The sequence below is a fragment of the Tyto alba genome, unplaced genomic scaffold, assembly GCF_018691265.1.
Source record: "Tyto alba isolate M040663 unplaced genomic scaffold, T.alba_DEE_v4.0 Super-Scaffold_12, whole genome shotgun sequence".
Lineage (NCBI taxonomy): Eukaryota > Metazoa > Chordata > Aves > Strigiformes > Tytonidae > Tyto > Tyto alba.
The window spans coordinates 2,307,679-3,221,781 of NW_024881274.1; the positions used below are offsets into that span (position 1 = coordinate 2,307,679).

Sequence of the window (914,103 nt, forward strand, 5' to 3'; positions counted from 1 at the left end):
ACGCCAAGTCCCCCTTTATTGCCAGCTATGTGTGACCTCCCTTGCAATCCAAGGCACCTGGTATTTAAAAGCATTAAGCCTAATTTTTATGTGCTTTTCACTTCAAGGGTTTCAGGCATCAGGTCAGGATCATGCTAACAGGGCTGATCCAGGTGGAAAACCTTCTTTCCTCTTCCCCAAACCATCGAGGAGACCTTTGCATCAGCATCCCGCTGGGCTCAGCCCCTCCATAAACCCTCTGTGCTTGGGCACAAGAGGGCACTGAAACACCACTGCGATCAGACCGTTCGTTCATGCAGACAGAGCTGCTGGAGCCATAAAGTCCCTTGTACATCTTCCCTCGGCTCAGCAGGGTCACTGTTCCTGGAGGGGCAAGCAGACACATCCAGAGGATGCTCCTGCCCTACGCCGTGATGTGCATGTCCATGCTGTGCCCTTCCCATTAAATTATTTCACCTTAAATGAGGGGAACGAGAACTGAGTGGAGCCAGCTCCCCCTCCTGCATGAGCAGGCCTGTTATCTCTGGGGCTGGGACCAGCAAGAGCAACAAAACCTCTTGAGACTTGTGCTTGTTGGGGTCAAACACCCGCTCGCTGCCTGCGAAGCAAAGAGCCCCTTCACCTGCTGGGGTTAGAGCAGGTGGAAATCACGAGTCAGCTGCACTCTGCAAACCTGGGAGCACTTAATTGATATTAATCTCATCAATGCAAATCATATTAACTCTCTGAGAAACATTGGGCCTTTACCAATAGCAACACTGACTATTCCATATAAATCAAATTTACCAGCCTATAAACATTAGTACATCCCACAGACATATTCACCCTTATAAAAAACATCAATTGCTGCCTGACTATATTAGTGGAAATAAATTACAGAACTTTATCTCTCTGCCATGATTATGGGCAAAACCACATAAAAGAGACACTTGGAAGACGCTTTTGTGTCGATTGTTACAGAAGTTGCCAATGCTGTTCAGCTTCTTCAAACCCCTGTGAATTGCATATAATTAGGGGATTTAAAAACCTTCAATGGCTAAATGATAAAAATGACTCTTTTGCAAGCCCTGAAACACCTGTGAGCAATTTTTGTGCAGGTGAGGAGAATAAAATGAACTCATTAAGCATCACCCTTTGGGAGGGGTGCAGGATAGATTCTTTTACACTATTTTTTTCAGCGATGGGTGAACAGGATAAAGTGTCTGATAGGGCAAAAAAGAGTTTCTGCTCTTCAACTCCAGAAAAAGAAGACCTAAGTGGCTTTATTCCAGTATAAGCACCTCTGGAAGAGCAAAACATCCAGTGGAATAAGGGTACAAGATAGAAGTGGTGTCTGGGAGGGAGTTGGATGAGAAATGAGGCTCGTGCTTCAAGCAGGCAGGGTGATTAACCATGTGAACAAACCTCTTAAGGAAGAGGTGGGTTTTCCTGCGGGGACTGGATGGTTTGAGGGATGCTTCATTCCCGTGTGAGTTATTGGGGAACTGGGGGAGATGAAGTGTCCTGCAGTGCTGAGAAGGTTGGTCTCGATGATTGAACATTGGACACGCCTGTGAGTCTGTGGCAGGAGGAATGAGGGGTAGGGTGGGGAATAGGATCCATAGGATGTGTCTGCAGTTGTCCCCATGCCAGGCACAAGCCTTATCTTCCCCAGAGCCTCCAGGGTACCCTTGGGTCTCAAACCATCCTTCCCTCACCTCATGGTTACCTTATTCTTCTTCCCTGCCTTGGACAAGGTGCCCGAACTAGCTTAATGTGCTCTGCAGTAGATGATCTTGGGGACATAATCTCCCTAAGTTTTGGTTAACTTCTTGGCTTTCCTGATGGTTTCCCACCCGGTGAAGTCTCAGTGGGGTGCTGCAGGTGGTCCTGTGTCCATCTGCCCCTCCTGAGCAGGGAGGAGGCTCCCAGCAGAGGTCATCAACCTCTCCCATCTCATCTGTTTTATCTCTTCTGGGTGTCCTCACTCATCTGTGTGGGTGAAAGCATGATGCCTGCTCCCAGCTGGCAAGGGTTAGAATAACTCTCCCATTCTTCTGCACCATTCTGCTCTTTTTATCAAGGCCTTCTCCTCCAGGTCTGTCTCAGGTACGTGGTACTCCTGTTACCATAGTAATGTGTCTCACCATCTCACAGACTTCAGCGCGCTTATCCTTGAAACGTCCCTGCGCAGGAGAGGAGCACTGCTGTCCCCACGATGCTCATGGTGGAGGGAGGCACTAGGATGAAAAGCTCAAGTGAGGCGGGGACCAAAAATCCCCCGAAAGCCTCAAGGTTTTGGTGTGGCCGCCCAGGTGGTTAGGATAAATGTCCAGGGCAGAGGTGACCATTGCTGGTTCCTCATTTTCACCCTTGCTCAGTCCCATAGCAGGATTTCTTGTCTGGCTCCACCACTGATGGTGCTTACAACCTCAACCCTTCTCTCTGTGCTTGGTGACAAGAAGTGATTAAGGGGTTTAATAATTTGGATTTATTCTTTGCTTCTTTCTGAGGCTGCTCAAAGAAAAATAAAGTGACTCCAGCGTGATTATGGCTTAGTACAAACATCCAGGGATGCTTCCCTTGGCAGAAGGTCTGTCAGTATAATAATATTTGTGATGGCACAACACCTCCCCAGGGGACATCTTTAGGCACCCGGGATGGTCTCATCTTGGGCACGTGTAAAACATTCATGGTGGTTTTCAGTGAGTTTGGGATTTTCCTTTGGGTGAAGTAAAATTCTAAAGAGATACAGCTGGGCTGTGGAGCCTTTTGTATCTTGTAGGTTATTAATTGACAAAGTTTGTGTTTAATGTGGGAGCCTGGCTCCAGCCCAGCCTTCTGGGGCCTCCAGTGATGTTTTAATGCTGTGTCTGCCCTTTGGCAAGGAAAGCCTGGAAAGAAAAGCTTGAAAACCCACACTGCCACAGAGCACATGGAGGGGCAGGGAGGCTGGGAGGGCTGGAGAGCAGCAGCTGCTCCTCCGGGGTGATGGGGAACTCATTTTTCCAGCAAAATCGAGAATCCAGAACTCATAACCAGGGGAAAAACTACCTGTGGATACAAAGGCAGCTGCATGAGTCTGCAGAGGGGCTGAGATCACATCTCAGGGAAGGGTCTCAAAAGGGGCGTGAGCACCTTGTTACGGTGCCACATTGCACCTTCCATCAGCCCGGATTTGCCTGGATCTGCACCCAAATGTGTTGTCAGCCTGCAAGAGCTGGCTTCTCTCTCAGCTGAATCCAGCTTTTTCCAGGACTAGATAAATCCTCCCCTAAAGTGCAGCTGTGGCAAACCCTGGTGTGGATGTGTGCTGGCAGTGTGCCACGGGCTCCTGCCTACGCAAGGTCCGCTGGATCTCACCAGCCAAGCCCCTCTCAGTAAGTCAATGGAAGTGGGATGCTGTGGGGTCCTTTATCCCTATGCCAACACACCTCCAGAGTGCTCAGGGCTCCGCCACATGCTTTAGTCTAGCACTGACTAATTTCTGGAGCGGTTGCCGGCTTGGGTAGCTGGACACTACCTAAATCCTTCTGTTTAATCTGGACTTTATGGGCAGATTGGAAAAAGCAGGAGGTAGCCACCATTGAGAGGTTTGACCCGCCTGTCAGCTCCCCTCTGTGGACAGGCACTGGTTTTAATATCACATCAACTCTAATTGACTTATTGCTGGTCTTTGCAAATCACCCTCTTAATGATAGTTACAACTACAGTGTGTGCAAATTACCCTGCTAATGACACTTACAGATGTACTAAATGCCTTTGCTTATTCGTATAACCAGGCAGGAAATCATTTAAAGCCAAAAGGTCAGGAGCGAGAGCGGGATGAGAGAGCATCATCTCCTTGGCAACTGCTTGGCTGGACCCCTCCTCCGGGGGGCTGTCCCCAGCATCCCACCAGCAGCTGCTCCATCCTCCTGCACCCCCTCGCTGGGCTCGGCTGTGGGATGTGCTCTTCCCATGGAGTGGGAGCAGAGTGGGGACTTTCCTCTCGAGGAGTCCTGGCACTGGGATGCTCCTGGGAGCAACAGGTGGAGGGGATGAGCCCCTTTTCTGCGGTGTGGTAATTGCAGAGTTGAAATAGAAACCAAGGAGAGGGAATTTAATCTCTACTGATTTAATATTTTGTCGGAAAGGGGCAGTGGTATGGGAGGATGCTTTCTGAGCCATCTGTGTTTCTGGTGGAGCTGAGACCCTTTGCATCCTCTCCCCGCCCCATCACAGCAGCCAGTGCCCTGCACCATGTCCTCCCGCCCACCAGCAACGCAGCGGCTGCGTGTGGAGCTTCTCAGCTGGGGGATGTAAATGGCTTTCATGCCTCAGAAAATGCTAATGACTGTTTAATTTGACCCCACCATATTACCTGCATGTCAGCGGCTGGTTTGGCTCATGACCAGAAGCGAGGCCAAACTGTGCTTATTGAAGCTGCTATTTCCATGCAAGGTGTAAGGGAAAGCATTTTTCTGGCTGGTTCTGGTGCTTTTGTGACTTGGGTTTATCACCCACCAAAATGAATCACCTTTTAGAGCTGCAGCAGGTGATGTGATAAGCAAATAATAACTCAGCCATGGCAGCTTAAAAAAGCACCATCTTTACTTGCACGCCAGCATTTTGGCAACCCTCGGGACACAGGGACACAAGGACAGCAGTGTCTCATCGCCATCCACAGCGCGGGCTGTGGGCTGATGGAGTTCCTATAGCTTTTGTGGGGATCGTGGGTTGAATAGAGAAGAGGGACCCAAATTAATGCCTTGTCCAAGAGGAAGGTGGGCAGCACTTGGCCATGATGGTGAGTCTGGAAGTGGCTGGTTCTCCAGCCAGCAAGGTGGTGGTCTCCTCTTCCTCTGCAGGACATGGGGACGAGTTGAGGTTACTGCCGGATTCACATTTAAGGGAGTGAGCACACTAATGCTTGAGAAATCAGGCTCTCTTATTTCCACTGTTCACAGAATATCTTGGTTCTCTTTTCTCTTGGATATAACTCTGGATTTTCTTATTATCTGCATAAAATGGTGATCCCTTTTTAAATGCTGCCAGATGATATATGATGGCAATGAGTTCCAGAGGCCAAGTGTGTCATACCGTTATGAGTTTCTCTAGTGAATTTTATTTAGCTGTTTCAAACCCTTCCTCCTGCTATGGAGCTTCAGAAGAGCACGATCCTTCCTAAAGCATGGGAAGAAATGCAGCGATGGGCTACCCATCAGGAAGTCATACTCAAGGTGGTCTCAAGCACTTCTTCATCCATTGACACGTCTTCAGCTACATCCAGCTTCAGCTTTAAAACATCCATAATTAATGCCTCTGCTAAAGACAAACAGTGTTCAGGAAGATTTATCATTTCTTCTCTTGTAATTACCTGTCAAAATTAAAATAATGGCCTTTTAGAAGGAACGGAGGGTTTTTTTCTTAATTAATTAAGTATGCAGCTTGTCATGCAAAATCAAGGTCATCAAGATTGAGATGAGGATGACTGCCCCACTACTGCTGCTATTCTCACAGGTCTGCATGAACCCTTGGGAGAAGAGTAGGGGGAGATATTTGAGGAGAGTGGAGGGAGTTTATTCAAGAATTTAGCTCCCTGTGGACCTTAATGAGCCCGAACTATATTTTATGTATACATTATTCACTGTGCTAGAGGCTTTTCATCATGTGCACCCTGGACAAGGATGAGTAGAGGAGTCTGTCATGGACCGGTCTGTGCAGACACAGACCAAGTCTGCCACCCCAAAATGTGGCTGAGACCTGCTGGCTGTGGAGCTCCTCTCCTGCCAGTCTGCAAGAAGTGTTGTGAGACCTGGTGTCACCATCCAGCAGGCAAATCCTCCCTTATAGGCAAGGGAAAGGCAGCCAGGTAGTGTCTCACATTTCGGGTGTCCGCCTGCCTCTGTGTCCTAGGTCAGCTGCTCTGAACATCCCTTGTCCCAGCTGCGTGAGGGCTAGCTCCTCTTGGAGAAACAGGTAGCAGGCTCTGGATAAAACTGGGGTGTCACAGAGGTGTGAAGCAATCTCCAAATGCAGATACTCCCAACTGGGCCCCGTGGGGCACAAGGGAAGAGGAGGGGTACTGTTAACATGGGAAGGATGGGGATCTTGCCCCACCTCCTCCGTCCCTGCACCCGGTGGGAGGTGGACATCCCTGCTTCTCCTCTCAGTCTCATCTTTTGCTTTCTTGGGTGTATCCCAAAAGCAGATCTCCATTTTCAGCAGCCTGTTGCCTTTTGATCAAGACCTCTGGATTCCTGTGCTTTGAGATGCTCTTCTCCGGGGAGCCGGTGAGCTGGCTATGCAGGCTTATTTCCCTCTGATAACAGACTCTATTAGCATGAAGTATTGCTTTCAGTGCTCCAGTGAAAAATGTTAGCTTTCTTCGTGAGAGGTATCTATTGGGTTAGGATTACACTGCCCATAAATAACAGAGACAGGCTCAATTCCAGGCTCTTTCCCAGCCCATAATTGGAACACCATTATAAATTGTAAACATCTACGTTGTGCTATAAACCAGCGTCACCCACTGCCTCCAGGCTTGGACTCAGCATCCCCCTTCCCCATCCCAGGCTGGGCATGTCCGAAGCCTCTAGCGAGCACCAGGCTGGACATGGAGGATGTCTGCAGAAAATGAGGACTTTTAACTGGAAAAGAAAATAAAGGAACTTTTGAAAAACCAAGACCTTCTCTTGTAATTTGTTGTTGGATTTTTTTTTTTTTTTTTTGGCTTTCTGTTTTCTGTGCAAATCTTCATCCTCTTGAAATGCCAACTTTCCATCAAAAAAGGTAGTTTGATTTAAATTTTAAGCCATCCCTGACTTTCTTTTAAACACTTCTCTGGAGATATTTAAAGGGTGTGATAAGAATCATGCAGAGGTGATGGGGGCAAACGGCTTATGTCATCTCCCCTCACAATACGCAGTGACCTAAGACTGACATTTATTTTAATGTATTATTGAGCTAATGATTTGTATAGATGAGAGCCTTTTAGCCATCAATGTGTTTGATTTCTCTAGATATACATCTCTAAAGGAGCTAGTGACCTTCTGTTGGCTGCAGCAGCTCCAAAGATATTCAGGGAGATGTTTTTTGCATGGCAGCAGATGGAGGGACCCTAATGTTACGGGCGTGCAGTGGTGCAGGAGAAGACCCAGGAACCCAAGGTATGGGATCACATCCCTGTGGGATATGGGACAGAAAACAGACACACATCCAGAGGAAACTAACTTCCACAGAGCCCTTCCTAAAATTGTTTGGGGCAAAGGCTGTTTGGTGTCACACAAAAAAAAAAGAGGATCTTTAATAATTTTATTGCAGTGCTTAATTATCTTCACAGGGAAAACACAAGTATTAAAAGGTGCTTTAATCTATCAGAGGGAAGAGCAGAGCAGGCAGTGCTCCCTGTCCCCGCAAAAGGGGATATCTCAGAGCAGGAGATGGGGAGGACAAGGGACCCAGATGAGAAGCTCTGGAGGAACCCGGTGGCTTGGGATGTCCCCAGACCAGACAGACACAGGGTGACAGATGGGGCTGGGATGCTGGGGACATCCTCGCTCTTCTCCTCTTCCCCAGGCAACGTCTGCTGCCACGGGCCAAGGGGACACAGGGGCTTTGGCCTGAGGCATGAAAGCAGCTCTGAGGTCCTCTGACTTTTCACCCCTTCTTGGCCCGAGGACCATGCCGGAGCCCCCCTGCCAGCATCCGCGTGGCTGCGCTGGGGAGCTGATGCCTGCTCCTGCAGAAGGGAGTGGTGGCGGAATTAATTAGCTAGCAAAGTGCGAGCGCTGGGCACTGCTCATTTACTTCCACTTGTGTATTAGTATTGTTTATTAATTAGATAATATATACAAGTTTATATGAATCTCATTTCAAATCCCAGCAAATTTGCTGGGCAAATATTAATAGCTATAAACACCAAGAGAATAGCAGAACCGCGAGCAGCTCAGGTTTATTAAGAACAAATCATGCTAGACAAACTTAATTACATTTTTGATAGAATTGCTAAATTAGGGGATGAAGCGAAGGCGGTAGACATTCATATATCTTGATTTTTAGTAAAGCGTTCAACTCGGCCAAGCGTGAATCGCTAGAAAATGTCATGTAAACTCGGCTATTGTCATGGAGAGAGTGGGATCATTGCAGGACCGTGCTGATGAGAGGGGGTGGGAGCATTGCAGCCCACTGGCAGCTGCCTCTTTGTTCTGGTGCTGAGATGCTGCGGCGAGCTGGGCAGTTCTGTGCGGTGGTGGCTTCTCCTTCGACCCCCAAGTGGGTCACAAGCACCCGAATGTGGTGCACCAGTGGGTGCAAGGCTGGCTGCATGGAGGCGGGGGTGCTGAGCACAGTGATGCTGGAGTGGGGCAGAGCTGGAGGAAGGTAGAGCCATCCCAGCAGCTCCGTCATCTGACACATGAATTCACCCTAAAATTGCAGAGCTTGAATATGGGTCCTGTCCCTAAGAGAGCCTCGAGCTGGCTAGAAAGGGCTGTATTGCATCTTGGTGGAGTTTTGCACTGATGGGAGCAATGCTTGGCAGCTCCAGGACCTGCTGCAGCTCTCTGGAGTTTCTCTTCCTCAAGCACTACCAGTTGCAAGCAGAAGAAGATCCAGATGGATATTAATAAGGATGCAGTATACCCTGTTGGCAGCAGGCTTGTTTTTCTCCTCACGCCGTGCATGGGCAGCTTGCTGCAGTCAGAGATCAGCACATGGTTGAGCCCCACCACCAGCAAGAGAGATTTTCACTTAATACAGCCACTGGGACTGCTAATGCTGCTATGGGAGATAACACTGTAATGCCGGTATTGGTGTAACTCCCTAAGAGCTCCACCAGCACAACTGTTACAAAGAGAATAAGAGATACCGCAATAAGCACTTGCCCTTATTAAGACCATAATCCCAGCTCTGGTTTGTTTGTTGTTTTTTTTTTTTTTTTTTTTCTTTTTTTCTTTCTCCCCAGTAGTCGGCTGGAACATTGACAGAATAAATCATCAGCTTTATATGTTGATTTTCCACTGCTTCAAGCTCACCTCAGGTCACTTATGTTGGAGTGAAGCAGAAAACAGGACACTGGGAGAGCTCACAGCAGCAGGATTGCATAGGCAAATTGGGGTGGTATCGGAGAGGGTCCTTCTCAATTAGATGGTATAATTTGGACTCTCCCATCTCCTGTGTACCACCTCTTGCTACGTACATTGAAGCACCCCTGCCCTTGCTTTGGTGTTGTACAGCCAGGTGGGACTGCCAGCGGAGCAGCAGACAGGGACAAGCCCCCAAATCTGCACTACTGGGGGCCAGAGCAGCATCTTTGTGCAGCACCATGCTTTTGGGGGTATGTCCATGCCGACAAAAGTCTTGTAAAATATATCATCGCTGGCCTGGATCAGATAAAAATGGAAGGAGCTGTTTCCCTGCTGTCAGACCAGGCTTTGGAAAGAAAAAAGTTGCCACCAGCTTCTCCAGGAGCATGGTGACAGCAAGGCCCCTTCCCTAGTTCAGCAGCTCCCCCAAGATGCTACAAGCTTGGGAACCATCCCTGGGGCTCGCTGAAATCTCCTTGATGTGCCCTCGCTGTTTTATCGTAGGCACATCAGCTTCACTAAAAAGCCACCATCTGCACTTGTCTTGTTCAGTCTGATTTGCTTTATTCCCGACCAGGAGACACATTTGATCGCCTGGAGTGGTGGTTCCCTGGGTTCTACAACCGCGTGTGCTTTAGCAGCACTTTCCTTAAAAAGACAGATGGGTTTGAGAGGGAATGAAAGCTTTGCATGCTGCGTGGGGAGGCTTTTCCTGGGATTTGTATGTTTACGCTATATTACTGAGGCCATGAGCTGAGTGCCTTTGAAAAAAATATTTAATTCCCAGGAATGGAAATGCAGTAGTTGATTTTTTAATATTTTTTTTTCCTCCTATGCTGAGAGAGGGGAATAACGTTGGTGCTTGGGAATGAGTGTAGCCCCATTCACTGTGGGCTGCTGGACCAGCTCCATCCCGTCTCTCTTGGGGTTGCTTTACTCCCACGGTCCCCGAGTCCACGGCCACAGAGATCAGGAGCTCAGGCCCCCAGATCTGGACACACACCTGAGAAACAGGAGATTTTCAAAAGGGGATGTCAGGTCCCTTTTACTCTTTCATTAGATTTAAGCCTTCGAGTGCTGTTTCAAGGTGGTGGTGTTCTTTTTTTCTTTTTTTTTTTTTTTCTTTTCTCTGACTCCAGGAAAGCTGGGAACCTGCTTAAAGTTAGAATGAGTGCTGATGTTCAGGTGCAGTGATGAGATCCTGGGAACTGGGGTTTCAAGGACCAGCCTTGTTTCCTGAGGCTGGTGGCAAAGCTGTGACCCAGCAGCCCTGGGGGAGGGCTGGGTTCAGCTCCAGTGCCAGGCCAGACATTCCGTGGGGTTTTCTCTCTTTAGTGGCACAATTAAATTAAATTAAATTAAACTGGGACTTTGTGAAACAGGTCACTTCTCCTGTTATCACCTGGATCCCAAGAAAGTAGTGGATGCCCTGGAAATGGGGCAAAATCACAATCTTTTAGTGCAACCTCATATAAGTTTTCCCTTTCTTCTTTCTACAGGATACTTTGGTTTTGTCCATTGTTATGATGATTTTTGCCATCCTAAAACATGATCATGCCTAATCAACTTCAAATCACCTCTGCCCTTGCCTTTTATATCTTAGGATACATTAATTGGTTTATTTCTGATTTATTAGCCCTAACAGCCTCTGGTGCTCACAGGGTTGAACTCTGGGCTATGGGACAGGTCAAACAGGTACAAAAGCCACAGGCTCTTCCGCAGCTCAGCATGCTCCAGCCACGGCCACCAAAACCTCTTGTGCTGTCCTGGAAGAAGCACTCTCACCTTGCACGGCTGGATTTACACTAACAACCAGCACTATACCAAAGACAGAAGAACTCTGCAAAACAGGGGTTTAAGCCTCTAAACAGCTGAGAGCAGCTGCTTTCAGAATAAATGGGTATAAAGAAGGTCACGATACACCTGCATCTTTGAGGGGAGAAAAGCTTTTATGGTGAGGGGCTTTGCGATGTGATGGCAGAGAGTTGGGTAGATCTGTGCCAGCTGCTCGTGCAACAGTTGGATTTCACGCTGCTGCCCCTGTTTTGTAGCTGAAGGTAACCCAGGTAAAATTGATTCACTGCCTGGAGCTTTGTAACAAAAATTAATGTCTTTGGTGCATAGCTGTTGTCTTCAGGGTGCATGCAAACAAACAACCAAAAAAATGTAGCCTGGTGTAAAATCAGGGTTATATATGCTTTGAATGCTAATGTTTTTTAAATTGTCTTGATTTATGAGGTGTTTCTTTACTGAATTTCCCTGATATTCATCATGATTACTGCAGCTTTGCTGGAAATGTGGATGAAGTTAATGCAGAAAAATGAGCCATATAGCTGGACAGCTGGACATGGCTTTTATGCACACTGAGAGAGGTGGATCGGTCTCAGGATGACTCTGCAGGGATGGGATCACAGAGGTGGGATCACAGCTCTGTCTTCTTATGGTTTCATGCACATTCTTCAGGGATGGACATTTCTGCCCCCAGGAATATAAAAAGGAAATTTTGTTATGTTATCTAACAGCTTTTGGATCTACCATTTGGTCAGGGGCCAGGTGAGGACCATAACCCGTGTATCTCAAGTAGCATCAGCCAGAGCCACACATCTGGCCACAGCTGGAGTCCACACATCACCGTTCTGAAACACCATCCACGCAGAGAACCACATTGGAGATACCTCTGTGCCTGGAGGAGCATCCCCTGGATGTAGGGTGACTTTGGAACAGCTCAGTGGGCCACCAACTCTTCCTGTGTTGGGCTACCAACTAAGGAAACGAGTTCACAAAGTGTTTTATAACCATTTGGGCTCGAAAAGCATTATATAAATTAAAGTAAACTGCTAATGCCCTGAAGGCCATCAAAGGGCTCTCTTAGGTACCGGCAGATTTGTATAGATCCAGCAGGAGGAGTTTAACCTGAGGAGTCAGTTTATGCAGAAAACCTGATTAATTTCTCAGCAAAACCAGTTCAATGCATGAAAACACCCCGGTGACTGATTTTCCATCTACAATAAACCCTATTTGATACAATGCATTAATAACGAAACTAATCCGTGATCTGAGTTGGCTCTTCTGAGGAATTTGTGCCTCACATGAGAATGTGAAGATACTCACTGGGATGAGAAAACAATACAAAAATTAACTGACCCTTAGCACAGAGGGCTGCTAGGTAGGTCATAACAGAAAAGTGACAATTTATTTTGGAAGACAACAGAAAACAATTAAACTTTGGATTTACTAGAACACAAAGCTACTCCTTTTAAGCCAGAATGAAATTGCTATAGGAGCAGGGTTTGTCCTCAAACTGCACATCTTCAGGACTGCTGCTGCCTTTCAAAGGTTTCCCTGGGGAAGTGGCTCCTGTCGCAGCAAATGAGGAGCCTGGGACTGGTTTTCTCTTCCTTTTGCTCTCGCCTCTGTGCTGAGGTGCAACCCAGGCTAAAGCCTGTCCATGAACCAGGGCAGTCTTGTATGGAAACCAGACCCTGGAGGTGGCCATTAGCTGGCTTTTCCAGAGGGAACACAAATAATAACAGCCAAGACTTTGCTCGTGGTCTGAATTTCCCAATAGCCTTATTGATTGGGCTCTCAGGGAATCAAACCTGCTGGTGGCAGTGAATTTATCACTAAAGTCTGGAAAGGTGCCCAATTCCCCTTGGGGTAGCAAACAGCATGCTGGGGGTGATGCTTCTGCCCCTTGATTTCCTGCTGCCAGTGCTGTCTCTAAACCACTTGTGGGGTGACAGGGTACAGATGTTTTGGGGCTGGCTGGGGCAGGCAGAGCAGAAGGAGAGGAGGAAAAGCTGGTCCTGCTCCAGGGAAGAGCAGGGGTCAGTGTGTGAGCTGGGGCTGGGAGGAGATTGTGGCCTCCAGTCATGAGAGAAGGGCTTGGAGAATCCCATGATGGTACCAGGACTCAGCAGGTTTCACTCTAGAGGTAATCAACGTTAGCTCCAGCAATTATTTGTTAACTGATAGGGGATTAAAGGGAGAAAACCTATGAAACAGCCCTTTGCACACCCATGCTGAACCAGGCACGGACCAGCTCAGCCTTCAAAGTCAGAAGGGATCCAGTCCACAAACTGGAGAGACTGGTTGGGGGGGATGTTTGAGCATTTATTTCTCTACATTTATTATAATCAATTGGGAAAACATTTCACAGGGTCTCTCCTGTCCTTCACACTTCCTCAGCCAAGTCCCTTTAAAGCTAACAGCCTCCTTGTCACAGCAGCAAGGTGAAAATAGCAGGGGGAGGAGGAGGTTGAGCACATCAATATTATTTCTTCATCTCTGCCACGAAGGTCGGGGTGGGAGTGGCGGGCATACCAGTGGAAGGTTTGTCAGCACAGGGGAACCAGCTGCTCTCCTCCTCTTGCTCATGATTGTCCTAACCCCACCGGCAGGGACCGGCGCCCTGCAGGAAAGGACAGCCAAAACATCAGCCTCAGCCTGCTGGGAGCAGGGCAGGATTGTGCCCTCTCCTGTCTCTGCTGCTGGAGATAAAGAGACAACCGAGAGCTGCCGCGAGCATCCTTACAACAGGGGAGGGAAGGATGTGATAATGGTGAGAGGGCATCGGGCTGCTGAGAGGCCGTACAGCCACGGTCAGCTGGGCTGCAATTTAAAGATGTTTGCACTAAGTGCTCAGAAGAAACATTTCTTTCTTATCACATGCATGCACACGTTTGTTTCTGCTTTCCCGACATTGGCCATCCCTGCATGCTGTAGGTGAGATTTGTCTAACCTGCTTTTTGGTCCCTACAATGCTGATTTGGGGGCTGAGCTCATGCCAAACTGAGTTGGCCAAACAAAACTTTAGGACCCTGGTGGCCTCTTGGAGATGAGTCTGTGACCGTGAGGACAGACTGAGTGCAGGAGTGAGCAGAGACTGGGAACAAGGCATAGCCCATCCTCTTCTCCTTGTTCTGCCTTTCTAAATCCCATCGCACTGAGCTACCAAGGCATCTCTTGGCTCCCACCCATGTACTCACTGCTTGGAAAGTCTTGGCTCCTGGCTGCTCTCACTTTACCACTGACATTATGAACTTTCCAACAATTTTTTTTTCCTTGTTCCTGGCCACAAAAGTGCTGTCTCTCCTACTGCTGCAGCATCACTTCAATTGCACTGGGAATAGTCCTTAATATTCCCCTTGGCTACATGAATCTCGCAGCTGATCCTTATTAAATATATAATGGAAGATTTCTAGATGCCTTTTTCTTGAGCTTTTGCACTTAAAAATAGTTCCAGGTGACTGGGTGGATGTTCTCAGAGGTTTGATGGAGGTAGGCTGAGCACAGGCAATGCCTTGGGGGGGCTAGGTGCAGTGGGAGGATACAACTTGCTCTCTTTGGACACTGCAGACCCCACAGAGCCCTCCAGATCCCAGCTGCCCTTTTTCCCTGCAATACACTTTGCTCCTTTTAATGACACTTCTCCCACCACCAATTTGCTCCCCCCAGCCCAATTTGCTCCTTTTAATGACATTTCTTAAATAACTAAGAAACTTGCTCAGCTGCCCCTGTGCAATTCATCAGTACAGAGCCATGAGTTTGACACTTTCTGCAGGAGGGCCCGAGGAAGCAGCCGCTTCCCTGTTAAGTTCTCATTTTCCTTCTTGGGGATCCTGATGGGTTGGATCCTCCTACACTCACTTTATGCACCCAAGTGGCTGCTTGAGGATTTAATTATTACAGTGGTTTTGGGAGTGTGAGCTTTGCCAGTCCATTGAACATCTCTGTACCACCAAGTCCCAGCTTCCCAGCTTGGTCATGCCCAGCCCATTCAGCCGAACTTTGTCAAGGTCCATCTTCCAGTGAAGAAGATCACTGAGGTTTTAAGTTTACCATGACAACAGCAATATACGACCAAGGAGATCTCTAGGAAAGGTTGGACCACCTCCCTTTGGACCGGGCTCCCATGAGCTCAGCTCTGGTGATTCTCACCTCTTTCAGGGAGGGATGGTGGTGGCCACTCTGGTTGCCTTACAGTGTTTTTCTTGGTATCAGGCTGTATCTATTGATGCTTTCTGGCTCTGCACTTCACAAGTATGAAGCTACAGGTGGGATTATCCCAGGGCCCATCAGGAGCATCCATTCCTATGTAAAATCCAGTATCTCTGCTGGGCCTCTCCCAAACTTTCTGGACAACTCCAGAAATAAAGATGTCTTCTCTTTATTACATCCTCTAGGCTTTCCTGAGAACCACAAGCTGTTGCAAACAAGGGAATTAACCAAAATTTCAAGTCTTTTCACGTGCTAACAGCTCTCTTAAAAATGAGAGCCTTCAGACACAGACTTTCATAGCAAAGACTGTTGCGTTATCCGCTGTGCTGTCAGCCCTGTGGGCAGGTGGGATGAGAGCTTCATGGAGAATTCACCACTTATATTTTCCTATACTCCTTCCTTTCTATTAAAGTGCCAAATCGTTAGCGCCATGCTAATGAAATCCATTCACTTTGTCTGAACTGTCCCCTAGCTGCTTGATAGATCACTCGATAGAGGAATAAACGAAGCTGCCTGGTGATCAATTGATATCCAACATCAGTGCAGCTGGTTAACGGCACTTCTCTTCCCTGGGGTGACCAGCAGAGATGAACGGAGCTGCCGCCACTTTTGCTCGCTCCTAAAATCTCCCCAAAAATGGGAAACAAAGGAGTCTGTGAGGTTGAGCATCCCCCTGTGGGGTGAGGGTCTCGTGCTTGGTCCCAGGATGTGGGTGGGTGGTGTTTGCAGGGCTGTACAAGCTGCCTTCCACCTGGAAACATGCTTTGAGAGCAAAACTGTCAGCTGGCAATGTGCAGAGCGGGCCTGGGAGGGTGGGAGATGGCTGCTGGGGGGTCTCGTGGATGCTTTATGCACAGCAGAGCAGCAGGATCCTCCCCACCCCATGAGGAGGAGGGTGTAAGTCGTTACTCTCAAAAAAAGGTCCAACAGTTTTGCTGCTGTAATGGAGCAACAAAAGGTTGGACAGACTTGAAAAATGCCTGAATCGAGCTTAAGTGTTACAGCATGAGCCTGAAGCAGCCCCGATAGCTCCGCTGGAGCGTGCATCAGGGGACGTCTGCCTATTTAGCTGTGAAAGACTTTGCCTTCACCTACTGTGCACTTAGCTTTCTGGTGATGGAGATCAGTACCAAGGTTGATGCTTTAGTAAAAACTGAAAGTAACTGAAAATAAAGCAGCATGATTTATATCCTTCCTCTAGCAGTGCTCGCTTGCTCTGCCCCATGCTCCCCTCTTCTGTGTCCAGCACTGCTGATCCCCTGGGAGCCCCAACCCATATAACACCCTGTACAGGGAGCTGAGTCCCTTCTGTGCTTCCTAGAGGACTTCAGAGCACAAGTAAAACCCTGCTAATTAAAAAGAAAACTGTAACAAATCCAATCATCACATTATACCAGAGATTCCTTTAATAGAGCACGATATATTTACATTGCTCCTCCAGATCCTGGGGACAGACAGGAATCCTTGCATTGCCACATTAGTCCCAGTGTCTCTCCATATCAATAACAGGATAAATGTGTGAATTATTTTCATCTTGCATGTCTACTCTCCCTTTGCTCATCTCTCTAGGCTCTCAGGTACCTTGAAGGGAGTCTTATGTTCCGTTCACCAAGTTTTTCTCCCACCTGTGCCCTGAAATGTGTTTATGCATCCCAGTTCTTGGACCTGACTTGTGTCATTGATGATGAAACCAAAATCTTGGATTTTCTAGTCCCCTGGACCTCTAGTGTCTTGAAGGGAGACCTGGTCTCTCTTTCTATGCTCCTCAGTGGGCAAAGTCATGTTCCTGCAGAAGGTTCCCATCTCTCTCCTGTGAATTCAGAGGGTTTAAGCTTCTTGAGCACACCGAGGAGCACAGCTCCTCTGCCTGCTCTCGGGGTACAACATCCCATCCATCCGTAGCTGTGTGGTTGACAAGGCTGAATGGCTCCAGGAAGAAACCTGTCATGGGTATATGGCTAAATCTGATTTTTCACTTCTTTGTGTGGCCACAAGCTTTTGTGTTCCCATTTTCCTTGCTCCTTAGTATCCGTGCCCATCCTCCTACCACTTTTCGGCATGCTTCTCATCACTCCCTGGCAGTCTGTGTCTCCTCCTGAGGCTCAGTGGTACCAGATAGACCACGTCTAAGCCATCAGGGTGTATTTTGGTTACACAGTCTCTGCAGCTCCCACAAAACCATTTCCGAATTGAGAAACAACTTTTCCACGCCATTCAAAGAAACCTTTCCTGCTCTTAATATAAGCACTGTCGGCTTTTTCTCACAATGCTTGGCATTATGAGAGCTCCTGAATATTTGTCTGAAAGCCAGGTACCTGCTGACTTCATGCTGTCTGTTGCCATCCAGCAACACTTTTATTTCTGTCACCCCCCTTCCCTTGCTCCTTTAGCTCTGCCATTCCCCCTTGCTGGCTTGGCAGGGCTGGAAGCCGTAAACAATTATATTGTTCTGCAAGAACAATTGCGTTTCTAACTGAAATATCTGGGAAAACTCTCTGGTTGAATCCAAATGAGGATGCATTTGTTTATTTTTCCCCCACTGGAATGAATTAATTATTTTGGGCAGAAGAGAAGCTTTTCAGTTTCTGTTTGGGAGTCAGAAGATGCAAGGTCCTGAAGGAGGTCTGATTCAAGCCCAGTCGTGGCACAGCCAGAGCAGAGGATTCACATGAAACTTTCCCACTCCCTTTGGGCTACGTGGCCTTGAGTGAGGAGATGCCCTCAGGCTGTGTAAAGACCAGCACTGATCAATCCCACGTGTTTCAAATGAGCCCCATCTTTTTTGGCCACTCCCTAAAGGGTATATAAACTTTGGGCTGGGTTGTTTCTGATGGGGTTGGGTTTTGTGTTTTTGTTGGGTGGAAGGGCTTTTAAGTGGGTCTCCTTGGTTCAGTGTGGGCAAGAGGGGTGAGAGACTGTGTGTTTGTGAGGAGGCTCCCTGGGGAGTCAGGACAAGGGCTGTTCTCTGTTCAAGGGGGTGTGTAAATGCTTTCTGTGAAGTGGAGCAGCAGCAGAGGAAAGCGAGCACATCTCCTGCCACCCCTGAAATATTCTCTCCAGAGAAGAGCCCCGTGGGCTCAGCTGCTTCCAGGTGGAGGAAGAGGTCCCGCACCTATGTTGGAGGTAGGGACTTGGATGATGAAGCAGGCTGTGGTGGGAGGGTATTCGGGAGTACCCCAAATGTTGCCCTGGGTTTCCTCTTTGGGGCACAGGCAACTGCCAGTGCCCAGTGTCTGAATTCACAGCTGGGCATGGATGAGCTAAAGCTTCTTTTCAGCTCAAACTATCCCTGAAGCTTAATTTGTCTTTCTGGGATTTTTAGCCCTTGGCATATACACATTACTTTTTCTGGCATCATATTCATCTCCCCAAGAAACTGCTTGAAGGTTGTGTGTTTTTTTGGTTTTGTGTTGGTTTTTTTTTGTTTGTTTGGGTTTTTTTTTGTTGTTTGTTTGTTTTTTGTTTTGTTTTTTTTTTTTTTTTTTTTTACTGCTACATCTTGAGGCATCGTGGTCTTTAATAAAGAGTACTGTAAACTATATTCACCGGTCTGTCTCTCTTTTAAATCTTACACAAAGTCCTCTTCTGTTTTCCCGTTACTCTGTTCTCCACCATCACAAGTAAAACTTAGGGAACCCTCCTCAAATACTTTCCTTATTTCTCCAGATTTTTCTTCCCCAACCCCTAGAAGCTTGGGCTGTACCTGCTGCATTTGCACCTGCCCCTGTAAAGAGCAAAGCAACCATTGCCCTGTCCTGTTCCTGTGTCCCTGGGGTTCACCCATCCCAGGCTGCCGTGCAAACCCTTTCTCCAGGCTGATGGGGGGTTTGTCTGCAGCTGCACCGCTTCTCCCATAGTCATTTAATGTTACAGCTCCCAGTAAGTTCTCCAGTGCTCTGTACCCCTGACTTCAGCAACTCTGTTAAGCGAGATTGATTGCAAGAGAAGTCTGTTGTTAAGAGCTGAATTATGTGAAAGTAAGGTAAAACATTTTTGAAGGCTCAGCTGCATCCCGTGAACACAGACTGCCCCGTGCTGCTTTCTTTTATTCCTCTGCACTGAAAACAGGCAGTGGCCTCAAGCAGAGCATACGCTGAGGGTTTCATAGGGAGAGGCTGAATTTCCTGGAATAACTTGCTTTGTAGTATGTGTTGGAGACATAACTTTGGGTCTTGAAGCACTTCGGTAGTCTGGGCATGGGATTAGCAGTGGAGGTGCAAACGTTGCTTGTTCTGGGTTGTAGGAGCTTTGAATGGAACAGGCTTTCTTTTCTCATAAAAAACACAAAGTGGAGCAGACTGTTTAAAACAGCCCTGTGCTGTTTGAGTTTTTCTGTTTGGGGACTGTGCATCACTCCAGTCTCTGTGCTTCTTGTTCAATCTATGATTTTAAGTAAAAAATACCTACTTTTGTTATGTTAATATGCTTTTTGTCTTGGATAAATTTATCCTAACTGAACCCAAGGCAGGCTGCCGGCAGGTTTTCTAGCTCTTGGGGTTATCTTGGCTAAAAAGTAGTGATACAAATGCATAGACTGAATGTCTTGTTTGGTAATAACAAATAATAGAACTCAGTTGTATGTTTTTTCCTACCACACAAATAAAAAGAATGAAAATAAAGGGGTAGAAATATTATGAAAGGAACATTTTCTGAGTTCCCGTAGGTAAGTAAAAATTCATCAGGTATTTACAGTGCTTTTACCTAATGGTTGAAATAACCTCCTTTGTGGAGGAGGCATTAATGAAATATGTGTTGGTATGATATTACAGATATGAGCCTCACAGTGAGTCTTTTCAAAAGGACTAATTTGCCTGGGCGTAGGGTTTCAGCTGAAACTCATGTTAACCCATTACCAGTTGAGTCAGGAAGAGCTTCCACTGAACATTTCTTAATGAAAAGCCCCAATTTCCCATTAAATAATTTGTTTTCCCCTAGGAATTATCTGTTTTCTGTTCTGTTGGAAAGTTGAAAAGTCCCAGACTACTAAAACATCAGAAGCTGGTCATTTAGATGACTTGTCATAACTGGAAGTGTAACTCTAGGTGCTCCTCTTTATATAAAGTTTGAGGGGCAGTAAATTCACCCAGTATTGTGGATTCAGCTGTAGCATCTCAGTAACTTTTTTCCCAAGGCTTTCGGAATACTGCAGATGTTTCCAGCAAGGCCAGCTCACCGATGCATTTTGTTTCTAGGCTGTTGAGGATAAACCTTGCATTTTAGGACAATCATTTGTTGCAGGATTCTGACTTTATGAAAATCCAGTATTGGTTATTTGTGCAGTAGATGATAAAAGATGAACCAGAAATATTCAGTTTTTTCTTACACGAGGGGATGGTAAGACTTTTCTGAGAAATGTTGATGTTTTATACAGTTATCTATTATTGGTCATGGCAACAACAGGTTAGGTAAGATGATATCCAGCATGTCATCTGGCTCAGGCAAGACTGGGTTTATTCAGCACTTGCAGTAGAGAAAATCAACAAGAGCTTCAGGTCAGGGCTGTGTGGAGCTCCTGATGATCTTTTTTTTTTTTTTTCCTGAAAAAACTGGCTTTCTACAGAAGATCTTGATTTTCTTGGCAAAACAAATGTGTGTGTTAGAAAAACAAAAAAACACCTAAGAAGAAAAAAAACCCTTATATCTTAACTTTCCTGGTTCTCTTAAGAGATAATAAAAAGATGCAAAAACATGACAACATCCCAGGAGTGGACAACACCCTGCAGCCATCCAGAGCTGGTGGACTTTCCCAGGAGAAAGTATTTCCCAAGAGGTTTAGACGCTACTCCAAGCTCTTAGCAAGGCTCCAAGGAAATATTTAATGCTGATTTGCAGCTCGGACACTGTGCTCCACCTGGGCAGGGGACAGCAGTCATGATGCTCTCCCAAAGCAAGTCCTCAAGGGCTGGAGGAGGGTTTCTGAGCATTGCTGTGAAGGCTGTGGACCTAGGTGTGCTTCCACAGTGTCCTGCTGTTTCTTGCTTGCATGGAGGTACATCTGCTTGCACCTGCAAGTGTCGAGCTCTAAGCATTTAATCTGTGGGTTCCCATCAAATTCTCCCAGATGGGAGAGTGATACAGAGCAAATGAAATATGTATATTTGTCAATAAACAGATGAAGATTAGTCCAAGGCAGGGGGTGCATGCTCCAGGCAGGGCCAGTTCTGCATCAGAGTACCAGTGTAGCTGAAAATGAGATAAAAGGCTTTATTTGTGTTCCAATAAAGCAAAGAAACATTGCGGACAACAATGACAAGAGGCACAGTGCTGCTGTGTTAGGGTCTCGCTTGGGTGGACTTCAAGTTTGGGCTGAAGTTTGCAAGCAGGAGGTGAAAAATGCAATAAATCCAGGCACGGTGCAGGTGATGCTTGGAGAAAAGTGAGGTGTTAGGGGGGATGGTGATGTAGGGAGGAGGTGGGTGACCATCACTGCTTGAATGGGGGATGGAGATGGCCTGCATGAATGGACCAGGGTCCTCATGGGGAAGGGAGGGGGAATTGGGGCAGTGACGTGGGGAAAGGATTTTGAAGATGAGAACAGGGACAGAGCAGCTGCTTCTGTCATGTGTGAAAGCAGAGGGAGGCTTGAGCCTCCAAACACTCAGGGAGTTCTTCCTCTGCAGCAACAGTTCTCTTTTTCCTTTCTTTTCTCCCTTCCCTGGCAAAGAGCAGTTTTTCCCAAAGTGCTGCATGCTGCTGGCCCAGTTTTGGGGAATAAACACAGTCCTGGTTGTAGCCTCCTGCTTGTAAAAGCTTTCCTGTCCTTGGAGTGTGCCCTGCCTGCTTTGGCTGCTGCTGGGATATTTTTTTTTGTAGCTAGCCGCAGGTGGCATGTGGCATCTGTGCAGTAATTAGGGCTGTTTGCTAAAGGCTCTCTGCAGGCAGCACTACACCTGTAAGATCACTAGCAGAGATGTGGAGTGAGGAAGATGGTCCCATCAGAAGGATGAGGCTCAGCCAACCTGGGTCAGTGTGAGTGGCTGTAAAGGCAAAGAGGGGGAGCACAAGTGGAGGGATTTTGGGGTCTGATGGGTCAGAAGGGGATTTCACAGTGTATGTTGCCACCTGGGAACCAGGTCATGTTCATGGGGAGAAAAACCCCATTTCACCTGGATGTTTCCAGCAAGAAAATGATGGAGTTGTGGCTCCTTGGACACAGGGTTTGTTTCCCACCCATCCTCTGCTTCGTGCAGCCCAGCCCTGCTCATGACCACCCACGGCCCAAGTGTTTGAGACTTCATCCATCAAACTGGAGTGTTTTTTTCAGTGAGTTTCTAATTAAACATTCCCCTGTCTGTACTCCAGTGAAGGTGGGGTGCAGGTAAGCTCCTACAGAAATGCCTGCAGCTTCTGGTTGATTCATATCAACCTCTTTCAGTGGAGAAAAGTTTTCCCTGAAGGTGCTTCTCCAGCATTTTTACTGGCATCACATAAGTGAAGGTGAGAGAAATGTTTAAGGTAGTAAAAAATAAGTGGGAAAATGGTTGTTAAGCAGATCAGAGCTGAAGATGAGGCTTCACTTAAGCAAGAACACAGGTGAAATGAAATTTAAGCTGTGTTTTATGGGAAAAGCAGTAGCGAATAAACTCTGCAGATCATCTTATTTCATTTACTGCTTCCCCTGTAAATTATGCTGTCAGTGTGTCAGATTGAAGTGTGAAACTTGCAGGGTTTTATAACTTCAGGAGAACTTGTGGATTTTTAATGGGTTTTAGCCCTGGGAAGAGCATCTCCCCTCCCCTTTGAGGCACAGGGAAACTTCTTGGTGCTCGCTAGCTCTTTGCAGCATCACCTCCTCTGCCTGGGAGTCCACAGCAAAGACTTCCCAGACCAGCAGAGAGAACTTCATTATCATGCTGAGCTAATTATATTTATAAACAAGAGCCATTGATTTCCATCCTCACAGGAACACCATTTTTTGATCTCAGCGCAACGCGCGGATCCGGTGTGACACGAGGGGACCCTGTGGGTGGAGGGGACGTGGCTGGGGAGCAAACGTTGCCCGCCTGTGCTTCGAGTTGAATTGCTGGCGCCGGAGGCAGATTGCATTTCAAGTGTGATGTACAATAACGCTGCTGGCAGAAGGATGCTAGTCCATTAGCTCCCAAGCTGCTCTGAGCTTCCTCCATCACGTGTGGTTCGCGGCGAGCAAGTGCTGCTGCGTGCTAATGCAACCTGCCATCATCACTGGGTGATAAACTGTGCTGGGCTGAGCCTGGCTGGACACTGGGTGCTCCCCAAACCCGCTCTGTCACTCCCCTCCTCGGCTGGACAGGGGAGAGAAGGTAAAATGAAAGGTTCCCGGGTCGAGATGAGGACAAGGAGGTCACTCAGCAATTACTGTCAGACACCAAACAGACTTGACTTGGAGAAATTAGTTTAATTTGTTGCCAATCAAATCAGAGTAGGGAAAAGAGAAATAAGCCTCAAAATCTTAAAACAACTTCCCCCACCCCTCCCTTATTCCTGGGCTCAGCTTTGCTCCCAATTTCTCTACCTCCTCCCCCCAGGGGATGGGGGTTGTGGTCAGTTCATCACCCGTTGTTTCTGCCGCTCCTTCCTCCTCGGGGGGAGGACTCCTCACACTCCTCCCCTGCTCCAGCACAGGCTCCCTCCCACGGGAGACAGTCCTCCACAAAGTCCTCCAGCTGCAGCTCTTCCCAGACCACCCCAGCGTGGGTCCCCGTGGGGTCACCAGTCCTGCCAGCAAACCCACTCCCGCGTGGGCTCCTCTCTCCGTGGGGCCACAGGCCCTGCCTGGAGCCTGCTCCAGCGTGGGCTTCCCACAGGTCACCGCCTCCTTCGGGCATCCCCCTGCTCCGGCGTGGGGTCCTCCCCGGGCTGCAGGTGGGCATCTGCTCCCCCGTGGAGCTCCGTGGGTGCCGGGCACAGCCTGCCTCACCATGGTCTTCATCACGGGCTGCAGGGGAATCTCTGCTCCGGTGCCTGGAGCACCTCCTCCCCTCCTTCTTCGCTGACCTTGGTGCCTGCAGAGTTGTTTCTCTCACACAGTCCCGCTGCTCTCTTCTCTGGCTGAAGTTGCTGTTTGGTTTGGGGCTTTTTTCCCCTTAAATACATCATCCCAGAGGCGCTGCCGCCGTCGCTGAGGGGCTCAGCCTCGGCCGGCGGCAGGTCGGTCCATCTCGGAGCCGGCTGCGTTGGCTCCACTGGACACAGGGGAAGCTTCTAGCAGCCTCTCACAGAAATCACCCCTGTAGCCCCCCCGCTGCCAAAACCTTGCCACACAAACCCAGTACGTAAAGTTTGTCTATTATTAGCTTGTTCCGCATTAGCCTCTTCAAACATGGAGTCATTTTGCAGCTCGGGTTGTTGGACTATTTGGGGACAGGATATTCATATCTGTTTGTGTGGGAAACAAAGCACCCTGTCCTTAATCAGATGAAAATAGAAGCAAGTAGCAGCTTTTTCCATTGTTTGTGGAGTACGTGTATGGATTTCCCCCCCCTGCCCCTTGTTTGTTTCTTTGGCTGCGTTTCAGTGCTGGGCAGAGGGCTGTGTGTGGGATGGAGTGCAGATTTGTAAAGTGCTGTTGGACCCACTTGGGCATGACATGGCACATAAATGTGAGATCATTATAAGAACTGATTGCTTGGAGGTAGAGGGGAATAAACAAACATCCAACATGCTTCTCAAAGAGAAATGAGGTCACTAAAAATTCTACGTAGTAAGTTATGCTATTGAAAGGAAAAAAGCTCGCAAGCCTATACAACAGCATTGTACTCGTCACTTAGAAGTGGTGGCTCTCTCCTTTTTTTTAATTGTGTTCAGTCGTTAGTTCTGGTGAAGGAGGAGGTCTGTAACGTCGCTGTAGCAGCAGGAAAAATCAGTGCATCTGTGCTGACGGGAATAAGTGGATTTCTTAGCAGTTTCTTGGGAGCACGTCTTGTCTCTCAAGGCTCCCTGAAATATTACTTTGCCAAAAATCTGGCCTGCTGTGTGCGTGTGGTGTGTTTCACCCCAGGCCTGGCAGCCCCTTGCAGGCTCCTAATGAAATGATCCATCGGGAGAGCGATGCCCTGGGCTGGGCTGAAGTCGTGCGTGGACCAGAGCAGCCGCCCGTGCTCTCAAGCCGGTGTGGGTGCCCGCGGGATTTGGGGACCAGGGCTCTGGGTCCTCATGGCACAGCCCGTGTTGGCAGGCTCAGCACCCTGCCATGGCCGTGCTTGGGCCATAGTCGGGTCTCAGTGGGTCAAGTTCAGGGCTTTTAGATGCTTTTACATCGTGCTGCATGCGAGCCCAGGTCTGGGTTATGGGGGTCAAGCAGCACAGCGGACTCCATAACATCACTTACTGCAAAAAAGCAGAGACTGGTGTCTTGCTGCTCTTTCTGCTTCTATTTTCTCTTATTCCTGCACCCAACTGCCCACACTGATCCTCCTTGGGATCACAACTGCATTTGGGGAGCCCTTTAGCAGAGCAGCCTCCACTGAGCTGCTTGTTGTGACAGCCCCAATCCCCTCAGTGTTAGATCTTCTATTCAAATGGCACTTCCAAATGTTGATATTCTTTTACTTTTAGCAGATTACCATATAGCCACTAATATAATAGGAAGCAGTATAAACATTTTTATGGCCAGCAATAGTCATGGATAACAACTTCTTCATATTTAAACTTCCCAGCCCATTAGACCTTCTTAAATAATTAATGTTAAAACATCATTTAAACCTGTGTGGCATTGCTTTGAGGTGATTATGGTCTGTAACAAACCTCCACTGGGAGTGGTAATGTTAACACAAGTTACTGGTTTAATATAGGTGGTTGCAAATGCTGTGATGCTGCCTGGGGGTTAGGTGAAGTTTCTGCGTTGCTGGGTTATGTAGTAGGGGTCTGATCAGGCCAAGATGCTGTACTGGGATGGGTGAGGAGGTGATGTGGGGCTGGAGGGGGAAGCTGGGACCACTGGTGCCTGGCTTGGCAGAGCTGTGCTCATGCCATCAGTGCCACTGATGACATCCGGATACAGAGACTGTTGGGTTTTTCTATTATTTTCTATTAGGTCTTTGCAGGGGGACCTTTTCTTGCCCCACTAAAGATCTGTGATGCCTGCAGCCAGCACAGAGCTGCCTCCCTGGCCATAGGAACTGGGCTGGGATCCCAAACGGGCACAGCTTGGCAGAGGGGGATGATCATAGTGTACCCCAACTGTGTATCTGCTCAGGGGGCTCCTAAGGAAAGCTCAGGAGGGTTTCCTGGTCCTGGATGGTCCAACAAATCATCTCCACCAAGTGGGTTATCTACAGGGCGCCTGTCTCTCCTCCCCAATGCCTTCAGCTGGCACCAGCATCAGTTTTCCTTTGCAGCCTTCTCCTGATCACCCTCATGTTTAATGGAGGAAAGCCTTTCCCTCCCTCCCTGCCACAGATGGCAAATGGAGAGCTCTTCTCCGACAGCAAATTCCTCCCAAGGCAGATGGAAATCTTGCTGGAGTAATAAAGTTGTCTTGCTGGTGTCAAGTTGGCCATTGAAAACTAAAATATTGATCTGTTCTCCCCCACAAAACATGACTAATTAGCTGCACTGAGTGTGACAATAGATGGTGGCTGATGTTCTATAAGGTCTGATCTAGCTGCTGAAAAGGAATTTGTTTCCCTGGTGAGAATTTCTTTGGGTTGTCCAGGTTGAAGATAGTTTTAAGGAGCCAGGAACTAGCAAAGCTGCTCAAGCCTGGATGTTCCCATCTTGGGTCCTCAACTCATTCACCTCAGAGCTAAGCCTGTGATAACATGATGCTCGTGCTCTTTGAAAACTTTGCACTTGAAGTGCCCTGTTTCAATATGGTTTTGCCCCAATTTTCTAAACCACTCGTCTCCATGTAGAGAGCCCCAGGGTGGCTTTGCTCGTGGTAAATAAGGTAGATGAAGTTGGGACTCAAGCCATGTGAAAATCTGCTTTTTTGTCCCTAACCTATGCAATAATAAAACTAATGCCCTGTGCTGGAGAGGGACCTTGGCTCTTTCTCTCCTGACTGTCACCACACGGTAGGAGCTCACAGCCACTCTTCCCCTCCCCAGAGAGGCACAGCAGGATTCAAAGCCCCTTCGTGAGCCCAATCCTGCTCCAGCAGCCACAGCGTGCCAGGCAGATAACCACCACTGCTGATCCATTCACACAGTCAGCAGGAGGTTTGCCTCTCCAAAGCAGCACGCGTATGAGTGGGATATGCACAGCTAACACCCACGCACCTCCAACAGCATTTCAGGTGTGAGTTACAGCTCCATTTCATTCATTTCAGGTAGAGGCACCCACGTGAAAGCTCCCGTGACGGACCCGCTTAGGTTTCCTTGGGAGCTGTTAATTTTACTTTGCCTTTTGTGGTTTCCTGAGTTAGTTTGGTCACTGAACAGTAATGGGAAAAACAGATTATTTTTTTATGAGTGTTCTTTTTGTTTGTTTTTTGTTATTTTTTTAAGTTTAATGTAAAATAAACACTTGAGAAGCTCTGCCATGCTTGCAGTCAGGTTCCCCAGCTGGCTGCTGATGTGGCTGAGCTGCTCCTCTGCCCACGCTGCACCTCCCATGGTGTCAGCACATCCATGACCCTGTGGCACATACAGCCTCATCTGACCCAAAGAAGGACTTCAACTTGCACAAGACTCGCTGTTGACATTTCCTACACAAAGCTTTGTGCCGAGAGCTTGCCATGTTGTTATATCTCTCACAGTAAAAATCAATACCCCCCATGGGGAACAGAAACCTCTGTGTGTGAAACATGTCTCTGGATGAAAACACATTTTTTTTTTGTTTGGTTGTTTTTTGTTTTTTTTTTTTTGTTGGTTTTTTTTTTTTTTTCCTGGGGAAAGTTTTCAGCATGTGACTTTAGTGCAGAGTTTTCGTGAAATTTGGACTGTGAGGCATTTCACAGCGGATTTCCCAAAGGGACCTGAGCTGATCCCAGCGAGCAGCTTTGCTGCATGGGAAGACCAAGCCCTTGGGTGCTCTAACCTGGGTGACCAGCTCCAGAGGCCTCCGACATGTCCTGGTTGATGTTAAATCTCCTCCACCCCCAGGAATTTGGGCAAATCATCCCAAACCCCTTCCAGTCCCTGGAGCAGCATGTGCAAGTGGTATCGCCACTGTCTGGATGAAGGAGGTTGAGCAAAGTTTTCAGACAGCAGGGTCTGCCCCAGGGACTGAGCTCCTGAGCTGCTGTGAGAGCTTTGCAATTCAATTTTGCTTGGCTGCAGGGCTCAGAGCCCCTCACCCACGGAAGGGTGAGGAAGAGCTAAGCTGATTAAAATATTTAGCAAGATGCTGTCTCCAAGACCAAATCTTTCTGTTACAGCAAACTATGAGGATGCATGATCCATCCTTATGCTTCCTCTGTTGCAATCATTTTTCCTCTCCCTGACTTAACAGTGACCTGGAATATTAATCCATAGCTGAAGATGAGAAATCAGACTTAATTCTAGAGTCTGCCCGGGAATAAATCCTCGTATACAGGGATATTTTATTTTAGACCATACCTGGTGCTTTCCTGAGCTCTGACAAAGGTGGCTTTTGAGGGGTCCACCAAACCTTTAAAGCAAGCTGTGTATCAGCATCCAGTTCAACCCTGAGCCCTGTGGCAGTGCCTGAGTGGCTCTGCGCTGCGTTGGGAGTCTCTCAGATGGATGCCTGCGGAGATGGGGTGTGATGTGTTAAACCTGTTTATTTTGATTGCACAGGAGTGGTGTCTGAGGAAGCTTGGGTCTGAAGCTGGGCTTGTGTTTGAGGAACAATGAAGGCAGAGTTTTGGCAAGACCAGGCTGGCAATTTTCAAAGGTCAGGATGTGATGGCTGCAAGTTTTGTGCCACTGATGGTTGCATCAACGCTTTCCTCCCTGGTCCCTTCCTTGGAGGCTGGTAGCTCAGATGGAGCAGCCTGGCTGCGGATGCTCAGGGCTGTCTGCAGTGGGAAGCAGCAGGATTTAGTTTTCCACCCAATCTTCAGCTCTGCTTGGGCTCCAGGAGGGGGATGGGGATGTGGGGAGAGGAGCATTAGTCAGAAGCTGCAGTTTCTTGTCCTAGCTGTACAGCTGAAGCTGTTCAAATGGAGGATCTCTGGTGAGGGCACATATTTTGGTCTCCAGATGAATGTGAATCTGGGGACCAGGAGCCACTTCTGTGGATCTGGAGGTCCAACCTGAGCCCACAACCCTTCTTCTCCAAGTACACATCCACCATGTCCCTTCAGCTGGTCCCCACCAGTAAGGACACGCTCCTGTCCCATCACAGTCCTGCAAATATCTAGAGTAGCTCTGCAGCAGGTCTATGTCCTCTTAAAAAAAAAAAAAAAAAAATCATCTGGAAGTAGAAATAAGGTGGTACATGAGCAATATCAGCACTGAGGAGACCTTGTGGCAAGTTTCTGCAGCATCTGTACCTTTTCCCTGCCTGGGGCCCTGCAACAACTCACTCACCTGAGTTCATCCCCTGTGCCGTGACTCCCTGGGCACAGTGGGGGTGACAGATCTTTGATTTCAGCTTTGGCAGGAGAATGTCTCTAACCCAGAGGAGGGGATTGTACAGCCAGGGTTTAGTCACTAGAGGGAGGGATGCCCGCATGTACTGGTGGCGGCATTTTGGGGGTACGTTTTTTTTATTCACCAATAGTATGCTTCACACCCTTTTTGTAACAAAGAGTAAGACTTTATTTTTTCCCCAAGTGACAGGTCGTATGTATGACGGTGTCAGGGAGAATAGCAGCGAAGCTGACCATGCACAAATAGCTTCTTTGTTTGGGGCTTGACACAGTATTGCCAAGTGAGAAAGCAAAGGCTGCTGGCATTTTCTGCCTCATCAAAAAACAAAGGGCAAGTGGTACTCCTCATACCAAAACTCCTAAGAAACCTTCTCCATCCCCAAACCAGACAGGAACACAGGTTCATGGGGGAGCAGATATAGGTAATATTTAGGAGTTAAACAGTTGAATCAGCTGTGCTGTGTACCTGAATAATAGTGATGGTATCTAAAGTCTTTTAAGGATTGGAGTCCAGGCCAGTTACAGGTTTTATCCTCCATCTCTGCCCAGTTTAACCAGTAAGACAGGACAGAAAGTTGTGTTTGGTGCCTCATACAAGCACAGTGACCTTCAAGAATAGAATTGCAAAGAAACAGCCAATTCCTGCTTGCATGAAGTTTTATTGACTTGGAAGACTTTGCAATATGTTCTCGATACTCCTCTCCTGCTATTTCATTAACCAACAACCTGTTCATGTCCCAGCATCTACGAGTACTGCTGACACCAACCAGAAAGGTCTGAAAATCATGAAAGATTCTGATCTTGCAGATTTAGCAAAAGCACATAAATTCTTCCAAATCATTCTGCTTTTATTCTTGTGCTACTGGAAAACAAGATGAAGGGGAAAGTAGCTTTGCTGCTTGGAGGACTTTGCTTCTCCTAGGCTTGGCTGTATCTGCAAGAAAGGCTGTAGAGTTGAGGCAGAAAAAGAATAAGTGAAGATGAGAAGCAGGAGAGTGCTTCAAGTTTCCTCCAAGGTAAGTCCTGGGAGCTGCAAAGTAGCTTCTATAGTGCACAATCCTTGTTATTACAGACAAATGGGGAGAATTTTCCCCCAGTTTTCATCTATAAATGGAGCACCATTTTTGCAATTTGGCCGACTTTTCCCCAATTTTTTATTGACCCAGGATGCTGCTTTGTGATCCTCTATCAGCCTGATAGCAGTGTGTGCATCTGCAGTTAATGATTTCAAATTGCACGGTGAGAGGCCGCCACCATCCATTTACTCAGCTAAAAACGCCTTCAGAAAGCAAACAGCTCCATCCACACCACGACACTGATGGCCAAGCCCAAGCATGTCCAAACAAGCCGTGTGTCTCTTGACAGGTAAATCACTTAGGATTACTCCAAATGTCATCGCTAACAGCTCCTAGGCCTGGGGTATTTATTTACTAATCAAAATAAGAGAAAATGAACTCTGGCTGGTTTTAAAAGCAAGCCAAACTTTAAATAAAGCTTTAATGATGTAATTACTAATTGATGATGATCACGGGGGATTTGAAAAGCCAGACTCCTGGCCACTTGTAAAATGTGCTGCTCCATGTTGGAGAAAATGGGGATTTTTTTTTTCCCCCAAGGCTTTATTTATTTTAGACGTTTGTCATGAAGGAGAGAAATAACATGGGGATGTGGAACTTGTTTGCACTCAGGGTGAAATCTCACCCCTGGGCACAGTGACCAGCCCATGCTTACTCAGTTGGCAGTGTCTCTTCACACTTGATCCTTATCAAAATGAAAAATCACTGGAAGAGGATTTCAGACCCTTCCTTTCCTGCTGTGGGCTGTAACCACAGGGCTGGCAGCTTTTGGGGAGCTTTCTCTCCAGCTCTGACTTGCAGCTCAGCATCAGCTCCCAGGCCCTTTCCTTGAACTGAGATTTCAGTGCCCTTGTAACAAGCTTGATTTCAAGGAAGTGACATTTTCTATAAAATTTTCAGACAAAAAACTTTTCCCTTGAAGCCGCTGGACTTCAGCAGACATCGCTGGGGGAACTGATGGTCACCTGCAACCAGGGGGCTGCAGGGCCATGCTTTGCCCACCACGCTGTCTCCATCTCCTCCCTCCAGCTCCATGGGAGACCTACAGGGTGCAGGGGCTCTTGGGTGCCTCTGCCACGCACAGGGACCTCCGTGCAACCCCAGACTCCACAAGAAGGACATCATCCCAGGGTGTGGGTGGGTAACACTGGGCTGCTGGCACCTCAGTGCCTCCCAGACAGAGAGTGGTTGGTCCTCAGTGCTGGGAGCAGGTCCCTGTGCCAGGGAATCTATAGCTGGACTTGGAGTGGTGGAGATGGATTAATACACTTGTCTGTCTTCAACTCCAGGGGAGCAGAGATCTGTGCAGATTAAATCCTGCATTAAATGAAGACACAAAATGATGGTGTTTAACAGAGGAGCTGAGATGATACGGGTCCCGATGGATGGATGGATGGATGGATGGATGGATGGATGGATGGATGGATGGATGGATGGATGGATGGATGGATGGATGGATGGATGGATGGATGGATGGATGGACAGATGGACGGACGGATGCATGGATGGATGGATGGATGGACGGACGGATGGACGGATGGATGGATGGATGGGTGATTGGATGGATGATTGGATGGATGGGTGGATGGATGGGTGGGTGGATGGGTGGATGGATGGGTGGTTGGATGGGTGGGTGGATGGGTGGATGGATGGATGGATGGATGGATGGATGGATGGATGGATGGATGGATGGATGGATGGATGGATGGATGGATGGATGGATGGATGGATGGATGGATGGATGGATGGATGGATGGATGGATGGGTGGTTGGATGGGTGGATGCATGGATGGATGGATGGTTGGATGGATGATTGGATGGATGGATGGATGGATAGATGGAAGCAAGCAGGCACTTCCCGAGGGCGAGATGGGTGCTTGCAGGAGCTGCATTTTTCTCGCCGATGGCTGGAGCAAATGCTGGCTGAGAATTGGAGGAGCATGTGGATTTTCTGCTGATGGCTGCAAGTATTTTCAGGCTTTGAGAGAGCTGCAGCCTGGGGCAATGTGGTGCTGGAAGTAGAAAGCTCTTGGTGCTACCGGCGCCTTGCATGACCCAGCACAAAGCTGGGTTCAAGCAGTCATGATACCCCATTTTAGCACAGCAAAGGCTTACTGCTGGGCTCACTATGGAAAAGTGAGTCACCCAGGGATCTGGAGCTGCAAAGTGTGATGGTAAAATGGAAAAAATCCTCCTCTAGCTACCATGAAGGGCTGGGCATTGGGTCAGCTCGATTGGAAATCATTGCTGCTGGGAGAGGGGTGCTGGGAGGAGAGGAAAAGTGCAGAGCTGTACTCACCACATGCTCTCGTTACAAGAAGATTTCTCTCACTGGTGCTGTTGGGTGCCCAGGAAACATTCCAAGAAGTTAATTAATTTTCTTTCATCAGTAGCCACAGCGCCAGCAAACACAGTCTGGAGGAGAGAGGAGAGCATTGCCATTTTACAGCAGCAGCTCCCCCCTAAGTTACAGTGAAAGTTACTTTGTCTTAGCAAAAATGAAATGTCAAGTGGAGACAGAGAAAAATATTCTTTTAATGCTGAGCAGTAACTGGGTTTTCAAAGTGCTGGGCTCCGGAGGTAATGGGGAAAGCTGGAACCGAGGCAGCTGGGACCACACAAGATTAATTCAGACTCCAAATGAGGCTTCATACACGATGTGTTGCACCATACATCACTGCCATGCAGACAGCAGTAGATTCGACACCCAGCTCACTTGTTTGCTCCTGGACCCGCCTCGTTCCAGCACGCACTCCCAGGTGCAGTGGTGGGGTGTCACGGGTGTCTGCTGCCCACCCTTGCTGTATTTTGGGTAGGAAATGTGGCAGGAGAAAGGTGCAGAGAACAAAGTGCAGAGCTGAAGCAAATCCTGCCCAAATGGACCCAGGACCGTGTGCCTTAATGACAGATAACCCTGAGGGGGACCACAGCCACCTGCCCCATATTGTCCTATCTGGGGCCATCACATCATAAAAAACAAAGCCTGGTGCAGTAAACACTCAGCAAATACTCATAGATAACCTGCCTCTTCCCAAAAGCTGGGTCTGAGCTCATGAGTAATTTTCCGATAAATAAGGACTCTGCTTCCTAGATGACTTATTTGCAAGGGATAATTCAGACAGCCGTGGCCTCGCTGTTTTTTTTCCCTTTTATATCGTCAGGGTGGCATCGTAAGTACCATGCTTTCATTAAAGTTTAATTTCCCTGAAGAGTGAAATATTAATGAGAATAGGCTTAATACTGTCAATAGGAAACAGACCCAAACAGATAATTTGCTAATATAATGACTTGGGATTTTATCTATTTCAAGCTTCACAATTGCTCTTCTGCTATGATCTGGTGCAGGTAATAACCATTGTCATCTCTGTTCAATGAGAAAACTTAATGAGTTTAGAGCTAAATCACCATTTTGCACATTCACATCCCGGTGCACCCATGCTAATTCCGCAGCCCCTGCCCTCTGTGTGCTTCATCTTGTACTCCTCAGTGGTGGAGGAACACCAGCCCTGCTCTTATTCACATTTGAGAGAAGCTGAAACAAAATTGGGGCTGAAATGCAGGACTTTGGGTCCACTTGAGCATCCACTCCAGTGATCCTGCGACCAGGATCCCCACATACCCTCGAGGCTCTGCACCCTGGAGACTCCCATGTTTGTGCTCATGCTGGGTCCTGTGCAGATCTCTGGGACCCCAAAATCCTCTCCCTTTTCCCATCACACTGCAATGCACCAAGGAGCATCTGCTCCATCATGCTCCACTATTTCCTTTTAACCCAAGTGTCACATTTAAAGAGGTGCCCTTTTTATTCTCAACTGCTTAAAGAAACAAATGACAGTGAACTACCTGGAGCTGTTGCTCGGGAGGTAGGATGTGCTGTTAAGTGAGAGGTGCTACAAGAAGGTGCATGAGAAAGTGGATGGGGTGAGAGGCTGGGATGTGTCCTAGGGACAGCCTGACCTGCTCAGTCCAAACAGACATCTGGACCAGCGTGGGCATCTTCCCAGCAGTTTGGGAAGCAAATAAGAATTGGTGAGCAAGCTGTGACGCAACCCCAACCCCAAACCCATTCCCAGACCCATCAGTTTGTAGTGCAAGTGCTTTCCAGGACAGACCTGTCAATTTTTCACTTGATTTTTTTTTTTAAATGTCTTTTCTCTTGTTTTTTTCCATCACTTTTTGAAGTTACACAACTTGCAGCAAGGGGCATCACAGGCATGGTATAAAACCCACCTGGTTTGCAGCAAGCCTGGCTTTTGCTAGTTGCCTTGTTTGCCACATCTTTACCTTGGAACAGACAGAACAATTATTTTCTGTTCCCTTTATCTATGTCATTCAGGGTTTGATATACCATATCTCCTTTTCAGTAATCTTTTCATTTGGGACTGGCTTTGTCTACTTAACCATTCCTCATCCAGAAGCTGTGCCAAGCCTTTGCTCTCCCCTGTTACCATGCGCTGAACCTTCTCCAGTCCTGCTGTACTTCGAGATGAGAGACCCAAGCCACACTCAACATTCACAATATACAGATGGATTTATACAGTGATTGGAGCTGTTTTGGAGACAGATTTTATTCCTGCAGAGGTAAGTCCTCTCATTTCTCAGTGCAATCCTACTGTGGCCAGGACAGGCACTGTGAATGAACTCTGTGCTCAAATGCTGCTTGTTTTCTCGTGCTCCTTCAGCCAGTCTCACAGAGGATGCTCTCCCTCCCTGTGAAATGTGATGTCTCCATTACTCTGTGCTCTGCTTCTCTTATCAGCTAAAGGGAAGACTATCTGGCGCACCAACTTTTATTCCTGATGTGTTTGCCAGCACCTGGGGCATCCAGCCACTCCAATAATAATGCTAATAGTAGCAGTAACAGAGTCATTTCCAGACCACAGTTGCTCTTGGAGGCCAGGATGAGTATTTACACCCATCTCCAACAGGTCTGTGCATTCAAGGCAGTGAAATTTCCCTGTTATGGAGCTTTTCTGAGTAGCTTCACCCAGCTGTCCCTAGTAAATAAAACTGTGGTTTTGGTGCTTGGAAATGAATGCAGATCTAGCTGGTTTCAGAGCTGAGCATATGGGCTATGTTTGAGTGCTGGGAATGTGTTTGCTTGTGATTTAATAATACTGTGAGTCATGACTGTACCTTCCTCCCAATTACTACCCTTGCGTCTCTTTGTTGTTGACTGGATGTTCTGGAAACTCTGTTTTCCTTGTAAAATCAATTACGTTCCACCCTTTATTATCTGCCAGGTCTCATGCGGTCCCTGCTTGCCAAGAAAACCTCCACAACAGCTCGGGTGCGAACCGTGGCAGCGATGCTGAAGGCAGCCCAGCCAGAAGGTGGGTCCCAGGGCCAGGCTTGGGCTGGAAGCTCCAGGGTCTTGCAGAGCTCATTCTCTCCCCATGTTGCTCGGCTGGAGCAATCCCTGGAGTAAGGGATGCTCCACAACCCTGATTTCTACACACCTCTCTGACCCAGAGGGCTGGGAAACCCTGTTTGCACATAAACTGCATTAGCTACAGATTTTTCACTACAGCAGAACATGATTCTTTCTGAAATGAAGTTGGATCCTCTGAGACTTCAATAAACCTTTAAAAGCATTTAATTAAAAAATCATAAAGCCTGAGAGGATCAATCCAGTGTTAATGACCTGCAATGGTGCTGCGTGTAGCTTGTTCTTAGTGACCTGCAAGGTAGCAAGAAACAACTGTGCAACCTGAGGTCTCTAAATCAGCCTTGCCGGGGCTGTCCCAGCCCGCAGGAGAAATGGGAGCTGCCTGCTTTTATCTGCATCCAGACAGCTCCTGATTAAAATTAACATAGCACTTGAATACTGCTGGTTTTGGATGAAGTGTGGGGTCTGCCAGCAAGCTGCCAGGTGGCTTCCCCCTAGCAATGGGGTCAATAGTTCCAGAACTTGGAAAACGGGAGGAGCAAGGGCTCTTCTTGCTTTGGAAAAATCATCTGAGTGCAGGAAAACACAAAAACAGTTTTAAGACAGGGAAGTTTCTTTCATTTCTACATCAAAAGTTTGATGCAAGAAAAACAAATTGAAATAGTTCAAAAACTTGTTTCTATGGGCTGGAGAAAGGCTGGAGAAGGAGATAGCTGCTGTCAGCAAACATCTCTGCAAACAGCCGTGATGCCTTTCATAGAGGAATGTATTTTAAAAGACAAGAAACTGGAGAAGAAACAGTTCCTTTTATTTCACTCCAAATCCATCCCTTTGGTCTTGAGTTAGGAGAAAATATATTTTCGTGTCCAGAAAGATGTGAGAAATGTTTGTGGATGTTTGTGTGTGTGTGTGTGCCAGAAGAAAAAATCCTTCATCCCCTCCAGTGGGGAGGAAAAGGAAATTGGTACTAAACTGAACCTTGAAGAGATAAAGGGAGATGTGGGTGAAGGCAGAACTGCCATTTTAGACTGAATCCTTCAACAAAATGGAAGGGAAGGACATTTTCTACGCAGAGCAGCAAAAGGGGAAATGGGAATATTTTTCTCAGAGTGAGTGATCAAAAGTGTTAGAGAAAAGCAGATGTTTTGGGTAGACATTTGCATGTAATCAAACCCTCCGTTTTTTGATTGAAAAAATTGGCAGTGGCAAATTTCCAGCCAAAACCCTGCAATCAAAGAAGAAAAAAGCTTGTCAATGAGGAAAGTGCATGAAAGAGAGCCTGGGAGAGACCTGGCCACGTCTCCCCACTCTGGCTTGCACCAAGGTCATTAACCTGGGCCTTCTCAAGAGGGGCTTTGGGGTGCATTTGCACACCGGGCACATCCCCTCCTCTGGGCACCCCGTATTTGTGGTCGTGGCCCCTCGAGACCTCAGCGATGGTGTTTCCTGTCCCTCCAGCAGCTCTGCAAGGCCATGCTGCCCGTGGCAAGGCTTGTGCAATACGTCCTTAAGACGTGGGGAGCCAGCGTGTGACCCACCAGCACTCAGAAAATGTATTTTTAAAGACACACGTTGCATCTTTCAGGTGCTGAGGACAGATGTCTCTGCATGCCTGAGCTGCCCCTTTCACCTTGTTCACTGCGGGGGGACGATGTCGCACAGGGACTGATGGGTCCGCAGGGAGATGGGGGTCTTGGGGCTGGGTGGGGGCAGAGGGGATTTTGCACAGCTCCGTGTCTCTCTGGGGGAGCTCACTTTCACCACGGGGCCACTTTGCTCCGTGGCGCAGCTCAGGGATCGCACTGCTTTCGTCTGACACGTTCTGTTTTCTTGGACTCGCAGCAGCCTCTGAGCCAGAGATAAAACACGTCCTTCCTGTCTGTAAGAGGGTAAATTATTGACATACTTAATAAGCATAACTTATCATTAGCCATAATTCATGCTGGTGACAGAGACACAGCTGTTCCTGGAAAGCAGAGTGGCTCTGAATTTCAGATTTCTGTGGGCAGGCTCCTGCTGCAGCTCCAGAGCAGTGACACAGATGTCACTGTGCACCATCCTTTGCCCTGGTGATTGCTGTCCCATGGCTTTACACAACATTCAAGCTCTGGCTGTGTTGGAGGGAAGGGAATTTAGGACATTGTGTGCTTCTCCACCAAGTCCAGGGATTGGTAATGCAATTAAAGGAGTAGCTGGCAATGCCCAGTTCTGGCAGGGTGGTTGCAACCGGTACAAACTTTTCTCCTTTAATTTCTCACCTATGTTTGCCCTGGTCCCTAATGTGGTAGGAGTAAGGAGGGGATGTTCCCATGATCTACATTGCTTGCAAATGAAGAGCAGCTAATCATTTGTAGGGATGGAGAAAGCCCTGGTCCACTTCCCAGGAGTGGTCAGGGCACTCATGGAGGACTTGGGGAGACCATGAAGCCTCCCACACTTGGGACAGTCCACAGGGCCTGGGGCTTTTACAAGTAGTGGGTGAAGTTTGATCACTAGAGGTTGGAAACCATGCAGGGTGCTGGGTCACTAATGGGGCAGGCACGTAGGATGGGGCCTGGGGGTCTGGTGCACACTGCTGTCTGGTGAATGGGTCCAAGCTGATCCCCCCTCCTCAGGCCAGACAGGGTGCTCCCAGCTTCCTTCCTGCCCCTGACAGAAGGAGGGGAGATTTCTGGTCCTCATCTCCCAGGCGGGACCTAAGGAGGCTGCTCAGGGTAGGTGCACACCAGGGAGGATCTAGGGAGTTATTTCCCACACTCATTCAACCCCTCTCCCAAGCTTCTTGCAAAAAATTAAGCTCTGGTCTGGGTCCTCAAGGGTGATGTACCCCCACGTGGGAGCTCACCCCTCACCTGTCTGGTGCACCGAGACAAACAGGTGATGGAGGTGTGCAAGGATGGGCAGCAGAAGAGACCGTCTGTGACCCTGTGAACACCATGAGGTGACAATGCACCCTCTGAATAACCAGAAAAGTCCCAGAGCTTCAAGGTGCCTTTCAGTAAAAGCATCCTTCGTTCTCTGCACTTGTGAACTCAGCCCTGGATGTCATCCTGTCTTTTGCAAACCTCTCCTGGGGATCTTGGCACATCAGACGTCTGCAGAGAAGTATTTGTGAACACCTGAGCATGAGCGCTGGCTGATTCAAAATAAAGAATCAGTTGGGGAAATACTGTGGGTTTTTTCCAGGTAATTTACAAGAAGTGAGGGCAGTGGAAATCCATCAAGCGACGGCTGCCATGGTGTACATTCGATTTGCTCAAAGGCTTGAAGACATCAGCGTGTTTTACAGTGACACTGATTTTCAAAATATCCCTCCGGCTTGGCGGCTGCAGGAGCAGGTAAGGCAGACACGGGGCTGTCTAGGCACGCCAACCGTGCCTTGCAGCATGTATTTCTTCACTGCTTCAGGGAGGCACATGAATTGCAGGGTCCCATGACCGAGGATGCTTGCTCAAGGCCCGTGGTTCTTCACTGGAGGCAGCAGTCAATGCAGGATGTTTTGCCATCTCCTGACATCTTCCCCTCACACTCATGCAAGCATTGCTTGCTGTCAGCTCTTTCAGCAAGAAAGGACTCTCACTTGATCTCAGAGGATGCTGTATGTTTTAAAACAGTTTATAAACCATGCTGTTCCCAGAGGGGTTAGCCCCGCAGCAGCTGGAGAGGCCGGGTGCCCGTAGCTACACTCTTACAGGGGGACAGTGAGGTGAGAAGGGCTTGGGCAGCCCGTGCTCTGCCCATTGCACCCAGCATGTTATTGGCCACGCAGGGACCCTGTTCATGAGTGCAGCCTGGACTGTGCCCTCATGGAGGGCCAGGCTGTGGGGGTCTTTCTGCTTTTAGGAGCAGCTCACTTGAGCAGAGGACAGGCTGGTAGCCCCAGAGAGCCCTGTTCTCCACCATCCCATGGTCCTGCCATACCAAAACCTGCATCAAGGATGCTCTAACATGCTCTAAGGTGGCCACATCTAGACAGACTGCACCAGCCCCGGTGGATCCTCCTAAGGGCTCTGCGGAGGATGTCCTGCAGCAAGTTCAGACCTGCTCTGCAGCAACCTGCCCTCCAGCAGTCTTGTGCTTGCAGAGGGGAACAGAAATGGGACAACAGGAGCTGGAAAGCTCTGGAGGCGGTGAGCTGCTTGCATGGGCATAGGGGAGCAGGAAGGTGGATGGCTGTCTTGGTCCGTGGGTTGGGCTGTGAGTCCCCCTCTCCAGCAATGTGAGGCTGGCAACACCTCTTCTGCAAGTGCACGAAACATCACTTTCTTTGAGGGGTAAAAAATGAGAGCACCACTTACAGCATCTCCAATCTGCATGGCTGGTGAAGTGCTGTTGCTTGAGCTCAGCGAGGGGGTATTAGTCACGCCTTATTGCCTTTAAATCCTACAGTAGCAGAAGAGTCTTCCATTTGCTATTTTAAATAAGAATCAGCCTGATGGAGTGTTCCCAGCACAGTCTATTGGCTTCCCTCTTACCCAGTCAGCCTTTAAAGGATTAAGCTTTCATCTTGCCTCTTTTCCTGCGGTTTGTAAAGAGCAGCTCTGCCTCCTGCGTCCCTTGTTTGCAAAGTACCGTTTGCATGAAGGGCCCCCTGCAGAAAGGTGAACAGGGAGAGCAAGGCCAGGCTTCCTCCCTCCCCGTGTCCCTCTTCCTCCTGCCTGTGTGAGAAAGGCTCTGAGGATGGCGCAGCCTTGGTGCCATGCCCAGAGGTTTTGCATCAGGTTTGCTCTTCAGACATTCCTCTGTCCCCTTGGTTGTGTGTGGGCTGGGTGGTGCACGGACAAGGGATGGGGCTGGTGGGAGGAAGATCTCTGATCCCTGTCTCCAGAAGGAAGCAGGGAGAAGAAAATAGGAAAAGATAACAGAGCAGGATGACCAGATGCTTCCAGGATGGTTTCAGCATCTGAAGCCTCCTGTGCAGAAAAAGCCTTTGGCTCCTGGGTCTGCCCCATCCTCTTAGTTGGGACTGGAACGCTGTGGCATTCAGTGCTGTGACCCCCAATCTTATTCTCAGCTTGTAGGCCCCCCAGCACCAAGGAAACCTTCACTTCAGCCTTTCTGCATTTTCCAGTCTTGCCTCAGCGTTGAGTCTGGTGGGGCTTTTGCATGCTCAGATGGAGTGTTCTCATTCCTGTTTCCCTACTTAAATTATTGATGGAGATCTACAACCTCCGTTCCAGCTTAACAACTTCATTTTGCCAGGGTTTATTACCAGGATCAATCAAATCAAACCCTGATGGCTTAAAAATGTGCTTCCTTCTCCCTCTCATTGTTATTTTCTTGTTTATTATTAGGAAAGACAAGTTTTGGCTCCGGGAGATTTTGCTAGCAGTAAACAATGTCATTAAAAACAAATCAGAAGTCCCCGCTTTGCACGGAGCCAACCTCTGCAGAGCACCCTGCGCTCAGGTCCCCGCATGCCACCGACGTGGTGGCCAAGGCCTGGGGACAGGTTCATGGCTGGGGACAGCCAGGTGATGTCCTATAGTATCTCCCCAGTGGGTTCATGGGCTTTTGCCCAGATTCATGTCTCTGACTCCCATCCTCACTGCCATAGTGGGGATTCCTCCACCCTGGACGTGGGGTGCTGTGGGGTCAGGAGGTGACTCATGATTTCGGAAGGTTGCTGTTGACCAGGTCTTTGGAGGCTTTTGGTCCTGTTCTGCTCTCAGAGGAGTTGATCTCTCTGAATTTTGGGGATCTGGGCTCCCGCCCTGGGGCTCGTTCCTCTCTTCTCACAAGGAGCAATAGCAAGGCTGACCTCAGGAGGTGGTGGGACATCACTCATTCATGTTTAAAGGGGTGGTCATGGTGATCAGCACTAAAGAGTCTGAGGGTAGCAGTGAAGTGTTTCAAGTTCGGAAAACACCACTTCTTCACCTCCAGGCTCCTTCCCAAACAGCAGGTCTGCCCTGCACCATGCTTTCGTCATCCTGCTGTCACCACCCTGCTCCCAGCCCTTTCCCTGGCTCCAACCCCACGGGGGAGCAGAGCTGGCCATTTTCTCTTCTGACCATCATCTGGTGGAGCTTCATCTCTCTCTAAATCAGGCCTGGGCTCTGCAGCATTCAGGTTGTACAAAAACACACCCCACCAAAATGAACCACAAAGCCCAGGCAGATCAGGCTAGGAGATCTGCCTGCCAGGGGCATGTGGTTGCCTATTCCCAACCCTGGGCCACCATGGTAGAAGGTGTTGTGCATGGCCAAGGTGCTGGGATAACCATGGTGCTCTCCACAGCTTCCGTCCCAGCTCACAATAAACAAATTGAAGTGATGGAGAAGATAAATTGCTTGTTGTTTTTTTAATGTATGCAGTGAAGGAGTTTATTTTTAAACCCGTCCATGAGTGATGCCTGGCTTGATCTTCTAAATGAAACTGATTTATTCTATTTGCACTGGGGCTTGGGAGAAGAGGGGCTGAGCTGGATTTAATTTATGCATTTAACTTTGTCTTGGCAGGTCCGAGACAACAGCAGACAAATCGAAGCTGAGAAGTTCACTCCAGTGATCCCAACCATGCAAATTATTTCCCTGGTTTTATCAAATGATCTCGAGTCTCTGATCCCAGGTTGCCACTTGGGGCAAGTATGAATTGTGTGGCCCTGGGGGGAACTGGTAGAACCAGGTCTAGGCCACCTCACGGAGGGCTTGAGGACTCCTATAGCAGATTTCCACGTCTGACCTAGAAATCTGGTCTCTTTCATAGACCTGATTTCCCAGCTGACTGATCTTGCTTTCATCAGCTCTGCCTTGCAGCGTGTCCCTCCAGATGGGTCAGGATAGGACACAAGGATTGTGTTCAATGGGGGTTCAGTGCACAGAGGGATTCACAGACTTATGAGCCTTTGCCATGTTCCTCTCCCCTGTGGACACCAGGGAGGGATCCTGGGCTTAGCCCTAGGGCAAATGAGAGGTGACAAATTGCTTTTGCAGTAGCTGTATGACGTTCACTCCTCTGTGGGCTCCTCAGCTCTTTGTGAGCTCATTGGGGAAACCCTGCTGAGCAGATCTCAGCAGTGACGGAGGCTGGAGTGAAGCATTGCTGTAGTCTGCTGAATGGAGGCCATAAAAGTCTGAATTACTCTCCCCAAAGTCTCCCTTAAAAAGGATGTGAGCGTAAAAGTGAATCTTAAACCAAGTGAAATGATGAAGTCACTGGTGTGGGGGGAAACAATCATTCAACACCACTAAGCCATGCATCACTTGGGATAATTATCAATTATTACAAGCAGAACAACTCCCCTCTGGAAGCTAATGAAATTTCACATGGAGCATGCTCTGGGAGATGGATCGTATCGGCCTGGACAAGATTCATCTTCTCTAATGTGCTGCTTATTCCTGTTTATGCATCTTAGAGCTCCATGTGCAAAGCACCTTCCTGCTGGGAGGGATGAGGAGCCTGGGATGCTCTCGCCCGCAGGCGGCTGCACTGACTGTACTGCTCTTTTTCCGATGCATCAGACCCCAGGTGGGAGGTATTGGCAGCACTGGAGAAAGGATCCTTTCTCCCTTCCCTCTTGTCCTGGGTTGAATGAGTGGTGGAGTTTTTTGGTGGCAGGGGAGGGGGCTATCGGGGCGGCCCCCTGTGAGAAGCTTCTCGAAGCTCCCCCAGCTCCACGTCAGCTCCACTTCTGTTTGGGAAATTGAGCCCATCATCTGCGCCTCTGCGATAACGTATTTAAGAAGGGACGTGGTGACGGGCAGTGGGACTGGTGAGGAGGAGTTGCTGCAGCTGCATGAACACCAAGGTCAGTGGGGGAACGGAGGAAGAAAGGAGGGGGGAGGTGTGCCGGAGCAGAGACCCCCCTGGATCCTGTGGGGAGACGGCAGGGCGGCCCCCCTGCCACCCATGGAGATCTACGGTGGAGCAGACATGGGTTTGTGGCCTGTTGCTCCTGCTCGGAATAATCAAGGTTCTGTGCCCGAAGAAGGCCGGGGTCTCATGGGAAAAGGCAGCCCCACTGCTGTAATTCAGTGCTGGGAGGATTGCAGCATGCGGGGGAGTCCCACGCCAGAGCAGCTCGGGAAGGGCTGCAGCCGTGGGAGGGAATCCAGTTGGAGAAAGTTGGTGACCCATGACGGAGCAGTGTGGGGAACGCTGCGGCCCATGGGAGGAATTCAAGTCAGAGAAAGTTTGTGGAGGACTGTCTGCTGTGAGAGGGGGACCACGATGGAGCAGGGGGAACAAGTTCCGGACACTCCCCTCACCGAAGATGAAGGAAGTGGCAGCACTGACTGCCCCCCCCATTCCCTGCCCCTGCGCCACTGGGGGAGGAGGTAGAGATATCGGGAGCAGAGCTGAGCCAGGGAAGAAGGGAGGGGTGGGGGAAGGTGTTCTCAAGATGTGGCAATGCTTCTCACTGTCTTACTCTGTTATGTGTTGTTAGTGTCTGTAATAAATGTATGTTTTTTTTTTCCTTCCCCTAACGAGTCTGCCTTTTGCTCGTGATCATAAAAGGGGAATTTTTCCCCATCCCAGTCCTATCTTGAACCCCAAGCCTGGCTCTCTGTCCCTTCCCATTGCCGGAGGGGAAGGGAGAGAGAGCTGCTGCATTGTGGTTGGCTGCCAACCAGGCCCAAACCACAACCTCTTCCCAATTCCTGCTTCTTTGTGGTGCTCTGCTTCTCCGGCCTTTGGGGATCTGTTTGGCAGAGGTGGTGGTGGGCTCTGGGCCACCTTCCCCAGTGTCTGGTCCTCCACCCCTTCCCCTCTGGGTCCCTGCAAACACTTCCCCCTTCCGAGCACCACCAGCCCTTATAACCATTTTGCAGCCCCATGTAGGAGCGCTCTACCACAGGCCTTCAAACACAAATGGGAAATAATGTTTTAGGTACAGTTTAGCTATAAACTAGGAGTCCATTTTGAGTTTTTAAGTTTTTTCACAGGTTCTGGCACAGCGTTTGCAAACATGCGTGTGAGGGGGGAAGGCCAGAAATCCTATGCAGGAAAAAAGGCACTTATGTTGCTTCTAAATATTTAATCTGCGACCCATATGACAAACTGCTGCTTATAAATACAACTATTATGCCTTATTTTGTCATACATAATTGAAACGCTGGATCCTGTACTCAGCAAACAAGTGTGTAGTAAATAAGGATGCTTTCCTCTGGATCCAGCCCATGTAGCAGCCTTTCTCCCCCTTGGGGCTGGCGGTGGATGGCAGTGGGGTCCCCTTTGGGGAAGATCTTTCCATCTCCACAGATGGAGACAGAGATAGCTGGAGGTGTCCCCCAGGCTCTGTGCTTCTCTCAGGGTCCTGCTCCCACCCCTCCTGGTTTCTGCCTCCAACACCTACTCACCAGGGCCTGGGGCTGTTTTTGTACTTTTATTTTTGCAAATGAGCATGACGGCACCAAGAATAGACCCAGCTCCTAGCTCTGCCGCTGAGTTTGAAACCAAGGCAACCCCACCGCCCGTGGCACATTGAGCATCAGGCTGCTGCCCCATCCCCTCTCTGCTGGAAATCCGCTTACCATGGAAATGGGCTCCAGCACTTCTCCCACCAAGTCTGCAAACGAGACCTTGGCACTCTTGGTGCTCACCAAGGTCAGTGATTATCTTTGATCCCACTTCACCTTCCTCATTGATTAATGAGCTGGAGGTGGGTGAGCAGGAAGGTGGCAAACTTTGGGGCTCCTATCACTTAATTAGATAAGTCGTGACCAAAAAAGGCTCCAGGGAAGCTTGGGAAGCACCTTGCTGAGACAGGTGGATGGGAAAGGTGATGGAAAATTAAATTCATGCATGTTAAGTGAAAATAATATATGTTTGTGCTGGTTTTGGCTGGGATAGAGTTAATTTTCTTCATAGTAGCTAATATGGGGCTCTGTTTTAGATGTGCTGAAAACAGTGCTGGTAACAAAGGGCTGGTTTTGTGACTGCTGAACAGTGAACAGTGCTTACACAGGGCCAAGTCCTTTTCTGCTCCTCACCCCACCAGCGAGTGGCTGGGGGGCACAAGGAACCCAGGGGGGGGACACAGCCGGGACAGCTGACCCCAACTGACCCCGGGGACATCCCGGACCGTATGGCGTCATGCTCAGCATATAGAGCTGGGGGGGGAAGGGGGACACGGAGGGGGATGCTCGGAGTGATGGCGTTTGTCTCCCCAGGTGACCGTTACGTGTGATGGAGCCCGGCTGTCCTGGGGACGCTGAGCCTGCCTGCGATGGGGAGGGGTGAAGGCATTCCTTCTTTTGCTTTCCTTGCGCACACGGCTTTTGCTTTACCTATTAAACTATCTTTATCTCAACCCACGGGTTTTCTCATTTTTAGCCTTCTGATTCTCTCCCTCATCCCACTGGGAGGGAGGTGAGTGAGTGGCTGGGTGGGAGATAGCTGCCGGCTGGGGTTAAACCCCAACAGCCCTTTTTTGGCACCCAACATGGGGCTTGAAGTGTTCGACATAACAACAGATTTTGATTGGAACGTGCCAGATCGCATTTATAACTGTTATTGCTGTTTATTTATCAGTTGGCAGGCTCCTGTGCTTGCCACGGGCTTTGCTTGCCTCACTGTATCTCAGAGTCTGGTGCTCGTCAGTGGCTGCTTTTTGCTGTCGCTGCTGCTCTGCTGCTGCTCCTCTGACACTGCTGTGCCTGGGCACGTTCTGGTAACAGCAGTGGCGATGCACCTGGGCTGGGCAATGGCCGGGGCATCGCTGCTGGTTCGGTGCTGCTGCACCGGCCAGGCTGGAACTCCAGTGGGAACTTGTGTTGAAGGGACTGTGACCTGAGGATGAGCCCGTGCAGGAGCAGGACACCCCAAAGCATCTGTGGCCATGGATAAGTCTAAGCCAGAACAGCCACAACTCAAAGTGTCTGTGTCCATGGTTATGTCTGCGCCACAGCAGATATACCTCAGAAGGGATTGTGGCCTGAGGATAAGTCCAAGCTGGAGAAGGTACACCTTGAAACATCAGTGGCTGTGGATAAGTCTACGCTGCAGCAGATGTACCTCGAAGCATCAGTGGCTGTGCATGAGGTTGTGCCGGAGCACCTCAAAGAGTATAGCCACAGATAATCCCATGGCAGAGCAGGTACAACCCTGGAGGGACTGCAGCTGTGGGCAAGGCCACGTCGGAGCAAGGTCACTTCTGAAGGGACTGTGGCTGTGGGGAAGGCCACGCTGGAGCAGGTACATCTCTGAAGGTGGTGTGGCCTGTGGAGAAGGCCATGCTGGAGCAGGTGCCCTTTAAAGTGACTGTGGCTGTGGATAAGTCTGTGCCACGGCATGTACACCCCTGGAGAGACTGTGGCTCATGGATAAGGCTCTACTTGGAGCAGGTACCACCCTAGGGGACTGCAGCCTGGGGGTAAGTCCAAGCCAGAGGAGGGTCAAGGGGAAGAGTTCACTGCAGTGTTAAACCTGATGGTCTGGTCGAAAGGGACCAGAGGTGGAGACCGGGATGGAAATACCTTTAAACTGTTGTAACCCATGATTTGAGTGGTATGTTGTAGGAATTACTATAGCAGGAACTACCCAAACCAGTGGAGGACAAGTTCTACAAGAAGAAGTGAAAATGCAGCAGTGACCTGACATGAGATAGCTTTGGTGCCCAGTAACACCACACAACACACCATGTCTCCTGTCCTGAGTGACCACCATAACAGATGGAGCCCAAAGTCATGGACTAAATTAACTCAGTGGACATTTTGTGGACATTTGTGACATTTTATGGGTGTGACAATGTTGGGAGAAACACTTTAGGGGTTATCAGGGTCTAGATTAAAAGTAGCTTCTCAGTATCTTCCTGGGCAACATGTTTTGCTGGGGACATCCAACTATGAATTCTCAATGCCATGGCGGGGCTCAAAGGCTGGTCCTGGGAAGATGCAGGAATTTGGGAGACGGGTAGAAAAGAGGCTAAGAGCAGAGTGATGCAGTGAAGTGGTCCCTGGGGGCAAATGAGCACCTCTCCCTAGTCTTTCTTCTTGCCCAGGGACCCTTGAGGGCACTACATCACTGCTGCAAGCTGTGTGCCAATAGAAGATGCTGTCATGGAGGTCATGGATCAATCGGAACTGAGTAGGATGAAGAAGAAACATCGTACAAGAATCCTTTCAGTACTGATTCATTGCAACATTTTGTGAAGTAGCCACTGGTGCACATTCCGGGAGGCAGAGACAGAAGCTGACTGGGCTACAGTATCTCCCAGAGACCTGCACTCATTAATATCCCCAGCACTAGCCAGGGCCCCAGGGACCATCGTGCCTTTGCTCCAGTCATTTTTGTCTGGAAAGTTGTGGAAACCTATGGGGCAATCTTGAGCTTGGCTCTAGAAGAATCAAAGCCCCTTGCATGGACCACACCAACCTGTCTTTCTTTACACTTTTATTTTGAGGTCATATTGCTGTGGTCTTCCCCCGTAGCTGCTGCCCTTTCTTCCCGACATGCCCATGCCAACCCCCAAGCCATGACCATGCATGTATTCTTGTAGGACAGCAGACCCTGCTGATGAACACAGCCCAGGATGTTCCTGGGTCTGAGAGCAACGATTTAGGGTTGGAGGGTGAAACTCCTGGCTGGGCATTCAGGCACCGCAGCACTACCATTAATAACCCTAATGAATAAAATCCACCCAGGGACCAACAAGGGAGATTCACAAAATCCCAGAGGAGCCTTTGGGTGACCAGTGTCCTCCATGGACTGTGGCAACATCAGGGCAAACCTGCACCTGACAAGTCCCAGCCCTGCTAATGATCTAGAGACTGTGTCCGAGAAGAGCCAAAGGTGAGATCTCCCCATCTTGGGGTTTATCCAAACCTGCCTCATGGCCATCTCGACTCTCCTCTGCTGTGCAACCCATGTCTCATGAAAGCTGTTTTGTTCTTGCAGCCTTGATCCTGCCTCCACCCATTGCTCAGGTTTGGCTTATTTGCTTGGTCAGCTCAGATCTCACAGTGAATCCCTCCCTGGCACAATATGCTCCACGTCCCTCGCTTTAATTGGCACAGGTTGGTGCCCAGCATCGGGCTCTCTGCCGGCCGCCTCGTGTGAGCCCCATCACGTCTGAGCACATCACACCTCACACTTGACAGATGGACTGAGAGTTTCCAGCCAGAGAAGCTGCTGCAACAGATTGTCCGGCTCTGCCAGGGGCTGGGAGCTGGGTCCTGTGCCGTGGTGGGCTGCTGGGTGCGGGGGCTGTGAATGCCAGCTGGGGCTGCTGGACACACACGTGTTTTTGCACACTGGTTGAGTTCCACTTTGTTCTTCTCCTGTCACATTTTCCTGGGAGGTCTTGGCAGGAAAAGAGGACTTTTGCTCCTGCAAAGCTTCTCTGCTTTGACTCTGTTTCCCCTGCTCTTTGTTAAGTCCCTGGGGTGACTGTAGCCACAGACACTGGGAGTCCCCAAGGAAGGACACAGACCCTGGAGGTGACACAGGGGGGATTGCAACCAGACTGAGAAAAAGAGAAGATACAGCACAGAGTGGGAAAAGACATGAGCTGCTGTGCATCCATCCCAAATGGCTACCAAACTTCTTATACCTCAATAGAACCATCCCTGCCCTTGCCCTGGGGATGCCACAGTTGCACGCAGGAGCACAAGCTGAACAGCCTCCACTGGTGTTTGCAGTGGCAAAATGGAGGAGAAAAATGGAGTGCACAAACGTGGAGGAGCAGCCTGTGCCCCTGCAGGGACTGTGGCATGTGAGGACAATGGCTGGGTGTTCCTTTGTTAGGGTACATGACACGGTCAGGGCCTGGGGAAGTCCCTGGCCCAGCCACCCTGGATGTATCACAGAGAGCCCAGCAGGCACAAAACATCTTCAGCACGTTCGGGGAAAACAGTGTCAAGCCACAGCTGCCGAGGTCTGTGGAAGACTGGAGGGAGAGATGGCGAAAACTATTTAAAGTGACTGAAATGGTAAAGCATTTTTACAGCAGGCAGAGAGTGAGCCTGGGGACCCACTGCCTGGGGGAAGCCAAAACCAGGGACAGGCTACAGGAGTGACATAAAATTAAGGACACAGAAGTGCTTGGAGGACTAGAGAGAGCAAAAATGCACCTTGTGATCAAGAAGTCCTCAAACCAGTGTCCTGAGAGAGGTCCTCTTCACTGTCCTACACCACCGACTGAAGGACCCACCACCACCTCTCAGCCCAGAGTTCCACCAAGGCAAACACAGAGATGTGGTTGAGGGCTTCAATGCTGTGGTCCTTTAGGGGCTGCACGCAGTGTTCTTCTGATGCCAAACCCCCTCCACAGCATTTCCCAGATGAAATGCAGAGATGCTGGTTCATTCTGGTCCACTGCCAACGCAGCATGTGTGCTCTGAATGTGCCGGTGGCAACTTGCTGCTTCTTGGCTTGGGGAAGAGCAGGAACCCTGCAGAGTGTCAATATTATTTTTTTAAGGAGACTGAGAAAATTTTCTGTATCTGGAATAACAATAAAGAGGCAGGGAAACACACAGAGGAGGGGAGGAAAAAGAGCAGCTTCTGCTAGTGTAAACCTCAAATCAAACACAAAACACATTAATATTCATGTGCTTAGATACAGCCAAAAAATCAACAATGACTGCATCTCTCCAGAAATGCTCTGAACTCTTGGACTGCCATCAACAACTGTGGGGTGGGGAAGGCAACGAAACCTTCAGAAACCACCAAGCTGTGGGAGAAGCATTGTCACAGACAATTCCCATAGAGCTGGGATTAGACTTTGGCTCTTTCTGTCCAAACTAACACATAGCAAGGACAATCTTTCTGCTAAAAACGTGAGCCTAATTGCTTCTAATTGGTCTCCTTGCTGGCAGTCTCTGGAGGGAGGCGCATGTTGAATGGACCATGGAAATGTACTTTACAATTTGTGATTATCAGGAGTGATAAAGCATGGGTTATCAGAGCATCCAATGGGATGGAGGAGTTTTGTGAACGCTGGAAACGAAGCCAGTATAGGGGGGAGGTGGGTTTCTCTCCACCCTGGTCTATGTGGTTGTGTGACCTTGATCAAGTGGCCATGCAACGGAGGTGACGATGATCCTTCTTCCAGTGAGGACATTGGTCTTGGACTGCTGATGTGTGATACTGCTGGAAGGGAGCGAGGATCTCCAAGAATATCTGCTGAATGTTTTTCTGGTTCTTGTGGAAATTGCTCAGGAGGAAAAACAGCTTTGATGGCTGGTCAGGGCTATGTTGGCTGTGCTATGAACACAGGGGGTGTGCTCTGGCCTGGAAACCAAGCATCTCAGTGCAAAGCTGAGCTCCCTTATTCTCCACAAAATGCATCTTCAGTTTAGAATCTGCCTATTGGGGCTGGTTCTGGTCCTGCTTCTTCTCCTTTGGCATTTCTGGAATTCCTATGGGATATTGCTCATTGTCCCAGGCCTGAAACCTTGCCACACAGCACAGATGGTTCAGTGCCCCCTGCCTTTTCCCTGTATAGCTACAAGGGGGGCTGTCCCCTTGGATGACAATTCTGACTTTGCTTTATCACCCTGTGTTTTGAGGATGACTTTAATGAGCTCCTGCTAGGCCAGCCCCCTTGTCAGTCCCACTGAAATTCAAATTTCCCCAGCCCTTGCATGGGAGATTCATCTCCCACAGTGACTCTTGATGTGAGGAGCCTGTCATTTTTGACATCAGGATCTTGGGTGGCTCAGAAGCTGACGGTTTGCAGAGCTGCTTGGCAAAGCACGGCTGGTGTCTCTCCGCTTTGCTCTCCCCGGGGTGTCTCAGATGTAGCCTTGCAAACTAGAAAAAAAAAAAAAAATTGCAGATGCAAGCTTAGTGTTGAGTTTATGAGCAAAACTTATCACCTTCTAAAAGCTTCTTTTTGAGTGGGAATCAGAGAAGCAGCTCCTCATTTGAAAAGCAGAGGATAGAGTCTGGGCAATTTATCAAGGACAGAGATAGACCTGGGACAGCCCTTGAGCCAAAGTGCTTGTTGCTGTTCTTTCTCCTTTCCCACAACTTCTCCTGTCCCCTCAGCCGTACAGTTTGGAGGGAAAAAACAAAAAGCCCTGATGCTGGTTCAGCTGACCTGTTGAAAAAGACATATATAAGGGCCAGGCTCTTCAACCCTGTGCTGAAGGGGCTGCAGAAAGCTAATTCAGTGTTGGAGGATGAGAGTCCATGCCCCATCCTCCATTTTGATTGATGGACTCTCATTTCTGATGGAGTGGCTTGCCTCTCCTCTCTGTGAGTGTTGTCTTCATCACCCATCATCAGGGTGCCAACCTTGAAGAGTGCCCTTTTATTGGGATGAAACCAGGATCAAGGCCCAAGAGTGGGAGGTGACACCACCTGCCACCATGCTAGCATATGTGGGGCTCACAGGGTGATGTTTGCAGCCCTTGCTCACACTGTCCCTAGCCCTGCTGGGGGCATCAGCCTTTGGGCCAGCCCTCAACCTCCTTGGTCTCTGGTGATGGGGCTACCAGAGCTGAGGTCTCACCAGAGCTACCCCCAGCTCACTGGCAGAGGCCAGAAGAGGAAATGGTGTTCAGTCAGCAGTGTTTGGTTTCTGAGTTTGCCTTCATTCAGCATCAAAAAATGCTCACAAATGTCTTTGAAAATTCAGTTGGATGGGGTTGAGCAGCACCCCAATCTTGGCTCGAGAAGGCACCATCTTTCTCTACTAAGTCTGGTAGAGGAAGATATTCAGCCTTAGTCTCATCCTGAAACACTGCAGCTATAATCCAACTATGTCTTGCTCTCCATCACATTCCAGAAAGAGCTTCAGCTTCAAACTTGCTGCACTGAAAAAGCAGCCTTTTTTAGCAAAATTTCACCTACTCAAAAAGTGTCTGAGCTGCTCTCCTGGCAGTCCCTCTGCATGTTTCCCACTGCTTTCCACTGCTGGAAGGGTGGAAACTCTGACCTGTCCTCTCCACTGAGACCTTCCAGAGACCCGGATCCCTCTGCAATAGATCTAATCCAGGCATTACAACTTCATGATGAGCTCAGCTGGGACAAGGATGAAATGGCTCATTTAAGAGGCTCGTCTGCAACACTCAGCACTTGCTGCCACTTGGATGACGTGCTCACACTCAGCTCTCCTGCTGCTTTGACTGGCATCGCTGCCCGTTGGCTCTGCTGGGCACTCGTGTTGAGGTGAACTACCAAGACCTCTCCTTTGGAGAGATGGTTTCTCCTCAATATTGTTGCTACAGAAGGTGGAATTATCTCTGTGTTTTGCAAGCTTTGGCAGAATTAGTTGCATCAGCCACAGCTGAGCCCTGAGCAGAAACGGTACTGGCTAAACATCACGTACTGAGCCCCACGCAGATCAAAGCAGGTCAGGTGTGATATTGTGGATCTCCTTGTGGTGCTCTCTCTGTCTTCCATTTAGTTCTGGCTGTTGGCTCAGAAATAGAGGGAATTGAAGATTTTTATCTTCAGGGTGAGCCAAGAAATTTCCAGCAGTAATTATACCTGGTACATGCCAGCAATTTCATTTTCAGCTCAGGTCGTTCAGAGATGCCATCCCACCTGACTTATGAAGAGCAAGTGGTGGGGAACTCAGCACTTCCAATAGCTGGTCCAATAGCTAATTAAACACCTTATAAAAATGTTAGAAAATATTACCACTCTGACTTTATATGGCTACAGCTTGATCTTGTTTAATCTTTATTGCCTAGACTTGTCTGCAATCTCTTCTTGTGTAACATGCATGTGTTCCTTGGACTCCTTCTGAAAAGTTCAATACTGCCAATTGGTTGCTTGCTTGATGCTAGCGATATTCATGTGTCCACAAAAGAGGCCCGTGTGAGTCCAGCAAAGACTTTATCTTCACAGAGATATTTCTAGATCTTGGAAAAAGATTAATAACTTCCATGGTGAAGCACTTCCCGTTGCAGACATGACTGAAGATGGAGAGTTTTTTCAGAGGTGCCCTTCCTTCTACTGGTGGAAATGCTTTGATGACTCTCAGACTGGAGGCTGCACTTCCAGACTACAGGAATGAAGTGTAATGAAGGTCCCATCTCCTCTCAGGGTGCTGAGACTTTGGGTGAAAAGCATCAGCTCCAGCCAGCTGCAACCACGACCAGTGGCCCTCAAACTGAAAACAGCCTAGGAAAGACCTTGCTGCAATATCAGGGGATCTGAACAGAACTTAGAACAGTCTGAGTGAACACAGGGATGCACTTTTCCCCTCTGTAATTAATTGCCTGGGAGGCAAAGCTGTGAAGAGGAGAACTGGGATCATTCAGGAAGCAATTAGAGACTGTTCTCAGGGAGGAATGATATGGAAATTGATATGCGTTAATGGGACAAGTGGCCATTTCTAATTCACAGTATCCATTTATTTATTTAATGTGTGAGTAAACACTATGGTTATGGGGTATAGGGTGTGTTGGAGCTGCTGCCTGTGACATTAACGTGCCAATAACAGTGCTTTATGGTAGGAACGTGGCTGAGTATCATTAGAAAATTGAGCCCAGAGGGAGCTGAGTGGTGTAAACTGCTCATGTGCAGCGACACTTGTGCCAGCAAAGTGTCAGGACCTGGCAGACCTTTGAATGTGGGTGAGACGACCCGGATGGATCTGGGCACGTGCCACCCCCCGCCTGCAACCTGCCATCTGTGCAAGCACCAAACACCAGACGTTGCTCGGAGCCCGAGAGCTGCCAGCCCCCTCTTTGCTGGCTTGACTTCACCACCAAATGTCACCTGCGTGGGGTCCTCCCCACCGGACTTGCAGGATCTGCACCAGGGAACATTTATTTGCTGAGCAGGATGCTGGGGCATGGACTGGAGCTGTGCATGCTCACAGCTGGTGCACGCATGGCCACGGCAGTGTGTGCAGACGTGCACAGAATCAGAGATTCATAGACCAGTTTGGGCTGGAAGGGACCTTTAAAGGTCCTCTAGTCCAACCGCCCAGCAATGAGCAGGGACATCTTCAACTCGATCAGGTTGCTCAGAGCCCTGTCCAACCTGACCTTGAATGTTTCCAGGGATGGGGCATCCACCACCTCTCTGGGCAGCTTGTGCCAGCATTTCACCACTTCACCCATGTCTTTATCCACAAGCCCATCCACATGCTGGAGAACCAGCTGGGCCTCCATTCATTTGGACCCTGGGGTTTGGGTGCCACCAGCGCTCAGACCAGCTCCTCTCCCTTGCTCTGCTAGCTGCCCCACTGCTCTCTTTGGCTCTCTAATACACAGATAACCAAATTTCAGAGCACCTCGTGCCTCAGAAAGCAAATACACCGCACAAAAAACCCTCGCCAGGGAAAATGTAAGATGCACATTTAGCATCGCGGGCTCCCGAGGAGATGGCAGTCGCCTGTCAGCCCCCACACTGAGCAGCTTGCTTGCGATGTTTGAAGTTAATACCTCCCAATGCAGAGACAAGAAGACCTCTGAAAGCACAAATTAATAAAAGTGACATGCCAAGAGGAAGCATAAGCGTGACAGTGACAAGGAAGAGGCTCTTTGATGTTATCAGAGAAAGAGGGAAGGCAACAGAGGAGGATATTAAGAAGATGAGAGAAGAGCTGAATTTGACTGGATGGGTATGATCAGGATCAAAATGAATTAGGATTTTTTACAAGGAAAACCATATGAGAAATAAGTTTCAGCAACTAAAATTAACAGGAGGAAAACTTCAGCTTTCTGTAGACAAGCTGGCTGTGTGATGTACAGAGAGAATTTATGTCTCCTGAAAAATCTCTAACAGTTTTGGTGGGTGTTTAAAAAGCAGCGCTGACAGAGGGAAGAAATTGGAGCATCCAGAAAGCTGGCTGTTGGCAGGAGCTAGATAAAACTATCTCCAAAGGTTTTGTTGTAACTGCTGGAAAAAGCTTCTCTGATGAAAAGAAAATGCTCAGTTTGAAGGGGTTCCTCTTGAAAAAGGCTGGCTTAGAAAATGAAAAAGAAAACAACCCCAAAAAAAACAAACGGCAGTTGGGATGGCTGGCCTTACCAAACTGCAAGGGAAGTGTTTCATCTCAAAGAGGCATTTTATCTGGAGCTGAGGTTTGTATTACTGGGTGCATAAAACAAGCTAAAATCAAACATGATGGTTTTGTTTTACTGAACTTTACTTGAATGGCCCCACTGGCAGATAGCAAGAGGGCAAAGCTGTGACTGATGCTCTTTCTCCTCCATTGCAGAATGACAAACAGCACAAATTTGGTGGCTTTGGAAAGGAGACTCCAGAACTGAACCCATTTTGCAAAGATGCACCCAGAAAATGCTGCAGAGCCTTCTGGTGTTGCCGTGAGTCAGAGAAGGGAGAATCAACAGGGAGTCACGAGCCTGAGCATGCCGTCAGCGTTGTCCCTCCGTTCTCGTATGTGCTTTGAGTCAGATGTGGCAAGATAGCGGTGCGGGCACTTAGAGCTGGCATTTGGGCATCCTGCAAAATGGTCCAGACCAGGGTGTCATCACTTTGTTATTTTGGGCTCTCGCTTGTACACAAACGCCAGAGGGAAAGATGTGACAGACACACATGTGCGCATGTGCTTTTTAATTTTTCAAGACTTGTCAGCTTGAAAGAGAAGGTTGGGAGATGTAACAGCTTTATCATGTTGCCTTATCAAACCCACAGCAGTGACCTTCTCCGCTTTTATATCAATTACATCAGCTGAACAGCACATCTCCACCACGTGCTGCATCCCAAGAGGGGCTTATTTTGCCTTGATGCTGCACAGGTCGCCGGGAAGGTTGAGAGTTAGCGGATGAGCTGGCTGGAGGAGGAGGGAGGGCACTGCTGGGAGATGCACTAGTGCTGAGAACAGAAGTGCCTGTGTACAAGAGATGGTGCTGGAGGAGGCAGGAAGGTGGCAAAGCTGCAACTCGAAGCTGACACCCATCAGACAAGTTGGCATGCCAGCATCTTACCACAGGCCCAAGCCAACAGAGTGCTTCAGAGACTTTCCAGTGGGCTCCTAGTGCATTGGAGGGATATTGCATATTTGGAGGAATATCTTGGCATGCTAATGAAATCCAGAGGCCATGTGCAGTAATTAGGCCACTTGACAGCCATGCACAACCACCTTTGGCTGCCACAGGCAGCCCCTTTGGCTGCATTAAGTGCTTTTGAGATGGTGGCATTGCACTCTTGGGGCAGAGGGAAGTAGGCAGCTGGGGCATCCCATCGATATTTTATTCACCCTGCCTTGCAAGTTGGAAGTGGCTCAGCTCCAGCAGTCTCATTTCTTTCTCTATTTATGCCCAAATTTTCTAGAGGATGCCCATCTGGCTGCTAGGCAGGGGACAGTGCCCAGCCTGTGCCCTTGCGAGCCCAGGGAGTTGGACCCAACACCAAGACAAGACCAGCCCGTGGGCTAATACACCACAGAGGTGCTGAACCCCCTGATCTGCACAGTCAAGATTGTGATGGATCCAGGTCACGTTCTCGCAGCTGGGTATCTTTGCCCTGCCTTTGTGGTAGCAAATGGGCCATACGCTTCCCAAAACGTTGGCACTGGGGAACACAGGTCAGCAGGGCGATGCACGTTTATCCAGCTCTTCCAGGGGCTGAAGGGGAATCTGTGCAGGGAAGGAATGTTCAGGTTTTTCACAGGAGAGCTGCAGCGCCAGGATTGAATCAGCTTCTCCCACACTTATAAATGGGAATGGGAAATCTCCCCATGCCCCAGTATTTTCTGACTGATTTCATCTGGGTGCCAAGTGGGGAAGCTGGCCACAGACAGCCGCTTCGCTGCACCATTCCCCAGCTCATTTTCTGTCCTAATCTCTGTTTTTTCAGTATTTCTTTATCTGCTATTCCCACTCCTCCCAGAGCTGTGGGGAGCTGCAGCAGCATCCCTGCTGCCAGCAAACAGCAGAAACGCCTGCTCCCAAGGTTCTGCAGGCATTGGAGGCAGGACACAGCATCACAGGGTGGAGGTCTCAGATATGAGGATGGAGCATGTGGAGACCTGCAGTTATTCCTCCTGATCCTAATGGGAAAGGACAGATGTTGGATGGGAGGCAGAGGTGGCCACATACTCACATGCTGCTGGAGGCAAGCTGGATAGATGGCCAGCACTTCCAGATATATCAAAGGTCTCCCCCAGGCATGGTTTGGAGGCATCTTCTTCTGTATAAGAAACGCATACATGTGGCTGAAAGACAGAGGCAGGAGGAATCTTTCTGAATGCAGGATGAACTGAATGGGCAGCACTGGCCAAGAAAAGGGAAGTATTTGGTAAAGTATAAACAAAAGATTATTCTGACATTTTCAAAGTCAGTATTATTTTTCTTTCAGTTTGCAGCTGGCTCATTTTAAAAAGAGGAGGGAGAGGGTTAAAAAAATCCATCACAAAGAAATGTGATTTGGGCCACCGGAACTGAGGGGTTTTTTAAGTTCTTGCTTGCATTCATGTAGGAATTGTGCAAAAAGTAATAAGACCTTTGATATGAGGCAAATCACCTCCCCTGCCCACTCCCCCTTGTCTTGCTCTGAGAAACATTATCAGAGCACTAGTGCAGGACTGATATTTTTTTTAGAACTGTTTTCCCCAGCAGCTCTTGTTGCAGCTCCAGGATTTCTTGCTGATCCTCTCTGCTGGATCAAGCCTTGTTTATCTCTGCCTGTGCTCTTCAAACTCCCTTTTATCTTCCCCAGCCCTGTCCCACTGGTGGGCTGAGCTCTGCCCAACTCGTGGGCATGCAGGACCCTGGTCCCCCTGTGCCACCCCCAACACCAGCACTTGTCAAACATTTATAACCTGGGCCAAGCCAGCCACAGGGTGTGACTGAGCAGAAAGCTATTTTTGTTTTTGAATTCATACTCACCGAGCGCTATTTCCTTCGATTCAAGTCCCTGGGCATGTCTCACTAACAAACTCCTCCCAGCAAGCACTGAGACTACCTGCAGGCTCCGCTTCATACCTCTGTTTCTGCCTTTCTAATCCAAGAGGAAAAATCTTTGTTTTCTTTGTGGAAACCAGCCCTCGTAGGAGCAGCTGGACGAACGAAGCTGGGCTCCTCTGGGCTGGGTCCCCCCCAGGGTGTCAGCTCTGACTGCCCCAGCTGGGACATTTGGGGAATCTCCGTCTTTCTTTGTGCTTATTGACCTTTCTCTGCATCCTTTCTCTCAGTGTGTGAATAATGAGGCTTTCTCTGTTTTGTCCCTGATTTCATAATTCTTCAGGCAGGGCACCCAGTAAAGGATTGCACAGGGATCACGCTCACATCAACTCCCTCGGGACCCATGGGCACATTCCAAGCTCTGTCCCAAGGGGTTATGACCATACAGCTTTCACAAAGGCCCTAAATTATCTTTTCACTGCTCAGCCCTGTCCAGAAGGAGCTGGAAAAACACTTTTGGGCAATACCTCCCTTTTTCCTGGCTCTGGCCACCACCAGGAGCTAAACTGTCTCAGGCAACCTGTCTCTCCAAGCATGTGTTACTCCAAAAATGAAGCTGTGACTATCTGTAAGATGTAGACAGGGCTCGTCCACCCTGCAGAGATAACTGGGACTGGGCTTTTGGCAGAAATGTCTCCCTGCAAGAGGCAAGAAACCTGCCAAGATATTATTATTTTTTTTAATATTTATACCTGCTGTGCTTCGTCCAATTACTGAAAAGGCTGGGATGCTGGTTGGAAAAACAACACCCATCAAAATAATTTATTTTTAAAGAGTGTTGTTTGTTTGTCTGATGTTTTGCTTGTTTTTTTTTTTTTTTTTTTTTTTTTTTTAACTCAGGATGCAGAAACATCTTTATTCTCCTTCAGAAGTTAAACCTTTCATATCTAGAATTTTGGGCTAGAAAACAGTTTTGCTGTTTCCAGATTTCACAGCACAGTGTCCATCTTCAGCTGGTGAGAAAAGCAAACTGCTCCCTCTTTCCCTTTTGCTTGCTTTTCCCCCAAAGCTCTTCCATTTTCAAACAAAAGTCTTTGCAGAGACTGAACCTGGAGTTGCAACAATCTTTTCTCTGAAACCGAAGGGATTTGCCCTCGGCCCGTGATGAGGAGGCTGGTCCCTCTCCCTGGGCTTTTCTGGCACCCAGGCTCCAGCTGGAACCAAGCGACTTCTCTCTTGTAAATACAGGAGCCTTTGACTTCCCAGGCATTTAAAGTGATTTATCGGTCCAGTGACTCCGACCACGTGGCCCAGAGTGTCCATCCATCTTCCATGAGCCCCGTGAGCTTTCAACGCTTCTCTTGGCAAAGTGGCCTCTTCTGCAGCTTCAGCTCCTGGACTTCTGATGTGGCCAAATCTATCCCTGCCACATGTTTTGGCTGAAGTTCATTCATGATTTCTATTTTTAGCCACTCTCTTGTGTTAATCTTCTCTGACTTTTCAGACATTTCAGCCTTTGTATGTCCTACCCCATGACTCATTTTGGTGGCCTTGGGAGTGTGTTATTTATTGGTATTGAGTGTCTGATTTGTGCACCAAAAATCCTGTTCTTTACCTGTCCCCCGGGAGACACTGGAAGATCCTTCTGAGCTGAAATCCACCTGAAGAATGGTCAAACAGAGACCAAACCAGCCCCATGTCACACTGTAGTACCTGGTTGGTGGGGCCAGACTTGGTCCAGAAGATGCAACCCATACAAAACTTTAGGGAGCAGCGGCCAAAACCACCAGCATCTCCTCCCATGGCAGAGATGGGAGCACTGTGAGATGTTCTAAGTTCCCCCGATGGCTTCTAGGTGGGATTCAGAGTCTTTTGCAAGAGCTGCTGAACCATCTTGCAAAGTCTAGACCCATCTGAGCCATCACATAAAGCAATCCTGACTCCTCCCGCTTTGTCTGCTCCCACCCGCTGCAGCTGGATCAGCCTGTGGCCAAGAGCAAAGAGGACGATGTCTCCAGGAAGGAGACGGGAGACATGAAACCCAGCTTGCTCTTTAGAGGCTGCTGGTGGTGCAGAGTGGGGCCATCTCAGCTTGTTAGCATCAAGCAGGCTGAGAAGATGCAAGCTGCTTGAGTTTTAACCACATGCAAAACTCCATGTTCCTTTTAACCTTTTCTTTTTTTAATGCATGAGAAGAAAAAAAAAAAAAAACAACCAACCAAACCTACGACTTTGCTGTGTCATAAGGTGGCCCCTACAGAGCTTGATTATGATCTAAATTTCCATACCCTTGTGTCCTCCAGAGATGTGTGACTCCCCAGCCTTCAGCTGGTTGCAGGCTCTGTACTTCCATGAAATATCTAACAGATGAGATGATTCAATAAAAATTGTGCTGATGGAATCAGCTCAGGAAGAAATGGAGCCAGAAAATATTTCTAGATCCCCATGTTCTTAAAACCTAAAGCTTACCCAGGAAAAGATTTACTGGGTCCAGGCAGTAGGAGGCTGGTGCCCATGGACTTTCCCAGTGGAGACTTTCTATGCTGTAGCAAATATTAATAAATAATGAGGAAAGTTGTTTTTCAGGGAAAGGGTGTGATTGCCAGAAAAGATGCAGCCACCTGAGATAGAAATCAGTAGAAGGGTCGTGAGCTGGCAGTGCAGACCTGGACAACCTTTTCCAGGTGGGGAAAAGAAGCAGCTGCAGTACAGCCATCACCTCTGGTCCCCGTCTCCAGACAGCGCAGCAGGCTGAATGCAAAGCGCCTTGCACTGGACAAACACATCACAACAATAAACAGACAGTAATAGTGTGGCGGGGATGTACCGTGCCATGTCTTTTACAATTCCTTTCTCCTTTAATTGAAATGTGTTCTAAGCCAGCACAGGGCTAATTTGCAGCAAATAATTTATCAAGTGCTTAGAGCTGCCCTTTTTGCTTGGCAGACCCTCCTGCATTTTAGCATAAATGTTTTCTATGCTTGCTCAGCAGGTTGAGTTTTGATGTTTCTTTTTTTTTTTTTTTTTTTTTTTCTGAACCCTCCAATAATCCTCACTGCTTTTCTTGACCTTTAGTCACTACCCTTTTTTTCTTGAAAAAGGAACTGCCAGTCCCAACAGGCAATGGGGTTTTGCATTGGCAGTGCAGTCTCCTTCCATCCCACCTTCTCCACAGCGGCTGTAGTTCCCTTTTCCAGGGACATTCTCAAACCCTCACCTGGCTCACTGAGTTGGTTTCCTGAAAATTTTAAGGTTTTGCTTGCTGCTGAAGAAACGGCAGAGCTGCCACTTGGTCTCTGTACCCAGGAATGAAGCCACTACCAGCACACTTGTTAAAGGAGAGGGCTTGGGTGGATGCACTTCAATGTCACTTTATTTTCTTGTTAGTCTTTTGAGCCAGGTAAAGTTGATCCGTAAAGGAAAAGGTGTAATCAGCTGCCAGCATAGAAATGCTCCAAAACTTCCAGCCCCAGCTGTGTGGAGTTTCACGGCGCTGCTCTCCCGGCTGCTAAAATCTATGGCTTGGTGGAAAGTAATTGCTCCTTGAGCAGCGGCATGAAAGAAACCTGATTTCTTATGGCTTTGTGCCCTTTATCCCCCGCCTCAGTCCCCTTTGCCTCGGCAGTGTGTGTGAATGCCCCTGCCCCCTAGCACAACGTTTCCAGGAGAAGGCAGCAGATGCTGGTGTTGCAGTTACCTTAATGAAACAGTTTGAATCCTAGAATATTATTTTGATTTTAGTTTAAAAGTATGATTTTGATTTAACATGAAGCTACAGTAGCTATGAGAATGTAAACTACACTAAGGCCCTTAGGATTAAGCAACTAGTATGCTGTGTGCTTTGAACATTATAAGAATCGTCATGGGCTCTGAATTAATGCAATGGGTGCTGGTTATGGATCTTGACTTGAAACAATAGGTACCTGAGGAAAACTGGTTTGGTTGGGAAGATTGGGCAAGGGAGAAGTGAACATTAACCAAAGGTGGAATGAGCATGCACAAGGATGGAGTTCAATCAGCAGACACAGTGATGAAGACTATCAACGACCACCAGAGAGCCCCATCCAGTATAACCACTCATGCGTTAGAGACATTTGCATATGATAATAATTTCCAAGAAATAACATGAATATGCTAATCATTGCCCTCCCCCCATTCTATTTAAATCAATTAGTGAGGATGACCAATGATTTCTGCAGAATAGGAATATAGGGAAGGTGAGGTAACTAAAAGCCAATCATTATAAAGGTCAACTTAAACGTTATGGAATTATTGATCTTATGTAACTATGACTCTGCTGAAAAAGTGTATAAATATGTTGTGCTTTGTACCTATCGACGAACACGTCTTTGGCGGAGTTATCCCCCGTGTTCCCCAGCGCTGGAATAAAGAAGTGCCTGCTTATCTGCTGGGTGTAGATAAGTTCTATTCGCGATTGCGACCGCTAACACTGGGAGCAGCTCGGAGCCACGTGCGCGGTCCATCAGCCCTGCCGCTGCCCGGGCTGTGCCCGTCCTCATCCCAGCAGAGCCAACAACCTGGTTCCCCCCACTTCTATTCAACCGGCGGTGCTCATGTAACGCGCAGGGCCTGGATTATTTCTGAGAACCCACTGCCAAATTTTCTTGGAACTGACTTGTGGATTTGAAAGCTGCCGGGCGTGATGAACGAGCAGGCGAATGGGCTGACAATGAGCTCTCATAAGGCTTTTCCTCTGGAGACAGGGTCAAAGTCATGAATTTCTATTGCATCCTTAAAAAAAGAAATAGCACAGCTACAATTCCTGGCTTCTTTGTGACTCCATCCAGGCGCAGCACATCTGTGCTTGCTGAATCTGCTTGGAGATCTTGGTGGGGGTGAAGACAAGAGCTAGAGGAGAGCCAGGAGGCTGGTTACTGGGTTGAGGAAAATCCTTTCTCGTGCCATGTCTTGGGCTTTTAAAATGGTGGGACTGTGCTGCCAACCCTTGTGAGCGTACCCGGAGTCTCACCAGCTCCTCGTCGTGAGGGTGGGTGAAAGCAGAGGATTTGCGTGAAAATTGCAGTTTTCTTTGCACGTTTCCAGGCTTCCTCCTGAGTGTTCGAAACTGTGAAGTGAATGTCACCTTTCTTGCTCGAGAGGTGGGAGGAACAGGAAGAGAAAACAACACCCAATTTGGATTTTTTTTTTTTATTTTTCTTTTTTTTTTAGAGGAAATTCTCATGATTGTTTAAGGCAATCTCATAATTCTGGGGAGGTTTTCTGTTGGGTGTTACTCTGGGGATACAGAGCAGGGGTGAGCATGGAAGAATGCCCCCCAGCTTTTGAATAGCTTCCAGAAGGTGTTGAAGAACTCCTGTCTGGTGACCACAGCATTGAAGTGTCTAAGCCCTCATAGCACGATGCACCTTCTCATGAAGTTTCTCACACCTTACTATATTTAGAGCTCCAATATTTGAATACTTGATCGCTGGGATGCCAGGAGAGGGGATGTGAGAGCATCAGGAGGTGGAGAAGAGCATCAGGATGCAGGTGTGAGGATCAGGAGGTGGGAAAGAGCATCAGGGTGAGGGTGAGAGCTTCAGAAGGAGGGTGAGAATATCAGGAGGTGGGTGAGAACATCAGGAGATTGCTGAAAGGATCAGGAGATGGAAGTGGGTTTTTAAAATATATTTTGTTTTGTTTCATTTTATTTTTCTTTATTTTGTTTTCCATGCAACTGTGAAACAACACGTTTCACAGCCTGCAGAATTTGATCCTCACTTATTATTTGACATCTTGAAGGGAGAAACACCACGAGGTTTCTGTGTGAAGGGGTTTTGTGACTACGGACATGGGGTAGTGCTGGATGAGAGCAGAGAAGGATTGCAAAGAACTTTTTAAGCCAGAGAATGGGACTTTTCTGACAGACCTGGGCTCTGCAGCCTTTATGAGTGTGGTGGCACTGGGAGAGGTGATGGAAGATTTGTCACCTGGAGGCACAAGCAGGGAAGCAGCAGGACGTGAATCTCTGCTGCCTGCCAAGGAGAACCCAGAGGAACAAACCAGCTCCTTCACTTCTCAGAACCCATGGGCGAACGGTGGACTGGGCATTCTGAGCAGGAGAAAAGCAGGTAAAAATGGGAAAAACTGATCTGGATAGATAGGAGGAAGGTGGGGAGAGCAAAGAGAGGTCACAGAGTACTTCCAGCATGACACCAGTGTTCAGGCCGAGGTTTTAAGGCAGGCGATTACGGTAATTTTTCCTTTGGCTAGCTCTGGAGTTGACATTTCAAGGGCTATACCTAAGCTCCGTGGGTCCTGTGTCACCATCTGAAGGCAGTTCTCCTTCTGGAGGCTTCATGGCAGCTTCAAACCCTGTTCTACAGCCAGGGTGAGAGCCATGGGTCGGTGTGCTTTGCTCATCCCACTCCACGTGGTCTCTCGCAGCAGCACCAGCCTTCAGGCTCAGCCCAGCCTCACCCCGTGATGCCCTCCTGCCTGCTGCCATTGAGATGCCGCTGAACACAACAGTCCCTAGAAGCCGAGCTGTTTATTAGCACTTATATTAGTGTAGAGAGTGGCCAAGCATGTGCTCGGCCACCCCCCAGGATGTGGTATAATGTTCCCTTTCTTCCAGTATGCATTTGGTTTTGCAGCTGATAGATAAGACAGCCGGAGACAACACAATGCGCGTTGTCTCTAATCACTTGACATGCTAGATCCTCGACAGAAAAACATTTTGTACCCAGTGGTAATTATTTGTTCCCTGTCAGGCTTGGAGATCACACTGCTTTCAGTGTGATAAGTGACTGAAATATGGACTTCCTTTTAAAAACATCCCTCTGAGGCTGAAAGTCAAAGACATCAAACAGAGAAATATCCAGGAGTGAAGGAGTGACCCCGGTGCAAAGGTCTGTCTAAGCTCTTGTGAATTCCTTGGGAAGGCAAAGGTTTGTGGATGTCTAAGGATGGGAGAATTAGAATTAGGTCCAGCTTGCTAAGGACCTAACTCGGGGGAACTCGGACACCGAGAGGCTCAAATGCGAAGTGTTGAGGTCTTCCCTTTGAAGACCTTTGCTACTATCTGCAGTGTCTTCCCTGTAAGCCAGCCCAGAGAGCGCCGTGGGGATGGGGACCTGCCCTGGGAGCACATCTCTTGGAAAGGATGCCCTGTCTTGATTTAAAGACTTCAGGGGCTGGGGGACCATCCATGGTACCAGGCAGGTTCTTTCATTTGAATGCATTTAGCTTCCCCCCTGCCATGATCCCCGTTCCCTCCCTGTTCTGGCTGTGTCTGCCAAATTAAAGAACCCTTTATTAGAAATTTCTCCACAGAGAAATTTATAGCCTGGTGGAGCCACCTCTTCACCTTCCCTTTGTTAAACTAAATGACTTGAACTTTTGTCTGGCTGGCAGGCAGCTTGCCAAGCCTCACGTCCGCCCTTGCAGCTCTCGGTTGAACCCTTTGTGATACACCCGCATCCCTCTCGAGCGCTGCTGCCTGAATGGGGCTTTGTGCTGTGTGGGAGGGTGGCAGTGGGCCACAGGGATATGTCCTCCCTTAGTGCAGCGAGAGGCTCTTAAATTTGGGATATGTTATACTGGCCACCGGCAAGAGGTGCCATGCTTTGACTTCTCCAGCCCCGCCTTTCTTCCACCACTGCTCCCCAGTGCTGTGGTTTAACCCCAGCCAGCAACCAAGTACCACACAGCTGCTTGCTCACTCCTCCCTGGTCCCTGAGATGAGAAGGAGAATCAAAAACAATTTGAAACTCGTGGGTTGAGATAGGAACAGTTTAATAACTAAACTAAACTAAAATATAATATTAGCAACAATAATAAAATATGATAATAATAATAGTAATGAAGAGAAATATAACAAAAAGAGAGAGAAATAAAATCCCAGAAAAGACAAGTGATGTACAGTGCAATTGCTCCCCACCCACTGCCTGATGCCCAAACGATTGGTCCCTCCCCAGCCAACCCCCCCAGTTTCTATACTGGGCATGACACCCTGTGCTATGGAACAGCCCTTTGGCTAGTTGGGGTCAGGTCTCCTGGCCATGCTCCCCCCCCAACTTCTTGTGCACCCCCTCGCTGGCAGAGCACGGGAAACTGAAAAATCCTTGACTTAGGCTGAGCACTGCTTAGCAACAGCTAAACCATCGCTGTGCCACCAACATTATTCTCACACTGAATCCAAACCGCAGCACTGTCCCGGCTACTAGGGAGAAAGTTAACTGTGTCCCAGGTGAACCCAGGACACCGCATTTTCAGGCAGGAGAGGGCGGGCGGCCAAAGGGAAGAGGGCTCTCGAATCGGTTCTGTGCTGGGAGCCTCTCGGAGAGCCGAGGCACTCGGATCAGTGCTAGCTCTCTGGGCCCAACGGGCACCTCGGGAGCCTTCGAGCCGTGGGCTAGCAGAGAGCTGGGCAGCATGGCCCATCGGCTTCACTGCTGGAGAAACCTCAGCTGTGGCTCCGGAGCGGATCCCGTGCTCGGAGCTGGGGATGGGGGGGAGACCTTCACCAGTGCTGAAGCTGCCAAACACCACGGTGCGTGCCCCAGTGCGACCCACCTTACGCGGAGGGATGGAAACCATGATGGCCAAAAGGTCACCTTTTTCCACCTTCTGCTGCCCTCCTGCTCAAACAGCCAGTGCTCCAGGGCACTCAGGTCAGCACCGAGGCAGAGCAGTGTGTTTCCAGTTACAGCAGCCTCCTAAAAGCATGATAGCACCCCGGCACTGGATGAGGGATGGTTCAGGGCAAAAGGACACAAGGCAGCCAGGAGCTTTGCAAGCCTTCAGCACGGCTGGGTTTGAGTGTGGGGCAGTGTCTGTCCCTCAGCCTACTCCCCCACGCTGTGCTGCTGCCCCAGCCGTGTTGCTGTAACGCACTTTGATGGTGATGCTTTTTTGGGAGTTGCTACACCGGCTCAGTATTCAAATACCCCTTTTAGTAAAAGGCTGCCCCATGAGTTTAGTAAAGTAGTGCAGGAACTGAGATTTCTACATTTGCCCAGTTTGGTGGTATCTCCTCCAGACTTAGATGTCAAATGGTACCAGTTTATCTGCGAGGGATGGACACTGTCTGCGGTGTCTCACTGCTCCTCTCCCATTCCCTCTTGATACCCACATGCTGCCAGTGAATTGCTTTTGCATTTGGGGGGCTAGATCCCGTAAAGTCCCAAGTTCAACCTTGGACTCCAACCCAAAGGTGGAGGTGGTCCTGCTCCTTCAGGTACAAGAAATAACAGCATGAAGGTCCACCATGGCTATAGGGTCAACTCCCTTCCCAGCCATTAATGAGCACAAGGGACAGAACGACCAGTTTGCACGAGGAGCCCAGCCCAGGCTGGGCTTTGATGACTTGTTCAACCAGCTGTCATGGGCATGGCTAAGAGCCTGGAGATGTGGCAATGGGTCACCTCGAGCCAGGCCCGGCATGAACTCCCTCCACTGGTCCGGACGGGGCTACTGGGACCAAGCTGGCAGAGGGGTTTGGCAGGGGGACACAGAGCTCGGCAGCTTCAGAGCTCTGCAGCCAGGCTGTCGATGAGCACTTGGTACCAGCTGATGGCTGCTGGGCAGCCCATGGATAATGACTGAGTGGCCGGCATCCAGGTCTCAGAAGATAATGAAAGCTGATAACACAAAATGAGCTCTTCAGCAAGTCCGGTGGAGGGTGTGCTCTTCAGGAGCAGTCAGCGATGTCACCCTCCTGCCGCCCGCCCCCGCCTTCCCCCTCTTCAAGTGGTTTTCCTCTATAGATGGCATTAGCAAAACTCTTCACCTCATCTCCAGGCATCCCGGTGGTGTTCCACCTCAAGTTTCAGCAGACTTCCAATGACTCTACCAACATTTCTTAATGGAAATTTAATAAATTGCCAAACTGAGACATTTATATACATGGAAGTGACTCTTGGCGTCACTGTCACCCTTAACCCTTTAGAGGCCACACACCTGAACACACATCCTGTAAGCACTTCTCTGCCAGGCTTTAAAGGATTGGATTGAAACCTGTCTGCTGCTCCTTGATGTCTGAAAGGACTCTGCCTGCGTCCTTGCTTGGTGAAGTTCATTTTGGGTGTGTTCAAACCCACAAACCAGGTATTTTGTTGGAAGCCTTACTGCTTTTATTTTTATCTAAGGGAGAAAAACATTGAGGGGCTGTAGACTACCTGCTGCTGTAGAACAAGGCAAGGAGGAGGAGCTTGCAGGTGAATAGCCTGTGGGATGTGTTAATGTGGCTCCTGGGTGACACAGCTCATGCTTAATCGGAGGCCCCTGCGGAGTAAGAAACAGTTTTGCAGCAGCCAGAGAAGACCCCTCAACCCGGCTGCTGGGGGAAAAAACGGGACTTGGGAGCATTGCTCCAAGGGCCTGCTGTCAGCAAGGTGGGGAGGGCAGTGGGCTCAGGTTTGGTGGCATAGGATGGGGGGATGTGACTTGGGCTTTGCAGAGACAGGACCTGCCCTTCCCGGAGACACTGCAGGACACAGGCTGTCTGCATGGCTGCCCAGCTGGGACTTCTGTCCGAGCTCTTGTTGATTTGGGTGGCTCGGGACAGAGATCTGCTCTGAGCACTCTTGGCGGGTTGCTTGCTTGACATTGCTCTTGGTTGATGGTCTACTCCAGAACAAGTGATGGACCAGAAGCCCTTCACACCATGCTCTGAGCATCATAATTTGTCCCAAAGGAAAGTTTTTGTGCATGAACATGGGCACTCAGGGGATGGATTTGCACGTACTCCAGAGCAAAGGAATGTCTTCAGGCCCTCCGCTGGCTGCAAACCCCAACACACCTCCCATCTGGAGCATCCCCTGCAGGTAAATCTGGGCTGACCTTCACTCCCCATGGCTCGTGTGACTCCCTCCCAAGGTTTGGGACTCCTGTCAGCTCTCCTGCCCCGGGTTTGAGTGAGTGGTGGGGTTTTTGGTAGCAGGGGAGGGAGCTACAGCAGTGGCCCCGTGATAAGCTTCTCAAAGCCCCCACGACTCCAAGTCGGACCCACCTCTGCACCAAGGCCGAGCCAATCAGCTGTGCCTCTGTGATAATGTGTTTAAGAAGGGACCTGGGAGGAGGAGTTTGAGTTGCGAGGAGGAGTTGGGACATCTATGTGAACACGAAAGTCAGTGGAAGAACAGAGAAGGAAAGGAGGAGTAGGTGTGCCATAACAGAGACCGCCCAGTATCCTGTGGTGAGATGGCAGGGTGGCACCCCCCCCACCCACCACCCATGGAGGTCTATGGTGGAACAGATGCCAACCTATGGTCTGTGGGGTGTCCCACACTGTCTCAGGTGACTGCACCTGAAGGAGGCTGGGATCCTGTGGGAAGCAGCCTCTGCTGTTGTAGTTCGGCACCGGGAGGATTGCAGCATGTGGGGGTGTCCCATGCTGGAGCAGCTCGGGAAGGGCTGCAGCCCACGGGAAGGACTCAAGTTGGAGAAAAGTTGTGGAGGACTGTCTCCTGTGAGAGAGGGACCACACTGGAGCAGGGGGAAGAAGTTCCAGGAGTCCCACACCCAAGATGGATGAAGTGGCAGCACTGCCTGCACCCCCCATTCCCTGCCCCTGCGCTGCTGGGTGGAGGAGGTAGAGATATCGGGAGCAGAGCTGAGCCCGGGAAGACGGGAGGGGTGGGGGGAAGGTGTTCTCAAGATGTGGTAATGCTTCTCACTGTCCTACTCTGTCTGTTAAGTGTTGCTGTTGTTAGTGTCTGTATTAAATTTTTGTTATTTTTTATTTTCCCTAATGAGTCTGTCTTTTGCCTGTGACTGTAATGGGTGAGTCATCCCTCCCTGTCCTTCTCTAATCCTGAGCCATTACTTATTTTCTCCTCCCCAGCACTGGGGGGGGGAAGGAGGGAGTGAGCAGCTGTGTGGTGCTCAGTTGCCCTCTGAGCTCAAACCATGACATCTCCCAAAACAGCTTTTCACCGTTCAGCTGTGATTCTCCCCACTGGGGCCACCATATTGGTGATGGTCACTGGCCATTCAGCAGCACCCAGCCCTGAGCTGGCAGAGGTGCAAACACACCCCACATCGCATCCAGCTCCCATTCCTTCAGACTACAAAACCAGCAGGGTTTGGAGCTCCAGGAAACTGGCCTTTTCTCTTTATTGGGGTAAACCAGCATCATTTTGACCCAGTTCTATTTAAACTCCTGATCACTAATAAATGAGACTCCAAGATGACCGCAGTGCACAACAGCAGAGCTGGACCCACCATCATGGAGCAGACGGGGACGCAACTGAGCGTGAGAGGCTGAGCACGGCTATGGCATCATGCCCACCCCCTCAGGAGGTGTGTGAGGACACAGTGGAAGGGGTAAAGGGGGTGAGGGAGGGCCCAGGGCAGCCCCCGGGGTGGGCTTGTCCCAGAGTCTGCCCTTCACCCTGTGCCGAGGCTGCACCGGGAGCTCCAGCTTGGGGTGGAGGTAGGCAAGGCAGAAATGACACAGCCCGGCCATTTCCACAAGACCAGCTTTAATATCAGTCATGAGAACGAGGAGAAAGCACAGAATCCGTTAACGGGAAAGAAAAAAAAAATTAAAAAAAAAAAAAAAGAAAAAAAAAAAAAAAAAAAAAAAAAAGAAACCCACCGCCCCTTGCCCACCTGCCGCAGACGGACTATCCAGGCACTGCAGATGGAGGAGCACGACACAGCAGCCGGGGGGGACGATCCACCGAGAGCCACCCGGTCCGGCCCCTCTCCAGGGATGCTCACCTTGGGGTGACTGGTAGCGCTGAGGAGCCCCGGCGGTGGCCCGGCCTCGGGGGACCCGGCTCAGCTTAAGATTCATCACAGACTGACACGAAGGACAAGAACGTAAGAAGAATCCAAGAGCTGCGACTTTTTGTTTCTTTATTCTAATTCAGCCTACGACGTTAGTAATGGTGATTTCAGGGGATGGCTGGGCCCGCGAGTTCCTTCTTGTAGTGAAAATCAGAGACTGTAAAGAGGAACAGAGCTTATAAAGACAGATAGGAATATATCGCCATAAAAAGAACTGGCATGCAAGTGCTTTATACATTTGGCAGTATGTGAAATGGCGGGGCTTCGGTTTTGTTTTTGGTGGTGGTGGTGGTGGTCTCTTTGTTTTGTACAGTTCAAAAATGAGCTGCTGCCTTCACATCTTGAAGACAACCCCCCCACAAGAAAGGACAACACAAGTCAAGTCCAAGGTGCCTCTCGCTTGGTTTTGGCAGAGTATATATATAATATATATATTTATTTTTTTTAATGCATAGCGATTTTCTTCCTTTTTTTTTTTTTTTAATATATTTTTAATTTTTTTTTTTTTTTTCCCCCGTTGCAAACCTGAGCTCGGTCCCTGCTTTCCTGTGCAGTTTTCCTTCCTTAGGTGTTGGCACTGTGGAGCGGTCGGACGGTGTCAGCAGGCGATCTCCTCCAGCGTTCCCAGGGTGGCCTGCAGCGGCACGTTCACAGTGTGGCTGATGGTTTCCGAATGATTTGGCATGGGGTCGCAAGTGCTCTGCAGATGGAGAGCGGGGGACAGGGTTACCCCGGGGGCCGCTGGACGCTCCCCGTCCCTCCCCAACCGCTATCTCCTTTCTTTGGCTGAGCCACAGCATCAATCCTTCGGAAATAACTCAAAGCTGCGTCCGTACGGAGCGACTTCGCCTGCCTACGGATCCAACCGCAGGGAAATTTCCTCTTGTCTCCCAAGGGGGCTCCTTACCACGTTTTCGTCATGGCTCCCTTCCTCTTCCTCCTTTCCAAGTAGGTCTAATAATTTCTCCTTGATCAGCTGCAAAAGAGGGAGGTTGGGTTAAGGTGGGCAGGAACAGGCAAGGCATCTGCCCTGCCTGCGTGGGCATCCCCGGGGCAGGGAGCAGCCTCAGCACAGCCCCAGGGGATACGGAGGAGGAGACAATCTTTCCAAGAAAACCAGCCCTTGTGTTGAAACTCAGTTCTTCACAGTGGAAAAAAAAAAACAAAAAAAAAAAAAAAAACAAAAAAACCCACCCCAAACCTCAACTTTTAAAATATATTCGAGGGTTTATTGAAAAATGTCAGCTATGTGAGCACCGTTTCCCTTCATAGCCACATTACTTCCCTGGCAGCTGCTGCTGCTGAAGAATGTATTTTCAAGGGAAATCCCAGAAAAGTTGAAAAATTAGTGTTTTTCTGAAAAAGTTTCACTGGGGGAAAAGAAAGAAAAAAAAAAGAAAGCTAAGAAGGTGGAAAATTGGGTCAGTTCCTAAGGAAGCGAGGTGGATGGTGGCTGGCATGCAGGGATGCGTGGTGGGGATTTGGGACCCTAATGAGCCCAGAAGCACAACTCTGCCCTGGGGCAGGACCAAAAGGAGGATTGTACTGAGCAAGTGATGCGAAAAAAACATCTCTAGGGTCAGTATTTTATCAGATTTTGGCTAACCCACCAGAAAACAATAGTTATATATGTCTGCTGGCAAGCTCAAAGAGTTTACAAACACTTCAGTTAAAAACACAATGTCTTAGGTTCGCTGAACCCTACCCTGATGAAACCCTAAGCAGATTAAATCAACTATGTAGATTAGGCATTGTTTAAGACATTTTATTCCTTTTCTCCCTGTCTGGTGTGGTTAAATATCTGTCACGGGTGACCGTGAGGATGCCCCACATAGAGCATAGCTGGGTGAACCTGGGTGCATCCCCAGGTGTGCACGGAGAGCCTCTCCAAGGAGACAGGATGCTCTCTTAAGACATGTTTACCCAAAAAGAAGAAAAAAGGAAAAAAAAAAAAAAAAAAACAAAAAACAACACAGCAAGAGGAAACTATTTGCCAAGTTTTATAAGCAGATGTCAAACAAAGGAGTAAAACAGAGAAGAAAAGCCCAAACTTTGTGAGGTTTCTTATTACCTTCTTATGAAAGAACCTCAAGTAAGCCAGGAATAGGCAATTTTAATGAAATATTGTGTGCATTCAGCCTGAGATATAAACTGAGGCGCAGGTTTTGTTTGCACTTCAAAGCCATTATGAGCTTTATGCTTGTAATTTTCAATATATTTTATTGCAGAATAATGCCACCAAGTGCTAACAGCTGCCCAGAAGGGACCGTGATGGGGAGTGACTGTCTTAAAACATAAAGCCAGCATCCCAACTTTAATAACATTAAGAGGTTTTTCAAGATGCCCTAGTGAGCTTGGAGCAGAGACCGTGGTTGCCTGATGTCCCTGTGCACCCGCCTGGCTTGGCACATGTTAATGCAACAGCCACGAATGACCCTGACTGCAATACCCATGGGAGTAAAAATCCCCCGTCCCATCATGATACGGGGCTGCGAGGGGGCTATGAGAGTGCTGGGCTATGCAGGCCTAAGATATTGCATATTTGGGTGCAGGGGGCCCAAACCATTGCACTGAAATCACCAGGCAATGAGTAGATGAGCTAAATTAGCAGGAAGCACCTTCCCAGGGACAAGGGCAAAGGGCTTTGTGCTGGGATGTGCCATATTTGCTGGGAACTGCCTGTCTCCTTAAGTCTTTGCATACTCCCTGAAACTATCCCATGCCATAAACTCATTCTTTCCTGCCATAAAATAGGACATATGATTGCGTGTTCAGTTCCCTGGAGTCATCTTGGTGCAAACAGGTTGCTCCTCGGTGGCTTGTGTTCAGCTGCAGCCCCTCTCCCTGCCTCAATCCGTCTTTTATAAACAAAAATCATGAGCCTGGCCCCCAACACAAAGACTTCTGCAATGTACTGAAGGACTGGGAAGGAAACACAACGGCTAGCAGGGAGCATTCTCCAGAGAGGGTTGTTTTGGACCATGGCCCATTTAGGTGAAAAATGGGGTGGAAAAAGCCCAAATGACGGGACGGTGCAGAGAGCAGCTCGGATCTGCTCGCAGGGGCAGCGATGGAGGATGTGGGAGGGATGATGCCCGCAGGCAGGCTGTGACAGCATGGCACCAGCGAGGCCTCTGTTGGCACCATGGCATAGAAAAGCCAAAATCCACTGGGAGATGCTGAGCTGCTGGGCTGAGACACCAGCACTCACCGGGGGAACTTGCTTAGGCAAAAAGAGATTAAAAACACACAGGGGTCGTAACTGCTGCTGGAGGGCGGGAGGAGGGAGGGCTGCCAGGAAGCAACGTCCCCTCTAGACTGCTTATTGCAAAAATTCCCATTAAAGAGGGCTTGCATTTTTCTCTGGAGCAGCTGCTCTCGGCCACCACAGAGCCACGGGACCATGCTCGAGCTCGTCTCGGTGCTTCCTCGAAAGCTCCTTGCTCCAGGGCTGCTGGCAGAGCTGCAGAGAGCAGGTAACAGGGACAGGGTTTTTTTTCCACCCCCTGGCAGCACTACCAGGTCTGGCCTTGCTGCTTTTCCTGCCTGATGGCTGCTCTGGGACTCAGGCATTAATTAAAGGTGGTTTTATGAGAAGATAATAAAGGCACACTGCTGGGAGAAGCTCAAACTGGGAACGGGAACAGGAGGGTGCAGCAGCAGGTCCCCAGCCAGCACCCCAGGCAGTGCAAGCTTCAGGGTGGGAAGCAGCACAGCCACACGAAGATGGCGTTTAATTAGCCCAAGCGAGAAGCAAACCTCGTTAGCGGAGGCAGGGTGCCAAGTGAACCTGGCTATGCCATGCCATGGCTGCATGCCAGCCCCCCCTCCCCCGAGAGCCCCTGCTGATGCAGGGATTTCTGCACCACGCTGCGTGGCCGTGACCGATTATGCGGCACTACTGTAGAGCACTAACTATATAGTATCATTAATTAAAATTAATCATCCACGTGGGCATATTGGGAATGGAGGGTGGTGGTCCACGACCACCCCAGCCTGCCATCAAGGCTGGCAAACCCATACCCTGCCAGAGCAATAAGGTGAAGGGCGAGGGTCTTACCTCATATATATAATCGAAGAGCTCTAGTATAGTGAGGATGCTAGCACCGATAAATAGCCCCATCTGGCCTCCAATGTCACCTAGGAGAGAGAACAACATGTGGATGGTTTTTATCCCTGGTGTAAATGCTCTTACAGGCACCTGTACAACCGTGGTGCAGCTGCTCTGGGTGCTGCCATCCCCAAAGAGTGGGGAAACGCAAGGGATGACCCCCAGAAACACCAACACTTCTAATGCCATGAAAAGCATCCCCGGAAGGACATTGCTGGCCACTAAAGCATTTTTCCTGCTAATGAGGCCATCAGCTGGAAGCCTAATGAGGATGCGATACTGCACGCTGGCATCCGAGGAAGCCATCTGTCAGAGTGAGACAGCAGGCTTCATCCCAGGAATCCCAAAGCCCCATTCCCAAACTGGGCGGGGGAAGGAGAAAGATGCTGGAGAAGAATTAGGTAATGTCCCCTGGAGCCAAGAAAAAACCCAAACCTGCCAAATAGAGGAAAGGGAGATGGCCTGCTTTTTTAGGGGAGCATCTCAAGGCTGTCTCTGCTTGAGTCCCCCAGGGCTGGGGAAGGGCTGCGGAGGAGGTACCATGGGGAGAGGAGACTTCCAGGAATCTGCTGTAAAGATAACTGCTGACATGAAATGCTGTGCTATGCCAAACCGTGTGCTTCAGGGAAGACAAATCTCATGGATTTTACTGCAAAACACTTGTAGTTCAACTGTGCTGCTCCCCAGAGCAAAGGCACCCATGGGTGGAGGGGGCTACGGGACCTTTGCTGTGGGTGACCATGAGACAGAGACAGAAGAAAGAGGAAAAAGGGTGTTTGGGGTTAAAGTGCTGGTTCAAAAGGGACTGAAGGGTGGGGGAAGATGAGACTGTCCAAAGCCTGAAGTGCCCTGTGAATGAGGGTCAGGTGAGGTCGTGCAAATAAGGAGGCTTGTGTCAAAGAGGCTTCATCACCAGCCTCCTCTTCCTCACTCTTGGGGAACCCACAACTGACGCAGAGGGCTCACAGCAGGTATGTTTTGCAGAGCTACCACTGTGGGGTGATGTGGGGTGATCTGCTCCCTGCAGTGTCCTCATCCCAGGGCAGTCTCCCAGTGTCTGGCCCCACGGGATGGCCCGGCTCCAGCTTGCAAATGAAGGTGCTGATCACTCCCTTCATCCCAGGAGGGATTTGGGGTAGCACGTGGGGGGCTGCAAGGCTGAATGTGGGCACAGAGCATGCTTGTTTCTCCTGACTGAACACCTCCACCCCCCAAACAGGTCCCAGACACCCAAAGCTGTGCCTGGCACCCACAAAGCTTGGCCCAGTTTGAGGCTGAGGCACCCAACAACTCTTACACCTTCTCCATCAAGACGCAGGGCACCACCCAAAGGCAAAGAGCTCAGAGTCCTGGCTGGCCTGGCTGGGAAGGAGGATGGGTTTGGAGCATGTAAGAGGTGATGGGTGGATGGTTTTAAGAGCTGTTCTCCTCCACACACTGCTCTTCCAGCATGCGGGGCACCACAGAGAGCATCCACCACCCACTCGGCCCCGGGATTTTCAAATAGGGTCCTGGCAGCAAGCAGAGATGGAGCGGCTCACATTAATCTTTCACGGGTGACACACGGACTAGCTGTGGTCCCTAGGACACTCCTGAGGCACTTTGGTGTTGGAAGGAAAATCAGAGATGGGGTTGAAAGTGCGCTGGCCAGGAAGATGTCCAGACCTTGCTGGGATTTTCAAGGCAATGCACATAAGCTGTGCACCCACTCATAGTGTCTGTCTGCCCCGTAAACACACATGGACTCCAGCACAGGCTCACACAGACTCCAGATTGCACCCCTGATCTCTCCTTACCAAGTAAGGCTGCCACTTCATAGGCTTTCTTCTGCTCAATTGTCTCATAGTTGAGTGCTTCAAAAAATATGTCCAGCACAAGAATATTCTCTCTGTAGAAAGAGGACAACAGCATCAGCCCATCAGCCACCAGTGGCCTCATGTGCTTTGGGACAAGAAAAAAAATGGGACTTTGGGGTTTTATACACCTCTCTGTCCTGACTGTTCTCTTTCTAGGGCCCTCAGCAACCCACAGACACTTGGACCTCCTGGAGACCAAGACCATAAGGCACCATTAGGACTCTGGCAGCCTTAGCAGAAACATCTGCTGGAAAATGATGGAAAACGTTTCCCAAAAATCTCTCAGGATCTGAGCTCGGGATCTCACTTTGATGGTAACTGCAGGAGTCCAAAGGATGCTTAATATGGAATAGCTCTAGCTGCCTCCACAAGGCAATAACGGGCCCAGGGCTGGGAGAGGTCCAAGGCAGTGTCTGTCTGAGGTCCACAGCCCAGACGTAGGTAAAGAGCAGCCATATCACAGACAGGGCCAGCAAGACTGGGCTTCCCTGTCAAAACAAGAGAAGGCTTTGCACTTTTTTGGGGTGGGTATGAAGTATGCTCATGAAGACAAGGCCAAGGAAGGAATATACAGTTGTCTGGAAACATGTCTGCTGAGAAGAAAGCAACCTATGCCTCACGTCTTCAAGGATTTCACCCTAACCCTCCCTGGAGGACACACCTCTGTCTGGTCACGGAGGCCTTGGCAAGGTCTGGTCTTAGCACAGCCTGGTTTAAACAGCCAGTGGGGCTTTACAGACACTTTCCCCCCATAAGGCAGCAGAGATCTGTTTTCTGCAACACTTACGAAATATATTTTTCTGACTTGTTGAACTTCTTCTCCAGGTACTTGGCCGAAGTCTTGCTGGGGATCTTGACCATGGAGAGCTCTTTGTTGTATCTGGTCAGGTTACAGGGTGTCCTGCAGATGCAGTAATTGCTGTCCTTTTCAGCAAGCAAACCTGGGGAAGGTCACAGAGTTAGATCTCATGGAGTCAGGGACACACAGCAGATGTGGGAGCAGAGGTCATGGGGCCAAGGAGTTATATCTCAGAAGAGCTGCTGGAAACCCACTCCTGGCCACTTCCCTTCCGCTTAATTGCACGGTCATCCCCACCACCTCGGAGAGAGGCCTTCTGCTGGAAGCTACACTCCATTATCAGCATCTGCTCAGGGAACACGCGGTGATTGAGTCTTCTAAATCCAGACCTAAAATGGGTCCCTCCATCCCAGGCCCAGGCCCAAACCCAGGCCCAGAGGTGCTCCCCTCCTACATATCCTGGGGTGCCCATTATCCCAAGGGTTTCTGCACCGAAGGAGCCCCATGCCCCATGCAGAACCAGAAGAAACTTTATCCCAGGGTGCACCCAGCCCTTCCCAACAAGCTGGGTCTCATCAAAACCCATCGCTGGGTTGCAGCTACTCTAGATCACCCCAGTCCTGCCAGCCAGGAGGACGCAGGCTGCTGGAAGTCCCTCCAGCTTGGGACACCACGGTGCCCAGGGTTATCTCGTGGTACTCACCGAGCGCAGGCTCTGCACATTCCTTATACTGCTCCGGGGTACAGAAGGGAGCATCCCCTGCACGGAAAGGACACGAGCGTCAGCCACTGCTGCTGCAAGGGAGCTGGGGACCGCTGGGCTCTCCACGGGGACGACAAAGACCTCCCTTTGGCAAAGTGAACCCAGGCTGGGGATGGGCAGCAGAGGTATTTTGGTGCCTGCCCCACCTCTGCCTGCTGCCTTTTCTTGCAAACCAAGGAGGGGGCTGCTGGAAATACCACCCAGGGGTGTTAACTGGGGCAAATCAGACCCATGTCCTTCTGCCACATCTTGCCCTTATTCCACGGCATTTTGCAAAGGGTATTAGCATCCTTCTTTCCTTAGGGAAAGGTATTCCCAGCTTCTTTAATCCCTGTTCCCTTTCCAGCTCATTAACCCTTAATGATCCAGGCTGGGTGGAGGGAGGGGGTCCCTGCCTGGCCCCGGCACACTGACCTGGCATGTGAACCATTTTGCAGTTGCAGTTTTCCACAATATACCGGGTCTCGCAGTCGATCCTGCAAGCCGTGATACTGTAAATGGGAAAGAAGTCTAAGCCCATATCCGACGAGCGACATTCACCCCACGGTGGAGGCAGGTACGTCAGCTGCAAGAGAGGGAGGAGCAGGGTGTCAGGGGACACTGGGGACCAGCAGCGAGGAGTGGGGTGCAGCATCTCCCCCCTCTTGTCACAGAGAAGCCCCCAGAGCACAATTTTAATGGTGTTTTTAAGGAGGGGACCAAGCGGTGCTGTTGCAAGGGAAGGCCATAGCATGGCTTTTGCCAAGTGAGAGCCTTTTGCAAGCTCTTCTGCTCCAGAGCTGCTCTGCTGTGTCCCTCCAACCCAGCACCTCTGGGAGCAGAGCTGCAGCAGGATGGTGCGTCAGAGACGTGCAGCACCAGAGGTTCTCCAAGACCAGCTCTGTGATCTTTCTTGCACCATTGGGAAAATCCTGCCCATGCAGGGGCTGGAGAGGAGGCTCCAACGTGCAAATCATCTCCCACTTTGGTGAGAGCAAACACGGGGTCGTTGGCACCATTATGTTGACAGCTGCCATCTCTGGCTTGCTCTAACCTCTGAACTGTGCCACTACGTGACACTCGTGGGGACAATGCAGCCAGTGTTGGTGACACTGAGGAGCAGAAAGGGGTGGCAGTGAGATCCTGGCAATTGTTGTGATTGCGCTGGTATGAGCAAAGCTGCCACATTTGCACCATTCCTTCCTTCAGGCACTTTTCTCACTGATGAAAAATGCAGCAGATCACAACCCTCAGAGAGGTCCAGGGACTTGGGAAGCACATGGAAAGGACCAAGAACAGTTCAGCAACTAGAGACTGCTGCAGAAGGTGAAAAATGCCAAGGAAAGGGCAGACAGGTGCCATAAGGAGCCTCCAAACCTTCATGCTCCCCACAGAGGGATGGCTCTGCTCAGAGCAGTGCTGCCACGGGAGATGGTGCTGGGCTGCAGAGCAATACCTCGCTGCAGCCTCGGAGAAGACGGGCAAGCCAATCACGTCCTCACCCATGCTCAGGGAGAGCCCTGTGGACCTCGAAACACATTATCTGCTCTCCTGGCACCCCATGATGATGAGGAACCTGTCTTCTCCCCCATTTGCACACCACCTCGTGTGAGGCTCATAAATTGCTCTGCTCAGTGCCAGTGCAATGCAAAACCTTCTGTTCGTTATTTAACACAAATGCAGAGATAAGATAAGCAGGACTCCACAATCCACAACAGAAACCTTAATTCAGAGACCAGAACATGCTGGAGGAAAACCAGTCACCCTCTGGCCTCCACGGCCAAACCTACCTTGTTCCTCTTCTGTCTGCAGCTTGGCAGCCTTTCTCATTTATCTTTGCTAAATGCTCTGCACTACTCTTTGCTAGAGAGCAAAAAATAGCATTCCCCTAACCCCTCCTTCTTTGTGTTTTAAAGCAGCATCCAATTTGCTGTGCTTTGCTCCAAACACAGAACGTTTTGTGCTGGCAAAGCACGTTGGCTGAACAAAAACATTCCTTTAAAAAAATGTAGTAACATTGATCACATCCTAAAATAAATATGTAAACATGTTGATGGACTATGAGCCTAGGACCTAGCGGCAAGGCTCTAGGATGCTTGTTTTGGGTTTCTCCTGGAGATGTGTGGGAAAGGGAGGAGAAAGATGACCCATGAAGTGGAGGCACACTGCAGATGCTGTTGCATAAATAATGACCCCATGAATCCTTCAGGCATGGACCCTGGGGTGACTATGACAAAACTACCATGGTTTGAGCTGTTCAGAGCCCACGCTCTGCTCTAGGTCTGCCCTATGAGATCTCCTCTGAGAGCAGAGCTCCAGCTCTTCAAAGCACCCTGTGAAAAGATGTTCACCTTGTGCACCATCTTGTAGTGCTGGGGCACTGGTAAAACTCCCTGTGGCTTTGACTTATGAACCACTCAGGCATTAAAAACCCGTAATGGGCTTAAATTACAGCCAGGAAGAGAATGCTGAGATGTTGGGATGAGCATGTCTTGTAGTGAGGACAGTTGGGTATGGGAACAGTCTGCCTTGGAGGGGCATGGAACCTGGAAGCTAAAGGAGAGTTTGGGGAAGATGCCAGGCTTCAGAGAGTGATCCTGCCCTGTGGGGCTGGACAAGCTCTCAACTCAGCCAAGCCAAAATAACTCCTTTTCTAAGAACAATTTTGCCATGATCAGTTCCCATTCAGGAATCCAGAGGTGCTTTGACTTTTCTAGCACCTTGCCTGCTGCATCTATGGGCACTACACTGGTTCCCAGTTACTTCTGTCTCTGACAGGCTGATGCAAGCTTTATGGGACCAGCTGGAACCATGGACATGACAGCCCTGTGGCAAAACCTTATTTCAGAAGGGCCACAGGTCCTCCTCATGATGAGATGGTAGTTCAAGGTCTGCATGACCCCAAGGATAGACCCTAGAAAAGCTCAGACTCTGCCTGCACAAGGCTGAAGGGCGTCTCCATGTGATGGTGAACCCCGCTTTGTCTCTGCTTCCCCCATGTCGTGGTTTGGGCCTGGTTGGCAGCCAACCACAATGCAGCAGCTCTCTCTCCCTTCCCCTCCGGCAATGAGAAGGGACAGAGAGCCAGGCTTGGGGTTCAAGATAGGACTGCGATGGGGGAAAATCCCCCTTTTATGGTCACGAGCAAAAGGCAGACTCATTAGGGGAAGGAAAAAAAACCCATACATTTATTACAGACACTAACAACACATAACAGAGTAAGACAGTGAGAAGCATTGCCACATCTTGAGAACACCTTCCCCCCACCTTTCCCTTCTTCCCAGGCTCAGCTCTGCTCCCGACATCTCTACCTCCTCCCCCAGTGGCGCAGGGGCAGGGAATGGGGGGTGCAGGCAGTGCTGCCACTTCCCTTATCTTCGGTGAGGGCAGTGTCTGGAACTTGTTCCCCCTGCTCCATCGTGGTCCCCCTCTCACAGCAGACAGTCCTCCACAAACTTTCTCCGACATGAGTTCCTCCCATGGGCCGCAGCGTTCCCCACATTGCTCCGTCATGGGTCACCAACTTTCTCCAACTGGATTCTCTCCCACGGCTGCAGCCCTTCCTGAGCTGCTCCGGCGTGGGACTCCCCCGCATGCTGCAATCCTCCCAGTGCTGAATTACAGCAGTGGGGCTGCCTTTTCCCATGAGACCCCGGCCTTCTTCGGGCACAGCACCTTGATCAAGCAGGCGGAAACCACAGGCCATAAATCAGTGTCTGCTCCACCGTAGCTCTCCATGGGTGGTAGGGGGGGGCCGCCCTGCCGTCTCCCCACAGGATACAGGAGGGTCTCTGCTCCGGCACACCTCCCCCCTCCTTTCTTCCTCCGTTCCTCCACTGACCTTGGTGTTCATGCAGCTGCAGCAACTCCTCCTCACAAGTCCCACTGCCCGTCACCACGTCCCTTCTTAAATACGTTATCGCAGAGGCGCAGCCGATTGGCTCAATTTCCCAAACAGAAGTGGAGCTGACGTGGAGCTGGGGGAACTTTGAGAAGCTTCTCACAGGGGGCCGCCCCGATAGCCCCCTCCCCTGCCACCAAAAAACTCCACCACTCACTCAACCCAGGACACCCCACCAGCCAGGAATCACCAGCTCCCTCCCACTGCTCCTGTGAGCAGCAAACCTGGTCTCACGTGCCAACGAGACAGAAAACTTTGTAGTGACGTTCAGCCATAGCAGATCTGCGTGGTCTGCTCAGCGCCTCTGCATCCTGGTGCGCACAAGGGAAGCAACGGGATGCTATGCACACCGGAGCTGGCTTCGCCCCCGGGTGCCCGGGCTGCTTGCTGAAGGACGTGAGCTCAGGCATTCCCAAAATCAGCCTAAACCCATGCTGCTGCTCAAGCTTTGGAAAGCAATAGCAGTGAGAGCCATTCAGCTGCTTGGCGAGACACGCGCAGATCTCTGTGCTCAGTGAGTCCAATGTGAAGAGCAGACAATATCCACATCAGGTGTGAAGATGCAGCAAGTGACGGAGGGATCCCATCTGCAGGGACCAGCTGAGGCATCACAGGGAGAAAAACCCATTCCCAGCAAACGCAGCACCCTTCAAGGAACAGGCCTGGCCCTGAACGGGATGGTTTTGAAAGTCAGCAAAGCAGCACCTTGGAATGAAATTATCAAGAGTGTCTTTGTGACAATAGCAAAATCCTGTCTGAAGGGGACCTTTTCTCATTTGCTTTACACTTGCAATATAATAGAGTACCAGATGCCATCATTTAGTCATCCGCGGTGGAGAAAAGGGCCCATATGTTGCACGTTGTATGATAAAGGAGAATAAATAATTGCAGTCTCAGATGGTATCATCTCTCTTCTAGGCAGAGCTACACACAAATCTTTTAAGCCCTTTAAATTTTATTCTGAATGTAGGTGACAGGATCAGAAAACGATGGAGTCGCCAACAGATATTTAGCTTACACACTTTTTTGCTTAGCCAGCATTGGATTTGAGCCACAGTGCTCGTGAACTGGCACCACGTCTGCAGGAGGAACATGAGCTGAATGATTAATTAAATCCTAATCAATGCAACTTCATTAACAGTGTTAGGGCCCGTTTTGTAGCCAGGACGATGAGCACTGACTACCCCTGTGCCACGAAGCAAAGCTGGTTTGCATTTCCCCAAAAGCATGGCATTCCTTGGGGATTTGCTGCCTTGCCACACACACACGCCTGCATGCCTACACTTGCACACGCAGAAGTGTGCACGTATAATTCACTTTTCTCCGGCTTCCTAAACGTGGAATAGGTGCAACGCACCTGCCCTGCTACATGCCAAGACTTTTGCTCTCCCCACCACTCTCCAACTACCTGACAATTAAGAGCAGGAACACCCTCTTGGTACATTTAACAGTGGTGGAGGTTTTTTTGCTCTGCAGTATAAAGGCTTTCTCTGTTTTGGAGAAAAGCATGTCATGTCTGGGACCAACAGGAGACTCCAGGGAAGCTCGTATTTTTACTTTTTAAAGGAAATTTCCCCAGAGAAACTCCTAGCCATGGAACAGAGCCACAGGCACCTCAGTGCTGCCTTCTTTTATATTAATTCCTACCTCTTACAGCTCTGTATCACAGGGCAGGGATTTCTTGCTGCTGGCTGTGCCTCCGAGCAGAGCCCTGAGATGCGGTAGCTGTAACCAAAGCATCTCCCACACCCGGGGGACCGGCACCGGGAATCCGCACGCCTCCCCGTCCATCACCAGCTCAGTGGAAAGCAGCACTGCAGCAAGGGCTCATTTAAAGTGTGACAGGCAAATCTGTGCTTCTTCCTTACAGGGACGATTTCAGAGACAAACCTCCCTGGGCTGGCAGGGTTGGACCCTCCCTCCCTTGAGCAAGTCAATGAACTCTCTCCAAGGGGCTCATCAAGGGCTATTACCTGGAGCCTCCATGGTAATTACAGCTTGAAAGGCTCATTGCTTCCCTCGTGCTCTGTAATTTGCAATCAGAAGCAAACTCTCTTCTGATCAGCAGCCAGATACGGATGTGGGACCTCTCCGGAGGGAGAAGGCACATCACTAGGGATGGGGCTCTGCAGAGAGTAAGGGAGCCACCTTTCCCAGATCCTGACTCAACATCCAATGGTAATTTGGTCCCAGGAAAGCTCCCTTCGCCCTTCCCAGGTGGGTTTGGTTAGCAGGCACCAACGCACCAAGTCTCTGATGTAGTCAGCTCTTGTTCTAGCTTTTATTTCCAATTATTTCTGAAGGCAGCTGCTCTGTTACTGTCTGTGTTTGAAGCCACAGCAGCATCGCTCGCAGGTACGAGGCGACTGCCAGGACCGCTGGGTCGCATCCTCTGAAATGCCCCGTTATTCTTCAAAGAGCAGACTATCCAGCCCCAGGGCTGGGTATGGCTGTACCCATCAAACAGTGCACCTTGCAGTAAAAAACTTAAGCCAAGGGGACAAGCTCTTTGCAGCCCACGGTGTGTTTACTGCTCTGAAGTGCAATGGAGCAGGATCCCAAGGTTCTTCCCTCCAGCCTCTGTGGCTTCTCCCCCTGCAGACCAGCCCCATCCCTGCTGCTGCTGCTGCTCCTGCCTTGGCACAGGAGTCCCAGTGCCCTGCAAGTTAAAGCAATGGTGAACCCATCCAGAAAAAGCATCCCTCCTTAACCCCCTCCTCGCCAAACCGTGCGCTTTCTCCAGGCTGCAACCTCAAGCAAACCTTTTACATACAAAGCGCTCAGCCCCAGAGAGCTGCCCAAGCAACTCATTTTCGACATTTGACATTTGAATTTCTTGCCCATGATGCTAACGAGGCCACAGCATCTCCTGGAAGAGCGCATGGGGCAGCTGAGCCTGCCTCCCTAGCCAGCAAACAGGAGCGCGTGTGACAGAGCAATCCTGCAGACCGTGGCTGCATAAACGCTGTAAGCAGGGGAGATGCTAATTGGATTTGATTCTTCTCCCCTGCAGCCCCTCCTGGGAAATGTGTAGCCACATCTCCTCTTGTGAGAATCGCTTTCCCCTCTTACAGATGCTAATTTGGGGTTGGCTGGAGGGCTCCGGAGTGGGACCAGTGGAAGCCGCCCAAGGATGCTGAGCTGCTCCCCTCCACCCTGCTCTGCTACCACCAGAGACAAACTATTTTTCTTTGAAGCTGGAGGGGAAAAAAAAATAAAAGCAAAAGGAAAAGCAGGGGAAAAGGCAGCACGGACACTTTCTGCCCTCAGTTCCTGCAAGAGAGTAGCACTGAGCTCTAATTCTGCACCGCTGCTGTGGCAGCTTTCCAAGGGCTGCCCGCACATACCCCTCCCTGGCACTGCGTGGTCTCACGCCTATAGAAATTCAGCTTTAACTTCTAATTGAGGTTGACAAAATCGCGCCCTTACGCTTTCACAATCGTTAATACTTAATTAATTAATGAAATGTTTTTTAAATTCTCTTGATCCTGGCTATTAGGGATTACTACAATCAGTCACAAACTGGCAGGCGCCGAAAGGAAAAGGAACAAATTGACTTGTCTCCTTCAAAGCAGCATGGATCTTGCTTGCCCAAAACGCAAGGAAAGGAAGGGCTTCTCTCGGCAAACTGGGCAGGGGGTGTTCAGCGCAGCCTCCTCCCTGTCGCAGCCCTTTTTCCCTTTTTCCTGGCCACGCTGCTGCCCTTCACGCGCTGCTCTTGGCCCTGAGCCTCCTGATAACTGCCAACATCTGTTTGCAGCCAGAGAGTTGGGTTTTTTTTAATTTAAGTGGTATCTCTGTTTTTTTTTTTTTTTTTTTTTTCTGCATGCTTAATTTTATGCAACAGGGAAGATGCAGAAACACAGTGGAGATGTTTCCAGCATGAGGTTGGGGCAGTTTCAGCCCAGTTTGCATCTGGGCTTTGCAATGAATCTGGCTTTGGGGATGTATTCTGCATCCGCTCTGGGATACAGCTCAGCCCCTCTCCTGCCTCCTCCGCATGCGGGTCCCTACCCGATGCCACCAAACTTCGGGCAGCGATCAGCAAGGAGGGATGTAAACCTCTCCCTGAACATTGCAAAATATAGACGGAGTGTGTTTGCATTTGCTCCAAATGAAATAATATCCAGAAACCTCCATTCTTTAATGAGACATCAAATAGCATCGACTTAATAGAATTTCAATCCCAGGCAGCTTTAGCGCTTGTAAAATGCTTAAAAAGCTCAGCGTACACACAGTTCATCTGCACTGTCTCCCAGTTAATGATGCTGGAAGTTGTCTATCTGCCATCTCCCTTTGCTGTGCTGGGTGTGATTGTTCCTTCCCATTCGATTCACACAAACATCAAAGTTGTTATCTTTAAGGACAAGAGCTTAACCCTTCCAGCACCTGGAAGGTCCCCCCAGAGCAGAACTCAGACAAGTTATACAGCCCATGAGTCCCCAGGTGCTGGAGGTGAGTAGGCATCAGAAGGGAAACATGATTTTGGAGCTCCAGGCTCCTCCAGGTCCCAGTTTCCTTGGAAATAATTTTAAAAATCAAATAGCAATATTGAAATGTCCTGTGGCTCCCCCAAAAATAGAGGGCAGCCCCTTCTGAACCTCATCCTGGGTTTGCTCCCAGGGCCCGTTGGACGGCCGTTCCCCATGTTTGCTGCACTGTCTACAACTCGCTTCTAACTCCCCCCTAAGTGAGTTGTACCCTTTGCTCACATGCAAACTCTGTCTTAAATTGCAAAAAACTTTGCCCTCTCCCTCCTGGTCACCTCCTTGGTATATCTGCAGGCAGCAGGTGTTCCCCCTCATTCTGCCAGACACCGTTGGCTGTATTTGTTGGGCGATATTGGTCAAACTCTTACAGAGGTGCCCGAGCTGGGGGGTTGCACAGTGGGAGCTGGACACTCTGAAGCTCTTCTGTCCTCAGTGAGCAGCTTTCCATCTTTTTTAAAGAAGCCTATTACCCATATAATATGGTGAAGGGTTAGCAGGAGCACCCAAATCATTACTTCATCTACATCCCTGAAGTTTTCTCTTTCTGACCTCCTCCCTAAGAGAGCCCTTTCCAATCTCTGCCCATTCAGACGTACCATTCCTGGCCCTGACTCATTTCCATCACTTGCTTCCAAACCCATTTTCTTCTGTATCCTTTTACAAACAGGCTGATTCACTCCTCATGCTGTTTTCCAAGCAAAACCACTCCGCTGTCCTACAAAAACAGCCATGCAATCGTTTTCTTACATTTCCTGCTTTAATCTGCTCCTGTGCAATGAAGTTTTCCATGCGGCTGGCCACTGCTGCCTGCCAGTTTTGCTTCTCGTTGTTAAATGAATGCAGAGTCTGATGATATACTGGAGGAAATCAACTGGGAGAGTGTGTGGGACTGAAGGAAACAAAAAGAAATCAGAGAGTGAATGTTTTTCCAGGAGGAGGTGTAAGACTGTAGGTAGGAGAAGATGCTCTGAGCAAGGGTTAGGAAACATGGGAAATGCTATTTAATTGCTCCTAATTTTCAAATACTGCTGCCTACACCCTGTTTGAAAATGTGGGTTTCAGAGCAATTGCTGTCAGACCCCGAGTCCTGTTTTCCTACCTCTGTAATTACACTTTTGATACTGCAGTTGTTGGTAGCTGATGCTCTCTGTCCCATGCAAGCATTATGAAGGGATGAGTCTCCAAGGCACACTAGAGCCCTATTAAACAATATTGCTCCATCTTTGAACCTGTTGCTTAATTGAAGCCTCTTAAATTTTTATTGCCAAGTTGGCAGAAATTGCCATTTTTAGTGCGCTTTTCATCTTCTCTAACGTGCTGTGCTGGTGGCATAGCGGGGAGCAGCCGAGCTGGGGAAGTAACATTATTTGATCCCATCCGTTATGGGAGAGGCTCAAGTGATGCTGCCGAGATGCAGTGAAGATGCTGTAAAACCCAGCTGGGAAAAGGGGATTAAAAGGAGCCAAATGCAGGAGGAATTTATCCTCCTCCAGGGGATCAGCCCTCCAAAATATAATTTCCAGTGTGCTCACCCATGCCTTGGTGCCATGGTCTGGTGCAGGGGTTTGGGGGGATACTGCAGCCTCCCCAAGGCCACACACAACACAAGGTCTGGAAAGGCTTGTTATAGCACAAGGCTCACCCGAAAGAGCCAGGAAAAGGGAAAAATTGAGGTGGAACCCTCCAAAGCCGGGAGTGGTGGGAGCTGAAGGGCACTGGCCTATTTGAGGTGGTCCTGCCCTCCCTTGGGACCTGTCTGGGGGGTGATGGCACGGCGTGCCCCGAGCCAGCTCCTGCACAGCTCAGGGCTTTGCCCGTTGTGCTGGTTTTGTCTGGGACAGAGTTAATTTTCTTCACAGTAGCTAGTATGGGGCTCTGTTCTGGATTTGTGCTGAAAACAGTGTTGATAACACAGCTGAGCAGCACTTACACAGGGCCCAGACTTTTTCTGCTCCTCACCCCACCCCACCAGCGAGTGGCTGGGGGGCACAAGGAGCTGAGGGGGGGGACACAGCCGGGACAGCTGACCCCAACTGACCCCGGGGACATCCCGGACCGTATGGCGTCATGCTCAGCATATAGAGCTGGGGGGGGAAGGGGGACACGGAGGGGGATGCTCGGAGTGATGGCGTTTGTCTCCCCAGGTGACCGTTACGTGTGATGGAGCCCGGCTGTCCTGGGGACGCTGAGCCTGCCTGCGATGGGGAGGGGTGAAGGCATTCCTTCTTTTGCTTTCCTTGCACACACGGCTTTTGCTTTACCTATTAAACTGTCTTTATCTCAACCCATGGGATTTCTCATTTTCATTCTTCCGATCCTCTCCCCGATCCCACCGGGGGGGGGGGTGACTGAGCAGCTGGGTGGGGGTTAGCTGCCGGCTGGCACACCCATTCATGGGAAAACAAACCTTATTCAGCAATTGCCATGGAAACTGCTCCCCTGCATGGCTGGAGCATCTCTTGCTGCAAGGTGCCATGGGGACCTTGGCTCGCTCTCCCCACCTAAAATGGTGTGAAAACCCCAGAAAACAGCAGCTATGGTCTCACATGTCCATGTAAAGCATTCCAGATCCTTTCACGTTGCATTCAGACACAACCACTGCCATGGTGTACAGAAAGGCTCCCAGAGAGGATGTTTTCCACTGTCTCCATCAAGACACTCTTGTTTTAATTGCAACTGTCCATCATGCGCTGCCTTCTCCTGCACCACCTCCTGAGTCGCCTGAAGGACCTCAGTCCCAGCTCCCCTTAAACTTCAGGGGACCACTTTGGTCTGAGATTTCAGACAGAAAGCATCTCCCTTTAGGCATGAGTCTGCAGCAAAGCACCAGCTTGGCCGACATAACCCAACAACCATGTTTATGGAGGAAACCTCCTGCTGGCATTGTCTTTGCGGGGTTGCTTCTGCTGACTCAGCACGCACAGCTGATACATCTGCAAAGTCCCTCTTACAATGCTACTAGTGCAAACCAGCAGGACATCATTACTGCATTAATGATGCAGTTCCCAAACTGGTAAATGTATCTTAAAAGTGTCACTCTGCAGGAATCAGAGGGCTCAGCCACTGCAGATGGAGGAGAAAAGGTGATTTTGTTCCTTTTTTTAGGACTGACAGCTAATTTTAAAAGGAGATTTAATGAGGTCACATGCCATCACAGAACCAGAGTTTGCTTTCAACAAGGGGCTTTTGGAAAGCTCTTGGTATAAAGATCCAGATTTATCGCCCTGGCACCAAGATGCAAGGCCCCGCTTGAGCTAAGTGACTGCATACCTGGAAAGGCAGGAGATCAGTAAGAAAAGCCCAGTAAACACTCTCATTTCCAGACTGGGATGGGGGGACAAAGGGATAGAGTTGAGCATGGCCACACGGAATAGTAAGAGATCCAGAAATAAAGACACAAGCCTCTAACCGAGCCATGAATAAATCCTCTTCATCCCAAAGCCCATCTCAAAGACGCGCGGCGCCCACCATCGCCCCAAGGCAAGCCTGCCCAATTCCACACCTATTTTTTTTTTTTGTCACTGGGAGAAGTGCTTATAGCTAATACAGAGGCTGCTCTGAGCTGGGAGACATGAAACAACCTTCTCTTTATCTTTATTTCTATACTTCTCCAGCTGGAGGATTGTTGCATTTATGTTTCATGGCATAAAACACATGGTTAAGGACCCCAATAACTGGCCGGACTCAGTCCTTCAGGTGATGTTCAGGGGCTTTTCCACCTTTTGCTCTGACTGATTGAAGGAGCAGCACGTGCCTGCCCCAGATATAGAGATTCGGTTCTAAAAAAAGAAAGACCAGGGGTCTGAATAAAACATGTGCATTCAGGGCTTGAGAAGGTGGCTGATGCCCAGCCGGTCCCTGCAGTGTAATCAGAGGAGGCAGTAGCATGTGTATGTTGTAATGGTTGTAATTAGGTTAAAAAATTTATTTTATGGAGAGAAGGGATTGGGGTACACAGCATTGTCCAGGGAGCTGAATGCTGCTCCAGGCAGGCAGCTTGAAGAGCCCTCCAGGTCTCCTGGGTAAAGGCATCGCAGCCCGCAGTGTAATTTTAAACCAGTTACAGAATGTCCAGGCAGAAATGTGCCCTTCCCTCCCCCAGCACCAAAACTCTGCCAAAACCTGCAGAAGAGGGGACACGCTCAAGCTAAGAGTCATCTTCTACATCTTCCCTGCCTGGAAGGAGGGTTTTGGGGTGGGATGTTTTTTTTCCTTCTCTCTCAGCTGGGTGTCTTCCTGGTAGGAAATCTAATTTTTCAATGAAAATAATGAAATAATTAATGCTGCCAATGGGAGAGGGAAGATTTACAGCAGCTGTCTTAAAAGTCTCCAGCATTTACGCTGTTTCTATCTTAAAACAAAGTCCTTGAGATCCTCACTGCAGGCTCCCGCTCCCAGCCACGCTTCCAAATCTTGCTGAAGCCGGGATGTTTAAGGAAGACAAATCTTTCCAATTACCGCTCGCGCTGCCAGGCGACTTCGATTCGAGGAGGTGTTGCCAAACTCTTTCAGCATCAGGCGGCTGCACCGCACAGCCCGGTACCCTGCCCAGCACTGCCTGCCCAGTAACGAGGATGTAAACGGCTGGTGATGCCCTTCTCCACCGCCAGCCTCGGCATCACCGCCGTTAGCTTTTCTCCGGAGCTAATGTGGTCTCACTAAGGGGGTGCTGATCCTGCCAGAGGTATTTTTTGCAGCTGAGAATTTGCTAAACAAAAATCCTGCTCTTTGCTGCTGAGAAAAGAGGAGTGGGCTTCGCTCAAAGTCACGTGCGTGATGGGGATGGAGATGCAAGACCCCGACATGGGCTCCGCTGCTTCGACACCGATTTCCTCCGTCACCTTTGGCAAGTCACTTGTCCTTCCTGGGGTCACCCGGCACCTGCGAGCCGCCTGCCAGGCGCTGCTGTGGGGAGGGCTCCTGTTTGCAGCAATTATAGGGAATATCTGGCCCTAACCCCGGGGCTGTACCCGGGCCACACCGCTCCGTGCTGCGTATGCCCACAGCAGCTACGGGCATGGGCAGCATGTGGAGACCCCCAGACTGCTGCGTGAGATGACCAAGACATGAGAGATGACGGATAAGGCATTCAACGGCCGGTAATTCCTGTCAACAGTTCTGGTGCTAATTCATCAATTTTCCATTCTTCCAGTGTCTTTACCTTGCAGCATGCCCCATGTAACCAATGCCAAATGCTGCTGGGTCCCCCGGGGCTGCAGAAAACAGCTGTGGAGTGAGGTGAGGGTGCTGGGGATCTGTGGAAGGGCTTGTGTCAAGGGAACCAGCATGAAAATCACCCATGATGGGTTTCCAAGCCCGTTTCTGCTTTGGGCTCCAGCAGCTGCTGCTGCAGCCCCCGACGAGCCCTTTGCCTTCGCTGTCGCTAAGGTGTTACACTCCAGACAAGAGCCCTGCACACTAATAAAGCTGCTCATTTTCTCCAGCCCACCGGACTTCCCACAAGATATGAACTGACAACAGTGAAACATTTCTCTGCTTTAATTGAGAAGTTTCCACCTGGCGCTCGCCCACCGGGAACCCACACCGTTCGTTATCTCCTGGACGATTACACACAGGCGTGCCGTAACGAAGGAGAGAAGATCTGCATCCAGGCTTGCTGGAATGCAGCATCTTCAGGTGTATTTCGGTACTTGGTGGCCGTGGAGAGATGCCTTAATGATATATTTGGTGGCAAATTCTTCGCATTGCTCTGAGCTGAAGTGTAACAACTGCGGCTCTGATCTCCACAGAGGTTTAATCGGAGCAAACTCTCCAACAGCTTGTGTTCACTTTCCTCAACTTGATTTATGTCTCATTTGAGGTAGGATGAAAGAGCAGGGAGGAAAATGAAAGAAGCAATGAGGCAGGAGGACTCGGAATGAAAGCTCTGGGGCCAAGCTGGGGGAAAAAAATTATTCCGCTGGCCGGCTTCCTAAATGCCTAATCAGGATTTGGGTCTAACGATGCTACGTCACACCGCATCCATCCAGACCGTGATGATGTGCCACAGTCAGGACCCAGGGAGGGCGATGCATCCTGAGCCACGAGCATCCCACCACAGTTTATAATAAATATCACAACTATTTTTGTGCTACCTGAAAGGATTCACACTGATCTACATAATGAAACACTCTCCTCTTGTCTCTTTTTATATCCTTGGAGTGTGAGAGTCTTTTGGCAAAAAGCATCCTTTCTCTGTGGGTTGGAAGGTACCCAACACACTGAGCGGCTGCCACAGCTGAACCATAAGCACGGAAGAGCAAGGCAGGGAAATTACCAGAGATGAAGTCCTTTCTGTGGCCAAAATTTCAATGACTGTGGGCAATGCCTGGGAAGCAACGCTGAAAAAGCTGCCCTTGTCCCAACCGATTTGGAGCAAGGCATAAAAACAGCTACAAATGATAAAGGTGCCTCCCAAGGGGCATTGGTACGTAGAAGCAACCTCTCATACAGACCCACTGGAGGGTTCTTGGTGTGTAAATAAATTTAGGACTTACCCTTTGCTCTTGGGTGGCCACAAAGGTCTGGAATCCAGGGGCCACCCCAAACCCCAACTCCTGGACGAAGGGAGGCTCAGACTGGCTGTGGATCTGGACTTTGACTCCAGCCTCGAACGTTGTCTCCTCTGGAAGAAGAAAGGGGGAGGTCAGAGGGCTGTGATGGGTTGGAATGTGTCCATCTGCACGGGCGCGTTTGCCCCTCAGTGGGAAATTTTATCTGGTAAATCTGTGTTGCTCAAAAGCAGGAGATAAGCAGCTGGGAGTGCTCCACTTGGATGACCAGACTTCTGGGCACTGAGGAAGGGAACCCAGCAGCAGTGCTTGCCATGAGCAGAGCACACCCGGGACTCAGCCCAAATCACCACTGCCGCCCAACAGGACCAAGAGCATCTCCAGGCTCCTGCTCCTTACACCGCCGCCATTCCCAAGGGCTCACCCTCCCTGTAACACAGAGTTTCATGACTTCTCCAGCTTGGTCTGTGCTTCCAAGCTACAGAAAACAGGAGGTGACATCTACTTTCTAGATGATATTTAGTTACAGAATGCATTCCCGTATTACTAAAACAAATAAACTCTTCTTTCCCCCAACAGAGCTGTTTCCACTATCAGTAATGTCTCCAATGCTGAAAGCATGTGTGTACCCCACCTCTGCTGCCCCATCTCTGACACAGCCTGAGGCCACTTGGGAGAGAATATAGGTAATTAAATAACAAAAAAAGTGTGTCAAATTCAAAGGACTTCTTGTTTTTGGCTGCTGAAGTTGTTCCAGGCTGGACAAAGGCATTTGCAGCGCCTGGGTTCAGACACATCACTGAGTTTTGGGTGATGCGAAGTTTCCACATCCCAAATTTATGCTGAATACCAAGTAAGTTGAGGTCAGTCCCCCTCCTCCACTAGAAGCCAAAACCAATCCAAAAGAGACTTTCTGAAGCGGAATTAATGGGATGCAAATCAGACCTGAGTGTGGTATATGAGCACTTTGGTCTCCTCTTATCACAGAGGCATCTTCACACAGCTGGGGTGTGTAACCTTTCTCTCTTTAGTATTGCTGCTACGGTCTCACATCTCAACAAACTAGAGGGAGCATATGGGACTAAAGGGTGGGAGCTGATTTGCTAAGGAAATTGTTAACTATGCATAATTTGGCCTAAAAACTGAGATACCCACTAATATGAATCCATGCCTGTGGCCAGCAATGCCACCTCCACATCTAAAGAGCTTCTGTTGAAAGATGAATCACTCCTTATTTTCTTACTATTCCTTGGTCTTTTTCTACTATTTTGTTATGTATTTCAATTTTTAACAATACCTTTTCAGTATTCAACCTGAAGCACTGATAGAAACACAGTACCAAGGAATCAGAGCCGCAGAGCTGTTACACCAGGGGCTGCACAAAGACATGCAGCAGGAAACAGCAAAAGACACCAGACCATGGGACGATATGGGCAGAGAAGGAAAAGGGTAGAATAAGGGGGATACTGGATGACATGAGGTTTACAGATTTCAAGAACCCATTGCTTAAGAGGGTGCAACTCTGCTGACTCAGTCGGACAGCAAAGGGATCAGCCCTCCTCTCCCAAGAGGACTGTCTTGGACACTGCTCATCCGGTAGCTCCCAAGGCAAATGAAGCCAGAGGCTGCACGGGTGGGAATGGGCTTTTGCATGGATTTGTCCGGCTAAAGATGAGCACCCCCAGTGCTCAGCTCTACTCCTTTAGAGCTCACCATCCTCCGAGGCTCCTACACTCAGCTAGGCAAAGTCACAACCAAACCGATCAAGTGTTGGTCCAAGAAGGTTGGACCAGAGACTCTGGAGACCCTCGGCCAGACACGCTGCTGACACCTTCATCCCCTGCTGAAAAAACAAACCCTCCCTGCCAACCACAAACCAAACCAAAGCCCCACTCCGACAGCAAGGCTGCTTTACATGTTAGCTATGCAAAGCTTCCTGCTCTGCACCTGCGGCAACGTGCCTACCAGCAGCATCTCCACACCTCAAGCATTTGATGTCAACAGCCTTTTCAGAATGAGCAGCTGGAGCAGGCTATTAATATTTAACCTTTTAAAGCCCAGCTTTTCTATCTAAGGCACAGGAGAACAGTTTGAACATAAACAGGAGTTATTAAAACAGTTAACTCCCCAGGCCTTGCACTCTTCTGTGAAATTCTGGGGTGGCATCAAGCTCTCCACACGCTTGGTTGGGGCTCAGCTCCAACCAGCTGGAGTTGGACTTTTAACCAAGCAAGGGATGTATTGATCTGCAAGGCTCAGTCTTGAACACTTGTCTCCGGTGCCCACGCTAATCTGCCTGCCTTTGCATTGGCTCCGTGGCTCTCCACGCAAGCTAATTATTTATTTTTGCTTCCTTGTGACAAAAGTGCTTTCGGTATCTAAGTAACGTCACGATTTATGGCACAGAACATTGCTATTGCACGGGGTGGCACGTGGTGGCACGCAGTGGATGCAGAGCATCTCCTCCGAATCCCGTGTTGGTGGGATACTGGCACAGGGAGTATGAGTTTATTTTGGCTTTTCCCTACGCTGAAGCCTCCCAGAGTGAGATTGGCACTGACCACCCTTGCTTCTGGCCTCTACTTCTGCTCAAGACCCAACAACCATGACCTGAATCACTCCCCACCATCATCCCATGATGGGGGCTACTGCAAGCAACACAACCCTATTCCTGGGACCCACCATGACAAAAACTTGCCCTGCTTTTGCCTTCCTCAGCCATAACTGGGCTCCCCTTGCTCCAAGAGATGTCAGATGGATGTTGACACGTCCAAGCTCTCTTGCTGTCTGCTCATGCCCTGCATTTGCCCGCCCATGGGGGTCCCATTTGAGGGTCTCCACCCTGCCAACACCTCCCCAGCACCGACCCACCGAACCCCCCCCCGAGCACTGAGGGTCAAGCCAGCTTTCCCCAAAACCTTTGGCAATGCAGTGTCCCCAGCCAACCTCACCACTGCTCAACAGCACCGCAGCAGCCCTGGGCCCCGCAGCCGATTTGGCAGGCAGGTGCCCAAGCCCCATGGGCGGACGCACACCAGAACAGGTTCAAACCCCCTCCCGAGCACCCACCAACTCCTCTAATTTCAATCCCGTTCCTGTTATTCCCACACGACGCCCACTCCTACCGATCCCACCCGGCTCCATTGCTTTGCCTGGTGTTGATCCCCTTCCAACACTTCAGAGGAGATACCATATGCTGCCTTCAGTAATTACCTGACAAGTTGGAGAAAAAAGCTTCTATTTAGTCTAACTTGTTGGGAAACGGGAACTGTTTTGTCGAAACATTTTCCATCCGAAGTTACTCTGCCCGTTTCCGCACCTGCCCTGGGTCTGCTCAGCTCTGATTTAATTCCACGTATTTCCCATGACCGGGTGCTGTGCCCGGGTCCATCTGTGGGTAAACCCCTGTACATCCATATCAAGCAAATAACATATAGCCCGCAAGTACCCATAAGAGACTCAAAAGCAACAGGTTTTGTAATTTTAAATAGAAAATCCTGGCATGTAGCCAGTTGTAATCACAGACGGGGAGGGGAAGGCATTTTCTACACCACAGAAGAAACTTTGATTTTAAAACACACAGTTATAAATTTTCATCATTGATAATAACAAGAAGAGCAAAATAAACAGCAGTTTTTTAGAAAAGCTGCCAAAAGCCAGGCAGCATTCATTGTTTTTCCTGCAAGAAACACATGCGAGGATGAAACCATAAACATGAAACTGGCTTTGAAAAACTGTCACTTCTCCTAAAAATTCATTTTCCACAAAATAGCCATTTTCCACTACAAGAGAAAAATTAAAAGGCCAGCTGCAAACCCCTTTGATGGAATATGCCTAGACCAGCCCTCATTAGCTGTATCTTAAATGTTTCCTAGGTCCCAAGTGGAGCTGTGAAACATTAGTGTGGGTTAAATATTTGCTGCAAACATAAAGAAAAGGAAGGTCTCATAGGAGCCAGAAGCTCAAGATCGTCCAGTTTTGGGTGCATTTAGCTTGCTAACATGAATGTCCCTGGGGAGAGCAAATGTAAAAAGGCTCTGTGGCAAACCCTGGGTCTCAGGGGCTGTCCAAGATGGGAGAGGTGCAGCCAGGGCTGTGAACATCCACAGACACATTCCTGCCATGGTTTTGCCAGTTTTTGCAGTTTTAGCATCATTTTGAATGGCTTTTTCTAGGGGTACCTCCTGAAGGCATGGGGCTGACAGTCCAGGATGTTGCTGCTGTTTCGTTAAGCTTGTTTCTTGCAACCACCCATCAACGGGATGAAAAACAACCCTGAAACCCCTTTAACTGGCTCAGATGCCAGAAAAACTTTCAAAATAAATTCCAGTGACCTGGGGTTTGGTTTGTATCTTATGTTTTTTAAACTAACTTCATGATGGTGCCCAACCACAGACCATCATTCAACCTCCAGTCCCACTTTTCAGAAGACAGTGATTGTAAATTTGTTTCTTAGTACATCCCAGGTTGAGAATGGAGCAAAAACTCCTTGATAATTGCATTTTTAAATACATAATATACATTACTATACAGAGGACAGTGTTTCCAAACAAATCCTGAGCTGCTCTTTTCACTAAAGGATTAGAGTAGCGTTAATTAAATTGGGGATTAATTCAGCATGTGCTTCAAGCTGGCTGCAGAGTATTATATGTTGCAGATTGCACAGCTTTCTATTCCTGGAGTTGGCTTTCCATGACTTCGTTGAAGCTTTCTGCTGAGAGTATCGCTTGAAAAATCTTAACAAAGCTCCAGCTGACTGTACGCTTGGGTGCGGGCTACAAAGTTCATCCCTGTGAATATGCAAGAAGCTGCAATTAAAATAAGAGATGCTGGCAAAGGCACGGAGCTACTCTTCTCCCTCTACCTTATTATGTCCAAAGTGATCCACTTCTCTCTGGCAATTAACATCTGAAGCCATGCTTGGCACTAATTTATTGGGAACTGAAGATGCACTCTGAGTCACGGGTCATTTCTAGCTGGAGCCGTCACCTGCCAGCTCTGCCGACAGCAGAAGATATTCCTGCTCAGAGAAAATTGAAGCAGATCCCACACAGCTCAATCTGAGAAAAGTAAATGATATTTTCTCACCTGGTCCCCGTAACGACTGTATTAGAAGGTGGCTTGGAAGTTTATTTTAGGCAATAAGCTTTTTCCTGTGCTAAGCAAAAGTAAGCACAGAGCTGGGAGGCTTGGGTTCTCCCCAGACTCTTCTTGTCATTTGCCTCAGTTTCCCCATCTGTAAAATGGGAGCGATGTTACTACTTAACTCATTGGGCTGGAAGAGTCACTGCTGCTTCTTCTACACCCTGCAAAGTGCAATTCAACACCACAGCGTATCACTGAGGTGCAAAGTCAGGGACTATCCCGAGGGGTCTGGGCAGCGCCAAGCGCAACATCTGGCAGGAAGCACAGATGTTCTTCCCCGTGCCAGCTGCACCGCGCCCGTGAAGGGAATGTTGAGCCCATGGTTTCTTGTCTCCCTCGGGGAGGAAGGCTCCCCAGGAGCAGGGGGGGGCTGCTGCACCAGCACAGACATGCCCAGAAGAAGCTGCGAGACGTCGAGGTTCATCTCTAGTTTTTATGCCATCCTTTGCTCCGTATCGCCATGGAAACAACACACATCAGAGCAAACGCTCCTCCACCTCCCGCCTCAGCCCCCGGGGTGGGCCGGCATCCCCAGCTCCGGGGCCGAGCACCCCGACTTGCTCTGGGTGTGCAAAATAGCACGACCACGGCCCCGCTTCCCACCAACACACTGACCCCCTAAATCCCCCCCTGCACGCCTCCCGTTTAGCTCGGCAGCGTGTGGGACCTGGCCGCGCGTCCTCAGATTACCCGCCGGGGTCTGGGCCTGCAGCTCAGCAGCTCCTGAGCACGTTGGGCTCATCACACCAGTGAGGCAGCCGGGACCCACAGCGACCTAGAGGACATGTTTTGTGGTCCCAGATCTGGGGAAGTCAGCTGCTGCTTCAACCAGACTATCTCTGTGCAGAAATCTTAAACAAATGCTTAACATTCACATTTTTCCTAGATGAAAATTTATAGATTAAAAAAAAAAAAAAACCAAACAAATCACCATGGAAACATAACTGTAAGAAAGCAAGACCCACAAGCCTACCACGAAAAAACGTGGAATTATAAAGAAACCAGTTTAACGCCAGATAAACCAGTTTCGCTCCCCTGTGCATGCTCTCATTTCTGTGGAAGCGTCGTGTTTTGCTTCACTTAAAGTTGCTTGGTAACAGGATTAAGTGAAGCTGAAATAAGTATTTGCAACAGGGTTCGGGGAGGTTTGACAGCGTCTGTTTGACAGGCGACTGAGTCGACGCAACTTTCCCCGGTAAAAACTAGTCACTTGAAATTTGTCCTGTGTATTTTGCTATTGTGGGCTGTGCTTTGGCTGCTGTTTTGGGAGCAATCAGGGACAACGAATTCCCCCACGGATGAAAATGAGATGTCTACCACTTGCTCTGGCAGCTGCTGGGAAAAATATCATGCGTCCCCCTTGGATGTGGCAGAAGCGAGAGTCCCAGTGGGGCTGTGCAGAGCACGTGTGAACCCAGCCTGGCTGCTCACCTGCATTTAAGAGGGACAAATTAAATGTACAGAAGCCATGGTGTAAGGGTGTCCAGGGAAGAGGGGAGCCTGTCACGAACTTGTCCTTGTGGCCAAGCTTTGGAGGGGTCCAGCTGCTTCTGAGGAATGAGGATAAGTTGATATTGGAGAAGACAGAAATGTCCCCAAAGTGGCTGGAAAAGAGCCCTTGTTGTAGACCAGGGTAAAACCTCACTACCTGCTTTCTAGGAGGTGTATATTGCATTTAGGGTGGGGAGTGATAGGATGGTAAGTCCTATAATCCACAGGTTATAGACCTATACAGAGGACTAATGGAGACCACCCAGCCCTTTATTCTTCAGGACGGGGCCCTCAATCTTGTCCCCTTTCTTCTGGGAGCCCAAAAGGCAGGACATCATCCCCCAGGCCGTGCCCCTTTGCAACCTCTTGAGCGTACCAAGGAATGCTGTATTTTCTCTCCAACATGACCTCCTTGGCATGGTCCATGCCAGGCTCTCGAGGATGCTGCCGTGACACCCCTGGGGTCCCTGCTGCTGCTGGGGGACTCACTGCTGCAGACAGCACCAATACAAGCTCTCAGCAAGCCCTGTGCCCAGCTTTGGACACTTAAACCAATTTTCAGGCCTCTCCTGTCATCAAAGGAGCGAGGCAGGCAGCTCCAGAGCGATTCATCCCATCCCAAGGAGGTGTCTACAGCAGGAGGAGTCATGTCCAAGGTGTTGCATCTTCCCTCCAGGGAGCCAAGCAGCATCTTAATCTCTACAGGCAGCTATGACAGGATCAGATAACCACAACCAAGCCCTAATGGGAAATTCAGGTGTTCCCTTTTCAGAGCTAAGGAACGAATAAAGGTAATCAGCTTCTCCCTCTACAAACCCTTACCTGTAGCTATGAAATCAAACCCCGAAGTTTCAAAGCACTGCTGACGAGCAGAAACAGGGACTTCATGTTCCCCTGGTTCTCCTGAACAAACAGCGTTGGGATAAAACAGGGGGAGAAGGATAATTTCGTGGTGGACCAACCCCTTCGCTCTCACAGAGGTGTGAAGTGATCTGAGGCCCCCCCAAACATCACCCAAGGAGCTGGACAACCCAGACAGACGTGGCTCCAGAACACCAGTGATGGTCTCAAGGCTACTGGAGACTTTGATGATGATGATGGAGAGCAGATGAAGAGAAGCAGAGTAGCACCGTGTGACAGGCTCCACTCTAACAAGTCATCAGGTACCTCCTGTGTGAGGTTAAAGTTTTGTTCTGGAAAAACAAAACCAAAAGCCCCACACCTGAGCGAGCTACCAGCATGAAAAGCTTGTGTTAAAGACAAGTGAGGCAGTGGTATTAGCTACAGAGGTAAATCAATTATTCCTCTTTATCTTTTGGGATATAGTCAGAGTATTTCAGAGGTTTGAGGTTCCCCCCCCCTTTTTTTTTTTTTTTTTTTTTTTAATCACAGAATACTTGGAAAACCTCATCTCCTGGTATCTGAAAGGTGCAGACAGCCTGGCACCCAGGGCTGCGACAGGAGCGCGGGGGGCTGCTTCCCAGCCTTGGCTGCCCCGCGAAGGGGATGGGAGCACTGCTGTCACCCAACTGTCACCACGAAATGACACCTCTCGCTTGCTGTTTCTCTTTGTTTTGGCACAAAGAGAAGAGGAAGAGAAGAGGAAAAGAGGAAGAGGAGAACCTTCTGCCTGCAAAAGGGAGGCTGAAAGGGAGATTTGGGAAGGGCAGGAGATGGCCCTTGTGTCCTTCTCTCTCCTCCCAGGGCCCAAAGGCTGGAAAAGCAGCAGTGGAGCCTCTGCTGTATAATCCCAAGGGATGAGGGCGCAGAGCTGATGCTTTCACCTGGCACTGCTGGGATTTAACCACTATGCTATTCCTACAGTGTAAACTGGGATAATATATTTGGGATATAAACCCCAAAACACAAGCTAACATTCCAGGATGTAAGGCGACAACTACACTTAGATGGGCCCCAAAGCTTTCCTACCAGCAATTCATTACTTAATTCCCCACTAAGCATTAATTTGGGTATCTTCTACTTAATTATCCGGTCACGGTGCTGGAAGAGGCAGGAGGCAGGACACGATCGAGCTCCTTCACTACAAAAGGCAAGTCCGGAGCGGAGGTTTTTGCCTGCTCACTCCATTCCAAGCTCTCTGTAAAGCGCAGCCGCGGTTCATTACTCACCAAGTAACAGAAGGTGTTATAACAAACTACATTAAGCATATTCACTATTTTTAGTTAAGCATATTGCATTTGCATACTAAATCTGAGGGGCCATATGTCTCAACGTATATTATTAAAAAGCTTCTTACATAATATACAGGGCAGGAGAAACCGGCAGGTCTACAGCAAGCCGAGCTGAGAGCTGTTAAAGCAGTTTTGCTGGACAGCGAGGAGCCAGCAAATGAATATTTCAGTTCCTTGCTTCTCTCCTATTAAGCTTAAGCTTTAATCATTAAAAGTGGGGGAACAAGTGTCTCGTAACCTGCTTTACTGCTGGGGTCATGCCAGGGCAGGGAGGGATGCTCCTGCCAGGTTATGCTGCTTATATGATCGCTTCTTGGTGGGGAAGGAAAATAAACTCCCTTCCCACCTCAGCATCCTTTTGGAATCATGTGTGGCAGGGAAAGGCGACTGCGGGAGGGAAGACAGCCAAAAAATCAGAGGTGTGGTTAGAGCCACCACGGTATCTCCTCTGTCCCTGGGAGCTGCTGCCAGAAATATGAGGTGAAGGAGGCAGCGATGTACCCTCCGGAGGGGAGAAAAATTCCCTGTATCCAGAGCCGGGGGTGCCGGCCCCCTGGGCCACCCATCTGCTGGCTTTTGCTTTGGCAAGCTGCTGCCACCGCAGGGACAGAAATGATTAAAAAAAAAAAAAAAAAAAAAAAGAAAAAAAAAGGACACATTTTAAAGGCACAGAAGCGGTTCTCGCCCATCCCTCCCCCCCTCCAGGAGCCTTGCCGCTTCCCCCAGAACATCTTGAAATATTAAACACTGAAAGAGCTGCTGCTAATTTTGGCTGGTAGCGGAGCTAGATGGGAGGCAGATTTCTCAGTGCTGAGACTGGGTCCTGGCTCTGCTGCTGCCCCTTTCGGGGCAGATGGACGGACGGAGGGGATGGGGATGCCTTGGAGGCTGAGCCCAGGGGTCCAGCCAGCTTTTGGCGTTGAGGAAAGGGAGATGTCATCTCCATGTACTTGGTAGAGGAGTCAGCAGGATGTGGTTTCTCAAACTGGAGGTCCAAAAAGGTGCCAGGAAGATCTTCCCACTCTGAGCATCACTGGCCCCTAGGAAGCCCCTGTGCATCCTGACACCCCTCTGGGAATGTGGATCCCATAGGAAGGCATGGTAGTCCCAAAGTGGGACAGAAGAAGAAGATTGGGGTGGGTCACCACCCCAAGATGGTGGGTCACCATCCCAAGTGGTGATCCCATCACCATCACCGCCCTGAACAGTGCTGAGAGCCTGCATGGGACTGCAAGGTCCACGCAGGTCATTAGACCCAGCTGTGAAAGGTTCAGCTCCTCTGCAGGATCTGTGCTTAATTTTCCAGCCTGAAGGATGTTGTAGAACTTGCACTGGTCCAGCACTACTGGCAGATAACCAGGATTTGCTCCTGCTGGGCCTTTATCCTGCAAGGTCAAGGGTTCCCTCTTGAGCCAAGCTCGTGCCTCCCCATCACCCACCTGCTCTTCTCATTCTGCAGCCACTCCAATGACTAATAACCTCTTACAACTATTTATTTTCTGCTGGTCCCTCTCCAGAACACATCGCTGGAGGCTGAAGCATGGAAGTCCCTGCAGGCAGGAGGCCTGTGCTGCCAGAGCGCAGCTCCAGAGACGGTCCCGTTTGCTTCTGCATCCTTTCAAAGAAAAGCAATTGCTCTCTGAATGCAAAGCTGGGCTGGATGGAAAAGGCTTGGAGTTAGCGTGCAATTAAATAAAATCACTGCTGGTACAAGGACGTTGGAAGACAGGCGGCGGGCAGAGAGGTTTTCACCGTTTTGAGAAACCTTGACTCTGTGCCCTGCCTGAATTGCACTGGCATCTGTGGTTATGTCTATTTAATTTGCATTGCCTATAAATGTCAGTGTTTTGAGTGATGTAATTTCAAAGCACTTTGGTGAACTCAGCAACTAAGTAAACACTTATTTTAATGGAAAAGGATGTGCCTCAGATGCAGTTTATTATTACAAAATGCCAGGAAAGAGCTAGTCTATCAGAGTGGGGAAAAAAAAAAACCAAGTATTTTATTTACATCGTTGAGGGAAATGGTTCTGCTCATGCAACTGAGATTTCAAAGCGTTGTCCAGTAAGGACCAAGATAGACCTGAAATCAATGGCTGACTTTTCTGGAGGTGGGAAAACAAAGAAAAAAGATAAAAAGAAACCCCAACCCCTGCTCTAACTCAGGGATACAAGGGTGTAAGTCTTGTTCTTGCATCCAAAGCAATAGTTCAACAACAAGGATGCAGAATATTTTAGAGGGGTTTAGAGTTTTCCATACATTTCCACAAGAAGTTTCAGTTCCTCCATATTTCCTTAGAAAACTTCCCAACTAGTCATTTTTAACCCTAGCAGCCAAATGGATTTTAGACCTTAACAGGAGAAAAACTAAAAGCCTGCAGGCATTAGGAGTGGAGAATTTCATATTGCTTATTTATTAGGTTATTTATGATATCCTATTTTATAGCAGTTGTTCATGTTTAGGGTTACCAAAGCAGGGAGAGTGGTGGCTGCAGCAGGTGATGCTCCCCCAGGGTCCCTTCTGCTCCTCCCATCTCAGCTTCGCACCTGCCGACCTTCGAAGGTGCCTTCACCCCTCCCATCGGCTGCACACCAAAACCAAACCCTTTTTGCACCAGAAAAGGATCTTCCCTCTCTATGTATGTCCCACCTTCAGTCCAAAGCATCGCCGCTCCTTCAGAGCATCTCCACCTCCCTCCCTTTGCCCCCCCAAAGCCCCCGGTGTGTCCCCCCCAGCCCTCTCTCCTCCTGCCATCTCCCAACGCCACATATGGAGGATACTATATATAAAAATATTTGCATTGTGCGTTGTAGTGCGCTGCCCACGGTAAGGCCAGCGGGGCACAGACAGATCTCATATGGCAGCAGGCAGTCTAATATTTTCCTCTGGTAAAAATAACCTGTGAAAATTACATCTAGTGCGGCCCGCAGCGCTGCAATGAATTCTACTGGAGGGGGGGAAAAAAAGAAAAAAAAATCAATCAGCTCTAACCTGGAGATTTAAGCAGAAACTGGTGTTGCTGGTATCAGAGGTTGCTTCTGAGTTTTTGCAAGGCACATGGAGAAAACGAGAGCATGAAAGACTGGGCAGGAGGTGAAATACAGCAGCAGGATGGAGCATGAGGCAGAGCTGGGCCCTGCTGAGATTCTGGGGAGGGATGAAGTGGAATTTGCAAGAGAGACAAAGCAAGGAAAACGTTCAGCTCCTTGTGTTCTGGCCATCTCAGAGTTGATCATCAAGTCTCAGGTGATCAATAGGGTCCCTCCACAGCCCATGGGGAGGGATGGGTGATTACTCACCCCGTCTTTTGAGGGCTTCCTGACATATTTAGATGAGAAATCTCTTTTTGATGAGTAACGGAGGGTAGGAAGGCTCTACTTTAGCTTTCGGAGCTCAGACACCTTGTTCATCACCCAAATCCACCTTCTCAGGTGCCAAGACACACAGAGAAATGACGCCTGCAAGCCAGGGGAGTCTTGGTAGGGGAACCTCATCTGAACCATCATCAGTTCTGGTCACAGGAGCCTGACTGATGGAGACGAGGAAAAGAGCACACCAAAGCTGCTGGGATGGGAAGAGGAGCAGGAAACCCAGCATTTGGGAGGAGTCCAACACAGCTTGGGTTGTGCATCGTCTGGCGAGATGAAGGCTATGAATCCTCTCTATAAATACATCAAAGGCAAACACCAGACGGGAGCAGAGTGTTTCCACCGACAGGAAAATATTTGTAAAAAAAAAAAAATAAATCCAAACTAGGATAAATTGACAGTGAATAAGTTTAATCTGGAAATCAAAAGTTCTGGAGCCAACAATACAGGGCTGTGGAGAAACTGTATTGCCAGCGTGGACAGCTTAAATACCACATCGCGGTACTGGAGCCAGGATACAATCATCTGTTCTTCGAGGAGAAGCGTTGCCCTTTCAAAGCCCAAAGGGATTTTGGCTGCGAAGGCTCACAGACAGCCCCCCAGCTCACGTCCAGGCTGTAAGGTTCCTGGTCAAAGGCTAAGGTCCTCCACTGTCCTGGTGGGCACCGCGCATGACTGCGCCGGCTCTGCAACCGCTTCTGCACCCAGGAAGCAAAATCATCGGGGAGCCGGGCAGGGGAACAGACCCTCGGGGTTATGAAGATGCAAAGGCAGCCTCCCCCATCTCCCCACTCTTACCTAGCCCCGAAGATCTGCGTTGTTATGTTTCAGAGACACCCAGCTCCAACAACAAGAAAAGATTTCCCCTCTGGAAACCTCAGTTCTTGCCCCAGCAGAGCGAGAGTGTCCCTGGGCCCATGGGACCCACTCAGCATCCTTACGGGAACAGCCCTGGGCTCACGCAGGCTCCTGCATGTCAACAGCCCACCCTGGGGCACCAAAATGACCAAATCCAGCCCCCAGACCCTTGGTCCACTCCTGTCCAAAGACCAGCTCTCCTCCCTTGGCTGCAGTGACGTGGGATGGAGCCAGGAGCCAGGAATGCAAGCGTTCTTGCTTTTGTGAGGCTGCAGATTTCACAAGTTCAATACTAACTTGTATTGCAGCAATAATGCTTAATTATTGTTTTTATTATTGAAATATTTATGGAAGACCATGCAACGCTATACAAACAACCTTGCAAGCCCATTACTACTGTTATAGAAACAAGTATCTGCACTGAAGGGCATTACGATGAGACACTGAAGATAAATTGCTCCTGGCTCCTGGGATGGAGTATAACAAACTGCTGTGTAACGTTAAAATCTGTCAATTTTCCCCTTGGGAACATGCTCGGGTAAGAGCTTTGAGTGTGAAAAATGCATCTCAATCAGGACATTGCTGAAATAAACAGGATTTTTTGCCCTTTTCCCCCCCAGAATCAGCTCTGACATCCCTTGTGATGTGGCTACACCAGAGCTGCTTCAGCAACTGGAATTAAACCTGGAATTAAATGGGAGTCAAACCTCTGTGCCTTGGACATCTTGAGGAAGAGGTTGGTGAAGTGATGGAGACAGGCCACCTGTGAAGCAGCCTGGATCATGGGGAGCAAATCGGGGGGACCTTGTGCTCCCGCACAGGGACCAGCAGCCTGGACTAGATTCAGACGTTGTGGCAGTTGCTGAAGTGTCACAAAATGAACTCATTTGGGGAGGATGCTGGCTGGCCGAAATGCCAGCGCTGGGTGCACAGTGCCATGGTGATCAGAACTGGTGGAAACTGGGTTCCTCGCCTGAAAGGGAGCCTTCAAAAACAACGTCCCTGTGAGCTGATAGTCTCTTGCCCTGGACCAAAGGTGACCAGATCGCAAGGAAAAGCAGAGCTGGCTGAGAGCCCTTTTTCTCCAGGCTCCTGCACGAATCCTTGTCTGTCTTTGGACTTTCCCCATAAAGATAAGGACTTCTGCCTCCAGGTGCCTGGCACACTTCAGGATCTGTTTAACAGCGAAAACTTTTTTCCCATCCCCGTTTCCAAAGACACTTATTTTCCTTTTCTCATACTGGCCTTCCACTGGAAGAGACTTTTCCTTTTGTATGTCTATAATTGAGAGAAGGCAATGGCAATCACTTCCCTTCTCTGCTGTTCACACTCTCCAAAATATTTGAGTTAACGACATCATGTAGTATAATTTGTCACTTGGCCAAACTCTGCAGATGGCATTTCCCTCTCTTAATCTTTGTAAGCTTCTCCTTAAATAGTAGTAGTGGAAGTAATAACCACAACAAAAATATTAAAATTGATAAACAAAACACAGTCAGTGTCCTCTTTTCTAAAGCTCCCCAGTTTCACAGGGAGTTTGGTAGCAAAGTATACATCAGTGGTGGCAGCATGCCAAAACCAACCCTAGATAGCCCCAACATGCTTGGGTTTCTTCCCAGGTAGTGGTGCTGCTGCATACCACGCAGCTCTAAAACAGCTCATTTATTATTGCTAGGTGGCTTTGCGGTCTCTCTCTGCTGTCAGTGAACAGGAAAGTCATCCAGACCTGTTAACAGGCGTGACCTGGCACATCTCACCTCATCAAAAAATGAAAGCAGCCTTCAAAGCATTAGAAACGTGTCTTGAAGAAACAGAAGATGCCCATGTGCCAGCAGTGCATGGCATCAGTAAGATCATCCCACATCACCCTGCAGGGCAGCGGGGGACAGATCCTGCCAGGGTCCCCACAGGCACTGAGCAACCTGTCTCCACAGCCAAGGCTGGAGGAGCCCTGGGGGGACCACCAAACCCAACCTCCTGCCCCAGGGCTGCGTCATGGAGCCCCAGCCTCCTCCCAGGGACCGTCATCTAACCCGGCCCCACTGAAGATGAGCTTCCCTCACTCCATTACGGGCCCAAGGCACAAGAGGAGGAAGACATCTTCCCAGAGCTTCACCCGGTGTCCTATCTACCACCTAAGTCCATTCATCCTTCACCTACCCACCACGGTTTGTCCTTCCCTTTCTCTCCAGCTTAGTCCTCCTCATACCTGAGGACTTACCAGCGTTTCCCCTTCATCCTCTCTAAACCAGACACTATCAGCTCCCTCCCCGTTTCAACCACCTCAAGTGAAGCCCAGAGCTGCTGCCGCTAAGCCCGCGCACCAGAAGCCTTCAGGTGGCTGCAGGTGCCACCACCATAGCTCTGCAACGGCTGGGGCTCTGGCAGCACAGACACAGCAGAGCTATATAAAGACCTTGCAACACTCATGCTTTTTTCTTCCCTTTCATATTTCCCACACACATCCAACCATCATGGATCTAGTAAATACAGTTGCAGAAATGAACTGCTCGCAGGCTGATGAGAGACGAGCTTGACTCTTTCCTGCCCTCCTTTTAACCTCCATAAAAGCTGAATAACTAATCACAACTCTTCTTTCCCCCCCTTTGCTCGTCTGTTCTGCTGAGATAGTCTTTACCTGCTCTTCAGCCATCCAGAAGCACACTTTAGATGCTCTCTGCCATGTGTGAGTCCTTCGAGCACTTTGTATTACTGCCACGAGGCACAGCACAACCAGAGACATCTGTGCTCTTCGACAGAGGTGCTCAACACAGACCGCTGGCTATTTTGTCTTGTAAACAAGCAAGGAGCGAGCTGTAACTGAAAGGACAATGAAAATTTGGTGATGCTGCCTGATGATGAAATGTGGTAAGGAGCAGCTGCCAAGAGATGCAGGAATCCCTCACGGAGTGCTTCTACACGGTGTGTGGGCACTGGGGCTCCTCGATTCCCTTCACTAAGCCCTGCATATCTCAGGAAAGACACATTTTATTTACTCCGTATCTCAGGAAAGACAGATTACTCGCTCCTTTGGAGCTGCCTGAAGCAATGATGTTTTTAAGAGAAGACTGTTGAGCTCTACTCAAGGAGTTCAGCACAAATTAAACAATACCAGAGCACCTACAGGAGGGGAAACCCCCTCCACCATCATCCTCAGCACAGCTTTACACCGCACAGGGACTACAGTGCAGGAAGCGCCTGGGAGGTCTCAAATGTCAACCAGAGCCTGTGCTGCTACAGGCTGGACGAAGTCAGAGCAAAATGATGATCCCTGCACCAAAGAGATTAATACAATTAAATTTAATTAGCGCTTGCAAAAGACTTTTATCTTCAAAGTGCTTTCCAGCCACAAAATCTCCTGGTGCCTCCATGAGATTGATTAGTATGCGCAGAGCTCTGTCTTCCAGGAGGGAAAGGAAGACACTCAGGGAAGGCTCAACCAGAGAAGGGAGTAATGACCTGGATTATCCTCACTTAAAATCAGTGCCTGCCAGAGAACATCCCAAAACCTCACCAGAGTCACTGATACTCACTCCCAGCGCTCAGAAAAAAACAGCAATAATAAAAACCGTGATATTTGTAGGCACTTTTGCAGCTCCTGGGACGGCAAAGGGTGATGCTGCCGACAGGAGCCCCCCAGCCTCGCCACCTCGGAGCGAGCCGCTCGGGCACTGGCTGACAGCCCCAGTGTTGGCCATGCCAGGCTCCTTCTCATGTCTCCTTTCTACCCCATGAATTCTCGTTATGTTGAACACTCGTATTTCTGCTATGGACATTTAACTTTACACATCAGCCACAGAGACTGAAATGAAAGCCGCTGCATGAAATGCATATTTAATTTTAATGCTGTGTGGCACTGCTTTAAAATATGGATCTGTGCTGATTTTAGGTGCCTTATCTCTGCTTTACCAGATTTCCCAAAGCCAGCTTCTAGTTTTTATTCCTTTAGTTTTGCCCTTAAATGAACATTTTCTGACTTTTTTGTTTTGTTTTGTTTTTTGTTTTTATGAAAAGCTTTTGAAGCATCTACATCCCTTAAAGGATTTTCTCCTTAAGTCATTGATACATATTTACAGCCTTAACAACATTATGTGATTGGGGATGTCTGACTGTGCTTGTTAACACCAGTCCTACAGAGGATAAAGCCTTGCTGTCACAGCAGCTCACACACCTTCTCGAGCAGGAACACGGGAATAGGAGCAGATTTCCCAGCCACGTCTTAACTGCTCTGCACATTACAGGGGACTGGATGCTGGGAAAGGAGGAGATGAGATACCTGCAGCAGGCACGCACCATGATTTATTTTTTCTTTAATTCTACATGTCTAACTGCTAAACTGGTACAAATTGGACCTAGAGGATGTCGCACGATGTGCTGATTTGCACCAGGATGGGCTGAAGTGCACTCCTTAGACGAGCTCCTGGGCCAGGACCTCAGCGTCAGGCTCATCTTGAGGACCAGAGGGGTTGATGGACAAAACATGGGGATGCTACTGACTCGCCTGTGCTGCCCAGCGAGGAAATCCCTTGCAAAAAGCCCACGGGCTTGTGTTTGCTTACCAGCTGCCAAAGCTGTTGAGATGTTCTTCTCGATGGCTAAAAAAATGCACCTGTCTTAGGCTCAGAAATCCAAAAGCTTAAAAGACTGGCTACAAATGAACATTTCTCCATATTTATTAAAAACAAACAACTATTTGATTTTAATACCAGGTTGAAATCTCCCCCTGCTCCAAGTCCTTTCATTCCACAAGCCGTGTTGGATGGCCAACATCAATCCTTGGGGCAATCTGAGTCTGGATCAGCCCCTGACAACTTCTTGGGCACATGGAAACAGCAGTACCTGCTACATAGCGAAAAGAATAAAAATAGCTTTTTCAACAACTGCATTGGCACTCTCCAGCTCCACGATAACATTGAGAGGCCCCGGAGAGCAATTCACCACAAACGCAAGTATATCAGTTATGTGACAACTTTAAATGACACAGCCCAGACACAAAAACCCAAGTAACCTTTGAGCTGCCTCTCTTCACTCCGGCTCTATTGATGAGTGTGCTCAGGCAAACATAATTAATTTTTAGTGGCAGTCTAATTTTGTGGATGCTCTGGTTGTCAAGGGGCTGGTGGAAGGTGGAAATAACATTGACCTTTTCTCCCTGGGAAACCTGGCTAGTTGAATGAATTCTTGCTCTCATTAGGAAAAGGTCCAAGATGCAGCACATTTTATGCCTCCCTTTAGGTGACACCATCCAGCCTCCTAAAGGTCAAGCTGCCTTTGATGAGTTGATCCGAGATCAGAGTTTCCTACTGCAAAAACGCAACGACTTCTTCTGGTCCAAACTCCTCAATGTTATTTATGCTCAAGGCCACTGCTGATTTATAGGTACCATTTATCTCTTTGGATGTTCAAGTCTTCAGAAGGATGAATCAACCCTGTGTCACTGGGGTTTGGGGTGTTTTTCTATTGCCTTGGTTAATTATTGCTGCCTGGTAATGCCAAACCTTCGCATCATTTCAAATAAAGGAGCGTTCTCCCTTTGCAGCACTGAATGCAGTTCAGTAGAAGTCATTTCGTGGTAGCATTTAATAGCTTATATTTAAGCAAGAGGAGATTTATGCACACGAAGCTCTCCTTCAGAGAGGGACATAAGCAGAGAGGATAATTTGACTCTCTAAGGATGAGTTTGATGTCACACAACAAATTACTAACCTAGTTCAATCTTCTACATTGCTTTTACAGGCTCTCACTGCAGACTGTAATCTGAAGTATTTCTGGCACAGAGGTGCCTGTGCAGGGCTCTGAACACACCGATTACCACCGGTCAACCCTGCAGTTTCATAAACAGCTGATACATGAGGCTCGCCCTCGCTGGTGGGGGATATCAGATTTATGGCTCTGTGGCTGTCTTGATTTACTCGAAACTTTGATTTTGTGCCTTTCTCGCAAAAATTGAAATCCAGCGCCAGCCACGATTCATTTCTCTGCTCTGGCTTGCTGGGAGACGAGGTGTTGGGTGGGAGAGGAGCCGGGCAGGGACGCCCATCACCGCTGGCACAGCATGACAGCACCACATCTGTGCATTGCCCTGCAAGCGGTGCGGAGCCAACACACAGCCGGGAGCAGGGCAGCACACCGCCACATCCCCTACAGACCACGCCTGAAGCCGCAGAGAAGATGCTGGTGTGTCTTATCTGGTATTCCTTAATAAAAGATTAGCTGAAGCTAATCGGAGGGAAAGCTGTTAATTCAGGATTCGGGGATGCTTCTTTCGTAATAACAGAGGGCGTTAACCCAAGCATCCCAGTTAAACGCCAAGCAAAGCCATCCCCCTCTGGCTCCTCAGCTCCTCGCTGCAGTTTCCAGATGAATTCAGTATCATTTTCTCCATCTTAAACCACCATGTAATCTTACTGTGAATAATATAAGCCTTTTTGGTCTTGCCTCCTTCCAGAGGGAGCAGCATTTCATCCACCTGTGCTGTTACACGTACACACATGGTTTGTTAATCAGCAGGTGAAAATGCTTCAGGCTGAAAAGTGCTGGAGAAGGCAAGTTACTCTTACACATATCTTACCCTCCTTCTCCTCTTTTCGTGTTTTTTTTTTTTTTTTTTTTAATTAATAAATGAAATTGAGAACCAAGCCTTCCAAGGCAAACAAGAGTTTCATCTGCAAAAAAGCTGCCTTAAGGCAGCCGCGGCTGAACGCAGAAGGCAACTGCTTGCAACATCCCTGTAATGGAAAAGAAATTGCAAAACCTCCGAGAAGCCCTGCAGTCAGCACTAACCACACAGACTTTTAGGAAGTGTATTCCTGTTCTGAAACATGCTCAGGGTTTTGCATGCACACGTGTATGGGGAATCCCCATGAAACCCACTGCCATCGACCACCATCCCACCATAGCACATACCTTCTGCTACCCATCACTTCTATCATTCCCTGGTCATTTCTTACTTATTTTATATTTACAGATGAGTTTTGTATTAATTTCAATGATTCCACTTAGAACTCCACAAGCTGTGAATGAAGCAGATGCACAAAGCAGTGCCCTTTTTGCTTCTTCCCAAACTCTGGTGGCTCAAAGCCTGCAGATGATTCCCCACGATGTAAATCCTAAACAGCCCCTTGGACTTCGCCAGGAGCCTGGTGGGTTTGCAGCTGTGACCTGGGGGAGCCCAGGCTGCCTCCTCCATCCCTTGAATTCAGATCCTTTGAGAGCAGAAGGAGGCCTGGATTTATGAAGAACCGCTACTAATCATAATAATATGCAGAAGTAAATGACAGCGAGTGCTTTGTGCCTCTCCATAGCTGGCAAATCAAACACTCCAGGGCTTGGGCTTATTAACACATGGTGCACAGAGGCTGCACAGCTGGAGAACAAGTTCTGCGGTTGTGGAGGCTTTGGGGAAAGTAGGGGCACATCTGACCCCTGAGATAACTCAACTGTCCCTCCTTGATGTAAAAATCCTTGCAATAAGATGCTGTAATGCAGCAGGAACAATGTTCCACAGACCCACCTCAGCAGCATGGAGATGCTGTTTAAATCTGTTTTGCCTGGCACAAAATCCTAGAGGGCAGGGGAAAAAAAAAAAAAAAAACAAATAAAAAAAATCAAAGAAACCATGGAAACGCTCTCAATTTGTGCTCGCATCAGTAAACTTCTGTGAGATGAATTTTCAGGGCTGGCAGCACTGGCCTCCAGCCACTCGCACATGCATGGGGTCACCCTCGCCCCCTCCAAGTCCTCTCTGCAGCGGCTTGTCTGCTGGATCCCAAAGTTATCAGGGCTTTTGTGAGCAATGAGGAGGAAGAGCCCTGTCTCAATCCAAAAGCACTGATGTGGTGTTGGCTGCAAGGAGTGAATGTGGATGATCTGTGCTGCAAATCCCTTTCAACTGATGCCTGGAGCACCCCAAACTTCAGGCAAGTCCTGGAGATACTCCACTACAGATGCCAAAAACCCAAAGCAGGCAGCAGGTCCCTCAACACAGCCCTGATAACCTGTTCTTCACCACAAAAAAGCCACCAGAGAGGCACCTTCTCTGCAATATGACCTACCCCAAGCTGTGCATGAAGTGAGGCAGCAAGGCTCGTGCTGGTGTTGGCATGATGTCCCACGGCACGTCTCTGCTCTGCAAGCACCCCACCGTGAGCTGGTCCCCAGGGCGATGCAGCTGGAGGAAGGTTGGGGCTGGCTGAGAAGTGCTGCTTGTCGCAGCGTGGATGGCACCACTGTCACTTTTCCCCCTTTTAGAGACTCAAGGAGGACCCAAACAGCCCTTCCCAGAACAGCCACCAGCCACAAACAAATCCAAGCGAACTTCTACGGCATCAGCGCTCGCCTAAAGACCCTGGTTCAAAATTAAAGCCATGTTAATATAATTTATCTAAATTCGATTTGGAAACGGAAAGAGATCAGCGGAATTAAGGCAGCTTTCATGAGGAAGAAAAGCAGCAGCATGGAAATTCAATGACACTGAAACCACCCTGCACCTCTGGCTAATTTGGATGAATGTTACAGACATGCCCCAGCTGCCCCGCAGCGATGGGCTGGTGGGGAGGGTGAGCATCCAGCGCCTTGGGCATGGCAGAGGTTGGCCCCTGAGCTCCCACCATACACCACTGGCTTTTCCTTTTCCCAACCCACAACTCCCTGGAGAGGGGCTTCCTCCAGCCACCAACAGATGCTTTTCCCTTGCATCCACTGTTTACTGGCAGGGGTTGGTACCCACCACTTCGTAACCGCGTGAAAAAGCCCTACTGAGAAGCAAAAAATAAATTGCAATCCAAATGGGTTGGCTGAGGAGGAAACAGGCTTGAGATCTTTCTCTGCATGACCTGTAATAAAAGTCTGGCTCATAGTCTATGTTTTTTATCAAGTTAAATATTAGCAGCCCATAATACAACGTGATAGTCTCCTAAGTGGATTGAAGCCTCAAGCTTTATAGATTTCATGCTTCTTCTTGGTGCAATTTTATAGTGCGTTTCTCATCCCCTTTTTTTTAATTCAGCGTGTTACTTGATTAATTGGTATGAAATGTTCATCTTTATCAAACAATTTCTGAAACACAAAACACAGAACTCTCCAACTGTATTTCTTATTTACAGCCCTGTTGCCTGAGCGATCTCCAATTTACTGTGCTGCTACGTTAGGTCACTATATAATACCCTGAACTACTCCAGAAAGATTAACCAGAAGTGGATTCCCTTTCCAATCAAATAGTCACTGCTATAAATTAAGAGTTTCTTTTACTATATTTGATTGCATTTCTGCCACTTTCCCTATGAAGTGCAGTAAAGCAAACATTCTCGGCAGCCCCACCACTCCCCGGTGCCGAATCTTGTGAGACAAAGATGTGTAACCGCTGAATTTGGGAGGCTCTCTGCCATATGTACAACTGGCTGAAGCTTCCACATTCGCTACTCCAAGTCTGTGGTTTGCTGTTTCCCCCTCGGCTACTGGAAAGAGTTTTCCCTGGTATAAATTTTTTGCATCTTGTATTTTACCTCCATGCAGGATTGCTAGCTTTTTTGTTCGCTTGCATCATGATTCCCACCCGGAATATCTAAAGCTTTCTTTAAAGCACAAAGGTGATGTGAAGACTTCAGCCACAAATTACCTTCCCAACTCTTTTCATGTCTAGTATGCTCATGGCTAAATTAAAATGCTAGAAAATATAAATTCTATGAGTGTAATATTCAAAAGACAGCAATTTCCATCTCTTTTTCTTTTTATCATCATTTTCTTTTCCACGTGCCTCATGATTTTGACAGTCCTGACACAATATTTTTGCACACCCAAAGATGGCAAGGCTGCCTGATGCCATGACATCCAGACAGTCAAAATACCCTTTTCTTTGCACTTGAAAATCAAGACTGAAGCAGTCTGTGTACGCTCGCTATTCCAAAATTAGGCTGCACATAAATTTAGCATGTTCAAATAATGGGCTTGCATATGCAGTCAAGCAAAAGGTATATTTTTCTATTACAAGCAACTTGTTAGACGAGATATTTCAGCTTCTCAAGATATTAATGGATACTCAGTAAAGGTCTTTGTAGAATGACAATACACTTCATTTTGTTTGCCGAGTCAGTAACAATTAAATCACTTTTTGTATTACAAAGCATATGCCAATGACATGGTGGCGGCAGCTCCCAGAGCAGCCCTATCCCAAGCTACGAACCAATATTTTCCTTCTTCATTTCTTATTTGAATTGCAAAGAAGAGTTTAAAAAAGAAAGACGAGATCCTGAGGCTTGAAGCCAGCAGCAAAATGAGGATTTTTTGAGTCCACGCACCAACTATTTTCATGCGGGGCTGTGAAGGAGAATTTTGGTTTTATGGCACCTCCAAATCTGGAGCAAAAAGCAAAGCAGCTATGGGGCTAAATACAGGATAAGATGCTACCGTTTGAGCTTGGCATTGATAAAAATCAACCCTGCATCCCACAGAACCACAACTGCTCTGTGCCAAGGAGGGTCTGAGGGACCTGAGGTATATGAGGAAAGGTCCTACGGGGTGTCCTGGCCATGGTTGGGATGCAGAGGCCCTGAACTGGGGCCTGGAGGGCTCTTTGGGGGGTTAATTTCTATGGGACAGACCCTGGCAGGAAACACGAGTCAATGCCACCACGATGGGCCAGAGAAATGCCTAGTTTTCCATGTGAAGATCTCCCTGGGGTGATAGAGGTTGATCCACCTTCAGCATCTGTGAAGCCCTTCGTGGGGTGCAACACCATGTCTGAGACGGCAGCTTGGTGGGGAGAGCTCCAGACAGCTCCGGGAAAACCTGGAAAAACATGGGACCAACAGCTGGGAAAGGAAACGGCTTGAGCAGCCACGTGTGAGGGATGATGCAGAAGTTGGCAACTGAAGAAAAAAGGTCAAGTAACTCAAACACACAAAAATCATTGTCTAAGATGCAACTAAAGGAGCAGCTGCTGGGTACAGGATGGGTACAGGGAAAATAGAGCAACAAAACCAGGGTAGAAATATCTGAAGAGTTAAAGATAAGGAGCAAATGGAACAGTTCTGGTTATAATGGAGATATTCACTCACTGGGAATTAAAAACTCAACTGCTTCCATCCTGGAAATATCCCTGTGGCTGGACCTCCCCATGCCTACACGTGCCTTTGGCACTGTGCTGCGAAGACCTCACCCCGTGTCCGTCCCCATCCCTCTCCATTGCAAGGGCTGAAGTTCACTGCTAAGAGCTGTGTGCCCTTGACAAAGCTCTTCACTGGAGAGCCAAGTTTGTGTAGTCCCAGTGGTAGCAGCTGAGGAGATTTAATTCCAAACACATTTACATTATTATGCAAATATTTGGAAATCATCAACTCCTTCACTCACCTACTAAGAGCTGAGTTAAGTGTTTCCATGGGAACAGCAACTATTAACCACTATAGTTAATATTTTTATTCTGGTAGTGTCCAGAGAGCTCAATGAAGATTGAAGACAGCTTGTACAAGGCGCTGTATGAATGTGGAGGATAAAAGAGTCCCTTGTTGAAAGGCAAAGATTAATGTTTTATGAGCTTCAAAGTCAAGTACCAGTTCTACCTGGACCTGTAAGAACATGGGCAAATTTGTTTGCACTGAGACCAGCAGCTTCTCCTACACCATTAGCCAAATAAAGAGCCCTATTTATATAGTGTTGCCCTGAATCTTCCAGGATTTCATGGTCAGGTAGACCTTAACAACTATCCCTGCACAGTCCAGCCTCATAATATCAACCCAGTCCTAGGGACGTGAGAATCCCTCCCTATGCCTCTAATCTTTAGCGGACTGCAAATTTGAGCTAAATACACATGTGATTAGCAGTGGTGAGGTCATGGGGGGCAGGACATCATCAGGGATATCTTGAAAATCAAAGCGGTACACTGCTCCCTTCCACATGTGGTCAAAAGTCAAGTCTGGACTCAAAGAACCTTAAAAGCCACAAGGTTTTTGAAAAAATGAATACAGTAGGAGTTGGTTCCTCCCGCCTGCCAGGTTTCTATTCCACAGCCACGGCCAGCTTTCAAGCAATTTTGCCACATGCAGAGCTTGAAAGTTGTCTGAAGAGCGGTCAGAGCAGAAGCTGCCATCCCACCTAACCTCTGGATGACGGTGATGCTCACAGACACGGAGGTATCAGACTGGAAACCTCCTCCCCACTGCCACAGGCTCTCCTGCCTGGCTTCCCCACCAGACGACAAGAACAAGACCTGGTTAATCCTCCTCCCTCACTTTTTTTCTTCCCAGTTTATTTCTCCACTTGCTTCCATCCTTTTTTTTTTTTTTTTTTTTCCCTCCTGTGTAACGAGAGTCCAGTTTACCCAGTTTACCAGTCTGATCCACCTTTCCCAGCATCGCAGCGACAGAAAAACACAGCCCTAGAAGCAGCACATTTCTGGATGGGTTCCTCCTAAAGATTCTCCAAAAGGCAGCTCTGAAAAGTAAGCCTAAAGCGAGGATGGTGTGACACAAGGTCTGTGTCCCCCAGGGGAACCTCAGAGCGGTCCAGAACACAACAAGGTTGAACACACAGAGCTCGTGGTGCGGCTGCCCAAGGCTGCTACATCCCTGAGCCATCAATGTGGTGGTTCCCTGCCCCCACGAGCTCCTCCAAGGCAGCCTGTAAGTGATAAAAGCATCAGAGGTATAAGATGCACCTCATCTTCCCACTCTGTACTGTGAACCTATTTTGCCTTTAAAAGGACAAGACTTCAAACAAATGCAACAAGTCAGAAACGATTATTTCAAATCACTACCTCCTCCCCCTCACCTGGGCCAGATCAGGCCAACTTTGAGTACGAGCTAAAAACTGAAAGACAAAGCTCTTGCTATAAAAGCCTGTGCAATTTTAAATGATTGATGTGACCGTGGGAATCTGTTTAAATTGTAAGAATCAAACACTACACAAATAAATTTTAAGTTCTGAATGAATGCAACCAACTCCTTTGCTACTGAGCATAAGTTTGAAAGGTGCTTGAAAGGATTAATTTGCACAGGGTGAGGGAAAAACGGCGACACAAAAACGTAAGTGATATTTGCTCCTTTCCCTTTCCTGATAGCCAAAAATAAACACAGACAACCTCATCCTGAAAATTCCCACTGCAACGCTCTGCCTTGCAACTGCCAGAGAAGCAGAGTGGCTGGCAATTCTTGCAACACTTTTTTGGATGTTTTGTTTAAAATGTCAATGTGGGCTCAGGAAAACTGCAGCCGCCACTGCTGAAGAACCGATAAGGCTTGTTCTAAAGAGGTGGCTTTGGTGGCAAGTGTCTCCTGCCCATGCCACCCCTCTTGCGGAGCCCAGCCTCCTATCCACCGTTTTTCCATTTTTGCAGCAGAGTTCATTAAAGAAACTGGCACGGGCGTTGCCGGCAACTTTCACCATGGCAGCCCGGTTGGGATGATGGGAGCTGCTGGAGGAGGCAGCTGCAGGAGCTCCTTGCAGGAGGCAGCATTTCCACACCCACTCCGAGTGCCGCCGTCCCAACCCCGGAGACCTGCGAGACAGCACAGGGCCCCGGCCCTTCTGCTCAGCACCTTCTGCCCTTCTCCGTGCCAGGAGCAGAGGGCTGCAGTGCAGCACGCTGGCTCTTCAGAAGATGCCTGGCCCAGCTGGGTTCATTAGGGGACAGATGCCATCCGTCCCAAATGCTCTGAGTGCAACGAGCTGAGCCCTTGGTCCACCCAGGCAGCACTAACCCACATGAAGACAACAATTACGTCAGTGAAAGTCCCCAAATTTCAAGAAGGAGGAAAACACAGACAGCAGCTGGAGGTCCACCTTGAAGGTGGCCTCCCAGAAATGCCTTTCTAGGGAAGAGGGATGTGCCGGAGCATCTGAAGGAGACATCACACCTCTTGTCACCCACAAGTGCCCACGCTTGTCCCAGGGCAGGCGATGACACTCCTCCTTGGCATCCCAAACTTTGGTGCTGACCCACCACTCACTGATGAGTTGAACTATAGAAATGCTGGTCCCCACTGGCAGCCGCAGACACCAGGAAGAACAGCAACTGATTTCTGTACAGACTGAGCTCCTCTGGTGTTCAAGAGCTAGTTTAGACATTGGCTGGGAAGGATGGGATGAGATACGGTCTTTCCAAAAAATTCCTGCATGTTTGCAGGAGGAAAAAGGTCTTACCTGTTTCTCCCCATATTGGCAAATATTCATCCTGCTGTATGTCTAGCATGATTTCCAGTCCATTGCCTGTCCCACCCTTAACCGTGGTAAGAAGAGGCCGTCCTTCTTCTCCTGAGTTAAACATGTAGCATTTCCCATATTTTGTAAACACCTGTGAGGAGAGAAGAGAGAAATAATATAATATTTCCCATATAATCAATGGCTCTTCCCACCCAAACGCAGGCAGAGGATGAGAAATGGCCACGCACCACAGCTTGAAGGGAAATGTGTGCAGATAAATCTAACGCAGTTTAATCATTTAGTGTCTGTTGTTCTATGTACAGAAAATAAAAGATAGACGAGAGGAAGGGAGAGCCATTTTAGAGCAGCAGACAAATATCTTTAGCAGCTCACTGGAGTCACATCATGTTAAGTCTCTGAGAAACACATGTAAATGCTGTGTTTGAGCTTGCACTAAAATATAGCACCATTCCCCGGTTTTGTGCAAGGCACCGCAGTCCACCACTGCTGCATGCTCATGGCTGCGAGCTGAGAGGTGGGCTCAGCCTCAAAGGATGGAAATGTCCTTTGAATGTCCACTGAAGCCCACACTTACTCCTTGCTCACCCAGCTGCCGAATATCAAACCCCATAGGCATGGCTGCCCCCACGGCTTTCCAGCCAAAGGGAGCAATGTGCATGATGCCTGTGCTCTCCCGGCACAAAAAAAAAAAAATACAGTATCCCATTAATCCCTCACTCTACCACTACTTGGCAAATAATAAGAGTTAAAAACACTTGGTCAAATGAGGAAGAATTTCCTCCATCCCTTTTGATCTTTAGCCTCATTTTGGCCTGTTTCTTGAAAGAAACTTTGGGCAAAGCCCAGGTGGGACTTCCAGGCCTCCGCCAGCTCTGCAAAGCAAGGCTGACATAGATTTCCAAGTTGGGGGGAGATGGGTTTCCAAGTGGGGTGGCTCCTGGTGGGGCAGCAGAGATGTGACATCTTTGATTGCGGTGGCATTGACTGTCTGGGGCATTGACCAGTCCTGAGCTCAGCCTTCTCCCGATCTGGGACAACATGGGAAACCAAAAATTAAAACACCACAAGTCCCTCCTATGCCTTGCACTGACAGACTGGGGGACATACAGATGTGCAGATCTTCCTCCTAGAGTAAAAGAGGACAAAATGGCTCACAGCCATTTAGAAATTCCCCAACCATCACACGAAGTGACTTCTGACAAACACCAGCGTGAAATGGGATGTGTGAGTCGTCTTTGAGTCACTCTGCTGCTTCATGGCTCTGGAAAGGCTGGGTTTTGCAATCAATAAGCAACCGGCAAACCCCAGGAATGAATATTCCGAGTGAAGGGAGCCCAACACCAAGAGGCACGCTGGCTGCAGTCCCATCAGAAATCACAAGTTGCTAACGCAGTTGCTGAGATCACAGAACCCCAAGATGATTCATAAAACTAAACAGAAGCTGGAGTCATCAGCAATTTGTTCCTCTCAAATATTGACATATGCCTTATAATCACAGCATCAGGGAAGCAGGTGAAAAAAGAGAAATAAGCAATCATATTCAAGTTTAAAACCTCCAATTGGAGCAAAAAGGATGCAGAGAATATGAAGCGTTTGCAGAAAAAAAAAATACGCCCTTTAAAAAAGACTTTATATGCAAGTGAAAATCCCATTTTAATACTTGACTGACCTATTAAACCATTCAAGCTGGAAAGATAAGCCAAACAACAGTAAGCGGGTGTTAGCAGCCACTGCTCTGTAGATGGGTTTTCCCAGATAGGCTCTGAAGGCAGAAGTCAAAAATTTCTAATTAGGATAGTTAAAAATACAGCAAGAAGAAAGCTTGCATTAGTGAAAATCATTGGAAAACAAGCAAGTTTATATCGAGAGCAACAGTGCACTGTAAATGCTGAATAAGGATTTAGATGCTGATGTACACAGGGCAGTCTTTAGCCAAATAAATCCAGACAATTTTATGAGGCTTTTTATATGGTCCTTTGCAGCTGTAAAAATTTAAGTGTAAAACCTTCAGTTAGGGCATGTTTATCCAACAAACAAGATCTAAAGTGACAGCAGCCCGAGGCTCAATTCAGCTGCATGTCTGGGACCCCAATCCCAGAAAAAGAAATCAAATGGTGACTTGAAAAGGAAGGGACATTCCTCCACCCCCTCCGCTCCACCCTCAGCAAGTGACTGTCAAATCCATGAAATGCTGGTGGCCCTGGCCAAGGGCTCATCTGCCACAGCCTTGGCAGATGTTTCTCTTGCACAGTAGGAGAAGATGGGAAACCTGTCTGGCCATACACAACCAGGGTTGTGTTGACATGTGCAGGTAAGAAATGCAACTGCTCCCCAGCCCCACATGTGCTCCTGAGCAGCGGCAAGCCCTGGAGCCCATCTGAGACACAGCTTAAACCCAGGTGCTGCTGGCAGCATCTACATCACTCCTAGGACTCTGCAAGGAAACGTTTCCAAGGAAGCCAGATGATTTTCTGCTGCTCTTTAGAATAGAATCACTTAGGTCGGGAAGGACCTTTAAGATCATCAAGCTAACACTGCCAACTCCACCTCTAAACCATGTCCCTAAATGCCACAACTACACATCCTTTAAATACCTCCCGGGCTGGTGACCCCACCCCTTCCCTGGGCAGCCTGTTCCAATGCTTAATAACCCTTTCAGAGAAGAAATTTTATCCAATCTAAATCTGCCCTTGTGCAACTTGAGGCCACTTCTTGTCCTCTCACTTGTTACTTTGCAGAAGAGACGGATCCCCACCTCGCTACACCCTCCTTTCAGGTAGTTGTAGAGAGCAATAAAGTCTCCCCTCAGCCTCCTTTTATCCAGACTAAACAACCCCCCAGTTCCCTCAGCTGCTCCTCACAGGACTTGTGCTCCAGACCCTTCACCACCTTTGCTGCCCTTCTCCGGACACACTCCAGCACCTCAGTGTCTGTCTTGCAGTGCGGGGCCCAAAACTGCACCCAGTATTCAAGGTGCAGTGTCACCAGTGTTGAGTACAAGGGGATGATCACTGCCCTGGTCCTGCTGGCCACACTACTGCTGACACAAGCCAGGATGCTCTTGGCCTTGGCCACCTGGGCACGTTGCTGGCTGTTGACCAACAGCCCCAGGTCCCTTTCCGCCAGGCAGCTTTCCAGCCACGTTGCCCCAGGCCTGTAGCATTGAGTGGGGTTGTTGTGACCCAAGTGCAGGACCTGGCACTGAGCCTTGTTGAACCTCATACGGTTGGCCTTGGCCCACCGACCCAGTCTGTCTAGATCCCTCTGCAGAGCCTTTCTACCCTCAAGAAGATCAACACTCCAGTCCAACTCTGTGTCCTCTGCAAACTCACTGAGGGTGCACTTGATCCCCTTGTCCAGATCACTGATAGGGCCACCAGCAAGCACAGATTCTCATTAAGGCTCTGGGTGTGTATCCACCCGTTCATCTCTGCAAATCACACAGTTACTTACAGCTTTGTCCAGCCCAGTACCACACCAGAGTCATGACTGAGATATGATGGAGATGAACACTTGTCCTAATGAGGAATCAAGAATCTTTGCTGAAGCACCCAGAGCTAGCAAACAGCATGAAAACTTTGGGATAGGGTCAGCATGCTTAATGGCTCAGCAGAGAACCAGTAGTCAGGAGGAGACCAACAAGGGATACATGGACCAAGAGAAGATCTACAAAGCGAAACAGCTGGAGAGGAGGATTTAATGCCAGACATGATTCAGGACTTTTTATTTCTTTGGACCAGCCTGAGCCCAATTCCATGCAGTGGGTGCCCACTGTCCATCCACTTGTGCCCAAGTACTCCAAGACGGCTCCTCAATGCAAACCAAAGCACAGTAAGTGGGGACAGTTGGGAGATTTGCTCCCAAAGCACCTTCCTGATCCAATGAAACCCCATGCAGATGCCTCCACTCAGGGTTTGAGTTGGCTGCACGCTGCTCCCACTGCTCACCTCCAGCAGCCCTCACTGGGAGAACATCACCAGGGCTACGAGGACCCAGGCCAGAAAGCACAGAGAACTGAAAATCAAAGAGAATAAACTGAGGATGAAGGAATGGGAGCCTTTCCCTGCAGGACAAAGTTGCTCACAGGGACCCTAATGGAAAAATACCCATGAGCCAAGAGCAGTGTTAATGGTCAAGCAGCGACCAGGGATACTTTCAGTAAATCTTCTGCTAGGCTCAGCCCTGCTCCCAGGCAGTCACAAATACATCAAACAAACAAGCAAAAAAGACAAAAAAAAAAAAAAAATTTAAAAGAGAAAGGAAGAAAGAAGGAAAGAAAGTCACCCTGCTCACTGCAGCTACAGAACCTCCCAAGAAGCCCCCTAGAAAACCCCTTGCTAGCTCCAGCACTACAGTCCCGGCACTCACCAGGACGTGCACCACGCCACACGTAACAGCAGCTTCACCTCTCCACGTCCCAGAAAACACATCCCATCCACCCTGCTCTCCACCAGCGCTGCATGGAGCAAGCACCTTTCTGAGCATGGACGTGGCATTTAACCTCCGCTCCGTTTCACGGCGACGGAGGCTTTGATGCCAACAGCCTTGCTTAGGAGGGAGCGGGGGGGAGCCAGTGGGCATTAAGGAAAGCCGTGCAGGGTTCATTTCTCTTCACAGCACAGCTCCCACAGGATGCCCGTGCCCTGCTGCTGGCAACCTTCTGCCTCAAACCCTGGGCAGGCTCCTTCCACCTCCTCTACTGGGAGAAAACCTGGTGCCTATATGGACAGTCCCCCGCCAAACCATATATAAATGCCATATATATAAATATATGACGCCCCCGTATATAAAATTTCCCCGCAGGCAGCCGAGCCGTGCACAGCAGGGCTTGGCCACGGTGCTCAATGTCCAACCGTGACGGCAGACTATGACACTGGAACACGGCGGGCACCTCCCTCTCGAGACCTTCAACCACAAGGTTTTCCATCTTTCCCTAAGAAGATATAAAAAACTATTTATAAAATCATTTAAAAAGACATTGTCAAGTTAAAAAATCCATACTAGCTCATTTCAACTCACATTAAATGGCGCTGTGCTGCTCCTCACCTCCTCACCTTTGCTATGAATGGTTATTTATAACTTTTTCAGGGGATCCTCTTGGTTTTAGGTTCTTTTGGGCTCCCTGATAACAGGGAAGGATTCAGAGCATTATCAGATCATCAGGACAAAAGGATAGAGCTGTTTGAAAAGGTCAACACCAGTATATACTAACTGCAGCAGCACACCTGAGACAGTAAACACAAGGCAAAGCAGAAAGATTTAACCTCAGTTTATTTGTCCTAGGGGAGAACAGCACTCCTTGATGTTAGTAATGTTTTAACTTGCAATAAAAAGAAGGTCCAGCACAAGCTGGAAACAAAATCACAAACATGTACCTTGAGAATAGTCTATAAAAATACCAGTTTTTTTCTTTGATGGATCACCAGTTACTTTTGATAGCTCCTCTGAAAAATCCCCATTTAAGTACAAAGGTAAACATGTTCAAAATATGAGAAATAGTAGTTGAGTGGCACAACGAGCCCTTCTTTAGCACGTAAAGGGAATATGTGTATCTTGTGAAAATAGAAAGCAGACTATGGGTACCTCAAACAGACTTCATGTGCAAAACAGAAGATATCACCATCAAAAGCTTCGAGACATCAATGTATATCCTGCTGTCTGTCAAACCAACAGTCCAGAAAAGACTGATATTCAAAATGCAGGCAAGCCTGACTGGAGTAATAGAGAAAAAGGTATTTCACAGTGTATAACCAGCATACACAGAACAAGTATATCTACTGATAAATTATCCTTTCAATACGGAGCAGAACTATGGTAAAAGCAAGTAATTTTAAGTCTGTAAATTACTGTTCTCAATCCAGACAAAGATGCAGCTAGAGCTCACTGACAAGGCAAGACATTAGTTGTCAGATTAAGGTACTAACCATTGAAAAGAGCAAATTAGCATCCTTCGCAATCATTTTCTCCACAATTGTGGTACACAAAGAGTCAGAGACATGTATTCTACCAAGCCACATCCAACAGCATCATGGAAAACAGAGCAAAAAGGAAAATGAAAGGACTTCCCAGACAGGTCCAGGAAAAGAGGAACATGAAGCTCAAAGGGCCTGGGGAGAACGGAGATGCGTTTGGGCAGGAACACACAAGAGATGATGGGAAAAAGATCCTGTTTAGCAGGAAAGAAGACCTAATTTCTGAGGTTTTGGCACAGCGATACATTCCCATAGCTACCAGCTCTCCCGTGGCACCTGCTGAGCCCACGGTGGCATCGAGCCATGCCATTATTTCACTCGAGGTGCAAGGAACAGCACGGTCCGGTTGGCTCTATGCAAGCACATCGTGATGGTCTATTAGTTCACACACTGGCAGGAGGTAGCAGTACATTATTTAAAATGAAATGATGGCTGCAAAGAGCAAATTGCAACAGATGCCTACAATAAACAGGTTTCTGAAACATCAAATCCCAAAGGGATCTCTTTCCAAAGGAGAATAAGACTGCAGTGACAGCTCAGTAAGGAGGGAACTCACACCCAATGGGCAGAAAGGACTTCACCTCCCTCCCAAATGGCAGTACAGAAGGAAAGAAGGAATCAAGTCCCTATCCCAGGCAGAGGGGGATGCCCCTCACCAGGGCATCCTCTTTGTTGGACAGGTTTACATATCTCAGTCTTACAAAGACACTGAGGGAATAAAACCATCTCAGACACACGTATTAAAAAGGTGACTTGGTCTGTCAGCCTCGAAGGTCTGTAAGGCGAGGTATGGATCTTTCAAACATTAAAATAAGCCAGGAGGGAAAATGCATATAGATGTCTTACTTCAGTTGCTTCTCCTCCTCAAAGGGTAGCCACAGATTTCTCTTCAAATCCATGTTCTCGTATTATTGGAAACCTGGCAGAGAATCATGTCAGCCAAGCAAAGTATTATCCATCCTTCATGGTGTCAGGTTTAATCTTGCAACAGAGGAGAGTAATAGGGATGGAGCTCCAGAAAGCAGAGCCATAAAAGTTGTCAGAGATGTGTTTACAAAGACAGGGTTTTCCTTTTGGCCTCCAAGACTGAGATATCCCAGCGGGCCTTGTCAAGCACCTCTGCAAGGCAAGGCAGGGAGATGTTCCGTAGAAATCAGTTCGATGTCTGCCCACACCCCTCCGGGCACCGCTGTCACACGACTGTATGGGAACAGCATGGATGTCAGCTCTGGTTTTATACACGTCTGCTGTTTTTAAATAACAAGTTATTGAGGACCTAGGTACTGCTTGAGGCTAAGATAGTCTTGTGCTGGCATTAATGTTATTTCTTTTTCAAACTAGCAGCGGGCAGCCCAAACTTAATAGTCTACCGTTGCTGACAAGCTGCTACATAACGCATAACACACCTAATGCACGGATGCCCGCCTTCAAAACCAGTTTTTGCTACTGGACAGGGCCAATTCTCTTTTTAATTTGTTTATTTTATAGGATGGCACTAAAGATCGCGCAGTGGATCACAATTCATACCTCTATATTCTACCCTTCAAGAACAGTCAAACTCTAGCAGCACTAACACAGAGGCCCGACAGGCCAGTGCAATTAATTCACCAAGAGATACTGCCATTTTCTTCTTATTTGTGAAATCAGCCACTCCCTGTAATGGCATACTGGTGCAAGCATTTGTCTGAATGGTGAGTACTTATGGAGGGTCCTTATAGCTGGCATAAATCACCTCCACAGCAATCACTACAATTTAGCACTGGTTGAGTGGATATTTAAAAAGAAATATAGCACTAATATTCTGCCAGCAAATGAATAAACTATAATGGTGAAGCTCCAAATATTTGAGAATTATGTTGGTCCATAAACTAAGAAAACTGCTACCCTGTCTCTGATCCCTATCAAGCCCTAATTACTTCCACACATAACAAACTGATGCAGAACAATGCAACAGGAGCTCTGTCCCACCAGATTGTAATTTACTAATCGTAGGAAACAATATCTACATGCTCCCACAAAGGTTGATCTCCCATATGAACATAAATTAACCCATGGACATCTCTTAATTCCCCAGGACTTGGTTTGCAGAACACCATACGCTGGTCCTTCAGTAACCCAATGCAGAACACCATCCTCCACTTTTTACTGGGTTTGGGTTTTTGGGGGTGGGGTGAGGGTGGGTTTTTTTTTTAACAGAAAGTTTCCCATCTATACAAAGACCAAAGCCCCAGCACAAGTGTGAGGCCACTCGGTGTGTACAAATGTGCACTGCACACAGGTGAAATGAGGTGAATGGCCCGAGACACGCCAGGCTGGGACCGTGATATCACCAGACTCGGGTTGAACGAGGTCAGACAACAACCAGGCTGATGCCCTCAGGAAGCAGCAGATGGTGTGGAAAGAGGAGGAAGGCGGGTGACGGGGTATTATATTCCTCCTTCGGGGCCACCAAGGCTGTCCCTCCACCAGCAGCCACCCATGGACGAGCTCCACGCATCCCGGCTTTAGGAGCCCCGGAGCCTTTTAGCAGGTGCCAGGATACGGCTTGAGGGCCAGGATTCATCTGGATAATAATTACAATCTGTCTTCCTAACGTCTCCCCACTGATTTATTTAATGAATTTTCCTCATTACCTTTGCTGAACTCCCTACCAAGTAGCAGCACAGCTCTGTCTCCAGCCCAGCAGTGGCCGCAGCTCTGCAGCAATATTGCTGTATGTCCCCGCCAAAAATACCTCGAGAGTGTGCAACAGGAGCCCGTGGATCCCCCCCAGCACTCAGCGTTGTGAAGATACTCACGTAGGTGCTGTGGAGCCTTAGCAAAGAGGGTGGATAAAACACTCGGACTTGAAATGTCAGTGTCAAACACAAATCCCTCTGGGTAAGGAAGGATATCATGCATCAAATGAGTTCTCCAGAAAATGCGGATTGACCATCTTCAGACTTCCCATGCACCTTAAAACCATCAAGCAGCACCCCAGAGCCAAAGGAGGGATGGGAAAACGCTTCTGAGCTGGGCAATCCTGGTCATCCAGGGTGAGACTGGCTGGAGACTCCTCAGCCATGGCTTCAGCCGCTCCCAAACCCTCTGCGATACTGAGAACCTGCAGGACCCAGCCACCACCAGAAGTGTTTGCTCCTTGCTATAAAATTGTTGTCATGTCTGGAGGTTTTTAGGCCATTCCCTGCCTAGAAAGCCCAGCTTTTCCGCAGAGCTGGCACAGGAGGGAGGCGTCAGCCTCATGAAAAGGACAAACAGCTCCAAATACTCCCAACGGGATAACTTCATCTCATGCCTTTTGCAAAGGAAAAGCAGCAACTGCTCCCTTCGCCTTACACAGAAGAGATAAGTACTAGACATTGTACTGAAAATAGCACTTCTCTGTAGCCAGTGAAGCTTAAAACCCTGGGAGGCTTTTACTACTTACAGCCTTGAGTGTTACAACTTCTGCCTGAAGTGAAATATTTGGGGCACAAGAAAAAGCAAAGCCTGTCCCCACCCAGCACAGGGCTTGGGCTGGAGCTCAGGACCAGCTTGGCCACCACGGCTAGTGTGAATGGCCTCGGTCATATAGTCAGGTGATGGTTTTATGCCCCTTGCACACCACGGGATTTGCACTGCAGGTTTTCGCTGGCATATAACCAAGCCATAATTCAGAGCACCACCATTTAGGCTCTTAAATGCCTCTACAGTCAATTGAAAAAGATATTTCCATAACGCACTTCCAGGCACTTTAGTTAGAGATGCTCAAATGTTAGCACAAAGCACTTTTTTTCAACTTTCTTGTGATGGCTACATCATTTAGAAGAGTGAACTTTGGAGAGGCTTCAGGCATGGTGTCCTTCTTTCACCCGCTGGCTGCACACAGACCTCCCAGCAATGCCCACTGCTCTCCGGTGCAGAAAAACCCAGCAAGCAAAGCTGTTTTCCATTGCTTGTGCAAGCAAAGCAATTCCCCATCACTTGTGCATGCACAACTATTCCCCATCACTCGTGCACGTGCCAGCAGCGTGGTGGTGAGTCTCATGGACTACCTGTGGGTGCGTGGAGCAGGCAGGACAGGCAGCCGTCCTGTTTCTCACCTCCTGCGTGGAAAATGCAGCCTGTGAATGGGTAGAACAGGGATATGGGCAGTGCCTGACTCCACAGGAGCACGTGAGGACACCCACATCCACGCCTGCGAGGTGCTCGGAAATTTCAGTAACACGAGGAGCGCAGGCACCGTCGCCGTATTTACACCATCCCGCGCCAACTGCAGACGGCAGAGTTTTGCTACGGATGGGAGTGAGGGGGATGACGCCTCTGATGGGGTAAAACGCTGCTGCTCTCAACGCCCTGGCTCTGCAACCGCTGCTTCGTAGACCCAGACGACCTCCAAGCATCGGCTCACGTGGCGTGGACCAGAGCTGACTCTGTGCTTGCTCCCGGGACTGATCCCTTCATACCTCACCTCCCTGCTCCCCACCATGCGGACACGTTATGGTAATGCAGTATTTCAGCATCCAGGGATACAACAAACGAAGCAGCGCTACCCAGAGTAAGATGCTGGCAGGTCTATCCCCAGCTGGAACCCAATTATTCCCAATGACAGCTGCAAAACAAATGGTCCCCTTACAGCAGGGAAAATATGAAAATAACAGCTAAAGTGGATTTTATCCAACCTAAATTCAGGCCTCTACAACAAACTGTGGTCCCAAACCCCACTACCAAGACTCCTGCAATCAGTGGTGAAAGGCAAAACAAGGGGGGAAGTACATATGGAGGTATGTACATAGGTACAGATAGATGTAAACTGAGATAAAGTTTTTGTAAGCCTAAGGCTGATGGTGGGAAGGATTTGTTGCACCCAAGCATCTGTTTTCCTGGGACAGATCCATCCGTTTAAAACACATGGGATGAGCAGCACAGCTCTACACAGCCATTGGTTTATAGCAAGGCATAAAAAAAAATCCTGTGCTTGAAATTTAGAGTGAATTTATTGCAAAAAGAGAATTAGTAACCACAGCCTCTTCTTGCTCAGTTGACTGTCTATAGGAAGTCAAATCTTTTTGCTCTTTTTCCCCACTTTTAGCTGGGCGGAGCCAGCACAGCTCGGGACAGAGGCAGCTTTGCTTCCAGGCCCGTGTTTCAGCCACAAACACTCACCCAGGGATGAAACTCCAGTTTTATATCATCATCATCACCGAGGACACGACAGAATAAACTTCCTGCTTCCAGGGTAAATTGGTACTGGCAAGCAGGGGAAAAAAAAATTCATGCTTGTAAACGGGGCAGACTGGATCTCAAAATCACCGAGTGGCAGTAAACCAGGCATGATATGTTGGTATTTTTACAGTCACCTGTTAGAGCAGAGCAGCGCTGGAGGAGAATGCGGGATCACAGCCCAGCACGGGCTGCACCCCGGCATCGCGGTCCCCACTGAAGGTCGTGCGTGGTGAGATCTCCAGCCACCACAGCAGCGGGGCAAAGACGATGCTCTCAGCAAATCCACTTGACTCCCACTGGGTTAATATAAATCATTCCTGATAACCTCCTAAAGGGGATTGAGTCAGATTTGGACTATGGAGTGTATGCATATATACTGATGTAATTAGGCCAGGCTCTGCTGTTCACAACAAACGTATGTATAGCTTGTTCAATGCAGGATAGCTTTTTGGAGACAGCCCTACAAACTGTATAAAACGGACTGGAATATTTATCAGGGGAAAGAAAAAAAAAAAAAAAAGAACAGTATGGAAATTATTTTGTACTCTCTATTCCTGAGCCCCACACAAGTACCTGATCCCTGGCCTCTGCAGTCCAACCAGCACAGACACTCTCTAAGCATCCTTTGACTAAAGGATTAACCTCAGTTAGCCTTTTGATTTAAATTACTGCTGAAGAAGCCAATTCAGTGAGAGATTTTATAGCCGCTATTTATGACTTGTACAGCCCCAGCTCCAAGCAGCCCCTTGCTGTTCCAGAAAGGTGGTGGGACACAAAACCCTGAAGCGCAGAGCCGGTGATTTGAGTTACATGGGGGATTTCAGGAACTACCTTTGAGCGATCAGACACACCGAGCAAAACCCTGGCTCTTGCCATGAGCTGGGGTGTTAAAGGATTTGCTGTTGAAGGATTTGCTGTTCACATCCCTCAGCTGAGCAGCAGCAACACAGTATTCAGTGCAAGACATGAAGCACCGGCATTGAGCATCTCCGTGGCTGCATCCCTCCTCCAGTGCTGGGGCAATCCTGCTCCATCACCGATGACGGATGAAAGCCCAATTAGTTCAAAGGGAAGATTTTTTTTATCCCTTAACTCTTCATTTGACTCAAAACTTGCCCAAGAGATCCTGATACATGTGGAATTTCAGGTTAATTACAATGACACTTATGATGTCATTGGACAGGGGGTGGCTTTGCCCGAGGAAGTCCCCAAACCCTGGGACAGGGACAATTTGCTTTTGTAAGCATGAAATACAGTGAGGCCAGAGAAAGTAAGGGAGATCCCTTCATCACAGCAAATACATGTGTAACAAGACACAAGGGAGCTGGGCAGCTCATCTGCATCACTCCTTAAAACCAACACTCAGGTGGTTTTGGCAGAGACCTCCAAAAAGTCTATTTATGGTCTACTATGGTCTGAAGTCTATTTACTCACTACCAAAGGGCTCTGGTATCTGCCATCTCCTTTTTTACATTTTTACAGTACGTTTCACACTCAGGGGGGACTGAAAGGAATTTGTGGGGAAACATGATTTCCCAGATGTGTTTTGTTTCTTATTTCTTTAAAAAATACATCAATACAGATATATGCCAACTATGCACCGCCTGCTACTAGGTGCAGATGAGACACAGACCTGACAGCCTGAGCCAGAGACAGACCCCAAGCTGTGGGAGGGAAGAAAATGCGCAATTAAACTTTTGCTTGATACACACCGCCCCTCAGCTCTCCTGAGCATCCTTGCGCCAGAAATCTGGAACCTGGAGCTGAGCACGTGTGAAAATGAAGCCAATGTGGCCCATTTCAGTGCTTTTAGTTGCTTCTAGCTCGTAATAACCTCAGAAGATATTCATAACCCAGGCAAGGAAATTAGTTTGTTCAGCACACACAGCATGGTTTTAAAGTAGAAAAATATCCTTTTAATTAGCGTGCCAAGTCTATATATATATATCTGTATCTATATCTATATATATCTCCACCAGAACCTGCCAGCTCCCAAAACGTGCTTCCTCTCCCACATTCGAGGCAGAGAGGAGGGTGCACCCGCACCACAAAGACCCTTCCGGCACCAAGTGCCAAATCCTTGGTCCAATCACCCATCCCCCATCCAAACCACACAGTTTGGTATCCAAGCACCTATAGAGACGCTTCTCTTTCTAATCCAAGGGCAGAGGCCCATTGCCTCTGGCCAACCCTATGCTGGGAGGGAAAGGCATTTGTCAGACAAAACCCACCACCCCGCTGGAAAAGCCACTGGCTGCTGCTACAGAAGCAGGAGATTGCAATAATGCAAAATTTTGAGAACCTGCACTCAATTAAAAAAAAACAAAAAAAAAAAAACAAAAAAAACCACCTTATTTTCAAGCACTCCCTGGGATGCTGCTTGACAGCATTGTTTTGCCCTCGCTCCCACGTGCTGCAGTGCAAGTTCACGGTGCTGCGACCGAAGCTGCTCTGAAGAAGTCCAGATGTCAGCAGTGGTGGGAACATCCTCGGATCCAAATGTAAATGATCCTAAAAGCACAGTGTAAAGGCTTCCAAAAGCAACTACATAAAATGTCTTTATACCTGTCCTCTTTTTGCCTTTTAACTTTTATGCAAGTAGCATGCATTGGTTCCTGTCCTTCTAACTAATAAAAGCCCCAGAAAAAACTTTCTTAAGGAGAAAATACCCCCTATGAAAAAACACAGGACCAAAATCCCTGAACCCTCAGCATGTGCACTCCAGTCAGGCCCTGAAATTACACATATCATGATTCCCTTAACAACTTTCCCCTGGTCTTATTTTATGGTTCGCTTTGCAGGAGTAAGCGTACAGTAATCACGAACAGAATTTAACTCTAAAAATGTAAAAACCAGCTGTTCAGAAACGTAAAGGCTTTATTTTGTAATTAATTTGACTCCAGCTACTAAAAGGCTTGGCTCTTTAGCACTCCATTTGAGCGTCTCACTGAATAAAGATTTTCCTTCTCTCCATTTCAAGGAATTTATTCAATGCAATTTCTATTCCCAATGATAACCTGATCATCGTGCACAGAAATGCATGCAGCTCTATCTGTTTAGGGCTACCAGTAAGAATGTCTATTTCATAAACTCCTTAGAGACATTTTGACACCAAACCTACCTCTAAAGAGGGGATTTTAGCTTGAGCCATGCAATTTCTATGCAGGAAAACCAGGAGCCCAGTGCCCGGCAGCATCCTGCAGGCAGGAGGGGAAGGAGGCAGCGCTCTGCAGGCAGGTGAGGGGCTGGGACCTGCACGTTGCTCCATTATGTAGGTGCTGTGTAGGTGCTGTGTAGGTGCTGTGTAGGGTTGGCAATGTTGCTGAGGGTCAGGATGCTGCAGGGATTGCAGTACCCAGCACACTGGGGATACAAAAGGGACACGCATGGGACCTGCCTGCAGAGGGATGCTCAGCTTCAGCAGAAACTTTTTTGCAGCCAAAACCAGGCTGTGTTTGAAATAGGGATGTTGTACTTGGAAGTAAAGAGCTATTGCATGACCCAAATGCCAGGATGATTAATTAAACCACATCAATGGAGAATTAACCCTGAGCAAACAATGGGGAACTCTTAAAATACAACTCCAAGTGAAAATATTTTATGAACATCCTGACACTGGCAAAGTAAATCCAGAAGTCTTTGGGGATGTGCAGACTGTCAAAAACGCCCAAGAAAAACAAGGAAAAAAAAGAATGAGCATCACCAAAGTAGTTAAACCCAGGAGCCCTCAGCCCAAAAACCTTCCCTTGGGTGCTTTGGCAAGGGGGGGATAGAGCATTTCTTGCTGGACGTTTTTCCACAAATGGCATTTCCTTTTTCTTTCCAAAACCATCCGTTGTTGTAACTCCAAATATTCATAGTTATCTGCAAAGCCTCCTTACATCCCATGGAAGTTTTATCCTCACCATGGAAGTATGTGATAGCTTCATCAGGGTTCTGCATTTTTAATAGTCAGTTTTCCTGAATTCCCCCTGAATTTGCTACCCTGCAGCTGCCCTGAGCAGTCCCTTGGCCATGGGCAAGCGGACACGGTCTCACGGCCACTGTCCTTCGCAATGAAATAAGAAATACAGAATAATTTCTGGAAACCCTCTGCACTTTCATGTCTCCCTGGTGACTTCTTAAAAGCATCACCAGATCCTGGAAAGCCTCATACGCTCTGTCGAGGGCTTTTGCAGCTATTTGTTCCCAACTAAGCCAGCTATTCAGAGTCAGCCTGTAGATATTATTTCTCTGAACTAACTTAGTCTGAGCTGGCACATTTTGGATCAGGGGCAGCTTTCACAGCTGACCTGCCTGAGATGCCGAGTCAATATAGAAAGTAGCGAAGGGAGTTGGTGAAGGAAAAAAAATAGCTAATAGGGGAGAGCAGGGAGGGTTTCATGGCACCGAGACAGTCCTGCATCAACCAAAAAGGCTTTTTTCCTTTCTTAGTTTTGGCTGCCAGAAGGCAAAACGGCAGCTTATTCTGGAAGACCATTTTTGATGTTTTCCCTGTGATCACTTGCCCTGCTTCTGCCTTCACCCTTATTGAGGGTAATCCCTTTCTCCACGCTTAGATCTCCACCAGGAAGAAATAAAGGTTCAAACTGGCCCTGCTATGAGACTGACGGTCCTGCGTGAGCTGGCTGCCAACTCCCAGGGCAGGGACTGTTCCTGTGCACCTCCTGTTCCAGCCTCATGGTCTGAGGCTGGGCTTGGAGCCATAGTTTCATGAAACAAAATAATAAAGTCCTGTAGTTCCAGTCCTGGTCACCACAGTGGTGATCGTCATGGATAAACCCCATTTCCCAGCCTCTGGAGTTTCAACAAGAGGGAATGTAGCAATCATCCTCCGTGCTGCATGCTGCAGCGTGGCACTGCCAACAGCCGAGCACCCCGGGGGAATACGGGCTACTCACTCCCTTGTTCTTCCTGGATCTCAACACCTCAGTAGGTCTTGGCCAACCTGACTCATGCCCTCAGAGAAGGGGCTTAGCTCTTACACTAGGTAGGTGCCTCTAGGAGATGTGCTCCTCCATATACAATATAGTCATACAGATATATACCTCAAGCACAACACAGTTATGGGAATCACTTACCAAGAAGTTCTGAAATAAAAATGAAGAGGGAAAGGACCTGATCCAGGGAGAGGAGAACAAGCGTTTCCTTCATCTACAGCAATATAAGCCATGAACAACTCAACAGAGTTGGATTATCAGAGATGAAACCAAAATGGGACCTCCCCTGACTACTCAACCAGCAAGGAAATGTCCCGTGTCCCTGTCAACAGCCATCTTCAGGGACTAGCAAATATTAGTCAATTAAAAGCACAGCAGCATCAGGTTAGAGCAACCATAGCTGTCTGAAATGCTAAAAGCTTCTGCAAAGCAATGTAGTAACTTGGGTCGTTATTCCCTGAACACCTTACAATTTTCTTAGTCATCACATTGGGTTATTTCCTTTTGCTCCTGGGCTACTTGGCCGCCCTGCAAAACTGTGCTATTCGCAACGTATTTTATTATCAGCAAAGCAGGAGCTGACAGCTTGGAAGTTTATTGTTGTTAACAGAGTAACAGACCTGGTGTGGAAGCAAATTACAAACTGAGAGGCAACCGGTTGACCCCACACAAGCAAACTTGAAATGGAAACCAAGCAGAACTAAACAAATCCCTCCAATCTTCTTCTAACACGCGCTGGGATAAACTGTGGCCAAATCCACAAAGAGCTGAAACTGCAACGGAAGCAGGGAAGTAAAGCTTGGATTTCTCTCCTGAAGTTGAAGGCTCCACGCTGGGGTTATTCCATTACTATTTGCTGATCTGCAGGACCTGTCAGGGTAGAGATGGCTTTTAAGTCTCCTCTACCCAGAGAGATGTTAAGGCTGAGCCTAGAGATGGTCCTGACATGAGGTGCAGTGGCAGGTTGTGTCACGGTGAGATGCTGTTGGGTTTCATCCCAGAAAGCCACGCAAGAAAAGAAGTTTGGGCACCCCAGGAGATGGGTGTGTTAAGGTGGCCATCCAGGAAAGAAAAAGATTGAAGACAGTGGAGACATCTCAGGTTTTACAAGAAGCTATGGAGGAAAAAAGGCTCAAGAAACAAATGCAAACTTGTTTTAAATTTCTGTACCACCAGAATCAACAGGATTGGCAGTACCACCATGGGCAAGTCCATACTTAATGGTCATCACAGAATGACAGAATGGTTTGGGTTGGAAGAGATGTTAAAGCCCCCCCAGTCCCACCCCTCCCTGCCCCGGGCAGGGCCCCCTTCCCCCAGCCCAGGGGGCTCCCAGCCCCGTCCAACCTGGCCTTGAACCCTTCCAGGGAGGGGGCAGCCACAGCTGCTCTGGGCACCCTGGGCCAGCGCCTCACCCCCCGTACAGGGAACAATTTCTGCCTTGTATTTAATCTGAATCTACCCTTTTTCAGTTTAAAACTGTGACCCCTCATCCCATCACTACACTCCCGGATAAAGAGCCCTTCCCCACCTTTCCTGTAGCCCCTTTCAGCACTGGGTACGCAGTACACACATCGACTCCAAACCCGTCTCAATTAAGCAGCTGAACTGACCTACGCTTGGAAATTAGATATGCAATTTAATTTAACACAGGACGCAATACAGACCCATCTCAGTGTTTGCTTCTCCACACTTTCTTTTGCCCCTTTTTTTTTTTAAATGAAACGTATGTTATTAACTAAAAAAAGTGGAATTAAAATGAAAGAGAACTCCTACTATATAAAGGCCTTAGCTTTGAAGCACTCAGACTGCCAGTTTCTGCCACAATGCAGTAACATAAAAGCCAAACACAAGCCAAGAACCTGCGTGGAGTTGATGCTGGAGTGAATAAATCAGATGAGCACCATTATGGTTTGCAGAGCAGAAGGTGATGCCAGAGGGGACATGGGACACTGCCCTCTCCGGTGCAGACAGGGAGAGGGTGGCAGTTTGCAGAGCAGCAAGCTGTTAGCACGAGACAGGGCACACAGAAAATTGAAATATGCCATATAAGCCATATGTTTTCTGAAGCTTTTTTTTCCGTGGCCTGTGGAGCTGTGTGTTTTGGTCCCCAGGAACGGTTTTGAGCTCTGCATTTAACACCTCTGCTTTGTCAGCTGTGGGATCAGGGCTGGTTTGAGGGTTCTATAAAACGTTCCCGTCCCGATTGCTGGAGTTATTGCTGGGCATGAGGGTTCACTGGTGGTCTGCAACCATCTGCTGTCAAGGAGATCCCAGGATGAAGTATGGTTCTGGCCGAGACACACCTCCCGAGACTGGCGCATCCCTGCCCCATCTCCCAGTGATGCTGGGGACAGAGCCGCTTCGGAAAGCTCCCTTGCCCGTGAACATGAGAAGCCACAGACGATCCCCCAGAACAAATCCACTTCATACTTGGAGATTTAAGAAAGGTTATTACTTTGAAGACTTTCTGTCCAGAAAGCTTTGTTTAAGATTTCACTTTAATAGCTTGAGCTCTCACTGCCAGGCAGCGCTCGCTGCCACGGGGCTGCGGTGGTGGCACCTCCACCTCCCTGACCGGGATCCCTTCGCTCAGCCGCTCTCTTTTATGTCACTACCACATTACCCATCATCTCACAACATTTATGAGCTTAGATGGATCCCATTAGCTAATCAGTGTTAACAGCTACCTGGTCTATCTTATCCAGGTCAACGGATTTTGAGGAAAGCAGACTGATGTTTAAAGACCTTCAGGTCTAATAAGTCTTCTAATAATCCTCATATACGTGTCATGGGTATGCATGCACTGGGTCAAACAGCTCATTTTATTATGACCAAGCACCACAACCAGCAGCCTTTGGGGTCCATCTCCCCCAGCCTCCACTTGACCCCCCAGTGTGCGGGTCCCCCATGGCCACTGCCCTCCCCTGCATAAGGTGGCCATATGAAACAACTCTTTTTATCCAGAAACAAGGCCCAGAAGCAAGAAAAACATGGGAAGTCCCCCTGGGTAAGGTTTCTAGGTGCTTTATGCATCTTGAAGAGTGATGGGGTTAGACAGCAAGAACACAATTAATCTCACTTAATGTTATCAATCAGCAACGTGTCAGGTAGAACAACAAATGCTGCAAGGACACAAGGCTCCTGTTCCCTTCCGTGTGCAGGATAAACTGAATTATGCCCATGCGGGACTAACTCTTTGCGAGGGAAACCTGTGGCTCAGATATCCACTCCCTGTGTGCTGCTAACACCCCAGGAGCACTGCTTTGCTTTTATAGGATTTTCTACATTAAAAAAAAAAAAAAAAATCCCTTGCAGATGTTAAAATCTTTCCTAAGGAAGCAGCAGGCATTTGGGCCTCCCACTGTGATGATGCCTTTGGCGCACAGTGATGCTCCACTGACCCGTGCCTGCATCAACCCCCCGGTGCTGCACCATGGGTGGGTATGATGGAGCCAGATCCTCTGCCCGTTTTTTCTCCGCCAACTTGTTTTCGGCGAGCATTAGGAATCAGTCACCTGCTTCATAACTTGTTGCTCAAGTTTCAACTCCTGCGCTAACCTCAACCACCCACTGTCCACACATTAAACACAATCAAGTTAATTCAGAAAGACAATCTCCCCAGCTTCCTAGCCTCCCAGATGCATTGATCATTATTTACTTAGGAAGTGATTTTTGCCAATCATGACCATGCAAGGACTGCAGCAGCAATACAAAGGCATGCAGAAAATAGCCAGGTTGCTTTGCTTCAGAGCCCAGGGAATTAATTTATCCTCCATGCAAAGAAATACCATAGCTGGGGTGCAACTGTGCTCCTAAAGGGAGTATCTGAGATGCAGAAAAGCTTGGCTTGCACCCTAACAAACCACATACTATAGCTGTATTAGATAGATATTGTAGCTCATAAAAATATATATATGAAGCATGAGTATATATGAACCCTCTTGCCCTGTGCTGATGCTCAATCGAGGGATCAATGGATCCCTCAGTTAAATTTTTCTAACCAAGGTGACAGGCAATACTGCTGATGTTTAATACACCTGCTTGCTGTAAAACACTTCCAAATGAAGCCTTCAACTCAGGAAGGGAGCAGTCTCCTTGCCGTCTCCCGTCCCCACACAAGCAGGCTCTTTGCAAGGGCTTTCCAGCCCAAACCTTTGAAGGCAGATCTGCATGGGGATATTTTCCTTGCCAAATTTCAGGGCACTCATTTCAGCACTTCAAAACCAGACTCGGTTTCAGCCTATCTTTCCTACTAGGCAAAAAAAAAAGTTGTTTTGCTTCTTTTTAATTTTTTCCCCTCCTTAACAGCCCACTGCCAGCTTCCACTTGGGGCAATGGCCAGGAATAGAATTTCAGCCCTTAAAAAGGAACCTTGGAAGTCAAATCCAACTGACGCAAAGTCCCTTTATTCCACCGTGATATATGCGAACATCAGCCTAAAAGCCACGAAACTGCCATCCATCTCCATGCTCTGCCATAGACTCACTGTGTGACCTTGATCATGTCACTTGTCTTACATGGTCCCCACAAACCAGTGAACCCCCAAGAGCACCCATGCGTCTGCTGCTCTCATGCTGTAACTCAGCACATACTATTCCCACCTGCTACTACTGCCTGGGTGCCTGCAGAACAAAGATCTAATCCCTAATCCCTTTTCAAAGTATGCTATAAATAAATCAACTATAAGCACTGACCAAATCTATTTCTACACATCAGTTACATTTGTGGTGGCATGAGTGATGCTCTCTGTGGAACAGCTGCTATTTAGCCCTTTTCATCACACCCTACCAGAAGCTGGGGAGGTATCATCCCACAGCAGCCAGGCAAGCTTCTTAGATAATAAATCCATCCCTCTTCTCCCTGAAGGAAAGGGACTACGTGGCAGGGGGTGAAAAAAATTGGATGGGACCAAAGACAGCTTGCAAGGATGCAGGACTCATGGCTGCACTCCAGCAAGGTCCTTCTGCAGGCGTTCACGAGGAAACGGGTTCTTGGCTCAAGACTGGGGTAGGTGCTACATGAACAATAAGCAAAAGCTCCAACTCCCTCAAGTTAAAATTGAGCTGGAAATAACTGGAAAATTAGAAGTGACAGAGATCATGACGTTGCCTGGGGATGGGGGAGTTAGGCTTTATCGGGTGACTAAACTCCCCCAACCAATTTTTAATCCCGTCCCAGGATTAGCAGACGGTGACAGCATCAGATCTGGGAAAAAACACTTCTTATGCTCAACTCTTTGCCAAAACCTACAAAAATCTGCATTAACCACCTGGGCCCATGGTGGCTTTCAGAAGCAGTGCACTTGCTTTATCCCGAGACTCGGCACAGACTTGTCTGGATGAGCACACTGCATCAGCCAGCAAAACAGCAAAGAGAATTTAAAGTGGATTGATAAAGTGCATTAACCTCAGAGTGACCCATCCCTTCCAGTCCTGCCACGGCCAGGCTTGGCTTTGAATTTTAACTAAACAAGGTTAAAGCCTCTAATTCCGGAGAACCCTCTCACAAAGAGCTTTAATGTGCTCTAATGAGCTTCTCTGAATCCTAACACAATTTTCCACTTGTGGCATAAACTAAAACACTGAAGTCATAATAAAGCATGAAATTGGCCTGTGGATGGGGAGAGAATATGGTGCAAAAAATGAAGCTTATTGTTATTACCTTGAGTTGTCAACAGTCCCTGCAAAATACCCACTACCAGCAGCCGATGCACACACCCAGCTCTGGGCAGGCGTCCCAGGTCTCCTCCTCTAACCAGGTCAGTGCAATGTACGGGCCCTGCGACATCTCTGTATTTAATCTCCAGTTTAAAAACAATAACAGGGAAAGCGCAGAGAAATGTAGTTACTCAGCCAAGAGACATGAACCCACGAAGGCAAGGGAGGAGAAATGGCCTGGGCCAGCGTCCCCCCAGCCTCGCCGGAGAGCTGTGCCACTCTGCTCAGGAGACAGACTGGGAAACCACTGCTGGGGAAAGCGGATGCTTTAATAGCTTTTCCAGTAGGAAAATAAGCTGGCCAAGCATCCAGGGCTACCAAGGCAGATATAATGCTTAATCAAGCCCAACTACTACATAGGTTTCAGCATGAGGCTTTCTATATACCCTTCTTTGCGCACCACCGTATGGACAGAATCACACTTCAAGCCGACCCGCAGGTAAATCCGGCCAAATGAGATTCCAATTAAACACAGCTCAAAAAGAGCGTGCACAAACTAATTGCAGGCAGAGGGCTGTTTACCAGGGGGCAGCTGGCTTTTCATTACCCGCTCGCGGCAGGAAAGCCTGTAACCGGAGCTGGAAGGAGATGTATTAACAAGGAGGATGATGGTGTGACAGGCACACGTGCTCTGCTCTTAGTCACCCCAAACCAAGGACACAGGCTATAAATTGGGTAACAAATTGGCTAACAGGACACAGGTGGGAGGTCACCCCAAGCAGAGGTGGGTCAGCAAGGCCCCGTTAGCTGTTGGCTTTGCTTATTAATGACCAGACTAAATCTGTCGAGTGGAAATATTAATACTGCCAGTGCCACAGACTGTATTTGGAATGATTGAAAGCCACACAATGAGCAGGCGTGGAGAAAAAAGGCAACAGATTTTTGCATGAGTAAGTCAAGAAAGATGCACTGGCAGCGGAGGGCGGGGGGGTGAAGAATAAAACCAACACCAAATACACCAAACAAGGAGCAGCCTCCCCCGCGAGCGGGTAGCGAGTGGAGGAGAGAGGACTGGGAGCACCTGGGGATAAGTGATTTTTCTTCCCGGGATTGCAGCTATCGTGGCAAGCTGGAGGAGAAAACCACTGGTTGTACCTCAGGTCACCTCTGGCTAAAGGAAAGGACTAGTTTTCCTCCAATTTTCTCATTCTACAAAAAGCCCTGGACCCTGCAGCCTTGTAGGACAGGGAGGCTGCCCAGGTCCCCGTTTCAGAGCTGTTTCTGTCAACAGGGCTGAGAAGCGGCACTGAGCATCAGGGATTTTCCGCAGTGGTTTGCTCTCCTTCGAGGAGAGGAACAAGGAGGGACCTTCAGATCGGCCCCTGCTACCCATCACTGTAACACATCCACCATCCATCCAGCAGCTGGCACCGCTGCCTGCCTCGGGCCGCCGAGGTCCCTCCCCATCCCAGCTGGGGATGTAAAGAGCTCCTAAATTCCTTCTTGAAGCCAAACGCGTCCCCCAAGGTCAAGGATGGGCTGAGGAACATCACATCAAGCCAAAGCCTCCCACTTCCATCCACGGACGGACACGAACCGCCTGCGCCTGGCTGGCGGGGGATGTGGCTTTATTCAAAGAGCAGAGGACCGAAGGCAGTGACAGCTCATCCCTCCTGAATTCACACCGTTTCTGCTGACATTGATAAAATCAGCCAAGACTGACTATCATCAGGTATAGCATCACTCCAGCTGCAACGCTGCTGTCTGGGCAGAGACATCCCCTTCTTGTCACTAATGTGACTAGATAGTCACCAAAACAAACATGCACTGCATTTGAACCACAGGCCTCGGAGTCCAGCTCCCTTTTCTAGTTCTTTTACAATTTAATCTACTTTCTGGAAGCTTGGTTTTAAAGAGCAGCGTGAGGAGATAGCTAAAAACATTAACTTAGAGACAGCACATTTCCAGTTCCTTTGAACAGAAGAACTAAAGGAAGCAGGAGCCAGGGAGAAGCCAGTACCACCCAGAAGCAAAGGTCAGGGTGACTTAGAAGAAAAGCAACTTTAATACTCTAATAGGGATTTTGTGTAAGAATATTTTTAAAAAAAAAAAAAAAAAAAAAAAAGGATGTATAAGACTTACTGTGCTTTGCTCTACAATTGCTCTGAAGTGCTAAGAACTGTGCAACCTGCCACTGAAATAATGCTTTGTAAAGAAGAGAATGAAATCCAAATGAAGGTGAACTTCTCCTTCACCTGCCCTGGTGCTGTGTTTATTGGCTCGACGCTCCATCTCCAACCCCGCACAAGCCTCGGGACAGTATCCTGCCCAGCAGTGCACTTCAGCAACGTGAAAGCAGAAGGGAAACCATTTTAAACCATTTCTTGCCTCCACAAGCCCTGGCAGACGGCTCAATCCTCTCCTGCACAACAACAGCCTCTTCAGCTCCACAGCAGAGATCGCATCGTACGGCAACCTGGGGAGCATCCTACAAATCCTTGCCTTGAAATTCAAGTCTTCAAACAGGGTTTTTCTCAAATTCCACACTTTTTTTCCAATTGTCTGGACAAAATTCCGAGAGGTGGTGACTCAAGAAGTAAGAAGTGGGTGTTTTTTCGTGGTACCACCCCACGCAAGCAAGAACTCCTTTGGGCCACGGCGGTGGCCGAGGTGAAAACCCACCCAGACCATCTGGGCAGGCAAAGAGCTCCACAGAAGCCCCTCAGGTGGGGACCCTCACCGCGCACAAGGGCTGAGCACGGGCAAGTGTGACACATTGGCCCGACACAATGACGGGGACACCTTCACTCCGCCGAGGCAAAGTGCAAGGTGGAGCAGCCCATGGGTGATAAGAGGCTGGAAACCAGGAGTTTGGGGAGCAGAATGGCCACTCATCACGGGTTACTTAGGCTCGCAGAGAGATAAACTGGATGCTGAAAGTGTGTTTTAGAGCTTTGAGCAAAGCGGTGCATCCCAGGCTTTGGCCGTGCAGGGGTCTTGCAGGGGAATGTCCCTCGGGATGGATGCTCTCCAGGGGCAGCACTACCAGGAGGCCAAAGAAGGAGCAAGCTGCCACATCACATTTGAAATTAAGACTGAACCCCAACAGGGCCTGCACCTTGCCTTAGCACAGGCAGCTGGCACAGAGGCGTTTACCTTCCCAAGGCTTTCTCTACCTTCCTCATGGAAAGCCCAGGTGCCCAGCAGCATCTCAAATAATGAGGTTTAAATATGAAAATCTTGTTGTCATTACCGCATCTAAGGAGCTGCTGGGACATACAGCTACACAAACCAAGACTGGCAGGACAGATCTTCCCTCTGGAGCTTCCTGGGAGTATCATTTGGTACCTGAAACAGCTTATTCAGCATCTCTTTCAATGAATATATGCTGATGCTTTGTGCTGGGAGGCTGTTCACAGGGCTGTGCAAGGGTCTTTCTCATTTCAGAGACTGTGTCTGCCTTGTATATTTTGCATTTTATTCAAAATACATATATCCTGCCAGTGACATTTATGAATAAACTACAGCTCCTGTAACATGAGAGCAGAGTAAAACACTTAAGACCGATGCACTTCTCTTTGCCTTCCAAGCTAAGCTAGAAATCCTGGTACAGCTAAAGGTAAATAACACACTTTGATGGGTTTTGTGGGCAAACAAACAAATCAACTGACGAAACATCGCTTCTATTTCTGGGCTCTGGTCCCGGGGAACCATTTTGCTCCTCACAGGCTCTGAGAGGAAAGCATCCCCAGTGCTCTCATTAATCAACTTTTAATTGAAAGCAGACAAAAATAAAAATCTTGCACTTAATGAGGAGGTGAGGGAGTCTGGCAGAGATGCACGCTTCTGTTTATCCCCCAAGAATAGGAAGGGTGGATTTCATTTTGAGAAGTAACCAGAATGCCCTACCAGCTCAATAACAGGGATACACTTTGCTGCTGCCATTGGTGCGGAGTTAAGCGTGGATGCCCTCGGGGTTTGCACTGCAAAGGATTCACCTTTGTAGCATGAATACTGTGGGCTTTGGTAGCCATCCCTACTCACAGAAAAGCATCACACACATCATGGATTGGCCAAAGGCAGCAAGCCAGGCAGATAATCATACATACCTGTGATATTTTCAAGCCATGAAACAAAAGGCATGTAGAGAAATAGCTTTCCTGCAGATCCATAAAGCCTTATATTTACTGCCTTGGGCTGAGTATGTATGTGCCAACATAAAGCCCCTCTGAGCCCCTGGTGCTGCCGATGCCCCAGGGGATTTGTTTTACAGACCCTTTCCATCGCTCCAAAGCCCTTCCAGGCAGGCGGATGACTTGACGCATGCTGGCTTTAAATGCTGGTCGTGTTTTGGAGGGAGCCAGCTCTGCCCCTGTGCCATACAGGACAGCATCTCCTTGTTGTGGAGCATTACAGTAATTTCTGCAGCCAAGACACATGTATCTCATGCAAGCACAAGGCACACCTCTGCCCAAGCAGCTCAAATTCCCACTTTTTCATTGTAATAACATCCAGTTTTGACAAGTCTCCCATACTTTGAAGCAGAGTCCCATTTCCTGCCACAAATACCTTTTTTTTTCTGAAAAATGGACTTTATCCTCCTTCCCAAACCTTGCAGCTGTACACATTTAAAAACAGTCCAGACACAGAGACATATACAGATATGTTATCAAGATTAATTAAAAAGCATAAGGAAGTTTAGATGAGAGCCCAAGCATCAATGTGAAACACTTGTGCAGTCTTTGAGGTGTATCAGAGTGTATCGTTTGCCAGGAAAGTGCATATTTCTTTTTATAAAAATAAGTCAGAAAATGACAATTTGCATATTACTTGTCTCTAATGGCAACATCTTTAATTAAAATATACTCAGACCTGGCAACATTGATTTTTTAATAGTTTTAAATGTTATTACATCAAAAAGCCCTCTAAGATGCTGACAGCTTTCAGCAAAATGCTTAATATTCTCAATTTCACCTCTGTTCCATGCAAGTCCATGCAGATGCCGGGACCGTAACTGGTCTCACCATCAGATAGTAAAATAAAATAATAAAACCTGGCAGGGAAGGGAAGCTCCGTCTCTTCAGTTCGGAGAGTAAAACCAAAATGTTTCTGCATTATGAGGGTTTTCTGGGGGAAGGCTGGTATTTTTCTTTCTATCATCTCTTTCTCTTTGCAAAAGAATTTTAACAGATATAATCACGATGCTAACTTCCTGATTCTCTGCTCCCAAAATCATCAGGGTCAAGTGACAAGAGCTGCAGCAAGGAAGGAGAAAATACACAAAGCTCATCACACATTAGGAGCGGTGTCAGGTCCAGTATTTTAGCATTGACCTGTCTCCAGAAAAGAGATAAACTGCAGCTTTCCAAAGGATAGAAAATCATCCTGAAAGTGTAAGTCCAGCATTCAACAAGTGTAAAACATCAAGCCCTTACACTGAAGATCAGCCACTGGAATCAGCTCAAATTAAAGTGTGTGGCTGTGAAGGGAGTGCAGACACATCCTGCAGCACAGAAAATGCTGGGAGGTCACCCAGAGACATCCCCACACCGTTCAAAGTACAACTTTGGGATAAAAACCTGAAAGTGCTCAAAAAAAACAGCAACTCTTCAGAAGAAAGGTATTTATTTTAACTTCTGGCTGTCCACACACGGCACCTCCCCTGGGCTGGGGAAACAAGCCAGTGTTTCCTTCCCTTCAATATCAAAACACCAGTTAATCCCAAACCACTCTCTGACTCCAAAATGCAACACTGAAGTTTGCCGTGGAGGTTTTCACACTGAAGAACATTTTACTTTTTGGTTTTGTTTAACCTAAATATAAGGGATAAATAAACTTGAAGAGTTCTTGCAATACAATCACCAAATCGTGATGTTTGCAGCTCAAAATGCAAGCTGTCCTCTTCTCCATCCTCAAATGTCTTTAACTCAAAACAGGCACCCTCTCCACACTGCTCTGAAAAGCTCAATAAAATGAGAATATCCTTTTTCTGTCCCTGAGATAGGAAGAAAACACATCTGTTGGGAGCACTGTGGGTTTCCCATACTGGTTGAGACCCCATGGAGATGTTCGGTGAGGGATGAGCCTCACAGTGCTGCTCCCAACCCACTCAGCTCAAGCATCTCCCACCCCAGGGTCAGGAGCTGACACAGCTCCGGACACACAGAAGGAAAAGAGCCCAAGGGTTCAAAACTGACCTTAGTGTGACTGTGCCCAAGCGAGGCATCTGTGACCCCCTTCCCTCCCTCCCAAGCCTAGCGCATCCCTGGACGTGCGCGATAGAAGGTACCAGCCCCCTTCTCGCCCAAGAGGAGCCCGGTGAAACGCGTCGGGTCAGATGCTGGACCAGATCTGAGCTGGAAACCAACTTCCCACAATAACTCATAACCCGCAACCTACCGAAAAGCTAAGGTGGGAAGGTTTCTTACTGCCAGCCCTTGCACCGCAACAGAGCTCTGTCTTCTATGGCAAAATAACTGTCTAGTATTTCTAAAGCATGACCATGCTAAATGATACATATGAGACAGAACAAAGGTTGGTGCTGGGATGGTTAACGAAGCCTCGGTTGTGATCTCCATTGCCAAAACCACTTGACAGTGTTATTTTTGTTTAGGGATAGTTTTAATGCTCTATCTTCTGAGCAGCACTTAGCAGCTTTATCTGTAACTTAATTATCACTGGTAGTAATACAAAGCTGATACTATGAAGGCTAATAAGTCATGTTAGTGTAGTAGTTATGCAATCCAGCCCAAACACCTTACTTAAAAAGTCTTCACCTGAAAATTGCCTCTAAATATATGTATTATTTAAAGTGGGAAGCTGAAGAAAGCCTTGTCGGTAAACCACAGCTAGAGAGGCTGGACACAAAACCCATGATTAATTGAATTGCTTAGCCACGTCTGTGCTTTCGTTTTCTCTTCTAAGTGCTCATGATTACATGATACACAAAGAAATGAAAATTAATAAGTATATCCTAACCCACACAAACACTCCGGAAAAAAAGACGTGCTGCAGCACAGCCTGTCTGCTGCGACAAAGCTCCTTCAATATAAAACCCGGAGCTGGTTTTTTTTTTAATGTTGTTCAACACGACGAAGGAGGTAATTACACTCTCTAGGCAAACACGGCTCAACACGCGGCGCCTGCTGTCCCCGGCCCCGGCACCCATCGGCTCGGCTCCCCAGGGGCAAAGCGGCTCATTCGGGAGGTTATTGCAGCCGAGCAGAGCTGGAGCCCTGCGGCTGCGGAGCCCCGAGCCGCGGGGAGGCACCGCGGGGTCCCCGCGATCTCCTCGGTTGGGATCCGGCGCTGGCGGAGCCCGGCCCAGCCCAGCCGGCAGCTTTGCCTTCCCGGCTCTGCTGCAGCGCGAGGTGTCCCCATCCAGCTTCTGGGCCGAACGAGGCCAAGCCCACGACACCCCTGCGGCTGCACCCCCAGCAGCACCTCAGCTCTGCTCTCGTAATAAAAAGGCTCCGATGTTCCCCTCTGCACCCCTAACCCCAACACGACGTTACTCCCTGCAGCACCATCCCTCCCCTGCCATCCCCAGGCCCTCTCAAGAGCCCTAAATTTCCCATCTCCATGCCCCAAAGATACCTTTAACAGCCTAGTTAAAAACCCCCATCTACGCTTACACTGCAATTTTTCTCTGCTTCCTTCTTCCCCCCAATTTTTTTTTTTTTTTTTTTTTTGCACAAATGCAAAATTCCCTCTGCATTTACCCCAGGGGATTTACATCCCCCTTCTCCCAGGCTTAATGCACCAGCCCAAAAGCCAAGCGCCCTGTTGCTCCTGTTCCAGGCACTGAGAGCATCTTAGCATCCCTACAACAATACCCGAAAATGGAAATGACTTTCCAGAAGAGCCGGAAATGACAGGAATTAATTTGCTTCTAATCTTTCAGCACACTTTTTATTTTGTATGGTGATGCCAATTTACAGTCTCCTCAGGCACCCACCTGGAGGGTTTAAATTAGCTTGCTAAACAGGCAGAAAAGAAACGCAACAAAAAATGTTCAACCTCTTCAAAAGGCAGCTAAGACCTTCTGAACCAAAGCCCAACAGCAGGCGGAGGAGATGAAACCAAGACTCACTCAAAGAAGAGAAAAAACACCAAATAACTGGAGGAATTTCTTCCTTCATCACTATGGCTCCTCATGAAATAGCAGGTCCAGGCCACAGCTGCCTACAACGCAGCCATGACTTACTGGAGATTTTTAGGCAACTGCAGGGACTGATAAAGACAGGAGGGTTATTATTAATATCTTTAATAGCAGCCAAAATAATTGAAGAGTAGGATGAGAAGCCCTTTCAAGGGCTGGGGTGTCAGGGACACCCTTCTGTCCATGGATACTTCATCTGAAGCTCCTCGCGAGGCAAAGCTCGTGGCACATTGGTGCCGGCAACAGGCAACCCCAGACTTTCTTCTCCCATCAAAAAAAAAAAAAAAAAAGTATTCTTTCCTTTCTCAAATATTTCCTCTCTGGAATATTTATCTATTTTGTCATATAATAAATAGTAAAGTTTATATCTTGTCTAGCCACTGCCTTTGGTCCTCCCTGCCAGACTCCTCAACCTCTCCCACTCCTGCACTGAGCGTGAAAGTGCTCAGCCCTGTGCTGCTGCCATAAGGAGCTTAAAAACAAAAAAAAAAAAATCCCCAAACTCAGCTGCATCAAAAAGCTGCTTTGAGTGATCTTCAGAGATTCACCCTCTGACCCGTCCCCAACGCACGTCTGCAAATCCCATTAGCATTAGCTGGGCTTAACGAAGGCACTGCAGGGAGAAGGGTCCCAATAGCTTTGTGCTGCAGCAGAGCTCGTATCGACCAGCGCATCGTATCGATGAGAAGAAGAGATCTTCTGCCAGGCAGCGAGATTATTAATTATAGCCCCAGGGCTCACACTGAGCCGCTCTTGGCAAAATAATCTGCTTTAAACTCGGTGCCCGCTGCTACACACCAACAGCGGCCAGATCTTAGCTTAGTCCCACAGATGCCAACGGGGCACGTGCTGCCCTGGAGGTTGGTGGCAGCAAACGAGGATGACTTACGGAGTTATCCCCGGCTGGGAGAAATCTGGGTGAGCTCTAAGGGTGGATCTTTTCCACTTTGACGGTGAGGAAGCGATGATCTCAGCCTTCCCGTCAGGCAGGGGCGAGCCACGAGCTCCACGATGCGACGTTTTCCTGCCGACTTAGCAGGGGCTGGAGGCTGGCAGCACGGACAAACGGCTGCCCGGGCAGGGCTGGCATTAAAGCCTGGTATAAAGCAGCAGGTCAAGTCAGTATTTCTATGACTCAGAAATGCACTTGCTGTTGCGCTTTTTAATCAGCCAAATAAATTGCAGTGAGACTTTAAAGTACATGGCAGTAGGAAATGAGAAATTCTGCCGCGGGTGTCAGGAGAGGTCGGCAGGCGATGCTTTATTTGTCCCTTCCCCTCATCCTCGTGCCACCCGTTCCACCAGTCTCGAGCTGCGGGTTCCTTCCCCCTCCCGGGCAAATCCAGGAGAGCAGCTTGTCTCTGCCATAAATTCACACGGAGGTGCATGAAAGCAAGGCACCTCCATCCCATCAGCAAGGGCAAGGAAAGGCTTTCCTTAAGCGACTTGAAGCAGCGTTTCGTCTTGTCGGGTTATATTAAATAGGTCCAACTCCCCAGCCTGCCTCCTCTCGCTGAACACACCACAGGCTGAACTCACCAAGGCATAAAATAACTGCACAGGTGAGCTCTAGCAAATGTGTCAAAACCTTCCTTCCAAATCTATTACTCTGGTAACTCATAAAAAAGTACCATTACATCTGGGGCTTATCACAAACACACACCACAAAAATAGGTCAAGAGAAAACGTGCCTGCACAGCACAAACAGGGAATGGAAGTTGGAAGGGCTGCAGCAAAACTCAGTCCATTGTAGGTCGATGCCTTGCACCCTTGCTCTGCAAAAGACTGAAATAATGCCACTATTTATAAATGGTCTTTTAAAAATAGAAATGTCACTCTTCCTTGCTAGGAAATTGCCTGATATTTTTTTTTTTCCCTCAAATACAGGTGAGAAGAAGAGGGGGGAAGGTTATGCATTATACATGGCAAGATTAAATTTTTATTAGACTTCTTGCAGCTACATCATCGCTGCATCATTGTGGAGTACTGAAGTAACAGCGCAACATCTCTGGAGCGAGCAGCCTCCTGCAAACCCCACAACTTGGGGTCCCTCCCGCAGCCAGCACCCCCGGGGGGAACGAGATGGAGCTGGAGCCACCACCCCCCAGCACCAATCACAGCCGCTGCACCGGCGTCAGAGAGGCGACTGACACGTCACCAACTCGACACACGGGCGCTCGCTGCCAAGTTTCCACAGTGTCTTTATGTCCTTGTGCCACCAGCCTCTGCCTTCGCTTGCAGCGGACGGCTGGTGTAGAGATGCCAGATCCAAACTGGGAGTGATCCGCACCCAGCACGGTGTAAGCACCCAAGCACCCCCCGGGGCAGCGGGCAGGACTGCAGCGGGGCTGCCACTGCCAAGCCAGAGAGCCTAAAACCCCACATCATAGCCCCCCGGAGGCTGAGCATCGCCGCGTCTAACCCCTGCAATCGCTGCTGCTTCCACCCTCCTCCTGACCACGCTAAGGGGTTGCCTAAAGCCGTGCAAGAGGAGCCTCGAGGAGCTAATGAGGGGCTCTGGCACGTGGCATCAGTAATCACTGATGTGCGAGACAACGCGTGTAGGAGTTAGTTTTGAAACTCAGAAAGTCGTGTAAGCTTTGTGTTACCAGGGAAATAGTGACGGACCTTACAGCAACTGGGGAACAGACGGAAAAGATGCGAAGGCTTCTAAACTGAATTCTAGTCTGATTGCTTCTAAACTAAATCCCACAGCACCCTGGTACGAGGCAGTCGGACGGGGCAGCTGCCAGGCCAGGGTAGAACACCTTCCCGACAGAGCGGAGGAGTAGATGTGCAAACCAGAGGGAGAGCCTAAGAGATTGAAGGAAGGGAATGTGTAAAGTAGATGAATAAGCAGATAAAATGACACATTTAACTGGGAGAACCTCGGCCTGTTTTTCCAGAGAGGGTATTTTCTGCTCCTGTTAGTCATCGGGTACAAAAGGGGCAGCAGCCAAGGACTGTTTTTTCTGCTGCAAGCCTTCCCTTCAATTGTAGCAGCCCAGAGAAACCACTCACATATTGTTTGGGCTAAGCATATACATTCCTGCAATTAAGAACACCTCTGCAACCGTAAATAAAGAAGCCAGCGATCCTGCCTTTCCTTAACAAACAGCTTTTTGGTTAAAAGACCAGAAGTTTTCATCAGCCACTCCTCTATATCCGCACATGTATGCACACACATGAACACATGTGCAGCATCAGCGCTCCCCAGCACACGGCTGCAGGCAAACTTTAACCCTCATTAACCTCCAGCTGCAGCTCACGAAGAGCAGAGTCCCTGGGAAAACACTCCTCTGGCCCAAATACACAACTTTGGTAATGTGTGTCACGAGCAAATCTCAGTGGGTTCCTTTATTTATTGCTAAATAAATAGAGTAAGTCCTCTTTTGCATGCAGACTTGGTTGTCAATACAAGCTTTCAGCTTCATTTAATGCTTATTAACTTCCTATGTCCGATAGCCATGTGAGCTGGGAAAGAAAACAGCAATTCCTTGCTGCAAACGGTGATGATGCTGGCAAAGAAGCTGGACACTTGTGTGCATGGCATCTGCAACACCTCTGTCAATTCTGCCAGCCACCTCCAGACCACATCTGCAGAGTGGGAGGGCCACAGGCGTTAAGGTTAAATGAAAACAGCTTGCAAAAATAAGCTACATTTGTTTCTTGATCTGTTCTTTCCTCAAGACATTTCCAAAAGCCAAATTTTTAATTATTTTATTTTTTTCCTCCACTTGTGAGCCTTTCCAATGATTAATTTGCGTGGAGCACCTGAGTCATTACCCTTTGGTGATTTTTGTAAAGGAAGATGAATGAAGCACACAACAATAGGAGAGTAACAGAAACCATGCAAGAGCAACAGTCCCACCTCCATTTTCCTTTTCTTTTTTTAATAAGGGCACTGTTTTTAGAAAAGCTCTTGGGGCACAACAGCTCAGCTTTGAAAAGTGCAGTTTGGTCCCGCAAGAGCTCACTTTAAACCCAGATGCCCAACTTTGCTTGGGAAGGAATTGGGTCTGCTTTCGCCAGGCTGGAGGGGGGGTCCAAACCCTGGAGCAACCAGCAGCAGAGCTGAGGGCTGGGGGCCCTGGGAGCCCAGACGGCCCCACGTCCACGTGAGGAAACGTGAAACGAACCGAGTCCTAAACCACCACCAAGCGCGTGGACTCGGGTGCGGGGATTTTCCCCTCCACCGCTTCCCACCCCAAAGCCCGGGGAGGACACACACAGGGCTTGTCGCCATCCGAGCTGCTCCCCACGGGTTTATTTTCCCCTGCCAGTCCCCGGCAATGAGTTATTTGTGCCTAATAACGGGTCAGTCCTGCTCGGCCACACGCGGGGGAGCAAATCCCACCAGGAATGGTTGGCAGGACCCCCCCCACCATCTGTTTTAACACTTTCACAATCAAGCCTCACGGACAGATATCCTTCACACATCCAAGGTTTATCCAAGTCCGGGCCCCACAGCTCAGGTTTATTAATCCAGCAAGTAAAAATAGGGCAGGAACCCACAGCCCTGGGATGCTGCCTGGGGCCAGCACCCAACTGCAAGGAAATGCTCAGCAAGCTCCCCTGCGCAATGTCTTCAAAAATATAAATAAAAATGCATGGCAAACATCTGTGAGTTTGAAAATCAGATGCATGAACTCCGAGACCCTAGGTCAGCCCTTCCAATGTGTCTGGAATTCAGAGGCTTAGACCCTATCCCGGGTTCATTTCTCCCTGGTGAGGCTGGCAAAAATCCAGGCTCTGAATCAACAACCCGGACAAGCACCATGCTGTAAAAACCTCTGTGTTCCCCAGAAAACATCCTCATCTCTGCCAGCACAAACGTACACTTGAAGTCCTTGCACATCCCGTTCTCTCCAAGATATGCTGTGCCAACCACGCTTCCTTGCAGATATGGGTAGGGCTGGGTTAGAAAAAGACTTTAGAGAGATTTAAGCTCTTCAGTGAATTTCCCAGCCTGCATATTAAGAGAGAAAGGAAAATTTCCAGGCTGGAAGTGTTTAAAATTAAAAAAAAAAAAAAAAATTCCCCATATTATAGATCTATAAATCCCAAAACTGTATCTGTATATTATAATCCCATACTCAGTCAAACTATCCACAAAAGGACAAGGAAACTGCCATGAAATAGAGCTGCTTGCACTGATGCATCCTGCCCATCAGTCCATCAGTCTTGAAACTACTTATACCCCAACTCCTCTCCGCCCAGTTCCCATTAAAAATCAACTTTTCGGATGCCGAGTTCATTGCATTACCGCTCCACACCACAGCAGCCTGTTCCAATAGCAACTAATTGCTAACGAGCTCATTACAAGATGAAAGCAGCAGGAGTGTAATGCTGGAATTTTTTTTGCCTGTCTGCAAAGTGAACAGCTGGCCACCAAACCTAAAGGACTAATCTAATTAAAGAGTAACAAAAATACCTACATCAATGGCAAAAAAAAAACCCTTTCACTCAGACATAAATGTTCCCTCCTCAAAGTTCATCAGAACTTTGTCAATTCTGAGACCATTTCCAACCATCGCACTTGCTGGGAGACTGACGATTCATGACTTGAGCCCAGCTGGGTGCTGGGAGGAAAAAAAAAAATTAACAGGAGGAGGCAAAGCAGATGTTGGCAAGGTAACCTTGCTGTAAGAGCAACGAGTCACAGAGGGGTTGGTGTAAGGCTGCTGCTTTGTAGCCACATTGTCCCAGCGAAGCTCACTCCAGAGCTACACCAATTTTTCCAGAAAACTGAGGAATTGCATGATCTGATCTGGTGTTTCATACACAAATCTTTCTTTTTGCAAATTCTCTTACTCAGTCATTCCTGTTTGGTTTGCTCTGTGTCATGCTGGACATCAGGTGTCCTCCCTACCCCAAACACCCTCTGCCATGGACAACATGGGAAGCAGGAGGGACATGAGACAGTGCCCGTCTAAGCACAGCTTGCTCTATCCATGTTTGGGGGCAGCGTGTCCTCGGGTGCAGGGTAAGGACACACGAGCAATTTTCTACTCACCATCCCTGCAGCTTGTCACTGACGGAATGTGGTCCCAGAGGGGTTTGACTTTGAGCTCCTGCTCACACGCAGGATGCACGTGGAGTGAGGTGGAGCCTGAGACCAGCTCATCCAGCTCAAGGCACAACAGAAAATCAGGGCAGAGATAAAAGAAAACCACGAGCAAAGCTACAGCTGATCACCCCAAGCCAGGGCTGGAGCCTTTGTGCCAATGCCTGCAATCCCACTGCCTGCTCCACCACGAGAGACACTCTGAAGCTCTTGCTGATCCATCATTAAAATTCACGAGCAGCTAAATATTCACCTGCTTTATCACATCATGACTAATTTGTTTTGCAAAGTTTATGAGTTCTCCCTTTAGGGCCTGGGTTTTACAGCATTTGTTTAACCAGGATTTTGCAGGCCTGCACCAGCACCAGCTTGCTGCATGGTTTGAGCCGGGTTTTGCTCAGCTTTTGGACCAAGTCCTCCAACAACCAGCACCTCGATGCCCTGCCAGTCCATGCAACAAGGATAGCAAAACATCCTCCTTCAAGGCTTTCCACGCTGGTGTTGGTACAACACTAAATAAAGCAATTTTTAAAGCACTAAATATGCACTAATTCCCGTATCACAGACACCCAGAGCTTCCAAGCAACTTACTCAAGAAGAGCATAAACTAACCCCCTGCATATCTCAGCCTGTTGCTGATCTCCTTCCGAAGCAGCAGTACATCTTCATGATGAGCCTTATTACGCACCAGTTTTTCTTCCACCTATTATTTAGTGGTCGCTGCTTTCTATATTTAGAAGGTAAGGAAGTATGAATTAGCAAATGAGCTCTGTGCATAATGCAATCAGCTTGCTACAGGCAGGCTGTATCCCCCCCCGCTCCGGCTGGGATCCCCAAATTGGCAGACAGGAGCCCATTTTCTTGATGTGTGACATCAAAAGGGCATTGCCTTTCCGAACTCAGAGAGCAAGATGAAAACCGAGCAAGTGTCACAGTAATGCTAACAAGCACTGATGTCTCAGGAACAATTTCTGAAACAAACAAGTTGCCAGATATCAAGTACTCTGTCTGGGTTTTTCTTGCTCCTGTTTAGTTGCTGGGAAACCACTTCTTTTGAGGCAACTCAGACCCTTTTGCACTTACTTATTGTTCCCTTAACAGAAGTCAAAACTCTCGGCACGAGTCCATCCAGAGCCAGCAGGGAGGTGAGAAGAGACTGTGATCCGTTGGATTGGAAAATCAGAGGTGAAGACCCAACCACAGCACTGCCACCCCTCCCAGCGCTGGGCTTTTTAAGACCAAAAAGTCAGCAGTCCCACTAATATCCTGCCTTAACACGGCAGAAGGGCTCACGCAGGCAGCACCGATAGTTTGGTCTTCCCTTCATCTCCACTGGAGCTCATCTTTAGACAGGCAAGAAACGGAATCCAAAGAAAGAAAACCACTTCAAAACAGCGGAGGGGAACCACAACAAAATGCAGTATTTTCCAGGGGATGATGCTCAGGCTTGTGTGCCTGGCTGTATGGAAGGAGATTGTACCATCTTGGTGCTGCTTGAGAATGCTGGTTTCTCCAGTGTCACCCGGTGACAATGTCCATTTTTTTTTTTTTCCCATGTATTTATTTAACCAATCTAGTAGATTCAGCAATGCTCCTGGGGAGCATCCCCATTCACCCCTCACTGTGGGGCATCCCTCACAGTAGTACTGCAGCCAGGCTTTAAATATACTCAGAACGTATTTAAAAGAAAGAAGAGCTGTTCTAGTGCTTTTATTTCACCTTCGTAGAATTCTCCTTTTAGAAATAAGGCATTTAAGCATTTTAGGTTAGTAGGCCACAAAAACCTTGGAGCATTACAACAACCATACAGATGAAAACCCTCTCAAGCATCTTTCCCGTCCTCTTGCACAAGCTGTCCAGTGTCACCTGCATGTTTCAAAGTTGCTCCCACACTCTATTTCTCTCCTCCTTCCTCTTCTATACTCTTTTTCCAAACCCCTCCTCTTCTCACATCACCCTGGGAGACTGAGCTTGGGGTTGGGATCTTCATCAGCTGCAGGAGGTGAACACGGACTGGATGACCATTGTAGGTCCCCTCCAATTGAATATTTTATTCTAACATCTTAGTGTGGCCAATGGTGTCCTCAATTCTGACCTCTTCCCTGACTACCAGAGTAATTAGTGGATCAAACATTTCCATTAACCCTATGCCACTGGTGGCCCTACACCCAGTTCCAGGAGCCCATATAAACACCCAGCTCCCCACACCGCATATTCTGGATTGCAGCAGGATCCACCTATATCAACCTGTAGTTTTAAGCAATGAGCTGAAACAGGGAGGGGAAGGGAAAAACAGACAAGAGGAAAGAGTGGGAAAGGATGGGGCTCATGACAGCTCAGCCAAAATGTAATTGCCATTACAGAGACACAGGCAAAAAGGAGCCCCAGGCCCCTTTCAGAGGCTAGAGAGGAGCCCCAGCTCCCCTCACCCTAGCACTCATTTTAGGATTGGATGAAAGACATTCTGTAGGAACCCCTCCCTGTTTTTTTTTTTTTTCCTTATCATTTGAAGTTTAATTTTCTCTTCGAAGCAGAGGGCTGTTTTCCATTTCCCTTATACATATATTAACAGTTATGATTATGTGGGGTGCTGTACAGGAAAATCCTCCCCCTTTTCTGAGTCTCCTCTCCATCACTCGCTCTGGGAGCGCACTCAGCAGCGCAGGGGCCTGGGCACATCCCACCAGCATCTTCCCCGAGAGGCAATCACCGCCCAAGACAGGATGACAAGCCAACAAGGAAGATCCCCAAAACAGCGGCGCCCACAATGCTAATAAAAAGGTAGAGCGATGACTCAGCCAGGCTACGAAATGCAGAGAGGAGTGCATCATGCGCTATTTTTAATGTTTGGATAGCACAAATCCCACCGCCCACCTACCACAAACTCAGAGCTCTTGCCCAGCACTTGGCATCTTTCTGCCTGTCTTGTCTGACCGTCTACAAACCTCTCCAGATGTTTCCAGCACCAGCAGAGCTGTTGTAACAGATCAGAACAGCTTATCAAACCCACACTGCTTCCCTTTGTGGGAGGCAAAAAATAAAAGTAATTACCCTGGCAGGTCCTATTGGGATATTAAAAAAAAAAAAAGAAAAACTAACTCCTACATTTCTCATCTCCAGCCCTAAAACTGGTGACTTTTTTTAGCTAAGCACATCATTAACAACATGCACAGACATCACAAAGTTACTCCATGCTTTCGTTCCACCCAGCCAAACCCCTGGACTGTGTAAACACACAGTACTCGATGTTTAAAGGCCAATGCTAAGGACACTTATGACAACCTCTATTCTGGGATGGATTTTTTTTTTCATTTAAGTGCTTCATCCTTATAATTGTAAAGGAAATCTTGGAAATCTCATCTCTAGCAATGCCCATGACAGAAGACAAAACAAAAATACCTAAGAAATGCTTTAACCTTCTTAAAATTATGTTTTTATTAACCTTCAGCCAATTATCGGGATTCATTCCTGCTAAACCATTTGGTGCATCTTCACATGTAACAACATCCCCTCCCGTGCTGACACACAAGAACTGCAATGGCATGGTTTCTACCCAGCGTACCAGCCCATGTAAAGCTACAAAACCTGTAATTTATGTTGATGTATCTCCTTCCCAAGTAGATATCATCTTTCCAAAGAGCTGGCAGATCTCAAATCCAGGAGTCACTCTAAATATAACCTCCCCAACCTTGAGAAGGGAGAGCGATGGTAGGGAAAAGGGACCTGTCATTTCACTGTATCGCCAACGCTACAATCAATTAACTAATAATGATGGTTTAATTCGGTGGGAGTAGGAAGGCACTGGATCAAATTCCGGTGAAAAGCAATACCCTCTTGTGCAAAGTCGAAACTGAACAGTTTGACTTCATGAGTGAAAGGTCTTTTGAAAAGGAGAAGATACTTATGCAAATACAAAAACACGTGGGTTACAAAACATTCGCACATCCCGGAGCTGTAAATCCCTGGCAGCCAACACAGAGAAACACCAGGAGTTGAGATGAAGCCTGTCCAAGCAGGAAGTCACACCCTCACAGGACGCTAATGAATTTACTGTATCTCTCTACCTAGCCAAGAACATTATTTATATCTGCCTCCAATGGCTTCGCTATGCATGTGTGTTGGACATATCAGCACACGCAATTAATTCAGCACACAAAAAGTTAAGCCAAGTGAATCAACACAAGCAATAAAGTGGTGGTGAACTGTCCATCACATGGAAAAATGAAAGGCAGAGTACATTTTAGAGCATGGTAGCACTTGCTCAGAAAATTAGAATAGAATAGAATAGAACAGAACAGAACAGACCATTTCAGCTGGAAGGGACCTACAACGATCACCCAGTCCAGCTGCCTGACTACCTCAGGGCTGACCAGGCCAAAGCAGGTTATTAAGGGCACTGTCCAAATGCCTCAAACACTGACAGGTTTGGGGCACCGACCATGTCTCTAGGAAGCCCGTTCCAGTGTTAGACCACCCTCACCCACCTCATTAGGAAATGCTTCCTGATGTCCAGCCTAAACCTCCCCTGGTCCAGCTGTGAACCATTCCCACACGTCCTGTCCCCGGATCCCAGGGAGAAGAGCTCAGCACCTCCCTCTCCACGTCCCCTCCTCGGGAAGCTGCAGAGAGCCAGGAGCTCGTCCCTCAGCCTCCTTTTCTCCAGACTAGAGGAGCCCAAAGTCCTCAGCAGCTCCTCACAGGACATTCCTTCCATGTCCTGTGCTTGACTGCCTGCCTCTGGGCTCATTCAAGGACCTGAACATCCTTCTTAAACTTAATACTCTGTGCTGTTCTGGGCCTCACAATTTAAGAAGAATGTTTAAAACACAAAAAGGTTTGTGTTCAATATTATGTGGAAAATACTGCTCAACCAACAGAGCATTGTGGGTTGGACTCAGGCAATCAAGCAGCAGCACAGCTGGATGCTCAAGAGCTGACCAGCAGCCAAAAACTGGGGATGGCAATGGGAACAGGGCAATGGAAAATGCAGCAAGAGCAGCAGGGAGGTGATGGAAAGGAGAGGGAGGACCAAGGAAAGTCACCCAGAGTGATGCAGAGCACTGGGGAAGGAGCCTTCTCCAAAGGCTGTGCCAACTCAGCGGCACACACGGGGCTTGGGAGCAGCTGGGAGTTTGCAAGCAGGAGGGAAAAAAAAACAGCCAAGACAGGAGCATCCAACTGTCCCATCTCTCTCCTCGCTCGCTTGCCTGGAAAAAAAAAGCCACGACAAAGCCTCTGCCCTCCAGGGTCATGAAAACATATTATCTTAGAGTCAGGAAGATCATACTTTTAATGCCTGGAAATTGCATTTCAATTATTTAATGAGAGAGCAGTGAGCAGAAACTCTGACACTGAAATAGCCTCCTACAACCACAGACCCACCCCTGTGAAGCAAGGGGCCGCTATCTTGTCAAAAGGTTGGGGACGTGTGTGTCCCCAACCCCAGCATGGAGGGGGAGAGGGGAGTGTGAGAGCAGAGAGGGCAGGAAGGAAGATAAATGCTTCCAACCACATTTGGAGACTGATAAACCTGGATGGAAGGAAAGGCTGAGGGGAATCAGAGCTACATTTAACACAGGGACAGAGAAGAGGAGACAAAGCTTGTAAAGATAAAAAGCAAATGCCCTTTTCAGCAGAAAAGCAGCAGCCAGCTTTGCATGCATCCTTGGCTGGTTGCTCAATTGAAATATGTTGGTGGATGCACGAGAGCGAGTGCCAACAACTGCTAATAAAACTCACAGCACAGAATCCAGCCGCAGCCCTGGGTGCAATAAGTCATCCAAGACTTGTAGGAGGTTTCAACAGAGTATATGGATGCAGACATTATTAGAAACAGAATGATTGATGGGTTTGATATTACGGTGCACGTTGATTTTATGATGGTGTGGGTAGCTGGGATTATGTGCACGCAACGTCTGGATTTGTCACCTTATGCAGTAAATATTTTAAGTATTGTTTCGCAGTGAATAACTCAAGGCAGGGTGATAGCTTATGTTGAAAACACACTCCCTGGAAGGAATACAATTTTGCATTCAGCTGAGCATAAACTGGTTTAGAGACCAGAAGATGCTTAATTATCATCCACTGCAGGGAATTAGCTGGTTATGTTAACTGGTACACTGCAGCCTGCTGCTCCAGCCACGAAGAGGCAGCCCCAACCTCGACGCTCCCACATCCCACCGTGAGCAGCACCCACGTTTCCATACATTATGCCAGGAAGTGGTAGCACAGAGGGGAAGAAAATATAGAGTAAAACTAGTAATCCCTTAGAGAATCCATTACTATTGCAAAATATTTGCTATAAAGTTATATGCACTTGGGGAAAGGCATGATACCTATCAGTGTGTTTTAGGAAACCTTTCAGGCTGCTCTCCTGCTGTAGTACAGCAAAAATCCACCTGTTTTCCCACTACTTTTGGAGGCGTTTGGTGGTTTCTACTAAATTTAGCACAGAGGGAAGGTGTGGGAAACATGAAGCCCCACGACACACGGCCCAGGGCAGCAGGCTGGTGATGTGGCAGCGGGTGCCCCTGCGCTCTCCCACGGAAGCAGCTTCAAGGGCTCGTTCCTGTTCTCCGTGGAGGCGTGTGAGCACACCTGCAGCTTGCCTTGGGACCCAGCACCACCATCCCTCCTCCCCTGTGAAAAGGGGAAACCCTCTCCCCTAGCTCTTGAAGGTGATGGAAGGGCACTTCCCAAGACAGGCATGGGGCAGGAGAGCAGGCAGGGAGGAGAAAGCAGCCTGGAGTATTGTATTTGCAGCAAGGAGGGAAAGGCATTCCTTCTGACACTCAGAAAGGCCCCAGCTTCAAAAAACCAAAATACAACAGTGAAAACACACTCACAAGCAACATTGCTTTCTAGACCGCAACGGGAAAGGACATGAGACCTTCTCACCAGCCACCTGTATAACACAGCCCATTAAATCTCTGCGTAAGTGGGTACTTCTCTCCCAGCACCTTGAGAAAGGGGTGGTGAGAAAAGTAGACTTAAATTTCACTTGCAGTTTTGCAAGTGATTTCAGATCCATTTTCCTGGATATTTTGGTCACTGTGTTTGCCCTTGGGCAGAGTTGGAGAGAGCTACATCTCTTCCCACCACCTGGTTAAAGAGAGCAAGGAAAGAGAGGGGTTTTCCTGTCTCACAAACACATGCAGAAGGAAGTTTTCAAACATCCCATTCAAAAATAAGAGGCACAAAACATGTAGGATCTACACAAAGTTTCTCTCATTGACGCTGCCACCTGGATGAAGAAAAGCCAAAGACTCCTGGTTGGAATTACAAGGCTTTAAGGAGCACAAGCCCAGGCCAAAGGACCTCGTGCACCAACTCCATATGATTTTGGATGAACCCTGAAGCATCCTCCTACAATAAACAGTTCAGGGTCCACAGCCCCACGCAGCAAGTCGTCTAAGAAAACACAAAAATCAAACCCGGCCCCGAGCAGACTGGCAGCACTGCACATGGAGATGTGTCCAGCAAGCCCCCGAGACAGAGGGAGATGCTACTCAGCGTCACCCTTTCTCCAACTGCTTTGAAAAAATGTGACATTCCAGAAATCTATGCTGGTTTTGAAGTAGTTTGTAGCTAAAGGAATACAGTACTAAGGTCAAGTTGCTTTTGCTCCTGCCCACTGCTCAGACAGATTGGGGTCCTTCCGCAAGAGTGGGTTGGGAAGCACTGATGCATTAAGCCTAATAAAGCTACAGGATGAGGTTATTTCTTTCTGTCAGTAGCGTATTTTGGGAGCCTACAAAGATTTACATGCCCACAATAAGACGCTTTCCATCATCACATAAATTTATTACAAAATACGCAATGAACTCCCCATCACAGGTTTTCCTTGGTTCCAGCTGTTGAAGTGTTTTTAAAAGGCAAAAAGGAAAGAAAAAAAAAAACCAAACCACAAAGGTTTCAGTCTTTTCCAATAGTATTATATAACTTTTCCCCCACACTGACAACAGTAATTCCTGATTGTGAATCATAGCTAATTGTATTATAATAGGCCATTCTTCTTGATTTAATATACCATATGAAAATCAGTATGTGAGTGAGTGTGGCCATAAGATTAGTAACAGCTCTAGTTCTTAATTTATGTTCACACTTTATTATTGAAAAATTTAAAGCTCAAGGGTGTTGAGGAGGATGTTTTGCTGGAATTTGTTTTATTCCAGAAGTAAATTACAAAACTGGGGGAGAGGGGAGTGGAACAATCAAAAACAAATTACAAATACCTGCTCCCACTGCATGAAATTACAGTGCTCAGGGTGAGGAAACTCAGAACTGCCTGAGAGGGAAATGAATCAGCTGCATTATCATGGAGATTTGCAACAACAGGGTTCCCCATTTTCAGAAAAAGAAGAAAAGTGTAGAGAAAACCATACTCCCAAAACAGATCAAGATTCACGGATGACTTCTGGCTGGGTTATGGAGTAGCAGAGAGAGGAGACTTGAAAAAGGAAAGTAAATTAGGGAAGGGTGGAAGAAGTGGTGAAAACTGCAGAGAAGGTGAGACACAGCAGAAAGGCAGAGGAAAAAGAAGAGAATTGCAATCAAGCAAAAGGGTAGAGGAAAGCAAAGGAAAAGAAATACAATCATCCTGCTGCTAAACCCTGGCCAAGCCTGCCTACGTGCTTTGAAGCCTTTTAGGGCCAGCACGTGTCTTTCGAGTTTGATTTTTATTTTTTAAGGCACGGACAATCCATGACAGGCAGGACTTCCCCACGCGTGCACACCCCCCTCGCTGTCCCTGCACCCCAGAGAAGGGCATCGCGCCAGCCCTGCCTGGCCGGGGAATGGACAGTGTCACCTTGGATGGCAGCAGGATGCAGAACTCACGGGCAAGCAACAGCCCAGCACGCAGGCGGAGCCCCAGCCAGGGATAAACGCATTCGTCGTGATGCCCCGCCGTCTCAACCAAGCAGGTCTCCATCCCGGCTCAGGTGGTGGCAACCTCGCAGCCAGGATGGGAAAAGTAAGCCTAAAAGAAAAAGCTCATCCCAGCTCCAATTTCAGCCATCCCACTGGGAAAACCAACTGGTTTTGGAGCCAGCCCAGGATGCTGCGAAGCCCTTACGGCACCACGTAACGCTCCAGCTGGGAACAAGCTCCAGCAGCCCTGGGGATTTCAGGATAAATGACATTACTCTGAACAACACCCAGAGCAAAGGGCAAAGCCCAGGAGCCATCGGGGGACCGCAGGCTCCCCACAGCCATTTTCATTAAATAAACTCTCATCTCACAAGTGGGTGGGGGCACCAGGGACCCAAGCCTGACTTACTCCCATCCTACAGAAGACCTGGATTGCTGCTGCGTTTATTTAACCTCTCCACACCAGTTTCCTTTGGTACCTACATAACAATACAAGAATTATTATTCTTTGCATTCAGTACTTATTAGTAGATGGTCGGTGGATCCTGAAGCAATTTGCAAATATTAATTAAGCCTTAGCAGAATCCCTGAGTGGTAGGTAACTGTAATTATGTCCCTAATTATATTAATTCTGCTGTAGGGCGGCAAGTAATTATTTGGAATCTATTATATAACGAAAACAAACCTATGTTGATGATTACATGTTTAGCATGTGACTAACCAGTATTTTGTTTCCTGACTGATGGCTTCGGCATAAATGAAAGAGGTAAAAAAAAAAAAAAAAAAAAAGGCATGTAGAAAAAAAACACATAGGAAAGTTCTGCTAAAACTCCCTCCTCTGTTTCTACAGCCTGATTCCCCTCTCCCACCACACTCGTCTCTCCTCTCGACACACTGCATGTCTGCACAGCCCTATGCAAGCAAAGGGGTTTGCTCCTGTGCTCTAACCCAGGGATAAAAGAGGAACAAAAGAGGATGAGAAACTGGGAGAAGCTCAGAAGTTTCATGGTGGTAGGTGGCAAAACCTTAGTTGAACTGTTCCCTCACTGAACAAATTTTTTTATTTCCTGACTGAAATAAGAGTCCACATAGTTCTCACCCCAAATACTTGTCCAGATTTTCTTAAAACCTACAATCATGCATCTGGACCCAGGTCAAGTGGGTTGCAAAGCCCAGGATGCAGAGGATTCAGGAGCACGTTATCAACACAAGCACAACCCAGCCCTCTTCATCCCAAATTCAGTGGGCTGAGAAGTTGCAATCCTATCGCCCTTCGCAGCCACACAGTCCCTAGCACATCTATTCTCTACCAGTCCAGCAAGGAGCCCTAATGCAAAGGTCTCCTGCTGCAGACCGGATTCTGGCCAAACCCAGAGGAAAAATGACTCGAGTGCACCCTCCCACACCAGAAAGACATTTAGTCTTCAAAGATACTCTCCACACCATGGACTTGCAGTGCAGCACTACCCAGAAATAATGACCAAGGTGCTGGAAAACCATAAAATTTAAGGAATTTTCCTTTTTTTTATTTTTCATAAATTAGCAAAGCAGAGCAGGTCTCCCTAAGCACCCTCATCCTACACAGCCTGAAGAGTTCATGGCAAGAGCCCGGCGGCACATCTCTGCATCAGCTTGAAAAATTTCACCGTGGCCTTCCCAGTGTGGTGTATTGATGGAGCTCGGAGATGTTAGTGCTGACCCAGCAATGAGGCACATTCCTCAGATCAGTTTTATGCCAGCCTTCAAAACCCAATGTCATTTTTCAAATTAAAAAAAAAAAAAAGAGCAAAAGTCAGAGAAGCTTTGCTGGACCAAATTGATTATCCACAGGACAGTAAAGGATTGTTCCCTGCAGCCTGCTCTCGATAGCCCATCTCCAGCAGACAACCAATTAGGCAAGTTTCTATCCACCCTCACCCTTGAATCGTCTCAGTCCATATTTCTCTGCTCCATCCCCAACACATCCTCATCAGAGACAACCTCCTCAGAGAGCTACATCCAGCTCTCCTATCCGCCCTTGGCTTGCACAATCTACACAGCTCCTTTGGTCCTGCCTCATGCACCAATCCCCAGTCGTACCTCCTTTATTGCCAATATCCTGCACACTCTCCTCAATTTGTCAATATTTTGTTTTTCTTTCAAGGAGGTGCTCCAAAGACAGTGGGTGGAAAAATAAGAGTTTTGTTGCAATTGCATATTATCTTCCTCATGTCTGGAAGGATACTGGTTTGCACTGTGTTGAAAAGGTAGAGACAGTAATGTCTCTACCTAAAATCTGTTTGAGTAAGAATTGGCCAGAAATGTTCCAAGAGAAAAGTTTTCAAAGCATCTCCATTTTTCAGTGGAAAATTACTGAAGGGGTCTGCTTCACCTGTGTGGTCCACACTTAACGAGAAGATGAAAAGTTGAAAAGATGACACCAAACCAAAATGTTTTCAGAGAGTTTTACATCATGAAAACTTCCAATATCATACCTATTAAAAAAAAAAAAAAAAAAAAACAAACCAGAAAAAAACCCTAAGTCCCTCAGGAGATGGGAGATCTGAAGTTCAACCAGAGCTAATCCATCTCCTGAAAGCCAGAGCTAGGAAGGAGGAGCAGCCCTTTCCCTTTCCGAAACAAAATGTACACTTTCTCCATGCCAGATGCCAAGAAGGGTGAAGCACTTTGGCAGACGCCCACGCTGATGAAGATGAACACATCAGAGGGCTAATTCCAACTCCAAGGAACCACAAATGGCGATGACAACGGCAACCCCTTCACACCAATTCATGTCACTGCCAAGCCAAGTTCCCTGCGCCGACTGTTTGATCATTTTAATTCCCTCCCAGTCCCTGGACTGTCCTCCCGCTCCCAGCGCCATCCCCACCTCCTGTCTCAGCTAACCCCTCGCCATCCATCCACACCAACATCACGGCAAACGGCCCTTAAATTCAGCTGCAGCACCAAGGCGACATCTGATGCTCTGCTGATGTGGTCTATCAATTCCATGAGACAAGATAAATTAGGCTATCTGCTGCAAAAAAAAAAAAAAACCCAAACAAATAAAAAGGACTTTGGTACCCACATTCCAGCCACATCCCATTTCAGACTCCTAAATCAAAAAGACATGATAATAAAAAGCCCTGCAGAGCTGCTGGCTTCTGCAAAGGAGCTGATTCTCCACAAGCATTAAGCTCCCAAATTAAATAAGACAGAAGAAGCCCACGACCCCAGATCATGCATGCTGCCCAGCTTTTCTTGCTCTGTAGATTTATTTGGGGTCTCTCAAACTCTCCAGAGCACACCTGCTTTGCAAGGACTAGTGCAGCACAGCCAGGCGATGCTCCTCGCTCCCTGCTCTTCTCCTTCAGCAGCTCAATGCCCGTCCACAATCCAACAATTAAATGGTGATCTCCAAGCCAGCTCATCTCAATTTTTATTCTCCACCCCAACTGCAGTCACAACCACCTCAACAACCAACTCTGCAGAAAACAAGAATATCTATCTTCAGTGCAGGGGCCAATTGACCCAAACACACATTAAATTGCCCCAAAGTCCTCTCTGGAGCCAGCCCATCTTTCACAGCAAGCATCATTTTGGGCAGCACTTAGTACAGTTCAGTCTTAATTTCTCCTTGGATTCTTTGACACTAACTAACACAAAATTAGCAATATTACTTCATGCCGCTGCAGTCTGGTGAGGAGAGCACGGACTTGGCACTGCTGCTTTAATGAGCGAGGCTGAATCCAACTGGCTCCACTCGTAATTCCCTTAAATGGCAGCTGTACAAATCGGGAGCATATTTAAAGCTTCAGCCCCACATCAGCATAATTAAACGTAACCCACTTCCCTTCCAAAAGCGATAGTAAGAGCAAGCCAGCTTTAAGTTATGTTTGGAACTGGCACTGAAAAAAAAAAAAAAAAAAATTAAAAATGTAACAGAATAGGGGTCTAAAAATGAATTGGGTGAAACAGTTTGTTTGTAGTCAAGTGAGCAAAATCCCCAAACAAACAAAACCACACACACATCCTGAAATTGCTGTGCAATTAGTTATGGTGGTGCTAAATACAGTGCTTAGAGCTACTCGGAGCCTCAGCCCAGCCCAGCTGGCGGCACAGCCCTTCCCGTCTGCAGCCCCCACGAAACCGGATGCGAACCCAGGGCTGGGAACGTCTCCTTAATTCAGTTCAATGAGTGTCGCCTTCACACTGGACACAGCTGATTATCTGGTGGGGAAAGAGCAAAATAACGTGGGCATCCCCCCCCGCCAGCATTCAGGAATATTTTTAAAAATGCACTTTCCCGCAGCAAAGCAGCACCCGGGTCTCTATTCAACTGCTACCCCATAAAGTCCTTGTTCTGGGAATAATAATAATTAAAAAAAAAATAGTTTTTAAAAAAATAAATGATGAGCAAATAAAAACACTAACAGGTATTGGCTGCAGAGCCTTTGAAGCAGCCCCATAAATCACAGCCTTCACCAGGGCTTGTTTCACCAAGGTGCAATCAGGATGGAGACAGAAACCCACCCTCCCTCCCTGCAAAGCCCATCTCTCCCCCTTGCAACGGGCAGGTCACGAGCTACAGCTTCCCAGGCAGTGCCACAGGTGACAAATTTTATTTGGGAAGTTATTAAATCAGGATGAGGTAATTAGCCCATAAAACCCAACTCATGGGATGTATTAATAACTTTCTCAGAAAGAAAAAGAAAAAATAAAGAAAAAGAAATCAATAAGCTCAGGACAGGATAACGAAAATAAATATTTTGGAAACAGAGCTCTGTGGAATAAATCAACACCTGAATTCAAGTGATGCAGAGCAAAGCAATTGTCCACTTAATCCTGATACTGTTACAGATAGATGGGGCCATTCCTGCAAGGGAAAGGAAATACCATCTTTAATCATTAAACTGCCCAGTTCTGACAGTTTTGTATTAGAAATTGGAAGAAGTTTCTGAAGGACACCAACTCCTGAACAGTTGCTTCTTCTTGAGTCAAGGCGACGGTCAAGCACGTGCATAACCATCGCGTCGTGCAACGGCCGAGCTCTCAGGTCCAGCCTATGGAAATAAGTAAACGCACATGTACTGACTGAGGGGTCCCAGCCTTCATCTCACCCAAATACAACCATCCTCATCCAGCTGGAAAACACTGCACACAGCCGACAGAACCTACCTTGCACAGGCAAGAGAATAATTCAAAACTGAGTGCTCATAAATAAGCTGAACATCCCCAACTAAATCATTTCAGTCCTACAGCACCGAGTTCTACAAGTCAGTGCAAACCCCTCTACACGTACATATGCTGGGGAATAAAAAGGCAATGCTACCTCCACACGTTGGATCTGCTGTGCTTAATCTCAAGGAGCCCTTTGCTTTTTCACGTTACAGAAGCGCAATTCCCACTGTACCCTAATGGTATAAACAAAGCGAGGTTGAGAGGCGAGAGGCAATCTTCTGTTCGAGATGCACTAACAGAGTTGGAAAGAATAAAAGGAGACCAGCTCTCTCATCCAGAGCCTTTTCTTCTGCTTCAGATCTAAGGAAGGACTTGTTTGCTCCAGAACAAGTCTGGTTTGCTCTTTTGTTTTTTTCTTTTTTTTTTTTTTTTTTTTTTTTTTTTACCCAGTGAAAGCTATAACCCTGCAAGCATTACCTCACTCTTGTCTTCTGAGACAGCAAATGCTCTTTGAGCATCCGAGCAGGTATAAAAACTGCAAAATACACTTTACACTATCATTTATTCAGTTTGTATTTGATCTTTTTCACCCGCTTCGCTTCATATCTGTGCCCAGTTCAAACTGCACAATTTTCTTGCCCCTCCTTGGTGTTATTTCCTCCCAAGTCAGGAGGAAAAGCAGAAGCATCAAGTAACCTAGACCCAAAGGGATGCCTGGGGCCGCCCAACTCTCAACCTTTGCAGCAAACCCCAAACCCGGGGTTTGGTACCTCAATCCCAGACCAGGTGCCCGAGGGAGGGGGGTCCCAGAGAAGATGTTTCCAGCATCTCCCCAAGAAACATCTCTCTTTATTAAGGATTCATAGGTGGAAAAGCTCAGCCTTAAGTCAAGGACAACGCAGAGGTCACTCTCTTTTGCTTTAAAAGAGAGGAGGAAGGACATGCTGTGACAGAGGGAGGTGGCACTAACACCACCCCATTCCCCCCCACTTCTCGCAGCGACTTGGTGCAGGGAAGGCAGATCCAGTCGCTCCCCCTGGCACGGAGGGCTCCCACCTCCCTCCACCCCGGTGTGTCCCCCAAGGGCCACACACCCTTTGGGATGGGCAGAAAGGGAAAAAATTCCCCTGTATTTCTCCGATTTCCTCAGCTGAGCGTTTCCACGCGATGGCAGAGGTCAGACAGGAGAGATGGGGAGCGCTCCCCTGCGCCCCGGGCCAGGTCCCGGCATGCTGCGAGCACCCAGCAAGGCTCTCAGGGCTGACACGGACCCATTTCCTTCCCTCCCACCCTCGAGAGGCAACTTCTCCCATCTGTGCAGGACGGCTGGAGAAGCCCACGTTCCTTAGCTCGCCTTGCTGGCACGAAACAGCTGCTGCAGAGCTTTTAGTGACCAGTTACACCAAACAGTCTGCCCCGTAACTCCTGCATCACTCCCCACAGCATCCTTTGCCCGCGTCAAGCCAAATCAGCACCCCAGGCTTTATGTTTCCTGGGACAACACGAATCATGTTGCCTCACTCGCCGCAACGTGGAACAAGAGTTCATTAAAACCTGCAGTCAGGCCCTGCTGAAGACTAGCAAACATTATCACACTTGTAAACGGGGGAACTGGAAGAGAGAGGCAGACTTCCACAGCCCAGAGGCTGAGCGCCTGTTTCTGCCTATTATTCCCAAATTTCCTTATGACACTGTACTGGTTTGCAGACTCGTCCTGCTAGAAAGGGCCTGTCTCGATACGCTATTTCATTTATTTTTGAAGAAGTGTACCATTTCTGCTCATCTTTGCAGCAGCATATGCTAACTCAACAGACCTGGGCAGCTCACTTCATCCCGAAGAGATCTTCTCTCTCCTCCCCTTTTACAATTCAGCAGCCAGCTAGGCTGCTGTGACGAGCCCAAAGACACAATTTCTTTTGATTTTAGGTATGCATCTCAGGCAGCAGTTACAGAACAGGGAATTCAACTCCTCTCCTGTGTGCTGAGTAGCAACAGCTCAAACTAGTTATCTCTCCCTACAGCCACCAGCACCACTAACAGCAGCAAGAGTATTTAATCACGGTGTACACCTCTCTCTCCTGGATATCTGCAGAGATTAGAAGAGCAGAATATTCCAGCACAATAAACATCCAGCTGCTATCAATGAAGTACGAAAGGGCTGTTCAAAAGAGTTCCGTTTCAGCTCTCATTTATTGCCACTGAGATTCAGTATCTCCTCGTACTGCTGTGTAGCTTGCAAACAGTCCCACAGGAATTTTTTCAGAGATACTCTCGGTGGTTTGCAAAACAGTGCTCTAAAGCCGGGGGTTTGATCCTGTCACAGAGTCCACGGGCAAACTCCTGCGCCGTGCATCAGCGCTCGGGCTGGGGGGGGGGCTGGGGGCTCTTCTAGAAGGTAAAGGCGGCAGCTCCAATTAGCGGAGCTCATCATTTGCAACCCAAATCACGCCGCACAACACCACACAGCTGCGCAGGGTGCAGCTCAGCTCACCCACCAGGAATTCACTGGGCAGCAAAAGGAGCAGGCACCGAACTAAAGGGGGGGCCTCCCCCCCCCAGGCCGAGCCCTGGCAGGGCCCCGTTGCCCCCCAGTCCTCCCAGTACGGGGGAACTGAGCTCAGCACAAGCAGCCAGAGTTCACCTGAAGAAACTTTGCTTCCTTGCTCGAGATGGAAGAAGTCGGGATGCAACTACGCTGGGAGCAACAGGGAAAATGTGACTAAAGTAGCTGGGATGGCTGCAGCATATTTGATTGGGTTTTTTTAATTAAATAATAAGGGGGCAGCCAGCCCCTCCCCACCCACTGCTTATGGCGAGTTACCCTTCAAACAGAAAGCACCAGCTTTGGTCCGGAGGAGAAATAAGCGTTAGGGGAAAGAGCTCGGTGGGGCAGAGATGTTGGGGGGGGGGGTTCCGCGGGTGGCCGTGTCCTGTCCTCCCCGCTGCTCCCACGTAGGGACCCGCCGCCAGCCCCGTGACGCCCCAAGGAGCGGCACCGAGAGGGGTGAAAAGAAATACAAATCCACGCACCGGGCGGCGGGGAGAGCCCGGACCGGGACACACACACGGACACACACGACACCGGGGCGGGGGCTTCGCCGGGCTCACTCACCGCGGAGAAGTTGTGGGGCCCGCAGAGCTCGCCGCGGTACTTGCAGGAGAGCAGCATGTCCTCCAGCTGGTGCCCCAGGCGGTCCATGAACTCGGCGCTGATGCCCTCGTAGTGCCGGGGGGGCAAAAAGAGGCGGAAATCGGCCAGTTTGGCGAACCAGCGGAGCCGCGCCTCGTCGCCGCGCAGCAGCTCGGTGAGCAGCGGGCGGGCGGTGCGGTTGGGCAGCAGCAGCCCCAGCCAGTGCCCCGCGTAGTAGAGGTCCCCCTTGGAGAGGCGGGGGAAGCGGAGCGGGTTGTTGTTGCAGAGGGTGACGGCGGGGAAGGGCAGCTGGCGGCTCCACTCGGTGCGCACCTGGGTGTGCGAGGGGAAGGCCAGCCAGTGCAGCAGGCGGTTGGAGGACCAGGAGAGCAGCAAGCCCAGCGCGGTGCAGAAGGCCAGCACCCAGAGCGCGCGCCGCGGCAGCGCCGCCCGCCGCGAGCACATGTGCCGCAGCCCGTGCAGCCGCGCGCGCGGCGGCGGCGGCGCCCCGCGCCCCCGCGCCATCGGCGCTTCCCGCCACCGGCCCGCGCTCAGCGCCAGCGCCGCCGCGCCATGCCGGGCCCCGCCGGTTCCCGCGCCGCGGCCGGCAGCGGCCCCGAGCGGCGGGGGGAGCGGCCGCGGGCAGCCCGCCGCGCCGGCACCGAGCGCTCCGCCGGGCAGCAGTTCCGGCAGCGCGGCATGCCGGGCCCCGCCGCTGCCGCCGCCGCCGCCGCCGCCTCCCCCCCGCGCCGCGGGGCGGCCGCACCCCGCGGGGGGCAGCGGGGCGGCCCTGCCCGGGAGCCGCCGGTTGAGCCGCCCGGCCGCGCCGCTCACATGCTGCGGCGCCGCTTTCCTCCTCCTCCTTCCTCTTTCCTCCTCCTCCTCCTCCTCCTCCTCCGCCCGCCGGTACCGGGCGCCGCCCGTGGGAGCCGCCGGTTTTCCCCCGCGCCGACCCTCCCCGCTCCCCACGGGACCTCCGGCGCTCCCCGACCGCCTTCGCAGAGGTCGCTCCGGGACCCCCCCCCCCTCGAGGGGGCCGCTCCGCGGGGCGAAGGGCTGCGGGATCCGCGCCCCGCCGGTGCCGGTGCCGGTTCTCCTGCTGCCCCGGCCGGGCTGCCGCTGCCCTCCGCTCCCCCCGGGGCAAGCCTTCCGCCGGGCGCGTCCCGTCCGCCGGGCGAGGAAGATGAGGAGGAAGAGCGGGGCGAAGCTTTCCCGAGGTGCCAGCCCCGCCGCTCGGCGCCGGCCGCGCTGGGGAGGCGGAGGGAGGGGGATGCTCGGCCCCGATCGCGCCGCTGCTCCGCGGGAGTAGCCCCCCTCCTCCCACCCCCCGCCCCCCCCCAGTTTAACCCCCGGCAGAGCAGGGGGAGCGCGGCCGCCGAGCTTTAGGGAGCCCCCCCCCCCCGCCGCCCTCCTCTCTCCCTCCTCCACCCGGAGTTTGTTTTTCTGCTTTTCAGCATCCCCTGGGGAAAACTCGGTATCACAGACACAAGAAAAACCTCTAGAAATACAGGCAAGGCTTGCAGCCTGCTGTTTGTAGCGGTTGTTTTCTGGGGAAAGCGGTTGATTGTTTGGGGGGGGGGGGGGGGGGGGGGGTGTTGCTTTTTTGCTTTCTGTAGCAAAGCTGCTCAACGGTCCTCCGCTTCCATGTAGGAGGAGTGGAAGCACGGAGAAACGCAGTCACCGAAGCATCACCCTCCCTCTGACCCTTGCTACCTCTGCCTGTGCCGTGCCGAAGCCCGGAGCCCTTTGGGCTCATCTTGCCCTGCATCGGACACCACAGAAAAAAAAAAAAAAAAAAAAAAAAAAGAAACCAAACACCAAAAAAGCCCAAAACAAAACAAGAAAAAGCCCCTTTTCCCCAAAACCTTGACGAGACAGCAATAACTTGCAATATATGTTGGCGTCTCATCGGGTTTGCTCAGCTCTGATCTCTGAAAAGCAGTTCACCGCGACCATCATTTTGATTTCAAATAGTACCAAGAAGCATTCCTATAACTGCGTCCAATTAAGCTGTAAGTGGCGATTCAACTGCTCTGAATCCCCTCCGATATTTTTTTTTTCCCTCTGAATTCATTTTCCATGTGCATTTTGAGCCGCTGTATATTTTTACCCAATAGATGGAGCCGTTACAGCCTGCTTATCTCCAGCCTCTTTCGCAGAGTTTCTGGTTTACTGTGGCAAAGCCACAAACGTGCAGCAAACCCAGACTTGATGGGAGCAGTTCCCGAAATCCCACTCCTGGCCCTGGGTCCACAGGGAAAAATGAATTTGAGGGGCCCTGAGCTTGTGCCCCGCTCTCCCGCGCTGGGGGCGCTGGCAGCAGGGATTTGCATCAGCTTTACGCCCTCAGATAACTTCGATCCCCGCTCCCTGCGTACTTGTGTCCGCACTCTGCAGGAGTTTTACCATTTTTTAGCACTGCTCCTAAGTGTCGAATCCTTTTCAAACCCAGAAAGATGGTCGTGACCTTTCTTAAACCAGATGGGAAAAGGCCAGAAGTCACTACATTCGTTATGACACGATAGCTGGGGAGCTCCCATTGCGCCTCTCAGCCAGGTTTCAAAGCAGATCTCAGCTTTTTTCCTGCTGCCTGTTGGAATCAGTGGGAGTTTTTCCCTTTGGCTCACTCACAGGATGATAAACATCCAAACCGCTTTGCCACAAGCCAGTCTGGGATTGTTATACCCATGATATATTGACACAAACCCAAGGAAATAAAAGGTGCCTGACTATAAACATCCTCAAATATTCCCTCCCCCACAAACCTCATCGCCACTTTGCAGCAGACAGCCGTGGAGGGTGCCAGGTTCTCTGGCAGTGGCTCTGGGTTGTGCCTGGCTGGAGAAACACCGCGCTGCCCTGGACTTTATCCACTTGGAGATTTTCAACCTCTTCCCCTTCTCTAAAGGGTATTTCACTTGGGTTTTTTGGGTGGGGGTAGCTTGGCAAAAGGGGATTGTAAAGGAAAGAACAGCAGGTTTGTGTGGAAAGCTGCTTTTTTCCCTTAAATGCGCCCACTCCAACTTACCTGCTCAAATCTCCCTGCCTGATTTATCATAGGGAAGTAACTTTTCTTCATTAAAAAACCCCAAACAACTGATGGTAAATAAGAGTAGGGTGGCCAAGACCAACTTCACCCTGAGCTGAGAATTCAAAAGCTTCCCCATGAAAACAAACCAGACAAAACCTGACCATAAAATTAAAACCCTGCATCAGCTGGTGTGATGTCTCACCCTGCTCGGCCACCCACCCTTTGGAAACCATCTCCATTTTTCAGGTTATTTGAGAAAGCCGCTCCCCTTACCCACTCACCCTGTGCACTTGCTTCATCAAAGTCCCTGTTAATTCTTCACACAGCCAGAGCAGCTTAAAAAGCTTATTTGGCTTGATTTATGGAAGGAATCATAGAGCTGGAATCAATAAATATTGCTTATTAATCAACAAGTCACTTTAAAATTATTGCTTGGGGTGGATGAGTTTGCTGCTTCTGTTGGAGATCAGACTTTGGATGGAAAGAAAACTATACAGGAGAAATTCAGTGAATTATTTCGGGCGAATCCTGCCATTTTCCCCCTCAAGAGGTAACCTGCATGCTCCTGAAAGGTAAAAAAAAAAAAAAACAAAAAAAAAAACCCAAACATTCTGAAGTTTTTCTAAACCAAAAGCACTGCCTTCTTTTGAAACTTCATTTTCACTTCAAACATTGACTCAGGTTAAGACAAAAAGGATTAAATAAAAGCTTTAAAACCCCTGGAAAGTAAATCATAATACTTTGTTCCAACTGGACCCTTTTATTATTATTTAATTCAACCTACAAGGGAGCAAAAGGAGTGAAAGCTCAACCCCAAAAGCTTTTCCCTCCAGACTCGCAGTGTGACTGGCAAGCTGAAAAACCCACAAACCCCCCCGTTTGCCAGAGCCCTGCAGCCCCCCGGGAGGGCAAGTTGCTGAGTGAAAAGCTCAGGTCTGTAAATGTGAATTTGGTGAAAGAGTTTCCGAGGTTTCCGGGCTTGGCTCGCAGGGCTGCAGCCTCACTCCACCCCGTGAGCATCCCAGGCGATTTATGGGATTTATTCCGTTGCTCAGTTCTGCAGAGCAATTCCTGGTGGGTGAGTGGGCAGCAGATTTATCCCCGGTTCAGTGCCACGACGAGTTATGGGCTGGTAATATCACTGTGATTGGACCCAGGATGCGGCTCAGCTTTGCGAAAGCTGCGCTATCATCTGGTTTACGGTGGTTTCAGTCCCTAAAAGCAGGATGTGGGATCACAGGGGTGGGATCAAAGGGCGCAGGACTCTGATCTCCACCTCGCAGCGCTGTTTTTTGTGCTGTCAAAGCCCCTGAAATACGAAGGGCTTGATTTTAGCTCTTGGGAGCTCCAGCCAAGGAGAACGCGGGTCAGATAGCGAAAAGCTGGTTGTCCCCAGGCGGGAGGTTGAAGTCACTGTTGGTCGAGACAGGGACCCCCCTTTCCCTGCACAGAAGCATCCCCCGGTGCCGCTGCAGATGCTGGTGCAGAAAGCAGAGGCTGAGCACAGCTGGGCACCGCCGGCTGGCAGAGCAGCCGCCAAGCTCCCGGCTTTGCTGGGCTCTGATCTGGGCGCCGGTAGCCAGCGAGGTGCCCGGTGGGGCCGGGCTAAGGCTGCAGCCCAGCAGGTCGGCGTGTCTCAGACAAAAATGAGCGCGCTCCTCTCTTGCCTCCTGCAAACACCAATATTTCTAGAATAATTCTCTGCTTCGCCTAACCGCTGCAAAAACAATCCCTGCTGAAGCCACCATGTTATGAGAAAGTCATAAAACGCTTGGAAATAGGGGTTTCCATGGAAGCTACCATCTCAGCCTTAATTCTATTACTGCTGCCTCAAATCCTATAGTACGTGACAAACCCACCCCAGTGTGATCCGAGCCCAGCGCAGCTTTGGGGAACCCACAGGGTGCTGCCACTCCATCAACACCACCTCTGTTCCCAAGGGGGTTTATTTGCTTTGCTTTTGTTTTATTTTCCTTGAAAGTAAATTATTGAGCTTCCAGCTGCGAGATTCTCCAAATTAATTGAGGATTCTCAGAGCAGAACCGTCGTGGGTACAGCCCTGCACTACATGTGTTATAGGGATTTTTCTGGGTCTGCAGCATTTTGGGGCTGTGTGTTTTTAATGTAGGAAGGTGAAATACTCGATCCATAACAAAATATTGAAGGCACATAAATAATATGTCAGTGGCCTGTTTCTTGATCTGCCGCATGCATTCTAACATCAGTAGCATAGTAAAATGGTTTGCATTTTACAACTCTGCTTTCAGATTCAGAAATATGGAAACTTTTGATATCTCATTTTCCATGCCTCATGTCTGCATAATAAATAAAAGAAAAACCAAGAGAGATCAAACAAATGCCCAAATGAGTAAAAATGCTGCTGCTCTTTTAGGGATTACATTGGGACTTGTAGCGTGTGAAAAGCAAATAAAAGTGGGGGTTTCTGGGGTTGTGCAGGAGGCTGCTAGGGATCAATTAGACTTTAGGGGGAGCCATGTCTCAGCTGGGCTGGGGGACCCAGCCGTGACTCCCCCGTGGAAGTGTCACATTTGCCTTTAGAGCAGCCAGCATGCACATGTGGGGAGTCCCCCACCCACAGAAGAGTCTTTAAATACCTTGGAAAGACAAAGAATAAAATTGAAAGGATTTGGTCCTCCTTCATCCCAGTTCTTTGGAGGGGAAACTGGGACACGTGGCTGGAAAGGGCTGGTCTGTGGGCTTGATGCACCTTTGGAAATCAACCGTAGATTTTCAGAGGTCCTGTGCAATGCCACGCATGACAGGGCTGTCCCATGTCCTCTAATTAGCAGAGACTAATTCAATTGGCGTTTCCTGATGTAACCATTATTCACTAATTTTCCTTAAAGGAACAAAATGGTAATATACATATAAATGTATATATGCCTGTGTATATATATGTATATATATTTTTCTTCTGCAGGTAGAAAAGAGGAATGATTTTAATCTATTTTAAACTTCTCGGCTGGCATCCTCCCAACTATCTCCCTTTTGTGTTTTTTTTTTTTTTCCTGTTTTCCATTTCACCACTGAAGAAAGGAGGAGAGGGAGTGAAAGAAATGAAAATACCTCTGGATTTCTTAAGAACCAATTTTAACATGAATTCTATTGAACAAATCAAAGAGCAAAGTTCTCACAGCCTCTTAGTGTCAGTAAGCTTCTTCTCTGTTGCAGTCAATAAATCTGTCATCAAGCATTAGGCATCTTGTATCTACCGGTAACCTGGTCACAAGGGAACGTGGGGACAACCCACCTCCTGCTGCAACGCTCTCCACGCATTTTGGTGGCCCTGTGGCCACCGTCCTGCTGGCCAGAGCTGCCAGGGCTGACCAGGAGCCTCCCCTCCATCCCTGGGCAGCCCCAACGCTCGGCCAGCCAGGGTGACACATCGCACGGTCGTGCTGGGCAGGAGAGGCTCATGCAGCACCCCGGGGGATTGTAAGAAAATGGAGAGAGACAGCCAGAAAAAGAGGCTGGCACCCGACACCCGGGCTTTTGGTGTACTTCTCCCACGTTAACTGGCCCTGCCGGAGTCATCCTGGATCCATCCAGCCCACTACGAAGCACAGATATGAGCAAAGAAACAGCAACACCTTCGAAAGAGAGCCCTGCAAGACTGCAGGAAAGGGGAGGATGCATGAGACACGGCCAGAAGCTGGAGAAATTATTCCATCTTCAGGAGGACAAAAAAGAAAATTGAATATTATCTCCTTTTTGGAGAGAGATCCTACGTCTCTGAACTTCAGAGCCTTGGGGCAGCTCTTCACAGAGTGGTGCTGCAGCTGGTTTTATATGTTGTCATTTTTCATTTTTTTTTTTTTCCCCCCCCCCGTATATAAAGGGCTGAAGTCTGCTTGGAATCACCTGGCATTTTGCTGGGTGAGCTCCTGCTATTTTAGCTCACATCTTTATTTCTGATGGGCTGTGCAGCATGGAGCAGGAGCGATGTCGCCGCTTCACTTGGGTGTTTAATCACGCTCCAAAGCTTTTTACCACTTTTGTGTATGCTGCCACAGGAGATGTTCTGGCTTAATTAAAAAAGAATCCAGGGAAAGAAAAAAACTTCTAAGCTCACTTTACTACTCAAATCTGTGTAATTCAGTGCTTTGGTCCTGGGCTGCGGGGCCATGAGCTGATCCATCCGGGGATTAGACATCACCGACACCTTCACACGTAGTAGTGGGATGCAGTAAAGTGTGGGAGGGAGATCCCAGCTCCCCTCTCTTGGGGGGATAATTCTGGACACTAAGTAGGCATAAGCCTAGAGTGTGAAAGTGGGTCTTGAGGCTCTTCTGGACCTCACCTGGCCTCAAAAAGTCACATCCTAAGGAGCAACAGCACCTGGCAAATGGGAACCTGGAGCTTCCTGGTGGACATTTGGGGCTGAAAGTGGCACCAGCACACCAGCCCCTGCGATCACACCAGGGTCAGGAGGAGTCCTGGTGAATATTTCATGTCACCTCCTCTGTCTGGAGAGAAAATTCTCCTGCTGTCTTAATTCCACCCTTCCTGCCTCTGCTGAACCCTTTTTTCTCAGGTTAAATTTACTGGACCTACCAAATACAGAGGAAAGCTGCTCTGTGTTTAGATGCTGAATGGGACTGAAAATTACATCTCTCCCAGGGACTTTTGCTTCTAAATCAAGTTAAGAGAGCAATTTCTTAAGTTAATATTTATTCTTTGTCTTTCCTAGGTATTTGAAGACTCTTCTGGGAGCTAGGTGGGAAACAGCCCTTTCTCCTCTTAAACCTGTTGCGATTATTTCAAACACAAGCAAAGGCAAAGAGGCTGCCACAGCCCCATTCTTTATAGCAGCAGGGAGGGAAACAGGAAAAGTCATGCTTCAAATACTGAAATACGAGCACAGCTCAGTTGGGATAAAAGGGGATGGTCACCTCTTGCAGGAAGCAAATATTTCACTCACTGTGCCAGTTTGGGATGTCCCCACAGAGGTTTTGGCAACAGTTTTCAGGATTAGGCAGCCTTGGAGTGGTCCCACAGGCAGGATCTGACCCAAAAGCTGCCACTGAAACCTCATCCCCAAATCTATTTGCTACTTGGGAATGATTTGTGACACAAAAAATTGCACGATAATTTGCTGCTGCAAAAATTCTAGTTTAGGGTGTGGGGGGTGATTTGTGAGTAATTGGCTCTGCGTGGAGAGGCATCAGAGGTCCACAGCACGAGCAGCCGCCTGGAGACGGATTTCTTGAGGACCAGAGAGAGTCACGTGCGTGGGTCAGTATTTGGGAAGGGTGCGTGTCTCACACACACCCACGCACACCCTCGTGCACACCCTCGTGCTTGCTCGCACGGCCGTGTGCTCTAGCTGGGCGCAGAGGTCACAATGGCAGAAATCAATAAATGCAATTTCTGTAAGAATTGCTGGTGTACCTGAGGAATGCAGCTGGAGGCATATGAGGGCAAGTCTCCAGAGGATTCAGCTTGGAGCTACCTCTGCCTGTGGCCTGTTCACCCTGCGGCGCAGCAGAGCGAAGGCACGTGGAGACGCCCAGGGTGACAGCAGCTGTTTGCAGTCATCGGGGGATTTTCAGTGATACTTCCCAAAGGAAACAACCCATTTCTGCACAAGGAAAAGACTCCCCCTCTCCGTTAAAAAAAAAAAAAAAAAAAAAAAAAAAAAAGCATTCCTGTCAAAAACTATTTCAAAGGAAAAATTTTGACAGCCCCAAAGTTGCTACAATTCCTTTCAAATTCAGTGGGAATATTGTCAGGTATTTCAGCACAGGTTCGTTTAGGCAATTCCCATCCGTGGAAATGCCAGGTCACTGCAAACTCTCCTGACACCAGTTGCTGCTGCAGAAGGATTGTTTGGGGGGGCTTTTACCTTCTTTATGTGATTTGGCCAGGACTAGAGGACACTGGGTCAGTGTTAAAAGACTGTCTCCGCTAATTTTCCCGTCGTCCTTGGCACTGGTGAAGACTACCCGTGGGGACACTGGGCAGGACGTGAGCGGGGCTGCCTGGCGGGGCAGGTAAGTGCTACCTGCTGAGCTGCCAAACAGAAAGGATCCATCTAGCGTTTCTTTGGCAGGCTAATGAGAGACAGCAGTTGTGTGGGAAGACTAATGGAGAAAAGGTTTGATAAAATAGAAGCACCATCCCTAAGTTTTTCAGATGCTTTTTTGCAGTTATATAATTTTTAAATGACATTGATTTGGAAAAAAAAAAAAAAATAAAAAAAGAAAAAAACCCCAACACTGAGAAACTTTGAACACTTGGGGCTGGATTCTGCTCTTGCTGTCAGCTGTGAAAGTTTGGGTCCCTCCCTGTGAACTTCAGGGGAGTGTCAGCACATTTTCCCAGGAGAGGGAATGAGAAACAGGATTCGGCCCCGCACCTTTAATAGCCTCTAAATGCCGCCGGTGCCGTACAGGGAAGGGAAAAGGGGCTGAGCTGTCACACTCGGGGAAGTGCCTGCAGTTTGCATCCAGCCAATATTCCCTGCACATGTCGTTACTATGCCGACCGGCATCAGCGCAGCCCGGGATGCGCGCGGGGTTTGCACCTCGCAGGGATGCGGCAGCGTCGTCCCTGGGGTGGGGTCTGTCTGTGGACGCAGATCCCTGCAGGGGCCTCTGGCAAAGCCACCTCTGCAGCTCCCGTGGAGATTCGGGGGGATGCCCAGCTCCTGCCCACCCTCCTGGGGTCGGCCCTGGGGCTTGCCCGGACGGGAGAGTTGGTGGCTGACGTTAAAACCAAGGACGGTGGCACGAGAAGGAGCAGCCCAGGCAAGGAGTCAACGGTGAGCTGAGTGTGAGACCCTCATCCCTGGCACACCACGGCCGGAGGGTGCTCAAAGCTGGGTGGCAGCTGGGGGAAAGCTGAGAGAGCCCCCCCCAAAAAAACCCCACTGGGCTCAGGGCTCTGCTGCAACCCTTCCTCGGGCTGCGAGCTGCCCCCGGGGCACACGGAAAGGACACTGGGGGTGGCACTCCTGCTCTGAGATGTGAAGCTGGACACCTTGCTCTGTGCCTCAGTTTCTCTGCCCGGCTGTCCTGTATAGAACAGCACGTTTCCAGGCACTGGCTGGTACAGCATGCAGGACAGTGGGACCTGGCTCAGCTCAAGCCTGGCCTCTCTCCTGGCCAGGATCCGGCCCCTGGGAAGCTGTCCCCTCTCCCATCCTAGCCAGCAGGGACTTTTTTATTAATGCTTCCCTGTAGGCCTCAGCATTTAGCTCATCTGATGGCTGATGGCTGATGGCTTCTTTTAAATTAAAAATACCTGCTGTCTTCTTCCTGTGGGAAGCCAAAAGGAAGGGAGCTTTTAGATGGGAAAAAAAAAAAAAAAAAAAAAACTGAAGAAATGAAACTGCAGCAGAAAGAAGGTTCCTCCATGAGGAATGTATGGACTGACCCTACCTTGTCAGAACTAGTTTCACTGAAGAAATGTTGTCTGTGTTATTTGGGAAGGTTTGAATCGGATCTGTTACCCCTCCAAGAGCAGTGGTTTTGCTCCATGTTGTGCCCTAAGGCACAAAGGTGAAGCTTCCTGGTCTACTTTTTTTTTTCCTCTATAGCAGTCCCTATAAATGTTGCATACCTTCATATTCATAATTCCTCTCTCTCGCTCTCTCCTACTCTTAAAGTCACTGGATGTGGCTGGGTGAGCACGAGGTGGGTGCACATGGTGCTCTGGTGCTTCTCTAAGCGATGGTTAATGGACTGGATGATTCCCCAAGATGGCATGTCAATGTTTTTTTTCTTGTCAAGGCTTTTTTGTCTCTGAGTTGATATTTTAAAACATTATACATGAAGATGTAAAACCTCCATGGAGAATTGAGAAAGGTTGGTTGGAAATGCACCTACCAAACACCTTCTGATCTCCTCTGTGCCTTCCTTTCAAGCAGTTCCCTCTGCTTTCTCCTTTATAGCTGCACGAATATGAGCTGTTTTAACACTACCACATGAGATTTTTTTAATTTTGCTATTGATCTTGTAAGCAAGATGCACCAAGGAAGCAATCGCTCTTGTGCCAATGTACCAGGCACTAAAATCTGGGGAATGAACACATCCCCATCTTCTTTCCCCACACTGCCACGATCAATTCCCTGGTGCCATGAAAGGTGGTGGCAGTCAAAAGTCTTCAAATAATGGGAAATTAGCAGCTGAAAATCCGCCAGTTTGCATATCGTGCTTCAGAAAGCCTCCTCAAACCTTCCATGAAATAGAGGAAGAGCAGGACTGTATTTTCCTTCCAGCTACTCCTAAATATTAGTGCAGCATCCTCCCACATTCCTCACTTAGCCCTGGAGATAGTGACACGTGAGGTTTATCACATCTCTGAGACGGACAGAAAGGGACTGAGATGAGACATTTCCATGTGGACACTAAAAACCCTTGAATATATTCCTCATGGTGGGTGTTTTTCATGACAATAGGGTTTCTTTTCTCACGTTCATTGACATCACATTATGCAGTAAGTCCCTGGGGAACTGTTCCCAGAATAATTGCACAAGACAAATAATCAGTATTTTCAATTTATTTTCTTCTGCTCTTCCGGATGAAGTAATGTGGCGCTTCTTTGTGATAATTGGAAACACCTCACGCTGACCTTAGAAAAAGAGGGCAGATTTCAAAATATTGATCTTAGAGCCAACTTAAAGGGAAAATTGGCATCTCGTGCTTGAAAAACTTAGCCTGGGGCCGCTTGCATTGTTCTCCACAAGCTCTTGTGCAGACACACGGCTTTTGGGCAGCAAACTGGTGCGTGCTGGGGTGCAATCCATTTCTTGGGGTGGTATTGGCACGGACCAGCCACCACCTCAGCTGCAAGTCTGGGGGTTACAAATCTCCCTGTTAGTCCTGCTCAGTTAATTCCCCTCTTTGGTTCCCCAGGGAAGTTTGTTGTGTTATTGTGTTATTGCTCCTTGGCGCTCAGCAAAAGGTTGGTTTGGATACCAGTTTCACCAGTGCTGGGATCAAGGGAGGCATCATCCTCTCTGGCCGATACCAACTAGCATCCCTTCTGAGAGCACTCAGGGTCTGGAGCGCACCCAGAATTGTCAAATAAAATTAGCAGATAGGGTTCAAAACAAGCAGAATATTGTACTGCTCCATATCATGCAGGGTGAAAAATCAGTTGAGTGCTATTAATACAAAGATACACCTCTGGCTTTGACAGACTGACCTCAGGCTGATAGAGATTAGCACAGTATTTTGGGGGGAAAGTGTTACGTGCTGTCCTTCTTCTTACCCTCTTCTCTGGGTATATATTTTTATCAGAGACAGGATATTGAGAAGACTGACTCTCAATCTGATTTAATACAACTACTCGCACAGTCTTATGTTACGCTCCTGACAATCTCCAGACTTTGCAAAGTGGGACATGCCTGAATCCAACAGCTTCCCATTAGGCTGCTGGAAAGCAAATGGATTTCAGCTCAATGACAACTCGGTAAAACCGAAATGAAATGGTGTTTCTCTGCACTGCAAGCACGGTGGGCGGGGGACCTTCTCTGCACCTCTGAAAACGAGAGGCAGGGCGTTTGCCAGAGCCGCTGTTTAGCTTGCAGCAGAGCACAGAGCAGCTGGTGCCGCTCGGGCACCGCTCGGGCCGGAGCAGAGGGCGAGCACAGCTCCCGGCCTGCCCACGGCACCTCCTGCAGCAACAACCATCCTGCATTTTACACAGACTGCAAAGGGACTCACGGACACAGGCAAGAATGGGGCATTCATGACTAACCCAGTATCAATCACGCCGTTTAAGCATTATAAAGATTTGTGTACTTTTCGATTGATATTGTATAAAGATACATAACAACGAATTTTTTTGGAAAATGCCAAGAGGCAGCTGCTTGTTATCTGCCTATAACTCAGCCAGTACCCACAGCAATCACCCACCACAGCCCAGTGAAAGCTTTCTGCTTTACTGGATTTACTGGTCTGAGCTGCTGGAGGCAGGGTTCTGCTCTGCGCAGTGTGACCAGGCGGAGCGCAGAGCTGTGCAGCACAGGGAGCACCGGGGCGAGGCAGCAGAAATTGCTCTTCTGAGCAAAAGCTGCCCTCACCCAAACTTCCCAGCGCGCTTGGTGCCGGGAGCAGACAGCAGCGGGGCCGCAGCACTGCCAGGGAGTCTGTCCTCAGACTCCTCGAGGGTTTGTATCCCCTCAACCTTCATGATGCAGCAGCTCATAAATGAAACATGGATGCTACGCTCTGCCTAGTCGAATGCAGCTGGATCTCCTCACAGAGGTCCCTTTAGACGTCTCTGGCAGTATAAAAGAGACTTTAAAGGTAATGCATGCCTAAAGCTATGTGAAATGGCCTCAGTGCAACCCAGGATCATCTCATCTCCAGTAGGTTTCTCTAGATGTGGTCCAGATCCCCTTCTTGCTGATGTAAACCTAATGCACCCACACAAGCTTGGTGGTGAATTCAGATGAGCACATGGCCTGGAGCTACTATCATGAGTAACAGCTTCATGCATCTTAAAAGGGACTGAATCAGCTACCAGAATAACTCTGGGCTTCTATATCCAGGCAGCGGCATATCCGCCCCAGATTCAACCACGCTTCCTGAGAGTTAAGTTTGTGTACACACGCTGTGCTTGCTTTTATAATTATAATCTCTTGGTTGTCTTACAAACAGTAGTTGCCTTAAGGGTGATAGTCTGAGCAAATTCCCGTGTTTGTTAGGAAAACAATACGGGCCTGATTACGAGCTGAGATCTGCCTATCGCTAAGCAGCACTGAATTCAGGAGCGTTACACACATGCTCAACTGGCGGGGAGAGTGCTTGGCAGAAAGGGTCGTCAGTGAAGATTTAGCTTTAAGCATCTTCTAGTGATGAACCTTTCAAAAATTAGATGTAATTGACAGAGAACAACTAGTTGCTTCCCATTGCGCTGTGCTGGAGGGCCAGGGAAGTACGTGCAATGTTTGATGCTGCATTTGCTGCTCTTGCAGTTGCAGAAACCTCAGCGAATGCAGATCAGCTGAGCAAAGCAGGGCAAAGACAGTGATTTCCCCACCTGCGGTGGGTACAACCTGGAACTGCTCTCCCAGAAACCCAAAGCCCGGAAACAGAAAGAGATGGCCCCCGTGAACTGCGGGGCAGGTGTTTAAATAATTAAAAATTAGCCCTCTTTTCAGTCACACAGTGCTGGGAGGATTGCCAGATCAGCCCCTTGGAGGACTGATAGGGACTATACAGTGGCCTTCCCGAGTCAATGGTGAAACTCCCTTTTGCTTCCCCGGTGTCAGGGTTTCACCCTATTAGCAGGTAGGCATTAAACCACAGCTCGGCACAGTCCTAAGCACCCCAAGACTGTTTGGCTTCAGCAAGTAATTTGGCAGCTCAGCCTTTCTGAAACAGTGAGTTACATCCTTGCATTAAAGCTGCTTTACAAGGAGGTCTGGCATCGCCGGGGATGGAGAAGAGCAGGCAGGGCTGGATGGAAAATCACTTCCCGTGCTCGGAATATGGCACTTATATTAGAAGTAGAATTACTTCTAGCTTGGGATAAGCCTGTTTGCACACACGTATGGATGGACACACGTGCTGCTTCTTACTTTTGTGGTGCCCGGGTTTGGGAGACTTGCACACCTTCATATGGCCACATTTGTGTACTCGTGTGCCATGATAACTCAGCCTATAATTGTTGCTGCTTCTCTAACCTCCAACTGCTCCTGCTCCTGCCACGTGTGACCTTTTGCAGTGCAGACCCACTGCAACGCTCGGCCCCTGCTGCTGCAGGGATTGCCGAGGCCCCTGCACGGGAAGGGCTCTTCATCACTGATTTCTTGATTGACCAAGGGAGCAGCTCTTAATTACACCTTGCCATGCACAAGCATCCATACGTAGCAGTTGGGGGAAACCCATGGCTTTTTTCCAGCCCATCTGCAGAGAACCAGCAGCTCCAGGGAAGGAGGTGGTGTGTGGGGCTGGCATTCCGGATCGGTCCTTTCGGTGGGGCTCCCGGGAGCAGGGCATCTCCCCGAGCCACCTTTCACACTGATAGATGTGTGCCATCCATGCAGTGGCTTTGGGGAGCAGTCTGCTGCTTTGCCCCAGGAGGCTGGAGGTAGAAATGAGATGGACTGAAATCAAAGATTTATCTACTTTGTTATTTTCTTGTTTGCCTTTTGTTTTCTCTGTGTTTGGTTAGAGCCCCTCAATACTTGAAGAAGGTGTGTCACATGGTCATAAATAATCATTAACTCCACAAGCACTTTCTAGTTTCAACATTTTAAATGAATAGATGTAAGTCTTCTGAAATGCAAACTTTTATATAACTGTATTACATTTGCATGCATGCTGCTTTCAACAAGAAAGCCCTGCTGAGAAACAGGACGGGCATGGGCTAGATTGGTATTTCCTGATCCACAATGGGAAGAGAGACTGCTCTGTCACCAGGAAACAAAACGGCAAGATCAAATACAGAATATTTCATCTTGCTTGAAAGTGATGAGCTGCTTCACACCATGCACTGATTTTTCAGCTAATAAAACTGGCTGAAGACTCACAGAGTCGCATAACATTAGACAAGGAGGTGCTGTCAAAGAAATATGAACTGGTTTTGGCAGTGGGATTGAATGGGGAGGGGGGTGCAGAGATCAGACCCCTCTGAAATGCTCAGCAGGGTGCCCTGCCCTGACTGGGAGCAGGCAGAGCTCCCTGGAAAAGGGGAATGAGCAATAGAGGGTAAAACTAGTAGTTAATTTTAAGAGTTCAGCTGGGAGCTGGTTGTGATATTAACAGCCAGCTCTACTGACCCAGACTGAAACACCCCCAGCAATGCCCTGATTTTAGAGGCATGCCAGCTGATGGAGTTTTCTATGAGATTTGACTTGCCCAGTCACATCCATAAACAGCATCATTTCTCCCCTCTGCCATAGGCATTTTTAACCTGCCTCCTTACCACGAGGAAGTCCACGTGTTGTTGGTAGCACCAACAATTGCATTCACTGAGGTCAAGTTTTCAGGACTGGGGCACTGAAGAAAAGCCAGTGGTGAGAGATGGCTTCTGCTCTGGGCATGGCCCAAGCAGGACCAGCTTGCAGCTTTGCTGGTGTTGGCAAAAGGGGAGCTGCCTTGAAATTGTAACCGGGAAAGCTGAGTTTCCTGGGCTTAGTCCTGCTGTGGCAGTGGGGACTGGCCAGGCCAGACTATGGACCGCTGATGCCTTTGCAAAAAGGCAGGGAGCATGCTGCTAGCCCAATTACATCGGGGGAGAAGCTCGGGGGTGCCGAGGCCAAGTGCGCAGCCAAGTGCTGCTGCCGCCTTCCTCTGCAGCATGGCCAAGCAGGAGCTCGGCGTTACATCAGAGCAGACACAATTAGCCAAGAGAAGTGCCTGCAATTAGCAGGGCACTGCTGGGTCATTCTGGTCGAGCTGTTCAACAACCGCAGCAAAACCCTCTGTCGAGACAGCGAGGTTAAGCCCAGTGAAAAAGGGATGTTCACCTGCCCCATTGGAAGTCACAACGAACCAGAAAATGCTGATGGAGAACACCGGGTAGTGGCGATGCAACGGGCTATGCCACACCAGCCATGGGCAAAAGCAGGGCTGTGGAGAGGAGGCAGAGTCCAGACTGTGCACGCCGGGCTCTCGGATGCCATCCATGTCTCTGAACCTCTTCTTTGCTATCAGCTTCTCCAGGCACCCAGCAAAGAGCAGGAGTCAGGGGATGCAGGCAGAGTATCAGCCCTCGGCTCGGTGTCCACGGCCGTCCGCATCTTAGGAGCTGGAGTGGTGGGACCCAGCTGAGGATGGTGGGGCTGTGTCTGTTAGCACTTGGTAAAGCACAGCGAGGGAACTCTAGCAAGAAAAATAGCAGTTGCAATAAAACCACGAAGCTGAGAGGTGCCCTGCAATGGTGTGCCCATAGCTGGCCTCTGCCCTACATGGCAAAAACCAGTTTGGCTGGAAAGTGAGACAGATGCCACTGAAATAAGTGAGAGAGAGGCTCAGAAAGAGGAGTTGCTTTACGAACACCATGCTTCATCAGCATGACCAGAGCTTTTAGAGTCACTCAGAGAAACAGCTCTTTATTTCAGCTACCATCACTGCAGGACTTGATGGACTCCCAGAGCAAAGCAGTGGAGATGGCACCAGCAAAGTCCGCATTGGCACAATAAAAATGTCGGTGGCCTAAAGAAAGACAGTGATAAAGCAATCTCTGCAGGAGACGGAGCTCAGCCTCTCAGCCAGTTTGGTAAAGGCTTGTTTAATTTAGTGCACGGTGGTTGAATTAAATATTTCTTGGCCTTATTAAAATAAGGATTTACTCCCCATTCTATTATTCATGGGGCTGTACAATAAGTACCAGCCCGTCGGAGTGTAATTAGCAAGGAATTATTTACAGAGGTAAGAAACTGTTACTAAACCTGAGCAAATAGTGTCTCTGTGCTCTCCTGGAGTGGCCTGGCAGCGGGACGGCTGCTCGACACGACCCATCAGGGCAGCACCTCTGCAAGCAAGAGTAATGATGCCTTCAGAGGCAGGCACGGGAGTAGCTCATAGAAACAGCAAACATGCAAACTGTCAGCATGATTCACTGAGTAATTATAGAGTAATACAGTGTAAACTATTAGGAGATAATAATAATAAGTCAGGATTGACTCGTCTCCTTTAAAACTTCAGGCTGCCTCCTAGTTATTTGTTATCTCTCAAAGCCTGCTGCACGCATGAGAGGAGAGCTGAGGGTGCTGCTGCTCGGGAGCCTGCACAGGCACAGCTTTCTCCAGGCTTTGACAGCAGCAAACTTCTGAAGGTGGAGCCCATAAATCACCTGGGCTGATGCCTTTCCCAAAGGTAAATGTCTGCTGGAGGAATCCAGAGAAATGGTTGTGGAAAGGACGGCACTGGGGCACATCTGGTAGGAGAGGGAGTTGTGAAAGGGGTTATCCGTTCCTGTGCTTCGGGACAGATGAAGCTGAGGGTCAGGGAGGAGTTTCATCTGACTTTTTTTACAAAGGGACCTGTAGTGTTCCCAGGGTGCTGGTATTTGCTAAGGTTCATCCGTGTTAAACCATTTTTAATAAAAGCAAGCACAGAAATCAGCTAAAGAGGCAGCTGAAATCAGCTCCCATCAATCCCAACCCCACATTTGATAACATTGTTGTGTTTGGTTTCAATTTTGAAATGTAACCTTTTTTCCTTCCCAAGTAGTCATTTGGTTCGGTTAAATAACTTTTTTTTTTTAAAAAAAAAAAAAAGCTCTTCAGACTGCAACTTTCTAGTCTGAAAATGTCAAATGGGGCATTGAAATAACTGTGAGCTCCACTGCTGCCTCTCTTCTCTCTGCACCAGCTGTCTTTGGGGTGGGATAGTTGTCAGCTCTATCCCTTCACTACGAGCCACTTTAGCTAGATGAATGACAGTTTTAGTGAAAAAACTTAATCCAAATATCCTCAGTTGGCAGGTCTTGGTATTGCGTTGCTGAATCTTGTTTACTATGGAAAATCCTGTGTTCCAGAAACATTTTTACAATGGCAGATGTCTCAGTGGCCTGTTGCCTTTAAAGTGCCAGTGCCACGCGGGGCTCCTGGGGAGCTCCCCCTCCCCTCCTAAGTAGGGGTTGAGGACTAGACGTGAATGTGGGGTGCAGGTTTGTGTGTGTGTGTGTGCAGACAAACATGCATGTGCACACACGTGTGCAGAGCCACATGCTTCTGCAGAGTGTAAGGCCAGGCAGCTGGGGGCCCTCGGGGCCCAACAGCTCATTCCGCCTGCCCAGCACCTGCAGAAATCATCATGCGTGGTGTATGGTGACAGGTCTCTGGGACTGGATGACCTAAGTTTAATTCTGTTGCAAGGAATGACCAAAATCTTACATTGTTAGGTAAATCAGGCCACAAAAAGCCCCTTGTTTGGGTTTGCTGGGCAAAAAAAATAGCAGGCAGTTAAAGGGGATGCCCTGAAACGTATCTCCAAAGCCATTTCAGCAGGGCAAGGGTGGTGACTGGGTCCAGCGTTTTGTTGGGCAATAGTCATAGGTGATGCTTGGCGGGTGGTGTACGGACATTTCGGGTACCACACGTCCCCTCTGGGAGAGGCTTGGCTGGCAAAAGACTTGTCACAGGAAGGCTCGTCCCTGCCGGCAGCGCGGCGTGGCTGTGCTGGAGAGCCCTGTGGCAGCTCTCAACCCATCACTCACGGTTCTTTATTAGGTGAGGAGAGCCCGTGGCAGGCGTAACCGTGCTCTGCCGTTCATCAGCGGGCGACACAGCAGGAACAGCTGTCCATCAGCTTGAAACTCAATTATCCAGGCTACAGCTCTCCTCTCTATAGGTGTAATCAGCTCCTTATACATTATATCATGCATTCACCTGCTGGTCATCATCCTCTGTCATGCACTTTCTAGACAGTTCGTTACTCATACATACACCAAGCAGATATCCTCCCCCTCAATGGGACCCACATTGCTCCTGATGGATTCTGAACCCTTTCCCTGCATTGCAGGGCATCCTACGGACAGGGGAGCAGCTGGCAGTGCTACCTGGAAAGAAGATGGCAGCATGGACCGAGGAGCAACCCTACAACCCTTGCAACCTTTGGTTATTAAAGCCTGTGGAGTCAATGACTGAGACCCAGAGGCTCCGCTCTGCACTTAACCACGGTTCTAAAATGGGGAAAAACTAGGCATGGCCCATTTGGGTTTTTTTTTTTTGCTCTGTCATAATGTTTCCAGGAATATGACTCCAGGCAAGTTTGCAGCGTGTATTCACAGTTGAATTCTTTGGTGGCAAGAGCAACGAGCAACGATTTTTGTTCTCTGGGCTTCAATACTCATAACATTTCCATTTTTATGGCATTTGATTATGTATTAGACATTTAAGATGCATTTATAATATTAACCTCTCAAAAGAGGCCACTCCTAAAAAAGCTCTGTTTGCCTAGTTAAAATGCGACTCTTGCTGTTGTCTGTACCTCAAGTGGTCTGAGTCGATGAATCAAAGATCTGAAATGCTAAAACAAAATATATATATAAAAAAAACCCACAGGGGGGAAAAGCCTTCTTTCCTAACAAATCACCTGTGCTGTAACATCAGCCACTTACTCATTTGTCAAAGCAGCGCGGTTCTGCTCAGCTGCACCGAAAGTTGTAATTTGCAAATCTGAATCCAATTTGATGCTTTGTCATCTTGTGACACTGCGGGGGGGTGGAAAAGGTGACTCAGTACCACTCGTACGGTGCTGGCGGGAGCTGTGCTGCCCTTCCCCGGAGTCCCACGGTCAGGATGGGGCCATGCAGGGGAGATGCGCCCGGCAGCCCGGTTTGTGGGGCTTTTTTTGTGATCTGGCAAAAAAAGAGGAAAGCACCAAGCAGGTTGTTCCACTGTTGGAAAGAGCCAAAAGAGGTGAAGGGGTTTGCTCAAGACCCTGGTGCGAATCCAACTAAATACAGAGCCTGGAGCAGCACCAGTTTCCTCATCCCCAGCCAGTGGGTGAGCCGTTTGATCACCCTGCCCCTGCCCTGCCCTCCAAGCTGGTTTGGACCTTCATTAATTGCTCAGTCTCTGTCTACAAGTTATTATTTTGGTTGTGTTGTAGAAGCAGCTCAAGATCCTACCAGAGGACACGGACCTCTCGGTGCTGGGTGCTGCCCACACATCTAACCAGAAAAGGATCTAAACAGAGGCTGCAGAATTCAGATGACTGTGACAAACACAAGGGGTAGTGAATATCCATCATTCCATCATGCAATGTAACTCAAAACTGTCCCAAAATTGAGAGTTAAGAACCTCCAATTGCCTCCTCTCATCTCCCCAGTTGTCCATTACAAGGATAAGGATGTCATCTCTTTACACAATATTTCCTCATGTTTGTGAAATGTTTGACACAATCATGGTGAGAACTGTAGAAAAAACTTGGGACATAACAGTTACTGTCTTTTTTTTTTTTTTTTCTTAATAAGCACATAAGGTCTGAGATCCAACGCTGAGCATAATGACAGAACTAAGGTAGTAAATCCACCCTCTTTAAACAAGCTCTGTCCATCCTTGCCTGGTACAGGCAGAAGTCTTCCTGAAAGCAATGTGAAATCATGAAAATAAAGACAGTATCACAGCTAACACGAGAGGTGAAGAGTGGGAATGATGAATGAACAGTGCAAAGCATATCTTCTATTCCCCATATCCAAAGAATTTCACTTTGCAGCTTTAATGAAATTATTTTTAATTATTTTTCCCAGCTTTGTACTACGTATGTGTACTGTACTCACGTTTATATTTAACAGTACAAATATAACCAAGATCAGATGCACAAGCCATGCAACTCCAGCAGTGATGCTAGAGGAACATCTAGGCTGTTCATACCCCACTGTTTGTTCTGCTACACACAGGTTGAAGGCAGAGTAGTTATCTCAATACACATGTGTTATTTTGCTAAGCAGTGCAGGATCTTAATGTATGTACACTATAATTACTTTTAGTTGCTCCCTTCTCTTTTATTGTAATTTGCTTTCTAATTATCGTTACAGAATCTTAACTCAGTTGTTCCCATTAATCTTAAATTAATTATAAGGTAGTCCATACTAATTTAACACCAGAAGTGTTTTTTTCTTTTAATCACATGTTTTTAGGCTTGTTGCTGATGTGCTAGAAACAGTCATATTGGAGGAGCAGCTTTGCCCTGAAAAGTGACGTTGCAGAAAACACAACTGCAACCCAGGGGCGTCCTCTTTTGGTTCAAGGATTTGTGACTAACCAAGCTTCATCTGAGATAAGAAAAGAGCTGCTTTCCCCTCTGCTCCCTGGCCCATGCAGAGACCACATTCATTTCTTTAATCTTCAGGTACCATAAGTGTTTTGCCACAAGCCTTTTGAGTGACCCCGCTCAGGAGGAAAGGACTAAACCCCGCGAGGTGGGCTCCCACCGCCCAGAGGTTCCCTTGCAAATCTCCATCTCACTTAAGCATCGCGTTAGAGGTGCAGGAACTTAAGAGTGCTTGTCAGCCTGCTGGTCTTGAGGCACTAATGGGAGAAAAAAGTCATCCTCTAATGGATTGACACCCCAGGGGACAGAATATTTGCCAAGCCACCAGTGAAAAGCATTTCTATTCCTGGTTAGCTGTTAAGGGACCAATAATTCTGGAGGAAGGATTTATAGGAATGCCTGTTTTCAATGACTGAAGGTTTAAAGCTGTGTTATTGCACCTATTATATCTCCGCTGGGTAACAAGCTTTGGCTGAGGCTTTCTTTGGCAAAGATGGTGACTCAGTGACACAAAGGTTTTTACTGAATTCATGTCAGTCAGTAGTTTTTCTCCAAAAAAAAAAAAAATATCCTCAGACCATCCCCTGAGTCGAGGCACTTTCCCTGAGGTATCATCAGAGCAGGTGGCTCCGTCTGCCCCCGCTGCTCATCTCCCAGTCAGACAGCAATGGGTCAGCGGGCTTCAGGGTAGGGCACGCACCCCCCCTCTGCTCTGCAGCTCCAGCCCATACTCCAGGGGAGATTAGGAAGCCACGGTGACTTGTCCACATGCAGCTGCATACCCCAAATGACACGTCTAAATTTTTGTGATGAAGTATTTTGGCCTTTTCAAAATGTCATGTAAAAGACATGCTCAAAATTGGAGGCAACTGTTTTCTTTAAGTTCAAACAGGATGCTGCAGCCATCGCAAAACCTTTTCCCCTGAATTTTTTTTTCAGAATTGGCTACGAGTTGGACTAAATACTGTATTCTTCCAGAGTTCCAGTCCTGCTTTGTGTTACCCCAAGGTGTTTTAGCTCATTTGGAAAAAAGCGCTGTGTAAAGTTTGCTGAAAATGCTGATGAAATCAGTAGGACCCTGCAAAACACTCACATCTGTTTTTGCAATACAACTGTGTCAGATAAATTTTGACAAATTCTGCTGTCCCTCACATCACGGCTAGTTTTTATTTACCTCGACTCTGCCACAAGCATTTGCTGGGTGCTACCGAAATGCCAAATAGCAGACAGTGCTGAAGCTGAGAGCCCACGTGTCCTACAAGGAGAGAGAGCTCCAGCGGTAGGTCAGGCACCGCAGCACGAGATGCTCTGTGAACACATAGAAATGGGCAGTCGTCTGTCCGGCGGCGTACAGTGACCATCGGACAGAAAATAACAGCTACCTATAACCAGCTAAAGAGAGAGGCTACTACAGAAACAGCTCTGATCTGTAATGTATATAAAACCATGGGATGCCTAGGGCTTAAATAATATTGACTTATTTATAGACGAAGAAGGAAGATGAAAAGATTGGAGGGAGGATAAGGCTTTGGCAATGGGATTAAACTAGATGTTTTCTAATGCCATTATTGTCTTGGTTTGGGCTGAAATAGAATTAATATTCCTTTTCAGGGACTAGATGAGTGCTGTGTTTTGGATTTAGCTTTGGGTTTGGTATGGGAAGAATGCTGACAGCACATTGGTGTTTTCAGCTGCTACCGAGACTTCAAGGACGCTCCGACTCCCCATGTCCTGCCCGTGTGCAAGGGCACAGGGAGGGAGCATGGACAGAGCACCTGACCCAAATTGGCTAGTGAAATATTCCATATCATGGAACGTCATGCTCACTATATAAAGGAGGGGTGGTTGGGAAGGAGCTCTCTCGCTTCTGGGATTGTGATTGTGGGATCTTGGTATCTCAGGGTTGCTGGCCGGGAATGGGCTGGATATTGGTTAGTGGGTGGTGAGCAATTACGCTGTACATTGCCTGTTTATATATTTCTTTTTTTTCCCCCATCATCGTTATTGTTCTCGTTTTATTGCCATTATTAAACTGTTCTTATCTCAGCTGGCGAGTCTCCCTTCACCCCTCTAATTCCCTCCCCCATTCCCAGGTGGGGAGGGGGAAGGGAGGGGGATTAGCTGCAGGGGTTGGTTGCCGATCAGGCCCAAACCACCACAATTATGCATTTTGTTTTGTTTTGTGGTTTCTCCTGGCTTTGGAGAGCTGCTGCCCTCACGTGCCCCCTGGTTAGGGTAAGCGCAGGATCCGGGCGGCCGCACGCTGCGGAGTTTTGTGCCCCAGGATCACCGCTTAGCCGAGAGCTGCCACTCGCTTCGATCGCAGCCACGCGTTGTGGTTCGGCGTCTCATGGAAGAAAATCACTTTGGTTTTTGGAGGGACATGCCAAGGACCACCTGCCCGGCACTGCTGTGGCACAGGGGCAGGAGAGCAGCAGGATGCTGCTCAGAGGAGCTTTGCTGACAGCTGAGGGGCTGAGCTGTGGCGACTCGGTTGCAGCCCATTACGAAGCCCGGGTACTTCCCTCTTTAAATCTTTCCTGGCTCCAGCGAAATGTTTTATTATGAAGACGCCCCGGTAACAAATTCAGAGGGCAACTGTGCTTCCTCTGGAGTTTTTCTGAGAGATATAAATGTATCAGAAGAAATACCATATATATCACCTACAATATTTTAGTCCTTTTCCCTCGGTCCTCGGTGCGCCTCTGTAGCTTTGGGGCCATAGGGGGACTCGCTGTTGCCAATAATTTCTCAGCATCCTCCTCTGAAGGTTGCAATGGGACACGAGAGAGTTAGACACAAAGCTCCGCTTTTAAAAATACCCATCTAGACTCTACTGAGGCATGGCCCTGCTCTGTGTAAATGTTTGGTTATAAGTGCAGGGATATTCACCCCTTTCTTTAGCAGATCCAGCTGGGATCTACCTGCCACTTCATTTGGAAATGAGGGGTTGGGGCAATGCTACTGGCACAGTGTGCACAGGAGCCTGGAGTGCAGCGAGGGCAGACTGCAGTGATGCCAGGGCTGGAGGGTTAATAAACACTATGATCAGCCCATAAAATCCCCCTTGCTTTCCCCGACTGCCGATGCTCAGAATCAACCCACCTGTTAATGCTTCAGCATAAATAAAGGCTGAAGGATATTCATGCCTCTTACCGCTAGCTAAAATGTCCCTCAGGAAGCTCTCAATTAGCCTCCTGTCTCCGAGCCCTCGCCTGATACAGTCTTTGTTAAAAGATACTGCCAGAGCATTGTGATTTTGGATGCTCAGAAAGAAATAAAGAGTAAATAAAAAAGTCGGCCAGCTTGCTAAACTGTGCTGATGGGGGCAAGGAGAAAGGCTGAGCAGGCAGGGGAGAGGGCTGGGCTCCTGTCTGACATGTGCTCCTCACTCCAGCATCCCCAGGATGCTGTCACCTTTGTGCTTCTTCCCAGAAATTTTCCTCTGGGCTAAAACTTCATTTCAGAGCTACTTGGTACGGCAGATGACAGGTCACTGGGGAGCCGCTCATCTCCTGCCTGCCGCAGGGCTGCTGGGGAGGGTGGCATCACCGCGCCTGCGGGCAAGGACGTTGCCTTGGCCAAACCGGGGCTGGGGAAACCCTCCTTGGGCAGCAGCATCTGGATGAACCGGTCCAGGGGAGGTGCCTCCAGTGCACTCATGAAAAAACAGACTTTGTGCCCCTTCTGTTTTCTGCATCACTCTTCCAGGTGGTCCCACGACCCTTGTATTACAACCCAGGGTGAGGTTAGGTGGCAAATGAGCACAAGGTTTCAGGGTCGTGGTATCGAGCTCAGATTCTTACAATTCCCCCCCAAAAACAGTTCAAAGCCCATTTTAGTACTTTCTCTTCATTTTCACTATTACCTGTGTTTATTTTTTAGCCACTAAAAGCTCTCTGCATGTGTTTGTGCCCATCTCTGTGTTGTGCTGTGGTTTGCGGGGGTGTATCTGACTCAGGCAGTGTCTCTGGATACTATTCTAAAGCAAGCAATAATAAATAAGTCTACACCACACTGTGCTAATTAGGGAGCATGGCTGACAGCATATTGGACGCCCTCATTTCAAGACAGGCTGAGATGAGAGCCTTCCACAGCTCATGTCTATAATGGGAATCCACCAGGCCATGAGTTTGGGCTAAAAATAGCCATCATAATTAAAAACAGAATTCAAGGCACAAGCAGAGGTATCACAGACAGATGTATCTCCTTGTAAATACAATATTTAAACACCTAATAAGCATTCAGCATATCACCAAGAAAGACGAAGTTAGGAGACGGTCAGTCCTCCTTCTATTAGTCATGCAGAGAAACAGCATGTATTTGATTTGTTCAATATATGTCAGATCTTTAATGGGACTTTCATTTACTTATAATATTTTTCATAAACTGCTCTGCAAGAGAAAGGCTGGCTGGAGGGCCCTGGCAATATATCTGCAGCAGAAATGTCTTTGTGCCCTCTTTGCTCAGATTTTTCTCTTTGAGATGCTCCTTGGAGGAACTCTGCCAGGAGAGCAATGAGGTTTAAGGCCAATCATGTCCCAACCAAGAGAAGGGACTAAGGACTCTCCATAACTGGGTGGTCATAAATATGAACGCTCAAGTCAGCAGGGAAGAGTGTCACTGTTTGCAACTACGTGCTATCGAGCAGAGATGTACATTGTGGCCTCTGTCTTACCCAGGCTGTGCTAAATAAGAACTAACTTTTACTGAACATCCCTCTGGGACTGAAGTTCTAGCTGCTGCACAAAGCCCTCCCCGTAGGGACATGCCACAGGGCTTTTAGGAACAGAAATCACTTTTTTCACCCATTGACCTCTTACCTTTGAGCTGCCTGGTTCTATGTCAGTGTTTTTCTCACCCTCAGGTACACAGACATTACAGAATTTGCCCGAGTGCCATTAGCAATCCCTCACAGAGCTAAACCACTCTGCTGTCATTGTACGGGCAATGCTAAGGACTGCAGGCTACCCCCAGCCCAGGGTGATGATTTTGGCACCGTGCGCTTGGAGATTGATTTGCACTGTGTTGGATTTTCTAGCCAGTAAATTCATCCAGACAGGACCTTGTGCTCTTTCTGGCGGCTTTTCTCTGTCCCAGTGTTGCATGACCCTGGGCTGTGGGCAGCAGAGCAGCACTGCTGCCTTTGTAGCCATTACCCCAGGAGCAAGAGAAACATTCTGAGGCTCTCCTGTGAGCTCATGTGGGGCAGAACAATCTGCTAAAATATCCAGCGTGTTGAGTTTTTTTCTCACTGAATCCCTGCAGTGGCAAGGTCACCCTCTACTTCTTTAACTGGGGACTAGGAAAAAGTGAAGACTCCAGATCCAGAAGGTACATCCTCCTCCCTGCCTGCCCAGAGCCCTGCAGGGATGGAGCCAGCTCGTTCACAGGGCAGCCTGGTGCATAGTGATTAGACCACAGCACAAACGAGGCTGGGAATGATGAGCATCGACTTGGAAAAAGTCCAGGAGCAGAGACACTTCTAGTAAATATTACCCTGAACCTTGGGACTTGGCTCCATTTTCATGTCTTGTCCTTGGTGTACAAGCCTGGGGCAGCGTGCCTGGTGGGTGCGTTGGATTGATGCTGTTCCCAGGCTGTAACTGTTCCATCGCTTGTGGGAGCGGGCTGCATGCAGGCCTGGGGTGCGGTGGCTGAAGGCAGGAAAAGGGGATGTTTTCCTTTTCAGCTTACCCCTCTTATTTTGCTGATGCTCGCAGTTTGGGGTTCCCCAGCTCTGTTACTACGCACTAACAATTTGCTCTGGGTGGGTTTAGGACTCATTTAAGAGAGAAAGGGGAGATGCTCTGAAGTCGGTGGAGTTATGCGGCGAAGAGCACAGCAGAGATGCTGGTCCTGGCCCACTGTGCCCATGGTTACATGTCTTCATCAAAGTGACATTTCTCACTGCTCACGGAAGGAACAGCTATTATCTCGCTGTCTGCTGCTAATGAACTTCACTGCAGTGAGCAAAGTCCTTTAGTGGGCACGACTGGCGCTGCTCGTTCCAATTAAAAATGCACAATTAACATCTCACGCCATCCGCTCCAGCAGAACGACTGTTAGAAGATGTCCTCGATCCTTCCTATCGCGGGATGGCCCTTGTGCTGTCACTTATCCCCCTGCCTGGCACGCTGGGGGTTAGCACTGCTGGGGTGACACGCACACCCGGGCTGGGTGACACGCACACCCTTCACATGCCGCAGAGCCCAGCGGAATCGGAGTTAGAAATGTTCCAGTTGAGAGTAGAGACAGCTTCCAAAAACCGTCATGAGGAATTACTGGGAGTCAGTCCCTGCTGAGGGGAACAGCAGCGCCTCAGAGGGACACCATAAGCGCTTAGTAGATCTTCTAATTGGCATTGCCCAGAGATGGCTTCATCCTCAGAGGATTTGTCCTTTTCTCTCCTTTTTGTTCCCCTCTGGAAATAAGAATTTATATTCTGTCATTTTGTCTGGATGTTTTCACATCCTGACAAGGGCTGGGGAGGCTCAGGAAAGAAATAACAATTGTTGTTTTTTCCCCAGCTGGGCTGAGCTCTGTCCTTGCTTGAGCAGGAGTGGGTCTGTGTGCATGCCCACGGATTTCTGTCTGTGGGGCTTTGGATGGACACAGTGGGCTTCGGCTGCCCCACCGTGGTACCTAGTGATGTTCAGCATGCCCCGAGGCATCCCAGCCAGGCATGGGGCTGCCCGATCACACACAGGACCTCCAGATGCTGGAGGCCGGGAGGGGTCTGAACCCTGGACATCTGCAGTGGCATCAAACACCTATGTGAGGGCTACTGAATCCTGCCTAGCTGACTAAGGGGGACGAAAACCTCCCAACAATGATACAGGAGAAGGAAAACTCCGCTAGATTAGAGGAAGAATTGCTAATTTCCCTTGAATCTCTCTCTCATCCATAAAGAAATGCAACAACTAAAGCACCTTTAAAAAAGCAAAGCCCGCAGAGCGGGTGGTGATACTGCCCCAGGGTGGGGGGAGAAGGAGGAAAGGAGCCGCTCATGGATGCTGTCAGCCTGTTACTGCTAACTCTGAGAATTAAAGAACCTGCAAAGAATCCGACCCAGAATGGCAGACAAGTTAATAATATATAGAGATAAAGAGGGAATGGGGTTTCTGATGCGGAGGGAACACACACACATAACCCACATACACAGGGAAGAGGGAACAAAGGTTCAGAGTCCTTGAGAAATGTGTTTTTTCTGTAAAACCAGGCATGGGAGACTATTACTGCTGTTTCACTCTCTATATAACCTGAAATAAAGTGTCTCCTTAAATAAAAATCAACCACAGATGCGTGTGTATTTCTATGTGTCCTGAGAGGCAGAACGAGAACACCATCTTCACCGAGGTGGGGAGAAGGTGGCAATGAATTTTCTGCAAATGTTCATTAATCTTTTCAAATGGATTTGCTTTTTCTGGGCGAGGGTCTATTTTGGATGTCCATTCACTAGCTGTTCTAACAAAGGCATTTTAACAGCCCCAAAACTTTTACCCCACAGGCGGGATCTCGGCAGTTTATGCTGGAGTGTTTCTAGCCTGGAGTTGAGGATGGAGTTGGTCAGATGAGAAGCCAATTTGTTAAGCCTGAAATACTTAATTTGAAATGTCTTAGCTAAGATTCCTTCTAATCATATTCAAAACAAGTCACTACCAATAGCATTTGGCTGATCTGACTCACATTGAGGAACTGGGATTTTCAAGGGCATGTGGTCCCCCCACTTTTTTTCTGCAGGTCTGATATACTGCCATTTTAAAACCCTACAAAAACATGGAAATCTCTGAAATTGGTGAAATTCCAAAACTCAAGAGCAACTGCATCATCAGGGCTTATGAAGCATTAGACACAGGAGTTAGACAGAGCCCTTGAAGCTGGTAGAGATTAAGTCAGGGAGGATTTGATTACTGGTAATCATGATACAGCCAGAGCAAGCCCTGACTCTGCATGCAGACAAAGAGATCACCCCAAGATTTCCTGCTAGAAACCTCAAGGTGCAGCTGTCGATACAACCTTTCTCCTCTAATGTCTGATGTCAGACTTTTTAAGCTTAAAGGGAGAAAAAGAGGTAAAAGGAATATCTTCTTGGGAGTTATGGTCTGTTATCATGTACCATTCCCTGAGGGCTGAAGACAGAAGGTAGGGCATCATCAGTAGAGCCAAGATCTTCCCTGTGCTGCCCTTATTTCTTCACTCTTGACTTTGGGAGTAAAGCGCAATGAGTGCTACAAGGAAGGAGTTTCCTTCTCCATTGATTCATCCCTCGCTCACACAGGTATACAACCACACACCCACGGGCACACACAGCTCTTTCTTCCATCCCTCATCCATAGCCCATGATTTATTTATTCATAGATACTCATGTGGGCTGTTTATGGGAAAGGCTGAGTTCAGTGCTTTGGCAGCTTTAGCAGAAGGGTGAATTTATTTAAGCTGTTAAGCTGAAACTAAACATTCGCCCTGTGCTCTAGGTCCCTTGACATAACTTAATGTCTTTAGGAAAATGGTGCTGGGGAAGCCCATAAAAAGAGGTTGCTCTTCCTGAGTAAAGTTACTTGGCTCAGCACCAGGCAAGCGTTGCACCAGCGCATCGGGTACACACTGTCCACCCACTGGGGAGACAACTGAGCTCCTTGTAACAACGGAACAGCCTCCAGCCACCTCCAAGGGTGCAGGACCTGCGGCTTCCAGGGTGCAGTAGATGTGATGGTGAACGCCAATGCTACTTTGGTACGTGGTTCTGTGTACACCACTGGTGACCTTCAGACACCAATGTTATGGACCTCTCTACACCCCAGGACAGCAATGCCTTGAAATGCACTGCTGGATCTCATTGCTGTCATGCTGCCATCGCTGGGGGTGGAGGGAAATAGGGAATCACATTCATAGGCTGTCTCCACACCACACCCTTTTCTTTTCTGAGGGGACAGGATTCACTTGCCGTTCTTTACTCCTACCAAGAGGTGGCAATAGGTAATTCTGTACTGGCCTCAGAGAGTAAGAAACCCTGAATTTTAATTTCCACCAGTCAGTGACACATGTAGTCTCTCCACTGGGTATAGCATGAGCAAAGTTCCTGGATTGGAAGAGGGAAAGGGAGGGGTGCTTCAATAAAATCAAAAAAAGGACACTTGCAAAGCAAAAATGACATCGATTTTAAAGAGCAGAGGCAAAACTGCCATTTGCAAAGGGCAAAGCATCTCCAGGGAAAACTGCAGAACATTATCAATAGATGGATAGTTTGGAAGGAGCACAAAATGAGAAGACTGTTTAATAATGAGGCAAGGAATGCTCAATTAGCACATGCTAAAAAAACCTCCCATAAGCAACTGCAGATGATCCAGACATGGTAACACCAAACACAAGGATTAGAACATCATAAATCAGCTCCCTTTCCCCCTAGGTAGTGATACTGGCCAAACATGACAATACTATCATCAGATGTGCATTTATATATGCGCAAACATTATTTTTCATTTGGCTTCTGAACTTTAGAGGATGCTTGCACGTCACATGTGCACAATACAGAGTGGCAGAAGCTTAATACAGAAGAAAAAGAAAAAGCAAGAGGTCTTGTCTCACCACATGGCCCCGGCAGGCAGGGGTGGGTGAAGCTAACAGACCCTGCGGGAGATGCAGTGACATGGAGAGGGGTGCGCAGAGAGCACTGGAGAGCTTGGAGGGTGCCTCCATCACTTGCCTACTTAGTCACTGCTCCTTCCAGCCAGCTGGGGCTGTTCCCGTTTTGAGTCATGGGTATTATCAAAGCTGACATCTGCCTTGCTGCGGTTCCTGGAGCGGCAGCACATCATCACGTCCCTGCAGGAAGCCTACGGTGGCAGTGGGTGACCCCTACTTGGGCACGTGGATGCTGGGTGCTCCGGTGAAGATGCTGTAACCCTGCCTTTGCCTCTGTCTTTGTGCTCACCATCAGTCTAGGAGGTATCTCAGAGGAGATACCTCAGAGGGTCTTGCTTTTTCCACTAATGACTCTTCACTCCGTAGCTTCATGTTATGAAAAAAAAGACCCCTATCCTCCAGGAGACAATGCTGACGTACCAGCCAGCTTTATGAGACCAGTAATCAATTCTCCATCCCATCGCAGAAACAGCTTTCACATTGTGGACTCTACCCAGCAATTACACTCCTGTTATGACCTTTAAATCACATCTGCTTTCCCTGGAGAGCACTGAGCTGAGAGGTCACAGCCACACCACATGTGTGCACCGAGGTGCCTGACATTTTGGGAGGAAATATAAAGGCGATTTCAATCTTCTTGTAACTCCAAGGTGCTATTGAAATAATACAACATGAAATAACATCTATTCAAGGCCCAGCTGCAGCTGCATGGTAATGGAAGCATGGAAAAGAGATTGTTCCAAGAGATGGCCCAAGACCTTAGGTGAAAGTCTTGTTAAGTCCAATCTTAACAAGTTTGTCCCCTTGGGCAGAGCGCTTTCTTGCCTGCAGACAGTGGAGACGTGGGGTGGATGCAGGATGCTGCAGCTGGTGGCATGGGCTGTCTGCTCACCAAACAGGGCCAACGTATGAGCCCAGCATTAGAGGAGATGATCCAGCCTGGCCCTGGCCTCTGGCAAGGTCAGGACAGGGTGGATCTGTCCTGAGAAAGCTCCACTAAAAGTGACATCTGGGCAAAGTGCTGAGTCTATTTTGGGTGGTTTTTTGGTATAGCCAGAGCCCTTGGTTGGGGTTCAGCCACCAACACTTGTCTGTGGGGCTCAGCAAGGTGAATACACCCCCTCTGCACAGACCAGCACCTCCAAAGGCAGCCACATGGGAAGGGGGAGCTGAGGCTCCCTTGGGAGGGCTATTTCCTCATCTTAGCTGTTTAGCTGCCAACACATACTGATATTTCAGGTGATTAAAGTTCTGGAGAGGCACCTTCCTTCCAGTTAGAGCTGTCCATGCAGCATGCCAGCATCCCAGCTGCAAATGTGGCTGGCTTTGGAGAAACCCACACTTCCAAACTCCACTTGCACAGGGGAAATCACAGGTATGAACCGTGTGCCTGAGGGCTAAGTCAAAACCACCTCAGAGACAGGGTGTTGTCTAGCAAAGCTTGGATGTGAGACTGCAGAGATCCTTGGCTCTCTGTTTTAACAAAAGGTGTTATTTCTGCCTAGAGTCCCGAATTCCTTCTTTTCCTACTTATATTAATCGTGCTGAAAGCCTGTAGAGCATTCATAAGCAAGGAGCTAACCAAACACAAATGCAGATTAGGAAAGCAAAACGCTTCCCCCATAGCTGAGGGAGACACCTCCACCCAAGGTGCCCTACCCAAGTAGGATCTTTTTTTTTGTATATCAGTGCCTTAAGTATCTGTGTGGACATCTAAGAGAGAATAAGTGCACATATATTTGTGTTCTGAGCTGAAAAGATAAAAAATTACTGCCCTAGGTTGCTTTTTACTACACTCAGTTATGGGAAACCAGAAGTGCTGCTGAACAAGATGTGTGCATTTTGCTGATGTGTTTCAGTGAAGAATCAAGCAGATCAATTAAACCTCTGCTGAAGGTGACCAAAACTGCTCTACCTTATTTTGCACTGACCTCTGCAACCTCCATAACCCTTGGCTCAGAAAGTCTTTGAGCTGCATATGCCTAGGGAGGGAGGTATTAGCATTTTTATACACGTAACCTGTACATACACACTTCCCTCAAGCATCCTCTACAAGCCACTATCAGAGCTGGGATCCAGGTTTTTGACACATGAAGCTTAGTACAGTTCTGACTGAATCTGAGTTATTATACTTATTTGTATTTAAATGGAAAACTGAGGGCAGTTACAGGACCAGGACCACAATTAGGGGATGGTCACTTCCAGACGAGGTCTCATCCTGAAGAGCTGCAGCTTCTAGCTTCTTTATCCCTACCAGAAAGATTCACATCATGCACCCTTTGCAGCAGGGTTTTGCTTTCCTTGGCAGTAGCTAGTCAAGCAAATTGGTTTTGCTTCACTGGCAATTTCAAACAAACAAATAAGCAAACGAAAAATTGCTTCAGGTCAACTTGAAATTCAAATCCTTGAAATTTTTTTAGTTAATCAAAAAGTTGGAAAAAATAAACTTTGGGTTAAGTGGAACATTTTGTTTGCCCTAATATAAAATGTTCCATTTTGAAGCCAAGTATTTTCTTTAATTACGGTGTAAATATAATTTAAGGAGGTTTCTAACTAAAGAGTGTTTTATTTGTTACATTTTTACTTTTTCTGATGTTTTGTTTGTGTGTGTCACAGGCAATTCTGTGAGGCTGAAATTCATCCAGGGAACAGTTTGCTGCTGCTAAGTCTCTATTCTTTTTGAGACAAAAAGATTTGGCAAAATACTTCACCCAGGTGAAGCTGTAGCTCTTTAAGAACATTTTCTCTTATGTTCTCAAATCACCTTTTACCCAGTAGACTTGGGACGTATTAAAATGTCTGTTTTACCTGTGAGTAAAGTAGGTGAAACCTACCCTGGGCAGAAAGCCAGCACAGGAGCTATTTGTGGATAAGCTGGGACAGAAGTAATGGGAAGCCTCATTTTCCTCTTGCAGGAAAGGCCTTAGAGTGCAATACGGAGATTTTGTGCAATTTCAGCTTCACAAAAAGGACTCCTGAAGGACCTGAATTGAATGATTTACTTTGACAACTCTGTAAAACTGAAGATAATACCCAGCTCCTTATGATCTATCTGGTCTCTGTAATCTCTTTAACTCATATTTTGGGTTAGAAAGCGTGCCGTATGCAGTGATGATGCTTATCTTTCCACTTGTTCCCCAACCTGATGATGCCAGGATAACATACTTGGGCTGGTCATGCAAAGAGCCACTGGTAGAGTTGACAACTGAACCCAAGAGACCCATCTAGTTGCATGTTTCTTAGAAATAATGTTTACTGGGATATCTGAGTGCTGTTACCTCAGCCCTTGTTTCTAAGCATTAGATATAAATATTCCCCACGAGGACAAATAGCACAGATTAAAGGAAAAATTCAGATATAAGAGAGCAGCTGACAGTTTAGACTGAACTAAATCCTCATTCTTTTTGGGTTTGTATCATTCCAAACTGAGTCTGTGTAAGCCTGAAATAAGAAGATCCTATCAAAGCATTTGGAGATACCTCATCCAATGCTACGTGAACAGCAAAGTCACCACCCAACAAAATCACTTTTGAACTCTGTGCAACAGCAGCCCAACTAATTGCAATTCAGATTAATGAGTCTTTTACTAAAGTCCTAATTGCATAATGAGAACCTTATAGTTCACTTTTAACTACTGAACTGTTTCCAAATTAACCAGGCGATGCACGCACACCCAGTGTAACCTGTAGTTGGGCTGATTTGCATACGATAATTACAAGTGTTTCGCTTTATAAGTGGCTCTCTGCTTTCTCTTACAGAGTGTTTGTTTCTGCTCCAGCAAATTGTGTTCTTGGACATGTGTATTATGGGTGAATCGTGAGTGGCAAAAAGACTGTTAGTGTTGTTTTGAACTACCTTCAAGCTAGAGCACACAGCCATAATCGTGCTGTAATTGTTCCCTGCCAGCTGTCTGTGTGGGATGAGACTATACTCACTTCTTGCTTATTTAAAGGCAGCAAGTCCCATTCTCCAAGCTAGAGAAGCTTTTTCCCTCATCCTTAGGTTGCCCAAAGGCTTAGTGATAATGCCCTGTCCTGCTAGTCCAGGTCTTATCAAGGCTCTTGGATTGATTGAGGGAGGAGGGCTGAGCATGAACAGGTATCAGTGAAATGCTGCTTGTCAGGGGAAGGGATGTGGGATGGAGCTGTGGGGTTGGATGGGGAAAAAAATGGATCCTCAATGATCCTTTTTTCATGTGTGATAGCACGGGAAAGAGAAACTGAGAGAAAGATGAAGAGGATGTGACACCTCCCCCCTCACCCTCATCTCGCCTCGGCCACCTCTCTTCCCAGTTCAGTGGGAAAAGAAGAGAACATAAGATAATAATTTCCTGAGTACAGCAAAATGAGTATATTGGTTTGAAACTTTTTTTTTTTTTTTTCCCCCCCAAATCAGTTTGATTTTGCTTGCTTTCATTGATAAACAATGCATTGGTAAAATCTGTCTTGTGACAACAGCATCTACCCTAGAAGAAAACCTGTCCTTTCAAGGCTGGAAAATCCCCTTATTCCCAAGAGTAAGATTTCAAGATTTCTGCACTTTGCCATAATAATGGTCATTTATAGTCAACATTGTCCATTTTCCTCATCTTCCCTAAACCAGACAGCATGTTACAAACCCCAGACACTCTCTGCCAGCCCTTCTGCAAAGTGGGCCGTGCACTGAGGTTCACCATGAGACCCTGAACTTCTCTACCACACCTGGAAGAACAACTCATTTCTCTATACCACTGCACTTATTCTTTCTTCATCCACTAGAAAGTCCTGAGGGGAAAGAAACATGTAACCTTTTTCCAAGGGCCACTGAGGTATCTGACACTGCATCTGCATTTCCTCCACAGGCATTACTTGGATGTCAAGCAAAGGCGAACCATCGCAGTCCCTTTGCTTTCTCCAGATCTCAGCCCAGCTGGCAGCAGAGCAAATTTCTCTTTCTCTTGTCCTTCAATATCACTGTATTTTGCCTTATTGCAGAATAGTTATTTTGGCTTGTCTTGGCTGCTCATCTCAACTGACTATAGAGAGCAATGATTGATTGCCGTTTTCCTCTTGGTATGCCTTGTCAATACAGCGAAGTCACTTTGTGTCATAGATAAAGAGCTCAGGTTTGTTCCCTATACTCTTGCCTAGGCTGTAACATGAAGGACTCCCTGCTTTAAAAAGAAACAAATTATGAATCTTTTTAGAGACACTGAAACTGCAGATGGCCTTGCAGGTGACCACTTCAGCTCCTCCTTGTGCACCAGGGGCTTATCCTGCTCCTACGATAGTTTCTCTTCTTTAACACCACATTTTTCTGCCTTCATCCATCTGCACCAAAGGTCAGCCTGAACAGGCTCTCTTGGATCCTTCTCGTTCCTTATTCCATTTTGTTTCTCTTCTCCTCCACCCTGTTGCCAGCCCAGTTTGCACAGCAAGTGTCATTGTGTCCCGGATGTATTAAGCCAACCTAGAGAAGCCCTGTGTCCCACCTGACAGCAGTTTTTACCCCGTGCTTGGCCTAGCAAAGCCTCTCTCCTGTCCCTCTACAACTTCTCTGCTAGCAGCAGAATAAGTCTGATCACCCCAACACAAGGAGCTCCTGCCTCACCTACCCTTTAGCGCTGCTTGGGAGAATGCACCCTCCTTAAAACTAGAAGGACAACCTCTTTGTGTCACACCACTCCATGTCCTGGCTTGTCTGACGGGGAAGTGAGAGGTAGAAACTGCTCCATTCAGTCTCCTTTTGGAAAAGACTAAGAGTTTTTGAGGATACATCTTTTTCTTGAGATACGAAGGGATACCTGCCAGCATGATAACAAATGGACCTTTCATAACATACTCGTAACAACAACCATAAAAATAGCAAGAATGATGTTTGAATATAAGGAACAACGGTAGAGGAAGGTGAATTTTTATTATCGTTAACTTTACAGTTGAAGAGTGATGTTCCTGGATAATAGTGTACCATAGAACAATTCTTCCTGGCCAGGAAGCAGATTGCTTTGCACGTCCACGTGTATAGATGGGACAAAGGCTCCTGTTTCTATTCAGTACAAAGAAAATAGAATGTTTCCTATGGCCAGACAGACATCTAATTGAGCTCACTTGCTGCTGTTTGAGATTGCAGAAATTCTTTGTTTTTCATTAGTGTTAAATGTTGCCCGCACAGTGGATGACACAAGCTCACGCTCACGATCATCGGCACACACAGCAGCCTGTTCTGCGTCAGAGGTTAAAAAAAATAAATCTCACAAATGCTGCAAATAAGAATCCTATTTCCAATGTTGGGGGCTTGTTTTGTGTTCAGTAATGATGGGGTTTGCATTATGTGGGTGTCCTTTGTCCTCTTCTTTCCTTGACAAAACAATGATGGTAAATAATCTTACACCCAGTATGTGAAGCACATTTTTGCAAGGGGACAAAAGAATTACTTGATTAGACACAGGAGTTTTTTCCTTCCTCTCATGGTACAGGAGTCATATTCCTCCTGCACCATTACGAATGAAGAAAGATTGTACAGTAGCAAAGACAAAGAAATTTAAATCAGTTTACCCTCTTTCTAAGTTGGGGTATATCTTGCTATACAAATATTTTTATATATATGCACATACACATATACTTCCATATGTATTAAATATATATATATATATACACACACACACATATTTGGATGCATGCATGTGTGCATGATCACCACTGTGGGTGCTCAGAGGACTCTCATTAGATTTTACAGCTCAGCCTAAAATGAATCTTCTCTCACTGATCCAGAGCTGGTGAAGAGGAAAAAGGGAAAAGCTACTCAGGTAACTCAGCACTTTGAGGTGACCAAACACCTCAGGGGACTTATTACTACCTAAACATTGCAAAATTTTCCTTTTTTTTACCCCTCAGGGGGTTGTCCCTTCCTTTGGAGATGTGGCAGATGCTGATGATGCTCCCTTCCTCCTGCCTGCTTTAATACAGCTGCTGTGGATTGAAAGGAATAGTCTGGTTTGCAACTGGGGTCAAATTGCTCAGCCTTTGCAGAGAGAGTTTGGCATGCAGGAATCCAAACACAGCTCTGCAAGTGTTTTTTGTTACCTCTCTAGTTGTCTGCCTCTCACTCTGTCCCAAAGGGGGATTTCCCCTCCTCCTAAGCAAGCTCCAGCAAGATTACAAAGAATAAAACCTCTCATTTATTCTTTACAGGCACAGCTTGGCACTGATATCCCATGGGAGGCGTATTTGGCTTTGTATACCTCGAGACAAGATTCAAACACCTTTGGATTTCAGTCAGTTGAAAATATGTATTTTGTTTGCTTTGTGAGAGTAACTATCAGGATAAAATTCATCTCCATTCAAGGACTTTATAGCACTAAAGTCTTGCTAGCAAAGAACAGATTTACCCTGTAGAGATCATTGAAACCTACAAACCCCAGAGCCATCAAACACTCACAAATTCACTTTTGCAGTTCAGTCTAATAGCAATGTTTCCCAGCAGGTTGGGGAAACTGAGTCACGGCACAACAGAGGGATGTAGCCAGACAGAAAGGATTGATGTGCCGATAGAAAAGCTCAGCCAAACAGCCCGATCAAAGGACAGCAGCAGCACACCAGCCCTTACAAGGCAGCATGGCACAGTTTTGAAGGAATTATTTTACTCATCTGCAACATTTCAGATTTGGCTATTTTGCCCCAAGTCCATGAAATTACATTTCTGCAACAGTTTTCAAGAAAAAGTCCTGTGTTTTCCTAGTTTTAATGTCATGTTTTACCTTTCAAGCCTGAGGAGGCTTTGGTGCAGTTGAAGGAAAACAGCTGCCAGATAAAAGAATAAAAACACTGATTTCTGCAAGAACAAGCACAGTGTGTCTGTTGTGCTAAAGTGACAGCTGCCCCTTGGATATAAAAATACCTTCAGAAGTGTAATACAAGAACAACTGCAAAATCTGAAGCGAGTTTCATAGGTGTCTACATTATGGAGTGGGGACTTTGCTCTATCTCATTGACAATTCCTTTCTTCATAACTGTTGCTTTTTTGGGGCACGATTAACTCGAACATCACGCTCTGCCATACATCTCCCCACCATGGAACAGCACCTGGGTTCTATCTGGGACTTGGGGCCTTTCCGAGTGGATGCCTTGGGTGCAGAAACCATGGAAAAGATTTCTCCCAGAGGAAAAAGAAATGTTGCAAAGAGCTAGGAAGGAGACCAGAGGCATTGAGTCATATCAAATCAACAACTACGTGGCGCAAGAAACTCTTTGCTTCAAGTTAGTCCTCAGCTGAAGCTGAATTGTGGGTACAGCTCCACGGTCCTGGAGGGCTCCCTAGCTCCTGACACGGTCCTGGTGATGCTGGCACCAGGCTGGCCCCTCGCTGTGCCGTTTGTCACCTCCTGCCCCCAGTTCTGTTGCAGGGCTCGTGTTACCTGCCCTCACCAGCTGGATCCGAATGGACGTGACCCCCTTGCTAAGCCACCGCCCTGCACTACACGGCACAGCAGCTTTCCAAGGAAAGAGAAGCAGCTCTCTGCGAGGTGTCTTTCCATGTATCGCATTACCACTGTATTTACTTGTCTTGCTTGGGCCAGGCTCAGCTGGTCCAAAAGTGCCTTGAACAAATACATCAGGCGCTCCTGAAATTCCCAGAGACAACCCATGTGGTGGCAAGTCCCTTTTATGCCACCAAAAGTCTATGGATGGAAAAAGCTGTCTCTGCAGCAGCAGGATGAGATTCCTGAATCCATCTCCCATGCACGGCTGCAACTCGTGAGACTGTGCTCTTACACATGTATTTTTATTTTCTTACTCGGCACTACAACACTTTCTCTCATTGCAGATTCTCCCCAACTTGTGCAGCACTGATAAAAGTGGATTTACTTCTCAGAAATCTCGTTGTCACGTTTTCAAACGCCCCTCAGGCATTTCTGAAACGCTGCCTTCTGTATCATGCTATCCTTTGTGTCTCAGTCTAGCCAGTTTGCTAGTGTAGTAAATTTTCCCCAAATTGAACTGCATTACTTTTTGTCCACGGTTTACAATTAGAAGCCTTGAAAATACAAGAGTGTATAGTGCTTTGCTTACTGTGCTTACTACTAGAATCTTCTGCGTTTAAAGATATCTAAGTAGATAATTGACTACACAAATGACTTTCTAACGAGAGTTGTAACTGTATGAGCATTTGGGGATTCTCAGGACAACCTTTAAACCAGCTCATGGGTGAATATTCCTGTAAAAGTTGGAATACCCCTGGTTTGTTATGCATGACTATAACTTATCTTTGATAAGTTATCTTTGCTTTGCATGCACAAATCCCAGCACTTACAGCCCCTATGTGAAACTGTCCTTCACGCTGGGGGGGGTGCACGCAGCCCCTGTCGTTAGCTATCACTAGCCAAGGAAAGGAATTTAGAACAAAGATATGGGAGAAAAAATCTGGCTGTGTGTAGACAATAGTAACATTCTTCTAGTAAGTGCAGCAATGAGGAAAACAAACACTTTCATTAATAATAATAATAATTTTGCAATCAGTGTGTCAGCATGTATCTAATGGTCTGTTCCCCTTAAACTGCGATGAACTGGTGGTATGTGATTTAAATATGATTTAGGATTTGCATTGTAGATGCATGATTGCCATAGAGCATCTCAGAGGAGCACAGAATCGGTACATGGGATTGCTGAGAGCTGTGTCCCATGTCTGAAGTTGCATGAAAAGTTGAGGACTGAGTGGCATTGAAAAAAAAAAATATTTCTGTGGCTGTTTCCAGCCTGCTCGGCAGAAAACTTGATGCAAGATTTTCCTTGCAGGAGAGGGGATGCTTTATCAACAGCTGTTAAGGTTGGAATTGTTGCTTCCAACACAATCAGTCTCTTTTTTAATCGCCGTACGTGATGGCATTTTTATATCATACTGGAGCCCAGTCATGGACTAAGATCTCATTGTAAAAGTTACTATGCAAGCGTCAAGCAAAAGACAACCTCAGCTACAAGAAAGATGAAGTCTTGTAATTAATCCATGCTCAAATCAAGCCATTATTCAGTGCTAAGTGATCAAGCACTCCTTTAAATGACTCTTGGGGGCTTGGGGTTCTTTTCTTTTCATTGAATTTCAGAAGTCCTCAGATCAGAGGAGACAGGCTGGGGTAATCTCTCTAATCCACATATCGATTAGTCATTCAGTGGAGACTGGAAGCAAAATGCAGTTCAAAGATGCCTCGTCCCCGTGGCAGCTCAGTGTGTGTGATCCACGGGGGATGGAGCCCGCAGCTGCCCCAGGACGGCTGCCGCGGGGGTTGCTCTTCTTCAGCACCATCCCAGGGTGTTCTCCACATGAGGAGACTTGCTCAGGATGTTGGAAAATCAGTGTAAAGCTAAGATGGCTGCAAAATCCCTGGATAGATCAATGCTTGAATCAGGATCTCTGAGTAAAACATAGCAGCATGAGCTGAAAAGCCTGAGCTACCTAATGCACATGTCCCTGGGGCAGCAGGTAGCTTGGAGACCTACAGCTGAGCACAGCCTTGCGCCACCAAAGGACGTTTATCCCGAACATCAGGGCTCAGAGCAGTTAAAAACCTCACCCAGGTCCAGCTTGGGGCACAGCTGCTCTGTCAGTTGTGAAAAGTTGACATTTGCATTTCCCTTTCAGAAAGCAGTTACCTAAAAGAGAAGTGTCGGAGTTGAAAAACCATTCCTTCCTCCAGACGCTTTGGCTATTTGGAGACATCTTCTCAAAAAGCTTTATTTCCAGACATCCAAAAACTCAATACACTGGGTTTCTACAAAACAATAATTCCTGGACAGAAAACATTTAGATGGAAATTGCCCTGCTCTCTAGTAAATAAGAGACATGCTAAATGTGTAGCAGGTCACTAACAACTTGCTGAATTTGATTGCCTGACATGTCTACATATTCACATGGCTCTGGGAAACAGGGATTTAAAGAAAACATGCTGTGAAAACATCCAGTGCTAAGAAACAATGAAATCATGGGTAATGCAGTGCGTATTTTATAGCTTCCGGACAGCTAAAAAGAACTGAAAACAATGTCACTCTTTCTCCCTACTCACCCACTTATCCCATATGGTGCTTTCCCTCCTCCACACTTCCTGCTCTCAGCTTGGCACCATCTGTCCTGCCCGTGCCTTCCCTGTGAACCCCCTCTGTCCTCCTTTGCCTGGCTCACTTCTTGGCATTGCCTCCACCCAGGTTTCCTCCGGCAGTGGATCCTTCCCTAGGCTCTGGTCTGGTTTTGCTCCTTCTCTTCTGGCATTTGTGTCACTTGAGCTGGGACTGAAGGCGAACGTCCCCTTCCTGCGTGCTGATTGCCTCCTTGCTGCTTTGCAAGACATCAGGAAGGAAACAGGATGCAAGAAGAGCTGGATTGATTTATTTTTTTCATCTGGGGTTTGATGTGGGGCTCAATCCATAGGCAGCCTCAGCAAGTGTGCCGCACAGAGCGGGCCGATATGCTGTTCACCCTGCAAGGTTCAGAATTTATGCCGTTGCTGGTGTCCTTGGCAGAGGCTGGAAAGGTCTCAGCAAAATGCACTACAGCATCCTGAAGGTTCCTGCTGGGCCTGGGACCTCGCTGACCTCCAAAGGCAGAGCCTGGGGCAAGTTGGTGAAAACTCAGCCATGGATTACCTCCCCACATCCTCAAAGCTCCTCAATGACTCAACACCTTGCAATAATCTTGAGGAGGAAAAGTCAGACTAAAATTCTTGTAATTTCCACCAGGTATTGCTGATGGCCCCTTCCTGGCCCCTGTCCTCACCCAGGCTTCTAGGAGTGTTCAAAGCATGTTAATGCCCAAAGCAGCTTTCTGCTGCACTAGGCAGCAGGGGAATAGGAAAAGGAATCAAATGTCTGCCATGGAAAAATTATTTTCTATTCACTCTTTACCTTGACAGGAGCTTCAGCTTACAAAATCAGAAGTGGGTATGGAAATAGACATCTTCTTTAATGCATTTTTTTAATGTAGTCCATCTCTTTTCCCTCTGTGCTGGGTTTCTGGGATGTGGGGTTTTTTGGTAGCAGCAGGGGGGCTACAGCGGTGGCCCCTGTGAGAAGCTTCTCAAAGCTCCCCCAGCTCCAAGTTGGACCCGGCTCTGGCCAGGGCTGAGACAAAGAGCGACGGCGGCTGCGCCTCTGCGAGAACGTATTTAAGAAGGGGAACCTGGGAGGAAGTTGGGATTTGTGAGGAGGAGTCGTGAGAAGGACAGACACCGGGGTCAGTGGGAGGAAGGAGAAGAACATGGGGGAGGCGTGCCGGAGCAGAGCCCCCTGTATCCCGTGGGGAGACAGCAGGGCCACCTATGTCACGATGGACTAGAGGTCAACCTAAAACCTGAGGAGAAAACCACTCCAGGCCAGGCCGCTGCACCTAAAGTAGGCCGGGACCCTGAGGGAAGAAGTGACCCCTGCTGTCGTGGTTCGGCACCGGGAGGGCTGCAACACGCGGGGGGGACCCACACCGGGGCACCTCGGGAACGGCTGCGGCCTGTGGGGAGGACTCGTGTTGGAGGGAGTTTGTGGAGGCTGGTCTGCAGTGAGAGGGGAGCCCCGTGGAGCAGGGGAGGGATGTGCGGTGTTCACCCCCCCGTCCGGAGAAGGAAGGAGCAGGAGCTGGCTGTAACCCCCATCCCTGCCCCTGTGCCGCCGGGGGAGGAGGGAGAGAGATGGGGAGCAGAGCTGAGCCCGGGAAGAAAAGAGGAGGGAGGTGGTTTTGGATGTGGTTGGTACTTCTCACTGTCCCGCACTTGTCTGTTAAGTGTTGTCTCTGTTAGCATTTGAATTAGTGATGTTTTCTTTTCCTTCCCCTAATGAGTCTGTCTTCTGCCTATAATCATAATGGGTGAGCTACTCCTCCCAGTCTTTACATTAATTCTTTGAGCCATTCCTGCTCCATATTCTCCCCCCATCTCTGATGGAAGAAGGGAGGGGTGAGTGGCTGCGTGGCGCTCATTTGCCCTCTGGGCCTAAACCACAACACTCTCTGAGAGAAAGACCAAAGATAAAATCCCTGAGGAGGCAAGAAGGACCTGGGGAGAGAGCTGAGGGGTGCTTGCTGGCCACACTGCCGCCTTCCCTCTTCATCAGGCACTTTATTTTTTTTTTCCCTCTTTGCTAATAAAACTCATCTCTCTCCTTCCTTTAATATAGCCATGGAGGGCACTTGAGAAAGCGAACAGCTCTGGTGGGTAGCTGGAGTCCAGCCCTGTGATTTCTCTGCGTGTAATTGCTGCCCCGAGGCACGGCAGGCTGTTTGGCTGCGGGTCGCTGGCTGAGGCCAGGCACAGCTCGCTGGTGGCACCGTGGCTAACGCTTTCCGCGTTGTGGAGCCGGCGTGTGATCCTAACCCTTGACTACAGGGTGGCTGCTGAAAGTCACTGAAAGTCAATGGTCCCTTTGGAAAAAGGCTCCTTTCGATGGCCAGAGTACATCAAGTGAAGAAACAGTTTGGAAATGCAGACGTTTTCAATCATATTAAATGTTTCCTTGGAAAATCTGAGAATTCTGTGCTGGAAGGTATTTTATTTTCCTTTTCACGCTGTTTGCATATCTTTTTGTCATGCCAAGAGCAGTCACACAGTGATAGTGCATAACCACGACACAGCCTGACAAAATGCCTACCGCCAAGGTCATAACATGGCAGGGGTCTGCAGCTGAAACGTTGCAACGTCTCATTCCTGCCTCAGAGCCGGCACTTGTCGGCTTCCTCGCCGTGGCGTTTGCTCCTGCAAGCTGCTGCCTGTAATTCTGCAAACGCCACGCCTGTGTCTCGCCATCCCGCCGCAGCAGAGCAAAGGATGAGAGGTGTAAAATGAAGGTGGTGATGGGGCTCACGGCTCTGCAGGATCCCTGCCCTGGTTCCCATCAGCAGCCAAGGGATGCTCAGCACACGGGAACACTCCTCTGAGAGATCCTAATGGGAGGAGGCTCTGATTGCATTAATCATCATTTTCTAAGAGGACACGATTCCCCAGTACAGCACACACTCTGCTATATTAGGAATATTGTTAATTCAGATGACAAGCTTCCATCAGCATCAGCAGCATTAGCAGGTCTAAACAGCCAAGAGCTGAAAAAACGTCATCAAAAGAAAAGGATGAGGACAAACTTATACACCACCCTTAACACCTACACATCGTGGGCTTTGGTTTAAGGGGAGAAATGAACATTTTTAAGATTGGTGGTGTTATCTGCAATCACTGAATTCAGTGTTACTCCTAATGCAACCGCACAGTGGGTTGAACCGTGGTATTCCCAGCACAAGCCCTAACCACAGAGGAAATTTCTACTGGAGATTTTCTCTCCAAATCACATGCAGGACTCGAGGATAATTTTTAGCAAAACCAACCTATTCCAAGTTGAAAACAAAAAGAAAGTCAAAGTTCTGCGTTTGGTGAATCAGCATTTTTCGATGAGGAAAATATTGTCCAAACCCCTGTGGCAGCACCCACCAGGGCACCAGCCCCACCGCTGGGACCACAGCAGGGCTCTGCTGCTATCGGCTCGTTCGCAGAACCTCAAGTAATGGTGATTCTACGGTTTCCTGCGAGAAATTAATTTATGCAAATACAGTTCACTGTCAAGCAATTCTCCCTCTTGTTCAGCGTAGATGCTCCCTTTCTTAACGTTATTGCATTATCCCTAGTTAGAGCTCCTTGAGTTAGCTTTCCTTTTCCTCCTTGCAGTGTACATACTTTGCATACTTATTAAAAAATTAGTATTGTAATTTAGTCATAACTGAACATGTCCCTTAAGCATCAGACTCCGTTTCTCTGTTGTGTTTTTCTCAATTAATCAACACTTACTGTGGTTTCTAGGACTGCAAACACCAGATTAGGTGGAGCTGCACTGATACTGCAAACAATATTAACACAGGGATCTTCTGGGGGTTAATTCTAATGATTTCTGTTGCCCTGGCTTGATACTATGTAAACCTGAAAGACGAGGGACTGCCCGACTGGCTTGGTTTTACGCAGAGATGAGGTTCCCTTCCACCCGTCACAGCCCTGGCACCCTTAGCGCCAGCATCACTTCTCCTATAACCTCCTTTAAAATCTCCTCTCTTCCAAAAATAAACAGCTGAAACTGTCATTGTGTCTCCTGTCATTTGAAAATAATATAAAATATAATCTGATGCCAATATATTCCTACTTAAAGAAAAGAGTTAGTAATTACTACGACTCTGAGCTTTTTAGGGCTGAGAATATGTCACATTTCAGAACTGTTACCCATTCGAACCCTCAGAAATGTTGGAAACACCCTGAGGGGAACCCAGTCTGTTGTGCACATACTATTCAAATATATTTTTATAAGAGCAGATTGTGGTTTTGTTTATTTAGAGCTTTTTCTCCCTGCATATGCTTTACTATTTTGGGTTAGTCGATGAAATATTACTGCCTCTAGACTTTGGCTACTGTATCGTTGTTACCTACACTAAATGCACATGTTTCAGGAGCATTACGAAATAGTATTTAATCTAGTTCAGTGGGAGAAGATGTGGTAGTCACATTTTTCAGAGTTAGATCCACACAGGACCAGTATGCTGGGAAGGACTAGCAGCATCCCCAGCTCTAATTTCTTCTATTTTTTCAGGCACAGATGCAACAGAGATTTAGCCTGGGAAGTCCATCAGCCACAAACACTTCTCAGTGCTTTATAACAAACTTAAAACCTTTAGTGGAAGACCAAAAGCCAGACATATAAATTCCCCCCTGTGGAAAAGAGATTAGTTATACTGCATTTGAATCAAGTGGTTTACTAGTGAATGGGGTGCTAATTAGAAGGTGTTTTCCAAACCAGTTCAGGACGTGAATGGGAGGGATGTCTCGTATCTGAGTGGGTGACTATCCGCTAAGGAGGGTCACGGCAAGGAAAGGTTTCTGAGACTGGAGAATTACTTTGGGTGAACACCAGAGCACGAGCCACACAGGTACTGCTTCAGGAGAGCTTTGTTAGAACAATAAAGAAATTCTAGCTGAAAAAAAAAAAAAAATCATGGAGAATCGCATCAGAGGTGGTTTCTGGGACAAGGATTGGAAAATTCACCTGTCAGGATCATGGGGGAGCAGCAGCGGGGCAGGTCAGGGTGGGAAGGTTTGGAAAACCTGTGCTTGTTAGGCATGGAAGTGCAGGGGGATTTCTGACTGCAGCTCAGGGCACAAATGCTTCTGAAAGCCATTGCTCTGCTCCTGGGCAGCCTGCTCCTCCGCTCAATAGTCCTTCAAGGGCTTTCAGGAGTCTCTGCCTCCCGCGTGCAGCGTTTCATTGCAAAGGAGCCTAATTCTGATCTGACTTACATGGATCAAAGATAATTCCATGGAAGGAAATGAAATGACTCGGGTACTAAACTGGTGATAAAAAGGTAGTCAGGCTCCAGGGACTCTCTGGAACAGATATTCCCAATAAAACAATGAATTGTTTTATAGAAGGATGGAAGACAATTAATTAAAGGAAGAAAAGAAGTTTAAAAATAAACACAAGATGTTATGTGGCTCCAGAACTTTGCCAAAATAAATCCTAATTAAATCCTACTTAAATCAATGTTGTGGATGTGCCTGTATCTAAACCAAAACTCTTTTTGTTATGCAGCTATCTATACAATGAATAATGTTACAAAAGCCTTTGCTCGCACAACACTTGAGAAGACTCCTTTGGAAATTGAGAAATGATTTAAAGCAAACAACAAAACCTGCCAAGCGAGTCCATCCCCAGCACATGACAATAATCATCCTCACCCAGTAACAAAGCACTTGTCTCTGAATGATCAACATGAGCTGCTGTTGGTAACTTCTCTAATTACCACTTTCAAAAATGATATATTATTTTTAATGAGAATGCATTTCTCCCTTCTCTTCTGCTTGTTTGCAAAAGGTCACAAAGACACTTTCATGTTCAGGCTGCTTCAACCTAGAGAAGCTGGTGCTGCCTTAAAAAACGCCAAAATAGCATCCTTAGAAATTGCTTCAGAGAAATTCATGGGACTTAGAAACAGCGTTCTCGGAGTCATTCCTGAAGGTTTCTTAGATGTAGCTGACATTGAGTTTCACGGAGAGGAATTATTAAAAGCAACTTTTTTTTTTTTTTCTTTTTTAAATAGCAAATTTGGATTTGGAGACTAATCCTCTTCCCTCAGTCCTGCAGTGCAATGGGTGTCAGCACAGCCGCTCTGCAGGAGCCTCGGCTGCCTTTCTCCTGCTGTGGGGGAGGGAGTCAAACCCTTTCCTGAGAGCTTTTCAGCTCTTATTAAAAACGTGGGGATTTTTAGCTGCAGATGTCTGCCTTGCCTTGTGTTTTTAATCTCATGTTCAGGGTGAGTTTTAAAGAGTCTGTTCAGTCATGTCTTTGGATGAAGCATTCTTTTCCCCGGGGAAATATTCTTTTGAAAGGGAAACAGACACAAATAGCTGCCTACTTTTATCCATTTCTGTTCATTTTTAGGACTTAGTTCTCCACCACGGATGGAGATTCACAGCCAAGAAACATCTTCCCACTTGTCTCTCCTAAAGCCAGATGACAGAAGATGTGAAGGGCTACCTCGAGAGCTTGCAGTGATGTCCCTGATGACAGTGATCCCATTCCTGAATTTTTCCCCCACCAGAATATACTCAAATAAGGAATCAGAGTGCACCAAGGATGCACTCAAGGATGCCCAGATGGAAAGCATGCCTTTGCGGGGGCTCTAGGGCACAGGGGCTGGCTCAGCACCGTGCCTCTTGGGGAGCACCTGCAACCGAGGCAGAACACGGGCACGTGGCATCAGCAAACACAGCTCCTCACATTAAAGCTTGGGAGGGAAGAGATTTGCTGCTAAGAGAGGATTAATTTTATGAGTCATCAAAATCTCAATTGAGATGCAGGGAAAAGGATAGAAGAGAGAACATTGCAGTGAATGAGATTATAAAATGAGGAAATCTATCACAAACTCCATCAAAGGTAGGGAGCACATTCTTAATTCTTATTTAATGGCCCCATTCCTTGTGTCAATAGCCTGGTTTAAGATTAACTAGAGGCCTTGTCCATCTGCGTACTGAAAAAGAAGGTAGAAATGCTCTTTGGGGTAACTCACGGAGACAGAAATAAACAATTGCTTGTTTAATTTCACCTGCAACAATTTTAGAAAAAGAAACTGTGTCCTACATTTTGGAAAACTCTGCAGGTAACGAATCACTTCATCTGCAAAATAACCCATCCCAACCTCTGGGAACAGGAAAAATCTTCCCAAGTAGAAGTTCTGTTTTCTTCAAAGCATGAAAAGCCTCAGACATACAGAAAAAAAAAACAGCCACCATGTCACACCAGGCTTGAATCACAATAAGTGCTCCCATTTTTCAAGTCAAATGCCCTTGGAAGTGTTAAATTTCCTGACAAATGAAGCTCAGGGTCTCTCAGCATGAACTTCAGAACTGCTTGATTTAAGCTTTGCCAGAGCAGACTACTTGTGAAAGACACTTCATCACTGTGTCCTGAAGCTGGCTCTCCAATATGCCCACACCAAAGTCTTCACTTGTGTTTCTACATATGTTTTACCATTTCCCTTCTCTCTCTGCCAATTCCACTTATTCAAAACCCTCCGGTACTAGACTGTTTTACTTTCAACCTGTGCCTGTCTATAAGTTTAGGAACATTGAAGGAAACCTAAGTAAAAAACTCACTTATTCTGGCGTCAGGTCACCTCAAGGTCCTTCCCATGATACCTTCTGAAGCCTTGATGCCATCTCTCAGTTGATGCCATCAGGAAATGACCCTGGATCATCTCATCACATGGAAGAAGAAGGGATTTGTGGACACATCTGGAGTCAAGGAGCTTCAGCTCAGGGCTCCAACTTCCATGCAACTTTCCAGTGTGGACAAACTTAGGTGCAAAGTTTTTCCAGATGATGCTGATGTCAGAATTGCCAGATGTCAGCCTGAGAGAGTTGGGGGGGTTCAGCCTGGAGAAGAGAAGGCTCCGGGGAGCCCTTCGAGTGGCCTCCCGGGGCTTAAAGGGGGGACAGGAGAGCGGGGGAGGGACTCTGGGTCAGAGGGTGGGGATTGGATGAGGGGTGATGGGTTTAAATTGCAAGACGGTAGATTTAGATTTGATTTAAGACAGAAATTGTTCCCTGTGCGGGGGGTCAAGCACTGGCCCAGGGTGCCCAGAGCAGCTGTGGCTGCCCCCTCCCTGGAAGGGTTCAAGGCCAGGTTGGACGGGGCTGGGAGCCCCCTGGGCTGGGGGAAGGGGGCCCTGCCTGGGGCAGGGTGAGGTTGGAACTAGATGATCTTTAAGGTCCCTTCCAACCCAAACCGTTCTATGATTCTATGTTAAAAACCTAAATGTTAGAGGTGGAAAAGACCTGAAAGACTCATCTGCACTCCTGTATATGTTAACAATTTCTACTTTCCCATATGATTTTAATCTTTTTCAAACCCCCAGGCTCCTGCTCACCCCTTCTGGAAGATTCATCTGCTGTCTGGAAGCTTTTTCTGCCAGATGGAGGGCTCCCAGCTCCCAGTGGCTCCCAGCAACACTGTAAGATCCCCCCTGTGATTTTACAGCTTGATTATTCCAAGTTGAGAGGATGCAAATTCTGTCACTGAAGTCACTGGATGCTCAAATGCTCTGAAAACAATTAATTTTCTGAAAAAAGTTGAGTGATCTGCTCTAGAAACACTTTAACATCCCTTGGACACTCACGTCCTTCCAGTTATGGTTCCAGAGCAGTTATACTCTGGAGTGTGAGGTTGTGCGGGTGCTACCCCTTTATGTGAGAAAAACACTCCATGTCTGACGATTACTGAGGTGGAGATGTCACCTTCTTAGTGTTTGTGATAAATCCATCTCCAGAACTAGCTAAATACTGGAACTAGGTAAGAAACATGCAGGCTGAGTGTTTATATGTTGAAAACCATATTTCACTGAAGTGCTTTGGGGAAAGGTATCATTATATACTAAATGTTGGCTATTTTAAGACAGAAGGCAAAGCATTTTGATGATGTTGAAACATTATGACAATATCATAATAGAACATTTCAATTTCTCATTTTGGAATACTCTTATTTTGCTATGCCATTTTACAAATATATATCAGTAAAAGAATATGATTAACAGTAAATATCAGTATCAGCAAGAAATTTTAGGTTTTATAAAAATGAACTGCTCAGATCAATCTTGCTATGAAAACATCTTCAAAACAGGTATTTTCTTAAAATTGTCTTTGTTTTGCAATTTATCTAAATTTGGATATTTTTCATGGTGGTTTTTCTGCATGTTATTTCATGAAATGAAACTGTCTTGGTCTTGTCTCACTCTGAGTGTTTCGACACCCTCAGTCCTCCCCTCTCCTGACTCTTAACTTCCAAATCCTCCGTTCCTGCAGGCTCCTTGCGAGCTGTTTGGCTGTTGGCACAGTTGGGATGCCGGATCTGAGGGCATCACCGCCTGCATCCCTGGCCAACTCTGCTTCCTGCTGCCTCTTTGACCTCAGACAGTTAAGGCTGAGTCTTACCAGGACTCATCAGCCTCTTCATTTGTCATCAGCTGCCTGTCCAAGCCCTGTCAATATAAAGTCTCTACAGAATTCGTAACTGTTAGCCAGCAGCTGGAAATTAGCAGTAATTTTCTTAATATTGGCTATGTAGAAGACAATGAGAATTAACACTTCCACTGATGGCTGTGAATGCCCAGATAATTTGTCCATCCTTCTGGCCCTCCCATTCCCCAGCCCTTTGCTGCCTACAAAGCCACGGCTGAGGTCATGGTCACTGAAGCCAGCAGCGGTCTTTTAGCGCAGCGATTCGCAGAAGAGCGGCTATGAGCCAACAGCATTTTGTAGTAGTGTTTATCACCTACGTGTGAATGACTAGCAGGGCCATTTTAGCCATGTGACTGTGCTACGTTCATTTGGAATGCAGAGATCCAGCCAGGAATGTAATTTTCGATGTAAGATGCCTGGACACGCCAAACTCAACAGTGTGAATTTAGGGGGAAACCGAAGCTTTGGGATATATTAGGCTGCAGGAATGAGGCCAGGTCAAAGAGTTGCTGCCCATTCCCATTCCCATTTTCATTCCCATTCCTGCTCAAGCCATTCATTTGTCTACACACTCCAGGACACCAACCTCCTCAACATGTTGGGCTACCTGTTTGTGTAGCCATGGTGTAAACCACATGAAACTGCTCTATGCTAACACAAGCCTCCCGTCAATGCATCGCATCCATGTTTCTCCATAGCACCCACATCTCCCAACACAGTGAGAGTGTTCAGTTCATAAAATGCAGAATATGCACCTCCAGGATCCAGAAACTAGGAGCTACCTGCATGAAGTCAGCAGCACAGCTTCACTGTTGCTTTCTTACACGTCTGTTATTATCCTACTGAATATTATTTTGCAAAAGCCCTGTCTCAGTCCACGCCCAAGGTGGAGCTCCTTCAAGGAAGCAATAGTTATTGTAAAGAGAACATGGATTTTTGAAGCCTTAGAAGATAAAAGATCTTGCTCTGCTGGGACACCCAAGTACACACAGCAGTTCAGCCCTTTCTTTCTTTGCCATTAGATGGAGAACCTGTATGAAGTGACAGTTTTTCCTCACGCATTCCTCCCAGAGCTTTCCTGCCCTCAGAGCAGCCCAGACTTTCTGCAACAAGCCAGTTACATGGCTGGTTTGTGCTGTGCCTTGTTTTTACAGTCTGTCATAGGGCCCTGATTTCTAAAATGATCTCATCGCAAGCTCTTGATTAAAGGGTCTCTAAAATGTAAGTAACATTTTGATGAGCATGTAGACATTGAGGGCACTTTTTACTGTGTCAGAATCACTGAAGTGAACATCTTAGATACTTGTACTTCTCACGTGCCGCTATTCTCATAGATTTAATCTTGTGCTTGTGACAAGAATTGCTGGTTTGTCCCTCTGCAGCAGCATCAGAGTCACTCATAGACCATGCTCTGCTCTCCACTTGATGGATGGGAAATATAAAACCAAAAACTTTCTTAATACAAGAGCTAAGCACTTGTGGATTTCCACCCAGGGATGAATTTAGACATTTCAGTATTGGGTTTTGTCCCAAATGGTGGGAAGGGGAATTGAAATTGTAATGTTCTATTTTCCTTTGTGGAACAGAATATCAAAATTATTTCAATTTGGAAATGTCAAATGTCACTTATGAGGTGAAGTATTTTGTCACTTCTGAAGCTGATGAGAAGGCATCTTTGGTTAGTATAATTTAGCTGATGATACCTTCCTTGGGAAAGAGTGGCTGGTCCCTGGAGCAGGGCCCAGCGTGTAGGGTGCTGTGTACATGTGGGTGTGCTGGCCCGAGAAATCTTGCATTTCTTCCACACAGTAATGCCCATCCTGCCCAGAGCAGTGGGGAAGAGCAGAGCCAGGTGGCTGAGCCCTCCCGGGCAGAGTCAGGCATCAGGCAGCCACGGGCAGGACCTGCCCTGGAGCTGCTTTAGCTCAGGCCAAGTGGAAGAGCTCGAGGTATGCAAGTGGGATTTCTGGCACATCGTGCCTCACCGAGACCTCCAGGTGCTTCTAAGACACTGGCTGCACCTAAAGCAGCTTTCTTCTCTCTATTTTCTGTTCATCAAAGTACCTAAGATAGAAAACTACAAGAGCAAAATGCAATGTCACTTCCAGTTGCAGTAGCAACTGCCAAGTCTGCCATCGCTCTGCTCGCAGAAGATCTTCCCCCCCTTCATCCTTCTCCAACCGCACATTCCCAGGCGATGGCATGTCTGCAGTCACTCAGTCTGGTCTTGGGGTCTTTGGGTAGCTCATGTAATGCCCAGTATAAAACCACCACAGCAGTACACCTTCCCTGGCAGTGTTCTGTCTTTGGGAGTACGCTCTCCACTTGCAGGTTGGACACTTAATGCTAACGGGCAAAGAAGGTAATTCTGTGCTAGTGGGGGCCTGGGTTTGCAGAGTCTTCTGGTTACCTGATAAAATACCAGGCACACAGAGAAGCCTTCTAAGCAATGGGACTGCATGGGGGGCTGATAACGCTTTCTCTTATGTTCAGGAGCATCTGAATCTCAGTTGTGTTATCTAGAAGGGAATTATAATGACAATGATGTATCTAACTGAGACCAGGGAAACACAAAATGATCCTGAAGCACTATTAGTAGTAGGACACTTAGAGGAAAATGTCTATAATTTTACTTCCCCTTTCTAATGTGTTTTTCACCAAAAGCTCTAACAGCTCTTTTTAGTCATTAGCTAAGCAAATCTCACAACCCACCTGCAAGAAAGGCATTAAACTATTTTACTTTTTTAGTAGTGTGAAAGAGGGGTCAATAAGAATGGGGATTGACAACTCTGAGCTTAAAGACAAGGTTGCTGTGAAATGGCCATGGAATATGTGTAAGGAAATGCAGTCCTGCTGTTCTCCTTCATGAGCACATCTAGTAATTTTTCACTGTATCTTAGACATATCCTTTCTCTAATGACGGCTTGACTGGAGTTCAGCCTTTCTTATGCCAAAATTATCCCTGTGGAGGAACCTATTACTTGTCAGAGCCCTTGTGGTGGCTGTCTCAGCTGTGATGCTTACAGGTAATTTGCAGGCTGAACATTTTTACCTGCCAGAAGTGTGTCGTGGGGGTCCCCCACAAAGGAAATTCAGAGAGTGACAATGGCAGTAGCCAGAACATCACAGCCACCTCCTTCGTGCCAGCATCACGCTGAGACATTCTCCAGATGCTCACAACTTACGGCGGCTATGGCAGACAGTAGAGTCCTGCAGCATCTGGCTGTGTACATCTGATCTTAGCTCATCTGCTGGGCAACTTCCAGCCTGTTCTTGGCTGCTGAAAGGTTCCCAGAGAGGAGAAGGAAGAAAAAAAAGAGGTCAGAGGAGTGCAAAAAGAGAAGATAAGGAAACATGCGGGAGGAGAGGTACTATGTGAAGACAAACAGTCTTGCTGTCCCTTGCAAATTAATTCACCGCAGTGTGAGTCTCTGGTTTTCCACAGGTTTAATCCTGTCTGAGGCTGTTCTTAGCACGTCCTGATTGAAGCTGTTCCAAAAAAGCTAAAATTTGCCTTTGTAAACAAACCTGTTCTCATCTCAGGTGCTGAGATTCTCCATGTGCCCATGCACATGCTGGCTCCCACAGATGACTGTCAACTCTGACTCCAACCTGAGTGCATTTGTACAAAAAAATGTGTATAAACAAAACCAAATTCTATGGAAAAATCCAACTTTGCAATTTTCTTCCCACCCTCATTAAGCTTAATGATTTATGCCCTGCAGTTGCCACAAATGGGCAAGAATCCCTGAATCTTAATAATTCTAAGTATACCAGAAGTAAATTTTAAAATCCTAAGCAAAAATTAAATGACCATAAAATGCGTGTTCGCCTCCCAAGAGACAGTTCTATTTCAACATGACAGCTTAATTAAAAGCTCAGTAAATTGGTCACAACATTTTTTAATAAACAGTCTTTCCCAACAGCGTGCAGGAGAGAGATGGTGCTTGTAGTGTGGCAGAAGTAATTGAAGTGATGAAAAGTCCCCATTCCTTTGATGACCTCTGCAGCAGCTAAAGTCAGCTTGAACCACTTCATAGGGGGAAGCTGAGGCAGGTGAAGAGCTGGAAACCATTTATATTCCACAGTATTCGTTCAATGCAAATTAACATCACCCAGATTTAACTACATGGGAATGCATATTAAATTTTTAAGGTGTGGTTGTGTCTTTGAAGCTTCAGTGCTGGGTATGTGACCTGTTCCAGATGTTCACGTGAGGCTCTCATTTGTCACGCTGGGAAATATTTGCGCTGTGTCCCATTGGTTACAGCACCTGGAGACTTGGAGATCAGCATTCCTTGCTCCCTCGTCCCTAACAAATGCGTAAGCACCAGGCTGTCAGTGAGGTTGGACAGTTGGGACCTGGGGTCAGGAATGTCCTTTGTAAGAGGTTGCCACACATCCAGGAACCTCCTGGTAGTTCTCACTAAACTCGAATCCCTTTTCAACTTCAGGATGTGAAAAAAAAAAAAATTTGGTTTCAAAATCACCTTCTGTTTTATTTATTTTGAAACGCAAAATACCCCTCGGCCACACAAATAATATGTTTCATTTCAGGAGAAATGTAACACTTCATTCAACCTGAAATGACTTTTTCTTTCCCATCCAGAAGCGCCAGCGAACCAAAAAATTGGTTATTCCCTCACCTCTACTTGTTCCCCATCTCCTAAGCCAGATGGTCCTTTTATAATTTCATCTGAAAAAACACATCCCACGTCCCTTTCTCATGCGTTTCGTCTACAGCCGCCTGCGCAGTCAACTCATGCTCTGATCACATCACACAAGCCACCTCACATTCCATCTCTGCCACAGCATTGAACCTTCTTTCAATTATTTATCTATCTCATGTTTCCTTTACCTTAGTTTAGGGTTGGGGGAGGCAGTCAGGTAGTTCAGAGCTGTGAAGAGAAAGAGCGAGAGCTGCCCCTGGGATGCTCCTTCCCCACGGCATTACGGGGCTCGCTGCAACCCTGGAGGCTGAGTCCTTTCCCAAGTCCTTTGCTCATCTCCAAACTCAAAACTATGTGAGTCAAGGGCTGGGACAGTGCCCTGTGGAGCAGGGCTGTCCCCTCTCTCACACACAGGAGATGTGATGGGAAACCCTGTTAAGATATTTGCCATGAGTTGGCTTCCACCCGTTGCAGAGTCATTCGCCTTTGATCTGTCTCTCATCTCCAGTTCTGTTTTTTTTTTTTTTTTTTTTTTTTTTTTTTTCTGAGAGCAACACTCAGATCACAAGTCCTCAAAAAGTGAAAGACAAAACTTTTTGCAAATTTCTTCTATAAACGGTGGCACTGTTCCTAACACTCTGGCAAGAAATCACTCAGCAAGGAGCTGGTGGCTTCCAAACCTCCCAACTTTTTTTTTTTTTCCTGCAAAAGTTATGGAAATTAACTTTTCCATCCAGGCCAATTTCATTCTGACTTAAATTTGTGAAGTTTTTGCATTTCCCAAGTATTTTCACCTTAGCTTCACGAAAACTCATATTAGTGGTCACACTGGATATCAACCAACCCACCACACTGTTCCGCATCTGATGTCTTTACTCATCTGATGTCTTCATTCAGGGCAGAATCCATCTTTAGGACTAATTCACAAAGACATCAAACAATCATTGATGAGAAAAATTAAAATAGAACATACCCAAAGACACCTCAGGGCGGGTGTTTGGAAAACAATACACAATTGATTACATCTTTGTGAGTACCCTCTAAAAAAACCTCCAGAGCCAGGCATTTTGCTACTACTTGCACCTCCACATTTTCTTATGATTCACATTTGACTGGTGATGTACAAGTGAGAAAAATTCAGTCAAAAAACTGCGTTTAACTAAAAGTTCAAAAATATTTTCTTAATATCCTACTGAGGACCAATGCTGTGGACCAGCATACGTTTGTAGATTGACATACGTAAAAGCTAACACAGTTACCACTGGATCTTCAGTACAGACTCCCATATAATTCAAGTTAGAGAATTCTTTCCTCTGTTGAGTCTACCAATCTGTAAATATGAAGTTTTTTTGCAAAAGCTGACTATCTGGAAAGAAGCTATTCAGTTAAGATTTATGAATCATATACAATGCCGTCAGGATTGGCTTGCAAATGATTTACTAAACAAAAACGGGGATGAGTTCATAATGGATGTTACTCAAAACAAGAAATTTGACTGGTGCTATATATTTTCATCTATTGGACATAAAATGCATTTGCCGTAATAAAGTGAAGATATAAATGTTAAATATATTCTTTTTTTTCTTTTTCCCCACATGTGGATTTCTGCTTAAGAATTCTTCTCGGCTGCTGGAACTGTGATTGATAGCAGCCTTGCTGACAGCTTTGCTAACTCCAGATCAGTGTTGGGCAAATTTGCTTTAGAGTATACTTGCCTCAAACAAATATACTTTGGAGTCCATTAAAACTGTTTATGAATTTGGGTTTGAAGCCTTCAGCAATTTGAGCAGCTCCAGAGCTTTTGGGAAGATGAATTGTAGCATCTGCTGGTTCATAGCTCCTAAACCACTGATTGCTTGGAGCTGGGAGGGGATAACTGGAAAAAGGATTTTATCCTGCTGGAGATGGGGTGCTGAGTTTGAATAGCTGGTCCTACAGCTTATTTCTTAGACTGAAGAGACTAGACTTTGCCTGTGCAGAATTCAAAGACATGCTATAAAAATGATGATAACACCTTGTCTTCCTCCCTTCCCCAGCACAAACATCCCAGGGGCACAGTACAAATTCAACCTCATCCTGAAATCCCGTTCTGACAAAAACTTGTGAGACATTGACATCATATTTCTGCTGAAAGTCTTCATTTAGGCTGTTCTGCCCGCTGTTGCCGATGCTATGCCCTTTCAGGACACAGTTTCACAGTCATGTTAAGTCTATAGAGGTGCCAGCTCCTGACAAAACAGAGGTCCTGACCTTCCTGGTGGCAGGCACACGTCTTTCTTCCACCCTTGTGTCACTCGTACAACCTCATGGGCATATCAGAGATCATCTCATTGGCATTGTTGTTTTAAATGTTTTGTTAGAGACGATGGAATTTTTTTGCAGTCATCTCCACACTTCTGATGGTCTCAGCCTCCTGGGGGAGAATATGGAAAGGAATCCAGTGCCTTTGATACTGTGGGCACAGCTGCATTATTCATCACCTTGGTACAAACAGGACTGTCCCAGGAATGCTGCCTGCTGCATAAATGACACCTGAAATGGCCGCACACCCCGACAGACCCACTCCAGCTGCCCCAGAGTCTGGCTGGACCGTGTCGGACAGCCGCCTCGCTGGGGTGTTTTGATTTACACATTCCAGAACTGGAATAGGTCCAGGGATAAGATTTCTATCCCGAGGGAGTCTGTTGGGTTTGCGTGTGTTGTTGGGTTTTGGTAGAGGCAGGGGGGCTACAGAGGTGGCCCCTGTGAGAAGCTTCTTGAAGGTCCCCTGGATCCAAGTTGGACCCACCTCTGGCCAGGGCTGAGACAATCACAATGGTGGCTGTGCCTCTGTGATAATGTATTTAAGAAGGGGAACCTGGGAGGGGAATGAGTTGTAAGGGAAATACCTCCGCAAACATCAAGGTCAGTGGAAGAAAGGAGGAGGAGGAGGGGAGCTGCACTGGAGCAGAGACCCCTCTGCAGCCCGTGGTGAGAGGGCAGGCTGTGCCCTTCAGCTCATTGAGGTCCCCAGGCTGGAGCAGATGCCACCTGCAGCCCATGGAGGTCCCCAGGCTGGAGCAGATGCCACCTGCAGCCCATGGAGGTCCCCAGGCTGGAGCAGGGGGCTGCGCCTGGAGAAGGCCGGGACTCCTAAGGCAGCCCACACTGGAAATCTGTTGCTGGGAGGACTGGAGTCAATGGGAGGGACCCAGGCTGGAGCAGATCGTGAAGAGCTGCAGCCCGTGGGAAGGATCCATGTTGGAGAAAGTTTGTGGAGGACTGTCTCCCATGGGAGGGACCCCACGCTGGAGCAGGGGAAGAGTGTGAGGAGTTCTCCCCCTGAGGAGGAAGGAGCGGCAGAGACACAATGTGTGATGAGCTGACCACAACCCCCAGCCCCTGTCCCCCTGTGCCTCTGCAGGGGAGGAGGGAGAGCAACTGGGAGCAAAGCTGAGCCAGGGAAGGGAGGGGTGGGGGAAAGGTGTTTGTAAGATGTGGTTGTATTTCTCACTGCCCTACTCTGTTTGATTGGTATATTAAGTGGTGGTGGTGGTGTTCAAATTAAATCGATATTCTTTCCTTCCCCTAACAAGTCTGTCTTCTGCCAGTGACCATAATGGGTGAGTCATCCCTCCCCGTCCTTGTCTCAATCCCAAAGTCTTTTGTTTTATCTTCTCCTACCCATCTCTGGGGAGGAAGGAGGGAGTGAGCAACTGGGTGATGCTCAGTTGCCCTCTGGGTTTAAACCACAACACAGGGACAATCCTGTGCAGCCTGTGGACCACAGCTCATCAGGAGGAACAGGGCCTGCAGGCACCTCTCCACACTATACTATAGTAGCTCATATAGTCCCTGTTTACCCTCACAGTGCATTATTTCATTGGGACTTTCAGGATGGCTTCCAGCCAGCCAGGGGTCTGGAAGCGATCAGAACCAAATCTGAGCTCAGGGACTCAGACATATCCTACATTTATTTCAATCACAACGGAACATAAGATTATTCTTCAAAGAAAATTCTTCAATGCTTCCCTTTTGTGGGATTCAGAAAGCTTCTCCTAAAATTTCTATATTTCCAACAGAACAGAAACTATGAGTTTTGTCCAGCTCATTGGAGAAAATAACTCCTATAGTCTCTGCACCCTGGAGGCACCCCCTTGGCAGTGTGCCTCCCGTGGGAGATGCAGGATTGCCTCGTACTGAGGGGCTGTACGGTGCTCGCAGCTCTGCTCAGAAATCCCTGACCCAACTGGCTTAAGTCCTGATGCTATTTCCCTAAAGGAAGCGATGTTTTCAAAGACCATGCACGATATCGCATCTCCAGGTTTGGCCCCAGACCTCTGCAATCAAAAAAAGGAGACTGTGCTGCATGAGAATGAGATACTAATTAGCTAATAATCTCTAATGGCCAAAGGAAAATGAATATGACTAGCTGTCATTAAGTTGTTTTTGAAAGTCTTTCTTTAGTGTGTAAAGCACATTAAAAATGATTTCATGATCCATCATGCCGTATGGTTTCTATGGCATAGAAGAGGAATTATTGGCAATCATAAAGCATACAATGACCATCATTCATCCTCGTCGTTAACTGCAGCAGTGAGTGAATCAAACTGTGGCTGCAAATAACGAACAACCTGCTTTTATTTTCAGTCCCTAGTGGTTTGCTTTGTTCAGCCTGCGGGACCACATTTCACAGCAACCTCCTTTCACGGATGCCAGCTACGTGGGACTCCGTCCGCGGTCCCAGGGCTGCCTGCCCACTCCTTGCAGGGACCGCGGCAGAGTGGCCCCGGGCAGCGGCTCTCGGGCTGGAGGCTGCTGCCCATCCTTACGAGAGGAGGGCTGCACCACTAGATCAAACCTAAATGTTCACGAGTCCCCGCTGCCAAGTGACAGCCGGCTTCTTCCTTGCAAGTGAAGAAACGGGTGTCCTTCGGTTTAGCCTCATTCTGTCTCCAGCCTCTCTCGGCGCTGTTCCTGCCAGACAGCTACAACACAGGTTACCCGACTCCAGTTTGCATCCAACTTCATGAAGGAATTGATAGCGTGCCAGGCTTTGGAGCCTACTGTCTTCGATAACTCAGGGCCAAGAGCCATCAATGAAAGCGTTTCACTTCAGACTGCGAATAGCAAAAATGTCTCAATGGGCAGGAGACAAAGAAAAAACAAGAAACCAAAAAGAAAGGTCAATGTTTCCTCCAAAAATCCTTCAGGTGACACTGGTCCCCTCTGCTTGCTGGCACCAGCTGTAAACTGACATTCAGAAGGCTCCAAATGGCATGAAAAGATCCCTCTGCAAAGAGTGGTCAGTTTAAATAAATCACAGCTTTTCCTCAACCAAGGCAGCTGCAGGTGTAAACAGGCACAGAGAGCAACCGTGCTCTCTGCTGACAGCAAAGTACCCAAACACAAATGATTTGGTGGGCCCCGACAGCTGCTTTTGCAGCTGAAACAAGTTAGAAATACACCCTATTAACTCAAGGTTTTGGTCTAAAGAGACTTGTTATTCTTCTTACCACGCAGGCAAAGGGATAACACCAATTGTTGGTGTAGCTGTTGGCTCTTTTAGGTTGATAAATGATAAATATTGCTCAGATCTTAAGGGCAGCACAGCCACAGCAACCCCGGGAAGGAAATCCACCTGGGTTTTAGCAGCACAGCTTCGAGGAGGGGCTTCCAGGAGTCACCCAGCCCCAAGCTGTGCTCGCCTCTTGCAATGGTGCCTGTAAATCATCTCTACAGCCCATCCCTGGGGCCGGGCAGGGCAGATCTACTGCCTGCTGTGTCGTGTCCCCCCCCTCAGTTTATGCTGGGAGGGGAAGGCTGGCTCCCACAGCAATATTGGCTGCAGCCTCAAAACTATTTTTCTTATCCAGGGGTTTTTCTGGATCAGAGACTCCCTAGAAAAGCAGCTGGGATAGATAACAGATGCACTGCATAAGTCCTTGCTTAAACTGTCACCTTCCAGAGTCTGATTTAGTGCTAAATATTGAAGAGAAAGATAAATCCTCATCAGCGTGGAAAAACCCACGGACTGGCCCAGCTAACCCTCCACTAAACTTACACAGCTGACAGACCTAAGAAGAGTACTGCAAACATCTCAAGGTCAGAAATGCTTTTCTGCAGCCTTATTTCCTTATATTCGATCTTTTAGCCCTATTAAAATGTACTAGAGAGGCTTTTATGCAGGAACTAGCAAAATTTTAAGTCCAGTCTTTTTCTATTACTGCAACTCTAATGACTTCTTTGGAGTTATCACTAAGTGGAAAGCAGGTTGGTCTACTGCTCCCTTACAAACAAAATAAACCCCAAAGCCATCATTATGCAAATGAAAGAGGAAAGGAGCGATTCAGCTCTTAAAGAGAGGACAGTCTTGCGGGCTATGTCTTGGAAGGAGAGTCAGGAGCTTGAGAAAAAAGTGCCTTGCCTTGCCAGCCATCACCTCCACAATGCTTCGGATGCCACTGAGCAGGGAGGGACTGGGGCTGGGGCAGTCATGGGGAGGGTGGCTCCGGTGCTGCTCCTGGCTCCCAGAGGAGCAGGCAGCTACGTAACATCCGAGTTACAGCTCCAGGGTGGCACCGGGGCACCTGGAGTGGGCAGGGCTTCTCAGCACGCCACTGCCAAAGACACTTGTAGTTTGGGTCTTGCAGTTGCGAAATGAAACTAATTCCGCAAATCAGTTCAAAAGCCTGCGTAGATGTTTCGCTACGTCATCCCCTTTGTCTCTCCAAGGCCCCAAACACAAAGAAATCCCTCCAACCCAGCTGAAGCACCATTTGCATTAACAGCTTAGATGATAAATTTTCCAGTGCAGGGCCCAACATTGCCCCATATGGGGCTGCTCATGATGGATTTTGGGACCTGGGAACACACGGAGCCTGCGGGAAGTCTTGAAATGAAACCTCTGCTGATGCACAGCAGTTTGTGTTTCTAGGAGAATATTTCTCTTCTGGCAGGAGAAGACAACTGCAGATGAATCAGGGCCCAGGGGTGGAAGGGGCTGGGGTACCAGGCTGCAGAGGTGAGTATAAACAGGAGGCAGAGGCAGGAAAGGGGAGTCACTTCCATGCTTGTGCCCAAGCGTGATGATGCACAAGCACTTCAGCTTCAATAAAGATTCAAGGAGTGAGATTTGCACCAGCCCTGGTGTCTCCAAGGAGTCTTCTTTTCTGACTTTTGCATTCTTTCTGGGGGGTACATCTCCCTTCCTAAACCTTAAAGACTTTCAAAGACGTCTTTCAAAGTTGTGGCTCCACAATGACTTTGAAGATCTGGCCCAAAGCCTTCAATTAAGGGCTACTGGAGGCAAGAAAGGAAAATATGTTCTTTCTGCAGGGGATGAAACAAAAAAAATCACCTTCTGTTTGCTCCACTCTTCTGAGCAAATGAAGTGTTGTCTCTTGAAGCAGAAGTGTGGAAGGAGGCAGGGCTGGGCTGGGCACAGGGGTGGAAAGGGAGGAGCGGGAAGTCAAAGGAAGGTTACAGATCTGATAGTGCTGGCAGCATGCCCCCAGCCCAGCTCTGACACATGAAAGAGGATTTTATCCAGCTTGAGCACATTGCCTGCAGCCTCAGTGCAGATCATGCGAATTAATGGCTTGAAATTAAACCTCTGCTCATGCAAAAGAGCAGTGTGAGTTTCCAGCAGAACATTTCTCTCCTGGCAGGAGAAAGCAACTGCACAGGGGGCTGCTGGTGGGCAGGCATCTATGGAAGAGCAACTAAGTCATTCCCTTCCCAGCTGCAGCAGTATTTCTCCCCACCACGTTACAGCTGATCTCCTCTGACTCCCACTACAATGGCTGAAACTCAATGAAGACGAACAAATTAAGAAGTGCCTGCTCCGTGCTGTCACCCAGATGCCAGATCAGCTTTACCCAAACCAGGATTAAACAAGCTGAGTCTTCAGAGACGAGTTCTACAAACCAAGGTGTTCAAGAGCTTCACCCTTCTGCTCTGCTAATGCTAGTGCCTCCTGGAGCAGTAAGGCCAGAGGAGAAAGAGGGATTGCTCTATACAACACATAACGACAATGAGTCTTGAGTTGGAGAAACTCAGTTGTGTCTTCCTGATTATACATATCAGCTTTTTTTTTCCATGGTATCCGCAGCTAAAAAATGCCTACAGCTCTCTGGATGCATCAAATGTTGGTAGGTTGATGGCTCAGCAAATCCTGCCTAAACAACTCAAAAGGGTTCTTGTCTACCACAGCTACACCTCCGGGGAACAGTGTGTTTGTAGCAGTAACACCCATCTATGTCATAGCTCACCTCTGTCCTGGTCTGCAGTGCCCAAGACAGAGCAACACTAAGGCACAGGGAGAATAGGAGGGTGAGACTTGTCTTCCCTAGCCCAGAGAGAGAGACGAGGTGAAGGATCAACCTGAAAATACCAATTCATGCTTACTGAACCCTCTAATGGTCTCCAGGCACCACAGACTGTAATTAAAAGCTCTTTTCAGTTATTCTGTGGCTAAAGTAGAAGTTGCAGAGCAGCAGAGATAGGAGAAGACACAAACCCAACCCACTGAAGCAGTTGCATGAACCTTTCCACATGCTAATGATCCCAGAGATGCTGCCTCCAGCAAGAGAAATCTCTTACAATGTTTCTTAGCTTATCTAAAGTAGCCCTAAAACCCAGCAATCAGCATAAACTGCTGCATAGAGGCCTGAGCACTGTAAGCAGGAGCCTGATTTCTCTTTTGCTTATCCTAAGATTCAAAACCGCTCCCCAGCAGCCTGTGATGAGAAGCCAGATGCAGGCCTGTGCACCTCCTCAGCTACTCCCACCACTGTCAGGCCGCAGAATAAGCCTGGCTGCGGTATTTAAAAATAACTGCAGGGTGTTTAAAACAACTTTCAGTTAATAAACTGTGAGGTGGAAGCATCTGTGACCAGCACTCGTTGCAGAACAGGCAAGAAGCTCTTACTGTTGGAGAGCTGAATCCCAAAGGCAAGAAGCAACTGCAGGCTCTATTTAGCAGGAAGACATGTCTAATAAGGAAGAACATCCATGATCATTTGGATGCAGTTAAAAGTGTTTTAACAGCTTTCACCAAAACATGATTTTTGCCCAAGGCTGACAGACTTTCTCTTCTTGTCAGACAGAGGAACAACAAAGTAGCCTGAGAGAGGAGACGCCAGCTCCATGAACCTGCAGACATGACTCCGCTGGCTTACGCCAGCAAAAACAAGGAGTAACTCTGCTTTTTCAGGCTCAGCGATTATGCTTCTGTGTTACAGTAAAACTGCAAATGTGGTTTTGCCTTTTCATGAAAAAAGAATATCTGTATTTCTGCCTACTATGTTATATTTTCTGTTAGCACTACCGTCCCAGGTACCTGTTGTAAGAGCCGCGCGGCCAGCGCAGCCCTGCAAGCACCAGCACGGGGCTCTTCTCCCCTCCCTCCTCCTCCTCCCCACTGCCTGGGATGCAGTCAGATACATTTTTGTTTTGATTACTTTAATTTTGCTGTCATCAAAACCAGATGAAAACCCTTCCCCGGAGTCTATTGGCAAGGATGGAAGCAGGAAATGCAGACGAGGGGTATCTACTAATAATTACATTGCAGTTCCCAGCTAGTGGCTCCCAGTTGCACCATGGAGCTGCACAGCCAGCAAGGCTCCTTCTCAGGATGATGCCTGGGCTGGGCAGTTGCCGGTTGATGCCTGGCTATCTCCTCTCTGCTTGCAGCGGTTTGTTTGGGTTTTTGATTGTTCACTGGTTTCAAACTCTAGGGATGAGCTGGGGCTCTTGTTTGTTTGTGCTGGGAGGGTTATTTTGGTTTCTTTTTTTACGGTTTTCAACTCTGGGATTTAGTGTTTTCTGCAGTGACAGGCTCCTTTTACATAAAAAGAGATTTTTCCACCACTCTGAATTTATATACTCTGAATCTATTGACTCAATACAGCTGGACCAAAGAGGCCATCTTAAATATTTTTCACTTTTTCCTCTTGCAGAGGGAGAATGAAATAGCAATCAAATATTTATTTTAGACCCCAGTGATCTAACACAGATGCCTTGGTTTTACCAGGGGCTTTCAAAGCCCTTCTAAATAAACTCCCAGATATTTTCTTCTTTTTTTTTTTTTTTTCCCCTTGTTGTATTTGGAAAAACACTGGCATATGCAGTCCTTTCACTGTGGCACTTCCCAAGCTGTTTACTCTCCCTGTAAAGTTTCCTAGCAATGAGGGCATTATAAAACCTCCCTCCATCCCCTCCCCATCTTCCATTCCTCCTCCCCTCATCCCACCTTCCCTTCACTTGCAGATGCCTCAGAACAAACCATCTATCATGCGTTTAGTGGCTCTGGGCCATTAAAACACAGATCTGGTATTAATGCTGTGGAAATGGAGAGCTTTCATCACCACTCCAGAATGGTTTTTTATGGGTAATTGATGGGAAGCCACAGACGGCTGTTGACAGTGCAGAGAGATTAAGCAGTTTACTGTGCACGGGAAGCCTGGCCAGTCCATCCACCCTGCTTCAGTGGCCAATCTCTAAAGGAATAAATGATGCTCATAAACACATCATTTTTCTCCAAATCATTATGCACTTCCTCGCTACACCATGGTTTTGCAGGCAGGGCCTGATCCAACACCCACAGAGCCCAGGGGAGTCGTTCCTGCCAATCTGGCACAGATGCACAAACCATTTAGTCAGAATTACTGAAGAGTGGAGGTGCCTAGGGAGGAGCTTGGTGAAATTTAGACCCTCAAATGCAAAATTGCAATTAGAAAATGCCAGGTGTTCAGCTTAATCCTCGATGTGCTGGACCATGATGTTCCCTGTTGTATCTGAGTTGCATCTCTGTGCTCCCAATCCTGGTTTGGAGCTCACTTCAGCCCCTTCTCGGTACAGATAGGAAAACAAAGCTAGAGGGACAGTTTTCTTCTTTTTCCAGGGTACCCTACTGCTACAAACACTGGCAGAACCAAATGCACAATCTTCTCCTTTTCAGTGAAATTCATACTGCATTTCCTATCAAAAATAGAGGACATTTTCCTACCTCCCCTTTTGCTCAAGTCCTGCCATTGTGCAGAAAATCTATTAACATAATCAGGCTGGAGGAAGACGGAGCAGCAGAAGAAGCAGCACTCCGGTGCTGGGTAATTGGGGCATGCAGGAAAACAGTCCTGTTCTCCCCAACTTCACTTTATTTGCTTTATTGCTGCTGCTCATTTAAAGTCATGTTAGAAACAAAAATAATAAGAAGAAAAAAATAGCAGTTACAGATGAAGACTCTCAAGTAGCAGAGCAGATCTGATGGGAAGCATGACCTTAACAGCTCTGCAGCATTTGGTACCCGACTTATCTGTGCAGGATGGGGTTCACTGGGGACTTCTAGAAGTTGGGACCTGGTAGTGGTTTAATGAACAAGGGAGAAAAATTCAGTCTCTACAATCCCTTTTTGTCCTCTGATAAATATTGCCCTTGAATTTCATGCTATACATTCCGCCAGAAAAAAAGCTAATGATCCAAGATGTAAACATTTTATTTCCTGCCTCCGAAGCTGAACACAACTTTCACCCTTGCCCAGCAAGCATCAGCAGCTGTCAAGAAAGATTTTATGGACTTAAAGGGCAAGATCCTGGCCCTGCTGAAGTCAGTGGGACTTTTGTCATTGCCTTGGGGCATTTTGAGAAAAAACAAAATGAGGAAACCACCAAGGACAGAAACGTAATTGTTATTAGATACTTGCCCTCACAGTAGATGCAGGCTGGCTGCAAGCAGAGACCCTGCAAGTCAGGATGCCCGAGACATTCAACCTGCAGTTACATGAGGCATGACATCCAAACCAGAATAATTAATTTATCAGGCATTTTGTCCTCCAAGAGTGAGCAATCTAAGAGGAATTGGATGCTCTGGATGGAACTGGGAGGGTGTCTGGAGGAGAGATACACTGTCTGAGCACTGGCTTCTTTTAAGGTCAGCAGAAATCAGTTCAAAGTCAGTACTGTTAATGGGGCCTGGTGCAATTCATCTCAGCCTAAAGTGAATGCCTTCAGTTGGCCAGATGATTCCCACCCTAAATTCCACTGTCTATGAAGGCATGTGAGGGTGACCAGCTGAGATAGCCTCATACGTCTGTAATGGAGGGACTGATGTGAGATGAATCTGACCCTTTTGGGGGGGAGTTAAACACGATGTTCAAGAGAGAAACTATGACCAGTTTAATTTGTCACTCCCTTTTTTCTCTGTAACCACCTGTGGACCACCTGTGAGTGAAGGGGCTGTGCCAGTGATCATGCAACCAACCACTTGGAAAAATTCTTTGGGCTTGGCCAGAAGCCTCAGCACTTTGTTTAACCCTGAATACAAGATGATGCTGCTGCTTTCACCCTTTCCCAGGCTTTCGAGGATTTTCAGCACATTGGAGGTTTCAGAAGCTTGTGTGTGTACACATTATGGCCATCTTCCCTCTGTCTGCTGTTCTATTCTCAGAGACATCTGAGAGCATGAAGGATGAAAAATGAGCAGTCAAGACATTTAATTCACTCCCAATCATCATTAATAGAAGAAGGGGGGGAAAAATGCCCTTGTATAATTTAAGCAACTGTTTCCTTAATGTTTCTGGTCAGGACATGAAAGCATACAGTTGATTATTCTTAGTAGGTGCAGGATTATTTTTGGCCTGAAGGACTTGGTGCTTATTGTGTAACCTCTGTCTCAAGCACCAAGTCCTTCTCTGCCTGCCTTCTCCAAATTCCTTTAAAAGACGCAGCCCAAGTCAAGATTGAGCAGCAATTTAGTTTTGTTTACTTGGCCAATTAGGGTCAAGTTAATGAAGCATTGGGTGGAAAACAGCATCTCTTGTTATGTTGCCACAGCGGGAATTACAGTTCTCTTGAAAGAAGGTTAAGGAATTAATTGCAGTGCTTCTTTAGGTATAAAAAATAAGCAGAGGTTCTGTCTTTGCTGGTTTGAGGAACTCATTAACCCATCTGTGTTTGTGGATAACATTTATTGACAGCACAGTGGAATAAGTTCATTCTTTATTCAGACCCTGTTGGTGTTTGAGGGAGGATACATGTTGGGAAAGCAGGCAGCAGCCTTCAGAAAGGCAAGTACTGGTAAAGTGATGTACATGCTTTCTTGGAGCTGCTGGCCCTTGGCTGCTCAAATCTCAACAAGACTGACAGCCTGCTGAGTAAGAAATGCCTCAAGAAGAAGCTGAACGATTTAGAGAGCAAACCCAGGATGATCATGTCCTGGTCCTTGAGCAATGGTCAACTGACCAAGGGGAGCAAAGAGGTGGAGCAACTCTGAGAGCTCTGCTCCGTCTTCTCTCTAACCTCCTCTAGAAACCTGGGCAGCTTCTGCTACACCACTGCAATGAAATCAATGCAATCTTCACCCTCCCCACTCTGGGTGCGTTTTAACTCTGGCACAGGTGGCTGATGGAGGAATTGTACCCCTGCTTATCAACTACTGCTGCTCAGCTGCTGATGACAAGAGCAAACTGCTCTTATTTTACTGCCTGAACAGAATTCTCTGCTAAACTGGAAGGTGAGCTAAGAGTTCATGTTAGGGGCTTCCAGGTGAACCGATCTTATGGGATTGTTTTAATTAGCAAAAGCAATGAGACATCTTGGAAACACAAGAAAATAAAATAGAAAAGGTATCATCTGCAGAGGTAGAAGTAACTGAGGTGCCAGGCCAAGGACAAGGGCAGGAGTCTGGCACACTGGGTTGTGATGCCTTGATGAAAGAGACCAGCTGTACCACAGGAGATTCCCTAACAGTTGTTGAAAATACCAGAATTACACAGTGCAAGTTTATCTTCTACACATAGAACTTACCTGCTCATCTGCTGATTTGGCTCTCGGTGCCAGATTTGAAGGAGAGGACACAGGAGTGAGCGAGCCTCTCTAACCTGGGGCGTTTTTACAGCCAATAATGAAAAGTTTTCAGGAGAATCCCCCAAAGTGCTGAGTGAGACAGTGAGGGGATCAAGCTATCTCATTTTAAACATTAAAAATACATTGCCTAACCTGGAACATTTGCAAAACCGTTGTAGAGATTGGCACCAGAAAATTTTACCCTGTGGGTAGCTTTAGAATAGATGAAAAAGCTACACTGTCAGCCCTATAAATGAAATTTTTCTTCTTCCACTAGTGAAGTCACACCACAGCAGTCTTCCAGGGTCACTTAAAGCATGCTGGACATTTTCTTCACGGAGAAAACTTAACAAAACTAGCTTGATTTGATTTTGGATTTCTCTGCTCTGCATGATTCTGACTCAAGAATGATGGAAAGGGCTCTTCTATTTAGAAAGCACTAAGGATTCACCACCTTAAAGGTAGACTTTTTAAAGGTGTTTTTAGGTACATGCTCCAAATTGCTAAATTGCTAGCTACTTGATAAAAACCAGCATTGTTGCTTCAGTCCAAAGCCCTTGAACTTTCTCTCCTAGCCACCACAGCTACAGGGATGAAATTATCCCTCTGCACTTTGCAGCAGCCTTTGTGATATTTAAGGACTGCTAGAAAGTCCCTCCTCAGTTTTCCCTTCCTGCAGCTAAACAGCCCTGCTTTGGGGAGGGTAAGAAGGGAAGCAGAGACAGTCTGTATTTACAGTCATCACAAAATACTGCATTAAACAAAAGAGGCTTGGAAAAGCAAACAAGCAATTGAAGTGCCATTGGGCCCAGTGACTTCATCCAAGGCCCTTTGTTCCTATTCCTGAAAACAGTCATAATTATATCATCATACGCTATTTTTTCCTTATGGTCTCTGACTCAGTGCACAAGATGAATCTGCCCTGGGCAGTGATGGAGGCTGTTGCCTACGGCATTCTCTTGCATTAGGAAAAAAAAAAAATAAAAAAACCCAAAACCACAAGAAAAGAAATAAAAAAGGCATGTTTGAAATGGAAGAGATATTTTTGAGCAACTGCAGACAATGTTCTTCCCTGCTTCCTCCTGCCACTCAATACATTATGAATGTGCTTTCTCTGCCGAATAGATGGGGAAAGCAGTCTAAGTCCTGCTGAAATTAATGGCCTATGTGGTTTACTTTTATCTGGCAGGTTTTGTTTTTCAGAGATGGGTAGAAAGCAATTCATTTTTAAATTAAATAGATAAAAAGACATTTCTGTGATAAAAGACAAAGCTGTGAAAAAGAAGATTTGCACAGCATGGCCACAGAGATGACCTTCGTCATTTCTTACGTCCACTCCATTTGTTGCTTATCTGACTTCATAGTGTGTTAACCATCCTCAGGTATTTCTGCAGCGACCTTCATGGCCTGAGCTGTATCACTCATCTGCAACAGGGACTAACGTCTGCAAGCTACAGAGGTGAATCCTTGCTTTAAGCTTTCTTCCTTTCTCCCCAAGGAATGAACCTTCTGGGTAATTTTCATAATCATTATATTCTGCTGGAAAATGGTATGTAAATAAATTTTCAACACGCTTCACAAAGCGTTTATTGATGTTGATTAATTTCTTGGGGAGTTTAATACTTATTAAACCAAATATTCATTTTTTGTTTCTGTTGTTTATTTTCATTCTCATACTGAAAGAAAACCTTCCTCAGGATGGAAATGCCAAGCTTAAGCCAGCTCCATGTGCAGGCCCAGCTCCCTGTTCTGAAGCTCCCCTTCTCCCATGAAAGCATCCCTTAACAACTGGCCTCCTCGTCTCCCTCCCAGCCCATGGCCCGGTCCCACAACTGGCCCACTCTCACCTCCCTCCTACTCTTCATCCTCATTTTTACTATAGAAAATCCCAGTGCTCCAAATGGCCTCCTGACACTTGGCTCACGCCAGCACCACCAAGAGCCTCTTGGTCAGTTTTAAACACATCTTCTCAAGCGCTCTGAGCAACTTGGAAATAAGACGTCTTTCCTGCTGGATTTGATTTCTTTGTCAGAAATCAATCCTCTCTTTCCTTTCCCCCACTGTTCTTAACAGAGCTTGAAATTAATGCACTTCGCCGTCTGTCAGCTTTCTCCTCCCCGCCCCGCAGTGCCGCAGCTACAGAGGGACCAGATCTCCTCCTGGTTCCTGGCGGTGCCCAGCTCTCCATGCGTTGTGTCTCAGCTCCTGGGGACAGCTCACCCTACCTGTGGGGTGGGAGATCCTATGGCTTGGAACTTCTAGACCAGCTGAGATGTGTCTAGAGGATAGCGTCTTTGCCCTAAAAGCCCTTGAGGACATCAAGGCTGCTTCCCTGCCAATGAGCAGCATGGTCCTGGGTCCCTTTTATGGCCTCAAGGTGCTCTTCCTATCCAGAGGGAGAAATGGCTTTGGATGCTGCCAAAAAGTCACCCCAAGTAGCTCCCACTTTAGCAGCCAGGGCGCACGTGGTCCAGCGAAGGGACTGGGATGCGCCTTGTCTCGGCCACTGAACCTGCCCGGGGAAACACACTCGCCCCAAGCTTTTACAGAGAGCCCAGCTGAGCGGGGATCCCTGAGGCAGAAGAGCAAAGGTCCATGATAGAAGGACAATATCGGAGCAAAACTCCCCAGGAGCTGCTGGAGCGGATCAGAATAGTACCAAAAAATGCAATTCTCCCTGCAGGAGTGACTGTCGTACAGTCCACAGGAGCACTTGTGTGCCAAAATACACCCCGGTGCATCGTTTACTCTGCAGTAGTCTTCGAGAGAAAGCACTGGCATCTGTCTGAGTCACAGAGCTGGGGAGCAAACTAGCTTCCTTTGGCCTTCCCCAAAAGTTATGAAATAAGAGGGAAGAAAAGCAATTTTCTTTCTTATAACAGGGAGCATTTCACAGTGACTTCCCTTCCTATAAGCCAGATCTCCCCAGCTGGGCTGCAAGTCCCATCACATGCTCTGGCCAAGCTCCCCCTTATTACCTGCTGGGGGGTTGGCTATGGAGCAGTTGCCCTTTTGGCTAAGGATGGTGGTTTTAATTCTATTTTGAAAGAATGAAAAGCCATCTCATCCAAACAGTGCTCTTGCCCATTTTTAATACCAAAATAAAACCAGAAATAAATTGGCTGGTAATACAAAGTAGAAATTTTCCATTTTCCGGGGAAAAAAATGTTCAACCTTTTGTTTTAAAAATACCTTGCAAATTGAAATATTTAGTGGGAAACAAAAAAAAAGGAGGCCAAAATGTTGGTTTTCAATCTTCTTTTTTTTCTTTTTTTTTTTTTTTTTCTTTTTAACAACAAAATAAAATACAAAGAATTCTAGGATAGTTTCTGAAAATACTGACTTTGCAGAGCTCATACACCAATTAGGACAAGAATGTTGTTTAGAGAATAGGAAAACGTGAAAAATTCCCCTCTGAAATACTTCACATTGCCTTCCCCAGACCTGAACATTGCTGTTTTGTTTCTTCTCACATCCTTTCCTGTCCGGTTGGGTCGGTAACCTCCTCTGGGGGAAATCATCATCTGATGAGGTGGCACGCTGCTCTTGCCTCTGCCCGTGGCTGGGCCGGGGGCTGAGTGGCCCGTGGTGTGCGGGGACAACACAGGGTATCTGGAGCTGCGACCATCGCAGTTAGATGAGATTCACTGAATGGAAATAAGAAACAACCCCAACCCACCTCCTGGGCGAGACGGCAGCACACTCAGCACGCTCAGGTGGGTGAAATTCAATGTTGCAGTTCAGGCTTTGGTGTCCCAGGACTCGCACAGCTTTCCGCAGCCTGGGGAGCAAAGGCATGTTGGCAGGGAGCATCCTTCCCCTCGTCCTTCACTCCTGGAGGGTGTTTGGCTTGCTTCTCTTACTCCCATGCCTCTTGCCCTGCCGCTAGCAGGAACACTTGTCACAGGCTTGTGATGGACAAGTTCCTTCCTACCTCTCCCCATTTCCTTCTTCCCCTTCACAATCTATTTTCCTTCGCTAGGCTGCAGCCAAGAATTTAATGCACTGACATTTTTCTGTTTGTTTGAGTTTACTGTTCCAATCTGTTTACACTTCTCATTGAACATAATGGCTTGAGAGATTAGGAGAGGAGTTAATCAGACCTAGGTCCCCAACAAAATCTGCTGAAATGCTCCAGTGAGTTTGTTGAGTTTGAAGTATGGATTTGAAAGGACCACGCCAAGCTGTTTGCTTGAAACGTGTTTGTGGTGCTGAGTTCACTTCAAAGCAAGCACATTTGAAATTGCTGGATGCACTCAGTGGGGAACATGTGAAACCAGTGGGGAACTGATGATCAGCAGAGCCTACCTCAGAAATATCTGCAGGCTGGACAGACAAGTTCAAACATCTTCATCAAAATACAGAACAGATTTAAGGGCATAAAAGTGGGCACAGAGGCAGCTGGGATCTGAGGAAAGCAGAGAGGTTAGAAATGTAACGGCATCATGTTGCCCAGGATGTGTACCAGACTGCACAGTATTAATTTGAAAGATGAATGGAAAAGCAACAAAATCCTTAAAATTCCTCCCCTGTACCCTCCAAATTAGTCCATACCTGAAAAACACTGACTTTTACATTCTAATCTAATATAAGCAGCTTCTATTAGGAGACAAACTGCCACTTGGACACTTATATCAAGCCATGCAAGTTCCCTGCTCTTTATCTAAAAAAGATTGTTTGTTTTAGATACTTTTTATGCAGACTTTTTTTTTTTTTTCTTGGCTTCAAGAAGTGTGCTATAGCAGCAACTTGAAAAGCAACATTCACAAACTCATCACGTCCTTGAGCAGAGAGACACTAGCTGGAGATGGCCAAAAAGCAAATTTGTAAGAAATTCCTTTTTTTTTTTTTTTCCTTTTCGCTTGTTGATTTTGGTCCAAATTGAACTGAGACCAATACTATTTTTTTTAAATTTATCACAGAGTAGAAACTCCCACGGTTTTGCAGCTGCTCCCGTGAAACTACCATCCCCATCAGCTTCACTGAGCATAAAAATGGGAAAGGCTGTGAATGGCACTGAAACACTGATGGGAATGATCCTGCACAGCCCCAAAATCCCTGGCCCTGCCACAGACCTGCCCGGCCCGGTGGCTACCAGCCTGCAGCTGCCTGCAATCCTGACCCTTGAACTAGCTGGAAAGAAACCTCACAGAACCTGGCCTTAGGCTTGACCGAACCAATTTTAAGCTCATAAGTGTTAAATGAGATGATTGGTGCTGCATGAAATGGTGCTTTTCACGTGGATGTTTAGTTTTGCTGCAGAGCTTTTGACTGGTTCTAACACGAGCCCTGCCATTGCCAGCTGGGATGAGATTGAACTGGGCTCTTACAAGCAGCTCAAAGCACCTTGTTATGAGAGAGATTGGAGTGAGATCAGAAAAAAATGAGAAGGAAAAAATAACTAAAGCATTGGTGGGACTGAGTTAGGAGGGAAGATTAAAAGAGTGGAATACCTTTATCCTGGCTAAGCAGCAAGTAGTTTGGAAAGGTGATAAGAGAGAAATCTGCATCTGAAGGCTGCGAATATGCAGAAGGGAAGGTTGATTTGGTGGATGCTCCAGATCCTGAGGGTATGCAGGAAGAGGAAGGGCATCTAGACATGGGGGAGCAGAGGGTCGACTAATAATTGGCTCTGGAAAGAGTGGGCACCATCTCCAGGCAGCACCTCTTCCTCTTGATGCACCCTGGGCGATGCGGCAGCATCCATCCTCCTGTGCCAGGCCGGGGCGGGTGCCAGTGAAAGGATTGCTACCTCAACAGCTCTTCCTCATGGCTTCAAAATTAAAGATTTATGGATTCGTTAACTGGTCTGTGTGATAAGTAATAGAAGAATTTTGCTTTCGCTAAGAGTAATTAAACAATTACTTCCTAGGCTAAAGCTATTGTTAGTACAATGATCCAAATTTTAAGAAAAGTAAAAGACTTTACTACTGGGAAAAGGGGGGAATTGGTCTGAGGAAACACCAACCCAACAGCCCCCCCTCTTGGGATGCTCACCAGATGGTCCATATCAAAGGGTGGCAACTCCTTTGCAATGGAATAAGAACAGAATGGGCCATCTCTGGTATCCCTTGTCCTTGAGATAAGAGAGGAACCGAAACCACTGAGCCATAAAAGACAAAGGAGCTGCAAATTGGCCCAGACTTGAAGGAGAAGGTGTACGTGACCACAGGACTGAAGAAAGAAGATTGTAGAAGAAGCCAGGAGGCGTGCCGAAGGTGTTGAAACCTGTAGCTGGGTGGATAAAAGGGGGTTTGAAACTTAAACAATTTGGTGAGCCTGGACGGAGCCGCGACTCCTTGGCCACCCCAGCGCTGCATTTGCTCTCTTACCTTAATAAAGATTCATTAATCCATATTTGGATGTGATTGGCCTTAATCTACCTATAACAGTCTGGTTTACACCTGCTTGAATAGCTGGACTTGCAGTTCCCTGGGTTGTAGGGATTTTGCAACAGCGTAATTCACCTGCTAGCTGCACCCGGTCTGCTGCAGTAAACCTGGTCCCCATCTGCCTTTTCCAGCCTCACCCTAAGGCTCCACCTCCTCCCTCTTGTCCATAAAAATTTCCTGATGTTTCCTCGTTAAATGTCAAGCTTGACTTTCAACAGTTTATTTCCTTCAGGTCACTTGTACCTTAACTGAGTCACCTGTGGCCAGCATAAGCCTCCCTTCAGAGGAGGGGTGCTGGAGAAGCTGTGTGCCCAGCTCGTCCTCCCAACAGAGCTGCAACCCCTCCGCTCATTAAACTGCAATAGATCCAAACACAAAGAGAGCGTGTGCATCATTAGAGCTAAATATGTTTTTTTCTTTGCTTTTGTTTTCTAAGGGATCTGTTTGGGGACTCGTATGATGAGGAGCTTGTTGGCAGGGCAGTTAGAGAGCTAAAGGCAATGAGGCAAAGAGATATAAAAAGAGAACGGATCAGCAAGCAACACCCTTGCTGTACGGGAGTGGGGTGACGTCCCCTCACACCTGTACACATAACCACGTAGTCACAAGAGGTCACAACCATCTGTCTTGTTTAAGTGGCCCCATTACTGTGGTGCCTGAGCACCTCCCGATCCTGGGTGTGCTCACACGGGGTCCCGGGGAAGGGCAGCGCTATTAACTTGAGCCAAAGGAGAAAAATGAGCTTTGTCCCAGGCAGATCTCTGTAACACTGAAACAATTTTCTGTCTTGAGCTGTGGCAAAAACGGTTGTGAAGTAAATAAAACCAGCATAATTCCTCCTCCTTTGGTGCAGGGTGAGGGATTCAAGCAAGAATCAATCAAAATGCTGCTGTTTGCTTTGGTTTCAGCTTCTTTATTTCTTTTTCCTGGTCTAAATAAACTGATTTTTTTAACCAGAAAGCCCAGAGTATCCTTATTTAAAAACTGAAATTTTTGGACTATGGCAGCATTTCTTTCAAACTAATTTTAAAGTCAAGCAAGGCTTCAGATCAGCCTCTTATGGATGTCACAAACTGGCATTTTTTGGTGTTGATAAAAGCAGCAAAAGAAGATTCACTGAAAAATTCCAGGTGGCCACAGTCTTCGTTTCCAGTCTGTGACTGTTGAATGTATCAGTCATGCAGAAAGTGTGTTTCACTGCAAATGTAGAAGCCCTGGCATTTAAATGATTACAGAAATGCTAAACATAGATTTAGAAGAAGTCCTAAACACTGCTATAGCTTCCCCCTTTCTCCCCATGTCCTGCTTCATGCCAAGGTGCTGCTGGATACCTTTGGTCATTAGTAGCTAAAACTCATATTTAGAAAGATGGAAGCTGGTGCGTGGCAATCTGGAGCAGTGTCAGCAGTTCCCGAAAGCTGAAGTTTATACCATGTGCAAGTGGAAGTCTGCAGAACAAGCAGTGGTAACAAAAAATTGGATTGAGGCATCACACTGTAAAACTTAATCTCCCATATAGAGACTTAGTCTACCATAAAAGAAACAGTGCTAGAGGATGTAAGAAAACACGAGACCCTAGGGATGATTTAATGTCCTAAAGACATAAAGACATAAGCCACAGCAATGCAAAAATGAGCTCAGTAATATAGAGGCTATTACATTTCAATTGGTTATGTGTACTCTACATAAAACACAATCGAAACACTTGTTTTTAAAGGATGTAAATGCTTTTCTCAGGCTGAGCAGAAGCAGTGTTACTGATCTAGAATCTTAAATATAATTTTGGGCTTTAAACTTGAGTGATGCTACCTCCTTCACCCAAACTGCCCAGTGAATCTGGAAAGGACTGTGCAAACTTTGTTTTGGCAGCATTAATGTGAGACCTGGCAGCTAAGTCAGGAAAACCAGGTTCATTTTCTGCTATAGACTTTGTGCGTGGACTGAAAGAAGCCATTTAATCCCTGGCTGCATGTTTATGGGCTTTGCTGGCTGGGCTCTGAGTAGCTCCTGGCTGTCCGGCCCAGAGGTGGATCCTGCGTGGATTATCCCACCCAGGTGGAAGGTTTCTCCAGACGTTGAGATGCCCAGCCCCAGGACTGGCTTTCCAAACTCAGCAAGTTGCCCATTTGGCAACTTTGAACCCCTCAGCCTGTGACCTTTTCAGGGCAGCGTTTTCAAAATTTGCCCCTTTATTGTGTTTTTGTGCACCCCTTTAAACAGCAATCCCTGGTTGTCTGGTTTTCAGGTGGGGAAGGTCTCCTCAAGAAAGCCAAGTGATGGAGGGCCTCCGAGCAAGGAAGTCTAAATGGTAGTTATTGAGGTTGGGAGAGAGCAAAGCCTCTCCCTGCTTCTCCTTTCCTCGATCACCTCATATCTAAAATTATAAAAACAAACCTCCCACCCTAGGTGAACATTTCTGAGACCTCTTGCTGGGAGCACTGAGAAGAACTGTACCTATTGCTACAACCTGGGAGGGATGTGTAATGAAACAGTATTTCAGGAAAAAACCCTTCTTTTTCCAAAATGGGAAGATCTAATGAGAATGAGTCACCCTTGGAAATGGAAATAATCTGTAAAATGGGGCACTCAATTTCCAGTTTCTTGTTTGACTTCACTATGGTTTTACACTATTGTTTTATTGTAGCACAGTGAGGTGTAATAAGAATTTAAATAATACAGAATGTGATAAATATTTGATAGGTATTTAATATTTATATATTACATTTGCTTTTTCAAATCATCCTGCTTCAGTATTACAGAATGAAGCATTTCCAGAAGGGAGTTCTGACATTTCCAAAATGAAATTTCCACTTGGTGAAATATTTCTAAATTTCCCCTTTTGTTCTGATGTGAAGAGAAAATGAATTTCAAAATGTTGAACCTCCCCAAAGGCTGGAGTTGTGTTTTGTCTCTCATTTTGTAACACTGCCTTTTTCCAGCAGGCTTTGAGAGAGGCTGTCCTCTGTATGGTCAAGGCTTCAAGAACACCTTTGGAGGGCTAAGCCAGAGCCATGAGAGATGTTTAGTTGTTTAATTGGCATAGATTTCAGTGGGAGAGGGCTTCCTGAGCACCGCTGTGGCTACAGCAGTATGAAAGTGCTGATCCCGCCGTTTCTACCTTCTAGTGAAGCATCAGGTTTACATTTCAGCTCCTCTACCTTCCTACATGACCAGGCTCGCTCAAAGACCATGAACCCAGCAAGATTTTGGGTGATGCTAGCATGGGGCAGAAGGGTCTGCACCGACTATATTAGTCTTCAGACCTCAGGGCTTCTGCTCCTGCGGCGGCTGGGAAGCAGGATGGGTTTGCAACCTCTGGCTGCTCAGCGCGGAGCTCTGCCACCCTCTGCCAGGGACCAGCTCGGGTCCTGGCCACCCCAGGGCCAGCACCTCCTGGAGCAGAGCAGGGCATCCTCCTCTCCTCATCTCATCCTCCTCCTCATCTCTCCTTCTCTCAGCATCGGCAGAGGAGCTGGTGTCGTTCAGACCCGTGCCAGGCTAAATCCTCCCCACGTGCTGCCTCTGGCCTTGCTGACGTGGCTATGTAGGGCCAGGCTTGGTCTTGCCTTATCAGAGTGGCACGAGTTTTGGGTTTGGAGCTGTTTTTTGCCACAGCTGCACAGAGAAAGGGCAATCCCGCACCATGAATAAGCTGGACCAAAAGCAACTGAACTGCCACGGCTTTGGGGCTCAGGGGGACGGCGGTCGTGCTCAGTGCAGGAGGTGGAACCTCGTACCCTTGAGCAAGTGCGTACGTGGGGGTGGCACACCACAGAGCCCGAGCAATACCCTTAACTCTGCCCCACAGGAGACCCAGCTGCCTTGCACCTCCTTTGGTTTGCTGCCCCTTCTAAGTAACCACCCAATTTTCTTTCCCTGCACTTGCCATCCAGAGCCAGTGCTGTTAGTAGTCACAGAGACAAATTTATTTCATCTTCTGGAGCTGGCTTTAGTCAGCGGAGAATAGAAATAGATGGGCTTGGGAGGCTGAGCAGTTCTGTGTGTCCCTCAGTTATTGCTCAGTCCCTAATTTTAACAGCCTCAGCATCCACCTCTATCTGCTGTGCCCAAACGCTTGGAAGAGACAAAGAAAACATCGAGCAATGAGTAAAGCTGGAAGAAAAAAGAATCATTAACCCCCACAGGGATCTAGGGAGATTGGCCTGTACCCCAACAAATCCAAAGGGTCAGCAGAGACCTCAGGGAGTAGATGGGGCAGGAAGTGCAAGCAGCAAATCTGAGCCCTGGTCTTGGCAAAAATTGTTACTGAATAATTAAACAGGTAGGAAACACCTCTGGAGTCAGGGGAATGACCCAAACCTTGGCATGTCTGTCTGCATTTTTTTACATAACCCCATCCCGAACTCGGCAACCCCCTCCAGACACAGCGTGCATCATTTCAACCCTCACGGCACTGCGGATGGGGACAGGAGCCAGCTGTCGGCCCCGGCCACGCCACCGAAGCTCTGCACATGTGGAGCAGGCAGTGATTCACTTCTGACGGGCATGAAAACCTGCCGCTGCAGATTTCTGCCTGGGGAGAACTTATTTGCTTCAGATCTTTGCCTTCTGGAGGACTTTGTTTTCAAATCAAAATGCAATAAGCGTAAACTGAAAGATTAGCCAGGCCCTGGCTCAACCGAGAAGGGATTGCTGATCCTGTGGGAAGTTCATGGAGGTTAAAATCACAACAAACCTCCTGCTTCTGACTGCTTCGGGACCAGGCTTTTGCTCCTGGTGTTACATCCATCACACATCTTGTTCTCCATCATTTTTATTATAAGAACCTTCTGTGCAAAGAACAGCTCCTGGATGCTTGTTCTGAAGACACGACAATCTCCAGGGAGGTCAAGGTCCTCTCCACCCATGGCCTCAAAGGATTCCCCCAGCCACACACCAAACTATTTATTTATGCAGAAAGAAGAAAAATTAAGAGGAATTAGCTGCATCTGGGGCCCAGTGGTGGAGGTGCCTGGGCTGTAACAGAAGACGCTCTTAGAGGCTTTACAATCCTTCCTGAATAGATGGGTTATCTGAATTACAGGTTATTACACATCTGTTTGCAGGAACTGCTCGTGCCATTCTGCAATACCCAGCTCATGATTTCCAGAAGGAAATGCTTTTTGTAAATCACTCCTTTATCCTGATTTACGTCAAGCAAATATTTGATTTCCCTCTTTTCAGAAGTAACAAAATGCATTAGCGCATGTGGGAGAAGATACAGGATGACTACAATGGAGCAGTAAATAGATGTGTAGCGCTCAGAGAATGGGAATGACAAAACTGTATTTAGGAGCTAATACAGATCCCAGTTGTGCTGGAAGAGAGAGCTCATTTGTGTTTATCTATTTTCTGGATGTTTTGTGGGATTCTGGAGAGTTTTATATTCATGGATTTCCCTTTGTATTCCAAAACTTGGCAAGCAAATGAGAAACATGAAAAAAGGGAGAATAATAAGTCAACCATGAATTTGGGATTTCAGCTTTTCATACTCCTAAGGAAAGTGCAGAAAGCAGAAACCAATTCTTCTCTTTTCAAGCCTGAGGGCAGTCTCTGCTTGAGGATATTGTCTACGTTTTTTTTCTTGATAGAAAAAGGGACATTTCATCACTTCTGAGCCCAAGAATCTGCTGCTGCATATTGTCAGATTGTGGCTGCCTGTCTGCCTACAACTAGCCACAATCTGTACCCTGATTCTTAGAGCTGCAAAATCTTTTCATTCCTGTGCTTTGACTTATTTTTGCCAGAGGAAAGCAACAAAAGGAATTTGTTATCTTGTTATTAATCATGTTTATTACAAGAACGCCTAAGGATCAGCCAGGATTAAGTCCCTGTTGTGTTCAGTACTGTACAAATACAGAGCTGTAGGAAAAGGTACTGCACAAACAGCTCCTCTTCCTGGCTTTGCGTTGATGAAGCAATACATTATGCAGCCCCTGTGGCCCATCCTGTATAAATGGGCTTTGAGGTAGGACAAGGAGCAGTTGGCTTAATTTCTAGCAAGGGAGATTTTGGTTAGACATTGGGGAAAACTTTTTTGCAATGAGGCCAATTAAATACTGAAATAAATTGCCTGGTAAAGGTGCAGTAACACCATTGCTAGAGTCGTGCAGGATGGATCAGGCATGCATCTCCCAGGACGAAGCAACCTGGGTGCTCCTGTCTTTGGCCATCTGAGGTCGCTTCCAACCATGTAATTTCTATGATTTTAATGACTTTTATGATCAACCAATGTTTATGCCCTTTATCCTTCACCCTGCCCCTGACTTCCCAACATCATGAAATCGGCCTGGCTGAGCCAGGTTTAGCAGAGCCATCTCCAGCCTCCTCTGTGGGTTTCCCCGTGGAGCAATAGCCTCCCAATTTTGTTCCACCTGTGCAAGTTATTAAGCAGACCTTGGTCTGTTCCCATGTCCTGCTTTCTTACGCCCAGTCTCCAGAACACATGGGAGAAAAAGCTTAGCCTCAACCCCTGGCCCTCCTCCCTGGATGTTTATGGGCAAAGACAGAGCTACCTGGCCGCACAACCCACATCTCCACATTTTTGCTAAAAGAATCAGTTTAGGCACCTCTCACTTGTGTTCCTGTACAGGAATGCTCCATTATCTGCACCACAGCTGCAGGAAGGGCATTCACCCTCCAGTACTGCAATAAGAACCATGGTGGCTTTCAAATGCCTGTTTCTGACCTTGGGTCAAAGAAATCAGGTTGTAGAAGAAATTACTGGGTCAGAATTTATTACAGGTAACGGGCTGATGAATTTTCAGGATTGCTGAACATCTGGATTCAGCAACCACCTAATGGCAAGCAAGTAAAAATGATTCCCAAGGAATAGGAACCTGCAGATCACAACGTCAGTGTGGCCATTTGAAGAGACCAACCTTGCTTTTTTAATAGCATGGAAGGGAGCAGTTTCTGTGCCAGCATCTGTACAAAAGAGCAGAGGAAGAACAGGCAGGGATCCTATGTGCAAACACACCCGGTCCCACTTGGAGCTCATCCTTTGGGCCCTGCCCGTGTGTCTTGCAGACAGCCACAGGAGCTGTGCATGCCAGACAGGCTTCGCTGTTTGAAGCATTTTGTTCAAAGCAACAAGCAGGTGGAAAAAATATATCTCTGCCAAAGCTGTTGTTCTGCTCCCGAGAGGCCATTATTGAAATTCAGAAGACAAAAATCTGTATTTCAGCCCTGAGATGCAAAATGTTGAAAAGTAAGCGGCCTCCAGTGACTGAGCTCTCAAAACCTCATCTCTGCTATCCTGGCTACAGACAGTGCTGGTGGTTTGTTATTCCAGAGCCTGATGCTGTCTAAGAGTTTAACCTCACCCTCCTCTCACTGTGAAGGAAGCAAAGCACTAAACACTTTGAGAGGCTGATCTGGAAAACCAAAAGGTGAAATGGAACAGAGCTTGGTCCAAGAGGGAAAAGCAATTCCCTCGGGAAAGATGTATCCAGCTTTCCACTGATTCAAAAGGCCTCTGATCTTGGGCATATTAATGTATGGCTCCCTCGCCATCCCAGCACCGTGGCATGACTGGTCCGGGCTTCTGTCCTGCTTCCAGCTGGGACACAGTTAACTTTCTCCCTAGTAGCCGGGACAGTGCTGCGGTTTGGATTCAGTGTGAGAATAATGTTGGTGGCACAGCGATGGTTTAGCTGTTGCTAAGCAGTGCTCAGCCTAAGTCAAGGATTTTTCAGTTTCCCGTGCTCTGCCAGCGAGGGGGTGCACAAGAAGTTGGGGGGGGAGCATGGCCAGGAGAGCTGACCCCAACTAGCCAAAGGGCTGTTCCATAGCACAGGGTGTCATGCCCAGTATAGAAACTGGGGGGGTTGGCTGGGGAGGGACCAATCGTTTGGGCATCAGGCAGTGGGTGGGGAGCAATTGCACTGTACATCACTTGTCTTTTCTGGGATTTTATTTCTCTCTCTTTTTGTTATATTTCTTTTCATTACAATTATTATTTTGTTGTTATTATTATTGCTATTATTATTATTATTGTATTTTATTGTTGTTATTATTATTATATTTTATTTTATTTTAGTTATCAAGCTGTTCTTATCTCTACCCATGAGGTTTACTTTTTTTTTTCGTTTCTCCTCCTCATCCTGCTGGGAGCAGGGAGGACTCAGTGAGTGGCTGCATGGTGCTTAGTTGCTGGCTGGGGTTAAACCATGACAGCTTTGAGGACATGCAGAAACACTTTATCCAGAAGTCCAAAAATGTCACTTGCAAAGTCATCTAATCAAAGGTAACCGTCTAATTTAGGATGAGATGATTTGTACCTCTGAAGTATGTAAATCATGATGATAAACTAAGGGACAGCAGTGGATCAAGGACAAAAAGTCATAGTAGAAATCAGCTGGAGATGTGATGTGACCACAACTTTTAAGTTTATTTTTTTTTAAATTTAAATACAGGAAAAAAAAAAACAATTATAAGCAGAAACAGATCATCCCCTCCCTCGTCTTACTGAGAAATAGCTAATTAGCACCTCCTACCTGCACTGCGAGAAGCGTGCAGTCAAACTCAGATTTTACTTAGTCCCTAACTGCACTGAGCCTCCCCGGGAGCTGTGGAGCCCCCCGGCACGGCCACGTCCAGAGCTGGAGAATATTCCGGGCACAACAAAGGCCCCGGCACGGCAGCGCCTGTCTGCGCCCAGTGGAAGGCAAAGCCTCTACCATCACACTAGATCAGATGTTTTCTTTTTGGATTCAGAAGTGCCAGTCTGGCTATGAGGAGTGGTTATGTAAAATGATGCATTTGAAGGCAGGGGGAAGAAAAAAAAAAAAAAAGTGTTTTCAAAGAGTTGGTATTTTTGGATGGAAAAACTTTTTATTCGTTCAAAAATCCCTGATTTATTCTCCTGTGCTCTTTGGCTGTTCCAAAGGGTACCTCCCAGACAGCAAGCTAAGCTGCAGCTTCCAGAAGGGTGCCCCATTCTCATGGAGCAATTTCAGGAGGGGGTTTTGCAGTTCAGGCACAGCTTTGGAGCGGGCTGAGAGCGAGCAGACACTGCAGATGTGTCCGCTCTCTCTGGGCAAGCCGGAGCATGATGTTTGCTGAGAAACAGCTCTGGTACACACAAGAAATCTTGTTGACTTGGGTTGAATGACTTGTGTACACATGAAGATTCATATCAGGAGAAAGGAGAAAACTGCTTTCTCTTCCACTAGGTGATGTTGTTATTTTTTTCTCCTACTCCTCAAATTAAAAATCCTCTGATTCTAGGCAGTTCAATTACTTCTTTTTCTAGCATCTCAGGTAGAGGAACACATGTGTCCAAACGACTTCCAGTCATGAAAAAATCAGCTAAGTAGTTATTGTCTTTTAATATTTCCCATGCCTTGTCAATGTGGTGATACATTGCACCACTGAGACAGCATTTCTGTGCTAAACCTTTGTTGTCAGTTGCTTAAAACAGTCACACCAGAAATACCTTTATTGGTTTGACATTTCTCAGATGTTTTCTGCATTTCAGAAGAAATTAATCAGCTCTTCTTGAGTTATGTGATCATAAAAAGTATCTACAGACCTTAATTTTTTTTTTCACATCCTTTTTTTTGTGATCAAGTAGCTAAAAACCCTCTTTGTTTTGAATAGAGCTGATTGTAAGATGTTCCCTCCTACCCCTTCTTTCACTGCAGAATTTTGACTTTTTGTTAAGAGTTATTTGGGTTTTGACTTCAAGGTCTTCTGATGAATGTTGAAGAACGTAAGAGATGCAGGTGCTTTTTCTAGAAATATACAGGAAAATCTGAAACCTGATTTTCCATTTCAAAAGTTTCAAGTTCAGTTGGATTTTTTTTGGTCTGTCTTGGGTTTGAACTCAAGCTCACTTTAGAGATAGGTATAATTTTAGAGTCTTAAGCTATAAATAATTTCTAAATGCCTGTTTCTTCCCCACAAACTGATCCAAAGCCTGCCCCCTTAGCCCACTGGCATGTGGAGATATCTGGAACTAGCCCTTTTTAGGTGGTATATTGTACAAATGGACTAACACTAACAGCCCCCAAAGCGAGCAGGCTTTCTGTAAGGATGACCATCTGCTGAAGAGTAGATGTTCTTGTCCCACTGACGACGGTGCCAGACTACCACAGACTGCCACGTTGTGACAATTTTATGGGATGGCAGCAGGGTGCACCCTCTGCACCAGGCGGGAACAGGCCAGGTCTCCTTCTCGCTCCAAAGAGCTCGTTCCCAAATCGATGCTGCTGAGTCCCCCCGTGCAAACTGCCTGTTGGCAGCAAAGCCTGACTCATGCTGGATCTCAGCAATGCCCAGGACTCGGGGAGGGAGCACACGAACGACATCACTGTGAGGATGAGCACGTTTCAGTACCCAAAAACATTCCCTGGCACAGTGTTATTTACCGATATAGATTTAGCCAGAGAAACCGTGTGGTGCCTATAAATTCCCCTAGTTTCTATGGCTACAAGGATGTTACAAGTACATCGTAGAAAGAGAGAGATTTGATTGCCACAGTAGAAAACCTACAAGACAATCACCGTGATTCTTGCTGGCTTTAAAATCAATTAATCTGTTGTAGCAGGAGGTATGCAGGGCAGACCGTAGCGAGCTGCCCGGAGGCATGAGACCAAACCAAACGGCTCCACGAGCAACCCCGGCAGATGAGCTCACTCTAGCCTGTGTCAGCGTGCCCCCCCTTCACCCCCAACCTGCCCAGTATTTCCCAGAACCCTATTATTCATGATAGCCACCAGTGGAGGTTGTAATGGACGCATCTGGTTGTGATGGCTGCATCCAACTCAAAGTGGATTTGGGGGAGACAGAAAACAATACAGTAGCCAAGAACTAATTTGAACAATGCACCCACGTAGCCACAGTGCTGGTCAATGGCCCACTCAAGCCAAATTTGGAGAAAACTAACTCCTGTAGTCCGTATGTAAATATGACTATGAGTCAGTTCTCTTACTCCATGAGCAGTGGACAGCCCAGGGCCCGCTGAGCTCTCCTGCACGGCAGCGGGCTGCACGCCAGGATCTCCCCTCGAGCAGGGACACCTCTCAAGGTCACTCCTCGAGGTTGAGAGAGTCCTTGCCGCAACAGATTCTTGGAAAGTGATTAATAGCACGCTAAGCTTTGAAATCCTAAGTGATACGAAGGATTGATTGTGCACATATAATCATTTAGACATAAACCGTTGACCAAGTCTGGGTCTAGGAGTGGATCCAGCCACACCTAGACTCCGCTCTGAGAAGTTCAGAAGGCAAGGGGGTCCGCTCGGAGCCTCGTGACTCAACGGGAGAGTGTCCCTGGCAGTTCTGGCTGACCCTGTCCTCTATGCAGTAAATATCAAGAGAACCTTGCCGTCAAATCTTGTTAAACCACTGTTGCATCCACTATCAAACTTTGTTAAATGGCTGTTTTAGATCAATAAGCATATTGTTACTTCTCTCTCACGAATGAAGTGGGTCACTCCAACCACGACATAGCCTCTAGGTCACTCTCCCACAGCAGAGCTGGCTCCGCAGGTCTTCTTGGGGAAAGTAATACGTGAGCTGCTCTCGCTGTCACATTCGAGGAGCTTTGATTCGGCTGCAGCTACCGGGGAGGAGAAGGGAGGGGACCATGCTGGGGAGGACAGGGGCTGAGCAGAGCCACTGGCTGGTGGCCGCTCCATGGTGAAGCCCTTCTTCACCCACAGCCCGTCACTAAATGTCAGTCGAGTACCATCACAGTGGACACGAAAAATGGTTCTCTTGACAAAAGGAAAAAAGAAAAATAAAAAGCAAAGAAAGTGCTCGGGATCCCCTGCCAGGAGTTGCAGAACAGTCATATGCTGTTTGGAGACTTTTATGATCAAAGAGTCTTTCCCAGCCTCTTTCTTCTGCCATCACAAAGTCAAGCCCTTTTACAAGACTAACAATATGCAGACATTAAAACTATGATACAAAGGAAACATCAAGGATTATGCATTTGATTAATCTTTACATTATAAACTTAAAGGGTATGATATGCTGTTTCTCCCTGCCTGGAAAGCCCTGGCTACTGTGGGCTCTGAAAACTATAGATTTTTCCACTCGTTAAATTTCCATTAATAAGAAAGTACAATAGACTCTGCAAACATTGTTGCTTTTTCATGCTCTCAATCTCCCTGTGTGATTGCTTCGAAATCCCCTGATCTTGGTAGTGCTACTTAAAGCATTGTCTGTACCACATGGAAGACCAGGCTTAGAGCAAGAAAGAGACTGCCAGGTTTCTGATGACCTTTTATTATCTTTAATACAAATATATTGGTCATGTAAAACCAGCTTTCTGGCAAACAAGAAGTGCATATAAAATAACCCTGGAGCCAATTTCTCATTCCAAGACTTCTCAGCACAGAAGTCTCCCTGCATGACAGCTACAGATGATAAATGTACTGACCCAGATGAGGCTGAGCTGTACTACAGCAGTCTGGTCTCATTTAGTCCTCTCCTATTACGACAAGTTAAATTCAAGCTTAAAACGAAACTGAAGAAAAGATCTTAGCAACCTGAATATGAGCCACACCTCTTGGATAACCGAACTCAAAGTCAGCAGAAATAGACTCAGGCTTTTTGCCAATTTAGCAAGAAAGTCCATTTTTATTTTAAAGGCTCTTTCAGGGTGGAATTTGAAAAACGAGGTGCTGTCTACCTTGCCAGCACCCTGGGAAAGCTGTGTGGCCAGATCATGTGAGCAAGCAGAGTTGTATTTCCCCCGTTCTGTCCAAACTCCCATTTGATCTCCCTCGAGCAGTATTTGCAAGAGTGGTAATTTCACCCAAGAAGCAGCTGCACCTCAGCATTCAGGATCTGAGATTTGTAGAATTTCATAGTCAGGATCCTCATATTTGAGCCCATACAAATACCAAGTATTAATACAACAGTGTTGAATTTTTCAAGCAACCATCCTGAGCCTTCATCAGAAATCCCAGAGATTACTTTGGTGGAGACCAGTTTTGTGTGAGTGTCTACCTCTGGAATTGGCAGCGCCACTGGTGATTTTACCATTAAACCAAGGCTCCACTCCACGGTTAAGCCAGCACATCTGTCTGTCTTCAAATAAGACAGGACTGTTCCTACCTCTCCTCTATTCCCATTGCTTTTTTTGTTACGGGGTTATTTTTCTGATCATTTAGTGAGCTGAGTCAAGGAATACCCAAGCGATAAGAGCTTGTAGGAATGAGAACACTTCTTTGTGCAGCAACAAGACAGTAGATTTTTTCAGCCTAGCACAGGGAATCTCACGTTTTTGTTTTTCTATGCTGGAACTAGTCAAATACTCCTCAATACCCAACCTGTATTTTCCCTATTATGAGCTTAACTGTATTGATCTGTGGAAATAATCTGGGGAGGGCTGCAGAAAAAAAAAAATAATCACAGGATGTCCAACAAAATCTTTGCAAATAATGGTCCCTGTCTTTGTCTCATCTGTCATCTGCCACTCCCATGGTCCATTCATGATTCAATATCTTAAACTTTTTAAGGAGGCAAGAAATAAAAAAGTAAAGGCATTTCCAATTCTTCTCCAAATATAAAACCTACACACAACAAAAACTCAGCTGCATTTATTTATATCGATTGGGAAGGTATTTACTTCAAGCACTGAACAAATGTCTCTGCAAACATCAATATTGGTATTAGACTCATAAATGTCGTCTATATTTCATAGTGTGAGAAGCAATGACTTTTGGGCACACTCAGGCCCTTCATTCATTCCATCTTCTTATTTATTTTTTTCCTTCCTTCTCTGGAAGGAGGCTGCAGGGCTGAGATATATTTAGTCCCATACTTCTGAGTTTTCTGCCACGGCTGCCAGTGAATAAAGATTTAGCCAGTTGGCTCAACCCTGAGCAGAGTCTGTTGCAGGAAATGGATGGTGATTTTAAAGGTTTCAGTACAGTTTCACTTGGCATTAGGTACAGAGTCCACAGAGGAAATGTAATAGTCATGATGCTGCGTCCTTCCTAACTTTCGGCTTTGGGATGATGTCTGGGCATCTTTGCTCCAGCATCCCAAAGCAAGGGGCATACAAGAGCCCGTGAACCATCTCCAGTCTACAAGGGAAATGGAGGCCCTAAAATTTAAGCTGCTAAATTTCTGATCAAGAAATTAAACAGGCACTTCAGTAGCTGCATCAGATCCAACAGTTTCTGCATTTCTATCTTTAGACCAGTTTTTCTCCAAGATCCCATTACTTTTTCCCCCACTCCTTTCTAATTTACTAAAACACTTTTTGTCTTATAGCATCAGATCTGAAGAAATACTGACACAGTTGAAGCGAGGCTTGGGCAGAGAGCTTAAGCAGAATGAACAAACACGGTCACCCTCAGAGCTGTCCTGGGACACTGGGTCGGTTGGGATGCCTCGAGCTTTCCTGGCCCAGCTGGGTGAGACAGACTTTTGCCACCAGTCTTCTTCAGACACTTGAGAAAAGCAGACAGAGTACCATCCCTTTTATAGAAATAACTCCCAATCTGTTGTTCTAAGAGCTGAATAAATCTAGTCCTCCAAAATGCCCACCACTACAGCTGCCACTGTCTTTGTCCCAGCCTTATTTTTGAGTTAAACTGCCTGAAGCAGCTTGGGGAAATGCTTGGGAGCAGAGTGCAGGAGCCCTGCCTAAGCCTGCACTTTGGTGCCAGTCAGACGTCCATTGTCGAAGTGCTGGAGCTGAAAGAAAGAGCTCCCCTGTACACTTCAGAAGCTGTCAGCCAGAAATGAAGGAGTATATTATATTTTTCTGGGCACAAAACCATCTTCTAGGCCAAGAAAGGAAACAAATATGTTAATTAAAAAAAAAAAAAAAAGGGGGAGGAGGGAAGAAGGAGAACTCTGTTTTATTTCTTGCATTGCCTCAAGAGATAAATGCCATCTTTCATCTTCTTTCTCTCTTTCTTTTCTTGGTATTTCCTTGCCCTCCTTTCCTCTGAATTTCTGAAGAATTAGGAACAGCCATGCAAGTGTCAGCCTGGCTGTGATGTGTCCCAGGGGAACAGAGATGACACGTGGCCATCCAGGCCTGAGCTGAAAAGGCCACATCAGGCCACGAGCAGGGCTTATCTAGTCTGTGTCTGTCTCAGAAGATACCCGAGATGACAACCACGGCTGCCCTTACCCTTCACCCAGGCACTGAGGGTCCGTGCACTCACTTCTCCAGTCTCACAGGCGCTCAGCTTATTAATGATAGTCAAAAAACATGGGAAAGATCCAGTTTCAATCTCCAAGAAGCAAGAGAGGGAGCCTAGGGAGGCTTTTCCCCACCAGAAGGTCCTTCAGAGCTCAAGATGCCATGGGATGTAGTTCAAGTCAGCCCATTGCCTCACCGGGGCAGAAAGCAAAAGCAGAAGCAAAAGCTTATCTCTGCTTGGCTGAGATTATCTTCTTCAGCAGCCGTGCTCACCAACTGCAGAGTGGGCTGGCAAGGTGCGCTTGGTGCCTGCAAAGTGCTCTGAAATCCTCAGATGGAAGGAGAAAAGCCTTATTTTGACAAGCTGTTTCACCAACTAGCATCAAGCATGCAAGCTGGAGGGGCCATGATCCGGCAGCACAGCACACGTGAACACATCCAGCGCTGCAGCTCGCTCTGCTTTCCGGGTGGTTCTCAAGGATTTTTGTACAGGGTGTGGGGACTCTGGGATGTCTGTGTTCATGGGAAGAGAGAGGAGGAACGTGGAAAAGCATGGGAACTCACGTGCCTCAGTTTCCCTACAGTAAAATGAAAATGATACCGTCTTCCTTTGTAATCTACCTTATGTTCCAGCCAATAATCTTTTAAGCCCTACAACTGCTCTCATCTCTTCAGTTGTCCATATGAGCATATCAGGACACTAAGCTTATTATATATTCCTCATAATCAGAGTTGGAGAATGACAGCTTTCCAAGACTATATTACAGTCTTTATACTCCTTATACCCCTTACATTCCTCATAAAAGGAGTGGATTAAATGACCAACAAACAAAACTGAAATCCCAATATTATTTAATAGGATTGTCCCTGGTACCCAGAGAAACTTAAAACTGTCAGAAAAAATAACATTTAAGAATTTAGGAGAAAGCTTCCTGAGCTTATTCACGTAGTCAGAGATCACCTCATCAAGTTTCACTGGGAGTTGTGGAGTACCTGTGTTTTTATTAAAGTTTCAAGACTCAAAGGCATGTGATGAGATTCAGCCTTCAGTTCAGTACCTTTCAGCACTGCTGATAAAACCCAGCAACTTAAAAATAACAGCTCCCCTCCAGCTTCAAACCTCACAAAATAAGTTAAAAAATGAGAATCTGACAAATTTTCCACTTAAAACGTCACATGCTTCAAAAGACAACCTCCAGATTTTTTAGAAAGCGACTTCTGAAGTTTTGGAGTTTGCAATGCTTTGCAGGTGGTCCTCGGATAAATTATTTCAGGCTGTTTCCCCGAGCAGAGGCCAGCACAGGGGCAAAGTGCTTCCAGGAATCCAGGCTGCTGTACGGTGACGCTCCTGGGAAATAGTTGTGTGATGCAGGCAGAGCTGAATGAGGAGTTCTGGATGTTTGGACTTGGTAAGACTGAAGAAAAAGCAATATTATTACATCCTTGCTTCCTTCAGCTTGGGAATGCCTTACCTCACTCCCTGGTGTTTCAAGAGCTCTTCTACTCCCCACCGCTGAAGAATGGAGACTGTCAAGCTCCTCAGAAGGTGGTAAGAAGGGAACCTAAGGAGATTTCAAGTCCAATTCTGGATCTCCAATATATCAGAAAGCAGGGGAGGTTTTTGGAGGACATGCCCCCTCCAGATATGCACAGTAGCTTGGAGAAGGGGATGTTCTAGTTTCTCAGCGCCATGAAAACGCAAGCCTTCGATCCCTCACTCGGAAGCACAGACTGTAGCAGCCCTCACAAACAGCAGCCCATGATGCTGACCCCTGCTGTGGGATGGACAAACGGATGGGCAGGGAGGTTTGCGGGTCTGGGGGTTTGCACCTATCCTATGGGCTTCTCCTTGCCATGCTCCCAGCGTGTCCAGAGCCCGCACCTGAACACGGGCACGTGTTCAAGGGCAGTGAGAGGTATCTGCGTGTTGCCATTACATGAGCAGATATTGGTGTCGCAGCTTGTAGAGGACAAAGGGACAAAGCAGAACTCTCTCATGAGACAGGAGCATGCTTTGTCCTGAGCAGAGATGAGAAATGCTCGGTACTTAGCTAATAAAATAAAATGTAATGGAAAACCCACGTCCCTGCACGTCGTTAGGCTGCAATTCAAAACCCAAACACAAATAAAACAATTTCCCTGTTAAGTGATGCTTGCAGAATGAGAGTCCCGGACAGGTTTGCATATGCTGTGGCTTCAAATGAAAAAGAGAATGGAAAAAAAAAAAAAAAAAAGCTACTTCTAAATGGGTGAAGTAATTTTTCTTCGCAATTTCTGTAATTTACATAGCAACAGGATGCGCAGCACGGTTGACATGAACCGTGGTACACAGAGCAAGGCTGGTTTCATCAGGGCATCTCATGGCCCCAAAGATGGTTTTTAGCCTTGCAAACCTCCCCAAGAGCCTGCTCTAGCCAGCCCGTGTCCCTGCAGAGCGGCGGTGGCGGGGACACTGCTCAGAGGGCGCTCGGGGCGATGCCCCGGCGAGCGGCTGCGTGGCCCTGCCGGAGCTGCAGCCCTGCGCCCGGGCTGGGGCAAGAGCCAGCTGGGCCGGCGGCGGATCTGCAGGAAACACTGCTGGCACGGGGGGCTGGCAAAGGGGCCCGTCCCCCCCCCAACCCTCACAATTAATTAATCAGGGCAACTACAGATACACAAGTTTTTGGCGTAAAAAGTCCACTCCAACTACCACAGTATTGGGACCTGTTTTCTAAATTATGGAAATGATTATAATCTACTGATCACTCTTATAATCATGAATAACTGCAGATGTCCAACCTTTTATCTAAATAAAATAACAGTAGTACTAATATCTGATTGTTGTAGCTAATGATAAATACATGTGCAATGCAATAACAAGCAATTAACACAATCAGTAGGTTATTAATGTCTCTTATTTTCACTGATGTTATTATCATCTGAAGAACATATCAGGAACACTCATTTTTCAGAATGACCCAGGACCTCCTTTAGGGAATTTTGTTTGTTTTAAGCTGAAAACAAATTACAGTTTCCATTCCCAGTACTGAGTTCTGGCTTTCTGAGATGGGCAAAGCTTCTAGGGTTTTTCAAGCTCTGACTTTGCACAGAGCTGGGATCTCAGCAGCTTTGGAGTGTAACCTGGGCGGCTCTGCATGATGCAGGAGGAAACTCAACTATGTGGCCTGTTGGTCTGCTGAAAAATCCGTTTGTTCTGACTGGAATGCAAAATACTGCAATCAATATGATTTGGTGAGAGTGGTCAGGTTTAATGAAACTTTTTTTATTAAAATAAAATCCTCTCTGACTGATAGTAACAGTGAGGGAGGCTGGAAAACGCCAGTTGTGAGCAAAGCATGCCCAGGACGTGCAGCTTGAGGAGGGCAGGGGAAGGGCCCAGCTGGGGCATGTTTTTCTCCCCCACCGGGAAAAAAAAAAAAAAAAAAAAAGTTTATGCATGGTCTATCTGGGCAAACAGAAGACATCAACTGGAGTACATCAATTAGGCATGAAGGAGAAACAAATTCCTGGGCACTGGAAGGCTTTCAGTCAATGTAACAGAGGAGACGGAGGAGGAAGCTGCTAGATAAATTGTCAACAGCAAGTAGTTGGTGCAACTCTTCTCCTCTTTGCAGTACATATTCTTCTCCATTCCCATTCACACTTGCAGCTTAAAAATAGCAGAGTCTCTGTCCCTGGCAAAGAGGTGTCACCCTCAGGTCCTAGATTTGCTCAGATAACGCAGCCTCTGCCTGTGGAAAAAGTCCTCTTGGTGTGTTTGGAAATGATGAGCTCTCCCACGAAGTCTGTCTCAACTAGGGGATCCTCTAGAGACACTCAAGCCCCACCGCCTGGCCCCAGAGGTCCCTCAGGAACCTGATTTCTCCCATCCTTATTCAACTCCAAGGCTCCACTCTCTGCCACCACTCCTGCTTTCCCAGAGGTGGGATGAAAAGGACCTAAATCTGTCCGTACGAGGGAAGATCCACCTGCGGATTCAGTGTTTGAGCCCTTGCTCTGCTTTCCACAGGGAGCTGAAATGCCACCAGATCACCGAGGCCATTCTAAGTGTTTGCAGGAGTCCCTCCTAGTCGCTGGCATCAGCTTTCCTGTCCTGGGGGTCTGTGTGCTCCTTTCTGGCACCGTCCCGCACAGCACTGCCCTGCAAAAGAGCCCGGGGCTGGTTTGGCCCTGAAGGCACCTTTCTGGCAGCGTCAGGGGCTGGGATGGCAGTTCTGCAAGACAGGACGGCAGCAGGCTGGGAGGCAGAGAGTTCCTGCCAGATGCAATTGCATTGTAAAGAAAAATGTAGCATGAAGCTAGCTGGGAGGGATGTTGGCTTCTGACACTCCCGTCCAGTGCCAGATCTGCTGGCAGAGGATGAGGAAGGCAAAGAAGCACCTGGAGGTGCCACACAACGAGCAGTTCGGCACCCAGATTATAGGAGACCATAGCTGGCCGTAAGAAGAAAATTAGACAGGGAGAATAAGAAAAAGATATCAGGTTTTGCTGCAGGTTAATTAACCTGGAAGGTCATCAGTACCTTGGCTGAGCTGCCTTCAACAGCTCATTAAGAGGTTTTTAACAAATTGATTCTTTCTTTGTCCTCTCTTTCTTCTCAGAATGGGAGAAACTGGCTCCCGTCCAGAGTATGAGCTGTGCCCCGGGGTCTGGCCAGCCCCTGGCCGCTGCCCCGAAGGGCCCTGGAAGCTCAGGGTCCAGCTCGCCCTGCGCAGCAGCCCGGGGGAAGGAAGCGCTCCATTTAGATGAAAGAACATGGGCACTTCGTTAACAGCTCTAGTTCTTGATGAAGAGCTGAGGGAGGGACTCCTGCCAGCTAAATGCACATCGACTGTCCTGTGTCTCTCCCAGCCTCTTGCAGCTTTTTCTCCACACTCCAGCTCTCAAGTGGCTGCGGTGGGAGGGACTGGGCACTACGATCAATCTGAGCTTTTACTGCTCTCCTCACCCCAGGGCTTGACTGTCCCCTCTTTTTTCTTTCTATCAACTGCTGATGTTGAAGTTGATCCCACAGTCTTCCTCATCAGAAGGGATCCTGACTTTGGCAGTTTGCTGGTGCAGCCCTACTCAGATGGCTTCTCAGGCACAATGCCAGTTTGCTTATTTTATGTATCATTTGATGAGCGGCTGTGAGGTTTTTTTTCCCTTTAATCTCTGTAATTAAAGCCCCCAGCTGCCACAGCTATAGAAGCGATACAAGTAACAGCAATCTAATAACACTCCATAATTCACACCCCGCCACCTTCTTCCTCTCTCCCTGCCTCTCTCTTTGTTGATGCTCTCAGGTGCAACACTCCATCTGGGTGGTGGGACTGGTGAGGGAAACAGACCTTTTGGTGGTCTATCCCAGTTCCAGTAAAGTCACTGATAAAGCGGAGATACCTGCTGAGCCCAGAGAGAGAATATCTAAAGGCAGAGTCATTTAAATTCTGTGTCTGATGAGTTCATTTGTGCCAGGATGTGTCATATCTCCAACAGTAAATACCTCTTCTTTCCCAAACCTCATCAGCAGCCACAGATCAAGCGATACGGTAAAGAAAAAGAGTGATGAAGAACCAGAGCTGAAATTTTACTCACACAGGAGACAGCAATTTCATGAAATTGGTTCATATGGCTTTGGAGCCCTTCAAATTCCAGCGGTCCAAATGAGATCGCTCACTCTCCCGTCCTTTTACTTTACTGCTTCTTAATGAACTCAGTGTTAATCAATGGAATGATGTGAGTGGAGTATTACTTCTCCATGGTTCAAGTAATATGGCAAGTTCACTCTGTTCAGAAGTTACCCGATGGCCAGGTCTCCGGCTCAGAAAATACAAAAAACCCCTAAACTCTTCACAGGAACGCAGTGGGGCCAGAGGCACATCATAAATTAACTGTAATTTTATGATGAAGGTGTTGCTTTGTTTTCTGTCGGCATGGAGGAACATGGCATTCATCTTCCAGGCAGAGGAGCGCCAAGCAGAGATTGAACCTGTCTCCCACGGCCCAGATAACGGAGGAACGGAGAGGGGCAGGGGGGGCAGGGGGGTGGGATGCTCTGGCAGGGTCGGGAGGGACAGCGAGGCTGTTAGACACGGCTCAGCGGTGCCGGCGCTGCCCGCCCCGGCCCATCCCGGGACAAGCGGCACCTTGCAGAGCCCTGCCACGTGGCTCTGACTGCAGGGCTGTAGCCTGACAAAATCCTATTCCCTTCCACTAACTTAAGTTCGTAACCTTCCTGCCTTAATGCAGCCTGTGGTTCCCTGAAGGCTTCTTCCCTTTCCCTCCGCTGTGAGAGCTGACATTTTTCTCCCGTCTCTCATAAGGAGGAAAGGGTCAGAAAATCTCCCTAACTGGAGTGGCAGCCCCGCAGGGGCTGGGATATGCAATGGCCAGCAGCAAAGGAAAATTTGGGGCCTTTCATTGTGTACTGTCATATACTTTACTTCTTTTAAAAGTTTAAAGGATTATTTCTCCTCTGGGTGAAGAGCTGAGTATGGACCTGGGAATGCTGATAAGGATCCAGCTCTTCAGGTGTTCCCACACAGGCAGCTCACGAGTGGTTTCTGCCCCTCAGAGGCATTACACACAGTTTAGATGGTTTTCTGTTCAGCCCCCACATCTCAGATGACCTTGGAGGCCTGGCCAGCTGGATGAGTTCGAACATTTTTTTAAAAAATTTCCACCAACACAGACTGGGAGACAAGGAACAGCATCTCCCTCAGCCGAGCTGCTACTGCCATTAAACAACGGGGACGACAGGGATGAACGTAGGTGTGTGTGATAGAGAAATATGTCTGGAGATAAGGCTTTAACAGGGTTTTATAGCACTATTAAAATGCCTGAACATTGCCTATATTATAATCCTTCTTTCACTACCCAAAATAAGACTTCTTTAGAACTGAATTATAGGGCTCAAGTTTTACTAGAGCAGGTCTTTATATCACAGCGAGAAATGAGTCCCAGGGTGAATGTATCGAGGAGGAGAGCTCCTCTCCCAGGAAAGCCCTTTCTGAGTGAGGGGTGATCCTCAGGCTCAGTTTAGACTAAAAGCAGGAGCCCAGGAGCCCCCATCGGCATCAAGGAGACCAAATGCATCAACCTTTTTTGGAGGTAAATATAGCCAAACCAAACCAAGTCATCTTCATTTTCAGATGCACATTTTCTGTTTTCTATTTTATGTAATTTTAAGAAAAGCACACTTTTTCAGCAAAGGAGAAAGTTGTTCTGGTAAACACCTAATTCAACCTGTCCCCAATTAGCCTTGAATCAGCCTTAAAACTTTTAAACATTATGAAGATTTCTTCCACCCGATCAGCTCCAAACCTTTCTGATACTGCCTACTTTGGTCTGAAACCAACCACATCCAGAGAAGTTCTTCCTCTTGTGTCATTTATCATCTCTGCTTATTGTTTCTGCTTTCCTTCCATCTTTTTATTACACATATGGCTCTGTAGATTACACAGAGAGATGCTAGGAAATATGTCACAAGGGAGACAAACGTTTTGTTTCATCCCAGAGCAGCTCAGCTAGCAGAAAGTGGATGATAATGTCAGCTGCTGGAAGAAACTTCAGTGGTTTTCCTTCCAGGAGAGAGGCATCATTGCAATTATCACTAGGTTTGATATAAATATGCGATGTCACATGTGTGACTGGCTGAAGTTCTGCACCTTTATTTACAGAAATGATCTTATTTCAAGCTCAGAGTTTACTTTGTGGTAGGGGAAAAAAAAAAAAAAAGAAATGTTTCTATTTTTTAGCAACAACAACCACCAAACAAACAATAAAGTAAATCACAGAGTTTTCATTCCAACCTCCAAAAAATCCAGAACATTGGAATTTTCTGCTTTAAATCTCATAATGTATTTCTTGACTCTGTGCTGGCTTAAACTTCTAGTTCCTTTTCAGCACAATAATTTTGGATTTCTAAATCCGATCATCTTCATAAAGCCAGCCACATCCTGTTCTCTCTGGTAGTGCTTTTTGATTTGACATAATTTCAAACTGATTTATTTGAATGTGTAATGAGCAAAATAATTGTGCCAAACTATGCATGCTAGTGATAAGCTATACATGCGTCATACGACATTTCCAAGCATTTCTAGAGTTCTGTAAAAGCATCATCAGCCACCAGCACTGAAACATGCACGTCTGCATTATGCAGCTCGGATCTGTGAAGACCAAGCGAATGACTTCGGGGCAGTCATTGCCTGAAATCCGCAGGCACGTGAACCACCAAGCTGCCAGGGGAAGAGGCAGGCTCGGCCTTGGCTGCCATCCGTTCCCCAAAAACCCTGCGGTGAGTGGTCCCGACCCCGAGCATGGTCGTGGTGTGGATGGGGACAGGGTGAGACAACAGGGAGGACCAGGGGAGTCAATGTCAGCGCCCAGAAGAGAGCTGAAAAAATGCTTTAGACAACACGTCAGTGGTTGCTGGCATGGAAAAGCTTCCCGGGATTCTGGACCCCTCCATAGCTGAACAGATGAAGGCATTTCCTCTTTTCTCCTCAGCCTTAACATACATGAACTTTTACCCATCGCCAGCTGGAAATTTGGCTTCTTCCACTCTTAATTCTCCACTGGGTTCCCGTTTCTCTCCAATCCAATCATCCTTTGGAACTACTTCTTCCACCCCAAACTCCAGACCTCCCACAGGCAACTGCACCTACCCAAACAACAGAGAAGGAATAAAACCAGTAATTTAGCCTCCTTACAGGGAATAGAAACTCTCAAAAAGAGCCAGGGTATGTGCAAAGGAACCATCCAAGAAACCCACTGCTCTCCCTCAGTGGACCAAGGCTTCCAGTTATTTCTCGATAAAGGTTTCTACAAGCTGCAAAGAGCTTTACATGCAAGAACGACCTTACAACATCAAAAAGTAGTTAAATGCTGGGAAGAATAAAAAAAAACCTCACTCAGACAGAGCCTTCTATAACTCAGTGCTGTCTTTATGCCTGTCATCTTTACATATATACATATATCTTAATTCACTGCCGCTAAAAGCCTTTTAGGAAAAAGAAAAGTCATTTCAGTCTCTTTGTCTATTTTTGATAAGTGCATGAGTATATACATTAGCAAACTTACCAAAAAAAAAAAAAAAAAAGAAAAAAGAAACATTTAAAAATTATTTTAATTAAAATGTGATTGTACAATTGTTTAAAGAGATAAAAATAATTCTAATTAATTTTAATTAGTCTTTAATTTTTGCATGCCTGGAATGTCTTCTCCTATGTGGGGGCCCTTGAACATGCCTATAGCTCCTCCTGCCTCTCCCACCCCCACAACTCCCTCTCGCTGCCCCTTCACAAGAGGCAAGAGTGGGAATCTGGGGCACGGGCAATAAAGGCAGCACGAAAAGGCAGGAGAATTTCACCAGAGTAAAACTCACTCTATTTACAATACTTATAACTGCAGAAAGATGGTTGCAGGTGAGTGTGCTGAGACAAAGAAAAGAAGAAAAAGGGAGCGCCACATCTGGACACGAAGGATTGTGTTGTGCTGTGAGGGAGCAAAGGAGCTGAGCGAAGCCAAAGGGTTTGTAGGGCGGTGTCCTGGGTTGAGTGAGTGGTGGAGTTTTCTGGTGGCAGGGGAGGGGGCTATCGGGGCGGCCCCCTGTGAGAAGCTTCTCGAAGCTCCCCCAGCTCCAAGTCAGCTCCACTTCTGTTTGGGAAATTGAGCCCATCAGCTGCGCCTCTGCGATAACGTATTTAAGAAGGGACGTGGTGAGGAGCAGGGGGACTTGGGAGGAGGAGTTGGGGCAGCTGCGTGAACACCAAGGTCAGTGGAGGAACGGAGGAAGAAAGGAGGGGGGAGGTGTGCCGGAGCAGAGACCCCCCTGTATCCTGTGGGGAGACGGCAGGGTGGCCCCCCCTGCCACCCATGGAGATCTACGGTGGAGCAGACATTGATTTATGGCCTGTGGCTCCTGCTCTGATGATCAAGGTGCTGTGCCCGAAGAAGGCCGGGGTCTCATGGGAAAAGGCATCCCCGCTGCTGTAATTCAGCACTGGGAGGATTGCAGCATGCGGGGGAGTCCCACGCTGGAGCAGCTCGGGAAGGGCTGCAGCCGTGGGAGAGAATCCAGTTGGAGAAAGTTGGTGACCCACGACGGAGCAGTGTGGGGAACGCTGCAGCCCATGGGAGGAACTCATATTGGAGAAAGTTTGTGGAGGACTGTCTGCTGTGAGAGGGGGACCACGATGGAGCAGGGGGAACAAGTTCCGGACACTCCTCTCACCGAAGATGAAGGAAGTGGCAGCACTGCCTGCACCCCCATTCCCTGCCCCTGTGCCACTGGGGGAGGAGGTAGAGATATCGGGAGCAGAGCTGAGCCCGGGAAGAAGGGAGGGGTGGGGGGGAAGGTGTTCTCAAGATGTGGCAATGCTTCTCACTGTCCTACTCTGTTACGTGTTGTTAGTGTCTGTAATAAATGTATGTTCTTTTTTTCCTTCCCCTAACAAGTCTGCCTTTTGCTCGTGATCATAAAGGGGGATTTTTCCCCATCCCAGTCCTATCTTGGACCCCAAGCCTGGCTCTCTGTCCCTTCTCATTGCCGGAGGGGAAGGGAGGGAGAGCTGCTGCGTTGTGGTTGGCTGCCAACCAGGCCTAAACCACGACAGGCAGCACTTTGGGTTTTGACAAAATGGTTTTATTTGGAAAACTATGCTTTGTAGAAACTGCACCCTTGCCCACAGCCTTGAGGAGACAGGGCTCAGGATCCTTCTGTACTGGGAACGGGATGTCTGGAAAGGAGAAGGGCCATAGCCCAGGGTGGATGTGGGCATCAGAGGGGAGCAAACTGGGCTGGTCTTGTGGGGTTCAGAGAACCCCCCCATGACAGAGGCTGAAGGCTCCACTCTGCCTCTCTACCCTTCCTGGGCACCCAAGCCATTCTTCCAGCTTCACGGCCGTCCCCTCTGCTGGGCAATGTGGATTTGAGGGTTGGGGGGTGGGTGAGGAGCCTGCCCCTGAACAGCCAAGGTCCGAGCATGTCTCACTCAAAGGCTTTGACCCACTTAGTTCCAAGGCAAAATTCACTGTTACAAACCATAATCCTTGATTAAAGACACAGAAGAACAGAGTTTTTAAGGTAAAGCATTTAGGTTTGTCAGTCTGTTAGCTGAGATGAGCAATTATTGCTCTTTTTTACCGGACAAAACTAGAGGGCTGAGATAGCTGTCAGCTCTGCTGTCTGTTGTAGTTACAATCTGCTCCTGCTTCACAGAAAACATATCAGGCAGAAGAAAGAATTTGCCAAACTGGACAACACAGCCCGGCAGCAGCACAAGAGTAACTGGAAACATCTCAATAGTCTGTGCAGCGCTGCCACAATGAACTAGTGCAGGTGCTGGAAAGGAGGACGCATGGGCCAGTTCGGAGCAGCCTGTCAATAGGACTGTTAGAATAGCTAGGATGTTGGATTATTTTTTTTCGTGGCACAGCGCCGTTCAAAGAGGGAACAAAAATGCAGTTCTCTGTAGCTGCCCGAGAGAGATGCTCCAGTCTGGAATTCGCCATCCTTCCGTCACTGCCTTTCCCACCCCCTCAGCCGGCTCCTGTTCGGCTTTGTGTCGGAGGTGGTGGCACTGGGATCTGCACATACCTCGGATGATTTAGCAAGTTGCCAAGTGCGTTATGCAGTAGCTACATGACAGGTCTACTTCACTGATGAACTTAGTCCCTGGAGGATATTGCCTGTTCTGAGATGCAACTGGAGAGTAGGTGCACGGAGAATGATAGAAAAAGAGATGCCCAAGTCACACAACCCTCCCGTGGGTGCCATCTGGGGAGCCCAGGCTGGGACTTCAATCGAAAAAATCCTCTAACCTTTTCTAACCAGGAATTAAATACTTGCTTTCAGGTGGTGAGGACTGTACCAGTGAAGGGCCTTAGGACTAAATATTCCCACTAGAAACGAGGACTCCTCGACATTTCACCAATGCCACAAAAGCTACTGCAAACCAGGCGTCTTGTTGGAAGCCCCCGTGCCCCAGCAATGCCTCCCGGGGCTGGAAGCTCCGAGGTGTTGCTGCCTGCAGGGACACGGCCGGCAGCAGCGGCCACAGCATCACCCGAGATGAGCCAAGACCATCTTTCCTGACAAATCACTCCAATGTTTAACTCAAATTGGACATAGAGATAATAATGCCCCATCACCCCCATCCCCATCCCTGGTTATGACGGTTGATTCTGTGGCTCACAACCCCCTTTCCCAGTGGGCACATTAGAAGCAATGTAGGAGACGATGAAGCAATCATTTTTTTTCTCCAGGTGCTGTCCTCCTGTGGCATCCTCATTTCCTTCCTGTTCAAAGCACCACTCCCCACAGCCGACACAAAATACCGACAGGCTCTGCTAATATCAGGAAAGTGGCAGCACCACAGACTCCCCCTCCCACTCCTATTTAATTTCTCATATCATCCTCCCCATTGCAAATATTTTCTGGTTTGTAACAGCTGAGGTTTGAAAACAATGCTACGTGCACAGATACAACGTCTTTCTCTTGTCTGCTTTTATTCCACTGACGAAAATAGAAATGATTCATTTATTCATTGCATATGAATTAACCAACTGTTTGACTCTTCTTTTTTAAACTATTGAGTCACAAAACAACCCACAGTTTGATTTTTACAAGTTTACTCATTACTCATACTTGTTAACCAGGATATGTGAACACTAAGGTGCTATTCGTTTATCTACTAATCATTAATCTTCACTAGAATTTCTCATCCATTTCCTGTGGCATTATTTCCGCTTCTCAATTTGATGTCTCAAACTCTTCTTTAACAGAAGGCAGATCACTAGTGGTAAATAATAAACAATTAAAGATAATTGTCCTTGTTTTCAAAAGTAACTGTTCTTTAGCCACAGTCTTTACATAGCTTTTCTTTACATGAAGAACAGCCGTTCCCTTGATAGAGAGACATATTCATTTTTATTCTCCACTCAGGGCGGTGGGCTGACCCTCTCCACATGACTCGAGACGACCACCTTGAACCCCTGTCCCACGGGTAGCTCTCACCTCACCTCATCCCAACATCTTCCATCAGATCCCCCTCATTCTGCTTTCCTCCAAAAGCTGCAAGCCCAGGCTCACTGTAAATCTCTCCCTGTCGTGCTCCCAACAAAGAAATCCACACCGCAGCCCTGCCCACCCGTGGTGGCCCAGGCAGGGGGGCAGCTCCCCCCTCTGCACAGGGACCCCCTGACCCACTGCAGTGGGGAACAGCTGGGAAACAAGAATTGCTTTCTTGCAAAGGACTTGTGAGGATTGCCACTTGCCTTTTCCTTCCCCACATATGTGAAAATGGGACCCTTCAAAACATTGATCAAAAAGCTCCAAAGAAAAAAGCTGTTCACCTGCCTGAGGAGAGCCTGGCAGTCAGATCATCTCACCAGGACACAGAAGAGTCTCAAATTGGGTTCATATCCTGCCTCTACGGCAGCATGTCTTTAAATAAAGACCCTCCTCAGCTGCTCACGCTGTTTCTGACCATTGCAAAGTCCACAGGTATCTACCCACAAGTTCAATCCAAATCCCAAAAGCTTCACTGAAAAATAATTATTTATATTTTTTAAAAAAGGAGGGTCCCACTCATCAAAGCACCGTTTATTGCTGTTTAAAAAAAAAAAAAAAAAGGTTGACTGAAAAGTTGCCAACAATTCAAGAGGAACTGCTTAGAAAGTCTTTGCCAGGATGGTCTGGCAGGGAATGCGTTTTCTTGGGGATTCTCACTAAACTGCAACAGTCACCTACTCGACCAAGGAAAATAGTTTGCCTGGACCGTGACAGAGCGGAGGGGTGATCAGCCAGGAGCTCTCATGGTAGAGCAGGGCTCGTTGCCAGCCGTAGGTGTGAAAAGAGTCTCAGCCTTTAACCCAAAAGGGCTGGAACAGCAGCCAACCCTACGGTGGAAAATCAGAGTAGCACTGGGCCACCAGCAGTGACTGTGACCACTGGCCGTGTGGCACAGAGTGTGTCCTCCCAGGTAACGGCCCCAGCAGGAGCAAGAGAGAGATTTCTGGCAGCAAACGAGGAATAAAAGTGTCTCTTATCTTTTTCCATAGGCTTTGTGCACCCAAAGGGAATGGGGCACCTCTTATGGGTTGCACAGGCAGCCAGGAGTGGCTGGAAGTGCTTTACTAATCAGACAATACAGGATTTGGGGACATTTGCAATGTAGTTTGGTTAGCTAAGCCAAAAGCAGAGATTCCCCCTCCCCTCCTGTCATGGACCCCAGCACAATCCTTTTCTACCCGTGCTTTGCAAGTCAGGGATCAGCACGAGTCTCTTGCACAAGGTGACACTGCGAGTCCATCACTGAACAAGGAAAATAACCCTCGAGTTCTGCATTGCTGCTCAGAGCTGCACCCCCAACCCCTTCCTCACACAGGGCTGTTGGCAATCACTTATTTTTCCTTTTTCATTCAGAAGTTGCTAATATCCACACAGAAGCAAAGAAGGGCTGTTTCACCGAGAAACCTGATGTGTTTTATGAGATGACAGTTCTCTCTTCCTCATCAGAGAAGAGCATTCAGAAATACCCCAGGGTTGTAATTTCCTAGATGACCCCGCGTTTAAGTGTCTCCATTGCTCACTGTCCTCAAGCACAATTATCGCCACCCATTGCAGTCACCAGAGGCACTTCTGGCTATAGGTTTTCATCATTGCACTGAAATCCGAGAGAGATCAGCACCGCTGTCACCCTCTGCACAGAAGTGATGAGAAGGGAGAGGCACCTCCAGGTGCCTCCCCGCCACGCTGGGATCATTAGCGGGCCCTTCCCCGTGAGCCAGACCATCCCATTAACCTTCCTAAAAAGCGCAAATGAATTTTTGTGGCATAGTCAGGAAAATAAGTGATTCACTGGTGGCTACTACATAGATTATTCCAGAGTGTTTTGAAGCTCCCATTTCTATGGGAACAATGGCTGCAACCAGTTTCACCTCCCACAGCAGCCAGGAAACCCTAAAAATCTCACAGGAGCGATGCATTAGGCACAAGGCAAGGAAAAAGCCCATCAGCATTTTTTGTGTTGTGTTATGCAGTTGTTGGGAGTAAGGAGAGACAGTTCTGTCCTTTGTCAGGGAGGCAGGGATCGCTGTGGCATTTGCACAGGATGAGGTTTTCATGCATGAGGGTTTTGCTGTCTGATTCCCACTGAGACTTTACTGGGAGTCAGGGGCTGGTTAGTGAAATTGTAGCCAGGTCTGGGAGCCTTTGCATACCAGGAGCTCACTCACCATGCTTGCCTGGTGAGTCCCACCTTCAACCCACAGACCATCAACCACGAAGGCGACCTTGCCATCGAGGTTCAGCGGAGATGTTTCCATTGCACACACCGACAGGAAAGCTTGCTGCCCCTGTGCCTCCCTGGGGCTGGGGAAAGGTGATGAGGAGGAGAGCACTGCAGCGATTCGGCCGGGAGGAATTCGATAGATTATAACACATCCAAGTGTTGTAGAGGGAGCCAGAGAAAGCCTTGCAACAGCACATTTTCTGATTACATTTATAAGAGCGTGTGAAGCAAGAACTAGTCTCACATCAAGAAGCTAATGTTTGTTTTCACTACATTTGCTATTGAAGGCAATGTCTGAAAGACATGAAGGTCTCGTGTCCCATCACGCTCCCCTTCCCCCTCATCTGCCATGGAGACAGAGTCAGATCACGTCTCTCCTGGATGCGTGAGCTTTGTGGCTCCTCTCAGAGCAGACCCAGACTCCTCCTCAGCACCAGAGGGGCTCGTGCTGCTCATTTTCACTGAGCTCTGTTCCTTCGCCAGGCAGTCCACATCCGACAGACTACAGCAGGGTGAAAATGCGAGCTGGTGGATGGAGCCAGACCACAGAGACTCCAAAACACCAGGAAAATGGAATATGGCTTGCTTTGAACTCAGACCAGCTTTGGGGCAAGATGGGCGGGATGAAAATGAAGGACTCAGGGGAAACCAGAGGGAAGAACTAATTAATTTCTTTTTTATTTTTCTTTCACTGCATCCCTTGGTGAATACTGCCTTTGTCCCCTACCTGAGAAAGACAGCCACTGTTGGCTTGAAGAGTCTCAATCAGCATTGGCTAGAAATTTCAGTTGAAGAACAAAAAAAAAAGCAAGCAGAAAGGGAAATTAGTTTGCTATTTCAGTTAATGAAACTCTCCAGGGTTTGTTTTGAAGTGACCCAACATGAAGCTCAAACATCCAAACAGAATATAAGTTATATTGCCTCCGTTCAAGGGACATTTTAATTCTGTGCCTACCATAGTGCTCCCAAGGATTAACGGGTGAAAGGAACAAGGTAGGAAAGAAACCTGCCTTAATTAGATGACCCAGAGTTTCATATGAAAAAGGAACTGAAGAGCCTTTATCTCAATTACCTGGCTTGCATCATTAGGTTCCTAGGGATGGGGCAGGGCAACTGTTGGGAACTGGTGGAAGGTGCAGGGGGACTTGGCTGCAGAAGCTGCGGGCTGGCTGCTCTCTGCTGCCTGCACACCCTGACATGTTAAATGTGAAGCTGTGGATAACTCCTAGCTATGTGCTGGAGGAAATGAGAGAAGAGTAGGGCAGCAAGGAGGGGAGACAGACAGAGTTTGGATGGTTAATCTCTTCCTGAGCTCCTTGAGTTTGCAGTGAAGTCCTACAAAAAACAATTTCCCAGGAAAATGTCTATCTTGTCCCAATATTTTTAAGGGGAAAAAAATATTCAAAGGCAGATTTCCAGTCAGTTTTGTTACTGGATGATGAAACTGTCTCAATAACAGAATGTAAGGCAGGATTTCCTTGGAGCCTGTGTATCAGGAGGGCCTTTTCTTTCCTGCTTGGATGGAAGGAAATCTGTGTATCAGGGAAGGAGCAGCCCTTTCCCTCCCCAGTCCCCGGTGCTGGCTGTCTATGCGTATGCTGCACACACACAGGATGGCTCTGCCTCACTGGAAAACTCCAGCTTGCCATCAAATGGAAAAATTGATTATGACAGAGAGAAGGGAGAGGAGGCAATGGGGCAGAGGATTTCTGCAACTATGATTAAATCAATGTGGGGCTGGGAAAAATCTTTCCTAGTCTGTGCAGACCGCATGGCTCCAGCAGGTAAGAAGCCAGCCTTGGTATTTTCTATGTGTGAAGTGCATTCAGCCCGGAAGGTGCAGCACGCAGGTAGCATCCACTGCAGCTCAGCTGGTCATTTAGTAAAGGGGTCAAGGCAGAGGGAGTCAGGGGGGTACCCTGACTTACAGGGAGCCCCAGCCAGTCCCCCATCGCAAGCTCTGCAGGGACTTTGGGCAAAGATCGAGTGCTCCCAGCCCCACGTCAACCTCACACAAGGCTGCTAAACCTTGGGGGGGGGGGGGGGGCTTAGCCCCAGCCGTACACTGCCCCCCACCAGCCTGCAGGTGTACACCATGTTTTCCAAGGGCCCCACATCACCTCAGGCTCATTAACGCGCACCGTTGACACCTCTTCTGGAAAGTTTCTTAGCAGGGAAGTAACACAGAAATGCCAATCACCTTCCCTGTTGGAACACATATTGAAATGTTTTTCCAATCTGTCAAATTATTCAGTGCTTGTTAATTATACATATCAGAAGCTGCTCTCCATCACAAGCTCAGGCCACTGAGCTGAGAAGACCAGCCCTGCCAGCGTCTGGACTAATGAAGCCTTAAAAATCCTGTCTGCCTACATCTTTTGTCAGAAAATAATTCACCTTCATATTTTGACTAATTGCAGGAGTTCAGAATGGCTGGGCTGGCTCAGATCCAAGGTCTGCCTGCAAAGGAAACCCTCTCTCCAGTAACTGAGACTTTGGAGAAGGGACTCAACCCCGATTTACATCAAGTTGCCTTGGAGTGAGACCTTCAGAAGGGAGAACATCTTTGGGGTTGATGCTGTGCCCCTGATACGAGGCAGATGGGGCATCGTCAAGGCTCAGGGTCCAACCACAAGTAAATTAACCACATAGAACTTTAGAGAATGGGCTCAACCTAATCCGATTTCCAAGCTTTCCCCATTCGGTGTCTACCTGGGCATGAGGTTGAGCATGATTTAGAAGCTCTCATTTCTCTCCCCACAGACAGGTACACCCATGGCTGGGAGATAGCACCCTCAGCTTTGAAGGGAGAAACTGAAATCAGGGCAAGGTTCTGTAAAATTTATGAGTCCAACGCATCAGCTAGTAACTTCACTTACATGAGCAGCACTTCATATGTAAAATATTAGCAAGTAGGTAGCCAGAGTCTCTTAGCAGGGAAATGTACTTGTTTCTTTAACTGCCTTCTCAGCCCTTTCTTGGATTTATGATCTGACAGAAAATACACTCACACACTAGCAACTTTCAACTAAAAAAGTGAAATTAAAGAACAGGCAACTTGTAAATAAACATCTACCTTAAATTTTAAAATTACCTAAACCGAGAAAATCATGACTCAAAATCATTTTTTTCCAAGCTCAGTATTTGCCCTATTCAGCCTCACTGCCTATATATTTTTGTACAGGAACATGTCAGTCACCAAGGAAAAACAATATCATATCGACTTAAGAGATCAATCACACTATGAGAACAGTGGAGAGATGAACAGGGAGAACTGGAAGCCCCAGGAAAGAAGTTGTGAGCAAATTCACAGCCTGAAGTACATTCCCACCAGCCACACTTCAAAATAACAGAAGCTTGCAAGCATGTCAGTGAAAAGAAGTCATTTGCCACGATCAGAGAAAGTGCCAGAAAGGACACAGTAAGTGCTTTGATTCAGAGCTCACCTCACTATTAAAGAGAAAAAACAATTTATAGTATCACTCACTATCCTCAGACTCCTGTTTCGGCAGGGAGAGGCAGCCGGGCTGGCCAGAGCAAAGCTGGCCTCTGGTGTTCTACGTGCAAGACCCCAATACACGACTGAGCACCGATCCGCACAGCCCTGGTTCAACCAGAGTCTCTGTCATCCCCAACCTCCTCTGGCTGCTGCAAGCCTCCCCCCGAGCTAGAGGCAAATGCAAAGCCACAGCCCAACCCAGGGCTTCTGCTGCAGCACATACGTATAAGGTTGTGAGCAATTACTGGCTCTTAATGAGTTACCACCTCCGGATGAACTGCTGTGAGTCACTGGACTCATGTTGAATGGCTTCACTGCAAACACAACTGAAACCTTCAGCCAGCCTGAAGGGATGCAAGCCGATGGCTTCCACGGGGCAAGCAAGTTGTTGTGAATCCCAGTCCAGGAATCTGACTCTTCTACAGTTGAGTCTTTTGAGATTCAGGCATCAAACTTGGCCGTGAGCATTTTGATCGGTTAAATCATGCAGAAGGTTGAGCTGGGCATCAGGGAAATGAGCACCAGACTCTCAAACCCCACTCCAGCCACTACCTACTAGATTGGCGTAATGAGCTGCCAGTTCCAATCAAATATTTTTTTCCCATTTTAAGTGCAAAAGGACCAGCAAGATGAGTTACCCAGCTCACAAATGCGTTTGGTGAATGCCCCAGGTCTGGCTTAGCATTCAGGAGAGGCAAAGAGCAACAAGTGCCTTTGTGCTGGCTGGCTGGCTTTTCTATTTCCCTGGAGGAGGATACTGCATGCCCATGCACACCTCTCACCTCTCACACCCCTGGGTAATTTAGGTTTTGACTGACGTTGGTGGGGACATGGGGACCTCTACCGCTGTGTGCCCAGGCAGTGCAGTCCCCTGAGCCTTGCAAGGGCCAGGCAGGAGGGAGGAAAGTGCTTTGTTTAGCAAAGAGCCATGATAAATGACCCTGTCTCTGCAGCTTGATTATCCTCGTGACAATGATTTGTCACTGCAGGATCTGGGGTGGAATCTGGGTGTTGACAAATGAAAGCTCTCACACCTCTGATGGGGCTGTGGGGGCAGATCTGGCTACTCCCCTCCCTCACCCAGCACCAGCTCTGCCATTACCCAAGGATACGTATCTTAGTGGGAGGCAAGGAGATGCTGCCTTCTTTCACAAAAAGCTAATTTTGCAAACGGAAAAAAAAAAAAAAAAAGGAATAAAAAAAAGCCTTCACAAAGCCTTTTCTCGTAATTGCTGCGGTGGTTCAAAGCAGAGGAAAGGCCTTCAGGGCCTCAGTTTCTCAACTTGAAAGGCTGCGTCTTCGGGCTGGTGGGAGGCAGGAAAGCGAGAGCCTTCTGCTCCCCGAGACTCGCCAGCGGGTGCTTGTGGGACCCCAGCGAGGAGGCAGGGCAGCCTCACACAGAGCACGGCAGCATAACGTTAGCGATTCCACTAGCCCCAGTTCAACATAAATCTGTGGGATTTCCAGCACATCCCTCCGTGCCTCAGTTCTCGCATCTGTAAACCAAGGCCGGGTGACATTTCATTCCTCCCAGGCTTAGCTGTGGCCAGCCCTTCAGACAGCACCTCACCTTCCTTCCCGGGGGAGCAGGGAGGAGGGAAATGAAAAGCACATCTTGGTCAGGTTTGCCCCAAAGTGGAGCTGCACTTGCTTTGGTTGAGGGCTGAAATTTTTAGCTGCAGGAGCCGGTTCTGCTGGAAAATCAGCATGTGTGAGCAAGGCATTGCAGATTTTTACAGGCAAATATTCACTCTGGAAATGGATAATATGTACTCCCAGCCACAGATCAGAAACGATACCTTGGGCTTATCAGAGCAATCACAGCTCAGCAGCAGAGCTCAGGGTTTGAATACTGCGCACTACAAACATGATTCAAACACAAGGAAGGAATGAACTGGAAGAAATTGAAGTCCAGAGCAAATTTCAGCTAGCAGAGAAGTTATTGTTGTGAATTATGCACCATCCCTGGGACTGACAGATCGACAAAGCCCTGAGTGGTCTGTGCTGGCTGGGAAGAAAGCACCCAACCAGAATTTCTCCTCTGCATTTGGAACATTTGGCTTTCCCTTCCTGTTTTTGTCACCTGCCAGCTGAATTATTGCAAGAAAGGGTTTCAGTATTTTAGATGAGGGCCACAGGCCCCTGGGAATATGTGGGGCAGCAATGCAGCAGCAAACATCTGTACGCTCCCACACACCCAGCTACAAACCCTCCTTGTCACTTTGGCAAATCCTCCCCTACCTTGGCCCTCGAGCCTGTACAAAGTTCAGCTGCCACTTTAATAAGAAACATGTTTTAGCATGACACAGGGAGAGCTTTTCATCAGATTTGTTTGGGGGTTTCTTTGATGGAATTAAAGAAAAAAACAAATAAGTTTCGACAGTGTGTTAGTCTTCCTCCAGATCAGCGGGAATTTCTTTTTGTTGGAAAATTGACTTCTCCGCTCCTGCAGCTCATCAAAATAATTTGTTTTCAACCCAACACATACCTGTGTTAGTTTCTGTTTTGTTTTGATTTTGGAAAAGACTGGGTTTCAACAAAAATTCAGCTGCAAATATCTAAGGAAATATTATGCAGGGGACAGTGGGGAAATGTTTTGGGGCTTGTTTTCCACAGAGGTGACAAAAAATTCCAGCCTTTTTTAGTACTTTGGTACACTCAAATCTCTGGCTTTCAGGCTGCTCCCTGATGCAATTCGAAGTGTCAGCATCCACCTTGGCACCGAGTTGAGGGGGCTGGCCCCAATTCAGCAAATTCTCAGCCACATGTGCCATCACCATATTGATTTTCCTGGCTTGACAGCCTAAGTTAAACTCCCCAGTGAACCGAGGTCTCCGTACTTTACCCGCTTATTTAGTCTCAGACAAGTCCCTTCCTCTCACAGTCTCGAGATTCACACTCCGCTGGGAAATTTTACTTGAAATAAGACTTTGGGTTTTGAGTCCATAGTACCCTGGTGCATTTGTTACTTCTGCAGGTGTGTAGAAAGGCCATCACTCCTCCCTGCACACCGCCGAGCCTCTCCGCATTTCTTTCTGAAGATGGGGAGCCCCGAAGAAACCCAGGGGTGGTAACTAGCAGTGAGTGAGCTAAGCAGGGCTGGGTGCAATGGAGAATTTGCCCGGACCTGGCTCGGCGGGGCAGCAGGGCTTACTGAGAAGGGACAGGAGAGTAGGAAGGAGAAGTAGGGTGGGCTGCAGGGCGATATTTTTGGGATCGCTGTTGAGTACAGGCAGCCACCACACAGAGGTTGCATTTTCTGCAGGCAATGGCCAGAGTAGGGGTAAACCATTTTGCAATAAGCGTTTTCTGGTGCCTCCCTCCACCACCTGAGGACTGTCCCCTTCCTGCCTCCTTCCTCTTCCTCGTGCTGGCACTGCCCCCCTTGCACACCTCGTATGACTATTGCTTTCTGTGCGACACATCTATAATGTCTGCATACAGCCAGACTGAGCTTTTCTGAATTTCAGCAGCTTTTCGGCAAATTGTCAGCAGGACCAGCCGTATTCTCTTATCTGCAAATAATATATCTATGTGGATGTTTCCCTGTCTCTTTATCAATAGCTCCAAAATACATCACTAATGAGATCTGGAAGAATAAACCTGAAACATGTGTCAACAATTATCTTATTTTTCCAGCCATACATTGCCTCATCCCCTTTTTGCCTCTGTAAGGGTGACATGCAAGACACCGCACATTGTGTCCTACTAGATGAAAGGCATGTCAGACTTAACCTAGTGCACTTTAAAAATTGTACTGAATTAATTTCCCATAGGTTGACTCAGTGCAGTATGAGCATGTCTGGAATGCAAAGCAGCCCCGAGTGCGCGGAGAACTAAGAAGTCTGGGCAGAAAGTGATGATCAATTGAATTTCCTCTTAAATGTGATTGAAAAAATATTATGCACTGCAGAGCAATCATTAGCCTGAGTGATCCGGGAGAGCAGTGCAAGGAGCCAATTTCCCATGCCCAAGATACACTGTTTTGTTAAGCCCTCCCTGGGAATGAAGTGGGTATAGCGAATATATCAAGCAGGGATTGATACGAAAGTCAAAGACTGTAGTTTGGCTCCTCTTCCGGAGCCCAACCTGCTTTCTAATCCCAGATGCTTTATTTGTTGCTATAGAAATAATAGAAAGCTCTGCTTGAGCCTTGCACTATACACCTCCCCCTGTGCTCAGGCGTTTTGGGGTACGGTGCGATGACCACGCCGGCCCGGCCAGCCCCTGCCCTCCCCTCTGCCAGCACTGCCTGGCTGCTGACAGCCCCCCAGCAGCCTTCAGACAATCTTCCCTTACTTTTCCTCAAATATGCCACAAAAATATCCTGCCTTCCTCACCCCAAGAGGAAACTCTCCACTAGCACTGGTCTGCACTATATGATAGGCATTATTCAGCCCTGCTTAGCGACATATTTAAGGTCCTATTATTGTTATTTATTATTGGATCTTGCAAACACTCCCCATGCAGAGCCAGTGCTTTATGTGCCTGGGATTGGGGGTGAGTACTCCCTTTCCAGTGGTGCATGCAATCTACGTCCAAATCTTGCAGAATGTGAGATACTGGACCTGAAAATTGCATTAAAATATGACAGCGACTTTAGATCACTTTTAATTCCCAACATTTATCATTCCCAATTTTGTCTCTCCTTTCCAGACCCACAGAGTTGCACTCAGCTCTTGGAACCCTTGCTAAGCTTGCAGGAAGGAAAAAAAGTAGTCCTATTAAAAAGAATAAGCCCCAAACTCCCAATAACCCTAAGAGATTTGATACATTTCCTATATGACTTCAGGAGAATATGTAATGTAAATAAGTTACGAACCATGGAGAGTCTATTATCCCTGACCAGGAAATGATTTTTAGCAAGCATTACTGTGGATTTAGCTACTGCAAGGAGGAAGGGATCCCAAAATCAGGTGAATGAACAATCACATGACTCCATGTGTGTGTTCCGTGAGCACATGTCTGCACCCCGGGGAACAGACAACACGGATCTGGCAGTGGACCACATTGCCTTGGGAAGTTGCATGAAGCCAGAGGGGGACTGATCTTTACGTGAACAGTGAGAATGACCTGAATTCTGATAGTTAACGATAAACAAGATCTCAGAAGTCAGAGTAACTCCACACCTCAAATCAGTTAAAAAGGATTAAGAAAGTGGATAACAGACTATTTCCCACCCATTTGTTGTGACGAAGCGTAGTCTCTCTGAGATGCAGTAATGGTGTAGGTGGATCTTAGGTGTAATCTAATTTGACAGTTCTTATGTTCCCAACTGAAATCTCCAGAAAGTTTGGAAAAATATCCTCTTACACCTTGTGAATGTTTCCACTGTATCATTCTCTGGTTGGGCAAAATTGCTGCTTCCCTTAGATCCCGGCCAGTTGCTTGGAGTCACAGCTAACAAATATTCACTATGACATTACCATCCACTTTGACTCTCATTATATTATAATGACAGTTCTTCATGTGTGCTTTTCCCTCAAGTAAGTGGGTCAGTAAGCATTTAATAAGTTTCTCCAAATTAATGGTCAGCTTAGATAATCCTTTCTGGTCCTCTTTGGTTTTTCCCTTGTTGGAACTAGAAGAAACACTTTCTTAGGTGATTTTTGGAAATAGTTGACCCTACTACAGCTTCACCTTGTTTATAAAATGGTAGGAACACATGCAGTATTAAAATTCATTAAAACTACATTTAAAAGCTCTGCATTAAACATATGAATGATGTGAGCTCCTAGGATATTTTATGTGGAAGAGAAGGGGAGAGATCCCCATGGCCATGTGTCAGCTTGAGACGTCAGTAAATCTCTCTGGAGTCCCTGTTCTTGCTGGAGGAATCAGTGATATGTGCTCAGTGCCTTGGTTTCCCCATTTGTAATGCTAAAGCTACAAGAACATTAGCATTCCCTTAATGCTAAACTTACAAGAGTAGGTTTATAATTAGGAGTTCTGCTAAATCCCATGAAAAGCAGCTTGAAGTTGTTGAACTGTGGCCTGGAGCAGTACAAAGAACTGCAATGTAACACAGTGATTTCTTTTGTTATGAAGGACAAAATCGATCTAGATTCAGAAAGAAGTGGTAGCTACACCCTGAATGATTGAGAAATAGGAAAGGAATACTGTGTGCAAAATAAGCATAATTACTGGATAGGAAATATTATTTATGAAAACACAATATTGTTACCAATTCTGCACCTGAGAAGAGGGGCCAAGAGGGTTTGATGCTGGCATTTCAAAAAAAGTATTGACAGAAGTATTACTTCAAACAATTCATTTTCTTCTGTTATGAATAAGTCAGTGGCTTAATGTGCAACTTAATTTCCCCAGAGATAAAGGGAAAAAAGTCTTAGAAACACTTCCGTTCTTTTTAAGCTTTAAAATAAAAATCTGATCCTGTTTGAACTGCCCTTTGTTTTATGGCTTCCCATCATAGTCAAAAAACATCTGTGCAGTCTCCAGCTGTGTCACTTGCTCCTGCAACAAGTTAAACCCTGCCTCCCAGAAAACCAGCATCCATATTATGTGTCTGTGTTTGCTGTAACTCTTCACTGCACAATTTAAAAACTGATTAACGGTCTTTCTTCCAATGGGATCTATTGAATGCTCTAATTAAAAAAGAAATTGCTACCTCAGGAGCTCCCTCTCAATCAATTGCCCTTGGTAATGTTAGTTACTATTGCTCTGGCCAAAATTAAAAGAAAACGAGACCAACAGGAAAAGAAGAAAAATCTAATTATTGTAAGATAAATACAGGCAGTTGGGAAATGCAAAAAGTTCAGCAGAACTTTTGAAAGAAGGCGTTAAAAGAGCTAGCAGTACATGATGTAGTGAGAGGATTGTCCTACGGCCGCCTGATGAGAGAACCATACATCTTCCTCCAAAACATCTGTCTGCTCTTGGGGTGTCTCTGCTCAGGGGGGGTCTGGATCCATACCAAACTGTAGATAAAACCTCAGTCACAGCATTTACATGCTGACTTAGACCAAACCCTGGGGCCAGATGTGTGCTTCCCTTGGTCTATGGTTTAGGCACCCAAACGTTATTCTCCACGGACTCTCAAGGGTGCCCAGCTCACATCTGGATGCCTGCACGCCTTCAGCTGGGCCACGATATCCTTGATGCTACAGATTTCCTGTGTTGTGTGGATGGACTTACAGAAGGCTGGATGCTACAGCCTCAAATATACCCAGAGTTCAGCTCTTAGCACAGAGCAGATGCTGAGTGTGATGTTCAGCCAGCACGGACAGACGACAGAGTAGCCCAAAGGCACCTGGGCTTGGACTTTATTTCTCCTCTTCAGCCTGCACTAGATTGAATCAGGGTGACAGTATATAATGATGTCCAGTTTCACCCCACCTATCAAGCCCTGCGTTCCTACAATGGCAAAATGAGAGCAGGTCACCAGAGGACACAAGCAATAGCGCAGGGGAGGGAGGGGGTGCTGGCGTAGGGCTCAGGTGATGCACCAGAACCAGGCACTTCCTCGCTTATTAGAGTTTCTTTGAAGGGTGTCACGCTTAGCCTCCTATAATCCTTTGCAAAGCACTCCTTTGCTTTGGGATTTTTGCTGGAATCTGTTAACCTGGCTTTTTGTGTACTTTTCTGTGGTCAGGGCTATTTGGAAATGCCAGGAGGGGGAGAAGGTATTTTGTGAAAAGGAAGGCAGGCTGACTACCACTACCATTTAGCAGCTACACCTGAGAGCACCAGCTGCTTTCTCAGCTTGAAGCACAGTCCTTCCGAGCCACACTTGGATGGGGAGACAGCCTCTGTGCTCCTCCAAGAGGGGCAACTACACAGTTGTTGAGGCAAAGCCTGTTAAGAAATGGGGTCCCTACTCACAACTTCGATAACCTTGTAATACAGCTGACCCAGCAGAGTTACTCCAGCCCGAGGTGAGCCTAACTAAGAAGAGAACCTGTGCTTCAGTGCTAGCTTCCCCACCACTACTTCAGTTGGTTTTGTTTTGTTTTTTTTTTTTTTTAATTAGGCCATGACATGTATTATGTTCAGGACTTGGCAAGACGGCTTGCTGGCTGCGCCCGGCCGCCGAGCCCACGCTCCTTCCCCGCAGGTGCAGTGCGTGTCCCGTTATTTATTTGAATCAAGCTGAGACACTCCCATGAAGATGCACTGTGAGACATGGCATCATCCCCAGGCCTGTGGCACTAAGGTCCCGATTCCTTTCCCTCTGTAGTCTCAGTGACTTCAGGTGCTGTCACTACTGATTTACACCATTGTGAACTGAAAAAGATTCCAGCTCAAGACTCAATAATTATTCATGTCTCTGGAAAGACTAAAGACCAATTAACTCTTGAAAGGAAAATCTGTTTTGGAAATGAACCTAACGGCCTCTAGCCTTGCGAGGAATAGGTTTCTGAAAGGATTGCTCTCTTAAATTTTGCTCGAGCATCCAGGGAATCAGACAGAGCTTCCTATAAAACACTCTCCAGAGTATTTGGCCCATCAATCGATTCAGTATTCACCATTCTAAGTGCTATTTAGACTTAATTAAATTGTGCTGGTTTCTGAATAAGAGAGAATTGACTGTTCAATGCGCTTCCCTGATTCATTTATTTCTATAGTAATCAGGCAACAAATATATAGAGTGCTCATGTGTTCCTTCTTCATTAGCAGAGTTACTGGGAATCTCCCTCTATCCTCCGGGGTCTTTCAGGAGTGGTAGTTAAGAAGCTATAAGCAAATGCAGAGGTTCCTGAGAGGCTCAAGGATGGTTCTGGGAGCAGTCTGCATTCCTCATTAGCAAGCGTTTGTCGAGCAAGACTTTTCCAGAGAGCTGTTTTGAATAAATAACACAGCTTACTGGGAATTGTGCAAACCTGGAGCATCTCTGCTCCCATTGAGACCTTCTTAGTTATAATCATGCAGTGCCTCGTGTCACTGAGAGAAGACACAGAGCATCAACTGCAGTGGGCTTTTTACCAAAATCCTTTTCTGTTAAAAAGGAAATAAAGGAAAAGGCTTCAATCCAGCCTAATAATAGAAAAGACTTTGAGCACATCTGCTGAATCCACGGTAGCCGTGAACCACTAAAGGGATGAAATTTAACAAGTCCAAATGCTGTATTCTGCACCTAGGACAGGGTAACGCTGGGCACAAGCATAAATTGGGAGAGGAGTGGCTGGAGAGCACTCTTGTCTGGGGAAAAGGAGGCTGAGGGACGAGCTCACGGCTCTCTGCAGCTTCCCGAGGAGGGGACGTGGAGAGGGAGGTGCTGAGCTCTTCTCCCTGGGATCCGGGGACAGGACGTGTGGGAATGGTTCACAGCTGGACCAGGGGAGGTTTAGGCTGGACATCAGGAAGCATTTCCTAATGAGGTGGGTGAGGGTGGTCTAACACTGGAACGGGCTTCCTAGAGACGTGGTCGGTGCCCCAAACCTGTCAGTGTTTGAGGCATTTGGACAGTGCCCTTAATAACCTGCTTTAGCCTGGTCAGCCCTGAGGTGGTCAGGCAGCTGGACTGGGTGATCGTTGTAGGTCCCTTCCAGCTGAAATGGTATTCTATTCTATTCTATTCTATTCTATTCTATTCTATTCTATTCTATTCTATTCTATTCTATTCTATTCTATTCTATTCTATTCTATTCTATTCTATTCTATTCTATTCTATTCTATTCTATTCTATTCTATTCTATTTCTATTCTATTCTAATTCTATTCCATTCCATTTATTCACTGGCACTCTCAAACCTCCCTCTAGTCAGGCCAAAACCTACAGAACACCCTCAAGGACACCCCAACATCACAAGACAGCCCCTTTACCCCACACTGTTCTGCAATGCTATGGCCTTCGGTGAGAGGACCGAAAGTCTTACAAACTCCAGTATCCCAATGAGGGAGCAAAAGCCACACAAGCTGGTCACTTAAGTGCAGAGGACCTGGAGAAGTGGAAATGCCCAGATGAAGAAATATTTCTTAGCTCTCGACTGCATGGGGGAAATGAGAGCAGCTCAGGGATCCAAGTCCAGCTCTACTGGCAAGGACCACTGCCTGCACACACACGTACATAATATGATATTTTTTCTTTTTTCGCTTTAGCTAAACAAGACTTAAAATGAAGGTTGTATTCACACCTTCACTTCTAACAAAAAGCTATAGTCTATAAACAGGACATAAGTGCCCTTTGGGGAGATTTCCTCTTATCTTATGCTGTTCTTGGCCTTGGAAACTACCTTTTTCAGGGCCATGTCGAGGTCAAATCCAACTGCAACAGGTCTTCCTTTTTTTTTTTTTTTTTCTTTCTTTTTAATTATAAAAGAGGGTCAAATTCATCCTAGAAAGGCTACATCCTTCATTCTGTGAAAATTTGTTTACTCATGGAGCACAGCCCTTTCAGACTCAGGCCAATGGTACAGTATGAGGCAAGAATTTTCTACTGTATGGTTTTGCTAGTGGAAAGTGCCCATTTTAGGCAATCAACATTTTCCATTTTCTTGGAGGAGTTTTCAAGGAGATGTGACTCTGGGGAAAGTTTCTGGAAAACAGGTGAAAATTGTTTCCAAGCTGTAAGGAGAAAAACCAGACAAAAATCCAGCATTTCAAAGTGGCTTAATTTTAATGATCTCCTTCCTCAAGGACACATTAATTAATTTTTATAGAAACATGCTGAGTAAAACTCACAGTCCAGCCCAGTTTCCAAGACAAAATAAGAGGAGACATAAAGACATGTAAAAGGTTTGATTTGAAAAAAAGGTCCATATTCAGCTGTACTTGCTTGGTTCCAACTGCGAGATTGCAAAGAAAAGAAGAAAAAAGTCCCAAGCCAGGGTAGATCCATGCCCCTTGGCTGCAGCTTTGGCAGAAGCTCATCCCCCAGGCGTCTTGTCCCTCCTCAGACAGAGGAGATGTACTAGCCCCTTCAGAAATCAATTCCTCCTCCTTCATAAAGCCACTTCCAGCCAGACTCTGCCCTTTGACTATGAATCAGGTTTTAATCCCTGCACAAGGGCACAAGATACAATGCTGATAATTCTTATTGTATAAAAGGTTTTGTCATGTGGTATTTTGCTAGTCTGCTGAAGATTCTCCTCTCACACCTCTTTGTTTGCTCGTCCTTGCAAGCTCAAATAAAAAGCCATTCAAACCAGAAGATTCTCCTGCTTTTCTGTGCGTGGGGAAACTCAGCGTTAGCCACACACACACAGAACCCCAAACCATAAAACTGACACTGGGCACATGGGGTTTTTTTGTGAAGTGAGAAATGTGTTGATGGCACTTCTAGGCTGCAAATGGACATCAGCTGATGGAGTATTTTTAACTACATATTTATTGAAACACCAAGGAAGCCAGTGCTGCAACTTGGAATCCAGTCCCACAGCAAATTAGACTACAGATGAAATTTGAATCTTGCTTTGGAAGCAGTAGCAACCTTAGCAGCATATTGCAGTTCTATCACATACTAGTTGTAGGCTTGTTATGTAGAGTCAGGGCCTGTGAAAACAGACCGCCCAGAACCTCTGAAAGGAAAAGTTAAGAAATATATTTCCCCAACAAAAAAAAAAAAAAAAAATTCAAAACAAACTTCAAAACTAAACCAAAAATGAGAAAAAGATCTTCTCATTAAAAGTTTACCATTGTTGAAAAATTTGTGAAAAACAGAAATGAAAGTCCCTTGATGCACGCTGTCTGAGGACTGCCTTTTCCCTACATTCAAATTAACGTGGTTCTTTGGGCGCCAAACAAAAAAGAGTATTTTGAGTTCCAGGAAAAGTGATATTTTGGACCAGCAGCTGTTGTCTGAGAAATCTTCCTGACTCTGGGTTACTTTATTGGGACAGCTTGAACCCAGACGCACAGGGGCTGTTGGGGGGAACCAGCCACAGCAGCCACACAGCGCATCCCGCTCTTCGAGGGCATAGGAAGGCTCACAGGTAAAATTTTAAATCTTTCACCAGTACTGTGCAGATTATAAAGGGGAAACTTTCATAGTGATGGAGCATGTTGAGCTGAAAAAGAACTCTCTAAGGAGAGGTTTTTTGGGGAAAAAAAAAACCCCCTTCAGTTATTTAGACCATTACATATAAACCTGAGTTTTAATTTTTATTTAGACTCATGCCACTGGGATTCAGGGATAGCAGTAGTAAGGCTTCATTTAAAGTAGGAATTAGAACTGGCTGAACCTCCCTGCTTCCTTGAAATCACACAGCAAAACTGATTTTCCTTGTAAACTTTTAAGTAGAGACATCTCTTATACTGCATTTCTAACAGGTCTGCTACAATGGGTGCTAAGTTTGATTAGTGCTTCTTTAGTAGAATTGATTATGATTATTAGCCATATTTCATAGTGACATTTTCCCTACTATTATGTCACTCATGATATTTACTTTGCTTAGAGAAAATTAATGGTACATGAGATCTTGACAACAGAGCAAGATCTACATATTTCAAACCACTTCCAGGTATAGAACATGCTGTCATAGTCTTTTTGCTACCCATCACCCCTCCCAGCAATACAATTGCCTTGTTCTACAAAGAGAGGTCATATAATTTCCCTGAGACATCTTCAGCAGTGCTTTACAAAATCTAAATTAAATTCTTCTAGCTTCTTTTAATAACTTGAAGGAGCAGTAGCATGTGTCCAGACAGAGTGTTCAAACAGTTGCTGAAAATCTCTGGATTCAAGCTCAAGATACTTTGATAGTGTGGGTAAGACAGTTTTAGACACATCCCACATATTTTTCTTGGTCCAAAGATGCTCTATTGCTAAGGTCAAGAGGCAAAGCTGTTGCCTGGATGAGGGAGATCCTCTACCATGGTATAAATCTCCCACAATATGTCTATCAGTGTTGACACATCTCATGACACAATCTTCAGGCTACCCTTTGTGGACATCTGTGGCAGTATTTGTTGCCAACATCCCAGTACATGATTCACAAGAAGGATGCAGCTTCATTCCCTGTCCAAAGGGCTAGAATGAGGAGTCTTTAATCCCGAGCCTACACTGGTAAGAGAAGAAACTTTAGGACATGACATTATGCAAAAGTTGTGTTAGTGAAATGTCCTGCTCGATTCTCTGGGCACAAATTCTGCACTATCCCACCGGATCTATCTTGTCATGCCAGCAGCACTGCTGTATCCCAGCACTCCCACCCCGCTGCCTTCAGCAACCCAACCGACATCCACCTGCGAATGAACTGACACGTGGCCTTGAGGAGCTCTGCTCTGGTGAACACCAAATACCTCTGACTCCTGCCACTTGGGACTGAAGGAAGAAAGAAAGGAGTTGAGTTTAGCATGGGGGCTAAGTTCTTTAAAAGCATGCAAACCCGATGAAGAGATGATCTGAGTGTGGCCAATGGGTTGGAGAGGAGTTTGCTTCATTCGTTCTATGGAAAGGGTACCCTAAGGGGCTTCCTTAGGGAGCCCTGACCCAGCTCCACTCGCACACAGGGCAGTGGGCTGGTTGGCTCTGCATGTGTAAAGCAGCTGCCGTAACATTTACTCAGCTGGAAGTGAAGACTTGCCCTGTGCTGTGCATCCCCCACCAGCCCGGGGTCTTTAGGGACCGTAAATAGGACCTGCCGGCACTGCAGCAGGGTCGAGAGCTGCAGCTAGCTGGAGGCAGCACGGAAGTTCAGCCAACGCTGCCAGCCCTAATTGAATATTTTCTAATGAAATCTTTTTTGGAAGAAAATTTGGCTCATGATTAAATATTGGTTTTGCGGGGCAGTTTCTCCAGAAAATACAGAGTTTATTGTTTGTTGCAGAACAGTGCAATGCCAGTAGACCAGATTGGTCCAGTTTGGAAAGACCTGGCAGGAGCGTGTGGAAGCTGCAGCCTGGCTGTTCTGCGACCCCAGTCTTTGCGACAGGCAGGTCCTGGCCCACATCGTGTTTGCCATCACGCAGCAAGACAAAGATATCCCAGGATCCCCCTCCTTTTTCCAAGGCAGGAGGCAGTGGTATATCATGGGAGATGAAAAATGCGAAGGCAAAGAGATGAATGTGGCATCAGAACTATGATCCTTGTGTGGACTGAGGAAATAGTTTTAACAGGAAAATATTTCAGCAAATCTGTCCTGCCCCTGCAAGAGAATGGGAAAGAGGCTATTTCTGCACGCCAGGATAAACCCAGGCCCTTCATATCTTACTGCCCTTTGAGGTCCAGATGGACTTTGCTCTTTTTCTGTGTTGTTCAGACCCAGCTGAACAGCGGACACGGGTCTCTGCCCTCCGGCAGGCACCACCACCATCCCTCCCCAGTAACACCACTGCCCACGCCAGCTGAACCAGCCCACTCTCCTCCAGATCCCCTGACAAAAGCTTGAGGAGCGACCAATTACTCTAATGGAGGGCGTGATAATTAGCACAGAGGTGGAATAAGCTAGCAGGCTGTCTGCAGCAAAATGGCAAAAAAAGCTTATGCCTGCAGAGAGACTTGGTGATTGATACTGTGACTGACGATAGCACCAGCGTGAAGGTGAAGACTGTGAAATGACTGATGCTGCTTCCTACCGTAAATCTCCCAGATATATTTTATCCTGTGCCAGGCCTGCTTTTGCCAGCATAACCAGTAGCAATTTCCCTGTTAGATAGCAAGGCCATACACTAAATGTCTAAAATCCATCTGACAGAGAGACGAACACTAATTAATGCTGCTTCTCAAGAGCCGAGGCAGCCCAGACCTGGCGGTAACCTTGTGCAAGGAGCACTTTCAGCTGCAGAGAGGAGACAGGACTTACAGGCTGCAACGCTGTGGAAAACACTGGGATTTATTTGTGTGCCCACGATGCAGAAAACACAATGTGGAGAGATGTTTAAGTAGGAATTCAATCTACTACGGGATATTTTAACAAATGTAAATAAAAGGGACAATTTTTGCAGAAGACAATCTCTGGAAGGCTAATTAAAATATTGCTGGCCCCTGCTTAACTTGCTCAGCTTTCTTTTAAGAGCTAATGAAATGCAAAGTATTGCTCCCAGTTTTCATCTGCAGGAGAGTTCATTAATGTACCTTTCTGCACTGGATTAAGCCAAGTGCTCAGAAAGAGAATAAATTGAATCTTAGTAATTGAAGACCAACATTTTTTGGCTGAAATTGTTTATTAGAAATGAAATCCTAAAAAAAATGGAAAAATTAGATGTTCGCGTGTAAAAGGAAATGTTGTGGCTTCGGTTCCATGAACTAAAACTGAGCATTTGGGGGGCAAGAAAACATTTAGTTCAAGTTTTATCTTAAAGACTAAGAAAAGTTTAATGAAAAAATGTTTGTCCAGTCCTTCAACAAGCATTTTGGGTAGAGAAATCCCTTGAGAAAAGATTTTCTTTGTTTCTTATTTTTCAGCTTTAGTGCTGAGGATACTTAATATCATGCACTGCAGGAGTGGATGCTCACTGAGCAGAACAGTTAATTCTTAAGCTAAAAATATAACCTATTAATATAAGAAGGTAATTTTTTTTTTATTTTTGCTGTGCAAGTGATTTCTAGGAAGCTGCTATACTCTTCAAGCCTTGCATTGCAATTCAGATTTGAAAGTGAATTTTGCTTTGGATTAGAAAGCAAGTCGTTCCTAGAGCAGCAGAATAAAGCCTGGTTTTCAAAACTGTTTCTTGTGTGGATTCTTTGGTGTCTACAGGAGGTGAGCTAAGGATATCTTTCACGGCAGCATAAACTAGTCCGTCTTCTTGAACGTTTTTTCCACTGAACCATAATAGCTTTGAAACCTTAACCACTAGGTCATATTTTACAGAAATTGCCCAAAGTGTTCAGAAGTGCATGCGGGGGACTAACAGCCACACGTGCACACGGATGTGCCCCCACCAGGATGCAAATCATGTTCCTTTGGAAACCAGGCTCCAGACAAAATGACCCCCCCACCCCCCCAAATCCAGCTACAATCAAACAGCGGAGAGACTTCCTGAAACTGGTAAAAGATTCCGAAAAAGCTCTTGATATTCAGGATGCCATCTGTAAAAGTCTAGGTCTCTCATGTTTGGTGAAAGTTGTATGTGTTAATATATGCACAGGCGGTATACATGTCCACGCCTCTGCTGTGCCACTTCTTGGCACAAACAAAGAGACTTTGCTCTTATTAGCAGCATCTTACATCACATTCTGAGCTTCTGGTGCAGCTTTATCTGAAATTTTTTTCTTCATTATTTTCTCTATAAGGCCACAATCTGCAGCTGATAGCACAGATTTTTGCAATGATTCCAAATAATGACAAATAAAACCAGCGAAACAGATCACAACCAGCTCTGGAGTCTGTTTATTAAGCCTTTTTCCCTGGAAATACTTATCCATGAAAAAAAAAAAAAAGATAAAAATTTCTAAATTTGTTGCACAAAACCAGTGTTGCTCAACAAATATTTCCGTTTAAGTATAACTCTTGAACTGGGCACCATGAGTTCTCTATATTCATGAGACAGTATGTCTCTGTAGTCATCTGCTGTTATTTTTCTCTCTTATTGTGTGGTCTCGCCAGACTTCAAAATATATGGAAGTATGAATGTGATTGCACTAAAGGAACGAATATGGGAAGTCTAGAGACTGTCAGATTTGCAAGGGCAGAAATAAGGTTGTAGGAGGTCTTAAATTTTATTTCCATATTCTCAGATTGTTAGTTTTCCTGTAAATCTAACCAAACTCTGAATTTCCTGAAGTATTACATGTTAGTTCAAATCATTCCTGCAGCAGACTCCCAAAGCATTTTTTTTTGACTGTGTTATTGCATTTTGCATTCAACCTTACCTCCAATTCAATAACTTTACTCTCATTGTGGATGGGGATTTTGAAAGATTGTGAACCGAATTTTATTTCCAGCTAAAATAAATCTCATTTTGTGATTAAATGAAGCTTGTCTCACAGGGCATAGGTCACATCCTGCAAAAACCACCAACCAGAAAAAACATCCGCTGCTGCCAATGTTTCTGCAAAAGTGAATGAAAAGATCCGGCAACGGCAACTAAGCAGAATGTAGCCCAGGAGTCACCAAGGTATTTACAAATCATTTTTCTCATTGTGCTGGAAATCTTAACTTAAATAAATAATTCATGCGGTGAGGCTGATGTTCAGATCACTCCTGTAAGCTTAACTAATTACCCCCATAGCACCTGCCCGCATTCAGCTTTGCTTACCCGCTTAATGAACTAGGAAACTGAGGCACAGCTGTCAGGAGAGTACAGTAGGTTGGAGCTGAAGAGCTTCTTGATCTTTGGAGAGCCTTTTGGAAAACATTTCCTAGTTAATGATACTTATTTGTTTCTTTTTGACATGCAACAGGTTAGATGACACTTTATAATCTCAGACATGCTGGATAATCCTTCCTGTTCCTTCTCCCTTTTGTGTGCATTGATAACAAGCTCTTCTGGACAGGAGAGGCAATGGCAGTTGCTGGCACCTTTTGACTTAGAGAGAAGGAGAAAACATTTTTGGTGCCAGGAGGTGTCAGGGAGCAAAGGATCTCTTTGCCTCTTCCTTCTGGAGGTGATGCTGCTGGATATTCACAGTCCTATTCAGGCTGGAGGGGCAGTAGTAGGTTGTCTGATAAATCATATGTGACACTCCTGATTTTCTCTGGCATGCTTCAGTTTATGCACATCTCAACTTCAAAGTTAGGGGAAATTCTGAAGACAGATAATTTATATGCCCCAAAATACCAGTGGAATTCGAAATGGACTGGAAGTAGCTGCATATTTGTGCATACTCCAGAAAAACATCACAGAAACACAGGAAAAGGCAAGAAAGAGAGAAGCTTTGGGGCTGGAAGGTGGGATTGGTAACTGGGAGAGAGTCTTGATGCCTTAGTGGACTGCCTTGCTCCTTTGGTGACTATGTGAAGACAAACACCATATGAGGGGACTCAGGCTGGGGACCGTCATTTTGAGCACAGGGTGAGGACGAGGCGAGAGGAAAGCAGTGGGGAACAGTGCAGATGAAGCCTTGAAACTGGTAGGGCCCTACAGGGAAAGGCTTACATGGCACTGAAAGCCTGACATGTGCAAGATGCATCATCACTTCCTTGGAGCTAGAAGAAGCCCCTGTCAGCTATAAAACACCCTCCATCCTTCAGCAACAGCCTAACTCACTCAACATTTTGCAAAGCTGTGGTGTCAGCTCATGACTTATGTCTCTCCAGCCAAGGGTTAAGATCCATAATGGGGTCAAGACCAATTATCTCATCCTTTAGTTCTTCGTGGAGGGCCACCGATGGGACTCAGTTGTCAGGGGAAGGGAGAGGACAGGCATATCCAAAGACTAAATGCTGCTGGGAGGTGACTAACCCTCTGCAGCAGGGTGATGCAAGTGGGCAAAGCTCCTAACAGAACCCCCTGCAAAGTCCTGGCCAAAGGATGTCCTTCAACCTCCTCCCTGGGGCTTAGCAAAGATATCACAAAAGGCCTAACACAGATGGAAGTGAATCTGGTTATCCAGCTTTACACCAAAGCCTCTGTCACTTGCTAGGATGGAAAACAGGTTGCAACAGCCTGTGACGAGCTGCAGACATGATCCATGCAGCTGGGGCTGGCTCACCGGCACTCGTGTCGCCCCAGCTCTTTCTCATCTCACAGTGAGTTGGCATGAGCCAGTGAATTACAAACAAGGGCAATTAGTCAGACAGGCTGCAATTTCCTCTGCATCCCCATTCTCTTGTATGCATATCTCTGCCAAGCACAGCCGGGCTCATGAAAGCAAATGAAAAGGAAGATGAGACAAAGTTCCTCTGATGGATTCTTCTCCCTTTCTCCAAATGCTACCTGAGTCATTTTTCAGCCATCAGAGGGGATCATGATGATAACGTCTCCTTTAAATCACCAGTACTTAATGATTTCTAGCTTGAATGGGAAAGTTGTAATTGTTGGCAAGAACAGATAGATAGCAAGGAGCAAACTCTGCCGAGAATTGTCCCAGTACAGGTCTCTGAAATGTCTTGCTTTTGGTGGAGTCATCAAAGCCTTTCAATATAACTTTGTAGTTGAAGTTTCCTTGCCCGACTGAGCAGGAAACTATTAAGCATGTTAAGTGCTTTAGAGCCAGAAACAAGGCTCCTGCCTACCTGCCTGCCTGCCTTTTTGTTGGCATCCAGTATTCACAGAGAGTGAAAGAGGAGCTGTTTCAACCCCTGCCAGTGGTCTTCCACGTACTGGGGGAGCTTTAATGATGGCAGAGGTCTGTTGTTCTCCTCGGGGTATTTTCTGAGGTCCAATTTATTCCTTCAGCCGTATGGCGATCAAGTAATCTCTCAGTGCCTGCAGTGCTTTCAAGAGCTTGGCTTTGTTCTGTGACTGGTTCTGGCCAGCTTTGCCTAAAAAGTTCTCCATGGCTGCTCAGCTGGATGCCTGCAGACGGTGTGACACTGTCTGGCTAATGAAGATGCGTTGTGTAACCAGCTCTTGTGCCTGGGACAGGTTCATGGCCCCGGCACGGGCCTCCTGGAGCCCATCCTGCTACCACATTCACAGAACACACTTCCTCCTGGTGACTTTCTGCCACAGTGCTGTGTCGGTACAGAAAGACACCAATTTGTAACACTGAACATGACTTCGCTTCATCTTTCCTTGCCTCTAAGGTATTTCCAAGCTTTTATCCTCAGCTCTGATTATTTCTCTAGCAGTTCCCATTTTTGAAGTTGTTCACTCTTGTTCCTGCTCTTCAGCTCAGCTGTCATTGCTGTCAGCCCCTCTCCAATCTACTTGCTTTTCCTTGTAGGGGAAACAACACTCTGGAATCACAGAGCGAACAAGAACCCATTTTCCCCTGGGAGACCCGTCCTTGCTGGCAGGAGCCAGGGAACATCAGTCACACACCACCAAGCCAGGAGGAAGCGCGGGGAGGGCTGTGCCCGTCACCACTGGCTGCTTTCCCTCTGGTTTTGGTCACTGAGGGACAGGGTGGGACAGTGCCCAGCAGGCCGGAGGGCAGGGTCCTTGGTCATATTCGCCTTGCGTGCTGTCTGCCTCTGTCGAAGGGACTGCTGGAATGCAGCCTGGCTCCCAAGCAGCACAGCATCCACTACTAGGAGAGACTTCAACTTCTCACCGCACTGATGTGCGTGTCAGAGGCCCTTGTGCTCCTCTCCTGACCGTTTCCCCCTCACAGCTTTCCTGCCGTGGGACCTGGCATCCACATGCACGTCTGTCCCACACCAGCAGTGTGTCCCATCACTTGACAGGAGCTGTGTGCTGGCTTTGTTGTAAGAATGCTGCACTCCAAGTCAGAGAATGACGTCAAACAGAGGGAGCCCTGGGAAGAGGATGAGAGAAAAAGGCCAACAGGTCAGGCACAACGCTCTGCTGATCCAGGGGTGGTGTAAGGTGTAGGTTGAGCGCCCTCGCTCCAAATTGCCTGTTGCTGCCCACTCTTGGAGACAGCATCCTAAATCAGCCAGCTGATCGCTCTGATCTGGTGTCTCCTCTGGTCCACAACTGTGACAACATCAGCGTAAATCTCCGCACCTCAGCCTCTGTGCAATATCGACCTGCCAGATTACTAACCACTGGCAAAATACAGTGGAAATAGAGGGCTATAATACACCACTGGACCTTGGTGGCTCTCAGCCTGCTCCTGAAATCATTCTAGAGGTCCATTTATTTGTGTGTATATATACATATATACGCTTAAGTGTGTTTAGGGGTGTGAATACGTGTGTATGGGATGGGAAACTAACAAGTGTATTGAATAATGCATGAGAGAAATGGCAGATTACAATGCTGTTTCTAAAATAACTAATAGCAGCAATAAAGCAAATGCCTGAAAGGTCTGTCATTCCATTTGTCAGGCTTGAGACATTTTTCAGGCCTGTACCCAAAGCTCCCTCATTGCAGCCCCCAAATAAATCACTGCCTCGCCTTGTCCCCCGCTCCTCTCTAACTCCTTCCCCACTTCTGCCTGTTCTGCCTGCTTGGGCTTTGCTGTCCTGCGCCCTCAGCTGCCTCTCCTGCTTCAGCCAGCTGGGTCCTGTGTTTCAGAGCAGGATTTCTGTCCACATCTCTGTCGTGAGAGGGAGGGTCGGATACAACACGGTTTCTCATGAAATGAGCTCTCTCTCCTAAGCCCGGAGCACCAAAACCCCACGTCCTGCTCAGAGCTCGATTTCCAAACATGGATCAGCAGCTCAACCTCATGCAAATGGCTGGGAGTCGGCAGAAAACTGAGGCAGTGAGGTAAAACACACTTAGAAGAAAAAGAAAATAAATTTCTTTAATGTGCCAAAATACAGGCACGCACACGGAGAGATTCTGTCACCAGCCAGTGTAAACAGGAGTGCTGGGAGGATGAGGACCAAAGAGAGAGGGATAAAAGGTGGGTTCAGGAGATGAATCAGAGAAAACAGAAATACCTCCAAATTTAGAAAACTCAACCCAATAAGTAAGCATGTAAACTCTTATGGTGGTCTTTGGCAGCTCTCCCCAGCCTGGAAGGTCCCCTGGGGACACACTGCGCGTGGCAGCCTGGTCTGAACGGCCCCAGGGGCCTCCACACCCCAGCGGCACCCAGGGGCTCTCAGGCAACACGGGCCACGTTCACAGGGCAGGCCAGTAGACAGAGGGGTCAGAGTCGGTCCAGGGAATAAATTAGGATTCTACTCATGCACATTTTATAAAAAAATTAATTACCGATTAATGGGTAAAGTTGCAGTCACGGAAATTTCGGAGGAAATGTGTCAGTAATGCATTAGTGTCAACAGATGGAGCCTGGGAGAGCGAGAAGAAAACGTGCTCCAGTGTGCAGATGGCACTCACCACATCGGGGGCCTCAGGTCTCCACGTGGAGATGGAGGGGGAGCACCACACAATTAGGAGAGTTTAGTGACGTCCTGATAAGAGGTAAGAATTTAAATGGCATTAACCCAGTGCTTGCTGCCCAGACTGATGGAGGGCTCATAGCAGAGGCTGCACTCCCGTACGCACCGGCCACCTGCCCCTTCTATTATTCTGTCCAACAAATCAGCCACACGTGGTTGTTCCTAAAACTCCTGGTCTAGCTTTCCTGCTAGCAAAATGTCTCTTCCCCAGACAATGCCAATTTCTTGAAGCCAAAAATATCTATGAGGAAGGATCAAATTGATGAATCTCCTGCTGGAGGAAAAAAAAATATTGAAAAACTGTTGAAAGCCCATTTTGTCATTTTCAACAAAAACAGTATTTTTGGCTTGGAATAACTTCCAGCTTAGAAATGTGACTTAGTTTACACTACAAATGTTTTTTAAAGGTCAAATGGAAATAAACAGCTTGAAGACCCAATGTTTTGACTGGTTCAAGTTTTTCCTTCCTCAGTTAGGGATAGAAAAACTGAGAGTTTTGATTCTTTCTTCCAATTCAAAACAGGAATATCATTTAAAATTCTTTCAAGATGAAAACACCTTTCCCATGCAGTACAAATTCTACTTAAATGTTGTTTTAGGGCAAAACAAGGCACAAAGAAGAAAGGATAACAATCATTCAGAGGTAGTCCATTGAGAAACATGGTATTGCAGGTTTCCTTTCGAGAGACCTGTCGGACCAGAAGGACCAAATACTCTGTTTCAAAGTATTTGTGTCTCTGGAGAAAGAAGTTTCCCAGAAATTTCCATACTGCTGAGGAAGGAAAAGAATCAAAGCTAAACACAAGCTCTCAACCAGTCTGCTAGAAGGTATGAGCCCGCACAAATCATCTACCCAAGCGTGGCCCATGCCTGTGCCACCCCAGTCACCCATCTGGTGTGATCCCACAGTCCACAGCCACAGAGGAGTGGAGCAGCTCCATCTCCCAGTTAGGTTCCTACAGCACAGGGCTCCAAGTGAGTAAGTATAGGTCTCTCATACAATATGGCCTTGGGGAGCATCAGCGACTAAACCCCTTTTCCCTGGGAATATATGTTTCTGTGTGAAGTGGCATTTGCCCATTTGGTAGAAGAGGTGGGGATGTCAGCAGGGGGACAAGTGCAACAGCATCTCTGGGGAAAGCACGTGGCCTGTGAATTATACTCTGCTTCTTGTAAGTCCTCATCTTACTGTGTGTATGTATGCGTGTCACACATGTATGTACGTGTTTCATATGTGTATGAGGTTCTTTTACTATCTTCAGGTCGGAATTTTCCTCCTCAATGTTTTCCACAAGCCACAGGAGATGCAGAACTGGGCAGTGGATAGGGAGGACTCACAGGAGTCTCTGTCACAATCATGTTTTCTTGGCATCCAGAGGGAGCATTGCCATCCCTTTCTCATCCTCTGAACTTCTTTGCTCCAAGTACGGCACAAGCTTCTCCTCTCCAAAGAACATTGCCTGGGGGACATCATTTCTACAAAGCATGTCTGCCTTTTCCAAAGAGCATTGCTACGGAGATGCAGCCTTTCCAGAGGAATATGTCAAGCAGTATTGTCTGGAGAACAAGAGTCTCTCCCATCTGTGGGGTGGACAAGGGACAGGCAGGACATTTCCCAAGCCCTCTTACACACTGCAGTTCCCTCTCTGCAGCCCACGTACATGTACACACGTATCCTGAACAGGAAGCTGAAAGACCCACGGAAAACCACCTACCATGACAGTATTTTCAAGGCTTCCAAGTTTCTGCTCAATTTTCCACGGAAGTAGGAACAAGGCACACAGCTACAACCTGAAGTTAGTTTCTTGCCCGTTTTGCCTGGAGCCTTCAGTGGTGGAGGCACTTTGCTTAACACAATGAGGTCTTCCTAAACAACATCTTTTGTTTCCTTTTTTCCCTTTCAATCAGCCCATTCTTCTACAGGTCTGCCACACGGCAATTATTTCTCCCCTCAAAAAAGGGAGAATTGAGCCTGGTCTCCGAGAGCACAGCCCCTTTATGACAGCAAAAAGGCATCTAGAGACTAGAAGATACTTTAAATATTAATGACAAGAAAACAAATGGAGATTCATTAAACAATGCCACTATAACAGCAAAGCCTTGGCTACAAAGCTCTGCGATATTTAGCTATCAGGAGACAGAAATATAGTTGTATTAGGATTCATCCAAATCACTTATAGGCCACTTCTTTTTTAGAGGTCTGCCAAGCTCAGGTTCCTGGAGTTGGGGGATTTTTGTCACTTGTCCTGGAACACTCTTAGTGGGTGACGCTTCGCCCGAGGAGGCTGCTGAGCTCAGCGAGTTGGTGCGTTGGTTGGGACAGGCAGCTCTCGACGCCCGCTCCCACGTTGTGACCTCTCCAACCTTGGCCTCTCACGCCTGCCGCTCGAGCACTGGCCGTCCCACTGCTACTGCCATATCCACTCCCTACGGTTTCGGTTGCTTTTTTACTAGTTTATAATTTTCTAAAGGAAAAACAGGAGGTTAGTGCAGATCTTCCAGGGGCAGCTGTGCTCATCCCTGCAAAGCCTGTAAGTCGCTCTTGTGTTCTGTGAAGTTACTGCTTTGTTTTAGCTGCATGACACTTTTATTACCCACAACCCTTAGTAAATAACCCAGAGGAATTTGCTTCCACCCTGCCTGGAATAGAAGAAGCTGCTCTACTGGCTTGGCATGTTGTTGCATCTTTCCTTTTGGGAAAATGAAAGTCTTTACCAGGCTGCTTATAAAAGCCAAAAAGGCAGTGGGAAGGAGCCTTGAGGAACTGTGGCAGCTTAATCCACACACTGAAAAAGAACTCGTTGAATGGTCGATGAGAATTTACAGGGGTACCACCAAAGTCCATGTCTTTAAAATGTTGTTTTAAGTGATTCTGCTATTTAGGAATAGGGGATTTTGACATTTCAGTGGACAGCAAAGTATTTTTTGACAACTAACAATGGAAAAAGTGCAGCGAAAGATCAAACGGCAGAGGTTCAGTTTTAGTTGTTTGAAATCTACTCCTTTGCCTGGGTGAGAAAGGCAATCTTTTTCATCCCAGATTTCAGTGGGAATATTTTCATCAGAAACCAGCTGCACAGAAAATCCTGTTTTCTCTTGAAAGGTCTTCTCTAGTGGAGAAAAAATGAACTTCACTGTGATGAAAGACAAGCCGTGGGCATGTATAAGGGAGTCACAGACTGTGAGCATTACAGCAGGAGGTTGGCGAGGGATCCCAGGATCTCCTGCCCTTCATTACACTAGTATTTGGATGGAAATTTCTCATCCAGATCAGTCTAGACTTTAGTCTTGTATCAATCAGTAGAACTGGGAGGTTGTGGGGGCTGTAGCCATTTCAGTTTTCTTTCTACGTAGTTGGTGGGAAGAAAGCATTGTGGTTCAGCGTTAGCTTTCCTTTTCCTGGAGGAAATGTTGGAGGTGAAAAAAATTGCTCCAAAATATCCTGCCTGGGAGTCACTAACCACATCATGGCAGCCAGCTGCTGTGTTTGTGAGGAGCATCTTATCCCTGCTGGTACGTTAACCCGTCCCTTCTCCAGTGCTTATGTGTGCAAAGAGAAGGACTTGTTACATGGTTACACCAGCTGTTTTTCCTTCCTCCGTATTTGCTGTCTCCTGTCCAAGACCACCTTGGGAGCAAGTGTCGTGTCAGGACTGAGCTGCACATCACATACACGGGTCCCCTGAATGGCCCCTATCAGTTGGTCATTTTCTACTTGACTGTTCTGGAGCAAAAATGGCCCAGACTCCGTTGTCTACCGCAAAAACCCTTCCCCATGTGTGATGTTGAGGTGAAGTGTCCATACCAGTGCTGGAGGAAGGCATCTCCCTCCACTCCCCTCTGACTCAGTTTCCCAAGTTGGAAGGCTTCCAGACCTCAGCCTGAGAGTGAGCCCATGGTGTGCAAACAATAAATGAGTGGGAACTTTGGGTTTGAACATGACCTCCAGCTTTGGGCATGGTAAAACAACCACTCCAGGAGAGAAGCTCTCCTTCGTGAAACTCGTGTCACTCCTGTGACTAATGAACACAAGTTTCATCAGCCTCAATGAAAAGAATACAAATATGAGACAAAAATATAGACCACTATTTCCAAAACTGATCTAGGACTTTTGTTTTTTAAATAAGCACAAAAGATTCACAGTTTTGTTTGCTTGCTGCAAAACAACAGAGAAAGATCTTTGCCCAGATAGTCTCTATTTGCTGCTGGGCTCTGCTATTTTGATAGAGAATCTAATTCATTCGTTTGCCTGAAGAGAAATTCAATAGAAAAGAGACTTGGGATCAATACCTGAGCGGGTGTTGGACCGGCACACTGCAGACAGTCTTTTCTCTGAAAAAATGAGGCCTAAAACAACAGGACTCTGAGCTTCCAGAGAGACGGGAAAAACAGCTTGTAGCTGTAGTTATTGTAGTTACTGGTTATTTATATGATCAAGGTCTGTGAGTCTACGACCCAATTGTGCCAGGTGTGGTGCAAAACACAGAGGAAGGATGAAAAGATGGAAAGTCTTTGCACCAAGGCCAACAGCTGGCTACGGCGAGGGAAGAACAGCGAGAGAGCAATGTGGCAGAGCCGTTCGGCACGGCAGTGATTGCTCTCTGCTGATTAGTCACTGCTGTCAAGCTATTTCACAGATGTCAGGGAAAGGATTTCAGGAAAGGAGGGTTTGGGGAAGGCTCTGAAGGCTCTGAGTTTGTCTGCACAGAGTTCCTATCATGTGTTAGGGGCAGCACGGGAGGCAATGCAGAAACACGCCTCTGAAAACCTAACGGAGGGGTGATGGGGCATTGTGGACTGGTCTCCAGAGGGCACTGAGGTTGTCTAAAGGGAATGAGAGATGGTGGTAAAGATCCCCCAGTAGGTCGACAGGCCTGTAAAGCCAAGCCAAGTAACTCATGCTTGACACAAGAGAGGAGGAGCTAGCACATACATGTGCAGACTGGGGAGAAAAGCATCTGGGACAGCCCAGCCCTGCAAAGCAAAGGCAAAACACCCATTTACTTCACTGCAGGCCCTCATTATCCATGACAAGCATTGCTTCCCTGATTACATGAGACACCATCCTCAGTTACCACAGAGTTAATTGTTTCTTCCTCAGTATAGCACAGATTAGATTGGGCTTTGCATTCGTGTATCCAGCTCTCAGATGTGTTTGTAATGACAAAGCAACCACAGACACAAGCCGCTGTCTCTGCTCTGAGCCTCGGACAAACAGACACCTCTGCCTGAAATCATCCTGCTGCAGAATACAGTTCTTGCACCAAAATAAGCTTTCAGGAAAGTCTGCTTGAAGAAAAGAGTTAAGATGTGATAACCTTCTTTAGAAAGCAATGTCTGAATAAACCTAGAGACCAGTTTTACTGAAAGTCTGCAGCAAAAACAAAGGGGCTAGATCAGAACACCCCATCTTCTTTCTGTACCCACTCTCCCACTTGCCTTTCTTATGCTGCCTTTGTTTGTAGATTATTTTATTCAACTAGAGCCAAAAACCTATGGGGATGTCTGTCTTTCAGTACAAATTTATTAATACGTAAATATCTCCAGCAATTTCTTTTTGAAAATCTAAGAAAACACTCACTCTCTCTCCTTCCCAAAGCCTTCGAGTTCAGTACAGACAAAAAAACAGAGCACAAGAGAAAATCTGTACAGCCTTCAAAGAAATCACTTTGCTGATACACAGAGCAGAAGGCAATAAATAAATAAATTCTAAGCATACATAAGCAGATTTTGTAGAAATACTGGGAGCAAAGTCTCAAGCTTAACAAACAACCTGGCAATACTTGTGAATGCATGGCGGTGAGGTTGTATGTGTCAGAAACTACCTTGGGGCAAGACAAGTTTGTGGATGGTGTGAGTGTATGGAAATACATATTCCTGGGAGAAAATTAAGTTGCATTTATGGTGAAATTCTTCATGTCCTAAGGTCAGCGCTTATATAGAACTGGGACGCAGATATCTGGTTTGTGGATATCTGAGGCAGAAGGCATGAATCCCACTCTGGCCATCTGTGGTCTTGCTAAAGGACTCCTCTGCCCAGTTTTTCTGGCATCTTCATCGGAAGACACTGGATTTGGGTGGTGCCCTCCTTCTAGCAGGCCCTGGTGAGCCGGGCCATGGGATGGCAGCACTGCCTGGGGCTTGGCCACGAGCAGCCCAGTTACTGCTGCCCAGGATGGAAGTGCACTGGTGGGTGCAGAATGGGAAATGAGAAGAACACACACACGTCCCCCACACCTTAGGCTGGTAACTGGAGCAGTGACCGGAGGAAGCTGCATGCTTTCCCCAAGACTCTTGATTTGTTATCATTCCTTTCCTTTCTCTTGCTTCCCGGAGAATTCACTCACACTCTTCAGAAGAGGAAGGAGGGAGATCACTTGCATTAAGTCTCATGGAAATTCTATATGTGCTGCCTTTAATATTTATCTACAACATCAGAATAGCTGAATCTATAAATTGCTTTCTGCAGCAATCTGCAAAATTGCTACACTAAAAAGACTTCACAGGGGACAGGAACCTTTCCTGAGATTAGGAGAGTAGGTAGAGTTTGTAGGCAAGGAGAAGAGGTGGCTCCACTGCCCCTAATATCTGTATATGCACATTTTACTTGGACTTCATTTAGTGCTACTGTTCGTGAAAGGTGGAGAAGCCCAACTGTATTGCCATCTCAACTGCTTCTATCACCTTTGAACTTCCCTCTGTCAAGTGTGGTGCTAATTTCATTTATAATACTTCCAAAGCAAAATCTTGGGGATTTTAGAGCACATTAAAAATTGATCTCATGGCATGCTTCGGAAAGGAGTCTTTACAAAAACCAATAAACACACTCAAAACCAGTCTTCAGAAGATGCTCTTATTCTTACTCCCTATGCACCTTCTCTACTGCTATTTTGCTGTATTAGCAGACCTGATCTGAAATGGTAAACAAGCGTCTCTGGACACAGCATTCTACAGCTCTGTGCTTCAGTCCCTGCATTTCTGTAACTGGGTATAAAACTACAGACACATCCACTGTCTATCTTTCGATTCTTACCTTCCCTAACACTAAATACCAATCAAGATCCTGCAGAGAGCTTTGGGCAATATTGCACTGATAAATGTTCACCTATTCCTTCTATTTTTTTTCCTCCTGATTGCTGTTGCTCTTGCTAGCCATATTTGCATGAAAATAAGGTCTTTATTGCTTATGTCCCTGGCATGCTATTGCATTAAAAAGCTACAAAGATTATAAAAACTGCAGGTGATGAATAAGCCACTGGAACAGATATCCTTAGTAATTAAAAATGTGCGAATATTTTCATTGTTAAATATAGTGCAATGGACAGTATTGTTTCTAAGCAGAACTTTTCCTGTGAGCTGCTCGCAGGGATCACGTGCCTCATAAAGCTGGAGTTTCTCATGGAAGTAAAACCTGGCTGGCTTTAAACTGGCAGAGATGGATCCTCTAATTGCAGATCCCTCTGCCCCATGTCAGCTTCTCAGGAACTTGGTAGCCGTATCTGAGTAAGCAGCTTCAGCACGGCGTGTGCTGTACGTGAGACTCTCTTTTTTAAGCACCATGAACTCGGTCCAGCTCCAGCTCCTTCGTTTTGCCTCCCTCGCTCTGCTCACCACCAGCCTCCTGCTTCATCCCTGTATTCTCATGGCAAGAGCCCCCACTGCAGCTCCCTGTACATGCTCTTTTCATGTTGGTTTATCGTACCTTTTTGCCAGGCTTCAGGCTCAGAAGGCCTCAGCTGTGAAATCCTAATGCCTAAAATGAAAGGGCTTCTGATCCTGCCTATAAAACACATACTTGGACTGTAAATTGTTTAGCAAGTCCTGTGTCTTTCTGCATATGAATACCATGCCCAGGCAGTACAAGAACGTGATTGAACTGAGCCCTCAGGCAGCGCCGCAGTGTGATTAATGACACTCTCCTCCTTTCCTTTCTCTGCTAGTGATGAGCATATTGGAAATGCCTTGATCAATATAGATTACAGGGATCAAGTCTTCATCTCCTTTCAAATCTGGTCTATAACGTGTTTCCTCTATTTCTGTTGAGCCTTTAAATGCTTGCCTTTTTCCTTCTGCTTTAATTATTTATCTCACTAACATCATTAGCTCCCAAGCATGCTTTGGATGGCATTTGTTTGTGTTGCAAGACACAGACCAAACTAGCATTGATTTTGAATGCTCCTTGTTCACTTGGAAGTAACTGTAGACAGGTTACACAGCCTAAAAGATAGAGAATTTTACTCTGATCTTCTCTACATAGACACAGCTCTTCTGTTCATTATAGGTGGTTTTGGTGGAAAGGGAATTGGCCTATGAAACTTTTGTCCCACTTCTCCACTTCAGACCTTTTATATGCTCTACTTTTGAGACAAACCAGAGGCAGGCATTGGCTACAGGACTTATTAGCACTAATTGCCTCCTAGGGTAAAATCAAACATCCAGATCATTAAAATGTCCTGCCCTGTTTTCATAATAGCCATTTAATTCAATGGGCAGAAGTGCAAGGAACTTTCCCAGGGAAAGGTAATACATGTAAATTGAAAATGTAATGGGATATTGGGACACATTATACCCAGCAGGTCTGCCAGATGTGATTAAACTCAGGTCCTTTACAAAAGGATAATAGCACTCGTTGTAGATCAGCAAAATAAAATCCTCAACTGTTCTTATGTTAACAATAAACCGACCCTATATGATGGTACTGTCCAAATCAAAACTTTCTCCATCTCTTGTTTCTAGTTTGGGAAGATCCAAGGCTTATTGTTTCAGACATCGTGACAGAATGTGATTGCTCATGGTTTCCAACGATTCATCCTGACTGAAAATCTTACTTTTGTTTGCTTTTGTTTTATCCCTGATAACTGATAACCATCAGATGAAATTATTTACACTGGCTCTACCCACTCAGAAAACATCTGGGCAAGTGCTGGATTGGAGTTATGCTAGTTCTGACCCATCAGATAGCTAGAAAACGCTAATAAACTCTATGAAGAGAGAGGGTCGTTTGTTTTATGCTTCTCCTCTGTGTCAGCTTCTTCTGAAAGCCAGAGCAAAGTCCCGGTATATCACAGTTTGACATCTTGCCCCAGTGACCAATTCAGTGGCAATGCCAAACTAGGCACAAGAGTGAAACTGAAACATATCCACTGCTTAAAATGGGGCATGGTAACCTGGAAGTTTCTTTCTTCCCAAGGATGCCAATCTGGACCTTGCCTTAGAAGTCCCTGCAAGAAGCTGCCTTGGGAAATAAATCACAGAACAAGAAGCAGAGGAGGGACAGAGCCCAGAATACAGTGAACTCGTGCTGCAGCAGAATTGCCTCCAGAGAATGACCAAGGCTGGTGTGGCACAGCAGAAAGCTGCAGCCTGAGGGAGGAAATACAAACCGACATCGCAAGTGGGGAGCTGGACCAGGAACTGAGCAGTGGGGTGAGCAGAGAGCAGAAGGGATTAGCCGGGAATCCAGGCTGAGCAGAGGCAAATTGCACACCAGGAGGCTGCTGCGGGGAGAAGTTTGTCACCAGAGGTGTTCAGATAGCAGCAGCAGCAGCACAGCATTCACATGATCACAGAGCTCTCCCAGTGTGTAGTGCCTCCTGGGAGAGACTCATAGCACCCCAAGGGAAGGGGGAAGGAAATGATTAGCTTTTCCTTCCATCTCCCCCTCTGCCCTATTAGCTCTAGTTGAGTATTATCAAATTTTATACTATGGACAGGTGTATTCGCTGCTGCTGGATCCAGCCCTGCTGCTGAAACCAATGTTTCCCACTTGGCTGCTTTTAAACCTTCCACTAAGCACAACACACAAATAATAAAACCAGGAACATCACTAGAAGAATCTCAGTGCCCCAGTGGGCCAATTTCTCCGTGTTTGTTTCTTTTGCACAGTCTGGTTAAGGTAATCAAACAATCTGGGGCTTGCTAATGACCCAGCCTAATCTCTCCTACTAATGCTGCAGGCATAAAATACCCTGTTCTCCTGCATCAGGCTAAATCTCCTTAGTTCCTTGGCTTTATCCCCATCTTCCAGGCTGGATTTAACGCCAGGAGCAGGGGCAGCAGAACATCAGTTTGAGATTCTGAACAGTTTATTTCTGTATCTTTGTGCCTTTGGCTCTGTGTATTCACCCCAGACAAAGAGCACAGAGGCACAGAGGCCTTAGGAAAGGTATGAGACTGCTTGTGCCGTTAACATGTTATGGGAAACAGAAGAGGAAAGGACTATGTTGGTGAGAAGACAAAAAATATTGGCATGCATTTACAGCAGAAAACTCAGCACAGGTATCCAGCTTTGCAGGTTCTCACTATTTTATAAGGAATGCAGCAATATAAAAGCCTCAGTTCTTCAGCAATGTGAAATTCTCAGCTAGCATTAAACAAACAAGAAGTCTAAATCTTGCAGCTTCAGAGGAAAGCTCTTAAATATAGCCTAAATGAGCCATCAGGTTCCATAGAGCTGGGAGAAAAAGACAAAAGAATCCTTAAAAAATCACTGAAAAACAAACATCTCATTATTCTTTAAAGACTTGATTCAAGTTTGGGCCAGGACAGGAGTGATTCTCTCCCTTTGGTGCCCTGCAGCAGGTTTGCAATGGTTTTGAAAACTGAGGCTCCAAAGGATACCTCTTCCCCGTTCATATCCTGATTTTTTGTCTGAGAAAACATGTCAGTGACCTCGCAAGCCCGAGGTCTCCAGTTCCCTGCACCAGCCTTCCTCCCTGCAGCAGCTCCTCTCTCCTCCGAGCACACAACAACTGGCATCGTTTCTGGCACTGCCGTTTTGGGGGTGTCACTCTTCAGGCTTTAATGTAAAAGAGGTGCCACCGCTGCTGTTTTCTGAGCTGTGTTTCTCCCTGTTCAAGGTTGCTATATGTTTTAGTACCACGGAAAAAACAAAGTTCTCATCCAAACAGCTACCTTCCCTGCACAGTGGAAAACATCACTGATCCACAGCCATTATGCAGGGGAGTTGTGGATTGGGCATGAATCACTGCTGGGGATGTTTATGGGATGATATCTTTAATTGTAAACACGTTGGGAAGGACCAGGACAGAGTTGTTTTGCCCCCAGATATGGGGCAATTTAATAAAGGTAAGATCATTGCCTCCTATTTTATATGAAGATACCTTTTATGTTCACAGAATAGGCAAATTCTTCTATTAACAGGTCCTGAGAAAGTCAGTATCTCCAAACATTTTTCATGTGGATACCAGGCAGTGTTAAGCTGCATTTCATATTCAGTCCAGGGGAAATGGCCGCTGAAGGGAACTTTTTGATTGAAGCAGCAATGCTGGCTCTGAAAGTGATAATCATATGTGAAATTCAGAGCCCTGCAAGGTGCCAGCCCATCAGATAACATATTTTAGGTTGGAGAAAAGGGAGAGACAGAAAGAAAGTGCAGGAACCAAGTATTTCCAGGAATATCTGAAGAGCAGCAAGTTTAATTCCAGTCATCCCCACCTCTCCAGGGGATCTGTTGTTTGGGGGGATTTTTCTGTATTGCTCTCATTTTCTGTGTGTGAATAGCAGTAATGAGGCCAGTGACTGCATGTCCCTGGCTGCAGCAGTAATGTGCCTATTTATCTCCACCGCTCAGCTTGTTGCTCATGTACTGAACCAGGCCTTCACGCACAGAGATTATTTCAGTTACAAATGTGGTAATTTGGAGTTTTGCAAAAACTCCCTTGCACTCAGGGTGGGCTGGTGCTGGTATGTGCGGCAGGTCCAGCCTTGAATTTCCAGCTGCAGAAATAGGTAACATACCCATTTCCAGATAAAACCAGAATAGGTAACAAGGCCTTCCCCAGTCAGAACAGGTCAGGCACTGAGACAAATTCCCTGGAAACAAGTGGCCAGTCTGTTTGACTTGGTCAAAACCTGCCACTTGCAAACCCCGTCCAAAGATGGATGAAGCTCCAAAAGCACGAAGTTCCAAGGATGATGCTTCCAAGGCAAAGGCTTGTGTTGATCCACCGTGAGTTTGACAGTACCCGTGGATGAGGTCAGAGGGGCCTTTTTGGAAAGCATACAGTTCAAATAATTTCTAGTATGTAAAGAATAGGCATGATGTGAAAAACGTTTGTAGTTGTGTCTATTTATCAAATATGCAGAACTAGTCATTGCAACCAAATGAAGGCCAAGATGTTATTTATCTCATCCTAAATTGTCTATGTGATCTGAAATGCTCAACAGCCTCCAAATATGAGAAACTGAGAAAACACGCCAAGAGAAGGCAACTGATCTGACCCTTTTTTAACACCATTTTCCAGCTTCAGCCCAGATTTCCCCAACAAATTCCCAAAACACTCTCATCTGAGACAAGGCCAGGAAATGAATGAAGAATCATCATGACCAAGAGGTCGGCCTGTTCCTCATACTTCATGCGAGCTGCAGCTGGTGGAGGCAATGACAGACAGAGCTGGGGGAATCGCAGTGTTGGTAACCTGGGTATGGGTTTGAGAACTCTCAAATATCAGACGAGTGAAACTGAGCAGCTGTTGGAAGAAAAACCTGTAAGTGCATTTAAAGATGCAGTGAAAAAAGCCATGGCAGAGCAGGACATTAGATCCAGACCTCCTGATTCTTAGCAGCTTTCAACTAGAAGCTCCATCTGGACAACCTCTGAAAGAGATTAATCCTGGAAGATGGTCTAAAAACCGCTTTCAACACACGCCTAAAAGAAGCACAAGCTGCTTTACAAAGGCTCTGTCCTTTCCTCATCACTGTAGGATCCCAGCATCTCCCAGCAGTGTATTAAACAGTATCATTACCATTTATCACGTGACATTTTTCCTGTAGCTGGAGGGAAAAGTAGTATCTGGCAGAAAATGCCCTTTCATTAAATGGTATTTTTCTTCTCAATATATAGCAGCATTGCTTGCACTTTTAACAATAGATGGTGGAGCCTACAATGGCCCTTAACTGATTGAGGCCAAGGGTATATTATGATATAAGGAGGGATCTTGGGACCAGCCGTGAGCACGGGGTGTTCCTTGCTGTGTCCCCCCCTGCTCGCTGAGGACAGCCTGCCCGGTGCTGCTGGCACCCGGGATTAACCGCAGCACAGCCGATTTGCAGACACCCCGAGTGCCACCTGCTCTTGACCGTGTCCCCAGCTGCGTCGCTACCCATGCTTGCAGCTGTAACCTGGGCATCCAGACCATCTGTGCTTGTTCCATGGGAAGCTCGGAAAATAAAAATACCCTAAAATACATGGAGTGAGACCACTTTCGGACCTAGCGCCCAGCCCATTTCTGGGCATCATGCTCAGGACTGGGCCTTCACAGGCCAAACTTCCTAGTCCAGTGGAAGCAGAGGGATTTTTTTGGGAAACCTTTTATTTGTTGCTCACTCAAGGATGACATCAGGCAGCCAGGGAGAAGTGTAGGTGTGTTCAGTGCCCTAAAGCTATCGCTTTGTTACTCCAGGCAGAGAAAAAGTTTTCAGGAGAAGGGAATAGTGACTAAAGGTTGAAGTTCACCTTCAGGCTATGTTGGTTTGTCATCTCTTTTCAAAGGAAGGCTCAAGGGGCGAGCTAATACCCTTTATGGGACCAACAACCCTCTATTCTGCCTTTCCTCAGACAACAGGACTGATGTCTGTGCTACTGTAAAGCAGCCTCATGCAAACCAGACAAGAGGCTTCCCCCCTTCTGCCTCTGACTTCTTTCTAATGTGGCTTCAAGAGCAAAAATGCCTGAACACAGAAGAAAAGAGGAAACAAGATAAACTGTATAATCCCACTTCAAAGGGTCCTTCAGCTGAGTTGCACTGGATGGGAACAGCAGCCTGAATAGATGCATTTTAACTGTTTGCAGGGGGTGTTGCACCCTCTCTGTGTTCCCCGGGGTGGAGGGAGCAGACCTGCAGCCTGTCCTGACTTCCAAAGTCTGTTTGTGAAGCAGCCGTGCTCATTGAATTCTTTCTGCTTTTCTTAACTACATGTTAATGACACAATCTTTAGTCCCTTGCTGAAAGCAGCATCCTCTCCCTGGCCTATAACCTAGAAGTTGTTGTGGGTCTAATCAAAAAACCATGTGTAACACCACAGCTGGCACCTCCCTTGAGGGTGGCAGAGCCATGCTCCCAGGAAAGGCAGGAGATAAGGAGAGACAGGGACCTGGGCCTGGAGATCACCCACCCCTACCACTGGCTTTAGTTTAATTTCCCCAGTTCTCAGTTTCTTTATCTGTAAAATGGGAATAGTGTTACATTTCATTCTGGGAGATACAAGAGGAAAAAGTTATGTAGGAATTAACAGCTTTTCTGAATATGATGTCACTAAAAGCTTTTGAAGAGACATAGAAAAAGATTTATATTTCAGTGTCTGACAACCGTAAGAAAGGATGCGTCTGCTAGAACTGTGCTTTCACCATGCTTTCACTTAAGCTGTAAGAAAAATAAATGGCGTGTTCCAAAGATCCTGAAGAAAAAAAGTAGCCAAAGGAGGAGGCTAGGCACTATGACTTTGATGTTCCCAATAAGACTGGTCAAAGATTATCCATCAAAATTATTTTTTTGTGTGTAGAAGCGGGGCCTTTTATGCTAAAAAAAAGTTCACAAAATGTCAATTGTACCCATGCAAAGTTTTTCTCTGAAAATTAAAAGCCATTTCTTGGATGAAAAGTGGTATTTTGGGGCCAAAAAGCTGTTGAATTTTTGGTGATGAATCAATATTTTCAGTGAGTAAACCGTAACATCAAAAAAAAAAAAAAAATCAACAAAGAGGCTCCAAATCCCCATCAGAGCAAAGGTGTGATGTAGAAAGAACAGGTGGGAAAAAAAAGAACCAAACAAAACCCACACAGATATCCACAGATTCTAGATAGTTTCTTTCCACAAGGAGCTAATTTACCAGAAAGCAGTGATATAAACCAATCTGGAAAAAAGGCAGGAATGCAGCCTACAGCCTTCACTCCCCTCTCACCTGCTCTGCACTAACCAAACCACCTCTGCACTCCCACCTTCTCTTGGTGTCTCTGGTCATCTCTGCTTCTTTTACAACTCTTGCAGACCATCTACACCAGAAGGATGTCTCCCCCCTTTCCACCACGTTCTCCTCACAGGGAGGTAGATGCCAGGACGAACGGCACTCACCTTGCCCTGCCCAGGGCCACAAGTCAGCTCCTCATCTCCTCAGCTTGCCAACAAAGACGAGCTCTGCAGCAGAGGCGGGGGTCTGACATTGAGTGCCACGTCGTGGTGAGAGGGACTATCACCAGGGGCTATTTTGCCTCCTCTTCCATTGCTACCTTAAGCAAAGCTGTGCTGAGATACGCCTGATGTGTCACAGTTTTGCCTCTGTGATGCAAAGCCAAAATGGCTTAAAGTAAATTTTGCTGAGCGTGATGGAAACTAATTCTCCAGCCCAGCTGATCAGGACTGCACTGACAACAACCAGGAACCGTGCTACAGAAAGGAAATTACTAACTAATAGATGGCAGCTAAACAGGTATCAGGAAGGCAGTCGGGGCTGCTTGCTATTATTTATCACTTGTATTGCAGCACCACCTACATGTCCCTGCCACAGAGCACAGCTCTGTGGCATCAGGCCCCGAAGAACCACAAAATACAAAGGGCGTTTAGGGTGTGTTGTAGTTCAAGATTAAAACACTTAAATGCAAATGTATACATGTGAGCTAGGGGGTTGGCTGAATTGCTGAACTGAGCATGGAAATGGCCCGCGTCACTCTTGACTTCCAACATCCACACAGGTCTCCCCTAGGTCTTAGGACACAACTGACAGCCTCGTGCAGACATCTCGATCTCAAATGGCACTGTTTGGGCAACTCAGTCAAGCCTTAGGTTTTCCTTGGCTCCGATGTTAGCTTATGCACCAGACATGCCTCTTGACTCTTACATGTGGTCAACATATGTTTGGGTGTCCTCACTGGGGGATGAACCCATCTGTTCTACCCCAACAAGTTTCTAAAAGGTAATACAAAAGCAGATACATGAAGGTTCAACTCTTCTCATCCTGCTTTGGGGATGGGGATCATCTGAATAAATGTCCAACAGACACACACACAGAGGAGTGCATTTCATCTCTTTCTAAAAATGACACCTATATTTAGACAGATGGATCGTGTTCTGTCATCCATTGTCTGAATTCAGTGACCACCAGGGAACTCGGGACAATGCACTCATTTGGAGACACGCTGTAGATATATTCAGTCCTTGAGATGAATCCCATCCCCTATGAATTGAGATAGAGGGATGGAAAAGATCAAAGCCACGATGGAATCATACTTGTCAGCTCAGTATAAGCAGTCTTAGCCTTCCACATTTCTTTTCATTCAGATTTTCTAACTTCCTTGGGGAAGACAAGTTATTTAGAAAGCAACTGGACAAATATATCAACCCAAAAGATCTGGATTGATCCATTAAAAACAAAAGAAAAAGAGTCATTTCAGTCAGTTTTCCATAAAGAAGAAGATACTTTGAATGTTAAGTATTAGCCCAATCATGATGTTCTAAGCCTTATGCTAGAGATGCTATTAATTGTAATTCAATTGCTCTAGCGTTGGGTAGCAGCCAAGGCTGTAATGGATTTTATGACAAAGTAGCTGCTATTTTGTGTAAGCGATGCTGGTGATGCAAATTGTCCTAATGGCATAGTGGTTAACCAGGATGCTGGATATCTCAAAGAATGATTTTCACCCTTACAGGGAGTTTTAACATTAAAGAAGCTATTTAGAAGGAAGCAGCAGAAGGTAGCACCCTCTGGAAAGCGGGTGCCTCAAGTAAAGCAAAGGTACTCATGGGAGAAGAAGGGTGAAGGACAGAGGAAGAATGTTTAACATGAATATCAAGGCAGAGAAGCAAAGCTGTCTCTAAGTACACAGAGAACTGTTTGGGTAGAGTTCTTCCAGCTCACCAGTTTTCCCATTCAGAAAAAGAAGTAGCATAACCATCTTCCATGGTCAAACTGCTTCTGGTGTGTCAGAGAGGGCGGGGGAACACTGGATGCACTGTCTCCTCTGAACAGCCCTCAGAGCTCAGCTGGGGAACGGCTCGGAGGCATTGCACAGAGAGATGCATCATCAGCCCCGTCTCCAGGTGTTCAAGGCTGGGGGAGGTCAAAGAACACCCTGAAAATTAAACACAGTGAGAGATGTGCCGGCATTTGGGAGGATAAACCTGCAGCCAAGGGTACGGAGAAAGCACTGATTCTGTTCCACTCAAATGAAAACGTATTTGAACGTGGATGAGGCATCTAGCATTGCTTCATAGCAACCATTCTTCCATTCTCTGGAAAAGAAAAACTCTTAAAGGGCAACGGTGGAACAAACTGTGCTCCAAGGGCAAGTAATATTAAATGTGAGCCAGATCATGGCTCAAACTAAGTCTCTACCCATGCTTGGGAAACATTCAGCTTTAGCTAATTAGCTGTTTGCAAAACACCAGAAACAAAGGCAAACAAATGTAAATAATGGCCTCAAGCTACAGCTTGTAGTGAGACATTTTGTATCTGCACTCCCAGACTATGAAAGATAGATCTAAGGTTATAAGCAGATCACTAAAAACTTAAAGCATTAGTCCCAAAGTTAAGTTTTCTCTTCTCTTCATACAACCTGACAGTTTAAAGCTTTTTCACAGCTTCTGCTTGATCTGTGCTTCAGCTATGCTCTGAGTTTTTCATTACTTGGGATTACTTACTAAATTCTTTGTGTGAGCAAAATTCCAACTGGAACTGAACTGTGATTCTCTGACTGCAGGCCATTGTGCTTGGCTCTAAACTGTAAAAGAAGGCACATTGAATAAATGGCTGCAATTGTGATATTCTAACAATGGGAAGGAGGAACTCTGGGCAGAGCAGACCTATGAGATGTGATGATTTTTTCCTCGAGGTTTTTCCAATAGCTCCATGAATAGAGCTTAGGATTAGGACATGAAAGCCCTAAAACAAATCGCTGCTCTGTCCTGGGAAGAATAGGGGCTTGAACTAAACTCTGTTATTGCAGGTGAAAGATAAAACATTGAAAAGTTATCTCACTGCCCTGAACATCTAGACAGGTGCTCTCTATGCAAAAATCCATCTGCACCCATTAAATATGAGACTCCAAGGCCACTGGCCTCAAACCTGGCATCATATGCTCCCATACAGCCGTTATTACTCTGATTCCGAACCTCCTCCCAGATCTCCTACAACTGATTTTATTGCCAACTTGACCATTACCAAAGGACGTACTTTTTATAACCGAGCGTGTACTCGCCTATAGTGCTGCTCCCTCCACAGAGTCCAGAGGAGCTGGTTTCTCCCTGTTCTCTCTGGCACGAGGTAGGTAGGATCTCATCTGAGCCGGTGAAGTCCCATATAGCTAATCACTAACCACAGGAGCACACTGATGTCAAAGGTGTCTGTCACGCATGTGAGATTAGAAGTAGCAATGGAAGGGTGATGCTTCTGCAAGGAGCAGACCCTGGAGCCCAAACAGAGAGGACAGGGCAGGTCCTGCAATGGGCAAGAGGTCACCTAAGCACACGTGTTTTTGAGAGGGATCATAGGATCAGGCCTGACCTCATCCCCTCTGTTTTTCACAGAGATTTGGGATTAGAAACTGTTATAAAGCAGACGGAAAATTGTCGGCATGTAGGCATCTCCGCAGGAGCCAATCTTCTTAAAATTGCCCAGGTTCTTCAAACGCTCCCTATTTTCACAGGATTAGTCTAAGTATACAGCATGAGGGGAAACAGAATTCGCCCTGCTAACACGGCTACTTGGGCCTGTGGGTGTGAGATGTGATGGAAATCAATAATCCCCCCAGACTCCAAAAACTCCAAACTAACTGAGCATCTCACCTCTCCAAAGGACATTCACCGTGTTCTGTAATGGTGGCTTTCCTCCCTCAGTGTAAGGGATAGATGCCTGACGTAAACAAGGTGTCCATATTCCTGTCACCAGGACACGAGGAGAATCAGCACGGGAGGCTCCCACGGGTTCTGAAGTGACCAGGGAAGTCTTATTTTCTTTGAGAGGACAGAAGAGGTAAATATCTCTATATTAATATAGATATACATAACAAACGAAGCATGCAAAAATAGGAATTTGTTAGTCACAAAGCAGAAAGGAATACATACTTCATGGAAACAGTTGCAATTTTTCTGCCTTCTATTTTTTTAAATGTTATTATCTCCACTGATTAGCTTTTTCCATGGGAGCTGGAGAACGAGGGGGCTCGAAGGCTGAACTCCTGTTCATCTCAGCAGAAGCACTGCCTCGACGCAGACTGGACAAGAGGCAGGAAACTAGTCTTGTCCTTACCTGGCCTGTTTTGCAAGCAGAAGACATAAGCCTTCAGATCTCTTCTTGGTATTCATAATTACCCCAAAGGATTCCAGATTAGAAAGAGAGGGTTTTGTTTATTTTGCCCTGCTGAGGAACCCTCCTTCCTGTAGTATTTTATAATCAGTTTACTCCTAGAAGTGCTTTGGCCCAAAGTGAGGTCCAGGAGGCACAAGGTAGAGGAATAAACTTCAAGCTTAGTGGCGGCTGAGACATCACTTGAGGGAGACCCTCACTGCAAACAGCTAAACTGAGATGTGAAATTCCTCCTCAACTTTTATGTTTGTAATCTAAAATTATGTTGCTGAAGAGAGTTTGATTTATGTGTCTAGAAGGGAACATGATTATTATTTTCCAGTGCCTTTCAGAAGCACCTGAGATGAAGCAAGGACCAAACAACACTGCTACATCAGAAGAATTAAATTGTCTTTTTATTTTAAAGTGTCACAGTAAAATTAGCAGGCTTTGAAATTTCACTGCTGTAAAGAGATAGGTTTCTTTCTTTCAATCTCCCCAAAGATAATCTGGATAATACATTTTTTAAGGATACAGAGTCATCTAGTTTCATTTCCTACTTACTGCGGGGAAAAAAATATGTTTTTAAATGGAAAATTATCCATTTTGAATGGAATCTGGATATAAAGGCCAGTTAAGCTCCTTCAGAAATAATCAAACCCATGTTATTGTCAACTCCTTTAAAGATACACATTTCTACAATCATTTCTGAGTGATATTCTTTATCCCTTTCTTGTTGGAAAGCTTTTCTTTCTATTGCTAGAAACCATGAGTTTTGTGAGTGATGATGGTTCTTTGCTGGATGTTTTATGAGATAAATCCTAGCCCTGTGCATGCTGCAACGTTTTAGTTCAATCATTTCTGTACAGGCAGCACATTCAGCATTGTGTAATGTCTTTCAAACCAACCTCGTATTGATGAAGCTGTCATAAATCATGGTTTGGGCTATTACCCAGGTTCCGTTTATAAGGTAGTTCAACCACTCTACATGACACAGAGCCTACAAAATAACCTTAGCTCTTCCTCTCTGCTTTCCAAGGCACTCCCCTTCCCATAGCAGTATACAATAGACAGAAGTGGAGACATCTCAGCTTCTTATGGACAAGGATGCTCAAGGAACAAGGCTAAGAGAAGAGACGGCCAATTTTCCTAATAGGGGAGAATTAAAGCTGTGGTAGGTCTCTATGCTGTGGGTGGTAATGGCTCCAGAAATCCAGATCTGACCCAGAAAACTGAGCTGCTCCACAAACCATTAATAACTTTCATGACAGGAAGGAAGGGTCCTCCTAAAACCTCCTCAACTTTCCCCATCCTCCCTAAAGCTCCCTCCTCCTACAATGCTTACAAGGCTCAGCAGTTGCTCAGTGCTAAGGAGTGTGGAGGAAGTCCCAGTCATTAGTATCTGAGCTCTGACTGAGCAGAATAGCAAAAAATGAGTCTCCAGGTGACAAAACTGTTGACTCCAAGTGCCCCTAATACCTTTTAAAGGCCCAGTTCCCCACACCACCTTCTCCAGCACAGAAATAACAACTGTCAATCAGCATTAAGAGGACACTGACTGTCATGAGAAAACAGTCTAGCAAATGAGTAAGTCACCCATCTCCAAGGTGCTCTCAGTTGTCAGACAGAAGGACAGGTCTTTGGTGTGACAGCAGCACTATCACTGCTAGGCAAAGCTGAACCCAGTAATTCTGACTGGGACATGCCCTGGGAGTTGCTGGTTCAGCTGCTGTTATTGCAACCTTGTCAAGACTTCATCAGGAGGAACGAGCTGTTTCATTTTGCTCTTTGCTCTCCTCACTCACCTTGTCAGAGTTGGAGAGAAGGTTCCCTTTCTCCCTGGAGGAACTGTCTCATCTTCCTGGAGAGCTTGTCTTGCAAAATCCCTGTTGTTTGCAATGACTCTTTCCCATAAAAGGGATTCTCATCTCTATTTTCTGAAGTGTAGGCTATCTCTCAGACCTTCCTGACATATTTGTTTTCCCATAGCTGTCTCCTTATACAACTGCAAGCCTCTAGCATCAGTTTACAGGGATTCTCATATCAGAGAATGCTAGACCTGCTTGTTTACAGGTTTCTGCTAAATAAAAAGCCAGCAGGTAGCAACTAATGTGTCAGTGATTATGTCCTCAAATGTATTAATACAAAATCTCGACCAGAGTCTGATTCAACGTCTTTTGATTTTGATAGGGAGCAGGGTTATATTAAGTGGAGGTAAATTCCCTCGGTTTACTCTTTCTCTTGGACAAAATAAGGAATCAACCACCTAAGGGTAGATGTCTACAATGTAGGCAGCTCCACTGGAGCCACTCTTGTTAAAGGGATCACATATTCATTGGAGATCTAGTCAATATGGTCAGCTGTACCTACAAGAGTGATGTTGGATAACCACACACACTCTGCTCTCTGGGAGAAAATCAAGCCCTTAAAATTACAAGGTTGGTTCTTCAGCTTCACAGGATTTGTGACTTTTGTTCCCCACTTTTCCCTCTCTTTTTTTTTCACTCAGTCTGAACTATTCTATGTAAAGTGCAAAATTCCTAAAATTTTTTGCACTGCAGTTTCTCAATGAATTCTCCTTCTTGAGACAGCGGAAAGCTATTGCAAACAGAAAGTGCTTCAAAACAATCCGGTGTCAAGAAAAAAAGCTTCCTCCTACCATCTTCCTTCCCAAGAGAACCGGAGTACAGCAGGTCTTTTGAAGGATGCTCTCACTCTCCACATAGCCAAGGGCTGAGGGAAAATAGCCTCAACTAGCAAATTACAGCAGCTCTCCTAGCAGGAGCTGCAGCTGCTGGGGCAGCACCCTGCCATCCCCGTGCGCCAGACTGAGCCTCCACCGAGTTACACTGACTGCCACGCAGCACAGGATTTGCTGGACTAAGGAATGGGAAGAAAGCTGGCAATTTTGCTCTGCTTCCTGAATTGACCCAATTACAGCCTGATCTGGATGCCTTTATGCCGTGCTAAATATACCCTGAGGCACTGCTGAGATGAGAGTAATGCCTTCCACTGGGCGTATACCACCTGAAGGGGGAAAGAGCCCAGATGGATTCTAATCAGTGGCCATTACATTGGCTTGATTACCTATGGATAAACCCTCTTCAGTCCCTGGACTCCCAGCTGAAAGAAAAGGCAGAGATGACCTTTCAAAGCTGAGCAGAGATTACAGTAATTGGGCAATAATATGAAACAGCAAATACGAGTCAAAATGATCCCTTTGACTTCAGTGAGTGGAGTAGCTAATGCATTTGAGAGTGTTCTCATTATTTCCACTTGGCATCAAGATTTTAACTACATCTGCTCAACACGTTAGGCTGTTAAGTGGATCACTCTTTCATACAAGGGAGTAGCATCACCTGTGAACAAGAGCAAATCAGTGTGATTGAGGCAACCAGATGTCTGGAGTTCTGTGATTAGAACTGCATAAATAACTGATGTTTCAGTTCGCTGACCAAAACCCCCCCAAAAATATTATTTTTTTTTTTCTTCCTTTCTTTTTTTTTTTTTCCTGGTATAATAAGCTCTTCAACAAAATTTCTTCCAGGTCAAATGAAATATTCTGTATAATCTGCAATGAATTGTTTCATTTGGCTTTCAAATTGCAGCTTCATTGCTTGCTTTTTGTTTTCTCATGTATGAGTGGGAGGACCTTGGATACCACACACTCAAAATACTGTTTAGAAAAGGCTGAAATGGGAAGTTTCAACTTTTAAGATTCTTTTTCACTGAAACAGTCAAATGTATTTAACATGAATGTGAAAATGCATGTAATAATTCCAATTCCTGAATTGTTACCAAACTAAACACTTGAGCTATGCACTTCTATTTGCAATTTGCCTTCATTTTTGTTTGGTCCCTGGTAGATTTCCAATTTATTTATATTTCTAGATGAAGGGTTTCACCTGAGGACATATTGCCATGCTGAACATCCTGAAGGAGTGATACAAAACAAGATCAACATCAGGTCCCCATTGCGTGGTGCCTGTTATCCAGACCTCTTTGCTTCATCTCTGCCTGTCCTACTGCTTAATTTTACTGAAAGAGCCCCAGTATTATGATCCTTCGACACTAACGCACCTACGCCTTGCCACTGGCAGGCAGCTGGAACAGATGCACTACCAACTCTTAAAGCATTTCTTCCACTCCAAATCTCACCAGAATCTCTCCCGTGCACAGACAAGATGGCACCAGCAATAACATTTTCAGGCCCAATCTCAGTCACAGGTGCATTCAGGGCTGTGGAATCGGCGTGTGCACAGCACTTCCCTGTGTTTGCTTGGAATACTGATAGGCTTCATGCATGCTTCATCCTATTTATTCTTGCACTTTGAAAATAGATGGACCCTTTGTTTTGTTTCTTGTCCACCAAATAATTTCTTAGGGAAAATTTTGAATACCTGACTGCAATGCCTAATAAATGTGGCTTTTTAATGACAATGAAGTCATTAAATGAGGCCATTTCTCTTGATCTCTTAAGGGTAATCCATATTCAAACAACATTTGTGACCCTGCATGTGCAAATACGTAATCTAATAATCACATACCTTTAGTCTCCAGTGAAAGCATTGCTTTGGTTCTGAGCAGACAGACAGGTAAACAGAAGTGTTGCGAAATTTTGCCTTACAGGACTGAAATGATACTCTGCCAGTCAAGGACCACTGTGTTTTATTACCATCAAGGGCCCTGGTTCATTGGGTGACCTTAAACAAATTGTTTAACTTCTTATGTGTTTGTGAACCCAGCTGGAAAACTTCACACAAAACGATCCAGCAGGCAACTTACAGCAAGCCACATGCCGTGCTTGCATTTGAGCTTTCCTCAGGGAAATAAAGTACAAATGAAAATTGCAAACCATCATCAACCCATAATAAATGTTTAAAACACATGCTGGAGTCAAGAGAAAAGACTGAAATTTAAACATGAAGCAAGCCAGACTATCAGTTACTTTTTCTTTTTTTTTTTTTTTTTTTTTTTTTCTTTCTGTAATTTAGTCCTGCTTAACTCTTCTCGAATCTCAGTTTCTGCACGCATGTTTGGTACTTTTTCTATTATAACCATATGGATTGGATGAACTAATTGATGAGCTGACAGCAAGCTGCACCATGTTGCCCATCCTAATGATTTTACCCTGACATATCTGTCACCTTGAGGTTTAACCAAAACAGCTCCGTCCTTCCTTTACTGAAAGAGGAGAGAAGCGCAGACACCTCAGCACCCACTTGGGTGGCACCCAGCCCTGGCCCTGCTGCCCTGGCACAGCGCTGGCACGGGCCAGCGGCCTGGGCAGAGGCAGGCTATACCAGCTCTGTTTGGCCTGACGTTTTGGCCGGCTCCATGGATCTTCTCAGCCCGGAACAGACACCGTGGATGTAAGCGTAAGATGGCAGATGCTCCCCAAGTGCTACTACTTTGAAGGAACATCAGGATACCCAGCCCTGGCTGATTACACTTAACCTTTAGCATTTCATTATACGGCAGAACTAGAGGCAACACTAAAGCGGGCAGCAGAATCGGTTTCACGGGGAGAGGCGAGACCAAAGGACACGTAAGGATGGGCAAGACCCATATGATAGTATTGAAATTCCAAAGAGTTGGAATTTAGTCCAGTAGTGGACATCTGGAATTCACCCTCAACTCCTTAAGAGGGGACTTGATGCATGTGTTAGCTGCATGCTGGTGTCTGACCCAGAAGGGTCACAGGCAAGCTGCAACTTAGTGCAAGTCTGGGAGGAAAAAAATAAAAAGACGTAGAAGGAAAAAGGCCTTTATGATCAGAGATGAAGTTAAATATCAGAAATAGTCTGAAGGTACACGTTAAAAGATGTCAAGCTGGGGAAAGTGCTCTTAAGGTAATGAAAGAATGAGTACAAAATGCAAACTAATAATGAGACATTTTCCCCAGAACCCGCCCTGATGAAGAGCTGGTGAAGTGGTGGTGTACTTTGTCTTCCAGGGATAAACCCAGAATCAGATTTTGGGTTCAGGGCAGATCAAGAGGTAATGCAGAGAAGAATTCATCAGGGAGTTCAGCTCCCAAGGAGGTAGATTATCTGCTGAAGAGGCAATGGAAAAGAAATCAGAGAACAAAAGGTGAGGCAGCTTGCTAAAAATCAGGGACGAAATGATGAATAAGAAAACATTAGCAAAATACATGCTATTCTTATTATGTGCCAGGCAGGAGGGAAGCCAGTAACCTAGGAGTCACTTTTAATTTAGCACAAGATACTAAATTGTGCTAAAAAATGCATCAGAACTCGTTTGATTTTTCACAGGAGATCCAGAAGCTTTGTGCAAAAAATAAGAAAGCAAGCCTAATCTGAAGCGAATAGCTAGCGGCCGGTAAATGTTGGGCCTTTTTCAAACTAAAAATTCTTTTACATGTGAGAGGCTTGCTTCAAATGCATGTGGGGTTCTTCCCTCATTATTACTCATGGGAGTCAGTGGATTTGAGTTGATGATTTGAAGGAAAGGGCTTGAAAATGTACAAAAAGCTGTGAGAGTCTAGGGAAACACATCACCCAACCGTCATGAGTGAACGCTAACCTGGCAGGTCTTGCTGAAGAGTTCAGACTGAATCTTTTTTTTTTTTATTTTTCCAATTGAGAGGTGGATTTTTGGTGACTTGTGTGTAAAATATCTCTTCTTCCTATAAAAAAACCTTTCTACTTAAGTCATAAAATGGCACACACAGATAAGTGTGGGCTTTTTCTGAGCAATATTAACAACAATCATTGTGTGATAGTTTGAACAGAACATTTGGGAATTCTTATGAAACATTTTGGAGGATTCAAGGATATGTCACTCTTTCTACAGGCAGTCCATCATTTCCTGCTCAGTTCTGCGGTACATATTCCCAAAATAAGCACTGCTGAAACACAGGCAGTGGGAAGGTTATTGTCTTCACTGGCAAGCTGATAAACGAAGAGGCGAGGTTGTGAAACTGTGCATGGATAAAACAGTATTTAAGGCAGCATGAAGACAGCGGTGAAATTGTTTCCTGCAAAGTAGCAACATGAAATAAAATAGGACACCAGTATGTGAACTACCCAGTGATACACTGTACAGAAACTGGGTTTCCCCTTTCTCCAAAGCATTTGAAGAATGAGGATCAAATTTCCAGCCCCTACCAGCAACAGGAAATTTGACTAAACATGGATCAAATGGAAATATTGATTTGCAGCAAACCAATCATCACCAATAACTTTTCTGTGCTACACAGGCTATAAGCTAGCTATCTCCATTTCTGTCCTAGGAGATACGCATGCTATCACATCTCTCTCTACAACTAACATCCGCTCTACTGCATACGTACCACCTACCTTTCCTTTCAGAGATGAACTAACTGATACAGCTCTAATTAAACTCTGAGCAATCATCCTCAACTTGTAGTTAGCTTTCAAAGCTGATGCTTCTATTCCGGACCTGAATAATGGCAAGTGTGCCTGAAAGCTTCTCTAATTTTCCCAACTATACTTGATCTAATAAAAGATAATACTTCTACCTAAAAGCCCGGTCTCCCTGTAGAAAATCAAACCCTTCATTAAAAGCATTGTAGTTGTCCCTATGGTTTTAGTTAGCGTGCTTGTACCCATTAAAAATCGCGTGGCAATGGGAGAGTAGCTCTATGGTCACTGAAAACATAAATGGGGGGACCAATGTTTCATGCTTTGGGGTCTAAGGAGTTAACAGGCTTTGTGCCTCCAGGGGATTTTATCACAGTCATCAGACCTCAAGGAGGGCTTCAGATCAAAGATCAGCTCAGGTTAGATAAAGCTAATCTACTCTTGGCTGTGCACATACTCTGAGGTACTGCCACTTCCCACTGCCCAGTGATGCATCAGATTCTGACGCAGTTGGCTCAGTAAATCCTGGAGACAGATGCCAGAAAGCTGGTCACTGCTGCTCGGTTTCCTGACCTTGTCCAGGCTGAATCAGTCTAGCAACTGCTCTAAGCTGAAGCCGACAGGAGTATTCAAAAGGTCCATATATCAGATGGCTAACTTAGAGGCTTCTGTGCATCAGTACACATCCCCCTCTGCCATACAACACCTGAGAAGAGGCGTTTGTGAGCAGGTCAGAGCCAGCAGAGCCGCAGGTACTACCCACGTGCCCGGCACGGTCTGAGCTGCAGCCAGAGGGGTACAGGTCTGAAATGGAGAACCAACCACAGAAACAGCAGTGGGGGGAAATCATCAAAGTCAGGGAAGTGCTGGGGGAAAGCTCTCAGCAAGGGGAGACGGAGGACTTCACCCCATTAACGCTGGGGCCCTTGCTGCCCGGCTGTGGGGAACTGTCCTGGTGACAAAGGCAAACCCCAATCTTGGTGCGGCATGATGGAGCAGCAGAGCAGAAATCACGGTGGGAAGACCTGATTTAGGAAGCTCATGCCCCTATTATGTCTCTCATGGTGCACTTAAAGCTCTCAGCACCCTGTACCCCCTTGGGGTCCAGAGGCATTCTGGTGAAGAGGCTGCTGCAACGATAAGGAGCCCCCAGAAGACCAGAAGTCTGCTTGCCTTGATGACGTTCTTGCTAAGCCCACCACACGGTGAACTGGCCCCTACTCACCCTGAGCACAGCCACCATCCAACCGTATCTACCCTTAACACCCTGTTGTGATTACTATGATGGATTCCATGCCTGGGCAATGCAACAATGGAGTGCATTTTGTAAATTAACTCAATTAATGTGCTTCTAATCAGGGCTGCATCTCACCAGGCTGTTGGCCAAAAGGGCTTTCTCTGCTGCCTCCTCAGTAGGAATGGCAGGAAAGACAGTCCTTGTACCAACTGCTGCAAGATTGTTTCACAAGGCTTGTTCTCCAGAGCTCTAAATCCAATGCGGACCAATACTGCTCCTGCATTTTCTCTGCTAGACTAACGTACAGTGTAATTGCTCTCCCAGTGAAGTTATTTTCTGTGCAATTATACTCCACAAAGTTTCTCCTGTTAGTCTTTCCTGAGTCACTTCAATCAGTGACTCCTCCACCCCTCTGTACTCAGTATATCACCCTTTGAATATAAGGGATGCCCTGTGAAACATAATGAGACTGTTATTCCCACGCACTCCATAGCAGGACTATCAGTTTAATTCAAACTCTATTAGCCACTTACAATTACTCTCAGAAGATTTTCTGTAATGAATTCACCCACCTATTGAGAAAGATTCTACAGAACTCAATTTCCTTCTGCATACCTTTCTGTCTGCCCATGAATTCCTCTCCCTGCCCGTTCCTGCATTGCCTCATTCATTTCTGCAGGAGGGCAATTGGGACCCCTGCAACCAAACTCCCGTTAAGCACACAGACTAAAGGATTCTCAGCCTTTCCCGGTGCTCAGCTCGCTAATGAAGGATTCCCATTGACTCCAGTGAGCCCTGGATCTCTGCTGCTGAATGCCTGCTCAGTAATACCCCGTGCACTCAGCTCTCAGTCGTCGGGGGGTTCAGCTCCCAGCACAGCATCTGCGGACAGTGAGTCCTCCAGAAACCCCCCCGAGCGCTGCCCAGGCGTGCAGGAGCTGGGAGAGGAGTTTGCTCTCTCTGCTGTGCCGCTTAACAGGGCCTAGCGTGGGGGCTGCTTCTCTGATTCAGCTCATCAGGAACTACAACGGGGCCACTGCTCTCTCCAGCTGGCTCCCCAGAGCTGGCATCAGATAGAAATAACTAACAGCCATTTATCGCAGCAAGTCACCTTCAAACCAGTGAGCTGAAAAAACCCTCTCCCCTAACAATACCCTTGCCTTGAGCCTTCCAGGCTCTGCTGATTGTATTCATTTCCTTTAGAAATACAGTAATGTCACCTGACAACTCTTAGGGCAAACAGTGGGAAACAATTTGAAGTTTCACTCCTAATGAGAAGCAAATTGCTGTCTCCAGCCTGTGTTCTGGACTAATGATACAATCACATCAGGCACAATTCATAACTCGGGGGAGGAACAGACAGACAGCTAGAGAAAGAGCCACTGAGAAGCCAAGCGTGGTGAACTGTACATCACTGCACCCATTACGGGGTGAAACTGGAGCTAGTGAGTGTAAATCACAATGCCAGCTTTTCCTGACAGATGAAGAATGCAATTATGCCTTCCCTAAACTGATACAATTTATTCAGCGTGGGTTTACCTCCCTTTTTTCAATTTAAAACTAATTTGTTTGAATGGGTTTGATTACAGGCGCAAGGATTAGGGCAGAGCTGTAGAGAAGCAGCTGCTCCAGGTGAATACTTCCTTCCACGCAAAAAGAGAAATTCGGATCTCATAATGCCAGGCCCCTCCATTGCTCCAAGGCCCAGCAATGTTTGAGAGGCTTCCCAGGAAGCAAATCCTAACCCCTCACTAATGAGCCCTGGTTCTCACCAACCCTCAGCGCCTGATGCTTTTTTCAAGTGGAGTGGGTAGCCCTGTCTCCCTTCATAAGAGGGGGAAATTCAGGCATACAGCAGGGGAAGGACTCGCCTGTGGCCAGACAGGATCCGTGACGGACTAGGAACAGAAGCCACGTCTCCTGAATTTCATTATTGGAAATTGCTTTCTTGTTACTAACCTTTCTGATTAATTGTATGGTGCCACACAGGAGAGAGAGGGGGTTCATTCTGGATGCCTGCAGCAGTTTATATATCAAAGCATGAGATTTGGTTGTCTTTAGCTCAGCTACCAATTCTAATAATGAGAAAATCCAAGCGCTATATTTAACACACTGCTTCTGGTGAACCTTGTCACAGCTTCTTCCTTTTTGCAGCATTCTCTGTTTTTTTTTTTTTTTTTTTTTTCTCAGCATTGATCAACAAAATATTCTTTGGATTTGATCTCTTCATTTCCATGATGCCTCTGTTCTCTGCCTGCCCTCACCCTACTCCTGTTTTGGCTGAAGCAGATACACTTCAGGTACACTGGATCTTTATTTGAAGGTCTCACCTGGATCATATTGCCCTGGCCCAACAAGTGACCATGAATCTGCACAGAGCTGCTACAGTGGGCACTCAGCCTGCAGGATCTCAGGGTTTCATGAAGTTGAACTCCACCACGATCACTCTGAAATAAATGCACCCCAAGAAAAATGGTGTACTTGGAGTGAAAGGTTGCCTAACTGATTAAGAAAAAGCAGTTTGTTTAATGTATTGCAAGGAAAATTCAGAATCAACCCGAACTTTGGGAATATTCCAAGCAAACATTTCCTTGAGAAATTTTGCATATTGTGGGGGTGGGAAGAGCAGAAGCTGCTCCCTGTGAGGTTAGGATCATCCTTAGTTTACACAGCCATGCCCCCAAGGGAACAGCAGACCCGTTCCCTTGCAAGATAAGGTCTCAGGAGATAAAGGCATACTGAGCCCATCTAGTTCCTCTTTATGAAGACAATTATTTTATGATTGTTTCCAGATGTTTCCTGCCGTACGACTATTGCCAGTGATGAAGCTTTGGACAGACCCTGTGGGAAAACATTACGTTCCTCTGATGCCACTTTGTTGTGATCTTACTAGACACACATCCATCCCTACCCCAAACCAGTCCTGTAAGCAAACACTGTAGAAGAGCATGCAGGCGGGGCTGGAAGGAAAGGAAGACCAGCTGCACTGCCAGCACCCACATCATTCATCCTGAAACCACACTGACCTTGGAGCTGCAAAGAGCAGCATCAGAAAAAAGGTGCTTTGGTGGCAGATACAAGTGAATCTCCGCCAGAACAAAAAGCCTGTGGGCACTGGGGCAATGAACAAGAACACCCTTAAAATTAGACCACTGGCAGTGCTGAAATCCAGGGAATGGTCCCTCTCCCAACAGCTCACAGCCTTCTCTGCTTTCTCTATCCCAGCTTATTTATTTCGCTTCAGCCACAGCCGCTAAGTAAACCACTAAACCAACCAGAGCTGAACAACCAATTAAAAATGGCTGCTCCAGGCCACAAGCAGCTTTTCAATTATTCGTTTGTTTACACCCCTCCTTCCCGACCCTCTGGTATTGCTTTATAATGGATAATTTTTTTGAAAACAACCTCCCAGACTTCAAATCCTTAACAGCAAGTCAGCTGGAAAAGCAGAACTTCCCACAGCAGCTGGTGCACCTATGGCTCCTGTGAGCCTTGTGCTGGTAAAGAGGATTTGGGGACTCTCTTGGAAAGCTCAAGGACCTGGGGAGCAGATGTGGGTCATTTCTTGAAGGAAATATTTGTTTTGTCTCTGTTTAATGAATGTTGCTGCAACCAATATCCCTGTTTCATCTTCTGGGTAAAAAGGGACCATTTACGTAGGATGTCTACCATATAATCTAGGTTGCCATACAGCCCACGATGGGCACCCAACTAAAGGATGAGGCAGAAGGCATGAAGAAGGTGGCTGATGCTTAGTCTGTCACTAGAAGAAGGCTTCTCCATTCCCACATTTGGACCAAGCCAATAGTATTTGTCGGTAAGGCCAAAATGTTTAGGGTCCACATCTCAGTGGTGGATATTAGACAAACCTCCAGCAGCTGCAGTCCAAGAAAATCTCAGAGCTCCCCCAAGACTTGGTTTTGGAGAAGGGGAGGCTTATGAGCCAGTTCAGAGGTGTCATGAAGCCGCAAGCAAAGTGTGTGGATATCACACCAGTGATGAGATCTCTCAAATTATGGCAGTTCCTTCAAAATCACATCAGATAGTGAGATCCAGGACCCAACGAGAGGTCAGAGGGAAACCACGTGTCCACCACCATGCACCTTCAGTTACACCCAGACAGATGCTTGTGGGGCTGAGTTGTAACCCAAATCTGGGAACGGACCTCACTTCCAACCAAAGATACCGCTGGGGACCTGGTGCACTAAAGCACAGGGACAGATAAAGCACGTAGAGGATGCATGGATGAGGAAAGAGCATGTTGTGGCCACGCAACCATGGATTTAGAGACATATAAAGTCCAGGAAAACCAACGTACAGCTGCAAATTCACTGACTGCCCAGAGCCCAGTATGATCAGTCATTCAGGGAATTAGAGGAGGAAGCTGTCTAAGTCTGAAGTACAATTTAAATTACTATCAGTTTAAATGTTACCCTGTTGAGGGCTCACTGGCAGCAAAATGTTCTTGTGCATTCTGAGTACTATGATCAATTGGCCCATACTTCCATTTTTAAATCATTTGTTCTGTTAAGCTAATTTAGAGCCAACATTTTTATGAACCAGTGGTTGGCAAGGGAAGCTCTCCTTTGAGCAAAGCTGGGACTCCAAACTTAGCTCTGTGACAGTTCACATGCCACAAAGCTCCTTTTTATTTTTTCTTTTTTTCCTTTGACAACTTTATGTGTGTGTTCAAATAGAAAGTTTGGACTGATGCTATCTGAAGGGATTGGAGGACTTAAGCTCCTTTTCATAATATCTCAAGATTCTTCTACTGATTTGGAGTTGTAGCAAGCTAATTATTGCCAAGGACTTTGGCAGGAATGTCCACTTCAGGTTTCAGGAGCTTTTGTGATTCCATTAGTGGCTTTCTTTTATGGGACATTAACTAATTTGGAACACAGTACAAGAAAAAAAAAAAGGCAGCAGCATCATTTCAACTTCTGCATCATAAAATAATCTGATCATGATTTCTTTTTAAAGTTATAGCCCAGGCACTTTGGAAATTACTCACGAAATACCATTTCTCACTTCTATTTCTAGATTCTCTGCTGATGTAACCCCATTGACTCCAAAGCATTTTACACTAACAGTGAATTTGGCCATGCAATGAACTGAAGAAAAAACCCATACCCTCATCCAGACATTTTGCTCTATTATTTGACCTCTGGTGATCATGCTCTTTGTGTGTAGCATGCCTTTGGTGCTGCAAAAACCTGAACTAGAAAGTTTTCCCAGAATTAATTTCTCAAATGCCTTCCCAGACATTACAAGCAAGCTATAGAAAATGGTGTAGAACAAACCAAGGTAGAGGGGTGAAAACATGATTATACGCATACTTAAGATACAGTTTTCAATCACTAACTATCAAAATGAAAGGATGCATTGACTGTGTTCCCGCAGGGCTCTGTGCTGGGCACCATATTTACTATTTGTCACATAACCAGGGGACAGAGCAGAGAAGTGGCTTGTGAAACCAATAGCAAGTTGAAAAACTAAAGGAGATAGTTCTTCGTATAACAGCTAACATACGTCTGAAGCTTCTTGCCAAAGGTGTAGACACAGATCAGAGTGGGCTCAGGCGATATTCAAGCAGCCAGAGGTTGGGAAGGCACCTATGGAAAGTTTTGCATACACTTTTCCTGTTCGCACACCTCCCCAGCATGTGGCCACTTTTGGAGGCAGGATACTGGGCTGGAGTGACCCTCAGTCTGAAGCAGAACAGCATTTCTGGTATTTTCAGGGGGAATACAGGCATTTTAGAAGGCTGTTTTTGAAAAACTGAATAAATTAACTTTAAAAAAAGAATATGACATTCAATAAGTTGTCCTAGGTATTACTTATGCTTACACTGGAACATCAACCGCATAAATATGTGCTAGATAAAACTTGTCAGGCAGAAGTTCTGCACAGAAGAATCTGAATGGTTTAGTGCATCCCGAGGGGAACATAAATGCGCAATGCAATGTTGTCATACCGAAGGCAAAAACCCTCTTGGGAGGCACCAACAGCAGAACAAGGCAAAGAGAAGTCTGTCCGTCCTGCTGCCATCAGCACCAAAGAGGTCTGAGCTAGAGCCCTAGGTGGCTCTGCCCTCATGAAAGCTGTGAACTGGCTGCAGGATCCAGAAGAGAATTGCATGAATTAGCAGGACCTTACAAACCACCCTACAACAAAAAAATGGGATGAGATTCTTTAACATAATAAAGAGAAGGGCAGAGATAATAACAGTCTGCAGATATATAGGGAGCTGCTGCAGAGAGGACAGGAACAAATTGTACTATGTGGCCAGTGAATAGGACAAAAAGTTGCAGCTAGAAATATTAGGTTAAACATTAGGAAAGCATTAAATAATATTACCAGTAAGCACTGGAGTAGATTGCCTGGGGAGATGGTTAGAGTCTCCATCAGCAGAGGCATAAGCACAGAGTAGACAAACACATACTGATCCAGCACAGTAAATCCTACCCTGAGTAGGAAAAAGAACTACGCAACCACGCCGGTTCCCTGCAAACCTCTGAACACACAGTTTTCCAAAGCCTCGTGCTGACCCTTTCACGGAGCGCTCTCCATGCGCTACAACCTGCCATTTTCATCAGTAGGCAGCTTATAACCTGGCATTTTCATGGGTAGGCATCTCTGCCTAAAAAGCTTGATACAGTCAACTCACAATTAGTTCTGGTAATGAGGGGGGTACCTTAAAACACCCAAAGCAAAATACGGATGCTATGCAAAACATATGTAAATTAGGCTGCAGCAACAGACTGAGCACATTCACCTTGGAAAAACTTCTGAAGACATTAACATGGCACGTGGAGACAGCTTTAAACATCAGTCAGCAGACCAAGAGCTGGAGTAAATTAAATGTGCTCTACATTGTGCTGCTTTGAAGCTGATCTGTAACCCTGAGTGCTGGAGGAAAACAGGGCACAAAGAATCCACCACATGGACACTCTGCCTCAAGATGAAGGATATTTTGATCCAGATGCATCTCGGAGAGTATTAGACCCTTAACTGAAGGGTTTAAATTAAGAGCCCTGTTCAGGTTTGGTGTCTGAGCTCTGTCTATAGGCAGCAGAGAGTGAGGTGCTTCCAGATTTCGGTCTAGGCAGAGACAGCCACCCTCTGTCCCCGGGTTGTGCAGTGATTCATTGCTCCTCACCAGGCTTCTCACTTAGGTGCTTCAGTCTCAAGCGTTAAGTTAGGTGGGATGTGTCCAGACCTTTGTGACTTCTCCTTGGCTCAGAGCCTAGAGTTTTCAAGACTATGACATTATTCTAGCACAATAAAAAATAATAACTAAACCACCTGTTCTAGGGACCATCTGTCTCAGGGGAGCAGTACAAAATATGATTAATGTAGGACTGGAAAGGACATTCCAGCTGACTGCACCCTGAGAACCATTAACACCATTTTATGACTCTACCAAAATTAATTTTTAAATTATATATATTTCTTGATCTCTGCTGCTTTGATTGGGTAGTTCCACAGCCTCCTTCTCATTTTCTAGTCTATTTGGTCTTTTTGTGCAAAGTCTGTCATGTCACTATAGGAGTTCCCCTGTCACCCTGGGATCTGCCCTGTCATGTATTGATGGAGTTGATCTTATCTTCCTCAGCTGGACTCACTCTTGGCTATTCTTACTGAGTTTTAAGAGAGATGCCACATGCTGGAAAGGCTGTGGGTCTTTATCTCTTGGTTTTAGTTGTGTCACCTTGTAGCCAAACTGTGGTGAGATCTGGAGGTGACACTTTCATAGCACCCAATGTTCAGCAGCTAGTAGACCTGCCTTGCCCATTGCCCATCTCCACCCCACAATAGATATGACATGGGCTGGTCTGTGAGCTGCATTGGGCAGCTAAACTGAAATAAGCAAAAACTGAACATAAAACCAAGAGGATTATTTCACTGGCTGGTCTGTGGTGGCTGAGGCAGCATGTGCGGCCCGGCACGGGGGGTGAATGAGTGCTGAACAGGCTGAGTGCAGGGGGGAAACATCTGAACTGGGATTGAGTTGAATTCTTCCGAGGGAAACAACGCCCTGAGATGTGTTTGTGGCTCCATTACCCAGACACTACCATGGTCTGCATATTTCAATCCACCCAGCAGGAGCCAAAGTGAGTGTAACAGAAAGCAAATTATAGACAGACCAGCGAAGAGATTAAGGTTAAAGATAACTGTTGGATATCGATCCAGTTAATGACTTGGAAATAGAAGTTTAGAGACACATGACCAGTTTTCTGCACAAAACCAGTGTTGAATTTAATAGTTGAATCCTGGAGATGACATGTGGTCCTTAGCAGGCAGGCCTTTCTGCAGGAGCTAACTGCTGGTGACAGCAAGGAGCGCTCTGAGCCTGCCCAGGGTGTCACGGGTGACACAGTCACTGCAGGATCATTACGCCTGTTCCCCAGTTTGCTCCCACAGCCGGTTCTGGGCCTGATCTAGACCTTATGCTGGGACTGAGGCCGTGCTCTGGCAGTGCTCCTGTCTCACAGCTTGGCTGTTCCCACCTCTCTTGCAGTCTTTCGGGAATAAGGAGCTGGCTCTGGTGGGGTGGGGACTGCCCTCAGTCCTGGGATGAACTGTAAGTGAAGACTTGGGGATAACTAAAGGAAGGAAACCACAGAAATGAAGGCTTGAGCTGACGTGCCTGTTCCCATCCAAAGCTTCTCTGGGCTCCTGTTGCAGCAACACAAGGAGAACTGAGGAGCGTTGCCTCGACTACAGGGGCAGTGGGGCTCCTCCGAGGCCTCTGTGCCAAGTGACAGACAGTTTTGGGTAACCCCAGCAGCCGTCTCTTTGAGAGTGACTGAAGTTCTCCCCACTGAGAGAAAACCTCCAGCTAGTTCTGATCAGAGGGAGTGGGTTTGGGCTGAGCTGCCTCCGTCCCCTGAAGCAGGAGCAGAGCTCTGCAGCTGACTGTAGGACGGAGATGACTGATTCCCTGTCAGCATCCACATGTGCTGTAACCTGTGTCTCGGACTCTCTCCTAACCAGAACAGCTGAAATCAGCTCCCTCTCGCAAGTCTAATGTCACAGGCTTTCCTCCACTCTCTTGTGCTTCTGTCATCGCAGGGTTAATTCACTAAACCCAAATTTCCAGCTGGTAGAAATATTCACAGTTTCTGTCTCATCACTGAGTTTGCCATTGCGTGGTATAAGCTTAATATTAAAAAGTGGTCTCGGAGCCGGGTGGCACTGGCGAAGCAGCACAAGGCTCTCATTTACTGGTGCAGTGTTGGGCTCAGCAGGACCGTGTGGTGTTTTGCAGCAATGAGTCTCCATCACCCACGTTATTTTGTCTCCACCAAAAGAACCTCTATGAAATGCAAAAGTCAGCCAGAAAAGGCCACCCCATACAGCAAAGGCTTTTTTTTTCTGCTTGGTCTTTTTCTAACCTGCAGTTAATTGATTGCCAATTAACTTGCAAACTTGGTCACTCCCTGCACATTAATAGCAGACTATAAATGCATGCACTCTGCCCTACTGAGACATGAACGTTCCTTGCCTGGAACAAAAGTTAGGGGGAGGACCCTGCTCAAACTAACCTTTACAAACGTGTTATTAACCATCTTGAGTTAATTGGTTACAAATTAACTCAAGGTCAAAACCCTGCACCTGAAGGCCTTAAGATAAATTTTTTTAACTTTATGCTCAACTACCTGAAGGTGAAGAAAGATAAAATACAATGTCACCAGTATGGTTTGTCTGGCACTGGGACAAGCAAGGAAGTGCACCTTCTTTCCAGCCAACCAGAGGAGCCTACTCCTTCATTCTCTCCTTGTACCCCAACGCCTACGCTCTCTTTTGCCATGTCCCCCAATCATGTGTGGGGTTTACATGTGCATTAAGCAGCTGCATGTGCAGGGTACTGGGCAAACATCAAGGAAACATGAGAAAATCAATGGGCTTACCACCTTGCAGAATTGCCAGATAGAAAGAGCAGCTTCTTCAGGTGGGAGAGTGGGTGTGCTGCGAGTTTTTCTCTTCTCACAATGAAAAGGGTGTGAAAAAACTATGTGGGCAAAGGTAGGATGGCAATAATAATAGTGCTACTATGCCTGCAGAGCCTGCCTAGTTTTATAGACACACACACACATACACTTTCCAGATTTGGCTTGTTTCTGAATCCTGGAGTATAGTAAACACCACTGGTTTAACTGGTTTTAGGAAACCATGTGTTAGTAAGTATGCAATACACTTATTTCCATAGAGAAACAAAACCTAAATTAGGAAGGCCTCTTCAAGATGTCTCTAGAAGAGGGCCTTGCAATATTTCAGGCCATGTTGGCCCTCAACATGGTCTTGAGGATGCTGGGCATCCCCTTCAGCATACCTTTGTTTGTGAAAAATTCAACATGGTTCTGCAAACCACTTACAACAACTTTTCAAACTACTCATCGGAGGACTATGGTTTAGCAACCACTACTTTGGAAACATCTTCAGCGTTCCCTAACCCAGGATCACAGGACCACTGAGCAGGACTGGAGGAAGAAGTATTCATGTGTTGCCACCTTACCCTTAGAGCCTAAGAGTTGACCAGAAGTCCTCCTTGTACTTTCTATAAAATTATGTCTGTTCCAAATAAGGATTTTAAGATAAATAGTTTACAAAAGTGAACTTCTCAAGGTTTTGGGGGCAAAACTTTTTCAGACCAGCCTCTAAATGGTGCTGCTCATGAAGGACCCTGTACAACCAAAAAGGAGCTGCTCCCAAGCACGTGGGAGTCTGGCTTAGTGCCCGGTTTTCTCATGTCATTCCAGTCCTCGTAGTCCTTAGGGAGGGGAACCAGCAGGGTTTTTAGAAGCTAGAATACTGGACCACTTGCACTTCACATACTGTGGAACTACTTATGTGTTCTTGAGATCGACCTGACTGCATTGCCAAGTCGATAACAACCAGTGAGACAGAAGAGTTAAAAAAGTTTCCTTCCATCACCAACAACATCACAGGTGGAGGAATGAGAAAGAACAGATTTCCGAGTAACACATTTGGCAAGCAAAAGATACATGCCTTGGCTGAGCCTAACAGTGGCTGTTATTTGACCACTGGTTGGGTTGAAAACAACTTGAATGTTACTGCGTTTGAACAAAAATGTCCAAATAGTTCCAATCATTCATCTAAGACATAACAGAAATGGGGCCAAGTCCTCTCAGGAGAGATGACAGTGCTCTGCAGAAAACTAAATCAGATAAAATTAGCTGTGAACATAATGGTAAACAAACTCCAGCTCAGCCTTCCTGTTGCTTAATAGTGTTATAATTTCGGGCTACGAGCACCGCAGCTGGACCAGAATCCCACTACCTAGATGAACCACTCTCATCCCTAACCAAAGAGTTTGGAATCGAAGACAAGCGACCCCAAGAAAGCAGATAGCAACACCGGCCCCCGAGCACACTGTGACCCCGTCCCCTGGGCTACAACCGCACACCCTGAGCTCTGTCACCGGAGAGACCGCAGTCACTCTTCCAGGGGATCGCTCCCCAGAGCCATAATTCGGCTGCTGCTCACCCCTTGTTGTGCCCTCCCACCCTTACAATAAGGCTTCCAGAGTGAGCAGAGGATACAATGCGCTGCTCAATCACGATGGCTCGTACTTGCTGACAGCTTTTGGGTGAGACAAGGCTTCCAGGGGGAATGGGGAGGGTGGGGAAGAAAGGCGGCTCAGAAGAAGGAACACATATCTGCACAACCCCTAACTGCCTCGTTGATGGCTTCTTCAATGAGGAGAGCTATTCTTGTAAAGGGACTGTTTAATTTGCAGATGTAATACATTTTGAAGAACCTATCGGGTCAAGATTTTTTTAACAAACAAAGCTAGATTAACACCTGTTTTGTTTCAGGCTGTTTTTTGTTTTTTTTTTCCACAGGAAAATCAGACATAAAATTGTTGGTCGTGGGCGGGGGGACACAACTTACCATGGAAACTATTTTGAGAAGTTCCTGAGATATCTAGTATAGGAGAGAAAAAAAAAAAAGAAAACACAAAAGAGAAGCATTTAATTTCACATGGTCCAAAATGAAATGTTTCATTTGGGGTTTCAGCTGTTCAATACTTTTTTTCTTTTTTACAAATTCAGAGTCTATTTTGAACAGAAATAGAAAAATTGAAACTTCCTGGTTTTCAAATGTCAGCAGAAAATATTGTAACTTCTTCCATCTTTTTTATTTCATTCTTGGGGATTTTTTTAAACAGATGATCCATTGACTTTTTAGTTGACAGTATTATTTAAAATGCTCTGCTCAACCTAAATATGAGCCTTCCGGGGGAAAAAAGTTAATCTAAAAATATCATCTACCTCTAAAAATAAAGTCATGTCCCATTCTTTCCCTTGCAACGTGGGTTTCAGTCTCCTACAACCTGTCTTTGGGCACCCTCTCCAGTCATGCTCCAGGTCCACGTGGACACACAGCAGACCTCACCCCCCCATTTCTGGGACACTGGGAATCTAACCTCCCCACCCCTGTGTGAGGAGCGGTTGCATTGGTGGGGCTCCAGCCACTCCACATTCAGCATTTACAGAGCAGATGGCCTCAGTTGTCACCCTCAGCTCCTTTCCTTCCTCTCAACTTTCCTTCCTCCAGGAGGACGAAACAGCAGGATTCCTGGATGTGCTTGCACCTCTCCACTGACCATGACGGGTGGTTGGCAGAGGAGAGCCCCGTGTGTCCCAGGGCCCTTCACCCACTCACCGAGCTGGTCAAACACCAGCCAGCTCCCACGCAGAAGCGCTTTATATCCATTACCAGAGCAAGCTGATACAGCCTGGTGCAGTAGGGTTCCAGTCCCCTGAGCGCTGCACCGTGCTGGCACAGCCACGCGGCTTTCACACCAGAGTAGGCAGCATCTCAGATGAACGAGCTTATATCTGCCTGACCACACCGATGTGGCACAGTTCCGTCTGAAGATCTTGTGGCACAATGTGTTATGTGGAGGAAAAGGTCCATATTGCTTAAATAAATTAAATATAAAATTTTAAAATCTTTAAAACTCCAGCTCCCACCTCTTTCTCCCTCTCCTTCACATACTTGACATAATAAATTGCCATTTCCAGAGGATGTGCAGTTAAAGATCTTGGAGCACAGTGATTTGGGTGGATAGCGAATGTTAATCTATTCCTTTCCTAACACACCAGTGTCTGTGAATTTTAAATGAACTGTATTAAATATTGATTTCCTATAGCTCTAACTGTGCCTGAAGGTTGATATGTCCTGAGGTGATTCACAAATGTGACAGCACGTTTCTCGGACACCCCTTCCCCACACTCGCAGTGCCTTCTCTGCATCAGGTGTTGGGAAGAGAGCAAGCTACAGCAGTGAGAGGGGCTCCCAGGGAATTCAAGTTGTCCTGGTTTCTAACCCATAATTGCCACCACCAGCTCAGCTCACTCATCTGTTCCACAAACTATTTCCATCTGTACAATGGGAATACAAAGAATGAATTTGACATAACTTCTGTTTGCAGAGTTGCCAGCATCAACAACAAAGGGTAGTTAATATTATTCCAGGATATTTCATATTGTGAGCAGAATAATTTTTCTCTAATAAAGTCCTGAACAGTCTATATATAGGCACAGCATTTATTGCAGGACACCCTCCACCAGACCCATGCTGGTCAAATGCCCCGTACAATGAAGATGCAGTACTCTGGGCTGCCTATAAACGGGCAGTGTATGTGTTATTGCCTGAGAAGCTAATCTCAAAGCGTATCTAATCTAATGAAAGTGAAAGCAGGAAGAGCCGTTGAACTTTATTTATTGACTAATTTCAGCCTCTTTCTGTGATCATTACACAAACTGTTCCTTCCTTCAAATCAATTGAAATTGCTCTCTCATTGCAAAATGGAACCAATGCAATTCACTTTTCCTATTCATCTAGCTTTCAAAATTTATATAAAAAAAATTAAAAATAATAATAATAAAAAAAAGAAAATATAAAACAAGGAAAAAAAATCTGGGAAAAAATGGTAAGGTTTTTACTTGAGCACGTATAGGAAATAATCTACCTTTGGTTTAACCCTGAGAGTCACCGGGCTGTGTGCAGGGATGGCAGCTGTCTCGAGCTCATGCGACAGCTGACGCAAGCAGTGCGCTCCCAGAGCAGGGACTTTCTGTGTGCCGGTGTGCAGCGTGGTCGGCAGAGCTGCTCTAGCTGGAGAGTCACTTCCCCCTTGTTCTTCCCTGCATGAAAGCTAAACTGAAAATGCTATCTGAGGAAGAAGTTCTGCTGCTGAAAGGTTATTGTCACCTTCAAAGGAAGAAGGGGGGAACTGAAGAGCGTGACAGTTCTCTGGCTCAGGTTATGAGTCTTTCTATTCTGACAACAGAGCACAAGTTCTGGAAGTCTCATATCATCAGAGAAATTAGAAATGGAATTTGTTGGCTGGGAATGAAAGCAGTATTATTCCTAAAGGCCTGTTTTCTGAGGCCTTCTATGCGCCAGCTTAATGCAAAGCAAGCAGCAGAACTTCCCTACCTACCATCCGTGAACAGAATTCACTTGGACCTATGGTCGCCATGAAAGGTTACCATCACTAGAGCTGGGACTGAGGAGATGAGTTTTTCATTGCCTAACCTTCTGCAACGTGCTGGGCCCACCCTGCATGTTTCCCAATGTGGGCATCCACTCGGATTTTGGGATGTATGGAAGCCTCTGGTGAAACACTTAATTTTTTTTCCCATCACCACTTTGCATCAACCTAAAGGTACATCTCGAAATTTTCAAATCCACTTGGCAGTTTTGTGCTGCTCTCGAATTTCTCCTTTCAACAGGATTTCAAGTCCTGCTGAATTGCTCAGTCAGCTCCTAGGACAGCGACCAAGATCACTGACTTATATTAGTATTGGTGCCTGATATTCATGGCAAGAGAAAGGAGCTGCCATAAAGCATACACATAGCTTTGCCAGGTAGCTTTTGCCAGATTTACAGCAGCGTTGCTCTGCTTTCCTTGGGCACTCAGCACAGAGTGCCTCCCTTCAGAGAGCCCATCATATATCAGTGCAGAAAACACCTTCTTTGTAAGAGCAGGGGGAAAACATTTCAGCACATGGACATAGTGAAATGCAGCATAATTTCCCACCCATTCTTCCAGTCATCAACACTGGGCATGATGTAGTCCAGAAAATTTCATTCAAAATATTCAGAAATGCAGATGCTCACAGGTAAGCTTTATCTTATCAGGCTTCACATCAGGTGAGATACTGTCCGTGCTTCTGCGGTCGCTCTGTAAAAGCCTGGCAGTGCAGAGGCAGAGCTCAGCTCTGCACACACGATCTGCAGCCGCAGGAAGAACCTGCAAGCCATCGCTGGGCTGGGCAGCAGGGAAGCCTCTCACGTTAGCCCAGACCACGATGCGTGTTTTTTGAACGAATTCCCTCTGCAGATCTTCATCCAACTCTTTCCAGGTTTCCCATCAATTAGCTCAAATTCCCATACAGACTTAGGAAACGCATTTTCATACAGTATTTCCTCACTGTTAGAAGTGCAGACAGAGGCAGAGTTGGAACTGAAGCATCAAAGATGATGTTTGCTTCCCATTCACTCAGGATGGTATAAATTAGAAACAATTAATTTCTTCAATTTTCTTTAAAAAATAGCCCGGTTAAAGTGGATTATTCTGAATTTTTATTTTAAAAACCTGATTTTAGGTTGTCTCTAAAGCAAATCATGTGCTTGTTCCTGGCAGACTGCCAGGGCTAAATTAGCTTGAGACATTTAATGCAACTGCAAGCTAATAGGCAGTCTAGTCTTCTGTCGAATCTATGCAATCTTTTAAATGTTTAATCAAGAAGCAAAATTAGGACTTAAAAATCCATTGCTTCCAACATTGTTTTTCTTCTAAGTAAGCAAGTAAAAATTTAAAAACCCCTCTTCCAGGGCAGCACTTTCTGTGATGCTGAAGGCATCTTTCTTTGGTCAACAGGATACAGTGCTGGAGAATCAAGCAGTGAGCCAGAGGGGCAGAACTGTGCTGCCAGAGGGCGATGAAGGGTCCAGGAGAAGATGGCAGCAAAGACTCTGTTATATATCTGCCTACACACACACAAACTCACACACTCACACGTGCAGCTCCGTACACCCTGCAGCAGGGCCAGGGCTACCCAGCCTAGCTGGTCTCCAGCCCAAAGCCGCTGCATCTCTCGGGACTCAAGCCCTGGCATTCCCACATCCCGCCCCGGTAACAGCATCCACCGCCAGCTGCGGGTTCTCCCCGCCCCTGTTAAAATGTTGGGCTTCCACAAACATGCCGCAGTGATTATATACCTCCACCACTACAGCAGGATTAAAATGGTAAGAGATCTCAGAGCCTACATGCATTGCCACGCCTTTACTCTCTGGTCCTGGATCTCTCCATAATGTAGCGAGAGCAGGGATTTTTCTTGGCTAGGAGGTATCATTACAGGATTTTCTTTTCTCTCTCACATACAAGAAGAAGAGTCTTGCTTCCTGCAGCAGCAATATAACAAACCAATAACATAGCTAATATTATACTCCCAATCCTCTTCTAACTCATTTCAAATCTTTGCTGAAGCCCAAGGGAAGCTCTGTCTTTTTAGAAAACATATTAACTACATGTGAGCCTCAGTACATCCAGTGTGGAACCCCAAGAGAGCAGCATAAATGTTTCTCAGTCATCTTTCAGAGAGAAAACACGGTAATATCTTCTAGTAAAACCAGAAGCACAGGAACAATATATATCCAATAAACTGCATTTGGACTACCGTGGATACTGTTTGAGTAAGAGTTAGCAGGCAAGAAGTCTGCAGGGGTCTCTCGGGCTGTCGTCCCTACTTTGTTGTTGCAACTGCCAGATCTCAGGCTTCCATATAACGGCTGCACCAGGAGGCTTCAGCACACGCCTACAAACCAATTTCTTTCTGCTCTTCATTCAGGGGTGGGACATCCATCTCTGCAGCATGCTGTGCAGACTCTCTTACCTGAAGTTCTCAGAACATGAGAGGAAAAGCAGCATCCTCCTCTTTCCAATTCTTTCGTAACCTGCCAGCAAACAGGTTGGGCTCTTGCAGCCCGGAGGCTAATAACTCGGTAGTCCTCAGCTGAAGCTGAAAAACTGCTCTTCAGTTTGGAGCCAGTGCTTTCAAGTTCACACTGCTGTGGGCGCAGCTGGTAAACACAAGATAAAAACCGCCCCCACCACTGAGCAGCAATGAAATGTTGCCTTCCACTGTGCTGGAACCTCATCCTCTCCCATCATCATGCCCCTAAGCAGAGAGCTGCTGCATAGCTCCTTCTTCAACCCGGGGATCTTTCTCCCTCATTAAACTGCAAAATGCTCACAAGATCATATTGTGGGGAGCCATGAGACTGTGCATGAACATGCCCTTGGGAAGGATTCACTAGAGCTTTATTGAGAACAAGTTCTGGGAGGCACTCACAGAGAAGGATGTCATCTTCTGAGATCTACTAGGAATAGGATGCCAGGCAGCCTTCGGGAGGCAGATGTTCTCTCTTCCCTTTTCACAATGTGTAAAAGACCCCAAATCCTGAATTGTCAAAGCTAAAAGTTTCCTCTGGCATGCTGCTAAATTGAAGTGGTACAACTTTTCTGGGAAGGTGCTGGAGATGGATTGTTCATGCTGCAAATTTGGATTTGACAAGCAGTAGTAGCATATGGACTGGGCGCAGAGCTCTCCCATGGACTGGGAGGGGAAAGGTGCACAGAGCTTCCTTCTCTAAGGCTAAGCACAAAGTTTTCCATTTGGGAAACACCCTGAGCCCTCACTTTGCAAAAAGTCAACAAGCAGTGGGAAGTCTGAAAATTACCTGGATTTCCTATGATGACTTAGTTCAAAAGAGGACTGAATTCAGACCAAACAGGTGAAGCAAGTTATCCCTTAAAAAAAATTCTGGATTCTTTCACCTTTCCTTACCACTTTGACAGGCTGGGGGGAAGAACTTGGTATCCAAAGCTGATTTGATAGGACCGTCTGCCCTGACTAATATGACACTGTCAAAGGGGGATTCCTCATGGTTAATTTGTTTTTCTTCATCATGGTAACCAAAATGAAATACGTCCATATAAAACCTGATATTGTTAGCAGGAATAATGTCAGTCTGACAATCTATGGAAAATTCTTTTTGCCCCAGGGCAGACTTGAATATTATGTATTGTCCCAACAGCATCTGCAGAAGTTGTATTATGGCTAAAATTTCAGAGAAAATACAACTAATAGTCAAAAGAATTGTTTCATGCCAGAAGGCAAATATATTTTCTAAGTCTCCCAGCAAACCTCTATGGTTCTGAGTAGCTTGTGTTAGGCAACAACCTCATAGAGGCTCTGTAGGCCTTTGCTTTATTCAAGCTTCCTCTGATTTCTCGTAGGCATTGGATATTTCCAAGAGCTTCCTGACCTAAATGCAATCCCTGCTTCACCGCTTACAGTCTCCACTGACTGCAGGGAAATTTCTCCTCCTTCAAGCGGAGCTGATTTGACTGGGTCTCAAAATGCTGTGTTTGACACTGGGGAGGATGGTTCAGAGAGGGGTCAGGATAGTGGGGATTTCCTCCAAACCCTTGGAGCCTCCAAGTTCCACCTTGAAGTAAAAAACTCAACGGAAAGCCATGGCTGAGTCTATGCTTCTGAATAAGCCTCACACAAGACATGCAGGTTTTAAAGAGTTTTCATGGTAAATTGAGACAAAAGAGTTTATTCACGCCTTTTTGGAGATGACATGCAGAGACACAAAGGGTGGGATTCACCTCACTTAATACTAGACACCTAATTGTTAAATGTCTCCAGCAATGCAAGTGACCCGTCCTCCACCCCACAGACACACTTTTAAGCCCGTATAGTGATGGGGGAGCACCAGACGGCAGCTCGTCTCCAGGTGTCTCAGATGTCTGTCTTGCAACGGGCTGTACCACCCCTGAGGCATGCTTGTCTCTCTTGACTAGAAAGAAGCTGAAATTACTGTCTTAGACATCTGCTCAGCATCTAGATCTAAGGTGACTCCAGCTTGAAGCAACTTGCTCCTGGGCCAATGCTGTCACTTGTTAACAAGCCAATGCAACAGCCAAGTTTTAAACTATTTCTCCAGCATGCCGTGCCTTAAACGTGACAGCATCCTTCCTCCACAGGCAGTGAGATCAACCCATGCACTGCTGGGTCGCTGTGACTCAGCAGTGGGGGTTGTGCCAGACCATCTTTAAAGGTCACTAAGTTCCTCTGCCAAGGCTGAAAACAGCAGCCTGGCCCTTTCATCTGTCAGGTCTGTTTTATATCATCTGTCAGCTGTTGGCATCCCATCCTAAAATAACTCACTTCACCTCTGTTTCCAGCCTCACGACCCATCAGGCTGTTCCTACCCTGTCACCTCCCATTCCCCCGTGTCACAGAATGGGCTTGGTACGGCATGACAGGCTGAGACACACTGAGCCAGGGAAGCCACAATCGTGGTTCAACAGAGAGGAGAGAGGACAGGATGGGTCAGAAGTGCAATTAAACAGACCACATTTGATCAGCACTCTAAACCCACAATAGGTACATTTCCTTTCAGCCCTGGGCAAAATATTTTACAATGCTTTCTCTCTGAATCATGCTAGTTTCTTACAACTCCCAAAAGGCGTCTTGTTCTACTCCTGCACTGATCATCAGAAGTCAAAGAGAAGAGAGTCCCTCAACTGGTCTGTGTGGACAGAGCTGAGAGGAACAGGATCCCACTCAGCCCTCCAGAACGTTTGCATCACCAGAGACTTCAAGAATCAATAAACAACTTGATTGTGTAAGGACTTTTTTGTGCCCAGTTGGAATGACAGAGCAAATCGGACAGTTGCTTTAGCATCTCAAGAAAAGACCTCTAACAGTGAAGGCATATGAGGGCATTGCCTTAACCCCTTCCATGAAAAGCCAGTGGGGTAGGAGTACAAAGAGGTGGCGAAACTCCTGAACAGATAGTGGCCTTCCAGTCCTGAAAGGGGGGGGGGGCTTTAAGGTCCCTTCCAACCCAAACCATTTTAGGATTCTACATACCCTGCTTTACTGCAGGCTGAAAGGGGCAGTTTACATGTCTTGGGCTGATCAAGAAACTTCAAATTTGATGCTAATTAACAGTGTGGATGGGCCCAAAAGCTACAGAACCCTCTTTCCCTCCCTCCAGAGATACGTTGTTAGCCTTCATTACAGGGTGTTAGTAAAAGATAATAATAATAATAATAACAACAATAATAATAACAACAACAATAATAATAATAACAACAACAATAATCTTAATAATAATAATCTATGGCAATATCATATATGTTTAGAAGTCAAATAACTCATAAATCTTGAAGAACTTTAAACTGGTAGATGAGGTTCTTATATACACTTGTGCAGTAACATTTACACTGATGCAGAGAGCTTGAAAGAGAAACGTCTGTTACTCGCTTTGTAGACATGTCACATGGGGATGGATTTATGTGATGCCCACAAGGCAGACGCTCAGCTGATGCAAGGAGACAGCTACCTGAAAGCCAGATGATCATCTGCCCTTCACGGTCCAAAGGAAGAACCTACCATGCCCTTGGTTTGAAATGCCAGATGTAAAGGAGAAAGGAGTGGAAAAAGCTATGTATCTCCACAGTTTCTGTGAGGACAGATGGCTTTGCATGCTCCTGAAGGGATGATCCTCTTATCTTCCCAATCTCACCTTTTAAAATATCTCGTCTTTGACAACAGGTGAGACTCACTGGGCTACCAGGGGAAGCATGGTGCTGCAGCACGGTGCTTCCTTCGCAGGATGGCCAGTGGGAGAGGGAGGGAGCACCGACCCCCGCGCCGTACGGACATCCCCAAACAGAGCACAGCCCGCCTTGGGCAGGTGCTAGCCAGGACATGGGCACGCTGGCACGGGCCAGAACTGACCCTCGGGTGAGGCTCTAACCTCGACCTTCAGCTTCTGCCCTGCAATAAGCTTCTCGTAGGGTGGAGCTCCCCATCACCAAGTGGCACATTAGGGGCTTTCCCACCTCTCCCGTTTCAGCCACCGGCTCTGCTCAATGCCACGGTGCACCCCTCCTTCCACTGCATTGGGAGTTTGTACATTCAGCCGCAGCAGGGAGAAGAGGTGTTTGAAGGTACACAGGCACTTCTTTTGCCGGCCACGACGTGGGACTGACAGCATTGTTCCGCTTCACAGAGTTATTGTGAGTACCAGCTTTAAAGAGATTAAATTGCCGGAGGCCTGACACGGATTGCAGGTAGGCTGAGATGCTCTCCTTCCAGCCTGTTGCTACTGAAACAGCCAGCCCAGTGCTGTGCAATGATGTCTCCTTTCTGCATGATTAGAGATTGCAACCAGGAGATGCCTGTGTCTCTTGTCATCTCTTCTGATAGGCTTTAGCAGAAAGAGAACATCAATCTGTTTCTTCAGGTTAATGGCTTTGTCTGTTCTACCTTATCAGGTGTCTTCTACCACCTTCTCCTCGAAAGGATGATAGATTTCCAGCCTGTGCTCACGTGCTAACGAGACCAGGGACTGAATGAAAGCATGCACACCCCTGCACGCAGCCCCCAGCCCCTGCAGGCTCTGTGTCATATCATCCCATTTTTACTGAGCCCTGGCTTAGCTGTTTCATTTCCAAATGCACTCACTCTGGGCCAGGAGCCACGCCCTGCAGTCCATGGGAGGACGCTTTGAGCCCTTTTTGCAAGGACAGTAATTTCAGAGCTGGGGCTGTCTGTGAGCCGCCCCAGTCCCCCCCCAAGCCTTGCTGGTGGAAGGTGTGTGGCTAAAGGCGGCCGAGCTCTGCTGTCACAGCCCAGACAGCGATGGGCTCAGCAGCAAGCTCAGCTCATGGAACGAATAAACTGCACACAAATCAAACAGATGCAAGCCCTCAGCTCAGGCCCACGGCAGCCTCCCAGCTTTCGCGTGGGCCCGACACACTGAGAGCAAGCTGGAGTTATCCCAGTGTAAATCCAGCGCAGTTTGCTGAGTCACTGGAGTTACACCAGTCTGTGAGAGCACAGTCCATAAGACACTGAGATACCTCCAAATTCCTCTTTTAGTCTTTCTAGAGCCCTGTCTGTGCAGGCTTTGTGTTTGAGCTCATGTGCTCCTTACAAGTGTGGTTCCTTGCCCGGAGCTGCTACTGGTTTACTCTGGATAAGAGTAACACTGTACATTAGTTATCAGTCCTGTGCCCTGGATGAGAAGGGAGAGTGGCCTGAAGTGTAATCAAGGCCCAGAGAGATGGTGACAACAGGGGCAGAGACTCCATGTTCCCAAACTGGCAACAGGAAAGCTGAATTAATTCAGCTATGGGTGAGATAAGTCAGGGTGGTAAGAGGGCAAGTGCCCAGAGTAGTTGAGTGAACTGGGATGGCCTGGGGCAAACGCAAAGCACCTTTTAACTCTCTACTGGCTCCTTCATTTAGTGGTTTGGACCAATCACTGTTATTAGCTAAGTATTGCTTCTAATTCTGCACTACACTTCCTCTTGTAAAAAGGCTTTAAAAAACATCCTAACTGAAACAATTACCTAAAGTAAAAAGCTATTAAATAATTGGGCAGCATTTAGAAAATAGGGTTTGATGTTCAAAATGTCCACAACTGCCAGGAGCTGGCCGGTAGTACAGCTTTCCTGATGAAAGCAGGACCTCCACCAGAGCAAGGATGCAAATCCTGATGCAGGCTGGTAAAATAAATCTCCATTCAGCCAAACACCTGCGTTTGCCCCATCACTTTCTTACTCCCTTAATACCACATCTGTAGGGTGCCATCTCTGCTGGATACCCACGCCACAGCTGTGAGCCCCACAGCAGAGAATAACTCCGGGGGGAATGCTGGCCAGTGGATCCAAAGAGAGGTGGCACTGTTTAACCATTTCACTTCTGTACAATAGCCCTTTATGTCAACTGCAATGGATTTCATCCCAAGGCTTAGGAGAATTTCAACTTTCACAAGGCAAAAGAGCAAATTCTGTACGCATACTTTTCCTTTGAGAAAACTGCACTAAGCTTCGGGGCCGCAAGGCCATTTCCATACATTCCCTTGGATGCATCACAGCAGCAGGACCCACGCAGGGCAGGGGACTGAGGAAGAGCTGCCTTGTGGGGAATCACTGACCGTGAGGGCTGGATAGGCAAGTGCTTCCAATGGCAGTAGAAAAGGAAAATACTTCAGATCTCTGCTTTCCTTAGTGCAGAGAGGATTTGCCATGTGCTTTGGCAGCACTCACACTCTGAGACCACAAAAGGCCACTCAGCGAAGTGTGGATGCTCCCTCCAAACCTCTTGCAAAATTGCTGAGGTTGGAAGGAACATCTGGATGTTGTCTAGTCAGACCTGCCTGTTCAAAGCAGGGTCAAGTGCAGCTGGGTGCTCAGAGCCGTCTCCAGCTGGGCCCTGAATATCACCAAGGAGGGAGAATCCACAACCTGCCTGGACAGCCTGGCCCAGTGTTCAGCCACCCTCACAACAGAAATGGTTATTCTTATGTTTAAATGGAGTTTCATATGTTTTAATTTCTGCCCATTGTCTCTTCTCCTTTCACTGGGCACTCCTGAGAAGCATCTGGCTTTGCCTTCTTTATTCCCTCCCATCAAGCATTTATACCCATTGATAGATCCCCTCAGCCACCTTTTCTCCACCTGGGACAATCCCAGTGCTCAGCTGCATCTCGTTTGTCAGACACTCCAGTCCCTTAAACTTCTTCGTGGCCCTTTGCTGGAGTCGCTCCAGTACACCCATGTCTCTTGTACTAGGGAGCCCAGAACTGGATGCAGCACTCCAGACATGTCCCACCAGTGCTGGAGAGAGGAGGAGGATTACTTCCTTTGTCCTCCTGACAACACTTTCCATAATGCAGCCCAGGATGCTTCTGGCCTTCTTTGCTGAAGGACAGAGGCTAGTTCATGTTCAGCTTGCTGTCCACCAGGATTGCAGAATTCTTCCCACTGAGCACTTGGACAAATGTCCTCATACTGATGTCTCAGAAATGCAACTTTGATGTAACTTCCACATTTAGGCTTCAAAAAACACAAGCTCAGCACAGCAGAAAAGGGTATAATTACCATTTCAGAAAAAAATAAATGTTAATTTGATGTTGTGCGTTACGGCTCTGACAGCTCCCAGGCTCTTATGAAATAAGTGTCAAAGAGACATTATGAACAAATACAGAAGTGTTTGTTTTTCCTCTTCCTCTAGTGAAGGACAGGGGCCAAGCTGAAGCAGTGAGTGGGAAAATCGACTGATAAAGGAGGAGGCAAAGTTATTACAAAGCAGTTTGTGATTTTCAGATCAGGCAAGTGTGGGAGTAGTTCTTGTTTTGCAGGCAAATGGGAGCTAAAGCCCTTGCAGAACAGAAGTGATCACACATACACAAAGATGACTCGCACTGGCAGGAGCTGAGTGCCTCACTTGTTCCTTTAAACCCTCTCATATGAACAACCAAAGTCTGTCCTCAGAAACAACTCTCCTCTCCTTTCTCCCACCAGTTTGATGGGAGTGACAAGCGCTCAGTATCTGCAGAACAGCATTAGAAGAAAAACATAGGAGCGATTCTTGGAGTGTCCTATTCAAAGGGGTATCCTTTGTGTCTATTTACAGGTGAAAACTTCTTGTTAAGGATGGGTTAAATGTTTCCCTTGAAACATTTCCTCTCCATCAAAAAATTCTTCTTAGAAAAAAATGAGTGTGTTTTTCTTTCTTCTTCCAGGAGCTGCGTGTTTTCCATGAACACACAGTGCCATCGCTGCCACTGGAGGGTTTGGTGAAGGAGCTGGACAAGCACTCTCAGGGCTGGTGCACGCGGAGCTGTTTTCTCCTTAAGAGACAATCCCAGGGCCCTTCCAACCCTCCAGGCCACGGTTTTTGTTTATTCGTTCTTTGCCATGAAAACTCCTGAAACTTTTTTTTTTTTTTTACTTCTTTTATCAGTCTAGACCCCCTCTAAGAAAACAAAATAATTAAGAGTTTGGGATTTTCAGCAAAACGATAAAAATTGTCCATAAGAGGAATCCTTGGGTTTTCCCAACCTGATCTTCTTCCTAGGGAAGAAAGTTTGTGGCACAAAAATCAAACGCATTCGTTTTGCTGCTGAGAGCATGCTGACTTGAGCCTAAACATTTCAGACTGAATCAGTTCCAGTGGGTCCAGTACTAGACAGGATGGAAAATTAGCCTTGCAACATAGAACAAGCAGAAGTACTCAATAAATATCTCAGTTCTGTATTTGGAAAGAATTTGGATGATGTATTCATATTCTACAAGGATAATGAAATACTCCACTTTCCAGTGGCCTTAAGCAATGTTTGATTTGCACAGAAAGAATTCAATATAATTAAAGAGAATGTTAAACAACAGCTATTCAAGTCAAACATTTTAAAACTTGCAGCTCCAGATCATTTACATGTAGGAGTATTAAGAGAAGCATTTTAGGAATATTCCAGAACTTGTTACAATTTTTGAGAAACTGTATATGTAGGATATCTGATTTAGGAATAAGATGGCTTTAAAACTGGATTTTTAGTCTCTTAAGGGAGTGCCCTAACCAGCAGATGCTTGGCTCTTCTAGCGTGATGCTGACTCAGTCTTTCTGCCTGTTATTGTTTTTTTTCCGTCTCTCTCTTCCTTTCCTCCATCACCCAAACAGACTTCTAAAGGACTAGACTCAGACAGAAAAGACATCAGTTACCAAAACCTGCCATTCTTTTCTTGCACCAACTGGGCATCCTAGAGGAAAGGGCCAGGGGTGCCACAGACAGATGCAGCACATCTCAGCCAAAGAGCGAGAGAAAACCTGCACACGCAGGAGCCGGGTGAGCTGCATCTTCCATCTCGTGGCAGGAGGCGGCAGAGGCTGAAGGGCCGAAGGGACCACGCATCTAGGCCCAGCAGCTGAGCCCTGCCAGGAAAGCCACGGACACACTATTGCTGGAGGGAGGCACGTCCAGATGGGGATTCACTTGAAGCCTTGACCATGACCCCCAGCACTGATTTTTCCTTTCCTAGCAGGGAAGGCAGCGTCTCTTCCTCTAGTTCGGACAAGTCCTAACTCAGTGAATATCCAGAGATATTCGCAATGTGCTTACTCTTCTCTACTCAAGGGCTCATCTCATCAGCTAAACTGTCATGTTGACCCTCTGTATCCTTCTCCAGACACTCCTGCCCTGTATCTGATCTCCAGAGTGCCCCCCGTCCTACCCCACAGAGACCCCACAGCTCTCTCATGTCCTCCTGACCACTTGTTTCCTACTGCACAGAATTTTTTCTTGCTTGGATATCAGTCACCAGCATGTTTAAATAATCCCCTACCTCTGTTCAATTCAGGCCCTCAGTGAGTAATTTATTAAACAACTGAGAGACAGTTCAGATGACCTAGACAAACTTTACTAGCATAGTACAAATAACTAAAGATTTCTAACAAAAGAAATGGGCCTTGGAAACACTCATTTTGATTCGTAACCAGCTTTAGGGTAGCTGCCACATGGGGTCACACAATGACCTTTTGAGGGGAGTTGTAGACCAGGGCAGAGATGCCCCAGATTTCTTCTGAGACCAACCCTGAAAGGATAGAACCCTGACTGCTGAGGCTAGGATGGCTGTGGGGTCACTGCTCCTGAACTGCTCGTCCCTCAGCTGCTGAACAGAGGCACAGCCCAGGCGGTGGTAATTCACTCTGAAACACTGTGCTTTAAACTACACCCGCTCAGGACACAACTGACAATCAGCTCAGGCATCTCAGCAGAGGAGGAGGGCAGGCGGGGGCTTTGCCACCTCCTCGGGTCTAAAATAATCATCAGTGAGAGTCTCTCACACTTAGGGGTTCCTGAAGGGGAGCTTTCCTTTCTCATCCTCAGGGCACAGACTGCCTGGATGGAGGACAGCCAAAAGATTTCTACCTGGAGAGGAAAGCTTTCCAGGCCCAGCGTACTTATGCAAGACTGAATGGGAAGTCAGCTCCTTACAGCCACAGCAGGGGCAGAGCAGGGTGTTGGGGGAGTTTAGTCTTGAAGCCTGATTTAAACATGCAGCTAATAAAGCAAGGCTTTACATAAAGCAGGATTATTCCAGGCTGCATCCACTGAATGAGCACCTTCAGCATTAGGAAACTTAAATAAGTAGAGAAATACTAATAATTTTGTTGGGAACGACCACCTTACTCCTGGAGGGAAGAACCTAAGGCAGATGGTGCTGCAGGGCAGGTGACAAGCTGGTGTCAGCTCTCCGGCCCAGAGCGAAGGAACAAAGGAGCCCGGCCATGGCAGAGGGATGCTGTCACCGCCCAGGGACCCTGCGATGCCAGAGAGACGCCGATGTTCCAAGGCACCAGCAGCCAATCAGTAAGTAATTAGAATGATTCAGTGAATTTCCTACACAGAGCAATCGATAAAATTAATTTAAAAATTAATATATAAAGCCTATAGGACAAGTTAACCCTTGTTGGCTCCCATGCTCCAACTCCCATGGATGGATTTTTCACACCTTTATAGAATTTTAAAGTCCCTATAGCATCTAGCAGGAACTTCTGCTCCTCTCAGGCTCTGAATGTAGCTGGGAACTCCAGCACTGAGCCTCACACCATGAAGCCAAAGATTAAAGCAGTTCTTCTAGTCCTCGTTCAAAAAAAATATATAAAATGAGGAAAGTACCACTTAAGATCATTTTTTTTTTTTTAATTGCAGGGAAAAATCATCAGGATTAAAAAGAAAAAAAAAATTGTTCTTCAAAACAGAAAGAAAAACTGAAGAATTCATAGATTAATAGAGGAAACTTAAATATCTCTCCCAAATATACTAATATTAGTCAGGCATAAATTAAATATTTTATACTAATTATTTTGAAGAGCTTCATTTAACTTTTGAACATCTGAAAAGCTTTTGCCTATTTATGTAACACACATGCCTAAGCAAAAAGCTCTTTTGAATGGAAAACCTGAAATTTGTTTTGAGAACACTGTAGATTTTTTTTTTACTTTTCTCTCTACAAAAGAGAAAAATGACCTTTTACTTTGAAAAGCGGTAATTGTGATGTATTTTTATTTTCAGCGCACAAAGTTCTAAGTGAGAAACTTCAGGGCACCCTAACTACATCTACCTTGTTAGTTTGTTCCAGCTAGGTTAATCAGCCTGACTTTTAGAAATGTGTGATTTAATTTTGTTAGGACGTTGCCTGGCTTTCAGTAACACGGCTAATGAGAATATCATACTGCAAGCTGCATAAGAGAAAGGTTATCTTCTCTGACATATCAAATCCAGCACATGTAATAACACATTCTCTATTCCATTGATCTGGAGGTTCAGCACTGCAAAAGCCTGAAAAAAAATAATATTATTGGGTATGGCTTGGAGCAGTTGCTGGGAAAAGCGTGATCTGGGTAGGCCTGGGTGGAACAATAGGTGTTTTTACCAGTGATTATCAGAACATCTTCTCTGATCTGGAATGGCAGTAAATGGCTTCGAAAGCTACATCTGAGCCTTGTTAGGTATATTATTACCTTCCAGGTCTAAGTCAGTGTGAAAAACTTGTCTCTTTTCCAAGCAGCTGCCCACCAGCAACACATTCAGCCTGGCTTTCTCTGAAAATGTCTTGTTTTTTTTCTCCCAGAGACAAACTTCAAGGAGGATATTTGAACATTTATTTTGGAGACTATTCCATTCCCTTTGCAAGCAAAACCCCTACTTTAATTCTCTTTGCTGTGAGGTTTTATCTCTACTGCTCGAGGAGGATGCTTTCATGTTACTTGGATTATTAAGGATTACATATCCTTTTAATATTTTGGAAAATGGACCTGAGTTTTCAAAATGATACAGGTGACCATCTTTACTGACTCCAAGTCCATCTTTCTCTACTTCCTCTTGACAGCTACTACTCATAAATATTCGTGGAAATCAGAGCAATGGAAGCAGGTATCAACTATTACTTCTGTTACATTAACAGTTTGCTAAGCATCGTAGCTATCAGAATTCTTTAAGTATTTTTTATATAATTTCAAAATAGATCTTTTAGACAACTCATTATGGCAAAAGTGAATTTTTGAGACTTTTCTTCTAGGAGAAAGTTTCTCAAGCATCATGTGGATTTTTTGGTTAAAATTCAAAAAAGACACAGCCTTGAACAGACAATAAAAAAGTCCAGTCTGTTCACACTGGAGAGGAGATGTGGTAATCTGTTCGTAAAATTCCCCTGATCATTTGAGGTTTATACAAAGGGGTGGGATACAGCTACCCAGGATCCCCCCACCCGAGCAGGTCGTTTTGGTGTCCTTCCAGCTTTCTGCCTTTATGCTTTCAGCGACCTTGGGCCTCTCTCCACTCTGAGGAGGTTTTTGGCTAAAAGACTATCGGCACTTGCAGACCGCTGGCTTGAAGCTGTTCCGCAGTCCACTATTCAGAGCAGCAAGTTCAAGGTGTTTGTGCCACTTTCCATGCAAGTCCCCTAAACCAGAAGATCAGGTGCCTCTCTGTCTTTGTTCTTACTGCACTTTGTATAAGGCATTAACTATTCCTTGGTGTAGAACATGTGATTTTGTCAGGCTGTGAAAACCACTTCTCACCCAATTCCTGTGAAGTCTTTCTCCAGAGATCGCACAACGTGACTCTGAAACAGTATGCAGAAACAAGCCTGAAGCTTAGGCTCAGACTAACCAGAAAGGTGAAGGTCTCCATCCTCTTTTGGAAAGGATTCTGTCTCAGATGCAAAGGCTCTTCATTGTCTTTAACTCCAAGCAAAAATTAAGTATCTTGTAAACTCCACTAATTAATTAATTAATTCCCCATACATTTCCTTTTGCAGGAAGTTTGGAATATAATCAGCAATATGTTAATGTGCCATTTGCTAATTTCACTCTTATTCCATCTGGGGACAGTAAGATCTTCTCCTCTGATATGTTTTCAATGTACTTGTCAGAATTATTAGATCTTGAAAAAGAAATAAAGTTGCCTGCTTTTTGCAAGTATTTTGTTCATTCTTATCCCTGAGTCCTCACATGAGGCAAATCAAGATAAACTTTTTTTTTTTTCACCAATTAACCAAAGACTGTTTCAGCTGCTGCTCATGCTCTATCTTCTCTAGATATCTGGAGCAAATTTTTATTGTTATTTTTCTTTCAAGATCTTTTCTTGACCATAATTGGATTCTAAAATTAGCCCAAGAGAGGGACAAATTCAATTATGTAACTTTAAAGATTGGTCTTTCTAACCATAGGCTGCATTACTGCTGCTTGTAGAAATCATATCAGACCATTACTTAGTAAGGAAGAAATTAAGGGGTCAAAGACAGTGCTCTATGACCATTCAGTCCCTTCTACTACTCATGCAGAGAAACAAGTTCTAGCCTAGGACAAATTCAGGTCTTTCAGGCTGCCAAGCCTCCACAAGCAGAAAGCCCCCACCTGGAAAACAATCATGTCGGCCACCTGGATTGCTGCTACTTATCCTCTCTAAAACCATGGCAGAGTGCTCACACCATCTGCCAGGGCTACTACAAGAGGTTAATTTTCCCCGATTCCCCCTGCGGTCGCTAATGAGAGAGTGTCTCCCCGAGATGAAGATTCAGAGCTCCCGAGCTCGGCTCCCACTCTAGACCACGGCCACGGGGGCTGCCCCTCTCCACTGGCTACAGAGACGGCGAGCGAAGTCAGCTGGCAAAGCACCTACAGCCTCCCACACTTCTGCAGTACCAGCTAGTATTCAACTAATACTCACAAGCTGAGATTGTCAAAGTCCCAAAATTTGGGCTGTATGTCTGTCATAATGTTTTCAGAGATTTACATATGCCTCTGGCTCCTGTCCTCCAGGCAACCAGATTACTTTGATAAATTCATATGTATTAATTCATAGCCCCAACGCTGCTTCCCTTTTCAAACAAGATGGAGTAGCTAATTAAATGCTCTTCTAAATCATTGGAGATCTCCCTGGCTGCAGAGAAGGAGACAATGGAAAGATGCCTCTGATGATAATTTTTCCCTTTCTCCCTGACAATTAGATGTGTGGAGGCCTGCCCCCCACTCCTGACCTGCTTTGTTAAATTCTCCAGGAGTTTGTAAGTGATGGGTGTGCTACAGGCAGGCAACATCGCCTGGGGGCTGGATGTAGATTCAACAATCAGTTCAGCCACTGGCTTTCCATGGGACTTTGGGAAAGCCGTGATGTTTTTCTGCTTCCCAGCTCTAGAATAGGGATAATGCTACCGGTCTCCTTTCAAAGTGCCTGTCAGCTATGAAATCAAGACTTTAGCGTTCTTCCTATTTTAATACCTCAGTGTTTATTTACTTTTCTATTTTTGTTCTGTTCATAATGCATTTTCAAGCTTGCCATCAGCAGACACACAAAATACAGGCTTCAATATTAGAGGGAATTGATACTGATGGGAACCCTGTTAGAATTTGTTAGGTTTTTATGTTCCATGTAAAAAAAAAAATGGTGTGCTCAGATTTGGTGAAGTTATTTTTCAAGGGTTTAGTGGAGCTTAAATTATGCCTTGTCCTCGTTCTTCTCAGAGGTGGATTTTACCTGGGGTGAAACAGAATGGCCTGGTTAGTAAGGATATAGATTTCAAATAGTAACTCCTACTGTTTAATGATCACTTAAACTTATGCTATCAAGATATACAACGGCTATTTCCTTTAAAGGTTTCCAGCACAGGATTCAGGTTACCTATTACAGAATTGGGAGGAGAATAGACGCTGAGGCTGCTTAAAGGTGAGAGGAAGTAGAAACTCATATTGCATATTACAGCCCTCGTACACCCCCATGTTACACCGAGATATTAGCAGTCGCTTTGACTGTGAAATGACGTGGGGAGCAAGTCCAACCATGCATTGCTATTGTGTTGATTTTTGCCTTGACAGAGCACTAATTAAAGCATTGGGATTTGCTTTGTCCCATGTCATTCTTCTGCATAGACAAAAGAGATTTCTCCCACCAACTTATAGAATCAGAATCAGCTGGAAGGAAAAGACTGATTTTTCAACAACACAATTTGAAGGAGATGAAATTTTGCCTCTCTTTTCCCTCCAAGTCACAGGAACTTCAATTCCAAACTTCTTCATGAGCTAAAAATGATCATTTGTCCATCCATTAAACTCCCCATTCTTTTACATCTTTATGTGATCCACTGTATTTCTTCAGAGGAGGGAATGAGGGGCATAAATAAATAAAAAAAGCCAAAATAAAGAAAACCATTTTGTTCTGACAGAAATCAAAACATGGTTTTTCATTTTGATGACCCAATCAATAATCAGGAGCAATGTGAAATCTCTTTAAAGAAACTTTTGCTGGCAGACGGCTCTTGCCTACCTCCCTTCCCACTGCTGCCGTGGGGGACGGCAGCTTTCCTGGAAGGCTGGCTGACAGACAAGCTGGTTTGTATTTGTCTTTCATCCTTTCTGTTGCTTTCTTTGTCTCCATCAGAGTTAACGGAGCTAACTCACTCATGCAGCTATCCTCTTACCCGGCCCACTGTGCTGCGGGGGCTCACAGTGTCCCACGGAGGAAGCGGAGAACTCGAGAGGGGCCATCTCTGCTCAAGCGAAAGAAATTTTTGGCAAAGTTCAGTCTGTATAAGTCCAGTAGGTACCTGGCACCAGTAACCAGCTGGTGACAGTAGCCAGCCACCTCTGCAGGAGGCTTCGGCCGAGAGGCCAGAGGTAATAGGACAAATTCCCTTTGGGGTCAAGGGACTAACTGCGAAGAAGGTTGGAAAACACCAGTACAGAATTTGGGGGGTTTGTACATGGTACGTGAAAATGAGCAGCCCCCAGAGCTCTTCATCCGGCATAGTGATTTCTGATTGGTTTAGATTCAAATAATGAAGGGTATGTGTTTGGGGACTTGGAAATTCTCTCTTTTGTTTTTAAAGCAGTTCTATTTTTTCCCAACTTATTTTTGAGTGTGCCTGGAAATATTTGCATGGAAATGTTTAAAGAAAATCTTTATAAAAAGTGTCTGCTTCCCACATACATTTTTGATATTTTTCTTCCTCCTGCCCTTTGCTGCCAAAACCCAATCCTCAGCACAGATGTGTATCCTATGAAGAGAAATGAAATAATTAAAAAGTAAAATGGAATATTTCTAGTGACAGTGCATGGTGTTGCCACAAGGAAGGTACTTTGGACGTGAATGCTTTTTTTTTTTTTTTTTTGACTGGAGACTCTGGCCAAATATCTGTCCTCTGATACTAGACCTTTCTGTTGTATGTCTACCTTCCAACTCCAGAGCGGAGGCAGCTGCTTATCACAGCTAGTGTTGGCCCAAGGCCCAGCTCATTTTTATTTAAAGTTGTCTTGAAAAGCAGCTCCTGTTGTCAAGGTAGCTCCAGCTATTTGAACAGCATAATCCAGCACTGCCTGCTCGCAGCAGCCCACCCCACAGCACGGGTGACACCTCGAGCAGGACATCACAGCCACCTGTGACGCAGCCCGTGGTGAAGCCCTACCCTGCAACAGTGCCTTGATTCTCCACATCATTTTTTGCAGCATATTTGATGTTTTGTATTTGTTGGTAAGACTCCCCATTTCAATCAATATAAATTCATCTGAAGAGCCAGGCAGCCTGCTGAGATTTGGAGGTAATGCCATTTGGACGGGCGGGAAAGGACAATTTCTGCCTTGTGTGCATCTCTGCAAGGTACCCTGATGGCCATGGGGGGAGAAAGAGGAAAAAGATGCAAATGTCGCTTCATTTTCCACTAGGATTGAAAGGTTCAATAGAGAGCATCACAGATTAAAGAAGTAAAGAGAGGAGGGGAGCCAAGATGACAAGGTAAGAGACTCATTTTGATTCTTTAACTGAGTAAACGGCACACCTCGCTGCTGCTCCCCCATGCTTCAAACAAAACGCTCCACACTTCTTACTCTGTTTCCTCAGAATACGAGGAAACCTTTGGATGAAACCACACCGCTATTAAATCACCATTTGCTTTGAGTTTCAGCCTGAAAAACGAGGGCAGACCACTAGCAGAGCCACGAGCTCCGTGCTTGATGTTTCCACCTCAGCAAGAAGTACCACCGGCGAGTGCCCGTCTCTCTTGCTCCCCAGTGGAAACAAGACTCGCTGCCCCACAAGAGCCCGAGGGGCTGGGTGCCTGCAGAGCGCCCTGCTGTGCTGCTGGGAGTGCAAACAGGAGCAATGCTCCTTCCTTCTGCTGACAACACGATGGATGAATAACACCGGGCCAAGCGGCAGCACGCCGAACCGTGCGGCGTTTCAGCGCCGAATTGTTTGCTCCATGAGCAGGAGTCAGAGCCCAGACATAACGCTGAGAGCTGGACTTGGAGTAATTTACAGCATCATCCCCCAGGCAAGGACTTCTGCTCACCCAAGATTATGAGGATGACAACTCAGCAGCTTTTGTAAATATTTGTGTTTGCATGACTGTCATTTCTTTAAAAGGAAGTAACATTGCCTGAGACATTTTTTTTCTGTCCAGTCTTGCTCCTTTCCCCTTCCTCCCAATCTTGAGTAAATTAAATGTCTAATTTTCAGCTATTTAAAATCTTTCAAAATCACTATGGAAAGCTAAATTTCTAGACAAAACACTTTCAACAGAAGTATTCAAAAAGCTTCATTGCAGAAACATCAAAATAAAATAATTTCAGCTTCTCAAAAAGAAATCCTACTCCCACTCCCGTACATATTTATAGTGGCCAGAAATATTTACCAAATATTAGATGAATTCTTCACTGAGACAAAACAAATAAACAAGCAGATTTGTTTGCTTCTCAATAGGAAATCTGACAAATAAACTGTTCTGTCCAACCCTAGTTAGAGGTCACTCAAGTCCTGCAGAGACTTCAGGGCTGAGCAGATGAAGAGCCTGACCCGTGGGGCTGTGTGCTGTGCCGGGGGTACGCACCAAGCCGCGGTCTGCAACTCAGCTCCGAGGCTGCTCATTTCAGTCCTCAATACCCAGGAAGGAAGGCCACACGCTCTGAAAGGTTGCATATTAAGGAGGAAAAGACATAGGGAATATCCGTCCCCACTGAAATGAAATTAAACTCAGGATCTTCAACCCAAGTAGTTTAACCACCATACAATACTCTAAAGAGGAAGAGGAGCAATCACAGGATTTGAATGCAGGAATTTGTGCAAGAAGAAATTACTGCCCACAGGTTGCCCACAGTTACTCTCATATCTCAGCCCTTCAGCCTGAATTTGTCACATCCTGAAACAAAAGGGTATTACACCACTCCTGGCTGAAAGCACACTCAACTGGCAATGCTGTTTTCTTTGCAGTGAAACAGCTTAGTTTATTACTTTTGCCTGTAACAGAGAGATGCCCAGATAGTATAGAAGTGTGTAAGTGTAAATTCATATACAGAACAATAGAAATAGATAGCTAGATAGACAGACAGACAGATAGATAGATGCTAAATGATAAAATGTAGAGTCACATTCAACACAGAGAAGAGATAAAGGCAGGTTCTTCCGAAGCCAGCGACAGCAAGCCTCTGACACGGAACTGCAAGGTCAAATCCATTGATAGATGAGCAGAGGAGGAAGATGAGATTAAAAGAAACAAGGCTTTTTCAGATTACCAGATAGAAGGAGTGTAGGTGACTCTAAAAATGTTCCCTGCTCGCCCGGAGTGACATGCAGCCACGTGTCCAGGTGCTGGTAGGAGTGTGTCACTGTCTTAGTCACCTTGTCTTTGCAGGAGGTTTCTGTGGCTGACCCATCGCTGTTGCTGATAAAAGACTGGAGGAAGGCAGTGAAGCCTCTTCTTCTCTACTTATATATATATCTATTTTTCCATATTAAAAAAAATTCTACTTAGGTAATAGGTTCCAGAAAGGGGAAAAATGTCCCATTAATGAGGAACCAACAGAGACTTTTCAAAGCACCTGACAGGGCTAAAGCCATAAATTCTCTGAATTAACTAGAGTGGAGTTATGGAAGCAAGTCGGAACTGAGCCAGGAATGAATTAAAAGAATTCAACCTCAAATTCATCAATGTCCTGGTTAATATTTTAGCCTCTCAGTGGTCCAGAAATGATGAGGGAGAGAACAGAATTGACAGTAATAACAAGGCTGCTGAACACTCTTTGTGAGTCTTACTGGCAAGGAGATTGGTGAGAGGTGTAATAGCTCACCGAGCGCCACTCCTCCTCCGGGCAGCCCGGGATCAGAGCGCGCCAGCCAGCCAGCGCGGCCGTGCCTCGGGCTGCGCTGGAAGAGAACAGTTTGGGGGCCGTTTTGCTCAGAGCCCATGGGAGAAATACAAGAGCCAAGGAAAATCTGCATGTGTCAGAGAGCCCAAAGGGCTGCTCTTCTTCTAACGTTTGTTTTTATCCACAATGGGAACAGGAGGAGACAGATGTGAAACAGTAACAAAGATGTCTCAAAATAGACTACTAAGAGAAAGGAAAACACTTAGCTGTGAAAGTCGGAAGGTTTTTGTTTACAGCCCAAGCAAGTCAATCATCCCAGCGCAAAATGGTTTGACTTCATTTGTGAAATGGTGCGTTGGCCAGCTGGACTGAAATGCTTCGTTTCAATTTTTCATCACTGTAAATGACCCTCCATCACTGTTCCTTACATTACTTTAAATGCAGGCCCATGGTTAAACATCCAGGTTTCAACAATAGATTAAGCCGTCTGTGTTAAAAATGTATGATGTATTTTACGTATTTATTCATGTAACCTAGGAAAAAAATGTCAAACTACTTACGAAAAAATCAAGATTAGAGAATTTTCTTACAGCCAGTTCAGGTGGAATCCTTCACTCATTGGTGTGGTGGTCCAACAATGTAAATGTTCCCTCCTCAACTAATTATCTGTAGTCTCTTGAAGAGACAGGCAGATCTAAAGCATGATTTACTTGACGCATTTTGATACTGACCCCAAGAGAAGAAAGAAGACGTGCTGATTTCTTTCAGCTTTCAAGTAAGTCCAGACAATTGGTGCAGACTGAACTCCTACACTAGACTCCTAAACTTAGATTCAGTGACACTCCTCTCTTGAGACTGTTGCAACTCTTTACAGGTCACAGGGCTCCAGGCACAGAAAAAAAGCAAACTTACTCCTTTTTATTCACACAAATATGTCACCAGACAATTTAACCAGCTCTAATGAACACTTGCCTTTTTTTCTCAAAGAAAACATACTGGGCTGTAATATGCAGCTCAGTAAATTCACTCAAAGCTTTTGAGAGAAAATAACTTGAATTTTATTTATTCAAAATGTTAATAACTGGCTCATCCACTCTGAAAACATAACTGGCATTAAGGGTAGCAGGAGTGGAGGTTGAGGCGGGGAGATCAGCCTTACCTTTTTATGAATAAGTTGCTGTCTTAATTAAAGAGGTGTCTGCCTGGTGTCCCATCAACAATTCTGCTTCTGTCTTACAGATTCCTGGCCACAGGGGAGCAACCCATCCATCGCCTGCCACTGCCGGTGTCAGAAGGCAGAAGGCAGGAGTGTCTGCTCCCACAAGGCTTTACAGCCCAGGCTCAGAGCAGTTTCCAGGTGTTCATCTGCACTACAAACCCCAACATTTGTCAGATGAATCTCACTTTTCAAGAGGTTAAATAGCTATTGAAAATTCCAATTTCCCTTCTAATTCTGTATTTCACCCAGCATTCAGAACTGGAGCCACAGTAAACACATCCTGACTATCTTTAACAGACTCGGGTACCAAGAACAGCCAGCCAGACTTCAGCCCTGCCTGAAGGACCCAGGCAGCACTGTGCAGAGACAATCCTAAACAACGATTGTCAAAGTTTGGCTTTATTCACTTTTTGTAGATTCTGTGACACCTTGCATCTCACTTCCATCAGTCAAGAACTCTTGGTGACACTCCTGTCACTGGAGATGGAGTCAGAGTAGCCAGTGCCTTGCAGGCATGGCTCACCTGAGCAAATTTAGCCGTGTAGTTATGGCTGAGCAACCCGTGGCTCATCATCTTTGCTCTCCAGTGGCTGTGAAGGGAACCTGGACTCTGGCATGGACACTTACACTGCAGGCACCGATGTGTGGGGAGAGGAACCACACCACCTTTGTCTCCCAGCTTCTTTGCTTTCCAAAGAGGTGCCTCTCTCCCCCGTTACCCGGCCTGGCCTGCTCTCACTGAAACCTGCCTGAGCTCTTTCAGGTGGTTTGGGCACCTTGGGCATCCTGAGGGATTACACCCACCCTTGTGCAAGGAGGAGCCTGGGCTTGAAAAGGGACGTACATCCTCACCTGTGAATTCAGCTTATTACCAAGAGATCCAGGCTCTGGCGTGACAGGACCCGCGCAGGTTTCCAGAGCACACAACTTCTACTGTAGGCATCATGCAAACGTATCTGCACACAAATTTCACTCCACTCATTCCCACAGGCCATTCTTCAGGCTGGTGCAGCAGTTTCTGTTTGGATATAATTTTCTTTTTTTTTTTTTTTTTTCCTCTCCATTCTAATCAATTCTTCAGATTTTGTACCCGGGATCCTAGAGCTGATGGCTCTCTGGTAGGTCTAACACCTTAAAGATAAGGTAATATTAATGTCAGTAATGATGTATAATGTTGGCTCTTCTGCTCTAGGATCCACCTTTATCTACCTGCTTCCCTGCTCCAAAGAATTATCTATCTAACATCCTCAAACGTGTTTTGTTTTGTGTCTGCTCTTGATAATGCTGACAATGACAGACAATGTAATTTCTTCTGCAGGCTTCAAATACAGAGTTACCAGAGCTGGCACCAGGCATCTGCCCAAGCATATGACTTGTCAGAGCTTCACTGCAGGAACAACAAATTGTTTCTCATTGATTTCAGCTCCTTCCCCAGCCGGGGATTTAAAATTGGAGGAGGATATAACTAGAAAACATGTTCCTCAGACTCTAAAGGGCAATTACCACTTGGTGGCCAGATCCTGATGAGCAAATACTCGCTCAGATATTTCAGAGGTAAATGAGATAAGTACCTAGAGACATAGACTAGATTATGTTAGAAATAGTTGTGGTTGGGTTTGTTTAAGTACCAGCAGTGTCAAGCATAAACACGCAGAATCATATGCCAGGTCCCCAATGCCTGTCCAGCGATCAGGATACTGCCGGAAAAATCATGAGGGCTAAGGAGATTTTTAATAATACATGTTAGGCTCCATTCACCTGGAATCTGGTTTCTGGCCACTTGGAGGGTATATATTTCATTTGTCAATGTTTTCTCCACTAGTATTTGAAAATGTATGGAAGGGGAGAATCTCTCTGAATCCTGGAATTAAAACAAACAAACAAACCAACCAATCCATACTATAAGACCAATAACAATAAAAAAATTGTAACTGGCAACTGTGAAGAACTGATCTAAACCTTTTTCATTAAGTTTAAGCTCACTGAAGCCTAATAGAAATTTAGTGTAAATAATACGTTTTATCTGGAGAAAATAAATAGTAAAAATGTGTCTGTTGATTTCTTCACTAACAAGAATTAAGGACATTTTGAAAATTTAGGTTGGTCCTTGCAAGTTTTGGGACTCGTTAGCTACTTTATCTGTCCTTAGTCAAAGCACCATCAAGGTGAGTACTGATGCCACCAGCGAGGACAGTGTGACGACAGTGAATCACGCACACCCGCAAGGTAAGGTATAATAACAACAAAAATTATATAAAACTTCCATCAATTTGGGGGAGGAAGAGGAGAGAGAAGGGAGGAAGTTGGGGATCAAAATCCATATTTAAGCAGATACGTTACTAATTGTCCAGATAGAGATTTTAGCTATATGATGTCAGTCTTTCAAGTCTGAAAATATGGCCCTGTAGCATTCTATTTTATGTTTAAGCCAGCTGAATGGGAATTCATTTTCACACATACAGAGGCACTGGGTGTCTCAGGCAGAGATGGATTTTTCATTCCCTTCTTCTTTTCTTTCCTTTTTTTTTACAAGAGAACTACATCAGTGCCTCAAAGCTAAAGGAATGTCAAGGGCCATAAAAAAAACTTTATTTAAACTCCGCCTGCTTCTCTAGGGAATGTGTCTAATCCTGGCTCTGTGACCTCCCTATGCATGGTACCAAGAGAAGCAGTGCCAGCTTACTCTTCTAAGTTTTCATTTCATAATAAGCTTGCACAAAGGATCAAAGAGAGAGCATTCCAGATAGACAGAAAAGCCAACAGACAGAGGAAAATTGATACAGTACAGTTCTCAGTCCTGCACTGAATCCCTGAAAAAAAGTCCTTTTTATTCTATTTTTTTTTCCACTAAGCATCTTCTTGATGATTAACGTTGTTGGCAGCCCTGGGGACAAGAGCTCCCTCTCCTCTTGCAGCAAAACCAACAAGGTGATGTATTTCACTATTTTCTTGGAGGTAAGGCTCTTCTGTGACTAGGTAAAACAATAATTCACTTTCTTTTACGTATGAATAAAGGACTCAGGCAGAGAGGAGTGGACAGCCCAGATGAGCAGGCAGCCTTCCCTCAGCAAATTCTCTCCAGCTCTGAACTCTACATCTGTTGAGGACTTGGGCCCTGCAGGAATAAAAGGTGCTACCCTGCTGCGTGGCTTCCTTGTTGCTCACAGCGTGGCTAAAGACACTCCTGGGATTAGATCCTGAGGTTTTAGGAGGGGGACAAAAATTCTCTTGAGAAGTTCGGAAAATGCCACTTAACCTAACAGCGTTCCTTCATCTGGATGACAAGGGGGGGCAAAACACTTTTGGGGGTGCAGTAATATCGTACACTGAATGTATTGGATGCGCCTTGTGTGCAGAATGGGGAAAAGAGGAGACATGGGTAAGCCTCAAGGGACTCTAAGCCTGTGTTTCCACACCAGCAACAGCCAAACAGATATTAACTGCCTCTTCCTCTCCTCCCCTTCCAAACCAAACCTTAGGTACATACGTATACATGTGTGTGCGTTTAGGCCATACCAGGGCCACAGCCCAGCTCTGCTAGCAAAAGCATGTTGTGTGCATCCTGGAGTCACGACATGAAGCCACGTGCTGATGCTGAGGAGAAGAATCAGGTTCCCACGCACCTGGCCATTCCCACTGCCACAGCTCGGCGCTGATCCTGTGGTGCAGTGACCTGGGAACTGATCCAGTTTCATCAAGCATTTCTTTTTTCCCTAGGTTAGTTTTAACCTGGATCGGTTCTCTGTGGAGCCTCACCGGTGCTGGTTGGCACCAAGGAGAGGACTGTGCCCATGGCCAGAACCTCTGTCAGGGGAACAGGGGGTAAGAAGGAGCTTTTGGGACTGGTGTGAATCTGCATCTATCTGTGGCAGAATTAGAGCTGTAAGTATGCCCTGGGTCTAAATAAACAGATCCCAAGCACCACACAGCTCAGTTGGAGAGCTATGCTTAAAATCTTGAATTGCTCATCTCTATCATGGTACTAAGTATAGCTCCAGATTTAAATTACACTAGAAAGTCTTTTTTCATACACATACACTCTCACCCAGAGTAAGATACACCATCTGTTTGACATCCACACTAACACCTATGTACACACACTCTCTTGCAGACTCAGTCTGTCTTTCATGTTCCCTCCTTCCCTTACCTTTTTAGGTTAAGGTACTAATTTTCTGCAACTAATATGGATGCTTACAGAGCAAAGAGACAAGCTGTTTCCCTCTTACAGAGTAGGAAGAAACTAATAATACACGTTTGTATGTGTAGAGGTGTGGTGCATTCGGAGATAGGGTTTTTTTGCCACCTTTCTGGTTTGCTGCTGAAGTGTAAAATTTCTGTGTATGTCCGTTTTACACGCTGTCACACATGCAGTGATTTCTTTTCACAGACATTTACCTCTGTGCCATGCCTGTCCATCATGGAACCTCCTTCTTAATTAAAGTGATGTCTCTCAGATTGCTTTCTAAACATGGAAACTAGAGCTTAGCTCATTGGAACATGACTTGGGAGGCTTGATGAAGGAGAGGGGGAGTTGCAGACATGACTTGATTTTCTCCTTGACCAGTCCTGTAGGATGAGACTGCAGGATGCCCAGATCTCAGAAAAATTGCCAAGCCACAGGGAAGTCCTGACAGTGTAGTCTTGAGTTCTGTTAACCTGGACATGGGTATTCTTCAGTCTGAATCATCCAGGCAGCACAAAGCAGCTGAAATCACATCCTTGACCTTAGGAATTTTTTAACTTCTCCTAAATTAATGGCCATGGTAACTCCTCCATGGCTCCTCTGTGGATCCAACAGCAGGACTCTGGGAAACATTTCTTTAGACCATCTAACAAGTTCCAAGGGAAAAGTATGATGAATTTTGCTGGGTGTCTAATTTTCAAGAAAGGGAAGGTTTACTCAGCCAAGAGATTTGCCTGAAAGTAGTTTTTCTCCTCCAGACCTCATTAGAGACATGGTAGCCAAGCCAACAAGGTGAAATATCACAAACACACCACAGCTTTGTGTGAAAAGTGAGAGCTTCTCCAGTGAGTGCCTGACTTTTCTGACCTCGAAGCTCTTTCTGATGATACAGAGAAGGGGACAGATGGCCCCACATGTCAGCCCGGAATATTGTGCCTGAGATTACTGCTCACTCAGGCTCTGACTCTACTCCCACACTGCCTCATGGTTGTTGCATGATACTATGAAAGAGCCCAACTTTCCAAGGCAATTTCCTTTCTAAACAGTAAAAAGGGGCTTTGCAAGAGCCTCCAGAATGAGGCTTTCAGGGGAGGACGAGGAGGGCTTGAGGGAACAAAAGGCTCTTTCAGTGCGACTGAAATCTTTGTGCAAGGAGAGTTTTCCAGAGAGATGTAAGAGCCTGGCGCCTTTTTGCCTCCTGCAGGTCTCCTGTGAATGCCCGTCCCAGCACGCTTGCAGGGCCGCGGAGCTGCGCAGGGCTCCTGGCCGAGGAGCGGGAAGGGAAGATGGTGCTTCCATGCTGAGCCCAGGATGCATGGCCTTCCTCCCGGGCAGAGAGGAGGCCAGGAAGGTGAGCACCACATTGGCGTCTGCCTGGTAAGTGGGGCACAATCTGCCCGCTGGCAGCACTGGGCTGGGGCATGTGCCAGCACAACAGCCAGCGAGGTGTCTGCCTGGTCCAGAATGAGCTGAGGCTGTAGACCCGCTTAATCACCAGATGGCCAGGGCCCTTGGTAGATGTTATAAATTACTGTCTTCACAAGCAATTTGCACCCATCATCAGGTACTGAACGTAGCCCAGGGATGGACTGCGTATTTGACACAAGAGATGTGAAGCAGCATGTTATGTCTACCCTGGAGACTAGCACTGGGAACATTTTCAACGGAAAGAAAAGGAATTATCTCACTTCATATTTCCTTTTGCTCTTCCAGAATTCTACAATTAAACACTTTAGCTTTTTGCAATTAAACACTTCATTTTAAAGTCTCTCTCTTTGTCTTTTCTTCAATTTCTTTCCTTAGAACTGTCCTTGCCTCCACCCTGTATTTCTACTTTCTACACTTTTCTTCAGAGGAAAAAGAATGAGTGAGAGAAACTGGGGCTGATACATAGTCCTACACCTTTCTTTTTCTCCATCCTCAGATCATTTATATTTTATTTTCCTCTTTTCTGGGTATGTCCTCAGGGTGATTAGCTCAGAGTGGTTTTATTTTCCTGTCCATCCTCTTTCAAGGAAACCTTGTTGTACCTGGGGGGGAGCAGCTTTTGAAAAAAAAAAAAAAAAAAAACCAAACCAAAACAAACAAACAAACAAAAAACGAAAAACAAAAAAACAAAAGAACCCAAACCAACCTGTTTGAGCATTTGTTTTTTGAAGACTGATGAAACTTGTTCTACCAGATGTCTCCCAGGCCCAAGGAGTAGAGAGAGAGAACGGACACTTCTCAGTCTCTAAATTTGGGGCTTCAGAGAAAGAGGAGCTCTTTGGGGTGACTTCAAGGTAAAGGAGCTCATCTGTTTTCCAGCTGTTCTCTTACTTGTGTCCATCTGTGACTCAAGACCTTGTGAAAAATGAGCACTCACTTTTCTCCAGAGTCCTGAAAGAGAATTTCAGAAATCCAGTACCCACCAAAGCACCAGGTATTCCCAGTGTATCTGATGCCTGCTAGCTTACAAGTGAAACTCAAATTCTGCCTTTCTTCCACTAACTTCTTAATTAGCTAACTGTGCAATTAGGTACTCAACAGCTGCTTTCTAATGTGGCCTAGAGATGTCGTGTGTCCTGAGCAACTGACAATTTTGCCAAGCATTCACCTTTACTGCCACGGTGATGAACCGAATGAGGAAACTTCTGCACTCCCCTCAACTGACCTGATGGGCTCTGGAGGTGAAATGCATGGGAGAGAGGAAGGTGTCCTGCTGTGAGACCCACACATTTCCATGGAGAATTAAAATAAGCTCCTTCTGTTCTTTAAGTGAGGGACAGCAGAATGAAGAGCTTTTCGGTGAGCTCAGAGGCGTGGGCAAATGATGTTTCACAGTGCCAGACAGATTTACAAGAGTCCTGGCTCCTCAATGAGTCAAAGGCATTTAATGTAAAGAGCAGATGATTAATTTTCCAAGGGACTTAAAACTGCGGGTAAAACTCACGTTTGCACTGAGATCACTCTCCAGGGCTGGGTGATCCTGGAGTTCATCAAACACCCTCTACATTACAAAAGGATACAACTTGGGTGAACACCAGCAAGTGTCTTGACTTCCACTGGGCCAACACATAGTCTTCTTTCTGCCATCCTTAACCACTACTCAGATATTTCAGAGTTTTGGAGGTTGGTGGGTTTTCTTAAAAGTGCATTTTCTTTTTATTTTTGAAGTGAATTTTCTTTCCAGTCCCTTCAATACCATCTAGTGGGGAATTTGGGTAAAACACATCAGCAAAAGATTAATGCTTAGAAAATACCAGGTGGTGCTATTATACCACTTGATATTAGCATTTCTGCACCTCTGATTACATGCAGTGACGATGAAGGTGATAAGTAAAAAGCCCTCAGGTCATACAAATGGATAATCACCTTAGTCTGGAGATGTAAACTGAGGGAAAACCCAAAATGTATGGGGTTTATTCTTGATTTACAGGAAGAAAAGCAGGAACATATGAAATGTAAAATGAAATAAAGATTGGAAACAGAACGTGAGGGTGAAAAGTGATTTTGGGACATGAATGGATGTATTTGATCTGGAAATCATGTGAAAAACACAGTATCAAAGGGGGTTTTAGCCCTAAGATTAAGCTTCATTTTTACTCCCTGTGCAGTCTGGAATCTTGTTGCTTAAATTGTTTAAATACACTATGAGAGACAATTTGTATCTTCAGAAATCTTCACCATAGATAGAGAAGAACAAAAATGGTCCTGATTTAAAGGCAGAGATGGAAGTTGAGGCACAAACAAAAATAACTAGTTAGCTTCAACTCATGCAAAAAGCAATCCAAGGCCAGAACATGGAAGTTCCAGCTGCTACATTTACCACCAAATTCCACTTTCCTTTTATTTTCTGCTCTTTGAATGGCTTAGCAAAGCAATCAAATCTAGAAATTGCATGGCTACATCCAAAAACCATGGTTCTGTTCAGGACAACCAGAGGAGCCAGACCTCTTCCGAAGGCTTTCATGAGTTTATGTTTTGATGGACTGAATGATGATTTCCATGGGAGGCTGTGTATTTATGAACAACACAGGGAAAACAGTAGATCCGATGGAAATCTTTTGACAAGTTTACATGACAAAACACAGAATATTGTCAAAATGGCTACTTTCTGTAAGAAGACTCTAAACTAAAGCTTCTGAATCAACATTTTGAAACTTCAATCTGTCAAAAATGACATTTCTCTGAAACTAGGTATTTATTTTGTTCAAAACAGATTATTTTCAGGTTGCTGTTTTCAAAACAACATTTTCCTGAATGTTTAATGCCACTAAAATGTTGATATTTTGGCTTTTATTCCAGTTAGCAGACAAAAGTAAATGCCAAAATAATGGAATTCCTGGTTAGAGAAAAATTCTTGTTTTGGTTCTAGAGAGTGAAGGAGCTGCCAGTATGAAGACAAACTTTCCCCTGGGTGGCCGGAGCTCTGAGCAGGGCAGGTCTTACCAGCTGCTGGGCTGGAGAACTAAACCAAAATGAAACGTTGGGTTAAAGAAAATGATGCTGGAAATTGTGTTATCTGAAAGTGTTGGAGAAAAGCTAGTTTTCTGCCTTTAGAGGAACAATTTAGTCCCTGGCTAATGACAGTGTTACTTTAGGTTAAAGGAGTTCAAACAAAAAGTCAAGGGAGAGCCTGGTGTGTCGGAGAGAATGTACCTCCCGTAGCTGCACCTCATGCTATGAGAGGTGCGGTGCTCTTTTCATCACAAATCCAACACATAGCACCATGCAAGCGAGTATGAACTCTATCGCAGCCAAAACCAATACAGATGCTAACCTGTACTGAGATGTCATGTTCCGGAAATATCAAAGGCTATAGACAGAAGCAAATGGGCACTCAGATCCATCATTACCTGTTGTCTGAGAAGATAATTTGACAGTTCCCTTCTCTGTGACTGGGGACCCAACAAAGAGGCTGGAAGCTTACAGCATAGCCACTGTGTGGGTAAACATAAGATTTGAAGCCAGAGACCTCGACAGACAAACGTGTGCTGAGCAGATCATCTGTCACATTCTTAATTACTGAAACCCCTCTACTATTTTTCGGCCCCTCAGAACTTTGTAAAAGCAACCATCAGTCCCATTTCTCACTTGCACCCCAGGAGCCATGTTGAGACTGCACAAAGCGAGCCGCCCAGCTGGTCACTGCAGCCGCTCTCCGTCCTCTGTACAAAAAGGCCACGGCCGGCAGCCTGGGCAAAGCAGCACTGTGAATCTTCTCTTGATCGCACGACCTCAGATGTCATGAGGACTCATGCCAGCAGGGTTTGGTTCCTAGAAAAGACGGGCAGTGTCTGACTCTCAGGCGACTACGTGCTCTCCTGATAAGCTCTGGCAGCTCTAGCTATGGTCGTTTAAGTCTTTTCTCTCCCATCCCACAGCAGAGCTGACAGCAGGGAATACGTACGTGCACTATAGGCCTTGCTGTTCTCAACCCAATGTGTTAGCTTAAACTGCTTAAGAAAGTGAGTTTACGCAAATATTTCAGACAGAGCTAAAGCAAGGTCATTTCTGCCAGTTCTGCGGTGAAGATAAGGAGAGAGCAATAATTTCTGACTCAGAGTTGGAACAGACAGTGGGGGAAAAGGAAAATCTTAAAAATGCCTCAGCTGATCGCTTCAGGGCTTGTGATTCAGGGCTGCAAAACCTGAAGCTATTAAATGAAATTCTCAAGAGTCCAAGTCATCCTGAAAATGCAGCTTAGACTCCTAAATCACTGTTGGGCATTTTACTCCAGATCTCAAACCTTTCACCGTTTATTAACGTACTCTAGCCATGTCACTGGAGCATGATGACCTGTGCCCATTTGCCCATCAGGTATTATGAGACTAAACCAACACAGTGGCAAGCATCAATAAATATGGAAATAGGGACAAACCAGAGCCACTGAGCATTCTGTTGGCTGGTTTGGGGTCCAGAGTGGTGAAGTCATGTGCTGACCCACTTTGTTGACTGAGAAAGTTGACTGAATATAAACTGTAACTAATGGGTAAATGATTGTATATTGTTGATCCCTCTCTAAGCCAAACCAAAGATCAAGGGCAATCACAGTTTTATAAAACAGCTTTTAGCAAGGTCTCTAAAATTTCTTTTTAAACTCGCCTAGCCCACATGGGCATGCTAGAGGTCTTGCTATGCTGGGAATAGCAGAAACTCTCTTTAGAGGAAAAAAAATCTTTCTTCCAAATTCTGACTCTAGAATGTTCTCAGGTGACCTTCTACAGATCTATACAGGACCGGAAATTTTCCAGACAAAATCTTACTATGTGTTGCCCTGACAAGCTAATTTTAACAGAATCAAACATTATTTAGCTCTTTATACCAAATTACCCCTTCAGAAACTCACAGCAATCCATTTAGTTCAACCCAAATGAAAATACTTTATTTTGTGTGTCTGAATACCAGTTTGCCCAGTAACTCACAGACAATTAACTTGGCCATCCCTCAGCACAACCTGGTTTCATGTGAAGGTAGATCCAAGAATAAAACTATATGGGAGAAGTCACCGCTGAAGCTGTGATTTCAGATGCAAGGGAAGACACCACTTCACCTACATTCCTGCAACCCTTTCTAGACACGAGGGAGTTCGAATGGGATCTAGACATGAACCAGCTGCCTTGTTCCTCCACAGAGACAGCAACTCCTCCGGCACAAAGCCCCCAGCCAACAAGAAAATCAGCCCCCAGCAGCCCTCAACAGCATTTAGGGAGTGGGCATCGAAACGCTTTTGAAGGCACTTACCTGCTGAAATGTTAGGGCATGAGCAAGGAGAAATAACAGAAAGAGATAGGAAAAGGCAGCTGGCTGGAGAGTGCAGAGGGCGGCTGGAGATGTGTGCAGGCAGAGAGGGAAACTGGGATAGACGTGTCTCTTCAGAAGAACAGGCAGTTGGTATTTCTCTCTCATCTGTGAATGTGCTGTCCCAAAGGATTTCTGTAAGACTGTGGTAGTTAAAAGTAAAGTTCAGGTGAGCTGATCAAAGACAGATGTGAGTATGTGGTGCCTTAAGGTTTCTGGGAACATCCTTGGACTTTGATATGTGGAATCAGTTCTATGTAATGGTTTCTGAAACACATCCTGACGCTTATGTATGGTGTCCTGCAAACGAATGGGATTTATTCAGTGACTTAAGAAGTGTAACATTGGGGCTGCATTCTAATATGGCTATCTGTGTGACAAGCACACAGCTCCTGAATCAGCATTCAGCTCTCACGCGTTTCCAGGCTGGAAGGAAAGTGTGGTTTTCAACCTAATAAATGCAGGGGACTGTTCTGGCTCATAGCAGGAAGATAGAGGCCATTGGGGCACTTGGTGTCACTTGGGAGGGCACAATTTGCTGCACGAACAGAGATGCTTATCTTGTATCTATAAGATACAAGAATAAAAATTTCTATAGCAGCAGATCACATGGATGCATGCAAACTTGCTATAAAAGAGCCAGCTTGGTGATACCAGGTATAACTTCATTAGCTATCAGGATTTTTTTTGCTCAGGCAGTGCCACAGAACAAAGCCAGTCAGAAAATTACCATGCAAACTGTTTTTCACTAAGAATCAGAGTTTTTATCTGAAGAAATCTTTTGGCCATACGTTTCAAAGATCTTTTGGAATTATAAATAAAACAACTCCCCGGATGCCAGAAAGCAGAAAGAAATCTCATAGCTAGCTTAAACACTGTGAATTTAAGGTGCAACCAGGTTCCCTCATGGGAATTACAGTTGTCTCCATCACTTCTCCATTTCTTCTTCATGGTCCCAGCACAGATAAACAGCTCCAACGCACATCCCACAGAGAAATGCTGGTGAGTGGTTAGATGTAGCCCAGATGCATATCAAAGTCGGAGCACGGTATTCCCCATTTCCATGTAAACTACAATCCCTGATCATCAAACCAGATTACCTAACTAAAATGCCATAATGGCATCTCTAGCCATGGTCAGGACCAGACACTTCAAAATAAATGCAAGGAATTTCTTCTGAGAGAACCTTCACTTAAAAAAAAAATCAAACCACATCATACCCAATTATAACTTTTTAAACTGCTATTTCACTTATGTGTTTTAAGACTCGTAGCTGATGAGAACATGATTTCCTTTGCAACTTTACTCCTACTATATCCTGCTTCCTTTACGTGATTCAAAAGTTCATTTTAAATAATTCCCAGTATTCACATACACATCTCTAAATTTTGTTTTTAATTTCCTGAATTTAATCTTAATTTAATGAATAATTGCTTATTTGGCTAGCAGCTCAGAAGCTTGAATCTTAAGATCCATCAGGATTATTGTTCACTGATCCAGTATCTGACAGAGTTAATGGAAGTCTTTCCACTGGAGACTTAGTGACATATTCAAAGGTCTAGTTAGCATCTCATTTTCTCTCTATATCACTAAAAATACGGCTGAGCTTTGATGTGAGTATAGCAGTGAATTAGTCAGCTTTGACTTCCTATATCTGCCCCAGTACCTGCACTTTTACAAGTGCTCTTCGCCATAGGTTGCACAGGCAGTTTTTCTGTTGGTTTGGTTGGTTTTTTTTTTTTTTTTTTGGTTACATTTCTTCACCAGAAAATTTTAAATTATTGAAACCGAAGCCTTTCTTCAGTGAGGTTCCTTGGATCCAAAGGGAATTTCTCATCAACAGCAGGAAACAGAGAGAATGAATCATCGGTTACAGGCTGCTTTTCTGGTCAGACCTTTTCCCTCCTGAGATTTCTTGGTTCCCGGTATTGTCACTGGCAGTGCACAAGTGTGGGATGGTAATAGCGACAACAGGTTACATAAACTCAGTAAGCGATACGCATATCAATTTTAAGGTGTGCAGTGTTCAAATGAAAAATACGTGTTTTTAAAATTCTATGGCAAACAGTCACAAATGTAACCAAAATCTCCATTTTTTGTCAAAAAGCAGCGGAGGAGGGAGAGTATTTACCCAGCTTTAGCATAAAATAGGTGAGTCATGAATGGCATTTGACATAGGCTCTACTTATAGCTGCCTAGAGATTCGGGTAGCCGCGCCTCTGGGCTCACCATCAGTCATTTCTCCAAGCAAATAACAGGTTCAGACACCTGCACCGTGGCGAAACACCTGGGAAGGCGTTATACTTATCCTTAGGGAGTTCCTGCAGCACAACCAGGGCAAACAAGCTGAACTCCCCACTTCCAGTCCTCTGCTGCAAGCCAAATCAAATGCGGAGTGGGCCATGGCCGGGCCCTGCCGGGACCCCAGGGGCAGCTGCCTCCTGTGAGACCTGCAGACCCCCGTGGAAATGAGCCCCGTGGCCCCTGGATGGTGCTGTTGTCTCACCGCTGGCTCTGCTGCCGCTTCAGAATTTGCACTCTCTGAGTTTTGTTGTGAAAAAAAAAAAAAAAAAGGAAAAGAAAAGAGAAGAGCCCTCAAAAGCATCAGAGGAGGCGAGGCTGTAAGATAGCAGGGGAACAATCTGTCTTGGTGCGGAGATTTATGGTCCAGCCAGCTCAGCACCTGAAACTTGTGATTTCTCACCTTGGGGATTTCATCCTGCCAGAAATAGCAATTGCTGGGTCACTAGGGAGGATGAGCTAACCGCTGAGAGTCGAAGCCTTTCAGTGCCATATAGCTGGGACTGCCACCCTTGCCTGTCAAAAAGTGGTTATCCAAACTAGAGGCTCTGGGGGGCTGTGAGAGGGCCTTTTCTCACTTTTATAAGCAAGGAAGAAGCAGTAAATGGAACTGGGCAGGAAACAGAGTTACTCTGGTAAAAAACCACTAAATATCAAAACAGAATCCTCCCAGAAAACTCAATCATGCATCAGAGAAAAACAGAGACTTGGAGACATTTTCACAGAAAAGAAAACATAACCCAGCAAGCAACAGAAAACAGCAGCTTCATAAACATGAGTGGTCAAACCATCTCCCCAAGAGGTGACAACCCTGTTTCAAATATGGCCTAATTCAGGAAAATAGGAAATTAAGCTTATGCACTATAAAGTCATCCGCAGGTGAATTCAGGTACCACCTAACAGCTACCCCAGATAAACCATCTTCAGGCTTCCCTTTGAAGCTGTCGTGCTTTGTAGCCACCATCAAGTCAGAGGAAGACAAAGCTATTGGGTAAATGATGAGGGCGCTGAAAACATGTTTTTATATATATAATTTTTATATTTATATAATTATATGTATTTACAAATTTCACATATATAATGTAAATCCATGATGGATTTAAATTGTTTCACTGGTATAAAGTCAGGCAGCCCCCACATGCCCAATCTCTTTGCAACAGAGCACACTGGACACGTGGCACATTTCATTCTCTTTCGCAGGACACGAAGCCTCATCTGCACCCTGAATTCCCTCTTGGGCTCTGTAACCCACGGGCAGAGGGCTGTGGGGTGGGAGCCCTGCCACGCAGGCTGGCTACAGCAGCCTCTAAGCCTGCAACATCTGTGAAATTCAGTTAAAGCAGCTGCTTGGAAACAGTCTTCAGATAAACTCCTTTTCCCCATTCTTCACCCCAAGAGGAAAGGCAAAGGGAGAGAGGGGAAAGATCATTTCAAACCTATCCCATTTCTTGGCTGTCTGTCAATTCTACCTGGCTAAAGGTTTGTAGTGCCTTGTGGGATGGATGTTTTAATGAAAGTTATGTAATAAGGTAATTTTTCTTGCTGCAAATACCCTGTATTCAAATATGTCTTTACAAAGTGGGAAGAAACAGGTTATGGATAAAAGACTTCTGCTGATGAAAGGAATCTGGTGTATGCACAGAGAAGAAGACAGAAGGGGAGATTGCTCTGTGCCCTCTCCTGCAGTGCCGCTGTCTGCTCTGACAGCAGGCCTCTGCCCAGTGCCCAGTCAGGCTGTCTCCCTGACCAAAGCACCCCTTCACCTTTCTCCTAAGCTTAACCAGTCTTGCAAAGCTCATGGAAAATCATGAAACAGGAAAGAGAGACAAGCTAAACTCATTCCATGGAAGAGATCCAGCGTATCCATTCAAGGCTGTCAAGCTCACATTTTGCTAGCTAATGAATGAATATTATTAATGAATTGTTAATGAATAACCCCCCCCATTTATTGTCCAGTCTTGAGCATCTCCAGATGCCACCCCTGTTTCATGTCTCACATTACAGAACAGCAGAGTGGCTGCAATACAACGCTTCTCCAAAAGGAAGGGTCTCTGCCTGGACCCTTTGGAGGGTGATACCTCCCGGAGTGACTCCCACTGTGGGGCAGTAACCTGGGAGGCTGATCAGGAATATGAGAGATGAGGGTTTCCTGGGCCAAAAACCCAACATTTCAGCCCCACGCAGGATGCACAGCCAGAAACGTTCTTCATCGGTAGCTTGACAGAGAGATATGTGCAACACAGGGTGATTTCTATTAGCAGAACCACAAAGCTCTTTTTTGCTTCTGCTCTGTATTAAAGGTCATGTACCTGCTGCACAGAAATAGATAAATTACTGGACCCCCAAGGGCTGCTGGAAGAGTAAACACTGTTCAGGAAGCGTCACGCTGTGCAGGTGCTGGGCAATGCTGCTTGTCGGGATTGATAGGTCATTTTGTGCAAAACAGATTGTTGGGCTCTACAACTCCAGTGGGAGAAGCAGGCTCGGACTCAGGAGCCTCTGGATTTATTTTGAGCTCAGAGACTGTGGCCTTCCCTGGCTCCTCATTGCCAGAATGGAGAGAACAGTTTTTGCCAAGCAACAGAAGAGATACTGGGACAGTCTTTCACCAAGGGACTCTGCTGTCTCCAGGCGACAACTACAGATGGTCAGATATGGTTCATTTGCTTCTCCATGTTTCCTATGGCAGCTGCTGACTTTGAACTCCAAACCCACAAAACTGGTATTTTCCATTTTTCATCACAAAATACCAAATTTACAAGCAGAATTGCATTTCTTCATTGTGTGGAAAATTCAGCTTTTCAGTGTCAAATATTTTGTTGGAAAAAATGTTATGCAGTGCAGCCTGGTTTCCACGGCTGTGGGGTCCTTTGATTTTGCTATCAAACAGGAGTGAGCTGTGATTGATGCTTTCTCTCCCTGTTCACTGCACCGGATAAGGGTTAGACCCGATGTTCTCTTACAGGAAACAAGCACAGAACATTCTTCCCACAGCTGTAGCATGTACAAGGTCTCCACATCCTGCTCAAACACGTATTTCTACAGTTGCAGGAACATAATCATCTTTGCGCCTCTATTCTGCAGTCACATTCACCTGGAATTGGCCAATTTCCAGCAAAGGTGGCAGAGAGGAGACAGTAGAAGTAAAAGAGGAAAAAAAGAAAGACAAATACCTTTAAAATGCAGTCCTGCCAGTACATCCCCTCCCCGCTGCTGAACAGCCCAGAGGTTGTTGCACGCGTGCTTGGGGGCCTCCAAAGCACTGTCAGTCCAGCTCCCGGTTTGACCAGTTACTGCAGCCCTCTGGTGATTAGTCTCTGCATGTCAGATGTTAATCAGTTGTCGGCAGTTACGGGCAGCAGGAGAGAGTGAGATAGCTGTGTGCTGTGGGGCTTCTTAAACTGTTAGATCACAGCTGATTAGCTTGGGTGCGGGGGTCTTCTTCCCAATACAGTGAATAATTTACACAAGATTGAAAGGAGAGACTTAAGACCTGGACTGCTCATAATTTTTTCAAAGAACTAACTGTGGGGCTCTTCAATTCATTACTGCTCCCACGTGTTCAGCAGCTGACCAGAGCAAAGACACTTGAGTCCATTTTCCATTCCTCTCCCTTTCTCCATCCATCCATCCATCCATCCATCCATCCATCCATCCATCCATCCATCCATCCATCCATCCATCCATCCATCCATCCATCCATCCATCCATCCATCCCAGTCTTCCCAAGGAGGCTGGCATCCCTGTTCTTGTAACAGAGAAACAGTTGAAGGGATTTATCCAAGCTGAGGACATCCCAGGGGATGCTTTAAAAATTACTTTGAGACCTCTGCAAGAAACAGCCCACTGCCTTGCTTTTTCTGTGGCATTCTGCAGGGAACTGCGTAAGTCAGATCACATGGATTCAAAGTAGTGACCCTCCTAGCAGAGCCAAGGACAAACATGTCCTATTTACCTGGCTCTATTCCCTTTTCCCAGCTGCTTCACACGTTTGGCATTTATTTTACTGGCCTTTTGGTCCATTGCCCCCTGCATAGATCTGCCTGAAAATTCATGTGGCAGGTGTTGCAGGAATTTGGCTCTACCTGATCCAGCTCCCTTCTTGATTATACTGGTTTTCTACCAATTGCATTTTGTTAGGTTTAATAAAACGGTCTGCTACATCTCAGTGTTACAAGCCATAGGAAAGCAAGAAGATAGTGGACTGGATTCATCTCACCTGACTTGATCTGAGAGATACAAGCACTGCAGGGATTTTGAGTCAGCCAAAATCTAATTTGAGAGTCAATGGAGGGAGACAGACAGATAAACTGCTTAATTCAGACATTTTTGTATGAAGAAATCTTGCCATAGAAGTGCCTATTTCTCTCTGCTGCCTGTGAAAAGGCTGAAAGGTTTCATCACTACCTTTCCTCTCCCATAGAAGAAACTTCTTCTTTTGTAGTTCAGACACTGAGGCAGGAAGAGCTGAATTCAGCCAGGACAGAGAACACAGGAGAACATCCTCTCACCCCAGTGTGAGCAGCCCCACAGAGGGGCCTTCTCCATTACTTCAGGGATGCTAAAATGTTTCCTAGGTTGGAAGTCCAATATATTACTGGTCAGTGCATGCACTACAAGGAGATGCAGATTTAAATCCCTGCTTGAAAAGATGTTTAATAAGCTACATGTGCTAGTAGGAAAGCAGGTATGAATCCCAGAGCACAGCATAGTGCCCAGAAACCTGCAGGAGACAATCACTTTACCAATTCTCCAAGGACATGGTGCAGCCCTGACTGAGACAGCGACAGGGATCTAGGAGGTGCAGCTTCTTAGTTCCTACTAACAGAGTGACACAAAGGTCTTGGCAAAAAAAAAAAAAAAAAAAAAAAAGAAAGAAAGAAAAAGAAATATGCAGGCTGAAGTGACATGTCTCACTTTGCAGCTGAACTGTCTCCTATGGAGTTCAACCCTGTGACCTCAGAGCACTTGGTGCCTTTGGCTCCCATTTCCCTCTGGCTCAAACTGGGAAAGGATGGGATGTATCTCAGCAAGAGTTGGTGTCTGCCAGCTCAGCTTAGGTCAGTTCCCATCAACCTTGCCTGCAGATCAAAGCATGTCATGCCAGCATGACAGGAGATGTTCCAACTGGACATTCTGCTGATTGCACAAAAAATCTCATTCAAACTCAAACACCGGGAAGGACAAATATTCTCGCCAAGCACCTGCAGATTCATTCCCTGCCTCCTGCTGCAGGGTATAAGGGCAAGAGGAATAATGCACACAGAAGGGCCGAGGGCCATAGTGACCACGCTTGCAGGAGGAGATGCTCCGTTTTTGCACCACGTGCCTGGCAGCGCACGTGAGACCAGAGCTTTGCTGATGTGGGTGCCTCAGGAGTGCTGTGGATTAGAGACCCTAGAGGGCAAGGAGAAACTGCAGAGGGAAGTAAGGGAGTGCTGCACACCTATACCTAATTAATTTAGTTATTGCAGAGATTGGGCACACCCCCGTGTTCAGTTAGACCTGACACTGGTTCCCAGTTTGCCCCAGCATTCATAGCTACTTGGCCTTGAATCTCCAGGTGCAAATGACTGCCTGAAACTCCAGTCCTTTCGTTTCCAGCATGTAATTTTTTTTTCCAGGCAGGTTTCTTGCATCTGCTTTCCTTTTGTCTCTTCCAATCGTGGAGGAATATAGTTCTGCAGTTCCCTTGCTGACCCTAGATGGTGCAATTTAGTTAGAAAGCCTCAAGAGAAGAAACACGGATTATTAGAGTGGTTTCTTTGCAAGTCAGGTAGGACATGTGAAGAGGTGATGGCAAGACCATATTTGACAACCTGCATCAGGTGCAAGAAGTGATGGTATAGTCAGTAGATGAGCCAGAATGTCCATCACTTGACTGCCTTACGTACACCATGCCTGCTGTCCCTCCTGGGTCAGGGTATTGTTGTTGGAACAGCAGCTGAGGATCTGACCCTCGAAGCTGGGGAACAATCTGTGCAACTCAGCTCTTTCCCTCTGATTTGCTATGGGATGGAAATCATGCTAGCCAAGGTCTAAACTTAAGGACTCACTGGACCTCCAAGCGCCAAAAGATATTGCTTATTTAGGAGTTTATGTTGTGCCAGTAGGAATTCTTAAATAAATAAGTACATAAAACCCACCAGAGTAAATGCACACTGTAAGCATAGCAAAGAGACATAAGAACATGAGCGTTATAAGAAGCCAAAATTACCTGCCCAAGCAGCTTTTCATCCTCCCCTGTGTGTCATTAAAGCCTTAGCTCTGGGACTTCTTTTATGTTTATTGTGCTTATTTTGTGACTACAAAACACAAAGAGATGGAAACAAAACATATTCATTCCCCTTCCCGGTGAAAAAAGAGCTGGAAATTCAAACCCCTCCTCTAGCTGATCTTGTTTGGGTTCCCTGGGGGCTATGTTCACAGCAGGTCATCAGGGAACTGGTGCTGATGCCATCACCTGCCTGATAATGCAAATGACCATTGAGTCTCTATCTTTTAAATAACTAAATATCAATTAATATCCTTAATTGTTGCTAGAAATCTTTTAATGGGAGATGTGCATGCTTACCTTTCACCTTTATTCACCCCCTCAAAAAAACTCCACAGCAAGAGAACAGGTCCCGAAGGGCTGTGGCTCTGGTGACTGCTGCTCAGACCCTCCTAGCAAGCACCAAACTTGACACTTGTGCCAGCTACTAAGAGAACTTGAATTGCTCAATCTCAAAGTGACAAGAGCAGAGCTTTGGAAAGGTTTTGCAGCATCTCTGGTGTTCCCTTCCCAAGAGTTTGCAAAGGCTGACCAAGGTCAGGCATAAGGAGGTTTAGCACTGACTCAAACTTTCGATCCAATGCTAAGGGTAGGACAGCACCAGCATACGTTGCCTGGGGAGGCTGTGGAATCACTGCCACTGGAGTTTAACAATAGAGACATGCTTCGGGTATAGATAATGTAAATTTAGAGCAAAATAGATTAGATTAAATGACCTTGAGAGACCACTTCCAGGGCTTTTTTCCTTCAAGTTTTAAACGAATGGCAACAACCACCTTACTACCTGCATTTAATCCATGGGCCTAAACCTACTTTGGACCTACCAGAGAAAGAATCTGATACAAGGTTTGGAAAGTCTCACCTTTTTTAGATCTTACTAAAGTGAGAATACCTCATCACCTCAGGGTTTCATGACAGAAATGGCTAGGCAAGGATCTGGGATCACCATCAAAAGATTTCACCCTAAACAATGGCAGCAGGTGCTAACAAGAAGCAAAGAAAGAATATGAACTGCCAGCACAGACAGTGCACAGTCCTTCTTCTCTAACAGACTCTGTCTCAGCACAGCCACAGCATACAATAAAGAATAACCAACCAGAGGAAGAGTGGGCAGGCTCTCCAATGCAAAAGCATTCAATGGCTCCAATAACATACCATTGTAAATAATAATAATTAATAAATAGTTAATTACAAGAGCTGTTTAAAATCACTTCTCCTAAGATGAGATATGACATTTTATACAGAAATGAATACATCATTTTAAATGCTTATTAAAAACCCATTTCAAGCTACTTGTAAAAGGGAGTGTATAACATTAGTTTTATGTACTTCTATAAACATTTTGCCTTTTTTAGTCATTCATACATTCAAATTGCTGTCGCATTCAATAAAATTAATATTAAAATAAAGCACAACTCTACATTATTATTAGCATAATTGCTCCACTATACAAACAACAGAGCCTCTTAGCCTGAATGGCTTTTTCAAAAATAGATGGAAACAACTAACAAAAGTAGTCTCCAGTAGAGAGAGCAATGTATGTTTACAACTTCTGACAGTCTGTACTAAACTGAACTGGAAGCCAGCTGCCTGTCTCTGCAGAAAGGCATTAAGGGTAAAACCAATTTGCTATTTTAACAATGAGAAAATTCGTCAAATGATCCTTTTCAGTGCACCACTCCTCACAGCACTAGAAAGATTTCACTCGTGTCTAAGCTGAACCTTGCTGCAATTTCATTTTGCTACAGATTGCCGTGTGTAGCAGAGGCGTGAAGAAGAGACTTTTTCCATTGAAGACCACAAAAAGACTATAAAAATCTTTTTAGATTAGTTAGGCCACAATATACACCAAGAATTACATGTAAGGAGTGTAGAATAAGGTGATTTATGCAAGAAAGCGTTAGAAACTGAACGTCTGACACAGAACAGTTTGATCTCCATTAACAACAGGATACCCAATTAGGTGGCTAGAAGGCAGCGGTACTGGTGCACGGTGACGTTGACACATTGCTGGCTAAACCGGCATTTCGGCAGCTGTAATCAGCAGTCAAATTACACTAGTCTCTGCCCAGAGATGCTGTTCCTCTGACACAATTCTTCTTGATATCAGGGTCTCTATCCCGAGGTGTAGGAAGACTCCCACGCCCCTGTAGCCTAAGCCATAGTGCTTGGTGAAGGCACAACCCCAGCAGTTGCCTTTCACTGGTGTCACCGCCCAGAACCGCCCGGCATTCACAGTCCCCTCTTCCATCAGCCTTACGGCCCCCGGCCCACGCGTCCGCACAGCATTCCCGTTGCAGTAGCCAGCATTTGCTGCATTCTTGGTTAAGATTTTTTGCAAGGGCTTTTCAGCTTCTACCTCTGAAATGGTCAGTTCTCTTGGGGCTCCTTGAACTCCTCTCAATTTTGAAATGAACCCTTGGTGGTGTGGAGAACCCCTTTGAACCAGTTTTTCGTATGACTGTAGGATTGGCATACATCCCTCCTGAGCTTTTCTTCACAGCAGTATCTGTTTTGAACTCAGCCGCTCCCATCTCCTAGCCCAAATCTGTATTCCTAAATACACATCTGTGTACCTGATGAGTCCTGGCTATTTTGCTTAGCAGTAGTTGCTGTGTATTTGTATTCTAATGAAACCATTCCCCAGCATGCTATTTGTCAAGATCATACACACAGTATTCCTCCCAGGCTTCTGGAAATTTAATAAATGCATCCACTATCACATGGTTCAGATAGTTAATGGAAGTACTGAGCAAAACTGGACACAGGACAATTCCTAATGAAACCTGAGTTAATTAATTTTTCCAACCTCCTCTGGCCCATCCTACTGTAGTTTTATCTAGACTAGATTTCTCTAGCATGCTTATAAAAATATCATATTTCTTGCACTTAAGTACATTGCCTCCTGTGACATCTGCTTTTCTACTATCCAAAAGGCTTTTCTCTGGTTTAGGAGTAAATTCAATTTATTTGACATGATTTATGCTTTTCTAATTCAGGTTGACTGCTACTCATCTTCTTTCTGTCTTTCATATCCTTAACAAACAGTTAATGTTATTTATTCAGTATTTTCCAGATCTTGAGGTCAAGCTGAAAACCCTGCTTCCTCTTTCAAAAAGAAAGACTTTTAAAAAGGCACCCCAGGTTCAGCTAACCTCCTTCTACCAACTGCTCATTTCTGCTGCTCTTTCCCCATTCCTTGTTGTTCTCCAGCCCTTTGCACCGTACAGCTTGCCCTTGTGAACTGGGTAAATGAAAAGGTTTTGGTTTTAATAAAAAACTGGCAGAATTTCAGTGCCAACCAGTGTTATCAGGACAGTAGAACAAAGACAGACTCTCAGTGTGGAAGTACCGATGCAAGGCCAGGTTGGAGGGTCTGAAACTGGTTTTGTCCATGCAGGTAAACTGGTGGCAGGCTGTATGGGTCTCTTCTAGCTCTCCAGCATGTTTTCATCCTGCAGAAATTAACTCCCTCCTCCTCATCCCTTGATGAATTTCCTAAGGAGCAGATGGTTTGACCCAAACTGCTTCTCCCCTGATCTCTCCTTGGTCTGGGCTTTGTTGCCTTATGGGTTACACTTCCTCACAGGCAGCATTTTAGTGAGCACCTCTTTAGCATTGTGGGGCTCATCTGTGAAAGGTTTTTCCATGGCTCCTCACAGTATTCATTGTATTATTTCATTTAACCTGGGATTCCTCTCACCTCCTATGTCTTATTTAGTGCAGCCTCTTCTGATTTGTCCCTCCACACATTGACTATTCTTAAAGTCCAGGTAGTCTCATCTAACCCACTTTACATTTTCTGCAGACACAGTAAGGAAACAAGAAATCAATGGAAAGCTTATATTTTGTTGAGGTGCCTTTTATTGAACCTCTATTCTCCCTCTAAATTGAGATGATTTGTGTTCATAGTCCTGCTATCAAATGAAAAATGCCTAGCCCTCTCCTTAGTTCCTTCCCTCCCCCTGGATCCGCTTCCCATGACATCTCCTGCTTCTGAGTTCACTGAAAGTTACCGTTATTCTATTGTTCTACCTTCTCCCCCTTTTAAGAGCCATGCTCACTCTTATTCCAGCTGTCCATCTTCACCTTCACCAGTTCCTTCTTCTCTGGGTGAGAATCCAGCTTTCTCTTGGGTTGCTTCTGCCTCTCTGTGTCGCAAAGGATTTCCAGAAACTTGTTCTTGCATCAGTTTTCTGATCTTTTCCTTACCTAAATGTTTATGTAGCTAAAAATTGCATTTCCATCCCCCTTACCTGTCCTCTCCAATCCATTAGGAGTAAAGGAGAGTAGGAGGGGAAATCAGAAGGAACAAGGGCAAGAATGACCTCTGTAGCCCTTAGGGTAGTGACTTTAATGGAACATTGCTGCACACCAGATTGAGGACTGAGGGTCGCTGCCACTCTACATAAGCTATGTACAATCCAGCCTGCTGCAGTGCCACACTTTATTGTTATGGTTCATGGAAAGGTTAGTGCACATTCATTTTTCAAACTAACCCAAATATTTCAAATAAATGCTGCTTCCATTTTCTATTCAGTACTTTCCTTCTGTGATTTAACACTTCCACAGAAGAAAAGTATGACCAGCAACAAGAAAACCAGCAACCAATTGATCAGATGAGACAAATACAACTGGATCAGACATAAGGGTCTGAATTAAGGGCAGCAGAGGGAACAGTGAGCACATTGCTCCTTCCCAGTGGCACCCAGGCTCTGTGCACGCTGCCCAGAAGGCTCTTGTGCAGCCCACAACCAACAATAACAAACTGGACCAAGGTGGGAAAGCCTCCAGAGCAGTCTTGGAAGCTCATCTTCCCTGCAAGCAGCCATGCTCAGGTGACTCAGTCTGCAAACTGGATCCCTCCCCTGCATGGCCTTTGCCTTTTCCTTCCTAAACATCTCTTGCGGGACTGACAGGTAATGAGGGTGGTCTGCGGAGGTGTGCACTCACATGTCACACAGCAACTTTTCTGTTCACAAACTGTCTTCAGATTTTTTTATGTGCGATGCCTGTTATCTTCCAGCCATGAGTTTAAATATGCTATAGCAAACTGCTCTGTAATATATCAACAGAATCTATAATCTAATCTTTTAATTAAACTACCTAGGAAGAAGCTCTTAATGGGGCTGTTTCATCCCAGGCAGCAGATCTATTCCCATTTTCAATTCTCACATCAGGATTAGTTAAAAACTTACCCAGTCCCAGCTGTGTTCTGAAGCTTAGAACAAGCTCAAAGTCAGAACTAAAATATATGCTTCTTGTTCTCTCGCCTGAAGGAAAATTAAGATTTCTTTGGCATGGATAAGGAAGATATTGAAGTGCTTACATGTAAGAAAATAACAATTATCAGCACTGAGGTGTTGAAGAAAAGCATGATTTATGGCAACTTATGAACTTGAAATTGAACTTTTTTCAGGTTATCAAGACAGCCTGTTCAGTATTTTGGGACAAATATTTCCTATCAAGTTTCTCTTATTTTCAGAAGCATAAAGACCTGAGTCCACTGGATTATTTCATTTACATTCCTTGGGAAATTCTGACCTTTAGAATACTTTACTTTCAAGTAAAAAACAACAGTCCAGATTTAGAAGTTTCACAAAATGAACTTCCCCAAATAGGCAAATATCAGTATATTCTGTGATAAAGTCAAGTGTTTTCATTTTGTTGAAAGAACACATTATTAAAACTGATAGCTTGACTGAAAATTTATGATCAAAACATGCAAAGTCAGTCATATTTGTGCTTCCAGACTCTGAAAAACACTGGGACACAGCTTGTGGTGTCATAAAATGTATTCAGTTTGTGATTTGCAAGGACTTATAAAGTCAATAAAATTTTTCATGTTATAGGATGGAGTCATAAAGCTATTTCAATTTACTTCCTAAGCAGAAGGATAATTCTAAAGAGGAAAATACCCATATTGAAGGATATTTTTGTATTGATTTGAATCATTTCCAGGCAAATTAGCATTGTTTTATGTGCAATCTCATAAACAAGGAGAGGTCAAAGAAACCATGCAATAAGTCTTCCTTAAGTATTAGAGAGGGAGGGAAGGATGTCCTACAGAATTGCTTTGAGTATCTGTTTCCATGCAGCAGCATTTAGATAACCTCCAGGTATAACTGGTGTGGACAGCAGGCAAAAATGAGTCAATAAAAGATGTTGCTCAAGAGATAAAGTGCTGCTGATTGAGTTCCTTCAAGACTTCCATCCTTGAAAGGAGTGAGAGGATCTCTTGGCAAGAACCTGGGAGAGACTGCAGGTAGGTCATACCCATAGTTTATACTTCTGCTGTTTCCTTTGCAACTTAGTAATGAAAAATATAATTCTGAATTTTGATAGAATAGACTTTTTGCTTAATTTTGTTTTCAAATAGACTCCAAAACCTGTTGTACTCAGAGGTCTGCAGGAGTAACAAATCACTTTACTTGCAACTGCTAGCAAGCACTTGCGTTAGGATGTACGTGCCACCAAGTTTCCAATCCCAAGTCTTGGGAGGAAATTTCCCCAGAAATAACCAGTAGTAAGATAACCGATGGCTATAGCTAAGCACATTTTGTCAGAGAAACATTTGTTTTAAATGTTAAAGAAAACACATAGGAACAGTCAAATTAATGTAGTATAAAACATATTAAGAAATATGATACCTGTTTGTACTTCTTACAGCAGGTAAAAACTTCTGTTACTGCAAATGTTGCAAATTGTGCATCCTGACCAAAAACTTTTTATAAAACATACCCACCTGGGTTCAGTAAGGACAAAACCCAAGAGCTAAGGCAGCCACTTACACTGAAGCGCAACATTTCAGTAAACTGGCAACATTCACGCTTTTGGGTTAGGATGAAGGTGAACTCAAGCTCAAATACACCTGTATGGACATACCCCAAAGGAACAGACACACCAGACCTCCAAAAAAGGCACTCGGCATTTGCCGCTCTACATTTGGGGAAGGAATGCAAATGGTTTGGGGTAGATAAAACATCAATAAACTGAAATTAAAGAGCTTTCATTATCACTCCCCCATTTATATGCAACAGACTGCAATCCCAGAGGCTGCAGAAGTGAGCCATCACACAAGCAATGAAATGCTAAGTTTTGAGGAAGAAGACAAATTAATCACTGGAACAAGCTAATGCAGTTTGGCTTGCAGTTAAAGTGAAAGCTATGGGGTCACTTCCTCTGGTTCAGCTGATAAGCAGGAGTAATTGAATCATTTGCCACTGTGTATCTGTACTCAGATCTGATTAAAAGCTCAAAACTTGCGCTTGAAACTTAAACGTCTTCTGATAGGACAGTCTGCACAGCCTACATTCATGTAGCGACAGGACTACAGTGAGCAATGCAGGAGGCTTACGTTTACCTAGCACTTTTCATCCCAAAGATGCACAATATGTACATTACAACAAGGAGAGTCCATACTGCAGCCTTGGTGCACAACTGCTCCTGGAGTGTGAATAAGCAGCCAGGGCACCACAGGGCACAGCCAGAAAGAAGGTGCTTTAGCTCCACACAGGTAGAGTTCTTGTTTCTTGGCACTCAGGCAACTGTGTGCGTGGCTGGGCTGAACAGCTACACAGACCAATCCAGGCTTTGCTTCCTACGGTCTCTATGGAAAAATGACTGATCCTTCCCAGCAAATAATTTGTCCAGTTTTGGAGGCCAAGATCCTTCCCTCACACTAGCATGGAGTAATTAAATTTACTGCTCCAGGAACTGAACAGCACAGCCCTCTGCCACCATGCTAAAGCGAGTACTTTGCCGGTGACAGTCCCAGGAGCAGACACAGCTGTGCCGAGCAGAGGGAATTCATACCGCCCGCTTTTCAATAGTGTGCTCCCTGCTCAAGGGGACTCCAGGCGGCTGCCATCCCTACTGCCCTGATGCTGAAGGAAGCAGGCAGACCTCCCCCATTTAGCATGGGAAGGAGTAGGGAGAAGGATGGCTACCCAACAGCCCAGAAAAACGCTGCTCCTTACTTCACTACATCTTCTGGGCAAAACCGGTAACTATCTGCTGTCCCTCTTCCTCCTTCTCCTGGCATTGCCTTGCCTGGGAAGGGGGCTAAGGCTTTTCTGTAATGCAATTTACCATGCATCTTCCTCCTACATCTTCTCAATGTCTACAGGTTTAAGAATGACCTCGTCTACACATCACATGAAGAGAACAGCACTGATTTTGGACTCAGAAGTTCAGTGGAGACTGCAGAGAGAGGAATAATATGAAGGCTAGTGCTGCTCTCTCCCATTGACTTCAGCTAGCTACAGTTAAGAAGGATAAATTCCACCCAAAGTAGCAGATATTTCTCCCAATAAAAGCAAGATCATTCCAACAAAAGAAGAATTGAGTTAAAAGATATATGACTGCAATGGCGTGGGAGAGAAAAGAAGATGAAAATGAGAGATCAAATAGAAGTAACCCCAAAACTCTTGGCTCTAAATTATTCAGGCTCCTCTCAGCTAAAACCTGAGCAGAGACAAAGCAAGCTTTGCAGTAAAGCCACTGAAATGAATAATTGCTCAGTGAGTTAAATCTATCAAGAAAAACAGCCTCCTTTTTCTCTCTGCAACTGCAGGGAGGAGGGTTTGCCACATGCACCAGTGCCAGGCCTAGGAGCTACCTTCCTGCCCGGGCTGCAGTGGCTGGTTATTAAGCAGCGTGAGGATGTGGGCAGCTGTGTTAGTGGGCCCTGATTTCATTAAAGCTGACAACCATCACACGAGGCTGTTCAGGGCTGAACTCTTAGGCCTCTTTCAGCACAAGTGATCTGCACAGAGCAGGGCCTGGCAGTGCTCATTTCTCCAGTGTAACAGGATCACCAGGAAGCTCCTTGTTGAGCTCTAATTCCTTTTCACAGCCTCAGAATTAGGCAGCAGGATTCCAGGTACTGTCCAGCCCTCCTGATTACATAGAGCATCCCAGAGGTGCCAGGGGTAAAAACCAACTTTGCCCTCATCAGGATCCTCAAAACTTTAGTGAAGAAAGAAGGAACTGTCACAAGTCACTGCTATAAAGCCAGAACATAGGAGCTCCCATGCAAATGCTCACATTATGAGACACCTCTTTCTGCCTGCTGAGGCTTAAATACCCTCCAAAGTAGGACAAGGCTGGTGGGACTGGTCAGGAGCACTGACAGCTCCCTCAGTCCTTTCCTTTCTAGATAGCACCAGTGCTCTGTCTTTTCTCCCTGTCTCAGGTTTTTCTCTAAGTTTGTTGCCATCTCTACCTTTCCTTACACCCCATGCTGAGCTTCTCCCAGAAATTCTGTTAGCCACAGCACCTTTTCTGGGTCTCTCACGTGCACTATGTCTCCCTCCATCTCCTCTTGCTCCATCACTTTGCTGCTTCTTGTCGTTGCTGTAATTCAACAGCTGCAGAGACACCAGGGTGGAGTGCGCAGACATGTGAATAAAGGCTGTTCCTTAGATAAAGGAAGCTCCTGTGTTCACGGGGAAAATTAAGTGGATGGAGCAAGGAACATGTCTCCCTCCAGGAGGTAACTGCTGCTGTTTACCAAGAGGTGAAAGTTTTGAGTACTAAGAGCCTGCTCAGCTCCTCAGCAAATGAACACTGCGCATGAGATCTATTTACCAGCCAGCCAACACAGAATGGCCTCCTAATACGCTTCAGAAACTGTACTCTGTTCTACTATCTCTCCCCTGATGAAGAACTGCCAAAATCATATATCTATTTCTTGACTTCTAAAATCATCTGTCTTGTAGAGTTCACACAGAAGGCAGATCTGTGACCAGCCTTTCCAGAAATCTCCTCTTTCCTCAGCTGGAAATTTTATACAAATGGGTTCTCTGGGTGTTGTGCATTTGGCAGAGATGGAACGTGTTGAAACGGCCCCTCAAAACCTAGTAATGGGTGTGGATTTTTTTCTGCACTGTTCAGGAGATTCCAGGGGTCATGACAGGAGTCAAGTGGGCAGTAAACCAGCCAAGAATATTGTGACGATGGAGATTGCTTGATAAAGTCTGCAGGCCTGAGCCAAAATGAAGGTGCAGCATGATTTGTGCCATGGTTCTTGAACTTGAAGTACCTCAGCAGCCGTGCACGGCACAGAAACTAGCATAAAACTAAATGTGCACACCTCAGGGTATTTATGCAGTTTTACACTGGCTATACGTTGCTCTAATATGCAATTAGGTCTATCCTGCTAATTACTTCCAAATGTTTGCCCATTGCAGTTTCACTCAGGTTAGCTCAGCATTGGCTGGACTACACATCACTCGTGTGCTACAGGCTGGGTGATGGCTACCTTTGAAAGGGTTAAACAGGAGATCTCCAGAGCTGAAAACATGTGCAACTTGTATAAAAAAAATCTAACCCCCCCCCCATCTGTGGTTACTAGCTGGTATCCCTGTGAGTTGGCTTCTAACACAGGCACGTTGGTGGGAGCTGGAAGCCCTGCCAAAAGCTGGTTACACAGACTACTAAAAGTGACACCATCTTATTCTTAGGCACCATGAGTCTCCTCACGGGTTTTCTCATAGTGGGTTGCAGACATTTGCAAAGTCTGGGAAATCCCCAGGACTTTTACTTTGTTGGCATTGTACATTTCAGCCCTGCACCCCTCAGAGGAATCCCTGATCCCCCTGCCCTGGGACAAACCTGCTCAATCACAAGCCATCAGCACGGCCGGTTCCTTCCCCCGGCGCTCCAGCCCCAGGACAGCAGGTTTTCTGCTGCTCACCCACCCCGGCACTGCCGGCTGGTTCACCAGCTCGGTCCTGGCAGCTCTGCCAGCGTCTTCCACGCTGCCAGGGAGCACCAGGGAGCAGCCAGACAGCGGGAAGCATTGGGCATGCCTCTCCGGCAAGCTGCAGGCTGCCTCAGGGCTACTGTCTGTCTGGGTCGCTCGTGCAAAAGAAACAGCAAGGGTTCAAAATGTAGAGAATCAGACATTCTAGCAACATGCGAATTAGAGCTTGTCAGCGTGAGGACGGGGAGTAAGAAACCCTGGGCTTACAGATGCTCCATACAGGTCCCCTGCCTTGCCTCTACAGCCACGCTGCCCACTTGAGCTTTCTGTTCCCACTAAAGGCTTTTCTCTGTTCATCCTCTCTGTCTAGCTCTGAAGACCTTACGTAGAGATGAAGAGGGCACATCCGAGTGGAGCTGTGTGAAAAATGGCAATTTTAGTTCATTAGCCATACCAAAAATGGATAGAGAGAGGAGGAGAGAGAGAGAAAAGAAAGCTGCTTTTTTCTGCTCAACCTGAAAATAAATATTTGGGTTTATTTTTTGGTTTTGCAAACTGAAAATAAAAATAATCCTTTTTGGATTCAACAAAACCAGAATTCTCCTAAAAATGGTTTAATTTTTTTTTGTTTGTTTGTTTTGGTTTTTGTTTGGGTTTTTTGTGTTTTTTTTTTTTTTTTTTTTTTTTTAGCCTATTATTTCCTAATTAAACTGGAATAAATTTTAGAGCGATAAGATCTTTTGAACTGCAACAATGAGAAACCCTAGTTCATTAATATCTAAATTCTCGTACTTCAGAATTGCTCAGTCTCATTTTCATTCCACATTTCAGAATTAACCTCTTGGTCACTGTCCCCTTCTCACACAAGGGCACTGCAAGGGCCCATAAAGGCTTTCTAATGTTTGTATACTATACTAATGAGTTTATCTCCAACAGTTTAGCTCTACTAAAGCACCTCTGCCTACTCTTGGGACAGGATCAGAGGCCAGCGGGGGTTAGGGGGGTTTAGTTCAGAATGCAGATCCTTGGAAGGTTTGTTTCTGCACAGTCCTCTTCGACTCCACCAGTCCAGACCTGGTTCCCTTGGATTATCGCCAAAGGAGCAGCTGGGTAGAGGTGGTAAATGTCTCTGCTCTCCCACCCCGACTCTTCATAAATTAGAGGTTTTGTCCTTAGCTTCAAACCTTTCAAGCAAAACAGCTGGGAAACTATCTTCCACCACCAATAAAATACAATTTCCTCCATTTCCCCGACTCCCTTTTCTTGCGCCAATTAAAAATTCAAATAACATGCGGCTACAAACCCACAGCTAAATCCCTGGGAACACATTATAATAATTACCTTAAGCAGTATTTCTCTTTCTCTGCATCATTCATTCATATTAAAAGACATCATGGGAGCATTTAAGCCAAGCAGTATGAGCACACAGGTAGCAGTATTGCCCAGCCAGATGACGTTTCTTTCCACAAAGGTAAACTCTGCAGTGCAGTCCAGCAGTCTAGGGAATTACAGTTCCTGGAAAGCCTGAAAACCATGACTGGAGTGTATATATGGGTATTTTTTTTCCTTTCATCTGTTCCAATAGTAGCAAAGAGCTGTCAGATGTGCAGCGATTTGCCCTGTCACTGCTATTTCTACATATCAGCAATTGGTAGAAGGAAAAAAAATGAAGAAAAGCGATGAGAGGAAAAAACCCAATGCATTATCTCATTTCAGTAGCATCTAGATACTGCCCATTTAATAGCTGTTATTTATCCAAGCATTTAATCATGCTGTAAATATAGTGAGTCCTTCGAGCCACAAAACACTTCAGTTAATGAGTTTAAAGAAGGATTTACAATTCGGCTCTGCCTTTTCATTCTCTCCCCTGGGCTGTGCCCCCAGAGTAAACGTTAGCCTCTGTTTTGGGAGAAGCTCTGAAACCAGCATCCTATCCCCAAAATCACTATGACTGACTACAGGAATAAAGATCTTTAGTTCTTGCCAGTTTGCATTGTAACTGCCTAGTCCCTCTCAGGGAGAGGCTGGCAGGAGGATAGGAAGAGGTATTTAAGGCAAGGCAGTGCCCCAGAAGTAATGGGACCACACCTACAGCACCCCAAAAGGCAGGGAGGATCTTCAGATATTGCTGTAAGCAGCTGATGGTTCTGTCCCGTCATGGTGATGGGGAAACTGCCCCAAACCCATTGAAAACCACAAGGATAACACAGAAAATGGCCAAATTCTGCTCCTGGTTGTTAGAAATGCACCTAGAATCGTGCTTAAAACCCTCAGCGCTTTTCCCTGCTTACCCCAGCCCCACTGAGTGAAGAGGTTTTGGCCACAGGGCTGTGAGGCTGGCACTTTATCCAGCGTCCTAGGGGTGGAACTGCAGCTGTAACAACACCCTAGCCTCCAGCAGATTTAATCTGCATTTATACCAGTCTAGGAAGGATGAACCCTGCGCATGTCCTGATCATATCTGCTGACATGATGCTCCATTTTTACCCCTGTCAGCACCATAAAAGCAACACAGCTCTGGAGCCACAGTACCCTCTGCCTCGGGCACCCTCAGCACAAATGTGTCAGCAAGTTTCTAATCTTGGAGCATTTATTGCTAGAGATGGGGCAGGAGAAGCAGCACAACTTGATTCATTAGCTAATGTTTGTTCAGCGCTCTGAAGGCTCCGGAGTGCTGTATAAGGACTAAGAGTTACTATTATTATTTTTCTGATCTCAGGATGAGTTTTCCTTGCTGGTGGTTAGAAATATTTTGCCATGTAAATTGAGCTGATCTGACTGGGAATAGCAGAGATGCTCAGAGGAGGGACATGCTGGCAACCACCGTCTGACGTGCTTACACTCCCAGGACTGCAGGCAGTTACAAAGCCAGCCTGTAAGCCGCTCCTCCCTCCCCAGACGGGTGCTAAGCCAGGGACCCCTTTCCTCTCTGCACCTTTCCCCACCATGATGGAGGCTAAATCTAGGTGCCAACTCCTTAAACAAATGCCGGGAGCAGAACCACGTGTCGAAGCACTCTCAAGGGACAAGGAGGTGTAGTCACAGCTTTGCCTCCCCAAGCTGTCAGTCACTGTGATAGGCGGTGGCTGAACCGACATGTTGTTGCTTCTCATCTTTTGTATCACAAAGCCCAGTACAGAAAAAATTGCAGAGGTCCTTCCCAGAGGACAGATCGCTGCGCAGATCCGTCCTGCTGATAGCAATATGCCAATGTGACAGTGACAGCACAGCTCGAGATGTGACCCGGTGGAAATGACACCCCAGTGAGTAGGCGCTGATCCCAGTGCTCCGGCAGCGTGGCATCGACATGAGCTGCTGGGCTGAGTGAGGTCTCCCAGGACAACTGCAGCAACCTACCAAGGAGGTGAAGAACAGGGTAGAGGGGAGAAAAGGATCTTTGCCACACACACAACTCCCCCGCATCGGCCCTGAAGGCTCACAACTCATTTGTCCAAATGATTAAACGGAATTAAAAACCCCAGTGGCATGATCACAATTTAACCAGCTGGGACTCGGACAGGCCCGTGTGCTGCTCTGACTCCCCGGGGCAATCCTGGGCACAGTGTCACCGTCTCACTTCTGTCTCCTCCAGCCAACAGCCTGGCTCAGCGGCAGGTCCGCACACCCCTGATGCTCCGGGCTTGGGCTTCCTTTAGGTTTCCTTTTCTTTTCATCACACAAAGCGCGCTTCTGAGGCCCACAACGGGACTGTGAATCTCACATGCGACCGCCAGCTTTAACTAGAGATAGTTTTTCCTAGCATTCTTGATGCTCCGGTCTGATGAATTATGATTCAGTGCTTGAATTTATATGAAATTAAAATGAGGAGAGCCAAACACGCTTCTGTGCTAAAACGCTTTAGGTTAATTTGATCAGACTTTGGGGTATAGAGTCCCAATAGACCGGCACAGATTGACTGGAGCTCATTTATATTCCTGTACTTCAGATGGAAATGAATGGAAAACACTAGTTAGGTCCAGTCAGAAGTGCTTTTGAGATCTCTTTGCTGGAGCCAACAAAATGATAATATTTGAAATAGTTCCCATATCTCCATAATAGCCTGCTGAGCCCTTGATTGACTATAGCAGGACTCTGGGCTGCTGACAACAGGTTGGTTATAATGCTTGCTGCGCTGGTCTAGAAAGTTGTTTATACAAAGATGGGAGGTTGCAGTCCTCACATAGCTGTTATTCATTTACTTTCACCTGTCACAAACTGTTTTTTGGCAGCTAAAGCTGAAAAAGCTTTTATAAATCTTGGCAGGAATTTTTCATTGTTGGGGAAGATACCATGAATCTTCTCTGGCTTTATTGTGCTCCATAGGGTCAACCAATAGGCAGAGTTTGTTCATTTTTTAATAGCTGCTTTTCTTTCTGTTTTATTCTGTCAGTGACAAGCCTGTTCTGAATGACCCTCAATCTCTTCTTAAAATCATTTTTTTCTAAAAGGACCTGGCTTTAACACCTAGCATTTGTATTACTGTTTTGCTTTAGTGGTTAATTCCCAAGTGATGTTTTCTAGGGAGACGTCAACAGCCTCTAAAAAGCACCCCACAAATGAGAAAGCATTTGTTCCTTTGCAGGAAGGATATGGCTGGAAAGGAGTCGCCCTGGCATTGCACATGATTACATCCTCGCTTGCATGTGCATTCTGCTGTTTTGAAGGTTTTCAAGATCCAGCTGGAGCCAGCCCTAAGCAACCTGGTCTGAATTCAATGCTGCGCCTGCTTTGGGCAGGAGGATGGACTAGATGACTCCCTACGGTCCCTGCCACCTTTCCTTCCCACTTGTGCCACTCCACAGATTTCACAGTCCCAGGAGATGCCAATAAGCCAGTGCTGAGTTTTCATCTGGATTTGCTTTCCAATGATTTAGGGAGAGGTACTCTGTCAAACTTTGCAGTAGCCTTTAATGCTCCTCACATCTGAGACATAGTTTGTCAGTTTGACAGGGAGCATCTGAGCTGGCTGTCTTTGGGAGGGTTGAAGTTTTAGTTCCATAAATAATCTTTTTCTTTGCCTCCTGACTCTAGCAGTCCATTAGCACAATGAAGCCAATCTCTGTGCAGAGATGTAACTTGCTCATCCTGCTTACTGTGAGTCAGTGGTGGCACTGGTCATTATTCTCATAGAAAATAATAAAGAAAAGAATAAAAAATAGCATAAGATATTTTGCCTTGAGTTGCCAAGAAAAGTAGCTGGGAGTTTTCTTGGCAGAATTTCCAGTGTTAAAAGACTTATGTGAAATGTTTGGTTTTCAGGAGTTCAAGTTTTCAATAGGAAAAAAAAAAAAGATTTTTTGTGGAAAGCAGCCACTTTTTCTCATAGGCATCTGCTCAGCCACAAATCCAGCATACTGTCAAAAAGCCATTTCAGTGAAGTAGTTTCAACTAGTCCTTCTTACTCACCCATTCCAGTAATTGATTGCACACCTCTGCAAAGCAGCTTCTTTTCTTACTCTACAAGCATTTATATTTCTGCTGTCAGTGCCCACAACTCAGACACTATTTACATTTCTCTCCAGATCACTGTTCTGTTTCCTGAGTCTCTTTTTGCCTGCCTTTCCTGTCTGATGCAGATCATCTATCATTTTTTATGTTCTCAGGTTTGGGGCTGTTTATTTCTCTGCTCTTTGCAACAGCATCTACTAACGGCATGGATCAAGATCCACCTTTCAGTCAGTACCACTGATGTTCACCTAACACTGATGATTTTTGAGGGAGTTTGGATCTCACTGTCACCACAATGTTTAGGGTCCACAGTCCCCAGAGAGTACCTTCTCTGGCTGGAGACGGGACATACATTCACTGATGGACTTCAGTGCCCAAACAGCCACCTCTCTGTGATGCCCGAACTATTGCATCTCTAACAAGTTAGTCTCAGTGATAAGCCTGCATACAGCCTAGCTACATACGGGTCTGGGATTTCCTGCTTGTTTGATGAGATGTAGCAAACATTGAGTTTCCATGTGTTATGTTTCTTTTTTTTTCTTTTTTTTCTTTTTTATTTTTTTTCTTGAAGCTTCTGAGATTTTACAGAGTACTTTATTCTCCTTCTCATGACACGTTCAGGGCATTTTCCAACTTTGCTGTCCATAATCTGGCCGTATCTTTCAATTTATTCTGGTACTTGTATCCTGCCATATCTGTTACATCTTCACTTGCTCTCTGCAAGTAACAAGTGGTGAGACCACTCTCACCCCATACAGCACTCTTTAGTGAAAGAAACTGAAGCCCTCCCATTACAGTGTAAGTTTTTAGTGTCACAAGAGTCCTCCTACAATCTCATCCCTCCTTCATATATAAGAAAAAATCCCTTTCTAATGGGTCCAACTGCAAGTACATTAAGAATCAGTCAATCTGTCCATCCACCATCAGTATACTCTGATGCGGACACAGTTCAATCAGGATTTTCTGTATGATATTATATTCTCTACTGATATTATAACAGACAGGATTTAAAATGGCTCAACAATATTGCACAACGGTCAGCACTGCTCAGATCCAGCAGAGCTGAGAAACAGGGAAGAAATAGCCCAGAACACACCTATGTGCATAATGACTATACTGTGAAAATCAGCTCTGCTTGAAGAAACAAGGACTCATTTTTCCCCAAAATGGACTTCAGTGTTCCAAAATTTTCACTCTGTAACTTAGCAACATTTTTCCTCAGACAAGGAGCTGCTCTCAAATATATTCTGAAATGCGAAAGTCCTTGAATTTTTACTAGTTTTATGTTTCCTTGCATACAGAAATGCACGGCAGACAGACAGATGCATCACTGCTATAGACGATTATGGCTTCTTCCTCCAAGATTCAAGAGAGGCCAATTACTTCCAAGCCATTTTGCCTTTTCCTATCTGCCACTGTTGCTTAATCAATGGTCTGTGTTTAATGAGGCAGAAAAACAGCAGAGAGAATAGCAAAGGCTTCATTCAATAGAGGAATATTTCGCATTTAACAGTGTCTCAGAGGGAAGAAGATGAATTTGCGCTGGAGCTGGGACTGTGAAAGTCCAGACTGTACAGCACCCAAGGTGGATCCAGGCTCTGTCTGATAAATGTAAGCCAGGACTCCATGTTAGTCTAAAAGGACTCCAACTCTAAATGGGGAAAAATTATAGGAAATAAAAAAAAAAAAAAAAAAAAAAAAAACAAACCAAACAAAAAAAGTCACTCTTCACTTTTCACAAAGCATTGTCATCACAGGGCAGCATGAACATCATGACTGTAGAAAAATTCTCAGTTTCAGCCCACAGACGTGATTCCTAGCTTCCCCCTCACTCATTATCTCCCTGGAAGTTGTGTCTTTTTTTATGAAGCTGCTTCTCCGTGTTCTAGCCCACACATAGCTCTTTCTCCGTCAATGAGAGGTGCCAGGGCAGTGGTGGCAGGTTTGGGGCTTGGGCATCGGGTGCTGCTGGTGAGCACAGCTCCGAGTGGACTGCAGCATGTACAGGGATTTACACAGCAAGGAAAAGGTCACAATAGAGAACGTGAAAAGGGAAGGAAACACCTGAGATTTTAAAATTCTTGTAGCATAACAAAGATTAAGGTACTAGAAAAGCCTGCTGAAGGTTCTAGAAAAGCCTGGAAAATCCCTTTGCACAGCAAGGGGCAGGCACAGCACCCAACCATCCTATCTCCTCTCCTTCCTAGGAAGGGGCTCAGGATCCCTCCCACTGCTTTCTTCCATCAACTTCCATCAAGTAATGCAGGATTCCTCTTTGCTGGAATTTGAGGAAAAATTTTTAGAGGTAACAGGAGAGAAGCAGCCATAACTTCCCAGCTCTCCAAAGCTCCCATAGCTGAATTTCAACTTGACAGGAATGCCGGGGGCCTTGAGCTGATTCTGTTGGGAAGTTCCCACTGATCTCTGCCTTCCCAAATCCCAGCACATCAGTGTTGCTGAGAATCCCAAGAACAACATGATGTCTAGACCAGTGGAAAAGTGCTGTGTTCTGATTAACTTATATATAAATAAAATAAAATAAATTGTAAGAATTGTGATATCTGGGCTAGTCCTGGGTCCAGCTGGCAACTCACAGGCTGTAGAGTTTAGCAGCTGCAATTGCTTCCAGTAAATATGCAGGGATAGCGATCAGCTGGTATTTAATTAAACCACAATTACTGTCTCATTAGCTCTAAACAGAATTCTTATTATGGATCCTTTTTTTTGATCGCTGGCACATACTTTCCCAGGAGGGTTTGTTTTATTTTGGATGGGATGGAAGGGGGGGATAGATGAATCGGAGGTTGTGCTGATGGCAATGACAAGATGCCAGGACCGCATCAAAGTTTGCAGCATCAATAAGAGAGGTATTTTGAATACTTTCACAGATCATGTTTTGTATGCAAACAGTAGAAACATCTAAAGTACGTGTAGAGTCACCAGCCTTTTGTTTCTTGAGCAGGTGGGGGGTGGGGGAAAGGTGTTTCTGTTGGGTTTTTTATTACTGCTGTTGTCATGTGGTTGTTCTAAATACTCCATCCCTAGAAAGGCAAAGACAAGGGGATTTGTATTAAACCAAGTACACAGATAAGGTTGTTTCTCTTCCACACAAGATACGTAATTGGTGTCAGTCAACTGATAATTCTTCAGCCACTAGTTTTTCTTTTGTTTTTTCTTTAAAGCTCTATCATATAAAATACTTTGTGTTTGTAATTTACATTTTTTCCCTTTCTTTTTCCTCTACAGCAAAAATAGTACCAACAGCCTTCATAAATCATAAAAGAATGTAATAAAAAAATCTAACATCTACCTATGGAAATGAAAGGGAAAAAAAAAAAAAACAAAACCAAACACGACACCCCGAACCAGCAAAAAAAAAAATCCAAACAAACAAAAAAATAAGTCAAAAAAAGAGGAAGGGTCAATTCACTTATAAAAGTGTTTGGCTAGCTGATAATTCTCAGTACAAAACTAGAGAAAGCCCAGGAGCCTACTGACTGCTGACAGGAAAGAGCCACAGGTAAATTCTACCACTAATTGGGGTGGATTTATGTCAGCAGGCAAGAAAAGGAAATCATTGTAAAGAAGTGAGCATAAGAGTTGTTAAAATACTGTGTTCCTGGATGTTACTTTCCACATCTCAGAAAAACATCCTCTATTTTGGGCTCAGTGAGTATCTTTCACCATTAAGAGAAAAAGAAATTAAAAGACTCAGGTTCATCGAAATATAGAACAAGGTAACTTGTGAGCTCCTAAAATTCCTGCAGGATGGGAAAGCTATTTTCTTCTGTTACAGGGCCAAGGGCCACTGGTGTGTGACTGTAGCAAGACTGAGTATTTTGAAACAGCACAGGCATCTCGAGAACTTAGAACTGAATTGTGCTGTCATGGCTACCACTAGTTTTGGAAAGCCTGGATGCACTTGAGACCACTCCACCTATAAATTACATACGTGTCTATCCTGTGAGGTACCTGGTCCCTTCTACAGCAGACTGCAAGCCAACTTGCCAACTCTCTGGCTCCCTCTCCAAGACAGATAGGAAACACATGCCTATGTAGGCAGAAACACCATTACATGTACTCTGATATTCTGGCCATATTTAAGGTTTCCCTATGGATTCTTTATTTTGCTCACTGAAACCTGCTCCAAAGATATTTCTGAAGTTCAACAGCCTGAGTGTTTGGCAAGTTTGGTCTCAACACTTGTATCTAAAATATAGCTTAGATTTAGTCAAACGTTGTCCCTGACTTACAGTTAAGCACTTCTAATTGCCAATCTTATACTAAAACTGGTATGCTTCTGGGAAAAGTTGATTTTTTGACAACTCAAGATTTCACTGATAAGTCCTAAACCTCTCTGGAGGTGGGACCTGGACAAAATCCCCCCTATTGAGAATCACAGTTTGTGTTTTTCTTAATACCCTGGCTCCTAGAGATACGAAATTAAATGAAGTCTTCTGCATTTCACTTTAAAAGCTTAATTTTTATACCTAAATGATTTTGAAAGAAATGCAATCCTTAACCAAATAGAAAGATAGATTCCAACAGTTTATCTTTTAAAATATTTCTTGATTGGTCAGTCCATGTCATGAATGGTAGGGGAACATAGACTCATGCTTTCTGAGTGAGTGCGTCTGGCAAATCTCAAACGACATAAGAAGACACCATTCCCAAGACAATGCCAAAACTGCAACTTGTTATTTCAGAAGCTGTTCTATAAAGAACAAAGGCCCTAGTTCAGCGCATTACAGATGGTTGTGTCTGTCTTTAAAGATATGTGTAGTAAATCCCCTTGAAATCACTGGAACTACTCATATGCTAAAAATCAGGCACATGCTTAGGTGTCTTGCTGAGCTGATGCCTAAGGATCGTGATAAGCTTAATAAGCATTCATCCTAAACACTGTGAAAATATAAGCTGTGAAATTCTCATCAAAAATAAGAGGCCTCGAGACATCCAGAGATGAATCATGAAAAACAAATTGGCAAGCCTCTTATTAAAGCAAGAGAAAACACAACATCATGCAATCTGAGCAATAAAGAATCTCCAGCTCCACATTGGCTGGAATAATCAAATCAAAGCAACAGAAAGGAAATAACGGCAGACAATCAAAACCAAAGGAGCGCAGCACCTAATGACTCCTGCTTGGAATAGTGTGCATCTGTTTTAGAAACAAATTCTTCCCCAACTCATCAGAAAAACTAAAAACTGCTCAGTGTAATCCATGAATGGCAATATCTGAAGGAGCTGTACATCCTGAAACCATGCTGGGCTCACTGGTGGCCCTCCCGAGCAGAGAGCAGCACATCAGCTACTCTTTGCAGCAGCAAATCCCTAGACTTTGATCCAGAATATGCACAAGAAAGAGGGTTGCATTTCTTTGAATTAGCCAAAGCATGCAGAATTTCCATGAGCAAAATCAATTATCCATGGGTTTCTAGGTTGTGTTCCTAGGCTGGAGTGTTGCTTGGGAGAGGTTGCATATTTCTGATGGAATCAAAATAATTTGAATTATACCAAAGAAATTTGTCACATTTCCCATTATGGAATTTACTGAGTAGTTCTAAGTAAGAAAATACAGTTTTTCTTAGAAAAGGGTCTGTCTGCATGAAAACTCCATACCGCATGAAAACTGCATACTCCAGATTTACCTGAAATGGGAGAGGTGGAGATTAAGAGTTAAACTCCAACATGAAACCAAAAAAAAAAAAAAAAAAAAAAATCACAGCTCTGGAGAAGTGGTTGGTAATGCAGTGGTGGAGGATTAAAAGGTAAGAGAGCCTTGGCTAAGAAGGGTACATTGCAGCAGGCTTACTGAATGACAAGTGTACTTCATGAAAGGGAATCTATCAGCTTAGCACTTCTTTTCAAGATCATGCAGTGAGGTTCAGTAGCTCCTATAATACAATTACTCTCTCCAAAAGACCAATTCAGAAAGCAATTACACCCCATTAGCAATGTATTTCCAAAGGCCTCAGCTCACCCAAGAGTCAGTCACACAGCTTGACTAAGCTACTGTTCTGTGCCGCTTATACCTGTTGTTCCTGAGTCAGGAAAGATACTACTAGGAGCTCAGCTCTGATGATTTTACACAGAGAGTTTCAGGCAACTAGAAAATGCAATAAAAATCAAGAGGGACTAGGCTGAACAGGGAAACCCCAGCAGTTTAAATATATCACTTAAAGACCTTTGCAAGGCCATTTTTAAGGTTTGCCTACACCAGAGGCAAAATAAAGGGAAGGAGAGGATTTTTAGTTTTTAGCTCTAACTTTCCTCACAGATGAGCTCTGCTCCTTCTCCACACTAGTTATGTTTATTAAGCAACACTTTTAAATGGAATTAAAACTTTTAAAAAGACATTTGAAATATGGGAGTTCACACATGGCAGGTCCAAAATAGCCAACCAAGAATTGGCTTTACCTGTAGACAAGCCCTTGGCAGCTGAAAGCATGAGTACAGTTAGCTAACCACAGATTAGCTTCCACCCAGATGCCTTGGCTAGTGCTGGCAACGAAGGCACAGCAGCATGGTTTTCATCATGGATTGCAGCATTTTCATCAGAAATACAGAGGATCCTGGGGCAAGCTTATGCTCTCCACACCTAAGGCTACGTGTGCCGCTTCACGCTGTGCCTGCCCACCTCAGCCCGCAAAGGCAGCGAGTCTCTGTCCCTCTGTAAAACAGTCGCTTCTCCTGTGGCCACTTAGCTCTACTCGCAGAAGCAGCTCACACCTCCAACGCAGGTTCACCAGCAAATTTAACTGGGAGAGTGGAACCCTGTACTGGCTCCAGCAACGTCTGCCAACCCACATACAAGAGACTTCTGTCCCAAAGAGAAGTCAAGGCTCAGTCAGATTATCCGCTGCAGAGCTCCACAATTCATAACTCGGGGCATTCATGTAAATTCCCACTGATTCCTATGAAAGGTTTGTTAAACTTAATTTAAGATAAAAAGTACCTTTCATCTCTTCTACCCTTTACCACACATAATCATATAGACTGAATAACAATACATACATTTATATTCAGTTCAATTTTTCCTGATTGCTTTCAGACCTCTGAACTGTAAGAAAATGATAAGACAGTTAAACACCTGCTCTTTATTAGATTCATCCTTCATCTGAGTTATATGAAGATTATGAAAGTTACTGTAAGAAATATTAGACACTTCTGTGGTTCAAAACATCAAAATACATAGTTTATATCCCTCAGTAATGTTCACAATAGAAGTTTCTCAACCAAGCCATGCATTTAGCAGTTTCTGTATTCACTAGTTTTCTCTCTGACTTGACAGAAACAGTTTAAGGGACGTGTCAAACATCTCATCTTAGCAGAATGGTTTTCCTGTCTCTAACTATGCTTCTGGCATCCCCAGACCAATGGAATTTATATATGCAGCAGTAAACTCTATCTGCTGCTTAGGTACTTTCTCATTTATCTTCCTCTATTGGTTACAGTTACACTTGCATTATAATATCACTAGAAGAACTCACTGTGAAGATTAACTTAGCAAACATTCAGAAAACACAGCCTGGCTTCATTAACGTCTTACAAGGACACTCACTAGACAGAAAACTGTCTCCATCTCCTACATTACAAACTAATCAGCTGCATGCAGAAATGCCTTACAAAGTCAAGTGCTTTATTAGCAAGAACCACCTGACCTCTGTTACAGCAAACTTTTCCAGGTTTACTGTACTTATTTATCCAAATGTCCAAATTCTCGTTTCCTTTGCAGAGTTTATACAAGCCGCAACAAAGGGATCTCAGCAGGCTTACAGTTTTTCTCTTTCTAGGCCTATTACAGCAAAGCATAAGATATCTTGCTGTCTTTGGCAAAGCACTGCCAAATGGTAGCATAATGAGGATATTTATCCTTCAGTGTAACTGTAGTTATGCGTGGCTTCTTAGCAAACTGCCTGAGAAAACTTTTTCTCAGAGAATGTCAAATAAAATCCAGCAGACCGTCAGGACAAAAGGTTTCTAGAGGAGCTCTCTGTGGCTCAGCTAGTGACAACCCAGTGCCAATCCAGCAAATGCTGAAGAGCAGTAAAAACACCACCTCCTTTAATAAACTCACCTAATAAGAAGTGAAAGAACAGCACTTGCCCAGAGCCTACAGACCTTTCTCCTATTTTTAGTGCTTTATTCTGCCTGGTTCAGAGGTACGTGCCTTTAAAAGCATTTGGGAGCCAAGTTATTGACTCCTAGGAGGTGGTAGATTCACCTGGGATGCCAACATTGTCCAACTGTTGTCTTCTCACAGAAGACTTGCTGCTCCTCCTCACAATGATAACTGAAATAACCTAACAGCAGGGAGGTGATAGGAAACCTGCCTTCCAGAGCTTCCTGCCTACCAGCCTAGATGGGATATACCCCTAAAACTGCTTTCCAGATTATCCTCCTCCACATCCTGCTTTCTGCTGAACTCTGCCATTTGTTTTAACCTCTTCCTCCTAGCCAAAATTAGCATTTCCTGGTGGGGAAAAAGAAAAAAAAAGGGGGGGGGGAAAAAAAGTTTACTCCTTCCTGTGTCTTCCCAGCCTTCACTTTCTCACAAGTTTTCTCAGGTTCCCCTGAACCCAGTGGCAAGGTGATGTCCCATCTTGATATTCCCTCTAATTTTGACAAGTTTTATTAAAGAATAATTAAGGAAACCTTTTGCTGCCATGAAGGTGAGACTCTTAAAGGCCTCAAATTCCCTGTCTGTCATGACATCCATAAAGAAATAAAAAGGCCAAATGGCAAAGCATTAAGGATTTGACTCTTTGAACCTTAGCAAGGTGCTCCCTGGTTTATGAACCCACCCACCCACACTCCTATGTGTCAGAGAAATACTGAAATGCTTTGCTGATACATTGGCAGAACTAAAACAAATCTGGTTTTGGTACAAAAATAAACACAATGGCGCAACCTTCTAAATAATTTGTGGTTCCCAGGTGAGTTTTCTGCACCAAGAAGGCAGGAGATCATTCGAGGAGAAACGAAATTATAACCCCAATCTCCTTCCGTTGAAGAGAGCCTGATACTTCAATTATTTATGTGGGCTTTAAATATTTAGCTTGGCACTTACTCCCTTAAGGAAACTATAGTTACCACTTCATCATTACAAGGAGCCCATCACTTATTCATGGAATCAATAGGAACACAAAGCAGCAATAGTGCTGCGTTCCTATGTGTGCACCACAGGGGTCAGGGCATACAGAGTTTCTGTCCTTCTGGAGGGAGCAACCTGATTTCTGTGGTCAGCACAGTTACCCATCTAACACATACGTTGTCTTGAAGCTGTCCAGTACTGAGAAAGCTAAGTCCAAGAAAGAGGCAGTGATCCAAACAGGAGGCCGAGCACCACACACCCGCAGTGTGCTCACGTGCGTGTGTGACCACATAATGGAGAAAAAAGCCATGTACCTGCACTGAGTGTAATAACTGAAGTCACTGAAAATTTTTGGTAGACTACTGTGCTTTTACTGAGAGGTGATGGTAGAGATGCTGACTGTGACCAGATTTCTAGCAGCTGGAACTGAACCTGAGGCCTTGTAACCCGAAATCAGAAATATTTATGGCTTCCCTAAGAATTTTTTTTTTTTTAGCAAAGCCTAAAGCAGGCCTATAGAGAAGTGTATAAAAATGATTTTGCTTTGCCCTGGGTAACCTCATTTCACGGTAGAGTAGGAAAGTCTAGTTTCCATTAGTATCCTTGGCACATTAACTCATTTTCAACAACCAGAGTGGAAAGGATCCTTCCAAAGCACGGTAGTACAATACAATGTTAACCTATGTTTATTATCCTTAAAGCTCTTTACATCTTTTAAATTTTCTTTATAAACAATGGATAAGGTTGGCATGGATTGCATTCAATGCAATCTAGAATGAATTCAAAGCAATCAACCTTGTTTCAGGTTTAACTGAATGGAGAACAGCCAAGCAGAGGTGTAGACTCAGCTTTTTATACTGCTCATAACTGTGACTCAGGAGCCTTACATGTCCCCTTTCTCTTAAGAAACCTATAGCACCACCCTGTTAGCCTATAGACACACCTACAAAAGAGCTTATACTGGCAACATTTGTAGAATGAGCCAGTCTATTGATTATCCCTTCCCTGACACACAGATGGTTTTATCCCCACTCCTGAGCTGCATCGACTGAAACCTCTCTCACTCCTCGCCTCCCCCAGCTCTGCCACCAGCACCTGCAGCTCCTTGGTTCCTGGTCTTTTTGCCTGGAAGATCACTGACAATACCCCTGTTGCAAATGTCTGGGCACCTTTACTTTCTACCATCATTTATCACGGCTGCTTCTTCTGGCAGCCGTATACATATAATTTGACATGCTGTAACATCTGCACTGAATTTGTATTATTTTATTTTGAAACATTACCTGCTGCAGGACTCCAGTTGTTCTAGGCCCATTATAAACTAGACAAAGATATAATGAAAATAAATCATACTTAGGGTGGGTCTCAGAAGATGCTAGGACATGATCAAAGGAGCTCTTATGGGGAAATAATGTTGTTATGACAAAAAAGGGCAGCTGGATTCATAACTTGACAAATAATTGCATTAATACTCAGCATTAAGAAATCCCTTGTTTCTGTAGTGTGAGTAGAGACAATGATTTTTGTAAGCCCACTACTTGTCAGCCACCTAAAGAACTGCTGACTGATATCCTGCATCTTCATAAAAAAACAAAACAAAAAAATCCACAAAAAACAAAACCACAGACATTTCCTATTCAATACAGCTGTGAAATATATGTATTTTTACATATGTCTGGCACCTAGGTACCCAGAAAGTCCTCTATTGGATTTACTTTTAATGTCCCCTTTGAAAAGTAATGGATTGTAATAGATTTATTTCTTTTTAGGTGTCATGTTAACAAATCTCTCTCACTGTAGCTGCACTCTCAATCCTGAAATCACCAAAGAAATCCGTGATGGAAGAATCACAGTCCCAGAGACACGGCCAAGGGACAGGAGAGCCTGCTGGAGCCGGGCTTCCCTCGCCCCCGCCCTTCCCTTGCTTACATTCTGGAGCTGGGCAGAAAGCTGGGAAGAAAGGTCATCTATCAAAGAATAAAGGCAGAAAAATATACCTAATGCTTGCTGATGTGATCAGAAACTGTTGCTATTGAATTGGAATCTACAATCTGAGACTGAATCCTCAAGAAAAGAAAAAGCAATTAGGGTGAGAAAGCATTTAAGCTTTAGTTCTCTGTGCAAATTCTGGATATACCAGCCGGACAGTTAATGGCATAGGGAATGATTCCCACCTTTTCTTCTTTGCTTGTTACTGTATTCCATGTATAGCAGAAAACATAAGAAAAGTTGATGTTCAGACGTCCCAGTGTAAATGGGGAAAAACAAACACTTTCCATGAACATTTTCAAACAGTCAAGGAAGTCCTCATTTAACTTTCTATCAAACAAGTTCTTAGTGAAGAATTGTGCCTACACCACCTCTTACTTATTCTCACATTTATAAAGAAATAAACTTGTCTGTAAAGAGGATCCAGAAAATTAAGTATTAGTGACCAGAGCCTACTGATTAAAGATAGAATTTATCTTGGTCCAGTCGCCCTTTGCAGTAGTAACTCCTTGTCTCACTTCCCTCCCCCTGAAGCTCTCAGTAAAATCCCACTTGCTTTCTGTGACTGCAGTGCCATCTTTGCATTGGTGTGTTTATTCGACCAGGAAGTAGAAAAGATTGAACAAACCAACATGAAAGCAGCTTTAAACTGAGAAGCAAAATCTCCTTCCTCTGAAAAGAACAGTAGTATTTTAACATTTTAAACTGCAAAAATTCCTGGTGTGATGAGAAGCTCGAAATGAGAATTTCTGTTCAGGGATGCTGGTGGATATTGGCTTTGATGTCTCTTCCTCTTCCCTTGCAAAACACAGCAGCAGAACCACTTAGAGTTTGTATTATTTGTCATGATGCTTTCTGGTGGCTAAATTGCATCATGGTCATCTCACGACCACAGTGGAGGGCAGAAGATTGCTTATGGCAGAGGAGTTTGACCCAAAACATAGGTTTAAAAAAAAAAAAAAAAAAAAAAAATTAAGAGGAGGCACATGATCAAAAACCCTACAGCTCCCATGTGCTACTGAGACAATTCAAGACCAGACTGATGCCTAAATCAACACAATACAATTTGCTGGATTGTTTCCTGGCAGGAAAAGCAAATCTTGTGTAGTTTGTCAGCTTTGGCTGTACTGATATTTTCCCACATCAGAATTTCATTTTGCCAGAACCAACTCTCCTGCACAGAAACTCTGAAGGAGCAGAGGAGCTACTGTCAGCCCCACTGCTCGGCTGAAGCTGTGCCCCTGCGTACCGGACTCCAGTAACCCTCTTTGCCAAAAAGGTTGGAGCATGAACTGACAGAGAAGATGGAGGGGGAAACAGGCACTTCTAGTGATTTCCAGTTCAGCTTCTTCCTTTTGCTCAGAAATGATCTTGGAATTAATTTCCTCAAATCCTAGTTCTTAAAATATACCCCTAAAAGTTTGGTTCATTCCTCCCAATTTCATTCTCAAATCTGAGCTGAGAGGCCAGTGAAAGGAAAACCAAGGGGACATGACTGCCAGCAGGCAGCAGGTTTAAAAAAAAATCTATAAAAATAGATGTGGCTATAGAGCTGGTTACAGCCTTCCTCTCTTCTAAAGGAAATGTCTGATTGTTCCATTACAGTACTGTATTCTTACAAGGGGATAATTACATCAATATGACTTGGTAAGACAAGCCTGCTGTCACTGTAAATCTGATACAGATTAATATTAAACTGGATTTAAGATGTTGTTTTTACACGATGGGTTTGTAATTACCTGGCTAATAGCGATGACTGTGATAGAGCTGCGTTGTTGGTTACTCAAGGAAAATTAAAATCAAACCTCAATTCCACACTCACTGAGAGCTTGTCTAGGAAACGCATCTGGGTTCACATGCAGGATTTGCTTTCTGTTGCCGCTGAAAGCACAAATGGGTCTTGTCTTCAGCTACTGATCTGCAACACCAGCACAGACAAGCCCAAGGACCACCCACATAACCTTTTAGTGCTGTGGAGCAGTGGACTGCTGACCCCAGGGCCAGACAGGGCCTTCTCCACAGCAGGTGCATCGCCAGGAACAACCACCCTCGCGAGCAGAAAGGGACAGAAGTATCTATGGGAGAACTGTCTCTGTGAAGCTCTGTACCTTGTCCAAATGGGAAACCGAGGCAGTATCAGAAACAAGAGCAGTGTTTGGAGAGAGTCTACATCCCACTTGTAAACCACCTATAACAATTATGTTATTCCTGACTACAGGCAGAAATAAGAAATTGGGCTTAGATTGCTTCTCAGGTTTTCAGAAGTCACTGGTAGCTTTTAATACTTATAGTTTGTCTTAAAAAAACAAAAAACAAAAAAACAAGAAAAAAAATCATACAAACACATACACAAAACAAACTTTCTCTGTATTGAAGCACAGTACCATCAACTCGTGCAAAATTAGCTTGCAACATCACCACCTTTATTTACTTCTTTAACATGTCACTCCTAACTTTCTACACTCAAGCATCAAATTATCCCTTCACATAAAGAGAAGAGAATTACAGTCATCAGCAGAGAACACAAATAGAAAGGAAGGTTGTAATTCAGATAAAGCTTCCAAAACTTGAAAGTCATTAGCATTCCTTTCTAGAAAAGTCCAAGAGAAGTTCACCACCCTCTTGTTGGGGTGACAGCAAGGCCAGCTGGGGTGGCAGCTCAGCCACCGATTTCCTGGTGGGTCCTGCCTTGGCCCGACTGCTTGACTCGCACTCACTGGCTGGCGAGTGAATCCCCTCAGGGCCTTCCCTCTCAACCTCCAGCGACACAACCCGGAGCCCAGGGCGGGTAATCTGCCTCGTCCACCCAGCACGTGCGTCCAGCGGTGGGACTGGAATCCTTCCCCAAAACCTCAGCAAACCCTGAATCCCAGATCCTTCAGCTTTTCAGCTTAGTAACAGTGGGCTTCTGGAAGTGGGCACATCCCTCGCCTTCCCACCCCATCTGCTCAGCAATGCTAAGTAGCTAGAGAAAGACTATTAGAAAGCCTAGGTGACAACTAATTGGTTTTAGAGCAAAAGAAAGCACACAGAGTATTTGGTCCATCCTATATTCCTACTTGATTTAGGATTTGACTTCTAGTTAGGAAAGAGTATTTCTTTCTTAATTAAACAAATATCGCCCAGCTTGGTAGATTACATCTCAAACCTTAAATGTTAAAAACCAATTTATTTTATTTTTTTGTTGCATTGTAGACATTCTTGCTTCAGTTGAACCTTTGAAGTTAGATGCCCAGTATTTAACTTCTTTACTGCAATACCTATTATTGATATTACAGAGGGATCACAAAAACAAAACTCAAGAGCTGAGTACTAGACCCCAGGCTGAGCCATCACATTAACAATTCAATGGAACTGCAGCAGTTTAGATCAGTAGAGAATTGATTCCATAGCAGACATGAGAGTGTAATCTAAAACTCAGTCCAACTGTATTCTTGAGCTTCCTTCAGTGAATGAAGAGTGTGAGGATATTTAATATGACACAACAGTAATATTCCACAGCAAAAGCCAACAGTGATCTACACACACGCCACATGCACCCAAATCTCTGCTGCTTCACAGAAATTTCTAGACCTGATTATGCCCCAGTAATCACATAACTCGGGATTGCTGCTCAATGCACTGGTTCTGCCTTACCTCTGTGCTTCTATCACATCCATAAAGATTTTATTTGCTTCTTGTTTCACTTTAGGCTACAGAAACTCTTGGATTTTCACTTGTACATACCAGATTTAGCAGGTATGTCAAACATGGAGTTGGAAGACCGATTTAGGAACCAGAACTTTCTCTGTCCAGTAACCACTAGTATCCTGTTACTGACTGTATCAGCAGTCATTGGCTTATGCAGATAATATGTACACTGTGATAAGAGAGAAATTTTTATAAAATATAGATGCGCCAAAGGGCCAAATTCACCTTTTTCAGTGCATTTGTACGTCAGGCTGCTGTTTAACTGCGAAATACAGGATCATCAAGCTGCAGTGTCATGAGGTCAAGGACAGAATTTCCTCTCCAATGTCCAATCATACAAATAAAGATTCAAGGCCAGTAGCCTTGTGTAGTATCAGAATACTCTATAGTAGCAGAAACGGTTTCCTTAAAGCATTATACTTTCAAGAATCAGCTGGTTCGAGCAGTTGAAAGAATCTATGGATTTCCATTAGTGCATTTACAACCATGGTATTTAGAAAGGCGCCATCGTGGTTTAACCCCAGGCAGCAATCAAGCACCACGCAACCACTCACTCACTCCTTCCCCCCCACTCCCCGGTGGGATGGCGAGGAGAATCGAAAAAAAAAAAGTAAAACTTGTGGGTTGAGATAAGAACAGCTTAATAACTGAAATTAAATGAAATATAATAATAGTAATAATAATTGTCATGAAAAGGAAGATAAGAAAAAAAGAGATAAATAAAACCCCAGAAAAGACAAGTGATGCACAACGCAACTGCTCACCACCTGATGCTCAAGCAGCAATCACACACACCCCACCCCACCGCAGTTTCTATACTGGGCATGACACCCTGTGCTATGGAACAGCCCTTTGGCTAGTTGGGGTCAGCTCTCCTGGCCATGCTCCCGCCCCAACTTCTTGTGCACCCCCTCGCTGGCAGAGCACGGGAAACTGAAAAATCCTTGACTTAGGCTGAGCACTGCTTAGCAACAGCTAAACCATCGCTGTGCTACCAACATTATTCTCAAATTAAATCACTAGTAGAACTGTATCGGCTACTAGAAAGAAAGTTAACTGTGTCCCAGCTGAACCCAGGACGGGTCTAGAGTCTTCAAGAGAATGAACTGACTTTCTCAGAAGCATCAGGTATCAGTCACAGCTGGTGGTAGATATTAGACTTGCTAATCCAGGTCAGTGGTTGAGAAAAGTGATCAGATTCTGCATTCTTGCAGAAAATTGAGATGTAAGGACCTCACTGGGGCGAGCCATAAGTACAGCATTTCCTTTTTCCAGAAATTATATTCATAATGGTTTGGATATTCAGACAAATCCTAATTGTGATTTTAATGGTTTGCACTGTAATTAGCCTCCAGGGAAACGTATTTTCAATTAACCAGTGTAAACATACCATCTAGTTACACCATTACATGTTCTGCTAAATTTCCTGAGCGAGAGCATGGGGCCAGAACTCTGGCAGAGAAGAAAAGCATGACTGTGACTTGGAATTATCCCTTTTCTCCTCTGCCTGAGTCAGCCTGGTAGCCACTCATGGCTCCTGCTACCATGGCTAGGAAGGAGGTGGCATGGTTCCCGAGTTTGTTGGTTGGCACCGAGCCACTGAGCTCCTGCCTACCAAGACACAGTTCTCTGATGGATAACCTCACTCTTACACCTAGACCCCAGCAAGCACAGAGCACAAAGTAGGTCTGCATAAGCTTACACACGGGGCACGTAAGAGCAGTGCTAGGGCCGTCAACACAGGAAGATTTCACTGCCTTATGTTCTTACTCTATTTGTCCTCATCAGCTGACAAAGCAAAATAAATAGTGTGGGTCCCTTTCCCCCAGTGCCAGGTGTTTGTAAATGGAGTAATTCTTCCTAGAAGCAATTAAAAAATAAATAAATAAAACAGAGTGAGCATATTGCAGGCATAAGCTCCTCCTGAAATTTAGCCAAAGGCCAACAGAAATTGAATCAGAGCTATTGACTCCAGCCCTCTGGGGTTGTGGAAGCAGGAGTCCCTGTGGTGTCCGAGAGCTGCTTTAAGACAGATCAGATTTCTGGCAAGGTGCATTTACTATTTTGCCCCTCACCTGAGTTGTGTCAGTTCAGCTCTTTTGTAAACTGCTTTTCCAGCACTTCACCCAGACAGTTCACAAGGGGAAAAAGGCTGTGGGGGGCTGGAAGAGGGACTGTCTGAGGACTGTGTTCCTGTGCTGGGCGGGTAGAGGGGGAGGTACGTACCCCCAGCGTGCCTGTAAATGCTCTTATCTGGGCGAGGGGAGGGAAGATTTACCCCTCAAGCAATGGGCAAGACTTATTGCAGATGTCACTTCATTCTGCCCTTGGTTTATTCCAATTCCTCTCTAATTCTAGACATAAGCTGTGAAGCCAGACGAGAGAGTTTCCTGGAGCTACAGGGAAGTGAAAGACATCCCACTTGGAATTCCAGTGTACCTTTCTCCAAGATACTCAGCAACAGGTACAATTTACACACACCAATAACAGTCCAAAGTCACTGAATAAATTGCTGATTTTGAAATAGTGAATGACATGTTAGCAACAATGCATACTGAACAATGTGCGGGAACAAAAGAATAGGTTTCATAGCTCTTTTCATCCTCTCATCATGTATATTTGTGAGGGAATTCTTGCTGCCAGAGAACTAGCATGTCTAAAAGCATCTTGAAGAGTCTTTGACAAGCAGTTCCAGTTTATAAATAGAAAGTTTTGATGGCTTTTTTTCCCTTTTACCATTTCCACAAAATATGGAGTTTACATTTTCTACATTTTTACACATTATTTTCTACACAGATTTGATTTCCTCCCTCTAGCAAAAGTAAGGGTCTAAAAGAGTGAAAAGTAGAAGACCAGGACTAAAACATAGCAACTGTTCAGGGTCCTATGCAGTAACAAATTTTTCAGGAACTGTTTTTACAGAAGGAACCTGAAATTGTCTAAAAACCAAAACCAAAACGATTGAAAAAAAAAAAAATCACACACAAAACAACAATAACAAAAACACCCACACACCTCACTGGGGAAAATCTGCATGCAGGAAGAGAGGGTTCATGTTCTGCACAGTGAACTTTCTGAAAATGATTGATTCCCTCTGGAAAGCCCTCACTTTTCATCAAAATATTTAAGTACTGCTTTAATGAAGCTTTTGTGGAAATCTGACTCGACTCTGTCCTGGTGGTTGCAACTGGAACTCCCCCCCAGTGACTCTTCACTCCCATCTCTCTCCCCAGCGCTGCCATCCCCACTCAGCTGCTCTTCTCCTTCTGGGGCACCAGCTGCCTGGAAGACCACGGTCCACGATGCACAACGCTGCCGTGTTGGTAACGGTTGCTCCCTGGCTGTTGTTTCAAGCAACAATTTTAAAGCGAAGAGATACAGTTGGCCAAGATCAACCTTCAGCGAAGCTTTCTTCCTAGACCTGAATGCCTCCAACTTCACTCTTCTGAGCATCAGCTACTCCGGTGCAAAATTTGATATTTTAAATTACTGGTGAAGCTATGTTGAAGGTGACATTCTGGACTATGCATTGAAGCTGTTGGGTGCAGGTGCATATTCCTTCCTGCCAACCCTAGCACAAGAGTGCTACATCAGCCAAGGGACGGGGCAGAGATCTAAAGGCAATGCCACCCCCAATGTGCTTCTCAAAGCCCAGACCTGGTTAGCAGGTTCAAAAGCATTTCGGTGTCAATGAGCCTCTGCTAAAAATGATTCAGGGCCTGTCTGTACCAGCAACAAAACAAGTGGCTTCTGGTTTTTGTTCACATTTCATGCCCCGTGTCTGATCACCATAATGGTTTTGAAGAGCCTTTGCCCTTCTCAAAGGAGGCTGACAAGCCCAGGGAAATTTCCAGCCTTTATGAGAAATTTCCAATATACTGTCAAGAGACTAAAATATAGATTTTTTTTTTTCTTTTTAAAAAAAAAAAAAAAAAGTAGTGCAATAATTGTTGTCCTAAAGAAAGGAATCCTACTGAAAATAGTAAGCTCATATAGATCCATTTGCAATGTAACTGCATCCCACTTCTGCAAGATTTAATTTCACCTTGAATACAGACTATTCAATGGACAAAATGTTAATGCTAGGTTTCCTTCCTAGAGACTCAAAGTAGTGCCTCTTTCAAGAGCGATTTCTTGTGCCGACTAGAAAGAAAAAAAAAAATAAAAAATAAAATGAGGGCCTGTAATAGATTTCTGCTTCAAGAGAAATGATATCAAAATTGAGGCCTTGGAAAACTTGTCAAAAGACAGTTCCCTCTACTGCCCTTGCATCCCCTGTCCTCACTTTTCACCTCCTCCCTCTGGTAGCCCGTACCCCAGGAATTAGGGAACACACAAGACATTCACTGACTGGGATTCAATTTCAGGGCCTTCTGCTGGACATTGTTGCCCGGCTAGATAATTGCATTTTGCAAGCTTCATACTCCAAACTAGGGGGAAAAAAAAAAAAAAACACAAACACACACATCTTACATCAAGGGACCTCCAAGCTCGTGTCTGCTATGATCAGACAGAGGGAGCTGGATCACAGCTTTGCACCTCCCGGCCCCCCAGGCGTGTCGGCTGCCCGCAGGGGTGTCTGTACCCCGCTGACCCCCGGCCCGGGGGTACACCAACACAAAGCCGAGCGCACGGGCAGATCACCGTTGGAAGTGACAATCTTGCACTTCATGACCTACTTATGGATTTCTTGGCTGTTCTTGGCTGACTTAAAAATAGAAATTTATCTCCATATTTTAGAAACAGCCTTGCAAAAAAACCCTAAAAAATTCCCAAAGCTAAACACAAACATTTTGTTTATTCCCCTCACCCTTTAATCTCCTCTTCTGTTGTTTTGTATTCAGTGAATTACAATTCTATAATTTAAAGATTTTTAACTAGAAGAAACTCTTTTCAACTCCAGTATTTACTAATCTTCTGACCTTCAGAATTCATTTTCAGTGATGGAAATCAGAATAAAAGATTTGTTTTTATCCATCTTGTTCCCTTGACACAAAGAAAACAACTGCAATCTCTGCCTTTATTTTCTTTTTTTTTTTTAACCCAAAAATGAAGATGACATTGTGTTCACAGTTCTGCCATCCCTCAGTACTGTCAATATACCAAAGCCAATTTAGGATGAGGCATAAACTACCAGTACCAGGAGTTAAAAGGATTTAATTTCTCAATCTCTATACAACAATGCAGGAGAGTATATTTACAATAAGAACTCAGTGTCTGACTTATACTTGAGCTGATATATTCAGTCCTACTTCTCATAGAAGCTTTGTAGCTTAAAATAGTCTGATCTACTGAGAGAACTATCCCCAAATAGTATATTCACTTCAAATATCAGATAACATAGACAAAAGTGTAGACAGTTAATGTGAAGATGATACTGTCAAAGGAACTGCTTGACATGGCAAAGATAAAGGGCAAGTAACAGAGACACCAGGTTAAAAGTTTAAAGATCAGAGCTGATTCTCATTTTCATTCAGAACTCAACCTCATCATATATGAAGTTTCTGAAGGCTTCAATGACCATTTCCTGCAAGTGTGACATTTGCTTCTGGAGCCCACGCTACAATACACACTCTATGCAAGGCAGCCCCTTACCAAAACTGCAGGGCCTTCTGCCATGCAGAAGCAGCCACAAAAGCCCAAATAAATCAATGCACATTTTCCAGCTGTGATTTAGATCCTTTTTTGTGTGACAGGGCTTCATTGCTTCAAGTCAGTCTCCTCTTGGCAGGTACTAGTCGGTCCTGTCTGACTGTTCATTCATCTCTGAATCTAAAGAATGTTCCCAAAAGCTTTCGTTTGCTGGGTACACTTTGCAAGCATCAACATTCAAAGCAGCAATCCTAATGTCTTCCTTTCAAAGGAAGCAAATGGCCCTGTTGGAGAAATCAGTCAATTCTAGTGAAGCATCCAACCACCTATTTTTCATTTCTTTGAAACATACTTACTTGACAGGTTGGTTTCAGGATCACTGCAGTTCCCCAGACCTATTTTATCCCAGCTAGAGACAAGAGAAAATGTTCTTTGTCTCTCCCATTCTTGCCTGCTCCTACTGACCTGCTCCTTGAATCTATCTCCTTACACAGAGGATGGGAAATTAATTCCCTAGATTTGCGATCTGTTTGAAGCGTGTGCAGTGGCAGATCTAGCTGTATCGCTAATGGGCCATCTGGTAAGTGGCGTTATCAAAGGAGCTGGTTTCCTAGTCGTGTTCTGCTCTTGCTCGAATACAGAGACAGGAACACAAAAGAGAGACCCTCTCCTGTCCTCTTCCAGCATAAATATGAACCTAAACAATTTGCATGAGGCATTACATCTCCTCCACTGAACTCCTTGTTTGAATTCCCAGAGTGTGATCTCTTCTCTTCCATTTATTACTTAGTAACCTATTCTGCTCAGGCACTGCCTTCATTTAATTTCTCCTAGAGCCAAGTAAATTTTTGGCACTTAAAACAACCATAAATATTTTCTGCTCATTTTGATGTTTTCATAGCACACGTCTGGCATCCACCAGTAGCAAAAACACCATGAGAAAACCAGAATTGACCTCAGCAGTGAACTTGCCACACCGAGAAGGGACAAATGGACACCAATTTGTTTCAATAGTTCGTAAAACATGGTTTAAGTTCCTGCCCATCAACAAGATAAAAATAGTCCTTCAGGAAGTAGAAGCTTCCTGAACAAGTCATCTGCTTTTGGTGAACATTTGTATTCAGAGTAACTCTAGCACCAGCTGAGCAGTTAGAAACCCAAGTAGTTCAGTGTAAAAATAATTTGTGAAGATGCATGGTAGGTGCTTCCTAGAATCTACACAGGTATAGCTTGTATGTAAGTTTCCAAGTGACAACGAATTTCATGACAACTTTTGGAATTAAGGGTAAGACATTTCACAAGTCTCAACATGAACTGTTTTTTTCTTTTTTGTTTTAGGCTTTTTGGGTTTTGTGTTTGGTTTGGGGATTTTTTTTTCCACTTGAGTAGAAGAGAAGCAACACATGACTTCAGCAACACAGTAAAGGATGTATGAATACAAAAAACTAAAAAAACCCCTAGATATATAGCTTGTATTTCCTTGTTAGGCAAAAGAAGATGTCAAATTAATAATACACATCATCCATACTGAGCTGCCGCAGCTATATCACACATCTTTCCATCGGGAATGGGAGAGACACTTTTCTGGGTGAGGCTTCCAGATGGTTTGCTTGCCTGCTGGATACAAATGAACCAGTTTATGAGCAACCCTTCTTTGAGCTTCATAGGATTGCTTATGCTTCACAACATATGGCCCTTGACTAACTTGCTTAAGTTTTAAGAGTCTTCAAATGAAGCTGGGTATTTTAAATTTACGACCAAGAATCATGATTTTCTTTCCCTTTTTTTGTTTACACACCATTCAGCACAAAGAGGAGTCTAGTCTCTACAGAAAGACTCTTGGGCATCACAGAGCAGGTAATGAGCTGTGTAGACCTGTGTCAGCAGATCCAGTACAGGTTCAATATCACAGTTTTAAATCTCATCTTTCAGCAGTTCCACACTCTCCACTGCTAACTCTGTCCTCACACACATTTCAAGACATCATTCTTAACTCTAAATCCCTGATGCCAAAGACAGCAGTTGGCGAAGACAGATGACAGACTAGAGCATGAGATAAAAACAAACTCTGCTGTCCAAGAATAAGAAAGAATTATGAAGCAAACTGTAAATTCCTTCATGATCAAAGGGTCCTTCGAGCCCATTTGCAAGACAGAATTAGCAGTACCCATAAATGCTTTGCATGCTGCCTCCCTTTGCACATTTCAAACACAACTTCTCCCTCCGTCACCCATGGCACCTCAGAAATCTATCAAAGAGATCCCCACTGTTTTGGCGGTATTTATTATTTCAAAGAGAATATTTATTCTGTTTTCCCTGGACAGACAACATAGTTAATACAGTGGGATGGTGTGAAGGAAGCAGTACAAAAGCGAGGGTAGCAGATTATCTACTCTCACAATCCTTTACCTCTCTGTGGAGGTGTAGAAGTACAGATGTCTTCCTTTTGTGAGATTTCATTCATGACTGTTCCATTTAACTTGGTGTTTCTGTGATCATCTTAATTTCTATACAAAGAACACACCCCTAGCAAGATTCTGGTCTTTAATAACTGCATTATAATTCTGATATCTACATCTATTACTCTTTATTTCCATTGTTTGCATCTCTTCAAAGGCAGGAAGAACCAGGGTCCCAAAGGATGAGATTTTCCACACTTTGTTTCTAATGATATCAGTGGAGTCACTCAGCAGCAAAATTAGAGCCATGGTTATAAATTGCTCCTGGGGATGGGAGAGAACATGAGAGATGTCAGGTATTGATTGCTTGATACCCTTAGGGCAGGGGTGATCTCAATTTTATACATCCACAATGTTCCTTAATCAGTGAAAGGAAACTGCACAGGGTGCAGTTCAGCTTGTGCTGCAGCAGCTCAGACGAGCTGCAAACTAACATACCTATTCCTTTCCAAGGCAATTAAGAGATTCTAAGATATACAAAAGGAGATGCCCAGATGACACATCAGACATCTAAACTTAGGGGAATTTCTCTTATTTCTGTCCAGTGAAGATGAAGACCTTATGTAAATCTGTTCTCAGATAGCAAGTCCAGCATGGCAGAACGTGTGGAAGCAAAGCACCATTGCCTAGATTTGGTTTCCTAACCCTAACCTTATTACAGCTTGCTGCCTGTTACAAATTTCAAATGTAAGGGAACCACCCACTCTGCACACAGAGCTGTTGGTCATCTATACTCCCCAGGGGATGATGTGCCAAGGATTCAGGTCTTTAGAGAAAAGCCAGATGCTAACATCTTACAGCATAACAAGCACCAGGAGACAGAAGGGCACAGCCAGTACAAGGATGCTGAGCATTGTCACTGTTCTCAAAAGATAAGTCTATTCAGATTCTTTCCATATTGCGGGGACCTTCCTGCCAAGCCCCCCACTTGCTGGAAGATATATCCAGGAAAGTTTGCCCAGATACTGTACTATTCCAACAGAGCCCCGGTGGGGAAGAGAGAACAATCAATTGTCTACCTAATGGGTTTTAAAAGAATGGAAACATCTGTTAGCATGAGGCTGACAGCTTGCTGGCAGCTTCCAACCAACTAAATCCACTATCATAGCAGGGTATCAGGTCTGCCAAGCAAACTCACCACACAATACATGCAGAGAGCACAGTGGAAGCTGGCTATGGCTTCTGGGGGTATGAAATAGCCCAGCACTGGGCAAACAAGCATGGAGGAGTGTTGCATGCCTGTTCCCAGCTACCTACAACCACCACAAGCCTCTTGTGAAACTCTGAGGTTGGCTGTAGGACTAAGCCAGGCCCTGCCTCAGCCTGAACTTTGTAGATATCTTAATGGGGACAACAGGTCGAATCCCCATCCCAAAGAGAACTGTTAGGACCTGAGTCGAAGCTAGTCACAGAGACCCTGTCAATGAAGAGAAACAGGTATTCCTGAGGTGTCCGGGGTAATCAGGCACAGTGCTCCTCAGAGAGGCAATTTATATTCCTTGCCTATAGGAGGGGCATCAGTCTCAGACATCCAATAATTAGATCACCAAAACCAGGTGAAAAATCATGAGGAAGTGGTGAGCTGATACAGGAATCCATTAGCATGACGGTTACTTCACAGCATCACTGCAGCTACCTCTTTGCATGCCTCTGTAGCAATCCCAATGCCCAGTTCCTCAACAGAAACAGCAGAAAATATTCCTATTTGCAAAGCAATGCCAGAAGGAACTAAAGAAATCATTTCATTTTAATTGGAAATATATGGTTCTTGTCTAAAGCTTTCCATCATCTGAACAAACAGTGGGACATTCCCCTCTGTGTAATGAGTATTACAGGCCCAGTGAGTGACTTGTTCACTGTTGGACCGAGAGGTATCACACAGTGAGGACCTGAGCTCAGCCTCTTTAACTACATTCACTTGACCTCTTCCTCTCCCACTGCTATAATCTGCTACTATCAAATTCCTGCATAAATGAAATGAAAATCTGGCACTTTAATTAAGGCCAGCATTTACCCAAGGAATCTCCTCTCTGTCTGTACAGTTTTTGCAGATACTCTGTATAAGAAGCACATGGAGTGCTGGAATTAAGAGGATGTAAAAATAATCCATACAGAACAGCAGAGCAAGAAACATGCTGAGAATCTATCAGTCTGAAATGCATCTGGATACCCTCATCATGTATGACAAAGAATGATGGAATTTAACAGAGCAATACTTAAAATTCAGTTTTCATTCAAAGAGCAAAGCACTTAAATTAATTGAGCTTAGCATCCATGTTGAGAGCTCAGCACTGTTATAATCATCACATGAGAAAGTCTATTTTATAACTGGCAGAAAGAAGTATAACAAGACCTGAGCAGACTAGTCACTACTCCTTAGAGGCCAGTAAGATAGAAAAACGGCAGCCATTGCAATTTTGGTACAGCATAACTCCAGCCATTTGCTTTTTACCCAAACATTGAACCCAACACTGTCCAAGTTCTGCCCCCAAGAAGCAACACACCTTACCTCATCAGGTATGTGACACAGTGTCTGCTATTGCCTTATTTTTCCTGGCTGCTTATCAAAATATGATACCTTGGGCACCACAGACCTTTTAAAAGGATTTTTTTTATTTTCTAGCTATACCACCAGGAGCTACACAACCCAACTGGCTTCCCCAAGCAGTGAGAAGCTCAGTAGCTCTCCTCCCTCACAATCTACCTCTCTCTTCTCTCCTCCCCTGCCAGATGCTGGTGAGAACGTGTGTGGTTAGATAGAAATACCTCCCTCACCCCCACTTTGTTTGAACTAATGTAACATCAACTAGATGGAACAATAGGGTTCTGTTCCAATGAACACAATTTATTGTTCTTCTAAGGAGATACTGACTTTGCTTTTGCTCAGTCAATAACCGTTCGCAGTCACCCACAACTCCCCTTACAATCGGTAATCCACCACTTACCTTCCTACCTCCAGCCCCAGAGGAGCTGAGCAGTTATCTTTTTTTTCTGAATCACAGAAGGAATAAAATATCCTTCCCCCAGAAAGAACCATTACAGAAGGGATAAGAGCACCGGACTGTGAAAAAACCCTAAAGTATGTGAGCAGTTAAGTGATACTTGGGTTAAGTTTTCTCACTTCACTGTGTTAACTATTACACTGTACGCATCTAGCCATAGAATGTTTTTTATATGTTCTGCAAAGCATTCCGTATACAAGGATAATTCTATACAGTACATTAAAGAAACATTAATATTCCAGAACAGCATGCTGACAGTTGATAAATGCTAGCAGTAAGGTCACTGTGGCCGCCCTTTCCTCTCCAGCTGTCTAATGATATATTTTCCTCCATGTCTCATTCTCAGAAATGACTGAAACTGTTCAAAATAGTTCAGATGGAAGCAGGCACATACACAATTTTAACCCAGCAGTGTTTCGCAGACTGATAACTGGAGCTCCAATAAGTCTAAATCAAGTGACATCATGTAGTACAAACTATCTCAAATATCCACTGGTTCCATCTACAGAAGGTAATTACTGCAGGGGTCACTGACTCTACATTTGTAAACTGAAGCACCAAGCATTTCAGCAGTTTTCCCATTGTGACACAGATGGTAAAGGTAATCCCAATTCTCAGTCCTCCACAAACACACTGAGTCTACCTTCTTTCTACATAGGTCTTGGAAAGGCAAGTTACTAAAGTGTGAAAAGGATTCTGTGGAGCAACCACAACAATAAAAAAATACCAGCTATTAAGAAAATTATGCTCCATTTCCCAGAAGGAAAGAAAGGTCTGATTTAGGGTTGCTGGTGTACTCTAAAGGCACAGTATTCAAGTGCTGCTTTCACAGCAAAGTGGAAGAACACAACAGCAGAGTTAAGAAGGTAACTCACATCAGATCAGACTTTCAAGCCCAAAGTCTTTTTCCTCTCTGCTTCCTCAAATTCCTGAAACCAGTTGGGCCACAACAGGTTTTCTCTGTTTCATCCTGTATGCAGGATCTGAAGCTGTTTATTTTCCACATCACTGCTGAAAAAGCCAACTGCATACAAGTGATAACAAGCAATGTTTTCAGGATGTCTGGAGATGTTTATCATAAACGCCACAAAGTCCATTCTGGTTTGATAGAAGACAGCAGCTCATCCCTGAGCCACGATTTCAGGCGGTTGCAGAAGATTCAGAAAGAGTTATTCAGCCAACATGTAATCTCCCACGATAAGAAATACCAACTGTCTGGCGCAGGATTTCTCTGTGTAAATTGAAATTAGGTCTGTGTAAAGCTGAATTAAACCTTTGTCACATAACTGCAGACCTGTCAGTTATATTCTTCCAGGTTAAGCTGGCAGCATCCATTGAGAGCACAGCCTTTGAACAGTACTTTTACTGCAGTAGTTGCTTTTAGAATAACAGCAACAATAAGATGATCTGTTCTTCAAAATTCTTAAATGATACTGATTTACAGCACAAAATAATGAACTGCACTATGCTCTGCTTTGATAACTGTTTCATAAGCAATACTGATTGTCTACAGTAAAGCTGCTTTATTTCCATAATTGTCCCTCTTGAGAAACTTTAATTGTTCTTCCCTCTTCCCCTAGCTTTAATTCCAACTTTCCCTCTCCAGCCTAAGGGAATAAAACCAAATGGTTTTCATCTAGAGTTTGGAAAGCTGGTCAGCTTTCATTATGGCCTCAGTCACTTCTAATCAGCTGCCCCAAAAAAACAATTGAAAATAATTAACTGAGCTTCTCCTGGGATTTTGGGTTCAATGGAAAGGTGATCGAGTGAAGATAGACAAAAGGACAACACTCCTATCAAAGCCTGGACAGTTCCCAAGGTCTGAGCCTAGGATATAGCAGCAAGCTTCAAAATTTCTGTCCATACCAGTTAAGAAGCTATGCAAAAAGTCTTTCAAGATTTGTACATGATTTACAAGTATAGCTTATGCTGCTGGCTCCTTTGGCTTTGTCCTGGGTATTACATCTCTAACAACGTGGGTAAAGTCCGTCAAGTGGACTTGTATAGAGACATAACCTAATTTTCAAATCTCTCCAGCGCACATTTCAATCATTTACCTGATAGTCAAGGGCTGAGGTATTTGAAATGAAATGCGAGACCTACAGTGGCTATTCCAAATGGAGCAACGCACAGAAGAGATAAGAGAGAAGAGCTCCAGAAGCAGCAAAAAAATCACAGTTTCTAAGAGCAGCAGGGAAAAAATACAGCATTACAGTACTTAAAGGCTTTGAAAGCTTCAGCTTCATCAGATGGGATGAGCTGATCTAACAGCAGCCTCTGTTTCCCCTTCTCCCTTTGCTCCCAGGCCTCTCATCTCTTCCTTACCTCAAACCAGCTCCAAGCCTGGGCAGTCCTTCCCTAAGCAGATTCAACTCACTAACCCAACAAGCTTGTTTTCAGCTGGCTAAATTGACCCATCAGACAGTTAATGAGCACCACCAGAACTAGCACAAAGGAAGGATGAATATTATATTCAACCGTAATGAGTCATGAGCTCATTACTTGTGAAAGAGTCTTGTCTTAGGCAAGGTGCTGCAGAGACAGAAGGTGGTGATGGGGTTAGCAATACACACAGAAAGGAAAACAAGAGACAGATCACCTATGGATGCTGTGAGGCTACTGTCCAACATAATATTATTCCTCAAAATTTACTTTTATGTTTATGGAGAACAGGACTTAATCATCACCTCCATCTTCATGCTGCAGATGAGAGATGGTTACAATAAGCCTTTTGTTATTCACAAGTGATGTTCTCTGGCTGCAGGATCTTTGTAGCTATGGCTTGAGGAAGGCAGAGGCCAGCAGGACAGCCAGTACTCGAGGATGGTGCTTGTAGCTAAAGGGTTTTTCTTACTGGCTAAGTATATTCATAGAGCTAACTGTGGGGGGAATACTCATAAAAAATGAAGCAGCCCCATGGCATGTTTGTATGGTGTTATTATCTGAGTGGAACTGTAATAGCAAACTCCTAAAAAATGGTCATCACAAAGGGGGAAATGTGGGCAAGGTAGGTGAGATTCCCCCAAGAGAAATTAGATTAGGGGTAAAGTTTACCAATGCTTTTCCTATCACCCACCCACTGCACAGCCCTTGATCAACCAGTGTAAATGTGCTCATTGAATTATTCTGCAGCAGAAACACATACTTGAAAGAATCCCCCGTTCCCAATTCTGCCACCTTCACCATGAAATCCTGTATTACAGTAAAGAAAAATCACTCTGAAACTTTTGGCTGTTGCAACACAAGAACAACAAAGTCCAGAGGCAAAGGGGTACTGCACTGTCACCCAGAACTGCCTCCCGGAGCAAAGCACCGCGATGGCCGGGGGAGCACAGCTCTGTCCCAGCCGCCTGTCGCCTTCCCTCGAAGCAGGTTAAATGCATATACAGAAAACCCTATTCAGAGAGACTGCGCGCCTGGCTTACCAGCAATTAAAGTGCAGATCAAAAGAAACATAAATGTGGATGTTGCTTTGCTTATTAGTATCGGCTCTGTCTTTGATTGCCTGAAGGCCTTTCCAACAACGTTGACTTTAATTACTTTAATGAGAGAGAAAATGATCTGAGGAGTGTCAGCTCAATGGGGCAAGGTCCTGATGAAAATGCTAGGTCTAGGATCATTAGTTTAGCAGTTACTAGTACATTATCTTATGTTATTGGAGTTAAATGTAAACAGCTACTGAAGCCCAACTGCTGTCAGGATTGAAGCTGGGGAAATAAATTAGAAGAAGCTTTGAAATAAGGTTGTTTTGGTTCTGATACCCACTTTCAACAGACTGCTCTTTGTTGATCCATTGTAGAAAAAAATAAGCTTGTAGAGAGAAAAGAAAAGCAAATTTAATATACTGTGGGCTTGTCTTCAACAAAACACTCATGACAATTATTTAAAATGAACTTTTTGAAGTGACTGAGTTTATCTAAAGCAAATTAAGATAATCAAGGCCATTTCAATTTTTAAGGGAAGCCCAAGCTCCTAAGCAAGAGACCATGCATCTGCTCAGCAATGTTAGCAGTCCTGCATGCCTCCTCACAAGCCATGGAAAAGGCAAGATGGAGCAATTTACCTTCATTTAGAATAGAAAGGGATTAAATTGCACTTTATGACTTGGTATGTGCTGCAGGTGAAAACCATTCACAGCTACCACAACCCAGTGGACACACACTTGATTTTAAGCAAGGCTAATGTGATTACGATTCTGAGCCATGAGTGTTTGATACAAGGATATAATGTGGTTAAATTAATCCTATTTAATATTTTAGTAGACTTTGTGGTGCCTGCACTTGTATGTACAGCCCCTCTCTGTGTTCCCATTGAGGAGGATTAGAATTGCTGGTTGTTTTGGCTTGGAACTAGAAAGGGAATTGCATGAAAATAAATGACACTAAGAATTTTACTTCCCAAGGAAAAATCTTTTCCTGAACTTTCCACTGATGATGTATTCCTATGCATAAACCAGGCATAGGAGGCATCAAAGATCAACTGAAGCCATCCTTGCAGATTCCAGCTCATCAGACACGCACATTCTTATTTCAAGCTTCCTTTTTTCTCTGCTTTAGGAATAATTTCAGGTTTCTGTACAAGTCCTTTGAACAACTTTATTGTTTTGTGGCTTGTGGAAGCAAGCTGCATCTTTTAAATAACCCTGGAGTCCTCATCTATTGCAAAAGCCCGCCAGAGAGCAGCCCTCAAATACTTAAATAATATCTAAGAAGCACAGAGAAGTGGGTCATTATGGAGAATAAAGACTCTTCTGCAGGCAAATGAATGCATTCAGCACTTTAGAGACCAGGGCTATCCTGGTCTTTCCCAAAATAAGGAAGTTTAGTTTTGAAGGACTGAGGCAGAAGGCTGAACTCTGGGCCTAGTACTCCACATTTTTCTTTAAAGAGAGATTGTAATAGCTGTTTAGCATACAGCAGAAACAACAAGTTGTCAAGGGGGAAGTGAAGTGGTGACCTGGTGACTGCGGAGAGGTAACTTCTTGCTTTGAAAACGGCTGATAATTGATCCTCTGGCCTGCTTCAATCTCTGGTGCAGGTTCACAAGGAAAACAATAGCACTTCAGGCTTAGCTGGCTCTTCCCTGTCTGGGACAACAGGGCTCCATAAATCGTTGTCTGCCCCTTAAGATATAAGGCTCATCCAGGTCTATCTGTTAATTCAGACAGCTCTTTTTCTACAGTTCAGCATGCTTTTACATTTACTAAAAGGAGCGGCTGTGTTTAATATTTGTTTGGCAGGTGTGATGAGGAAGAGGAGCAGTGCCAGGTGTGGAAGGTCTGACACAAAGCATGGGAACTGAATACGTGACAGCGTGTGAGAGCAGAGTGCTGGCTGCATTACCCCCGAGGGACACGGATAAATGTTACACACGCTGCGTCCATAGCTGGCCTGCAGAAAGGTGTCGTCTTGTCCTCACATGGGCACCAGCAGAGACCAAGGATGCTGCTGCAGCCTGGACTAACAGGGCCAGGCTTTAAAGCTCACATAATAAAGACTAATTCTTCTAGCTCCAGATGGTGTAAGAGTTATCCTCCAGTTGCTGCAGAGCTGCCCCAGAGCTGCCCATATCTTGCTTCCCCATGGTACTACAGATGCTCTGTGTGGTGGGTACAGCTTTCAAGAAAAGGGGCACTTTGAAAATCTACTGGCTCTCTGAAATTAGACAGTCAAGATTATTTTTGGGTTTTGCCATTTCTATCCATCTGTAAATCCAAGAGCCTGAATAATCACCAAGAAAACTACACCAGGTTTGCAAGTAGCTATAAAAACCTCTTCAAACTGCATCTTTGCTGATCAGAATAATGGCATGATTTTACAGCTGGATAGCTCAAGTCATTCCAGGAAAGGAAACAAGTAGCCATGCACCTCATTAGGAAGCCAGTAATTGGCTCATTCCAGTAAGCTTAAATACCTGTTACTACCTCCACATATCAGTGAGATATGAACCGTGTCCCAGCTATGTGCTGCCTGTGTTGGGCTTTGGGATGGAGCCAGGACAACAAAGGACTGCTAGGCAGAAATGCAGGAAAGAAACTCCTCTGCACATTGATCACTGAAATAAAAGTGGCTGTTGGAAGTTTCTGAGTGGTTTTGGAAGGGGGATGGTGCCAGAGGAGATGGGTGAGCAGGCAGAGTGCTGGTGACCAAGACAAAGCATACTATAAACACTTTGTCTGGACCACTGATACTTCTCTAGTGCCTAATCCCTTTGGTTATCTGCAATCCTTGAGCACTTTCTTGCTGCTATAAGAGGAAAAGCCGAAACTGAATGCTGGCTGTTACAGTCTTGAGAGGTTTATACTGCAGCTTTGAACTTGATCATAGGCCTATGTGAGTGCGTGTGTGTAATTCGGGAAGTGCCTTTTGCCTGCTGCACAAAACATAAATGCTACTGTGACAAAGCACTGTTTACCTTTCAGAAGTACGGTACTTTTTAGGTTAACTCTGACCCATCTGTATTGTAGCTCAGTTTTAAAGGCATAATACAAGAGATAAGACAATTTCTGTCGTGGAAAAGCTTTATCTTTTCATGGTGTTTTCTCCACGAGATTGTCTCTCAAGGCTGGCTCTGGTCCTCTGTTGTTATCAGCACTCTGCTTGACACAAGCATGTATCTTACCTGAGAGCCTCCCAGGAAGCTCCATGTTGAGGCTAAAAGAATCATATGAACTAATCATATGCATGTACAGCAACATTAATGAGGAAGTAACACGTGGTTGTATAAAGTTACTCTGAGAGGGACACAGAGGTACTTCTGGGGATTCCTGAGCTTGAGAGAATGGGAAAGGAAAGAAAGAACAGACTGCAGAGCTGAGCACAGCAGATGCTTCTTTGCAGAGACAGGGTATCAGCGCTGAAGAGCAGAGCCTGACCTAGAGTTTAACTGTGATTCCAGCCAACTTGAACCACCTTTGGAGGTTCTTATCCATAATTCTTAGGGATGCTTTAGGATCCGTCTGTGCTGATTGTCACCACAGGGTGCTGTGTGACACCTAGTACTTTCCTCATCCAGCTGAAGGAAAGAAGACACAGAACATGGTACTACCTCTCCCACACCTAGCACTGCAAGTGGGAGGAGGATGAGTGGAGCTAGGGAACATGCAGGCATAGCATGGCCTGTAGCTTTTCATACAAAAGCAATTTGATTTAACGAAGGAGCTCAGAGACTTTCCAGCCTGTCCCTTTAAGACCATGTTTGCCAGGGGAAAGGCAAATATATTGTTAACCAGAAACAACAGAAACTGAAACCCCATGATCTGAAACATGACCCTGATTCAACAGCTAGGAAATCCTGGGAAACCTCCAGAGGCAGCATAAAATCCCTTGCCTTGGGGTGAAGGAGAACGAAACACTCAACATATTTATGCAGACTCAGAAGAATCAGCCATTTACAGAAAACAAGACGAGCGTGTGCAATGACAGGAGTTGGGATCATAATTACTAGGGCACCCATTTTTTCTGCTTCAAGGCATAAGCTGATCAGCAGATGGCATCCAAAGGAGCTCTCCCATTCCAGTGGCATACACGGCATAATTAGCCAGGGCATGGAAAGTCTCTGACACGAGTCTCATAGTCACAGCAGCCCAAGAGACAATGAGCGACATTTTCTGATGCTGAAAACATGACTGCAAGAGAAAACTGTACAAATGCAACCATGCTTGAACGTGGAACAGCAAGGGGTTGGGGACCCAGCCATTTATTCTTGCCTGTGTGGACTGGAAAAAACAATCAAATGATGAATGTGTTGGCATGATCCACTTAAAAGTAAACTGCTTTACCCATAGCAAAATGGGAGTTCATGAGCTGGCAGCCCCAGGGAGAGCTGTACTAGAAATCTCAGATACGAGAAATCATGGGTCTTAATGGTGGAATCAAGACTATAAAGAAAAGTTAATTTTTGAGAGGCTGGATGTGGGCAGTGTTGCCCACGTCAGTGGTAGTTGATGTGTTTCTTGGAAACCTCAGATAATAAAATTGAATGGGATAATAAATGTGTGTATTTCTTTTTGTTCTTTACTTCAAGTCCTTACATAGATCTAAACGCCAGTGCTGCTGTGCTTACCACTGGAATTGCTGTATATGCCAAGTAGCACGCTGCGGGATAGCGCAAGCACTCCAGATGCCTGAAAGGTGCTTTATAGCAGTTCCATCACGGCCTCTTTTCTTTTAGATCAGGGACAGAGACTAGCCCTTTCTAAAGTGTCCAGAGATCTGAAAAGTTTTATATCTAAGTAGTGCTGAGCAGCTTCCATTTGTCTCGACTTCTGATCAAGTTCTCCAGGCTTTGCAGACAGCCCTAGACTCTCCCCTCTGTAGCTTCATCTTTGAACTCATCAGAAACCTAGTTTCTATTTTGCAGGAAATGCTAGTCCTTTAAACCCTACTTTCATCTCAAACCCAAAGGAAAACCAGCATTTTCTAATAAAGAAAAAAAATGGCTTGCTTTCTTCAGTGTGGAGTCATCAAGCCATTTCATATGGATGGTGCTGGCACTTTCATGCACATATTGCAGCACCATTTTAACGTGAATGCACTACACAGATCAGATCATATCCATTTTGTTGGGATCAAACAAAATACAGAATTACTCAACCATGATTGCTATTGATGTGTTATCCTGAACAGTTTTATTTCAACAAAATGGCAGCTTCTAATGAAAAAAACTACTATTGACAGTTTTCCTTCTGGCTCCTCTGTCATTATCTGTAGCTGTGCCAGCTCTGCATTTGGATCAGCATTTGAACTAATGAATGGGAAAAAGCTGTACCAATTTACCCTCCCTCCAGTCCCAGTATCTTGACTCACTCTTATATCCACCATTATGTTTTCCCCTACCATTTAGCAACTACATTCTGTAGTCCTGATTGGCATGCTGAGACTGTACATGCCTGGGCTCCTGCTGTGTGCTTTAGGGCAAGCAGAACATCCTTGACAAAAGTTATTCCCTTGTATTTATGCCTTAGGCCTTGTCTGGTTCCAGCAATAACTGCAGGTTCTGCTGTTTTATTACTTAAGAACTTTTGCTGCACTGAATTCAGGACATGAACCATGGGAATTTCTCATCTCAGAAGTTTAACTACCTCTTTGATTGAAGTAAATGTTGTATCAAGTGGATAGAGGGAGGTCATGGTTGGAATGATCTCCTCATATACAGATTAAAAGCACAGCCTCTTATATCTACCATTGGCTTATAATGGGGAATTTCAGATTCACCAGCTTCAAAGTAATCTCAAAAATACAGACGAACAGTGCCAACAGAGGAGATTCTACTACTTTGTTGTTCTGAATTTTGCCGTCATGCCCCTTTTTTCTCTCCTGTTTTAGCTGCTTGAAATTGTCGGTATTGCTTGTGCTATGGAAATTCTGCATCAGAGACTGGGAGCTGCAGCTGGACGATGAAAGTGATTAAACAAGCTAAAGGAGTTGGTTTCTCTCTCCTTTGGTTTGGATGAGGCAAACAAACTTGGCACAGCTTCATAGAGGAAAGATTATTAACAGCTCCACAGGGGAGGAGAAACATCTTGTTGACATTATTTATTTAGTGTCCCACCTTCCCAGGCCTGCCACGTTCCTCACAACACCAAATCCAGCCTTACCTAACTAAAGGGTGAGTGGAGAGAAAATGCTCTAAGAAATGCTGCAACAAAATAAAGGGAAGAAATGCAGTTTCACAAGTTCATTGAATCTGAAAGGTTTCAACACAAATCTCCAGTAATCTTGGTGGATCAGGCCAAGGGCTGGAGACTGGGAAACCAGGCCTTACTCCACTACTTGGTATGTCCAGAGCTGAGGTGTTAGAAGATGTAGTTTATCAGCTCTGGGGACAGACATCCTGGAAGATAACTGTCTTGAGCTCCAACATAAGTGCAAATTCATGCTGAGCACTGTACCTGCTTCCAAAGTTCCCTTCAAGAACATACATCTTAAAAATCAGGGAGGAAGGTTGTTCAGCAACAAAACTTGCCCCTTGGTTCTCATCTTTAAACTTCTCGAACCATGTCCTTCAGAGCTATAAGCCTTATTGCAGAAAATTCAACCCCTGAATGCCTGAGGCTTGGAATCTAATAACTGAAGGCATTTAAAAAGTACCTAAAAGTAGGAATTTAATAACTGAAGTCTGGGTTTGATCATAACTCTGGAGTATGGGTACCTTGCAGTTCAAATTGTTCAATAAGAGACATCCTGGAGGATGGTATATTTCTTTTTCAGAAGTTTCCTCAAGTATTTAATGAACCAGAATTCCCCTCCACAAGTACCCAAATTTCCTTCTGTTCCCACTCTGACACATTGCAGTAAGCTTTCACCTGCAATGCATCAGTGCTCCTCAAGAGTAAAAAGCTAATTCCATTGACCTTTTAGGAAGAATTCAGCTCTTCCAAGTGGATGCTTTGTCCAACATCCAGTCCCTCCCTTGTGATTGCACTTCTCCTGCCAGGCTAATTTTTTGAGCAGAAAAGCACAGCTGAACAGAAGCACTTCAACCCAGACTTTTAAAAAGTCCTCCACAGAGAATGCAGAGACTTCTTTTAGCTTTAAAGCCACTGCATATCTCCGTGCCTCTGTGTGCCCTTTCCCTTCTCTGTATTATGCTGTTTGTGTGGACAGGTCCAGAGACACCCTGTCTGCCCTAAGAGGACAGAGGACACATATCCTGCGTGAAGACAGGTTATTGCAGGGCAGGTTGTGATGATATCAGAGCTCTAACCCTAGCACAAAGCAGGCCTGAACTGTCCCAGATTGCTCTTTCTCCCCATCAACCTGGTCCCCCTCCAAGCAAAACTCCCCAGTAGTCTTCCTCAAGGAGGATGTCAGCTAGGGCCTAACACACCTACTTACCTCCATGCCACATGTGCTTGAAATAGGACCGGTTGCCAGCAGAGACATACACAGATTGAACTCTGTGGGCTGTCATCATATATGCTGTTCTGGGTTCTGCTGAGGCAGGTTAAGAGCTTAGCAGCTTCTGACATCAGCTGACATAACTGATCATATAGTTGCTGTCTAACCTGGTTCTGTCAAAATGGGTTTAAAAAATTCAACATACAAAAACCTACTATTAGCAATGTTTTAAAATAATCCAGATCATTTTGATAGAATTGGGCTAGTGAACAATTCTGGGTGTCAGATCAGAAGTGCTAACCACTAGCAAGGGACCCAGCAGTGAACAGGTGAAAGGCAGAGATCTGTAACTTCTCACTCAGCAGCTCTGGAGCACATGCAGAAGACTAGGCTGCTCACACAGCCTGGTTCAAACCCTGGAGTGCCCAGTTTGCTGCAAAGCATATTCCACAGTCAGGTTCAAGCTGAAACTGCATCTAAATTAAGTGTAGAACAGGACAGATGGATCTGATGTAATCAATACAGGTCATACACCTTGCTTTGTCCCCTCAAGCCAGTGCCAAAGTGTCCTCGGCCAGCAGGAATCATGGCTGTTACAGATCTGCCCTGGCTGAGCCAGGAGCAAGTACAAAGGACACGCGTGGCTGTGACAAGGCAATGAACCACGCCACAAACACTATGCTAACATAGGGTTTCTAAGATATTATCAGGGTGACAGCAGCATTCTGGTTATGATTCATCCTTGGTTGATGGGGCTGAATAATTCACTATTTCAATGATACCACACCAAGTTCAAGCAGATCACCGCATACTGCCTAGGACTGGAACTGCGGACTCACAGCTCCCCAGCCCTGCTGTGGGACCTGTAGCTAGGTGACGTTTCTTGAGAAGCCCAGCCTTTCCCACCACCATGACTAATAAAGAATTTGGCTATAATGAGAGGACATCCTTGACCCAATTAACAATCTAGGTAGGAGAAAACATGTAGGGAACATTTCCCTATTTGCAGATGAGGCAGTGAAGCACAAAGACTTTACGGAGCAGATTTCTGGCTGTGCATTAATCAGAAGTGGGGACAGATTTTTTTTTCAAGTGACAAGTTCCCATCAGCTAAGTGTACACCAGTTGTGGACAGATATCCAGTCAGTAACCAACTGGCATGTCAGTGCAGGACTCTATCCATATATCCTCAAGTGACTTCTAACTAATAGCAACCTCCACTCAGACGGGCTGTTGAACGATCTCTGGTTAGCCATGTGTCATCAGCAGTGCACAGCAGTGACCTTGCTGTGATATTGCTAGGACTTGGATAAATTCCTTTTGGCTCTGACTGGGGAGTGGTTGTGCCAGTGCAGACACTAACCTCACAGACAGTCGTAGCTGAGCACAAGGAATATCTCTGCTCCACAAGTCGACTCCGGCATTCTCCTTCAGTCCTTCCACTCTCCCCATTTTAGCCCAGTGCTAGTCTCACTAGGAGTTACAGGCTTGTAAGTGGATGGATTGCTGTGAAGCTGAGCTCCATGGAGAGCGGATCTCTGCAGCTGCCTGGGGATAGCAGACATGTTCCAAAAGCTCTCTACCTTAATAGCTACTTCAGCATTTTCAAAGAGTGGACTCGGGGTCTTTACTCAATATCCTTCACAGGTTTCTTACACGCAGACAGGCCTCCCCTGTTTTGTTTAGACCTTGCAAACACAGACACATCCAGCAAAAATTGGCCTTCTTGACTTGAGTAACTAATTTGATGTCATAGGCAACTGTCAGACACCATGGTACCATCTGCCACGTTCACATGACTATAATTTGCAAGACACTGTGCATCACCTCCCTGTTTAAAATAATCCTTTCCTCTGAAGAAGACTGTCTTTAACATATGCACGGTACATCTAAAGGAAAGGAGGAATATGTAATGACTATTTACCATTATCCACAGCAATACATTATTCATGCTTCCCTCCGCTAGCAAAATCTTTCCTTCCCTAATATTAAAGTGGTACATATTGAAGTAGAATGGCAGACCCTCTGGGATTCCAGATGACTTTGCCATGGTCTCATTAGCATAGGCTCTCAGATTAATCAGTATGTTCATTATATAGCAATTTCACTACAAGGATTTATTTGGGAACACATGCCATGCTGTTTCACCTGGAGTGAGTGCACAGCACCACTATCAGCTTTTATGGCACCATATGCCACTGATTCCGATAACCAAGTTAGTGGCACACCAATTTCCAGGTGGGGTGCTGAGGGGCTTGGAACTTTAGTGAGTGTTGGTAGTTACCCAAATCAGGATCACTCCTAGGAGGCAATGAGATGCTTGAAATGTCCTTCATATGAGATGCTACACAGGTCCTGTCAGTTTGGGATTATTTAAAGGGAACTTAATTTACAGGAAATTAATCCTTGCCCTGCTGTCTTGGCAAAATCTCAGCTTCCTTTCTCAGTTCCTGATTTATGGCATACCATATTCTTCACTTTCTATCCCAAAATGTTGTTGTGACGTATCTCTACTGTGTCTTGTTTTAGAGCTGTGTGAATGTGGGATTTGATTGTATGGACTCCTGCCCAGGATGCAGTTTCGAGAAAAAAGAGAAGCATACCCCCTTGGGCATGCTGCAAAGCCTCTGGAAACACACATGGTCTGTGAGCCAAGCTGTGCATCAGGTACGCCAGAAACCCAAATCATCTAAAATCATCCCAGGCTGGATCTGGGCAGTACCAGCTTTTGGCTGAGGGATGGCAGGTGTGGCCATGGAGTGCCTGGGCCACAGCAGGGTTTCGGTAGTTGCTCCCAGTAGCAAACCAGAGCCCTGATTCTGATCTTGCATTTATGTTGGAAATATTTCTGATACATGTGGTGGTGAGAGGCCAAGATAACTGAAGATCTGAGGGCAGCAGTCCCTAGCACATGAGCCAGAGAGACTGTCCTATATTCCATAATGCCACCACAGCATCACCTAAGTGGACAGAAATAGCCAAATACGGCTTTGCCCAAACACATTGCTACTAACATTGTTAACATACTACATTATTTTACTTGCTGGTGCACCAGAAATTGAGGTGTGTGTCGCAGAGACATTTCAGGGATGTTCACTGGTGGCTACAGAGCGCGACCTGGTGCAGTGGAGTTAAGTGAGAGCATTGATGTTAGCACCTCATGGATTTCTCATCTACAGGGGACTTCTCCCTCTGTAACCAAGGCAGCACCACTCCCTGAAGGCTACAACGCCAAAGGCTCCCACAATTTGGACTCATTGGCTCGTGTAGCTCATTAACTGATCCAAACTGTTGGCTCTCAAGCCGACCAAGCAGTGATCCCTGCCTGTGATTATCTGAGCACAGCTCTGGCCTGCCCAGGCTGTCTTCCTCCTGATCTTGAAAAACCAGCACCCCACTGGTAGTTTTGCCCTCCCCAGCCCAAACACCAATAAACAACTTATTTCCAGCTGTATCCAAAGCCATCACTGAGCAGAAATGTGGCAACTCCAGCAGGGTCAAGAGGTGCTCCCTGATGCCTTCATTTTGGCCTTTCATCCATAGACATGACAAAGATGTGATTTATTAGCACTATAATAGTGAGCTTTCATAGCAGTGTTGCAGCTGTGATGATCTGAGAATATTAGAGAGACAAGGTTTTCAGGGAGACGTAATACTTTTTATTTGAACAACTGATGGATTTGGGGGGGAGGGTAAGACAAACTTTCAGGTACACAAACATTCAAGGATTTGTTTGTTTTCTTCTAACTGTTATCAGTAGAACTAATAAAAGACACTACATCTCCCACAAACTTCAAGGGCTGCATGCCTGAAAACCTGTCGGTCTTTTTTATTGTTTCTATCAGCTAGTGTCACTGCAAACCTCACCTCTTACTGCTTTGACATGCACCTTCCCTCCAGGCTTCTCAAGACCATGGTGAAACATCATTATTTTCATTTAGCAGGCAGGGAAACATCTGCCCAGAGCAGTGATGTGACTTGCAGCAAGGGCAAGAACACACTGTGAATCCCAGGGTGTGCCCAATGCATTGCAATATGATGTTGCAGCCTGGACTTGGGGTCTGAAAGTGCTTCTGTGCTCCATGTCATGGCTGTGGGGCTGTCCCACAAGTGTGCACGCTCTGACCATCTCCAGGCACTGCTGCAGTCCACTGCAGGGCTGACAGGGGGCTGCATTACTGTGCACAATGCCCAGAATGCAGCAGTTTCCCTTTCTCATGCATACACTACAAATATTGTGGCGTTTTTTAACTGCTGACATGTAGAACATTCAAGTAACTTCCAGTCTTGCCTGCCCGCTTTATACCATTTCACAGTTTTGTGAGACAGTTTCCAGTGATGTTACTACTTTCCATGTTTTTGACTCAACCACTAAATGTGCATTGCTATAACGTTTGAACTAAAAATTCTAAAATGGACTTTGAGTATCAGTGCATGAAAATGTGTGATTCTTCCCTCAGAGTTCACAGTTCACAGCAAACATAACGTTAGTTCTGATAGGAAACAGAAAATGTCTCTCAGCAGATATTATTTACCTGCCTTACAGGAGCAGCCAAATGGCAGAAAACATTTATTTGTGAATAACTTATTTTAAAAGTTATGGAAAAGCTTTGTTGCAGGTCTTTTTCTCTTATTTCCCAAACAGCTCCTGAGCTATTCAATGTGAATTCTTGTCATGACCTCCTCCTCTTCACATGTGCAGAGACAACAAAGTACAGACACAGGCAATACTGAGCTATCTACAAAGTATTTTTATATCAGCTAATCCACTCATAAAAAAATGCAGTCACCTCCAGGAAGTGTGAAGTTCTCCTTTATTTCATCCTCACTCCTTTCAGTTCCTCTGGGACCACGCATTTTTATAGCGAAGCTATTTTAAAATTGTTTTTGATAACAATGTTTCTAATAACATGACAAGGTCTTAATCTCTTTCAATTTATAAAAAACAGCCCTAAGCAAAAATGCTAGTGAGGTGCGGAGAAGGGGGGAGTTCTTGGTGAGCTAACACGAGTCTCATGGGAACTTGTATGACCAGACTTTTACAATTTATTACCACACTCCCCTCTGCGTCTAGGTCCGTATCTCAGAGTCCAGTACCAAGGCTTCTCTCTTTTGTTCAAGGAGCACATGTGCCAGACACAGCTCATACCGCAGCGATGTGATCCACCAACCCGCTGGGTCCCAGCCCGCACGGTCCCTGGGCGGTGAGCAGCCGCGGCACAGCACTCCACCCCGGGCAGTGAGCAAGTGGCAGGCCAGGTGCAAGAAAAAGAAATAAAAGCAAAGCAGTGGGGGAGCTGGAAAGCGGATTCCTTGAGCCAAGCACTGTGCCTGTCAAGGCTGCTACATCTGTGAAAAAGAGGTCAAACAGTGGTCATATGAGATCACTTGCACAAAGACACAATACTGGGTCCATATGAAGTCCTGTCTGGAAATGAAAGACCCACTGAATCAAGAGGAAAGCCAGAAAATTTGTAAGGTGAAAGAAGACCCATATATTAATGACAAACTGGAAAGAAGTGATCGAGGGATGTGGTACATTCCAGTTTCTGTGATGCCTCCATCTATGGAGGAGCAGGCTTTCCAGTTGAGATGTTTTAGCCCGATACCCATTCCTTGAGGAGCCAGACGGATTTCTACAGTTTCCATTTTGCAGGAACCGGCGTGGAAGAGATGATGGAGGCTGGCATGCCTCATCACAGCCTTCAAAACTTTTCTGACTACCACACTTCAGTGACTTCTCTATAAAATCTTAAATGGCTTCTTCATAAAACTGAAGATCAAGGACTTAAAGTATAATAACTGTGACCTTTCACAGCCAAACAAATTCCCCAGCCAAATGAAAAGGAAAACTTCCAGCACCTCCTGGATCCTAGAAGCTTTCTAGGTTTACAGCCTTATCCCTAGGAATAAGCGCAGATTTCTTTTGCATGAGCATTCTTGCAAATAGCAAAGACAGTTGTTTGCAATATGACAAAAATCCACCATCCTTAACCAGAAAAGACAGTTTAGTAGGCACTGTTCATGCTGAATGACCAAAGCTACAGTGACAAAGTCTGGTGCCTCCAGCTGCTACAACATTTAGATCACAAATCTAAATCTAGGAAAATCAGAAGCTGAGGAAAGTGCAAATTGGTCTTATCCCTCTAGCCAAGCTTCGCTCAGCTGCTTCTAAGCCAAGTAGAAAGAAAGAATTGTGTAAAGTTTCAAAGCAATCTAGCACATACAAAAGAGATCTTCTTTAGATGTGAACAGTAGAGGTGAAACAGAATTACAGCCAGTTGGAAAATAGCGCCTACACCCCTCCTGGCCCGTTTCTGTCTCCATGCTGTCACTAGAAAATTTCTGATTTTATAATGAAACTAAGAAAACTTGTAAACTTCCAACCTTCCAAATATTAAAAAGCAAAACTGTAAATTTTCTGCTAAAATGATTCAGTTGGGAATTTCTGCCAAAAAAATAATACAATACAAGGAGAGAGAGAGAAGGCACTGTGTTTTTAAACATTCAGCTTTTTCTAATCTAAATCCCTGCAGACTGTTCTGAAAACCTCAATCCAGGTTGTTTCAAATTCCACCTTGTAAACACACAATTTATTGAAGCTTTATTAAATACAATCTAGCATTCCTGCTCAGATCTGCAAACCTTTTACAAGTTGCAAATGATCTGTTATTGATTTTTCTCTTTATAAGACATTATTTACTTTATTTTTTTTTCAGGAAAGCCTTTACCCGGGAGCTAAAGGCCTGCTGGAGAGAAGGTTCATTTCACTGCAATTTGGATGAAAATAACTCCAGCAGTAACTGCTTAATTGTTTTGAATTATTATTGTTAATTGGAATTGTGTCTTTGATTTGCTGAAAGGCAATGATCAACAATTTAACTTGCACTGCTGCTAATTAGTAGCATTTATGATTACTGTGAGCTTCAAGTGGCACTAACCACTTGCAAACAGATTCTCGAGTGATTATTTTGCCAAACATCACTGGAGGAGACAATGGCAAAGCTGCCATCAGGGGAAAGCAAAAGGACATCTGATTGATGGAGAATTAGAGAGTGGCTGAGCTCTACAAACAGAAAAATCATCACAGCCAGGAATATGTGAGCTGCTGATTGTATAGGAAAGGACGAGTTGTAAGCTGTAATGCAAGTATGAAGGTAAAGTTTAGCCCTTTACATGCACCATGCCATTATGTTTGGGACTGGAGATATTTTTCCTCATTGCAACATTTGTTTTTAAATTTTTGTGCATCTGAACTGGAACATTCCTATAATCTGAGTGAAAGGGTTTGGCTCCATTTTGAGGAGATCTAGCATTTCTGGAAGGGGAGATGTAGTGTGTAGGAGGTTTGAAATCCAGACAGAAACAGGATGGAACAAGGCGAGCTCTACCCTGCAAGGAAATCAGCACAGGAATCACTAGGAAGAAAAAAGACGTATATCCTTTTTTTAAGATCCTGGATTTCCTCTCCACTACCAGCAGCCGGTGCCTCCATGTCTGCTTTTAAAATACCTGATCAACAATTCTCAATGCTTGCTCCTGCCATATACAGCATGAGTCAGCTGTGCATCCAGAGACACAGCAGGGCCCTGGGGTAGGTAGTGCTCAGCACTGGTAAACTTTTACTATTAATGAGTGGTTCCAGGGTGCTTTTATTAACGCTCCAGCTCCTGGGGTCACACAAAGCAAATGAGAATTGGGCTTTGAAAAACAGATGTAAAACTGACTGGAAGTAGGTGTCTCAGTTCCTCATCACTGACTTGAAGAACGCATTTCAGATGTCTCAGAGCTATTTTTTCAGGCTGGCTGCAGTTTCAGGAAGAGAGCTCTGCATTGCTTCCAGTCAGGTCACAGACTGGGACAGGAGAAGAGAGCAAACATTTGAACTGAAGAGTTACTATCTTTTACTAATGTTTAATTAAGTTTTTGGACTTGAGACAGAAGACAGCAAATCCTCATTCTGATGAGTTAGCTGAGAAGGGAGGGGACATCGTTTCTTGTTTTGTACTGAAGGGGTCTGAATTTCATCTTCATGTGCTCCAGAATAGCCAAGAGTGGGGAGCAAAGTTAGTGCCAAGAGTTCTCCACGTGCTGACCTCCCCACAGCCAACCCCCCTGGTTGCAGAGGAGCTCTGTGCTCCCGAGTGCTGCACCAGGCCTATGGGAAGGGGCAGCTTCCACCACAGCGCCCAGTTCACAAAAAGTGGCAAACCAGAGGGAGCTCTGTATGGATTAACACTGTAATTCTTTCCACATCCTTGCTTTTGCCTCCAATACAGGAATCCAAAAGACTGGCTTTTATCACAACCAGGATTCAACATCATTTAAAATACTAAAACAAGAGGCAAAGAAAAAGAAGCATGCCAAATACTAACTCCTAAATCATTACCAGGCAGGATGAGGAGTACAAAGCAGAGCCACTGTGCTCAGTCCTTCGCTGATGTTTCAGTGGATACTCTTGTTCAGGGAAGACAAGTTGCTTCTGGAGCCTGATTTTTCATCTAGTGTGAGCATCATTCTACCCTGAAGTTGTTGGCCTCGTTTGCCAATTAGAGATGGAAAACAATTTTTGGTGGGTGGGAGGGAGGAAAGGAGACTGAGGGAGCATTGGAAAACTAAAAGAAAAAAAAAAATGCTGAAAGCTGTTGCCAGGTTAAAAGCATCATCTCGCCAGGATGCTTGACCATTTTTTCAGTAAATCCCAAAGATCTACAAGAAGTAGGGATAAGGTAGTCCAAATCACTGAGGAATATTAAACATATGAAATAGCTACTTTAGAGGTTAAAAATGCAAGTGTGAGAAATAGTTTGTCCCCAAGATAAAAATGATAACATTTCTCCATCCTCTTCTACCAGGTTAAGTAGTTTCAGGGTACAAGAAGGGTGAAGGGCTGGACAGACTTTGTTTTGTTGTTTTCTTCATTCTAGTGAGAAAAGATAATGATTTGGCCTTGTAGCTTATGCTTAATCAAAATTGGGACTGTAATAATTTGAACATGATTCACTTTAAAAGACAACAAGCTGCTTTGAAGTAAAGGCAAGATGCATTAATTGGCCTCTGCTCATTTTCAGTCCAGTCTGGCAGTCGGCTCTTCACAAGTTTCCTATTTTCTGTGATTCCTTCAGCCCAGTCAGTCAGTGCAGGCATAGAAGGAGTGAACAGCCACAGCACTGGGTGTTACACGACACCTAGACATACGGTACACAGCTGTAACCGGGAGTGTGCTGTAGGTGTGGGACCCGGGATTTCTTTAGCTGATGCTACACTGCAGCTTTGCAGCCTTTTCTGTAGGCTGCACCCAACTCAACAGTCAGAGAACCACAAATCTGCCAGATTTTGTGCTCAGAGAAGCCACAGAGGTGTCTTCAGTGCGTGAGCTCTAACTATGCAGAGACGTCAGCGGGCTGATGTTCAGTGAGTGAAACTTGGCAAAACTCTTTGCATTACAGTAACATCACCACTTCCCTAGCGATCCTCAGAACAGCACTGTGCTAAGCACTGCACATACAGCTCCCCGTCCCGTCCCCCCCAAGAAGATAAGCAGCCTAAATTGCACCAATTTGAAAACACCAGAAAGTAATCTTCTCTGCAATATAAGTTGTTTTATAATTCACTAGCTAGTACTGCTGTGTTTAAGCTGCATCTCAGATGATTATAAAACAAGGAAGCCACAGAGAAAAAGGCCAAATGTGCCACAAGAAATGTCCTCAGGGTCATATTATTTGAAACAGGAGTTGCCTGGCTCCTATCACTGAAGAATCTCTTACGGGAAAGAAAACATAATCACCGCAGTATTGAATTTCACTGAGAGATTTATGATCTAATTTAAAGGTATAGGGATTTATTTGTTAATTGTAATAAACAGCAAGTTCATTACACTCCAGCTTCCAAAGAAATAGCATATTGTAGATAGGTGATAAAATATTAGTTTCATTCATTTGCAGGGCAGAAGTTAACCAGAGAGATGCCAAGAACTGAGAACAAAAACACTACCGCTCCTCTGCCAGTAAATAGTCTTTCAATACAAACAAAACACACATGAAAAGAGGCTCTTACTTTGAAAGAAATACCCGATTCCTAGATAGCACTTTCATCTTGAAGCACCACACAACAGAGGTAACTTGTTCTCTCCTTTGTACAGACAGGGAGACAGAGGCACAAACAAGGTGAATCAGGCTAAAATCAAGATCCTCTGGGGTTTTGCACAGAGTTTGAGATACCAGATTATGATGGTCTCGCTGGGAAGTTGAGCAGGGTGTCAGTCCGGAGGAGAGCATTTTACCTGGCCCACATCATTATCTACCATAGCATCCCATCTCCCAAAGTCTCTGAATTTTGCCAGTTTAGGAGAAGAGGTTTGTGATGGCTCTGTGCGATCGATGTTAGTACCTCAAAACAGGAGAGAAGCCCACAGCACAGAGAGCACTGAGCCCCACCTGCACCTGAACTCACCAAGGAGCTACTGAAGTTGCCAGTGGGGAACGACTAGATATAGGCTTGTACTGGGTTTGTGTGGCAAGGTTTTGGCAGCGGGGGGGCTACAGGGGTGATTTCTGTGAGAGGCTGCTAGAAGCTTCCCCTGTGTCCAGTGGAGCCAACGCAGCCGGCTCCGAGATGGACCGACCTGCCGCCGGCCGAGGCTGAGCCCCTCAGCGACGGCGGCAGCGCCTCTGGGATGATGTATTTAAGGGGAAAAAAGCCCCAAACCAAACAGCAACTTCAGCCAGAGAAGAGAGCAGCGGGACTGTGTGAGAGAAACAACTCTGCAGGCACCAAGGTCAGCGAAGAAGGAGGGGAGGAGGTGCTCCAGGCACCGGAGCAGAGATTCCCCTGCAGCCCGTGATGAAGACCATGGTGAGGCAGGCTGTGCCCGGCACCCACGGAGCTCCACGGGGGAGCAGATGCCCACCTGCAGCCCGGGGAGGACCCCACGCCGGAGCAGGGGGATGCCCGAAGGAGGCGGTGACCTGTGGGAAGCCCACGCTGGAGCAGGCTCCAGGCAGGGCCTGTGGCCCCACGGAGAGAGGAGCCCAGGCGGGAGTGGGTTTGCTGGCAGGACTGGTGACCCCACGGGGACCCACGCTGGGGCGGTCTGGGAAGAGCTGCAGCTGGAGGACTTTGTGGAGGACTGTCTCCCGTGGGAGGGAGCCTGTGCTGGAGCAGGGGAGGAGTGTGAGGAGTCCTCCCCCCGAGGAGGAAGGAGCGGCAGAAACAACGGGTGATGAACTGACCACAACCCCCATCCCCTGGGGGGAGGAGGTAGAGAAATTGGGAGCAAAGCTGAGCCCAGGAATAAGGGAGGGGTGGGGGAAGTTGTTTTAAGATTTTGAGGATTATTTCTCTTTTCCCTACTCTGATTTGATTGGCAACAAATTAAACTAATTTCTCCAAGTCAAGTCTGTTTGGTGTCTGACAGTAATTGCTGAGTGACCTCCTTGTCCTCATCTCGACCCGGGAACCTTTCATTTTACCTTCTCTCCCCCGTCCAGCCGAGGAGGGGAGTGACAGAGCGGGTTTGGGGGGCACCTGGCCTCCAGCCAGGGTCAACCCACTCCAGGGCTTGAGCACTCTAAGCAAATTTTTGTGTGTAAGACCAAACTTTCATAAGGAAACAGATAAGTATCTCCCTACATGCTATTCCTCTGAAAACATGTCTTTTTTTCAGAGGAGTAACACTGTGAGAAGCCTTCCCAGTCAACTCAGCCATTTCGGTGTTGCAGCATACTATTGCCTTTTTCAACACTCAAACCATTTTGAACACATTTATATATATGAACTTTAGCTCTTTTTTGCAATACAGAGTTAGACTTGACTATTAAATACTTCTATTTACCTGTTTTTATTCATACACCTTTTGATGTTGCCTGTTAATAGCACGTTTTCCTCTGACCATGAATATTCATTGGAAAATGGCACTGGCCTCTTACTTCAGTCTGAATGCAAAGATTTATGAGCTGGTTCATTCACGAGCTCGCTTGCTTCAGCATCTGGATGCTTGGCAATGATTCATTATTAAGGGGACCTGCAATTTGTCATAGGCTTTTGTTGTTGACTTGTGCAATTTGCTGATTATATCTGCAAATCACAATTTAAAGTTTAATCTGATCAAGAGGATGAGCTCTGTATGACACACTCTGGTGAAGATCAAGGAAGCCTTTGAAGTAATTCAGTGAACAAAAACAAAATAAAGAAAAATAAAAGATATCAATCAGATGCTAAAAAAATGAAACCTCTCTTAAAAGTTGAAATATTGCTTATCAGAATTAATTCAGTTCCCTTAGGAAACAGTAGAACATTGTGCCCGGAACACAGGCAGTCAGAATTACTGCTGGGTTGAAGATCGAGGGTGTTGTTGTTTTTTTCCCTCTGGAGTTCTTGCAGGGAAATTATCTTTTGAATTTTCTCACTGGGAAATAATATCCCACTTGAAATGTCAAATAGGAAAGCACAGAGAAAGAATACATCCTTCCCCCACATTTTTCTTGCTGCCTTTACAGTTTTTTGGCTGCCTGGAACACAGCACTGAATGGTAACAAGTGGTTCCTTAACTTGCTTTCAGGCCACCACTTTTTGTGGGTTTCCACGGGACAAAACCTGGAGATACATCAGCAAGGGAAAGGAGTGTACATGTGACAGACTTGGATGCTTTTCAATTCTTCAGACAGATGTGGACTTGCCAGCAGTGCTTGGGGCCCCTTGTCTCCCCATTCCCTCTTTTTCCTGTCTCCCAGTCTTGCCACTGAACTGGCACCATTCCCAGGACCATGAACCGTATCAGGTGCATGGCACAGCAACAAGCAGAGGGATAAGGGGTGAGGGTAGAAGCCTTCCCTTTCTCTGCAGCAAGGGAGAAGGATTTGTTTCGCCCTCCCTTCATTAGTCACATCAAGTTTGCATCTGCCCTGAGCCAAAAACCAGTCAACAGTCATTGCAAATGTTATTTCTCACACTTTCACAACTCAATACCAGTTAGATCCTGCAGTTTAGGAAGTGAAAGTATTGTTCCTAAAAAGGAAAGCAACATCCTCCATCACCTTCAAAAATAAATGTACCCCAACTTTCCTAATAAATTACGATGAAAAATCTTTGTATCTTTGGGAGATACAATTGCAGTCCTTCTTCACACTATTTTTATTTGATTCCAAAATGTTGTAAAAATCCCAAATATTTTTATTCTATTTTCAGTAAAACTCTATTTTTTTAATTAGCACAAATTCACTGTAAGAGAAACAGGCTCTCACTACTGAATATGGAGGGTGGATCCACCATCTGGACAACAGACCCAGTATTCATAGACAACAGAAGCAAAATAATCTGGTATCATCTTCAAAGTATCACCATTTTTCCTTTGCAACTTTACAATTTAGGGAGTTTTCTGACTAGACAGAGGGAGGTTTGATGTTGAAAATTCAGGTATCTTTCAACTCCGCACAGGGTTTTTAACAGGCATCCATAGGAGGACCATGGACTACACACTGAAGTGAGAGCTTCATTTTAAAAGAGTTTGGTTCTGCAGAGATGTGCACAGTGGTACTTAAGAGCTCACTGAGCCAGGCCCTTGCTTGTCTGTAGGAAACTGCTTTGGCTGCGTTAGTGTGCGTCACCTAAGCTGTATGGCAAGTCCAAAGAAGTCAGGTCAGGCAATACTTGAAATGGGGTTTAAATACATTAAACCTCTGCCTCTGTGGGATTCATCTTCCAGCACATTTTTTACCTTTACTCAAAGCATTTTCAGCTCTTTGAAACTACATTAAGTAGAACCAAGTCAGATGTGGCTGTTATTGGGAAGACCATTCTAGCTGCCACAGCATGTGCTTACAAGAGTGCAGAAATACTCTTTTATCTGAATCAAAGCTGGATCAATGCTATGACATGAAGGTAGTAGGTGCTGCGCTATTACAGATGCTGTAGCTGAGACAAGATGTAAAAGAAGGTCTGCTTTGTTTTCATTTGTTATGGCCTGTAGCAGCACCTGTATGAACTCTGGTATTAAATCTGACCAAAATCTGTCACAGCTAATCAGATTATGTTTATTAATCTGTCTATCACAACAGAGAAAAGACAGGATGTAACAATAATAAATGCAAAGGTAGGAGGTTACAGAGGCTGCTAGACTGAGACTCATCCTATGGTTCTAGCTGTCTCAGGTTTTCTAGCGGAGTATCACTGACATAAATCACTGTTCCCTTGAATCCTCAACCATATTAGGTGGAGAAGAAGATACTGAATAAGATAGCCATCATTTTAATTGAAAATATCAATGATTAAGTGGAAGTGCCTGAGAAGGTACTTACACACCATAATCAAGTCATGTTTTTTAACACAAATCCCCCAAATAAACAGTTCAGATTCGCAACTAAAAAGAGTAAATCAGAAAAATTGTTTCATTAAAAAAGCAAAAATACAAAAATGTGTACAGAGAAAAGGTTTTGACTTTTGCTTTTGGATCAAGTACATCTTAAAGCCTATGGAAAAAAAAAATCTGGGGATTTGCTTTAGTGAAGCTGAAGAAAAGAAAACCAAGTCCACCAAAAAAAAAAAAAATTGGAAAAATAACTATCAATATTCTATTAGGCACTTCTCCAGGCCATAAAGTCAATCAAAATTGTGTTGGGAAATCCTGCCTCAACCCATCAACTCACAAGACTGCCCAGATGTCGTGGGGGGTGAGCAGCAGTTGGCCAAAGCACAGCTATCTATATAATTTTGCACAATCTTTAAAATATTAGCCTGCTCCAGAGATCTACATAACTTCTTCTGTATCCACAATTGCTTCACCCGCAAACGGAGTTTGCAAGGAGTTTGCAAAGTGGGTTAAGAGGCCACTTCATATTTCACTGCACCTCCCATATGTGACACTCGCCGTCCCTTCTGCTGAAGAGCGGTTTCATAAACTTGTAAGAGTTCATTGCACCACAGGGCTGCTTAAATCAGCCTCACTTGTCTAGCTGTCTAGGAATCTACAGAAAGGTTAGTATAGATCTATATGGAGACAATACAACAGCAAACAAGATGAATTCACAAGCACCTGAAGGTTGTATACAAAAGGCAGGAGCTGGCCCTCCAGGCCTGGATATTTTCAGGTAGCTGAGGAGGATGAAACCGTTCATAATGTCAAAAGAAAAACCTTAGAGGAACTCTACACCAGGATTGTCCCTATCTCCAAGGTAACAGGCAGAAGGAAGATCCAGTCAAGAGGAGAATTACTTCTAGAAAGGGTGTTGTGATGGAGAAAATCCATAACAAATCAAAGCATGCATGCAGGAGAGGAAAAGGCATTACATGCTTGAGTATGTTTTTTCCCAGCACTAAGGTATAGTATATAAAAATGACTGAGGACCTTAGATGGCTTCTGAGTGTATGTACATCTTACACAAGTCATACACTGTATTTCTACAGAAGGCTTAGCAAATCACAAAGCTACTTATAATTAACAAGTATTACGAGAGCTGATGGGGATTCTACAACCATGGCAGGTGTTTTACTCCTGCCTCAGAGGGCCCACAAATTAATTTTTGGGGAAAAAAGGCTAGTAGGGTGCAGGGAAGGAGAAAGGTGCATCAGTCTTGCATCCTTTATGTGTACGAGTACACCACTCGAAAAAAGTAAGAGTGGTGGTAAGTAACAGAGTCATTTGAAATGAAACACTTCTTGTTCAGTTAGAAGAACATCATAAGTCCTGCCGTACGTAGCAAGTCCTAGTTCTGCTGGCATTTTCCTCAGTGTAAACCAGAAGTGTTTGTTTAAATGGTGAAGGTGGTGATACAAATATAAAACTAGTTCATACATTGAAGCACAGCACAGGGTTCACTGGGGCAGTTGGCGTAACTGCCACACAAGGAAAGGAGATGTACCTGCAGCTAAACCTCCTTCTATCAGGTGGGAAGTGAGTGCAGACGTTTGTCAAAACATTTTAGAATGTGTACCTTATTAAAAACAGCCCAGAGAAGCTGTGGTAACAGCTGTCTAAAGCCAATGTACTGCTCCAAGTGGACAGGCCACCCTGCTTGGAAAACCACACCTGAACACAGTACGTGCAACCCATAGGATCAAAGGCTGCCTAAAACACAGATCAGAATTACGTCCTAATTTGGGGAACTATTTCTTCCCTCCTACAGTGCAATAAAAGCAACCATTCTCTGGATACATACTGTCAGGTCATTCAAATCTCTTTTGGGAGCAACCCTCTGCTCTTGTAGAGGCAGAGATGTTTGCTCTTTCCTCTCTTCCCAGATTTCAAGAATGCCTCAGAATAAGTACATCTTTTTTTTTTTTTTTCTTTAAGAACTGATCACTATCAGACTTCAAGTCAGAGCTGATGGATAGATACCTTCAAGACATTCTTAGGAAACCAGGTGGAAAATGTCACTGAGCATAACATCATCTGTACTACAGATGCAGGAGCTGACCTAGCAGAGGAGAAAGGTAGTTCAGTGAGACATACCTGGAAGCAGAATGTAACTCAGATTTTTCATTTGGCCACTGGGTAGAAGGGAGCCAAGGTCAGTAATTCCTCAGATCAGAATTTCATTACCAGACTAAAGCTCTCTGCTGTGAACTGATATGAAAGTCTGAATATCTGAATTCAGGATAAAAGGACTTACAGAGTTTTCAGCCAAGATCTCCTGCCACTCTAAGTCACAGAGAAAACAGGACACTTCCCTTGTTTAATTCTGGGAACTCAGATGGGGTCCTCATTGCTTTCTTTGAAATTGTTCACCCTATCTGTTTGCTGCTTTTTCTGTAAAGTATGGTTGCCTGTTCTCCAGCCTTTCCTATTCTCTCAGCCCTTGCTCTGAGTATACAGCTCCTCACAGTTTCCAGCTGATAACAACAGCCCTGAAGACAGCAGCGGGCAAAGGTCAAGCCTGTCCCAAAAATCTACCAAGGACAAGTTAATGCATAAAGAAACAATAAAACCCTTCTTTTCTATCCTGTGGTTTTCTTAGAAATAAGAGACTTACTGAAGCCAGAAGGGGATTCCATGAGAAAACACTGCCTCGGGACTATCTCCTTTTTCTGTCATGAAAAACACTAAATAATATTTGAGAACATCCAGAAATCATTCAGCATTAGGATGTGGGCAGAACCAGTGGATACAAAAACTTTGGAAAGAGACACATCCTTATTGCTGGGGTGAATATTTACCGACAAATAGAATTAATTTTCTTAAGCCCATCAGCATCCAGACAAAGACACAAACTATGTGGAACCAAGAGCTCTCACTAGCTTCAGATCTTTCAGATGAGACATTTTGTTTTCAAAGAGAAATAGCCAGAAAATAAATTAACATCTCCTCCCCTCCTTCCCCACATACATCACTGCATTATACTTGTAGACTTTGTGGATTCTGCTCTTCACGAATGGAAAACGACACATCACTGTGGTTAGTGAAGGACGGCAAAGCTTGTGTATTTCAGAAAGAGGTGCTTTGATCTGAGCACAGACCAGTTGCCTATCTCTCTGGACCTTTGGTAAAGACTGACAGAAGTTCTTTAGGTAATTACACCAAGCTTGGCCCATATGTTTAATTGCACAGTTCAAATTCACCTGTTCAAGTGCTTATGGACCGTTCGTTCCTTCTCCACCTGGACTGCTCGAGGTGTCTCTCTTCTATTCTCTCATGCCAGCTGTGTCCGCCCAGCACTCTGCTCCTCACTTCTCTGCACCTGAGGCAACCAGCAGTTATTTCTCCTGAGGCTCTCGACCAGCCAGGGCAGTTCTGCTGCTCTCAGAGCTGGTGCCCAGCAGCTGCTGAGACACATATTGGCAGGAAAAGTTCCCTTCAGCACCCGGGTGCTGGGGTACCCCTAGCTCTGCCTATGCACGAGGCTGGCACAGTCCAGTCACCAACCTCAAATCTGTCATGTTATAGGAAAACTGCAGATGTGACCTTAAAAAAAGGAAATGATAACGTAACTTCCAATAGCAGATACTAATCCCTCCTCAGATCTGCCAGCAGCAACTCTCCGTAGCTCATTTCTTTAATTCCAACTTATTTTTTTTGTAATTTAAAAAGACAGACATAAAATCACATAGCATTCAGGAATTTCACTGCTTTGGGTTTTTTAAACTTTAATCCTTTCTCTTGCCTATACTCTGTCACTCCTTTCTCCTTCCCCACCTTTAAGTAGCACCTCGCTAGCCCATCTTCAAAAGTCTAATGATATTTTTCTGGGTTGTCTCGTTGTTTCTATATTTCAGCCAGCTCAGATGAGAAAGCAGACAAACCATTTTTCATTCCCTGTACACAGTCTGCTTCACCATAGCATCCTCAGTTTCTTAACATCTTTATTTTACCTGGCTTTCACAGAAGCAAATGAGTCCTTACATATTTTACTTGCATTACTCTTGAGAATCATACATCCACTAAATTTTCAAGTCTTAATGCTTTGATCAGCAAAACTGAACAAATACCAGATAGAAAGGCATCATTTTATCCAGGGGGTCTTGAACCTTTCAATGTTTACTTTCTGATTTTTGTTTGACTTCTTTTTTTTTTTTTTTTAATTTTCAGAAAAACAAAACCTTCTGTTTAAGTGTAAATTAATTGGCAGGACTCCTTTCAACATTCTCCAACTCTTCATGTAGCTCTCAGCTGGTAATGTATGTTCTGCATCCTTTGGACTTCTATACTACCTTTCATCTGAAAATCTCAAAGTGCTTTGCAAAGGACTAATTAATAAGTTTCAGCATAGCTCTCAGTGAGGCAGGTAGACTTGACAAGTTAAAGTGTTAACATTCTTGCAAGAATCAGTACAGATGAATTCCCTAGTCATCCTGGGCAACTGTTAGACCCACAAGAGTTTTCATGCTCTTTGGTTTAACGTGGTATGTTTGACCTTGCTCTGTGGAATGCAGTGCAAGGGCAGCCTGTCTCAACACATAGGTCTCTGCAACTATTTTAGACTCTGTTTGAAATGTCTGCATTAAACTATGTATTAAGCATTTCCCAAGGAGCCCGACACTCTAACTGAACAAGCACACAAAATAGATGATTCCCTAAAGCCGAACAAAAAATTTTCAGCTATCTGAAAAATGTGAAGGTTGACCCCAGCAGATTTTTCTGGACTTCTGCAGAACTTCCAGCCAAGAGCCTCACACGCTCTTCTTCTCTATTCATGGGCCTTTTCCCTACCACTCATTGTTTTACCTCATGTAATACTGGATGTAGGAAACTCAAAATACCGAAAGAAAAAAATTCAACATGCTTTGTTCAAATACTATTGACATTTGAATTTGATCAGTAAGGTGGGATTCATCAGACAGGGTTGTCTGCAATGTGACTCACTGAATGCAGACATCTACGAGAACACAATTCTTACTCAGAGCTGCACTGACTACACACGCATTGGCTAGTCACTCAAAATTCCCCTTAGCACATGTTAAATTAGAGTAAAGCTATTTATTATTCAAAATCTCAATGCAAACACCATTGCTTGAAGTGTCAGGAAGATGACGAACAGGCACTAGCAAGCAAACATCTGATATCTGTGCATTAAAAGTGCATATCCAAGAGAGTCCTTTCCTTCCTCGTTAACCTGCTGACAGCTGTTCGGACATTTATCTAATCCTGGAGTTACCATTCCAGTTCTGGTACCAGTTCACACCCTTGTGTGGCATTCCCAGAGGAGGATCTAAGCTACCCAGCTTTTTCCTATGGAAAAGTTCCCCAGAAGAAAAGTCACCCACGATCAAAGCACATGGGCCCATTCTACAACTGAGATACAAAAGCTACACCTCCCACCACAGGGATGTATCTTCCCTATTTCACAAACCAAAGACACAAGATTGGCCCTTTTTTATACAGGCTACACTTGGCATAGGTTCTCTTTTACATGATCCTGTGCCTAGCCCGTCTTCTTTTTCCCAAAAAGACAAACTGATCAGTTAAGTTCACAACTGGAAGAGTGTTTGCACATAATACGGACAGTGGAAGAATCTGGACAAGTGGTCTCAGAAGTCTGAACAACCTGGATGTAGACAGATGCTCTAGGATGATTGCTGCTCTAAAACTGGAAGCCCCGGGTTACATACAGCTGCTGAAAGCCATTAGCAAATGTACTACAGTGAGCATGTGCTTCGTGGCAGCAAATGGCCCTTTGTCAGAGATGAAGCAGAGCACAATAATCTCTTGGTACTCTTTCACCAGCAAGACTTCCAATCAGCATCCCAACCCTATAACCATCATCCTCAACTCCAAAGTGAGTTAACAATATGTCCTGACCCAGCATTCCACCACGGTTTTGGTTTACAAGCCTTCCTCATCCCCTTCACACCTCCTGAGTCTTTTCAGAATCAAACCTCACTTCCACTGCGCCCTTTGCACTGGTTGCAGTTTATGTGTTCTCACCGAAATCAGCTCATCAGAGCCCTCGCTGGTTTAAGCCAAATGGGGAGTGACACCTCTGAGTCTGTTGAGGAAGCAGGGTTGTCATCTCTGAGCAGTCTGGCTTGCTGACAATGCCGTGGGCTAGAAGACGCTCCTGTCACTTTGAATTACCATCACTCATGCTCCACAGATGCAGAAGCTATTCACAAAAGATGACCTTAAAACCCTGCTGAGGCACAGGACACTTCACCAGTTGTTGAGTGCATAAAGTCACTTTTGAGAACCAACATGGCAAAGGGCCATATATCTTCACACATGCTTGCCCAGTGCCCCATACACAGCCTCCTGTGTCCTCAGACATGAAGAGGAATTGCAGCTACTCATGCTCAGACTGAACTGCCACCTGCCTCGCTGCTTGCTGCTGCCACTTTTAGAGTGCCAATCCTTCCCCCAAAGGATGGTTATAATTCACATTGTTTCTATCCTGGAGGGACTGCAAATGAGGAATACATGCTATATCCATCATTTAAAGAATAGCTGTTGTGTTTATAGGCTGATCCATTGCTCTTACATATGGTCTGACATTCACACTTGTGGTGGATGGAGATCTGTAGCATCACGTTGTGTAATTCATTCCTGAGTGTCTCTGTTCATAGGTGGGTAAGAACCAGTGCCTGTTCCCCAGGAGCCCACAGCCAGAATGGCACAACTGGGATTTTGAAAGCAAGCCGCCTGAAAAGGAAGGATTCCTATACTGAAATTTAAAGCTTTCCATGTTTACTTTAATCCCAGTGCAGGAGAAGTTCTGTGCAAATACACTAAATTATGCTTGGCTTGCTTCCTCCTATACAGAGAAAGCAGACACTATATGATAAAGCAAAAACATGTTTTCAGGATTTCCCAAAGAAGTTGATGAATGTCAACATCATGCCATCAAGCGCAGAGCTGGTGTTTCTCATACAGAAAATTGCTCCAATGCAATATTTTTGGCACATCTTTTTAAATACCTCTGGTTCTTCTAGCTAAACTGAGAAAGGTGAGCTTTGCTGTCTCTGGATCTGCAGTGTCTCCCCTGAATGAGCAGTTCTGTTGAAACCAAGAGAACTCCTATTATGAGCAGAATCCCCTGAATGAGCTGGAGGCTGGCAGGACTTGGCTTTGTGTTTTTCACACAACTAAAAGCAATTAAGATTTTTCTCATTATATCTGTAGGAGTCCAGTAATTAAATTTCATGCTGGGCTTTGGGTCTGGAGCTGTGCTTTGGAACTATAAGCGATTTTTGCTGAGATGTGCTAGATGACAGCACCAGGTATCCCTGCCCACGGCAGGGTGGGTTGGAATTAAATGATCTTTTAAGGTCCCTTCACAACCCAAACCATTCTGTGATCAATGAAACTGGAAGCAAAGAGGGTGTCTTAATTTAGAAGCACCTGGACATTTATTACTTCAGAGGACTAAAATCTTTCACAGGATATATCAACATCTGCAATTTTTTATTTTAATTTTGTCACCTTCTCCTTAATAATACATCCACAGAAGGTCAGAAGAATTATTGGATTTGGAAGTGCCTATTTCCACTAATTTTGAAAACAGCATCGTTCTGAGGTAGATGCCTTGCTGCTGGCATCTGAAGTGAGATGAGCTGAATCCCTTCCTCACCCTTAAATTCCAGCATAAAACCATTTCCCAAGCAAAGGAACAACATAAGCCTGATTCCCTATAGATGTGAGTCCTACAAGTGGAGCCTTCGAGCAATCACAGAGCATACCTTCATGCAAGCTTTTTCCCCTTAAAAATCCTCATATGGCTAGGAAGTGAGTTCATGTCATTGCCATCTCGTCAGTGGAAGCACTTATGGGATCTCTTGACTTTACCTTCTGATTTTCACAGAATTCACAGGACCTTTATTATCTTCAAGACCTCTAATTCCTCACCAAACTCACTTGAACTTGACTGATAGATTCAAAATACAGTAATGGAAAGAAACAGACAGACATGTGCAGAGGCAGCCCAAACACATCCGCCTCAATTCCTTAGAAAACTAGGCTAGAGAATCTGAAAAGAGTCTTACGAAGTTCAGTATTCCTATTTCACCAGAAATTAACATTTGACAATTCATTTTCAAGATATAATACTTCATTAAACAGAAATTCTGCAAGATACCAGCTTTCTAAAAATACTCCCTAGTTTCAGAAAATGAACTATGTTCCAGTTTATATTAGTTTTATTATTTCCCCATTATTTCATGAAATACATTGCTCCCACTGGCATAGATAATATGACATCATCTAAGAGTTAATGTAGTCTGTTTTTTAGATTTTTTTCACATCATTAAGTGCTGCTGCTATTCAGCACTGATTGAAATGTCTCATCTCTTTTTAGATGAAAATGTCTGCAGCTTGGTGTAATCAAACAGTTTGACACTTTACAGTATAAACAGGAGATATTTGGATGTAGAAAAGATGAGATTTTCAATCAGTGCTAAGTAACTGCTGCACTTATCTGAAGTATTACACACTTTTTAAATAGTTGTATTGCATATTCATTAATAGTAGCATCTGTTAAGGTCTACTATTGACAAACAATGAAATACAAAATAATATAAACAGAAAAAATGCACAATATAAATGGTGGAAAAGTGAAACAATGTCAGAACATGTTCATATGAACATATACATGTATTAAATATATTCTTACAGGAATGTTTTATTCAAATCAAAATGGGCTTTTACATTGGGAAAAAGCATTCAGCTAGCTACAGCCACCTGAAACATGATACTGTGCTCTGAACCGGGCAACAGTTTCAGAGAAACTGGGCAGCTATTTGACCTCGTTTCTTCCTCACTTGTGGGAAACCTCCAAACATGTCCAGAGCTTGGGCTCCACTGACTATGGAGTATGCTGAGAGAAACAAAAGATCAAGAAGATAATTAAAGCAGACATCTAAAACATTAATGTCCCCCAGAGACAGTAACCATCAGTGTAACACCTCTAATTCAATGCTGGTTCAGTAGCCAATACCTGTTCCACTATTAAAGAGACTACCCACGTGTTAGGTCCACGAATGCCCATGAATGTAAGGAGCCTTACAGGGAAACCTGCAAAGAACCTGAAGAAATACAAGCTCTGTAAATGTGGGTTCACCTAGGCCCATTCTTACAGTTCCTGAAGCTGACACAGCAAGCCCTGATGCAAGAACCCTTCTGCTGGCAGAAGACTACTGCAGCACCAGACACCCCTTCCACATCTATCCCTCTGCAGGTCTCCTTAACACTTTCCACACACCCATCACCTTCTGCATTTCAGGGACCTTCACATCAGCACTGTTACCAGAGGTGAAATTACCAGCTTCTGTTCATTTACTTCTCACACACACTGAAGAAAATCCTCTCCTGAAAACCACATCTCTGTCAACATGCTCTGTCCCGAACTCATAATAGCCAGATCCCCAAGTCACCAAAACCCTGGCCAGGAAGACTGGCATTTTGTTCAGGGAGGGAAGAGTTTTTGAAGGGAGATAGAGCCATTTACAAAGACACCTTAATCATTTGCAGCATGGAGTGCAATAAACCCAAATGCAGCTTTAGGCCACTTGCAAAGGCAAGAGGAAGTGTTGCAATGGAACTGCTGGTCACCCAAAAGGGACAGTAGCATCCTGGCATGCACGCAAGGGTGAAAAGAACCAGGTATACACAGAAGGACCCTTCTTACAGCGTAGAGAAGCATGTTGGCAGCACTCCTGTATCACTCAGAAGGATGAGGCTGTGTGTATGGAGGAGTTCCTGGGTCAAACATTTGGGGAAGAGCAAGGTGCAGGCCTGGTGCTCGATGAGAAAGGAAAGGCTTGTTCTGGAAAATCGCAGCTGGCTGAGAAGAATCAGAATGATTGGGCAAACCTAACAAGAACCAAATACAGCTGAGCAACCTGCGGGTCTCCTGCCTTTGCACAGAGTCACTATGGAAACCAGTAGGGTAGGCCTACTGAGGAGAAAATGAATATTCAGGATACTAAATCCCTCAAGGCTTCCCCTATGTGTCTAAGCACACCAGTCATATCTGCACATTGTCAAACACACGTCACCTGGGAGGAGGGATGTGAGGGTGAAGGATGAGACGTGAAGTGTGCCTATGAACATGCCACAGCCTGCTCTATCAGACAGGCATAGATTATAGATGGATCTTACTTCTACTGCCTCCTGTAGTCAAAGAGCATCTTGTCCCAGGCCCTTCTTGCAAGGACACCCAGCACTGCAGGGCTGTTCATTCGGATGTCACCAGCAGTCAGCGTGCCACTCTCAGGTCCCCTCTCCCTGTGGCACTACCCTACTGAGCTTCTGCAAACACAGCCCTGCACACATCCCGGGGAGGAAAAACCACTGTTGTCTTTGCATGCTTCAACAGAGGAGACCAACTTAATGCAATAAATAGAGGAGAAAAATTACTGGCAATTTTTACAACAGAAAAGCACTGTTCCCATATGAAACAAAAGCAAAACTTTTCAGTACTTCAGAAAAAAAAAAATAGGTCAAATTAAAAGTTTAGATTTTGTATGGTTTGTTCTTTTACAAACTTGCAAATTTTTCCTCCATTTTAGCATCTCTTCAAATAAGGATTTAGAAAGATTAAACTCAGAAGTTTTAGAATAAAAAAGCAAGTTTAAATATAAAAACATTTGGAATAAAGATTTTACTGTTCAGTATTCCAGTTTAGAAGTGCACATTCACTCCTCCCCTACAAACATATTTCAAGTGAAAAGCAAAAACTGTCCCATAAAAGAGTAAGTCTACATTAATGAAAAGAGATTGCCATTTATCACTGTTAGCAAAATCAGCATCTTTGCCTGAAGTGATTCACATTCATGAGTTTGCAGTTTCTGGCTGAAGTTTTCAATCCGCTTTATGAACAGTTTGTGATATAGAGCTTTGTTGCATTTGAGCCGGGGTGCATAGAACCTGGGAAGGCTGTGATACAGTGAGTCTCTCTTTGAACTGCTTTTGAAAGGCTGAAGAGCAACACATACTCTGCCTGTGGAGTTACAAGTAGTCTGTTTAAATGTATTGCACAGTGACAGAGCACATTATCCATGATGAATATGGAATAATCAGGAGCACTCGCTAGACGAGACGCTTCTTTGGGGATGCAAAGTCCACCATTATTTTGCTTTGCCAATAATGCACCCACTGTGTATATAATTGGAGTAAGAAGGTTAATGTATTTTCTGACTGGTGTATTAGGCATTTCATAAAAGTAGTACAAGCTGAACTCCAACAATGACAGGTTCAAGATGGCACAGAGCATTTAACAAAAAAACTGCTTATTGTAGATAGTGTTGATACAGAGTGAAACCCTTGTTGATGATGTGGTAATCTAGTTAGAAGAGCTGATCCCTGACTCTCATAACAAGCCAAAGATTTATGGATTCTCTCTGTTAAATTTGTGGGAATATCTTTGGTTTAATTCAACACTATACAGATTGACATAATTCAAAACATCATCCTAAAAGCAAAGAGGCAGAGTTTATGCCTGAAAATGCTGCCATAGGTGACAGAAGAGTTCATTTGGAGCTAGAAAAAATAAAATTTAAAAGTAGCTACTCAGTCAAAAAACTCAAGACACTGAAGATTGGTTTTAACCCTAGAACAGGGGCATAACACTGTTTTGTGGGTATGCATATATCTACAGACTGAAACGGGCATTTGAAGCTTGTCATTTTTATTATCTTTCCGAAAGTGTTATAGCTTATGGGAGACTATTCAAAAGCCAGGTGCCCCAATTTTCACAAACTGGACATTTTCTTCGCACTGAACCAGAGTCCCCAAATATACAGACTGCATGATAAACTCCAAAAGGGGCTTTCAGAAGAAAACCCGTAGAAAATGGTTTCCCCACATAACCAGCTAGTCTCAATAGGAGAGAAACAATAATTCAGGCAACAAATCTCACAGGTAACATCTGGCAGGGAAACACATTGCAAGTTCTGTCAAAGCAAGTCATAGACTTCAGGGCAAAAAGGGATCACAATGAACATGAGATCTGATTTTCTGCATAACACAAGTCATTGGCTTTGCCTGAATTATTTGGTTTTCAATTGGAAAATATATTTAAAAAAAAAAACAACCTTTTTTTTTTACTTAAAAATTGCTAGTGGTTGAGAACCCAACACTGTCCTTAGTGAATTGTTCCAAAGCTTGATTAACCTCTGTTAAACATTTATGTTTTACTTGTAGTCTAAATTTGTCTTGTTTAACTTCCATATGCTTAGTGTCCTTGTAACTTTGCCTGGTAGGCTGAGTCCATCAAAGTTTTATGCCTCATGCATTTACGTTTAAACTTAAGCATTTAAAGTAACTGAGTCCAATAGCCCTGGCTCCTCTTCTTCCTTGCAGGAATAAGACTCGATTTCCAAGGCTTTTAACTGTTCATTTGGCAAGAGGTGTTTTGTTTTGGGGTTTGGCATTTTGGTTTGTTTTTTTTTTGGGCCATTTTTTTGGGGGGTGGGGTGGGGTGGTGGTGTCAGAAAAGTGGGGGGTCCCCCACCCTTTCACAGACTCAGAGTCTAACTTCAGAAGACATTTAGAACAGTCTCTGTAATCGACACTCCCTTTCCAATGATCCCATTTCTCACAAGCTCCCAGGAGACAAAGAAATGGTGATCATGAACTATTCTTGCAGTAACTTTCTTGAAGTGACAATGCGACAGATTCTTCACTAACATCAACTAGTCCTATTCCATGATACTAACCCGGGCGTGACCATAGTCCCCTGTGCCTGACTTACTGAATGCTCAAGCAAAATGCAGAGCTCCATAAAGCAGAGTCCTCTACACTCAAATACATTAATTTGTTTAATTCTCCACAGCTGGCCTGCTCTAGCTGGGAACAGAGGGCTAGATCCAGCCCTGGCATACTGTCCATTTTGTGCTCACATCACTTAACACCTCTTTAAGATCTTTTTCACTTTTGGTTTTAAGGTTCCCTTCTGACATGGTGATACTCTCATGTCTTAAAGTTGCTCCTCCTGCATCTAGGCTGTTAAGGAGTACCTGCACCCCTCATCCATCTGGAAAGCAGTGGGACTATGTCTATGTGAAACTGGTCTTAGGGAACAGCTTAATTAGCTTAACCCTTAAAGAGCCTGGCCAGTGCTGAGCACTACCCCAGTGAGGACAAACTGGCTGCATCAAGCCAGGAAGTTTCCATATTCCTCTGATTCCACCTAAGGTTTTGTCATTCCCCAAGAATCCCACAGTGACTATACAAACAACAGCAGCTGCAAGCACCAGATAACTGAGCTTTGACTAAATGGCAGTTTTAACAGAAATTACTAGAAAGGACTAAAACTATCCAGAGAGATCAATAAATACAAATCATTCTTTTCTTGGGCTGGTGTCAAATCGGGAAGAAGGTGGCGCAAATAAGTTTGCTCTTAAAGTTAGCAAGGTGCTATATCTTCCTGCAATGGGAGCAAACGCCCAATCCCCTATTTTTGTTTCTCAAGAAAGATAATATAAATACACAATATACACATCAAATAATTCCCTGTATTCAATTACATCAGGAGCAATAAAGACAGTGCCCTAAAAGCAAGCTATCTCCATCATATAAACTCCCAGAGTGTAGTTACCAATCTCTCTTCTTAATTACAGGGCATCAGTAAAGCAAAATAACAACCCTACTTACACTGCATAAAGCTTAGTCTGATCTCAGAAAGCTGAAGTCAGTAATAGTAATGCCATCAAAAATATGTTTTAGACCTCAATCAATTTGCACTGGCTCTGCATTATGAAGTAATTATAAACCAGTCAATCACTGAGAAAAAAATAAAATCAAGCTATATCACATTAGCATAAAAAAATAATAATCTGTGCTCTTATAAATTATTTGAATGGTCTTTAGAAGACACCCAAGCACCGCTTAGGCTCCTGACTCAAGTTCTGCTGCAAAGCTTTGCGTAAGAGCACAGCTAAACACCATCAGTGCAAACCTTCCCATGGGCATTTCTCTCGGACTGTATGCACTGACAAGTTCCTCGAAGGCTGCTCCTACACAAACCTGCATGCAGCTGTGTGACAAGTGTGCACATGTATTCATGCATGTGTTATACATGTTTACATATATATATTTATACACCCAGGAGAGACCAGGGCCAAAGGCAGCATGGCCATATATAGACAGACTGGAAGGGTATCAGCACTTTTGCTTGTGTCTTATCACCAGAGTCAGATGTCCACCTGGAGAGTATTCCAGCACTGATGATTTCATGTTTTAACTGCTATAAAGTTAGTTCCTATCTTCCAGCCTGGTCACTAGTGGAGGAAGAACTGACTCTCCCCTGCATGAACAGCTGTATAACTATATATCATGTAACACTGATAAGAAGTTGAAATGTTGATCACTTCCACCGGCTGAAAAAGCAAGAAAATACTGACTCGGTACAGTCTAAATATTTAATGTTAATAATTCAGAAATGTTGCACTTCATATTCAACTATATTTCATGTAGCAAAAAAATAAATTCAAACACTAGCTTCAAAAAGGAAAAATCAGGCCTGGACAGTAAAAAAAAAAAAAAATCCACATTTTAATAATTTCAACCTCCTCCTCCATCTTTTTTTCTGTGTTGAGAAGGAAGTTAATTACACTACTAGACTAATTATTTGGTTTCAATTAATTCACTTCAATAAAGTAGAAGTTGGCACACAAAGACATTACCAGCCACATCGAGTAATGTGCTCTTTTTCTAAACTCTTTGAAATCTACATATAAAATCTACCAGAAAGGCATGATTTATGATCAAGAATGGGATTATCTCTTTTCAGTCAAGCTTTGCCTCATTCTTAAATTGTTTCTCAGAATCACAGAATGGTTTGGGTTGGAAGGGATCTTAAAGATCATCTACTTCCAACCTCTGCGCCAGATCTTAAAGTCAGAAATTTTAATTTATTTCAGGTATTGTTTCAAAATTATCCAAAAGAACTCTAAAAATCAAAAACACAAAATAAGGAGTCTTGCAAAAAGAAAATAGGAAGAAAATAAGATAAAAAAAACTATAAAGGAGGTTGAGACATTCACTTTGAAATATAATAAAGTTATAGTTCATAAATGTTAACATATTGCCCATCAGCTGCTACTGTGAACAATTAGTTGTGATTAAGAGGTATGTATTAAGTGATCTGTAGGAGGTTGGTGCAGAAATTTCTTCTGCTGCACAGAAGCTCCATCCCTGAATCTCAGACGGATGCTTTGAAAATGCATCGTCCTAAATGTCTCAGAGTCTGCTTCTGATTTAACAAGAACCTAATTGCCTGATTATTGATTATCTCTTTGAAGTACAGTAATCATGATATTGCAGCAAATTTGCCATCTGCCTGTCTTGTTAACAACCCATCTATTTTCACCACAAGCTGTCTTACCAAATGAAAACACATATGGTTTCATTGCAATGCATGTCCTTAAAAGGGTTGCAAACACAGATGGCTTTGGAGAGGAACACAATGGGGTGACAGCTCGAGTTTGCCACTCCTCTGGAACTGTTGTGATCATCTGCCTCAGCTCGGTGGGTCTCTGTCCTCCTCTTGTGGTGCCTGGGATGCCTGTGGAGGTGGCGAAACTCCCAGGCTTGGTCACCAGGAATAGCGAATTGTCGCTTCAGCTGTAATTCTCATAGATCACACATAAATATCCAGAGACCCCTTCTGAGCCAATCAATTGACTTCGGAGGATTAGGCAGAATCTGGGCCTACCACCTATTTCACACCTATGAAACCGAATTTCTTTTGGTACCCTAATTACACTCAGGAGAGCAATGACTTCCCAAGGATCACCGTCTTTGGCATGGGAGCCACTGCACTAGTTTGTCAAGAATTATTTCAACAGAAGAGGCATATTTCCAGTAAATCTTGCTACCTGCCAGCAGCTTTTCCAATTTAAAAGGCTTTTGTACCAATACAGCTGTATTCATACCGAGGCTCAGATTTCTCTCCATTAAGGTTTGATGCCTATAATATAACTATCCATGTCACAGTCCAGTAAGTCCTGGACACATCTTAGCTCATTCTAAGGGAGATATCAAAAACAAGCTCAGTTCTCAGTGTCTAGATGTCCGAAATAGCTCTGGAAAATACCCTAGATAACTCGCACAGGTATTCCCATCCCCAAAAAGACAAATTCCACCAACAGTGCTTTTGCTGCTATGCCAACATGATATACCTTGCACATGTAGACAAGTCTTCTAAGAAATTAGAGACAAGCAACAGGCTGTTGATGAGCAACTAATAATTAGCAGAGTAATCAAAGCAGGCATTGAGAGGAAAGAACTCGCTGGCTATGCTCCACGTGACCCTGAATGGTAAGAACCCTAGAACACAATTAAGGTAAGGTAAAATAAAAGAAAGCAGAAGTGATCCATGTGCAAAGCAGCATGGAAATACTCCCAACACGGACAGGAAAGCTGGGGCTGTGTATGCTGTTTTGAGCCCTGCACCAGTCTCCTCAAGACGACAGTTTGGGAGGAGTGGGAGAGATTTAATCTCCACATAAAACTTTTCTCCTACTAGCAATGAATTACCTTGTGCCTCCATTTTCATTCTAGCTCCGCTACAAAGCTTACTGAAGAGGGATCTGTTCAAGGCACTGTTTTTTTCAATTACTCCGTGCTCCCTGCAGGTTTCCCCATTTCCAAGATGACAGTGTTTGGAAGGATTAGTTCCACCACTGGCATATTGTTCAGTTAAGTGGTTCTGAAATGTGTGTAAGAGGGAGATTAGCTTGCTCCGGGACTGAGCACTCTACTGGGAGATTCAACTAACTGCCCCCAAATTTATGTGGTGCACAGAAGCAAGAAAAAGATGCCAAAAATTAGGGTTTTGCCTTTATTACCATTTTATCCAAATGTCAGATAAAACCTGGTAAATGTAACAAGTCTGAAACATGAGCTGCCAGGAAAGTAGTAAGTATAAGCAGAAACTGGTTAGTGAGGCTAGCAGGGCTTGTTCCAGCCATCTGCAGAGCATGAGCTAAATGACTGTACACAAGGAATTTCTCTATAACCAGAGAACGACTTTAAGACAAAAGATTACCTAAAGTTGGGAACCATGCTTATAACAGCAGTGTTTTCCAAAGTAGGCATCAAACCTGTGTGCAACAAGATAATGCAGTTAGGATGCTGTTTCCATGGAAGTCCTAAAGATACACAGCTGAACATCAGGCTATCACCTTCCTAGATAAAATTTCTACCCTGAGTACATTGTTCACTAGGCTGATTAAATCAGCCCCAGCACATCTCAGTTCATTTTTTCCTTATCTACAAATTCAAAGAAAAAAGGCACCCTTGAATATACTTTAGAGAGCCCCAGCTGGATTCTTGCTCCACCAGCAGCAACACGAATTTGGAGCTTATGACAATAACATATTGCTGTTGGTCACATCAGGAGAGATTAGAAACTTTCCCAGAATATGTACTTTTTAGATCACATTTTAGACACATCTGACTCTCTCCATTGCCCGTATCGGGAGATGGGATACACTTTTTCAGCTCTTTCAGTATAACTCATTTGGTAGAGACTTCAGGCACTTGGGATCCTAAGTCATTTATCAAAGGTCACACAGAAACTTCTACAGACACGTACTGCAACCAAATCACCAAGCCCGTCGGTGAGTCAATCTCAAGACACTGCTCTCCTTTCAACAAACCTCCTTCCTACCCCTCAGTTATCCAGCTTGCCCATCTGGTACTTTCTACCAGTACCTATGTTTATAGGGGAAAACAAAGTTGTCAGACTTCAAATAGACTTTCATTGTCTCAGTGGATTTGCCAAAGCAGCTGTGCTGTTTGGAAAACCCTCATAAAGGTTTAACTTAATTGCCTCTCTGAATAACAATTTCTCAAGCCTCAAACCGAACCTCCTAGATGTAGGCATAAATTGGGAAAGCACAATCCCCCAACACCAGTGCTTGCAGACTATACACAGGGGAAAGGCTTACGCCAGAAGAGCTCCACACCCAGGACTGTTCCCTCACTTCCCCCTCCCACCTTTTCACTCACTCCACACACTGAGTACTAACCAGTAATCCAGCCGTCCTCCTCGGTCAGCTTCAAGCCCTTGCACAAATAGCCAGTGGCTGGATGAATATACATTACAGCCTGCAGGTTGAACTGGTCCTGAGGCACCTTCTGCAGCTGGTAGCCTTCAAAATCTAGGTTTCCTGCTCTTCATGTGAAATGATGCGCTGTGGATCAGACTAAAAACACCAGCATATTGCGCTGTTTAGCCTTCAGAGAGATGTGTCAAGTAATTGCTGCCCTCTTAAATCATTGCTGAGCACTTTAAATATACAGGAGATTAGCTTACACATTTGAGACATGGGTTTTAGAAAATGTTGTGGAAAATGTCCATAATACAATTTTCCGTGTTAAACAGACACAGTTCTTTAAGCAAAAGAATCCAAAGACCCTGGTTCTTGGAAAAGACGGCATGGAGAATGTAGCCCCAGTGCTGGAAATCAGTTACTCCAGCCTTAAGCCTGCAAACAACTCGGTGGGAGGAAGCCTGTTCTGTAGAGCTCTGTGTATCCAGGGCACATCTCCAATGCAGGCTGCAGTGGGGATACCCAAGCAAGCTTTCCATTTGTTTGCTGTAATTTTGTGCCAGTTATGGTATGCAATGGCTTTTTCTGAGGTCTTCCATGTGTTCACATTCAGGCTGGAAGTTGCACATTACCAGAGTTCCAGCCTGAAGCTTGCTCCTTTTTGCTTTAGCTAGCCTGCTCCCATTCCTTGAAGCTTTTACATTAAAACTGTCCCCCATACATTTCTGCAACACCAACTCCAGCATGATTGCACAGGCCGCTTGAAACAGAGAAACCAACACATTTAGACCTTTGAACCCTTACTGATGTAAACGCATCTTATCTCAGGTTCCCTACAATTTCTGGCCACCATGCCATGAGTGATAAATTAAGCATATTAGAAAATTAAGTCTGACCAGTTCATTACAACTTCTCATTAGCTCTGGGAGAGAGCTGTAGTGAAAGACATGGTGCCAGGGAGCTTCAAACTTTGGCATCTCCTTCCCACATGGCTCCTTCATCTGCTATTAGCCAGCTGTTTCTCTGCATAGCTGGCAGCGGAGTTGCAGATTTGCTTCTACTCAGAGGTCTCAGATACTTGCTGGAGGTTTTCAGCATTTAGGCTGATGAGGCACTTGCACTGAGTACTGTGAGCTGTCTGTTGTAAAGCTGGAAGGAAACGAGAACCAGGTTTTTTAGGGGCAATCATTAGGTTGCAGGGAGGGGATGCCGAGCAAAAGCAAATGTCCTTGTGGTGATACCAATTAGCTGACAAATCCTCCTTTAAGGATGACAGGAGCACCCCACATGAATCAGGCAAAGCTGAGGGGGTCTTTCTGCCCAAAGGGGGGTTACCACGGCTGAAAAGCATTTGCTGGTCTGTGCGAGGCATTTTACAACTCCAAGGCCAGACTCAGCCTAGAGTTTCACTTTCACTCAGCACCACAAGAAAAGGACCGGAGAGAAAAGCCTCGCAGAGGGATTTCACCCCAGCAAACTTCCCATGTTCTCCATGAGGGCAGCGCGGAGACTGATACTGACGGCGCCGAGGGGACCCGTGGCCGAGCTGAGAGCTTCGCGGGCGCCGAGGCAGCAGGGCCGAGCGCGGCTCCCGCTCGCTGAGGCGGCGGGAACGAGCGGCGCCAATGGCGGGCGGTGACGGGGAGGGACAACCAAGCGAGCGATAGCGGCGCCATTCAAATAGGCGCCCGACGATTGGCGGGGCCGTCAAACAGACGGGCCGGTGATTGGCGGAGCTTTTCAAATGGGGGCGGGGCGGTGGGCGTGGCTCCTCGTCGCTGTCGTTCCGCGCATGCGCAGTGCCGGCCCGCGCCCGCCGCCTGAGGGAGAGGGACAGTGGCGGGAGGGGAGCAGCAGCAGCGGGCAGGGGTGCAGCTGAGCGGGGGTGCCTGGAGGGTGTCCCCTGCCCCCTCCTTTTCTAGCACAAGTGGGTGACCGCGCTGAGGGGAGGGTTGTTAGTTAGGGCGGCCTGGGCGGGCTGGAGAACCAGGCTGGCCAGAACCGCATCAAATCCAACAAGAGCTGTGTCAGGGAGGAGTAACCGTGCCGCTGTGGCTGCACGAGTGGCCAGAGCAGCTCCTCAGTAAAGGGTGGGAGGACTCCGTGAACAAACAAACAAAAAAAGTAGGAAACAAGCTTTATGTAAACACATCAGTATGAGTAAGGCTGTGAGAGAGGTGATTCCTTCAGGCTCTGGAGTGTCTCTCAGAGAAGACATGACAGGTCTGCACCAGCGAGAGTCCCCGAGAAACCTGGGGAACAGTCGCTCTCGAACCACAGTTGTTAAGCATCCGCTAAGGGTGACAAGGCTTCAGACACACTAATCACATGGAGCTGGGGTTATTTATGTTTCCAGGCATGGTGCTGTTCATCTGCATAAAAGATTCTGTACAGCGAGAGTGTAGTTGCATGTAAAAAGTGTAATTATGGATCTGCCGAATCATTATTCCTGTGCTTAACATGGACACAGAGTAGAGTCAGTATTATCACAGGTTGCAGGTTAATTGTCAGTATCCCTGCACTAAGAGTCATTACTGTGGAACTGCTGGGACATTTAATTGCTTAAGCAATTAATTACTGGTCAAAAATGGAGAGATAGATGTTCCCATGGGTGACTCCCTGCAAGCGTTAAGTTATGGCAGCTAACTGCAAAATGAACCATAAATGTGAGCAGTCACCATCATTTATTACATACTGATACCGAGCAGGGAGTTTGCAGGAGAGTTTGGAGAGAACTAGCAGGAATTGCAGTGTGGAGAAAGCCTCTTCAAGGGCCTTCGCAAGGAGGACAGGCTAATGTTTGCTACTCTACCTCCTGCAGCTTGAACAGGAAGGACTGAAGCTGATGGCATGAATTCTACTATTCACAGGGAACACAAAGTAGACCTTTCTGAGACCCTGCAAGCACTGTTGGGTACTACTGGGAACGCTGCCTCCACCTATTCCCCAATGCTAAGGTTAGCCAGAAACCAAAAATAGTCTTGGCCCTTTTCATTTAGTCTTAAGTGGTTACAGTGCCAATGAGTCACTCCACAGCCTAAAAATGCCAAGTTACAGGGCTGCACGCTTGTGCCCTCTGACATGTGTGTGTTCCTTTGGATCAACACCACTCCTGTGGGTAGATTTGCAGAGGGTGAAATTCATAATGAGCGTGCTGCTCCAGCAGCTGCGGAGGAAACCAGAGGCCAGATTCTCCATGGCCTCTGAGCATGCTGTGCTAAAACTGGATAATCCACTCATGAGGAACATGCTTTAAATGGTAGTAAATGCTTGAAGATCAGAACAGCCCCGGGAAGCAAATAGTGGCTAGTGTACAGCAGAGTTCCTCTCTGGCATAAGTACACCATCAGACTCTCCTCACATAGACTCGTCGTACGGCTGTTGCCAGCTTCATTATACCTTGTTCCCAAGTGCCATGAGTTGAGCTGACGAAAGTGGTCTGTTGCCAGCATAGCACTGTCCATGCTGAGAGTTTTGCTGGCATCAGCAGATTGATTTTTTTTTTTCAACATTTCTTAGCTAAAGTGGTTGCACCAGCCAAATTCTGCTGCAAATATCAATTCCTTGAATTCAGAATCACATCTGAGGTATCTAATTGTCTCCTCCTGGCAAACACTGCCCTCAGAGATTCATCCCTACTTCATGCTCTTCCACTTACCATCAACACTCCATCAAGAGACCAGGCATCAACCCCACAGAAGAGAACTGGGCATTTCAGAGCCACTGAGCTTCAGTTTCAGAAACAGACATTGGTGATGGTCATTCCTCACTTATTCCCAAATGTAGTGACCTACCGTTCACAAGCTAATATTGAACTAAATGAAGGTACTGGTGACAGTTATCCTAGCAGTCACCAGTAACATCAAGGAAAATTGGCTCTTAGTAAAAAATGATACTATATATGCCTTTTGCGAAGGAAGAGCTGAACACTGAATTCAGGCATGTCTGGGCCAGACCCAAGTGCCCTTAGGACTTGATCGGAGTTGGTATAAAGAGCTTCAAAGAAGCCATTTGTAGTAGGGGGGAAAGAAAAAAAAAAGTTTTCAGTTCTTGTAAAGTCTCAGTAACAATTGCATTCTTTAAATACCATTTTCTAGCACCTTAGTTATTTGCTATTTAAACAAAGAGGCAGAAAAACTCTTGTAACCCAAGTCAGCTCAAACACTTAGTTTCTGTTTCTTGACAATCCGAAAATAAGGACTGAATAATACACTTTTTGAAGTTTCTCTTATGGTCATCCCTCTTCTATGCTATGTGCTATGCAAAAAAAAAAAAAAAAAAAAAAAAAAAAAAATTAAAAGATCACACAAAAGAAAGAACCCAGGTGTTGTATTTTACTTTAGTGAGAAGGCAAAAGGGGGGACAGCTCATGAATGCAATTAAATCAACTAGCAAAAAGCTGAAAATCAGCATGTGTGAAAATAATTTGAAAGAGTGAGTGTGGCTCTATATTTAGTGGAAAGTTTCCTTATTCATTTGCACCTTTTGCATAAAGCCCAAAGGCATAAGAGAATAGATCTGTCTATAGCAATCTGTAGCCCAAAGTGTCAGAAGTCTACAGTAAATACGTAATGCCACCAAAGGAGGCTCTTAAAAGATGAATGCCCCAAAGCCTCTGAATTCAAAGAAATGAAATCTTTGTAGTACACAATACCACATCTGTACAACTCAGGGTAACGTTGCCTAAAATAAATCTGTGTATATGACTCACTAACTCCCTCCTACTTACGCTAATGGGTTACCCATGCGTACACTGCAGGAGCCCCATCTCCATAGATAATCAGATATTCCAGGAGCACACAGCATAAATTCAGATTCAGAAGCAGACACTTGCTTTAATCCTGGCTCATTTCTTTTGCTGGTTGAGAACACAGCCCCAAGACTACTGTAACATTCTTAATAGATGGTTATTATAAGTATATTCTTATGTACAGCCTCATGTTAAGTTGTTTTCTGAGGAAACTGTACCATAAGATTCTCTTGTCTATCTTAGGCAATATATCAGTTTATTACCTGGTCAAAAATAATTGACCCACAGGTTAATTTTTTGTAAACAGGAAATCAGATTACAGAACTGTTTCTGTGATTCTTACAAAAAGACTGTCAAACACGGGTGATGCTGTGCTTGTTTGATCAGGCAACTGTTACTCAAGATCTGCAAGCTCATTGTTTCATGTATCCTCTCCCTTGCAACAGAGCAATGCTATTACTCCCACTTTATGGGAAGGTGGACAATTGTAAGGAAACCTGCCATTTTAGTGTTGATGATCTTGCTTGATTTTGGCCATCTAAAAGTTAGGAGTCTACTTTAGTCTAAGCTAGCCAGATATGCTACTTGGGAGAGAAAGATCCATAGGGATTCCATCACACCCTAAACATCGAAGTGAGATGTGAGAGGTTGGAACAGAGGGAGAGGTTATATAGCACCTTCCTGTAGCAGGATATTCTAAGCACTCAGGATACAAGGAGGAAGGCCCATAGCCATATACACACTGCTCTGGGTCCCTTCCTGGATCCCCATCTGCTAGAGGCTGCTTTGAGATTTGCCGTAGAAGTGGCTGGGTGCAATGTGATGACAGTGCAGCACCTCAGTAATCAGACCCAAATTCAAAGCCTACCCTGTGACTGATCTTCAGTGCACCCCCAGACATGAAGGCAGGAAGGGAAGGCAGCGAATTTAGTTGCTAGGTGTGGGTTTGCAGCTGTGGACACAGGGCAAATGCTTTTATGGACATCTTCTAATGAACTGGACCTGAGCTGTGTTTGAACCACATACCCTAAAGAGACTGGGCTGGTTACAGTAATACTCCTGAAAACCATTTAGACCCCACCCTGGAAAAAAGGCCTTTGAACATGTGTATCTCTGGGAACAGACTGGCATTCTTCCTTTCACTCTTCAGCTTTAAATGGCTCTGGCCTGTCCTGAAAGTTTGTTAGGTAGCCAGTCTCACACCTCTGATCTGGCAGGACTCGGGGAAACTGTGAGCATCATCGGTGACTGCCAGACATTGCAGGGCATCGTTTTAAATGCAATTAGCAGGCTTTGCAGCTCTCCGTAGAGGAGAGAGAAAATGCTGCATTTAATACTGCAGACCTGGTAAGTGAAGAAGTTGTGAGTAAAAGTGAGTGCTGGTAGAAAAACTTCATTCAACTAAACTTCTTCCAGTTGTCCTGGAGGAAGAGGGAGAATAACAAAACAGAATTTTCTGAAATTGTATTCTTTCAATGAGAAATTTGTATACAGCAGGATTGATCCTTGGAACGGGAAACAGCATTTCTGGAAAAGGAAAGCATGGAAGGATGGTACAAGCCCCTCTTCCAAACCCAAAATAAAAAGACAAGGCTTTATCGCAAACTTACTGTTTGCTATTGCAAACCTTAGCTATTCCACTCATTAGAAGATGACTCCCATTACCCAGCTCTGTCAGGCTTATCCTTTCTTTTGTTGGAGGAATAGGGAGAGGAAGCTAGAACAACTGCCCTCTGCACAACACTAGGCAAGCAAACTGCAGCATCAGTCTCCAGCTGCTTCATCATCTGCAAAGGTGACATAAGCAGTGGGCTCCGTTCAGTCCTTTTGCTGTGTTATGCTTAATTTACTCACACACAACTCCCAGAAGACCCCAGTTCGATAAGCACCACTAAAGAAAAGAAGATTTTGGAAAAAAACTCCTTCCCTACTTCTCATCAGCTCCCACTTCAGACCAAGCTTTCTCCTTTTAATTCTTGAAATCAAACCCAAGTTTGTAGTATGGATAACATTTGCCTGTCACACAGTCCCAAATTATTACAGTGACAAAACAGAATTAATTGCATGGAGAACTTTCAAATGAGCTTCTAAGGAAGAGTTTATAGCACAGTTTTAACCAGCAGTTCTCATCCTCATGAGACTATCTGAGTGCTGTTTGCCTCTTCAAAAATATAAAGGTCCCTTGTCCCTCATTTTTTAGGTAGCGTGGCTGTCATTTGATCTGAAAGAGCCCCTGCATTGAGCAGTGTGGGTTTCAGCAGGCTGCTGCCACTTGAAAAACATCTTCAGAAACACCATAGGAATTGGAAAAGAGGGGAAGAGGAAAGGACTCTTGAGCAGAGAAAAGGGGGTGGAGGAAGCAAAAGAATGCAGAGGGGAAAGAGGAGATGTGATGGATGACCATGGCTTTTGGACAAGTGCTGAAGGTTCTGAATTCCACCATCTTGTCCCAGGAAAGAGAGAGGCTGCTTCAGGTGACGTAGCCAGAAACTCCCAGAGGCTTTGGGTTGAATTCTCACAGCAGAAGTTCCTGGGCAGCAGATCCACAGTCCCCAGGGCTGTCCAAGGGCAGCCTGGGCTGGCAGATTCAGCAGCTGTGTGGGCAGAGAGGGAGCCAAGCAGCCCGGCGAGTAGATTAGGGAAAGAAACAGGAGCTCATCATTCAATTCTGACTCCCTTGCTGGAAGGGAAATGTGTTTGCTTGTACCTGCCTGCAGAGCTGCTCTGGTGCCATCTCTGCCTGCCTGCAGAAAATGTGTATTGTCATTTTGTAGAAGCTGAAAAGCACCTTAGTGCTACATCACCCTGCATTCATGCAGGGCAAGTCTGGTACCTAGCTCTGTTCTTCCTCCATGCTCTGATTAAGGGTTATCTGTCATTTCCAGGCGAGCAGCTTAAAACAGCCCTCCTTGCAGGAGCCCTACTTGCAAATCTAAGGGATTAAATGTTACCACTGAGAGAAAGAGGAATTTAGAGCTACACCTGCTGCATTTCTGGCCAGTGAGCAGGGCTGCCTAGCCAGACTCTGCAACTGTACCCTCCCAAAAGCAGACAAGTCTCCCAAGAGCAACTTTGTCAGAAAGGCCCAGATTTTGGTGTCATATGCCCATGGAAATCCTGAGACTGTGCTGTTAAAATACAAATTAACCACAAAATTTTTCTGCAGAAAAAATCTGAAGTACAGGGTGAAAGTCAAATCAAAAACTATACGAATGACGTAAAATAATTTTACTGTTTAAACAGAACACTTGGATACTGTAAAGTCAAAGATAAAAGTTGGAATAATTTGTACTGATTTTTCCTTTAACAAATGGTTATGAAAAAACTAATGTGTTCTCATGAAATGATTTGATTTAAATGATTCTGTATTTTCTAACAGAAAGACATTCTGTCAGTGTGTTTTCCAGGCACCTCTGACAACAATAATTAATGCAGTGTTGAAAAGAGAGATCTTATGGCTGAGCCATATTGAGGGCTCATCTTTGGTGTATAGACTAAATGTACAGAATAGAGGTACAGTGTCTTTACCTTTCTTCAACTTCCGTTGTGCTTCCAAACTCTCAGAAAGAGAGTATGTGGCCAGGCTGTGACCACCACAAAATGATAGCCTCTATTCTCTACTTCTATGAGTATTTAACTGCAGCCCGTCCACAGGGCAAGTAGTAGCAGTGGCAAATTTTAACCTGCTGTAAAATCACAGCAGTGACACTTCTGTCCTGCTGCCACCCAAAACCTTGCTTGAAAATCCAGGGCCAGATCTCCAAGCTGAACACTGAGCCATTCAGCCTGTAATCAGACCCTCACAGTGCTAGTGCTAGATCCTCACAGGAGCAACTAATGATCCCCAAAAAGGCTGAACTGTACATTTAAGAGTACTTTTGCTAAAGCCATGGTAGAAGTAGTGAAGTGGTATAGACTGGAGCCCATTTTTTCAAAGTGCTACAACTTTTATGCGTGGTGAATGATACAGATAAAATCAAACATGATCATATATATAACTGTAATTGTTGCCCAAGCATGTAAGAAGTATTAGAAATAACTGAGGAGTAGCGTGAACAGTTTGTTTACAGTCATGATATAAAAAGTCACTTACTGCAATGAAGATTTGTCAGGCCGACAAGAGACTTGTAACATAAACATGGACCTTACACAACTGCATAAAGCCAATGGAGATTTCTCTGCCTGCCTCTTGTAACTACCTGTATGCCACAGCAAACCACCTCTTAATGCCCTTCCCTTTTCTCTTCTCTATGATTCATCCTGCTTCTTCCAGCAATGCTTTCCTGAATTTATGCTTCAGATGTACTTGCATTTTCCGGCTAGGCATGAAAGAATGTGGCCAAGTCAACAGCTTGCAGCGCAAAGGGTTGAAACACTAATGGATGTGGCCCTGCTCTGTTTTCATTCTTTTTCACTTAGGAGGTCCTAGCCCTAGAAGCCCTGTCCCTGGAAAGATCAAGTTTGATCTTCTTATTACATGTCAAAGAACAGCTTGGGGAGGGAAGGATAGTGTCACTGAATCTCAGAGAGTTAGTATAAACACTACTGAGCTGAGAGGACTGGATTTTCAGTTACAAATTACCATTTTATTGGGCTCAAGGAAGAACACAAAACCACATTTGACTATTCCCTTCATCTGTGAGAGAGAGAGAATTGTATTATCAGCCGTGCAGGGAACTGGGCTGTCATTAAATCCTCCTGAAATGTTCTGAAATACAGGAGCGTGAGTGACTCTTTCAGGGAACGTGGGGCTGCTTTGTTTCAGGAATGGAGTGGGAATTCACATCATTGCACAGAGCGTGCCAGTCTTTTCACTGAATTTAAACACTGGACTCCTACATCTTTGCCTAGCCTTGACATCTGGATCCATTAGGAATTTGCAATTCTAATTTAAATCAGCCACACTAATTGTGCTTTTTTTTTAATTGGCTGCACTATTGATTTTACCAGATACGTGATGCTCTTCCACCTGTGTTCACGGCTCCTGCTGGGAGCTGCTAATGGAAAAAAACACCTCAATTAGCAAGAATTCCCTCTGAAATCCTTGAAAATCCAATATTGCTGATTAGTTTGTTAAAAAATCTTATTAAGAAATGCTTGGTGACTTCCCTCATAATATCAAGAAGCAGATCCTCGTGCTGGGCTCCCTGGAAGACTAATCTCTCCGTCTCCTTTTTCCTACCTTGCCTCCAGCAAGGTTCAGAATTTGCAGCATGCAGGAATTAATTTCCCAGCCCCTCCCTAGTGAACCATGGAGGAGGAGAACTATGCTTCCTTTTTTAGCCCCATGCGGGAAATGTGGCTATGTAAAGAAATTAATGATGTTAATCCAGATTCAAGGAGAGTGGTGGAAAGTAACAGAAAAAAGTCCCTTTCATCCCCTTAGTGCTTCATCAGGCAAATTAGCTGTATCCCTTGCTTATCCCTTTCCTACTTCAGTCTTGAATTCATAATAGCTTAGTCGAGTATCTCCTCCTGATGAATGGAGAAGGTCTGTTCTTCCAGCATCTTCTCTTGCCCATCACCCCAACATAATAGGTGGCAGAACCCAGAGTTAACAAGGCAGTTTGTGTTTGGGACACAAGCTGGTGTTCACTCAAAGCTTAATGATCTCTCTCCCCCGGGTGCAAGTCTGGCTTGCTTTGCTTTAACTTGTGCCCACTGTATCAGATAACAAGCAGATTTGTACAATGCAGAATTATGTCAATATGTGCATCTGCACACATCTTAGCCTATTCCTTTATTTTCAAATAATCATTGCAATTTCTGTGAGCCAGCCAGACTTTTAACTTTCTTAGAAAAAGGACTTTTTCTCCCTTTTTATTTACTTTGGCGATATCAGTATTAAAGAGACATTTTTGGAGAAATGGAGGGATCACAAGTGGGACCTTCACATTTGACTGCATATAACTGCAACCAGAGGTCTGCAGGAGAGGTTTGGGTTCACGATGGTGCTTTCTGCAGCTCCTTAATGTGGTTTGAACAATTTTGTGTTGGTGCTCCTGTCAAGGCAAGGGAGATAGCAGCTCTATTTCCACAAGCATTGCTAGCTGAAGGAGAAATCAAGCAAGCACAAACAGTTCTTCCCTTCTTCCTCATCTTAGTTAACATACCAACAGCTTACAGACAGTTATGTCATGCTGAAGACTCATTCAAGCCCAAAGAGATCTGAAGTAGTACCTTCTGTCAGAAAGGCTATCCCTTAGTCTAAGTGCATTCGTCATTTCTTTAGCCAAACAGTTTGTCTGAAACGTTTCCACAAAGTTTCTACAAAACTACATTTTGTACAAACAATAAGCCACCCAGAGTTCTGGGAAGGACTCCCTGACCAGCTCTGAAGTTTACAAAATACCATACCTGTTCCATTTGTGAATTGTTTTGTTAATTTTGTTTTAAACACAATATGGGCATGGTGAAAATGAAAATGTTAAGTCAACGGCTGGTTAGGAAGCAGTGAGACTGAACACAAAGGAATCTTCCCTACCTTGGGGAACCCAGGAGCTCTGGAAATGAGTGTGGGAACCTTTGTCTTTTCTTCACTTGAAAGCCTACCCTTTGCTGAGGAGATGTTGCTCCTCCCCATCCCTTACTGGGAGAGGGGGACACTGCCACAAGGCGGTTCAGAGCAGGAGCAAACTTTTGGTTTTTCTCTTCTCATGTAACTGCTCTTGAAAAAGTACCAGCTCTGGCAAAAATTGTTCATACAGTGGAGTAACTGCTCTACAGAGGGCAGGTAGGAGCAGCCACAGTGAGGAGACTGTTTCCCTTCCTCAGACTTTCCTTTCCTTGCTCCTTCAGAGCCTCTGGACTGTAGTTAGGGCCATCCAGCGTTCTCATTCAGCACATGCTAATTTTGACATTTCCATAATGTCTGCTTGTCATCCACAACTCTTAATTTAACCTCACTGCAGAAATGCCTCCTACATTTCAACCAGACAGGCTGGAGTTTAATTACACAGCCAGGCAGCTGGACTGTGTTTCAGTATATCCAGCCAGTCTCTAGTTTCATGTGTATAATTGCTGAAATACTTCATTTTCCACCCTTCTCTCTCTCTCCGCCCCCCTGCCCGCCATCTACATTCTCATTTAGCAGCCACAGTCACTTGAAAATATTTTGCTAGCAAAACAAATTGCTGCCAAGTTCAAGCAGGGCTTTTTTTTTCCCCTTGGATTTCTGCATCAGCCTGTTGACATGGAGAGGATGCTGCAGGAGTCATTGAGTTAATGAGGCCCAGAACCTTGGTTTGCCTCATACCCAGCTGACGCCATGCCTCAGCACTGAGCACTGTTAGGCTCTCACATCTCTTACTTCTTGACACAACACAGCACAATTCTGAATTCCTCCTTTCAAGATGAGTGGGCATTTGTGCTGCTACAGTCTTTTTTTCAGATGCTGCAAAGACTCCCCTGCCTCTTGAGAGCTTTATCTGTCTTTGAATCCCTGGCTCTGAGTGCCCCAAAGGCGCAATAAACTGCAGAACTGGGCAGCCCCGGGAAGGCAAACTGCTGAACAGCAGAGACGTGGGTAAGCACAAACCACACGAGTGCTGCCAGAGCTCAGGGTCACCCAAGGACTTCAGCCACATCAAACCCTTCTGTGTGATGCATTTTCCCTTTGCCACATTGGGAAGTCTCAAAACCCCAGTCCTGTTGTAGGAAAAAAAAAAAAAAAAAGAAATAAGTCTTACTAGCTTTACTCAGTGACACTTTAGCAGAAAAGACATCTAGCTTTTACTGAAAGGCAGTAGGAGTCTAGCTCCAGTCTTAAACCTTTGCAGATACCACCACCCCAGACACCTACTTGGATCTTCTGGTGGACTAAATCCATTCATAATTTTGGCTCCCACTTCGTAGCTGATCTGTCTGAACAACAGTCCAGAACATTAAAGAAAAACAACCTTAGTACTGAGCTGAACATTGCAGGGGTTCTGTGCCAGTCTCACAAGATCAACTGCCCTTGCAATAAGGGTGGAAATCTTGAAGGGAAGTGAAGGGCTAAACTGGCAGCAGGATCATATTTCTCATAATTCTCATCAAAACCCAGACTGAGGACCTGTTAAGTACTTAGGCTCTTAGGACCTGACCTTATCCATGTGCAGGAATTAGATCACTCACCTGTGAGCCAAAGTCACTGCTGGCACAGGGCATGGAGAAAGCATATCAGAAGGATGGTTGAAAGTGAAAGGCCAAGAAAATAGTGAAATATACTGTATCCAGATACAAGTCATCAACAGTGTCCAACTGTCTGGGTGCAGGGAAGTAATTACTCACACTCACCCTGTACATCCCATCCCAGATCACCTGTGTGTGACTCAGTACAGCCAGCTGCAACCCTGGCGAGGTTATAACAGAGTGCAGACAAGGAACAGGCTGATCTATTGTAAACAGGAGATTTCTGTATTATTATTCAAATCAGCCTGAATCAGCTACTGCCATTCTTTTGATCTCCTCTGCTAAACAAAAGCTAATGTCGTTAAGGCACATTCAGACTCCTTAGGATCCACAGCCACAAGTATTAACACCTCAGAGTGGCAGCTGGAATCAAACTTCTAAGGCAAAGAGGGGGAGGAGAAAAAGATGGTAAATGGAAAAATGCAATTCTCCAAGCAGGCTGTACTGTTGAAATACCTGACTCTGCCAGGCAGCAGAGAGGAACTGAAAAGGGAATTAAGCTGTCTCCTGTCATAATCTTAACCTGTGCTTTTGCATAATAGGGTGGAGTGACTGTGTCTCTACTTTAACATTTTACTGTGTTTAATCCCAAAATTTGACTCATTCCCTCTTGCTGCAGGGGAAGAGGATGCCCCTTAGCGATGCATTTGCTTAGGGTTTTACTTATTATAAAGATATCTGTATTTCCAGGAGACTCCTGTGAACCTGCAGCTACCTCCAAAGAGACCCTGAGAAATTTTTTAAGGACAGCAAGCCTTTTGTCAAGTTATATGGGAAGTCATACTGCTTTGTGGACCCATAGGCATTTTCCCATGCGAATGAATTTGATTAATTCCTGTTTAAACAAGAGCACTGATTTTTAGAGCTAGTATTATCCAGTCCTTCTTGGCCTTACAGCCTGTTACTGTATGAAGTCTTGAAGTCAGGATTAAATATCTTTCTAAAAGCTCTGTGGCCTAGACGAGGAGAGCAATGGACTGGCGTTTGCTGACCTGTGTTATTCAGCATTCCTCTAATGTTCATTTCTAGCTTTGTAAAATATGTAATTCTCTAAAAATGACTCACTCCACATTCCACAGTTAGGAAGTTCATAAAGAAAAGATGGCTTTGCCCCAAGCACTCTGTACCTTTATCTACTGAGATATCTGCTTTCACTTGCATGTTTGTAGGTGTGCTTAATAAAATTCCTGAAGACCTCAGTGGAGGAAGCCTGTTCTAGAGAGAGATCATAGGGCTTGTAATTGTTCTGCAGAGTCCTGGAAAATGCCTTGTTTCCATTTTCCTTTGCTAGTATTAAATTTTAATGCAGGAGTGTCCATTGATATTCATTATTCATCTGCCCTTGAATTTTTAACCAACATGTGCTCAAGATTATTTCAGAAATTCTGTATTTATAGAGAGCTGGGAGTGAACAGCTATTCAGCTGGGCTGATAACTGCTGTCACACTTCAGTATCCATTTTCAGCAAAAATAGGTGGCTGATAACCATAATCAGAAAAATTGTTAAATTTCACAAACGAAAGGATGCCAGGAGTCATCTGCTCAGTAAGAGTGAAATTCATCTCTTCTGGGGATCTGTCTCAAGAGCTGTGTGATCTCCAACACGCCCAGTGTGAAAACTCTGTGATACATTGGCCTTGTGTTGGCTCTCGGCATGATGATGAATTTCACTTTCTAAGAGCCAAGTTACATGATCCATTACAGAGATTTTTTTTCTCAAATATACCCTATTTCTTCATTATTTTCCTCAGGAGTAATCCAAGTGCAAACTGCACATTTCTTTAAAAGCATTTGGAATTCAGCTTTATTTTCTCTTTCCTTTTTTCACTCTAAATAGTTTGCAAATCAGTGTTCACATTTCAGTTGTGTTGACTTGATGTCTCTAGCATTCTTCACTTTTTAAATAAGAATCATGATGTTTAGAGTAGATTAGTAGATTTTTTTTTTCAGCCACAGCTCTTGGAATCATGTAACTGTGTGAGAATCTCAGTTTGCACTTAGAAGGGTATTTGTAGCTTTTTATTGCAAAGGAAGTAGGAAAATATCACACAAATGTGCTGAGAAGGACTGACAACTGGAAAGCAAATAGAAGAACTTTATATTTATTCTCTAAAGAAAATCTGCATAACTTTCCCCCTCCCCCCAACTTTTTTATTTATAGTTCTTGTAGGAGAAGGAGATAGAAAATACATCACTCCTTCTGAAGGCACCTAAAATATGTGGGATTAATTTTTTCTGGAGCTGCCTGTTGCCTTCCCCTGACTATGCAGAGAGGTTAAAGGATGAGATTCAACCTTCACATACCTGGGGGAACAGCCCAGGCACAGAAACCTTTCTGTAGTCACTGAAGATCTGGTAAATGGGGTTTGGGTGTTCTGCACTTCACCAAATGTAGATGTTGACTTTGATGATATAAATCTGCTCCCCATTGTAGTCAGTAGAGCATGAGTGAACACGGAGTGGCGCGGGGGCATCTATGCTGGGCACATCGGTAGATTGGGTTACCTGCTTTAATTGCCTGAGTGGATAAACCCCAGAACCTGCAGGTGACAATTTGATTCTGGGAGAGCAGAGCCATGGTAAAGATTAGAAGGAAGCTGACAGGTAAGGTTGCATCTCCTTTCTTACCTCAGGCAAAAACGCTGAATAAAATGATTTCTAATACTTCTACGTCTGATACTTGAGCACACTTTCCCATCACATACCTACAGTTTAAGTGGCAAGGGCACAGGCCACCATGTTACCATGTTACAAACAACATCTTAATCACACCCCCAGCACAGCTTCCTCCTCTTTCCAGGGACAGCCGCAGCATTGGGGGGGTTGTACAGCGCCTTGCACAGCAGGTACCCTATTCATGACTGGTCTTTCTCAGAGTGGTATAAACCACTGCCACCCCCTCAGCGAATCTCCTTCCAGATCCTTGTTTCCAGCTACCTTCAGACTAATTCCAGCACATACTGATTTTATTTGCCTGCTATCCTGGACTTCCAAACCCTTTTTGGCTGCAGCAGTAGTTACAGAGCTTAGGTATATGCAGTGAGCGTGGGTGACCTTCCCACGCATTCCTGGATTTTTAATATATTGCTTCTCCCAGGAAATATCAAGCAGGATTATGTTGTAATGAGCACAGAGGTGACCCTTTCTCAAGGCCCAAGTACTCAAGCATAGATCCAAAAGAATTTATCTAAGTCATACTAAAAATCAATTACAGTTACGCATTCAAATGCTTTGCAGAGTTGGTCTTCTGTGGTGACAGCTATTGAGAAATATTTGGTTTTTAATGAAAATCTAAATTTTCTATGACTATAGCAATGAAAAGATGGATTGCAGCCAAAGTTTTCAGGTTTGGGTTTTGTTTTTTTTTCATTATTATTATTTCCCTGAGGTCAGAAACAGAAACAAAGTTCTGAGTAAGGAGAGCCTTTTCAAGAAAAGGTTAGATATTTAAGATGTGTGGAGAATGGAAGAGCCTTTCACAAAAGACCGTGAATCTCTGGGAAGTGACTATCATTTCTGACTGGAATGCAACCAGTATCAAAAATGTGATCTGAAAGAATACTGAGTATACATGTTGCACATATTTATTAGCATAAGTGGTATATATTTTAGATCAACATTTCACTCTGAGAATTTTTTGGTTTTACTGTTTTGTACAATTGTACAAGGCACTTGGTTTGCACTGAAGTTTAATCCACAGATGCCTGAGTATTTCACAAGATAAATGTGATCCAGCAGAAGTTCATTTTGTGTTGGCCTTCATAGAGTATTTTCTAACATTGCCTAAATGCACAATTCTATGTTTCCTGATGGAAAAATACTGTACAGATCTTGCTGAATGAAAAGAAAAAATATGAAGTAAATGTGTAGCATGACAAATTTTTGCTGAAATGTAGAATCAAATACATTCCCAAGGAGCTGAAGGCTGGGTACTGTAACGAAGAGCATTGGGAACTATCAATATCATTACCAGAAGAACACACAAGAGAGAGAGAGCATCAGTTAACATGGAACAAATTTGTTCCAGAGACTGTTCCATGAGTTTAATAACAATCAGTCTTATTCCTGTGAGTCTCTTGAATTTACTAGTATAGATACAGTCTTATTTTCTCAGATAGTAGCTTTTCTTACCCATTGAAACATCACCCTAAAATGACTCTTTCTATTCACCTTGAAATACCAGTGGTTTGTAGATTCATTTGAAAAGCACAGCAATTCCCATTTCCCTGACTTTTGGACTTGCATGTTAAACAAGACAGATTGTCCTCCCAGGCCTATGGGAATATCCATGTGTTCAAAAGCAACATGGGACTACAGTGACACAGGAGAACCAAAGTAAGAAGATGGCATTTTTCAACAGCTCACAGTTACTTCAAACGTGAAGTTGTTTTCCTTGGACCAGCAAAATTTACTGTTTTGATGCCCAAATTATGTTAGAAGTGACAACTAAGTATCAAGATCCTTTTATAAAGCTGTCTGAGATCTTCAAAACCAATCAGAAAAATGGACACTGGAAAGATTTTTATCTTGGATTCCTGATGATCTCTGAAGAGTTTTAACATCTCCACAGCTGATAACAAGCATTTAAAACTGACCTTTAGGAAAAACTATGCTAAATATGTAAAAAAATCTATTACTTATGCCTCTTATATGCACTCATGCATGAGTACTCTGTTCCTAATCATGTTGTTCTTCAAAATAGTCCAAACAAGCATCAACTCATCCTTAATACATTATTTTCTGAGCTTGGCTAAATAAGCAAAAGATAAATCTACTGATAATGCAATTAAGTCATAATTATACAGAAATACATATGCAATTACTTTCCCATCCTCATTAAAGTTGAATGAATGCTTAGCGGTTTAACTACCTTTTAACTACAGAGTAAAATAAGTTAATTAGATAGTTGCAAAATTTTATGTTTTAACTTTTCCTAGTAGAAGTGTGACAATAACTGTCTTTGGAAAATGTCGCTCTTGTTCTTGGAGAGGAAAATACAGCTAAACATTTTGTGCAAAGAAATGAAGAATGAAAGCAAAGTGCATTAATAAAAATTCAATTATACACTTATTGCATGTGCAATTTTCAACTAATTGCATTGCGGCAAGATTTCTCTCTTGGATAGGCACTACATTTCCACCAGAAAAAACAGCTTGAGATAATATCTAATGAAGCTTTGTTAAAAGAATGCGACAGAGGAGATTAAGTCTTCTTAAGGACATGCCAAATGAAGAGTTTCTGAGTGTCATGTGAGAAAGGTCCCTGAAGAGCAGTAGTGTGTGTATATGTGGAATTAAATTCTTACTGAGGTATATTTGCCCGTGCAGACACGGGGCTCATGCAAGTACCACTAACATGGCTCTGACCAACTCACTTGTCCAGAAGTGTAGAAGAGGTCCTGCTGCCAGGGATGTGGAAACTAGAATAAATTCCCCTAGATTACACCCTACAGTTAGGGTTTTCTCTTGATCCATAGTTCTAAGGTTGTAGGCTTGGGCTGCCCATCCCCTGCATACAGGTGTTAGATGATCAGGATGGTATACATTGTGTTCCCAAGAAGAATTTTACAGGAATTAAATTAAATCCTCTTAAATTACATGTTAGAACAGCAGGAACTAAAGGGCTGCAGCAGGAAAGTTGTGGCTTCTTGACTCGTTGCTGTTCTTTGGACAATCAATCTGCAGAGCTAAAACCAAGGAAAATTAGCTCCAGTGATCCCCAGTCCACAGGCCCTTGATGACAGAAAATGCTGGACTCCCATGAAAGACACCTCTCACTTGGCAGGAGAGCCAGTTAAATACCTGGTAAAGACTGGCATGATGAACAGGGAGAGGAAGAAGAGACTAATTTGAAGAACCTGACAAGGCTGGCCACCACAGGAATCTTCCCCAGAGGGAATGCTGTAATTAACATCTCTTGGAGACATGGTTTGTCACAGAATTGTCTTTCCCTCAGGCAGAAAAATGCAGTACTTTATTAGTCTTTCTCCCCTCCCCAGCTGGTTAGTTGGCTGATGAAATTACATGATCAATATGTCACATACAGACTAAGTCTGGCTAGACAAAATCAGTTAGCATGCAATTACCTTTGGTGTAATAGGGGTAACGCGCTTCAGCAGGCCTTGATGATGTTTTTAAAAAAGGCTGACAGCGCAGCGTCACCTCTGCTTTCTGCCGGTTCCCACCCTGTGCCAGCTCCCCCGAAGCCTACCCGAGGGCAGGGAGCCGGCTTTCCTCCGCTGCTCTCTCACAAGCTGTTTGCTCTCTGGGTGTGCAGTCGCAGCACTGCTAGAGCAGCCACTTTCAGTCCACTTGAGTTGCTTTCTGAGAAATGTATTGCACATCCTGTGACACCTAAGGAACAACAGCCGATTTGTAACGGTGCAACTGGGATAAGTATCTGGCCCTTAGGCCCTGTTCTTTTTCTCCTCCACTGTCAAGTTCTCAGTCATCATCCCAGTCATCCAAGGTGCAGCTTTGCAGTTGCCTGCACCATCAGTGTGTTCATTTTGCCATGTCCTTTACCAGGAGAAGATAACTTCCAAGTAAATCCAGAGTGACAAAAAAAAAAAAAATAACAGCTCTTTGGAGAGGCTCTGCTGAAAGAAGCAGTAAGCAAATGGGGAGTTCCTTCTGTTAAATGTATATACCCTCTGTGTCTTGATCTTGTGACCATGTCTGCACAGAGGCAATCTGTCAAGATGTTTTACTGGGATGACAGATGAGTCAGCCAAGCAGAAATGTACATTCCCTTACAGCATCTGAAGTGTGGGTTTTTCCAGAGCAAAGAAGCAGGCAACCTCCTTTCTTCCCTCCTGTGCCCCTGCCACTATCCCTGGCTAAAAGGCATGAAGCAACCTGTCCAAGCAAGCCTGGCATCGGTATGCGGCCTGCTGAGCAATTCCAGGTTGGAGCAAGATGTAGCTGTGGTGGTGGCAGGGGGCAGATAGGCTCACCAGGGCACAACATCCTTATCTCCAGTCCTCCTCACCTCCAGGATCTTGGACTTATCCTCAGAGGAAAGAAGATCATCAGCCAAGAACATCAGTCACTTTTGGTGACGTTGAGAATGAGCCCAGAGGTATCCATGTTGCTCTGTAGGGTCTAATTCTTAATTTAAGGAATATAGAGGAAAACCAGGGAAAGACATTGAGTTACCACAGGGATAAGGACAGTCAGCAGCCTATTGTGAGTCTGTCTGTCCTCATGGGGCCTCCAAGGCCATGCTATGTAAGCTATTCCCTGGTCACAATTGCAGGAAAAGTAAAACACTAGCTTTGGCAGCCAGGTACTGTGATGATTGGCATTTCTGAGAGAAAGAACTTCAAAGATAGACAGCAATGTCAGACAGACAGACTGTCAGCTAGGGGTGTCCAGCTAGACACACATGTACAGGCTCTCTCTCAATCTGTCTCACTTCTAGCATGTTGCAGCCATAAAGTCATGACCAAAGCAAGTTTCTATCCCAGAGATAGCTGCTGACCAGGAAGAAAGTTCACCACCTTAATGACAGTCTGAATGTTGGCCATGAGAAAAATGCACTTTATCAGCTGTTTTTTCCCATCGCTGGGGATTTATGGCTGAGAAATCGTTCAAGGCAGAGCTTTCCAAAGGGTTTCAGGGAGATGATGATGATGGTAAGGCCACAGCTTTGGTACCATGGCCACAATAGCAGGGACAATAAAAGGGGGGTAGGTGTATGAGTGTATAAAGATGGTGGACCAAGATGTATCTGGTGTATACCAAGCTTTTGTATCACCAGACGGAGTGGGATTTAAGTGGAAGCACAGGAATGGATGTCCCTGTAAAGGTCCTGGGGCCAGCCTGTGTAGATCTGGATGATCTCAAGAGTCAGGTAGATATTTGTCCTTTTTGTTCTGTTGGTGTTTCTCTAGTTTTTCATCTTTTGCCCTTAAACTCCCAAACCCTCAGAACAAAAGGTAAATAAAAGGCCCTTGCCTAACACATATTTGAATCTCCTAGGGGTCCTTTGGGTAGAGTGCCAAGACCAATCTAACATCATTACACTGGCATTATTTCATGCACTCCTTTATTTTCTTTTCTCCTGAAGCTTCCAATTTCAGTCTTTCAGGCTTTTGTCATGTCTACTGCCTGCCCTCAGCCAGGGTGACGTGACCTTGGTCCAGAACAGCCTTGCAGAGTGAAATTAGTCTTTTGTTGGAGACAAAGAGCTGAACTGATTTGAGGAAAGGTAGCTGATGGAGGCTAGTTCAAGAGAAGTTTCTCTTGATTTTCTGTGGAAGTAGCTTAGATGTTATGATGGATAGTGGTGAAAGTCCTCAATGAAAGATAATTTCATGTGCATCTTTCATTAGTCCCTTGTATTACTGAAAAACACAATATTGCTATACTTTAATTAAAGCAAATGAAAGCAAACAGGAGGAATAAATATCTTACTCTAACTCTTATCCACACTCTGATCCACCAGGAAATAGTTACTGCTGTTCAGAAGGTTTTCTGAGGCTAGCTGCAACCAGTTCAGAGGCTAAGAGCTGGGCCACACACAGATCATAGTCACATGCAGTGTTAAACCATCAGCCTTGCTACAAACTGAATTTAATACATTGTCAAAAGCCCCTTCCCACTTGCCCTCCTACTTCTCACATGCAAGTAGGGATTTATCAGTGATCACTGGTATCTGTGAGCTTCAGTGGCCCATATTAAAGTGGCTTATGCTGCTAAAATGGCTTGTTTTATTCTAATAAAATAGCAGTTTTCTGGGCTGCTTCAAGGGTTTTATTAACAATGACCTGCTCTCAGCAGCTTGTATTCCTACCAGCACTTACTGGGGGCACTTACTGGTACCACTGCCTGGGCATGTACAACTTAAGCAGTTACAAGAGTGGTCCCTGTGCACATTCATTGAGGTCTCAAGGATAAATAAGTTTATTCCTACATTATTTATGTCCAGTAATATAAATCTTTTATTGGAAGTTGAGGTATTGGTGTACACATCTTCACTCAAACTATTAACTATCCTGCTCCCATCCCCAAAAGTGATGTTTCCTTGTCATTCCCTTGTCAGCATGCTAGCAAGATTGAGGCCAAATTCATCTAACTACATCTACAGCCCTGCTAAGAGTCACCCGAGGTTCCTGTTATCGCCAGAGTACGAGGAGGCTTTCTCCAGTGAAGGGCCTGGAGTGATCAGGAGGAATTGTCTCCTCTCTTATGACCATTAAGTCTCTGCTTAAAAACAGGAGGACTTGTTTTCCAGAGCTCTCAATCCTGTACTTAGAAGTGGATGGGGATTGTGTGTCAAGATGGATTTGCATTTCAGGAGAAAAAACGCTGACAGAAAACGTGGCTTTGCTCCATTTTCAATGTTTCAACATTTTTCAAGGGGAAATACTGAATTTTTCATTTTTGGTTAGGAAAGTTGAAGCAAAACAATTTAGAGATGGGGCACCTGGGCTGATCCGGAGTCCATCAGATACCTCACCTGAATTTCAGCATGGATACCATGTGATTCTCTTTTCAGATGTAACGCACCATGGCAGTACAGGACTGATGCATCAGCTGAAAGAAGACCACAAGTCCAAGACAGGAATAAGTGGGAATAAGGTGCAGAGTATCAGTTCTAGACAGAAACACAAGCAATTGGACAGACTAGTATGGAAAATGTTCTGTGTGGTAGTGTCAAAAAGGTCTTTTTAATGCAAGTTTTTTGATATTGTCCATTTTTAATCTTTGCCCAGGTACAAACAAGGGAGAAAATATTGGTGCTTCCTGCAGCAGGAAAATTCCTTTTTTCAGCAGCTGCTTCTGCTGCCTTTTACTCATGCTCTGAGAGACGCCCAGGTTGCTGCTTTCCCTTGCAGATCGAACAAGGGATGAGATCCTTTGATCTTTCACATTCTAATGGATTCATTTGTTGCCTTCGTCTGAACTGCAATGAATAATTTGAAGTACAATTAGAAAATCTCTGTGCAGAATCAGCACCTGGCAAAGAACAATACTAGGAAAATAAAGGACCTTCTAGGTGAGACACAATAAAAATATTATAAAGAGAAGGAGCAGCTGGGCACTTGGCACGCTTCCCAAGGGATGTGGTGAAGGCATCATCAGCACAAGGAGTTGTGACAGGCAAGCTAACATACTAGTGTGATTGAGATCAGAGCTATAAATCCTGTATGTCATAACTCATGACTAATACACATTTTTACCTAAGCCATCTCCCTGTTCATTTCAGGTATAGTCACTTCTAGGTGTCTGTTAACATGAGCAATGCTATGAAACTTGTTCCATTTCTGGGACAACTCAAGGAGGATGACTCGGATTTCACAAGGCTGTCTGCCAATGAACAGTCCTTCATCTCATGGCTCCTCTTGCTGTACAGCCCATGTACCAGCTCTGGCAGCTGACTGTAAAACCAGTTGCCGTTTATTTCTCCCTACAGCAGCCTGGAGCTGTGAGGAACAGAGTTAGCCCAGTGAATGACCCTGGCCTTGGATAAACAAGCGGAAGGAATGACAGTGAGACATGATTTTCAGCCGAAAGATCCCCCCCCTCTCTTCCTTCTCCTGTTAATCCAAAGCCTTTCCCTGGGGATTTTCCAGGGGATCCTTGCTGTGCAGTGGTGTCTGCAGAAACATCCCACGATCACTATCAGTTTGGCTCCTGTCACTAAGAAAGCTGGGCCAAGAATGTGCCAGGCACATAGCTGCTACCAGTTGGGATGCTCTAAGACCAGACTGGTACTTAAATTTGCCAGAAGACCCTGGGGCCCAGAGGAGCAGGGGTTGGATTCCCCTTTAGGTGTTTGTTATCTGTGTAGGTCAGGAGTGTAGAAAGAGGTCACAGCTGAGGCAACGGCAGGGTCATTTTTCCTGGCAATGCTGTACTCCAGAGATTTCCTTTCTTAATACACAGTATCTAAATTAGATTTAAAAAGATCAATTTCATTCAAAATAATATTTTTAAACAAGTAGATAATGAGTTAACAGTGACCATAATGTTCTTTTCCTGTGCCACTCCTCATATGAAACTGTGATATGATTCCTGAGAAAGCAACCTCCACAAGCACCCTACATAAATCTCTCATTCAGAGCAGCTCTTGAACCTGTGAATGAACTTGAAAAGGACTACACAACTCCCCAACGCAAGCAGATTCTCCAGCACAAGGTTGAATCAGAAACTTTTTTTCTTTTAAAAGGATCTGGTTTCAGCCTTAAATTCTGAGTCTGTTGCACAACAAAGTCACTGAATCAGACAAAGAGAATTAATTCTGTCATTATATGGGGTAAGAATTTCACACATTTTTGTGCATAGGCGTTCAAAAGAGGTTACTGCAAGTGTTAAATTCAATTCAGTGTCCTGCAAGAGCTGTGTGTGTATGACTGCCTAATTATAATTAGAACCACAGAGCTTAAAAAAAAAAAAATCTCTTCATTATAAGAATGTAATTGTCTTTGTTGATTGCCATGAAGTTGCAGTTCTTTCTCTTAGCTCTAGCATCAATGCTTGTCTTTGATTTTAAAAAGAGTCATTGTACTCCAGAAGCTTTGTTTAAATGATATGGGTTTTGCACAACATTTTTAATACTTTTCACAGTGACTACACATGAAAAAAGTATAGATGTCAAGGTTCTCAAGCATGCAAAATAATAGCATCACTGAGCATTTTCTGTACTGTGATGCTGTGTCTGATGAGAGATGTAGTTTGGAGGCCAGATTCTGCATTTTCCTGCAGGCACGGGGCACCAAGCTTTTCCCCTAATAAGCAAACTTGACTGCAGTCCAGGAAACTAGAGGTACATTCAGCTCACGTGCCCTTTGGTCAAGGAACATGAGCACACACATCTGAGTGATGGTATCAAAGCAAAGCTATCAAACCTATAGCTTAAGGACCTCATCAGAACGCAAATAAGATCTTATCCATCCTTAATATCTTTGTAAGATGCTTCAAATGAGCACCAAGGGTTTCTAATAATCTGAACCCTATTTATTTAGCTTAGTACTTCAACATAAAATAAGACAGAAGACTCCTAGAAATAAATGCAACCCAAATTGAAAAAAAATGAAAATGCTCTACACAGAAAAGGAGAGTAGACCTGGTGTGTCCTGCCACTGTCATGCACAAAACCTTCAATTTAAAGCAGCATTTAACACAAAACTATGCCAAAGGCAACCTGAAGATATTCTGTCATATCTCATTTATGCTTCAGTCCCACAATAAAGAGGAATAATTCCCTGTCAGCACAGCAGTCCTTCTTTTTCAAAAGCTAAACAAAAATCACCAAGGAATTTAGGTCATCGATGAAGGCTATATGTGAAATATTCTTCTTTCTGACCCTGTGGAAAATGCCTTTCTTCAGACAGCAGAAAAGCAATAACAGAAATTGTCAGATTTTGATACAGCTATGGTGACTTCCATGCCACAGGAATTGCCTAGCTTGCTAATTTGCTTTCAGTTAGCAGACGGGGGGGGATGCTGGCTCATCAGTATGGACAGAGTACGCTCAACGTATGGTTGCACCTTCTCACTCTGTGCTTGCAGCACTCCCAGGCCATGCTGGAGCAGCACTGGGGCACGGGGAGCTGCTCCTGGACCTCCACTTTATCACTCATGATATTAAATCTGTGATGCAAGGGGAGACTGTAAACTATTGGAGTTCAGCAACACTTTGAGAAGGAATCACCGCCTTGAGGAGGAATGAGCCATTCTCCAAGGCTCAGCTGTCATTTTCCTCCCAAATACCACATACAACTAATTTCTTCTTATCGCTGAGGGAAGTTGTGGTGTACTTGCCTCTGAATATTTCAGTGGAAAGGAAATACTGCTTAGGTTCTGTCCACTTCATTTCCATCAGACCCCCAGCCAGGATTTGGTGGAAAAACTGAACATGATGAATACGGGACAATGCAAATGTTAAGCTGAGCTAAACTCTGCTGTGTTTGAATAGTTGGGGCACCTGCCATGACTGTTAGATGGAACAATTATGTTAGTCCGCTGGAAAATATTTTGTATTAAAAATTATTCAAATGCTGTTGTGTTATCCATCAGGAACAAATCTGTGCCAATGTAGATTTCTCCTATGTCCCAAATCTTGCTGTTTGATGCATTGAGAAAACATGTGTATGTGCATTAAGCTGCCAAGAGAACTTGTAAATGAGCAAGCAGAGTTAGTGTTTCATCAGCATGTTTGCTGGCTGTCAGGGGAAAAGTCCTTTGAAAGGTTTGGGGAACAAAGAATTGGAGAACCTGCTGACATTTTTAGGATGAGAGAGGAGAGATTTTTGAAGACAAGGCCTGAATAAACAGTCTGGATTTATGCTCAGATATATTTTTCTATGAAAATTCAACCATATCTTTTCTTGTCGCTTCACTGATTAATTAGCCTGCTTTTTTTATGTCAAAACTGTGACTCTTTCAGAGCAGCTTTGCTGATAATTTGGACCATTCATTCCTTTGCAACAGTTAAGAACTGATGACAAGGATTATGAGAAATATCCCAAGGCAATCTCTTCTATGTTAGCTTTACAAGAGAAAACAGTTTGGAGAATTTAAGGCAACAAAGGACGATCTGGCTTATTCTACATAATCTTTAAAATTTTCTGACACTGACATCTCCTCGATTTTATTGTTGGGAATGCTGATAGGGAAAATTCATCGTAGCCCTAAATGTAAACTCGATAACTGTGAATCAGAATCTGGAAATTCAAACTGTCTCAAACTCTCTCCTCAGGTACTCGATCTCTACCTGTGATCAGGAAAGGACCAAATGGGTTTGAGTAATCGTCTTCTCTAGGCTTAGTTGTACATGAGTACTTCCAACACCCTCAGTTTCCGTCTCGATCCCTTACTTCTAATAGTGTCAAAACCAGGTTTGCATGATGTCATGGCTAAAAAGGACATCCAGAAATCCCACTAGACTGCAATCAAAACATCCTGATTGCAGTCAGATTTATTCTGAATTAATTATAATACAGTGCAAACTAACTTCCTACTCACTGCTTTAGTTCTTTTGAAAAATAATCATCATAACATTCAGTGATAACAATGCAACAACCATAGAGCAGTTCAAGGGTCATTTCAGAGGCTGCCTGGCAGGCAGAGTGACCACCATTGTTTTAATACATACATTATATATCTGAAGAACAGATCTGAAATATCCCTGAAATTAAAGGGCAAAAAATATTTTTCAGTATGATTAAATGACCAAAATGTCTACATCAGATTTGATCTAGCAACATTAATAATGACTTGAAATCCTAGCACAACTGTCTAACCATAAATAACCATTCTGTCTGCCACGCTTTTTTAACAATGTGGTAATGAGCACTATCAAGTTATTAAAGCAGTGTAATAGGGAAAATAAAAGCATTTGCATTTGCTCTGTCTTCTGAGCCTGTCAGGTTGCAGACTGCCTACCCAGGTTCTCCAAGTGGTCAGTTATCCCTCAGGGTCTTGGTAAATCATTGTGGTGACCCGTGTTCCCTCCCTCTCCCCTGCTATCTGTCTCCCTTGTTACCCATTTCTCCCCTTCTCACAGCGATAGTGCCCCGTGGTAAGATTGGCAGAGTGAGTGTGTAACAGTGTCTTAGTCCTTTCAGGGAAAAAATCCCCTCACAGGGCTCTGCCCAGGCTGGTCCTCCCCCCAGCTGAGAGGTGAGGGGAGGCTGTGGGAAGAGGAAGGGCATAAACTTATCATTTGCAGGTGGAGAGACCTCATTTGGAATTGGAAAACAGACAATGACTTTCCTAAAATTCTCAATTGAAACACCTTTTTTTTGTTTGTTTCTCCCCTCCCCTCCTTTTTCAAAGTTCAAGAAGGTCCATTTGAACTGCCCTATTACCACAAAAGCGATTGTCTCGCTCTTTTCCTTGACAATAAATCCACTCAATGTGTTGTTCTCATGAGATTTCCTAGAAGAGAATCTTGGAGAACTGATCTGAAATCTGATCTCTACCTTAGGAATCAGCTCCTTCCCCATCATTCATACCTGGCACATTGAGAGAGCACCAGCCTGTACCTGCAGGCTTAGTCACATCGATGAAGAGACCTCTCCAAGCCCCCCTGTCTTTCACAGCAAGATAAGGCCTTTTAATCTTTCAGATCCTGTCTCTGCTCAATCACATCTCATGCCACAGAAAAGCCCATTCTGGGACAATTTTCCTGAACATTAAAGAGACAGATCTCAATGTGACACGGATAATGTATGATTTTAAAAAATTAAGACCATTTAAATATTCTGAGAGAAGCAGAAGCACATTAAAGTGTGTTTGCAAAGTACCTATTTACTCCTGGCATACATACAATCAAAAATTGCATTAGCTGGTGAATTATTTGCATTCCTTTTCTCCTACTACAGTTCCTCTAGGCAGTAAACTTGGGTATATTGAAGCTGTCCTTTCCATTTGACAACTACTTCGACACTCTGACTAATGTAATCAGATATATTCAGAGAACTACAGAATGTAAAGGCACTGCCATTACAGACAAGCTTGTGGATGTATTTTTGCAAATTATATAGCAAAACCAAGCAGTAAATCAGTGGCTGATTAGCTCTGGGATTTGAGGAGGTTCTGATTTGAAAACTGATGAGAAAATTCCCCTCTGGAATGATAAATGGGCTAACTTGTAAGGCCTTTGTTAGTTTTTGGGAGAGCAGACTGTATTATTTTCCCAAATCACAGCTGTCCCCTGGCAGTGGTTAGGGGCCACATCTTGTCATGTGTTTTACCTCCCAGGGGACGTTGGGGCTGCGTTACACTGCAGAAAATCCTGCAAGGAGGGGCTAGACAGGGCAGGACCTCAAGCAGCAGCGTGTCCCTGTGACTACAAGGTCGGTACCTAACATGACACTGTACCCAGGGCCAGGCCTTGCCCTTGCCTGCGCTCAGCTTTGGTGCTGAACGTGTCAGGGCTCAGCAATCTGGCGCCTAAGACATCCTGGGTCTCAGCTCAAGTCTTTCCAGCCCCTCCTAGTTCCTGCCTGGTACTCAGCAAACTCGGAGGACCTGGCACTGTTTTTGTTTTCCGTTTATCCAGCATCTAAACACAGTGGGATGCTGCTCCAGTGCTGTAACACTGCTATTAATAATAATGAAAGATGCAAATTACCCCTTGGGTTTCCCTGATGCCAAAGCTCCCCTGCAGTCAGAGATCACCTCACCTGCCACAGCCAAGAGATGATTCACGGCTCTCCTTTAAAGATCACGTGCCGGTTTAGTTTTCAGCCACTGACTTTTTACCCTATCAATATTTTCTGATTAGTCCTCCCTGTTTTGGTGTCCATGGCGACAACTGCTTTTCTTCTGCAGCCAGAATCCCTGTGCCAGCGTGGGAGTGCTGATGAGACCCCTCCGACTTGGCAGGCACTCACGCGTACTGAGAGGGGCTGATCTTCCCCCGTGCTCAGCACCTGGGGAACCGTACGAGATCAAGGGAAACAAGGAGGAGGCAACCCCAGCTAGCTGGGCTTATTCATTTAACAAGCCAAGTTCAGCATTAACACTTCAGAGCACATTCAACAGCCTCGAGCATGTTTTGGAAAACAGTGGAGACAACAGTGTGTATTCACTTTTACATGCTGTCTCCTGTTAAATAGTTGATAGAAAGGAAGAGGGAGGAAGAAGAAATCAAATATGAGCATTTTATAGTGCCTGCTTTAGTTAATTGGACTGACAGAATTTCCACTTACCCTGGACTTTAATGACAGTGGATGAGTTAATAGAACATTGCAACTGTCTTTTCTGCATTTTATTTAGTTATTTCAATGCACCTCAGATGCTCACTGCTCAGAAAAAAGCACACTTTGAAAACACTAACACCTCCTGCAATGAAGAAAAATGAAGAAGTGTTGATCAGAGTTGATCTGACCAACTCTGCAGGATCTCAGCCAGCCAGTCAGGTGCTAAAAAAGAACATCAGCATCATTTCTGGCTGCGCAAGGCTCCATAACCGAAGTATCTCATTGCCTTGTCAGGAATACATTAATGTTCAGATAGGTAAACTGATGTATCAAGAAATTGAAATTAATTATTAAGTGAAGAACAGGAACCCGAAGGTGCGATTCCTCTAGTTGTGCTGTTTCATACGACTGTTTCCTGTCTTGCCAGGCATTCTTAGAGGATTTCTGAGATGTCAGGTATAGAGCAGCCAACACATACTAACATAAAGGATTTAAATCATGTCTATAGTAAAGACAGTGATTACAAAATGCTGTTTTGTACAGGTGCTCTATGAGCTGGAGATATGAGTCTAGCAAATGCGTGACCATTTTACCAATACTTGTTAGAATGTTAAATGTAAATAACCTGATAGAGAGTACATGAGCCATACCCAAGTCATTCTCAGCCTACCACTCAGCCATTCCTCATGGATTCCCTTACAGAGGGGGAAAGAAAGCAGGCAATTGTAAGGCTGTAATACTTGACCTGCTACCTGGAACTGCTAGCAGAATTTAGAATGTCTGAAAATAATTTCTGCCAAGCATTCAAGGAGAATGAAAAAATAAAAAGACATTTGTAAGAACAGAAGCAATGGGAATAAATACTTTATTTCTTCTCTCTAGCATGCTCTTCAAATGAATTTTAGATCTGAGGAATGAGTTTACAGCTGCAACAGACAGCAGCTGGACTGGGGCAAAACTCAGATGCAGAGGCTGATACAACATATAGCTGCTCATCTCCAGTGTCTGAACAGGGGTGCATGCAGTGTGGGAAATGCACAGAAAGAACTGGAAGGTTGTACCAAGCTGCAGAGCTACAACCTGGCTGGGGCCATGGAGAGGTGCTTGCATGGCAGGAGGGCTGTAGTGGGTGGTTACATCCCTTCATCCATCTGAGAAATCTCCTCATCTCGGATGAAGCAACACTGACTTGGGAGAAATGAGAATGGCCCCAAATCCTGAGAGGGGAAGGAATAGCAAAGGTAAGACCCATGAAACTATTCAAGAAGGTGAATTCCACTGAAATCTTTTTGTGAATCGGGGTCTCTGCCTCCTGCTCTTGCTCTTGTCTTTATAATACATGATGTAATTTTCAAGTTGATTTGATTTACCAGAGCATGTACAGTACTTCATAGCCCTGCAAGTGCTTTAATTCCAGAGCAAATACTGTGAGTGCTATAATCACTCATCTGACTAGGTAATTATACTTACAGGAGATAAAACAACACTTTTTATATTTATATGTCATGCCCAATACAAGTAAAGCCTTTCTTCAGCTTCCAGATCCTCATCTGTTACTGAACCAGGGACTTTGTGCGATTGTTTGTCTTCAGAGAGCTAAATGAGGCAATCAATTAGCTCAGTTCTGCCAGTTGCAGTGTCCTGGTGTGCCCTACTGTGAAAATCAACAGAGTAACGGTGCAACAGGAATTCTGACAAACCAGCAAGTTGCTGGGGTTTGGGTAGCACCAGGTAATCAACACAAAACTAACAAATGGGAAACCAGGTGCAGAGCCCCATGAGAAAACACGGAAAGGTTTGATATTTAAGGGAAGATAACAAGTATGGCCAGAAACAATAATATTTTTAGGGGCAATCGATATTTGTTGCAACTTGGGATGAAAACAAGCTTCAAAAAGTCAGTATTTCTCATTTCCTGTGAAACAGGTGTGAACTACGTAAATATTTTTGTTTCATTTCAAACTTTGTTTAAATGGGAAAGTTTTATGGCAGCATTTACATATCACAATACTGCTTTACATTATAAATACAGTGACTATGCAACATTCTTTATCAATAGTAACATTCAGGTTTTAACAGAATATAAGTCTTTTTAGCAAAAGTCAAAATAAAGTCTTTTAGCTTGTCACAGTGAACCAGCAGCAAGAGGAAACCAAAAGGTTAGCGTGCATATTTCAGTATGCTGCAAACAGTCAGGATCTAAACATCCCCACAAAAATGTTGATTTGTTTATGGTTTTAATGGAAATCAATTGTAGGGATTTGACAGGAAAAAGCAAGGTAAAACAAACACAGAGTTTTCTATGAGAAATACCAGACTCCCAGTGAGCTGCAATTATCCCAAATCTTCCAGTGCTTGTCTGAACCCTTGAGCACAAAGCAGCTGAGAGCTGTCAGTCTTCTAGAGGGATATAGGGAGCACAGTGAAATCTTAACTTTTATCAATATCCATTATTTTCCATAGTTGATATATTTCAGGAGTGTCTGACCCCACACTCACGACAGCTCTTTCAAACCTCTGCTCTCCTCTATGGAAGTCACTATTTAGGACTCTTAATTCAGGTTTGAAATGCAACAGCTGAGAGTTCCCTCACAGCCTGCTCTGTCCTCACCAGCAGCAACGTTAGGAAGTGGCAGAAAGCAATAAATAAGCATTGATGCCAGACCATCGCATTCTGCTATTACAACTAATTCAGTCCTTTGATGTTTATATTGTTGCTGAAATTAACTTGATGAGTGTTCACTTCACTAGAGGCGCAATCAAATATTAACAGCTGAATGGGATGAAACCACCTGCCAGGGCTCACCATAGAGAAAGAAATGGGTCTGTAAGCAAGAAGGATCAGATGAACATCAGCGGGTGGGCAGAGATAACTAACGGAGGAGCCTGCATGGGCTGGAGTGGGTGGCAGTGGAAAAGCCTCACCCAGGGGAAGCCTTTTGCTGCTTGTCCTGATGGTGCAGCCTCCTACCTTCCTGCCCTGGGACATTCTGAGGCAGCAGGGATGCTCCGGAGCAGCTGGCTAGTGAAATCCAAGGGACAGGAGGAAGAGGCAGTGGTGTTTCTCCTCCACTCCCTTGTCTGCCTAGTGAGTCTGGTGTTCCCTGCAGAAGGAGATGACTGAGGAGAGGCTGGCTGAAAAAGTCCTCACCTCTTTTAAACATAAGGCTGTGTCTGCCAAACCTGGCACTAACCTTTGCTTCTGTTTCTGACTTCTCTTGCTGATTTTCTGAAGCTCAGTTGCAAAGAAAGTGGGAAATTTTGCTCCATCTGGAGTAATTCCTTTTCATTATTTTTACCTACTGAGAATAAAACATCATCTGATGGCAATGTGGTTCAATACAAAAAAAAAGAGGAAAACTAATTAAGTAAACAAGCATATCAACTTTTGCTGAAAGGACAGAGTCTGCAAAAGAACAGGACCGTTTACTGGCTGTGCAGGTTAAATAGGGGTGCTTGCTCTTGCATTACAGAAATACAGCCATTTAAAAAAAATAAACTTTTATTCTTTTATTTCAGCTTGAGCATCCCTTCCTCATCCAGGAATGAAATAACTATAGTGTACCAGCATTCTTCTGTTTCTTGGTAACCATGGAACCAGGATAATGCATTTAATTTCTCTTATGTTCCCATATTTCTGCTCTGGTTAGATAAAGACCACAGTTCTGCTAGTAACTCAAACACACATGCAGCATTTAATTGCTAAGAGAATGTTTTGTCTGGTCAACAATGGCAAATGTGGAAGAATCGCTTTGCTCCTGGAACAGCTTGTTAACAGGATGTGCATGTGAGCCTTTCATAAAGCAGGATGGATTGGTAGGGAACACTGTGTTCAACTGAGAATGGAGACCCTTCCTTAATTAGAAAGCCACATCCAGCAACTCTTGAGGAACAGGACTGCAAAAACCTTGAGACTGCTGAAATTCAGGAAAGGGACGTCACAGCTGACATCCTTAAGCATCAGAAGATGAAGATTTATCCACCAGGAACTGGGCAGGAAAGACCTAACCATCAGCATGGGCTTGGTCAGAGGCACAGACTTTGCATTGCCTCTCAGTTATCCATGGAGAGTGTGGGAGAAGACAAGAGGCTTACAGAACCAAAGTAAGCAAGAAGCAAATCCCTTGTAAGAAACTCAGCTGTCCCACTGAAGATTAATGACACACTCCAAGAATCTGGCATGGCTGGAAAAGATGAATTGTGAAACTATTTGAGGTTTGCACATTTGTTTTCATTTTGCATCAGAACAGTCAGAAGCTTTTGAAAAGTTTCATTAAGAACAGAAAAAGACCAATCCATCCTAGAATGATGAACAGCCTGAGCACTGGAGCGCTCAGCTCGGGTGTGGGAGACTCCCTGGTGAGCCCTTGCTCGGGGTGCACCGGGGAAACCCCCTCCGTGGTGTAATGAGTGTTCTGAACACAGTGCCACCCCTCCCGGCTTTAAGCCCCACATGCTGCAGTATTATTTATAGAGATGTGGGAATCTTTCATCACTTTAACCAAAGACTTCTTCCAAGGACAGGTTTAGTGAAAAGAAATGAGGCAAAGAAATTTTTCATTTCAATTAACAAGGCTTTCTCTATGGAACAGAAGGTCCAGGCTTTTAGTTAATTTATCTCTTTTCAGCTTACATTTGCCTTTGTATCCATTCCCACACAGTCACCTATTTACATGCTGCAAAGAAATTTAATTCTTCTGATCCTTATATAAACATGAAACCTGTACTGCACTAAGTCCTTTTTTAAAAAAACAAAACAAGAACCCCACAGTTTTTACAAAAGTTTTTCGTGTCACAAGATCTTTAAGATATCTGGATTTTTATCTGATTGTTCTCCTTTATACCAATGCTAACAGGGAATTTAGAGATAACCTTAAACTTCATTGCAAAGTCTAAATTACAGGAGTGAATGAGACGTGTGTGCATTTTCATACTGATCTGTAGCCAAAATTTGAAAGTTCTGTAAACAGCATGAGAGAAGGAATTCAGAACAGAGTAATTCAGGCCAAACTTCATCTGTGCAAGCAAGATACCCCAGGCATGAGGATTTCCAAACATGCATTTTTAAGGTCAGGACTTGACCTGACCTTGGGCAAAGTAGGCAGCTGTCAGAGTAGCAAAGTGGCCCCCCAGCACCCCCGTGCTTTTTATCCTGAGAAGCACTACAGTTGTCATCACTGGCAGAGCCAGAGCCAGGAATCTTTGAAGCAGATTAAAGCATCCTGCAAGAAGCCATTTCCATGACAGTTACCCAGGCAGACCCAGCCAGTGTTAAATGGTTAATTAATGAAGGTCTTTCCTTCTGAGATGGGCAGCCTGGGCTCTGTTGAGGGTTAGTGAAGAAAAATAGGTAGTTCAGTTTATTTTACCAGGGACTATCGATACTTCGGGGAATTTTCCCAGGACTATGAAGGAAGTATGGATTGCTAGCCCAAATGGGAAGGTTGATGCTGGAGATACGGGCCAAAGCCCAGGAAGAGCCATAGTTCTGTACTAAAGAATATGAAAGGCACAGGGTAAGATAAGGCTGAAATAGCTGCTAGGTGACCAGGTTTCACTTGGTCTGCATGAAATGGCTTGTACCATATGAAAAGTAGGTGATAAGATACCCTTTCCCATGATACAATAGAAAATGAGGCATGAATAGTAAGATGGACATTATCATTTCTAAACAGTCAATTATTGGTGGCCTACAGCAATAAGAGGTTCCAGCAAAACACAGTAAAGAAAAAAAAAAAAAAAAAAGGCAACCAACTATTGCAATTTATCTTCCTCCTGTCAGTCAGAAAGAAGCCAGAAAATAAATGCATGTGAAGATAAAAGTGTCCCCCAGAGCAAAGCTCTGTGGTTTCAGATAGAAGAGCCTTTGTCAAGAACATGCCTAGGGCAAGAGCTTTTGCCTGTATGGACAGCCCATCTGGAGTCCTGCTTTCAGCAGTGGGTTAGACTAGATGGATCTCCGAAGTGACCTTCCAACCTAAACCTTTGTTTAAGTTAATTGCAGGTAAAGAAACAAAAGGTAACACTCTGGAATACACCATAAAGCTTCTGTGGTTTAGGGCCACTAAAGCAGGTAGCCCTGTACAGTGGTTTTCTATTACTTCTTAACAAGACTTCAGCCAGAAAGGGCCCTGCAGACTGTCCATGAAAAAAGCTCAAGGCTGAACCAAACTCTCAATCTAGAATTACTCAGCCACACTAAAACACACAATATAATAATAATAACAACAACAACAATAATAATAATAATTATTGAATACATTATTAGGTGAAATGCAAGTGGAATTGTACCCTCCCCTTCTGTGGCATTAATGGGTATTGAACTCTGTGGATTAACAATGCTGTATAAGAGCATGATATTACTATATTACCAATACCCTAAACCACCTTGTCTCCTTTTAGGAAGAAATACTGACTCAATTCTCTATGAACCTAGAACAACATAAATCTGGTCTAAGTGGAAAATCAGACCCATTTTCTTTCAAACACAGTATCTTGCGTGTACTTTCGTATCACTTTCTTTGCCAAAGTCCAAGCATGTGAAACAAGACCATGTTGACTTCACCCATTGTGGTTCCAATTGATGTTCAACTGGAGCTACATAAGAGCCTAGAATTACTCAGTTATTTAAGTCATTAAATGTTCAAACATTTTTGCCAGGGGTCAGGCTGCCTGCTTCAGATTCCTACCAGATGGAGATTGTTGCTAAGGTAACAGCCAACATCAGCTCCCTCTGTATCCTCTGTCCTCCCCCAGCAGCGTACTCACAGGCTTATTTCTTCCTGACTGAGCTATTTGCATGTTCAGAGATACGGATGCCCGAAGTGAGCGATCTATTTGTTGCTAAAATGTTGTGACAGGACATCATAGTCAAAAGAGGGATTGGATTTTGGTCTTACTATTGCTATTGTCTGGGGAAATTCAGTCATCAGGTTCAAAAGGACTAGGCTTGGGTGATATTTTGTCCCTATACCAGCAGCAGCAGAGCAGAGCCAGACAAGCTGCTGACAAATGATGATGTGTGACCATAGAGCTGGGTTCAGCCATTGCTCTGCAACTGTGTGAGGCATTTCAGCTAAATCCCACCCTGAGTCATCTGCAAAATATGTATTGACATCTCAGCTAGCCACCTTGACTCCTTTTATAGCCAAAGGATAGATTAGTCATCCTCTCTTTCAAACATCTGAGGATGAGTTGTCTCTATTGAGGAAGAAAAAAGTCTAGATGCCTTGGCTCAGCTGTTGACATCCACTCTCTGGACACCTAAAGTGTGCTAAGATGAATTTCACCCCTTAGACACTCTGGACTGATATTCTTTGTCCAAATGTAAACGTCCTCAGTATTGACATCTCCATCTGAACAAATCATCTGGACTCCCTTGACAGTTAATGGAGAAAACCAGGCACCCACAGGACACAATTCATCACATTGCAAGGGAGATGTGTAAAAATAGGTTAGACAAAGCAGTCAAGAAATGAGTCGTATTGTATGCGAGATAAAGGCAGGAGAAAGATAGGAGCCAAAACCAGCTGCTGTTGGTGTTCTTCTCTTGTCACCCATTATAGTTTGGAGGGAAAATTTAGTAAATTGGAGGAAAGATTGGAGAAAGGGGGTTGGATTTCCAGAAGAACCTATTTAGCAGTGGTACAAGCCCCAAGCATGGAAGCTAATGGTCAACCTGTAAGGGAAGAGACATGTTCCTCTCTGCTGCAGTATCTCCTACAGACGTTCAAGGATTCTTCCTATGACTCTGGGTGACCAATCATTGAAAGTGATACAGAGAAAGAGTAAAGGCCTCTACCAACTCATTTTTGATTCCCTCTTGATTTGGTCTCCATCTGCAGGAGGTACCAGCTGAGAACCTAGAATAAACAGCCAAAGTCCACTGGAGTTGGTTATATCAGTTTTTTTCAGTGATGTTCCTGCCAGGATGTTTCCTTGGGCAGTGAAAGAAGATGAAATTGTTTTGCACAAAGAGATTCTTCCAAAGTTTTAAAAACTTGAGTGGGAGGAAATCAGAGGGTCTGCTGCCAGCAAAGGCTGCTGAAAATGGAAATGAAAATGTCAGCAAGGTTTATACAGTGGCACTTGGCCAGAGGTGGACTGAATTAACTCAGCCAGGATAACACTAAACACGATGTACTAATAGGCTCTGAGAGTATATTTCAGACAGATGAAAGTAATTGTCCCTTGACCTTATGCACCACAATTCACCTATGGCATTTACAATAGCCCAGTAATATACATTTTGGAGGAAGATTATTGCTACCTTGGCAAAACTATTTCGCTGTATCCAGAGCTCTTTATAAACTCCACAACACAAAGGGCTTCTCTGTGCTGAATACATCACACCCCATGCGGGCCATCTAAACATGATCCTGCTAACTCATCAGGCTCTTTCCACAGTTGATGGAGGAAAGTGAGATGAATTCTGCACCTCTGTCTGTTCTGTCCCCTAAAGGTTACCTGCTGGACACCACACAGAAGAGATGCAACCAGTGGAGAGGAAAGTCTTGGGTTTTTTTTCTGTTTGTTCAAATCTCAGACCTACCCTTCAAGACTTGCAGCTAGTGACATATTTCAGATGTGCAATATTTTATTGGCTGCTCACAGCTCAATGCCATTTCTCCATCGCTCCCTAAGGAACTATCAGTGATTTCCAGGTCTTCCCTGGTGATGAAAGCCCTCTGCAGAATCACTCAGTGGGATGCAATACAGAACTTCTTTGAAACACACAACCTTCATTTATTTACCTTCTGTTGTGATGGTTGTTACTTTGACATTATCTGTTGGAGCCTATTTATAGCTAATGTTAACAGAGTGGATCTGGAGTGGGCTCAAAGTGGTAATGGACATGATATATTTTTACAGTGAAGACTTTTGGAAACTCCAGTCTGCAAGAACTGCATGTTTGGAAAAGATGATGTTCAGCTAGTTTATCCTAACAATGAAGCAGCCATCACACGTACAGATTCACGTTCAGTCTCCAGCTCAATTACAGAACTTTACTCAGGAGATACTCCATGAGCTCGGGAATCACTCCAACCAGGACAGAGGGTTGTGAGTCTTTCTCAACACAGTCACTCCATGGATTTTAACCCTCTACAGCTTCATTAACATTTGGCAAACATGACCAACATGGACTGAGGACAGTGCGAAAAACAGCTATGAAAGTCTGTTGGTGTGAGCAATTTCTGTGAGCCTGGAAGGCACCTGCTTTGCAAACTCAGTGCTGGGACAGTGAGGAAAGCTGGAGGCCCTCGGGTGCTGCTCTGAGCTGACGTATTTGCAGAAGACTCTTCTGGCTCATTATAGCAGCTTCTTGCCAGGATCAGAGTCAAAGCTTTCAGCTCAATTAAATCAAGACAGATTTATTGCTGCCTTCCAGCCTCCAGTGGCCAGCACAGCCCTGGGAGAACTTCACTGGAAGTTCGGGGGTGTTGGAAGCAATGCCACAAGAGAGACTTGGATGTTAGAAAGACCAGTTATACAAAACCAGGATTGATGGGATACTGGAGGTTCCTGGGCTCTTGTGCTGCCTGGTCTATAATCCTGTCACAGTGCAAAACTCCTTAATTTCCCACAAAGTCTCCTAAATGTATCATTGGTCTCTGTACCTTTTGAGGTTTTCCTTGAAAAATATTACAGCATGCAACTCTCTGTAAAAAAATAAGCCCAGAGGGGTATAATGGAAGTTGGCATTTCTCATCAGCTCCTGCTGGCCTTGAAATTGATTTCATGACTGAAAAGTTAGGAATAAAAATAAGAACTCTAATAATAAGGGATTCTGTAAAATTCTTTGGTTGGATGGACGTATATAGCTGACATATTCAAGACGCAGAAAAAAATGGCAAAATTACAGAAGTCTTACAAAAACTGCCAGGGACAACCCTTGCCCAATTCAGGCATTACACAGGTCTGGCAAAAGTCTCAGGAGCAATTTAATTTCTAGGACCCAGAAAATATAGGTTATTATATCCAAGTGTCTGTGAGATAGGGTACGTTACAGATCCCATGCCAGTGCATTGACTGGGCAACTCACGCCAACAGGGCATCTCGAGGTGTTTCTCCACCATGGGAAGGACTCAGCATAACACGTGTGTTGTATATGGCTTTAGCATCTCCCCATGCATCCCAGAACCAGCAGGGAACATGCACATGCCCTACTTTGAATATGCAGGACATTTGCCCTCTGCTAGGTGGACCCTGAGTATTCTTCAAGTATGCTGAAATCCTTCAGAGCACAGGTCAGCCAACAAAGTAGTTTATAGATACTTGTTTTGCTAGGAGAGCTTTTCTTGGTTGTGCTTTCAGACGGTTTGAATCCTGGGAGCAGGGAGCTAACAGACTCCCAACCTAATCTATGCCTGAACAAGAACAGCAATTCCCATGTAACACTTTTCACGGCTGCATCTCCCAGAAAGTTACGGAGGAACATAGCACTTATCTCCATTTCACAGATGGAGCAATTGAGGCATCAGCTCAAGCCATTCAGCCTGGCACATGGCAGATTTAAGAACAGAAGCCGCCTCAGTGGCTGCTCGGCCTGTCTTACTTCATGAAGCAGCAGATGACAAACTCTCACAAAGCAATTACTCAGATGAAGGGAAGCACGGAGAAAAACAACTTTCTGTGCAGATCTGGCAGGGTGACCCAGACACGTATTGGCTGAGTCTTAGAGCATGGTGCAGTACTCCATCACACAGCCACCACCCTGCAGTGGCCTGCATCGACACTAGCAAAGCTGTCACGTCCCAGACTGTCCTCTGGCACCAATGGCAGGTGATGGGGAACCACCCACGTCACTACAATTTAATTCTTACTCTCTATACTTCCATGGGAACTGTTCCTTGACCTGCACTAGAGATTTCTATAAGTAAAACCTATTGGCACTGGTCCCAAACCAAGGTGGGGACCAGGTCGAAGTCTACCACTGGATATACTTGAGTCCTTATGCCCAGGATTGCTCCTTGACATTGTAACCCAGTTGTTCAGATGTTGGAAGTGCCACAGAAAAGTGCAAAGTGCAAGAAAGCCCTTGTGGGTAATCAGAACAGGGTCCTTCCTGCCAGCTTGCCCTTTTCACCAGCACTGGGCAGATGATGAAGAACGAGGAATTTACAGCCCAGATTCATTTTGCGTCCTCCTACCCAGGAAGTTTATTATTCAGCTGGGTTGACTTTTTCAGCCTCCTCCTTTTCCTGACTCCTCCTCTCCTGGGTGATGTCTCCCAGCACTCTTCATCACAGTCAGGGCATCTGCAGTTAATTAACAGAGTGTTTGTTTGTTTGCTTTTGAGAGGACAGGGAAGGTGAGAGGCTGGAGTTCACTGGCTTTGCACTCCGTGCTGGCTGTGTCTGCTCTGCAGATCCCACGCTGAGGGCAGCTCAAGGCTAAAGCACCAATTAAATTCCACTTAATCCCTCTAATAATACTAAGAAAAAAATTAAGTAGCTTCACCCCTGCACCGTGCACCACGTTGCGGGGATTTAACCCTGTCCTTCATGCTTCACAGCCATCTATCACTTCTAGCCTCCCACACTCACCTCCCAGCTGCTGGATAAAAGCCAGCTCCACCTCTGCTCATGTTGTTTGGCTGGACCAGCCCCCCAGTTAAGGAAGGAAGATTCTGGAGCAACCAGCCACACGATGAACCTTTCCTGCCCGGTGGGCAAGCCCTTCTACTGACCACTGCCAACGACAGAGCATCTTTCCCTCTCCAGAAGAAGGAAAAAAACTCTGGGGCTTAGAATGGGGGAAAAAGTGAGACACAAGTCACAACAAAATGAGCTGAGAGCTGGCACTTGCACACAGGCTGTACAGCACCTGCTTCCACCCACAGCTGCAGACATATTATTGTATGTGCAGCATTTGAATTTCCATCATGGTGTGATCTTACATACAAGGATGCACTGAACAGATGCACATGGATGCTGAAACAAGTGAACAGCCAAAACGAAACCCCAGTGTCTATGCAAAGACATGCAACCCCCTATGCATTCAAATATGATTTATATTAAAATTGCGTTGTTTTGATACATGGAATTGTTCTTAACCATTCAAGATCCTCTCTATAAAGCCTAGACTGTCAGATAAGATATTGTCCCTGGTGTTACTCCAGCAGAGGCTGAATCTGCCTGTATAAATTGGCAGTGGATTTATGCAAGACTCATTATACTCAGATTGAGCAAAACATGCTTTTTCTCCTACTGAAAAAATATTTTGGGAAAGATATTTTGTGCAGGACATTCTGGAAGTTCAATACATGTGATCACCAACACAACTTTCACTTAGGTATTGTTTATAAAGAAACATTTCATCAGCTGCCCCATTAATAAATCTCGAGCTGCTTTCCTGGAAAGAAATTTAAGTTTTATAGATATATAGAATGTTTTTCCACAATTCACTTGAATTTCCATGAAATAGCCCATGAACTGCCCTGTGTTTTGCCCAGTGCACGCAAAAGGACATTAACCCACCCCACGAGAGAATCTGCACCAGCTCAAGTCCTCCCTGGCAAGTCTACCCTGACCCGCACGAAACTGCTGAACTGTGGGAAAGCTTTGACCTTCCTGAGGAGTTCTGGCAAGGCAGGCCCTGGCGCTTGGATCACTTGGAAAAAAACAGCCCTCATTTTGTCAAAGTGCTGTCTTTCCCCTGCAGAGAGCAGTAATCATATTTCTCATCTGAATTTCCTCTAAACAGGAATTATTGCCCATACATTTGATTTGTGAGGCAATTAAGCAGGTTGGGATTCTCTCCTCATACTTTTCCTATTTTCAGGCTCAACTGCTGACTCCAGTAGACACAGTTTATTTGTTCTTGCAGATAATGTCATTTATACTGCTAAAAAAATAATTTCTGAGCACATGGATTCGATGGTCCATAAGCTCTGATTGTATTTTCACAGATGCAGTTTTTAAAGGCCAGAAGGAAGTGTTATCAGCACTATCTAGCCTGACCTCCAGCATAATGTGGGACATAGAAATTCACCCCGTAATTTCTGTGCTGCACCTTGTAATTTCTGCTTCAGCTGGAGACATAAAGAAACATCCATCCTTTCCCTTTGCAGTAAGAACATACCATGTCACTAAGGAAGGTAATTCAACCACTTTGATATTGAAAGAATTTGATTGACATGTGTGAGTATATTTATATTAGATGTATTACTTCAAACTTTCTTTGACATATATGGTATTTTTCTGTGACTGATGAAGAGTCAGGGTAACATTTTTTTTTCCCCAAGCAAATTTATTACTCTTCAAATTACTAAGTTAGAGCTGGCCAGAAAATAGTTGCATTTGTTTTGCAGGCAGGATGGCTTGTTTTGCTGCTTGTAACCGAAAAAGGTCTGTGTTCATGAAATCAAGTTCAACATTTTTCATTTCTCCTGCTGGAACTTTCCAATCAATATGAAATGAGAAGTTTTATGTAATAAGGATTTTTCTTCTGGTGTGACATTTTGATTTGCAATTGCCAACATTTGAACGTGTTTATTTTCACCTTTAAGAAAGGGAGCAGGAGGAAGTTCACACCACCAAGAGACGTTTCCCTCCCTGATCAGGACCCAGCGAACCCAAAAGATGTGCTTAGCAGGGTCCGTGTTTCTGGCAAAAGAGGTTTTTGAGCATTTTGCTTTAAGATAAAAAGGTGTAGTGATTCAGAAGTCTCTGGATGGCAATATGCTAATATACACAGGATTTAAATTTGGTAGGATTATTTTCTTTTCCTACACAATATTTTAATTACACTGTAGCTATAATTACTTGAGTTAAAATGGGATTTATAATGCATTTAAAAGGTCTTTTCCTGCCTTCTCACATTTTCCTAGGCTTCTCAGGTGCTTGTTAAAAAAAAAAGCAAAAATCAAGACAACTTAGTACGTGCATACACTTAATGAAGCCAGTGCAGTCCCATGAGCAGCGCTGCAGGGTCTGGATCCTTTGCATCTAAGCTGCAGAGTAACATGCAGTTGGAAAAAAAGATTCAGAGGAGCCAGTTAAAACACTGCCATACAAGGCATTTTATTGCTCTTACATGGATTCCAATTCATCTCAGCCAGAAAAGCTCTTGAGTCTGTATCAGAGGTGAACAAGGGAGCTTTTTAAATTAACGGCAGCTTAAAGACTGAAAGTCAACGAGAAAATATATGACACACCAAGGCAGAAAAGACCACAGCCATAATACTGTATCCAGCTAGGAGGAGGCTGCTAAGGAACCGTCTTGTAATTAGTACCTCTCTCTTGCAAATAAATTGCATCAGATTGTTCATCTCAGGTACTTTTCCACCTCTAGTTACTGTGAGCTGCCAAACGTTTGATCCCTGATGTATTTATTTCAGCTCAGCAGCTGTTTTACTGAAGTGCAAACACAGACCCAGGCGCACCAAGACTTGAGTCCACCTTGCTTTTAGCATGGACAGCTCCTGCAGCCTTAAATGTTTCCTCTGTTGTAGCATATTGGCCAGCATTGCCTCTTAAACGAGTCACTGTCCTGAGGACCAGAGGAGCCCAGGCACGCTCCAGCATGGCCAGTATCCCGATGCCACATGCCAGGCAGACACCTGAACGTGGCATGGTTGAGAGCCATGGGGTGACTAGAGCAGAGAGGTGGATCTTTCAGAAGATGATGGAGGCAATCTGTCCCTGTGAAACACAGGCAAATTGAAAGAGGAAAATTAGTACTATGGTCAAGTAATTGCTAAAAAAAGTCTTATAAGATTGGGTTCCAACACTAAACTGGCTCCAGTCTGTGTGAAATGAAAGTTCTTTGGAACTCTTCAGCTCACTTTCTAAATGTCCCTTTTGTGACCAAGGCTCCCAGATCACCTCCCGAGAATTCTGCCTTCAGTACGTCTTCATGATTCAGTTATCCAACTTCAAATAGGGCTAATGCACTTCCCTTCCCTTTGCACCCTAGGGTGGCAGGAAGAGCCCTAAACCTTACAATAACAAGGTGCAGACAAAACCACTGCCTCTGGGTTGAAAACCAGAAACATTTCAGACAACCGTGCAGTGCCTCTGACTGATTTGTGGAATTTTTTCAACAGTCTTCAGTGTTCGTTCTTTTGGAGCAAATGGTGGAGATTTTAACTGCTGCTGCGGTGGCAATTATAACAGTGATGTGTCACTTGTAGATTTACTGGTTAAAATCATGCTACCTGACACTGTCAATTTCTTGCATGATAAATTCTAAAAAAAAAAAACAACAACTAAAACAAGCTTCTAATTATGTACAGATCCTGCTTTGGTGTTGATTATAATTCCCAGTCCTGCAGAGCAGGGTGTAATTATTATTTTCTCATAGGTTGACAGGGGAATAAAATATTAGAAATGTTGAATACATCCCTGTTTATCAGAAAGAAAAAATAGTGCAATTCTTCAGTGCCAAGAATGTGAGGCCATGGCTCACATCCCTCCCATTGCAGGGTACTGGGATTCAGAATGATGGACCTCGTTTAAGATGATACTTCCAGGAGGAAGTAGCTGAAACAGCACGATTGCATGGATGGTCATATATAGTGAGACCTGAGACCCAGAAAATGGTCATTGTAAAGAAAGAGAAATGAAACTGATGCTTTGAGGAGTTGAAATGGACCCTGGAGAATCTGATTTACAGTTTATCAGAAAGACTGTAGAGAGGAATGGAAATAACAAAAGCAGCAAATTTGGTTTCATTAAAAGTTTTTAGTTTCTTGGCAGAACTTTTTGATGTCTTGTTAAAAGAAGTCTCTGGCCTTGAGGATTTGTATTTGTCTGGAGAAAATAATACACTGAGGGAAGTCAGGCTTATTCCTTGAACATCTCTACCTCGTTATAACTCCTGGTTTTCTCTTCAGAAACATCATACCGCTTTGAGTAATGTTAAAGTACTTCTTCAACATTAGAATCACATCTCCATCTAGTAAATCAGCTTTGGTCACCAGTCCATTCAGAACCTGCATCCAGAACATCAGCTGCCTTAGTAGCACTAAATGTTGTTTCTGACAAGATTTCCTGTCTTCCTGATGAATTAATCCTGTCCTGACTTTTTAAACTGTAAACAGGTCATGGATGTCCAGCCCTGGCATAGCCCAACTGGAACACTTTAATCAGTGATGAATTTTTACACTTTCAGAACCATGTTTGGCACAAAAGTGTGCATAGTCCTAACTGAAAAGAAAGTTTTTTTTTTTTTTATCTCTGGCTCTGAAAGAATCAAATTATTTTCTCCCCCAACAAAGGAAAATGACAAAATCCACAGATTTTTGCATTATGGAATGTTTTGCATCTTCATACTGCAATCACTTATCTTGGCTATTTTAACAATCATTAAAGACACCTCAGCCACTGGAATGGAAAGCTGAAATACTAAGCTATGCATGAAGATAATTTATTGACCTAAAATATCTAGCAAGGTTACCAGGTTTTATTCTTTTACCAGCATTTATTCTTTTGCTTGCTACTTCAAAGAGAAAATTAAGGCAAATTATTATTTGTAAAAACAGTAAACTAGGTCCCTGCAAATGTCATAGAGAAAGCATTACAGCAAAATATCCGCCATTAAGCTGCCAGAAGGAATTATCTAGGATAACTTTAAACTTAAATGGAATGGAGTGTACTTTTAAACTGGACTTCTGGGAATTCATTTGTATATTTTCAGCCCTTTTACTCAATGTTATGCATAGGATTGGGGGGGGGGGGGGTTTGGTTAATTATACAGGTGGGGGCATTAATTTGCTCTGACTGAGCCAAACAAAAAACCATCTTGGTCTGAGTGGTCACCTTTGTAGTTAACAGAGAAGGAGGCAGCCCTGAAGGGCGAGAGATGCCTCTCTTGGGAAGTGGATGTAGGATAGGGAAGATGAATTGCCCTCGAGGAGCATCTCACTCCTCAATAAGTACAAAGCAAACCCAGAATGACTACTTCAGACTTACACACCTGCATCTAGATGAGGCAAATCTTGTACTCAATAAAAGAAAGTCTGTGAGAGTCAGGGCAAAGCAGGATCAAAGCAGGAAGGCAGCAGCTCAGCTGCATAGTCTGCTTCTCAAATACTAGTGACTGTGAGCTAGTGCAGAAGAAGAAAACACTAGCAAAGGGGGTGTGCTGTGGTATTTTTGAGTAGTGCAAGCTGGCTTTGCTTCTTAGAAGTATTTTGAGTTGGGATAAAAGTGATGTTCTCTCTCAGCAAACAGTGCACATAGAGAAGAGACAAAACCTGGACACCTACCAGCCGTGAAGCTCCTCCAGGCATGGACAAGCTTGTCTGGGGAGGAGGGGAGGAGACCTGCAAAATCCAGAGCAGCAAAAAAGCTCTAACAGGATTACGCAGTTCATGGGCTCAGGAGCAGGGGGTTTGTGGTAAAGCTGACAGACAAAACACCACAATAACAAGGATTCCAGCTTGCAAGTGGTTTTGAAATTGGTTATTTTTCTTACTATTAGGAACTATCTATCTCTATAAGCACAAGAGGTAAAAACTCTATTCCTACCCTTTTATCTCCTGGGCAGGAGACGTCAACACGTACTATGATACATTCCTGCCTTTTGGCCAACTGGTAAACAGAATGGATAACCATTTAATTTGTGTCAAAGCTTTTTTTTTTTTCCCAGCAAAGTTCTCTCCTAAAAACCTAGATGAGTAACTACATAGGGAAGACAGATATAAAGAGAATATTGCAAAAGACTTCTGCAAAAAGATATCCCTAATCCAAGAAATAAAATTAATTCAAACATCAATATTTTGAAACCATTTTTCATCAGTTCCACTGGCTTCCTTTATAGACTGGCTGATTACAGCGGATAAAGCTTGGCTGGACCAGGGAGGCTCAGAAACAAAACTCATCATTGTGCAAAGGCACATGAAGATCAAGCTTGCCCCTCTCAGCCAAAAGGTAGAAAGGAAAGGAGCTTGACCACACCATGGATGGAAAGAAAGAGTCAGAATGAAATGTTTTGGACACTGTAGAAATAGAAAAGTAGATCTGCCCTTTGTGGATGGGTAGACTGAGGGACAGTGAGTTAAATGGACAGAGTTGACTTACAAGCTGAGAGCCTGCGGGACGGATCATTAGCACTCATGACATTTATTACTAACCACCACGGCAAGTGATGATGACACTAATTGAAAAAAGACCCAGCTGTAGTGGGGGAAGCTGTCACCTGTCACAGCCAAGGGCACCCTGTGTCAGGCTCAATGTGACAGTCAGTAGAGTCTTAAAGCAACCGATCTACCACAGCGCTTTCTTGGCAGCCACTGAAAGAGAGTGTCAAACATGAAGGAGAACTTTTTGCAAGCAACAGCTTGAGAACATCCTTCGATTTCATTATGCCCCACCAGCCTTGCTGCCCTCAGCTATACTTCCCTCTCAATATAGCCTCTTCCTAGATCTATTTTTCCCCTTTAATCTACAGATGATTCAGGAATCTTTTCTGATAACCAGAACCCTTCAATTGTAACTTTTATTCCTGAAAATAGAGACTTAACCTTCAGGTGCCTGCATTGCCTTGACAAAGTTCCAGTCATAAAAATCTCTTGCGCAACTTGGGCGCTGATGGATTGGAAGCCATAAATCTTGCTGTTATTAGAGCCACAGTTCTCCACGCTCATTGCAACAAGTACTCACCAGCCATAAATCTTTGTCTCTTTTTCTAAAAGACCCCATTTTGAATGCTTCAGTGAGGTCTGGATTATTCTTTAGCTATTTGGGTGCTTCTTAAAAAAGACATTAGAGGCAGTCTCAGAGAGCAAACGGGTCCCCCGGTGAAGCTTTCAGAGGAATCCCAACATTACCACAAACACCATTCCTGAAGTTGCAAGGGAAGCGGGTGAAGAATTTTCTTCCTTAAAATATCTTCCTTTTTCTCTAAACACCAAATGAACAGAACTGGAGACCAGAGACTTAGAGATTCATTGCTTATTTTCAAATAAAGACACCCAGAAATAACAGCAAATAATTCTGACCAGATGTAGAGTGATACTTAGATGTAGACATGAAAAGATGAGATTGTCTTCAGATCAGGGTATAAATATACTCCTGAAGTGATTTTCAAATCCCAAAGCATTCTGTGAAAAAAAAAAAACCTTTAAAGGGTATCAAAAAAGAGTTAATTCACTTTGTGATTTGATGAATGCATTGGTCAGTTTTGAATTCTGGCTTGTTGCACTGAGTAAAAAAATATTTTTAAACCTTTTCAGAGCCTGAATGATGCTTGCTTCCAACTCCATGTCCCTGAAGAAATACAACACATCCCATGGTGCTCCCAAGGCCGGAGCTCTGAAAAAAATGTGTGAAAAAGCCCTTCAAGACAGATGGCAAAGGTGGAAGGAATGAGCAGCAGTAGCACTGACATTGAGCCACATGTTCAGGTAACCTTCTTAAAGATCTCAGTCAGACCTTCAACAAAACCCAGGAGCACTCTGCCTAGATAAATCGTGGTGGAAGACCTCCATCTCCTGTGTGTATTCATACGGCTTTTAATGTATGAACATTTATGAACACGCATCTACTCACATCTCTGCAAGTTCATGTAGGTATATTCACACACTATACACTCTGAAACATCAGAAAACTCAGTGCCAGACACCTAGGCTCAACCTCACCAAGATGAACCTTCTCATTTTAAAGGTGATTCATTGGGATCAAAATCAGGGAAAGAGACTCGGTAGCATCTGCTTCCCAAGGCAAGCGTCCCTTGTACAGAAGAAAGAAGAATCCAGCCCCAAATCAAGGCAAGCACTTGGATGACTCAGCTGACAAAAATATGGGAATTTTTGTTGCATTGCCAACACATTGCTTTTTTAAATGGCTCCTGAGAGCTTTTGCCAATTCCTGAATGTGTTTGGGTCTGTCAGATAATTCTGGGATGTCAGCTCTGGTGGACACATGTTCATATTGCAGAGACAAGTATGGTGATCTCTAAGATCTTCAGTGAGAGGCTCACTGGAGACACCAAGAACAAAGTCATGCTGTGCCCCAGCAGGTCGGGGTCGGTGTGTGGCAATAAGGTCAGGAGAAGGACAGCAACCAGGGAACCACCTTACCTCTGCCATAAGGACACAATTACAGGGAAGGAAACCACCCACCCAGAAAATTTCAAGTGTAATTTAATTGGAAACATTAATGTCTCTAAGCTCAAAGTTCTTTTAGACAAACAGACACACACCCCAGAATAGCCTTTACAAGTATTTTCCTTCTACTCAGCAGAAAAGGCACCAGGGATAATTTAATGGCTTGAGTCATTAGTTGCATACTGATGACAGGGGATGACGCCAAATCCTGAAGCTTGGCAATGAGATGGAGATCCCATTATAGTTTCTATTACACTTGCAAGACCAGAGTGTGAAAACTCCTTACTACAGCATTTAAAAAGATTTCTTTTTCCCTCTGTGAAAGCTCTTGCTGACCCAAATAACATCTTCAGCTAGTGTATTCCCTTTTTTTTTTTTTCAGAAAGAGGAGAGCAATGTATATGAAACCTCCTGGTGCAAGTCACATAGCAAACCCAAAGATCCCCTTGCCCTGAGCAATCAGCAGCTCAGCCCATGCCCTTTGCACCACGCTCAGTCAGCAGAGCTCTTTCTCGTTCCCAAGGCTCTGGGCATAGGGTGAAGAGACAGTCAGGGCATGGCCGTACAGCAAGCAACAGTTGTGTCCCCAGAACACAAGACTGTTGAATAAGTATTGGCTTCTCTTGCTTGTTTTCTGGTGCTTGAACTTTGAGGTCATTCTTGGGTCTCAGTTTCAAGCTTCCCCTAGCAACCAAGTCAGTGGAAAACTCACTGTTGGAACAAAAAGCAGCATTTCTTACTGATTCACAAAAGCATTCAGAAAATCACCGATTATCACAAGGCAATAAAACCGTGAGAGGCAGCAAGGGAAGGATTGCAGTAAGATATTGCCAGGAACCCATCACTTGGGACTGTTTTCAATGACCATGATTTTTCCCCTGCATGAGAAGCAAGCCCCTCACCTGAGCCATATCAGATTGATACCAGGGGCTCAAATTAAATCCTTATTCATTGATGAACACAGATTACCAAGCAGGTAGTATCTGAGGAAGAAAATTCTCTGATGATATCATATGTGGAGCTGCCTGCGACCCCAGCCATATCGAGAAGGAAGCAGATTTTCTCTCCAGAGGTCAAGCTTTACTTATTCTAATTACAGATATGTCCCCAAATACCTGAATGCTCTCCACATACATGGGGAAACAACACTTTACAGGCTGGTGATTTGAAGTAAAATTTATTTAGTTATTTAGCAATTTTTCAAAATAAAAATTTCAGCTCTCTTTGCTGCCTGCTGTCTTTCTCCAAACAGCCTTTTGCAGTCAGCGTGTAGTACAGGTCTCCTTGGCTGCAGCGTAGGGCATCTCTGGAATAAAAACCTTCAGAAAGAGGGAAATAAGCTTTAAAATTAATCCTGGGATTAATTAGGAGGGAAATAGAAGTATAGAGTTCCAAAGTGCCTTACTTCCTAATTAAAGACTGCTCACTTCACAGCCTCACGATCCTGAAGCAGTAAAGATAGAGCCAGATATTTAGCAGTACGAGTCGATATATCCCCAATGGCTTTGCAAAGTCAATTTATGTCTCTTCTACCTAACCTGACATACTTGGAAATCAGTGATGAGACTCGCAATGACTTCCATGGCACTTTGTGTCAGGCCAATAAAAATGATCCATACTTATCAATTCTTACAGTGTTTGGCTGGTCATTACAAGATTTTCCCCCTTGCCTCCTCCACTTCCCTGTTCAAAGTCCACAGAGGCAAATTCTGCTTTTCCTCAGCACTGGACTGTTTAAAGGAACATGTTTCATTTTAATTCATCCCACTGTTTGACAGGATGAGCCAATATAAAGCCTTATTTCTCTGTCAAATAACCGCTTTACTCAATTCACAGGAAAAGTCCAAGGTTTGCTGGAAAAACAGGTATCATCTCAGGCTGCTGGTATCTGATAGAGATGCACAGAGAAATGCCTTCCCCATTTGAAATGGATGCTTGAGATGTCACAGCAGATTTTTTCCCTCTTTTTAAAAAGTGGCAACTAAACTTTAAAATCTTAACAAGTGTTTTGAATCCAGTCAACCCAAACTTTTTGCAGGATGTGGTGCATCAGGCTGTGATTTCAAACTGTATGAAATGCAAGTTTTGTGTAAATTAGTGGCTGTGAGTTTAAACTGAGGTGATTTTTTTTTTCTTTTTTTTTTTTTTTTGCTCAGGACAATGATTTCATTCATCAGCCACAGTTCCCAACCACTCTGACAGCTCTGAAGATGATAGACACAAAAAGCCAATACCTGAAGTGTATCCAAATGAGATAAAAATCAAGGATTTTTGCTATAACCCAATGCATGCACATACCCCTCTGCATGTCTAATGCCAGGCATTACTTTGTGATGACTTGAAATCCAGTGGCAGTTGTTATTGACTGAACATATGCCAGAAAATCATTTCGTAGACGTCAATGGGCTTGAAAGAGAAAATGAAAAATACATCTAGGTAAAGAGACAAATGAGCTTAACTCATTTCTTCTCCCAGAGTTAACAAGTGTTTAAAGGATTTTACTCACCATTGCCAGCGTCAAACCTGTGCAGTGTGCTGTAATGCAAATGTACCTGCCTTGTAAAGCCATTTTACAATTATGAGACCTGTCTGGGAATTCAGTGAAATACTTGGTCAGAAAGTGGTCAAGTGCAGAACTCAAAATTACTTTCATGTATGAAGCAATTACGGTGAAAACAAAGTGGGGATGTGGAAACTGCTGAAATTGAGTATTTGCAACATTCCTTTTAAATCAAAATGTTTCATTTCAGACTTAAAAGGACTTTTCGGTGAAGCATTTTGGAAATTAAATATAATTTCAAACCCAGATCAAGGTGCTCTTGGTGTCTGCGTATGTGAACCAAATCCTTCCATCCTCCTTTTCAAGTTGAAAGTGAAAACTTCACAGTGCTTTAAGCAGTAAGTTTCATTGTGGATGAAGAGCAATTTGATTTCATTAAGAATGTTAATTTTCATGTTTTCTTATCTGCCCTGAATGGGAAAAGTATTTGATCTCTCTAGCAAAAACTGCTTCTACATCCAGCAAGGATCTTGGGTGCAAACCATTTATGTTCTACAATCACTCACGTAAGGCCAATGGGTTTTACCTTTTTAGGGCAGTTCCACTTTAAGTATCTAGTCCTGGCCTCCCAGACCAAAGGTAGCTTGACTATAATGATTTTCTCAAAATATGGCTCCTGTGCTTCACTAAGGAAGAAACCTGAATTATTAGGGTCAAGTACAGTGCAGTTCATTATCCATCCCTGCCCTGCTACGGCCTTCATGATGCTAAAGAGTGACAACAAAAATGGATTGGCCTCACGACAAATTTAAAGCAATAATGCTATTGCTGATTTTAGGGCTGATGACATTTTCCACTTAAGCCTAGAAAGATTGTCTGGCTTGGTTGGAAGACAGCACCATTAGCTATGGCCCACAAACAGCAGAAGCATGAGATCATCTGATTCTAGAAGAAATACGATTTTTCCATACTGTCACCAGCTATGTTTCTCTAAAGGCAAGTTATTTACTATCTCTGTGCTTCAGCTGAAGCATTTCTAGGAAGTTGGGAATTATCTAACCTTGACAAATGCTGCTAGTCCAATCCCTCATCTCTGATCCTGGCACATATCTGTTCTTCAGAAGGCTGAAAACACAGTAGTATGTACATCTGGGGTTTTTTAAGTGTTTCTTTTTAATTTCCAGAAAGTCCCCTTGTTCTCATGTCTGACCAAGGCAGAGCAGAAGTTCCTATTTCCCAAGGCTGCAGCACACATTTGCAGACCCATAAAGGAGTTATATTCACATTTAGCAACTCAATGGGGTCTTAAAAGTGTTGCTTATCTAATGGATATGAAAGGTTTTGAGGCACCCAGGATAGTGCTTTGTTATTTTTGAGCTCCATGGAGCTAACAAAGGTGCAAAGGTTTCTAAAAGCTCAAAGATAGCCCACGGTAACCTCATCTCTTAAACACGGGAGAAACACCAAGATGTAACAGCTCCTGGTGATCCTCAGATTACTGCTGTGGCCTTGGAGAACCAAATATTTCTACCATATCTACTAAGAGGAAAATTTTTGTCATCAGGAAAAATATATTTTTGTTTAATCAAGGTTTTCTTAGGAAGCTTCTCAGTTTGAGTGGCAGGGGGAAAGGACTACAGCCAACTGTAGTTTGTAGCTTCAAGTTTACTAAAACGGGAATATTCTTTTATTCTTATGTCATAAAAGGCAGAAAAAGAACCTGAAACAGTATACTTCCAAAGCATTTTCATGACTCTCATACTGGGGTTGAGTGTTGTCATTTTTAACCTTGGAATCACAGGATTGCTGAAACTCCTTCCAATCCCAGCCACCAAAGCCAACTTGAACAAGTTGTGCCTGGAGGGTATAGCAGCAATGGGCAAAGATCTAAAAGCAATTGTCTGTAAATACCATCTGGATCTACCTCACTTGGCAGCCAAAGTTTAAGACCTGCCCCGTCTGTGCACAGTCCTCATCTCCCTCCCTCTCTAGTGATGAAACTCTCCAGGTGTTCTTGAAGGTCAGCTCACCTCCATGCAGCTGGGGTTGGTGGAAAACACTGACCTTCCCTCTCTATACTTACTGGCTCTCAGCCTGGCTGAGCGAATGCTTTGATTCCTCTTCCTGGATATGCTATGCCTCAAATTCTTCTGGTAATCATGGTTTAAAATGCTTAGAGTTGGAGATTAAAGGAGAGTGTGCTCTCTCACAAAGGGACATTAAGCCCTGGGAAGGTTGTGGCCATGCTCACGGAGGCCCAGGGCTGGCTGTCAGCACAGGGAAGCGTGGAGGTGAGCTTCAGAAAAAAAACCCTAAAAAGTAATGGGAGTGCAACATGATAAAACTCATAAACTAGATATGACCAGGACACCTGCTTCCCAAATGCAACAACAGAGGCACCGGTGAATGGCCCCAGAGACCTTTTCAAGACAGTGGCAACCTTTTCATCTAAGCTGCAGCACTCATTGACACAGGATCTGAAGGGTCCAAAGTTGTCTCAGGAGGGGATTAGATGCTCCTGGATGGAACTGAGCAATAGTCCAGAGACAGCTCCAGCAAACCTGTCTGAGCTGGGGCACTTGGGGATGACAGACCATCTACTCCTTGTGATTTACCCCAAAAAACTCATGGCTTGCAAGTGTGTGAGTCCTGCCCATGCTGATGACCTAACAAAAATAGGAATGATCCAGATAACTATAGGTGACAACACCTGGAAAGAGGAAGACATGTCTGGGAATGAAGGGGTTGAAGCACAGACTAGCAGGACTAGCAGTTGTCATTGGTGACTGATCTAGACAAGTGGCAAGATCTGAACCTGCACAGACATCCTTCTGTGCTCAGGGGCAAGTGAGGCGTGGTTCTCCTTGAGGATGGGGCAGATCTTTGGGAGTTAATGTGCCTGGAAACTTTCATCTAAACCCAGCAGCTATAGGAGGTTTCTTGGTCCTAACCCACCACCCTGTTTTGAGGATGAGCAGAGGAGGATGGCATCGGTTCACTACACAGACCGAGCTCACTTCTGCCCACGAAATAGCACATGGACACCATGCAAGGCACAACAGTGCCCGGAGCATGTTGCATTCAGGGAAACTCTTCAGCTCTACCTACCCCCTCCACTGTCAGTGCTCTCTTGCCACCTGCTCTCTCCCTCCCAGTCCCAGCTTTCACTCGCTACAGTGACAATGGATTAAACTGACACCAAAATATGCAGATAATCTGGAGATGAAGCAGCACCTAACCCATCTTGGGCCGCACGCTGGAGTCTCATGTGCAGAAGGGCTCCATTTCACCAGGCATGGCAGAGCATTTGGGGGTTATTTGCTTTTGGGAAGGGAACTGGGCAATGGAAAGCATCTGAAACTGTCAAAGAAAAATGCAGCAACTTGAATGCAGCTGTAAAAGTGTTAATAAGAGAAAAGCAACTTCCCCTCCTAGCTCAGCTGTGGAATAGGGGGTTTGCATCACCTTCATCATCTAACTTCTTGGCAGCTGTTTGGACTGAATAAAAAACCCACCCTTCTCCCATATGATTACAGGACCCTTTCTTGGGGTTTCTATGGAAACCCAGCTGCTTTTAAAAATATCTGCTCTTTCCTCCAGTGGAAGAGACTCAAACAGCTAATTTCCTCCTGACCAGCTCTCCCCTTTGGATGGGCTGTTTGCTCATTGACCCACCAGATCAAGGGCTCTCCCTTGCTCTGGCTTGGCAGTTGCTTTGCTACAGGTTAAAGCAGCAGCTGAATTCAAAAAGCCATCACAGGACACAAACGCTGGAAACCTGGACCATGAAGAGCCCTCAGCTCCCAGGAGGCAAAAACCAGGAGCTACTCCCATAGATCAGTGCTTGGTGAGGCTGTGAGCTAAAGATCCCTCACCCTGTCCAGTTCCTCACCCATGTGGCAGCTCAGCTTTGTTCACTGTACAATCCAGTCACTGGGCAAAGCCTGAAGGACTTTGGGGTCTGGCCCAAGTACATTTTTGCACCTCTTTTGCATGAAAGCCTGGCCAGAAAAATACCCTGATGTGTCCACACCTGGTGCACCGGCATTCGATACAGACTGGACAAGCAGAGCAGCACCCCTGACCCTGCTGAATTCGGCATCGGGAAGGAAAGTGCCCCCCAAGCCCACTGGCTTCCCAAGGCTCTTTACTGCTGACAGGCACCGCTGCCTGCCCGTGTTTGCCATAACAACCGTTTCCAGGCAGTTGTGCATCCTGGAAGCACAAGTCCCGGCGCTTTAAATCAGTCTAAACAGTTTCACAGACAAAACATCTTGTCAGCATCTACACAATCTCTCCTGATTGAACCAGTGATGGATGTGACACATCAAAAACACAGTGCTTATACTTTTTCCCTGCTTGCTAAAGCTCTGTTGGAGGGGCCAGGGAAGCGCAGGGCAGGGGACCCTTGCTTTCCTGACATACAAAGCACATTCAGAAGACATCCTGTGATTACTAACTTGCATTAAAGCACAAATTGTTACTTATCCTCCCGTATTCTCAAGCAGCCCTCACAGTTTCTCTAAATAGCACCATAGAAGATTTAGAGAGGGCTGCAGTGCTTGGCAGAGGTTGGGGATAGAGGGTTTTGCAGGTGTTTGCATTATATTTTGTCAAATATTTGCTCTGTCTGGCTCTTCAGATTTCTGGGACAGAGTGAAAAGAGAACCCTGGGACAAGAAGATCTCTAGAGATGACCACAGGGTTTTGCATCATTTAAAGGTTAGGACATCTGGAGCCAGAAATGTTGCAATGAGAATTTTGCTCAGAGAACTGATCTCAGCACTGCAGAGACTCGGGAGCTGCTTGCAGGGAATGGAGGGGTGAGCAGCTCTCAAGCGAGGGCTTGAGGGCCAGCGGAGGATTTGGCATGCTATAAGGGTTTTGTGGGCAAGGAGCATGCTAACCCTACCCCCCTGTCCTGCTAATAGCTTAATATGCTCATGCATTTGCAGGTGTGTGTGTGTACATATGTATGTCTGCATTTATCTGGGTAGGTACTGAGCAATCTGCCCTTCCAGAAGCCCTGCTCTAACTGAGATAACTAGTTAACCACAAAACAATGAGATTTTACTTTAAAGTAAGGAGATTTGAATGAAAGAACATGTGTACCATTTCATTTACTGGCTGGCTTTTCAGCCTTTTCAGTCACACTTGCCACCTTTCCCCTGCAACTCAGAGCCCAGATCTGTGCTTCCTAATCACATCGGTGCGCAGGGTCATATTTCATCAGAAGAGCTGACACTTTGAGGAAAACATTAAGTTTTGCAAGATTCATAATCAAATCACTAGAGCTGGCAACCATGTAATCTGAAGCGTACATTTTCAGCCCTTTTCCCTGGCAAAGACAGCTGTCAAGATGATAACTCACTGCCAAAGCTAAAGTTTGTCCAGATTATTTAGCAAATACACACAAGTACTTCAGGAGAGAATCCGCAAACAAGTCACTAATCCAAAAAAAGCTGAATTCAAAAGGATGACTGCAAGTTTGATATTCATGGCAGGTTTAGAGCATAGATATACAATTCTGGTGGTAGGATTAAACACAATTTGTGCTTTCAATCATGTGATAGAGTATTAGGTCTGTGAGGAAAAGCAACATAACTGAGGGTTTTTTCCATTTTAGTAGCATGGGACTTTCACCTAATGTTTTACCCTGACTCCTTCAGTATAGGGCAGCCTTCCTGCCAACCCCTGGTACCACAGGAACATTGCATATACCCAAATGGGGGAGAAAGAGGCTATTTGCATAATAGGACAAGATGCTGTTGTAAGTAACTTCTGATGAGCTGCATCACAGAGGAGTCCAGGGAGTGGGGCTGAAGCATAGTACCTGTTGCATGGCCCATTATTTATTGATTTAGTATGTCATTAATATGCACCTCCCCAAGGCATTCCTGTATTTTCTCATGAAAGATTAAAGAGAAGGCAATTTCTACTAATCACACAATTTTTCTAGATTGCTCTCACATTTTGCTGAAGGGGAAAGAGAGGACTGACTCTTCTTTCTCCAAACATCCCAGGGATGGGGTTTATTTCCCAACAAAAATATCCTCCAGCAAGGCATTCCCGTGATGCACGGAGGGAGTGACCCGGCTGGCTCTGGGATGGCAGGCGTGTGCTGCCACAGTCTGCCGGCAACCCCTCTGCTCCTGCTTGCTTTTCTAAATCTTTCCACTTCTGAGCCACCCCCAGCAGCATGTTCAGGGTGGAAAAATCCTCCTTCAGCCTGTTAATACAGCACTGAGCCTTCCCGACATAGCTCTCCACTCTTGGTGAGGTTACTCAAGGCTTCTTCCTGGGAGGAATGAAGGCAGCAAAACCAATTATTTGGAGTATTAACCTGTTAAAAGCTGGGTCATGGACTACATGAAATGATACCTGAGGAGAGGGACCCCAAAGCATGTGGGTGTGACCAGCTCTGGGCGCGAGCATCCTTGGGGCCAAAAGTGCTTCCTGCAGAGGGGGCTCTGGCTGCGAGCATGGGGGTTTTGCCTCTTCGCTTGACAGTGATTTATTTGCTGACTCCTGTCAACCATCTCCCCACCCCAGTGGGGCAAAACCAAGGGAGAGGAAGGAAAATGGCCAGCATTCCTGGTGCCTTGGTCTCCTTTTCCTGCCAAGCGTAAAACAAACTCACAAGGAGTGACAAGGCCTTGCTGAAGGGGGCGTAAAATACAGCGCAATTCTTTTGACAAGTTTTTTCCCATTAGAAAAATGTCAAATCATCAAACCCAAGCTCTTTTACATCATAAGGACAGCATCTGGTGCACAAGGGAGGAATTTTTTTTAATTGAAGCAAACAATTTTTTTCAAGCTCTATAACCAAAAAGCATGCCCTTTTTTTCCTTTTGAATCAGAGTAACTTTTTATTTAACCTAAGTGAATGTTTACATCAAAAATGTAATGATGGCATCTGCAACCCCAGTCCAGCCAGCCCCAGGCCTCTCAAGTCCGTATGCCAAGACCGGCTGTCCCTGCAACACCGCGCTCAGGACCAGGATCAGTCTTTTCTGCTGCATTGCTCTGTAGACACGAACTCCCCAGACAAGGAGGCTTTTGCACATGATTCCTCCTTCTGCAACAAGCTCTGAGCAGGAGGTGCTTCTGCTTCAGCCAGGAGAGTCCGGCCTCATTCAGCCTGCAGCCCAAGGGGGAAAGCCCTTATCTTCAGTGAGCAGCATCCCCTAAGGATCCAGACAGAAAATCAATAAGAGTGCAGAGATTTGCTGGCTCTGAAGTGCCGACGAGATAAGAGTCCATCATGCATGATTAGATGTGCTGATTATCTGCTGATTTTTAGCAGAAGGCTTCCCTTAGCAGCTGCCTCTGGCTCCTCTGTCCCTCATCTGTCCTTCTGTGCCCCTGCTGTCACCTTCCTTGGGTCAGTACCAGGTGTGATTCCTTGTTTTCACACATCCCTGAGCTCTGGGACCTTGTGCAAAGGTCTGTTTGTGTTTTTAGAGAGAGCGAGGGAGCACAGAGGAGGTGTGGCTGCTCCTGAAAAGGTCCGGTTTTGTTTTCCCTCCTGGGATGCCAACTCTTACTGCAAATTTTGCACCTACGTCAAAATTCAACAGTAAAGGCAAACTGAACTAATCCATTTTAAACTGTCCAGAATTCTTGTGCCTTGCTATTTGGGATGCTCTACCAAGTTTCACCATACTTCAGTTTAAGCTGTTTCTCAGACTTAGTATTCAGTATTTCCCTGAGTCAAGATGGCAAGGTTGCCTCAAGGGCTGCAAGCTATGGCCATGATAAAGCAAACAAAGATTCCCCTTGCAGGTCAGGTTTTTCTAGTGACAAAAGCAGCAGCAATAATTGACAGCAGCATGGAGCTCCACAGCTGGTTGATGCAAGTAGTCCTCTACTTCCCAAATGGAAGTTATTAGCCTATGTTTGTCTTCATTTGCATATGTAAATACCATCTCTACATGGGCTCTGCAATCAGTTGGATGCAGCTAATGTGCAAAGTGGACAGATTTCCAGTTTCTACAAGTTGAGTAAGATGTCTGGAACAATATGATCCACACCTAGAAATACTGCAGGCAGATTTTCAGGAGTTTATTTTGCTTCCAGCCAGGTAAAGCTCCAAGGTCTTCCAGAGGATCTGCAAAAGGAGGAAAAGTGTCTACTGGTATAGAGTTGCTCATTGCCTTTCTGGTCTTTATCTTATCCTGAGACAGTTCCTGATTGTACACAATCTTTAGAGATGAGGGATAGTAAATGCTCTGAATAGGAAAAGAGGGAAGTATAAAAATGATGTATCCTAACAGCTAACAACAACATGACTTCGGTTGTCTTTAAGGTTAATAAATTGCCCTTCTTGACATGCTGGGGACACTGGAAAGAATATGGTATCAAGTGATTAGGCAGAGCAAGCCACTTAAGCCTTCCAGCTGGGCTCTCCTCTTGGCTGTATCACAGCCTCGCAGCTTGTCCGCACTCCCCTTGTCCCATTCTCCTGCGGCGCGCGGTCGGTAGCAGGTCATCAATCCCCATCGGTTTCTTGCCTTCTCTACTTAGGCTGCAAGATGTTGGGCAAGAGGCTGCTGTGGTCTATATTGAGTACAGCTGCGTTCTGCCCTTCAACAGGGCTTCCAAACATTTTAATGCAAATATCAGGGAATTTATAATTACATCTGCAATCATTCCTAATAGTGGCTCATAAAAGCTATTCTGTGTTTCCATCACTTCTGTTGCAGTGCTTAGCATTGGACTAAAAGCAGTGGGTATGGTAGACAGCAAAGCATTTCACTGCCAGTCAGAGGTGAGAAGGAAGAGGAAAACAATGAATTCTGCTTTTGTTTCTTCTGCAGTCCATCTACTCTTAAATATTAGTATGAGCAGGTACAATCTGAGTACAGTACTACAACGCTTTTGTCTTTATGATGTTTACAGCTGTAAACCAGCCAAGTATGACATGCAATTTCCCTAAAGAGCTTAAACACTTGCAAGCCTGGTCACATCCACACAAGCCTCAGATCTTTTCAGAATAAGGCAATTGCACTGAAACATTTCTACCAAACCCCAAAACCATTACCCAGAACCAACCTCTGGAAGAAGCAGGAGACTCACTGAGGGACGAATAGAAAGTGCGTGCCCTCAGCTGAGCTGTAAACCCTGGCTCTGCTTTTTAGGTTAAAGGAGATGATTTTTTTTTTTTTTTTTTTTTTTTTCATTCCAGAAAGGCAGGAGTGCAGCGTGGCTCACAGTACTTACGAGATTAGACAGCAGAGGTCCCTACTTCAGTATCCATCTTTACCACTGTTGTAGCCATTAAATAGAAGTAGACATTGCCTAGCAGTTTAGGTGAGAAGGAAGCTGAGAAGGAATAGTTACAGGTGCCTACAATGAGTATCTTAAACAGAGACAGCTAGCACTAAAAAAAAATGAAATTCACCATAAGGAAGAGCTTAGATATAAGCATCTATAGCTGGATTCATGGATATAAGAAGGAGCAGAGAAGTCATTGCCTGCAGATGAAACCCTGAGCCCCAGGAGGGAAAGAGTCCTGCCAGCACCCTCCCTGCCAACCCTGAGCTCCTTCAAACTCCATCAGCTGCCTCAAAGGAATGAAACTTGACCCTGTTCAGGTCCAGTGTAGCCTGGAAGCGTGGGTGTGCCTCAGTGGGCACTTACTGAAAAAAAAGTAGGAAGGACTAGGAGGTCTCATTAGCAGTTTAATTACATAAAGAAATGCCCTAGGGATTACTAAAAGAACTTTTGCCCAGCAAATAGCTTTTCTTTTAAATTAGGGGGGAAATATCTACCTGCTCAGATAAGGTGTGTGCCAGTGGGATGCTCATTAACCTAGGTGTATTTGCTTTGTTGGCCTTGCCTGATAATTAAAGTCTTTTTGCTTCCCTTGGGAATGAAAGGGTCTTACTGTCTCTGCATAGCTCTGTCATGAATAATCCTTTAGGGAACAGGCTGGTCTGAGAGAATGTATCTATAACAGGCAAATTGTCTTTCTGTGGAAGAACCTAAACTGGGACCTGCCCTAGGCAGTGCTCCTCCAAGCTGAGCCTGGGTGAGAGCCAAAGGAGGGGTTGGAAGGAAAGTCTTCCCTAGCTTGCGTTAGCAAGGGCTTTAGGATCTCTGTCCTGGCTCTAGATGCTCTGCACGAAGAGGTGACATCCTTCTGCTCAGGGACACTGGGAAGGAGGGAGTTGGAGGCTCGGACTCAATCCGCTGGGCTTGCAGCTCCTGCAGAGCGGTGGTTGGTTTATGAGGGCTGGAGCAGTGCGGCCCTCGGCGCAATGGTGGAGCAGGTACAGACGGGCAGCAGGATCCGAGCAGGTTCCTCCAGCATCCCCAGCCTGCAGGCAGGCACAGCCGGGATCTCCGAGCCACACGCACGGGGTCGTCTCTCCCTGGGTCAAAGTGTCCAGCCTGGCTGAGCCTTCCCCATCCACCCGCAGCCAGGGGACAAGAGGAAAGGGTGTACAGCTCCTCCTCCCTTGCTGTACCCCCTTCCTGACATCCAGGGGGGTACTGTCAGTGTCCTGCTGGAGAAACCTGGTCTTCAGAAAGGAGAAAACACCCCCTATTCCTCCTCCCCTTTCTCAAAACGGGTGGAACTCTCGCCTTTCTTTTTGCCTATTTCCTGGCTCTGGCAGCTCCAATGCTGATTTATCCTGACAGTTATTATCCAAAATCTCTAGCATAAGCCACCCTTCCCAAGACAGAGCATGAAAGGCTGCCAAAGAGAACTGCTGGTGGTTTATCCTGGGAGCATGAGTGGGGTCCTACACCGTGGGGTAGGCAGCAATCAGGGCATATGAGTGTTCCCTGTGTCCTTTAAACTTCAGACTGTGCAGAAAGAAATGATTCAATACAGTTTCTGGGAGAGTAAGACTCCTGTTTCCCTCCAGAGCAAAAGGCCCTCACCTGCATTCAGACACTCTCACCACGCTACATGGACATGAGGATCACTGATGAGACAGCCCCACAAATTCATAGGCCCTCAGGGTAGTGCCTGTGCATTCACCAGTTCAGCAACCTCTCAGTTAAAAACTTTCCTGCTACACTTGGGCCCCACCAAGACAGTGCTCTATTTATGGGTGAGACTGTTCTGCTTTTAACACGGCGCTGATAGCTGCAGTTGGGGTTTGCTGCAGTAGCTCAGCCCCTTCCTGCCAGCTAAGGGTGGCTGTGCTGCTGGTGCAATGATTAATGAAGCTTAAGTGGACCTGGGATGGGAGTGAGGGCCCACAAATTCAGCCAAGCTCTCTTGGGTCTGATTGCGCCAGCTGTAAAGTGGAGGTGCTGACGGGATTAAATCTATCAAAGGCTGCAAACGGCTCCAGTCCTGCTGTGGGTTGGCAGCTCTTGCAGGTGGAGGGCTGAGCTTGAGGATGGGGCCAGGGGCAGGTTCTCTTTTCTGCCTCCCTGGAGGCATTTGCCTGTGCTAGTTTTTTGGTAGCCATTTCAAAGCCTATATTCTCTGAGTACTTTGTTACCTGGCAGACCACTCATGCCAAGATGACTGAGCAAATTCATCAAAGACCGGAATCCTGTAACTCTGAGATACCAGGTTTTTAATTTCCTTGAACAGTCCTTCCTCTGGCACCAAAGGCACCAAACCAGGGGGTTCAGCGCTGCATCTGCCTGTTCCTGCTGCAATGAGAAAGAGGGATCAGACCCAGAGAGATTTCCTGTGTGTTTGATCAAAACAGTCACTCCTGCCTGCACACTGCTTTCCAGCTCAAGGACTAATGCTGAGAAAGGCACTTTGAGCACAAAGTTAGCTAAATTGCTTTCGTGCCAAACTTGTGACTTATATGCAAGATTAATCCTTACCTCCCAAATCTTTTCATGTTAAGAAGGAAAAGAAATATTCTGTCAATGTCCAATAAAGGATTCCAGAGACGAGCTTTCCACTGAAGGGAAACAGAAATAAAATACAGCAGTCCAGGATTTCAGTATCAAACATTTAACTCCTTCAGAGCTGGACTGCTCAACAGCCATCAGAGGTATCGCTTGCTTACACCCAGAGTAGCTCAGCACCTCCGGGTCACAAATGCCATCCGGGTGACAGCACAGACCCCTTGTCAGGGCAGAGCAGCTCCTATTAACCTCCAGTGGTGGAAACATCTCTCTCATTTGATAAACAAGCTGCCTCTAGCTGATGAGCACCTTCAGCCAGATACTGAAATTTGGCCCAGCCACCTCTGAGCTCTCCTTGTTCACACGGAGACATGTGTTACCATCCAGATGTGTCCCTTGTGATGCCGGTGGGTGTGGAGAGTGGCTGGGGGCTTGTGCAGGATCCAGGGGTCTGTGTGTTGCTTGCTCTGGCTCGAACGGTATGTAAAAGGTTGCTGGATGTTTTTGCCCAAGTATCTACATGCTGCAGCCTCTGCAACACAGTGGGTTAGCCCTTCCTCTCCTCCTCTTCTTGCTCTTCAGAAGCAAGACACCTTTCTGCTCTGGATTTTAACCCATTCCTCAAACAAAGCTAGAGAAAAGGCTAATAGGCATATGTGCGCACACACACCCCCACACACATCCCCCTACTTGTCTGAGCTTTGCTTGAGCCCATGGCCTGGGCCAAACCAGGGGAGCCAAAGAGTTAACAGAACTTTTTTAGGTGCATTGAAAACCCCATCTCTGCCCTCTCCCTCATCTCTTCCCTCTCCTGTTGGGATTCAGAGCTGGTGAAACTCAGACTAAAGTGACATTTTGCTCAGCTCCATTGTTAATGCCAAGGCAGGCGTTGCTGCTTGGCAAGGAGGTGAGCCAAGCCCCAGGCGAGCTGCCTCTGGGGCTGCTCCCCGGGTTTTTCCCCCATGAGGGTGTAGGGTTCCAAGCTCAGGCTCCTCGCTGCCCTCCGGCACGGGGCAGGGCCCAGCCAGCCAGTGCTCCTCAGCATTTCACCCCTTCCCTGCCCTGTCTCAGCCCCTCTGAGGGCACCTCTGAGCATCAGGTCGGGGCAGGGAGCTCTATATGCCCACGTCTGTGCCGATCCCACCTTCTGGGCCATGTTGTTTCTCAGACACCTGCTGTTTCTGAAGGGATTTAACATCAAAATCCCCAGGAATCCAGAGGAATTCAGACTTCAAAAGCTTTGAAAAAGTGATCTGCAGGCAGGCATGAACTCGGAGCGATAGGGCATGGCTACCTGAATTATAAACTCTGCTCCATACCCAGGCTGTGAGTACATTTTGCATGCACCTTGCTGAGATCCCACCCGTGCTGACTCCAGTTTTGCTCGGTTCCTCTCTATCATTCTCCTCGTGACACAGTGCCTTCAGAGCAGGGATGAGGGAGGATCTGCAGTTCCTCTGCATTGCCACTTATTTCTAAGCCTCTGAGTGGTTTTCGGTGAAAGAGTGGGGATAGTCATAGGCAGAGTGGGGTGAAACGTCATCCCCAGCTATTTCAAAGCAAGACGTAGTTGAAGGCACTTACCAGGCGCCTGTTACCAAGTCCCTCAGTCTTTCCCATAAAAACAGAATTCACGAGGTCATCTGGGCAATCCCACCCCCCGGCAGGCCCAGCTCTCCCCAAAACCATTTCAGATATATGTCTAACATATTGTTAAAAACATATTGAAGTGATGGGGACTCCACTTCCCAGGCACCATATTTCAGGGTTTCATTTTCTTTTCCATTAGGAAGCTTTTCTTAATGTCTAATCTAAATCTTTCTTCCTACAACTTAAACCCATTATTTCTCATGTTGTCCCCCATGGACAGGGAGAACTTGTTACTGCCCTTCTCTTTGCAGTTCTCTCTCATGCACCTGAAGGCTTTATTTATCTTTACAGCATCTCTGGAAAATAGAGCATTGCCATTATCTCTAGCAAACAGATGGGAGCAGAGGAGCTAAGGGTGGGTTTTTTGCTTAATTTTAGATATCCAGAATTTAGAAGTCTGAACTAGTTGTGTGATGCTCGCTGTTGTATCTAGCACAGACTTCTCCAGCTGGGACCAGCCTGAAAGGGCTTCCCCATGCAACCCCTCAATCCCACCACTTTAGTGCTGTGATCTCTAGCTCCACCATCACAACAATTTTTACTTCAGAATAGGACAAGGGGTAATGCAGGGTGCTGCTTTCCAAAACATGTCTCAATATCTGTAGCCCCAAAGCACCCATCACTACTAACGAGTGTGGAGAAGGACTTCTACTGAAGCAAGCACGGCAGTGTTGTGGCAGCGAGTGCCATGTGTGCTGCACAGCATCTGAGGGGGACATCCTTAGGTAAAATATCAATTTTGAGGCATGTCTCAGGAAAAAAATGTTATTTTCAAGTTTACTTACAATGCTGTCTTTCATGTGCAAAGCAACTGTCTCACTTCATCAGAGCAAATGGCGTATATTAGTTGCTCCTTCATTTTGATTAATTTTTAACACTAAGTTTGTGTTATGCTTGATTTTGGGCAGGAGCATAAGACTGTAAAAAGTAGAAGGTAAAGCTTGGTTAGATTGGAGAAATGGAGATAAAATAATTTTTTGCAGTTTAGAAAAAAAATAGTTTGATGTTAATACATGTTGTAAATTCAAGCTGTTAACTGGAAAAAAGTGAGAACATAATCGTTTCAGTCTTTTTAGTGTTTGTGTCAATCTGACACTTTGAGAAAAAACAAGTTTTGATTATTTTTCATTTGAAGTGATGTTTCAATTCAAAAATTCCTTCAGTTGCACTTCCTATTAACTGAAAATCACTCAAGAAATGCTAGAATTGTAAGAGATGTATTCAGTTCATTTCTAAAGCATTTTGAAAATAATTTCTTCAATTCATTAATACTTTGAAGGTCAGGGTTTTTTTCCCCTTTTCCTCTAGAATCACCAGCCTACCATCCAGTTGCTTCTTCACTCAGCTCAGTGCAGGTGTGAGTTGAAAATGAATTTCAGCCTCTGGCAAAGGGGGAGCAGGAGAGCTGGGGCCAGGCAGGGCTGACTCGCTGCCTGAGCTTGCAGAGAGCTGCTTCATTTTGGCTTCTAAAACCTTACCACCCCCTCTCTGAAAAATCCCAGCATTTTGCCAGTTTCTCTTTGCTGAGCCTGAACAAAGTAAAACCAAACCAAAATTAAAAAAAAGGAAAAAAAAATGGGGAGAGGGAGAGAGAGAATTCTTTGAAATTCAATATTTTGTTTTGAGGTTCTTTATTCTGAGTAGGAGCTTTCTTAAAATAAAAAGAAGGTTAAAAAAAAAAAAAAAAAGGACAAACTCATTTAACCTCACAGTAAACCAAAACTGTCAAGGTTTTGCTGTATCAATTGCAAATAGAATATTCCTACTCTTAAACTTATATTCTAAAGACTTTTCTCAAACAACAACACATTGCTGTTTAGCCCCAAATCCCAATAAACCAGACAAAAATGAATCAAGCTGGAGAACTGTGAGCCAGCTCTGCTTGTGAACCGGAGGACCTTTGCCAGTGAAAGCTCTGCAGGATGACGGCTCTAGAGCCCAAATAGCTCGCATGGTTTTCTCTACTGGCACACGATAATCTCTGAATTCCAGGACTGCTAGTTTTTGCCCTGCAATGTTAATATGGCCTCATCTGAAAGCAGTGGTGTAACCCTTCCCCATAGCCTTGCTGGGGCTGCCCGTCCCATGTTGTCCCTGGCAAGCTGCCCCAGGAGGAGATGGGCATGTGTTTGTTGGTGCCATAGGATGTTAACACTTGCCTCCATCTGCTAACGTGACCCGCTGCCTCCCTCCAAGGCTCCTGCCCGTTGCATGCAAATTTTTGCAGTGCTTCAAGTACCAAACAAATCTGGTTTAACAGGGCAGCTTGCAAACCCACTTAATGGGCCCTTGTTACCCAGCCGACCTGCTTCCCTGGGAAGTTTGCCAAGGAACTGGGATCAGGGTAGTGCATTTCAATGACTGAGTGACAGCTCAGCATCCCACCAAGCATAACAAGTTGTGGTGTTCACATCTCCTGACGGCGCTAGCTGTGAGTGCTGTGGAGCCAGGACTTGGTAGCAAGAGTTTATGGCTCTTTTTGGCTCACTTCCCCAATCTGATCCAGCTAATGCAAAGACCACTGCCATGGCAGGACATCTTTTTTGATACGAGTTCTATGTAGTTACTAAAATAATTTGGATGTAAAGCAGAACAGTGTCTTTCTCTTCCAGAACCAGGCACAAGGTGCTTGCATGATGCCTCCTTTTCTCTGGGAATGTGAAACCTCTGCAGCACCTTCTAGCAAGTGTAGTCCTTGGCCTGCCTCCATGCGAAGACTGGCCTGGCTGGTTGGATCCATATGAAGTAACTCCAGAGGGAAAACAGCCCCGAGATATGTATCTTCTGGGATGGATTGCAATGAGCTTCAGAGCCTGCGTCATCTCCTCTAATTCCACACTGACAAATAGCAGGGTTGGGAAATGTTTGTCCTCTGCAGCACAATCCCTCCAGATGATCATGAGACAAGAGGACCATGCTCCTGATTTCCACAGCTTCCTAAAATATGAGGTGGTAATGACAAATACTGTCAGTTTTTCCCCATCCTGATATCAAAGGTCTGTCCTCCTTTGGTTCTGTGTCTGGCAGTTGGGGGGACGTTCCCAAAGACTTACGAAAGGCAGACTTCTGGATCTGAGGAGGCACCATGATCCCCATTTCCAGCTGGTGCTGCAAATGACAACAGACTGTGAGAACCAATTTGTTGCTCACAGCAAAAAAAAACAGCTTATGTCTAGCGGGGAGAAACAGAAACATCATCCAGGGGAGAGAATTTTTAGTGAAGTCCTCTGCAGTTATCATCAGTGCTCATTCACAGCAAGTATCATTTGCAAAAGACCTACATAAATATCCTGTGTTTCCAGCCCTTTCTGGATTGAAGCAGGGGAAACTAAATTGCTCCCTTTTAGTACATACCACAGGTGTCTGAGCAGAAATGAAAGCAGATTGCACTCTAACACCTCTAAAGAGCAGTCTCAGCCCCCTTTACTCTCTAATTCTGCAGGCTACATGCTCAAGCCAGACAGGAACATTGTGCTCCAGAGTAAGAGGACAGTCTAAAATGGAGAACCTGAACAAGACCCAGATACACCTGCAACTATCGGTCAAATCTTGCAGCCATCAGTCAAACATCACCACCTAGAAGCAACACAGGAGATGCCTCATGAGAGACCAGTTTCTCCTATGCACACTGCACCTGAAGGACACACGCTGTGACATCGTCAACCCAACATACAAAACCAATGCAAGAGATCCTACTACAGCCATTGAAATGAGGAACAGAGGGATGCATTCAGGAGTATTTCACTGTCTGCAGTTTGGAGGCCACGTGGGCCAGAAAAAAATGATGCTGAGGAGCTGTGTTTGGGAAAAGTTTTCAAATGAAGATTTAAGTCTGTCGTGCAGTGGCTGGGTCTTCTGGAAGCTGGTAGAGAAGGTCTTAGTTTTGACACTGTAATTTTTTTAGGTATTTCTTGACCTAGAGATGACAGCTGTTTCAGGGAATAAGGAAAGATGACATTCAAAGGCTGTCTGAAATCCAAAATTGGGTCTAATGTCATCTCCTTAAAACACAGACTGTGAAATAGTTCTTCACAAGACCATGAGGTATTCAGTGTTGTGGGTGCTCTCCTCATGCAGTCACTCCTGAACCACTGTCCTCTTCTTATGGGCAATGACTGAGTAGGTGGCACCTCCTGGGAAATGCCTGTGGTAGAGATACCCATAGTAACATCCCTCTTTGGGATGGCCGGTCCAAGCTTGGGATGGTGACAAGTATCGGGTTCAATGCTTCTCCTTCTCCCTGGATGGCCACACCACATAGCTGTGGTGTTTGGTGATTCATGTTACTCCCATCCAGTGGCAGCTGTGGAGAAAGGAAACACATGACACTGACATAATCCTTGCTCCTCCCATGCCAACATCCCGTTCTGCCTGGCTTGGGGGGAGTATCCATAGTTAGAGGGTCATGATCTCCTTTCCCTTTGGCATAAAGAGCTTTAGCACTCTTCCCTTCCATCTCTTCTACCTCACCGCCCCCTTTCCCTCCAGAGCAAGCAGCATTCAAAAGATTCAGGCTGATCTTATTAGTGCTGTGACGCTACCACAGCGTTCTGGTCTAAAACATGAAGGACAGACTGCAATTGCGTCCCTGAGACGCGTCATCGGGGGAATGTCAAACACGTCAAGACTTAACTCCTCCTAGGATATACGTTACCGCACGCACTCTGCCTTTCACCTCCTCAGTGGGCGTCAGGACCTCACTTATGGACCTCAAGCTGCAGAATAGCTGAACCTTCAGAAGGAAGTGGAGAGGTTGGCTGCCTACTGGCTCTAGCATTTGCTGAGGGGGTGTTTGGCTGTTCCTGCCAGAAGCAAAAGCTGCTCTGCCTGGACCTGTTAAAAAAGAGTAAGTCTGGCTGTAAATAGGCATTTCACCATGATTGCACTGCTTACAAATGCAATTGAGGAGAGGTGACTTCTCACCAACACACATGCAGAAAGAAGAGAACTATCCTAATGTAAACCCAAAAGGGATAAAACTTATTCCCAATCAATTATTCGCCCCAAATGAACATGACAAGATAGTGAAGCTGTAACAGTGTGTACTACATCAAGAACAAGCCAAACCAGTGTTACTTCAATGAGAAGGTCCTACCAACAAAGCTCAGAGCAGAGCCTGCCAGCCATCTCTGAGGCAGCGGGTTATGTCCTCCACTGTTGCAGTTACTTCAACAAGGCTGAGAAAGACCTGTTGAGATACCATTTGAAAGGTTCCTAGGTTCCCACCGCCTGTGCTTGTGGTCACTATGATATCAGAGAGGAGGAGAGCAGTATGAACTCTCTTGGAGCATCAGCCGTGATCAGTGTTGGTGGCCAATTGAATCAAGGCTGAAAAGCTGTCATCATTTTTCTATAGCTCATTAGCTTCCGAGGATGTGGAGCTGCCTTCCTGTTCTTCCTGGCAGGCTGCTGACATCATCCAGTTTGTTGTTATATGGCAGAGGTCCCAAAGAGGGTGAAAGACTCCCAAATGTGCCCAGAGCTCTGAGGCATCCTTCTCTGCTGGGGATCAGGTAATCCAAATGTTGATATGGCTGTGGACAGTGAGAGATGGAGGAGGTGCAAAGGCAGTCAAAATACCAGTAGCTATCATTGCCAAGAGCAGAGTCTTGTCTCAAGAACATAGTGGCCCATTCGTCACCTCACCTGGAAACATGACATTAGTGACAAGTCAGATGGGTCCCAGGCTAAAGTTGGACGTGGGTGGAGCAGAATGTATTTGTCATGGAATAAGGTATAAAAGTTGGCTGAAGTGTGACATGTTTGTCACCTTTCCTTCCCTTCAGTAATCATCATAGGTATGAATCCCTTTGTGCTCCCCAGCCAACCTTTCTTTGGGCAAGCTTGTCAGGTGCTTCCCCTAAACCAAAATCTGGTCATAGCTAGTGACATGGGTGAGTGATTTTAATATCTACTCGTGCTCATTCTACAGATGGCAGTCTCAATGACTGGTCACCAGAACTGACACAAGATGGTAGTGGCTCACCCATCTGCACCTTCTGTGGTCACCACAAAGCTCCCCAGCCTGTGACCCTAAAGGGACCCTGCCTCAGATTTTAACTGCAATGAAAACTGTGTGGCACAGCTCCTCTGTCTGGGCACTTCATGTCGCTCAGGTGAATCAGAAGGGATGGAGGTTGTAGCTAAAGAATTTCTTTCCCCATGGGGTGCAGGGGCCATGTGATTCCTGCCTAGCATTATGCTCCCAACAGGAGCACCTCTGAGGTTCAATTTGTCATCTCAGACAATATCTTGCATGCGATATCTGTAGGATTTGGGCCAGCTCTGTTCTCCATGATGCTCCAAAGTAGGTGATGCTGCTCATTGCTTCTGTGATTGATGCCAGTTGGTCATGTACAACTAACAAAATGAGAGAATTTCCCATGAAACTTCATAATGTCCCCACTCCCCAGACTCCAATTCTTCCTGTATGCCGACTGTGAAAAAAAAGTTTCTATTTTTAGCTTTGAGGTGCTGGCAGGAAATGTACTGTATGGATCTGCATTACAAACAGTCGGGTGATAGCACAGCCCCTAATCCTGGGCCTTCGTTTTGTTCTGCCTATACCAAGGACTGCAAACCTTGGTGCTTAATCTAGTGCCCTAATCGCCTGTCAGCCACTCTCCCAAATGCAAACTAGATGGAACGACAGGTAAGGTTTTTCATGAGAAAGTGAATGGAGATTGAGAAAGCTTTATGTAGGCTGTGTTCAATAATGTCCGTGTTTAAAGTCTGGAGTGCTTATTCTATCAATTTTCTCCTTTCTCCCCTTCTGAATTTTATTTTCAAACAGGGAAAAATATTTTTCAAGGTCACAGGGAGGTTATCTTTTAAGACGTATGCAGTGCATAGCTTCAGGCTAGGTTAAAATTCCCTTAATGATCGTAGCCCGTCTTGACTGGGATTCATTTCTTCTGCTATCTTTATCTTATACCTTCCGAATACTGTTAGAGCTATGATGTTGCTAACATGGCATGACACCAAGGACAGAAGACACTTTTCTTCCTTTTTTTTTTTTTAAAAAAAAAAAAAACAACTCTACAACAATGGTTTGTTGTCTCTTTTTGTCTTCATCCTTCTGCTTTCTCATGGCTTCTAGTTGACAGTAATGAGCTGTTTATCTCTGTAGCCAGGATACTGACAAAAATGCAGCAATTCTCTTTATTATAGAGGAAACTGGGTATGTTCTCTGTGTATTAGAAAACTCATTCCTTTTTTCCAGTATTACAGATCCCTTTGCACTGTCTCACTACGTGCTACCTGTGTCATCTTTTAAATTATACCCCCAAAATGGGGCAAAAGCACCACACGACCCCTTTTGTGGGATGCAAACCCAAAGACTTGACTATATTCAGGAATTAAAGGCCTGTAGAATTGTCCTGTGAGAAAATTAACTCTAAATGTGGAGCAAACACATTGAGCCTTCCTCCACGGTGCCTGCAGCTCCAACCCAACCTTCATCTCCCATCACAAACTGCTTTGAGTACAGAGCCACAGTCTCTCTAGCTGGTGAAATGCCTTTGGAGAGGAGAATGATGCTGTGCACTAATAAATAATGACAAGTGATGATCCTGTCTGGGGGCTAACAGGGAGGTAGAGCTACAAATTCAATGAACAGGTGCAATTTGCATCCCCAGAGCCAAGCACATGGAGCAGCCCACAACCAAATTATTTACTACTGAAAGGGCAGGGCCTCTCGTGGGACAACCGAGGATTCACTTCAGCTTCTCTCTAGATTTAAGACCTTGACTAAAGGGGCCTTGTCTCCACTCTCATGCTTATAACAAGGGCAGATGACCCTATATTTGCAAGGACAGAATAAAGCGCAGATAAATTGCTTTTATATTAGCTAAGGCCTTGAAGCAAAATCGCTGGATAATAGGCTGTCATGGCCATTCATGGCATGGGACAGCTGCCAGGGCCCTGCTCGAGGTCCCTTAAGCACTGTCACCTCTGGGTCTGCATTAGATGCCATCCATCAGTTGAACCCCCACCCAGCATGGAGCAGCCCCAGCCAGAAATGACCTGTGAGCACTGCTGAGAGCTCCCCAAACAGGCTCCTGCTGCTCCCGCAGCAACTCCAAACCCTTTGTCCATCTTCCCTCTCTGCCCACACGTACATTAATCATCTGCTGGGATTACTCTCGGACTTTAGGTCCCTTCCAAACTGTGGTGAGCACCAGGGGCATCTAACATGCTTTAGTAGCTGACCCAGCTTCCATCCCAGTAACTTTGTTGGGACACAGTTATGCATTTGCAAGTGATTTATATGCTTAAGGGCTCTTCTTACTTTCCTATTTAAGAGTATGCTTCCCTCCCACCACCTTTGGCTTTGGCCAGCTTGTCCCAGAAGCAACCAGCTGTGTCCAAAGTCACTGCTGGGTCAATAGTTATCTATTCATGGGAAGACAATCCCTATCAGGAAAATGGTCATTTTGCTCACTGGTCTTGTGTTGCCATTGCTAAATATTTACAGCTACTGCCAGGACAGTGTATTGTGGGTGTTGCCAGAGGAACAGGCAACAAGCAACCTAAGGAAAGTCAAGGGAAATCCATTTCTGCTATGATTTCTTGTTCGTGTGACCAGAATTTCTCCATGTACAAATGCATTAATATTCTTCTGTCCCTATTTAAAATGCTTTGCCTTGATCTGCCTTTGCCTTTATCCTTGCTCAATCACAAGTGGTGTCCTACATTTGTCCCTAGGCCAGTGATAACCCATGTTTCTTCCTCCTCTCTTTTCTAACGGGTATTCTCATCACATAGCAGAAATAACATAAACATAAGCAATGTCATAAAATACAAATGAAGAGGATAATGCGATTTCTGAATTCAGTGATAGTCATCAAAACTATATTGGTAATAACATGGTGTTCTGTATCACAATTGTTAGTAGCTACTATTACCTCTGATGTTGAATATTATCCCATTCCTGTAGTACAGGAGGGAATTTATACCTAGACCTGTGCTACCACATCAATTTTCAGTGTGTACATAGCCTGCCCTTCAGTTACTTGCACTCTGCATCCTCTAGTAAATTCAGTGAGTGAATAAAAAACACAGGAGAATCAAGGTACCTGATTCCCCTACATGATGCATCTATGCTGTATTCCAAAATAAAAGCAGAAAGCAGCCTTCTTAAACTTGTCTTTTCTGGAACTCGGTATAAAGTGTCTCTCTCTAACGCTTTCTCTTCCACGAGCAAAAAAAAAAAACCAACAAACCTATTAACAGTTTCCTTGGTTTTCGACATGCTTATACTTTTGTTTTGCTCCTTATGCCCTGCTGAGACTAGAAGAAAAACTGTAACCAGCTCATGCTGGGTCAGTGACACCAGTACAACCACCAAGGAGTGTGAAGATGATCATGACGAGCAGAGCAATCATCAATACATTTTGAGATGGGGTGTTACACAACGTCTGGAGGAGCTGGCATACGTCATTTCCCAGGGTGAAGGAGAGGACTGTATCTGCACTGCAAAATAGCTGTATCATAACCTGTTAACTGCAGGACAGCATCTAAATTAGGTCAAGACAATGATATTAGCTAGTTAAATTCCAGTATCAGCAACAGAGATTACGTGAGGATACAGAAAGAGCCAAACATGTCAATAAATCCTGCTGAAACAGTGTTAACAATTAGAGAGCCATAGGGCTGATGGAACCTGGGTATATTTTAAACAGAACGGTGTAGTGTGGGCAACACAGACAGATCACCACTCGGTAGCTGACTAACCTCAGTATAAGGGTAACTGTCCTCAACACAAGTGAGAATTGTGTCTCAGATACTGGGGGTCATCTGCAACATATCCTCCTCTCCTGGACAGTCTGTGCTTTGATTCAGAGATGGCTTAAAAGAGTTACAGGTCAGAGCAGAAGCAGACTGTATTCTCCAGGTTTCCCAGCTCTGAGAACAGGGAACTTAAACAGGACTGAGACACACGCACAAATGTGCTTCCTGAGCTTTCTCCATGGGTCATGGTCACCATGGGTGCACAAGTGAAAAAAGAAAATTTAAACCTTAGACCTGTATGGAGAAGGGAGAAACAGCCCCATTTGTGCACAAGTAAATTGGGAAACAATTACATGGTGCAGGGGGAAAATTACAGTAGTAGCCAGTAAGGAAGACTTCTCTTAATCATCCCGTATTAGCTCAGTGAATCGGAAAATCGTGGCAAGTCTGCCAGAGAATATACTGCCCAAACCTCATATCAACTGCTGAGCTACATAATATTTAGCTGCTTGGACAGGAAAATGCATTGCTTCCCATAAAGCATGCCTCCCAGAGAATTACGATCTCTTATTTGTCACGCCAAGGTGGGTGTTGGGGGGGAGAGGATTGGAAATAAATGCTACAAACGCTCTCTGTTGCGAGTAGGGAGTTAGTTTATCTCTTCAGCCCAGAACATAAAACCCACAGCTGCGAGTGGAAACAAGAGTTATTTACAGTGCATCTCTTTTGATGAAAGCCTCCTAGAAGGGGTGAGGAAGGTGTTTCTTCTTTATCACAAGTCTGACCCTTGCCTTTGTGGATATGGGAGGAATAAAAGTGTGAGAACCGTGAAGGGAGAGGAAAAATAGTGTTTTCTTACAAGACGTCTTCCCAGGACCAAGCTGACAAATCTACAGTGCTTTTCATTATCGTGCCATGGAGCTCTTAACAAATGCACCCAGAAAAATGAACTCTTCCATGGCTCCAAAGCCACACAGGTACCTGTGGTTGAGAAGCCACCAGCAGTTCAGGAGAGGAGCCCTCTGGGTGCTTGGACCAAGCTCTGACACCTACATGGCCCCTTCATACATGCCAGTATTTCCTGCTCAACCAGGTATTTATCTCTTCACTGGAAGCCGCAGTGGTTTCTTTGGCTGTACACCCCCATGGTAGCTCATAATCGGGGGATTTTGCAGTGATTAAACCATGAGGCTGGGATTCAGGGGACGGTTTGCTCTATTACAGATGGCTTGCAGAGGCAAAAGAAATCTCTTCTGTCTTTCATACATTCCCCACTGATAAACAAAAAAAGAGAAATCAGCCCTTGGGGAGGAAGGAGGTTTATGGTCCACTGATTAAGAACTCACATTCTCATTAATCTTATTTTAATAATGACAATAAAGATTCGGAGCTTCCCCTTCTGTTTGGGGAACCTCCACTTCAATCTGAGGAGCTCAGAAATCAAGCACTTCCTTGAAGCACTCTCGGACCTGCTGGCCTAAAATTGCTTCCCATGCTGGCTTGTCTGCTTTCACAAATGCTCGTCACTAGAGGAGCCAAGAGTGGGGCCCAGGCGTACGTGACACCTTGTCGCCTGTAACCACCAGATGAACCCAACTGTGAGAATAGTGCTAGTGTACAAAAAAAAAAGGGAAGCTTTTGGCAATTGTGCTTGACTTTGTGGGTGTTCTTGCTTGGGCTTTCTGCCTGGGCACCTTCGAGAGCATTCACAGTTCCTCCTTGCACCACGTGTGTGTATGGGATTGCAGAGAGAACCCCTACCCAGCTAACTGAAGTATGAGAGGTCCCAGGCACTAACAGGCTCCCCAGCCTTGCCAGCTCTCAGTAGTGCCTTCCATCCAGGAGCATACTCAGCCACCTGTATCCACATGCAGTTGGGATTAGGATCTGTTCAGCTGAAAATTCTGCACTTTGGAAAAAAGAGCCCGTTTCCTGCATAGGCGTACGACCTGAATCAAGCTCACATGCTTCTGCTTTATGGGAAAGCAATCCACTGTGTCTTTGCATCTGTGATCTGGGAAACATGACACTATATCCCATGGCAAGTTACTCTTTAAAACTAGCTGAACCATACTTGAAACTAAAGTTTTTTTAATTTTTTTTTTTCTTAATATGTAAGATCGCAAGAGAGAAGCTGTTTCATATTTAACTTTGCAAGAGCTAAAAGAATGTCTTTAGCAATGCTTAGCTGGCTCCTCTCATAAGAGCATCTCAGCTCCTTAAAAAAGTTTTAAAATCTTTTCTAGAAAACACCTGCCTTTAAAGAACAACTTCAGAAATGCTATTCTTGAATGTAAAGAACTGAGCTTTTTGGATGGTAACGGACTTGTAAGGGTAACTTAAAGATCTGGTGAAAGAGTGAGATTTGGGGAATAGGCACAAAGGCATTGACACTCCATAGTCTTTGGGTGGAGCTGGGTATTTCTGCAGATTTCCCCCACCAGCCTGTTAATAAGCAGCAATAAAATGTAGCAGGAGAATTTGGAGATCCCCAGTCATTTCAGCACAAGACTTAAGCTTCTTCCTGCTCCCTGGCCATGGCACAGAGCAGGGGAGGAGAAGAGGAAAGTCATCCCCTGCGGATCCAATTTCAGCTTCTTTCGGTGCTCATTTACCAGCTCACTTTATAGAGTGGGTTTGGTGCTAGTGGGTGGTTGCATCCTGCTACTCTCCAGGAAAATTCTCTTTCCTTCAGCCCCCTGAAAAAACCCTGCTGGGTTTTCAGAACTGCTTAGGGCAAATTAAAAGAGGGGGAGAATGCAGGATGGCCTCTCCTCTGTGCAAGGGGAGGGGATGAGAAGAGGTGCTGCTGACCCACCGCAGCTACTGCTGCTTTCAAATGGTTTTACAGCACAGATGCACCTGCCCGAGTGTCAGACCCAGACCCAGCACTCCTGCTTCACTCCCCCCTCTCTCCTCCCGCAGCTTTAGCCATCTCTCCTGGATAGGCTGGGAAACTTTGGGACATCCAAGTCCCTGAGCCCAGAGCGTGGATGCTGGAGGAGAAAAGAGTCCTGAGCAACTGCCTGCTCCCCCGCAGGGCTTGGGCAGTGAGTCCCCACTGCAGCCCACATCCCTCTCTGATGGACCCGGCACAATTTCTAGCCCAGGAGATGGGCACCACGAGAAAACAAACTGGAGAAGTTTGTAGGGCTTTTTTTACTGCATCCCTTGAAGGACATATTTGGAAGATCTGCTGGGCTGTCTGAGCCCAAACCTGTCATAATCTGGCTAGGAAAGTCTTCATGGCTTCTTAAACCCTCTTCTTCCTCCTGCTGGAAGCCATCCCAGCACAGCGAGGTGCCTGCTGCCTCTCAACACTTCACACTCTTTGGTTTGTTGCTAATTTCTTCTTAGGCTTCCCCTGGGGCTGTGTCTTGCCCGAAAAACAGAGACATCAGCAGCATTCCTGCAGACAGCAGGCACTGAAGAGAGGATTGTGGAGGGTTTTCCATACGGCTCTTGCCTTCAGCTGGCAGAGGCAGCCCCTCGCTGCTGTGGTGGTTGCGGCCACATCTCAACGCAGAGCTGCTTCAGAGAGTTTTGCTGTAGCTGAATCAGGCCAGATGGGCCTCATGAAGGTTTTTCCGGGGAAGCAAAATAGCTGCCTGCCTCCCTGAGTTTCTCTCTGCTCCATTTACTCAGGCTTGCCAAAGTTCAGCAAAATCCCTCAGCTCTTCTGAAATCAAACATCCAGAGACAAAGCTAAGCAAAATAAATTCCTCCTGTCCCAGCCTGTCACTCTGAGTGTTTTTTACCAACAAGGAAGGCATTAGTCACTAATACCACAGGGTCTATAGGTATGTTTGTGCATTTTATGGCATGTTTTTCCACTGTGTGTGCCCGTGGTGGCTGTGTATCAGGAGGCTCAGGTGGCTACCAGCTGATGAAGTGTCTTTTGGGACCTCTGTACTCATGGAGAGCCCTTTTCTACCTACATGTGCACACACAAATGCACACACTTGCACACTCACACACCCCACTGCTGCTCTCCAGCTGCTGCCTGGGGAATGCCAATAGCACGGAATGCCCAAGAGGGAAGACCACACTAGAGGAGGCAGAGGAATAATCCCACACGTGGCCATTTTTCCCAAGGTGCTGAACATATTCCTCTGCAAAGAGTCAAAAACCTTGCTCTGATGGCTCCTGCTTTCCCACCAGCCTCCCAGAGCCCACACGGCCCTGGCTTGGAGGCTGCTCCTCCCAGGGCTGGGATGGGGCAGGCGCTGAGTGGAGAAATGAGCAGAAAACACTTGAGAGGAAAATGTGGTCTCATCTGCTTTCCAACATTTCACAGCAAAGTGTCGATTTGATTCAGTGAAATCCACTTCAGGATAAAAGTCTAAATGAATCAGACTTTCTTGTTTAGTTTTGAAATGCTGAAGTATTTTATTTTCGGTAGGTAAAACAGACAGTTCTAATTTATCACTTTAATCCCTTTTATTCTCAACATGTTGCTGTACTGAAATATTGATGACATTTTTTATTAACAAACCTACCTAATTTATACTAAATAGCCACTTAATAATATATGTGCATAGAAATCCATTTAATATCATATTTAATATAAAGTCTTTATAATATATGAAGCCTACTATAACACAGTATAAAAGCCTGTCATGTTATAATGTAGTTTCATATTTTATGGTAAGAAAGAAGTAAAATGCAAACAAGCCCACATCAGCGTTACCTTCATGTTGCTCTGATTTTTATTCTGATTTATTTTACATGCATCATGGAGCAAAACAACATGAATTGGTCCCGGCACACTGAAAAGCAGGTTTGACTGGGCTCTGGTCCAGCAGGACAGGAACCCATCACAAAGCAGCAGCATTTCCAAGGGAAGTCATCAGGCGAGGCTGTGAAACAAACCTACCCCAGCTGGAAGATCTCGACTCAGAAGTGCCATTTCCAAGGCCTGTCTAGACAGGGAGAATACAGAGCTAATTGCTGCCTGGCTTAGCAGAGCTCTGCTGTCTCAAATCGAGCTGGTGGGGGCACCGAAGCAAACCCTGCCCGGGGAGAATGTGCTCTCTGGGGTCGTGGGTCCACATCACACACACGGCTGGTCTGACAAATCCTTCTGGCTGCTCTCACCTGCGGAGATGAAGGGAACGCAGCGATGCCTTCATGTCTTACAGTCTCAGCTCAGTGGAGAAAAGAGGGATTGGGGTTTAAACTGTCTGTTAAAAACATCTCTCTGAACAAGAAAGCTTGCTCCTCCAATGGGGGATAGCATACAACACAGAGAGCCATAAATAATGCATAGGTCCCCCCCATGGAGTTTGCTTCAGGCTCGTGTTCCTCAGAGAGTCAGCAAATATTATTTTTCTATTCTCTTTTGTGTTTCTGCTGAATGGTGGGCAGCTCTGGGAGAAGGGAAAGTCGCTGAGAGGTGCTGTGCTGATCTGCTTTTACATCTTCCTCCTCTCCTCTCTGCTACCCTTCACTGCCTTCCCCACAAGCCCGCATGCCCACACGCTGCCGGCGAGCGGTGTCAGCTCGGCAGCGCTGCCAAGCTCCCCCAGAGGGTTGTAGTTGTAGCTGGGGTTGGGAAACAGATTGGCTTAGTGTGTTAAACTAAACGCAGATTTTCGAGCACATAGCAAACAGGGCAAACTGCAGCTCAGCAGTCACGGTGCCTGGGACTGCTGCCTCCCAGGAAAATGAAGCAGAAGGATTTGGCTGCTGGGGAACGACAGGAGGAAAAACGTGAATTTCTCTCCAGGCTAATGGAAATGGTTTCCTGAAAACAGGTTTCAAACTCCCTGGAACTGCTAACAGGGGGAATCCAAAACTCACAGCTGCTGAGCAGGTGCCTGAAATCATGATTCATTGGTGTTGTCTTTCTGACTCCCAAAACGCTAACAAGCTCTTCAGAACCCTAAACTGCTAATTATGAGTCTGAGACCTAAAACAAGTGTCCAGGATGCCTTCATGCTATTAAAATAGTCCAGACCAAATTGTTGACAGACTATTCAAAAAAATCTGGCATTACATAACAGGACAATAGAGTTTGAGGCTTTGGGGACCCCAGATCAGCTAAAAAGGTGCTCAGGACCCCGATGCTTCTCAAAATCCATTATTTTGGAAGCAGAATTTGAAACCTCCACTCCCATATTTCTCTTGCACTGTCCTCGTCTCTGCTTGAGTCCCTCCCTTCAGGTGGGATTTGTGACCCATGGGTTGTCCCAGCTGGATGCAGCATTTCTTCTGTGTTACAGCCACTGTCTGAATCACATGGACCAGTAAATGGAGAGCAAGTCTATTAAAAGCCACTACATGGAGTGGTGTCACACTGACATGCATTTCTTCTTCTACAAAGCATCCCAAGATGACTTCAGTTCTACAGAGTCTGACCTACTTTAAAGCCTACTGATTTTGTCCAGGCAGCAGCTGCATTTGAGGGCAAAGAGGTAGAAGTAAAAGTTTCTGAAATCAGAGTCCAGTTTCCTGGTCACAGGCTCGTGCCCCCAGCAGGATTCAGAGCTGCTCAACATCGGCGTCTGCTCTTCTGTCCGCTCCTTGGCTTTCCTGACACGTCCTTCCCAAGCACATGCTGTAGCCTCGGCTTTCACAGCAAAGAAGAAAGGAAAGCAGTCTCTATTAGTCATTGCATCATTTGCACAGCTATCAAATGGGAGAAGTAATTAACTTGAACATGTTTATCTACAGTAATTACGAATTTGCATTGCGCTCTCTATCAACAAAGTGGATTGGGCTCCCAACACTCTCTGAAGTATTCATATAGCCCATGCATTCCCTTTTCTGCATGAGTTCTGGATCTTTAGAAGAATCACATTCAGTCCTGGCTCTGTCTATATCCTTTCTGTCTCTTGATCTCCTGAAGATCTGGGGCTCCTGGGATGTTTCTCAAAGGCCACTCATCACTATGCAATCAACAGACCCTGGTTTGCTTCCATTCTCCAGCTGGTGATGGAAATAGCAACCCAGATAACAAACCTTGCGGTGGGAACAGAGGATGGCGAGGTCCTTCAGTGTGGCAGTGGCTGAGACTATATTTGGTTTTTAAAGGAATTTCAGCAGGGCCATGATTATCCCTTGGATTTTCCACTGCATTGGAAAGAAGTATTCAATCTGAATGGCTGCTCGGACTTTCTTGCAAGACTCCCATTCACAGAGTCCCCCTCCATCTCACACCGCAGGCGGCACATGTCACATAATATATTCTTGATTTGTTTCCGAGCTTGATTCCTCACCTTAGATTGTGTTGGAGGCTGCTGGGATGTGGGCTGGCTCTATGCACCACACACACTCCCTGGAAGATGCTCCAGTGAGCAAACATTCATTAAAAAACATCAAATGTGAATTATAACTGACTACATAAAGGTGCTGGTGAATTGACAACATATGCACACAGTCAAAGCAAATGATCTGGAACACAACAGCAGGAGATGGAAACCTCTCTCACATCCCAGTCTGACACGTATCTCAGGGGTGATGCTGAGCTGCTAGCTAGGGCAGATACTTCACGCTTCTGTCCTGCTGCATTTTCACCAGCATGAAACTTTTACTGCTGACCAGAAGAGGCAATTTCAACATCCAAGGGAGCTCCGGCAAAGACACCTCCACCCATTCAAATAGCTTTATTGTACTTCATAACAAACATCCATTACACATTTACTTTTTAGTCTCTCTCCTTGCTGGCTGCATTGGTTAAGCAGAGCATCGCTCCTTTTGCAGCAGGACCAGCCAAGATCTAGGCAGCCTGATCCAGAGTTCTCCTTTACATCAGGGTAATCCCTCTGGAGATGGGTCATAGGTGAATCTAGCAAAGCACCAAAGGGTTTCGATAGTACTAGCTCTGACTGCAGCACAAAGTGGTGTTAGCATCATCATTGCTGTCCATGCTTTGAGTGGAGCTTTCAAGAACAGAATTTAGAATTCAAAAGGGGACAAAATGGACTCAGAGCAAAATCCCAGTTCTGTCACTAAGATAAAGAAGAAAGGAGGTTGAACTGCACATTCAGCACAAAGCTGGGATGCCAGTCCCAGATTTGTTAGATAATATCCCCTAAGTCAACAGAAAGTGAGTCTTAATTAGTCCACATCTGGACCTTGGTTTGTCCTAAATTCATTCCCACATCACTTGATGCCAGATCTCTAGCTCCCTCCCTCCCTCCCTTCAGGCATCACAGCGCATCTTTCAGGGGAGTTGATTTGCAGTTTAAGTTTGTAACACAACCCTGCAAGGCATGTTTGACGTGGCTCCAGGTTTGCCTGTGAATGTTTCCATACAGCTCTAATTAATAGCAACAACAATCACTTTTTAGCCATGGGAGGGAAACCTCAGTGGGCAGAGCAAATATTTCTCTAACTGCTACCACAGTCTTGTCTCTCTAGGAAACCTGAGGGCAAACTTCCAAATTTCTTTTCTCTTCTGCAGCATATTCCAGAGTGTGCGGCAGCCCTGCAGGGGAACCATGCTTTGTAACGAAAACACAGCGCATTTGCTCTCACTTATTTATGGGATAATAGACCAGGTGCTCTGTTTCATGAAACAATAATCAGAGTTCCTAGGTGGATAAAATCAAGACCAACTAACTCATTTCTGCAGAGGGACTGTATTATTGTATTTTCAAATACGGTTTGCATTTCTCACTGTTGTATTATGAGCGCTGGAAAGCTGTTGGTCAGAATCAATCTAGCAGATGCTCTCCCCTCTTTTTCTCCCTTGCTGCTCAGAGACCCCCTTAAATCAGAGAGAGCATTATATTATTTTTAAGGAATAAAAAAGACAGACCATTTTTCTGATCCAGTTTTGTACAACATCTAATGCAACAGCATTCCAGGGGCTCACAGATGCTATATCAATACAGATGATAAACAAAACCCCCACCACACCTCGTGCCTTGATTTCAGTCAGATTGGCCAAACCCCCAGGATGTATGTAATGTAAAGTAATGGTGTAAAAACATTAAATAACACTCAGGGATGTCCTCAACTTGACATTAGCATGTAAGTTTGAGAGATTGTCAGACTGGAGATTGTCTGCGGTTCAGGTGTCTTGCACTCAGGTTTGGGGTAGATGCTCGGAGAAAGCAACATGAACACCCTCAACCACAGAAGCTGCTTCAGCCTCCACATGGGATCTTCACACAGCACTGGATGGGGTTAAGCTCCCAAAGGACTTGCACCCTGATGGACTAAATATTAATATCTCTGCCCAGACATAGACAGGGCCTGAGTTAATCAAATTTCTAGATCTGATAAGCTGTGTATTAGAATATTCCCGTGATCAACAAACACAGAATTCATACTATGTGTCTCCAAGAACTGAGGGGAAAGAGCTTTCCAGGACATGACTATGATTTTCCAGGTTTCCCAGGCACCCCACCACCTTGCTGAACCCAAATCAGATGTGCCTAACACCCACAATCCAGGTGTACACCAAATCCATTCCTTTGCTAAAGGAAAATTTTGGTGTGCATCACATTGGAGAGGTCCTTGAATGCAGCCTCCTGCTACTGGCAACCACATCGTATAATCCCATCCACAAGGGCTGATCCTGTTTTAAAACCTGCTCGCCTTTTTATCCCCATTATTCCCACTGAGCAGTTCCTTCAGGATTTCATTCCTTCAAGCATTAAAAAACCCACCTTTCTAACTTGAAGCATAAAGTTATCTATGACCAATTTATACCATTTGCTCCAAAGCCATCATCATCATTTAGCTGAAATAGCTCCGTTTCCCCCTCAGTGCTTATCCCCTTGATGTATATTCTACAGAATAATCACAGCCCTTCACACATCTTTTGCCTTACTATCTTAAATAAGCTAAATTCTCATAATCTCCCCTCCTAGAACAGCTGCCTCTTTTCCTTAATCCTCTTTGTAGTCTCTCTCTGTACCTGTTCCAGTTTGGATTCAGCTGCTTTTGAACACATGAGACTAACCGTTTACTCTGCATAAGCATTTACCTCTGCTTTGTCCAGTGGCATTAACATATCCTGATCTCCATAAGAAATAGGTTTGTAAAAATCCTTGGCAAGGTACATAAAGTTAAAGCAGCCACTTAAAAAAGCATGTCAGGACCTCTGCCTTATCATTCTAGCAGTTTACCTATCTGCACAAAAATTTTCATCAGGTGTGGACTACTCTGAGCCACCGCGTGTATCAGCTGGGATCAACATGTGCAAAACAAATAGGCAAGGCTAGAGCACTGAGAAGGCCTTTGCTCAGTGATGTTTGAGATCTGTGATCTTCAAAATATTTGTTCTTAATGTTCCGTGATGGTGCAATCTTTCCCTACATTGCAGAGTCCGCAGCCCCTGCTGAAGGTTTATCCAGCCCATGGGGAGGACAAAGCTTTGGCAGGATCGATGAGGAGAAAAGCCATCAGTGGGATTAGGGACAGACAGTGGTTTTATGAAGGCAGGTCTGGCAATACCAGCTGGCAATAGCAGCTCCCTGCTATCAGCTCCAAAATGCTGTCGTAGACGTAACTCCACAAACCAACAGAAACCTCCTCTGTGGAGCTGAGCCTGAGCTGCTCCACGTGGCTCGTGCAGGGGAATTTGGTTTCTGAAGAGGAAACCCTTTACATTACACTCCGAGGTCTTAAATATTATTGTTCCCCACTGAGTGTGGGTTAAGGGAGGAAAATAGTGGTACTTTTCTCTTTGGCTCTTTTGCAGCTCTCATAAAGGCGTATATAAACAATAATGAGCCACTCCAGCACTTTAAACAGTCAGGCGATGATGAATGAGACCCACTAAAACACTTCTGTCTTTGCCAAGGGCACTCTGGATTATGCTTGAACCTGTTTTAACCTTAGCACTTAACCTCCTTTTCCACAAAGTTGCCATTGCATGGGAGCAACCATGATGGAGCTCAAAATAACAACTCAAAGGAATGGTTTCTTGAGAGGAAAATAATATTTGCTTCACAGTTGGGGCTGGGTTTTTAAGAAGTATAATTTATCTACTTGCTAAACCTCAGAATTTTAAAGAAATAGGAAGATAATTCTGTGTTACCAGTAAAGGAGGGAGGAAAGCTATGAAATTCAGCATGGAAGAATTTCTTTTTATGACAATGTGGCATGAAAAATGTGGGGAAAGAATAGAGACAAGCATTATTTCCAGCAATGGAGGCTCATACAAATGTCCCTCACTCTGTTGAATTAAAATCTTTTTTGGGGTCAATATCACACAGGCAGCAGAGAAGACAGTTGACCACAGGGTTGGGAGAATATCGGCCGACACCATTAGACATGCTTCTGCTTGTGCTTTTCCATGGCCATCCGTGCTGCACAAGGTGATACAGTTTACAGAGACCCCAGGATGAACTGGCACTGAAGAGCAGAGCCCAGGTTCCCAAAGGTGCGTTCATGTGATGCTGCACTGGGGGACCCATTCCTGCATCCCTGGAAAATGTGGTAGCTCGAGCAGAAGCGTGATGTTGATCCGACTGTGCTGTGTCTTGCTCTTACTGTGGGTGGCGGAGGAACACGCATTTCCTCTTCATCTCTGAACTCAGCCAAAGACCTTCACGTGGGTTCCACTGGTTGAAAGTCTGCCCAGCTCACGGCCACCAGCATGCTCTTCACACCCAGTGCAAGTTGGTCCAGAGGACAAGGACACATCTGACAACTCCCTGGTGCCTGCAAGAAAGGAGCTGAACATGCCGGCGTGGTCCCTAGGGAACATCCTCTGCCGCAGCCTCCCCTACCCCCACCTCCGAACAGCAGGCTACTCTCCCCCTGGCCTTTCCTTCCTCTCCCAGTTTGCACTGGGCAGGTAGAAGAACCGAGCGTGGAGTTACTGGAAACTGTCTCTCAACTCAGGAGCAAGACACAAAAGCCTCCCCCGCAGGGCTGCCCAGATGGGTATCTCAGGAACATGGGTTTTCCCGTGAGTAGCAAGCATCATATGCATAAAACTGGGGGTTTGTGCATCACTGCTGTAATAAATGATAAAAAATCATCATCTGCATCACTGAATCATCACAGTCCTTTGCGATCCAGTGAGACAGGAGCCAGCATCTTGACTGAAAAACTTCCCACTGATGTGGCCTGAGGGGGACCCCTGGTCACACAGCCAGTCACTGGAAAATCTCAAGCCTGGATGTGCCTGGACAGAAAGTGAAGAGAAATTATTCCAAGTGGGGCCATGAAACACTGCAAGGAGATGGATCTGGCTGGGTATGCAGCTTAGAGAAGGGGCAGACGGGAGGCTTCCTTAGCCAAGAAGTCACATGCCGTTTTCTGGTTTTATTGCATTAAATGAAAGTGTGTGTGTCTTTTTTGAAAGACAAGTGCTATTACAAGAAGATACCTGACTCATACATTTATTTCTCCTCTTGATAGAAAGAAAGCATGGAAGGACCAGAATATACAAGCTGAAAGGGCTAATAATAACAGTGTTAACAATTCGCTTACACCTCTTCGCCAGCTTCTGTGATTACTTTGCAAATGGGGCCTGTGTACGTACCTACCTGATTTGCAACAGAAAAAATGCACAACACATTTCCCTATCCCTGGTGACTAAACTGTCCTTGCTTGATCTCTATAAATAGTTTGCAACATGAATTTACCTTTGGTAGCTGCACTTTACTTTAACCCCTGCAAAGAGTGCCGTTACAGATTTTGAAACATCGAAGGAAAATACGATGCAATTAACTGTACCAACAAACAGCCAACGGCACACGAAATGGAGGAGTAATCTTGGGCTTAGAAATATCCTTCCACATTTAACAGCGTTCCAAAGTGGAAGGGAGGCAGACGTTTTGCTTTGGGATGCTGTTTATCCTGCAGGCGTTTGCAGAAGCTATCTGGGGTTTGCAGATCTGGGAAGCTGTGGATGCTCAGGTACACTGTGTACCTAATTTGTAAATATAGTAAGCAAGGCTATAAAGATGTATTTGGAGTGAAGACATTCATAAGAAAATCTGTTTGGTTTTAATTCTTTCCAAACAGGTATGATGGATATTCTTGTCTCTGCACAAAATCACAACCCACGTCATTCTCTGAGGCGGGCTAAAACAAATGCCCTCCCTTATTTAATATTTAATCAATTTTAAAAATAAATGTTTAATAATAAATGAGGACGACAGTCCTTGCCCCAAGGAGCTGATAATTTTATTACCAACCCGAAGGGATGTGTGCAACCGCTGCACCGACGCGTATTAGGGAGGCTGGGAGCCGGCCGGGCGGCGGTTCCTGCCCATGCCCCGAGGAGCGTGATGCAAAGCTGCAGTCAGCTCACGCATCCCGAGTCCTGCAGCGCCGGTTCACAGCAGCACCGTCAGCCCATTCCCACTGCTGGGAATTGAGCAGGCTCAGAGCCAGTTGTTCGGAGCGGGAAAGCTGCTGTCCGTGGAGTTAAGCTGAGAGTGGAGCCTGGTGAGACAAAGCAGCATCACCCCTGCTTGGGTTTTGGGGTCTTCTCCTCATCCTCCTCAGTGTGGCCACACATACATCATCTTCGGTGATGGGTATCAGGGAGAGTGGCAGCTCCCATCCACACCACCTGTCCCTGTGTGTGCCATGGGGCAAGATATCAGCCACCCCTGTTTTAAAGTCAAGGAAATTAGCAGCTGGCTCACCTCAGGAGGGAGTCCAAGAGCTGACCGCCCTGGATGTAATGGGGCCAAATAGGTAACCAGGGTATTGAAGGGAAATGACAGTATTTCTGCTCACAGCCTCCTGTGCGCGGGGTGGAGCAGCGGGCACAGCAGGAGCAAGGCTGGAGGGGTCCATACAGGAGCTCTTTGCCTTTTCCCACCTCTTCTGGAGATCCATGAGCCACAATTGCAAACGAATTCATACCAGGATGGTTGGGAACTATTCAGAATGTCAGAACCTGGCAAGAGAAGGTGTAAAAATGGTTTAAACTCATACTTTTCCCACCCTTTCCCAAGGTCAGGAGGGAAGAATCAGATTCATGCCATTTTTCTGGGCCTTATCTTAAAAATAAAATGATGTCTCCACTCTCTGTCTTTCTTCCACATTTCCACCTTTTTTCTGAGAGATGGGATGTGGGTATTTTCTGCATAAACCACCTAGCACCATGAGGCTCTGCCTCCCCTCCCCAATCCCCTCTGTATAGCCCATATTGTATATACAGCAGTGCATTCCAAAACCATGACTCAATAATAAACCAGCATGAGCATCTCTGACTTTCTGGACAATGTGGTGGTTAAAGGATCCGGATGCAGCACCTGTGTTCCCAGCAGGAACTGCAGTGACAGCCAAGCAGGTCGATTCATGTGTATGTAGGTAGACACACACGTGTGCGTGTTCAGTGACCCACACATTCAGTAGAAGAGAACTTCTTCAGTACATGCAAGGGAGGAACTGAATGCTTTACATAATTTGCGAAGAAGCAAATCCACTATAAAACAAGTCGTTCTTGAAACAGAAGAATTAATGAAGCTTGTTTTCCTAATGATGCGGGTGTTTTGTCTTCTAACCTCTCCCTGCTCTGCCCTAGGTCCCTTAGGACTCCCACCAGGCAAAAGCAGAATAAGCCAGGAGTATCTAACATCCACATCCATGTGCCTACCTTCACATGCACACAGATCTACCCCTGAGTTGCTTCTCCATGTCCCATGGGTAGCACAGCCCTATGGATACTTTTACTTCATTATGCTGTCTGTACTGCCAGAAAAGTGTGAGCTGTCTTGTTACTGCCAGGCTGCTTTTGGAGAAAGTGGGGCACATATATTTGTTGGACAGTTGGTTGCTGTTGGACAAAATGTAGAATACCATAATTGGCTCTATTTTTCCTTGATGGACTTGAGTTTAGGTCTATCCCAGATGCCAGTTTTCATGAAACTTGTAGAAACCAAATGTTTTTGAGACTTTGGCTCTTTCAAACAGTGGCAAAATTGCTGAAACCCTCTATCATCAGGAAATAAGGCTAAAACAGAACCATCTCCAGCAAGCTCAGAAGATGGTCTTATCAGAAAGCATCTTGCTCTGAAACCTGCCCTTTGAAAGAGGGAACTCGTTTGAAAGCAATGTATGAAATCCTCCTATTCAGGGGAAGCCAGATATGGGTATATAACCCAGGGTTCACCTTTACTAACATCAGTTAGCAATCAGTAACATCAGATCATACCAGATTTTGCCTCAAAACCCATGTAAAATAGAGCCTGGGGTGCACCTGGCCTACAAATGCAAGATGTAGAGACTGTGCATAGTGGAAAGTTCCCCAGCTCTGGGTGACATTTTCCACTACTTAATTTAGAACTAGATGAAAATCAGAACATCCATTTAATGAGACAACCCAGGGTTTCAAGATTTTATTTTGCTCTGAGATATCTTTTTATTAATTAATTTCATGGAAAATTGAAATGCTTTAAGACAAAAAGCTTTCACTTTTCTCACGGGAAATCTCATCCCAGTCAGTGTAACTTTAGGAAAGCAATTTTTGGCATTCAGAAATCATTTTCTGATGGAAAGTGTTCAGTGGAAATGTTCAGACCAATTCCAGGCTCATCAATCCATGTTTCAAAAACTCATACTTGCTTCTGATCTGAATTTTTTTTTTTCCCTTGAGCCAACCTCAGGGCTCTGTTACTGTATGCCATAAACAGAGTTTTCTCCTATTTTCCGTCTCACCTCCCCTCTTCCTCTGATTGCTCTCCCCCATTCTTTTTTCCCACATCCTTTAGCCAGCCAGATCACACCCTGCACAGCATCTCAAGCTACACAACACAGATTGAGAACAAGCTGGGAGTCATGGCTCAACCTGACACGATGCACTCACAGAAACAGAGATGTAACACAAGTTTCTGAACACTAACGTACCCAGCAGAGACACACTTTTTAGAAACTTTAGAGTCCCATATGCACCATAGGAGACCCTTGCACATTTTTCTAGTACCATGCATGAACACCACAGAAAAATCCTTTTCCTCTTGATCTATTTTTTCCCTGGAGAGATGCAGAGGTACAGAGGCATCCTCGTAGGATTGACCTCTAAGGGTCTTTTTGTACTACGAAGTGCTAATGCAAGGAGAAAGATTTTTCCAGGGATGGATGCAACTGTGGGGACTAACAGCATAATTTCACTCTCATTAGTGTCTTTAGGAGGCAAACTCCACTGGGGTTCGATAGAAATAGGATCGGTTTGTCAGCCTGGGACTTGCTTTCTCCCACAGCTCATCCTTAACAGCCAACTATACCCTTGCATGTTCTCACTCATAGCAACCCTCCGCTGTCATTTGTGTCCCTGTAATTACACGCACCCTACAAGGAACTCGTTGCAGTCGGTGTACAGCAGCAAACAGCGCTTGTGTTAATTCAATTGCAATCCGTTGTCATTGCCTTGACAGAAACAAATTAATTTGTTATTCGTGTGGATGTCGCATGTATTTCAGGAGATGCTCCATCATAATTTAGCATTAGTTAATGGCCACTTAGAGTGTTCGTGGAGCATCTGTGGAAGGGATGGTGGCTGTGGGATTCATTGCCAGGGTGGAGTACAAAAACTGCTGTTGAATCAACAAGTATGAAGCTTAGCATCTGGCACAGCAACACCTTCTCTCAGTGAGGGCATGATATCCACACCCTGTGTCATCGTGCTACTCGTGAAAACTGTTTCAATTTTTTACCTAATGATTGGTTTAGATAGGACTATTGTTTGAGAAGCTAGTTTTCACAAAACCTTTTTCGGAAAACACTTTGTTTCTTTTTATTAAAAAAAGGAAGAATCCTCAAACATTAAATGCTTCAAGGAAAAAAAATAATACATCAGGACTGTGTGACTGCTGTAACCAGCCATTACCTCCCTAGCAAATGAGGAGATAACATGTTATGTTCTGTGAGATATAATCCAACCATTGTGTCCAGAGAAAAATAGCAGTATGATGAACAGAAACTGCTGTTCCTAGCAGAATTCACAGTAACATTTCTGGTTCATATTTTCAGAGAAAAACCAAGAAATCTAGCAACAAAAATTCTGTTCTAGTCCAAGCCCCCCTCGAATAAATCATCACTTTCCAGATGGCTTAGAGTCCCTCCCATCTCTCAAAACATAATGCTATCACGCATTTGAGGTCAAACTGAAGCCTCTCTGATATCTTTGTTCAGCCCTCACAGGTTTCTCCATCACTGGAAAACTGCTGATGAGTTAGCAGCACTACTGACGCTGCCGTTTCATGCAGGGTAGGCAAAGATGGATCACACATGCTGCTCTTCCAAAGCGTAGCAGGTGGCGGCGGAAGAAATACAGAGGCTCTAATGGATGACTCTATATATACCATCCATTTTAGTGCCAGGGAGCAGTGGATTGTGGTGTTGAAAGTTTAGCTAATTAAGGGTTAAGCTTACATTAATTCCTCCCATTGGTCATTAACTCTCCTTTATTGTCCTGCCTATGGCATACTGCGATGATGTTTACTTGCCTGCCATCAACCCCACAGGACAATTCCACTCTCCTTTCTGCTCTACCTGTGCTTCAGCTCATCATTTTCTCCTTGCACTGGGGAAGTAAGTCACCTGTCACGGTGGCAGAGATTTGAGCCCTTAAATTATCCTTCTCACAGTACATGCAGTTAAGTCACCAGAGACCATTTACTTGGGTTTATTTATTCTCTTCTCCTGGCCTAAGATTAATTTCCCTCAAACATTCAGGTGAACAAACAGTTTGAATCACAGTTATGGGACTCAGCCCCATAAAGTGAAGTCCTTGCATGACTTTCCTCCACTGAATGAGCATGGGATTTCAGAAAGCTGAAATATGAAACAAGAAAATGTCAAAATGGGTTGTTTTGATTTTCTTCCTTCAGTAATGTCAAAACCTTTAAAAAGGCAAACACGTTTTTAATTATTTTAATTTCATCCTCATCTTCATATTACATTCATTTATATATCAGTCTTAAGCATTATTAAAACATTGTCATGAAGATTCAGATTTCTAAAGCAGCTAAAACTGCATCCCATTAAATTTTTGGCCCTCAACCTGTTTGTTTGGGGTTTTTTTCAGATATGGAAGGAGGACAGACTCAGAACAATTGGTTTCCTTCATTCCAAACCATTTCCCAGCCATCTCACACTGGAAGTGAAGTCTGAACAACCTCTGGATTGACTGAAAGGAAAGCCCAAAGGCTTGGCTTGAAGTTCCCACCACTTGGGCAGAGCCTGGAATCACCTTCTCGTGCAGAGTTAAACTGATCTGAAGAAGCACCTGACGAGTAGATTAAATTTGGCTCAGCCTTTTTCACTTCTGATTTTCTTTTCAAATTCCAGTCTCTGAGGAAATCACAGCACAGAATTGGTTCATCTGACAGGAGCAGACAACCGAACAACTATTGCAAGTGAAAAAGCCCTGATGGCCCAGGTTTCCCTGTGATGGGCTCCTCTCTAAAAACATAACCAAGTGCAGATTAGACCTCCTTTCATCTGTCTCACCCTGAGCAAATATATGTGCATTTTACATTACCATAAACTTCTTCACACTCCCTGACTTAACACACAGGCTAAATCCTTTCTTCAACAGCAACAACAACAACGAATGATCAGAACAATTCAGCTTTTCTTCAAATAATTGAATGTGTTTCAGTTTTAAATATTCATGGCTGGATGGAAATTGTTTTTTGATGGGCCCTGAGCATACTGGTATCAATCTGTTTGAATGATTCAGTCTCTCTTACCTCCAAGGGGCAATTTTGTTTTTCTAGTACTGATCTCATAGATTAATCCATGGCAGATGGCATCAGATATGTCCACCTCATCTAGCTCATTTTCCATCCTAGCTTGTTCAGCTTGTGATCCCTAAGAGGTTTCCTCACAGCTATTTGCAGGTCTGGAAATCCTGACGAACTTCTAGCAGACCATTCAGGTTACGCTCATCCCTCAATAAAGAGAATACATTTAAGTCTTTTCTTCTTAACCTCTCAGCAGATGCAGGTGGCAAAACACCCACTGATTTTTCCAACCTGCAAGTATAGCCAGAGTTCATTTTCGTCCCTCTGGAAGACTCCCGTTCTGCCCTCACACCATCTCTCTTCTAGCTGTGATCATCTTGTAGGCAAGAAAAGTTTTCATGGATCTGTTTTCCCAGAGAGCTCTCCCTATGGAAAGCCACATGAAGGGTCACAGCAGCCCAGTAGGCAAAATACTTTATCTTTTGAGGGCTCTGTACAGTTGGTATAGCTGTGGCAGCAACACAGCCCTCTGGCACCCTGCTCGGGCCCACCTCATCACGGTATCTGAGCAATAGATTGCCTTTTATTGCCTGCACCCCGACCATGCGTCCCCCCGACAGCCAATTAACGTGTAATTCTGCTGCACTGGCCAAGCTGAGTCTGGCTGGCACCCCAGGTATAAATTCCTTTAACAAATGCTTTTGTGAAGGCGTAGGAGGGACTCGCAGACGCCAGGCTCTGCCAGAGGAGATGGAGATGCCTCAGATGACCTCGCTGTCCCTGCTGCTGTGCAGCCGGCTGCGCTCCGCGAGCTGCAAGACTCATTTTCTCAGTCAAGAGGAGCTGAATGATGGAGTGGAGATTTTTTTTCATGGGATCTCTGTCGTCTCCTTTTAAAGCAAATGGGGATGGTTTCAGGAGATGGAAAAGGACAAGGGCTTGCTCAGAGAATCTGTGACAGGCTCATTATGGAATCAGAGCTGTGAATACCTTGGATGTTCAGTGCAGACAGAGTTGTCAACAACTATGCATTTTAGGCCAATTTTTTCCCTTAGGTCAGTAATGCAAACTCAAACTTGTATGCAAGGATCACAGAAGGGAAGGTAACCATCTCCCAAAATTGGCTCTCATTTTTCATACTTGCATTGAAGACTGACAGTGAATTGCTCATGAAATAATGAGACTCCCCCCAAACGGCAAAAGGGCATATGACCCTGCAGATATGTACCTGCTTTTTATTATAGAATCACAAAATAATTCAGGTTGGAAGGAACCTCAAGAGGCCACCTGGGCCATCACTGAACTCAGACCTATTTTCTCCTTTAATCAAGTGAGAATTTCTCCTGCTTCACTTTATGACCACTGGCTTCGATTTTTGCCCATTTCCTTCCATGGGGATCATGGACATTGAACTGTCGTGGCCAGGACCTTGCAAGGAGTGTTTAGATTAAACCCACGGAGTGATTTACAGCAGTCATATCATGTTTTTTCACAGGGCATCACTGCACTTAGTCAGATAAGCACAAAGATTCTGCAAGAGGGAATATCTGGGAGGTTATTTATTATTTGTCAAGAAGTCTCTAAGGGACACTTGCATGAGGTGTATGGACGAAGGTCAGGACAAGCTATGTTGTTCCAATTTACCTCTCCAGATGGAAACCATGCTGGGTTTTTTATACCTTCCTTGTCTTTCCTGGCCTTCACTTGCAGTTTTGGGCATGACTAGATTTAAGTCTGGTTCATGTAGAAAGAGCACAAGTCCAGTTGAATGCTTCCCGTGGTTTCACCCTTCATCCACTGCGCACAGCAAGCTGTACCCAGGAGACCTCCGCCCAAGACCAGTTGTCAGGGAGACCCTGTGAGATGAAATGTGTTAGTCTCAGGGAGCCACGGGCTAAGGAAACACCAGGACATGGTGACTGAAAGACATTCATCATCCTTGCTCCCTGTTGTTCACAGCCTCACCTCTGTACAGCTTTCTAGGACTTTAGTTCTCAGTATCTCTCCGGGAGAAAGGCTATTTCCCTCCATTTTACAGGTAGAAGAGCTGAGGTGTGAGAAGCTGGACTCGGAGGTATTTCCAATGCAATGGAGAGCCTCATGCAATTCCCAGGAAAATTCTGATAAAACCTTGCAGCCCTCAAACTTCTCCTCTGTCCTTGCAACTCTAATGACATCCTTCTTGCTCAGCATTTCTCCCTCATCTCAAGGGCAGCATTTGCATTTTGCTTCAGCTCCAGATGCTGTTTTGAGTGCAAATCCCTCAGCATATGTGGTATGGATTGGGGGACAGAGGAGCTCTCGCTTGGCTTCCTGATGAATAACTGTGATGAATGGGAATCACTTAGAAGACAAGAGTGGTTCTCATTCTCCTCCCCACGAAGCAGCCGGGTGCGTGGCGTAAGCCGAGGCCGTGGGCACAGGCAGACTGAGCCCACAGCTGGCTCTTACGGGCAGAAGTGCTTTGTCTTTCCTCCTCCAGGGCCCTCCCTGTGCCTCATCTCCCTTTGCACTCAAAACCCGCTGATCTCCAGCTGTCTCTGATACTTCGGCTGTGCTCATTTCTGAGATATCTCAGATCTTTAGATTATTTCCCTTCTCAAATCCCTAGTGAGGGAAGGGAGCGTGCCTGGTCAAAAAACAGCTCAAACCAGAACAAACCACAGACCTTTTAAAAGAAAATTAAGGAAGAGTTTATCTCCGTGCTTCTCAAGTCTTGAGTAAGACCAGTGTCTCAAATGTGGAGCACTGATGTCCCACGTAAAAAACCTACAGCCACACTTCTGAACTTTCTGTTTTATGGGGCCTGTTTCATCCAGTGTGAATATTTTCAGTGTTAAAGGACTTGAAATTGAGTTTGCCATAAGAAGACCCCCACTGAGGTTCTACAGCCTTCTCTTCATTAGATTTTAACTCCAGCAACCACTCAAGACCCATGAAACTTTTTTCATGAACAGATGTTCATCCCGACTGGCATCCTCCCATGAAACTTTCTGGTGAATTTTAAAGCATTATCCAACCATTTTGTAATAAATAAAGGAAATACAAACCCCATCAGCACCATGGGGAAGCACTACCACACTCATTTTACAGTTAAATGCTTAAGAGACAGAGAAACTTAGTCCAGGAAAACGTTAGATAGAATGAGGGTCTGCATTTCTCAAGGGCATAGTTTGCATGTCAGCCAGATCCATGATCCAGGAACAATCCACCTCATCTTAGACACCCAACTGAGACGCCAACAGCAGCAACACAATAACCCTGCACTCCCTCCTGTGCCTGTGCCCATGCACCAAAACTCAGCAGCACATGCAAACTCAGGATGCTATAATGCAGACTGGGAAGGCTGCACAGAGCTTTGGTCTCCTAGTGGAAAAACTACTTGTGTAAAAGGTATCACAGAATCGCACATCTCATTATGGCATCCCAGATTCTGAAGCAAACTTTGAAAAAAGTTGTGATTTTCCAGAAAAATTACTGTTTTTCCAAATCAAGTATCCATCATCCTGATTTTTTTTTTCTTGTGGAATGCGAAAGTTGTATAATAGGAGATGAGAATGGATTAATTAATCTAAAAAGCAAAAGCTATTTACTAAATACTGGCCTCATGGGCACACTAGAAATAATGGGAGAAAAAAATATGCATGGAGAAAGATAGATTGACAGACACTTGTGTCCCAAAATAGAAATATTCACATGAAATGCTCTCCATTATGAAGACACTGCCTGTCAGTAAGAATGTGTATTGAAAATAAATTAGTTATATCCTTCAATTGTCATGGCCTCTGAAAATAAATAGACATCCGGCAACGAAGGCATAGCAGGCACAGGCTAAGTTATTGTGTTACCTCTGAAATGAATTGGATGTGCGAGGAAGCACACGCTACACATTCCATTTAGCAAATGACCCGACTGAAAAACATGCTCACACACCACAGCGCACACCCACTGCCGCCGCCTGAGTGTGTCTGGCAGGGCTTGGCTGCTGGGGCTGATTTTCTCAGCCAGGTGGGACCGAGATAGCCCACTCCCCCTGCTGCTCATACCCTCGGTGTCTGCTCCCAGGTCATCACATCAGTCATTCTGCGTTTTCCCCATGGGCTGAAAGGATTTTCACAGACTTTTCTCCCCTCTTGCCCCATGTACTTGCTGCGTCACACGCAAAAATCTCCTGCAAGGCTCCCTTGCCATTGCCCAGTTCATCCTGTGCTAGAACAGCAGAGGACCACGAGCCACACCAACAGGCCCAGGAAAGAGGCTTTGCCCCAGCACACCCACAGAGATGCCCAGAAAATCACAGCAGTGCGTCTAGGGCTGATGAGCCACAGCTTTACCACGCTCTGCAGCAGCAGGATGCGAAGACCTTAATGTCATGTTGAGCAGCATGAGCACAGCTTCTCCCGAAAAATGCCATCTGTGAGGTCATTTTCAACTGAGACCTCCTGGGAGGAGCAATGCAGAAAAAAAAGGAGGGTATTTCCTCAGCTGCTGCTGTTATCAGGTTTCCCTCCTCCAAATACTCTAAGGGAAAGGGTTCGCTAAAGCATGTTCCGCCAATTTTCTATTCTTCATTGCTTTGCCTACAGCAGAGGTCTGCATTATCTTATCTGCTGCTCAGTGCATTGCAATGCCAGCTCGGGAATCAGCACATATTCTGCTAAGACCTTGCTGTTGCCTTTGGATGTATCTCTGCAGAAAAGCTTAGGGGACTCACTCCTCTGAACAGACTATAATACAGGGAAACGTTGTCTGAGAGGTATTAGACATTATCCTGGGGAGGAGGAACGGGCTGTAAGGAAAGCACAGCTCAAATCCTGTTAATAAAACAGCAACAGAGAATTGAAACAGGGAAGTGGAGGAGGAAGGAGGGTAAAGTCACATTTTCAAAGTGTCAAGACACTGCCATTCCAACTTCTGCTTTCCCATGTGGAAACGTGTGCTTTGTTCAGGGGACGCACTGCACACAACACACATACCTGTGCATCAGAAGGGACAGCTGACCAGCTGGCAATACTGCACTAACTTCTTTAGCAATACCTTATTGCAGAGTTAACTGATTTGATGCAGCCTCCTACCGCAAAACTCCTGCCTCTTCTGCTCCCAGATGTATGAATTTGGGGACTATAGAAAAAGAGCCAGAGTTCTTTGCCATGATGACACTTTACAAAACTGTTCTGGGATTTACACCCTCTGTTTCCTGACAGAAAAGAAATCAGGCTTCAGTGATGATGCTTCTCCTCTTTTTCCAGCTGGTAACACAGCAGAATGGATGGGCTGTCACAGAGCCTATATGCAGCTGCAACAGGTCATTGGTGATTAAATGCAAAATTCATCCAGGACACGAGGTTCTGATTCAGCCCGGAGGCAGTTCAAAGACCTTTACAGCATGCTCCCTGTGGAAAGACCTACTCAGCTTTCGAGCAGACACTTTTTGATGCCTTTTATCTCTGAGAGGTAAAGTCTGGGAGGAAAACAGGGTGGTTGTGTCTCTTTTGAGTGCTGCTCCCTGCATTTCCATAACCTGAGAGATTACCTGGAGTCACTGAGACTGAAACACCTGCCTCTGCTAGAAAGGCACAGCGGGCAATGCCAGGAAGATGTTGTCTTCTGGATCATCCAGGAGCTGCTTTGCAGAATGGACTGAAGTATTTCACTGCCCTGTTTCTGAATCTCTACAGTACTTTGACAAGGACAAGCACTGCCAGTCTGTAATAACCTTTCTGGTTTTAGATGGCCCTAACCTGTTTTATCAGAGCAAGGATTTATTTGGAAAACAGAGAATGTTTAGTCTTTCTGGAAACTACTGTATTCCACATGGAAAAAAAAAATAATAATTGTTTCAGAAAGAGCTACCTCAAAAACCCTAACTGGCCAGGGAGATGACATCCCACCGTGTCCCAGGGAGGCTGTCAAGAGCTCCTGTGTTATCTGAGAACAGGACCTGCTTTTTTAAGTCCTGCAGATGTTTTGAACGTGCTGTTTGTTTGCTAGCTTTGAGGCTTTTGCTTTTGACTCATGTTTATTGCATTATTGGGGAGCCCACAGGCAGAATACCTCCCTCTCCCCACACCCTGGCTATGGTTAGGGGACGTCTGTCCATTCTGTTGGGATCTGTCCTCACTCCCCAATTCTTCTGTCCCCCGGGCTTTTGCATGTATTTCTCCTTTTCCATCCCATTCTCCAGACTTAGTCACACATGGCTGTTCTTGAGCAAGCTCTTCTCCTAGCAACTTTCTTGGTACCTTCCTACAACTCACATGACCCAACCGCTGCTCAGATGTGCCCGAGGAGCAGAAGCAAAGGAGCAGCTTGCCTGGATATCTAGCTTGAAATGAGCAAGGCATCAGGGTTATGCACAGGCAATAACTCAGGCGTAAAATTATATGTTCCTGCTCAGACGTTTAAAGAGAGCACAGTCTAGGTGATGGCAATGACTTTGTAGCATGAGTCGGACTCATTTGCTGGGTGATCCAAAAGCAGCAGAGATAGAAAATATTCCCTTCTCCTAAAAACAGACAAAGATCCTGCTGACAAACCAGATCTTTTCAAAACCTGTTATGGCACCTGCCTAACTGCAGGACATATAGTTGTGAGCAGAACAAGCAGCATCGCTCCCAGAGAAACAATCGTCTGAAAGCTGTAGCGTTACTGACTCCAGGATTACTGACCCCCCCAACCGGCTCAATTGCTGCAAAGGAACTGGTCAGTATGGCCTGAGAGCAAAGTATAACTTAGCCCAGTCCCCAGCCCACACACTCTGCCAGGGTATGACTCAAACCACCAGCCCGGGGGGAAGCAGACCCCTCTGCAGCCCCTTGCCCAGCCCAGCACCCTCACCTGCCCCAGCAGCACACAGGAGGCATCACTTCTTCCAGGCAACCTACTTTTAATTTTTATTTTAAGGTGACACTTTTTGCTAGCCAAACTACCCAGGCCAGCCTGTGCTGCCATCAGGGTGTCAGCCAGAAGCTGTAAACTGAGCAGCGTCTTCTTCCTTCAGGATCCTCAGGCTACCCGGCTCGCTCCACCTCCCTGCCAACCTAAGAGCAGACTGGGATCAGAACTGAGCCTCATTTCTTTTCCTCTTCTCTTTTTTCCACCCTTCTTTCTAACACAGCACCAGGAAGGTACCCAGCTGCTGCCCACACTGCTCAGCAAACTAGGATTTATGAGCCGTGACCACCAGGAACAAGCAGAAAAATTTTCCCTTCCACAATTTCAGCAATTCTACAAACACCTGGGGAAATGCAACTGGATAATGGACATCACTCAGACCATCCCCAAACGCCTGCTTTTCTTGCTGGCCTCTTTCCAGCCCTCTCTACTTTCCTCAGCTGGCTAACATTCACTGATCATAGCAAGAGACCCCCCAAGCCCTTCTGATGCTCAGCAGGACCCATCTGCCGCCCTGGTCTGACACCGAGCAGCCATCTGGGAGCTGTGGGCCTTGTGCAGGATGGAGGCTGGACCTGCTGCAAGCCCCTTGCAGGGCTAGCCCCACATAACCCCCTGTTAGGACTCCAGCAAACAAACTTCAACTCCACAGGCTGCCTCCTCCTCTTCTGCCATGCCAGAGCCCGGCAGACACCATTCACTCATTGCACTGTGCCCACACAGGTCGGCCAGTGACCTCCAGTGCTGTTCTGGTCCTGCAACACCACCACCGTCCACACACCCAGAGAAGAGAAAAGCAGAGTGTCTGCCCATACTCACAGTTTTGAAGTCCTCATGGTTGCACTCTTGGCCTTTGAATTTGCAGTACAGCATCATATCCTTCAAGTCATGGCCAACCCTTGCCAGGAACTCCTGCATGTTGAAAACTTTTGGTTTGTACTGCTTAAAGTTGGCCTTTTCTTGGAGGATGGCTAAGACAGCCGGGTCAGCCAGGTGAGGGTTGGGGATCTGCAGGTTGACGTCAAGCAGAGCCAGGAGCTCCCCAGCATGGTACAGGTCGTTGGTGGTAAGGCGGGAAAAGCGAAACTCGTTGAGGTTACAGATGGTGACAGCAGGAAAGACCAGGCTGTTTGCCACGACCTCATCCACTTTGGTCACGTGCTGGTAGGAGAAGTAGAAAGTCACCCGGTCTGAACTCTCAACCAGGAGGAGACCCAGTGAGCCCACAAAGGCCAAGGTCCAGAGCAGGCGCCGGATGGTCACTGGACCGTAGACGAAGACGTGACGGATCCCGTGGAGCGTGGAAGTGTTGGCAAAAATCTGGATGCTGGAAGGCTGCAGGCTGCCCATGCTGCCCTCGCTGGTGCTGTCCTTCAGATCCATGAGGGATCGTTAGTTAAATCCTGGCACTGCTTTTTGGGTCAGTCTGTGGCTGGAACTGGGATCCAGATCTCTCCCCTCCCCTCTCGAAAGTAATTAAAACCTTTTAGAGGCGGGAGAAAGAAGAAGAGTCTCAGGCCAGCTGCTGTGAGTTTATCCCACGAGCTCAGCAGTAGCTTCGTAGGGGTAAATATTTATATAAAATCCATTCAAACTCTCGCTCTTGATTTCCTCGGTGCGATAAGAAGGGCTGGTTTTATTTAGGGAGACACCAAGGTGATGTGGAAGAGATGTGGGTGGGCAGTGAAAGCTGAGCCAATGGAAATAAAGTCCTCCCCCTACACACACACACATGCACACACACGCGCGCCGAACGGAGATGAGATTAAGCGAGAGAGCGAGCTTAAAACAAGTCGAGGCAGCTCGCAGCCTGTTAACTAGTACGTAAAGCCCGAGGATGCTGCTTCCCAGAGCTGCTGCCTTGCAGAGCAGCGGGGCTTTCAGACTGATCGGGAGATGCTCCCCGTGCTCCTGGGATGTGAGCTGCTGGATCCAGGCATCTCTCCTCCTCCCCACCCCTCCATTTTGGGCAGGGCTCCAAGAAATACCACCCCAAACCTCCCCGCTTCCCCTCCTCCCCCCCCCCCCACCCTCCCCCCACCCCGTGCTTCCAGTATTATTTCCAAGGGCTTCTTTCAGGGAAAGGTGGGCAGCTAATTGAGCAGGAGAAGCATGAGAGGAAAAGGGGGAGGGAAAGGGAAAGGCTAAAAAAAAAAAAAAAAAAATGGAAAAGGGGAAAAAATTGCTGCTCAGCTCCACACACACGCATACACGCAGACTGAGCAGGGGAGAAAGCAAGAGCATGAAGCCTCTCCTCTGTCACACAGCAGCTCAGAGCAAAAAATCAGGCAGGGCAAGACTTGCTGGGGAGAGGCAGCAGGAGGAGAGGGGCTGCAGCATCTCCCACCTCTTCTCTGCCTCAGAGCTTCCCGGCACTTCAGGACTCTCGACAGGGTGAAGCGCTGGGAGCCGTGAGTCATGCATCGATCCCGAGCCCCGGCGCAGGGCGAGAGCCCGGGGGAGGGCAGGGAGACCCCCAGCTCCTGCCTGGGGGGTGAGTCTGTAAGCAGCCGTGCTTCGGGGGGGAGGGGGGGGGGCTGTGCCGAGCAGCTCCTGTAGCCCCCAGGCTCAACCCACTGAGGACTCGGAAGACTTTCAGCCAGCAGGATCTCCAGATGTTTTGTTTGCCACTGAAAGGCAGCTGTGATGGATGTCTTTGGGGAAGATGCTCCCAGATGTGCATTCAGCCAGGAGGTTTGGAAGGAGGAAGGGGGCGGGGAGGCAAACTGGGAAAGGTTTCCTAGCCAAGAGATACTGCAAAATCCTGTAACGATGCCTCCATACATGAGCACATCCTTAGTGCACGCTGCAGGAGGTGAGAATGAGTGGGGTTCAGCCCAGAGATGAAAGGTGCCGGAGTCTGAGCAGGGTTTGGGGTAACTCCCCTCTGTATTGTCTTGGTGCATAGCAGTATTTTTGCCTGCTTTTGTTCAGATTCAGAAGAAAAAAACAGTTTCTCTCTCCGTACAGCACCCAGCACTATGATAGGTGAGGGTCCCAGGGGCCACAGTAGCTGACTTCCCCAGCTTGGATAAGGTGGAAGCAGAGGGTCAAAGCACAGATAGAGCCTGTCACAGGCTGCAGGGCGATGCCCAGCTGCTCTCGGCCACCCATGAAGTTACCTCAAGGACAAACCCAAAGATTAGCTGGGACGAAGTGAGCTCGCTTTTTGTCTTTATAACCCCAAGTGCTATTATGAGAGCAGAACCTGAAAAAGCCTTTGCACTTTGCACTGTTTGGCCCCTTCAGCTCCTTAGGTGCTTCACCTGCACTGACAGACCCCTGAGTTCCTTGTCCCCTGGCCATGAGCCACCCTGTCCTCTTCCTGATGATTTTCAACCAGAGCTAAGGTAGTTTCAGCTTTTTCTACCTCCAAAGCCACATTTGGCCCTGGCAGCCAAAGGCAAGCCCAGTTGTGGCATCCTCCAACATGGAGCATCCCGGGGGAGCATCTCAGGCTGAGCCCCTCATCCCAGCACCACTGCATGCAGTGCAACACCACTCTCTCCATTTTACACTAGGGAAACTGAGGCAAAGAGAGGCCAAGGGACTCGAGAGCAGTCACCCAGAAAACTTGCAATATAGCCATGATTTGAAGTTACTGGTAGGTCTTTCAGTGTACCAGGTTGCTGCCCCAAAGCTCAGGTTTTCTTCTATAGCCAGAAGGCTTCAGGATTATGCCAAGACCACAGCTAGTCTTCATGGGCAGCCAAGGTGCAGAGGGAGCAGGAGCTGCCATGCGAGGCTGCTTCCCTCTCTGTACAACTCCACATCAGCCATGAAATGCAAAAAATGGTCCCTCCTCCTGCATCTCTGCTCATGACTGAAAGCCAAGCTCTCAACGCAAGGCCACTTGTGGCTAAACAGAGCTGTGTCCCTTCTTTATTAAGCAGAAATTCAGCCAGGGTGAGGTCTTACAAACCTCCGGCATCTTGTCGTGCCCTTTCCAGGAGGGGTGAAAAGACAGCACTGAGCAGACCCAAGCGATGTGTGAACCAGAGTTAAAGCAGCTGAGGACAGTGGCCCCAGCACCCTTGTTCTTGTGCTCCAGACCTCACTGCCTGTCTACCTTCACCTCCCCCGGGCAGAGGCAAGACCATTCTCCCCTAAAGTTTTCTGGCAGGAATGGGTTCCCTTTCCCACCTATCACTGGTCCATCTGCAAATCTCCCTCCTCTTCCCCCATCTGCGTTATTTGGCCTGGTGTGTTAATGCTTTCATTTGTTCACCATGCGTGCTGCCTCTACAATCCTGTTTTCTGTAATTCATACCATATACCATCTGCTGCCTTTTATTATTTAACTATGTAGAGTGCTTTGGCTGCACTCTGGAGGAAGAAGCGCCGTGCCCAGCAGTGCTGCCTGGCACTGCTGCCAGCTCGCCAGGCTCCGCTCCAACGCTCGCGGGGTTGGGGACAAACCAAGGGGACAAATGCTCTTCAGCAACTGCCTGTGGCTCAGGTTGTGCCCAGGAGCTGGCAGCGACCGGGGTGTCCTGAGAGCGGGGGCAGGAGCTCTGGTCGTGGCTGGGGCTGTGCTGTGGGATGACACCAGCAAGGATGGGGGCGGTGGGTTGTAACGGATGGTGAGGGGTGTTGGCACCTATTGCCACCCGTATAAAAGGCCTCTCTGCAGGTGGATGTGCCTGGTAAGGACAAAGCAGCCTGGGCAGTCCCATAAAAGCCCCCGAGATGGCAGATCCCAGCTAAAAAGACCTGCACTCCCCTTCCTTGGGGACACCCAGGGCAAAGCAGTGCATCCCTGGGGGGTGAAGTAGCTGCTTTGGGAGCTTGTAACCCAACCCGAGCATCCCTCACACAGTTGATGTTTCAAACCTCCTTCAGAAGCAAGGACAGAGGAGCCAGGCAAGCCGAGAAGTCATGTCCCTCAGGAAAGTCCCTTTCTGCCCCCCTTTACAGGGATGGGGGGGGGGGGGGGGGGGAGGAGGCGGCAGGGCCAGTGGCAGAGGGACACCGGGAGCAAATCGGGAGCCCTCCCGTTTACACAGCCTGTGCCTGCCCTCTTGTGTCTCCAGCCCACGCTGCACCGTGCAGGGGGAGGGACCCCAGCCCCGAAACACGTGGGAAACGGGTTGATTCCGGGAGGGAGAAGAGATGGAGAGGGGTGTCCCCCCACCGTGTGAACCCCTTTGCTTCCGCAGCCCCACCTGAGCCGTCCCAGAAGCATGTCCCAGCGAAGGGTTTGCACTGGGAAATTCAGGGCCGGCCTTACTGGTAGAGCAATGGGTTGTTTTAAAAATAAAAGGTGATTATTTACCTTTTCTCTGTGGTTCAGCACATGTTCCCCACTGCCCTGGGCCAGAGCCCTCTCCCTTAGCACTGGAGATTGCTGCATTTTTTGCCAATTTGTTGGTTTTAGGTTTTCTTCTGGGCTTGACTAGCAAGAGAAAAAAAGAAGAAAAGAAGAAGCAGCGATGGTTGCATTCCAGGAGAGTGGCTCATCTCCCCTGGCCCAGCTGCAGATCACCCGTGCGGTTGCACTGAGCACCAGGAAAATGTCCCCACCACTGTCCCAGTGCGTTCCCAGTTTCACAGGGCGCTGCTTTGGCTTCATCTGTGTGGGCTCTGCAAAAAAGAAGGACAACAGGCCCCCAGAGGGGAAGCCAGGGACCACTTGGCCCATGATGACGACACCTGGAAAAAGAAGGACTTTCCTCATAATGATCATGGTCCTTCAAGTCTCCCTCCATTTCTCAGCATTTCCTCGTCCTTTTTGGACCCTCTTGTCACCGAACTGCGTATTGCCAGTATCTTCAAACTGTTGGGGACCCAGAGCTCCACTTAGCAGGGAGAGCTCAGCTACTTAAATGAGTCTGCCTTTCCAAATGGGCACATAATGTTGAATGCTGATATTTCCCCTGAAATTAAATCCGATCTCTTCCAAAGTAGCTTTAGCTCCATTAAATGGTTTTTTAATATATATAGAAAATTGAAATTTTTATTAAATTTCAATATATTTAATATTATGCTTGGATTTATAATGGGGTATAAAATGAAAGCAATTAAAGCAATTAAAGAGGAAAAAAGTCTCCTTGAAAGAAAACCAAAAATATTCAAATGGCTGCATATTAGGAAACACCTTCTAAAGGAAGGTGTTGGGAGACAATGCAATGCTCCATTTTGATACCCCTGCCCCCAAAACAAAGGTGCTGATAAAAACACCAAATTGACAGATGGTTGAGTCAGCATTTTCCAGTGGAAGAACTATTTTGGGGGGAAGATTTCTCCACCAGCTTGCCTGGCATCCCGCAGCAGCAAAAAGATTGCTCCAGGATACCTTCCTCCTCCTCCTCCTCCTCTGCCTGCAGAAACATCATAGCACATTAATAGTGTGGTGGTGGCAGAGCTGAGCCTCCAGCCTCCAAATCCGGCTGGTGATGGGGCAGAGGCTTCCCTGGGGCATAGAGATTACTCTCAGCCCAAATCAGCCCAGAGTCTGCAGACTCAGTTACATCTACAGATTTTATTACAGAAAGGGAATATTGGATTTGCAGTAGTGTTTTTCAGCAATCAGAGCCTGTCCTGCTCACTCTGACATTCCTAGCTTCTCTGCAATAAGTTAGATTTATCAGCCGTCTCTCCGGAGCCGTGTTTATCAGCCGGGGTTCAAAGATGTTCGCATTAGCGGTGACTCTCACGGCACCTGCTCGGCGTGCAAAGCGAGCTGGCGGGATTGCAGCGGCCTCTGGCTCCGTCCCCCCCGGGCCATTCCTTCACAGCATGACCCCGAGCAAGCCACAGTGGTTTTTCATTCTATGCAAAATTAAAGTAACGGTGCTTCTGTCCTGTGTCTTGGGCTTAGAGATTTGGGGATGAAAAATGCAATGGAAGAACTGTATTTTCCTTTGGCACCTCCTCAATTAAATAGCCCTTGAAATCACACTTGTTCTCTGTTAAGCTTTACACAATTTTATTTTGACTTACATGCATTAGTTCTGCATGATACTCTTGTTTCTCAGAAAGTCTATGAAAGCACTTTGAATTACTCATGAATAATTCAAGTTTAGGACCCAATCCAGGCCCTTGTTTCTGGGTAACACCAGGCATTTGTTCACGTCAGTACATGAAACAGGCGAGGAAAATTCACCGAAATACCTATTTTTTCATTCTTTTGCCCAAAAATGTCTTCATCGACTTTTCTTTCTCTCTAACTTTTCCTTCAGTGCCAGTGCAGCTCCCACTGGAAATCTTAAAATGAGACAGTTTTCATGGGATTACAATTCTCAGAATAATTAAGAGAAAGAGTCCCACAAATTAAGAAGTCATCCTTTTATTGCTATGGCAACCATGATTGTCCTTCCTCAAGTGGCTGAACTAGGAAAACAAGAAAAAACAAAAACAAAAACAAAAACAATCTAAAAGATAATTACTATTCTGCTGCCAAAGGCACAAAAGTGGGAGGTGAGATGGGACTGACCGTCCTCGGTGCTGCCCGGGGAGACCCCTCTGTGCCGTTTCCATTTGTCCTCGGCATGGTACAAGGCATTTCTTTTAGCTCTCACAAGCAGGGGGTAAAGCCCAGGTGGCAAGGGTCTGCTTCAGGATGAGCTGAGTTGCCCTCTGGGCTCCCCATGTTGGCGTGCCCCAATCCCCAGTGACTGCAGAGGGAACGGAGACACACGGGGACATTGTCAAGTTTGGGGTCTCCTGATGAGGACATCTCCCATGAGGCCATCAGGGCATCCCCCGTGCTGATGGAGCATTTGCTTAGGGAAATGCTATTCACAGGAAACTCAAAACCTCTTGGGCACAGTGAACGGCTCAGGCAAAGAGGGATTTACCCCACTGACATGCTCCTGCCAGAAGAGAAGAGATGATGCTGCTACCCTCATGGAAAAGCTTATCCTTAGGAGATTTCCAGCCTGAAAGTGAGATAGTTTGAGCAGAGAAACACACTCAGCTCTGCTCCTAGCACACCGCAGTCCCAAGCAGCTTTCAAATCCAACTCTAACCCCCCCGAAGTGCCATGAGGGCACAGCAGGATTCCTCAGCCCTGATTGACTTTGCAAAGCCAGCGGGTAGAAGAAAAGTTTTGTTTGCATTTGTATCAAGAGCAAATCCCAGCTTGAATTAATTAGAGTGCAATAATGAGGCTGCCCAGGGCTGTCGTCGTGGAGGTGTGATCGTCACCATTCCGTCACAGGGGCTGCACTCCCATCCGCTTCCCGTCCCCAGCGCCGGGTCGCCCCGGGCTGTGACACTGGAGATGCTGGTGGTGTGGTGGGGCTCAGTCCCAACCCACGCACAAACGGGAGCCAACGTTATGTCAACATTAGGACACAAGTTGTGCTCGGCCTCTGTCCTTCCAGATGTCTCTGGAGCTTTGGTTAAGTTAGCTGGTGGTGCACTGGAGAACAAGTGTGAACCCGGGGCCACACCAGCCCTGGGATGTTTACTTTAAGCCTGTTTCAACTACATTTGACTAAAATTGTTCAGTTCCATTTCCAAAATCAACGGGGTTTTGGGGGACTGCAGCTGTATGAAGTATGAAGTGACTTAACTTAAAGAAAACCTATGAAGCCTCCTAGAAACACTATGTTTTGTTGGGATAGATTGAAATGCCAAAGCTGTGTCCCATGACATCACTAGGCCTTTCATTATGGAAATGAGAGCTGTGGATAAGGAAGGGGTGAAGCTTGCTGGAGGCCAGCCAAGGCACATGGTGGCTAGAAACACGTCATTTAATTCGTTTGTGCTCCCCGGTATGCTGAATGGGTCTAATCCTTTTCTCTCCTCAGGGACGTTGGATGGGTTAGTTAATATTTACTCAATGGTCTGAGAAGCAGCAGTGACAGGAAGTCAACCATATTATGGTATTTACTCTTCAATAAGATTATATCCACTCCAGAGAGGAGCTGTTCCCGCTCTGATAGAACAAGGCACATCTTAAATCCTTGCCCTTTCTGAGGGGGAAGAATACATAAAATTTCTGTATTTCTGTTGGATATAATTTAAGTCAGTGCAAAGCGATGCAGTAATAACTGTACAGAGTTTTTCCTTTGCAGGTTTGAGCAGCATAGGTATTGTTGCTCTGTGGAAATGCCCAAGCTAAAGAAATCCCCTCAAATTGTCTAAGATGTGACAGAGAGGGTCTTACCATGAACCCTTTGCTCCTGTGGCAAGACATCACAAGTTCCCTGAGATGGTACCTGAGATGTTGGGTGAGAAGAAAGGCCCAGAAAAGCTAAAAGAGAGTTTTGCCTGCTTTCAGTGGGCAAAAAATGCAGACTGGGCTCAAAAGATCTTTTTTGCAAGCTCATCTCTGTCTTTTAAAATATAGTGTGTCCAAATCTACAAAAAAAAACTTTAAAAATTAAATCCCTAAGGAGAAGGACCCAAGACCTAAACTGAAATGCTCTGTTCCATCTCCTGTTGACCCTTCCTACTTGATAGTCAGACTTCCCAAGGAAGTGAAAAACAACTGTCTTTGTCATCAGTTATTAATATCTACTTGTGCAATCTGTGCTTTGTGACCCAGCAGTAAAAGGCTTTGAGAGTTTACTCTTACCTGACCAGAGAGCAATGCTCGCCCTCCCCGTGAGGAGCCCGTTGCTGACATTACATGCTGACTGTGCGCTGTGATGATCGTTCTCACATGCTCATCCAGACGGGATCCTCTCTCTCCACTTCCCCCAACCCCAGGACCTGGCAAGCACAGGGGGAAGCAGGACTGAAGAAGCTGATCTCCTGACAGCACCTGAAGCTTCTTCCCTCTTCTTCCCACCTTATTTTGGTTTACAAAAGGAAAGGCAGAGCCATGGGTGTACATGTGCATGAAGAAATCCCTGCAAGCACATCCTTGCACATTCCCATCTGCAAATGCATCGCCAATTCTCTACCCTGGTGTCTTTTCTGGTTTCCTGTCTATAAAAGGGAGAACCTTCATACCAGAACATAAAGGAGGGATCTGTTTCCCCTGTTCTAATGCCATCAGAGTGTGTCAGTGTGCTCCCCACTCTCCAACCTGCCTGGTATTTCCTATAACCCTATTCATGTGATAGCCACCAGTGGAGGTTGTAATGGATGCATCTGGTTGTGATGGCTGCATCCAACTCAAAGTGGATTTGGGGGAGACAGAAAACAATACAGTAGCCAAGAACTAATTTGAACAATGCACCCACGTAGCCACAGTGCTGGTCAATGGCCCACTCAAGCCAAATTTGGAGAAAACTAACTCCTGTAGTCTGTATGTAAATATGACTATGAGTCAATTCTCTTACTCCATGAGCAGTGGACAGCCCAGGGCCCGCTGAGCTCTCCTGCACGGCAGCGGGCTGCACGCCAGGATCTCCCCTCGAGCAGGGACACCTCTCAAGGTCACTCCTCCAGGTTGAGAGAGTCCTTGCCGCAACAGATTCTTGGAAAGTGATTAATAGCACGCTAAGCTTTGAAATCCTAAGTGATACGAAGGATTGATTGTGCACATATAATCCTTTAGACATAAACCGTTGACCAAGTCTGGGTCTAGGAGTGGATCCAGCCACACCTAGACTCCGCTCTGAGAAGTTCAGAAGGCAAGGGGGTCCGCTCGGAGCCTCGTGACTCAACGGGAGAGTGTCCCTGGCAGTTCTGGCTGACCCTGTCCTCTATGCAGTAAATATCAAGAGAACCTTGCCGTCAAATCTTGTTAAACCACTGTTGCATCTACTATCAAACTTTGTTAAATGGCTGGTTTAGATCAATAAACATATTGCTACTGCTCTCTTACAAGTGAAGTGCGTCAGTCCATCCACAACACAGAGGGGGAGAAAAAAATGCTGATCACTCTCTGTCTGTGGGTGTGAGCTTTGCGGGCCTGGTCGGTGAAGCAGGCTGTTACCAGGTTTGTAGAGACACGAGTGACTCACTGCTCTCACTTGGCAGAGCATTTAAGATGAATTATCTGATCAGTGGAAAAGCATTTTCAGGTCAGCCAGAGCTATTTGTAGTGAAGCTGGTGAGTGATACCTGGGAAAAAAAAAAAAAAGGCTGCCAGAAGAATCAAATGATAAAACATAAACCTTGTGTAACAACAGCAAAAAGTGCAAACAAAACAAAGCATTTGGATTTTTTGTTTTTGTTTTTGTTTTGAAACAAAGAATTAAAATTAGATCAGGCTAAACATAATAGAAAATTAAGATCCCCTTTCCTCCACCATCTTGCCTGTGGTCCTTTTAGCCGCGTCTCAGCAAAAGCAACATTTCTAGGTTAGGGTTTTATGGATAGAGAAAACTAACCTGAATGTGTGTTTCTGCAGTACAAATATCTGTAATTAAATCCAGCACTTGATTTACAGGTAAAGGAGCCCTGGGCAACACAGCCAAGCAAAGGCACAGCCCAGTTACCTGTCCACTGCCTTCTGTCTGCTGCTCTGAATTACAGCAGAGCTGCCCTTTAGGAGAAGGGTGTCTGAGTCTTTTTCCTGCCCTGTAATGGTGGCTTGTAACATTGCAAACTGCAAACTGGCAGATTCAGGAAAGTCCAGGTGCTTTATTAACATTTCCGGGAGTGCTTGCATCCTCCATCAGAGACAAAAGAGGCCAATTCCCCGCTTTCATCTGCGAAGGTAACAGAGATGGCTCTGTAGGCAACCTGATTTAGAGTTTTAATAACAGCAAGCGAGGAACAGAGTCCCATCTTTGCTTTTTCGGTTATTCATGTTTTAATACAGCAACAAATCAACTTTTAGTGGAAGAACAAAGCCAGCGCTGTTCATTTCACTGCCGTGGCTCTGCGTCTGGCCATGATTTTAGCGAGGCGGGATGTGATGATGGGAGGTTTGAAGCTAGCCCAGAATGAGCCAGGACAGGACTCAGATCCCATAACCTGGTCAGGGTAGTGAGGAAGCAACTCTCCAGGGCACATGGGAAATTTCAGAAGCAAATCCCCAACCAGCTGAAAACTGGCCATCGCTCATCTTCACTTGGAAGCCAGACATGATAGTAGTTCTCTCCAGAGCAGCAGCTCATGCTTTTAAGAATTGAAGAGCATTTCAAGGCTCTTGTCTCTAACAAAGTGTCCAGGAAAGCCCTCACTTACCCAGTGCTTAGCGATGGTCAGCACGAGCAGAGCAGAGCCCAACAAACGGGCAGGATCCCCCCTGCAGCCGCTGCTGCTGCCCTGGGGGGAGCTGCAGAGATGGAGGCAGCACAGGAGGCTGATGCATCCCCTAAAAACATCTTCCTGGAGGCATCTCCATCATGGCATCCCTCCAGCCCTTCAGAGACTCACCCCTGTGATTATCATTTCTGCCATGGCACCAACAGGGAACCCCCATCCCCAGGAGCCGGGTGGGGAAGGAGTTGTAAATACAAGAAAGACAAGTTTGCAAGTGGTGAAAACCCTTAAACAGAAAATGGTGATTGAGTTGAGCAGACCTTGACAAAAACTGCTTTGTTTCCTCCTTCTCAGGGAAATTGCTGGTAACTGCAGGATAGATGTAGGGCTGACACCCACTAATCAAAACCAGGACCCAGCAATGCAGCCCATCCTCTTCCAGAGCTCCATGTGCCAGAGTGAGTCATTTGCATTTACTCATTATTACACACTCATCATTTACAGCACCCAGGGACTGCCTGATACAGGGATGGCCCCAGGCAGTGGGAGAAGTCATCCTCAGCATGTCGTCATTTCTGGATGACTTCCCACAGGAGGGCTGCTCCGTGGTGGTGTAACTCAAGTATTTAGGAAGCTGAAGCATTTCTGTGTTCCATCCTTTGCCCAAGTTTTACAAAACCAGTCTAGTTAGAGCAGCGTGATTTGCTGACTGGATGAATCTGATGAATGGCACATTTCCATTTACCTTGTTTCAAACCAGTTTAAGAGGAATTGACATAAAACCGCTTGAAAGCAAAATCAGAGTCCTTGCAAAGCCCTCTGATAATGATTCACATCCCCTCTGTTAAATCGTTGTCTTCCTGCAGAGACCAGGTGTAAAAATCCCTGACGGGCTTTCACTGGGGCTCCCAAGGCACAAAACCTTTGGGTGGTCATGTCGTTTTGTCACTCATTCATGCAAGGATTGCTTTTTATTTTACAAATATCAAAGTCAGAAATCAATGAGATCAGTGCACAGAGCACATGTCTTTGCCAGGCAGCAGGGGATGCTCTTGGCATTCATTAGTCAGCTCACTCTGTTGCCTCTGCGTGCTTGTTCATGTTACAGTGAGACCAAATGTAAAGTGATGTAGTAATTACAGAATAACTCTGTGTGTGAGTACATTTATTCCAGAATATAAATGCCTTGATATGGGGAAGGTTAATTTGGTTTCAAAGGTTAAAACAGAAAAAAACTCTTTGTTGCATTTCAAGAGCATCCAAACCAAGTTATTCCAAGACCATTTATTTTTCAGAAGGTCATATTTGAGGCTGTTCGGTAGCAAAGTCAATGCCATCAAAATTATGTAAGTCTTTGGTCTGTGGTCAACACACCACCTTTCAGCAGACAGGGCTTTAGTTATCTGCTGAATGGGAGATTTAAACAGTCAAGTCAAGTCCTTTCCAAGAGCCCCATAACTTTTTGCAGACTTGCTGAGTTCAGCTCAGAAGAAAACAGGTAGAAAGACTTCGGAAAAGACAAGACTCTTCGACTGGACACTTACAAAATGAAATGTCTTGATTTCTCAGAGCAGTGGTCTCATCTCAAAGACCGCCACAATGCAATATTGGGAAAACCAGATAAAAACAGAATCTGAAGGCTTTTTAAAGTAAATAGAATCATTTATTTTTTTGTGTAATGCACTTTTCTGTTTCACTTATCATTACTCCTATTTTTAAGGTTTTACTCATCATTTCTTTAGTTTATCTTTTAGGACAAAATTATGCATTTCAAGCAGAAGACAAACAAAGCAGTAATTCCTGAGCTGAGATCATAAATAAATGAATAATTTAGTGTTTTCATATAATTATTTTCCAGTACATGTTGAGGAGGAGGAAGCATTAGTTTCATCTGCAGGCAAATGGTTAAAGTCACTTAATTCAGTCCCCACAAGAGATTTGAAGTCTCTCAAACCTTTCACGTTCGCTCCCTTCTCATGATACTTCTTCTGAAGTTTTGAGAATAGATGGCTTCTAATTAAAGCTGGCAGAAACCAATATCTTTTCACTGAAGCCGTGGAAAGACAATGCATTTTTCATGAAATCAGCTCTGGCTGGAATAATATCATTTTATTTCCACTGCTTGAAACTTCTGCTTGACTGTGAGTGAACGGCAAGGACGGGGGCTTAGGACCAGTGCTGCAAGCAGGCTTGGAGTGCTCTGCTCCCCGGCTCACTCCCCCAAAGGACGTCAGCCCATCGCTACCCCACGCTCAGGTCATGACCATGAGTGGGCTGCCATGGGATGGGGACGAACAGGGCACATGCCACAGCTTTAGATCATGCTTTATGGGGCAGTCGTCCCCAGACTCTGGGGTTGGGGGCCCCTCTGTCTTCTTATTTGGGAAAATCATCTTTCATTTGAAACCAGTGTTGGAAGAGTATCACAGAGCAAACAAAAATATAAACCTACTTAATCTGTAGGTGAGCAACAGTCACATTGCTCCCTCTTTAGCTAATTTTGGGGGAAGTGCCAGCACTCTGGGAGGAAAAACAGGTCCTCCAGCTTAGCCTGTAGGCCTTGCAGATATAGATCTGAAGGTCCTTAGTTAAAGTCATGGCATGATCCACTGAAAATCTGAGACACTTCTCAGGAAGGGAAAAGCTGGCCTGGCTCTAACGAATCTCTCCATTGTCACCTTCCAGTTTCGCTTTCTACAGCTGACCCAGCAACGGGGCTCTGGGAGCAGGAGGAGTCAGCGGTGGCTCAGCAGCAGAGACCTCCTGCCCCACCACGCCAGTGTTGCATCCTTTTGTAGCAATTCACATGAAAAATGAGCCAGATTGTAGAAATAGGGAGATCTTTTAAGAAAAAGTAGGTAGGGTAACAAGCATCAAAGGAGAGGGCTTTCCCAGGTGGAAGGTTCTGACTCAGTGCACCTCTCACCAGCTCTCTTGAGAAATGTCCACATCCTTGACTTGCTTGGTGTGTGGTTCACACACAAGCTTCCCAAAAGGTGATGATTTTCCCTTTCCCTCTCCCTTGTTCACAGCTGTCCTGCCTGCCTAGGTCATGCAGACAGGCACTGGGTCAACTTCAAACTCCAGAAAACACTGCTCCTTCGAGAGCAGCCAGTGTGATCACTTTGCAAATTCCCTTTTAGAGACAATGAATCCAGCAGTGAGTGTAGATCATGGCTGTAGAAATCATGCCCACTTTGACAACTCTTTGCAATGGTTAAGAACAATTAACAGCTCCTTGCAGTGGCTTATTTATTAAGCACCAATTATTCCACCAGCTCCAACAGTCGATTGCAATTGCAGAATAAAATCCAGAGGGAAAACATGAAGTTCCAGTGTGCTGCACTAGATGGTGGTGCCTGCAAAGAAAAAATCCCAGAGTGGCTTTCTCCAGCATGCTCAGCACAGCTGTGCACCTCCAGGTCACTGCCTGAAATTTAGGGTGAGGTATGCAAGAGAGATACATTCCCCCAGTGTGCAAGGGGACAAGACTTGGCCCTTTCTGGTCCTGTACTGCTATAGTTGCAGGTTGTCCAGAGCAGCTGTGGCTGCCCCCTCCCTGGAAGGGTTCAAGGCCAGGTTGGACGGGGCTGGGAGCCCCCTGGGCTGGGGGAAGGGGGCCCTTCCTGGGGCAGGGGGGAAGTGGAACTAGATGGTTTTTAAGGTCCCTTCCAACCCAAACCATTCTACGATTCATTCTAGGATTCTACAGACAATTTTGCCAGCATCTATAAGAAAGCAAACAGCACTGTGCATCTAAGGAGAAGACAAAAGAAACCTTCTAAGAAAAAAATCTTCACCCTGCAAAGTAATGAACAACTAAGAAATAATCATCCCTAGCTGAAACTATGCACCTTTCAGCAGTAAACCTCTTAGGTCTTCACAAAGCACCACAGCAGCGTGAGCTTCGTTGCACAAATGAGGAAAGAAGATACAGCAGAGGTGGGAGGGATATCTTACCCCAAATTACCTCCCTGGCAAAGAAATTATGATCTCCTGTGTCCCAGGAGACAGAGATGATGACAAAGCTGCAGATAGAAAAATTCAGCTGGCTTTAGTTAGTGAGACTCTCTGGGTTGTGCTACTGTTTCCTCCAAATCCAATTACAGGAGACCCGAGTACATCTATCCATCCTCTGCCGAAGACTCAGGGGTATTGATGTTGTTACACAGGCCAGCATGAACCCTGCAAACTTCTGTTACCAGCCGTGATTCACAAAGGAAGAGAGCGGCTGGACTCCAGCAACACAGGCTGAGCTTTTGGAGATGGGACATAATGAAAGGAGAAATTCTCTTGTAAACTCTCAGCTTTCTTGCTCTGGAGTCACTGTCCAACAGCACATATTGCTGCCTTTCAGCCTAACCCCACTGTCTGAGAGCTGTGGTATGGGGTGGGGGAAGAAACAGGAATTATTTCAGTAATATCCAATTCCCAAGGAATAACCCCTTCAATGTCAACATTAATAATTCACCTGGTGAACAATATTTTACTCAGCTTTGCCACATGTTTCCCTACAAAGAGATTTCAGTCACCCCATGTTTCCATCTTATGTTCCTATGAAGGCCAAAACTCAGTTAAAAAAGTTTCTATCCTTAACTCCGTGTCATGAGGCCTCTGATGAAGGCAGAAATGAAAGAAAAAATAACCAAATATATCAATTTTCATTGCAAGCTGCTTGTTTAACCCTGACCTGCTGTGCCCTGGTGTGCTGTCCCACAGAGATGGGGTAGAAGAATTGGCTGGGAGCAATGGGGGAGGGTTCACACCTGATGTTCCTGGTCCCCAGCGATGGACCTGGATGGACATCCTCACCCTGTTCCCAAAAGCAGCCACCTGAGAAGGCCTGGAAAAGACCAGAGCTGGAGTTTTCATGAGCAATAAATGGGTTTTAACATGCCTGAGGGTCAGAGCATCTCATAAACAACAGAGCTGAGGCATTTAACCAGCTCGTTTCACTTCTCTTTAAACAAATGACCCAAAAGCATTTCCTGGGATGCAGGGAAAATGCAAGCATGTGGAAGGAATGGAGGAAAGTGCACATTTGCTTCTGAGCCAGCCAGCAAAGGGATAGACCAGAAATGCCCTTATAGCAAGTTATGGGCAATTCCCATGATCAGAATCAGAGCAGAGGGGTCTTCTGGTGTGAAAGTCTCAAATTGCTGCTCTGACTTTTCATCCTAAATTGAAATTACATTTCTGGAATTTTGAAATTCCTGGCATTTGCCTCAGAAATATCACATTGTTTTGTTTTAATAATGTCTAAAGGTTTGAGTAAAGAAAAAAAAGAAAAAAACAAAATGTTCAGTGCTCTTAAACACCTGAGTATATTAAAAAGCACTTCAGTACATCCTAGCAAATGTATCAAAAATACCAGCATCAATATAGCAGTGTAAAAATGTAAATGGAACAAGGAGGGCAAGGATTTTCATTCTGTGGGAGTGAGTCTACACTATTTTTTTAAAACTTTTTCCCCTGTGCTATCTTATCCAACCCAGTGTGTTACTATAAAACATTTCCAACAGATTTGCACTTGCATATGGGGGCAACTCCAGTTAATTTTGCATCTACTGAGGACATGATACAAAATTTGGCATTTGTAGATAATCAACTGGGCAAAGTATGGGGAGCAGAGTCAAATCTTTTATTAGACTTGCTAACATAGTTAGAATAAAAAAAAAGATTTTGGAACAGCAACACAACTGTCACCTAAGCAATGACATTGCTCTCTTGCTCAATTTTATATGATTGAGCCAGTAAGTTCATTAAGTTCATATCTTTCCTTCCTCTGCAAGAGTCTGTTTTTCATATTCAACTCCTACTCAAGGCCAGTTTGTTGTGACTTCTCATCTGCTGAAAGTTAAACAGGAGAATTGCTCAAAAAAGGATTTTTTTTTTTCACCCCAGAAAAGTTCAACTGTGTGAAAACCAACCTGCTCAAGTTGCTTCAAATCACGACGGCTTCTAGACCAATCCATAGCATTTTCAGACCAGAGCTATCGAAAGAAGAGAAATGTCCTCAGAGAAAATACTTTGATATTCCCCTCTGGAGACTACATGGGGTGGAGAAGCGTATTGGTCCTGGTGTTTCCCAACATAGTGACAGAAAACATGGCATTGAAAACCTCTTTTTCCACCAATTCTGATGGGAATTTTTGAGATCCAGGTAGAAACAATTCATGTGCTGCTCTATGGAATCATGACCCGTGAGTTACAGAGCCCGTGAACAATTCCGCTTGGTTTTCCTCTGCCTGTTTGACAGCCAAGGGGTTGTCAGCAGGTCCACCAGCTCAGACCCACCGGTCCTGGGCCACTCGGGTCCCATCGCTGGGTCTCTCCGGAGCCAGCAGTGCCGGCGGAGAGCAAGAGGCCATTTCCCAGGTGAGAGCTGAGCTGCTGGGCAGCCCAGTTCCATTCCTTCACCCAGAGGATGACAGCCTTGTTACTTGCATTGTTGGATGGCAGTGGCTTGGCATTCATTTTTCTCCCTTGACTTCAATTCCTGCAGGGAGCATCCTTTACAGCCTCATAGCCGGGGACACAGTTGCTTGTATGGCTGTAAAGAGCCGTGTAACATTTATAGACCTGAAGAAGAGGCGTGTGTGCCAAAAGCTTTTCCATTTTCTAACTTTATCTGTCAGTCCAATAAAAGATATTATCCCTCTGAACATACTCCACCTTTATCACAACATTTATGGTGTCACCATGAAAGACTGCATATTCTATAGCATCAGGCACAAGCGCTGCCCCAGCAACCGCTCTGCAGACATGCAAGTCTCAGCAACACAAAGGCAATCTTACACAGCACCTGCCTGGAAGCTGATATAAATTTGCACCCTCTTCAGCGTTCCCTAGCCTGACAAGAAATATAAAGCTATCTTGTTGCCAACAGGAATCAGGGCTAGACATTAAGTAAACCCCTGACCATGAAATCGGCTCTGGGATTAGGGATTTGTTGAGCCACAGGAAATGAAACTCAGCAGCTTGCGAGCAGAGGGACCGGGGAACTGGGAGGGATGCTGGGATGGTTTGAACTGTCACCAAGAGACAGCTTTTGCCACCATCAGAAGATCTGCCACTTTTCTTCTATGCAGCATACATTTACAAAGCCCTCAAGCGATTTTTCTCAACTTTTTTTTTTTTTTTTTTTTTCCTGCTTCAGATGGAGGTGAATAGTCAAAAGTCCAAAATTTTTCACAAACTAAGAACCTGCATAGAAGTGCAGAAATTTGAGTTCTATCAAGTGCTGTGTTCTCTCATCATTATTTTAAAAGATTTTTAACTTCTGCTTTATATAAATTTCCAGATTGAAAACAATTTAGAGCCAAAATGGAAATTATTGTTTTGATCATATCAAATCAAATAGTAGATAGTCTCGGAATTTCTTTTTTTTGAAGCTTTTATTATAAATACGTTTTCCCACAAGTAGCTGTAAATCCCTAGATGTGGCATCTGGGGAAAAGATTTTCATGAACAGATTTCCAGCCAGCTATTACTCCAGATTTGGAAGCAGCACCACACCATGTCTCCAACTGCCCATTCAACCCAGCTATAAGAAATCACACAGCACCGTGTGCCCCATTTCCTGCATTAATCCAACTGCTTTTCCAATCTGTTGCAGTCCAGCAGGAGTTACCACAGCATTACATTTAACACCAGGCGATCACTCTTTAAGGTTCAGACCTCAATAAGCAAAAGTATTGGCCAGGCCAAGACAGGAATCTGTTGTTGTATTTCTGCACATGGTAATGTCTGTCTTTTTTTTTTTTCCCCTTTTTCAGTAGCAAGGCTGCAGCTTCAACAGCAAAGGGCGCAGGGATTTATTACAAGCAGAACAAAAACTGAGTAGCAAATGCAAGATTAACAGCAGCCCACTTGCTGAGTCCTACTGTCAGGGACCTTATAATTCACCGGCTTCTCAACTTTATGCCTTCGATGGCATACACTGAAGCAGCTCAACAGAAACCAACCCTAGAGTGAGCATAATAAATGGGGTTGCTACAAACAAGTATTGCAGAAATTGTGTGATGGACATGGGAAGGTGCGAAAATTTCCTCTGTGAACCCTGTGGGGCATTGCTGGCTGGGCACAGGACAGCACTGCCCCACAGGTTCATTTTCAGGTGGTCCCTGATGTGTCCTTGAGTTTTTCCTTGAAGATCAGGCATGCTGCAGAGCAAATCATGCATCCTTCTTGCAGATCCCTTGGGAAGACATCCTTGGCGTGAATACTGGTGAGGGCCAAGGTGGTTCTTTGGCCACCACGCTGCTCCACCATGGGTTTGCATCACTGGAATAGGGAGCTGGGAGTGGAATGGACTGGTGGTGCTGGCCCCAGCTGGGGAAGGTTTTCAGCCAAGTTCCAAAGATGTTTGCAGACTCCTGGGATGTTCCTAGAGTGAAACCAACCTAAATTGACTTGAGCAGTCAGGCTGTTCCCAGTCTCAGATTTATCTTTATCTTTTATTCAGCAGGCTAAAAGTTCTTGCCAGTGATGCGTCTCACGTTGCAGCGTTTGCTTGGCCGCTCTGTGCCTCATCAGCCCTTATGATAAAAAAAAAGAATAAGCAAACCAGTCTTTCCTCCCAGTCTCTGGGCAATTTGCTATTCTGATTCAGCAGTTTGTTTGGGTTTAATTGCAATTATGCTATTGTGTGTTTAATTAACCTGGCGCTTTTGTTGTTGCTGCCAGGCTAACAGCAGCACCGAGACACTGCGGAACCAAATGTCTTCCTGGGGAGCCACTCTGGAGGTGGGAAGGGAGGGCAGCCAGGCTGTGCCAGCCGCACAAAGATGCCAGTGGAGGAGTTTCTGCCTTGCTGTAGGCACAGTCTCAGCATTCCCTCTTCCCATGGCAGCTCCAACCTACCCTTGATTTCCAGCTGCCCTGTGCTGGGCCTCCACAGCCGGAGCTGTGCCTCCCTCCTGCCTTTAGAGCAGTGGGGGCACCAATTCAGGCAGCACTGATGGTGGAACTAGAGGAGAAAAGGGCTTCCAAGAGCAGTACACCCCTTGGGCTCATTCGCACCCAGGATGGTTTCACAGAGTTGTGCTCGGCCAAGTTCCCAACAGATGAGGGTTTCCACCCTTTTCTAGACTAAGAAGTTTGGGGCCATGAGTACATTGATACAGGGATACACGGGAAAGCACTAAGGATGCAGAAGAATCTGCAACAAGGAAAGGGTAGACAGCATCACCCAGCATCAGCCATCAAAGCTCTGCTCACCCAAAGTCTGGCTGCTGCGTTTTCTGATGCTCTGCGGCTCACACACCCAGTAACACATCTTGTAATCTTCCAGCACTGAGGACAAGTTGAAATTTCTCACTAAACAAAGCTTCTGAAAAGTGTGATGAGTATTGACAAACCTTGAAATGCTTCGCTTCAACATGGTCAGCTGGGTCTGTTCCAGCGGCAGTCGTTCAGTTCTCCACCTGAATTTTATAAAAGCGGAAGGAAAGGCTTCAATTCCCGCTTCAATGTTTTTCTTGACAAAGTCAGTCCATTCAGGGACTGATTCTAGTTTCTTTAAATCCCTATTTTCAGATGAAAAACTGAACCTATGGGGGACTTGTAGCTAGTGGTGTAAATTAGAAGAAACTCCTTTGGCAAGGAGAGGAAAGCTGCCTTTTATGTACAAAGAAAGTTCAGAAATGTCACACATGACAAAAATGTGCAGGTTTCACAGTTCCCTGCCTGGTTCACAGCAATTATCAGGTCTAACATTTGTGTATTTTGCCCCATTTTTCCCAAGGATATTGATTTTCAATTTTTCATAAACCATCTTTTGGTCTGGTGAAGGGAGTAAACAATTGTATGTTCTGTCTTTTTCTTTTCTCTTTTCCTTTTTTTAGCCTGTAACTTTTGGTCTTTAATACTTTTACTTCCAGTGTTCACACATGTATTTAGCTTCTTGAGACAACTTTCTCAAGAAATTCACCAAGTTGCAACAGTTAAATGTGCATGTGGTGGTTCCATCCCTTTGTGTATGCAGAAATGCAGTCAACCCTAGACAGGCTTTAAATCAAATCAAAGAAATAAGTGACTAAAGGCTATTGGCCTGGTAATGATGCACAAAGTCCGTAGAAATTAATCACAGGGAGGAAGAGTCCTCAGAGGTGGAGACCCTTGATGGAAGGGTTGTCAGTGTTTTCAAAAGCTTTGGTCAAACACATGGACGTGAGAATCTGGCAGTGAACAAACATTCGCATGAACCTTTTCTTCATGTCATTGGAAAGCACTGAGTTTCTACTTCCTTGTCTCTCCAGCTATCAAAAAAAAACAAAAAGAAAGCTTCATATTAATCACACTCAGAGTTATTAAATTCCCCAAGTTTCCTCTGCTTTGTAGTTTAATAAATAAAAGACTTTTAAAATAAACCCCTGCTTGTTTCTGCTTTTAGATAACATTTATTGGTTTAAAGAGTATATTCAAGAGCAGAAATAATCAGTTGGCAAGAAGGGATTGGCTCTTCAATTGAAGCTGAAGCAAAGCTGTATCAGGAACTCTTTTGCGTGGTCATATGGGCATGACCTGTTGTTCTTGTTTCCCCACTGCTTAAAAAAGCAATGGGAGGAAAAGGCTATTTCCTACATCTGAGACAAAGTGTGACCATTAATACATTGAAATTTATGGGCAGACAGATAAGAGAACAATGTAGAAAAGTCTTTTAATTATGTTTAATATTCAAATTGGGACTTAACATGGCTTTCTCTAGCTGTATTTAGAATAATTGCTGTGAAAATAATGGATTTTTTTTTCAGGGATCAAATAAAAAAGATGAGGAAAGAATATATAACCTTTGGGCAGGTCCAGTGTCAAATCCTTGTACAGTCCACAAAAAAAAAAAAAAAAAAAAAAAGGCAAAAACCAAAAAAACAACTCTTTACTTTGGGCTGATTAAAGCATTTTTCTCAAGCTGATGTGAAATGTTTTCTCATTTTCAGACTTACCTTTTGTTTTAATTTATCCAGAGAAAGGATAAATTGATTTCTGAGTCATCATTTTGTTCCAAAAATAACAAAATAAAACGCTGCAACTGCTTCCGTGCAAATCCAGAGAGAGGCTGCAGATACATGTTCACTCACGCCTTGATTTCCTCCCTCGTTATTAACAAAAGTCATCTTACTTCAAGGGTCACAGCTAAGACCATAGGTGTGACTTTCTCTTTCCTGACTGCAGCGATTACACACTGTATCTTCCTAATGAGCTGGTATCATCATTATTGCTTGTACTAGTAACACAGATCTTTTATAGGAGGAACCACACAGGCATGCAAGAAGAAAATGAATCTTCAGCCTGTTCTGCCCTTCCCTTGTCTGCCTTTCTCATACGTTTATTGCCATATTTTTCTCTTCTCTCCTGTAACACTCTCTGGCATAATTAGTACCATTCAAATATCTGTAAACGCTTTTTATTTGGTTTCTTTCATCTCTCATTAAGTCAATGAGCATATTGCATTCATAGACTGTGCAACAAGGAAGAATCATTCTCCTCTGCCTTGCACCTTTTGCACAAAACACAAGCTTGGGTCAAACAATGACGTTCAAGAAGGTGAATTAACTTCAACAAATTGTTTTCTAACAGAGAAAGAGTGGAAAACTTTTAAAGATGCCAAGGAACAAAACCTTTCCTCCTCACCCCCCCAATTAAAAAATAATTTTCCAAGTGAAAATTACATTTTCTTTGGAACTTTCTTCTTTTATCAGAAACCAGTGAGGAAAAGACTAGAATAAATGCCAGAAGAATTGTCTGAGCCGAGATCCAAAAAACACTTGTTCAAGCCAAAGTAAAGTCTCATTAAACTCCGGATCAACCAGTATGTTTTAAGTAATCATTCTAGGCAAAATACAAACAAAAATAAAGATGGTGATGGTGGTGTCAGAACTGTCACCCAAATGAGGCCACTGGTTTTGACCCAGCCCTATTCCGGCCCCAGTACCAGTCGCCTTGTGCTATGTTTTCATCTGTCTCAGTGATTTTCCTGCTCTGTAGCTCTTGCTGGCCCTTCCTTGCTTTGAAAAGCCCTGCAAGGGATCCACTCCCAAGAAAACCCATTGGGATGAGGCCATCCCCGCCCTGCAGGAAGGCTGTGTGTCCAAAGCCAGCCTTTTCCAGCTCCATCATATCCTTTAATAAGAGCAATGCCCTCATCCCATTGCCATCATCTTGGCTGGACCCAAGGCCTGACATTTTGATGACTAGATTTCATTGAGTTTAATTCCATTTCAGTGACTTAGACTTAACGAGAGTCATGTACTTTTTAATGCACGAATAATTCCATACAAAATACTTTAAAATTAGCCACTTTTCAAATCCCAGGCACTCAATGATTAGGGGATAGCAGACTCCACTCTTCATTAAATATTAATCTGCCTGGCTCATGCATATCCATTTTGATACAGACTCTCATTATACCAACACACTCTACTTTTTCCAGAATCCCTGCCTGGAATTGCTATTCCCAGAGAACAGCCCTGAAAGCTACTGGGTTTGCCAAGAAACTGCTCATGATATTTCATTTTCATACAAAATGTATTGAATGCCCCTTCCTAATCCAGCCCTTTAAATCTTTCTTGATAATAACATGGCTTGTTTTACAGAAAATAAATCTTGTTGTACCCTTAATAATAATGACAATAATAAAACAAAACAAAACAAAACAATAATCCTAGGAGAGAAGAGAAAAAGCTGCAGCAGCAGTTTTGTCAGCTAACTTGTGTATTCAGAAAATGGTGGGGAATAAAAGAAATGCGGTGCGAGCTTGTGTCCTCCACAAAAAGCTTTTCTAAGTGCATCTCCATGATGAAGGGAGCAGCCCCAGATGTGCCTTCTGCCTTTCTCCTGTACTGCTCTCTGTTTTGATGACAGTAATTGAGAAAGACTTCAGGTGGAAAGCAGTCCTGGAAGACTCTTAAGGTTCCTCTTAAGGCAACGCTAGCCTGTGCCTCATAAAAGTGCACCGCAGAAAGGCTTGGTATTTTGTTCCATTTGCAGTTTGAAAACAAAACAAAAAGAGGGGAGAAGAAGTATCATTTAGTTTCAACGTCAAACACCCAAGTTCTCTGAAGGCCTTCTTGGACACCAAGAACTGTGTTTGTCTTCCTCAATCTCCCATATACTCACATGGCTGTGGTTCATAAGCCCTGTCCTGGTTTTAGGACTAATAGCTGGCTATGACCATGATGATGGAGCAGATAAGAAGGAATCCCGAGGCAGAGCCAAAGACACCAGCCTATTTCACAGTGACCAGCACGGTCTCTGCAGCCCCTGGCCATGCCCAGCCCCTCCTGCAGGCACCATGGCCTTCAGCCTCAGCCTGACATTGCAGAGTCACAGGACAGAAAGCATCACTGACATTTAGAGCCCATACAATTATTTAGCAACTGGACATTCTGCACAGAAACATCCACATTCGGGTCTCCAGGCCCCCCAGCAAGCCTGCAGCCATATGCTGCAAGCCAGAAGCCCCCCTGGACAGGCATGCACAGCTCTCCTCCAAGCTGCAGCTGGGAGCTGCATGGCCTTTCCCTTTGCCAGGGTAGTTCGAAGGGGCAAACCAAGCTAGCCTGGCAGCCAGCATGAAGCTGGCTAATTCGACATTCCTATCAGAAACAGCTCGGTCTTTTTCCAGGCAGGTGAGAAAGAGTTAATCTGCCTCCACCACAAAAGGTTGTGTGGAGCAAGAGACAAAACTTTCCAGTATCAGGCAAAGAAGCTTATTTCAAGGGGCTCTCTCCCAGGAATTCAATTCACAGGTGCCAAACCGCTTCCTCCATAACCTCAGCTAGAGATAATTAGAGAGCATTTAAAGCAAAGCCTCTGCCTTCCCTCAGCTCATGTGGTGCTCTGACCCAGGATAGCAATTCTGCAGTTTCCATAGGTAGATATTTGCTTGGAGGCTAACAAAGTCAAGGCAGCGGTATTGAAACCGCAGGGCATTAGTTACAGGGCTAAGGAAACAAATCTCACAGCATAATCCTCAGGTGCCTTTAATGTTCTAATTAAACCTATATATAGAAGCTGCAGGCAGGAAAAATTGTGTGAAAAGTTTCTCATCTGCTGAGTATTTTTCCATTCTTTTTTCCCCCTAGCCCCACCTCCCTTAACCCAGAGAAGGGCTGAAAAAGATCCTTTGCACTGATTTTGATGGAGAAAGAGAGAAATGCCAGGCAGATAGAGATCAGCAGCATTTCCATTCCCTGGGCCCTGTCTGAAAGACGTAGCCCTGCCAACACTCGCTGATAAGACTGACTTCTGTCCTGATAAGGCAAGGCCAGCCCAAGACACTCACAAGGGGTCAAGCTCAGCATTGTGAGCATCATTTTTTTCTCCTTCTCTAATTGCAAGGCGAGGCTGGAGATGGGACAATAAACCTGAGGAGCTGGGGAAATCATGAAGGCTGTCTGGGAGAATTAGTGTTCAGCAGAGGATGGGAGGGGGACAGAGCAAACCTCACTGCCTTTCCATTTGAGAAGGGTCACAGGAGACGGATGAAGAAGGAAAGCAAAAGCCTGCTCTATCTTTTGGCACTTAGCAAAGCCATCAAAGTGATGGATGATGAGTTTGGGAGATAGGAGACACTTTGCACCAGTGAAGGCTATTTCATTGGGGTGAGTTGCTGGTGCAAAAAGGCCATCCCAGGATCCTGGTGTCTGCAAGGGCTTGGTGCTGCTCAAGATGTTAAACTTTTACATCTTGTGCAAAAACAGTCCTTTTTCAGGTAATTTACCATCTGTGCTTTGATCTTTTCTCCACAATGCAGCATACACATGGGGTCTCCTGGAAGGAGCACAGGGACATGCAGTGAGGTTGCACTTCCAGGTTCAGGCAACATGAGGAGGCTGAAGTTGGTTTAAAATGCAACTCCTGAAGAAGGGAATTGCAGTGCTAGCTAAAACCTCTTTCTAGTCATGTCAAACATTATCCACACACAGTTTTTTGTCACTTGGAAGAAATGTATCTGCTTTAGCAGAGCTTTCACTAATTGTCACAACCCAGATTGGGATCTAGCTTCACGTGGGAGCTCCCTGGGTTAGCCATGCTGTGACAGACATGGCAGTGAGATCCTATTTTGTCATGCTGGGGCTGCCTGAGACCTTCTGCGCCTCTCTTTTATTTCTCTTCACAGGGTCCACTTCAGAGCTAACAGCCAAGGGTATCTTTATCCCTCAGGCAGCAGAATGAAGGGCTGAGCCTGCTGAGAGGAGGCGAACTGAGATGTTCATTACCACCCTCTCCATGCCAAAGGAGCCCCACCCACAACAGGAATTATTCTATCATTAGCTTAGAGAATAAAACACTTTTAATTAAGGACTGAAATTCAGCAGGCCATCTGCCTGGTTTTATTTACAAGCAATAGTCATCTTCTGCTGGCAGCAACATTTTTCCTGGTTCCTCTCTCTAACCCTTGAAGGCTCTCGCTTGGGTTTAGACTAGGACTGAGCATGTGGGCTGGAGCCAGGACCTCCCATCCACTTTGCCCAAGACAGTGCACTTCAATTTGTTGATTATTACTTTGCAAAGCAGCTCTCAGAGACAGGCGTGGCAGCAGGGAGGGCATCTTGCTCTGCTTACAGGCTTGTTGCTGCCTATTCTGAGCTCTGTGACAGCGCCTGCTGCAAGAAACCTACCCAGAAAATCTCAGCAGATGATCTTTCCATTAGTTCCTGGATGAGCCCTTTGCTCTGCAAATACTCAGTGAGTTTAGAAAAGGCAGAAGAACAATTCCTGCCTCTCTTGCACAATTGTGGGAGGTAAAGCAAGTTGGATAGCTGCTGATTCAGAGGCCACCTTGACCAACCTGCAGAAAGGTGCAGGAGCCAAAGGGGCTCCTACAATTATACAACACTTTTAACCCCTCATAGCATTTCCCCATATACTCCATGGGATTTCCAAATCACATGGAATGAGCCATTTCTCTTTTTTAGTACCCTTTCCGTAACTGCCATCTTGTATTTCTTACTCACTTGAGCACAGGTGAAACAGCATTTAATGGTTTTGCAATGAACACAAAAGAGACACTTTTGACAATGATGAGATCTTTCACATCAATCAAAAACTGTTAAAAGATTTTGACATTTCCAAAATTACTATATTTTTCAGTCCCTCAGAATTTTTCCTTTATCTTGCCTGCAGAAATAAGGCATATTCAGCTTGACTGTGCAGGAAAGAGAAGAGAGAAATGCTAAAGTACATCCTCAGTTTGAGTTTTGGATCCCACAGGAATGCCCATGGGCACCTTACAGCCAGGAAAGACCTCACGAACAGATGCTTTCCTGGTCCTGCCATATCCACCTGGACATGCCTTCAGTCCCCACAACACAGCAGCTAGCACCGCAATATTTTGGGAGGATAGAAAAGAAAATTGCAGACTATTTCATCTCCCCATGCCATCATGCTCTGCCTTTTTGTTCCTTCTCTAGGGGGAGAAGGGCTTACAGTGGGGCAGGGGAATAGTCATTAGCCAAGGCTCAATTAGGATGTTATCAGTTGAGCCATAATGCCTGATCACATGCAACCATGAAGATGTGTTAAATGTATTTCTTACCTGGGATGATTAGCAAGGGGCAGATGGTTGACTGCTATGTCTTAATGAAAGGAGAAAAGCTGTTACTTTGCTAAACTAAGACTCTGACTGTTCTCAGAATGAAAACCAGCTTTTTGTAGCAGACATTGGATCAAGTCCACACACAAGCTGTTAACCAGGACATCCAAAACATCTCTGATGTTCATTCATTCTATTCACATGAATTTATCCAGATCCATTCAGCAGCTACAGCGACCTACACAAGGAACAATCCCTTGACAAGAAATCTGCACCATGTCATACTGCCAAGCCCCATCACCCAGCCTCATGTCTCCTCTTTGTCCTGCTCCTCACATCTCATATCCAAAGTCAGTCATTTTTGAGGTGATTTCTCCTGGGGATGAAATGAAGCTTCCCAGATCTGAACCAACTCTGAAACTCTCCGTAATATCTGTCATCTGGACTTAAAGACATCAAGCAGCTTTTCAGTGCCCAGAGATAAAAACAAGAATCAGTCTGCCAGTGATGCCTTAACTGAAATTCAGGCATCTGCAGTAAGTTCATAAATACATTGAACCAATTTCAGATGGCTAACTAGTGTACAGGAAACACGCTCTACTTATTGTGTGAAGACAGAGGTATGGAGCAAATCCATCTGACAAATCATCCCTGCAGACCACTCAACTCACAAAAACATCTACCTCACCAGGCAGGCTTTCAGACACCAGTATTTTGTGTGTTTTAGTAGCACGGCTGCTAATCTTTATTCATTTATTTATTTTCCTTACAAAGGAGAACAATTAATTTTTAACCAGCCCATTATTAGCTTTCAGCACCTAATCTTCAGATTGAAAACTGCTTCCAGAGTAATATGAGGAAGGAATTATGAAACACACAATAATGAGAAAGTCAGTCAGTGACTTAGTCAGGCTTGAAACAGATGATTCCCCTCCTGAATTGAAGAACTGGTACTGAAAAGACAGCGAAGGTATGAAAATACAAATTAAACACAAAAATTAAAAGGCAGCTGAAAGCTTTCCCTGTTGAGAGGGGTGTTTGCAGAGCACTTTCCACTGTCTGTCACAGTGACAGCTTCAAGAATCAATAGGAGAAAGGAGAAAATAACATGTCAAGATATTTTTGGAGACTGGTGAGGCTTACAGGGAAATTCCTTTGCAGGAAGAGTACAAATATTTATTGCCCTTACTTTATTTCTTCTGCCCACTCCAAGACACAAACAGCTCTTGCTCAGATCTCAATAAACAAAAGCTGACATACATCCTCTAATCCTTTGCCGAGGTTTACTTCAGTGCTGAAAGTCACCATGAGCATACTTTTTTTTTTAAATTTGGGGGGCATTAGCAGAAAATACCAGAATTAGAATCAAGGAGAAAATGTAATTGGGATTGGGTTTTTTTCACAAAGTTTGCTGAGATTCCCAGCCAGGGATATTGAATGCGAAAGATGCAAATGCTGGTCCATACCGAACTAAATGTCCAGCCTGAGAATCTGCTCCAAACCAAGGCATGGAGAGATGCTGTGCACATCTAGTCCAGTCTGAAGGTTGCTGTTCTGCCAACCCAACAATGTATTCACCCTTTGCAGTGGAAAACTCAGCATAATTCAATGGCCAAATTGAATTTTACTTGTATTTAAGTCCACATGCATAGTCTGAAACTGGAGGCCCATAGGAGCTGGCATGAAAGGGAGATCTCTCTTGTGTTCACATGGCTCTCACAAGGGTGTAAGATGAGTTGGTCTCACACTGGAAGGCCATGGATCACTTTGTACCTAACCCACCACTGCCCAGCTCACTCCACGCACGCTAGACACAGCCACGATCAGCAGCAGATCCATCAGTTGGGTTTCTCTGTAAGGTAGCAAATAGCAAGGGTAACCTTCTTCTGCCATCAGCTGATGACAGCAGGGCAGTTTTAGCTACCCAATAGCATAAATGTAACCTGCATCTTCCCTTTGTGTGCGTTAAGCCTGTCCCTCAGACACAGTACCAAGCTGGTTATCTTCTGTTACATGTCTGATTAGTAATCTATATATCAAATGCACAGGCAATAGGGTTTGCATTGAATTCATGCTAATCCTTCTTAAAAGCAAGATTTGGACATTTCCTGGTGACCACATCCTCCTCCACACAATAGCACAGCATCTTTCAGAGACCTGTCTTATTCCTTTGACAGTCTACAGTCGTGTTGTTTGCTAATCTAGTATCTAATTACTTATTACTCACTCTCAGCGCTCTTGTTATTCCAGCTGCACAGCTGCAGTTGGCATTTCTGAGTTCATTGCACAGCTTTGCCAGAAGGAGCCAGGATATTTGTTCCAGTCACAGGAACTGGAAGAAAGACCATGAAGTTTTTGAGGAGGGATGAAGACACATTTGAAGACCTCAGGGACACAGCACCAGGAGCAGAGAGACAACCCAGAGGGCAACCCACTGAGCTCGCCCCCAGAGAGCTTTGGAGAAGGGGTCATGCTTGCTCATCCCTGGATGAACTGGTGTCTCACACCATCATTCAGATGTTGTTTGAGGATCCTGGTCTGCAGAGCATTAAGGACAAGGAAATTACTGGAAACCAGAAGCTTTTTCTCCCCACGATCCACAGCTGCTGTGTTTCTGCCCTGCTCGGGCAAGATCTGTAGGCAAGAGCTCAGCCTTGTGGGAGCTGCTCTTTGAACTTCTTGATAAGGTGCAAATCCTGAGTGCCACCTAGGCACACACTTGTAATTTGGCTGCTTGGTACGGGTGAGTCTATTCATGTTTGAAACATTTATGGTTTCCTCCTTTTGCTTCTGGCCAGCGTGACCACAATTCCTGATTGCTCCTCACAGCCACGTCTCATGAGCTTTGCTTCCTTCTCCCTGCCAGGTCCCCTCAATGTTCCTTTGTCTTTCTTTGCAGCCACGTTCATTTTGCAGGAACACCTGTGGGCACTGGAAAACACAAGTTTCTTTTTGTTGTTGATTTCCCAAGAGGAGGGAAATCTCTGGAGCATGACACAGGGGCTGGAAAGGTCACAGCTCAGTGGGTTCCTTTCACAAATGTAGAGGTGTAAAGAAATAATGACTTGCCAAATGCATTGAACAAGTCCTCTGATGTGCTGAGCTCCTCCTCCTTATGACAGTTAGGAAAACAGTTACCTCTTCCTGCCCCTTGTTTGTCTAATTTGGAATATGGTCTCTTTTATCAGCTTCCTATATCTGCCTTGACCTCTCATCATGGCCACAACTTGATCTCCCATGATGAGGTGGATGAGGTAGGGAGAGAGAAGCATTTCTGGACTGGGACTCCAGCCTCGCAGTATGTAGAGTGGTGCTTTGGTTTAGGAGGACAAGTATATTTGGTGAGAAGATGTCTTAGGTTGCTAAGCAGGACATATTTTCAGTTTTTCACCTGCAGATGACTGATTTAGGGGAGAAGATGAGGCAACAGGGGTTTTCCTGCCGTGGGGAGTAGCATTATCAAATGCTTGGAGCTCATCAGGTGAAGAGTGCTATCTGTTCTCCAAGCAGAGAGTACCACCTCAGCCCTTTGCTCCAGACCTCAATTTCAGGGGCAGTCCTACCAGAGCAACACTTTTCTCATTTGCACCTTGCTAATTAGCATGATTACTGGCACCTCCCCCAGCTGCCAGACTGCTGCCACTGCCACAGCTCAAACAGTACGTCAGTGGAGGAAAGTACCCCCTATCCCAATTAGGCTGGCTAACACCTGCGACAGCCCTGATGAGAAACTGCTATTGAAATATTATTTATTCCAACTGCAAAACCCACCCTCGCTTTCACGGCACATTCAGCAGCACAGCTTTCAGCAGCTCTGCAGCATTCAGAGTTGCCTCCATGTACTGGAATAAATACGAGAAGTGCACTCAGGAACAGGACCTGCATTCCATCGTGTTCTGCTGCATTTGCTCATGTCACAAATTCAGGCACTTGAAAGCCAGGAGGGCTGAGTCATCCTCCCTGTCTTGGCTGCCAAACACAAGCCGAGGGATTTTGTCCATTTGTTTAGAAACTCCTGGTGATTTTTTTTTTTTCCTCTGGCAGCCCCCCTTCAGAGCGTGCGCTCGTCGCAGGTTGAGCGCTGGTGGCTGGTGCGAGGTGCCTGCGCGCGGGTCAGCACGTGGGGCTGGGGCTGAGCTCCAGCTGACGGAAGGCGCTGGAGCAAGAGGAGCCAGGCAGCTCACCAGCCGCACGGGCTTGGCCTGGTTGAGTAGGTGGAAGTATCTAGCTCCACGTTAGATGCAACAAGGTACTCCTCAGCCTTTGGCTGTCTCTCTAATTTCCACTGGTCCTATATTGTATTTTTCAGCCCTAGGGACCTCACAGATAGCTTGCAGCACCTCAGACAGCAATAGCCACCCATGTCTGGGTATCTGAACTCAATGTGTCTATTTTAGGCAACCTCAGTTGAAGCCACGTGTCACCAAGGAAGCATTTCTGACCCAAAACAATTGGAGGTTTTGCTGAAATGCTTCAATTTTCTGCCAGATATTCTACATAGGCACCCTCCCAAGCTCAGAATGCGGCATGAGAAAACACCCTGTTGCCCTGGCTCCAGACGTCTGTTCCCACTTTACAAGGATCCTCTGGCCTCGCGGTGCCTCAGATGAAGCCACGGGAGGAAGGTGATGGCAGATGGGACAGTTGCCTTTTTGGTGTATGCTCCATGGCTTTTGAGCTGCCAAACTTTGTGGTTGTCACGCGAGGAACATCATCATGCTCCATGGCTGGTGGGCAGCTGTCTGGAAACGGAGTGGAAGTTGTTTGTGGAATATGTAATGAGGATTATGTATGTATGCAGTTAACCCAGAGATTGGCTGAGCTTGGCATCTCGTTAAGATGCAACCTCCTTCTTGTCTTATTTTGGGTTTCTTAAACACAGGAGTGCCCTTCCCCTACTAAACTGAGAAATCAGGATTCATCCTTCCCCTCTCCAACCTCTCCATCAAATTGAGGTGACTGATTCAAGTCACAATATTTTAGAAATTATAATTGTCTCTGGGTGTCTTTTCAAGTTGCTTCTTGATTTTCTAAGCCGAGAAAATTAAAGATTTCAAATTATACCGCAAGCACCAATTATAACCCCTCCTGCTTCAAACCATACTGGATTCCCAGCACCACCCACAATTGGTATTTGATGAGACCATCGAGATGCATGAAAGGAAGCAACACAGACTTCATTTTACTGTCTGTTGCCAGTGCTGCAGTTTGACATGTCAGAGCAGCCTCACAAGAAAGTCAGTGATGGCAGAGAGACACGTGAGGCTTGGGGCTCCCAGCTCCAGGCTAGCAAGGGTTAAGGCATGCCTGTGCCTGTCACCCAGGGTTTCTACAGAGCACTTTGCTTCCCGTAACTACATTTGCAGGTAGTTGATAGGAAGAGGAAAGGAATTTTTTTCCTCAAATCTGTAAATCAGTCTAAACTTGCAGAGCTGGACTGGGACACCTGAGCCACCCTGCCCCTAAACTTCACAACGCATCTTTTGGGGAAAAATTCCACTTTATTTTGGAGCTGCTTTATTCCTATGTCCATACATTTATTCGTTATGAGGAAGGGGCACAGTATCTGCCCTACTCCCTTCCTTACATCCTGGATGGCGCTCAGGCCCCCCCCTCACTCCGTGCACCTGAACCCATGCTCTCCGTAAGGACCCCTGCCCCCCGCTCTCTCCCATCCCACTTTGCAAATCCTTCATCCCTCCTGCTTTGAACCGGGCTGCCTGGCAAGTGCTTGCTACAGAAGTGTTGGCTCGGGACGGAGAGGTGGGGAGGCTGAGGAGGGTGAGATTTGCTGGGGAGGACATGGGGATGGGATGTCAGCAAGAGGGTGGAGAGGGAGCAAATGGGAGTAGAAGGGCAGGGTAGGAAGCACCTATTTGTACTTTGTCCTGCAAGTTTCTGTTTTGTTGACCATGAAGACCCTGTCAATAGAAAGATAAGAGAATAATTTTTTTCCAGTAAATCAGCTGCATATCCGCTACAGCACAGGAGGCCAAGTTCCCACTGACACAGCTCTGCTGACCCTCAGCAAAGCACTTGACCAAGAGACACTGAGATGTCCAGGAGCACCAGAAGTGTGGATGTATACACACACTTAGCCCTTAAATCTGACTCTAATCACCAGCAGAGACAGGGAGGAAACCTCTGAGGTGTCTGCAGAAAATCAGATTCATATTTCAAGCAACTTTTCTTCTGAAAGGTGTTTCAGCATTGCAGCAAGTTTCACTATCCATGGCACAGAAATTATTTTGGCAGCCTTCGATATGAGGAATGTTCACCCCTTCCACCACTTCAGCTGGTTGCTGGGGAGGGAGGGCAGCTGGTAGGTGTCTGAGATGTGCAATGTCCCCCCAACAGAAATGAGTGAATAGTGGGATAGTTACTCCATCACTTCTGTTTCCCTCTTCCTTTTCATTTAACTTTTCCTGGAGGCTTTGGTTTCTCACATCGTGTGCTATAAATGATCACTTGGGGCTTTAATGTGCTCTGTGTAATTGTATTATTTCCAGAAAAAGAGTCAGAGGTTGCCTTTGGTTTTTCTTTTAGCGTCTTTTAAGAAATAGCTTCCTCTCTCACAAAAACACTGGTCATTTTTTTCCCCCAAGTACATTAACTGGGTTATTTTGAGATTCGTCCTTTGATGAGGTTTCATTCCTCTGTACATCTCCAAGGAACAAATACTGGCAGCCTTGAAAAGATCTCCAATAATATTTATTTTTTATATTTGAGAAGGATCTGGAAAATATGCTTGTATGACATGAGAGAAATAAAATACTTTTCAGTCCATTAGTAACTATGGAGGTTGTTAAGCAACACCTAATAGGAACAAAACTATATTTATATAACTTCAAATTGATAATCTGAGATAATTTTTATTCAGGACTCTTCAAAAAGATGGTCAAGGAGTTCTCCAGCACACTGATATTAAAAGCTAATGAGTGACAAATTCTTCTTATGGGGGAACTTGCAGAAGTTGATGGAACATTGTGCAGAGAAGACCAGCAGGATATCCCAGACCACAACACATTCACCAAATAGGTGCCAGTCAAGGGCAAAATAATGGCAAAGTTGATCATGGCATTCAGTTATTTGGGAACTAACAGCTGGGAATGCCTTACCATTGATTGATTGAGACTATCTCTGGTCAAGTGGATTTTCAGTCTCACATTTGCAGCTGATAAAAGTACCTGCTCTGATACAGAAATTTTGATTTCCAAAAGGCCTTTGCCTTAGTACTGGTTAAAAGATTAGCACTGAGTCTGAAAATTGCTTTGCGTGCCCAACTGACTGAGAAAAGATATTACCTTTTCCTGACAAAGCCTGGCTTGCCAGCACTAATGAAGCAGATGAATAAAGTTTCCAGAAGGAAATCACCCTTGGGTGGGATGTTTCTGGTGGAGCGCTGCAGAACCACAGCCAGATGCTTCCCTCCCGTTTCATCACCACTGTTGAAGCAGATAGAAAATCACATGCAATAAAGTCGTGTACAAATCTGATAAACTGGTGAATAGCAAAGAAGAGAAGAAATCACAGGCCAGTGATTACAAGCCTCCCATACAATAAGCCTGTTCTAATCTATCTGTTTACACATCTTCTTTGCCTTCATCTCTCCCCAGAAACAAAACCCTGCATCAAAGGACAAACCAGGGTTACCTATGGGGGTTTGTATCCTGGATTTTGACAGCTCAGAAAATGAACCAGGCTACATGAACACCAAACACCAGCCTTGCTGGAAGGGCTGGAGGCAATACGTATCTGCGTTAGAGCCAGAAATGCCCAAATAATAAACATGTGCTTCCCTGGCTCTGCCTACACAGGCAGGTCAGGTGCTGCCAGCATTTGTGGTCTTTCAGAGGGTGAAAAAGCAGAAAGGACAGTGAGCAGGGACTGGGTGTGATTAGAGACAGAGAAAATGTCATACTGTGGGACATTTAAAGAGATCAATCTGGTTAGCTGATCAAAAAGAAAAAAGAAAAAAAAAAAAAGCCAGATTGAGAGGTGATTTGATCACAGTGAATAAGTGTCTCCCTGCAGAGAAAATACAAGGTACTCAAGTGCTCTTGAATGTAGAGAAGGAATCAGTGGTGAGGATCTGAACCAGGGCAGCTTTGCATTGGAAATGAGGCATAAGGTTTTTCTGCAATGAGCATGACTAATCCATGCAACAAGGCACTAGCCATCCTTCTGTTGTTTCCACAGCAAAGCTGGATGCCTTTCTAGCAAACAGCCTGTGTCCAGCAGAAATAATCAGGCTCAAGAGCTTAGTGATGTGAAAACTGAACGGTGACTTTGCAGTCCCATCTCCGTGCAACAGGCCCCGGTGGGGCCGCATCATGGGCTCAGATATGAGAATGAGCCCATGGCTACAGCAGCCCTGAGCTGGAGTTTGTCCAGCAGAAAGGCAGGGTCCTTAATACATGCCCTTTATCCAAATTTAGGCTTTCTGTAGAAAATAGAAAAAAAAAAAAAAAAAAAAACGCAAAAAGGTTGTGTTTTTTTCCCTCCAGGCGAGCAAGCATGTCATATTAGGCCATTAACCTGTGCTGCAATGGTGCAGGTACTGGGAACTGGACGTAGATGTGTGCACCTACTCCACAAACTCTACAGAGAGCAGAAGGAGCCCAGCGTCTGCCTTTACCTTCCTCCTCGCAGCAACGTGGGGTTATTCCCAGATTTATACTCAAGTAATACACACGCCAGGTTAACTCCTGCTGAGCAAGTGCCATCGTGGTGGGGAATACACGGCAGCCGGGCGGCCGTGAGTGACTCAGTGTGAGTGGGAGAATGTGCTGAGTAAATGGCACTGGGGGGGGATGACTCACAGCGCGGGAACGTGGGGTGTCTGCAGGTCCGAAGGCAGCAAAAGAATACGCCATCCCCGCCACCGCTGGGTGATATGATTTAGGCACAACTTCACCTTTTTCATCCACCACCGAAGAGTAAAAGTGGTCCAGGTTTGCATACCTGGAAACTGAAGCCCTCCTTGGGCAAGACTGACTCAAAAGTTGATTTAGCTCATTCCCGCTATTGCAGCTGTGGGTTTTGCTCCTCCCAAGGGTATTTCCCTCCATTTTCTTTGGAAGTAGTATCTAAAATGAGGGAGAAATTCCTGCAAACTCTACCTAGGACAGCTGCCAGACAGCACCAGCCTCCTACCATTTCGAGGAAAACATCTCTCTTCACACATCTCTTCCCTGGCACTGCCTGCTTCACACTGGGAACTGCACGACAGCCTCTCCCAGTCCTGAGGACTCCTAATGCAGTTAAAAAAAGATGTGTGCCACTCCTGCAGTGAAAGCAAGTTCATCAGATACATGCTAGAAACAGCATAAAACTTCACAAAGGAGCTAATATACCCCCTTCCGGAGTGCCGTGCAGTTTAAATGAAATCTTGCCGACTAATTAAAATCGCTTCATCCATCTCATAAACATCCTGGAATCGTTTTTCTCCGACTGAATTATTTAAGAGTTCATTCTCACAGGATTCAAAATGATTGTTTTAGTGTTGCATTACTGCAAGTTCAGTGCGGTGAAAACCCTTTGGCCTCTAAGGAACTTTGTTTGTTGAACAAAGAGATGCTGCTGCTCTGCATTCAGACAACTTCCTTTGGTGAAACCTGCCACTGGTCCTGGAAACCAATAAGGCAGAGCCTGTAGGGACACCTCTCCTGCACTCGTGCTGGCAGAAGTACATGAAAGAAAATGAGAGAAGGGGGCAGCTCGAAGCTTCAGGTGGTTCCCCCCAGCCACTTGACTAAGCAGACCCAGAAACTACACCTCCAGCACAACTGGGAGCCTCATATGGGACTGGGAGTGAGGAACGGGGTGAGGAGGAGACAGGAGCTGCTTAATTAGGTGTTGCCATCACAGAAAATAACCCTGGCATCATGACAAATGGGCCAGAAGATACAGCTCAGGGGACTTGCAGGAGATAACTGCACGGTCAAATGGGAGCCTCTGCTAAACTGCCCCAGTGGACTCCCAGGTTGGTCTCTTCTGCATCTCCAGTTGAATTTCAGCCATTTAGAAGGTGGCAACTGGACACAGTATGACACTGAGGACTGTCAGGGCTAGCTGAAGTCCTCAGCAAGCCTGTTTTGGAGGTCTGGAGTCCAACCACAGCTGCTGGTATGTGATGGTACCGTTGGTGCCGTGCAGCCTGCTCAGGGGATGCCCCCCTCTCCTGGGCAGAGCCATCACAGAGGGCTTTTCAGCCTGCTGCAGCAGATCCACCTCTGAGGAAAGAAACTTCTACACTTAGGGCTTAAGCTCTCTCTTTACCTGTGGCTAAACTTCTTGCTAGCCAAGTCTTTTTGTCAAACTCTGTTTCAAAATCCTCCCCTACTCCTTTTTGTGACCCTTTTTGTAAGTTTTGACCCACCAGCAGACAGGCTGAGGCTTTCAATTCAGGCAAAGTTCCTCGCCCGCAGCAAGAGACAGGCTTACTTCATAGCAAAGAGCAAAGCACTTCCCATCCACTTAGCTTTTTGGCCCATGAATGATGTCTTCAGAGCACACATTTCCTGGGTCAGGCGAGTCTGTGCTAATGGCAAGGAATGATGCTTCCAAATGACTTCAGTAATGTGGGGAAGTGATTGAACAAGGCATTTCACATGAGCACTATGACTTTGCCTGCATGACATTCACTCTGGAATTGATAATCATGGTACATCAAATGCAATTTAATTTCAATTACAATCTCTCTGATAAAGCTTATGACTTCTTACCCCATCCCCCTTTGTGCACCTTCGTGCACTTCTCACACACAAAACACAGCACAGAGCACTTTCAGAAAATAGAAGATCCAATATATTTCTGTTGCATTAACAAAGGCTTTGTGCTGGCATTATCTCCACTCCATACGTATATGGCATTTTGAGAAAGTAGGAACATTATTAACTGAACATTGCTCATAACATTAGGTGTTAATAGATTCCCATGGGAAGGAGACAGTTCTGACTTCAGTCTGACACTTTGGAGGAATCAGAAGGGAGAACATTCCTTTATTTGACTGGCACTCAGCTTGGAAGGCTGCAGAAAATTGCATTGATTTCACTGAGGCTATAGAATCATTATGAAGGCTCTGGCTAGAATATATCATGGGTATTTATCTATTCTGCAAATGACATCTGCAAGCCTTCGTATGTTCAACAGAAGCTGGGAGAGTCAAGGAAAGAAAGAAATGTGAGGCATCTGCACAGCAACATGGCAGCCCGGAGTGGGGAGACCAGGGAGCTGTGAGCAGGAGGGGGGTACGTGGTGAGCAGGGGCAGGTAAAGGGTGCAGAATTGAGAGGGACAACCCAGCCTGGGAACCCTCAAGATTGGGGGAATTGGAGAAAGCCTGGAAAAGGCCAGAGGGAATGAGGCTATGGCCAATGGCAACAAAACATCGTGTTTTTCTTGGCTTCGGTGTACATGGCTCAAAGCCTACTTTTTAATGGTCAGAAAAACTTCAAGATGATGGATATTAGTCTTCAATCTCCTTCTCCTTTATCCTTGGTCTGACACATGTGCACACATATATGTGTGAATTCTATATGTAATTCCTGCATTTAACCCAGTGGGGCTTTGACTCTAGCACTTGCACTTTCTGTTGTTTTTTCCCCCCTCTATTTTACAATTGCTCCTGCCTGCTCTAGAAACTTAGTTCACATTGGAATAGAATGTGGAGAAGACAAGAGCAGCAATTAGCCACATGGCCCTGCACACAGTCATTAGAACATGGGAGATCAGAGTCTCCCTCCAAAGAGCAAATCATGGCTGGTGGTTTCGTGGGGGCAAAGAGGCTCAGGCAGCTTCCAAGGAAAATTGCGTCTAAGGTTTCCATTTCAGTTCCTTTTCAACTTACTGCAATTGACTTTGATTTGGAAGATGCTGTTTAAAAGAATAATAAAAGGGAAGGGCTAAGTTTGCAGTCAGTGCAAGAGAAATGGTAAAATCTGGAGGCAAGTTCAGATAGAGCTGTGTGCTTATGGGCTTCCTGAACCCAAGAGGTTGCACAGGCAGACCACCACCAAGAATAGTCTTGGCCCTTCTCCACTGCACAGGGGCAGGGCAGTGCAGGCTGCACCCTGGCTGCAATGTGGCTGGATTCCCCTAGCGCAAAAGAAAGGATTTTTGAAGAGGTTACTGGCTATTTTATGGTGTGTCAGCAAAGCACTAGAGCCTTGAGACCCTCCAAAAACACCTTAGGCTCTCCAGGGGCGATGGCTAACAGGACAACCTCATGATTTGTCTTTCTTCCCTCCTGTAAAAGAGAAAAATTTGCATTTCTCTTTCGAGAGATTGAAGGGAGGAGAGAGATTGCAGCACACTGTATCTGTCTCTTTTTTGCCCGATTGTTCATTTTCTCTCTGTTCCCCCTCCCCATCACACCTTTTTCCTTCTTCTTCCTGCCCCAACACACGTGCTCCCAGTTTTGGGACTTGGCCCTAACTGGTTGAAGCCATTTGGCACTTCTCCCTCAAATAAGCCTTTTTTATTTCATATGCAAATACTTTTGAAATTGCAGCAAAGACAGGAAATCTGGCTCCAATTGAAAGAGCTTTTCAGAAATGTGTCTTAAGCTGAAGCATGAGCCTCACCGGAGCTCAGTACCTGCACAAGTGAAAATGGAAGTTGTCAGGAGATAATGAGAATAAATCTTCTCAAAGTGTGAATAGCAAATGTCCAGGCTGCTATGAAAAAAGAGAGGACTGAAAGTACAAATTGCTTCTAAATAATTTTTCTATAGATTTTGAAGATGAGCTATAATGTAAAAAGGAAAGAAAATGAAAAGGAAAAAAGAAAAAGAAAATCAAGGGTGGTAAGAAAAGCTTTGGATGGAGAAGACAGCCTGATTGTCTCCAGGTAGTTGCAGGCAGGATGGCTCTTTCACAGTGGACATTGGCATCACCCTCCTTGCTCAGGTCCCCAGTTGCACCATGTGCACTGAGCTGGTGAACCCAAACCCACCTGTGTCTGAGCTGAGGAGGGGTCAGCATGGGTGTCCCCAGACACTATCCTTGGTGTAGAGATAAGAGCTCTCCTAGGAACGTCCTAGGACATTCCAGCCCTAGGACAAGATGAAACAAGACACAGAAGCCCCCCAGACATCCCTTCCAACTTAAATTACTCTGTGATTCCCTTAACTTCATGTATTTTGCCAAATTCTTGCAGCAGTGGCTTTGTTATTCAGCAACTGAGTGTTTTACCAGCTCACCCTTGTCCAGAAGTGAGTGCACTGGTGCTGGAAGAGGACCTGAGGAAGAAGAAATCCTGAGCTGTGGGTTGTGAGGGTCTACTGTGAATGAAACCAAAGCTTTCCACTCCTCCTGTAAGAAGAGCTGGGCTATGAACTTGCTCCACTGGCTTCCACAAGTTCCCTTTTTTTCAGCAACAAGCACCTTAAATCAGGACAGTGATGTCTGAAGGGTCCGTGGGGTGGTAGTGCCAGTGGGGTGCAGCAAATGGGACCCTGCTGTTCTCTCCTCATGCTTGAACAAATTGGTTAGCTCTGTCACCGAGCTAACCCACACATCCTTTTCAAGAAGCTAGAGGAGAACATTGGATATGAAGCGTGCGGGAACTCACTGGTCATGCATATGTGGGCATCAGCAACTGGCTGGAAACGCTGCCCACGGCAAGGTCTGGGGCAGCCTCAGTGGCCAGGGCAAGAGCGATGACACTTGCTTAGCCTAGTCCTGGGCCTGCCTCATGTCCTCCGGCATGCTGTGCTTTTGACAAGTCAATTAGGTGCAGAAATACTCCGTTTTCTAATCCAGCAAAGGTCCCCCCAGGCAGTTCCCCGTGGAGCAGAGCAGTTATCAGAGCTGGTCCCGCGCTGCAGACAGGCAGGGCTCTCCTCTCCAGATCTGCCTCCCCCCGGGCGCTGTTGCTGGACCCGAGCACTCTGCCTGCCCTTCTGGCACCACTCAGCATTTTCCATCTGATCCTTTAGATTTGCTCTTTGCCTCCAGCAATTCCCTCTGCAGCGGCTGCTGTGCTGTCAGCTTGTCTGAGAAAAAAAAAGTCTCTGCGCTGCGTGCAAGGCAGCTGCAGCTGCCTGGAAATGTCCCTCCACCCCAGCCCCTCTTGGGGGACAGCCCTGTGAGGTGAAGTTCAACCTGACACTGCCCCATCACCATCGGGAGAATGTTTAGCATCCAGTGATGTGTGCTGGTTTGCAGCGAGAGCGTGCAATGCCCTCTGCAGGCAAGGGAAAAGTGGGGTCCAGCCCTTGGAAATGCCAGGTCTGGCTTTAGATGCAGCATTGGGCACTTGTGCCGCTCTCACTCCCTCCGCCAGCAGCACCACTGGGGCCATAAAATGGGTCAAACTCAGCCTTGTCCATCTCTACTTTCAAGGGGTGGGTTGGACTCCGCCTTGCAGATAATCTCGGTCATGAGTAGAGATGCATTCGGTCGTTCCCTGGGCCCTCTGAATCATGCCCCATGTCTTCATCTCATCTGAATCCAGCCAGTCTAGGTGGACGAAGGATGTCACCTTCTTGGTCTGTTGGCTCCAATGACCCGCTGGTTGTGAGACATCTTTCTCGTGAAAACACCGTGGTCCTTCACATCCTCACAAACACAAACAACAAACCTCTGCAAATCATAGTGGAACAAAAGCCTGATTTTTTCCAGTTCACATATCACGCTCTGCAATATGACAGCCTTTTTTCTCCTGCTGGTACCCACTCTTACATCCCCAGGGAAAAGCTGTTATTGAAATAGTGGAGCTGGGGAAATAAATTCATACATACCAAAATACATATAGGCAGAGAGAGAGAGAGAGAGAGATCTAATTACTTTTTTAGGACCAGCTCTTTTGCTGGTAGGGTCTGACTAAGAAATAAGTAACGAGAGATAGTACAAGAGGAAACGGCCTCAAGTTGCGCCAGGGGAGGTTTAGATTGGATAGTAGGAAAAATTTATTCAATGAAAGGGTTGTCAAGCACTGGGACCAGGCTGCCCAGGGAAGGGGTTGAGTCACCACCCCTGGAGGTATTTAAAAGACATGTAGATGTGGTGCATAGGGACATGGTTTGGTGGTGGAGTTGGCAGTGCTAGGTTAAAAGTTGGACTTCATGATCTTAACGGTCTTTTCCAACCTAAACAGTTCTATGATTCTATGACAATTTATTGGCTTCCAGGTTAAACCAAAGAGCCCAATGATGTGCTGTAGCTCATCAGCAACCCCTAGACCAGGGTTTGGTCCTGACTGGCTGCTTCCTTCACCTTCAATATTCATGAAGCACCGAAGTTGGAAACCCATCACCCTCGCCCATCCCCCAGTTTGAGAGCAAATGATGATCCAAAGTATTTACTGGCACAGCCAGGCTATCTCCTGCCATGGGTCAGTGCCGGTGACTCTGGCTGTCTTTTTTCCCCTCTCTGAGGTATCCCGGTGTCACAGCTGAGCGCAGGGAACCTCTTTCTATCTCTCACTCATTCACACTCTGTGCTGCTGCATTTAAGTGGAGACATAATGCAATTGCAGCAGGGAGCTTGTCACAACATATTAGCAGGGTATCTCTGGATAATTCCCTTCTATCAGCTCAACCACATCTCGCTTTTCAGGAAGATTTTAGGAAACTTTTGTATGCATTATACAAGGCTCAGCACTAGCTCTGACTTGCTCTGCAGAGCTTTCGCACAGCCTGGCTGGTCCTTCACTTGATGCTTCTGAGGCATTCCTTGAGATATTTTTTTCCCCTGTATCTGATTATTTTCTTCCCTCTTCTACCTTTGCCTTGCTGAGCGCTTGATTCATCTGACCTAACGCAGTTGTCATGTTTGGGGTGGGAAGAAGGGAGCTTAAGGTGACCAGCCCCAGTGTGGAGACCTCCACAGGGACAGATGACAACCTTCCCCCACCAAGCAATATAAAAGTTAAACCAAAATGAACTGAAAGAACAAAGGTGAAAGATGTGGTTTTGCTTTACAAAATATTTCAGTGCCTTAAAAAAACTCTCCCAAGCTCAACACTGGGATGCCCTTAGTCCTTTTCCCCAGTGAACCCATTTGTGATCACAGTTTCCCAATGAACGGCGTTTCCCAGCCCATGAATCATTTTCTGTTAAATAATGCCAGTTACAATTACAGGGCTGGTTAAATGGCAGGCAAACATCCATAGATCAGTCTGTCTCATCCTTACAACACAGTGATTACATGGAAGATGTATCAGCTGGGTAATATCCGCAGAGCAGCCATTAAGCTGATTTGGGGCTGATCCAGGTCCTTTGGCTAGAATAACGAGGTTAATCACACAAACTCATTTCACAACTATTACTTTTGCAGCTCAAGCTCCCCATGCACCTTCATCACAGCAGCATAAGCACAGTAGAGAATCCACTGGGCATGGCATGGAGGAGTTCCAGGCTCTGGGCTCATCCTGCTACTGGGAAACGGAATGATTTCAGCTTCCAGACACTGCATTTAATGTGGTTGAGCTATTGCCATAGTCCCAGCATCCCACAGCCAAACCCTGGACTGCATCAGCAAGTTTCTCTTCCTAACCCCTGATGGGAGCTGCAGCCCTATAAAGCTCATGTTAGAATAAAACCTAAGGCACAGTCAAACTCTTACAGACATTCACATGAAATAAAAGCAGCTTGAAGGGACCAGAGCAACCTCAGGATCTGATGGGATTGCAGGGCTGATCTCAAACAAGATGCACAGGCTCCATCTCCTCACCAAGCTAAGCCAACTGCTTCTGGTCCCTGGATAACTGAGCATGCTAAATGATGATAACAGAGTGGGAATATGAAAAAAAAAAAATCATAATGAAGACTGGAAGAAAAATCATACCTCATCAAGATATCTCTGGTCCAGGCAATGCTTAAAACCCAGGTAGAGTTTGACAATATTAACATTTTTCCGGGTGCCCAAGGGGCCTGGCAGAAGTCAAACCAGAGCTTTTTGTTTTGTGGTGGTGGACCTCTGCTCTGAGAACAAACCTCCACTTTCATACACCAAGAAGCAATTTGCCTCTGCAAGCCCTTGAGCTTGTAAAAGCTGACAAAGGTCCTGAATTGCCTCGGGTTAGACAGGATTGTATCAGTGATGCTATCTCATTGCAGCATAAACATAATGACTGTGCGCATTAGTTATATTCCTGCATGGTTTTTTTCTTCCCTTGTTAAAATATTATGTGTGCAGAGACCAGAGCTGTGTCTCAGCAGCTGAGAGGTTATTTACTTTTCTGTCTCTCTGTACTCCTTCTCCCTTGAATATGGCAGGATGTCCCCGTCACAGCAGCCTCTGCCATTCCTGCCAGCCACGGTAAAACCCAAGCCCAGATAAAACCTGCTCAGCGGCAGGTATAGCCTAAAATACAGAAAATTCATCAAAAGACTTGAGTACTTCACATTTTTATTTCATGTGAAGACTTGTGGACGAGCAACGAGCTCTTGTCGGCCAGCTGAGCACTCGTGTGAAAAGCGGCAGCTGTTTCTGGGCCCCTGATTTTGGTCCTTCTGGGATTTATTTTGCAAAGGCACTGGAGCGAGGTCTTGCGTGTGTCCCCTAGGTGGCATCTACAGACCGTGCAGTGGCTGTCCCCACGCTGTCCCCGCAGGGGTGGCAGCCCTGGGACACAGCCCGACACCCCTCGGCCAGGCACAAACAGCATCTCCTCGGGGTTGATACCCATTTTCTTAAACTCAGCACGACACTTCCCCCTGGGATTGAAGCCAGCTGCCTGTGTTTGTGGTAAGAGACCATGTGAAGTTCCTGCACACTCTTTGCGTTGGGATCCTGCTCTGTAATTCACCTTGTTAAAAGCCTTTATACACTCTACTTTGCCTCTATAACACCCTTTACAAACTGGGGTTGAAGCTTGGTTTGCAGTATGGGAAATGAAAGCACAAGGGACCCCCTGGTTTGCCCAAGCAGATTGCTCATAGGACCTAAAAACACTGGAAAAGGACCTGATTTCCCAAACTGCTGCTGCTCTCCATGCAGGTGGATGAAGTTTCACAGGGTCATGTTGGACCAGGTCCCTCTTGTGACAGAGGGATTAGCTTTTGGGACTCCGGTTTGTTTCAGCCCAATTTTCTAAAGGTTCCCATCTGCCTGCGGTCTGCTCTTCCAGCCTTGTCAACCTGCTGCTGTCACTGCTTCCCCCCTTCCCAGCACCCTCCGCTGTCTCAGCAGCCTTCCTCCTCTTCCTCCATCTCCCCATGCTCCCTACCTGCCTCCTTGGAGCTGGTCCCCATCAGCCAGCACCTCCCGGGAACCCCCACACACTCCCAGCCAGGCTGCTGGCAGCCGCCCGTTTGCTCTGGCCAGACTGGGAAGGGGAAAGGGGAACTGCTGGAAATCCCAGGCAGGACCTGAGGAAATGCCTGGCAAGTGTAGACCCCTGCAAGCAAACATCTGATGGGTTAAACATATCAATGTCAGATTGCAGGACCCTAGAAATAGTCCTGGAATTTGTCCTCTCCCCTCTGGAGGAGGTCAAAGGGATGGAGATGCCTCAGAGAAGCAGCTTTCTGACCTACATCGCTGCACTGGAGAATGGGATGATGTCTCAGAAGTGCTGCCTATGGAGCACACATGGGAATTTGCTTGGGAGGCAGTTCACCATCCTGGGAAGGGACGGGGTGCAGCAGGCTCCAGAGCTGGTTCAGCACATTGGCAGTGTGACATAAATCACCACTGCTGTCCCTGCCCATGCTGCTTTGTCTGCTGAGAGTGCAGGATTCGTGTTCCCTACAGGTGTACCACGAGGGATAATAAATGTCCAATCCCTGCCTGGAGGCAGTGACAGATTGGCGATTCATTTAGTTCTGACCTCCTTGCACATGGCACTGCTCAGGAGCTGGGGATTTAGCCACGGTGGAAGCCATTCAGACATAACTCGGCCAAGGACAAAAGCACATCCCTCCTCTTTCAAAAAATTTTACCTGCTAAGGCACTTCTTGGAGCCCTGTTACTAGGCATCTAGAGACACCAAGACCTTAGAACATCCCTCTGAGGCTGGACCAGGCTCCCATCCTCTTGCAGAGCCTCAGCTGTAAATGTCCAGCAGCATAGTATGCTCACCTAAAACCCCGGCAGCCCAGAGAGGGTTTTACACTGGGTCCTGCAAGCATGGCTTGGTCCACAGGAGCAAAATGAATCTGACCTGAGCTGCTTGCACATGGGGAGGAAAAGAGACCTCTTGGCAAACCCAGCACTTACTAAATTACTGAACCTGCACAAGCCAAGCTTAAGGAGACAGGGCAAGTGATGCTATGAGAGCTGGTGCACTTCTGGGCTGGAAATAGCTGTCAGAAAGATTAACCAGCATTGGAAATTGCAAGAATGGAGGAGAACCACAAATGATGTTACTGGAGACCCAGATGAACAGCCTGAGCAGCCGCTGCACTCACAGTCTGACCTGCTTCCCCCTGCCCGCTCCCCTGCCTGCTGCTCCACAGCTAATTTTAGGTTAAAGGCCTTTTATCGGCTGCCAAGCCTCCAGTACGCTCCAGGCAGTCTGTAAGAACTGAGTCTTCTCCCCGCGGCTTTCCGAAGGGAAATATTCACAAGGTTTTGAGGGCGGCAGAAGTGACAGCTTCCCACGAAGCAGCCGTAGCTCCTGCGATCTGCCCTTGGAAGTGCCCACGAAAAATATCATCTGGACCAGAACTGCTCAAAGTGCATTTCTGTGTCTCACTTGACCTGTTTTGGCACCTTCAGCTTCAGGGGAGCCTCTCACCTGATTCTGAATGAGTCACCCCCACTGACTGGAAGGCCCTAGCTATTAAAAAGCCTAAATTTCCAAATGGTTTATAAAAAATACAAGATCCACTTTGTAGTTCTTACCATCCTAGATTTGGTGCCTTTGGGTCATGTTTTTTTTAGCCTTCATTTCCTAATTTTCCTGTTGGAATGGAAGGTGACCATTCCTGCAGATTCAGAATCTCAAGCCTGAACACAGACCAGTATTCTGGGACTCACAGTAAACCTGAGCAGCACAAACACCTCTCTGCCTAGAAAGCAAACAGAGCTAGTTCCTTCCCGTGGGGGAGGAATTCATGGACACGGCGATGACTTTCTTGGCAGCAGCAAAGCTTTCAAAGTGCAGAGTGCTTTCAAAGGCAGCAGCTCACTCAGCCTTAAATGGGGCAAATTTTGCATTGTGCATTTTGCTGAGCACACCTTCCAGCTGGAGGTAGCTTTGAGCAGACCAGCACACTGAAGTGCCAAACTGGAGCCAAACCTTGCAAAATTAGCTAATTTAGATGCTTATGCTCAAATTAATGGGAGTGTGGAGGCTTTCGCTGTGTTGAGTCATCCTGTGTAACAACAAAACCTCAAGTAGAAAAAGACCCATGAGACCACATCCCTGCACCGGAGTGGATGTGATTGCCTTTCTGTAAAGCTCATGAGCTGGGATGAAGGACTGTGCCCGGCAGAGCTGAGCGTGGGTTTCATCTGCTCACAGGTAAGAGCATTGCCAATGCACCTTCTGCTGTCACAAGAATAAAGAGGCAGCTCCAGCTGCTGCCCATTTCCTTCTTGAGCTTAAGATGTAAACCTCCAGTTGTGTGTGCGGCTGTTTTCTGAGCTGCTTCTCTGGATAATTGGCAAAACACAGCAGCAAGATTGATTATAGAATCGAATTAGATGCTGAGGCTGCTAGCTGCACATCCCGGCCCTGCGCCGGGGTCCCAGCACCCTGGAGGCTGTCATCTGTGCAGCAGGCAGGAAAAAGCAGGGGGGATGGATGGGGAGAGAGGAATGAGCTACAGCAGACATCTGTCAGTGCATCCGTGAGGGCTCTGCTGCTGGCTTCAGTCCTGCTGAACTGCAGTGCTGAGAGGTTCAGGGAGGGTGTCCTGTCTTGTTCAGCACACCCAGCGCCAAGCAGCTGGGATATGGCAAGGGAAGATTGCCCTTCCGCAGTGCACATCTGAACCATGACATGGACTGGTGACCCTGCACAGTCTGGGGATGACCATGGTGAATTGGGACATTAGGCTTTCCTGCAGCCTGGCAGCAGCACAGATGGAACCTGACCTAGGCTGCCTTTTCCCTAGCGAGCATCGTTCCTGCCAGCAGGCATTCCCTGGTAGCCTGAGGTCAAAAACTCCCCATGCAGAAGCCTGGATGTGAAAGATGCCTCTGGCTTCATATCTGGCTCCATCCCAGATAGTCTAGGACATCCACAGGGGAGGTGGAGGAGCCAGGCTGCAAGGAAGAGAGGTCTTTCTGCAAGTGGGATACGCTGCTTTGCAGAGAGGTGGGAAAGGAAGAAAAGCAGAGGGTTTTTTTCTCTCTCTTTCTCCTCTCCTCTCCTCTCCTCTCCTCTCCTCTCCTCTCCTCTCCTCTCCTCTCCTCTCCTCTCCTCTCCTCTCCTCTCCTCTCCTCTCCTCTCCTCTCCTCTCCTCTCCTCTCCTCTCCTCTCCTCTCCTCTCCTCTCCTCTCCTCTCCTCTCCTCTCCTCTCCTCTCCTCTCCTCTCCTCTCCTCTCCTCTCCTCTCCTCTCCTCTCCTCTCCTCTCCTCTGGATGAAGAAGAAAATTTTCTTCTTCATCCAGAAAAGGGAGATGCACAGCTCCAAAGGCAGTTCTGTCCTGTTATTAACTGCTCTGCAGAAGAAATTACTGCAGTTGCCACAGCAATGCTCCGTGTGCATGGAGGGAGGCACAGGCTGCCACGCACGACTTTCCCATCCACACATGATGCCCACCACTAAGACACTCAAGAACATATGCCGAAGGCAGAAATACATCCCTGTCCAAACTGGATCCCTTCCTGCAGGCCAGTCTGTGATTTCCTCTTTCTCCCTGTAATAAACTGCAGTCCTTTGGTTGACCCTTAGCAGTTAATTATTCTTGATGAAGCAAAATTCCTGGCTGAGAAATGATGGAGTAAAACATGCATGAGAAATACAGTTAGCGAACTGTCAAGAACCTTAAACTCTATGGAATGAAGCATTATAGAGATATTAATAATCTCTGTGCTTCTCATGGAGCAAGGGACTTCACAGAACAAAAGGGCAAACCAGCAGACATACCAAGTAAATGACCGGCCTTTTTCCCCAGCTGAAGCAGGGGTTCATAGTTAACATGCCTGGAGAAAAATATTTGATAGAAAGAGGATTTTCACCTATGTGGCCAGACAATTTTATCATCACAACTAGTAGGCAAGCTAGTTTTCCCATCACTTCCCACAATAACCACCTCATCTGTAGACAGGTCACATCTGGAGGAACAGAGAAGGTGGAAAGTTTTTGGACTCATCAAATATCAGGAGATTATCTGTGTCATTATTGTAAAGAAAAGATGTGCCAACATCCCCAAACACACAAAGAAAATTAACTGAAAGGATAGAAAACTGGACAACACTTTGCCAGACTTGTTTTGGCTGCAAGGGCAAACCATTTTCTACCAGCACCATCCACAGTAGCCATGAATGTTTTCCAAGAGCCATGTTCTGGGGCTGAGAAAGACAGAGGAACATGACTTTGAAGGACATAGTTATGCAAAACGCCTCAAACGATGGCTGAGTCCCTTTTCAGGTTACATTGCCTTGAAAGCAGATGAAGACGGGGCCTTGTATCAGCCTTGAGCTTTGAAGGGAGACGTCCCGACATCCAAGCTCTTTCCCGCGAGACTGCCGGTCGCCCGTCATGCCAAACGGCGCGGTTGCTACGAGAAACAGCCGGCACCACCTCCGACACATCCGCCGTCTGGCGTCCTCCCATCTCCCAATGGCCCAAGCTGGCTGGTGTCTTGGCACAAACCCACCCTCTAATTAAGGCATAAGAGAAGGAAGGGAAAACCTTCAAAGAAATCCCATCAACAGCCCTTACAGGAAAGCTTAAGACCTGCCCAAGCAATTGCCTGATCCGTGTCCTCTTCACACCCTTCCCATCATGGTCTTTTTTGGCCTCCCAAGCCCGCCAACCCCAAGGGCACCAGGTCACTTTGTCTCTGCCCTTCGTGACACCACAGAGATGCCTTTTATAGAATTTTACATTATGTTTAGACTTTTATTTTATTTTTATTTTGCTGCTTTCTGCTCTCTGCATTGAGGCCATCTGCGTCATTCCTTCTGGGTTTTATTTGATTGCCTTTGGAGATGAGGAGATTAATATTTCATCAAATGTACAGGGAATAAATAACCAGATTTGAAAGACATCCAGAATTTCTCCTGCCTTGACTGGCATTTACAGACCTGATGAGCAGGGAGGGATTTTTGCCACAAGCCATTTCTGAGAAAGTCACAATCCTGGCCATGATCTCTGCAGGACATTTCCATCGCCCATGACATGTCCATGCCCATGATGTTGTGTGGTCATGCCCGAAGGAAGGGTGTATCTGTTGCAGTATGTGCAACACCCTGGATGTGGCCATACACTGGCAGATCCCCGGAGGCACGGGAAGTCCCCGCATCAGCACAGCTGCACCGGCCACCATCCGTGCAACAGCATCATGTACACCCATGCCGCTCATGGACATCCACGTGACAGCGTCGTGTACGATGCAACGGCACCTTGCAAGGGAGGATGGATCCCCGTGCTGCTAATGCAGACACAGCCATGAACAGGATGGCTCCGTGCTGGCAGGGTCGTGCGTGTCTCTGTCACACGGTGCATGAAAGCAGAGCGCTTTCGGCTGATGGATTGATGGGATCAGTCTCCAGAATCAAAACGTGGAGTTTTTCCCAACCACAAACTGCGGCGTTTTGTTTGATAAGAAATGCCAGCCTGCTGACTGGCAAATTCTGGTTAACTTAGCTAAAAGCATTTTGATTGAGAAAAATAATAATTATGACTATTATTATGATTAGTTTAGCATTCTGCCTTGAGGTTTAATTAGATGTAAAACAAAAGCTTTTGTGTTTCTGTTCTATTCAAAATTGACACTTCCTCCCAAAAGAAATTTGAAAAATATGACAGGCTATTTTAAGAAACTTAGAAATCACATGACATGTTCAGTTATATCCCAGATCTTTGTGGGTTTCCCAGCTTCTTTGAGTTTGCTTGTTTTAATTTGCAGTCTCAGTGTTTTTGTTAACATGGTATCTCCTATTGATGCACACAATCTGGGGGAGGGGAGAAGAAAAGGTGGGAGGGAATTATCTGTGTACAAAAGGAATCAGTCATTTGCTGCATGGAGCAATGAGAGCAAAACCCAGCCCAATGCATGTTTTAGTTGGGTCTTCCTTCTCCCAGGAGGACACTGGTTTCTCTCCCTGCATGACTGCATGGACAGCTTCTGCATCTCCAGCAGTTTGATGGGATGAACAGGGGTCTGAAGCGTCCAGAGGCCACCCAAGCCTTTCGCAAGGTCTTTAGGACCAAGAAACTTTTCTGCCAGCACAGCGCTAAGGTAATAACCGTTAAAGGAAGTTGTTGATTGAGTAACAAGCCTTTGACTTCCCTCCCTGCAACGTATTCAGCGGGTCTGTGGTTTAAGATTTCCTGCTCTTCCTTTCAGAGCAGCCATAAGGCTCACAGGGATGAGGCAGGCTATACAGAGCAGTCAAATACAACAAAGCTACGCGAATTTGGGGCATGATTATATGATGTGATGACTTGGAATGAGGGAAACCTGATCCCAACAACCACTTTCTTTCATCAAGCAGAATTTGAGAGCACGTTTTTCCCCTCACCGCAGGTCTAGGAGAAGGAAAAAGGTTCAGACATGGGATAAAAAGCCTGAAACTAGATTTTAAAACCAAGGCAAAAAGCAAGTCCCCTGGGAGAAACACGATGTGTTGGGTTGGGTTTTCTTCTCAGCCTGCAGTTGCTAATGCAGCTCCACGTGCTGATAATCCTTGCTCCACCAAGAACCGCTCTGACCAGCATCCTCAGCTTCACTCGATTTATGCAGTAAAGAAACAATCCCGACACGCTGGTGGGGAAACTGAGGCACATTGATGATCTCAGCTGTGTTTTCAGCTGAGAAGACAAGCCCCAATCTTCCATCAACCTGATCTATATGTCCATAACACCGAGGATTAATTTTTTTTTCCCGCAGATGTTCCAATTGGAAGCAAAACCCCGTGGCCCACACTGCTACCAATGCCCCATGCGGGAAGTAAGGACACAGGTACCGTGTTCCCCCAGTTCAGGGACAAGTTCCAGTCTCATGCCCGTTGTTCAGGATGGACATTTGGAGTTGCACGTTTTTCCCAAACAAAGGGAGGGGATGGCTCCAGGGGACAATGTAGGAGCAGTGCAGTGGTGTAAGTCACACAAACAGCCCCACACAGCAGCCGTGGAGCTGCTCAGAAACAGGAGTGTCAAACCATATGCAGTTACATAAAATAATAATAATATTAATATACTGAAGGCAGATTAAGTCAGGCTAAATCACCCCTCTCCCTCCTTCCTGGAGATCCGATATTTCTCTTCATTCTCCCCATCCCTAATACCCTTCTCCCACGTTTGTCTCTGCACTGCACCGGGGAGTTTGAGATTAACCATGACGAATGGACTGATTTCCTTGTCTCAGGGACTGTTTTATTTTTCCTTTGCCACATCTGACAAGTTGCATTTTACTATAAATCCCCTCAATTAGGCCTTTCAAATAGCACTGCAGCCATTTCCCTGATATATGGGGAAGGAATTATCTTCATGTCCCTGGCAACCAGTTCCTTGACTGAAAACAGTTGATGTTCACTTTTGCTTTCCTCCCATCACCTCACACTTTGGGCACCTGAGCGTGGCCACTGCACGTGTTCACTCAGTGGCTGTGGGCAGGCTGAGATGGATAAGGACAATCCCCAGGGCCTTGGTATGGAAATGGGGTCTCCAGTGCTCCCCACGGCAATGTCCCTCCTGTGCCCTGGGGTGCACAAAGCCCTGAGCCCCCAAAACCAGAGCATGGAGCTGCGTCCTAGACCCACGATGCACTCAGTGAACAGGCTGAATCCAGACTGCCTGACGGTGCAGGAGCTTTCCCAAGCCTCTTTGAGAAAATTCTGCATTTTCAATTGGGCTTATTAAAGTGAAAGGTGATACAGAAGTGGCTCCAGAGTGTGTCTCTTGTCAGGGGTAGGGATGTTAGGAGATCTAAGAAACAAAGAATTTCCTGAATTTACCAGTGCTTTACATACTTTCAAACTTCTTTACCAAAGCAATGACACAGTTGATTAAATCATGCTAATGTCAGAAGACTTATGTCTGTGTTGTTTATTCCCTTTAGTTACTGGGCCAGGAACACTTACCCTTTGGGGTGTGGGATGGGTCATTAGTTGAACTCACATGCTGGGGTACAACCCTGGGCAGCCACTTGTGCCTTGGTCCAGCAGATGCAGGAAGGACCTTCATTACCTCCTGCCCTCTCCCATGCTTCAGAGACAGAAACCGGCTCAGTGAAGATGGATGGAGGCTTCAGCCATGAATCCATCAAGGGACACTGCCCTCCTATTGATCTGTCTGCAATATGCCATGGTCTGCAGCCGTTCCGAGAGGCAGAGGCTGTGGGTGGGATGAAGAGGGGAGCATGGTCCAGCACCCCATGAGAGGCTGTCGGTGGATGCACCAGCATCAGGTAGTGGAAATATCTTTGGTCCCACCAGGATGGTGACCCCAATGGCAATGTCTTCCACCGTCCCCTTCCCAGCAGCATGCCTTGACTCTCCTTATTTCCTCAAGGAAAGAAGAAACCATAACTTGCTGCCTGGCTTTCTGCTGCCAGGTCACCACGGGCAGGTGGGGCCTGGATTGCTCCCCAAGGAGGGCACAGCAGCCACAGCTGGGAGGACCCCCCTAAACCCCAGGTGGGTGCAGAAGGGATGCCCTGAACCTGCCTTGGAACAAGCAGCAGGTTTCACCCAGAGGTAGACTCACCCATCTCAGAGATGGACTCAAGTCTGGCCAGAGCATCCCCAGGAGACAGGGGATATGGGGTACCCCTCCCAGGAGCCCTGGGGGTGGCTGCCAGGGGACAGCAGGACGTGAGACAGAGAGGTGGAGGGTGTCATTATCCAAGACTCCAGAAGCATCATCCAGGCTCCACTGCACCACCCACTCCTGCTTCCCACCCTCCCCAGGACGCGTGTCCCCCAGACCAGTGCCCCTCTCCTCTGTCAGTCCAAGCCCCCCTGCTCCTCCCCGATCACCTCTGCCCCTTCCACCGCCCATCCTACGAGAAAAAACACCCTCCCAGCAGCACCCCCCACCTCCTCCGTGACTCGGTTTCCCCCCACTATGATCAAGTGCTCCCAGTACAGCCCCACTGCACGGAAAGACCTACATCAACCTGCCCCACGTCCCCTCCTCTCAGGAGCATCCCCCCTCACAAGGAAGATCTGAAGTCCTTTCCACCCCATCCCTACAGGAAGGGGAAAGGGGCTCTCACCTCCCTCCACGTTCACCAACCAGTTTGGAAAGGGGCTGCAAAGGGTGGTGGCAGGAGGGGAAGCCTCCCCTTCCCCCAGTCCCTCTGCCAGAGCCCTGGAGTCAAATCCCCAAATACATAAACCCTCCCCTCAAATTGCAGCCCCGAGCCCTTTGCGGACACACACGGGAGCCCACAGCCTCCGCAGGAGAGCCCGCAGCAGCGGCTGCAAAATGGGAAAGCGGGGGGCAGAGAGGGGAGAGCCTGGTCCAGGGGGTGCCAGGCGGGGCGGGGGGGGGGGGGGGGGCAGGTGGGGGTCCCTGGGCTGGTGGGACGTTTCTGCTGCTAAAGATGCTGAGGCAGGGAAGGAGAAAGGGAGGGGAAAAAAAAAAAAAAAAATAGAATTGGAAGGCACTAGGGAGGTGGAGGAAGGAAAAGGGGAGGAGGAAGAGGAGGAGGGAGAGAAGCAGGGAGTGGGAGGCTGGTGAGGAGGGATGTAGCCCATCTCCAGGAGCTGGAAGGTGAGAAGCCGGAGGACCGGCTCCGAGGGAGGTTATAAAAGGCAGGAGCGGGTCGCTGAGCAAAGGGGAGGGCGAGAGGTCCCTGCCCGCCTCCCTGCAGCCCCGCCGGGACCCGGACACGCTCCTTTGCACGAAGCCCAGAGGATTTTGTCCCCGACGGCAGAAGGAGCCCAGCGGGAGTGGGGACCGCTGCCAGCCATGCCCCGGAGAGCTGGGCGCAGTGGGAGTTAAGGATGGTGCCCAGCCTACGTCCTGCTCTCCTCCTCCTCCTGCAGGTAAGATGCTTTTAAGTCCTCTTCTCCCAGAAGGGCCCTTCTGCCTTCCTCCCCATCACCCCTCTGCACCCTGCACCACTCGCTTTCCCCACAATGACTTTTCCATTTCTTTGAAGGAAGGGAAAAGTAAAAGGAGAAACCTCTACACAAAGGGCCCTCGGGAGGATTCCTCCAGTTGAGGCACCGGGGCTTGGCAAGAGCTCACAATGCCCAAAAACTAGTGGGGAGGGGGCTGGAGTCAGTGAAAGGATCATTAAAGGGGGGGTAGACTTGCAGCCAGGTCCCCCCGAACGCAGTCCAGCTCTCCCAGAAGCTCCCTGACTCACACCTCCCAGTGAAACCAGCTGCCACCAGTTTCCCTCAGGCTGCTGTGAGGGGGTGGCCACTCTGGGGGTGTGATGGATGGGGACAACACAAATGCAATGCCTAATTGTACCCCCCCTTAATTGATTTTCTAAAGAAACCTCTCCTTTCCCCCCCACCCCCAAAGCACAAGACTTTTCTCTCTAAATTGCTTGCTGTGGAACTGTAGCCACTGCTAATTTTGCAGCTCTGCACAAAATGCAAATGCTTTGTCAGAAGCAATACTCCTCTTCCCCGAGGGCTCATCAAGAAAGGAAATGCTTCCAGCCCAGAGCATGTTTAAATCCCAAACCCTGGGGAAATGAGAAAATGAAAAGGTTTCCAGTGAAATCTTGAACATTATTTGAACAAACCTATGCAGGCAGTTAAACAAAATTATCAGGTTCTTGATTAAACCTCTGTGTCAAAGAGGGTTAAAAGAAAAAAATTTGCCTGGCTGTCTGCAAAATGCTGCCTCAGTGGCCCAGTTGTGACTGCTGAGTTAAAACGGCAGAAGTGGAGGGTCAGCCCTCCCCGTTAGCACCCTCAGTTCGTACCCCGCGGCTGGTTTCTCACTGAGCATCGCAGGCAGTAGGAGCAGGGAGGAGGATTTAGCTGCACCTTTGGGATAGGAAAGTTCTCACCTAAGTGATGAGAAGAGTTGATATGCACCAGGCAACCTCCTTGCCAAGTTGGTGGTGCTTTTAAAAGCTCCTCTTCCAGCTGCTTTCTCTTATAACTGCACACCCCTAATCCTGTTTTATAAGCGCTCTTTCATGATTATATTCCTCAGTTTAGGTTTTGTTTGGTTCTGATGTAAGAAGTGAAGTTGAGACAGGGTAGGATCTCTTCCCCCCAGCCCACGTCCTCCTTGGCCAGTATGTGGGGACACCATTGGCAAAGCCACAGACCCAGTGCAATAGGAGCAGGGTCTGAGATAGGGACAGCCAAGTGAACATGACAGCTCCCGACAGCTACTGCGTGAGCAAAAAGTGGTCAGAAAAAAAAGCCTGTAAGAGCTGAGACTCAGGTCCCATCCTCTGCTAAACCTCCTCAGGCTCAGGGATTTCCCGAGCCATCCCTAGGTGTTCCCCAGGGATTGTCTCCTTGTGAAGACAGGGGGACAAATTCTCAAAAAGCTTCCAGAGTTTTGGAGCAAAACCACCCTTGCACTGTGGCTGGGACTAGGAGGGGGTCACAAAAACCAGCCCAAGCAGACAAGTGTCTCCCAGCTAGCTCCAAAAAAACCCCACCCAATCTACAAAACACCCCTTTCCAGTCAAACTATTTTTCCTTATAAATGTATGCGTTCAAAATTCAGACCATTTTCCAGCAGAATTCCAGCCCTCTCCGGGGGACAGCATGAGCTAAAGGACCTTGAAAGTCCAGCCTTAAGCGAGTGTGTTCCTGCAGCCAGGCGTACTCACAGCAGCATCCAGCCTGTGAGAGCAGAGACCTGCAGCAGTCCGGCTCCAACGGAGAGCTCGGCGGGAGCAAATCTCCCCTGCTTGGACAAATTGAAAATCCCTGGGCTGCACACCTAAGGTGTTCGCCATGCATCTGGCCAGCAGCTCCAGTTTAGCATCAATTTGTCCACCTTGTCTTGCTGGTGGACATCCCTCAGGGGGTTGGACAGACAGACCAGGAGACAGACAGCCAAACTTGCTGCAAAATGCTTTCTGGCACTCTGCAAGACATTTAAACAAAATAAACAAGTGTTTAAAAAGAAACAGTTCACCTGCAGCTTTGTCAGGAACTGATGACATTTCTAGGGCTGATAAAACTGTTTGCATAGGCATTGTATGAAAAAAACAGTTTGATGCTGGGGGTGGGGTAGATTCCCTTCTCCCTTGATCAGCTCCAGCAATAGGTCCAAAAACTAGACCCCTACACCTTTGCTGCTCCAAATCTTGCATAAGACACAGAGCTGCAGTAGCAGAACACACTGACCCTGGGGATCTCTTCCAGTCCCTGCTTTCCTTAAAAGCTGGAGTTGATTCAGTGTGTATGAAATCATCCCCGTGGTTTCGCATCTCCAGTGAAGAAGTGAATGGAAATGGCACAGCCTGTTCCCAGAATAGCTGCTCTATTGCCATAGGATGAGTATATAGAAATACAATGAGAATAGCCTGCACAGCCGGCTCGACGCTGCCCCAAAATACAGCTCTGCTCACCAGAAATCCTGCATAGGGCTGGCCCAGAAGTTTGGTGTGAGTGAGGAGCTCAAGCTGAGGTCCGAGTCTGCAGCATTTAGAGAGGCTGCATCTGTGTTTTTACCTTGGAGAACAGTATTTGGCCCCAAAGGAAAGCACAGATCATTAGCATGGGGTTCCCTCAACAAACAGCCCTTGTCCAGTGCTTGAGAGCTGTCCCACATGAGCAGGTAGCTCTTTCTGAAGGTGGTATAACATACCCAGAGGCCCATCTGTTGTTTTTCCTTTTTTCCCAAACTGTATTTTGAGCTAATAGAAGAGACCCTCCTCTCTGCAGAGTGACCTGCTTTATCAGTGAGTCACCCACCCAGAAGTGATCGCCCCCCTTCAGATGGCAGAGGGCAAAGGGTGTTGGCTTTTGCAGTTCATTGTCCCTCTTCCACCCTGAAATCCTGTACTATTCACCCTAGAAAGGCAATGGCAGATGCAGCTTTACTTTGGCCAAGCTTTCCCTAGCTGTGAATGCAGATAAACTGGAGGGAATTTATAGGTGAATTAAATGGTGGATGTTCAGGCCAGGGTTATGACCCTAAAAAGGTGATGGGTGAAGGAGGGGGCTTGGGGCAGCTGAGATGTGGGTCTTGGGAGACAGCTGTGGAAAACAAATCTCCAATACCAACATTAAAATATTTGTGAATGCACACAGGTCCCACGTACAATCTGCAGGAGAGCTTAATACAACCACCTTAGAAAAACAGCCCTCCCCTGTGCTTGTGTCCACTGCTCCAACTTTTCTTTAGAAGCCTTTGCTCTGGCAAATCCGGATGCCATAGGAGACGCTTTGATTCACAGTGTCCCCTTCCCAAGCTTGTTTGTGCCTTTAGCTTCCAATATTCGAATGCCATTATTCTTTTTTTACCTGTCCCCAAAAGTCCGTGCCCCTTTTGACAGATAAATGAAGCCAGAATTATTTATGGCAAGCGAGAGAGACCAGAGCTTAATCCAGAAAAACCTTTAATTGCTTATAAGTCAGGTTTTACAGGGCTTTCATTTAGCCCTGATTGATATTCTTTTGTTAGGATCTGCATCCAGTATGCTCAGAGAGACTCCAAACAGAATAAATACTCTCACCAAAGCCCCTGTCTACACACAACAGGGACTGGCCCTCTAATACAGCTAAATTCATAAATTCACAGATTTTAATGCCAGATGGAAGCGTTCTCACTGCCTGCTCTTTCCCCTTGAGTAACATCAGCCACAGAAAATCCCCCCGCGGTTCTCACTTTGAGCTTCGTTCTGCTGCCTGCGCTTTGCCTCGATGCCGTGACACTAGCAGGGCTTCTGATGTGGCTTTGCACGAAAGCAAGTGAAGGAGCAGCGGGGCACTTGTTAGTACAGCGGGGGGTCTCAGAGAAATCTTGAGCTCAGGGAGGGGCAAAGCAGGACACTGTCAGCAGAGGGGGGTTGTAGAGGCCAGATACCCTCGGAAGGTTTCATTCGTGGCTTGGACTGGGGATGAGACTTACCCGAGCAAAAGCCCTCGAGGTGGAGGTGGTAAGAAGCTCACCAGCTGCAGGAGACAGTGCCTGGGGGTCAGAGGAGACAAGGGCAAAGGGATCCCCCCCGGTGGAGTGAAGGCAGGGGATTGGGAGGGCTGGGCAGCAGGGGCTGGAGGCACCCTGGCCACCTCCAAACACATCTGAGGGGGCAGCTCTCTTGGTCAGGCTTTCCAAAGCCACCTCCAGCCTATGGCTCTGGGGTTGGCAAGACGTGCTGCTCCGTGCCCTCCCTTTGCACACCGCTGATGTTGCTCTGCCAGCCAAGGTTGGCATCCAGCTCTTTTAACATTCACTGTATTTAACTCCCAAAGTCTGGCACCTTTTTCTGCAGACTCAAGGCCAAGAGCAGGCTTGATCCCAGCCTAACACCACGGGGAACCTCAGCGAAGGGCCAGGGCAGAGACCACGCTCAGCCCTTCCCCTGCCTGTGTGTCCCAGGAGGTCTTTCATCTTCCACACCAAGTGTTGCAGGGGGCAGCAAGCTCGGCCAAGCCGGGGAGCAGCACTGATGGGTGAGCAAAGTCCCCACAGCACGGGTGACTCCAGGGGGGCTGGTCAACCCCCCTCCCAGGAAGGTCTCAGTGGCCATCACCACCCAGCAGTCCCGCTGACCTCTCCAGCTTTGCAAAGCCACTGGCTCACACTGCTTCATCCTGCTCATCCTGCTGCTCTCCAATTACAGCCCTGTCAGCAGTGGAAAACCCAAGCCCCATCTCAGATTGCTGATTAGACTATGAGCCATCTATCTCTCTGCTCGGAGCTGTCAGCCCTTCCTGCCACACAGATCCGATCTTGTTTGAGGCAAGAAGTTATCAAGGGGGGACAAGCCTGTCTCTGGGTAGTACGGTGCAGGGGATTGATGTTTGACTCGGATGTGAATATATTAATTAATATCCATGAATTGCTTTGGAGAGGGAAAGCACTGCGGGGGGACATTAATTCCTAATTGATATTAATTGAAGTTTGCTGCTAGGTCAGTGGCAGGTCACAGAGACTGAGGCTGTGTGTGTGTGTGACTTTGCAGCGAGACCCCCAGCCCCCTCGTGCTGAATAGCTGACACTGTCTCAGCCCGCTGTGCTGCATCTCCTGGCCCAGGGGACCTGCCACCCTGTGCCTCTCATGGACACAGGGATTTGCTCCAAAAATCCCAGTGGCATTGCATCAGGACACGGCTAGTGGGTCCACGTAGGAGCAACCTGCCCCATGCAGTGTAGCACTGCCTTAGGCAAGTGCTATTCAGTGCCTCAGTTTCCCTTCTGGGCCAGCCATGGCTTGGTGGGTGGTGGGACACTGACTGCAGCCGGTGTTTGCCGTGTGTGGGATGCAGTAAACACTGAGCAGCGTCAGGTTTTGGTGTCTGAGCCGTGCAGCGAGGCTTGGTGGGGGCTGGCTGATCCCACTCCAGGAAATGTGGGGGTGAAAGGAAGGAGCTGGCTGCTCCGTGAGGTCCAAGGTTAACCCAGCACCATCGGCGTCTGCTGCGATGCCTCCCCATGTGTAAAACGGAGATATCAGCAGAGCCTAGAAGGGAGCTGGGCAGATGCCGAAGCAACGACAGCGGAGCCATTGGTGGCTTCTGATAGAGGAGAAGCTGCTGCCAGTGTGGGGCCTCACGGGGCCCGTGCAGCTCCCAGCAGAACCATCATCCCCATGGGAGCAACTCCCTGGGCTGACTGGGACCCCTGTGCAAAGCGACTGCTTCTAGAAAAGCAGATTCCTTTTCTTTCCCATGCACCTGAATGCTCAGTGGAAACTCTCCAGGATTCTGGCAGTCTGAGAGGGGTCGTGGAGATGTTCTTCACTGCAGAGCATGATTTGCCGTAGCCTCTGTCAAAGCAGGACCAGGAGGGCAGAGGGACACGGCCCCTCTCTGGCCCGAGCACGACCCACCACCGTTTCGGGGCTGTTGAGGTGTGCTTGGCTCCAGCCCGGCCAGGCTGGGACCTGCTGGGCACCATGTGGCATCTTACGGCAGTGATGCTCTGGCAGGCAAAGCTCTTCATGGACAGAGCTTTGACCTATTCTCTCTGCAAATCCTGGGGAGGGGTTTAAGTAACCTGCAAAGGGCAAACCAGATTGTCAGGGTACCACACTGGGATGCTTTTGGCTTGTGCAAATCCACCTGCAGCTGCCACCTTCCCCAGCTTATCCCCCATGAGCTGGGGCTGGCAGGAGGTGGAAAAAACCTCTGCTCTGTCAAGAGCATTGGCCAAACTGCAGTGAGACAGCACTCAGAGCCTGGTAAAAAAGCTGGTAGGGTTTGTTGTGTTTCAGGGAACCGTTTTTTTCCTTTCTTTCTTCCTTCCTTCCTTCTGTAGTGGTTTCAGCTCATTTAAAAAGCCTGCAAAGAGCCAGAGACTGCGCTCCATCCATACCCCCCTCTAGCTGTAGCTTGGTCCATGTTGCTGCTCCGTGCCAAGACCTCTCTCTGTGTCTGGAAGGAGAATGGGCACTGCCAGGCTGGAGCAGGCTGCAATTAGGAGAAACACATCCAATTAACACTTGAGAGCCTGTTCAGGTAGGCAAACCACCCCAGCCCCTTTTGGGAGGAATCTTTTGTTCCAGCTACCCGTGCAAAGAGCCACCGGGTCCGGTGGGCGCCAGCTGCGGGCATCAACACAGAGGGGAGCCAACCCCGCTACACCTCACTTACCCCATGTCTGGAGTTTGAGTGATCTCAGCTTTCAGGGAAGAGACCCAGGAGGTTCCTGGCTCCTGCAGGACCAGCCCCACAGGAGCTTCATGCAGCACCCATGCTCAGGGCAGGGTTTTGCTGCCGGATCCCCTGTGCCATCTGGAGCAGTCATAACAAGGAAGCTATTCTCAGCTCCATTTATATGTCTGCCTGACATCTCTCTTGCTGTCAAAACCAGTTTCCCAAGGCAGTAAATAGTTGTTTGGAAAAGAGCAAGTGGGTGCTGAGCTTGTCTCCGTGTCTGAATAAACTCTGCTGATGCTTTGGTACGGTGCAGGGTGTTTTTGGGTGTGCCAGCAAGAGCAGCTAGTGTTTATACAGCTAAAGGGCAAGAGGACGACTGTCTTCTCCCTACCCAGCACAGTTTTGAAGGTAAATGGCACTGAGGAAGGGAGATCAGGCACTAGGGACCAGTCTGGCTGGTGGGAAAGGTGGAGGTTGTTGTGCATTGTATTGGCTCAGCACAGGACGGCGTCAGAACCCACAGCCCTGGGGAGCTGGGAGCTTGCTTGCACGTAGAGGAGGCTGCAGCCTTTCCTGCCTCCAGGCTTAGGATTGAGTTTCCCAAGGGATCTGTATGTGCTTGTATTTTGGGGCATGGTGCTGCTCAGTCAGCAGTCAGCTTTCCTCCAAAGAATTTGGTTAGTCCTTGCAGGGCAGGTTTGGGATGAGAGGAGTTCAGCCTCATCCACCACAGGCATTCGTCCCCAAGGCAGAGGGGATCAGCCTGTGTCACTGTGTCACCAGTCTCTGAGCCACAGGAGAAAGTGGGCAGCTGTTCTGGCAGAAATCTATGTGTTTGGCAAAGCAGCAGGTCCCCTCCTTCCCCCATCTGCCTCCCTGGTGAGCCTTGGGTCTAACTGTCCCTCTGCTGTCTTCCACTTGCAACTGCCTTCCTTAGCTTTAGTTTCCTCAAACTCCTGCAAAGGCAGAATAATTCAGAAGTAGCTTTTCCAGAATAGCTCCCCATGATGCTGGTTTTCACTTGCAGCAGAGCTGCAGAGCCACTCGGAGCTGCTCTGGAGAAGGGATGGGATAGATCCTGGTCAGTGCTTCCCAATGCCATGGGAATGTCAGTGTTTGCAGACAAGCCTTTCTCCTAAAAAAAGGCTTTAGCCAGACCCAGTTGGCTGTGGATCAGATCTCCTTAAGGATGTGTATTAACATCTTTTCACTGACAGCTTACAAGGCTGTGATTTTAACAAAGTATTGAAAATCTGAGTGTGGTGTCAGGCTCATCATGTTTCCCCTGTCTGCTCTCAGGATGCAAAGATGCTAAAACTAAAACTGTTGATTTAATTGCTAAATAGCAGAAGCTCCGTGACCTGGCAGGGACTGTGCGGGGCTGCAGTATGGTTTGCTGAGGGGGATATTTGTGGCAGGAAAGGATCGGTGGGTGGGAAACAGAGCAGAGAGCATCAGTCCCACAGCCCCAGGCTGGATAAGCCCAGCTCCTCTGGGCTGGGAAACCCATCCTGCAAATGGGTATGTGTCCATCGTGCAGCTTTGGGGTCTGGCATCCAGCAAGATGTGGGCAAGCTCAGATGTGACCCCCCTGCTGCCATGTCCAAGGAAGGGTTGGGGGCTGGGGAAGCGGCATATTGCACATATAACCCTGCCTGTGGTCTGCTCTCTCCCCGTGCAGGCATTTCTCCTCTGGGATAGCCCTGTTGCAGCCTCCATCCAAGAGCAGTACTGCGAGAGCCTGCCGCCCATCACCAACCACACAGGTGAGTGTCCTGGATCCCCAGCACACCCCCCTGCCATCCCCAGGGGACCCCAATGGCAAGGATGTCTGGATGAGGGTGCAGGGGTGGGTCTCTGGGCTGATCTGCAGCTGCCTGGCTCCTTTTCAGGGGGAGGTGGCATGTGCTGAGGCTGCATTGCAGCCTGGTGCTGGCTGCTGCAGCAGCCTCTTTGCAGGGTGACAGTTGAGGCAGGTAGAAGATGCAGAGCTCAGGAAAGCTAAAAATAGAGAAAATAAATGTCTGTTGGGATGGGCTTGAGGGGAATGTGAGCAAAGAGACATCTGCTCGGCCCCTGATCCTGCACTGCCCATTCTCTGCCATGCTTAGGGACACCAGGACTTTTGTCCCCTATGTCCATACCCCTCTGCCATCCCCCTGCCCAGGGCTGACAACTGGAGATTGTGTCTTTTGTCAGAGACCACGTCACCAGTGCAGTGTGGCCACTATGTGCTCAGGGCTCGGCCACCATCCGTCCCCCCCGTGCTCCTAGATCTGTGCCACTGAGCATTTTGGGAGGCCGCCAGCCACGAGGAGCTTCTGGGGACACGGCCACAGCCAGGGCTGGCTCAGACGAGCTGAGCATCAGCAGGATGATGGGCAGTAGGATCATGGGCAGCTCACCTCTACTCAACACCCATCTATGGCTTTGCATCCACCCAGGTCAGGCCCAAGTTGTGTTTGTGCCAAAATTGGCTTTTAGCCTATATTCAAGATGTGACTTGGATGTCACCTCAGCAGTGGCAGGTCTGGTTCAGTGACAGGTTTTAGGGGAGGAAAGGTGGCTGAGGGAGAGGCGAGGAACTCGCAGGGACAAGGAGAAAATCCCTCCCCAGCTCAGGGATGCTGCAGAGTTCATTTTCCAGTGAATGAATGAATAGCAGAGCAGGCACAAAGCAATTGCCCCCCTTGCCCCGGTCCCTGCTGCTCAGAGCAGCTCTCTCCATCAGGGTGATGGATGGCTGTGGAGGCCCAGCGCTGATGGATGGCTGCCTGCCACCCAGCTCCCATTAACAGCAGCATTAAAAACTCCTTTTTAAAAAATTACAGCTTGGCACCAGCTGATTCAGTGCCTGGCTGAGCCCAGGCCACCACAGCCCTGCAAGGAGTGTCCCTAGAGCATCCCCAGCCCAAGAAATGGAGGCAGAAGGCTGAGGGAGAGCAGAGCTGCCAGTGGGAGTAGGAATGAAAATGCCTGTGTGCCTTTGGCCTGGGCATGATGCAGACCTGGTCATCACTCAGATGCTTTGCTCCCTGAAGGTTTCATCACTCTGCTTGGCAAGGTAGTTGTCCTTGGCCATGTTAGGCTGGGATAAATGGTGTTTGTTTTCTTCTTACTCACCTCCTCTGGTGCAACACGTGTCCAGCACTGTGGGCTCTGACCCACAGAAGCACTGGCCAAGCACCACAGGACCCTCTTGCGATGCATGGACCCACTGGTGGCACATCCCTGGGCAGCACACGGGTCCCAGAGCCTCCTCGTGCCCAGCTCACAGCCCACTGCTGGAACCTCCTGAAGCCAGGGGAGACAGCAGAGAGGAGGGAGAATTTCTGCCGTGGCTTTGCTGATGCATATGCCCTGCAACCGCCGCCACCCTCAAGCAATGGGCGCTGCTTTCTGCAAGGATTGGGCTTTGCTCAGTAGGGATTTATCAGTGCAAATCCCAGCAGGATTTAGTGTACCTCAGTACCCATCACCCTGGCACAGGGGAACACATGTCAGGCTTCAGATTTGCAAAATCTCCACACATCCAAACTGTCAGGCTCGAGTAACTCACTAATTTGGGATGGAGCTGGAGCACTTGAGAGCCGCTTCCAGCTCAAGGAGGGGGCTTAGGACAAGAGGTAGAGATGAAACTAATTGTTTTTTGTCTGCTGCTTGGCAAGTGGAGCTCAGCGCCAACCCTCATCCTTGGAGTCCATTTAAGCCCTGTCTGATTCAGGCAGCGATTCCTAGGGAGGGATATTTACAAAACTGAAAACTTTGTTTCGAGGCTATTTAACATGGAGAGTTGTTAGGATGACGCTAATGAGAATTGCAGCGAGGCCATGAGACTTAATTTGTTAATGTCTGCATAACCCTTGGGAAATGGCACATGCTGATAACACGAGCCCAGCGGTCCTGCAGCGCGCGGCTCGGCAGGGCATCCATTGGATGCACGGAGGGGCCCTGCCTCGTGCCCGCATGCAGCATCCCTCCTCCCAAAAACAGCCCAGCATGGGCTCTCCTCCTCTCTCAGGTCACCAGTCCCTTCATTATTTAATCTCACACTTTTTAATGAGGAGGCATGGCTGGACAGTGATATGACCAGGGTGCCAGCAGTCTGCCAGGCGCGTGCACTGAGCTGGAAAGGTCTCTGCTCACAGCACTGTGGTGGTGACAGACCCAGAGTGATGCTCACCAGGCTCATGGGGTGCTGGCATTGCAAGCAAGCCCTCACCCCAGGAAGCAGAGCAGCCGAGCCCCACAGAGCTCCCTTGTCCTGCCCTCTTACCAGCATTAATTTACCAGTCTTCCTCTCAGCACACTGTCCCCAGCGCAGTGTGATGTCCCTTGGCATTCAGGCTCCCCACACAAGTGTGATGGTTCAACCTGGTATTTTAGATATGCATCAAAAATACTTCTCGGTGAGCCCCTGATTCTGGCCAGTGCTGGGACACATGGGCACCCACGCACAGTTTGCCACTCCATCAGAAATGCTGCTTTCCTCAGTAGCCGTGAATATTTTCTTCTGCAGGCAGAAATCATACCAGGCTGGACTTGAGGTAAACGTGGTGCATTAGGAAAGTTAGCTCAGCTGCACCCCCAAACATCTGGAAGCCAAGAAATTCCCCGATTAAGCTTAAAAAGGAACGCAGCGGAGATCAGCATCCCTTGTCCAGAGTGGATAGGTGCCTGTCCCAAGGGCTCCCAGCTCGCAGATTGCCTCAGACCACAAATTTGTCTTTCTGATGATTTCATCTCCCCAGGGTCTGTGCACAGCTGCTTCTCACCTCGCCTTGCCCTGCCACAAAGCCCCTCCGGGAGGGACAAGGGCATTTCAGCCAGCGGGGCAGAGCATCCCCCAGCAGCTGCAGGACCACTTCCCATCAGGGCACTTCCCTGGGGAAGGAAGAGGGAATCTGAGCAGATGGGAAAGCCTCTTCCTAATTAATAGATGAGGCTTTTCCAAAGCAGCCCAGCGAAAAGCACTGGAGTGGAGCGAGCTCAGAGCGCTCACGGGGTTGTTTTGCTGTTCGTAGCAATCAAGCTTGGATCAGCCCAAGGAGTTGGCACCCAAATGCTAATAGCCCTGGCTGGTCCTGGCTGCACGTTTCACTTCGTTAAGCTGTTAAACTGTTATCACAATAAATTGTTATCCTGGATCCTGTGTGCGTGCACAGGAGAGGGAAGGGAGCACAGCTGATTCCTTCTCAGGAAATGTTTCCTGCCACTGCAAGTTCACCTAAAACAAAGGAAAATGACACCAAAGGTAGGCAGAACAGAATAGAAATGTCTTTAAAAAACAAACAAAAAAACCCAAACAAACACAAAACAACAAACAACAAACAAACAAACAAACAAAAACCATAATGTTTTTTCAAGGAGGGGAAGGGAGCACAGCTTTACATTTAAATAAAGCAAATCCAGTTGGTCCAGATATAGCAAAAGCCTGTGCCTGAAAAGCACAGGAGAGCAGCGAGTGATGAGAGCATTTTCTTCACAGGTACTTTATCAGACAGGTTTGGAAACATATTTCACAGCAGGTGACAGTTTGGCCAAGAGACTTTCCACCCGCTCCATCTCAGCTCCCCAAACTGCTGACGCTGCTCCAGCAGCCCCTTCTCGTGCCGCTGCTCTTTCATTCACTCACTGACTCCCCTTGGGAGAGACTGGAATTTAAATTCATAAAGGTCAAATTAACAACATCAGTGCTTCTTTTCCCTTCAGCCTCATTGGCATCTTTCCCACCAAGGCAGAAATACCAATAAAGGAGCTGAGCAGGGGCTAAAGAGGCAGCAATGAGTCCTGGCAGGGACTTAGCACCGTGGGAGAGCCGTGATACTGGAGTGGGTTTGGGAACCAAAAAATGTGAACTCATCTATATGGAAAATCATAGTGTTTTAAGTGTATACTAGTATCGATAAAGCCATTCTGCTCCATCATCTAGGAAACAGGGATGTCAATAGAAACTGGCTTATATTCATAGATTTTGATTGTAGTAGAGGAGGGAAGATGATGAGGTTTTCTGGTAGGAAACAGTGTACTGGCATATCTCAGCGTGAGTGGCAGCTACGGCAGTTAAACTGTACTTTGGACTGGTTGCAGTAAAATTGTTGCCAGCTACTGTGTTCAGTTGTAGCCAAACTAGAAGTCTTTGCTAGGAAAACTCTGCCAGCAAGGGATTATGCTTCTCTGCTCACCCACCAGCAAAGCCCAGCCAATACCAGGGAATAAAACATTTGCTGCTACCCTTGGTAATAACACAATTCCAATGACACTACTGGTCATATCAGGAGAACAGGATATGCCCCAAACCCAACCCACTACATTATATATTCAATAAATATATCTGCTCCACAGAAGCCTTACATGGATCAGTCTGAAGTGACGACATTGAGCAGATGCATCAAATACCAATGGCAGAATCTAGGTTTGATGCCTCCTATTTATTCTTCTCCAGAATAGCAGCAAAGACCCAAGGGGACAGCCAATGATGGTGAACAGAAACAAGCTGAAAATTCATTACAAAGACACTTTGCTATCATAACCCTTAATTAACCTGTGTAATTATTTTTCATTGAGGATCGTGGAACTTGAATGCTTGAGAGGATTGCTGGGGATTTTTTTAAGGACTGGACTCTTACAAAGATAAATAGAAACACCCAAGACCACCAAAAGCAGTGGTGGAGGTAGTGTGCAAGCAAGGATCTAAGTATTTTGAGACTGCCACAGTTGCTCCCAGCCATACTGAGTACCCAGCCCCGACTCAGAGGGAAGACAAGCAGCTCCACCACCCCAATTTCAACCCCATCTTAGCATAAGTTGTCTCCCAGTACCATTTCCCTCAATGCCTCAAGGAGCTGAGTGGCTCTGCAGCTGGAATCAAGCCACCCCTCCTTGGCACATCAGTGCCTGAAATAAGAGCATCCCCTCAAAGGCCCTCGATTTGGGGCAATAAAGTGTGAAATGGCTCCTTCTGCTCCACCAGTGTGATGGAGATGCCTGGGAGGGACAACCAACCTTTTGCACACTGACTGCAGCAAGTATATTTTGATTAGATGTGGAGATGAAGCCCTGATTATCAAATGCAAATGCTGCAGCAGGAACTCCCTCAAGGAGCCAGAGGCTTCATCCTGCTCAAGAGGCAGCAGCAGCAGCGCAGTCACTGAGGACATCAGGGATGACAGATAATTGTGGTTGAGTAAGAGCTCAGGACAGGTAGAGATACGAGCTAACATCTTTCAGCCTCCTGAGACACCTTAGATAAATAACCCCATCACTCCCAACCTCAGGAATGAGCATGTGGTTCAAATTTCAATCGTTTTTCCTGGTCCCTTTGCACTGCATAAGGGGAGAAAGGCTTTGCCCTTCAAGCAGCCATAGTGTTGCTGGGGGGACAGCAGCAAGCTGGGATGCTTCACTGGTGCAAAGCTTTGCCTGGTGTGAGATGAAAACACGTTTATTGGCACAGTTATATCAACACAACCTTTGCTTTACTCCTCTTCATACCATCCTGGCAATAGTTTGTTGGTACAATAACACTTCAGACCTTCTGGCATCAGCTGAAGAGCACCGTGGCTGCATGTCTGGTGGTGCTGGACCAGGATAAACATGCTCCATCCTCTTTAAATTTGCTCAAAATCTTTTGGCAGATTAGCTGGGAGTGGAGAGCTTTACGCTGCCATGCTTCACATGGCTGTGTGGCTTTAGCTTTGAGCCATCTCAGGGGCCTCTGTGAGTGGTCGAAGCATGCTGGCGAGGGATGTTTTATGTAAACAGGAGGGATATTGCTATAGTTATCCTGAGACAGTTATTGTGATACAGTTGTCTCAGTGTAAGTCCCTGGACAGGCACATTTTTTCTTCAGAAGAAAGGAAATGGTTTATATTGCTTCAAAGCATCACAACCCAAAGGAAATGGAGTGAGAAGGGATTTGAGTGACTTCTCCCATGCTACTTTCCCCGTCTCAAAGCAGGACTAGCTCCTTCCTACCCCAGATGCTGTGTTTCTGTGTGTGAGGGAGCCAAATCAGGGGGATTGGGTGCAGGTAGAAAATTCATTGACCTTTCTTTCTGTAAAGCTGCAAAGAACAAAACTGTCCGTGCAGCCAACAGTGCTGAGAAAGCTGGAGCAGACATCTGCAGAACCTGGGAGAATAATCCCCCTGCAAATATGGATGGGTCGCAAAGCAGATATGAAAGCATTTAGCACTGATACATATAATTTCCATGCTAAACAGTGCTCTAAATGCTGGGAGCCGTGTGCCACTGGGGAGCAGCTGGAGCAGACTGGTTGTGCTGGGCAAATGGGATGTTGCAGCCCTCACGGCACTCCTCTTCTTCGCTGTTCTACTTAACCCTTCTCCAGCAAAAATTTTTTCTTCCCTATATGCTGGAGAGAGCAGAAAGAGCAACATCGGCTTTCTGCAGCTTTTCTTCATCAAGCATTTCTCAGCATGAGCCCCAGAAAAATATTACAGCCACCCACTAGATGAAAAACTGGTGGGACAAACCTCAAAATGCCACCTACAGAGGTGCTGGGGTGAAGCCTGCTGTGCACAGGGTGAAGTCCAGGAGTCTCTTCCAGCGTGGCTAAGCCTGACCTCTGCTCACCCAACTGCAGCCCCCAAGCCCGAATGTCACCCCACAACCCTGACCCATGGGACGAGGAAGGGTCGGAGCTCCTGCTGATGCTGCTCCACCTTCACCCCGTGTCCCTGCCATGGTGGGACTGCAAAACCCATCCACTCGGTTTGTGATCTGGCGGGTGTCCATAGAGATTTAATGGGTGTGCCAGGCAGCATTACATCAGGAGCGTTGGAGAAATGCGGAGATATTAAATCCAGACTTGAGCAGACATATAGCAGAACAATGCCACCTTTGTCTGACCACATCATTTGCATTAATCTATCTTGGTTTTGGTTATTGCTGTGGTTTTGTTTTACTGGTTGAGGGTACTGTTGCTACTACTCTCTGGCTCTGCTAGCTTTTAATTAGAGCCTTCCTGCTTCTCCTCCCTGAGCAGTTGGTATCTGTGCTCCAGCTCAGCCCCTGGGATGCAGGAGGGAAACTGAGGCATGAGGGGATGAGGAGGCAATGGAGTTTGTGGTCAGCCCCACTGGTCACAGGGAGGGTTTTCAACAACTGCATGAGCTGCTCTGGGCATTAGCACTGTGCAAGCCCCATTTTTCTGTACCTGGTTATTCCAAGTGAAGCTTTTCCTATTCCAGATATTCAAGCAGCTTCTCACCTGCAGCAATTCCCAGGTGATTCACAGGGAGAGCACTTGTAATTTAACTTTGTCCTTAGTTGAAGCAATTATTGGTTGTCTTTTCTCTACCTGGATTAATATTATCATAAAATTTTAAACAGGAACTTCATTTTCTATGACCCTCTATTTCTCTGTCAAATTTGGGTCAAAACAACTAAGGAGCTCAACAAATGCTAATGAATGCAGGTAAGCGCAGACACGCACACTACACATGATTAAATGCACCTAAGAAATACAAGCTCAAAACAGTTAACTTAAAGTGAAGGTTGCTGCAGCAACCATACGCATTAGCAAAGCTAAATGCAAAGGTCATCATTAAAATTAATTTCTCACTACAAGCTATGGAAGGAAGAAATTAATGCTCACCATGCTCTGATGCTTCCCCAGCTCACATGCTTGGAAGGAAGTTGTTTTCCCTTGCAAGGATGTTTGAAGAAAGCCCTCCTTTTCTTCGCACTGAAAATTTGCTCTGAGAACATCCCAAGAAACCAAGAAGCCAATTTTTCAGATAATCAATGAAAACAAATATTCCCCCATGAAAACCTTCGTCATATTAATAACACCGTATTTTGCTGGTTTTGTTTGGTCACTCTTTAGCCAGCCCTATCCGTAGGAAGTTTCAGGAAAAGCATTCAAATAACAACCATCAAGTCCAGGTGGAGACAAAACGTTGTGTTCTCATCCCCAGAGAGCTGTGAATTGGGGTGGTTTATCTCTGCACCAGCAGCACAAACATCTCTGGTACTCAGGGGTGGTTTGCACTGAACTCTGCCCCTTTCAGGGTCTGCTGCCCATCCATCTGCTGCCTGTCAAAGATTGTATTATATGGATATTACAGCCATTGTTCTTCCTACCTCAATTTGAGATGTAGCTAGGACATGTTTAGCTACAGTACACGTTGTTCTAAATATACACAAATTATACATAAAAAATCCTGCAATCTGGCCTACCTAATGCCTATGTTAGCACACTTGTGTAGCTGGGAAAAGCACACAAGTCCTGCTTGAAATTTGAAATAGCAGCAGCAGTCTTGGAGTTTTATTCCCAGGAAAGGCTGGAAGAGACCAACAGGAACAGCTAGGAAGGAGATCTTGCAGCCAGGTGTGAGAGGGTTGGAAGCTGGAGTCACCACTGGGAAAGAGAAAATCTGGCTTATTGCTGGCTCTTGCGGGGCTGGATGCCAAAGTCAAGGTTGAAGAAAGGAGCAAGGCTGGAAGCCCAGAGCCAGACAGCCCCAAGCTGACTTGAGAAGCAAGGTTGGAAAACCAGGCTTGTGTCAGAACTGGGCTTAACCCAGGTGTTCAGACAGGACCTGGGCAAGTCATGGCCAGGATGGATCAACCAGCCCTTGGGGAGTCTTGACACAGACCCTGCTTAGTATCTGCTGTGTGGTTTTTCTGGGGGTTGAGCTTGCAGCAACCCACCAGGTCTGCAGCCCCAGCTCTCCAGACAAACCTTGACCCTTCAACAGCCTGGAGGTGGCCCACAGACCTCCGCTAACCCTCTACCCTTTTTCCCCACAGGTCCCCAGTGCAACGCCTCAGTAGACCTGATCGGCACGTGTTGGCCCCGGAGTGCTGTGGGACAGCTGGTAGCTCGCCCCTGCCCCGAATATTTCTATGGCGTGCGGTACAACACCACGAGTAAGATGACCCACGCAGCTGGGGACATGGTAGATGAGGGATGGGGGAGTTCAGAGAGCCACGTGCATCAGGGGCTGCGGAGACACAAGTGACAATACATCTCTGGGTACAGAGCTCACTGGGGGGCTCTGTGGGATCCATCAACCAAAAAAGAAAAAAGCCCTCATATCCCAAATTTTAGGGAGGGTGGTTTCACAGAAGCAGTTTTATAGTCAGGTCCTCCTGGACATGCCCTTGTGAAGGGGGAGAGGGCTGATGTCCCCCTCTTGAGGACAGGGGAATAGAAGTGAGCCTGTCCTGCTGTTGCAGGGAGATCTGCAACCCCCAAGTGAGCAAGAACTGGGGGACCTTGTGGCTCATCCCCTCTCACCACGGGTGACTGAGCTGTCACTGCTGATGACTTGCTGGGAGCTGGGGACAAAGTGAAGGCACTTGAAAAGTGCCCAAAGCCATTCCTAGCACACGGTTGAGCTTCTGACCACCCAAGCAGTGCTTTTGATGAAAGAAACATCTTCTATCCCACAGAAAACATCAATTTTTCCATCCCACACCTTTTTGCAGCAGTGGAAGATCGCACGCATACGGCTCCTGCTTTGTGGTGCCTCTCATGCCTTTGCAGGAGTCTCTTTGCATTAATCCATACTTGTGCCTGCCCAAGAGCCATCCCCATCCCTGTCCCATCCCATCGCCCTGATGAGGCTCACAGTCTCTCCTGTTAACAGCAGAAGCCCAGCATCACCCCGGTGTTGACGCTAATCGGAGACTGCTCTGGGGCTCTCGTGGCCGTTCCTTCCCAATTAGCCCTGCCGCTTGCCGTCCTTGCTGGGAGGCAAAGAAAGCTCCTAACACAGGGAGAGAAGTGAAAATTTCATGCTGCCCCTGCAGCAGGCTAGGATGTAATCGCTCGAGCAAAGGGCGCAGAGGAGTGGAAAAGGAGAGTGACCTCGTGCTGCTCCCACTGCATCTCAGTGGTGGGAGGCGTCAGGGTCCCCCCCTGCGCCGAGGGGCAGAGCTGGTGCAGACCCAAAGCCCTTGAGTGGGTCTGAAATGTTCTGCGGATTTTGGTCCTGTAATTGCAACCAAGGCAGCATCTGAGCTGGCTTCAAAGCAAAAGATGCCACTGGTTTGATGCCAATGACCACTGCAGCAGTGAGGATCATCAGATCCATCTTTATGCACATCTGCATGCCCTGTTAACCCTTCGACGGACACCCTCTCTTCCAGATAATGGCTACAGGGAGTGCCTCGCTAACGGGAGCTGGGCAGCACGGGTCAACTATTCCCAGTGCCAGGAGATCCTCAGCGAAGAGGTAGGACCTTGGTAGCCCCTCAGCCGGGCTCTTGGCAGGAAGGTGAGAGACAGACAATGGGGTTTTGAAGGGCAACAGCATCCAAACCAAGAATGGCCCGAGGGAGCTGTGGGCTGGGTGTGCAGCAGCATCCCAGATATAAGTTTGCATGCAGCATATATGAACCCCTTTTTGATTTGCAGTTTAATTCCCTGCCAAAAATAAAGCCATGCCTGTTTCATTGCCTGTTAAAAATCCAAGAGGATTGGCAGTGTGAGGTCTCCTGGCCCCAGGGCCACTGGTGCAGATCAGCATGTCCTCCAGTCCCATCACCCTCCTCCAGCTCCCTCCTGACACAAACACTCAGTGCAAACCCCATCCCTCCCCACTGGCAATGAAATAAAGGAGATGCTTAGGAAGCTGAAAGGAATAAAAACATGGGGACCAAGAATTACAAGCCCCAGAGTAGGTCAAGGCACCCCTCAGAGCAGAGAAGAGAAGAGAAGAGATGCAAGCTGTTCATTTGCAGTTGATAACCACCTCTGGTATTTAAGATGCTGATATCTCTTGCCAGGAATGGTTTTCTCACTCGCTTAATTGCTAATTCACAGGTTGGATGAGTGCCTAACAGCAGGAGCAATCAATTAATTTAATTATCACTCACACCTTCCCCAAGATCCCTCGTTCCCTCTGCCCAAATTCATCCCAGCCTCTCAGCTTCCCCCAGGGCAGTGGGGAATGAACTGAGACATCAAATGTCATGTTGCCAGTGAGCTCGGCTGAATTACAGGATTTCCCCAGATGAGAGGTTGGGGGTGTCCCAGTGCTGAGCAGAGGTGATGTAGGGGTAGCAACCATGAAGCTGCCCTGGTATGAGTAGGATATGAAATGCCTGAGCTCTTTGCAGGGCCAGATTGGTGCCTCTCCTGTTCACATTATCCCCATCCAACCAGCCGCATCCCCTTCCAGCCCCATTTCCACTGCCCTGCACCAGAAGGGCTCCAGTTGCTTTCTGAAAAAGGACCCAAATTTTGCAGTGTCGCTCTCAGAGGTGATGTGGTGGAGGAGGTGGGTTTGTGGTGGTACGTGGGGCTGCTGCTGACCCCCCTCTCCATCTCCCCCCGCCAGAAGAAGAGCAAGCTGCACTACCACATCGCCGTCATCATCAACTACTTGGGGCACTGTGTCTCGCTGGGGGCCCTCCTCGTGGCCTTCGTGCTCTTCATGCGCCTGCGGTGAGTGACCTGAGCCGCTGCTGCCAGGGGCACGAGGGAGGGCACAACCCAGCCCCTGCGTTTTGCCATATCCCCCCCTGTGGCCATTGCTCTCCAGCCTGGAGGGATCACGTCTATCTCAGGGTTATTCTCCTCCTGCTGTTTTTTTAAAGCAGTGGGTAATGGAGGCAGAGGGTCTTGCTTGGTGCCTTCCACCTTCTGGCCTTGGTCCTGCCCACCTCATGCTGGTCATGGCTCCGGCAGCTCAACCTTGGTGTCCCAACAAAGACATTCAGCTACACAAACGGCTCTGTCCCCCAGCCCACACATGGCTGGGCCCCAGACACCCACCATGCTCTGATTGTCCCTTGTCCCCTCTTCTCCAGGAGCATCCGGTGCCTGAGGAACATCATCCACTGGAACCTGATCACAGCCTTCATCCTACGCAATGCCACGTGGTTCGTGGTGCAGCTCACGATGAACCCAGAGGTGCACGAGAGCAATGTGGTAGGTGCAGCTCTGCCAGGCAGCTGGCCTGAGCCTGGCCCTGAGCAGCTGGAAAGCGTGGAGAGCTTGGGGATCCTAGATGTGTGGCCACAAAAGCAGCTTGAGGGCCCAAATAGGGCTGCTTGGTTTTTGGTGGACCACCTAGGCTTATGAGAAACATGGATTCAATTGCTCTGCTGGGGCCTGTGTTGCTCTGTGCATCGGTTTCACCCCTGTAACATAGAGCTCTACTCTTCACCCTCCACTTCTCCTCCTAACCCTTCTGGCAGGTCTGGTGCCGCTTGGTCACTGCTGCCTACAATTACTTCCATGTCACCAACTTTTTCTGGATGTTCGGCGAGGGCTGCTACCTGCACACAGCCATCGTGCTCACCTACTCCACAGACAAGCTCCGCAAGTGGATGTTCATCTGCATCGGCTGGTGTAAGTACCTTTCATTCACCAGGTACCCAGGGTTTTAGTGATGGGTGATGCCCACCTCCATCCTCTGCTCCAGGTCTTCTTGCACCCAAGTACATGCAAAAAGGCAGCCAGGAGCAGGAGGATGGGATTTGCATGGCCATATCATCTCACCCGGTGGTTTGCCCCGTGTGAGATAATCCCTGTTATGGTATGATTTTGCAGCAACGTTGCAGCCCTGAGACTCATCTGTGTGTTCATCTGCAGGTATCCCCTTTCCCATCATCGTCGCCTGGGCCATCGGGAAGCTGTACTACGACAACGAGAAGTGAGCCTGATTGCTCTCCTTCCCCATTCTCCTCTCTATCCCAATTCCCCAGAGATCAGTTGTGCCGGGGCTGCGGCAGGCACAGATCCTGCCTGGAAGGGCTGACACAAGATGGGGTACATGGAAAGGGTGGGAGGAAAAAAAATATAATAGTCTTCTGTTCTATCTTTTATCCCACCTTTAGGCTCTCTGCCACACAAGCCCTGCCTGCAGCCACCTGCCACTGCGTTTTTCTCTTCAAAGGGCAAATGAGATTTTTAAGGGGGAAAAGGCGAGATTAAGCCAGAGCTCCTACAATGTGTTTGCTAAATGGAGCTGGGATTTAATCTACCAGCAGAGATATAAACTACCACCACCTGAGCCATTTTCACAGAGACTTGCTAATGGAGGTCTTAACAGGCACTTGAGAGTTCATCACATGGACCCGGATGTTAAAAGGAGCCCATTTAATTGAACAGGCAGCTTGTCTTGTTTTTCAGTGCTAGTTTTGCCCCCCTGACTTCAGCAGCCCCTTGCTACCCAGGCAGGCACGGCATTGATTTAACAAAACCCAACAAGGTGCTCCCAGAATACGGATACAGCTGCATGAGCTCCCGCAGGGTTTGCTGGGGACAGAGCCACCCCGGACCTGTGTGTGTGTAAGGTTGTTCCCACTCGTTCTACAGTAACCAGTTCCCACATCTGTACTGGGCTCATAAACACCTTCACAAGCCCCCGTGCACCTCCGTATACCCCATTCCTGGGGAAGCTAGTCCATAGTGGCTACAGCAGTTTAAGTTGTAGTGTTTTCACCCTATGGACAGTGACTTACAGAGATTGTGCAAGGACAGGAGTAAATCCAGGTCGCTCACACTGCAGGCTTGTCTCTGACACCCCTTGTCCTTGCCTTGCAGGTGCTGGTTTGGGAAGCGAGCAGGAGTTTATACCGACTACATTTACCAAGGCCCCATGATCCTGGTGCTTCTGGTAAGAGCAAAGTGACCTTGTTTGCTAAATATAGGGTCCTTCCCATCTGCACGTGAGATAAGGCTGTTCCTGAGCAGGGTCTTGTCCCCTCCTTAAGCTTCACCCTACCGCAGCTGGCTACATTGCCCCACAGCAGCAATGCCACTCGCCCTGCAAGCCCAGATCCCTGCACCCAGGCTGCACCTTGAGCAAATTTGGGCACCTAACCCACAGTGAGAAATAGCACGTAGGGATGCTGCTGGCTTGGGATGGGCTAGAAAGGGAGCCTGGAGACCTCGCTCCACATGCCCTGATCCACACCACTCTGGTCCTGGCCCTTGGCTGGGCAGTGATACTTGAACCAGGGGCCATATGGCCCATAATTTGCTGAGGCTTTGCCCTTTTGGGAAGGGACAAAGAGGGACAGAGGTGGCAAGTCACAAGCAGCAGTGCCAGGGTCCAACCTCTGTTTGTAGGGGGAAAGTTGTGCACAAGGTCCCACAGCTTTTTCTCCCTCCTTGCCCAACGCTGAGGGAAACCTGAGGGAGTACTAATCATCAGCACCAACCAGCCTCGCTGAATAATTGAGCCTGCTTCTCATTTCCCAGCCCATCAGGTAGCCAGGCCACTTTTAATTTGTGTCAATTGTGCTCAGCTCCCAGTGCTGCCTTCCCCTGCCCTCATTAGTGGTTCAACAGCTGGGAGAGCGGCCAGCTCCTTGCTGTGATGGCAGCCACCCTCCCAAAATCCCTTCCTCCTCCCCTCCAGCCCTTTCTCTAATGCTTGCCCTTCCTCACCAATCTCCTGGTGTGAGCTGCTACCCTGCTCCCTCAAACAAACTCCTAAATCCTTTTGCTAAAGTGCTTTAAAAAATTATAAATGCAGATGTTCTGTTCCAGGGCATGGAAGGCAATAGATGAGAATGTTTCCTCTTGAACCTCATTTCCACTGGCATAGCCCATTCCTTCTGCTGAGGAAATGGGAGGAAATGCTGGGGGAGCAGACACTAACCAGGTACCCTCTTCCTTCCAGATCAACTTCATTTTTCTCTTCAACATCGTCCGAATCCTCATGACGAAGCTCCGAGCTTCAACCACATCAGAGACAATCCAGTACAGGTAAGAGCATGAGTGACCCTGCAGAAACCAGACCTAGAAACTCCATTAGCATGTCTAGGGAGGGTAGGAATAGCCCCATCAGCCAAGCATTAAGGGGACAGGAGCATGGAGAGACATCTAAGAGCACCTCATGCTTTTTGGAGACACGCGGCCATTGCATCTGGGGTTGTTGAAAAATCCTGGCCAGTGAGATCTTTTCAATGGAGAACATGGATGGTTGGACCTGCCTTTGAAGGGAGATACTGGGAGGAGTTGAGTCTCTTTGCAAAAGCTCGTTCTGGTGGGACCTGATCAATTCTCTGGGCTCAGAGCTGCAAATCCTGGCATGGAGGTGAGAATTAAATTGCTGCTTGACAACAAAGCAAAGGCCAAAGAAGGAGCAATGAATCAATGCCACCCCAAACACCTCCTCACAAATCTGCAAAGAGAAGGCAGCACAAATCAGGAAAATGTAACCCTTCTCTGGTGGGGAATATTTTGCAGACAACTTGGGAGGTGGACAGTCAGAGCAGCTCTCTGAAGTACCTGGAACAGAAGACACCTTGGTTTCCATCCATGCTTCTCTCTAGATCATTTTCTGGGCGGGAATCAGGGAATCTCACTGTGTTCTGGGTCAAGGGAAGCAGGTTCAGGGTGGAGGGTGGCTTTTTCACCTGAGAATGGGAAAATTCACATGCTTTCATTGCAACACACCAGCTTTCCTCATCACAGAGCTGGGATGAACAATTCAGTTTAGGGTGCACAAAGATAAATGTTATTGAAATGGGCTGGTTGGCCTCAGTCAGCAATTTTGAAAGACTTCTGGTTTTCTAGTTGTTGCCTGATTTTGGCAGGGAAGGTGATTTTTCACCTTTGGGCAAAAGAACATTTTAATTTCCCAGAAACATCTTGTGGGACAGGAAAACTTGAAGAGTTTGGTAGGTTACAAACTCTGCAGTCCTGCTTATGCCAGGCAAGGGACAGCCCTGAAGGGCTCCTGCTCACCTTAGACAACAGCTTTTGGTAAAATCCTGCCGGATCCCCTGCTACCATGGCTGCTCCCCTGGAGAAGCTACACTGGTGCATGTGCTGTCTCATAGTTTGCCAGCCTGAAGATGCTCATGTCCTCAGTTATTTCCAGCTCCTCCATGCCATCTGGCAGCTTGTGTTGGTGGCTGTGGCTCTCCTCCAGGTCAGCGATGCAGCACAGTCCCAGGCCCCATCCCTGCCCAGCCCAGCTCTGCCAGGGATGACTTTTCCTGTGCTCTGCTAATGTTGGAATCTGTCCATTAACAAGATCTTTAAGCAAAAAGTGTTGCCTTGGCATTTTTCTTGTTCCCTAATCCAATCAAATGAGATGCCAAGCCCCGATCCTTCCCACACTCTTGTATCAGCACTATTACTTTCCTCAAACTGCACTTGTAATCTCATCAAGAGAAGATATCAAATTAATTAGCTCAGATGAGTTTTTCATAAACCCGTGTTGAAGGGTGTGAATTATTTTACCCTCCTTAATTCCTTTTTAATCGAGCCTTAGATCAGCCAAGCAATCATTTCATTGCAGCTCAAGGTCAGGCCTCCACTATCCACTACCCTTTTCTGGATGGAGAAACCGCCGAAGGTGCCCAGTGCTCAAACCAGCCCAGTCACTTGGGGATCGCACTGGAAAACAGCTCAACGCTGCTCCATCCTCCCCCGGTCACTGTTTTTTCCAGTCCCAGCCACGCTGGTGCTGGGTGGGGGAGAGTCCTCATGCCCAGGGCTGCACTACAGCAGCTCAGGTCCATGATTTCTTCCCAGGAAAGCAGTCAAGGCCACGCTGGTGTTGCTGCCCTTGCTGGGAATCACCTACATGCTGTTCTTTGTCAACCCGGGGGAGGATGAGATCTCCAGGATTGTCTTCATCTACTTCAACTCCTTTCTGGAGTCCTTCCAGGTATGGTCCTCAGCACAAGATGCCATCCCTGTCCACCCACCAAGGGATGGGGAGGAGCCTGTCGTGGCTGATGCCTCTCCCCGCTTCTGCCCCCTCCCAAAACCAGACATCCTCAATGCCCCTGAGCCTGGGGGTGCTCCTGGCCGTAGCTCTGCAGTGACTCTGCTGCTTGTCTCCTTCCAGGGCTTCTTTGTCTCTGTCTTCTACTGCTTCCTGAACAGCGAGGTGAGCACCAGGGGCTGGGGGGTTTGGGGGGGCTCTACACCCTTCCTTGCAAGCAGACACAAGCTCAGCCCACAGCTCTGCTGCTGCACAGGCCTTGGAGGGTGCTGGCACTGAATTCCCCAGTTGAAGGCATTTGCTGATCAGAGTTGCTGCTTTATCTCCAGCTCCAGGCACACCTGCAGCAACAGGTTGTGCCCAGCTGGGAACGGCTACCCCTGAGAACGGATGCTCTAGGGGTACACCCTTGTGATTCGGTGCAGCTGAAGAGCCAAGCACCCCTCTATCCCTGGAAAATCCTTCCGCAGGGTGATCCCCATACACGTGTGGGTACCCGGCACATGGGTGAGGGCACCTCCTGGGCTCTAACCCAGAACACAGACAGTGGAAAGCAAAGATGGTGAGAGTGGAGGCTGATCCTGGGGCTGATCATTTGGGCAGCTCCTTCCTCTGCCTCCCCCCAAATGCTCTTGCACCTTTGCTGGCTCAGGAGAGTTTGCCCCAGACAAGTTTGCTTTGTTACCAAATCATATATAATCGATGCAGGAGGAAAAGGGACTGGACCAGAGCTAGCTGGTGACCTAGGAGCACATCACACCATGCAATTCACAGTCCTTCATCTCTCAATCCCCGCCGGGCTGGCTGACGATTTCTGTGTTCACCCAACCACACCGTCTCGGCCGCCTGCGTCCAGTGCCCATCTCCCAGGGCCAGGGCCACCCCACACTGCAGTCGATGAAAAGGCATTGCTTCACTATTCACCTGATGCACAAAGCACCTGGGCTGTTGGAGGGCATAATTAATGTTGAAGAATGCCACTAGCATGAACCAGACAAGCCATAAAGTCTGCTGACTGGTGCTCGCACCTCTCCCAGCCCCTTGCAGCATCCAATGCAGGCTTTCCTGCAGAGTCCCTGCTCAGATTTATTTCTCCCTCTTGTTTCTATTTTGCATTCAGAAGCGCCGCTGTCAGGTTCATGTCTCTTCTGCAAGGGCTGTGCGTCACCAGCATCCCATCGAACAAATCCGGGTGCCCTGGGTGGTGACAGGGGCTCCCAGGACCCTTCCTGCCCCTGGGGAGCTGAGCAGGGTTTCAGTGGCATTTTTGGTTGAAGGACTGAGGATGAGGATGGCTGGTGCCTCTGAACAGCTTTGGACAGCTGCGTGGTCACTAAGCGTCCCCTCCTCTGTCTCGCACTCCCAGGTCCGATCAGCTGTACGGAAGCGGTGGCACCGGTGGCAGGACAAACACTCCATCCGTGCCCGCGTGGCTCGGGCCATGTCCATCCCCACCTCCCCGACCCGCGTCAGCTTCCACAGCATCAAGCAGTCCTCGGCTGTCTGAGCCGGGAGCGAGCTGCTGTTCAGGATGGGGGAGCCGTGTGGGACCCCTGACATGGCACAGCACAGGAGCCAGGTCCTGCCTGCACCCACCAATCTCGCAGAGGACGCACAAACTCGCTGCAGCTATGGGAAACCCTACAGAAGCTTCTGTCCTGCTCGCTGGGTGAGACCTGTAGGATAGGACAGCTGAGCTGCTGCTTTGTCATCTCCCTGGCAGCAGTGTGACCTGCTGGGGTGGCGGAAGGAGACAGAGGACCCCAGAGAGGTTGCAGCAACCTCCCTGCCTGCCTCCCTCCTGGGCACGATGGCCCATATCCCATGGCTGCCTCTCTCGAGTTTGTCACTGCTTTGAGGTGACAGGACACCAGAAGAGCTTGTGGGGCTAATCCCTTGGGAAGCTGGCTCACCCTTCCAGTGGGTGCATGCTGGGGGGGGCCAGAACCCTCGTGGGTGGCCAAAGCCCTCTGAGTTGATGGGGGATGGATGGAGAGCCCTGGAGTGATGGAAGACATTGCTTTATTTGGCCGTGTTTTTGTACCACTGGGGTTATTCAAACCCTTCCCCTGCCCCTTGCTGGGTCCCTGGGACGTCCTGTAACTGCTGCCTGCTCTGACCAGGTCATTTCTCATCTTGACACCGAGGATGTGAGGCAGAGCAAGGAGGTGGGAGATGGGAGGGAACCATACAAGGGACGGGGATGAGTCCAAGGGGCTCTGAACAACCACAGAGAAGGGGCTTGGTCTCAAGGGAGGCATGAGGTTTAGTTAATCCTGCGGCCCGGCCCAGCCCAGAGGGGTGTGCAGGATGTTGCAAAACCCCTGGACCTCAAGCTGACTCCATGCCCCTGCTCGGGGAGTGGAAAGGCGAAGGAGCGCTGCAGTGAAGCGGGGGCTGAGCTCCCCAAAGGCAGCTACTGTGGGGACATGCCATGGCTTTGCTCCCCTCCTCCCTGCTCTGCTTTTACCCATGCAGGTGGGCTCAGTGCCAAAGCTGCTCCTTGCCCTTACGCAGGGGATGGGGCCAAATCATTCCCGCGCTGGGGTTAAGTGCCTTGGAGGAGCGGCAGCCTCCCTCCCCGTGCTGGGGACCTCCGATCATCTCCCATGCTGCTGCCATCTGCCCTTGATGCTCCATTTCACGTGGTCACCAAAAGCAGATGAGCAGAGAGGTCCGTGCAGGGTGGAGGGTTTTGCCCTGACCTCCTTGGAGCCACGTTCTTCCTGCCCCTTGTGAGGTCTGGGGATGCTCGGGCAAGGGGAGGATGCCAGAGGGGTTACGGGCCAGCTCTGCTCTCTTCATCCCAGGGATTTTGCTGCTGGGGCCCTGCAGGGTCTGGTACATGTCCCTTCACACTTCTGTGCCTCAGTTTCCCCACTATAGAGAACAGGCATAAATATTTCCTGCCCTGGGGAGATTTAGGGATCTTTGAAATTGTAGTAATTTGTGATTTCCTCAGAATACACCACCAGAAAGGAATAAAATCTTTCTTTTTTTCCTTAAAGGGAGACATAGTCAAAAACCTCCAGGTTCTTTCCTTAAACGTTTGAGAAGTTCAATAGTTTGAAGCAGATTCCTCCCATTTCCCTCCCATTGAGATTTCCTACCTGCGTGTCTGCTGTGCAGCCAAACCCAGAAATACCCTATTGCCTCCAATAACGTGGTGGGAGCAGTGACAGCTCCCAGTAAGACAGAGCGACCACAGTGAGGACCATACCCTGCACACGGGGTGGGTTTTGGTCCTTGTACAATCTTTTCCATCACCAACAGTACTAAAAAGTTCCCCTTAACCAATATATGGGTGAGAAAAAGACCCCCAGAGTTGCGCAATGGGAAAATGGCAGCTCCCAGCTTTGGAGACGCTTTCTGCTGATGCCCCACAAGAAGCAGACCTGTGTGTCCCCACCGTGGGTCAGTTTGATTTCTCTTCCAGGTGCTTTGGCAGAGATCTGCTGGCTACAGAGAAGGGGAAATGCCCCAGGGAGCTTTTTTCATCATACATACAAGTGATGTTACCAAAAGGCAATGCACTATATGTTCAATTTGGATTTTTCTAAAGCGGGGTCGTGTTTGGTGGAAAAGAAGCTGGAAATCAAAAAACCAAAGAAAGAAACGCAAGCAGATGCGTCTGTGTTCACATCACTGTTTTTTCCTTTTCCTCTTAGTAGTCTGCTCTGACTGACATGACTTTGCTTTCCGTAGCTGGAGAAGTGTGTGTATTCTCAGCCTTGTTTGATTAAAATTACTTCGATTCCTCTCACAAGGACTTTTGGGGCACGTTTATCTTTTGGAAAAGATAACCCTAGTACAGCCCCTCCCCACTTTCCGCGGGAGCATCTTCACACTGTGGGCCCAGCATCCCACTGGCCACAGAGGCACCTGGGGCAGCTGGTGGCTTTTTTGTCTCCTCTCTATCGCAAGTCGACATGCCCAGGGCATGGAGGTGGGATACAGACTCTCCATGAAGGTATCAACATCATCTCATCTAAGGGAGGTGAGGAGCACCCCGCGTGGGTCTCCCACGCAAATACCATCAGGGCTAGAGAAACTCCTCCAAGTTTTCTGTGATGCTCCCTCTCACCAGCTGAGCTAAAACAGAATAAAAATGTAATGTGCTTCACAGCAGGAGGGAGGGCCAATTAAACTTGAATTTCATTTCATACATCAATGTTTACGAGTGAAATTCAGACACAAACATCTTTCTGGTCAAGCTCTTCTGTTGCAGAATTAATTTGTTCATCACACAGAGCCTTGGAGAGCGCTGTAATTTGGTAAGCACCATGCACATAAATAATAATTACAGGTTCCTGCTGATTACATGATTGTATTTAAAGTTGCCAAGTAATTCAGAGATTAATGACCTGCCAATCCTGTGCTCTTGACGAGGTTATAGCCTCTTGAGACAATCTGCATTAACCCTTGATGTTATCCTGGCACCTCTCGGGGCTGGGAGAGGCAAAGTGGGACCCTGAGGATGGGACCTCGTGGTGCTATGGGACATCCCAGGCTGGGAGTGAGGCAGACTCACAGGAGCCTCTCCAGCACACAGAGATGGAATTTAATTTAGCTTCTTTATTTGATTAACACCTGAAACCCACCATGGAGGTTGCCTCCAGTTCATGAATCACTCCCCAGCCTCAGCCCTACCACCTGGGGTCAAAGCTCGGGGTCCTGGCTGCCCTGCACTACCTCCCCAGCAAACGAAGAGCTGGCAAAGGAGAAAACCTGCCATCCAGAGCCTGAATGGAGGGAGAGGAAAGCTCATGATCCTGATCCTCTGTGGAGGATCTGAGCTTTCATCCCACCAGGCTGCCCTGGACAAACATCCCCACTGCCAGAGCCAGGACTTCCCTATGCCTGCTCCACCACCATGGGCATGATGCACTGTCCGTCAGTCGGAGGGTTTACAGCTTGTATTTAAAGCCAAGCTGGACTATCATTTCCCTTCCTCCATCCTGGCTCAGATACTCGATTTCTGTCTTGTTGTCCACGGCTCTGGGCCATTCCTGGATGTTTAACCCTCTCTGTACTTTCTCAGGCTGGGAACGATCCTGGAAGGGGTGGGATGTGGGGAGGGAGAGGAGATCTCGAGGCAGTTTATAGCCTGATGGGCTCATTTGTGGCTTTCAGCACCATCCGCCCAATGATGCCTCTCCTCTGTGATGTGTCATCCTTCCAGCGCTGCCAAACCCCCAAATAAATATTTCATCCTTTAATTCCAATGCCCTCTCTCTCACTGCTCTCCCCACAGCGTGGACCTCCTGCTGACGTTTGTCACTGCAGTCACAGTTAAATGGCTTTCAAACGTGCGTGGCGGCAGGAGACAGGCAGCTCACTGCCACCCTCATGAAATTTTCAAAGGGCTGTATTTTTCCAGTTTGGAGGAAATCTAAAGATCAGAGATGCAAGCGCGGCTCCCACGGATCCCATCGGAGAGCTTGTCTGTTTAGTCCTGGAGAAAAGGCTTCCCTGGCTGCTCCTCGAGGAGCTCCAGGGCCATGCTGAAGGCAGCAGAGGTGTGTGCTCACACAACGTGCTGGAGATGGGCATCGGCAAGGAGCAGCGGTGGGCTGGTCCCCCGACCAAGAGCTGCTCATGCTCGTGGGTCTGGATCTACCCGCAGCAGTCGCCCACACCCAAGTCCATCCTCCTGGCTGGAGCCCTCAGCAATGCTCCCAGAGGACGTGCGCCAAGGGTTGTCCAAGATTTCCAGGTTTGTTTGGAAGTAGGTTGGCCCCTTGCAGTCCCCAACAGCCTGCTCCCATCACAGCATCAGCAGAGCCACAGCAAAAGCCATGGCCAAGCTCCCCTGCCCTGCCCTGCCCTCCTCGCTATCAGGCAAAAGTTTCCATGAGAAACTATTGCTTTTAGGCCGCTCAAATCTGCTGTTGAGCCTCCTGCTAATAGGGGAAACTGAGGCATGGATTTGCACCGTGTTGCACAGGGAGATGCTGTGCTCTGTCTGCTGAGCACCATCCTGCCAGACACCTCTGCTGCAGAGCATCCTCCAGCCCCACTCATCCCGGTCTGAGACCTGCTTCAGGAGATATGAGTGTGATGGGGGGCTCGGGACCCTCCTCAGCAGCCCGCAGCCTCCTTCTGCCCCAGAGAAAACATCGCCAGCGGGAGGTACCCCATCCCGACCCAACCAATGATCCCTCAAAACGATTGCTTTCTGCTCTGACAGCAGCCCCTGTTTCCAGCCAGCTTGCTGATACATCGAGCTGCCCTTCCTGGCTCTCACAGCAGGAGACCCTAATTTTGGGTGCTGCAGGAGAAGGCTCACAACTTCCCTCGCTCAGCGCGGTGCCCACAGGGACCGATGCCCAGTGGGGCCCCCCCAGCAGTGCTGGTGGCACGTGCTCGAGATCCAGCCATCCGTCTCTCGAGGTGCCTGGCTGCTGCCTCCCCATTTTTGCACTGAGGCAAATCACAAACCACTGGTCCTCACCCGCCCTTTCCAGCACATGGTGTCGGTGACGCGGCTGTCACGGCTCAGCCAGCACAAAGTCTTTGGGGTTTGTCTGCTGAGTGTGGCAGAGCTCCGATCTCAAGGTGTCAGAGGGCTCGTGGCTCGGTCTCAAAGGATTGTCTCCAACTGCCAGACACTATTAGCATCTCTCTGCTTCCAGAAGGGCTTCAGCTTTGCTTGGGATGAAACCAGCCTTCAGGAGAGCAGATGATCCAGTCGTGTTGTAACTAGGAGGGTCTCCTGTCCTATGCTTGCAGCTCCCAGTGTGCAGGGTGAGATCTTGGAGGCTGGATGAGGTTCTTCTTGCAGGAGCATGACTTCAGCGGGGTAGCTGGAGAGTCCCAAGGAGCTGGTGACTCTGGAGAAGCCTGTGGGTATTTGAAATACGGGACAAAAAGGGGAGCCCTGGCTTAAGTGCTTGCAACGTTCCCAGTTGCAGAAGGGTTGTCGGCACAGTAGGAGCCAGAGATCTGGAAGAACACAAACAAGTAAAACTGCAGCCTGAGAAGCACGTGTAAATGAAATACACTGCAAACACAGAAGTAGGATCTCAATACAAGTCAGTAAAAAGCAGTGTGACTGTGCCTGCTGGTTCAAAAGGAAAATAAAATAAGATATTCAGGAAAAGCCTTGGATTATAGGCTAGAATAATTATGTCTTTATTGAAGTTTGATTGGTGCTGTATCACTAACCCAAAGCCACAGTAATAGAAATACTTATGATTCTGATGAAACTTATTTGGGTGGCTAATGGGAGCTATATTTTAATGCATTAATGTGGTTAAGAGGTGCTTAGAGACCACAGATTTTCTAAGCAGATAAAATAGCCCCTTTTTCGCTCAATGGGGAACAGCTCATTCCATAAAGCTTTCCACACTGGGATCTTTCTGGCTGCTGCCCTTGTGCCAGGTGGTGTTATGGGAAACTCCTCCGATTGCTACCAATAAAAAAAAAAAAAATTGCAAGCTGAAACCAAGCAAGCTCACACACGGTGACAGGGAGATGAGCTGAGCCACTGCAGCTTGTCACCTGCGTGCCCTGGAGACTGCCCAGCCTGGTCGAGAGCAGCTCACGACCATGATTTTGGGGCCACCTCCAACCTGCCTCGACGTCTCCTGTGTGGGTGCACCTTGCCTTAGCTGCTGCCCCCCCTCCCTGCTTTTTCCCACTCAGCCTCAGCATCCCCAGGGATGGCCGGGATCACCCGGCAGATTCCAGCATTTCTGTGTTTCCAGGGCCATCTCCCCAGGCCAGCTGAAACACGACACACGCATTATAAACTGGATCCGGGTGCATCTCACCATCTCCCGGAGCTGCCCCACTGCTTCCACACAGCATCAGGTGCCCTCAACATGATTAAGTCCACCTGAGTGCTTGTTCCCAGCCCCTTATAGAAACTCTCATTAGCTGTTGTGTTTCCGTGGCAGGGAGAAATTTAACCCCTTCCCTCCTTGGTGGTAGCAGTCCTTGAACACAAACCCACCCCGAAGATGGGCCAAACCCACATATTTTAATTCAGATCAACCTACATAAGCTTCATCCATCTCTTTTGACCTCTGGGGGGAAATATTTTTTTTTTTTTGCTTAAATGCTAAATTCTGGTTGTTTGTTTGTTTTTTTTCTTTTTTAAAAGAAGGTGTGTTTCCTGTCCCTAAAATTTCCCATCTTTGTGTAATTCCCATGTTTTTCTATTTCCTTTTCTGAAAGCAGTGCCTGAATACGCTGTGTGACAGCAAAGAGCAAAGACTAACCCAGTCCCCAGAGAATTTCTCCTATAAAAGCTGCATCTCAGGCACACTACACCTAAATTGCAGGTAGAGATTTGAAGGCCCCAACACAACCTGAATCATCACAAATCCCAGCTTGGCAAAACAAGATGAGAGTCAAGCACCACTGGAGAGGAGGAAGTGTGGAGCCAACGCCATGGCAATCGAGGAAAATCTATGCAAACTGGGTAGCAATTAAATGAGAATTAACTGGGTTGCAAGAGGAGAAAATTGCTTTTTTCAGACCCTCTTGATTATAGAGTTGAAACGGCCCAGAGCTCCCATGGCTTATCACTGGCGTGAACAGATGAAGAGGCTGTTAATCAAGATTGTCAGAAGCTTTCCCAAAGCCAAACACCCTTGCTGGAGCAAGGGCTTGGCGGGGACCTTCGCTTTGCCGCAGCTTCATCTGCTCAGCTGTTAACTGCAGCAGTGCTGGCTGGAGAAGGCGGATGGCTTGTTGGTTTCTCCAGAAAAGGGCTGGGGGTTTCACCCTGGTAGTCAGGAAGGCGACGCTTCTGGTGAGGTGGGATGGAAATGGACACTCTGCAGCCCGTCGCCATCCTGCGCAGCCCTCCTCCTTCCCTGACAGCCCGAAAGGCCGACGGTGCCTGCCGTGGGTGCAGCAGTGCAGCGGGCTGTCTCGCTAAGAGCCGAGCCTTGACAAAGGCTGATGATCTGCCAAGATGGGCTGGGGGCCAGGGGATGGCTGGGGGTGGGCAGACATATGATTCCTCCCCATGTCCACCCTCACCCTGCTGGCACAGCGACCAGATGGACGGTCGCCTCTGACCCCCGCACAGCCCCGGGGAATAAAAGGCTTTGGGGGAGGACCTGCAGCCAGCCAAGGTCAGATCTGGTCCTCTGACCCCCTAAAAGGATAGACCCCAGCTCTCCCAGTCCCACAGCTCTAGGAAGCAGCTGGGGACACCTCTCATCAGCTCCCCTAAACAGCTCTGGGAGTTTGAAGCAAGGACAGAGGGTGGAAAATTGCTTTTCATTGCAGCTGAAGCGAGCAGGGAGCGTGTGTGAGTGCACAACTAGGGATTCACACAAAAAAAACGACCCGTCCTGTGCTGGGAGAGGTGACCACCAGCCGCCCCTTCTCACCGTGCTCAGATAAACCCCCAAATAGGTGCCACTCGGCGCTCAGCAGCTGAGCTGCAGCTGCTTTCTGTGCCAATTACATACTTACGCTAACGCCACAGCGCTAATTGCATTAATAGGAGACTAATCGCAGACCTCACAGATGTAAACGGGAGCTAATTGCCCGACAGTGACACTGTGCTCATGGGAGAGCTGTCTCAGCAAAGCGGGGTGGTTCCCAGGAGCATCCCGCCGGCAGCCCCAGGCGAGCGGCGGTGAATCACAGCGTGGCCCTTGGGACACATCTGCTCCTAACCCCCAGCAGGAACAGCTCCCTCATGCCTCATCTGATTCTTCTTGGGACAAATTAATCCTGCTACGTTGGCTAGGAGGTGTATTTATGTGGAGAGCAACTATAGGCAGAGGGTCTCTGACTATGTATTCACATCACCCATGGTGAAGGGTGCTGACAGTGTCCATTGGGGTCTTGCCTTTGTCTCCGGCCACCAGCACCCTGAGCATGACTAGAGGCAGCGGGTCCACCCTGGGGACAGCCGGTATGCCTGGCAGGAGAGTAGGAAATGGGTTATTCCTGCCTGGAAGGAGCAAGCAGGCGCTGGGGAACCCTGCTCAGGGGCTGCTCAGGTGCTGCAAGGCCAGGTTTTGTACCGCTTTCCCCTTTTCTGATGTCCAGCCCTGCACTCTGTGTGCTTCACAGCCACTCGCTAATACCCATCCCTCCAGCTCCTCCAGCTCCCCGCCTCCGGCCCATGAAAACTGAGCTGGGAAATTCGCACGCCCCCAACCACAGCTCCTCTTCCCAGGGAGCATCACAGCCTGGTGCTAAGCAGACAGCAAGCAGGACGGTCATGCAGGCTCCTTCCCCGTGGGCTCTGTGCCCTTCTCCCCCTCGCTGGAGGGTAATTAGTGCCTCTTGGCTTGGTGGTGTGACAAACTAGCAGCAGAAGTGGCTCTTTGCACTGGCACAGCAAGGGCAGTGGAGAGGGAGTGGGAAGCAGTAGGGTGTCAGGATGTCTGGCTTCAAAATCCAGCAGTTGAATCACCCTCTCAGGTTTTGGGATGAGTTTGAGCATGTTTACTCACAACACTAACGAAGGGCAGGAGGTCACTCAGGGGATGTTTGTCACTTGTTTAGACACTGTTATCAGCCCACCAAAGCAATGCAGTCCTCCAAATGCCTTTAATTCTGCCTCTCTGATGCTGTGCAGGAACCAAAGTGTTCAAGAAAGTAAAATGTGTTTGGGAAGGACGGAAAAACTGGATTTAGAAGTAACATTTTCAGATAACTGGAAAGCCTGTTTGGTAGATGGGCTAAAATCTACTGGAGCTGTTGGGCCAAAGCAAAGATGATTTGAGGGAGATACTGAACAGGGCTCTTCCCAGGGCACACAGCATAATTAAGGTTGGGATGTACCCAAGCAAACCATGAGCAGGAGGGGCATCATCACCCACACCCTTCCAGGCAGGAGAGGCAGTTTCTCTGTCAAACATACACTGTTCTTTGGCATCTTCCCCCAGCCGAGCCTGAGCGAGCAGCTCTGCACCACCGCAAGCAGAGCACGCCGGTGCCGCTCCCCGCAACCGCTCCCGTGCTGCAAAACGATTGCAGAGAAAACCCCGGCTGGGCCCGCACCGTGCTCGGAGAGGACGATTGCACAGCGTGAGAGGAATCCTAATGGGACAGCGGGCGGCTGCGGCAGCGTTTGTCATCTCAGCAGTCCCTGGCAGGCAGCACAGGGCTGTGCTGGCACTGAAGGCATGCAGGGCACTGCAGGAAGGGGCAGAGTCAGCATCTTTTTTTCACCGCGATGGTCAGTGCATGAACAGTGTCATGGGTTCCTTAAAACGAGCAAGGGAAGACACTGGATTCCTGGGGTTTGCTGCAGGAGGGTAGTCCAGCGTTGCTCCACACTGAGCTGGAGAACTTGGCCACTCAAGCCACACTCTGGAGCTGCACGTTTGCACAAGTCAAGAGCATAGCTGGGATTTAGAAGAGGGGCAGAAGCTCAAATAAAGCATTTCTTTCTCCCCTTCCCCAGCACTGACTGTTTTGGGGTTAGATATTCCTCAGTGGATGAGAGCAGCTGTCCAAAAAAAAGAACTAAAGAAAGTCTTTAAAGTCTTTGGAACAAAATTTCCACCCAAATCAGTATCCTGGGAGGGGTCCACATCATGTAATTTTGAAATATCACAGCAAAATATTTAGAGCTTGAAGGAGAAAAAAGTCATTCTGGATTATAGGGGAGTCTGACAAATTCCACCAGAAGCGCTACACACCCTGATGTGTGCCAGCACTGCTCATAACACAAAATACTTTTGTCTGAATTCATATTTCCAGCCTCAGACATACATTCTCCAGCAGGTACAGTCCTGGGCAGACCGGCTGCATTTTCCTCTTGGTGGAACATTATTTATTTTCCCACTCGGTTAAACCTTTGTGGCTATACTACACTGCCAACCTCTCTCTAAAGAAGGGGTTGCATCTCATTAGCCAGGGGAAAGCATGCAGCTTGCAAAAGGAAATCAATACCTGTCATCTGTATTTATGTATGAGCTTTTATTAATGTGGACTTTGGAGTTTGGCTGATGCTCTCAGTATCTGTCCCTAATACCTGCTGCTCCGTGTGCTCTCCCCACTCCAGTCAATAGCCATTCCTGTTTCCAAAGAGATGCACTTTAAAAGGCATCTGCACCATTTACTTTACCCAAAGGAGTGGGATTTTTTCAGCAGTTCAATAATATTCATGTACAATGTAAATGAATACAATATCCTCTGATGCCCTAGCCAGGTTGATGGTCTTTCTCTCTTTTCACCATCTCTTTCCTACAATAAAGGGAAAAAATTAGTCAGGGTTCATCAAATGCTCTCAGTCAAAACCATATTTTTTTCTTGAGAAGCATTTGGGGATTGACTACTGTTTTGTTCTTTAATAAAGTACCTATTTCTTTATTGTTTTTCTTTCCCACTGGAAGATCAAAACTCCAAACATTATTTTATTGGCAAAGCTTTCTGCTTTCAGTTGCTGAAAACCTAAGATGTTTTGGCCTGGAACCAAAATCATGAAAGTCTTTCCAAGGAACATTTTAAAACCTCAAAACTCTTCTTAGTTTTGTAGGTTTTCAGTTAAGATTTATTTTTAACAAGTCCTGGAACAGATTTAGTCTGGGAGGGGGTTGTGCATTCATCACCTCTGTCTACAGGTTGCATCTTCCACTGTGCTCATGGCTATGGCAGGACGAGAGCTGAAGATGCCCTGGCACATCCCTCCCCATCCCAGTTCCTCCTGCACAGTCACTTCTGTGTTAATTCTGAGCTGGTTTCACCGCCCCTAAGCCCAAGCAGGGATCCCAAGATGGGACATATTGGCAAGGCGTCTGTTTTGGGTAGCAGCAATGTGCAGGCAGAGGCAGCTTTCTGACTTGGCATCTCTCCATAGCAGCAGTGAAAAATAATACAAAAAAATGAAGTTGGAAGAGAGAAATACAGAGACTTGAGTGCCTTCTGTCTGCAGCTGAGCCAGACCTGCCTTTCCCCCATAGCTCCGGAGGATGCTTTGAAATCCCAGACCCTCCCTGCCACATCTGGATCCTCTTTCTCTCTTTCTTCACTTCATTCACTGCCCAAGAGTGGATTTAACCTGTGGAGTTGCTGGTTTCCCCTTGAAGAATTATTTGATTTAAGCACCCTCATCCCTTGATCCTCCTCAACCCTCCAATCCTCCTGCAAAAAGCAAGTGATAGCTGGAAATCACGTGTGGCACGGTTGGCACCGGCCTCATCATGCACAGCATGGCATGGAGCAATGGGCCATGGCAGCGCTGGGAAGCTTGATTGCCTTCAAATTGAAAACTAATGACTGAACATTGGTGTCTTGGTGCTGGAGAGATTTTCTCCTCATTTACTCACAAACAAAAAGGAGAGGCGAGGTGAGCTTCATTCACAGAGGTCCGTGATAAAAATGGAGTGCAAGGGGCTTCTTTTCACTGTGTTGCTCTCCGTTAAAGGGTTTCTCCAGCAAATATTGAATGCTGGGAACGTGGTGTGGGTGTGACCCCATTCCCTTTCTTGCTATTAAATTGCTTTCACCTCCCATTGCAATTCTTACAAAATTAGGGGTTTTTAAATTCACCTGGAAAACTCCCTTCTGCTCCTTTCCCCTGAAGGGAAATTGCTGGCAAATCCTCTTATCGATGGAGAAAAAGCCGGAGGCAGACCCGAGGCAGCCCGTGGTCTTCCTTGGGGCATCTGCATCCCTTGTTGCAAAAAGTGTTTCCCGAGCTGGTGGCAGCAGCTCCCCTCTGCTGCACCCACGCTGCTCTGCGTCTTGATCTTTGAGCATCACCTGAAGTCAAAGCTCCTGTTGCAACAGCAGCAGCCAGGATAACCCATGAATGACTTGTGCAGGTACAGGCAAGTGCTTGAGGATCCAGGACAGCAATAAATAGGAGAAAACACCTTCCTGGTTCAAGCTGCACAACCTAGGTCGACGTGCCCATGCTGCCAGGCTCTCCTGGCCATGACAGCTCCAGGGAGATGGATACACAGAAAAACAACAGCACCGTGACCCTTTTATCCCCAGGGCAGAGCATTTGATGCCTGCTGGGACCCCCATACCTGGGACCAGCTGCCTCTGAGAGCCACCAAACTGGTGGCTGGCTCAGAATGAAAAATGAGAGTCTGGGCAGTCTGCTGACCCACAGCAGCTAAACACAAGCAGCTGGGCTCCTGCCAAAGGAGACGGAAACCTGCTCATTTTTTAAAGCGCTGGATAGATCAACATGTCTCAGTGAGTTCAGGCAGCTCAGAGAGTTCCTCTCTCCATGTTTTGGGGAGAGAAGAGCAGAGGTAAAGCAGACTCCTGGCCCTGGAGGCTTTCCCCACACTGTAATTTCATCACACAGACAGGACGAGCATTAATCGGTTGGAGGTGAACGCCCGGCATATTTATTGCTGTCTGAGCCAGATGTACTCTGGGCAGAGCATCTTTCCTCCCAACGCAGCGCTCAGAAACGCCCGGCTGATTAACAGAGTAAACAGCCGAGCAGGGGGGGGGGGGGCGGGTCGGGTCGGGATGGGATGGGGGAGAGACGCCTGGAGATGGGATCTAAACTTAGAAGGGGTGGCAACAAAGCCGAGAGGCAGTTACAGATGACAGAAGCTGCATAGGAAAAGGAGCCGAAAAGGAGCTGAAAAGGAGCTGAGAAGTAGACTTGTGGAGAGCTGGAGGTGGCATTAGACAGAAATTCCCCGTAGGATTGCAACCAGCTGTGATTTTTATCCAGCTCCTTCTGCCTCCCTGAGTAGCCTATTAACTCTGTATGGAATAATCAGGTTTTCTAGTTTCATTAACATGCAGAGACAATCTCCATGAACTCACTCCTGCTCTGCAGCAAGCTCCGGGGGGACCTGTGCTTGCACACCTGCGGAATTAAAGGCATCAGATTAATTCAGGATCCCAAGTGCTGGGGAGAACAGGAGGGTGCTTGCACCCGTGTCCAGCCTAACGCAGCTCTGAGCCTCCACATCACACCAGCAGCATCAGCCAAGGCAATTTGGTTTGCTCTTACTGGTGGCCCTCTGAGGATGATGCCTCCAATGAAACCCAGTGTGGTCCCAAGTGGGATGGGGCGGGGAGTGCAGCTGGAGCATTGCCACCCCAGCCACGTGGGATGGTTGTCACCAGCAAAGATATCAAGGTTATTTCAGAGCATCTCTGCCACACAAGAAAAGCAGAGCTTTGGCAGTTGTTTTTTTTTTTTGGTACTTCCAGGCTGAAGCTGCTGCAACAAAGCTCCAAGCTGTGGGAAGAGTCCCTGCGATGCTTCCTCCCAGCTCGGACTGGCCACGGACGTTGTGTTCAGAGTGTGGGCTTGCACCTCTCTGCCGAACCAGGTGGCTGCTGATCACTGCTGTGTCAAACACGCCGGCCCACGCAGAGCCATCCGTATCCCCCCTGCATTCCCAGGCTGATGGGGATGCTCTGGGATGCAGGGCTGTGAGCAAGGAGAGGGAGAGAGAAATTACCTTGTTGCTCTGCCAGTAAGAGGTTTGGCAGGGGAATCCATGACAACTTTGCTGACATCTGAGAAAAATTGCTGCTGCAGTCAGTCATCCTGTTGTTTGCACAGGGACAACATGGTGTTTATTGTCAGGCTGTTTTTTGTTGGCTTCTCCCCTTCCTTCAGACTGGAGAATGCCAGCAATGCAAAGATGCTGCAGGGTCTCTAACAGCAGGTTAAATACAACAAATTGCAGGCATCCTCGAATCAAGCCATGCCATCGCTCGGAACCAAAACCTGTGAAAATCCATTTGGGAATTTATGTTATATGGGTGGAGAATTTCTTGGCCTGCATAGAGATATGGGTGAGTGTGACAGAGCATTAAAACACCTCTTAGATGAGTGATAAATAGGAGCTGGAGCAGAAAGCCAGACTCAGCATGCGTAGTGTGATCCTAAGGACATTTTACTGCTACCTTTAACTTCCTCTAGTAATTACTGAATTTATTAACTTATTATCCCTGCTCATTTTCAATTTCCCATTCTCCATTTCTTAAAGATGAAGTTTATCTTTAAAACATCCTAAACCAGATTGTTCAGGCAGACATTAATGCAGAAAGAAGGAGCAGGAACACTGGCCTTCACAGTGTGGCCACTCTTCCCAAGGCTGCTCCCCCTTTCCTGACTGGGATGCAAATGATTTAGACCCAAACATGAACTTTTTTTGTGATTTACGCTATTCCATGGGAATTTCCTTGCCCTTTGGTTCTTGGTTCACAATTATAAACCCAGGAAAGAACTTCATCTGCTGCATCCCCCAGAAATGTGTTGAATGCAATACCTTTTTCAGCAGGTGATCAGCAGCAGCTGGTTGCAGAGATTTCATTTACCTTTATCTACCTCTCTGTTACCAGTGTGCTTCACTGGCTATACTTTATGTGTTACTTACAATAACTGCTCCTACCTAATTTTTGCCTTATTATCTATTTTTCACTGGGGCTATAAAGATCCCACCAGCTGATAATAATTTGCATTAAACTAGAATTGATTCCACAAGTGTAATTAGAAATGTAAGAAACTTCAGAAGGTCTATCAAGGAATCCTGCAGCAGCAAATACCCAGTAATTTGTAGTATGTGGGTACACAGCCATGGTGATGCTTTGTAAGACCTGGGATGCTTCTTAGGTGAAGGTATCCAGTACTGTCCCATTTTAATCACCATTTTTCCATGGCTAGAGGAAGCTGCTGCTTGAAGACAGTGCTTCAGTCATGCTACCAATTAAGGTTGCTGCTCTTCTGTGTGTATACTTGGGACAGGTGTAACTTCAGAAAAAAATACCTTTAAAATCCATAGAGAATCTGTGGTGGGAAGGAGACAGGGATGCCATTGCCACCAGGACCGTGTTTGGGGTGTTGAACCCTTGTGTGATGGCACAGAGCCATCCCCTGGCCCATGGGATGAGGCACCTGAATGGATGAGGGCTGAGCTTGCAAGGGCTTTTTTAAAACAATTGCTCCCAAATACCTTCCTACAGACAAGCTATGCTGAAAGAGGCACATGTGCAGGTGTTTGACTCCAAACAGCTGCCTTGGCTTATGTCCCAATATTCTGGGAATTTCAGTGGGAACTGATTTCAAAGCTGTGGGATCTGACTGTGAGAAGCGCTCCAGCTCCCAGCACTCTGCTCCAAAATCAGCTGAATGCTTTTGAAAACATCCTGCCTTTTCCTGCTCAGTAAGAATTTGCTGTTTTGAGGTTGGATCACCCACCAACACTGGCAGTCACCTTATCTGTCTTCCTGGGGCTTTCCAGTACCCCGTTCCTCTGTACAGGGAACAGTTAGTCCACCCTGCTTAAGGCTTAAGGCTTGACTCTCCTTTACCCAAAACAACATTAGCAGTGGGCAGCAGCACTGAAGGGAGAGCTGGTTTTGCCCAAAAGCATCTCAAGACTGCCAGCCGGGTCCAAAAACCAGAGTCAGCCCTGGTGGGGCTCAGACAGCTGGTGCTCCCACTCCGTGCTGGCTGCCTCCCAGCAATAGCCAGGGGGAATTTGCTTCGGGTCTGAATTAAGTATTTTGTTAACAGGGCTAATCTTGGCTAAATCCCTGCCTAGCACAGTTCCTACCTGATTGTAGTGCCTTACAGGCTAATTGACAGGAGCCCATTTCTGTCTGCTTTAGCAAATGGATCCTGCTCAGCTGCTGCTGAGCCAAGGGATGGGCACAGAGTGGCCAGGAGGGACCGGGGTTCAGCTTCTTGCCTCTGATGGAAAACCAGAGTTTTCCCAAACAGGAATACTGGCAGCCCTGGGCCCAAAGCCAAGGCTTGCATAGAGGTTAAGCCCAGTCTTATCTAATAGCAGCTGTGGCACAGCTTGTGCAGTCTGTCAGAGTTGGGGAGGTCAGGAAGGCACTTGGTGTCCCCAAGAGCTTGTGGCAAGAAGATTCAGCTATGACTGTGGGAGTATAAGGGGACCAGATAACCACGCAGAAGGGAAATTCAGAGAGTTGTTCCACAAAGAAACACCCCCTGCCTCACAAACTCCCTAAGCCACAAATCGCTGGAGGCCAGGAACACATCTTTGTGTGCTTCTGCTCTTTCCCTAGCACTTGCTTTTGACCACTGTCCATGCGTTATGTGGTGAGAAGGACCTCTACTGCAACCCGTCAGACCGCTCTTATGCTGGGCAGGAGCCCGACTGCGACATGGGGACCTGCACTCACATCTCAGCCATCCACACAACCCCAGGGCCAAGCTCGAGCTGCCCGTGTGGCTGCGGGAGTCGCCACAGCTTGTGTTTGCTGGAGGAAGGTGATGCAGGAGCATCTCTGACGGCAATGTAGAGACTCACAGATGACAGCAGCATCCCCCCTCCCGGTGTTAATAGGCCTTCAGGCATCAGGGTAATAACTCAGACAGACAGGATCAATCTTTCTTCTCTTGCTGGAAATGGTGAGGAGCAGGAACAGAAAGATCCTGAGCCTGCATTTGACATCAATCAAATATGCATGGAAATAGTTTGGTGGCAGTAACAAAGCAGAGGGGAGGAGGAGAGCAGGGAGGTGCTCATGAATCACCAGCCAGGCGTGAGAGGGGGGCAGTCGGCTGTGCAGCTGAAAGCAGCAGCCTGAAACCTGCTCCCCGCTCAGCCCTGGAGCTGTGCATGGGGCTGGGCTACTGGGGACCCAGGGAGCCCGTGCATCCTGCCCAGCATTGCTCTGCCAGCCTAAACCCGAGCACTGCCCGAGCAGGGTGACATGCCTGGAGGTAAGCACCATGCTGATGGGCGTTAATGAGCATCTCCTCCTGGCTGCCTGCTGGGTTGTGCCTGAGCTAAGAGGGAACCATGTCAGACACCCCAAGGGAATGAGCAGATGCTGTGGATGAAGTGAGCAAATCCACCTGATTTAAACCTGAAACTCTCTGGGCAGGGTGTTAACAAGGAGAGATTGGTAGCACCATCCTCATCCTCAAGCTCTGCAGGGCCACTCTGCACAGGCGACTTCAGGAGCTGCCCCAGGGTGTCACCAGGGTCTGAGGCAGAAAAACAGCAGGTTGACCAAACCAGCCAGCACAGACAAGTCCCCCTCCAGCCTCTCCTGCTCTGGCCCTATTGATCTCTGGCCACACATAACCTCCATGCACTCCCATGCTCCTCTCACATTAGTTTAACACCACAGCTTCTCCCTCCAGCTCTGCTGGTGCTTTGCACATGAGCTGTGGCATCTCTGCGTGTCCGTGTGTTTTCTGCTCTCTGCCTGCTCCCATGTGCAGATGCAGAGGAACTGCAGGATCGGGACCTGGTGGAGAAGTCTTTACAAAAGCATGCACTGGAGACAACTCCCTAATAAACTGAATGGGTTAACAAGGATTTGAAATAAGAGCTTCTGTTGGTGGGAGTTGATTCTGGGTCCGTCCATCAGGCCGCTCCCAGCAAAACTGGCACCCATAGCCCCGAACTGACTCCGCTCCAGTTCATCTGCAGTCCTGAACATTTTCCTTCTGATTTAGCAAGAGAAAATCCTGCACAGGTTCGCTGAAATCTTGCAGTTACAAAATCTTCAATCTCTATCGAACAGTCATTTAGATGTAAACACCCTCCTGTGGATCAGAGCTGCTTACAACAGACAGATGATGGGGATTGGGCTCTTTATGGCATAAGGCTGTGTTTTATTTATCTGCCTTGGCAATAAAGTCTGGAGGTTGTTCAGCAGCAACAGTTCAGCAGCAGTTTCTTGTTAAAACTGCCGCCCTCACCTTTAATTTTAGTGTGTGTGTGTGTGTGTGTGTGACTCATGTAAAGCCCCCAGGTTGGCTGCAATAAATCAGTGTTTCCCAGGTGATGCCAGTGGTACAAGGCTGATTCACATCAGCTACGGATCAGTCCTGCCCCACACATTTGGCTTCCTGGCACAAAACAGTAAAACTCCTGAAGGAAGCAGTTATTGAATGAGGGCAGAATTTGTTATGAAACAAAGGGGGGTTCATGATGCACAAGAAGAATGACCTCTCTAGCTTCCTCAGTGAACAGACACTGCCAAGGTCATCAAATCAAACCCACGTCAGGGACCTCTCCCCTTTACATTTGGTTGCAGAGGTCTCTGCAGTCATATGCAGCAAGGATACACCTAACAGAAACATTTCAGTTCATCGCTTTCCATTAAGAAAAACAATACACACAGAGAGTCAAAGTACCTCTTCAGTAACAAATCTGCTGATGCAATCGAGTCCTCCCGAGTAATGTTGTGATCATAAACCTTCATCTGGATTTCATAGCTCCTGAGCCACCAGACAACAATTAGGATGAGTGGCCAAACACCCAGCAGTGCAAAGAGCACAAAGAACCACCGTATGTGTCTTGATGCTCTCAAGCATCCCAACACTAACGCACAGCACCTGCAAAGCAGCGTGCGTTAGAAATGCTGCAGCAATGAGGAAAAGTTTGCCATGACCCCCCACAGCCATGGAGAGGGGCAAAGGGAGAGAGAGATGGAGAATTGCCCCCAACCACCAGCTCCACTCCCCAAGGTGACCTCAGGAACACAAAACCAACCGTGACTGGGGAATCTCCATATATGTGTAGGCACAAGGATAGATCACTCATATGAGGATGACGGTTTACTGGCTCTCTGCAGCTTTGGTTTCTCTCCTTCAGTGTTTGTGGGTACATTTTTTCTTGCACTGATGGCTTGTTGAACCGTTTCCAGCTGCTGTGGAGCAGGTCTGAGCACACAGCACCTGAGAAGTGGGGCACACCCCCAGATCCCCGCTGGCCAGCGGGTGCTGAGCCCCGGGGGCTGAGCTCCAACAAACTCATTTCCTGCAGGTTAGAAGGCATTTGCAGGTGGCAATAACTTTCAGGCACTGTTGGCCTAGATGGGGTTGAATCTGGATTCCCACCCCATTCCTCATGCCACCACTTGGACTTAAAGACAGAAAGTGCCACCAATAAGAGGGCCAAAGACTCTATATCCCTGTCAAGCAGGCTCTGAGGCTTGCAATGAGCAGATGCCGGTCCCAGCCATCCATCCCTGGTAATTCCCCATATCCTTGTCTTTCACTCAGCTCTAAACGAGATTTTAAGGCAGACTCTGCTCCTGTTATAATGTTACAAAATCAGTGTTCTCGTAGATTCGGTGCTTTATGCAACAGCCGGGTGTGAATGCTCATCTCTCCTCCCCACCACCACTAATATCATCCAGGATACAGTCAGGTTTTCAGTAGTACAAGCAGGTTGCCTAAGGATAGCCTTTCCCTACCTCCCAAACTGAAGATGATTCAATTATTTACAGGAAGAGGTTAGAAAAAATGTACTGAAAATGACTTGAGATTAGGTGAGGCTTTCTTCAATAACAGGGGCTCTCTTTCTCTGCCTCTATTGATTCTGCAGTAAAACAATAAACACAAAGTTTACAAAAAGTTTTCAGCTGTTTTTTTCTTTTTTCTCAAGCTTCTGAAAACTTCAGCTCCGGGGAGGCAAGAGATGTGAGCCACTGCTTGAACAGGAAATGGGGCTGGTGATAGGTGTGAGTATGGGTCTTGGCAAAGCTGAATAATGATGCCCCACGGTCCCACATGGCAACTCTTTGCCCTTCAGTGGGTGCTCAACCACAACCCCCCAGCGATGCCAGAGGTGTTACACTGCCCTAGCCACCCCCAGCAAGCAACAACTGCTTTGCTGGGCTAAACCAGGACAGTCACTTGGACTAGCCCTTATGGAGGGGGTGGTGTTGCTCTATAGCTCATCTCACCAACAACAGACATGAGGAGGAGGATCTTAGAGGTGTTTTTTTTCTTTTCTATACTGACTCCTGGCATTGGAGACTAGCTGGGTATCAGACCAGGAGCCCAGCAGAGAACCCAAGAGTCCTGTTGCTCCACCACCAGTGATTGCAGCTTGGGGATGTTATTTTCTGTGCAAACTTTTGACTGAAGGTTATTTAAATATTTTTTTAGCAAATAAATCCTCCAAGGAGGGGATTTTTTTTCTGACACTGTTCTCCAGGGAGAAAATATCCCTGGGGGAGGGAGTTTGCCTCCCCATCCCACTAGAAGCTGGCTCAGCTGCTAGTTTTGCCATCCTCTATGTGTCTATAAGCTAAAAATACCCTGTGTACAATCAACCTGCCACCCGTTAGCCCCTGGCGATGGGACTGACAAGTGCTCACAAGCTTCAGCAATTTAAATGAGAGCTCCACAAACAAAAATGAGTGAGATTTCAGATGTCTCGCTGTGCTGCACTGTGAAATTCCTCCACAGTGGGCAGGTAAGGGCTTTCAAAGCACCTGGGAAGTTAACACCAAGCAAACAAATGCCACACAGAGTGGGGGTGCACTGGTAGGAGGCTGGTGCTGGGCTTTTCTCCAGTGCAGGACTTGGATTTATTTGTGCTGCCTGGCCCTGAGGGCTGGCTCTGCTCTGTGCACAGGAACCCATGGCTGATCACGGTGAGCACAGCTTTTTGCATAACACTTGTAGCAAAATGAGGGTGATTCAGGGAGATATCATGTCTCTGATCCTCTAGGTTATCAGCACCGAGGACAACTGCAGGGTCCCCACATCCTGAGAAAAACCTTTACAACAGGCCCATGGCACTTCTGTGCTCCTCTGACCTATTTTAGGTGGCTATTGGGCTGGAGGTAAAATCTCGGGAATGACAGTTCTCCATTAACTGGATCAGCTCTGATAGCAGAGGGGTTTAGGGACACCAGGTTCTGTGTGGCTGCCAACATGGGTCAGATGAATCCTATCCCACCTAGAGTATCAGCAGTCACCCATTGGGACTTTTTTCTTTTACAGGGGGAAAAAAAAAAAAAAAAAGAGTCTTTTAAATCCATGCTGCTGGACAGAGGAGCTGACTGCAGCAGCCAGCAAAAGCAGTACGGCTCACTGAGTAATGATGGTCTGGCACCAGTTTCAATGTCACAGCCACTCTTGTTGTCACCCATTTAAACCAGTAACTGACAACAAGAGGTGCTCAAAGTTCACAAAATGCTGTATTTTGCCTGGTTTTTACTTTATTAGCAGACAAGTGTCTTCTTACAAACTGCCCAGAATATCTGCAAACCCTCGAGGGTCCATCTGCCCCAACTCTTGCCAGCTCTGCCTGGGCTGACAAACCTCCCAGACCCCAGTGAGGAGGCAGCCAAGGAAGATTATCAAACCAGAGCTGTGGAATAAACTACAGATGAGACCCAGAACATCATGAATCTGTTGTCACGCAATTGTCCCTGTGAGAGCTCATCAGGTACAGGAGTGCAATGGATCCATAAATGTTGTTGTGAACAGAAGTGCTTTGGTTCCAGGCATTGTGATTTAGACAATTTAGTTGTCACAGAAGATAAAGAAGAGACTTGCATACAGTGGATGAGCATCTTCAAAGGTGAAAATACCAGATTCTGAAAAGCTTTTTCATTCAGTAGAGAAAAGGCATAGCAAGATGTCAGATGGCTAGAAGGTAGGCAGACACACTGACACTACAAACCAAGCATGAATTTGAAGAAGTTACCATCAAGGGCTTTGCTAGGCCTGGCAGCAACATGTAAAGCGATCTGCTGCCCTCCAGAGAGCCCCAGGGGCTTGGCTGGGGTCTGCAGGGGCCCAACCAGGGCCCCGCTGCCCTCCAGGGACTCATTAACTGGAGCAGGGCTGAACCCCATCCCTTTTTGCTGTCATCAGGTGGAAGCCAGCAGTGGTCCAAGCAGCAATGGTTTTGTGCAATACACCACAGGCTTGTATCAGGGGACAATCTGACATTCCCTGCTCTGTGTTCATCACAGAGTCAATTAAAAGAATTGATGCTCCCTTTCAAGGTTATGTAGGAGTACTTCTGTGGGTTGAACAGCTTTAAAGTTGGTCATCTGAAAACTCTTGCCAAAAATTGTAAGATAACATCTGCCAGGGAGAAGTTGCAACAGAAGCAATGTGTGGCAGATGCTGTCGGCTTACCTGGCTCAAACATCACAGCCGAGCATTTAAGAAAAGCGCTGAGGTCCAGACTGCCACCATCACCTGCTGGTCCAGTTCTCAGCCCACTGCTTGAGATGGACATCACAGTCACTGAGATGAGTAGGGAGAGGCTGGAAGCACTCTGGGCTCGCTATCTTGACTTGGGTTTCTTCTCTGCTTTGCTTTGACTCACTCAACAATCCCATCTGGCTTTTCTGAACAGCAGTATTACTCACCTTGCACTTTATGCTTTCCTGGGGATCAGTAATAAACATCTCTTCAGTCGATAATGAAATAGCAAGAAAAATTAGCAGCACTTCTGCCACAACCTCAGTGCCAGTAAATCCCAGAGAAATGCCACGGCACTCACATAGGGTTCAGACACCTGCTGGGACTGATCACCACGTCTCCCTTCTTCATCTTTATCCCTTTACCTGTAACTATTCTTCCTGTGATGCTGAAGCATGCCCCCGTTGTAACACCAGAGCCACAGCAAAATTCTTCTCAAGTGGCCCAGCAGCAGTGGTTTGTGTCCTCAGCCCCCCCTGCCAGGATGGATGTGATTCATTTCAGACCAGTGGCTCCACAGGAAATCTATTACTTCCTGTTCTTCCAGTGAGTGATGTTTCTTCCTCTAAATTGAAGGTTTTCACAGGAGCGGATGGCTCCTCCATGTATCTCTCACCTCAAGGAGACATTTGGCAAAGCTTTAAAATCATCCATGTATTTGGTTTCAGCTGCTTTGAGGTGAAAAGCTAGTTCTCTGGTTCAAAAGATGTTTCAGCACTAATGGCTAATGATGGTAAAATAAAATAAATATTTAGATGCAAATGGTCCAAGGCAAAATGAGATGTCATGAATCACTGAACTGTTTGGCCTGATTTGTTGTTTGGTTGGTTGGTTGGTTGGTTGTTTTTTTTTTTTGTTGTTGTTGTTGTTGTTTTGTTTTGTTTTTTTTGTCTTCCCAGTTTGAGAAAAGTTCTGCCTTCTCATCCTAATTTGGAGAACTAACACACTTTGAACATCCAAACCAGTTGACTATTTTCAATCCAGCTCTGGAATTAGTCCATTGCTGTAAAGCACCGTGGTTTCTACTACAGCTACAGTGTCTTACTCAACTGTTAGGTAGAGGAGGAATGAGTGTTAGGTGATTTAACTCCTCCATCCTGGGGAGGAACGAACGGACACCAGCAGAGCTGCTGCAGGACCGCGAGAGTTTCAGTCTCAGTTACTGACACAGTGGAGGGAGCTTAAAGCTCAATATTAAGAGCAGGGAAAATCTCTAGGAGTGAGCCACATCGAGCCGCAGCGAGGCAGACCCAGCTGGCTTTGTGATGACTCAGCTTCAGGGAGATAATTGCAATCTCCAAATATCAAGGGATGTTGCTGCCAGGGAAAGAAAGGAAATATTTATGGTGGAAGAGAGTTCAAAGGCAGTACGGCTGAGCTGCTTGTGTGAAAACAAAGGTGAGATGATCCAGGCTGAGCAGTAAGGAAAATTGTTTGCCTGTGAAATTAGCCTCCTGAGTTTGGTAGAGTTAGAAACTCCATCATTTGGGATGCTCAAAATTACACCAAACAAGATCTGAGTGAGTTTTCTCCAGGAAGAAATCATCCACTGAGACAGATCTCTCCTGCCTCCCCACCTCTGCATTTCGCTACATTTTCTCATATAACTGCAGGTGTCAGTAAGGAAATTATTAGATCCCTGTCCCCAGTGTTCCCATGATGCCTCCCCTCAATCGGACCTGCAAATTCCTACACCCTCCTGCCAACAGGCTGTGAGATGGCCCTGCCAGGCAGGTGGGATTTCTTTCCCCAGGGCTGTTTGACCTCGGCAAGGAGGGAAATGGGATGCACAGCCTCTGCATCCCTCGCCAGGCTCGCAGCACACAGGGCACCCCACATCCCATCCCTGGGGCGCAGTTATCGCAGCACTGCCACTGATGGCAAATAGCTCCGACACCAACTGTCTGAGGACAAGGGAAGCAGTTTGGCACCACCCCTGCCCTGGCACCACTGGCCTCTTCAGCGTGGTATCAGGGGAATGGAAAAAACAGAGCAGGAAAGGAAAGGGAGAGCCAGAGATTCCCAGAGAAGCTTGGCAAGATGCCAGTCAGGAGCTAGAAAATAAATCTAAAAGCTTTTCCTGAACAGCTCAAGGATTAAAACATCTGTCCTGAGGCAGGCAGCGTGAAGGCTGGCAAAGGTTGGACACTGCCAGATATGAAAAATCTTTGTAGAAGAAAAACCTTACCATCCAAAGAGAGGAAAATAGGAGCCTCAGCTCTTGACAGATGTGTCTGCAGTGACCACTAGAGGAGAAGGTGCCCTTTGCTTTCACGGCCAGATTTCCTCCACAAAAAGTGAGAGAAGGAAGAAATCTTCACTGCAACACTGCTGAGAGGGACAGAGGTCAGACTGCTTCCAGATCTACCCAGCAGCTCCCTCCTACGAAAAGCAGGGACTGTTGGCAATCTTTGTGCTACAAAAGCCTGCTCCCACTTTGGTGCCCACCTCTAACTTGACGTTAACTAACATCAGCTAACAACATAGTTAACTAACGGGGCTGCACCACATTCTCTGCACCTTCCAGGTGCTCTCCTGCAGCTGGGACGGCTGCATCACCACCCTGCTGCAGCTGGACCCAGTGTTTTGGGTGCTGCCTGGTGAGTGGTAATGTGGGAGGACCTTGACACTTTCTGTTGAAAGAACTCATCAAATCAATGCCACAGCCATCTGCACCCTTCTGGTCTCCTGGGACCAAAGTCTTCCTCTCCCCACACTCCCTAGGGATTGCTACATGGCGTACTGAAGCGGAGGTCAGTATTTGGTACATGACTTTGGCAGAAGATAGGATCCTTATACCCATCTTATAGAGGGAGGAACTGAGATACAGAAAAGTGACTTGGCTGGATTCATCCAGGTCATCTCAAGCACAGCAGAGATGGAAAGCCACACTTTTCAGCTCTGAGCGAATAAACCACTGTACAGATGCAACATCCCACCCTGTTTGCCAACCACTATATTTTTGTTTGCTCTAGCTTTTAGAGAAAGGCTAAATTACCCCTAGTTATTATTCAAATTAGAGGAACTGTGGCTTCTTCAGCCATCAGCATGGGGAAAACCAGCTGGAAAGGAAAAGCTGCTATCAGCTATGGCAGGGATTCAGATTGATTTTTCTCCCTATGTTCCAGAATATTTTGACATCAGAGTGAGATCAAGTGAGGAGAAATTTTCATCCCCGAAGAGCAATTGTTTGCTTTAAAAAGGTACAAAGCTGCTGGAAAAGAGACTTAAATTTGAACTGACCATTTAGCCATAACTGCAACTTTGCCAGCAATTTGCTGTGATGTGGAATGACTCAGAAATACAAAACCAAGGGGAAACTATCTTCCTTTGTTCAAGGGGAAAAAGAGATGTATCCTTCTTTAAAACAGAACTGAAAGCTCTGCAATATTAGGTTGAATTCAGAGCAAAAACTGCAGAGAAAATATTCCTGAGTACCTGGTCCCAACCCTGTCAGTGTCTCCCTCTAACTGTTAATACTCGGTCCTGTTATTCACAACAGAGGGGTGTAAAATGTGGTGTGTAAATCAATAAAGAGCCAGACAAATCGACCCTGAAAATCACCTGCACACTGTTATTTACCTGAATCAAATCATGTTTCAAGCTGCCACTTTTCTAGTTGGATAGAAATTGCGGTATTCCATGGCCAGGGGACTTGTTTGGCTTCTGGGATCCTGAGCAAGGAGGGCAGGATGATAAGTCTCGAACCTAAATGGGGAATATGGACCGTATAATCCCAAACATGCATCTCCCGGTTACTCTCTAGTTTGTGACTTCTCTCCTACTCCCTGTGCCTGACACATCAGACCCCGTGGCCGTGGGCCAAAATTCAAGCAGAGCCTTGTAGTTATGCAAGCAGCACTAAGAGGTTTCCTCCCAAATGTTCTTCTACTGGCTGTAACCCACTTACTGTGTTAAAGACTCATCACAGCAATAAGCAATGGGGATCTCATTAATGCCACCTATGAACACTGAAGATACTCCTCTTGTATCTCTGCAAGAGCCTCTTTGGCAGATGACACGAACCTGAAAACTGATTTCACCAAAATAAATATGTCTCAATGAGAAAGCTCCACTCCTTCATACTTGGCGGAGTCATCTACAGTCGTCATAAAAATAACTCAGCTGGGATTTAAAAAGTTTTCTGCGAAGAGCAGGGAACAGCCATAACTCTGCCATGGGATACCCCAGGTGCCACCAGACCAGGACTGGCCGCTGCAGCTGTTCCCCCCCAGCACCCAGGGCACTGTGCCCTTCTCCACACCTAAAAATAGTATTTCTTCCCCAGAGCCTGGGAAAGGCCTGGCACGCATGGCCCCGCTCAGCCAGCTCTCTCATGAAGATGAATGATCCTATTTGATGCGATGACATGAGCCAGTAGCTGGGACCATCTCCCAGCTGCTTTAAGGGCAAAGCAAAGCATTGAGTCTGACACGGAGAATAAGGCATCATCTGCATCTGCAGGGAAGGAGGGAGGGAGGCAGATTGCCTGGAAGGAGGGAGACAGATTGCCTGATAATTATCCCTGGGGTGCTAATGACACTTAGAGCACTTACAAGCATCCCCCTGCCCAGTCCCCTGCATTGCACAGGGAAGCTGCAGCATATGCAAAGGGCAGCAGGAGACCTTGACATGCCGGAGGTGAAGTCTCGGCAGGACCAGCTGTGCTGGTTTGCAGTGGCAGGATTGTGAACAGGACTTAGGCACGGGGCATGGCTTTGGGTCTTCCACCGTGAGTGCAAATTACTGCTGCGCTTTTGATTTGTACTTGGCTGGCTGTGTCCATAAGAATGAAGGAAATCTGCTTCCCCTCTGTAGCAGTGAGACCAGATGTGGCTCTTGGAGGACAGCCAGGGAAGGGAATGGGGGGTCTCCATCCTTGCGATCCACAGGCACGACACCACAGCAGATCTGGGCAAAGCTCAGACCTGAAAAGTCAAGAAGAAGCTGCTCAAACAGCAACCAAGATGCAACATTGCTGCTGTTCCTGGGAAATTAAATCCCCACGTAGAGAAGTTTCTTTTCATTTGGTCAAAACCTTCCACTTTGATTATAATCAAAGCAGCACATTCTGCCTAGCCTTCTCCCTGGTGGTGATGGGGTCACTGGTGATATCTCAGCAGGAAATTTCTAAAGGAAATGTCTTCCAAAACAAGCCTTTGCGATAAGAACATATCCATCTTATCAAAACGCCTTGTTCCCTGTTTTATTTTTAAACAAAATCTGCCCAGATGTGCGCTGTGAATCCATCCCAGGCTGCATCACCCAGCCGTGCCTGCGGTTCACACCAGCCCTGCAAGGCCAGGAGAGGAATTCAGGCATTTGCTACCCTCTGCTGTCCTGCTCCTGCTATTTCACCTCCCTCTCACAGAGGCCACTGCTATTTTCCTCTCTCCTCTCTGACCCTCTGTCACCTGCCAGAGAGGCATCATCATCCTTCACATCAGAAGACAATGAGCCTTTCCAGGCGCCTTTGGGCTGAGCTCGCTGCCCCCACAACCATTTGCTCCCCCAAACCACTCAGACACATCTCCCAAATATTATCATCTCCATATGCAGAGTAGCTGTGCTTCCCTCCATCCCCCAGACTGCTTTTTCTCACCGTCCTTTCTGCTTCCCAGACGGTCACCCTGCCCCTAACCCTGCCCTTGTGCCACTTCTCCCTCTGCATTACTCACAAATATGAAACAGCTCACAGGAGAGCTGGACTCTGATCTGCCGAGCGCTGAAAGCCCTTCTGCAGGTCTCAGAGAATGGCTTGGCATCACCAGGGTTAATTCTGAGGTGGTATCAGTGCAGTTCCTGCCTTTATTAACAACCCTTGACCCTTCACAGAGAAAAACAAGCCAAGAGATAAATGCCAGCCTTGTTGCTTTGGTGCCCACATTGAATATTTATCACCACCAAGGTTATTTATCACAGGAAGAGAGATCACGGCATAATTCCTTCCTAATGAGCCGTGTTCAACTGACTCCTGATAGGATCTGAAATGTGGAATCCCTTTCTCTGAAATGGGTTATTTACGGCAGCTGCCGAGCTGTGCTGTTCTCCCTCGGGAAGCCGCGTGCCGCTGCCTGTCCCAAGGGTTGGGAGTTTCACAGGGAGATAAATGCGACCCTGCACTGCTCACACAACCTGTTGATTGCCTACAATAACCAGTGTTGCTGTCTTTAGCAGAGAGTGCTCTCAGAGCAAAATACAGTCACCAAATCATCGGTCCCAGTCTGCTTTGGTGACATTTCTAGCTGGTGCTGCTTGGGTCCAGTCTAGGTGTTGCTCTGGGGCAATGGGAGCCCAAAGGATCCCTCTAGGAGCCTTCATGATCTCAAGAGATCCAGCTCTGGCTTCCGTGGGCCCTCGAGGGCTGCAGAAAGGGGCACATTCCCTTTGTGCTAAACAGCATAGAGGGATCAGGATCTCGTGGCTAGGAGCCAGCCACGGCCATAAAGTGCTTGTTCTTCTTGCAGCCCTGCAGTATTTTCCTGGATGTCCTTGGGGAGTCCCCAAGGGACCAGGGCACCTTCTCATTCAGTGTGGAAGTTGGTGACTGTTTTCTTTGACAAGTCTCTCCGTCTCTTTGTGAATCTGGAGTTAGATGTACCCCAGCATTAGCCAGATTTAACTTAATTTCTAGCATTCCAGGTCTCCCCAGACAATATAAGGGGACTGATGTGAGGACATACAGACTGAGATACTGTGAGATCTGCCAGCAGGGAACAGGGAAGGACAGTGCCAGAGGCAGAAAGTAGGTCTGGGTTTGTACAGCACAGTAGGATGCTCCTCCATTCCTGGGCACTGCTGCAGTTCATACAAGCCACAGGAAAACGAAACCTCCTCAATGCAAAATGCCCACAAATCCCAGATTCCTCCCTTCCAGCCATGCAAGGATGTAGAAACTACTGAGATGCTCTTGTATCAATTCTTATTTATAAATGGAGTTTGCATGTGAGTGTAACTCACATTGCTTTATTAGAGGGAGAGAGGAAGGTTAATTCCTATTTAGAACAATACATGGAATGATCTTTCTATGTACTTACTGAACCAGTGGTTGTGCTCCAGGATAAGCAAATGAATATCAAATGCTGTAAGATGGTAAGAAAGTGAATCTGTATTCCTGGCATCTTGCTATGGGTGACCCAAGTTCAGCTTCATGCGTGAGCCTGAATTCTGCATTCCAAGCAGGGATCCAAGCTCTTTGCCATGTAAGAAGGGTATCCCTCCTCCTGCCGCCGCCGCACATGTTCAGTGACTGCTAAACACATTTTCTGAGAACTCACAAACAAATCCCTTAATGAGCTGATGAGTTAAAATGAATGCAAAAATAGGAAATTTTGGAAATGTCACACCTGCATCAGTCTGTATATATTTTTAGCCTGGTTCCCTCAGGAAACCAGATCCATGGAGTCATTCAGAGTCTGGCCTGGCTGCCTGCCCTCTTTGTAATAACTTTTGAACATGAGTTTCACTCAAATTTGACAGAGTCGAGATCTCAAAGATACTATCAAGCTCCTACATGTTTAGTAAAAAGAGGTGATCACGGAGAAAAGACACAGCTGTGCCATGAGTCAGCCTGCACCAGGCAGGAGGCGACGCACAGCCCTGTACCATAAATCGAAAGGAAACCTTCCTTCGTCCTGCTGCTCGCACAAGTCTGTGTTTTTATCCCAAGTGATTTCAGGCCAGACTTGGTTTATTTATGCTAAAACTGTCAGAGAAGCTTGAGAGCTGAGGTGTAGGGGGATTCTTATTTTTTTTTTCTTTTTAAAGAAACACTATGGATCCATTCATGCCATTATTCACCAGGAGGAAGCTTTCCCCATAGGCACAGCCTGAAAACAAGCAGCCTGCGGAGATGCTTGCTCAGCCCTGCCCTTTCCTTCGCCTCTCGCCAGGATGGAGGGGTGAGGCTGCCCTCACTGGATCTGGCCCCCGCCCCTCCTGGCCACGGGGCTGGGCAATGTAAGGTTTTTCACTGTTTTTCTCATTATTTCATCATTTGGGAGGACAGGGAAGGAGGGTCACCTTCGCTTGTCATGATCTTCCCCAAGAATAATTGCTGGTGCTTTCTACTGTCTCTGGGTTGTTGCATGCTCTGTATTTCAGTTGTATCTTAAATGAAGTGGTGGGTGTTTTCTGGTTTCTCTTGGGTTTTTTAAACTTGTGCTGTTTTCTCATGTATACATTTTTTTCACAAGCCAGTAGGTTGATTTGAACATATTTACCCTAGAAGCACTTCTCCCTCCCCCTACACCTCTCCTCCAGAAACCCTGGTACGAGTGAGAAGGAGTTTTTAGCTTTACTCTTCCCAAGTTTCTGGCTGTATATTTTAACTCTTCACTTTTAGTTCTCAATGGACAATCATAGGAACCTAAATCTCATTTCCAGGACAAACAGGAACATAAAGAAAACACACCCTTTTTAAGAGATTCCAATCCGAACCAAGAGATTGCCTGGAGTGTCCCAGGCATGAATCCAAATTTCCTGCTGGAAGCTGTGGGCTGAGCTCTTGTTTAGGATGCACCCAAGCTGGCAGGAAAAACTCCCCCCTAGTATGTGGCCACATTTTGCTTTCCTTTGCTCAGCAACTTCTGTCATTTCTCTGTCTGAGACTTTTGGTGTGTGTAATTTCCCCTCAAAACCACAATTTCATACTTTCTTCAACATGTTTTAATTTTTTCAGACATCCTCCACAGCCAGTTCTGGGTACCCTCCATAGCTGGAGAGCCTGGAGTCTCCCTCTGGAGTTATGGGGCAAACTCACCCTCAACCTAGGCTTTCTGGGTTTTCCCTGCCTCTTGGTCTGCTAGGATTTCCACCAAAAAATCCTTGCATAGCACTCTCATCATCTATCTCCTCCTCCTTCCCTCTGATCTTCTCTCCCACCATGTCTCTTCTACTAGGGTATCCCCAGCTCTATTTCCTCTAGTGCATCCTGCCCAGGTGGTGCCCAGAAAAAGGGCCATGTTTCCCACAAAGTTCAGAGCCCATGAGTGTGACCAAGGTGGGCAGGAGACATGATGCTACCCAGCCTGTGAGCCATCACTAAGGTGACAGGGAGAAGCAGCAGATTCCTCATTCCCATGGTAACAAGATATTCCACAGCACACAGTGGGGCAGAATGTTCTCTGCTCCACGTGTCTGGCCAGACCTCGGGGGACCCGGGGTGTTGGGGACCATGGGGATCCTGACTCTGGTGCTTTGTAGCTGCTCAGGTAAAAGATGAGTGTGGAGGTGGATATATTGTGCTCTGACTCCTTGGAGGGCCGACGGGAGCCCTGGAGAGGAGACCAGAGTGAGGTGAGCGCCCTCCAAGCTGAGCTGCCCCTCTGCTTTCCTCCTAGGACAGCCGGCATCCCTGCCTTGGGACCCGCCAGCCATCTCCAGCTGGGAACACCAAGGGGGTGAGCTCTGCAAAGCTCTCCTGATAAACTTCCCTGACCCTTCCTGGGTGAAGTATTCTCCCCACCCAGCCTGTGTCCAGGTCTTGGCGAGAGGACACTCTCCTCTCTGCTCACTCTACCAGTGATCTGGGCAGAGGATGTGGCTTCCCAGTCACAACCAACATGAGCAGAGATGACCCAGTTTGGTCTCCACCAACTCTGCTCTGAACCACAGCTTCACTTCTTGCCACTTATTCCTACAACTCCTGGCCTTTTCTCTCCTCTAAGCACATAAAGAACTTCAGATCTCCTTTCGGGATGGTTCCCAGTGGGGCTGGGCCCATCCACATGCCACACAGGCTCCCAGCCTGCTCCAGTAGCTTCCCTCCCCTCCCCTCTGCAGCTCCAGGCCTGTTTTTTGCAATGCCCTGAAATTCCTCAAATGTGTCCCCAGTTTTTGTCTCTCTTTCTCTGGCCTAGGCCTTGTCTTCATCCACACGGAGAGCAGCCTGTATTCCCTGCCCTGCAGCCCTATTGAGATGGAGGCGGCTGATCCCACCTACCACTGGGTGCAGGACAGGGCTGGTAAGGTCCCAGCGCCTCTCAGCTGCACAGTCAGGAGCAAGCAGCTGTAACGGGCTCTGCTGCTATGAGGAAGAGGGGGTAGGAGGGGAAACAGCCACCCAAGGAAGGAGTAGGTCTATGGAGCAGGTGAGGGGCACATGAAGACTAGGATCTCATGGCATTGCATGTGCTAGGGGGTGCTGAACTGCAAAAAGGACGTAAGGTCATGGGAAAATACTGTATGGGCTAATATTTATCCCTTCTTCTGTCCTAATAAGGTCTGAGAGGTTTTGTTAGCAAAGTTTTCAGGCATTCAGATGGTTCTTTTGCAGAGAGCAACATTGCTGGCAGAGGAGAGGGCACTGGGTTTCTTAATTTCTTCTTCCCTCTCCCTCAATAACTTATCAGACAAGGAATGGGAAGAGCAGCTTTGGGAGTCCCTGTAGAGTTTTAGCAGTAGTTTAAGGAGACCAAATCTGGGGCAGTCTGGGAAAGCATGACACAGCCACTCCTGAACTAGGCCAGCTCAGTACAGGACAGCCAACTCCTGGTGATCGCCATCAACCCCTCTGTCTCCTGCACTAGCCCCTAAGCTGTTTTCAGTCACCAAAGAGGGACACCTCCTCTTCCACCACTTCCAAGCAGGCGACAGTGGGAAGTATTCCTGCACCATCCACTACATGAAGCGCGGGGTCCCTGTGTCCCAAACGTTTCACTACAGCATCTTCGGTGAGTCCAGCGCCATGCTAACAAGCAGGGGGGGCAAGCAAATAAGGGCAGGAAGGGTGGAGAGGCCCTGGGGTGAGAGGAGGGGTGGGATCATACTCAGCTCTCTGGACAGGGGAGCTCTCTCTTGGTAAGGGGGAAGAACCAGGCACTTTTGGGGGTTTTCTCCTGCAGGCTACCATGTGCTCGGAGGCCTGGACGTTGTGCTGCTTTTCCACAGCAAGCTCTGTGAGGATGAGTGGACCAGAATGTTCCTGTGGGGTCTACAGGACAAGCTGAGTCAGCTGGAGATTGAGCAGCACTGCAAATTCCAGCTCACTGCCACCTTCTGCTTCCCCTCGCTCAACAGCCCTTTGGATGAGTTCATCATCCAAGTACAGCTAGAAGGTAGAGCCCCAGGCAGAAGCACCACAGCAGAGTCCCCAGGGGACAACGGAGGCAGTGGGGTGGAGTGAGAGGAATTCAGTCATCACAGTTTGTGCTTGCAGGGGGAAGATGGAGGCAGCACAGGGCTGGAGGGGGTGTAGTGAATTTAGGGGCTCTTGGAAGGCAGTGGTGTCTAATGGCTAGATTTGTTCAGGGCTTTGCCCATCTCCTGCTGGGGCTGGGGCTGCCTGAGCTGCACCGGTGACTCTCCGTACTCTAGTGTCCCTCTTTGGGCCCCACTGGGACAAACAGTGCAACTCCCAGGACATGGAGACGGTCACAGACTGCTACCGCAAAACAGTCCAGCACAACCTCGAGCAGGTAAGCCCTGGGGCCAGCATACCAGCAACCGAGGGAGGATGGCATGGGGGGTGTGCGGAACTGGGACGCTCTCTCCAGGCCTGGGTATCTTCAGCAGTGCTGGAAGGAAGAGGAGCACCCCTGAGGGTTTGCTCGGTCTACCTGGGGCCCAGCTAGAGCTCCCACCCAGGCTGACGTGCAGTGCCCGTCCCCCCCAGCTCCCAGGCCACAGCTCCCACATTATGGTGCTGGGAGGACATTTTCTGGGCAACAAGGTCTCAGCTTCCCTCTTGGACCCCAGAATCGCCTGGCCGAACTCTGCCTGCTTTGCACTTCCCAGGTCCAGCTCGCCCTTACCAGGTTCTTCAAGGAGCACAAGTCCTTCCATGTCACTGGGGCTGATGTCCCCAGCGTCAACTTCACCAACGAATTTGTCAGCTTCTTAAAGACCGAGCAGTGCAGCGGGGGCTATGGGCAGACCAAACAGCTGCAAAGATGTCTTGACTGTTGCAGTGAGCCAAGAGTCCACAGCCCCTTGGTCCCCTCTCTTCTTTTCCCCCCACTTGTCTCTTCCTCTCCCCACGCACATCTCCGTGTTTCCAGGTCCTTGCTTCTCTCCCCACTCACACCCAGCCCAGGGAATGTAGCAGACAGGGTAATTCTGAGCCCTTAAGAACCGGGGCTCAGTTTCCCTGACTCTTTGTTGAATACAACTTTACCAATCAGACAATGCCATCATTTAAAAAGGTTTTTCTACTTGTCATCTCCTTAGTTGTCTGCCCACCAGGGATGTTCAGCCCTCCTAAGAACAGCCAGTGCTCCCCATGCCCTGTTGGGACCTACAGCCTGATCTACGGGGTGGCATTTTGCACTCCCTGCAAGGACGGCATGATCACCAGGGTGCCAGGTGCCAGCTCCATGGCAGACTGTGTCAAGAAGGAAAGGACCAAGCAGGGTACACAGATCATCTGCTACTGAAGCAGGGCAGGGTGGGCTGGGGGACTCTGAACTGAGGGCAGGCACTACAGTGGGACCCCAGAGCAGCTGCCCCAAATATGTGGCCACGGCAGCTTCTACAGCCCTTGGAGGTCCCTTTGGAGACAGGTAGCTCTTGTGTCTTCCATCACCATCCCTGAAGAGATCACATCTCCCTCGCTGCTCCTCACACCAGGCCAATGCTGAACAATCTGATTTCTCTCACTCCATCTTGGTGTCCCCAACTTGCCTTGAGCCCTGACAACCTCACTGCTAGGAGTAATGTAGGTCACAACATCCCTGCCTGTCTCTGGGGTTGGGGGGAATTAGCATCAGGATTATCTCCAGGGCCTTTAGCAGTGGGACTTCTCCATTTAAGTCAGTCCCACCAATTTCTCTCTCCTCAGCTATCTCCATCACACACAGGATCCCAGGCCTCCTGCTTATCATCTTGCCAGTATTACTAGCTTTCAACTTTATCTTCATCCTGTAAGTCTGAGCTCCTTCTCCCAACATGGGACATTCTGGGGGCAGTTTGTTGGTGTTGAGTCCACTAGCTCGACATTCCTCCTTGGAACAGGAGATGGAGGAAAACCTGAGCCCATCACTGTGACACCAGTAGGAGGTGGCATGCCAGAATAAGTGTGCAGGACACCAACAGCTGGGATAATCCTTGGCAATAGCTTACACAGCCATATAGGGAGTGGTTGGGTATGGCCTTGGGGAATTCTGGCCCTGAGGGCTGGTGCTGAGTGGCTGCAGAACTCTGGTGCTGGTTCCTGGCACAAAGTTCCCATTTCTAACTATGGCCTTCTGTCTCTCTGTAGCAGCTCTTGTTACTGGTTCTATAAAGAGTACCAGGTGTCGTCTCCAAGGGCTTCCAAGATGACAGGAAGCACCACAAAGATGGAGACGGTGACCAGCTTCTTCAGGATCCCCGAGCAGGGCCCCCGGGCTGGCCCCGATGCTGGACCTCCCAGTGACACCAGTCATCTGGACACCAGCGAACACCAGCAGGGCGATGAGGAGCACACGCACGGAGCATCATGCCTTGCTGTGACCCTGAACCTTGTTACTGTGACTGAGGAGACAAGTCCTGCACTCACACTGGAGGATAGAAAAGACTCTTTTTGAGATTCCCTCCAGGTGCACAATGACATTGAGGGACAACATCCCTCCAGCCACTGCTACATGCATTTTGTTGGTGTCCCCAACAACCTCACACTGGCTGAAAAATCCAGCAATGAAGAAGAGGGATACCCTTCTTCTCTCTGAATTTTTCTTCCCAAATAGCTCTTACTACAACCACTCCTTTCGCAAATAAAGAATGGCTTCTATTTGTATCTCTCTTCAACACTGGATGCTCCAGACACAGTGGGACTTGGGCGTTATAAGGAAGGGACCTATCATATAGGTTGAATGAAGTGTTTGTCTTGAGTCATGGAAGGCATCATTCCCAGTCAGTCTTGCACTAAGGAGTGATTCGGTTGCCTTCCTATACCACTTTTTTATACATCCCTGAAAAAGCAGCCCCTGGGAAGAGCTTAAGCCAGAGCATTTGGTGGGGTCAAGGTCATATAGGACAGAGCAGTAAAAGGTTCAGCCTCAAACCTCTTCATTTTCAGAGCCAGGCCTTGCCGTGCAAGGGACACAGGGCTTCGGGAAGGATTCCAACCTTCGTGGCCTCAAAGAAGAGGTTAGCACCTGTAGCTGAAATTTTCCTGATCCCAGAGGCTGTTGAAGAGTCCAGGAGAGGGCAGCAATGCAGTGCGAGAGGCACCGCTCCAGCACAGCCAGCCTGGGCAGCCAGTGCATGATTTGTAGCAGAAACAGGCTCTGGAACCGAAACCCAAGCAAAGAAAAGGGGCTGGCTCTGCTTCTTGGCATAGAAGAAGCATAGTCAGAGCAGGGGCACTGGTCCAGCTTCAAGTCTTGTGTTTATTACAGTAGTTTCAGGGGCACTAATCTGTCCCAAGAAATTTAGCAGTGCTTGCTGAGGCCCAATGAAGGAAGAGATGGGTGTGATTCATCTACAGCCTGCAGACCAGCTGGCCCAGCAGCGGCCAGTCTATGGGCAGAAATGCCAGAAAGTGCCTGGGAGGTGAGAGGAGGGAGTTGAGCAAAATGGAGAAGAGGCAGAGTAGTGGGGAAGGTATATGTGATATCTGAGGGAGGGGACTGTGAGTCTTCAGGTGCAGGGAGGTGCAAGCAGATTACACAAGAGCCACTGGTTAGCTATAAAGTTTAGTGGTTCTTCTGCTCCTCAGAGCTCTTCTCCAGCTCACAAAGCTCCTCTACAGGACTGTAGGAGATGATTAAATGCAGCTTTGGCATCAGCAAGATGAAGGTAGGGAAAAAGACAGTGATGGGAGTGCTGGCTTCCAAGCTCTCTGAAGCGTGGATAGCTGGAGTAAAACTAGAGGAAAAGAGATAGAAAGAAGAGGCAGGTCAGTTCTGGGTCCATCCCCTTAAAGTTGCTCTGCCAGGCTGGAGGTGAAGTCCCTGGGGGAAGGTTATGCATAACTTCCTAAGGCATGGGGACTGAGGAGCACCGGGCTCTCCCTCTCTCCTGCGGAATCTGGATGTGCTCCACCTCCTCCGTGACTCTCAGCTTCTCCCCTCTGCAAAATCCTAAAGGGAGCTACAAACCCCCTTTTGACTGAACCTGCAGGGCTGCAGCCCAAACCACAGGCATGCTAATGAGGCAAAGCTAATGCCCACCCACTGCCTTGAGGAGGTTGTGTATGTGCCAGAGAGACCCAGCAACATGTAAGGAGACTGCTCGCTTGGCATAGGCTGGGATGAGGAGGCAGCAGCAGCTGCTGCCCAACTTAGCTCCTCAGCCCAGCTTGGAGGGAACAGATTCCTTCTGACTAATCTTGAGACAAGTGTAATTACCAGGTCTGTGGTGGGGGCTGTGGGCGGGAGTCATGGTTGTCCCTTGTCCCCGGCTGTGTGGGCTGAACTGTGAGTTGGTGGGAAGGGGTGGGGGGGAGCTGGCTCTCAACACAGGCTGTTTTAGCCCTGCAATCAAGGGCTGAGCGAAAATCTCGGCAGTGAAATTCCCCCATATCCAAGTCAGTCTCCTCCAGGAGGGTTCAAAGAACCGGCCACGGAAGGGGTTTGGGCAGAGCAGGGCTGGAGGTGGGCAGATGATGTCCAGCTGATGGCATGGCTGCAAACAAGCATGAGTGTAGCACACACGTCTCTGAATGCTCCATCATGGGGTGGGTCAAAAGCCTCTTTCAGTTTATTATGTTTTGTGGGTTCCTGGTTCTTTCCTACAACACGTCAGAGTTTAATACCCCACTGCCTTTCTGGTGCTGCTGTTCCACATGAACATGGGGCAAAAAAAAAGACTGCTCCTGTTCTCGGTTTAATTCAAAAGTCCGTTAAGCACCCATGTTATTTTCAGCATCTGAGTATGTTTGTGTCACCATGTGTTCAGGTGCTTCCCTGGATTGGGATCTAGGAGAAAGACCAAGGTCATCAGATTTCTGGAAAACCAAAGGGATTTTTGGTGTGGGGTGATGAGGCAGTAAGTGGCAGCAACACAATCATTTGTAATCACCTGCCCACACTGTTATTTAACCACACTGAGATAACTAATTGATGCTTATGTTTGCAAGCAATCACCTTGAAAATATTCTTATTTATGTCAGATTCTAGTCTTGCTGGATCTAAAAAGCTCTTCTTATAATCAGGTCAATTCTGTGCATGTAATAGAGCCTTTTCAGAGGTAACTCATGAACCAAAGTTTCATCTTCCCAAGGTCCCTCAGTAATTGCCTTTTTTAAAAAAATGTTCTGGTCCAGAATTTATTTTATGCCTAAAATCCAATTAGAACACTGTGATGAATGCTATGGGGAAAAAGCAATGGGAAATGAAAAGCAAGTAGTGGATAAATAGAAACACTAATATCAAATGGGAAATCCAAAACATTTCAGCATGAGACAATCAGACCTCCCAGTTTGATATGTGAGATGTTTTCCTCTGAAAATGAAAACATGGTGAAACTTGCCTATATTTGTAAAATGTAAAACTTCTGGAGGTCACCAAGTCAGCCCTACACAGCCCAGGGGAAAAATGCTGAGTAAAGCTGCTGCCCAGTTCTCTACAGGAGCCTGAATCCAGCACAGAAGAGGTTTGATCTCCACAGTAAATTCAGGGCTAGGGCCTTCTCCCCAGGCTGCCAAACACCTTTCCTTGCAGGTACCTCCTCCCTCATCTTCCTTTCCATCATCAGCAACTAGGTAGCCCAAAACACATGCTGGGCTTGTGTATTTTGGAATATCTGTGCTGGCTTGAGAGATCGGAGGCTGAGCACTCAAACCATTGTCCCGGATGGGAGTTGGGTGAATGAGTTAGGAACCAAAGCCACATTCATAGCAGATTTTAATTTTCAATTGCCTTAACCTCCACGATATGAAATGAGGCCTCCACAGATCCCACACAACAGGGCAAGGGAGGACAGGAGGAGCAGAGCAGTGCAGAATCGGGCCCTCGATTGCATATTGGTATCCATGACAACCTCTCAATTCTTCTCACAGAAACTGCTGAAACTCTCCTCCTGCACCAGAGCACCCCTTGCTGGGACTGCACCCCCTTGCTGGAGGTCTAAGGGAGCCAAGGGACTGCAGAGTGTCTGCAGTGAACACACGTGTGAGGCGTGGGATGTGGCACAGCGGTGCGATGGTCACAAGGACAAGACTTTCCATGTAGTGCCAAGGCTGTGAGTGTCACTGCCCTCACTGCTCTGGCATCAGTGGTGATGGGCAGACCCTCCAGGCAGTGAGTCGCTCCATCCCTGTGTGTGCCCTGGGCTCTGGAGGCACCCCCAGTGCCCCCACCCCTGATCCCCCAAGTGCAAAGCAGTGGCAGGCACCGACGTGACAGACCCCGAGGGAGTTTGCCCTCAGTGAGCAGCCATGCCCCCCATGCACTGTAAAATTATCAGCTCGCAGCCGCCCCTGCAAGCACAGTACGACTTCACGGCGCAGCAGGAGCCACCCCGGTGTCAAACAGCATCAGTGCCCCCAGTGAATCCCCCTCGGGTGGGCTACCCTGCCCTGCAGTGCTAACGCTGTGCTCTTTTCCAGCACCAAGGTCTGCGGACCCACAGGCCCGCTGGTTTTAATGACACGGGGAAATTTCCTCCGCACAAAGGAAGCGAGTGGGGTCCTTTGAAGCTCAGCTCCCTTCCCGGATCAACACCAGCAGGATCACTCGGTTCATGTGACATCTCATTAGGCAGCTCTCCCGGGCACGGAATGTGTCCTGGGGCGGATACACGTCAGCTCCAATAATGAGGCAAATTGCAACCCAAACCACTTTGAGGTGGCTGCTCAGGCCAGTGGGGCCAAGCCTGCTGAGAAACATTAAAGACCCCCCATCTGGCACTCAGCCCTCCTTCCCCGGGATGGAGTCAATCTGGAGGCAGAAAACAGAGGTCTGGCTATTGATGAGCACGTGGCACAGCCTGGAAAAGCAGAGGCGTGGTGGCTGCGGGAGCGAAGGGCAGCGTCTTTAGTGCGTCTGTAGCCATCGGTGACAAGCTCACGGTTCTCTAGTCGCACAGAGGGCCTCAAGAGAGGAAAGGGGTTTTTGCAGGATTGCAAGCAGAGCTTTTCTCGGCCTTTCTTGCCAGGCTGGAGCAAGGGGTTGTCACCAAGCAGTAGAACCAGGCTAGGGAAAGGCCTGGAGCCAGCTGAGGTGCCACAAGCAACACCAAATTTTGCCATCCTGTGGGGGATGACTGTGGCCAGATTCGTGTGAGCTTCAGTGTGAGCAGTCTGCTGTTCTTGCTGCTGGTGGTGGAGGAGGTGGTAGTGCTGGGGTTGCAGTTCTCAGCCCCTTGCCACCCACATCCACACACCAGCATTTCTGGCAGGCATCAGCTGAGCTATCCCGAGCCTGGTACAGGCAAGGCAAGGGGCACCAACGCTTCTGAACGGGTGAATCCATCCTCCTGGCCCCACAGCTCTGCTTGTGCTGGAGAATGGCCTCCAGCACCAGTTCCAGAGAGCAGCTGCCAAGGGTGCCCTTGCTGAGGGCATCTGCACCTGAGCGAGCCCACGGGTCTCTAGTGGGTTGGAGTCCACCTGTCCTCCAAACACTTCTCAGGGAAAAACAGGAGCCCCTCTGAGTTCCTAGGGTGGAAGACTTGTGCCATGAGGCTGTCCCCTGCTCCTGCGAGGCTCTGTGCTTCAGGGGTCCATCCTCCTTTGCAAACCAGGATGGATGTGGTGGAGGTGGAGGCAGGAGGAGGCATTTCCTCTGCTAAGGAAGAGCTCTGCCTCTTTTATGCTCATTTTCTCTCCTCTTCCTCAGGCTTTGCTACTGCTTTGCTCCTGGTGCCCTCTGGAACCCAGAGCCTCCCAGCAGCAGGGTAAGCTGGATGAACACAGCTCTGTCAGTCTGACGGGTGCCAGAGGTGACAGACTATAGCTTCTCCCTGTGGATTCTGGCACTGCTAAATAAAACCACTTCTAAAACGTTTCTGATCACCAACTACTTGATAAACAGTTGGAGCTTTTTAATGAAAAAAAAAAAAGAAATAAAAAAAAAACCCAAAAAAACCCAAAACAATTATGAGTAATTACCTTGACTGCTATCGTGACAGTTTATAATATACTTCCTATCTCAGGGTAACTACAAATCCAGTTTACAATTTGCAATTCCAGTGCCTCTTGTATAACCTCTGACTTAAGCAAGATGTGGTTTGCGTTTGAGCGTCTGGGATTGTTTCTTTCTTGTTAAAACTGCCTAATCCAATGGAGGTATAAATGCCTTGATGACAGCTTTGTATTAATTCACTGCAACTTCAGGAGTATCTTGGATTCCGACTACCCACCACACAGCAGTACCCCCATACATGTGACAAACAGCCTACAGGCAGGGATCTAGTGGAAAAAACAAGTTGTTTCTGCTGTGTATGTGATGTGAGATGGACTTCACAACTCACCAGGGACCTAGGAAAGAGCACGTCCCCATGTCTCACACATGTTACACCCCGAATCACAAAAACAATCTGCCCAGCCCATTGTGCCTCACCCAGTAGCTCCAGGGAGATGCAGATTGATCAGCTGAGGTGCAGAGGGAGAAGGTGGGAGCCCCGAGGGAGCTGCATCGAGGGCTGGCTCATGCTGTTGTCTCGGAGATGAACTCCAAAGGCAGCAATAGCTCCAGGATCAGTGCAGGCAGCAGGACACTGATGGGCAGCCTGTGCTCTCTTGCTCGGTCTCCCTTACGGTCCCCAGCCCAGCTGCAACTGAGGATTCCTCCTGCCAGACCACAAACCAGTTGGGATTTCCAGGAAAAAGGGCTGCCTAGTTGGCAATGCCAAAGATAAATTGTGGTGGTAGCACCTGCCACTGTGAGCAAGCTGGCTTTGGGCTGAAGGTCCTTGGTGACACAAGCAAAGAGCAGGCTCCCTGTCACAGACAGCTCCTGCCAAAAGGCACCAAGGAAGCGAGAAGCCCAGTCATGACACCTCCCCTGACAGTGCTTTGATCCCTGAGCTGGGGACTGCACTCTTTGAAGAAATGAGATGTAGAAATTTTTCTCTGCAGATGATAAATCACAGAAGTGAATCACTTTGATCTTACCTAAAATATGAATAAATAGAGAGCTGCTCCACCATCTCAGGTGGAGTACAGAGTTAACTAATTGTCTCAGCGCTGATGGGCAAAGGGCTGTCTTGCCAGCTGCTGTCAGTAGGCAGCAATTAATTAAAAGTGTTCCTGTGTAATTTTGCATATCTTTTCTTTCAAGCCCAAAAAGACCACTATCCACTTGGTCTGCTCTTTCTCCTCCAGAGATACATACTATGGTATGCAAGATGCAGGAGATAATTAGTGCACTTTGCTCACTGCTGATGAGTTCTCAGCTGGCAGTTGTACACTTTTGAGCATCATGCCTTAAAAGATGACAAATTAGATAGGGCAGGTGCCATATGGAAGACCTGAACCACTCCCTCTACAGAACTGAGAGGCTAAGTGTATTCAGTTCAGGTCAGAGAAGGCTAAGGGGGCAGGAGCAGGCTACCAGTCCCTGAAATGGTGTTGAGAAATGGCTGTCCACATCCACTGAAAGGCAAGCAAGCAAATCGGCATAATTCACAGCCCAAAGGCTGGGTATTTGACTATCAAGCCATAAGAATTAAATTATTGAAAGGGGTATAGTTGCCTTCAGTAGAAACCAAACAGCTGTGTATTACCCCCAGCCCCTCTTCCATTGCATCAGCTGGGGGAGGAGGGACCCAGGGACAGCCCCGGCCAGAGCCCAGCGCTGGGGTATGTCCTCCCGCGGGGCCACAGCTCTGAACACACCGGGGGCCCACGCCAAGGCCGCGATGCTCACCCCCAGAGCCCAGCAGTCTGCCCTGCAGACTCCAACCCACGCCACGGGAGCCACAAACACCCACTCGCAGCTGCAGAAGCCAATTTTGCAGAGGGGACACTTCACCTCCCGAGGGCCTCGTGCACCCACTCTTCCCCTCCAAAGTCCCATTCAAGCGTTTTCAACTTTCCTCCAGTACGTCCTCCTCCCTCAGGAGGGAGAGGGGGTTGCTCTGAGCAGGGGGGTTGTTACCTGAAGGGGGTTTCTTTGAGGCGTTGCTGCAGAGTTAAGCTTTCTGAGAACCACAGCTATTTGTCAGAGCGGGTGATTTTAAGGGGGAGCAGCCTGGAGCTGGAGTTGCAGACCACACCAGCAAGTGCCAAAGTGGGTCTGTGGTTGGGAGCATGTTCTGAGGCAGCTTCGCTGGGAGATATAGTCATCCCAGGTGGGAAGGTGCTTTGTTTTGCATGGCCACTTAGGGGCTGTAATTATTTCGGTGCTGTGTGGCTGGTGTTTTGCATTGCACAGAGCTTCAGGGGGGTCAACCAGAAAGGGGGTCTGGTGAAGCACGTGAGCTGGCTGGAGGAAGGAAAGGCCAAAGTCATCAGCAGCCTTCCCACTTCGCTGTTCTTTTGTGATTTCTCCAATTAGTGCTAAGCAGGAAAAGCAGTCACAATTAAAATAATACCTATTCAAGATGAAATTATAATTACTGTGTGTTGTTTATGCAAATTTGGCAAAGCACATAGATGCTGAACAGCAGCCCCAAATCTGGTCTAAAGGCTGGTCTCACCTATAGTTATTGTTTCATGCAATACAATTTTCACCTTTCTGTTTTTCTTCTATTTCATTTATTGCCCTGTTGCTGATTTTTCCTATTTTTAGTAAGAGCTGTATCCTGCTAACCATGCTGTGAACTCTCTTATGGTGATTGCTCAGCAGGTGCTGAGAAAAACACTTCCAACCAGTCCAGAGTGGCAGAGGGTATGTAGCTGGACCTCCCTTGGCTTTAGTCGCTGCGTTCTGCTGCTTTTTGTGGGGCTCAGCTAGCGGGAGGTGGGCTCACATGACTGCAACTGGAAGGTGGTGCCAACAGCAGGCACTTTCTGAAGCACTCTTCAACCAGCTTTTGAGTTTCCTCTGGCACATTTGAGCCATTAGATCTGATTCTCCTGGAAATAAATCCCCACAAAGGAGCATCTCTCTTAATACAGTTGAGGGAGATGTGTCAGGAGCTGGCAGGCTAGGATCCTCAAGCATTTCCCCGCGCTATTCTCTACCCCCACCTTCTTTTTTCTTTCCATGCTCTTGCCCTGACCAGGTTGATAGTTAGATCACTGCACTTGTTTCTGCATTTGAAGCAGATGTTTCCATGGTCACATGAGGCAAAGGGGCAGCCTGGCTGGAGGATATTGCTACAAGCTAGAAAGCATCAGCATCACACCAGTTTCTCATTTGCTTATTCGCACTTGACCCAACTGCTTGCTTAGCAACTGCTTAGCAACACCTTCCTTATTGAGAGGGGTGTGTGGGTCCCCCAGGCTTGGTGGTCGTGGTTGTGCAACTGAGAGACTTGATTTACTTCAGCTGAAGGGCAGCAGAGGTTTTCCAGCCTGTGAGAAATGGGGAGATCAACTGATGGGACCAGGTCATCCCGGCGTTGCTCTGCAGGTCGGGTGGGGCAGTGAGAAAGGCTGAGGTTACTCTCTGAACTCTGAGGCATCCCCAGCTAGATGAGGCTGTGCATCCTCCCTTCCATCTGCACTGAGAGATTCAGAGCTGACAGGTGAGGAGACATTTACATTGAGAAAGCTGAAGGTCAAGTTGATGTCCAAGAAAGCCGTGGCTCCCATCTGGTGAGTGGGAATGTTTGTTCTGTAGGGTAAGAAAGTGCAGATATGGGTCTTACAGCAGAAGGTGCAGTTCCAGTCTCCTGGGAGCAGTCAGAGCCATAGGAAATATCTCACCCTGGCTGATGCAGACAGAGGCTCAGTTCTAGCGGAGGCTCCCCAAGTATTCAGCTGGGAACTGCTTTTAGTCTGTTAGTGTGCTTTGGCCCCCTGGGAAGCATCATGTTGAAATGCAGTGCTATAATTAACAACCGACAGCTTAAATAATGTAAGGGAGCTGGGAGGCTGGAAACGCATCCTCCCTCCCAGTGGAGGCTGTGGGGGCGGGCAGGCAAGGCAAACATTGCTGGGAGGAATTAGTCCCTCAGACGGGGCATGTCAACTAGCTTTCAGCGCGGGTTCCGATCTGAGGCAGATGACTGTAGGGAGAAACACGGTCGGTTTGGCACAGAAGTCTTGTTACTGGTGATTTCCCATTCCATGGAACAGTGTGTACTGGGATGGGGTGATACTTTTCTCCTGCTCTTTTGGGAAGGTGGGAAGGACTCTTAATGGATGCAGCTGAGCCGCGTTGAGTTTCCTGTTCTCTGGCTGGTGACATAATGTTTGACTCGACTTCCCCAGTAACCCTGTGGCAGGAAACCAACCGGCTGGGGTTGAGCTGCAGCCAGGCCACAGCAGTTCCACCAGGAACAAACGAGGTTTGTGTTGGCCAGAGTCCTCTTAAGCTTCTCTTCCCCTTCACACCTGGGAGATAATTGGTAATGGACAGTCCAGTTATTGTGGCCAGGAACTCGGACTGCGAGGAAGAATTGGTTTAACCCTGCAGGTGTAGTCATCGCAGTTGGCAGGCTTTTCCGTGTGTGTGATGGTCGAGTTCATGTCCACAGCGATGTCCATTCTTCTTCCTTCCCTTTACCACTTCCATGACCACCAGCAGATATATCTCTGTTTCCTTCAGCCAATCCCATGAGGAAGGAGAGAAAGCTGTGGCTGAGCCAAATGGTTGTATTTCACTTGGAAATAAGCAGATGGAACAGACAGATGGGAGAACAAAGCTATATATATATATTTATTGCACAGATAGCTAATAACCAATAAAATGGGTCTGGGACCACAAAAATCTCTGGCATGGTTACCATAGCAATATGCACATAATTCCAGTGAGATGCAGTAAAGAAATCTTTTGTGTTGTTAGGGAGCTTTCTAAAATAAAAAATAAATGAGATTTAAATGAGTGATTATGGCTGCCTCAAGGAGCACCTGCCAAAATCTCTGAGCCAGACCATCTACCAGAGTATGGTGTGGATTGGGTTTTTTTAAAAATTGCAACAGTGGCAGAGCATCCTTTGGAACCAAAGCTGAGGGAGAACGGAAGGACTTACATTTTGAGAAATTTCACATATGAAGGGAGCTGACCTGTGAAAGTCTTTGTCTTTTTAGGGTGGTAGAAGTTTACATTAATTCAGAAAGAAACTAGACAGATTCATGGAAGGAAAATCCACAGAGAATTAGTCAACTGAAACCACAGCCAGGTCTGAAAGTCTGAAAATAATTGGAAGAAGGGAGACTGAGTAAAGAGCTGTCCTTGGTTATACAGGTATCTGCCTGGATCCAGTGAAAAACTACTCAGGCCAGAGTTAAAATTACAGGAATTAAATGACACAAAAATAACCAATTTGTAGGGATACAAGCCATTGTCTGCCCTGCAGTCGGTCTGACATCAAGCAGGTGAAATGGTTAATTTATTTATCTTTGAATTTTTCATAAATGAAGTCCTGGGAGGAGGCAACATGTTGGATGATTCTATTAGTGAGGTTTGAAAATGGGGCTTGTTGGAGTTTCCATGTATTGCCAACTACCCCTGCAAGAGATTGAAACAGGGTAGAAGTATTCACAATCTCACCATCTAGGTCTGTTTTAGTGGTAATATCACAGCCTGGCATCTTCTGTAGCTGGGCTTTCTGGGCTCCGTGTGTGCATCCCCCAGGTGGCCAGTTCTCTCTTTGCTTTCCTCTGGATTTTCACATCTCATGTTATCAGTCCCCACAGAAGCAATCCTTGTTCCATTTCCTGAAAAACTCGTTCTGCATATTTCACAGTTGAAGCACTGTTACCAAGTCTTTGCTTATTTGAATGTGTCCTTTCAGAGCAGGATGGTGTTCTGGATCGGTGCGGTTCCTTTGTTAATGAGCAGTGGCCTGAGTCCCGAAAGCAGGTGAGATTCTGAACTTGCTCTTAACTTATGGCTGTGGTTGCCTCTTGGATGTCTCAGGAAAGTGGTGAGTCTCTTGTACTGCTGACAGGGGGCTTTCATGAAAATTAGTTGCTTCTATTGTAGGAAGGACTGGGTCAAAATCCACACCAACCAAGGGCACTTGGGCACTGCCACCCCTCATCGCATCAAGGAGCCAGAGGGGAGTTGAGACTCTTCCCCAGGGAGCCACAAACCCTCTGCTGTCCTCCAAAGAGGCATTTGCCCATGGCTTAACACCAGAGTGACTCTGACAGGGGGGTCGGGATCTGCCTGGGACCGGGTCACCAGGCTGGCCCTGAGCACTGAACCTTTTGGTGTTATCACCTGGGAGCATCTGCCTCTGCTTGTCCTGGCTGCAAACAGAAGCCGAGGAGGGGAGGCTCTGGCGTAGCTTTTACCCCTAACTTTCTTCCCGCCCTCAGTGGGAAGCAGGACACAGCTGCCTGAGACCAGCGTGGCGTGGATTAGTTCTGGCACATCCTCCCTCGTGTGCGGGGGGGAGGCAGGTGCCCCCGCCTGCCTTTGGGGCAGGGCCCATCTGCAGCCCAGCCGGGCTGTGGGGAGGCAGGCAGGGAAGCAGCGTTTACTCAGAGCAAGGCAGCAAGCTGCTGGGTGAGCTCTGCGTGGGAAGGGAGCTGTGAAGTGTGACGCTTTGGGTGGATGGATTCTAGGCAGGCTTTCCTAGAATAAACCAGGTGGAGGGAAATGAATGCCGTGGACATGCAACCCTCCGGGCTGAGCTGCCAGGGGTTGGGGTGTGCGTGACGCACACAAGTGCCGTGGTCTGGTCTCCTCCAGTGGGTTTCTTCCCCCACTTACATGCCTCATTGCTACCCTCTCAATCGCTCCTTTGGTTTGCAGACACTCGCATTCACGTGCAAAGCTGCTACCAGTGCTTCAGTGAGTGAAACCTGGCTGCTACACTGATCTGCTCCGTGATTGCTCCCATGAGGAAGAGGGGGAACCATTTGCCTTTGTGAGCATGTGGGGATGGCTGCCGGATGAGAGCCCACCCTAATACTTCAGTGGAAGCCATCCATTGAACCATTCCTTTCACTTTTCCAAGGCTGCAGAACACCTTCATCAGCAGGAGAAAGAGACTTTGTGTCACTGAACCGAGGAGTCCTGTAGATTTCCAGGGAACAGGAAAACAGAGAAATCTCAGTCAGATAAAACACCAGACCTTTTTTGCAAGGAATTTTCTGCCTGGGCACCCCAGCACTCTGAATGAAGTGCCAGGTATGGTTAGAGAAAGCAAGTTCTCACCCCGGAAAGTAGGCTGGGAGCCGCCTAAAGCTGCCCAGAAATTGGTGAGTGGACTGGAGGAATCCTGCAGCATCACGCAGAGCTGCAGGTCTCGCACCACAGCTTTTCCCAGTCCTTAACCAGACTTCTTACCTGCACATGGGAAGGCATCAGTACCGGACCCTCCAGGACATCTCTGGGTCTGGGGCTCACATGCCTGCAGGCTATAGTGCTTTGTCACAAAATCCTGTGTTACAGAATCATTAGGAAATCTGAAAGAATTGTTCTGAGAAAATCCTTTAAAGGCTGACATGCCCAAATGTGTATCGGCTAGCAACAGTTTGAATCACAGTGTTCCTTCATGCTCTTTGTTTCTCAGACCGCGTGGGCCAGTGTTTAATGCACAATCTGGATTTATCGCTAGTTTATCTTAATGCAGGAAATTGTCCAAAAAAAAAAAAAATAAGAGAGGGAGGAATGGGGGGGAGGGCTCATGACTGTTGGCAGCAAATTTTAATTTGGGTTTGGCAGATGAGGGGAGTTATTCATGGAAATCTTGTCCCGAAATAACACTGAGCCTGCCCTACGTCAGCCAAGGCAGGCAGGCACGTGTGGAATTTGTCTCTTCTGCCCAGCCATGGGGCCAAGCAGCACGCAGGGGGTGAGAACAGGCGTGCTGGGTCAGACCAAAGGGCATGTGGCTCAGTAGCTGCCCGCAGGCAGTGCTGTTTCTTGAAGCACGTGAGTAATAAGGCAGAGATAGATGGTCTGGCTCTGCTTGTACGTGTTCCCTCACCAAGAGCAGATTAAGGATTATTTTGCAGTTTAAAGTCCTTATGAGGAGATTTCAGTGAGTGTGTCTTACCCCACCCTGACCCTGTAGGTGGCTTTGGCTCCTGCAAACATACGTGAATCCAGCAAATGTGCAAAAGCAGTGTCATATATTTCTTTTCCACCTGCTGATTTTTCATTGCGAGTTCCGCCTTTCTAGTTCTTGAAGAGTGGAGAACGAGCGCTACTTGCTTCCTGGTCACTGTCTGAAGATCTTACAAACCTCAGCCAGCCATTTATCTCCTGTCACTGAACTCTACTCAGGGCTGAAGATTTCTCAGTTAGCCCATCCCAGAAGAGTTGTTCCACACTTCTGATCTTTGATTCCTTTTAATTCTGTTAGATGCTGCAACATAGACACCACATCAGTCCCCTGTCCCTTCTTGCATTGCCATGGAAGAGAAAGGCTGAACCCTTAACATTCCTTTGCCAGAAAGCCAGAGAATCTTCTACAGACTGTGGGTCCAATCCGTACTCCAGGAAGGAGGATGCACAAGTAATCTTAAACAGGGATTTCAGCTGTGCTGCATAGAGGCTTCTGGGATGATTCACGCGCAGGACAGTGGCTGCTCGTGCCTGACAAGACCTGTGATAGCCCAGAAACATCAGATCTCCTGTATGCACAGATCAATGTCCAGTGTATGCTCATGTTTTCCTGTGGGAAGTCCTACTACATAGGGACCACCTTATGCCCTTCCTGCCTGTGCTCTGTTGCAAGGAGTCCTACATTAGTGGAGCTGCTGGCTGGCTGGCAGTGGCTCAGTCACAGTATCTTCATCCCAAACACGGTTTAACAGTCCTCTGGTACAAGTCTAACTTCTCAGGAGCTTTTCACAGGGAAACAGGCAGCCCCTTCTTTGCCATGGGAGAGGACAGCGTATATTGCTGCCATCAAAGACCTTGGCTTTTTGTTTCCTTGTAGTGGTACAAACAGGAAAGAAATCTGATGAGGCGCAGAGGCTGATGAGGAGAATGGAATAACAGCCAGGATCAGACCCAGGTCTGTGCATACTGCAGTACTTCTGTGGATGCTGAGTATCACTAACATCACAGATCACTAAAGCACACTGCCTGCCTGAAACAACTTAGTTATCAAGCAGCCTAGAGCCAAGTGGAAATGGTCCTGAGCTCTTTCCACTCTGGGCTGTCCTATGGTTTAACAAGGACTGGGCTCTAACTGCCCCAGGGAAACGTGAAAGAACTTTGTAATGATGAACTACTGCACTGCTTCAAAACATGACTTCCTTTTCACACTGTCTTTGCTCTGGTGTAACAAACTGGCTCTGTTTCATTCAAGGTGCTGCAGGATCAGGCCCTGAGATGCTGACCATGGCCAATTGATTGGCAGTTCCCTTCCTGCAGAGCCCTGCACCGTGGTCAGCTCTGTGGAGCGAGCTGTGCCGCAGCGTGGGAGCCGTGCAGGCAGCAGCTCTTTCAGAAAGGCCAGGGAGAGCTGGAAAATAGACAAGTGCCAGACCGGTCTTATTTGAGCTGGCCTGTTGCATCTGAATGACTGTGGGTACCGTGCAGGTGGGAAGGGGAGGATGGAGTGGGTCTAGCTTTCCTGGGGCAGCCAGGAGACCACCCAGTGGGAACCCTCCCAGCCAGCTCTGCTGAAACAAGAACCAGCTGGGTGGAAGATTGTTGGCCGCCCATCATCTGAGCCCAGCCAGGCTCCATCTGGCCAGCCCCACCAGCTACGGTGCTGAGCACACCCACTGCCTACCAGCCAGCCTCTGACCTGAGACAGCCCAATTTGAGAACAACCCGCACGCCTGCAGGCTGGGAACTGGGCTAGCACTGGTACGAGCTGTTTGGTTTGGTGTGAATGCTGGGGAGCGTGTTGGAAGGGATGAATAAGAGAGGTGAGATGGTCAGGCTGTGCCATGTAGGGAACCAAATGCCTGGCTGAAAAACCTCTTACTTCCCAGGTATTTAGTTTCACTGCTTCTATTCTTTTTCCAGAAAGACTCATATGAGGCTGCTCTCGTGCTTTGCCCAGGGAGGAAATGCCAGTGTTGGAGTTAGCTTCCTTCCTCCTTCTGTCTCCATCCTCCAGCCCTGTTTCTAGTGGGAAAGAGCAGAGAGGGAGGGACCTGGAGTGGTTGGAGGAGCTTTTTGATTAATTGACTTCACAGTTGCTTTGCTGCCAGACTCAGCCTCATCCCAGGGGACAGTTAACTCCTGGCATCCAGTCTGCAGAGTGCCACGTCAAAGACCCATGCTGTGGAAGTGCTGTTTAGAATAGACCTGGTGAAGGCAAAGAATGGGAAATATCAGGGACCTTTGCAGCCCAGAGCTCTGCAAGGTGGGTTTAATCCCACAGGCCACCGGAGTCACAGGCCAGCTCTCACAGACTTTCTCTGTGCCTTTACAGACCCTTTTCCAGGTCTGGAGCAGTTGTCCTTGGTGTGTGGCAGTGTGGAGAGAGATAAAGACCCGGTTGCTGTCCTGAAGCTGTGTCCTCACAGGACCAAGTCTCAAAGGACCCATCATCTGCTCTCTGCCGAGCACTGGGGCCACATCCCTGTGGCAGGCCTGACCTTGACATTGCTCCACACTCCAGGAACGCGGGGGGCCAGGAGGCTGAGCTCCAGGGGCCCTCTGAGAGGTGGGACACCTCCACAACCACACGCTGCTGCTCGGCAGCTCGGAGGGAGGGTGCACAGCTCAGCTCTTGCTCACTGGCGCTTGTCAGCGGACGCTAGCCCCAAGGAACTGGACTGGTGCCTGGTTCTTACAACACTGAGTAATTCCCCTGGGGCCAGGCGGGTGCAGCCGAAGCAGTGAGCAGCATGGGATCGAGTTTCTTTGCTGCTGCCAATGCTACCTGTGTAGGTGAATGAAGCCAGGTCATGGGCTGGCATTGCTTTTACATGCTCCTACGTATGTGTTTCCCTGAATAGCAGAATAATGCTGCAGAGTAATGACCCGGACCTTCTAGGGAGGTCTGAAATAAAATCCTGGCCTGTTCTGCCACTTGGAAGAAGCCGTGGCCCTGCCCAGCCCCTGTGACTCCCACCTTGCCTGGTTCCTAAGCCCCTGGCTGCCTATGGAGTGGCACAAGGAGACAGCGAGGGCAGAATGTGTTTAATCGTGAGCACGGTGCTCCTCTTCACCGTTACAGGTTTGGTGCTGTCCGGAGAGGATGGGGGAGCTGAGCCTGCTCCCCGCAGCCGCCTTAAGCCTCACAGCATCCCTGTTCCCACACGCACACGTCTGTGGCACAGAGTGCCAGCCTTGGGCGGGCAGGGAGGGCCCCAGTCTGGCTTTGTGGGGGGATCAGAAAGGATGCTGGCACTGTAAATAGCAAGTGATTTCCATTTCAGTGCTCCTGCTGCCGGGAAGGGCTGGGTCTGAGTGTGTGGGTGCAGACCAGCTCCTTTCTGCTTCTCCTTATCTTGTGCTGCTTCTCCACAGAATTTTCCTGTCATTCTATCTGCCCTGCTCCCTCAGCTTCATATCTGCCCACCACTATCTCTTTTGCTTTATTTTCCTGAACCATCTTTAGATGAGGCTTGAGTTATCTCTTCCAGGGCTTTGAGGTGGCACTGAGTCAGAGAGCCCAGAGCAACACTAGCCCAAAGCAGAGTTGCAGCCAACTTCTCCTCCTTGCAGTCTCCTGGTCCTCAGGGACGCGAGGCTGAAAGCTGCTGTGCAGAGCCTTTTGGGGCTCCCCAGGCCCACGAGGTCCCCCAGCTCACAACAGAAATGAGTCCAATTCATAGCTCTATCATGTATTGTGACACTGATTTTTCACCTGCCTCTCTGAATTCAGTTTCTCTGTATTCTGAAAAGAGGCTCTGGCTGCCTTAAACACCAGTGATCCCCACTGCTCAATGCCAGATCCTTGAATTCAGGGATCTGAATCCAGGAATCCTTGAATTCAGTGAGACTCTTCCTCCATCGCAGGCAGGGAGAGACAGGAGAGCCATTGCTGAGCTGTTCTGAGTCCATATATCTGTCCACCCCTTCTTGTCTGTCTACCCGCTGCCAAGGCAGAGGAGTGTGAGATCTCCTAGTGGAAAAACAGAGGGAGAAGGGGGAGAATTGCCAAGTGCAACAAGGCAGAAGCAGGAGGCAGATAGACGCTGTGCCAAACAGAGACGTCAGTCACTCCTTCCGCACCAGGCAGGCTGCGAGGGGAGCTGGCAGCCGAGCAGCGCGGCAGAAGCGGCTCTCTCCTGCCGTGGAAGCTGAGCCCGCAGCGTGGGGCAGCATGAACTGCCCAGGCCGGTGTGGTTCATGGCTGTGTCCCTGCGCAGGGCCATTCCTGCTTCCTCCCAGGTATAGCCCAACTGACAGCGGTTTGCAGTCACCGGCCTCTCCGTGCTCCCCTTCTCTCGCTGAAGTGTGCTTCTCTCCCTGCTGAATTTCCACTGTGGGTCAGGGATCTAGGGCTCCATCTCACGCTAGCCCAGCCCTCCTTGAACACAGCTGTGATGTTTATGCCCCAGGAGGGGAGACGAGTGGTCCCTTGCCCAAAGATGCAACATGTGCAAAGACAGAGGAGAGGCAGCAGTACAGCAAGGAGTTTCAAAAACTGTCTTTTATCAAAGTTTTGGCTTGCGCAGGGTCCTCTATGTGCAGTTAGTGTTGGGTCTGTAAGAAGAAGAGACAGTAGTGGACACTAGCTGGCAGAAGGAGATCTGGGCTAGTTTTCCTGGCCTATCTGGCTCTTCAGGGCAAAAGAAAACAGTCATTGCAGGCAGGTTGGGGGGGTCTACTCAGAGGCTCTGCAAAAGCAAACACTCCATCTCAAGCACCGGTCCACTTCCAAGCCCCATCTTTGGCACAGATTACTGTAGGAGAAGGCCTTGATGTAGGTCACAAAGCATGAGAGAGCCAGGGCAGAAATGTGCACGAGGTGGCCAGCACCTTGCTCCAGCCTTCTGCTGTCTCCTCAGTGCTGGCGCCAGCCGCGTGCTGGCAGCACACGCCATCTCCAAACACCGCCTCCAGCGCAGGAGACAGCAGAGGAGGAAACACAGAGGTGACATAAAAAACAGCATTTGCTTTCTTGGCCATCTGTCACAGTGTCGCAGTCGCCTTCCCAAACACATCCCAGCTCAGCGCCGGCTGGGAAAAACAGGGAGTTATTTTGGTTCATCAGCATCCAGCAAGGAGCGGGACGATGGATCCCACGTAGCAAGCAGGCAGGCAGCGTTCGGTGTCGGGACTGCTGGCTTCATTGCTGGGGTAGGGCACAGCACCCTGCGCACCCCGAGCCACCGTGCCCCACAAGTGGGGCTCCGTCCCTGCAGGAGTGCCCACCAGCATCTTTGCTGCTCCGCGTCAAGTGTCTCCAGCAGCAGGGCTCCTCCCTCTGCCTCACTGACCTCCACGACGGAGAGCTGATGTGTCTGAAGATTCAGCCGTGATCCTGAGACTGTGGTCAGGGAGATGCGGGCCACTGCCAGGTGGAGGATCCCGTGTTCCCCCCTTGTCTCCTCTGTGATGGCACTGACAGCAAGCAGATCCTGTCTGTGAGTCAGGTCACGGAGCTGATCCAGAAAACCGAGGACAAAAAAAAAAAAAAAACAATATTCAGCCAGATATAGCTCCCTGGTCTGCCTCACTGATGAGCACAGGAGAGGCGATGGGAGGAGGAAACCCCCTTCTCTGGTGCCTGCCTGCACTGGTGTACGATCATGAAGTTGCAATTTCAGGTGGTGTAAATGTGCAGTCAGTGCAGGACCTGATTTAGCTAAGCAAGGCTTTGCACAAGGGGCTCTGCACTCTCAGAGCCTGTTCTCAGCAGCTCTGGCAGCCAGCAGACAAAGCAGTGAGGTGCTCGGGGCCAGTTTCAACCCCCAGCACAGCACAATAGGCTCCCTGTGTTCGGCATGAATATAACAACCATGCCAGAGCTCTCTGGCCTTCAGGAGATGTTTTCCTCAAGCCCTGCTCTGAGCACACTTCCCCCACTGTCTTCTCATTTTCCTAGTCACGAGGCAGAGACCCCAGAGCAGACACAGCGAAGGCTGGCAGAGTTTTGACACATTTCATAAGGAGCATTAATAGCGCAAAACTGGAGGCTGTTCTGTTGGAGGGCTTCGGCTCCTTCCGTATTCATTTCTCAGGCAATTCATTACCCAGCTGAAATTATTCCTTGATTAAAAAGACGGGTAATTCTTTTACATTGAGCTTGGGATTTCAAGAGGAAATAACTTGCAGGAGACCCACACAACGCAAACCATGATAAGAATGGCTTAGAACTGGTTGCCCTAGGATATTTTTAAGTGGAATTGTTTACTTGGAGCAGTCTGAATTCACTGGGAGTTTGTCCCAGCTGGGAAAAGGGAGCAAATTTGAAGGAAAATGGAGAGAAAAAAAAATGAGAGAGGGTCAAGAAGGGAAGATTAGACATTTTGACATAGGCAAAATGTTAAGGGCCAATTTTGTAATAAAAAGTTGTTTTCTTGTCACATTGCAGTAAATGGAGACTAAAAGAGGGGAGAAAAAGCCTGAGAAATGGAAATGACGTGTGGCAGCTGGACTAAGGCAAAACAAGCCAAGTTTTTTCACGAGATTTTAATGTTTTGTCTCTTTCTGTTTATTTCCCAAGCTCCAAAATTACCCATCAGCAGGAAACCGATGCCACATACTCCCACCATCTCTGTACTGTGATCCAAATTCAAAGCAGGAGTAAAACTTCCCAGCTCCACTGCAGTGAACTGATCTACACTGAAGTCTTGATGTTGAAGAAGGGAGCAACAGGTCTCACGTACGTTGCTTTGGGCAAGGCATTTATTACAGTTGCAGATGGCTGACTCGGAGGAACGTTACCTGTTTTTCCTGAAAATGCCTCATCACACCCAGGAAAGAAAATCAAGGGAGTTGCTACCAGAAAACAAGGAGCTTCTGCACAAGGCCTGTTCGGTGGCTTGAACAAAGGAGACCAGGACGTGTAGTATTTTTGCAGACACCCCACACTGGGAGGAGAGGTGTGAGTAATGCAAGAATTTGAAAGGAGCCCAGCAGAACAGAGAAATGGCACTGAAATAGCCCCTGTGATGGGGTTCACTAGGAACACATGCAGAGTTCTGCAAACCTGCACTGATCATCAGCCACACAGCTTGCAGATGGGGGACAAGGAGCCAGGCAGCAGCTGTACAGGAATGATCCTGGGGATTTAGTGGATCCAAAGCTGAGGGAGAATGCTTCTAAAGCTGTTTTTCGGGGAGCCTGAGAAATACTTTTCACACTGTGACAGCCCCTCCCTCTTCTTTCCTGCAGCAGGACGTGGTTCCTGTTAGTTGTGCCACCAGGGTTGCCTGGGGGCTGCATGGTGAACCAGAGAATGAGTTGACCAACACGGAAACCTATGTTTAGTGTTAGTTTACTATGATTTTTTCTCAGTTTTCCTGATCAGGTTCACAGCATGACTCCCCGACGTGTGAAGTGGGGAGGCATGAAGAAACAGCCAGGATGCAAGGAGCTGGGGATGCGCTAAGCTGTAGCTGCCACAAGCTTTAGCACATGAAAGCACAGTCCTAAACAATCTCCTCCTCCAGAAACGGCCATAACTGCGAGGCTCAGCTGGGCATTTCCACTATAACAGAGAGAGGAGTGCTGATGCTGAGCTTTGGTATTGCTGTTCTTCAATTTCTACACCCCACAACCCCACCACATGAGGACGGAGCTATAAAAAGAGACTTTGGCCCAGTGCATCCCAACGGCCAGCTGCGTTTCTTTGTGTTTTGTTGCCAGGTGTTGTTCCCTCCTGTCTGCTAAAAGGTAACCTGGTATATAACGTGCAGAGAATAATGGAGCTATTAGTCATCCTAAAGCCCTGAAATAAGACACCTGCAGGGATCGGACCTGAGCCATTTAAAGTAACTGTACATGTGGCAAATTCCTAAGCAGCCAAGGTTCTTACTAACTTCTCTCCCCCATCAGACTTTGCTGCTCCAACTGGAGCCAAGGAGAAGGAGCTGGGTTTGTTGTGGATCATCCAGCCGTGCTGGAGACGTCATCTTTGGTGCAAAATTCTTTGAAATCAGCACCTCAAAAACAAGAGGATGGGAGCGGGCAGAGCCATTCGTACCACTGTGCAATGTGGTCAGTGCAGAGGAGTACTCTGGAATTGCTTTACAGCTCAAGGGAAAAACAAGATGTCAGGTCTTGACTTGAAACTGTAGCAGCATCCAGAGCTCCCTGCCACCACAGAGCCACCTTCTTTCTGTTTTCTTCTCATTCATTTGGGAAACAAAGCTGGAAATGGTTTTAACCCCAAAGCAAAAGAAATAACCCTAGTGATACAGCCCAGGCAGATGGAAGTGTGAAAAAAAAAAAAGCCGCATACTACAGGAATGGTGCAAATGTGATTAGTACCTCCCTTCTGCACCCCCTGCCTGCCCCAGTGATTATTACATTTCTGTACAATGAGATGATGAACAGTCAGTGCTGAGTGAAATGTGTACATAATTTTTCATCCCCCCATGCCTTGTTTCCCCAGGCACTTTATAAACTCCATAATGAAATGCAGCCACCTGGCACACAGCACGCTGCCTCAGCAGTGAGGGAGAAGGGAAATTTGAAACAAGGATGCAGAGTAAGTCCAGAATTTTTCTAGGCATGATCCTTCAAGCACTGTGCTGAAAAGAACAACATCATGCTTGTTCCTCTGTGTGCAACCTCTCTGAACCATCCCTGGCCACTGGGAAAACTGCCATCTGTACCAAATACCAAGTCTTTGCTCCATGAAACAGGGATGTGGAGTCTCACAAGGGACTTGCTAGAAAAATTGACGGAAACCTGGGCAAAGCAACCTGAAGTTCCTCAGCCAGAATGATTGCTTCACTTTGCCTTGCCACATTCATGGTGGAGACATTCAGTTTCATCCAGGTAGAAGGGAGCTCCAGCACAGCCAGGGGCTACTAAATCTATGGTTTTCTACCAGAAAACATTCTCAAGGCAGATCTAGAAGTGTCACTGACAACTCTAACTTCTAGCCCAGAGGCTTCCATCAGCCCAGGGCAGCCCTGATCATGGAACAAAGCTTCTGGAAACCCACCAGCTGAGACAGACCGAGCAGCAGAAACAGGAGAAGGGGCAACCAGCACGGTTGACTCATCACTGGCCACATGCAGCCAGTCCTTGAGGCCCCCCAACTGCTTGCGTGCTGTAATCATGATGGAGGCAAGCGGAGATTAATCCTGTTGTTCTTTCCAGCTGTAACCCTCTGGCGTGCTGAAAATGAGCCAGGGTAGGTCCCATCACACTAGGATGGTTGGCATGGCCCTGCCTGGGTGTGTGAGGTTTAGTGGCCCACTGGCTCCCTGGTTTGTGAAGTGTGGGATGAAGAACAATGAGCCTTGCTGTGTACGTGGGTCAGTAAACCACCCCCACTGCAGCCTGTGGGGTTTAGGGGTTTTAGCATCTCTCTGGAGATGAAGAACTGGGTCCTGCAGAGTATTTCAGGTCAGTGGGTAGGAAGTGTTGAGTTTCCAGGCTGGTCACTGTGCTGTGGTGTGGCAGCTGGCATAGCACACACCAAGCTGGATGGCTGGCTGTACTGGGAATTCTTTGCAACCCATTAGTCTGATTTTCAATTATCCAAGAGAACGAACTTAGCTAATTAAAGCCTAATTACATTTTGCCTGCTCTTCAGCTGTCTTGTCCTATTAAACCTGCATTTTGGGACTCGGTGAGGCAAGAGGGAAGTACTCACAGCTGCACAGAAACCTGTAAGATGTGAACACGTGAGGCCTGCCAGAAAGGATGACTCCAGATTTAACCCCACATGCACGAAAGCTTGAGCCATGCCAGGGCAGAGAGCCTTCATCCAGCACCAGCCAGGCAGCTGTCATGGAAAGGGAACAGTGCCCTGAGCTTGCTTTCATGCACACCTTGTTTTCCTGGAAGGTGCAGTGTTCTGCACAAGTACCTGCACAAGTACCTCACACCCATGCTTGTGTCCCAGCTTCGAACAATACCAGCAGACACACTGAGGTAACAAAACTGGCTCTTCAGTGAAGGAGCAGAGCTGTGTAGCTCTGCAGTTCCAGCCCCTTTTCCAGGAAGGTCACTCTAGTTGCCTGCTGCTGCAGGGTAGATGTTTCTCCTGCCTTTTGTTGAGTATTGTCTTGAACAGCTCCACTTCCAGTGTCACATCCGTAGTTAGAATGAGGTGCTAACTCATGTCCTCACAGTACAGAACACTCCAAAGAATCGGAGCATCACAGGAAGGATGGATCTTGTCACCTTTCCCCCTAGAGTCACTCAGAGAAAAACCAAAAGTATCAGTTTTCACAGAAGGCACATACCAGCAAAGCACAGCTGATGCTGCACAAATCATAAACAGCCAGTGAGCCCACATGGAAAGAAAAGGCAGATCTGACAAGGGATTCTGGTGCTGTGTCCTCTAATCTCACAGCTCCTTGCTAGGAGAGTAACTCCACCTGCAGAGGTGGTATCTTCAAAGGTTGTCACTGTGGCAGGAGAGCCCCACTCATCTGAGAAGCGGTGTTCAGACAGGTCTCATTAACCCAAAAAGAGGAAACTTCTTTGATTTAATAGCTGCTCCCTGACTGCACCCCGACAGAGAGCACTTTGCCACGGTCAGGACTCACGATCCTGACCAGCTGAATACCACAACCTGACAAAGAGTGCCAAAACTGCTGCCTTCACCTTGAAGTCATCTGTGACCTGCAGCCAGGATTGTCACGCAGACCCATCTCTCAGCTTGCACTACTGTGCTAAAATCTTTGTAATTAAAACGACGTTTTTGGTTTATCGTTGATTAACCTGCCTTAAATTAATGATGTGTAAACATCATCCACACTAATGAGCTTCTGGGAAGGATGAGAGCTGCAAAGGCATCTCTGAAGCTAGACTTCTGTTACACTTACAACCTGAAATACGTGTAGATGAGCAGCGTTTTTCAGATCAGAGACAGCCACTTTAGATACGTCTTCATGTCTGAGCGTTGCCAATGCCCCCAACACTTCCCAGCACGTTGACAGTGATATCTTCAGGGATGTGCCAAACCATACTGATTGTTGGCAACATTCTAATTTTCTCTTAACTGAATTTTCCACAACCATGTGCTCATGAAACAAGAAAGTCTAAGAAATTGCTTGTCTCTAAAATCAGAGGAGTGCAAACTTGACCAGACTGCTGGGGAATTGCTTGGCTAAGTTATCTTAATGAGTGTGAACCCAAAGATGTATCCAACACCATGGAACAGGCAGTTGTCAAGGCTGTTAAGGATGTTTTGTGCTTCCCTGTGTTCACTGTTTTTCCAAAGGCATATTCTCCAGGACTAAAACCAGGGGTTTCCAATCCCTCATTCATACTTGAGAAAACCAAGTTGGATTCAGAAAGCCAAACAACTGCTTTGAAGTTGTCTACACTTGCATGTAAGTCCATCTTATCTAATGAGATGCTCAGACAGCACAGTCCAAAGCGGTGTCCTTGAATGCACTGTGGTCTTTTATGTCTCTCATTTTGACACTGCCCAGGGACTGTTTGGGTCAGGTTGTTGGCACAGGTCTGAACCATACTGAGAACCATTCTCACAAGTTGACAGTACCATCAGTCGGGTTCCAGTGCCCAGGAACGTTCCTGGCACTGTACATTTTCCTAGTACAGATGGAGCTGTAAAATCCCTGTTTTATACCAAGGATTCTACATGCTCACACAATCCTGTAACAGCTCTGATTTGGCAAAGAGCAAGAGGGACAACCCACACTTATTTGGAAATGAGAAGCTTTTTGTGGTGGGTGCCAGGTGCTCTGCACACCTCAGTAGGGAGCAAGCCCGGTGCCAGGCTAGCTACTTCAGGCAGGCTCAAGCAGGGGGCCAGGGCAGGACAGGGGATCTGAGGAATCCTAGAACAAAATGCCATCAGCAGCCACAGCAGCAAAAAATCTGGGAAGACACAGAAACTAGGAAACATTTCCCTTTCAAACAGAAAAACTGGTAGGCAAAGTCTCCAAAGCTGTGAGGCAATACTGGCTCTTGAATTCTATCATTGTTTGGCCTCAGTTCTCCTTTGAGTACCTGACTCTCATGGCATTAACTTCTCCCTCTCTGGCAGAGCTAATGAAGTACAGAGGCTTTATCTGGAGGCTAATGGCTCTCACACAGCCGATACAAGAGAACCACGCTGAGCTGCGGTGAGGATTTATGGAATGATGTTCCTGAGCAATAGCACTGCATATTTCGAACCATCTCCCTGCTAAGTGAACCCCTACATGCACTGCCTCGGCTTCCTTAATAGAAAATGGGCTCACAGAGCTGCTGATTTAACCAGCACTAAACTAAAATGTAATATGAGGATACAGCTGAACAAACCTGACACACTTGCTAGAGGGGATGACTTGGGAGGGGAAAAGGAAGTGGCTTTCTGCTCACTGAGGGGAGGGCAGGAGGGAGGCACAGGAGATTTCCATTCTTGCTTGATGGGTGCCCCTTCAGGGAGCACAGCAGCCTGGAGACCTTGCCAGAGCTCAGGAAACCGGTGTTTTCTTCTGAAGTCTGTTGTGGCTTTAGGAAGAGTGGTCTGTTATCTCCCTTCCAGCCCCCAAACTGTCGGCCTCATCTTGGGGACCAGCTTTGGGATCTCCATCACTTGGGATGCAGGTAACTGTAGGCAGGCTGTGAACTGGGATCACAGCATCCTCCTGCGGGCTCGGCTGGGGTGGGGGCTTGTCCACGACCGCTCTCTTGTGCGTCTACACTTGGGGAGACGCGTGTGTCCTTCCCCTTAGCCAGCTGGGGAAACGCCTGAAGCCAGCCCAGAGGTCTGGCAGGGCAACTGGGTGGTGGTGGAGCACCCCAGACCCCCCCATGAAAGGGGTCCAGCCCCTCACCCCCATCAGCACGCCGTTTCAGACCTGTGGAGATCCACTCCAGCCATTCCCTAGGCTTTCCAGGGCAATGTGTGTCTGCAACAACCTGGTTCCCTCCACCTACCTACAGAACAAGCCCAGAACTGCCAGACAAGAGGCAGGAAACTGCTACTTACCTGATCTGGTTTTATTTTACTTCTTTTTTATTTTTTGGCTCTCAAAAATATGTTCAGTCTGGATTGAGGTTACAACCTGGGTAATGCCTCCCTGCCTAAAAAAAAGGCTGTTACCATAACAACCTGACTCTGCACTTCATTACCATGGCAATTCTCAGGAATTATTAAATACTGTGTATGTTTGGTGCACGCGCTCCAGTACATCTGGTGCCAGGCTCAGGTTGGGATCCTCCCTCCTCCCGAATCTGTTTGTCTGTCTCATCTTGTTTAACTCTTTCATTGCCCTCAGCCAAGACTGCCAGGGAAGGGAGGAGGAGGTGGGTATCATTAGGGACTTGGTTTGGGTTTTTCCCCACTGCACGCAGGACTGTATGACCAGGGTTTCTGGGGTTTCTCAGGTGGGTCAAGCCTCCTCTTTATTTCTTCAACTGTAAAATCAGTGATTACAGAGGTAGAAGATTTCTCTTTGCAGGCAGATTGTTCAGCAGGGGGAAATGGTCTCACACTTTCCTTCCTCTGCTGTTTCCCTGCTGCCTGTCTAGAAATAAGAAATTCCAGCCAGAACAGAATTGCGGCAAGTGGGGACCAGCCCAGAGACAGCTGTTCCTGAAGGAGGATTGTGAAGGTCCAGTGCAGACTGCTCTTGGAGGGGGTCAAGAAGCACCTCCCCATTAGTAGGATAACTTGACTGACCATGTACTGCCTAAAATCATGATTGTTTTCAGTGAAGGGATGCAGACTACATGGACCAGTGTCTCAGACCAGTGTGGCCAGTCCCACAAGATTGCATTGGTGGCTTGTATTCCACTGCTAGGAGATGGTTTTAAACGAGACTCAATGGCTGGTCCTCACTCTGCCACTGATGTGATGATCCACCTAAGCATGTCCCTTCTCTCCCTGTCTCTCTGCTCTACTTTATAGCTAATAGTGTCTCTCAACCATAATTGTACAGCTCCTGGCACCCCACTGACGTTCTGGAAGCTAATGTGCTACAAGCAACAATTAAAATAAATCAAAATAACATTAAACAAGCCTCATTCTAAAAAACCTGCTTAAATTTTCTTGGGAGTCAGTACCCACTTGCGAGCTTAAGCTGAGTGAGTAGGCGTGAAATGAAAAAACACAGATATTTGTAGGGAAAGGCAGCAGAAAGAGCCATTATGGTCTGTTTTCCTTACACAAGCCCTGGAGTAACTACCTCATCCTCGGGCTGCAGGCCTCGTGCCTCTGGGGCAGGGCAGCTGGGTTTTCAGGGTCTGAGATGGCAGCTCTTCTCCTGAGACCTGGGGAGCACCAGAGTGCCCTCAGCACCCTTCCTGCCACCGGGCATGACCTGCACTAGCTTCTGCTCTGTGCAAACAGGATGGGGAAACAACTGGGGCAGTTAAAACAACAACCATGACTTCACCTCAAGAGGGTCTTTAGACCCCAAATCTCTAACCCAAGGGGTTCTGTCACCATACCAGCCCTCTGTTGCCTTCCCTCTGGTCTCCCCTTGCCATCTCAGTGCTGGCATCAATCCTCAAGAGATCTTATTTTTCCCAAATAATTCCTCCTCTCAGAGGGGTAATCATCTTTTATTGTGAATCTAATGGGATGGGAACTATTGGGAATCTAATGGCACAACTAGAGGATGAATAATCCAATGTAAAGTTGGGCTTTTGCCTCAGGGGGACATGTGGAAAGTCTTCCCTCTCCTAACTGACTCCTGAGTAGGTTCCATCAGCCTCAGCAAGTATCCAGCTCTGCTTTCTGGGGCATTACACCACTCCTCCACCTCACGTATACATGACCCTACTGTGGTTGACTTTTCTTCTTTCCTCGGGAAGTCTCCACAGCACAAAAGGGTTGAAGACCCCCACACCTCACTCCTGGATGTGGCTTCTAAGGACATGTGGGGAGTTGGTGGCTATGTGGGACTGCAGAGCCATGTTTCCCCACTGGGCAGCAGGACCCCTCAACACACACACTAGTGCTCATGGCCTCTGGCAGAGCAAGGCAGGCAGGGACAGCTGAAATCATTTGACCAGCTTCTTCACTCAGAGTATTGCTGCAGGTCAGAGCTAAGGTGATTTTGATACTTTCTTTGAATTAGCAACTTTTCCCGTGCCTTGCTTGCATTGGTAACACTGGAATATTTCTTCGCTCATCTCCCCTGTGCTGTGGTCACAGCTGGTGGATGGACTGGCAAGAAGGACCAAATGCTAGCTTAAAGCAGAAGCTGGGCGGGAGTTTGTCCTCTGGGTTGTCCTCTTGTAGCACAGTGACCTGAAGGTGCAGTTACACATTTAGTTTATACATGCAAGTACACTCCTAAGTGTTTGCAGAGCCGGGTCATCGTATGCATTGGAGTTATTTGCATCTCACCCTGATGTCATGACCGGGCTGTGCTCCCCCAGTGGGAGCGGTTTGCACTCATTTGCAGAGAGATCAATGGCCATAACACCCCCTGCAGCAGCAGGGACCAGGACCCCCTTCCATGCTGCTGTGTGAAGCCACTTTTACATCTGCCGGCAGGACAGCAAGCCATCCGGGCTGGGAAGGCTGCTCGGGTATGCAGACCTACAAGCTGCTCATAAAAATCAGAGCCCTGCCTGTTCAGCGTCACCAACGTGACATTTCAGAGCTTCGAATCCCAAATTCTGGTCCCGCTGCCATGTTGTCACGTTCTCTCAAGGTGTTACAGACAACAGGTTAGTGGGAGCAGCCAGTGTCAGCACTGCACTGGTCCTGCCCTGCATCAGGTTTAGTCCATCAATACCCTGTAGGAACCTTGAAGAAGGCGCTCAGCAAATGTTGATCAATTATAAAATGTACTCTAATCTTGTTTTCCTCTGGGAAAGGCAGAGAGCTGTTCTTCTGGATTTACATCCAAGTAGATCAGATCATCAGCTCCTCCGGTATCCAGGATTGCTTTCCCACTACAGCAGTGGACCCAGCAGGATATTGTTGGCGCAACAAAACTCAAATTATTTCCATCTCACACCCACAGACAGCTGTAATTCCATCACAGAACAAAGGTTAGGAGTCCTCCTCCTCTCACATAATTTAGTTTTGACAGCTCATCAGGATCAGAGGAGCTGGAGATTTTAATTTGGAGGCTGAAATCTTGCTTTGCAAGAGGCACTCAATGCATCTATATGAATCTCTGCTCCTGTACTGTGCAGGTATTTAACACAAACCTGAAATATGTAGTTCCTGACAAATTTATTTGCTAGAGGTAGCTGATACTTGACTGTGAAAAATGTAAGGCAGCTTCTGCCTTAAAGAAATATCTCTAATTAGAGTTCAACTGGAAGGTGAGATGATTAAATCAGAAACTAGGATTGAAATACCTGAACTCCGCACACACAGAAAAAGAAAATCAAGACAACACAAAATTCTTTTGAAACAGGTTTTTTTCCTGAATGTTCACCAGTTTTCAAAAAACTACAAAAACCTCAAGGACTGTAACAATATAGCACTTGAAAAAAAGGCTATTGGGTACAAAAACAAGCATGCTTTTGTTTTGGGGTTGGATTGGTTTTTTATATTTATCTGGGTTCTTTTCCTCTTTTAGCATAGTGTGAAAGAAGAAAGTACCAGTTTATTTAACAGGATAGCTCAGAAAAATAAGGAAGAACATGCTTTCCCCTTTACAAAACTCTACCAGAAGATGCATGCTTGAGGTCCAAAATACAAACAGACTGACACATTTTGTAGCATGGAGACTTTGTTGTTCGACTCACATGGCACTTCCCTTCCCCTGCCCCATGGTCAAAGATGTAGTCCATGCCATGCATTTTGCTTTCCCTTTAGTTTGTTTTGGTTTTTTTTTTTTTGTTTTCTTTCTGTAGTGAGTTATTTGCCATTTTTTTTCCCCTTTTTTTTTTTTTTTTTTTTTTTTTTTTTAGCCCTAAATCCCAGGTAGCAGTATCCAAGGTAACAGCAGAAAAGAGTCCAGATCTGCACATTATCACCGTTTCAGCAAGTTTCATGCAAAACTTAAGCCATTTCTGCATGCAACACGATGCTGGCCATTTACTGTGCCTCATACAACTCTGGGGAGGTTTCCCCATTCATTCACCACAACAGAGTTTGTTGACTGGGAAGCGTAGGTTTGCTTTTCCCATGGACACAGACATATTAAAAGACCCCTGCCCCCCTCTACACTCCCCCCCCAGCTGCCCCAAACACATGGGAATGTGCATCTCAGCACCAGGTCCAGACAGTTCACTTGCCTACAACAGCCTGGTGGCTTCAATAAAGTCCCATGATTGCAGCTCCCACATCCTTGGAAGGTCTTCGGTCCTTCACCAGAAAGTTAATCATGCTCTCCGACTTGATGAGCAAGTTGCAGCCCAAAAAGAAGATGCCGAACATCACAGTCAAGGAGAGGACACAGAGGACAGCGATCTGCACCACTCGTGTGATGTAAAGGCTCCTCTCATCGGGCACCAGGACCGAGGAGCCGCCGTCGGTCGCCAGCACCGAGCTGGTCCCGTTGCAGCAGGCCATGAGCATCCCCAAGCCCCGGGTCCTGTTGGGGTAAGCTCCCTGCTCTAGAAGAGTCTGGTTGAAAAATGATCCATTCATGGTCAGTGCGTGATCCCAAATCTCCGGGGAAGGCAAGAGGGAAGCTTGCTGTCCCCCTGCCCACCCTTCACACGCCAGGGCTCGGTGCCACGGGCTGGTGGGCTCCGAGCCACCTCCTGCTTTTCTTCTCACAACCCCTGGGATGGAGGAGAAACTTCCTCAAGGCTGCGAGCAGGTGGGAAGCCAATTTGTGCAGCTGAGGGATGGCTCACTCCTGGATCCCTCCTGGCACAGGCAGCGTTAGCACAAGCCCCCAAACAAGCCAAAAGAGAGAGACAGAAAAGGCAAAGGGGGTGCAGGGGAGAGGAAGGCAGCCGGAGATCTCCCCATGCCTCCTGCCCTCGCCGCCGCCCCGAAGCACAGCCCGTTCCCCCGGGGGGCTCTCCTGCAGGAGGGAGAGCTGATTCCTGCCAGCTGGGAGCTCCACAAATGCAAGTTCCAAGCTAAAGTCTTCACTGTGTTCAAAGAAAAAAACAGCAACTCCACCCCCTTCCAGCCTCCCCCCCAGGACCGCCTTCCTCCCCCTCCACACTCACCCAGTCTGCCCACCCCTTCCCCACGCGTGTGCACCCCCTCTCTGCCCTGTGATGGGTGCCCGCACCCACACCCCCCCCCCGTGCCACCCCCAGGTGGGGGCTGACCCCTGTGGCCCTGCGGAGCGGCACCTAACTCATCCTCCCTGCCAGCCCCCCCACCCACTCCTGAAAGCACCCAGCGTGGTCGGTGGTCGTCCTGGGCCGCTGGCAGGTCCCTATCCCCCCCCCCCCACTGGCTCCCGTCAGCCTCAGGTCAGTGCTGCTCTCGCCGATCCCCGGTTGCTGCTCTGTGCCACCCACTCCTTAGAGCAGCGCTGGCCCAGTCCACCCCCAGCTCTGCTCAGTGATGCCTGTCCTGTGCCTCCAGATGAGAGCTGGATCCATCCCCCTCTCTGCATCCTTGTCATTTCCTCCTCAGGCACCTTTGTCTCCTTCTTCTCCCCCTCCTGCTCCTTTAGTCCCTTCGAAGGGGAGCTCTGCAATGCTGCACCCTGCTCTCTGGCTGGTACCCCTTCCCTGCCCTGTCCCCCAGCTCTGGGTCACTGCAGCTGGGGCATCGCAGACCCTCTCACTCAGGCCCCTCAGCCCCACCGAGGCGATCCCAGGGGTATTTTCAGCGCCGCTCCCCTCTCTGTGTCTGTGTAAGCTCCCAAAGCGATGCCACGAGTCGGGGTGTCTCACCGTGCCAGGGCTGTGCCCATGGAACTCCCATGTCCCAGCTCCCCGGATTGGTATTTGCCTGGAAACGTGTCTGGATGGCACAGAACAGCAGATCACCCCCAAGCCACGATGTGAGGACCTTGTCCCGATTTAGCTGTGCACATCTTGGCTCGCTTTCTTTGCCCAGCCCCCAAAGGGGATTTTTAATAAAACTAAAATGAGAATTGGTAAATCGCAGCTCAAGGCAGGAGCATGAGGGTCGCTGGCTGAGGATGGAGGGTGGCTTGGTAGACAGACTGTCAACTGATTTTCCTTTTAAGCGGTTGGGACCTGTGCCCCTGTTCTGCTGCTGTGACTTCAGGGGCTCAAAACCTGTTTGGTTTGTGTTTTACTCGTTGCTTTTTCCTTTTTGTTTTGCATGTGGGGTTTCTCTCCCCAAAGGGCTGCCCAGTCTGCGAGGGCCGTTTGCAGGAGAGCTTCCTCAGCTTGCGGGAGGAAGGTGGAAAGCCCAGACCAAACAAGAGTGTCTGCTCGTGTTTGACCTGAGAGCCAGGGAAAATCCCCACTGGAAACCAGAGCATCCCATGCCCCAGCCCGGACGGGAGCTCCTCTCTCCCACTCGCTCCCACACTGAAGAGTTTCTGCTCCCTCTGCTGGCTCCAGCTCCAGCCTCTCCTCTCCCCGCACGCCCGAGGAGGGATTTGGGCTGCTGCACCCGTCGCTCCTGGGTCACAGCCAGGGCTGTGGGGCCGCTCGGTTCTCAAACACTCCCCTGCCTGCTCCTTGCCTTCATCCCTCCAGGGACTTCAAAACCCAGAGCACCCCACTGCCTATTACGCCGTGCCTGGAAAACATCAGGGAGATGTTTTCACGACAAGCAGCACCTTCTTGCAAGTTGGCAGTGAAATTCTAGTCCAGACATGCCGAATTAAGTTAATGCCTCCTCAGGCAGGACAGGAGCCCAGACAGGTGCAGGCAGGTCAAATACTTCATTTTGTGACTTTTTCCTTCTTCTTCAGAGTTTTTGCACCATGCTAGAAGTAAAGGCTGGAGTACTGCAGCTCATGCTGGGCAGGGAGTTTCAGGCCACGCAGGGCTGTGTGTGCCTTTGGAGCCAGCAGCACTTGCTCATTTGGGCGACCAGCTGCTGGGCAGGATGAGTCCCGCAGTGAAGACAGCCTGCAAGATCGACGGCAGGTCAGATCTGTGGGGCAGGCAGAGCCTAGCAGAGCTCCCACATTTCTCTCGAAAAACAGACAAATTCATCGTCCCTTCCATGAGGCACGCAGCCATGCTTGCAAGGCGATACAGTGCAGTGCATGGGTACAGGCTGCCGTGGGGCCAGAAAGCCCTGCATGGTGGGGAAAGGCCACATCAGGAGCATTTCCAGGCAGGACATGTGCAGGAAAAGCAGGAATTTGGATGCCCTAAAACTGGCTAACGGGGTCTGCAGGGCAAGATGACTCCTGAGCAGGGCAAGACCGAGTGCCCCCCCAGAAAGCAGGTTTTGGGGTTTGTATTGATGTTCCAGCCAAGGTGCAGCCCTTTTTTACACTGCAGGAGGGTCAATGGGCTTCACCTAGTTCCCTTTACCAAATCCTCATTAACAGGTCTTGGGAAGGGAGTTGGATCCCAGGTGGAAAAGGATCTCCCACCGAGCAGAGCCCACGCAGCCGCGGGAGGGCAGCAGCACCTGCCGGGATGCTGGGGCCGAGTGGGGAAGCAGAGAGGCACCACAGCTTCTTCTTTTAAAGCGAAAAAAAAGTCCCCAGTTCCATCTCACCCTCGCAAACACCGTCACCTCTCGTTGAGAGCCGCACGGCTCTGGGGCAGGTGCGTTATCCCCATCTCTCCCGGTGGAGCTGTGGTTCTGGTACAGCACCTTGCACAGCACCCCGCAGCACCCAGCACCACCAACCTGTGGCTGCAGTTCTCAGCACCCACACGAGGTTGTTTTCTGCTGCCAGGTGTTTTCTGTGTGTTGGATCATCTTGACCCAGGGTTGTGTCATTACTGTCCCCAACCCCTGTCACCTTCTTGCCGAGCACATCCCAGGGCTCCCAGGAAACAGCCCTTCTCTCCCTTTTGCCCCTCAGCCTGTATTTTGAGTGCCTCAGTTTCCCCATCTCTGAGTAGGACCTTGGTATTGGAGGGGAACAAGAGGTTTATAAAACCCCATCAGGAGGCACCCACAAGCAGCTCCAGCATTTCAGCAGGGACAATTCTGGTGCAGATCTGACTCCTTGTTCTTGCTCAGTACAGGAACAATTTCTGAGGACACAGAGGGGAAAAAAGACATAGAAGTGAGAAGAAATTAAGTCCAAATTATCTGACCCAAAGCTGAACTTCCCTCCCTTTGCAACATCCAGGTTTATACCCAAATCCTTGGTTTCACCAAGTCCGGTTCTTGACTGGGTCTCACTCAGCTCCCAGCCCAGTTTCAGCAGAGATAATCTATTTGTACCAGTGCTCTGGGGAGGGGACCTGAGAACCCACACTTTCATATCAGTGTGGATTTTCTCTATTGCCCCTTAAATCCTTAAAATCAGAGGCAGCACAGGCTGGGTTTAAAACCCAGGCTGCCTTTCATGCAAGAGTTAATAAAAGGAGGGAGTGAGCAAGATTTTGCAAGGAATTAAACCCAGGCAAAAGAGCCTATGGGAAAGAGCCTGTTACCAGCCCCAGGGCTGTAGGTCACCAGTGCCGTGTACTTGCTGCCAGGGTTTATTAGGTCCTTGTCTGAGCTGAGAGAGCGGAAAAGGCATGAGGAGCTGCAGGCGGAGCGGGCGGGGGCACTCCCTGACTCAAAACTGAGTGGCGAGCCAGCGCAGTTTCCTCCGGCTGGCCCCGCTTGCCATGTGTGTCATACACCCAGACTCATGATTCATCTCCTGGACTGCTCAAAACCTCTGGCCACCCCAGAGCTGCTCTCCATCGCTCACGGCAGGGCTGGTCCAAGCAGCCCCCCACACTCGGGGCTCGGAGGAGAAGATGGGAAAACTCTACGTGGCTATCGGGATCCTCACGCTCTGCGCTGCTGGCGGCTGGGGTAGGTTTACAACCCGTAGCGCTGTCGCTTGCTTAAAGCCAGGTCATTTAGTGATTATGATGCCTGTTATTTCCCTAAATCCCAGGACTTTCTGCATTCCCAAGGTCTGTGATTTCCCGGGAAAATCACTCGGAGGAGGAGCTGGCAGCCTGAGACCTCAGCGCAGTTCCCAATTACAAAGCCGGTCGGGTTTTGGCTGGGTCGGGGCCAGGAGGGTTTCTCAGAGGTGTCACAGGATCAGGACATGGTTTGGTGCATTATTCTTGCACTGGGTGCGGCAAATTTATATTCTCTACCTACACTGTTTGGCTCCAGATACTGGTTTGTAATGGAAACACAGGGGTGTGACTTGGGCTCCATCCTCCATAAACAGAAAATACACTGGGGAGTTTGCAGGGCAGGTAGTCACTGTCTCCATCTCATTTTAAGGGCACGGGTTGTATTTATGTCAGCATTGCTGCCCTGTGTTATTTTTTTCTCATGCTATTTTGGTGCTTTTCTTTAAAAATTCTGATTTCTGTCATCAGGTGATTTCAGGACAAATGTAGTTTGTATTTTAAAAAAAAATTTCCAATGTCTGAAGCATGGAGGGGAAGCACAGAAAAGTGTTACCTCCTCCCCAGGTGTGTTTCTGGGGCTCTAAGCAAATCTTGCAACTGAAAAATGGTGCAGTGTTTCCAGCTCCTGATTTATAAATCGGTCCCATTGTTTTCAAGGCCCCACTCAAGGAGGTTTGGGGCAACATTGTTCTGTCTAAAGAATTCCAGACTTTGTTGAATTCCCAGGAACAGCCTGAGGCTCTGATCTGGTGCCAGAGCGAGCTGTCATCAGTACAGGACATAGGATACCCCCTGGAAGAGTTTGGGTTTATAGAGCTGCAGTTTGGGGCTGTGCAGGTATTTCTCTGGTCCTGTGAGTCGGTGCCTGTAATCCGCTGAGCTCAGTTTGGGGCATCCCCTCTCCGGGATGGTGCTGGCAGACAGGGAGAGGTTCAGAGAAAAGACACAGGCCCAGGATGGCGTGGGCAGGAGATCAGCCAGAAAAGCCCAAATCCCTCTCACTGCGTCAAGCAGAAAGGCCAGAGAGGATGTAAGTATGGTTTGTATCTTTATCAAGTTTTCTGTGCGCACATTCTTGCTCAAATTGGCAGAGGGGGGGAAAAACAAAGCGTGTGGCCGGCTCATGCAGTACGTAGAGGAGGTTACTTGGAGTGCAGACTGGGGACTGAGTAATTTTCTCCAGCCAGGGAAGGCTGATGCTCAACCACAGGCGTCTGGGGTGTTTCAAGTGCATCATTGCACCTCGCTCAGGGCCACAGTGCTGCCCAGCCCCAGGCAAGCAGTTCCCATGCTGCCCAGTTTATCTCCCCGTAGTTCATGTGCTAGGATTTCTTCTTTTTTTAAAGCCTGAGCGTTTAGGATCAGACCATTGCATGAGACCAGCTGCTTTCATAGTAAAAAAATGCAGCTTTTGTACTTTGGTTTATTGGTTTTTATGCCTGGAAAAACAAGCCCCAAAAATGGGGGGAAAAAAAAAATAAAGAACTAAAAAATTGAATTTATTAGTTTAGGCTCTGCTGAGATCTTGTTAACCTGCTCACAGCCAGGAAGTGTCCTGAGCCTGGGAAGCACTGCTGGGTGCTCACAGGGCCAGAACCTGAAGGAGCTCAAGCTGCGGCATCGTCCGCTCTCCTCCGCCTTTGCTTTTGCTCCTACATCACCCCAAGGTCCCCCCTTCCCTCCTGGCTCCAGCAAAGCCCTCCTGACCCTGCACCCTCCACCCAGCCACGCAAGCAGTGCTGGAAATGCCAAACTAGAGACATTTCCCCGCAGTGAGGGGGGTGAGGCTGCCTCCAGGACGAGCGGCATGTTTGGATGGTGATAACCACGCTGTGTTAATCACCTCTGGCGCCCGGGGGATTGCGGCCCCTTCCCAGGGGGAAGGGATGGCCGTGCTCCATCCAGCCCCCGCTGAAGTGCAGCCAGGAGTGGCTCCATGCAGTGCTGGAGGTTGGGGAAGGGTCCTCCATCCCTGGGCATGTGGCTCAGTCATGAAGCGATGGAGACCATGGGGACCACAGGGCTGCGTTGGGCTGGGGCAGACACCCCCGGGCTGGGGCTTCGGGCAGCCCGAGGGGGTGGGTACCCACTGGTGGGGAGCCCCCTGGGCAAAGCCACCACTGCCAGCGATAGCATGGTGACACGATGTGACAGCAGATCCCGGAGCCTCAGGCGTGGCAGCATCCCTCCCGCAGGGACCCTCCGTGCTGCAGCCCCATCTAACCCTGCACTGCCCGGGCGGGACAGCCCAGCTTGGGGCTCCTGTTCCAAAATCAGCCAGAAAATCGGGTTTACATCTCCAGTGTGGAGGGGAGACACCAGACCGAGGCCCCCCTGGGCTGCGGGGTGGCAGCAGGAGGGGAGGAAAGGAAACCACGGGGGCTCAGGGGCTGTGCGTAGGCAGGAGCTCATTTGTACCAAGTGCTGGGAAGCAGATGAGCTCTTCAGCCCAAAGGGACAGTCCTGGGGCTCATTAGCTCAGGTTTCGTGGCACGAGGAGGAAAAGTGGAGGCAGCCAGGGGCTCAGCCATCAGGCACGAGCTCAGAAATCCTCTACATCATGTTTCAGTGCAGCCAGGTGTCGCTGAGACCAGGGTTAACACTGCATGGGGGAAACTGAGGCAGGGAGCAGCTGAGGGACTTGGCTCAAGTCATGGGGGAAACCTGTTTGAGGTAAGGTTTGGAGTAGTGCGTCTCACATACCAGATGCTGGTGTGAGCCCTGGGTCCCGTCCCATGGCTGGGAGTGTGGCTGGAGCACCCATGGGTGACAGGGGCCCTTGTCAGCTCTGCACTTCCCCAGGGCAGATCCGGGTGACTAAACCATCCTACAGCAAGCCAAAACCCACCCCTGAGGGAACAAACCCCACACTGGCATTAAATAGGAGTGTGGGCCAGCAGCATTGCTGGTGATACTGGGTGCTATAACCCTGCCCCAGCCAGGGCTGCAGCCACCGCGGCCGAGTCAGCAGCTGGACACGGCTGTGACAGGGAGGGATGTGAGAGCAGAATAAAGCAATGAAACTCCTGGCACGGGGCAGGCTACCTGGCACCTCACCCCCCCATCCTTGACTGGCGGGGGGGCCATGGTGCTGCTCCAGGTATCAAAGCATTGGGGCTCCCCAGGGACCTGCAGCTTCAGAAGCTGAGTTCCCATGTTCGGGCACGTGGCCCCGGGGTTGGCAGCTCTGCGAGTTTAACCCCGAGCACCTCGAGCCGCCAGGGCCGTCCCCGAGGGCTGTGGGGGTGATGCCTCCCCTGCCACCCCCCGGGGGGCTGAGCTGCTGCCAGCCACGCTGGAACCAGCTCCCGGCTACGCGGCACGGCGCAAATCCCCGGCACGTGCCCTGGCGCTGGGCTGCAGCCGCCGGCGCTTGGCCAGGCGGGAGCGATTTCACACGGACGCGGTGGGAGCAGGCGTGAGAAGCGGGAGCTGGCGCTGCCGGTGCCTCTGCTGCTTTCTGAGAGCCCTTTGCCTTCCCCAAGCCCCGGCTGCCCAGACCTGTCCACCCAAGGATGCAGTACTGCTGCTACTGCTAAGTGCAGAAAGCACTGGAGATCAACCTGTCGTTCCTTTGGGCAATGCTAAATTTAAAATCTTTCCCATCCTCACGTGCTGCAGCTGGGTATTTTGGTTTATGGAGAGAGCTCTGGGAGTGGATGCCACCCCAAAGCTGGTGCTGAGCCAGGCAGCTGGGATTTAGCCTGTAGTTTAGTCCCCCTGTGTGGGACCACACCAGCCCCGGTGCCCTGGGGCACGTCCCCAAGCAGCCACTGGCTTTAGGGACAGCCACAGCGTGTGATACCAGCCTCGTACAGACATGCACAGCTGCAACACGCTGCACACACAGCCACCATGCACACACACGCATGCACCCACACGCATGCACACATGTATGCACCCACGCATGCACCCACGCATGCACACTCACACTCCCAGGCTGTGTGCATCAGCGCACAGTGCCTGTCGCTCTAGTTCAGCCCAAAGACCTGATGATATCTTTTCACCATTTCCTCTTTCTGCTTTGTGTTGCAATTCCTGTGGCTGTGGAAAAAGCTGCTTTTTCTGCCTGCAGCTGCCGGCGAGAGCCCTGGGGAGGGACAAGGGGACATGGGGCAGAGGGGAGACCCCAGCGCCCGCTGCTGCACGCCGGCATCGCCCAAGCTCCCCAGGCTGCAGCGTTCCCCCAGCCAAGCAGGCACACAGCTGCAGTCTGCTCTGTCTGGGGAATCCTAAAATGTTGCAGAGATGCTCATGCCTCGGGAGGGAGGAAGAGCCAAGGGTGAAGCCACCGCAGCTGTGCCCCCAGCCACTTGCCGCATCGGCCGTTGGCTGTGGGGACCACAGAGGTGCACAGTTCTGCCTCTGACAGAGGAGCTCCTCCAGCACTGCGGTCCCTGTGGACATTTTGAGGCCCTTTAATCCCCCACAGGGACCCGCTGGCTTCTGACCTTCACAACTGGTGCCAGCATGTGTCTTCCAAAGCCCCCACTGCCCCTTCCACTGACAGAGCCCAACCTTTACCCAGGGCATCAACACAAATCGCCACAAGCACGTTTCTGGACTCGTGCCTTTTCCCTCCCCTCCTTTCCCTGGGTTTGAACCTGAGCCAAGACCAGCCTCTGAGTTTAGTGTCTGCACAAGAAGGCACCGACCACCCTGGGTTGGGGGCGGTGGGAAGAGGCAGCAGGTCCCTGGTTGCTGGCAGGGCTGTGGGGACCACACTGCACCCCTGGGAATTCACCCCTTCCCCCTCCCTGCTGCCCCAAAATGCCTGAAGGGAGGCACAAGGGGAGATGTTCCCCCCCCCCCCAACGATGGGGGCTTCACTCCAACACACGTCTCAGGGATGGGGGATCACAAGGAGCTGGCAGGTGGGAAATGATGCTCAGCCCTGGGTAGGATGAAGCCCAGCTGGTACCGGGCTGAGGAGGTGGTTATAAAAGGGGCAGGGAAGCAGCACCTGGGGTTTGGGACTGGGAAAGGGGTTAGAGCAGAGCCCTGGTGGGATGGGGGTTGTGTCTGCTCCTGAAGCTGCTGGCTGAGCACTGAGGCTTCAGCACACGTGTAGGTTTGGGGCTCTGTGGGTTGTAACAGCTGTTTGCTGTTTCAGGGGGTAACATCTGCACCACCCGTGGGGTGAACTCCTGCAAGCAGTGCCTGGCCGTGAGCCCCCTCTGCGCCTGGTGCTCCGCGGAGGTAAGAGCTGGGGGGAGGCTGAGCGGGGCTGGAGAGCGTTCCTGAGCGGGACGGGGGACACGTAGGAAGGGACGAGCCTCTGGGCTGGGTGCTGGACCCTGTGTTACAGCCGCAAGCTCAGTCTCCATCTGTTCCCACCGTGTCTAAACACATTCCTCGGCAGCATCTGGCCCTGACCACAGCTCGAGATGCACAACCCAGGGCTCGGGCTGCCCATACCCGCCTTGCTCTGAAAATCTGCTCCCGAGCTGGGTGCTTCAGTGGGAGCTACGTGGAGCTGGCTGGGAAATGCTGATGTTTCCACTGGAAATTCACTTTGTCTCTCAAAAAATGTACATTTGAAAACCTAGTTTACTTTTTGCTTGATTCTTGAAAACCCATTGTAAAGCTCTGGCTAAAGGAGCTTAATTGCTGGAAGGGCTGGAAGGGGAAGGCAGACTGGTGGGAGGAAGAGAAAATACTGATTAGAAGTTAGGGTTTGGGTTTAAAAGGCTTTTTTCATTGGAAAGAGGGAGAAGGAAGACAAGATGCCTGGCTTTGGTTGCTGAGCTAAAGAAGTTACAACAGCAGACCTGTGTCTCTAAAAATCCCCATTTGTGTGGGTGAGGGACTGAAAGATCTGCCACAATCCCCTCCAAAAATGCTGCCCTGGGGGTTGGTCCATCCCGGAGGTCAGAGGAGGGAGTTTCCCAAGGCAATGGGAGAGCAGCCGCCGGGCAGAGATAAGGGGAGGTGAGGCTGGGATGGCACGAGGAGAGGAAATCTTTAGGGCTTCGCTGCCAAGAGCGGTTCCTCCTCTGGCAAGGCCTTTCTTGCTTTCTGTTTCTCCATCTGTGAAAGCCCACTGCCTCCGGCTGTGCCCGTGGGCACTGGGAAAAGACCTGGGAAAAAGAGATCCAAGCTGGAAAACACTGTTGGGTTGCGCCTGCGTGGCCCGATGCTTTGGGGTCAGTGTGTATCTGGAGGGGATGCCTCCGCTGGCTGTGCCCATCAGGTACCACCAGGATTTCAGTGTGAATAAAGATGTTTGTGCCCCAGTTTACCTCCCTCAAGGAGCAGCTGAAATTTGCAGCATGATAAGGGGCCTCGCTCCCCTCTCCAGAGGGGGAATGACTGGCTGGGCTGGGCTCGCTCCTTCCCAGCCACCGGTCCTGGGCTGGGCTGGTGTCTTGACGCTGCAGCAGGGGCTATGATGGGGTTTTTTTTTTAACTCCAGATCAGCAAAGGTTTCCAAAAAAGGAAATATTTCCAGTGCTGCTGAGAGCTGTGCTCTTGGACAGACGTGACAAGCAGCGAGGGAGCCATCCCACTGCCAGCAACCAGCCCCCGGAGAGCCAGGCTGTACAAACTCTGCTCAGCAACTCTGCCTCCAACATCTGGACCACATTGTCTTAATTTAGCAAATGAGGGTTTTTTCTGTGGGTTTGTTTAATTTCCCTGGGGTGGGGGAGGTCTCTGATACTGTGCCCCTCCTTTTTTTTTAAAGGGACAGTGCCCTTATTTGTTTTTCTGCTCCCACTGCAGCCCTTTCCCACCTACGCTGCCTTCCTGAGGAGCCAGGAGTTATCAGTTACCCCTGCTCCATCCTGGCTTCGGACAGGAGAAGGATTTCATTGCAGTTTCTTGTGGTCACTGACCCCGCTGAGCACTGGTGCAGAGGAGAATCGAGTTTTATTTCTTTTTCAGAAACCCTGACCACTCTTACCAACACTTTTCCTTTTGGATCAGCCAACCCTTAACACCAAGACGTGACTCTAAAAACACTGTGGAAACTATCATGACAGATCTTCCAGGGTCTCACCCACCCAAAATGTCACCCACTCTGGTTCCCTTGGAGGAAAGGTGGAGGCAAGGCTGGACCAGGGTTTGGTTTTATAGAAGCTGCTGGAAGGTTTTAGCTTAATCTGTGGAGGCGTCTATGCTTTGGGCCCTCCCAGGAGCTCTCCTGCAGAGAAGCTGATGCTGTATGTGGTTGCCTGCGAGATGAAAACCGAGATGCCCTGGGGATGCGTGACTTCCCGCAGCCTCCCCACCCAGCAGCGAGGGAGCTGGGGGATGGAGCTGGCTCTGCCCTCCCTTACGGGGTTTGGAGGCAGCACTCAGGGGATAAAATCATCAGGTTTCCCCATCCTGGAGGGAGCCTGAGCAGATATGAAGCTGAAACCTCCTTCCCTGCAGCGGGACAGAGGTGCCCGAAGGGGAGGTGAAGCTGGGGAGCATCTCTGCTAAGGGCTGTGGGGTGGCTTGTGATAGAGGGGTGGGAACATGTTCATCCCCCCCCCCCCCCCCCCCCCCCCAGCATCTCTGCGATGGGGAGCTGACGCCGTCAGGGCTGTGCTGATGGGGAAGCGGGGTTTGCAGGGGGTGTGTGTCAGTGGATGAAGTCACTGTGCTGTGAAGTTTGCCACGAGCAAGCCTGGGCTGCCTCTGGGTCCCTTCTACCTGGGGTTGTGTCCAAGTTGCTGAGTCTGCAAGTCTACGGAGGCTGAGGGGAAAAATATAGACTGGGGCTGGGGGGTGCAAGGGCCTTGTAGCCAAATTGTGCCATCAATGGCACAGTAACTTTTTCCTTTGCCTTTTGCAGTAGTTTTGTTGCTTGGGAGGTTCTTGTGCATCCCCAGTCAATCACGATATTTGGGGCTCCAGGGAAAAGGGGAAGGATGCAGCCCTGGGGTTAAATAGCTTCTCCATGGGAACCTTGATGTAGGAATGAGACTGCTAATCCCATAAAGTGCCACGTGGCCTTTGATGTCCTGGGAGCTCCCTGGGATCTCCAAGTACCACCCAAGAGCCCAGCACCATGTTGAAAACCTGTCTGCCCAGCCTGCTTTTCAACTACATATCTTTCCAGTGATTTTTCCCCGCCTGGGACAGGAGTGGATGTGATGATTGATGGGATTTGGAGTACACCAGGCACCTCTTCCTGCAGCGGGGAGCCCCATGGGGCAAGCTTGCAGGGTGGGTGGGTGCAAGGGAGCTAATTTAGAGGGATGACTTGTCCTCTTCACTGACAGCATGCTGTCCAGGCGGCAAGGGTGGGAGCAGGACCCCGCAGGGGAGGAACACGCCTACTGATGTATTTTCTGGCTATGGCTTGGTCACTTTTTCCAGAGGGCTGTAGGCCAGCCAGGGCCTCCTGACACTGTTTGCATTTTTCTACTTGTTTGCTTAAAGCACACAAAAATTCATTCCTGGGTTCAGCCAGCCTGAACCTGGGGGAGCCAATATCCTGGTTGGGGAACCGCTGCAGTGTTGGGATCCAGCTTCCCAGGAGCAGGGAGGGAGCTGAACCAGCTGCGCTGGAACCTGTGTCACCCCGTTTGCCACAGGGAAAGGCTCTGAAGATCATCTGCTGCAAGACTCTGAATGTAGAAAGATTTGGGCTGTGGGAGGGAGATGGAGAAATCCCCCGGAGGGGAGGGTGGCTTCTGCTTGGCCAGGAACTTGCGGCAGCAGATCCTGGCAGTGTTGGGCTGGGAGAGAAATTCTTCCCATATTTGTCTTCATGAGAAACTGGCGCAACGGGAGCCCTTCTGAACGTGCTGTTAAGGGCGAGGAGCCTGGAGCTTTCTAGGAAAGGAGGGACAGGGCTGGAGCCCCACAGTGACTCCACATTTTGTGCTTCCTGCACCTGACGGGCACTTGACAACTTCCCCTGCAGCCCCGTTGCGTTTTTGCTCTTTCATTCCTTTTTTGGTTCTCCTTTCCCCTGGCTGGCTCCATCCGGCAGGAAGCTGGAGAGCTGGAGATAAGCCTGAACCACTCCCGGACAGGAACCCAGCACCGCTTCATGCGATGGGCTCACCCACAGCAGGCCTGCTCCTTGCTTGCGGCAAGATTTCTAAGGGCACGCGTTGAGAAATGGGGGGAAAGGTGGCTCGTCTTTTGCCAAAGTTTAGAAAAATAATTTTTAAAGTTCCAGACTCTGCCCATCACCCCCAGCCTGCCATGTTCACATCCTGCCTCACCCTCCTCTAGCCATCCCACGCAGACAGGCTTTCCTTTTAGCTTTGCCAAAAACCAAACCTGAGGCTCCAGCTGCTAGGGGTCAGGAGGGGGTTTGGCAGAGATGTGTTATCCATCACTCCTTGGCGGGGAGCTCCACTGCAGAGCACAACAGACCAAAACCTGCTCTGAACCCCAGCAGGACTTGCTGATCCTGGATCTCCTCTCTTTGCCACCTCCCTTGAGCAGAGACTCTGTGCCCCAAAAAGCCTCTTATCCTGGTCTTGCGTTAGGTGTGATAAAGCAGCTGTTCTCTGGGAAAAAGGGGGCCCTCTCTCCTCCTCCCAGCATAACCCCGGGGGTTCTCAGGGTGAGCTGGCTCCTGATCATGTCCCTCTCCTTCAGGTCATGGCACCATCGTCCCCTCGCTGTGACCTGCACGCCAACCTCCTACAAAACGGCTGTGGGCACGACTACATCGAGTTCCCCACCAGCAGCGTAACCATCCTGGAGAACCGACCCCTCAGTGACAAGGGCTCAGGGAGCTCCACCACCACCCAGATGAGCCCCCAGAAAATACTGCTGAACCTGCGGCCGGGTAAGAGCCCCCAGGCTGCTGTGGGAAGGGGGGGTGAAGTGGAAATAACCCAACGGGCTCGAGCGATGAGTGAGCCGTCGCCCTGTCCCACGGGCCAAAACTGTCTCGTGTCCATCGGGGACGAGGCCAGGCTGGGGGTTACACCGAACCCTCCGGGAACATCCCTGATGGGCAGCCAGGCTCTCTGCAAGCTGATTTCTGCTGTTGAGTCTCTTGGCTCAGTCCTGCGGTATCCCAAGGGGCAGGATGGGATGCAATTTCCAACAACACGTGATCTTATTTTATAAAGCCACTCAGGCCTTAGCCACTGCTGCTGCTCTTTGGATGCTTTGGTGGAAGTCAGCTCGTTAGACACGAGCAGCTGGCAGGGTTGGACTGCCAACAGGTCCATGTAATTTCCCATGCTGGTTTCAGCCAGGCATGCTGGAGCCAATTAACTGTTGTGGTCGTTTGCCAGCACTGAGGAGTTTCAAGTGCTGCCAGGCAGGAGGCAAAACTAATAGGCGTCACTCGCCCAAGGTCACAAAACTGGTTTGGGGAACGTGGAGCGGTGCCATCACTGTGCTCTGCCCCCCACATAGCCCACCTCTGGCCACCTGCTCGTGGATGACTCTTCCAGTCTCAGCAGGAACAATTTTGGTCCCTTGTAAGCCCAGGGGTGAGATATCGGTGGCTGGTAGCATGTGGCATGCTGTGCACATCCCTGCGCCTGGCCAAGAGGAGTCCTGACCCATCTGAATGACAGCAGTCCGAAGTGTCCCCACGCAATGGGGACATGTAACTTGCTAAGTGGCCCTATCTCTGTTTAGGTCTAAAGGTATTTGGCAGGAGGCAGGTAGGTGTGCTGCTCTGCAGAGGAACAGAGGCAGTGTGCAGTGCCGTAAATCCCTGTTCCTTGGAAGCAGTAGAAGAAAATCCCAGCTTGATATCATCTCTGCCCAGCTGAGAAGGCTTGGCACGAGTCATCTGCCTCGACCCATGAATCAAGACCATATGCTGAAGGATAGAAGTAGGACAGGTCACAGCCCATGTCCCACGAGCTCAGAGACCTCGTGATTTTAGCTCAACAAAGAGAAACAGATGCTTTTTGAGCACAAAGTTGAGACCCCTGACTACGTGGTGGTGCTGCAGCGATGCAGCTGGAGAGGGGATGGAGCAATTTGTGCTCTCGCAGATATTGAAACTTTCTCCATCCTGCAAGTCATAATGTGACATGAAGATTTAGAAGAAAATACGAAAACAATAATAATTGAAGTTTAATTAACGCTTTTCTCCTCAACATTTGAGGTATTCTGAGAAGGCTGTAGCTGTACCCCAGCTTACATTTCAAAGAAGCCGTTTCAAAAAACAGCAAGAAAGAACCTTTGTCTCTCTTAAAAGGCAGAAGGAAAAGGTCAATCTGAAGTGTTTTCAGCATTTTTTTTTTTTTTAAGTGCAAAAGTCACCGAAACTGGCCTGTTCCCCAGAAGGTTCTGTCTAAGGAGGTTTTTGTTTCAATGGAAAATATTTCACCAAAAATTTCCCAGAACGGGCTGGGAGGAGCCAAGAGGAGAGGGAAAGAACCAGGATGGGGGAGGCCCTGGGAGATGCTTGGAGTCCTTGGGAGCTCAGAGAAGTCTGAAGCAGCCATGCAGCCCCCCTGGTAATCCCTGTGAGACCTGCTGGGTGTTTCCCTCACTCCATCCAGCATCTGTGGGTCACACTGTTCATGCAGGAGACCTTGGGGGATCAGCTCTGAGCAGGACAATCTGCTCACGTCCTGGTAATGAGAGGGTTGGAGAACAGGGGCCATAAGGCAGATTTGCCATCTCCAAGGGGTGCGCAGCATAGCTCCCATGCAAGCAGCCTGCCCTAAGGGCTTTGCCCCTTTGTGTCTGTTTAACTGTGATGTTCTCCTCCCAGCAGCTTCAAACCATCTCCTTGGGTTCCTGCTGATCCCATAGGCTGACTTTCTCCCTAATCCTGTCATGAGCCCCCTCTGCTCCTCCCAGGAGAGCATCTCTCACTCTGCTGCCCTGTCCCATTACAGATGACTCCAAGATCTTTCGTGTCCAAGTGCGGCAAGTGGAAGACTACCCTGTGGACATCTACTACCTGATGGATCTGTCCAACTCCATGAAGGATGATCTGAGGAACATCCAGAACTTGGGCACGAAGCTGGCCAGTGAGATGCGCAAGCTCACCAGCAACCTACGCATCGGCTTTGGGGCCTTTGTGGACAAACCCATTTCCCCCTACATGTATATCTCTCCTCCGCAAGCCATCACGAACCCTTGCTATGAGTAAGTCCCAGGCTGAGGGAGTCCTATAAGGGCCAGAAGTTAATGGGACATCACTGGGACATGACTGAAAATCCATACCAATGGATTTCAGCAGGGAGTTGTGTGCCTGATTTTGGGCAGGGTTTAAACCTTCCTGCACTGCATGTTCTGCTGGCACAGGGAGGAAGAGCAAGTCTAAACTAAAAGTATCATTGTGACTTTTAAGAGAACAGTTTTACACCATTGTTTCAGGAGAGATGTTGAGGCTCAAAGAAAGTAACTCCTAAAAATCCCAGCAGGACAGGGGCTGGGACCTGAGCCCAGCATCTCTAGAACATAGGATTGATTTTTAAAAGGTTCTTCACCCGCCTCCAGCTGTGTCCTCAGGTTCTTGGGGTGGTTGGGTCCCTCCAACGCACCCTGGACAGGACCATGGGGTGTAGGATGGCTGCAGGGTGGGGATGGGAGCTGGAGGAGCCCTGCGAGCCTCATGCCCTGAGTGCTCTCCTCCCTCCCGCAGGATCGGGGAAATCTGCCTGCCCATGTTTGGTTACAAACACGTCCTGTCGCTCACGGACGAGGTGACGCGCTTCAACGAGGAGGTGCGGAAGCAGAGCGTCTCACGGAACCGCGACGCGCCCGAGGGCGGCTTCGATGCCATCATCCAGGCCACCGTGTGCGACGTAAGGGGCAAGAAAGTCTGGCTGGGGCTGGGAGAGGGTCATCAGGCTGGGCCTGGTGTGTTGGAAGAGACCACCCAACCCCACCAGGACAGGACTGTAAGCCCTGCGGAGCTGCTGTGGGGCTCAGATCTGTAGAGGGTGAATATTCGACTAGGACACTTCTAGACCAACAGCCAAGGCAAGGGAAGAGCAGGACCCTTACGTGGTCCTGGGAGGAGAGAGGAGCAGAGCAGGTGCCTGGGAACTGATGATGGTCCCATGTCAGCCCTTTGGTAACCAGCCCACGAAGGACATCATCTCCTGTGCCTGCACCTTGATTTTGCTAGAAATGGAAGCAGTTGCATCCCTCAGTCACTAGCTACCTTGATTAACACTCTAGCAAATTAAAACCTGCCTCTCACCTGTACAAGCAGCCCATGCCCACCTGCCAGGCTCCACACCCCCCACCGCAATTCCCTTGGCCAGCGGTTGCCCTCTGTTCCCTCTGCAGTGGCAGGTTGGTCCCTACAGCCAAGCCATGCCCCGGGGTAGCAGCAAAGGCAGTGGTGGGGTGCTGGCACGTAGGGCTGCCCTCGGCACATGCTGCCGCATGACTGGGAGCTGCCTTTCACTGCAGGAGAAAATTGGCTGGAGGAATGATGCTTCCCATCTACTCGTCTTCACCACGGATGCCAAGACCCACATCGCACTGGACGGCAGGCTGGCTGGCATCGTGCAGCCCAATGACGCCCAGTGCCACATTGACAAGGATAATTTCTACTCTGCCTCTACCACACTGGTAAACCCTGATCCACGCGTGGGGTTGGGGAGTCCAGAGCTTCTGTTGAGGGTCCCCGTGGGATGGGAAAGGTGGTCCAGGCCTGGTTGGAGAGCATGATGGGGACCGGGGTAGTTGAGGGTACATGTTCCTAGGGTATAGCTTCTCCTCTTCCTCAGGACTATCCCTCTCTGGGCTTGATGACTGAGAAACTCTCACAGAAGAACATCAACTTGATCTTTGCTGTGACAGATACAGTTGTCAGCCTCTACCAGGTAACAGCTGATGTGCAAAACCATCTTCATGGGGGGCTGGTGGGTCCTGAGGAGGACCCTTTGCAGCTGGCCATGGGTGGCTGGACATAGCTTGGTGCTGTCCTGTCCTACCAAAGCTCCTTGGGAAGCCCCTGTGTGCTGGGACAGGGTTTGGACCAGCTGTGGCATACTCACCCATCACAAGCAAACCATGCTTATGATATTTCTCCAGAACTACAGTGAGCTGATCCCAGGCACAACCGTGGGCACCTTGTCCAGAGACTCCAGCAACGTTCTGCAGCTCATAGTGGACTCCTACGGGGTGAGTGTGTGGTGTGATGGCCCCAAAACAGCTCTCTCCCTCCCAAAATAGCCACTGCTTCACACTGCAAGCAGCCCACATGGATCTGGCAGCTCCCTCAGCCCCGAGCACCCTCCCTGGACCAGCTGTGAGCATCTGCCTCCACCCACGTGTACAGGGGCCCCAGGAAGGGAGATCACTGTGTTTGCTGCCTGCCCCTTCCCATCCTCAAAGGCATTTCCCTGTGGGGAACGACGTGGCCAAGGCCTGAGAGACTCGGAGCACTTGGCTCCTTTCCTGCGCGTGTAGGAGCATCATTGCGGCATCGCAGCTGCTCGGGGGGACCCCTCCCAGGACTGAGCCCTTCCCAGCCTGTGCTGCCTTCTTCATCTTTCCTCTCTCCTCCTCCAGAAAATCCGCTCCAAGGTGGAGCTGGAGGTGCGTGACCTCCCCGAAGAGCTGTCCTTGGCCTTCAATGCCACCTGCCTCAACGATGAGGTCATCCCCGGGCTCAAGTCTTGCATGGGGCTCAAGATCGGGGACACGGTGAGGATCCTGCTCATGGGCTTGGTTTCCCTCCCCCTCTACATCTCAGTGCTGCCAGCTCAATCTGCTTGCCCCACCACCTCCCGGGTGACACAGACCCTGTAATCTTTGCAGCAGAGAGAGGGCGCCAGCTGGGTGGGTGCAAGGAAGAACATGCTTTTTTCAGTCTGCTGGATGCAAACTCCAGCTCAGCCCAGGCTGCTGGCCACAGCACGTGGAATTTAGCCTGGTTACTGTGGCATGTAGATGTCCTGACCCAAACCGTGCTGGCCCAGCCTTGAAAAGCCCAAAGAGACCTGGTGGGTGCCACGTCTGGGCTCCTTAAGCTTGGGCATGGAGTGGGTCCCCCAATACCATGCTGGTGGTACTGACACCTGGACGCACCCCTCTGCCTTCCAGGTGAGCTTCAGCATCGAGGCCAAGGTACGGGGGTGCCCGCGGGAGCGGGAGAAATCCTTCACCATCAAACCCGTGGGCTTCAAGGACAGCCTGACGGTGGTGGTGAACTTCGACTGCGACTGCGCCTGCGAGAGCCATGCCGAGGCCAACAGCTCGTCCTGCAGCCGAGGCAACGGCACGCTGGAGTGCGGCGTGTGCCGCTGCAACCCCGGGCGCCTGGGCTCGCACTGCGAGTGCTCGGAGGAGGAGTACAACCCCTCGCAGCAGGACAACTGCAGCCCCCGGCCAGGCCAGCCCATCTGCAGCCAGCGCGGCGAGTGCATCTGCGGGCAGTGCGTGTGCCACAGCAGCGACTTCGGGAAGGTGACGGGCAAGTACTGCGAGTGCGACGACTTCTCCTGCGTCCGCTTCAAGGGCCAGATGTGCTCGGGTGAGTGCTGGGCTTGGAGGGGAGGCAGCTCGGGGTGTTCACGCTGCTCAAACTTGTGGACAAGGGAGACGCCAGCTTTCTGGGGGGCATTTTCCCCACCTCTGGCTTGCTCAGCCATGGCTCTCCCTGGACCAGCCCTGGGTCTGAAGCGATGCCAGGGGAATGACTCCCTTTGGGGCAGCTGGTATCACTTCCTGTGCCCAAGAGCTGTGTCAGGGTGATGGGTTAGGGGGTTAAAAAGCAGACCTTGGTGGCTGCTTAGACCCAGGAGTCCCCTCAGGAGGGCTGGTAGAAACCCGGGGAAGCAGCTCTGGAGTGTGCAGGGCAGGGAGCCTGCCCAAATCGCAGCCCCCTACACATCAGAGGTATTTCTCTGCAGGAGGAAAACCCAGGGTGGAGGGAGAGGGGTGGGGAGAGGCAATTTTTATCTTCCACCCAGTTCTTGAAGGCTCCTCCTTAGCAAAAGCATTGGGGAAGCAAATCCTCCCCCCTCACTGACCTTACAGCATCTCCCCTCCTGAATATTCATCTCTTCCATGGGCTACCAGAGTCCCCCACCCTAGCCCTGGCTGTTGCTGCTCCCAATACTGGGGAGAGAGGACCAAGTGCTTGGGTAGTCTTCCCACACCAGGGACTGGGGAAGGAGCCGCTCTCTGCAAAACACCCATCCCAACAGCCGTTTCATGTGTCCTGATGTGCCAGGGCCTCTTCCCTGTCAGGAACCCCCATCCAGGATTTCTCCCACCCACATCTCCAGTTAAGCACTGGAGGTCTGAGTGAATCCCAGCACTCTGCCCCATCTCCCGTTTTTTCAGGGGATGTGAGAGGGGTGGCATTGCCCAAGACTGGGGAATGAAGCTGTCACACCCTCCAGGAGCAGAGCACCCCAAAAGTGATTCAAGGGGGGAATGAAAGAGGGGTGTCCACCTCCCTCTCCTATCCCCAGCCTACTTCCATGAGCCCAGGAGAGGTGGCTGCTAACACAGTGCCAAAAAGGCCTCTGCTTTCCAGCTGCAAGCCCCAAAATGCCCAGGAAAATGTCAGTAGCCAAACTTGATCCAGCTCTTCTGGAGCCCAGCCTGGAAGAGATGAAACCTGCTGGCCAGATGACGCTGGGTTCCTGCTCCCAACTGTCCCCAAATTGAGTTTTTCAGACCCTGCCTGCCCCTCCAGACCAACTTCATGGCTCACAGCTGCCTCTGTGCTGCTGGGAATGATCCTTTATCTTAACAACCTGCTGATAATGGAAGTGGAAACGCTGGGTTTTTCCACCACCCTCCAGTCAGTGCCCTCAGGGGACTGGACACCTTGACCCTGCTCCCACTGCCTGTTTGCTGCCGGATCCAGTGGGCAAAGGTTGATGAGGAAGCACTGCCCCGGAGCCTGGGCGAGCTGCTAATTAACCCAATCTGTCTGATCCTGTTGGCATCCATCCCTCCCATCGAGCCACTTCTCTCCAGCCTCCCCGTCTGTTTCCATGCATTGTCACCCAGCACGGCGCTATTTTCCCGTGACTCAGCCCTATAGTTCCTCATTAACAGGGTTACACATTTATTTCTCACGCTGGTGCCCCCGAGGCCATGGCAGGGATGGTGCCCGGCCGATCCCAGGCCGGCAGCAGCGTTCCCGACGTGCCCCAGAGCGCTCGGGGCCTGGGACGGGTCGGCGCGTGCCGGCTCCGTGGCATTTCCACCACTCACCGTGTCTTGTCTTTGAGCCAAAATCAAACCACAATCCAAATAGCTCCAGGCTTTGGCAGGATTTGAGCATGTCTGTCTGTCTGATTAAACCACTGGTGAGCGTGCAGAGCTTGCTGGGCTTTTCCCAGCAGTCAGATTCCCCGGCCTGTTCTAGGGCTGGGAAAGCAGTGGGATTCGGGGGGTTTGACCAGATGTCCTGACTCAATCTGAAATTAAAAGCCAAAGCTTGACTAGCTCAGAGACAGATCTGATTGAGCATCTCCAGCTGCTGCTGCCAACCTGTCAGAGCTGGGGCAGCTCAGCCTGAAATTTGGCAGTTTTTTCTTGTTTGGGTGGAATAAGAGGAGTGTTAGGGACACAGCAAAGGTTGAGGTTTGATATGAGCTGCTTTGCGTCCCACAAAAAGTGGAAAGGGATTATCCTGGGCGGCTGCTCTGCTGTGCCGTGCCCACAGGGGTGGAGCTGCTGCTCTGGGTACGTGGGCATCCCGTCTGGATGGCTGTTATCGTGACCTGTGGGGACATTTGAGGGTTCTGATGTTCTCCGGGTTGTCCCCAGGCCACGGGCAGTGCAGCTGCGGGGACTGTCTGTGCGACTCAGACTGGACCGGTGACTACTGCAACTGCACCACCCGCACCGACACGTGCATGTCCAGCAACGGGCTGGTGTGCAGCGGCCACGGCTCCTGCGTCTGCGGCAAGTGCGACTGCACCCAGCCCGGCTCCTACGGCGACACGTGCGAGAAGTGTCCCACGTGCCCTGACGCCTGCACCATCAAAAAGTGAGAGAGGGCGGAGAGCTGGGACAGGTCGTACCCCCTCGGGGAGCTGGCAGGGAGCTGGGATGGGTCACATCCCCTCAGGGAGCCGACAGCAGTGGTGGCAGGAGCTGTCGCCAGCTGCAGCCCGGTTGGGTTGGGATTGCAGCGACTTCCACTGCCTGAGACTGAAAGGTGTGACGGTCCCCTGGGGAGAGCATGGAGGAGCTCACAGGATCCCCCTCCTCTTCCTCAGGGATTGCGTGGAGTGCAAGAAGTTTGAGCGAGGCGTGCTGGTGGAGCAGCAGTCCTGCAGCCGCATGTGCCGTGATGAGATCGAGACAGTGCAGGAACTGGGTAAGAGAGGAGCCCCAAACCCTCGTCCCCTACGGCGTGGAAATGTGGGGGGCTGCATACGCCGTCTGCTTTCCCTTTGTGTGTGCATCCCCCCAGCACGGGGGCTCTGAGGCTCTCGCCCTGGCAGGTGACAGGGGCAAGGATGCTGTGAACTGCACCTACAAGGACGAGGACGACTGCGTGGTGCGGTTCCAGTACTACGAGGACTCCAGCGGCAAGTCCATCCTCTACGTTATCGAGGAGCCAGGTAAGACCTGGCTGCTGCAGCTGGGCTGGGTGGGGGCAGAGCGTGTCACGCTGGGTTTCTCTGCTAAATGGTGGGGCTTTTGTGTCCCTTTTGTAACTCCCACCACCACCAGGCTCGCAGGGCACTGTGGTCAGGGGCTGAGAGGGGTTAAAGAGCTGCTTTGTTCCCTGCTCCCTGGCACCAGAGCCGTGATTTCCTGCCTGTCTCACATTTCCCCACCGTGTTGCTCAGTTATTTCACCCCCCAACTGAGGCCAAGGATGGGGGCTCAACCTTCCCGCCACCCTGATCCTGTTCTTGACTCCATGGGTGTGTGATTTTTCTCGAGAAGCAGATAAGAGCTGGCTCCCGTTAGCCAGGCAGAAGCAATGCTACGGCTGCACCCCAGGGCTGGGATATGGCAGCCCCCTGCCACACAGAACAGCCAGCAACCTTGAGGTCTGATTTACAGCTGAGCTGGGGGCTGTGTGGCCACAGATCCTTCGAAAGCAGGGTCACAAAGGCAGCTGCCAGCTCCGTCTACAACCACGCACAGCCGGAGAGCAGGGGTAGCGCAGGGCATCAGCTGGGCTGCTGGTTTGGGGGTGAACTCCCACCAGCCCAAGGACTTGATCTCCGGTGTCATCCCCCACCACGGGTGGGACCTGTGATGCCCCGGCCTGGACTGCTCGAGGCTTGGGTGCAGACCCTCACCCTATAGACAGGAGCTCAAGGATCTCGGCACATGCACCCCATGGATGGGCTCCTCCTTTATAGAGCCTGCTGTGCTCAAGGGTTGAGGCTCCTGCTCCCTAACAAGGGAGGATGAAGCCCTCCTGAGACCAGAGGAGCTCCATGTGCCCGTGGCCAGGCAGCCCCAAAGCTGCTTTGAATTGCTCTGAGGGTGCTGAGCTCCCCCAACCCTGCCCTCCTCCCTCTGCCAGACTGCCCGAAGGGGCCAGACATCCTGGTGGTCCTGCTCTCGGTGACGGGCGCCATCCTGCTCATCGGCCTTGCTGGTCTGCTCATCTGGAAGCTCCTCATCACCATCCACGACCGCCGGGAGTTTGCCCGCTTCGAGGAGGAGAAGGCCAGGGCCAAGTGGGACACGGTGAGGGCCAGCGGGTTGGGCATGCTGGGCAGGAGCGTCTGAATCCCACAGCCCCTGGTTTGGGTGGATCCGGATCCCAGTGCTCCCAGCATGAGAGCCTGGTTGCTGTCTGTGGTCCCAGGGCACGGTCCTTAGGGACCAGCTTGCCCCATCCCTCTCTGAAGCATGTCACAGTGTCACAGGCAGGACTCAGGGTGACACTGCCAGCCTGGACAGCCCTTCCCGAGCCCGCTGCAGTGCCGGGGGCTGTGCACAGGCAATAGCAAATGTCCCATGTGATCTTCCCACCTCCAGCATATCCCAAGCACTTGTCACCAGCATGACCCTCTTACTCACTGCCCACACCAGTGTTTCCATCCCGTGAGCGAGGTGGAAGGTCCCTCCTGCCACGGGATGCTGGAAGGGCTGAGGCACCCGGAGCACAAGGTGGGGGGCTGAGACGGCACCGGTGCCTGTCCTCCACCTCCCCAGAGGGAAGGGATGGGGTGGGATGGGGTGGCTCTTTCAGGAGGCCTCTCTGCTCCTGAGCTTCTGCTGCCTTTCCTCTCCCCCACAGCAGCTTTTCCTGCTCTTCCCCATGAAACCTTATGGGGAGCTGTTAAACTGCACAGCCAAAACCATGAGTGAAGAGATGGATCCACCACTCAGTGCTGGAATGTTGCCTCAGTTTCCCCAGCTGCTGGTGCCAGGCACAAACTGATGATGCTCTTTTTGCTTCTTTTTCCTCTTCCAGGGCCACAACCCTTTATATAAAGAGGCTACATCTACCTTCACCAACATCACGTACCGTGGGAACATGTAAGGATGCCGCATCCAGCGCTGGCCATGGGATCAGCCGAGGATCTGTGGGATCTTCTGGAGTCTGGTTTACAGAAGAGCATGTGTGCGTCTGCGTGTGTGAGTGTGTCTGTGCGTAATTTAACAATCCCTCAACTGCCTCCGAAGCCCTGTTGTCCGTCACCCCACTGTAACTGCAGGGACGTGCTTTCCACGGCAAACTTCTCACTCTTACCTCGGCGGGCCGCTCGCGGGAGCCGGCGGCCCCTCCATACACTGAACACAGAGAAATGGGACTTTCTCTGCCTGGCGAGTCTGTGAACTGTTAGGTGCTCATCGGCTCCGAGTGGATTTTGGGAGCGGCTGCTCGAACCGAAGGCCGAGCTGTGCTCTCTTGCTTGGCCCGTGGCGGTGAAGCCGTCCTGTGCACTGGACAGAAGCGGTCCCCCCGGGTGCAGGGGCCATCTCCTCGGGGCACAGGGCAGCCACGCTCGCTGCCGGCAGGCAGGAGCCATCGCGTGGCTTTGTGGGTTGAGGACACCGCTCGAGCAACCCAGCAGCCTCCTGATTCTTGCAGCCACACGTTTCTGGTGCTGCTGTGGCCCAGGATGGCAAAAAGCAGAGCCCCAGCATTACCGTGCCCTTCCTCCACGTGCACTCTGTACCACTGGCCAACTCCTTCCACGTGCACTCAGTTTGTACCACTGGCCAACTCTATGTAGCATCAGCTGTGCTGGTCCCAGCTGCAGCCTGGCTCATCCCCTGGGGTGGTGCTGAGCTTCCCATGTCCCCTCCACTGTCCCCATTGCCACAAAGCACATGGAGTCATGATGCTCGTTATCCCTTGAGGCTGGCCACCTCTCCCTTTTCTGTGCTTTTTGGGCTGTGTAACTGCACCACGCTTTGTTTTCTGTGTCGCTCAGAGTTCCAGAAGAGCAGGGAGGGTTGAGGCCATGTCCTGCTGCCTGTTGTCCTGTGGGGAAAAACAAAGAAATGTCCCAGTAGCAGAGTTTGGCTGTAACGCTGCCTGGTCCCTGCCCCAGCCAGAGCACGGCGGCTCTATTCCCCTCAATTACACCAAAAAGCAAGAGAGACCTTGTGCCCAGCGTGGGGCTGGCCCCAAGGGCCCCAGCAGCATGTTGGCTGAGCTGGTGGTGGCCGTGTGTCCCCGGTCCCTGGCTGGCCTGTCCCCAGCAGCGTGGGAGCAGGGGCTGGCTGCGGGCAGCAGTCACTGACGCTGGGCTGGGACCTGCGGCTGAGCCCCGGAGCAGGGGGGTTGGATGGGCAGCAGCAGAGCGGCAGCGATTCACACCACGAAAAATAAAAATAAATAAAATTTTAAAACCTCAAACTACTACCAGTGTCAGTGCCCACGGCAGCAGTCTGTGCCCAGGCTCCCTGCGCCCTGGGCAGCCCCTCATAACTCGGGGGGCTGGGCTGAGCTGAGATGGGTTGAGGGATGGTAAGAAGGGCTGGGGACCCCCCCATGGGGCGCTCTGCTCTGTTACTGGTGCCCTCCTGGGGGTGGATAACACATCTGGGGGGACAGGGTGGGCCAGAGCCCTCTGCAGCCTGTGGTACTCCTGGCAGCCACCTCCCTTCATTGCAAGTGGGGTGAGCCCCAGCAGCGCCCCCCATCCTGCCCCACAGGTCCCTGAGAGCTCTCCAGTCTCTTGGAGAAGCCCCAGAGGAGGGGTGCTGGGCTGGGACCGCTGCAGGACCATCCCAGGGGCAGCTGGGGCCAGGGCTGAGCGTGAAGGTGCAAAACCTGAGCGCGGGGTCCTGCCTGTGCCCCCAGCACCCCGCGCCCCCGCCCGTGCACCCACTCAGCACCGCGTCGCACAGGGCTGCAGGGACACCCAGCGGCCACCCTTCAAAGCAGCATTTTGGGACCACAGAAGGTGCCGGAAAAACTGTTTGCCTGGCTCTCCGACACCATCTGCACCCCCTGGGCCATGGGGTGCCCCCAGCCCTTGCAGTGTGTTCAGGCACCCAGGGCAGCACCCAGTGCCCCAGCTGCAGCAGGCAGGGGCTCCAGGTGGGTGTTGCCAGCACCAAAGCAGGCTCTGGGCTTGGGTTGGGTTGGGCTCAGCTGGGTTTTGCCCCAGGAGAAGCATTTCAGCTGCAGGGTGGGCTGAGGGGAAGGCAAAGGGGTGCCCGAGGCAGAGCCTGGCTGTGATACGAAGGAGCAGGATGAGCCCCCCTGAGCTGGCTGGGGCTGCTCCAGCCCAGAGTGAGCCGGAGAGGGATTTTGGGGTGCAGGGGCTTTGGCTGACCCCTCTGCACTTGCCCTGAAGCAGCGCTCGGTTTGGGCACCCGCTCCACAACGCTGCAGAGCTGGTGGTGCCACAGGGGTGTGGTGCCACCCTGGGGTGCAGGGCAGCCCCCCCCACCCTGGGTCATCCAGCCTGGGAACCCGCCCCACTCTCCCTGCTGAGCCCAGCCAGTGAGGGTCCTTCCCGTGGGACACATCCAGTCTGCACAGGGGCTGATCCTGCTCAGGGCTAGGGGCACGGTTCTTCTCAGGGCCTGGGAGTTGTCCCCATCCCTGTGCCAACTTGTGCCCTAGACACCCCGTTGTACCCCATTGGACCCTGTCCCAGCTCGCTGGTGGTGGGGAGCTGAACCTGGGAATGCCACCAGGGCCACGGGGTGCCCCGTGATATCAGGCAGGATGGGGACAGAGAGGTGACACCAGGCAGCGAGCTTGGGGACTGTCCCCTGACTCCTGGGTGCACCCAGGGGTGAATCAGCTGCAGGGTCCCTGGAGCAGGGCAGAGGGAATCAGGGTGCTGAGGCAGGACACGGCTCTGCAGCACCCTCTTGCCAGACAGTCCCTGGCACCGAAGTCACCTCCTGCCCCGCCACAGACACCGAGCCCTGGGGTCCATCCTTCCCAGCTGTGCCCTCGGCCACAGCCCCACTGGGTGTGAGACCCCAGGTGCCAGCGGGGCCCCGGGGGTTCCCCTGTGTGCAGCAGGGCCAGGACAAGGAGGGGATGGACCTCAGCGAGCCACCAAAGCCCTGTGGCCCTGCAGCCACCGAGGCTCAACAGCAGCCACCACAACGTGGCTCAGCAGAAAGTCAGGACACATCTGCCTCCTCCCAAGGCCCGTCAGCCCCTCAGAGGGTGTCCTCATCCAACGGGACCTTCATGTCCAGCAGGACCTCCACATCCAGCAAGACCTCCACGTTCACCAGAAGTGACAAGTCCAGCAAGAAATCCACATTCAGCAGGACCTCCAAGTGAGTGAGGGGGTGGCTCCTGGGATGGAGGGAGCCCACATTTGCCCATGTTTCAGTCTCCTCACGTTCCCTGCTTGTCCTCAAGGCAGAAAAGCTGCAGGATGGGAAGGGGAGGGTGGCAGAGGATGGTGCCAACATTGCTGGGGGGCTGCCCCGTGGTGCGTGGTACTGATGGCTGACACATATCCATGCAGGCAGGCTGCGTGCAGGAAGGACGTGCCAAAGGCAGATAAAGCAATGCAGGCGAGGGTGGGTAGCACTGCCCCACACACACACACACACATCCACACAAGTTCTTTTGGAAGTGTCCCCACACCCCAAAACTAGGTACCCATCACCCACGCACACAATCCTCATCCTCCGGGATGCAGTTGGATCATGCCAGGAGCTGTGTGTCCGCATATTCTCCCAGGAAGCACAGGCACGGATTTGTCCTGGAGATAGACTTGGCTGCTGCTGAGCACCCTGGTGTGGCCCAGCCTGCGGTAGGTGACTGCACAGAAGCTGGGGGGCAGAGATGGAGGACTGGACCCTCCCAGAGCCCCCCAGAATAGGGGCTGCCTGGTCCCTCCCATTTCCCTCCCTGGGCTCAGCCTGTGCTCGGACAGTGTTTGATGGTGTGGGTGCTCCCAGCCCCAGACCCCCTCTTCCTTCAAGCTGTTATGGAAGGAATAGCAGCCACAGGGCAAGAAGAAGAAGAAAAATAAGTACACGAGTGATGGACAGGGTCAGCCACAGCAGCGAGCCTCAAGGGCCAGCAATGCCATGGTGAGCTGCTCCCATGCATTGCAGCACAGAGCCCCCAGCCGCCCCGAGGTGGCTGTGACACCCCAGAACAGGGACCATCTGGAGTTGAACCAGTCCCACCCCTGGGTCTGCCCCCAGGGCAGAGGGATGGGTGCTGAGCAGGGTCGTCTCAGACGTCTCTTCTCCCTTGGGAGGAAAAGCATGTCCAGCCTGTGCATGGCTCTATATGAGGAGGGGGAAGAGAAGGATGGGATGGAAGGCAACCCTTCTCCTCCCCATCCAGCTCAACTGTGTTTGCTCCATCATGTTCCTCTGAAATCCTCTGTCCTGCCTCAGTGACTCCATCACACTGGAGAAACCAGAATGATGCCGCATTTGTGATTCGGGCAGCAGATCTCCATTTCCCATTGAGCTGTGGGATGAGACAAGACGCTGGTTCAGCCCCTTGATGCCACTGGGCATGGCTGCTTGCAGGATCCGGCCCATGACCATGAGCACCAGCTGGTGGGAGTCTGGAGTGGCTTTTTCCCCCAAAAATCAGGGTTGTGCCCCTGTGCTGGCCAGCATAAAGGAGTGTGAGCCACCCGAGGTACCTCCTGGGGCAGGTGGTGGAGGTGGTGGTTGGTCTCAGCGCCCTGGGAGAAGCCATTTGCAAGTGGTAATAATTTCCTGCTGAACCTGCAAATTTGGGGCTGCATTTGGTTGTTGGTGTTGGGACCACTAGATGGTGATGTCTGTACGTGCTCAGTCACTTTCCACCTTTCTGTGCCACTTTCTGCTCACCTCCCACTGCGAACAGGGATCCTGGGGGAAATTTCCCCCGTAGAGGTTTCCAGAGAGTGGGGGCACCCTGCACCCCACCCCACAGACACAGCTCCTGCAGCAACACTTCAAGCTGGGGTTCCTGTCAGTGCTAATTTTATTCCTGAAAGCGCTGAAGTGCTCCCTTTTCTTGGAGCCCATTAATACATCAACTCCTTTTGTAAACTGATGCCTTTTAATAAATCCAAGAGTGAGCAAAGTGCTTCCTGATGCAGCTTGGAGATGATTTAAGGTGCATTCTGCCCCATTCACAACCCCAGACCGTTTTCCAGATCTTCAGGAAATTTTCTGAAGTGAAACACATCTGCCCATTGATTCTAGGGAAGCAGGTCAATGTTGCAGAGACGAAATCTCACCTACAAGTGGAAATCCACTTACCAGGCCAGAATCACTGGAGGACGTGGGTGTGGATGGTGAGTATATCAGAACTTCGTGATTGTTCAGGATCTAGAGCATCTGCTGGGCAGAAAGCTTGACTTGGGAAGAAAAGGTGAAAGAGCTGGAATGAAAAAATAAAAGCCAAAATGCTGACATTTCCCAGAGCACAAAATTACAGAATAATTCAGGTTGGCAGGAACCTCGGGAGGTCTCTAGTCCAACTTCTTGCTTGAAGCTGGGTCAGCTGTGAGATCAGACTGGGTTGCTCTGGGATTTATCCATTATGGGGTCTTCAGGGCTGTAAAGGCGTCAGGGTTAGCCTGGGATGAGAGAGTGTCATGCTCTGGGGAATGCTTGGAACTCCAGCCTACATCTGGCCCAAAAACCCCTGGTTTGGGAAGCAGTGTTGGGTTGACATTCTCTAAAATCACCAAATCCTTTGTGGATACGAGAGGTCTGTGTTGTAAACTGCCCGTTTGGTGAGATATTTAAAGCTGCAGCCAAGAGAAGTCTTGTATCTTGGGCTCCCCTTCCTCAAACATATTTCCCCATTGACTAAGCTCCATCTTCCCCCGTGCCCCAGGGGACATGGTTGACATCCCTGATGCAGAATCCAACACGGGCACCACGGAGGTCCCCTCAGCCAGCGAGGAGCTGCAGGACACACCGCAGGCGGGGACTGATATCTCCCTCCTTGCTCTCTGCTCCTACGTGGCCCCTCCAGCCACCACCCCAGCGACAGCAGCACGGGAAGGCTGTCGGGCGTCTGCAACTCGCGTTTGGCCCACGGCTGGCGTGGGATATGCCGTGCACTCCGCAGAGGTTACATTCTCTCCATTTTTCCCTTCCCTTTAATCTTCTGTTGAATTTTTGCTTTGCATTATTTGGCACAGGGGGCCTAGTGTGAACTCTGTGTGTCTCAACAAGATATAAATGCCATCCCTCAGCGTATCAAAGGCAAAGGGGGCTGTGTCTAGAGCACAGTGCAGCACGGAGGGAGGTGATGGGTGATGAATGGCCGTGGAAAGGGAATTTAATCCTTCTTGGCCTCAGCATCCCACCCTGCCTGGAGGGCAGGGAGTTTCATTGCATTATTTTGGCTGCAGCCCTTTAGATCCTGAGATGGAAAGGGTAGGTGAAAGGCAAAGGAGTCTCTATTATTATTATTAGTAACTTTTTTTCGCCAAGTCTCTCTGTACTGACTGCCAGCACACAGAGAAGCTTTCCAACACTTTCTTGTTATAGAGGACACGGACACCGTGGATAATCTGGGCTCTGACCTGCCCACAGTGGAGACCCCCTTGACCCCAGAGCCCCAGGAGGTGCGAGTCTTGCCACTGTGGATGGTGTCTCTCTGGCTGCCCTTTCACTGTCATTGCCAAGGCCTCAAATCTCCCTGGAGAGCCAGTCCCTGCTGCTGGCGAGACGCCCTGCTCCGTTCAAATATTGTCCAGGCCCTACCTTAAGTTACAAAGGCAAGACCCAGGACCTTCACCCCATCCTGGGCTCCATGGCTAGCGAGGTCCACCTGACCAGCAAAGAGAAGCTGGAAGCCTTAGGACACATGGAAGGTAAGGGTAGGTATCTGAGGTCTTTTTCCTTGGAGGACACCTAGAAATCTCTGGAAACCAACAGATTACTTAAAAGCCTTCTGCACACCTGTACTGGTGCTTGCCAGGTGGTGAGGACGTGATGTTAACATGGAAGCTACATGAGGCAACTGATTCCCTTAAAGTAATGCAATGGGTTCCCACTTACGTGGGGCAAATGTGGAGAAAAGTCTCTGGTAGTGAGGCACTTGACTGCTCCTCTAGTAGTAAAATCCTCCTCCCCTGTCTCAGCAGGGTGTAGTACCTTTATTTTTGTACCCGCCTCTGCCACAGAGGTATCATGCTATGAGGGGGGTTTGTGTCCAATGAAGTCAGTCTAGATTCCTGACAGTGTTGAGAAGCAAGCCACTGTACTTTTGCTTTCAACTTTCCATTTTTCCAATGCCCAACTCTGCCCAAGGACTCCATCCTGCCTTCATCTGGAAGGAAAAAAGCTCTAACAATCATCTTGGGGAAGCCCCTAACTTGTGCAGTAGCTACCACTGGGTCCAGCACCAGCACCTCATCCCCTCTGTGCTCTGGTGCCTGTTATTTCACTGACGCTGAGCTCTGCTCTCCCTCCGGAGCTGACAGGAAGGTGAATCCCAGTGAATCCATGAAGGTGGTGAGGACAGCCCAGCAACCACCTCTGGGGCCAGCTGAGCAAGATCTCCATAACCCAAGTTGTTGCTAGAGGACAGCAAACAGGATTAAAGAAAAGTCCTTCAGAAGAAAACTCCCCGGCCACCTACCTTAACGAACTGCAAATCTGCTGGTAATGAAGCTGTGCAGGGAGAGCCAGAGCCAGACCAGCACTGCAGTAGGTTTCCAAAACTTCGCTGCAGGGCTCACTACAGCCATGTGCAGGCTCATGGAAGCCAGACAGGCAAAACAAACTCCCATATTCACTAGCCATCCTTAACACGTGCAATTACCCATGGCAGTCACAGCACTGGGGTTGTGCAGCCAAGATCCCAAGTTCAGCACGCCACGAGAATCCGTGTTAAACTCCAACTTCTCATCGAGGATTCAAGCACGCCATTCCCAGTCCAACTTTCCAACGAACATGATTCCCACCAGAACGCCTAATATTGCTCAGGGCCACCAGAGTAACACATCAAACCTGAAGCTACTGGAAAATTCAAAGCACAACACTGCTCTCAGCATGCTCCTTGCTCCATGTCATAACTTCTGAGTCACGAGGGTGGGGAGTCACAGATGTAGGATTGGCTGCTTGAGACTGACAAAGATTCACTTGACACCCTCTGGTTTCTGTTTCCCTTGTTTCAAGACCCAATTAGTCTGCAAGCCACCTCATCTCATTCTGCTTCCCCCTCTTAGTGATTGAAGGGCCTTTCCCCTCCCTGCATGCAGAAGAGATTAATTGTAATGATGTGCTGAAAAGATTTTAAGTCCTCTGGAGGACAGAGCTGGAGAAAGGCAAAAGATGTTGCTAACACTTCTCTTATTTTTATATAACCAATCTCCCTCCAGGTCCTGGCTGTGCATAGAAGGTGGTAGCACCTTGCTGATGTGTTTAGGATGGTACTTAAAACACTCATGTTTAGAAGGAAAAGGATGATCAGAGGAGCTATTTTATTTTCATAGAGGACAAAGTTGATGTCAGTGGTGAGGGCTCCATCCTGGCCACCCCACGGATCCATTCAAACCTGCAGGAGCTGAAAGAGGCAAAAGTGAATGGTGAGTGAATTGTAGAAATACTGGTGAGAAGGAGCCTCTGGAGGCCTCCAAAGCAGCCTCTCACATGGAGCCAATTATTGCCAGCACTAGATCAGGTTGGTCGAGGTTTTATCTAGCCAAGCCTCAGGCATCTCCTCTGGAACTTGAAAGTCTGGGCATGGCCCAAAGCACCTTGCCCAGTGTCTCACACATTTTCTGGGGTAACAGCAGGAACTGAGCCTGGGTCTTTAGCCACCGGACCTTCATGCTGGGTCACAGTGCTGCAGGGGTGACAGGCTGGCCGTGCTGCAATCACAACTGTGTGGCCTCACATCCACCAGCCGAACCAGGTTCTGGATTACCAGGTGGAGGATGATATCTGTAAGAGAGAGCTTGGTGTGATGTTAATTCCCCACACTGTGACTAGTCAGCCTTTGGCTACCATGAGGCACTGTGTTCAAGGGGTACAGAAAGGAAAAACAGCTTGTCCATGAAGTGTCACCTCCATGGCAGTTCTCAGCCTGCTGTCCCAAGTGCTGGCTGCTCTGGAGAGAAGGGCAGAGGAAAGGGAATAAACTACCCTGCACATCCACTGGCAGGTGGGGTAGGCAATCAGAGGCTTAAGTGGCAAGAAGAGGAGATCCAAATTAGCCACAGGGAAGATGCTGTAGCAAAGGACAGGGAATGCTGGGAGGGCACAGGATTCCCATTACTGGATAGCCTGCTGCCCAAGAACAGGATGAAATGGTGAGTTAATGCTGCAGTAGCACAAAACAAGGACAAGTGTCATCACAGGATCATAGAATCATCAAACGGTTTGGGTTGGAAGGGACCTTAAAGAGCATCTAGTTCCAACCCCCCTGCCATGGGTAGGGACACCTTCCACTAGGCCAGGTTGCTCCAAGCCCTGTCCAAGCTGGTCCTTCCAGCTCTCCTCCTGGTGACAGCTACAGCTGTGAGTTTTGCCTGGACGGAAGCCCATGAGACTCTCTGCTTATTTGTCTTTCCACATCCAGAAAAACTTGCTCCTTCTCCTGGCTGTGCTCCCAATACCAGTGTGACAGCAAAGCCTCTGCCAAAGAGGATGATAAAACTCCTCCCAAGGGAGACAACCAGGTGAGCATCAAGGTTGAAACGGGGTGTGTGGAAATGCTCCTCTCCCTGGTCTGTTATGTGATTGCATGCAGGGGTCCTGCCTTCACGCTCACCCCTACAGCGCTGTATGTGTTGGCATTATCAGACTCAAGAAGAAAAGCTGAGGTACGGGTGGTGGATGGGGCCAGGCTTCTGTGCACCAGCCCCAGCAAGGGTTGTGCGTCACAGAGCTTGGTCCATCCAATGTTGCAGTGTGGCCAAGGAAGGTTTCCAGGACTGTGACCTCCTGCCTGATGCTTCTGTTTCCCCCCACACACCAGGGTGACCACAGTCACCCTCTGTCAAAGCTGGTCTGAACCAGGAAGACAGCGGAGATCCCATTATTGTTTCTGTGCTGCCTTGAGCAGTTAACGTGAGCTGCCACACAGTGTTTCACTCCTGTCGCTGTGAGCGTGGAGGTGGGTGGTGAGCTCTTCTCTGGCAGTCCTTCCAGCACCGTCTGGCCCGCAGGGCTGGGAGAAGGACTGGCACCTGCATTGCTTGCTCCAGCTCCATCAGCCAGAGCTGTGCATCAGCTGGTCTTTTGTCAGTGTGTACCTCGTTGTTGTCAGTCTGTCCATCTCTATGCCTCTGTGTGTGTGGCAGGGACCTCTCACACATCCCTCAGCAGAGAACTGACTGCAAAGTAGCAAAGGATATGACAAAGAAACAACAGAAAGGTCATATTACCTTGTTATGGGCTTCCCTCCCAGAAGGCATGTTGCCAGCATGGCCAGGAGTGGTTTGACCTTTAGCTTGGCCCTGTGGTGTTGCAGGATCCTGCGGAGACAACAACTAAGAGTACACAAAGGAAGGGACAATCCCCTGTCCCAAGGATTTGGGGACCCAGTGATTGAAGGAAGAATCAATACCCTTTTTGACTGTGAGAGAACTGAAGCTCAAAAGCACAGAGCTAGAACTAAACCAACCACCTCACCCAGCACCTCATATTAAATACAGGCTCACCCTTCCTCTGCCCAGATTCCCCAACTCCTCCCTTGCACCCTCAGTAGCTGTTTAGAGGTAGATGCTTCACCACTGGCAGTAAGGAAGAACCCACCTCAACTCCAGTCCCAAATCCCCAGTGGTTATAGCTCATTGTTTCCAAACTCATATAATATAGGCAGTGCCTCCCTCCGGCCCGTTTAATCCACTGTCCTCTCCCTGCCTGCAGCATTCTCCGATGCTTTCAACTTATTCCCCAAAGACCTGCACAGTAATATTAAACATCACAGCCTGGAGGTGACCACTATGCAGCTGGGGATTAGTTTAACCAGTCAAGAGGCATACGATGAGCTGGTGCGGGCAGATGCTGACGGTGAGTGCACCAGACCACGCGTTACTCCCCTGTGGATTGTTCTGAGCCAGTTTCTGGTTGTGCAAAGCGATTCTCCTCCATGTGCCTTCCCAGCTCGAGGCAATACCGTACCGAAATGTTTCCTGAGCCAGAGGCTGTACTTGGGCTGCTGCATTTTACCACTTACCAAGGACTATCCTTCATGAATATGTTGTGTTTTTCAGACCTCTTTATACATGCTGAAGCACCAGGATCCACAGCCCTGTTACATGTGAAAACTTTTAACAGCTTTTTTGTTATTCTTAGATTTTAGGAGTGAATCTTTCTGCAGTGCCAGCTCTGAGGTGCTTGCTCCAGCATTTCAACACAGCAAAAAACTGCCCTGCTAACAGAGATGCCACTTGCCTGCAGGAGACAGGACAGTGGATTTCTCTGACTTTCTGGATATCATTACTGACAAGAAGTGTTTTGCCCGAGCAATACGTAAGATTTTCAGACAAATTACGCAATTTTCAGACAAACTGGTACCAAGCAAGAAATCAGCATCTGAGACCCAAAGAAACAAAGGCTGCTCTACTCAGACAAGACAGCAATAGGTCAATGGGCCATGACAGGCCAGCTCAGGGTTAGCTCTGCTATCAAGGCCCCCACTGTCATGCTTGCCAGTCTCAGGGACAGGGGCAGGAATCCAGCATTCAGTCCAGGTGTTCCCGGCTGCAAGAGCAGAAGCCAAACTCTTCTCTTAGAAGATGGGACACAGAAGGAGTAGAAGATCTCACCTTCTTTGGCTAATGATAAACTGCAGGAATTGTCCTCCCTGCTAGATACCTGACCAGCACTCAGCAGAAAATGGGGATGGATCCCCAAGGCATAATTTGTCCAGATCATCCTGGGGGCTGCTGGGATCTCTGCTCCCTTTGAGTTCTCTGAAGGTAAAACAAGGCTCACTCACGGCTCTAACCACTCTCTTCCTCTCCAGGTCCTGGGAAAAATGAGTCATGCAGCTTCGATTTTATCAATGCCAGAGGAACCCTTCTCTTTGCAGTCTTCTTGAAGCTGGTGGAGTTGGCAGCTCTGCTCCGGAGAACTCTGTTTCAGATTATCAGGTGAGTTGGCTTAGCTCTGTGAGATAGAGAAGGGAGTCCCCACTTCACTGAGATATTTGTGCCTTCCATAACAAAATATACAGAACACAGGAGTCCCCAAGACTAGATTTCCCAAAATGTTTTATATCTAGTTGAACATCCAAAAGCATCTGCATAGCCCAGACACCTGCTCTACAAAGACACTGCTGTAAATGATACCATGTGTCTATCACACACCTTTGCAGTTTAAATATCCTCACATACCTGGTCTTTCCAGATCCTCCGGTACACAGCAGCCGGTGCTGAGTGGGGCCTTGGGCTGTGTTTCATAGGACAATGACGCCCTCTTTTGTCTTCTTCTTACTACCAGCAGAAGCTTAGGGACTGCACTGGCCAAAAAGTCTGGATGGATGGTGACTTCCTCAAGTGCCACAGAAAGAAGCCCCACAAAATTCAGAAAGAGCTGATTTACTCTATGCCTTCCTTTGTAAGCGCTGCCCACACCTCAGCCATGAACAAAAGGGAGGTAGCAGCTTACCTGGAGCACCCCAAAGGTAAGGCTTGCACACTGTCACTCCCACTCTGTCCAAAAGGGGAGTCACTGGAGCTACTAGGGGGACAACCTGACTGGGGTGTTTGCCACAGCTTCTTCCATTCCCTCCTGGCACATGGCCTTCTCCACAGGTGGAGGATCGGTGCTTCTGGTATTGAGTTCACCAAGGTTCAGGGTCACCCCTGTGTTAGCAAACTTTTCCCAAGAGGACCACAGAAAACAGAGCTGGAGCAGACCTCGGGAGTCCATCCAGTTCAAAACCCTCCCAGGGCAAGAAGCAAACTCAGTTGTAGTGGGTTCTGCTCCAGGAGCTCGTACAGGTAAAGGAATCACACTCCAAAGGTGTCTGTGCAAGGTGGCTTCCATAAACACCCCACTACAAAGCACCTAGTGGTGAGTGAGCTCCTGGTTACCCCAACACTTACAGGCATCTCCATGCCATGGATTGCTGCAGATTAAGCACCTCAACACTGCAGCCAAGGCACCGGTATCTTTGTGGATCTACGCGTGCTAATGTTGGACATGCCAGATGACAGCTACTGTGGCTCGTGGTTCAGAGGAGTGAGGAATTCAGGACTTACCAAGTCCTTCCCCAGTGAGAGGAGGCAAACCGAGAGGCAGGAGGCAGATGGTTGTTGGCCACACAAGTCAGTGACTCTGGTTTCTATTTCCCTTTGCCCTGTTCAGGCAGCCCTTATGCCCAGGTACTCATCTTCCCACTGATTTCTAAACAAGATGCAATGACACTGTCAAAGCCAAAAAAAGGCTTGCACAAGGTAGTGAGAGAGGAATAAGCCAATCCCTTTCTTTGAGAGCCATTTCTTCCATGAGAGAAACCAGGTGCAGGAGGTGAGAGACAAGCGATCCTCCAGCTGTGTAACAATATCAAAGGAGGTGCAGGGACAAGCCTGAAAACCCGAGCTTTGTTTAATCTGGCAGCTGCACTCAGGACTCCTGCTCACCACAGAAAGTGGAGATGCTCCCCTGACATCAACGCCGAGCGCCCAAACACACCGTGTTGTCTGACAGCAGACAGACCAGGCAAGACACAAGCAAAAACGAGCGTGAAGTGTGGAGAGATGTTACCCTTTGTCATACAGGACTGCAATTAGAGCAGAACTGAGTGTGACTGGTCACTCATGTAACCTATACATTAACTGTCTGGTGAATGCTTTAACTAGACATGGGTATTAAAGAGCAATTTCCACATAAGCGCAAGGAAAAGTTAAACCAGAGGTATAATAATAGCTTACTTTTATAAACTTAGTTTTATACTGTTAATCGTCAGCATGAATTGGTTATAAACTGCCAGCACTGCATCGTAACATGCCACTGAAGTGCTTTTTGACTTGTATATATGCACATGACATGTACTCCCAACGGGGCAAAGCTGTATGATTTTTCCCACCATGGTCCTCTGCTTCCTCTTTCAACTTCCCTCTCTCTTTCCGGAGGGCACAGGCAGCTGGCCCAGCCCAGCCCAGCCCTCTGCCAGCACCACAGCCCGTGTAAGATCAGCAGGGACAGCGAGCGGTTCCACTGCACCTTCCCCACCGACTGCTGGTCACAGAACACCCGCCAGGAGCTGGTGGCAGCCTCGGCACCAGGAGCAGCGACAGGCACCAGGCGAAGGCTGTGCCTGGACACCACCAGCGGCCGGTGAATTCTGGACAACAGCGGCTTGGGCCAGGCCTGCTCCCACTCTGGTGTAGAAAATACGAAATAAAAGCCAGGAAAAGCATTTTTATTGCCATGGCAACTGTTTCCCCCCTCAACACGGGCACCTCAGCCTGCCACTGTTACCGTCATTGCCCTGCAGTAGTTCCCGTTCCTACTCCTGTTTCTGTTCCTACTGTAAGGGAAAGAGTGTTGTTTTTGCAAAAGTCTGATATGGGAGGAGCGATTCACACCTAGCCTGTGACCAGCAGATAAGTGATCCTTTTGTTAACTGTGATGACCCAGTACTTGGAACTAGTTTTAGGTGGATGGAGATACCAAAAGGCTTGGGGAACCTGAACTTTTGAACTTTTCATCTTAGTACACTTGGGTGATGAGCTCATGTGTATTAGCTTCCCCACCCTGGAGAGAGCCAAGGTTCATTTCCATGAACATGCAATGTATAAACACATACATGAAGAGGCGTGTTGGTAGGCGGTTTGAGAAGTCTGTAGACCCTGTAGCTCAGCCAATGAGGGAATTTGTGGTCGGGAGCCAGAGATATAAACCATTGCACAATGGCTGCTAGGCATGTCCACCCGGTGGGGCACCTGGTCTTCCAAGACCGTAATAAAAAGTGCTTCACAACGCCTCCTGTCTGAGCCATTGATAATTCGCAATTGAGCATTCCTCACGCTCCGCTCCGCTCCACTTCCACTTCCACTCCCACTCCCCGCGTTTCCCGCCACCGCCCCCCACGTGATAACAACACCTCCCCCACATGACCGCCAGCCTCCCGCCTAGTCCTCTTTCGGGTCGGGCCCCGGGGCGCTCCTTCCGGTTCCGCTCGCCCCGTCATGGCGGCGCCCAGGGAGGCGCCGGAGCGGCGGCTTGTCGGGAGGCGCTTCCTCACCGACCCCGCCCGCCTCTTCCAGCACAACGCCTGGTGAGGGCGGCCGCCGCCTCCTTGCCCCGTCGGTGCCCGCTCCAGACCCCCCCCGGCCTCTTGCTTTGCTGCCCGGCCGCGGGAAGGCCCAGGGAGGCGGCCGGGGCGCTGCTGCCCTGCGGGGCCTCTCCGCGCCCGGCCGCGGGGGTTGGAGCGGGGGGTGCCCGAGGGTGGGTTCGGACTCGCTGACCTGCCGGTAGCGTGTGGCGAGGCGCTGTGTAACGGGGCTTCACGGCGGCCCGGCTGCAGACGTTGTTCGCGCTGCTCTCCCGGCGACCGGGCTCGCTTCTGAGGCGCCCACCGGGGCGCGGAGCAGGCCGGGGGGGGGGAGCTGCGGATGTGGGGCTGGCGGCCAGGCAGCGAGGAGGGCCTGGGGTGGGGGCCTGGCAACCCCCGGCTGGGGCGCTGCCCAGCGTGGCAGGTGGTGCCGGGAGGGCTTGGAGGTGCAGGAGGGCCCTGGGTTCACGGTGGGATCCTGAGCCTTGCTCGGCTCTGCCCGAAACAGTTGGGATTCTCAGGCTTCCTGGATGTTTCAGGAGAATGTGTTGGTTTGCTTTGTAGCAGTCGTTTCATTGCTATAGTTAATAAAGTTACATTTTTGGCTCTCGGGAATCTATAACCCTTCTCCATCTGCGTATGTGAGTGACAAATATATAAACTGAATAATGATGACTTCACCCATCTGCTGCCACACGATAACAGTGTGAGATCATGGTAGGTGTTGGCTTGGAACAGGAGGCCTTTGATTGGAGAAAGGTGTTTTAAGATACGTTAAGCACCCAAATTCTTGAATGTGCTGGAAACTGAAGGTATTTTGCGTTTTTGAAGTAAATATGTCCACTTTTGATCTCTGGCTGCTAAAACCTGTTAAGAATTGGGTATGTTCAATTTGTAATAAAGTCATATGTGCATGTATCAGCTTGTCCATTTGGGACTGCTATACCAAAGGTATGTTACAAAAGCATATCCTCAACAGAATTTTCCTGCAGAAACTCCTAGTAATCTAGTTTTCACAGACTTGGCATTTAAGTCTTTGTTTTGTGAGTTAATATCAAAAGGCGAATTCCTCCTGAGGCCAGAATAGTGCTTCTTGGTCCTTGTATTCTGCTTTTCATTCACTTGTTTTAATGAAAAAAGGTCAAGTGAATCACTTAAATGTGCATACGCAGTTGTGTAGTCATTAAAGTTATTAATATTTCTTAATGCTTTAAAGCTTCCTGCATATTTTTCTCATAAGTGGATTTAATAATAATATAACACTTTACCTTCCAAATAACCCTACTGCCTTTTTTGTTCTAACTTCAGAAAGAAAATGTAGTTTTCTAAGACAGCTAGATCAGAGGGCCCATGTTGATGACCTGTTTGAGTGAAAGCACGCGAGCGCCTGCCTGTCTCACCTGTATAGGAACAAGTGCTTTTCACGGTGTGAGAGTCTAGTGCCTCTCCAAGGAGGCCTGTTTGTGCTGTGTGCCCTTCTGGTTTTAATAGTAAGGGTTTATTTAATCTGAACTTGGCTGAGCATCAAATAGGGAAAAGGATTAGGGGATAGATTTGGTGTCTCTTGGGATCCCTTCCAGTTACATCTTTTGTAATGCTACGAGTGCCGTTCATTCAGAACCAGGAACCGTATGTGCTGAGAGCTGTTGTACAGCTGCTGAGCTAGAATTAGAGATTGTGGAAAAGCGCCACAGCTGTCAGTTTGGAGGGCTGTCTAGACCTTTCTGTTTTCTCTCTTTGTCCTACTATTCTCAGCTGAGCAATTCATCTTATTTTTCACAACAGGGATAATGTGGAATGGTCAGAAGAGCAGGAAGCCAGTGCCAGGAGTAAAGTTCAAGAGAACAGCTCACAGCTATTGCCACAAGATAAACAAGGTACTTTTGGATAGTCTTGTAATGCTCAGTCTTGACTTGTGCATACCAGAGCGGAACAGTCTGGCCAGAGCCTCGTATGCATTCTCATTTATTCCTCCCTTCCCCCCTCTCCCAAATCATTCAAAATACATTACCTAGTTGTTGATAATGAAAAATGGAGGAAGGAGATTCTTTCTGTTCTTAATTTACCTCTCTGTGACTTCTCTACCTTCTCCAGAGACTCATCTTACTGGAACAGAAATGGTCTTGGTTGGGAGAAGTCATGTGGGGTTGAGCTGCTTTGTTCATGTTGTGTATGTTTAAATGCTTCTTAGTGTTCTTTGTCGACAAACTTCTTTCATTGTAGTGTTATTGCCTCTGCTTGCTTTTGCTCTAAAGCTTAACTTCTAATAGGCAATCTTTTGTTTGTCTGCGTGCTATGGAGCTATCCCAAATTCCAGCTCAGTTTTTCTCTTCAGAGGGTCTAATAAAGTAGTGTCCATATCTGTATCTACCAAGTTCACAGACAGCACATGATAATGCTTAAGTCAGAAGCAAACAAAAATTATTTTATCCCGATCGAAGTGTTTATCATCAGAGAGGCAGAAAAGGGATTCCAAAGTTTTTATTTCCTCAAACTTGTCTTAAAGGATATTTATACATCCAAAATGCAAAGCTTACCTGAATCTGAATCAAGCTAAAGGTGCACAGCTCTATAGTCAAGTAATACGGTTGAGGCTGTTCTGAGTTGGTTAATAATGCGTCTTTCCTCCACACCTGTTAGATATCATGCAGTCCCTTAAATGATGGTGAAATGGCGTCCTGTTCTCTGGTACGATAAGAGACTTGTTTGACGATGATCTTGTTATACCCTGCTGAGCTCTAGGACAGATCTGTTCCTTTTGTTCAAATTAAATTGAGTGTGTCATCTGTAAGGCGATGCTCAACACCAGTGGAGCTATTGAGACACTTCCCATATAGCTTCCAGTTGTGTTCACAATAGCAAATTCAATTATACCAAAGAGCAACCCTCCTAATTTCTTGGATTCCCAGAAGTATCCAGCAGTTTCTATTGTGATGCCTATTGTGTTGAGTTCTTTCTAAAATCTGGTTAACATTAAAGGATGCTGTCTGTCATGCTTTGAGAACCTATATACAACTATGAAATTGTGGAGCAATTTGCTGTTAGAGCAATTTGTCAGGTCTTCATGATGTATTTCCCAGACAGAACAATGGAGGCCAGTCAAAATTTGATGGTTGCTATTCAGTGGAAAGCGTGTGGAGACAATGGGATGGCTGAAACATAGGGAAGCCAGCCCAACCAAATGTGCCTGAAGGGTCTAGTATTTTGAGAATCAGTAATGTCCAAGCAGGAGAACAAAGGCAGGCTATTGGTCATTATGGCTGTATTATTCTGTGGACTTCTTGGGGCTGTCAGAATTTGTTCTGAAGAAGAAGAGAAGTTCTATGGGGTATGTCGAAGATGTGTCTCCTGGCTGGGAACAAAGAAAGAAGTGCAAGAGTTTCTTGGTTTCCTTCTGAGGCTCCATAATTAGCCCCCATGCAATTCATGGGGTCCCTGGTTCTCTTCCTGTCTTTGTGAACAGTTACTTTTGTTTGCCCTCCTTCTGCAATGTGAAAGGGTGAGTATGGGCTTGGCTTTGGGGGTGTCCTTACATAGATGAGCAGAAAAGTCAGGAGTCCTTATCCAGAAAGTCTCTAGAGGAATCTGGCTCACACGCCGATGTCCCCATGAGCTAATACCACAAAAAGGATCTTGAAGCAAGTATTAGGTGAACTTTTCTGGCGTAAATTGTACAGGAAGTGAGACTGAAAAATTAATATGGTCATTTTTTTGCTTTAAAGCTGTTTCTTGCATGATCTTTGTCATCTGGCCCTTGATTTCTTGCATTTATATTGTTATTGATCCTTTATTCCAGTGCTTTGAAAACACTGGGCTATGAGGTAAATGAGCTTTAAATCTTCCACACATGTGAGTTGGAGTATAACAGCTGTTCAATAGCATCCAACAGACTTTCACAATAATTTAACACAGGAAGAGCACAATGTCTTGTTCAGCAATATACTGTGGCAAAAATGTGGGTAATCCAAAATGGCTGGGCTGGAATTTTGCCCCAGCACCTCAGGTAAGCATCCCATTGCAGTCAAGCTGTCATGGGATTGTTAGGGACTAGCAAGAATCAGGACTTCATATTTTTGTTAGGTAAAAAAGCATTTCCAGCCCCAGCAGCCTTGCATATTCCTGCTCATACACGGAAAAAGTGACAATTCAGGAAGGAGTGCGCCAGGGTATGAATCAATAACACTTCTTCCTCTGACATTAGCAGTCACCGAGTTCTCCTATGCAAATAGTAAACTGACTTGACCCTGCTTACTTTGAGCTACAGTAAGATCATGGCACAAACTTACTGTTCTAGTCTAATATCAGACATTAAAATTTCTTTTGGCTTGGGGTTTAAGGACGAGGCTTTTTAAAAGGAGAAAATCCTTGTAGTTGAGGTGAAGAGATTATTTTTATATATAGCTCTTTGTGCTTCAGGGATAGATCCTACTAAAAATATACATATGACCGACTTCTGGTTCTTTGTTAAAGCCATTTTTGTCTATATTTGGCTGAGGCTACATATTTTTCCAGGTGTTCTTGGGTCATTTTACTGTCTCCAGATATCTTCTAAACACTTCTGTGCTTTTCAGAAAGACTAATAAACTGCAGCTCAGGTAATAATACTAATCTTCAATTTTAAGATGCCTGCTTTTTCTCTTAACCCTACTCTTACTAGATGTTGGAGAAAGGTTATGCATTTTCACATACAGCTGTCATCTTTATCGGGGAAGAATCATTTGCATTCAGTAATGCACTTGTTGCTGTGCAAAGATGGCTAAGGTGTTGCATGTTATTGAAATGCAGTTGGGATCTCTGGCCGTGGATGTTAGTGGCTTTAGGTGATTACAAGCATAGAATGCTATAATTAGCTCTTATTTCCCAGGACAGAGAACTCATCACATTGGTGAGAATTCAGGAAGCCAGTCGGATTCATAACTTCTCATGGAAAAAATAGTTCCCATAAAACTGTACTTGATCAGAAATCTGTGAAGGTGTGTGGAAATAATTTTGTGGGTGACTCAAATTTTATTAGATCATGACTTTTTTGTAAGAGTTCTTCCAGGCTTCTGTAATACTCATCTTGCTACTGGAATGTACCCGCTTGGTGTGAAAATAATAATGTTTGCTGCTGAAGTTAATTCTTACCATCTTTTATCTATCCACCTATCCATCTATTACTTTAATGACAGTGGTCACTTCTGTTGATTACCCTCTCTTGTTTTAATTTCATAAACGTCTGATGCTCTAACATGCACAGAACTATGGAAAACAATGTGCTGTAGACCAGACCCTAGCAATACTTGTGAGGAACATGCTGTCCTGTAATCTTGGAGTGTTGCGCAAATGCTAATTGAGCTTTCTGCCAGGCCTGTATAGTTGACTAATTTTTCTGCTTCTTCATCTGAAAAAAGGGGTAGTGTGTTGGACGGGAGCTCTTCAGCTCCAGGCAGCTGTCACAGAATTCCTTAGAAGTTGTAAGTGCTTGACACTTAGTGTCATGAGGCTCCAAATGAATTGTTCCAGTGAACTGAACAAGTTAGTGTTAGAGATGGAAGTAAAACCTGGATTTCTTCATTCCAGTCTCCTTCAAAGAGGCCTTTTCTGTTGCCAGCTTCCTTTAAATCCTACCAGGAGATAGACAGTTTCCTCTTCTATCTCTTTTCCCTATTTTAGTCCTAACAAAGTGACTGTGGGAGGCAGGCTGAGTGTTTATGTGGGGTGGCACAATTTAGATAAAGGTGATTTTCAATCAATAACCTTACTTATTAAAGAAGATTGATGAATAGATGTCTGCAGTGATCCTTCACAGTCTGAACTGATTGAGACCTACTGATTTGACTGCTGGTGACGTTTCTGTTTGTGTTCACAGAGGAATATGAGGTGAATGCTAAGAGGTACTGGGATGACTTTTATAAAATCCACGAAAATGGCTTCTTCAAGGACAGGCACTGGCTGTTCACTGAATTTCCTGAGCTTGCACCTAACAGGAACCCAAGTCAAAATGGGGATTCTGTGCATGAATTTAGTAACAAAGAAGAATGCAACAATGAACAGCTGGGAATCTGTGAAAATGGACATTGTTCATTAGAAACCAGGGTGGAGAATCAGTTAAACCTGAGAAAAAGCACAGAGGAGTTGGCTACACAGAATTATAGTGAGCTGAATCAGAGTGATGGAGTTTACCCAGGATCATCGGCGTCTTACCGTGTATTAGAGGTAATAACTGTAAAACAGTGTGCCACACATCAAATGGTCCCTTATATCAGTGTTAGTGTGACTGGGACATAAAAATATATATCATTGGCAAGCAGCAAGTGAATGGGGTGATTGCCTTAAGTGAGTAAAATACAAAAAACAGAGGGCAGCTTAGAACTGAATTAAATCTGTTGAGATTCTTTTGGTTCAGACTGTGAATTGGCAGAGCACAAGGGCTATAAGAAGTTTCTGACTTTAAAAGACAAGCTATTACTATCAGATGTTGAAACAAGCATTTAAAAGTAATCTTTTGAAGAAGCTGATTATTTTACTTGCCTGTATAAAGCTTTCTCTTGTCATTTATGTTTTGCATGTTTGTGCTGAACCACGTTTGCCTTCGGAGTTCTGAAACAAAACAATGAAACCAAGAATGTAAAGATGCTGTTTGGTTTGTTCCTTATGGCTCATGTAATAATGGGGAATCTCAGACTGATACAGGGTTTGTCTGTAGAACTTCTAATATTAGACTCCTGATGGCTGGTAATGACCTTTTGCTCTGCTGCCTCTAGTTTGCTCACTGTAGATATCGCTGGTTTTGCCAAATGCTTCATCTTCTATGGAAGTTCTGCCCTTCCAGGGAGAGTCCATATGAGCTGTCCTTTGGATTTTTTTCTATAATCGGAGGCTTTGAGACTTCCTCAGACTTTGATGTTATTGGGTCATTGTGGCTTTCCTATTTCACCTGATTACTTTCAGTAATATCTGTCACTGTAAGTCATCAGTGGTGGTTTTTGCTCACACTATTTAATTTTACTGATTCCTTAAACATTGAGAGGCAAATTCCCGAAACCCAGTTGTGTAAGCCATTTTCTCTTCAAATGGGAACAAGTAGAAGGTATAATAAGTTAGAATCATTGTAGGCCTAGCTGTAACTTGAGGAAGAGCCATCTAGTGAAGGAAACTCTGAAACAGCAGGATGTAATTATAGTAAAGCAAACCTCTTTCTCCATTGCTCTGATTTTCTATGGAAGTGAATGCAGATAATCCATGGCCTTTGCCAATGCTTCAGTGACTCATACTGGTTGTTATGCTTGGGATTCCAGCAATAACAGTTTTCAAAAGAGTAACAATATATAGCTTGTTAGTAAGATTTCTACAAGAACTGGTTTAGTGGTTTCCCACAAATACTTATATGTAAGCCCGTTCCTCAGAGCTGAACACATTCAGATCTTGCAGTGAGATTTGCAAATGGCCACTGCTAGGCTCAGTTGTTACTCACAAGTTGTTTTTTGTTTCATGGCTGTAGAGAGATAATTTGAAATTAACTGCATGGGACATGCTGAAGAAATTATTTTCACTATGTGTACATCTATTTTGTCTGTGCAGGTTGGCTGTGGTGCTGGAAATACAGTCTTCCCAATTTTACAAACCAACAAGTAAGTAGTTCTGAGTAGGTTTTTACCTGCATGATATACCAGCCTCTGAAAAAAAACTGGAAGAGTTTCATGTGTTCTTAGTTTAGACAATCTCAGAGGAAGGCCAGGCACAAATGGTACCTTTGTCATCTGCAACTTCAGATGATTGTGTTTTGAGCTTGGAAATACTTGGTCTTAAAGTGCAACCCATGAAACATGATGTGAGTTTACATGTCTCATGCTGAAAGCATTGTCACACAGGCCTTAATGTTTCTCCTATTCTGGAAGGAAAAGTAAGTAGTTAGTTCCATATGAGAATAACTGAGGCATAAAGGAACAATGTGATCTACCAGAGTTTGCACAAGGCATTATTGACAGAGATAGACTAAAGCCCAGGATTTCTGGCTCCCAATTCTGTGCTCTTTGTGTTTGAGACACTTACTAATTCCTGTGGAGCATCTTTACATGAATGATGATAGTTTCTTTTATTTATTTCAGTGATCCAGGCCTTTTTGTTTATTGCTGTGATTTTTCTACAACAGCTGTGGATCTTGTCCAGGTAAACTCAGTGGTGACTTACAAAGGTAGGAAGTACACGGTGCCAATTGCACATTAACATAAATATATCACATCTGCCACTGGCTGTCTAGCTGTGTTGGAAGCTTTATTTTTTTAGCTGGCCCTGATGCTGAACCTTGAACTGGTAAATCAGGTAAAACGAGCCATCAGAGATTGTAGAAATGAGGGAAGTTGGAGTTCTCAGAATGTCACATTGGCAGCAGACAAGTCAGCCAGATTTTCTTGCCCCTGTGATTGGCAGTACTTTTCTAAATCCATTGCTCTTTTAGCTGAGTAACTGCTGAACCCTGAAGACATTCAGGCTATTCTTTAACAAGAACTGAAGCTGGTTTTGGTTTGTATGTGCGTTACTGTCATTGCAGTTCTGGGAACAAGGTCTGATTGCTTCTGCACAGACAGCTGAGGAGGGATACAGTTGTCTGTGGAGCAGTAGGCTGGAATTTAGTCGAAGGACAAATACTGCTAACAAAGTTCAAGTCAGAACAGAACTAAGAATATATGAAGTATCAAATGTAATCAGTCACCTCATAAGATGAGATGGGGAGTGCAGGAGCAGCAGCATGCCATTTCACCCTCTTAAGGGGTCATAAGCACTGTTTATAGAGGCCACTGCAATCCTTAGCAGCAGCTTTAGTAAAATATACAACTTCTTTTAGAAGTCTAAATGTGATTTTTTTAAGAGCATAACTTTAGGCATCCAGGTTTGATTTTGGGGGTATAGAGAGTAGTTTGCTTGTAGCTGAAATGAATATTGATTTCAGTGATGCAGAGAGAGGGGCCCTGACACTCTCACTTCGGTGGAGATTTCCAGTTTAACAGTGTAAATCCCTCACTTTTTGACACTATTAGTGGAAAATCTGACCTTAAAATTGCAGCAATTCCTCAATCCAGCTTTGGGGTTTTGGCAGTGTTGATTGTCTGAATATAACAAGTCCAAAACCCTTTGTAAATCTCCCATGTGTACTTATTCTTCACATTTCACCCCTGTTTCTTGTTTGACCAGGGATCCTATCTGACCCCATCTCCTTAGACCAGTGAGGCTGAAACAGATCTCTGGACACACCACTTCGTTATGTGAAAGTTAAGATCCTCCTATGTCCAGATAATACTGAGATCAAGATCTGCTGCTAATGCTCTAATTTCTCTCCTCTTAAATATAGAACAATGCAGAATATGATTCTTCTCGCTGCTTTGCGTTTGTCCATGACCTGTGTAATGACCAAAGTCCTTTCCCAATGCCAGACGAGAGTCTTGACGTGGTTATTCTTATCTTTGTCCTCTCAGCAATTCTCCCAGAGAAGTAAGTTTTAATAATTCCTTCTGGCTGCAGAAGATAATGTATATAGAGCTGGAGTTCTTTAATAGTCTATCCCTTCATATCAAGGAAAATTAGTTTGTTCGGTGTCTGGTCCAGTTTTCCATTAAGCCTCTGAAAATGAAATTTGAGGTATTTTCTGTAGTAACAAATTCTGGCGTAGGATAGGTGTGTTACTGAAGTGCTAAGTGGCTATAGATGATGTCTTCCCACAGTCACAGTTGCTCACCTGTTCTGAACCCCAGCCACACTGAGCACTCAGCACCCATTTGTGGAAAGTATGCTGCTAGATTTTAAGGCTCAAAGGCTAGATGAACTTCTTGTATGGGAGGCAGCAAGAAGGGAGGGGATAGATTCAGAAAACAGTTAAGTGCTGGGATCTTAGTGTGACAGTGTGTTACAACCTACAGTTGTCTCTCTTTTTTGTTCCCTTTTGGTTTTATTTCACAGCATTTTTCTTCCAGTTCACTTATTTACTTGTTTTACAGAAACCAGTGGAAATATTTTTGTAATTAGTAAGAGAGAGCAGTTAATCCCTGCTGTGGCAGGCTAAGTTGTCATTGTAGGAAAAAAAGCAGAATTGGGGAGTGTCGGAAATAAAGCGGCCAAATAAAATCAACCCACCTAAGTCTGAGAGAGCTCGGAAGAGTGCTAGATTTTGGTAGCTCTTTAGATGAAGTTGAAGCATGTAAAACTTCTTTTTGTAAGTAGGCTAAGGAAACAAGCATAATTTTGCAGAATGATGAATACTTCTGTTTTGTTCTTTCCTCAGAATGCAATGCATCATTAACAGACTAAGTCGCCTTCTGAAACCAGGAGGAATGATTTTGTTACGAGATTATGGCCGTTATGATCTGGCCCAGCTTCGGTTTAAGAAAGGTATTTTCTTTTCCCCTGGAGAGTCTTGCCAGATCACTAATAGATGATGCTTTTCTGGAGTAGTCTACCCTGTTTAGAGGCTGCTCATTAATTCCCCTTAAGCACAGTGTGTGCTGAGAGAAGTGCCTCTTGTTGGATAGCAGTTGTTGATTTTTAAATGATAGCTGGTAACTGTTTAAATCGCTCTTGCCTTTAGGTCAATGTCTGTCTGATAACTTCTATGTGAGAGGTGATGGCACCAGAGTCTACTTCTTCACACAAGGTAGGAGTCTAGAAAACATCCCTATGACTCTCCTCTTTTTGTCCCTGTGCCCTCAAGTTTTACCACTAGCTCTTTCCAGCCTGTCTTTCTTGAAGCAGTGTGAAATGTTAAGTGTCTTCCAGTTGCACAGGGACTTGGGCTTATCACTTGCTGATGTGAATATGGCATGATGACCTCCTTAGTGGCAAATCCTTTTAGAGAAAGAATAGTGTGTTTGCTACACTGGGAGGGGCTCTCGAATTTTGTTGCCTGCAGAGGATGGAGTGAGATGGACACCACTTGAAGGAACTTCTCTTAGCTTCACTGTTCTCCTACAAGGAAATAAGAAGGGTGTGGTTCTGCATAGAGCTGAGGCAGCCACTCCAGTTCTGCTGCTGCTTGATGTTCAGCAGGGATTGTATTGTTCCTGTTTATCACCAATTGCACCTTCAGACACTTCTACCATGGGCCTCTCTGCATGGTCAGTTTTAGAGCAGTGGCACAACTGCAGTGAGCTATTCCCTTCCCCACTGCACAAGTCTTGTTTGTCACAACAAAATTAATGTTTAATGCGTGTTTGGCAAACGCTTCACGATGGCAAGCATCTGATAAAAGAGCACAAGCTGGGACCTGTTAGCCCTTTTCTACAGAAGCTCCATACAAATCACGTGCTCCCAGGCTGCAGTTGAACAAGCTCCCTGCTGCTCAGCAGGACTGGGTCTGGCTTTGCCCACGGCCAGTGTGCTGGGGCACTATGATACTTATTTGCTTGGTCAGGAATACCTGCCAGTGTAAGTGGTGCAGCCTGAGGGCTCTGAGTGCTTTGATTGGGCCCCAACAGGGTGTGGTTTTTAAAGGATTTTTTTCTCAAACTTAACTGTAATGAATCCAGTTTCCCTCCAGCCTGTACAGCACAGATCTTACTGCCACCATTTAAAAGCATAGCTCTGATCCCGTTCTTTGCTCTTGCAGACTCTGAAATTCCTCTGGAGAGAAGGGGGAGGGGGAAGGAATGTATCTGTCCCTACTCGCTGGAAGATGCTCCCTTGATCAGTTCCTAGAGGCGATACCCATGTCTGAAACTGTGGCTGTTTTCTCTTTGTCAAGTCTCTGTAATTCTGGTTGTCCTCCAAATAATTATTTCCTTCCTTGGTAGAAGGGAAACTCAAGGGAAACTAGAGAAACCGTGATCTTAATCCCCCCATGGTGCTGTAGTTAAGTCCTGTCTGATCTTTACATTTTCCTGCCAGAGTGGGACCATAAGTCTCCTCTGGCCCATCTTTCAACATAGTTTAGCCCTTGGTCTCAGCAGGTATTAGTTAAATGAAAGCTATGGCATCCTCAGTCTCTTTTCTTTTTGCTTCCAGATGAATTAGACGGTCTCTTCACAACAGCTGGCCTGGAGAAAATCCAGAATCTGGTTGACCGGCGATTGCAAGTGAACCGTGGGAAACAAATGACGATGTATCGAGTATGGATCCAGTGCAAGTACCGCAAGCGTGCCGCCGCTCAGCTGTGAGGAAACAGGGCATGCTTTTTAGGTGGAAGCCTCTTCATGGCCACATGCAGTGTCTTCTCCTGGTGAGATGTGGTTTTATGGAGTTCTGCCCACACAGGACCTCAGTGCCTTTTATAGTGCCTGGCATCACTTCAAGTGAGTTTTGCTAAGGACGAACGCTCTAAGAGGAGACCAAGCAGTCTGTGAGATGTCTTGCTACTGGTCTGAGTTTTTAAAATTATTTATGGTTTTAACAACTTAAGAAATGGTCATGCTGTCTTACAGCAGCTGAGCAAGTTGAGTAGTGAGTCACTTACTCCGGAGTTCCACATGTAACAGGGGAGCTTCGACCTTGCCACTGTGTTGCGTACTCTTGTTTTGGGAACAGAAACCTTGCAATGGATAAATCTGCACATGTTCATATACGTTGATTGAGGGCAGGAACTGAGAGCATACTAGTTTCTCTGTGCCAGCTTCCCCATGGATGTCTCATGGTGTGCAGATAACCTGTGCAGAAAGCAGATTATGCTGCTTTGACCTCACCGTCCACAAGGATGTTAATCCAGGGAGCTAGCACACAACAGCTCAGGTGCTACAAATTCGTATCAGGCAGGGATCGGGTTTTCAAAGATTTGGGACTGGTGACATTTTTGGGACACCTCCAGAGTGCAGATTATCACAAGCAGCTCATGGGACCAGGGTTTACATGGAATTATCTGCTTTTTCTGCTTTAACAGTGAGAAACTCTTCTTGCTGGCTGCAGCCCCCAGGTTATGAACTGCACTGCCCTGTCATGGTGGTGTGCTAAACCCAAGTAGATAAGACACCCGTCTTTGATAAGAAATCTGAAGAATGTCTACTGCTCTTGTTTAATTTCTTAGAGGAAGCCAACATTGTGGCTTTCTAAAGGTATTTCCCCACCTTTGACAGCAAATGTCTTTTATCTCAGCTTGTTTTCTTTTGTTATTTTTAGGGTGTGGTACAACAGGTATTAGAATAAATTTTGTGGTAATGCTTTTCAGTGCTGGTTTGATTAATATAAATCAGACTTCCACAGAAACTCACATGCTTCTGCGCATCTGATCTGAAGGATCTGGGCCACCATTAAGTAACTACAGTTTTTTTTCCTCTTCTGTTACCATGAGTCTCACTAGTGCCTGCTCTCATCTCCCAAGAAGGGAAAGCCTTGGCTGATATCTCCTACCTTGTTTTAGTTCATGAAGCAACAAGGTCTATTGTGTGTGAACTGCTGGATGAAGAGCAGTTCATGCTACACAAGGCATGTATATTTTGTTAGCTAGACACTTGTATTTGTAGCTTACAGTTGCCTAAGAGTAACAGTCAACGATAGAGACACGTAGGTTATGAAATAACTGCTGTCTCGAAACAGAGGAGAAAGGGTAAAAAGATGAGGAAATGTCATTGCTATATCTGGAGAGTCTGCAGTAGTCCTGGGGAGTCAAACCAGGAGCACCCTGATTTGTAAAGCATTGGAAGGGGCTGTAGCAATAGTCCTCCTGGGCATGTGGGAGCATCATCAGTTCATAACTTCCACAGGGCTGTGTCACCCTGCAGGTATTAGAATGTCTGCAACCCAAAGGCTTCTGGGTCAGGGGGTGAGGGCATTTCAGCCCTTCCCGTGGAAGACTCACCCAGCAAATCCATTCACACCCCGAAGGCAGGCTGCAGTGCTGGGATGGGAATGGAAATGCACCATTGCTTTTTTTTTTTTTAATATCTCCCTCTTTTAAATAATGTTGAAAGGGAATCATGTAACTGGTAAGTGAATTCTTGTTCAGCTTGTTGCACTATATTTTTCTAAAGGGCTAAGAGACTTTTGAGTGTCTGCAAATGAAATAGGAGGAGATGAGGCTTCTTTCTCTCTAAGCACATTTGGCTTCTGCTGGGCACAAGCCTGACCCAACCCAGCAGCTGTGCAGTCACTGCTGTGTTTTCATGCTAAACCTACAAAATCTGGTTCCCTGGCAAGGTTGGTACCTCAGGCAAGGTCTAGGCAAAACACAGCTCAAGGCCATTGGGAGCTGAGCAAGCTCATGTCTCCTCATCTTATCCGAGCAAAGAGTCAGGCTTAGCAAAAGAAGTCCTGTGAGTATTTGACGTGGTGTGACTCATGTAACCAGCTCTGTTTTTTTCAGTGAAAGACCTTCCATGTGTTAGTGGTGCCTCAAGCAGTTCCCTGGAGTCCTTCCTTCTTGATCCCCAGAGGCAGACCTCCTCCTGGGATAGCTTTATCTCCCTGGAAGAAAAATCATTGACTGGGGTAAACAAGCAGCATAATTAGCGTGAATTAAAGTAATTCGAAAAATGCCTTATTAATCATCCAAAGGCTTGTAAGCAGCACAGGAAAATATGTTTTTAATTATAAGCATGATTTATTTAAAGTTGATGGACTCCCCTTTAAATTTAAACTCCTGAATGGGAGAAAATGAATGCTGGTAATTTATTTGTTTCTACTTTCAAGGCTACATCCCAGCTGCTTGCCTGGTTTTGACTTGGGCTTCATGCAAAAACTTGCAGCCCTGTGAGCCTGAAGCCATTGAAGTGGCTCTTTGCCTTTCTTAATGCTCTTCATTCTGCTGGAGTATTTAAGCAATCACTCAACGTGAACCATGCTGGGCAGACATGCTTTTGCTTCCAGTCCTGTTGGTGGTGTTCAAAAAGCAACAAGTTAATGGCCTTGAATTGAGCCAGGCCTCCTACAGACAGATACTGTCTGAGCTTCCTTCATTAATCTCCACCAGCTCCCGTTCTCTCTGAAGCTGCTGCTCTCCTGCGACTCCAGGCCTTGCCTCCCACACAGCTCTGCTCAGGTACCTTGCTCCTGACTTGCAGCACCTTCTGCCATTCCCACCTCGGGCCTGCTGAGCAGGCTGGGTTGCACAATGGCTTTCTAGCATGTTCAAAGGAAATCTCCAAATTGACTTTTACTATATTGAAAAGCCAGGTTAAATGTGTTTGTTTTTTCTTTTTTTTTTTTTTCTCTTCCTTTTTTAGCAGTGTAACATCAGCTTTAAAGCCGTTCTGAATGTGTCTGCTCTGGTGGTGTTCCCAGCATTCCAGTCTTGTGGTCTGTGGCTTACAGGCAATGCCAACGTAGCTTGTCAAACCTCCCAAGCAGAAGAGTTGATTTCATAGCCCTTCGGAGGCACTGCCCCTGCAATTCTGGAGCCAGACATTGTTACACTTCGGAAAGTCTGGTCCTGACTCTTGCCAGAGGATGGTAGATTTCCTTGGAGGTTCGTAGATTGTTTTGGCTGGAAGGGAACTTTATCATCGCCTATTCTGACCCTTTCAATAACCCTTTCATGTAGGGATTATACCATCAAGCCTGTGACTTGGGCTGAGCCAGAACTAGTCCTTCAGAAAGGCTTTCAATCCAGCCATGGTGCTGAGGGCTCCAGAGAGTGGCAAAGAACCCTTTGGCTCCCCCGGTAAATTGTTCCTCTCATGGCGTCCTGGTTTCACAGATTGGCTAGAAACTGGGAGGCAGGAAGGGAACAGGAGAGGTAAAGAGAACAAGAGGCTGAGGAGTATTTTGGATACCATCACTTCAAAAATAAATACATTGTAAATTCCACTGAAAATTGGAGTTTTCTCAGGATCTTTCTGACAGGAAAGTGGGAAACATCCTTAGTGATTTTTATTGTTACAATGTGCTGATCAGAAGCATGTGAGACCAGACACAATTGTCTTCTCTCCCAGATACTTCAGCTCCACCTTCTCAGGGTAGGGTATGTCACCACCATTTCTAATTCTGTAGTTAGTTGTAGAGCTCCAGAATAAATGAGACCTGATTATTTTCAATAAAACAGAGGTGTGAGCAGAAGGAACCTCTGTGTATGTGTGCCAGCGGCTTTTGGCATTACATCGTAACTAAAGCTGGAAGAGCTTCCTTTTGTTGTTGGCATTGGGATGAGCCCCAACTGGTCCCCAGTTGGAATCCCTACAGGAATCACAGTCCCAGACTGAACTTAACTGTTCTTCCTGAGCACAAATGTAAGATGCACAAGTTTCAGTGCCTAGGAATGAGGGCACAGGTGAGGCCGCAGGGATCAAGTTAAGGGATTCGGGGAGCATCCTTCCATCTCTGAAAAGACAGGTGAAGGGAAACCGAGTCATGCAGTCGTCTTTATTCTTCTGATCAGTCAAGTGGGTCTGGTTTGTCAATCAGAGCAGTGCCACCACTTTTGGTTTGGTGCCATATTGGGGAAAATTAGGAGAATTAGAGAAGATGTATGATCAGGATCACTTTTGCTATTATAGCTATTCATCTACTTTGACAGGGGTGTGTGCTTGGCACGCATAATTTTGTACAGTGTCCATGGGATTCTGATTCTAACAGTGTTTAAATATATGTTTTCAGGGCAAGATAGAAATTACTAGAAAAGCAAAGAGGAGGGAGGGATTTTTTGGAGGATTCCCCTGCAAAGCGAGGTGCTCTAGAGGGAAGGGACTTGTCAGCTCCGTGCTTAATCATCAAAGCTCTGGAGTTTGTGCTTAGCTCTTGCTGTAGGCAGTAAGTTCCTGTGCATAAGTGCCCTGCTGAATGGGAGCTTGTATTGCCAAGAAAGTGGGACACAGTGCAGGAAATTACCTATGTAGGCAACCGTGAGGGCTAATCTGAACTAAATAGGATACAGCTACCTTTGTTATGGAGAGCACAAGACAGACCTGGCAACTTGGCTGGAACACAGGCAGAGAAACAAGAGAATCTTAGCCATGTGTGCCTCTGCTTTTATCTCCTGCCCAAAGGCTGTGTGGTATGACAGGAGGTGTCATGCCAGTGAAGGCTTTCACTCTTGAAAATACAGGCTTTGACCCACAGTTGGATGAGTGGGAACTGTGGTTGGAAAGCATCGATGGCAAAGATCACTAGCAAGTCTAACGTGTCTGCACCTGCCTGAAGCGCCCAGTGTGTCGGTCCATGGCTGTCTCCAGGAAGGAGGAACGTCCTGGTGAGGTTTGGGCCCTGCTGCTCTAAACTGCTCCCTGGTACTGAATAACCCCAGAGAGGTGTCACTGCAAGCACCAACACAGCCTATGAAAAACAGCTTGATTTGGGGGTGGAGTGCAAGCCTGACTGCTGTATTCAGGTGGTTTTCATGTTTTGTAGTCCAAAGGACCCTTGTAACTTCCATTTTCATGTTATTTGCGGGCTGGGGAGTCCTGGGGGATTGTGGCCGATCCTTTGGCCTATGAACCTTTCTTTCAGCTCATGTGAAATGGGAAGTTGCTGTTTACAGTCCCAAGTTGTGCACACCTCTGTGGTGTGAGTGAGGAACACCGGGGGATCTGCAGCTGTAAGTGGAGAGGTACCCTGCCACCCTTCTCCAGGAGCAATGGATATGGCTTTCCTTATTTAGAGAGAAAACTGGCTGATCTCCCCTTAGATGACTTCTTCATGCATGGGACCAAGCACGAGGCATGGTGCTGGGTCCCCGTCATCTGGGGAGCACCACCTAGGCAGGTATACTATGCTACAGTCTTTAATTACACAGCCACACATTTTTTTTCCACACTTGATGCCAAGGGTGGATGTGAAGAGGTTGATCGAGGTTGCATGGAAAACTAAATCTGGCTTTTCCTCAACTTCAAGTGACTTCTTCCCTACTGAGACGAGCTTGTTATGAAGGTTGGTATGTATTTACAGACATTCACAGAGAGGCTGAATATACTTACAGAAATATGCATGCAGTAACTAGCTTTACAATAGGATGTTGATTTAATTTTCCTCTTACACAAATCTCAGAGCAGTTCGTTTAATTGAGGCTTTCAAAAGCCCTGCAAGGTAGGGTGTTATTATGCCTGTTTTATGCAGGAGGAAGAGAAGCGGGGGGCAAATCCTGCTGAGAATAATACCCTCTTGTATTCCAGGAAGCTGGTAGTGAGTGAGGACAGGGAAGGACTTGCTGGCACATAAAGGAGAATCACATCATTTCAGGTGCGTGCCGAACTAAAACCAGTGGATCCTTGCTAGTGCCATGTGCTTTGGGGAAAGCAGAGGCGATCGCAGAGGTGTTCCTTTCCTACCTGCGAGTTTTGGTGGCGGTTGCGCAGGTCCAGGTGCCCACCCGCGGTGGGGGCTGCCTCCTCGGGCAGGCAGGACACGTGCTCCCTTGGATCAGGGCACCGCTTGGCTTCCTGCTTGTGTGGAGGTTGAGGAACCTGGATGCTTTCCTACTGGGTTTGGGTATCAAACCCTCCCTCCTAATGGGATACCTGAAGGTGTAGACAGAGGGAGGGGCAGGAACAACCTGTGAGATAAACTCCATTGTGTGGGAGGGTGGAGGCTCTCCGAATGGCCTCAGGAAGGAGTCAGGTGATGGCATGTTATCTCGGAATAGCTGAGATACTAACTTTCTCCCTGTCTAATGAAAATGAGGAAAGACCCTTTTAATGTTCCTAGTGAGGGAAAGGCTGTGCTCGGAGCCCTAACCTTACTAGATGTGCGAGAATCGACACTGGGGTGAGATGTTTTGAATGCCCCAGGTCTAGAAAAATGTTCATTTGCAACTCCTGGCTCGTTAGGTGCGACAGAATCTGCTCTGCAGACAGGGGTTGGTCTCTTCTGGATGTGATGCCTAGAGGTGAGATTATCCCTCAGTGCTAAAACCTTAAGAAATCTGTTGAGTGCTGAACTCTTGTGGGCGTGGGGGGTGGTTCTCAATGGCTGTAAAATTTTTGGATTTGAGATCACTGGTGCCAGCTTTTATGGTTTAAAGGCTGAGGCTATTTGATGCTCTTCTCAAGTCCCCAGCTCCTAGCATCCTGCTATCACTGAGGAATCTCGGCTCTCTTCTTTCTGTATGTGTGACATTATGCCATTACATTTCTAGACCTCATGGTAGTACAGAAATGCGAGGAAAAATGCAGTTAGGGTATTTCACAAACCTGGAAAGTAGAGGCAAAGGAAAGTCACCAAAACCACACTGAAAAGATCAGGAGCTTGACTTCTGGTATTTTACTTGTGCATGCTATGTTGAAATATCTATCACATCTTACTAGATTTTGGTGGAATCTAACGTGGGTTAACAGTGAAGCTGTGATGCAAAGGCAAGGGTTTGCCCTGCTTTTGCTACGCATGCCGTGCTGGCTGGAGGGGAGCTCTCGGAAACTGCTCCAGTCGAATTCAGTGACAAAGAAAATGGCTGCGGCAGCTGAGTAGTTCTTCAAAACATGATACAAGTGCAGTGTGCCAAGGATATTGCTGACATCCAAGGAGACCAAAGCAAGAAGATGAGAGCTGCCACGGGGGATGTAATAGAAAGCATTAACACTAGCTGATGGCAGACCTGGAGAGCAGGATGCCGTACGGGAGGAATCTGGCAGGGACGATGGTGTAGGAGAGCTGGCTTGCCCCCATGTATGAGATAATACTTGGTCAGCAATGTGCGTACTATGTTGCTTGTAACCATCCCATTGCCAGCTCTCACACCAGCTTCTCTAAAAGCACCAGAGCTCAGAGGCTCTTACAAAGTTGATGAAAAAGGGGGAAAACAGAATAGTTTTCGTGTGTCACTCAAGTGTGGGCTGGAAGAGGAGGAGTTTTCCTGCATGAGAATTCTTGGTGATCCAACTATTCTCTTCTCTTGCTCAGCCAGAAAGTCAAGCACATTGAAACTGTTCACAAACTGAAATACTATGGGGAAAATCAAGTTGAGATAGACAGAAATTTTGCTTCCTAACCTTAAGCATTGTTTTAGTTTTGATGTTCTATAGGCTTTTAGAAGTAGTATCTTAAAAGCTGGCATTAGAATTTTCAATCGATTCAAAAAATTTCCTATACAAAATGATTCAACATTTACATATTCCAGCCACTCTGAATTGGAAAACCTTTCCCTTTAAAAACAGAAAGTCACAAACTGACCTTTTCTTGCCAGGAGCACATTCTAATAACTTGGCTTTTCTTGTTTAGAAAACAGAAATAAAATTAAAAAAAACAAAAAAAAAAAAAACCAAAACCAAGAGTCCACCACTTCTCTGCTCAATCCAAACCTGGGGGATTAGCTCCCACAGGGAGACAGCACCATAACAAAGAGTCCCCATGTGCTGTGTCTTACCCCTGATAAATACATTTTTACCTTAGAGACCATTGTTGTTACAGAGACCCCAGTCTCAGATGCACCGGCACAGTAAGAAGTGTTGTACCAGGCTGGGATGGATGGTGCATCCCTGCTCAAAGCCGTGGAGTGTAGGAGGAAAAACCTCTGAGATCACTGACTCTAGGGTTGTCTGCACTGGGAAATCTATCCAGTAACTTACTTCCTCCTGAGGCTATCTGATGAACTTGTCTAAAATCCCCTTGTACCCAACTGGCACTCTGCTGACAGCAAGTGGTACCCTTAAAGCTGCTCCACAATTTCTGCTTATGGACAGAAATACAGTTGCAGCTTGTTGATTCCTTCCACCACTGCACCAAAGATGAGCTGCCGTGCCCTTCCTGTGTGAGCTGCTATTTTGGCATCTTGGAAAGGAAACTGCAGCTGTAGGTCTTGCTCTGAGCTGCTGTTTGGATGACGAGGGCGGAGAGGACAGTAGTTGAGTTTGAAGCAGAGGAGTAGGGAAGGATGCGACTGTATGGCTAGCCAAGGGTAAGAGGGAAGGGGTTTGTGAGCACTCGCAGCTTGCTGAAAATCCAGGAGCAGAGCTGAGCTAGCGGAGCCCTTGGGCAGCAAGCCACAAGGGCTGTCTGCCCAAAGCCCCCCTAAAACATGCTGAAAGGGACGTGCTCCATCCCTGAAATCACACGTGAGAAGAGAAACCCCAACCATTTTGCCGAGCATAGAGGAACATGGGGCAGGGAGAGAGGCAAGTCACGAGAGGAGGATGGTGCAACTTCAGCTTATCGGGTTCATTATCAGAAGTCACCAGGCACTGCTCCAGCCTGAACCCAGCAGAGCCCAGGACTGCAGCCAGGGGTCCTACATCAAGCCCGTAGCTTGGCAGTGCATGGCGAGATGTCTTCTGGAAAACATTTGTGTCTGCAGTAAATTCTCCAGGAGGCTCTTACCTCCCTGGGTGTCCGGTCCTGCCGGAGAAGAGAAGAGCAGGGTCGTTGATCTGTCTGACTTCAGTGGAAATGATAGGAAGCAAAACACCATTAGGAAATTACAGCCCCGTTGTCTTTTCTGGTAGCCTACGTGAAAAGATGGGTGGCGATGTGATCCCTGGCAATGTGTGGAAGAGGAGGAAGAGCCTCAGCAAGTTCCCTCCGAAAAGCACGGGGAAAATTAGATCAAAGTGACCCCTGTTGCCCCTAAAAAACAAAGATGGGGGTATGGTGCCATAGGTTGGGTGTTACAGCGTCTGATGCCTGTCTGGCACTTGGAGAGGGTGAACTTCTCCCTTTAAAGTCAGAGGCGTTTCTGGAGGCGATGGCAGGGGTCCAGAAGAGCCAAGGGGTACTGGAAGTCAGTCCCTTTATTGGGTGTAGCAGCTCCTGTATCTTCTCCTCCCTCCACCCAAAATCAAACAGGAATGCACAAATGAAATTTATACCTCCCTGAACAATGTTAGCTGCAAATGGTACTAATTAGCGCTCCCCTAAATGGCTGTGATTAGTTTACTAGCTGATGGAGTATTTACTCTAGAATTTTTTTCCTTTTTTTAAAAAAAAAAACCTCCAACACAACACACACACACCAAAATCTATTTATTTATTTATTTTACAAATTCCTGCCGCTGGTCGTGCTGAAAATGTGACTCACAGAGCAGGAGCTGAAACTGGAGTGGCTCTTCTACCAAAAAAAAACAGATTAAAGCACAGGAAACACAGCTTGTGAGAACAGGCAGGCGCTGCGAAAGCCATTTGCAACACCAAGTTAACAAATAACGCCGGGCTTCAAGTACGATAAATTAGCAATTTTAAAATAATACAACTTCCCCCAATCGCCTTGCGAGAGCGGTTTTTCCGCGATGCTCCGCCAGCTCTTCTCCACATCATCGCTTTTGCCAAACTGGTAGGTTCCAGTTCGGTCATAAATTGCTCGATGTCGGACATGCAGTAAGCGGAGGTGACAGACGTCCCTCGGTTTTCCCTGCCCCAGCGTTTTGGAAGGCGAATCCTTTACAGAGCTCCGGGAACCTCCGCTCCCATCGCTAATCCGCGCCTGCCTCCCCTTGGACAGGCCTGGCCACTTCCTTTCCCAACAAACCTTCTTTTTTTTTTTTTTTTTTTTTCCTTTTTTTCACCCCCCACCCCCCCCCCTCCCCTGCTTGTTTGCTTTTCAGAAAGCTGATTCAGCCTTAAAGCCGAGCGGGTTGCAACGCCCGGCAGCAGCGTTTTGCATTCTGCCCCCGCTGCTTGGGAGAAAGGCGAATAAACTGCGATGTAATGGCTCGTTTGCAGCCAGGATGAGCCTTTAATTTTATGATTTTAATGGGGGGGGGGGGCTTTTTTTTTTTTTTTTGTGAGAGTCGCAGCAGCCCAGCCTTAGAAAGGCGAGGACAGACGGTTATCGGGGAGCTGCTGGGGTGCCCAGGGTTGTGTCTCACACGCGATACACATATTCGATCAGCCCCCAGTGAGGGGGCGAGGGGGGCCGGGCCCATTCCTGGGGGGGGGGGGGGGGGGGGGGGGGCTTCGCTGGGGTCCCCAGGGTGAGGGGGTGGGCAGGGATGGGGTGACAGTGTGTTGGGGGGTGCTGGGGTGCCCCCACCCTTGGGGAGATGAGGGTGGTTTGGGGGAGTGAGGGTGGTTTGGGGAGCGAGGTTGCTCCTGGCTGCGGAAGATGGAGACTGGAGAGGGGGGGAGGTGCATGGACACCCCCTCTCTGGGGACACCCTTGGGGGGGGGGGGGGGGAAGGCAGGCCAGCCTCTGCTGCCCTGAGGGGGAAATTCCCCCCAGGGCTGCCCTGACCCCTACCTTGTGCTTGCAGACCCCCCACCCTGACCCCCAGACCTGTCCACACCCCAAGGCTGGGTCTGACCCTCCCCTTGTACCTGCTGCCCCTCCGCCGACCCCCACAGACCTGCCCTGACCCCCCCCCCAGACCTGCTCTAACCTCCCCCTTTTAACTTTTCCCACAGACATCCTGACCCCCACCCTTTTACCTGCTGCCCCCCAAGACCTGCCCTGACCCCCCCCCCTTATACCTGCTACACCCCCCACCTCCACAGTCACCCTGACCCCCCCCTTTTACCTGCTGTCTCACCCCCCGACCCCCACAGACACCCTGCACACCCCAGACCTGCCCTGACCCCCCCGGCCCTACTGACCCCCACCTTGTACCTGCTGCCCCCCCTCACCCCGGCCCTTCCCTCCGCCCCCTCACCAGGCCCCGCCCCTCACCAGGCCCCGCCCCCCGTTGACCTGCTCCCCCCCCCCTTGCCCCCCCCCCCCGCGCTGACCTGCCCTCCCCGCCCCTCCCCCGCCCTCTCGCCGCCGTGCAAATCTCGCGAGACGCCGCGCGCTTTCACTAGTGTGTGTGCACCAATCGAGCCGGGCCGGGCCGGGCCCAGCGCCGCGGGGAGGGGGCGAGCACCGGCCCCGGCACCTGCCCGCGCCCCGCCGCGCCCCGCCGGCCCCCCCCCCCCCCCGACCTCCCCCCCCTTCCCCTGGGAAGCCGAGGGGTCCCCGCAGCCCCGTGTCCCCCCACCCCCCACCTGCCCGGGCGCTGCCGCCCGCCGAACCCTCCCTCGGGCCTTTGTCCTGCCGCGAGGCCTTGCGGCTGCCGCCCGCCTCCGCGCACCCCGGCCGCGCGAGGTTTCTTACGCGAGGCCGGGGATCCGCGGCCTAGCCATCCCTTCTCGCTGTCCCCACGCCCGCCCCGTCTCTCCTTCCCCGCCCCGGAGTCGGCGAGGGGCGAGCCCCCATCTTCCCATCTCCCCACACCCCCCCCCCCGCTGCGGCCGCCCCCCCCCCCCCCTCCCCTCCGCCCTTCTCCCCCGCCCGGAGCCCGGGTGCCCGCAGCGGCGGCGGCGCCTGGCTCACGAGAGGCCGCGGAGCCGCCCCTGGTCTCCCCCCTCCCGCCCGTGCCGCCGCTGCCGCCGCCGCAGCAGGTTCCCTCCCTCCCTCCTCCTCCTCCTCCTCCTCCTGCTCCTGCCCCCGGCGGCGGCGGGATCCGAGCGGTGCCCGGGGAGCGCTCGGCCCGGGCAGGAGGGGAGAGGAGCGGCGGGGCGGCGGCAGGAGCAGCAGCGGCGGCAGCGCCAGGTGAGAGAGCCCGGGGGCGGCGGGGGGAAGCGCGGGGACCCCCCTCGCCTCCCTCCCCAGCGCCGGGCCCGAGGGGGCAGTGGGGGCGGGCGTGGGGGGGGTGAAGGGGGGGGGGGGGGAAGCTGGGCAGCGACCCCGGGCTGCGGTGGGAGGGGGTGGGAGGGTGGAGGCTGTTTAAAGACTCCCCGCCGCTGGGGTCACGGCGGAAGGGCCCGAGGCCTGTGCCCCGAGGCGGCGGGAGCGAGGCCTGGGCCGCGGGTGCCCGCCTCGCCGGGGCACGGCGGAGCGCAGGCCCCGCCGGGTGGGGGGTAAGAGCGGGGGGGGGGGGGGCCGGCCCGGCCCGGGGGAGCGCGGAGGCCTCGGGCCGGCGGGGGAGGTGAAGGGGTGGGCACGGCCTGTGAATCCCCGGCCTGGGAGTTGAGGCGGTGCTGCCCGGGGTGCCGGGGAGGAGGAGGAGGAGGAGGAGGCAGGCCGAGGCGGTGCAGCAGCTGGCAGCGGAGCAAGGCTGCTCACTCACCGGTTTATTTTCAAACGCGTGCCTCTGTTTCCCGAGTGGGGAGGAAGGATGGGAAAGAGGTGCTAAAAATCACCCCGCAGAGGAGTCGGGGAGGGCAGGGAGGGAATGCCATCCCCTGCTGGGGAGGGATGGAGGGGGGGCCCGGGGCAGTCCCCAGGCCTCGGGAGGGAGCTCGGCCCCGCCGTGGGGTGGGGTGGGGGGGAGAGGCTCGGGAACTTGTGGCGGTCCCTTCCCCAGACCCGCATCCCGGCGTGGGGATGCGATTCCTTCCCGGATGGTCACCCTGTGCCCCGTAATGGGGGAGAGACCTGGGAGTACTTTAACATCTTTGCGTTCATGGCTCGTCTGTCATTTTCCTCGGTGCACAGATTTCCTGTTTTGAAAACTAGGCTGATAGCTTTGTCAGGGTTTTAAAGCCCATAGTAGAAATAGGGTTCTCGAATAACCACATTTAGTTTTTGAGGCTTGTTACTGATTTGGGAGAGCAGTTGTAAATGCCCCCGGATGGATTCACTTTGCCCCCTGTAACTTAGATCTGCAGCGTTTGGAGGAAATGGCAGGGACAAAATGGACAGTTAATAAAAGGAACAATTGTATACTGCCTATTCTAGAGGGCACTTGCTGCCCTTCAAGAACTTTCCTCATTGCCTATGCTCTTTATACAGCAAATCTTTATCTTCTGTCTCTTTTTTTTTTTTTTTTTTTTTTTTTTTTTTTTTTCCTTCCTACCTTAGTCCAGAAAATGAAACTGGAACAGACATTTCTGGAAATGAACTTGATTGGTGCAGTTGGGAAGATGTGATTCACGGTTATAATGAACACTGAAATTTGTCCCATTTTTTTTCAGTTCAGTATTCAAATTGTGTATTTCCTGATCTTTAACCTGTTTACACAACTATTCTGTGGTTTGGGTTGTTTTTTTTTTTTAACCCTTCAAATAATGGCATCTGTTGTATTGGATTGTCAAGAGGGTACCCCAGGTACAACCAGAAGCAGCTGTTACGCTGGAGATATCTGATGCTTTACTCTATAAAGTAAAAGGTTTAAATGAGTGTCATTTTCTTCTTATAATCCCTCTCTGTGCTTGGAAGAACCAAAGCTGTTGTCAGTGAAATCTGGAGTTCGGGGAGATCTAGTATTTCCAGGATTGGCCAAAAATAAATTATGGGGTAAAGAATGTTGCTTTTTTTTTTTTTTTTTTCCTCCTAGTCATGCAGCACGGATGAAAAGCTCTGAAGGCTTTAGTCATAACACACTGGTCCCATGTTTTCCTTTTAATAAAGCATCCAGTGGGAGAATGTGACATAATTGGTTTCTTGGATTTAGAGATCTTGAAATGGCTGGTATAACAGAGGAAACTCTCCAGCAGGGTTATGGTTTAAATACAGTAATATGGTGGTGAAGTCATGTTATTATTGCACAGTAATCTTGCATTACTCTTGTGAGAAGATTCTTTCTACATAGTTGCGCTGCAGAACAGGCACTTTTGAGTCTCACTAGTGGCATAGAATATTAAATCTCTGTCCTTTTCTTGCATTGCATAATCTGAGTGTTGTTCTCCCATAGCAGCAGAAATGATGGAAGAATTGCATAGCCTGGACCCGCGAAGGCAGGAACTACTGGAGGCCAGGTTTACTGGAGTTGGGGTTGCTAAGGTGAGTGTAAGTACCTTTAGTAACAGGCATGACTGCTTATCTATCCATCCTGCACTGCATTTTGTTTTGTTTTTTTTTTTTTAATTTCTACATTGATAGTTTTGCTTTGCTAGCAGAATGTTTTGGATCGATAGTTGTGTTTTGACCGCTAATTTGCTTGAAGTATGTTTAAGAGGAATGAAAATGGGATCTCTATAAGCAGATGTTTTGCTATACAGAAGACTTTGGGTGCTAAATAAGTTTTTAGGAGTTGCTCCATCTTAAAGCAACTTGTACACCCCAAAAAAACCCATGACAGCTTTGTCTTTGGAAGTGGGAATCTCATGTCTCTTCCTTTTTCCAAGAACCATTTGAGAACTGAATTTGGCCACTTGTTAGATACAGTTGCAAGTTTCCTGTGTTTGATACAGCTTGTAACCAGACAATACATTCAGGAATTTGTTCAGTTCTTTGTGAGTGCAGTGCGCTAAAATTGTGTACTTGGTCTCATAGAACATGCACAAAAGGTATTTGGAGGTAAGCTTTCCTATATCTGTGATCCACAACCTGCTAGTAAAATCCCATCTTTGTCCTCATGTACAACTTCGTAACTGTTCACTAGCTGCCTTTCTTGAGTAAGGCACTTAAATAATAACATTGTGTGGCTGCTTGATATACTAGCATTAAGCTGTTAGTTCTCTAGATGTTGTTGGTAGTGTTAACCAGTAGTCTCTCTGAGCAATGAAATGGTGACAGAACTCATCTTAAATTAGGTCAGTGATAAGGAGTTCACTTTTGAGGAAGATACTGAGTTTTGGACAACATCAAGGTAGATGGTAAAACAACACATCATTGCTAGATAATTTTCAGAAACCTAGAATTATTTTGAGAAGAAACTTTGTAGATGCTTTATTTCTTAAAAAAATTCAAAGCAAATCAGAACTTGAAAAAGGGTTTTGCTTGAGTTCGTACTTTTCTTTCTGATCTGTACTTCAGTCAGGACTCAGACAAGGTTAAGTCTTGGAAGGAAGCATGATTAAGTAAAATGTTCAGCTGTAAGGCAGTGTAATAAGGAAGATTAACACTAGACGTTGTTAAGGGTAACAGTTTCAGTTACTGAAGTAAGTGTGGGGCTTTTTTGATCTTTTCCCCCCTCAAGACTTTTTTTAATCTTAAGGCTTTTACTAGCATAGAAGTTTACAGTACATAATGTATTTACAATCTTGAAAGACTTGTTTTATACAACATTACATTTTTATGTACTTTTTCATCTGTTTCTTGCCTCTTCCCCCCATGTATGTCACTTTAACATCTTTAGCTGTACCAGTATAGATAAAACCAAACAACTGTCTAGAATAGCTAAGGCTTAGAAGCATAGATGCTGTCGTTGCTTTAAAACAGTGCCAACATACTCAATGCTCACAAAGAATGTTAGGAACTATTCCTTTTAAAGGAATAACCTTTAGAAGATACAGGAAAGCAAGTCTTAATTATGTTTTCAATATGTTTGGAGCAGAAAATACATGCCCTTTCTCTGTACGGGTGAATATTGAAAACTCATTTTTGTTTCTAAAGCTTATCCAAGTGAAAAAGCCTCATTTCTTGGAGGCTTTGCTTTGAGCAAAGCTATTCTGGTACTGAGTTTTATTTTTACCTGTTTTGCAGTGTAGTGTTTTACATTGTACTAGTCAGTAAACTGTTGAAGTGCATTACACTTATTTCAAACAATATATTTTTATTTACATGCATACTTGCTAATTTGCAATAGATCAGCCAACCATTGATATGAATTAGCATGACTCTACTATGTTGCAGCAAATCTTGGTTGCAATATTAATCTCAGATACTACATTCCCTCCCAGGTTGGTGCTTCAAATTCCCTCCCTACCCCCCCAAGTCTCCGTCCGTCATGCTCCGCACTGGCATTGGTAGGTCATTGTCTTAAAGGGAATATATTGGGAAAGCTGTGATACAATTTGTATGATTCAACTAAGATTTTTAGCTCTCTCCAATTAAATGTTTAAGGAAAGCTACGTAGAGTAAGTTAGTGCCATCTAGTGGGACCGGGACTGGCACATCCTCCTGGGATAGAAGGTATTCTGTTGCTGTTTATTGCTTAAAAGGAAGAAATGTCATCTTAGATGCTCTCCTATTGGGTGAAAGCAGGAGGCAGTTGTAACTGAGCTTCCTGCCTTCCACTGACTGGGTGTATCGCTTAGTGTGTTTGGTTAGGTTTCTTTAATGTTTAAAAATACAGGGTGTGTTTTGGACCTGCATAAAACTAATGCGCTAGTTTACATCCTTAATACAACTGCAACTCTAAAGCCCACTTTCCCTCCATGTTTGCAAGTAAAGAACAACTGTACGTGTTTCTGAGAAATGGATGAGACTGAGCTGATCTAGAATAAATTTTTCGGCTGGAAACTGGAAAAAAGGTTCTAGCTGTCAGAGTCATGGGATTCTGGAAGAGCTTTCCAGTAACAGTAGTAGAGGACAGAAATCCTAAACTGTTTTGGAAACAGCTGTGTGCTGTCACCTCCTGTGGTAGCTGAAGGCACAACCCAATGACCGAGTTCATTTGCAGTCCCAAATGCCTCCAAATTCTCTTGCAAGTCTATGATGAATTATCTCACATAGTAGCTGGAGAATATATTTCTCTAGAAGCTTGGAGTTAATACATGGAAGCAAGGAACGTTTCTAGGCAACTGTTATACTCATGTGGTTTATCCAGGTCACTGGATAGTTTCAAAAAGCCAGTGATGCTTTAGATGTCTATTCTTGCCATATGGTAAAGTGCCATTCTTCCCCAAATTCACAAAGCAAGTCCTTGAATTAACACATGACTATCTGACACCTACCAGTATTCCTGCTTATTGAGCTCCTGTTTATGTTTACTTACTAGGGACAACCTAAGCGTGTTCATTTGAGGTGTTATTCTGACTAGTCAACTCAGACATCTTACTTGAGTCAGTAGGTACAGAAGACAAAAAGCAGTTTGTTTCTCTAGATAACATTGTTTAATTTTGTCTGTTCTCATCTTCTGCCTCCCTTCCCCCTGTCTGGGTGCTGCCTTTAAGATATCAGGTGGGTTAACTCCAAAGGATTTGTGTAATTTCCACAGACTTTTCCTGGATAAGAATTGGAATAGCTAATTGTAATGGGTGAATCTGTGTTTGCACACAGCTTGTCTCAGGCTTAACCAGGGTAGATCATCACAGCAGCACTCGTATCTCCTACAAGATCTTCAAACTAAGTTGTGTGTGCCACTTTATTATAGTTAAACTAAAAGGGCTGAAGTATTTCTAGGGAGATTAACCTTCTTTGTTGTGCTGTAGAAATCTTGTAGATCCAGATGACTGTGCTAGAATTTAAGAAGAATTGGTCTTGGTGGTAGCTAGTGCTCCCTTTCTCTTTGAGGTATCATAAAGAGGGGAATGAAAATAACCTGAGGAGCGTCACGTATACGACAGAACATCTGCCTCCAAAAAGAGAATTGCTCATAAAAAACAGCAGCATTTACTTGTATTGTTTTGGGGTTTATCCTCTAGTAGTCTTGATCAGTTCAGTAGTTACCAGTTGTGTGGTCTATTTAGCAAAATTTTTAGCAGCAAAGTTACCAAGTGGAGAATTTGTATGTGAGAATAATCATGTCTTCCTTGGAGGGAAGTGGTGCTGCATAGTGATGGTCCTGAAGAGGTGTCACATGCCACTAGAAGAACTAGTTAATAAGAGTTTTGAAGCTTAGAATTGAATTTATCAGCTACCACAGAATGTGCCAGGACTTTATGCCAGATACTTGAAAATTGTTTGGATGCTTCTGTGTGCAACATTACTTATTTCAAATGTGTTGTCTGGATACTAGAGCCCAGAAATAGTTGTCAGATCTCAGTTCTATTTCTGCCCCTGAATTTAGGATTAGGGTGAATTGTGTGACCCTTCTGTCCAGTTTGCCATCAGTAAAATAAAAATACTATTTTTTCAACCTGAGAGCGCTCTTGAGGCATAATGGAAGCCAAGCAAATCCTGTTGCAAATCTGCTTACCCATCTGATATAGTGGAGGTTACTTGTGAACATCTGATAGTAGATTAACTTCTCATGGCAAAACGACTTAGGTGATTCGGGGATTTCGTTATTGGCTATAATACCAAGCTTTTCTAAAAGCCCAATTAAGAAGCAGGCTGTAATTCTCATATTAATGTGATGGTTGAAATAAGAATACATTAATTAAACCTGTCTTAAACAGTAGCACTGGACCAGAGCAACTGGTAAGCCATTTAACCGTTTCACTTTGGTGTAAACCTCTGTGGAGTCAGCACTAACTTTTAGTGGAACTAAGGATTGACTTTTTCCCTTTGAAATCTCTTGATTTGCTACAGAATTCAGAAGAACTCTGGTTACCTTGCCTTGAGGTAATGAAGCATGTCTACACCATTTAGTTAGCAAGAGAATTTTGCAATGCATGTTGCTCTGAGTCCACATTGGAGACTCTGGTTAGGCAGCTTGTATTTCTAGAGCTGTCTTTCAGTGTGAGAAGTTGGAGAGCGCAAAATGGAGACTGCCCAACATAAGACTTGTGGACAGGCCTGAGCGATCGTTTTTGGGAACTTGGAGAGGCTGGGGAAATGTACGTTGTGCGAGGTGGTAGATAGGCTTGAAGAGGAGGTAGGTAAGGGTGGTCTGAGTCAGGCTAGCTTTGTTATGGAAGATCCAGTAGGAGCTATTATCAGGCTAAGTTGTTTCTATTGAAATTTCAGCCATTGTGTTTCATTTGCGGCCTTTCCAGGGCTCTTGCAAAGGGAGAAGTGACTAACCAGCTCGTGTGAGTGGACAGATTTTAAATTCTTGCCTTTGAGTAGGAGTCTTGAAAGCTCCTGCTACTGTTGCATCCACTTCTCAACATGGAGGTTTTGTTGTGCATAGGTAGGTCACGGACTTAGAAGCAGCAGTTGATAGGTGAATCACAAGGGAAAAGAGCATGCCAGCTTATCTCAGAAAGAAATTCCTTGCGGAGGAGGAAGTGTGTGCTGTTCTTGTGCTTGTCATTTGGGTAAACACTATAGAAACTATTAGCTTATTTCAGATGACCCACGTATTTTGATTTTTTGCTAAGCCCCATCACTGATTCTCTTGACAGGGTACAGTGGATGAGTGGGTTGTAAGTGATAGCAGAGAAGTGCAGTATTATCCCAAAGTAGTCTATGCTAGAAAAGCCAGATGCCGGTGCAGATGACATCTTCAGGACCAAAATTTATAAGCTCTTCCTGTGTGAACTACTGCATGTTTATTATTCCCTACAGCTCCTTCCCCACCAATATTCTGATGTTAGTGTTCTTTGCCATTGCTTACTTGTTTTTTTTTTCCGGAATTCAGATTTGTTCCTTTAATTCCTTTTGTGTCATGACCACTTACAATGGTATGTTAAATTAAGTACTGAACACTTATCCAATGTCAGAGTTAAATATAAACAGTCTGGAATGATAAAACAGACATTTGAAGGGGGTTTTGTACGCTCACTGACTGTTAGTTGAGGAGTAGATGCTCAGATGTATAGTTTCTCATATCCATTGTCTAAACCTGTTGCTGTAAGCAGTTGATAACATGAGGTTATGTTTGAAACCAGGTATCTAGCTGGATGATCAGGAAAATTTGCTTTTTCTTTCTCTTGCATAATCACTTGAAAAGAGGTGCAGTTGGGGACTAGGCCATGTTCCTTAAGCATCCTAGGTATTGCATCTTTATTGCTTTGAGTACAGCATGTTCTAATGAACAATTTGTGTTTCCATAGCTGGAATACTCAAAACAAGACTTTTCTGTCAACTTTGACATGAACAAGATGCTTCAGCTCCTTGCCTGTAAGATAGGCCTTATACTTTACTGTAAGAGAAGTGTCAGTAGAAGGCCCTCTAGAAGATCATCAAGGGAGAAGAAAGCTCATGCAGTGGAAATGGGTCAGAATTTGCCTGCAAAGAATTAATCCTGCATTTTTTTCACAGTATCAATACACATGACAGTAAACTTGCTGGATACTTACAGGCATCTGATAAGCTGTTCTTTTCAGGATCCATAACTAAGTAGTAGTTCCTTTCCACCCTTCCTAGTACTGCACTGAGTTCAATTTTACGATTTTGTCAGTGTAGTTTCTAGAGGAAGCTTTAAAGTAAGGGGAAAACAGGTGTTTTTTTTTTTTGCTTTTCAAGAATCTGCGATCAGAACTGAACTGCTCTTCTGTTGATGTAAAAAATGGGTTTGATTCCGACTGCTAGAGCTGTAAATTTCCCACGCAGACTAGTCGGTGCAGGTAGCGGTGGTACTAGAAATAAGAAAAACATTGTAGATTTTGTATTAGGCATTTTTCCAGCTGCTTGCATTCCCGAACGTCACATTTGGATGCAAACTGAGCGGATTTTTTGTACTGGAGAGGATAAACTTATATTTCTGAAAAAAAAAAAAAAATCTTAGGATCATTTCTAACTATAGATGGCCTCATCAGTTTATTTCACCAGGTGCCCCTAGAACGCAGATCCATTGCTGTACCATTGGCCTGTCGTAAGCCACTGAGATGCCCTTTCAACCACAGTGTTCCTGAAAAGCTCAAATGTGGCATTTTGGGAGCAGCTGTTCCTGTCATTTGCTATCCATGTGCAAAATGGAGGCAGTGAGATTTAAGCAAATGTGGGAACAACTTTTACTTTCATCTTCATCATGTCAGAACCCCAGCCTGTCCATCTGAGACCAGCAAATGCTAATTTGTTGACATGATCCTGCACCTACTAAAGCTTTCACGCTTGCACAGAAGGTTGATGTCTTGGATGTGCTGCTGGGGTTTGAGTTCATGAGAGGAAGTGACGGATTTTAGAGAACAGCATTTGTGCAGTTTATAAACAAGCTTTTTACATGGGTGAAAAGATTAACTTTCTGTTGCCACTTGTCGTAAGATATTACATTTTTTTTTTATCAATGAGGCCTTCCATGTGGATGCAGCTAAGGTTAGTGTTGGCACTTCTGTTAAATCCTGTTGGCCAAGGAATAAATCCCTGGAATAACCAAGCGCTGTACCTCTAAGATTTGTGAATCATCACATCGGGTGGTAGGGAGCTTCCTTCTTTGTTTAAAAAACATCTAAATTTTAAGATTTTGTATTGCTGAAGAAGTGAGATAAAATACCTTTGTGGTCTTGAGGTATTTGTGTGATGAGTTGAAGGGGTAATGTATGGCTTAAAGAGTATAAATTTGCAATTTTTCTTAAACTAATTTGCTTTTTGAAGGGAATGCTAAATGTATAGCTTCTTAAGCTCTTCAAGTGTTGTTTGGTTGGTTTTCTTTTGTTGAAACAACTAAGTATGTTCTTTTGGGAGAAACAGTTTTGGTAGTTAACATTCACAGTATAATACAGAAAGTAAACAGAACTTTTACTTTCTGTGGATGCCTGCTTAGAAATCGGGGTTAGTAATAGCTACGTTACATCACAAGTTTAATTTGATGGTCGTGTTTGTCTATTAAATGGGGAATGGAGAACTTCTTTCCTCAGAAATAATCTACTGTGGAATTTTTCTGTGGTGTTAAGGCTTCTCCCTGACCCCTCCCATAAAACTTCTGCACAAATATATAATGAGAAGTGGCTTTGCCTTGAGGAAAGATTGATTGGTGGGAAGCGGTTACTGCAAAAATAAGATTGCTAAAATAGAATGAATCTTTGGGAAAAGATGCTCACAAGTTATTAATGGAGAGGTGGCTTTATCATGTCATTCTTCCTGTTAATACATTCCATCAGTAATTGTGAATCTTGTTTCGATATCTTTGTCAAATTCGTCTAGATTTCTTAAGTTAGATCTGTAGGAGGATACTTTGTGTCAGAGCACTAGGCTAAAACACAGTGACTTTGCATGATTCACTTTCCTTTTAAAACTAGTTTTGATACAGATTTTAAAAAACAATTTTCAAAACTGCTTGGATATACATCTGCACTTGTAGGTATCCAGTAGAGCCTGCAAAGGTTCAGGCAGACTCTTGTCAGTACCTGGATACTGTTTCGGTAAATCTATTCCAGCCTCTTGAATTTGTGCTTTAGCCTGGTAGAAACAACTGCTCTATTGGCAGGTCAGCCATGGGTCCATAAAATAGCCTAGTGGGAGAGATCGTCTTATGGGTGCCAGTTGTACTGCTGTTAACACAAATTCTGCTTGTTTGCTTTCTTAGTGTTAAAAAAAGCATAAAAATTACACATTTAACGAAAAATCAGTGGTACTGCGAGCATCTGGTAACAGCAATAGCTGCCTTGCCAGATGGAAGATGCCTCTGAATTCTTAGCCCAGGGTCAAGCAGATGCTTGCCTGAAGAGCTGAGCTTGGAACTACTGCTACTCTACAAATCAGAAGTTTTGTTTCTCAAACCAGTTGTCTTAGGCTTTCATGAATACTGCCTTGGCTGTTTTGCGGATGTGGTCAAATAGAGCAGTTAGGATATAAATTGATGCAGAAATATCATTGCAAAGGCTGGATCAGAATACTGAGAAAAGACAGTCCGACTTCCATCTTGCTCCAAACGACTTCCAAAGTTTTTTTAGTGTCCCACTGTGTGTCCAGGTATTTGACCTGTGTTGCTGCTGTATCCATGTGACTTAGAGCAGCGTAGTTAGCCCAGAGATGCAATGTATTATAGGACATACCTGCCTTGTATGGAAGTTGTGTCTAACAGTTTTTGCTTGTTTTTCACTAGGGTCCATTAAATAGTGAGTCTTCCAACCAGAGCTTGTGCAGCGTGGGTTCTCTGAGTGATAAAGAATTGGAGGTAAGCAGGCACAAATCCTCATGGTAATCGGGTTTAAGGTGGACATGATTGAACTCAAAATATCGAAGGAATTGTGTGAGAGTGAGTGACCATGTTCTTTGTTTGGGGTGTGAAAGGGACTAGTGGAAGTATTTAGTCTGGATCTTAAGGCTACAGTCTTTGAACCATGCTGTGAAACAGTCCGTGGAGCTTCCTGCCATAGCAGGCAGATTTCACCCAACCCCAAAAACACTGCATTTGTAAAGCTCTGCTTATGAAATTATTTTCAGCTGCACTGTGATTTGTTTGCTGGTTTTGGATGCAGTTTTGGACAAATAGAAAGCCAGAGATCATTAATGGAAATGTTTGCCTTACCTATCAACTATGTGAATTTGCAGAAGTCTGTAACAAAGCGGAGCATTTTTATGAATTGCTCTATGGAAGTGTGGGGAGGTGAAAATTGATGCTTTGTCCCTGTTTAATCTCACTGCTTTAGGATTAACTATTTCAAAACACTTGCTAAAGCAGCAAAATGAATTGTAGAGTTACATTTCTACTTGAAAATTCCACATTAATAAAGCAAAATCTCAAATTCAAATGCATTTTCTTATGCATTTAAAGAACTTTCCACGTGGTAATCAGGTAAGTTTTGGATCTTATGTCCCTCTATTATATGGCAGTACTGATGTGAGGTGTCTGGTAAAGCTATGTCTTTAAAGAACACAGTATCTTAAACTCGATACAAGTAAGTATAGTTAAGAGTGGAAAACTGAGTATTCATTCTTATTTTACGTGGGGTTTTTTTTTAATGAACTTCTGTGGAGTGATTTAAATTGACCAAGGTGACATAATCAAATCTACCATTCCTTGCCTTTTCAGTCTGTAACAGATAATGTTGTGTGTAATTTTTGTTATGTAAGTACTTGAATGGAAAAACAACTTAAACTGCATCTCATTAATATGCTTACAGTTCCATGGAGGCTGTAATGGAGCCTGTGGTGTTACAGTCACGCCAACGCTGTTCATGAGTTGCTCTTCACTAAACAGTGAGGAGGCAATGTCACTGACTTTTGCACGTACAGGAGCTGATACAGCAAGTCTCCAGATGGTTATGGAGTTTTCAGTCCCCTCATTTTAAAAAGTACTTTGCAGTCACAATAGCCACCTTTGTCTTAACATCCCCTCTGTCCTCTTACCAAAACAATAACATCTCGGTGACTGCCCAGCTGGTAACACGGGACTGTAGATGTCCAGCATCCACTGGGGACACAGCCAGGTTTAGATTCTGGCTGTGTCAGCTTTATCCTTTTTATCCTATTAAAGGAGATAGATTGATTTCTGTGCTTACTGTGTGCAAGTCTTTGGCAGAGATCTTTAAACAGAGTACTTTGGACTTTGGTTTCCAAAGAGCATGCAACTTAGGTTGACCACAAACTTTCTGGCCATGGCTTTCCCTCCCTCAGAGTTGTGTTTTGCACACTGTGGTTTTCTTCCATCCCCCAGGCTATAGTTTAGTGGTGGCTGCAGTGATTGTAAAGCGTATAGCTCAGAAATTATTTGGGACCCGTTAGGATAAGAGATGTTTTTAAAATTACATCGGTGATGGAAACGACAAGATGTCTGTCTTTCCAGCAATCTCAGTAAGCTGTTTCTAGTGCAGTGCTCCCTAATGTTTTCAACAGGTTTGGCCACATAAGTGACCCTGGTGACAGGGACAGCACCATGCCAGGGTCTTCTCCACCCTTGCACGTCTAGGTTTGCCAACCCTGTGCAGACAGATAAGCCTGACACTTCTGGAGGCTTCAGGCCTTCCATCTGTGCTCTGTATTGTGCCTGTGCTTAAAAACATTGCTGTCCACCAGTAAGCTGCCCCTCAGGTCTCTGGTTGCTCACAGAAATGGCAAATGCAACTGACCCTTGACTTTAATGAGAGATACATCCGGATGAATTGATGCATCTGTGGCAGCTTTCTCCTGGCTGCCATCCTGGGGACCTCTGCCTTGTTTTGTGTAAGGTTGCAGTTGTGCACTGGTGGACAGGTTAGTTCATGTAGCCATCTGCAAGGGCTTTGGGAAGAAGCATTAGCTGCAAGCAAGATGAATTGTCCTGTTAGACTGTGAGTAGCTGCTGGACTGCAAATTTGGATGTCTGTACTCAAACCTCTTGTCATTACTCCTCTTGTACCAGTGCTGTGATCACTGTGAAATGCTTTACACGGGTTTTTATAAGTGTTTGAACTTGTTCTGCTAGCCATATGAGGTAACTGGGTGGTCAAGGCTGTCTTGCTGCAGCTGAAGTAGAAGAAAAATGAACCTCATTCCTAACCATGTTCTCTCCCTTCTGCAGTACATATATCGGAAGGTAGCAGCTATTTGAGAGCAGTTGCTGCTTTAAGTACCAGCAGTAAAAACAAATGCACCAGAGAAGTGAAATGGCCACTGGGGATATGGAGCAGATTGTTGTGTTTTGGCATTTTCTTTAAATCTTGGAATAACTGCAGAAATGTTAATTTTGAAGTATTGTTTAACAGACTCCTGAGAAAAAACAGAATGACCAGCGGAATAGAAAAAGGAAAGCAGAAGCATATGAGACCAGTCAAGGTAATTCATTCTCCTGACCCTGCTGCAGGATTTCTGAACGGTCGGTAATTTGTGCACGTTTTGCACAGTCAGTGTCCTAGGAAACTAATGGCTTTTCTCAAGGGTGTGTCAGGCAGCTTGTTATAAACTACTCCATGACGGTGTAGTTCTCTTCTGGGAGCCTTGTTATCCTCATTGGCAGGAAAATACTCCTCTTCAGCTTATTCACACAAACCATTGCATTTTTATGGGCTAGACTGCCCAAAGGCTTGATATGGCTTCTCAGAAGTGTTGTTTTGGTCCCACGTCACTACGTATACAGCAGCCAGACTTCAAAATACAGGCTGTACTCTCTTCCTTGCGTTTTTGAGACGTATGCCTGCCTTGTTAGACTAAGTTCTCACCGTAACAAATAGAGAACAAACTGTGCTCAAGTATAAAGCAGGCAGTACTGTCTCACAGTACTGAGAAAGACCCAATGTGTTCAAGTCCAAGTTCAGATTTTCTAGCAAAAGGGCATAGGAGCAGATTTCTATTTCTTTTATTCTTTAACAAGAAAGTAACGAGAATTGTGTTGACAGAACTGCTTTGATAATATTATAAGAGAAAAGGGCTAAGTTTTAATGAGCTGGTATTAAGCCAGCACTAATTGTCTCTCTTATAGGAATGCTTGAGAGATCTAATATGCAGTCATTTACCTGAAGGTGGAGGAGCAAAAGTACCCTTTGCTCTGTCCTTATCTTGAAGGAAATTTTGGAGAACCTACGCAACATTCAATGACGTTTAGTGTTTTCAAAGTACTTTAGCAAGTGCAAATGCTGTTTGATTGGATTTGACATGTTTGGAATTGAGAGTTAATTGAATTGTCAACTGTAAACCCTCCCAACAACAAAGAGCTGTAACCCTGGGGCAATCCTTTGTTGTGCAGAAGCTTTTGTTATGATAGGTGTTGCACCTTTCTACTGGGAAAGGAGTGTCAAAATATAGGAGTAGTTTTTCAGAATGACATCATAACTTCTGTACTTTAAAATATCAACTCTTCTTTTCATCCTTTGTTTTTCTTTTTAGGAAAAGGCACTCCTAGAGGACATAAAATTAGTGATTATTTTGAGGTAAACATCTTTACATTGTTTGAGAAGTCTGCTTGAATTTACATTATGCAAAATCTGTAGATGGAAGTCTGTAATGTGACTTCTGTTACATGATCCATCATGTTAAATAATAGCTCGGAGTCATTGATTAACGATGTTAACCTGATATGCTCAAATCTGATTAGGTAGAGGATATGAGATTTTTGGAAGTTGTTTTGTAAGTTAACATTTCTTTGCACAGTTGGTAAAGCAATTTTCTAAAAGATTCTAAAAGCCACATAAGTGTATGTTGGAGTCTTTATCTCCTAGTGTGCAAACCTGTTTTAATACAGGTCCAGTGCTGCAATGGAACCTACCTGCAAAGTCCTGCTGATTTGTGTAGGAAGTTGTTTACAGGGTTCCCTCATTAGAAAAGCTTGCCATGGGAGGCTGGCACCACACAGGAGATGGAGATCCTTCCCCAAAACAGTGATGGACATTCTAAAACTAAATATTCTTTTTATTGCATAGTCTCTGAAATTTCTTTTAGGTCTGCATGATCCAGAGCTCTAGGTTTTCTCTTAAGTTTGTTCTTTATTTTACTGAATAACTTAGAGTCAGAAATTAAATGCTTATTAGTGCTTACTTTTTTCTTAGCTTTTTGTAAGTTTTTTTCTAAGTGTGGTATACTGTGTGGTGCAGGAACATAGGAATTTCTGTACCAACTAGACCAGTTGCCCAGCTGCTTATCTGTCCTCTCTTTAACAGTGACGGGCACAGATGCTTCAGTGGAGGTGTGTGTTTCTTACCACTTATGTGGTGCACCGTTAGACACATCTCGTAGGGAATAGTCTTCCTAATTTCGCTCAGTAACTGTGTAATCCAAGTAACTAGTAATCCAAGTGTGCAGAATTACATCTTTTTGGGTTACAATGAAAAATGTACTCGGCACACATGTGAATGTTTGTCTGAAGTACTTTTGCTGTTGTTTTTGAAAACAGTGCATGAAATTTTAAGATTTTCATCTTAGCTCATCTTCAGTTTGTTTAAAGGAGTCCCTAGAGCCTGTAAGGCTTCATTTTGAAGATGAATGTGTTCCTTCTGTCTCTGTTAAATTTGGGTAAATGTATTATCTCTGTGGAATTACTGATGATCAAATCTGTTCATTTGGCCAGTTTGCTGGGGGAAGTGGCCCAGGAACCAGTCCCGGTAGAAGTGTGCCGCCTGTCGCCAGATCGTCACCGCAGCATTCCTTATCCAACCCCTTGCCGGTAAGTGTCATCCCTGGGAACAGAGCTGGTAGCATGGCATTGATTAGGTTGGTGGCCGTGCTTCAGACAGGTAGTAAGAGGTTCTGAACAGGAAAGAAGTATCTTTTGGTGAGTGATGTGGCTTATTCCTTATTCCGTTTTTGTTGTTTTTTTTTTTAACCTGAAACTGCGTTCTGGTAGCAAAGTTAGGTGTCTGGGACCCTGTAACACTGGATAATCCAGTTGCAACTGATATCAATATCTGAGCTTAAAGCATGCAAGATGAATGTTTTTAGCATGCTGTGTGATTACAGATAGATCACTGTCCTTAAAGGGTGGAACTGATGTATTAGTTATCTTGTATTCCATTGTGGCTCACGAACTTCTCCATCGAGTTGGGAGTATGTTGTATATTTGTATAGCACTGGTACAATGATATTCCCATCTTGATTGGACCCTTTGGGTATACTGAAAAACGTGCATACCATAATTATATTGGGAAAGTCTTTTACTTCTGTTCATCAGCATGTAACTTGTAAGGAACATTAGAAAAAGCTTGCAAAGAAATGTGTATACATGCACATCTGTTGCTATTTTTTTTTTGTTACGTAATTCCATTTTGCTGTCGCAGCATTTCTGCAAGATCTGAATGTGAAGAAATAACCAGTATTTTTAAGCCATTTTAGCACAGAGCAGCTAAAGAAATTTCTTTCAACTAGCAAAGCAATATTCAGAGGCTCTGGTGTCTGATCTCTAGTTTTGACTATTGCCTGGGCCCCTCTTTAAAAATGTTCAGCATTTGTTGAGTGTTACAAAAGTACAGAGCATTGTGGGAAAGGTTAGTATTCCAAAAACCAAATGCAGAGTCTTTACTGATTGCATTATTCTGCAAAGGCCTTTGCAGAGTTCATGAATGTGTACTAAGCTCAATCCCAACACCAAATGTGCTGCTCAATTCAAGATGTGCTGCTAGATTTTGGAAGCTTTGTAATGCTGCTTTAGGGGAGAGCTTCGCATATGCTTCTAGATATTTTTATGTTTCTAAAAATCAAAATATATCTTAATTGAATGGCTCTTCCTTCTGTCTTCTATTAATTCATTATTATATCTCTGTAAAGGAAGTTAATGAAAGAAATACCATCTCTGAATGTTGCAGATGTGTGAGGTATTAGGGACAGTTCTTTATTCCAGCACACGCGATACCCCACAGGTGTTTATAATGTGACAAGTGGATTCTTCCTTTGGTTTTCTTCTTCTACACTTATATGTATTGAGTTAGTAAAACTTTGAAGTGAATATTTCTGAATATTGATGTTACAGTTAGTTTCAGCTCAGCCAGTTTGTGTCTCTCCTTACGCAGATGCTCTTTGTGTTTCTTATCTGCTGTTCTTTACTCTTGCAGCTAAACCTGTAATGTTTCCTTGTTCGTAGCAAACTATTATGTGCATTTGCAAGATCTGTCGATATCGATGGTTTGAGCTAAGCCCCCAAAAATGGGGGGATGAGTGAAAATTGGAGAAGATTGAGTATCTTGCCCGTTACAGATGTCATTGTGGTCTAGGAAGAGAGCAGAGTGTTAAAATGTCTTTCACAGTGAGACAAACCTCCTCCAAATCTGTGAGTTAATCTATACTGTACTGGAAATGTTCTGCAATCAGAACCTGCAGAGGAATTGTAATGGCTTCAGGATGTTACTTCTTGTCTTCAAATCTCTTGACTGCGTTGAATTACCTTGCTTCTCCTTTGATCAGAAGAACGATCTGCAGGTCTTCAGACTCTTGCAAGGTTGCTCTCATATACAAACATTCTTTTGGGGAAGAAAGCACATTCTTGACATTTGTAATGTTATCCAGCAATTACGCTTCAGGTTGTAGTTTAGGTTTTTAAGAAAAGCTGAAGCCTGACCCGAACGCTTACTTTCTGTCTGGCATATGCCTGGCCCGGAGTTGTAGCTTGGAAGGACTTAGGTGACTGTTACTCAGACTGCCAAGTTTCAGCAGTGGTGGGCTGGCTTTTAAAGCAAGGGCAATGAGATTCTGAGTGCTGTAATCAGAGTAGCTCAGATGATTCTTGTTCTTACTGAACCTGGTTCCTGTATCACAGTTGGAAAATGAGTCTACTGCAGGAGAAAGGAGCTGGCCTTCAAGAGATGGAATGCATGTTTAAAAGATTTTTTGGAAACGCATTAGTACTTTGCTTATTTTGCAGGAGATTGGTCCCAGCTACAATGACAGAAATGAGCTTAAAGTGACATTTGGGTCCTCGACATGGTTAGGTTGCTGACTTTTAGCAGTTCTAACTCAATATGCATCACCAGAATAATTAATTTATTGTGGCATTGGTTGTTTTAAAATGATTCTGTAAAAAACATCAAGTACTAAAATTTTGAATGCATTGACCAAAATTGCAATGCACTAAGATTTTTGGAACTACAACCTATTTTGCAAAGGAAGAGAGCATGTTAACTGACAATGAATTCTGTCCTCTATGTTCATTTGTCACTTTAATTGTTAACTTCATCTACTTTTTGATGTCTGCCATTGGAACAATCACTCCAGGAGTCCTGTTTGAGTTATCAGATCCCTCACCACGCTGCCTGCCCATTCCTGAGCTGCTGCTTCGCTGACAACAGTTTTGGCAGAGTCAGAGAATCACTTTTTTTTTTAAAAAAAAAAAAAAAGTTCATTGTATTTTTTTTGACTGTGTTACAGCGGCGAGTGGAGCAGCCGCTGTATGGGGTAGACGGCAGCACAGCAAAGGAACCGCAGGAGGAACACTCTGCTCTGCCAACGCTGATGTCGGTGATGCTGGCGAAACAGCGGCTAGAGAATGAGCAGCTGGCACAGAGGGGAGGTGGCCTCTGTTTTACTTTTGTCTCGGTGAGCAGCTCTGAAAAGATTGGAATCCTAAGGGATGGTTCTAGTTAAGGGATGGGGAATTTCAAGCTTTTCTGCTTAAAGACAGTGGTTCAAGTGCAGCCTGGTTTATTGATGACCAAGTCTACCATCTTCTGGTAAGTTTATCTTCCTTGTGAAGAGTTCTAGGTCCCAGGCTTTGCTTGTTTAATAAAATGACGTGAGTTTTAAGTTAATGACTCAAAATCTTATGCAGATCAAAAAAATAGCATCTGAGGGGCTAATCTGATAGATGCAAAAAAGAAAAAGAATGAAGTGTAGTCTTGCTGTGAGAAGTGTTTGTTTTGGCCTTGCTTAATCTCAGCTGACATGAATTATATTAGGCTTTTTAAAGCTTTGTCTTCTGGCAGGTTGGGCCAGGCTTTTTGAAAGAAACTGACTCTCTTGTTTTACTGAACTAAATATCTAGAGCGTTCTTAAACCTGAACATGAAAGTATGGTACCCAGGCCAGGTTGCACCTATCACGTAAAGATAAGTGTATCTGCATGGGCACTAGTGATCATGCTGAGAAGTATATAACAATACATTAACTTTCTTTTACAGGCCCAGCAAGGCAGCCCATCTTCTACCGGATCAGGGAACACTGAGCATTCCTGCACTTCCCAAAAACAGATTTCCATCCAGCACAAACAGTCACAGGTATAGCTCACTAGATGATACATCTCTTGGATATGAGATTGAAGCTTGATGCAGCTTGTCTTCCGTGCCAGAGCGTGCCACTTGTAGCAGACATAATGTTTCCAGGGAAAAAGGCCAGTAGTCCCAACTCAGTCTGTAACTACTGATAGAAATGAATCACTCTGAACTCTGTTCCTTATCCTGTAAAGGATGCTTTCAGTTGCTGCTCCTGGAGTTTGCCCAATTTGTTACTGAGGCTTCTCTGTGTCAATACTGCGGGCAGTTCTTCAAGTTCTTCAGCTGTGTGCGAATATGCTCAGGAGAGGAACACCTTACCTCTGTTTCAATTCTGTTGTACTCTGAATGTTCTTCCTCTCTCTGTAAGTGAAGATGTGAAGGAAACCTAAGTGATAGCTGTGATTGCCTGTATTCAAGTGCTGGGTCATGGGTGCATCCACACTGCTTACAGTACAAATATCCACAGTCTACCTGGAAGTTCTTTGACCCCTGCAGAGTACACCAGTGGAATAGTTTGTCCTGTCAAGGTGGAACGGTGTGTTCCTAACAGTGCTTCTCAGCAGCTTCACTGGCCTGTAGTCAAGAGGATTATTTCTTCTGACTGTACTGCTGTGGTTTTCGTGCCTTCTAAATTGTTAAGATTCTTCTTGTGGCTTTATGGCAAGATGTACTTCTCGCTGTGTCATCATCTTCTGTTGCTTATAAGGATGCTCAGCTTTATCTGCAATGCACCTTACTTATTTCTTCTCGAAGCCTGCCTTTAATCTTCTTCTGATTTTCATCTGATTTCTCTGTGACCGACGCTTCCCTTGAGTGATTTTTAAACAATCAGTTTTGTGTCAATCATTTTCTCACATCAGCCTGTGTCAGAGATGATTTTATTGCTGGGGGAAGTTCATTCTCCATTTCCCCAGCAGGTGGTACAAGTTCTTTGTGCATGAAGAACAGCAGTTCTACCTCTGGGGATATTTATTAACTTAAGTCTCTTGAGCTCTGTTGTGTCACTAGGGTCACATTTGTTGTCTGTATTGTTAAAAGGATGATCTGTGGAGATCCCTGTTTCTTGCTAGTGCGTGGAGAATTACTGTGTGAGAATGACACCATAACTCAAGAACCTGCCGGAGATACCTTTCCATCTTTGCTGTCCCGACACCCATGCTTAAAATAGCGGTCCCAACTGGAATAAACAAGATGTTTTTATCCCTCCCTGTGCTTAACGTGCCCACAAGGTCCATCATCTTTGAAAACAGCAAGATGTTATCTGAGCATGCTTTCTGCCAATGCTCAGCTTCATGATACTCTCCAGAAGTTGAGATGTAGCTTAAGGCAAAGAAACCAGGAAGATACTTGACTGCATGATGAGGACATGTATACATTCTTGGTCTTCCCTTCCAAACCTGTTTGGAGTTGATGGGGTTAAAAAAAAAAATCTTTAGTGATTTCCAGTTTGAATCATTTCTGGCAATAACAAAAGCAAGTCGGCTTGAGCAGGATTTATGTTATTTTTTAGCATTTTCAGTCAGTGCTAGGGCCCTCCAAGTGCTCTGAGACAAGATAAGTTCTGATGAAGTCACATGTAAGAGCATGCATCCTGAAACATGACTTCATCTGACACAGTGCAAGTATGTCTGTGCATTTGGCAAAATGACATAACAGTCACTAAAGAAGCTTTCTGCTGGTTGGCTGAGTGGATGCAGCCCAGGTTTTCAACAGCTGGCCTTCTCGTTGCCTTCAGTGTCAAAAGCTTTTGTCACACGTGCTTCTCGCAGGCTGTCAGGAAGCATAAACCAAGTCAAGGCAGAAGTGAGGTGACCTGCCCAGGCCTTCTCTTTGTCTTTTGGGATTTAGGCTCATCTTGCTTGATGTGCAGTGCTGGCAGGTGTTCTTTTTGATCTTTCCCATACTGGGCATATGTAGAGAAGCAACAGTCAGCCAAGTTTGTCTCTTACTTCGTGGTGTTAGCTTCCAGGCAAGCCTGAAATTTGGAGGAGTATATAACTCCACAGGTAAGTCTCTGATAACTCTTCTCGGAACCAGGATAGTTGCTTGCTGGCCATAAGTGTGAAATCTGTGTATGCAGTCAGGAAGTGAGATTCCCTTGTGTTGACTTGGGTATTTTAGATGCTGTGTTCGTGTACATACTGACTTCTTCCCCACCCGTTAATGAGAGTGCTGAGTTTGAAATACTCCTACTGCTAGAGAATATAGTGTATGTCTTTTGTCTGGGCATCACTGTCACTTCATTGGTGAAGGTGTTTGAGATGGGCTGCACCCCATTATACTTCCCAAATAGGTTTCACTCAAGAACTCTAAAGCACCTGTCCATAGTGGGCACTAATACATCAGTTTGTCAGAAACAAAAGCTTGTAACTAATATTCCTGCCTATTATGATATTTTTTCAATGGAGACCCGTGTTTTCTGACAAGACCACCTTAGAATCCACAGGCATTGTCTTTTGTCTAGCAGGTGGTTGTCTGTGCCCGTGAAAGATCTCATAAATCTGATATTCCAGCTGAGGGTTGGGATTTTAAATTTTTTTTTATTAAGCCTTTTTCCTGTACAAGCTATGTTGCACTGCAGGAAGGGACAATGAATGTCAGAGACCAACAAGGAGTGGGCAGAACTCAACTATAAAAATAAAATTTGCAGGACACAGAGGATAGTGTAGCCCTTTACATGTTACCAGTTTGTGTTCTCCAGAGCAGCTTTGTGCTAGCTGACTGACCCTCCTGTGCTGGAGAAGACCACCATGCAATAGGAAAATGAAAAATAGAGAAAGTTCTTGCCCTGACTGCTAGGAATGCAGGGGATCAGTTCTTTCTTCTTAGACCTAACTGTTCAGATCAGAGGAGGTTACACTGTGATGTTATGTGCTGACTATCTGAAATATCATCTGTTTTTCTTAAATGTGGTTTATGGTGATTTCTCCCTACAGTCTGACCTCACAATGGAAAAAATATCTGCACTAGAAAACAGCAAGAACTCTGACTTGGAGAAGAAGGAGGGGAGGATAGATGACTTATTAAGAGTAAGTATTTAAAGTGGGACAACCCTTCTAAAAGCTTCTATTTAAAGATACCTAGAATGCATGTGCCATCTAGGCTGCAGAACAGGATTTTGTATACCATTTGTAGATCCAGCACTCACAAGGTAAAACAAATCCAGTCATCCCTTACTTGTAAAATAATTGTCTGGCTTCTAGACGTTCTGGGCCTGCTTGAATCCACAAGCAGGGTAGCAGTGACTGTGGCTGTACAGTTCAGAGTCTTTGTAGCTTAGGTGTTTGTGTCCTCAGCAGTGTTGTTGGCCTCGCTTTGATCTGTTGCACAGTTGTGTGTTTTGCTAGCTAACCCGTTTCTCTGCAGAATTATTTCCCTCTCCTAAGTACTGAGGAGCTGACTGCTTTTTGTTTAGCAGCATGTTCAGTAGCTTCTCAGTAGACTGGGCAGTTGTACTCTGAAGTGCTCATTCAGGAGAGTCAGTGACATGTAGAGAGATGAGGAGAACATCTTTTGGTTAAACTGAAAGAATAAAGCTTCTCTTAACCTATTAGTATTCTTCAGTAAAAGATAAATACCTTTAAATCAAGGATCTTGTCTTAATGGAGGAGTTCTAATTGACTTAGCTTTCATCAGCTGGAGAGTCAAGGCATCTCTTGTGAAGTGTTGAAAGGGATTAGAAAACACATTAAAGGGAGAAGAGGAAGGGTGCTCTGTGTTTGTGTGTGTCTGGTCTCAGCACCTAAAAGAGCTAAGACAAGCTCCTAAAAACTTACACAGAGGCGCATGTGAGTTTGGAAAACAATCTGTGAAGCAGGAAATAGGATTTTTTTTTTTTTTTTTTACTACTTGCTATTTAATCAGAAGCCAGGCTATTGGTTGAAAGAGGGATGGTTAAGTTTATTTATCAATGAAAATGGTTGCACATAAAATCCTGCTCTACACTGTGGTGGTAAGAACAGCAGCTGTTGCTGGGAGCAGTCTGTATGGCAGGGCTGATGGATAGTAACTCAAACAAGAATTTAATTGAAAATGCAAAGGGAGTTACCCCATCCTTTTCCTCTGCCAGTATTGTGGCTAAAGAAGGAGGATAGTCCAGGGATGACTAAGCTATTTCGAGACTTGGTAGCTGTGTCAAGGTCTTAAATGTTTTTCTTTTTTTTTTTTTTTTTTAAATCCTTGTGTGTGTATTTAGTCTTTTTCTACCTTAGTTCCTTACAGCAGGATGATAGCGCTCCCCTGTTGTAGATGGGTATTAAGGTTTGAGTGGGTTAAAAATTGAAGAGCTTGTCTTGGATGTTTTGCTAAGAGTAACCTAGTCTTTTTTTCTTACCCTTCTGGTTTGCTTACTTTAATCTGATCCCTAGAGCTAGCTGGAGTAACTTCTTAGGTAATGCTTGGTTTGGCTCTTCAAGTGGTTTAAATTCAAAGGATTTTCTTTTCTGTTCACTTTTAGGCCAACTGCGATTTGAGGCGGCAGATAGATGAACAGCAAAAGATGCTGGAGAAGTACAAGGAGCGGTTGAATAGATGTGTAACGATGAGCAAGAAGCTTCTTATAGAAAAGGTGAGCAGGGGACTTTCCACATCTCTGCAGTGACAGTTCACATCCCTGAAAAACTTTGTTGTCTTTTGAGCAGTGAAAGCCTGCTCCTATTGCTTTAGTGATAAAAGACAACTGGAATTCTGTCTTGAATTATTTCTCTTCAAATAGGAACATCATCCTAAAACTGAAATGGTTCAGGATGTTTTGGTTTCTTTGGTACTTTTCATAGTCTTGCTTAAGTGAAATAGTCTGAGCTCTAAATGCAGCAGGCATTACTTGATTTGGAAACTCGTACACCTGAAAAGCAACATTGTCCAGCTATGGCAATACAAGAGCAGTATCCCACTGTGCAGTGAAATTGCCAGGTATGCTTTGTGACATGAGCAAGTGATTTTAGACCTTTCCTGCTTTCACATGGCGAAGTTGGAGATCCTTGCCTTGTATAGCACTCAAACCAACACATTAAAGACACTGGGGAAAGTGCCAAGCTGCTAGCCTCCTTCAGTATTGAAAGATTTCCAGATTTCCTGATAGTTAAACAATATGGGGGTTTGACTGCTCTTTCACCTGTTGGCCAATTACTTCTATTGTTTGTGGGCACTGGATGGGCAAAACTACCAGGGTGCTGGCCAGTACATGCAGTCTGTTCGAGCTGGTTTTGTCACAGAGCTGATTGTTCTTGGCTGAATGGGACTCCCCTTTCTGGGAGGATTTCGAACTCTGGGCTAGGCGTTAGTAGGCCTGGCATTTGGATAGGTGATGTATAGCTCCAGGGAGGAGCTTTGCTGGTTCATCTTTAATCCTAACTGACTGAAACTTTGCTGCTCTCATCTCAGGCCTTGGAATTTTCCTCTCACTTACCGGAAATACTGTGACACACCACCACCAGTTTTTATGCATGTTGGTGACCTAACTGAGATTGTGTCACTTCTGGGAGTGGTGCGGGTCTAGGACTGAGCTGGCTGATAACTGTATCTTAGTCTTAACAGTGATTCAAGGTGCATTTTCTTTTTGTCTTCTGTTTTGAGTGAATAAGGGCCTGATCAGAGCCGCATCTGGAATCTAGCTAAGCTACTGATACAAAGGGATGGTTTTAATCCTCCTGCTAGGCTGATATCAACCAATCATAGAATGGGTGAGCTGCCCAAGAAGTAATGGGGAAGGACAGGTGAGGCTGAAATGTCAGAAAGGAGGCAGTCTGACAAATGTCTGTCAGACCAGTGTGAAGCACCAGCAATAATTTGATCAATGATTTTCAGCTGGGTTTCAGATAGGCAGTACTGAAACAATGGAAAGTGGTAAGAATTGGTAGTGATTTACAACACAGCACAGCACTTAGCTGCTAATTTATGGCTTATATTTTTACACGTGTTTTATTTTGTTTTCAGTCAAAACAGGAGAAGATGGCATGCAGAGATAAGAGCATGCAGGATCGATTGAGGCTAGGTCACTTCACTACGGTGCGGCACGGGGCGTCTTTCACCGAGCAGTGGACAGATGGCTATGCCTTCCAGAACCTCATCAAGTGAGGAGAGAGTTGTCTTTAACTTCAGAGGCAGAGACTGAAAAACTAAGCAGTTGTGTGTGATGTCTTGCATGTCAAAATGTGAGAATGGTGCGACTGATGCATGAAAGGATCAGACAGGAACTCAGCTACTGACAATGGGGAACATTTTCACATTGAAGTGAGAAATATGTTTCCACTTAAACCTCCAGAGACTTGAACTGGAATCAAATTGTTTGAGTTGGCCTCTGGGCTGGAAAGCAGCAGGCTGCCCTGCTGGGTATTCTCAGTGCACCTACCTGGCTGTGCAGTGCTTAGGGTGGACCAAATGCTCACATGTATGGAGAGTCAATCAATTTGATTTGCATATATTAGGGAAGGCTAATTAACTTTTTTTTTTTTTTTAAGTAGAAAGTAGAGAAGCATAAAAGGGAAAATCCATACTATTTAACTTTTTTTGCCTCCTGGTAACAGTGATCAAAGGGGCTGCAGAAGTCTGGAAATGAAGATCAGAGACCCTTTTATGCAGGATGTTAATGGAACTATCCAGTCAATTCCCACCTGGCCTAGACCTTTAAGTAGGACTTGGCAAATTAATTGCATCAGAGAGCGCTATGTGTGATCCTTTAAAATCTTATCACTTCTCTGTAGTCCGATAGGGAGGTGCAGCTCTTGTTAGGCACAGACTAAGGACTTTATAATTCTTCCTTAGCTTGTGCTGTAAGACATGGAAGAAATACTTCTGGAATATTTACCTACAGTCTTAGTTTCTTTTAAAAGGGTGAATTAAGTATGTAAATGCTTAAGTAATTTAGACTTGACATTTCTTCAAGAGGACTTTTATCACTGTAAAATGTTTTAAGGTAGTCTTTTTATCTTGGAGGAGAGACTGTTTTCTTAGTGACATTGGGAATGGTGTTGGTTATATTTTAGAGAACTAAGAATAGTTTAAGTGTACCCTTGAAGTATAAAGATACTTTCTCAGACAGTGCCAGACTTCAGGAATAGTTTTAACAGGAAAGTCTGAGATTTAGAACACAGCCTTCTAGGAAAAAGTGTGTGGAAAGTTAGTGATTTACCATGGATCTCTGGGTTTTCCGTGAGGTTAGCAGCTCCTTGGTTTTGGATATCCTCTGCATGAATAAAACCTTTCACTTACTGAAAGGTTTCTGTGGGCCAGAAAAAGAATTCCCTTTTATGTAAAAATACCTTTAAAAATCTGAGTCATAATGTTTGGCACATTCCCCTTTTCTGTACAAAAATACTTTGTTACTAATCTTACAAGTACAACTGATTTGAAATTCATTACTGCAGTTAAGAACAGATGCTGAAGACAACCGAGTACATTCCATTAGTTACCTGCTTTATGCTTTTTCTACTCTCTTCTTTCCAGACAACAGGAAAGGATAAATTCCCAGCGGGAAGAAATAGAAAGACAACGAAAAATGTTAGCAAAACGGAAGCCACCTGCAATGGGACAGACCCCTCCAGCAAGCAATGAGCAGAAGCAGCGTAAGAACAAGACCAATGGAGCAGAAAATGAAACGTAGGTTACGTGGCCTTCTTGGTGCATTGCAAAGCTGCAGGCTTTGATTAGAGCACAAAATATCTACTGGGAAATGGAATCTTGCCCTTGCCTCTAGGCTTCACTCCGTGCACAAATGAATATTGTGGAATTAGCCTGGCATTCGGCAACATCTGGCTGCAGTTCTAAATAGTTTTTATTGGAGTAAAACAAGAATCATTGCTGAGTCCAGACTTTGTATGAGCTTAACTCTTTTTGAATGCAGTAACTTTTTCAGTATTCCTGTTGCATCAGGTTTGAAAAGCGGTGTCTTTTTTAAGTGTTGAGACTTCAGAATTGATTTTGGTATCACTGTGCGATATATGGTGCTTTTTGTCAAGGAACAAAAATTTGTACACATTTAGAAGCCTTTATTTCCATGTACTTTTTGGTGAGGCTTTTCAGACAAATTATTTGTTACACTGAATCAAAAAGATGCTCTCTATAAAGACAGTGCACTAAGCATTGACCTGTATCTCCAAAGCAGTCCCTTGCAGAGAGCTGAGTCAGGGAAATGGAAAGGCAGTTGAAATGCTACTCTTTCTTCTTACAGAAGATTTTTTTTTTTCCTACCTCTTCTGAAGTTACTAATGCTTGAAGCGTCCTGATATTTGTAGGAAAGTTGTGTCTCACAAGAAATGTAAAACATTATTTTTTGGGAAGTTTTTGTGAGTTGGAAATGCATTAAGTCAGAAACTTTCTCATACCTCCTACCACTTTCCTTTACAGTCTTAATTTTATTGCTGTTGGCTAATACTGTGACTCTCAGTGACACTTTTCTTTTTGCACTATAAAATCTCCTGGGCATGACTTGACCTCAAAGTTCCTGAAGCCCTTTGAATTCTTGGTCTTGATTTTTAAAAGTGCATGTGAAGCAAAAGCTCCCACTGCCTTTTGCTGTCACAGCAGAGATGGCACATGACCGGGTGAATCATGATGTTCAGGGTGCTCTCAGCAACCAGGGCAGTGCCCCCAGATAGGATGCTGGTGCCTGCAGATCAGGTGTGTTGTACTGGAGGGCACTGTGTGCTTTCTGTAAATAAATAGCTTGAATAGAGACATTTACCCCTCCTTCTGGCCAAGTGAGCTTAAAAAGAAACAAAGTTTTAAAGCCATCCTTCTCCTTTTGCTTTTGAGTTTGGAGGAGTAAATTGAATTTCTGTGCATGGATATTTTGAAGTGTTGCTGTTCATTGTGGGAACTTTTCACTTCTAAGGGACATGATGCTGCTTTCCCCATTTCTGTAGAGATGTTTTTCCCCAGCAGACCAGTGCAGCAGTAGTGTGGCTTACTCTGCAGACATGGCAGCACAGGTCTTGATGTACCTGGAAATCATGGTAAAGTGTGGGATAACTAGTGAGCTTCTGCCTGTGTTGTGAGCCTGCCTTGACATAATCTAGCTTTACCAGGGTTTGCTAGTAAGTCTTTGTGTGCTACCTGGTCTTTTTTCTTTTTGTTTCTTGCTGGATTATCACTGTTTGCTGATGTATTTCAGGGTTTTATCTTTGTGGTTTAGAAGAGCTTCCTGTGGAGTTCTTGATAAAAACTGCTTGCCAGTATATGGATGTGGTTCATGTGGAGTGTTTTAGCTTATAAAGACATGGGTTTTGTAAGTCAGCTGAAGCAACTGTACTGACTGACTACTTGCTTAATTATTAGTTATCCTGTAAATGCATTTGTTGGACCAATGTGTATCAGGTACAAAATTTTCTGATTTTTGGAGGGAGGTTTTTTCCTTGTGGAATTCTTATAGACGCTGTCTTTTTTAGGCAAGTTAAATATAAATGTTTCTGAAAACTGAATGAGAAGCAGCCAGCCAGATTCCTTTGTTTAATTTTTGCTTCCTCTTTGGTTCATGATGGTTGCTGTGTCCTAAAAAGGAGAGGAAGGTCCCATGATGCAAATTTAAACATGTGTTCTCCTAAAACTATTTTCTAGCCTGTGAATGAGAAAAAGATTTTCATTCAGGAAGATTAATCTGCTTTTTGAGGTTTGTTAGGGCAGCTTGGGCAATCTTACAGTCTTCAGCTGCACTAGAAGTAGTGTATTTCAAGCATGTTCCTGTGAAACAGGGCAGTGTTTGTCCTAGAGCCCCCTTGATTTTTGTAATGCTTGCTGCTAACAGCCAGCTATTTTGGGCAACGTAGGCCTGGTGGTACTCATTACATCTCTTGCTTAATGAGTAGACTGTTGGTGTTTAGCCCTGTATTTCATTTTTGCACAAGAATATGTGGAAAGCTTGTCGATGATTTATTCAGTTGTCTTTTTATTCCTTATACAGCAACACCAGCCAAAGACCTAAACTTTTGGGACAGTCTTTTGGATTAGCTGAATCTGATTAAAATTGAGGCTGTCAGGGGGAGAGTGGGGGATGTGTGAATTAGCATGCTTTTATATGAAATGAGACAACGTGTAAACATTTATGGTACTGGCTGTGCTTTGTATGTATCTTTAATTTGTAATAAGCAGTTCCTTATGGTTGAGATTCTTTCAAAGGTAACTTGCCTTGTGAGTTTTGCATTAAATTTATCAGCTAACGACTGCTTTAGCATATAGTTCAGCTATGTGGACCCTCTGCATTATCAACAGTGGAGGGAAGTTGGAACATTTAAAGATGAGCACTTAATCAGCTAAATACCACCTTCTCTCAATCTACTGTACAATACCCAAGGTCCCGCGGCCTGGCACAGACATAGGACTTGGTCCCCTCTTGAAACTAGTTATGATATTGATGCTGTGGAGACCTCATATACGAACCTTTGTACTAAGTAATATTCAGAGCATAACTGCTGCAACAGGAACCCTGGGATATGCTTTGCACTCAATTTAGGTTCAAAAAAATATATTTATGTGCTGTCATGTGCGTATCCATTATTTTAGTAGGCTGTGCTTTGCCTCTGTCCTACGTGGCACACTTTGGCTATAAAAGACATTGAAAACATTATGAAAGTATTTTTTGACCAGCCACCTAGGATGGAAACTTCGCATATCACTTACCATCAATAAAAGGGGGATTATTTCCCTTATCCCCTTGCTTCTCCTAACTACACAGGAGGTCAGAGATACAATAAGGTGAAATAAATTTCCCAAGGTTTCCCTGAAAGCCTCTTCACAGAGCCTGAAGCAGAAAAAAGTCCTGAATCCCAGGTCATTGCTCTGTTTGCAGTGGCTCTGTGTTCAGGTGTACTTCTAGTCCCAGAGTGAATAGCTGGGTTGAATTATCCAGCTTTTATTACAAAGAAAAATTTGAAAACAAGTCAGTAAAGCAAACTTCAAATGGAAAAATAACATGTGGAATACTTGTGCTTCAGTGTTCCACGTTTAGATTATGGTTTAGTTTTCTTTCTTTTAAAAAGTCAGTCACTAGGCTCAATAGGTGTTATTAGTGACTTGGATTTGAAGTGAATATGTGCTTTATCAAGGTTTAAGCTTTTGGTCTCCTTTAGATTGATTATTAAAAAAAAAAGATCCAGAGTTTACCTGAAAAATTTCCTGCCAGCTGTTGACATACTCTGCACAGTTGTCACTTCCACAGGTGATGTGGATCTTGCCGTCTGTTCACTTTATCACATGCATTGAAACCTGATGCATTGGACCTGTCTCTTCTATGCAGGTTAACGTTAGCAGAATACCACGAACAAGAAGAAATCTTCAAACTCCGACTAGGTCACCTTAAAAAGGTAAGAACTAACTGCAGAAAAGCTTTTAAGTAGGTTTTTGATTAAGTGTTCTATGAACAATAGCATTTCTCTGTAGAGGTCACTACTTCTTGTTTGATAATTGAGAGGTTTTTGTTGCTTGAAAGAGATGACCAGGATTTTGTAATAATTTTTTTCCAGGGCAGTGGTATTCAGGAAAGGTGTTCTTTGCTTCAATAAATAGACTTCTGTGCCCTTACAGTTATGATTTCATGCACGGAGTTCCACTGTTTTGATGCATCTTACTCTGTCACTGTGACCTGCCTAGTGCTGGGCTCTGTATATTCTGTATATGTCTAATATGCAGGAACATGAAGGAATGGACCGAGGGAAGAAAATTATAAGAGCACAGCAAAAACTGCAACCATCACTGACTTTCCCATTTCCTTGCAATATCAAGTAACCAGCATTATCAGTAACAGTCCAGTAAAATCTCTTGGGCTTTTGGAAACTGGTACTGTTTAGGTAGTTGTAATGCGCATTTGTTTTCAAATACATTGACTTCAGTAGGATCTGTACCTACAAGTGAGGTTGTATTTAGATAAGCTGTTGGTTACCTTTAAAAGGATTGCAATAACCTATAAATAAGTTTTCTGGGATGCTTCAACAGATGAAGTACTGAAAAAAATAGATGTCTTCTGCCATTTCCTGGTTAGCTGTGATCTCTACTAAGGCCAGAGAGTTTTCTTTCCCATATGAAACAAAGAGGAGGCATGCACGTGCATTGCTGGAGTCCCCCTGCTTTTCTCAGGTGATGCCCGAGCTCTACATTTAGCTTTTTCCTGTAACCTTGACGCACAAGTTGAATGCAAGGCCTCATTAATGCTACTGTACTCCTTGTTATCTTCAGTGGCAAGGGAAAGTTAATGCACACATGGAATCCACTGGCACTCTGCCCATTGTGTTTTACTGACCTGTGAGCAAGGATAAGTGATAGGGGCAGGAGTATGCTAAAGGCATGCTTGCCCTACAGCTTCCGCATTGCTTGAGTGGATTAATTGCAGGTCTATCTATGCTGGCATGTAGTGTGCCACCCTGGAACAGAGGAATCCATTTGGAAATGGACCTTAATGGAAAATGAAGTAATGTTCTGAGATCGTGGCATTGTCTGAAGCTGTGCTTATCCTTTTCCACTTTTGGAAACTGGATCATTCTTGATGCCTAAAAATAGAACAAGTTGAGAAGGGAAGGAACAGAGTCACAAGACAAGTGGGTAACTATGTCCCTTGAGTCATATATACCAAATAATACTGCTGAAGGCGCATGTTTTAATTGAGGTTTGCAATGCTGTCCACAGTGATGTGAATTCTAGTGTCATGGCTGAGGGCACTAGAGCTTCCAACTCTACAAACAGCATATCAGAACTTCCACTTGGCACTAAGTTACGCTCTGACCCGTTCTACCGCTTGCTGCTACTAGGGCCCAATGTTGTCCTTTCACATTCTCCATCCTCTTCAGGTGCTGCCCCATCCCTATGTGACATCATGACATCCCTGTTCCTTATTCCTGAGGGTTGTCCTCTTTTTCTTGTCCCAGCAGAGGCTGAATTCTCACAAAAACAGCTGCATAGCACTTAATCAGGGAAGGAGCAGGACCAGAGCAACAATGCTTCTTAATTACAGAAAATGTTAAGAAGGCATAAAGATATGTCTGCTCCTGTCTGTGTGTAGGTGTAAACAAAACTGCCCAGTTGGTTTTCATTCCTGTCACCTTCCACCTGACTCTTAGTTGACTATGACCATCTCTCTAATCTCCTAAACAAGTTATTTTCCACTTGTGAAGAAGTTACTGGTATTACATTTGTGTTGCCGTAAATCAGGTGAAAATGCTAACTGCATTATCTTAGTGTTCTGTTTTCCTTTTGGTTTTTCCTTGTGCAGGAAGAAGCAGAGATCCAGGCAGAGTTGGAACGACTAGAGAGGGTTAGAAATCTACATATCAGGGAATTGAAAAGGATACACAATGAAGATAATTCACAGTAAGCACGTGGGATTCAGGGACAAGAACATATAACAATTTTTTATTTTTCCCCTTCATCATGGGAAACACTTAATCTTTTTTAAATTGGTGTTACAACTTAATATGTCACTTGATTGTGGGGTGGCACAGTGGTATAACTTGAAGTTCATGTAAGACAAAGGCTTCCAAATGCATCAGAAGGTACCGCTATATAGTCTTTCATCAGTGCAAAGTGATCAAATAGTATCAGATCTGTCAGTCATTAGCACAGTTTTAATGTTTTTCTGTCTTAATTTAAATATGTTGTTTCTAAGCTGTGTAGTGGCTGTAATTTATTGTGCAGTAGATTGCATTATTTCTGTCAGTGTTCTTAAACTGTGTCTTTCTTGCCAGATTTAAAGACCATCCAACGCTAAATGATAGATATTTGTTGCTACATCTTCTGGGTAGAGGCGGCTTCAGTGAAGTATATAAGGTAAATGTGAAGTGGCAGTCTGTGGTGTAATCTGAATCTGCAGTGAAATATTGCAGTAAGCAGAATTTTTACACTTGTTTTCTCAATGGTGTGTGTGGTTGTGGAGAGAAAAAGAGAGGACAAAACACATGTTGCATCTGGCTTGCATTAGACAGCAGGCTTGAGATTTTTAGGTTCTGCCTTTGTCCTCAGAGGTCAGATTTCCTGCAAATGTATGTTTCAAGAAAATGTTGCAGCAAGTCTGCAAGTTTTGTCAGGACAGAGAAGCAAACAACTTGTTTCAAGTGCAACACACAAATACCTTAAGTAGCTAAGTTTTGAGTATGGCATAGCAAGTCTGAATGTCACTGTATATAAGAGAAAACAGTTCCAGTAATAAGAGCAAAGCCTTCATCTCCTGGGGGTAGAAGGCTTTTTTCTTGTGTCTTCATTTTATGCTCTGAAGTAGCAGACTGGGTGGTTGGGAGTGTGTGTGTAGTCTTGGGACTTCCTTGGAACTGAGGATTGCTTGTGTGTCAGCACTCTTGCATGGCCAAGACCTGTGACACTTTGGTGCTTGCTATTTGACTATTATGCTTAAAGCCTTTCCAGTTCTAAATATTCCCCATCTGTACCTAGGAGTTCTTAATTCGTGTTGAATTTGGCTAGAATGAAAATAATTATGTCAATGCAAATACTGGAAACTTCACAGTGATTTATTATTTTAATGCAGTACAACAATAGATATCTAAGCCAGGGGGGCTGGACTGCTCAGGTAGTGAAAAAAGAATGTGATCTGCATGTAAGTACTCTGAATTGCTCTTTGGAGGCTTTGCTGACTAAGTAGAAAGCCTTGGCTCCACAGATGAAAGCAAGAGGGTATGAATGCTTCATACCTGACTGCGCTTAACAGTTTGAACTATGTTATTAAAACAAAAAAATGCTTAGCCCTTCTTCTTCAGGGTCTTGGCCAATCTGTTAAGCGTTAGGAGTTATGTATACAACTTCTGAGATGGACACAGTTTATCCTTGTCTGCTTACAATAAGTTTTAGCCCCGTCCTATGAATTATTGGCTGTTGCTGCTCTCAGACAAGGTGAAAGATTTCTTCATTTCTCAAAGAGCACAATTGCAGTAGTCCATTCTTTAAAGACTGCCTAAATAGCAAGAAACTGGAGGGAATGTATGGGATGTATGCAGTTCTGCCATTGAATTCCCCAGCTTCTAAATAAGCTGAAACGTTATGCTCAAGGATGGAGAGCTGAGATAACCAATGTGAAACAACATATTGAAAATCCTCTGTGTGTTTTGGTGTTTTTTTAACTGAGAGTAGAAGATGAGTTAGGTGGCTTGGGGGAGTAATGGCATGGTCTTTCCCAGTGTGATTAGCTGTCTATATTTTGGTAATGTGGCCTTTCTGATCCCATTGTAGCTCTGGTGGTAAAATGTCAGAATAAATGCAGCATTAGTTAGAGCCCATGGGGAAGGTCAGATCAAAGCACAGAATATTCAGTTGTTTTCAGAGTTGCTTGGTTTCATTAGTGAAACTAATTACATCAAAATGCGGGTTTGCTCTTCACTCAGTATGTTGTAATGCTTATTTCCTGGGTGGGGATATTGGTTTGTTAGAGCTTGTCTGCTTTTGCAGTATTAACTTGAAGTTGTGATTCCTACTGATTTTCAGCTCTTCTCTCTGCAGGCATTTGATTTAACAGAACAAAGATACGTAGCTGTGAAAATACACCAGTTAAATAAAAACTGGAGAGATGAGAAGAAAGAAAACTATCACAAGTAAGTAAGGCTGCAAAGCAGACAGACACGTTTCCGAATTCCTCCTGTATTTGGTTATCCAGTGTCTGTGAATAGGCTGCCAATTTTTCCTGTGTTTTACCACAACTCAAAAGCCACTCTCTGTCCCAGTAGCTACTTGCAAAAGTTACGGTCATATTAGAAATGTTTTGAATGTGTGTGTGTGTGTGCCGACATGCACACAGCATTTTGTATGAACACTGCAGCACACAGGGTTTCAAAGCACCTGTAGTGCTCAATGAAGAAGGCGTTAAAGTGACTTCTCCTCTCTGAAATGTCTAAGCTCTGATTTTGTAGAAAACAGGTTTTTGTGCCCATCTTCCAGGTACACACCTGCACTGTGCTCCCTGAAAGCTTCCCCGTTCCCTTTGTTTCCTAGAATACTTAATCCTTTCACATATGATTAGGACTGTAAGTATGTTATGGCCTACAAGGCAGGTACAGGAAGCCTTTTGGTGTTGGTGACACTTGCTCCCTAATGCCGTGGATTAGATAAGCTCTGCAGAATGGCAGCCAAGCCTTCTCGACAGAGCTTCAAAGATAAAGCTGTGATCTTAATTCCCCAGTGGGCCGCTGGGACAATCTAAGCTGAATGTGCAGCCTAGAAGTTGAGCTGCTGAGCATCATGGAATTTTTCTAGAACTTGCTGATTTTGGTATTCAGCTATCTTGGATCCCTTAACGATTTATTATGAGGTTATTCTGTTTTGGCAAGCAGTACCATTAGTCAAGATTAGTTATTTTGTAGTATTGCCAGTGTTTTGAGATGCACTCAGATTCTGTGGTTCTCAAGAACTGTTCTGCACAGTTCCTTGTTTGCTTGCCTTTTCTTAAGCTGTCTGAATAATGCGCATGGGTTTGATTGAAGTTGGACTGCTGTGTGGTATGTCTGGGTTCGCTATCTGCAGAACTTAGAATTAAGTCACTTGGATGACTAATGCTCAGACTTTCCTATTTTCAGACATGCATGTAGAGAGTACAGAATTCACAAAGAACTGGATCATCCTCGAATAGTTAAGCTATATGACTACTTCTCGCTGGATACTGACTCGTAAGTTATGTTGCTGTGTCCTTTGACTTGTCTGTAGTGAATGGGTCAAACCCCAAAGTATTTGGTCTCTTAAAACTTTCAAGGAGAGTTCAGAGAATGTCCATACTAATTCTGCAGACTGTACTGCAGAGATATCTGCGGCAGTTTCAACATACATTGGTTTTCTAGAGTCAGTAGCTCACAAACCAGTGTGCTGTATTATGTCAGATGTGGTGCTTTACTAGTAAATCCTACTCTTTGTTGGCCTGGGCAAATGTCCCAGCTGATACAGCTTTTTGCCTTTGGATCTAACACTTAATGGGGGACCTCTGACCTCTGTACTATTGAGCATTGAGGACTGTGCTCCTGGAAGCTTATTTTGAGAAAGGGATTAATAGGCTGGAGGACTCCTAATTTAATATATTGACCAAATAGGTGAGTCTAACAGACAAGCAATAACAATGTGTTCTGATTTCTATCAAGTGCCTTCATTACAACTACTGTTTTGCCTTCAGGTTTTGTACAGTGTTAGAATACTGTGAGGGAAATGATCTGGACTTCTACCTGAAACAGCACAAGTTAATGTCGGAGAAAGAGGCGCGATCCATTATCATGCAGATTGTGAATGCTTTAAAGTACTTAAATGAAATCAAACCTCCCATCATACACTATGACCTTAAACCAGGTATGCTGTGCTGCTAGCTGACATGCTTAAGGATGCTAACTAAAGATAATGGGTTATACGTAACATGGGGAAGTTTACTTTGGTCAGACAGCAAAAAGGAGACAGGGCTGTCTGGGAAAACAGACTTGCAACAATTACAAAAAAAAACCTAAAATGCGTAGAACATGCTGAGAAAATGGTATTCTCTCCCAGAATTGCAACATAAAACAAGGAAGTAACATTGCAGAAAAAGTAGCCTCCTTGTTCAGAATGAGCCCTTGAACCACCAAGTGTCTGTTTGGTTTCTTAATGTCCTGCTTGTATTCTGCTGTTGAGAGCTTCTGTTATTGCTTCATAAAGGTTCCCATAATTACTGCTGTGTTTCATGTTTCCATTCTTCTGGCTTATTCTTTCTGTAATCATCTGCCTGAAAATCTGATGGCAGAAGCTAACTTGGAAGCGTTCGGTTTTTCAGACTGGTGTGGCAGCTCACAAAGCTGAGGACATACAGTCAAACTGCTCAGGTCTGCCTTTGAATTCAGCAACATCTGCCATGTCAAGGGTCCTCTCCCAGCGTTGTTGCAGATTTCCCTTTACTGTTGGGCAGGGTCACAAGGGGAAAGGTGGAAGTGCTCTCTTTTGGGCCGATGCGTATTGGCCACATAGCTTTTTTTTTTTTTTCCTAGTCCAGTAAACTTCAGCCATCTCTTTGGGCAGTTACCCCTGGCTTGTCTCCCTATACTGGTGGCACTTCATCAGCATTGTGTAACTGGTATGTGATGTGGTTTATTGCATCAGCGTGAGGAATCTGTACAGGAGGTGGTGCTGTTGCACTAGTTCTAGTGACCCTGTTTCTTCCCCCAGCTGCCGACTGTTCTCATGTTGTCTGAGCGTGTTGCAGAGCTCTGCCTACAGTTGTCTAAAGCTGTGATTCATCCGCTGCCATCACACATGATTCTGCTGCTTTACTGTAGCCTTTGAGAAAAACAGTGATGATCTGACTTCCTGATCCTTGATGGATTTGAAAAAGACTCTTGCCTAAGCAATAATTGTCCTTTTTGAACTTAGAAAGCCGCTGGGAAGCACTGCCAGGAAGGAGAGAGTTTCTGGCTTGTTGAGAGGCCAGGGCAAGTCAGGACTTCTGGGCAGAATGAGTCATAACTGCATATGTGTACTTCTCTCTCTCTCCTTAATCCTCCTTTGTGACCTGCCCTTCCAATGGGACCTTTGGGAGGGGTCAAAACAGCATGGGCATCAAGCTCCTGTGGCTGATAGGGCTCAGAATCCGGAGGCTCCAAGTAATGTTGGGCCACTGGGTCGTTCAGGGATGGGCAGATCAGTTCTAGCACTTGGTGGGAGCTGAGTTGTCTCTGGAGCTCGGGATACTGAGTTTTAAAACTTCTACCCTGGGCTGCTGCAGCTCACTGTGTAGGTTCCTTGTCCTCTCGTGTAGAATGACCAAGTTCAGTGCAATTTTATTCTTGTTTTTTTCCTGCTGGATGTGTATCCTAAGGGGCCCTTTCTATCCTCTGTCTAGGTAACATTCTGCTAGTCAATGGTACTGCATGTGGAGAGATAAAAATCACAGATTTTGGACTTTCCAAAATCATGGATGATGACAGCTACAACTCTGTTGATGGCATGGAACTGACATCACAGGGGGCTGGTACTTACTGGTAAGCATCGCCTGGGGCACTTGCAAGTTACAGATCAAGAACAGTTTATAAACAGCTTTGGATCTATATCAGCTCTGTATGTACTGCCATTGTCTGTGACAGCTTGAGACACTGGAGGTTTGAGACCCCGGAAACTGCTCGTGTCACAGAGGTCCTTCTGAGGCTGGCAGCTTTTTACTTTTCAGTGGGTTACATTTGAAAACCATCTCTTATCCAAAGGGCTTGGTGAAAAACTGCATATGCTGTGTGCTGCTGAGATAGCGAGCTCTGGAGTGGAGCTTGGCTGCTATTTCACAGTCCGTACTGGCACTGTCTAGCAGTTTAAGCAAGGAGGAGGAGAATACTGTGCCTGTTTGGAAATTCAGGTACACCAGGGAGATGGAAAGCATATTCCACCGAAATGAAGAAGTGAAAATCCACAGTTAGCTCTTAAAAAAGATGTAAATCTCACAGTGCTGTCTATAGCCAGAGCTTCACTTTCGAGTGTCATGTGAAAGTGTTTTCAGCACTACTTTAGCCTCAGTGCCAAGTGTTGTCACTGCATCACCCATGGCTGAGAGCAAGACCTACAGTGAGTGCCACTGAATGTGATTCTTAAATATTACCCAAGCTGCAGACTGTCACTACGGGCAACAGTGGTACAGGAACATTTGTTAAGGCATTCTGTATTGTACAGTTTTGTTCTGTTCCTAAAAATGAAACTAACAGTAGTTTGAGCAAGTCTGAGTGTCTGTAACTAGGACGTGTCATCTGGAGTTGTATTTCTAGAAATATGTATTTTGGCTGTGTGTTTCTATTGTGGAAGTGTTGGCCAAGCCCTTTTAACAACAAATAGCAGTTCGGAAGATAAAAGAACATGGGCTTATTTTATGTGCTCTGGTGAAAAGAAACTGACTGTGCTGATTAGCTCAGACCACGAGTGTCTGGAGAGTCCTTGGGATCACTGTTCTCAGAAGGGTTGTGCACTGGTGATCTTGGCCCCAAGATGGACAGGAATGAAATTGGGTCCCTTGAGTCCCAAGCCAGTATCTGATCACAAAAGCTTGTTCCTTCCTTTCTAAAGAAAATGATTGAAAGTATTTGGAGATGCTGCTCATAACCTGTTGTCACTTCCTTCTAATCAGGTATTTGCCACCAGAATGTTTTGTGGTTGGGAAAGAACCTCCAAAGATTTCAAATAAAGTTGATGTCTGGTCAGTGGGAGTCATCTTCTATCAGTGTCTCTATGGCAGAAAGGTAAGAAGCCATTTAATTCCTTTCTTAGTGGTGATTCCCAAACCTTTTGGGGGACAGTCGTGGCTTCTGCTTCTTCCTTCTCCCCAGGCTTAGAAGGTGCATCCGCCTTGTCTCCTTGCCATCAGTTCCAAGGCAGAATCCATGCTAATGAAGTGGGGAGAATTTACTAGGTTGTGTTTTGCTCTACATGGCACTTCCTTCAGAAGCAATGTTCTGCAGAACATCTCTTTCCACTCGGCGTGTTCCCACTGAGACCATTATGGGCAGGACAAGGGTATTGGTTCAGAGCCACACCCCTGAGGCTCTTGGTCTGACATTGTGTTGTGATGCTTTCAATGCGCTAAGTCTTTATTGAGCCTGATACTGTTTGATGGCTGCGAGTGTGTTAGAAAAAAAAAAATAATCAAAACAGTAGGTACAAAGACCCACTTTACGAATTTTAGGATGGCTTTTGGAAGGGAATAGTCTGTATCAGGAAAAGATGATTTGTCCTGAGAGAAGGTAATTTGTTTTATGGCAACAGAAGAAATAGGTTGGAGAAAGAAAAGGATTCCATCAACTCTTGTTTTCATGAATCCTTGGTAACCAAGTGTTGTGAAATCCTGAAGTGACAAACACGCTCTGTTGCTTAGTGTTGTCAGTCGGGCAACTGGTGGAACCAGCCCAGCAAAGATTGAAGTGGGTGAATCTCCTGTCAGCTTAGGTAGATGAGGGCCCTCTTGCACATGCTGAGGCTGACCTATGAGGTCTGGAAGCAGATGGAAATCCCTCCTGTCTGAGCCAGAGACACCCCAGACATATTCCAGCTTGGTCCCTTTTGTTCAGTTTAAGCGCCAGAGCAACGTGTCCTACTCATCTGGCTGGAATGTGCAGCACCTTCACAGCATTTATGGGCTTCTTGCCCAGAAAAAGTGATGCTAAACGGTAGCATTATAGGTTTTTTAAGGCCTGTCACCAACCTTTAACAATTGTCTTCTATTTTTTTGGTAGCCCTTCGGTCACAACCAGTCACAACAAGATATTCTGCAGGAGAACACAATTCTGAAAGCTACCGAGGTGCAGTTCCCTCCAAAGCCAGTAGTCACGCCAGAAGCAAAGGTAAATCTTGCTGCAGCGGGTGATGGTACTGGGTATCTCCGTCAGCGATCGGCAGGGGCAGTTCATCCTCTTGGCTTCCCTAAAACCCGCAGTCCTGTGTTTAGTTCTTGCCTCCTGCAGAGTGGTCGGTGGCTTTGCGTTGTAGTTGTCAGGCTGAGGATTGAACAGAGCGCAGCGTGTGCCTCTGCCTCTGCTTTCTCCTGCTAAAAGATGAGCTCCTGGTGAAGGAGTTGCGCCGTCTCTGTGCTCACTGGGGAAGGAGTCTCAGCGCTGGGGTTGTCAGATTGGCCCCGCTCCCAAAGAGTTATCTGTCAAAGAAAAGCTTCCTGTTTCTGTATGTCTACTGATTCTTGTTTTGCCTTCGGGGTATCTGCAGGCATTTATCAGACGTTGTTTGGCCTACCGAAAGGAGGATCGGATAGATGTCCAGCAGCTGGCCTGTGACCCATACTTGCTGCCTCACATCCGCAAATCTGTATCCACGAGCAGCCCAGCTGGAGCTGCAATTGCATCAACCTCTGGATCATCCAATAACAGCTCTTCAAACTGAGACAGAGTAATAGGCCAAAAACTGCTTGAGAAACCGGCAAAAAGACTTTCAGAAACAGCTTTGGAATAGAGGAATCCGCAAGGGTCTCGAGAAGCCTGTACCAGGTGCTTTTTTTCTCTTGCTTTTTTCCATCCATAGAGCATGACAACATCAACTCTCATCAAGAAAACCTTCGGCATCTAGGCCAAGCCATGTGGATAGGAGATGGCTTGAGGTTTATCCAGTAAATGACCACAAAAGGGTGGCTGCTCTGAGCAAGGAGGGGAAACTCAAGAAAATACAAAAAAGACATGGTTCCATGTACTGTGAACTTCTGAACATGCAGCCTTGGGGAATCCAGGACGCCGTGTGTGCTTCATATGAAGAATGTGGACTTTGGAAAAAGACTGGGCTAGTCCAGTGTTGATATTTAAACATTGTTCTTTTTCTTTTAATAAAGTTTAGGTAACATCTCCTGAAAAGCTCGAAGCACCAAGGTTCAGCTGGGGATGGTATATGACTCTTTGCCCTTTGGAGGGGAAAAAAGTTGATCCTGCCTGTTCATGGCACTAGAGTTAGTGTTTTACCCCTAATTAATTTCAGTTTTTTAAAAATAACAATTTTTTGGAAGAAAACAGTTTTCTGGTCTCAAAGTGAAACCCGTATTAGCAGGTTCATGGCAGTGTCCATTCTGCAGATGGTGCAGCTTTCTGCTCCTTCAGGGTGGCCTCTTAATAATTCACCTTCTCAGGAGGGCGGTGAAGCCCACAGAACAGGCCTGTGTAGATCTCCTGTGATCAGAGCGGATCACAGCGCAGACTGCCACAAGGTTTTCAGCTGCTGCTTCAGAGCTCTCACAACGGTTGCACCTTTTTAATTTATTTGAAGTGCTGTTCTTTTTGAAAAGACACCCTGACATGTTCACGACGTGCTCTCTGCTCTCGTGAGCGTGATACCTGTTGACCGTTGAAAAGGCAGGCAGCGAACGGGAAAGAATCAGAGCACAGCTCAGCTGATCCCAGGTGTGATCTGTGCTCACACAGTACTGTACATACCTTGTTCATGTTCTAAAAATCCGAAGCTGAAGACTTGTCTGCTCTTCTCAGGTGACTGGGCAGCAAAGCTTCCTCGCTCCCTTAACACTTTGCTTTTTAAGCTTGCTGACTTTCCTAACTTGCTGCCATCGCTGAATCCGATTTCAAATGAGAGGGAATGCGATAGTGTTCCAAAGGGAGCAAACACCCTGATTATTATTTATGTCTCCCTTCTGTAATCTGCCTTGGAGGGGGTCTTACACCTTCAGCTGGAGTCTGCCTGCTGTGAAACGCAAACCTCTTGTCCCGACTCTGCCCCCTTTCCACCCCACACACACACACACACACCCCCCCCCGACAGTGAGGGGAAACTGAAAACACACACAAAAAGCACAGCACTTGAACATGTGGCAGCCAGGTTGGAGTGCTCCTCGCATGTGGCAGGAGTTCATAGCCAGAAATATTTAAAGATGCAGTGTTCAAGAGCAAGGTTTGTCTCGGGAGGGAGCCGGGCGGTGCACTACTGCAATCCAGGGTGGTGGTTAAAGATCTAAGTTGCCCTGTGTCCCCCTCCCAAGGCAATGCCCAGACCGCCGTGGCGTGGCCTGGCCTCTGTGCGGCACCTCCAGGATTGGACCCGCGGCTCTGGCAGCGCGGGGGGTGCTTGGGGTGCCCGGCACCCAAACGGTGTTCTCGGGGCAGGTGATGCTCTCCACAACGCACTTTCAGAGAGAGCTACCCCTTGTCAGCCTTACTGTAAGCCATCGTCTGCAAATATGCTTAAACCTGATCAGGAACTTTTAGTTAAAAAATGGAGGATTCTGTTGAAATTAAGCAATGGGCCTGGGAAGTGGAGAACTCTGCTGCTTTGGTTTTTATTACTATTTTTGTAGTGACTCTTGGGCTTTTAATTGGATGTATTCACTTGCAGCTGCATTAAGGTGGTCTCTAAACTGTAGTGTTTTAAACAAAGAAAAGAAATACTGCATCTTTAAATCCTCAGCCATAATTTCTTAGCTCTTTCCATCTTTGCTGCTCTATTCCAGAAGTTAACTGTTTAGCAAGCAGCGCTTCGACATGTTCATTCAGCCTCTGTCAGGCGAAATCAGGGTTGATGCTTCATCCCGTTTGCTGAAACTGATGATTTGGTGTCTGTCCACATTGAGGAGAATTCTAAAAGGGTTTTTTTTCTATCCCGGTCCCGTTGTTTCTTGGACATACAGTGTGTGCTATCTCTGTGGGTGTGATTAGTTTTGTGTCAGATGCATTTATTCCTGCTGTGCGACACCCATCCAGGGGCCTGGGGACAGCCTTGGCCTTTCCCCGGGCTGATAGCAGTGAAGAACCCTGGTAGAATTCTGGCTGCGACACCTTCCTTGTTAATATGGGTTTCACTTCCAATAACAGACCCTATTGCCACACTGTTCATTTACTTAAAGAAAAGTGTATGAAGAATTTGTAACTTAAACCAAGCCAGACTGTTTTGGCTCTACCCAACAGATGAGACATGGATATTAAAATAAGTTTTAAGAAACTGATTTGCTTGGCTCTTACTGTTTTGCTCTTCATCGTGTTGGCACGAGCTCTCTTGCAGTGGCTGTGGGGAGGTGATGGGGGCAAGATGAAGAAGGATGGAGGAAGATTGTGTTCAGCAGCTCAGAGCACTGAGATCTCTGCATCAGAGCGGGGAATCGCTGTAAATTACCAAGTCTTATTTAATTCCTGGCATTGATCTTGTTCTGGAGCATCAAGATGGACATCCGAGGTGGGTTTGTCCCGCGTTTCCAGTAGAGTAGCAGCTGCCTTTAGAAGCTGTGTATGTTCAGGGCACAACACCCACCTTTTTTGTGTCTGTTAATGAAAATTTGTGTTGAACTCCCCTGCCCTGGCTGGCGGTGCCGAGAGGCCACAACCCACCAGCCACTCCCCAGCCCACGGGCGCCCGAGGCTCCGGTCACCCAGAATAACCATGTTGAGTAGCGATGAGACGCTCAACTCCTTTTATTTCTTATGGCTGAGCCTTGTCAGCTTTAAAAAAAAAAAAAAATGTACGATAGAAAATGAAAAAGGACCTTAGCAGCTGAAGATGTCAAGTCTGCTTATATCTGAGCTAATACCTGGGGAGCGCCAGGTCCCCTGGCCAGCCCCTCTGCAGGCATCTCCCACCCTCCGTGCGGGGTATCCCCGCCACGAAGCGGGGCGGGACCTGCCCGCCAGAGCCTGGTTCTGCCGGAGGAAGAGTTGCTGGGGCTCAGGATTTTGCTGCAAACCTGACGTCACCCTTGCTGCACTTGAAGTTAAAGTCAGCTTTCCGCCGAGCGCGAGTGAAACCGAACACCGAGAGCAGCTCGGCTCCCTTCCCCGCTGCTGCAATTGATTATTTTTCGGCACCCTCTGCCAGTTTTGATGATGCGACACAGATTTGGGCAGGGGGGAGGTGGCGGCGGGGTTTCAGCAGTGAAGGTGCGAGCGTCCTGGGGTGGCAGTCGGGCCAGGTACCCGGCACGTGTGCGTGGCGTGCCCGGCGGCCGGGCCGGCCGCGGGATTACACGCTCAGCTCGACGCCAGCAGGACTCAGGCTGACTGAGGGGCTGCCTCGCTGGATGCTTCGCCTCCTACGTTAGCGGTTAGGAGTCACGCTATGAAATGAGCTGCTTTCTGCCAAATGGGCCAGCCCCAGTTTATTTTGTGACCTGGCAAACCCTCGACGTGAGGTTTGCTACCGCTGCCACTGTCTCCTCGGGGTTTGCTGCCGGAGGATGTTATTTTTTGGGTGCTACACGAGCCTGGCTCAAGCAGCCCTGACTTAAACCTTCCTACTCGCAGCACGGAGCGGGAGAGGAGATTTGCAGCACACAAAAGCAAGACCCAGCACAGTCCTCACCGCCCCCCCCCCCAGCCCCGAGGTGCCTTTCCTACTCAATGCCAATGAATCCTTGCAATGCGATTCTGAATTTCCACTGCCGCACGTGGCTGTGCCCACGGTCTCCTGCCCTGGGGAGCAGCCGGGTGCCCCACAGCCCTCGCCCTGGGTGGGGGCGAGAGGCCAAGCAAACGCAGAGCTGCTCGGCTTCCCCTCACCGCGTTCACGCCCAGAAACAGGCGTCTTGGCCACAAGGACACTATTGTCTGTGCCGGGTGGGGGAGCGGGAGCCGGGGCTGAGACACACTCTCATTTCTTGTATTAACTGTGCGGGGGCGCGAAGGACGGGGAAAAGCCGCTCGCCGCTGCCAGCGCCGCGTGCTCCTCCGTGCTCCTCTTCATCCCAGCCTTGCATCGTCTTGCCACGGGGTGGGTTGCCGCAGCTTTTCTTCTCCCCCCTCCATCCTTCAGCTGTCGCTCGGTGTTTCTGTTGCTCCTCATTTCCAAACACCAGCCGGCAGCTGGGTAGCGCAGGGGAGGCGCGGTGCTTCGAGCTGATCCAGTAAAGCTTAAAAATAGAGACCAGCCACCATCTGCCCCACCAGTGTGGGATGAACCTCACCAGCCCCCAGGCAGCTCTGGCCTGGAACTGCTCTCCCATCGCTGTTACTTGGGCTGCAAGGATGGGGCAGTGGGGTGCAATGGTCCAGCTGGAGCTAAAAAGGCACAGGATGGAGCTAAAAATGCAGGGATGCTGTGGGGAGCAGCAGGGTGGAGACGGGGAGACTCTGCCTTGTGTGCAGGCCAGATCTCCCATCCCTACTCGAGCAGCCACAGGGAACGCAGGCGGCGGGTTTATGAGGTGCTTGGCTCTGGTTTGCATTCATAGGAAGAAAAAAAACAGAGCTCTGCTCAGCCCTGTCCTCTCTTGACCGAAGCCTCCGGCTGCGCGGGAGCCACGAGCACGCGCTGGCCGGGGTCCGTGGGACACAGGCTGCCGTGTCGGCAACCTCCTCGCTCTTGGCCTGGCTCAGCTCCGCAGAGAGATCAGGGCTCAAAACCTGCTTTGTTCAGCATTGGCTCATCCCAGCTCCTGCTAATCCCAAAAATCCACCCGCCTGCACCCAAACCCAGGAGACCGGCTGGGATCGACGCCAAACCCCCTCCAGGCTAAAGGGACTGGTGAGGGACCGAGGTGGAAGGGGACATGCCCGTGGCTGTGAGTGGCAGAGGTGGAAATGGAGCATCTGGGGCTGACTGCGTGGCCGCTGGACCACGCTGCTCCTGCTGGAAAGGGCCGTGGGACAGGGTGGGATCTCTGCTCCCTGGTCCGTCCCTGCTTCCAGAAGGAGGAAGATGCCGTTCGGGATGTGCTGTCTTCCGCTGCTCTCCAGCTGCCTTCCCTCCCCACTCTGCAACCCGGCTCTGCTAATTTGCTCTTGAGTCATACAGAGAAAGTGTTTTTCTATAAGGCGAATTTCTTGCAAATGGCTGGAATTCCTCTCTGCCCCTTTCCTGGAGCCCTGTGAAGGCCAGGGAGGAAGGAGAGGCAGCGGGCTCAGGGGGCAGCTCTGCTCCCCGGGCAGCCCCCGGCCTCGTCTCGCCCCCGCGGCGGAAGGGCAGGGATCTCGGCGCTGGCCCTCCCAGGGTTGGAGCGCCCTGAAATTCCTCGTGGCAGCTCTGAGCGAGCACATCTGGTTTTAATAAATTATTTGCAGCTTGAACTTGCCTGACTTTCAAGGGCTGCAGAAGAGAGAGGAGCAAAGAGCTCTGAGAGCCCCAGCGCGGGGCATCCACAAAGGGACCCCCCTTTGCAGTGCTGGGAACCAGTGGAGTTGGGGAGGGGGATGAGGGGGGCTCTGGGGCTGACCAAGCCCTTGGAGGGACCCCAGCAGCTGGCTGCTCCTTGCAAGAGCCGAGGGGATGGTCGGTTTGGAGGCAGGGAAACGGCCCTTCTTTTTGGCCAGGATCCTTCTGCCCACAGCTGGGTGTCGAGCAAAGCCAGGGCTGATCTTAAATATTGTGTCTCTGCGCTGAGGCAAGGAACACAGGGAGCACACTGCAGTGCAGGCGAGGGTGGCTCCCCGACACCCCCCTGCTCGGTGGAGCCCCGGCCACCAGCACTGAGCCCCCCCCTCCCAGCGCTGGACCAGTTGGCGTTTGGGAAAACCAAACCCTCAGGAGAATCAGCATCACCCGGCGACACCAAACGTGCCTGGGGCCGTGGAGGAGCTGAGCCCCCACACGCCGTCCCCAGGCTCGTCCTCGGAGGGAAGGGTGTAAATACAGGCTGGCGTCAAGCCCCACGTCCCAGCGAGGGGGGCTGCCGACCACCCCTCGCTACCCGCCATGGGGAGCGCGCCGGCGGGCTTTGGGGGGAAACCCTCTGCCTCGCTGGGACTGGGGCTGTCCTGGCCGTCCCCCGCCCGTCTCCGATGCCGGGAGAGCGACGTGGCCTTCCCCTGCTGCCGGTGCGGGGGAGAGAGGAGCCGGCAGACGCCAAGACGGCCTCTTCCCTAAGCAGTGACCTCAGCGCGGCAGCGGCTGCCAGGTGGGTGTTGATCTTGGCCCGGCCGGTCCCGTTTGGGGGCCAGGATGAGGCCGGGGCGGCGCGGACGGAGGGCTGAGCTCGCGGCGGGGCCTGGCAGGTGCTGCCGGTCCCCGGCGGGCGGGCGGCCCCCGGCTGCCGTTGCCACACCGGAGCAAAGCCCGCGGCGCCGGCAGCCCCTCGACGGCAGCTGCCTGTGGGACTTTGCTCTCCAGCACAGCTCTCCTGGAGCGAGAGCCATGGGATGGGGGGGAACACCCTTGGAAGAGCATGATCAAGCAGGACATGAGGTCTCCCTGGTGATATAACACACCCTCCATGTCCTCCCCGGGCTCTAAAACAGACCCTTTGGACCTGCCAGTCCCCAGAGGTGGCTGACGGGTTGGTGCAGATCCTTCCTTCGGAGCATCTGCCCTCAAGCCCGGTGCTACAGACACTGTTCTCATGGTCCAGGGGTCCCCACATCCTGTCCTCTAGCGCCTCTGGCACAAGCAAACACCACACGTGCCCCATAGCAGCCCCAAACTCAGTAATTCACAGGGTGCCTTGCTGCCATTGAGCACCCCGGCTTCAAAGCTGGGGTTTATTTTCCCATCCCAAATGGCTGGGTCCCACAATTCATTGGTGACGCTTATTTTCCAACCTGTGGGAAGTTGAGCATCCTGGCTGACCCGTTGTCTGCCAGCGCTCCTGACCAGCACAGACCTCCAGCCAAAGGTGGATGAGCAGCAGGGATCCATCTTGGGAAATATTTTTTTCCCAAATCCTTCTGCAGGGTGCTGTTTCACCCTGTCCCACCGCAGCCCCTTCACTGTCACCACTCCCCACCCGGTATTTTCCTTTGGCCAAAACCCAGCATTTATTTTTCCAACCAGGGGACAGACAGAGATGCTCCGACTGCGGGAATCAGCCGCAGCTGCTCAACGTCCCAAGCTCTGGGTAAGCCCCGGACCAGCCCGTCGCTCCCATCCGTCGCCCGGTGCACGGGGCTCCCCCGCGAGCGTGGCCAGCGGCGCAGTCGGCCACCCCCTGCACGCGGCTGTGGCTGTCTGGCAGCAACTCGTTAGGGCCAGAGAGGTCAGACAGCTTGGAAACGTCCCAGGGGAAGGGAAAAAATGCATTTCCTCCCCATCCACTCCAACAAGTAGCAGCTCAACTGGTACTAAATCTGATTAGCAGGAGAGCAGGTGAGGAGCTGTTGGCTCGCGTTGGAGGAATTAATTACTAGGAAGTGCTAATCATCTTCTCATTACATGCAGCGTAGGGGCCTCCAAGACATGGGATGAACCAGGCCAGGAGGCAGTGATGCTCCATGAGATCCGAAGCCTTTTGTCTCTGCTGTGTCGCCTTTTTCAGATGCAGTTCACCTCCCAGGAAAGGGACGTCGGGTTTGTCCGGGATGGATGGTGGGTCCCACTCGTGGGACTTCACAGCTCCGTCATGTCCAGCCGCTGATGCCTCGCTGGGTGCCATCCCCCAGGAGTGGTCTCCAAAATTTAGGGATGGGAGAAAAGATCTGGGCAATTCCCTCTCCTCCGGGCTGTCGTGCTCACTCCCCGTGGGCAGCCCCCAGCACGCGTCCAGCCGTGGAGGGCGAGCGAGGCTGTTCTCCCAGCACTCCCTCAATTAAAAAATAATCCCTGGCATAAAAAATCTCAACAGCCTAGACGCCGATGTGCTTAATTGGGCCCCCCCAGAGGGTTTGCATCCCGAAAGCCCGTCCTGGCACAGGTCTGTAGGTCCTTCCTGCCTTGCTGGGAAACAACGGATTCATTTATTTTCACGAGAACGTCCAAACAACACGTGGCTGGCTTACACGCGTTCCCCCCACGCCGTGCCGTCTCAGGGCCAGATCCTGCTCCCCGCTCGAGGGAGCGTTGCCATCATCTTGGCTTGATTAAAAGCCTCGTCCCGCTTGATTTTTGTACGGCGGAGTCTGAGGTGCCTCCCCCTGAGCTGCCCAAATCCCTGGAGAGCTCGAGGAGGAGCTGAGGCTCCCGCATCCTCGGGGATGCTCCCACGAGATGGGCGCCGCGGGCATCACCCTTTCCACATCGGTGCCACCCAACCTTTGCACCAGGCCACGCTGCCGTGCCACAGGCCGTGACAAGACAGAAGTTGGCCACTTTTAGTCATCAGGGAAAGGGTGAATTTGCTGCTTTTCCGATGTTTCTGAGCACAACCCTTGAGTGTGGGGGCACATAGTGGGCACCAGCCCTTGCTGGTCTTCCAGGGCTTCCCAGCAAAATCCTGAGAAAAAAAGCTCGATGTACCCAATCTGGGTCCCACCATACTTCCACATGTTCCCACTTCCCCACTCACAGCTTTCTTGAAATGGAGGAAAAACTGTCTCTCCAGCCGCCGGGCAGGGTGATGCCCGGCTGAGCCGCTGCCCGAATGGTGCCTGGCTGCCCATGGGGATTTTCTCCTCCCAAGTTACAGGGATTTGAGGCTTTTATTTGGTTCAAGCAAATTGCGATGTTGAATCTCTTCCAGGTGCCTCGGGGTGACCCGTTACCTCCAGCCAGACCTCCGGGAAGGTGTGAGCAGCTGCGCTGCTTTGGTGCTGATGGTTTTTGAGGTGTGAATGGTGTTTAACACCAAAGAAACCCCCCGAGCAGGAATCTGCGGTGCTCACACAGCTCCCATTGCAGCGGGCCTCCTCGCACAGAAACACGCAGCTCGACAGCTGTACAAAACCAGGAAAAATGCTGATTTCCAGCATTTTCCACGTACAATGCCTTCTTTGGGTGGCTTGGGGGGGGGCTGGGAAGCCCTGATTGGAGGGGAGGTGTAAAAAAAAAAAAAAAAAAAAAGTTTAAAATATATTTAAAAGTGTTTCAAAGGCTTTTATACTCAACTCTTGGATATGGGACATATCTCCATCGGACACTGTGTGATGGTCTCTGCCCCACGCTCCTCGGCAGAGCACAGGGAAGCTGCAGCAGCACCCCCACCGCTGGAGGGAGGAGGCTGCTCCCCGGGCAGGGCGGGTGGCCGGTGCAATGAGCTGTGTCCGGCCTCAGCAGCCCCCGTCCATCGGCGGGACGGGAGCCGCTCGGCTCTGTGCTGCAGGGATGGAGGGAGGAGGATTCTGCTGGGTCGGCTCGGCAGTGCTGTGCTTGGGATGGAATAACCCCTCCAAGCACCCAGAGGTGCAACCGAAAACGCGCGGGAGCAGCCCTTGGCTCTTCTTGGCGTGGAGATGGGCTCCCACGGGCTCCCACGCCGAGGTCCCGGGTCGGGCAGGGCAAGGCAAGGCGCTTTGCTTGCGGCGTGGGACCGGGGGGCATCTCCCACGCACCCTTGGCCTCGCTGCGGGGGCACCGCGGCCCCCTCGGGGTGCGGGGGGGGGGGGTGGGGGGGGTGGGGGTGCTGCGGGGCCCCAGCCCTCCCCGCGGCTTTGCGGGGATCCCCCACCCTCACCCCCCACCCCACCCGGGGAGTCCCTCGGCGGAGCCCCCACCAGCACCAGCCCCCCCCGGCCCCCTCCCTCGCCCTTTTGGGCTGGGCCCACCGGCGAGGCCCGCGCGGCTCCCGCTGACGCAGTGTCTGAGGCCGGCGCACACGCTTCGGTTGTTTTTGTTGTTTTTTTATTTTTATTTTATTTTTTTAACTTTTTTTTTTTTTTCCCCTTCTTCTCCCTCCCCCCCCCCCCCCCCCTTCTCCCCTCCCTCTCTCTTTTCGGTGTCCCTCCTCCTCCGTCGTCTCCCTCCCTCCCTCCCTGCCCGCCCCTCCGCCGTCCCCCGGCGCGGGAGCAGCGAGGCGCGGAGCGGCGCGGAGCGGGGCAGCGCGGGGCATGGGGCGCGGCTCGGCGGGACCGCGGCCCCTCCGCGCCCCCCTGTGCTGCCTCCTCGGCCTCCAGCTGGTGCTCGGCGCTGCGCACCCAGGTGGGACCGCGGCTCCCTCCTCCTGCCAGACCCCCCCCTTCCTCCCACCGCCCCCGTCCGCGAATTAGTTATTATTGGGGGGGTGGGGGGGTGGCGGCGAGGAGCGAAAACAGCGTGGGGAGGGATGGGGGGACACCCCCCCCCCGGCTCCCGCCCCCCCCCCCCCGCCCGGCTCTGCGGGGCGCTGCCTGGGGAGAGTATTGGGGGGGGGGGGGGGGGAGGGGGGTCGCTTCGCTCCGGCGCGGTTCACACCGCTCCAGTTTATTTTCTCCCGGAATGTTTTATTTGCTTTTATCGCGGTTTGTTTTACTTCATCCTCCCTCGGTCGCGGTTCGTTCCGCCGCGTTTTGTTTTCTCCAGTTTTCGCCGCGTCGTGTTTTCTCCCCGTTCCGCCGCGTTTCCGCTCGCTTTTATTATTTTTAGTTTAACTCCCCGCGCCGTGCGGCCACGCAGCGTCTGGCGAGCCCGGCGGAAACGCTTCCGCGGCCGCGGGGGGGGCGCGGGGGGGCCGGGGGCGGCCGCCGGCCCGCAGCCCCGCTCCGGCCTTTTGTCTCCCCGGGGAGCGCAGTTCGCGGAGGGGGAGGTCGGGAAGGGGCCGAAGTGTTTTGTTGGAGGTTTCTTCCCTCTCCCATCCTGACCCCCGCCCCCCTCCCGGCGTGTTAATCCTATAGAAAAGCTCCCCGCGGGATCGGGGCCCGAGTGGGTATTCACAGATTTCCTTTTCTTTTTTTTCTTTTTTTTTTTTTTTTTGTAACTTCTCACAATAAAGTCAATGGGTTGTATTTTTTTCCCTTTTTTTTTAAACCTTCTGAAGACACCATGTGCCAGATGCCTGAGGCTCCTCGGGACGGCCCCTGGAATTGCCATTTGAGACACTTTTTACCCCAGAATAGTCTCGCACAGAAGCGAGGAACGGCGTTTGTTGCTTACTTGGCTTAAGTTGGCCCTATTGAGAAAACTTTTTTTTTTTTTTTTTAAAAAAAAAAGAGCAAAATTGGCTACTTTTGCCTGAACAATAACAGCCATAAACCCTTGGCCTGTTTTATTAGAGTCCGTTTAACAGATCCAAAGCAGATTTGGAAACAGCAGCACGGGAGGGCACCGCTCCCCTCCTCCCCCCCTGCCCCCCGCAGCCCCCCCGGGGCTGAGCATCCCCAGGGACAGACCCGGGGTTGTGGTCCCTTGGTGCTGCGATGCCACTGGGCCACCATCCTGGGCCACCATCCCGGGCCACCATCCCGGCACACGGCTGGGAGAAACTGCTTGTCTGAGAGCTGGAGAAAGGAGGCGGCGATGGGGAAGAGGACACCCACACCCCCCCCCCCCAGTACCCCGGGGTGTCCCGGAGAGCGGTGCCAGGGTTTGCTGCTGGTTGGGGACATCTCGGCTGAACCCCCCCAACTTCCCGCAGCTGAATTCCTGTTAAACCTCCCCGTAAGGTACCGGAGGGCCGTGGATTCCTCCTTTGGCGGGTTTTAAGGGAGCGACTTGGTTTCAGCGAGGCCGAGCTACCTATAAGGACCGATTCTGGCTGTTTCGTCCTGAAAAATGTCGGTGGGATCCAGGTCTGGCGAGCCCAAGGACAGAGGCAGCTCTGTCCGGGCGGTTCCAGGCGGGAGCGCGGTGGCAGCCGACCCCGCGCCGGGGCAGGGCCAGGAACAAGGCGGCTTTCAGCTGCCTCCAGCCCACGGTGCCGTGCCGGTGGGGGGGGTGCCAGCACCCTCAATTCGAACATCCCACCGCCCCCCATCCCCGCTTTAACACCGCTCTCCCCAGCGCCAGCCCTGGCTCGGACCCAGTGGGCAAAGGGGCTGGCGCCGACGGAGGTGCCGCAGCCGAGGTCCCTCAGCGCCAGGCTGGGCTGGCGGCTCGGCGGGGATCCTCGCTGGGATTTGGGGAGCGGGATGGGGTGACCCCAAGAGTCCCCTGAGCGAGGGGCGTTTGCAAGGACGCTCGCTGCGGGGGCCGGCCCGGCGGGCCGCATCGCTTCCCCCTGGGGAGCTGTCGCTTCCTTGAGGGCTCCGTGCCAAATCCTCGCCTCCGGGACGCCGGTGCGGGGCTTTTGGCAGGAGGTTTGTGGCTCCTCGCTGGGATATCGCCACTGGCTGCCCCAGCTCTGCAGCGTCCGCTGGAGCAACCCCGCGCCCGTCTCCGGGGGGGGAAACTGAGGCAGCAGCTCCCGTCCTGCCGGGGCGGCAGGCAGGACAGGGTCCCCGTGTCGATGCGGGGACGTGGCGCTGACGGGGCTTTGGGTCAGCTGTGACCAGTGCCCAGAGTGGGACCCACGGGTGGGAGCTGCCGCGTCGGCTTGGCGGCGAGGGGAGGGGGCGAGAGGGACCCAGGGAAGAATTTACAGCCCGCAAAACAAACAGCAGCCTCTGCGTGAAGCTCCCTCCACCCCGTTTTCCTCTTTGCGGTGGAAATAGCTCGTTGCACAGCAAATGCAGCTCCAAGAAATTATAACTCGGACTTCTTTGGATTATTTGGGAGCAGGAAAGGGGAACAGAGGTGTTGGCTTTGCTGCTAAGAGCCTGGCAGGGGACGGCCGGGACCTCACCGCCCCGGCAGCCAGCTGGGCGGGATGGGGACGAGGCAGCAGGGCGAGGGATGGCTGCTTGCACAAGAATTACAAGAATGAAAAGCAAAAGAGATTTAGCCTTCCATGCCAAACTATCCCCTTCTCCCAAAGCCGCCCAGAGTAGCGTGGTGGCCCCAGGAGGTTTCCCGTGTGAAGGTGCTGCCCCGGGACACCTTGCCGGCGCACGAGAAGGCATTTTTAGGCGTGAGGTCCTGGTGATAGTTAAAGCCACGTTGCAGTTTTCTCTCTTCGTCTTCATTTCTGGCTGGATTTTGCACCTTTCCCTGCGGGGTAGAGGCACGCTCCTGCCTTCCCTCTTCCTTAAATATTTTCCAGGGAAACTTTTTTTGCCCCCAAATCAAAGCAAATGGCTGCTGAGGGGCTATAATTGCTGTCTGCTAAATCATCTTTTCTGGCTGATAAGTGCGTAGCAGGAGCCTGGCTCCGGTGCCTCGGCGGGTGCTCGGAGAAGGGCAGCGAGGGGCCGGTGCCCACGTCGGCAGCTCGCCCGGCGGTGCGGGTGCGTCGCACCCAGCTCGGCTCCGTGGAGCGCGGCCGATTCTCGGCTGGGGGTGGGAGTGGGAGTGTGCGTGGCAGCCACCCTCGCGGCCCACTCAAGCCCGTCCCGACCCAGCCATTTCCTCGAAAGGTTGTTTAAACAATTTGTAAAATTTTGTTCTTCACGTGCGGCCGAGAAGCAGGATTTTAATTAATTTGAACTGTGCTGAGACCGCGGAGCATCGACATTTTTCTCATTCTTAAGATTGCTGAGAGCCCAAAAGAGACTCACACAGATGCTCTTTTTCTTAAAGAACCCATCTTTAATTAATTAAGGATTAGAAAATGATTAGTGGATTGACTTGCAAATTCTTGGGAGTACTCTTTAGTCTGGGAGCGAAGGTTTGGCTGTTTGCAGGGGGCACAGGGTATTTTTCAAGCCTGATGCCCCTTTCATCCCCATCCTGGCAAGAGCTCAACCCTGTGCTGCACCTCATGCTGTCACAACAGGGACATAAATGGGATTTTCCATGTAAAACAGGGTGTTTGCAGGATAGTGCTGAGACTGAGAATGGAGGGACCGAGCCCTTCCCTTTCTTCTGACCAAATCCAGACACAGCAACTTTGGGCTCTGCAGGAAACGGCCCCATTTATCCCAGTCTTGCCCTTGAGTGCTGGCCGTGAGGCAGGCAAAGAGCACCCGGTGAGAAGAGCTTCATGTTAAACATAATTTTAATAATAATCAAAATAGTTGTGGGACACCAGGGGCTGATCCTTGCTATGTAAATGTGCTTGGTTTTGATGAAATGGAGGATCCCCTGTCCTGAGACACCCATGGCATCGCTCGGGGTGTTAGTATCAGGAGCGGTGCTGGAGAAACAAGGGAGGAGAAATCTCTGGATCTTTTTTCTTTTCTTTTGTGGGGGAGTTTCTTTAGTAGTTTTGAAAAATTTGGTAGTTTTCAGCCAACTATGCTGGAAGCACATCTGTGGGGACACATGTTGGGGCTGTCCCACGTGTCACATCATGCCCCTGGACGTGGACACGAATTTGCTGGCTGGGGGGGGTCTGTGGAGCTGGTGGGTGATGCTTCAGGGTGAGCAAATGGGGGGCAGCCAGACCAGCCGGGGCCAGAGCGGTCCCCCCGGGACACGGCCGAGGCTGCTGCTGCTGCCAGGATTTTGTGGCTGGTGAGAACAGGAATGTGGGACTGGGCACTCGTGGCAATCCTGGCCACCGTGTCCTGGGGGGGGGGGGGGATCCTCTGCCACACCCCACTGTGCTCTCAGTGGGTCCATCGCACTCCTCCATCCCGGCTGGAGCCCTTCGGAAGGCGCTGCCTTCCTCTCCCTGCGCCCCCGGGGAGTCGGCAAACCTGGGATTTCCACCTCTGGATCCACGCGGCCGCTTGCAGGGCTGGAGCCTGGAGCGGGTCTGGAGGAAATTTGGGGAAAATTTACATCCTTCTACCCTTTGCTGGGTTCCGGAGGGCAGATGCTGGGGCTCCTGGCTCCCTTGTCCCCTACCAGGGCGATGGGCACGTCACTTGAGCTGCCCACGGGCAAGCATCCCCCCATGGAATGCATTTATTTGTCTGCGTCCCAGGCAGGGTGCGGTGAGAATGGACTTTTTAATGTCTGCAGAGTGGCTGAAACGCGGTATGTGGACCCACTCCAAAATCTTTACGAGGCAGCAGAGAGTAAGCAGGGTGGTAGGTAGCCTTCATGGTCGCGGCCAAGTAAGGAGCTTGTCTCATACAGCTCCCACCCTATAAACAGCAGCTTCTCCCTGCACTGCTGGGCAAGTCAGGAGGAGTTTCTCGGCTCCAAGTGCAGGTCCTGCTGCTTCATACTCTCAGCCAGGCCACTGGGAGCTTCGCTTTCGTCCCTGTAATGAGATATGCTCCTTATTCCCTGAGGTTTATTTTTCAAAAACAAAACAAAGCAACAACCACCCTCTTTTACTCTGGTGCTTGGCTTGGAGCACCCAGAGCTGCTTCTGGCTGAGTCAGAAGCTCATGGTGTGCCCTGGGGCTGCTGATACTCTCTGCATTTCCTTTCCTTTTATCTTTGTCTTTTAATCTGAAGTTCCTCTTCAAGGGGTTGCATGGAGTTTATTGATGCCCAAGAGGGGCTTGGGGCAGGGGGAGGTAGAGCAGCAGTGCCCTCCCCACAGACCCGGGCTGCTCTCGTACCCCGTGGTCAGTGGCGGTGGGGATGCTCCAGCTCTGCTCTCAGTACCACAGTTCTCTTATCACTGCTTCTCCTTCCCAGCCCTCGGAGGGACACACAGGCTCCTTCCTTGGGCCAAAAATTGCTGCTTTTTATGGCCGTGGCCATGCTATTGCTCTTCTCCACACCGAGACCTTGGGGATGGCATCAGCCACACCTGGATTGACTGATGGGGCCACGGATGCCGGCGGTGGTAACACCGGGCTTCGCTGGGAACTTCTTTCTAGGAAGGGGCTTTTGCTTTACAGGAATATTTCATCCAACAATACGGAATTTAAGATGGAGCTGGGGGCTCTTCTGTGCCCCTGCAGCATCCATCAGTTGAACCAGCCAGGAACAGTGCTGGAGTGCAGCCCTGCACTCCCAAACGTCACTGGAGGGTGAAATTTTGGGATCTTCCTGTGGAGCCTGGTGCATCCCCACCTTGTTTGTTGTGGATGAGCTGCCACTTCCCGCAGCTTTTCTTCCAATGATGTGGTAAGGGTTTCAGAGCCGCTGCTTGCCTTTGGGCAGCAATAATGGGCTGAAAAGCCTGCAGTTTGGAGCAGGTGCCTTGGCACTGCTGTGCCCTCTTTTCCAGTGGTTGAGAGCACCTGAAACTGGGAGGTTCAGGCTGAACAGAGGTTTCTTTATGCGCCATGCGAGTGAAGAGTGGGTTTCTTGCTGCAGGATGTTATGAGTAAAACTTTTGCAAGGGCTCCAAAATCCCAGCAAAGGCGTTTGCTAGCAGGCTTGCTTTCCTTGCATGGGGGTCTGCAGCCCCTGAGGAGCTCCTGGGGTCTTGGAGCCCCGATGGAGCCCGGTTTGCTGCCGTGGCTGGGGCACCATGTCCAATTTGGAGGATTTGCTGCCTTTGCCAGGTGGTTTGGAGCAAACCACCTCCGTGGCTGTGTCTGCAGCACAGAAACCTTCGAGGAGGGGATCGTCCCTGTTGCTCTGTGCATGCTCAGCGTCCCACACAAGTGGGCTTGGGGCTGGGTTTTTCAGGACACTCCAAATAAAGGGTGATCCCAAGCAAGAGCACTGGGCAGGGAGCACCTTCACCAGGGCAGCTGCAGGACAGGGCTGAGCCCCAGAGCTGCGTGAAGGGCTCTGCCATCAAATGGGTGTCACGATGAGCCTCGCAGAGGAGCCAGGGGGGTGGCAGGGGATGTGGCACAGAGCTGGAGTGGCACTGCCACGCTGGGGCTAGCGTTTGCTTTTGGTTGCTGTCGGGCAAAATTGCAGCCAGAGCCCTGGAGCCGCTTCAGCACAGGATAACAGGGACCTGGGTCCCCTCGTAGCTTCTGTCCTCTCTTAAATTTGATCCTGCCGTTGTTGCTGGTGATGGGAGGGTGGCAAATGCAATGGAGTAGGGGTGCTCTGGGTGTCCTGGTGCGGGTGGCCGGGCTGGGATGTGCTCAGGGCGTGTTCTGTGTCTGCCACCACCGACGGCCACCTCTGTCCCCTGGAGCCTCCACCTCTCCGTTGGCCTCTCATCTGGTGCTGCCCACATTCCCCAAAATTGTAGGTTGTGAAGCTTTCCTTATTTGCCATGGGGTGGTAAAGCCATTGTGGGAAGGGTTGAGCTGAGTTCCCTTCAGTTCAGACTTCCTGCTGGCTAAAAACTTGTGCTTTTTAATTAGAAAAAAAGAGCACCTGGAGCCAGGCACGGGGTGTAAAAACTCCCTTGAGGGCTGCCGCAAAGGATCACAGCTCCTCCATCTCCGCAGCGTTCAGCCACCAGTACCAGGGTCAGTTTCTCCCACTGTGCCAGAGCATGAGCATCCCAGTGTTTCCCCCGTGGGAGTGGAGAGTGTTTCTGCGGGCAGAACCAGTCGGTCGCAGCCCCAGTTCCCCACCATCCCCACCATCACGCTGCCTCATACCACCGGCTGGTTTCCACGCTCATACCAGTAAACCAGAGGCAGCATCCAGGTGTCTGTATGGCTGGGAGCAGACAGCATCCTGGCTGAAAAAACGGGTTTTTGCTTTGCTTTCACAGTTCCTCTGCAGAGGAGGAGGAGGGCATGATGGAGCAGAGCTGTGCTGAGCTGGCCCTGCTTGAAAGATACAGGATGCAGGAGGGAGAGGCATGGATAGGGTGTGCGGGCAGCTCCTCTTTGGGGCAGGGAGGAGGCTCTGCCGGCGTTTGCTGTGGTTGGGTTTCTGTCGCTGGAGAGCGGTTGGGGAGCTCTGCCAGCGGGGTTTGGAGTCTGCAGGTGGGTGCAAAAACCCGAGGAGCATCTCTGAGAGAGTCCGCCGTAGCTGTGCCGTGGCTGCGGAGGGCAGTGCGAGAGCAGGGGCCCTGGAAGGGACGGGGACATTCCCAGTCCCACTGGGATGCCTCTCTGGAGCCGCCTCCTGCGAAGGTCGGGTTTGCTCTGTGGGATACTGGCGTGGGAGAAGGGATTCATCGATGCAAACTGGCCCCATCCCGCCCAACTTCACGTCCACCCTGCTCATCGGCAGCCGGGTGGGAGCAGGGAGGGTTCACTCAGGCGCTCGGTTCGGGCGCTGAGCATCGTTGGTGGAGCTGGAGCCGGCCGCAGCCAGGCTGGTGCTGAGCAGCACAGTCCCTGCAGCCGCCTTTCGGAGGGTTCTCCACAAGCGTCAGCCGGGAGAGGGTCGGGCAGAGCCCGGGTTCGGCAGAAATACCGCGCAGGAGAAGGCTGGTGGTCTGCGGGGGAGCTGTTGGCTCCGTAGACATCGAAGCCCGTCGGGCTCGGCCGTGCCAGGGGGGGTTGGGGTCCGGGAGGCTGAAAGCTCTTTTTGGTGCATTGAGGGCCTGTCCAGGCACCGCTGGCGATGTCACAGACACCAGCGGGGGTCGAGTCAGCCCCAAATTCCCTGTAAGTGAAAGAAGAGTGTATTTTGGGTGAAGCACAGCATGTGCCTTTGCTGCCGTGTGGTGGGCTCATGCTGGTCGTCCCCCCTGGCTCCAGCCTTGCTGGGAGCAGCTCCCCGCTGTCGCTGCACAGCGTTTTTTTTTGAAGGGGAGAAGATGGAGGCACTGGGAAGGGGCGAGGGCTGAGCTGGTGCTGAAGCTTTCCCATTGCTGCAGGGCTCAGCAGGGACTGAGGCGGGGGGGGGGACACGTTGGGTGTCCTCTTCTGCCTGCTTCGAGCTAAGGGGCCATGGGCTGAGCTGCTTGCCGTGTGCGGGGGCAGACCAAAACCCTTAGCCTATAATTTACTACCTCCAGCTTTTCTCTTTTTAGAGTAAAATGATATTTTCTGCTTTTCTGGCCCCGGAGCTGCCCTGTCTGGTCTGGGCAGCTTCCTCTGAGCACCGTGCTGCTGCGTGGCTGCCATCGAGCATCGCCCTTGTGTGATGCTGCATGGCCCCGATGTGGTGCTGAGCACCCTGACACCAGCTCCCAGGGCCGGCTTTAGGGCTTTTCCAACATGCTATTAATTTTTTCTTGCAAAGCCAGGTTAGCAGATCAGCAGAGAAGGGTGTCCCGTTGCTGACCCCTGCTGCTAACGGCTGTGACAGTGCTCGTGGTAGAGCAGCTTTTTCTATTCCTAGTACCAAAGGTTTGGTATTTGGCTCCTTTGCGAAGCACTGTGGCGTGAGCCTGTGGCCCAGGGAGGCCTCATCCTGCCCACGTGCTGGTACTTGGGTCGTGGAACTGGTGCTGCAACACCCCAGAAGTGCTTAAAGACCCCTCCATGTCCCTGGGGCCGGAGGTGGGTCACACCACCCCTGCTCTATGTGGGAAGGGGACGGTGACGGGCTGGGTGATGCTGTGGATGATGCTGGCACGGTGAGGCGGGTGTTTGGTGCAGGGACGAGCTGGTCTCCTGATGTCCAGGTCAGGATCAAGCCAGCTCCAGTGGGTGACACACTGGCACCACTTTAAAGGACTTGGGCTTCAGCCAGCCAGAATTGGCCCAGTCTGAATTTTTGCTTATTTTCTTCCTTGCCGTGATTTGAAAAATATTTTCTAAGAAATTGAATGTTTCTTCTTCCAGTCATTGCCTTTCTGTGTTGCACATGTGCAGTCTGCTCCTTGGAGATTGCCATGTAAATGGGCTTCACTTTTGTTTATTTGAGGTCATCAGTGATGTCATCTCTGCTGGGGAACAGGCCTTTTACATCATTTATTTTCTGGAACCAGGGCAATGCTGAAGCTCTGAAATGAAATGGGGGGGGGGGGGTGTCTTTCTTCTTCCATTTCTTTTTTCCTTTCAGAGACAATTCAGGAAAGTTCACTGAGCCAAGATGTTTGTTGCTCGAATGTGCTGGAGCTGCCTGTAACAACATAGCTGGGGCAGGGTGAGGTTGTGGGGGAATAGGAAATTAAAACCTTTTCAGCCCAAAAAATTCATACAATGGCAAAAAACCAAAGCAAACCAGAGCTAAATATAGCGGGGCCCGTGAGTTCGCTTTGACTTCTGGTGAATGCTTGTGGTGGAAAAAAATGGGTCACTTTTAAAACAAACAAACAAAAACCGACAAAAGTCGTCTTGTTGATGTGCTGCTTTGGGCAGCTTTTTGCGGGGGCGTTGGGGCAAGAGGCAGCTGCGCAGAGCTCCGGGGGCGGCTTTTTAGCTTAAAGACATTAATTTGAAGAAGTAAAGTATCTTTTAAAAAAACGACACGTCAGCTGGAGCAACGTGTCCCAGCGTAACGTCTTGGGTTTACTGGTTTATGTGGGTTTTGGGATGGATTCACGTGCTGGGTTGGCCCTTGGTGGTGGTGGGGGGGGGGGTCGGGGGTTTGCCCTGGGGCCGTGGGCTCGGGCTGTCGCAGCAGGCAGGTCCGTGGGACGTGCGTGGGGCTGGGGTTGGGATCAACCTTTCTCCCTTCCGCGCCTGCAGCAGCGCTTTTATCTGCTGGCAGCGATTTCCCTCGCTCTGCTCCCGCCTCCCGACGCCTGCGCTGGGATTTCGGAGGGTCCCGACGCGACATTTCGTCTTTGCTGGGGCTGGGGCCGTGCCCGCGGGAGCCGCGGCTGCGCGCAGGCGTTTTCCATCACGCCCTGTTCGTGCGCTGGGACATCTTCCCCCCAAAGTTCTTGTTTGCTCCGCAGTTTTTTAACAGGTCCCCAAATACACATAAAAATGACGGATGGGCTCTCTATTTCCCTGCTCTGTTTTTCTCTGCCCGGAGCAGATGGCCGGTGCCGAAGCCGTTGGCGTGGGCTCCTCGGCGCCGGCGCGGGGCTGCTCGGGATGCCGGGGCTGGGCGCTGCCAGCGGGAACTTGGTTTTTAAATGGCTCTGCGGATGCTGTGAGAACTCTTTGCGCTGGTTCTGGTGCCCGAAAGATGCTTTGCTGGTGCTTCGTGAGGATGCCACGAGGTTTCAGCCGGCTCTGGGTGCAAACACCCATCCCTATCGCCCTGCCTGGAGCCCGTCACCCCGAGGACGGGCAATGGGGCAAACCCCGGGGTTATTTCTGCAGGGAAGCAATGGTCCCCGGTGTGATGGGCGCACGGGGATGCACCCTGAGATTTAATGTGCATAGAAGGGGAGCCAGGATGCTCTGATCAGGCTGGGGGGAATGTGTGGTATGATGCCGAATCCCCAGCAACGCTTTAACCCTTTCTGCCTGTTTTTTACCCAGACTCCAAAGTCTTCCTCATCTACAACACGGGTGCGCAGGGCTGCCTGGAGACGAAGGACTCGCTGGTGAGACTCGCCAAGGGCTGCAACGCCAGCGCCCCAGCCCAGCAGTGGAAATGGGTCTCGCGAAATCGCCTCTTCAACGTGGGGTCCATGCAGTGCCTGGGGGTGTCGTGGCACGGGGCCAACGCCACAGCGGGGCTGCACCCCTTGGCCACCTACGAGTGCGACCGCGAGTCCGTCAACATGCGCTGGAGCTGCCGCGGCCTCGGGGAGCAGCTCTCCCAGCACCTCGGAGCCCGCCCGGGCAATTCCTCCCTGGACCGGGGTGACCAGGCGCGTGGCTCGCAGTGGAGGACGTACGGCACCGAGGAGGATCTGTGCTCCGTGCCCTACGCTGGTAATGCCTCGTTGGGCGTTAGTATTATCCCGTAACCCAAACCAGCCCCAAAACGCGAGCTGAGGCTGTGGTGCTGCAGCAGTCATGTCCTGCGTGGGGAGCTCGGTCCCAGCTTGCTGGGGCTGCAGAACCAGGCAGGATGAGGGTGATGGGGAGCGGGCAGCCTCCGGGCACCCTGCTAGACCCCACGCCAAGCCAACCTGCACCCCTCACCCCAAACCTCCCTCCAGCCCCCCGTAGATGCAGCCTCAAGCAAGGGCTCCTCTTTTCCTGCAGAGATTTACACCATCCAGGGCAACTCGCACGGGAAGCCGTGCACCATCCCCTTCAAGTATGACAACCAGTGGTTTCACGAGTGCACCAGCACGGGGCGGGAGGATGGCCATCTCTGGTGTGCCACCACCCAGGACTACGGCAAGGACGAGCGATGGGGCTTCTGCCCCATAAAGAGTAAGTGGGGGGGGATGCATCCCACGGGGAAAAGGAAAAATGCTATGTCCATCCTTCCCAGGGGATTTCCTTCCTCTCCCCTTTCTTCCTGCCTTGTCCGTCATCCCGTGAGCAGCGTGCAGTGCCGGAGCATCCCCGCTGGCTTCTCTCTCTGGCTTTTCTGGGTTATTGGGGTCTTTTGGGGCTGTGTTGGGTGCTCACCCTGCTCGTCCCTGCAGGCAATGACTGCGAGACCTTTTGGGACAAGGACCACCTCACCAACAGCTGCTACCAGTTCAACTTCCAGTCGACGCTGTCGTGGCGGGAGGCCTGGAATAGCTGCGAGCAGCAAGGGGCCAACCTGCTCAGCATCACCGAGATCCATGAGCAGACGTACATCAACGGTGAGACATGGTGGCAGCCTGGCTGCACCCCTGTCCTCCTGGCCAGGGGCAGAGCTGGTGACACCATGGCCATTACTGGTACCAGATTGCTCTGCCTGCCCCGGGTGGTTGGTTTGGGGATGGTGACTGGCTGGGTGCTGAGCTGGGGCTTGGGGGGACTGATCCTGCCCCTCTGGCTGCATCGGTCCCAGGGCTGCTGACGGGGTACAGCTCCACACTCTGGATTGGGCTCAATGACCTGGACATCAACGGAGGCTGGCAGTGGTCAGACAACTCACCCCTCAAGTACCTCAACTGGGAGAGTGGTGAGACGGGGCGGGGGGGGGTCACGGTGGTGATGGGGAGGGCTGGGGAACCGCCTGTGACCACCGGAGATGGTCCCAGGGCAGGGGAGGTGGCCCGGGCTGCTGTGGGGTGTCCCAGACTGCCTGGGGATGGAGAGTCCCATGGGGTTGCAGAGCAGCCTGAGACACCCATGGAGCTGTAGCGGGGACACAGGGTGTGGGATGGGGGGGCTGTCCCTCTGCAAGCCCTCAGCAGCCCAGTGGATAACCTGGGTTGAGCTTCCTTGTTTGAAGGGTCATTGCATCCCAGCTTGGTGCTGGAGGAGTGGTCCCCACCTGCGAATGCCCGTCTCTAACCCTTGGGTGCTCAGGGGATAGAAGGACCCATTGTGAGGGCTGCTCTGGTCATGCCCAGTGCCATTGCCCAGAGGCACTCGTGGGGACAGTGATGCCCCAGGAGCAGGTTTGGGGACAGGCAGGAGCAGTTCAGGTCTGGTGCCATGTCCCCCTGGGACTGCCATCCAGCACTTCTAGGTAAAACAGCGATGTCCCAGGTCCTCCTGCATCGAGGCACAATAAATAATCCGCGGTATGCAGGGTCACGTCTTTGTCGTGCAAAATAATGAAATAAATAGGTCTTTACTGGTGTTGGAGCAGGGAGAGCTGCACCTTGCCGGCGCCTGCCCTCGCGCGGTGCCCTGCCCGTGTGGGCAGCGCTGGTGGCTCTGCCCCGGCCCCTCAGCAGCCTGTCCCCCCCCCCCCCCCCCCCATCCCGCTTTTCAGACCAGCCCGACAACCCCAGCGAGGAGAACTGCGGGGTGATCCGCACCGAGTCGTCCGGGGGGTGGCAGAACCGCGACTGCGGCATCGCCCTCCCCTACGTCTGCAAGAAGAAGCCCAACGCCACGGCCGACCCCTTCCTGACGGGTGAGCAGGGGCGTGAGCAGCACTGGGAACCACTAACCCCCCATCCTGGCCGAGCATGCGCCCATCCCAGCACGGTCTGGAGCGGCTCGTGGAGATACCCACGGTGTCCCCAGCTTGCTGGTGCCCTGGATGTGCAGAGCAGTGGTTGAGCTCCCCAGAGTTGCCTCGATTTGGAAAAGGTCCTCCCCGAGGCGTGTCCAGCGCTCAGTGCCATTACAGGTTGGGTGGTAGGGGAGGAATCGAGGGGAGCGGGAGGTCCCCCGTGCTCCCCAGGGGTCAGGGTGCTCTCCGCTCTGCTATCGCTTCTCTGCAAACAAGGGATTTTGGTTTGTCCCCGGAGCTGTAAAGCCACCTCTGCCTGCACCTTGCTGTTGCGTGTTACGTTTTGGCCATGGCCTTCCCATCCCCACTTTGGCTTGGTCTCCTGAGCACCCCGTGGGACTGTGGTCCCGTCCCCGTGGTCCCCTCCCTGCCAAGGACGGGGTTGGAGAGCGGGACAGGAGCCCTCAGGCTGCTTTGTGTCCTGCCAGACTCGTGGTCGGAGGTGAAGGTGGACTGCGAGCCCAGCTGGCAGCCCTTCCAGTCCAACTGCTACCGTCTGGTGGGAGAGAAGAAGAGCTGGCAGGAGGCAAAGAAGACCTGCCTGCGGAGCGGGGGGGACCTGGTCAGCATCCACACCCTCTCCGAGCTGGAGTTCGTCACCAAGCAGATCAAGCAAGGTAAGGGGGAGCCCACTGTGTCAGCACCACCCTTCCTATCCCGTTTTGGGGTCCGGGGAAGGGTCACTTCTGCGTGATGGAGGCTGCGAAGTTGAATTAATTTGTGGCTGTGAAGGGAGTGGAGGCCCCAGGCTGGGAGGTGATGTGTTGCTTGGAGGAGCCCGTGCCCCCGGGTGCGTCGTCCATCCCGCAAATGTAAAAGGTGTTCCCGGGAGCCTGCAGTGCCGAGGAGGAAAATAGGCAGCCGCAGCTGGGAATGGCACTAGTCCCAGTTGGTTAATGGGGAAAAAGATGGGAAAAAAAAAGTCCTGCTGGGCTTGCTAGAGGAAGCTGCACCTTTTACTGCTAAATCTGCCCAGGGCACGAGTGTCCCCTGCAGCAGGTCAAGAGAAGGGGGCACGCCTGCCTGCAGCACCCCAGGTTTCCCTTCCCAGTTCTGGCCTCACCCCGGTGTAATGGGGGTTGAAGTTTCCCATATTGGGATGTGTCGGAGCTGGGATGGTACTTGGGAATTTTCAGCTCAAGCAATCACATGGTGATACAGGGAAGACCTCACTTGTGCCACCCCTCGTTAGGGTCACCCACGGTTCGGGTTTTGCTGTTCCCCCCACCCGCAGCCCGGCCCTGCGCTGCGGGGGGAGAGCCTGCCAGCCAAACCCGCTGCGGGGCTGTCGGGGGACCCAGGCTTCAGTGGGGACTGGGGAGGGTCTGGGGGCCGAAGGGGTTAATGCCAAGGAAGGCAGGAGCTATAGAAGGGTGGAGGAAGGAGTGGGACCTGCAGGAAGACTGGGAGCAGACTGGGATGGGATGGGGTGGGATGGTTGAAAACGATGAGCACACTGGACCTGAGCCCTTGGGTCTGGACTTTTACCATTCTGCTGCTGCCAGCACCTTGAAAACTGCTGGCAAATGTCCCCGTGTTTCCCCCTCTGTGGGTCCAACCTTGCAGGCAGGAGGTGCCACGCCCTGGTCACGCCCTGCCACGCCCACTCCTGCCCACTGGCCCCGCTGGGGTGAGGGGCTGGGCCCTGCAGTGGGGTTGCGGCCAGTGCTTTGCACAGTCCCGTCATGGGGGGCTCGCGTTAGCCGGGGGGGTTTCACCCCCCCAACCCTCCTGTCTCGGCAGACGTGGAGGAGCTCTGGATTGGCCTGAATGACCTCAAGCTGCAGATGAACTTTGAGTGGTCGGATGGGACGCCCGTGAGGTTCACGTACTGGCACCCCTTCGAGCCCAACAACTTCCGCGACAGCCTGGAAGACTGTGTGACCATCTGGGGACCGGTGAGAGCCCGGGGGTTCATCCTGCACCTCCCCACAGAGCGCTGCAGCATCCTCATGGCCGGGGCAGGGATGCCTCGGGGAGCATCTCCGGCTGGGATTCAGCCTGGCTCATCCCAGCTGTTGGGATGGGAGGGATCCAGCACAGCATCCGTGGGGATTTGATGTAGGGAGGGCAAGTCTGTGGACCCAAGGTGGGGATGCATGAGCTGGGAGATGCCCCAGGCTGTTGAATAAACTCAATCCTGCTCTTGCCCCTGCTGTGCAGGAAGGGAGGTGGAATGACAGCCCGTGCAACCAGACCCTGCCATCCATCTGCAAAAAACCCGGCTGGGTGAGCCAGGAGAAGGAGGAGGATGACCACGGGTGCCGAAAGGTGAGGGAGACCTGGGGTGGGAGGTGCCTCTGGCTGCTCCATGGCTCTGCGTGATGCTTGGCCCTTTGGGGTTACAGGGGACCTCTCCCCAAAACCATTTCAGGGAGCCCCGACAGGCAGCACCCAGAGCTGCGGGTGGGTGCCTGGGGGCTGCCGAGCCCCTCGCTTCTGCGGTTACATGAGGCCATGGGAAGAAACTGGAACAAAATGCATGTCCCCGTCATCCAAGATCCTCCCCCTTGGGCCGGCTTGGTTGCCAACAGAGACGTTCATTTTTTTTTTTTTTTTTTTTTCTCCCCTTTGTCTCTGTCTGTGCCAAAACACGGCAGCAAAGCTGCTCCACGTGGGAGCCCAGTGGGACGGAGGCGGCTGCCGGCCCTGTGCCTCGGCACGATGGCTGGCTGCCTTCTCTGGGCAGGATACGGGTGTTTTGGGGACACAGCCACCAAACTGGCAGGTTCTCACTCAGACCACACTCTGCCTCAGTTTCCCCGGCTGTTGAGTGGGGCTGAGGCCGCCCCATTCCCACGCTTGCTGGGAAGTTGCTTTTGTGCCTCTTTGCAAAGTCTTCGAGGGGGGAGCCTGGCATTGCCGCCGCTCTTGAACATCTCCCAGCGTTTCAAAGCAAGCCAGCGCACACGCTCGCGCTCGGACTAGCAAGCAGCCCCTCCGGGCCGGCTCCCAGAGGTGCCGCCGGGCTCCTCCCAGGTCTTCACCCTGTGGCAGCAGAGACAAACGCCAGCAGGCACTTGGCTCGGGGGCGTGACGCGGCAGCGGGGCGAGCTGGCATGCCAGGCCAGAGTCGGGGGGCTGCCAGCTGGAGCCAGGGGAGCCCCAGTGTCGGCAGTCGCTGGGGACAAGGCGCTTGGTGGCAATGGGCCACTGCCACCCTGCCTGCTGGTCCCCGCAGCAGTCCTGAGGACTAATAGGATATCCCCACGCAAATTTTAACTCTCTCCTGCCTCTCCAGCTACAGTCTTACCCTGGCCCTGGGTGCCCAGCAGAGATTCACCTCCTGGGAAACAAACTGGGAGTGATAAATGAACCGAGAAAACACTTTTCCCCATCCTTCCTTTCCCTCCTCATCCTCACCTGGGCCATTTGCCACCCAGATGTAGAGGCTCATGTTAAGGAGGCGGCATGTTGCTCCAAGGATCAGCCCTGGTCTTCTCCGGCCACCGTGCTGTTTTTTCCTTTGTGACTTTGCTGTTTTTTCTCCCCCTTCACAAACCCCCTTTATTTTTGTAACAGCCTTGAAGGAAGCCATGGGGGCTGGAGGTTTGGGCAATGGGAAGGGCAGAGCCAGAGAGGGATGCGGGGGCTCACTGGGATTGGGAGCTGGAGGCAGCAGTTGGGGTTGTCGGTCCCATCCTGTCCCCTTTTTGGATCACAGGAGCTTGTTGTGGTGCTCAGTGCATGGGAGACCACCCGTGTGGTTTTAGTGGTGCTGAGGCCCAGGGCTGGTTGGGGACCCTTCGGGGGATATCGGTGGCCTGCACCGGGCCCCTTTCTCAGCTGCTCAGGGGTGTCCATGCTGTTCCCAGCAGGACCCAGTGGGTCCACACCTGGGTTTGCTGACTTTGGGGAAAGGCTGCAGGAGCAGGAACCTGGGGAGAAAAACAGGATTTGGGGCCATTTTCCTCTTGGTCTCCCAAAACTCCCCTCCCGCTTCCCTCCCCACCGTGCTGGTGATGCTGCAGGTGGCATGTGTCCCCCACTGTCCTTCCAATGCCCAGGGGACCCAGGGGTAAAACCTCTGTGATGCTTCCTGCCGTGCCGAGGGTTCCCTGAACCTGGGGCTACTTGCCTCCCCAGCCGAGCCCTTTCACCTTCCAACCCCAGCTTCACATGCGTGTCCCCTCTCACGGGTGAGCCCCCCACGTCCCTCCCCACGCGGCCACCGCTGCTGCCAGCCCCGGGGCCGCCCCACTCCCTGCTCTGGCAGAAAACAGGCGCTATTGTGTCTCCGGCCCCGGAGCGGCTCCAACATCAACAAGGCGGGGGGATTAAAGCGGGCTGCGGTGGGACTCGCTCTGGATTTGGCCCCGCGGCGTATAGAGGAGGATTGTGTTCCCCTCCCCACGCCCCGGCCAGGGCTGGACGTTGGCAGGGGAGAGCCGTTTCCCTGGCTTTGAAGCTGCCTGGGTGTTTGTTTTCCTTGCAGCCACGTCCTCTGGGGCCGGGGGCTTGTTAGAGCTCAAAGCTGAGCGGGGTCAAGCTGGGGCGGCCGGGGACAGGGAGACCTCCCAGGAGAAGGCAGAGATGGTGGCAGGGGATGTGGGACGTTGCTTTCACCCCTCCCTGGGGTTTGCTCCCATCCTTCTGGGGAGGGCTGGGGTGAGCGGTGGCGGATGTCCCCTGTCACCCGTCCCCAGGGCTGGAAGTGGCACAGCCCCTCCTGCTTCTGGCTGGGGGAGGACCGCGTCCCCTACAGCGACGCCCGCAAGACGTGCTCCGACTACGGCTCCACGCTGGTCACCATCACCAACAGGTGAGTGTCACGCCGGGTGGTGCTGGGTTTGCCCCAAAACGAGAGCCACCCCCTCCCCCCCCCCCCCCACCCCGAGGTGGGGGGTGACCCGACAGCGGGGCTGTGGGTCCCAGGGCTGGAGCACCGCGGGCTGCTTGGCAGCGCAGCTCGCAGCATCGCCCGCTCTCACCGCCCCTCCAGGTTCGAGCAGGCGTACGTCAGCAGCCTCATCTACAGCTGGGACGGGGAGTATTTTTGGACAGCTCTGCAGGACATCAACGAGACAGGCGCTTTCCGCTGGCTGAGCGGCGATGAGGTTATGTACACCCACTGGAACCGCGACCAGCCCGGTAAGAGGGCGGCGGCGGGTGGGATGGGGACGTCCCCTCCGCGCAGGGTGGGTGCTGGCTCTGCTGCCCGGCACCATCCGACCCTAAGGCTGGCGTCCTCCCCGCTCCCGTGAGCGCTCCAGGTTACAACAAGGGCGGCTGCGTGGCCCTGGCCACCGGCAGCTCCATGGGGCTGTGGGAGGTGAAGAACTGCAGCACCTTCAAGGCCAAGTACATCTGCCGGCAGAACCTGGGCACCCCGGTGAACCCCGAGCTGCCCGGTCCCTACCCCACGCCCAGCCTCACCGCTGCCTGCCCCCCGGGTTGGAGCTCCGACTCCAAGCTCCGTCACTGCTACAAGGTGAGGGGTGTTTGGGGGGGCTTGCCCTGGCCATTGTGAGGGGTGCTTGTGCCTCCCCACTGGTGCAGGGCGGGGTGAAGGAGCGTGTTTGGTGCTTGCAAAGGGCAGCACCGGACCCCACAATCCTGGTTCAGGCTGAGCGGTGGGGACGATGCTCTGCCCCCTCTCCCGGTGCTGAGCCCCCTCTGCTGCCGGTTCCTCCTTCCCCAGGTGTTCAGCTTTGAAAAACTGCAAGAGAAGAAGACGTGGATTGTGGCGCAGGAGTTTTGCCGGGAGCTGGGGGCCCAGCTGCTCAGCCTGGGCAGCTATGAGGAGGAGCATTTCATCGCCAACACCCTCAACAAGATTTTTGGGTGAGAGGCTGGCTGCGCCGGTGCGTCAGGCTGCCCGAGTGTGCTTGGCATGAGCCTGCACCCCTCCCCGTGTGCTCTGGCACCCGTGGCTGGGTGGACGGGGCACGGACGTGGCTCTCTGAGCACAGACTTGTGTGCAGAGGGTGCATCAGTTGATGTGGCTCCACCGAAGAGGGGATGGGGGAGAAGTGCAGGAAATTCTGTGTAATTTGGGGGTGGAGCTTGGATTTAAAACTCCTTCAGCCCTGAGTCGGCGTGCCTGTTATCTGAGCTCCTGCCTTTGGGTGTTGCAGGGACAGCAGGCTTTGAAAACAGACAAATAAAAGCCGGATTATAAATATGTATTTGTATAGAAATATAAAAGCCTCTGTTTTGGAAGGGGGTGGTGTTCTCACCCTTCCCCCTGGCTCCCTGCAGGGAGTCGGAGCCGGACCTCCACGAGCAGCACTGGTTCTGGATCGGCCTGAACCGGCGGGACCCGGCGGGGGACAGGAGCTGGAGGTGGAGCGACGGGCTGGGGGTGAGTCTGGGGGCAGGGGGGGGGTCGGCGAGACGACTCCAGTTGGCATTGGAGGTGCAGGTGGGGCAAACCCAGCGCTGGTGGAAATGCCCAACACCGCCCCCGTCTCTCTCAACCCCCAGTTTTTCTACCGCAACTTTGACCGCAGTAACTACGACGACGATGACATCCGGACCTGCGCGGTGCTGGACCTGGCCTCCCTGCAGTGGATGCCGATGCAGTGCGAAGCCCAGCTGGACTGGATCTGCAAACTGCCCAAAGGTACCCGCCAAAGAGGCCCCCCAAGCCCTTCAGCTCTGAGTAACCTGGCAGAGGATGGGCTGCGGGATGGCAGAGCGGGTGCAAGGGGCACCCTCTGTCACCTCCCTTCCGAAAGTTGCGCTTTTACGGGAAGATGGATCCTAATTCAGGGGCTGGGAGAGATGCTGTCCATCACAGGGGGGATTCGGGAGGGTGTCTCGCCCTGGGAGCCCGTGGGCAGTTTGCAGGCAAGCGTCAGTGGGAGCATCCCAGCCTCACATCCCGCCGACAACCTCTCCTTGCCCTTCTGCCAGGTGCCGACGTGAAGGAGCCGGAGATCACGACCCAAGGTGCCTCGGCCACGGCCGTGTGTCCGTTTGGTGTAGACTGTCCTCCCCGAGCATCTGCCACCCTGTCACATGCACGAGCGAGGCGCGGTCCCCAAGGGACATCCCTGCAGCGTTATCTGGAAAACAGATCCTGTGCAGGGCCGTAGGAGGGAGGGCAACCCGGGCATCCTGCTGCTCCTTGCTGCACAGCATGGCTGCAGGGACCGGGCAGGATCAAGCCCCTCAGCTGCAGGAGAGGGGCAGAAGCAAAGCAGCCCAACCCACGGGGGACCGAGGGACAGGGTGGTGGGTGCCGGTGGCGGCGGTGGGGGGGGTGGCACAGCCACGACGTGACACCGGTCCCTGCCTGCAGGCAGCAAAGAGTGGGTGAAGTACCAGGAGGCCGAGTACAAGTTCTTCGAGCACCACTCGACGTGGGTGCAGGCGCAGCGCATCTGCAGCTGGTTCCAGGCGGAGCTGACGTCCGTGCACGGCGAGGCCGAGCTGCGCTTCCTGGGCCAGAACCTGAAGAAGGTACCAGGGCGATGGGGACCCCCCCGGGCCGCTCCCTTTCTGGCTTCTTTCATCCTTTGCTGGAGGGACGTTATTTGGGGACAGCCAGGCTCGGCTGGGGTCATGGTGGGGTTTGGGTAGTGGCGGCGGGTCCCGGTGCCTGGGTGTGTGGTCAGGGCTCAGGAAGGTGGTGCCTTTTGCCATGGTACAAGCTGCAAGGGGGGTGCCCGGGATGGCTGCGGTTGTCCCCAAGGACAGCCAGTCCCTGCAGGGCACTGACCTGTCCCCTCCGGGCGCGCAGTTCTCCAGGGGCCAGGAGCAGCACTGGTGGATCGGGCTGCACACCTACGAGAACGACGGGAGGTTCAAGTAAGTCAGAGACAGAGCCACCGCGTCCCTGCACGTCCCCATGCCACCGTCCCCAGCTCTCAGAGCACCGTGGCTCATCCCGGGGTGCTGGGACGGAGGTTCCTCACGCAAGAGAGGGCAGTGGTGGGGCATGCTCCCAGTAAGGACCTGCAGCTGGTCCCGTTCACCGGCTCAGCCTCGTGCTCCTGCCCGTGCCTTTCCCAGGTGGTCCGACGGATCCCTCCTCAACTTTGTCTCCTGGGCGCCGGGCAAGCCCCGGCCCATCAACAAGGACAAGAAGTGCGTGTACATGACGGCGAGCAGAGGTGAGGGGCAGGATCCGGCCGTGCTGGGCCTCGGGAGGGGCTGGGGCCGCAGGCTGAGCACCCCCAACCCCACCCCAATGCGGCGGCGGAGTCATGCCTGGCTTGTCCCTCCCCGCAGAGGACTGGGGGGACCAGAAGTGCATGACGGCCCTGCCCTACATCTGCAAGCGGAGCAACGGGACGGCCGTGAAGCCTTCCCTCCCGCCGCTGCCCGCCCCGGCGAGCGGGGGCTGTCCCCGCGGCTGGTTTCCCTTCCTCAGCAAGGTACGGCAGGACGGAGAGGGGACGGCCACCTCCTGGCTTTCCGCCGGCCCCGCCGAGGCTGAGAAATGGCAGAGCGGAGAGGGGCACGGGCACGTCTTTTTGGGGGGGGATTGCTGGGGGGTGCATGCAGGGGGTGCGGGGTGCAGGTGCAGAGGTGGGTGCTGGGGGTGCACGCACACGGATGCGAGGAGAGAGGTGCACTGGGGGGTGGGGGTGCAGCAGAGGTTGGGGGGGGTCGGCATGCACGAGGGTGCAAAAGGGGGAACCGTTGGGGCAGAACGGGGCTGTGGAGGGTGGTTGGGTGGGGAGGGTGCAGGGCTCAGGGCGGGGGGGGGGGGGGGGGCTGGGGGTGGCTGCACCCCCTGGACCATCCTGTGCCCCCGGCCCGTGCAGTGTTTCAGCTTCAACGGCCACGACAAAGCTGAGATAGTGAAGTGGCCCGAGGCGAAGCAGGCGTGCGAGAGCCAGGGCGCTGTGCTGGCCACCATCGCCAGCCCCCTGGAGCAGGGTATGTGTGTGTGTCCCCCCTCCAGCTCCCCCCGGCCCCACTGCTGGGGACCTGCCGGGGGTGGACCTCAGCACCGCGCTCCTTCCTTGCAGCTTTCATCACCTCCATGCTGCCCAACATCTCCTTCGACCTCTGGATCGGCCTCCACGACGCCCAGAGGGAGTTCCAGTGGGTGGAGGGCGAGCCGCTGCGGCACGTGAGCTGGGCGCCCGGCGAGCCCTCGGGCTGCGGCGCCTCCAGCCCCCGCGACAAGCCGGTGGGTGAGACACCCCCGCCCCCCCCAATAGCATCCCCCATCCCCTGGGAAGGTCTCAGCGCCGTGTCCCACCGTCAGGATGGGAGGTTTTAGCCTGCCGGGGTGGCTCTGGGAGGGCAGAGCGGGATACGGCCCTGCAGGGTTGGGCGGGGGGTCCCTGGCGTGGGGGTGTCTGCGGGGGTGGGATGGCCATGCTGACCCTGCGGCTTGGCTGCGCAGACCAACTGCGTGGTGGTGTGGCACGGCTCGCCCCCCCACTTCACGGGACGCTGGGACGACCGGAGCTGCCTGGAGGAGAAGCACGGCTACATCTGCCAGCGGAGCATCGGTAGGAGGGGGACGAGGGGGACAGCCCCCGCTCGCTGGGGACCTGCCACCCCCACCTCGCTGACCCATGCTGGGGTGGGGCTGGAGCTGGGGAGCTCGGGGCGATGGGCTCAGCGTGGGGGGAGCTCAGGGTGCAACAGGCTTGACTTGGTGGGGGGGGTGGGGGGGGGTCGTTTGTCCCTGGTCCCAGCCGTTTTTTGGGGTAACCCCAAACCTGTGCGCACCAGCCTGGCTTGGCGTCTTCCACAGGGACGTGCGCCCTAATGGACAGCTCCGAGGGGGGGGTGTCACCGGGGTGTCACTGCTCGTCACCCCTGGGGACGTGGCCTCTCCGCCCTCCCAGGACACCCTGGCTTGGTGGGGGGATGGATGAGGGGGGGGGGGGGTGCCCCACCGCTGGGATGCAGGAGTGTCCTCTGTGCCCTCTGACCGTGTCTCTTTGCTCCCCCAGACCCGTCCCTGAGCCCCGCGCGGACGCCGTACCCCCCCTCGCCCACCGGCACCCTCTTTTACCACAACAGCACTTACCGCATCCTGCAGAAACCCCTCAGGTGGCACGAGGCCCTGCTGCTCTGCGAGACCCTCAACGCCACCCTGGCCACCATCCCCGACCCCTACAGCCAAGCTTTCCTCACCCAGGCCGTCAGCAGCCTGCGGGCTCCGCTCTGGATCGGGTTGGCCAACGACGAGGTGAGGGAAGGGAGCAGACACCTGGGGTGAGGGTCCCCAGGGCATCACGACAGCCCCCAAAGCTTCTCCTCCCCTTGGTTCTCCAGGGAGGCCGGAGCTACTCCTGGTTGACGGAGGAGAACCTCTTCTACGCCAACTGGCAGGACGGGGAGCCCCAGCAGGTCACCGGCTGCTCCTACATGGACGCCGACGGGAGCTGGCGCACGGCCGGCTGTGACACCAAGCTGCAGGGTGGCATCTGCCAGCTCCGAGGAGGTGCTGCCCGGGTCGGGGGGCACGGGGGGCTCGGCGTGGGGTGGACCGTGTGGGGGGAGCGACCGAGGGTTGGAGGTGGCATCCCACCAGGGACCTTCTGCAGCTCGGTGCGCGTCCTTGAGGGGTTGGGTGCCCCAACGCGCTGTGGGACCCTGACACCCTCTGCCCCTCCGCCCACCCCCGCCAATGCACCGTGTGCTCCCCAGGTGCCCCCCGCACACACAAGTGGAGCTACAGCGGCAGCTGTCCCAAATCTTTGGAGGATTCATCCTGGATCCCCTTCCGGGACCACTGCTACACCTTCCACATGGAGATCACCCTGGGGCAGAAGGATGCCATGAGGAGGTGCCAGAAAGGTATTGGGGGGGCTGTGGTGGCGGAGGGGTGTTACACACCCTTGGAAATCAAAGAGGGTAGGGTCCCTTGAATGAGACCTCTGTCAATGTGCCAGTGTTCAGCCTTGGGCATTCTCTCCTCCTTGCTGTTACGTTAGGGTTCCCCAGCTACTATGTGGTTCACGGATGTTCCTCAGCTTTGTCCTCTCAGGCACCGCTGCTCCCAGGCTCCATCCTCTGAGGTCTGGGCTCTTCCCTGACACTCTTTCCTCTGCAGTTGGCGGCACGGTGTTGTCCATCCAGGACGAGATGGAGAACGTCTTCGTGTGGGAGCATCTCCAGGCGTACGAGGGCCCATCCAAAGGTGCCTGGCTGGGCATGACCTTCAACCCCAAAGGTACGAGAAAAGAGTGAGGTTTTAGATATTCCCCCAGGCACCACCATGAATTCCCACCAGGTGTGTGCTGAGCAGAGGAAGCCCTTGGTGGTGGCACCAGTGGGAGGGGGGTTATACCATGGTGTGACCAGGAGCCCCAGTGCCTCAGGCCATGCTGGATGTGCCGTGTGTGTCCTCTGGCTTGGTGGGATGGGAGTGGTGCTTTGCAGCCCAGAGCCTCCTCCAAGCCACTGGAGCCTGCAGGTTCAGGAGGGCGGCCTGCAGCCCCTGCTCCTCCCCATCACCCCATCACCCTTCCCTGTGCTTTCTGAACTGGGGCAGAGATGGGAGTGTCCCCTTCAGCCTCCCCAGACCTAATTCTTCCATTTCCCAGGTGGCACCTTGGTTTGGCATGACAACACCGCCGTGAACTACTCCAACTGGGGCCAGCACGACACGGGGCCCAGCATGCTCAGCCAGAACAGCTGCTACTGGATCCAGAGCAGCAACGGCGTGTGGCGCCTGGGCTCCTGCACCAACGTCACCATGGGGGTCATCTGCAAGATCCCCCGAGGTAGGGACCCCCCCCTTGCTGCCCGAGGCGCCTGGGCTGATGTGGGCTGAGCTGGGGGTCCGGGCAGGGTGCTGCAGGGCAGAGCTGTGTCCCACTGGCAGCATCAGCCGTGCGTTTTGGGCAATTCCAGCGTAGGGGGGGTTGTTGTAGATGGTACTGGGGTCTGTAGGTCCCCACTGGGCTCGGTGGTGGGCTGTGCATGTCTCGGTGGTGGAGTCAGCGCCTCAGGGGGATGGAGCAGAACTGGAGGACCCCCGCAGCTGAGCATCACCCAGCGTCTGCGTGGTGCGGCGCTGGGAGCAGTGGAGGGTGTGGGGCTGGTGGTGCCGGTGCTGGGAATAGGGGAGGGTGCCGTGGCCACGCACTCATCTGTCTGTGTTGCCATTGCAGTGGAGGAGAGCAGCTTTTCCAGGGCAGGTGAGTGGCACCATCGGCCTGGGCACAGTACTGGGACCAGGAACGGGTGCTGGGGGACTGTGCTGCAGCCCAGCTTGTATTAATAACCAAATAAATGGTGTTTATGGGTAGGAAATCCCGTTCCCAGGTGGCTTTAGCCCAGGGTTGGGACTCCCCAGCGGCAGGAGCCATCCCCCATGGAGGAGTGTGTCCGGCCAGCCCCTTGCTGGGCTCTCCTGCCCTTGCCCACGCTGCCTGGCCAGGCTGGGGGATGGACACCACATCTGCTGGTGGGATCCCAAAAATCCAGCCCTGGCAGCTGCCAGATGTTCCCACACATCAAGAGTGACCCAGAGAGGCTCTGCCCAGGCCCGGGAGCTCTGCCACGGGCGTTGTCCCCAAAATACCAAAGCAGGCTCCAGTCCTGCCCCTCTCTGCCCCAGAGCCCCCAGTCCACCGGGAAGAGCCACCAGCCGAAGCTGGAGATGGCAGGGCTGCCTTTCAGGGGCTTTTCCTCCTCCCCGCAGCTCTGCCGGAGAACACGACGGCCATCGCGGTGGTGGTGCTGTCGACGCTGGCGCTGTGCGCCATGCTGGGGGTCGCCGTCTACCTGTACAAGCGTCGGCGGAGCGCGGAGCGGGGCGCCTTCGAGAGCGCCCGCTACAGCCGCACCACCTCCAACCCCAGCGAATCCGCCGAGAAGAACATCCTGGTGTCGGACATGGAGATGAACGAGCAGCAAGACTGACGGCAGGGGGGACGCTGGGGCCGGGGACCTGGGGAGGGGGGAGGACGGGGAGCATCACACGGGCTGTCCCCACGGCGCACGGGGCAGGGGAGGCAGCGGGACCGTTGCAGCGGGGCAGGGAGAGGGGCTGGGGTCGGGGTTGGGGTCCCGCCAGGCGGGTGAGCAGAGGGAGCTGGGGTCCCTCCTGCCCCACAGGTCCCTGCCGCCACCTCCAGGCTTGTCCCCAGCTGCCGGGAGTTTGCCTGCAGCAGCCACGGAGGCAGTTTCAGGGCTAAAAAGTTAGGAGGAAAGTTGCCCCCCCGCCCCAGTTCAAGAGCTTTTCGGCGGCGTGAACAGGCTCCGAGACACCTTCCCCTTGGGAGAAGGCAAGCGGGGGGTGTTCAGGGCCCTGCAGCAGGCTCGTTCCCCCCCCCAGGAACCGAGCTGGTGTCCGAGAAGACATCCTCCTGGGCAAGAGGTCTCTAAAGCCGATCTACCTCCCCTCCGTGCCCAGCGGCGAGGGTCCTGCCAGCCCCCCCGTCCCCACCACCGTGCCGCTCCTCTCCCCCTCCTCGGCCTCGTCCCCCACCTCCGGCAGAAAGCAGCGGAGATGCCGTCGCAGCCATCCGAGCGTGGACCCCCCACCCCGGCATCGGCGAGGGGATCCCCTCTCCTCCCTGGCACATCCCTCGGGCTGCGTCCAGCCCCGGCGAGGCTGCGGCTGCTCCCCCCCTCCCCTCCCCGGGCCGACAGCCAGAGCCTGCCCCGCTTTCTGTTTTCTTTGGTGCGCGTCCCCCCCCCCCCCCCCAAATAACTGCACGGGATAGCACCGGAGCAAACCGCTGGCCAGGCCCCTCTCGGGCAGGAGCATCCCCGGCACCCCGGGCTCTGCGGGAGGAGCTGGGTGCTGGGCGCAAGGTGCTGCCGGGGAGCCAGGACCACCCTCTGCCCCTTGCCTGGCAGGATTGGCACAAGGGGCTGGGGTCACTTGCCGCTGGTTGCCTTGCTCGGGCCAGAAGAACGAGCATCAGGGCTGTAGGGTGGGGAGCAATTTGGAAGCTTTGGTGGTTATTTTGAAAGTTTGGTGGTTCTTTTTTTTTTTTTTTTTTTTTTTTTTTTTTTTTTTTGTTGTTGATGTTGTTAAGGAAACGATAGCTTTTTTGCTATACTGTATTGAGTGCGTGCTGAATATATACGTTCTTTCACACAGCTGGCTGGGGTGTTTGTGGTTGCCTGTTTTCCATGTAGGATGTAGCAGAGGAGGAGGAGGAGGAGGAAGGTGGTGCGGGGCTAAGCCCCAGCCTGGCTTTTGAGCTGTGCAGGAAGGAGCTGGGGTGCCCCAGGGCCAAGCCATCCTCCTCCTTCAGCTGCCTGCAGCAGCATCCCCAGTGCCAGGCTGGGGACAGAGGATGCCTGGGGACAGCGAGAGATGTCCGGGCCCTGAGGGGGGTTCCCTGCTGGGAATGGGACCCAAAGAGCCCCTTAGACCTCTGAAGTGGGGTGGCCCAGCCCCTACGAGAGACATTGCGTTTAGCCCTCTGCCTCCGAGGCTCAAGCTGGGTTTTTTTTTTGTTGTGGCAACAACAGGGACTAGCTAATTTTTGTTACTTTCCTTTCTGACACCTGTGTGGATTTTAAAATCTGTTGATTTCACTTAAGCTGGACATTAAGTGTTGAAGAAACTGTTGGGGGGTGGGATGGGGAAACAAGGGATCGTTGGGGTTTTGTTTACTTTTTGGCAATGTCCAAAAGCCGCCACAACATTTCAGGGCGAGCAAGAATCTGGAGCGCATGGAGCTGCCCTGGCTCCGTTTCTATCTCTTGGCTTTCTCTGCATTTATTTCCTGAGGTCCTTTCTGGTTTGGAGCTGTTCGTTTTGTCCATGAGCCCATGGCTTCCTGATGTGGGTGCCAGATCCTGAAAAGCGGAGTGTGAATTCCTCCTGGATGCGCTGGCATCCGTGCTGCAGGGATGCTTGGAATAGCAAGGGGGGATGCTGAGCTGGAAGCTGTGCTGCTGGTGGGGATGGAGGTCCAGGATTAACTCCTGGATGAACAGAGCTGTTAGGAAGTCCTAAAAAATAAAGGTTGAGGTTAGGGTTGGTGGGAAGGGGTGGGCGTGGAGTGGTGCTGAGGTCGAGGGGTGCAGCTGGGCAGGGTTGGGGCTCGGTTGGGGCATGAGACCCTGGGCAAGGTGGGTGCAGGGAAGCGGGGGGGTACGGGTGGGACGGTGGTGAGTTACTGATGCCGGAGAAAAGCCCGTGCTGCCAAGAGCCATGGAGTGCCGGGGGTTAGGAGGGGGTCCCGTAGCCGTGCAGCAGGCATCACGCCTGGCTTTCACACAGCCCTACCTGGGAACACCTTGTTTAAAAGAGTTTCTTTGTTTCTTTTTTTGTTTCTTTTTTTTTTTTTTTTTTTTCCTTAATTTGTTCTGTTTCCTTCTTTGCTTTCAAGAAAAGAAATCTGTACAGTCTAGGGGACATTTTGTATGAGAAGAGTTTTGTCAGCTGTCGGCAGTGATCAGGATTCCAGGAAAAACGCATATATGGTTAAGTGGTATCTCCTATCGCCATTAGAATAATGTGAAGAATTGCTTAAAAGGACCCTGTCAATTATATATATATATATATATATAATATATATATATAGTTTTGCATTTTTTTACTCTCTGTGGTTTGTAAGATCCTTTTAGAAGCTTGGAAATAAAATTTCCTTCCCCACCTATTTTCTTCCTTTTTTTTTTTTTTTTTTCCATTTATTTGGGAAAAACAGAACTTGTCTTTCCCTGTGTCCCTAACAAGTAGCAAACATAAAGCTGAAATTACACCTTCCGGTCTCTAGTGGAGGCAGCTCAAAGGCTGTTCAGGTGAGGGGGGGGTGTTGTATTAATTCCTGGCATTGTTTGGCTGTGTGTCCTGTGGGGCTCTCCGTGGCTGGTTGTTCGGAAGGGTCAACTGGAGGGAGCAGGTGAAGAAGAATGGGCATCATTTACTTGCGGATGACTCCCGAGTTCAAGGACGATGTCGGGTTGAGCAGCCCTGGCCAGGCTGCGGCAGGAGGAAGGACGCGGGGACGAGCTGCCCCGGTGCTGTCACACTCGTCCCAAAGCACGGGCATCGGGGCAGCCGCCGGCAGCGTTTCCACGCACAAGGCTTCCCCCACACACACACACACTCAACTCCGGGTGCTGTTTTCTCGCCTCCCTTTGCTTCAGGGCTTCCCCATCCCTTCACTAGCCTGGGGCTACCCGCAGCCACTGCTCCCCTCCCTGGGGGGCAGGCCCCGCGCCCGCCCCGCTCCCCCACCGCGCAGATGGGGTTGGGAGAGAAGAGATTTCAATGAGGTTTCGCTCGGGTTTGCCGGGGCCATTCGGTTTTGCTTTTCATTTGGTGAAGGGCGCAGCAGGAGCTCTAAGGATGCCTTTGGAGGAACAGATGATTCTTCTCTTCTTTTTTCACCTGAGAGGTGAGAGGAGCTCGTGGCGGGGGGGGGGGGGGGGCAGCGAGGGCTGCTCCATTTAATTGCAAGCAGCAGTGGCAATAATGCTGAGCAACACCAAACTGCAGCGGGGGAAAGGACACTCGAGTCATCCTCATTCTGGAGCTTAAATGCTCTCAGGGTGACCTGACCTGAATTCAGGTATGCAGTTTCTCTTCAAAGAAAGCCCAGTAAAACTTGCGCTGCTGATTTTAAACAGTGAAGCACCGAATGCGCTTTATTTGATTTTTAATTTAAAATAAATGCAGCCTTTGGAGAAAATAGTAGTTTGTAGTAACCAGAGGTCCTTTCTCACAGAGATGAAGAGTCTCCGCCTTTTATCTGCTCTTCTAAACTTGAATTGAGCACATACATACATTTTAAGGGAGTCATTAGAAAATTCCATGAGGTCTGGTTCAGTCCGGGTTCATCTGAAGAAGGATAGGAAATAGCCTTGTTATTTTAATCCCCTTTAATTTCCCTACTGACTACTTAGGGATCAGACAGAGGGAAGGCAACACCTCCAAGGCAGGCAACTGGGACACTCTAAAATTAGCCCTTGGCAGGTGTGCTGCTCACCGGCCCCTGGGCTAGCGTTGAGGGTTCTGAAGAGGAACATCGGGTTTATTTTCAGACGGAATCTATAGCGTGTCTAAGAAGTGCAGCACACCACACCGAGACTCCAAGGTGGGCTTCGTCTGATAAATCCGAGTCAACCTGGGCTGCTGGCGTGGCCTTAGGCTCCCGTTGTAGTCAGCTCTGGTGCACTCCCTGGGTGCTAGTAGGTCTAAACTGGGTCGGGTGAATGGTGACACCGAGTGCCCTGTCCTCTTGAATGGAAAAAGGAGGCTGGGGCAGCTAGCTGAGCTCCAGCGTCCACATCACACCTGATGTTAGGTGAGCAGAGTCCTGCCCCAAGAGGCTAATTCCCTGGATTTTGCCTGCACTGGTAGGTAAAAGCAGATTGGGGCTGCTCAGGACTTTCTCATGATGGGCACTGAATACTTTTAGCCCTGCGCTGCGATGGCCCCGGTACCCACAGCGGGTGGGAAGGGCTCGGGTACGCCCGGGAGCCTCACGCTACTCGCGCCACGCTGGGCTCTGCTGGGGACGCGCCGGCTGTTTCGTCTACACGCCGTAGCACAGAAAGGGCTGAGCCCGCTCTCCCACCCGGATCCCACACAGCAGTGTTTGTGAAGGTGAGAATTCAGTGCTAAACGTTCAGGAAAAGGAAAATGCTCAGAGGCTGCAGCGCATCAAGGATCGGGGCTCCTCAGAGCCGCAGACGTGACCCGCGGACTCTGCCTTTCTGAAGCAAATTGCAGTTGGCAGCTGTTTTCATTTCACCCCGTGGTAAAAACCGCTACTCTGAAAAGAACCAGTTTGTGCAAAACGAGTAACCACAACATCTTTGTTTCCTCATTCCCAGAATCCAGGCATAAGCCTGACTCAGAAGTTACTAATCTTTGCTGGATAAGGAAGGAATGCAGCGTTCTGTGAACACAGTGTCTGCTCAGTAAGTGATTTTGTTCAGGATTAATCACAAATATCGTAGGTACTCTTACTTGGGATGGTTATTGGTCACATTATCATGTATAGTTCATGTTCAGTAATTACCTTCTAACTCACACAGTTAATACATAGTTTGTAAGGACCGACATGGAGACTAGTGAGCACAGCCACACGCGGATCAGGTTTCCAGCAATGGACAATAACCAGCACAGTGTTAGCAAGAGCATAGGGGATATCAAGTGCCTTAAAACTTGCAAAATTATACCCCTTCATAACACACAGTAAAAAGAATTGTAATTTATTAAGTAATATATTTCAAGTTTATGTGGAATTGAGAAGTTAGGAAATGTGTTAATCAGACAAGAATTCAGAAGGTTCATGTACAAATCTGAGCATAGCTTAAAAGAATTGATACAGCAAATTTGTACTGATCCATCCAATTTTTTGCCGAGATACAAATACTCCAGGCTTCTTGCTGTACAATGCAGTGAAGCCTTCAGGCTCCTTCATATCTACACTTCCAAACAACTGCATCATTTTCTAGTTGCTTTGCATGGTTTCAACTCAGTGTTTTTGTATGTCGGCATTCAAGTCAAGATCTAACTGGCTTTCTTCTGCTTTCATTCTCCCCTCTAAAACAAAGGAAAACCCCCTCCTCGTTGAGGCCGTGCTAGTTGTTAGAGAACATTAAATACAAGAACTTTACCGAAAGCTCTTCCCACTCAAGCTGAAGGGAATTCACTTGACTGTTTGTCATCATGTGCATTCAATCAACAGACGTAAAAGTGTGCTTTGGACCTTTTGTCTGTAAGCTGTGTACAGGATCACGTCACTTTATAAGCTCAAGCTCTAATCAGAAGAAACCTCAGAAGCAAAGAATGTCAGTATTATATGTGACTCAAAATACCACAGGCATCTTCATAGCTTGTGATTTTAAAGGTTAAAGGAGGTCAGTTAAAAAGCCAACGTACTAGCCAACTGTTCCCAATTAGGTGAGGCAGTTTTAGGACATAATCAATAGAAATGCCATGTTGACTTCACTACTAGTTACCTTGACCAATGGTCTTTTAAAGTAATTAGCAGTCAGTGTTTGGACTTTCAAAGACATCAGTAGGTCTACTAAAAGGACTGTGTGACATAAACACACTTGGTTTTGCTTTAATTAAAGTAGGAGAAGAGTAGAAGGGTACTCGAGGTAAAGGCTTCTTCGTGGAATTACAATGTCAGAAGGGTTTTATCTGTTTTTCTCAGAGTCAGGATCTGTAAATGAAGAAAGAAGGGTGTTTTAGAATACCTTTCTTCATCAACAAGAAAAATACTAACTGAACAAGATGAAATGTCATTGCTTTCTCCTAAGGTTGGAAGTAGAGAACAATCACTGAATAATTATTTTGAGTGCCAATTATGTGCTCTACGAGCCTGCTGTTCTGCTCCAGAGGCACCTGTGCAGTCCCTTCTGAACTCAACTTTGCTGCCCATCTGAGGCGACAACAGCTTCCCCAGCATTCAGAAGATATTTATTAATTGACACAGCCTTCAGATTTATATCGTTTGAATTACTGTGGGGAAGCACAGTAAGGCAGAAAGTATGATCTCCTCATTGCACATAAACATCTTCTAAACACTGTGGAAATCACTCAAGTGCCCAGTGCCTCAATATCTTCTTTCCTAAAATGGGACTTTTGGAATTCTTACAGTATTGCTGTTAAGTTTTAATATGCAGAAAACATTTTCAAGTTACTGTTTGCAAATCATGCAAAAACGGCAGGGTCCTGCTTTCTTAGTTTGCCTTGGTTATTACTTACAATACAGCTGAAAACTGAGTTTTCTTTTGGATGGGTTTGTCAGATCTATAGCATTTGAATTTTTGTTTAACTCAAATATTGTATAAGAAGTAAATTTAGGTTGTTCAGTAAGATAATTAGCAGATGTATTTCTTCTGTGGAATGAACACAGTGGATTCCTGCGGGATACTGTAAAATGTAGAAAGCATGCAGGAAGGTTTCTTTAGAAGTGACCCTATCACTAGTTCATTAAAATGTCTGATTCAAAGCAGGAGTTCATATTCTAAGGAGTGTGTCAGCATACCCAAGTAAATTGCTGCTTCCCAGTGCCTGAGCCCAGCCAGCCCTGAGCGCTGGCTCTGCTGGCAGGGGACATGCAGGGGACATGCCATGCAGGGGACATGCAGGGGACATGCCATGCAGGGGACGGGACATGCAGGGGACATGCAGGGGACATGCAGGGGATGGGACATGCAGGGGACATGCCATGCAGGGGACATGCAGGGGATATACCATGCAGGGGACGGGACATGCAGGGGACATGCAGGGGATGGGACATGCAGGGGACATGCAGGGGACATGCCATGCAGGGGACATGCAGGGGACAGGACATGCAGGGGACATGCCATGCAGGGGACATGCAGGGGACGGGACATGCAGGGGACATGCAGGGGACAGGACATGCAGGGGACATGCAGGGGATTGGACATGCAGGGGACATGCAGGGGACAGGACATGCAGGGGACAGGACATGCAGGGGACATGCAGGGGATGGGACATGCAGGGGACATGCAGGGGACATGCAGGGGACATGCCATGCGGGGGATATACCATGCAGGGGACGGGACATGCAGGGGACATGCAGGGGACAGGACATGCAGGGGACATGCAGGGGATGGGACATGCAGGGGACATGCAGGGGACATGCCATGCAGGGGATATACCATGCAGGGGACGGGACATGCAGGGGACATGCAGGGGACATGCAGGGGATGGGACATGCAGGGGACATGCCATGCAGGGGACAGGACATGCAGGGGACATGCAGGGGACAGGACATGCAGGGGACATGCCGTGCAGGGGACATGCAGGGGATGGGACATGCAGGGGACATGCCATGCAGGGGACATGCAGGGGACATGCAGGGGGGCGGGAGGCAGACCCTGCTGTGGATGGGGCATTTCTCGCTGCTGGCTGGGGCTCTGGGGGGCAGAAGCAGCCCGGCTGCAGTTAGCCGAGCAGTTACTAGGTGTCACTGTGGCCCCAGCGACAGAACCGACCGAGCTTCCAGGGGCAAAACCCCGCGGAGTGGGAGCGCGTCCAGCGGAGGAACGAAAGTCGCTCCAGCTGAAAGGTTCGCTATAGCTGGGTTATATACGTAGGATCGGCAGCCTTCCTCTAGAATTAAGTATCTCACTTAGCATTGTTCCCGGGCATTACAAATCTTTTAAATCCTGTTTATATGTGGTATTTTTTCTTATAACTGGCATGCTGGAATTCAGAGAAACCTTTCTTTAGCGGCAGCATCGGGATTTCATACCTCAGCAGCAGCTCCTCGGTAAACGGATCTGCAAGACAACAAATACCTGTCACTCACTGCTGAAATGTCTATTTAAAATATGCATTCTCATTTTTCTGTTCACTAATCCTGGACAATGGATTGTAATAGACCTAGGAGTAGAAGTGGCTGGCTTGGCCAAAGAAGGCAATTTCACATCTCTGGAGAATATTAACATGCTAAGGTTAATAAATGATTTACCAGAGAAAGTTTCCTTACCCTTTTATTTCCATTTTATTTCTACCTTTTAGAGAAATACAAGTCCTTCCCATTGGCTGAGGGACAAGAGTCCCTGTTCTGTAATGCAACTCAGCAAGCATTTACATCAGACCCAAGCAGTTAATCCCTTTCGAGCCAATAATCAGTGTCTACACAACTAATCTAAAGATGAAGTTTACTTTGTTTAAATACCCATTACAAAATCAGAGTTGAGACAAAGAAAAATATCTTTGTAATGGAAAACGCATAAAATATCTCTCTGTTGAATAGTTTAACTTCGAGTTCAAAGTCAAGGCTGTGGCCTGACACTTTGGAGGCAGTAGTTGTACAATTGCAAGGCAAAGAACAAATGTAAACTGAGTTACTCTCAGATATGGGAACTGAATGATCCCTAACTTACCAGGTGATAGCAAGTAAGTATCAATAAGCAAATAAATTCAAATAAGTATCTTAACTACCTTTTAAAATTGTTCTTTTCTTCTCATTAATTCATTTAAAAACCCCACTGTTCACAGGAGATAATCCAGGGTAGATACTGCTATGAACTTTGAAGTACTGTAGGATTGAAGAAGACTTTATTTCTCATGCCTAATGGTCATGTTCAGGAAAAAGCTGCCAGGAAATATGAAGTTTGAATAGGTGGCAGAAGGGGGCACAGGCTGAAGCTTTTTGTGGAAGAACAAAGACTGTTTCAGACTGCTGAAGACATATTTTTTTAATCAGTAGTACTAGCACCTCTTTAAAATTCCTGTCCGGAATGTTTCACTAAGGTAAGAAAAATTAAAATTGGATATATTTTTTTTTTTCAGTGGATTAGTAGAAGTCTCAACTTCCTTCTGAACTCAGCAGAGGCAGCCACCTAAAAATCCAATGGCTTAATCTGATTCTAGATCTTGAACCCTGAAAGAACAGAAACAAATGCAGGAGGCTTTCTCAGAGGACGAGGCTTCACTCCCTGTTTGTTCAGACACTGAACCTAGTGTGGAAAACAGCTTCGGGCTCTTCCTCGATATTTGATGTAGACATGCTCTTCAACATTATAGGGACCAGCTGCATGAGGAAGCACTCAATTTTCTAACCCACAGAATCCAAGATTATTTCTCAAGTAAAAGCAAAGCATTTTCTCACAGTTTGTGATTACATCTTAGAAAATAATCCAGTTCATTGCCCTGTTTTACATATGTCAATGTCTTGCTGTTAGCAGTTCTCTTTTAAAACTGGATGGGTATGTAGAATTTCCTGATCAGCTCAAAGGAAAGAAAACACAGTGACTTTGTTAAAACAAAATTAGATGAAAACAAAAGCCTTATTAAATGAATAGTCTTTAACAAGATGCCAGCCTTCTTTTTAGATGTTCCAGAAAAAGCTCATAAATGCTGGTAAAGGCAATTTAACATCTTATTGAATCAAATAATCAGGGGAAGTGCTAGCACACCAAATGCGTAACAAATTGAGCTTTACTGCAATAGACTTTTAAAGAATTGGAGGACTAAAGCCCAACAGCTACAACTTGTACTCTGTGGGGGTTTTTCTTTTTTCCTTTCATTGCTCATTGTTTTTGTGGGGAACTTCAATTAAATATCTTTACTGTACACTTGATATCATGTAAATTTTCCTAATTTCTGAAACTTGCATTTCCTGAATTTTTTCCTCCCACTTTTTGATGTTTAATGTGTCTCTTTTATATCTAAGTCCCTCTTGCCAATTCATGAGATCTTGCATATTCAATGAGAACAATTAAACAAGAAATTTGTAAAAGTGAGTTTTAAGCTCCAAAGCTTACTTACATTTTTCTCTGCTTTAGGCTGTCTTGAGCACTAGGAGAAAGACAAACAAGATTAATGAAGCTTTCCCATTTTAACGCTGATTAGACATACGATTTAATATAGAAAAAAGAAAAAGAGTGCTTTTTTAAATAATGAAAGCATGAAAATGCTTAAAAACAGGACAAGAGAGGAAATTAGTTTAATACTTAAGATACAGTAAAGCTTTGGATTACTCTTAATATCAAAATGACTTGTAAACAGACATGACTGTCTGGTTTGCCATGAAAATTTACTCACCTGTATCTTACTTTGTTTTTTAAAATACTTGTTTAATTTAAGCAGCTAGTCCTAAAACAAGAAAATCTAAGGTTCTATTTCACTTTTTATGATTTCTGATCTTTTTTTTAAGTTGTTCACTTCTAAAGTAAAATTTATACATGGGGGGAAATCCTTGGAGATTTATATGGATTCAATCATGATTTTGTGCTAGTAACCCTCAAACTTTCAGAAGCACAATCAAACTCAAACCTAGGAGTAATGCATTCTTCTGAGACATGTCTGGGAGAGCGCTTGGCATCTGGACTTGGTATTTTTTTATTTCCAGTTCCAATCTGAATTGAGTCTTTGAAAGAGGAGAGACGCACGAGCACGGCATCTTGCTGATGCAACCTGTGTGGTCGTTTCAGCTAAAGGTCTTTTGCCTCTTCATCGCAGGATGGCACCCAGAGTATGGGAAAGCCTCTGTCATCCCTTTGAACTTCGAGTGACACTGGGGGGGTGGACGGGATTTTTTTCAAAGCCCAAAGGTCTCATACAGGCGGAGGCTCATGCGTTTCACTTGCTGTTCCCCATCTAAACCATATTAACATGGACCTGCGTGGGAGGGAAGGTTAAACAATGCAAGCAGACCAACAGAAGAGCACTGATGGTCAATGTTTAAAAAAATAGGATCAAACACTCATTAATTGTCCACCACTGACACTGCACGTTCTACCTCTGTGCCACCTTTGGGGGATTGCTCATTTATTTTTCCTGCTATGATCTATTTACATCAAGTGGGCTGACTCAGCTATCAAAAAGCACACATACTTCAAAAATGAATGTACATGATTCTGTATCACAATATTTGAATGACTAACTAATGAATGATTGTGAAAAGCTTCACTGAACTACTCCCGTGGGTCTCTGTTTTAATTTAGTATTCTCTCTGAAGTGTTTGTTTGAAAGTGGTTTCTCTTTCATGTTTGCCTGGTGCTGATAGACTTCTTTATGAGAGTTTTTAACAAGGCCATCTGTAACCTCTGACTGCTGCAGCATTGTATCATTTGACACTAAAGCTGTCACTTCAATTCCTGAAAGTTTTAGGAAAATGATGGCAAATAAAAATTTTCAGCCTTTTGTACTATTTATCCTGCTTGCAGTAAATGTCCCACATCAGATGAGCTTGGCTTACGTTACAGGAGAGGGAGTTAGACTAATTTAGAGCACATTTGACCATGTAATGCTGGGCTATTAACAGATAATTGAGGTTGCTCAGAAACCAGACTCATTCTAGCTGTAATTCTGTCCTGCTACTGCACCATGCCAGAGACCTACCCACAAGAGCCGATTCCATACCTAATTTATTCCATACCTAATTCTCTCACTTGTTACATCATTTGGTAACTCGCACTTGAACCCAAATTTTCAGAAGTTGGAATTTTTGTCTATGGGTTTGCCAGTGATTTTAGGGGACATTCTTTGATTCTACTTTACAGGAACCAGCAGGAACCACTGAGTGTGATCCATCTGCTCCACTCCATGTCTGCCACGTAGGTATTTATATATTATATAGGCAGGCCTTTAAAAAGGCAAAGGTCTCTACAGTGAGGCTCATGTGACCAGTTTAAGTCATCTTTCACAAGGTGAGATGAGCCATATCTAGAGTAGAATAGAGTATTTATGTACCTCATAATTTTTCTCTATACAAACTATAAAAAAATTGTGACCAACTGATGATGACTGTGTATTGGGGATGTCTAAAATGAGCAGAGATTAATCCCCTTTCTGATTTTTGGAAGTGTTGAACTCTTTGCTGACTTCAGCTGGCACCATGGCTGCATTCAGCTTTCTGAATGTCAAATGGAAAGTTTTAAAAACTATTTATTATAATAAGTAGTCAAAATGAGAGGTAGCTTGTGGAAATGCCAGGTCCTGATGCACCACAGACAGAGGGTTTATGCACTACATCTGAAAGTATTACTTTACTTTTTGTTTTCTAATCTGGACCGTCGGTTTGTCAGGAGAAAACTGTGAGGTTGTTTGGTTCTTTGGGGTTTTTTGAGTTGTTTTGTCTTGTCTTGTTTTTAATGATGTTCAGTCCTAACTAAGCCAGAAATACCCACTAATTGTAAGGGTAAACATGTCATAACAACAACAGTAAAATAAAAACAATTATTCTTATCGCTATGTCAGTATTATTTTAGACTGGACATTTCAAAATGGCAAGACTAGAAAGAAATCACAAGAATCCAGTATCTCATAGTCTGGGTTCTAATTAAAATCCCTCACAACCTCCAGACAGTCAGGACTGAAAATCACTATTCCTGCAGTTTCAAGATGACTGATGAAAGACTTCAGACAAACCACAAGCAGCCACTGGATCCGTTGATGTGACCTTTTTTTAGATCAGCTCAACTACAATCATAATGCTTCAGTGAAAAGATGTTCTATGAATTTAAAAACATCAAAAATGTCACTCCAGAGATCTTTGCACGGTACAGAACACAGTCCCAGTTTCATGTAGTTTGCCTGACAATTAACTGGAAAGTTTAATCTGCAGTTTTGCAATTCATAACAAGCTAAAACAAGCAAAATATGTTTTAATTTGACATGTCCATAGTGCTAACCCACTGACTTGGTCACAAATGACAGCACCACAAGTGTATTCTAACTCTTCCCGTCTGCATGCCTGAAATGAGTAGAATAATGAAGTATCTCTCAAGATGACGGAAATAGTATTTACCTACAGCCAAGATCTGGGTTGAGATGCTTACCATAAGGAGGAGTGCTGGCAAAAAAGCCTCACCTAAACCCTCATTTTCTTCCTTAGTTTAATTAAAATTCCCTAATGCATTGTTGCCAAAATATTGAAAGGAGTTGGTGACTAGTTAACATCAACCAGAGAAGCTGGTAGGGATGCCTGTACTCATTTAAACTAGCACTGCTGAAAAAGTCATTAGAGCTCTCATTCCTCTGTCATTCCAGGTGCCTTTTCCAGGCATATAATCCTATACAATCCCAAAAGTTACTTGGGATCTCTTCTAGAAAAAATTTTAATGCTATGACTGGTGAGCACAAGTGGCTTTTATTAAGCTGCCAAAACTCCTGTGAAGGTCATTTAAATAATTGGAAGACAACAAGGAAATTAACTACCTTGCATTAGGATGTGGAGGAAGATAGGAGGATCAGGTGGGATTGCAGTCTACACCTGTAAGGACGCTCCACAATAGAAATTTACTGGCTGGTTTTTGAAAAAGAAGGTCTGCTTGGAAATACTTTGCTGGTTCTATGTGGAATGAAGAGCTTGACAAGAAAAGAGGAATGGTATGTTGCTGTACCTCTCAGAAAAAAGCAGTGGGGATAGGACATAGGTAACTGGAAGTGCTGGGGTTTTTTCCTACTTTCCTTATGTGTTTTTCTGGTAACCGGGCTGTAGTTCAGTCTCATAAATTCTGCAAATCACTATTTGTAAAGGTGATGAAATCCAAGACAGAGACCTGAATCTGTTAGTCTGTGCTCTGCCTGTATGTAAAAAACACATCTGTATTTTCTCTCTTGGCGACTACCTTGTGTTAAACCACACAGAGGTGCTAGAACCAACTAGTCTTAGGCAATGTTGCAGTAGTGATAACCTGTCCAGTGGCTGGGAGAGGCTATTTATCCCCACGTTTAATTGGCCTCTCTTATATTACGTGACTAAAAAGCTGGTGCCCCGTGATGTGCTGAGCATGTGAGTGAGAGCAGTGCGGCAGAGCCGGCCGCTGGCCTGTTCCTGCACGAGGTCGGAGAGGCATGACCAAACCGAAGGCACCGCTGCCGTGGGGCGTATGAGTGACGTTTAGTTGCGGATGCATTTGTATGTTCCTGTCACAATTCGGCATGATTTTGCATTCTGTGTCTAGTACTGTAATAGGATTGGAGCCTCAAGAAATAGGCAAGGGTGGAGGGGGTGGGCAAAATAACGTGTTGGTGCTCCTGTCGGCATCCGAGGCCTTCAGAAGGAAGTTGCATATGAGCCATGTTTAGCTAAAAAGGCTGTGGGTTGAGTATCTGATTTACTGAATGCAATTCACTTATTAACTCTGGAATATTTTCACAATTAATGTTGTATGTGATGATAATCTTTCTTACTAGCAATGCTCACAGCTGTTGGACTCGTCCTCAGAAGGGAGGGAGGGTGCTGAGGGAGTTCTCTTAGATTTTGAGTCCTGGCCTGCAAAAATGCACAGTTTCCAGTTTTACTGAGACAATATCCTGTTAAAAAGGAAAGAATGAAAGTTTTGAACAGAGGTAACTAAAAAATCAACTTTTAGTTTGGCCTCGGGTATAAAACGGAGCATGGGATGTAACTCTGTATGAGTACAATACATGTCCAGAATGGAACTTGGCAGGTGCCACCAGAGAAATGGGTCTATTCCAGCGAATATTAGTAAAGATTGGTATAGTTTACCAGGAAGAAAGCGAATGTGAAGTACTGATACGATACGAGCAATGGCAAATACCAAGCAACTATTAAAAGGAAAAAAAACTGGTTCAATTAAAACTATAGATGTACTAACCAGAACTGTGGGGGGGGGGTGTGGTTTCGGGGAGGAGGTGGCTGCTTTCTTTTTTAATCTAGATCAACTACAATGTAGATAATAATCACTAATATAAAAAACAAGGAGTCAGTTTTCTGCATTCCTAGATGGAAGGTCTCTAAGGAAAATCCTGGCACTGTGGGGAACCAGGTGCAGAACTAGATGGTGTTAAGCTTTCCTAAAACAGATCGTGAAACAGGGATGAACTGCCTCTAAAAGTGTCAATTCTCAGTGAGATGCAGCAAGAGATCTTGACCACCTGTAGGTACTGAAGCTTTCACGGCGCTTGTAACTGTCATAAAACAAAATGCAGCATCCTGGCTGCATTCCACTGGGGGTAATTGATTTTGCCTCCTCAAATTTCCACTCTATGGTTCTAATTGAATACTTTTTTTTTCCAAATAGTGAATCTAATCAACCCTCAGGACAAAACACTTATTTTGTCTCGCTCTTGACAAACAAGTGTTTTGTTTGCATTTTGCCTCTGTAATTAAAGTGCCAGCTGCCAATAGTGAAACGAACTATAGAAATTAATAATTACTTCCCTTGTAAATACACTGTACAATATTGCTGGCGTGGAAGAATAGCCCTCATTCCAAGTCAGAGATGGCTGTATTCCACTGATTAGAGACAAAAAATGATGTGTATATGTAAGTGCATTTGTGTTGGGAGGGAGAATAGCGGAGAGGAGGGGAGGGATTTTTTTATGTGTGCACTTACAGAATGCACATGCTGGATGTAAATCCAAGCCTGATAAAAGCTACCTTAAGGCTACTAATAGTGTTTCTGAGAAGTACCAACATCCTTTTAAAAATTATAAGTAGGAAGAGACAGGACCAGCCAGCCTGTGAATGGAAGTAGCATCACCCTTAATCTTGAAACCTTGAATTCATCCTACTCCATGGGACTTTGATCAAAACACTTTTTTTTTTTTTTTTTTTTTTTTTTTTTTTTTTTTTTATTATTTATGTGGTTTGAGGATGGTGGTGTGTCACCCTCATGGGTTAGGTATTCTGGTACACCTAGGAAAGGCTCTAACAGGGTTGGTGTATTCTTTGTGCTACAGTATTCTATGCTCTAGAATGTTTATAAATTCCCCTGAAGTTGCTCTTCTAAGTTGCATCTTTCTCCACCCTTTACCCCCTGTATTCCTTTCGGACATCTCAAGTAATAATGTTCTTCTCCTTTAGGCTTTCAATGAGTGTCTGCCAATCAGCCTAAGTAAAAGGCTTTCTCTTCATGTACATTTTATAGCATAGTGGCAAATCAATCATCTAGAAAATAGCTTGCTGGTGAACACTTCTGTCAAAGCATTCTGGGAAATAATTTTTTTTTTTTTTTTAATGAGTAAGGCCTGAAGGCATGCAGATGGGGAAATATACACTGTTTACTGCAAATAATTTGAGAAAGACACTTTTACCAGATTGTGCATCTTCTAGTTGATAGGAAAGACTCTGTCACATTGAATTATTTATTTATATGTGCAGAAATGCTGAAAAGGGCACCTAGCCATATGTGTTAGAAGCTTCTGGCATTACTAGAAATGCATCACAAATAATACCCTAAAAGTACAGCAGTTTAATATGGTACAAAACACCTCAGTAAGAAACACAACCTATAATCTTAATTACTCTAAATACTCTAGCAATTATTCACTCTTGCAATTCATCCCATTTTTAAAATGCCTGGGGGGGGTGGAAATGAGCCTTGCAGTTTCTCCTTGTGTGGGATGTGTAAGCACGACGCTCTGAATTATCAAACTAGACTCCAATACAGGCAACAGTTCAAATTCTGTAAAGTACTCTGAAAGCTTCAAAACTGAACTCTGTGCCCGTGGTTCTCATGCAAGCCTTGTTACTTGGCTGCTAATACTAGAAAGGGGGACAGCAACTCCTACCAGGCACTCTGAGGAAAGCCAAGACATTTGCAAGACTGCTGGAGAAGGCAACTTCTACTGCAATTTGCTCAAAGGCCTTGTTGTAGTATCTTATTTACTTACAGCTTGCACAGGGGGGTCCTGTCCATGACTTGAACTTCCTAGGGTCATGGAAACTTGTCAGTAACAATGAAATAATAGAATTTGTGCACTAAAATTTAAGAATAGTGTTTTGAAATCTTACCAAGATTTTCTTTGGTTGCTGAGTGTGTTGATCTCTTTTCTCAGTAGTAGCATCACCTTTTAATGAAATTAATACATCTGGCTTTGGTAAGAAACAGAAAACAGGGTATTCTTGGCTGTCATTAAAAAAGGAGGCTCTTAGTTTCAATATTTTGGTCCCTCATTCCTGTATTTCTCTTTTTAAAGTTCCATGTTCATTTAAAATAGAAAAAAAGCCTAACAGGAAGATGTTGCTTAGCTTGCTAAATTCTGCATCTTACATAATGTGAAGGACAAACAATGAAATCCTTGGCTGCTCTCCCTTAATCTGCTTCTCTCCTGCAATGTTGTATCTACATAACAAACAAGACTTTTTCCATTGCCACGCTTAATTACAGGTTTTCCCTATGCAAAGCCTCCAGATATTGGGCAGTTCTGTGAAATGCTCTGGGATTATACAATCCAAGCCTAAAATGAATAAAGTCTCTACATTACTTGAAATCTGCATAAGTAAGCATATCTCTTTCTCACAGTTTAGCAGGTTTCAGTTGATGTTGACATTTTACTACACACTGAAATATTGCAAGGCAGCAATATCAAAATAGGATTATGGGCTCTTAGCTGAAGAGAAGCAGTTTCTTACCCACAACTGTTGGTGATTTCTGTAATATGCATTCATGTTAAAATTGTCCACATCAATTATCAGGTTCTGCTTGCAAAGCTCACAGGTCTTCACAGCCTCCAGATCAGCCCCTGCAATAAGGCAAAAAATTAAGTCTTTAACCTTAAACTACATCACGCCTGTTATAAAATTGGAATGAGGAAATCTTTTATTTTAAAGCTGTCTTCTACAAATTGCTATCCTTTTTATTGGAATTCTCCTGAATCATTTGAAACCATGGCATTTTTGATACTAAACACATGTAACAAACAGTAGGGATAATTGGTATAGTCTGTTAAATTCTGCGTGGTCTATGACTGTGCTATATTTTTTTTTTTTGCTTTTAAATGATAAAATCTGTAGCTTTTATGGAGTACAACTGCAGGCATCATGAGCCACACTGATGTAAAATGCAGTAATGGACTCCATACATAAACCTCTGACTAAGGCCTTGTCAGAAGCAACAAAGCCAAGGAATTGCCTGGATTTGTTTACTTGCATCTTCCCCTCGTTATTTTTAAGACAACAATGAATTTCATTTGTGTGCCATAAAGTAAATGGATACACCCCCAACCTATAAACAGATTCTCTTTTCCCATTTTCTTCTAAAGGAAGACGTGGAACAAATACCTCTAAAGAGGAAAAAGCTCTGTTTTCTATGTGCACTCAGGGCTTGCTTAAAAAAAAAACAAAAAAACCCAAAAAAACAACAAAGCCCCAAGCAAACAAACAAAAAACACAAAAAAAACCCACAAACAAACAAAGAAACCTCACCACACACTTCACTAACCAGAAGCAAAAGTTCTGCATGTTAAGATTGATATCTCATCAAATATGCTTTTGGGGACAAGGTTCTACTTAGTTTTTTAATTGCTCACCATACCACCACCTCTCTTCTTGTTCTGGCTCCCAGCTACCTACGGAACTAACTCTGAACAGGATCACGCCCCTGTATGCTGTCAACTAGCACTGAGGGGAAACTTAAATTATTCTATGAGGACAGGATTTGGGGAAGGTTTGGGAAATGTGACTCACTTCCCTAAGCTGGGGGCAAGCCAGGAATTTAAATGAACAAGGCCTGGCAGGGAACCAAGTACGCAGGATTTCACTGATATATCATCTGCCTTTTAAGACTGAAGAAACAAAGGTGGCATAAGCTATTATCTTCTCGTGTATAGGACTGGTATTTTACACAATCTACACTAGCTTAGAGTGTGTGTATATATCATATATATAAATATGCTTCCTGGAGGTTAATTCTCTGGTTATTATCTGATGGTGAGTTTTCAAAATTTGTGTTTTTAAGAGCTTGCAAGGTGTAAATTGAAAATTATACAACTCACTTAGGAACTTCAGAAGCCATAGCGTTATTATTAGCTAAGTGCTTAACAAACACTGTAGAATGAATCTTTAAAAAAATAGAAAAACCCAACCCAACTTGTGTTGTGATTACCTTCAATTTCTTGATAAAGATAGGGTCCATATTGTGCAAATGCACTTATAATCTAAACTTACAGTGATATAACATCACTGATAATCATTCAGAATGGAATAAGAAATGGCACAGCAAGAACAGTGCTTGGGGGGGAAAAACGGAAAAAAAATCATGCTGACAGAAGTGAGGGTGAAATCAAAGAATAATCAAGACTGTTCTCTAGATGGGAGTCATCTTTCTGAATGGTAGAATTCATCCTGCTCATATTCCTTCTCCCCTCCCCATCTGAATTCTTCCAACATTTCACACATTTCATCTCATTTTATGTTTTTTGTCATTCAAACATTTCTCTTACCTATTAGTGTTACATGTGCAGTTTATGATCCTTGCAAAATTTGACATTTGCCCAATACTACTAATTGCTGTAGATTGGCTCATTAAATCTTTCAGCACTTAATATCAAAGATCTTGTTTTAATCTAAACCAAGCACTAGAAAATTATGGGTTTGGTTATCTGCTCACTACATACCAGTAGCCTTATGTGGGAATGCTTATGTTAAAGAAAAATACTACTGTGGTGATCAAGTTATGAGTTAAACGTGTCCTTTGGGTAAATTTGAAGACTTCATCTTGTTCAACTCCATTAGTATAGCAGAATTAGTTGAGAGGTAAATCTGGCAGCGGCATCTCAACAGAATGTTTTATATCTTGTGGGTCTCTCTCTCACCTGACTTTATTTTAGCTTTGAGACATTTTTTTTAGATAATCCTGATGAACAAACTGCAGGCTTCCCACACAGCCACATGGCTTTAGCAGTGGATTTGTAGGAGATCCTGTAGCAATCTGACAGATACGACACTGATCTCCTTCCCCTTCCAAGTCTTCTGCCAGGAGATTATTAAGACATAAGAGAAGATATCAAACACTGGTTTTGGCAAAGTCTGCAGCTGAACAATGGACAGTATCTTTGCACTAGTGATCTAGGATTTGGAGAGATTTTACTAAGGACCTTTATCACCTGATGGTGACCTGAAAGTAAATATCCAACAGTTTAGCATTAATATGTTCCTTAAAGTTGACAAATGTTCAAAGGAAAAAGCCTTATAGTCTCTAAATCCCCTCTATGCTCTTGTGTAATCCGAATCTGATGATGTGTTGCCAAGAATTGTACAGCCACTGTTCTTTGAGAAGAATGAGTGTGTTTGAATCCTGCCTATCAAACATCAGAGGAGGTATCTGCTGAATAGTCTCCCCCTCTCAGCGGTGTTGGCACTGCATGAGTTTTGAATATTTGTCCTGAGTGGCTTGCTTTCTAGACACCTTTCTAGATTTGTGGTGATGCAGGGGAAGTTCATTTCTTGGTAAAGAGAGATATTTTAAACAAACAGAAAAAAATAGTTATGTTAAAAAACATTTTAATGGCTTTACATTTATGACTGATGCAAACTATTTACTGATTATGATCTAGTGCTTTTTGCATGACATCTGATAAATAGAATGTTAAACAAGAAAAATATTGAACCTTGGATCAGACTCTAGATTAACTAATACTGTAAAAGTAAAAATATGAGAATGAAAAATCAATTTGTGACTCACTTCACATATTCAGACCTTAACCACATGGAGTTACATCTCCATCCTTAACTTTGCCTACTAATACCCCTATGTTCTACATATATAACATGTCAGAATACCAGACTTTTCAAGTTAATGTCACTAGCAGAATGCTGCAGGGGAGAAAGAGTTCTCCCTTTTTCCATTCTCTTCTAGCCATGGTTTGGTTTGCTTAAATGTTTTGTGTTGAGAAAGAAGGAAAAGCTTTTGTCCGAAAGCTGGAATAACAGGAGACCTGTTTACCTGTGGAGCTTTCAGTTTCTTTCTAGTCTGTCCTTTGGTTCTCTTTTCTCCCATTTTCTGTCATGTGTCCCCCTAAATTTTTTGGACAGAACAGGTACCATTACTAACTCCAACTAATGTCATCAGGAGACTGAGGCAACTCAAGAGAAGGGAGGCTTCCTGTTGGCATAGCAGGAAAGATGAATATTACAACCTTTCAGTGAGAAATATGAAAAACCTCTAGATGTTCCTTCCATCTAAGTTGTTACCTCCACACCGTGTGGTACTCCTAGTTATGAATTTCTTTAACTTTTGAAAAGTTTCATTCTGAAACTTCTGTCTAGCTGTCTGCCATGTCCCCTGGGATAGCTGACAAACTGAAATACAGACAGTTGGTTTATTTGCAGTGAAGCTGGGACCAGAAATGTTATTCCTGATAGCATCTCCGAATCTAATTGCTTAAGCTGTTTCTTGAGACAGAGCAAGCAGCTTGCTGATTACAATGAGCAGCAGGGAAACCTATTGCTCCTTCATTCTGCCTTTATTTGAAAGTCTCTGCAAAGAAATGACTGTATTTAGAGCGGAGATAGAAAATAGGACAAGCAAACAAAAATAACTTTGACGACCAAAGCTGTGTCTCTTAACTTGAACTTCTGATTATGGCTGGAATACATAAAGAAGCTGAGCTTAAAGGACTCAGTGCTCGTTAAATGGGATCTATCCCAAAGGGAAGCCTTATAAAGGAATGAAAGGGCAAGTTCTATGACTGTGCTATTAGCCATGTATACCAGTGCCCAGAGAGCACACTTGTGGGTTGTGGTGGACTCTATCACACTGGGGAATCTATTTGTTGCCTCCAACTCTGTAACAATAAACCCCACAAATTTCCCTCACGTCTCTGCTCAAGAAAGCTTGGTTAAAGCTTCAGTGATGTTTATTAATGTTCAGAAATAAAGCAGTTGTGTGACTTGTAGAAGAAGTATCATGATGCAAACACCATCTCCTTTTTGAGTGGTTTTCAGTGCCTCTGGTGGAACCAGCTGGAAGTCCCATGTGAATAATGAGGACAGAGATACAGATGGAAGAACTATTAACGTGGGTTTGTGTTTCCAGCTGCACAGAAAACTTGAAAGAGGAAAAATGTAGCCCTTTCTTTACAAAACAAGTCAAATAGCAAACCACTCTATGATAGAAATAGAACTTTGAAATCTACAGTTTGTCACTTAGTTATAGCACAGTTTCTTTCAATTCATGATCTATCTACCATGTGTTAATGTGCAGATTCTAGAATTACACATATGTTGAATATACTCCTCACCTTTAATATTGTTTAAGTTTCTCTTGGTCTGCCTGTGGTCTCTTCACTTCCTCTGTGCTTGCTGAATAGGAGATCGTTGTGTTGCCTGTTGTATTACTTTGGTTTTGTAAATAAGGGATTGCCAGAAAAGTCAATGGCAACCGATGATGCAAAACACAAGCAATATGAAGATCGGCACTGAATCATGTCTGAAACAAAGATGGGCTGGAAGAATCTAGAGATGAAGACCCAGATGAACTTTGTACATTCCCCCGACATATGAGGTACCACTGGGAGATGGAATGTTCCAACTGCCATTGATGCTATTCTCCAGTAAGCTGCTGTCTTCACGTGTATTGTGAACAGGCAGTGAAGAATCAAAATCTTCTGAAGTAAAAGAGTCCCCACAGTGTATTAAGGACAAGGGTGTATGCATACTGAGTGTTGAACTATCATCCAAATCCAGTGTTTATAGCGCATATGCAGCGGAGCTCCAGTCTGCTGAGGAGCGGCTCTGTGCGCAGACCGAGCCGAGGATGCGGGGCTGTTCGGTGCAGAGTGCAGCAGTGGTCTGGGAACAGCTGGCAGAACTGAAGTAACAAAGCCACCGTGACACCTCGGCTTTTGTAAGAATGCCATCCTTTGGGATAAATATGGGCTGTAGCTCTATCTCTGTAATTAATATTATTAAGCATCTTTTGAATAGACAAATTACTTGGCCTATCTTCAAATTCAGAATGATCTGCACCTTTTAGACAATGCTCATTTGAGGGTATAATTTGTCACTGTCCTTAGATTCTCTCTGCTGTAGTTCTACAGTGGTGACCATCACTCTGTGCTCTCTTAAAGGCCAGTGGGAAGAATTACCCCTTCTTGACGATGCATTTTTGTCATTTCTACCTTCTTCCAAGTTACGTTGCTCACCTGGTGCTAAATATATTTCACTAATTTTGTTCCTGTGTCCCAGAACACTGGGAAATTGGCTAGTGCTAAAGGAAGGACTTTTCTTTAACTGATCAGCATCTTCAGTATCTGTCATTTCTTTAACAGAATCTTTCATGGTTAAATACTGAATAGAACAAAAGCTTTCCCCTCTGGACCTAAAAAGGGCTTTTCTATGGCACAGAAGGGATGAACCACTCAATTTGTTGGAGGAACCAATAGCTCCTGGGAGGTCAATGTGAATCACTGGGTTAGAGATGACCGAGCTTGTGCCTGTGCTGGAATAGTTCCTATTCTGTTTTTTGCCTCAGGGCCTCTGTGATCTAGACTGAGGTTAGAGGACTGTGTTATACTCCTCCTCTGAGATCGCTTCCTGTTCTCAGTTGCAGTTTCATGTAAATTTCTTGCACAGTCTTCTTGAACTCTGTCCTGGGTTTGAGTGAGTGGTGGGATTTTTGGTAACAGGAGAGGGGGTACAGTGGTGACCCCCTGTGAGAAGCTTCTTGAAGCTCCCCCAGCTCCAAGTCGGACCCACCTCTGCACCAAGGCCGAGCCAATCAGCTGCACCTCTGCAATAACATATTTAAGAAGGGAACCTGGGAGCAGGAGGAGGAATTGTGAGGAGTTGTGACATCTATGTGAACACTGAGGTCAGCGGAAGAACAGAAGAGGAAAGGAGTGGGGAGGTGTGCTGGAGCAGAGACCCCCCAGTATCCTGTGGTGAGACGGCAGGGCGGCCCCCCTGCCACCACCCATGGAGGTCTACAGTGGAGCAGATGCCGACATGTGGTCTGTGGGGGGCTCCATGTCATCTCAGGTGATTGTGCCCAAAGGATGCTGGGACCCTGTGGGAAGAAGCAGCCCCCACTGTTGTAGTTCAGCGCTGGGAGGATTGCAACTTGTGGGAGTGTATCATGCTGGAGCAGCTTGGGAAGGGCTGCATTCTGTGGGAGGGACTCTAGCTGGAGAAAGTCTGTGGAGGACTGTGTCCTGTGAGAGGGGGACCATGCTGGAGCAGGGGGAAGAAGCTCCAGAAGTTCCCCCACAAGACGGAAGAAGCGGCAGCACTGACTGCACCCCCCCCATTCCCTGCCCCCTGTGCTGCTGGGGGGTGGAGGTGGAGATATCGGGAGCAGAGCTGAGCCCGGGAAGAAGGGAAGGGTGGGGGGAGGTGTTTTCAAAATGTGTTAATGCTTCTCACTGTCCTACTCTGTCTGTTAAGTGTTGTTGTTAGTGGTTGTATTAAATTTCTTTTTTTTCTTCCCCTAACAAGTCTGTCTTTTGCCCATGACTGTAATGAATGAATCATCCCTCACTGTCCTATCCTGAGCCTTTGCTTATTTTCTCCTTCTCAACACTGGAGGGAAGGGGGGAGTGAGCAGCTGTGTGGGGCTCAGTTATCCTCTGAGCTCAAACCATGATAAACTATAAGATCTGCATTCAAAAATATTAGCAAAAAAACCTCAACAAAACCAAAACCCTGTCAAAATACCATTTTACTTCTGTATTGAGTGTTTAGCACACATTTGGAGTGGCTTAAGAATATTATCCTGGTACTGATGTTACAGCACAGTCAGTTATTGGTAATTCTAATTCTAGTACGTTTCTTGTTAACAATATGAATTTATTCATGAGCTTCTCTAGAATGCAGACAGAAAATCAATACTGCTTGCCTGGTAGGACATGTGTAGGAACATGTGAAGAAAGCTAATAGATACTACTAAATGATGCAGTGGCACCTAGAAGGCCAATTAATATTTACCTCCTTCCTGGAATGCGTTCTGACCCACCTGGTCCTTGCTTTGCTGGAGACGTAGTTTCAGAAGAAACCACTTCTGTGTAAGCCACAGGAATTGCATTGCCAACTTGTCTGAGGGTTTTTTATTATGTAATGTAGGAGATGGGATTTTCAGTTCTAAGAATTTTATCTCACTTGCTTATTACACAGTAATGTAAACTTTCAGTGAGCACTTTGATCTGCCCCAGTTTGAATGTGAAGCTGAGCTGATTTTTTTTTTAATATGTACTCTGGGGGAGGTCTGCTGCTTGTTCTAATCCTCAAGGGCACCCTGCAACAGAACTTGCTGTATGTTAACATTTATACACAAAACCATATGTTATGGTAACAAAAAAAAAAAAAAAAACCAAACAAAAACACCCAACAAAACAGTTTTAGAGATTCTAATTATTATCTTACAAAAAATGTCACATAAAACATTAGGAAATGTGATAAATCTCATGAGATGCCTGCAAGTCCTGAAATATAAGTTGGCTGGGTAAAACCAGTCTGCTCGTGCTTCATGATAGATCACTGCCTTCTCATCAGATGAGAGGCAGCCTGCCTTCCTGCATCTTCTTGTAGAATTGCCTCATGCAGTACAATCTTTAAACCACATGAAAGAACATAACTTACAGGTAGAGAAAATAATCTCTTGGACTGATTTAGTTGTGTGTGAGATCACTGAGTTCAATCCCACACTTCCACTCTGGTAGATGATACTACTGTACTTGCCAGTGTGGAATTACAGCCCATGGGACTCTCCCAGCCGTGCTTTGTCCCCTGGCTGATAAGTGTGTGTTTGCCTTTTATCCCAAGGACATATTTGGACTACTGTTCTGCTTGGGCTGCCTGCTCATTCATACAGCATATTTTTAAATTGCTTGGGGCTGCTTTATCATGTTTCTTCTTGCTACATGGGTGCACTTGAATGCATTTATTTCCAAATCCCAATTGTAATGCAGTTTTAAAAACACGTGCGCTCTATCAGCGATTGCTGTCCTATATTTTACTGTGGCTATGTCCTTCTCTCTGCTGTGTTGAGTGAACTGCTTTTACTGTGAGAAACTGTGCAGAAACTTAGGAGCAACTTAAGAACTCACTACGACATGGTTCAGAAAGCAACATGTCCGTTGCATTTAGTTTTTCTTGAACTTCTTTAGGTGTACTATACACTAAAATATGGTCTAGATGATAAATATTTCACTTCTAACTCCAAGGCATCATAAAAATAAATAAATGCAAGAGTAAACTGGGGCCACAGCAATCTCACTGGTCTTGAGAAGTTCGAGTATTTCTTTCTCTTCTTCAAAACAAGACATTTACTCTCTAGATAGCAATTTGAGAGTTCCTGAAGTCGATGAAAGTTGTAATTCCAAGGTGGTGACATCAAAGAAAGAAAAATGGCTGTGTTATTTCTCACAGTTGCCTCATTGCCCGTGGCCCCAGCAGAAACAGAGCTCTCATAGCCTCAAACAAGTTTTGAACAGAAAATATAACCAGTACTCAGGACTCTCATATGGAAGACAAGATGGCTGGATTCGGTTTTATGCTCTGCTAAAACTTATCCTATATAAATCACTTACTGTGTCTTAGCTTCTCACTTAGATGTAAATAAACAAACCCACAGGTACTGTAAAGATAAAGTCATTGAAATGGTGGAGGATAGTCAGAAACAAATTGTGAAGGGCAGATAAGTATGTAAAATAATCAGGCAAGCATGCCTGCATGCACTTTAACGATGTCAGAGAGAAATAAAAGATGAAGATAAATTATATTAGGAATGTGATGGGCAAGTAGGAGAATACATCCTCCGTCTAATGCAGTATGGAAAGAACAGACAGGGAGGCCACAGGGATAGGCCTTTAAAATAAACATTCCTTTGAACTACTTGTTGCTGATAAATTAAAGGAAAGTTTGAGGTTTTTTCCCTGCAGACAAATAGTAAGTTACATGCATAAGAATATGAGTCTGTAGTAATATTTAATTTTGCTTTATTTCTATGCTGTTCTCTATTTTTTTTCCCTGGCTGGAAGGACAGGGAAAGACAACTGGTCCTACCCTGCAAATGACTGTCTGACTAAGGAAAGGCAGTCCTTTACTCAGGAGACTCCACTTTGCTATAAGTGAAGCTTTGAATGGAAATAAGATTTTTGTCCTTACACGGTTACAAGTGCAGGGCAGTAGTTAATTTTGACTATACTTTTTCCCCAAATACCTGAGGCCTATTTTCTGTTCTAAATTAAGTCAAAGACATGCAATAACGCTGATGTAAGTGGGATTACCTCAGACATACATGAATGCACACTTAAATGGCTTTAACCTTAATTTAAAAATACTTACTTTTGCTGAATGGTGTTGGTTTTGAGTTAGTGGAATGCAAATATGCAGTAAATCAGAATTAGGCAAGGCCCTATTCCATTTCCTCTCTAAAACTTAAAAAACCCCAGCACCTGAGTCTTGACTATTCAGTGGCATTATCAATTGCATAGAGAGCCCCAGTTTAATTATACATGGCAAGAACAACATTGAAATAGTTTTGTGTTTCTGCAAGCTGTTTCTCCAGTGATATAAACCTGCAAAGATGGTTATTCCTGCAAAACTCTTTGTCTGTATGGGCCTGTTTTTTGTCTCCAGAGATGTAGCTGCATTCCCACAGTCACCCTCAAGAAGAGAGAAACTATCCATCTGCTACGATATTTAGTGAATAATCTTTGTTCTATAAATATTTGAAGCTTTGTGCTTAAAACTGGAATATCACTTTAAAAAGCAACTTGCTGGCATACATGCTGAGTGACTTCACCGAAACAATAAACTGATTAGCTAATCCTGGCAAACTTCATATTGTTTTCTGAGATTTTACTCATACGCATTGTTAGGTTGAAACTTGTTTAACGGCTGCTATGTAAATTATGGAGGATTTATTTGTTGTTTTGATAAAATTAACCATGATAAGTAACTTTCCTTTTTTTTTTTTTTAATTTTAAACACAAATAATTAATTTTAAATTACCCTTCTTATCTCAACCAACTGCAAAGTTGCACGAAATATGAACTTGATCCTGTTCTCATTAAAAGCCTAGGGAACATGACTGCAAAACTTTGCCTGCACCCTGCAGGAACAGGGTGATCAGAAGGTGTGCTTTATCTCTGGCCTTTGATCCCATGTTTCACAATTAACTGAAACGCATGTCTGCATATTCTGTGATTTCTTATTCCAAAAGTAATTTTGGGTGTCTTGAATAATATCACTTAGCCATTTCATTTAATTCACTAAGACAAAGTTTACAGTTACAAGTATAGTTCCAATTTAAATTTTCCACTGTGTGGCAGTTTAAAAATTACCTAAAAATGCAAGCTTGAACTCTGTTTTGAAACTTTTTCATAATAAACTGATTTGTTTATATGAAGAAAATTAAGTAATATAAGGATGATTTAATTACAAAGAATCCATCCAGTTTGCTATTTCTAATAATGGGACAAATGCCTCAATTGCATGTACCCAGTACTCACCTGAGGTGACTTTATTTGGGTCAAGTACACTTTTCTTGACGTTTTTTTAAGCTTATGTTGTGTTTCAACTCCTGCTTGACAGATACATTATCTATAATAGGAAATTTAAGGCCTGGTCTGTTCCCAGAAGATCTGATGATAGATCCATGTTCACTTCCAGAACCCTCATTTGTGAAGGCCTAGAAAGAAAAAGAAGTGACTGAACATCACCGACTCTGAGGAAAAAAATTTGCAACACAAGTAAAGCAGTATAAGAACAAATGTTCTAAACAGCAGGAAGAAAACACATGCACTGCCCATAAATAGAAAACCCCTTTCTTCTCCTCTTCTCTCTTCTTTGATCTCTCCCGCAAGTTGTCTAACGTGTACTGAAATCAGATTTTTCTACATCACATTCTGTGTTCTTCAGTTTTTTGTTTGCATTTTATTCAGGTTCTTTTTTTTGGAGTATGGGATTCTTCACTATACAAATCAAGGCCTTCTGTTAAAAATCTTTACTCTGTTTTGCAGATGACTTGCCAGAGTGATATCACTATTACAAGAATAAAACTGAAAGCTGTGACTCTGTAATGTAAGAAAGTACCAACATGACATAAACAGATATACAAGTGAATGCTTCCAGTTAAATTTATTTGAACTGTTAACTTGCAAGTCTAATTTGGACTTGTGACCTTTTGCATGTTAATATAACCAGAGGAACTACAATGAGAGCCATTCAAACCAAGTCATGGTGGTTCACTTATGAAACACTTCATACGTTCCTGTTCCACAATACAATTCTGCCTTCTGTATTCTAGAGGACAGGCATGACCTTTGTCATTATGATGTTAACATTTTTCATTTAGATATATCTATTTGTCAGTAACACTCAGAAATTAATTCTAGTCTTTAAAAATTCTTTGTAAGGAGATAAACATAGTAACTTTTTGTGTTACTGGATGCTCAAATACAAATATTGAGCGCTGAAGACTGAAAAGAATTTTCAAATTAACACATCTCAACAATACTTACACAGTTTAGGGTAAGAATATAACAAGCTCTTGGAGATAATACAGCTTAATTCTTGGAGTAGCTATACTTGAAGCATTAAGTCGATTGATGTGCAAAGAAAAAATAGCTAATGTACCAGTCTTTCAACTTTTGAATTAAAAAACCTATGTTAATCCAAAGTGAAAAAAAAAAATGAAAATAATGTAACAAACTTTCATGCACATCCAACTTTTTGTACCAGTCACAAACATATTTACATAATTTGGCTTAATAGCTTTGGATACACAGAAAAAGCTGAAAGAAGAGGCATGTCATGTGTTGAAACAAGGGCTTATTGGTGGAGTCGTGTAAATACTTACCAGATTATGTCTGATTACATTTACCTGCTTTGTGAGCATAGTACTTATTTGGATTGTTCTAAAAAGCAGTAATTGAAAGTAAAATCCTTTTTTCAGAAGCTTGTATAAGATTAGTAACCTAACATTCTCCAATATAAGCACATTAATCTTACTTATATTAATCAAATGTTACAAGGAACTCCTAAATCCCTTTTTCTCTTGAAGATTCAGAAAGTTCATGTATGGCACTGGTGAAAGTTCATTCCCTGAATGATCATGGGTTTAAAAAAACCTAATTTCCTACTACATATATCTTTGTAGGGGAAGAGGAACATAAAAATGACTTAAATACAGAGATTAGGCTGATAGTATTTATTTTAATGGCAGTAAAGGGTACCTTTTCCATCTCTTTCAGAGATCGTTAGTACAGTGAGTGGGAATAGAATGTGGAGGACTTGGATTTTGTTTATATGTACATAGAAAAATCAAGCCAAAGGGCTGTAGCATGTACCAACATATTCATTACTCACAATCTGGCAAATTCTGTATAAACGCAATCTTCTTTTTACATGGTATAAAGAAAAGATTGCTGAACCTTCTTTAGAAAGAAAGAAGAAAAACTTCTGTGGAGGAAGATAAATGCCTAATGATCTACCTGAAAGGCTAGTGTATTAGCTGAGATGAGTAACTACAGAGAGACATCTTCCTGTTGGACCACTGTCAAAATGGTGATAAATATGAAAATTAATCTCAGATTGATAATCAATAGTATTGTTAATTCTTCCTGAAGGACTGTCTCCTAAGATCTCTCTGATCTGATTCTGTCACATACTTTCCTGATTATAATTGTTTTCTGTAGTAACTTGCATATTTTAATGAAGATTTTTTTCATTAAGCTGTATCACAATTGTACATTCAACATGTTATTTGTTAGTAGTATAATAATATTTCAATCAGAAGTAGAAAATATTTTGTCATCCAGATTAGTTACCTGTTCCTCGTATGTTTTTTAAAAAAATGTTGATATGACATTCTTGTAAACCTCATAGTAGAAATTTAAAGTAAAAAATACTGCAGTGAAAAGAATTAGCATGTCATTATTTTTATGAGATTAGAACCTAGGAGATAAATTTTATGTGCTTTTTTAATTTCACAGATTTTTCCATATTTCTTTATCATTGATAGTAGGTAGGTAAGGCTAGTCTTCTTAAAAATAGTCAGGTAAATTTATATTTTTCACTTCATTCTTGGAATATGATTTCATTTTTTTTCTAAGAAGGATAGGATATTATTCTATTCACCAGTCACTATTTGCTGGCAGGTAGCACAGCAGTGGAGGAGATAACCATCCAGTCTTATATCCCACAGATCATCTACAGAGCTCAAAGCGCTGAGGCAGAAGGTGGAAGGGACTTGCTGAAAGATAATGCTCCATAGCACCAGTAGAACCTAAATACAAAATCACCTTTCTGAAGTAAGTGGTATTTCTGACATTGAGCTCATAAAGCCATTGCTTTCTAACTTTGTTTTTTGATTATTTGTGCTGTGTGGTGTTGGTTTGGTTGGAGAGTATTTTGTTTGGTTTTATGTGCATTTTTTGTGGTCTAAATATTGTAATTTAGAAAGATAGCCATATCTTATTTAAATATTCTGAAGGATGGAGTGTTTATCACAATGTTAACAACTTGTTCAATGATTAACTGCTTATCATAAAAACTTTGCACATTTTCTTCACATTTTATTTTTGTAACTTAAGCTTTCAACCACAGAGCTTGCTCTCTGACAAACAAAATAGCTAAGAACAGATAGCTTCTCTTTATGTAGGTTCTCCACAAACTGGAATGCTAAGCATAGGATTAAATCCTGTTTTAAACGTGTTAGTATCAAAGTAAGTCTTTAGTATGCCCTACCATAGCTTCACTCTTCTATTTAAACATCTCAGAAAAGTCTAGATGTTCGCTGTTGCTTGCTACTGCGGGGCTAGAGGTCTCCCAAAGTGTTTGATGCTATTTCAAAGCTTTGGACAATACAGCTGTAATTTTGAACGGTCAGTGAACTGCAGCATAATTTATTGTAGTGTATGATACAAATGAGGAGCAGAGTAGGGATGAAAAATTTCTAAGAGCTACATATGCTCAGTTGCTAGCTTGGAGTATAAGCTTTAGCCAGTAAAGGCAAATAATTGTGTTCTGTATCCTCAGATTAGAAAATAAGAACCACATTATTCAGCTCTAAAATGATTTAGATTGTTTTCTCAGGGGCACTGTAATTTCCTTTCTTTTTACCCAGATACTTCTGCTGTTTGTTTATGCTGAGACCATAAAGAGTGCATAATCTTCTAATCTCACAGTCTGTTTTTGCATACTTAGTTCCACTGTTTTAATTCCATTTGGCTTTCAATTTGGGATAAAAATTATAAAAACTGTATGTCAGAATGTAATAGTGAGACACCAAGATCAATCTTTGTGTTAGGGGGAGATTTATTTTAGTTTCAATTCCCTGTTGGCAACAGAGCAAAGCAAAAACTAGAGGGAGCTGTTGTTCACAAATAATTCACAAATAATCGCCATTATCGTTTATTCTGAAATAAAAAACTACTCTTTTCACGGGGGGGGGGGGGGGGGGGGGGGGGGGAAGTTACTGTGCAAAATACGTAGCAATATTGTGGAGGGAAAGATAGATAACTAGGCAGATGGATGGAATACCTGGTCTAACGGAAGCACGTTACCTCTATCAGGGAGAAAAGGAAGCAAACATCAGGACAAGTGAAAGACTGAATTAATCTGTCCTGTGGTTTAAAGGTATAGACTTTCATTCAATTCAGTAGAAACTATAGACTTTAATTCAATTAGCAATGCATAAAACATTCTCATTTCACTTTTGAAACAGCAGAACAAGCACCTGGATAAATATTACACATTGGAAATTAAAAACACTGAAGCTTTGATAAAGGAATGATAAACCAATAGATAGCTCAATTCATTGTGAGGCTACTGAATTAGCTCAATAAGTAGAAGAAAGCTTATTTAATAAACAGAAATGTTTCTTCTGGAAATAAGTATTAAACAATATAAAGAACCTGAATCCTTACCAAATAGTTTCAAAGTCAGATAAATAGAAATATCTGGAGGGTAAACTTTGTTTCATGAAAAGCTGCATGATGTAAAGAATCGTCATGTAGCACAACACATGAAATATGTACAAGCCAAATATATTTGTTGGCACAACAGTCCTCTGGCATACTGAAGTAAAACATCCACATATTTTAGGGGTTATCTGGTAAGACTCTTGTGAAACCCACCAGTCATCAGATCACTCTGGACCACTGTCTTTCATTCTGTTCTAATCATAAAACAGCTGTGAATTTGCTCAGTTCACCACCCTTTCCTGTGAAATACTGAGCAAACAGAATGTTGTGTCTTGATAGTCTTTTGGGAAAAAAAGGCTTGAACTAGCAGATACTCCACCAAGGGGACTTTGCTTGCTTGCTTCCCTAGAACCAAGTTCAGTTACACTAGAATGCTGCCTCGGACAGCTTACTCCACGTAACTCCACCAAAAAGAGCATATGCAAATATTTCTTTACTTTTCATTTGAGAATCTATCGTCATGAATGCAAAATAGGATTTAGAGAGATTTGTGATCTCATTATGGACTTTACATTTTATTATAAATTGTAGTATTATAATCTTTGAAATTGCTGCATTAAATATCAATAATCTATTGATTTTCAGTATGTAGACACAACAACAAAATTGCTGTGTATCCCATCCTTGCCTGCAATGTACACAGGGCTGAAAAACTATTTCCAGTCAAGCTATTCGAACAGAGGATTGGTATTTAGCAAAGAATTTGCATTGTGAATGAAATTTTCCTCAATATGCTATTCTGTGCTAGACAGATGCCCTTAGTCTGTCCTGCACCTGAATGAATACCAGCACCACCACTTTACCTGGGAACTACCCAAATGAATTTAAACACAACTGAGGGACCAACTAGTACCAAGAAAAAAATCCTCTAGGTAACTAGTTGTCTCAGGTTCACTTTTGTAATTGATTGATTGCCACTCGAAGGCAAAAAAAAAAAAAAACCAAACAAACAAAAACCAAAAAACATAAACACCCTAAGAAAGCATGCCTTATCAAGTGCAACTTGCAGGAGTCATTAAGAGGGCAGAGGGTGCATCTGCAGTAGCATTTTGTTTACATTTGGGCCTTGTACTTTTGAAACAACTCTATAGGCTCCACTTACTGTGGAACAGTCTGAGAGAGCATATACTAAAATTCCTTTCAGATGAAACTTAACTGGAAGACAGGCTCCAGCTGGTCATTAGCATTCATTCACATGATCAGCTGAGAAATAGGCAGAAGTAAAACCTCTTAAAATGCATATAGTGTGGATGTCATGTCCTTGGCTCTAACTCAGTAACTCTACTTCTATCAGGCTGCATTACTGCCTGGTGAAGATGTAATCCAGTTACCCAGAGACTTGTCTAAGATGGTACGATGAACTCCCAGGAAAGTAGGGCCACCTACACACCCTTTTCTGACCTCCTTACTAACACTTGGATGCTCTTCTTTGATTTGGTCTTCTCTACTGTGAATCCATATCACGATAGGTTTTGGGTGGGGGCAAAAAAAAAGGAGGGAAAATCAAAACACTTTGGTATGCAATTTTGTCAGTGGCAATATGATTGAAAAAATAGATTAATCAGAAATCATAATTGTGCATTATTTTGTTCACCTAATACACTGATGATGGCAGTATAGCAACCAAAATAGAAGTAAGGTTGGTAATTGAGCATTGTATTCAAATTGCTATCAGAAATATGCATCAAAAACTGAATACAACTGTTACAAAAGCAATGTCACTTAAAAGAGAAAGTGTATGGGAGAGGCATACACACCCAGCCAAAACATTCACCCATTGCATGTTTTAATGTTTGCCAAGTTCAAGTAGGATTGATTTGCTTCGTAGAATAGGGAAGCCTGAATCCAGCCAAGTCAAAGTAATATCATCTGCATTTGCCAATAGTATGCACGTTAGGGAAATGACTCTGACCTAAATGTAATGACCTGATTTGAGAATAGACTCAACCACATAAGAGAATGTTTACTCTTATAGACTTAATTTCACATTGTAGAAGACACAGTTTTTCCACATCTGAAACACGGTGACTCACACCCTTCAGCCCTCTCTGGGAATTGTGTCCACACTCTCTCCCATAACACAGGAAGGCACAGAAGCAACATCCCAACTCATCTTTTTACTGAGTAACTTTGTACACAGACTGCTTACTCAGGATGTAGGAGAACTGGGTTTGAGTCTCCTTCATGTGAACGCTCTAGCCACTAAGTTGCTCTCTCTAGAGGGGGGTTCTTGAGTTTTCCTGCCTCCAGTGTTCCCTTTGCATGGAGCGTAAGCAAATACTGGTAAGGAGGAAGTTAATACAATTGTAATCTCCCAGAGTAGTGCAGGGATCTAAGTTTCAGCAGACTGGAACCAAGGTTTCCTCCCCCTTTTTCTGCCTCAGTGAAATTTCCTCCCTGAAACTCCATTACCCAGACATGTAGGCTAGGGGAATATGTAATATTTGCAGCTCTTGAGAGGGTTTAGGCACCAGTAAGAAATCTGAGTGTTCTGATGCAGCTCGGCACAGCCGGTATTGTTTAGCTCTCCTGAGAACTTTACTGGAAGATGTAACCCTTCTTGGCTTTTAGTCTCTGGATTGTTAGCTGGTAAATCAATAGATAAATCAGTGATTTCCCAAAGAACTACTTGTGTTAATATACTTTGACCATTTTTCTAATGTCTTAAGTCTATCACATAACTTTCAAGGGTACTTTGGATTAGAACAAGAGTTCAATGAAACTACCAAATAATGTTTTGGAAAACAGATTAACCTTTGCTATAAGTCATGTGTGTTTTGAGAAATATCATACTCTGATGAGAGATGCAGCACTAAGTTTTCATGTTTAATGCATTTTAACTCTGAGAATCTCCTTATGGTGATGACAGCAAATGGAAAACAGACTATGAACAACAATAAGCACAGATATCCTGATCTCAGCAGATTAAAAGTTATTTGGGAAATATCATGATGATTGAAGCAGCAGACTCTCTGTTCATTCGATGTTCTTGGGAAAGTGGGTGTCTCATGAGAAACGATGATCGGCCATGGTGTACTGTAGCTGATCATCGTACAGGTGGATGAAACAAGTGGAAATTCTGGCTGAGTGGGAAGCAATTTACTTTGCCACTCATCTTGTTTACAGCTGTCTTTGAGACAGGATTAACTTCTACTCATTGGGCTCATACATGTAATTTCTAGCACTGATAGAAGATTTCCCTAGATTTTTCTATAAGAGAAAACCAGAGGATTTCCCTGGTTTATTCTGAATATCTAAGAAATCTAATTTTTCTGTAATTTCTAGCCTGTGAAACATAGTAAACTGGTGGTTGGTAAGGTTTGCACAAAACCTGTATCATGGAAAAATGTTAGTTGTGGTAGCCTCCTCCATCCTGACTTGTTTCCAGTGAAACTCAAGACCAAACAAAAAGCTTGCTTTTCCCTTAAAGAAAGGCAAGTATTAACATAACTCAATATGATACAATAATTTGTCTTTTCCATCTGTAAAAACCAAGAAAAGTTTCTGATATGCACTATTCTGTGGAAAAACTTTGGGATTTTTTTTTTTTTTAATCTAGTTTTACAGATGAACCAATCCTTATGTGGTTATAGTGTGTGGGGGTTATGTCAATTCATCCTTGCCCCATCTTGTGTATATCAGATGAACAATTGTATAGGGTAGAACACTCAAAATAATTAAGTTTGTGTTAGTGTTATGACAGCTGGTGGCTATGGATGACTGAAACATTACTAATACCTCACAAACAGTAGAATACGGGATATCAGGTTCTTACACTAAGAACAAGTTCAAGCAAAAAACATAATCAAGCTTCTTTTGATGACCAGGGAGACCTCATCCCATAATGCAGATATTATGAACTGCAGTTCTGGTCCAGAGTATAGTGAACAAATGTAGAGTGGATAACAGAAAGATAATATAGGCAGCTCTGCATCACTGTTGCATTATTGTGATCCCTTGGATTTACTGATGTTAATCCAGCCATGACGTAAATACTTTTCTAACATATAACATATGATGGCTTTTTGCCTTACTCAGCAAGAAAGGGTTTAGGTGAGCTTTATATTTTCCTCATTCTGCTGTGGAAGCACCATACAGCTTTGTCATGAGCACAAATCTGACCCATGCTTGAGAAACAGAAAGATGCAGTGGGTGAGGGCACATCTGAAAAATATATTTGTTATCTGAGTTAATTTTCCTCAAATTAGTTCTCATTGCTTTTTTGTTTTCCTTTTGGATTTTTAAGGTAAGTCCTCTAAAATGGAATTTTTCACACTGCCAGTTCTGTATGACCCCAGTCTAGTTACCTCTCTGATGACTGGTATGTTTGATGGCCACAGTGTGTCATAACTGCCTGTAGCAAAGATAAAACTTCAGGTTTCCCCATTCTGTTTTTCCCTTTTGTGATGTTTTTCTTTCTTTTTAGCCTGCTCTCTGTACTGCTTCTGTCATCTCAGACATGCCTAAGGAACAAAACATATTATTTGGCTGGAATAAGATAGATTTTTCTGGGTTGTGCACCTGGATGATATGATCTCATGTCTGAGTGTTCATAATCCGTATTTTTTATGAGGTACATCACGTGATAAAAGAGTCAATCCACTGAATTACTAAGGTCACCACTGATGAGAATAATTATCTGACCTGGTAATGCAATACTCTTGGTAAATATAAATAACAAACACTGCAATGGTTTATTGGAGCTTATTGGAGTATGGTATTTAAGGATGCCCACTGCTAACCTCAGAGTTAAAAATCTGTCAGATGAAGGAGCTAATGCTTATCATGGCATTTTCTGTTCTTCTTACCTTACTTGTGAGGAAAACTCATCTTGGACAATAAAAATTGCTTTTATTTGTTTTCCAATTATTCTCATGCTAAAACATTGCAGTGCTGCCATCAATGCAAGTGGTCTTGCTGTGCAACTGCACAGTGGTCTTGATCAGTCTGGCTGCACAGCTATTTGCTGTTTGGTTTTCCTATTTTAATGCTGCCATCATTAGTTTGAACAAGAGGAATGACCAGAGCCATTAAACTCACCTGCTTCAGCATTCTCCCAAGAAAAAAGGAATCTCTGGCTAATATGAAAGTCACATAGCAGCCTCTATCCTCCACAGATACTTAGCACAGAGGGATAAAGGGGGAAAATGGAGCAGTGGCAGAGCATGTAGCAGCAAGGCAAAATGCTTGCTGTCAGCATGACCTATAAAGCTGAACTATTATGTGCCAGAATCTGAAGCACTGTCCTGCCAACTGTAATAGGTGAAAAGACAGCAGCTGCTTCTGGCCTGTTAAACCGCCCCCAAGAGCTACTTGCCCAGCCCAGGTAACACGACTGGAAATTCAGTGCCAGAAAAAAATCACTGTTTCATTCTGAGCACACAAAATTTGCACAGTATACAAATATATACCTTCTGCATTACTGTGGCTGTGAAGCCAGAGTTAAGCTTTAGTGTGTAATTACTAGAAAAACTACTGCAGAAGTTAAAAAACATCATTTCCACTAAAAATCAGGAAGGTAAAATGCTGCTTAACTTAGAAAAGAAGCAAATTCTCATCATTTGGGTCTTATGGACATATATTCATATGATGCATAGTTTGTCTAGGCTCTGGATCTTGGCTGGGAGTCATAGAACTACCCCCAAAATAAGTGAATAAAAGAAACTACATCTTTCTCACCGGGTCTTTATTTGAATGTCTCATACAAAGTTTGCCCTTGTAGCATTTAGTTAGTAGTCTAGCTTGGTCAGAAGCAATTTTTTTCTGAAGTTAATGGAAACAGTTAAATTTGATCCAAAGTCTTAAAAAAAATTCTAATTCCTGCAACCTTTATTTCCTTAAAAAACTCTTTATGCCAGAAACTGTGCTGTTGGACCGAGGTTGCAAGTCCCTTACAGATCAGCAGTTGTTTGAAGAGAGTGAACAACTATAATGAAGTTGGTAGTTCTGTATACCTTCTCAAAAATATGCGCAATAGTTTCACAGTCTTGCCCATAAATATTATAGTTTGCACCTGTTTAAGTGAGTAGACTCGCCTGCCAAAGAAACTATCTTCATTTAGGTACTGGAGACAGACTGTATAGTGTGCTATTCCTAACAAAAGCCCCTACTCTGCTCAATTTTCCCTCCTCCCCTTTAGGCTTTTAAATTTTTGACAATAAGATAGCACCTGCAAATAGATACACTTATTTCAGTATAGCAATATCATATTCTAGCATTCTTTCTGGATGTTTCTTTTACTGCTTTAGTTTTCCCGTTTCAGTTAGTTTAAAAATCTATTAAAATGTAACAAGTCAGTGGATGGACTGTATAAACTGCTCTGCAGAGGTCTAAATTTACTTTTAGTGACTCCATATGAAACTGGCCCAATCTGCAAATCAACAGATGATTTAACTGCCATCTTTACAAATTTCATCTTGGCTCTAAAATTCATAATGTGATCTCTCTGCCTCTTACATAATTACAAGTAATAAAGACTAGCATTCAGAATTTAGCTGAGAATTATTTTGATGATGCATGAAGCAGAAGAGGCTCCAGATGCTCTCTTGAATAGCTATCGCTGCTTAGTAAGCAATTAGGAGTAGTCACAGTCTTTTACTGTATTTAAACAGCAAGTGGGCTACTGGGGCCTAATCCTTATAAAGGCTTATAAGTATTACTGAATTGTAAATAATATTTTAAGGCTAGGAGCAGGAATTCTGCTTGTGATAATGCAGTAAGCAGATATGACTTTAAGATTCCATTTGAAATACATATATTAAAGGATTGAAATATTATTAAGCCCTGCATAAAATAAATGCAGTTCTGTACAGAACAAAGACGCTGATGGAAAGGTCACTGTATGACTTTTTGTTGCTTTTTACAAATGCTATAAAATAATGAAATAAAAGTTATGTAATTTAGAAACAGCCATCTTAAAAGAACTACTTTCAGACTTAATATAACCAAGTGGTAATAACTTTTAACATATGCTGCAGTGGTTTTCTCAATTGCTTTCTGGCCTACCTGAGACTCTGAATGCGTCTTGTATGGCATTTCCCCCGCATACCCAGCACTGCTGACAAACTTCTGTCCCTCCTGCACCTCAGATCTCACACCATTTGATCAAAGTCTGTACACAAGGTAAGTATATTTGTTTTCTTAGAATTGATTCTATTCAGTGGGACGGCTGTCTTGCCATTGGTGGCGAATTAAAGCTTTGTCTTACTAATTCTAAACCTTGTAGTTGCAAACTTGCCCACGATTTTAAATAAGATCGATCTATTCATTAGCAGGAAATTGGTGGCTTCAAGGTCTAACAGAGCATAAGTTTCACAGACAGGAAACTAGGAGTCTGATCAGAGGAAACTTCAGTAACACAAGTTATTGTCAGGATCCAAAATATACTAAGGACAGAATTAGTGTTCTTTTCTGAGCAGTCTCTAGACCCTGATGATTCATCAAGTCTTCATCAAAACAATAAATTGAAACATCCTAGGATTAGTATGCTAGCAGATGTCTTCAGCCTCACCACAATAACACAGGGAGTAAGCTAGGAGTACAGAGCCATAAAGACCACTTGAGGATGGACTGAGCTTCCTTCTGGTAAGCTTGCTTAGACTACAGTGTTACAGCTTTATGGGATAATCCTCTTTTTCATCTTGACTCATTTTCACTCTGTTTCTCCTCAGAATGATAAACATGTCCTGGTATTTGTCATTCTAGACTGGATATAAAGATTGTTTTAACAAAATACATTGTTATGTCAACACAATGATTTCTGTAGTTTGGTTTAATTCTAATCATAAAAGGAGTATATGTTCTGTGCCAACTATTATTGAAGGCTGCATCTTGTCTTAACATGTCTGAGAATGACATTACAAGGTAAGTACAATAACTGGATGACTCAATATATGCAGAACAAAACCACGTTCCTGCACATAGAAACAGTGTGGAAGAGGAGAGAAAGGGTACCTACCAGACATTTTCCCTGTGGTTGTTTGAACCATACAGAAATCATTTGGCAGCTTTGTGGCTTCATATCATGATTTCATCTGTACAAATCACAGGATTGGTTAATACACCTGATTTACTTTTGGGTTTTTAAAGTTGCTAATACCAAAGCACTACCTTTCTAATTGAAAAATCTGGTCACCTTAGTGCAACTCTACCTTCCCCTCTATTTGGAGATGCTTTTTAAATAGAGAATCCGTATCTGTATGCTTAGAAACTCTCTGCACGCCTGAAGATTTGCTACCCACTACCATCTTACCTTCTGAATGTATCCAGACACTTAATCAACTGTATTCAACTAAATTGGAAACAAAGGACAGGTAATGTGAGAGAAAGGTACGGCAGTGTGATCCAAGGAGCAGTATGCAAATTTCTGGAGAGAATATTCCAACCGGCCCGTAAAAATAGATGTGTTCCACGCACCAGAGGAGATAATGTGAGCTGTATTCACAGAGAAACTAGGGAGATAAATCAGAAGTGCTAAGAGCAAACCTCATAAACTATTGAGCACAATGCAGTCTTTAAGACAGTACCATGACAACATTTTTCTGAAAGAAACAAAGATATCTAAGGCAATGTCAAAATCAAAGTTTCTCAGATACAAAATATATATTCTGAGAATGTATTTCAAAAATTGATATCAAAAATGATCAAAGGAATCAAAAAAGCTGATAACAAACTGTTAGTTAGCAACCATCTTGGACTACTTCTCTTGCTGCCTAAACTATCTAGCATCTGTAAAACAAAAGAGAGAAATGAACCTTGTTATAGCTTGTGCAAACAAGAGAGAGATTGATAGTCAACTTGGATATTAGGATATCTGAAAATACTATATTGACAATATTGACAATAAAAAATATTATATTGACAATAACTCAAAAGATTATTAGAGAGACATTGCTATAGAAAATAAAGCTATTTATTTTCAAAGGGCAAAATACAATTTCAAAACCCGTTGACACCGGATCATTAACTGCACACTTGCAACTCCTGCTCTGTGAAAGACATGATGTATACCTAGTATCATTGTCTCTTTCATTATATGCAGTAATCACATGCAGTCTGTAAAACTCTCTCGAACACCACAATCTATGCAAGTTTGCTCTCAAAATTTGTCATAAAAAGTTCATAATGCATTTTCATACTTTTGCAGTTCTCAATCAATGTCACCCATGTAAAAGACAGATATAATATCGAAAATATGTCAGCTAAGCAGTAGCAGACAAACAAAATACCCCTCTCTCTACAGCATAAATTGAGTGCTTGTTGGCAACCTCAGGAAATGAAAACAAGTATTAAGAGAAATGTAAAGAATGACCTTATGCTTTACCTGTTATAACACATTGGGAAGATAGCGTGGACAAAATTCCACTGATTCTGATCATGTCGTACACCTTTAATAACAGAATAAAGACCTGGTGTTTTCTGCAGGATTAATATTTACATGCAAAACTCTAAAGTTAGAAAGGAAGGGCTTGTTTCCATAAAATGAAAATCATACTGGCCAATTGTAAATGTATGCCATTTAGTACCTGTGATGAAAAAACTAACGCTATTTCTGCAGTTCATCAGCTTGATGTCTGAATGAAAAATGCAGAGTTGTACTCAGAACAGCTACTGGTGTCCGATGGTATCACCCCTTGTAAAACAGGTTCTCTGAAGGTAGGCCTCATTTGCAAGGAATAAGGGAAGGGAAGAGGTGAAGAACGAAAAGGGAGGGGAAAAGAGGCAGTTGGAGGCTCAATGATTATTTTAGAAGAAAGGGCAAGAGACTCTGAAGCCAGAAGCTATGATTCTCTCCTGAAGACACTCTGTTTACGTAGGCATTTTCAGTGACTTAATATTTTAAGAACTGTGACATGCCAATGCTTGAGAATATTTTCCATATCAGATGGCCTAAGTCAACCTGCTAAAGTTATTCCCCAAGGGCCAAATTCAGTCTTGTTGCATCACTGAAAGTCTGCTGAAGCTAGTCTCTGTGTGGTAATAGTGAATGGGGAATACATCTTGGAAAACATAAATGTTTTCCATTTTTTCTTTCTTTGAAGCTGATGCTAAAGACTATCTGGAATTCAAGAACTGTCCATGCTTAGCTCACATCCTGCAAAACACATTAAAGCATAGCTTAATTCTAGTCTTCTTGTTCATGAATTAAAACCAAGTGCTTTGTGGGATTAAGGTCTGTATTTAGGATTTAATAATCTATCATCATAAAAATATATACAAATCTCTATTTTAATATCATAATTATAGAGAAAATACCATGCTTGTAGTACTGTGTATGAATGTGTTTCCATCAGTAAGACAGAAATGAGAGCTAGGTGTGTTGGTTGCCCGTGGACCTAAGTAACACCTTGTCTCCATATTTTTTCCTTGTTTATTCATTGTATTATCTCCTAGAAGTGCAAAGACTGAAATCTGATATGCAAGTCAGTGTTGTACATACTTGTATGAACAAAACTACTCACAGAACACCAGAAAACACAACAGATGAGAACACAGATCATATTGGTCATTATTTCTCCCTCAAATGTTTATAAACTACTAAAGAAAGAGTTTCTGCTATGCCTACTGCATGTCAAATTGAATTAAAATGCTGTACTGAACAGTATTAAAATCCTCTCTATAATGTACTGCTGCCTTAAAAAGGGGGGGGGGGAAGGGGGAAAGGGGAAGCTTAGGATGGTCTGTGGATACCCCAAAATTAATCTCTCTTTTGCTTCTGTAATGAATTGGAGAGACAGCCAAGGGGATGTTGTATCTGATTTTCATCCCTTTTCTCAAAGAGGGATGTGGAAATGCTAAAGAGAGTTCAGAGAAGGGCCACAAAAAATTATCCAGATCCTAGAAAACAAGCATTAATGATGTAAGGTTTAAAGAGCTCAACTTATTCGCCTTAATTGAAAAGAAGGTTAAGAGGTGACTTGATCACTGTGTATATCTACACACACCTTTAACGAGCACCTGATAGGTGAATGGCTTTGCAACAATACTGACAAAAGCAGAACAAGATTTACCACCTGCAAAGTTGGCAGACGAGTTTTAAAACAACCACAATCACACAATTACCTAGTGATGAGGATATTACCTAGTGATGAGGTTAATAGAGCAGTGGGACAGCTTATCAGGTGATGAACTCACCATTACCTGAAATATTCAGAGCTAGTTACATACTTAAAAGATACAATTTCACCCAGCTTCTGCGATAAATTTCAGGGTCTGTGCATGTAGAGAGATCGATTGAGCTGAACCGTTTTCATAATCCTTTCTGATCTTAGATCATGTGAATCTGTTAAGTTTTCCTGTTCATCCCTTTAATTCATGGATGTCGTAGGGACAACGAAATTGCCGGCAGCTGCAATCAATAGGCCTGTAACACTTGCAGCTTTATATCAACACAATTCAAATCTCATGTTTCGGGGGATCATCTGTTCAACCATGGAATGGAGCAAGATTGACCC

The 914,103-nt window shown here is 46.9% G+C and overlaps 7 protein-coding genes across 18 annotated transcripts; 5 read left to right on the forward strand and 2 right to left on the reverse strand.

Moving 5' to 3' along the window:
- Positions 1 to 71,519: 71,519 nt before the first annotated feature.
- Positions 71,520 to 579,083, reverse strand: ASIC2 (acid sensing ion channel subunit 2). Of its 3 annotated transcripts, XR_004409049.2 has the most exons (11): positions 578,272 to 579,083; positions 121,066 to 121,216; positions 93,864 to 93,991; positions 79,411 to 79,561; positions 78,937 to 78,993; positions 78,222 to 78,375; positions 77,375 to 77,466; positions 75,528 to 75,607; positions 72,375 to 72,443; positions 71,993 to 72,167; positions 71,520 to 71,624 (listed from the first exon to the last, which is right to left on the reverse strand). XR_004409049.2 is itself a non-coding variant. In XM_033006339.2 (10 exons), exons 1-10 carry the CDS (start codon positions 578,833 to 578,835, stop codon positions 72,066 to 72,068), a joined length of 1,548 nt encoding a protein of 515 aa, XP_032862230.1. In that variant the 5' UTR covers positions 578,836 to 579,083; the 3' UTR covers positions 71,520 to 72,065. The 3 variants fall into 3 exon arrangements, 2 of the variants coding, with proteins under 2 accessions (XP_032862230.1, XP_042643407.1); XM_033006339.2 differs by having other exon boundaries at positions 71,520 to 72,167; XM_042787473.1 differs by lacking the exon at positions 578,272 to 579,083 and adding an exon at positions 174,235 to 174,781 and having other exon boundaries at positions 71,520 to 72,167.
- Positions 579,084 to 633,793: 54,710 nt separating this feature from the next.
- Positions 633,794 to 664,828, forward strand: CRHR1 (corticotropin releasing hormone receptor 1). Of its 2 annotated transcripts, none has more exons than XM_033006347.2 (13): positions 633,794 to 634,110; positions 642,506 to 642,590; positions 651,603 to 651,722; positions 652,947 to 653,032; positions 654,140 to 654,246; positions 654,612 to 654,732; positions 655,002 to 655,155; positions 655,399 to 655,459; positions 656,353 to 656,425; positions 657,437 to 657,522; positions 659,302 to 659,437; positions 659,621 to 659,662; positions 664,752 to 664,828. In XM_033006347.2, the coding sequence occupies exons 1-13, from the start codon at positions 634,069 to 634,071 to the stop codon at positions 664,791 to 664,793; spliced, it is 1,155 nt and encodes a 384-aa protein (XP_032862238.1). In that variant the 5' UTR covers positions 633,794 to 634,068; the 3' UTR covers positions 664,794 to 664,828. The 2 variants fall into 2 exon arrangements, with proteins under 2 accessions (XP_032862238.1, XP_032862237.1); XM_033006346.2 differs by lacking the exon at positions 664,752 to 664,828 and adding an exon at positions 660,864 to 662,504.
- A 62,252-nt stretch (positions 664,829 to 727,080) lies between these two features.
- On the reverse strand, positions 727,081 to 728,254 carry RPRML (reprimo like). Its single transcript, XM_033006336.2, has one exon. The coding sequence runs from the start codon at positions 727,806 to 727,808 to the stop codon at positions 727,473 to 727,475; it is 336 nt and encodes a 111-aa protein (XP_032862227.1). The 5' UTR covers positions 727,809 to 728,254; the 3' UTR covers positions 727,081 to 727,472.
- Positions 728,255 to 731,735: 3,481 nt separating this feature from the next.
- Positions 731,736 to 753,763, forward strand: ITGB3 (integrin subunit beta 3). The gene is made up of 15 exons (XM_033006341.2): positions 731,736 to 732,053; positions 737,226 to 737,311; positions 741,662 to 741,854; positions 743,884 to 744,136; positions 744,636 to 744,798; positions 745,415 to 745,576; positions 745,735 to 745,830; positions 746,042 to 746,131; positions 746,522 to 746,656; positions 747,056 to 747,485; positions 749,744 to 749,966; positions 750,199 to 750,299; positions 750,427 to 750,546; positions 751,469 to 751,635; positions 752,369 to 753,763. The coding sequence occupies exons 1-15, from the start codon at positions 731,996 to 731,998 to the stop codon at positions 752,435 to 752,437; spliced, it is 2,346 nt and encodes a 781-aa protein (XP_032862232.1). The 5' UTR covers positions 731,736 to 731,995; the 3' UTR covers positions 752,438 to 753,763.
- A 13,661-nt stretch (positions 753,764 to 767,424) lies between these two features.
- On the forward strand, positions 767,425 to 787,622 carry METTL2A (methyltransferase 2A, methylcytidine). 3 transcript variants are annotated; one of them, XR_006164828.1, is made up of 10 exons: positions 767,425 to 767,545; positions 769,328 to 769,419; positions 773,394 to 773,740; positions 775,106 to 775,155; positions 775,633 to 775,693; positions 776,874 to 777,013; positions 777,801 to 777,907; positions 778,104 to 778,169; positions 779,516 to 785,608; positions 786,196 to 787,622. XR_006164828.1 is itself a non-coding variant. In XM_033006338.2 (9 exons), exons 1-9 carry the CDS (start codon positions 767,457 to 767,459, stop codon positions 779,665 to 779,667), a joined length of 1,104 nt encoding a protein of 367 aa, XP_032862229.2. In that variant the 5' UTR covers positions 767,425 to 767,456; the 3' UTR covers positions 779,668 to 787,622. The 3 variants fall into 3 exon arrangements, 1 of the variants encoding a protein (XP_032862229.2); XR_006164827.1 differs by having other exon boundaries at positions 779,516 to 782,477; positions 782,662 to 787,622; XM_033006338.2 differs by having other exon boundaries at positions 779,516 to 787,622.
- A 3,449-nt stretch (positions 787,623 to 791,071) lies between these two features.
- On the forward strand, positions 791,072 to 835,525 carry TLK2 (tousled like kinase 2). Of its 7 annotated transcripts, none has more exons than XM_042787352.1 (23): positions 791,072 to 791,819; positions 793,903 to 793,991; positions 795,833 to 795,898; positions 802,687 to 802,758; positions 805,268 to 805,337; positions 806,385 to 806,428; positions 807,562 to 807,657; positions 810,348 to 810,515; positions 811,096 to 811,191; positions 814,125 to 814,217; positions 815,645 to 815,755; positions 817,123 to 817,259; positions 818,632 to 818,784; positions 822,416 to 822,482; positions 824,381 to 824,478; positions 824,853 to 824,934; positions 826,612 to 826,703; positions 827,682 to 827,771; positions 828,266 to 828,435; positions 829,952 to 830,090; positions 831,215 to 831,326; positions 832,317 to 832,424; positions 832,801 to 835,525. In XM_042787352.1, exons 2-23 carry the CDS (start codon positions 793,911 to 793,913, stop codon positions 832,972 to 832,974), a joined length of 2,319 nt encoding a protein of 772 aa, XP_042643286.1. In that variant the 5' UTR covers positions 791,072 to 791,819; positions 793,903 to 793,910; the 3' UTR covers positions 832,975 to 835,525. The 7 variants fall into 7 exon arrangements, with proteins under 7 accessions (XP_042643286.1, XP_042643283.1, XP_042643288.1 ...); XM_042787349.1 differs by having other exon boundaries at positions 791,123 to 791,819; positions 793,906 to 793,991; XM_042787353.1 differs by lacking the exon at positions 791,072 to 791,819 and adding an exon at positions 792,110 to 792,127.
- Positions 835,526 to 843,163: 7,638 nt separating this feature from the next.
- MRC2 (mannose receptor C type 2) lies at positions 843,164 to 870,669 on the forward strand. Its single transcript, XM_042787471.1, has 30 exons — positions 843,164 to 843,288; positions 854,148 to 854,546; positions 854,823 to 854,996; positions 855,215 to 855,379; positions 855,571 to 855,684; positions 856,447 to 856,590; positions 857,121 to 857,309; positions 858,436 to 858,590; positions 858,856 to 858,963; positions 861,339 to 861,454; positions 861,635 to 861,783; positions 861,906 to 862,123; positions 862,334 to 862,476; positions 862,894 to 862,996; positions 863,119 to 863,257; positions 863,551 to 863,586; positions 863,939 to 864,099; positions 864,380 to 864,447; positions 864,652 to 864,752; positions 864,871 to 865,016; positions 865,410 to 865,524; positions 865,617 to 865,780; positions 866,000 to 866,108; positions 866,559 to 866,797; positions 866,884 to 867,052; positions 867,259 to 867,408; positions 867,665 to 867,784; positions 868,158 to 868,337; positions 868,728 to 868,754; positions 869,261 to 870,669. The coding sequence occupies exons 1-30, from the start codon at positions 843,198 to 843,200 to the stop codon at positions 869,479 to 869,481; spliced, it is 4,413 nt and encodes a 1,470-aa protein (XP_042643405.1). The 5' UTR covers positions 843,164 to 843,197; the 3' UTR covers positions 869,482 to 870,669.
- The last annotated feature ends 43,434 nt before the right edge of the window (positions 870,670 to 914,103 follow it).

What these genes read in the sequence shown, in the direction of transcription:
- TLK2 (XM_042787352.1), top strand. Translation starts at nt 793,911, where the DNA reads ATGATGGAAGAATTGCATAGCCTGGACCCGCGAAGGCAGGAACTACTG. An exon ending in CCTTATCCAACCCCTTGCCG is followed by an intron (nt 807,658 to 810,347) that starts GTAAGTGTCATC and finishes ACTGTGTTACAG; the next exon opens with CGGCGAGTGGAGCAGCCGCT. An exon ending in TCCAGCACAAACAGTCACAG is followed by an intron (nt 811,192 to 814,124) that starts GTATAGCTCACT and finishes TTCTCCCTACAG; the next exon opens with TCTGACCTCACAATGGAAAA.
- METTL2A (XM_033006338.2), top strand. Translation starts at nt 767,457, where the DNA reads ATGGCGGCGCCCAGGGAGGCGCCGGAGCGGCGGCTTGTCGGGAGGCGC. An exon ending in ATTGCCACAAGATAAACAAG is followed by an intron (nt 769,420 to 773,393) that starts GTACTTTTGGAT and finishes TTGTGTTCACAG; the next exon opens with AGGAATATGAGGTGAATGCT. An exon ending in CCAATTTTACAAACCAACAA is followed by an intron (nt 775,156 to 775,632) that starts GTAAGTAGTTCT and finishes TATTTATTTCAG; the next exon opens with TGATCCAGGCCTTTTTGTTT.
- CRHR1 (XM_033006346.2), top strand. Translation starts at nt 634,069, where the DNA reads ATGGTGCCCAGCCTACGTCCTGCTCTCCTCCTCCTCCTGCAG. An exon ending in GTGCTCTTCATGCGCCTGCG is followed by an intron (nt 654,247 to 654,611) that starts GTGAGTGACCTG and finishes CCTCTTCTCCAG; the next exon opens with GAGCATCCGGTGCCTGAGGA. An exon ending in CTGTACTACGACAACGAGAA is followed by an intron (nt 655,460 to 656,352) that starts GTGAGCCTGATT and finishes CTTGCCTTGCAG; the next exon opens with GTGCTGGTTTGGGAAGCGAG.
- RPRML (XM_033006336.2), bottom strand. Translation starts at nt 727,808, where the DNA reads ATGAATGGATCATTTTTCAACCAGACTCTTCTAGAGCAGGGAGCTTAC.
- MRC2 (XM_042787471.1), top strand. Translation starts at nt 843,198, where the DNA reads ATGGGGCGCGGCTCGGCGGGACCGCGGCCCCTCCGCGCCCCCCTGTGC. An exon ending in CTGGAACCGCGACCAGCCCG is followed by an intron (nt 861,784 to 861,905) that starts GTAAGAGGGCGG and finishes TGAGCGCTCCAG; the next exon opens with GTTACAACAAGGGCGGCTGC. An exon ending in GATCTGCAAACTGCCCAAAG is followed by an intron (nt 863,258 to 863,550) that starts GTACCCGCCAAA and finishes CCCTTCTGCCAG; the next exon opens with GTGCCGACGTGAAGGAGCCG.
- ASIC2 (XM_033006339.2), bottom strand. Translation starts at nt 578,835, where the DNA reads ATGGATCTGAAGGACAGCACCAGCGAGGGCAGCATGGGCAGCCTGCAG. An exon ending in GCCAATATGGGGAGAAACAG is followed by an intron (nt 93,992 to 121,065) that starts GTAAGACCTTTT and finishes TTCTTCTTCCAG; the next exon opens with AGGAGACAACGTTCGAGGCT. An exon ending in TCTTCGATTATATATATGAG is followed by an intron (nt 72,444 to 75,527) that starts GTAAGACCCTCG and finishes CCTCTTTTGCAG; the next exon opens with CTGATCAAGGAGAAATTATT.
- ITGB3 (XM_033006341.2), top strand. Translation starts at nt 731,996, where the DNA reads ATGGGAAAACTCTACGTGGCTATCGGGATCCTCACGCTCTGCGCTGCT. An exon ending in TCCAGGCCACCGTGTGCGAC is followed by an intron (nt 744,799 to 745,414) that starts GTAAGGGGCAAG and finishes CTTTCACTGCAG; the next exon opens with GAGAAAATTGGCTGGAGGAA. An exon ending in CAAGGGCCAGATGTGCTCGG is followed by an intron (nt 747,486 to 749,743) that starts GTGAGTGCTGGG and finishes GGTTGTCCCCAG; the next exon opens with GCCACGGGCAGTGCAGCTGC.